The following is a 1,153,433-nucleotide window of genomic DNA, read 5'->3' as shown; positions in this document are numbered from 1 at the left end:
ATGCTGGTTCAGTGGTAGAATTCTCACCTTCCATGTGGGAGACCCGGGTTCAATTCCCAGCCAATGCAGCTCACACACAGCCACCACCCATGTGTCAGTGGAGGCTTCCGTGTTGCTAGGATGCTGAACAGGTTTCAGCAGAGCTTGCAGACTAAGTGGGATGAGGAAGAATGGCCTGGTGACCTACTTCTGAAAATCAGCCAGTGAAAACCCTGTGGGACACAGTGGTCTGATGGGGCTAGTGCTTTGTTCCATTTAACATGGGATCACCGTGAATCTGGGGCCAACTCGACAGCAGCTAACATCAACAACAAGATGACTGTAGCAGACGCCTGTGCTTGGAGTGAGGTAGGTAGCACCACCCTCTTTTCAAGAGCACCCAAAGATTCCACCCCCGGGGTGGGGCACTTATAACACCCACTCTAGGAGAAAGGTATCATGCTTGTGGACAAAGTCCCTGCAAGAATTTTCTGCTGTCTACTTTCTCCTTCTTCCCTCTGGGGCTGGGCTTGTTGGTCCATCCCCAAGGTGTGGATCTTGGTGCTAGTGTGGGGGGCGGGTATCGGGGAAATCTGTGGGGAGGTCGGCCTGAGCCCAGACAGGCCATCAACACAGTCCAGTTTCTCTACCCTATTCCTACTCCCGGGGGCACTTCAGGGTCAAGAACAAAGTCCTAGAGACCATGGAAACCCTGAGAATCCTCTTGGCCTCCTGAGAATTCTGTGTATGGGGATGGTGGGGTGATGTGGTGAGGGGGGGAGTCAGAGGAAGCCAGAGGTGAGGCGGGGAAGGTAGGAAGGAACCAGGTCCTACAAGGCCTTCTGGAGCAATGGGGGAGCCATCGAAGGGTGTGGTCAGGCTGAGTGGAGAAGGGGCAGGGATCTCTGGGCAGCTCTGGTGTCCAGGGCCCTGAGCTCCATCATGTTATGCCAGGGGCCCTGTAGGCACCTTTCTGAATGCAGAATTCTGGCCAGGATCCCACGCACCCCGATCCCACTCACCCCCCCAGAGTCAGGCCCTGACAGAAAAGGACTTGACCTTTTTTAGAAAATAATACTCCATGGCTTCCCCCAGTCTCTCCTCCCTACTTAACACAGCATGCTCAGTTACCTCTGCAGACTCTGGTAGTGGCCAGGCCCTCAATGGAGAGGAAGTGACCCTCTCCAGACTTTTGTGTAGCTGGGATGATATCTTTTGAGTCTTGGAAAGTCTTCAAAATCACCAAGATTCCCTGAAAGATAAATATACGCCTTGTGGAAAGGTCTTGTCACCAAAATAGTACTCTCCAGGAGGAACAACTAACAAGGGGTGGGTGATGTCACACCCAGTCAGTCAGATGATGAGGGTAAAACGGTGCTGGGCCTAAAAGTCTCTCTGGTGTTGCATTGGTGCCACCAAGTGGTAAAGTGCAGTATTGTTTTTTCAAAGCAAGAAAAATTCTATTAGTCGTTAGTGTTGGAAAAGAAAATCTCTACCTCAAAGCCTGTGATAGTTTTCAGTTTAGATAATTAAAACTGTCAAAGTGTATTGCTGTGAATCTCAGGAAGTCAAGACCCCATATTCCAAAGCCCTCCAGAGTCTGACACTGAATCCTCTATCCCTCTTTCCCTCCCTTCTCCCTCTATGTACCTGTATCTCTCTATCCATCCATCCATCCATCCACCCACCCACCCACCCACCCATCCATACATCCATCCACCCACCCACCCACCTACCAACCTACCTGTCCATCCATCACCTATCTATCACCTATATCACATATCTATCATCATTTGTGACCAGGTATGTGCCAGGTATACTGTTCCAGGTATAATTCTGGGCACTGAAGCATCAACCGTGAACAAAACACAGCTCCTTCCTCACAGAGAATAACCAAACCTGTTGGCTGTTGAGTCGACTCCGACTCATAGAATTTTATAGGACAGAGTAGAACTGCCCCATTGGGTTTCTAAGGAGCGACTGGTGGATTTGAACTGCCCACATTTTGGTTAACAGCTGTGGCTCTTAACCACTGTGCCACCAGGGCTCCTCACAGAGAATATAGACAAGTAAACAGACACTTACAATTCACTGTGGTAAATGCTACAGTGGGAACCCGGAAGCCTGGTGTGGGAGTGCCCTCTTGAGGATCCTAACCCAGACTTGGGGAGTCTTGGGAGACCCACTGAGCAGTGGCATCACTAGGGCTGGTGTTACCCAGCGTGGTAACTAATGGTGTCACCCCTCCATGGGTGGGGTTGGCCAGTGAACCACCCACTGCTGGGTGAAGTGACCTGGTCCTGCCCACCCCCTGCACAGCAGAGCACTTCAGTGTATGGCCCCTTCCCAGCACGGCTCCCCATAGCTCTTCCCCTCTCCCGATGGCCTAGGCAGAGACCCCCCTCTCTGCCCAATGGTGAGCACTGACTGGCAGGTGACGGGGGTGGTGGTGGTAGTGGTGGCAAGAAGCCACAATGGGTGACAGTGACACCAACCCTAGTGCAGCTACTGCCTTGGCAGCCCCTCCCCTGGCAGTGCAGCTGCCATCAACCCTGGCATCATTTTGGTGTCACCCCCTCTGACAGTGTCAGGGTGTGCAGCCCACATCCCACACACCCCCCCTAGTGATGCTGCTGCCGCTGAGGAAGCCATAAGCAAGCTGAAGCCTGGGAACTGAGCTTACTCATGCCAGGGTGGGTGAGTGGAGGAGACAGGTGGATTGAAAGATGGTAGGACGGGGAAAGGATTCCAGACTAGTGGATGTGGGCAAGAGAGCAGTATGGAGTTCGAAGAACTGAAAGAAGTTGAGAGTGGCTGGCATGTAGCATTCAAGGCAGGACAGGTGCTGAGAGGTGAGGCCAGAGAGGACGCAGGACATGAGGGGGGTTGCAGTACATCAATAAGGCTTTGTTCAAGGCTTTTAATGTCACTGTGGCAAAAGGGTTGGGGGGGGGCACTAGTTAGAAGCTGTTGCAATGACCCAAGCAGAGATGGGGGTGAATGGACAGGAAGAGGGTGGCTGTAGTGACAGAAGTGGACAGCCTCCATGGTCACATTTAGGTGGTAGAAAAGGTAGGATCCAGTGATTAATTGGATGTGTCGAAGTCCACGATAATGCTCAGGGTCTGTCTGGAGAAATGGCACATTTTCGGAGATAGGGAAGACTGGGTTAGAAGTATAGAGGGAGCAAGCAGGGAGGATGGTAAGTTTGTTTGGGACATGTTGATTTGAGACCCCACTGGGATGTCTAGTGGACACTTGGGAAATGTGGATGTGGTGCTCAGCAGAAAGGCCTGGACAGGAGACAAGGATTTGGGAATCATTAGCATGAGGCCACCATCTGTCTGTCAGTTTGTCATACTGTGGTGGCTTTCGTGTTGCTGTGATGCTGGAAGCTATCAGTAGGGTCACCCATGGTGGACAGGTCTCAGCAGAGCGTCCAGACAAAGACGGACTAGGAAGAAAGGCCTCGTACTCCTGAAAATAAGCCAGTGAAAATGTTATAAACAGCAACAGAACACAACTTCATACAGCACTGGACAATAGGCCCCCTGGGGTTGGAAAGCACTTAAAATACGCAGTGGCTGCAACCATGGCCTTGAACATCTCCCAAATCATGAAGATGATTCTATCTTCATCACCAGGGAGTGTACCATTCCATTGTACACGGAGTTGCCATGAATTGGAGCCTATTCAGCAGCCACTAACCACACATGAGGTGGTCATGGAAGCCATGAGTGCAGATGAACCTGACGTGCGAGGTTGTGAAGGTGGGGAGACCAGTACCTGGAACATCACCTACGCTAAAGGAATGGGCGGAGAAAGAGGAGCTGGTGAAAGAGAAAATGAGCAACCAAAGATTCAGGAGGAAAACCAGGACAGAATAGTGTCAGTGGGAGTGAGGGGGGAGATGTTTTCAAGGGGAAAAGGTCAACGGCCTCTGAGAGTTCAGGTAGACAAGACCTGGGGGTGGTCACTGGATCTGGTTCGTGGAGTTCCATTGCGTTAGTGGGGTTGAAAGCCAGCCTGTTTGGGTTCTCCCCACTCTCTCTGCAACCACATTGCCTGTGCCTTGAGCAGCAGTGTCCAAGCCTCATCATCTCACAAACACCAAACTCTTCCACTGCCCCTATTTCTCCAGTGCTCCCTCCCCAGTAAACTGAAGGGCAAGATTTTCTGTTGAAAGTATAGTCACGTGTGTTTTGCCCATTTTAGAAATGGTTACATTTTTGCTGTTTAAACTATATCATAAGAGTGGGTCTGGGGAGAGGAAAAGGGTGAGAAAAGTGCTCATATGACAATGGAATAAAAGGGTGATGAGGAACATTCAGGTTATAGGTTGACCATATCACAAGGAGCAGGAGGCGGATGGAGAAGGAGGGTAAGGTAAGAGATTGCGTCCAGAAACCTAGCTTGGGGTTCTTCTTGAAACTTCCACGAATCGCTACTCCCCTTTTCCCCGCATTCTTTGAGATGTCTCTGATTTGAACTTCTACCAGGGTGATACTTCTCTTTCCATCGTAGTCTATCAGCTTAGCTGTGGGCATAGCAAAAAGATGGACAGCTGAGTGAGCCCAGGGAAGGCTATGCTGACATGAAATTGCAAAACTCTTGGGGGCGCAGTGTGTTGGCGTCCTGGCCTCCATTCCTCCTTGCTTCTCCCTAACAGAACCCATTTCATCTGTTTGGGGAATCCTCCACTATGTAAATCTTGGTGGCTGTGGTAGTTTGAATAGTAGCTCCTATAAGATGTCCATGTCCTAGTCCCTGGAACCTGGGAGTATGTTACCTTATGTGTTATTATGGGTTGAATTATGTCTCCCAAAAAGTTATATGGAAGTCCTAATCCCGGTACCTGTGAATGTGGTCTTGTTTGGACGTAGAGTCTTCCCAGATGCAATTAATTAAATTAACATGAGCGCATCCTGGAGTAGGGTGGGTCCTAATTCAATAGGACTGATGTCCTTATAAAGAGAGAAGAGACACAGACGCGGGGAAAGATGGCCATATAAAGACGGTGGCAGAGATTGGAGTGATGTTGCCACAAACTAAGGGATGCCTGGGGCCATCAGAAGACGGAGGAGACAAGGGAGGATCTTCCCCTAGAACCTTTGGAGGATCATGGCCCCGCTGACACCCTGAATCTGAATTTCTAGCCTCCAGAACTGTGAGAGAATAAATTTCTGTTTTTTTAAATCACCTGCTTTGTGGTCATGTCTTATGGCAGCCTAGGGGAACTAGTACACATGGAGAAAGGGGCTTTGTGGATTAAAGTCCTTGAGATAGGGTGGTTGTTCTGGATTATCTGGGTGGATCCAGTGTAATCGCAGGGAGCTGATAAGAGGGAGGCAGGAAGATCAGACTTAGTGGTAAGAGGTATGACAACGGAAGTAAAAGGTTGGAGCGATTTGAAGACGAGGCCACAAGCCAAGTCATGCAGGCAGCCTTGAAAAATCAAGGGAACCAATTCTCCCGTCAGAGCTTCTAGAAGGAATCAGCCCTGCTGACACCCTGCCTTGAGCCCCATGAGACTAATTTTAGACTTCTGACCTCCAGAACTGTAAGGTAATATTTTTGAGTTGTTTTTTAAGTCACCAAGTTTGGGGTAATTTTTCCAGTGACCATAGGAATTGATACAGCCAGAGAAGGTGCCACATTCTATGAAGCTGAAAAGATCGGCCACTCGCTTCCACCTCCTCATGATCTGAACCTTGTCAGCCAGAGGCTCCCAACCGGGACAAAGTGACTCAAAGAAGGCAGTAGAGTGTTCGTTTTGAGGATGGTGGTGGCGGCAGTGCCAATGGCATCTGGGGTCCAGCAGAGGTAGACTTTGGGGTCAAGTGCTGCTGCTGCTGGTGGTGGCTAGTGATGGGTCTGTCCAGGGCCCAGTGCCCTGCAGGACTGTGGTAGTGGGTCCTCATTTGGTTCTTACGGCATGATTTTGGCAGTGGTTCCAGCAGCCTGCCCTCCCTTGTCTCTGTCTTCCAACCCAGAGAGCCTCTGAGTGCATAGGACTTAAGGAAGACCTAAAACGGGTGTCTAGATCCCGGAAAGACCTATGATTGACTTTTTAAACAATTGTGGTAAAGTACATATAGCGTAGGATTTGCCATGTTAACCATTTTTAACTGTACAATTCAGTGGCGTTAATTACATCTGACACGTTATACAATCATGATCACAATGTATTTCTAAAGCCCTTTCATCATCTCCAATAGACACTCTGTCCCGGTTAAGCCATAACTCCCTGTTCCCCACTCCCCCCAGCCCTGTACCTCTAATCTATTTCCTGTCTCTATACATTTGCTTGTTCTAGGCGTTTCGTGTAAGTGGGATTGTACTATATTTGTCCTTTTTTGTCGGATTAATTTCCCTCAGCATAATGTTTTCAAGGCTCACCCATGTTGTGGCAGGTATTGGAACTTCGGGTGTCTTTATGGCTGGGTGATACCCCAGGAACTTCGGGTGTCTTTATGGCTGGGTGATACCCCAGGAACTTCGGGTGTCTTTATGGCTGGGTGATACCCCAGGAACTTCGGGTGTCTTTATGGCTGGGCGATACCCCATCATATGTATGCACCGCATTTTATTTATCCACCTGTTGATGGACATTTGGGTTGATTCTACCTTTTAGCTATTGTGAACAATACTGCTGTGAACATTGGTGCACACGTATCTGTCTGAGTCCCTGCTGTCAAGTCTCCTGGGTATATACCAAGGAGTGGAATTGCCGGGTCATATGGTAATTTTATATTTAACTTTTTGAGGAACTACGAAACTGTTTTCCACGACAGCTGTGCCATTTTACACTCCTACCAGCGATGAACACGTGTTGAAATTTCTCCACATTCTCACCAACACTTGTTATTTCCCTTTTTTATTAAAAAAAAAAAAAAATTATAACCATCTTAGTAGGTGTGAGGGAGCCCTGGTGGTACAGATGTAAAGCACTCAGCTGCTTACCCAAAAGTTGATGGTTTGAACCCACGCAACAGCTCTGTGGGAGAAAAGACCTGGCAGTTTGCTCCCATTAAGATTACGGCCTGGGAAACTCAACGGGAAAGTTCAGCTCTGTCACATGGGGTTGCTACGAGTCGGAATCAAATCGAGGGCACCTAACAACAACAGTAGGTGTGAAGTGGCATCTCGTTGTGGTTCTTACTGACTTTCACTTCAGCCCAGCACACTGTATTTGCTCTGGAATGTGCTGAAACTGGCTCACAGTTTGTTTCTAAGATAATAAGAGAGATGTAATTGCCTTCGCCAGCAATGAGAAATGTGGCTTGCATTATTCTCAATATAATTATTCATTTATTTAAGCTTAGGTTCTCTGGGTGGCATAAATGGTTACACACTTGACCACAAACCTGAGAGATTAGTGATTCGAACCCACCCAGAGGTGCCTCAGAAGAAGGACCTGGTGACCTGCTTCTGAAAGGTCGTAGTCATAAAAACCCCAGGGGTGCAGTTCTACTGTGCACACAGTGGGTCACCATGAATCGGAATCCACTTGGCGGCAACTGGCTTGGTTCTTTGGTTTTATTTAAGCTTAGAATATAGAGAAAGCAGCTTCAGAACTGCTGATTCATACTACCGTGAAAATCAAGCCTGTTAACCAGTGTTCAGTACTTTTTTTTTTTTTTTAGAGCTCCTTTTGTCTTTACTGAAGGCATATAGTCAAAACGCTATGGGCGGAAGTCTCTTGAATGATTTCTCCTTTTTTCCCCTGCCCAAGAGATTCTTTTAGAATCTGAAATCTGTTTAGAACAGGACCGGCTCTGTGTATGACATCACCTTTGGCTAGACCGTTAACTGTGGAAGTTCCTTCCACAGGAAACAGATCCTGCTTTAACTGCAAGGTGGCCACGTAAATAGGAATATCGAATAGACGTGTACAGAATGTAAAAAAAAGTTGTGTTTTGATCACCTCCCAGGAACCGCTCGTTCAATTCACCAATGAGTTATATTTTACTAGCTTTTTGCTGCTGTCCTGACTGCACGCTTGTTCTTCCCACCCCCGTGGAAGATGGTGGTATTGACATGCTTTAATTAACTCCAGATATTTCTCTCTCTTTAGAACTCTGAGAAATTGATGTCCCTCTAGAGGACCCTAGGTAATAAAAAGCAGCTCCTATTCTCTGGAGTTGGGGCTCTCTCAAAGCCAGTTTTTAAGAGGTTGAATGATGTCCCAAGTGTTCAGTTTTATGTATTAGTGTGCTTTTTGGTGATAAGGGAATTTTTTTCTATGACTCGTATATGACATCTACATTTTCATTTTTTAATAGCTGGGCTTCGTGCTTTGTTCACTTAGAGTCAGAGACAGCATGCTAACAAAGCCCAGCTCTGGGCCAAGTTTGGAGTTTGTTCTTAGGCCCTCGGTCCCCATTTCTTCACCGTTTCCCACTGTAATGATATTCTCTCTATTTTGCATGTATGCAGTGGCCCTAGGATCTCTTCTGACACCTTTTTAAATCTCTCAGAGAAGGATCTGAAATTCATCCACATTAAGGTGTTCTTGTCAGCAGTTGCCGAGTTGGCCCCGACTCATGGTGACACCGTGACTCACTGTGCACAACAGAACAAAGAAGAGTCTGGTCCTGTGCCATCCCCACAATCAGCTTCAGATCGAATCATTGTGATCCATAGGATTTTCATACACTGATTTTTGGAAATAGATGGCCAGGCCTTTCTTCCTTGTCTGTCTTAGTCTGGAAGCACCATTGAAACCTGTTCAGCATCATAGGAACAAACAAGCCTCCAATGATAATAGATTATAAGTATTACTCTTTTTTCTAGGCTCCATAGGAACCAACTCTGAAGAGTTGACTTCGGGAATGGTTTCAGTTCTGGGCTAACAGAGAGTCCAGGGGCCATGTTTTCCAGGGTCCCTCTGGTCGCAATCAGACCATAAAGTCTGGTCTTTTTAGTAGAATTTGAGTTCTGCACCCCGCTTTTCTCCTGTTCTGTCAGGGACTCTGTTGTGTTCCCTGTTAGGGCCGTCATCCATAGTAGCTGGGCACGATCTAGCTCTTCTGGTCTCAGGCTGATGGAGTCTCTTATTTATGTTGTCCTTTCTGTCTCTTGAGCTAATATTTTCCTTGTGTCTTTGGTGCTCTTCATTCTCCTTTGCTCCACGCGGTCTGGGACCAATCGATGTATCTTCGACGTCTGCTCGCTAGCTTTTAAGTCCCCAGTCACCACTCACCAAAATGGGATGCAGAACATTTTCTTAATAAACTTTGTTATGCCAACCGACCTATATGTCCCCTGAAACCATGGTGCCTAGAACCCCGCCCCTGCTACTCTGTCCCTTGAAGTGTTTGGTTGTGTTCAGGAAACTTCTTAGCTTTTGGTTTAGTCCAGTTGTGCTGGCTTCCCCTGAATTGTGTGTTGTCCTTCCCTTCACCTAAGGTAATTCTTGTCTCCTACCTTATTGACATTTTTGCCTGCTTTTTCTATTAGTTACTGTGAGTATATTAAAACCTCTCACTAAGATTGCATCTTTTCCCTTTTTGTTCTGCCAATTTTTACTTTTATGTACTTTGAGGCTATGTTGTTATGTGTATACAAATTTAAGATTATCTTCCTGATGAGTTGACCTTTTATTACTATGACCTGTCTCTCTTTAGTAGTGCTTTTTTTGCTGGGTTTCTTAAGCGTATTTAGATTTAAACAGCCTTGCCCTCGCCCCTTCCTTTTCAATGTTTATTTGTTGAAGAAAGTAGATCATTTGTCCTGTAGAATTTCCTGCCTCATGGAGTTGGCTTCATGGTGTCATTAAACGTGTGACTCTAATCCAGTAGCACTAAACCAAGAGGGGCTTTTGCCACCCAAGGAACATTTGGCAACATCTGGACATTTTTGGTTGTCACGACTACATTTTTTTGGAATCCACTTGATGGCAACAGGTTTGGTGTTTTTGGTTTTACGAGCATCTAGTGGGTAGAGGTCAGGGATGCTGCTAAACACCCTACAATGCACAGGACAGCCCCTACAACAAAGAATTGTCCAGCCCTAAATGTCAATAGCGTAGAAGTTGAGAAATTCAGCTTGATGTCTTATTTTCTCTAAAATAGCCATTAGACCTAGAGCCTTGATTGGATTCAGGCCTGTTTTGGGGGAGGGGGAAGAATTCCTCACAGGTGGTGCTGTGTACATCCTATGATATCATATTGGAAGGCAGGGACGCCCCGTTTTTCATGATGCTCAGATTGGTAGATGGGTGTGGGTGCTGTCAGCCTGATCCATCCCTTATAAAGTCCCCATTAGCTTTCATTGAATGGTTTTAGCATCCATTGGTGACGGCTGCCTAGATCCATTATTTCATTAAGGGTTGCAAAATGGTAATTTTTCTAATTCTATTACTTGCACTCCTATTAGCTGTGATTCTTCTGTAAAGTGTTGCTTCACGAGCTATTAACTACCCTGAAATACAGCCCAGCCAGGGAAGGCAGGATAAATACATCATTCTTTCCCTTCATCCATTTCCAGAATTCCACAATCATTTAAAAATATGTTTCATATATCCTGTATAGTTGTTTTCGGAGCCCTGATGGCACAGTGGTTAAGAGTTTGGGTGGTAACCAAAAGGTCAGCAATTCAAATCCACCAGCTGCTCCTTGGAAACCCTGTGAGACAGTTCTACTCTCTTTGTAGGGTCGCAATGAGTTGGAATCGACTTGCTGGCAGCGGGTTTGGTTTTGTTTGTTTGTTTATAGTTGTTTTCAGAAAAACCAGCTAGCAGCCATGCTCTGAGGAGTGAAATAGGGGAGGGTATCACTACACAGACAATGCTGTAGCAAGCACCTGGCTTTCAGAGGGTTCCACAGGCCTACCTGCTGGGATGAAACAGGGACCTAGGGGGCAGCAGAGACAGCCTGATCCCTTTGGAAATTTTTTGTCACTCATTGTAGCTACTTGCAGTTCTAATTTCAACCATCTGAGGTCTCAGCTGATCTGAGAGCCCCATCCCTGTTATCTCTAGGTGCCCCTGGTCTTTGCTAGTTGCTGTTGGGGGGAGGGGAGTGTCTCGCCTGTGACTAGCAGCAGGAACCCAGCAGCCCCTGGGGGACCGTGTCTGTGACAGAAAAACAGACCCCACCAGTTCAGCTCCCGTGGACGCATCATATGTTTTAAAATGACTGTCGTGCTGCTTTAAAACAGTGGCAATGTGATTTCTTGGATAAGAACATGGGCTTTTGACTCAAACAAATCCGAGTTCAAATCCTGGCTCTGCTACTTATGAGCCGTGCAATGAATCTCGCTTTCCTCATCTGTAAAAACCCAGTGCCTTCGAGTCAATTCTGACTCATAGCAACCCTGTAGGACAGAGTAGAACTGCCCCATAGAGTTAAAACGTGGTTAATAATTGTTGCTATGGTGGAAACAACCCAGGTGTTCACCAACAGATGAATAGATAAACCAAATGTGATACACGCATACAATGGAGTATTATTCAGCCATATAGAGCAACAAAGTCCTGATACACGCTACAACATGCATGAACCTGGAAAACATCGTGCTGAGTGAAAAGTCAGACACAAAAGGACAAATACTGTATGATTCCACTTATGTGAAATATCTCATTCTTCTTGGCTGCTGTCAAGTTGACTTCAACTATGGCGACCCCATGTACAACAGAACGAAATGTTGCCTGATCCTGAGCCATCCTTATGATCGTTGGTATGTTCGAGTCTATTGTGACATCAACAGTGTATTTTGAGTGCCTTCTGACCTAAGTGGCTCATCTCCTACCACTATAATGGGACAACATTCTCTTGTGATCCATAGGGTTTCCATCCACTAATTTTTGGAAGCAGATCACCAGGCTTTCCTTCCCAGTCTGTCTTAGTTTGGAAACTCTGCCAAAACCTGTCCACCATGGGTGATCCTGCTGGTATTTGAAATTTGAGTGGCGTAGCTTCCAGCATCACAGCAGCATGCAAGCCACCACAGTTTGACAAACCGACAGATGGGTGGTGGATGAAATGTCTAGAATAGGTAAATCCATAGAGACAAAAGAAGATTAGTGGTTACCAGGGGGTGGGGGGAAAGGAGAATGGGGAGTAAAAACAAAAAAAAGTTGCTACTGCACAGGGTTGTTGTGGAAATAGGAGATGATGTACGTAAAGGCTCAGCTGGTTCATGCCAGCAACAGAGGACGAGTGTCCCTAACACCCTCTGATGGTACTTGGCCCAGCCCAGCGCTGATGACCGTGCTCAGCCTGCCCAGGAGCTGATCCCTGCAGAAGTCTAAGTAGGAGAGCATATGGATCCTTAGGCAGGGCTGTGCTCCGGGCCTCCTAGTCCTCTGTGACAGGCGAGCAAAGGAAGACCCAGGAAGGGAGGGGCTTCTCCAGGTCAACCGTGAGGATGGGCGGAGCCAGGACTGGGCCCAGGTCTACTGACTCTCGGTCCAGGGCGCTACTAGCTGCACTATCTATCTAAGCGTTGGGTAATCTTTGTTGTTGTTGTTAGGTGCCATCAAAATGGTTCCAACTCATAGTAACCCTAGGGACAACAGATCGAAACGCTGCCTGGTCCTGTGCCATCCTCACAATTGTTGCTGTATTTGAGCCCATTGTTGTAGCCACTGTGTCCATCCATCTTGTTGAAGGTCTTCCTCTATTTGCTGACCCACTAGTTTACCAAGCATGATGTCCTTCTCCAGTGACTGGTTCATCCTGATAACCTGTTCAAAGTATGTGAGAAGTCTTACCATCCTTGCTTCTAAAGAGCATTCTGGCTGTACTTCTTCCAAGATAGATTTGTTCGTTCTTCTGGGAATCCACAGTATATTCAATATTCTTCTTCAACACTGTAATTCAAAGACATCAATTCTTCTTCAGTCTTCTTTATACATTTTCCATCTTTCACACGGATATGGGGCAATTGAAAATAGCATGGCTTGGGTCAGGTGCACCTCAGTCCTCAGAGTGACATCTTTGCTTCTCAGCACTTTATAGAGGTCTTTTGCAGCAGATTTATCCAATGCAATACGTCATTTGATTTTTTGACTGCTGCTTCTATGGGCGTTGATTGTGAATGCAAGTAAAATAAAATCGTTGACAACTTCAATCTTTTCTCCGTTTATCATTACGTTGCTTATTGGTACACTTGTGAGGATTTTTGTTTTCTTTGAGGTGTAATCCATACTGAAGGCTGTGGTCTTTTTTTTTTTTTTTTAGATGGGTGGAATTTATTTATTGTACTTTTGATGAAGGTTTACAGAGCAAACTAATTTCTCACTAAACAGTTAGTACACATACTGTTTTATGACGTTGGTTAACAACCCCACGACATGTCAACTCTCCCCCTTCTCAACCGTGGGTTCCCTATTACCAGCTTTTCTGTCCCCTCCTGCCTTCTAGCCCTTACTCCCGGGCTTGTGTGCCCCTTTGGTCTCATTTTGTTTTATGGGCCTGTCCAATCTTTGGCCAAAGGGTGAACCTCAGGAGTGACTTCATTACTGAGCTAAAAAGGTATCCAGGGGCCATACTCTCAGGGTTTCTCCAGTCTCTGTCAGGCCAGCAAGCCTGGTCTTTTTGTGAGTTAGAATTTTGTTCTACATTTTTCTCCACCTCTCTCTGGGACACTCTATTGTGATAGAGTCAATGGTGGTAGCTGGGCACCACCTAGTTGTACTGGACGCAGTCTGGTGGAGACCGTGGTAGATGTGGTCCATTAGTCCTTTGGACTAATCTTTCCCTTGTATCTTTAGTTTTCTTTATTCTCCCTAGCTCCTGAAGGGGTGAGACCAGTGGAGTATCTGAGATGGCCACTCACAGGCTTTTAAGACCCCAGATGCTAATCACCAAAATAGAATATAGAACATTTTCTTTATAAACTATGTTATGCCAGATGAGCTAGATGTTTCCTGAGACCATGGTCCCCACAACCCTCAGCCCAGCGATTTGGTCCCTTAGGGAGCTTGCATGTGTCTGTGGAGCTTCCATGATCTTTGAAGGCTGTGGTTTTTGATCTTCATCAGTAAATGCTTCAAGTCCCCTTCACTTTCAGCAAGCAAGGTTGTGTCGTCCGCATATTGCAGGTTTTTAACCAGTCTTCCTCCAATCTTGATGCCTCTTTCTTCTTCATGTAGTCCAGCTTCTCAGATTATTTGCTCAGCATACAGATTGAATAGGTATGGTGAAAGGATACAACCCTGATGCACGCCTTTCCTGATTTTAAACCACGCAGTATTCTCTTGTTCTGTTCGACTGACTGCCTCGATGTATGTACAGGTTCCTCAGGAGCATGGGAAGCCCTGGTGGTGTAGTGGTTAAGTGCTACGGCTGCTAACCAAAGGGTCAGCAGTTCAAATCTGCCAGGCGCTCCTTGGAAACTCTATGGGGGCAGTTCTACTCTGTCCTATAGGGCCGCTATGAGTCGGAATCGACTCGATGGCACTGGGTTTGGTTTTCATGATTAAATGTTCTGGAATTCCTATTCTTTGCAATGTTACCCATAATTTGTTATGGTCCACACAGTTGAATGTCTTTGCATAGTCAATAAAACACAGGTAGACATCTTTCTGGTATTCTCTGCTTTCAGCCAAGATCCATCTGACATGAGCAATGCTACCCCTTGTTCCATGTCCTTTTCTGAATCAGGCTTGAATTTCTGGCTGTTCTCTGTCAATGTACTGCTGCAACTGTTTTTGAATTATCTTCAACAAAATTTTACTTGTGTGTGATATTAATGATATTGCTTGATAATTTCTCCATTCTGTTGGATCACCTTTCTCTGACATGGTCACGTATATGGATTTCTTCCAGTTTGTTGGCCACATAGCTGTCTTCCAAATTTCTTGGCATAGACAAGTGAGTGTTCCCAGCATTGCATCTCAATTGGTATTCTGTCGGTTTCTGGAGACTTGTTTTTCGCCAATGCCTTCAGGGCAACTTGAACTTCTTCCTTCAATACCATTGATTCTTGATCATATGCTACCTCCTGAAATGGTTGAATGCCTACCAATTCTTTTTGGTATAGTGACTGTGTATTCCTTTCATCTTTTTTAAATTACTTTTTTCCTTTCATCTTCTTTGAATACTTCCTGTGTCATTCAAGTTTTGCCCATAGAATCTTTCAATGTTGTAACTCAAGGCTTGATTTTTTTTTCTTAAATTCTTTTAGCTTGAGAAATGCCTAGTGGGTTCTTCCCTTTTGATTTTCTAACTTCAGGTCTTTGCACATGTCATTATAATACTTTGTCTTCTCAGGCCGCTCTTTGAAGTCTTCTGTTCAACTCTTTTACTTCATCATTTCTTCCATTCCCTTTAGCTACTCTATACTCAAGAGCAAGTTTCAGAGTCTCAATAACCTTTTTCTTTCTTCAGGTGTGTTGCCCTTGATGTCATTCTGCAACTCATCTGGTCTTTGGCCATTAGTGTTCAATGCGTCAAATCTGTTTTTGAGATGATCTCTAAATTCAGGTGGAATACACTCAAGTTTGTACTTCGGCTCTCGTGGACTTGTTTTAATTTTCTTGAGCTTCAAGTTGAACTTGCATATGAACAATTGGTGGTCTGTTCTGCATTTGGCCCCTGGCCTTGTTCTGACTGATGATATTGAGCTTCTCCATCATCCCTTTCCACAGATGTAATTGATTTGATTCCTTTGTATTCCATCTGGCGAGGTCCATATGTATAGGCACTGTTTATGTTGTTGAAAAAAGATATTTCCAATGAATAGGTTATTGGTCTTGAAAAATTCTATCATACAATCTCTGGAATTGTTGCTATCACTAAGGCCATATTTTTCAACAACTGATCCTTCCTCTTTGTTTTCAACTTCTGCATTCCAATCACCAGTACTTATCAATGGATCTTGTTTACATGTTTGATCAATTTCAGACTGCAGAAGTTGGTAAAAAATCTTCCAGTGTCCAGCTGCCCCTACCACCATAGTATGATAAACTGAGAGACGAGTTAGATAATCTTAGCCCTTCCCCAAGCCCTTCTTAGGCTGTCTTGATTTAATTTGTACTTGTAAACATTTTCAGAGTATCATGCATGAAGTAAGAGTCCTCAAGGAAACAGGAGCACTTACCTTCCCTTGATTATACCCACCCTGGGCTTAATAATACTCCATGTCTTGCCAATCTAAAGGTGTGAGATACGAAGCCTAGATATGACTTGTATATTTAACTGGTTACTAATTCATCAACCACTTACTGAGCACCTATTATGTTCCAGGTCCTAGGTCATGGGATACTGGTGGGGCAGGGGGGTGGTGCTGAGATAAGGAGGGATAGAAACACAGGCATGAGAAATACAGTCTCTACATGCAAGGAAATTTCAACTCTGATGCAGAGAGTGAAGGAGATGGATCAGAGAATTCAGCCCATGATTACAATTCACTGAGATGCACAGGATGGCCTTTACCCTAGAGGAGTGATACTTGAACTTAATCTAGAAGGATAAGTCATAGTTTTGCAAGGAGAAAACGGGATGAAGATTATTCCAATCAGAGGGAGAAGAGAGGGGCAAGGAGGCATTGTGAGTTGGGGTTGAGGAAGCATGGGGCAGAGAGAGCTGTGACAGGAGTTGGGGATAGCGCAGGAGCTGGGACATCATCTGTCGGGCACTGATCTACTTTAAGAACAAGATCACACTGTGGAGGTGGATGGAATCTGAGAAACGTGGAAAGCTGTTACCATGATCCAGACTGGAAGGAATAAGGAACTGCACTTAAGGCATGGCTGTGGGGTTGCAGAAGGGGCAACTGACTCAAGGAATGTTTAGGAGAGAGACTGGGCAGGACATTTGTCTGAACAGTTACTACAGGGAGGATCTATAACAAAGTTGGAATCACTCTTGAGAAATCGCTATGATATACCCAAGTTAACCTGAAAACCTGCTGTTGTAGAGTCGATTCCAACTCATAGTGACCCTATAGAACAGAGTAGAACTGCCCCCATAGGGTTTCCTAGGCTATAATTTTTAGAAGAGCAGATTGTCAGGTCTTTTCTCCTCTCCCTTGGAGCCACTTGGTGGGTTTGAACCACCGACATTTTGGTTAGCAGCTAAACGTTTAACTATTTTGCCAGCAGGGCTCCTTGTGCCCCAGTTACCTCCTCGCTATTACAGACTCAGAGTCTCCGGGTGGTGCAAATGGTTTACACGCTCAGCAGTTAACCAAATGGTTGGAGGTTCTAGTCCACTCAGAGGTACCTCAAAAGAAAGACCCGATGATCTACTTCCAAACCATCACTGAAAACCCTTTGGAGCACAGTTCCACTCTGACACACACGGGGCTGCCATGAATAGGAGTTGACTCAATGGCAGTTGGTTTTATTTCTGATACAGGTCAGTTTGAGCTGCTCCTCTGAAGTTTGCTGGAAATTGGAAGTCTAATAAGAACCACTTCATTTCTTCTTCTTTTTTTTTTTTTTTAAATTCTTTTGTCTCCCCTTTGAAAAGCCCAGTGAAGAATTCAGTGTTTTCCTTGTGTCTTAGTCATCTAGTGCTGCTATAACAGAAATACCACAAGTGGATGGCTTTAACAAAGAGAAATTGATTCTCTCACAGTCTAGTAGACTACAAGTCCAAATTCTGGGCATCAGCTCCAGGGGAAGGCTTTCTCTGTCAGCTCTGGAGGAATGTCCTTGTCACCAGTCTTCCCTTGGCCTAGGAGCTTCTCTGTGCGGCAACCTTTGGACATACTCTGCTCCTGGGACTGCTTTCTTGGTGGTTTGAGGTCCCCATGTCTCTCTGTTTGCTTCTGTCTTTTATATCTCAAAAGAGATTACGGCACTCTCTAATCGTGTAGATCTCGTCCATATAGCTGCCACTAATCTATCTCATTACATCATACTGATAAAATTTACAACATATAAGGAAATCATGTCAAATGACAAAATGGTAGACAATCATACAATACTGGGAATCATGACCTAGCTAAGTTGACAGATATTTTTGGGGGACACAATTCAATCCATGATACCTTGTCTCAGCGATGTGGGGAGCTGGGCATGGGAAACTTGTCTGTCTCCCAGTGCAGCTGACAGCCTGCAAGGGAGAAATGATTACAGGGCTGTGAACAACTTTCTTCCATCCTATTACACTCCCAGGTCTGCAGTGGGACCAGGGTTGTCAGATTTGAGGCTCCTGGGGCAGGATTCCCAACCTATAAATAATTTCTCCTCTGCCTCTGTGGAAATCTTTTTTTCCTACTGTCAATTTTCAGAATTGGATTAATTACAATGCTTGATTCATGACACGCTCTCGTCATTACTCAGCGCATGGCTTTCTTTATTATCAACAGCATAACGAACTCCTATGTAGCCACCACCCAACCCAAGAACTAAAACATTGCCTAAAACTTTGTGTTAGCTGCCACGGAGTAGACCCTGCACTGTGGTGACCCCATGCGCAATGGAACAAAACGCTGCCTGGCCCTGTGCCATTCCATGACTGGTTGGGAATCAGACCATTGTGATCCATAGGGTTTTTATTGGCTGATTTTTGGAAGTAGATTGCCAGGCCTTTCTTGCTAGTCTGTCTTAGGCTGGAAGCCTCACAGCAACACAGAAGCCTCCACTAGCAGACGGGCGGTGCCTGTGCATGAGGTACATGGTCTGGGAATCACATCTGGGTGTCCAGCATGGAAGGCGAGAATTCTACCACTGAACCCCCCATATAGTCCTTCACATTCCATCTCCTACTCTTTGGGATGGAAGGAACCCCCATCCTCATCTCTGTGTTTCTCTTTCCTTTTTTGGTATGTATGTTATATATTTCCACATTAAAAATTTCCCCACTAAAATCTGAAGAGGAAGACCCTCAGCTTGGAGAAAGCATGTATGCTGTCCATGGGTGTAGAGTCCAGTGGTGTCCTAACATATGTGTCTTACTGAAAACCTTTAAAATTTCTCTCACAAAAATATCTCTAAGTAAAATGACTCCAAGAAAACACGCCATGTTTATGCTGCACATGTCACAGCATCCTGGGGGTGTCCCCAGTTGGAGAGGCACTTCTGGCTTCCATGACTGCTGGCAAAGTGGGCTCCAACAGCCCGCCAGCAGAGAAACGCAGGGGCCAGCTGCTGGAGCAGACGCACACCACAGCCCGTGGGGCTAAAACTGGCAAAGGGAGTCGAGGGGTGTGGGCAGGGTGCCGACGTCATGTGCTTCGGCAGTGAATCCGTCAGGTTGGTCAGTGACATAGGGACTGTGTGGCTTGGCTCAAAGAGAAGAGCTGGGCCAAGGGGACTCTCACTCTTGGAAATGTGAACTACGAGACACAAAAAGAATGATTTGCTAGTTAGTGGTGGGAGCTGTAATCGACAAGTCACGAGACAGGGTGGAGCTGGAAAGCCAGTGAAGGGCCATGGGAGGTCAGAGTTGTGCTGGAGCAAAAGCTGTGAGATGTCCAAAGAAGCCAGTTGATAGCAGGGCAGGATTAGATGGTTGAGCAGGGCTGCGACTCACGGGGGAGCAATAGCGTGCAGGCCCTCAAGTCCCTCACTCCAACCCCTCTGGATTGTTGATGTTCACATGGTGCCGGGTGCAGGCCATTCCTTCCTGCCATTGTTCATGTTGCTGCCCCATCTCAATGTCTTTTTCAAAATCCTAATCATCCTCCAAGTGCCCTATTCTTCAGGATTCAACCAGGATGTTACCTCCTCTGGGAAGCCTTTCTTATCAGCCACCCCTCAGAATTAACCACTCCTTTCTTTGGGTGTGGCTCTGTCCTTTCCAATGCACTGAAGTTCCTTGTGTGCAGAAATGGTATTTTATTTGTCCATTTGTCCTTCTAGCCATCATGTATTCCCTTCCCAGTGTAGTGTTCGCACAGAGAAGGCTTGTGGGATGGAAGGCTGAATTAGTCAATGGGTTTCTTCCTTTCAGGCATTATACCTCACAGCCAATTGCCTAGATCAGGGCTTCTCACTGGTCTGCGATTAGGTCTGGTGTCATGGAAAGAGTGTAGCATTCAAAATCAGAAGACTTGGGCTCAAGTTTGCCACCTGACTAAGCTCAGGACAGTCCCCAAAAAGGGAAGATGCAGACTGCACTGTAGACTGCCCGTGAGACGCTGATCAGCCAATGGATGAGAAAGTACTATGCAGACCTAACGTTCTATTTAAACATGAGTTCAAAGGAGCCCTGGTGGTTAAGCGTTTGGCTGTTAAACCAAAAGGCTGGCGGTTGAAACCTACCAGTCATTCTGCTGGAGAAAGATGTGGCAGTCTGCTTCTGTAATGATTATAGCCTTGGAAACCCTATGGGGCAGTTTACTCTGTCCTGTAGGGGCTCTATGAATTGGATTGACATGACAGCACACAACAACGACACAGCATTAGCATACTGGTCAGCAGGATCTGGGCAGACCACTGGGGGGCAATTGCATCTGGCTACCAACTGGCCTTGGCTGGGATGAGGGTCTGTGGGCAGTGTGTGACTCCAAGAAGTGATGAGAGTGATCCCACAGACCGGGAGAGAGATGAGTCCATGCCCTGATCCATCAGACCTTCTGTTTTCTCTGGGCTGATTTGATAGGGCTCTGTCTTACAGCTCTGGAGCTCTTTGGCCTGGGCACTTGCTTTCTTGAACAGACGGGGAGCCAGTATTTTCCTTAGAAACAATTAATGAATGCCTGGACCTGAGCAGGCCTTCCCCTCCATAATACTCTTTTTTTTTTTAATTAAAAAAATTAAAAAAAAAATTAATACATAATTCATATAACATACAGTTCACCACTTTAAAGTGTACGATCCTGCAATTTTTAACATAGGCAACTATCACCAGTATCTCATTCCAAAATGTTTCCATCACCCCCAAAAGAAACCCTGTACCTATTTGCAATCAGACACAATCCTTAGCAACTACCAAATACTTTCTCTCTTTATGGATTTGCCTGTTCTGGGCATTTTTTGAAGTTGAATCATGCAATATGTGGCTTTTTGTGTCTGGCTTCTGGTTTTCAAGGTTCATCCCTGTTGTAGCATGTATCATCAGTGCTCCATTCCTTTTCATGACTGAATAATATTCCATGTATGGATGTTGTTGTTAGGTGCCGTCGAGTCGCTCCTGACTCATAGTGACCCCATGTACCACAGAACGAAACACTGCCCGGTCCTGCACCACGCTCACAATCCTTGTTCTGCTTGAGCCCACTGTTGCAGCCACTACGTCAATCCATCTTGTTGAGGGTCTTCCTCTTTTTCACTGACCCTCTACTTTACCAAGCATGATGTCCTTCTCCAAGGACTCATCCCTCCTGACAACATGTCCAAAGTATGTAAGACCTAGTCTCGCCATCCTTGTTTCTAAGAAGCATTCTGGTTGTACTTCCTCCAAGACAATGTATGGGTAGATCACATTTTGTTTATCCATTCATCAATTCACGGACATTTGGATATTTCCACTTTTTTGTTATTATGAATAATACTGCTAAGCTTATTCGTGTACAAGTTTTCGTGTAACACGTGTTTTCATTTCTCTTGGGTATTTATTTAGAAGTGGGCTTCTTGGGCTCTATGGTAACCTTTTGAGGAACTGCAAACTGTTTTCCGCAGCAGCTGCGCTGTCTTACATTCCCACCAGCAATGGCTGAGAGTCCTGTAATTCTCTCACCATTAGATTCATCCCCTGCTTGCCTTAGAAGCTGAGATGGGAAGGCCCAGGAGAGGGAGTTCTCCTGCCAGCCTTTCCCACGTCCCTTGTCCAAGGTTATAGTTCTGCAAGACAACAAGCTCTACAAATGTTAATTGTCTGTAAAGCACAATGGGGACTCTGACGCAGCGGGATGATTTCTCTTCCTTGCAGTGGGGATAATACAGCCTTGGCCTTTCCAGGCTGAGGAGGAGCCGTCTGTGGACACAGCCCGTGCTCTGGCTCCACTGCTGAGCAGAGAAGGGGCAGCACCCCCTGGGTTGTGGCGGTTGTGTGAGCAGGTATCAGGAGTGAGGTTCCGTCCTCAGGCTTCCTGGAAGGGAGCTGGCGCTGGCTCCTGCGTGTGTCTGAATGTAAGCTAGAGAGACATCTGTCCAGGGTGACAGAGCTGCTGTCTTAGTTATCTAGTGCTGCTGTAACAGAAATACCACAAGTGGGTGTCTTTAACAAAGAGGAGTTTATTCCCTCACAGTCTAGTAGGCTAGAAGTCCAAATTCAGGATGTCACCTCCAGGGGAAGGCTTTCTTTCCGTGTCAGCTCTGGAGGAAGGTCGTTGTCATCAATCTTGCCCTGGACTAGGAGCTTCTCAGTGCGAGGACTCTGGGTTCAAAGGACACACTCTTCTCCTGGCTCTTGTTTGTTGGTGGTATGAGTCCCCCTGTCTCCCTGCTCACTTCCCTCTTTTATATCTCAAACGAGATTGGCTCAAGACACAATCCAATCACGTAGATTGAGTTGTGCCTCATTAACATAACTGCCTCTAATCCCATCTCATTAACATCGTAGAGGTAGGATTTATAACACATAGAAAAATCACATTAGATGACAAAATGGTGGACAATTACACAACACTGGGAATCATGGCCTATCCAAATTAATACACATATTTTCTGGGGACACAATTCCATCCATGGCAGCGACGGTGCTGCCATCTCCTCCTGGGCATCTGGCCGGATCACCAGGAGACAGGCTATGGTGAGTAGCATCGGCCCGACTCCATGAGCTTTCCTGTCTATGACAGGTGAAGAGGGCTCCATGTGGGGCCACTCCACCCACTTGCCTAGATGAGGACAGGCTTGTTTGTGCAGCTTCTGGGTGTGGACGAGTGAGGTAATTGAGGCAGGTGGGGTGGGCAGGAGATTTTGAGCCCCAAAGGAGTTCGCTTATGGAGAAGGAAAATTACCAGCTGTGTTTCTTCTGCAATTGGAAGGAGGAAGGGCTTGCTCATTTCAGTCAGTCTAAAGGGATGTTTCGGGGAGGTGTGGGGAGAAACAGAGCCAAGGAAAATAATCCCAGAGATCCTGGCTGACCAACTGATGACCCCGCCTGCAGGTGCCAGGCCCATCATGCTGGTGTTCCTGTATAAAATCACTGCGCTTTTTATACCTGTGGGTGTTTATTCATTCAACACATATTTATTGAGTCCCTGCTATGTGGGTACAGTGATGGTTCAGTGCTAGAATTCTCACATTCTGTGCAGGAGACCCAGGTTCAATTCCTACCCAGTGCATCTCATGGACAACCACCACCAATCTGTCACTGGAGGCTTACGAGTTGCTATGATGCTGAACAGGTTCCAACACAGCTCACAGGCTAAGATGGAGTAAGTAGAAAGGCCTGGCTATCTACTTCTGAAAATCAGCCAGTGAAAAACCTGCGGTTCACAACAGTCCCATCCCTGACTGATCACAGAGGTGGCACAGGACTGGGCAGTGTTTTGTTCCGTTGTGCATGGGGCTGCCATGAGGAGACTGACTCCATTGCAGCTAACAACAACTAATACTAGTGCCAGGAGCTTTCTAGGCCCCGTAGGTACAATGATGAGCACAATAAACACGAGAATTGTCCTCGTGGAGGTTAGAGCCTGGTGCGGCACAGGCGCATTAAGTAAATAATTGCAGGGATCAGTGCGGAGTCCCTGGGTGGCACAGATGGTTTGCCCTTGAGTATTAACCTAGAGGTTGGTGGTTCGAACTCAACCTAGCAACACCACGGAAGAAAGGCCTGGAAAGCTGCTCCCATAAAGATTACAGTCAAGAAAACCTTATGGAGTACAGTTCTACTCTGTAACACACGGGGTCGCCGTGAGACAGAATTGACTCAACAGCGATGGGTTTTTTCATTCAGTGCTGAGCAGGGCATTGCAGGTTGCCATGAGAGAGGTAGGGGAAAATGGCTTAGTGTGGGAGATCTGTAAAGCCTTCCCTGGGGCCCCCCGGGTTCTGAGGGCTGAGCAGGAGTTCACAAGTGCAGGGATGGCACGGGGAGAGAGCATTCCAGGAGCTGAAAGAAAGCCAGGAGAGCAGAGAGGGAGACAAGGCAGGGAGGGAGGGAAGAGCCCGTCAATTCAGCGTCTTGGAAAAAAAAAAAAATCTAACGGTTGCCGTCACATTGATTCCTACTCATGGCGCCCCCGTGAGTGTAAGGAGAATTGTGTTCCACAGGGTTTTCGATGGCTGTTTTTTCAGAAGTAGATTGTCAGACCTTTCTTCTGGTGCCTTTGGGTGGACTCAAACCTCCAACCTTTTAGTTAGCGGCTGAGCATGTTAACCGTTTGCCCTCTTAGGGTTTTATAGGCTCTGCAAAACATCCCCTTGTTCTTAACCTAAGAGCAATGGGCAGCCATTGGAGGGTTTTAAGCTCAGAAGTGACATAGTCCGATTGGTGTTTGAAATGATCACTCTGGGTAGAGTAAGATTGCTCATGGGATTCAATCACAAGACTCAGATAATTAGGCATTAGGTTCAAAAGTGAAGATAAAAGTCTCCGTTTCCTTTCCCACACAGGGTTCCTAGATTTCTCCTGGAATCCAGTGTGTGTGAGGGGACTCTGTGTGGATTCAACGGAGGCGTGGTTCTGGTTTTGGGGGAGGATAAGGCCACCTAACCACCCGAGTGAGACCAGGGTCTACTCTGTGGGCTGGTGAAAAGTAGCTGTGAACACTGGATGAGCTTACTGGGGGGGGGAGGGGGTGGTGGATGTAGGGGGGAAAGTGGCGCAGAGGAAACGAAGGTGGGTCCTCCAAGGGGGTGGGGCCAGAGCTGAATCCTTCTGGTGCTGGTTTGATCCCTTGAAGGTCAATCTGGCCTTGAATTTCTGATGAAGTCTAGTGTTATGGATTGAACTGTGTCCTGCAAGAATGTGTGTCAACTTGGCTAGGCCATGATTCCCAGTATTGTGTGGTTGTCCACCATTTTGTGATTTGGCTTAGTTATCCTATGTGTTGTAAATCCTAACCTCTATGATATTAACGGAAGCCTTGATGGCGCAGTGGTTAAGGCTATGCCTGCTGACAAAAAAGGTTGGCAGTTTGAATCCTCCAGCTGCTCCTTGGAAACCCTGTGGGGCAGGTCTACTCTGTCCTATAGGGTCTGTATGAGTCGGACTCGACGGCAACGGGTATGATGCTAATGAGACAGAGTATAGGCAGTTATGCTAATGAGGCAGGATTCAATCTACAGGATTAGGTTGTATTTCGAGTCAATCTCTTTTGAGATACAAAAGAGAGGATTGAGTAGAGAGGAGAGGGGCCCCATACCACTGAGAAATAATAGGCTTTGGATCCGTGGTTCCTGAACTGAGAAGCTCCTAGACCAGGGGAAGATTGATGACAAGGACCTTCCGCCAAAGCTGACAGAGAGAGAAAGCCTTCCCCTGGAGCTGGCACCCTGAACTTGGACTTCTGGCCTCCTAGACTGTGAGAGAATAAACTTCTATTTGTTAAAGCCACCCGCTTGTGATATTTCTGTTATAGCAGCACTAGATAACCAAGACATCTAGGAAACCACATTTTATCCTGGACCCCAGGGAAACAGACTCTTTTTTCTGCTTGCCCAGGCTGCCCCCCTAACTGAGGGTTTAGTGCATGGACTGTCACGGATGCAGAAGGTCGGAGCTGGAGGCCTCAGAGGTGAGCTGGTTCAGAGAGTCTCAGGGCATGGTCCTTGGCCCCCTTCATCACTGGGGTAATGGTTTAAAAGCTGCGGATTCCTGAGTTTTACCTCGGATCTACTGAATTATTTTTAGATGGGGGCAGTGGCAGGGCCCACCAGGGAGTCAGTATTTTAAGCAAGTGCCCCAGGGCACACTCTATTAGTGCTCTGTGGCTCCTTCCACAAGTTATAACAAACTTGGTGGCTTAAAATGGCAGTTTATTCTCTCACAGTTCTGGAGGCCAGAAGTCTGAAATTGCTTTCACTGGGCAAGCCAAAGGGCTGATGTGACCTCTTTTTCTCTGGAACCTTTAGCAGAGAATCAATTCCTTGCCTCTTCCTGCTTCTGGTGGCTGCCGTCATTCCTCAGCTTGTCGCCACGTTACGCCAATTTCTGCCCATGGTCACTTCACTTCTTCCTCTTCTGTGTGTGTGTCTGCCTTAGTCACAGGGCCCTTGTAATTGCATTTAGAGACCAGAGCAAAGATGTCACCCTGAAGACTAAGGTGCGCCTGACCCAAGCCATGGTATTTTCAATCGCATCATATGCATGTGAAAGCTGGACAGTGAATAAGGAAGACCGAAGAAGAGTTGATGCCTGTGAATTGTGGTGCTGGAGAAGAATATTGAATATACCACGGACTGCCTAAAGAACGAACAAATCTGTCTTGGAAGAAGTACAACCAGAATGCTCCTCAGAAGCAAGGATGGAGAGACTGCATCTTACGTACTTTGGACCTGTTGTCAGGAGCGAGCAGTCCCTGGAGAAGGACATCATGCTTGGGAGAGTACGGGGTCAGCGGAAAAGAGGAAGACCCTACGAGGTGGATTGACACAGTGGCTGCAACAATGAGCTCAAGCGTAACAACAATTGTAAGGATGGCGCAGGACCAGGCAGCGATTAGTTCTGTTGTGCACAGGGTCGCTATGAGTCGGAATTGACTCGACGGCACCTAACAACAACAACAACAGGCCATCCAGGATCATCTCTCCATCTTAAGATCCTTAACTTAGTCACACCTGCAAAGACCCTTTTCCCAAATGAGATAATATTTCCAAATTCTATGGCTTAGGACCTCATATCTTCGGGAGGCCACTTTCCAGCCTACCACACACACTAGTTTGAAAATCGCTGAGCTGGTCCACATTCTCACGTTCTCAGGGTAGATTTTATTATTATTATTTTTTTCAGTTGCCACGGAGTCGGCTCTGACTCTTGGTGACTTCACGTGTGCAGAGTACAGCTGTGCTTCACGGGGTTTCCAAGGCTGTGTGGACCTTCTGCAAGGAGATCACCAGCTCTCTCTTCTGAGGCACCTCTGGGTGGGCTCAAATCACTTACCTATTTGCATCACCAAGGGACCCTGGGTAGACTAAGACAGAGGAAATTGGAGCCCAGAGAGAAGTAATCAACGCAAGGTCACCCAGCCTGTAGTTATTTTCTTAGATGAGAACCCAAGATTCCGGATTCCCAGGCCTTCTCTTTCTGGTCCTAGTTTGTAGGGATAATGATACTGGATATTTACTGTTTCTTTCTTTTTTTCCATTCTGTAAGTTTTCACTCAACTTTACTTAGGGTCGAATACACATGAGATGTGCTTTTCACGCATAAAAACCGCAGCAGCTAGTAGCAAAGCACTTGGAGAGGGGCTTAAGGAGAACCTGAGAATTTACACTGTGATTATTCTGCACGTAGACAACAGATAATTCACACTTCCCAAGCTCCAGACTTCCCCTTTGAAAGAACCAAAATAAATCCAAGATACCTTGCGGACACTTCCCCCACCCCTAGACAAGTTGATGACTCTTCTACCCAGAAAACTGAAACAGTTACGGCAGCAAAGGATTTTGATAGCAATGAACGTTTGCAAACAGCATTTCCATCTCTTTCCTTGTTCCCAAAGTGCAATTTCCAGGGTCTTCAATCTTTCCATAGTGCTTCTCCTGTAGCTAGTCCTTCATTTTGTGTGGCAGAGGCAGTTTCTGGAGGAAGGCTATCCTGGTGTACCGCCGTATCACACAAGGGCCAGGTACTCACTGCAGGGAGCGCACCTTCGCAGAGTGGACACCCAAGGCTGCGACTAACAAAAGCACTGTTCTCAGAGTCCCTGATTGAGTGTTCAGGGACACAGACTATCGACCTGTATCCTTCCACATCCGGCTGCTCATAGAAGCAAAACCTGCCATTCTAGTGCATGATCCTAGTGTGAAGGAAGTGTTTTGCCATCGGAGCGGAAGCCCAAGCATAAAAGGTGATGGTGCTCAGAACTGTCCCGGGTGAGAGGAGCCACCTGGCATGTTCGCTAGCTTCCCGTCTTGCCTCCCAGAGAGTGATCATCCCTGGTACCATCCTAGTTTTAGCTCCTCGGTGAGGCTTGTCACCACCATAGGTCCACTACTTGGCACTGAGTCGTAGACTCTTGCTACCCCAGGAGCAGAACTGGATCAAAATTCAAAGGATAGGACACATGTTCAGACATGTGGGCACCTGTGCCAGGGAGTCCGCTGAAGTTCCTTTGGCTGTGGTGTCTCTACATTGGAGGTATCAACATGGGAGTGGATGACGTCCTGGTGCCGTGCTCTCAGGCTTGGCAACAGGACCCCTGTGGTGCCAAACAGCAAGCCACTCACCTGCAGGCCCACAGAGAAGTGCTGGGCGCACACAGGTCCTGGTCTACCTGACTCTCATCTTCAGGAAAGAGCTCCTCTCCCTGGAGGAGGGACTGCAGAGACTTCCTTGGGGGTGGAGCTGTCCAGACAGTAGCTCCACAACCTTTCCAGGGGATTCCTCCCCTCACCTGAAGTCCTGAATCCAATGACAACAGGCACGTGTTCGTCAAGGTGAAGGTCCAGATCCCTGTTGCGAGATTCTGTGCTCGTCAGGGAGCTGTCTGCCCTTGGCACACACTCTCAGGCTGTGGGCCATGGAAATCCTTCTGGACCCACCGAGGGCTGGACTGGGCCTGGAGGAGTGGATCAGGGCTTTGACCCTCACCTCCGTCTTGATGGATGTCTTCTTGGAGTTTTGGGCCGCGAAGTCCACAGGGCTGGACTCCAGTGGTGATTTTGACTGAGGCCAACCCTATGGGCCTTTGGGCCCTCAAGTCGTTGAAGACCATCAGAGCCAGGAGAAGGAGGTGCCCTCCTTGGCCAAGCTCCCAGAGGGCGCACTGCCCTTGCCTCTCTGCTTCTGTTTCACAGAAAGCCGCCTTTTTAGTGTACCCATGAAGTTTTCACTTTTTGATCCATTTTTTCCACTTTTTTTTATTTTCACTGTTGATATCACAGCTGGCCATATCTTTACTGTAGCAGCTACTGTCTAGTCATCTGGTGCTGCTATAACAGAAGTACTACAAGTGGATGGCAGGCTAGGAGGCTAGAGGTCTGAATTCACGGAGCCAGCTCCAGGGAAAGGCTATCTTTCTCTGTCGGTTCTGGGGAAAGGTCCTTGTCATCAATCTTCTCCTGGTTGAGGAGCTTCTCAGCCTAGGGACCCCCGGATCCAAAGGACATGCTCTGTTCCTGGCACTACCTTCTTGGTGGTATGAAGTCCCCCGTCTCTCTCTCTTGCTTCTTCTCTCTTTTGTATCTCAAAAGAGATGGACCTAAAACAACCTAATCTTGTAGATTGAGTCCTGCCTTATTAACATCATTGAGGTAGGATTTACAGCACGTAGGAAAATCACATCATATGACAACGTGGTAGACAATCACACAATATTGGAAATCATGGTCTAGTCAAGTTGACAGATATTTTGGGGGGACACGATTGAATCCATGACAGCTACCAAATAAGGGATCATCTTTCCCCAAATCGCTGGCAAGTGCAGGTTGTTACACTACCATGAAATCACTTTCATCTTTACTTTTATTCAAGTTGAAAGACTTCCGGAAGGTTTTAAGACTAATTTTCTTCTTTATGACTAGTCACCTAAGCCAGGGGGATCCATTTCTCTCTGGGATATTGTCCCCGAACATCTGAAGAGGCCGCCGTGCTGTCTCTATGTATTTTTCCAGCTTCATTTAATCTCTGGAGCTGTTTTCTGCTAGAAAATTTCAGGGTGGAGTAGTGACCCCTTTAGGGTTCACTGTGGTTCAGGTCATGGTTTGCCTCCCAGGCCTTCCAAGATACTCTCCTCTCTTTAATGCCGGCTTGTGTCTTCTCTGACTCTGAAGACTCTGCTGCTGAGGAAAACGGGACAGCTGCTGCTCCCCAAACTAATTCTCCAAATGCAATGCCCTCCAAGCCAGTACGTTCGCATGTGGCAGCACGTTCTGGGAGAGGCCCTGTCCTGCTGGTCCTCAGCCCTGGCCCCGGAGCAAGGTCTGGGCCCGCTCGCCCTGGCTGTGCTGCCTGGCCTGGCCTGGAGGTCCACAGGATGAGACAGGCAGACCTGCAGGCCCCGGCTCCTGGCTCCCAGCTCCCAGGTCACTCGGGCAACAAGGGTCTGTGGGCTGGGATGCGGTGGGCACCTGAGTGTTTCTTATTTACTATTCTAAGCCAATTACATGTACTATCTCATCACTCTTCCAAAGCATCCTATGAAGTAGGCCCTATGTTATCTTCCACTTTACAGAGGAGAAAAATTAAAGGGCAGAGAGATAAACAACTTGCCCAAGGTGAGGGAGCTAATTAATGGTGGAGCTGGGAAGGAAACCCAGACAGTCAGATGCCAAAACCTTCATCTGTAGGTTCAACAACCTCCAGGTAGACTTAGGCTGACTCTGTCCGTGAATTACCCTTCTTGGATAGTTTTGCCCTAGTCCCTGGGTGGTGTAAACAGCTAATACTTGGCTACTAAAAAAAAGGTTGGAGGTTTGAGTCCACCCAGATGCTCCTTGGAAGAAAGGCCCGGTGATCTACTTCCAAAAACTCAGCCATTGAAAACCCCGTGGAGCACAGGTCTACCCTGACACACATGGGGGCATCATGAGTTGGAATTAATGCAACAGCAGCTGGTTGCTGTTTAGCCAACATGGAAGCAAGCTTCTTTGGAAGGAAAGAAGCCTCCCTTGACCACTCGCTGTCCTCATGCTCAGAATTTGCCAGCTCCTGGGTGACAATTTTCCTCATACTGCATGATCTTAGTTGATGGGCACAATGGGAGCCAAGCAGGCCCTCAAAGAGCTGGGGCTGGGTGTGATCCTAATGGGTTTCTTAGGCTAATGGCTTGGGGTGGGCCCTGGAAGACTCTCAGCGTCTTTAATCATCTGCTGAAAGGCAGAGGGAGGGAGGTGGGGCCCGTCCATTTACACCTTGGGTACATATTTGTTCCAGGCCATGACTCATGCCCTGGAGCAGGACCTCAGGTGAAAGGCTGACCTGCTCCACCTCCCTTCAGCTGCCTTATAGCTCCCTTCCCAGTGGGGCAGGGCTGTTGAGTGTGCGGAGCAGCCTTGCCCTCCGGTCCCCCCAACAGAGCCCACGGCCATGGCAGCCCTGGCCGCTGGAGTATCCAAGAAGCGAGCAGTGGCCCAAGGTCTTGGCTCTAACCAGAAAGCTGTGAAATACTTGGGCCAGGACTTTGAGACCTTGAGGCAACAGTGCTTGGACTCAGGGGTCCTGTTTAAGGACCCGGAGTTCCCAGCATGTCCGTCAGCCTTGGGCTACAGGGACCTTGGACCACATTCTCCACAAACTCAAGGCATCGTCTGGAAACGGCCCACGGTAAGGAGGTGGACTTGTTATTGAGTGTCACAGTGGGTGGAGGGCCCTTGCTTGGGTCAGAAGGAGTGTATCGAGAGGTCATTGCTCTGGATCTGAAGTTCCTGGACCCCATATTTCAGAAAGCTTCTACCCCTCCTCCCCCCGCCCATTTTTAAAATCCCTTTAGTGAGGAGCCCTGGTGACACAGTGGTTCAGAGCTTGGCTGAGAACCAAAAGGTCAGCAGTTCGAATCCTCTAGCCGCTCCTTGGAAACCCTCTGATGCAGTTCTACACTGCCCTGTAGGGTCACTGTGAGTCGGAATCAACTCCACGGCAATGGGTTTTTAGTGGGGTATACAGGGAAGGGCATGTCAAGATGCTCGCCATTTGTTTGAAACCAGACAAATTGGATTGGAGTCCTGGCTCTGCCATTTTGTGTGTGTGTAGCCTTGGGGAAATCACTTGACCTCTGTGAGCCTCAGTTTACTCATCTGTAAAATGGTGCTGTTGTTAGTTGCCGTCGAGTGAACTCTGAATCATGACGACACCACATACAACTGAAGGAATTGTTGCCTGGTGTTGCGCCATCTTCATGATCATTGGTATGCTTGAGTCAATTGTTGCAGGCACTTGTATTTTGAGTGTCTTCCAAGCCAGGGGGCTCATGTTCAAGCACTGTGTTAGACAATATTCTGTTGTGATCCATAGAATTTTCATTGGCTAATTTTCAGAAGTAGATCTCTAGGCCTTTCTTCCTTGTCTGTCTTAGTCTAGAAACTTTGTGGAAACTTGTCTACCCTGGTGACCCTGCTGGTATTTGAACTATTGGTGATATAGCTTCCAGCATCACAGTAGCACACAAACCACCACAATAGGACTTATTTTACAGGGTTGCATAGTAGGTACAAAATACACAGTAGGTATTATGGCACAGGCCTCCTGGGGTAGCCCACAACAGAACCAATCAATGCTAGATGCAGTCAGTCCTAGGGCAAACTGTGACATCATTGCTGAAAGGGGCAGGGCGGCTTGCAGTTTTCAACTGCCATTGTTCCATCAGGGCTGGTGGGTAGGATGGTGGGGGCAGTGGATCCATGAATGCAGATGGAAGTCAGGGGCCATGGGTGCTGCTATTGATGCCAACCAAAGCTCAAGGGTAGGGCATAGAGAACTGTCAACCCCAGTTCCCGTCCCACATCTTTCAGCTGTTTAACCTTGGCCCAGGTACTTACTGTGTGGCTCTTAGCAAGTGACTTGAGCTTTGAATCTCAGGGACAAGGCTCCTGTCTTAGTTATCTAGTGCTGCTGTAACAGAAATACCACAAGTGAATGGTTTTAACAAACAGAAATTTATTCTGTCATAGTTTAGGAAGCCAGAAGTCCAAATTCAGGGTGCCAGCTCCAGGGGATGGCTTTCTCTCTCTGTCAACTTTGGGGGAAGGTCCTTGTCTTCAATCTTTCCCTGGTCTAGGAGGTTCTCAGCACAGAGACCCCAGGTCCAATGGATGCGCTCTGCTCCTGGCACTTTTTTCTTGGTGATATGAGATCCCTTTCCTCTCTGCTTGCTTCTCTCGTTTATATCTCAAAAGAGATTGACTCAAGATATAACCTAATCCTGTAGATTGAGTCCTGCCTCATTGGCATAACTGCCTCTAATCCTGCCTCATTAACATCACAGAAGTTAGGATTTACAGCACATAGGATAATCACATCAGGTGACAAAATGGTGAACAGTCACACAATACTGGGAATCATGGCCTAGCCAAGTTGGGGGACATGATTCAATCCATAACAGCTCCCCTCCACACAGTGTGGTTGTAAGACTTGAGATGATCCATGTGAAGTGCCCTGTCCTGTGTCTGTCACCTAACAAAGTCTTAAAAGAGGGGGCTATTCCATGCACCCACTCCATGCTCTTGGGTGGGGCTCCTTTTGTCTTCTAGGCCACAATGGGGAAATCAAGTCACAGCACCTATTTTCCTGGAAGTGGTTGAAAAGGGAGGATAAGGAAAGAACAATTCTTTTGAAATGGTCGAAATCACACCAGCCATCTCTATCCTTCTGCTTTCATCCTATCAAGAATTCCACAACAGCTTCCACCTTCATCCTGCCTCCCCGCTGCCACCAAGCCCATCTTACCACCCTTTCTCTGAAAACTATGGGGCTACCCTGCAACATTGGTGAACCCTAGATCAGGAGTCATGGTTTTATATTCTAATTTCAGAGTTCACAGCCACATTTCATTTCAACAGTGTTTTGAGCCTCTGTTTTGTGCTAGGCATTGGCTCTGCCCTGTTTGGAAAGGCGATGTGGGGAGGAGTGAGCTGTGGTCTCATCTCTGATGGAGATGATGAGGAGACAGACATGTGACTAGAGGATTGATGGCCCGGGAAGAATAAGTAGGCAAAAACCCTGGTGGTGTAGTGGTTAAGTGCTACGGCTGCTAACCAAAGGGTCGGCAGTTCAAATCCGCCAGGCACTCCTTGGAAACTGTATGTGGCAGCTCTACTCTGTCATATAGGGTCGCTATGAGTCAGAATCGACTTGATGGCACTGGGTTTGTTTGTTCTTTTTTTTTTTTTTGTAAACGGAGTCATTGACAAGGGGCTATAGGAACCTGGGGTGTTACCATCGCATCCAGACAGACTTCATAGAAGAGGGAGCATTCTATTGGAATTGAAGGATCCCAAGGGTTTGGGGTTGGGAGCTTGGGGGATTTCACTTACAGACCAAAGCTGGGTATCAGTTAACCTTTGCCTAGTTTTCTGCTTTCCTTTGAGATTCTTAAAGCCCTGACCTTCTCAACCCCATTGCCCCTTCTTCCCAAACCATGTCTTCACCTGGTCTCACTGTCCACGTAAATACGCTAATGACTAGATGTGCTGATTGTGCCTGTCCACAGAAGGTACAAAATTCAAAGGATGAACAGAGGAACCAGATTAATGTGGAATTGAAGAACTCCTGTTGTTTGCAGTTTTCAGACACTTTTTGAATAAATAAACATATGGCAAAATTTGGCCTCTCCATCTTCAGTCATCAATGAAGGATTATCACATGGCTGCTGTAGGCCAGGCTCGTGCTCACACACACAAGGGTACATGGGAGGACACAGCCTTATCCTCTAAGATCTTATAAATCGTTAAATAGACTCTCGAGGCCCCAAAGATCCTGATGCTATCTCTATTGGGGATGTGACTCGGAACCTGGGAAAATCAGTCTGTTCCTAAATGCTTCATTTCTGTCCTCCAAGAGGTCTCACAAAGGACTGCAAGCAGGTTGGGTTGTCCAGAAATCAGATGCATTGCAAGGTCACTTGTGACTTTTGAGGGTGACTTCTTCCTTCTTTAGTTCCCAGGGCTTCAGGCCCACTGCCCAGATGTGGCTCTTATGGCCCTGGTTCTCACAAAGATGTCAATTTTCACCTGGTTTTGGGGGAAAGGCGATGAGATGGCCTGAATATATATGGATACGTGTTTTTGCCCTCTCAATAATAAACTGGATATTTAGATGTTTTCTGAAATCACAAAATTTGACATTTTGTCCCTGCTGGGTATTTCCGCCTGTCTTTAATCTGCTAAGAGATTGACTTGTGCTCTTGTCTCAAGGGTTAGGAGACAATATTGCCTGATGAAGATCTCAAGTTCAACCTTAGGTTCTCAGGATGTGCTGTTGGCCATTCAAGGCCCTAGAGCAATTTTTTCCACTAGTATTGGGTAAGAACAATTCTACCGCAAACAAAATGGAGGTCTGTGTGTGATCAGGGACCTCTCTAGGCAGCTGCTTCTCTGTAGCCCTCATTTCCCAGCTTCCCCACTGTGCTGGGTCAATGCCCAGCCAGGGCCCCTGCAGTTGGAGGAATGCCCAGTGTGAGTGGGCCCTACTGCAGCCCAGTCAGTGATATTCTCCTTTAAAGTGTCCACTTTTGGGCAGTTAAGTAGTTTATTGATCTAAAGGAGAAATAGAGAGAGGAGTGAGGCAATGTCAGCTGCATAATAAAGAGCTGTGAAATAACCAACCCAAGTTAAAAGAAACATTGAGAGGCTAAATTGCTGGGAGAACACTAGGATAAGGACAAGGTTGGCTTCCATTCTTCCTCCAGCCACTGCCTCTTGGGTTAGTGACTCTAGAGTTTTCAATTCAACAATGATTTTTTGAGTGCTGGTCATGTGCAGGTGCTAGAGAGGAGCCTTCGTGGAGCTTCAGCTAGCTAGGGAGATAGTGGACAAGCAGGCAACTGACGGGCAACAGAGTGGTTAAGAGCATGGGTTGGGCAACACATGGATCAGGGTTTTGGTTCCCTCTCTGCCATTTATAGCTGTATGGCCATAGGTATGTTCCAACTTCCCCAAGACTCAGTTCCCGCATCTATAAAATGGGAATGATGATATTACCACCTCACTGAGTTATTGTGAGGCTGGAATGAGAGAATGGGTTTAGCACAGTGGCTGGCACGTAATACATACTTAATATAATGAGCTGTCACTAGCTATTATCACAAGGCTGAATGTCCAGAGTGTGAAACAGACATCTGAACACAATGTTATGGGAGTTCAGGGGAAGGAACAGTTAAGTTTAACTCTGGAATTGGGGCAGACAATGTCCTGGAGACATTTGAGCTGGGTTTGATGGAAGGAGAATCATGATAGAGACCAAGAAGAACTCTATCCCAGACAGAAGACAAAGATGTGAGCAAAGTCATGAGATTATGCAAGTATATTCAGAGAAAGGCAGTTGTTAGCTGCTGTTGAGTTGGCTCCCGACTCACGGTGACCCCAGGCACAACAAAATGAAATGCTGCCTATCCTGCCCTGTCCCCATGATCATTTGGGGATTGGACTATTTGATCCACAGGGTTTTTCCTTGGCTGACTTTTTTAAAATTGTACTTTAGGTGAAAGTTTACAGCTCAAGTTAATTTCTTATACAAAAATTTATACACATACTGTTATGTGACACTAGTTGCAATCCCTGTAATGTGACACTACACTCCCCCTTTCCACCCCAGGTTTCCCCATGTCCATCCAACCATCTTCTGTCCCTTTCTGCTTTCTCTTCCTGCCTCCAGACAGGAGCCGCCCATTTAGTCTTGTGTGTTTGCTTGAATTAGGAAGTACACTTTTTACGAGTATTATTTTATATTTTATAGTTTTTTTTTTTTTTAATCTTTGTCTGAAGAGGTGGCTTTGGGAATGATTTTAGCTCTGGGCTAACAGAGTGTCCAGGGGCCATGTCTTCTGGGGTTACTCCAGTCTCAGTTAGACCACTGAGTCTGGTCTTTGTACGTGAATTTGAGTTTTGCACCACACTTTTATCCTGCTCCATCAGGGGTTCTCTGTTGTGTTCCTTGTCAAGGCGATCACTGGTGGTAGCTGGGCACCATCTATTTATTCTGGTCTCAGGCTGATGGAGTCTCTGGTTTATGTGGCGCTTTTTGTCTCTTGGGCTAATATTTTCCTTAAGTCTTTGGTGTTCTTCATTCACCTTTTCTCCAGGTAGGTTGGGAATGGTTGATGCATCTTAGATGGCTGCTTGTAAGCTTTTAAGACCCCAGATGCCAGTTACCAATGTGGAATGCAGAACATTTTCTTAATAAACTTTGTTATGCCAATTGACCTAGTTGTCCCCCAAAACCATAGTCCCCAGATTCCAGCCCCTGTTACCGTGTCTGTCAAAGTGTTTGGTTGTGTTCAGGAAGCTTCTTAGCTTTTGGTTTAGTCCAGTTGTGCTGACTTCCCCTGTATTGTGTGTTGTCCTCCTCTTCACCTAAGATAATTCTTGTCTACTATTTTTATCTAGTTAGTGAATTCCCCCCTTCCTCCCTCCCCACACTCGTAACCATCAAAGAATGTTTTCTTCTGTGTTTAAACCTTTTCTTGAGTTCTTATAATAGTGGTCTCGTACAACATTCGTCCGTTTGCGACTGGCCAATTTCACTCAGCATAATGCCTTCCAGATTCATCCATGTTGTGAAATGTGTCTCAGATTCATCATTGGTCTTTATCGTTTTGTAGTGTTCCATTATGTGTATGTACCATAATTTGTTCATCCACTCATCTGTTGATGGGTACCTAGGTTGTTTCCATCTTTTTGCTGTTGTGAACAGTGTTGCAATGAACATGGGTGTACATATATCTGTTAGTGTAAAGGCTATTTTTTCTCTAGGATATATTTCAAGGAGTGGGATTGCTGGATCGTATCGTAGTTCTATTTCTAGCTTTTTAAGGGAGTGCCAAATCAATTTCCGAAGTGGTTATACCATTTTACATCTCCACCAGTAGTGTTTATGTGTTCGAGTCTTTCCACGACCTCTCCAACATTTATTATTTTGTGTTTTTTGGATTCGTGCTAGCCTTGTTGGGGTGAGACAGTATCTCACTGTAGTTTCGATTTGCATTTCTCTTATGGCTAATGAGCACGAGCACTTCCTCACGTGTCTGGTAGCTGCCTGAGTGTCTTCTTTGGGGAAGTGCCTGTTCATATATCCTTTGCCCACTTTTAAATTGGGTTATTTGTCTTTTTGTTGTTGAGGTTTTGCAGAACCTTGTAGATTTTAGAGATTAGGCCCTGATTGAATATGTGGTAGCCAATTTTTTTTTCCTGGTCTGTAGGTTGTCTGTTTACTCTTTTGGTGAATTCTTTCGATGCGCATAAGCGTTTGATTTGTAGGAGCTCCCAGTTACCTAGTTTTGCTTCCGGTATTTGTGCATCGTTAGTTTACGGCTTGTATTCTGTTTACGGCATGTATTAGGGCTCCTAGCATTGTCCTTATTTTTTCTTCCATGATCTTTATCATTTTAGATTTTATATTTAGGGCTTTCATCCATTTCGCGTTAGTTTTTGTATGTGGTGTGAGGTATGGGTCTCGTTTCATTTTTTTTCAGGTGGATATCCAGTTATGCCAGCACCATTTGTTAAAGAGGCTGCCTTTTCCCCATTTAATGGACTTTGGGCCTTTGTCAAATATCAGCTCCTCATTGGCTGACGTTTGGAAGTTGATTGCCAGGCCTTTCTACCTAGTTTATCTTAGTCTGGAAGCTGAGATGAAACCTGTTCAGCATCATAGCTACGCGCAAGCCTCTCCTGACGGGAGAGTGGTAGTTGTGCACGAGATGCATTGGCCTGGAATCAAACTTAGGTCTCCTGCATGTAGGTGAGAATTCTACCACTGAACCACCAATGTCTCCTGAGGAAGGTAGTAGTCCTCTGTAATTATAGCAGAGATAGCATTGTGGAAAAGATGGAAACATCAAATGGGGTCAGATTAGAGAGGGTCAGGGCGCTGGGCTAAGGAATGTTGGCATCACTGGTGGTATTGATGATGAAGGTAGTGGCCCGAGCTCCTGAGATGCCAAACCTAGACTCTTGAACATGATCTAATGACTTGGGAGAGCAGTGCTTCCAAGCAGCTGTCATCACAGAGCATGTGAGGCTTTACACCCACTTCCTGCCTCAGATTACTTACTGAAACCCACGTTTTCCTTGTGTCCACCCATCAGAGGCTTAGAAGAGGGTTGAGGAGTTAGTGTTTACAGAGTGTTTTGTCATGCTTACCTGAGTCATAGTAAAATGTTATTACTAAAAAGACATGATTATTACTAAGGAAGAAAAATACAGCACCCCAAGTTTGGAGAGGTGGGAGCTCAGCTCTTCACAGGGGTCTACATCTTTTAAACGTCTTATTCCTGGGCTGCCAAACTGCCTTGTGTCTCTGAATTGAACTCCAGCAGAAAGTTAGCGTGAAGAGAAGATGTGGGCAAATTCTCCCGGCAGGACACTGAGATGCAGTCTCCCTGCAAAGCGGAGGACTTTGTGTTGCACCTCAAAGACTCATACAGTGTGTTAATCAAGGCATTTCTGGGCTGTTTTCTGGGGGTGGGGTGGGGTGGGGTGGGGTGAGGAAGGTATTTTGAATCGTATTAACGAATAAAGTAGTAAAATGAACATTCCGTCTCCCGATAAACCCCCTAGCACCATTCTGGATTTAACACTTTCTACTTAAACTGTAGCCTTTGCTAACGAATTTGTTTTCCAGCCCAAACTCAAAACTTTAGCAGAACTTGGTAGACCTATTAGATAAGAGTCTAGTGATCTCATATCGTGTGAGCAGTGTGACATGGGTAATTGAATCTACAGCCCAGGGCACTGTTTTGCAAGTGTCAGCAGCATTTTCTGTAGTTAGTAGTCGAAGCCATGGCTTTGGATGATTTCACTGTGAGAGAGTGCTTGGCCATGTTAATTACTCCGTGAAATGGGAGCAGACCAGAGGGCCCGGGGTGCCCTGATGCTAAGGGGTGAGAAGAGGAGAGGAACCCCTAAAGGAAGCTGAGAAGGAGAATTCAGAGAGGTGAGGAGAAATCAAGAGGGAGGAAGGACTCGGAAGCCAAGGGAGGTGAGAGTCTTCAGAAGGAGGAAATAGGCAACATTATCACTCGTTGAAGAGCAGTAAGGAAGGTTGGACTACAGAAATGCCCTGCCAATTTTGCAAATTCTGTGACTACTGGTGACTTAGGTAAGAGGAGTCTCACAGGAGCTGTGGCTGTAGCAGTCAGACTCAGGGCACTGCTGGGTGAATGGGAGATGGGGAAGAAGGGGCTGTCCTAGGAGGTTTTTGAAGGAAAGAGATGCTCCCAAGCCCCTGTTCGGTGTGTTTCCTTCCCCTCCTTCTCAAGGAAACAACCTCTCCCTTCCTGGTCTTTAAAAAAAAATATTGTTGTAAAAATACATATATAACACAACATTTGCCAATTTAATGTTTTCACGTATACAATTTAAGCTCTCACTTTCTTTTAAAATACATTTTTAATTAAAAACATTTTTTTATCCCTTCCTTTTTATTTGTGATTTTTCTCATCTCTCCATCTTTTATGCACCAAGAGAGAACTGCCTGAAGACTGGGAGCTCTCAAGCATTTAGGATTGGAATTTGCAGCTGCCCGCTTTTAAACGCCTAGTCTGGCTGATGCCACTTCTCTCTTTAAATCACCAACAGATACTGCAAAAAAAAAAAAAAAAGAGAAAAGAAACCAACAAAACTAAAAGTCCGTCCTTTACAGTGAAGTTATAAAGATCTGTGTGTGCTGATAAGACGTACAAATGGAGGTGGCTATAAAAGGTGGGGGAAAGGGGGACTCATTGGTTAGGGGGCATTGAGCTTACGTTACAGGTGGTGGACATGTTTGGGAGCTGACAGGGGCGAGGAAACCCCAGTGGTGCCACGGTTAAGAGCTATGCTGCTAACCAAAAGGGTGAGCGGTTCAGATCCCCCAGGCGCTCCTTGGGAACTCCACGGGGCAGTTCTACTCTGTCCTATACGGTCGCTATGAGTCAGAATCCACTTGACGGCCTTGGGTTTGGTGTTTTGGATACTGGTGATGGTTTCACAATGTGGCGAGTGAAATTAATGCCACTGAATTGTACATGTAAAACACATTGAAATGGCAAATCTTTGTTATATGTATATATACACACGTACACGTATATACACACACACACATATATACACACACACCACAGTGAAAAACGGGCATGCGTATGTATACGTAAATGTGCGTTTATATACAACGACAGTTTCTGGAAACATACGTAAGAAATGTTGACAGTGGGAAATCTAGGATGGGAGGGACTTTCTAAGAAAAAAGTTCATTAACGTGTTTTAAGTTAAAAACAATTCAATGAAATGATATATATATTTAATATACACATATTAAAATATATTTAATATATATATATATACACTTAAAAAGCTGCAGCCCAAAGGAGCTGTTTCTACCCCTTTAAGCAGGAGCTGGTGACTTTATATTGGGTGTAGGGCTTCCACTTGGAAGGCTCATTGTCAGACAGCAGAATCCCAGAGCCTAGCTGTTCATTGCTCCGCTGTGACCTGTGGGTCCTGGGTGTCTGCTCTCAGCATCACCCTCTTTGCTTTGCCGTCCTTTTTGATCTACGTTTTTCATCACTATAGGTCCCTGGTGGCACAAATGGTTTGTCCTCAACCACTAATCTAAAGGTTGGTGGTTAGAACCCACACAGTGGCACCGCAGAAGATAGGTCTGGTGAACTGCTTCTGCAAAGATTACAGCCATTTGGAAGCTCTGTGGAACGTAGTGCTGCTCTGACACACACTGGGTCGCCATGAGTTGGAAGAGGCTCGATGGCAATGGGTTTGGTTTTTTTTTGTTTGTTTGTTTCATCGCTATGGGGTAAAGTAGAAATACTCCTTGTTCTTTGTGGTCAGGCAGTCCACGATGTAGCAGAATTCAGGATGCCTCTGACTAAATGTAGGCTGAGTTCTTTTTTGTCCCTTTGTGGTAAAGGTTTGCCTGGGGCTAGGCAGACCCATCTCTTCATAGGCTGCTCCAGGATGGTGTCTTTCTCACGAACACATCTCATCCGCACCTCACAGTCTTTCAGCCAGAATCCCCAGTGGACCTTTCTCAGTTCTCTGCCTTTGTGTATGTAGTCTACGCACCATCATTACACACTCATGATTTTTTTCATGAATATCAGTCTTTGTTTCCCACGTAGACTGAAAGTACTTTGAGATGAAAAAAACCCCATGTACTTCGTGTCTTTCCTATCTGCATTCCACGGTGCTTCTTTCCCCTCCCATCCCCATCCGCCAGAATACAAATAGATCTGTCAGTAGAATGAAGCCAGTTGTCCGCAAGCCAACCCCAACGCGTGGCGACCCCGCGTATGTCAGAGTAGAGCTGTGTCCCATAGGGTTGTCAGTGGCCGATTTGTCAGAATTAGACTGCCTAATCTTTCTTCTGAGATGCCTCTGGGTGGACTTCAATCTCCAACTTTTTGGTTAGTAGTGAGCGTTTAACCGTTTGCATCACTCAGCAAAAAAACCAAACCAAATCCTTTGCTGCCGAGTCAATTCCGACTCACAGTGATCCTACAGGACAGAGTAAACCTGCCCCATAGGGTTTCCAAGGAGCGGCTGGTGGATCTGAACTGCCGACGTTTACGGTTAGCAGCCGAGTTCTTAACCACCGCACCACCAGGGTACTCAACAAATCCGTGCTGGGTGAACAAGGAAAGAGAGAACGCCTGAAGAATGCCTCGTGTGCCAGCCGAGCTCTTGGGTCACAGACCGCCTTTGGGCAGATGCTAGTTTGAGGTAGGTGAGTGGAGGAAGTCTAGGTTGGATGCTGGAACATACAGGAGCTGAGGTCCCCTGTCTGCATATGGCACTTCCTGACACCTCAGTGTTTCCATCAGCAAATGGGATCATTATCATTTAGTCAAATATTTAATGAGCGTCCACAGGGCTCATAGCATTTTGCTAGAGTGCTAAACATTATCCTAATCTTCTCTTTCTGTAAATAGGGGTGTTGTCTGAGTGAATGAGGTCACATTTCAGCACCTTATTATTCCAGCCTTTGCCTTTTTCCTACCTTCCGCCCCCAACACCCACATGGCATGCATAGCAGTAACAACTACTGGTTATCACAGGGCACCTGGCTAGCTCCTGCTCTGGTGCTCCCTAGCCGTGTGACTGTGAGCAGGTGGCTTCACTTCTCTGGGCTCAGAGTCCCCAGCAATAGAATGAAGTAAGGCAGTCCCCGACTTACGACGGCATTCCATTCCGACAACTGCGTCCTAAGTCAGTTCTGATGTGAAGTCAAATACCTCTTTTTTTTTTTTTAATTTCTCATTATTATTGCCTTTTATTATCAGTATCTTTATAAATCCAATCTTTATTTGTCTTTGGGGGCCGGAAACATTACATGTAAACATCAGAGAGTGAACATCTGAGAATGATAACATCAGCAAATTACGTGCCACAACATTGTATGTAGTACAGAAAATTCCAGAATAGACAGTGGTGAGCTGGATTCATTGTAACTCAAATGTGTTGTAAATTGGTGACTACCTGTATGTGCAGTGGAGCCCTGGTGGCGCAGTGGTTAAGAGCTTAGCAGCTGACCAAAATGTTGGCAGTTCGAAATCCACCAGCGGCTCCTTAGAAACCCTATGGGGCGGTTCTACTCTGTCCTATAGGTGACTATGAGTTGGAATTGACTCAACAGCAATGGGTTTGGTTTTTTGGTTTGTATGTGCAGTCAGTGATCTGCTAGGTTTCTTCAGGTCTGGAATTCTGACTCTAATGCTCCTTTGGAAGTCCCTGGGTGGTGCAAACGGTTAACATGCTAGGCTGCAAACCAAACGGTGGGAAGCTTGAGTTCACCCAGGGGTGCTTAGGAAGAAAGGCCTGGCAATCTACTTCTGAAACATCAGTCATTGAAAACCCAATGGAGCACAGCTATACTCTTGACACACACGGGGTCACCATGAGTTGAAGTCAACTTGATTGGCAGCTGGTTTTAACGTTCCTTTATCCACGCAGCTAACATCACTAGCATCTTGTGACTTGTGTTTGTCCCTAATTACTTTCAGGAATTGTGTCCCAGCCCTCAGTTTATCGTTGGTGGAGCTACTCGAACGGACATTTGTCAAGGTGGTCTAGGTGAGTAACTCGGGAGAGTCCTGTTTGTTTTGGGAGGGGGCTTGTGTGTTTGGAATGAACAACATCAGATTAAGCTGTTAGACTTGACCTAATACATTATCTACCAAACACATTGCCATCAAGTCGATTCTGACTAATAGCGACCCTATAAACAGAGTAGAACTGCCCCACGGGGTTTCCAAAACTGTAATCTTTACAGAAGCAGACTGCCACAGCTTTCTCCCACGGAGTGGCTGGTGGGTTCAAACTGCTGACCTGCGGTTAGCAGCCAATCGCTTTAACCTCTGCTCCACCAGGGCTCCTTAAGTCATGTACATATGGGTACTAAAATTACGTGCATATGAGTATCAGTACGGGTTTGTGTCTTTGAGAGTGCATTCTTCACTAGGCATCTGCAATGCTAGCAGTATCTTTTGGCTTCACCTACCAAGAGATTGGAACCCTGGTGGCATAGTGTTTAAGAGCTTGGCTGCTAACCAAAAGGTTGGCAGATCGAATCCACCAGCTGCTTCTTGAAAACCCTGTGGGACAGTTCTACCCTGTCCTCTAGGGTTGTTGAGTAGGAATTGACTGGATGGCAATGGGTTCCCTCGGTTTTACCAAGAGATTTTCAGCAAGCTCATTTAATCCCTTTAATGCTGGAGTCACAAGCCAGGAGTATATGCATAAAGGAGAACCATGTTTACTGTGTCTTTAATGGGTACCCTTAAGGTGGACATAACCTGCTGTGTGGCAATGTCTATGTAATTATGGATGTTTTTATAGTTTACATCATTATAGATGTTTCTGTAAGTTATAAGAAAACAAGAATCTTATCTCTCTAGCCCAGCTGTCTTTCCTAGGCCCAGAATCCTGGAACCTGGGCCCTTTCTTTCCCAACCTTTCATTTCCATTCAAATCAGGTGCAGTTGAGCTTAAAAATGACTTACTTTGTTTCGTAAGTTCTAGCCTCCCTTGTCAGACCCCAGGTGCTGCTAGAGGGCAGATTTCTTCGCTTTGCTGCTCTCCCAAGCCCTTCTGACCCCAGGGCCTCTCAGGCGGGAGCTTCTGTACTGAGCTGGACAACGCTTAGGTTTTATGGGACAATATGGCCTTGAATTGAATTCACTGGGCTTCTAAATCACTGTCTAGTGACAGCTGCAAAATAGAGAACTGAAAGTGAAGGCCAAGAGGAAACAACACAGCAAAACAAACAAAATACTCAGCATCCGTACACACTCAATGGCCCTTTATTTTATTTGTTTAGATTTTCCCTCTTTCTCCCTTGTTCCAGCCAGGAAAACCTTTCTCCAGCCCGCTTGAAATCCTCGTGATTCTGAAAATCACAAGGCACTTTATTTTAAGTGCTTCCAATGTTCTCTCCCTTAGTGGGTATAGCAAATAGGCCTTAGCTCCAGGTCGTGGGGCGCAGCTCTAAAGCCTGAAGGGTGATCTGTTCTCCACACAGGAGGGCCGAGGGCCCTGTTCCCTGATACCCACAGCTCAGAGTCCTCAGCCTTTGTGGCAGGGCTCTGGGGAGAGGAGTAGGGTGCCGCTCTGACCTTTTCTTCTTCTGGATCCGTGTGACGTGCCTTTTCACTTTAAGCTAAGTGTTTAGCCTAATTAGCATGTGTCTCAGGGAAATGAACCAAAGCCTTTAACGGCTCCTTGTTACAGATTTTGTTTAAACTTTGGAAAAGGTATTTAATAAGTGCCTTTTAATTGTCGACTTGGATGGATTTTCCTTTGAATAGTTCTAAGCAAGGAGAGTTAACCCTGGTGGCGCGGTGGTTAAGAGCTTTGGCTGCTAACCAAAAGGTCGGCAGTTTGAATCTACCAGGCCCTCCTTGGAAACCCTATGGGGCAGTTCTGCTCTGTCCTATAGGGTCCCTATGAGTTGGAATCGACTCGAGGGCGATGGATTAAGGAGAAGAAAGTGTTTCCAAAAGGAGGCTTGCGAGTTACCATGGTGAGTATGTGCTGCTGATGGAGACAAGGCTGGAAATGTAGGAAATGAACCCAAAGGAGTTCCAACTTGCATCTAAACAAGTGTGGCAGCTGAGCTGCTGTGATTTCTAATGGATCGAGGGAAACGAAATGCAAAGTCAAGGCTCCTGAAAGGGGCTGGAGGCTCTTGGTAGGGGGCCTGGGGGGCCCATTGAACAGATTGAGCCTCAGTAAGTAGAAAAGTGGATGCCTCACACCATAGGGGCATCCCTGGGTGGTGTAAACAGTTAACGCGCTCACTGCTAACAAGAAGGTTGGAGGTTCAAGTCCACCCAGAGAGGCACCTTGGAAGACAGGTCTGGTCATCTGTCTCTGAAAAATCAGCCATTGCAAACCCTGTGGAGCACAGCTCTACTCTGACACACATGAGGTTGCCATGAGTTGAAATCCACTAGAGGGCAACTGGTTTCACCACATAGCAACTCAGCACCAGGGTGGGAAGCCAGGGGCTAAATCTCAACAATGGGTGTGGCCCACGAAATTTGAGCCAGGGCTGGCCCTTAAACAATGCGTGAATTGTGGCAAGATTAAGAGGGGAGACTTCTCACCCGATGACAGGCAGTGTGTGTTCCCAAAGAACAAGGCGGCACCATGTGGCGTTTGTTAAACTTGGGCGGGACGTGGATTAATATTTGGTAAATGTTTCCTTGGCTTTTCTGAGTTCAACATAGCACAATGGGGTCCGCCCTAGGTTTTTCTTTTTTTCTTAAACAGTTGATATATATATACAAATTGTCTTTTTTTAAATAGATTAATCATGTTATATTATTTTTTAATATGACACGGTTCAAACATTAAAACAGCTAAAAGGTACACAGTGAAAAGTCGGCCTTGCACCCCTGTCTCCATTTGCTCCGCGGCACCTTTTCTTTCTTCCATGTGTATCCTTTCTGTGTTCCTTTATGCAAATTCAAGCAAATCTAGGTACATAGTCTTGTTTTTTATCCCTTTCTTGCATTAAAGGTTGTTGTTATCTGCCGTCGAGTTGGTGCCAACGCGTGGCAACCTTAATACGACCAGAACAAAACGTTGCCTGGTCCTGCGCCAGCGTCACGATCGTTGGCGTGTTTGAGTCCATTGTTGTGGCTTTTGGGTCAATCCATGTCACAGAGGGCTCCCCTCATTTTTGCTGAGTCTCTAGTTTACCAAACAGGATACTATCTCCCAGTGAGTGGTAGCATACAGTGCTGCTTATTTCACTCAAATGAAATATCTTGGCGATCTTTCCACATGAATTCACAAAGAGCTTCATCCTTTTTTTAACCCTGAGAATGCTGTACTCTATAGTGTGGCTGTGTCACAGTTGACTTAACCTGTCTCCTATGGATGGACACTGGGACTATTTTTGCTCTTTTGCGACTATGAAAAACGTTGCAGTGAATACCCTGGTCCATATGCCATGTTGTACGTGTGAGGACATCTGTCAGCAGGTCCGAAGTGCGGCTACTTTGGTCATCATGGGGGCATCCTTCTGCCTTCCCCTTACTGTTCTCGCTATGCCAGACCCTCACCCCGAAAGTGTGAGCCTCTTGGCTCCCATCACAGTTTATGCCCACATAAGCCCAGGAGCTGGCTTTCTTTGGAGACAGAATTGCAGGAAAATAGAGATTGGGCTACCCGTAATGTCAAGGATCCAATTGACCCAAACAGCTCTTGCTGCAGACAGAATGTGACTTCCCTTTGGGTAGGTTATTCTCACAGGAGCAAGGTGTGGCTTGAGCTCCTTTGGTAAAACTGCCCCCAAAGAAAAGCGCTCACTGGATCCCCAGGCCAAACTCCTTTCAGCCTGGCAGACTGAGGAGGGATTTCTCCAAAGACAGTGTCCCATGCAATCCCAGCCTTCCCTCGCTCTGTCTTTTCTGAGGACTCCTTACTCGCCAGGTCCAGCAAGGACCACATACACAGTGTCCTACCACAGAGTGAGGAACCTCAGGGCACTCCACATTGTGATGGAGTGAGTTATGAGCATGTACTCCTCTGTAGGTCAAGTCTGTGGGCACCCACTTCTGACGTACGCTCACGGCTGATACATCGCCTTAGGAACTGCAGAGACCTCGCTGGTCCCTCTGCTGCCTGTTTCAGTGCAGTCTCTCTCTCCCGGAAACTTTGGCACATGCACCTCCCAGAGCATCTTGAGACCTCGGTGCTACCGGAACAGACCGTGTCCTAAACGTGAAGTATGCATTTCTGGCTTTGTGCACCTGACAAAGTAAGTCATGCCTACGTATCAATCCAGACTCCTCTGGTTGCTGGGTTTAAAAGTCTAACCCAACTAGCTTAGGAACCACCACCCATCTGTCAGTTTGTTGTACTGTGGTGGCTTGCTTGTTGCTAGGATTCTGGAAGCTATACCACAGGTTTTGCAAATACCAGCAGGGTCACTCCCGGTGGAAAGGCTTTAGCAACCTTCCAGGCTTCAAGAGACTAGGAAGAAAGGCTTGGTAATCTATTTCCAAAGATTAGCTAATGAAAACCCTATGGATTCCGTGGAATATTGTGTGAGACTTTGACTTGCTTACTTTGGACATGTCACTGGGAAGACCTGATTGTTGGAGAAGGACATCATTTTTGGTAAAGTGGAGGGCCAGTGAAGGTGAAGGAAGCCCTCAGTGAGATGGATTGGCACAATCCATCGCTGAAGTAATGGACTCAAACATACCAAGGATCACGAAGATGGCACAGAATTGGGCAGTGTTTCATTCTGTTATGTACGAGATCAGCATGAGTTGGAGCCAACTCAATGGCAGCTAACAACAACGTTAAGAAATAAAGGGGGAATTTATTGACTTGTCTAAGTAGCCCGTGAAAAGAGAGGGACAGAACTGGCTTCAGTGAAGCCTGGCTCCAGGGATTTAAATGTTGCCGAGGCCCTCTCTGTTTGCCTCTCATCTCTGCTGGTCCCTGTGTGTTGGCTTCATTCTCTTTCATGGCCGGCAGGAAATAGGACCACTAGTGCTTCCGAGCTTCATCCCAGTAACATTATAAACCAACTTTGGTTTCACAGATCTCAGAAAAAGACTTTGATTTGATGGTGTCATGGATTGAATTGTGTCCCTCCAAAATATGTGACAACTTGGTTAGGCCATGATTCCCACTATTGCGTGGTTGTCCTCCATTTTGAGGTTGATGTAATTTTCCTATGTGTTATAAATCCTAATCCCTGCCAGTGGTTAATGAGGCAAGATTAGATTACCTTAAAGAGGATTAGGGTGGGATGTAACACCCTTACGCAGTCACATCCCTGATCCAACGTAATGGGAGTTTCCCTGGGATATGGCCTGTACCATCTTTTACCCCTCGAGAGGTAAAAGGAAAGGGAAGTGAGCAGAGAGTGGAGAACCTCATACAACCAAGAAAGAAGCACCAGGAGCAGAGCACATCCTTTGGACCCAAGGTTCCTGCACGGAGAAGCTCCTAGTCCAGGGGAAGATTGACGTCAAGGACCTTCCTCCAGAACTGACAGAGAAAGAAAGCCTTCCCTTGGAGCTGACGCCCTGAATTTGGACTTGTAGCCCAGTAGACTGTGAGAGAATAAATTTCTGTTTGTTAAAGCCATCCACTTGTGGTATTTCTGTTAAAGCAGCACTAGATAACTAAGACAGATGGCGTGAGTCTTTACTCCCTCCTTGGACTATTTACTGCAGCCAGAGGGGTGAGGTAATATATGATTGGCCCAGCCTGGGTCACGGGTCTGCTCTTGTGGCCAGGTTGATGCGTTTATGATTGGGTGGCTCCCTCTAAAACCACAGAGGAAATTTTTCAAAAGAAAGGGGCAGTGGCTCTGAGCAGGTAAAACAAAAGAACACCTCAATGTGTAAATAAGGGGTAGGCTCAGGTATGGCCTCTCTACGCTCTCTCTTTCTGTCTTAGTCATCTAGTGCTGCTATAACAGAAATACCACAAGTGGACGGCTTTGACAAACAGAAATTTATTCTCTCACAGTTTAGGAGGCTAGAGGTCCAAATTCAGGGCACCAGCTCCAGGGGAAGGCTTTCTGTCTCTGTTGGCTTGTCATCAATCTTCACCTGGTCTAGGAGCTTCTCAGTGCAGGAACCTTGGGTCCAAAGGACATGCTCTGCTCTAGGTGCTTCTTCCTTGGTGGTATGAGGTCCCTCTCCTTTCTGCTCACTTCTCTCTTTTATATCTCAAAGGACATTGACTCATGATACAACCTAATCCTGTAAATTGAGTCCTGCCTCATTAACATAGCTGCTTCTAATTCTGCCTCATTATTAGAGGATTTACAGCACATAGGATAATCACATCAGGTCACAAAATGGAAGACAGCCACAAAATACTGGGAATCGTGGCCTAGCCAAGGAGGCACACATTTTGGGGGGTCACAATTCAGTCCATAACACACTCACCAGATCATCTTTGCTCTCCGAACCCAGTGGCCCTGACATCTTTCCCCTTTCTCTAAATACATTGCCCTGCAAGGGTCCTGGAAATGCCTTTCCCTGGGGACCCCTCCTCTTTCTCTGGGATTTACCATTAGCAGTGATTATTCAGCATGCTGTGATGGAAACAGCATACACAGGGAGACCTGGGTCTTCATGGCCTGCCTGTGGCCTTGCCACCTCAGTTTTCACAGCTGTGAAGTGGGGGTACAGTCAAGATCAACTTGCCAGGTGGTTATGATGAGTACAGAATTGACACTTGGGTCCTTGGCCTCTAAGAAGTAGGCACTCCCAAGGGTGGAAGCGGATGTTAATAACTCTGGGAATCCCAAATATACATTGGCTCCATGGGACTCCCTTAAACAAACAAGCAAACCAACCAACCAACCAACCAACCAACCAACCAACCAACCAACCAACCAACCAACCAACCAACCAACCAACCAACCAACCAACCAACCAACCAACCAACCAACCAACCAACCAACCAGCCAACCAGTTGCCGTCAAGTTGTCTCTGACTCATGGGCACCCTCTGTGTGTCAGAGTAGAACTGTGCTCTATAGGGTTTTCAGTGGCTGATTTTTCAGAAGTGGTTCACCAGGCCTTTATCCCGAGGTGCCTCTTGGGGGACTCAAACAGCCAACCTTTCAGTTAGCAGGAAAGCACTTAACCATTTGCACACTCAGAGGCTCCTTAAAAAACTGATTGCTATCAAGTTGATTCTGATTCATGGTGACCCCATGCCTGCCAGCGTAGAACTGTGTGCCATGGGGTTTTCAATGGCTGATTTTTTCAGGTGTAGACTGCCAGGCCTTTCTTCTGACGTACCTCTGGGTGGGTTGGAACTGCCAACTTTTCAGTTAGCAGATGAGTTGCCTAACCATTTGTGCCACTCAAGGATGTTCTGAATATATATTAGTTCCATGGAGCTGTCTTAGAACTCTCTAGACCCACTACACCTGGGGCACAGCAGTGTTTGTTGACCTTTTGATCTGTTGACCTAAACCCTCTGCTTTTGAAAGCAGGCATACGCTAAACCTGAGACTACTCATGTTCCTTTCTGACTTCCTTGTCCCATGTCATCCTTGACAATAAGGCTGGGTCAGGCTTTTAGGATAAAAATCCCATCCTGAAGTTGTCTGTCTTTATTTTCAAAGGTTTTCAAAATTTCATGCAAACCAGCACATCTGCTTGTCCTGCCTGCCTGACTCGCTGGCTCTGTTGGTAGGAACATAATGGTGCTGGAGGTGCTTGCTGATCCTGGGCCAGTGTAGACTGTGACTGAGGTCGTCCCGAGCCTCTGTGGGCTGTGGATAAAGGAAAGGAACACAGACAGAAGCCACCTCTTACTGTTGACTGCATTCTGTGAGCCTTGTGGGGCTCTGCTCTGGGCTTCTCAGAGCCTGCCCGTCTCTCCCAGGCTCAGCGGTGCGGGCTAACTCTCCCTGCCACACAGCTGCATTCAGCCCTGAGCCTAGGTGCACCCACATGCAGGAAACACTAAGAAGTTGTATCACTCATGCCTATGGTTGTGAAAATGCAACAGGACTTGAAACATCTCTAGGTGTAAATGGGCCCAAAGGCCACTTAACGAAGGTGTTACTCTATAATAGGAGAAGATTTTGGCCTCTGAAAAATGAAATACGACATTCACTGTTTTCAGGAATAAACAGCCCTGGTGGCACAGCAGTTGAAGCACTCAGCTGCTAACCAAAAGGTCAGTGGTTCAAACCCACTAGCTGATATGTGGGAGAAAGACGTGGCAGTCTGCTTCTGTAAAGATTTACAGCCTGGAAAACTCTATGCGGCAGTTCTACTCTGTCCTTGTAGGGTCGGTATGAGTTGGAATCATTTCAGTGGCAGTGGGTTTGGGTTTCAGGAACGGCGAGCAGGAGATTTTCTTTGTTAACAAGAGTAACCGAGACTTCTAGAATTTACATAGAAATCAGAATGCCTTCTAAATTATGAATGCTACAATGTTTATTCAACATTTTAATATACTGGGTGGTTTGTTTTCTGTATGAAACCAAACCCATTACTGTTGAGTAATCCTGAGTCATGGCAACCCCACGTGTTTCAGAGTAGAACTGCACTCCATAGGGTTTTCAAGAGCTGTAATCTTTTTTTGTTTTTTGATTTTCTTTTACTGTACTTTAGTTGAAGGTTTGCAGAACAAATTAGCTTCTCATTAAACAGTACACATACCGTTCTATGACATTGGTTAACAACCCCACCACATGTCAGCACTCTCCGTTCTCCGCCTTGCATTCCCTATTACCAGCTTTCCTGTCCCCTCCTGCCTTCTAGTCCTTGACCCCTGGCTGGTGTGCCCCATTAGTCTTGTTTAGCTTTATGGGCCTGTCTAATCTTTGACTGAAGGGTAAACCTCAGGAGTGACTTCATTACTGAGCTAAAAGCGTGTCTAGGGGCCATACTCCCAGGGTTTCTCCAGTCTCTGTCAGGCCAGTAAGTCTGGTCTTTTTTTGTGAGTTGAATTTTGTTCTACACTTTTCTCCAGCTCTCTCCAGGACCCTCTATTGTGACCCCTGTCAGAGCAGCCAGTGGTGGTAGCCGGGCAGCATCGAGTTGTATTGGTCTCAGTCTGCTGGAAGTTGTAGTAGTTGTGGTCCATTAGTCCTCTGGACTAATCTTTCCCTTGCATCTTTAGTTTTCTTCATTCTCCCTTGTTTCCAAAGGGGTGAGACCAGCGGAGTATTTTAGATGGTCGCTCACAGACTTTTAAGACCCCAGACACTACTCACCAAAGTCGAATGTAGAACATTTTCTTTACAAACTGTGTTTTGCCAGTTGAGCTAGATATTCCCTACCAATAGCTGTAATCTTATGGAAGTAGATTGGCAGGCCTTTCTTTTGCTTCGGCTCTGGGTAGATTTGAACCACCAACCTTTCGGTCAGTAGTTTAATTCAAACAGTTAACACCACTCAGGGCCCATGTAGAGCAGGATTAATAAGTGAGATGAGCTTTTCTTTGCAGGGTTTGGTAAGTATTGGGTTTTTGCTTTCTCCATCCTGCCTTCCCTGTCAATTTTTCGCTCTCGGTCTTATACTCTGTGTGTGTTTGCATATGTGTGCTTGTATGTGCTTCTCTCTTCTACCCTCCCCCTTTCTCTACTGGCCTGATTTTTCCTCTACCTCTGTGGATTGATGTCTTTTTCATCTTTCATTGTATTTATTGAATAGGGTTTTATATGCGGTGTTCTGGACTGTATCTATTTTATATTCCGTATGACTGGACGGTTTCATGTGTCTTGAAAGACAAAGAACCAATAGCCACGACCTAAATTCAGTTGCATTCTCATCTGTACCCCTCAGGTTGATCTTCTCTGTGAGTCAGCACTCCCCAACCAAGAAGGACCTGTGTGCCTGGATCGCGGCCAGGGCGCTTCCGGCTCCTCAGGAGTCAGGAGTAATGTCAACATCTTGAAGAGCACTTTTTAGACACAGCTCTAGTGGCACAGTGGTTCAAATACTTGACTGCTGACCGAAAGGTCGGGAGTTCAAAACCACCAGTTGCTCTGTGAGAGAAAGGTGTGGCAGTCTGCTTCTGTAGACATTGACAGCCCTGGAAACCCTATAGGGTCACTATGAGTTGGAATTGACCCGATGGCAGTGAGTTTTTGGCTTTGGTGTCTGTAGCATCCTTGGAAGGCTGGGCCAAAGTAAATCAATTCACTAGGTCTGAATAGTTATTTTAATGAGCAATCAGAGGACACCTCAGGGAACTTAAAGGTCCAAACCTGCTCATTGATTCTGGAAAGTCAGGGGCAGACCTCCAGAAGCAGGACAAACTGCCAAGGACTCTCCCATTTTGCCCAGCCATGGGCCCAATCTTGATATGGGGAAGTTTGCTTTTGCTAATGGGGTCTTTTCCTATCTGTACTGGTTCCCCTTCCTTGTGGCATATCTTGTTTCTCTGTCTTGGTTCCTAGTGCTCAGTGCCCTCATGTTCGGTCCTACCATCACCACTGTCCTGTCTATTCTGAGGCAAGGGCCAGGGACAACCATTTACATGGTAGTGTGAATTTGAGTTAGTGTGTTACATCTTGCATCTTGAGTGTTAACAGCATGAAGTTGTTCTGTTCTATCTTTAGCTTCACTAACGCCTGACTAAAATTTATCATTTTCTTCATTGTGAGAGCAGGCAGTGAAGCACAGTAATAGAAATCAGAGATTATTTTCATATCACATTACAGTTGTTTGTTGCAAACACCTCAAAGTACTATTTCTGCTCTTTACTACCTCAAAATTATGCTGTGTATTAGGCCCCTCTCCAAATCTTTTGTATAGACCATTAATAAGAAGCACAGATATTACCGTATTACAATTTTTAACAAATTTTGGTCATTGTGTTTCGATATATTTATTTTTTTATTTTATGCATTTAGAAACATTATTCTGAGCATGGACCCTAGGCTCCATTGAATTGCCAAAGGGGCCCATGTACAGAAAAGATAAAGAGCCCTGCATCGAGGGAATGCTTGGTCTCCTCTGCAGGTGGAGAAATCTTTTTGTGAGGACGCTGTCAGCACAGTCCAATTTTACCTGTCCCTCACTGGTGAGGTGAGCCTGTGAGTCCCCACGGAGAGATCTGCTTACCCTTGAGATTAATTAAACTTATGAGAATTGTGGTATTGGTGAAGAACAATGAATATACCATGGCCTGCCAAAGGAATGAACAAATCTGTCTTGGAAGAAGTACAACCGGAATGCTCCTTAGAAGCAAGGATGGCAAGATTATGTCTCACAGACTTTGGACATGTTATCAGGAGGGATCAGTCCCTGGAGAAGGACATCATGCTTGGTAAAGTAGAGGGTCAGTGAAAAAGAAGAAGACTCTCAACAAGGTGCATTGATACAGCGGCTGCAACAACGGACTCAAGCACAGCAATAATTGTGAGGATGGCGTAGGCCTGGGCAGTGTTTTGTTCTGCTGCACATAGGGTCGCTATGGGTTGGAACTGATTCACCTAACAACAACGACAACAGCGAGAAGGTGGTGAGTGGTCCAGGCCACGGGCTTCTCTCCAAGCTTTGTCTCGGACTGAGTAGCCTGAGGTTTGAGTCTGAAAACTGAGCATGACTTAGGCTGGAGCGATGGTGGCTCACTGGTAGAATTCTCGCCTCCCATGTGGGAGACCGAGGTTCCAGTCCCGGTCAGTGCTGTGCAGCCACCGCCTGTCTGTCGGTGGAGGCTTGCATGCTGCCATGATGCTGAACAGGTTTCATCAGAGCCTCCAGGCAAGACAGATGAGGAAGAAAGTCCTGTTGATCTATTTCTGAAAAATCAGCCAATGAAAACATTATGGATCACAACGGTCCAACCTGCAAACAGTCATGGGGATGATGCAGGACCAGGCAGTGTTGCTTTCCTGTTGTGTGTGGGGTCACCATCAAGTCAGGCCCCTGACTCAACAGATGTGAACAACAACAGAAACAAGACTGTGACCGTTTTCTACTCAAATGGATTTTGCTGGAAAACTTTTGTTGCACATGTTTGGTGGATAATCATTTTAATATACTCCACAGAGCCAACAGGACTCACCCGACTAGGGCAGACACCCCACCTAAATAAAGCTCAGCGCACAGCGAAAAGACTGTGGCCCGTCCATTACCATGGGGCTTAGGCTCTGCCTTTGCAGACATCACCCCAGGGCTCAAGGAAGAGTTCCCCACTGCAGGCGGGCTCGTGAGTACAGGCTCCTCCATCTCCCTAACTTGTCAGGAATACACAATTGCCCCCACCCTAGCCATCATGCCAGCACCCCAGGCTGGTTAAAGGGTGTTATTAAATGTGACCCCGGTGCCATCTGCAGACATGTAGTTGATCTAACACCAGTAATGCAATGTCTGGGTCCCCAAGACTCTGGGGAGCTCGTGTGTGCTGACCTCTGGGGCTGTCACCTAAAAGGAACAAGTTGAGGTGGAGGCAGGCTGGTGCAGGAGCGGGAAGGGTGAAGTCACAGGTGGGCTCAGGCCTCCGTGGAACTCAGAGCGGCCTCGGGCATTTATTAAAGCCCCCACAGCAGCATTTGGGGCTGTGGCACAGAGGCACACGCCTTCAGTTCCCCAGTAGCGATTTCCGTCATCCAGGGAAGGAAAGCAGGCGTTCTCCCTTCCCTTCTTCCATCTCTCCTCATCCCAGAAGAGCATGGATCTCTAGGTTTGCAGCAGCAAGCCCACGCCACCCACTCCTGGAGAAAGAACGGTGCTTCCTTTGTTCTTAGAGGCTACGCGGACTTGAGGAATGGAGACAAGTGGAGTCTTCCTTGGCACCAGTCTGGGTCACTTCCCAAGCACCACTCTCTGTCAGAGCTTTCTCTTGGTCCTACACTTCTGTTGCCCACCTCTTCCCATCTCAGCTGCTCTTGCTGATCTTGGCTGTGCAACCCAGCGCAGGTGGATAGAAACTGGTTGAGTCTGCCAGTACAGAGGCGTAATCCATTTCCTATAAGCCAACAGCCACCTTGTAAAAATTACCGTTGGGTTTCTTGTTGGTTTAGGGAATTGCGTAAGGCCACTCCATTCCTCCCCATGCCTGCTTCTTGTGGGTGGGACCCTCTCCATTTTGCACTTTGCTTTATTTACCTTCTCACGTTTTGCTCTAAAAGTCCCCTTTATGTCTTGCTTGGAAGTCCCACAGGATGGCTGTGTAGCCCTGGGGTTTGTTCCTGGGCTCCATGACCCAGCCCCTGGCCACTGCAGCCTGCATCCATGCCCTCAGTCTTGGTCCCTGGGATTCTGCTACCTGGGCCCTCCATCCTTCTGCTCTGTAGGAGGACAGAGGCCTGGGGACCCTTGTCACATCTCAGGCCCCTTCTGCACACCTGTTCAGGTCTCAGGGACTGTACTTCTCCATCACACTCTCCAGGGCCAATACTGGAGGAGGTGCCTCTGCATTAGGACTGGACATTCAGTTGCTGGCCTTTCTCTTGTGTACCCCCTGCCTTATTGCCTCAAATCCTGTTTGCTCTTACTTGTTCTCCTCACCCCCTTAGGCCCAGAATCTCCTTTCTTCCCTGGATCCCATGTAGCTGGAGTTGGTGGGATCTGGGGGAGAATTAGCTCCAGGGGTTACAGATCAAATACCTACACAGGCCACAGAGTTGAGTAAAGTAGGGCTGGAGTAGATGGCAATAGAGACTGGTGGGGACTGTGGCAAACTAGAGAGCCTGCTCCATAAGAGGGGGACGCCATAACCACCCACCTTGAGCCAGTTGTTGCCGTGAAGGAGCAAGGAGATTACCCTGACTGCCCTCTGTTAAAATGGCACCCCCCTGGTTGATCTTATTCCCCTCATTCTACATTCATTTTCTGTATGGCGGTTACCAGGCATGTGTCTCTTCTTGTTGTTCGTTTGTCTTCCCACTAAAATGTAAATGCCATGAATGCAAAGCCTTTCCTTCCTTCCTTTCCTCCAGTGTTGTATCCTTAGGGCCTAGCGTAGTACTTGGTACACAGAATCGATGCCCATTAAATGTTTGTAGAATGAATGTCCGTAGGAATTTTGGCCAGACTTGGCAGTTTTTAAGGGAAGACAGACATCTGGATGTTTATGTGAAACCTCCCAATTCGGATATGTAATTGGAATCACTAGGGCAGGCCGGCAGTATACATGCTGAACAAAAATAGAGCTGCAAGCCAGTGGTGACCGGTTTATCACCTTTAGCCTACACCGAGCCCCTGCTGGGGCTGACTCGAGGCACTGACCCTTGGACTTTCTGGTATTCTAGCCAACTTCCATCCTTCTGATCTACATTGAACTACTACTGCGAGCAGTTCTCACTTTGGTCTTTGGAGAAACGCTGTTTTTTGTAGATGAAACTCAGGCACGCCTGCACTGGTTTCTGGATGAAACAGCTTTCCCCTGGCGGTTGCCCTACTTGCCAACCTTGACAGGGTTCCTCCGCCCCTCTGCCTAGGAGTTTTGCTTCCTCCTTGTCTCTTTACATCCTTTTGCTCTTAGGTACTGTGCATAGGCTATTTCTCCAGCCTAAATAAACCTTGTTTCCTGCCCACAACACCCCACCTCCTGGGCAGTATGATACCTGAGTTCACTTCACCTCATCTCTTGATAGTACATTTGAGCTTTGAAGTCCTTCCTCATCTTGCTGTGGAGACTCTCCGCTGTCCTTTGTTTAATATGGTTGGTGGTGCAAACGGTTAAGCGCTCGACTTCTAGCTGGAAGGTCAAACCTACCCAGCGGCACCTCAGAAGACAGGCCTGGTGATCTGCTGTAGAAATGTCGCAGCCCTGAAAATCCTATGGAGCACGGTTCTACTCTGCACACTTGGCGTTGCCATGAGTTGGAATTGATGCGATGGCAACTAACAACAACAAGGACCCACATGTGTATTTGGAAACCTCTTGATCCCTGTCACCCGTCTGGGAGTGCCATGCAATTTACAATCATTTTTGGAGGGTGGGGGGCATTTTAATCACCTCTCACAGGCTGCTTGTGGCATACACAGTGGGACATCACTTTCTACTTGGCCACATGCATCCCAGCCCATCTCGTTATTTCTTTTTGCGTTAGACCTGGGTTCTAGCATTCTGTCTTTTTGAATCCAAAAAGGCATTATCATTAAACCCAGTGAGCAAGCCACTTTGCCTTGCCACCAGCTGTCAGATGTATTTACATATGCACCAAACATATAGGCTTAGTGGTTGTAGCCCCTGGGTGAAACAATCCCATTTATAATCTACTGAGAAATTTCCCTTCTCTAAATAGCATTACAGGTCTGATTTAAAGTTGCGGGGAGTGGGGGGGGAGAGCAGAAAGTCCAGAAGCAGTTTCACATCGTTGAGCTTCATTCCTTCAACAATAGCAGAAATTAGATGGAAATTGGCCTGGTGGGCTTCATGAGCACCTAGAAGAAACTCTGTAATAATCTGAATAAGTCCCCTCGGCTGTGAAGACTTTCTTTCTTTCTTCCTCCCCACTGATAACTTAGAAAGTAAAGCAAGATGGCCTCTGGCTCAAGGATGACCTGCCCACCTTTCCTGGGTTTTCCTTTTGGTTCTGAAGTCATTAACTCTCTGGGGTGCTCTGCAGCTCCTGGAAGCGGAAGACCCCCTGGCCCAGAATTGTCCTCGGCTGAATGCTGCCATGCTAAACTCCCCTCCGTGCTAAGCTGCCCCCAGCCTGCTGTCAGGTCTCAGAGGACCTTCTGGGTTGCCATGGGAACCAGAGAGTGGAGGCGCAAGGCGACCTATGGGGGGCCACAGAAGTGGATTATTCAGTGTGCTCTATTATACGTAGTCCAGTTTGAAAGGAGTTATTTTGAGGATATAAAATCATAGTTGCCATAAGTGAGTCATACTGCCATTGCTCAGAAGAAATCCCAGTAAGCTTGGGGGTGAATCTTTGAAACCATAGTGATGACACTTCTCCCAGAGTGATCCCAACACCCACATCCTGCTGAGAATATGGCACCAGGACTCTCAAGAAATTTGGGATACCAGGGTTTGAGGTACTCCGGGGTCTTGCTTCTAGAACAGTGGTCTCATGCTAATGCAGCCATAAAATGAAGAAAGATATTGCAGTAAGGTGTGCTGGATTCTTTAATGTACAAATACAGCTGCGGGGGGCGGGGGTGGTTCACAGCATCGAATGGTGGTGGATTCACGTCTGTTGGTGAAGGGACATGTGGCTTATCTGATGGACTAATCTGTCAGAATCAGGAAGAACTTTCAGAGCTCATTCATTCATTTATCAAATGTTCATGAAGTGCCTTGTCTGTATCAGGCGGGCAGACTCTGGGGAAAAGGGAGACACAATAAGCACTGTCTCTCTTCTCCAGGTGAAGAGGGAGGGGAGGAGGGCTGCAGGCAGGCAGCAGAAATCATATGGCCAAAGGGCCCTGGGCGAGAAAGAGCACACCCGCTGGTGGGGCACCCGAAGGAAGAGGTGGGGGTGGAACATAGAGAGAGCAGGAAGCAAGGAGCAGAGAACCTGGGAGTGGAGGGCAGTCCCCGGGCCAGATCATGCAGGGCCTTGATGCTGCGTTAAGAATTCTGGGCTTTACTTTAAGGGCAATGGGGAATCAGGGAAGGCTTTTAAACAAGGGAGCTGTACAGCCAGATTTGCTGTCGTGTGGGGAATGGGAACAGAAGGCAACTGCAATACAAGGACCAGCTGTTGTCAAGTTGACTTCGACTCATGGCGACCCCATGTGTGTCAGAGTAGAACTGTCCTCCGTAGGGTTTTCAGAGGCTGGCTTTTTGGAATTAGATCACCAAGCCTTACTTCTGGGATGCCTCTGTGTGGACTCGAACCTCTGACCTTTTGGTTAGCAGCTAAGCAAGTTAACCTTTTGCACTACCCATGTTTCTTTTTTTATTATTTCATTGTACTTTAGGTGAAAGTTTACAGTGCAAATTAGCTTCTTATTCAAAAATTTATACACAATTGTTTTGCGCTGTTGGTTGCAATCCCCGCAATGTGTCAGCACTCTCCCCCTTTCCCTTCCCACCCCACGTTCTCTGTGTCCATTTGTCCAGGTTTCCTGTTCCTTCCTGTCTTCTCATCTTTGTTTTTGGGCAGGTGTTGCCCATTTGGTCTCGTGTATTGATAGAACTAAGAAGAACTTTCCTCACGTGTGTTATTGTTTGTTTTATAAGCCTGTCTAATCTTTGACTGAAAGGTGAGTTAGCAGGGTGTCTGGGGGCCATATTCTTGGGTATTCCTCCAGTCTCTGTCAGACCAGTAAGTCTCATCTTTTTTTTTTTTTTTGTGAATTTGCATTCTGTTTTACATTTTTCTCCCGCTCTGCCCGGAACCATCTATTGTTACCCCTGTCAGAATGGTCGACAGTGATAGCCGTACGCCATCTAGTTCCTCTGGGTTCAGGCTGGTGGAGGCTGTGGTTTATGTGATCCATTAGTCCCTTGGGCTAATATTTTCCTTGTGTCTTTGGTTTTCTTCATTTGTCTTTGCTCTGGACGGGATGGGACCAATATAGAAGTATCTTAGATGCGAGCTTTTAAGATCCCAGACGCTATTCAGGCAAGTAGGATGTAGAATGTTTTCTTTACGGACTATGTTATGCCAATTGACATAGATGTTCCCCAAGACCATGGTCCCCAGCCCTCAGCCCCAGTAACTCTGTCCCTTAAGGTGTTTGGATATGTCTAGGAAGCTTCTGTAACTTTGTGTTTGTCAAGTTGTGCTGACTTCCCCTGTACTGTGTGCTGTCTTTCCCTTCACCAAAGTTAACACTTGTTTACTATCCAGGTAGTGATTTCTCTTCCCACCCCTCCCCTCCCTTGTAACCATCAAAGACTTTTTTCTTCTGCGTGTAAATCTTTTCTTGGGTTTTTATAATAGTGGTCTCATACAATATTTGTCCTTTTGTGATTGACTTATTTCACTCAGCAGAACACCCTCCAGATTCATCCATGTTGTGAGATGTTTCACGGATTCATCATTGTTCTTTATCTTCGCATACTATTCCATTGTGTGTATGTACCATAATTTGCTTATCTATTCATCTGTTGATGGGCACTTAGGTTGTTTCCATCTCTTTGCTACTGTGAATAATGTTGCAATGAACATGGGTATGCATATGTCTATTTGTGTGACGGCTCTTATTTCTCTAGGGTATATTCCTAGGAGTGGGATTGCTGGATCATATGGTATTTCTATTTCTAGCTTTTTAAAGAGGTGCCATATTGTTTTCCATAGTGGTTATACCATTTTACATTCCCACCAGCAGTGCAGAAGAGTTCCAGTCTCATGACAACCTCTCCAACATTTGTTGTTTTCTGGTTTTTTTTTTTTTTTTTTGGTTAGTGGCAGTAATGTTGGGGTGAGGTGGTATGTCGTTGTTGTTTTGATTTGTATTTCTCTAGCGCCTAGTGATCGTTTCCTCATGTGTCTGTTGCCTCCCTGAATGAGGCCCACGTTTCTTAATAAACAGTATTTAAAAAGGTGTGATTGGTTTATTCTTTGAGAAATAAAACAAAAAAATTATGAGTACAATTTACCTTGTATTTCATAATATTTATGTAATAATTACAGCTTTGTGCTAAATCTTAGAACAAGGAATGAATCCACCCTTGACTTTCTGAGAGATGTAATTTTTTCTGAAACAATGACAAGACAGTAAGATGCAGCAGTTTCCACTTTGCACTTGACTTTCTAAGCAGAATCATGAAAACATTCAGATTTTATCAGTTTTCCCAAGGGCCCTTCTCAATCCTTTGATACTCAAACCATTTGCTTTTGAAGTGTCAATCCTGCCTTCGTCCTAGTCGGTTTCCTGTTCCTCAGCTACAACCACTATAACTCTGCCAAGTTCTCCTTTGTCAGTGGCTTGGGAGCACCTATCCAACATCACTTTCATCACCTTCATGAAATCTTGCAACTTTAGCAAATAGTTCAGCACCACTTTGCCATCACTCTGCATCGCGAATGCAGGTATGACTGGCGTGACTTGTAGGGACCGCTGCTAGCGTTTGTGGGGAGGGATGTTTGTGTGCAAACAGATGCATATTTTCAGGTCTTGACAGTTTTGTTTCTTTCTACAACCTTCTAATTACAGCTCCTGGGTAATGAATATTCAGAGAAACTAAACCCAAACCAAACCCACTGCCATGGAGTTGATCCCAGCTTATACTCACCCTGCAGGACAGAGTAGATCTGCCCCATAAAAGGGTTTCCTGGGCCTTAATCTTCCTGGGTGTTTCCTGGGCCTTAATCTTCCTGGGCCTTAATCTTGCTACGTCTTTCTCCGGCAGAGTGGCTGCTGGGTTTGAACCACCGACCTTTCAATTAGCAGTTGAGTGCTTTAACCACTGTGCCACCAGGGCTCATTCAGAAAAAGAGGGTCCTTTCTAGTCCCAAGTAGGAGAGAAGGAAATGGCAGTGGTGTTACAGAGGAGGGGACAGGGTTTGAGAGCTTTTTAGGAATAAAACCAAAAGCTTTGGGAAGCAACTGGATATAGGCAGAGTGAGAGAAAAGGAATCAAATGTCTCTCAGTTGTTTGGTTTGAGCAACTGAGAAACTAGTGGTACCGATGCCTAAGACAGAAAACTTGTGGGGAGAGGCAGGAAGTGGGGGCAAGGTGGTGAGTCGTGCTTCATCAGTCAAACCTGGGGCTGGTATAGGGAATTACCCAACCAGCTTCCTAGCACCGTTTTTATTTTTGTTTTCCTACAGGCGTTGTTGTTATCAGTGTGCAGAGTAGAGCTGCTCCACAGGGTTTTCAAGGCTGTGACCTTTTGGAAACAGATCTCCAGGTCTGCCTTTCGAGGCGCCTCTTGGTGGGTTTGAACTGCCAACCTTCCAGCTAGCTGTCAAGGACGTAGCCGTTGGCGCCACCTTTTTATAGGTAGAAGACAATAAATGTTTGCTGACTCACTTGCTTGGGCTCCTCTGTGTTTCGAGTTGTTTGTTTGTTTAGGTGATAACAAGAAGTTTGACTGAGGGCTTGCTCGCTGGCAGACACCAAGCCAGACACTTCGCACATACGATCTCATTCTTATCTTCATAACAACTGACAAGTAGCAACCATTTGATCTTCTTGCAATGTAAGCAGATGCCAGTACATGAGGAAGGTCAGAGAGTGAAATAAACGTCTGCTGACAGGCAGAGGGCAAACGTGATGTGAGGACCAGGGGAGGCTGATGAGAAGACGGAAGATGTGGCTTAAGGGGAGAAGGGACAGTGCCTGAAATGTCTTGCTCCTTTCGTCCAGAAGTCCAGGGCATGTGCTCCAAACAGTGATAATCCTGTTTGCTCCTGCTTGCGAGTGGTGCTGCAGGCCAGTCAGTAATCTTGCTGGGCTAGTCCTGGCTTTGACACTGGCTGCTCACCTTGGGAGGTCACTTAACCGCTCAGGACCTCAACTTTACTCACCGGGAAATGGGGGATTAGGTTCCCACTTCATCTGGTGCAAAGCACCGAAGGATTCAAATGCAGGGAGGCCTTAGAGAGCCCCGGTGCAGCGAACTAGTGTGCAGAGGCCTATGTGGTTTCAGGAATCCCATCTCAGAGCCCTGGTGGCGCAGTGGTTAGGAGCTACGGCACTAACCAAAAGGTCATAGGGTTGCTACGAGTCCTAATTGACTTGATGCCAATGGGTTTGTTTGTTTTTAGTTTGGTCTTGGAGGGTATAGATTTCCCAGGGCTTCTCTAACAAAGTATCACAAATCGGGTGGCCTAAGACAATAGAAATTTATTCTCTCGCAGTTCTGGAGGCTAGAAGCCTAAAACCAAGGAGTCGGCTGTGCCATGCTCCCTCTGAAGGTTCTAAGGAAGAATCTTTCCTTGCCTCTGGGTGTTCATTGGTTTGTAGATGAGTCCCTCCAATCTCTGCCTCTGTTGTCACATGGCCATCTTCCCGGTGTCCCTGTGGGTCCTCTTCTCTTCTTGTGAGGTCCTCTTCTCTTCTTGTGGCCCTACTTCCAAACAAGGGCACAGTCACAGGTACTGGAGGTTAGGTCTTCATGTCTTTTTGGGGGACACAATGCAACCCAGAATAGAGGGTGAAGAACTGTGCCTAGAGGTTTTTTTTTTTTTTCTCATTTCTGTTATGTAGGACCTCACCCTGCCCAGAAACCATTGGATAAACCTACGTTAGGGTTTAGCAGGATTTGTTGAGGGCAACTTCCAGACATTGAAGGTCCATTGATTCCAAGTGCATTTACAAGCTCAAAGAAGGTGAAGGGGACTGGCGTGTAAGGCTGAACCCGAGCAGGCCTGTGGTCGTGGGCTGAAGGCGTGACGGCAGAGCTGGCTTTGAGGCAGGGCTCATGGTACACAGGGCTGAGCGTGAGCCACTACTTACAGACACATTTCCTTTGGCTCAGTGTTGTTCGTGTGGGGAAAAGCAAAGAGACCCACTGCAGAGAGAGCCTGTGGCCCTGGCAGAAGCCCCACTTGCTGTTCCAGGAGGCACTGCAGGTCCTGTTTTGCCCTGGGTCCTGGAAAGCCAGTGGAATTGCCCCTTATTAGCAGAAACCAAGTACCAGTGGCTGTCAAGTCAGCGCTGACTCATGACAACTCCATGTGTGTCAGAGCAGAACCGTGTTTTTCACAGGGTTTTCAAGGCTGATTTTTCAGAAGGTGATCATCAGGGCTTTATTCTGAGGCACCTCTGCGCAGACTCAAACTTCCAGCCTTTTGATTAGCAGCCGTGTGTGTTAACCCATTACACCCACCCAGGGACTCCCAGGAGTAGCGATAGGCTAAGGAGATAGCATTATTGTCATCAGCAGCAGCATTGATAAAATACTGAGCAACAGTTTAGAACAGTGGACTTGTAAGAAGCCATCTTTTCCACCCTCCCTCCAGTGCAGGAAGCTTTCCTCAGCTCCTGATGTTACTGTAGTAATATTGGTTCCACCTGGGGGTTCTGACTCAGTAATTCTCACGGGAGGTGATTTTGCTCCCCAGGAGGCATTTGGCGATATCTGGAGACATTTTTGGCTGTCACACTGGGAGATGCCACTGGCATCTAGGGGTAGAGGCCAGGGATGCTGCTGAACATCCTACAAGCCACCGGGTAGCCCCCACAACGCAGAATTATCTGGTTCAAAACGTTAATAGTGCGGACCTTGAGATATCTCGTTCTTGTTCGATATACCTATATTCTAGGAGTTTATTAACTAAGACAGTAGCTCGAAATCTGGTTCTAATAAAGTAGTAATATGTGGTATTTTATCTCTCCCTGTTGGAGATACCAACTGCAAAATGGGCTGAATCATAAGACTTTCTTGCTGGTAGTCAAAGTATAAATTTTCAAGTCAGTTTTGACAAAATCATAACAAAGTGATTTCATTCAGTAAGCATTTTATGCTGGATTCTGTGAAAAGGATGAAGCCAAGAGTCTGCCTCCAGAGAGCTCTCAGTCTAGCTAGAGAGATGGAAATTGTCAACAAAACAAGAGCCAAAAGCACCTGTGTGTGTGCGTGCTTTTTGAATGTAGTCAGAATGGTATGAACTAAATGCTGAGTGCTTGATGAGGCAAGTTCCCTTGCTGGACAGAGGGCAGCCTCTGTGATAGCTTGCAGAGCTTCGAACCAGTACTTCCCGGTTCAGGCATGGCCAAGGAAGCGAAACTGGAACAGACCTGAATTTTTAAAATTTGGGTGAACTGGAACAATAACTGGAATGGGAAAAATGACCCAGTGAAGCCCTGCTAGAAACCTAATCTCCCTCTTAGAAAACAAGGACAGTGCACGTGTTGCATAGCAACCAAGTCTCTTGTCCATTGGATTTTGAGCAGAGTTGGAAACAGTGGAGTCTCACTCAAAGATGGCGGCTGACCACAATGCTTTGAATGTCTGCCACTCTCCACAGTCCTTCCAAAAACCCAGTGTCACACATCGGGCTCCTGAAAGGGCTCACTACACCTCCTCTGAGTCTCCCATTCCAGGGCTTTGACCCATAATTTTTCCTGTTCCGGATCATCCAAATTGTAAAAATTCATGTCTGTTCTGTTTTCACTTCCTGGGCCATGACTGAGCTGGTTTGAACCAATTCAAAGCCCTAATTTCTTGGCAGTACGTGTGGAGCTGGAACGACAGCCATGGGTACAAAACACTTCGATCAGCCTTACATGGAAGAGAAGGCAAAGGATGCCTCCAAACACCAAACCCACTGCCGTTGTGTGGATTCTGACTCATAGCGCCCCAAAAGGATGCCTCAGCTGTGATAAAATATTGAAGATGGGTTGCTAGAAAGCAAGCATGTTTTAGCTGGGTCAAGATCTTCACATTGCATTTAGACGTACAATCAGCGGAGCATTCTTTACTTTTCTTGCCTGTTCTCAGCTTGCTCTGGAGCCTTGATTTCCACAGCGAGTGGGAGGGAAATGTCAAGTATCCAATTAAAGGTATCTCTGTTTCTGCCTGTTTCAGGTTCTCATGTCTTTCGGATAAATATTTCTTATTCAATTACTTTATTTGGATGGTTTCTCGCTTCTTAAAAGAAGCGCTGGTGGCACAATGGTTAAGTGTTGGCTGCTAACTGAAAGGCTGGAGATTCAAGCCCACCACCTACTGCATGGGAAAAAGATGTGGCAGTCTGCTTCCCTAAAGATTAGGAAGCCCTATGGGGCAGTTCTACTGTGTCCTACAAGGTTGCTGTGAGTCGGAATCAACTCGATGGCACACAACAACAGTTGTCACTGATGACTTCCATGCTACTAAATCCAGTGGTCAATTTTCAGTCCTCATCTCAATCACCCCTCCCTGATATACTTCCTTCACTTGGCTCCTAGCCCAGTGGTTGCTCCTTTTCAACACTTCTCTGCTGTGAGAACTATAATTTAAGGAACACCTACTATATTCCAGTTGTTACTGAACTCATTTGATCCCAAAGTACTTATTGCAGTAGGTGTTATTATTACCCTAATTATAGAGATTAGAAAACCAAGGCTCAGAGAGGTAGTATGTCTTTCCCAGGTTCACATAGATAGTCAGTGGTGGAGAAGGGACTCTAACCTGTGTTTTTCTCTAAAGGGATTATATTCCTCACTGTAATCAACCTGGAAAAGGCTCCAGGAATCACTTTTTCTCTTGCCTTTTCATCAAGACTTTCTGAAAGGAGGAGTACCACCAAGCCCTGGACAGGGTTTCTCATTCCTCGTCATCTTCTTCAGGAAACCCAGAGCTGTCAACAACCAGTTTCTCTCCCTATCCCTTGAGAACCCTCATGACCCTCTTTTTCCACAAGCCCTTTTAAGAGATGTTGGACTGGGTGGGTGCCCTGCTTTGGCCATGAGAACTTTTCTCTGAAAACACAAGGTCTCTTCCTAACAAATAATCAAGGCAGATTCAAAGTGGAGTCCTCTGGCTCCCACTCAGGGCTGTGCTCGCCCCAGTAGCTGTGGTTCCTCTAATGCCTGCCTCCTTTGTGAGCCCGATAAAAGCTACTCCTTTTTTTTTTTTTTTTTTTCCTTCTAAGGCTGCTCCTGGTACCCTCTCCTTTTCCAAAGTCTCTGCAGCTACAGTTTGCTGCAGTGAGACCACATTGCTGGGAAAGAGTTTCCCTAATACTCCACCTTGGGAACCTCTACTTCCTGCCAACACTGCTCCTGCTTGTGCTATACCAGGCGTCTCCTGGCTCCTTCTCTGCATTGGGTAAAGGGGAGAAGAGTGTCTATGGCTAGTCTTCTGTGCTAATCCCACTCAAGTGGGCCAGGCAGAATCCCAGATTTTCCAGGCTCAAACTCCTCTTTCTCTTCTTCTTCTCCTTGGCAACATGCATGCTTGCCCATTATTCACACACGCACTTGCACACATGTGCACGCATGCACACGCACACCACCTGCCATATATGTATGAATAATTCTTACATATATCCCTTAGAAGAACATCTTTCTTGTATTTCAAAGCATATGCATCCTTACTGGGGGTTGCCACCATGTGTCTGTCAGTTTGTCGTACTGTGGTGGCTTGCATGCTGCTATGATGCTGGAAGCTATGCTACCAGTATTTCAAATACCAGCAGGGTCATCTGTGGTGGACAAGTTTAGTGGAACTCCCAGAATAAGTCAGACTAAGAAGAAAGGCCTGCTGACCTATTTCCAAAAATTGGACAATGAAAACCCTGTGGGTGACAGTAGCTTATCACTCTATTACCAGCAATCATGACGATGGGGCGGGACCGGGCAATGTTTTATTGTTGTACGTGGGGCCACCACGAATCAGAGCCTACTCAACAGCAGCTAACAAAAACAATTGGGGAGTTGGTCGCCTCTAGATTTTTTCAGGCAGCCTCCTTTACTGTTCCAGCCCATTGAGGTTCACCTGCAAATGCTGTGACCCCTCCTTGGAGACCAGACACAGGCAGCCCACCTGGGTCTTCCAGGCTCACTAGAATATATTCAACCCAATGCCTTGAATGAGGAGAAAATGTATGTATTTCAACTGTGCCCCTGTTATTAACATTATTTTGAATCCTTTGTGGAATTTTTTCTCAGAGCCAATTAATGGGGCATACCAAATTCCCTTGTAGTCATTCTCATTCAATCGGTTAGGAAAATGTTTGGTTGCAAGTAACATAAAACCCAATAGTAGTGGCTTAACAAATAGGGGCTGATTTTTCTTTTATGATAGAAGTCTGGAGGTAAGTAGTTCAGGGCTGGTGCAGCTGTCAACAATGTGCTCAGACCTCCAGACTCACCTTCTCCTTCTGTTTTACTGTCATAACTTTGACTTTCATCCTGTGCTTGGTGCCTTACAATTGCAAGATGGCTCCTGCACCTCCAGGCATAATGTGGCCTTTCTAGGTGGAAAGAAAGGGAATGGCAAAGCGCAAAAAAGACTCTGCCATTCAACTTGGTTTCATTTTATCAGGAAATCAAAAGTTTTCTCCAAAGTCCCACTGACCTGACTTTTGCTTCGAGCTCATAAGTGAGAACTCTAACCTCTGACTACCCCTAGCTGGAGGGTATCTGGGGAGGAGGGGCTTATCCATTGTCATGGATTGAATTGTTTCCCCCCAAAATATGTGTCAACTAGGTTACACCATGGTTCCCAGTATTGTGTGGTTGTCCTACATTTTGTGATTATAAATTTATGTTAAGGAGGATTAGGGTTGGATTCTAACACCCTTACTAAGGTCACATCCTTGATCGAATGTAAAGGGAGTTTCCCTGGAGTGTGGCCTGCACCACCTTTTATCTTACAAGAGATGAAAGGGAAGCAAGTAGAGAGGGGGAACCTCACACCATCGAGAAAGCTGTGCTGGGAGCAGAGTTCGTCCTTTAGATGCTGGGCTCCTGCGTGGAGAAACTCCTAGTCCAGGGGAAGATTGATGAGAAGGACCTTCCTCCAGAGCTGACATAGAGAGAAAGCCTTCCTCTGGAGCTGACACCCTGAAATTGGACTTGCAGCCTACTAGACTGTGAGAGGATAAATTTCTTTTTGTTAGAACCATCCACTCGTGGGATTTCTATTATAACAGCACTAGATAACTAAGACAGAATTTGGTACCAAAAGAGTGGGGTGCTGCTCTAACAGATACCTAATATGTGGAAGCGATTTTGAAACTGTGAAGGGAAAGAAGACTCAGAAGGAAGCGAGAAGAACTGTTAACACTGGAAAAACAAAAAAACCAAACCCAGTGCCGTCGAGTCGATTCCGACTCATAGCGACCCTATAGGACAGAGTAGAACTGCCCCATAGAGTTTCCAAGCGCCTGGCGGATTCAAACTGCCAACCCTTTGATTAGCAGCTGTAGCACTTAACCACTACGCCACCAGGGTTTCCATTAACATCGGAGAAGGCGCAGATTGTGATAAACAGTAGCAGAGGACTGGCAGCAGCAGTGAACTGGCAGCAGTAGGACCAGAAGACAGTGCTAAACAGTGCTGGAGCCACCCCAGGGAGTTAGAGAGCTGAGTGTCTGTGTGCTGGAGGCTTCCTGGCAGAGTGGGGTGCCTCTGGGCACTTATCAGTGGAACTACTGAGCTTTGGAACACTTCCCCCAGCAGAGCAGATGCAGGCATGAGGCCCAAGGGCCGAGAGGCCAAGGAACACAGGAAGCTGAGCTCCCCAGCCTCAAAAGGTATGGCCATGACCTCTGAGGTTTCAAAGCGTGGAGCCACGGCCTCTGGTGTTTCTAAGGGTGGAGTCACCACTCAGATGGACTAGGACAATGGTGCACCTAAAGCCAAGGGAGCAGAGTTGCCATCCCAGTGGGCCTGGAAGGGGGAGCTGAAGCCCAGAGCCAGGGTGGGGGTGGGGGGGGGCCTCCACTCAGAATCTGGAGAGTGTGGCCAATACCTACAGTCTGGAGGGTGGGGCCATTTGTGTAAATGGTCTCAGAGAACAGATGATTATTTGCAAAGCCTTGAGGGCTAATGTAATGTGTTCTGCTGACTTGCTTGGTACCTGTTATGCTTTCTTTCCTTCAGTTTCTCCCATTTGTAATGGAAATGTCTAGCTTGTGCCTGTTCTGCCAATGTAACTTGGAAGTAGACAACTTGTATTCTAGATTTCACAGGTGAAGAGGAATTTTTGGATATTGGACTTGGAGTTGATTTAATACTTTTGCTATGAGATAATGGGGTGAATGTGTCTTACATGTGGCAAGGATATGAATTTTTGAGGGCCAAAGGTTGGAATGTCATCGATTGAATTGTGTCCCCCCAAAATATGTGTCAACTTGGTTAGGCCACGATTCCCAGTATTGTGTGGTTGTCCTACATTTTGTGATTGTAATTTTATGTTAAAGAGGACTAGGGTGGGGTTGTAACACTCTTACTGAGGTCACATCCTTGATCCAATGTAGGGAGTTTCCCTGGAGTGTGGCCTGCACCACCTTTTGTCTTAAAAAACCGGAAGGAAGCACCAGGAGCAGAGTGCCTTTCTTTGGACTCGGGGTTCCTGCGCAGAGAAGCTCCTAGTCCAGGGGAAGATTGATAAGAAGGACCTTCCTCCAGAGCTGACATAGAGAGAAAACCTTCCCCTGGAGCTGACGCCCTGAATGTAGCCTACTAGACTGTGAGGGAATAAATTTCTTTTTGTTAAACACATCCACTGGTAGTATTTCTGTTATAGCAGCACTAGATACTAAAACATCCATTGATATGTTTTCCAGTGTTTTTATCCACCTTGTTCCCTTTAAGGACTAAGGTGCACCTGACTCAAGCCATGGCATTTTCAATTGCCTCATATGCATGTGAAAGCTGGACAATGAATAAGGAAGACCAAAGAGAATTCGATGCATTTGAATTGTGGTGTTGACGAAGAATATTGAGTATACTTTTTTTTTTTTTAATGGACTTCCAGAAGAATTAACAAATCTGTCTTGAAGACCTACAGCCAGAATGCACCTTAGAAGCAAGGATGATGAGACTTTGTCTCATGTCCTTTGGACACGTTAGGAGGAGGGACCAGTTCCTGGAGAAGGACATCCTACTTGGTAAAGTAGAGGGTCAGCGAAAGAGAGGACGACCCTCAACAAGATGGATTGACACAGGGGCTACAACAGTGGGCTCAAACATAGCAACGATTGTGAAGATGGTGCAGACCCGGGCAGTGTTCCCTTTTGTTGTGCACAGGGTCACTATGAGTTGGAAGGGACTTGAGGGCACCTAACAACAACAGTGCAAAGATCAAATCGTTATCTCCACTGAGAGTAGCCAAAGAACGTGCCACAGGCTTCGAGGCAAGTCCCAAAGACAAGTTCCTGAAATGTCCTGAGAAAGAGTAAAGGCCCATCCTCCCCAGAGGACCCTTTGAAGGGGAAAACACTCATTTGGATATGTTCCGTAGAAAAACCATTCTTGTCGTCACAGCCCATTCACACTTGATGTAGTGACTGGCAGGAATCCAGAAGTCCGTGTTCCCACTTCAGCTCCTCCGAGGAGGCCCGTACTTGCTGCAAGAGCCAGGGAGACCCTGTGAAATGTCAGCAGGGAGTCAGACGAAGAGAAAATAAACTCTCCTCCAGCTGGGCAGCCGAGTTTGATGTCAGCGACCAGGGAACCTTCTGCTGTTGTGCGTTGAATTGCAGTGTGTAGAGAGGGTGCCAGGTGGACATGCAAAAAACATGCAGGAGTTTCGGGTTCTGTTCCCTGTGGTGCTCCTGAACCTATGGTTCCCCTCTGCTCTGGGCTCCTCCCGCCTCTCCTTACATACAGACCAGCTGCCGTTGAGTCGATTCTGCCTCATGGCAACGCCACGCGTGTCAGAGTAGAAGTGCATTCCATAGGGTTTTCAGTGGCTGATTTTTCAGAAGTAGATTGCCAGGCCTTTCTTCCAAGGTACCTCTGGGTAGATTCGAACCTCTAACCTTTTGCTTACCAGCCGAGCGTGTTAACTGCACCACCCAGGGACACCCCTCCTTAACCTGGGGCCATGAGAAGAAAGCCAGTAATGGAAGTGTGTGGCTGCCCTGATGAGCCACCTGCCTCAGAGGTGGGGTGCAGCTCAGTTGCCCTGCCCACTCCCTAGGGTCTGTGTCTCTGTATTTGGCCTTCCTTGTTTCTCTCCACCTGCCTAAGAGCTTTGGGTGACAAAGGACCTTGATGCTTGCTGGTGGAGCAGAATCACCAGGTCCAGCACACGAACTTGTTGGCCCTCACTTCTCCACGGACCTGGAAATTGTTGTTGTTTGGTGTTGTCGAGTCGGGTCTGACTCATAGAGACCCTCCCTATGTACAACAGAATGAAACACTGTCCAGTTCTGCGCCATGCGCACAATTGTTGCTATGTTTCAGCCCATTGTTGCAGCCACTGTCATTCCATCTTGTTGAGGGTCTTCCTCTCTTTCGCTGACCCTCTGCTTTACCAAGCATGATATCCCTTTCCAGGGACTGGTCCCTCCTGATAACATGTCCAAAGTTTGTAAGTGGCTATAGGGTATTTGCAGAAGAAAATACGATTCACTGACTCATTTGGTCATTGATTATATTAGTTTCCTAGGGCTGTATGACGAATTTCCACAAACTTGGTGGTTTAAAACCACAGAAATTTATTCTCTCACAGTTCTGGAGGCCGGAAGCCAGAAAATCAAGGTATCGGCAGGGCCTCCATCTCCATGTGGTCTTGTGCTCTGTGTGGGTCAGTGTCTTCTCTTCTGTCTCTTATAAGGCACTTGTCATTGGATTTAGGACCCACCCACATAATCCAGAATAATCTCCTTTTGAGATCATTGACTTAAGACCCCTTCTTCCAAATAAAGTCACGTTCACAGGTTCCAGGGATTAGAATGTGTATGTATCTTTTTGGGGGCCACCATTCAACCCATTGCTTACACACATTTATTTATTTATGCATTCATTCATTTATGGTAAAATATATATATCGTTTTTCTTTCAACTTTTTTTTTTGCTTTAAAAAAATTTTTTAGTGGTAAATATAATATTTGCCATTTCAGTACTGTTTCCATGTATAACTCAGGGACATTAAATACGTTCATCATGTTGTGCAGCTGTCACCGCTATTCACTCCCAGATTTTCCCATCATCCTTAGCAGAAGCTCAGTGCTCTTTAAGGAATAACTCATTTATTTTTATTCATCATTGACTGAGCCCTGACTATGTGCTAGTTGCATGCTGGAAATTCTAAGACGAGCAGATCAACGTCCCTGCTCTGCAGGAAGGTCAGAAAGGAATGGCGGGAGAGAGGAAAACGGTCACACTGGAGTAGCCTAGGAGAGTGCTGGGAGCGCCAGGAAGGGAGTGCATGGGGGTGGTGAGGCAGGTCAGGGCAGGATCAAGGGAAACTCCAGAAGGTAGCTGATGCATGGATGGAGTTTGGAATCCGATATGAGTGATAAACATGATTTGAGGCAGCCTGTGATAAGTACACAAAAAAACAAAACCAAATCATTTACCATAGAGTTTATTTCAGCTCATGGCGACCCCATGAGTGTCAGAGTAGAACTGTGCTCCATACGGTTTTAAATGTCTGATTGTTTTGGAAGTAGATCATCACCAGGCCTTTCTTTCAAGGTCCCTCCAGGTGAATTCAAGCCCCCAACCTTTTGGTTAGCAGCCAAGTGCTTAACCATTTGCCCCACTCAGGGACTCCCTATAAGTGTGCAAGAGAAGTGTAAATAAGGTCTTTAGGAAACACAAAGAAAAAGAGGTGACTTCTGGCTGTGGGGTGAGAGACATCAGGTGAGGCTTTGCAGATAAGGGGTAAGACTCAGCAGGTGAGGCTTAAGCAAGGACTTTGCAACAGATGAAACAAGTGCGCAGAATCATGGATGTGAATGGGACCAGGGCATGTTTTTTACATATCAGGTCTGACAGGAGGACTAGATTCATGGTAGGGGGTATAATGAGGAAAAGACTGGAGCGGTGGGTTGGAGTCTTGATACCCTGTTCCAAACTCATTGCCGTTGAGTTGATTCTGACTCATAGCGACCCTGTAGGACAGAGTAGAACTGCCCCATAGGGTTTCCAAGGAGTGGCTGGTGGATTCGAACTGCCAACCTTTTGGTTAGCAGCGAACACTTAACCACTGCACCACCAGGGCTCCTTATACTCAGTTGGGAGTTTTTATTTCATCCTTAAGCAATGGAGGCTGGTTGCGGTTCTTGAGCAGAGGAATGACATGACCAAAGGTGTTAATAGGAAGAAGACTGGAGAGAGAGGACCTGGGTTGGGGGAGGAAACGTAACGTTCTTCTACTCACTCTTTGGAGGTTGCCTTTTAATGAGTTACTGCCCCACTTGGGTCTTCTTTGGTGGGAGGCAATAACCCAGGCCTATAAAAAAAAAAACACTTTTTTTTTTATCCGTACCTACTCTCCCCCTGATTGCTGGAGCTAATGTCACCCTGGAGCCCTGTTGCCATCATGAAGATGGTGTTTGTTAGTGAAATGGAGCCTGGTGAGAAAGGGGTTGCCTCTTCGATCGGAAAGACTTCAGAAAGTAGATGTGTGTGTGTTTTTGTGTGTTTGTGGTGTGTGTATAAGAGAGACCAGGAGTTGGAAAGAGGAGGGAGAAAGAAATGGATTTGGAACCAAATCATGAACCTCTGTTGAGAAAGGTAAGGGCAGATAGAACAAAAGGGCTTTCCAGGATGACCTGGCGATAGGGTCGTCCTGAGCCGCGATGGAGCTTCCCGTGTAGGCTCCTGGGTCACAATTTATTTATTTATTTATTTGCTCAGGCAGCCTGAGGTAACCATGGTGGGTCCGCACCTGCAATGTGTATGCAACTTTGCCCACAGTGCTAAAAGAAAACAGACAAGGTCCTGAGTGTCTGAAAAGGTAAAGGGTCTTCCACCTGAAGATACACTGAAAAGGTCCAGATTTTTGATATGGCAAAGCTACCAGGCAGGACTTTGTTCAGCAAATCCTAGCCCCCTAGAGCTGGAGCTCTTCAGTGGAGCTGGAGGGAGGAGCTCCTGGGCCAGTATGAGGAAGCGTTCTTTCACTCAATGGGAAGCACACATAAGGACATTGAGGTGCACAGGTTGGTGCTGAATAAGCATGTAAGTAGATGTGAGAAAATTTTACATCAGTTCCAGGATGATAGATCAGTCATAGGAAGTTAAGGTAAGCAAGGGGTGTTTGGGGCTTAGGCTTTTGAAGATGACACCGAGAGAGACAGTGATGTCTTCCAAGGGAACACTGAACTCTCACAGAAAGGGGTCTTCTGCATTTACTTGAAGCCCCAGAGTAACCAACATCAAGCCGTAGGATTTTTAACCTCTCTTAACTTTGATTTCTTCCACCCCAAGTTATGATAATTTAATGCTAATCAGTATCTCAAGAGTGGTATAATCAATGAAGCATCAAGGCTGTCATGGTAGCCTCTGAAATGTGAAAGGGAGTGCGCTGATCAGACCACGTAGAGCCAACTCGCCGTTATCCAAGGTCAAGAGCGGTGAGGAGCACACACAGACACACAACCCACCCACACTCGTACTGACGCCCACACACATGCTTGTGTATACACTCACATATACACACACATGCACACACACCTACACACACACATATGCACACACACATACACACATGCAACCCCAACACACACTGACATACACATACGCAACTACCACACGTGCACACACACTTACATACACATATGTGTACACATGCATCCACATATACAAATGCACACATACATACACACACATTAATTCACAAAAACACATACACGCAAATGCACACACATATATACACACACTCACACACAGATGCACACATGCGTTCACATACATACACACAAAGATGGATACATGCATAGACACACATTCATACACACAAATGCACACATACGTATACATACACTACGCACACACACTTAAATACAAATGTGTCCACACACAGCCACATACATATACGCACACACACACAAATGCACACATATATACACACTTACATACACGTATGTATGTACACACATTTGCATTAACACACAAATGCACACATACACATAAGCACACACACGTATGCGTGTACACACAAATGCACAATACATATACACATATATGTGCACACATGTGTGCATGTACACACATTCACAACAAATGTACACATGCATATACACATATATGCTCACACACTTACATACGTGTATGTGTGTACATGCATCAACGCACACATATATATACACACACACTCACATACACACGTTCTGGGCTGGCCGAATAGCTTCACTCTTTTCCCCGATCAGGGCTTTATCAGAGTTGCTAATAAGGGCCAAATGGACTGATTTTTATTTCTTTTGCTTTCTTTCCATTTTCTGCTCCACTGATTGGGGTTCCTAGGAGATGTGAAATGGCCAGGATGTGGGGGCAGTAGGAAGGAGCAGAGAATTTCCAGTCCTGAGTAAGTGACTCCCAGAAAGGTGTTAGAAGCAGATGGCTGCCTGTGCATTTCAGACCACAGAGCTAGATCCCATGACATGACCCAGAAGGGAGGGCATGACACAGACTCCAGGTTGAATAGGACAGCGAGGGCCAGGTAAAGCAGGGACCCTGCAGGCCCTGCCGACCAGTGTGTACCTCTCATGATGTGGTACAGGTGACTGCTGGCTTCTGGCAGCCATTGCCTCCCTCACGTTGAATGAAGAGCTGCTGTACCGAGTGGTTCCCAAGGACCAGAGCTTCCAGAAGGGCTACGCGGGGATCTTTCACTTTCAGGTATTGTGCCTTGCTCCTGCTCCTTGACACCACTTTCCCTACTCTTGGGTTCACCCAGATCCACTGAATCGGAAATCCTGGGATTGGGGCCCAGTAACCTATGTTTTAGAAGCCCTGTGGGCGCAATGATTAAGTGCTCAGCTGCTAACTGAAAGGTTGGCAATTCGAACCTTCCCAGAGGCTCCGTAGAAGAAAGACCTGGCAACCTGCTCCTATAAAGATTACAGCCTAGAAAACTCTATGGGGCAGTTCTACTCTATCACATGGGGTCACCTAGAGTTGGAACCGACTAGAAGGTGCCCAGCAACAACGACAACCTGTTTTGGAGTCCCCGATAGTGCAAATGGTAAATGTGCTTTGCTGCTTAACCTAAAGGCTGGAGGTTGGATTCTGCCCAGAGGCACTTCGGGAGAAAGGCCTGGTGACCTACTTCTAAAAACTCAGTCCTTGAAAACCCTCTGGAGCACAGTTCTGATGTGAAACACATGGGGTTGCTGTGAGTTGGGATCAACTCGACGGCCGCTGGTTTGGGATTTTCTGGTCTGGTAACCTGTGTTTTAACAAGCCCGCCAGGTGACGGTGTCGCACACTTAAGGTGGAGAACCGCTGCTTTCATGCACACACCCATCCCCCCTCACCACTCACCCACGACCTTGAGGAAAGCACTTTGACCTCAGGAAACGTGTGTTGAGCGGCCACAGTGTGGCCATGTGCGAGACTGGGCAAGTGTCCTTACCCGCAGACTCAGAGACTGGACTCAGTGTTTCTCGCACCTGCATGCTATTTGGTATCTCTTACGTGCAAGTGTAAGGTATGGGTCCTGCTCTGACGGAGCCTGAAGTCCAAGACTTGAACGTTGCTGGCCACAGTGCCCCCTTCTGAGGTCGGCTGAGGAGCCTCGCTCTTCCCCTCGGCTTATTCCCATGAGCAGCCACTGTGTTTTCCTGTCCCCAGTTCTGGCAGTATGGCGAGTGGGTGGAGGTGGTCATTGACGACCGACTGCCCACCAGGGACGGGCAGCTGCTCTTCCTACACTCCGAAGAAGGCAGTGAGTTCTGGAGCGCCCTGCTGGAGAAAGCCTACGCCAAGTAAGTGGGGTGGTTAGGGGCTCAGGGGACCTGAGGACTCCACCTGTCCCCCTCCCAGGGTGACATGCTCATGTCTTTCCCAGCACCTGGGACCCCCATGTGCTGAAAAGAAAGCATCCCTCAGTAACTAGAAACTCAGGGCTGTCAAGTCAGTTCCAACCCACAGCAGCCCCACAGGGTTTCTGCGGCTGTAAATGTCCACGGAAGCAGTCTGCGACACCTTTCTCCAAGGAGCCTCTAGTGGCGTCAGGCCGCTGACCTTGGGGCTAGCAGTCCATCGCTTTAACCACTGCGCCACCAGGGCTTCATACTAACTAGAAAGAAACAGAAATTTGAGCCAGGAGTTAAAAAACCTCAGCTCTGTCTCACATGACCGTGTGACCTCACATGAAACCACCCAGCCTCTTGGTACCTGAGCTGTTTTCTCTTTCAAACCCCAAGGTAAGTGCTTAGGTCATTGTGAACTTTTAAAAGAATGATGAATAATGAAAAAAAAAAAATTCTTGGATATGAACCTCAACGAAGTCTCCACCCTTTTCTCAGGAGTCTTTCTCTTTCTCACTGGCACTGGATACTCAAAGCCTTCTTTTGAGTTCTTTTAATTAGTTTCATTTACTGGTATCCTTTTCTGCAACCTGAGTTCCTTTCCAACGCTATTCCCAGAGCAATCCTAAGCTGGATGCCTCTCGGCCTCACCCCTACCCTGCCCCCAGACCCCAGAAACCCAAGAGCCTGGGTCAGCTCTGCAAGGGCTGCACTCTGCACTCTGCTTTCTGAAGGCGTGTGCGGCCTGGTGCCAGCATCGTCAGGCTCCTTCCAGGTGACACGCTGAGCAGGCCCACAATGGGTCCTGAGCACTGCCCGCAGCCCATGTGGCCCCTCGCCGGGGTGGCTGATGGCTGTGGGTTGGACATGTTTTCTCTCTTTCCTGGCAGGCTTAATGGTTCTTATGAAGCTCTTGTAGGAGGGTCCACGATGGAGGGCTTTGAGGATTTCACGGGCGGCATCTCAGAGTTTTACGACCTGAAGAAACCACCAACCAGTCTGTATCAGATCGTCCGGAAGGCCCTCCGCGCGGGGTCCCTGCTGGGCTGCTCCATCGATGTGAGCCTGGATGGCGGCTCTTTGCTCCCCATGTGTGGCGGGAAGGGACCAGCCAGGGGGAGAAAGGCCCGGGAAGGCTTTGACCCAGAGCAGTCTGGAAGCAGAGTGTGGGAGGTCGGGTCACACATTGTCCCCAGCACTTAGGAGCTGGTTAAGACCTCGTTAAAACAAACCCATTGCCTTTGAGTTTATTCTGACTCATGGCTACCCCATGAATTACATAGTAGAACTTCTCCATAGGGGTTTTTTTTTTTTTTTGGCTGTAATATTTACAGAAGCAGATTGCCAGGCCTTTCTTCAGATTGCCACTGGGTGGGTTTGAACTGACAACCTTTGGCTTAGGAGGTGAGCACAAACATTTTGTGCCACCCAGGGACCTTCTAAGACCTAATTATTAGGTGGGGATTGAGTTTGTCTGCCTGAGGAGCCCAGTTTTCCCCCTGCTGTACAGTCCCTGGTGGCACAATGGTTAAGCCCTCGGCTGCTAACTGGAAGGTTGGCAGTTTGAACTCACCCAGAGACTCCACAGGAGAAAGACCTGGCAATCTGTTCCCATAAAGATTACAGCCTAGGAAACCCTCTGGAGCAGTTCTCTCTGTTACATGGGGTTACTATGAGGCGAAAATCAACACAGCAGCACCTGATGACAATCACAGGGACAGTCCAGCCCTTTAGCGCTGCTGGTATTTCCCTAAGTACAAGGCCTCATCCCTGGGTCCCAGCCCCTACAAGGCCTTCATCCCTGGGTCCCAGCCCCTACAAGGCCTTCATCCCTGGGTCCCAGCCCCTACAAGGCCTCATCCCTGGGTCCTAGCCCCTACAAGGCCTTCATCCCTGGGTCCTAGCCCCTACAAGGCCCCTCATCCCTGGGTCCTAGCCCCTACAAAGCCTTCATCCCTGGGTCCTAGCCCCTACAAAGCCTTCATCCCTGGGTCCTAGCCCTTACAAGGCCCTTCATCCCTGGGTCCTAGCCCCTACAAGGCCTTTCATCCCTGGGTCCCAGCCCCTACAAGGCCTTCATCCCTGGGTCCCAGCCCCTACAAGGCCTTCATCCCTGGGTCCCAGCCCCTACAAGGCCCCTCATCCCTGGGTCCCAGCCCCTACAAGGCCTTTCATCCCTGGGTCCCAGCCCCTACAAAGCCTTCATCCCTGGGTCCCAGCCCCTACAAGGCCTCATCCCTGGGTCCTAGCCCCTACAAAGCCTTCATCCCTGGGTCCTAGCCCCTACAAAGCCTTCATCCCTGGGTCCTAGCCCTTACAAGGCCCTTCATCCCTGGGTCCTAGCCCCTACAAGGCCTTTCATCCCTGGGTCCCAGCCCCTACAAGGCCTTCATCCCTGGGTCCCAGCCCCTACAAGGCCTTCATCCCTGGGTCCCAGCCCCTACAAGGCCCCTCATCCCTGGGTCCCAGCCCCTACAAGGCCTTTCATCCCTGGGTCCCAGCCCCTACAAAGCCTTCATCCCTGGGTCCCAGCCCCTACAAGGCCTTCATCCCTGGGTCCCAGCCCCTACAAGGCCTCATCCCTGGGTCCTAGCCCCTACAAAGCCTTCATCCCTGGGTCCTAGCCCCTACAAAGCCTTCATCCCTGGGTCCTAGCCCTTACAAGGCCCTTCATCCCTGGGTCCTAGCCCCTACAAGGCCTTTCATCCCTGGGTCCTAGCCCCGGCCTTTGCTACCTCCTTTTGCTAAGTGATCTTGGGACTTAGGAAAACAAATGTGATGATCTTGGGACTTTGAGATCTCTGAAGACAAGGGAAGAGGTCTGACGCCAGGGGTCATGGTCAGATAGCACAGCTGGCTGAATGAGATTCCAAGGTGGCCACAGAGACCAGAGCCTGGAGACCCTCAGCCCTGGAGGCCTGGTTGTCCCCTGGCCCTCCTGTTCTTCCTTCCTCTCTTGCCCCCACCTGGTGATCTCAGGCGTGCTAACACCCGAGCAAGGCCATTCTCCTCTCTGTGAAAAATCCCAGCAGGATTTGCATGCTATTGAAAGGGAGGCGATGTGGGGATGGGGAGGGAGGTGGGGCCACAGAGGAGGGCTGACTGGGAAGCCCTTGTGGGGAAAATGTTGGAGAGCCAGGACGTCCAGACCAGGTGTCGTGGAAGTCTGTCTTCCTTGGGCAGCACGGGGTCACTCTGGTGAATAAATGAATTCCTGGCTTCCTGGCGGCATTTTAAAGGCTGGCAAGTCATAGTCTAGCCTTGGCAGCCACACAGCACCCTGCGTGGACCTGCGGCCCTGACCGAAGGAGGGTCGGATGGAGATGTCTCTATTTAGCTGAGGCTCAGGAAGCACACCTGTACTCCCAGTCCCTCTCTGGGTCCCGTCCCCATGGCCAAGTAGCACGTTCTTAGAAGGCATTGTAGGGGTGGTTCCATGAGGTCAAGGATAGCCTCCCTGAATGGACTTTGTGCTCAACCTAGGTCTCCAGAGCAGGTGAAACAGAAGCCATCACCAGCCAGAAGCTGGTTAAGAGTCACGCATACTCCATCACGGGGGCTGAAGAGGTAAAGTTAGGTTGGTGGCGGTGGTGGACAGTAGTATGTAGTAATATTGCTGTAAATCCAGGACATCCCTGAGAGGGAGGGAGAGGACCAGAACCGGCTTTTCCGCTCCCTGCTCTCTGCTGAGGTACAGTCTCTCCCTGTCTGGGCAGAGCCGCTGATGCTCCAGGTGTGCAGTTAGCACTTGCTCCTTACCTGGGAAAGCGCTCTGACTCTTACCTGTGCTGAGAAGACGGCAGCTGGAGCTCTGTAGTTTCTAAGGGAACACAGGCTCCCTTCTCTGAGGTGTGGCCAGGAAGAGGAAGAAGGTTCTGGAAGAAACTTGCAGAGCTTCTCAGTTACATTCGACACGCATTCCTACAAGTGTGTTTGTGTAGGTAAAGCAGTGGAAACCCACAGGAAAGCCAGCAAGGCCTGCTTGACTTTCAGGGTGGGCCATAGTAGTGGGAAGGAACTCAGCTATTTCTAGCTCTTTAACCCAAAAAGAAAGCTTAGGCTGTATTTTTCATCATTTCCTGTTACCATATTCTGTCTACTTTTTAAAAACAATCATATTCTGTCTACTTCCAAAAAGGACTTAGGAGACTTAGGATAAAAGGGGAGCCCTGGTGGCACAGTGGTTAAGAGCTCAGCTGCTAACCCAAAGGTTTGCAGTTGGAATCTACCAGCTGCTTCTTGGAAACTCCAAGGGACAGTTCTACTCTGTCCTATATTGTCAGATTCAACTCGATGGCAACACGTTTTTAATGGGTTATGACAGAAGGCATAGACACAATAAAACCATACAACTAGGTAAGAAGCATCAGACCATCTAGGCTAAAGACAGTGCTACAGCTGAGACATTAGTTTTGCTTTTGGTTTCCTGATGACCAAGGCAAAAAGGGAAATACGATGGGTGTCGTATTTATTAAAATGGGATGAATGCTCACTACAATGTGTTTGTGTTTCATGAATATGCCCTTCAAGCAAGTCAGTTCCACAAATATGAATGGAGTACCTATGCGTATACACTGGGTTAGGGCGTGACAGAAGATACAAGGGAAAGTCAAACACCCAGGTTCTAATAATTCATTGTGTTCGTGTGTGTGTTTAAGAGTGCAAGCATGTGTGCTGGGGTGTGCGGGGCTCCAAGTGAGAGTTGTAAGAGAATGTACAACTCAAAAAAGAAAAAAATGGTTAACTTCCCCTCGTGCAAAAAGGAGAGAGATTCCCTCCTCCCTTGGAGCATTTTCTTTAGAAAACTTGTAATAGTAAATTCTTTCTCGGCCCATTTCAGATGTATGTAGAGCTCTTTAAAAGCTAAATAAGCCTTTTGCCAAGGCTTGATTGGTTGCCGTTGAGTCCATTCCAACTCATGTGTCAGAGTCCAGCTGAGCTCCACAGGGCTTTCAATGGCTGACGTTTTGGGAAGTAGATCAGCAGGCCTTTCTTTCCAGGTGCCTCTGGGTAGACTTCAACCTTCAACCTTTTGGTTAGCAGCTGAGCATTTTAACTGTTTGTACCACCCAAAGACTCCTTGCCAATGTTACAACCCAGGAATGTCTTTCTCAAGGATCTGGGAGCCATCTTTTTGAAATGTAGTCATCGAGGAAGATAGTGTTGCTGTCTCCCCGTCTCCGTCATAGAAATACGAGAGGTTTATTATTCCTTTGGATAAAGACACTTAGCAAACACAAATGGCCTCCTCCCCATTACCAGGTGAATTTAGGATGAACTATAACCTAAAGGTTAGTGGTTCAAACCCACCCAGCGGCTCTGGGGGAGGAAGACCTGGAGATCCTCTCCCGTGAAGATTACAGCCTGGAAAGCCCTGTAGTGTAGTTCTACTCTATCACATGGGGTCATTATGAGTTGAAATCAACTCGATGGCACTTAACAACCACCACAACGTGTGTGACAAATAGTGCTGTCAAATCCTCTTGTTTGAGAACTAGTTACTGTTTATCTTGGCGACATGGATGAAATGAGTTGCATCTGCTTGCCGTGTCCAGGCTCAGAGCTCTTTCTGTCTTTGTAGTCTCTTTATGAATTAATTGCCTGTGATACATCACATTCTGGCTTAACGCTTAGTCAATAATGAAACTCTTTTCTTTCTCTTCTGCCTTTGTGGAGAGGTTTTCTGTGTTGGGAGCTGATTATGTTTTTAACTATATTTCCCCAACAGTGTTCAAAAAAATAGTCAGGGAAGGCAGCATGTGTGGGTCCCAGTATGGGCTTTGGAGACAGACTAGATTCCCATCCTGAATCTCCCACTTCCTACCTAGGTCATCCTGATGACTGAAACGCTCCAAGTCTCAGTTTTCTGGTGGTAAAATGAAAATAACGCTGGTACCCCCCAGGAGGATTGCTGTGAGGTTTAAGTGAGGCAGAAATGCACTGGAAATACTTAGCACAGTGACTGGCCCACAGTTTGCCCTGAATAGGTGCTACCTGCTGGGCTATGGCTTGGTGCACATTTATTGTCGTTGTTGTTAGCTGCCGTCGAGTTGGCTTTGACTCGTGGCAACCTTACGTATAACAGAATGAAACGTTACCCAGCCCTACATCGTCCTCACGATCACCAGCATGTCTGAGTCCATCATTGCAGCTACTGTGCCAGTCCATCTCACTAAGGGTCTCTCTCAGCCTTGCCGGCCCTCCACTTCAACCAAGCATGATGTCTTTCTCCAGTGGTTGATCCCTCCTGATGACATATCCAAAGCAAGCGAGTCCTACATCGTTCCGTTGTGGTCCATAAGGTTTTCACTGATTAATTTTCAGAAGAAGATTGCCAGGCCTTTCTTCCTAGTCCATCTTAGACTGGAGGCTCTGCTGAAACCTGTCCACCATGGATGACCCTGCTGAAATTTGAAATACTGGTGGGAAAGCTTCCAGCATCACAGCAACACACAAGCCACCACACTAGGACAAACTGACAGACGGGTGGTGGTGATTATCGTCAGGTCCTATATATTAGGATTGGGGAGTCAAGCTTAGTGAACTATAACATTTAAATCTAAGTGAAAGCACACATAAACTTGTTTTTATGCTAGTCTCATTCTTCATTTATTCAACCCAACTGGGAAAAATTGAGCACTTGGCAAAAGCCTGAAAATACACGTTAAGATAAAATAAAAGTGAGCTTGTTTAGGGATGTTTGAACAATTTTAAGCAAAACCTTCTCTCGCGCAGATGTAAAGGCAGGACAGCCGTAGTCCAGTAACTCAGCACCTGAATTTTTTTGTGTGTGGGACTTGCAGGTGGATTTCCGTGGCCGTCCAGAGAAGCTCATCAGACTCAGGAATCCGTGGGGCAATGTGGAGTGGAGGGGGGCCTGGAGCGATGAGTAAGTAGGTCCTGTTCCCAGCCCCTGCCCTTGCCTCTCCTATGTAAAGGCCCTATGTAAAATAAACAGTCACGACGAGCCTGACATTACAGGAATTCACAGCACTGTCTGTCCACAGAAACCCTGGTGGCACAGTGGTTAAGAGCTACGGCTGCTAAGTAAAAGGTTGGCAGTTCGAATCCACCAAGCACTCCTTGGAAACTCTACGGGGCAGTTCTGCTCTGTCCTATAGGGTCACTATGAGTTGGAATTGGCTCGACGGCAACAGGTTTAGTTTTTTTTTTAGTCTGTCCACAGATTATCTGGTATGCTCAGAACAGAGTAATAAATGTTTCCAGGCGGGGAGAAGCAAACAAAACCCGCTTAGCTGGAGTCTTTGACAGTGGTGTCACTAGGGTTGGGATCACCCATTGCGGTAACTCATGGTGTCACCAGACCATACAGAATCCTTAGTAATGTTTTCTGTACTAATAAAAAAAAAACTGTAGTTCCCGTATATCACTCCTTCTTTTCCTTTAATTTCTACTTCATTCTCAAAAAAGTTATTGAAATTAGGTCCACTAATACTAATTACCATAATAAAAAATAATACTGTTAGCTAAAACACCAGAAAATTTGACAAAATCAATGACTAAAAACACCAGCAGCAACAAAAATAACAGTGCATCTTTGTCATGGAGGCAGACGAAACCACGTGATCTGCAGCGTCACTGCACTGGGTGATAATGACAGCTCTGACTGGAGCCCATTAGAAGTTCAAAAAGTAAATGAGCATAGAGTTTTACCTCATAGGTATATTGATACATGTAAGTTGGGCTTATGGAAAATGTTTTTGTTGTTATAAGTAACAACAGGTTATTTTTATAAAAAATAATAAATTTCTGCTGAAACACTGCACAAAAATTTTATAGACAGTCCTTTTGGGGTCGCCTCCTCTGACAGTGTTGCCCGGTACGGTCTGTATCCCCCTCACGCCCTCAGTGATGCTGCTGGTCTTTGATTCTGGATTTCGGCTCTGGCATTTGGAAGTCTGGCAGCTCAGTCAGATTTTGCTTAGCTCTGAGGGGTTTGCCCGGCTCTTACCTCCTACACTGTGGTGATCCAAAGGTCAAATCGATCATTCACGATCGAATTCTTTCCACTCCACAAACCCCAGTCACTCTGATAAAGGCCAGGCCCCTCAGCACCGAATGGAAACGACGCTTAGAAAATGGAACTTGATCCTAGGAGCCCAGGGCAGCGGGATGACGCATGAGAAGGGAGCCGTTCCTGGGGGCAGATGTTGATCTCCCCTGACAAGGTCACTAATGACTGGAGAGGCGGGCATCTTAGGCAGCCTCTCGCTGGTGAGAGAAAGTCAGTCAGAGATGGTGGCTGGACCCCACCCAAAGTCCCCCGTGATGCCAAGGGGCAGGTGTGCCCTGGAGCCGATACCCCCAGGGGCAGGAGGAAGGAAAGCATGAAGCTGGCCTGAAGGAGACAGATTGAAGCTGGGGAAGGACTTAGAATTTGCCAGTATTTTCAACACAGAGCCACCAGAGATGCTACCAGTCATAATAGTAACCTCCTCCCAGTACGCCCTGGTGGCACAAGGGTTAAGTGCTCAGCTGCTAACTGAAATGTTGGTGGTTCGAACCCACCAGCCACTCTGAGAGAGAAAGACCCAGCGATCTGCTCCCATAAAGATTATAGCCTAGAAAACCCTCTGGGGCAGTTCTGCTCTGTCCTATAGGGTTGCTATGAGTCAGAATCCCCTTGATGGCACACGGCAACAACAACATATCCGTAACCTCGAGTGCACCCTTCAGCGCTGTCCTTACTCAATGATGCCATTTAGGGCTTTTGAAGGGATCTTGATTATGTTTAATCACAGCATCGTTGCTGCTCCCACCTGCAGCGTTTCCTCTCAGGTTTGTGTCACGAAGAAACTTGTGTCCCAGGGGCCATGGATTGGCCCCCTGTATTAAAGGACTTTTTATTTCATTGCCTAAGATTGAAGGGGACCCCAAACGTCAATTCTGCCAGTTGCCCAAAAAGGATGACGTGGCTGAGTGAAACCGAAACCCCAGGTTTTGACCGTTTTAGCCAATAGCCGTTTGCCAGGCTGACAGAAGGACTTCTGTGATTTCACCTCCCTTTCGGGGGTCACCGAGTCCCTAGGAGGCTGGGCAGCTGATGGGAGGTGACTGGTGAGGCTGGTTCCTCACCAGCTGGGAGCCCGGGGGGAGGTGGGAGGTAGGTGTCTCCCAGGTAACATTTCTTAGCTCAGTCTAATGCCTACCTAAATTTTTATGCATTTTTTTTTTAATTAAGAAAAAAAAATCAACGGGGAGATTTAGGTCAGATCTGAAATTCTCCAGCATGTTCTCTAACCTTTGTTAACAGCTAGAACATTCTGAGATTCAGCTCTGATCAAATTAAAGGTTCAGTGAATTAAGGACCCAAGAACTCTTCTGCCTGATCTCCCAGGGGACTTAGAGGCTGAGAGAGAGAGACACACACACAGACAGACAGAGACAGAGAGAGAGGGGGAGGGACTGGGCTTATGTGTGCCTCAGTTTTATGCAAGAGAGCAAAGGCGTTCTGGTTTTGCTGAAGGTATTCAGCAGAAAGGGTATTTTTAAACGGATCTTGACACTGCTCAGTTATTTAGATGTTGCATAATTATTTCAGGAAGACCTAACCTTGCACAGGTCTGCTGGCTGGAGAGGGCACTGGAATAAAGTGTCTGCAGAGGGAGTGGGCAGCACCATAGAAAGGCCGCCAGCAGGAGTCCTCCCAGGGTGACATTACTTCAGGGAGATTGCCAAAAACTGGGCCTGATTGTCATTCTTGCAGACCCAGAAAGTAGACCATGTCCCTACACCCCGAGATGGTCAGACCCTGTCACAATGTGCTTACCCAGACTGGTAAAGAGGCCAGGGTGACAATTTAATAATCAATTCTGGTGTGCCTCCCTTTCTGGTGACAGAAATTCCCACAGTTCTGGTCTTGGACATCCTCATTCCTATTATCAAGGGCCTGGAAGTCTCAATTAGAAATGAGAACGTGCCTAAAAAACGCCCAGCTGCCGCTGAGTCGACCATAGCTCATGGAGACACGTGTCGGAGTGAAACTGCGCTGCATAGATTTTCTTTCTTGTCTTTGTTGTTGTTTTTGTAAAAATAATTTATGTGTGTTGTTGAGAATATGTATGGCAAACGCGTACCGATCAGCAGTTTCTACAGGCACAATTCGGTGACATTGACTACCTTCTTGCAGTTGTGAAACCATTCTCACCCTCCTTTTCTGAGTTGTTCCTCCCTTATTAACATAAACTCACAGCCCCTTAGGTTCCTATCTAATCTTTCAAGTTGCTGTCGTCAATTTGATCTCCTATATCAAAAAAAAAAAAAAGATTCTGACTCATAGCAACCCTGTAGGACAGAGTAGTACTGCTCCATACGGTTTCCAGGGAGCACCTGGTGGATTTGAACTGCTAACCTTTTGGTTAGCAGCTATAGCTCTTCACCACTATGCCACCAGGCTTTCCAATCCCATAGAGACAGATCTTAAAAGAGCGTAATGCTCAAGACAGACATTCTTTACTAGTTAAGCTAAATTACTGTTTGGTTTTCAGAAGACTTCAGGAGATATTTTTGTTTTAAAATTCAACGATTATCTCAGGGCAATAGTTTTGGGGGTTCACCAGCCATCACAGCTCCAGAAAATCTAAATTCCATGGGAATTTGAAATTCTGTTCTGCATTTCCCCTCCCCGCTGCCATAGGGTTTTCAATGGATGATTTTCCAGAAGTAGGACCACCAGGCTTTTCTTTCAAGGTGGTGCCTCTGGGTGGATTTGAACTGCCAACCTTTTGGTTAGCATTGAGTGCTTTCACCATTAAAGCAAGGCCCATGACCTCAGCGCTCCTGCCACACATTGCCCTCTGCTGCCCAGAGTCCAGGACCCTGATCTGCATCCCTTCCCCAGGCTTTGCACCCCGGCACACCATCTTCCTGCCTGCCTGCCTCCCTTGCTGTTTTTCTGCATTCCGTTTCTGGCCTTTTGGGGAAAGTTAGCTGTGGTAAACAGCTTGCACTACAGCCGAACCCCCCAGGAACAGCCTCCTCTGCTTTGTTTTTTTTCCAGTGCACCAGAGTGGAATTACGTAGACCCTAGGCTGAAGGAAGAGCTGGACAAGAAAGCTGAGGATGGGGAGTTTTGGTGAGAGCGTCATCTCTGGAGAGCTGTCCTGTTAGCCAGGGTTCTGTTCTAGGCTCTGATGGTGGGGGCAGTGTGTCTCTAAGTGTTCCAGGAATGCAGCAAGCTTCTGACCAGGGGGCTTCATTTCTCTCCCCTCTTTTGCCCTCGTCTAATTCTCCCTCTATAGCAGCATGTCTAAGGCATTGAAGCCAACATATCTGGGCCACCAACATGAATTAGCCATCAGCCTGTCTTCCTCAGTTTGTGTCTTTCCTACAAAATAAGACCAGTACTGCTATCTCTTTAAGGTCTAGTCCAGAAACACCCTAAGATTTAGGTGACCATCACAATAGAGCTGCCTTTGCTGGTGGGCTAAGGACGATAATAAGGGCACCTTGAATATAATGTGACTGAGAGGAGGTGGTGGCATCTCTGTGCTGACATCAGTAACAAATACGAACTGCTGGTGGAAATGTAAAACCACGCAAAACAGTTTGGCGGTTCCTCAAAAAGGTAAACACAGAAATTACCGTATGACCCAGCAATTCCACTCCTAGGTATATGCCCAAAAGAATTGAAACCAGGGACACAAACACATTCTTGTACACCAGTGTTCACTGCAGCCCTGTTCACAGCTGCCTAAAGGTAAAACCAGTACGAGTGCCTTCAACAGATTAACAAAAATGTGGTCTATCCATGCAATGGGATATTAACCAACATAAAGAAAAATGAAGTCCTGATACATGCTACGACCTGGATGGACCTTGAAAACTTTACGCTGAGTGAAATGAGTCTATCACAAAAGGACAAATATTGTATGATCCCACTTATGAAATATCTAGAGTAGGTAAATCCACTGAGACAAAGAAGATTAGTGGTTACCAGGGATTACTAGTGATTACCGTGGGGGGAGGAGGAAATAGGGAGTTAAAACAAAAAGGTGCTAACAGCAACAAATAATTAAATAGGAACCAATCTCTTATGGGTTTAGATGGAACACAGCCTCCTGGGGTCTCCTTCAGTTTAGGGTTCAGACTCTTTGCAGGTTGGGTGGATACGTGAGGGGGCTCTCTAATAAGAATTGAGATGCTAACGGCAGTGAGGAAGTTGGTCGTGGTCTCTGCATACTTGTATCGGTGGTCTGTAGAAAGGTTTCCAGTTAGCCCAGGGCCGCCAAGGCCACTGTCATGGCTCCTGCCTGGGCCCAGTAGCATGCGTGTCCTCAGCTTCCATCCCACCTGTCTTAATGGGTGCTCCGTCAGCAGGATGTCCTTTTCGGATTTCTTGAGGCAATTCTCTCGGCTGGAGATCTGCAACCTGTCCCCAGACTCCCTGACCAGTGAGGAGGTGCACAAGTGGAACCTGGCCCTGTTCAATGGCCGCTGGGTGAGGGGCTCCACCGCCGGGGGCTGCCAGAACTACCCAGGTAAGGTGAAGGGCCCACCTGGTCTGGTGGCTCCTTGTTGTCCCCAAGCTAAAGCTAAAAAAAAAAAAAAAAAAAAAGCTAGGTGCCTTTATATCTTTGGAGAATGCCTTTGGACTTTGCTCTCTGGCTCCTGGGTGCCCCCTGGTGGCGCTGCTACTCCCCTGGGCTTGGCTGCCAGGGCAGCAATGGTGGGCAGCGGTTCTGCAACCTGCACCTGAGGGCTGATCTGAGGTAGTGCTGTGCTCAGGTAGCGCTGTTCTTCGGTGTCTGTGTGTTCAAACCACACTGCTTCACCCACCTGCCCCTGAAACTAATCATGCTCTTTCCACCCTACACTGAGCCCTTCTGTTCTTCTCTTGGGCTTCCACCATCCCAACCCAACCTGCCGGAGACCCCAACCCACTGAGCTCTGGGATGGTGTCTAATGGTGTGCTGGAGGAACGTGGCATAAGGTCTGCTCTTTCAACAGCCTGAATCTATGAGAGCAGCCGCTCTGCTTTGTATTTGCGCCTGAGTCATAGGCGAGGGGTGATTGTGGCAGGAGGCACACACGAGGCCTGGGGTGGCTCTCCCCACTCCCAGATTTCAGATCCCTGGCTGGTGGAGATGGTCGGCTGCACACCTTTGCCTCCGCACTAACTCTGGGCCTCACCTTAATAAAGGTGGAAGCCTTCCCCAGTCTACAAACTGGCACTAATACCTATACAGGCTCCTTCTAGGGTGAATCAGCTGAGGTGAGGCAGCACCTGATGAAGAAACTCCGAAAATCGACCCCAGCTCTCTAAGGAGAAATGAAGAGAAGCAAAGCCAGCTCTCTCCACTTTGCGCCTCCCCACCCCTGCTCTCCCTCCCTAGTTTGATGTTGGTTGATGATGTTGATTGACAGACCATAAACACCGAGGCAGGGCCATCCTGGGGCTATGCTCACAGTTGTTGGAAGTGACATTATAATAAAAATCCCGCATGGGTACAGTCCTGGGATCTCAACAAAGTTCCTCCTCCATCCTCCATCTAGTCCACAGCGACCCATTCTAGCAACAGAGACAAGCGCTGAGTGAGGGGAAGGAGCCAAGCTAGTTTCCTGTCCTTGTTGCTTAGCTTAGGGACCCTGGGGATGTCACTTCTCTTTTCTGAGCCTCAGTTTCCTGACCCTCAAAACATGACAATGAGACCCATCTTGCAACCTCACTGGGTTACTGTGAGCATTGTAACACGGAATGTGTAGGAAAGCACTTTGTAAACTGTGTAGCATCATACAAATGGGACGTATTATTTTTATGGCCCATTCTCTTCCTCCAGTTCTGTTAAGGAGTAAACAGAAAGTGTAGGGATGGCAGTAATGTTGCATTTGGGAGAAATTAAAATATGCTCACCATTAGCAAGCTCTTAGAAACGTATAGGAAATTTGCGTGGATCATTTTGGGAGCTCGGAACTGTAGGAGATGCCCAGGCATCTGTGTGCACCAAACCACTGCTCCGTCTGTGCTGCCAGCTAGCTGTCAGGAAGGGATGGATTGCCCTTGCCCCTTGGTAATGGTGTAAGTATGGAAAATTACAGAATTTTCTCTGTCTTCTCTGGAATCTACAGGTATTTGGCTTTAAAATCCATTCACTTGTGCCTTCAATTAGAAAAAAAAACCTAGAAGCATAGATTCTGGGAAGTACATTTGAATAAGTAATTTCACTATTAAGAAGAAACATAACCAGTAGCTCTTGGTCAGCTGTGTCTTGTTATTTCACCAAGTCAGACCCTATTTTAGAGGATATGAGGGAAGCCCTCCCCTCTCCTCCCCACCCCCTTTCTTTCCTGGTTAGCCACCAGCATTTAGGTTAGCAGTCAAGTCGAAATTGTTGAGGCTTTAGCGTAGAAATGCCTGTCAGGCTTGTCTTCTTCAATTATGCTCTGCTGCTCGGTTCCTGTTGCAGAAGTGCTGTGTGCCCTTGGATAATCTGTTTGACTTCTCTGTGCCTTGGCTGGTGTAGTCACTATTTTGAAAGATTAAAAAAAAAAAGAAAAGTCATCTTTGAAACAAAGTGGTCTTTAAATACTCATAGGTGATGTGGCAGGAATGCTTCCTAATTGCCAATTATCATTCCTCATGCATTATTAAATGACTTAGTCTTGAAGAACGTGTCTCGTCTGGTCTGTGGCACTGTTGCCGTCAAGTGAGGCTGCTGGCTGACAGACAGGGGAGCAGCTCTGGGGCTGCTGGGGCTGTGATCTGAAGCAGGGTCCTCCCTGAGGGAAAGCGCACGTCAATCAGGCTGGGCTTTCTGGGGGCGGCAAGAGTGGCCAGCCCTGTTTCTAGCCTGTCAGGCAGAAGCCCCCTTGGTAGCTAGTCTCCTCTGGTACTTTGTCCTCATTTGTCCAAGGGCTGTATTTTTTACTCAGAGATCTCCCTTCGTCAGGAGGTGGGGTTGCCTTCATAGGCCAGGGAGCTGAGAACAAGGAGATGTTAACAGTTTCCCAGGTAGGCCTGGAGGTTCCTTCCCAGTGGGGTACAGAGGAGCCCTGGGATCATGGCCCTTGATAATTCCCACGCAACCATCCCTGGGCTGCAGCTCCATCAGTCAGAAGTACACAAACACCAAATGCTATGGGATATTTATGTGTCTTTGTCCGTCTGTGCGTCAGGGTGGGGTGGGGTGGTAGGAGGAAATGCCTGGCCACCTTGTAGAGAAAACTTTCCGGGGCCTGCGTACAAGGTACTGTTTGCTTAACTAGTAGGTTCCTGGGTGGCACAAATGTCTTGTGCTTGACTGCTAACCTAAATGCTGGTGGCTAACCAGTTGTCGTTGAGTTGGTTTTGACTCATGGCCACCTGCGTGTGTCAGACTAGAACTGTGTTCCACAGGGTTTTCAGTGGCTGATTTTTCAGAATGTAAAATCAGGCCTTGTTTCCGACTCTAAACCTCCAACCTTTTGGTTAGCAGCTGAGCTTGCACTAACCATTTGCAACACCCAGGGACTCTACAGTTTGCCAACAGTCATGCTTGCACTGGGATGATCAAGGTTCTCCCCTTTCGTTTTATTCTTCCCCTGTCCTCACCCCCCTGTGGGGGGAACCACCACCACGTGGGTGACTTCCAGCCACCTACTGGACCAATCCCCAGTTCAAAATCCGTTTGGAGGAGGTGGACGACAGCCACGAGGAGTACGCCGGAGAGCCCCGCTGTACGGTGCTGCTGGGTCTGATGCAGAAGAACCGCAGGCGGCAGAAGAGAATAGGACAAAGCGCGCTGAGCATTGGCTATGCCGTCTACCAGGTACCTCAGCTGGGCTTGTCCTTCTCTGCACGCTCGATTCTTTGGCCTGAAGATTTTGGGTGGTGATTGGAGCACGTGTTTTCTATTGCTTGGACGGTCCTAATTGAGCATTCTTGCTTCCCTGAATACATCTCCCAGTGGCCTTATTGAGGTCTGAATTCCACCATTAGAGATTCATTCTTATGGCTCAAGTCTTTGTCTACTGTTAACACTGAGGCATATAATTCATTGAACTTTGCCTGTCATTTGGATCTCAGTATAGATCCGCTAGAGCCCTGGTGGTACAGTGGATAAGAGCTCGGTTGCTAACCAAAAGGTCAGGAGTTCAAATCCACCAGCCGCTCCTTGGAAACTCTTTGGGGCAGTTCTACTCTGTCGTATAGGGTCACTGTGAGTAGGAATGGACTTGACAGCCATGGGTTTTATTTGGCTGGTATAGATACACTTATTAGACTCTTTCCAAATATGGACTTTTCAGGGGGCAGGAACCAAGGATATGGGGGCACAAGGCATTCAAGGGGACACGAGAAGGATGAGGGGCAGGTGTGAGTGGGGGGAGAGAGGCTGGGTATGGGAGCCAAGGGCAAACACCCCCTTCCTCTCACCCTGGGCAACCTTGAGACACTTGTTGGGGTACACAGGATGTGGAGTGGGGTGAGGGAAGCCACACAGCCACTTCTAGTTCACTTGGCTCTGGCTCTGGAAACCGAAGCTGGCTGTGGTCTCAGGCTGCAGTCCGTGGCTCAATAGTCCAGTTGGTACTGGTAACCACCCCACTACGGACTTAACAGCCTCAGAGATACGTTAACACAAGACCTTCGGGTCTTTACAAGCCTAGCCAGGAATAGATGGGAATCTACTTTTATGTACAGGCAAAGGCTCCTTATAACAAATTCCAGAGGGATTCATAGTGGTTGTTTTTGTACAATTTTGTTAGAAATAAACCTCCAGAGAAACAATACAATTGTAATCAGGAAGACCAATGTATGACACAGAGCTGGCTGTAGGTGCAACAACTCAGCATAAATTAATGTTTAGAGAAGAAATATTATAATTAGAACCAGTAAGGACAAGTGAAGGAGCCCTAGTGGCACAGTGATGAAAGTAATCAACTGCTAACCAAAAGGCCAGTGGTTCAAGACTACCAGCAGCTCCTTGGGAGAAAGGTGTGGCAGTCTGCTTCTGTAGAGAGTTCCAGCCTTGGAAACCCTATGGGTTGGAATCAACTCAACGGTAGTGGGTTTGGTTTGGTTTTGAAAGGAAAAGTGGGATTGTCAAGTGGGCTTCTGCTCGATTAAATGGAAGGGCAAGAATTCCAAGTGGCATGGGTTGTTTCCAGCCTCTTCATTTCTTTTATTCTGGAATTTAGGGCTTTAGAGTTTAGGGGGTGTGCGTGTGTATGTCTGTGTCTCTGTGTTTTAGGTTGGAGGAATGGAAGTTAGGAAATAATTGCTTCTTGATGGCAGGACACAAGAATTGCAGCTAAATCAGCTCCAATTCTGCTTTAGCTTAGCTCTTCCATCCCACCTAGAAGGTAAACAGCACAGAAGCAGAGTCTCTGCTTACAGGTAAAAAGCCCGAGAAATCGCTTACAGTATGCGGGCCAATTCAACAAACTTTAGGGAGCCCTGATGGTGCAGTGGTTAAGCGTTTGGCTGCTAACCAGAAGGTCGCCAGTTTGAATCTACCAGTCGCTCCTTGGCAACCCTATGGAATAGTTCTACTCTGTCCTACAGGGTCACTATGAGTTGGAATTGACTCAATGGCAATGGGTTTGGTTATTTTGGTTTTTAGTGGACCCTTACTATGTGCCAGGTCCTGTGCTGAAAGCTGGGGACACTGAGAAGACAATCACATGGCTACTGCCATCGAAGTGCCCACAGTCTGGAGTGGGGATCAGACACACGCCCAGTGAGCTCTAGTGCACTCAGATTGTACTGCGATGGGAGCCAAGATGGTGGGCTAGAGCCACCTCCAAGAAGGACAGCTTCATGGAGACTTTTGACCGGGGCTTCGGGAATGGGTCAGATTTCAAAGGTGAAGAAGGGAGTGGAGAGTAGGAGGGCAGGGCTGAAGGTGGGTTCCTCAGGGCTGTGTGGCCACCAGGCTCATTGTGCATCAGGCCAACTTTCCATAAACTGATCCACAAAGCCTTCTTTCAAAGGCACATGAGCTAATACACTGAAATAGTTTTGTTTGGCACGGCTTTTGCTCTAATAAATAATATATAAGGCATGCCAGTTTTTCAGATGCCAGATTATAGCTGCTTATAAAACAGAGCAGTGCATGAGATCTGTGGACCTTCTTATGGCCAGAGGCATATCATTCAGAGCATGACAGCTGTGAGTGGAAGATTTTGAAAGTTAAGTTGAGGAGGAGGGTGTAGAGAGGTAGAGAGCTCTCTACTCTGACCCCTGCGTCCGCCTCTTCTGGCTTTAACTCTCTGCGAACTAGAGTCTGGTTTGAGGTTGCAAACCTAACACCGATTGAGAAGCAGCCAGGATCCCTGAAGCCTAGAGAGCCCAGCTTGTCCAGATTCCTCTCTCTCTCCTGTTATCTTCCTGCCATGATGATGGGCTCACGCCAGGCAGGCCTGTCATTTGCATTCAGGATCCTGCGTTTCAAAGAGGGCCGTCCCTTCCATGCATCAGTGGGCAATGGCTAAGGCATGCACTCCTGCCTCGCTGCCTGGATTTGTGCCACGGAGAGCCCCCCACCACTCGCCTGGCTCAGTTCCTGCCCAGGGACTCTTGGCAGGGTGGATTCAGGGCATGTAGATACACGGTGGTCGGGTTGTTAATAGGACGGCAGCCAAGGTATTTCTGTCCCCACTGGCTGTTTCCAGTTGCTGTCTGGTCGGCTTCAGCTCATGGTGACCCCAGGTCTGTTAGAGTAAAACTGTGCTCCATAGGGTTTTAAAGGGCTGGTTTTTCAGAAGTAGATCGCCAGGCCTTTCTTCTGAGGTGCTCTGGGTAGACTTGAACCTCCAACCTTTCGGTTAACAGCAAGTGTGTTAATCATTTGCAGCCTACATGGAAGGGGCAGAGGAGGGAAAGGCCGAAATGGAGACTTGAACCTCTTCTCTCCGCTGGCATAGGACCTCTGGTGCCCTGGGCATGGGAGGGCTCCACTGTGGATCTGAGATCTGATCCTCGTGGGGGCAACATTTTCAGTTGCAAATTAGTAAGTCCTTGGGTGGCACAAATGTTTTCTTCTCGACTCCTAACTGGAAGGTTGGTGGTTCAAATCCACCCAGTGCAGCCGTGGAAGAAAGGCTTGGTAATCTACTTCAGCAAAGATTACATCCAGGAAAACCCTACAGAGCAGTCCTACCCTGTAATGCATGGGGTCGCCATGAGTTGGAACTGACTCGATGGTTATGGATTTGGTGGGGTTTTTTTTTTAACTTGAGCTAGAATAGTGGAAAAAGAATTTATCAGCTCATGTCACCAAACGAAGGGAAGGGCAGGAATGCTTGGGACGAGGGCCTTGGGTGTGTTCCCTCCACATGTGATCTATGGTATCTGTGCCCTTCTAGTCTAGCTTTTTTCATCATCTTCCTAATATCACCCGCGTAAAGGAAGGGGCCCCCTTTCCTTAGTTTCAATTTAAAAATCCCAGAGAAGTCTCTGATGGGCTCAGCTTGGCCATGTCCTTGGACCAATCACCGTAGCCGAGGGCAAGAGAAACTGTGGCCCAGCTTGAGTGAGATTCCCTCCTCCGGCCAAGCACAGGACGTGGGGGGTTAGGTCTGTAAGATGTTGTCAGTAGTTGCTGTCAAGTCAGCTCCAACTCATGGCCACCTTACATATAACAGAGGAAAACATTGCCTGGTCCTGGACCATTTCCATGATCTTTGGCATGCTTGAGCCCATTGTTGAAGTTAGTGTGTCAGTCCATCTCATGGAGGTTTTTCCTCATTTTTGCTGACTCTCTCCTTTAGCAAACATGCTGTCTTTTTCTAGCGAATGGCCTCTCCTGATAATGTGTCCAAAGTAAGTGAGCCAAAGGTGTTAGTTTTCTTTAAATTTCAAGGTTATAAGAGTTTGGGATCCTGGTAGATTATACAGAGCCCTAGTGGCGCAGTGGTTAAGAGCTTGGCTGCTAACCAAAAGGTTGGCAGTTTGAATCCACCAGCCGCTCCTTGGAAACGCAATAGGGCAGTCCTACAGGGTCACTATGAGTTAGAATTGACTGGACGGCAACTGGTAGATTATCATTACTCGTTGCCATTGAGTGGATTCCAACTCATAGTGACTGTCATGGATTGAATTGTGTCCCCAAAATTTCTGTCAGCTTGGCTAGGTCATGATTCCCTTGTATGACTGTCCACCATTATATGCGATTTCCCTATATGTTGTAAATCCTATCACTATGATGTAATAAGATGGGTTAGCAGCAGCTATATTGATGAGGTCTATAAGCCAACCTCTTGTGAGATATAAAAGAGAGAAGTGGGGACCTCACACCAAGAAAGCAGTGCTGGGAGCAGAGCGTGTCCTTTGGACCTGAGGTTCTTGTGCTGAGATGCTCCCAGACCAAGGGAAGACTGATGACAAGGACTTCCCTCCAGAGCTGACAGGGAGAGAAAGCCTTCCCCTGGAGTCAGCGTCCTGACTTTGGACTTCTAGCCTACTGGACTGTGAGAGAATAAACTTCTCTTTGTTAAAGCCATCCACTTGTGGTATTTCTGTTACAGCAGCACTGGATGACTAAGACAGTGACCCTACAAGACAGAGTAGAATTGCTCCATAGAGTTTCCAAGGAGTGTCTGGTGGATTTGAACTGTCAACCTTTTGGTTAGCAGCCATAGCACTCAACCACTACACTGCCAGGGTTTCCTGTCATCTCTAAGATAAAGAAGAGCTCTGCTCCCCCTCCCCCGCCCATATTTCTAGGGCTTAGTGCTCTACAGCTGGCCTTGAAATTCACAAGGACTTTCCAGTTTCAGAAATGCTGACTCATCTCTCACTTTAGCACGCATCTCCTCCCTGGTGGCCCAGGACTGCAAGTCTGTCTGCAGGATGTGGGGGCTCCCTGGTGGCCCAGGACTGCAAGTCTGTCTGCAGGATGTGGGGGCGGGATGCGAAGGCAGGAAGGGACAACCTCAGGGCTCTCAGATGACTGGCTCCTTTCTACTGCCCTGCAGGTTCCCAAAGAGGTATGTGAGTGCTGACAGGGGTGTCCTCCTTTGCTAAGTGGCGTGGCTGCCTTCGGGGCAGGCACGGCAGCATCTGCTTCTTCTGATGGAAGCCTGTGCTCCCGTGGACAGACTCCCGCGTGATCCGGTGAGCTGGTAGCTTTGGGAGTTGTAAGGACAACCCGGAGTCCCACCTGCCAGGCCCCCACGAAAGAGGATGGTGGTAACCTTTGCCTTCTGTGTACCTGGTGGTCTGACCTAAACAGTATCTGACCAACAGAAATAAATGCCCTGATGCCTGAGAAGAGTAGGAAGCACTGACATTATCTCTTTGGCTCCTCAATAATTTGTAACTGGGCTAGAGAATCCTACCATCAGTATCATACTTAATACACTGGGGTTTCTTCCTGCCATCCTGGGCTTCACTGGCTGTACCCTCCGCCTCAGCCAGGTGAAGGTAGGAGCTCCGGGCAGCCTCCTGGGGAGGGGCCTGGTGTGGCTACCTTTGAGAGTGCATTCTGGGAATGTTCTTGGCCCCCCTGGTGGCAGCCAGCACAAGGCCAACCCCAATAAATTTGAGCTCAGTGATCCTGTCCTCAGCTGCATGTTAGAACCACCTGGGGAGATTTTAAAAATCAATGTTCAGGCGCCACTGCAGACCAGTTACATCAGAATCTCTGGGGTGGAGCCCGGGCATTGAGTGTTTTAATAAACTACTCAGGTATTCCAGTGTGTAGCTAAGGCTGCGAACCGCTGTTCTGTCTGGGGCTCCCTCCAGCTGGGGTCAATTGCACGAATTATGTAGCGGTACATCTGTTCTGCTTCGTTCTCACTCCCACTGTCAAGGGCTCTCAAGCTTAACCAGCTACAGCTTGTACCAACTTGACCTAAATTCACAGGCTCCATCCCATGCATTATTCCAAGGCTGCAGACTACTGGTCTACCCTGTCCCTGTTATTGATGATGGAGAGAAACGGACAAGGGAGTAGAGATACTCTAGAGGAAACGCCTCTTCACTCACCTCTTCACGACTGGAAAACAGGACAAAACCTGATTAAGTCCAATCGCTGGTAGTTCCCATCAGGAACATCACATTTAAACGAGTAAGGAGTCATATGCACAGATGGTGGAACGCCCTGCAATAGTGCCACGGGGTGCCCTCAATATGTCGCCATGGGTCCTGTGCTCTGCAAGTGCCGGGGGTCTTCAGGTCTGAAACCACTGTGTTAGAATCCCCTGGAGGGCCTGTCAGAGCACAGGCTGCTGGGCCCACACTCAGAGTTTCTGATTCTCTAGGTCTGAAGCGGGGGTGAGCAAGAATTCACATTTCTAACAAGTTCCCAGGCGATGCTGATTCTGGGCCCACACTTTGAGAACCACCCTCGGTTAAACCTGCCCTACCCTTCCTGTCGCTGCTAGTGGAGCCATGTTGAGAGCAGTGTGAGGGCCAGGGACCTGGTGGCACCTGCCTGTTTGGGTCCCTGATAGGACAGAGGGGACCCAGCTCTTGCCTTAGCATTATCCCATTCCCACTCTGGCCTCCCAAACAGAGTTTGGTTTCTCTAATCTTCCCTGTCCCTGGATTATTGATGAAACTCAGTTTGTTCCCTTCCCACCCCAGCCCTAAGGTGGCTTCTCTACCTCAATTCTACAGAGTACTGTCTCCTGCTTGTTCTGTCTCCTCTCCTTGCTCCCAAGAGCAATGGAAAGAATGATGTTCAACTCCATGACCCTTGGCCTTTGGCCACAGCCTGACACTCTCAGCATTGTCCTGCCCAGAGTGTAAGCATTTTCAGGGGAATCCCAAGCTCTGTGGCTGCCCATGTGCGAGGTCAGTGGAGGTGCTGGGGTTCCATGGAGTTCTGACCAGGGCAGTGGGGGCAGGTGGCTTTGCAGACAGATGGTCCTAAGAGGGCCTGCTGACTGTGAGTGGACACTGTCCGCTCCGGAGTGGGCCTCCTGGCACTGGGTCACACAGAAGTCACAGCCCCGTGCAGCTTGTCAGCACCTGTCCTCTGTCACGGGCATCTTGATGAAGACTGATCATAAAACTACAGTGCTGCAGGGAGGCTCAATTACAGCAGTAGGGACACTGGCACCTGTGTCATTGAAGCTCCCCGCGGTAACTAATTACCTTGTGTCATACAGCAAAAGCCTCCCTCTCCCCCCTCAAAACAGGTGGGTCATGGGGAGCATCTCCCCCCTTCCCAGGAGATCCCAGGCTCTGAGGAGCAAGGAGGGACCCAGAGCCAGGCTGTGCTGTGGCCACCCTCTCTGTCTGCCTCCTTAAGAGCTGCCACCTTGGCCCCCTGGCCTGAGCACCCTGGTGACCTTGCAGAGCAATTTCCCAAATAGTCACAGGTGAGAAGGCCCTTCTGGCTGCTTCTGCTCGCAGGACTGGGATTTAAGCCTCAGGCCGGTCCTGGGATGTCATTGCCAACACCTCCCAGCCCTCCCCCCACACCCTGGGAGGTCAGTGTCATCACCCCCCAACTTTCCCCCTCACACCCTGGGAGGTCAATGTCAACGGCCCCCAACTCTCCTCTTCACACCCTAGGGGGTCAATGCCAACTACAGAATAAAAGATTCAAAGAGCTGGTGACTCATGAGGAAAAATATCCAGTGAGAAGCTGAGCACACACCACAGACCCTGCTGTTCAATTCTTCCTTTCCTGGGGAGGAAGCAGGAGCCCAGAGGCAAGGGGTTTGGCTATGGGCACAGTCAAGGGCAGTACTCAAACAGGGTCTGACACACAGAAGGCGCTCGCAGCACAGCTGGTGATAGACACACGGCGAGTTAGCGACAGACCCCAAGGTGGGAGCTCAGGCGAGAACGCGGGCCTCCTGATGCTTAAAAAAAAAAATGCTTAGCTTGGTGTTAAAAACCAACAAGCTCCAGATTAACGTCACAAAACTGAACTCTTCTGCCCCATCTTCCAGAATTTAAGGAGAGATTGACTGTGACTCTCACTTTGTGCAGCTGGGGAACCATACCGATGTGCACCTGGGCCAGGACTTCTTCCGGGGCCACCAGCCCTCAGCCCGCTCCAGCACCTACGTCAACCTGCGTGAGGTCACCGGCCGGGCCTGGCTGCCCCCGGGGGAGTACCTGGTGGTGCCGTCCACCTTCGAGCCCTTCAAGGATGGCGAGTTCTGCCTGAGGGTGTTCTCGGAGAAGAAGGCCACGGCCCTGTGCGTGCTCCTTGCCCTCCCTGGTGGGGGGTGTTGTCTGAGAGCTCGGGCCAGCTGGGGGGAATGACCAGAGGCAGGCACTGGGCCCTGCTGGCTGATGCTCCTGGCTGAGGCCTCTCAGAAGATACCTGTCAAGTACCACAGGACCCAAGGGTCCATAACTGGGTGTCCCCTTCTGTCCCCACCATTTTGGCCTACATGACACAGGGGAAGTTTTTTCGAAAAAGAGGCCAAGGGGTGGTTGGCAGTGGCACCAGGAGCAGCCCGGTTAGAAGGTCTTCCACCCGGCATGGGGGGGCACCAGAGGCCCAGAGAATCCGATCTAAATGGCAGTACCACCTTCTCCTCTGTCTGAGACACGCACGTATACGTACACATGCACATGAGTGCACACGCATACACATACACATGTGCACACAGATGCACATGCATGGACACGCACACACATGCACACGTGCACACATATACACACATGCACACACCCCATGCATATGCACATATATGCATGCTCTCATGCACATGCACACACATGCACACACACATGCACACACACATGCACACATACACGTATTCACATGCACACACACCCACACATGAGCACACACACACACACACCCATGGATGTGCACATACATGCACACACTCACGCACGTGTACATACACATATACATGCACACACATGTGCACACACATGCACACACATACACGTACACACACATGAACACCCACCCACGCATGAGCACACACACGCATACAGAGGTGCAGGCATGCACACGTGCACACACACACAGGCACACACACGCATAGAGAGGTGCAGGCATGCACACGTGCACACACACACAGGCACAGACACGCACGTGCACACGCATGCACACGTTCTGCATGGGCTCGCTAGCTCATTCCAACAGGGGTTTATGCAGCTGTGTTCCCGGGGAGCGCAGGCTGGGGGAGGGGAAGAGCGAGAACTGGGACAGGATGGGGAGAAAATCCCCAAGAGGAGTGGCCCCCAGGGCGCAAGTTCTAGGGTCCGTTAAGTCAAACGAAATTGGCAGCTCTTTTCTCTGATGAGGAGTCTCCAGGTGACGCAAATGGTCAATGCGCTTACCCGCTAACTGAAAGGTTAGAGGTTCTAGTCCACCCAGCGGTGCCTCAAAAGAAAGGCTTGGCAATCTCCTTCTGAAAAATCAGCCACCGAAAATTCTTTGGAGCTCAGTTTTACTCTGATACACATGGGATCGACATGAATCAGAGATGACTCAATGGCAGCTGGCTTGTCTCTGGTGGAAACTCAGGGTAGGGTGAAGGCTGGGAAGGGAAGAAAGGATGCTGGTTAGAGATTCAGTTTATGCAGTTTGGGGCTAGTAGGAACTGAAGTTCTGGAATGGGAAGCCAATCCCTCAGGAGGTCAGAACTTCCTAACTTGGCCATGAGCTGTGCATTTTACTGACTTCATTCTTTCTTTGTATTTCAGGGAAATTGGAGATGTTGTGGCTGGAAACCCACATGAGGTATGAAGTCTTTTAGGATGCCAAGCTCTGACATTGTTACACAGCAGAGATTTGGGGTTTCTTTTTTTTTCTTCTTTTATTGTACTTTAGATGAAAGTTTACAAAGCAAACTAGCTTCTCGTTAAACAATTAACACACATATTGTTTTGTGACACCAGAGGTACCACAGAGAGCTGGGTTGGCTCTGTTTGGCCAAAGTGGGGCAGGACGTATTCTATTGTTGGGCTTAAATCAAATTTGTAAGCTCATATTTCTGCAGATACCGAAGAAGGTGTCAAGTAAGGATCCATCTTATCCTGTTGCTTTATGTCATGAGTTTGTTAGATAGAAAACGCTTGCCCACATTGTCTGCTAACCCCTGCCCTTGACAGATGTGACTTCTCCCAAGTCTCCTGGGACTTGGTGCACTGTAGTTAAGCCAATAGCCTAACCACCTTGAGTCAGCTGCAATACCTGGCACCAGAGCCCCTTTCTGTGCTTGCGGCTTTTGGTGAGCTGAGCTCCTCAGAACTCCTCCAACCCTGCCCCAGCTGCAGGTGCCAGTTCAGGCCCCTCACTGTCCCCAGGAGGACGTATCTAACTATCAGTCCCAGGTGTGTTAGAAAGGCCAGTGTGCCTGTGAGGAGGGTGTGGATTCTGATACACAGCTCAGGGGATAAAAATTATCCAACCCCCTCCCCTTTTTTCTGGTTTCCACTAAGTCAACTTAAAACTGACCCTAGGTTCGCATTGCACCACGAGTCCAATGGCAGTCATGCTGTCATTATTGGGGCTCCCATCTCCACCTCCTATGGTCTTGGGGTTCTCTGAAGCACCAAAAGCAACTGGAAGTCCCTTCCGGTCGTGGGTCCACATTGGCCTCAGCTCGTGCCTCAGCTCACGGTTCCTTCATGTCTGATGGCTGTTGACCTGGAATCTTTGGTGAACTGACAGCCCCAGGCCGAGGGTCCATTCTTCCCTTCAAAGGTCCCAGGCATGGCCATGGAGCCGTGCAAGGATTCCCAATACTTCAAGGCCCTGTAGACTTCAACTTCTTCTTGGTCTCAGGAAAACTCTGCCTTTTCTGTCTCGGCACCCTCCCTACCACACACACAGAGACACCCAGTACAATGTCTGTAGGGGACTTGGACTTTTACAAGAGGCAGGAAGAGCCATTGCCTTCAAGAACTTCTGTTTTTCTCCCTCCAGAAATCTCTAAGGCACAGACAGTCAGACATTGGAACAGACACACTCTTGGAATTTAGATACGTTCACTTTGAGCAGGATTGTAAAGATGCCGTCACCTCGTGACGTGACGATAATTTCTTAGTTTTGCCGTGCTGCCTTACTATTTACAGAGCATTCCCCATCTATTTCCCCAGACAACAGATGACTCCACTCTAACAAGTTCCTGGAGAACAAGGACCATCTCTTGTTCTCCATTGTATTTCAGGCACAGACAGGAGAGTTCCCAGCATGTGCCAGTTGTTTAGTAAATCTTATTTATTTATTTTTTAGTTTTCCGTATGTTCTTTATTCATCTTTTTTTTTTTTATTATTGTACTTTAGATGAAGGTTTACAGAACAGACTAGCTTCTCATTAAACAATTAGTATACGTATTGTTTTGTGACATTGGTCAACCACATGTCAGCACTCTCCCTTTCTCGATCTTGGGTTCCCTATTACCAGCTTTCCTGTCCCTTCTTGCCTTTTGGTCCTTGCCCCTGAGACAGTGTACCCCTTTAGTCTCATTTTGTTTTATGGGCCTGTCTAATCTTTGGCTGAAGGGCAAACCTCAGGAATCACTTCATTACTGAGCTAAAAGGGTGTCTGGGGGAAATATTTTTTTTTAGTAAATGAATAAATGAATAAACTGTGAGGTATACAGTATTTACCACCATATAACCACATCTTCCTTACTCCCAAGTTTCCAAAAATTACCCTGTCTCTGATGACACCCCCTAGTGGTGGAGCGACTGCTATGTACCAGAATTTATTGTTGGGTGCCCATGATTCCGACTCATAGAGACCCCATGTGACAGAGAAGAACTGCCCCACAGCGTTTTCTTGGCGGTAATATTTACGGGAGCAAATCGGCAGGTCTTTTTCCCGTGGAGCTGCAGGGTGGGTTCGAACCACCAACCTTACGGTTAGCAGCTGTGTGCTTAACCCCAGTATTGATATCCACGTAAGTGTTCTTTTCTTCTCTTCCCTTCTGTTGCTCTTCCTCCTTCTTTGCTGTGTGACGTTATCCTGTGTTCGCCCCAGGAATAAGGTAGTATTAGTCCATGTCCAGAATTTATGAACTTCCACTACATTTTGGAGTATAGTATATGGGATTACATGAACAAAATAATTTTTTTGCTACAAAAGTACTTTAAAGTCATGTGTGATGAGACACGGTTACCACTTTTCTTCTCAAAATTTAGATACATTCTGGGATATGCTCACCTTATATGTGAACAAATGTGGTAGGCATTAATATCCCCATGTTACAGATGGGAAAACAGAGCCTCAGAGAGGCTGAGTGTAGTAAAACATAGAGAGTATCTGCTCTGGTTATCATAGTAGAGGGTGGAGGGGTTTGTATCCTGGCTCCCCATTTACTGCTGTATGATCTCAGCCTGTTACCATTTGAAATGTCAGTATCTCCATCTGTGAAATGTGGATAGTAATGGGACCGGCCTCACAGGATGGCTGTGAGTATTAACTGAAATAATCCACGTAAAGTATCTGATAGGTATTAAGTAGACAGTACTTTAAGTATTAATGCTATTACTACTCTTATTTGTATTGTCAGGCCATATTGGACATGTTGTACTTTTCTGAATGACTGTCTTAGAGGGCATTGACTTGGCTTTCTGGAACCTCTTCGAACCATCTGGGACATATGTCATTTTCCTCATTATGTCTAGTGGTGACAGTTTGGGGAGGATCATTCTATTTTTGACAAAGCCCATTGTCATATCAGAAAGATTCTGGACAGAGTCATTCGTATAATGGTTTGTAATTTTCAAAGGATTTTGACACACATTAGCTCTCATTTAGCTCTCAAAATGACCCCGTGAAATAGGCCTCATTGATTCAGATTTCGAGTTGAGGAGATAGATGCCCAGAGCCCTGGAATTGTGTGTTGTACGTGGCCAATCTGGCTTTTGTACTCAGGCCTTCTGTCTCCTCATTCTGCTATTTCTCCTAGGCTGTGCGCTTAACTACTTTTTAATCGTGCTGCTCTTTGAGAACCTGACGAAAGCTAAGAAAATGCAGGTGAACACTATCAAAAGTTTTCTTCTAATTTCGGGCTTTTGAAGACCCAGGCCAGGGTGCTCTGCCATCAGTTTTTCTGCCCTTCTCTGCAGGAGATTCACCCAAGTCCCCTAAGCTGAAGGGTAGTGGGGATTACTTCCCCGCACTCCTGGGAGAGGAGCCCCCTAGGCCCTGGCACTGCGTCCCTGTTGGACTGTAAACTCCCCACGGGCAGGGCCTCAGACATGTCTCTTGCTTGCCTCCGTGTGCCCCCATTCAGCCCAGTGCCTGGCATGTCGTGGGTGCTCTGTAGATATCAATGGCTGAATGAATGAGTTCTAAATCTCAGTCTTTCATCCTCCTCAGCGGTTCCCCTTTTAACCTTGCAATTGTCCTTTGTTTCAGCCACACCCCAGTGAGGTGGAGCAAGAAGACAGCCAGTTCAAGAGCCTGTTTGAGAAGCTGTCAGGGCAGGTGCGTGTTTGGTGGACAGACAGGTGGGCATAGCGTGCAGGTATGTCAGTCTTTCCTTCCGTGGGTACCTGTGAATGAAACAAGCGAGGCTGCTGGTCTCGGGCCCCTGGCCTCTGTGTCTGTTACTATGTCCTGTCTTTAGTACCAAGGACTTTTTCTGCGCAGCTGGCGGAGAATAGTCCTGGGTCTCTCTTCTTGCCGCGTTGACTGACTCTTGAGAAAACAGGAAATGGAATCTGCAGGTCCTGCCAGAAACCTTTCTGTTTATAAATTGGCCCTGTCAGCTCAGGGCCTCTGACTAAACGGCCAGGGCAGCAAAACCTCTAGATTAATACGCTTCAGAGGTGGGAAGGATTGCCCAGCCCGGGTGGCAAGCGGCTCAGCTAACCTGGCCTGTGATTGGTGTACAGAACCGCAGTCCAGCTCACTCTCCCACCCCAAGGGAGACCAACAGCACTCTCTACTCCTGAATTCAAGTGTGGCTGGGCCCACTCGCATGACTCGGGGGCTCACCAAGCCGAGGAGAGCAGCCGCCAGCACCCACCACTCCTTCCCCCCTCCCCTCGTGACATGGCTGTTTGTGATTCCAGTCCCGTGGAAGCCATGGAGCATTAGAGTGGCCCTGGGACCAGAGGCGTCACCACTAGTCCCATAAAGGCATAAATGCACTGCCCTTTGGCGGGTAGTAAGGTGTGCCAAAGGGCCTTGGAGAGGAGAGAAACAATGCTTGCTGCCACCAGGGAAATCCCGGCGGATGTCTAGACTGGAGCATGGAACAGAGAAAATACATTAGAATCCTCAGCATGAAGCAGGACCTGGGAGCACCGTACCTTTGCAGAGCCATTGAAGAAACCGTTGCAAAAACAAGTCAGTTTATGTTTTAAATGGCTGCTCAGACTAGTATTTTTACTAACAAAACCTGATTGCCTTAGATGCCAAGGGACCATATTTTCTTAAGAACATCAAGAACAATAAAAAATAAAAGCTTATATTGTATAGTTCTTCTAGTACCTTATCTTACTGCTGTGTGGGGCAGGGTCTGTCACTCTCCCGTCTGGGTGGGTGAAGTGACCAGCACAGGGAGGTTAAGGAGGGACAGGGCAGGGTTCAAACATAGACTCCCTGACATCCCGTTTCTTGCCTGGCAGGCTAATAGGGGCCATGTTCTTGGCCAGGTACCTTTTCAGGTCTTAAACAAACAAACACAAAATCCTTTCTGTTGAGTTGATCCTGACTCATGGCAACCCCGTGTGTTACAGAGTAGAACTGCTCCATAGGATTTTCTTGGCTGTATTCTTTATGGAACAGATCACCAGGCCTTTCTTCTGTAGTACCGCTGGGTGGATTTGAACTGCCAACCTTTAAAGTAGTAGTTGAGAGCAAACCATTTCCATCATCAGAGACCTTCTCAGGTCTTATAGAGGTGGCTACTCTGTGGCTGAATGAAGCCAGCTGCCCTCCCAGGAGACCCTGGGTGGTAGGAGTCCCTGGGTGGTGCACATGGCTAACACACTTGGCTGCTAACTGAAAAGTTAGAGGTTTGAGTACACCCAGAGGTACCTTGGAAGAAAGGTCTGGAGATCTATATTTGAGAAATCAGCCATTGAAAGCCCTGTGGAGCACAGTTCGTCTCTGATACACATGGGGTCGCCATGAGTCGAATCAACTCGACAGCAACTAGTTTGGTTTTATCTGGCAGGTAGAGGGTGGGAGCGAGGACATGGGGAGGCGTGGGGCTGCCCTGGATACAAATGGCAAAACCACTCTTCAAGAGGGGCAGTGACTTTGCTAAGGTCACACAGTGAGTAAGGGGTGGCGTCACCATTGGAACCCAGATCTGGGCCTGACAGTCTGCATTTTATTCATCATCCTGCCTGAGGTCTGTCTCCCAGCTAAGAGTTAGGGGACAGATCTTCCCTCTGGCTCAGTCTTTACCCCAGACGAACATGGGAAATCCTATTCCCCTAAGCCTCTGCTCTCAGTTTAGGTGGGCTGCTCCATGAAATAGCAGCCCCCAGGGGCAGAAACGTGGTGCAGGGGGGAAAGCTGGTGCCTTGGGGTGAGATTGTCTTAGGGGATGAACCCCAGCTCTGCTACTTAGTAGCTGTGAACCCCAAGCAATTACATCATGTATGAAAATGATAAATTATATTGCTTATGTATACAGGTCTTAAAAACCAAAACCAAACCTGTTGTCCAGTTGATCCTGACTCATAGCGACCCTATAGGACAGAGTAGAACTGCCCCATAGGGTTTCCAAGGAGCAGCTGATAGATTTGAACTGCTGACCTTTTGGTTAACAGCTGAGCTCTTAACCACTGCACCACAACTCTAAAGTAGACACGGAGCTGTTTTGAAGATTAAGGGGTGTCCACACAGGGCAGGTGGCACGTAAGTGCTAGCTCCTGTTATTACCAGTCGCCGGATTTTGCCCTCTGTTTAAGCAAGTGCCGTGCCAGGGATCGAGGCCCTGGCGTGGCAGCCTTCAGCTACAGTGTGGACAGATCTCGTGCCATCAACACACGCCTCCAGCCAGGCTGTCAGGGACCCCAGAGGAAAGGGAATTTGAGTTTTTAAAGAAAAAACTCTGTGTTTTATGAATGCAGTGTCGCTGGACCTGGTGACTTGACTGCAGAGAAGGCTCCGTGTCAGTTTGAGGTCTTGAAGGGCTTGTCGGGGTCTGATGTGACTTATATCCCATTCCTCTTTCCAGGACTCGGAGATCAGTGCCAGTGAGCTCAAGACGGTTCTGAATGGGATGTTTTCCAAACGTAAGTCCCCCCTTGAGTTCTTTCAGAGAGTCTACAGGAACCTGAGAAAGATGCCGGGGTCAGGGTGGGGCCAGGCTTTGGGCCCCAGAGTCAGAGAGACAGGGCACCTCAGGTGGGGAGAAGGGGGTCCTATTCTATCCAGCAAGAGCACAGAGCCGGGCGGCAGGGGAGGCAGGCGGTGGGGGGTGGGGGGGGGGCGGTGATGCTGGCCGGCCAGCCTGGACTTGAAGACCTTCGAAAACGAGCTGCTGTGCGCCAAATGAAATCATGTGCCAAGTCCTGACAGGAAGAAGCAGGGCTGGGAGTGACTTTTGTGAAACTTTTTCATAGAATGAGTAACTTTGACACTGTGGAAAACCACATGCAGATGAAGGGTCTTATTGCACGTCTTCGGGGGAGGGGCGTGGAAGGGATGATCCTGCCCCAGATTGTGCTTGGTTCCCTCAGACTCATCGTCACTCTTTAGCAAGGCTTGGGGACTGTCCGAGGGTTAAACTGCACCCAAGAGGAAAGGTTTGCTCTGCCCCACCTGAACCCCAGGCTATAGGCGCTGGCCTGGAGCTGGTTTTTTCTGTCCAGGGATGGGCCAGGCCAAGTCTGCTGGCTGGCTGCGTACTGGGCTCCAGTGCACCGCTGCAGCACGTCCTGGTGTGAGAGTGCCGAAAGCAGGTCTCAGCAGATGGCCAAGTAGGACGGATGCCTCTTGGGGACAGGGTGGAGCAGCTCCCCAGGGCTCAGGCCCAGGCACTGGCTCAGGACCGCCTTCCCACCCTCGGCTCCAGCTCTTGCTCCTACCTTCCTCTTGGCAGGGAATGAGTGGCTGATGGGAGCAGGGCGAGGAGGAGACGGCTGCAGGGTCTTTGGCTCCTGCCTTGGCTCCCAGGTGTGAAGAAGGTGAGGGCGGAAGTCGGGGATGGCTGGAGCTTCAGGGAGACGCTTGGCCATTTAGCAAGTACTGATAAAAGCTGCCTTTGAAGAGACAGTAGGTCAGTTTGTGGCAGTATGGTAGCTTGTGTGTTGGAAGCCATGCCACCAGTATTTCAAAGACCAGCCAGGTCACCCACGCCGGACAGGTTGCAGTGGATTTTCCAGACTAAGACAGACTCGGAAGAAAGGCCTGGTGATTGACTCCCCAAAAATTAGCCAAGGAAAATCCCGTGGATCACAACAGAGTGTTGTCTCTGACGTAACGCTGGAAGGTGAGCCCTATGTTTGAAAAAAAAAGAAGGCGCTCAAAATACACAGTGGCTGCAGCCATGGACACGACTGTGACGATGACGTAACGCTGGAAGGTGAGCCCTACGTTCGAAGGCGCTCAAAATACACAGTGGCTGCAGCCATGGACACGACTGTGACGATGACATAACGCTGGAAGGTGAGCCCTACACTAGAAGGCGCTCAAAATACACAGTGGCTGCAGCCATGGACACGACTGTGATGCTGGCCTGGGACTGTTACACACAGGGTTGTCGTGAGTCTGCTCAATAGCAGCTAACAACAACAACAACAAGTCGTGGTTAAAAGCACAGGCTATGGAGCCGGATGGCCTGCGTTTAAATCAGGGCTTCGAACCCCTGCTAAGAATTTGCATTTCTAACAGGTTCCCGGGTAACGCTACTGCTGCTGGTTAGGGACTGTCCTGAGTGTTCTAGGAGAGCAGTGGTTCTCACAGTTTATTATACATAAGAATCACCTGGGGATCTCACTAAACTATAGATTCTGATTCAGCATATCTGGGTTGAAAATGCAAACTCTCAGCAGGGGTTCAAACTGGACCGAACCTATTCTCTGCCCTCTACTGTTTGTGTGAAGTTGAGCAAATTATTTCATCTCTCTGTACTCCAGTTTCCTTATCTATAAAATGAGGGTAATGATCGTGTCTACCACAGAGGTTATTCAGAGGAGTAGATGCGCAGTGCTTAGAACAACACCTAACTAATGAGAAGCTATCTGTTTTATTAAAAATGCACCATGTCCCAAGCGCTGCACTAAGAACTTCATTTACATTATCTCATGTCATCTCTGACCTGTCTTTGGGACGAGTAGTAGTATTCCCCCTTGCTGGAAGAGGAAATGAAAGGTCAGTGGTATTATTAATTCACCAAGGTCCCAAGAGTAGCAGAGCCAAGAGTCAACCATGGACCGCACCCCCCCCCAAGTGCTGGTGCTCCTAACCACTCCACTGCACTGCCTCCTGGAATCTGAGCGGTCTCAGGGGGCATCTGCTGATGGACTTGCCCCAGGGCTCTGCCTGTTTAGCAGAGACCACGTTCAGCTCCATACTGCAACTGGCATCTTTGGTGGTCTCCTACCACGGAGATTATTTCCCTTCGTCCTGACTCTCACTCCCCCTTTCTATTTAAATATTTAGGAACGGACATAAAATTCGATGGATTCGACATCAACACTTGCAGGGAAATGATCAGCCTGTTGGATGTATCCTTTCAATGTACTTTCTTCCTGTTTTTAATGATTCCTCATCCTTTTCCAGTGAGGAGGAAGAGAAGGGTAAACAAGAGAAAGGACGAGAAGGGAAATGAGCAATTATTGAGCATCTGACAGGCATCATGCTGGAAGCTTTTAAATATATGTATATTTATACATATTATATATGATACATATTATATATAACATTTGTTACTTATTATCTATCATCCATCCATCCATCCATCTGTCCATCTGTCCATCCATCCATCCATCCATCAGTCCATCCATCCATCCATTCGTCTATCTATCAGCTATGGTGAGCTACTGCTGCTAACCAAAAGGTCGGCAGTTCGAATCTACCAGCTGCTCCTTGGAAGCTCTATAGGTCAGTGTTCCTCTGTCCTACAGGGTCACTATGAGTTGGAATTGTCTTGATGGCAATGGGTTTGCTTTTTTTAGTTTGGTTGGTGCTCAGGGCCAAGGGCTTTGGAACAGGTAGGGGTTCAAGTCTAGCTCCACTGCTTACTAGGTGGGTAACCTTGGAGAAGTTACTAAATGCTCTGGATCTCGGTCTCTTCTCCTAGCAAATGAGATCACAATGTCTAGCTCATGTGGTTACTGTGAGGATGAAACGAGATACAGTATACAAAGTGCCTAGTGCTACAGAGTGTGTTGGCTCCGCCTGAATACTCCAAGTCTGAGATATGTTGGCTGGATTATTAGTAGGAGTTTGAAGGCTGTGGGGCATTCGGTACTCAGTGTCCATCACAGGTACAAGAACACAGACTTTCCTAAGCGGAGGGGCTCACACTCTCGGGTGCAAAGGTGATGTTTTGTTTAGCTAGTTGAAGGGGGTACGAATGATGGTCAGTTTCAGAATGTTAACATTGGTGCTGTAGCTGGTGAACGCTGACTAGCTGTAATTGCCGAGAAAAGGGTAGCATTTCCAACAGACTTAACTTGATGAGGGCAGGGAGAGCTCCAAACCAAATCCCTATCACCTAGCACAGTGCTCAGTAAATACTTGCTGAATGAATGTAATTTGGGGGCAGAGAATTCCACGCCCTCCCACCCCCACCTGTTTTGGTTGTCGAGTGGCCTCTGAGCCAGGTGTGCTTCTGGGGCTGTGGCCCAGAGCCCAGGAATGATTGCTGAGAATTCCAGGCGTCCCTGCGTGCCACACCGTCAAGTACACGTAGACTGCCGTGGCTGAGAACCCCAACCCCCTGCCTCCGATGGCTTTCCTGGTAACACCTGGCATTCTAACCAACTTTAGTTATTTGAATTCTCAGTTACAGAGATTTAAAACTGGAAGTGCTTGATGGTGCCAACAGTTTGTGCTTGACTACTAACATAAAGGTTGTTGGTTCAAAACTATACAGCAGCACCACGAAAGAAGGCCTGGCAGTCTGCTTCCATAGATTACAGTCAAGAAAACCCTATGGAGCAGTTCTACTGTGTAACCCATGGGTCGCCATGAGTCAGAATTGATGGCAACAGTCTTTTTTTTTTTTTTTTTTTTTGCAGTTCAAACCTTTCCACAACCCAGGATGATTAGAGTGTTAACCAAGGAGTCGGGGGGAACCGCTGCTCTTGAGTCGATTCCAGCTTATAGTGACCCTATAGGATAGAGTAGAACTGCTCCATAGGGTTTCCGAGGAGTGGCTGTTGGATTTGAACTGCCGACTTTTGGTCAGCAGCTGAGATCTTAACCACTGCGCCACCAGGGCTCTGACTAGAGTGTCAGCCCATTGCCCTCAGGCAATTCCGACTGTGTTAGGGGCTAATTAACGACGCTGCTCTGAGATCTGTTGGCTCATGTCTTGCCCTTTGTTCATCCCCCTGTTCATGGCCCAAAAGAAGGGCCTTCAAGAGTGTTTGACTTTTTAATCCTCACTTAACTTTGTTTCCAACCAACCCATACCACCACCATCCACTGCCCTGCTTAGTGCAGACATGGGGGATCATGAGAGAGAGCCATCCATAAGATATGTAGAACGTTGGTCTTTAACATGCCCAGAGCAATGAGACCGGCACCTTGGGACTGGTGGAGTTCAAGACACTCTGGCTGAAGATTCGGAAGTACCTGGTAACTACTCTCCTCTGTTGGGCATCCTCTGGGCTCCGGCTCCTCTGCTCCGTTCTGTTTCCAGGCCCTCACCTCTCCCTGACACTCATTCCTGGTCTGTTTCAGACCCTGGTCTGACCATATCCTTAACCGTGGTCAAACACCACAAAACCTGGACATATCGTTCAGGATGGAACAAGAGGCCATGAGAAAGCCACACATGTCAATTCCTGCACTGAAAGGCCCACCATTCAGAGGGCAGGAGAAGCCAGCCCTGGCCCTCAGCCCACTTTCTTATCTCTGTTCTGCATTCTTCTTGGGAAGACTCAGTGGAGTCTGTTTTTTACGGTGTCCCTGGCCTTCCACGAAAGCATTGAGGTGGAGGGAAGATGGTTCTGATGGCCCCATGAATGGCTATTTTCTACCTGGAATTTCTTTTCTGCTTTAGGAGATTTACCAGGAAACCGATTATAACCACACTGGGACCATCGATGCCCATGAGATGAGGACAGCTCTCAAGAAGGCAGGTGAGGACGCAGCCTGCAGATCAAGGCTTAGGAGCCAGGTGTGCATGTTTTAAATGGCAACTCTTAGGATGATGACCGCTATGGATCGTCAGTGGCGGTTACCCTGTTTGGATTTGCTGAGTATTTTCTGTATACAGGGAAAGCGAACACTGCTGGGTTCGGTATAACATAACACTTTAGACTTTTTCTAGGAGACGTCTTGTTACTGGGAAGGTGACAGCAATCACAGAGGGTGGGGCTGTTTAGGAGACAGGCAGGGGACGGGTCAGAGAGGCAGCCCCTTCACCTTCTCTGCTTTTTCTTGCTGTGGCTAATGTGACCCACAGTGTTAAACTCATGAGTTATATTTGTTATGGAGTCCTTGGGCGGCACAGTTAAGTGCTCGATTACTAACTGAAAAGTTGGCAGTTCGAACCCCCAGAGGTGCCTTGGAAGAAAGGCCTGGTGTTCTGCTTCTGAAAGGTTGCAGCCTTGAAAACGCTATGGAGCTCAGTTCTACTCTGACAACCCTAGGGTGGCCATGAGTTGGAATCAACGTGACAGCAACTGGTTTTTTATGTTTGTTATACTGTTAGTGTTGAAGCCCCAGGTCTACTCTTAGGACCAGGGAGGAGGCTAATTCCGATGAGGATTACCTAAAAGGAGATCAGCTGGATGACCAGTCACCTTCTGGGGTCCCTTGGAGGAGGCAGAGTCAGGCCTGGTTTGCAAATTTATACAGAAGCATGGTGGGCCCTCTGCATGGCCAGCCACTTGTGTTTTTATTGGAGACGTGCTGAGTGCAGCTCTTTCTATTCCACCTGTGACCTGGGCCCTCTGCTCCTCAGGTTTCACCCTCAGCAACCAGGTGCAGCAGACCATCGCCATGCGGTATGCAAACAGCAAACTCAGCATCGACTTTGAAGGCTTCATTGCTTGCATGATCCGCCTGGAGAGCCTCTTCAGTGAGCCCCTCTCTCCTTTACCCCGTCTCCCCTGCCGTGCAGGCTGTGGCCAAGGGAGGACCAGGAGACAGAACCAACTGTTGCCTTTGGGTGGCTGGGGTCAAGGACAACTCCAGTGTCTCTGTGGCACCCTGGGGGCAAGGGGAAGCAGAAACTGAAGGGGTTGAGGAAGTCCAGGCTGGCTAGAGCCAAGGTCTTGAAAAGGTGCCATCCAGATTTTTGTATACCTACTATGTGCAGACACTGGGCTGAGATGAACAAGTCCCGGTTGTTGTCCTTAAACAGCTTCTAGTGTCTGTTCACGTTTATGCCAGTGGCGGGGGGGGGGGGGGGACTACTGAGGAGCTGGGGGCCCCTGTGGAAGATAATAGGCATTCTCCTGCCACCTTGGGCCTTGGGCTTGGGTTAAAGTATCCTGATAAAGGAGGGGGTTTGCCTTTCACCGAGGGGTGAGAGGTGGTGAGTTCCAAAGGGAAAAGGTCAGGTGTCTAGAAAGAGGCTAAGGAACTGGATCACCCACAAAGGGGCAACCACAGTCCGTTCCTCCCCGCTTCCCAGCCCACGCCCCCCTAAAGAGTGACAGGTTTCTGGTATGAGTATCTGAGGGTGGAGATGCTCACAGTTAGATTTGTCCATCTGGGCAGGGGACGCCACTGCTGAAAACTCTCACCCTGGGCGCTGGGTCTGGATTTAGCTTTTCAAGGTCCTTGGGGCTAGATGGGAGCTGGCAGGTGGGAGGGGTGTATGGGGGTAGGGTGGGGATGTGGTGGAGAGCAAGGGGGAAGGTACCAGGCAGGGATGGGTGGGCAGAGACAGCTTTCTGGCTGTTCCAAAGTCCTGGAAAATCCCCATCTAATTTCATTCCTTCTCTGGCTTTGCAGAAATATTCAAAGTTCTAGACAAGGAGCAGAATGGAATCATCCAGCTCTCTCTGGCTGAGGTAAATGGCCTGAGGTTTGGTGAATGCTTGCTCACGGTCCTTTGAAATTCTTGGGCTGTATAGATGCTGAGTGGTGTTTGTCCCTTCATAGTGGTCTATAAGAATTCCATGGGAATACCACGTGTGTTCTGTGGCAGGATTGCGGGGAGGAATACGGCCGTCTGTTATGTAGCCTTGCGAACATTTTCATTTATTACTATTATTATTTTAAAGATAGGCTGCAGTTATATTTCAACTCATTTCAAGGAGACAAGCCCTTGTTGACTTGGATGGAATTGTGGGTGGTGGACAAAAGCCAAGATATCTGACTTCTAGGAGCGAGAAGGACGCTGGAAACAAAACGTTAACTCGCAACAAGGCAGAATGGAGATGCAAAGTGAATGAGTGCTTTTACTGTGTACAAGTCACATAAGGTTGTAGGCAGGAAACATCAGAGCACTCCCACCCGGAAGGCTGCGGCCCTGTAAAGCAGAGCCCTTTGTTGGCCCTAGGGGACGGCAGGAGGTATGGACAGGTGCTGAGGGCCTGGCCAGCAGGGAGGCATTGACCCTTGATCTGCATCTGAGCCCCCACATTCTTTTCTTCTCTAAAATGGGAATATCATTGACCCGTCTTCTGTGATCTAGGGAAGACCTTCCTAGAAGCATGTCTGTGGATTCTTACAGATACCAAGAAGATAGTGTTAAACTGAAATTAAATATATATATATCTTCTATGTATGTAGATAAGAATTGGTGGCGCAGTGCTTAACAGCTTGGCTGCTAACCAAAAGGTCAGCAGTTCGAATCTACCAGCTGCTCCTTGGAAACCCTATGGGGCAGTTCTACTCTGTCCTCTAGGGTCGCTGTGAGTCGGAATTGACGGGTTTGGTTTTTTTGTTTATAGAAATATATTTATGTGTGTGCGTAAGTATATCTCCTGTATATGTATATAAGAATTATAAATATTTCCTTATTTTTTATAGGAATATATATATATATGGGTGTGCATAAACAGACACACCCATACATCTATTTCTGAAAGTTTCTTTTGGGGTCTAGAGGTTTTTCTAAGTCACATTTCTATAGTGCGCTAGCTTAAGAGACAGTAGCTTAGTTAAAGGCCTTCCCATTTCCTGTTATTGAGCAAAGACTTACTGGAGGACAGAGATACTAGAAGATCCTGTCCACGTGAGGCAGGAGAACACCCACTGCTGAGAGCCCGCAACACCCTGAGAAGCATACACTCACCCTTGTTCTCTTTCCTTTTAGTGGCTGTGCTGTGTGTTGGTCTGACCCAGCGTTTTGGACGTCTGTGACACTCCTTGCCTGTCTCTTTTCTCCTTCTCTATGATTTTGTGAATCCATACCCACCCCATTACCCATTGCCGTCGAGTCAATTCTGACTCATAGCGACCCTATATACCCACCAGTGGCATGGATTTGTTACTCACACCTTTCTTGCCTTTTGCTGCTTCTTGAGATCCTGGCCTATCCCAGTGAAGCCATTGGAGGAAACCCTGGGCCTCTTCCAGCAGCACCGAGCTTCCTGAGCTGACCCTGGGGCCACGGGGGAAAGAAATCAATTAAAGTTGTTGGCCAAAAAAACGGTTCCGCCTTTCTCTGGTGATGTGTAGTCTGGGGACAGCTTTGGGCTGTTCATATTTTAGGAAAGAAGATGCTCCTGAGAAACGACGTGGCCCAGAACTGCTAAAAGGTCGCGAATGTGGGTTAACTTCCTGGAAAGAGGCCGAGTGCAGACTGCACTGCTCCAAGGGCTGGCCTCGGAAAGGAGGCCTGCCTCAGCCCACCGGGAGCTGGGAAGGGAGCAGGGAAGTTGCTATATTGTGCGTGTCAGCATCTGCCCAACGCAAAGTTAAGTTCTCGCTGAGGGGAAAACTTATCTGACAAATAGCTAGTGGGGAAATACAATTCAGGTTAGTTTTGCTCACAGCTGAATACAGGAATCTTTGTTGTTGGTAAGAAGATAGACACCGCTGAGTAGTTTCCTAATGGGGAGACGGGGATGGAGCTGGCTCTCAGATGCAGACTTTGGAAGTGAGATATAAAGGAGGCTGAACTGATGGAGAACGTGCACACACAGACACACATACACGCACGCATGCACACACACATATACACATACACACATACACACACGCAAACTCACTTTGGCCCCTGTGTTAGTCTGATTAATGATTAACTTTCTACTTCCAGGAGTGGAGCTAAAGGCTCTGAGTGTCTCCTTGTAAGAACATGACTCATAAGTATGGCAAAATGCAAGTCAGGTTTTAATGTTGCCTTCATTTCTCTCAAGACCCAGTGGGGCAGAAGGGGGAGGTGAAGCTCTGGGGTCCCTCCTCTCAGGGAGAACTCTGGGGTCACACCATTTCGGGTAGGGTTCAGCTCGTCTGATGGTAGGAAAGGAGGTATGTTTACTTTGACAGTCTGTGGGGCTGGAAGAAAGGGTCCTTCCTTGTTCGATTGGGGCGGTGGTTCAGGGAGGGGCCAGAGCTTCCAGCAGCGGGCCTCATCATGTGTACCTAGCCACCCTCCGGCTGCCCAGAAAGACCTTGGCCTGACCTCCATGAGCCCAGCTTCTGATGTTCTAGTGCTTACCACGCATGGATGGGCCACTACCCAGGTAAGAGCCCCCTCCCCCAGTCTTTTAAAACCCAGTGCTACCAGCCAGTTCTCCTTTACATTTCATAGCTAGCATGGCTGGCTACCTATGTTTAAAGTGCTGAATTTTTTTATTATAAATAAGTTGTAATGGGTAGTTTTGTATTTAAGGCCTACAGGCTTCAACTACTCTAGGGAGTAGCCTGGTAACCAAAAAACTAGTCTCATTACAAAACGGATCTCTTTAGGGTTCTCTAGTCTCCAGGTAAGGATTGTCCTAGGGACTCTCAACCAAGACAGCATATGAAGCAAGTTGAAGATCCCAACAGTGCATGTTTTTCCTCTCAAATACCTTGTAGTTTGCTTTATATCCTCTTCCCACTCCCACCCCATGCCCCTCAGATTAAGGCAGTGGTAGGTGTTGCTGTTGGGACATTCGTGGTTCAGTGGCAGAATTCTTGCCTTCCGTGTGGTGGACCCAGGTTTGATTCCCAGCCAATGCACCTCATGAGCAGCACACATTCATCTCTCACTGGTGGTTCTGTGTTGCTATGATGCTGACATGATACTGGTTTGTTGACAGGATGTTGGTTTCTATGTTGCTATGATGCTATAATGCGTGCAGCTATGAAGAAGAACATGGCATCAGGATTGGTGGAAGACTCGTTAACCTTGCTTGCTGAAAGCACTTACTGATGAAAATCAAAGACTACAGCCTTCAGTATGGATTACACCTCAACATAAAACAAAAATTCTTACAACTGGACCAATAAGCAACATCATGATAAACGGAGAGAAGATTGACTGTCAAGGATTTCATTTTACTTGGATCCACAATCAACACCCTTGGAAGCAGCAGTCACGAAATCAAATGATGTATTTCACTGGGCAAATCTGCTGCAGAAGACCTCTTTAAAAGTATTAAAATGAAAGATGTCACTTTGAGGACTAAGGTGTGCCTGACCCAAGCCATGATATTTTCAGTCACCTCGTATGCATTTGAAACCTGGACAATTTAGTAAGGAAGACCGAAGAATTGATGCCTTCGAATAATGGCATTGACGAAGAATATTGACTATACCACAGACTGCCAGAAGATCCAACAAGTCTGTCTTGGAAGAAATACAGCCAGAGTGCTCCTTGAAAGCTAGCATGGTGAGATGAGGAAGACCCTCAATGGGATGGCTGCAACAATGGGCTCAAGTATTAACAAGGACTGTGAGGATGGTGCAGGACCAGGCAGTGCTTCGGTCTGTCGAACATAGGATTGCTGTGAGTCAGAACTGACTCAACAACACCTAACAACCTAACAATGACATGATGGTGAACAGGTTTTGACAGAGCTTCCAGACTAAGACAAATTAGGAATAAAGGCCTGGTGATCTGCTTCTGAAAATCAGCCACTGAAAACCCCATGGAACACAACCCTCTGATCTGTACCTGGTCATGGGAATGGTGCAGAGCCAGGCAACCTTTCATTCCATTGTTCCTGGGGTTGCCGTGAGTTGGGGGCTGACTCGACAGGAGCTAACAACCATAACAGCAGATGTTGTTGTTGTTGTTAGGTGCCGATACATAGCGACCCTATGCACAACAGAATGAAACACTGCCTGGTCATGCGCCATCCTTACAATCATTGCTATGCTTGAGCCCATTGTTGCAGCCACTGTGTCAATCCACCTCACTGAGGGTCTTCCTCTTTTCTGCTGACCCTGTACTTTGTGAAGCATGATGTCCTTCTCCAGGGACTCATCCCTCCTGACAACATGTCCAACGTATGTAAGATGCAGTCTCGCCATCCTTGCCTCTAAGGAGCATTCTGGCCCCACATCTTCTAAGACAGATTTGTTCGTTCTTCTGGCAGTCCGTGGTATATTCAATATTCTTCACCAACACCACATGCAAAGGCATCAATTCTTCTTCGGTCTTCCTTATTCATTGTCCAGGTTCACATGCATATGATGCGACTGAAAATACCATGGCTTGGGTCAGGTGCACCTTAGTCTTCAGGGTGACATCTTTGCTCTTCAACACTTTGAAGAGGTCCTTTGCAGCAGATTTTCCCAATGCAGTCTGTCTTTTGGTTTCTTGACTGCTGCTTCCATGGCTGTTGATTGTGGATCCAAGTAAAATGAAATCCTTGACAACTTCAGTCTTTTCTCTGTTTATCATGATGTTGCTCATTGGACCAGTTGTGAGGATTTTTGTCTTCTTTATGTTGAGGTGCAATCCATACTGAAGGCTGTGTGTGGTCTTTGATCTTCATTAGTAAGTGCTTTAAGTCCTGCATAACGCAGGTTGTTAATGAGTCTTCCTCCAATCCTGATGCCCTGTTCTTCTCCATATAGCCCAGCTTTTCGGATTATCTGTTCAGCATACAGATTGAATAGGTATGGTGAAAGAATACAACCTTGATGCATGCCTTTCCTGGCTTTAAACCAATCAGTATCCCCTTGTTCCATCTGAACAACTGCCTCTTGATCTATGTAAAGGTTCCTTATGAGCACAATTAAGTGTTCTGGAATTCCCATTCTTCACAGTATTATCCATAGTTTGTTATGATCCACACAGTTGAATGCCTTTGCATAATCAATAAAACACAGGTAAACATCCTTCTGGTATTCTCTGCTTTCAGCCAGGATCCATCTGACATCAGCAATGATATCCCTGGTTCCAGGTCCTCTTCTGAAACCGGCCTGAATTTCTGGCAGTTCCCTGTCGATATACTGCTGCAGCCGTTTTTGAATGATCTTCAGCAAAATTTTGCTTGCGTGTGATATTAATGATATTGTTCTATAATTTCCACATTCAGTTGGATCACCTTTCTTGGGAATAGGCATAAATACAGATCTCTTCCAGTCAGTTGGCCAGGAAGCTGTCTTCCATATTTCTTGGCATAGATGAGTGAGCACCTCCAGGGCTACATCTGTTTGTTGAAACATCTCAATTGATATTCCTTCAATTCCTGGAGCCTTGTTTTTTGCCAATGCCTTTAGAGCAGCTTGGACTTCTTCCTTCAGTACCATCGGTTCCCGATCATATGCAACCTCTTGAAGTGGTTGAATATTGACTAATTCTTTTTGGTATAATGACTCTGTGTATTCCTTCCATCTTCTTCTTCTTCTTTTTTTTTTTTTTTAATAATTTTTGTTGTGCTTTAGTTTTTTTTTAAGTGAAAGTTTACAAATCAAGTCAGTCTGTCACACATAAGCCTATATACACCTTACTACATACTCCCATTTACTTTCCCCCTAATGAGTCAGCCTGCTCCCTCCCTCCAGTCTCTCCTTTCGTGACCATTTTGCCAGTTTCTAACCCTCTCTACCCTCCTATCTCCCCTCCAGACAGGAGATGCCAACACAGTCTCAACTGTCCACCTGATACAAGTAGCTCACTCTTCATCAGCATCTCTCTCCAACCCATTGTCCAGTCCCTTCCATGTCTGATGAGTTGTCTTCGGGAATGGTTCTTGTCCTGGGCCAACAGAAGGTTTGGGGACCATGACTGCGGGGATTCTTCTAGTCTCAGTCAGACCATTAAGTCTGGTCTTTTTATGAGAATTTGGGGTCTGCATCCCACTGTTCTCCTGCTCCCTCAGGGGTTCTCTGTTGTGTTCCCTGTCAGGGCACTCATCGGTTGTGGCCGGGTACCATCTAGTTCTTCTGGTCTCAGGATGATGTAAGTCTCTAGTTCATGTGGCCCTTTCTATCTCTTGGGCTCATAGTTATCCTGTGACCTTGGTGTTCTTCATTCTCCTTTGATCCAGGTGGGTTGAGACCAATTGATGCATCTTAGATGGCCGCTTGTTAGCATTTAAGGCCCCAGACGCCACAGTTCAAAGTGGGATGCAGAATGTTTTCCTAATAGAATTTATTTTGCCAATTGACTTAGAAGTCCCCTTAAGCCATAGTCCCCAAACCCCCGCCCTTGCTCCGCTGACCTTCGAAGCATTCAGTTTATCCCGGAAACTTCTTTGCTTTTGGTCTAGTCCAGTTGAGCTGATCTTCCCTGTATTAAGTATTGTCCTTCCCTTCACCTAAAGTAGTTCTTATCTACTAACTAATCAGTAAATAACCCTCTCCCTCCCTCCCTCCTTCCCTCCCCCCTCTCGTAACCACAAAAGAATGTGTTCTTCTCAGTTTATACTATTTCTGAAGATCTTATAATAGTGGTCTTATACAATACTTGTTCTTTTGCATCTGACTAATTTCACTCAGCATAATGCCTTCCAGGTTCCTCCATGTTATGAAATGTTTCACAGATGCGTCACTGTTCTTTATCGATGAGTAGTATTCCATTGTGTGAATATACCATAATTTATTTAACCATTCATCTGTTGATGGACACCTTGGTTGCTTCCAGCTTTTTGCTATTGTAAACAGTGCTGCAATAAACATGAGTGTGCATGTATCTGTTCGTGTAAAGGCTCTTATTTCTCTAGGGTATATTCTGAGGAGTGGGATTTCTGGGTTGTATGGTAGTTCTATTTCTAACTGTTTAAGATAACGCCAGATAGATTTCCAAAGTGGTTGTACCATTTTACATTCCCACCAGCAGTGTATAAGAGTTCCAATCTCTCCGCAGCCTCTCCAACATTTATTATTTTGTGTTTTTTGGATTAATGCCAGCCTTGTTAGAGTGAGATGGAATCTCATCGTAGTTTTAATTTGCATTTCTCTAATGGCTAATGATCGAGAGCATTTTCTCATGTATGTGTTAGCTGCCTGAATATCTTCTTTAGTGAAGTGTGTGTCCATATCCTTTGCCCATTTTTTGATTGGGTTGTTTGTCTTTTTGTGGTTGAGTTTTAACAGAATCATATAGATTTTAGAGATCAGGCGCTGGTCGGAGATGTCATAGCTGAAAATTTTTTCCCAGTCTGTAGGTGGTCTTTTTACTCTTTTGGTGAAGTCTTTAGATGAACATAGGTGTTTGATTTTTAGGAGCTCCCAGTTACCTGGTTTCTCTTCGTCATTTTTAGTAATGTTTTGTATTCTCTTTATGCCTTGTATTAGGGCTCCTAAAGTTGTCACTATTTTTTATTCCATGATCTTTATCGTTTTAGTCTTTATGTTTAGGTCTTTGATCCACTTGGAGTTAGTTTTTGTGCATGGTGTGAAGTATGGGTCCTGTTTCATTTTTTTTGCAAATGGATATCCATTTATGCCAGCACCATTTGTTAAAAAGACTATCTTTTTCCCAATTAACTGACACTGGGCCTTTGTCAAATATCAGCTGCTGATATGTGGATGGATTTATATCTGGGTTCTCAATTCTGTTACATTGGTCTATGTGCCTGTTGTTGTACCAGTACCAGGCTGTTTTGACTACTGTGGCTGTATAAGAGGTTCTAAAATCAGGTAAAGTGAGGCCTCCCACTTTCTTCTTCTTTTTCAGTAATGCTTTACTTATCCGGGGCTTCTTTCCCTCCCATATGAAGTTGGAGATTTGTTTCTCCATCACATTAAAAAATGCCATTGGAATTTGGATCAGAAGTGCTTTGTATGTATAGATGGTTTTTGGCAGAATAGACATTTTTACTATGTTAAGTCTTCCTATCCATGAGCAAGGTATGTTTTTCCACTTATGCAGGTCCTTTTTAGTTTCTTGCAGTAGTACTTTGTAGTTTTCTTTGTATAGGTCTTTTACATCCTTGGTAAGATTTATTCCTAAGTATTTTATCTTCTTGGGGGCTACTGTGAATGGTACTGATTTGGTGATTTCCTCTTTGATGCTCTTTTTGTTGATGTAGAGGAATCCAAGTGATTTTTGTATGTTTATCTTGTAACCTGAGACTCTGCTGAACTCTTGTATTAGTTTCAGTAGTTTTCTGGAGGATTTCTTAGGGTTTTCTGTGTATGAGATCATGTCATCTGCAAATAGAGATAATTTTACTTCTTCCTTGCTGATCCAGATGCCCTTTATTTCTTTGTCTAGCCTAATTGCTCTGGCTAGAACCTCTAGCACAATGTTGAATAAACGGTGATAAAGGGCATCCTTGTCTGGTTCCTGTTCTCAAGGGAAATGCTTTCAGGCTCTCTCCATTTAGACTGATGTTGGCTGTTGGCTTTGTATAGATGCTCTTTATTATGTTGAGGAATTTTCCTTCAATTCCTATTTTGCTGAGAGTTTTTATCATGAATGGGTGTTGGACTTTGTCAAATGCCTTTTCTGCATCAATTGATAAGATCATGTGGTTTTTGTCTTTTGTTTTATTTATATGGTGGATTACATTAATGGTTTTTCTAATATTAAACCAGCCTTGCATACCTGGTATAAATCCCACTTGGTCGTGGTGGATTATTTTTTTGATATGTTGTTGAATTCTATGGGCTAGAATTTTGTTGAAGATTTTTGCATCTATGTTCATGAGGGATATAGGTCTGTAATTTTCTTTTTTTGTGATGTCTTTTTTTACCTGGTTTTGGTGTCAGGGATATGGTGGCTTCATAGAATGAGTTAGGTAGTATTCCACCATTTTCTATGCTTTGAAGTACCTTTAGTAGTAGAGGTGTTAACTCTTCTCTGAAAGTTTGGTAGAACTCTGCAGTGAAGCCGTCCGGGCCAGGGTTTTTTTCCTTTGGGAGTTTTTTGATTACCTTTTCAATCTCTTTTTTTGTTATGGGTCTATTTAGTTGTTCTACTTCTGATTGTGTTAGTTTAGGTAGGTAGTGTTTTTCTAGGAATTCATCCATTTCTTCTAGGTTTTCAAATTTGTTAGAGTACAATTTTTCGTAATAATCTGATATGATTCTTTTAATTTCAGTTGGGTCTGTTGTGATGTGGCCCATCTCATCTCTTATTTGGGTTATTTGTTTCCTTTCCTGTATTTCTTTAGTCAGTCTAGCCAATGGTTTATCAATTTTGTTAATTTTTTCAAAGAACCAGCTTTTGGCTTTGTTAATTCTTTCAATTGTTTTTCTGTTCTCTAATTCATTTAGTTCAGCTCTAATTTTTATTATTTGTTTTCCTCTGGTGCCTGATGGATTCTTTTGTTGCTCACTTTCTATTTGTTCAAGTTGTAGGGACAGTTCTCTGATTTTGGCTCTTTCTTCGTTTTGTATGTGCGCATTTATCAATATAAATTGACCTCTGAGCACTGCTTTTGCTGTGTCCCAGAGGTTTTGATAGGAAGTATTTTCATTCTCGTTGAATTCTATGAATTTCTTTATTCCCTCCTTAATGTCTTCTATAACCCAGTCTTTTTTTCAGCAGGGTATTGTTCAGTTTCCAAGTATTTGATTTCTTTTCCCTGATTTTTCTGTTATTGATTTCCACTTTTTATGGCCTTGTAGTCTGAGAAGATGCTGTGGATTCTGCAAAGGTTTGGATTCTGCAAAGGTTTGTTTTATGACCTAATATGTGGTCTATTCTAGAGAATGTTTTGGATTCTGCAAAGGTTTGTTTTATGACCTAATATGTGGTCTATTCTAGAGAATGTTCCATGTGCACTAGAAAAAAAAGTATACTTTGCAGCAGTTGGGTGGAGAGTTCTGTATAAGTCAATGAGGTCAAGTTGGTTGATTGTTGTAATTAGGTCTTCCGTGTCTCTATTGAGCTTCTTACTGGATGTCCTGTCCTTCTCCGAAAGTGGTGTGTGAAGTCTCCTACTATAATTGTGGAGGTGTCTATCTCACTTTTCAGTTCTGTTAAAGTTTGTTTTATGTATCTTGCAGCCCTGTCATTGGGTGCATAAATATTTAATATGGTTATATCTTCCTGGTCAATTGTCCCTTTAATCATTATGTAGTGTCCTTCTTTATCCTTTGTGGTGGATTTAACTTTAAAGTCTATTTTGTCAGAAATTAATATTGCTACTCCAGCTCTTTTTTGCTTGTTGTTTGCTTGATATATATTTTTTCCATCCTTTGAGTTTTAGTTTGTTTGTGTCTCCAAGTCTAAGGTGTGTCTCTTGTAGGCAGCATATAGGCGGATCTTGTTTCTTTATCCAGTCTGAGACTCTCTGTCTCTTTATTGGTGCATTTAGTCCATTTACATTCAGGGTAATTATAGATAAGTATGTGTTTTTTATGTGTTTAGTGCTGTCATTTTGATGCCTTTTTATGTGTGTTGTTGACAATTTCATTTTTCCACTTACTTTTTTGTGCTGAGACATTTTTCTTTGTAAATTGTGTGTTCCTCATTTTCATAGTAGTCGAATTTATGTTTGCTGAGTCGTTATGTTTTTCTTGGTTTTTATTTTGAGTTATGGAATTGTTAGACCTCTTTGTGGTTACCTTAATATTTATCCCTATTTTTCTAAGTAAAAACCTAACTTGTATTGTCCTATATTGCCTTGTTTTCCTCTCCATATGGCAGTTCTATGCCTCCTATATTTAGTCCCTCTTTTTGATTATTGTGATCTTTTACATAATGACTTCAATGATTCCGTTTTGAGCATTTTTTTCTTTTTAAAATTAATCTTTATTTGTTTTTGTGATTTCCCTATTTGAGTTGATATCAGGATGTTCTGTTCTGTGACCTTGTGTTGTGCTGGCATCTGATATTATTGGTTTTCTGACCAGACAATTTCCTTTAGTATTTCTTGTAGCATTGGTTTGGTTTTTGCAAATTCTCTAAGCGTGTGTTTATCTGTAAATGTTTTATTTTGTCCTTCATATTTGAGAGAGAGTTTTGCTGGATATGTGATCCTTGGCTGACAGTTTTTCTCCTTCAGTGCTCTATATATGTCATCCCATTGCCTTCTTGACTGCATGGTTTCTTCTGAGTAGCCTGAACTTATTCTTATTGATTCTCCTTTGTAGGAGACCTTTCTTTTATCCCTGGCTGCTTTTAAAATTTTCTCTTTATCTTTGGTTTTGGCAAGTTTGATGATAATATGTCTTGGTGATTTTCTTTTTGGATCAATCTTAAATGGGGTTTGATGAGCATCTTGGATAGATATCCTTTCATCTTTCATGATGTCAGGGAAGTTTTCTGCCAACAGATCTTCAACTATTCTTTCTGTATTTTCTGTTATCCCTCCCTGTTCTGGAACTCCAATCACACGCAAGTATTCTTGGTAGAGTCCCACATGATTCTTAGGGTTTCTTCATTTGTTTTTAATTCTTTTATCTGATTTTTCTTCAACTATATTGGTGTCAATTGCCTTATCCTCCACCTCCCCCACTCTGCATTCCATTTGCTCGATTCTGCTCCTCCGACTTCCTATTGAGTTGTCTAATTCTGTAATTTTACTGTTAATCTTTTGGATTTCTGAATGCTGTCTCCCTATGGATTCTTGCAGCTTAATTTTTCCACTATGTTCTTGAAAAATCTTTTTTATTTCTTCAACTGCTTTATCAGTGTGTTCCTTGGCTTTTTCTGTAGATTGCCTTATTTCATTCCTGAGGTCATCCCTGATGTCTTGAAGCATTCTGTAAATTAGTTTTTTATATTCTGCATCTGGCAATTCCAGGATTGTATTTTCATTTGGGAAAGATTTTGATTCTTTAGTTTGGGGAGTTGTAGAAGCAATCATGGTCTGCTTCTTTATGTGGTTTGATATCGACTGCTGTCTCTGAGCCATCTATAAGAAATTGTAATGATTTATTTTATATTTGCTCACTGAGTCTTATCTTGTTTTGTTTTCTTTCAATATATGTGGATGGTCTACTAGATTGCGCTGTCTTGATTGTTGTAGCCTTTGAATCACTTATGTCCTCTTACCAGCTAGTTTGGGCTGTTACCAGATATATAAACCTAAGAGTCTCTTCACTATTCTTGAGTAGAACCTGATTTTCAGTCACCAAGTGTGTGGTGTAGACTGTCACCTATTCACTTAGAGGAGTAGTGGTGATAGTTGTGTGTACCAGATTCTAGTAGCAGCAGGGGGTCACACTCCGGGGGGGGGGAGCAGGATGCAGACAGACTTCTCCCAAGTGCTAGTGAGGTAGGTGTGTCTCTATTCCTAAAGCACTTTGGTGGGTGGGCTCTGCGGCTGTACTTTAGGCACCCAATGCATGTACCTCTACAGATTGGTAGGTGTCACTATCCTCAGACCCCTATGGCAGGAGGCTAGGTGGTTTGGGTGGATCTTCAGCCCTCAGTTCCCCATTGTGGGTCAGTGAGGGTTCTGCTTAATAGGTAGAGATATCAGATCTGGGAAATTTGTCTTTCCAGTAATCTGCTGAAACAATTACAGTCAGATCACTATCAGAATTGCCTTTGCATTATATTAGCCACCTTGTTGCCTGTAGGGATGAAAGCCCAAGACTGTGGATCTCATATGCTTGGCTGGAGCTGGTTCTGTATTTTTAGTCCAATTTTGGGAAGTCAGGGAAGGATTTTTGGTCCCTGGGTTTTTTGTAGCTGCTTCTCTCAGGGCAGGAGAATGGGTTAGGAAAAGAAAAAAATCAAAACAAAACTGCAGAGCACTTCACTCTCTGGCCCAGGAAATTCCAATGTTAATGAAGCTGCCTGGGAAGGGAAGGGGAGGGATCAGATAGATAGGAGAGAGTAGCACCCCGGAATATAGACAAAGTTACTTATCTTGCTTGGTGATGACTGTTTTATCTGAGATTCCCGAGGGGTATGTAGCCTGTGTGCATTGGCTAGGTCAAGATTGCCCCCGAGGGTCAGGCCCATGTCCCGTGCTTGTGCTGTCTCAGAAGCCGTGGTCAGTTCCTCCACTCCCAGTCCAAAGCCCAGCACCAAGGTTCCCTGGCTGGGAAGCCACACTCCAGGCTCCAAAATCAGTCGATGCCCCTGGTGATTTCTCCTCCTGTCAGCCACGTTGCAGCGCTGCCTGCATTCACTGGCTGGGCTTCCCCCGAGGTCACTTCTGGGGGCTAGGGCTGCGTCCCGTGTTTGCACTGTCTCGGGATGCCGTGCTCAGCTCCCCTGTGCCCAGTCCAAAGCCTGGCACCAAGGTTTTCTGACTGGGACGCTGGCTCCAGGCTCCAAAAACAGTTGCTGCTTCCCTGTGGTTGCTCGTTCTCTCGTTAGCCCTGTCAGTGTGCAGCCTGCTTGCGCTGGCTGAGTCTCTACGGAGGTTACCCCAGGGTGCTAGGGGTTAGGGCTGTGTCCCATGCCTGACCCACCTCAGCAAGTCATAATCAGCCCCGCCACTCCACACCCGGGAACCGCGAGGGCTCAAGGCTGTGGTGCATGTCGCTAGTTCCAGAAGCAGTCGCTGCTTCAAGATGCAGCTTTTTGCTCCCTTGTCACTCAGGTCAACTCTTTAGATCTGTGTTTGATCATCAGGGTTCGTAGATTGTCATGTATATGATCGATTCACTTGTTTTTCCAAGTCTTTGTTGCAAGAGGGATCTGAGGTAGCTTCTACCTAGTCTGCCATCTTGGCCCCGCCTCCCCATCTTCTTTTGATGCTTCCTGTGTCGTTTAATATCTTCCCCATGGAATCCTTCACTATTGCAACTCGAGGCTTGAATTTTTTCTTCAGTTCTTTCAGCTTGAGAAACACCGAGCGTGTTCTTCCCTTTCAGTTTTCCATCTCCAGCTCTTTGCACATGTCATTATAATACTTCACTTTGTCTTCTCAAGGAGCCCTTTGAAATCTTCGGTTCTTTTACTTCATCAATTCTTCCTTTTGCTTTAGCTGCTCGACGCTCAAGGGCAAGTTTCAGAGTCTCCTCTGACATCCATCTCGGTCTTTTCTTTCTTTCCTGTCTTTTCAATGACCTCTTGCTTTCTTCATGGATGATGTCCTTGATGTCATTCCACCACTCGTCTGGTCTCGTCTGGTCACTAGTGTTCAATGCCTCAAATCTATTCTTGAGATGGTCTCTAAATTCAGGTGGGATATATTCAAGGTCATATTTTGGCTCTCATGGGCTTCCTCTGATTTTCTTCAGTGTCGGCTTGAACTTGCATATTAGCAATTGATGGTCTGTTCCACAGTCAGCCCCTGACCTTGTTCTGAATGATGATATTGAGCTTCTCCATCATCTCTTTCAACAGATGTAGTCAATCTGATTTCTGTGTTCCATCTGGCGAGGTCCATGTGTATAGTCTCCAGTTATGTTGGTGAAAGAAGGTATTTGCAATGAAGAAGTCATTGGTCTTTCAAAATTCTATCATTTGATCTCTGGCACTGTTTCTATCACCAAGACCATATTTTCCAACTACTGATCCTTCTTCTTTGTTTCCAACTTTTGCATTCCAATCACCAGTAATTATCAGTGCATCTTGATTGTATGTTCGATCAATTTCGTACTGCAGCAGCTGATAAAAATCTTCTATTTCTTCATCTTTGGCCCTAGTGGTTGGTGAGTAAATTTGAATAATAGTCGTAGTAACTGGTCTTCCTTGTAGGCATATGGATATTATCCTATCACTGACAGCGATGTACTTCAGGATAGATCTTGAAACATTCTTTTTGACGATGGATGCAACACCATTCCTCTTCAAGCTGTCATTGCCAGCATAGTAGACTATATGATTGTCCAATTCAAAATGGCCAATACCAGTCCATTTCAGCTCACTAATGCCTAGGATATCGATGTTTATGCATTCTATTTCATTTTTTACTATTTCCAATTTTCCTAGATTCATACTTTGTACATTCCAGGTTCCAATTATTAATGGATGGTTGCAGCTTTTCTTCTTATTTTGAGTGGTGCCACATCAGCAAATGAAGGTCCCAAAAGCTTTACTCCATCCACGTCATTAAGGTCGACTCTACTTTGAGGAGGCAGCTCTTCCCCAGTCATCTTTTGAGTGCCTTCCAACCTGGGGGCCTCATCTTCCAGCAGTATATCAGACAATGTTCTGCTGCTATTCATAAGGTTTTCACTGGCTAATGCTTTTCAGAAGTAGACTGCCGGGTCCTTTTTCCTAGTCTGTCTTAGTCTGGAAGCTCAGCTGAAACCTGTCCTCCATTGGGTGACCCTGCTGGTATGTGAATACCAGTGGCATCGCTTCCAGCATCACAGCAACACACAAGTCCCCACAGTACAACAAACTGACAGACACGTGGGGGATGTTGTTGTTAGGTATTGCTTTTTCATGGACCCTAGAAGTTTGGCATCTCAGGAGGGATCAGTCTCTCCTTGAATCCAGGGATCCATCCCACAGCCTCCTGCACTCGCCACTCTTTCTTGTACTAACATGCTTAATTATCTGTCTTGCCTATTCCAGTTGGATAGTTTGTGAATGCAGAGTGGTGTTTTTCTGGTTCCCCCAGAGCCTAGAACAGTGCATGGCACAAAGTAGGCATTCAATAAATGAAAAAGGTGTCCCTCCCTTTGCAAGTGAAGAGGCTTCCATAGAGCACATGCCCGCATTGTGTTTCCAGTAGAGGATGAACGTGCCGTGGTCGGTCCCAGATGACACAGTTCCAGGCCGAAGGAGCCCCAAAGGGAATGCTGCTGATGTGTGGATGTGTTAAAGCCAGTCTCTGGGTGTGGGGGGGGGGGGTGTGAAGGCTGGGGAGCTCTGGGGACAGAGATGGCTCCTGTGGAGCTCCTCCTGCCCCCTCCCACCATGCCTCCTATGAGCTGACTCCCATGTCAGCTGGTCTGATTTGTGTGAAGCCTGTGAATGCTCTTGGATCCCCCATCTTCTGTAAGGAGAGTCCAGAGCAGCTCAGTGGGGGCTTAAGTCAGCTGGAGGGGCAACCGCGGGGGGTCACTATTCATCCAAGCACAACCGTCCTCCTAGCCTACGAGCCAATTTACTTCACTTCTTAAAAGCATGTTGTGTTTCCTCCTTAGTACCCATAAGGAAACACATGTCCCCATCCAGCCCCTAGACCCAGCTGAGAGCTGGAACATGGCAGCTGACTTTCAGATAAGAGGCATTTGGGGTGTATTGTATACATTGGGTAGTTTCACACCAGCAAGGCCATCTCCAGCGAGCCTCTTCCCTGCGAGAGTGCAGAGTCAGGATTAGCTTTCTTCTCTCCCACCTGCCCAGGCAGGGCTTCGGTAATGACACACAATCCCAGAAGCAGCTTTGAGCTGGGCCGGGGGAATCAGGCAGACAGCCCTTCCACGGGCAACAGGAGGCTTTTCCCACCCAGTGTCTCAGTAGCCAGGCCCTGCAGGAGCCGTTCATCACCCTCATCACAACTGGCAGAGGCTTGCCCACCTCACCTGGGTGGTCTTGCTCTGGCTCTTGGCTCCTCTCTGATGCCAGCTACTCTTCTGTGTGGGACAGCAGAGCCATAGAACAAAGTCTTCTCTTCCTCAGACTGTGGTTGCTTTCTCTGCCTGATTAGGCTGACTTAAGTTTACTTTCTTCTCACTTCAAGCTTCAACCTGCCTAGTTCTCAGATGTCCAGCATCTTCTCAGCTTTAGATGTTTCAGTTCCCTAGAGCCCCCTACCCTGCAAGTGCTTCTGGCTCTACTCCGGGGCATGATCATTTCATCACACCCCAGCCCACTGCTTCCTCTGGGAGTCCCAAGTCCCTGATCCCTGTCCTCTTTTGTATATCAACCCTTTCTTTTGATCTGTGGGTGTGGTTGACCTTGAGAGTTCACATCATTGACAGCAGGGAATTAAGACACTCACTGACCTCTTTCTGCAATTCAGAGAAGATAGCATCAGAAAGGACCGAAGGAGGGGAGGCTTATCTGCTGCCTTCCGTACTCTTTAGTTTCAAGATATAGGTGGTGTTACCATGCAGGACTCTGTGGTGCAGCAAGGATGGAGAGAAACATTCTGAGTATCATCTGCCTTCCATTCTGTCTGATGGGCAACTCGCCATGTATGAGCTCTATCTATCTCACTGGATTTGGTCTTTGGGAAGGATAGCATTAGTCACTAGTCGGTGGCAGCTGCGTGGAGAAAGAGGGCCCACCAACGGGGAAAGGCAGTGATTTGTAGTTTGCAAGTTGTGGAGACAGATGTAGCCTTCTCAAAATATTGGGAGGCCTGTGCTCCGTTCACCGATAGATTGAGCGTAGGACTGTTGGGGGGATGGAAATAAGGCGCAGGATTTTGTCCCAGCCACTGAGCTGCTTGAGGGCTAGTGAAGGCTGACTTCTGTGATGCTCCAGGGAAGGCCGATGATGCTTCTCCCATCTCCCTGTGATGCTTCAGGGGAGCATCCTGGGGAGATCTTTTTTTTTTATTTATTATAAAATATATGCAACACAGCATTTGCCAAGCCAACATTTTTCAGGCATATAATTTAGTGATATCAGTTACATAAATCATGTGCAACCATCATCCATGATCATTGCCAAACTCGCCAGCTCCCCAAACAGAAACTCACCGCGTCCCAGCCAACGGCCCCTCCTTGTCCCCTTCCTCCAGACCCTGGTCACAGCTAATAAACTTTGGTCTCTACACATTTGCCTGTTCTTGCCATTTCACATAAGTGAGATTGTACAGTATTTGTCCTTTTGTGATTGACTTATTTCCCTGACTATAAGGCTTGTTCATGTTGTAGCATGGGCCAGGACTTTATTTCTCTTTATGACCGAGTCTGTGGAGATCCTTTAATTAACTAAAACCTTTACTTTTTGAAAATTTGTATTATGAACAATTTTTAGTATAAACAAAAGAGAACAGCATGCTGAAGGTCCATATATTATCAATTAGATTTAGCAGTTTTTAACATTTCCTGTATCTGTTTTATCATTCAGAGTATTTATTTTATTTTTGGTGAAAGTATACAGAGCAAAACACGAACCCATTCAACAACTAATATCCGTACGGTTCAATGACAATGGGTACACTCTTCACTTTGTGTCAAAACTCTAACTCTTTCTACTCAAATGGTTTCTCCTCTATTAACTTAGACTCCCTGTACCCGTGGCCTTCTCATCAGTGCTTTGGAGTTACTGTTGTCAATTTGGTCTCATCTATATATAATCTTAAACGAGCACGATACTCAAGGCTTATGTTTTTACTAATTGAATTAGACAGTTGTATCATTTTTTGCTGAAGAAATTTAAAGTCACAAGTATCATGGTATTTTAATCTGTATTATGTTCCTCTAAAAAAGGCCTGTTTACTACAGAGTCACGACAATATTATCCAACTTAACAAACTTGAGGATAATTCTTAAGTCGTATCTAACAGCCGTGGAAGCAGAAGTCAGGAAATCAAACGATGCATTGCGTTGGGCAAATCTGCCGCAAAAGACCTCTTTAAAGTGTTAAAAAGCAAAGATGTCACTTTGAGGACTAAGGCGCACCTGACCCAAGCCACGGTATTTTTAGTCACCTCATACGTGTGCAAAAGCTGGACAATGAATAAGGAAGACCAAAGAAGAATTGACGCCTTTGAATTGTGGTGTTGCTGAAGAATATTGAACATACCATGGACTGCCAGGATAACAAATAAGTCTGTCTTGGAAGAAATACAGCCAGAGTGCTCCTTGGAAGCAAGAATGGCGAGACTTCATCTCAAGTACTTTGGACATGTTATCAGGAGAGACCAGTCCCTGGAGAAGGACATCATGCTTGGTAAAGTAGAGAGTCAGTGAAAAAGAGGAAGACCCTTGACAAAATGGATTGACACAGTGGCTGCAACAATGGGCTCAATCACAGAAACGATTGTGAGGGTGGTGCAGGATTGGGCAGGGTTTTGTTCCGTTGCACATACGGTCGCTATGAGTCAGAACCTACTTGACAGCACCTAACAACAGCAGGCAATCTATATTCAAATTTCCTTGTTTGACTTCCAAAAGCATTTTTCCAGTAGGTTTTTTGAATGGGGATTCAGACAAAATCCTCACCTTACATCTTTTAATCTGGAGCAGTCATCCCCTTTTTCCATGTCATTGGACAGTTAATAAATAATTCAGCTTTAAAAAAAAATGCTGGCAATATGACTTAGCTCTACATATTTTTCAGTCTAATTAAATGTTACATAGAGATCTGATCCCAGCAGGCTTCCTCCATCTCCCCAGGCCACACAGGAATCGGGATGGTTTACTTGGCACTGGAAAATGGGAAAAAGGGAGTCTAATTTTCACTCCACCACCATTGCCACTGATGTCCTTGCCGTCCGAGCCTGCTTGCCCTTGGAGGTGGCGTCTCCTAATCAATGTTGATTCCAGCAGTGCCTGGGCTGGGGAGCCTTCTCTCTGGAGGCCGGCCCTGGTCTTTGTTTTTCCTCAGCCCCCGACTAGGAGTGGGGAGCAGGTCCCTGCTGGGAGCATCTCCTTCCTGCCTCTAGAATTCTTCCTCCTTCTGAATCCTTTCTTCCCTACTTCTTGCTCCCTCCAGGAGCCCCAGCTTTCAGAGAAAAGACAGCATCAGTAAACACAAAAGAAGGAGGTTATCCTCAAGGTGCTTCTGTAGGCCACCTTGTTCCCTGGAGGCCAGAGAACACAGAGAACACGCAGCCTGGCCACCAGCTTCCAACAGTGACAGAGAAACTCACAAGGAGAATAAACTCAGTTGAGGCCTTCGTGAGTTATTCTGGGTGTTACAGAAGCAGCTAGTTGATAAAGGGGAAGGTTGCCCTTCAGACCTCTCCAAAAGGGTTGGGGCCTTCTGGGCTGGAATTTCACATCACTCAGTCATTCATTTAAACACTAATCACTACCCTCCTCCATCTTCAAGCAGATTTCTATAGATTTCCTAGATTGCCATCTTACTGCTAGTTTCTCTGTGCCTCAGCTTCCTCATCTGTAAAATGGGATGCTAATAATAATACCTTATGTGATTGTTTTAAGGATTAGGGTCCCTTGGTGACACAAACAATTTGCACATGGCTGCTAACTGAAAGGTTGGCAGTTCATATACACCCAGAAAGCGCACAGAATAGTGTCTTTTCCTAGGAAATATACCGTAAGTGCAGTTATTATTATTTTTGTTGTTGTTGTTGTTATATATATTTTGAGCCTTGCCTGCTGGGTTTCCCTTTGGCTGATCAATTTGAGGCCTAAAACAGACATTCTTGAGGTTCAGCAACATCCTCAGAGTTGAGGTGCCACCAAGCGATCCTTTTACCATGGGGATAGGGCTGTGCCTGCCCTGGCCCCTCGGAGCTCTGATGGCGCTGGGCCCAGGGGAGGGCCACTGCCCAGGAGAGTCAGCTTCTGAGTCTCTGCTGAAGGCGATGGCTCTGTGAGTAAAAGCAGAGGGAAGCTGGTGGGAAATCTCCAGGGTTGTAGAAGGTACTGTTGTTCTGTGCATATTGTGACCCTTCGATTTAGACTTGTGGAATGGAGCTCAGTTCAACAAGGAAGGGAGGATTAGGAGAGACACGATCTGGTGATAAAACTCCAGTCAAAATGATCCCGTAGTCAAAACCGTCCAGCTTATGCTCTGGAAGGGCTTGCTAGGGAGTCTGTTCTGGAGCTTCGTGGCCACTAATGATGGGTTTGCACAGTCGACTTACCCAGTGAGCACGGGACGCTCCTCGGGGAACCGGGAGTGGAATCACCCTACCATCCTGAATTTGCTCTCTTAAATTTGACTCAGTAATTCAATCAACAAACATTTCTTAAGCTCCAACTGTGTGTCAGGCCCTGGGAGTTAAAGGGAGTTAAAGGGAGGGGTTGTAAAGATGAATAAGACAGGTCCCTGCCCGAGAAACTTACTGTCGAATGGGGAGACAGACCCATACATAAGGAATAATAATTTGAAAGAACATAAGTGCTGGACAGAGGTACAGAAAGTCAGGTCAGCCAAGAGGAGAGAGGGCAATGCTCTCTTAGGGAGCAGAGCTGGCTTTATGCAGTGGTACTGAGCTTTGAAGCGTGGGTAGGACTTTGACAGATGGAACTTCATTCATTCACTCAGTAAATATTAAGCATCAGCTATATTCTATGTGGCACATTGGTAAGAGCTATGGCAGCTAACCAAAGGGTTGGCAGTTTAAACCCACCAGCTACTCCTTGGAAACACTGTGGGGCAGTCCTACTCTGTCCTATAGGGTTGCTATGAGTTGAAATCGACTCGACAGCAACAGGTTTGGTTTGGGTTTTTTTTTGTGTGTGTGTGCAGATATTCTAGGTTCATCACCTGTCTGTCAGTTTGTCATACTGTGGTGGCTTTCATGTTGCTGTGATACTGGAAGCTATGCTAGTGATATCTCAAACACCTGCAGGGTCACCCACAGTAGACAGGTTTCAGCAGAGCTTCCAGACTAAGACAGACTAGGAAGAAAGGCTTGGTGCACTACTTCCAAAAATTAGTCACTGAAAACCCTTTGGATCACAAAGGAACGTTGTCTGATACAGTGCTAGAAGATGAGCCCGCTAGGCTGGAAGGTACTCAAAATACAAAGTGGCTGTAACAATGGACTCCAGTATACCGATGCTGGTGAAGATGGTGCAGGACGGGGCCACATCTCATTCTATTGTATGTGGGGTCACCATGAGTCAGAGCCTACTGGCTGGCAACTGACAACCACAACAACATATTATAAGAATCTTGTGAGTCACTGGAAAACGAGAGGGAAAGGTATTCAGGTGGAGGGAGCAGCGTCAGTGATGGGAGGGGTGGGAAAAGACAGAGCCTGTTTGGAGAAGCCCGTTTGTCTCTTGTGGAGGGTTGGGAGCTACTCTGCGGCTTTGAGGCTGTCATTGCAGCCCTGCAGGACAGCCTGGGTCAGGGAGCGACAGGTTCCTTGCTTATTCCTGTCTTTTGTTCCAAGATCCTGTCTATGTTAAGCACTAACTTTTCCTTTCTCTATCAGAGGGAAATCATTTCAGACTACTCCCCAAATAGGGCAAGGTTCTTGGACTCCCTGAGGCTCAGGTTGCTTGGCAACATCTATCTCAACCATTTCCTGGCCTGGAAGGGCCCAGAGAGCTCCTTGGGCAGCTGAGAGAACCTTCTGTGGCTGCTGCCCAGCAGCGGGCCAAAGCACCTGAATACGTAGCCAGCCTGGGGCCTTTGGAGCTAACCTCCCCACCAAGGGTGAGGAAGAGAGGACCAACCTCAAGAACCACAGAAGCCCTGGGGAGTGCCCTTTATGGGGAGCAGCCCTGGGTGACACCTGAAAACGCTCCCCTGGAGCTGAATAGCAAGGCAGGTGCATGGCTGATAGAGCGCAGTAGGCCCCCACCTCCACCTGCATCTTAAAAACATTTACTACTGATTAATTTCTGAATTACACAACAATGCACTTCGTAATTACACAGAGGAAGCACTCACGGCTGTAACAGGGCTATTATCTATCACACACATGATTCTAATACATGCTTTCCCAGAAATGAGAGAGCAGGGGGAGGGGAGGAAGAGGAAGGGGAAAGGAGGAGGAAGAACGAGAGCGAGACAGAGAGACTGGGAAGAAAGCCTGTGGCTGATGGCAGGGCCCTGCGTCACCTGGAGGGGCTCAGCTGTGTGGTGAGCTCAGCAGCCCTTCCAGGAGAGGAGCAGCCGGCAGTGGGCTCTGGGCTCAGACAGGAAAGTCTTCCTTGGGAACGCTGCCAACTGTGCAAACACAAATATGGAAATACAAATAACAACATGCAGACATCAGCAAATGTAATTATAGCCCAACATTAGGAGCGGGGAGACTCACTGGGGACCGGCCACGTTTTAACGTCTGAAAGTTCCTGTTTGCATTGTGGTAATTAAAATAGAGACTTTGGTTTCTTCCTGTCTCTCTTTTTTGTTTTTGTTTGATTTGTTTTTATTGCCATGTGGATTTTTTTTTAGCATTTATACCAGGTTGGACGATGCATTTAAATGAGTGGCTTTTATGTCATGTTAGAATATCTAGATAATCAAATGTTTGCTAGGATCAACAAACATTACTGAGCACCTACTATGTGCTGGAAGTGTGTTGGGCAGGAGGGCTACAAATCTGAATAAGATATGATCCTTGCCTATGGGATCATATGTCACCCTAGTCTAAAGAGGGTTGTTGTTGTTATGTGCCATCAAGTCGGTTCTGATTCATAGCGACCCTATGCACAACAGAACGAAACACTACATGGTCCTGGGCCATCCTCACAATCGTTGTTATGCTTGAGCTCATTGTTGCAGCCACTGTGTCAATCCACCTTGTTGAGGGTCTTCCTCTTTTCCACTGACCCTGTACTTTGCCAAACATGATGTTCCTCTCCAGGGACTGATCCCTCCTGACAACATGTCCAAAGTATGTAAGATGCAGTCTCGCCATCCTTGCTTCTAAGGAGCATTCTGGTTGTACTTCTTCCAAGACGGATTTGTTCATTCTTTTGGCAGTCCATGGTATATTCAATATTCTTTGCCAACACCACAATTCAAAGGCATCAATTCTTCTTCAGTCTTCCTTATTCATTGTCCAGCTTTCACATGCCTATGATGTGATTGAAAATACCAAGGCTTGGGTCAGGCGCACCTTAGTCTTCAAGGTAACATCTTTACTTTTCTATACTTTAAAGAGGTCCTTTGCAGCAGATTTACCCAATGCAATGCATCATTTGATTTCTTGACTGCTTCTTCCATGGCTGTTGATTGTGGATCCAAGTAAAATGAAATCCTTGACAACTTCAATCTTTTCTCCCTTTATCATGATGTTGCTCATTGGTCCACTTGTGAGGATTTTTGTTTTCTTTATGTTGAGGTGCAGTCCATACTGAAGGCTGTGGTCTTTGATCTTCATTAGTAAGTGCTTCAAGTCCTTTTCACTTCCAGCAATCAAGGTTGTGTCATTGCATAACGCAGGTTGTTAATGAGTCTTCCTCCAATCCTGATGCCATGTTCTTCTTCATGTAGTCCAGCTTCTCAGATTATTTGCTCCGCATACAGATTGAATATATATGGCGAAAGGATGCAACCCTGATGTACACCTATCCTGAATTTAAACCACTCAATGTCCCCTTGTTCTGTCTGAACAACTTCCTCTTGACCTATGTAAAGTCTCCTCATGAGCACAATTAAGTGTTCTGGAATTCCCATTCTTCGCAATGTTATCCATAGTTTGTTATGAACCACAGAGTAGAATGCCTTTGTATAGTCAATAAAACACAGGTAAACATCCTTCTGGTACTCTCTGCTTTCATCCAGGATCCATCTGACATCAGCAATGATATCCCTGGTTCCAGGTCTTCTTCTGAAACCGGCCTGAATTTCTGGCAGTTCCCTGTCGATATACTGCTGCAACCATTTTTGAATGTATTTACAATGGCCTGCAAAGCCATTAAAGAGGGAGACAGGTGTAAAAACAAGTGCCTTTGATATGAGGTGATGGGTGCAGTATCAGAGACACGTCTAGAGAGCATGAGGGCGCCAGAGCTCCATCTTGAGGTTCAGGAGAGGCTATGTGGAACAGAAACCAGTTGCTATTGAGTTGATTCAGACTCATGGCGACCCCGTATGTGTCAGAGTAGAACTGTGCTCCATAGAGTTTTTGCAAGTAGATCACCAGTCCTTTCTTCCAAGGTGTCTCTGGGTAGACTAAACCACTAAACCCTTTTGGTTAGCAGGCACCTACATTCACTGTTTGCACTGCACAAGGACTGCAGTCAGTCTCTACGTGCCGTCTACTGGCAAAGCCTAATATGGTGCCAGGTGGCAAAGCAGAAAGATGGTTTGCAGGGTCCCAGCCCCAGCATCACAAATCAGAGATGCAAGACAGCAGCTTACTAACCAGTACATGGATGTTTCTGGCAGCTGGCCAGTTGTCAAGGTTCAGGACAGCAGATGGTGGCAGAAGAGGGAGATGACTGGATGCTGGTACATTGGTTATGGGACTCAGTCTATGGGAGGGTGTGAGAATCAAGGCTTGGGTTTTAAAACAACAACTCAGTTGCTGGAGCTCGAGTACAAGACAGAGGTTATTATTTGTGAGGGACAAGTGAGAAGTAGATCTGGCCTTCACAGTCAGAGCTGTGCAAGCCTGCCCTAAACCTGAGCTTATGAGCTATGGGCCCAGGGCCTGTAGTGTTCCCGGGTTCAGGGACTGGGTGGATCCCAGGGCCTAGAGTGGGACTAACCAGTGGGTGAGGCTGGAGGCCATCATGGCAGGAAACCAGGCTAGTTATCACAGCAGGCATAGACTCAGAAGGTGATATCATCCCATAAGCCAGTGATTCATTGATTCAACACAGATTTACTTGAGTATCTACAAAGTTTTTATAGCCCTGGGGACACAACAGTGAACAAAACAGACAAAAATCCTTGTCTTCATAGACTTAACTTCTAGCCGAGGGAAACAGACAATAAACAAATAAGTGAATAAATTACATAGCGTATTATATGCAGAGAAATAAAGCAAGGTGGGAGGATAGGAAGAGGGTGTATGCGTATGTCAAAACAAACAAACAAACCTGTTGCTGTGGAGTTGATTCCAACTCATAGCAATCCTACAGGACAGAGCAGAACTGCCCATGAGATTTCCAAGGAACGGTTAGTGGATTTGAAATCCACTAGCTGACTGTTTGATTAGTGGCTGAGCTCTTAACCACTGCACCATCAGGGCTCCATTGTGTGTGTGTTGTTGTTGTTCTTAGGTGCTGTTGAGTCGGTTCTGACTCACAGCGACCCTATGCACAACAGAACGAAACACTGCCCGGTCCTGGGCCATCCTTACAACCATTGTTATGCTTGAGCTCATTGTGGCAGCCACTGTGTCAGTCCACCTCATTGAGGGTCTTCCTCTTTTCCGCGACCCTGTACTCTGCCAAACCTGATGTCCTTCTTCTCTAGGGACTGATCCCTCCTGACAACATGTCCAAAGTATGTAAGACGCAGTCTCACCATCCTTGCTTCTAAGGAGCATTCTAGTTGTACTTCTTCTAAGACAGATTTGTTCATTCTTTTGGCAGTCCATGGTATATTCAATATTCTTCACCAACATCATAATTCAAAGGCGTCAATTCTTCTTTGGTCTTTCTTATTCATTGTCCAGCTTTCATATGCATATGACGTGACTGAAAATATCATGGCTTGGGTCAGGTGCACCTTAGTTTTCATGGTGACATCTTTGCTCTTCAACACTTTGAAGAGGTCCTTTGCAGCAGATTTGCCCAATGCAATGCGTGTTTTGATTTCTTGACTGCCGCTTCCATGGCTGTTGATTGTGGATCCAAGTAAAATGAAATCCTTGACACTTCAATCTTTTCTCCGTTTATCACAATGTTGTTCATTGGTCCAGTTGTGAGGATTTTTGTTTTCTTTATGTTGAGGTGCAATCCATACTGAAGGCTGTGGTCTTTGATCTTCATTAGTAAGTGCTTCAAGTGCTTCACTTTCAGCAAGCAAGGTTGTATCATCTGCACAACACAGGTTACTAATGAGTCTTTCTCCAATCCTGATGCCCCGTTCTTCTCCATATAGTCCAGCTTCTCAGATTATTTGCTCAGCATACAGATTGAATAGGTACAGTGAAAGAATACATCCCTGACACACACCTCTCCTGACTTTAAACCGATCAGTATACCCCTGTTCTGTCAGAACAACCACCTCTTGATCTATGTAAAGGTTCCTCATGAGCACAATTAAGTGTTCTGGACTTCCCATTCTTCACAATGTTATCCATAGTTTGTTATGATCCACACAGTCAAATGTCTTTGCATAGTCAATAAAACACAGGTAAACATCCTTCTGGTATTCTCTGCTTTCATCCAGGATCCATCTGACATCAGCAATGATATCCCTGGTTCCAGGTCTTCTTCTGAAACTGGCCTGAATTTCTGGCGGTTCCCTGTGGATGTACTGCTGCAGCCATTTTTGTATGATCTTCAGCAAAATTTTGCTTGCGTGTGATATTAATGATACTGTTCTATAATTTCCACATTCAGTTGGATCACCTTTCTTGGGAATAGGCATAAATACGGATCTCTTCCAGTCAGTTGGCCAGGAAGCTGTCTTCCATATTTCTTGGCATAGACGAGTGAGCACCTCCAGTGCTGCATCTGTTTGTTGAAACATCTCAGTTGATATTCCATCAATTCCTGGAGGCTTGTTTTCCTCCAGTGCCTTCAGAGACGCTTATATAGATTTGTGTGTGTGTACAGGGACTCAGTTCAAAATAGGAGCAGAGCCTTCTAGGTAGAGGAAACCAAAGAATGCACGTCTGACAAGTTTGAGGAATAGCAAGGTGGTCCATGTGACTGGAGCAGGGAGGTCGGGGGAGAACAGGCATGAGGTCCCAGAGGAAGGGGGAGGCCGGACCACAGGGCTTTGCAGGCCATTGTAAATACTTTGGATTTTACTGGGTGAGATGGGAAGTCATTGGAGAGTTTGAGCCAAAGAATAACAAGGTCCCGCTTGCCGCTTATCAAGACCATCTGGTGACTGAGTTGAGAACAGACAGAAGAGAGGCCAGAGGAGCAGCAGAGAGCCATGTCAGGAGGCTGGGCCACAACCTGGCTGAGAGGTGACAGTAGCTTGGACTAGCCTGGCAGCCTGGAGCTGGTGAGGAGTGGACACATTTTGAAAAGAGAGTTTATAGGATCTGCTGTCCTGTTAGACACAGGACATGAGCAGAAGGGAGGAGTCAAGAATGACTACACTCATTTTGGCTGGATCAAGGCAAGGATGGAGCTGCCAATAACTGAGGCTTTTTGTTTCTTTATTTTAAATATTGTCCCCATGGTTATAAAGTTATGAAAAAGATTCCATTTTAATTCATTAAGAGGAGATTAATCTGTAGACTGCAAAGTCATAATAACCTAAAATAGAAAAATTATTCTTCAGACTAACCCAGAATATTTGCATGTTTTCTTTTCAGCACTCCTATGGCTCACGTGGAGCCCTGGTGGCGCAGTGTTCAAGAGCTTGGCTGCTAACTAAAAGGTCGGCAGTTCGAATCCACTAGCCACTCCTTCGAAACCCTATGGGGCAATTCTCCCCTGTCCTATAGGGTGCTATGAGTTGGAATCGACTGAACGACAACAGTTTTTTGTTTTTCTTAATGGGTCACATAGGGATAGAAATTCTCATTTCTCTTACAGGCACTGGGAGTTGAAGTGACTTCCTGAATCCTGGGGCTCCATTTTCTCACCACATACCCATTTTTCCACCTCTTGTCGCATTTTTCTTTCTCCTTTTTTTTAAAACTCCAGTTTACCTTTTCTTTACTCCCCATTGCTAGCTACTGAGGACTGGTCTGTTCTGACCTTTAATAGCTCTACATTCTCTCAGTTTTCCTCCTGATATTTCTCACCTTTCCTTCTCACCTTCCATCTTTAGTTCCTTAGTGTTGTCAGCTGCCAGATCCCCATCCCACCTTCATCCTAAACAACTCTGACTTAGTCTTGAATTTCTGACTGTCTTCTGGGGATCTCCAAAGGTTGTCCCAAGGGGATCTAAATGTCTCCACGTCCCCAGCTTACCTCATTATTCTCCCTTTAGGCCTGACTCTTTTTTCCTTCTGAGATCCTTGATGCTGCTTGATGCCATCATTCAGCCGTCCTGGCTCCAAAACTCGGTCGTCTTTGACTTCTTCCTTTTTCCCAACCTCATAGCCAATCCATCACGGAATATCATTAGTTTTTTTTTTGTTTGTTCGTTTTTTTCCCATTGTCTCCTAGTTTTCCCCTTTCTTTCCCACTGCTTGAATTCAGGCTATTACTCTATCTCTCCCAGGCTGCTCGTCTGCAAAAGGCTCCTAATTAATTCTTCTCCTTTCAAACTCTTGCCTCTCTCATTTATTCTCTACTCTGCATCTGGAGCTACTTCCTCAAGCATGGGGTGACTCACTTTCTCTCCTTCTGAAAACTTCCACTGGTGTTCTATTGTCAACAGAATGAGTGTCAAGCTCCTTGGCATAGTATCCAAGACCCTCCTTGGATCTGACTCTTCTCCAGTTTTCTCCCTAAGTTTGAATCACCCAGGACGAGGTAGTGCTCATGCCTTTGCTCTGACTATTCCTTCTGTTCTGTCCTTTTGACCTTCCTTACCCTCTACAGCTGCCCTGCCCCTTTCCACCACCCATTAAGATGGGAAAAGAAGGATTTCTTTCCAACATGCCCAAAACACAAATTATACTGTATGCGGTCCGACTCTACCATTCTGATAGAAAGAGAAGCCAGGGTCCTGGATTGGAGAGAAAGGATCTGCATGCCCTGGACTTAGGCCACTAAAGGCCCATCTGCCTGTCCCAGACATAATTTCAGGCCAACCCAGAACTATGATTCTGCCCTGTCCCTTACCATCTCTAGAGAAGGAGGTGCTTCCTACAGCCCGCAGTGGGCAGACCCTGCATGAAGTTACTGTGAAGTTTCCTGTATTTAGCCAAGTCTCTGCAAAGCAAGCCCATCGCCGACCAAAGTGGGGTCTTCTGGGCTGTCTCTGACTCACCTTTTGCTCTCAAGGCGGGGAAGAATCCCACAGAAGTTCCTGATGTCCTAGGGTCCCAGTCCAGTCTCTTCTTAATCGCAGCTCTCAGGTCCCCCTCCCCAGGTCTGTTCCACCAGCGGGGGCTACCCCAGCCCAGGTTCATGCCAGTCTCTTCCCCCTGCTCCTCCTTGGGCTCTAGTGGAGAGAGCCTGGCTTTCCTGGGCCTTCAGTCCTGGTCCTTCTCCCCCTCCACCACTAGGGCTGACTGCTTTATCAGCTTCTCTTCCCCAGATGGGCAGCTCCTTCGATTGCCACTGTGGGTGTTTTTAGTTCTCTCTCTCCCCCTGACCTACTCCCAATCTTCGCCTGAGTCCAAGCCCAGAGTAGAGCCTGCCTTCTCCAGTGATATGCCTCCTGGAGACCACTCACATCATACTGTACCAGCCCCAGCACTTAACTGTCTTTTAGCTCATCTGCTCAGGGTCTTTGGGTCTTCCCAGGGCCAATTCCTTAGGAGAAGCAAATATGAGTTGATAGGGGAGGCTTAGTGGCAATCCTGGGGTACCTCCCTCCACAACCAGGGAAGACATTGCATTCCAGCAGGGGCTTTGTGGCAGCTTCACTCAGAATGTGGCCATAATTACAGGGCTGGGAGTCAGGAGACGTGGGTCTTGGTCTTGGCTGTTTTTAACGGCCCAGTGGTCTTCACAATGTCACTTTACCTCTCTGGACCTCAGTGTCCAGTGAGCATCCATACAGGCTGTGCTGGGTGACCTTGTGTGTTGGACCTGTGTTTGGATCCTAGATAGACTATCATGGAAGGCTTCAGCCGGTGGCTCCTTATAGCAGCTCCTGGGTTGCACTGAGCCCAGGGGTGACTCAATAACTTCACCTCAGGGACCCGCCTGACTGCACACCACCAAGGCTGCACTGTGCACGACTGCCCCTCCCCACCAGGCCCTTAGCAGGCCCTGCCTTGCAGCCTGGACTCCGTTATGTATTTCATGTGTCAAGTGTTATTAAGTTTGAATTCAGGGTTCATAAATTCTTTTATTTTTTTTCACACACGGAGTCTCTGGAGCCCAACATGCAAATTTATGGAAAGCAACATGCAAATAAGAGCGTAGCACATCCAGCGTGCTGTGGAGGAAAAGCTCTGAGCTGCCAGGAGACAAGGCTCCATGCTGGACTCTGCTCTCATCGGCTCAAGGACGTTTCCAGGGCTGAGTTTTCTCGGCTTTAATGTGTGAGAGTTGAGCCAGATGGTCCCTCAGCTTCCAGTTCAGTTCGCAAAGCCTAACATTCTATGTTTGGGTAAATTATTAAAGTGTCTACGGAGGGTGCTGAGGCATTGGTGGTTCAGCGATAGAATTCTTGCTTTTCATTTGGGAACCCTCATGTGCAGACACTGTCTGTCTGTCAGTGGAAGCTCGCGTGTTGCTGTGATGCTTGAAGAGGTTTCAGAAGAGCTTCCAGACTAAGGTGGGCTTGGAAGAAAGGCCTGGCAATCTGTTTCCAAAAATTAGTGAGTGAAAACTCTATGGATCACAATGGTCTGATCCACAAGCCACCATGTGGATGGCGCAGGACTGGGCAACATTTTAATTAAGCGATTAAGGGCAAGGGATATGGAGACCAACCACCTAGCTTCAAAGACCAGCTCTGCTATTCACTAGCTGCATGACCTTGGGCAGATTAGTTCCTTGAGCTTTCTGAACCTAGGTTTTCTCATCTGAAAACAGGGATGATTATTGTACCTACCGCATGGGATTGTGACCAGGACTAAATGAGTTGGTCCATGTGAAGTGTTTAGAACAATGCCCAGCACATAAAACCAAAAACTAAACCCATTGCCATCGAGTCGATTCCGACTCATAGTGACCCTATAGGACAGAGTAAAGCTGCCTTGTAGAGTTTCCAAGGAGTGCCCTGGTAGATTCGAACTCCTGACCTTTTGGTTGGTAGCTGTAGCTCTTAACTGGTACACCACCAGGGCTTCCACCCAGCACATGGTAAATATCAATTAAAATTTAGCTCTTGTTATTGCAAGTGATAATCCTTACAACATTCCTGTGAGGCAGGTTCTGTTCTCCTTGTTGACTCCTGAGGAAATTGAGGCTTGGAGAGAGTCTTAGCTTTCTAGTGCTGCTGTAACAGAAGGCCACTGTGGATGGCTTTAAGGAACAGACATTTATTTTCTCACAAGTCTGGAGGCCAAAAGTCTAAATCAGCATCTCTCTCGGCTGTGTTGATGCCTTCTGTGAGCCTCTGTCTTAGTACTTGGTTTCTGCTGGTGATCTTTGGTCCTTCTTGGAGTTCTTTGGGGTCTGTCTTCCCCCTGTGTGCATCTCTGTGTCTATTCTGGTCTTTTTAAAACTTAAAAGTGATTAGGTTTAGGATCTACCCTACATTGGTATGGTGTCATTGACATAACAAAAGAAAAACCCTGTTTCCTGACAGGGTCACATCCACAGGTACAAAGGCCAGGAATTCAGCACACATTTTTGAGAGACACAATTCAATCCATAATGGAAAGGTTAAGGGCCTTGCCCTAAGTAAGGTGATCCATGTGGAACTTAAAGCTGAAACTGCCCACACTTGCCTATCCCACCACTCAGTGCTCTGGAATGGTCCTCTCTGGCCTATCCCTCATCACAGTGTCCAGACCCAAGAAGTCTGCCTTCCTTCCTTTCCCCTTCCTCAGGGCGTGATCTCCAGCTGTTCTTTGAGACTCTCAAATTGAGAGGAAAGCATTTGACATGCTAATTCATATGATTTTCCCCTGAAACTCAAGAGGGGGGCAAAAGGCAAAGCCAAATAGCTAAGAGGCCTTTTGGCAGCCTGATGCAACTCTCAAGGGTAACTACTGGTGTCCAGGGCTGCAGCTTGTGAGAGGAGACCGATGGACCCCAGACCATGCTGCCACCAAAGATTCCAGCTCTCCCAGGTCCACTCAGGCCTCCCCAGGCCCCAGCATCTGTCAGGGTGGCAAGCTCATCTACACGCCACGCACACACACTCAGGTTTATCTACAGGACTAATGAATTCTGCCAATGCGATAATCAGCAGGAAGGGAAAAGTCAACCAGAGCTAATGCTTTCCAGAGTGCAATATAATTAATTTAAAATGACTTATTTAGTGAAATGGCAATGATGAGGCTAATGTTATCTCCCCAGACGACAAGCCTATTAGTTTTATGCTGCCTGTGGGGTGAAGCAGGGAAGCAGGGCAGTCACACAGAAGTGTGTGACACCTTGAAGGGCTTCTGCTTCCTCCCTTGGCTCCTTTGGCCTCTGCTTTGTGCTGGGGATTAGTTGGCTTCTGCTTCTTACTAGGACAGAGCAGCTGCAGGAGCCCCTCACTGCCACAGATCCTTCCTACAGTCCTAGGGAGAGGTAAGCCCACAGCAGCCAGTGTCCTCTTCTCTAGCCATTGGACCTCTTTAGAGTGTCAAAAAGCAGAGATGTCACCTTGAGGACTAAGATGCACCTGACCCAAGCCATGGTGTTTTCAATCGCCTTGTATGCACAGGAAAGCTGGACAATGAATAAGGAAGACTGAAGAAGAATTGATGCCTTTGAATTATGGTGTTGGTGAAGAATATTGAATATACCATGGACTGCCAGATGAACAAACAAATCTGTCTTGGAAGAAGTACAGCCAGAATGCTCCTTGGAAGCAAGAATGCTGAGACTTCATCTCACATACTTTGGGCATGTTATCAGAAGGGACCAGTCCCTGGAGAAAGACATCATGCTTGGTAAAGTAGAGGGTCAGTGAAAGAGAGGAAGACTCTTGATGAGATAGATTGACACAGTGGCTGCAATGATGGGTTCAAGCATAGCAACGATCGTGAGGATAGCACAGTACCAGGCAGTGCTTTGTTCTATTGTACATAGAGTTCCTAAGATTGACTTGACAGCACCTGACAACAACAACAACATCAACAAGGTGGTACCACTATGGCTGGAGGAAGGGACACAGGCTGCTGATGGGCACTTGTTCAGGAGGAAGCTCTGGCCGAGATGAATGCCTGGAGACATGCTGAAAGGAGGGGCCTGGAGAAAGAGTCTTATTTGCAGTATTAGAAAAAAAAAAAATTAGAAAGTCTCTGGTAATTGGGCAGTCCTAGATTTAAGTCTCAGCCCTATGACCTTGCACAATCACTAGATTGTCTGGTCTGCCTCCTCACCTGTACCCTGGCAATGGTAGCACCTGCCTCATGGAACTGTTTAGGTTCTCCTTTTACTGGCTGCATGAGACATTCAAGACAAAATCATGGCCCACTCATAGCAAAGACTTCATGTAGGAAGTTTTGCACTTAATCTTGGTGTATGTGTCCTGTTACTTTTCTTTCTTCGTTTGCTTCGGCTTTTAATTCATGCTAGTTGGTCTTTTATGTACTCTTACAAGGGTTCTTAATCCATTTCTGGAATAAAGTGAAGAACAAATAAATGACAAGTTGTTGTGAAGATTAAGTGACAATTGCAAAGTGTCTAGTACTTCATGGATGCTTCTTCCCTCTCTCCTTGATGGGACTCCATTGTCTGCTCCCCGTTCTCACTGGGGGCGGGCTGCACAGCTTCGGGGGGACCCTGTCTGGAAGGGGGTCGGGAGCCAATGAGCAAACAATGGAAGCTCAGTCTAGGGACTCCAGGTGTAAGCTGAATAGATGGTCCAAGAACTAGGTCACTTCATAGTCAGAGGGAAAAGGTAGAGCCAAGAAATGAAGAGTGGATGAGTTTAGGGAGAGCTGATGATAAGAAGGGTCAAGGTAGATGGTGTGTGTTGGGGGGTGCAGCAGTTCTTGTGCTGAAAAACTGACAATTGTGGCAGCTTTTTATGGTGTTATTACTTACTGTGGCCCCACGTACAATGGAACGAAATGCCGCCCAACCCTGCACCATCCCCATGATAGGTTGCAGATCAGACCGTTGTGATTCATAGGGTTTCCAGGAGATCACGAGGCCTTTCTTTCTCATCTGTCTTAGTCTGGAAGCTCTGCTGAAACTTATTCAACATCATAGCAACTCATAAACCTTCACTGACGAATGGGTAGTAGCCGCACATAAGATGCATTGGCTGGGAATCGAACTCCAGTCTCCTACATGGAAGGTGAGAATTCTACCAGTGAACCACCAATGCCCCATGTGGTGTGTAGGGTACTTAAAAGGAGCCAAAGTGGGGGGGGGGCACTTGGGAGGTGGTGGAGGAGCGTAGATAATCTGGCAGGTTTCTGTGTGCCCGGAAAGGGCAAGAAAAGGGGGTTCTGGAATGACTTAGGTATGACTGAGGCAAGAAGTGGACCCCAGTGCTGTTGGCCAATGAGGGTTCAGCAAGCTCTCTTCAATTTTGCCCAAACAAAATAGTGCGAGAATATGGGTCTCAGAAAAGCAGAACTGATAAGGCCTTTAATCTTTTAAGTCATATGGCAGCAAAGCTGAAGGACAACAGACTCACTGACTCGCCTTTGCATAGAAATGAATTCTGGAAATTTTCTCTCTGACCCAAGAAATAAATGAACACCCAAAAGGATAGAGGGTTTTTTTTTTTTTTTTTTTCCTCTATCTGGGCAGAAGTTTAGTTTTCTCAAGCCTGTGAAGCTGATAAAACAGAAGCTCTAGAAGCAGCAGAAATGGAGAAAGTTTAGACAAAATTTCAGCAAAAGTCAGGATGAGTAAACTTGAACTCTGAGTTAGACAGACTTTGAATCCCCACTTACAAGCCCTGTGACCTTGAAAGAGTTACTTAGCTTCATCAACCCTCCTTTTCTTCATCTGTAAAATGGGGGTAGTAGTGGCTCCTGCTCTCTTGGCTCTCTGTGAGAAATTAGGTGAATTAACGTGAGCACCGCATTTAGATCAGGGACTGTCACAGAGCAGACTCTCAACAAATGTGTTGTCATGGTGTGCCGTAGAGTTGATTCCGACTCATAGAGACCTACAGGACAGAGAACTGCCCCACGTAGAAGCTGACTGCCACATCTTTCTCCTGAGGAGCGGCCGGTCGGTTCGAACTGCGGACCTTTCAGTTAGCAGCTGAGTGCTTAACCACTGCGCCACTAGGGCTCCTTTGATAAATGTTAGCTCATCATTATTAAAAGCAAATATGTTCAGAAACGATATTCAGAGAATTTACATTTTTTTATTCTTTAAAAATACATTTTCTTTATCTTCTTGACATCTGAGACAATCTAGAAAAGAAAATGACTTTCTTTGTTATGATAATACTGACGGTTTCTGCTCTATGACTTTCGCTCATTTCCCGTAAACTGACAAAAGCCAAGAGGTGCTAGATTCAGTAGCCCAGAGCTCCATTTGCAACAGAAATTTAAAAATTTGAAGTAATTTGTTCAAATTAAAAAAAAAAAAATAGCTTCTGTCGATTGCCTAGGGGCTTATTTACATGTAATTCACCAAATAAAATAATATTTAATACAAACAAGTTAGACACAATATATTTTTCTATTTTCTGACACCTGTAGAATATTTTAAAAATGCAACTTTCATTAGTATCTGGGGCCCACATTTGGGTGGGTGATGCTCTGTGGTGAGATTTAAGCGGGTCTGGGCATGTCAGGAGGCACCCTGGTGATGCAGTGGTTAAGAGCTCGGCTGCTAACCAAAAGGTTGGCAGTTAGAATCCACCAGGCACTCCTTGGAAACCCTATGTGGCAGTTCTACTCTGTCCTATAGGGTCTCCATGAGTAGAATCAACTTGACTGCAATGGCTTTGGGTTTTTGCAGCCTTTTGTAGGGGCTATTTTGCATGGGGGTGGGGCACATGGAGGAAACGGTCTGCAGGGGCCTCAGGTTCCACATTGGTGATGGGAAGGGAAGGTTGGCGGTGCTGCTGTCCCACTCAGTCCCCTCCCTGGCCCCTGGACTGGCATCTGGGCCTTCTGCAGAGGAGGCAGAAGAGCTGCTTGAGGGAGGGCGAAGCCGTCAACTAATAGGTTCTTGTCAAGCATACTAGTGAATTGAAGTCAGCCAGACACAGGGTTGTAAGAACAGAAAGGTTTATTCAGTTTGCAGACTGGGAGGCAGGCAGGATCTCCTGACCTAAGGCTGCCAGCTCCCTGAACCAGGGCAGATTTGCTCCTTTTAGAGGGAGCGACATACATACGCATGAACAGTGAGGGCAGGATCTTCAGTCTTGTGATGCGTTTGCAGACCGCATAATTTTAGTGAATGGGTTTTTGCGCACAGCTCTAAAAATACTGTGGACAGCCCTGAAAAAATGGCTATGGCTCACTACTGCCACCCCAGGAAGGTCATATAGCCGGTAGATTCAAAGTCAGTGCACCCGCGCCTGCGCCTCCTGCCAGAAGGAGACAAGAAACCTGGGGATTCGACCAATCATGGTGAAGTGTTGTAAAAGTTGTAACAAAAATGTAGCAAGAGTAGACTTTGCACAACTATTACGGGATGGTTAATAACCATTTCATGACTGCCTACTTCAAGGACACCAGGAGTGTGAGGAGGGGAGCTGGCCTTCTCCCTCGCAGATGACGGCTTGGTGAGGATGGAGGAGAAAAGGGTGCTCCTTCTGCCCCTCCAGTGTTCAAGGCTTTGGCAGCATTCGGAGGGAGCACCAGGCAGCCCCCCAGCTTTCTCACAGGAGACCTCAGACACAGAGGAGCCACGGCAGCAGGGAGAAGCTGCCCTCAAGTGGCTTTTGGGCAATGGTCATTAAAAGCAGCGAGGGGTCCTGAGGCATGCTAGGACATGGGTGAATCTTGAAAACATTATGCTGAGTGAAATAAGTCAGACACGAAAGGACAAAATACTGTACAATCTCACTTATATGAAATATCTAGAACAGGGGCATGTACAGAGACACAAGTTCATTGGCGGTTACGAGGGGCTGGTGGGGGGGAGGAGACTCCTTGTTTAGGGGACACTGAGCTTCTGTTAAGGGTGATGGAAAAATTGGGAAATTGCACAACATGATGAATTGAATTGTACGTGTAAACAATGTTGAAATGGCAAATATTTTATTGTGTATATAAATTTACCATAATTTAAAAAAAAGTAGGGAGTAGGCTGGGGCAGTAGTGTGGGAAAGATCTGCTGGAGAGAACAGGTGTGAGACCCTGCCCATGGACCTGTGGAAACGAGAGGCTTTGAGAGTGGGCGGGAGGCCTTGCACCTGGCAACTGGTAGAAGGAGTCAGTGAAACCTGAGTTTTATCATTAATATGACTATAACGGGAGCCCTGCGGACGCAGTGGTTAAGAGCGCAGCTGCTAACCAAAAGGTTGGCAGTTTGAATCTACCAGCCACTCCTTGGAAGTCCTATGGGACAGTTCTAATCTGTCCCATAGGATGGCTATGAGTCAGAATTGACTTGATGGCAAAGGGTTTTTTATTTTTATGACTAGAACATAAGCAAGGTGTGGTGAAGACTGGGTATACTCGGGTAACAGGTCTATTTTCATTTATTATTATTATTTTACCAAAATATCTCAGCTTTGCTCTGACCACAGTATCTAAGAAGAAAAATGTACATGTTTTCCTCCCTGGCTTCAAGGTTACCCTGATTTTGACATCTCTAGGCTTCAGTTGCATTAATTTCCTAGGGCTGATATAACAAAGTACCAGAAGCTGGATGGCTCAAGGTAACAGAAATTAATTTTCTTACAGTTCTGGAGTTAGGAGTCCAAAATCAGGGTGTTGGCAGGGCCATGGTCCTCTGAAGGCTCAAGGGAAAGACACCTCCTGGCCTTTTCCAGCTTCTGGGGCCCAAGGTGCTCCTTGGCTTGTGGTGGCGTTCCTCCAATCTGTACCTCCATCTTCACATGGCGGCTTGCTTTGACTCTAAGTGGAACCTCTCTGGAGAGTTGTAGTATGGAAATACACCTTTGAATAGTCCTGAGAGAGAGAAAGAAGGGAGATAAATCTGCCCAAATCCCCCCTTTCTCATTTCCTATTGGTATAGGTTTTCCTTTCCGGGAGGTAACTCCACCGGACTTCTGGGCTGTGTCATCTGGTTCCTCGGCAGCAACTCAAGAAACCGGACCCCTCACCCTGTGATGTTTAAGTGCAGAGGGCACTGACCAAAAAGGAGAGAAAGAAGGAGGTGATCGAGGAATCTAAGAAGGCACTCCAGGTTTACGCCTTAATACAGTCTACCCTTTGTACACTCAGATCCACTTACACCCTCCCTTTCTGTCTAGGTCTCACATTACTACCTGGGCCCTCCATTTTTCCCCGTAGAATTGAAGATATGTTCTTTTGCTGACAGGGTAGGTACAAATCTAATCAGTTATGGAGTTCCCTTCAAGGTGGTGGTCATTTACGATCTCCTAGAAGACCAAGGCAAGAGCACTAATGCAACGAGCTACTGTCCCTCTGCCATAGCTACTTCTGAGGCCGTACTTGGTATTTATTACCTCCCTCCTCCTCCAAAAAAAAAAAAAAAAGCCAAACCCACTGCTATCGAGTTGACTCCAACTCATAGTGACCCTGTAGGACAGAGTAGAACTGCTCCATAGGGTTTCCAAGGAGCACCTGGTAGGTTCGAACTGCTGGCATTTTGGTTAGCAGTTGCAGCTCTTAATCACTACGCCACCAGGGTTTCCCCTCCTCCTCCACTCTTTCTATATTCTCTTTACTGTTAGCTAAGTTTTGCCTAGTCTGGGTTGTTGATACGGTGGGGTGACCCAGACCTTCATTTCCAAAGGGTCTAAGCCCTTAGAAGTCCTGTTTCTGCTGGATTGAAACGGATATAGTTGCCCATCAACAATAATCACAGGACACAGAAGTATTAAGAGATACACTAGTGAATTCCTTGGGTTCAGACATCTCTTTCCTGCCCCTGTGTGGTCTTTTCCTGGTAAGCAGCATCACTCACCCCAGCCAATGCGGGTCCATCTCAACGAGGTGCAGGAAGTTGCCAGGCAGTAGCCACTGCTTCTAGTTCAGTAGAATCCTTACTACGTCCTTTGACAGAAATGTTCCACTCCTGTGAACTAGGATCCCTGATGAACTTAAGTGCAGAGTATGGTACAGTGAGAAGACCACTTCTACTTCCGACTCTTTGTTCTTGGACCCATGCATTTTAGCTATAGTGAACACAGTATTGTACATCAGTCATCGGCTCAAGGTATATTATCCTTTCTGGAAGGTAGCAACCCAGCAATGTGGTGTTGTTCAGGCTTCGCCTAGCCTTATAACATGACATTGTGCCATCGTTTCAGGCCAGCTGTTTCTGGTGATATGGCACATGATAAGACCAGTGAGTCATATGGTCAGGAGCTGATTGTCATACGTCTTTTGCTGTAAAAATATGTCCTTTGTTATGAAAAAATATGGAGTAGGCTATTATGCCAATGGATAATGTATTCTCTAAGCTCTAAAACGGTGTGGTGGCATGGACATTGTGGGCAGGGAAGGCAACCCCACATCCAGAGTTTGTATTGATTCCAGCAAGGACAAATTCCTGCCCCTTCCAATATGAGCAGTGTCCAATGAAGTTAACCTGCCACCAGGTGTTCACCAATTCCCTGAAGAATTATATCAAGGGTTCAGCTTCCACCAGGGGATAGACCTGGAAGGACATTGAACTGGAAGTCAAGACTTTTTGGACTTCTTATGCCAGTGAATCAACAGGAAAAGAAGGGGTTACCGTACTGGCTGTGGTGATTGATCCTGACCATCACAGGGCTGCTACTAGGCAATGGGGGTAAGGAGGAGAATGTCAGGAATGCAGGAGCTCCTCTAGGGTATCAGTTAGTACTCCCATGTCTTGTAACAGAAGCCAGTGGAAAATTACAACAATTCCATTCATTGGGGATTGCTAATAGCCCAGACCCCTTAAAGAAGAAGGTTTGGGTAACCCCACCAAACCCCAAACCAAACTCATTGCCGTCAGTCAATTCAGACTCATAGCAACCCTACAGGATAGAGTGGAACTGCCCCATGGGATTTCTAAGGAGCAGCTGGTGGATTCGAACTGCTGACCTTTTGGTTAGCAGTCAAATGCTTAACCACTTTGCCACCAGAGCCCCATGGGTCACCCCACAGGCATGCTGAAAGCACTCCGCCAGGTGGCGCACTTGCTGAAGTCAAGGGGGAATATGGGATGGAAAGTGGGAGAAGGGAGTGACTAGATACAATCGGTTACAGAAGTGAACAATACTACCAGTTAGTCTTAAATTTGCAAACGCTGGTAGCATGTATCAAGACTTCATTTCTCCTACTAGCTGAGTAGTATTCCATTTTAAGTATGTACCACATTTTGTTTATCCATACATCTATTGATTATTGTTCTCACTTTTTGGCTACTGTGGCTAGTGCTGCAATGAACATTGGTGTAGAAATCTCTTCTTGAGTCTCTGCTTTCAAATCTTTTGCATATATACCTAGGAGTAGAATTGCTGGGTCATATGGTAGTTTTATTTTTAGTTTTTTGAGGAATCGTCACACTGATTTCCACAATGGTAACCCATTCTATATTGCCACTAGCAATGGGTTAGGGTTTCAATTTCCCCACATCCTTGCCAACATTTGTTACTTCCAGTTTTTTGTTTTTTTAACCTTGGCCATTCCTTCAGGGGGTTTTCAATGGCTGGTTTTTTGGAAGTAGATTGCTAGGCCTTTCTTCCAAGGCACCTGTGAGTGGGCTCAAACTGCCAAACTCTCAGTTGGCAGCTAAAGGACACTAATGTTGTCACAGTAAAGGATTCAGTGGTAACTTTTACACAATCATATTCTATTTCTGATTTTTTTCCCACACTGTTCTATCAAAGATTGAGGGGAATGTGTGTGTGTATGTTTGTGTGTGTGTATGTGTGTGTGTTTGAGTATAAGTAGTTTGGCCTTGAGCTGCCTACATGAATGATATCTAACTAATACCAAACACCCTGCTATTGGGGGGAGAACACTTGTAGAAGGTTCTAGAAGGTGCTCAGTGAGAAAAAAATTAGCAACCACAGGTCAAACTTCAGGCTAAATGGTTATGTTTCATGATCTCACACTTTTCAGAGAATTAAAGGCAGTAATCACTAGAATCAATGTCACCGTAAACACTCCACCTCGAAACCAAACCAGGTGCTGTTGGGTTGACTGACTCGTGGTGACCCCATGAGTGTCAGAGTAGAACTGCGCTCCATAAGGTTTTCATGTGGCTGATTTTTCTGAAGTAGATCATCAGGACTTTCTCCCAAGGGACCGCTGAGTGGACTCGAACCACCAACATTTTGGTTAGCAGTCAAGTGCTTAACTGCTGGCACTACCCAGGGACTCCTACCCCATATCAAAACCCATTGCTCTCAAGTCTATTCAGACTCCTAGCGACCCTATAGGACAGAGTAAAAGTGTCCGACAGGGTTCCCAAGGAGCTGCTGGTGAATTCGAACTTTTGGCGAGCAGCCAAGCTCTTAACCACTGGGCCACCAGGGCTCTCTACCCCACATCAGGGCTGTTTCAATATTTTAAGTGGATTTTGTTACTGATGATTTTTAAAACACATAGACCCATGTCCTGATGTCCGCACTGTGATCACGGGGAAATGAAGACGGGGGACAGGGGCTTTCTGACATTGATGTCTCAGTGTCCTGCAGGTGCCTCACTCCCAGGGACCTTCCTTCCTGGCACAAGTTTGTGTCTCTCTGCCTCTAGCAATAATTTTTTTTTCTTTTTTGCCATTTTATATATATGACAATCACTTACATGAAGAGTTATTTATGTGGCACTTTGCAAAGGGCTTTAAAAACACAATTGCTGTTCAGTTATTCCTTACAGCTCCCTTGTAGGGATGATCATGTCTACACACCAAGGTTTTCAGGATACAGCAGCACACTGCTTCTTGTATAGGTTGCACCAGAAGTCGGGAGCAGGAATCCTACCTGCCACCCCAGGGCTGCCCAGAGGCTCTGAATATCTCCATTTGTGCTGGAAGCTTCCTCTGCAGGGGATATTTCCAATTCAAATGGGAGATTCACAGGAAGCTGGAGCAATGTGAAAGTTGGTACCTGGTGTTTGGTCAGAGCGTGGTGCTCAGGGCACCCAGGACCTTCGCCATCTGTTCCTGGAGCCTAGGAGCTTTGGGCAGAAGGCCCAGCTCTGTGAACAATGACAGCCCAAAGGACACTCTGTCTGGATGGTTCCTGTGAGCTATTGTTCTTGTTTCGATAATCACTGACCATGCAGACCATTTGGGGGCATGAGTGGGTCCTGTCCAGGCGCTCCCAGGTATAGGTGGGAGGTGGGGATATGTCTCTGGTCCCTGAGGGCCAGAGCTGCTCCTAACAGGCTGCTGAGTGGGCGCAGCAACCCCCATGAGGGCAGACCAGGGTGGGTGGCTTGGAAGGAGGAGGCAGGAGTAATGAATTCCTGACTTCACAGCAGCTGCTGTCATGTTCCCTGAGGCTCTGGCATGGCCTCTGCTATAGACTGAACTGTGTCCCCCAGACACTTATGTTGAAGTCCTAACTCCTACACCTGTAAACATGGCCCTGTTTGGAAATAGAGGTTTTCTTGTTGTGAGAGGGAGATCATAGCAGAGCAGGGCAGGTCCTCAACCTAACGCCTTCTGAGCCCGGTCTCTTATAAAACGAGCAGAACAGACACAGAAGCACACACAGGGGAGATGCCATGTGACAATGGAAACATGAACCTACAAACCCAGGAACACCACGGATTGCCGGCAGCTGAAAGAGACAAAGAAGGACCTTCTCCTAGGGGCTAGGCCATGAATTCTCCTAGAGCCCTGGCTTAGCCTCCAGAGCTGTGAGAAAGAAAATCACTGTCCTTTAAGGCCACCCACTCGTGGTATTTTTTGTTGCAGCAGAACTAGGTAACTAAGACGGTCTCTGTGCATTTCCTTGGAGTGCTCAACCTTTATCCACGCCCTGAGTGACGCCACCCTCACAAGGCCACAGCGGGGATTCCTGGTGTGCTCTAGCTCATCCCCCACAGCTGGCAGGTCCAGAGTTGTGATGGGGAGAAGAGTGTCTATGCTGCCTCCAGGAGCCTCAAGGGGGAGTGAGGGAGGGATAGAAGGGCAACAGAGAGCCTGCAGCAGTCACAGCGACTTCCTCGTCTGCAAAAACGCCACCCCCACGTGCTTTGTCTCATTTGAGGATCCATGGCACCCTGTGCAGTTAACATTATTAACTCCATTTTACAGATGAAGAAACCAATACTCAAAGTGGTTATATGGCTTCTTCAAGATTACACAGCTAATTAGGAGTAGCACGGGGGCTCATTAGCCTCTTCAATGAGCCAAGGTACCTGAGGTCTCTCTCTGGGGCTTCTGTTTTCTTACGTGTAAGGGGAGGGTCTCTTGTATTTCTTCTGGCATAGAGGGCCTGTGGGCCTCCAGGCTGCATCTGACGTTCACCTCAGAATTACCTGCGGCAAAGTCTGCTTCTGATGTCCTCACCTGATGTGATCCTTGGTGGAATCTCTCTCTTCTCCCTGGTTTCCTGGAAGAAGCTGAATGTACACAGAGAGAGTGCTGGTAAGAGGCCACGGGCCATGGAGATAAATGAGATTTTGTCACGAGTGCCAACTGAAGAGGCTGCAACATATTAGTGAGTCCCGTCTTCTGGCAGGCATCTTAAGGGAAAAGGGAGCATCCCACCCACAGGTCCCTGCTGGGGGTGGGGTTCTCCAACAAGCTGACATAGTTCACCTCTGAACTTGAAAGCTCTCTTCCCTTGAAAGCCGTTTGCTTTTATCTCCGTTAAAGGGCTCTGTGTGAAACATCAGTTTTAGCTCAAGAGTGTTCGCTCTCAGCTTCCTCAGGAAAGTGAACAAGGCTCTTCTATTTCAAGATCTGAAGGCAGGCCCCCTGAGGCCAACCCTGGGACAGGCCCTCTCTAGAGCTCTGTGGGGATAACTTTGCCCCTGTCAGTAGCTTTGTCCTGCAGGGGTCTCCGCTTCAGAGACGACATCAGCCACTGCCTGGAAGAACGACATAATGACAAAACCTGCAAATGGCTCCTCACTTATTTCCTGGGCCTGCCTCACTTAGCCACTTCCTGAACAGGAGGTAGGAGCCTGGCGGCTGGTTCTTGGTGCCTGTGAGGGAGACTATTACAGCAAAGTCAAAAATACTTTCCCTTAGGAGTTTGAGATTGAGTTGAATGAGCACTGATCACGGTTGGCCCTTGAATATTTTATTTCTTAATTTGCATTTGCTGAGCACCTACGGTGTTCAGAGCATTGAGATACGGCTTTAGGAGAGAGGAAAGTCTTAGTGTACTAACCAGAGGGTTGGAGGTTCAAGTCTACCCAGAGATGTCTCAGAAGGCAGGTCTAGTGATTTACTTCTGAAAAACCAGCCATTGAAAACCCTGTGGAGCACAGCTCTACTCGGACCTACAGAATGGCAACTGCTACAGCTGGTAAAGTCTTAGTGTGGCAGATGCTCTTGGTTGCTGAACCAACAACTTTTCCCAACCTCCTTCTGCCTTTGTAGGTGAGCATGCCACACAAGATAGAGGCTTAAAATGCTATCTACTCACTTCCCCCAGCTTCCTCACAGCAGGGTAGTGTCCTTGTGACCCAGTCTTGATTAAAGAACCAGGAGGGGAAGTCTACTAGGGAACTTCTGGGACAGTTTCCCTGTGACAGAAAGAAACAGGAGGAGAGGTTGTCCTTCCTTCCTCCTGATATGATTGCATGAGGTTGGCTGGTTGATAACCAACTTACCCCCTTGAGGGTATCAGGCACACTCTGAGAAAGGTGGAATGGAATGGTGGAATGCAATGAGGACTTCCCATTACTGCTGAATCAATCAATCCTGGAACCTCCTAACGCTAGACCTCTTAATGTATGAGATAATAAATGTCAATAACTTAAACAATACAATCTTTAAAGCCATTTCAGTTGAAATATTCTGTTACCTGCACTCAGAAGCACCCTGAGTGAAACGTACAGAAAACAGACTTTTCCCCTATAAGGAGATTAGTATCCAGGGGAGACAGGCCAAGCACACATCAGGCACCGGGAAAGCACTGACTAACTCATGCTGTACCCATGTCATACCCATCATGTACCAAGACCAAAAAATCAAACTCATTGCTGTTGAGTCGATTCCACTCATAGCCACCCAAAAGGACAGAGCAGAACTGCCCCATCGGGTTTCTAAGGAGCAGCTGGTGGATTCGAACTGATGACCTTTTGGTGAGCAGCCGAGTTTTTAACCACTACGCCACCAGGGCTCCCCGTCATGTACAGATGGACCTTATTTTATTTGAAAATTGCATAGAAACAGTGTGTAATGCAAATTATACTTCTCCATTGATTTCCTAAATGCTTCTCAGCTACTTTATCTCTATTAATAATTGGTATTCAACTAACAGTATCTCCTGACATGTTAGAGTTTTCTTCTTCTGTTTCGACAAGTGGTAAATACCTAGAAATCCCTATCATTAAAGGGAATTATTTTGTAAACAAGGTATCTGTTTCACCAAATGAATATTCATCCTTTACCTTATCTGCCTGGTGATTTTATATTTATAAGAGGGATCCTAATGAGAGGCATACTTGTGGTTCCACCTGACTGTCAAGCTCTGTGGGCAAATCTATGACCACCACAGGCCAGAGCAGAGGCGCACGTGGGATTAGGCTCATGCCTTCACTATTCCCGTTGTTTTTGGTGTTCTATCTACATGCAACAGATGTTACAATAAAGCTTGTGACTGAAACTCCGAGACCACACGTAACCAGCTGCCGCTGAGTTGACCCCAACTCGTGGTGACCCTGTGCGTGTCAGAGTAGAACTGTGCTTCACAGGGCTTTCGATGGCTGATTTTTCAGAAGTCAATCACCAGGCCTTTCTTCCGAGGCACCTCTGGGTGGGCTTGAACTTTTTGGTTAGCAGTCAAGTGTGCTAACCATTTGCACCACTCAGGGACTCCAGACCACATATACGTTGTTCAAATAAGAGGGAAACCATTTGCAGGATTTACAGTGGCGCTATCTAAACACCTATCACAAAAGACTCAAACCCTTCATCCTTAGTGAGGGCATCAAAGGCTTGGTAGCTGAAAATTAGTGATTGGAATTTCAGGGAGGGTTCCTGGTGAGCCCGATGGGGAAGGGGTTCTCACCCCCTCCAGGCTTTCTCCTGTTCGGGAGAACCAGAAGCCTGTTCCCAGACTCCCTCGTTAGCAGAGTGCTGCGCGTGGTTTAATTCTGCCCGTGAGTTTCCCTGGAGCTAGATGCAGAAGTCAGAGTGGAGGTTGAAGCCATTCTGCCTTCTCCAGCATGGCAGCATGTGTGTGAGCTCTGGGCGACATGACTTTCCCAGTCTTTTTTCAGAGACTGACCATTTCCCAGCCAGCACCAGCCTGCCCCCGCCACCTCAGGCGTGCTGGGCAGCTGTGAACATCAGCGGTGATTTCTGCAGCTTTCAGATCTCCGGGTGGCAGCAGCCATTTCCTGATCTCTGGGACCATGGCTACAGTGATAAATGTGAGATTTCGTGGTGGCTATTGGAAACCCTGGTGGCGTAGTGGTTAAGTGCTATGGCTGCTAACCAAGAGGTCGGCAGTTCAAATCTGCCAGGTGCTCCTTGGGAACTCTACGGGGCACAACTCGACGGCCGTGGGTTTGGTGTTTTGGGTTTGGTGGTGGTGCACCTGAATTTCTGTCCTCCAGCCCTTCTAAGGATGTGGTAAGCACCCAATTCCCGTGAAAGCTAGGCAACTGCAAAGTTAGAAGGAGTAGTCCCCAAGACCACCCTACTTCTGACACCAATTGTAAGTTCAGGGGGTTCCTGTAACCACCCTTGACTTTGAGAATTTGCTAGAAGGACTCAGGGAACTCACAGAAAACAGTTATCCTTGCAGTTATGGTTTATTACAGGGGAAGGATGCAGATTCAAGTCAGTCAAGGGAAAGGAACATGGAGTGGAATGCAGGAAAAGCTCCAGCGTGGAGCTCCTGCCCTCCTCTCCCATGGAGTCATGGACACATCACTCTCCCAGCAACAGTGTACGAATACAATGATGATTTCACTCACTGCTGCATCAACCGACCCCATAGAACCTCCTATCCCCAGATGTGTGAGATCAGAGGAGTCAGGAACTTCAGCCACACAATTGTTTAAGCCATTTCAATTGGATTAAGGGGTTAAGAAGCAAGGAGCCCTGGTGGTGCAATGGTTAAGCCCTCGGCTGCTAACTGAAAGGTCAGCAGTTTGAACCCACCAGCTGCTCCATGGGAGAAAGGCCTGGCGATCTGCTTCCGTAAAGATGACAGCCTAGGAAACCTTATGGGGCAATTCTACCCTGTCACATGGAGTGCCTGTGAGTCAGCATTGACCCCATGGCACCCGAGGACAACAGCAAGAGGTTAAGCATCTTACTACTAATAATAGCAAATATCTGCATACACTGTAGTGTTATTGCTGTTAAGTGCCGTCAAGTTGGTTTGATTTATCCTGACCCTACATACAACGGAGTGAAACACTGCCCATCCTCACGCTCGTTGTTATGCCCGAGCCCATTGTTGCAGCCACTGTCAGTCCATCTCATTGAGGGTCTTCCTCTTATTCGCTGACGCTTTACTTTACCAAGCATGATGTCCTTCTCCGGGAACTGATTCCTCCTGATAACTTGCCTAAAAAGTATGTGAGAAGTCTCGTCATCCTCATTTCTAAGGAGCATTCTGGCTGTACTTCTTCCAAGAGAGATTCGTTTGTTCTTTTGGCAGTCCGAAAAAACCAGTTCCAACTTATAAAAACCCTGTAGGACAGAGTAGAACTGCCCCACAGGGCTTCCAAAGAGGGCCTGGTGGATTCAAACTGTCGACCTTTTTTGGTTAGCAGCTGAGCTCTTAGACTACGCCACCATGGTTTCCTTTGCAAGTCTACGATATATTAATATTCTTCTCCAACACCATAAATCAAAGGCATCTATTCTTAGGTCTTCCTTATTCATTGCTCAGCTTTCACATGCATCTGAGGTGACTGAAGACACCATGGCTTGGGTCAGGCATGCCTTAGCCTTTAAAGTGATGCCTTTGCAGGTTTGGTTTGACATTGTAGTAGGTACTATTACTACTCTGTGCCAGGCACTGTTGTAAGTAATTGCTATGTATTGACTTCTTTAGTCCACACAGCCACAATCCATTGTAGTAAGTACTATTATCAGCTCCATTTTATGGAGGAGAAGACTGAGGTGTTAAGGATTGAATTGTATTCCCCCCAAAAGATATAGTCAGTGAGTTCTATCAGTCCTTCTAGAAAAATTCTGCGTAAACTTATAAGTCCAAACTGAATCAAAGGTAAGGATGGCCCCGAGTTGTCTACTTTTTGTGATCTGGGTTCCTAGCTGAGCAGGAGGGACTATCAGGGCTATCACTGGGCGCTGACCGTCGTCAGGAACACCGGACTCGGCGTCAGGTGTTTTGAGCTCTAGGCCTCACTCTGTTGAGTGATCCCAAAGGAAAGTGACTTGAGGCGCTCAAGCTCTCTGGGCCGGGACACTTGTCTGCCAAATGAGACACTCATCTGTAGCTAGCGTCGGTCGGGTCCCAGGGGCAGGGCCAACTTCTGGGGTGTGAGGGTGTGCAGCCCCATGAGACCCCATGCTGAGGAGGGCCTGTGCTTAGCTTAATGCTCTCCTATCATTGTGCAGAAATTTTGAATAATTTTTGGACAAGGTGCCTGCCTTTTCATCTTGCTCTGCGCTCTGCAAAACCTGCAGCCAGTATACATAAGCTGCCCATGGAGGGGCAGGTTTCCCGAAGATTTACTGCTGCAATTCCAGGCCTGGAGGGGTTGCTGCTCACTCTCACTCATTTGCTCAGCAATAATAATGAAGACTGCAGCCACCATTTATTGGGTGTCCAGTAGGGGCCGGATTCTAGGCCAATAAGGGCTTTACAAACATCATTGCACACCTAAGATCCAATTAGCAAGGCTTTAAGATAATGAAACAGATTCATCATTGACATAGAACTCTCACCCAAGGTCACGCAGCCAGGGTCTGAATCCAGCTTGGTTTCACTGCCCAGCCTGTTCACTAGACTCTTCGCTGTTACGTGCCAGGAACTGCGTGGAGATCTGAGGGTCTGGCGTCCAGTCCCTGTCCTCGGGGGGTTAAGCATCTTACTGATAATAGCAGTTAACACCAATGTAGCACTTCCTGTGTGCCAGACACTGCTTAAGCAATATGTTAACTCATTTAACCCACACAGCCGCAATTCGTTCTAGTAGGTGCTGTTATTAGTCCCATTTTATAGAGGGGAAAAGTGAGGTGTTGTGGGTTGAATTGTGTCTCCCCAAAAGATACGTTCAAGTCTTAAATCCCAGTACTTGCAAATGTGACCCTGTTTGGAAATAGGGTCTTTGTAGATCTAATCAAGTTATGGTGAGATCTTTAGGGTGGGCCCTAATTCAATATGACTGGGAGCCCTGGTGGTGCAGTGGTTAAGAGCTTGGTTGCCAACCAAAAGGCCGGCAGTTCAAATCCACCAGCTGCTCCTTGGAAACCCTTGGGGCAGTCTACTCTGTCCTATAGGGTCGCTTTGAATTGCAATTGACTCGACAGTAACAGGTTTCTTTTTTTGTGGGGAGGGCGGTTGATGTCCTTGTAATAAGAGGAGAGACACCAACACACAGGGAGAACACCATGTGTTGATGAAGGCAGAGATTGGGGTTGTGTCTACAACACCAAGGATTGTTGGAACCACCAGAAGCTAAAAGAAAGGCATGGATCAGGCTCTCCCCTAGAGCCTTCAGTGAGAAAATGGCACTGCAGATACCTTGATTTTGAACTTCTGGCCTCCAGAACTGTAAGAGGATAAACTTCTGTTGTTTTGAACCAGGCAGTTTGTGATACTTTGTTACAGCAGTCACCAACAATAACACAGTATAAGGGGAGGGCCAGGCTTCAAGCCCAGGCAGCCTGGGTCTAGGGGCCATCTTTAACCCCTTGCTATAATACCACTGCTCGCCTTGGCGTCCATGGTTACCTTTGTCAGGCCCAGCCTCTCCCTGCTTTGACAACAAGGAAAGGAAAATAAATGAACTATTGAGCTCCTCCTAGGAGCACCTACAATGTATCAGATCCTGAGGATACAATAGAGAAGAGGACACAGCCAGGGCCTCAAGGAGCTTACCCTCCAGACGGAGGAGAAAGGCGAGGAGAGTTAAGAGCTGTGAAGTGGCACACACAGGGTTTTGGGAAGTCCTGGGAAGGGGAAACAAACCCAGACTAAGGCCATGTGAGGAGGCTGAAGGATAAGTAGGAATTAGACAGGCAGGGGGAGGCAGGGGAGGAACAGTGCTGACATTGTCAGACGTGACGGAAGCGCTCGGTGTCTAGGTAACATGGCTAGTTCAGAACAACAGGGACGAGGATACCGAGGAGCCACGGTAGGAGATGAGCAGAGGACCATGCAGGCCTCGGATGCCTAGAGGAGAGTTTATCTTCATCTGGAAGAAACTGGGAACCTTGGGAAGGTAGCGTGGACGCCAGTGTTCACTCCAGCGCTATTCACAATAACCAAAAGGAGGAAATGACTTCGAAGTCCGTAAGCAGATAGTCGGATAACCAAAAGGTGGTACAGGGGTATTAACCCATTGAGTCGACGCTGACTCATGGTGATCCCATGGGTTACATAGTAGAACTGTTCCATAGGGTTTTCTTGGCTGTAATCTTTATGGAAGCAGATTGTCAGGCCTTTTCTTCCACAGTCCCGCTGGATGGATTCCAATCACCAACTTTTAGGTTCATAGTTGAGTGCTAAACTGTTGCACCATCCAGGCACCTAAATGGAATATTACTCAGCCATGAAAAGGAAGGAAGTCCTGATACATGCTATAACATGGATGAACCTTGCAAACATTATGCTGAGTGAAATAAGTCAGTCACAAAAGAATAAATAGTGTATGACCCTACTTATAAGAAAAAAAAAAAATGAATAGAGACCAAAGCTTATTAGTGGTTACCACCTGGGCGGGAGAGGAAAAGGGGGGTCATTTCTTGAGGGGCACTGAGCTTCCATTAATGGGGGTGGATTGACTTGCACAACAGGATGACCGTGGTCAATGTCACTGAATTGTACGTGTAAAAATTGTTGAATTGGCGAATGTTTTGCTGTGTATATGTATTTAACACACCACACACACACACACACACACACACAAGGTACCCTGGTTAGCTTTGCCCTTTGCAATGACCACTCTGGGAGGGGGAGGAGAATGAGTGAAGGAGGCCAGGCTGGAGGCAGAGGGCAGTGGGGGCTGTGGCAGGGCCCCTGCTGTAAGGGGTGGCTGTGGGTGGGGCACTGTTAGGCTCATCCCCAGACACAAGGAAGTAGACTCTGTGCACCCCGCGAGAGGGAAGCGACGTTGGATCCAGAGCCAGACCTGTCTGTGCCAAAACCTACTTACTGCTCTTTCTGTGCCGAAGTCCAAAAGGATTTCTTTTCTCACTTTCCTTCTCAGCAGATGGTCTGATTATGCTGCTCACTTTCAAAGGGAAGTCTCCCCATCCAGCCTGATCCTGGGTCAGCAGGTGCCATCTCTACCTCCCCAGTCAAACTAGCAGTTGCCGTCGAGTTGATTCTGACTCATGGCGACCCCGTGCGTGGCAGAGTAGAACTGAATGCCATTGAATTTTCAAGACTGTGACCTTTCAGAAGATCACCAGGCCTTTCTTCCAAGGTGCCTCTGGGTGGGTTTGAACTGCCAGCCTTCCAGTTAGCAGCCAAGTGCTTGACTGTTTGCTCCACGTAGGGGCTTCAGTCAAACTAGACCCGGAGAAGAACTTTGCTAGCTAGCTCTGACGTTCTGATCTACCCATGATAACCTGTTGCCGTTGAGTCGATTCTGACTCATAGTCGATTCCGACTCATAGTGACACTATAGGACAGACTAGAACTGCCCCGTAGAGTTTCCAAGGAGTGCCCGGTGGCTTTGAACTGCTGACCTTTTTTGATTAGCAGTGGTAGCTCTTAACCACCATGCCACCAGGATTTCCACCTCTGACTTAGGCACCTCGAAACCAAAAACCAAACCTGCTGCCATCGAGTCAATTCTGACTCATAGCAACTCTATAGGACAGAGTAGAGCTGCCCTGTATGGTTTACAAGGAGCACCTGGTGGATTCAAACTGCCAACCTTTTGGTTAGCAGCCGAACTCTTAACCACTACACCACTGGGGCTCCCTTAGGCACTCAGTGCTGCATGAGTCACCTGCCTCAGTCAGGGGCCCGTGTTCACAGAGCGAAGTTCCTCGTAATATTAACCCAACACAGGCATAACTGGGAGCAATTACAAAAGCCTTGCACAACATATTCCAGGTTGCAGCGGTGATGGTTTGGAGTGGGTTTCTGGCTTCGTTTTCCTGGGGCTGCTGCCTCCATCTCAGCACTGGCAGCTGGGAGCTGCTGGGCTCATCTTTACTATTGATCAGACAATTATGCTCTACTTTGAGTGTGAAACGAAATTCAAATACTGATTGAAGAGAGCCTGCAGGCTGGCGAGAGCCAGCGAGGGTGGCGGGGGGAGGGAAGCAGAGGCCAAGCGATGGAGAGGAGGGACGGGAGTGGTTTGTCATACCGCGGTGGCTTGTGTGTTGCTGTGATGCTGGAAGCTATGCCACCAGCAGGATCACCCGTGGTAGATGGGTTTCAGCAGACCTTTCAGACGAAGGCAGAGGAGGAAGAAAACCCTGGTAATCTACTTTTGAAAATTAGCCAAAGAAAACCCTATGGATCATGACAGAATGTTGGAATTGTTTGCTTCGCACACATCACTGAAACCCAAACCACTGCTGTCGAGTCGATTCCAACTCCCAACAACCCTACAGGACAGAGTAGAGCCGCCCCATAGGGTTTCCGAGGCCGTAATCTTTACGGAAGCAGACGGCCACATCTTTCTCCCAAGGAGCAGCTGGTAGGTTTGAACCACTGGACTTTCAGTTAGCAGCCTAGTGCTTTAACCACTGCACCACCAAGGCTCCTCAGACACCTCTTAGGGAGGGATCAGTCGCTGGAGGAGAAGATCATAGTTGGTGAAGTAGACAGCCAGCAAGGGTGAGGGAGACCCTCGGTGAGACAGACTGGCACACTAGCTGCAACGACGGACTCAATCGTACCGCCATCCTGAGAATGGCACAGGACCGGGCACCGTTTCATTCGGTTGTACATAAAGCTGCCATGAGTCGGAGCTGACCCATTGGCAGGTGCCTCCCTATCTACCTGTCTATCTGTCTGTTTATTTATGGCTCCCTGCAGAGTTTTTGAGGCTGGACAGAGTTGTGTCAAGAGGAGAGTTGGGGTTCCCTCCAAAGGGTCCTAGAAACCCATAAACCTGGAATTGAACTCTTTGAGAAAGATTATGGCACTTAGTAAAATCCCCAGTGAGGATCTATATGGCTGGGGGCCCCAAGACGGACCCAGCCCTTGGATGCCCTCTGGGCTGGAGTTTATAGCAAGGCTGCGAGCTGACCCTCCTGAATACAGAAGTCCCTGTTATCGGTTGAATTGTGTGCCCCCAAAAGTTGTGCTGAAGTCCTAAACACTGTATCCGTCAATATGACCCTGTTTGGAAATATAGGGGTTTTCTTTCATGTTAATGAGGTCGTAAGGTGGGTCCTAAAGCTAATCCTTCCTGAGTGCTGTCATAAAAAGCGTAGAATAGATGCAAATACCCAAGGGGGAAGGACCCTGCAAGGAACCATCATAGACCAAGGAATGACGAGGACAGTTCCTGCTGTGGCCTAAAAACAGCGAGACATAAGGCTCTGTCCCTTAAAGCCATCCACATTGTGATATTTAGTTACAGAAGCCCTAGGAAGCAACGGCAGCCCTCTCTCCCTGAATCTCTGAGCACCTCTGGCTCCCAGGCCCCTTCTCCAGGCATCTCTGCCCAGAAAAAGGGCACCCCCTTCACATGGGAGGAAGGTGTGGCTCTCGTCTGCCTCCCGAGCAAGGGCCCAAGACCCCTGATGGCTGGTGGCTGTGTCTGTCTTTCCAGGTGACCCGCCTCCTGGGAGCAGGAGGCAGAGACAAAAGGGAAAAGAAAGAAACACTGGTGATGTCGTTTTCCCTCTGCTTCTGTGTATTTTTCCCTTTGGGTAAAGATTGAGGCAAAATCAATTAGATGGAAAAGACAGTGTGGCTGGGCTGAGAAATTAAACAGAAAATCAGACTGTGCAACATTGCGGTTCTTACAGGAATATTAATTCAACTCAGTGGTGGTGTTTTGTCTGGGTAGTGGGTCTGGCAGTTTGGCGGCCTGCAAGGTTGTCGTATTCAGAGTGTGATTTTCATCATTTCCTATCGAAGGCATTTATAATACACTTTATAAGCCTTCTTGTCCGGGTCACTATCGTAAATGAGAAGTTATTCCCAAAGGATCTTATCTAGTACGATAAATGGGTAAAATTATTGAATTTATTAACGTCTAAATTAAAAAGTCTGAAAATTGAGTTCTAATTAATCAGCTTGCAAACAGCTACCCCCAAGGATAACAGATTCGCTAACCGCAGCTAGTGATTTGAGACATATTATTTTTTTAAACAATAATAATATTTTCACAGCAACTCATATCTGAGGAGTTCAAAGCATTCCCACAAATGTTAATTATTTAAAGACGTTCTGAGACCGCAGCAGATAATTACTGTTTTCTTGGGTTTTCTAATGAGGCAATGGCGGCTGAGAGGGAAGGCCAGTGCTTTTGCCCAAGGTCAAAGTCTGGGTTGTTACAAAGAGAATCAGGAAATGCAGGCAACTTCTTTGACCTCCTTCTTACTCTGGCCTCCGGCCCTCTGGCTTTCTGGTTCTTGCTCTGTGCTTCCTGACCTCCCTCCCTCCCTTCCCTCCTCCTTTCCCCTCTCCTCCTTGCTGGACAGCTCCCGCACTGCTGTCTTATTCTCCAGGTTGGAGACTGTCTTAGGACTATGCTGCGCATACCACCTCCATGAGCCTGGAACTTGCCTTGCGTTCATGGGCCTCCTAGGGACTTGTCCCTGGACCCCAGATTCCCCAGGTGCTGTGGGAGATCCAGATGCCCAGGTGAGCAGTTGTGCCCCCCATACGGTCTCTCACCTGCCAGGAAATCTCTGCCAATGGCCTCCTTGCATCCCTCTGGTTGACCCTCCAGCCCTCCAAAACAGACTGGTGGGAACTCCCCAGCCTCTGACCATCCCTGGTAGGGGTGATTGGCTTTCACAGCGGTTTTCTCTTCTCTGGGTTCCTGGGTGGTACAAACATTTAATGTGCTTAGCTGTTAACCGAAAGGATGGAGGTTCAAGTCCACCCAGAAGCACCTCAGAAGAAAGGCCTGGCAACCTGCATCTGAAAAGTCAGCTATTAAAAACTCTGTGGAGCACAGTTCTACTCTGACACACACGGGGTCACCATAATTTGGAGTTGACTCGATGGCAGCTGGGTGGTGGGTTTACTTCTCTGATCCAGTTTGTGGTCTCTGGACTCTGATCTTCTGGGCTGCATTCCTGGGACAAATCCTTCCCTACAAGGGCACAGGGGCTGGTCCCTCCCCTCTCCTAGGAGCCGGAGGTGCCTCAGTTACTGTCAGGCAGAGACTCAAGTGTAAGATGTTGGAGGCTTCATTGTCTTCCCTGCCTTGGAGCTGGTCACTGAAATCACTGCGCAGGACACTGAATCATTTACACAAGCGAGAGACTAGCTGGCGCTGGGAATCTGTGTGCGATTTCCCAGTGAGAAGGGCTGGGAAACTGTGCCCCATGTAAATAACAGGTCCCCGAGCTTCTTCCTGGTTGATACCTCATCTCACTGGCAACAAACCCTGTAAGTGGGAGGGGCAGGCAAGATTAGCTTTTTTTTTTTTTGATAGGGAAGGAAACGAACATAGTTTGAGTAATATTGTGCTGGGCAATGTACATATGCTATCTCATTAAGTTCTTACAACATTAGGTAGTTTTTTGTTTTTTAAATAAGAAAACTGATGCTCAGAGAGATTAAGAAATGTTGCCAAGGTCACACAGCTAGTAAAAGAAAAAAGCCAAGATTGGAACCTAGACTGTCTTCCTTGGAAACCTGGGCCCTTCCTGCTGCCCTTAGTAGCTAGAAATGGCAGGGGCCCTGCGACCTTAGACAGGCCAGCGGAGGCCTCAGAGCATCCAGGCAGCAAGCAGGTCAGGCGAGAAGTTGGGGCCTTCATTACAATGTGGCCTTCTGGCCACTAGACTCTCCTGGAGGTGAAGACAGGACCGAAGTGAGGATGGTCGATCGCCACCTTGTAATCCAGCCAATGTCAGCACTGGTGGGCCAGGAGCAACCTCAAAAAAAAGGAGGCTCCTATTTTAGTCTGGGTGGTGGCTCGGGCCCTGGGGGAAGAAGAGGCTCATTGTGCCCCCTGGGAAGGTGAAGAAGGATGGAACCTTCTGAGGTTGGCTTAGCCTTTATCACAGCCATCAACTCCCTGTAGTCACTGGCTCCTGCTCTGTTTGCTATGAGCTAATTAGCTTCTCTCTGCTGGAGATGGTCCCTGAGCCCTTTGTCATCTAAAAAGCCACAGCTGTAGCTGACTGCTCTGCCCTGTGGAGTGGTGGGAGGAGGTGACACATGGAGCAGTCTCCAGGATGATAGGCATCTTGGGGAGGGGCTGGGGTCCAATCCCACCCCAAAGGCACTGACCTCTGTTTTGAGGATGGGGCCCACGCACAGGGAAGCGTCTTCCTATCATGTTGCTTGCAGACACTTTCTCGGCGTCTGTCATTCATTCTCTTCTTGTTCACTTACTTGCTGGGGGACCTTGGTGCATTACTTAACTCTCAGTTTCCACATCTTTAAAATGGGAATTCAATTCTCTTAGTGCTGGGAGAATTCTCACCTTCCATGCAGACATCCCAGGTTTAATTCCCTGCCAACGCACCTCACATGCAGCCACCACCTGCCTGTCAGTGGAGGCTCGCGTCTTGCTATGATGCTGAACGGGTTTCAGTGAAGCTTCTAGACTGAGATGGACTAGGAAGAAAGCCTGGTGGTCTGCTTCCAAAAACCAGCCAGTTAAAACCCTGTGGATCACAACAAAATATTGTCCAATAAACTGGCTCAGGGCAGGGCAACATTTCATTCCCCTGCACGTGGGGCTGCATGAGTTGGAGCCAACTTGACAAGAACTATCAATAGTGCTGCCTCATGAGGTTGTTGTGGGGATTAAGTGGGATACCGCTTCTGCAGCATTTAGACGGTGCCTGGCCATACAATCAGTGCGCCGTAAGAATCAGCAATGATTCCATTATTATTATTGTCATCAGTATTATGAACAGCCTGCCTGAACTTCCGTTTTCTCAGCTATAAAACGTGAATGGCTGTACCTCATAGGGTTGCTGGGGGAGTGAGCGATTATATAAATCAGGAACCAAGTACAGCGTTTGATTCAGTGCTGCGCCTTCACTGAGATGCGTTCATTAAGTGCTTGTGCAAAGGCTTGGGGACACAGAGGTAAGACAAGTTCCCTGAGCTGGGCAGCGCACGGCCTGGGGTGGGGCTGGGGGCAGGGCAGCAGCGGTAGCTGTGTCTATCAGCAGAAGCATGTTCCTGAAGCAAGGGAGAGTTCGTGCAGCGTCAATAGAGATTTCTTCTTTGAGTCTTCCAAATGTACAGAATCCTGTACCAGGCAGAGACGTGAGATTGAAATCTTCTGTATGTGAAGCATGCCCTTCCATTTACATTTTCTCATCCACGATCACATTCGATTTTTACCTTAACGCAGGCAGTGTATAGCCATCATCCCCCCATTTCATAAGGAGACCATGGTCCTGGCCACAGAGCCATTTCCATTTCATCCTATGAGGGTGGCTGTTGTCTATAAAATGATACGTAAAATCTCTATACAAGCATCACGCACCCCTACCCCCCATGCTCCCCAGCCCTGTCCAGCTGAGAGACAGGACCACGGTGAGCGGACTGTGATTTGGAGAGGAGGTGGAAAACGGGGGAGAAAGGGAATTTAGTCTCTGACTTGCTCATTCGTTCATTCATTCATCAACTGATTGTTGAGGACCAATATGTTGTGAAGGAGCCCTGGTGGTGTGATGGTTAAGGGCTCAACCGCTAACCCATCCAGCAGCTTCACGGGATAAAGACCTGGCGATCTGTTTCTGTAAAGATTACAGCCAAGAAAACCCTATGGAACAGTCCTACTATGTCACGTGGGGTTGGTATGCATTAAAATCACCTCGACAGCACCTAGCAACAATAATATCCCTTTCAAGGCCCAATGTTTTTCTGCTTTGATTTTTTTTGATACCATATATTTCATTAATGGAAACATGCTGAGTCATGGAGTGTGTTTAAATTTTTGGTTGGTAATATGGATTTTGAGAAATATCTGGTAGTACATGGTTACCACGGAACTTTTAAGGTTCTCGAACCCCATAATTAGCAGATGACTGTCTGTGCCTCCGGACTGTGGTTGTTGATGTTTTTCATGATGCCTTCCACTAGGTTATATGGGGAAGTTCTGGTTTTCCAATACGACACACACCAAAAACAAACCAAACCCACCAGGGCTCCCTATCACACAGGAAACCATAAATATGCTTACAAGGCTTATCCAGGGGTACAAAAGGCAAAAGAGACAAAATTTTTACCTAATCACACTTCCTGTTTGCACCACCTCATTTGCAAGCTTCGTGTCCCAGCTATTTTGCTTCAACTGATGTTTCTTTCACATTTCACCGTTACTCAGGTCTCCAGCTCCCTGTGGGCAGGGCCATGCCCTAAACTTTAGTGCCATTCCCAGCATCTAGCACAAACCATGGCACCTCTCTGGTTGAGCAAATCCCTGAGTCCTCTGGCTTACCTTCTTCATTCCCAAGACCCTGCCCTAACCCAGGCCCTCATCTCCTTCCTGGACCACAGCGGTAGAGCCTCCCAGCTGACCACTGAGTCCCCTCCAACCTCTCTTCCTCTGGTTCATTCCCCGCATTCCCTCTTAGAATGGGCTTTGTAATGCACAACTCTAGTTCCCACCCTCCCCTATTTTACCAGCTCAAGCCTTCCTCCCACCCTGTAGACTGATGCTCAAGACTCCTCCCCTCTGTCTTCCACTCATCTTATCAGCCACTGCCTGCACCGGGCACCTGATTTTCCAGCTCCATGAATTCAAACGAAACAAGCAGTTTGGTGCTTCTTTGCCCCAGAACATTCTCGTTCTTCCTTGAGTCTGCTGAGAAGAATCCTTCAAGGCTGAGCACAAATGTCACATAGTCATTTCAGAGAGGTTGCCCCAGGCAGAGTTCATTTCTTCCTCCACTTTGATCCCTTAGCACATATTCTGTTTTTGAAACAACACATTTCTGGGCTTGTTGGAGGGGTTAAATGAAAGGTGCTTTAAGGCCGTGTGTATCCAACTCATAGTGCGTCCTCAAGAAGCATTGGTCCCGTTGACCCCTAGTCCCTCCCTGCTTCTGCCCCAAGCATCACAAAAGTCTCTTTACATCTCTCTTCTCTCATTTTACTATTTCTGTCAAGTCTCCACCTTACAGAGATGCTATGAAGACAAATGAGATAATATGTAAAAGTGCCTTAAGCTCCAGAAGATGGACTGTATTATTACAATTGTGAAGCACTCTGTTGGGGAAATCAAACTTGATGATAAAGAATGGGGAAGAGAAGATGCTGGGGGGATGGTGGTGGGGAGAGGGGAAGAGGGAAGGAAGAGAGGAAGAGGAGAGGAAGAGAGAGAAAGAAAGAATGCAACTCAGCATGTCTACCTGAGAAAATGAGAGGGGTGTCAGCCTGGCCTCCACAAGGCAGCAAACTGTTATGTTTGCATCCCCTCCCCACAAAACAGTTTGGATTCAGCTTCTGCTGCCTGCTAACCAGAAATTCATCTCAGCCTCAGAGGACAGTATAGGGGAGTGAGTTAAGAGCTTTGAATTCACACAGACCTGAACAAGACTCTGCCCCGCTTCCTAGCTGGAGAACTTGGTCAAGTGCCACTTCCTCACCTGTACAGTGGGACCCCACCCCCTACTCCCTCAGGGTATGAGGAAGGGTTCCTCACCTGGATAGTGTCCCCCTTGCCCCCCTCAAAAAAAATTCATGTCCTGCCTAGAACCTCAGAATGTTACTTTATTTGGAAATAGAGTTGTTGCAGATGTAACGGGTTAAGATGAAGATTTACTGGACTGAGGTGAGCCCTTAATTCAATATGAGTGGTGTCGAAGACACTCAGAGACACAGAGACATGGACACACAGGGAGAAAGCCATGTGAGGACAGAAGCAGGAATCAGAGCGATACGTTTACAAGCCAAGAAACGCCACGGATCGCTGGCCATGGCCAGAAGCTAGCAAGAGGCATGGGACACATTCTCCCTCAGAGCCCTCATGAGAAACCAACCCTGCAAACACCTTAATTTCAGACTCCCAGAAGTGTGAGAGAATAAACTTCTGTTGTTTTAAGCCACCCAGTTTGTGGCACTTTGTTACAGCAGCCCTAGAAGACTAATAGAATATCAGTAGTTATGAAGTGACCTCGGACCCCTGGTCGCCCCGTGTGCGTCAGAGCAGAGCTGTGCTCCACGGGGTTTCCAGTGGCTGATTCTTCGGAAGTAGATCACCAGATTTTTCTTTTGAGGAACCTCTGGGTGGATTTGAATTGTCAACCTTTCAGTCAGCAGCCAAGCTCTTAACTGTTTGCACCACCCAGGAAACTAATAAATGTACCTGGGCTGTGTGAGAGTGTGTGTGTGTGCATTTGCGTGTGTGAGTGTGTGTGTGTGTGTGTGTGTGTGTTCCTGAAGGCAGTGTGCCTGGTCTCTCTGAAAACATAGAAATAAAGGCTCAGAGGCAGCATCGTTCATGGCCACTGCCTGTTCCTTTCCTTTGCTCACAGTGGGCACCAAGGACACGCTCTTGATTGCATGAGTAACTTGTTTTCTTCCCAAGAGTTCCTTCATGTTCTTGCCAACTCGGTCTCAGTAATTACTTATTTGGTGAATTCTTAAGTGGACAGTACAGTGGATTGTCAAGGCCTTGGGGGAGGCAGCCTTTCCTTCTCGTAGCTTGTCCAACAGCAGGATTTCAGAGAAATGAAAAGAGGTGGTTAGGACGTAAGAGGCCTTTAAAGTATTTTTCTTCTAACCTGAGCACCCACTGCCTGCCCCCTCTCCACCCAACTCTCTTCAAACACTCCCACTGAGAAGGTCCTAACTCCTTTAATACTCAGTGACAGCATCACCTCCTCCAAGAAGCTTTCCCAGATAGCTCAGTCGCTTCCCATCTTGAATGGATTTCCCCCACCCTAATACCCAAAAAAGGTACCTAATCCAAGCCATGGTCTCTTTCAATCTCTTCAATTCAAAAGCTGGACAATGAAAAAGGAAGACAGAAGAAGAATTGATGATTTCAAATTGTGGTGTTGGCAAAGAATATTGAATACACCATGGACTTGCAGAAGAACAAACATGTCTGTCTTGGAAGAAGTACAGCCAGAATGTTCCTTAGAAGCAAAGACGGAGAGATTTAGGCTTGCTTACTTTGGACACGTCATCAGGAAAGACAAGTCACTAGAAAAGGACATCATGTTTGCTAAAGTAGAGGGTCAGCCAAGATGGGGAAACCCTCAGTGAGATGGATTGACATGACAGCTGCAACAATGGGCTCAAACATATCAACAGTCATGAAGATGGTGCAGGTCCAGGCAACATTTTGTTCTGTTGTACATGGGATCACCATGAGTTGGAGGTAACTCAATGGCAGCTGACAGCAACAACAACATACCCAAAACACACGACTGTAGCTGTCCACGTGCCTTCCGCTTCTCCCGCTGGGATCTCAGTGAGGCCAGAAACTCTCTCTACTCTTTCTCTCCCCAGCGGCCTGGTGCTGGACTTGAAAACGCCCGCTGACTGTCAGAGCCCAGTCTGGCTGAGGCCTAACCTCCAGGTGATGCACTTAGCGGTCTTTTGTTGAAAATCAGGGAACCAAGCAAAGACCTCGTTCCTTTTCCCTGGCACATCTCCCTCATTTCTTACAGATCATTTTATCTGGCTGGCTGTCCTCTCCCCATGTCTTCCCCCTTCCCTGCCAGTCCTTGCAGGCCCTTTCCTCAGCGCCCAGACCCCTGGGGGAGGGAGGCAGGCCTGACCCCAGGGCCCATTTCAGATGCCGCTTTGCGAGGTCTTCAGGAGCTTGAGGCCATGGCCCCTTTGTGGTATAAACAATTTGTGCTTGACTACTAACCGAAAGCTTGTGGACTGAGTCCAATCTAGTGCCATGGAATAAAGTCCTGGTGGTCTCCTTCTGTAAAGATTACAGCCAAGAAAACCCTCTGGGCCTCAGCTCTATTCTGTAACACGTGGAGTCGCCATGAGTTGAAAGCGACTCAGTGGCAATGGGTTTGCCAGAGATAGATCTTCAGGACTGCTTCTCAGGGTGGCACCTGATCCTACCTTTGTGTATTGTTTTCACCTTTGGGAGGTGTGTGTGGGGGCCATGAGTGGGTTGGGTGACGGTGAGGTAGAGGGTGGCTGGGAGCTGTGAGACCTGGCTGCCATCTGCATGGGCACTTTTTCTAAGAAGCCAAGTCAGAGCCAGACAGAGAAAAGATGATGGACTTCAGGGGGAAATTCTAAAATCCAAATATTGGATTACCGAGAGTCTGCCTCAAGTCCTTGAGCATATTCACTCCCTCAATAAGCATGTCCTCTGCCCAGGCAGAGGGGAGACAGAGATTAGTGACTCAGTCCTGACTCCCGAGGAGCTCACAGTCTGGTGGGAGGGACAAAAAAGTCATCCCACAGTGACATCACAGGGGGAGCAGCCTCATGCTAGGAGGAGATGTGGGGGGCCATGGGAGCCCCACCCTGATGGCTGCTCAGAGGAGGTGACCCTCAACTCAAGCTTGAGAGATGGCTAGTGGTTGCGCAGCAGATTTTCAGAGGGGATGGTAGGCTGGGGTTGGGTGCCATGTCCAGTATAGGGAATGGATGAAGGGCAGTGTCTTAGTCACCTAGTGCTTCTATAGCAGAAATACCACAAGTGGGTGGGTTTAACAAAGAGAAGTTTATTCTCTCACAGTCCCGTAGGCTAGAAGTCTGAATTTAGGGCTCCGGCTCCAGGGGAAGTCTTTCTCTCTCTGTCAGCTCTGGAGTAGGGTCCTTGTCTTCAGTCTTCCCTTGGTCTGAGAGAATCTCAGCACAGGGACCCTGGGTCCAAAGGATGCACTCTTCTCCTGGTGCTGCTTTCTTGAGGTTCCCCTGATTCTCTGCTCGCTTCTCTCTTTTATATCTCAAGAGATTGGTTTAAGACACTATCTAACCTTGTAGACCTCATCAATATAACTGCCACTAATCCATCTTATTACATCAGAGTGATAAGATTTACAACATGTAGGAAAATCACATACAATGGTGGACAATCACATAAAATGGTATGAGAATCACGGTCTAGCTAAGTTGACAGATATTTTGGGGGGACACAATTCAATCCATGACAAGCAGTGTGTGCACAGCTGGGTGATATAATAGAAGGCAGCAGGCAAGTTGTGGGGGGCCTTGGAGGGTGTGCAAGGGGGTTGGGCTTTATCCTGGAGGCCGTGGGGAATCGCTAGAGGATTACTCAGGGAAAAAACTCAATGGGCCTGTGTTGTGAATGCCAGGGAGAATGGTGGGGAAGGTGCAGCACGAACCCAGGTGAGAAATTCACACCTGGACTTGGGCAGTGGCAGTGGGGATAGTGCAGAAGGGGTGGGCTGCAGAGACGTTTAAGGGAGAAATGGGTGGGAGTGGGAGGTGACTTGGGACAGCTGATCGGGGAAGTAGATCACAGTTTGATTACTGGCATTACTTGCTCCCACTGTGATATCACTGTGGGATGACTGTTTTTGCCTCTCCCACTGGACTGCGAGCTCTCAGGACTGAGTCTCTAATCCAGTGTTCTGGCCTGGTGGCTGGAGAATGGGGCCACTCGCTGAGCGGAACCGAGGCCATAAATAGTGGCAGAGAGGCACACAGTGCAGACGCAAAACCTGGTTTCTAGTCCCAAGACTTCCCCTTAGAAGCCAAGGCACCTTAAGTAAGCCATTAAGCTTTCTGTGCCTCAGTTTACTCATCTGCAAAATGGCACCAGTACCTGCCCTGCCTCCCTCCAGGGAAATGTGAGGGTCAACTAAAATACATGTGTGAAAGTTTTTTAAAAACCAGAAGGAGTTTTCGAGAACAGGGAATTCGTTTCAGCAGAAAGGGCCAAGCCACAGCACAGGCTGCACAGCTAATGGGCCAAGGAGAAGCTGCTGGAGACCCCTGGCCTGGGGCACCACCTGCCATATTTGGGCCAGTCCTGGTCTCTGAGCTTCCCAGAGAACCTGCAGAGGCCTGAGTGCAGAGGCCCACCTGGGATACGAATCATTCAGGCTATCCCACTGTTGCTGCTGCTGCTGTGGGCACTTCCGTGGTGCGTCTGGGCAGGCCTAGCAGCCTCCGTGGGCTTCACGGCCCCAGCAGCAGGCCAGTTAGCGACCTCCGAAGCAGTGATACTACTGTAGCCTCTGCAGTGAGCCACAGCCCTCCAGCTGCCTGGAAACCTTCCACGGCTCAGCCAGGAGCTGGGAAGCATTTCTTTGGGCATATCCCTCCTTGCCTTTGGTAAGCATCTGTTTGCAGAGCCTGTAGTGCTTCCTTCTTTGTTGCGTAAAAACAGTTAACAAACATTCAAGAAGTGAGGGCTTTATGATGATGAGAGTAAACACTGAGGAACAGTAGCTACTAGGAAATGTGTTTTTTTTTTTTAAAAAAAAAAAAGGGAAGGAAAACTAAATGGAAAAGTCTGCTCGTCTTGAGCAGGACTGAGGGACTTGTTAGTGTGGGGAGGAAGGCAGGGATCCCCTCACAGACCCGGGCTGCCTCAACACCCAGGGCACTGCCTGCTCATCTGAGAACTTCCTGCTCCTGGATCATTAGAAAAGCAGGGCAGGTAGGACTCTGCGACCAGAGAGGACAGCTCCAACGTGCTCTAATCCATGTGGCAGGCTTGGCTACTCCCCTGAGAAAAAGGGATGTGGAGAGATCAAGAATGGGGAGAAGGAGGCCACCCAGTGGCAGGCCCCTGAGACCTTAACCATGAATGGCAAGTCAGGTCAGATGTCAAGGGCTGTCCACCAGGTTTGGGTACTATGGCTCCTCCCCACACACTTGACTCCCATGGACACCACTTAACCCTGAGCATGCTAAGTCCCAAAGAAGGGCTTTTTCTGAGTTCCCTGTCTGGTAGGCCGTTCAGTTTTTCTCTGTGATTGGATGCCTCTCTCTAGAAGTACAACCTAGGGGTTTGACCAGTAAAAAACCCAATTGCTGTCTAGTCAGCTCTGACTCACGGCGAACCTATGTGTGTCGGAGTGAACTGGGCCCCATAAGGTTTTCAATGGCTGATTTTTCAGAAATAGATTGCCAGGCATTTTTTTCTGAGGCAACTCTGAGTGGACTTGAACCTTCAACCTTTCCATGTATTAACTGTTTGCACCATCCAGTGGCTTGACAGCCAGGACCAAATCCTAGCCCTGACACTCCCCTGTCAGCCCCAGGTCCTTACCTTCTCTAGCCGTACTTTCAAGTCTCCTAAGGCTGCCACAAAAAAGTACAACAAATTGAGTGGCTCCTGAGAACAAAAGTTTATCCTCTTACAGTTTTGGAGGCTAGTAGCCCAAATCCAGAGTGTTGGCGGGGCCATGCTCTCTCTGAAAGCTCTGGGGGGTGATCCTTTCTTGTCTGTCTCAGCTTTTGGCAGCTCCAGGCATTCCTTGGCTTGGAGCTGCAGCCTAACTCTATCATCACATGAACACTGCCCCTCTGTCTGTCTCTTCTCTTTTATAGGACACCACTCAGATTGAATTAGGATCCAACCTACGCCAGTATGACTTCATATTGACTGATAAGATCTTCAAAGACCCCATTTTCAAGCAAGGTCATGTTCACAGGTGCAAGGGATTAGGACTTCAAAATAAATTTTTGAGGGATACAATTCAATCCATAACAGCTTCCTAATCTGTAAAATGGGTTAAAAAAGAACCTTCTTCATATGGTTATTGGGAGGATTAGATGAGAGGGTTCAGGGAACCGGTAGGCACTCAGTAAATGCCAGCTGTTCTTGTCTCCTGTCTCTCCCTCCCCCAGGCTGGGAGGCAGCAGTGCCCTCCAGTTGCTGGCTGAAGACCAATCTCATGGAATGTTGGCTTGCCAGGCTCACCACAAAGCGAGCCTCCCTGGACTCTCCATTTGGACTGGCCTCCTTCCAAGCTGCTTGCCTAAGACCCCATAAGGTCCAGAAAGGCTAATGGTTCCAGGGAGTCTCTTTACCACCCACTGGAAACCACTATCACTTTGGAGAACGGCTTTAGAAGAGATGTGTCTCATTACCTTTCAGAGCTGGAAGGGACCTTTAGAAACCATTCGCTGCACCACAGGCCTCTCCACAGCAGCCATCTCCAGACGGGCCCATCAGCCTCGGAACTGGGGCAATTGTGCCGTGGAATAAAGACGCTATGCCAGTAACAGAGAGAAGGATGTTGTGGCTAATGACGTTTCTTGTTCAGGAAGGCTTGATGAACTTTTGCTGGGTGGAAACTTTGAACTAGCTAGAGGTGTAGGAAATTTCTGGGCCATTGGTTCTCAACAGGTTCATTGAGGGAGCTGAGCTTGGGGCAAAGGGAAGCTGTGCATAGATGAGGCAGTTCATGGTGGAACTGTTGGGAGGGGGTGGCTTTTTCAAAAATATACATCCTCCTCTAACCCCCTCCAGGATATTTCAGATCCTTGATTTGGAGGAGGGTGTGTTGATAGAGCTCCCCAGGAGATTCTGATACACATGCCTACCTCAGGCTGAGAGCCAGGGGCCCAGGCTAAGGATAAGAGAATAAGCAGGATGCAACAATATTCTGGGGTGGCTGCTGCCGTTAGACCAAAGCAAGCAAAGTAATTTGTAGCTTACAAGCTGTTTTCACAGACATCACTTTATTTGATGTCCAAGTTTACACTCTGACAGTCAAGGCCGGTATATGTCCATTTTACAAATGAGAAAGTTGAGGCACAGGAAAACTAGGGAGGAGCCAGAGTGAAAACCTAGCTCTTCTGACTTATACCACCATGGTCCCTGTTATGGGCTGAATTGTGTCTCCTTAAAATACGTGGTAAAATCCTAATCCCTGCACCTATTTGGAAATAAGGGTTTTCTTTTGCTATGGTAATGAAGAGGTAAACCTAATCACTTCTGAGTTACACAGACAGCAGAATAGACAGAGACCCACACAGGGGGAAGACAGATGACAAGGAATGCCAAGGATTGACAGCAGGCAACAGAAACTAGGAGAGAGACCCACAGAAGGAATTCATATGGCCAACATCCTGATTTGAACTCTAGCCTCCAGAACTGTGAGAAAGTACATTTCTGCTCTTTAAAGCCACTCATGTGGTCTTTCTGTTACGGCAGCACTAGGTAACTAAGACAGTCCCAGTTCAGGCCTTGCTGAGGGTGTGACCAGTGAAGCTATGGCAGTGGTCCCTGGGTAGGTGGGGACATTTTGAAATCTACATTTAAAAAGCACATTAAATGTACATTTAAAAATGTACCTGTTTGTTAAAAGCACCTCAAAATTGTGCCGGTTTTCTTGTGTGATGTTATGTTGGGCTGGGTTGTCATAACTCTCTGATGACAGTGTGTGGAATTAGACCGAAAGCCCCCTAGAGTTCTCCAGCCCGCCTTGCATGGGAAACCTCCAAGTGTCATGGAATGGGAGGGAGCTTCTTGAGTCTTGGAAGGTTCTGGACAATAAAGTGGATGTCCAGGCACATTCTTTGGTTTGACTGAAGCCCAGGGGTCCAGTGGGAAAAACATAAAGCCAACTCATAATTGGGGTTCAGGCATAGAGAACCATCAAATGGACTGGGTTCCCCAAAGGCGGATGACTTGGAAGAGGATGTAATGAGACTCTGAGGAAATCACCGTGAGTGAAGCAGAGGTCTGGCAGGGTGGAGCAGCCTTGGCAGCAGGGCCTGGGTGTTGGAGAGAGCTGTACACATTCCACGTGGTGGGAGGCTGGCCCAGCTATTCCCTGCTCCCACCCTCCTCTGCAAGCCTGCGACCCAGGGAGGGAAGGGCTGGGGCATCGATGACATAATTGTCATGAGGTCCCTAAAGATCCTCGTGAAAAAGCTGGTCACAAGAAAGGGGTGGAACTTTCCTGCTGGCTGGAGGGTGGGGTGGTATGTAATAAATAATTTAATCTTGCCAAAAAGAAGCCTGGCTTTTGTTCTCTGCTTCTGGGAGGTAACCTCTAACCCTTGGAATGTTGTGCTTGATAGGAGTGTCTTTTCTTACCTGAGGACCTAGGGGCGGGCAGATAGTAACAATGTGATGCAGAGTGGGAGCTCTGAGCCACACTAACAATGTGATTTAGAGTGAGGGCTTTGGGCCTCCTGTATCAGCTTGACCTCCTGAGGGGTGGAGACTGAGAACAGCCAAGTGAACAAACAGCCATGCCTGCATGACAGAGCCCTAATAAAGACTCTGGACACCAAGGCTTGGGTGAACTTCCCTGGTTGGCAATACTCCATGTGTGTTGTCATATATTGATGCTGGGAAAGCAAAATTGTCCTGACTCCATGGGGAGAGGAACCTCCTGGACACTGGGAACCTCCTGGACTCTGCCCTATGCACTTCTTCTGGCTGGTTTGAAACAAGAAATTTTAACATTCTTCACATGTACAATCCAGTGACACTCCTGTTCATCATGTCATTCAATCATCATCATTCTCCACATCCAAGTTTTTCCATCACCCTTAACAGAACTTCAGTGACCTCCCCACTCTTGCCTGATTTTAATCTCTACCTGTTTCCTGTAATAAGCTGTAACTGTGCGTATAACAGCTCTCAGTGAGTGCTGTGAGCCCTTCTAGCCCGTCTTGGGGACCCCTGAACACTGCAGTTGGTGTCAGAAGTGAGGATGGTCTTGTGTGAACGATGCTTCCTCTAACTTCACAGTCAGCTAGCTTTTGCAGACAGAGGGTGGTGAGTGCAGGAGGTTGACAGGCCAGAGGAAGTCAGAAACGGCACCAATATTGGGCCTGAGCAGGGAAGACTGGAATCCTCTGGGCATCTGAGTAAGAGACTGCATGGAGCAGAAAAAACACTGGACAAGAGGCAGAGGCAGCAGCTGGGATTATATGTGAGACCTTCTCCTCCTTTGCCCCATCTGGCCTGGAACCTCTAGAGGGAATAACTAGGGAGTACATCTCCCCGGAAGACACTGGGGTCTCTGATAATTAAACAAATAGCAATTTTGGCCAGTGCTATAAATATGACATTGCTCGACACTAGTGGGTGAGGCCTGGAGATTGTCGAGTTACATTCATTTTAAGAGGCAGTTGCTGCAAGTAGCAGGTGGAGGCCCTAGGGAGGAGAGGAAGCTCTCACCCTGCCCTCCTCACAGAGGGCTCTCTCTGCCCTCCTAGTCTCTGCAGTGGGGACTCCATAAGGGAGGTGGTACAGCGAACTGACTGGCCAGACTGAGGACATTGGTGAGCCTCCAGTGGGTGAATGGGGCTGCCCACTGTAAAATCAAAGACCTCTTCTGTTTTGTCCTTCTAAACAGGAGGCATGGCGAGAGGGCAGGGGCTTCTTCCTTAGGCCTGGCCCAGCCAGCATTCTCTTCTATTCTTCTAAGTGGACAAAGAGAATGTGGCAAGACCCTAAAATGTAAATTTGTGTTTCTGGTGATTGAGGAAGTCACAAAGACAGGCCATGATCTATCTCAGTTTACCCGCGTTTTATTAATGAACTGGCTGTTATTTCTGTTTCTATTGCCCCTTTGTGGCTCTGTCCCATGGGGCCTCATGGGGAGGGTGGATTAACAGAGGCCATTCCCCTGACTCCGAGTGGCTCAGCCTGGGGCAGGGTGATCAGCAACACAGCACTAAAATATTCCTGAGTCCACTAGCATAACAGTATCAAAATTCCATAGTAACTCCTAACGGATGTTGAGAGAACTTGAGAACTGCAAGGATTTTTGTTGTTGTTATTAGGTGCCGTCGAGTTGGTTCTGATTCATAGTGACCCTATGCACAACAGAACGAAACACTGCCCAGTCCTGCACCATCCTTACAATCGTTGTTATGCTTGAGCTCATTGTTGCAGCCACTGTGTCAATCCACCTCGTTGAGGGTCTTCCTCTTTTCCGCTGACCCTGTACTCTGCCAAGCATGATGTCCTTCTCCAGGGACTCATCCCTCCTGACAACATGTCCGAAGTATGTAAGATGCAGTCTCGCCATACTTGCCTCTAAGGAGCATTCTGGCTGCACTTCTTCCAAGACAGATGTGTTCGTTCTTTTGGCAGTCCTTGGTATATTCAATATTCTTCGCCAACAGCACAACTCAAAGACGTCAACTCTTCTTCGGTCTTCCTTATTCATTGTCCAGCTTTCACATGCATATGATGCAATTGAAAATACCATGGCTTGGGTCAGGCACACCTTAGTCTTCAGGGTGACATCTTTGCTCTTCAACACTTTGAAGAGGTCCTTTGCGGCAGATTTACCCAATGCAATGCATCTTTTGGTTTCTTGACTGCTGCTTCCATGGCTGTTGATTGTGGATCCAAGTAAAATGAAATCCTTGACAACTTCAATCTTTTCTCCGTTTATCATGATGTTGCTCATTGGTCCACTTGTGAGGATTTTTGTTTTCTTTATGTTGAGGTGCAATCCATACTGAAGGCTGTGGTCTTTGATCTTCATTAGTAAGTGCTTCAAGTCCTCTTCACTTTCAGCAAGTAAGGTTGTGTCATCTGCATAATGCAGGTTGTTAATGAGTCTTCCTTCAATCCTGATACCCCATCCTTCTTCATATAGTCCAGCTTCTCAGATCATTTGCTCAACATACAGATTGAATAGGTACGGTGAAAGAATACAACCCTGACACACGCCTTTCCTGACTTTAAACCAATCAGTATCCCCTTGTTCTGTCCGAACAACTGCCTCTTGATCTATGTAAAGTCTCCTCATGAGCACAATTAAGTGTTCTGGAATTCCCATTCTTCACAATGTTATCCATAATTTGTTATGATCCACACAGTTGAATGTCTTTGCATAGTCAATAAAACACAAGTAAGCATCCTTCTGGTATTCTCTGCTTTCAGCCAGGATCCATCTGACATCAGCAATGATATCCCTGGTTCCAGGTCCTCTTCTGAAACTGGCCTGAATTTCTGCAAGTTCCCTGTCCATATACTGCTGCAGCCATTTTTGAATGATCTTCAGCAAAATTTAGCTTGCGTGTGATATTAATGATACTGTTCTATAATTTCCACATTCGGTTGGATCACCTTTCTTGGGATAAGCATAAATATGGATCTCTTCCAGTCAGTTGGCCAGGAAGCTGTCTTCATATTTCTTGGCATAGATGAGTGAGCACCTCCAGCGCTGCATCTGTTTGTTGAAACATCTCAATTGATATTCCATCAATTCCTGGAGCCTTGTTTTCCGCCAATGCCTTTAGAGCAGCTTGGACTTCTTCCTTCAGTACCATCGGTTCCTGATCATATGCCACCTCTTGAAAAGGTTGAACATCGACTAATTCTTTTTGGTATAATGGCTCTGGGTATTACTTCCATCTTCTTTTGAGGCTTCCTGCGTCTTTTAATGTTTTAATATATTCTTCATTGCCACCACCCTTGGAATCCTTGAATTTGAGGCCCTGCCCCAAGCACTCTCTCAAAGCCTTGGAGATGTGTATGAAATAAGGACGGAGCCCTGGAGAGAGTGATACCGTTTCCAGGAGCTCATATTTTGAGTATTCCTGGCCACAGGGAGTGTCTTATTTATTTAGTCCTGCTATAACAGAAATACCGCAAATGGATGCTTGTCTTAGTTATCTAATGCTGCCAAACCAAAAAACCAAACCCACTGCCATCGAGTCAATTCCGACTCATAGCAACTCTATAGGACAGAGTAGAACTGCCCGAGAGAGTTTCCAAGGAGCGCCTGGTGGATTCAAACTGCTGACCTCTTGGTTAGCAGCCGTAACACTTAACCACTAAGCCACCAGGGTTTCCTTCTAATGCTGCTGTAACAGAAATATTACAAGTGGGTAGCTTTAACAAACAGAAATCGATTTTCCCACAATTTGGGAGGCTAGAAGTCTGAATTCAGAGCACTGCCTCTAGGGGAAGGCTTTCTCTCTCAGTCACCTCTGGAGGAAGGCCCTCTGCAGCTTCTGCTTCCTGGTTCCTTGAAGATCCCCACGTGTCTTGGCATTTGTCTTACCCTACGTCTCTTCTGCTGAAAAGGGATTGACTCAAGATACACCCTACACTCCAGCCGCCTCATTAAGATAACAAAGCCAACCCATTCCCAAGTGGGATTATAACCACAAGCGTAAGGGTTAGCATTTACAACACATATTTTGGGGGGACACAATTCAATTCATACCAGAGGTGTTAAAGAAAATCGCACTGGACAGTGTTAGACAGGCAAGGATAAGTTATTCGAGGCTGTTGAAGAGGAGAGAGACACAAAAATCAGTCCCGAGCTCTATCCCACAGAAGCAAACAGCAGTGGAGTTTTTAAGGACCAGGTGCTTGCCATTATTAGCTGCCTTTGAGTTGGCCCTGACTCACGGCGACCCCACGTACAACTGAAGGAAACGGTGCTCGGCCTGCGGCATCCCATGAGGGGCTGCAAATAGGACTGTTGTGATTGATAGAGTTTTCATTGGCTGATTTTCAGAAGTAGATGACCAGGCTGGTGGAAAAGCCCTGGAGGACGTTAAAGGGAGCTGACTGGGGAATGGGCAGGTGATTTACTGAGCTTGCAATTTAGGGCCATTTGGCTCAGAACGCTTTCTTATGCTGTAATTAGGCTGCCTGGATCCTATAAGGGCTCAGGGAGAAGGAGAAGGGGAGAAGCGGCCTCCTGGTTAGGAGCCTGGAGAATGTAAAGGCCGGGGGAGTGAGGAATGTCAGGGAGATAAGGCCAGAAGATGCTCGTCTAATGTTTAGTCAAGCTGCGGGAACATTAAGGCTGTCCTGGCCAGGGGTCTCAGGTAAAAGAGAGAAAGCAGAGTCCACTCTAAGGCACCATGGACACAGGCTGTACTAGGCATCACTTCCAGTGAGTTTTACAAAAGTTTGTATATAGCTCAGCCCTTCCGCACTGTGCAATCTTCTTTCATTTCAGTCCTACAAAGCTTCCACCTCATTATCTTAACAAGCCACATCCCATAATAAGCAGGTAGGGAACTCTGAGCTGAGAAGAGAGACTGAGCCTATTAAGGCACCTCCGCCCTCAACAGGAGAAGGATGCTTGCCCTCAGGGACTCAGGTGGGTCTGTATCTTTTTGGTGAACTTGGGACAGTTTATGATCTATAGCACTTTGATTTACCTGGAGTTGGCAAGTGTTTTCTGTAAAGAACCAGATAATAAATACTTTAGGCACTGCAGACTACATACGTCTCTGTGGCATATTCTTTGTTTTACAACCCTTTAAAAATGTAAAAGGTCCCTCCCTGGGTGGTGCAAATGGTTTGTGTTCACTTACCAGCCTAAAGGTTGGTGGTTCAAACCCACTTAGTGGTGCCACGAAGAAAGACCTGGTAATCTGTTTCCACAAAGATCACAGCCAAGAAAACCATATGGAGCAGTTCTACTCCCTAACACATGGGGTCACCACATGGGTCGGAATCGACTGGGTGGCAATGGGAAAAATGCAAAAACCATTCGTAGCTTTTTGGCCATGCACAAACATGCCCAGGCCAGATTTGGCCTGAGGGCTGTAATTTGCCAGCCCTTGACTTAGCCTCGAATATTCCAGGTCACCTAGATCCCTCACATCCTGGGCCACTGCAAATCCATGAGCACACTCCTCCAGCCCCTTCTGAAGCCCAGCTGTTCCAGAGAAACCTAAGCTACACACAAGCTACAAGGTCATTGGAAGAGAAAGGCCTCTTTCCCCCTAAGCTCTAATTACCAAATCTCCCTCCAAAATGGTCCAGAGACTTATCTTGGGAAAGGGAAAAATGCAGAATATGGGAAAGGCACCTCCACCATGAACACTTTGTTAGAAGAAAAAAGGGAGAAGAAGGACCATTGAAGAGTACAAACCACCTGCTCTCCACCCAGCTGGTTCCCAGAACCTTCACCTGCAGTCCTCCACCCAGCTGGTTGCCAGCACAGTCACCTCCAGTTCTCCGTGAGGTCTAGGGTTCCAGCAGAAAGAGCTACCTGAAGTGGCTTCACAGGTGCCCAGGAACCTGGGCTGGAAGGAGGGGGCTGCCCTGGGCTCTGTCAGCTGCCTGGACTCAGGAGCACACTGGCCTGGAGCCTGAAGCCTGGGTGAGGGGGTGAAGCCGTGTTCAGCCAGCGAGGCCATCAGCCTCCCTGCAGTGGTATCAGTGAGAAGGGTCACGGGATCATTATACCTACCTTTTGGTGTCTGTGTACAGGAGGGGTGGGGAAAAGGGAGCTTTGGTGAACCGCTTATGAATCAACTTGAAGGCACAAGCCTGTTGGTAAAGATTATGTGAAAACTGACAAATGATATTTCAGCCTGTATGGGTCGCCCCTCCCCACCATGAGAATTAAATGAGGAAGGGAAGAGTTCAGTTCATTGCTTCTCCAATTTTATATTTGACCTATGGTCACAGACAGCTCTCTTCTTGTACCGTGGACTTTTCATACTTGGGGTTCCTCCCTGCCTTTCCCCTCCCTCCCTCCCTTCCTCCTTCCCTCCCTCCCTCCCTCCTTCCCTCCCTTCCTTCCATCGGTCATCTATCTGCCATGTGCCTGTCATTGCGGGTGCTGTGAGATACTAAGATCCTGAACCTACCCCAGCTGGCTTAGGTAAGCTGGTGTCTAAAGCAGACATTGAAAGGTGTTTGTCCATTTGATGCATTCTCTTCTTGCCCAAAGAAACGCATCTGTGACACCAGCAGCGCAATGATAGCAGATCCAGGGTCCCTAGTGGCCCTCTGAAGGCAGGAGATGTGAATGCCAATGAAGCTAAAGCTGGATTAACATGGGAACCCCTTCCAGGCACTCTTTCTACATGTGGCCTCAGGGAGTGATACTAAGTGCCCTCCTCACAGGACTGGGCAGAGCTAAGCAGAAGAGGGCTCAGGCAGCTGAGAGTTCATAGCTTAAGGCTGAAGACTGCGACCATGTGGTATGCTCCACCCCTAAAGGGACCCACCGAGTGAGATGCCAGAGAAGATGAGAGACAGAAATGGAGCGTGCTGTTGTCTGCAGCAGGTGCAAATACAGGGTGCAACGTGTCTTGAAGGTGGTAGTGGTTGTTAGCTGCTCTCGAGTTAGCTTCGACTCATGGTGACCTCATGCACGGCCCTGCGCCATCACTGTGATTGGTTGCAGATCCAACCATTGCGACCCACAGGGTTTTCATTGGCTGATTTTCAGAAGTAGATCAAGAGGCCTTTCTTCCTAGCCTGTCTTAGTCTTTCGGCTTCGCTGAAACCTGTTCAGCATCATAGCAACACGGTACAGGGACATGTCTTCAAGACTTTTGACCCCTAGGGAGACACAGAAGCTAACCCCCTCAGAGTTACATTTATTTTATAACTTTGGACTGATTTCCAGGAAGTGTCATAAAATATTTCATTTTATTTAAATGACTTTTTTCAAACTTTCTTCATAAATCTGCCTTTAGATTTGAGTAAAATATACTGTCACAGCTGCTACTGTTTGGTTCAACTGGAACCAAGCATGTCAGCGATCTTCTGCTGTCGGGATCATCCCAAGCCTGCTCGGTGTTCCTGAACTGACCCCTGAGAAGCTCCTGTGGATTGTGTATCGGCCCTTTCGTCCTCCTGCTACTAAGTGCCAGCGTTGTACGGCCACTTTAGAGTTGTTCTCCAGTCCTGATTAATCTAAAAAGAAGCGTTTCAGAGTCGTCACATTTTATGACTCTTTCTCTGTAATGTAGAGCATTTAAACTGGATCTCCTTATGGTAAGCGTTCAGGCCCAGCTACCGTTCCGGAGAATATTAATAGGCGCTCTGAGCATCACGGAGCTCGTCTGCAGAATTTGCTGCTAGTGGGGCCATTATTCTAATTTCCGAGTTAATACAGGTTCTAACTCCTGGTAACAATGCCTTTATGAAGACAGGCTCTGGATAACAAAGCCATTTCCATCCTTTCTAAGGATTCAGAAACCATCCTGCTTTGATCTGTTTTTAACAACTGTTTTTTTTTCTGTAATCTGACGTTTTAAAACATGCTTTCTAATTCAAGAACGTAAGCTATGTCTGCATGGTGGAAAGGAGGAGCAAAATGGCAGTGCCGTTCATTCACTTATTCGTCCCGTATTTATCTCTTCATTGGTGTCTTAACCAGTAAAATGAGAATAATAATAACCATGCCTTCCATATAAGGCTGTTGGGAGGGTGAAGTGAAATCCTGTCTACGAAGCTCCCAGCAAAGCGTCTGCCACACAGTAGATGCTCTGAGAATTTTAGTTTCCAGCTTCCAGCCTCCCTGTTCTCTTCTCTCCTCAACAAAATATTTAATAAACAAACACTATATGCTAAAAAAAAAAAAAAAGTCTGTTGCTTTCAAGTCCATTCTGACTCATTACAACCTCCTGTGCTACAGAGTAGAACTTCCCCATAGAGTTTTCTTGGCTGTATTCTTTATGAAAGCAGATTGCCAGGCCTCTCTTCCGCAGTGCCACTGGGTGGGTTCAAACTGCCAACCTTTAGGTTAATAGTCAAGCACAAACCATTTATGCCACCCAGGGATTATCATCTGTACAAGGTATACAATGATAAAGACACCCAAGTGAAACATCAAAAAATATAGTATGAAAAACGTTACAATGTAAATGTAGAGGGAAGTGCTTGTGCTCATTCACCTTCTCTCTCGCTTGCTCTCTTTCTCCTTTTCTTCTTTCTTTCTCTGTGCCCCATAAAAGATCCCAGAGTTACGCTGGTTTTTCTTAGGTAGACAGATCAACTGGGGGCACTAAAGGTCACCCCCCCGCCCCCGCAAAGGGTGTCGGGTTCCCAGGAAAGTCTCTGGGTATCCGCACTGAGGAGGGTGAGTGACTTCGTCTTCTGAGAAAAGGTGCATTTGGTTGTTTTACGTTTGGATGACCACATTGCCTCGGAGGTGGTTGTCATCTGTGTCCCAGGGCCTGGGAAGGAGAGAGCTGCCCCACCTGCTGCAGCATGGGCCTCCAGGAAAGGGAGAGAAGGGAGCTGCAGAGGGTGGGGCCTGAGCCAGCTCTGCCGGGGTGGGGGTGGGGGGCTCCTTCTTTTTTTTTAATTAAAGCCCTCCTTTTTAGGAGGTGGGAGGAGCCTTGGTGGCACAGTGGTTAAGAGTGACAGCTGCTAACAAAAAGGTCAGCTGCTCAAATCCACTAGCTGCTCCTTGGAAACCCTATACGCTGCTCTGCTCTGTTCTGTAGGGTCGCTATGAGTCTGAATAGACTCGACGGCAACGAGTTTGTTTTGTGTGTTTTATTTTTGGTTTAGTAGGTGTGAAGGGGGCAGTAGTGGCTCAGTGGCAGAATTCTCGCCTTCAGTGCTAGAGACGCAGGTTTGATCCCCTGCCAGTGCTCCTCCTGTGCAGCCATCACTGACTTGTCAGTGGGGGCTCCTTTGTTGCTATGATGCTGGACAGGTTTCAGTGGACCTTTCAGGCGAAGATGAACTAGGAAGAAAGCCTGGTAACCTACTTCTAAAAATCAACAAATGAAAACCCTATAGATCACAACAATCTGATCCCAGGCGCATGAAGTCACCATGAGTCACACAGGGGGTGTGAGAAGTCTCTGGGTGGTGCAAAGAGTTAGCACACTCACTGCTAACTGAAAGGTTAGAAGTTGGAGTCCGCCCAGAGGCGCCTCAGTAGAAAGGCCTGGAGATCTACTTCCAAAAGGTCACAGCCATTGAAAACCACATGGAGAACAGTTCTACTCTGACACCTATGGGATTGCTGTGAATTGGAACCAACTCCACAGCATCCGGCTTGGTTTGGGTTGGGAGTGAGAAGTGGTATCTCATTGTGGCATCAGTGCGTTTTTAAAGCTGGGTGTGGGCACCACTGCAGTGGACAAACCCTGTCTATTGCACAAGTTTCCAGAGCCCTGGCTTGGAGTTCTGCTGCCACTGCTCTCTCTTCTCTTTTGAAGAGAGAATTACGTATTGACACTTGAGGAGGCTACAAGAGGGAAAGAAGTCACTTTGATGATTAAGGTGCGCCTGACCCAAGCCATGGTCTTTTCATTTGCCTCATACGCATGTGAAAGCTGGAAAATGAGAAAAGAAGACAAGAAGAATTGATGCACTTGAACTGTGGTGTTGGCGAAGAATATTGAATATACCATGGATTTCCAGAAGAATGAACAAATCCGTCTTGGAGGAAGTACAGCCAGGATGTTCCTTAGAAGCGAGGGTGGTGAGACCTCAGCTCACTTACTTTGGACACATCATCAGGAAAGACTGATTGCTAGAAAAGGACTTCATGTCAGGTAAAGTAGAGGGTCAGCAAAAATGAGGGAAACTCTCTATGAGATGAGTTAGCACAGTAGCCTCCCCAACGGACTCAAACATGCCAATGGTCATGGAGATGGCACAGGACTGGGCAACGTTTCCTTCTGTTATACATAAGGTTGCCATGAGTGGGAGCTGACTCAACAACAAGCAACAAGAGCGAAAGGGACCTGGCAAAACTGTCCCCAAAATATAAGATGCAACTTGGGAGGCAAATGGCTGGCATTCATCAGGGCAAAACCTGACTGTTCTTGTTTCCTTCACCTTAAATAGGTTCCCTTCAGTGGGGGCCCTAGCTCCCCACCACTTCAAAGTCAGCCTGGCTCTTCGCTCACAGAGAAGGCGGGTCACTCGCTCCATCATTACTCTCCAAAGCAGATGGGTTGTGTCGCTGAAACAGCCCTGAGCTGGGAGTCAGGAGGCCTACGTTCCAGGCCCGACTGCGCCACGCTTCCTCTGGGGCCTGGGGAAGAAGGCTTGTGTCCCTGGATATCATTTCCACAGTCCGTAAAAAGAAAAGGATCTTAAACTTCTCCTTGGCAGAGAAGTCTTTTCTTGAGACAAAACCTCAATGGAACCCAAAGTGGAAAATAGGCATAGAACATCAGAGCCACTCTGGTCGGCACAGGGTGGGGCCCACCCCAGACCAGGTGACAAGAGGCACTTCTGCAGGACCCCAGAGCCTCTGAAAGCACGGCCTGAAAGCTTCCTGGTCTCTAAGGCGTCTGGCAGCACTGACTCTGATTCTGCCGTCGGTTTATGCTGGTGAAGGTGCTCGCTCCTGGGAAGCCGGGTGCTGCTGCTGGGAGGTTTTTACCGTGTGCTGGGGGAGCCTTCCTTGCTGCGCCACATCATCCATCAGGGTGTGCCTCCTGAAGGCCGCCCTACTCCTGCCCGTCCCAGGCACAGCCTCCAGCGCACAGCCTGGTGACAAGGTGGCCTTTGCATCTGCAGAGGTACCCCCGCAGCGATGTTCTCAGCTGCCCCCACCTGCGCAGGCCTCTGCTTGTAGACCTGCCTCCCGAGAGCGTCCCACATGCAGGGTCTTCTTCCCCACCCTTCCAAAAAACATCCACTCATGTGGGAATAGGACTGCCCCTGGACACAGTGGTTAAAGCGCTTTGCTACTAACTGAAAGATTAGGGGTTCAAACCCACCAGCTGGTCCACAGGAGAAAGATGTGGCAGTCTGTCCCCTAAAGATTACAGCCTTGGAAACCCTGTGGGGCAGCTCTGCTTGGTCCTATAGGATTGCTGTGAGTTGGAATCAACTCTACGGCAATTTTTTTTTTCCTGTGGGAAAACACTATCAAACATCCCCACCACTTCTCTTTGTTCTTGCTTTCTTCTCACTCCTTTTTCCAGTCTCCACTTTTCTGCAAGCCCCCTTCTTCCCACCCTGAACTTCCTCAAGGGCACCTTCCTTCCCTGCAGAGCTCTGAGCATGCAGGCTCTGGAGGTAGATAGGCCTGAGTGTACTTCTGGGCTTCCCTCTTACCATGAGTGTAATCTTTACCCCTTGGAGCCTCAGTTTCCTCATCTGGAAAATGGGCACAATGCCTATCTCACAAGATGGTTACAAGGATTCTATGAAGTGATGTGGATGAAACACTTGTCATGGGGTGTGGCACTCAGGAAACACTCAGTAAGGTTCCACTCCTCCCAACCTTCCCCCTTTCCTTACTCTTAGAAATGCCACCTCCACTGGAAAGAGTACCACACACCCGCAGAAGGGGAGAAGTGCCTGAGAAATGGCTGGCATCACAGGTCCGAACCAGATTCGCAGTTTGGACTTTATCCTGCGGACAGGTGGGAACTTCTGCACACGGGACAAAGGGATGTTTTAGGAAAACCGCTCTGTTGGGAGTAAGTTCTACTGAGGGAGCAAGAAACACAGGGCGGGGTGCGCAGGTGGTGGGGGGCAGGTGAGAACAGGGGAGCCAGAGGCACCCCGGGGAGGAGCTGCAGATGTGAAGACAAGCGGGGAGCAGCTCCAGTGACAGGTGCTGGGGTCTGAGCCTGGAGGGCACGGAGCTCTGTTTTGGGGGGCCGGCTTGTGGGGGCCTCAGGCCGTCGCCCCGGCTGCTGCGTGCTCAGCCTCTGCCCCCTTGTGATCGCACGGAGTCCCGGCCTCTCCCGGACCCTACCTTTGACGTAGGCCACCCGCGCCCTCCGCCCAGGCGGGGCTGGGAGAAGCTGGGGCTCGGGTCCCTGCAGAAGCAGACAAAAGGGCGGCCTGTGCGGGGGGAGTCTGACCCGGTGTGACAGCGAGGGGGCGGGGGAGGCAGCCACAATGCACACCTGCCTGCCCCTCCTGCTCCTGCAGCCTGGGGCTGACAGCCCGTTCCAGAGGCAGGGAAGGAGAACAACAGTTGTGCAATTAATAATCCTCATCGCCTCTGAAATGCAAACAGAAAGTCCCAGCAGCGGGCTGTACCAGGCTGGTGGGGACAATACCTGGCAGGCGGGTGGGGCTTCTGACACCCCAAGATCCCCTCAGGGCCAAGGATTTTTCAGATGAGTTTCCCACCCCTATAGTTCCAACAAGGCCTCATTTTTTCTTTTGAGAAAAGAAGAATCTGCCCTTAGAAAAAAAAAAATTTAAAAGACAAACAAAAAAACCAAATCTGCTGCTGTAGAGCCAATTCCCACTCAGGGTGGCCCGGTGTGTTACGGAGTAGAACTGCTCCACAGGGCTTTCTAGGCTGTGATCTTTAAGGAAGCAGATCACCGAGGCACCTCTGGGTGGGTTTGAACCACCAACCTTGAGGTTAGTAGTAGAACAGAAACCATTTGTGTGACCCAAGGACCTTACCCTTAGACGAATTACTTCATATGTTGTTTAAAATGTACGTTCTTATGGCACTCCTTCATCTCCTTCATTCATTTACTCATTCATTTGTTCATAGCTCATAGTTTTTGAGCCTGTATGTGTCAGGTGCAATTTGAGCCTGGAATTTAAAGATAAACAAGAGAGACCAAGCCTCTGTCTTCATGGAGCTTACCTTCTAGAGACCAGTAAACAACTAAATATGCAGCGTTATCTCTGGGTGTGGTAAGTGGCGTAACAATAAATAAAGCAAGGTAAAGAAGTCCCTGGGTGGTACAAACAGTTAACATGCTTGGCTGCTAACTGAAAAGTTGGAGGTTCGAGTCTACCCCAAGAAATGCCTGGAGAACTACTTCCAAAAATCAGCCACTGAAAACCCCACGGAGCACAGTTCTTCTCTGACACGCATCAGGATGGCATGAGTCAGAATCGACTTGACAGCAACTCGTTTTAAGGCAGATGGAGCCATGTGTCGGTGGGGGGGCTACTGTAGATACAGCGGTCAGGGAAGGCCCTGCAAGCCAAGACTGGGATGCAGTGAGACAGTGAGCCCACGGAGATGAGGGACGTGTTCGTGGCAGAGGGAAACCGAGGCAGCGAAGGTCCCATCTGTTTGGGAGACTGTGGTAAATGCAGGGTGGCTGGAGAGGCGTGAGGATGGAAGGACAGGGCTGCAGAGGGGCAGGTGGAGTTAGCCTGGTGGAGCCTCTCAGGCCACAGTCAAGTGCTTGCATTGTGTTCTAGGTGTGGTGGGAAGCAGGGTGGGTACAGAAATGAATGTTCTGTTTAAATGCGCTTTTAAACGTTGGGCTGTGTGTAAAGTTTATGGGCCCAGAGTCTGCAGGGGAGGCGGCGACGTCCCTGAGACCACACCTTTGACTTCAGCTTCCTCAGTAGCATCCTGACCACTTGTTGGAGTCAGGTAGGAATGGTCACAGAGCTCCCACTCAGAGCTGCCACCTGAATCGAGAGAGGTGGTCAAGTGACAAAAGGACATGGGGAGGCCCTGCCCTGGGAGGTCTCTTGTGGGGAAGCTGAGGCATGTTCATGAGTAACTAGTGCAAAGAGCCTGAAGCCAAGCGTAAAGCGCCAAGGCGCTCGGAGCGGGTGATGTAGAGGGCAGCAGCCTTGTTATCATCCGCCATTGGTCACATCAAAGGATATTTATTAAGCACCTAATTGAGCCAGATACTGTGCTTTGCTTTACTTTCTAGAGCGCTGACGAACTAAACAATGTGCAAACGAGCAAAACAAATCTTCATATAAAAAAATAGGCCAGGTTATTTGTATCATTAATTTTCCTTTTCTCTCCCCTCCTCTTTCTCTTCCAGGAGCTTCTGACTCACAAAGCTGACTGCAATTACGAGTGACTCACACACGCAAAAGGCTCCCACTGACCCATCCTGGCCGCCCTGGAATGACCATCTCACACCTGCTCCTCTCCCTACACATGACACCCACGCACACCCCAACACACATTTGTGTACGCACAGTATACACACACGAACACACCACACATACACCAGCACCTACCGCACACACCCCACACCACAATACTATCCTCACACACATCACAAAGACATCACACCATCACACACCAGACCACACATTCAGACACATCACAACCATGTGGGTGCACACACCATATGCACAGGGTCACACACACCTCACGCACCTCACACAACACACACCACACATACACACTGTGCATATTCCTCCATATAACACACACACACATACACACTGTGCATAGTCCTCCACAGAACACAAACACACGCACTGTGCATAGTCCTCCATACAACACACACACACAGTGCATATTCCTTCGCACCACACATACACACACTGTGCGTATTCCTTTACACAACACATACATACTGAGCATATTCCTCCACACAACACACACACACACTGTGCACATTCCTTTACACAACACGCAAACACTGTGCGTATTCCTCCACACAACACACACTCACAGTGCGTACTCCTTTATACAACACACACTGTGCATAGTCCTCCACATAACACAGACATACACACACTCACACTGCACATATTCCTATACACACACACACACACACTCTGCAAAAAGCCTGAAGGCTGCTGCTGTCTGGAGAGCCATGGGGCAGAGATGGAACTTTCAGGGAACACCTGGGTTCAGAAATGGAAGAAAAGAAGGAGCAGGGAGGAGTGGAACTGAGGGGGACTGACTGGATGGACAGAATCCCAGCAGGGTTGTCTCACTATGCAGGGACTTTCCACTGGCCTCCAGCCAGGGAGAGCCAAGGGCACCCATGCCTCTCTCCCACAGTGCTTCACTCCCAAATAGAAGGGCTGATGTGATTGCTCTTATCCTTAGTGGGTCAAAAAACAGAGCAGTAGGTAGGGGGTGTGGGGGGCTCTGAAGGGGTTGAAGGTGAGAGTGATGGGGATGGCCACTGCCCTGTTGCCTCCTGCCAGGCTGGAGCAGGCCTTAGCTCCCTGGTACTTTGTCTCACTATCCCCACCCTCTCCCCAAAACCAGGCACTCAGAGGTACACTGTTGCTCCTTTTTTTTTTTTTTTAATTTTTATTGTGCTTTAAGCGAAAGTTTACAAATCAAGTCAGACTCTCAAACAAAAATTATAAACACCTACCTATATACTCCTAATTGCTCACCCTCTAATGAGACAGCACACTCCTTCCCTCCTCTATTTCTTTTCGTGTCCATTTGGCCAGCTGCTGACCCTCTCTACCCCCTCATCTCCCCTTCAAACAGGAGATGCCAACATAGTCTCATGTGTCTACTTAATCCAAGAAGCTCATTCTTCACCAGTATCATTGTCTATCCCATAAAAAAAAAAAAAATAGTCTAGTCCAATCCCTGTCTGAAGAGTTAGCTTTAGGGGTGGTTTCTGTCTTGGGCTCACAGAAGGTCTGGGGACCATGACCTCTGGGGTCATTCTAGTCTCAGTCAGACCATTAAGTCTGGTCTTTTCTTTTTACAGGTATTTGGGGTCTGCATCCCACTTGCTCTCCTGCTCCCTCAGGGGTTCTTTTTGTGTTCCCTGTCAGGGCAGTCATCAATTGTAGCCGTGCACCATCTAGTTCTTCTGGCCTCAGGCTAATGTAGTCGCTGGTTTATGAGGCCGTTTCTGTCTCTTGGGCTTATAATTACCCTGTGTCTTTGGTGTTTTTCATTCTCCTTTGATCCAGGTGGGTCGAGACCAATTGATGCATCTTAGATGGCCACTTGCTGGTGTTTAAGATCCCAGACGTCACTCTCCAAAATGGGATGCAGAATGTTTTCTTAATAGATTTTATTATGCCAATTGACTTAGATGTCCGCTGAAACCATGGCCCCCAAACCTCTGCCCCTGCTATGCTGGCCTTCAAAGCATTCAGTTTATTCGGGACACTTCTTTTTTGGTTTAGTCCAGTTGTGCTGACCTCTCCTGTATCGCGTGTTGTCTTTCCCTTCACCTAAAGTAGTTCGTATCTACCATCTAATTAGTGAATGCCCCCTCCCACCCTCCCTCCCTCCCCCCCTCGTAACCATCAAAGAATATACTCTTCTCTGTTTAAACTATTTCTCAAGTTCTTATAATAGTGGTCTTATACAAGAGCTCCTTGGAAACTATATGGGGCAGTTCTACTCTGGCCTATAGAGTCGCTATGAGTTGGAATCAACCCGACGGCATTGGGTTTGGTTGGGTTATACAATATTGTCCTTTTGCAGCTGACTAATTTCACTCAGCATAATGCCTTCCAGATTTCTCCATGTTAGGAAATGTTTTGCGGATTCATAATTGTTCTTTAGTGATGCATCATATTCCATCGTGTGAATATACCATAATTTATTTATCCATTCATCTGTTAATGGGCACCTTGGTTGCTTCCAACTTTTTGGTATTGTAAACAGTGCTTTGATAAACATGGATGTGCATATATCTGTTCATGTAAAGGCTCTTATTTCTCTAAGATATATTCCAAGGAATGGGATTGCTGGATCTTACGGTAGTTCTATTTCTAGTTTTTTAAGGAAGCGCCAAATCGATTTCCAAAGTGGTTGTATCATTCTACATTCCCATCAGTGTTGTAGAAGTGTTCCAGTCTCTCCACAACCTCTCCAACATTTATTATTTTGTGTGTTTTGGATTAATGCCAGCCTTGTTGGAGTGAGATGAAATCTCATTGTAGTTTTGATTTGCATTTCTCCAATGGCTAATGATCAAGAGCATTTCCTCGTGTAACTGTTAGCCACTTGAATGTCTTCTTTAGTGAAGTGCCTGTTCATATCCTTTGCCCATTTTTTAAATAGGGTTATTTGTCTTTTTGTAATTGAGTTTTTGCAATATCATGTAGATTTTAGAGATCAGAAGCTGATCGGAAATGTCATAGCTAAAAACCTTTTCCCAGTCTGTAGGTAATCTTTTTACTCTTTTGGTGAAGTCTTTGGATGAGCATAGGTGTTTGATTTTTAGGAGCTCCCAGTTATCTAGTTTCTCTTCTGCATTGTTAGCAAGGTTTTATATACTGTTTATGCCATGTATTAGGGCTCCTAACGTTGTCCCTATTTTTTCTTCCATGATCTTTATTGTTTTAGACTTTATATTTAGGTCTTTGATCCATTTTGAGTTAGTTTTTGTGCATTGTGTGAGGTATGGATCTTGTTTCACTTTTTTGCAGATGGATATCCAGTTATACCAGCACCATTTGTTAAAAAGACTGCCTTTTCCCCATTTAACCGACTTTGGGCCTTTGTCAAGTATCAGCTGCTCTTTTGTGGGTGGATTTATACCTGGATTCTCAATTCTGTTCCATTGGTCTACGTATCTGCTGTTGTACCAGTACCAGGCTGTTTTGACTACTGTGGCATTGCTCCCTTCTTGTGGCTGTGGTGTAACCCTTCCTTCAGGTAGGAATGACAAGATCTGAGGTTTGGGTTTTGGGGTTGTTGTTGTGTGCCACCAAGTCAATTCCAACTCATAGCAACCCTACAGAACAGAGTAGAACTATCTCATAGGGTTCCTAGGCTGTAATTTTTATGGGAGCAGATCACCAGGTCTATTCTTCCTCAGAGCCGCTGGGTTTGGACCTCATACCTTTTGGTCAGCAGACAAACACTTAATTGTTGTGTCACCAGGGCTCCTTGGTTTTGGGGTAGAAGCAGGCAAAGAACTCTTTTTTGGTTTGTTTGACTTAGATTTCTCCAGATCTCCCTTGTTCAGGAAAAAGAAATCCTCCCTGTATCCTGCCTGATTCCAGAGGGTCTACGTGGGGTCTGGGGACAGAGCCCAGCTATTAACACATTCTCACATCGCCTTATCTTTTTCTCCTTGCAGGTGTTTCTCTGGGAGACATCAGAGGGGAGGCTGACAAGGGCAGGACTCTGGTAGTTGGTTTTTTCAGCTTGCTTCCTCCCTTGCCTTCTAAACTAACCTCTACAGGAGAACATCAAGGCTGGGGGGTATCAGGACCTCTGAGAGAGGGGAGGGGAGGGCGTAATTAGGGAGCAGAGAGCATCTGAGGCCAGGGCAGATCTGGGGCCACAGTGGTGAATATAATGGCCCCGGAGCCTAAGGAGAATCAAGGGGCTTTAGTCAGTGGGAGTTGATTCCAACTCATGGTGGCCCCACATATGCAGAGTAGAACTGTGCTGCATGGTGTTTTCAAGGCTGTGACATTTCAGAAACAGATCACCAGGCCTGTCTTCTGAGGCACTTCTGGATGTGTTCAAACCAGCCACCTTTTGGTAAGCGACGGGGTGTAACCATTTGCTCCACTCAGGGACCCATAGTCAATGGGAAGGAAGGGTAGAAATGGAGATCCCTAGTCTTGCACCCAGCAAGGGAAAGGAGGTCCTCTTCCCCCCCCTCCTCCTCATCTTTCTCCTCTTCCTCCCCTCCTGCTTTCTCCTCGGTCTCCATCTCCCTTTTCTCTTCCTGCTTCCCCCTCGGCCTCCATCTCCCTTTTCTCCTCCCTCTCCTCTTCTCCTGCCCCTTGGTCCTCCTGTCAATCAAAATTATCTGCCACGTCCTGTTTTCGGTGCCACCCTCAAGGAAGGGAGACAGGCAATGAACAAGTAAGGAAGTAAGGTAATATGAGAACTGATACATGCTACGAAGAAGATAAAACAAGTACATTTGACAGAGAGAGAGAGTATGCGGGGGGAGAGGAGTACACTTACCTTGGGTAGTCAGAGGGTGGGGTCTGAGGAGGGGATATTTGAGTTGAGACCTGAGCAATGGGAAGAAGGCACCATGTGAAGACCTGGGGAAGGGAGAAAGCCCTGGGACAAGCACAGGCTGGAGGAACAGGAAAAAGCCTAGAGCGGTTGGGCTGAAGGGAATGGGGAGAGGATGAAGGAGAAGGTGAAGATGTAGACAGGACTCAGAGGAAGGAGGGCCCTGCAGGCCAGCAGAAGGAGAGCAGCCTTCCTGCCAGGCCTAACGAAAGCTGGGGAAGGAGAGATGTGGTTTATGCTCCATGAGACATGGGTTACAGGCAGGCAAGGGTGAAGGCTAAGTGACCAGAAGAGATGGTGCTGATAGTGAGAAGCGGTCAGACTTGTGAAAGATTTTGAAGGTACAGACCATAGGGCTAACAATGAGTTGAATGTGGATGTGAAAGAAGAGAGAAATGAAGAATGACTTCCAGGTTTGGGGTCTCAGCAACTGGATGGAATCATTTATGAGATGGAGAAGACTTGGAGGGGACGGGAGGGAGTTTGGTGGGGGATGGGGTTGGGTGGGGCGGAGGGACGGTGGTTCAATTTAGGCCACCTTAGCTATTGGAGTAGGCGTCAGAGTAGGCTACACTGATACGGAGCTCAGGGACAATATCAGAGCTGTAGGACTGGGAGTCACCAGCAAAAAGAGAATATTTAAAGCTGCGACACTGGAGGAGCTCGCTTAGGAGAAGAATATGGACAAAGAAGACAAGAAGGCCAGATACAGAGCCCCAGGGCTCCTCAGGATTGAGAGGTCTGGTGAAAGAGAAGAGGTCAAAAAGGAAATTTGGAATGGGCAGCAAGCGAGGTAGGAACTGAGTGTGATTCCGTGGAAGGCGTAACTGTTAGCTATTGCCAGAAACCTCAGTGATGTATGACAACAAGCATACGCTTAGCTTACAAGTCTGTGGGTCAACTGGAGATTGGCTTACCTGTGCTGGCTCAACCTGGGCAGTTCAGTCTGCTCCACATGTCTCTCATCCTTCTCCTGGGACCAGTAGAGACCTCTTGGTGATGGCAGAGGTGCAAGAGAACAAGCCCAATCACACAAGTTGGTCACATCACAAAAGCTAACACTCCATTGGCCAAAGCAAGTCATATGATGGAGACTAAAGTCAAAGGGCAGGGCAATGCACCCCACCTCCTTGGTGGGCGGAGCCGCAAAATCACATGGCAAAGAATGTGCCTACAGGGAGGGTGGAAGAACTGTAGTCACTAATGCAATCTACCACGGAAGGGGAGAGGAAGTCGTTTCCAGAAAGAAGGAGTGGCCAACCATGCCAAATGTCTCCTGGAGTAAGTAAGGTGAAGAACTTGACCGTAGGGTTGGGTCAGATGGAGGCTGCTGGAGGCCTTGACAGGGGCAGTTTCAGCAGCGTCCTGGAGATGAAAGGCTGACTGAACTGATGGAAAAGAGAATAGGAATTGAGGACGTGGAGGCAGTGACTGGTGGCTGGAGGGGGGTGCAGTTTCAAGGAAGGGTTTCTTCCTCCGCCTCCTCCTCCTCTTCCTCTTTGCCTCCCACCCACTTCATCCCAGGAGTCAATACTGCTGGGAGTACTGCAGCTCAGTGATTATGGATTGAATGGGCTTCTGTTAGTCAGAGGACCTGGCCACTAATTATAACACTGTCCTTACGGGGAACTGTGTCCCAACAAACCAACAGTCAACTTACAAATAGCTTTTAATTTGGTATTGTGGTATTGTGGAACGTGTGTAAACATCTACTTACAGCACACACACACGTACACATGTGCACACACACACGTGCAGATCAAAAACCCTTGTTTAAGCCAAAATTGTGCCCACTACCACAGCCCAGGCTCTCTAGGTGTGTGTGATGGGAAGGTGGGATGAGGGTCATTGTGATAGCTAAAATTTTTTTATTTTTATAGTGCCCTGAGGAAGAGGATGATGAAGAGAAAAATGAGGAAGGGGAGAGGAATATGGTTACTGTCTTGGAGGGCGTCCTCCGGCCCAAGAACGTCTGTCTGAGCTGTGGGGAGGGGGCTGCAAGGAGACCAGAGCCTCTGAGGCTGGGGCACAAAGCAGGCTCCTGTGGGCCCAGGGCTGACCCAGGGCTGCTGAGGGTTGGGAGGCGTTGGAATATCAGGAAACTTTCTGATAGCAGGAAACGTCCTCCGCCGCAGAACCAGCAGGGAGATTTCCTTAAGTACCTTCCCGAGTAGAGGGTGCTGACCATGGGGCTAATGTAGGAGAGAAAAGCACACTGTGTGGTAATTATAACTGATGGTAAGTGTAACTTATGTTCATGGGAGGTCCTGGGTATAACAGGATGGGAGACGACCTGGTTTGAAAAAGTGGGAGCAAGAGCCAATAACATTTGAATTAGAACTGATATTGCACCCCCGGTTGTAACAGTAGTGTGGCTTACGTAATGGACAAAAAGCTGCACTCTTGAGCTTGTCCACTGACTCATTTCAGGCAGAGGACATGGTTGCTAGATGTTGTGTGATCTGGTCTTTGTCAATGGACTCAGTCAAATGATTCGTATCTGCTTGTTCTTGTGCAAGTCACTTAAACTTGCTAAACCTCCATTTAGCATGAGTACAATTCAAGGTTCTGGAACTCTGATTCTTCGCAATGCTGTCCATATCAATTTGAGGAGACAGTCTTGACGTCAAATGTTCTGTTCCATTTATCGCATACAGGTGTCTCCATCAGCTCTACTAGATACCTCAGACTCAAGGCGATACCTTAGCTCAAGCCCTCCCCTCACCTCAGAACGTCCTCCGTCCTCATGACCACTGAGGGAAATCCCACCCATCCTTTACGACCCCTCCATCGTGAGGTTCCCATGGATCCTCTTGTGTAATTTTTCCGTCCGTTCTCTGAGATTGCATAGCTCTTCGTACCTTTCTGTGGGACTGTCACATTCTGCTTTGTGCTTTAGATATTTTGCATGTGGCTTAAGTCCATATTTATTGAGTAAATGAATGAAACACAAATTACTTGTTTATTACACAAACTCTGACTGAGCACAGGTTGTTTCCCACTCATGGTGGTTCTTTACTGGGGATCGGAGTGGAGAAGAAACAGTCTCTGTTCTCAAGGGGTCGCGGTCTACGGAGAAGTCTACAAGTCAGGGGTTATAGGGTCTACCTGTGGGCCATGGCGTGGGCCATACCCGCAAGCCGGGGCTAAATCAACCCTGCACTGTGCTAACCCGAGGCTGCGACTGGGAGGCTGTTTACACTCTGTGTGATCCAAACTCGAAGATGCCAGGCAGGTGTGGCACCATTTAATCAGCGAATTCTGGAGCAGAGTGTTGGGGTGCAAGGCCTGTCCCAAGAGTCAGCCCTTCCGCCCCAATTTCTCTCACATTCACATCAACTTTCCCCACTTTCCTTATATATTCACAATTTTATCTCCATAAATTCTCCAAGCTGGAACATCGCACTGCATTAGTGCTTTGACTTCAACGCATTACCGTTCTAATTCATCAGGCAGCCTTAAATGACGACATCTCAGAGCCCAGTAAATCACCCTGCCCTTCCAAGCTTGCAGTCTAATGAATATGAGCTTGGGCAAGAGAATGGAGCTGATTCTTTCTCTCTCCGTCCCTTGGAATTCTCTTCATCAGGAAAGCTGCCCCTCCTCCCTATTTTAAAAATAATTTTATTGGGGTAAAACATGTGTTGTTGTTGTTAGTTGTCTTTGAGTCAGCTCTGACTCCTGGAGACCCCATGTGCGCAGAGTAGAACTGCTCCACGTGGTCTTCAAGGCTGTGAGCTTTTGGAAGTAGACCTTTCTCCTGAGGTGCCTCTGGGTGGGTTTGAACCACTAACTTTTGGCTAGTAAAAAAAAAAAAAAAATCCTCCATTTTAACCATTTTTAAGTGTACAGCTCAGTGCCATTAATTATATTCACCATGTTGTGTGACCACCACTACCTATTTCGAAAACTTTTTTATCACCCCAAACAGAAACTCAGAGCCCCTTAAGCAATAATCCCCCCATTTCTCCCTCCCTCTTGCCCCTGGGAACCACTAATAAACTTCTGTCTCTATGCATTTACCTGTTCTATGTTTTGTGTCTGACTTATTTCACTCAGCATAATGTTTTCAAGGTTCAGCCATGTCATAGCATGCATTAGGACTTCATTTCTCTGTATGGCTGAGTAGTAGTCCATTTTATGTATGTACCACATTTTGTTTATCCATTCATCTGTTGAGGGACACTTGGGTTGCTTCTACCATTTGGCTATTGGGCCTAGTGCTGGAATGAACATTGGTGTACAAGTGTCTGGTCTCTGCTTAGGAAAGCCCATTTTAACCAAGCTTGGGGGAGGATGGGCAAGAGTGGGGTCAAATGTAGGAAGACAAGACCAATGAGGGGGAGAATTATGCTCCAGATCTTCTCCTTTCCCTTTTCTTTCCTTCTTCCCACCCTCTCTCTTTCCTTCTTTCCTTTTTATTTTAACATTTATGGAGCCTGTATTCCACAAGCACTATAAGTGCTCCTGAAATTCCAGGTATGAAAATGCCTGGGTTTGCTTATCCTACCTACCTACCAACCTATCTACACCATCTAGGAATCATTAGTCAATACCATCTGTCCTAGAGAATTGTTTAGGCCCTATTAACCATTAACACCTCTTGGAGAATTGGTTAATCAGATAAACCCTGGCATACATGGCCTCCTAAGAGGCTAAAGGACGGTGACTGGGAGGTACATGGGATGACGGGGGCGGGGGGGAAGCTCAGGAAGGCCAGCATAGTGGGGGTGTCTGATCAGTAAGGAATGAAGGTTTTAGTTCCTGGAGGATGAAAAAAGGGGCTCTGAAAATACACGTTGCTCACTTTCCAGTTCTAAGAGTCACTGGGGCTAATGGCCAAATTGTGCCCTGGAAGCCTGCAAAAGTTGCTTTACTTCTCTGGGCCCCAGTTTCCACTTTTGTAAAATGAGGACTTTCTCAAATATTCTGCATAAGGAATTTATCCTAAGAAAATAACTAAGGCCACACACAAAGACTCAGCTACAAGGGTGCATCACAGCATTGCTTGTGACAGCAAAATATTGAAGACAAACTGAATGTCCAGCACTGGAGAACTGGCTAACTATATGATGGTACTTCCCATAATGGTACATCCATAAAAAAATACAAGGGATTAAAATGTAGTCCTTAAAATCATCTAGCAATGTGTATGTGTGTGTGTATGTGTGTATGGAGTCCCTGGGTGGTCCCAATGATTAATGCACTGCTAGCCAAAAGGTTGAAGGTTTGAGTCCACTGAGAGGCACCTAGGAAGGAAGACCAGGTGACCTACTCCCCAAAAATCAATGACTGAAAACCCCACGGAGCACAGTTCTGCTCGGACACACGTGGGGTCAGGTCACCACGTGTCAGAACTGACGGGATGTCAACTGGCCTGATATACATACACACACATATATGTAGAGACATTGTGTGTAATAAATTATACACAGTATATTTCCATTTTGTTTACAAATGAAACTGTACTATAAGGACATGTAGAAGAAGGAAAAAACCTCAAGGAGGGAGAAACAAAGTTCAGAATGCTAAGTACCGGTCTCTCAATGATGAAATTAAGGATTAGTTTGTTTTGCTTTTTTAAAATTTATCTCCACTTTCTAATTTTTCTATAATGGGTATAGATTATTTGTGTAATACCATTGAAAAAAACCCATTGCCATTGTTCTGACTCATAGCGACCCTATAGGACAGAATAGAAATGCCCCATAGGGTTTCCAAGGAGCAGCTGGTGGATTCAAACTGCTGACCTTTTGGTTAGCAGCCAAACACTTAATCACTGTGCCAGCAGGGCCCCACTTGTGTAGTAAAACACTAAAATTAAAAATGATAAAATAAAAGGCAGGGACTTTACTAGCTGCTTCCCAATGGCGCCTCCAGGATGGCTCTCCATGGCTCTCTCAGCCCAGGCAATCTTGGAGATGGTGAACAGGAGCTGCCAGCTCACATCCTCTTCACTGGGCCAAGGGCAAATGCCTCCTCGGAGCCCTGGGGGTTGAGGCAGGACTCCTTGGAGCCAGCCCTCTCTATCGGAAAGACAGGACCTGGTGGCTCTGGCTGCTGAGTGAGGAGACCTGGAAGCTAGAGGGAGTGAGGAACACTGTTTTCACAAGGCTGATTAACCAAATGTGTTTTCCTCGCGTGTGCCTGTGTTTTCACGTTAGGTTTTGCTGCAAAGAGGATATTAAAGCTAATTAGACTCACAGCTTTGGACAGATCTCTGAATAACCAACAAGTTATTTCTCATGGAAACATACTAGTCAGCCTTGCCATCCTTTACCTTAAATCACACATCTCCGCAGCCCACAAGGCACCAAGGCTCCAGCGCTGGAAGATTTGCAGAGCCAATGGTGATATAATTCTAGAAAACCTCTTCTCCTGTCTTCAGAAAGACTCTACAAGGATCCATTCAAGCTGGACTCCCACTGCTCTATCACAAGCCCTTTGCCTAAGCCAGAGCAGTTTTCTTACTCTCGGTATCTATGCCAGGTGCCCCCCTCTGCCTGATCTCATTGTAGGAGATCCTTCGTGGGGGCCTTCCCGGCACTCTCAGAGAGATGTCTCATGCCTCAGCCCTGAGCTGTCCCCAGTATTCCCAAGAGTGGGCTGCTACTGCCAAGTTTCTAAGGAACCTTGCCCTCCCCAACCACAGCTGATCGGCCTTCGGGTAGACACTGACCCAAGAGAAACCCTTCTAGAGGGCAGGTCAAGCCAATCAGAAAATGGTTCAGGTGGCTTCAGAGTTCTTTTATTGCCTGCTGACAGAATCTAATACTGACTCACTTAAGCAAAGATTTAATAAAAGCAATAATGTCAGTAATAATAATAACTTCAGTTGACACAGGAAGGAGAGGAAGCAGGCAGTCCCACCCTCTGTGGCCGCCATGTCAGTGACTCATGCTTGATAAGAGCAGTAGGATCTCTTGGGTTGCTGCCAATGACTCTGCTTCAACTCGTCCAGTCAACGTGTCTCACCTTTCTAAAGTCAAATTTGCAGGAAAAACTGGTTGGCTCAACTTGGCTCAGGTGTCTGCCACTTGGGCAATCAGCTTTGGCAGAGATGAGGGCAGAAATGGTTACTGGGGGCTCAGCCCTGAGTTTTGGGGTTCATCCCAGAGGAGGGAGGATTTTGTGCGTCAGGTAGTCCCTTGAGGGATCTTTGGCATCAGCCATGGTGGGGACAGAACAGAGAAAGCCTGTCTGCAGAGAGGGAAAGGAATGGCCCTAAAGCATAGAGAGAAGCAGATTCTAGAGATAGGGGGTGGAGAGAAGGGTAGAGAGGAGGGGGTCCCCACATGTGAAATTCAGGGGTGGGGGTCCAACCCACATTTTTGAGTCCCATCCTCTGCGGCTGCCTTGTCAGTGACTAGTGCTTGATAAAACCATCCCGAAATGTTACTTTTAATGCTTCCCTCAGGAGAAGACTCAGCTGCCTGTGAACCTGAAGGCACTTGTGAAGGCCTGGATGGAAGGAACTATGTGCTTTTATCAGATTACAGCCATTTGGGCTTGAAGAAATCCTGGCTGTGCAGGGGAGGACTATTATGCCTTAACTGAATTTTAAAATTGATTGCGTCAGTGCCTGCCTCCCCTCAGGTTCATCAGGTTCCCGGAAACTGAATTGGAAGAATTCCTTACGACTCTATTGAGACAAGTGAGGCTCATGCACTCTGTTGGTGGAAGGTGCCAAATCTTCCCATTCCAAGGCTTTCAAAGAGCAGATTGCCAGATCTTTCTCCCATAGAGCCACTGGGTGGGTTCGAACCCCCACCTTTTTAATTAGAAACTGAGCGCTTAACCACTGTGCCACCAGGGCTCCTTAACTGACCATTAACAGAAGAGGAAAGTTAAGGAGGATGTGAAGATCACCTGGCTCTGGCCTCTCATAGCTAGAGGAGCAACAGGACCAGGGGCCATCTCGTGTCAGGCCAGTAGGCTCTCCAAGCCCCTCATTGAGTGAGAATTGGCTTTAAGACATCAGTGAAAGGCCCAGACCTGAGTGGAGAGAGAAGACAAAGCCAGCGTCTGAGAAGGTTTAGGAGTAATACAAAAGGATCGGTGTCAGAAACAGTACAGTGAAGAGGGGAGGGATGGAAGAATTGGATTTTAAGGCAGGATTAGAATGATGATTTTTATGTATTCTCCTTTGGAAATTGTTCTTCTCTCTACACTTGATGACAGTGATAGACCCCTAGCATTCATTTTTGTACACAATGACCCTACCCACTGGCCCTTCTAATTTTCTCAGGAGTGGACACCCTCTCCAACCTGGGCTGAGAGAATTCCTTCTAAGAACTTGGAGTGGAGACTAAGGGAATCCAGTTTTCTTCTTGATTGGTTCCTCAACAGAGTTTCTGTGGATAGAGGCTTCTCCTGATTCACGTAGCCACAGGGGCTAGCGAACCCAAGACCAGTAGGTCGGAGAGCTCTTGCTCACAGGCTGTAAAGATTGACAAATCCCAGGATCAGCAGATAAGCTGCTAGCTCAAGTCCCAAGAAACAGAGATCAGACAAACAGGAGGCAGCTGCAGGATCCAGTGCTGGCAAAGCCAGAAGGTCCACTTATAATCAGATGCAGGCCACACACACAAGGAAGCTCCCTTTCAAATGATTGGCTACTCACAGCAGATCCCGTCATGGGGATGATCATATATAAACACTGAGAATCATGGCCAAGCCAAGGTGACACACAATCTTAACCATCACAGGTTTCTGTTGTTGTTGTTGTTGTCAGGTGCCGACCAGTCGGTTCCAACTCATAGCGACCCTATGCACAACAGAACGAAACACTGCCCGGTCCTGCGCCATCCTTACAATCGTTGTTATGCTTGAGCTCATTGTTGCAGCCACTGTGTCAATCCACCTCGTTGAGGGTCTTCCTTTTTTCCGCTGACCCTGTACTCTGCCAAGCATGATGTACTTTTCCAGGGACTGATCCCTCCTACCAACATGTCCAAAGTATGTAAGGTGCAGTCTAGCCACCCTTTCTTCTAAGGAGCATTCTGGTTGTACTTCTTCTAAGAGAGGTTTGTTCGTTCTTTTGGCAGTCCATGGTATATTCAATACTCTTCGCCAACACCACAATTCAAAGGTGTCAGTTCTTCTTTGGTCTTCCTTATTCATTGTCCAGCTTTCACATGCATGTTATGTGATTGAAAATACCATGGCTTGGGTCAGGTGCACCTTAGTCTTCAAAGTGACATCTTTGCTCAACACTTTAAGGAGGTCCTCTGCAGCAGATTTACCCAAAGCAATACATCTTTTGATTTCTCTACTGCTGCTTCCATGATTGTGGATCCAAGTAAAATGAAATCCTTGACAACTTCAATCTTTTCACAGTATGACAAACTGACAGACAGGTGGTGGAGATTAATCATAATTATTTTAAATTCTAGGTCTGATAGTTCCAAAATCTCTGCCACATCTGAGTCTGGTTCTGATGCTTACTTTGCCTCTTTGAACTGTTTTTTTTTTTTTTTTTATTACTTTTAGCATGCCTTGCAATTTTTTGTTGAGAGCTAGACATGATGACTGAGTAAAAGGGTCTGAGGTAAATAGGCTTTTAGTGTGAGGCTTTATATTTTTCTGGCTGGGAGTCAGTGTTTACTGTTTGCTGTAGCTGTAGATTCAGAGGCTAAAATTTCCTTTCGTATCCTTGTTTTTGTCTCCCCTGTTTTCCATGGGTTTCCCTAGAGACTCCTTCTTAAATAGGGTCTAAGGCTTGCAGTCCTTTCAGCTGTAATCCCCTGTTATTACACAAGAGCCCTATTGATGTGGTGGTGAAGTGTAGGGGGAGAGGAAGTGTTCTCTAATCTTATGATTAAGTCTCAGTCTCTTAGTGAGGCTGTGTCCCTGGGCTGTGACCTTCACAAGTGCTAAATAGTTCCCTTTGAAGGCAGCCCTTTGCTAAGGAAAACAGAAAGCTCTGGGAGTATTTCAACAGTTACTTTTTCCCCTTGCTCTGCTGGAATCTGAGATTTTTCTCTGATCTTCACCCTGAGAATGTAGTGGGGCTCCTGGAGTGTGGGAGTCCCCCTAAGACTGGGTCCATGGAGTTTTTAACTCTCAAACTAGTTCACACTGAGTGTCTAGCAATATTCAGCTTATTCACACTTTAAGTTTCCCCACTGGTATTGGCATCAGTTGGGGACTTCTGCTCCAGGTAAGCTGTGATTCTCTGTATCTGCCTGCCTCACCAGTATTGGGGACAGCAGTTTATCCTGTGATCTCAGTTTTCTGATGGATCTAAGAGGAGCCGTTGATTTGCAGTTTGTTCAGCTTCAATTTCAGTACATGTCAAACTGGAAACCGAAAGCCACACTCTGTGTTCTTAATGGGGCTGATATCACCCCTAAGAAGGCAAAATTGTCTCTTGGGGGGCAAAAAAAAAAAAAAAAAAAAACCGGATATTACAATGGTTTGTGGCCCACTTTTATGGATTGAATTGTGTCCTCCAAAAATGTGTGTCACCTTGCCTAGGCCATGATTTCCAGTATTGTGTGGTAATTCAGCATTTTGTGATCTGATGTGATTTACGCTATATGTTGTAAATCCTAACCTCTATGATGTTAGTAAGGCAGAATTAGAGGAAGTTATGTTAATTAACCAGGACTTAATCTTGTCTTGAGTCAATCTCTTTTGAGATATAAAAGAGAGAATCAAGTAGAGAGGAGAGAGACTTCATGCCACCAAGAAAGAGGTACTGAGAGCAGAGCGCATCCTTTGGACATGGAGTCTGCACTGAGAAGCTCCTACACCAGGGGAAAACTGATAACAAGGACCTTCCTCCAGTACCAATAGAGAGAGAAAGCCTTCCCCTGTTGCCAGGGCCCTGAATTAGGACTTCTAGTCTTCTAGATTTATACCTCAACATAAAGAAAACAAAAATCCTCACAACTGAGCCAAAAAGCAATATCACGATGAATGGAGAAAAGATTGAGGTTGTCAAGGGTTTCATTTTACTTCGATCCACAATCAACACCCATGGAAGCAGCAGTCAAGAAATCAAAAGATGCATTGCATTGGGCAAATTGGCTGCAAAAGACCTCTTTAAAGTGTTGAAAAGCAAAGATGTCACCTTGAGGACTAAGGTGCCCCTGACCCAAGCCATGGTGTTTTCAATAGCCTCTTATGCATGTGAAAGCTGGACAATGAATAAGGAAGACTGAAGAAGAATCGACACCTTTGAATTGTGGTGTTGGTGAAGAATACTGAATATACCATGGACTGCCAAAGGAACGAACAAATCTGTCTTGGGAGAGGTACAACCAGAATACTCCTTAGAAGCAAGGATGGTGAGACTGCGTCTTACATACTTTGGACATGTTATCAGGAGGGATCAGTCCCTGGAGAAGGACATCATGCTTGGTAAAGTAGAGGGTCATTGAAAAAGAGGAAGACTCGCAATAAGATGAAATGACACAGTGGCTGCAACGATTGTAAGGATGGCGCAGAACCAGGTAGTGTTTCGTTCTGTTGTGCATAGGGTTGCTATGAGTCAGAATCGACTCAACGGCACCTAACAACAACAGCCACAGCCTTCTAAACTGTAGGAAAATAAACTTCTGTTTGTTAAAGCCACTCATATCTGGTATTTCTGTTACAGCAGCACTAGATAAATAAGACACCCTCCAAAGGGTCACAGTAATTAAACAGATACACAGTATAGCTGTGCCATTGAAATCTCATGGGGGAGGGAGTTAAGGAAAAAAACAGAAGAAAACTGAGGGGGATGATAATGAAAAGAGGTTAAGAAACACTGCTCTGTATCCTTGAAATGAGTTCCCCTGCTCACCTCTTTTTTTTTCTTTAGTTAGCTCAAGTTGATTGTTGTGACTTTAGTCACAGCAGCTCTTACTAAGACAGGCATCCTTGGCATACTGAAGGGACAGTTGAGGAAGAGACGCTGAGAGTAATGGACAGGGCTGAGGGATCCTGAGAGAATGGCAACTCCTCAAGGGTGAGCTGCATCAGACAAACCTGGTGGAAACCAAGGCGAGGACAGAGAAGGGTCTGACGAGATCCTCATGAAGCATCTGGGAACAGGGAGGAGTGAAACTCTGGACTCCACCAAGGAGTCTCTGGGTAGTGCAAATGGCTAATTCTCTCAGCTTCTGACTGAAAGGTTGGGCACTTGAGTTCACTTAGAGGCACCTCAGAAGAGACCTACTTCCAAAAAGTCAGCCTTTGAAAATCTCATGGAACACAGTTCTGCTCTGACACACACGGAATCACCATGGATTGAAATTGACTCAACTGCAACTAGAAAGTTGTAAGAGCAGTTCCAACAGAAGAGAGGCCCTGATTCTGAGGGTCCTAGCTGTTCTCGGGGTCACCAAGCCCTTCCTCTGCTTTTGTCCTCATGCTCTTTGATCATTCTGTTACTCCTGAGCACGAAGGCTAGAGTTGGGGAGAGTTGGGGACAAAGTGGGTGGGAGCCCAACCAGGCTGGCACCACAAGAGGAGAGGTTCAGCCCATCCCAGGCCAGCCAGGGGCCCATGAGGACCCCAGGCTTGGTTCAGGCAGATATTGGCACCAGGGCTCAGTTTTTCAGGTGCGAGGTGGTGACAGGAGGGCCTGAGCATACTGAAATACCTAAAGGTGGGCAGGTGATAGCTACGCCATATTTCCAAGTGACAGGTCCATTGAGGATAGGATACTAGCCAGGGGTGGAGGGAATAGGAAATTAGATTGCTTCCCTCAGGGGAGATAGAAGGGACTTGGGGTTCCAGTGAGGTGATCTAAAGATTAGGTCAGACTTCAGAATCAGCAGTAAATCAGAGCTACTTAGTGAAACTGGAGTAGAAACTATCACATGTATAGGAAATTGCCCTCCTAAATGCCTAATGAGGAGCAGAAGGAGGTGGGGATGACAATCAGAAGGGCATGATGGTCCAACCAGGAGGTGCCGCTGACTTTTGAGACCATCTGACCTAGGAAGAATGCTCTGTATAAGGGAGGCTCTACTAGTTTCCTGGAGCTGCCATAAAAAACATCACAAAATGAGTAGCTGAAAACAACAGGAATTTATTGTTTCACAGTGTTATGGATTGAATTGTGGCCCCCAAAAATGTGTATCAACTTGACTAGGCCATGATTCCCAGTATCATGTGATTGTCCACCGTTTTGTCATCAGCTGTGATCTTCCCGTGTGTTGTAAATCTTACCTCTATGATGTTAATGAGGTGGGATTAGTTGGCAGTTACGTTAATGAGGAAGGACTCAATCTTCAAGGTTAGATTTTTTTTTTATTGTGCCTTAAGTGAAAGTTTACAAATCAAGTCAGACTCTCATACTAAAATTTACAAATACCTTGCTATATACTCCTAACTGCTCTCCCCCTAATGAGACAGCACACTCCTTCTCTCCTCTATTCATTTTCCTATCTATTCTACCAGCTTCTAAGCCTCTCTTCCCTCTCATCTCCCCTTCAGACAGGAGATGTGAACATAGTCTCATGTGCCTACTTGATCCAAGAAGCTCATTCTTCCCCAGTATCATTGTCTATCCCACAGTCTACTCCAATCCCTGTCTGAAGAGTTAGCTTTAGGAATGGTTCCTGGTCTTTTTGTGAGAATTTGGGGTCTGCATCCTACTGTTCTGCTGCTCCCTCAGGGGTTCTTTGTTGTGTTCCCTGTCAGAGCAGTCATCAGTTGTAGCTGGGCACCATCTAGTTCTTCTGGTCTCAGGCTGAAGTAGTCTCTGGTTTATGCGGCCCTTTCTGTCTCTTGGGCTCACAATCACCTTATGTCCTTGGTGTTCTTCATTCTTCTTTGCTCCAGGTGGGGCGAGACCAATTCATGCATCTTAGATGGCCACATGCTAATGTTTAAGACCCCAGATGCCACTCTCCAAAGTGGGATGCAGAATGTTTTCTTAATAGATTTTATTTTGCCAGTTGACTTAGATGTCCCCTGAAACCATGGTCCCCACACCCCTGCCCCTGCTACGCTGGCCTTCAAAGCATTCACTTTATTCAGGAAACTTCTTTGCTTTTGTTTAGTCCAGTTGTGCTGACCTCTCCTGTATTGTGTGTTGTCTTTCTCTTCACCTGAAGTAGTTCTTATCTACTATCTAATTACTGTAGATTGTGTTTTAAGTCAATCTGTTTTGAGATATAAAAGAGAGAAGTGAGCAGAGAGACATGTGGACTCTGTACCACCAAGAAGGCAGTGCCAGGAGCAGAGTGCATCCTTGGGACCTGGTGCCCCTGTTCCTGAGAAGCTCCTAGACCAGAGGAAGATTGATGACAAGGACCTTCCCCGAGAGCTGACAGAGAAAGCCTTCCCCTGTAGCTGGAGCCCTGGATTTGGACTTCTAGCTTATCAGATCATGAGAGAATAAACTGTTTGTTAAAGCCATCTGCTCATGGTATTCCTGTTATAGCAGCACTAGATAACTAAGACACACAGTTCTTGAGGCTAGAAGCCCCAAATCAAGGTTTCAGCAGGTTGGTTCCTTCTGAGGGCTCTGAGAGAGCATCTGTTCCATGCCTCTCTCTTAGCCTCTGGTGACAGCTGGCAAGCCTTGGCATGTCCTGGCTTGTAGATGCATCACTCCAGTCTCTGCCTCTATCTTCACATGGTGTTCTCCTCTGTGTCTCTCTGTCTGTCTGTTTCACCAGTCACATTGGATTAGGGCCCACTCTACTCCAGTATAATCTCATGCTAACTTAACTAGTTACTTCTGCAAAGATACTATTTCCAAATAAGATCACATTCACAGGAACTGGGGATTAGGACTTGGACGTACCTTTTGGGGTGACACAAATCAACCCTTAAACCAAAACCAAGCCAAACCCATTGCCTTAGAGTGGATTCTAACTCATAGCTACCCTATATAAGACATAGTAGAACTGGCCTATAGGGTTTCCAAGGAGTTGCTGGTGGATTTGAACTGTTGACCTTTTGGTTAGCAGCCAAGCTCTTAACCACTGTGCCACCAGGGCTCCAATCAACTCATACCAGAGACTAATGGTGGACATGGATGTGTCATTGGGCAGTGAGGGGCGCCAATCAGGACAAGAGCCCAGCAGACGCCAGGGTCAGGCACCGGGGATAAGGCAGGGCCAGAGAAGACAGAAAGGGCAACATGGGTGTCACAGTCTGGTCACCAGGTCAGCTGGGGGTAGGCAGGCCAGGCACAGAATTCAGACATCAGCTGAACCAGCTTGTAAATAGCAAGTATCAGGAGTAAGTCTGGATGGGGACAGAACATCAGAAGGACTCAGAGAGGGAACAGGGAGGATGACCAGAAAGACAGGCACCACAACAGCATCCGGGGAAGAAGCATGGAGGCTCCACCTGACCTGGGTTTCCTGTGTGTCAGAGCCTAGCATGAGGCAGCGATCAATGAGGAGCACCAAGCTGGGGTGGATGGCACAGGCAGGAATAACAGCAAAGTCTGAGTGAGAAACCCAGCTAGTTTAGGGGAAAAGAAAGCTCTGGCAGAAAGAAGGAAATCTCACAAACATGAAATGTCAATAGCTATCAAGCCACAAGCAGGAACGGACCATCTCACGGGTGTCTTAATTCACAAAGCAAATTTCTGGCCGGCGAAGGTCAGTACGAGGTGTACTGTACGCTCAGAGCCTGCATCCTTGGGACAACAGATGGGGATCTGGGCTCTCTAGGTCTCAGAGTGCAAAGGGCAATTGGAGAAGGGGCTTAGGGACTGGCTACTGTATTTTCAGTATCATTTTTTCCCCCTGTGGATGACTGTATGTTGCACACAGGACCATGTTTGATAGATGTTCCACTCATCTTTTAATAGGGCTCAGTGGACCTAAACGCAGTATGAACTTTGTTGTTATATTGCAGTCCTTACTGAAAAGTAGTGTTTCAAGAAGCAATAGTAGAATCTGGAGTTTTGCATTTTATTCGTTTATTTATTCATCAAACATTAACCAAGCACCAATCTGGAATGTTAGAGGAGACACTCCTCTCCCCCAATAAATAGTAGTTTTTTTCTGTGCTTAAGTTCTGAATGAATTGAAAGATAAGACCAACAATAAGGCAAATGGAGGCTAAAGTCTTGGAATTACTACTGATCAAGACTTGGTTGAAAGATGTAGCTTAGAGTAAGAGAAAATGGGTTTGGTCAAATGTGTCCAGTTACAGAAGATGCTGGGTGACCCCAGGCCTCTACACAAAGGCAGGGTCTGTACCACTAAACAGTGAGCAGCCTGGCTGCCAAGGCGAAAAAGGAAGGAGTCAAGCCCATTGTACCCAGGTTCTTCTTTCCAAAACCTCTACTCAGATAAAGTTGTATTTCCTGCAGGTGGGGAAGACTGGAGCAAAGAGACATGAAAGGAGTCTCTTATCTCCACATGGGAAAAAATTCAGGAACGAATAAAAAAAAAAGTTGTTTTCCCCTAGACATTTCAGGGATGGAAATAATACAATTAAAAATAGCTATCATTTATTGAGAAATTAGCATATGCTAAGCAGTATTCCAAGCGCTTTTACATCTTTTAAGTAATTTAATCTTTAAAACAACCTTATGAGGTAACGCTTATTGTCCCCATTTAACAGATGAGGAACTGAGGTGCAGAAAGAGACAGTAGCCCATTCAAGTTGGCACAGCTTGAAAGGGGTGGAGCTAAGATGTCACAGTAATCAATCTTACCTTAAAGGCAAGCTCTTATCAACTAATAAGCAAGACAAAGGTCTTGCCTCAGGACAGTGGGTAAGGTCATACTCAAAAAGCCCATTGACGTCCAGTTGATTCCAACTCATAGCAACCCTAGAGGACAGAGTAGAACTGCCTCATAGAGATTCCAAGGAGAGCCTGGTGGATTTGAACTGCCAACCTTTTGGTTAGCAGCTGTAGCACTTAACCATTATGCCACCAGGGTTTCCAAATACTGGCTCATAAATAGCAGTAATGTAAGTTTCAGAGTAATGGGGCTGCATGAGGGGTGCAGATAAATGAAGAAGGAAGAGATGTCATCAGGTTAGAGGTCCAGGAGGTCCTTGTCATCCAAGAATAATTGGTTCTAAGAAAAGCCCATTGAATGGGATCATGGACTAGCAAAGAGTGCGAAAACAGTTTAATTGGGACTTAGTCTGGAAAAATCAGACTAAAAATTATAAATAAGACTATTTTATATTTGCTTTAACTCTGTAATGACAACTTTTCACTAATTTTTAGAATGAATGTAAACTGAATCTAGGGTTGATGAGAGAATTTTTGTTTTTCATTAACTGTCAGACAAAACAGCATGATAGCATAAGACATCCTTCTTCACTTCACTTTTGACCTTCATGGCTGATCAAAATGTTTAAGGGTTTTATTAATTTTCCAAGGGCCTCTCCTAACATCTGATATTCAACTTATTCTTTTCTGAAATCCTTCAGAGTATCTTCCTCTCCTGACATTGATATTCGCTCCTTCAATTGTTAGGTCAATGATTTAGCATGAGGTTCGACAGTTCTCCAACAGCACTTTGACTGATTTCATGAAATCCCGCATCTTTCCAAAGATTCACCATTTAACCTTGCAATCAAGTTGCATTGTATGTGCACCATACTGTGCGTGTTTACAACAGCCTCCTATCAGGGAAAGACTGGCAGTTGAAGGCTGGGTGGGGTGAGGGCTAGTGTTAACAGGTCTACTAAGAACTGGGAAACCTTGGTGGTGTAGTGGTTAAGAACTATGTCTGCTCACCAAAAGGTCAGCAGTTCGAATCTACCAGGTCCTCTTTGAAAACTCTATGGGGTAGTTCTACTCTGACCTATAGGGTTGCCTTGAGTTGGAATTGACTTGATGGCAATGGGTTTGGTTTTTTAATGGGAACTCATTTTATAAGCAGTTCAGTCCCTTAGTTAAAATTTTCATTGTAAGACAATTTTGGAAACCCTGGTGGCGTAGTGGTTAAGTGCCACGGCTGCTAACCAAAGGGTCGGCTGTTAGAATCCACCAGGCGCTCCTTGGAAACTCTATGGGGCAGTTCTACTCTGTCCTATACGGTCGCTATGAGTCGGAATCAACTAGACGGCACTGGGTTTTTGGTTTTGTTTTAAGACAATTTTTATTTCCTCATGCAACAAGTATCTGTGAGACACAAATATGAATTCAAAGACCACATGGATCCCTTATATATGGGAAGGCTTTGAAGGGGAGGTGGCATCTGCATTGGGTCTTAAGGACATGCGGAAACCAGGGAGCAGGGCCTTCCCATTGCAGGCCGTGGCATCAACAAAGGAAAATTGGTTAAGTACAGCATGTGTTTTAGGAGCAGCAGCAGACCCACAGGCACATATAGGAGAAGTGTGAAGAGAAGGCTGGTTTAGAGTCAGATCATGGAGGACTTAGAAGAATGAACTTCATTTTGTAGGCAATAGGGGGCCACTGATGACTTTGGATCCCAAGCTCAGCATGGCGTTTGGCACATATCTTCAGTTCCAGTTGCCATCAAGCTGTTCTGACTAATGGAGACCCCATGTGTATCAGAGTAGAACTGTGCTCCACAGGGTTTTTAATGGCTAATTTTTTTGGAAGTAGATCACCTGGCCTCTCTTTCAAGGTGCCTCTGGGTTGACTTCAACCTCCAACCTTTCAGTTAGCAGCTAAGTACATTAACGGTTTATATCACTATCTTAGTTTCTTATGGGCTACTATAATAGAAAAACCACAAATGGGTGGGTGTAATGAACAGAAATTAATTTTCTTACAGTATAAACAAAAAATGAAACCAAACCTGTTGCCGTTGAGTCAATTCTGACTCATAGCGATCCTATAGAACAGAGTAGAACTGCGCCATAGGGTTTCCAAGGAGCAGCTGGTGGATTCGAACTGCCAACTTTTTGGTTAGCGCCCCAGCTCTTAATCACTAGTCACCAGGGCTCCTCTCACAGTATTAAAAAAAACAAAAACCAAACCAGTTTCCATCAAGTCAATTCTGATTCGTAGGAGACTAGAAATCCAAATTCAGGGTGCCAGCTTTAGAGGAAGGCTCTCTCTTCTCTAGGGGGAAATCCTTGTCTCTTCTAACTTCCCTTCCTCCACTCCTTGGTGATCTCCATGTGACAGAGATCTTTCCCCATGTATACTTGCTGGCTCCTGTGCCTAAGCTGCTCTTTTTCTGTCTCAAAAGTGAATGGCTTAAGACACACCCTACTTTTTAACATAGCAAAAAAAAAAAAAAAACCCTATTCCCTGATGGGATTGCATCTGCAATTATAGGGGTTAGGATTTACTACACATATTTTGGAGGGGGGACACAATTCAGTCTATAACTGGCATATATTAGAAGTTAAAATTTTTTTATTGAAAAAAAAAAGATGATATTAGAGACAATGAGTATTGAATGACAGCACACACTAGTATAACAAAACCCAGATGTTAAAATCACATATCTACAAATGCTAGCTAATTACTTTCTTACTTTAGTGTTCAATGGGAACAAAAATCTATCCCCTTTGGAATTCCTTGTGGTGGGATTTGAGTTTCTTATTGGAAATTGTTCTTTTTCAGGAGGGACACTGGTACATGTATTGTAGATAAGAAGGTGATTTTTTTAAACCAAGACTTAAATTGAATTCAGCCACTGTATTTTTTTTTTTATGTCCCAATGTGCTCTTTCAAGCTCTTACTATAAAGCATGAACATTGGCCTCTGGCTATGCAGAAGATGTACACAGGGCATAGGACTTGCCTCCAGGTCTAAATGAAACCATTTGTATTCCAAATTTTAGTTTCTACTGGTTTTACAGTGATAGCCACAAAGTACAAACTCCATGTTGGAGTGAGCCTGCATGTGTCTGCATGTACATGGTGCATACATGCACACGAGCTTGTGCCTACAGGCATACATGTTACAGAATCAAGTGCAGCCAACTTGCCTTAGGAGACAGCAAGACTTTGCTGGGAACAAACAAGAACTCCTAGAACTTTCTGAGCCAGAAGCTACTGCCAAACTGCACTGGGGAGCTAGCCGGGGCCCTTCCTACCAGGGGAGTAACAGGTGATTTAGATTTCTCACTTTCTAATTGTGATGATTAAAGATCTGCAGACTCCCTTTCTTTTTTGGTTACAAACCCAAAGGTATCTCAGAAATAATATAGGATTTGAAATATGCCATAGGCAGTGCTAATACCCTCCATGGTGACTTTTCAGGTGGGGAAGAGGGAATAAAAACAATGAATGCAAATTAGTTTACATTAATCACAATTGTATTCAGCTTCCCCCCTCCCCTTTCCAGAGCCCTTAAGTGTGTGGAAGCAGGTTATTCAAATTTCACCCCTGTTTTTCAAAAATTAATAAAGGCGATACATTAGTGTAACATTCTGTTGCTTCATAGAATATATTAGTAAAGGTTTTAATTACTGAAATTATGCAGTCATAAAAAGATGATTTAATGAAAGCAATCATATCATTTGCATTCTGGGCCTGCCTGCACACAGACACAGTGAGGAGCTGTAAATTACACTGAAGTGCAGGCAAATAATTACCACCATTTGTTAATTCTGCCTGAGGACCCTGGGCTCCGGAGACTTCAAGTTCCAAGTAAATACCTGTTCCTGGGACAAGAAAGCCACCTTCGTTTGAGAAGGAGGATTAGCGATGACAATGCGGGGCCTAAAATCCTTTTCCTTTCCCGATGGCCAGAGCCTGTCTTTCCTGCAGGAATTGACTAGGCCTCCCCTCAGATAAGGGGAAAGTAACCGGGATGTTCTTTTGTTGAAGAGGGCTTTGTGGTGGTTAAAATAATTAGAGCTGAACTTGGAAGTGCCAGCCTCAGTAGAGAAAGGGACAGATTATTTTATTCCTCTCATGGTTTCACTTCTGACGGGACAGCAGGTGGCATGTGAAATCATGTGCATGAAGGGAATGTGCCCATTGGGTTCACAAAGCCAGACTCTCTACATGTAGGCTAGGGCGGGACTATCGATTGTAACCATTTTTAAGTGTACAATTTAGTGGTGTTCATTACATTCACCATGTGTGTAAACCACAGTAAGCATTATCTATTTCTAAAACTTTTTTACCATCCCAAACAGAACCTCTGCACTCATTAAGTGGTAACTCCCTACTTGCTCCTGCCCTCAGCACCTGGTACCAAAAACCAAACTGGTTGCCACTGAGTTGATTCCGACTCATAGCAAGCCTAAAGGAGAGAGTAAAACTGTCTCATAGGGTTTCCACGGAAGTAGGTTGCCACATTCTTTCCCTCACCACCTGGTGAGACTGGTGGGTTTGGACAACCAATCTTTCAGCTAGCAGCAGTGGAGCACTTAACCACTGTGTCACCCAGCCCATAGTAATCACTGAAGAACCTTTGTCTCTGTATTTGCATGTTGTATGACAATATTTATCCTTTTGGGTGTGACTAATTTCACTCAGCATAATGTTTTCAAGGCTCATCCATGTTGTGGCATGTATCAGGGCTTCATTTTCTCTTTTTGGATGAATAATGTTCCATCATACATATATACCACATTTGGTTTATTCATTCCTCGTTGATAGACTCTTGGGTTGTTTCCACCTTTTGGCTATTGTGAATAATGTTGCTATGAACACTGGTGTACAAGTATCTGTTTGAGTACCTGTTTTCAAGTATTTTGGGTATACGTCTTTTTTTCTAGGAGTGGAATTGCTGGGTCAAGTGGTAATTCTCAGCCCTGGTGGCTCAGTTGTTAAGAGCTCAAGCTGCTAACCAAAGGTCAGCAGGTCAAATCAACCAGGCACTCCTTGGAAACCCTACGGGGCAGTGCTACTCTGCTCTATAGGGTCACTATGAGTTGGAATGGACTCAATGGCATGGGTTTTTTATTGGAAATTGTTCTTTTTCGGAGAGGACATTAGTACACGTATCATAGATAGAGAAGCGATTTTTTTTAAACCAAGACTTAAATTGAATTCAGCCACTGTATGTCCCAATGTGCTCTTTGAGGCTGTTACTATAAAGCATGAACATTGGCCTCTCTGGCTATGCAGAAAATGTACACAGGGCATAGGACTCGCCTCTACGTGTAAATGAAACCATTTGTATTCCAAGTTTTAGTTTCTACTGGTTTTATAGTGATAGCAGCAAAGCACAAACTCCATGTTGGAGTGAGCCTGCGTGTACCTGCATCTACATGATTTTTTTTGATGGTAATTCTAGGTTTAACTTTTTGCGGAACCACCCATAATACTGATTTTAATGCAAGGTAGTAATCATTTGTGCCCTCAGAAAGATAGAAATACAGCGTCACAGTGTTACAGTGACTTAGTGACTGAATAAAAAACATGTTTAGATGAGCTGAGTAAAGGGTTCTTGGAAAAGGCCATATTTGCAGGATGGGGAGGGAATGGGGGCCAGACATTTTAAGAGGACAGCACTGCCCCAGCAAAGGTAGGGGGTGGGGAAGTTTAAGTGCATTAACACAATAGGGAAAGTCCATTCCAGGTGGAGCAGTCAAGTGTATGGGGGCAGATGTGGGAAACAGGCAAGAAAGACAAGTAGAGGGTGCCCTGGGGAGGCCATGAATGCCAGGCCAAGGAGCCTGCCCTTTTATTCAGGTGGCAACAGGGAAGGAGTGGAGGGCGTGTGTGTGGCTGAGATTTCGGACACTCGTGTGCAGGAGAGACAAGAAGCAGGAAGACAACTAGGTCTTTGCATTATAGTTGTCCAGATGAGCCATATGAAGGAAGGAATAAGGGCAGTAGTGGTGGGAAGGGATTAAAAAAAACATTGGGTAGAAGTCCTCCAAGGCCCAGATGGCTGACGAGATGGAAGGAATTGGAAGGAGCCAAAATAATAGAGATTCAACGTGAATACCAGTCAGAGTGTGGTGCCATATGGAGGCCAAAAGAATGCTGATAAGTGACAGGGACAGTTCCTTTTGGGACATACAGGGTAATGTGATTGTTTTTCACAAGTCACATGGGAAATGTGATCTGATCTCTTCACAGACATATCCTGCGCAGTCCGGCTTTGTGTATGTTGACCACCAAAATGGAGGGTCGCTCTCACGTTCCCTCTGAACATGTAGACTGTTGGTGATGGAATGACAGCTGGGAGAAAGCTTGGTAGGCAAACATTTTCTTAGAGATTCATGTGCCAACCACACCGTAAAGTTACAAGTCATACACCTTCCAGATGGCCAAACCTTTTATTGAAGCCAGCAACAAAAAATACGTTGTGGACACCTGGCTCTGGTCAGGACAGAGTAGCTTGTATCAGATTAGCCCCACTGCCAAAATAACTAGAAAAGCTGGACAAATTGATAAAATAACTGAAAAAATATATATGATATAAAAACATTTTTATCTCTATATATACGTATGTAATATGTATAAATATAAATAAATAAGTGTAGAGAGAGAGGGAGAGAGAACAGACAGCGCAGTCGTTAAGCACTGGACTCTTAACCAAAAGGTCAGCAGTTTAAATCCACCAGCCACTCCTCAGAAGAAAGATGTGGCAGTCTGCTTTCATAAAGATAACAGCCTTGGAAACCCTATGGTGCAGTTCTACTCTGTCCTATACGGTTGCTATGAGTTGGAATCAACTCAATGGCAAGGGATCTTATATATATATATATATATATATATATATATATATATATATATACACATACACACATGCACACACACAAATAGTCCCCAACTTACAACGGGGCTCCATTTCAATGACTCTGTCATAAGTCAGTTCTGAAGTAAGTCAAATACCTCTTTTTTTCTCTTAGTTCTCATTATTAGTGCCTTTTTTTTTTTTTATCGGTATCTTTATAAATCCAATCTTTATTTGTCTTTGGGGGTTGGAAACATTACATATAAACTTACAGATATAATTTGATAGATGCATGTTTTCATTGTTGATAGGTGCTGTCAAGCTGATTTTGACTCACGGCGACCTTATGTACAACAGAACGAAACGCTGTCTGGTCTTGCACCATCCTCACAATCGTTATGCTTGAGCCCATTGTTGCAGCCACGGTATCAATCCATCTCATTGAGGGTCTTCATTTTTTCACTGACCCTTGACTTTACCAAGCATGATGTCCTTCTTCAGGGACTGATCCCTCCTGATAACATGTCCGAAGTATGTAAGACGCAGTCTCGCCATCCTTCCTTCTAAGGAGTGCTCTGGTTGTTCTTTTTCCAAGACAGATTTGTTCATACTTTTGCCAGTCCATGGTATATTCAATATTCTTCTCCAACACCACAATTCAATGGTGTCAATTCTTCTTCAGTTTTCCTTATTCATTGTCCAGCATACATACATATTGCTAATGATAAGATGTACAAAAAGAAAAACCAGATGCTCACAAGTGTTGTGGTTTGCTGTAACTTGAATATGTCCTAAGTAGGGGATCACCTGATATGTATATATATATATGTTTATGTGTGTATATATATATATATATATAAATTAACTCCAGTGCCTATTGGAGAGAAACCAAAGCAGGCAAGACTGGAGCAGCCACAATCCCTCAGAGAAGGTGAGCTCCATACTCACCCAGCTCCTTCTAAGGGGATTAGAGCCCAAGCAGAGGGTGACATTTTAGTGAGCTAAAGTGACAGAGATCAGAGTTCCCAAAGTGATTGGGACTTGAGGGTCAAAAATCAAGATAGGAGAGAAATGCAAAAAGAAAGCCCCCAAATCTGAATACATGGTCCCCTCAAGTCATCGGCTACTTCTAAACTAAGAGTCAAAGGAGCCCAACACAAATAACAGCTGGGAGCTAAGCAGAGATTTCAGCTCCTGTGCGGTGTTACGGGGTCGCTATGAGTCAGAATTGACTCGATGGCAATGGGTTTGGTTTGGTTTTGGTTTACGCAGTGTTGGAGGAAGTCCCTGGGTGACGCAGTTAACATGCTCAGTTGCTAACCAAAAGGTTGGAGGTTCGAATCCACACAGAGGTGCCTCAGAAAAAAGGTCAGGAGGCCCACTTCTGAAAAATCAGCCACTGAAAACCCTGTGGAGCACAGTTCTACTGTGACACAAACGGGGTCACCATGAGTTGAAGTCAGCTCGACGGCTTCTGGTTTTCCTGGTAGTGCTGAGAGACAAAGGTTGGATTCAAGGTCTTCCAAGGTGGAGAGTCTTGGTAGACACACCAGACTTTCAACTGAGATCCCAGAAGGATCGCACTGAGAAGTAAGGAATATGCCCTAAGAATAAGGAATACACTTTAGGAGGCTTATTTTGGGGAATTGGCATAGTGGTTCTAAAATTTACATGGAAATGTGAAGGACCTAGAATAGCCAAGGTAAATCTTAGAGAAAAAGAGCAAAGCTGGAAGATCTATACTACCAGATATCAAGTGTTTGTATGTGGTATTGGCAAAGACAGACATATAGACCAATGGAACAGAATCAAGAATTAGGAAGCAGACCTACACATACCTAGTCACCTGATTTTAAGACAAGACATCACTGCGATTCTGTGGAGGCAAAGCATGGCCTTTGCCATAAACAGTGCTGAGTCAATTGAATATCCATATGCAAAAAAAAAAAAAAAAAAGACTCTTGACTAGCTACCTCACACCATCCAAAAAGTAATTTGAGATGGATTATAGACAGAAATATTAACGGTAAAACAATACAGTCTGTAGAAGAAAAACATAGAATATATTCATGACCTTGGGATAGGCAAATTTTCCTAAACAGGATTAAAACATGCACTAACGACAAAAGGAAGATTGATAAATTGGACTTCATTAAAATTAAGAACTTCTGTTCTTGAAAACCTACCATTTAAAGAGTGAAAATGTACATCAGAGGTTGGGATAAGGTGTTTGAAAAACATATATCTGACAAAGAATGCACATACAATTTAAAGAATTTCTGTAAATCAAAGTAAAAGAAAATTTCCCAAGTACTTTACAAAAGAGAATATCCAACGGTTAAAAACCATTGAGATATAAATGTGCTCAACACCATTATTCATCATGAAAATCCAAATTAAAACCACAATGAGATACTGCTACACCACTGGAATGGCCAAAATTAAAAAGATGGATGATACTAAGCACTGGCAAGGATGTGGGATAACTGGTGTGCTTCTATGTTGCTGGTGGGAAAGGCAGCACTTTGGAAAACTGTTGGTAGTCTCTATCAAAGCTAAGCATAGGTATCATCTGTGATCCCCAAGGACAGCATAGTGGCCATCACTTGAATATGTCTCCTAGTCAAGTCCCCAAGGACTTAAATCTGAATCCAATAGTGGAGCCAGGAAAGCTGGGAGCATGCAGGGAGCACTCACTGTAAATCAAGACTGAAAATTGTTCATTAAACATTTCATGGAATCTGGGGCACAGGTCAGCACTGCTTTAGCGCCTACATGGCAAAGCCAAAAGAAAGAGGCATTCTCCCCCTTTTGCACGGTTTAGGTGCAGTGAGATTCCAGAGTGCAGAGCTAACTCTTTGGGTATCTCGAGGACTCTAGGACTCTGGAGGTGGCTACGTCAGTTCCTGGTGAAGCAGCAGCTCCCGGAGGAAACGGCTGGAGCAGATTCCTGGGCACGTGTGAGGCAACCCTGAATCTCTAAAAATATATCGGGGTCACATTGCAAGGTAAAGGGATACTGATTGAGTTAAGTGGCAACACCCAGCTAATCATGGGTTGTGCTACACAAAGCATCCAGTTTTTCAGGATCTCCTGGACTTTGGCTACACGAAGAGATAAGAGCTAGTTCCAGGTGGTACCTTTCTTTACTTCAGGAGGGTGGCAGGTCTTACTTCAAGTCATAGCATGGGGTCCAAATATTTGCTAATGAGGATTTTCTTGGTTGGAAGATATGTTATTGGACTCAGGCCAAGGAGGAATTCCATGGCTATGGTGGACGTCGTGCCATCCCACCTGATGCCCTCCCCAAAAATTAACGATTTACTCCCCAAATGATGCTAGTTTACAACCAAGGGCTGGAAATTGCCTTCAACCGAAGATAGGTGCCTCACCCAAGTTCATGCCTTCTTCCCAGGGCAAGCCTACATCTAGTGATTGGAGGATGCAGGGGTCCAGAGGCCTAGGATGCTCACCCAACCTGGAACAACTCTGAAGAGTCATCCCGACTCCAGAGCTCCCGGTGGGACAGGCTGCGGCTTTGTCGTGCCTGTGTCTCAGCTCAACTTCTCCTGCTGCCCAGTCCTGCTTCCTCCCTGCCTTCCCTAGGGAGCACTGCCCAGCAAACTTCCTGCTTGCTAATCTGTCCAACATAAGGCAATGGACAAGAGATGGAATATATGATCCTCTTTCAAATCTCATGTGAAGTCTAAGAAAAAGAGTTAAAGATCAGGATTGAAGGTTTGAAGCATGAAGGTTCTAGTCCCTGCCCTCCACCCAAAATCTCAGGCTTGTGGAATCTTGGGGTTCAGGAACTTGGTCATGGCAGTCTACCCTTCCAATTTCTGAATGAACTTAAGACAATTTGAAGATAACAGCTCTGGTTAGCCAAATTAGCCGAATGATTGAAAAAAAGGAATTAGGAAATCTAAGCCAATCAGGAATCAATAATAAAAATTAAAGCTAGGCATTTCAAAGCAAACGACAGGAAACCATGGGATAAATATTCCACTAGTTTCCATGCCCCCATGCTAATTGCCACAATATTATAGGGAAAACACTGAAGACTTGAAAGCTCAGTGACTGTAAAAACCCTGCAGCAATGAAAACAACAGTGCGTGCTTGTAGGAGTGCCGAAGAAACCACACGATCTGGAGTGTCATTGTGATTGGGTGATAATGACAGCTCTGATCAGAGCCCATTACAAGGGTCAAAAAGTAAACCGGCATAGAGTTTTAGCCTTGCAGGTATATTAATACCCGTAAGCTGAGCTTATGAAAAGTGTTTTTGCTGTTATAACTAACCAAAGGGATATATATAGATTTTTATTGTACTTAGGTAAAAGTTTACAGCTCATGTCAGTTTCTCATAAAAAAATTTATACACATATTGTTATGTGACACTAGCTGCAATCCGTACAATGTGACGGCATGCTCCCCCTTTCTACCCTGGGTTTCCTGTGTCCATCCAAACAGCTCCTGTCCCTTCCTGCCTTCTCATCCCACCTCTGGACAGGAGCCTCCCATTTGGTCTTGTGTATCTGCTTGAACTAAGATGCACACTCTTCATGCAACTATTTTACGTTTCATAGTCCAGTCTCGTCTTTGTCTGAAGGGTTGGCTTTGGGAACAGGTTTAGTTCTGGGTCAACAGAGTGTCTCACCACAGCTTTGAGGGCTCCTCCAGTCTCAGTCAGACCATTAAATCTGGCCTTTTTACATGAATTTGAGTTCTGCTCTACACTTCTCTCCTGCTCCATCAGGGACTCTCGGTTGTGTTCCCTGTCAGGGTGGTCACTGATGGTAGCTGGGCACCATCTAGTTCTTCTGGTCTCAGGCTGATAGAGGCTCTGGTTTATGTGGCCCTTTTGTCTCTTGAGTTCATATTTACCTTGTGTCTTTGGTGTTCTTCATTCTCCTTTGCTCTAGGTGGGTTGGGACCAATTGATGCATCTTAAATGGGTGCTTGCAAGTTTTTAAGACTCCAGACACCACTTACCAAACCAAAGGGATATTTTTATGAGAATACTAAATTCCTGTTGAAACACTGCACAAGAATATTAATAATAATCATTTTGGTGTCACCCCCTCTGACAGTGTCACCTGATGCGGTCTGCACCCTGCACCCCTAATGATGCCAGTGGTTTCCTCATCTGTGTAATGAGAGCTTTAGTTAGGTCAGTTTTCCCCAAGCTGTGTTCTACGAAACTCTAGTGTCTCACGAGACATAAAGCAGTGTTACATGCAAGCACAGCCTATGACTGACTAAGTTGGGGAACACTACATACTATAGTACCCTTTTGAATATACAAAGTGCATATAATATATTAAGACATTGCTTCCCCGCATTTTTTACATCGTCGCACACGTTGAAAATGATGCCGCTCTGTTTCTATGGCTCACTGGAGTAAACCAGAGGGGATTTACATTTATTACACTTTGTATTACATACTTTGGTTAGAAAACAGGCAGCTGGGTAGTGCAACCATCAGCTAGCACTCCACTGCTAGCTGAAAGGTTGACGGTCTGAACCCCCCAGAGGTGCCTCGGAAGAAAGGCCTGGAGCCTGCTTCTGAAAGATCACAGCCTTGATTACCCTACGGAGCAGCTCTACTTTGCGTATGTGGGGCCACGGCGAGTCTGAATAAGCTCAACAGCAACTATCAACAGTGGCGTGATCAGAAAATAAAATAAAATATAAAGTTTTACTTTTAAAAAACAATTTTGAATGAGAAACTCGATCTTGCTTTCATGAACTTTACTTTTCAATATCAGGTTTTATATTTGAAATGGCTGTGTAAAATTCTCAATCAAGATTTTAGTAGTCAGCATCAGAAGCAAAGTTTATTTGCACACATAGATAGTAGCAAATGGCAGAGTGGTATTTCTTTACCCTCAACGGGCAGAAACTTCTCTCTCACCGTTCAGAATGCAGTCAAACTTGATCATAACAAGTACTTCTAAATAATGATGACGCTTGTCCGTAAGCCTACACGCATGTTGCATATTAAGTCTGATTAATATCACGGATATATCATTCAAACCCCACTTATCAAAAGTTAAATTTTTGCTTTGAATACATAAACTACGTCCGTACACATTTACATGTTTTCATGCAGTTCTTATAATTTTTAATTTCAATCAGATGCTCAAAACTTATCAGCTAAATAAACCATTCTAAAAAGTCATTAACTATTCTTTAGCACATCTGCAGAGTGAGAATGGTTCATATGATTTTCAATTACGCCTTTTGTTCATAAATTCCTGACACAATGCTTTTTTTCGCTTGCCGGTGCACCTCCGTGTGAAACATCAGAAATGAATGTTATGATTCCATTCATTTAGATAAAGCTGAAAACAGATGGGGCAGTACAGCTTGGGCTTCCTTAGATTCGCCATTTTTATAGTATCGTTCAATACAGTGTTCAGATCTATACGTAAGCTTGTACATACGTAGGCTTCTCTATAACTCACCAAACCCAAACCCAGTGCCGTCGAGTCAATTCCAACTCACAGCGACCCTACAGGACAGAGTAGAACTGCCCCATAGAGTTTCCAAGGAGCGCCTGGTGGATTCAAACGGCCAACCCTTTGGTTAGCAGCCGTAGCACTTAACCACTACGCCACCAGGGTTTCCTTCAAACAATGTGTTATGTGCATGCCGGGGTCTTCAGAAGGGACTCTTGATGTACAGCCTCTCCTCCTTCCTGCCATTGCAGCTGCATCATCAGTGCACCAACTTCTGAAGGCTTTCTGATAATATTTGTTCCAATGTTTCCATTTATCATTTCGGATATTTCATCGCCTGTGGTTTGTTTTGGTACTTTTTTGCAAAACAAATAAAGCTCTCCCAAGCCTTTTTCTTCAGGGATTCTAACGAGAAAGTTCACTGAGCACAATTACTAACATCTGTAGATCATTAGCCTGCAATGGAAACATTTTGACTCAGTAATTTGCCTGTGTGAGGCCTGAAAGGCTAAGATGCTCCTACTTGGTACATTGTTCAAAAGTGGCCTCTTTATTATTTTCTTTGTTTCATTGGTCCCAAACATAGAGCTAATGTTTCCCAGATGGCCAGGTGGTTGTTGGGTCAATGTCAACTCAGATTGGTCCCACGTGATGGAGTAGAACTTCCCCATAGGGCTTTCTAGGCTGGAATCTCCATGGGAGCAGATGGCCAGGTGTTTCCCTCACAGAGCGGCTGGGTAGCTTTGGTAAAAGGAGTCTTCCCGTAATCGTATGAGGTACTCTGGCTTTTAGTTATTAATTGTCTGGCTTATAAGTGGCTCTGTGAGTTTGATCTGGTAATGGTGTAACTGATCTCTTAAAATGATTTGTTTCTTATTCTGCCCATGGAGATGCTTAGAACACGAGTTTTGTTCTCCTGGATAAAGTGAGGGTTTTGAGGTAACACGCTGAAACGGTTTGTATGATATCTCTGCTTCATTTCCATAACATTGCATGCTTGGAGGACAAGTTTGAGGAAGAAAAGAATCAACGCGTGGTTTAATCCACAAATCTGAGGCAATGCACATTTTAGGGCCTAATAGTGACTTTTTTTTTTTTTTTTAGTGACTTTAGCTTTTTTTTTCTTTAACTTACTATTTTGCTTCCTGAAAGAGGACGTGAAGTACTTACTGATGAAGATCAGAGACTACAGCCTTCAATATAGATTATAGCTCAACATAAAGAAAAAAATCCACACACCTGGACCAATGAGCAACATCATGATAAGTGGAGAAAAGATTGAAGTTGTCAAGGATTTCATTTTACATGGATCTAAAGTCAACAGCCATGGAAGCAGGAGTCAAGAAATCAAATGACATATTGCATCGGGCAAATCTGCTGCAAAAGACCTCTTTAAAGTGTTGAAGAGCAAAGATGTCACTTTGAGGACTAAGGTGCAGCTGACCCAAGCCATGGTATTTTCAGTTGCTTCATATGCATGTGAAAGCTGGACAATGAATAAGGAAGACCAAAGAAGAATTGATGCCTTTGGATTATGGTGTTGGCCAAGGATATTGAATACACCATGAACTGCCAGAAGAGCAAACAAATCTGTCTTGGAAGAAATAGTCAGAATGCTCATTAGAAGTAAGGACAGTGAGACTTCGTCTCACATACTTTGGACACGTTATCAGGAGGGACCAGCACCTGAAGAAGGATATCATGCTTGGTAAGATAGACAGACGGTCAGCGAAAGAGAGGAAGACCCATGACAAGATTGACACAACGGCTGCAACAATGGGCTCAAACACAGCAACGATTGTGAGGATGGCGAGGGACCGGGCAGTGTTTCGTTCTGTTGTACATAGGGTTGCTTGAGTCAGAACCGACTTGACAGCACCCAACAACAACAAAACAATTTTCCTCATAGACCTGGTGGCTTTTGTTGTGCCTGCATCTCACAGGCATACTGATTGGATAGCTCAGTGATAAAAGTTCTGAAAATTCCTGAAGGAAAGAAACAAGTTTGACTTTGTTTAACTCGGGTTTTTGCAAACTGATATGAAAACATTTATTTTGCAAAACATCATACATGTTCACGAAAGAGAGCTTTTGATAAAGTCTGGATCAGTTGATCCTTCAACATTCCTGAGCGTGGGAATGTGCTCAGCCCTTCGTTACGATAAAATGAAGTGCAACCAACTTCTGATTACACCCAGGTTCCGCTTTCAGACCTGGCTTACGTGTGGTCTGTTGGGCGCCAGCAGTAACCAGTAAGGAAACTGAATTTAGTGCCTGTTTTTAGCAGTCAGCTAAGGAGCCCTGGTGGTGCAATGGCTAAGAGCTTGGCTGCTGACCAAAAGGTCCGTGGTTCAAGCCCACCAGCAGATCTGAGGGAGGAAAGATCTGGCAATCTGCTGCTGTAAAGATTACAGCCCAGGAAGCTCTATGGCTCAGTCCTCTGGCATGTGGGGTCGCCATGAATCAGAATCGACTTGACAGCACACAACAACAGCAGTCAGTTATTACCACACTAAATGCTACATGACAAAAAACGTACTCATCTTTATTAGTCTTCTGCTGAATGCACCCCAGAAGTTTTCGGGTCAGAGACAAATTTCTTATCATGCTCACAGCAGATCACCGGCCAGAGTAACACTGCAGTGGCAGTGCCCACGCCCAGCACCCCATTGAGTGACACGTGACAGCCCCAGGCAGAAAGGTGCTATCTGGAGTGGTGATCTCATGCTAGAGACAAGGGGCACAGGAAAATGAATTTTTGACGCTTATATGCAGGAAAACAAAGAGTCAACTGCCTCCACTGCTCTTTCTGAGAGAGTCTGTTTGGAGGCTTCATGGGACCTGAACCTTCTGGCAAAACTCTTCAGGAAAAAGAAAAACCCAGTGTCTCCAGTTATATTGCTCAGAGATGTTTCAAGGCACCGGGCCTCATTCTCCCTTGAAATACACATACCTCCAGAGTTAGGTAAGTCTTTCTGGAGTTTTCTCACTATCTAATCAGTCATAGATTGCCCTCCAGGGCTTGATTTTAGCCCAGGAACAAAATTTCAGTAAAGTTTGTTCAGAAAGATTTAGCTGTGGAGAAACTTGCAAATATTTTCCCTACAATCCCATACAACCTCAAAACTTAGTGGCTTAAAGCATGAATTTACTACTTCTCACAAGTCTGCAAGTCTGATGGCTGGTCCTGCTGCCTTGGGCCTGCCGGCCTGATCTCATCTGAGCTCATTTGCGTATCTGTGTTCAGCCGGCGGGTAGGCTGGCAGCGACCTCAGCCTCGATGGTCTAGGCTCTGCTCTATGAGGCCTGCCACATTCCAGCAGTCTGCTGCAGTTATTAGTTGCTGTCAAGTTGGTTCTGACTCATGGTGACACCATGTAAAACAATGAAACGTAGCCAATCCTGCACCATCTTCACAATCATTCGCATGTTTGAGTTCATTGTTTCGGCCCTTGTATAGTGTCTTCCTAGCTAGGGGGCTCATCTTCCAGCACGGTACCAAACAACACTCTTTTGTGATCCGTAATTTTTCATTGGCTAATTTTGAGAAGTAGATTGCCAGGCCTTTCTTCCTGGTCTACCTTAGCCTGGAAGCTCTGCTGAAATCTGTGCACCACGGGTGGTCCTGCTGGTACTTGAAATACTGGTGGAATAGCTTCCAGCATCACAGCAACACACACCCCACCACAGTACGAGAAACTGACAGACAGAGGTGGTCCAGAAGTCTAGCCCAGTCTTATTCTCACGGCAGGAGCAGGGGTCTGAGAGACAGTGGAAGAACACAGAGCCTCTTGAGGCGGGGCTTGGAATTCGCATACAATAAGTCGCAAGGGCAGCCCAGGCCAAGGAATGGGGACTTACTCCATCCCTTGATGGCAGGAGCCGCAAAGTCATATGGCAAAGGGGTAGAACAGGGAGGCGTAGAGAATTGGTGCCATTTCTGACATCAGTCTTCCTCAGTGGTGCTCAGCACAGCTTTCTAGTGGAAAACCAAGTAGTCCAACTTCAAAGCAGTGCGTCTACCCTGATTTCCATAATCCAGGCAAGAAACATAAGCTCATTAATTTAGAGTCATGGCAGAGCCTGGCCTCCGAAGCAGTGGGCTTGGGGCGGCTTATACTGTGTGCTTCTGCCCCCCAACCCCGGTCATACTTCTTTCTCTAAGGATTTATGGTATTGAAATATGATTAACATGAACATCAAGGTTAGCCCTGAAAGGGAAAAGGAAGGATCAAAAGCCGGCATGTAATGTGAGTGATACGCATTGCAGGGCGAGGGAAGGGTGGTCCCAGGCCCGTCCCTGATGTTTTCAGGGCCCACGGCAGGGGGACAAATGGAGGCCCACACGCCAAGTGTCTAAATCTGCAAAACATAAATTAGATGAAATATGCGGTAGCTCCTACCTGGACAAACGTACCTTCATAGCGGCCTATAGGCCAGGTTTGAATTTAGAATTCTTGAGCTTCTTGGAGGACTATGCTGGGAGCAAGGGGATAGCTGGCCCTGGCCCCAGACCCTGGTGATGGTCACCCCCTCTCTATTCACTGCTGACTCCAACCTGCACTGCATAGGGCCTTGTGGGCTACTGTATCTATAAGTCTGGATACACTTGTGAAAACATGCAGGTGTGCTAGTGAACACATAAGGGCACATTAGAGAGCACACGTAAACTCACAGTAGTGAACACATACAAGCTCACACAAGTGAACACGTACAGGCTCACACCAGTGAACATGTAGAGGCTCACACTAGTGAATACGTACAGGCTCACACTAGTGAACAAGTACAGGCTCACACTAGCAAACACGGACAATCTCACATGAGTGAACACGTACAGACTCACACTAGTGAACACGTACAATCTCACACAAGTGAACACGTACAATCTCACACAAGTGAACAAGTACAGGCTTACACTAGTGAACACATACAGGCTCACACCAGTAAACACATACAGGCTCACACTAGTGAACACGTATGATCTCACATGAGTGAACACGTACAGGCTCACACTAGTGAACATGTACAATCTCACACAAGTGAACACGTACAGGCTCACACTAGTGAACATGTACAATCTCACACAAGTGAACACGTACAGGCTCACACTAGTGAACACGTACAAGTTTGTACTCAGGAACATGTCCCAGCTCACACTAGGGAACATATGATACACTAGTGAGCACATGTGCACACACTAGCAAAGACTTACAAGCAGGGCTTTGAACCAATTCGAACTGGTTCAGTCATGGCTGACAAAGGGAAAGTGGAACAGAGTCAAATTTTTACAATTTTAAATTTTTATAATTTACAATCCAGAACGATAACTGGAATGGGAAAAATTAGGGGCTGAAGCCCTGGAGCCAGAGATTCGGGAGAGGTGTAGCGAGCCCTTTCAGGAGCCTGATGCATGAGACTGGATTATTGGCAGGACTGTGGAGAGCAGCACACATTCAAAGAGGTGCAGTCGGCCAACATCTCTGAGCGGTGCACTGCTGTTACCGACTCTGCTCAATATCCAACGGGCAAGTGATTTGGTTGCTATGCAACACGTATACTGCGCTTGTTTTCTAAGAGGGAGATTCGGTTTCTAGCAGGGCTTTGACCTGTAATTCTTCCTGTTCTGGTTATCATGCTGGTTCACCCAAATTTTAAAAATTCAAATCTGCTCCAGTTCCCTTCCTCGGCTGTGACTCCCAGGAAGAACCAGTTCAAAGCCTTGTTTACAAGCTCACACTAGTGAACACATACAACCTTACACTGATGAACACTAGTGAGCACATGATATATTAGTGAACACTGACAAGCTCACACTAGTAAACACACGGGGGTACACTAGTCAACACATACAAGCTCCATCTACACCATTTACCTACATTTGTCTACCCTTCAGGGAACTCAGATCTGGCCAATGGCCCATGGAGATACTGTAAGTGGCTGAGGCCAGCTGGGCAAGCAGTTCTAGGGCCCTGGGTGCCAAAAGGGTGGTCGTGATGGGGGTGATGGTGGCACAGGCTGTGAGTGGACACAGCCCCTACCTGCAGTCTCCTCGCCGTGTGGGCGGGGGTGTGATTACAGGAGGGCCAGATGTCCCTCTGATCACAGAGTCTGGGGCAGTGGCTCCTCTTGCCTGGACCTGAGGGTGGTTCTGTGTGGCCCACTAGCTTGCCAGGTGATGATAGAGGACTTTAAGTTTGATTTGAAGGAAATAAACCCCAGATCCTCTTAAAGGCACTATCTCCTAAGGACTCTTTCTCTAAGTCCCAGTGTGGTCACTGATTATGGCAGCAATAGGATTGGGGAAGGAAGGAGATGGCAGCTCCAGCAGGCCAGTCTCTCCCACCTGCACCTCTGGGATCTCAGCAGAGCCATCACCCCTAAAACACACCTGTGTGCCCCAAGCACCCACACACAGAAAATAAAACCAACCCACCAAACCAACATGCCACAATCAAACCACGTCTGGTGCCCATACAAAGACTTCCACACGAATGTTGATAACAGCTTTATTTATAGTAGTCAGAAACTAAGAGCAATCCAAATGTCCGTCAATGGTGAACGGAGAAACAAATGGTAGCATAGCCGTGCAATGGAATACCACTCAACAGTAAAAAGGAATAAACTATTAGTGCGCACACCCTCATGGGTACCTCCCAAATTCATTATCCTAAGTGGAAAAAAAGAAAAAAGAAGTCATAACGTACGACTCCATTCATATGAAACTCCAGAAAATGCAAACTAACCTCTGGTGACATGCAACAGATCAATGGCTGCCTGAGGCTCGGGGGAGGTGGGAGGAGTGACTACAAAGGGCATGAAGGATCTTTTGGGGGTGATGGATGTGTTCATTATCTTGATTGTGGGGATGGTTTCATGATTGTATACATATGTCAAAATTTGTCAAATTTACACTTCAAATAAGTGCGGCGTACTGCATGTCACTCATATCTCAAAAAAGCTGTTCTAAAAAGTAAAACAAACCATGTACCCCACACAGCTTCCCCTTAGACTTGACGGTGACCTCTTTTACAGGAGCGTTTGAAGAGTGTAGTAGTCATCTGTGTCCCACCTGGTCTGAGCTGTGCTGCCCTGAGTGAGGTGTCCTAGACAGTGCATCTTGATGACAGGTTGCCATTGTGTCAGTTCTGATTCATGACCAGCTCATGTGTGTCAGAGTAGGACTGTGCTGCACAGGGCTTTCAGTGGCTCAGTTTTGGGAAGTAGATGACCAGGACTTTGTTCCAAGGCGCCTCTGGGTGGAGCTGAACCTCCAACCTTTTGGCTAACAGCAGAGTGCATTACCTGTTTACACTATCCTGGGACATGATCCAGACCCATTGCTGTCAAGTTGACTCTGACTCACAGTGACCCTACAGGACAGAGTAGAACTGCCCACAGGGTTTCCAGAGAGCAGCTGGCAGATTCGAACTGCTAACCTTTTGGTTAGTAGCCAAACTCTTAATCACTACGCCACCGGGGCTCCAAACAGTGTGTTGTTATGTGCCGTCGAGTCAATTCTAAGTAGTGGCTAGTGGATTCGATTTGCTGACCTTTTGGTTAGCAGTCCAGCTCTTAGCCACTACGCCACCAGGGCTCCAATGGGGCATGATAGCATTTTCTTTTTCTTGGGTTGAAGGAGTTCCTTTAGATGGCCCAGGCCCCTCTTGACCTTTATACACCCCTAGCCCATTCCTTCAACAGAGGCTGTCCGAGATGAGATGAAGAGCCCCTACCCCTGCTCAGGGAGGGGCATTTCCATTTCCACGTTCCTGTGGACGCTGCCAGTGAGAGGCTGTCTCTCCCCACTAGGTCCTCCAGGTACCACCAACACTGAAGATGTGATTTTTAATCTCTAATGCTGAATAGTTCTTCTAGTGGCGAAAACTACTGAGGCTGGGGGAAGAGAAATGCCTGGGACAATGGGGCAGCTTTGGGACCCTCATTTCCAGGAATTTGCTATCATAAATCTCTTTGAAACTTTCTTCCCAGAGTGAAGTCCTGTCTGCCAGCAGGTGCTGCGAGGATTAACCAGGTAATAATCAAAAGTATCTCAGAGGATATAAAGGACCAAATAGCACATGATTACCGGAGAGACAACCTAGAATAAAACTGAGAAGACAGAAGACAGCACGATGGAGAGAATCTCTATCTTAAGGTTTTTTGTCATCTATAATCTTTTTTTTTTTTTTTTTTATAATCTACTATGGGCTGGGCTAGAGAAAGGGAGAATTATCTTCAACAATACCTCCACCAAAAGCCTCGTGTCTTTCTTTACAGAAAAAAATATCATTCTGGAAGAACCATACAGCTGCTGACCCAGCATGTAGTTCCTTGCTTTTTCTTCCTAATAAAACCAAAAAAACCAAATTCAGCGCCGTGGAGTCTATTCCGACTCATAGCAACCCTATAGGAAAGGGTAGAACTGCCCCATAGAGTTTCCAAGTAGTGCCTGGTGGATTTGAACTGCCGACCCTTTGGTTAGCAGCTGTAACACTTAACCACTATGCCACCGGGTTTTCCACATTATACCATCTGGATTTTCATTTAGCTGCCCATTTCCCCACCCCATGCAATTCTTAGGGAAGAGCTGACCCACTCCCGATCCCAAGGGTGGATCTTGCCTGGCATATACCAAGCAGCACACTCTGTCTCCTCTGGACACCATTCAGTACAAGCATTCTAGACAGTGTGGTAAGTCAATGAGGTATCTGCAACCGCTGCAGCCGTTTGGTCACCGTGAGGAAGTCAGCCTTGGGATGAAGTTCATACCTCAAAAGACAAAGTGAAGAGATGAAAGAAACTGGGTCTTTATTGAGATTCGTGGTCTTCTGAGTCCTTCAAACAGTTCTGGCGCCTACCCTAGTACTAGGATTTTCAGTTTTGGGATCAATAACTCATCTTTATTGTTTCAGGCAGTTCAAATTGGATTTTCTCTTTCTTGCCCCCCAACTCACCTGACCTTAGTGTGCCACATTGGTGCGTTTAAGTATAATTTTCCGAAGAAAAAATGTAGAGAGAACATCATTCTCTTTCCATCCATCTCTACCCCACCCTTTGTGCCTGGCCAAGTTCTCTCCACTGCCGCCACTTTGGTCTCAGGTGGAGGATAGATTAGGTTCAGCCTGCGCATACTGAGTATTTACTACAGAAAACATGTACTAAGTATCGAGGGGCACACAGAGCTAAACAAGGCCTGCCTAAAACCAGTCGCCATGGAGTCGGCTCTGACTCATGGCAACCCCACGTGTGTCAGAGTACAGCTGTGCTCGATAGGGTTTTCAGTGGCTGATTTTTGGGGAGTAAATTATCAGGCCTTCCTTCCAAGGTGCCTCTGGGCAAACCTGAACTTCTAACCTTTCAGTTAGCAGCTGGGCAGGCTAACCGTTTGCACCACCCAGGGGCTCCAGGGTTCAGTAGGGTAGATGATACCTACATAACTAATATGAGGAAAAGTATAACATATATTTAACAAATAAAATAAATACTCTAAGATGAGCACAAAAAGCTGCTGGGATCAGGAAGCAGGATCTAAAGCTAATAGTATAAGAAACCAGAATCTTTGCTAACCGTTGGGGATGAGGTCGAACTGAGTAAAGGCCAGTACGCGCTGAGTATCTCCAACATGCTTGGTTGCTGTCATTGGGTGCCACTGAGTAGGTTCCGACTCCGCGGCCCCATGTGACAGACTGGAACCCCCCACCACCCCATAGGGTTTTCTTGGCTGTAATCTTTACAGAAGCAGATTGCCAGGTATTTCTCCTGCAGAGCTGCTGGGCGGATTTGAACTGCTAACCTTTTAGTTAGCAGCCGAGCTTGGATACACAGTGAAATGAGATGAGGCTGTAATTACCTCCACAACATCCTTTTCTTCTTTCCCTTACCCAGCTGCTCCTGATTTTGCTTAATGTGGGGGAAGGGGGTCCATGTGGTTTCGGGACAACTAATTTTGTCCTAAGGAGCCTGGTGGTACAGTGGTTAAGGTGCTAACCGAAAGGTGGGCGGTTCGAATCCACTAGCAGCTCCGCAGAAGAAAGATGTTACAGTCTAATTCTGTAAAGATTTACACCCTCGGAAAGCCTATGGGGCAGTTGTACTCTGTCCTGTAGGGTTGCTATGAGTCGGAATTGACTTGATGACAGTGGGGCTTTACCTTTGTCCTTGCCCTGGAGGTAGCACATTTGCCCCAGGCAAAGGTCATCAGCCCACTCTACTCCTCCCCCCGCAACACACAGTGATTGGTTCAGGCGTGGTCACAGGACTTTTTACTTGGAATGGCAGGACAAAGGTGCTCTTTCTCCCTCTGAGTGCCAGGGGAGGCCTAGAACTGCGGCAGCCATTTTTGCCGCAAGGAGTAAAATTAACCAAGGATAAAGGCAGCAGACAGAGGAGGGTAGTGGCAAGAGAAATTTAGAGAGAAAATAGAGCTTTAATAACTTTGGGAACCTCTGGATTAAACCATGCCTGAAAGCCACACAATTTCCAGACTTTTTAATTACATGAGTCAATAGATTCTTTTTTTCATTTAAGTCAATTTGAGTTGGATTATCTGTTACAAACTTCTGAAAATATACTCATTGATGCAGAATACAGGACCATGATCCTTTATCCCAAATTCTTGGGGCCATACCCAGAACCAAGCCCAGTGCCGATGAGTCGATTCTGACTCATGGCGACCCTATAGCGTGCTTCTAAATTCAGGACTTTTCGGATTTAGAAAGATAGTTCAGTTAATACAGTGTATATTATGTAACACTGCAAGTGCGTCTGGGGCAGCGCTGTGTAATCAAACGCATTAATATTTCTGGAGTGGGTTATGAATATTCATACTAGGAGGATAAATAGAGGCTATAAATAGCTTTGTATCAGTTCAGGTCAGGTTTGGCCACCTAAGGAGTTTGCCTCAAACTTTCTAGTGGAAAAAAAAATCCCACTTTCAGCTCTCAGGGCTTTTTGGATTCCAGAACTGCAGATAATGGACTGTGGACTGCTCTGCATTTCTTTCTGCCCTGAAGCTCCTTCTAGGGCAGTTGCAAGACAATATTTCAATAATTAAAGCATTCTAGGTAGAGGTAATACCTAACCAAGTGCTAGATTTTTGTGGTGTTATCAGTCAAACGCACTCAGCACTCTTTTGATAGGTGCTTAAAGAAGTAAGGAAAACAAAAACCAAACCCACTGCCATGGAGTCAATTCCAACTCATAGGGACCCTATAGGGCAAAGCAGAACTGCCCCGTAGGATTTCCAAGGCTGTAAATCTTTGTGGAAGCAGACTGCCACGTCTTTCTCCTGAGGAGCCGTTGGTGGTTTCGAACGTCGGCCTTCTGGTTAGCAAACGTTTTAACCACTGCACCATCAGGGCTCCTTAAAGAAGCAATGAACAAACCAATAAATATGTATGAAGCATCTAATAGGTTCACAGCACAGGACCAAGCCCAGACAAAGAACAAAGAGAAAGGGTTAACCTGTTAGTGCTTTAACAGAATCCCAAAGACTAAATAGCAATCAACTGGCTGAGTGAATATGTAGCAAAACTACAACCTTAAGTTGTCCTCCCCTTGCTGCTAGGCCTTCCTTCCTAGTCCAGTTTAGCCTGGAAGCTCCACTGAAATCCGTTCCGCATCATAGCAACACACACGCCACCCCTGACAGGTGGGTGGTGGCTGCATGTGAGGTGTACTGGCAGGGAATCGAACCTGGGTCTCCTGCACAGAAGGCAAGGATTCTACCAATGAACCACCCTGCCCCACTGGTAGTGGTGGAGAAGTGGGGAATAGTGAAGGGAGGGCAACCTGGCTGAAATCTTGGAGAAGGGAATGGCCAGGGTACATGGGACGGGAGGGTGAGGCCTGGAATCCCAGGTTAGAGACTTGAGTCCTGATGCCACGAAGAAAGCAGAGTGGGTTACTCAAAAGCTGCCCCCAATCTTTTCATAAGAAGTGGAAAGAATGTGGGGCTTGAAGTCAGGCTGAGCTGGGACCAGATTTTGGCTCTGCCCCTTACAGTGTGACCTGCATGAGTTCATTTTCTCTACTAGAAATGGTTTCTCTTGTGAGGCTGTGGTGAGGAGTCCGGATAACAAACAGACGATGTGAAGTGCCCAGTTAAAGGCTGTCAGGCAGTAGCTGCATTTGTACACTAGGTCAGAGTTCTCCCAGAAGCCTCTCTGGCCTCCAGCTTTCCTCCCTTCCTTGCTGAGCTGCTCTAGCCCTCTCTGACTGAAGAGCGGACCCTTTTGGTGGTGATAATTTGGAAGGGCTTGAAAGTTATATACGAGAGGGGGAAAAAACCCTTCTGCCGTGATCTCACTCTGGTTTTCTATGGAATAACGTCACATCCGGCAGGCATGAGAAGCCAGTTCTACTATTTGCAGAGATTGCCGTTGATTTTTATTACCTTTGTTACTATAATAGTTTATAAACGTAGGACACAGCTCAAGACCCAGGACCAGGTATAGTCCCTGATCAATCTCTATCCTTGTTTTTCAAAATCATCCAAATGAGCGAGTGGTGTTTTTGAGCAGAAACTTGTTGTGATTAGTAACGAGTGTGCGTTACAATGAATAACACACATGCATTCCCACAAGCATCATTCTCAGACTTCTTCGCCGTGGCTTTTTGTAAACTGCCCTTGTGTCAGCCAGCCACTGAATGCGCTGCTCAGATATTCTGCTGCAGAGACCAAGGTCAACTGATGCCTCCAGCCGGATCCACCACCATATTGGTGCTGAGGTTATGTTTCCCCCAACTGGTGCCAGTCAGTGACTAAGTGTGGTGGAAGTCCCACTCATGTGGGATAGGGACTTCTGTGATGGGCACTTTGGCTCGGAGACTCCCTGTTATGAATTGAATTGTGTCCCCTCAAAAGTTATGCTAAAGTCCTAACCCTTGTGCCTGTGATCCTGTTTGGAAATAAGGGAATTTCTTTATGTTAATGAGGCCATAAGGAGCAGGGTGGGTCCTAAACCTAATTGCTTCTGAGAGGTGTCTTATAGAAAGACACACACACAGGAGGAGAGAGATACCATGTGATGATGAAGGCAGATGCGTCTACAAATCCCAAAACTCCAAGGATTGCCAACAGCTGCTAGAAGGTGAAATAAGCAAAGACAGGCCTCCCCTTAGAGCTATGCCCTGAATTCGGACTTCTAGCCTCCTGGACTGTGAGAAAATAAATTTCTGATCTCTAAAGCCACCCACTTTGTGGTACGTTGTTAAGGCAGTCTTAGAAAACTATAATACTCCCCACGAGCCTGGTCAAACTCTTCTCAGAGCGGTGCTGAAGTCTGAGGCTCTTCCAATCCTATCGTCCTTCCTTCACTCTCTCCTTCCCAGGGTTCAGACCGGCATCGTGGTCTGACAGCCCACCCCACCTTATCCTGGCCTCCCCCCTTCATCCTTCACATACATTGTTCCCCAGTAACTCTTGCTATCTTAGCATCTGCTTCTCAGGGGATCCAAACTAACACAGTCTGAACAACACTTGGACTGGTGTAACCCTTTGTGAAGGCAGAGGCAAGGCCTGACTGACTTCCAGTCCGTTTCAGCCTTCCTTTTTGGCCTCTAGACTCTTCTCAGACTTCTCATCTCTCCAAAGACCTGGGCAGATGTCCAGTCTTGTGCCTTTCACCCCCTCCAACATAGCTCCTATGTCTCTGAGGCCATTTAGGGCCTATACCTGCCCTTTTCCTTCACTTCCTACCCATCCACTTCTTCCTTTAACTTCTGTCATCTTGGCTGCTGTTTCCAGTATTTTTATGACACTAATGGACTAGCAGAAGCCCTGGTTGTGTAGTGGTTAAGAGCTACAGCTGCTAACCAAAACATTGGCAGTTTGAATCCACCAGGCACTCCTTGGAAACTCTATGGGGCAGTTCTACTCTGTCCTATAGGGTCACTATGAGTCAGAATTGACTCGAAGACAACAGGTTTTTTGGTTGAGAGACTAGCACATCTTTGTGCCACATGGTTCGATAAGATTTTCTCTCTTGGCAAAAGTTCCCACTTGGCATGTGTTTGCATTTCTGACTGCTCCCGGCTGTTTTTGTATCAAAACAGACACCAGCCTAGATCAAAGATGAAAATGTCTAGCGTTGTAGCATAAATCAGCTACCGTACAAATCGGGATCTCTACCTCCATTCATTGTTTTAAATAGGAAAATGAATCTTCTGATCCTGCGAATTACACCTGGTCATGTAGAGATAATGACAAATTATTTGCTTTCAAGGAAGCAATCCTTGAAGGCGGGTAGGCATGTTTCATGGTATTTAAGCCAAGATTTGAGTGTCAAAGGGAGTGTGTGTGTGGCACTTTACCCTCAATAATATAACAGATTCTTATTTATCATCCCAAGATTCCAGAAAGGAAAAGAAGTAATATGGGTCTCTGGGCAGTTTGCAGGTCCCTGGATGGCACAAACGGTTTGCACTTGGCTGGTAGTCTAAAGGCTAGTGATTGCAACCCACCCAGTGGAGCCGTGGAAGAAAGAGCTGGAGACCTGCTTCTGTAAAGATTATAGTCAAGAAAACTCTGTGGAGCAGTTTTCCTCTGTAATACAAGCGGTCACCACGAGTCAGAATTGATTTCATGGCAATGCGTTTGGTTTTGTCCGGTTTGTTTCACCATATTTTTAAATAACTACATGCTGAGAAATTTACGAAGGGAATGAGTTGGGGCACCAAGATAGGCAGAAAGTTCCAATCAATTTTCTTTCTTTTTTTTAATTAATAGGCTTTATTTTTCAGAGCAGTTTTAGGTTTATAGAAAAACTGAATGCTAAGCACAAAGAGTTCCCAAATACTCCCTCTTTCAGTGCCCACAGTTTCCCCTAGTAGTAACATCTTGCATTAGTGAGACACATTTGTTACAACTGATGAACCAATATTGACAGGTTATTAACTAAAGGATTCCCTCTTTGTGTTCTACAGTTCAATAGATCTTGAAAAATGCAAAATATCATTGTCTTTGTCGTCTAGTGCTGCCAGAACAGAAATACCACAAGTGGGTGGCTTTAAAGAACAGAACTTTTTTTTCTCACAGTCCTGGAGGCTAAAAGTGCAAATCAGGGTCTTGGCGTGTGGATTCCTTCCTTGTCGGTAGGCCGTAGCCTTCCTGGGTTCCCTGGCGATCCTCACATGGCATCTGTCTTCCTCCATGTGTGTCTTTGTGTCTATTCATAACTCAGAAATGAGGTGGTTAGGTGGGGGGGAGGGGAGGAGGACTGGAAGTAGATTGTCAGGCCTTTCTTCTTAGCCTGAGGAGCCCTAGTGGCACAGTGTTTAAGCACTTGGCTGTTAAGCAAAAGTTCCGCAGCTCGAACCTACCAGCTACTCCTCGTGAGAAAGATGTGGCAGACTGCTTCAGTAAAGATTATAGCCTTGGAAACCCTATGGGGCAATTCTACTCTGTTCTATAAGATTGGTACGAGTTGGAATCAACTTGACAGCCGTGGGGTTTCTTTTGGTTTTCTTCCTAGCCTGTCTTAGCCTAGATGCCCCGCTGAAATCTGTTCAGCTTCATAGCAACATGCAAGCCTCCGCTGCATTTGAGATGCGTTGGCTGGGAATTAAACCCAGGTCTCCCGCATGGAAGAAGAGAATTGTACCACTGAACCACCATTGCCCCCATCTTTCCAGTTACTCAGGTCAAAAACCTTGGCGTCTTCCTCGAGGGCTTTATTTCTCTTTTACCCCATATCCTGTGCTACAGGCAACCTGTTGAGGCTACCGGGAAAACATACCCAGCCTCCACCATTTCCCTCACCTTCACAGTTGCCCTCTGGTCTTGCCATCCCGATCACTTGCTTTAATTATTGGACTCTTTTCTAACTGGTGTTCCTGCCTCCTCCCTGGTGCCAATCTGGTAGCCAGAGAGAGCCTGCTGAAGCTCTCCTCAAATAACTCAGTAAAAGGCAATGGAAGTCTTTTCGTTGGTCTACAAGGCTACACACAGTCAGGCTCCCCATTACCTCTCTACCCTGACCTACCATTCTCTCCCTGCTCAGTCCACTCCAGAAGTTTGTCCTGCAAATACAGGAAGGCCCCCCTTACGCATTTGAGTTACAATGAACCACACTTCAAACCTTCTGTTTTTTGTTATTGCACACCTTATTGTTAATAACATGCGTTACATACAATGTTGCAGGATGGGATTCGCTAATGTTACCATTCTCAGATGTTCGCTCACAGATGTTCAAAGATCAGATTTATAAAGAAAAAAGTTTAAAAAAGACATATTCAACTTTTGTGAGAACGGACTTACGATGGAGTCGTCAGAACACAATCCCATCGTAAGGTGGGGGACTACCTGCATGAAGATTTAGATCCTACCTCAGGACCTTGGCACTTTCTTTTCCATCTGCCCAGATTACTCTCCCTTCACGTCTTCACGTGACTCACTCTGTCAATGCCTTTAAATCATTGTTCAAACGTCACTTTTCTCAGTGTAGCCTTCTCTATCCATCATATTTAAATGTCGACACTTCTCATCCTCCCAAGCTCACCCTTTCACCTGCCCTGCTTTATTCTTTTCCAGAGCACTTAAAACCAAAACCAATTTTTCCTGTTGCTGTTGGGTTGATTCCAACTCGTAGCGACCCTATAGGACAGAGTAGAACTGCCCTCATAGAGTTTCCAAGAATTGCCTGGTAGATTCCAACTGCCAATCTTTTGGTTAGCAGCTGTTGCTTTTAACCACTGTGCCACCAGGGTCTCCCCAGAGCACTTACTGAGCTCTAAATACTACACAATTTACTTATTAGTCTACTTGCTTTATGACTCTGCCTGCTAGAATGGAACAGCTGTATGAGAGCAGCAAGCCTTGTCTGTCTTGCCGCCTGATATGTCCCCAGCTCCTAGCGAAGTCCATGGCACACAGTAGGTGCTCACCAAAAGGATTTATTTACCTCCTCCCCTAAGACACACTCTCTGCCTTGGACACATTAGGCTCTTCCATGCCCTTGTACTCCATGGTGTCACTTTCAGCCAATCCCACCTAGCCTACTCAGGGCTGTCCCATTTTTCACCTCACTGGGGTCTCCCTTTCCCTTTCCAATTATGCCAATACATGAAAGACCAGGTCAGGTGCCTTCTTCTCCTTGCAGCCTTCTCAGACTACTTCATCCCACACTGACTTCTCCTATCCCTGGGTCCTTTGCATGTTTAACTCCGGACAGAAGTGGCGGCTCTGGCGGATCCTGTTATTTGGAGAAGTGCTGGCCAGGTTTGGAATTTCTCATGGAGGGGTTGCTTCTGTTTTTTTCTTTACCATGTAATTCCCACAAGAAGAAAGGGAAGCGAGGAAGTGCAATTTGGCCACTGCAAAGAAGAGAGATGGCAGCTCTGACGGATGGACCCAAAAGGACTCTCCCAGAAGCCCAGAGGATGGAGGCGTAGGTTTGCCAAGTCCAACAACAACAACCAGTTGCTGTCAAGCCAGCCCCATCTCCTGGCGACCCCATGTGTGTCAGAGTAGAACTGTGCTCCACAGGGTTTTTAATGACTAATCTTTTGAAAGCAGATCACCAGGCCTTTCTTCCTAGGCACCTCCAGGTAAACCATTGGGTTAGCAGCTGAGTGTGTTAACTGTTTGCACCAACCAGGGACTCCTTGCCAAGCACAGTCACAGGGAAACAAGTGGCATCATGCCAGCTGCAGCCACAGCCTGCAGTGAAGCAGAGTTGGCACACTGGGCAGCTGTGCAGCAATGAAGGGAGGGAGGGGTGCAACCTGGCAAGATGTGGGGTGCTCACAACCTTGGCTTTCTGGGTCATAGTGATTAGCTGTGCTTAGGATGACCCCAAAATCCTCAGGACCCATGTGTGGTGTCATACTTGGTGCTTGCTCTCAGGGTTATTGAGTGTTATATGTTGATCAAATTCATTCATGTAACTATATGCTAGAGCGTTTAGCAGGAACGCCGCATTTGCAACAACAGTGCCTAGTTAACCTTGAAAAATATTCCAAGGGAGGCCTTATCCTGTACAAATGGGGTTCTTCCTGGAGGTGGACAGCGACCCATAAGCTGTGCACCCAGAGCCTGGACTGCACAATAGCTGCTAACTTTTGTCTCATGGTTCCACATGCATGCGTCATTCCGAGCAAGCTGGTAATTCTGCAAAGAGGCAGAACCGTGTTATGTCATTCCTTCACCTCCAAAATGCTTAGCTCTGAGCACATAGTAGATTTGGATAATTTTTTCTCATGAATTAACTAAGAAATAAATGGCAAATGTCTTCCGGTTTCTTTGGGAGGGATTACTAAGTACATATCCAACGCCTGGCTGTTTTCTGGGAATTCAGCATTGGCATTCTTTTACATACTCTGTCCACCCAGAAAGGATGCCCCTTGTAACATGAGGGAATAGCTTTAAAGAGGAATGAGGGGCCTGGGAATTATTCTGAGAGCGAGTATTTGTTGGTTCATGTCACAGAGTCAGAGAGGGCTCGTTTGGGCTTCAGACAGCAAGCGCGTGCAGAGCGCAGTGGGATGCTTGGCAAATCCAGGCCCACGTGGATGAGCCAGGAATGCACAGAGGCCGCCTTACCACCAGGCCCCCCTCCCAGCCCACTTGTGCTGCTGGGGTGTCCTCAGGAGAAAGAGCAAGCCTACCTCTCCTCCTGGGATCTGAGTCTTTGGGGGCAGCGGTGGTTGCCTCAGCCCCCCAGCCTCCCTCCCTCCCGGGAGAGGACAAAAGTGAAGTGAGTCACCCAGGGGCTGGTCACAGCATTTCTGCAAAGACCCCTTGGCCCCATCAGCCCATCCTCCAGTCATGGAGTAACATGAGGACTCAAGTTCTTGGGGCACTGAAAATTCTTTTTAACCACCTCCCAGGACTGCCGAGAGTCTGCTCTGCTCCCGACCAAATCCTGTCCATCTCAGAAGCTTGCATGAAGCATCTCACCCAGAGCAAAGCACACACACACACACACACACACACACACCCCACTTGCTGTCGAGTGGACTCTGACTCATGGTGACCTCACATGTGTCAGGGCAGAACTCTGCTCTATAGCATTTTCAGTGGCTGGTTTTTTGGATGTAGATCGCTAGGCTTTTCTTTCGAGGCACCTCTGGGTGGAGTAAAACCTTCAACCCTTCAGTTAGAGGCTGAGCATGTTAACCGTTTGTACCACCTATGGACTCCCCAGAGTAAAGCAAACACATGGTATTAGGTGATCTCCAGTGGGCCTTCCGGCTCCGGGAAACCATGGCTCTAACACCCCAGGCTCACTAGTAGACGACGCAGGAGTTTTGCTTCTTTTCCTCCTCCTCCCTGCAGCGTTCATTTGTGTTTCATCTTGTTCCATGTCTCCTCTGCCTTGTGGGACTAAAAGAAAAAGAAACTCAAATCTATCATTTTTGCAGTTTGTTGGCAGCTCAAATTCCCCAGTTTTGCAATTTGTTGGCAGCTCTTGGAAAAAGGTATGTTGGGAGAGGGGGATGGAACCACAGCCTGGAAGGGGAGGCAGTAGTGTGGTGAGATAGACACAGGGGTGTGTGAAGGTCTTTGGGAGCACAGGCAGGGGGCGACCAGCTACTCAGGGCAGTGAGAAAGGACTTTGAAGAGGCATTGGCATTGGAGTTGGGTCTTAAGGAAACTTAAGAGTTGCCCAATCTTTATCTGTGCTGTTCCATCCGTCAAGAAACCACTCCCTCAGCAATTCCTGTGGCTGGTCCTTCTCACCCTTTAACTGTCATTTCAAAGGTCATGTCCTCAGGGAGGTTTTCCCTGGCCATCCATTCTAAAGAAATCTCCGCACCCCAGTTACTCACTTACTGTCTGTCTCACTGCCCTGTTTATTTCCCTGTTTCACTGATCACAATCTGAAATTGTCCTGCTTGTTGTTTTTGTAAGCTTCCTGAGGACAGAGGTCTTGTCTGCTTTGCATCTGTGTTACCTTACACCACGCTTGGCACATAGTAGACACTAAAGAACTATTTGTTCAAGGAAAGAAGGAAAATTCTATAAAATGCAAAATGCAATAAGTGTATCAAAATTATTATTCATTTCATGTGGTCTCTCTCTAGCTGGAAGGTTTCCACGTAGTGATGATAGCTCAAGACCAAAGAAATCTGAATACAGGTCACATTGTTGCAAAAGGCAGCTACAATTTGACTTGCAGAATCCTTTTGAGGGTGACTCCTACAGGCCTGATGCTAAGCCGAGAAGTAGATGGACAAAGCTTCAAAAGGGCATGCTGAGGATGCTTTTGGTTGCAAGAAGCAGCAACCTCAACTCAGAGTGGTTTGGACAACAAGGATAATGTACTGTTGCACACAAAAAGGAGTCTTGAGGTGGGCCCCAGGGGTTGGGTTAACTCAGTGACTCAGCGTGCCATCAAGGCTCCAGTTTCTTTCCATCCTTCTGCTCTGCCTTCTTCAGCAGGTGAGCCTTGTTCTTAGGTCAAGGTAACTGCTGTAGTTCTACTCCTGAGGAAGAAGAGAAACTCTCCTTCCTTGTAAGTCTTTTTTGGCAAGAGAAGAAATTGTAACAGGTGCTTCCCAAAAGATTTCCCATCATCTGCCATTGGCCAGAATTGTACCCCATGTTCATGCCTAAATCAGTTACAGGTAAGGGGGTTGGGACTGCCATGATCAGTTTAGATCCAGGTAGGCCCTTTAGACTGGGGTTGTGCCCAGCCTTCCCCAAAGCACATGGAAAGCGGAGATAAGTAGATCCATGGACAAATTTGGGATCCTAGGAAGAAGAGAATACCTGTTGGGAAGGCAGCCAGTAGTGTCTACCTCATGGTGAAATTAGGGGTTTGGATTCACTGCACAACATCCACCCTGGCATGGAACTGAAGGCATGGATCCTTCAAGGTAGGACTCACTATGGAGCACTATGGCAGACCCAGGCCTCTGCTTCCTTCTCACCACTGATCTTAGCTAACTTGGGACCAAACTGGCCACCCAGGGTATAATGAAGTAATGTGCCCCAAGGAACTTGCCTCATCTTAGAAATTCCAAGACAAGTGACCACCACTCATCCTGAATGCAGCGTGGTCTAAAAGAAAGACTGTGGGGTTTGCGTTTACATGATCATGATTTCAATTCTGATCCTGAAACTCACTCATTCCCTGGTTCAATATATATTTATCGAGCACCTATTTTGTGTCAGATGCCATGGTGGGAACTAGAATATAAGAGATAAGATAGAAGAAGTGTCTGCCTTCATGGAGCTTGCTGTCTAATCTGGGGATTCATGTACCAACCAATACGTGCTAAAAATAAAAGAAAATAGAATGATAGGATAAAGAGTAATGGGGCTGAGTGGCTACTGAAGCTAGGTGATAGGGAAGACTTCCTGAGAAGGTGTGAGACCTGAATCACGTGAAGGAAGAGGCCATGGGAGGACCTGGGGGGAAGAATACTCCAGGTAAATACAAAGAATGAGATCTACATGTTTGAGTGACACAAGTCAGCCCGTGTTACTGGAATGTGGAGGCAGGAGTGAGAGTAGTGGAGACGAGGCAGAAAGGTCGACAGGCATGGTAGGGCGCGGTGACGAGGAATCATCAAGGAGTTTTAAGCAGGGCAGATAACACGATCCAATTAATGCATTGAACAGATCACTGAGTGCTGCATGGAAAATGTGCTGTGGAGGGAGGTAGACAGTAAGAGTGGAGGCAGGGAGACCAGTTGGAAGACCATCGCAGTCATCTAGCCAAGAGATGAAAGGTTTTGGCTGTGGAGATGGTGAGAAGTATTTGGATCCACAGCCTGCTTTGGAAATAGAGACCAAAAGGCTTGCTAATGATCCAGGTGTGTGTGGAAATGGGTGAAGGAGAGACAAATAAAAAATGCCTCTAGGTCTTTGGCCCAAGCAACTATGATGATACGATTGTGTGGGGAAGATAGGAAAGGGGGTAAAAACTATTTTGGTAGGGAGGAGGAGAAAATCAAGAGTTCTATTTGGGATGTATTAAGTCATCTAAGTAGTTAGCTATCTCAGCGGAGATATAAGTAGGTAGGGGATGGAGTCTGGAGCACAGAGCTCTAGATAGGAATCTGTATATCATCAGCTTATGGATGGTATTTTAAATCTCTGGGTCAGGATGAGAGCACTTAAGAAGAGTTGTAAAAGCAGAAGAGAAGGGGGTCCTACATTCCATAGTACACTGAGCACATTATTTTGCTTTTCTGAGCTTACTTTTGAACTTGTCTATAAAGTGAGTTTTATAATTTTTATCTTGCAAAGTTGTTAAAAGAATTAAATTACATCATGCATTTGAAAGCATCTAGCACAAGGCTTGGTCCATGCTGGGTTCCAAGAAATGCTGCTCTCTTAACTCTGAGTATACTTAATCCCATTTTGTTTGGTAATAAAGGTATTTATCTGTACCATTAAAATTGGATCTAGGCAAAGTCAGCGTCTAGGACTTGACATTTCTTTCGCTGATTGATCAACTTTCAAAAACATGTTCTTTGGCAATTTTATAGAATGTGTACTGGGGGTGAATAAGGAAGGAATTATATTCCCCTGCCTCATGGAATCTCTTGAGCCCCATATTTCCTTAGATAGAGATGTGTATGTGTGTGTGTTGGGAGGAATGGAGCAGATCGAAGAGAAAAAGGAGAGGAAAAACAAAATATTTCAGAGAGTAAGTAATGGAACAGGAGGTGGTTCAATGGTAGAATTCTCACTTTCCATGTAGGAGACCCAGGTTCGATTCCTGGTCAATGCAATTCGTGCAGAGCTACCACCCGTCTGTCAGTGGAGGCTCGCGTGTTGCTGTGATGCTGAGCAGGTTTCAGCAGAGCTTCTAGACTAAGACGGACTAGGAAGAAAGGCCTGGCAATCTACTTCTGAAAATCAGCCAATGAAAACCCTTCGGATCACAGTGGTCCAGCCTGCAACCAATCGTGGAGGCGGCGCAGGACCGGGCAGTGTTTCATTCAGTTATATGTGGGGTCGCCATAAGTCCACCTCGACAGCAGCTAACAATATAATGGAATAGAGGTGGAAAAGCTCAAGATTTCAAACCTCAGTCCTCAGGAGAATGGCAGCACTGGGCCAGAAATAGAGACATCCAAATGTGGTGTTAACTTGGGATGAAGGTAGAGGTGATGATGAGTATGGTTTTGGCTGGGTTGAGTGTGGTTTCCTGAATTGGGTATCCTGCAGGAGACACCAGGCAGACAGCTACAAATAGAAAGCTTATGTAGCTCAGAAGAGAGCCTAGAGATTTAAGGGCATTTCTATGGAGATGACAGTGGAAGCCTTGCAAATGGATGAGGTCATCAACGAAAAGTCTGTGGAGAAAGCTTTCTCTGAGAGGGCACTTTTATTGCTGTTTAATATTTCATATGGGCATATTTGGCCTATCGTGTTTGACTACAAACTTCTTATATGCCCTGCCACTATCTCAAAGATGACTTGGTCAATTGCTTTGCCTCTCTTAGCTTCAGTTTCCTCAACTCTAAAAGGGGGCTACTAAGACCTACGGCATAGGTCATTGTGAGGACTGAGATGTCTATGACAGTGATTAGCATAGTGCCTGGCACACAGCAGGTGCTCAGTGGACATTGAGTACTGTTTTGATTTGATTTGATTTCAAAACCAAGAAGTATTGTTGCGTATCAGCTAGGTGTATAAGAACTTCCTGTTCACTCAGGGTGCTGTGACAGTGGGCTGGGGATGGAGGCAAGTTCTCTTCTACCTTCCTCCTTTCAAACCCTGAGACCATTTCCAGATTAATCTTGGGAGAACTGTCCCCTCCCTGGTTTATGTCTGCCACCCCTAGGTAAGATCAGTACCAGTTGCTGTCACATTGACTCTGACCCATGCTGACCCCATGTGTCAGAGTACAACTGTGCTCCACAGGGTTTTCAATGGTTGATTTTTCAGAAGTAGGTCACCAGGCCTATCTTCTGAGGCATCTCTGGGTAGACTTGAACTTTCAGCCCTTTGGTTATCAGTCAAACGCATTAATCATTTGCACTACCCTGGGACTCCCCCCCACCCCCACACACTCTGTAACTGGAATGAAAATAGTATTTTCTGGCTGCTGCACCCCACATTCTGCTGTGGAGTCCCTGTCTAGCACACCCAGTTCTCCTTACCCCATGGGGCTGATGCAGCTGGACCTATGGGTCATTGCCAGAGGGGGACCTGCCCCTGTGCTGGGGAAGGTAGAAGCAGCAGGGGCCTGTCCTTCCTGGAAACCAGTCACAGGAAGTCCCAGCATCCTGTGGTCTCCCAGCCTTCCCTGCCCCTTTTGCTGATATTTGAGGTCATCCTGCTCTCAGGAGGCACCCAGGCTGAACCTGGACATTGCTTCTTGTTCTCCACTTGTCTGTGCTCCCAGGGTGAGGATGTGAAGAAAGGTTTAATTATACTCTTGTGCCAGCAAGAGTGCCCTCAAGGTGTCTGATGCGTCGGTAGCTTCAGGCTAGTTCTGAATTATTTTTAAGGGGCTGAGAAATCAAACCCCTAAGGCCTGAGTCTCTGGTCCCCAGTCACTGGGCAGGCCCACGGAACCCACAGAGTCCAAGCACTTGGTCCCCTGGCACGCTGGGGAAAGGAGGCCTTTCCCAACCTTTTCCTCTCAGAAACCAAGTAGACCACCCTGTGGGGGCTGCGAAAGGTGTGCAGGCCATGCGCAATTTTAGAAATGCAATATGCAGCCTCCACCCTCCTTTGTTCCTATAACCCACCCCCCAACCTTTCCTGAGCTCCTTTGAAAACAGCTCATGAATAGATTTAGAATTGGCTAATACTCATGAACGTTGATGATTCTCAGCTCACAAAGATCTGAGAAGCCAGTCAGGGTCTTCACAACTGAGGGGATGGCTGGGCATGGCTATTCTTAGAAGATAGCAACCATTTTCCCTCCTGGCCTTGGTTTGGCAACTTATAAATATGTCTTCCTATGCCTCAAAGAATAGCTCAGATTTTTGTAAAATATTTTTTAATTTTGACATCTTTTCAGCTTACAGAGAAGTTACAAGAATAGTACAAAGAATTCCTGCCTCTTTCACTCAGACCCCCAAATGTTAACTCTCTCTCTCTCTCTCGCCATGTATAGTGATAAAAAAAAAAAAAAAAAATAGTGATACAGGGTGTCAAATAAAAAAGAAATCCAGACTGATAGGGAGAAGCTTTATTCAGAAAGAAAAGGGGGAAAGGGACTGTTGAGGTAGCGGGGGAGGGGGCTGCTGAGGTCGTGGGGGAGGGGGCTGCTGCGGTAGCGGGGGAGGGGACTCTTGTGGAAGTGGGGGAGGGGACGACTACAGTAGGGAGAACCCTGACCAGAAGGTCTGCAAAAGTCTCTAAGAGTTAGGGGATGAACATATTCATTTATGGAGACTGAGGGTAAACAAGAATAGCAAAACCATGGGTGTGGGGAAGAGTGATGAGCTGGAGATATCACTGGATAGCAAATCAGAAATATTTTACGCTGAGGTCAGCCTATTCTCCGTTACCAAACCAAAACCAAACCCACTGCCATTGAGTTGATTCCCACTCGTAGCAACCCTATAGGACAGGGCAGAACTGCCCTACAGAGTTTCCAAGGAGCGCCCGGTGGATTCGAACGGTAGAACCTTTGGTTAGCAGCCGTAGCACTTAACCACTATGCCACCAGGGCTCCTGATTAAAAAAAAAAAAAAAATTTACGGGGCCATTAAATAAGGGGTATATGTTGGCTCAGGCTCAGGGTGGGCTTGGGGGAAGGAGAGAAGCTTAACCAAAGTTTGGTTAACAAGCCCTTTGTTTCTGATTGACCACTGGGGACAAGCAAGTCGGTTATTCATTTATGAGGCAAGGGGTGGGAATCTGGAGGGCCTGTGTCAAGGGGGCATCTGTGAGTCTTCTCTAAGTCATCTGCAGTAAGCCATTTTCCTGAACACAAAGCGGGGGAGGATTTCCTACACTCTCTCTGTTTTCCGGATCGCAGGGTTCAGTTGAAATTCAACGTTTGTCAGTGGTAAGACTGATGCAATACTATTATCTAATCTAAAGATCTTATCCACATTTTACCGGTTTTCCTAATAATATCCTTTACACCAAAAGAAAACCCAGGCATTCAGTTATCATGTCTCTTTCCTTTCTTTCAATCTGGAACAGTTCTTGAGTCCCTCTTTGTCTTCTTAGATAGTGGCATTTTTTCATAGTACAGGCCAGTTATTATGTAGACTGTCCCTTAGGTTGGGTCTGTCTGACGTTTCCTTTTGATGAGATTCAGGTTGGAAACTTCTGGCAGGAATGCCGCAAAAGTGGTGCTGTGTTCTCCTCGGTGAGTCATTTCAGGAGGCACATGCTGTCACTTGTCTCATTACTAGGGGTGTCTACTTTGATCATTTGGTTAAGGTGGTACCTGCCAGGTTTCTCCACTGAAAAGTTACTTTTTTGTTTTTTCTTTTTGTAACTTTATAATTAATAAGATGCTCTGGGGAGACACTTTGAACCTGTAAATGTGCTCCTTCAAATTCACCCACTAGTTTTGGAATCCGTGGATGCTTCTGGCTTCAACCTGTTAGGATGACGATGGTTGCCAAATGCTGGTTTTCTAAATACATCATTCCTTTTGCATTTATTTGTCAACTTTCTACCGAAAGGAAGAGCTTTCCTGCCCCCCTTTTATACTTATTTACTGTTTCAGATTTTTAAACAAGATTGTCAAGATAAAATTAGCCATGTTAATTGAAAAACCAAAGTATCCCCCAGGGTGGGAGCCTTGTTTTTACGTATACTTAGGGTAAATGCGTCTGTAAATGCGTCTGTGTTAGGCCGTGCACAAGCAGGAGGAACCAGTCTGCGTGAGCTGAACTGCATGGACCCTGGGTGTGGCTGAGGGGAGTTTGTGCTGGGCTCCTGGACGTGGGGGCAGGGTGCAGAGGGCAACAGGAAAAGGCCGAAGCAACGGTGTTGCATCAAAGATTATGAGTCTAAGAATATGAGCAGCAGGTGTGTGTGTCCCTAGTGACAAAGGAGGACTCACTGTCGGGGACAAGGACCTTTATTCCATTTACTCTGAGAACACACTTCCTCTAGTCTAGAGCCTCAGGAACTGTGAGCAGTGGCAGTGTAGGCTGAGGAGGACATTGGGGGCCTCACTCAGGCAGTCCCAACCTCTCTCACCTGGGCTTTCAGGAGGTGTCTGTGGACTAGGAGGACTGGAGCAGGAGAGAGGTGGAACACAGCCCACGTGCCAGTCATGGCAGCTGCGCTGGCTGACCCATTCGTGAGCACAGGGGAGATGTCCCTGCGTACTTCTAAAATTTTATGCTACTACCCATGTTGTCAGCGTATTGTACCATTGGTGTCTTGCCTGTTGCTATGCTGCTAGAAGCTATGCCACTGGTATTTCAAATATCAGCAGAGTCACCTATGGCAGACAGGTTTCAGCAGAACTTCCAGACTAAGACTGGGAAGAAAGGCCTCGTGATCTACCTCTGAAAACAAGCCAATGAAAACCGTATGGGTCACAACAGAATATTGTCCAGTGTAGTGCTAGAAGAAGAGCCCTGTATGCTGGAAGACACTCAAAATACACAGTGGTTTCCACGATGGACTCAAACATACCAACAATCATGAACATGGCACAGGGCTGGGCATTGTTTCTTTCTATTGTTCATGGGGGTCACCATGAGTTGGAGCCAACTCAATGGCAACCAACAAGAGCTTATGTGAGCAGGTTGACACAAAAGGCAATTAAAATTAAGATGTGCCTCATGCTAGAGGCTGGAGAGGCCATGGGTCACTAGAGTGCCCATCCATCCAGCACTTTGGCTGGGAAACTGTCCCTGAAAAATGACACTAATTGCAAGAGAGGTGGAGCTTGGTTTGATTTGCAGCACGTGCCACACTGGTGAGCCGTCCCATCTGCCAGCTTCTCGAGCTTGTCGAAACAATTTGGTTTTCTCCTGTTCATTCATTGGGGCTTCTTTTGGTTTTGAACGGTAGAGTAACAAGCTGCCTCCTTCTCCTGCATTGTGAACGGGTTCTGTCGAATTTGTATGTAAGTCGGAACAGTTAGGTACGGTTCGTATCTGATGTCAGTTAGTCACATGTTTGTACATAGTATATAGTGTACCTTCCTATGCGTAAAAAACATTAAAGAAACACTTCCAGGTACACTAAAAAGTCTATAACATAATAATACAGTAATAATAATAATGTTTTGCTTTGCATTGCTAACTAGCACCCATTCATTATTACAAACCATTGCATGTACCTCAAATTTTTAATTTGATAGGTTTTACATGGGTTGGTTCATAACTAGGGGTTGTATGTAAGCCAAGTATTCGTAACCTGGGAACTGCCTGTAGCATGAATACCACATAGGAACGAACTTGGAACTAGGCACTAGTGTAGAGTGATGAGTGCAGGAAAAGATTGCTTAAAGGAAAATATCCAGAAAGAAAGAAAGAGAGGCTATGTGGTTGCAGGAGAAAAGCAGCCTCATTGAAGCCACCAATTAGCTCCCCAGGGAATATTCAATTCTATCTTTCATTTAGTTGAAGACCAGAGTATTTTTATCTCTGGCGTCTGAAGACATTATCCTGAAGAAAATTTACAATGGTATTAATTTATCATTGACTCGAAGATAACTCGAGCTTCCTAAATTATATTTCAGTTGTATTTGGGTATCACATCAAATCGAACCCCATGCACCTGTCTTTAAGAACGAAGAAATATGATGTTAGGAAGCCTTAATTTGAAATGTTGTGCACATTTTTCATTGTGCACACTTTAATCATTTTCATTTGGAAGTTTCTGGTGGCACAGTGTTTTCTACAATACAGTCTTTACATCAAGCTTTTGAAAACATGCCAAGATTTACAAAGCAGGATGTCCACGCTTCTAAAATGCTATTTGGTTGAAGCTTTGAGAGGAGCTAAAACAGCACTCCTGGGGTTGGGCTGGATGATGTCCTCAGAGGACTCAGACACCTGTCTGACCAGCTGGAAGGTACCTGTGTGTGGCTCCTTCCCCCTTTACAGGGCTGGGGAGGATGCAGGTAGCGGGTCTGCCGCCCTCAGAAACTCCCCCCTCAGAAACTCCCCGTGTAGTAGCCTCCAAGCCCCACTTGTGGAGTCACGTGGAGTTCCCAGACAGCTGTTGGAGCTCTGACCTGGTCAGCAGGGACCTTCCCATGAAGCTGTTAAAATTCAGTTTCAGTAAACATTGGCAGCCCATACCGGAACAGGTGCTCTGGGATGAGAGTCCTGGAAATACAAACAGCACCTGATTTCAAAAGATAGACAACCTGGTTGGGATTCAACTAACATTTACTGAGGAAAAGTGGCAGGGAGTGTACAGAGCCCAGGGCTAGAATCATCAGGCTTGTGTTTCTGCCCCATTCTGTTACTTAGGGGCTGCGGAGCCTTGAGACTGACCTCTAGGAGCTTCTCAGAGCTTCCTTGTCTCCATCATAAACGGAGAAGAGTTCTCATCATGTAGGTTTCTTACGAAGATTAAAGAGAGAATGCACATAACTACTCAGCCTAGTATCTGCCACAAAATAAGAACTCCAACAATGCAACCTGTTTTGGGGGACTACCCACTAACCAGGCATTTTCACATACATGACCTACCTCCAACCCTATGTGCAGGGTATTATTATACCCTATTTACAGGTGTGGAGGATTTTCATTGGCTGATTTTCGGAAACAGATCTCCAGGCCTTTCTTCCTAGTCCATGTTAGTCTGAAAACTTCGCTGGAACCTGTTCAGCATCATAGCAACACACAGGCCTCCAGGGACAACCAGGTGGTGACAGTACTAGTGCATCGGCTGGGAATTGAACCAAGGCCTCCGGCATGGAAGGTGAGCATTCTACCCCTGAACCACCAATGACTGCCAGAAAACAAACAAACAAACAAGCAAATCAGTCTTGGAAGAAATACGAACAGAATGCTTCTAAGAAGCAATGATAGCAAGGCTTCAGCACCCTTACTTTGGACACGTCATCGGGAAAGACCAATCGTTAGAAAAGGGTGTTATGTTTGATAGAGGGTCAGAGAAAACAAGGGAAACCCTCAACAAGATGGACTGACACCACAACCACAACAATGTACTCGAACCTTCCAACAATCACAAAGATGGTGCCAGACTGGGCGACATTTCCTTGTGTTGTACACGGGGTCCCCATGAGCTGGAGCAGACTCAGCAGTAACTAACGACAACACCAGGTGTGGCGATTCCAGGCCAGCGAGGTGGGGGGCTGCTGGCAGTCAGTGGTTCATCGGGGGAGGACCGCGCTTGACCGGGGGTTTCCGGTGCCAGGCCCACTGCTCTCCTTGTCCCACAAAGTCAGACCTTGTGGTGTCATGATGCTTACCTGAGAAGAAATATTCTGGCATCTTCTTAGCAAACACCAATGATAACAATGATCTCTTCCTTTTGCATAATCCTTTTAACTTTCCAAAGTGCTCCCCCCTCAATTATCTTTGATTCTTTTTTGTTCAACCTGCAACAGTCCGCTCTGCCAGGACTTCCTGCCTGAAAGTTGTGAATGGACAGAAACACGGCAGAATTAACGTACTGGGCAGCATCTTCTTCAGCCTGGGCAGGGGAGAGGATGGCCCTTCTTCTGGGCTGATAGTCATAGGTTCTGTTCCTTCATGCAGCACCCTCACCCCTGCCCGCTCCACTTCAAGCTCCTTCCTGCTTCATTTCGTGAACGAGGGGAGCATTTCGTATTTTCCACACTACTTTACAAGGCTCACATTCATCTTGGGGTACAGCAGAATTCACATTGGTAGGATACTGTTATGGATTTTGTTGTGTCTCCCCAAAATATGTGTTGGAATCCTAACCTCTATACCTTAGTAGGAATCTATACCTGTGGTTGTTGTTGTTGTTAGGTGCCATCAAGTTGGTTCTGACTCTTAGCAACCCTATTCACAACAGAATGAAACACTGCCTGGTCCTGGGCCATCCTCACAATCGTTATGCTTGAGCCCACTGTTGCAGCCACTGTGTCAATCCATCTCGTTGAGGGTCTTCCTCTTTTCTGCTGACCCTGTACTTTACCAAGCATGATGTCCTCCAGGGACTGATCCCTTCTGACAACATGCCCAAATTACATAAGACGCAGTCTCGCCATCCTTGCTTCCAAGAAGGATTCTGGTTGTACTTCTTCTAAGAGAGATTTGTTCATTCTTTTGGCAGTCCATGGCATATTCAATATTCTTTGCCAACACCACAATTCAACGGCGTCAATTCTCCTTCGGTCTTCCTTATTCATTATCCAACTTTCACAAGCAAATGATGCAATTGAAAATACCATGGCTTGCGTCAGGCGATGTCACCTTAGTCTTTAAGGTGACATCTTTGCTTTTCAACACTTTAAGGAGGTCCTTTGGAGCAGATTTGCCCAATACAACGCATCTTTTGATTTCTTGACTGCTGCTTCCATGGCTGTTGATTGTGGATCCAAATAAAATGAAATCCTTGATAACTTCAATCTTTTCTTCGTTTATCATGATGTTGCTCATTGGTCCAGTTGTGAGGATTTCTGTTTTCTTTATGTTGAGGTGTAATCCATACTGAAGACTGTGGTCTTTGATCTTCATTAGTAAGTGCTTCAAGTCCTCTTCACTTTCAGCAAGCAAGGTCGTGTCATCTGCATAACACAGGTTGTTGATGAGTCGTCCTCCAATCCTGATGCCCTGTTCTTCTTCATGTAGTCCAGCTTCTCGGATTATTTGCTCAGCATACAGATTGAATAGGTATGGTGAAAGGATACAACCCTGATGCAGACCTTTCCTGACTTTCAACCAATCAGTATCCCCTTGATCTGTCCAAACAACTGCCTCTTGATCTGTGTACAGGATCCTCATGAGCACAATTAAGTGTTCTGGAATTCCCATTCTTTGCAATGTTATCCATAATTTATTATGATCCACACAGTTGAATGCCTTTGCATAGTCAGTAAAACACAGGTGAACATCCTTCTGGTATTCTCTGCTTTCAGCCAGGATCCATCTGACATCAGCAATGACATCCCTGGTTCCACGTCCTCTTCTGAAACCGGCCTGAATTTCTGGCAGTTCCCTGTCGATATACTGCTGCAGCTGCTTTTGAATGATCTTCAGCAGAATTTTGCTTGCGTGTGATATTAATGATATTGTTCTATAATTTCCGCATTCACTGGGATCACCTTTCTTGGGAATAGGCATAAATATGGATCTCTTCCAGTCAGTTGGCCAGGAAGCTGTTTTCCAAATTTCTTGGCATAGACAAGTGAGCACTTCCAGCGCTGCTTCCATTTGTTGAAACATCTTAATTGATACTCCGTCAATTCCTAGAGCCTTGTTTTTCCCCCCGGTGCCTTCAGTGCAGCTTGGACTTTTTCCTTCAGTACTATTGGTTCCTGATCGTATTCTACCTCTTGAAATGGTTGAGTGTTTACAAATTCTGTTTGGTATAATGACTTCTGTTTAGAAACAGGGTTTTGTTATGTTAATGAGGCCATATCAGTGTAGGGTGTGTCCTAAACCTAATCACTTCTGAGTTATAAAAACAGTGACATAGACACACACACACACACACACACACACACACACACTGGAGAAGACAGATGCCTGTCAGGATGGCCAAGAACCGAGGTACACCTGGTGCTACTGATAAAAAAATGGACACAGCCGAGACCCTGATTTGGACTTTAAGTCTCCAAAACGTGAGAAAATTTCCTGTTCTTTACATTCATCATTTGTGGTATTTGCATCACAGCAGCAGTAGGAAGCAAAGGCAGAGACAGACCAACACTTGCTCTCGTGGCCCTTGGCATGTGCGTGCGTACGTGCGTGTACTTGCTTCCCCCGATTGCTCTGCCCAGTGAGTGGAACTCGGTGAGCACTAATTGGTAAAGCAGCAGGGAAGTCTGGCTGGTCCTGTTCATGGCTCCCTCCCAGGAGCCCAGATACTGATCATCCACGTGGCCTCCATCTCCTGCAATTTGGCTGGGTCCTCCCATGTGTAGGTTATATTAAGAAGGCACATTCTATTGCCTCTCTTTGAGGTTATTTTTCAAACATTAAGCACAAATAATTATTCAAGGAACACTGTGCAAAAGCAGCTTTGTATGAAAACCATACAATTCGAAATCTATTTTAGAAGCTTTTACAAAAAAGCAGGAAATATGCAGGGGGTGGGAGCATTTGCTGCATTCTTTTCATGATAAATGCCTGTGCACCCCACCCACGGGCTGGGGGTGAAGGCTGTCTGACTAGTCTCCAGTAGGTTGGCATGGGAAGCCTCCACAGCCAGTTTCAAAGCCAATGCTGAAATGCCCTTGAACTCAAGCAGCTCTGACCATAAAGATAGCGATGAAGGCTCGGTTTTGTTGGCTCTGAGATCTCACAGTAAAATAAGTAGCTGATCTAGCATCTCCCAAGGACTCAGCCCTTCTCCTTTCTGAATTTACCATTTGGCAAGGCGTGCACGTGCCTTGGTAGGAATATCAATGGCAAAACAACACCGGTGCAGGCCACCCCTGGGTATGACGGATGCCCCAAGGGGCTTTGAAGGAAATGTCTTGGAGGAAACAATTCATGTGCTTAGCTGCTAACTGAAAAATTGGAGGTTCACGTCCACCCAGTGGTGCCTTGGAAGAAAGGTCTGGCAATGTACTTCTGAAAAATCACCCCTTGAAAACTCTGCGGAGCACAGTTCTACTCTGAAACACGTGGGGTTGCCATGAGTTGGAATTGACTCCACTGCCACCGGTTTTTGGTTTTCACTCGTTTCCTGGCTTTCCCCCTCCCCTCCCATGGGTCAGTATGCTCTTGGCAGATGGGGCCACGAAGAACAGTGACAATGATAGCAACCATCGCTACTGTTTTTCAGCATTTTAGGAACCAGGTGCTTCTCATTCACGTTACAACAATCCCATGAGATGCGTACCATTATTATGCTTGTTTTCCAATTGAGAAAACCAAGCCTGGCTGTGATTATGCCCCCTGTGGAAGGTCGGTCAGCTAAGGGACAGAGCCAACGTTCAAATCCAATGCGAGTGACTCCAAATCCACGCTGTACCCCTTTACTGCACGCTACATTCCTGCATCTCTTTAGCCACTAGCCCCCACCCAAGGGTAACCACTCTCCTGATTTCTACAGCAAAGATCAGTTGTGCCTGTGTTTGTAGTTTATATAAATAGGATCATATAGTGTGCTCTTTTGTGCCTGACTTCATTCACTCAAGAAACCCTGGTGGTGTAGTGGTTAAGTGCTATGGCTGCTAACCAAGAGGTTGGCAGTTCAAATACACCAGCCGCTCCCTGGAAACTCTATGGGGCAGTTCTACTCTGTCCTATAGGGTCGCTATGAGTCAGAACCGACTCGGCAGCAGTGGGTTTGGTTTTTGGTTTGGTCATTCACCCAGTATTGGCTGTGTGAGGTTCACTATGTCCTTGAGTATGGTTGTAGACGGTCCATGACCTTTGCGGTATAGAACCCCATTGTGTGACTGGGCCTTGGTTTATTTATCCATTTTACCATTGAAAAGCGTTTGAGTTGTTTCTGGTTCTTGACTATTATAAAAAGCACAATTATGAATATATAAACTCTTGTTTGTGGATAAAATAGTCTATCTGGACAATTATATCATCTGTGACTAATTAGTCCCTCCTCTTCCCCCGTTTCAAGCCTTTTACCTTTTCTTTCTTTCTTCCTAATTTTAAAGCTTCATTGTTTCACCATTAAAAGTAATGTGTGCTGTAGGTTTTTGGTAGACTGTGTGAAACGAAGGAAATTGCTTTCTATTCTGAGTTAGTTAAGTTTTTTTAAAATCATAGTTATTTTGAATTTCATAAATGTGTTTACTCTATTGAAATAACCATATTGTTTTATTCTTTTAGTATGCTAATGTGGTGACCGGTAATTACGGATTTTCCGAAGGTAAGCCTTACATCCCTGGAATAAACCCAGCTTAGCCATGACATATTACCTTTTTTCATAAAGTGCAGGATTCATTTTGCTAATGTTTGTATAGAGTTATTGCCTTTAATCTCATAAGTGAGATTTTCCTGTGATTTTTCTTCATTGCATTTTTCAAGTTTTAATGTTGAGGGTATAGTGGACTCATAGAAGGAGTTGGAGGTATCCTTTTTCTTTTTTCAGAGAATTTGCATAAGATTAGATTGTTATGTTACATGAACGCTTGGCACAATTTACCTGTAAAATCACCTGTGCCTATTATTTCTCTATGTGGGAAAATTAAATGATCAATTTTACTTGTTTTAATAGTTAAGGGCTATTTGGACTTTGTATTTCTTTTTGAGCTGGTGATTTTTAAAGGAAGGTGTTAATGTCTTCTAAGTTTGTGCACTTTAATGCATTCTTTGGCATACAATTTTTAATAGTATAGCAATAGTTTTTTATAGTTGCTATCAGGTCAAAAAAAAAAAAATTCTGACTCATGGCAACCCATGTGTCAATGTAGAGCTGTGCTCCATAGGGTGTTCAATGGCTGGTTTTTCAGAAGCAGATCACCAGGCCTTTGTTCCAAGGCACCTCTGGGTGGAACTGAACCTCCAACCTTACAGTCGGAGCTGAATGAGTTAACTTTTGGAACCATCCAGAGACTGCTTTCTATAGTATACTCTTACCATTTTAGTCTCTGCTGGACTTCTTATATCCTTCTTTTTTATTTGCAATATTATTCATGCTTCTCTCATTCTTTCTTGAACAATTCTGCTAGAAGCTTATCAAATTTATTTGGTTTTTCCCAAGAACCAACTTTTAATCCCCTCTATTGCATCTCTTTTCTATTTCATTAATATCTGCTCTTAGACTTATCTTTCTGCTTTCTCTGGATTTGTTCTGTTGTTCTTTATCTAATTTCTTATGTTGGGTGCTTAGCTCACTAATTTTCAGCCTTTCTTCTCTTATATTAATAAGCATTTGAGTGTCTGCATTTCTCTCATATTAACTTTTTCACTGTATGCAATAAGCCTTGGTATATCGTATTTTCATTATTATCCAGTTATGAATATTTTTTAAATTTCTATTATAATTTTTTAATCCACAAAATATTTAAAAGTGAGGTTTTAAAATTCCACACATGTATTTTTTACTTCTACTTTATTGTCATTTTGGCTAGGGAACTTGGTCCATATGATAATGGATATTTAAAAATCTTGACACTTATTTTATGGCTCATTCCATGGTCAATTTTTGTAAATATTCATTGTTACAGTGGAATCTATATATGTCCAATACTAATGAAACTTGTTAGTTGCATTTTCTGTATTTCTGCTCTTGTTTTTGTCTCATCAGTGAATAAAAGAGGTATCTTAAACATCTCTCATTCTGATGATGGGTTTGTTCTCTACGTGTTCTATCAATTTTGCTTGATAGATAGATAGATATAGAAATAGATATAACTTTCTAGAATTATTTTATCTTCCAGGTGAATCATTTTATAACTATGCAGTGATCCTCTCTATAATAATGGTTTTTTTTGTATTAAAGTCTACTTTTTCTGACAGCAGAAAGCTTTCTTTTGGTTAATATTTGCTTCACATATCTTCTACTTCCAACTTTTCCTTGCTCTTATGCTTAAATGTGTCCCTGGTGAATAGCACAAAATCTAATGCTAATCTCAGTCTAGTATGTGGTGAGTTTAGCCCCTTCTCATTCTTTCTGATCGCTGATATATCCGTATTTGTTTCTCCTACGTTACTTTTTCCTTCTTATTTATCTTATTTTTTATATACCTGCTTTCTTCTTCTTGACTATTAAATTTTGCGTTTTTGTTTGCTTTGTTATTCAATTTTTTTTTCCACTATTGTTTTGGCAATTATGGTGTGCTCTTCTTCTTTTTTAAAAATTATTTTATGGTTACCCTTGAAATTGGACCATAAAAACATACTACATTCTAACATTAGTACCTTAATCCTCCCACCGAACCACACAACCACTTCCTGTCCTAAGTTTCATGCTATTATCCTTCCGTATTTTAATTCTGTCATTTTAAACAACAAATTATATGTTGTTGTTGTTGTTAGGCGCTGTCAAGTTGATTCCAACTCACGTGTGACAGAGTAGAACTGCCCCCTAGGGCTTTCTTCAGATTTGCACTGCCCCAAAGGGTTTTCTTGGCTGTAACCTTTACGGGAACAGATTGCCCAGTCTTTCTCCCGAGGAGCCACTGGGTGGATTTGAACTGCCAACCTTTCAGTTGGTCGCCCAGTGCTTAATCATTTGTGCTGCCAGGGCTCCTTAAATTAAATGTTAATATTATTTTATACAGACAATGTTTGTTAATACTCACCCACTTATTTACTTTTACTTTCAGAATTAATTTCCTTCTTCCTGGAGCTCATCTTTTAAAAGTTCCTTCGGCTCGCGTCTGTTGAGAGCCAAATCTGCTTCCGTCTATCCAGAAGTGTTTTTGTTTCACTTCCATGACAGGAGATATTTTTACTGGGTATGCAATTTTAGGTTGGCTGCTGTTTTCTCTCAGCACTTAGAAGATACTATTCCACTGTCTCTCAGCTTTGGTTTTTGCTACTGAGGAAATGACTGTGTTTCCTTTGTAGATGATACTTTTTTTTTTTTTTTTTTGGTGTCCTGCACATTATTTTCAATGTGTCTGGGTTTGGATTTACTTTTTCTTTGTCCTGCTTGGTAACTGTCACGCTTCCTGTGTTATTGTACTCATGTCTTTCACCAGTTCTAGAAAATTATCTTTTAAATCCGTCTGTCCTCCATTTTCTCTATTAGGAGAAAATTTGATGTTTCCCCCAAATTTGATGGACTCTAATTAGATGTTGGAAACCCTGGTGGCCTAGTGGTTAAATGCTGCAGCTGCTAACCAAAAGGTTGGCAGTTCGAATCCTCCAGGCGCTCCTTGGAAACTCTATGGGCCAGTTCTACTCTGTCCTATAGGGTCGCTATGAGTCAGAATCGACTCAATGGCACTGGGTTTGGTTTTTTGGTTTAATTAGATGTTGGAACGTCTCACTCTATACTCCGTCTCAGTTAACTTGTCTTTCCTGATTTACAAGATTTTACATCTTGTTTCTCTGTGCTTTGTTTTTGAGCAATTTCTACAAAGCTATCTTCAAGTTCACGAATTCTCTCTTCAGTTGTGTTTAATATGCTATTTACCCTGCTGTTTACTTTCTAAAACTTCTAGTTCTTTTTTCAAATCTGGTTGCTATTCCCATATGCTGACTCATTTTGATGATTACATTTTTTTTTCTTTAAACATTTTAAGTATGGTTATTCTCTATTCTGGTCCTGATAGTTGCAATATTTCAAGTCCTTGTGAGTCGTAATCTATTTTATTTCTGCTGATTGTCACTCATAAGCTGTTTCTCTATGTGATGACCCTTTCGCGCTCACATTTGGTTGATTTTAACTTGTGAAAAATTTGAGAGCTTAAATTGAAGATGCTCGTCTCCAGAATGGGTTTGGGTTGCTTCTGTCAGGAGACAGGATCACTATGGCCTGGACCAATGTCATCCCTTCATAGGCCCAGGAGGTGTCTCAAGGTCAGCTTTTCCTTCTTGCCATATTGATAATTGTAATTGTCCTCAGAGCAACTCTGCCTTTTGTGTGTAGTTACTGCTCAGGGCTTAGTCATTTGTGTGTGTGTGTCCCTGCGGAAGTTTCCCTTACTTCAGTAAGTCAACCTGTCTTAGTTATCAAGTACTGATAATACAGATATACCACAAGTGGGTAGCTTTAACAAATAGAAGTTTACTTTCTCATAGTTTAGGCTGAAAATCTGAAATCAGGGCACCAGCTCTGGGGGGCACTTCTCACTCTGTCAGCTCTGGGGAAAGGTCCTTGTCTCTTCAGCTTCTGTTTCTTGATTTCTTGGTGATCTTCATGTGACATGGCATCTATCTTGCCTCATCTCTGCTCCCTTGCTTAATCTGTTCCTTTTATATCTCAAAAGACACATCCTACAGGAATACTGTCTCATTAACACAACAAAGTATTAAAATGGCTTGTTGGGGAGTGCCTGACCTCCTCTAACTTCACGAGGAGTGACAGTCACTGTCAGCATCAAGAACCCAAGGCTGATTCCTACGAGGCGGAGGTTAGACACACCTTCTCTCTCCAACCTTTCTACCAGTTCTCACACCAGCTGTCTCTCCTACCGCACTCTCTACTTCTCCGCTGGGTTCAAAGATTCATTGAAACGGACACACAGAATTCACAGACAATACTTTCGATTTTGGGGCTTATTAGGGAAGTAACAGGTTATAATTCGGGATCAGGAATGACTCAGGATACAGTTCTTCCAATCAGGACAGCTTCTCAGCCATGCCTGCAGGCAGGCCTCTCTCTGGCCTTCAGTCCCTTGGCCTGGCCTGTGCCCTGCGTGGGCAGGCATTACGAAGCTCTTTAGCTGTGTCAGTAAGTGCCCAGAGGCACCCCACTCCACCAGTAAGCCTCAGCCTAAAGGTGTCACCTCTCTGTGGCCCTGCAAGCCTAGCTCTGCTAAGTGCCTGGAGGCACCCCACTCCACCAGGAAGCCTCCTGCCCGAAGGCACTCAGCTTTCTCACTCCGTGGGTCAGCATTCACTGTAGCCTCCTCGCCCCATAGGCTGGGAAGCCTGCTTCACTCTGTGGTCCAGGAAGCGCCCTGCACCATCTCCACCTGGTCTCCTGGTTCTGCTGCCACTGTTTCTCTGCCACCATTTCTTGCTATCTTGTGCTGTCTCCAGTGTTACAGCTCACTCTCTGTCTCCTGGTGTAGGAGGTTCTTAGGGCAGGGACCCTGGGTCCAAAGGATGTGCTCTACTCCAGGCTTTTCTTCTTGGTGCTAGTGAGGTCCCCCCTTTCCACCTCTGGGATAGCTCATTTTAAGCCTAGTGGCATGGCAACATCTTGTTAGGGTTCCATACACCTTATTAGCCTGTTTCCACCCCCACAAGGGTGCCATGCACCTTATTTGCATTATTAGCAAGATAGCAGATCCCCTTGGTGGGTCACAGGCACCTTATTTGCATAATCTCACCCAATTTTTTTGGTAGCAGTTACAAGACCATGGCAAGAAGGTGACATAAAAGAGATCCATTGCACTCCACAAAGAAAGCCCATTCCCAAATGGAAATTGAACCACTACAGGAAACAGAATTTTCAACACATATTTTTGGGGTACACAATTAAACCCATAACACCACCAACGCAAAGAAATTGCATTTTATGAAGAATACAGTTGTTCTAAAGTAGCAGAGTTCTCTAGATAGCTAGTCTGCCACACTGCAGGAAGGAGGAGTCTGGGCCTGTTTTTACATCAATAACAGAGGGACAAGGTGTGAGAATCTGGGTTACTGGTGATTTTCACGTGCCGTGGTGGTCTTTCACTGACATTAAAGCAACTCTACATAAATGTTAATTATTGTTTGTGCCACATACTTTCTCATCTTGTGATTGTTCTTTGGCTGCCTCCCCAGTGAGTTCCATGAACTACCCCAGTGTCCTTTCTTCTATGTGCCATCCCAAGAGCACTCTCACCCACTCTAGCCCATTTTGGTAACGGTTCCAAAAGGTCTGACTTGCAGTCTGGGCCAAGTATAATGCTGTAAACTATACTGGACACAGAGACGGGCTCAAGGATGGACTTGTGGCCCAAATTGGCCCAATTCAAGTCTTTTCCTGGAATTTTCCATACTGGAGGCAAAGAAGTCTCTCTTCTTCTTGAATTGCAAATGAGAAGCACATAAGCCTAAGCTTTTGATGACTCTTCTCCATGCCACAAGGATACAGCCGATCTGTAGCCTCGATCAACACATGAGCCTGTTTCTGAGTGGAGCCCAAGAAGATATTTACAAAATGATGAAAAGAAGGTGTGTTAATCACTGGCAGTATGACAGCTGCAGGAGGGCTCCTCACTGTGCCACAGCAGGAACCTAAACCTTCTACCCCTTTGCCCTTTTTAGGCAATGGAAGCAGCATGGCCTTGAGCAATTAGCATCATCTACCCAAAGGAAGCCACCATTAGGCTAATGGAGAAAATAAGATACAGCATGTTTTGGAGTGCCCCTTCCCTTTTGAGGGTTGGCTCACCTCTACTTAACCTCAAAAATGTAAACTTGCTAGTAAATCTGACGCCTACCTCCTTCCTTTGAGTTAGAACACCTGCAACATCAAAGTGAAACAATAACTCCATTTGAGGGACAGAAAAATCTAACTGGAAATAAAGCTTTTCCAGATTCAAGTGCTATGCGGAAGGAAATGCTGCTGGCTGTCACTAGACATGGAATTGGAAAACACCCAGAACTTTCTGGTTTTTGAAAATGACAAAATTAATTGGAAAGTGTTTTGTGTCTCGAAAAAAAATTTTTTTAAGCCCATTACTGAAAGACTCTTGATTATGCAAGATACACAAAAAGGAGAATAACGCTCCAGGCCATTACAGTGTTATTCCCAACCCAAGAAGGCTTAATGCTCAAGAACATACAGCCAAGTCAGCATTTTCGTCCCTCAGTGCAGAATTGTTACAGGATCAGGATAGAGCAAGAACGGTGATAAAGGCGGCCTGGTGTGGAACGAACTCAACGACGCGGTCAGTGGAGAGACACTTAGGTCGCCTAGAGTCAAAGGTAACTTCTTTAAAGGTCCTGGAGTCTGCAACTACGGCCATTTTCAGTCTCTGAAATTGTACCATAAAAGGCATATGTGTTTTAATTGTGGACAAGAGTCAGATTACTTAGCCGTCCATTTCTCCAAAGTCTATGTGCAAATCAGATTTTTAAAAATAAAAATGTGTCCAGTGTTATAGGGTCACTATGAGTTGGAATCAACTCAATGGCAATGAGGTTTTTTTTTTTTTTTAATATACTGAAGAAAATATTACATAATAAAAGCTAACCCAGAGTTCTTGTCCTGTGTTAAGCTCTGCTCTAAGCTCCCGAGATGTATGAATCCATCTAAGCATCCCAACCTTATGAAATACATACTCTATTTCTTTTATTTGGATAAAGAAACTGATGCATAGATGGGTTAAGAACCTTGCCAAAGGTCACTCATTAATTAAGTGATAGAGCTTGGATTTGAACATGGACGGTCTGGCTACAGAGTCTGCATCGTAACCACCCCTTCCTCTTTTTCCTCTTTATCATTGAAAAGCCGTGTAATGTATGGAAACAGCATGGACTAGGAGGTCAGAAAGACCTGGATTTAAATCCCAGTTCTACAACTCACTAGCAGCAGCATCTTGGAAATTTTTCTTGACCTTGCTAAACCTCATCTGTGAAATACAATAATAATACTTATGCCATAGCGAGGTTGTAAAAATCAAAGGAGATAAATGAACGTAAAAGAGCCTACTGTGTGGGACCCTAGTGGCCCAGTGGTTAAGTGATACAGCTGCTAACCAAAAGGTCAGCAGTTCAAATTCACCAGCAGCTCCTTGGAAACCCTACGGGGCAATTTTACTTTGTCCTCTAGGGTCGCTATGTGTCAGAATCGACCTGACGACAACAGGTGTTTTTGTGTGTGTCAAGAGCCTAGCACGTAATAAGCATTTGATAAGGTTTGGTTATTAGGTAAGGAGCCCTGGTGGTGCAGTGGTTAAGAGCTTGGCTGGTAACCAAAAGGTCGATGGTTCAAACCCACCAGCCACTCTGTGGGAGAAAGATGTGACAGTCAGCTCCACAAACATTTACAGCCTTGGAAACTCTATGGGGCAGCTCTACCCTGTCCTGTAGGGTCGCTATGAGTTAGAATTGACCCAATAGCAATGGGTTTGGTTCTTTGGTTTTGACTGTTGGATGACAGGATATTTTGATCCCATAGTTTTCATCTGAGGGGTAATTAAATACAAATGTTTCAATCACAATACCAAAACGAATGGATTTTCATTGAGAAAGTATTTTCCAACACAAACTCCTTTAAACCAATCAATTCCATGATGTTTTCTACGTAGTATAGTCACTGCTTCCAATTTTTTCTATTTTTGTTTACAAAATTCTTTGCATTGGGATAATTTTCATTTATATATCAGTGTTTTTGGCAATATCAAATTTGACCAGTTACAGCCTCAGCCATTGCGGGCTTTCCTTTAGGGCAACTATTTCTGCCAAGTTCAATTTTCCAGGGTCAGATTCTGTGGATGTAAATGCTGTAAAGAAAACGTGGCTCCATCATTCAGTTTTAGTCAGTAACAAACGTTATTATTTGCAGTCTTAGTCATTGCTGCGTTTACTTTGCCCTAACAAATTTCTACCAAATCCAAAAATTCTCATTATTGCCAAAAATGTCATTTTTTTTTCAGCTAGCTTTAATATATGTATATATATATGTTAAATATGGAACCCCTGGTGGTATAGTGGTTAAGAGCTACAGGTGCTAACCAAAGGGTTGACAGTTCAAATCCACCAGGCACTCCTTGGAAACCCTATGGGACAGTTCTACTCTGTCCTATAGGGTCTCCATGAGTCGGAATTGACTCGATGGCAATGGCTATATATATATATATAGTGTACAGTTTTCCTAATGCCAGTTTTATTTTGTCTTGTTTTTAATTAAACTTTTACTTTAAGGTAATTGTAGATTCACGTGCAATTGTACGAAATGATAGAGACCCTACATAAGTTTATCCAGTTTCCCCAGCAATAGCACCTTGGGAAACTCTAGTACAATATCACAGCCAGGATATTGACATTGATACAGTCAAGATACAGAATATTTCCAGTACTACAAGGATTCCCTCATGTTGCCCTCTTATAGCCACACCCACGTCCCTCCTTCCCTCTTGGTAACCACTAATCCATTCTCCATTTCTTCAATTTTATCATTGAAGAATGTTACATAAATAGAATTACACACTGTGTAACCCTTTGGAATTGGCTTTTCTTCACAAAGAATATTTCTCTAGAGATTCATCCAAGTTGTTGGAAGTATCAATAGTTTTCTTCTTGTTTCTGAGTGGTATCTTACGGTAAAGATGTACCATAGTTTGCTTAACCATTTGCTCATTGAAAGACATGTAGGCTGTTTCCAGTTTTTGGCTATTACAAATAAAGTTACTATAAATACACACTGATATGCCAATTTTTTTAGCAGTGCTTACAAAAATACCTTGGAGGGGGGAGGGAACTGTTGGCAAAGAAATGTAGAAGGTGCATGTTACTTGCATAAAAATACAGTATTCATGTACAGGTTTTTGTGTGAACATAAATTCTCATTTCTTGGAGATAAATGCCCAGGATTGCAATCACTGGGTTGTATGGTAGTTGCAAGTTTAGTTTTTTAAGAGGCTGGTAAACTGTTTCTCAGAGTGGCTTTACCATTTTATGTTTACACCAGCATTGTGTGAGTGGTCCAGTTTCTCTTCACCTTTGTCAGCATTTGATACTATCATTTTTTATTTTAGCCATTCTGATAGGTGAGTAATGATAACTCACGTTTTTAATTTGCATTTCTCTACAGCTAATGATGTTGAACATCTTTTAATGTGCTTGTTTTCCCTTTGTATATCCTCTTTGGTAAAATGTCTCTTCACATATTTTGCTCATTTTCTAATTGAATTGTTTACATTTTCACTGTTGAGTTTTGAAAGTTCTTTATATATTCTAGATACTAGTCCTTTGTTGGATATATAGTTTGCAAATATTGTATCCCACTCTGTAGCTTATCTTTTAATCCTTTTAGCAAGGCCTTCCCCAGAGCAAAAGTTTCTAATTTTCAGTAAGTCTAATTTATCGATTTTCCTTTTAAGGATTGTGCTTTTGGTGTCAAGTCTGAGAACTCTTTACTCAGCCCTAGATCTTGAAGATTTTATTCAATGATCTTTTTTTTTTTTATGTAAGAGCTTATAGTTTTATGTTTACGATCCATTTTGAGTTAATTTTTGTATAAGGTGTGAGACTTAGGTTGAGGTGGATTTTTTTTTTTTTGGCCCATGGCTACCCACTTGCTCCAGCATCATATGTTGAAAAGACTATCTTTCCTTTGCTGAATTTCTTTTGCACCTTTATCAAAAACCAGTTGGAGAGCAGCATAATTCATAATATGCAAAAACTGGAAACAACCCAAATGTCCATCAATGGGTGACTGGATAAACAAAATGTGGTATATGCATAAAATGGAATATCATTCAATCATAAAAGGAAATAAAGCTCTGCTACATGCTACAACATGGATGAGACTTAGAAACATTATGCTAAGTGAAAGTAGCCAGACATAAAAGGCCATATATTATATAATTCTATTTGCAGGAAATGTCCAGAACAGGCAAATCCAATATCAGGAATGAAAGGGGATCTCACTACAGAGTCTGCAGACATGAAATGGTTAGTAAGGGAATACCACAAACAACTTTACACATGTACATTTTACAGTTTAAGTGAAATGGACGAATTCCTCAAAAAACTACCACAACGTGTTTACTATGTTAAATCTTCCGATCTATTACTTTTAGTTTGACTATGTAGTTATATTTGAAGTGAGTTTCTTGTAGACAACATTTAGTTGGGTCGTGTTTTTTAATCCACTCTGCCAATCTCTGTCTTTTGTGTATTTAGGTCTCTTACATTTAATGTAATTATTGATGATAGGGCTTAAGTCTGACATTTCAGTTTTTGTTTTCTAGATTCTATTTCTGTTTTCATTTTCCTGACTTCCTGTGGGTTACATAAATATTTTTAAAAATTCCACTTTTATTTATCTATAGTGTTTTTGAGTGTATCTCTCTGTATAGCTTTCCTAGTGGCTGCTGTAGATAATACATTATATGTATAAAGAGAAAGAGAGGGAGAGAGAACCTGTCACAGTCTACTGGTGTTGTTTTACCAGTTTGAGTAAAGTATAGAAACCTTACTTCCCTTTACCCTCCTCTATTTACAGTATAATCATCTTAAACATTTCTTTTACATACATTTAGCACCACATCAGACAGCGTTATAATTTCTGCTTCACGTGTTAAACATAACTTAGAGAACTCAAGAGGAGAAGGAAAGTGTATTGCATTGACCCACAGTTTTGCTTACTGTGTTCTTTCTTCCTTCTTGATGTTCCTTTTATTGTTCCCTTTCTGTCAAGAAAACTTCCTTTAGCCATTCTTTTAGGGTAGGTCTGCTAGTCACAAATTCTTAGTTTTCTGTCTTCTGAAAGATAATGTCTTGATTTTCCCTTCATTCCTGTGGAATATTTTCATTAGGTATAGGAATCTGGGTTGAAACTTTTATCTTAGGAGTTAAGAAATACTGTGCCACTTTCTTCTGTCCTCCATGGTTTATGATGAGAAATCTGCTGTCATTCTCATTGTTTTTCATTAGCTATGGTGTCATCTCTCCCTGACTGCTTTCAATACTTTTTCTTTGTTTTGAGTTTTTGAGGTTTAATTATGATGTCTCTTGGGGTGGATTTCTTTGGGTTTACCTTGTTTGGTGTTTGCTCAGCTTCTTCAATGTGTAGGTTTATGTCTCTTGTCAAACTTGGAAAGTTTTCAGCCATTATTCCTTCGAGTACTTTTTTTTTTTTTTAACACGCCTCTCTCTCCTGTCTTTTTGAAACTCTAGTGACATAAATGTTAGATTTTTTGTATGGTCCCACACGTTCCTGAGGCTGTGCTCATTTTTTCCCTGTTATTAAGATTGGATAATTTATATTGTTCTACCTTCCAATTCACTAATTCTTTCCTTTACCCTGTTCTCTCCATTCTGCTGATGAGTCCATCCACCCAGCCTTTTATTTTATTGCACCTATCAGTTCTAAATTTTCCCTCTGGATCTTTTTTATATGTTTCATTTCTTTGCTGAGACTTTCTTTTAAAAAAAAATTGAAATGTGTTCATAATTGCTCATAGAAGCATTTTTATCATAAAAAAATTTTTATCGTAGCTTCTTTAAAATCTTTTTCAGATAAAAAATATCTGCAATCTTGGTGTTGACTTCTGTTCTTTTTCTTTTTTTTCATTCAGTCTGAAATTTCCCTGTTCCTTGGTATGGTGAGTGATTTTAGATTGAAATATGGACATTTTGAGTATTATGAGACCATGAATCTTATTTAAACTTATTTTACCTGGGCTTTTTTGACACCGCTCTGATGGGGAAAGAAGGGACGCTGCCTTATTACTGCAAGGTGAAGGTAGAAGTCCATGTTCCCCACTCAGCCTCCACTGGCATCTGAGGTGGGGTGCTCTTTGTTACTGCTGGGTGAGAGTGGGAGTTCCAACTCCCCACTAGTCCTCCACTGATATCTCACTGGCTGTTAGGGGTAGGAATGCCTCACTGCTGCTCCCCATGTGGACCCTGTTGACACTGTGGGGGAAGAGACAGCAGCGGTGAGAGTCCCAGCTCCCTACTCAGCCTTTTATGGTATCACCCCAGTAGGGAGACAGGAGGTGGGGGAGGGGGGAGAGGGCTCCTTATTAGAACCTGGCAAGTGTAAAAGCTTTGTTCTGGCATGGGTGAGGGTGGAGACACTTTTTTCCTGTGGTGTTTGGCTGGAGTACAATGATTATTTTCTAAAAATGTTTTATCTTGTTAGAATGCTCCTTTTCTGTCTTTTGGCTATAGAAAGCAGGCTTTGGTTTTTTGTTTGTTTGTTTTTTATCTATGCCCACTGGCGTTTCCTGTTTGCTGGTTTCTTCTGTTCCGTTCTGGGATATATGAAGCAAAAAAGAAAACTCAGGAAATGCACCACCATGTTGTTCTTTCAGTCCCAAGGTACTTAGCTGGTCTGTCTTCTCTCCACATTTCAGAGTTTTCCTAAGTTAGTTTTATATATAATGTTCAGGATTTTTAGTTATACTTAGGGGAGGACTAGGAATAGTATGTCTAGTCCACTTTCCATCAGTTTTATTTTTTTTTTTTTTTTTTTTTTTTTTTTATAATAACTTTTATTAAGCTTCAAGTGAACGTTTACAAATCCAATCAGTCTGTCACATATAAGTTTACATACATCTCACTCCCTACTCCCACTTACTCTCCCCGTCTTGAGTCAGCCCTTTCAGTCTCTCCTTTCTTGACAATTTTGCCGGCTTCCCTCTCTCTCTATCCTCCCATCCCCCCTCCAGACAAGAGTTGCCAACACAATCTCAAGTGTACACCTGATATAATTAGCTCACTCTTCATCAGCGTCTCTCTCCCACCCGCTGACCAGTCCCTTTCATGTCTGATGAGTTGTCTTCAGGGATGGTTCCTGTCCTGTGTCAACAGAAGGTCTGGAGAGCATGACCGCCGGGATTCCTCCAGTCTCAGTCAGACCATTAAGTTTGGTCTTCTTATGAGAATTTGGGGTCTGCATCCCACTGCTCTCCTGCTCCCTCAGGGGTCCTCTGCTGAGCTCCCTGTCAGGGCAGTCATCGATTGTGGCCGGGCACCAACTAGTTCTTCTGGTCTCAGGATGATGTAGGTCTCTGGTTCATGTGGCCCTTTCTGTCTCTTGGGCTCTTAGTTGTCATGTGGGCTTGGTGTTCTTCATTTTCCTTTGCTCCAGGTGGGTTGAGACCAATTGCTGCATCTTAGATGGCTGCTTGTTAGCATTTAAGACCCCAGACGCCACATGTCAAAGTGGGATGCAGAATGATTTCATAATAGAATTATTTTGCCAATTGACTTAGAAGTCCCCGCAAACCATGTTCCCCAGACCCCCGCGCTTGCTCCGCTGAGCTTTGAAGCATTCATTTTATCCCGGAAACTTCTTTGCTTTTGGTCCAGTCCAATTGAGCTGACCTTCCATGTATTGAGTGTTGTCTTTCCCTTCACCTAAAGCAGTTCTTATCTACTGATTAATCAATAAAAAACCCTCTCCCACCCTCCCTCCCTCCCCCCCTCGTAACCACAAAAGTATGTGTTCTTCTCAGGTTTACTATTTCTCAAGATCTTATAATAGTGGTCTTATACAGTATTTGTCCTTTTGCCTCTGACTCATTTCGCTCAGCATAATGCCTTCCAGGTTCCTCCATGTTATGAAATGTTTCAGAGATTCGTCACTGTTCTTTATCGATGCGTAGTATTCCATTGTGTGAATATACCACAATTTATTTACCCATTCATCCGTTGATGGACACCTTGGTTGCTTCCAACTTTTTGCTATTGTAAACAGAGCTGCAATAAACATGGGTGTGCATATATCTGTTTGTATGAAGGCTCTTGTATCTCTAGGGTATATTCCGAGGAGTGGGATTTCTGGGTTGTATGGTAGTTCTATTTCTAACTGTTTAAGATAACGCCAGATAGATTTCCAAAGTGGTTGTACCATTTTACATTCCCACCAGCAGTGTATGAGAGTTCCAATCTCTCCACAGCCTCTCCAACATTTATTCTTTTGTGTTTTTTGGATTAATGCCAGCCTTGCTGGTGTGAGATGGAATCTCATCGTAGTTTTAATTTGCATTTCTCTAATGGCTAATGATCGAGAGCATTTTCTCATGTATCTGTTGGCTGCCTGAATATCTTCTTTAGAGAAATGTGTGTTCATATCCTTTGCCCACTTCTTGATTGGGTTGTTTGTCTTTTTGTGGTTGAGTTTTGACAGAATCATGTTGATTTTAGAGATCAGGCGCTGGTCGGAGATGTCATAGCTGAAAATTCTTTCCCAGTCTGTAGGTGGTCTTTTTACTCTTTTGGTGAAGTCTTTAGATGAGCATAGGTGTTTGATTTTTAGGAGCTCCCAGTTATCGGGTTTCTCTTCATCATTTTTGGTAATGTTTTGTATTCTGTTTATACCTTGTATTAGGGCTCCTAGGGTTGTCCCAATTTTTTCTTCCATGATCTTTATCGTTTTAGTCTTTATGTTTAGGTCTTTGATCCACTTGGAGTTAGTTTTTGTGCATGGTGTGAGGTATGGGTCCTGTTTCATTTTTTTGCAAATGGATATCCAGTTATGCCAGCACCATTTGTTAAAAAGGCTGTCTTTTCCCCAGTTAATTGACACTGGTCCTTTGTCAAATATCAGCTGCTCATACGTGGATGGATCTATGTCTGGGTTCTCAATTCTGTTCCATTGGTCTATGTGTCTGTTGTTGTACCAATACCAGGCTGTTTTGACTACTGTGGCTGTATAATAGGTTCTGAAGTCAGGTAAGGTGAGGCCTCCCACTTTCTTCTTCTTTTTCAGTAGTGCTTTGCTTATCCGGGGCTTCTTTCCCTTCCATATGAAATTGGTGATTTGTTTCTCTATCCCCTTAAAATATGACATTGGAATTTGGATCGGAAGTGCGTTAAATGTATAGATGGCTTTTGGTAGAATAGACATTTTTACTATGTTAAGTCTTCCTATCCATGAGCAAGGTATGTTTTTCCACTTAAGTATGTCCTTTTGAATTTCTTGTAGTAGAGCTTTGTAGTTTTCTTTGTATAGGTCTTTTACATCCTTGGTAAGATTTATTCCTAAGTATCTTATCTTCTTGGGGGCTACTGTGAATGGTATTGATTTGGTTATTTCCTCTTCGGTGTTCTTTTTGTTGATGTAGAGGAATCCAAGTGATTTTTGTATGTTTATTTTATAACCTGAGACTCTGCCAAACTCTTCTATTAGTTTCAGTAGTTTTCTGGAGGATTCCTTAGGGTTTTCTGTGTATATAATCATGTCATCTGCAAATAGTGATAACTTTACTTCTTCCTTGCCAATCCGGATACCTTTTATTTCTTTATCTAGCCTGATTGCCCTGGCTAAGACTTCCAACACGATGTTGAATAAGAGCGGTGATAAAGGGCATCCTTGTCTGGTTCCCGTTCTCAAGGGAAATGCTTTCAGGTTCTCTCCATTTAGAGTGATATTGGCTGTTGGCTTTGCATAGATGCCCTTTATTATGTTGAGGAATTTTCCTTCAATTCCTATTTTGGTAAGAGTTTTTATCATGAATGGGTGTTGGACTTTGTCAAATGCCTTTTCTGCATCAATTGATAAGATCATGTGGTTTTTGTCTTTTGTTTTATTTATGTGATGGATTACATTAATGGTTTTTCTGATATTAAACCAGCCTTGCATACCTGGTATAAATCCCACTTGATCAGGGTGAATTATTTTTTTGATGTGTCGTTGGATTCTATTGGCTAGAATTTTGTTGAGGATTTTTGCATCAATGTTCATGAGGGATATAGGTCTATAATTTTCTTTTTTTGTAATGTCTTTACCTGGTTTTGGTATCAGGGAGATGGTGGCTTCATAGAATGAGTTGGGTAGTATTCCGTCATTTTCTATGCTTTGGAATACCTTTAGTAGTAGTGGTGTTAACTCTTCTCTGAAAATTTGGTAGAACTCTGCAGTGAAGCCGTCCGGGCCAGGACTTTTTTTTGTTGGGAGTTTTTTGATTACCATTTCAATCTCTTTTTTTGTTATGGGTCTATTTAGTTGTTCTACTTCTGAATGTGTTAGTTTAGGCAGGTAGTGTTTTTCCAGGAATTCATCCATTTCTTCTAGGTTTTCAAATTTGTTAGAGTACAATTTTTCATAATAATCTGAAATGATTCTTTTAATTTCATTTGGTTCTGTTGTGATGTGGTCCTTCTCATTTCTTATTCGGGTTATTTGTTTCCTTTCCTGTATTTCTTTAGTCAGTCTAGCCAATGGTTTATCAATTTTGTTAATTTTTTCAAAGAACCAGCTTTTGGCTTTGTTAATTCTTTCGATTGTTTTTCTGTTCTCTAATTCATTTAGTTCAGCTCTAATTTTTATTATTTGTTTTCTTCTGGTGCCTGATGGATTCTTTTGTTGCTCACTTTCTATTTGTTCAAGTTGTAGGGACAGTTCTCTGATTTTGGCTCTTTCTTCTTTTTGTATGTGTGCATTTATTGATATAAATTGACCTCTGAGCACTGCTTTTGCTGTGTCCCAGAGGTTTTGATAGGAAGTATTTTCATTCTCGTTGCTTTCTATGAATTTCCTTATTCCCTCCTTGATGTCTTCTATAACCCAGTCTTTTTTCAGGAGGGTATTGTTCATTTTCCAAGTATTTGATTTCTTTTCCCTCGTTTTTCTGTTATTGATCTCTAGTTTTATTGCCTTGTGGTCTGAGAAGATGCTTTGTAATATTTCGATGTTTTGGACTCTGCAAAGGTTTGTTTTATGACCTAATATGTGGTCTATTCTAGAGAATGTTCCATGTGCGCTAGAAAAAAAAGTATATTTTGCAGCAGTTGGGTGGAGAGTTCTGTATAAGTCAATGAGGTCAAGTTGGTTGATTGTTGTAATTAGATCTTCCGTGTCTCTGTTGAGCTTCTTACTGGATGTCCTGTCCTTCTCCGAAAGTGGTGTGTTGAAGTCTCCTACTATAATTGTGGAGGTATCTATCTCGCTTTTCAGTTCTGTTAAAATTTGATTTATATATCTTGCAGCCCTGTCATTGGGTGCGTAAATATTTAATATGGTTATGTCTTCCTGATCAATTGTCCCTTTTATCATTATATAGTGTCCTTCTTTATCCTTTGTGGTGGATTTAAGTCTAAAGTCTATTTTGTCAGAAATTAATATTGCTACTCCTCTTCTTTTTTGCTTATTGTTTGCTTGATATACTTTTTTCCATCCTTTGAGTTTTAGTTTGTTTGTGTCTCTAAGTCTAAGGTGTGTCTCTTGTAGGCAGCATATAGATGGATCGTGTTTCTTTATCCAGTCTGTGACTCTCTGTCTCTTTATTGGTGCATTTAGTCCATTTACATTCAGGGTAATTATAGATAAATAAGTTTTTAGTGCTGTCATTTTGATGCCTTTTTATGTGTGTTGTTGACAATTTCATTTTTCCACATACTTTTTTGTGCTGAGGCGTTTTTCTTAGTAAATTGTGAGATCCTCACTTTCATAGTGTTTGACTTTATGTTAGTTGAGTCGTTACGTTTTTCTTGGTTTTTGTCTTGAGTTATAGAGTTGTTATACCTTTTTGTGGTTACCTCATTATATACCCCTATTTTTCTAAGTAAAAACCTAACTTGTATTGTTCTATATCGCCTTGTATCACTCTCCATATGGCAGTTCAATGCCTCCTGTATTTAGTCCCTCTTTTTGATTATTGTGATCTTTTACCTATTGACTTCCATGATTCCCTGTTATGTGTATTTTTTTTTAATTAATCTTAATTTGTTTGTTTTTGTGATTTCCCTATTTGAGTTGATATCAGGACGTTCTGTTTTGTGACCTTGTGTTGTGCTGATATCTGATATTATTGGTTCTCTGACCAAACAATATCCTTTAGTATTTCTTGTAGCTTTGGTTTGGTTTTTGCAAATTCTCTAAACTTGTGTTTGTCTGTAAATATCTTAATTTCGCCTTCATATTTCAGAGAGAGTTTTGCTGGATATATGATCCTTGGTTGGCAGTTTTTCTCCTTCAGTGTTCTGTATATGTGGTCCCATTCCCTTCTTGCCTGCATGGTTTCTGCTGAGTAGTCAGAACATATTCTTACTGATTCTCCCTTGAAGGAAACCTTTCTTTTCTCCCTGGCTGCTTTTAAAATTTTCTGTTTATCTTTGGTTTTGGTGAGTTTGATGATAATATGTCTTGGTGTTTTTCTTTTTGTATCAATCTTAAATGGGGTTCGATGAGCATCTTGGATAGATATCCTTTCGTCTTTCATGATGTCAGGGAAGTTTTCTGTCAGAAGTTCTTCAACTATTTTCTCTGTGTTTTCTGTCCCCCCTCCCTGTTCTGGGACTCCAATCACCCGCAGGTTATCCTTCTTGATAGAGTCCCACATAATTCTTAGGGTTTCTTCATTTTTTTCAATTCTTTTATCTGATTTTTTTTCAGCTATGTTGGTGTTGATTCCCTGGTCCTCCAGATGTCCCAGTCTGCATTCTAATTGCTCGAGTCTGCTCCTCTGACTTCCTAGTGTGTTGTCTAATTCTGTTATTTTATTGTTAATCTTTTGGATTTCTACATGTTGTCTCTCTATGGATTCTTGCAACTTATTAATTTTTCCAGTATGTTCTTGAATAATCTTTTTGAGTTCTTCAACAGTTTTATCAGTGTGTTCCTTGGCTTTTTCTGCAGATATCCTAATTTCATTTGTGATATCATTAAGCATTCTGTAAATTAGTTTTTTATATTCTGTATCTGATAATTCCAGGATTGTATCTTCATTTGGGAAAGATTTTGATTCTTTTGTTTGGGGGGTTGGAGAAGCTGTCACGGTCTGCTTCTTTAAGTGGTTTGATATGGATTGTTGTCTCCGAGCCATCACTGGGAAACTAGTTTTTCCAGAAAATCCGCTAAAAAAAAACAGCAGTGAGATCCCTATCAGAGTTCTCCCTCTGGCTCAGGCTATTCAGATGTTAATGAAGCCGCCTGGGGAGGGTGGGGGAGGGAACAGAGAGATAGGAGAGTAGCACCTCAGAATATAGCCAGAGTTGCTTGTCTTGCTTGGAATGACTATTATATCTGAGATTCCCGCGGGCGCGTCGCCTACGTGTGCTGGCTGTGTGGAGATTGCCCCCAGGGGGTCTGGCCCGCTGGAGTCACGGTCAGATCCTCCGCTTCCAGCCCCACGCCCAGCGTCAAGGCTCCCCTACTGGGACGGTGCACTCTCGACTCCAAAATCAGTCGCTGCCTCCCGGGGACTTCTCGTCCCTCCAGCCGCGTGGCCGTGCCGCCCCCCTGAACCAGGTGGGCCCCCTCCCGGGGTTAGTTCAGATGGGTGGAGTAGCTCCCCGTGCTTGTGCCGCGACCGAGTGTCCCGGCTGGAACGCTGTTCTCCCCGCTCCAATACCAGTCGCTGCCTCCCGGGGACTTCTCCTACCGGCTGCGTCCTACGCCGCCTGCGCGACCCGGCTGGTCACCTTCCCGGGGTTAGTTCAGGGGGTGGAGCAACTCTCCGTGTTTATGGCGTACCTGCGTGCAGTCCAAATCCCTGCGGGACGGTTCCCCGGCTCGGATGCTGCTCTTTCTGCTCCAAGATCAGTCACTGCCTCCCGGGGACTTCTCCTAACGGCTGCGTCCCACGCCGCCCGTGGAACCGGCTAGTCCCCCTCCCGGGGTTAGTTCAGGGGGGTGGAGCAGGTCTCTGTGCTTGTGCCGTACCTGACTGGTACGCTGGCTCCAGGCTCTGGAAACAATCGCTGCTTCCCCGTATTAGTTTGTTCTCCGTCTCTAAATCTGTGTTTGTTGTTCAGGGTTCGTAGATTGTTATGTATGTGATCGATTCACTTGTTTTTCCGTGTCTTTGTTGTAAGAGGGATCCGAGGTAGCGTCTGCCTAGTCCGCCATCTTGGCTCCGCCCCCCCAGTTTTATTTTTTATTGAATATTTATACTACTGATATTTACAATGAATTGGATCAAAGAATGAAAGTCTATTTCTTAGAGCAAAGAGTGATGAGCACGGTGAAAGGCGTGAGATAGGTAGGTGTGAGCAAAACATCTTAATAGCTTTTGACTATATGCCAACTATCGTATTGAGTAGGGTTTAAGATAATGACCCTAGTCTCACGTAGCATACAATTTAGCTAGGAAGCCAAGATGTGGATTGCAAAAAGAATATGCCAGACAAAGCAGCAACTGCTAGATGCTCCATGATCAGTGCAGCTTGTCATAGAAGGGCGATGTCAAGATGGAACGGACAGGGAGGTCCCATATTTCACGGAAGAGGCAGAATGTGAACTAAGCTCAGTAAAATCACACTTGGAAGAGAGGAGGCAGCTGGTGAGGAGGCATCAAAGCAGGAGAGTAGAATCAACAAAGGTGCAAGGTTAGTATTGTTAATAATAATAAAAACCACAGGGTGTGTATTAGGTTCTGGGCACTATGCCAAGAACTTCACATGGATTATTTTAATCATCCCTCATAATATCCCTTTGTACTACAATTATTCTATTTTAAAGATGAGGAAACTGAGACTGAGGGAGGTAACTTCCTTAAAGCCACACAATTATATTGAGTTAGGGCTCACGCCTAGGTCTGTCTGAAACCTTTTAAACACTACCCTAGAATGCCTGGAATGCACACAGCATTTGGCTAGAGCACAGGATTAATGTGAGTGAGGAGAAAAGAATAAGATTTTCTCAGAGAGCAAAGGAGTAAGGGCTTGAGTATGACTCTTTGGAGGCAGCAGATATGAGGGAGCTAGGTCAGGGGAAGAAAACAGAATAGAGAAAAGGGTCAGTTTCCATATACAAGATGAGAAATAAAGCTTAACTGACCTCTGCACAAAATTCCCTATCAAGTCCCTTGCCAGGTTAATTTCATTTCAAAACTAATGTTAATAAGACAGAAGTCTTCCAATGAGGTATATTCTTTTGATTTTCCTCTCTCTCCCTGTCTTTTTTTTTTTTTTCAAGACAAATGTTACATTAAGAAAACATTGAGAATATTTTTTTACAGAGACTTTGAGATGTGATGGGTTAATTTCTACTTAGCCTCAGGTTCCTTATTTTAAAAATGTCATGTTACTGAATCATGCTTAGTCATTCATTCAGAGCCTGCTTAGGTTAATTAGACACAATGTGGGCAGACAGAATGACATTACAGAACTCCTTCAAAGGAGGAGAATTAGAGGGGAAGAATTCCAATAGAATTTTGCTCCATAATACTGGCTAGTACCAAAAAAGAAAATCAGGCCAAATAGGTTCCAGTAAGCTCTTGGATCATGGTATGGATTGAATTATGTCCCCCAAAAACATGTGTTGTAAATCCTAATGTCTATGCCTGCAGTTATATTCCCTTTTGGGGATGAGTTGTTTTTGTTATGTTAATAAGGCAGGGTTAGTGTAGGGTGTGTCTTGAGTCAATCTCTCACAAAACATAAAAGGAGCAGATTAAGCAAGCAGAGATAGGAGAAGAGAGATGCCAAGCCATATGAAGATCACCCAGGAGCAGAAGCTCAAAAGAGACAAGGACCTTCCCCTGGAACCAACAGAAAGAAAGCCTTCCCCTAGGGCCAGTGTCCTGAATTTGGACTTCTAGCCTCCTGAACTGTGAGAAAATAAACTTCTGTTTGTTAAGGCCACCTACTTGTGGTATTTCTGTTACAACAGCACTAGATGACTAAGACAGCACAGCTTTGGTTGAGCAGTAACGCCAAGATGCTAGAATTATCAACACTTGGTATCCATACAGGCAGGTTCGGCCAAAGCCGTTCACTATCTGGGAGCAACTATAGAGTATCAGCGGCAAAAACACATTCTGCAGAACACCAATTCCATGGAATAATCTGAGGGGGAAAAAAAGGGTCCCATAGTTTGCAAAAAACACTAGGTTAAACAAATAATTCTTCTTCTGCGGGCCTTCTTAGAGCCTTTAAAACCTTAACGTGTATCCCAAAGGGGATGTCCCATGCAGGGTTCTCAAACCTACTTGTTCACAGAACCCTCCCACCTTTTTATCTCTGCGATTTCTTGTGACTGGTAGTTCACCCTTCTGTACCTTACGTGAGAGGAGAAGACTTATGAAAACATTACACAGGCCTCTATCCTCCCCACTGTAGGTTTTTCTGGTTCCTCCAAGGTGTGTCTGGTGTGTTTTTATAATACTAGAAAGCTAAGGGAATATTTCCTATTCAAATAAAGAATTCATGATGCCATGTAATTTTCTTAAAATTCTCCAATTCCTATCCCCAACCCTCTAAACTATCCCAAGTGAATCAATAAACTAGTTCATAAGAGAAAATTGCAGCGATTTTATATGCTTTTTTAATCAATGCTCAGTTATAATCAGATTATAAAATGAATCACATTTCCACATCTCTTTCTCGCCACATGGGCTTGTCCTTGGGCTCTCAGTAGCTCCCTCTCTGCTGACTGTCACGGAGCTGGGCCTCCCCTGCCATCTGATCAAAGGAGCTCTTGTGAAGGGCTCTAGTGTTATCTTTCATTTGTGAAGAAGCCCTGGAGACCTTCTGGAAATCCTCGAGGGCTGCTGCTTTCTCCCGAGAGACCTCTTCCATCCTCTGAAGCTTTTTCTTAATGGCCTCCTTGATGCCCTCAATGTGGCATTTTTCCTCCTTCTCGGCTCTCAGCTTCAGGATGTGATGATTCTTTTCGCACAGAATGTTGAGATCCCCAACGTGCTTCGCCTTGTCTTTGATGTTCTTGTGGGCGTTAGTCCCGACCTGCTGGATCTTTTGGTCGGCCAGCTCCATCGGCATCCTCTTATGTATCTTCCTCTGCTCCTCTGACTCTCCAGCACGCCATGTGACCTGCTGGAGCTGCTTGTCCTCCTTCTGGGCCTTCTCCCTCAGCTCTCGGTGACGCTCCTTAACCAGGCACTGGTGGGTCTCATGGGACTGCTGGGACCTCTGCTCCAGGGACAGTTTCCTGAGGAGCTCTTCGGCCTTGGCCTGGCAGTCCATCAGGACCTTTCGGGCCTGGTGATTGACCATAGAGGTAAGGTTGGTCTCCCGGGCCTTCTTCAGGCACTCCATGGTGCGCAGGTACCTCTTGTGACAATCCTGCTCAGGCCTCTTCTGCAGCTGTAGGCTGTTGTGCTCCTGTACCTTCTCCTGCTCCTTCAACTGCTGTACCTGGTACTGCTTCCTGTGCTCTGCCTGGGGACGGGTCCTCTCCGGCTTTCCCTGGCACTGGTTCTCCTGGCTCTCCAATTTCCTCTTGCATGAGGTCTCCTTCTGGATCTTGTTCTTCACCTGGCTGTCCCGCTGGACACGCTGCCCCTGGCATTGATGAGCCTTGGGCTGCTCTTTCTCCAGCTGCCACTGATGTTGGCTCTGTTGCAGCAGCAGCCTGCGCTCTCTCTCCAGGGTCATCTGGACCTTCTGGTCTGAGCGCTTCAGCTCCTCCCAGGCCACAGCCGCCTGCTGCTGCAGCTCCCGCATCTTCTGGGCCTTCTGGAGCCGGGCCAGCACCAGGGCCACAATCTTCTGGTCCCTGGAAGAGATCACCACCTCTGCCAGCTTGTTCTTGAGGAGCTGGGTGTGCTGGCTCTGAAGCTCCCGGCTGGACACCGGCCCTGAATTGCCCTCCAGCTGGGAGTGCTGGCTGGCTAGCGACTCCATCAGCTCATTCCTGTCCCTATCCGGGGAGGACACACAGGCTGATTGTGTACTCCCTTTGGAAAGTACAGAAGACTTCTCTGTGGGAATTGAGGAAAGGGACCAGCAACCTAGAGCTCGACGGACCGGCACTGCCCACTGGTTTCCATTCTGTACCTTTTCTACCCCAACAGTCCCACTCGAGGGAGTGTAAGCTCCCCGAGGGCTCGGCGGGGGCGAGTCTCCCTGGGTCGCAAGGTAGTGCTGCCAGGGCTGAGGCTGGTGGTGTTGCAACGGCTGCCAGATCAGACTGGGCCTGCCGCCTCCCAGCCGCTGGGGCTCGGTCCCTGCCTCCCCCCAGACATTTCCCAGGCGCCGGCTGCGGGGCCGCTGCTTCCTGGCGCCCTCCGGGGACCTCCGGGCCACGTCGGTCAGGCTGCGGCTTTCCCACGGCGACTCGGGGTAGCAGCGCCTCCGAGGCCACGGCGTGGGCGAGTAGCGCAGGGGCAGGGACTGCCAGGGCGACGTCGCCTCGCTCCCCGCCCCCGGGGCCCTGGCCCAGGCGCACAGGGTCGGCTCGGACCGGGGCCCACGCCCGCCGGGCCGAGCCGAGGACGCGCGCTCCCGGCTGGGCGGCGGGGGGTCCCAGAGGTCCCTGTAGGGCCGCGGGGAGAAGCGGCCGAGGCCCGCCATGCTGCACCGGGTGCGCCCAGCGTCTGCCCGGGGGTCCCGGGGCCTCCGGGGGGGCTGTGGGGACCCGCCCCGCCCTCCGATCCCGAGGACCCGGGTCGCCTGTGACGCTCAGGCCACTTCACAATGCGCCTGGCGCCCCGGGTCTTCGCAGCTCTCGGGCCTCGCCGGGTGCCACCACCCCGGTCTTGCTAGCACCCCGCGTGCCGAGAGGGAAGAGTGGGAGGCACAGGGTGGCAGGGGAGAGGCAGGGTGGCAGGGTGGCGGATGCAGCTATAGGAAATCAGGGGTGATAGTTAAAGAAAGCTGAGGGTGCATAGCGAACCTGCACCAGTGTTTCAGGTAGGAATTTGAACTTGCATTTATTTTTATACACTTTGAAGTGGCAAAATTTTAGAGTCCAGGTAGTGGTGTAGTGGTTAAGAGCCACAGCTGCTACCCAAAAGGTTGGCATTTCAAATCCACCAGGCGCTCCTTGGAAACCCTGGGGCAGTTCTACTCTGTCCTCTAGGGTCGCTATGTTTTTAGTTTTTGGTAAAGGCATCACCTCAGAATGGGAAAAAAAAAAAAAAAACTAGTGCTATCGAGGAAAGTAGCGGGGAAAAGGTGAGGGGAAGGGTCGCTGAGCAGCCAGGTCGCGGTTAGCCTGGACTCACCATCCCTGTACCTGTGCCTGTGGGCAGTGTATGCGGATTTGCCGCTACGGAAGCACCTGATACCCAGCGCCCTTGTGACCCTTAAGCGTTTGCTTTTTTAAACTTTAGAACAGGAAAAAGAGGATTGTTATTTCCCTAATATGGCAATTATTGCCTGTTGACAAAGTGTGCATGTCCTATGCACTTTTCTGAAATAGCCTCAGTGAACACCATGCTAAAATCGCATTTATTGCTTTTTTGTCCTTTTCCTCCAATTTTGTGATTTTCTTCGGATTTAGAGTTGGGTGAACTTGAGTTTGAATCTTCCCCTGCAACTTTCCACCTGTGTGATCTTGGGCACGTTGCTTGACTTTCTTGACCCTCAAGTTCTCAGCAGGTGGAATTGCGTGAGTGGTGATAATACAGCTCTGCAGGGCTGTTGTAAGGGTCAGGTGGCATTATGTATCAAGGGCTTGGCACCAATGAAGCATTCAATAAATATTATTCTGATATACTGCTAGACTTCAGTTAAAAGTTTTAAGACTTAAATTAACTTATGGACGTCTATTAAAAATGTCTACAGGTTCCTAGTGTAAGGCGAAAGGAACGAATGTAATCCTAAACCAGTTTGGGTAAAGGGTACAAAGCCGGGGAGGGGAGACTTGCAAGGCTTTGTCATGTCCACACTGCGCTGTGGATTCTGGCTAAGTTACTTCCCTTCTCTGGGGCGCAATGAGGAAACATTTCTGGAATATGATCTCCAAACATAGTACCCTCCTTAAAGAAGAAAAACGAGTGCTTACCGACTCCACTTCCCTTAACGTTTCCTTGGAGCTTCACAGCAACCCCAGCTAGGCAGGGACAGTAGAATTAATTTTAGAACAAGCTGATATTAGAATTTTCCTTAGGCCAAGTCAGAGACAGCCACAGTAAGCGACTTCCCCAAACGTCACTGTATAAATGGCAGGAGTTTTGACTTCAGGTTCAGTGCTTTTTCCTTGTTACTAGGCTGTCTCTTGGGAAATAAACTCTGAATTGAGACCTACTTTTAAGAAATCATCAAGCCAAGGTCCGAGGCCACTAAGAAAGACATGACGTACACGTGCTCTAGTTGGAATAATGCTTTACTCACATAGAAGAGAGACAGCTTTATTAGTGGGTATCAGTCCCCCATGGCCAGCAGGTTGTGCTGCAGGAGAAGGACCCTGTTACCTCCCACCGGAAACATACAGCAGTGGGGTTGGCCAGGTGCCAAATCACACACATGCATGAGCAGTACAAAGAAGGCTTACTGTGTACCCAGAACAGGGAAGGAGTTTCCCTGACAGGGAAGAAGAAAAAACTGGGACAGAGAGCAGCTCAGTTGCCAGCCTCCGTTATCACAGACTGTCCCAGGCCCAACACGCTGATTAGGCCGTCCAGGTGAGGGTTGCGAGGCCGCATGACAGACCATTCTCCCAACAGAAACTTATGATGGATGTATATCAGCAGGCCAAGGCTGCCATGCCCTTGAAGCCACGTGGTTGCAGCCTTAACCAGAACCTTGGCACAGTGCAGAGGAGCCCGCTCCGCTGCGCCAGGATCACATTTGCAGTCATAAGCACTTCTAGAGCTGAGGATGAGAAGTTGTTTCTACCCTAAATCTCTATTGGCACCACTCTTAGCACTGTTAGAGAAATTATCTTATGTGATGGCAATCCTTGCCAAGAAGTAAGGACATTAAACCAAATTTCAAAAGAATCATTTAACTTTTAAGTTGGGCATGAATTAAGTAAGGAGCCCTGGTGGCACAGTGGTTAAAGAGCTTGGTTGCTAGCCAAATGATCAACAGTTTGAACCCACTAGCAGCTCCGTGGGAAAAAGATGTGGCAGTCTGCTTTCATAATAATTACAGCCTTGGAAACCCTATGGGGGCAGTCCTACTCTGTCCGATAGGGTTGCTGTGAATCCGGTTGTGCCGATACCTGAGTTTTGTTTCTCTGTTGAAGCTTCGTAGCACATTTTGCTCAGACGAGTGTGGCTCTGGCCAGTACCCAGGCTACTTGCTGTCATACAGAAGCAGTGTCATGTAGGAGAAAGCTCAGCTTCCAGAGAGCTAGGAGCCCTGCCTCTAGCCAGCCCTGTCACCAGCTAGCCCTGCCACCAGCCAGGCCTGTCACCAGCCAGCTCTGCCACCAGGCGAGTCACCCCGAGCAGTCATTTCACTTCGGAGTCTCCGTTTCCTCACCTGTAAAATGGCAGTGCCATGGGAGGTGATCCATAAGTGCTCCCAGACCAAATGTAACTAGAGAGGGATTCCATCTAATAGATGGTTCAGCCTTCAGTCCATAAAATGAAATAAGTTAGCCCGTGAAACCCGCTTACAGTGGCACCTGGCACGTGGCAGCTGCCCTATAAATATTAGCCATTGGGATCATTACCATCACTGTGCAGGGGCACGGAAACAGCAGAGAGCTGGGGGGTGGGTGGGGGGCAGAGCCAGAACTGGAACCAAGGGCTCAGCTTTCCATCAGGACCCCTGGCCTCGGGCTTCCTCTAAGGTTCTCAGGATTCACTGTGGAGCAAGGGCGTCTCAGCCCCTTCTGCTGGTGATGGATAAAGGACACGGTCTTCACCAACATTTGTTGAAAATCTGGGCCAGGATAATACAGGAAGGTACCGCGGGGCCCTTGTCACAACATCCCTAGGAGACACAGCCACAGGTAAATGCAGGGTGGGAGTGGTCAAGCAGCAGCTTTCACAGGGCTCCTAGAGGAGGGAGGGGTTGGCTCTGTCTGGGTTGTGCGTGATAGAGGGCCCCCCGCAGGATGACGTTAGGGCTCACCCTTGGAGGACAACTGGAACGTCACAAGATGGAGATGAGCAGGACACACTAGGCGGGGGAAGCTGCATGAGCCACGGCATGGAGGCTCAGAGGGCCTGGCACATTTGGGGCCATGAGTGGTTAGTGTAACAAGGACATGGGGGTGTATGCAGAGGAGAAGCAGGGGCTGAGAGCAGAAAGGTGGACTGGGCCCAGATTCTGTAGGGCCTTGAATGCCATGCTTAATTAAGCAACAGCTTAATCCCAGCAGAGTTCCAGCTTTATTCAGAAGACCTTCAGAATGCTGTGGAGCTATCTTGGAGCCTAAATTCAGATGGTCTCTAAATTCAGGTGGGATATACTCAAGGTCATATTTTGGCTCTCGTGGACTTGCTCTGATTTTCTTCAGTTTCAGCTTGAACTTGCATATGAGCAATGGATGGTCCGTTTCACAGTTGGCCCCTGGCTTTGTTCTGACTGATGATATTGAGCTTTTCTATTGTCTCTTTCAACAGATGCAGTCAGTTTGATTTTTCTGGGTTTCATCTGGCAAGGTCCATGTGTATAGTCGCCGTTTATGTTAGTGAAAGAAGGTATTTGCAATGAAGAAGTCGTTGGTCTTGCAAAATTCTACCATTCGATCTCCGGTATTGTTTCTATCACTAAGGCCATATTTTCCAACAACTGATCCTTCTTCTTTGTTTCCAACTTTCACATTCCAATCACCAGTAATTATCAATGCATCTTGATTGCATGTTTGATCAATTTCAGACTGCAGCAGCTGATAGAAATCTTCTATTTCTTCAACTTTGGCCCTAGTGGCTGATGTGTAAATTTGAATAATAGTCGTATTAACTGTTCTTCCTTGTAGGCATATGGATATTATCCTATCACTGACAGCTTGTAGTTCAGCATAGATCTTGAAACATTCTTTCTGACAATGAACCCAACACCGTTCCTCTTCAAGTTGTCATTCCCAGCATAGTAGACTATATGATTATCCAATTCAAAATGACCAATACCAGTCCATTTCAGCTCACTAATGCCTAGGATATCGATGTTTATGCGTTCTATTTCATTTTTGACAATTTCCAATTTTCCTAGATTCATACTTCGTCCATTCCAGGTTCTGATTATTAACGGATGTTTGCAGCTGTTTCTTCTCATTTTGAGTTGCGCTACATCAGCAAATGAAGGTCCCGAAAGCTTTACTCCATCCATGTAACTAAGGTCGACTCTACTTTGAGGAGGCAGCTCTTCCCTGGTCATGTTTTAAGTGCCTTCCAACCTGGGGGCTCATCTTCCAGCACTATAACAGACAATGTTCTGCTGCTATTCATAAGGTTTTCACTGCCTAATGCTTTTCTGAAGTAGACTCCCTGGTCCTTCTTCCTAGTCTGTCTTAGTCTGGAAGCTCAGCTGAAACCTGTCCTCTGTGGGTAACCCTGCTGGTATCTGAATACTGGTGGCATAGCTTCCAGTATCACAACAACACGCAAGCCCCCACAGAACGACAAACTGACAGACACTAGTGACCGAAGACTGGATGAGTTGTGGAATGACATCAAGGACATCATCCACGAAGAAGGCAAGAGGTCATTGAAAAGACAGGAAAGAAAGAAAAGACCAAGATGAATGTCAGAGGAGACTCTGAAACTTGCTCTTGAACGTCAAGCAGCTAAAGCAAAAGGAAGAATTGATGAAGCAAAAGAACTGAACAGAATATTTCAAAGGGCGGCTCGAGAAGACAAAGTAAAGTATTATAATGACATGTGCAAAGAGCTGTAGATGGAAAACCAAAAGGGAAGAACATGCTTGGTGTTTCTCAAGCTGAAAGAAATGAAGAAAAAATTTAAGCCTCGAGTTGCAATAGTGAAGGATTCCATGGGGAAAATATTAAGCAACACAGGAAGCATCAAAAGAAGTTGGAAGGAATACACAGAGTCATTACACCAAAAAGAATTAGTTGATGTTCAACCATTTCAAGAAAAAAAAAAAAATTTTTTTTTTTTTTGAGGTAGCATTTAATCAGGAACCGATGGTACTGAAGGAAGAAGTCCAAGCTGCTCTGAAGGCATTGGCAAAAAACAAGGCTCCAGGAATTGATGGAATATCAATTGAGATGTTTCAACAAACGGGAGCAGTGCTGGAGGTGCTCACTCGTCCATGCCAAGAAATGTGGAGGACAGCTTCCTGGCCAACTGACTGGAAGAGATCCTTATTTATGCCGATTCCCAAGAAAGGTGATCCAACTGAATGCGGAAATTATATAACAATATCATTAATATTGCACGCAAGCAAAATTTTGCTGAAGATCATTCAAAAACGGCTGCAGCAGTATATCAACAGGGAACTGCCAGAAATTCAGGCTGGTTTCAGAAGAGGACGTGGAAGCAGGGATATCATTGCTGATGACAGATGGATCCTGGCTGAAAGCAGAGAATACCAGAAGGATGTTTACCTGTGTTTTATAGACTATGCAAAGGCATTTGACTGTGTGGATCACAACAAATTATGGATAACACTGTGAAGAATGGGAATTCCAGAACACTTAATTGTGCTAATGAGAAACCTTTACATAGATCAAGCGGCAGTTGTTTGGACAGAACAAGGGGATACTGATTGACTTAAAGTCAGGAAAGGTGTGCGTCAGGGTTGTATCCTTTCACCATACATATTCATTCTGTATGCTGAGAAATAATATGAGAAGCTGGACTATATGATGAAGAGCAGGGCATCAGGATTGGAGGAAGACTCATTAACAACCTGCGTTATGCAGATGACACAACCTTGCTTGCTGAAAGTGAAAAGGACTTGAAACACTAATGAAGATCAAAGACCACAGCCTTCAGTATGGATTGCACCTCAACTTAAAGAAAACAAAAATCCTCACAACTGGACCAATGAGCAACATCGTGATAAAGATTGAAGTTGTCAAAGATTTCATTTTACTTGGATGCACAATCAACACCCATGGAAGCGGCAGTCAAGAAATCAAGAGATGCATTTCATTGGGTAAATCTGCTGCAAAGGACCTCTTTAAAGTGTTGAAGAGCAAAGATGTCGCCTTGAACACTAAGGTGCGCCTGACCCAAGCCAAGGTGTTTTCAGTCGCATCATATGCATGTGAAAGCTGGACAATGAATAAGAAAGACCGAAAAAAAATTGACGCCTTCGAATTGTGGTGTTGGCAAAGAATATTGAATATACCATGGACTGCCAAAAGAACTAACAAATCTGTCTTAGAAGAAATACAAGCAGAATCCTCCTCAGAAGCAAGGATGGCGATAGTACATCTTACATACTTTGGACGTGTTGTCAGGAGGGATCAGTCCCTGGAGAAGGACATCATGCTTTGCAAAATACAGGGTCAGTGGGAAAGAGGAAGGCCCTCAATGAGGTGGATTGATACAGTGGCTGCAACAATGAGCTCAAGCATAACAACGATTGTGAGGATGGCTCAGGACTGGGCAGTGTTCCGTTCTGTTGTGCATAGTGTTGCTGTGAGTCGGAACCGACTCGACAGCACCTAACAACAACGACAACAAGAACATCTTGGGCCCTAGCAGCCCTGGTGGCCCAATGCTTAAAGTGATCAACTGCTAACCAAAAGGTCAGTGGTTCGAAGCCACCAGTGGCTCCACAGAAGAAAGGTGTGACAATCTGCTTCCATAGAGATTTATAGCCTTGGAACCGACTCAATGGCAGTGGGTTTGGTTTTTGTGTATCTTTTGGGCCCTAGAGTGAGTGGTAGGGTCTAACCGTGGAAAATAGCAGGTAGGGCAATTAGTGTTAAATCGCTGAATGATCTCTCACAGCTGGCAATGGAAACTGCAATGGCCAACAGCAGCTGCTAATTGGTGTCCACCTCAAGTGGTGCCCAGGGCATGCACCCTATCCACCCTCCTCCACCCCAAGTTAGGCCTCTGGGGTGGCGCTGAGGGACTTTAGGGCAGGCTCTGAGGCCTCTGTCCCTGCTTTACCCAGAGCACCTCCAGTGGATCTGCTTTCTATATTGTGGCTCCTTATAACACCTCATTGAGAAAATTCAGGGTTCTTCTACTACACAAACGAGTTGAAATCCACTGTGTAGATAATAGCGGGGAGTCAACAAAAGTCTTCTAAATCAAACAAGATGTTAAGTGTTTTTTTTTTTTTCTTGTTCATTTTTATTTTGGATAAACAATTTTAAATGCACTCATTTTTTGTTTGTTCTGTTTGGGCCAGTAATTGGTTTTATCACGTGTGGCTCAAAATACAATGGAAGAGATCAGCTTACGTGATATGCCAAACTTAAAAAAAATTTTTTTTTAACTAAAAAAGTGAATCGATTGGTCTATATTTTAGAAAGCTCCCCCTGGCAGAAATGTGGAAGATAAACTGGAGAGTGAGAGGAGGGAAATTGGAGGTGGGAGGCCAACTAGGAGGCTGGTTCAGCAATCTGTTGCTGTCGAGTCTATTATGACTCACAGTGACCCCAAGTGTCACAGAATAAAACTGCTCCATAGAGTTTTCTTAGCTGTAATCTTTACAGAAGGAGAATGTGAGGCGTTTCTTCCACAACACTACTGGGTGGGCTTGAACCACCAACCTTTATGTTAGTTGAGTGCAAACCATGTGCACCACTGGAAGACCTTTCAGAACAATGACAATGGGACAGGAAAGATTTTGGATTGAAGGAATAGTTGAAACGTAGAGGGACTGTGAACTGAAGGTTGATTATGGAGAAAGTTTCTAGTGAGTGGCAGCAACAAAAGGTCTTCAGGCTGAGTGACCTTAACCTTGAGTGACCTTGAAAACGGTGATCCTGGAAATTGGGTGGAAGAACCTATAGTAACTACTGAGCCCCACACAGATTAGCAAACAGAATGTCTGGAACAGACTGACAAAAATCGGAAGAGAAACCTTCTCCCCAGAGGGGCCTCGTGAGGAGACTCTAGGCCATATTGCACAGCAGTGCGCAGCAGACAACGCTCCTTCCTGCATCTTTAGCATCTGATTAAGACCCTTGGAGGGTCACAGGTGTGGATGCCACAGTCGGCTTTTCCACAGGGCAGAGGAAAGAAATGTTTGCAAATGTTAAGCTGCCAAGCATTCCCTTGATGCTAAGAACAATCAGGCTCATTTTTATTTGGCAGAAAAAGTCCTGAATGTACTTCACTAGATGCCTGAGAACGTGGGCCTTCTGCCAAATGAAGACCCGGGCCTCTTTTCCTAATTTGTTGGAGACTTGGAAAAAAATATGGCAACAAGTGCTGTGTCCCCACAATCAAAATTAATCTACGGACTGAAAATTGTACGGTATGTCCTTCGTCAGAACATACAGTTAGTTGTGTTGTTATTGTTGTTGTTAGGTGCCATTGAGTTGGTTCCAACTCATAGTGACTGTATATACAACAGGAAGAAACACTCATAATTGTTGCCATGTTTGAGATCACTGTTGCAGCCATTTCATCAATCCATCTCGTTCAGGGTCTTCCTCTTTTTCCCTGACCCTCTACTTTACCAAGCATGATGCCCTTCTCCAGGGACTGGTCTTTCCTGGTAACATATCCAAAGTATGTGAGACAAAGTCTCGCCATCCTCACTTCTAAGGAGCATTCTGGCTGTACTTCTTCCAAGACAGATGGGTTTGTTCTTCTGGCAGTCTATGGTATGTTCAATATTCTTTGCTAACACCATAATTCAAATGCATCTGTTCTTCTTTGGTCTTCCCTTTTCATTGTCCAGCTTTCACATGCCTATGAGGCCATTGAAAATACCGTGGCTTAGGTCAGGCGCAACTTAGTCCTCAAAGAGACATCTTTGCTAGTTGTGGCGACCTCAAATTCAATCTCTTAGCAAAGCTCCTCTATCTTGGATGGGTTAAAGGGGAGAAAGGCTACAGCTGCTTTGTTCAATATGGCAGCCAGTCGCCATGTACTGGTACGGGCGCTTGAAAGGTGAGTAGTTCAGACTGACATGTGCACTAAATGTGAACTATAGGCTGGATGTCAACAACTTAGCATGAAAAAAGAATGTAAAATAGCTGAATATTTTTTATATTGGCTACATATTGGGATGATGGTATTTCAAATACATTGGGCCAGATAAAATAGATGATGAAAATTAATTTCATGTTTCTTGTTACTTGTTTAATGTGGCTACTAGTGAATTTAAAATTGCCTATGTGGCTTGCAGTATATTTCTGTAGGATAGCGCTGCTCTAGATAATTGAAGTTCCCCAATACCCATGCAGTTAGTGAAAGCTTTTAACATCTAGGTAATTCTCATTTGTATATAAATTTATTACCTTGCAACCACCTTTTCTAGGAAGATAATATTTGGATCAGAGGTTTTTTTCTCAATGGCTGGATGACAGGGTAAATGATTAATTTTCATAATTCAGCTTTGCAGTGCATTTTCACAAGATTTCAGCTCTTTCACACCCACCCCCATTTTTTCCTTACTACACAGGAAAACAGCTGCCCCTAAGTAACAGTGTCTGAGAATGTAGAACATGGCCACTCTCTCCATGTGCCTATGAGATATGGACTCATTAAAAATACCAGATCTACAAAACATTAAAAAAGAAAAAAAAAAAAAAGGTAGGCAAACACCCAGAGCAGTACATGGAAAACTTACGTTAATGCAGTGCTAATCACGAAAATTGTAGCCTACAAACTTCGTTTAAAAAGGGGGAAAATGCCCCGGAATACGAAAGTTAAGTTTCCACGGAAACAGTAATCTACCCATTATGCATATATTCCATGTGGATGAGAGGTTAGAAGTGTGAAAATGGTGGCTGACACATATCAAGTATGTCTCAGGAACGTCGCTGCAAGTGCTTTATACGTAAACCTTATCACAACAACGTGAAGTCACAACAACGTGAAGTAGGGACTGTTTTTTCCCGAGGCACAGAGAGGGAATTGCCCAAGATCATAAAGCTAGTCAGGGGGGAGTCCAGCCTGGATCTCAAGCTCTCACCCCTACCCTTTACACTCTAACATCTTCCATGTTAACCAGTTGTCTTCAAGTTGATTCTGAGTCATGGCAACCCCGTGTGTGTCAGAGGAGAACCGTGTTCCATAAGGTTTCCAATGGCTGATTCTTCAGAAGTGTATAGCCACGCCTTTCTTCCAAGGTGCTTCTGGGTGGAATCGAACCTCTAACCTTTTGGTTAGCAGCCGAATGTGTTAACCATTTGCGCAGCCCAGGGACTGTTCTTCCATGGTAGCAGTGCATAATTATAACCAGAGAAAACTGTGTGTGGACAAAGGAGCAATAGAGAATTTTAAACATTTCTAGTTTTTTGCGTCTTAGGGTTTGAATGCTTTTCACATTTTTTACCTTAATGCAATTAAAAGCAGGAGATAGAAATTAACCCATTATTTTGAAGAAAGGGAGGACTGGAAATAAGCACTTTTTCAGAGCTGAAAATAAGTTCACTTCTACAGTAAGATACTGCACTGTGCAAAGTTACTGGGTCACTCAGCCGTGACACGGAAATACAAAGCTGATATTTGTTTTCGAAATGTCATCACAAATAGTTTTTAATTTTGAACATATGAGAGAGTTTTCCCAGGGGAAACTAGTTGTACTTAATAACTTATCCAATTTAGATTTACCTCTTTATTCCCAACATAATATAGGCATTATATTGAAGAATTTTTAAAAGAGAGAATGCGCTTTGTTGAAAAATTTTTTAATGTAATTTTTTGTTTTTTTAAGTTCTCTTTTGCTAAAATCGAGCCTGGGATTTTTAAGTTCAGAGGAAATTTGATTTGTAGAAGGTCGTAAGTGAATGAAGATAGCACCACAGTAGAAGGTGGGGACAGATGGCTTGTTGGGCCTGCTGACTGTGCCTGTATTGTAATGCGGTGTGTGCACTGTGAATCCTTCCTGAAGTCATCAGCAGAGTAGGGCGCCCTCAGCCCCTTAAGATTGCAGCCTCCTCATCCAGAGGCTTAGCACACTATGGAAGAATTGTCAGCGGGCAGTTCACAGTGTTCTTTTTGCTCAAAGCCACCCACTCATGGGCTGGAGCAGAAACTCAGCAACTATGGGTGGCTCTGTCTGTATACTCAGCAACCACTTATGTCCACAGGAACCTTACAAAGCTTCCTTTGTCCGCTTGCCTGGGTCTCTGCATAGCCACACTTCTGGAGAAAATTATTAACTGTCCTGCTCTCTGTAAGGAATGGCGCTCATTTAAGTCTCTGCTCAACAGAAGCCTTCCCTGGCCTCCCCGACTACATAAAAAAAAAAAACAAAACATGAAATCCCCCCATTATACACTCTCATGGCCCCTTTATAGCACCGGTCTCTCTCCTTGATGGTATGTGTCCACTGCAGGGCTGCATTGGAGGGCTCTGTGAATATAAGATTGACGAAGTCCTCCACCAGTGGACAGTAAGTTCCATGAGAGAATGGAGCTTGTTTGCTTTTGTCTCTAGTGCTCACCAATGTATCTCCAGTGCCTGGCATATTGTGGGCGCTCAGTAAGTATTCGTTGAATGAATGAAATAAATGACTGACTGCACTAAAAATTCACAGTGTGTACCACAGCGGAGCCCTCACTGGTGGGCACCAATCCCTCTGTTCCTGCATAAGCAGCCACTGCACCTACTGCAGTGGTAATTTCCACTCTTTCCTACTCAGGAGTCCTTGGGTGGCACAAACAACTAAGTGCTCAACTACTAGCCAAAAGGTTGGTGGTTCAAACCTACCCAGAGGCATCTCAGAAGACAGGCCTGGTGATCTGCATCTGAAACGTCACAGCCTTGACAACTCCAGGGAGCGGTTCTACTCCGCACGCCTGGGGTCATCAGGAGCCAGAGTCAACTGGGGGCAGGTAACAGCAACAGCAGTTTAGCTCAAGCCCCTGACCACATCTTTGCCCACTCTTTGTTTCTCTTCTCAGCCCCTGCGTTGTAGACAAGATCAAGGTCATCAAAGTGAACACTCCTAACTTGCCATTCCTCTGTACCTTCACTCATTTTCTCATTTCTTTCTGACTCAGAACAGAGATTGTTCCTGTCCCTTGACAAAGTCAAATCTCCCTACTCCGATTCTGCCTCTCCACCCTCCCCCAGGTCACTGTTCCCCAGGTCACTGTTCTAGCCTGTGTCCTCTATCTTGAATCTTCAGTCTTTCCATCTCCATTGGCTCCTTCCTCTACCTTAGAACCATCCTCAGGTCTCTCCCATATTCCCAGTACATTGACTCTAGACTAGCACTGCTCAGTAGAACGTTCTGTGATGAAAGCAATACTCTATATCTGCACTGTCCAATAGAGAGGTCACTAGCCACATGTAGCTGTTGAGCACCTGAAATGTGGTGAGTGTGACCAAAGAAATGATTTTTAAATTAATTTTTTTTCACTTTTCATTGTGGTAAGTATATATGTAATAAATCATTTGCTAAGTTTAGTTTAATTTAAATTTAATAGGCACATGTGTCTAGTGGACTTCACAATGGACAGTATAGCTCTAAAATAAGAGCCCTGGGGCCATATTGCAAAAAAAAAAAAGATATTGCATAGGCCAAAATAAATGACAGCCTTACCACCTCCTAAACATGCAACCTTGAACAAGGTACTTAAGTTCTTTAAGGACTCAGATTTTTTCATCTGAAATTGGGATGAAGTACTAAACTGTGGGGTTGTTATGATGATTAACTGATGATTAAACGACATTACACTTAGGACAGGACCTGGTCCGTATAAACACTCAGTATGTGCAGATTGTCATCATCATCACCACCATCATCATCAACATCTTCATGGTTACCCCGTTCTATTTAAATTAGTTTTTCAAACTTCAGGTCAAGATTCTCTAAGACCAACAAAATCAGCTTAGTGGGCTGTCTGAGGCTGGGTTCTCTGGAGAAGCAAAATCAGTGAAGTGTATATGCAGATACATACGTGTGTTTGTGCAGAAAGAGAGAGAGAGATTCATATCAAGGAAATGGCTCACAAGGTTGTAGGGGCTGGAAAGTCCCAGATCCGTGGGTCAGGCTTCAGGCTGGAGGATTCTGACTTAACATAGCTGCCGGGGTGATGAACCCAAGACTGGCAGGCCAGACGGAAGGCTGCAGGCTCAAGTCCCAGGAACCACAAGTCAGATGATGATGTGCCGAATATAGGATTCAGAGTAGAGCAAAACCCAGCGAGCTTTGCCAGAAACTCTACATATATTGGATGCAGGCCACACTCCCAAGGAAAAACCCTTTCAACTGACTGGCTGCTCATGGCAGATCTCATCATGGAGGTGATTACATCATTACGTAACTGCCAAACCACTGAGAATCATGGCCCAGCCAAGCTGTCACACAACCTTAACCACCACAAGGGCCTTGATTAGATTTTTTTTTAAAAAGAAATAAACTAGACCAGAATAAAAAATGCCTCCTATGTAGTAGAAGTAGAATTAATTCACGGAACACCTGTTTCCATCTATGGATATATTGTGTACTGGGTGGTGACATAAAATGTATCTCTTACCATGGTGTCTCAGCCATCTAGTGCTGCTATAACAGAAATACAGGTGGATGGTCTCAACAAACAAGTTTATTCTCTCACAGTCTAGTAGGCTAGAAGTCCAAATTCAGGGTGTCAGTGCCAGGGGAAGACCCTCTCTCTGTCGGCTCTGGAGAAAGGTCCTTGTCATGAATCTTCTCTTGGTCTAGAAGCTTCTCAGTGCAAGAACCTTGGGTCCAAAAGATGCACTCTGCTCCTGGTGTTGCCTTCTTGGTGGTATGATGACCTCCTGTCTCTCTGCTCACCTCTGTCTTCGATATTCCAAAAGAGATTGGCTCAAAACACAATTCAATCTTATAGATTGAGTCCTGCCTCATTAACATAATTGCCACTAATCCCATCTGTTTAACATGATAGAGATAGGATTTACAACACAGGAAAATCACATCAGATGACAAAATTGTGGACAATCACACATTACTGGGAATCATAACCTAGCCAAATTGATACTCATATTTTTGGGGGACACAATTCAATACATGACACATGGGTTGCATCAGAAGGATCTGATAGTGTTGGTTTAGAGTTCAGAAGGTCAAGACTGATATCCAGAGGCCAAATCCAATGGCTCTTCTCAGCCTTATCTCAATTTCTCTGTTCTGTTGGACACTGAAGTCCACCTTCTGTTTGACTGACTTTCTCTCCTCCTTTGGCTTCCTCTATTTACCTTTTCTCTTTTCCATCCAGAGTTTCTCTGAGGGCCATTTGCATCAAAATCACTCTAAAGATGTGGCGGCAAGTGGTAGCCAGCCTCCAAAGTGCCCCTACAATTTTGTCTCCTGCCACCTTGTGAACTTCCTCCTATATTGAATAGGACTCACCTGTGTAATGAATAGGATTTTGCAGAAATGACAAGTGTGACTTCTGAGACTGGGTCATAAAAGCTATTGCAGTTTTTGCCTTTGTTCTTCTGGATCACTCACTCATTCTGAGGGAACTGTGCTCCATAGGATCGCCAGGCTTGTCTTCTGTGGTACTGCTGGATGGGTTCGAACTGCCAACCTTTAGATTAGTAGTCGAGTGTAAACCGTTTGTGACCCCTAGGGAACAAACCATATGGGGCAGTTCTCTGTCCTATAGGGTCACTATGAGTTGGAATCAACTCGACGGAAATGAGCTTGGTTTGGTTTTTGGATTAGGGACCTCGCCTACAGTACAGCTCCCCAAAGTCCTGTCTGGGGCCTCTTTTTTTGTTATTGTATACTTGCTGAACGCGTGCCTCTACTCTGTGGCTTTAATGGACAGCCAGGGAGCAACTTGTGGCCCCCCTGTCCCACTTTGAACCCTCTTCAAAGCTCCCCGGCCCTAATTTCCAGCTGCCTCCTGGGTTTCCCCATACGGATTGCCCTCCAGCAGCTGGAACTCAACAAGTCCAAAACTGAATTTATCACCATTCTCACAAAACTGTCTTTTCATTTGTGTTCCCTGTTTTGGTTGGCAGTTTATAGCATAGCCTCCTAGACTCTAAGTCTTGGTGCCATCTTTGCATCCTCCTTCTCCCTCACCCTCAACACATACTGGTGCCTGAGTTCTGACAACCACCCCTCCTTGGAGACTCCCATGGCCACTGCCATCACCCTTGTTACCTGGCCTCATTAGGTCTATAATGTCTCAATCACACCTTACAGTTTTCTGTATCTCTTCTTATATGTTACCACTCCTATAACTCTCTCCCTTAAGAATGCGAAATCGTACTAGAAAGCCCACTGCAAAATACACTTGTGAGGCATTCTGTAGTCGTAAATGTAGTAGATTTCCCACCCTTCCATCCTAAGTCCCAAGCCAAGTGGGGAGGGTAGGGCTGTGGATGTAAGCCTCACTAAGCATCTGGCTACTTTATTGATTCAGATAATGGAAGTGAAAAAAGCACTTTTGGCTTTCAGTGGTCTTCACCTGCTTAAGCTACCTTGGTTTGTGCTTTGTGAAAAGACACATTCATTCACTGAGCCAATAAGCATTTATTAGCCCTCTCCTAAGGAGCCCTGGTGGCTCAATGGTTAAGCACTTGGCTGCTATCCAAAAGGTTGGTGGTTGGAGCCCACCAGTGACTCCTCAGAAGAAAGACCCAGTGATTACAGCCTAGAAAACCCTATGGGACAGTTCTACTCTGTCTCATGGGGTCGATATGCGTCAGAATCACTTGACAGTATCTAACAACACCAACAGGGGAAGCGAAAATTAATACCTAGTCTCTGCTCTTCATCAACTTGATATACCTAGTAGACAGTAGCAATTGCCAAAAGAAAGGTTCTAAAATCTCAAGGGTTTTCCCAGTTAAAAGAAATCAATTGTAGGTTGGAGAGATTGGGAGCAGGGGTACGTTATGCCTGTCTCCCTCCACTTGAATATAACCTCCAGGAGGATGGCAGTCTTGTCTGTTTTGCCCAGTTCAGTTCTCAGCACCTAGAGCAGTGCTCGGCACAGAGTAGGTGCTCAGTACATATTTGTTTGGATGAAGGGGTGGCTGAATTAAAAAACTGTGTATAAGAAGTGGAGGTCTGGGCTTAGAGCTGTGAGCTCCTTAAAGGCTGAGATGACGTCTATTTGCATTTTTATGGATTTGTTTTGTGTTCGCCTATCTCGGGCACTCAGTAATGCTGAGTGAACGTTGGATAGGCGATTCCATGGCTGAGGTTTTATTCTTTCCCGCCCCTTCCTCTGGTGTCACTATATATTAGCCATCCTAAAGAAAATGTTCATGCCACACTGACAAGGGCTTTAAAGTCTTTAAGAAACAAAGAAAAAAAGGCAAGATGATAGAAGATGAGACAAAATAAAAAGGTCAGGAAAATAAAACTTCTCGTGTAATTAGCTACCGGAAGTGTTTCAGAAAGCACTAGGTTACCTTTACCTGGTAGTAACTGAAATGGAAATGTTGACTGTAAGTGGTGACATCGTTACACCTTCTCATTAACAACACTTGTCTGATTTAATCCAAGAACCAAATATTGCTATAAAGGCCAAGTCTTAAAGTTAATGAAAATTTATCCATTTCAGAATTCAATAAATGGGCTAAAGGCCCAGAAAATATTTCTGCTGCTGTTCCCCCCGCCCCGCCTCCCCCAGTGTTCTAAATTTAACCACCTGCAGTTATATTCTAAGTATCAGATATTGACGCCAGACTCTGCACTGGCAGCTATCTTTGTATATTGAGCCTTATTTTAGTGACAGGCTCATTCATTAAGAATCCCGCTGGATGCAGGATTAATTGCTGGGGAAAGAATCAAAAGCAAGAGAACACCATGGTCTTTGCCCTGAAGGAGCTTACCATCTAAGCAATGAACACGTATGGAAAAAACAGAAAAAAAAAAAAGCGAAGAACTTCGTTAAGTGTACGTTCGTTTATAACCTTGTGGCAGAGCCTGCTGGAAACCCTGGCAGTGTAGTGGTTAAGTGTTATAGCTGCTAACCAAAAGGTCAGCAGTTCAAATCCACCAGGTGCTCCTTGGAAACTCTTTGGGGCAGTTCTACTCTGTCCTATAGGGTTGCTATGAGCCAGAATCAACTGGAAGGCAATGGGAAAAAATGGGAAATGGCAGAGCCTGCTAGTTGCCCGTGGAAATCTGAGCTTCCCATCTCCCCTAGGAATAGAGTTGTCCCTGGGACTACATTTCCCAGCCACCTTTGCATCTATGTGTGACCATGTGACTAGTTAGCCAGGTGACTTGTTCTGGCCGATGAGATAGGTGCAGAAGAGATGTGGGCCACTTCCAGGCCTGGCCCGTACACACTTTTCCCTTCTTCCTTTGTGGGCTGAAATGGCAAAGACCAGAGACTTTTGGAAGCCATGTGTTGAAGACACATGGTCCCTGCCTGAGTCCTTCAATGTCTGCAGTGGAAGATGTAGTTAGTTTCTCACCTTTCTATCCTAATTCCCAAACTAAGTGGGGAGAAGGCAGGGTGGGGGTGTGGGTGCAAGAATTGTGTGAGGTAAGTATTGTGATCATCTCCATTTAATAGATGAAGTGTCTGAGGCAAATACACCAGTGTTTCTTTAGGGTTGGATACCGAGTGGAGGCCTGGTGGCCTAATGGTTAAAGAGCTTGGCTGCCAACCAAAAGGTTAGCAGTTCGATTCCACCAGCCACTCCTTGGAAACCCTATGGGGCAGTTCTACTTTGTCCTATAGGGTTGCTATGAGTTAGAATTGACTCTACACCAATGGGCATACTGAGTGGTACAATTTTAAGGTTAAGGGGTAACCCCCCACCAAAAAAAAAAAACCCAAACCAGGCACTGTCAATTTACCTTCCATTTAGTGGTAGTGAAGAACCCTGGTGGTACAATAGCTAACCAAAAGGTCAGTGGTTCAAATCCACCAGCAGCTCCACAGGAGAAAGACCTGGTGATCTCTTCCTGTAAAGATTACAGCCTAGGAAACCCTATGGGGCAGTTATCTGTCCCATAGAGTTGCTAGGAGTTGGAATTGACTCAATGGCATCTAACACCACCAACAAGATTACAACACACTGGTAGCAATTTACACTCCTACCTACCAACAGGGTATGGGAATTTTCTTTTTGTCCATCATCACCAAAACCAAACCAAACCCAATGCTGTTGAATCTCTTCCAACTTACAGTGACCCTATAGGACTGAGTAGAACTACCCTATAGGGTTTCCTAGGCTATAATCCTTATGGTAGCAGATTGCCACATCTTTCTCCCATGGAGTGGCTGGTGGATTCAAATCACCAACCTTTTGGTTAGCAGCCAAGCACTTATCCACTATGTCACTGGGGCTCCTTTTCGGTCATTGCCAAGCACTTGATATTATCAGACTTTTATGCATAGTCCATCTGATGGGTGAAAATGATGTTTGCTGTTTTAATTGTTCTGCTCCAATTAATTAATGATGTTGAGCACCTTTCACGTATCTATGGGATGATGATAAACAGTGCATTCCAGGCTCCGCTATCCAATTACTCCCCAGTTCTTGAGAGTCTTCTCCCTTTGTTTGCAGACACAAGCCAGACTTCCCTGCGTGACTTTTTCCTCAGATCTCCTTGATATGGCCCAGCTTCTCAGAAGCTTTACATCTTAGCATTTCCCAACTCATGTTCATTAATAATTAATACACATATTGTTTCGTGACATTGGTTCCCAGCCCCACGACATGTGAACACTCTTCCCTTCTTGACCCTGGGTTCCCCATTGCCAGCTTTCCCGTCCCCTCCGGCCCCCTTGTATTTGCCCCTGGGCTGGTGTGCTCCTTTAGTCTCATTTTGTTTTATGGGCCTCTCTAATCTTTGGCTGAAGGGCGAACCTCAGGAGTGACTTCATTACTGAGCTAAAAGTCTGTCCCGGGGCCATACTCTCGGGGTTTCTCCAGTTTCTGTCAGGCCAGTAAGTCTGGTCTTTTTTGTGTGTTTGTGTGAGTTAAAATTTTGTTCTATGTTTTCTCCAGTTCTATCTGGTCCCTCTATTGTGATCCCTGTCAGAGCAGTCAATGGTGGTAGCTGGGCACCATCTAATTGTACTAGACTCAGTCTGGTGGAGGCTGTGGTCCATTAGTCCTTTGGACTAGTCTTTCCCTGTGTCTTTCTTTGGTTTTCTTCATTCTCCCTTGTTCCAGATGGGGTGGGATTAGTGGAGTATCTTAGATGGCCGCTCACAAGTTTTAAGACCCCAGACACTACTCAACAGAGCAGGATGTAGAACATTTTATTTATAAAATATGTTATGCCAGTTGAGCTAGATGTCCCCTAAGACCATGGTCCTTAGCCCAGTAACTCTGTCCCTCAGGGAGTTTGGTTGTGTCCATGAAGCTTCTATGACTTTGCCTTGGTCTAGCTGTGCTGATTTCCCCAGCATTGTGTACTGTCTTATCCTTCACCAAAGTTACCACTTACCTATTGTCTAGTTAGTGTTTTTCTCTCCCCACCCTTCCCCTCCCTCATAACCATCAAAGGTTGTTTCTTTATGTGTGTAAACCTTTTCATGAATTTTTATAGCAGTGGTCCTATACACTATTTGTCCTTTTGTGATTGACTTATTTCACTCAGCGTAATGCCCTCCGGATTCATCCATGTTGTGAGATGTTTCTCAGATGCATCATTGCTCTTTATTCTTGCATAGTATTCCATTGTGTGTATGTAGCATAGTTTGCTCATCCATTCGTCTGTTGATGGGCACTTAGGTTGTTTCCATCTTTTTGCTATTGTGAACAATGCTGCAATGAACATGGGTGTGCATATGTCTATTTGTGTGATGGCTCTTATTTCCAACTCACATTCTAAATTCCATCCTTGGTCTCTGTCCATGCCTAGGTCAACAGCCCCTGTGGTCTTTGCACAGGTTGTTGCCTCTGCCTAGAAAACTCACCGCACTTTATTCCACACACACACACACACACACACACACACTCTCTCTCTCTCTCTCCACTCACCCCCTCCTATGTGATTGCCAGTCTTAGCACTTATCCCCTGACACTGTAATTGCAGGTTTATTATTCAGTGCTTCCCATAGATTACAAACTTGTCGGAGACAAAGATTTTTTTCATTTTTTTTTGTTTTGTTTTTAATCCTCCATACCTAACACAATGACTGAAACACGTCAGGTACCCAGTAAGTGCACTTTGAATGGATGGAAGAATGGGTGAATGCATGAATGAATGAGCACATTTATCCTGTTCTTCACTCCAGCCCTTGAAGCTTGTCTCCTCACAGAGTGTGTAGTCCCTCTGGGGCGGATCAGGTGAGACAAGTGAAATAGTTTTGAGGATTCTAGATCTGCACCCAAACACAGCATCCAGTACATTGCTAGCATGTCCTGCACTTATTAGATGGTTTGTGGTTCACTGTATGTGTTTCCAGATGTGCAGGATTGAGGAAACCAACAGAGAAGAGAGAAGACGATCAGTTGGCTCCAGTCTCTAGCTTCCAGTCTCAGGGAGGGATTGGTGGGGAAGCTGTCCTTTCCTCTAGTATTTATTAATTCAGAAAAATAATTATTGATTGCTCTACTGTGTTCCAGGCATGGAGCTCAGCAATAGGGGGACTGAGTAGATAAGCACTGTCCTTGCTCTCAGAGAACTCACCATCTATTCAGAGGCATGGGCAGGCAAGCACCTCACTGCAATAGTCTGTGCTACATGAGATCATGGAAGGGTGAAGGCAAACATGTGGAGTGGTGGAGATGCTTCACAGATGTGATGTTTAGGCATTTAGGTTTGAGTAAGCTTGTGAAGCAGTGTGGCATCAAAGCTGAACAGCAGGCTCTGGGTATCAGGGGCACAGGAGCTAAGAGGTGCTTGGGTGGGAGGAAGAATGGGCCACAGGTCACACAGACATGGTGGAGTGTAGTCGATGTGATGCTAGACATACATTCTTTTCAGTGGCTTCCTGTTCACATCCCATCATTCCCTTTTCTGCTCACGAACTTCCTGTAGTTTCTCTTCTAACTCTGAGTAAGAGTTAGATCAGTGCTAAGGCCTCTAAGGTTCATCTTAACCCGCCTCCCTTGACTTCTCCGACCTCATCCCCTCTGGGTCTCCCTGTTCTACTCTAGCCATGCTGACCTACTTCCTGTTTCCTGTACATACTGAGCAGGCTCCTACCTTTTTGCTCTCCACTCTACCTGGAATGCTCTTACCTCAAGAAGCTGCACGACTCACTCCTTCACCTCCTGTGGGTTTTACTTAGAAAGTCATCTCCTCAGTGAGAGCTTCACGGTCCACTTTATTAAAAACTGCAACCTCTCTCCTTGCATAGGCAGAGAACCTGTCACAGGCTGCTAGTTTCCCTTGCGCCTCCATGCCGTTCTTCTCTTCTTCCCAGTCACCTGGCTGCCCAATAAAAACTATATTTCCTTTTGGGAACCATACATCTGATAAGGGTCTAATATCCAAAATTTATAAAATACTTGCAGTGCAATGAATTCCTTAATATGGCCCTTCTTGCCATAGTCTGTGTAACTCCCACCAAATGATTGGGTGGTACCATGCTAATAAGGTATATGTGTTATTGGTTGGAAACCCCAGGTTTTTGCTTGGCATGACTCATATTGGCCAATAAATGAGAGACCAAGGTGGGAGAACAGGAAAGCCACCTTTATTTAATTGTACAAGGGAAAGGAGTCAGTTGGAGCTGCCACTGCTAAGACTGCTCACCAAGGGTGGGCAGGCAAGTTACTTTTAAAGTAGGGAGTTCATACGAGTTACACCAGCAACATTCTTAACCATCTGTGCAGGTGCAACGGGGTTTACAGAAGTAGGATTCAAATGCAAAGCTGGGGGAACCCAGCAAAGGAAACGATTTTTCAACATAACACTGTAGGAGAGGAAGCCAGGTATAGAATAGAGCACTGTGGGGGCTATGTCTCATATGGAACCCTAATGAGGGAGTTGGTCAGTTTTGCCATTCAGCTAGGCTTAAAATGAGCCATCCCAGAGGCAGGTGGGGAGGATCTCACTACCACCAAGGAAGAAGAGCAAGGAGTGGAGTGTGTCTTTGGACCTGGGATCCCTGTGCTGAGAAACTCCTGGAACCAGATCGAGAGAGAGAGAAAGAGAGAGAAAGAAAAACCGTGACACTGAAGACTGTAAGAGGCAGCAGCAGAGAAATAGCAGCAGCAGAGGCAGAGAGAAAGAGAGAGAGAGAACTGTAACACTGAAGACTGCAAGAGGCAGTGGCAGAGGAATGGCAGCAAAAGAGGCAGGAGATCGGCAGGAGGTGGTGCATCCTGGTCCACAGAACGAGAAAGCTGAGAGTCTCCAGGCAAGAGGTGGAGTGGGGTGCCTCCGGGCACATGGTGGAGCTAGGTTTGCTGACCTACAGGGCTAGAGCTGAGCGTCTTTGGGCTGAGGCTTACTGGCAGAGTGGGGTGCCTCGGGGCACTTATCGGTAGAGCTAAAAGAGCTTTGTAACACTTGCCTGAGCAGAGCAGAGGCCGAGGACTAGAGAGAGGTGTGCCTGTGGGCAAGGCTGAAAAGAGGCTGTCCTGATCGAATAATTGGATCCTAAGCATTCCTGAACCCTAATTGTACCCTACTTCCCTAATAAACCCCGTAATCGTGAGTACGTTCTTTGAGTTCTGTGTGGCCACTGCAATGAATTATTGAGCTCAGCAGAGAAGTACAGAGTGCTGTGGGAGGGACAGTTGGTGTCAGAACTGGTAAAGATGGCAGAGAGAGGAGGCATGTCTGACCTCCGCCTCATAGGAATCAGCCTCAGGATGTTGATTTTGATTCTCCTTCCTCTTTGTGAAGTTAGGGGCGGTCAGACGCCTCTGCCGTGCCATTTTTACAACAGTTGTACAACTTAACGATCAAAAGACAAAAAAACCAGTAAAAAAAACGGGCAAAGGACTTGAACAGACATGTCATCAAAGAGCACATTCAAATAGCCGATAAGCACATTAAAAGACACTCAAAGTCATTAGCCATTAAAACCCAAACCCACTGCTGTCAAGTCACTTCCTGCTCATAGCCACCCCAAAGTGTTTTCCAAGGCTGTAAATCTCTACGGAAGCAGATTACCACATCTGTTCCCCTCGGAGCCACTGGTGGTTTTGACCTTTTGGCTACCAGTTGATTGCTTTGACCACTGCACCACCAGGGCTACTGTCATTAGCCATTAGGGAAATGAAAATCAGAACCACAATGAGACGCCATGTCTTCCCCATTAGAATGGCAGTGATCAGAAAACGTTAGGCATTGTTGAGTCTGTGGAGCAATAGGAACCCTCATCCATTGCTGGGGGGAATGTAAATTGGTGCAGCCACTGTGCAAAACAGTTTGGTGGTTTTTCAAAAAATGGAACATAGAACAGGCCCATAAAACAAAAGGAGACCAAAGGGGCACACCAGCCCAGGGGCAAGGACTAGAAGGCAGGAGGGGACAGGAAAGCTGGTAATAGGGAGCCCGAAGTTGAGAAGAGAGAGTGTTGACATGTCGTGGGGTTGGTAACCAATGTCACAAAACAATATGTGTACTAATTGTTTAATGAGAAGCTAGTTCTGTAAACTCATCTAAAGTACAATAATTAAAAAAAAAATTGAACATAGAATTACCATATAACCCAGCAATTTCACTCTAAAGTATATTCCTCAAACACCGGAAAGCAGCTATGGGAACAGACATACTTACCAATATTGACTCAGCTAGTCATAATAGCCAAAAGGTGGAAACAACCAAAAATGTCCATCAACTGATGAATGGATAAACAAAATGTGGTATACACATGCAATGAATATCCCATAAATACAACGCGGTATGCACAATGAATGAGCCATAAAGAGGAACAAAGTCCCGATGCATGCCACGACATGGATGAAACGAAAACATTATGCTGAGTGAAATCAGCCAGTCATAAAAAGAGAAGTGCTGTATGATCTCATTTACAGGGAATAAGCAAATATATAAACCAAAACCAGACTCATGGCCATTGAGTCGATTCCAACTCACAGCAACCCTACAGGACAGAGTAGAGCTGCCCTATAGGGTTCCAAGGAGCATCTGGTGGAGTCGAACTGTCGACCTATTGGTTAGCAGTCGATCTCTTAATCACTGTGCCGCGAGGGCTCCAAACAAATACGTAGAAACCAAATATTATTTGTGTTTACCAGGGGCGGGAGGGCAAGGGAAAGGAGTAATTCCTCAGGGTGTTTTGAATGTATGGTCCTGGTAGGGGGATAATTTGTGAAAAGGTAGCAAGAATGCTTTCACAACTTGAAGAATGTAATCAATTTCACCGAATTTCACAAGAAGAAATTGTTGAATTGCTATATGTTGTTGTATATAGAGGAGCCCTGGTAGCGCAGTGGCTAAGTGCTCGGCTGCTAACCTAAAGGTCAACAGTTCGAACCCACCAGCTGCTCTATGAGAGAAAGTTGTGGCAGTCTGTTTCCGTAGAGTGCAACCTTGGAAACCTATGGGACGGTTCTACTCTGTCCTATAGGGTCACTGAGTCAGAATTGACTCAACAGCAAACGGTTTGGTTTTTTTTGGTTGTTGTGTATATTTTTGGAGCACCGGTGGCACAGTGGTTAAGAGTTACAGCTGCTAACTAAAAGGTTGGCAGTTCGAATCCACCAGCCACTCCTTGGAAAACCTATGGGGCAGTTCCTACTCTGTCCTATAGAGCTGCTGTAAGTCAGAAAACTCTGACCGCAATGGGTTTGGTTTTTTTGGTTTGGTGTGTATTTTCGCCACACACACACACAAAAAGACTGCATTTCCCAGCTTCTCTTGCAGGTAGATATGACCATGTGACTTGTTGTTGTTGTTAGGTGCCCTTGAGTCAGTTCCAACTCATAGTGACCCTTTTTACAACAGAATGAAACGCTGCCCGTTCCTACATCATCCTCACAATTACTTTTATGCTTGAACCCCTTGTTGCAGCCACCATGTCAGTCCATCTCATTGAGGGCCTTCCTCTTTTTTGCTGACCCTCTACTTTACCAAGCATGACATCCTTCTCCAGGGACTGGTCCCTCCTGCTAACTTGTCCAAAGTATGTGATATGAAGTCTTGCCATCCTTGCTTCTAAGAAGCATTCTGGCTGTACTTCTTCCAAGACCGATTTGATTGTTCTTCTGGCAGTCCCTGGTATATTGAATATTCTTCACTGAAACCATTAATTCAGAGGCATCAGTTCTTCTTCGGTCTTCCTTATTCATTGTCCAGCTTTCATGTGCATATGAGGCGACTGAAAATACCATGGCTTGGGTCAGGCACACCTTAGTCCTCAAAGTGACTTCTTTGCTTTTCAACACTTTAAAGAGGTCTTTTGCAGCAGATTTGCCCAATGCAACGCGTCCTTTGATTTCTTGACTGCTGCTTCCAGGGATGTTTATTGTGAATCCAATTAAATGAAATCCTTGAGAACTCCAATCTTTTCTCCATTTATCATGATGTTGCTTATTGGTCCAGTTGTGAGGATTTTTGTTTTCTTTATGTTAAGGTGGGAAACCCTGGTGACATGGTGGTTAAGAGCTATGGCTGCTTACCAAAAGCTCGGCAATTCGAATCCACCAGATGCTCCTTGGTTACCCTACGGGGCAGTTCTACTCTGTCCTATAGGGTCGCTATGAGTCTGAATCGACTCAACGGCAGTGGGTTTGGGTTATGTTAAGGTGTAATCCATACTGAAGGATCTTCATCAGCAAGTGCTTCAAATCCTCTTCACTTTCAGCAAGCAAGATTGTGTCATCTGCGTATCGCAGATTGGAGTCTTCCTCCAATCCCGATGCTACATTCTTTTTCATGTAATCCAGCTTTTCTGATTATTTGCTCAGTGTACAGATTGAATTAGCATGGTAGAAGGATTCAACCCTGACGTACACCCTTCCTGATTTTAAACCACGTACTATCCCCTTGTTCTGTTCGAACAACTGCCTCTTGGTCTAAGTACAGGTTTCTCATGGGTACAATTAAGTATTCTGGAATTCTCATTTTTTGTAATGTTATCCGTAATTCATTATGATTCACACCATCAAATGCCTTTCCTTAGTAAATAAAACATAGGTAGGCATCTTTCTGGTATTCTCTGTTTTCAGCCAAGATCCATCTGACATCAGTGATGATATCCCTGGTTCCATGTCCTCCTCGGAATTCGGCTTGAATTTCTGGCAGTTCCCTGTTGATGTACTGCTGCAACCGCTTTTGAATGATCTTCAACAAGATTTTACTTGTGTGTAATAGTCTTAGTCATCTAGTGCTGCTGTAACAGAAATACCGTAAGTGGATGGCTTTAACAAAGAGAAATTTATCTTCTCACAGTCTAGTAGGCTACAAGTTCAAATTTAGGGCATCAGCTCCAGGGGAAGTCTTTCTCTCTCTCTCGGCTCTGGAGGAAGGTCCTTGTCTTCAATCTTCCCTTAGTCTGGGAGCTTCTCAGCACAGGAACCTCCAGTCCAAAGGGAGCACTCTGCTCTTGGCGCTGCTTTCTTGGTGGTATGAGGTCCTCCTGTCTCTTTGCTTGCTTCTCTCTTTTATGTCTCAAAAGAGATTGGCTCAAGACACAATCTAATCTTATAGATTGATTTCTGCCTTGTTAACATAACTGCTTCTTGTCCCGCCTCATTAACATTGTAGAGGTAGGATTTATAACACATAGGAAAATCACATCAGATGACAGAATGGTGGACAGTCACACAATACTGGGAATCACGGTCTAGCCAAATTGGTACACGTATTTTGGGGGGGGGGGCACAATTCAATCAGTGACAGAGATTAATGATGTTGTTCAATAATTTTTGCATTCTGTTGGATCACCTTTATTTGGAATGGGCATAAATGTGGATCCCTTTCAGTTGGTTGGCCAGGTAGCTAACTGTCTTCCAAATTTCTTGGCATAGACGAGCAAGCGTTTCCACTGCTGCATCCTTTGTTGAAACATCTCAACTGATGTTCCGTCAATTCCTGGAGGCTTGTTTTTCGCCAGTGCCTTCACGCAGCTTGGACTTCTTCCTTCAGTACCATAGGTTTTTGATCATATGCTTCCACATTACTAGGTTCTCACTAATGATGTGTGAGAGAGCTAGTTTGTGTAGCATTCGCATCACTTGCCTGAAAGGAAATTGTTGGCCTTGGACTTCCTCTCTTTTCCACTTTCCCTCAAGCTGAACTCCAGACATGCCAGTGACCCAGCTTCCACTGTACAGATGAAGACAGTGCCTTTGTGAATGGCAGAGCAATGAGAAGGAAGGAACCTGGGTCTCTGAATGACTCTGTGGAGCAAAGATGCCCCATCTGGCTAGAATGGTCAGGCAGTTAAATGAGAGAAACTAAGTTCCTGAGTGTTTGGGTCACTTTGTTACAACTGCTTAGCTAACTTACATATCTGCTGTACCTCTTCTTCATTCTATTTATTTACTTTGCCTGTCACCTGACACCATTTGACATACTAAACGTTTTCCTTATTTTGTTTAATCATTTGTCTTTCTTAACTAGAATGTAAGCTCTTTAAGGGCAGAGAATTTTGTCACTTTGTTCACTGTGGCATCCCCAATCTTAAGAACAGTTTTTGGTTGATAATAAATGCTCAGTTAATGTATTTTGAATGAAATCCTTTGCCACAGAAAATGCAATTACAGACTCTATGCCACAATGAAAGAGCTTCAGTAAGCTTTAAGAAATAATCCTAATGTAGAGTGAGCAGGGAGAGGCTGGGGGATGGGAAGTGGAAAATGAGTGAAACGCATTGCTGACAAGTGGATTCTGACTCCGAGTGTAGAACTGCCCCCATAGGGTTTCCAAGGAGCAGCTGGTGGATTTGAACTGCTGACCTTTTGGTTGCAGCTGAGCTTTTAACTGCTTCGCCAGCCCTGACACACACAGGGCTGCTGTAAGTCAGAGTCAACTCAGTGGCATTTAGTTCTTCTGGTTTGGTTAGCTACCGGCAAATCAACAGGCTTCCTCAAAAGGTGTTCAAAAAGACCGGATGACCACTTACAGAAATGTCAGACAGGGGCCTCAAGCAAAGATTGGGTGTTTGGACCAGACAACCTTGGATCTGCCTTTCAGTCCTGACATTCTCCGTACAAATGGATTGTGCTCCAGCTGAAGAAGAGATTTCAAAAGTACTTAGATCTCTGACCATCGTAAAAATATGTGCATGGTCACAGATACTTTTGAGCTTCGTTAATTTGATGGCTGTAAGAAAGTTTTTAGAATATTCACCGAGAAAAAGTGGAATAAATATTTTAACTGTAGAGGGCAGTCATATGACCTTGGAAATGTGGAAGGTGGTTTACCAAGAACCTGGTGCCCCAAGATACAAGTTTTAGCAGGAACAAACTTATCCTGTGCTAAGCTGCCATCTCAATTTTACAAAGCAAAAGCATACTGAACTTAATTTATCCCCTATAAGCTGATCTACCCTGACAAAATTTATTAAAATTATTCCCAGTAAGAGTCGACACAGTAAAAGCTGTAATTTCCGGGCTGCCATCCGTATGTGAGATTTTGGGAAAGCGGAAAGAAGCAAGGGATATGATTTGGTAGCAGTATCAGAAACGTGGTTTTCACATCCACAAATTGCTACAGAATAATGGAGTGCGGCTGGTTCTAAAGCGCTGCCTGCTGCTATCGCCTCATCAGCTCACGCCGCTTAACCGCCATGGCTGTCCCTTGGAGCCCGACAAGCTGAGGGGCCAATCCTGGGGAGAGCCTGCGGGAGGCCAGAGCCCGTGGGGCGTGAGAAAGGCCCCCGCTGCGGGACGCGCTTGGGCACCAGAAACCGCGCAGGGAGACGGACTCTCTCCCCTGGACACCTGTCCCTACAGGGGCGGACTCTTTGGGTTTCGACCCCCGATCCCTTTTCACACGCCCCGCCCCGCCCCCAACCCTCGGCAGGGGCTCCGATCGCCCCTTGATTCCTGCCCCCGGGCTCCCTTCCCCGCCGAGGCTCCGAGGGGTCTGTGCACCTCCGGGATGGGGTAAGCGTGCTCTCGCACAACGCCAGCGGCTCGCAAACAGGAAAATGCCAAAGGTGGGGGTGGGGGGCAGCCTCCTGGGGACGGCTTTCCGGCGCCAGGGGAAGGAGCCGAGCCTTGGCAGGGGCGCGGGCTGTTACCGCGGGAAGACGGGAGACTTTCGCTATTGCTACCCCCACCCCGCCCCGTCAGTAGCGAGGGTGCGGTGGGCAGGCGGCCGGGCCGCGCGCTCTCTCCGCCCCGATGGGGCCGCCTCCGCGGCAGCAGTCCCAGGAGGAGCCCTTCGCGCGCCGCGCCGGCAAGTGCCCAGGCCGGGGCATCCGCGGTCGTGCGCGCGCGTGCGTGCCGGAGCGGGCGCAGGACGCTGGGCGCCCCGACAGGTGCAGGCGCGCGGGCTTCCCATTGGTCGCGGCGGCGGCGCGGGTCCCTGCCCCTCCCCGCCCTCGCGGGCCCTCCTCCCCGCTGCCGCGCCGGCTGGGTCGGCGGAGGCGCGTGCCCGCGCGCGCTCCCGGGACTCCGCGCCCCGCCCCGCCCCTTTCCGCGCCGCCGCCGCCGCGCGCGCTCGCCAGCTCAGGTGCCGGGCGCGCGGGCGCCTCCTCGGGGGCGCGCGGCCGGGCTGCTGTCCTCCGCCCGCACCCGCCGGCTCGCCCGCCGGAGCCGGGGAGGGAGAGCGCGGGCGGGGGGGCGGGAGCCGGACGCCGCCGCCGCCGCCGCCGCCGCCGCCGCCGCCGCCGCCGCCGCCGCCGCCGCCGCCGCCGAGGCTTCTGTCTCGCTGGCTGGCTCGCGCCGCGGCGGCAGCAGAGGTCGCGCACAGATGCGGGTGAGACTGGCGGGGGGAGGAGGCGGAGGAGGACAGGAAGCTGCCTGCATGAGACCCACAGGTAAGCCCGGGAGCCCGGGAGCCCGGGAAGGGGCTTTCCCTCCCGGGGAGGCGCGCGCAGGCCGGGGGCCGGGAGTTGCTGCCTGCTTTGGCTCCCCAAGGAAGGGATTTTGGGACCGCGCAGAGAAATCCCTTTGGGGACTGGAGCAATAGGACCCATCCCAATCCCGGGGAAAGCCAGAGAAGTAGCTGGGGGCGAGGGGGCCCGGTGCCGCACGGGGAGATTGGCAAGAGTGAAATGCGTAGGCCCAGGGAAAAGTGGTCGCTCAGCCCCGAGATGCGGGAGGGCTGTAGACTTTCCTGTCATGTCACAACCGCCGAATTGCGGGGACCGGCGCAGAGCCAGTGTGCGCGAACCCCTGCCCTCCTCCCCTCCTCCATTCCTCCGGCGCGCGCAGCATCCCACGGCGGCTGTTACTCAGTGTCCCCCGCGCGGGGGGCGGGGAGCTCGCCGTGGAAAAGGGGGCGGGGGCCGCGCGGGGGAGGAGCGGGGATGGGGCCCCGGGCGGAGGAGGGGGAGCGTGGCTCCGGGCACCCGGCAGCCTGGGGCATTGTCGTGTTCCGCGCCTGGTTGCAGACTCTTGCAAGCCGGATGCCCTCTGTGGATGAAAGATGTATCATGGAATGAACCCGAGCCATGGAGATGGATTTCTAGAGCAGCAGCAGCAACAGCCTCAGTCCCCCCAGAGACTCTTGGCCGTGATCCTGTGGTTTCAGCTGGCGCTGTGCTTCGGCCCTGCACAGCTCACGGGCGGTGAGTGACACCAATGGGACGCGGGGGGGCGGGGGCGGGACAGCCCCGGCGGGGACGGGAAGCCGCGCTGCCCAGAGAGTCCTGCCCCACTCACACACACCCAGACTTTAGGAGTACCCGAGAGCCCGAGGGTCGCTGTGTGCCAGCCTGAGACTACCCTCTTCAGAACCCGCGGAGTTCCTTGAGATTCCTCCGTGGGCGCACACATTCGCCCACCCACAGTCTGACTGTGGCTTTCCACCAGCCGCCCACCCTGGCTTCTTGGAAGGAAAAAAAACAAAAAACAAAGCCTGGCTCGTTATTCTCACTTTGGCCGAGAGAAAGGGGAGAAGAGTGGTGTGTTTGTGGTTCACGTGTGTTTGTGGACCTCTGACCCTTGCCAGTGCCCTCAGCAGACAGGGGCCAGGTTTCCCCACCTGGATTTAGGCGAGAGTTGCAGGAGCCACGTTTGTGAACGAGAAGGGTCTGACAACATGGCCGGTTGGAAGGACAGGTTTATTTGAAAGTTAACTTTCTCTTCATTTTCCCTTTACTTGGAAGGTGGTGTGTGCCAGCATGTCTGCGCATGTTGGGGGTGGGGAGGGAAACCAGAGGTTTTCCTTCAGTTGTGTGTCTGGAAAATTGCGTTGCCTATCTAGGTCTGATATACACGGGGGAAAAAAGTCAAGTGCTCGCCTGTGAAGGGAAAGTTAGCTGAAATAAAATTGATAGCCTCAACCACTGAAGGCGTCTAATCTACAACATACTTGGTCTGGGGCAGGGGGCTACCTTCTGGTTTGGTAAAGGAGGACACATGGAGTTTCTATGGGAATTTCAGAGGCTGAGTGTCTCCTTACCCCATGCCTGGCTTCCCTCCGTCGTTGCTGTCCGTGGGTCTTGCAAATGTGGACCTGTTAAAAAGACAGAACCATGTTTCAGGAGCTGAACTACTACTGTTGATATTCAAGTAATTTATAAATGGTGGAAAAACAAGTATTGATTTATATAAATAAACCATTTTTAAAGTTTTAAAATATTGCTGTTTCAGGGAATTCGAAGGTGAAGATGGAAAAGTTGAAGAATTAGCGGGGGGAGGGGGGTGAATAACAAGTTGGGCTTTAACACTGAGTAATCAGTACCACAGGCCTTCCATTTAGAGATCTGTCCATAGTACAGAGATGTTGTGATGCCCACACCTGTCGGAATTAGTGGAAAAAACACTTGCCTGGGGACCTGGTGTTTGTTTTGTTTTATAGCAAGCGGTAGCTTTTTTGGTACTCTTATTTTCAGAGAAATGTTCCTAAGCCAGGCTTTCTCCTTATAAAAAAAACACGGTCAAATGTGAAGCTTACCGGGGCTCTGTTCTGCCCTAGACGTTAGCTCTGCTTCATGGATGGGGGGGCACAGGTGGGCAGGGCAGGGTTCAGTAGGGCTGGGCCGTTTCCTCCCCCCTTCTCTTCTCTTGTCTCCCAGTTCTAGCTTTCATTCCCTCAAGCCAGGCGCATATGATTTTCCATCCTCTTGATCCATGTTTCCCATGTAGATGACAGGCTCATCCACCTAGGACCTGGCAGTTCTTATTGGCCGTGTGAGGTCTGAGTAGAGCCCTGCAGGATTTGAAGGCTGTGCTCTGGGCTCCTCCCGCTTGTGTTTACGGAGCATCCTCTTAAAGGATCTCAGCGTTTGGTGCACAGCACAACCCCCTCCCTCTCGTGTCAGTCGCCTGTGAGGTTCAGACTATAAAACCCAAACCCGTTGCTGTCAAGTCCATCTCGACTCGTAGCGACCCTATAGCACAGACTAGAACTGCCCCATAGGGTTTCCAGGAGTGGCTGGTATATTCCAACTGCTGACCTTTTGGTTAGCAGCTGAGCTCTTAACCATTGTGCCACCAGGGCTCGGTGAGCTTCTTGCAGCACATGTTTTATCCCTCTCTTCTCAGAGGGGTACACATCAAACAATAAGGCCCGGAGCCTTGAAGAGGAGGGCCGAAGTGAGAGCTGCCTCTCGCCCCTCAGTTTCAGCGCTTTTTCTTTTTAGGTTCTCATCCACCGAAGAAAGACTTTCAGGCTGAGAGTGTTCTTTCTAGAAGAATATTGATCGTTTCAGAATTCCTCTATGAATAAACAGTTTGGCCAGAGAAGGGTGGAGGAGGGTGTCCTATGGAGTTTATTATACAAAGATTTTCATTATTCTGGGGAAAAAAACCCACGTGGAAGCTCCAGGATGGAATAAAAGCAGATTCACCTTCGAGTTCTCTAGACTTGTGCCTCTAAAACTTTTAACATGCACGCAGGTCACCTGGGGATCTTGTGAAAAGGCAGATGGCGATTCCCTTCTGCCGTGAGGCCTGAGACTGCGTTTCTAACCAGCACCAGGTGAGGCTTTTGCCAGTGGTCCACAGACCATACTTTGATCAGGAAAGCTTTAGACTGAGGCATTCTTTAAAATAAGTTGGTTCTTATTCCGGATTTTCTGTCATCACTCTCAATTACCAAACTCAAATGGCATACGGGGGACGGGTCTCACCAGTATCCAATCTTTGGGTGAGACGCAGAGCTGAAAACCAGCCGTCGGAGGGCACTTTCTTTCTTCCATCCACAAAAAGGTGCATATTTAATAGACCTTTCTGAAATGTGGATTTTCATTTTTGATTGCTTTCAGTGGGAAAGGAACAGCACAATAGCAAGATACAATAGTCTCAGCTGGGAGAAAAATAGCATGTGCCCAATACAAGGATTATAGAAAAAGTCTGCACTAGAAAGGGGAAAATTGAGAAAATGATCAGACGAAGAAAAGGGGAAAAAGAATTCCTATCAAAAACAAAATGTGATGTCCTAGAAAACCAGAGATTTAGTTCCATTCTTGGAGCCCTTCCAGAGCTTTCGTGAGCCTGAGGTAGCCTGAGGTGACTTGTGGGTGGCTCTCTCCAGGTTGTCTTTGTAAATTAGGAAAAAGCGCTCTCATTTGGGGCCTCTGAGACCAAATAACCTGAGAGGACTAATGCCAGGTCTTTAGGGAGGCCCAGGACCCACTGTTCCCAGAGTCTGCATGGAGCATGGTTTCCGCTACTTCTTCCCTTTTCCACCCTGATACTGGTTACCAGAGGCTGGCTGGGTATTTGAGCGCTTGCAGGAAGAGAGCCAAGTTTGCTGTACAAGTAGGTCCTTGAAGGTGAACTCATTGGCGTATCCCTAAATTATCAGAGGCTCAAGGGCCGAATTTGAGGCCTGGCTCTGCCGCCTTGATAGCTTCAGGGCCTTGGAAGCCTCAGCTTCCTCATCTGTGAAATGAGGATGAAGAAGAACTCGGGTGGGTTAAATGTAGGCTGTAGTAGCAGGGAGGGGGCTAAGACAATGCCTGAATCTTGGGCCCTTTGCTTCATTCCCTCTGGGAATATTACTGAGTGTCCATCTTCACCGTGTGCCCAGTTCTGTTGGATATAATAGTCCTTTTACTTAGGAGAGCTATCGTTTACTCTGCATTTTTTGCCCAATGAACTAATTTCTTTTCAAGACCTGACATAATCTCTTTTATATTTCCCTGGTCAGTAAGTTCTCCCTTCACCTGGGGCTCCTCTCACCCTAGGTATAACCTTCCATCATAGCATTGGCTCATTGACTAGACTGTAAACCCACTGAGGGCAAGGACCTTCACTTTATTCATTTTCATGCCTCAGGCACCCAGCACAGGGTCAGACCATAGATGCTACTAGTAGATGCTTAGCTAATGTTGGCTGAGAGGAAGAAAAAAGATACTCAAATTACTGCCATGTTTTGTTGTTAGCTGCTCTCGAGTTGGCCCCCAACTCACGGCGACCCCAAGCATAATGGGGTTGGACCATGGTAAAATAAGATTTTCAGTGGCTGATTTTCAAAAGTAGATCTATAGCCCTTTCTTCCTAGTCTGTCTTAGTCTGGAAGCTCTGCTGAAACTTGTTCAGCATGAGAGCAACACAAAATCCCCCACCGACAAGTGGTGGCTGTGCTTGAGGTGCACTGGCTGGGAATCGAACCTGAGTTTCCTGCAAGGAAGGCAAGATTCCTTCCACTGAACTACCAGTGTCCTGTAATTATGGCTGTACCATCTGGAAAACAAGTGCCTTGGGTGAGCTGTAAAAGTGCAGGTGTTTTGTGGCAATTGCAGTCACATTCAATTAGAAGTGGTCCAGGAGGTTGGAGGAAGAATCAGGGAAGGCTCCAGGGAAGAGCACTTAGCTGGGACCTGAGGAAAGCAGGAGTTGGGACATCTCAGAGGGAGAGACACCTTGTATAAGGACCTGGGGGTAACACACGGTTGGACCGTTTTGAGATCGGAGGATCATCTGGTTAGCGTAGAACATGGTATACCTGCAGTGGACCAAGTAGGGTAAGAGGACAAATAGGTTAGAACCTTATCATAAGGGTCCTTGGAAGCCCCCATGAGGAGTCACACAGGAGACAGCGGGGGCGCCCTGAACGGCGTGGAGCAGGAAGGTAGTATCATTGAGTTATGCTGCATTTCCTTCCTCTGCTTCCAAGTCCCTGACTGAGGACAACCCCCCCAGTCTGGCTGCCCTCTCTGCACACCCAAGTTATGGCATTAGTCATGTATGGGCCATGTGGCTGCAGCCTTGGGCTGTGTGCCATTGGGCAGGAACAAATACCTTCCGGATGATTCACTGATTTGGAGATGCTAGTCTCTTGGAGTTTTATTAAGAAAAGTTTTCTTACGTGGTAGAGTGTAAGCTTTTCATGCAATACTGTGCATAAAAGCATGATTTCAAACTGTATTGAACTCAGTCTGTAAGCAGAGTCCCAACTCCTCAAACTTTTATGTTTCTTCCACAAAAGGCCACCTTAAAATAAGCGCACGGAAAGACTTTTGATCTAATTACAAGGCGAAATCTGAAAGCTTTTGGATTTCACGAGAAGGATTTCACACAGCGAGAAGCAAAGCTCTTGTCTTAGAGGCCTGAAGAAGCAAGTTGGAGAGAGAACCAGTGATTCCTGAACTCCGGAGAGTGTGGACGAGTGTAGGTGAAAATCTCTCTCCGGTAGATATTGATTGTATACATGAAGAAAATCACCTAAATTATACTCTGCTCCTACTGTCAGAGGCATATTTCAAAAACTTCCAAGAGACCAAGGAGGCTTGCCCTTAGATGGGAAGCTATGGTATGGCATTAAGACCTTGAGTTCTTTATTGGGTTGACTGAGTTCAAGTTCAGCCTCTGCCATGAATAGCTACGTGGCTTCGGGCAAGTTGACTTCTTCTTGACTCAGTGCCTTCTGTCTCACTAACATTGTTTGACAAGGCAGTGGTAGCATTCTCACCTTCCATACAGGAGACTCGTGTTCTTTTCCCAGCCAGCGCACCCCATGTACAGCCACCACCTGTCTGTCAGGTTTCAGTGGAGCTTCCAGACAAAGCTATAGACTAGAAAGAAAGGCCTGGTGAACTACTTCCAAAAAATCAGCTGATGCAAGGCCTCTGGGTGGGGCCGTCCAATCTCCGACCAATTGTGGGGATGGCACAGGACCAAGCGGTGTTTCATTTGGTTGTGCGGGGGGTCACCGTGAGTCAGGGGCTGACTTGATGGCAACAAAACAATAACAACATTGTTTGATTGTGTGATTTTAGGAGTTCGATGTCTTCTGCATTCTGGGTAAGGCAGGCTCTGTTTTTTCTATCCATCTGTCCTTTGTGGGAGGAGACCTGTTGACGCAGTGGTTAAAGAGATCAACTGCTAACCGAAAGGTCAGCAGTTCAAAACCACCAGCAGCTCTGTGGGAGGAAGATGTGGCAGTCTACTTCTGTAGAGATTACAGCCTCGGAAACCCTGTGGGGTCGCTGCGTGAGCTGGAATCGACTGGATGGCTGTGGGTTTGGGTTTTGGGTCTTCCGTGGAGTGTCTGTTGCGTGCTCTCGGGATACATGTATAAGTGGTTGCAGTCCTTGCTCATGAGTAAGTATGTAAGTAAGGGCCAGGTTCTTCTCCAAAGTTGGAATACAGGAAACTTGCATAAAATTATTTTTTCACATACATTTTTAATTTAGTTTAAAATTTAGTTTTATTTAGTGATACTGATGAGAAAAGTGATTTTCCACGCTGCTTCTTGTTATCCTTGCCTTATTTTGAAAGCACATTGGTATTTTATGATTGAAAATACCCACATATAACAATAATGTATCTAAATAGGTAATTGGGACCACAGCCTGTGATATGAGGGAAAGGGTCAGAAGAATAGGCTTTCTTACTTGTTTACCTGGCACCAAAACTAGCCATAGTATCTAGGACAGACAGTGTGTTCCCATGCATCAGATACATTTTCCCTGGATGTTTAAGAAAGGGAGCTAACCTCATGACTGTAATATCTTTATGAGGTTGAGGTGACATTGGTTTATTGGTCCGTTCTCACAGGAACAAGTGCTTCACCTGTTCCTAACCCTGGGTGATTGAAAAAAGATAGGGAGTTTTAAAATGGCCAGCGTCTGAGTGATTGATACAGATTTTCAAATGGCTGGTAATAATCATAAACAGAGAGTGTCACCGAGTGCCCACACTCTTCTCCCTGCTGTACCTCCGCGAACTCATTTAACCTTTGCAGCACCTGTAGGAGGTAGGTATGCTGTTTATCCTCCTTGTATAGAAGAGAATCTTAGACACAGAAAGATTATGCAACTTGTACAGGGCCGCCCAGCTAGTACGTGAGACGTGGTGACCCAGATTATCCTTCTTTTAATTAAAAGCCCTTCCCGGAGCATGCCAAGGAGTGGAAATAGCATTGATCCCTAAATGCATTTTTTTTTCCTTTCCATTTATTTCCATCCAGACATTTCCCTTTAAGCTGCAATTATCAAATGTCTTGGAACCTTGGTTCTCCCCACCCTGATATAAGGAAATTCTTTTGTGTTGTGACCAAAAATAAGAAACAGACAAGCAAGCAAATCACAAGAAGAAAAAAAATCCCCCAAACCCAAGACAAAGCGAAGGCAGAGCTCTGGAAGCTGGTGATCTGAGTGAGGAAAGGTCAGGGGCCGGGACCCTGGGACCCTGCTCAGGTGGTAGCCCTTTGAGGAAGGTGGTCAGAACTGGACTTTCCCTGCTCCCAGTCCACCCTGCACTGCAGGGCAAGGCGTGAGTAAACACATGGCTGGTCTCCGGGACGCTCTGAGAGTGAGAGTGACAGCCACCACCATGACCGTCCCCTTGTGATGGTCCTCTGAACCGTTCATTCCCGTGGTGATCGCCTTTGTTGGAGTGGCTCTTTTCTGTGTAATTTGGACAAGCAGGGTAATAACTTCTGCTGATGCGTGCTGGGGGTGCTACAGCTGGCAAGGTGTTTTTACGTGTATCGCCACCTTTAGTTTTCTTAACAACCCAATAAGGAAGATGATGTTTCCCTCCTTTTTTTTCGGTCTCACTGAGATTGATCTTGCAGGGTTCCACAAACGGTTAGAGAGCAAGGACAAGAGCGAGGCCTGTTGAGTCCGTTCTGTCATCGTGGTCACTCTGGGCCAGACTTGAAGCCTGTCTTTTCAGTTGTATGATGGAGATGACACCCTAGTTAGTGTGTACCTGAAGCTAAGAGAGAGGATCGTATCTGAGGACCGTGAGCTAAAGTAAACCATCGGTTGCTGGAGAGTTGATGCCGATTCATGGAGATCCTGTTTGTATCAGAGTAGAACCCTGTTCCCTAAGGTTTTCAATGGCTGGTTTTTCTAAAGTAGATAGCCAGGCCTTTCTTTGGAGGTGCCTGTGGGCGGATTCGAATCGCCAGTCTTTGGGTTAGCAGCTGAGCACTTAACCATTTGCACCATTCAGGAACTCCTCAGCACAAGTAGAAATTTCTTCGAAAAGCTTCAGTTTGAAGTAAGAGGAACTGATTTGATGGCTTATGACGCTGGGAGTCGCTTATTCTGCTCTTTAGGAAAATGGTGTTTGCTGGTGAGAACTTACGATGCTGTGCCTTAGGGAGGAATTTGCCCCACTGTTTCTCCTCCTTTAAGAAAAGGATGGCTGCGTTGCTATGAGAGAGAAGAAATTATCCACTCAAGAAGAAAAACAAATAGAAATAATTAAGTGAGTTGCTCATAAATTGGAATTAAAAGTGCATTTTAAAATAGCTTCTTAATTGAGAGTGTTGTAATTGCTTTACTATTAATCTTAAACGAGGTAATCTGGGAACACCAGAGAAGTAAAAGAAAATAATTCTTAACATTGTTTGAAAGTGACAGTGAACTTGGGAGCACCGTGGTGGAGGAGCCTCTGTGCTGTGCTGAGCAGAGAGGGACCGGCGAGCCCGAGGAGGTGGGGCTGTAGGCAGACCCAGGTGGGAATCTCCGTCAAGTGTCCCCTCAGTCTCCAGAAATGGGTTTTGGTTCTGAGAGGTAAGAGGAGTTGCAGAGCCTAGTAAACTTCATCAATGATCATTTCATCATTATCTCAATAGACTGGCCTTGGAAAGAGAGAGGATGAGTAAGAATGAGCTTCTTTGGAAATGAAGGTTCTACCTGGTTATCTCCTGTTTCTGTTAGAAATTGGTGACTCTTACCTCCTGGAATTAGCAGGTGAGAGTGGAGCTGAACAAGGAGGTTCTCTCATGCTCTGCGTTGCTTTTCCTCAGAATAACAAAATACACAAAGACCTTATTTCTTGGGCCTGATTACATTTATAAGAGATAGATGTAGTTGAATTGGGGGAACAGGTAAGAGGAAGGTTCTTTTAAGGAAGAAAGAAATGCCTTCTTAAGGGGATTCTTTAAGTCCTGTGTGCTTATGGCATTGTTACTGATCCTGCTGGTTTTCACATTCTCAGTATGTGGAGGGAGAATCCTTTGGGCTTCCTCAAACACTTCAAGTCAGAAGATTCTGATTTTTCTTCAGGTGGGAAACAACAGGATCTGCTTGTTTTGCAGAAATTTGATAGGTTTAAAGGGTTAATCCGGTGAGAGGCTCTCAGTTCAATTAGACTGCTGTTAACGAACCCCATGTCTTGATGTTAGCATCGATTCAGGGATGCATTTTAAGTTAGCAGTTTCTTTTTGGGGATGCATCTGCATATTTGGGTTGTCATATGACAGCATGTACTCGATGGCTGACTGAGGCCGCCGCTATGTTTAAATTATACTTACACATTTCAGCTGGAGCAGTGATATTTTAGAAACTTGGAATTCATCTGGTTTAGAACAATACAGCTCCGAATCCCTATGTGACCCTGCCTGGAGACTTTTCCCTTCAGATTGTCAAGGGGAAATCAGGTTTTTTTCCTATCACCCTTCTGTCTGCCCTGCTCCTCTGTAGATGAAAGGTGCTCATTTGCTTTCTCCCCCTAAATTTTATTTATTTTGTTGCTGAGAATGTACACAGCAAAACATACATCAATTCAGTAGTTTCTCTGTGTACAATTTAGTGACGTGATTACATTCTTTGAGTTGTGCAGCCATTCTCACCCTCCTTCTCTGAGTTGTTCCTCTGCCATTAATGTAAACTCACTGTCCCCTAAGGTTCCTATCTAATCTTTTGAGTTGCTGTTGTCAATTCGATCCCATAGAGATAAGTTCTTAAAAGAGCGTAATGTTGAAGGCAGATCTTACTGGTTAAGCTAAACTATTGTTCGGTCTTTGAGGTGACTTCAGGCGATGTTTTTGATCTAAAGTTTAAAGAGTATCTCACGGCAATAGTTTCAGGGGTTCATCCATCCTCTGTGACTCCAGAAAGTCTAGAGTCCGTGTGAATTTGAAATTCTGTTCTCCATTTTCCCCCTTTTGATCAGGATTCTTCTATGGAACCTTTGATCAAAATGTTCAGTAATGGTAGCGGGGCACCGTCCAGTTCTGGTCTCACGGCAAAGGAGACAGTTGTTCATGGAGGAAGTTAGCCACACATTTCATATCCTCCTCCTGTTCCTGACTTTTCTCCTTCCTCTGTTGCTCCAGGTGAATAGAGACCAATTGTTGTGTCTTGGATGGCTGCCTGCAAGTTTTTAAGACCCCGGGCACTACTCAGCGAACTAGGGGGCAGAACAGAAGCACTAAACACGTTATTAGGCCAGTTAACTGGGATGTCCCGTGAAACCATGACCCTTAACCTCCAAACCAAGGAAAAAAATCCCATGAGGTGTTCAGTTGTACGTAAGCAGCCTCGGCAGCTATCTTTTATTTTTATCTTTGTTGTAAATATATCATAGAACTTCTGCCAGTTCAACTTTTTACAAGTGTGCAGCTTATTGACAGCACTTAAAATAATCGTCTGTGTGACCCTACCCTTAATCAGTGCAATCCTTCCATCACTGTTAACTACCCCCCCTTTCCCCTCCCTCCCACCTCTGGTAACAACTAATAAACTTTGGTCTTGATACATGTGTCTTTTCTTTTTTAAAAAAATTTTTTTTATGTAAGTGAAGTCATTCAATAGTTATCCTTTTGTGACTGCCTTATTTCACTCAGCATAATGTCTTCAAGCTCCGGCCGTACTGTAGCGTGTATTGGGACTTCATTTCTCCCGCTGGCTAAGAGGCAGTCCGTTGTACTATGGACCACATTTTGTTTGTCCATTCATCTGTTGGTGGGCATTTAGGTTGTTTCCACCTTTTGGCTATTGCGAATAGTACTGCGGTGAACATTGGTATACAAATTTCTGTTTGAGTCTCTGCTTTTAGGCCTTTGGGTATATGCCTTGGAGAGGAATTGCTGGGTCATGTGGTAGTTCTATTTTTTGTTCAAACCAAAACCAAACCAAACTCTTTGCCCTCGAGTCGATTCCTGCTCATAGTAACCCTACAGGACAGAGTAAAACTGCCCCATGTGGTTTCCAAGGAGTGTCTGGTGGATTCGAACTGCCAGCCTTTTGGTTAGCAGCCATAGCTCTTAACCACAATGCCACCAGGGTTTTCACATTTTAGTTCATTTGCTTTTAGTAATGACTTGGTGGATATGTTTTCATTTCTCAAGGTAAAGAGCTGGAGAGCTGTAGGATCCAGTAGAAAGTACGCAGGGCCAGTTTTCCTGGCTGAGTGACACTTAATTGATGCCTCAGTTTCATTATCTGTGAAGTGGTGCTAATCCTTGGCCCATCTGCCTCTCATGGTTGTTACAAGAAGCAAATACATTAATGGGGGGATGTTCCATAACTGTTTGAGGTAGCATCATCTTTACCAACAAACTTGATAATGAATGGTTGCGACATTGACTGTGCCCGGGTTAGCTCTTCTAAGAACTTCCTTTGTCCTGAAGGACATAGCATAGTGAATACATAATAATACAGACTGGCACAGGCTGAGGGAGAGGTGTGGTATAGACATTCAGTAGGTAGCCACTGATGTTTGAGCCCAGTAGCCCCATAGAACTAATTGGCCGTAATATGCTATGGTTGGTGGAGATTTATCACAGAGAAGCTAGGAGGGAGGAGGAGTAGGGGAAGTGAATAAGATGATGTTTGAACTACATCTTGAACAATAAACTAATTTTCTAGACAGAGAAGCTTTTGGGAGGTGATTTTTTTTCAGAAGAGAAGATAGCATAAGCAAAGACTCACAATGAGAAAGCGTATGCATCGATGACAAGGAGTAGTTCAGGGCAGCCTACTGTGGAGCTGACCCCAACTCATGGTGACCCCATGCTTAGCGGAAGGAAATGCTGCCAGGTCCTGCGCCATCCCCATGATCCATTAGGGATCGGACCCTTGTGATCATTGATTTTCAAAAGTAGATCACCAGTCCTTTCTTCCTAGTCAGTCTGGATGGTCTGCTGAAACCTGTTCAGTATCACAGCACCACACACGTCTCCACTGACATACGGGTGGTGGCTACATGTGAGATGCATTGGCTGGGAATTGAACCTGGGTCTCCTGCATGGAAGGTGAGAATTCTACCCCTGAATCATTCCTGCCCTCAGGGCAGCCTTAAAAAAAAAAAAAAAGCCAAACTCGTTGCCGTTGCATTGATTCCAACTCATGGCGACTCTATAGGACAGAGTAGAATTGCCCCATAGGGTTTCCAAGGAGCACCTGGTGGATTCGAACCGTCAACCTCTTGGTTAGCAGCTGTAGCTCTTAACCACTACACCACCAGGGTTCCTCATGGCAACCCTAGCAAGGTCAAGTACGTTGAGAAGAGACAAGAGAAGAGGCTGGAAGTGTAAGTTGAGCCCATATGCCCAGCTAACTATGATGCTTAGGAATTCGAACATTACACTGGAGGCAACTGGGAGCCTACAAAAGATGTTTCCAGGGGCATGCATGGTCTGACCTTGGTTTTAGAAAAGAACTTAGCGAAATGGAGAAGAGGGAGAGAGACCTTTACTTACTAAGTTTTTGCTGAGCTTTTATGAGGTGCTGGGGGAGAAGATGCAGCAGGCAGCAAGAAGACCCTGCCCACATGGAATTTATATTCTAGTGGGCCCGGTTAGGAAACCATTGTGTTGGCCCAGGAGGGACATGATGAGGGCTTTAACTAGAGAGGAAGAAATGGAAGGAGAAGACATGAAAGAAGGAGAATTAACTGAGGCCAGGCAGCTGAGTGGACGTGCGGATGGTGGAAAAGGAAGAGCGGTGCGGCGCCACGGCAGCGGTCACTTGGAGGCGAAGCTGGTGAGTTTGTTTTGGATCAGGAGGCTCCTGATGCCTGCAGGACATCCATTTGGTCACCATCTGTCCACCAGGCAGTTGAAAATTTGGTTAGGTGCTCAGGAGCGAGATTAAGGCTAGAGGCGCAGGTTCGTGTGTCATCTGCCTTGAGAGGGCTGCGGGAGCTGCAGCAGGGTTGGGCTTCCCCAGGGAGAGCTTGTGGAGGGAGCAGAGGGTTCCTGGGTGCAGCCCAGGAAACAGCCACATTTCAGTGGCAATGGGAGAAGCCAGTAGGGAGGCTGAGGAGTCATGGTGATAATCAGTATTGGAAATTAAAGCAAATACTTGATACCTGGCTATTGATTGCCCACTCCAGTTTGGGAGCAGGGTTTCACTTGCTTAATTTGTTGTTATTTGGATCTTGTCCAAGTAGTTTGAATTCTGGATGTACCTATTGTTGGCTGCTATCGGGTCGGCCCCCGACTCATGGTAACTCCATGTGTTCCAGAGTAGAACTGCCCCATAGGGCTTTCTTGGCTGTAATCTTTATGGAAGCAGATCCCCAGGCCTTTCTTCCGTGGACCACCGGGTGGATTTGAACTGCCAGCCTTTAGCAGCCGATCTCAAATGGCTTCTGGCACCCAGCCTCTTTTGGATGTACTTGCCAACCGGAAGGAAAGGACAACAGGGCCAGGAGAGGGGAAGGCTGTGGCCAGGCAGTGGAGAATCTCCACAGAGCTGTTGGAGGCTTGACTGCAGGAGAGTCGGAATGTTTTTTTAGCCCTCACTGGGAGGACAGAGCTAACAGGCAGAACCAGAGCTTGTCAAGGTCACAAGGTAGCCGAGGGAATTGAGTGTTTCCCGAACTGGGGATGGTGGGCCGAAGGGACTGGGTACCTGAGGACAGTGGTGGTGGCTGTGGGACTCCTCCCCTGCTGAGGCCCCTTATTTCCTACGCCTGGGGATGCCGGGATTTCTGTGTGCTCAGTGCTTCGGAGGCATCTCCTTTCTGCACAAATCCTGTGGTAGCCCTATCCTTGAGTCCTTCAAAGATTCAGTCTTCTCAGGTTGTCGGTTAATCTTCAAAGATGTGATTGTCGGACAGTGTTCCTGTGTCACCCCCACCCCCGTGACCAGCTCTGTCACCTCTGAAACAAGTCATGTAACCTCCACATGCTTTGGTTTCTTTGTCTGTAAATCAGGGCCATTAAGGGTCATTCCTCTACACTTCCCAGGGGCGCCGGAGGATGCAGGGTACAGGAGGCACTGTCAGGAGATGAGGCATTTTATAAATACAAAACAGAGTTATTAGTGCCTGTCTAGAAGGCGTCATCTCTCCGCAGCATCTAGGGCCATTTGTGCTTTTTGCCTCCCTAAGAACCAAACGAGGGAGGGGATGCTCTCTGCAGTACGTAGACGCCTCCCCGTGCGGGTTCTGACCCCTGTGGAAGCTCGTTCTGTGTGGATATGATGTCAGGCAGCTGCAACAGCTGTTCTGCGGCAACATGGGATATGCCAGTCTGTACCCGTCCCTGCTGCTGGCGTGATCAGAGAACAGTCGCATACGGAGGTGGAGAAGGTCCTTGTGCCGTTGATGGTGCGCTCAGCAGTCACATATGTACATGGAGAAGGTCCTCGTGCCATTGAGAAGGACTTCTCGATAGCTGTTGGCCCAAGCCCAGTCGGCCCCTTTCATGTGCCTCTGGAAAAAGAAATGACACACATGTGGCCGACAAATGATGTATTTTGGGTGCTTCCGAGGCCCATGCGGGAGGCCGTCGCTCCATGTGGCCCTCCCTCTGCCTCCCCGCAACCTGCATGCCATTTGTGGTGCTGGAAGTGGTGGGCACAGTGCACCAGCATCTTCAGGCTTAGGTAGGGCGGCAGGATGAGTCACTAACTGCCTTTGCATCCAGAGAGTCACTAAGTGCTTTATCCTTGCCGAATGCCTCCTCTCCCTTCCAGCTGCATGCTGTCTCTAATTCTTGGGAATCTCTTTATAGCTTTGCAGGTGGGATGTTGCTTCTGAGTGCCTGTGGGCTAGAGAGCTGGGATTCCTGGTCCTCTGGGGGAATGCCTGGAAATCCTCTGTCTGCGTTCCAGCAGCCTAGGAGCCCTTCAGGACAACAGCCTGTTTGCCTGCCCAGGGCACCTCACTCAGGGTCCTTCTGGCCCCTGGCTGTCCTCAGACCTTGGCATGAGTGGATTCCTGGAACAATGGGATCTGACTGGGGGGAAGGGTCCTTAAAGTGCAGTCTGATCAATGGGCTTTGCATTAATCGAGGAGGGTCTTGTATGGTTTTATTAGGTAGCAAGGCGTTTATCCCCTGGAGAGTGGCTTTGCTGCAAATCTGCTGCAGTTTTCATTTACATGGTAATGAGCACACAGAGCTGTTGCCTTCTGTCATCTCCAGATGAAGGAAGACCCAATTCTTTGGGGGCCCTCCAGACACGCCCAACCAAACCAAACCCAAACCCGCTGCCATGGAGTTGATTCCGACTCATAGCCACCCTGTAGGATGGAGTAGAACTGCCCCATAGGGTTTCCAAGGCTGTAAATCTTTACGGAGGCACACTGCCACATCTTTCTCCCACAGAGCAGCTGGTGGGTTTGAACCAACCTCTCGGTTAGCAGCGGAGTGCTTTAACCACTGCACCACCAGGGCTCCTTTCCAGACACAAGAATATCTGAAAATGGGATTGAACCTGCTCTATCTTTGTAGCTGTTACCTTTGCACCTTGGATAGAGATCTGCAGCCGCAGTCAAGGGCTGGTCCTGTTGGTCTGTTGTTACTGCTGCTGTTAAAATTGTTCTTTTTCAGTCTATTCCATGCAGTGTGGTTACCAGAGTCTTTAATCAAAAGTAGAGACGGTTGCTAGTCTCTACCTTGACTTTGCTATGTGGTTCGTGTGCATCTTACCTCCTGTGTGCCTTCGTCTTCTCATACTTGGCATTTGCTTCAATGCCTGCTGTGTTGACGTTGTTGCTAAACTGGGTCATGTTCTTGGTGATGTAGCATAAACCAGCTTCCCCTGAAATTAAAAAGATTGTACCAAGCCCATTTCTTGTTAGGTCTTAAACTTAAATTTAAACTTTACTTTTTCAGTACTGTTACTGGGTTAAGATGCATACCCTGTCCCAAAGCTGAAGAACTAGGTGGCCAGAAGAAAGATGCGCTGATGATAGCCTATTGAGAAAGCCATTCAACCCTTGTTATTAATTCTTTCTAGCCACACCAACATCTGAAGCTAATGAATGCCCCCGCCCCCGCTAGAACAAGAGGGACCACCTGGGGGTCCAATGTCAAATAGCCTTAGAGGCTGTGTTGTAATCTTCTCTGATCACTCAGTGAGGCCAATAATGATGCTGAGCACAGAGACTCAGAGGAGCTTCCTGGTTGGTGACCTTGCATGGGAGTGGGTAGCACATTCCTTCTTGGGACATGGAAGCTTCATGCTGTGACCCCTCTCAGACCTCATCCTCTGTGTTCCTTCATTTACAACCCTTTTTGTTATATTAAAGCTGTTATCTCAGGTATGGTATTTCCCCTGAGCTCTGTGTGTTGTTCCAGTGAATTATTGGGCCCAAATGAGCAGGGGAAGCCAGGTAGGCAGAAGTGGAGAAAGTTGTATGGATTCCTGGGCTTGTGGCTGGTACCTTGAGGGAGTTAAAGGAAAACTTTAGGTTTGGGGTCACTGGTCTGAAGTGGAAGGAGTCATGTGGACTTGCGGACTTGTGGCTGGTATCCGTGGATGAGAGAGCGGAGGGCTGCGTGGGCAGCTGGCATCTGAACTGAACAGGGAAGGGAAGCTGAGATTCCCACAGGACACAGCTGGCATGTGGAGTGGGATTTGTTATCCACCACACAATTCGGTGTCAGAAGTGAGTGATTTTAGTCCCCCTGGACCAGTTTGCACAATTGGCACAGTCAGCAGGATTCGCTGGAGTGAACCTGATGTCACTCCGATTAACCTGGAAAAATGACTGCGGAGCAAAATTCAAATAAGACCTGCTGAACCCACTCATTCGTTCGCCCCAAGCTACTCTCCTCTGATCTCCAGCTGGCCTTACACAGCTGTTCCTGGGCCTGGACCCCCCTCTGTTTCATTTCTACCACCACAGATCCTTCCTGTGATATACGAGGCAGCTTAGCTGTCACCTCCACAACCTTCTCTAACCTCTCAGATGGCCCCCGTCTCCCACGCTGGAAGCAGCCTCTCTGCTTAGACCTCTCAGATCTCTGGACTCATGGTGTGTTGAGCTGCAGAGAACCGTGAAGATGATCCGGTCTAGGGGGTTACATGGAGCCCTTGGCACCCCCACAGGGTCTTTCTGGGCAGAGTAGGGACTGAGAGGACCTTGAGGAAGCTTGCGCCTGGATCCCCACCGGCTTCCTCCTGAGCGTGCACCTGCTTTACGTGCTGTGGCCCCTTGTATCTTTTCACCAGCCTGTGGACGCACCGCATCCAGCCCAGCTACACTGTTCTAGCAGTGAGGAAGAAGAAGGTCTCTGTCATCCATTTGGCACTTAAAGGTAGTGACTAAGAACAAGGGGCCTGGAGACAGATCACTTGGGATCGAATCCCATTCTATGGCTTAGTTGCATCATATGTGGGGCAAGCTCCATAAGCTGTCTGTGCCTCAGTTTCTTCATCTGTAAAATGGTGATAAAGATAATACCCACGTCCTAGGTCTGCAGTGGGGGCTTAAATGCGTTAATATGTGGGAAGCACATAGAACAGTGCCCGGCACACAGTCAGACTTCAGCAGGTGTTGACCATCAGTCTGTGAAAAAACAGCCGGCGATCCATGTGTGTCAGAGTAGAACTGTGCACCGTAGGGTTTTTTTGAAATAGATCTCCAGGCCTTTCCTCTGAGGCACCTCTGAATGGGACTGAACTTTCAACCTTCGGGTTAGCAGCCAAGCGTGTTAACTGTTCACACCACCCGGGGACTCCATTAGTACGTCATTACCCTTATTATCTTCATCATTATTATTGTTGTGTTTTTAGTAATGTAAGTTTCTTAAAGCTAGAATCTACAACAGTTTTGTCTTTTTTTTCTTGACCACACGGTATGTGTTCTAGATATTCAATAAACACTTGTATAGTGACTAATGAAAAAAGAGGAAGACCCTCAATGAGATGGATTGACACGGTGGCTGCAGCAGTGGGCTCGAGTATGACAACAATTGCGGGCATGGCGCAGGACCGGGCAGTGTTTCGTTCTGTTGTGCACAGGGTCACTATGAGTTAGGGCCAACTTGGCGGCTCCTAATAACAACAGCAGCTGATTAATGAATGTGTGAAGGACTGAGGGAGTAAAACCTCCTGTCAGACCTCTGCAGCCAGATTGTAAATTCCTTGGGGGCAGGGGCTAGGCTTCCCTCTTGTTTCTTTTTATTTCTCAGAGCACAGTACACACGCGTAAACGCACATCCCCATTGCCGAGAGTCAATTCCAACTCGTAGTGGCCCTATAGGATAGAGTAGAACTGTCCCATAGGGTTTCTATTGTAAACTGTAAACTTCATGGAAGCAGACTGCCACATCTTTCTCCCACAGAGCAGCTTGTGTGTTTGAACTGCTGACCTTTCAAAACCCTATGGAGGCAGTTCTACTCTGTCCTATAGGGTTGCTATAAGTAGGAATTGACTTGATAGCAGTGGGCTTTTTCTTTTTTTACTGTTCTTGTAAGATTTTATCATCAAGGTCATGCTAACTCATACATGAGTTGGATAATGTTCCCCCTTTTTTATATACTCTGGAATATTTTATATAAGAACAGAAGTAGTTGATCCTTAATTATTTGATACAACTTAAGCTTACCTGTAAAACTGGACTTTAAACTACCAGTTGAATGTGTTTAATGTTTATAGGACTAGTCAGGTTTCCTAGTTCTTCTTGAGAGCGTTTTGATACAGGGACTAGGCTTTCCACTTGTTTGTTATCTCTCAAAGCATAGCACACACACAAAGACGAACATTCCCATTGCCATTGTGTCGATTCTGACTCATAACGACCATATAGGACAGAGCAGAACTGCCCCGTAGGATTTCCAAGGCTGTGAACTTTATGGAAGCAAACTGCCACATCTTTCTCCTGTGGAGTGGCTGGTGGGTTTGAACCGCTGACCTTTTTGTTAGCAGCTGGGTGGGTCACCACTGTGCCACCAGGGCTCCTTAGGTGTACATAAACCCGATGCCATCGAGTCAGTTCCAACTCATAGCGACCCTGTAGGACAGAGTAGAACTGCCCTGTACGGCTTCCAAGGAGCGGGCGGTGGATTTGAACTGCTGACCTTTTGTTTTTTTTTCCCTAGCACAAATAGAAGACTTTATTATTTTGTTTTTGAGTGTTTAAAATATATGTTTACAGTTTAAAGAGGGATAATAAAATGAAGTCTGTGTATGCACCATCTAGTTTATCAAGTGGAACCCGTAGAAGCTGCTGTGTACCCCTCCCGCATCATATTCCCCTCCCTCCTCACCAGAGGTAATGATTATCCTGACTTTTATGTTGCTCATTCCCTTGCTTTTCTTTTTGTCTTTTTAATTGAATTTTCAGTGAAAGTTTACAGTTTAAGTCAGTTTCTCATATAAAAATCTATACACACATTGTTATGTGACCCTAGTTGCTCTCTCTACCATGTGACAGCACACTCCGCCTCTCTACCCCTGATTTCCCGTGTCCATTCAACCAGCTCCTGTCCCCCTCTGCCTTCTCATCTCGCCTCCAGACAGGAGCTGCCCACTTAGTCTCATGTATCCACTTGAACTGAGAAGCACACTCTCTACCAGTATCATTTTATCTCTTAGAGTCCGGTCTAATCTTTGTCTGAAGAGTTGGCTTCAGGAATGGTTTCATTTCTGGGCTAACAGAGAGTCTGGGGGCCATGCCTTCTGGGATCCCTCCAGTATCAGTCAGACCATTAAGTCTAGTCTTTTTACTAGAGTTTGAGATCTGCACCCCACTTTTCTTTGGTCTGTTAGGGCCTCTCTGTTGTGTTCCTTGTCAGAACGGTCATTGGTGGTAGCCAGGCACCATCTAGGTCTTCTGGTCTCAGGCTGATGGAGTCTCTGGTTTATGTGGCCCTTTCTGTTTCTTGGGCTAATATTTTCCTTGTGTCTTTGGTGTTCTTCATTCTCCTTTCCGCCAGGTGGGTTAAGACCAATTGATGCATCTTAGATGGCTGCTCGCTAGATTTGAAGACCCCACACACAACTTACCAAAGTGGGATGCAGAACATTTTCTTAATAAGCTTTGTTATGCCAGTTGACATAGATGTCCCCTGAAACCATGGTCTCCAGACCCCCATCCCTGCTGTTCTATCCCTTGAAGTGTTTGGTTGCGTTCAGGAAACTTCTTAGCTTTTGATTTAGTCCAGTTGTGCTGACTTCCCCCCTGTATTGTGTATTGTCCTTCCCTTCACCTAAGATAATTCTTACGTACTGCCTAGTTAGTGAATACCCCTTTCCCTGCCTCCACACCCCCTGTAACCATCAAAGAATGTTTTCTTCTGTGTTTAAACCTTCTCTTTAGTTCTTTTAATAGTGGTCTCATACAGTATTTGTCCTTTTGTGACTGACCAATTTCACTCAACATAATGCCTTCCAGATTCATCCATGTTATGAGATGTTTCAAGGATTCGTTATTCTTTATCGTTGTGTAGTATCCCATTGTGTGAATATACCATAAGTTGTTTATCCATTTGTCCGTTGATGGGCACCTAGGTTGTTTTTATCCTTTTGCTGTTGTGAACAGTGCTGCATTGAACACGGGTGATCATATATCTATTCGTGTGATGGCTCTTATTTCTCCAGGATATATTCCAAGGAGTGGGTTTGCTGGATCATATGGCGAACTGCTGACCTTTTGGTTAGCAGTTGTGGCCCTTAACCACTGTGCCATCAGGGCTCCTAGTTGTACACAGTCTCAGTCAAGTGCTCATAGCTTGATCAGGGATTTGAAGGACTCCACAGCCAGGTTCGCCTGCCAAGACCTGCTACTATCTGAATAACAGATATTGTCGAGCCAAGCATTTTATCATTTCTAAACCCCTTACCCTCTTGCTTTTGACACCTGGGTAAGGTGTCAACAACCGTACCAGGAATGGGCTGGGAGGTCAATGAGAGGGTTGATGTCTGGCACTGACTTAAATCTCACCCTTGGTGAGTGGTGGTACCTGGAGTGTCTGACCTTTTCACTTAGGCTGAAGGGGATTCCAACGTGGCCTTGCACTCCTCAGGTGAGAAAGTGATGCAGCCTTTCCAGCTTTTTATCTTCATTCACTCTAACATTTACTCACCACAAATATATTAGGCACTTACTATGTGCAAAGGATTGTGTTAGGCGCTAAGAGTAGAAATACAAACAAGACAGAACCCCACCCCTCAAGGAGCTCCATCTACATGGGATACCAAAGGAAGACAGATGTCAGTTCCAATGACAAGATGCTATGGGGACCCAAAGGTGAGTTCTTACTCCAGCCAGGTTAGGTCAGGGAAGGCTTCCAGGAGGATATGAGGCCAGGGCTGAGACCTGAAGGAAGAGTGGGAATTTATGAAGAAGGGGAGGAAGGAACAGTATGAGCAAGCCATAGCTGCATGAAACCACTGTTGTGTGTGTGTATGATGTGTGTGTGTGAGGTGGCTGAGAAAAACCAGTTGCTGCTGAGTATGTTACGACTCATGGCGACCCCATGTGTCTCAGAGTAGAGCTGTGCTCCATACAGTTTTCAAGAACTGTGATCTTTTGGAAGTAGATTGCCAGGCTTTTCTTCTAAGGCACCTCTCGTGGACTTGAACCACCGACCTTTCAGTTAGTAGCTGAAGACTTAACCATTTGCACCTCCCAGGGATTTCAGTGGGAGGCAACTACAAGTTGTTTATTTACTTATTTATGTATTTCATTAAGTCATTCGACATACGTTTCCCAAGGTTTGCTGTGCTCAGACTACACGCAGATATTGATGGTGGGGTCCAAAGAAGACCTGGAGACTCAAAATTGCAGAGTCTTCCAAATTACAGAGCTATCACATTGTTCTAACCTGATCAGCCTCCTGCTAGACACGCTCATTATTCCATTATAGCAGCTAGCCACTAAAAATCAATTGCAAGTCTGCTCCCCAGGCCACCCAGGGGGCCCAACCCCGGTTTAGGTCACATAAATATTAAATTATTATGGTGAGTTATCCTGCAGAGAAGTGACGGGCTGGTATCTGTAGTAATAGGAGATCATCTTGGATTTTATTTTGTAGTTACGTCAAATTTATTTTTTACTGGGCAATTTCTTCTTTCCTATTTGAAACATTTCCTTTGTTCTTTTTCTTCTTCTTCCAATATTTTAAGCTAAAATAGAGGTGTGTGTGAGTGACTTACGTGCCTAGGTTTAGTTGTGCTGTCATTCTGAGGGGTCTGTTAGGAGACCTGCAGCCCTTTTTGGTCAAGAAGAGGCTCATCCAGACTGACAGAGAAGGCAGTGGCCAAGTCAAGTGTGAGCTAGCCCCCCTTCCTTAACCTTTCTCTGTTCAGTGCATCTTAAAGGTTCTCGGCCTAGTGCCCATTGGATGAGCTTTGGGAGATCTGTGAACCAGCCTCCCACGCCCACTGCATCACCTCTGGGAATTCATGAGACTTGTGTGTACATTTCTGTGAAGAGGGTTGTCTTAGGCTGGGTTTTCTAGAGAAGCAAAACCAGTGAAGTGTGTGTATGTATGTGTGTGTATATATATATGTATGGAGAGAGAGAGAGATTTATCTCAAGGAAATGGCTCACACAGTTGATGTAGAGGCTGGCAAGTCTGATGTAGAGGCTGGCAAGTCTGATGTAGAGGCTGGCAAGTCTGATGTAGAGGCTGGCAAGTCTGAAGTCCACGGGTCAGGCGTCAGGCTGGAGGTATCTCCTGACTCACGTAGCTTCAGGGGCTGATGAACCCAAGATCAGCAGGTGAGGTGGTGAGCAATGCAGCAGGCCGCTGGCTCAAGTCCCAGGAACCGAAGGTCAGATGATGGCTGGTGGTATGCGGGATCCAGAGCAAAACCCAGCGAGCTTTGCCTGAATGTCCATGTAGACTGGATGCAGGCCACATCCTGGAGGAAACTCCCCTTACAACTGATTGGCTGATCACATCAGATCATAGCATGGAAGTGATGACATCAGATCACAAAATGGAGGATGACTACCTCACTATATAACTGCCAAATTACATCACCACACAACTTCCAAACTGCATCATAACTGCCAAACCACTGAGAGTCATGGCCCAGCCAAGTCGACACACATCCTTAACTATCACCAGGGTCTCTGGCTTCCAGTAGGTTCTCAGGTGGGCTCATTACCCAGAAAAGGATTAAACATCACAGGCTCAGAACAAATTGCATGGAGTGAGCCCATGGTAAAGCTACTGAGAGAGATCATGCAGAAAAGGAAATTGTTTTCAGAAGATGGGGAGATTATTTTGCATGTTTACGATTTCCTTTCTCTTGAGGTTTTGGGTTTAAATATTGTTGATATAGGGTTCAAAGCTTACTGGGAAAAGAGGATCTAAAGATGAAAAGCAGAGTGTTGGCTCACGAGTCATTAGTTCTGACAGCCATTGGCCAGCTGGCCCTTTAATTTAACCCTGTGTCTACCTTGGCAGTTGTAAACATTGTGCAGTTTATCAGTGAAGAGTCATGTCTTTAGCCTCCATTGTGAGCAAGGCGCCGTGCTAGGCAGGGTGAGAGAATCAGGATGACTGATGGACGGGACCCTAGAGCTCGTGTTATGATAGAAGATTATGTGGGGAAAATATGCATCTTTATTTTTTTATCCCTTGAAAATGTGAGCAGAATGAGGAATATTCCAATAAACAGGCAAAAGCGATGCTTTTGTCTCAGTTTTCTCTGTAATTCAGCATGTTGTTATGACATATTGAAGCATTATAGACTTTATAACTGTGATTATGCTACAGTTTCCAGTGTTATAAACGGATGGCTTAGTAGTATATGAAAAGGGTTTTTTTTTTTTTTTTTGCCATAACGAATATTAGAAACATAATAAATGTCCCCTGTTGTTTAGATGGATGGTGCACCCAGTCTGGGCTCTGGGTGTGTTGTATTAGAGCTAGAAGGGGGTGGAGTCCCTGGGTGGCGCAAATGGTTCAACATTCAACTACTAACTGAAAGGTTGGCAGTTCAAACTCACCGAGAGGTGCCTCAGAAGAAAGGCCTGGCGATCTGCTTCTGAAAGGTCACAGTCTTCAAAACCCTATGAAGCGTAGTTCTCCTTTGTGACCTGTGGGGGTTGCCGTGAGTTGGAATCAACTCAATGGCAACTGGTTTGGGTTTTTGTTTTTTTTTTTAAGAGGTGCCTTATATTACTGGTGAGGAAGCGAAAGCTCAGAGAGGGGAGTGAGTTGCTGGTTTCACAGCTGGTTAATGGCAGAGGGGGGACAGGGATCCTCTATCCTTCTTTCAGGTGGGGCTTCGCTATAACATCATTTACCTTCCTTCAGACAACTAGGGGTTAAAACAATAGGACTCACTAATGGGGTGTATGAGGATTAAATGAGCTAATATGGAAAAGCACTCACAGCAAGATGTGGCACGGAACACACGTTCACGAAGGTTAGCCGTTATTACTTGCATTATTCTTTACCGCCGGTGGATCTTGTCCTCCATAAATTCATTTAAACCCTTCTTAAATAGGTTCTCCCCCCGGCCTCTCATGTCACCTCTTGGGTAATGTATCTCACAAGCTTGTGAATTGTTAAGTTGCTGTTCCCATTGAGTGCCATTGAGTCGCTTCCAACTTACAGCAACCCCATGTGACAGAGGGTTTTCTTGGCAGTACTTCATGGAAGTGGATTGCCAGTCTTTCTCTCTTGGACCTGCTGGGTGGGTTTGAACTGTCCACCTTTCAGTTAGCAGCCGAGCACTTAATCCTTGTGCCACCAGGGCTCCTGAGCTATTAAGTAGTTTTTTTAATTCCCCTTACCCCCCAATACATTTACCTCCGTTCTGGCTTCAGAAGGTGCCCCCAAATTATAGCGGATACTCAGAAAAGCCTTTCACTTTTTTGTAGACTATTGAGTATGCGGAAACCCTGGTGGCGTAGTGGTTAAGAGCTACCACTACTAACCAAAAAGTCGGCAGTTCAAATCCATCAGGTGCTACTTGGAAACTCTATGGGCAGTTCTACTCTGTCCTTATAGGGTCGCTGGGCTTTTTTGGTTTATTACGTATGCTGTTTTCCTTCAGGTTACACCTCTCTGGGAAGATCACCCTCTGTTTGGCCTCCATATCTCCTCATTTTTCCGTGGGCCTGATTCTCCCTCATCTGGGACCCTTCACTCCCTCTGAGGCTTGGCCGAGGGGCACTAGTGGTTAGTCTGCATGTGGGCTAGCCCAAGGCCAGACTGACAGGTTCCTTTGCAATGACGTCTAGCTCAGCGTTGGCAGCTCTGTTTCTGGCAACACACTGGTGATGTTATCTCCAGGGACCAGAAGGCCCAGGCCCTTTTCTGTGGTATGCTGATAGCTTGGAGCTCATTGTTTCATGAACACTGTACAGTGTGAATTGTTTTTCCTGATCCACATGGCAGAACCCAGGAGCAGACGTAATGAGAAAGCCTTCTCATTGAGAACTTCACACTCGTGAACATCAACGGTGAGGCTTCGCTATGCCTTAAAAAAAGAAGGATGGTGAAATCATCAAAGCCAATGCAGAGCCACAGCTAGGATGAAGAAATTAATGATTTAGTATTTCTCGTTTATTTGAGAATATTAATTCAGCCTCACCACGCTAAAAAAGAAGTGGAAAAATGGTATTCATCATGATTAAGATCTTGTAACTAAGAACTGTGACTGTGTGAACACTTTTCTGTTACAAGTACGTGTTAGCAAGTGTACACAGCCCAGTTCAGTGGAGACTGAGTATTCAGATGCCTTAAAATGCGTGCCTCATGCAGTGCGGTGGATTGCTTTCATATGGCCTTTCTAGCTATGGTCTTGTAATTCCCACAGAATGATTAGCTATGCAAATTGAGTGACTTACGGTCCACCAAGGGGATTAATCAGTTTACTATGCAAATTGAGTGATTTGTGGTCACACTGAGGAAGTTGACAAGAAGAGGCTTACACAAGGGCCAATTGCACAGAGGTTTGGGAGGACTTCACCACTGTCAAGAAGAAGAGTCTGGAGTGGAGTGTGTCCTTTGGACTCAGGGTCCCTGCTCCGAGAAACTCCTAGACCCAAGAGAGAGAGCTGTATTGTGGAAGATGGAGCTAGATGCCGACAGACAACTATGGTGGGCTTGCTGGGCCACGGGCCATGGTCCTAGGTGGCTGTGGTGGGCTTGCTGGCCCACGGAGGGAGAGCTGAGTGCCTTCAGGCAAGAGGCTTGCTAGTGTAGCTATAAGGGCTGTTAACACTTGTCAGTGCAGGGCAGAGGCCTGAGTGCGCCCCGTGTAGGGGCTGCCTCGGAGGATCCTGTGCAGGCGTCTTCCTGTAGCAGGACAGAGCCGGACGCCTCGAGGCAGGAGACTCACTAGCGGAGCTTAGAGGGCTGTAACACTTGTCTGTGCAGGGCAGAGGCCTGAGTGTGCCTGGTGCAGGGGATCCATGCCTCCCATCTGGGCAGCAGTGCCCTGGGTAGCATGGCAGCAAGAGAGCCCCGCAGGCCTGGGAAGCTTTGTGGGCGTGGCTGCAGAGGCCAGCAAGGCCCAGCAGCAGAGCAGAAGCCTTGAAAGCTGCATAGGCCTCTCGAGCTGCATAGTGATAGCTGGAGGCAGTGGTGATGTGGGCACAGCATGTGAGAACCACAGAGTGCCTGCCCAGCAATGGAAGAATGGACATGGGTCATTTGGGGAGGGTTAGCATTCTTCCTTTGGGAAACTCTATGAGGCAGTTCTACTCTGTGATAGTGACCCTATAGGACAGAGCAGAACTTCCCCATAGGGTTTCCAAGGCTGTAATCTTTATGGAAGCAGACTGCCACATCTTTCACCTGTGGAGCAGCTGGTGGGTTTGAATTGCTGACCTTTTGGTTAGCAGCTGAACGCTTAACCACAGTGCCACCAAGGCTCCTTCAAAAGGAAGCCTAAGGTCCTAGAATGGCGGAGTGGTGGAGTTGGGATCCAAGTCCAAGCAGTCTTCCCCACTGCTTGCTTGGCTACCTCCAGGGCTTGGGTGCTCAGCCATGGCAGCCTCAAATGTCAGAGCAACTGATCTGGACACCACTGATGAGCCACTGAGGGCTTCTGAAAGGCAGCGTTCTCAGTCGGTGTGGCTTTGCCCCCAGGAGACATTGGGCAATGACAGGATGCATGTTGGTTGTCATGACTTGGGGTGTGGGGGACTGGGGGTACTACTGGCATCTAGTGGGTAGCAGTAAAGGATGCTGCTAAACACCGTACAATGCACAGGACAGCCCCCCAAATGTCCGTAGTTCTGAGGCTGGGAAGCCCTGTTCGAGGGTGACTTGTTCAGCTGTGGCAGGCAGGGTAACCTGGAGAGGAGACACCTGGAGCAGGTGACCCACAGGGTGTTCCAGGTGAGAGATACTGAGGGCCCAGAGGAGGTATCGGCAGCAGGAAGAGAAAGGCTTTTCGAAGAATAAATTCAAGAATATAGAGGTGAAGACCAAGGCAGGAATTGCAGCCAGAGGTCTCTTGACTGGGAGCTAGAGAGAAGAGTGTAGTCATTAACTGAATGGAGATGTCAGCAAAGAAGGCTTCTTTTAGAAAGAGGATGAGTTTGGTCTTAAGATATTTAAATTTTGATGTGAGGTGATACTGCCCATCAGGCATTTGAGAATGAGCGTTGGAAAGTGAGAAGTTGGGGCTATAAATGTGGGATTTAGGAGTCGTCTCACAGGAAGTGGTAATTAAGAGCAGTGCTCAGTGGTCTAGAGAGGAGATGAGGGACAGAGGGCTTGTGAGTGACCTCTCTGAGGGTGAGGAAGGGAGTATTAGGATGCTTGGATGTGGCTTTTGGCTCCATTTCTTAATAACCTCACAATCTGGGATGTTTCCTTTTACCTCTTTGTGCCTCAGTTTCCTCACAGGAGACAGGACATTCAGAGAGATGGCTGGGGAGCCAGGACAGTGCAATGATGCAGAAACCACCCACCACCAGTGTGTCTGCTTGTCATACGTGGTGGCTTCCATGGTGCTGTGATGCTGGAAGCTATGCTACTGCTATTTCAAGTACCAGCAGGGTCACCCATGGTAGACAGGTTTCAGTGGAGCTTCCAGACTAAAAGTAGGAAGAAAGGCCTGGTGATTTACTTCCTAAAATTTACCGGTGAAACTCTATGGATCACAACAGAATATTGTCCCATGTAGCGCTGGACGATGAGCCTCCTCCGATGGAAGGCTCTCAAAATACATAGTGGCTGCAACAGTGGACTTGAGCATACCAACGATCACAAGAGTAGTGCAGGACTGGGCAATTTTTTGTTCCGTTCACAGGGTCACCATGAGTCGGAGCTGCCTTCACAGCAACTAAGAACCACAACTGAAAGCAGGGACAAGACGGTTTCAAAAAGAAGTTGGTCAGCAGTGTGAACTTCTGCAGAGGTCAGGGGGACGGATGAATGAGAGCTAAAAACAGCCCCTGTGTTAAGTGCTTATTAGAGACTCTGGGGGTTGCCTCTTTAGTTGGCAAGCTCCACTTTGATACAAGTTAAACTCAGTGGTGTTACCACAGTGGGTGACAAGAGTTGTATATATGAAGATTTAATATCAAATTACTAGTATTTTTATTTCTCCTTAAGAGGGATAACTAAAGAAGAGGAGAAAGAGAAGATAAATAAAGGAGAAGTTATAAACGAGAGGAGAGACAGCAGAGAGGAAGTTATTATTTCCCCAGAATCTTTCTCCTAGCCCTCAGACTTCCCGAGTACAAGAAACAGTGCTAAATGTTCTGAACTCAGGAGAATGGTCCAGACGGCTTCAAGGAAGCAGTCTGCCTGCTGGCCATGAGTACATATCAAACTCCTCCTGGACAGCAAGACAGGCCTGCTTGTACGTGGAAGGGGAGTGCACCCAGTGCCAGATGGGAAACGTCCATCCTGACTAAACGAGGGCCATGGGGTCTGGAAGGAGCCCTGGTGGTGCAGTGGTTAAGAGCTTGGCTGCTAACCAAAAGGTCAGCAGTTTGAATCCACCAGCTGCTGTTTGGAAACCCTATGGGGCGGTTGTACACTGTCCTATAGAATCACTGTGAGCTGGAATGGACCCGACGGCGTTTCCCCCCCACCCCCCGGTTGGCTCTTCCCTTAACCACAAATAAGTAGGCTCGTTTTATTCTCAAGAAAGGAAACCCACAGCAAAGTGGTCAGTGCAGCCTCACTGTGTTCAGAACGCCGGGCAATTGGGGGTACTTGAACTCGTATGGAATTTATTTTTTAATTGTCTGAGACTCTGACCTGGGAAGCTAGGTCCCATGTCTATCCCTACCTGACCCCTGGCAGTGACACTTTGCCCTCCCCGGAACTTACTTATGTACAATACATATGAGACACATAAAATAGACCAATCTCTTTGAAATTATTGCCAGAATGACTTCTGGTGTTCCATTACTAAAACCTGTGCATGTTGCTTCCTCCATTTCATTAGGTGGTCAGTCAGTCCATGTGTATTTACTGAGCAGACACAGTCTTGAGGCTAAGCACAGACAGATTTCCAAAAAGCTGTTCCTCACATTTCATATTACCTGTTCTTATCTAGAGGAGATCTAAGGTTTCTTTTCAGAGCATTGGTGGTTTAGTGGTAGAATTCTCACCTTCCTTACAGGAGACCCGGGTTCAATTCCTGGCCATTGTACCTCATGCGCGGCCAGCACCCATCAGTGGAGGCTTCTTGTATGTTGCTATGATGTTGGACAGGTTTTGGCAGAACTTCCAGACTAAGATGGACTAGGAAGAAAGACCTGGCAAGCTACTTCTGAAAACCAGCCAGTGAAAACCCCGTGGATCACAGGACTGTGATCTGCAGCCGATCGTGGGGGTGGCACGGGGACCAGGCAGCATTTTGTTCTGTTGTGCATGGGGGGTCATCATGAGTCAGGGAGCAACTCGATGGCCGCTAACAACAACAACAACGTTTTCTTGAAGTGCAGTATGTTCGTATGTTTAGTTTCTTATTTTTTCAGGATGGGCAACCTGAGTTTGGAGGTGGCTAGCAGGGTTCTATGTAGGGGCTTGGAGGGAGGAGATGCAGTCTTTCTCTTTCCCTGTTGGTGGAAATAGAGCTGGAGGGTGGAGGAGGAGGATTGGGGAGCCTTCGTGTAAAGGGAGACCGCCATGGCTCCTGTGGCGATTGCACAGGGACCCCATGGATTTAGGGGAAAACCCGTAACTAGTTTTAAAGCAGTGCACATGTACGCATATTTACTGTTGGATTTTTCTAGAAAATATCGATCAGCAAAACTAAGGAAGTAAACGTCACGCTAACCCTCTGATAACTTTGTGGTTGTATGTAACCACAGAACTGATGTTTTCTCTGTGTGTCCATCTTTTCCCCAAAACGGTGTTATACAAACTATTTTGTAACCTGCTCTTGTCACTTACCAATGCATGGTGATACCCCTTTATAATCTTTTGGAGATAACGTTTTATAACCTTATTTTAAATCATTGCAGTGTTTCATTTTGTGGACACCCTATAGTTTATGTAACCATTCTGCTGCAGTTAAAATGGTCAGCAAAAACAGAGGCAGTGTGCCCAGTGGGGGAGACAGACAGTGTGAAAATCACAGAAGTAGATGTATGATTACAAATGGTAAAAAAGTGCCCTGAAGAGAATGACTTGGTGTTGAAAGTGCTTTTAAGGAGGGAGAGGGAAGACTCTCACTTGGTCTGGGTTGAGGGAGAGTTCAGGGAAGACTTTCCAGGAAAGATAGCTTTGAGCAGTGTTGAAGGATTCAACTGGGTGGAGATAAAGGGAGAGAGGGTGTTCCCAGTGGAGGGACAGCTTGTGCAAAGATCCTGTGTCAGGAGGTGATGTAGAATGTTCGAGAACCTCAGAAAAGGCCCGTGTGGGTTGAGAAGCACGCCATGCTTCATTGGCTGTTTGTATTTATTCTCTTAAATTCTTGGCTCATGTTGTTTGTCAACTTTTTAATTATTCATTTGTAAAAATTTCTTACAGATACTTACACTTTCAGATACGTTGCGATTATTTTTCTTGTGGCTTTCACTTGCCTTTCAGTTTTACTTATGATATTTTTATCAACCTTTTTTTCTTTTTTTCCTGGCTCCTGCCATTTGGTGTCATTCACAGAAAGTTTTTTGCCATCCCAAGGTTATTTATTCACCTGTATTTTCTACATTTTATTTGTCATATTTAAATTTTTAATCAATCTGGAAATTTATCTTTGTTTATTGAAAGAAGCGGGGATATCGTTTATTTTTATTGAAAGTGGTCAGCCAATTGTACCAACAGTGTGTCTTGAACAGTTCATCCTTTTCCTGTTTTTGAAGCACCACGATGTGGTATACTAACTTCTTACAGATATTGGGATCTGTTTCTGGGCCTTCCATTATAATCCACTGATTTGATGTCTCTTCTATGCCAGTCCGGGACTGTTTTACTACTTCTATCTTTTAAAGTTTGATAGAGCAAATCCCCTACTCATTACTCTTCCTTTCCAAAGTGTTCTCAGCTCCTTCCCATGAAATTATTTTTCCAGATAAATTTGAGAATCATTTTGTTAATTGTATAGATTAATTTGGGGACAAATGACATCTTTTCAATACTAATAGTCTCAGAAAAATGGCAAGCCTCTCCATTATTTTAAATCTCCTTTTTGGGTTATTGGGTAGAACATTTTACAAACCACATCAGCTCTGAGGACATTGCAGTTTCATCTAGAATATGTCACCGACCTGGAGAACTTCCCTGAAATGAAAACTGGACAAATACCAGGGCCCTGAGCACCCTGCAGTGCTTTCCTGTGCCCCCTGTGCCACAGGCCCCCACGTATGGCCTCCCCATGGTTTCACTGAGGCTGGTGTCCACCAGGGCAAACCCTCAGCCGTGACTGTTAGGGAGCTATGAAAGGGTAAGAGAAGTTTCTTTATCAAGACTTAAGTGTGCTGGACACCCTTCTCAGTACTTGGCACGTCACTTCATTCACTCTTCACAAAACCAGCAAATTAGCGATCTTTAGCTCTGTTTGACAATCATAAGACTCCAAGGCCCTGAGAAGTTACATAATTTGGCACTGCAGGAGAGGCCAGGGGACCAGCAGGAGGCACGGTGGTGTCTGCTGGCACTGGTTGAAACTGGGTTGAATTTACGTCTCTCTGAAAACAAAGGCTTGGCTCTTTCTATTAAATCATGTTTGCTCTTCCTCCTTCAGGTCGAGTACTGTGTCTCCTGGGGTACTTAGCTGGGGGAGGGGGCGTTGTTGGGAGCACCCCCTAGGGGTGTAGCTGCACATGCCGTTGTTATCCTGCTTGGGACACCGAGGGGTGGGGGAAAGGGAGAATGTTACTTGTCCCCATGTTTGTGTATTTTAAAAATAGAACCCCATCCAGCGAACGCTGGGGAGCTCTGTCAGTGTTGTCCTGCGTGGGGAGCTGGGTGGGAGCCGGCCCCTTCTGCTTCCCCCGTGGTCGTAGCGCGGTGGCTCCGGGGAGGGCCTGAGGAGTGGCTGGGTGGGCGGACCCTCCCCAGGCTCAGCTCCTGGCGCTGCGATTCCTCGATGCCTGATTCCTCGGCTGGCAAGATGCAGCGGCAGCTTTGCTATTTTTAAGCCGTCCGCTGTGCTCCGGTGGAGGCTGCCGGTCTGATGCCGAACCATGATCCAACTTGCTAATTGCAGCAGCGCCTGTGGCCTGCCAACTACCCCGACAGACATCGAGCTCGGCGTTTTGGGTTCCCCTGACATAGTGGAGGCCAAGTAGGGTGACGAATGCTTCCCGCGACAGGTGTACCAGGCAGGTCCAGTACCACTGTGGTTTAGATACCTTTGGCCTTTGTAAATTTAGGACAACACTACTTCCTCAAGAACACCAGGTTATTATAGTATCTGGCTCAAAACGAGGACGCAATTTCAGGACTTTACACATCAAACGTGTATTTTAGCAATCAAAGTTGGTTTTATTCCCTCTTAGAAAAGTTTGCACCTACATACAAAGCAGATTAAAAGAATATATGTAACACACAGGGGTTAGATGTGTGAGGTCAAGTATGTCTTTTTTGAGAAGTCAGTATTGGCTGGTGGCTCATTATATTTCTGAAACAATGGAGGTTTAAGAAATGTCTCTGTGGGAATTCTGGTGGCCTTTGACATCGTCTCTTTCACTCAAGGGCTTGTTCCACATGTTCTCTCTTTCTACCTACCTACCTTCCTAGTTCACAGAACTGAGAAGAGCCACATTCGCTGCCTGTAAAAGAGAGGTCAAGGTCTCTACCCTGATCTTTTGGCTGAAACCTCTTAGACCCAGCTGCCCAGCAGCCAAAGCAGGTTGAGCGTTGTGACCTCTGGACCAAAGCCCCTTTGGATTAGTAGGGATTTAAAGGGTGAGTGTCAACACCTCCTCCCTCACCTTTGAAGGTGGCACATCTACTTTTGAAGCCTTCTGAACACCACCATACTTTTCCAGCCTCTTCTGTAACATGAAACTGACAGCTGTTCTGAATCGCAGCTGCAGCGTGGTGTGTCCCCCCAGCTCTGCACCCCAAGAGGAGGCCTCGTGGGGCTAGGGGATCCCCGTGTGTCTGCAGAGACCCCACATGTTCCCTCTGACCCCTCAGAAGGACTGACAAGCCTGTGGCTCTTCCAGGCTTCCGGAGCCTAAATTCTTATCAGTTTCAGGAGGCTGGACGAATGTCACAATTGATGAGCTGACTTGGGGAAGGGGTCATGGGCATACGTGCGGCTCCCCTGGTTCTCACACAAACAGGATGTGTAACTTTTTGACGTTGTCAAGTCTTTTCTTGCGGTGCTGGACATAGCGCTGAGGGCCACATCACAATCCAGAATGTTCTTCCAGGATTTGTCTGTATGTAGTCATCGTCAGGGAATGTGATTTGAGCCGGGGAACCTTCTGAGAGAGCAGGATGATTGTGGGCTGTCACTTCTACCTGCAATTCTTCCTTGCCCTGTTGAGTGGAGGAAGACAGCTGGAAGGAGATGAAGGCTTCCTGTGTCATTGCTCTGCTGGAGAAGCGTTGCTGGAGCATCGGCCCCATTTCCTGCACCTGAGCAAATTAGTGTCTGCTTCTCTCAGCTCTGTCGGGAAAAGCCTTGAACAGTGTGAGGCAGAAGTGTCGGGCAGGCTGTTGCGGGAGAGAAATGGGATGAGGCCTCAGCCTCCTTTGGGGCCTTAAGAGTACAGCTTAAGAGGCTTGTTAAATTAGCTGTCTCCATGTGCGTCAGAAACCACTAGAGAATTTCTACAAATGAGATGCAGAGAAAGTCTGGGTGGAGCTTGTTTTTGTTCCCTGCTGTGAAGTAGGACCCTGACTCCTGGGCACCCTACGTACAACAGGACAAAATGCTGACTGGTCCTGCACCATCCGCATGATTGGTTGTGGATTGGGCCATGTGATCCACAGGGTTTTTGTTGGCTAATTTTTGGAATTAGACCACCAGACCTTTCTTCCTAGTCTGTCTTAGACTGGAAGCTCCACTGAAACAGTTCAGCATCGTAGCAGCACACAAGGCTCCACTGACGGATGAGTGGTGGCCACACGTGAGGTGCATTGGCCGGGAATAGAACCCAGGTCTCCCACATGGGAGGTGAGAATTCTACCACTGAACCACCAATATGCGTCACTGAGTGGAGCATAGGAATATATGTATTTAAAAGTTGCCCGTGAGACTGTGATGGATAGCTAGCTAGGTTTGGTAAACCCTGCTTTACTGTCTTCCCTAATAACACACCAGATCCGGGAGGATTTGCCCTTCCCAAGGGAAGGTAACTGCATCTACCTGAATACAGAGAAGCACTGACCAGCAAGAGATGCCACAGACCCTTGGAGGACTGGCAGGCAGGGGTTCAGGAGATGGCATGGTGGAGAGTATGGGGATAGGGGTCCCTCTGTTCCACCTCAGTACTGCCCCTCCTGTCTCCTTCCTCTTAGCTGACAAACAGATCCATCCCCAACCCTTTTGAATAAAAACCCTTCCTTGATCCTGGTCCTGCCTTACCCCTCCACAGCCGAGCTCCTAGGGATACTAGCCCATATTTAGTCTCTTTCCTCACCTCCAACTCAATCCTCAACCTACATCAATATGGTTCCCACCCCCATCACTGCACTGAAATGATCCTGGTAAATGTCGCCATCAAAAGACATGCTAACGCCAAATCCATGTACACGATGGAGTCTTAACTGATATTCATATTTCTCAAGCTCTTTGCAGCATTTGACTACTTTTTCTTGAAACAGTCTGTTCCCACGAGTGCTAGGACATTGTTCTTCTGTTTCTCTTCCATTCACCATTCCTTGCTAGTCACCTTTGCTTTGAGCTCCCACTCTCTCTTCCAGAGTTCTGCTCTGGCCTTCTTCTCTTCTTACTTTGCACATTCTGCCTGTGTCAACTCACCCACCCTCGTGATCGAGTTACCACCTACAGCAGAGAAATCCTGGATGTATTTATGTCTCTCGCATTTTTTTCCTCCTTGAACTCCAGTAAGGATAGCCAGCTGCCTACTGGACATCTCTATTGAGTTGTGCCCCACATGCCCTTACATGTCTAAAACTGAATTATATTCTTCCCCAAACTGTTTGTCATGGATTGAATTGTGTCCCCCCCCCCCCCAAATATCTGTCACCTTGGCTAGGTCATGATTCCCAGTATTGTGTGATTGTCTACACTTTTGTCATCTGATGGGATTTCCCTATGTGTTGTAAATCCTATGACTATTATGCTAATGAGATGGACTAGCAGCAGTTGTATTGATGAGATCTACAGGATTAGATAATGTCTTAAGCCAATCTCTTTTGAGATATAAAAGAGAGAAGCTAGCAGAGAGCCGTGGGGATCTCATACCACCAAGAAAGCAGTGCCGGGAGCTGAGCATGTCCTTCGAACCTGAGGTTCTTGCACTGAGATGCTCCCAGACCAAGGGAAGACTGATGACAAGGACCATCCTCTAGAGCCAGCATAGAAAAGAGAAAGCCTTCCCCTGGAGCCAGCACCCTAAATTCAGACTTCTAGCCTACTGGACTGTGAGAGCATAAACTTCTCTTTGTTAAAGCCATCTACTTGTGGTATTTCTGTTATAGCTGCACTAGATGACCAAGACACTGTTTCTCTCTCCAAGTTCCCCATTTCAGTGAGTGGCATTACTATCTGCCTAGTTGTCTTAGTGACCTAGTGCTGCTGTAACAAAAAATACCACAAATGGCTTTAAAGAATGGAAATTTATTTCCTTAGAGTTCTAGAGGCTAAAATTCCAAATTAGGATCTTGGCTATATCAGCTCTTTCTGTGGTCTCCTAGTTTCTGGTGTCTGCTGGCAGTCCTCGGCCTTCCTTTGCTTGTAGACCAGTCCCCAACTGGCATCTGTGTCCCCCTGTGTTTGTTGTTGTTGTTAGGTGCCGTCGAGTTGGTTCCGACTCATAGCGACCCTCTCTACGATGAAACGCTGCCTGGTCCTGTACAATCTTCACAATCGTTGCTATGTTTGGGCCCATTGTTGCAGCCAGTGTGTCAGTCCATCTTGTTGAGGGTCTTCCTATTATTCACTGACCATCTGCAAAGCATGATGTCCTCCAGCGACTAGTCCTCCTGATAAAAACCAAAAAACCAAACCCATTGCCATCAAGTGAATTCTGACTCATAGCGACCCTATAGGACAGAGTAGAACTGCCCCATCAGGTTTCCAAGGAGCACCTGGTGGATTTGAACTGCTCACGTTTTGGTTAGCAGCCATAGCACTTAACCGTTACGCCACCAGGGTTTCCACCTGGTAGCATGTCCAAAGTACATGAGAGGAAGTCTCGCCATTGTCGTTTCTAAGTTGCACTCTGGCTGTACATTTTCCAGGACAGATTTGTTTGTTCTTCTGGCAGTCCATGGTATCGTCAATATTCTTCACCAACACCATAATTCAAAGGCATCAGTTCTTCTTCGGTCTTGCTTATTCATGGTCCAGCTTTTGCATGCATACGAGGCAATTGCAAACACCAAGGCCTGGGTCAGGTGCACCTTAGTCTCTGTGTCTATTCTGCGCTTTGTATAAGACACCACACCAAGTGATGAGGTTTAGAACGCATACTCTCTGGTATGGCCTTATTAACATAACAAAACAATCCCACCTATTTCCAAACAAGGCCATGCTTCCACATACAGGGGTTAGGACTCCCACATTTCTTTTTGGGGGACACAGTGCAAGCTTTAACACCAGTCATCCAAATCAGAGGCCTAGGAGTCACCTCTGTGTCCACATCCAGAGTCTGTCCTGGCCACTCCCCACCAGAAATGCCTCCTTCCCATCTCCACTGCTCTCATTCAGACTCTTTTCCGGTCGCTCCTGGACCACTGGAAAAGCTTTCTAGCTGGCATCTCTGCCTCCAGGCTTGCCCCTTCTAATCAGTCCTCCCTGCTGCTGACAGAGCTACTCTGAAACACACATTTGAGTGTTATTTTGCTGCTCCAGTCCTTACTAGCTCCCTCTCGCTGCCGGGGAAAGCACAAACCCCAAAGCTTGGTACACAAGGCCCTTGCTTCTCCAGCCTCAGCTTTTGCCACTTACGCTGTGTGTGTCTCTCTCTCCGTCTCAACTTCATGAAATGACTGAGGTTTTTTGGAGCCCCTCTGCAGCCCTGCTGGCCCTGATTACAATGCAGAGGACCCAAGTCTCTGTCTCACAACAGTGGCTCCCAGCCTTCACGCATCTGCCTTCCTTTATTACTTTCAATCCAGTGACCTTCTGCTTTCAAAGACTCTGACTGCCTTTACTAAGCCATAGTTACTTCATTTCTCCCTTTGTGAATAAAACCTATTGCTGTCGAGTCGATTTCAACTCACAGCGACCCTATAGGACAGAGTAGAACTGCGCCATAGGCTTTCCAAGGAGTGGCTGGTGGATTTGAACTGCTGACCTTTTGGTTAACAGCCTGAGCTCTTAATCACTGTGCCACGCTACCAGGGTTCCAATCAAAAGCAACAAAACCTAAATTTTCACATTAGCCTGTGCAGATTTGTCCTGGATAAATGTACCATTTCCATTCACCTGTTTAAAGAAGTGAAAAGTAGTTCACGTATCCCTTGAAGTCCAGGGACCTTGGTGGAGTGGATCTACCCCTGATTGAGAAAGAGACTTGGCCCAGAGGGCTGGGCGGCCTCCAGTTGGGCAGCGCGCCATAGGGCTCTCGATAACTCTCTTAAGGGAGTCGGTGCATTTGGCCTCATTTCCTCACGCTGAGCCTCCTTTGTTTTTGCCTCTGTGTGCTAAAAACAACAGTCCTTCCTCTTGGGGACAAGAACAGCCCTGAGTAGTGGCTCTGTAAGCTGATCATGTAGCAGGTAACTGCAGCTGACACAGACGAGGGGATAAGTGTGTCCTGACAATTTTATACTCAGCTCACAGACGCGGGCACGTGGCTCTGGGCTTTGGGGCTGCGGTGCCCTAGTTGCCGTCTTCTGAGCAGATAGCTTCGTCCCTGGCTGCTTGGGTTGCAGTGGAGCTCTTGTGGCCCCCACCCAGTTGCAGCGAGAGCATCCATGCCTTCCCGCCCGCATTTTCAGTAGTTCGTTGCTTGGATCCCTTCAGCTCTCCCTCACACCTTGAGCCAAATTTAAGGGTTTCGTTGTCTCAGCACAGCCTGTGGGTAGGTTCTGTGAAGTGTCGTTCATTCACTCATTCATTCATTCATGCATTCTACTAATATCTGAGCACTGAGGGAGCCGTGGTGAGTAAGACAAGCACAGCCCCGCCTCATGGAGTTTACAGTCTAGATGGAAGATGGACAATAAAACAAGTTAATGCCAAGGAAGTCTGAGGAATCCTTTTAGGAAAGCACCTTTGCTGCCAAATGGAGACTCCATTGGCTGGAGCAGGACTGGAAGAGGGAGACCTGTTGGAAAGCTGGTGGTGGTGGCCTTTCCTACCATCTTGGTGGCAGCTCTCAAGGGTCCAGGCCCTTCAGGGGGTGTTTCTGGGCCATGCAAGGTGGAGTCATGATGTTATGGGGCATAATAAGCCACTCCTTCAACAAATACTCTCTGAATATCTCTAATGTGGCAGGAGAGCCTTGGTGGCACAGTGGTTAAGAGCTCAGCTGGCATCCAAAAAGGTCAGCAGATCAATCCATCAGCTACTCCTTGGAAACCCTATGGGGCAGTTCTGCTCTGTCCTATAGGATCGCTATGAGTCGGAATCAACTCAGTGGCAACGAGTGTGTGTGTGTGTGTTTAATGTGGCAGCTACTGTGCTAGGAGTAGGTGAGATAGAATTTGCTTTAGATTCGGAATCAGAAGAGCTGAGTCCCAAGCCCACCTGGAACATTGGCTCTATGAACTTTGGCAAGTCCCTTCTGTATCTTTAGAAAGGGGATGATGAGACTAATGCAAGGGAAAGCATTAATTAAAAGGCTACGTAAGTATAAATACGGTAGTAGTGGCTACGATTATTATTGCTAGTTGCCAGCTTTGCCCATCAGGAAGGTTTTCTTCTTGGTGAGACAGTTATAACTGAGCCTTGATAAGAATTAAGGCCAACCCGTTATTTTACAGAACCACTTTAGCAATGTCATTGACATGCAAACACCGCCATACTTGTTACCGATTAATCTAATCTCTTTGCTAATGCTTTGAGTAGATTCTTTAAGACCTTTATCACAACTTTTCATTTCCTAAAAGCGGATTTACCTTCAGTAGTTGAAAGTAGCTTTCTTATATGTCTTTAACAAGGTATTTTGCTGTTGTTGTTGGGTGCCCTTGAGTGGATTCCAACTTGTAGCGACCGTATATGACAAAGTAGAACTGCCCCGTAGGGTTTCCTAGGCTGTGATCTTTAAGGGAGTACTTCTCCAGGCCTTTTCTCCTTTGGAGTCGCTGGTGTGTTCGAATCCCCAACCATTTGCTTAGCAAAGTGCTTAAGCATTGTGCCACCCACAAGGGCTCCTTAGGTATTTTGCTAACTCAGACTAAATTTCTCTGTTACAGACACCCAGGTGCTACTGCATAAACGAATGAGATTCATACAAGTCTGTAGGTCCATTCACCAAATTCTTACCTGTTAAATAATACACGGGCAAGAATTTTATCAAGCACAGGACACTGACCTCTCGGCGAGGCCTATAGAACTGCAAGGCTTAACAGTCCCCAGCACCGCCACCTTCCAGTCCTGTGTCTCCTCCACAGAGGCAGCCACTTTCAACACTTCTGGCTGTTCATGTGGCTATCTTTATATTTCTAAGTAATTTGCTTATATTGATATTTCTTGATTTGTAAATTTTAGATATTATCTATTGACTCCTTATGTATGGAAGATGATGACAGTTCCCTTCCTTGATTCGCGTTCTTCCTTCATCCAAGAGAGTTGTCTCCCAACTTTGGTTTAAATCAATAGTCACTTTACAGTATGATGACTTTTTAAGTACTGTTCACTACTGAACCGAGAAGTGTACTAAGGTGATACTTTCTTAATTTTTTTCCTGACTTTTTGTTTTTCCAGGAGTCAATAATCATTTGGTTTTTTTGGTAGTGTTTTCTGTGTCTGTATAAATAATTCTTGCCAAAATCCCCAAAAGAACTCTAAATCTTTCTTAATTACTATTTCCCATATGGTCAAATAGGCTATCAATTACATTTTTTTTTTTTTTTCATGGAATCGTCATTCCTTAAGCCCTCTGACCACCATTCCAGTTTGGGCTGACTTTTATCTAGGTTTGCTGCCTAGTTATCTTGGAACTTCACTGCTCTTCTGTATTGGATTTCCTGTTTCCTAAATCCATATCTTCCTGTTTCTTGGATTACCTCCCTTGTTTTGATGGAGCACATCCTGTGGTAATTTCCTTAGTAAAGGGGTGTGAGAGGTAAATATTTCAAGATTTGACTGTTTAAAAGCATTCTTTTTTTCTACTCTAATACTTAACTGATGGTTTGATGAGGCATAGAATTTAAGGTTAAAGATAATTTCCCTCAGAATTTTGAAGACATCAGTCCATAGTCTTCCAGCTTCTAATGTTGTTGATGAGAAGTCTGATGTCATTCTGATTCCAAGCCCTCTGTATGTGACCTGTGCACACACCCTCTTCTCCTCAAAGAAGCTTAGGGTCTTCTCTTTATCTCGGGTTTTCTGAAATTGTACAATGGTGTACGTAGTAAGAGGGTCTATTCATTTATTGTAGCCTTTTTGGTTTGGAGACTCATTTCTGGGAAATTTTCTTATGTTACTTCTTGATAATTTTCACCTCTTCATTTTCTCTCTTCTTTCTGAATTTCCTGTAAGTTAGATGCTTGAATTCCTAGATTGATCTTTGTCTTAGTTACCTAATGCTGCCATAATAAAAAAACACCAGAGATAAGTAGCTTTAAAGAACAGGAATTTATCATCTCATAGTTTTGGAGGCTAGAAGTCTAAATCAGGGCATTGGCTCTAGGAAGTGTCCTTCTTGTTAGTAGCCCCAGGAGTTCGTTGGCATTTCTTGGTGTTCCTTGGTGTTCTTTGGTCTTCCTTGGTGTTCCTTGGCATTTGTCTTCCCTCTGTGTGTATGTCTCTTTGTCTGTTCTGCTCTTTTTATAACTCAGATGTGATTAGATTTAGGACTCATCCCTCTATTCTGATATGACTTCATTAACATAACAAAAGAAAACCCTGTTTCCAGACAGGATCACATCCATAGGGTACAGAAGCCAAGACTTCAATACATAATTTTGGGGGAACACAATTCAATCTACAACAATCCTTAAGTGTTCTTATCTTTTCTCTCCAACTTTTAATCTATTTTACATTTTGTTCTTTCTTCTGAGAGAGCTCTACAACTTTTCTTCCATATTTTCTGTTGAATTTTTTCAGCTACCGTATTTTAATTACTGAGAATTCTTTCTTTTTCTTTGATTGTTTCTTTTTAAAATAATCTGTACTTGTTTCATAGGTGCATTATATTCTATCTATGAGAATGTTATAGTTTTTTTTCTTTTTGTACTGTTTAATATTTCTTTATGTTCTGCCTTTCAAATTGGAGGCTGCTTTGATGATTCAAAATTAAGACTGAGACAGGAAGGGGTGCTCTGTGTGCTTGGGTGGGACTTGCCAACACTTGGGCATTACTGAAGATTGGGTTGAAATTTTAGCCATTTCACTGGGGGGAGGTGGTGCCTGGCTGTCTACATCTGTAGGTCTTTTATCTGAGCTTGTTTATTTTCTACAGAGGAGAGATCTCTAATTTCTTCCTGGGATGGGGAGTGAGGGAACACACCTGGATACCACCTTGGAGAGGGTGGAAGGGTTAGGCAAGTTTGCATTTAAACTTTTACTGAAGCTCCCTGTTTTGCGTAAGGTGCTTTTCCCTTGAGCTGTGCTGTGCCTGGTGTCCCCAAATCTACAAGCCTGGGGCTTTCCTGGTTCATTCCTTCACACAGTGAACCTCTCCTTTTCTGTGATAGGGGAGGGGTGGCCACATGGAGGCCCCAGACAGGAGAGAGGACTGGGGTCTAATTGCTCCTTACACACAGGCCTGCCGGTCCCTTGGCTTTCAGCCCCAGGCCCACCCTACCTTCTGGCACCCCAGCCTTTCTGGGGTTCTGCGGCCCAGTATTGGTGCCCCTTACTTTACCTGTCTCAGCTTTGCTAACTCCTCTATCCACTTTCTGTTTTCCACAAAATCAGAGACATCTCATGTATTGTTGCTTCTCCCACTTGCCATGTTGTTGGGAGTTTACAGCTTTGCTTAGTCCTTTATTCTCATTGACTGGAGTTTTGGGAAAGAGAAAAATTATCCTGATGTCTGATCTGCCATGTTCAACAAGAAGCCCTAACTTCATTTCCATTTGTTTCCCAATATACTTAATTGCGTGTACTGTGGGCCTGGTACTGTTCTAAGTGGTTCACATGTCTAATCTCAATGAATCATTGCAGCCACTCTAAAACCAAACCAAAAACCCAGTGCTTTCGAGTTGATTCCAACTTATAGAGACCCTACAGGACAGAGTAGAACTGCCCCATAGAGTTTCCAAGGAGCACCTGGCGGATTCGAACTGCCGACCCTTTGGTTGGCAGCCGTAGCACTTAACCACTACGCCACCACTCTATAAGGAGGTGCCAAGATCCCTGTTAACACCTGTGGAAGCCTAGGCAAGGAGAGCTTTAGTAACTGCCCAAGTGGCGAGTGGTGGAGTCTGGATTCAAGCGCAGTAGGTTCTAAGCTTCGACCACTGATGCACAGCATGTTTGGTGAAGTAGAGGGTCAGTGAGAATGAGGGAAGCCCTCCATGAGATGGATGGGCACAATGGCCACAACAACGGACTGAAACATATCAACGATCGTGAACATGGCACAGGACCAAGCAGCGTTTTGTGCTCTTGTACTTAAGGCGGCTGTGAGTTGGAGCTGACCTGATGGCGGCTAACAACTGCAACAATGCAGTGCTGCCCCACAGTACTGAGGGCACGTGCCCGTGTGCACGTATGAACCAGCATGTATTCACAGGGGAGGTGACTGTCGGTACCTGGGATGGAAGGGTTTTTCTTTGGAGCCAGAGAAGAAAGGCTGTACCAGTCTCTGGCTGTGGAAAGAGAGGCCCCAGGAAGTTGAGTTGGCTGGGAGGCTTTGAGCATCCCTGTACCTGGCACAGGCCAATTTCCCCAGGCTGGTGTGCTGGCCAGGTGGTGATGGTGACGCAGGCGGGCACTGTAGAGCAGTGGGTGGCAGAGGGGCAGTGGTCACCTGGGTGCCAGGAGCACATGGCCAGGGGTGGTCATGCCATTGATCAGGAATCCAAGGATGGTCCCCACCCTCCCCAGTGCCCTTTAGCCAGAGGGAGGTATTAAAGGCAGAGGGCAGAGGAGTGAGGGATCCAGATTCTAACCATCAGGCCGTGGGAGGAAGTTGTAACCCCAGGTTCTGTCTCCCTCTGGCCTGAAGAAATCACTGGTTCCCACACACTGAAGGAGAGGCTTGTCTGTGGCAGCTGCCATCTTCCTACACGCACTCCCAGTCAGAGAATTGCAGAGTAATTCACTCCAGTGAGGTCGGGCCATGTTTCAGCACCTGGGATGTGTACTTTAAAGCCCTGAATCCAAATTACAGCATTAAAAATAACTAATGACCTCTAGTTTAAATGGACAGTTCCTAAGTAACTTTATATACCTTAGTGCAAGGAGCTAGGAAGGCTGGTGGTAGGTAATGCTAGAGCCTGAAAATTGTTAGAGATACCAGCAGCAGTACATATTCCATTTTTGCAGGAGAGCTCACCAAAGTAATTTAATCCCTTTGATGCTTGTTGGAATTCAGGTGCCATGTCTGAACATAGATCTGCCATTTATACATATACTGTCATATTTTCTGTAGATGCGTGTATGTGATCACCTATAAAACAAGTTGCCTTGAGGTAGCCTAGCCGTGCTTCCTAACAGCATCCTCCAAATATTTTATGAACCACATCTTAGGTATTTTATGGCCACACATAGCGTTTCTGACACGCCACCCTGACTGTTGCTTCACTTAGCAATTGGCATTTGACCAGGACTAGAATTCAGAAGATGGAAAGTAGGGGGCCTGTAAGGAGCCACACAGGTTCCTCAGTTCCCATAGCTCAGCCCTCTCTGAGTGGGTTCAAGGAAGCCTCTAGAATAGTGAGTGGGTGGGAAGCTAGAATTTCAAAATGTCCCTTTAGCTGATGGAAAAATCTGAGGACAGATAAGGCTGCATAACAGGATGAACATAACCGCCAAACTCTACATGTGAAGGCTGGTGAGATGGCAGACGTTTTGTTACATGTATACATTTACCGCAGTCGTTGTTGTAAGTTGCTGTCGATCCGTGGCGACCCCATGCGTGCAGAGTACATCTGCTCTACGAGGTTTTCAAGCTGTGACCTTTCAGAAGCAGATCGCCAGGCCTGTCTTCTGAGGTGCCTCTGGGTGGATTCGAACTGCTAACCTTTCTTTCAGCTAGTTGTTGAGCACTTAACTTGTACCACCCAGGGATGGGTGTGGGGCTCTTGGGCTCCTTAGCCTCCAGCCTGCTTGGGGGAGCAGGTGGCCTGATCAGAGTATTTCCAGCCCGGCTAAAAAAGGCAGAAAGGTCACACAAATCAAGCACCGGCACGGCGTGTGAATTAGTCAGACAAGTTGCTGTCTAACAATCCTAGGTCCCAAGAACCCCACTTTCTGCCTTGTGCCTCGGGAATAAACCACGGCTTTTAGGTACCCAGTGCCGTCGAGTCGATTCCAACTCATAGCGACCCTATAGGACAGGGTATAAGTGCCCCGTAGAGCTTCCAAGGAGCGCCTGGCAGATTTGAACTGCCAGCCTTTTGGTTAGCAGCCATAGCACTTAACCACTGCGCCACCGGGGTTTCCGGCTTCTAAGTAGGCAGTGCGAAATTACTGTCATTTCCAGGCCATGTTTGCATTTCCTTGAGGCCTTTTTCGTCGTGCTCTGCTCCAGCCGCGTGGTGACAGGTTCAGCTGTGTTTTTGCTGGAAATGACAGAGCACACAAGGTTTCGCAGCTGGCTTGAAAAGAGAAGAATAAGAAAAAAAGGGAAAGCTTGCATCTGGGACCTCAGGGGCCCAAGGGATGGTTCTGTGCTAGGGAGGTGGGTTTTCTGTCCTTGAGAAGTGCAGGCACCTAGTGAACACTGAAGTGCCTCCAAGCTGACCTACCACACTGGTTGTCGCCCAGTGAATTCTGATTCGTGGTGCCCCAAGAGTGTCAGAGTAGAACTGTGCTCTGTAGGGTTTTCAATGGCTGATTTTTTCAAAGAAATAGATTGCCAGGCCTTTCTTTCAGGGCATCTCTGGGTGGACTTGAACCTCTAGATGTTTGGTTAGCAACCAAGTACATTAATGGTTTGCATCACCCAGGGACTCCAATCTAATCTAAGTTGTTGTTCTTATTAGTCTTTTAATTATTGGCAGTTGTCACCTGTCTGAGCAGTTGTACTTGCTAATGCCATTAGAGAAAATAGTTCAAATCTGATTTGAGGTATAAGTTTAGTAAGTGACCTCTGAGTGGATTCTTGTTAAAGGGTCTGAGGGACCCACCAGCCAACGTGCATGGGAGCCATGGAGAAACGCCTTCACCTGCAGTCAGTCAGACCATAAGTGCACCGTTAGCAGTGGTTGGGGTGGGTGGGGGGGAGGAGGTGAGGGGTGCCGTGAACCACTGCAGTCGGTCAGACCATGAGTGCACCGTTAGCAGTGGTTGGGGTGGGTGGGGGGGAGGAGGTGAGGGGTGCCGTGAACCACTGCAGTTGGTCAGACCATGAGTGCACCGTTAGCAGTGGTTGGGATGGGTGGGGGGGGGGAGGTGAGGGGTGCCGTGAACCACTGCAGTCGGTCAGACCACGAGTGCACCGTTAGCAGTGGTTGGGGTGGGTGGGGGGGAGGAGGTGAGGGGTGCCGTGAACCACTGCAGTCGGTCAGACCATGAGTGCACCGTTAGCAGTGGTTGGGGTGGGTGGGGGGGAGGAGGTGAGGGGTGCCGTGAACCACTGCAGTCGGTCAGACCACGAGTGCACCGTTAGCAGTGGTTGGGATGGGTGGGGGGGAGGAGGTGAGGGGTGCCGTGAACCACTGCGGTCGGTCAGACCATGAGTGCACCGTTAGCAGTGGTTGGGGTGGGTGGGGGGGAGGAGGTGAGGGGTGCCGTGAACCACTGCGGTCGGTCAGACCATGAGTGCACCGTTAGCAGTGGTTGGGATGGGTGGGGGGGAGGAGGTGAGGGGTGCCGTGAACCACTGCAGTCGGTCAGACCATGAGTGCACCGTTAGCAGTGGTTGGGATGGGTGGGGGGGAGGAGGTGAGGGGTGCCGTGAACCACTGCGGTCGGTCAGACCATGAGTGCACCGTTAGCAGTGGTTGGGGTGGGTGGGGGGAAGGAGGTGAGGGGTGCCGTGAACCACTGCGGTTGGTCAGACCATGAGTGCACCGTTAGCAGTGGTTGGGGTGGGTGGGGGGGAGGAGGTGAGGGGTGCCGTGAACCACTGCGGTCGGTCAGACCATGAGTGCACCGTTAGCAGTGGTTGGGGTGGGTGGGGGGGGAGGAGGTGAGGGGTGCCGTGAACCACTGCGGTCGGTCAGACCATGAGTGCACCGTTAGCAGTGGTTGGGGTGGGTGGGGGGGAGGAGGTGAGGGGTGCCGTGAACCAGCGTATAGGTATAAGGTATTTTTACTGGAACAAAGATTCCAGATCACTGCTTAGCAGCACTCCTCACTCCATTCCTCTCTGCCGTTTTTACATCCCTTATTTCTGGTGAGTAAATACTTCTGTGATGTGTAGGAGCGAGCTGGCTACACGGGGCTCACCATCCATTTCCACTTGCTGTTGAGTCGACTCCGGCTCATGGTGAGCCCGTGTGTATCAGAGTAGAATTGTGCTCCATAGGGTTTCTAGTGGCTGATTTTTCAGAAGTAGGTAGCCAGGCCTTTCTTCCAAGGCACCTCTGGGTAGACTTGAACCTCCAACCTTTCAGTTAGCGGGTGAGCACGTTAAATGTTTACACCACCCAGGGACTCCACCATAGGACTCCCGTGCTTTTACGTGAAGCCCACCAACTATAGTGAATTGTACCATGAGACTAAATGCTACAGTCAGCTATGTCTGCAATCTGCTTACTTGAACTTGTCTTCACTGTACTTCAACTGTGACTCCTGTTGCCTGGGGTGCTAACTGTACGTTAGCTGCATGAGGCTGGAGACATGCACTTTTATTTCTATTAATGCCAGGAGAGAGAGAGAGTTAAAAGCAGTAACTGAGACAAATGGTGTTGTTATTGGCACATATTCCTCTTGCTGTCGACTAACCTATTTTATTTTTCTTAGCGTGGAGTTTATTTCCTCATTTGTCATTTTCTGAATCTCCTTGTTTAAGACTTAAAATTTGATGGGGCGGGGGGTGGGGAAGACAATGAGGGTCTTAGGCAAGAATGGAGATACTCCAGGAGAACTCGGAAGGCATATTAAGCAGGTGAGAGAAGGAAGGCCTGGGGAATTTTCTGAACAGATAACTTTTATTTCTTAAATATGAAATGCTATGTGGGTTCTGTTTTGGTCAGAAATCTAGCCTTTCAGGTTTTGGACCTTTGGTGGCTTTTCCCTGCTACAATGTGCCAATGTGCTTTTAATTTAGGGGTGGGAATAGAGAAATTACGAAATCTCCTTAACTGAGAACATGCTTAGGAATCAAATGGTTGTGAAAATGAGGATGAATGTGAGTGGCTTATCCAAAGAAATGTGAAATGAGAACAAGTTGAAGTAACATGCATGACGGAAGAGTCTCCCTTCTTTCCTGTCTCCTTCCTTCTGCCCATCTGCCCATTCACTGAACAACTTTCATGTCCATGGGAAGGGGCCAGTGGTAAGAACTTTTGGAACTCAAAGTTAAAGCTGGAGTGTGTGCCTTCTAGGAGTTTGGAGTAAGACATGAGCACAAAATGCACACGGTGAATAGAGAGAAGAAATCCCCAAAAGGAATATGTAGAGGAAGCATGTGGTGGAGGGAGAGTTACAATCTTAGGGAAAATGACATTGAATTTGGACTCAGAGTGTGAACACATGGGGAAGGTCAAGTCCATTTCAGGCAAAGGCATTTCAGGCTCTTTGGAATGAGATTTTTAAAATTATGAAGTCAAGACAGACAGCCTGCCATTATCCTTGTTCATCTGTTGATTGAGAAAAGGGTAACTTGGGTAAATGAAGGCCATTGATAATCCCGAAACTTTACCTGCATGTGAGTTTCAGTCTTCCCCCTGATTTTAAGAAGGAAACCAGACTTAAAACCCCTTTTTCCCACTTGTCTCTGTATCCATTGGTAGGGCTGCTGAATTAAAGCAAAAGCCACTTCCAGAAAGTACAGTGAGCTGGAGGGGAAACAGGGATGCTAGTGGACAGAGGGACGCCGCCAAGTACTGGGACAGGACCATCAGCCTTCATACAACCGGAAGTCGGTGGTCACTAGTCAGGATCGAACTCAGAGGCTGATGTTGGCTTTCTTGGCACTTAGCTGTCCAGTGATGCATGCATCTGGAAGCCTGGTGGTCGGAGCAGAGTGCTGATGGTCGTCAAACTCTAGGCCAAGGTGAAAGTTTGTGGAACAGAGAAAAGAGCCAGATATTTCCATAGCTAGGACTTGGCTTCCACCTGATATCACATCAGGATTTTTGAATAAATTGAATCTCACCTTCTAGAAGCCAGATTTGACCCTGAAATGGCAGAATCCTTGAAGGATTGTGAGGGTCAACTGGTCTACAAGTCAAGGCAGCGGGGGCTGTCCTGGAGGTACAGCTGTGACATGTGGGCTTGACAGCACTGGCTACCCAGCGAGCCTTGGTGACATGCCTGGAGCCAGGACTTGGGGGAATAATGAGGGCTTTGGGATGAGATTGATGAATGGCAGAGACAGCAGGACTCGTTGGTCTCCCTTTCCCTGGATAAATGGAAAAGGTAAACCCGTAAACCCAGAGGTACGTTTTAATCAGCTAAGGGGACCCTGATATTTCACCAGAGGAGTTGGGGACTCTTCCGGAACAGAATAGGTGAATTCTCATTCAGAGCAATTTAGATAACCCTGCCCCGGATATCGGATAGCCAGAGTGGTACGGGGACTGTGTGGGGGCTCAGTCCTGGCTCTGCCGCCGACTGTGAGACCTTAAGCAAGTCACTTAACCTCTCAGACCTCTGCTTCCTTATCTACAAAACAGAGCATATGAGGACTGAGCTGGGAGGACCAAGTAAAACACTGACCTGAGAGCCCTTTGTAAAACATGGAATGTCAAACAACTGTAAGATGTTGTTAACAATAGCCATACTCAGACATTTTGACACTGGGATTATTTTGTCCAGTAGCAGAGGTGAAAAACACAGATTTTCTTAAAAAAAAAACTTTAGCAAGCGCTGATTGCATTACTTAAGACAAATGGCGTCACTCCCATCGTGTTCTCTCCCTTCAGTCTTGAGTGCAGAGGGAGAGATTGCCTTTGTGGACAAAGAGATTGGAGGCAGCTGTTGAGAACTGTCTTCTCTATACTGCAGTCTTCCTGGTGGTCCAGACCCAAACAAGAAATTACCCTTCAGTAAGATACATATTCAGCAAACTGGTATTTTCTGAATGGATGGTTTGATCAACGAGGCTATGTATGTGAGATGCCGTATCTTATTGAATCTTTGAGGCTGGTGACAACTCCCTGTGATAGGGTTGTGCAGGTGGCATCCTGCCCAAGAATGCTGGGCAAGGAGACGGCTTTGCTCATCAGGCATAGGCTCTGGCCTGAAGTCACATCTGCCCCTTTTTTAAAGACGCAAAGTCTTCAGAAGCCCCGCCTCCCTTGTTGGATTAGAGGAACCCCAGAGTGAGCAGAATCTGGGCGCTGTTCTCTAAGGGCACGCTCAGCCTGGTGAGCCCAAGCGTGGAGGGGCCACACAGTTAGGTTTTAACCATATAACAGGAAAATCATTTTCTCTTGTTCTCTGGGGCAAATGGGTGAAATCATAGGATGAGTTAAACCCAGTTTACAGGAAATTGCACGCATTAGTGAAATTTGGTATGAATTATGAATGGTCTTTCTTAGAACTCTGTAGAACTGCTGTAATTTCCAAAATTAATCTTCCCTGTCACCCTCAATGCAGTTTTGTGGCAGTCATGACTTTTCTGAGTTCTTTCTCATGGCTAACTTCAATCAAACGTTGGCATTATTTGGGAATTCTTTATTTTTTTTTTTAATAAAGACCTTGGCTCGTGGGAAGGCTTCTCTCACTTTCCAGGGGAGACAGGAGAGAAGGGAAATTGATGCTGAGCCACCTAATGACAGCTGGTTTTAATTCCAGTCCTAGAAGAGCTCAGGGATGACCTAGCCAGGTCACTGAAACTTCCAGATGCTGCGGTTCCTTTCTGCCTTTGCAGAATGAAATCAAAGGAGTTATAGGCTCATCTCAACTGTATTGTGGGAGTGGATGTCACAGAGACAGCCACGAATGAACTGCACCCTGGAGTCTGGTGTGTTGATCTTGGTGGGCATGAGTATGTGTTTATAAATAAAAACCCTGCTGGTGAAAACAGCAAATGTAACGAACTTGTTGTTGGTGCTAGCTGCTGTCATCGGCCCTCAATTCATGGGAACCCCACGCACAGTAGAACAGCATGCTGCCAGGAACCCCATGATTGGTTTTGGATTGGACCCTTGTGATCCATAGGGTTTTCACTGACTTATTTTCACAAGTAGTCACCAGGCCTTTCTTCCTAGTCTGTCTTAGTTTGGAAGCTCCGCTGACACCTGTTTAGCATCATAGCAACACACAAGCTTCTACCGACACACATGCAGCTGCGCGTGAGGTTCATTGGCTGGGAATCGAACCTGGGTCTCCCACATGGAAGGGGAGAAGTCTACCGCTGAGCCACCCGTGCTTGATAGTTCTACCTGGGGGTGCCCATCACCTCCTCATTACTTGTTTATGCAGACACCAGGTTCAGGCCTACCTTTACCAAGTGCTGATTTGGGTTGTATCTCATCAGCCTAAAATAATCCTTTGGGCCACTTTTTAAAAGTTTGTTGCCGTAGTGATGCAATGGTTAAGGACGTGGCTGCTAATCGAAAGGTTGGTGGTTCAAACCAACCACGTGGCTGCACAAGAGAAAGACCTGGAGATCTGCTCTGTAAAGATTACAGCTAAGAAAACCCTATGGGGCAGTTCTTCTCTGTACACATGGGGTTGCTATGAATCGGAATTGCCTGGATGGTGCCCGAAAACTACAGCTGCCATAGTAGAGTTGGATATCCTTCAAAGGTAACATCAAGGTGAATCCTGGAAAGGGAAATAACTATTTCTTGACTAATCTTGAGAGAAGGGAGGGTCAAAGCAAAGTGCCAAACCAAAACCCAAACCCATTGCCATTAAGTTGATTCCAACTCATAGTGACCCTTTAGGACAGAACAGAATTTCCCTGTAGGGTTTCCAAGTAGAGGCTGGTGAATTCGAACTGCTGACCCCTTGGTTAGCAGCTGAACACTTAACCATTTAGGGGAGTGGTAAGTTCCATGGAAATTAATTTTTCACTAGCTGAATCTTATTCCTTGTTCCTTTAGGATACACTAAAAAAAATAACCATTCGAATGGGAATCCTTCTAAAATATAGTATGTAACATATTTTTCCTATCTTCTTCAATAGAGAAAATTTTGTGTCTTGGGTCTTCATTGTGAACAGTCACTATTGTGTGATTCCCTAAGCCAGTGACAGCCTCAGCAGCCATTTGCCCATACACCACATGGCCCCAGGAAGCTCTTAGAGCTTGGATTCTGTGCTTCGCTTTCCTCTTTCTCCGTGGCTGTCTGTGAGTTGTCACTTGGCACTGCTTCCTGAGCCCCTGTCTTCAGTTCACTGTCGTGAGCATTGACTGTGTGTTCATTGTGTGTCAGACACTGTACTGGACACTGAAAATGCTCATGGGAGATGTACGGACAGGGGAATGTGTAAAAACAAATGTTGTGTCCTTTATTTTCTGTAGTTTTTTACGTAGCAGCAAAGCCCTGCTTCCGCGGGTGGTGAAAGACCCTAGAAGTTTATCTCTCTTTAGGCTAAATTAGCTGCTTCAGTTTAGCTCAGTCTTTCTGATAAGTACTTGGGCAAATTAATTCAGGGTTTAAGCTTTCTACTTGGGCTGTTTCCCCCTTCTCAGAGGTTCTCCCTTCCCCTTTCTCTCTGAATGGCATCTGGCTGTAGGGGAAGCCTGGGTGGTCTCATGGCCGAGCGCAGTGCCATGCTGGGCCTTGAGCTCTTCTCCCAGAGACCCTGCCCTCTGACCACGGGCGCCTCCTGGCATCCGGCTGGAGTGCACACCGGGTGTAACTTTAGGTCTTGAGGTCTCTTGGCACAGCCGCCTGCTGACTGGCCCCTAGTCTCTGGGACTTGGCCTCATTCTCCATCTTGTCCATTGCCTGGGTGGCCCACTCTGCAGTTGTGCTGTGAAGCCCCTCATCCCTTTCCAGAGCTGCCTCAGGGCAGGCTGGTGGCTCCCAGCGTCCCTTACCCATCCCCCACTGCAGCCCTTCATGCCAAGTGGAAGCTGAGGACTCCCCGGGGTGCTCTCTTGCACCCCTTTTCTACCAAAAACCTACACACCACATTTCCTTTCTGTTGTAGCATCTTGTGTTGATTCTGAGGCATCTTGCAAGGTGGTCTTCTTTACACAGAGTCTCAGAAAGGAGGCAGGAAACAAAGGCCCTCAGCTTTTAGCTTCTTCCCCTCAACCTGTTTCTTTCTCCCTTCCCCTCCCCCTTCCCTCCCCCTCTCCTCCCCTCCCCTCCCCTCCCCTCCCCTTCTTTCCTTTGCCCTCCCCTCCCCTCCCCTTCTTTCCTTTGCCCTCCCACACCTTGAGGATCAGCCCCCAAGATGTGGTGCTACCCCTCAGCCCCTCCCCTCCCCTCTCCCCCCAGCTCTCTCTGGGAGGCAAAGGGCTGTCTGCTTCATCTTCCTTTTGGGGTCAGTGGCAGCCTTCTCTGTCATTCCCTCCTCTTTCCTCCTCTGTGGCCTTCCTTGGTGCTTGCCCCTTTTCCCTAGGGAAGAGCTTAGCTGTAACTGTGAAGGCTGCAGTGATTGTAAGGGAGTGAAAAATACATCAGTTTAATATTTCCAAAAGCATTCCTGTTACACAAACATAAATAAAACTTAGTCTTTGTCCATGAGAAGCTTGCTCTAATCTGGGAGATAGATTCATAACTTAAAATTTCCAAGTAATTTGATAAGTGCAAAGTCCCACTCAGTCCTCCATCACACACACACATACACACACACAGTCACACTCACACACTCACAGTCACACATGCACACACACACACACTCATGCACCCACACAGTCACATTCGCAAGCATGCACGCATACACACATGCATGCACACACACATACACCCATGCGCACACACACATATGTGCACACACACGCACACATGCTCACACAGTTGCACACACATTCACACACATGCACTCGCACGTACGCACACACACATACACCCACATACATGCACACACACACTCGCAAACACACATACACTTCACACCCACATACATGCACACAGACACACTCACACACACCCCCCAGGCCACCTACCCTTCTAATCTCCTGCATTATGACATTTGCCAGCTTTTAACTTGTATCACAGTGACTTGTGTGTATATTTTAGCTTCTAGAGGGCAGGAGCTTTATCTGTTTTGTAGCACTTGGCCCAGTGTCTTAAATTCATTAGTTAAAAAAAAAAAAAAAACAGTGTGTTTAGCCCTTCCTGCATAACAAGCTTTATTCAAGGCACTGACGTTATGAAGATAAATAGAACAATGAACTGTTCGAAACTCACAGTCTAGGTCACGGTTCTCAACAGAATTCAAGGGGTACGTGGGCTTAGGTGAGAAAAAAAATGATCTTTTCATTTTCACTAATCTCTAGCTGAAGTTGAACGTTTCCTTTAATTATGAATGCAGGGAATTGATCAGGATAACCTTAGCAGTGCCTGTGGCTTTGTCACCTGTAGAAATCACAGCCGTTTTCATGTCACTTGCAATTATTGTAGATATCTCAAAATACCATTTATGTTCATTACTCCTTCAAAATGAGGGTAATTATTAGACCCAGCAGTAAATCTTGTTATTTAAAGTGTTAATAAAAAAGCTCATGTTTTAACATATCAGAGTTTTAAAAAAAAATTTTATTGTGCTTTAAGTGAAAGTTTACGTATCACGTCAGTCTCTCATACAAAAATTTATATACACCTTGCTCTCCCCCTAATGAGACAGCATACTCCTCCTCTCCACCCTGTATTTCCGTGTCCATTCAGCCAGCTTCTGTCCCCCTCTGCCTTCTCATCTCCCCTCCAGCCAGGAGCTGCCCACATAGTCTCATGTGTCTACTTGATCCAAGAAGCTCACTCCTCACCAGTATCATTTTCTGTCTTATAATCCAGTCCAGTCCCTGTCGGAAGAGTTGGCTTTGGGAATGGTTCCTGTCTTGGGCTAATAGAAGGTCTGGGGACTATGACCTCCAGGGTCCTCCTAGTCTCAGACAATTAAGTCTGGGCTTTTTATGAGAATTTGAGGTCTGCATCCCACTGCTCTCCTGCTGCTCCCTCGGGGATTCTCTGTTGTGTTCCCTGTCAGGACAGTCATCAGTTGTAGCCGGGCACCATCTAGTTCTTCTGGTCTCAGGCTGATGTCGTCTCTCATTTATGTGGCTCATTCTGACTCTTGGGCTCATACTTACCTTCATATCAGAGATTTTTAAAAAATGTTTTGATAACTATATTTCAGTATGGTCAGTTTCCTTTATAATCCTATACATTTTATTTTATGCATTTAAAAACACTGTTTTGAGAAGGAGCCCATGAGCTTTACCAGATTGCTGGAGGGACCCCAGGTACAAAAAGATTTAGAACACCTGATCCAGCTGGATCAACAAACGCGTGATTAAATAATCACAGCGACACGTAAGCACCAGGCTTGTGGGGTGAACACGGCGTTAGGGAGGTACAACGGAAGAAACGCATGTGCTGCCCAGAGAAGTCAAAAAGTCTTCCAGGAAGAGATGACATGTGCTTAGTAATGATGATGATAAAAATAGCTGGTATATATTGATTACCTTTGCCCGGCAGAGTTCGAAGTGCTTTGTGTATAATACCTCCTTTACGCCTCATAACAGCCCAGGGAGATAAGTGCTTTGTTGCCCCCATTTTACAGTTGAGGGAACTGAGACCTAAAGAGGCTAGTTAAAGGTCATCCACTTAGGAAGTGGCTGATTCAAGGGTGAACACAGGTGGTCAGATTCCTGTGTCTCTGCCACATAGAAACTGTCTCGAAAAATGTTGAAGAAAAGCTGGAACGAAGACCTGAGCCTGAAGTCATGACTGAAATCGATGAAATCCTGAAAGACGTGGAATGAGAGGGTATTAGAATAACGTGGAACCTTTGCCACTTGGAAGAAGTAAATCGGAAAAATTTAAAGGAAATACAGCTTCACACAGAAGCTTGTGTGTCATTTAACCAGTTCACCCAGTTGCCGTCGAGCCAGCTCCAACTCGTGAGACCCCATGTGCGTTGGAATAGAGCTGGGCTCTGTAGGATTTTCAGTAGCTGATTTTTTAGGAAGTAGATTGCCAGGCCTTTCTTCCGAGACACCTCTGGGTGGACTTCGGCCTCCAGCCTTTTGGTTAGCAGCTGAGTGTGTTAACTATTTGTACCCCCCAGGGACTCCGTGTGTCGCTTAAATGGTTTCAAAAACATTTAGGGCAAATTTGTGAATGACGGAGCAGTTAGTGGTGTGGGGCCGTAGTCCTGGGGTACAGGCCTGTGGACAACTGTCCATGAGCCCAGGGGCATTAAGGAAGAAAAGGTATCTTTATAACAGCCAACGTTATCCCCAGTCTCGGGCTTCGTGGACTGATGGGCAGCTTTTGATAGATTGGCGTGCAGAGCTGCAATGCCCTGAGACCTTCAGACTCAAAAGGCTATTTTGCTCTTCCTGGGTTCCTGGCCAGGAGCTAAGGGCTGCATTTCAGCAGCCTCCCATTTTCTAGAACTCTCAGCGGCCTGCTGCTCCATTGCTCTGTTCCACTCCAGGAAAACGTTAATGTAAGCAAGCAAACCCACCGCACCTTCCCCCATATCCAGTCTATTTGATGCCCCAGGGCACTCAGGGTCACAGTGCCCTCGGTGTCCCTCTGTGTGGGCAGAGAGCAGGCCGCTCTGGCCAGGAGGGGGCCTGTCTTGTTCTGTGAGTGCTGAGCCTACCTCAGCTCATAAGCACCTGGCTGCCATGGGTGGGGGTCTTTCTGCCTTCCTTAATCCCTCAATTAGGGTTTCTTACGGACCCCACCCCCCACTTCCACCTTCCCTCCCCTCCCCTCACCAGGGCATTAAGCGCCGCCTTTGCCCTCAAACAGGGCAGCAGCCCAGGAGGCCCTGCCTGCTCTTTCGTACGTGAGATGTTTATTTAGTGGTGCGGACAGAGAGAGATGAAATGTCAGCAACTTTTCCTGTTTTTGTCCTACTTTAAGAACAAAACTGGGACTCCTAGAAGAAACAAACAAACAAAAATTTAAAAAACAACAGAAAGTCTCTTTCCTGGCTGAGGAAGGGCAAAGGGACGCCCTGTTGAGGGTTTCTGACGCGTCCGCCATCGTGCTGACCCTTAGACAGGAGACTTCGTTGAACCCTCACCACAGCCCGGTTTAACTGACGAGCAGGTGCAGCCATAACCACCTCGCTGGTAAGTGGCAGCTGGATTTCAGACCCAGATCTACTTGACCTCAAGGCCTTGCCTTTCCCTTTTCCTACCCATCCCACACTTCTGCGATGAGAAATGAAAGGCGGCGGGGGTGGGGGGAGGGGTGTTTCTGAACACATTTGCACCTTTATTTTCTGTGCTAGTTGGAAGTGTTAGTTACCATGAAGCTTTTGACTCTTTTGGAAAACGTTAAGAACAGTAGATTAAAATTCAGCAAGAAGAAACCTGCCCCTAAAAAAGAAGGTGACCCCATTAAAGAACAGTGTTTTCCCTACTTCCGATGGAAGCCAGAGTGCAGTGTGCTCCCTGAATGTAAAAGCAGAATCTTCCAGAACCAGGTTGAGATCCGAGAAGTTCCAAAAGTCCTCTTGGGGCTTTATAACTGTGTGTTACTGAGTTGGGAACCACGTTCTCTCAAGTTTTATTTTTGTAGGGACCAACATTCCAGACGTTTGTGATGTCATACAACAGCAGTCAGACACACACACACCTTCCACGGGACCTTTGCACAGACCCATTGGGACTCTGCTGGACTCTGGGGATGCACGGCTGGCATCCCTGCAGCAGACCCTTCACTAGACGGTGACTTGGGTCCTTCTTCTCCCTGGCCACCTTGGTATTGTAGGATGTGGGAGAGAAGCCATGACAGATGTTTACGTAATGCCTACCGTGTGCCAGGAATAGTGCTGGAGAATCAGAAATGGCCTAGGCATTATCATTGCTCTTAGGAGCTAAGGGAGACCTGGTGGCACAGTGGTTAAGAACTCAGCTGCTAACTAAAAGGTCGGCAGTTCAAATCCACCAGGTGCTCCTTGGCAACCTTCTGGAGCAGTTCTGCTCTGTCCTGGAGGGTCCTCATGAGTCAGAATCGACTTGATGGCAATGGGTTTGGTTTTTTTTTCCCCACATTCTTCGGACATGTTATCAGGAGGGACCAATCACTGGAGAAGGACAACATGCTTGGTCAGTGAAAAAGAGGAAGACCCTCAGTGAGATGGATTGACACAGTGACTGCAACAGCGGGCTTAAGCATAACTATGGTGAGGATGGTGCAGGACCACGCAGTGTTTCGTTCAGTTGTACGTGGGGTCACTGAGTCAGAACCCACTTGACGGCACCTAACTATGAGGCAGACCAATAGCCAACGAGTCTACTATGGTGGGGGAAGGCCAGGAGGGTACCCACTTAGGTGTGGAATAGGCAGAACATAGGGACTGCTTCCCAGAAGAGGCAGTACCTTACCTGAGCCAGGCTCTCAGCACATGACCAGAAATCCCACCTCCCTGAGACCCCTCTATCTTTATTCTCATCCACCGGCACACTTGCTGCTTCTGCACGCACCACCTCGTTGTTATGCACTGACGTGGTAGAAGAGCCTCCCTCCCCTCCCTCTGGGCTCTGGGTTTATGCTCTCAGGGACTCACCCCATCGATCTTTCTCTTTCATAAAACTCCTCTCCTTACTCTCTTTATGTGTGTACACTTAATAAAAGTGTAAAAACTATTTTAAAAAGCAAACGAACAAACCCCTCGCTTGCCCCTGCATTCCCCTCTCGCTGTCATCTGAGTCATCTGCCTCGTTTCTTGGCTGCCTTTCTGGAAAGATCCATCACCGGGACCATGTTTTCACTTTCCATTTGCTCTACAGTGCTTCCTCAGTCCCGCTTCCACCACTGCACAGACGCTCTTCTCAAGCCAGTGATGCTCTGTTAGTGCCATGGCCACCCTCTCAATCTCCTTGGTCTTTGTGTGTTCCCTGGCCCTGTTCCTCTTCTCTTCTTGAGAACACCTTTCCCTCTTCCCTGGGACCCAGCTTCTGGCGTTCCTTCTCTGTCTGTGGTTGTGTCGTCTTCTTAGACCACCTCATGGACATCTTTGCTTCTGATTGTCCCAGCTTTTCATTTTTAGTTTCTTCTTTACTCACTCTCTATTCTTTTCCTGCAGCGATGGGCTCAAACAGCCAAGATTGTGAGGATGGTGTGGGACTGGGCAGTCTCAAGTTCTGTTGTACATAGGGTTGCTATGAGTTGGAACTGACTCGAAAGCACCTAATAACAACAAAACCAGTAAAGCATATAAATATATATCAAGAGAGACTTATATCAAGGAACTATCTCCCACAGTTGTAGAGGCTGGAATATCTCAAGTCCGTGGGTCAGGATAGAGGCATCTCCTGATTCACATAGTTACAGGGCTGGCGAACCCAAGATCAGCAGGTCAGGGAATGGGGCTCTTGCTCACAGGCTTCAAAGATGGACAAATCCCAAAATTGGCAGGCAAGACCACAGGTAAACTTCTAACTCAGGTCCCGTGAGCAGGAGATCAGACAAACAGGAGCCAGCTGCAGGATCCAGCGCGAGCAAAAGCCCCCCAGCCTTGCCAGAATGTCCACCTATATTCTATACCGGCTACACCCCCAAGGAAGCCCCCTTTCAACTGATTGGCTACTCACAGCAGATCCCATCATGGAGGCGATCACATCATAATCAAATCTCATCATGAAAGTGATCACAACATCACGCGACTGCCGAACTACACCATAACTGCCAAACCAGTGAGAATTGTGGCCCAGCCAAGTTGACATACAGCCTTAACCATCACAGTCGCAATGAGTCAGAACCAACTTGATGGCACCTAACAACAATAACGACATTCTTTTCCTAGGCGGTCTCACAAAACTGTGACCTCAGCCACCTCTTGGGTCACTCCCAAAACTCTGTCTCCAACCTGGATCTTGTCTTATGAATTCCAGACCCATACATCCAAGTGCCTACTAGATACCAGCAGGTTCCTCACACTACAGCATGTGCCAAATTAAACTCTCCTTCCAACCCAAAAATGGTTGACTTCTTTGTAGACACGGCATCAGGCTTGAGCCCTTCACTGCCACACTCCACCTTTCATCAGTAGTAAAGTCCTGTAGATTCTGCCTGTTGGAAATCTCCACTCCCTGTCGTGATCCCTTCACCACTGCCACTGCCAGCATGCAGGTGCTAATAATTCCTGCCCTCCTGTCATCTCGCTGGCCTTCCTGCCTCCACACCTCCCTCTGATCTGTTCCTGGAGTGTGCCTGTGCAGTGGAGGGTTGGCCAGGTCATTCCCCTGCTTCCAGCCTTTAGTGAGTCCCCATGGCTTCCCTTGGTTTCTCACATATGGACCTTGGAGCATCTCACACTAGCCACCTGAACCATCTCCTCATCGTCTTCCCTTTCTCCAGCCATGTTACTCAGTCTACTTCCCATGATGCTCGATGAGTATAAACTCCTTTGTGGCTTTTCCTATGCTGTTCCTTCTGCCTGGAATTCCCTTCCCTCCTTCTTTCCCTGGTCAACCCCTGTTTATTAAGACTCAGTTCAAGCATTAGCTCCTCCGGAGTCCATGTCTCTGACTCTCTAGGCTGATGTAGATGCCTCTGAAGGCCCCTTTGCATACCTTATCACAGCACTTGTCACATCACATTAATGGCTGAGGTCTCCTTCATGAGCTCCCAAGGCCAGGGATGAGCACTACTTATCTCCCCAGGGTCATTCATAGCATGATGATTTGGTATAATTCCCACATGTCTCACCTGGGTGACTAGGTAGATGGTGATGCCATTAACCCAGATAAGGACAACAGGGGAAGGAGCCGGTTAGTTTTGGATAAGATGATGAGCTGTGTTTGGCTGTATTTGAAGGGACACAATGCAGGTGAAGCAGGCCAACCTCCCACAGAGTACACTGACCCTGGGCAATGCACTTCTGGAAGTTGAGGGGCAGCAGCCAGGGGCCCCATTTTTACCAGAACCTCCCCCATCCTTGAAATACGAAGAACTGAGAATCAAAGGACTGACTATTGGGAGTTAGGAGAGAAACTGGAGTTGACTATTTTAGCAGGCTGGACCTGGCTCTGCACATCCTGTGTCAAAGCCAGACTCTGTTGCTTCACTTGAGTCCCCCTGTCTGTTACTGCTCCACAAGATCCTCTCTGCCAGTCCATCTCTTCGGCCTTCACCTGCCCACCTGTGTGTTGTTGTTAGGTGCCATCTAGTCGGTTCCAAATCATAGTGGCCCTGTGTACAGCAGAACGGAACACTGCCCGGGCCTGCACTATCCTCAGATTCTTGTGCTTGAGCACATTGTTGCAGCCACTGTGTCAGTCCATCTTGTTGAGGGCCTTCCTCTTTTTCACTGACCCTCTATTTTACCAAGTATGATGTCCTTCTCCAGGGACCAATCCCTCCTGATAACATGACCAAAGTATGTGAGACCAACTCTCGTCATCCTTGTTTCTAAGGAGCATTCTGGTTGTACTTCTTCCAAGATAGATTTGTTTGTTCTTTTGGCAGTCCATGGTGTATTCAATATTCTTCACCAACACCACAATTCAAAGGCATCAGTTCTTCAGTCTTCCTTATTCATTGTCTAGCTTTCACGTGCATATGATGCGACTGAAAACACCATGGCTTGGGTCAGGCACACCTTAGTCCTCAAGGTGACATCTTTGCTTTTCAACACTTTGAAGAGGTCTTTTGCAGCAGATTTGCCCGATGCAATCTGTTTGTTGAAACATCTCAATTGATATTCCATCAATTCCTGGAGACTTGTTTTTCGTCAGTGCCTTCAGTGCAGCTTGGACTTCTTCCTTCAGTACCATCGGTTCCTGATCGTGTTAACTCCTGAAATGGTTGAACGTCGACCAGTTCTTTTTGGTATAGTGACTCTGCATATTCCTTCCATCTGCTTTTGATGCTTCCTGTGTCATTTAATGTTTTCCCCATGGAATCGTTCAGTATTGCAACTCGAGGCTTGAATTTTTTCTTCAGGTCTTTCAGCTTGAGAAATGCTGAGTGTGTTCTTCCTTTTTGGTTTTATATCTCCAGGTCTTTGCACATGCCATTATAATACTTTACTTTGTCTTCTCAGTTGGCCCTTTGAAATCTTCCGTTCAGCTGTTTTACTTCATGGTTTCTTTCTTTTGCTTTAGCTAATCGACATTCAAGAGCAAGTTTCAGAGTCTCTTCTTTTTTTTTTTTTTTTTTTAGAGGCTTTAAACAATGCACATGTATTATCTCACAGTTTCTGTGGGCCAGGAGCCTGGGCATGGCTTTACTGTATCCTCTGCTTAGTGTCTCACAAGGCTGTACTTCAAGTGTCTATCAGACTCATCTGCAAGCTCTACTGGGGAAAAACTCACTTCCAGACTCAGGTTGTTGGCAGGATTCATTTTCTTGTACAGAATGACTGAGGGCCTTGGTTTTTTGCTGGATATCAGCTGGAGGTTGCCCTTAGGTCCTGGAGATCACTCACAGTTGCTAGAGGCTGTCCACAGTTCCTTGCCAAGTGGGCTTCACCAGCATAGCTGCCTACTTCATCAAGTTAGCAAGGAGAGTCTCTAGCTCCAATGAGCTAAGATATAGTCTTATATAAGGTAAGGTAATCACAGGGGTAACATCCCATCATCTCTTCTGTATAACATAAGTTAATCATAGAAGGATTTGAATGTAAATCCTTCACTTTTGCCATACTCTCTTGGTTAGAAGCAAGTCACAGGTTCTGCCCTCACTCCAGGGCTAGGGATTATACAAGATACGATGTAGTGAATTACTTAATATGGCCGTTTTAGTCATGCATGATCTCGTAACTCCCACACAATGATTGGGAAGGACCTATGCAAATAAGGTGTTTGTGGCCCACCAAGGGGATTGGACAGCTTGCAAACTATGCAGATAAGGTGCATGGAACCCTTGGGGTGGGGGTAGGACCATGCAAAGAAGGTGTATGGAACCCTAATGAGGGGATTGGTCAGTTTATTAGACAGAGTCTCTTCTGACATCCATTTTAGTCTTTTTCTTTCCTTTTTTTTTTTAATAACGTCTTTCTTCATGTATGATGTCCTTGATGTCATTCTTTAGCTCGTCTGGTCTTCAGTCATTAGTGTTCAACATGTCAGGTCTGTTCTTGAAATGGTCTCTAAATTCAGGTGGGATATACTCAAGGTTGTACTTTGGCTGTCATTGACTTGTTCTAATTTTCTTCAGGTTCAACTTGAACTTGCATATGAACAGCTAATGGTTTATTTTGCAGTTGGCCCCTGGCTGATGATATTGAGCTTTTCCATTGTGTCTTTCCACAAATGGCAGTCAGTTTGATTCCTGTGTATTCCATTTGGCGAGGTTCATGTGTAGAGTTGCCATATATGTTGGTGAAGAAAGATGTTTGCAATGAAGGAGCTATTGGTTTTGCAAAATTCTATCATGCGATCTCCTGCATCATTTCTGTCATCAAGGCCATATTTTCGAACTACCAATCCTTATTCTTTGTTTCCAACTTTTGCATTCCAGTCACCAGTCACCAGTACCCTGTCCATTACTGCGCCACCAGATCTGCTCTGTTAGTCCATCTCCCAGGCCTCCTGCCCCGCCATGGGTGGATCTCCCTGCCTCCAATGCCCTCCCTTGCCTTCTCTGACCAACCAGATTCTACCATTCAGGGTCCTCTAGAGGCAGAGTTGAGCAGGAAGAAAGAGCAGTCCAGCCAAACCTGAGTTTAGATCCTGGCTGCCTGTGACCTACTAACTCAGTGACCTTGAGCAAGTTACTTGGCATCTCTGAACCTCAATTCCCTCAGGTGTGAAATGGGTGTAAGGTGAGAGTCCCAGCTCAAGCCTAGCTTTTTGCCCTATACTGGGCATGTTGCTGATGTGGTAGGTGGGTCCTGGACCTTGTTGTGGTTGTGTGCCAATGAGTTGATTTTCAACTCAGTGACCCCATATGACAGAGTAGAACTGCTCCGTAGGGTTTCCTAGGCTATAGTCTTTATGGAAGCAGAGCAATAAGTCTTTCTCCTGTGAAGCCACTGGGTGCATTAGAACTGCCAACCTTTGTGCCACCAGGGATCCTTGGTTCTGGACCAAGAGTAAGCCTTTTTGAATGAGAAACTGAAGTGCTTCAGGGACAGGCTAATCTTAAGGAAGTCAAGCAGACAGACAGGCTTGACCCAGTGGCAGTTATGGGGTAAGGAGAGAGTCCTAGTGCTTTGCAGTGTTTGTCACAGCTTTCCTCCTTCCCCTTCTCAGGGTTCATTCTGGCCAGGGTCAGGGGAGGACATGGAAAGAGCTCTAAGTGAAGACTGCAGGAGCTGCTTACAGTGAGACCTCTGGAAGCCATAAGGTCCATCCTCCTGGCCTAATACTGGCAGCCCCATTGGAGTGATGTAAAAAGAAAGGCAGTCCCCCTTCCTTCTCCCCAGGGCACTGGCCTCGTACCTCCTTACTGAGTGCTGGATAAATGCTTGAATAGAGTCATTCTGGTGGTGCAGTCATTAAGAGCTCGGCTGCTGGCCAAAAGGTCGGCAGTTTGAATCCACCAGTCGCTCCTTGGAAACCCTATGGGGCAGTTCTACACTGTCCTATAGGGTCGCTATGAGTTGGAATGTACTTGACAGCAACAGGTTTGGTTTTTTGGGTTTTTAGAGTCACTCCCCATCCCTAATCCCTTACCATTTTGGTCTTTAAGATTTTTGCAAGTCATTTGGGGTTTGCGCTCTTGTCACTCTTCTTCCAAGGCTGTACCACACCTCTGTTTTTGTTGGGGAGAATAATTTTTTCCTTTTTTTAAAATTGTACTTTAGATGAAGGTTTACAGAACAAAGTAGCTTCTAATTAAACAATTGATACAATATTGTTTTGTGACATTGGTCGCCAAATCTCTGACATGGCAACACTCTCCCCTTCTCAGCCTTGGGTTTCCTATTACCAGCTTTCCCGTTCCCGCCCGCCTTCTAGTCCTTGCCCCTGGGCTGGTGTGCTGGTTTAGTCTCGTTTCGTTTTATGGGCCTGTGAAGGTGAACCTTAGGAGTCACTTCATTACTGAGCTAAAAGGGTGTCTGGGGGCCATAATTTCAGGGTTTCTCCAGTGTCTGTCAGCCCAGTAAGTCTGGTCTTTCTTTGTGAGTTAGAATTTTTTTCTACGTTTTTCTCCAGCTCTTTCCTGGACCCTCTATTGTGGTCTCTGTCAGAGCAGTCAGTGGTGGTAGCTGGGCACCATCTAGTTGTGCTGAACTCAGTCTGGTGGAGGCTGTGCTAGCTGTGGTCCATTAGTCCTTTGGACTAGTCTTTCCCTTGTGTCTTTGGTTTTCTTCATTCTCCCATGTTCCAGATGGGTTGAGACCAGTGTACCACACCTCTTATATGCATCCTTGGCCACCTTGGTGCCTTCCTGCCAGCCTTTGTACACAGGTTTTAACACCTGAGCTCACTGAAACCACGTAGATTTCCCACTTGCTCAACACTTCTGAGCCATCTTTTCTTCTAGAGTCTCACTATGAAATTGGCCCTATTCACTGACCTTTTGAAAGCCTGCTATTCTACGCGTAGGCTTTTAAGGCAGGCTTTATAAGTCTGCCATCCCTTCCCTTGCAATCAGGATTTCAGCCCTGATCCTCCCACTGTGCTGAATATTTCCACTCACTGAGTATTTGTCCAAGACTTGGTGTGGTATTTCATTCAATCCTTGTAACATGACATACAGATACTATTTCCCCCATTTTGCCAGTTAAGAGGCTGAGTATCAGGGAAATTAAATGTCTCGTAACCTGCCTAAAGTCACAGAGATGAGTGATGATGAAGCCAGAACTGACCTCCAAGTTTTCTGATCCTAATCTGGACCTTGATCGTTCACCGTGTCCACCACTATCTTACTACCACCCTTGGCTCTGAGGGCTCTGTCTGTTCTTTGTGTCTTGCCCACCTCTCAGACTCTACCTTCTCTGCATGGTCTTTGCACTTCCATCAGCAGGTTATCAAGAATTGTCCCCAGGTAATGTCTTCCTGTTCCAAGGTTGAAAATCACCTCAGAAACACACTGGCTTTCACCTTTTCTTTCTCCACCTGCCTCACTGGCTGATGGATGACGCTGTAAGTAGAGATGGGGAAGGTACCTGGATGGTGCAGGTGGTTTGATCTCAACTACTGACTGAAGGGTTGGTGTTTAGAATCCACCCAGCAGTGCTATGGAAGAAAGGCCTGGTGACCTACTTCCATAAAATTGCTGTTATTGTTGGGTACTGTCGAGTCAGTTCTGACTCAGCGTCCCCATGTGAGTAGAACTGCCGCACAGGGTTTTCATGGTGTGATCTTTACAGAAGCAGATCACCAGGTCTTTTGAGCCACCAACCTTTCAGTTAGCTTGACTGTTTTTGCACCACCAGGGCTCCTTTTCTAGAAGATTACAGCCATTGAAAACCCTGTGGCGCACAGTTGTACTCTGAAACACCTGGGGTCTCCACGAGTCACAGTTGACTCAATAGCAGCAGGTTTAGAGACAGAGACCCCAGTGGGGTTGTGTCCACCCTGAATCTTGGAGACCCCGTGTGTACCAGAGCAGAACTCTGTGCCCTAGAGGGTTTTCAGTGGCTGATTTTTCACAGTATGTCATCAGATCTTTCTGTGCCTCCGGATGAACCCGAACCTCCAACATTTTGGTCATTGTCAGATTACATTTGAATCACCTTACAGAGTTTTCAAAGCACTGTGGATCCTTGGCTCCCTGGGTGCCCCACACCTCTTAGATAAGGTGACTAGGCTCTGGAATGCTCTGAGTGAGCCCGAGTGAGTGATTTGATATGGCCCACTTTTTTTCTGTCATGCAGAGCCGGGGCCCAGGCTGGTTTTAGTTCCCAGCCTATCCTATTTGCCAGCTAATGAGACAAATTGCAGGCTCCATAAAAAATTAAATAGCAGCTGGTTCATTTTCTTCCTGTCGAACTTTGAAATTATGATGGTCTCATTTGCATGGCAGCTCAAGGTATGAATATCTGGGCCTGCAGGATCCAGGAGTCCTTAAATTTAACCAGAATCATATGGTTTTTTTCAGATTGGCTGGCATAAAATATTTTGAGCACCACCATTCGTGAACCGAACCATTAGCCTTGCAATGGAGCACCTGACTCCTGCTCACCCTGCTGGCTGCTAATTAATAATAGCTTACAGGTGGAGGCACTACCTGAGGCTTCTCACTGGACTAATACCAAAGGGATGAAATTAGAAAATGGATTAAGCTTAGAGAAAATGAGCAAATGGCCGATTCGTAGAGTGTAAAGCTCCGTGTCGTTCTCCAGCAATAAGGGGAAGCAGACAGAGATGCTGTGTGGTCTAAAACTTACGTGCAGACTTTTCTGTTTTTTTGTTTTGTTTTGTTTTTCCTGGCCAGTAAGGATAGTACAGGCTGCATTGTGACTAAATTGAGGCAGATCTATCTGCTTCTGTGTCGTGGAGGTTTGGGGATTTTCTAAGATTTTGCAAAGAAAACAAACAGGAAAAAAAAAATGAGTATTTCTGAGTAAACAAGTATCTGTTTGCCATATTTTCCTTGCATTCATTTAAAATTAATTGATTCCCATATGTGACTGCTCACTGACACCCTCTGCTTCAGTCACTGCTGTAACATGACGTTTTCAGGGAACATTTACAAACCCTAGAAATCTGAGGGTAAAAGGTTCCAGGCTTTGGTGCCCTTTAGTGACTATGGTTTTTTTTTTTCCTGAAGCAAAGCTGTTCACCAGCAGCACAAGGCTGCCTGGAGGACACCTTACGTCATTTGTAGTGTCTGCCTTTATCCTTCAGGTAGCATTTAGGCTCAGATCAGAGAGAAGGATATTTGTTATGGGAACTGGTGGCATTTTATCAAACCGTTCCTGAGTCACCTCCCGCCTTCACAAACCGAAGAACTCCACTGACAACACATTTTTAATACAGTGCTTGGGAAATTAAGTCATTTCAGATAGGATGTAACGGTTCATTATCAATCCCAGCCAGGCGGCAGGCTTTTCCGCGACACCCATCTGTTTTGTTTCGCGCCCAGTCTCGTGGCGCCTGCCCGCGTGAGCACCACTGATTTTCAGTATTGAGTCCCTCCTGGGGGAGGAGAAGCTATAAAGCAAACCCACAGCTTTCTAGATGTCAACAGCCCTTGGGTGCTTATGGCAGACCTGCTGAGGCTCGGGCGTCTCAGGGTTAACGCCACCCCGCACCCAGGGAAATGATTTAGGGGAGCCACTAAGGGGACGCTGTGTTATTTGCAGACGTCTCTGTGGAATTTAATACCCACCAGAGCAGAGCTGGTGTTCCGTGCCACGTTCCAGCGGAAACTTAATGTCTATGTGTGTGTGTTTGTTTGTTTTTAATCTTTGGGACTGTGGGTCTGTAGAGAGTCACACCGGCCATTTCTCAGCCCCCAATTTAACACTCCCTTGCCATCAGGGCTCATATTTAAAAAAAAATAACATTTGTTTCTTGATTATACATGTTCATTGTAGAGAACTTGGAGAAAACACAAACGTATAAAGAAAAATACAAAGATTACTCGTAACTCACAACCCCAGTAACACAGTTAATATTTAGGTATATTGCTTTTCAGTCTTTTTTTCTATGCACATGCGTACTTTTTCTATGTTTTACAAAAAATCACGCTGTACGCACGGTTTTGTATTTTGGTTTTCTAGGTACTTTCAAATGGAGGGCACTGTCCCATGTTTATTAACATTTAACGATTAGATAATCTTCAAAAGCATAGTTTTAACAATACTTTTTCAGAGTATTTGATCAGGTGAGTAGATCATTAGGGGTTGTGTTGGAACCGAACAATAGGGGGACCCGGTTCAGCGCTCCTGGGAAGGTGCTGCATGGCCAGTTTCCAGATCGGGTGCCACGAGGTTTCCTTCAGGGGCCCCCAGGGGAAGGATAACAGGAGTCCACACCCGTGCTGCAGGTCAAGGTCATGTCACACCACTTGTGCTTACAGAAGAATCACGCCAGTAACTGGTTGCCGTGGAGTCAATTCCAACTCATGGCGATCCCACGTGTGTCAGAGGAGAACTGTGCACCACAGGGTTTTCAGTGGCTGGTGGATGTTTCAGATGTAGATTGCCGGACCTTTCTTCCGAGTGCCTCTGGGTGGACTCTAGCCTCCGACCTTTAGGTTAGCAGTGGGCATGTTAACCCTCGCACACTGGGGCTCTGTAAGAATCACACAGCAGGCTTCAGAGGCTGACCCTGACATGGAGAACCCTGACTGGAGTCGTTTTCCTCTCTGCTTGGAACTCAGGGAGCTGCAGCCCAAGGGGAGACGGCTGTGCAGCACCACGAGAGCAGGAAAAAGCTGAAATGTGCAGTGCTCTTCGGCCTGCTCTCTAGGACCTCTGTCTCTGACTGACACAGTGAGCCACCAGTGAGGGCCACCTTCAGTCCAGCACGCCCTGGTGCCATCAGCCTTGTCCAGGGCTTGTGCTGGCCACCTGTTAGGTATAGAAACAGAACTTGGTGCCCTTGGTGTGGCACTTTATAAGCAACATAGAGCAAATGGAAAAACCAAATTACCCGTTTTGTGGATGATAAAATAAGGGCAGAGAACTCTCTACTAACCAAAGATCTGCCAGGGCTTCTCCAAAAAGACAAGTCCTTTGGTAGATGTGTTTTGTCCTCAGGAAGGACTGTCATCTAGGCCTTGCACATTCTGGAACAGCTGCCACCACGGTAGCTCCACCTGTTAACACCACACGTACCAGGACTGAGGCTTAGCGTGGAGACGAGGCAGCAGGAATGCCGCCTTCCTGTATTTCTCCAAATCAAATGTAATCTGCTTTGAGCCCCCAACTACCTGGCTGATGAGTTCAGTTGTGTGTCTGTGTGTGTGCCTGTATGTCTGTGTGTATGTATCAGTGTGTGTCTGCGTGTCTGTATGTGTGTGTCTGCATGTCTCTGTGTGTCTGTGAGCATATGTATGTGATTGTGTGTCTGTAAGTACCTATGTGTCTGCATGTCTGTATGTGAGTGTAAGTGAATGTGTGACTATGTGAGTGTGTGTATGTGTCTGTGTGTCTGCATGTGAGTGTGTGTCTGTATGTGTGTATCTGTGTCTGTGTGTCTGTGTATATCTGAGTGTCTGTGTGCCGGTATGTGAGTGTGTGTCTGTGTCTTTGTGTCTGTATGTGTCTGTATGGGAGGGACTGTGGGAGGAGGGGGCATGGACAGTTCTTTCACAGGGTCAGACAGGAATTCCAGGGATCTGGTGCCAGGCAGGGAAGGAACCAGGCCCTTAGTCCTTGGCAGCTGCCTTCACCATTGCGTCTTCCGCTGCACGGGGCGGCTCTCCAGGCAGCGTCTTGGGTACTGCTCTTGTGGGAGGGCTCAGGTTGTGTCTCCGAGCCTTACTCTGCTTATGCAGCAGCCCACATCCCTGGGCAACAGTGCAGGCCCTGGTCTCTGTCCCCGAGTGGTCCCTAAGCAGCACTGCAGGACCCCGCTCTCTGTCTCCAAGTGGTCCTCGAGTAGCACTGCAGGCCCTGCTCTCTGTCCTGTCCTCTCCCACACTGGCCACTTTCTACTTCCTCAGTCTAAGTGAGTTTTCTTCCAACAGAAACCAAAAAATAAACCTATTGCCATTAAGTCAATTCTGACTCACAACGACTCTATGGAATCTGGGCCCAGGCCACCTTTCTGCCCTCTTTCTGCTGCTTCTCTGCATACACCCCCACGTCCTTGTTACACAAACCACACGTGGCTGCAAACGTGCCAGGCCCTCTGAGGCTCCATGCTGCGGCTCATGCAGCTTCCCCCGCCTAGTGTGTCCTGCTCATCTCCATCTTGTGATGTCCCAGTTGTCCTCTAAGGGTGAGCCCTAATGTCATCCTGTGGGGGACCTTCCCTCATGCACAACCCAGACAGAGCCAACCCCTCCCTCCTCTAGGAGCTCTGTGAAGGCTGCTGCTTGACCACTCCCACCCTGCATTTACCTGGGGCTGTGTCTCCTAGGGATGTTGTGACAAGGGCCCCGCGGTACCTTCCTATATTATCCTGGCCCAGATTTTCAACAAATGTTGGTGAAGACCGCGTCCTTTATCCATCACCAGCAGAAGGGGCTGAGATACACTTGTTCCACAGTGAATCCTGAGAACCTTAGAGGAAGCCCGAGGCCAGGGGCCCTGATGGAAAGCTGAGCCCTTGGTTCCAGTTCTGGCTCTGCCCCCCACCCACCCCCCAGCTCTCTGCTGTTTCCGTGCCCCTGCACAGTGATGGTAATGACCCCAATGGCTAATATTTATAGGGCAGCTGCCACGTGCCAGGCGCCACTGTAACGGGCTAACTCATTTCATTTTATGGACTGAAGGCTGAACCATCTATTAGATGGGATCCCTCTCTAGTTACATTTGGTCTGGGAGACCTTACAGATCACCTCCCACAGCACTGCCATTTCACAGGTGAGGAAATGGAGACTTGGAAGTGAAATGATTGCTCGGGGTAACTTGGCTGCTGGCAGAGCTGGCTGGTGGCAGGGCTGGCTGGTGGCAAGGATCCTAGCTCTTTGGCGGCTGAACTTTCTCCCACATGACACTGCTTCTGTGGCAGGTACTGGCCTGGGTACTGGCCAGAGCCACACTTGTCTGAGCAAAATGCCTTACGAAGCTTCAACAGAGAGACGAAACTTTGGTATCAGCACAGCCTGACTCGTGGTTACCCCATAGAACAGAGCAGGACTGTCCCATAGGGTTTCCAAGGCTGTAAATCTTTACAGAAGCAGACTGCCACATCTTTCTCTCTCGGAGCAGCTGGTGGGTTTGAACCACCAACCTGTTGGTTAGAAGCTGAGTACTTAACCACCGTACCTCCAGGGCTCCTTTCTACTAACAAGGACAACTAGTAATGAGTTGATGGACAACACTTACCTATATCAATGGGATGCGTTGCAGCCACTGGAAAGCAGGAGGCTGGCCTGCAGGCAGCGTTTGTACGCAGGGACGTTTAGGACGCTCGGGGCAGTGTGGTGATTGGTTGCTGCTGAGTCAGCTTCGACTCACGGCGACCTTAGGTACAACAGAAGGGAACGCCGCCCCATCGTCATGACCACTGGTGTGTCATTTTCTTCACGTTGAGGTGTAATCCATACTGAAGGCTGTGGTCTTTGATCTTCACCATTAAGGCTTCAAGTCCTCTCCACCTTCAGCAGGCAATGTTGTGTCATCTGCATATCGCAGGTTGTTAATAAGTCTTCCTCCAATCCTGATCCCCAGCTCTTCTTCATATGGTCCAGCTTCTCAGATTATTTGCTCAGCATACAGACTGAGTAAGTAAGGTGAAAAGATACATCCCTGCCGCACACATTTTCCAATTCTGAATCACGCAGTGTCCCCTTGTTTTGTTTGAAAGACAGCCTCTTGATCCAGGTACAGGCTCCACATGAGCACAACGAAGTGTTCTGGAATCCCCGTTCTTCATGATGTTACCCTATAATTTGTCATGATCCACACAGTGAAATGCCTTCTCTTGCACTATGCTACCTCCTTATTTTTAGCTTTATTTTGAATCCCTATTAGTCTGTTGCAGCCAGTTTTTTAATGTCCTACCCTGCTATGCTTTGAGTGCGTTTGTTGGCAGAGGGAGGAAAAACAAGTCTTTTATGCATAAGAAGAATGTCTCTCAAATATTTATAGACAGAAAAGAACTATATAGTCTATAAAAGTCTATTTGAATAAATTCACATAGTTATCCTTATTTAGAGGAAATCCTTTATATTTAAAGATCTCTGTACATTTTTCCAAAGCTCCCCGGCTGGCACAAAGGGTTCGTACTCGGTTGCTGTGAATTGGAGTCCACTCAACGGCACACAACAACGACAGCGCTAACAATAAGTTTGGCAGTTTGAACCCAATCAGTGGCATCATGAAAGAAAGACCTGGCAATCTGCTTCCATAAAAGATTATAGCCAAGTGTTAAGGACTGAATTGTGTCCCCCTCAAAAGAATTTATGTCAACTTGGCTAGTCCATGATTCCCAATATGGTGTGCTTGTCCACCACTTTGTCATCTGATGTGATTTTCCTATGCATTGTAAATCCTACCTCCATGATGTTAATGAGGTGGGATTAGGGGCAGTTATGTTAATAAGGCAGGACTCAACCTACAAGATTAGGTTGTGTCTTAAGTCAGTCTCTTTTGAGCTATAAAAGAGAGAAGTGAGCAGAGAGACATAGGGACCTCATACCACTAAGAAACAAGAGCCAGGAGAATAACACATCCTTTGGACCCAGGTTCCTGTGCTGAGAAACTTCTAGACCAGGGGAAGATTGATGACAAGGACCTTCCCCAAAGCCAATACAGAGAGAAAAAGCCTTCCCCTGGAGCTGGCACCCTGAATTTGGACTTCGAGCCTACTAGACTGTGAGAGAATAAAATTCTGATTGTTAAAGTCATCTGCTTGTGGTATTTCCGTTATAGCAGCACTAGATAACTATAACATCAAGCGAACCCTATTGAGCAGTTCAACTCTGCAACGCATAGTGTCACCATGAATCAAAATCGACTTGACAGCAACGAATTTGGTTTGTTAGGGTTTTTTTTCTTTCTTTTGTACATTTGTCCAGAGATAAACTGTAGGGGCTCAAGGTATAAGTGCTCTCCTGTCAAGGTGCGTATTCCAGTAGGGGATGAAATACCATAACCCCTCTCTGAGGTTTGCTTTGCTGCCTTAGAGTAGGAAGAAGCCTGGAGTAGGGACCTGGATCCTGATGTTCTACACCCCTCAGAGCTCTGTGAGCTTGAACAGTGTCTTGGGCTGTGTTCTCTAGAGAAGCAAAACCAGTAAAGTATATAAATATCTGTAGAGAGAGATTTGTATCAAGGAAATGGCTCGTGTGGTTGTAGAGGCTGGAACGTCTCAAGTCCGTGGGTCAGGGTTGAGTCATCTCCTGATTCATGTAGACTTAGGGGCTGGCAAACCCAAGATCGGCAGGTCAGAGAACAGAGTTCTTGCTCACAGGCTGCGAGGATCCAGGAATCCCAAGATCAGCAGGCAAGACGTCAGGTAAGCTGCTCACTCACGTCCAATGAGCAGCAAGCAGGTCACATGATCAGGAGCCAGCTGCACGATCCAGGGTGAGCAAGAGCCCATGAACCTTGCCAGAAAGTCCACTTATATTGGATGCAGGCCACACCCCCAGGGAAAAGCTCTTTCAGCTGATTGGCTACTCACAGCATATTCCATCGTGAAGGTGATCACATTCCATCAGAACTCATTATGGAGGTGATTACATCATTAGGTGACTGCCAAACTGCATCCTAACTGCCAAAGCAGGAGACTCACGGCCCAGTCAAGTTGACACACAACCTTAACAATCACAGTCGCTTAAACTTTTTGGTCTCGGATTTTTCAGCTATGAAACAAGAGAAATTATTTGGATGATTCCTTCCAGGAATAAAGTTCTGTAATTTTTATGTTCCTAAAAAGTTTCAGTTTATATACTTGCATATTATTTTGTTTTCCCAAAATGTTTTTGTAAAAATCTCATTTGATTTAAATAACCTTGTAAGGGGTATAAAGGTAATAACATTTTGAAATTGCTATTTAAATAAATTATCCTGCCACATTCAGACAGAGGACCCGGGGCACAGTTACCAACTGTTTTGATCAGTGAGTGGCTGTTGTGCCCGAGAACTGCTGATTCATATGGGGACAGAACGGGAATAGTGGTCACTGGAATATCTGGGCAGGTTGTTTATGGTGAATTTATATTGATGATGGAGGCATGATTGTTCTAAGCTAATCATCTTAAAAACAAACAAAAAACCCAGAGCCCTCATCTCTGTTATTCGACTAAGCATGTACTGAAATTCATCTGTCAATAAGACACACATAGACACGCACAGTCACACACACGGACACGCAGACAGACACATAGACACACATAGACATGCAGATACGCACGAACAGGCAGACACACTCAAACACTCAAACATGCAGACATAGACATGCAGACACACACACAGACACACAGACATACAGACACAAGTGTAGAATCATACGTGCAGACACAGACGTACAGACACACAGACATACACACAGACATGCAGGCACACACACAGACCTGCAGACACACACAGATGTGCAGACACAGACATGCAGACACACACACAGACGCACAGACATACACACAGACATGCAGACACACAAACACACATAGATGTGCAAACACATACACACGGACATGCACAGACATACAGACACATAGATGTGCAGACACACAGACAGAGAAACACATACAGACGTGCAGACACACAGACGTGCAGACACACACAGAGTGCTTGCATGCTACTTCCCTAAGTCACCCGGTAGTTTCTGTCCCACCCTTCTGTTTTGCGTAGTGTCCTGCTCTTTCTCCCTACTCCCCCACTCCCGGCCTTCCCCCCAACAAAGTCTGTTAGGCCTGCCCCGTGGCACCTGGAGATGTGGGTAGGGATTACCACCTCACAGCTGACCGGGACTCTAGTCTGTGTGTCAGCCACCGCGGAGGCACTGAACAGTACTTCTGAAAAGGTGGTTTTAAAGTTGTCACTTTTAACAGTTGGATTTTCATAAAGTGACTATGAAAACTAATCCTGTCAATCGGTTGGGTTGCTCTCACAGGGTTGTTGTGTGGACAAAATGAGATCATGTGTGTGAAACACTTGGTGAACTGACGTTCTGTGCGTGTGGAACGTGGTTGTAGTACCGCTCTGACACTGCTGCTCATGGAAAAGAGGAAATTTGATTTTGAAAAAAACTCGACAAATGGCTGTAGGCATTTTGAGAATGCATTTCGGAAATTATATTTGTGTTTTGAAACCACCCATGAATTGTCTTTTGGGCTGCTTCAGTCTAGATGCTTTGGGAGATTGTTAATAATTTTTTTTTTATCAAAAACTGATTACGAATCATGGAATTCAGAAGCGGAAGGAACATGAGAAGCCATCCAACTGCCTCATTAACAAGAAATTAAAATCGGGGAAGATCAGGTTACTTGTCCAGAGTCAGCGACCCAGCTAGACAGGCCACCCGAAGTCTACTCAGTGATCTGCTTTAGAAAAGAGCCACGTCTTAAATTTGTCCCTGCTTCATTCAAATGCTTTGACAATTACTAATTCTAAAATCTATACGGACGGTAAGACTTCCTTGCCGCTCATCTTCCTGTTGAAGGAAGGAGTCGTCTGATTTTTCGGATGCGTGGTTTTCTGAGCTTGCTTTCTTTCAGATAGACCAGGGTTGCTTCTGCTTGTCCACGTAATGATGACAATCTGGAGTCATTGTGCCGTGTTAGTGGGCACGCTGTCACGGAGCAGTATGGTGAGACTGGAGCCCAAACCACGTTGTGAGCGCGCTTCGTGATTGGTTTTATTGGAGTTGAAACTAAGTGAAAGGATTCAGGAATAATTGGGTAATCAAAGCGAATTCAATCCAGAGAGGAAGCTATCGGCTCTGGCATTGAATGGGGAGCGCTGTGACTTCCGCATCTGTGGTCTGTATCTGTTTTAATCAACTCTAGATTATGCTATTAAGACTTATTTTTGCTACATGTACTTGCTCAGACGTAGCAGATTTTATTATTCATCTCTGGATATGTCCTGAAACATTAAAACACTCTCAGTGTTCCGAGGGAAAGTTACCTCACTCAGTTACCATCCAAATAGTTGACGTTGCTATTGTGTGTATAACGTCGGGTCCACTGCTCCATGTGGATTCTGGGTGATGGAACCCCGATATGATGGAGCCTTCAGTCCTCATAGATAAATCCTGTGTGCCTCAACTCATTGTTGTGTCTTCCGATAGCTGGGTTTAAGTGAGGTCTCCTTAGTTTAAATTGGTAGTAATAAATAATACAGCATGCTATTGGTATGGCAGAAATATTACTACGTTAACTAGCTCAGTCTTGCCTTCTGGCCTTCCTTAGCTGTATTCCCTAAGAATCTTAGCCTAATGCATGGTAACAGTAATCAGCTTCCCTTTCCCCCGCCCATACCTCTTAAATATGTAACTGATAATGCACTGAATTATGGAATGACAGAACACTAAATTCGAAAACAAGAGAATTAATTTTAATTAACGTTAAATTTGTTGAGTTTTTGGTGTTGTTTCTCATTGGGACATTTGTCTTCAGCTTCCTCTTCTGTTCTGAGCTTTTTCTCCCTAGATCTTAGACTCCTCAGCGTGTGTGTGTTTGTGGCTTTGTTTTGACTCAGGGTGCCCAGGCACATACACACATCCCACTGGCTGACTGAGGAGAGTGTTGTAGCTGGATGGCTCACCCCAAGAGGAAGCACTTGAGAGGTTTCTACCAGGAACCAGTCGTCTCTTAGAACAAAGGACAGAACTGCCTGAGCACTGAATGCTGCTGTCCCGTGATTCCCCCTCCTGGCTTGGCTCTTCATTTCAAGATGTCAGAGTTCAGGTCTCTGGAGCTTTGTGTTAACCATTGAGTACTTTATGACCTAACTGGTTGGCCAGAAGAGGACTCTGTTTGGAAGTGTGCGTTGTTCTTTCAGAGTTCAATGGTTGGTTTCAAAGACACTCCTAGAGTGAGTTAGGAAAGAGGATAACCCATTGCCGTGGAGTTGATTCTGACTCAGTGACCCAATGGGATGGAATAGAACTTCCCCATATGGTTTCCAAGGAGCGACTGGTGGATTCGAACTGCTGACTTTCTGGTTAGCAGCTGTAGCTGTAACTGCTGTGCCACCAGGACTCCAGGAAAGAGGATAGGCTTGAATATTTTTGGAAATTAAGGTGGCCGTAGGAAATTAAGATGAAGTTCCTGGGTGGTGCAAACTGTTAACGCACTCGGCTGCCAACTGAAAAGGTTGGAGGTTGGGGTCCACCCAGAGGCTCCTTGGAAGAAAGGCCCAGTGATCTACTTCAGGAAAGTCAGTCATCGAAAACCCTACAGAGCACAGTTCTGCTCTGACACACATGGGGTCACATTGGCCAGACAGCGACTGGTTAGGAAACCAGGAGGCTGCCTCCCTGTGAAGGGATATGTAGCTGCTCTGTAGGGAGCTGGCTGGATATTAATGAATGGCAGCTTCCACGGACTCACCGTACACCTGCCGTGTCCTGGTCGCTGCTTCACATGTATGGACATCTCACTTAAACCCCACAGTAATCCTAGAAATAAATTAAAAAAGAAAACCCAAACGAAACATGTTTGCAAGGAGCACCTGGTGGATTTGAACTGCTGACGTTTTGGTTAGCAGCCTTGGCTCTTAACTGCTGTGCCACCAGGGTTTCCATCCTAGAAAGAGGTACTGTGATTTTACCCATTTTACATGTAAAGAGGAGCCCTGGTGGCACCACGGTTAAGAGTTCAGCTGCTAACCAAAAAAAAACGTTGGCAGTTTGAATCCACCAGCCACTCCTAGGAAACCCTATGGAGCAGTTCTTCTCTGTCCTGTAGGGTCACTATGAGCCAGGATTGACTCGACGGCAGTGGGTTTTGTGATATATAAAGAAACTTGAGACACATGCAGGTTAAGTAACCTTCCTCAGCTTACCCAGCTAGAAGGTTGCAGCAGAGTCAGGATTCAACAAAGCAGCTCATCTCACTCCGGAACCTGTGCCCTTTAAGCACCAACTACAGTATTTGAAGTAAAATATGTTTTCACATATCCTGACAGTGTATATATATTTAAAGCAGTGTATTTCAAACTTTTTGACTGTGAAACATACTTTACATTGCAAAGCAGCGCACGTGCACAGAGAACTAATAAAAACCACCCGAAACAACTCACCTTGACATGTGGGATGCACTCTGGCTTTTTTCTCTACTTCGTTTCTGAAAAAGGGCTGGTTGTGACCCTTAAAATTGATTTCAGGACCTACTATAGAGTCAAAATCTGCCAATGAAGAGCTATGGAAAGTTCTAGATGCAACTGGGTGCCTCAGGAGGTCCAGGTGCACGTAGTTTGCTGAAAGAATGGCTGTTGTCAGCACCTTTCCCCAGGGCCCAGCACCGTGCCTGTTTGTTGACTGAGTCACCGTGTAAACAGATTATAATTTTTCTTTCTGCATCTCTGTTTTTTTAAGCGCCATTCTTCCCTTTTCTTTTTGAAAACAAAATCTGAAATATTGCTAAATTTGAAGGTGATTTAGACTGGGAACAGAGAAGATCAAGAATCCACTTAGTAACGATCTTGTTGTGGAAATACGTGTTACCAAGTGAGTTTTTATAAAGCTAGTCACATTCTCCCATGGATTTTAATTGTAATTTTAACAGTGTGTATCTCCTGCTATGTCTGGCACATGCTTGTTCTGGGACCTCCTCTTGTGCCTGCAGGGGTCGTCTCTGGCCCACACGGACATCTCTTTTAGGGGCAGGCTAGTTAGGGATGGGCTTGCCTCCTGTCCCACTCTATAAGATTGAAGGCATCCAGGGCAACCGTAGGGCCTGATTTAGTTCAGTTCTAGCATTTTCTGGAAGTGCTATAGATAGGGATGGATAGATAACCAGCTAGCTAGCTGCCTGCGTCCAGTCAACTCCGACCTGTGGTGACCTTATGTACAACAGAACAAAATGTTGCCCAGTCCCGCGTCATCCTCATTGTGACCGGCATGTTCAAGTCCATTATTGCGGCTGTTGTGCCAGTCCATATTACTGAGGGTCTCCCTTGCCCTTCCTGGCCCTCTACTTCACCAGACATGATATCCTCCTCCAGCAATTGACCCCTCCTGATGACACATTCAGAGTACCTGAGTTGGACAGTGTTCTATAAGGTCTTCATTGGCTAATTTTCAGACGTAAATCTCCAGGTCTTTCTTCCTAGTCTGTCTTAGTCTATAAACTCTGGTGAAACCCATCCACCGTGGGTGACCCTGCTGGTATTTGAAATACTGATGGCATGGCTTCCAGCATCATAGCAACGTGGAAGCCACCACAGTATGACACACTAACAGACGGGTGGTGGTGGAAGTTGTGCACCCCCCCCCCAAAAAAAAAAACCCATTGCTGTTGAGTGGATTCCTACTCATAGCAACCCTATAGGATAGAGTAGAACTGCCCCATAGGGTTTCCAAGGCTGTAATCTCTATGGAAGCAGACTGCCATGTCTTTCTCCCACAGAATGGCAGATGGGTTCAAACCGCTGACCTTTCCATTAGCAGCCGAGTGCTTAACCACTGTGCCACCTGGGCTCCTTGGAAGTTGTGCAAGAGCCCCTAAACTATCTATCATGGGTGGGGGTCCTCCGAATGGTTGAGCCTGGCCTTGGCTCAGGGCATAGGTCCAGAATATACAGAACTTCTCTAGAATCTCAGGCTCAGAAGGAACACTCCATCTGCTATTTGTGGAGAAATCTCGGATGGGCTGGTGAGCAGGTCATGAACCAGCCCAAATGTGTGGTTGGCTACAAGGTGGCTGGTAACTTCCAGATGCCAGGTCGTTCTGTGTTAGCAGACACCAAAGGCCAGGAGTATCGTGTTTTAAAATGTTGGCGTTAGAGAATTGGTTTACTAGGTTTCACCTAATATGATTCTTTAATGTTGCCTCTCTCTTCCTTTTCTTTTCCTTCCTTATGCCTTATTACATGTACGACACTAGCTCAAATAGTTTCGGGAATAAGACAGAGTAACAGAACATAGGCGCCCTGGTGGTGCAGCAGTTAAGCAGCTTGGCTGATAACCGAAAGGTTGGTGGTTCGAACTTACCAGCTGTCCCATAGGAGAAGGACCTGGCGATCTTTTTCCATAAGGGTTACAGCCTAGAAAACCCTACGGGATGGATCAGTTATCCTCTGTCACATGGGGTCACCATGAGTCAAAAATCAACTTGACGGTGTGTAACAACAATATGTCTGTTCATTAAAAATAAGGCAAGGTGGTTCTGCAAGCAACGGCTTTTTGAAGTGGTAGAGAAGCCCACAGGTGTAAGGTGAGGTGTGTGCTGGCAGTAAGGAGATGGTCTTAGTCATCTAGTGCTGCTGTAACAGAAGCACCCCAGGTGAGTGGCTCTAACAAACATAAATTTATTCTCTCACAGCCTAGGAGGCTAGAAGTCTGAATTCAAGGAGCCAGCTCCAGGGAAGCTGGGGGAAGGTCCTTGTCATAAATCTTCCCTGGTGTAAGAGCTTCTCAGCACAGGGACCCTGGGTCCAAAGAATGCACCCCACTCCTGGCTCCTTTCATGGTGGTATGAGGTCCCTCTCCTCTCTTCTCGATTCTCTCTTTTATATCTCAAAAGGGATTGACTCAAGATAACAACCTAATCCTGTAGATTGAGTCTTGCCTCATTAACATAATTGCCTCTGATTCTTCCTCTTTAATATCATAAAGGTTAGGATTTACAACACATAGGATAATCACATCAGATCACAAAATGGTGGACAACCACACAATACTGGGAATCATGGCCTAGTCAAGTTGACACACGTTTTGGGGGAACACAATTTAATCCATAATAGGGAGTATCTCATCAGTAGATCCTCAGGACCTATGCAATTCATTTTAGTTTATGCTTGTTATCACTCAGTGAGTCTAGGTGACTAAACTTTCAGAGTCCTTAAAAATGAGAAAGGGTTTTTGAAGATTTTTTTCTTTCCCTTGCTGGTATAAAGGCTTATTGAAGCACAGTGACATTTTACTAGTTAAATGGTGGTTTAAAGGAAACTTTATCTGTGTGGCTGATGATGAAATAAAGGCAGATGTCAGCCCATGGGCCCATGGGAAGCTGGAGTTAGAATGCATCTCATGGAGGAAAGCCCTTCAGTGGTTGGGAAGGACTTCCTCAAGTGCATCACATCTTTCTCCTTATATTCTTTCACTACTGAGGGCAATACGCATTCCCGTCTCTAGGACCAACTCTAGCCCATGGAACCACTGTCTGGGGTTAGGTTGTCACGGCCTCAAGGGCATCTTTCATCACCAGAAACACAGAACAGAACCATGCTTTGATCAGCAGATGCTTGGTGATTGACAGGCTGAATTCGTAAATGTTTTAGGTGACGAGTCAGGCTCTGTAGCCCTAGCATACTGAGCTTATGCTGGGAGGTCTTGGCTTTGGGGGGACCCATGAGGATTGTTTTACCTTTAATTGTTAAACATTTGATCATTACTATTTGCTCAACCCTGTTTTAACAGATAGGGGGGCTCAACAACGGTTAGAATGGTTTTTCTCTCCAAGAGTTTACAATGCCATTCATGGGCCATTCACAATCTAGGTGGGAGTCAGAAGACGAGGGTTTCAGCTCCAGCCCCGCAGTTAGCAGTCAGAGTGAGGGTGGGCCAGTCTGGAACCTCCCCAGTCCTCAGGGTCCTCCTCTAGAAGACAAAAGATGACCTGTAAGGTGATTTTAACCCCAGCTGTCTGAGGCTGACAGTAAGTGTCGTGGGAGGTAGGATGGGGTTGCTCATGATTCCGGTTACGATTTGCAAATATTCCTCTTTAAGCTGTAGCAGGGACGCCCTTTCCCCCTAGCTCGAGGACCCTCTCGCTAGCTAAATGCATACAGAATCAATTTTTGGGTCTATATCCTGTTTCTTCCCTAAAGACCCATACAGCAGTTTATAGAGAAATGGAAACCCAGCATTAGTTCTAAATTGATTTAGCTTCATTTGATACACTCTTCCTTTCTAGAATATGACTTTTCAGTGATAATAACCCAAAAGATTGCTTTTCACACCTCTTTCATTTTTATGATTCCTTTTCCAAAAGATGTCTCAAGTAGCTCACAGTAAAACTGCCTGATAGGTTTCAGCAGGCTCAGAAGTAACTAAACGAGAAGTGTCAAGGCCTCGTAATGAGACTGGGGTTGAGGCGTTTCTTTGTGTGGGAAGATAGAGTGCTCTCAGTTCCCGTGACTAGCACAAGTTCCGGTCAGGAGAAAAGGATTGTGCCCTCCACTGAGAACCAGATCCACATGACACTCTGACGTGTTTCTGGGTCACAATGCTGGGCAGGAAAACCAGGGCTGGTGATGGTGATGCCAGTACCAGGAGGGTGGCGCAGGCCAAGAGAAGCGGCTCGTTCCTGTTAGTGCCAGAGAGCACTGCCGCCTGGAGTTTGAACCCCAAGGTCCCACCCCACAGTCATTAGCGTTCTTAAAGTACCCAGTGCCTTTAGGAAGGCTCTCCTTTGTCTACAGGGGCTGCACACCAAATTGAATTTAGGAGGAACTGCTGTTACTTGCCCTTGACTGTGCTCCGACTCATGGCGACAGAATGAAACACTGCCCAATCCTACGCCGTATTCACAATCGTTGCTGTGTTTGAGTCCATTGTCGCGGCTGTCATGTCAGTCCATCTCATTTAGGGTTTCCCTCATTTTCGCTGTCTGCTTTTACCAACCATGATGTCCTTTTCTAGCACTTGGTTTTTCCTGATGACGTGTCCAAAGTAAGCAAGCTGAAGTCTCGCCGTCTTCCCTTCTAAGGAGCACTCTGGTCATCTTTCTTCTAAGGCTTGTTCTAGGGGACGCCACTTCCAAGAACTTACTACAACAGAATGTTCTCTTTTCCTCCCACTCCCCTCAAAAGCAAACACCTTGGAAATCATCCTGTGAGTTTTCTCTAAGCTGAGGCTCCTTATTTCCAAAGCATAATTAGAATTTGAAGAATGGGAGGGGGATGGGTTGAGACTTCAAGCATGTAGGTTCCTAGGGCAAGATTATGTGACCAGGCCCCCACACAGCCGGTTTCCCTCCTTTGCGCTAGCGTGTAAGGCAGCCCACCCCTTAATGGATGTGTCGTCTGACGGGGCTGATTATCGTCATTATGGACGGGTACGACAGAAGAGCTCTGCAGAAAATGGCCCAGGCTGGGACTTGATCCGGAAGGGGGTAATTTGAAAAGTGGAACCCGAAGCTCTGGCAGACCCTAGAAAATTACAATCTTACTCAGTGAGATTAGTTGTCCAAGATGAAGAATATTTTCTTTTTGTACCATCCAGTCTTCAGATTGCTGTTCTCACCACTTGTTCTTCTTCCTTCTTTCTATTCCAATGCCGATCCCGCAGCCAGCAGCGTTCCCGTGAGTCACTACTGTCCCCAGCATGGACACAGAAGGCTAACTATGGTTATGTGAAAGCAGAGAAAGGGGGCGGAATTTTTTTTTTTTAAAGGAAGGAATGAGCAAAGAAAAACTATAGAATTGGATTTATGAGGAAATCCCTCGGCTCTCTGTTCGTAGTTGTCGTGAGGCTCTCATCACTTATTTATTAGAGCAGGACTCGCTTTTCTGATGGATTCAGGGCTGGACCTTCAGTCCTTGATTGAATAATCTGTCCTCGTCTGAGGGAACAGCCAGTTGGGGGGGCAGTGGGCGGAGGGCCTGTGCCTAGGACACGGCAGTGAGCAAAGCTTGTTTGGTAGCAGAGGGTGACTTGGCAAGAAGGGTGTGTACGTGTGCATGCATGTGTGTGTGTGAGACGTGCGTGCGTGCGTGTGTGTGTGTAGGGGGGAGGTTGCATTTGTCCCAGCCACGTGCCTACTATAGGTCTACCCCTGGCCCCCATGTTGGAGAGGGAGGAGGAGGGCCAAGGCGTTTGGGGCTGTGGATTGGGAGGGCCAACCAGTAACCAGGTGCCATGGAGTTGGCTCTGTCTCATGGTGACCCTGTGGGTGTCAGAATAGAACTGTGCTCCATAGGGTTTCCAGTGGTGCATTTTTAAGAAGTAGATTGCCAGGCCTTTCTTCCAGGGTCTTCCTAGGTGGACTTGAACTGCCGGCCTTTCGGTTAGTGAACGAGTACTTAATCATTTGTACCACCCAGGGTCTCCGGATTGGGAGAGGGTTGTGAAACGTTTTAGGGAATGCAGTCCACTCAGATTGGGAGAAGAGAGGAAGGTGAAAGGCTGACGACAGTGTGTCCTTTCCTTGTCTGTGGAATGCACAAGTTTCTGGAAACACTGGGGCAAGAGGTGTCACTGCGTGGTACGGCGGGTTGAGATGGCTGCCTGGCGAGTGGGTGGCACCCTCTCTCCTCACCTGTCCGCCTTCAGTGGCAGCAGTGGAATGCCCACCGTGTGCACCATGCCAGGTGCTGAGGAGAGAAAGAACAAGACCTAGTCTCTCCCTCCAGGAGTTGACAGCCAAGTAAACCAGCGCCGACAGAGTGAGGAGCCCGGGGGGCCTTGTGGGACGAGAGGCCTCCTGCTCAGGCTCTGAAGGGTAAGGGAGGGCTTTCTGGAAGGGAAGAGGTGCTATTGAAGCCAAGTCCTGGAGGATGAGTGTGTTATGGGGAACATCCTTCCCTCAGTGGAGGCTCCAGCATAACTTCCCTTCCTGCCTCAGTGGAAGGCAAGTCCCAGCTGCAGGCTTTGGGTCTCTTCATGGCCAACCTCTGGGGGTGCTTTCCCGCCTGCCCCTCCGTCACTCACTCTCATCTGCAGCCTTTCTTTCTCTGCTGCTCTTCTTCCGACTGTGTAGAGACATTCCAATCTATTTCATCTTAAAATTAACACACACACACACACGACCCTAATCCATGTATAAACCAGTTGCTGTTGAGTAGATCCCAACTCGTGACAGCCCAAGTGTGTCAGAAGTGGACTGTGTTTCACGGGGTTTGCAATGGCCCTGACCTTTCAGCAGCAGATCACCAGGCCTTTCTCCTGAGGTTCCTCTGGGTAAACCTCCAACCATTTTGTTAATAGTTGGGCGCATTAACCATCAGCCCCACCCAGAGCCTTCTAATCCACATATACTTACGGCCCTAGCTCCTTCTGGTCACACTAAGTGTCTTAGAAGAGGAGTCCACACTCACTGCCACACTTCCCTCCTCACACATCTGCAGACAGGCTTCCGCCCCCAACTTTCCCTGAAACCTCTGGGGCAGGGTCCCAGCGTTCTTCAGCCGGTGGGTGCTTCCTGCTTAGCTGACCTGTATGTGACGCCTGACACTTTTGCCCATTCCCTCATTCCAGAAACCCTTTCCCTTGGCTTCAGTGATACATCCTCATCTTCCTTTGTGGTGGCTCTTTATTCTCGAAGTCTTTTGTAGTGCCTCTGTCTTTGTCAGCTCCTCAAATGTGTGTGTGTCTTCAGCCCTCCACAGACAGCTCCTGTCAATGTGTGCTATGGTCCCAGGGGAGTGCATCCACCATGCCTTCAGCAGTTGGCTGTGTGCAGATGCCCAGCTCAGAGCACTGTCGAGCTTCAGACTCGATTCTCCAGGTGACTGCCAGGCATCTCTGCCTGGGTGTCCCCCAGAATTCCCACCCACCATGTCCCACACTGAACATGGCATTGTTCTCCTGGGCCCACTCTTTGTCTCATCCTGTCAGTCTAGGAGGATGGTACTACCATCAAGTCAGTCATCTAAGTCAGAACCCAGGATTTACCTTGGACCCCTCTCTTTTCCCTCATTTCTCCACATCCTAACCCCCATCCAGTTGGTCGCCAAGTTTTGTGATCCTATGTCCTTAATGTCTCTTGTTGTGTTCTGTTGAGTCGATTTCCAACTCACAGCGACCCTACAGGGCAGAGTAGAACTGCCCCATAGGGTTTCCAAGGCTATAATCTTTACAGAAGCCAATCACCAGGTCTTTCTCCTAAGGAGCAGCTGGTGAATTTGAACCACCAACCTTTTAGTCAGCAGCCCAGAGCTTAACCTCTGCACCACCAGGGCTCCTTAATATCTCCTGAAGCCCTCTCCATTCCACTGCCTTTGCCTTATTTCAGACTTATTTCTTACTCGGGTTACTGCCATAGACTTGAAATTGTACAGTTCTCAAATGCTAGTCCTCAGACAGGTGCTGGGTCTGGCTGTCTAAGTCATTCCGACAGCTTTGTAGGCGTACAGACCTCCGGTTCTGCACCACCCAGAGAGAGGCTGGGTCAGTTGGTCTGTATTTTTAAAAAGCTGCCCCCATGGCCCTGAGGTGCAGCCTGTGGGTGCGGGGAGCCATTTCTGGTGATCTTCCTGCCTCCTGCCAGGTCTGCACCAGCCAGCTCCCCACAAGAGAACTGTTCTCAAATGCAGACCAGATCCCAGTCACTTCCATGTTCAAATCCTGGGTTCCCTCTCCCCCACCCCCATTCAGGAGCAAGCCCAGTGACTTACATACATAGCTGATGTGCTGCTGGCCTTAGCTGACACAGACAACTTCATGATTGGCCTCCCCTTTCCTTTCTGCATCCCCAGAGCTCCACCTCCAGCAGGCACCAGTCCTCTAGCCTCGCAGAACTACCTCTTCCCTCAGACCCATTGTTCCCTCTAGGATCCCTGGTGGCACAAAGGTTAAGCTCTTGGCTGCTAACCAAAAGGTCGGCAGTTCGAACCTACCAGGCTCTCCTTGGGAGAAAGACCTGGCGATCTGCTACCGTAAAGATTACAGCCCAGGAAACACTGTGGGGCAGTTCTACTCTGTCCTATAGAGTTGGTTCCCCCTGCATGCAGTGCCTGCCCCCTCCTGGGTGGCCAGCGTCTGCACATTCGTGTCCATAGGGATTGAGTGTGGGGCTTTCCCCGGAGGCTGACCCATCCTCTATGACAGCATATATCTTACCCTCCGTGTTCACCCGTTGTCTGACGCAGATACCCCTTCCCCAATATCATTAGAGCAGACACTGGTTTTATTTCACTCAGTAGCCCGTGTGTGTGTGTGTGTGTGTGTGTGTGTGTGTGTGTGTTCACCTACAACGTGCCAGAAATGTCCCCCCTCAGGCTTCAGCGGTGATGAAGTCAGGGACTCCGTTGCTCCTGTTCTGCCCTGTCAATACCATAATGGATCCATGCTTAGAAAGCGCCTCCCATGAAACTGCTCAGCCTTTCCACTCTCCGAAGGAAGTAATTGACACTCGTCACTTTGGAAGCACTTGACGAACCACAGTACTTTCCCTCAAAATAAAACCATGAAGCGTCAATGGATGACGTTCCGATAATTTACGCCTCTCCTTCTCCCCGACCCCGGCATTAATCATCACTGCTGGGCTGGAGAGCAGCTCGCACTGTCGGGGAGAAGGGGCCGGGCGGACATGCAGGAGCCGCTGTGGCCATGTGTGACAGGAGGGCTGAGAAGGCTGCGAGACGTCTCCTTTGTAAAGGCAGCGGTGGTTTGGTAGAACATCAGACCTGCTCCTAGGTAATAAGGGAAAAAAAAAACAAAAAACCAAACCAGCTGCCATTGTGTTGCCTCTTACTCAGGGTGACCCCGTGTGTCAGAGTAGAACTATGCTCCACAGGGTTTTCAGTGGCTGATTTTTCAGAAGTAGATTGCCAGGCCCTACTACTAAGGCACCACTGGGTGAACTCAAGCCTCCAACCTTTCATTTAGTAACTGAGCACGTTAACCGTTTGCACCACCCAGGGGCTTCTAGTAATAATAAGTGGGGGTGTCAGATTTGGATGTGGTCTCTTCCCCCTGCTTTTCCTTTTGGCTTTTCCCCCACAACACAATCCCTCCTGATTTCTGTGTAAAGCAAGCACGGGAGCCTCACTGCCTTCTTTCTGCTTTGACTTCCAGCACACTGATTTGATTTTCAGCACAGCGGCTCTGGCAGAATATCCGGGGTCTAGAGACCAGTTGAGGGGAGCAGCAAAGGAATCCTGCATGCACACACAAAAGTTGGGTGGGGGTGCATCCACCTACCAGCTGAGAATATCTTGCAAGCCCAGCATGTTAGAGAGGATCAGATACGTTTAGTCTGATATCTGGGCATCACCTAGAAACCAGGTAAATCCTGCAAGAGCTCCAGTGCTACTACTTTCTAGGTCTGGGCTGAGATCATTCAAGATGGCAAGGGCTGTTTCCACCCCTCTGCCATGTCCTGACGGCGGTCAGCAGACCTGGCACCAGCAGGCTGTGCTAGGGGAGGGGGTGATGGGCACACCATCCCTGACCAGGTAGAGTTCTTCATGTTTGCATAACTCTTCAGTAAGGACTTGTCGGATGACTGTGTGAGTAATAAAACTAGGCAGAGTGCCTTTGTAGCCCCCTGGTGTTTCCGGTTCTCTGGGAAGTTTGTACTCCTTCCCTGTGATGGTCCCCTTGGACCATTGTTCACACAGGATCCTTTCCTTACTCCTGGCCACCCCCCCCCCCCCGAATCAGCTCCTGGCATCCACGTTTCTGTCAGAGATCTTGCTTCATTCCAACCATCAGGGTACAAAATCCCACAGGCATCTCCTCACCCCAACATCCAGGCAGTTGACAGGGGGTCCTGGAATGCAGCGTCTCACACTTACTCCTTACAGTCTCCACCACTGTCAAGCCTTCAGGCTCCATCACCCTTTACCTGCTCTGGTCTCCTTGTGGGCTTCTGGGCTCACTGTCCTTCAGTTCACCCCTCAAGCTGAGGTACTCCCTGCCCAGCCCTGTGGCTCCACACTGGCCACCTCGCTTAGCCTGGCTTCCTAGGCTCACCCCAGTATGTCTCCAACCCGCTTTTCCAGCTGTCTTGATTCATTCACACACATCTGTGCAGCACTTTCTATGCTGGAACTGTGATAGATTCTGGGGACAAAGATGAAAAAGTCACAGGACCTGTCCTTTGAAGGGCTCGCAGGCTGGTATGGGAGGCAGCCATTCTACTAACTCAGTGCAGAGCCCTGCTCACAGACTGGTAGCGTAGGCGGCCATTCTACCAGTAACTCAGTGCAGAGCCGTGCTCACAGACTGGTGGGGGGGTGACCATTCTACCAGTAACTCAGTGCAGAGCCGTGCTCACAGGCTGATGGGGAGGCGGCCATTGTACCAGTAACTCAGTGCAAAGCCATGCTCGCAGGCTGGTAGGGTAGGTGGCCATTCTACCAGTAACTCAAGACAGAGCTGTGCTCACAGGCTGGTAGGGAATGCAGCCATTCTACCAATAACTCAGTGCAGAGCTGTGCTCACGGGCTGGTAGGGGAGGTGGCCATTCTACCAGTAACTCGGTGCAGAACTGTGCTCACGGGCTGGTAAGGGAGGCAGCCATTCTACCAGTAACTCAGTGCAAAGCTATGCTCACGGGCTGGTAGGGGAGGCAGCCATTCTACCAGTAACTCAGTACAGAGCCATGCTAACAGGCTGATGGGGAGGCGGCCATTGTACCAGTAACTCAGTGCAGAGCCATGCTCACAGGCTGGTAGGGTAGGTGGCAATTCGACTAGTAACTCAGTGCAGAGCCATGCTTCCAGGTTGGTAGGGGAGACGACCATTCTACCAGTAACTCAAGACAGAGCTGTGCTCACAGACTGGTAGGGTAGGTGGCCATTCTACCAGTAACTCAAGACAGAGCTGTGCTCACAGGCTGGTAGGGAACGCGGCCATTCTACCAATAACTCAGTGCAGAGCTGTGCTCACGGGCTGGTAGGGGAGGTGACCATTCTACCAGTAACTCAAGACAGAGCCATGCTCACAGGCTGGTAGGGGAGGTGGCCATTCTACCAGTAACTCAGTGCAGAACTGTGCTCACGGGCTGGTAAGGGACACGGCCATTCTACCAGTAACTCAGTGCAGAGCCATGCTCACAGGCTGGTAGAGTAGGTGGCCATTCTACCAGTAACTCAGTGCAGAGCCATGCTCACAGGCTGGTAGGGTAGGTGGCCATTCTACCAGTAACTCAGTGCAGAGCTGTGCTCAGGGGCTGGTAGGGGAGGCAGCCATTCTACCATTAACTCAGTACAGAACTGTGCCCGCAGGCTGATGGGGAGGCGGCCATTCTACCAGTAACTCAGTGCAGAACTGTGCTCACGGGCTGGTAGGGGAGGCAACCATTCTACCAGTAACTCAATGCAGAGCTGTGCTCAGGGGCTGGTAGGGGAGGCGGCCATTCTACCATTAACTCAGTGCAGAACTGTGCCCGCAGGCTGATGGGAAGGCGGCCATTCTACCAGTAACTCAGGACAGAACTGTGCTCACGGGCTGGTAGGGGAGGTGGCCATTCTACCAGTAACTCAGTGCAGAACTGTGCTCACAGGCTGATGGGAAGGCGGCCATTCTACCAGTAACTCAGTGCAGAACTGTGCTCACAGGCTGATGGGAAGGCGGCCATTCTACCAGTAACTCAGTGCAGAACTGTGCTCACAGGCTGATGGGGAGGCAGCCATTCTACCAGTAACTCAGTGCAGAACTGTGCTCACAGGCTGGTAGGGGAGGCGACCATTCTACCAGTAACTCAGAACAGAACTGTGCTCACAGGTTGGTAGGGGAGGTGGCCATTCTACCAGTAACTCAGTGCAGAACTGTGCTCACAGGCTGGTAGGGGAGGCAGCCATTCTACCAGTAACTCAGTGCAAAACTGTGCTCACGGGCTGGCAGGGGAGGTGGCCATTCTACCAGTAACTCAGTGCAGAACTGTGCTCACGGGCTGGCAGGGGAGGTGGCCATTCTACCAGTAACTCAGTGCAGAGCCATGCTCACAGGCTGGTAGGGGAGGCGACCATTCTACCAGTAACCCAGTCCAGAGCTGTGCCCACAGTAGAGTGGTGAACTCTGCCCGGTTGACCTGGGGGTGGAGGGAGGTGGGATTAAGAGAGGCATTCCAGAGGAGGAGATATCTGAGCAGGCCTTGAGGAGTGGTTGATGGGGGGGTCCGAGATGTGGGGAGCACGTGGGTGCATTCCTGGCACCCCTCTACCACACGTCCTGAGTTATAACGATCCTGTCCCCTTGCTGCTTCCTGAACACATTCACCCCCTCCAGGCCTCGGCATAGCTCATGCTGGTCCCCATTAGGGCGCCATCATGTCTTCCTTCCCACTGAAATCTCACCCATCCTTCCAGGTCAGGCTGGGATTTCGTCTGCTCTCTGAACCGTGCCTGCCTCCTCACCTGCCTTCAGCGTTAGGCACTTCTGCTGTGGCGCTGGATTTGTTTGTTTACCTTCCTTAGCCTCCCCACTCCATACCACCTCCTCGAAGGACCCTCTTGGCCACTGAAGTGAAAATTATAAAGAGCACTTTTCTGAGCAAAGAACAAAGAGCAGAAGGAAGTGTGCACTAGACTGTGTATGATCTCGGGTTTTTTGTTGGTGTAGTTCAGGTGGTCCAAGATGTGTGAAATTATACAGTATCTGCCATTTTCCTAGGAAGACCCCTGGCATTAGGAGAATATACTCAGAAGCGCCTTTTCCTCTCTCTTTTGCTGTAGGGCTCGATGACCTTAACGTGTGTGCTGACCCAGGCATCCCCGAGAATGGCTTCAGGATCCCCAGCGAAGGGGTTTTCTTTGAAAGCTCTGTGACCCGGTTTCACTGCCAAGATGGATTCAAGCTGAAGGGCTCCACAAAAAGACTGTGCGTGAAGCATCTTAACGGGACCCTAGGCTGGATCCCAAGTGATAAGACCATCTGTGTGCAAGAAGGTAAAGTGCTTTCTTTCCTGAGCAAGCCGCTCCTGTGGCTTAGCTTGCACGGTACACATGTGTGTGATGGAGGGGTGAACGCCCTGGGCTCTTCTCTGTGATTCAGGGCTCAACCTACATGAAGGCTGGAGTGGGGATAAATTAATTATGCAGAGCATTACGAGTGAGAGACTTTTTTCTCTATCTCAGTTACAACTCAATCTATCACCAGTTTTGTCAATGCAAGAGAGCAACTCAGATAACATTAGGGCTGTTTGTTATTAGGCTGACAACACTCATTTCCATGTTACCCAATAAAAAGTGCAGGAAATATATTGTCCCCAAACTGTATATAATGATACAGAAGATATATGTTACTCAGAGGTTTAAATCAGTTACTACTTACCAGTCCTGCGTTCAGCGGGAGCCACTGAAGGAAAGAACGGTGGCAAGCAACAGCTGGAGAGAGTAGACGTTTATTTCCAGCAATTATCCGCAAATGTATGGGTTGTGACAAGATGATCATTTCTAGTAATTATCCCTAAAGTCTGTTTGCTGAAACAACTTAATGCTTCTCTTGTTTTTATTCTACGTAGATACATTTAGGGCTATAAAAAAATGCATTGAGTTTAACTCATTGAAATGCCAAGTTGTTGGTGACGTATCTCAGAGCACCAGCGAGGCTGACATAGGAAGAGGCATGAGTCAAGAATTCATTCTAGCCCCGGATTTCCGTGAGGCCTGGAACTTATATTTCATTAGTTCATTCGAAATTAGTTTCAATTTCCCTTCGTACTATTATAGATTTTATTTTGAGATGGTGCCGTTACAATAATGTTTTTAAAAATATTCTGATTTAGTGTGCATGTTCTTTATGACATTCTTAAAAAGAATTCACTCCTGCAAGCATATATTGAGCATCTATTATGGGCCTCCTTGCTGGAAATAGAAAGGATGGGTAAGATAGATCGTGTCTTTTCCCTTAAAGTATTTGCTGTCTTTGCTTTTATTTTCTAGGTTAAAAAAAGGGCAAAATTAATATAATAAGGGTTAAACCAAACCCACTGCCGCTGAGTCGATTCTGACTCATTGCAACTCTACAGACAGAGTAGAACTGCCCAAGGCTGCCATCTTTACGGAAGCAAACTGCCACATCTTTCCCGTGTAGAGCAGCCGCTTGGTGGGTTCGAACTGCTGATTTTCCATTAGCAGCCGAGTGCATAATGACAGCACCACTAGGGCCCCTTAAAATAAGAGTTAAGGTTTTAGAAAAGAAACCTTTTCCTGTTGCATGCAGCTCACGCAAGCTGTGGTTTTGAAGAGATTCTGTTTAATTAAAGCCTACGTGGTTCATACACCTTGACCTCCGTGATAGAACTCGTAGCCGGAGATCTTCAGTGCTTAAATTCCAGACACACTCAGGAAGGTCAGAGAACAAAGAATATCAAGATGCACCTCCTGAACATTTCCCAGAGATGAAGGTCCTGTTATTTTATTACCTTAAAAAAAAAAGTTTATCACCTTTTAGATGAACTTCTTTCCAGTGCTGTACACAGCTACATAATAGGTAGTAACGCCAAGAGAAGGAGCTAGCGCCTTGGAGCGGGAGGCTTGTCTTACAAAGATCTTCCACAGGATTCCTCACACTCAGCTCCAGCATGTGGGAGGGGCTGCGTAGCAGGGTGGTGGCTGGGAGTCGGAGCTTCTATAATGGAGTGCGAAACAAGCAGCCATGGTCGGGAGCTCTGGTCTTCATTTTGGAAAGTATGCCAGAACAGGTATTGCCTCTCTGAGCACAATAGCTTATTTAATATTTATGATGGTCTTGTTGGACCTTGAAGGATCTTTTGTTTCCCTGACAGTGGAGAAAATCATCATTGTTAATACCCTGAACCGAAACCAAACCAGCTGCCCTCGAGTTGATTCTGACTCACGGCAACCCCGTGTATGCACAGTAGACTGAGCTCCGTAGGGTTTTCAGGGCTGTGACCTTTCAGAAGCAGATCACCAGGCCTTTTTTCCGAGGCACCTCTGGGTGAGTTCAAACCACCACCCTTGCAGCAGTCGAGTGCTTGACTGTTTGCAACACCCAGCGACCCCATCAATGTCCTAGGCCTTCTTCATGTAGTTCACAGGTCTAAGATGGGGGTGGGGAGACATCACGAAGTCTGTACTGCGGACATCCCGTCGCAGTGAAGGAGCAAAACTTATTTTCTCCTGCTTTGCTGGCGGGAAAACAGTAAAGCCTGCTGAGTTCCTTTGTTTCCCTTGTCAGGTAACTTTAGAAGGCTAATGAAATGTTGTATTGGTGATTATAATAATAATTTATCCCATTTTATAGCTCATTCAAGCCTAAAGGCGCTTTCTGATTCCCTGTGTCGTTTAACATGCACAACCACCCTAAAAGGTGAGTCTTACTGTCCTCACTTCCAGATGAGAGATCTGAGGCCCAGAGAGGTTCGTTTTGCCAAGGTCACACAGCTGATGAGTAAACAGCAGAGCCGAAACTAGCTTTAAGCCAGCATTTTTTCTCTACAGGTTTGTGTTTGACCTTCTTTGTGTCACGAAAGCACCGTCTAAATTCTTGCGTGGTGCAAATGGTTCAGCGCTGGACCACTAACTGTAAAGGTTGGTGGTTCAAACCTACCCAGAGGCATCTCAGAAGATGGGCCTGGCCATTTGCTTCTGAAAGCAGCCTTGAAAACCCTATGGAGTGCAGTTCTACTCAGCACACATGGGGTCTCCATGAGTTGAAACTGACTCGTGGGCAACGAACAACAACAATCAATTACACATGAAAAAAATGTTAAAACAAATGGCATCATAGAGTTTCAGGGATGAAAGGACTCAGAGAAATCACGTAATTCGTGCCCTTATTCTCATTTAGCGTCTTTGACCAAGAGAGAAGAAACTGAGGCTCAGAGAAGTTAAGAGCCTTCCCAGAGTTAAGCGATGATTTAGGGACAGGCCTGTTCTAGCCCCAGGTCTCATCACTGTCACCTGGGCTCCTTCCAGTCTTCCAGCTCTGCCTTAGACACAGATTTAAAAAAAAAATTCATGTGCACGAAAGTGCTTTGTAGCAGTAAGTGTCCTACAGATGCGAGGTGGTGGTAGGATCTCCTGTGCAGACCACAGTGACTCCCCCTCTTACTCGGCTTCTCTGCCGTATGCCCGAGTCACCCTCTGTTCTCATATGGCCCCTTGATCCCACCTATGTGGCTTATTAGACGCAAACTCCATTTATGGCATTTGGATTGACAGACTTTTGATGTAGGGAATCAGTTCATTTTATAGACCCCCAAGCTTCTAACTTGAGAGATGTCAGTGCTGCTTCAAGCTGCTTTTACAAGACTGAGCCTGCCCACCCCTAAGCATGGCTGTAAAGGCGTATGGCCTTGGGAGCTTGGGAGGTGACCAGTATGGTAGAGGGGAGACCCTGAAGTTGGTAGAGAATTGAAAATGAGCCCCATGGACACAGGGCTTCTGACATGATAAGAACATGACTAAAGGTCAGTGTGACAGCCACTTCTTTCCAAAACCACTCAACTGGGGGATGCTCCCCCCAGGTAAAAATACCCCCACCACATCTTTCATGAGATAGAGGTGAAGTAAGATTGACTTTACGTAAATGCACTTTGTTGTTGATTTTTGCCGTCAAATTGATTCCAGCTCATGGCGGCCTATATGACAGAGACGGACTGCCCGCTCAGGGTTTCTTAGGCTGTAGTCTTTACTGGAGCAGATCACCAAGTCTTTCAAGGAGCGGCTGGTGGGTTCAAACCTCCTACCTTTCAATTAGCAGTCGAGCACTTAACCGTTGGGCCACCCGGGCTCCTTCAGTGTACTTTATAAGCACTTATGCAACACGTATGTCACATCAGGACATACAAAGATGTGGTCCCCACCCTGGAATCCTCACAAGGGGTGGGGTTCAGCGCTGTGATTCAGGCTATGGTCTGTTTGCTCATCATGAAGCAAGTAGTGTATTTTAAAGATAAATATCCTAAAGAGACTAAGATAAAATGAATTCAAGATCTATATGTATTATGAACAGATATATTCGTGATGGGGGCAATAATCAGCCTGTCTTGCCAAAGCCTTTTTATTATCAGTATTAATAAAAACGTGTCTCTGCTTAACCATTTCTCGGTAGGGCTGTGATCCAGAATGCATGTCAGCTCTTTCCTTTTTGTATTTTTAAAAACTGTTAATATAATAAAATATATATATATCATAAACTTTGCCGTTTTAACCATTTTTAAGGGTACAATTCAGGGCATTAATTACATTCACCGTGGTAGGCCACCTGCACAACTATTTCCAAACATTTTCAGCACCCCAAACAAAGACTCAGCACCTCTTGAGCAATAACTCCCAGTGCCCCCTCTTCCCAGCCCCAGGTCACCTCTAATCTACTTTCTGCCTCTACCCGTTTGCCTATTCTAGATATTTCTTATAAGTGGGGTCCTTTTGTGTCTGCCTGATTTCACTCAGCATGTCTTCAGTGTTCACCGGTGTCGTAACATATATCAGAACTCCATTCCTCTTTATGGCTGAATACTATTCCATTGTGTGGATATCCCACGTATTGTGTGTCCATCCATCTGTTGATGGACACTTGGGCTGTTTCCAACATTTGGCTGTTGTGAACAGTGCTCCAGTGAGTATTGGTGTACAAGTATCTCGGCTCTTATGTCAATGGTTATACTAGCTAAACAGAAGTTTTTGTTGTAGGTTTTTTTTTTTTTTTTAAATAAAGAACTAAATAAAAACTTGCAACATGGCTCCTGGGTAGGTGAGATCCTTACTTATGTTACTTTTGTTATGAGGCAGCGTTTACAACACCAGGACCCCCCTCCCTTAGAGGTCTCATTCCTGGGAAAGGGTATTGGTGATGTCTTTTAAAGTCAGACCCCTCTAGCTGGACCTTCTGCTTCTGGTGGGTGCAGGGTGTCACTGAGGCATCTTTGGATGCAGGCGACATGCTGCTTGCACGGAAACACGACCTGCTTTTCTTCTGTAAGTGTCCTTTCTCTCCTCTGTGCCGTTGGAGGTGGAGGGAGACGAAAGCAGAGCCACTGCAGACTTAGATTTTTATAAAATGGGGTTTTAATATTTTTAATATTTGAGGGCTTCTTCACGCAGCTCTTGTGAGGGTGGAGGAACCTTTTGTTTTTCCCAGACGTCTTCCACGAGTGGCCCTGAGAACAGTTAGTGGTTGCATCGGTCACTTGGTTTCAAGTAAATTTCAGAAAATCCATACTAAGCGAGTAAGAAGGTATTTTCATGGAGCGGGAATCCCGCAGATCTAATAGACAGCTTATTAAAGGGAGAGTCTCCCAGAGCATGAGTCCAGAGCAGCTGAAAGCCAACGCGGGGCTCTGCTTCACATCCCAACATGGCGCTATTAAGAGGGCGTCCACGTGAGTCCACAGAGCTTCGGCTCATTTTAGAATGAACTGACCCAGCAGAGGACTTGTCAGGAAGCCTTTCTTCTGTAATTGGCCAGTAGTTCTTCTGAGCAAGAGAGAACAGGGAGCAGCACAAGTAGGGGACAAAAGGATTGTCTAAAGCACACAATTCATGGACATCCAAGGTGTTGCCCCAGGAGCAGAGCCCATACTCGGAGGGGATGTCCCAGCTGTGACAATGGACTTGTCTTAGTTATCTAGTGCTGCTGTAACAGAAATACCAGAAGTGGGTGGCTTTCACAAACAGAAATGTATTTTCTTGTAGTTAGGAGGCTGGAAGTCCAAATTCAGGGTGCTGGTTCTAGGTGAAGGCTTTCTCTCTCTGTCGGCTCTGGAGGAAGGTTCTTGTCTCTTGGTGATCTTCCTACGGCTTGGCATCTCTCTTCTCCCATCTCATTCCTAGCTTGCTTATTTAATCTCTTTTATATCTCAGAAGAGATTGATTCAAGGCACAGCCTACAGTAATCCTGCCTCATTAACATAACAAAGATAACCCATTCCTAAATGGGATTACAACCACAGGCCTACCAAAAACCCAAACCAAATCCATTGCCGACCGGTCGATTCTGACTTATAGTGAACCTATTTTTTTATAGAACGGCCCCATAGTGTTTCCAAGGAGTGGCTGGTGGGTTCGAACTGCAGACCTTTTGCTTAGCAGCCAAATCTTAACCACTGAACCACCAGGGCTCCAACCACAGGCATAAACCAAAAACCCATTGCCGTCGAGTCGATTCCGACTCATAGCGACCCTATAGGACAGAGTAGAACTGCCCCATAGAGTTTCCAAGGAGTGCCTGGCGGATTTGAACTGCTAACCTTTAGGTTAGCAGCTGTAGCACATAACCCCTACGCCACCAGGGTTTCCAAACCAAAGGCATAGAGGTTAGGATTTACAACACATTTTTTGGAGTAAGACAGTTCAGTCCATAACAGACCGCCCCAGTGTTGACATCCCTCCGTACAACCTGCAGCACCGTGTGAATGACGAGGGTTGAAGGTGTAATCTGCAGCCATGGAAAGGAGCTTTGCCTAACAACCAAAAGAACAACCTTGTCCAACGGTTCTGTGCCTCTTTGGGAAAGAGCCCACCACTTAGGAGAGAGATGTGGGTATAAACGACAGACTGTAGCCATTGTGCGTGTAATGGCCAGCACTGCACTCTCACTGGGGGGGCACCATTTCTTACCTGCTGGTTTGACTTGGCAGTTCACACCCATGAGGTGGTAGAGGGAGGCCCCAAAGCGCTGTCAGCTGTTTTCCTTTGGCTGCTGCCTGGCTTGTCTTTTTTTAGTCACAAGGTAGTTGTCAAGGAGCCCTGGTAGCGCAGTGGGTAAGAGCTCAGCTGCTAACCGAAAGGTCAGTGGTTCAAACCCACCAAGTGCTCTGAGGGAGAAAGATATGGCAGTTTACTCTGGTAAAGATTACAGCCTTGGAAACCCTATGAGGCAGTTCTGCTCTATCCTGTTGGGTCTCTATGAGTTGGAATCAACTCAATGTCAGTGGGTTTGGTTTTTTGGGGTTTTAGCCCTTGGTCTGATGGAGCTCATCTGTCTCTGTTGTCACCTGCTGCTCCCCACAGCTTTGAGATAGGTGTTCTGGTCAAGATTTTGCATCCCCCAGGTGAGTTTTACCCACGAATATTCACACTGACTTCCTTCAGGAGTCGCTGAATTTTTTTTAACCTGGCCTTTTCACTTATTGCTTCTGCTGATGTTTAGCCTCCAAGTGCTGTCGGCGTCAACCGTTTGCAGTCGCTCATACACAAGGAAGCCACATGGGCGTTCTTTTCTTCCATACTTCTGATCATCTTAGTTTATATTTTACAATTGCTTTTTGTGATACAAACACGTAAGCACTCAGCTGCTCACCAAAAGGTTGGGAGCTCAAGTCTATTCAGAGCCTTCTTGGAAGAAAGGCCTGGTGATCTACGTGGAAAAACAGGCCACTGAAAACCCTACAGAGCACAGTTCTACTCTGACACACGTGGGGTGACCATGAGTCAGAATTGACTCCATGGCAACTGATTTGGCCACAATTAACAGTATCACAACAGTTGAGTCAGATATTAGTGGGGCATCGTGAATTGAGTTGCCCGTCCTAGGTCATGTATTTTACAGATGCTGACAAAGATGGGCGGGGATTCAGAGAGGCATCAGCTGAAGGAGGAGGAGGAACATCCCTGAGACATCTACTGATGTAATCAACCCAGAACACTCCCACCCCCTGCCATCACTAAAGGCAAAGCCCCCTTTGTGCCCCTGCACCCTGCCCATCCCCGATGACTATACCTGTTCACGTCTGCACATTGCCTTTGTTTTCCTTTCCCCAACAAGATTGTAATATTGTAAGGAAGTCTATATCATATGTGTTGGGTACCTATGCTTTAATGTATTTCTTTAATTAAGGAGCCTGGGTGGCACATGTGGTTTGTGATAAGATGCTAAACTGAAGATTGGTGGTTCGAGCCTACCCAGTAGCTCTGTGGAAGAAGGGTCTGCCAAACTGCTTCCGTATAGATTACAGCCAAGAGAACCTTATGGAGTAGTTCTACTGTGTAGCACATGGGGTTGCCACGAGCTGAGGGCTGACTTCAGTAGTACCTAACAACAACATCTTCTTTAATTACTACAGCAATCTATGAAGTTTGTTGTATCACCTTACGACTTAGTTATCCAGTGCTGTTATAAGAGAAATGCCACAAGTGGATGGCTTTAACAAAGAGAAATTAATTTTCTCACAGCCTAGTAGGCTAGAAGTCCAAATGCAGGCCGTCAGCTCCACGGGAAGTTCTTCTCTTTCTGTCAGCTCTGGAGGAAGGTCCTTGTCATCAGTCTTCCCTGGACTAGGAGCTTCTCCGTACAGGAACCCCAGGTCCAAAGGACGTGCTCTGCTCTGGGCACTGCTTTCTTGGTGGTATGAGGTCCCCCTGTCTCTCTGCTCGCTTCTGTCTTTTATATCTGAAAAGAGATTGGCTGAAGACACAATCCAATCTTACAGATTGAGCCCTGCCTCATTAACATAACTGCCACCTGTTCCACTTCATTAACCATCATGTTGTTGTTGTTGGGTGCCGTCGAGTCAGTTGTAACTCATAGCAACCCTATGCACAACAGAAGGAAATATTGCCCAGTCCTATACCATCCTCACAATCGTTGTTATGCTAAAGCCCATTGTTGTGGCCACTGTGTCAATCCATCTCATTGAGGGTCTTCCTCTTTATCACTGGCCCTCTACTTTACCAAGCATGATGTCCTTCTCCGGGGACTGATCCCTCCTGACAGCATGTCCAAAGTATGTGAGACATAGTTTCACCCTCCTTGCTTCTAAGGAATGTTCTATTAACTATCTAGAGGTAGGATTTACAACATATAGGAAAATCACGTTAGATGACCAAGTGGTGGACAATCACACAATACTGGGAATCGTGGCCTAGCCAAATTGGTACACATATTTTTGGGGGGCACAATTCAATCTGTGACACCGTATTTTACAGAGGAGAAAGTGGAGGGCTCAGAGAGGCAAAATTTCCCACAGCCTCATAGGTGGCAAGTAGCACATCCAGGTCTGTGTTTTCCAATCTGATAATCTCACCCGATCAAAGATGAGTCTTCTCAGGGGGCTGGGAGGGGGGAGCCAGTGACACATGTCATCATGGCCCCAGGCCCATTACTGTTTAGGGAGACACCTTGCTATAAATGCACTTGGCAAGAATCTGTTCAGAAAGGGCCTTGTTCCCAAAGTGTGTGCCAAAGACTACCTGCATGAAGTACTTATAAAAATGCCTGTTCAGCCCTCCTGCGTTAGAATGTGTAGGTGGGGCCAGAGAATCTGCATTTAAAAAAACACACACACGCAACTCCCAGCTGATTCTTACATAAAAAGTTTGAGACCCACTCATGCAGGGGGATGGTCTGATAATGCTTTACAAGGGGGAAGAGGACTTGATTTTCTCTAATGTTAAGCAGAGATCCTGGGAGGTAATCAATCCTTAGAATCAGAGCCCTGGTGGTACGGTGGTTAAAGCACTCAGCTGCGAACCAAAAGGTCGACGGTTCGAACCCGCCAGCCACTCCGAGGAAGAAAGATAGGGCAGCCTGCTTCCATAAAGATGACAGCCTCGGAAACCCTATGGGGTAGTTCTGCCCTGTCGACCGTGAGGAGGAATTGATTCGAGGGCAGTGGGTTTGGTTTGGAGAATCAGAGAAATGTCAGTGATGCCATTTTATAGATGTAGAAACTGAGGCCTGTAGAGTTTTAGTGGCCTGCACAAGTCACAAGGCAGGTCAGCAGGGATTAGGACTCCTAGTTCAGTGCTCTTACTACACAGGTGGTGTGTGATCCAGGCTGCACGTCAGACTCACCTGGGGAACCTTTAAAAATAAAAATGCCCGGCACCTACTGCGAGAAACTCTAATTGTTCGGGCGGTGAGCATAGATCTTCGTAGGTAACTACTTCAGTGTGCAGCCTGACACCCTGGCACCTGCACTTCTGCTCATTCTCCCTCCTTACCTGGCTGCAGCTAAAGGTGGCATAGGGCACAGGCGGAGAGCTGGCCTGTCACCACCCTTGTTTGGACTCTTCGCGTCCCCAGGCTTAACCCCTTCTTGCCCCAGTACCTTGCAGAGTGTAACAGGGAAAAAGTAGTTCATTTGGTAAGCATTATTTTAAATTACTTACTAAAATATTTTGGCTCTCATAGACCTGATCAGGATTGCTGTAAAAGATGAATGATTTGATGTTAAGAAGGTTTTTGGAGCTTCTGGGGGAAAAGGTGCAATGTGAGTTTAAGTATTATTATTACATTATAAATTTTTAATTAAAAGATTCAACTTGACTCATAAGCTAAAGCTGGCAGGAGAGTTGGCAGACATCTCCGATATTCATTGAAACTGTGGGGCACAGGCATCTTTCAAAGCAGGGTAGTCATACTCTTTCTCACGGTTACTCATATATTCAGGTGAGTTGTCTCTCAGCCCCAGAGGCTTCATTAAAACAGATGGACACTTTAAAAATGTTCTATTCAGAACCTTTTTTTTTTTTTTCTCATGTGTATTTTCTGTCATCTAGAATTTCTTTCTTTCTGATTGCCTTAGACACGGGTTACCAGAAAGGGCAGGCTCTGCCCACAAGGACAGGCATTGGCGCATCTTACCCTAAGGTTTTCTCTCTCATTTTCCATCTTTTAAGATGAGGAGGAGCAGGGAGCGTCTACCTGTGTCCAGGACCCTTGTCATGTCTTATGTATGCTTCTGTTAACAGAAGTCACTGCTGTCCCACACTCCCTCCCTGTGGCTTCTGTGTGAGTTTGGTTTTTGTTCTTAAAAAAAAAAAAAATTTTGAACTTAAATGTGGTTATGACTTGGAAGGAAAAAGAAAAAAAAAAAAACAGAGAGGCAATAAGGACAGGCCAGACGGAGACAGATACAGCAAAGACGAGTGACAGAAATGATCAGTTATTCTCGTTGCGAGATGACAGCTGGACTGCCACAGACAAGGGCACGCAAGTCCCGTCAGAGCAGAGGAAGGTCTGAGTGATAGCAGCCACTTATTTCTTTACCAGGAGTCCCTGGGTGGTGCCACGGTTAACTCACTCAACTGCTAACTGAAACGTTGGAGGTTTGAATCCCTCCAGAGGTACCTTGGAAGAAAGGCCTGGCAATCTGCTTCTGAAAATTGAAAATTCTATGGAGCCCAGTTCTACTCCGACATACATGGGGTTGCCATGAGTCGGAATCGGTTCAACTGATGGTAGCTGTTTTTTTTTTTTCCATTATCAGCTGTATCACGTATTCTTCCAAGTTAGGCCAGTGGTGAGATTTCACCATTCCTGTATAGGCGCCAAGAGAATAGGGAGTCATTTTAAGTCGAAGGCTTGTTAGGCAAATGGAGGCCAACAACAGACACCACCTAGCACAAGTACAGATCCTTGCTGGATCATGGATAAAGGTCACAGCGTGATTGTTAGCAGCCTCCAGCACCACGCTGACAGTGGAGATTCCCCAGAGAGCAGTTTTTCACCAGCTAGCAACTGAAACGACCCAGACTTAGGTTGGCTGCTTATGAAAAATGCAGGGCTACCCCCAGGGGTGTCCTTCCAAATCCACCATAGATGAAATCCATCTTCTTTTCATGCCACTGTGAGCAGTTTGGGACCTTGGGAGCCCTGTTAGAAGTTCAGGTCTCCTTGGAGCCCCACGCTGGGTTTGCGGAGCACCAGGTCTCAGCCTGCAGAGCTGCCACCCAGCCGGGCTGGATTCGATTCCGTTCTTTATGACATTTGTCTGACATTGCTAAGGGATTAGGCCAGGGCTTGTTGAATTCTGAGCCAGCTTTGCTCAGGTAGACACTGCCTGCTTCTCCCTATCTTAGAAGACAGAAAATGAGAGAGAAAACCTTAGAGAAAGATGTGCCAATACCTGCCCTTTTGGGCACAACCTGCTGTCTGCAGTCCCACCAACACCTGGACTGGCCTTACCTGTCCCACCAAGCAGGACGATGGCATGGGATTTGCCTGAGGGGCATGTCAGAAATGTACATTCCCAGGCCCACTCTTAGAGGTATTTATGCAGTTAAAACAATAACAACAAAAAAAAGACACAGTTCCCCCGGAGTTGATTCCAACTCATGGTAACCCCATGTGTACAGAGTAGAACTTCTCCATAGGGGTTTCAATAGCTGTGATTTCTCAGACACAGATCACCAGGCCTTTCTCGCCGTGTGCCTCTAAACCAAACCACACCTATTGCCATCAAGTCGAGTCTGATTCATAGTGACCCTATAGGACAGAGTAGAGCTGCCCCATAGAGTCTCAAAGAAGCAGCTGGTGGATTCGAACTGCTGACCTATTGGTTAGTAACCGAAGTCTTTACCGCCTCTAGATGGGTTCAGACGTTCAACCAGGTGCTTAACTGTTTGCGCCATCCAGGGACTCCGCTTAGGCAGCATTATTGTTGGGTGCCGTTGAATCAATTTCAACTCATAGCGACCCCACGTGATGAAGTAGGACTACCCTGCAGCGTTTTCTAGGCTGTAAGCTTTACGGAAGTGGATTACCAGGTCTTTATCCTGTGGAGCTGTTGGGTGTTTGAACCACGAATAGGAATCTGAATTTAGCAGCCACCTCCAGATAATTCTGCTGCCCCTTGAGATACTTGCCATGGCTGCTCCACAAGCAGATTAAGACGTGGGACAGGACCAGAGCCCTCGCCAGTCATCGGTCAGACCGTGAGAACGGCGTTCGAGATGCCACCATGCGCTTTCCATGGGAGTTCACCTCTGGCTACAGAAGGCTTTGTATCACTTCCTTGTTGTTGAGAGTGAGGGCTGCTTTCCAGAGGGTGGGAGGCAAGCTCAAAGTTTCTTTAAAGATAATTGAAACGGTTTGTATTTATCAAGAGAAAAGCAAGAAATCAGATAGGCTGCCTTCTAGTTCCAAACTCCCTGAACCAAACCCAGTTTCTCCAGTGGCCTCAAATCTTCAAATCTTTACAAGTCAAATTGCCTTATGAAAACTTTCTGGCAAATGATTAAGGTTTTTTTTTGCTTTTGAGAATTTAAATGCCAACCCAATAGGTTTAGACTTTCATTCCACAGCGTTTTGTTAAGCGCATCTCATTTGCCAGGACCAGAAGCTCCCAGCTTAGCTGGAAAAGATCACCACGTTCGCATTCAACTGTCTTGTTCCTCTTCCTGTATTAGTTTTGGTTGTTGTCTCCTCTCTCCCTGTTTAACCCTTTTCAAATTCGTGAACTGCGTAGACATATGAAGAATAATAGAAATATATCGCATGTATAGAAATGTATTTTAAAAGCTGCTCAAAACAAAGCTGAACAATCCAGTGAATTATGACAAAGCAAACACCCACGTCACCACCATCCAAGGGAGGAAATGGAACACCACTAAGACCCCCGAGGTCCCCTCAAGCCCCCTCACACTTCTCCCCACCCTTTCAGAGGTAACCTCTTAGGGCTTCACTTAGCCCAGAAGCGTGTGTCCCTAGACATTGTACTATTTTAACTTACTTACTTCTGCTTTGTTTTTTACTTTATGCAAATGGAATTATAGATAAGTATTATTTTATGTATGAATCCTCGTATTTCATGTTTGTGAAATCCATGCTCATTGTAGCCGTGACGCGTTCATTTTCATTACTGCATGGTGTTGTGTTACATGACTATACCATAATTTGAACATTCAGCTTGTTCATGAAGATTTAATTGTCCCCTCCCTTTCCCCCAGTTGGGATCTGTTATAAATAATGTTATGAACACCGTTGGACACAGCTTTGTGAACCTGTGTGCTCATTTCCATCGTTACACAGAGTGGAATTGCTGCCTCATACGGTGTGGAACATGAGCTCGGCCGTTAGTAGGGGCTGCCAGTTTTCAGCTCCCACCAGCAGAGTATCAGAGTCCCAGTTGCCTCCTGCCAACACTAGGTATTGTTAATATTTTAGCCATCTGGTGGGCATGTGGTGGTGTCTCATGGTTTTTTTGTACATTTCCCTGGTGAGTGATGAGGTTGAGCACCTTTTTATATTTATCGGCTGGCTTCTTACTCAGTCCTGTGAAGTAAGTGCCTGTTTAATTCACTCACCCATTTATCTATTGAGTTGTCTTGTTCTTATTGATTTGCAGGAGTTCTTTATATACACAGGCTACAAGCCCCTTGTTAGTTATATGTGCTGCAAATAACCATTCCCATTTTGTGACTTACAGTTTTACTCTCTTACTAGTATGTGTTGATAAGCAAGAGATTTTAATTTTAATGTAGTCAAACTTATCAATGCATTTTTTTTTCTTCTGGTTTAAAAAATGCTTTCCTACTCTGGCATCACGAACATGTTCTACTATATTATCTTCTGGAAACTTCATTGTTTTGACTTTCACATGTGGATGTATAGTCCATTTGGTTGTGATTTGTGCATGTGATGTAATCCAGCACCGTTTGTTGAAAAGACTGCTTCTCCCCACTGCTCTATAATGCTACCTTTGTCATAAAACCAGTGTCTTATTTCAGGACTCTATTCTGTTCCATTGGTCTGTTTTTCTCCCTTTGCATTGATACTACACTATTTTAATTACTGTAGCTTTGTAATAAGTCTTGAATTCTGGTAGAGAAGGTTTTCTACCTTGTTCTACTTCTTCAAGACTGTCATGGTTCTTCTTGGCCTTGGCATTTCTGTGTAAATTTTAGAATCAGCATGTCAACTGTCAAAAAAGTCTCAATTTTTAATGTTTACATTAAACTGATAGATAAATTTTGGGGGAAGTGATGCCTTTACAATACTGAATTTTCCAATCTAAGAACATGGAATATTCTCCCATTTAAGTCTTCTAAAATTTTTCTGAATGTTTTGTAGTTTTCTATATAAAGATTTTACATACCTTTTGTTAGACTTATGCTTTGATATTCAAAATCTTCTGATGCTATTGATATTTTTAAAATTTCTCTTTTTATTGCTGGCATATAGAAATTCATACATGCTTAACCTGTTGAAACCAAACCCATTGCCTTCAAGTGGTTTCTGACTCATACCGACTGTATAGGACAGAGTAGAACTGCCTGTTTCCAAGGTTTCCAAGGAGCACCTGGTGGATTCGAATAGCCAACTTTTTGGTTAGCAGCTGTAGCTCTTAGGCACCATGCCACCAGGGTTTCCGTACATGCTTAACTCATTTATAAAACTTACTGTTTATCTGTGTGAATTTTGAGAGACTTTTAGCACATACACAGCCTTGCCATATGTGTATAATACAGCTTTTCTCTATTTTTTCTGATCCTCACACCTTGTATTTTCTTTTATTTCAGTTTTGTTTTTGAATCCCATCTCCAGTGCAATACTGAATGGAACAAGCCTTGTCTTGTTCCCAGTCTCAAATGCAGGGCTTTGAACATTTTTGCTGTATGGTTTTTTAAAAAGCTATCCTTTATTATATTAAGGATAGTCCCTACTATTTGTAGCTTGCTAAGACTTTTTTTTTAATATGAATGGGTGTTCAGTTTTAGCAAATACTTCTTTTGCATTCATTGATATAATTTTTCTCCTTTATTTTATTAATGTGGCGAGTTACATTGGTTGATTTTCACGTGTTAAATCAGTCTAGCATTCTTGAAATTAACCCAATTATGATGTTTTTCTCAGATAATTTACTGCTGGATTATGTTTGCTAATATTTATAAATTTTTCATCTGTGTTGATAAAAGGAATTGGCCTTATACTGCACTCATAAAACAAGTTGTTGTCTCTCTTTTCTATTTTCCGGAAGAGTTTGTATACAACTGTACGACTGGCGCAATTTCTTCTTTACATATTTAGTGGAATTCATGGGTGAAGCCACCTAGGCCTAGAGTTTACCTTGTGGGATAGCTTTTAGCTCTGAATTCAATTTGTTTAATAGTTGAAGGATTATAACCACTTCCTGTTTTTTCTTGTGTCAGTTTTGATAAGTTGTAGTTTCTTTTTATTTGTGTTTTTAGGAATTTTCGGATTTCGTGGTACAAAGTTGTTTATAAACCCATCGCCATCAAGTCTATTCTAACTTATAGTGACCCTATAGGACAGAATAGAACTGCCCCATAGGATTTCCAAAGCAGTAACCTCTATGGAGGCAGACTGTCACACCTTTCTCCTGCAGAGCTGCTGGTGGGACAAGTGCTTGACCGCTGTGTTGCTGGGGTTCCTCCAAAGTCGTTTACAACACCCCCTTATTATTGTTTTTTATGTAAGACCTGTAATCATAACTTTTTTTTTTTAACGTGGTTATGTGTGCTGTTCCTCTTAGTTTCTTGATCCGTTCCACCAATGATTTATAAATTTCATCTGTTTCAAAGAAGCAACTTATGGCTTTGTTGATCTCTAATGTGTGTTTCTTTTCTATTTCATTGTGCTTGCTCTTATTTTTATTATATTCTTCCTTCTCCTTTCTTTGGGTTTAATTGGCTTTTTTTTGTTTTTGTTTTTCTAATTTTTCTATAAGGACTCTTAATTTGAATATTTAATAATAATTCTAAATTTGTATGTGTTTAATATATCTCAAAATATAGAAAAATTAATAGAACTGAAAGACAAATCCACAATCACAGTGAGAGCTTTAAATACTTCTCTCTCAGTAATTTATAAAACAACCAGGAAAAGAAAAAAAGAAAGAAGGCACCCTATAAGGATATTTAAAATCTGAACAATCAATTGCAAGATATGCATTTTTGATTTTCAGATATTTCTCTTTTTCTAATGTATGCATTTAGGGAAACCCTGGTGGCATAGTGGTTAAGAGTTGGGCTGCTAACCAAAAGGTTGGCAGTTCAAATCCACCAGATGCTCCTTGGAAACCCTATGGAGCAGTTCTCCTCTGTCCTATAGAGTTATTATGAGTTGGAATCAATTTTATGGCAACTTGATGGCAATGTACGCTTAGAGGGAAATTTATAGTCTTAGTTTTATCTGTGTACCATAAGTTTTAATATGTAGTATTTTCATTATTATTCAGTTCAAAATATTTTCTCATTTTTATTGTTGTATGCATTTCGACCCACAGGTTATTTAGAAAGGTATTGCTTAGTTTCCAAACATACAGCGGTTTTCTAGTTAGGCACTTCTATCTTAATTGCGTTGTGGTCAGAAAACATGCTCTGTATTATTTCAGTCTTTTGAAATTTGCCGAGACTTTCTTTATGGCCCAAGTCTGGTCAATTTTTGTAAATGTTCCATATATCCTTCAAAAGAATGTACAACAGCATTACTTCTTCAGAATGGGCAGCTAAGAACCCACAGGAACCCATTTATGTTTATCCAAGTGTTAAATATAAGAGTAAATACCTTAAGTAATAGAACACAAAGATATTAATTACCTTTGTCAACCACAAGTAAATAAAATATACCAATCTCTAGGTCAAAGGAAAACAAATGCAAGAAGCACGTTACTTCTCATAACTTTATTTTGAGCCAATGTCTTTCACATGGCTTTTTCTTGGTGGCTTTTAAACTAGGGCCTAATTGGTTTTTTTAATGATAATTCCACATTAAACACTCAGGTGAGAGCCACAACTCTTACGTATCGTGATCTGATGCTTCTTTGTGTTTCCTAAGAGTCAGTATCCTTTAAAGAAGGAAGAAAGTGCTCCTGAAGCAAAACTTCCCCATGGTGGTGCCTCTTTCTCTATGAAGCCCCTTTTATCCCCCGTCCTCTTCTTTCAGAACGGCATCAGCTCTCAGCTCTGGTGTTCTCTGGCCTATACGGGCTTATGACTTGCTCAGTCGATTCCATTCAACTTCTTCGACCTGATCCTGAGTAACCTGTGATGTCAGGACAGTGATTCTGGACTTGTGTTTCATGCAAAGGTACGGTAGAGCAGCAGTGCCTGGGACAGCACTGTGGTGGAACAGTGATTCAATAGGAGGTTGGTAGGAAGTAACAGTGATGCGGTAGGAGGTTGGTAGGAAGTAACAGTGATGCGGTAGGAGGTTGGTAGGAAGTAACAGTGATGCGGTAGGAGGTTAGTAGGAAGTAACAGTGATGCGATAGGAGGTTGGTAGGAAGTAACAGTGATGCGATAGGAGGTTAGTAGGTACTAACAGTGATTCGGTAGGAGGTTAGTAGGTACTAACAGTGATTCAGTAGGAGGTTAGTAGGAAGTAATAGTGATTCAGTAGGAGGTTAGTAGGTAGTAACAGTGATTCAGTAGGAGGTTAGTAGGTAGTAACAGTGATTCAGTAGGAGGTTAGTAGGTAGCAACAGTGATTCAGTAGGAGGTTAGAAGGTAGTAACAGTAATCCTGTAGGAGGTTAGTAGGTAGTAACAGTGATTCAGTAGGAGGCTAGTAGGTAGCAACAGTGATTCAGTAGGAGGTTATTAGGTAGCAACAGTGATTCAGTAGGAGGTTAGTAGGTAGTAACAGTGATTCGGTAGGAGGCTAGTGGGTAGTACCAGTGATTCAGTAGGAGGTTAGTAGGTAGTAACAGTGATTCCGGGGGAAGTTGGTAGGTGGCAACAGTGATTCAGTAGGAGGCTAGTAGAAAAGGATTCTGTAGCAAACCGTTTTAGGATATAAATCAGGTATCCTGGACCGTGGTTAAGCTCCAGGACCTCCCCATCACACTAGAATAAAACACCCGAATTCCTAACCGTAACCTACAAGGCCCTGCATGACGTGGCCCATCCATCTTCCTTTGGCTCACTGTGTTCCAGACACACAAGGCTTCCTTAGTGTCTTCAAGGACACTAGCCTCTTTTCTGCCCTTTGCACTAGCCAAGCCCCCTGCCTAGAATGCCCTCCTCCCAGGCACATGGGTGGATCCTTCTTGTCATTCCGCACTCAGCTTAATAAATGTCATATCCTCAGAGAGGTTTTTCTTATTTACTCAAAATGAAGGAGTCCCTATCATATCACTTTGTTTTATGCATTTATCATTGCCTCTTATTTTCTAGTTCATTTATCTGTTAATTTGCCTATTAGCTGTCTCCAGCCGTGTAAGTGCCATGAAATTAAGATTCTTGACTGTTTCTAAACCCCAGCACCTAGAATGTACCAGGCTTGTAGGAAGTGCTCAGTAATTCACTGAATGAGTGAATCAAGAGATGGAGGAATAAATAAGTCTTACAAATGCTGGTTTAAACAAAATTTGGTATAGGTTTCTTTGCTGAAAGACTTTCAGAACCTGTGATATGCTAATGTGAATTGTGAATCTCTGAGTGTGTATCAGGTACTCATGTTCCTGGGGACACTTTTTGGGGAGTGTCGATGTTGCAACTTGGCACTCTTAAGGAATTAGATTCATTTTTACATATACCTAACACTTTAAAGAGAAGTAAATTGAACCTATAGCACATACTCTTTAAGATTTCTTTTTACTCTTACCATTTCTGTGCCATCCTTTAGGACCCTGCTCTCCACTACCTCACCTGATAAATTAATTTGTATTTAGGTGTAAATGTATAATGCTGGCTTAGAGTCTTTTATCCCCTCTTTTACGTATTCATTATGTTGGACCTCTATTGTTTCTAGGCCACCACCTACCTGTCAGTGAGAGGCTTGTGTGTTGATGTGATGCTGAACAGGTTTCAGTGGAGCTTCCATACTAAAACAGACTAGGAAGAAAGGCCTGGAGATCTACTTCTGAAAATCAACCAATAACAACCCTATGGATCACAATGGTCTGATCCCATTGTTCAAGGGTGCCATGGGTTGGAGGTTGACCTGACAGCAGCTACCAGCTAGAATCAGGGTACAGAAATCATGACAGTGGTGGGCTGGTGAAAGATGATTTCTGGAGTGGAAGCCTTCGATACCCCTCTAGTTACGTACTGAAATTGCCCGTTTATGCCTCGTATCCATGAGTTCTGACTGTTGACCTGATTCTCCATGGCAGAGTCAGACGTGGTCTCTTTGATGACAATATGTTTGAAATGGCTTTTAAAAATTCTGTAGACTGGAAGAACTTGTGCTTTAGAAAATTCTTATTTCTATTTGAAACCTTAGAACTGATGAAGATTACACGTGTGTTTTCAGATACTAAGGATCCCGGATTATTTTTCTGTAGAAACAAGGTTCATGGTCATTTCCTTCCACAGACACTTGCTGAGGGCGTTCTCACCCCAGGTGTACTCTTCTTCCTACCCCACCCTTCTTCCATGGGGTGATTTGGTGCCGAACATTGCAGGTTAGAAATTATAGTGCCGCTTGGGCGATATTTTCTCCTGTCAAGGTCGAGGTTTAGGTTTTGCTTTGTTCTTGATGTGTGATGTCCAGTCATTTCTGACTCCTAGTGACCCTGTCGGACAAGGTGGAACTGCTCTATAGGGTTTCCTAGGCTGCGATCTTTCCAGGAGCAGATTGCAAGGTCTTTTCTCCCTCAGGGCTGCTGGTGGATTTGAACTGCCAACCTTTCAATAAGCAGCCGAGTGCTTAACCATTGCACCACCAGGGCTCCTTTCAGCTAGGGTGGTCTTCTTTAGTTCCTTTCTTACTCCTAGAGTACAACCCTCCTGGAGTCTCAGCTGAAAGCCTGGAGTGTTTTATCAAGGCCTTTCTACCTTGGTGGGATTTGATCTCCAGCCTCTGACTCGCCACCTGATATGTGTCTCCTCTCCCATGGTAAATTGGCCCTCAGTTCCCCCCATGCTGACTCTTCTTTGAGCAGAGTACATAATTACTGGGGTTAGGGAGACTGTGAACTTCTTCCCTTTGAACCCTGAGTCATAGGCTCTCAAGAGTCCGCAACTTCTGCTTGTGGAAACTTGTAGCTCTGACTAGGTCAGGGCATTGTAGCCTTCTAGGCCACTATGCTGAGGAACCACCCTTGCCCACAAGGCTTGGATGCTCTGCTGCAGGCCAGCAGTAGCCACGTGGCTGAGATAGTTCTGCCCATTGACTCTGCCCACGGTAGTTTGCCGTCTCCTGAATATACTAGTTAATTCTTGAGCAGCTCTTAAGTCAGTACAGAACATAGTTGTTTAGACAGATAAATTACTGCCCCGGGATCTGTTTACAGCCAAGCTTTTATAGACGGATGCCTTGATAAATGTGTTTTATTTGCTGTGAATAATTTCTGCATAGTGACATTGCAAAAATGTAATTCACGTTTTCCATTAAAAAGAAGGCAGCAGTGTTAGGCAGAGAGTTGTCGGTGATCGTGTGACTCCAGTCAGGATTATTCTGGGGTTGATGTGGGGAGTTTCAGCTACTCTAGTAGGAAAACCATCAGTTTAACACGAACAGTTAGAAAACCCCTTTCCATTGCCCGAAACACAAAAATGAAAGGTAAAATTGGCATCCCAATACGGTTCTTCAGCCCAGACTCCGCGTGGAAATCCATGGGCAGAGGGAAGGACTGATGATAGGTTTCCTGGGGGAAGGTTAGCTGCACAGAGAGGCTGCTTATTGGGCCCTCTAGGGGCTGTGCACCCACAGGTTCTCGGGCAGAAGTTGAGAGGCGCCCCGTAGCATGTCTCCTTTGCCAGGTGTGCACAAAGGAGTGGAAGTGTGGGAGGAATGGCAGACAAGGTGGGTGCCGTGTCCTGTGCTGCCAGGCTCTCGGCCTGTTGGTGGTGAGCAGAACCAGTTGACGTCAGGTCAGTGCCGACCCCTGGCAGCCCCACGGGTGTCAGAGTAGAACTGCACTCCATGGGGTTCTCAGTGTCTGGTTTTTCAGAAGCAGATCACCAGACCTCTCTTCCGAGGCACCTCTGAGTGGACTTGAACAGCCAACCTTTCAGTTAGCAGCCCAGCATGTTAACCGTTTGCACCACCCAGGGACGCCAGTGGTGGTGACAAACACTGAGGTAATGGCTGACCCGGGTTTACAAACACTTAACTTTGGATGACCCACACGATGGCCGCTGCCCCGCTGTTCACCGGCTGCTAAGGTTCGCCTCTGCCAGGGAGGCCCCCTTCTTACCCATTGTTGACATCCTGTTTTCTGGAGCCCATTGTTGTTAGAGTCTCCTTGGCTTCTGGTAATCCCTGTGCCAACCTCACCTTACTGTTCCTGGGCTGTGCCCTGACTAAAGCCACCAAAGTTCCCAGCCACCAGAGCCGTCCACTAGCCAGCCACTGCGTCTTCCCCTCCCTGCCGCCTGTGTCAGGTCCCAAGGGCTCACCGCCTCAGCGCTGCCAGCTTGAAGGCCGGGGTTCCTGCTGACACTATTTCAGCCATATTTGGGATTCAACAGGCATTTGGGCGTGGCTGAGAAACCTACGGTCTTTTAAGGCACTGACGTTTCTGTGATTGCCAAAGCACAGTTATTGGATTTCTCCTTGTTTCAAAAAATTAAGAACCAACAAACTTGAAACATAACCCATCTGTAGGCCAGGGTCTAAACCAAAACCAAACCAGGTGCCGTCAAGTCGGTTCTGACGCATGGTGCCCCCAGGCGTGTCAGAGTGGAACAGAGCTCTGTCAGGTTTGCAGTGGCTGGATTTTCAGAAGCAGATCACCAGGCCTTTCTTCTGAGGCACCTCTCGGTAACTCGAACCTCCAACTTTTTGGTTCGCCACCGAGCACATTACCATTGTACCACCCAGGGACTCCAAGTCCGGCCCCCCCCCCCGCCCTTAAAAGCAGGAATAAATAGCTCAAGCTTCCAAGCATATGTGCAGGTAAAACAAGAAACTTTAAACAGAGATGTGCCCCTGAGGGATGGAGAGAGACACGCTGTGATCAATGTGACTTCAACCAAGATGGGACAAGTAGGGCAGTGGTCCAGGAGGAAGGGGAGGGCAGCCAGGGGAGCAGGGCCCCAACTCGGCAGCAAGGAGTGGAGTGGCCTGTGCAGTGAGTTGGAAGTAGAAGAGTTTAAAAAAAAAAAAAATTGCCATCAAATTGATTCCTACTCATAGCCACCTAGTAGGACACAGTAGAACCGCCTCTTAGGGTTTCCAAGGTGCAGCTGGTGAATTCGAACTGCTGACCTTTTGATTAGCAGCTGAACTCTCAACCACTGTGCCACCAGTGCTCCAGATAGAGTTTTAAAAAGAAGTGGATAATTATAAATGTATTAATTTTATCTTTTAGTCAGCTTGCTGCCCAAGCTCCTCGCTCCTCTAGCACCCTGCCCCTGAATCCCAGCCTTGCCGCTTCTCTGCTACACGTGCAGTCAGCTCTTGCTCCATTCTTAGGAGACGGTACAGCTGCTCGCTCTGGGCCTTTGTGATACTGGCAATAATACGTGCTGCTCTATTTTTTATCTTTTTAAAAACAGATAAGGTGGACGGGAAGTGCTAATCGCAGAGGCAACCAGGCTCAGCCCACCGGCCATTCTGCTAAGCATATTTTCTTATCAGGCTCAGGCCGGGCCCCACAAGCAGAGGCGGCAGATTGGGGCGGCTGTGAGGGCCAGCCAGTCAGGCTGCCTTGTGTTGTGTACTGTCTGTAGACACAGCAGAATAACAGATGGATAGCATAGGCTACAACCCAGCCCTTGTCCTGCCTCACTCATTTCCGCAGTTGTCCGTAAGATCACCTGTGCTGTGTGAGTGTCGCAGGCAGAAAATAAAGTTCCCTTTGTGATTCCATCTGTGCTGTCTCTGGGTCCCTCTTTCTGAGCGTCCTCTTCCTGTTACTCCTGTGAAGCAGGCTCTGCTCCTTGTCCTTGGGGCCCGAGCCTCAGGGTAACTGAGGTACCATCTGACCAGACTGCTGTGTAGGTCGAGACCAGGTCTCAATATAAGACCTCGCTGGTGAACTCTCAACCACAACTGTTTTAAATTCTCATAATGTGTAGTCAGTTGCCATTGAGTTCACGCTGACCCCAGGTGTGCGGAGTAGAACTGCTCCACAGGGGTTTTGAGGCTGTGACTTTCGGGAAGCAGATCACCAGCCTTGTCTTCCGTGGCGCCTCTGGGTGGATTCTGTTGTAGAGAAAAACTTGGAACAATGGTTCAAGTTAGATCAGAGAGGTTTATTAAGGGCTTAAAACAATTGCAATTGGGGAACTACTAAAATGGAACCAGGTAGTCCTGGGGCAGTTTTGTTATACAAGTATTCTTATGGAGTGAAAAGAGGAACCATTAGGAGGGCAATTGTAGGAAAATCAATGGCTGTGGTAATAATCGTACTCTGACTGGTTACTGACGGCTAGTACAGATCACTTCACAGGATGTTTACATCATGGTCACAGGATGCTTTGTCTCTCTTGCAGAAACACCTTGTTGGCCCCAGCACCCAGACAGACTCCTGAGTACATGCATTTTGGGGGTGCGGATGGTCACTTGGTTCCAAGGCCCCTCGGGGCATATGGTTTCACATCCTGGTTTTGACCATCGAGGAGAAACATGTTTTCCTCAAAAAGCATAGCTGTCAGTCTAGAAATCCAGATTAAAATGAGATAGGATGGTGAGCTCACTGCACTGAGAGTGGCCCTTCCTGAGACGGTTCAAACCGCCAACCTTTAGGTTAGTGCCTAACCATTCCCAGCGTAGTAATGTATTCTTCTTATAAAATTGCAGATTGTCGTATCCCTCAAATTGAGGATGCTGAGATTCACAACAAGACATACAGACACAGAGATAAGTTAATTGTCACCTGTCATGAAGGATTCAAGATCCGTTACCCTGACCTCTACAACATGGTCTCATTGTGTCGAGATGATGGAACATGGGATAATCTCCCCATCTGTCAAGGTAGGTCCAGAAGCTGGAGTGCTCAGTTATTCTTCACTCTGACTTTATTATAGACCAAGTACAAAAAAGCCAAACCAAACCCGTTGCCGTTGAGTCAATTCCGACTCATAGTGACCCTGTAGGACGGAGCAGAAGTGCCCCCTAGGACTTCCAAGGAGCACCTGGTGGATTTGAACTGCAACCTTTTGATTAGTAGCCGAACGCTTAACCAGTGTGCCACCAGGGGTCCAGACCAAGTACATGTTTCTCTAATAGAGTGAGGCAAACGCTGGGGGAAATAAAGCCATGCACCTACACGGACCCAGCTCTGTCTTCGGGGTGATTGCCAAAGCTCTCTTCTTGGAGTGTCATTGCCACTCCCTGTCATTTGCATCCTGTCCCCCTATGCCCAGTTTTAAAGTGCAAAGGAGGAATACCTTCTTCCTAAGGGTATTGAGTGTCCGTCCCCTTTACACTAAGAAATTGAGTCGTTTAAGAATTAGGAGACTTGTAACTGGGCTGTGAGCACCATGATGGACTATTGTGTATGTAATGGAAATAGCAGTGCGTTTATACTTATTTCAGTAGTGGTGAAAATATGTTTAAAGCCAATTTTACAGAGTCGATTTTCTCCTAATAATGTTATTCCTTTTTATAATGCCTGAAAAGTAGAAAAATAATCCAATTCAAATTTCATCCAAACCGCAGTGAATATTTATCCTATTGCATTTTTTAAAATTTACCTGACCCAGCACAGAGGGCCCTGTTTGTGAAAATAAGCCCTTGCGTTCGCATTAATTCTGATTTTATTTTCTGACGTGTGACTCGGACGAGAGGACCAAGGAGCCGATGCATAATTCATCATCCTGGGGTGTGGGGGGGCAGTGTTATCTGCTCCGAGGGTGCCTGCGTGTGAAACTTCAGACAAACGTTAACTTTGTGCTTGGAAATCACAACTGGCAGGCTCTGATATTGCTTTTTCTGCCCCACAGTTGGAAATAAATCATTTCCTTACGTGAGAGCTTGAGAGTCACGGCCCTTTGAAGAAACACGGCTGACAGAGGCAGCCCAGACCGTCAGACCCCCATCGTTTGTCCCCAGGAACTTCCTGTGTTGCTTAGCGTATTATATATTTTTCAAGGAGACACATGATTTATTTACACTTTCAGAGACTGTCCATAAAATAAGCAGCAGGCTTTTAGGTCGGGCTGTTTATTCAAATGAACTTTCCTGACCACTGATTTGTTCCAGTCCTCCAGCCCTGACAGAGTAATGGCGGAGAAAATTACCTCAGACTCTAGCCACTTCTTGCCTTCATATTTTCCACTTATCCTTTCATTCTTCCAACCTTTCTATTTCTTTTCTGTCACCTAAATACAGTCTGCTTCTTTAGGAGTTCTTTTTTTCCCAATAATTAAAAAAAATATATCCTGTGGAGGCATACATTTCAGGGTGTCATCGTGAGAGGTTCAGATACAGGTTTTCCCGTTGCTCCGTCCACCCGCTCTTGCCTGTCCCCTCCACCATTCCTTACACAGATCTCAGTCAAAAAATAGCTTATATGCTTCTCCAGGAAGCAGTGGTGGGTCAGTGGTAGAATTCTCTGCTTCTAAGCAGGAGACCCGGATTCAGTTCCCTGCCAGGGCACCCCGTGCACAGTTACCACCCCTCCTGTCGGTGAAGGTTTGCGTGTTGCTATGTTGCTGAACAGGTTATAGCAGAGCTTCCAGACTAAGACAGACTAGGAAGAAAGGCCTGGAGATCTTCTGAAAATCAGCCAGTGAAAAACCTATGGATCACAATGGTCCAGTTTGCAACTGACCAGGAGATAGTTAGTGCAGGACCAGGCAGCATTTTGTTCAGTTGTGCATGGGGTCGCCATGAGTTGGGAGCCAACTCGATGGCAGCTGACAACAACTTATTTCGACAACGACAAAAGAGTTTACTGGCTGGTCTTGAGAGGTGTGCTTCTTCAAACAACAGTGGAAGACAGCTCAGCTTTCATTCTCCGCAGAGCCTTCTGTCCCCCCACTCCAGCTCCCCCAGCGGCGCCTGCTGTGTCCCTTGCTCCCCATTCCACCCGCTAAGCCTGGCTGTAGAGGCCAGAGGGAGTCAGTGCTTCCAGGACCCGGAGCAGAACCTTCTGATATTCCGGCTTCCTCCCTGCCCCTGCTGGCACAGCACAGAGAATGAGAATGAGGACTCACGGTTGCTGCAGACAGCCCGACACTTCTCCAAGCCCCCTCTCCGAGCCCCCAGGGGGAGTGTAATTGGCCCTTAGTGTGACATTTCATTCTATAACTTTTATTTGCACCTATAGATCCAGGGGCTAGAGCCTGAGGAGCCTTTTCTCTTCTATCTAGAAGTGCAAATAGAAATCACGTTGAACTATTGAGTGGAAGCCAGTATTCTCCTGTTATATTTAGGACAGCCTGTCTCCAGGCGAGAGTGAGCATGTCTTTCCTCTCCTCTGGTTAACTCCACCAGTTATAACCCCTTCCATCTCCTTGGAGTGAGGGTAGGGGACTGTTCTGTGGCCGTTATTTTATGAGACCTTTATGTTTGGGAGCACAGTGCCCTGATGCCTCCTGCCAGTTATGGGTCCAAGCTCGTCTTCATTTGGGGGAAGCCATTTTATCAGTGAGGGTAACTTAGGACTACACCACCTTCCTCGGAGGGGTGAGGACGCTCACCTGTATAGCCAGCTCGTGTGAACAGTACGTATGGCTGCAGTATATCCACTTATTCACGTTCATTTGCTTATTTTCTCCCCCAGATTATTGATTTGGTTTATTCCTGATGCTCACCTTCCCCACACATACTTCACTTTTGCTGTGGACATGGTTGGTTTTCAGCTAAGAAAAAATAACAGTAAATTAAGGCCATGGGGGCTGTCTAAAAGATGGCATGAGCTCTATGCCCTCCCAAGTATGGCCCCCTCCAGAGGCCCTTCCAGGTATGGCCCACTCCAGAGCCCTTCCAGGTATGGCCCACTCCAGAGCCCTTCCAGGTATGGCCCACTCCAGAGCCCTTCCAGGTATGGCCCCCTCCAGAGCCCTTCCAGGTATGGCCCCCTCCAGAGCCCTTCCAGGTATGGCCCCCTCCAGAGCCCTTCCAGGTATGGCCCCCTCCAGAGCCCTTCCAGGTATGGCCCACTCCAGAGGCCTTTCTGGGCATGGCCCATTCCCTAGGCCCTGAGTGCTGGCTGGTTCAGGATGGTGGGCAGCTGAGTCTGCAGAGATCAGTGGCACCAGCATTGCAGGGTTGGCACTTACAGACCCCAACAGTGAGTGCCTACCTAACCTGCATCCTAGGCGCCTGACTCCCTTCTGTCCCCCCCTGGTATACCAGCCAGTTGCTGTCGAGTCAGCTCCGACTCATGGTGACCCCGTGTGTGTCAGAGTAGGACTGTACTCCAATTATTTAGAAGGAGATCTCCAGGACTTTCTTCCAAGGTGCTTCTGGGTGGACTGAAACCCCCAACCATTCAGTTGACAGCCGAGTGTGTTAACTATTTGCACTACTCAGGGACTCCTGCCCTGATGTACAAGCCCCATGTGCTGAGGTGTTTTAAAAACATGCTGTTGATTGAACAGTTTGCTGAGAGGTCTTTTCAAGATATAACACCAAACAGAGTCCACTTTGGAGAAGGGTTCAGTCGTCTGCTACTGTGCCTATGAGATAATCTCTACTTGGTGATTGGAAAGGAAACCAGGCATTTTCATTACATATTATTTACTTCACACACAATTAATTCTCCCCTGGAAGAGCACCATCTCTGCAGAGACATTATTCCCTCCAGTGAAATTGCTGAAGCCAGCGAGAAATTCCACGATCACAGTGGAAGCCACGCAAAATGGAATTCTGTGCCATCGCAGATGTTCTACTGGGTTGCACGGACTTAGAGAAAAAAAAAGGGAGCTAATATTTTACAGTTAACGTGCCCAGCTGCTAAGTAAAAGGTTGGTGGTTCAAGTCGACCCAGAGGTGTGTTGGAAGAAAGGCCTGCTGATCTACTCCTGAAAAAATCAGCCATTGAAAACCATATGGACCTCATTTCTACTCGGACACACAAGGGGTTGCCATGAGTTGGAGTCAACTGGACGGCGACTGGTAGTGTTTTACAGGAGAAGGAGTACAGGGTCCAGGTCTCACCTGTACCCCGTTATCACACAGAATTCTTTGGTTGATGCAAGGACTCACTACAGCAGTGGTTCTCAAAGTGCCGTACCCAGACGAGCAGCATCGCCACCTCCTGGAAATGCTAGAAATGCGAATTCTGAGGTTCCACCCCGGACCAGGGAATTAGCAGCTCTGGGGGTGGGCCCAGGAATCAGTGTTTTAACAAGCCCCCCAGGTGATTCAGAAGTATGCCAAAGTGTCAGATCTGCCATAATACAAGGCTTCAGGCCTATTTTATATCCAACACACCTGAATTTTGCAAAATTTAATTGCCCTTTGGCAGGCATGCGTCTGTTCCGTGACCTTCTACGGTGGGATCACACGTGGATTATAACCTTCCCTAGCCACCTGACTCGCTACCAGTAAAACCGTTGGGATGCCTCTTTCTTCTCGTGGCACCTCTCAGTGGTTCTCAACCCTGACAGCACATTACAGTTACTTTGGAGCGGTTCCTTGGTTTGGAGGTTTAGGGTCATGGTTTCATGTGACATCCCAGTTATTTGGCCTAGTAACTTGTTCAGTGCTCCTGTTCTGCCTCCTTGTTTATTGTGTCGTGCCTTGGGTCTCAAAAGCTGTCAAGTGGCCATCAAAGACATGACAGTTGGTCTCTATTCACCTGGAGCAACAGAGGAAGAAGGAGGAGAATATGGAACGTGTGGCTAATTGTCTCCATGAACAACTGCCTTCTTTGCCATCAGACCAGTAGAACTGGATGGTGCCCGGCTACCAGTGCTGAACGTTTTGATCAAATGCTTTATAGAAGAATCCTGACCGAAAGAGGGGAAATGCAGAACAGAATTTCAAAGTTTCATGGACTGCAGACTTTCTAGAGTCGTGGAGACTAGCTGAACCCCTGAAATGATTGCCCTGAAATAATCTTTAGACCTTAAGCCAAAAATATCCCCGAAGTCTTCTTAAAACCAAACAGTAGTTTAGCTTAACTAGTAAAAAATGTCTGCCTTGAACATTAAGCTCTTCTAAGAACTATCTATGTGGGATCAAAGTGATAATAGCAATTCGAAAGATTAGATAGGAACCTTAGGGGTCAGTTGGTTTATATTCATGAGGGAGGAACAACTCAGAAAAGGAGGATGAGAATGTTTGCACAACCCGGAGAATGTAATCAGTGCCACTGAATTGTACATGTAGAAATGCTTGAATTGGTGTATGTTTTGCTGAATATATTCTCAACAACAAAATTAAAAAAAAAAAAAAGAACATTTCAAGATCTATCATGAAGTACAACACTGTCAGTGATAGGATAATATCCATGTGCCTACAAGGAAGACCAGTTAATAAAACTATTTTAAAAAATGGAAAGATAGCAATGCCCAGCCACTACCCAAATGAAACAGAGCAGACCTCTCGGCCTGGGGCTGGGGCATTAGTATTCTTCTAAAGCTCTTTGAGTGATTCTAATGTGCAGTTCAGGCTGGCAGCCACTGGGCAAGGGACGTTCCAATCCCTAGGCACACGCTCACCACCTTCTTTTTTTGTAACTATTTATATATATATATTTTTTTATTGTACTTTAGTTGAAGGTTTACAGAGCAAATTAGCTTCTCGTTAAACAGTTAGTACACATACTGTTTTATGACATTGGTTAACAACCCTACAACATGTCAACACTCACCCTTCTTGACCTTGGGTTCCCTATGACCAGCTTTCCTGTCCCCTCCTGCCTTCTAGTCCTTGCCCTTGGGCTGGTGTGCCCCTTTAGTCTCATTTTGTTTTATGGGCCTGTCTAATCTTTGCCTGAAGGGTGAACCTCGGGAGTGACTTCATTACTGAGCTAAATGAGTGTCCAGGGGCCATGTTCCTGGGTTTCTCCAGTCTCTTATAAGGCCAGTAAGTCTGGTGTTTTGTTTTTGTTTTTGTGAGTTAGAGTTTTGTTGTACATTTTTCTCCAGCTCTGATCGGGACCCTCTATTGTGATCTGTGTCAGAGCAGTCAGTGGTGGTAGCCAGGCACCATCTCATTTTACTGGACTCAGTCTGGTGGGTGCCATGGTAGATGTGGTCCATTAGTCCTTTGGACTAATCTTTGCCTTGTGTCTTCAGTTTTCTTCATTCTTCCTTGCTCCCAAATGGATGAAACCAGTGGAGTATCTTAGATGGTCCCTCACAGGCTTTTAAGACCCCAGACGCTACTCACCAAAGTAGAACGTAGAACATTTTCTTTATAAACTATGTTATGCTAACTGGGCTAGATGTTCCCTGACACCATGGTCCCCGCAGCCCTCGGCACAGCGATTCCATCCCTCAGGAAGTTTGGTTGTGTCTGTGGAGCTACCATGACCTTGCCTTGTACAGGTTGTGCTGGCTTCCTCACAATGTGTAGTGTCTTACCCTTCACCAAAGTTACCACTTATCTATTGCTTGTTCAGTGTTTTCCCATCCCCATCCCCATCCCTCCCCTCCCTTGTACCCATCAAAGGTTGTTTCTTTTTGTCATCACCTTCTTTTACTACTGATCCACTTTGTCTGACCCACTTAGTACCATTTGCAAGTATAAAAGCGAATATCCACATTATAAATAGAAGAGGTAAATAGAATACACGTCATCAGGAGGGACCAATGGCCGGAGAAGGACATCGTGCTTGGTAAAGTAGAGGGTGGGTGAAAAACAGGGAGGCCCTCAACGAAATGCGCTGACACAGTGGCTGCAACATTATACTGAAACGTAGCTGTGATTGTGAGGATGGCACAGGACCGGGCAACATTTTGCTGTGTTATACATGGGGTCGCTAGGAGTCCAAACCAGCTTGATGATGCCCAACAACAACACATAAAATAAGGAAGCCTGGGCGTTCAAGACCAAGGTGCTTCATTCCTCAGGCGGTGCCATTTTTACAGTGGGGGAACCCTATAGCGTAACAGTGTTGTGTTTGTCTCTTAGATGCACAAAGATGACCGAGTGAAATGTTTCCTAATAAAAGATCGTCTTTGCTGTTTCACAGGCTGCCTGAGACCATTAGCCTCTTCTAACGGCTACGTGAACATCTCCGAGTTCCAGACCTCCTTCCCAGTAGGAGCGGTGATCGCCTACCACTGCTTCCCTGGATTTAAGCTAGATGGGTCCCAGTACCTGGAGTGCTTACACAACCTTATCTGGTCGTCCAGCCCACCCCGGTGCCTTGCTCTAGAAGGTAACAATCTTATTCTTCTGGAAGCCATACTTTGGATTATTAAAGTAGATGTTTAGATAGGAAGTGAAGCCCTGCAAATTATGGTGAACAATAAATTTTGTTTCTTAGTAGACTTTGCATGTCTCCATCCAGAGCCGAGGAAGCAAACCAGATCCTCTGTCATGAAGCCATACTGACAACTAGGCATAAAACTCACCCCCCATCTTTAGCTTTAAAGGGGAGGAGGGTGGCTAAAAGGGAAAAGTTTCAGGCATTAAAGGCTAAACTGCAAGATATTGCAAAGTTAAATGAAATGTCTTCAAAACTTAATTTTCTCTGCACCCAGTGAAAACAGATTCTATTATGGCATCATTAATCTCACCCCTCGTTTTACTGTTGTGTCAATGTTTCTTCCATATTTCCAGGCACTTTATAGCTGAGCTGTCAGTGTTTTCCTTCAGACACACACGGGAAAGCCTGAAAGCAGGAGCTCTTTCCTCCCTGTTTCTATTAAATATATGGGATCATTTTAGAGTGCGGTGCCCTGTAATAGATCACTAAATCAATACTGTGAAGTCGTGAGGCAGACAGGTGTCTGTGGGGGTAGAGCCCACAAAAACTTCTGCTAGGCAAGACGGACATGCTTGCTCAGCCCTTGCTTTAGCTCAGATCTTGAAATTATGACCAAAAAGGCCCATCTGCCCAAAGCTAACAAACACCATGTGCCCTTGGCATCTGCATACAAGACGGGGTGGGAGGGTCAACATAGGTGTTGGTATTATGAATTGAATTGTGTCCTCCCGGAATGTGTGTTGGAATCCTAACCCCTGTACCCTGGATGTGATCCCATTTGGAATAGGGTTTTCTTTGTTATGCTAATGAGGTCATATCAGCATAGGGTGTGGCTTAAACCTGACCACTTTTAAGATTAGACACAGAGAGACCTGTTGAAAACACCGGTTGCTGTCAAGTGGATTCCAACTCATAGGGACCCTATAGGACCGAGTAGAACTGCTCCATAGGGTTTCCAAGGAGCACCTGGTAGATTCGAACTGCTGACGTTTTGGTTAGTAGCCGTAGCTCTTAACCACTGCGTCACCAGGGTTTCCAGACACAGAAATGAGCACAAAAGGGGAAAGATGGATGTCACATGGAGGTCGCCAAGGACCCGAGGAACACCAGGCTTGTAGGAGCTGAGATGAGTATCTTCCCCTAGAGCCCACAGAGAGACAGAGAGCCTTCCCCTAGAGCTGATGTCTGGAACTGAGGCTTCTAGCCTCCTGAACTGTGAGAAAATAATTTTTCTGTTCTTTAAAGCCATGCACTCGTGCCATTTCTGTTACAGCAGCACTAAGAAACAATAGGAAAAGGAAAAATGAAAGGAAGCATCTGGTCAGAAGTCCCTCCGCAGCCTACCTTTAGCCTTGCTTGGGAAACAAAAAAGGAGGCAATAGTGTGTGGAAACAAGGGCGCTCTCGCTGCTAACAGCATCTCTACAGAGTGTACCTCAGCGTGGGAGGAAGTCAAGTTAGGAGCTGTAGTGTGGAGTGTGACTGGCCAGGGAATCAGAGGAAAAGCATCTCTTAAAGGCAGTGATGGGGCTTGGAGCGGGGTTGGTGGGAGCCTGGCGAGAGCCAAGGAGCCTCTTTAGAGAAGAGTGGGTGAAGAGGAGAAGCGGGGGGGAGCCTGTCACGTGAAGGAGCAAGAACGCCAGGCCTGGACTGTTAATTTGCCATTCTCCTAGGCTAGTGGTTAGAGCCCCCAGCCACCCCCACTTCTAACCCATCCCAGATTCCCCAGGGAACCGGCGTCTGGGTAGAGTGGCCAGATAAAATTACAGGACACCGAGTTAGATTTGTATTCATTGAAAACAACAAATGATTGTTTAATACAAGCATGTCCCAGATATTTTGTGGGACTTATAGTAAAATATTACTCATTGTTTATCTGGAATTCAAATGTAACTGGGAGTCCCGTATTTTTATTTGCTTAATCTGGCCACCCTAACTTGGAGGGATAAGGCTGTCTCCTTGGTTTCCACTGCGAACGCTTTATCTTCCATCTGGACAGCGCTGGTAGGCTGAGGTAAGGGCGGGTGGAAGATGAAAGGAGGCTCTTTTCTCATTGCTGGTGGGTTCTCCCCGCTCAGATAACTGGAAAAGGAGGATAGTTGAAAGATATCATTGTTATGATTACATCCATTTGAAATGCCTACTTTAAAAATCTTTTAAAATTTGATTTAAATGGGCTTCAAGGAGTCATGTTCTGATAGGTTTAGTTTTGGGACTTTGAAAGCAGTTTTTATTGAACGTAGAGAATATGATATAAATAGGCATAAAATAAAACTGAGCTTCAAGGGGCAATGATTTAAAGTAATAAGCAGGGAGCTATGACTGGCTTTGGACTGGAAATGACTCTTGGGGTTTAACAGGTGAGGGGAGACCACTGACCCCTTCCCCTGCCAGCCTTGGCCGTGGTTGGGTGAAGATGCTGTGCTGAAATCCCAGTGTCTTAGTCTGCGTTCTTCAGAGGAGCAAATCCAGTGAGACTCGTGTGTGTGTGTGTGTGTGTGTGGTGTGTGTGTGTGTGTGTGTGTGTGTAGATAGTGCAAGTGTAAAAGCACTTGATTTACTTCAAGGAAATGCCTCATGCAATTGTGGGGGCTGGATCTGCACACTAGAAACTTCTGTAGGCTTCTGTCCCAGGAGCCGGAGGTCAGACAAGGAGGAGCATGAGGGTTGAGAGCAAGCAGGCCCTACCAGAATATCCACTTATATCCCGAAGGTAGGCCACACCCCCAAGGAAACTCCCCTTTCAGCTGATTGGCCAGTCACATCGGATCACATCATAAAAAAAAAAAAAAAAATCACGTCATAGAAGGTGATTATATTATCTTGTGGACGAGCAGCCAGTCCAGTATCTGCCACACCACTGAGAATCACAGCCTCGCCAAGTTGACGCATTACCCGTTACCTCCAGGGTAAGATCTACAAGTGCCAGCAAGGCAGCTTAATGCCTTTTCTTTTTCTTCAGGGTTTTTTTTTTTTAATAGTTTTTAAATCTTTATTTTCAATACATGTCCCTTTAAATTCTCGGATAGAATTAGTTTGTGAGTCCTTTAAATGCAACATTGGTTAGAGGCACAAAGGCCCTGATTCTAAACTGAGGGCTACGCAGTGGAGGAAAAATCACTTTTTTCTCGAGACTTGATGGAGACTGGGTGAAATTAAGCAATGGTTTATAAGATGTAAGGATTCATGCAAACATTATCCAGATGTGCCTAGGTGTTGGCATTTCTTTAACTTATATTTTAATTGCATATCATTTTTATAAAAAAGACAGTGCCTTATTTATGAAGTTACTGGGTGTTACAAACAGTTAATGTGCTTGGCTGCTAACTGAAAGGCCAAAGTTTGAGTCTACCCAGAGATGCCTCAAAAGAAAGGTTTGGAGGTCTGCTTCTGAAAAACCAGTTATTGAAAACCTTGTGGAGCACCGTTGTACTCTGACACACATGGGGTCTCCATGAGTCAGAATTCACTTGATGGCAACCGGTTTGATGCTTTTTTGGCCTTATTTATGCAATATTGTCAGCGGGTGTTCAACACATGGAGCCCTGGTGGTGCAGTGGTTAAGAGCATGGCTGCTAACTAAAGGTCGGCTGTTTGAATCCACCAGCTGCTCCGTGGAAACCATATGGGACAGTTCTACTCTGTCCTATAGGGGCAGTATGAGTTGGAAGCAACTCTAAGGCAGTGGGTTTATTCAACATATACAGCCAGAACGCTCGTTGGAAGTGAGGAGGGCAAGACTTTGTCTCATGTATTTTGGACATGTTATCAGAAGGGGCCAGTCCCTAGAGAAGGACATCATGCTTGGTAAATAAAAGAGAAGGTCAGCGAAAAAGAGGAAGGCCCTCAACAAGTTTGATTGGCACAGTGGCTGCAATGACGGGGATGGTGCAGGACAGGGCAGTGTTTCATTCTGTTGTACATAGGGTCACTACGAGTCGGAAACGACTCAACAGGACCTTACAACAATTCAACATGGTGAGCTGTGAAGAGTGAATATACCCTTCTAATATTTACCCTTCTAATATTTACCCTTCTAATATTTACCCTTCTAATATTTCATCCACACTTTTTCCTCTTATTCCTAAGCATGCACTTTGATTTTTCTTGATGGTATGATGAAAATTATTGCACTGAGCTGCAGAATAATGATACTTTGGGGGTCTTTAGGTAGAGCGGGGCTCTCTGACCCCTAGCATGGACGGGTCTGGCCAGCTCACTGTGGAAATCTTTCACTACCAGCCTTTTGTCCCTTTCCCTTTCCTCCTTCACTGTTAACCCACCAGCTGTCAGTATACCTGTCACTTTCAGAGTGCATTCCCCACAGCTCTCTCTACCCTTTTTCTGACCTGCTGCATGCAAGGTTAGATCAGCAAGGTGATGATGGAGGCAGTGTAGTATTTTGACTAAGAGTAGGGACTTGACGTCAGACTGACTGGTTCACGTCCTGGGTCTCCTACCTAATAACTATGACCCGGGGCAAGTAATTTACTCTAAGCCTCCATTTCCTCATCTGTAAAATGGGGATGATGCTTACACTTGCCTTGTGGTATTGTGAGGATTCGGTATAACGGATGTAACGCGTTTAGTGAAGTGTCTGGCACATCGTCTGATGTCAGTCAAGTGTCCTTTGTTACTGTTCCTCTTAGAATTCCGTGTAAAGTTACAATAAATCAATAAGCTAGGATGTGAGGGTGATTTTCCTTGAATAAAGTGCCCAGGCTGTTATGCATGTACACTGTGACACCGTTCTGGTCGTTCAGATGCCTCTGTGATTAAACCTGCACATTCTGGGCTGTCTTCGTATACAGTGAGTCTCCGATGATGGGAGGGAATCCTGAACAGGGACGACTGGGGTTGTTAGCTGCTGTCGAGTTGATTCCAGCTTGTGGGCACCCCATGCGTGCAGGGTAGAACGGCGCTCTGCAGGGCTTTCGAGGCTGTGAGCTTCCAGAAACAGATCCCCAGGACTGTCTTCTGAGGCACCTCTGGGGGGGTTTGAACCACCAACTTTTCGGCTGTTAATTGTACTTGTACTTCGCCTACCCCTTTGTGCAACCCAGGGACTCTGTTAATTTTGCGAGCTCACTGCAAGTCAGTCTCTTGACCCAAATGCGTGACACAGTGTCTCGTTTAGTCCCCCTAACGTCCCTGTGAGGCAAACACTGTTATTAACCCCATTTTACTGATGAGCAAGCCTAGACTTATAAGGTTAAGTAACTTGTTTAAAGTCACACAACTAATGAGTGAAGGAGCTGAAACTCCACCATGGGTCTTTGTCACTTCCATGTTCGTGCAGTTAATCACCAAGGTACAGTGTCAAATTAACTTCTTCTGATCACTTTACAATCCAACAGGGAAAGCAGTTGGATATTTATATAGACATTTTTAAAGAGTCCAGAAACTCTAAAAGAATACCCACATAGGAAGGAATTTGTCTTTCTTGCCTAGTTATTCTCCTGGTAGAAATTCCAGCTGCAGGGGCTGCGAGACCGAGTAGAAGCCCTGTGTCCACAGGTGGCAGCGAATGCTTATTACTGTCACTTAAGAGTGTGTATTTATCTCCTATGTGACAGTGGAGCCTCACTCAGCCAGTGAGCTGCCCAGGGATCACTGTCCTTTTACAGACAAGGAAACTGATACCTTGAGAGACAGCCTTACTTGTCTAGACCCTGCAGCTCTTGGGCCATCGTTGCCATTTCCACCACGTGGTGCTGCCTCTCCCAGTGGGAGGGGGAAGCTTGTGAGAGCAGCTTCCCAGGGGAGAGGTTACAAGTGAGCCGTCACTCTCACATCCGGACAGTCCCATAATTGATGCCTGGCTTCATGAAGGAGTTTATAATTTGGAAGGAAAAGCTTTGGCAGTTTCACCACAGATGGCAAACATTCTAAGATTCGGTAAGAGGATGCAGGTCCTGTGTTTTGAGGCCTGCGCCCATCTTATTGAGAACCGAATATCACGGAGCATATCTGGTTTTCCATAGCTGTGTTGTGGAGTAGAGTACCTGAAATCACAAAGCCTCGAAACAGAGTGGGACCTACATCATCTAAAAATATATGCACATGTACACACACACGTGTGCACGCACACACACTATAGAGAGAGAGCAAGTGCGCACTGGTGGTCCAGTGGTAGAACCCTCCCTTTCCACGTGGGAGACCTAGGTTCGACTCCCGGCCGGTGTGCCTCATGTACAGCCATCAGCTGTCCATCAATGGAGGATACTGTGTTGCTATGACGGTGAAAAGATTTCAGCGGAGCCTCCAGACTAAGATGGACTACTTCTAAAAGTCAGCCACTGGAAACCCTATGGATCACAAAGGTCCTATTTATAACTGATCGTGGGGATGGCACAGGACCCGGCAGTGTTTCGTTCCATGGGGTCGCCATGAGATGGGCTGACTCCATAGCAGCTAACAACAACGTGTGTGTGTGTGTGTGTGCGCGCACACGTGGAGCCCTGGTGGCACAGTGGTTAAAGCATTCAACTGCTAACAGAAAGGTCAGCAGTTCGAATCCACCTGCACTCCTTGGAAACCCTATGGGGCAGTTGTACTCTGTCCTATAGGGCCACTATGAGTTGGAATCGACTCGACGGCAACCAGTCTGGTTTGTTTAAATGTATTTATATGTTGTTATTAGGTGCCATTGAGTTGGTTCAACAGAACGAATCACTGCTCAGTTCTGTGCCGTCCTCACAGTTGCGTCTATGTTTGAGCCCATTGTTGCAGCCACTGTGTCAGTCTGTCTTACTGAGGGTCTTCCCCTTTTTCACTGACTCTATCCAAGCATGGTGTCCTTCTCCAGGGACTGGTCCCTCCTGATAAGATGTCCAAAGTATGTGAGACGGAATCTCGCCATCCTTGCTTTCGAGGAGCATTCTGGCTGTACTTCTTCCAAGACAGATTTGTTTGTTCTTCTGGCAGTCCATGGTATATTCAATGTTTTCACCAACACCATAATTCAAAGGCATCAATTCTTCTTCGGTCTTCCTTATTCATTGTCCAGCTTTTGCATGCATATAAGGTAATTGAAAATATCATGGCTTGGGTCAGGTGCATCTTAGTCCTCAAAGTGACTTCTTTGCTTTTCAACACTTTAAAGGGTCTTTTGCAACAGATTTACCCAATACAGTACCGTCATTTAATTTCTTGACTGCTGCTTCCATGGGCGTTGATTGTGGACCAAAGTAAAATGAAATCCTTGAAAACTTCAATCTTTTCTCCCTTTATCATGATGTTGCTTATTGGTCCAGTCGTGAGGATTTTTGTTTTCTTTATGTTGAGGCGTAATCCATACTGAAGGCTGTGATCTTTATTCTTCTTCAATAAGGACTTCAAGTCCTGTTCACTTTCAGCAAGCAAGGTTGTGTCATCTGCATAATGCAGGTTTATGAGTCTTCCTCCAATCCTGATGTCCCGTTCTTCTTCATATAGTCCAGCTTCTCATATTATTTGCTCCAGCATACAGTTTGAGTAAGTATGGTGAAAGGATACAGTCCTGATGCACACCTTTCCTGATTTTAAACCATGCATTATCTCCTTGTTTTGTTTGAATGACTGCTTCTTGGTCTGTGTACAGGTTCCTCATGAGCACGATTAAGTGTTCTGGGATTCTACTTCTTCACAATGTTATGCATTATTTGTTATGATCCATACAGTCGAATGCCTTAGCATAGTCAATTGAACACAGGTAAACATCTTTCTGATATTCTTTGCTTTCAGCCAGGATCCATCTGACGTCAGCAATGATATCCCTGGGTCCACGTCCTCTTCTGAATCCAGCTTGAATTTCAGGCAGTTCCCTGTCAATGTTCTGCTGCAACCGTTTTTGAATGATCTTCAGCCAAATTTTACTTGCTCGTGATGTTAATGATGTCGTTTGATAATTTCAGCATTCAGTTCGATCACCTTTTTTTGGAATGGGTACAAATATAGATTTCTTCCAGTCAGTTGCCAGGTGGCTGTCTTCCAAATTTCTTGGCATAAACACGGCTGCATCCATTTGTGGAAACATCTCAGTTGGTATTCCATCAGTTCCTGGAGCCTCGTTCTTCACAAGGCCTTCAGTGTAGCCTAGACCTCTTCCCTCAGCGCCGCCAGTTCCTGATCATGAGCTGCCTCCTGAAATGGTTGAACATTGACCAGTTCTTTTTGGTACAGTGACTCTGCGTATTTCTTCCATCTCCTTTTGATGCTTCCTGCATCGTTTAATATTTTCCCTGTAAAGTCTTTCAATGTTGCAACATAAGCCTTGAATTTTTTCTTCAGTTCTTTCAATTTGGGAAATGCCAAGCGTGTTTGTCCCTTTTGGTTTTCTGATGTCATACCACAGCTCCTCTGGTCTTCATTCATTAGTGTTCAGTACATCAACCAATTCTTGAGATGGTCTCCAAATTCAGGTGGAAAATACTCAAGGTCATATTTTGGCTCTCGTGGACTTGTTCTAATTTTCGTCGGCTTCAACTTGGACTTGCATATGAGCAATTGATGGCCTGTTCTGCAGTTGGCCACTAGTCTTGTTCTGACTGATGATATTGAGCTTTTCCATCATCTTTTTCCACAGATGTAGTCAACTTGATTCCTGCGTATTCCATCCGGTGAGGTCCATGTGTTGTTGAAAAAGGTATTTGCGATGAAGAAGTCGTTGGTCTTGCAAAATTTTATCATGGAATCTCAGGCATCGTTTCCATCATCAAGGCCGTATTTTCCAACTACCAATCCTTTTTCTTTGTTTCCAACTTTCCCATTCCAGTCACCAGTAATTATCAATGCATCTTGACTGCATGTTTGATCAATTTCAGACGGCAGAAGTTGGGAAAAATCTTCAACTTCCTCATCTTTGGGATTAGTGTTTGGTGTGTAAATTTGAATAATAGATGTATTAACTGGTTTTCCTTGTAGGTGTTTGGATATTATCCTATCACTGACAGCGTTGTACTTCAGGATGGATCTTGAAATGTTCTTTTTGACAATGAATGCAATGCCATTCTTCTTCAGTTTAGTAGACCATATGATTGTCTGATTCATATTGCCAATACCAGTCCATTTCAGCTCACTAATGCCTAGGATATCGATCTTTATGCATTCTGTTTCATTTTTGACAGCTTCCAATTTTCCTAGCTCATACTTTGTACATTATGTATTCCAATTATTAATGGCTGTTTACAGCTGTTTCTTCTCATTTTAAGTCGTGCCACATCAGTATATGAAGATCCCAAAAGCTTGACTCTATCCACGTCATTAAGGTCGACTCTACTTTGAGGAGGCGGCTCTTCCCCAGTCGCATTTTGAATGCCCTCCTACCTGGGGGGCTCATCTTCTAGCACTATATATATTAGACAGTGTTCCACTGCTATTTGTAAGGTTTTCACTGGCCAATTTTTTCAGAAGTAGACTGCCGGGTCCTTCTTCCTTGTCTGTCTTAGTCCAGAAGCTCAGCTGAAACCTGTCAACCATGGGTGACCCTGCTGGTATTTGAAATACGGGTGGCGTAGCTTCCAGCTTCACAGCAACATGCAGGCCACCACAGTATGACAAACTGACAGACAGGTGGTGGTGTGTGTGTGTGTGTGTATATATATGTATGTATATATGTATATGTATACACATACACACACACATATATATATATGGATCTCCATAGTTCCCTGTGTGTTGGGCTGTCTCACTGTAGGTCTGTATGCTTTTCCTTGTCTGTCAGTATCTTAATGTTTCTTAATGCCCTTGACCCTCTTCATCTGTAAGTCTTTCATCTTTTTCTGTCTTTTTTACATACACAACCACAAGGAATCCAAGAAATCTTTTTTAAAAAAATAAAACTTTTAAGAATGAATGCAGACAGTTTCTCATTTGTAAGTGCTAAGTCCTCAGTTGACGTTATTGGTGGTGTTTACTGAACACCTGTTAGGCACAGAGCAACCCCAGATTGGGCACTGGGGAATTACAAAGAAAGAAGAAGGCATCATTTCTTTCTTGGGAGAGTTTCCAGTCTGATGGAGATAGCAAACAGACAGATTCGGTTATCTAAAGAAATGGCACCGTCACAGATGGCGTCCACGTATTCACACAGCTGTTTTTACCAGGGCACACAAGTGCTTATGCATTTGGGAAAGGTGGAAGGACAGTTCTCGTCGGTCGGTGTTATCACAACGGTGAAATGAAAATTTCCCTTCAGGGATTTAGGACTTTTTCTGCTTATTTTCCCCAGAAGCATGTTTTCTGTCTCCGTTTTAGCTTTGGGAAAAGAGAGAGAGTGCACTTCCTGCTCATGGGACAAGGCTGTGCACTGTGAAGCTCTGCAGAGCTCTGTCAGCCTAGACAAGTGTCTCACCGTGTACAGAGGATGCCGGTCCGCTGCCCTGAAGGGTGGGAATAGGAGAGGCTATCCAAGGGCATAAAAATGAGCAAATGAAACACACGTGCAGTAAATGATGACACAGAGGGATCCATACACACACGGAGCAGTCTAGGAAGAAGAAGTGATAACCCGCAGAGTCCTTTAGGCACTGGGACCTTGGGGCTAAAGGAAACACTATGAGCAGCTGCAGAAAAGGGCTCTTTCTTTACATGGGGACATAACATTGAAAAGCCTTGAGTATCAAGTATCTGGAACATTCTCTTCACAGTCAGGTGTTCAAACACCTGGAAGTAGCACAGCATTGCTGGGTATCTGAGTACAGAAATTCCTAGGGGGGACCCCTTCCAAAGGACAGGTTAACAGCCGCAAAGGTCACACGACTAGACATCTTTGAAGCAGGTAACAGGGGTCAGAAGGACAGGTGATTGAAGCAAAACCTTGGAATTTGGAGTCCTAAGTTGTAGCCAGAAGCCACTTAAAGACCTCTAAGTGTTAAATTCGAGGACTAGATCCCTTCTAGATCTGATATCTTTTTCCTTAGAGCTATTCAAAGAAAGTGAGAATAGCTCTAAGGAAAAAGATACCAGATCTAAAAGGGACTAGTCAAGCATTTGGTTGCGATTAGTTTGAAAAGAAATCAAATTCAGTAGCGTATGCTGTTTTAAATAAATGCTTGTGAGAGTCATTTATTCATTCAGTAAACATTTCTTATGCTGATGTGCCCAGTGTTTTGCAAGGTACAGATTATACAGTGGCAGGCAAGCTACACAAGAGGGATACATATACAAGTCTCCACTGGGCTTATGTATTTTGGGAGATGTTCCTGAAATCTCACTTTCTAGGCAGATAGCAAAGAGCCCTGGTGGAGCAATGGTCAAGCACTTGGCTGCTAACAAAAGATTGGCAATTCGACCCACTAGCCGCTCTGCAGGGTAAAAGACCTGGTGATCTGCTACCATAAAGATTACCAAAAGCCAAACCAAACCCATTGTCATCAAGTTGATTTCTGCTTATAGTGACCCTATAGAACAGAGTAGAACTGCCCCATAGGGTTTCCAAGGCGTAATCTTTATGAAAACAGACTCTCACATCTTTCTCCTGCAGAGCAGCTGGTGGATTCGAACCACCAATCTTTTGTTTAGTGCCACCAGGGTTCACCACCATAAAGATTACAAACCAGGAAACCCTATGGGACAGTTCTACTCAACAGCACTTAACAACAAGTTCTTCAGGGCCTCTGGCAGCAGAGAGGATGGTTTCCTGTTCTAAGACCACCAAGAAGCCTTTCTAAAGTAGCATCTATGACTTTGAAAGAACTGGGAAGAATTGCATTGGTGTGTCCTCTTTTGTTGCTTTGGGTTGGCTCCCAGACTTAATGCCCTGTCTCCACTCCAGAGTTCCAGGAAAGCAGTGAGTGTGGCCCTGGGGCCCAGGGGAGCTTGGTGTGCTTGTTTGTCTGCTTTTCCCAAATAGGAGAATAAATCACTCCAGAACTACAGGTACTTCGTGTTTCATTTGTAATGACTTGGGCAGAGGCTTCCCCAAAGCTGACATTTTCAAGGCCTTTCAGCCTCGTGGTTGGCATTTCTCCCAGGAGCCGGCAAAACTGACCTCATCAGAAGCTGAACGTCTCAAACTTTTTTGTTTATTAAATTCAATCTCAAACCTCGGAATGCCCTAAGTGGTTTTTTTTCTCCCCTTTCCCATTCGTTTCCGAGCTCCCGGGGACCGAGATGGGAGTGTAATCAGATGGTTTCAGATACAATTACGGAGAAGCCAGCAGTGTGACCAGAGAAGAACCAGCTAGTGCCCAGGGGTCCTTTTAGGTCTGTGTTCTTCTGTAAAAGGAGGAAAAATAAGAAACCGAAAAACCCTATTTGGCCAAATATGAAATAACTTGAAAGGTTCCAACTGGGATCAAAACTCAAAGCCTGTTTGGCTGTGGAGGGATCCCAGCTCCCAAGCTGCGTTTGCAGTTTACTTTGTTCCCAAGTCAAAACGCGTTCAGGTATAAGAGGCACCTGGTCTGAGAGGCGCCTGATGTAATTACTACCCCCAGGAGCCCTGCCTTCACTCAGAAGCGGCTCAGGACTTCAAAGTGAGTCCAATGTAGGGAACCAGAAAGACAGCCGAGAAATCTGGGCCTCATTAGATCAGAGACCCTGCTTGCCTCAGGAGGGTGGAGGGAGGCTCAAGGCTACCACACTCCAGGGGTGCCTGTGGGACCCACCCTATGCCCAGGGGCCCTGGGGAGATGCAGATTGATGCTGCCTTTCCTGTTTTCAAATGGAGCATTTAAAGCACAGAAAGGAGTCCTGGCCTCCCAAGAAACGTGCTGTACCTTACTGTCCACCACGCAGTCAAGTGTTGCTGTATCACTTCCAAAAACTCCCCAGGCCCTGGCGCTTATGCCCCCCCCCCACCGCCGCCACCGCCTAAGCAAGGGGGAGTCGGGGACTCTCACCTTCTGAAGTTCCCATCCACACCTGGTGATCCATGATAAGAAAGCAATGAATTGGAGCTCTTCGTTAACTGGGACGTACTGTGCCTTGGATTTTAAGTGGAACAAGGGAAATGACAGAATAGTCATGTCAGGGATTTAATGATGCTGATTTTGGATCATTGGTCATAGAACATAGAGCTCAGAAAGCCTTAGACATCACTGACTTACCTCTCCACCCCACCCCACTGCTCCCCAGCACCTCCTCTGGGGAGATAAGCTGGCAGTGCCGGAGATGGGTGGGCCTGTCCAAGGCCTCCCCGCCTGGAGTGCCAGCAAGCTCCTGCCTCCAGCCCTGGGCTTTGGTACCACTTACAGGTCAGGGCGTCTGTTTCCTCAGGTGGGAAGGGGAGAGATTGGGCTCTTGAGATTCCTCCTGGCAGTCACATTCTTAGACGTGGCTCTTCACCAGAACACCCGGGACACACCTGGGCGGCAGGTGGTGAAATGAAGGGCTGGGGGGCTGGGAGAGTTTCCCCTGGATGACTGCTGATGGAGTTTTGTGACGGACTCACATTCGCACAGTCAACCCATGAGCTTCCACCAGGAGGGGAGAGGCAGGGAAAGGAAGAAGACTGGGCAGTGTTTCATTCAGTTATGTGTGGGGTCATCATGAGTCATGGGCAGCTAACAGAATACCTGGGGTCCATAGGTGTTGCAAACAGTTAACATGCTCTGCTGCTAATCAAAAAGTTGGAGGTTGAGTCTACCCAGAGGCTCCTTGGAGCCTGATAATCTACTTCTAAAAAATCAATCATTGAAAATCCTGTTGAGCACAGTTCTACTCTGACACACATGGGGTCACCATGAGTCAGAGCCAAGTCCACAGCAACTGGTTAGGGAACTGGCCCAGTGGTGTTTGGACTACGGCCCTCAAGCCCTGAGGCCCAGGGAGCTGTCCAGGAAGCAAGAGGCCCCGAGCTAGCTTTGTTCCAGGCCACCTCTTGAATGACTCATTTTACATATTGTGTTCCTTCTAAAGACTTGGAAACCCTGGTGGCATAGTGGTTAAGAGTTGTGGCTGCTAACCAAAAGGTTGGAAGTTCAAATCCACCAGGTGCTCCTTAGAAACCATATGGGGCAGTTCTCCTCTGTCCTATAGGGTCACTATGAGTCAGAATCAACTCGATGGGAACAGGCTTTCTAAAGACTTATTTGAAGCAAGAGTTTGCCAATATGAAGTTTGAAAACCACTCATCTTAGTTCTGCCCCCTTAGGAACTTGAGACCAGAGAAATAGTCTCACAAACACTCCTTGTCCCCAGACTCCCTGCCTTCAAGTGTGTAAGTACATGACTAATTTGGAACCCTAATTACAAACCCAGCTTACATCGGTTAAAGCCGTATGGGATTTTTAGATCTTAGTCTTGAAAAGAACCTGACGTTCGCTTTGAAGATGGATGTGTGTTCTCTGGGCTTGGGAAGGAGGACATCTGAGCCTGCCCCAGCCAGCATGCCTCTTCTCACGTATTAACTACATTGGCTGGCAAGGCCGGTCTGGAAAAACATGGAGGTCGCCCTGCGAAGATGTGCTCTGCCATATTGGCCTGGAGGCTACTGCTTAACATCCCCTTCTGCGCCTTTGTTCCCTGGCAGTGAAAATCCTTGTACCCGGCAGTGTCTGCATTACAGCCACCTCATCTGTGACCCTGGCTGGGGTTTCTTATTGGTGGGAAATGCAAAATAGCAAGCAATCCTGTTAATTTTTTGTTCACAAGCAATAGTAAATTATTCTCATAACATTTCCATGTAATGTTCATACATTACAGCAGAGTGATTACAAGAAAATAGCTGCTTGCATGGCAAACCAGCATTTCTCAGGGATCGCTGTGCTTAATATTCTTGTTAGGTTTTTTTTTTTTTTTTTTAACAATAGGTAATTGCCACTGCAGCTTCTTCTGCCTCTTGGTAACACACCTCTCTTGTACTCAAGAGAAGATTGTGCCCATAGCATCAAGAAGCTTCATTATTTTTTTTTCCCTATATTGAATCCTGAAACACTGATCTTTCTGTCCTAAGAAAACCAAGGGACTTTGCTGTTATTTTTCAGGTAAAACCGAGTTCTACATTGCTCTGCTATTACTTAAGAGGTTCTTTTCCTTGTGAATTTATGACGCCTGGCCTGATAGATGATCCTGAACGCCCCTTCATCCTCTCTCTCCAGTTCCACTGTTTACAAGTCTCAGCAACTTGCCTGGGCTTTAGCCTCTTTGGAAATATGGCCATCAACCCCCGCATCTGTCCTGGACTCCTCGAATTATCTTCTTCTTCTTTTTCTAACCTCATTTGAATGCAGACTTAGGATGAGGTCAAAGGAAGGAGAGAAGATGATTCTTCTCCCCACCAAGGGGAACAAAGCTGGCACAAGTCTGGACCAGCATCTTCCACCAAATCAAGAAATGGAGGCAACACCAAAGGAGGACGGGAACGACCCCCTCCTCCCACCACACACCCACATTCAGAGATGAGATCCCACCAGATTCGAGCCCAGCCCTGCTGCCCTGCTCGAACCTAGGCAGATAGCCCTTGCCAGGGCCCTGTATTAATGTGGGGGGCACACCGCATCAATTGCCACTGAGTCGACTCTGACTCATGAAGACCCCATGTGTATCAGAGTAGAGCTGTGCCCTGTAGGGTTTTCAGTGGCTGGTTTTTCGAAAGTAGATCCCCAGGCCTCTCTTCCAGGCCTTTCGGTTAGCAGCCAAGCTTGTTAACCGTTTGCACTGAGGCACGGTGGGTATGAACCCAGGGCCCCGTGGCTCATGTCTTCATGGAAATGTCTCTTGTGTACAAGACCCAGAGGTGGGGTGGAATCATCAGTCAGTGAGTAAATCTAAGGGTTTGAAATCCCCTCATGTGTGCGGGTCTCGAGAAGTCAGAGGGTGTCAGTAGGAATGCGGTGAGTTCTCTGCATTGAGACCCGTGTGTACACAAAAATGATACACACATCTTCTCCCTGGGCTTGCCATTGTGAATGAGTTCGAATTCCACATCCTCCTCGTTATTTTATCCTGCTGAAGGCCAGGGTGGATTTGTTTGGGGCAGAGGATTAGGAACATGTCCCTTTCTTTTACTGGGTTCGTGGTTGTCACCAAAATGTATTCCCAGTTTGCCCCAAAGTCTCATCATAGTTAGAAATTCAGAGGCATGCAAGCTGAGCTCTTCATTTTGTGACGTTTAAATGTCAGGTCACTGGAAAGAATGCAGAGCTGAGCACCAGCAGAGCTGTGACCAGTGGCTTGGAGCCACTCACTGGTGCCAGAGGGTGACTTCATTAGGCTTAGAAAATAGATGACCGGGACAAATGGGAAATTCTTGGTATTTGTCCTCAAACGCTAGATTGTCTTCTTCATCCCTGCTCCAGGCAGAATTTATCTCCTTCCTTCCTGTCTGGGAAGTTAGGTGACTTGTATTTCATGGTCATAAAACCTCTCACAATCAGGTGCAGCACAGAAGGTAATAAATTCCCAGTCACTCTGAGGCTCTTTTTCAGGCTGGGAATCGCTCAGCAGTATTTGGCAGGGTGGTTTTGGGGTCATTCCTCCCACCTTCTCCTTCTTCTGTCTCCTCTCCAGCTCCCGCTCCTATCTCCACTTTTCTTTATAAGTGACTGCCAGAATTTCCTGCCTTTTCTCCCAAAGTAATTAGACATTTGGGATGATCAGTGCCCTTATTAGCTGCCATCAAGTTGCCCCTGACTCATGGTGACCCCACGCCCAACAGAACGAAATGCTGCCTAGTCCTGCGCCATCCCCATGATCGATGGCGGATCGGACCATTGTGATCCATAGGGTTTTCATTGGCAGATTTTTGGAAGTAGATAGCCAGGCCTTTCTTCCTAGTCCATCTTAGTCTGGAGGCTCCGCTGAAACCTGTTCAGCATCATAGCAACACGCACACCTCCACTGACAGAATGGTAGTAGCTATGTATGCGGTGCATTGACTGGGAATCGAACGAGGGTCTCCTGCGTGGAAAACAAGATGTCTATCACTGAACCACTGCTGTCCAACTTCTGGGGTGATAGACAGGTAAAACATTTATACCTTTCCATGTCTGTCTTTCTGTTTCATATTGTTCATTTTTTCATAGACTCTGGAACCACAATGTCTGTGTTTATAATGATCTCTTTCTGTACAGAGGACGGTTTTGTTTTTGTTTTTGCAAAGACATAATGCCTGACTCTAAACCGTGCCCAGATTTCTCTCTAAAGTTAGAGAGCTTAAAGAAGACAGTGTTTCATTTGATAAACCCATCTCTTTTACAGTAACTGTGGTTTCTAAAAAAAATCTAGCACTCTGCTTATATTCTGGCCAGTTTGTTCTTTAATGGATGAGAACCTAACACATTTTCTAACTCCATCTCTTCCACCGATGAGAAGATATTTAATAGGACAAGGCATTGAGAGGGTGGGAAAATAGCTGGCGTTAAAAAAGGAAGCCAATTACATTAGAATTCAGAATTTTAAAACTAGTCCTTAGCCCAGCCTATCACAAGCAAACAACTGTGTCTACGTCAGTCTGTCCTTTCATACCATAAATATCTTATCCTTGAAGAAATGTTCTTGAATTGGGAAGAGAAGTAAATTTGTAGGAAGCTGTGATGCCAAGAATTCTGCAGACGACATGGCTAAAATTAGGGGAACCTTTTTCTCTGCCATAGTACTCGACACGTTCATTGTCACTGTGGGTGACTCTCTACTCACCAAAGCATAAGGATCCCCAACCTGGTGTCTGCTGGCACTGCGCGAAGAGAAGAATGGGTGATATTCCCCCAAGAGCTCCTTGGGGTTCAAGGCCCGGGGTTGTCTTTCTGTGTTCCATTTACTCCACTCCAGTGCAACACATCTCATGAGTTAGACCACTTTACTGTACACAACTGGTTTTTACTTCTGTTTGAGGAAATCTCGGTGTCTAGATACAGTGGCGTCACTAGGGTTGGTGTCACCAAGTGCAGTAACTCATAGGTGTCACCCTCCCGCCCCATGAACCTCCTCCCGTACCAGGATATACAGAATCCTTGGTAGTGTGTTTTTGTACTAATGTTACTTGTGAGTTGTAATTCCAATATATCACTCCTTCTTTTCCTTTAATTACTACTTCATTCTCAAAAAACTTACTGATGTTGGTTCACAAATACTAATTACCGTGATATTGTAGCTAAAACACCAGAAAATTTGACAAAAGCAGCAACTATAGTAACTTTGGCAGCACCGAAAACAACAACGCTTTCTTACAGTGCGTGCAGATGAAACCACGTGACTCGAAGTGTGATTGTAATTGGGTAATAATGATAGCTCTGACTGGAGCACGTTAGGAAAGTTCAGAAAGTAAATTAGCATAGAGTTCTAGCTTTGTATGTATATTGATAGGATACACCACGTAAGCTGGGCTCACGAAAATTGTTTTTGTTGTTATAAGTAACTAAAAAAAAAAAAAACTCCAGTGCCATCGAGTCGATTCCGACTCATAGCAACCCTATAGGACGGAGTAGAACTGCCCCATAGAGTTTCCAAGGAGCGCCTGGCGGATTCTAACTGCCGACCCTTTGGTTAGCAGCCGTAGCACTTAACCACAAGTAACTACAGGGATATTTTTATAAAAAATAATAAATTTCTGCTGAAACACTGCACAGAAATTTTATAGACAGTCATTTTGCTATCACCCCATCTGACAGTGTTAACCCAATGTAGTCCGCACCCCCTGCGCCTCCCTGGTGACGCCACTGTCTAGATATTTCAGAGAGGCATTTTGACATTAGCCAGGGAGCTTGGCCAAGTTTGAAGCCAGAATCTCCTCTGTCTTACCCCTCTCCAGCTGGCTGCTTTCCCATGGGCTGGGCCTCCACCTCGCTGACCAAGGCTGGGCTCCTGCTCTTCCTGCCTTGGCTTGGGAAGAAGCCAACTCCTCTTCTGTCTGCGCTCTACCTCTTGCTTCCAGATTGAAGAGCTGTCTCCAAAGCTTCCGTAACCCCAGTCAGCCAGCATCCCTTGGTCTCTGCCCGCAGCTCTTTGCTGGGCTTGCCTCTCCTTGGCACAGTATATGACATCCTGCTCATGCCCACTGAGCCAAATGGGAACACTCCTTCCCTGTCTGTCAGACTGCCCCAGATGGCCTTTCCTTTGTCTGTAAAGGCCCCTGGGCTTTTCCAAACTCTAACCCCACTGTATAGAATATGCATCTTAGTAGATAAAGAAATCCTCATTGCTGTGACATCAGCCCCCTGAGTGACCCTACAACCCCTTCCCCTCATGCACTTAAAACCCCACGGCAGGGCTTGGTGAAAGAGCACAGCTTTGGAGTCAGCATAACTTAGGATGAAATCCCAGCTCTGCTGTTTATTTTCCGGGTGACCTTGGAAAAATAACTTCATCTTCTGGGCCTCAATTCCCTTGCCTGTATAAATGAGGCAATAACAACACCCACTCTTCAGAATTGGTAGCAGATTAAATGAAATATTGTATGTATGCTGCACACACTCTAGATGCTTGGTAAATGTTGCAGTTACTGCTTGCATTTTATTTCATTGGCTCATAATAGAGCTAATAATGATAACTGTCTTAGACTGATCACTAGAAAAGGACATCATATTTGGTAATGCAGAGGGCCAAGGAAAACGAGGAAACGCTCAATGAGATGGATCAACAGAATAGCCACAAAAATGGACTCAAACATACCAATGATCATGAAGACGCTGCAGGGCTGGGTAACATTTCATCCTGTTAGGCTTGAGGCCGCTGTGCGTGAGAGCCAACTGACGGCCACTAACAACAACAGCGACTGTTTGTTGAATGTCGACTTTGGGGCCAGGTGCTGTGTTTGCTGGTTTACAGATATTTCTAATTTTTATAAGCCCACTGCTATGTGTTATTATTCCTGTTTTACAGATGATAGAAATTAAAGCCCAGAAAGAGGTTAAGTAAAAGGCCCGAGATTAGAGAGCTAGTAAGTGTTTGGGTCAGGATTTGAACCCAGGAAAGTGTACTTGGCGCTACGTGAAGCTGCTCCTGTGATCGTGCGTTTATCCACGGATTTTTTCTTCTGGGTCTTTCCTCTCTTGCTCACATTCTCACTCTCATGCTTCCTCCTTCTCTGTTCTCTTTCCTCTTTCTTCCTCTCCTTTCACTGTGCGTAACTTCTAAACCAAGGGTTCTCAAAGTTGCCCAAGTGCCAGAAAAGCATGGTACTTTCCATGGAATAGCACGCTTCCTTGCAAAACAATAATGCTGAAAAAGATTATACTGTAGAAAGCAGAAACCATTTTACTACCAGAAAACATAGATGCTTATTTTCTGTGTATGCTATAGGACCATGCCTGCAAGCATGCATGCCTGCACGCACACACACACACACTCACACACAGCTAGTAACAAAGCATGACCAGTTGCTTCCCACTGTTATTAACAGGATTAACTCCGCCTTCCACGCGGGAGACCCAGGTTCGATTCTCAGCCAGTGCACCTCATGCGCAACCACCACCTGTCTGTCGGTGGAGGCTTGCATGTTGCTGTGATGCTGAGCAGGTTTCAGCGGAGGCTCCAGATTAAGACAGACCAAGAAGAAAGGCCTGGCAATCTGTTCCAGAAAATCAGCCAGTGAAAACCCTGTGGATCACGATGGTTTGGTCCATACCTGATCGCAGGAACATGGGGATGGCACAGGACCAGAAAGCATTTTTTCCATTGTGCATGGGGTTGCCCTGAGTTGGGGACAGACTTGACAGCAGCCAACAACAACATTATTAACTGACTACTCAATTATTTATTCCTTCATCTGCTAGGACTTGCTAATAGATGAGAATGAGAAGACACCAAAAAAAAAAAAAAATTATGCAAGAAAAATTAGAGGTTCAGAAAATTTGGTACATTAAATTTATTAGTGTGACACCTTGTTCTAGTTTGTGAAGGAATAGTCTGAGAATCACCAGGATACACTGGCAACAGCCAACTCTGGTGTCATCTCTGACAGTGGAAGAGTCTGCTGGCTCCAGAGGGAGACAGAACACACTACTCTAAATGCTTAACTACGGGGCTTCCTGTGTGGTCTCACGGGACCAACCAAACCCACTGCCGTGGAGATGACTCCGACTCATAGCGACCCTATAGAAAAAAAAAACAGAGTAGAACTGCCCCATAGTGTTTCCAAGGCTGTAGATCTTTATGGAAGTAGACTGCCACATCTTTCTCCTGGAGTGGCTGGTGGGTTCAAATTGCCAACCTTTTGGTTAGCAGCAGAGCACTTAACTGCTGCATTACCAGGGCTTCTCCTTATGGGACACACATACCTTTTATTTTTGTGCCTTTTTGAAAAATTAACATGCCCTGATTTCCATCAGGAATTTCAGCTGTAGGGATGATGTTTTGGGAAAGATTTCACTGACACTAGAGTGCTTTGAAGGCTGTGCTCGAGGTAGCCATGGGTGCACCTTCCTCGGCACCAGAAACACATACCAGCGTTTGATTTTGGCACAGCCCATCCTTGCTGCAGAAGGCTGTTGGCAGAAATCACGGTTGTCCACCTGCTTCCTCACCTGCCTGCTCCTCTGTGGCTTCATGGCGACATCTGCAGAGCCAGGCCGGCTCCAGGGTTCTTACACGAAGCCCTATTTTTTTACACTCAGGGGTTGCAGTTGTCATCCGATGCTTTCTGCCCTTCTGCAGGGATGCCCTAATGTGGCGGCTCTGGGACGGGTGGCTCATCACAGCCCTCCCTCTGGGCCATCTGGTAATATTGATCTCACACTTAATCTGTCAGCACATCTCTGAGCAAGGAAATGCAAGGCTCCATCAGCCCAGGAAACGAGGGGACGTCCCAGCCTCATCATTTGCTTCCTTTGGCAGACGCGTTTATCGGCCTTCCATGCTGTTACAACAAAAGTGGAAAATGTAATGTGTTGTATAATGTTTATTGATTTTTCCCGAGCTAAAGCAAAGTTTCAGATGTAGCCTTGGAGACAGCTCTGACTTCAGCACGGAGGGTTCCTCCCACATTCCTGGGACAGTGGGTGCAGTGACAGGGGGGATTACTAGAAGCCAGCAGAGCTCCTGAGGGCAGAGATACGGGTGATTCTGTGCACGTGGGAGCAGGACAGTCCTGCACTCCTGGTTCCTATCAGAGCAGCGCGCTGGGTGTCTGAGACCGTGCTGTTGCATTCAGTACACAGAATCACTGGCTTCCCCCCCGTCCCCGTTCTTCAAGGCCAGCTGGGACCGAGATTCTGCATTGCCAGTTTTGTGTCCTCACACCCCCGAGCCCAGTGACAGAGCTTTCTCAGGGTCTGGGGCAGCTCTTCTCAAGCTGTAACTGCACGTGAATCACCTGGGAATCTGGCTGCAGTCACCTGTTGGATTCCCTTGGTCTGGGTGTGGCCTGAGGTTTTGCATTTCCAATAAGCTCTCAGCTGATCCCGAAGCTGATGGGACAGCACTGGGATAACTAGGATCTGGTGGAAGTGCAGGGTCCCTGGGTGGCCCAGATGGTTAAGCAAAAGATGGGCAGTGTGTATCCACCAGAAGTTCCTTGGAAGAATGGCCTGGGGCCTGGCAATCTGCGTCCTAAAGATCACAGCCAGTAAAAACGCTGTGGAGCACAGTTCTACTCTGGGGCACTTGGGGTCACCATGAGTCAGAATTGACGCAAAGGTAACAGGTTTGGTTCGGGGTTTTTTTGTTGTTTTTTTTTTTTTGGTGGACGTGAAGACCCAGACCAAGTACCTTGACAATTCAGTTCCATCCAGAGCTTTAGAGCAGTTCAGATTTGCGTTTCTAAAAAAGTTCCCAGGTGATGCTAATGCTGCTGGTTAGGGACCAATTCTGAGGAACACTAGGAGAGCAGAGGGTCTCAAAATTTATTGTATATAAGAATCACCTGGGATCTTGTTAAACTGTAGACCCTGATTCAGTATATCTGTGGTGGAAATGCAAATTCTCAGCAGGGGTTCGAACTGGAAGGAATGCTTTCTTAGCCCTGATTCTAACACTGACTCTGTTGAAAGTCATTCATCCCCTGTAGTTGCAGAACAGAGGGAGTTTCATTGTTCCCACTCTCTTACAACTACCTCAGGCAGTGCTTCTCAACTCTGACTATCGGTTAGAATCACCTGGGGAGCTTTTAAGACCTGTGATGCCCAGGGTCATCCCAGACCAATTAGACAAAGCGCCCCAGGTGGGTTTACTGTTCAGCCAGCGTTGAGGAGCCACTGGCTCAAGGCATTAAGATGCTCCCCAAATGCAGTGTTAATCTGGCAGAGAGGGTGAGTGCTGGTCACAACGGCGGCAAGCACCTGGAGAGTGCTTGGCTGTTTTATAAGGCAGTCTCCCCTCAGTTATTTATTCCTTACCAGGGACGGATTAGTCAATAAGCAAGGCCGCACGGGCTTACTGTGCTTACTTACGAATCTGTAGTGCACAGTTTCGCGTGTTTTTTACCACGTCAAGGATGGGATGGAAACTGCAATTTGTGCAGTACAGATTTGTAAGTAAGCACAAGCCCATGTGTACCTTGCTTACTGGTTAATCCACCTGTTTGTGCCAACTGTATGAAGTCCCTGGGTGACGCAAATAGTTAACCCATTCAGCTGCTGAACAAAAGGTTGGAGGTTCTGTTTCACCCAGAGGTGCCTTGGAAGAAAGGCCTGGCAGTCTAAATGGGCACACCAGCCCGGGGCAAGGATGAGAAGACAGGAAAGCTGGCAATGGGGAACCCAAGGCTGAGAAGGGAGGGTGTTGACATGCCGTGGGGTTGGCAACCAGTGTCACAAAACAGTATACGTATGAATTGTTTAATGAAAAACTAGGTTGCTCTGTAAACCTTCATCTAAAGTACAACTTAAAAAATTAAAAATAAAATACAAAATTATTCCCTCAAAAAAAAAATCCAATGGTCACTCTTCTGTCCCATCTTTCTCAGCTTGAGAGGAACCACACCTTCCTCCTCAAAACATTCTCCTCTCTCGACTTCCGTGACACACTATGCCTCCTATGCCAGTCTCTTTTCCCCCTATACTCTCTCAGGATTTGGGCTGGGACCCCCTTCTCTTTTTTCTTGACCCTGTCTCCTTAGATGAGCCCAATCCAGTCCCAAGGCTTTAAATATAACCTCTGTGCTCATGAGGTGTGTTGGCCAGTAATCAAACCTGGCTCTCCCACGTGGAAGGTGAGAATTCTACCACTGAACCTCCGCTGCCCTCAGAGTTTATGAATTTGTACAAGTATAACACATGCCATGTGTACAGAGCCCAGCGATTCCGAGTTCCCTGACTGGATGATCGGGGTGGCTTAGTGAAGGAGCTGGTGTTTGTGCTGGAATGAAATCTGAAATCACCAGAGGGGGTGAGGAGAGGCCCTGCTGGAGCAGAGAGAGGAGGCCGGATTGGTAGGCAGGCTTCCTCGGGGAAACTACAGTCCGAGCACAGCTTTGACTCCTATGTCTGCCCCAGCTCAAGCCATTCGTAGCCAACAAGGCAGACTGGGGTTCCCAGTGCCCTGTACCCCATCTTCCTGTCCCCTCACCCCCACAACTTAGCCCACCACTGTCAAATTCCAAGAGAGACTGCGTGTGATGGAAACACGTACGCTGTAACCATTTGCATAGGTGTAGATTTTCCAGCTTATCTGAAAGGCACCGTCGCCCTCCATCATAAGACAAGGAGCAAAGTGACGGCGCTGGAGGGAGGGTGATCACTGCTGTCTCTGGCCGCGTCTCCTCACAGCCTTGCTACATTGCCAGGAACCACCGAATGCCCAGACTCCAAGTCTCACAAAACTAATAACTGTGGTTAGTAATTTAGAAAATTGTGAGAAACAAACAAAAAAGAGTAGAGTTGCAGTGCCACGCCGTTTCCGCGTGTCCACCTGTCTGTACAGATCTACCTGCCCCTCGGGGGAGACGGGCGGCAGAACTATGTTTGGCCCCAATTGTTAGAGGCTGTCTTGGCAGGTGGAAAGTCCCCTGAGCCTGAGGTGTTCCTGCACTGTCGTTTTTAAATAAGCTTCCCCAATTTTATAATTAGCTATACTTTTGTTGTTTACTTCCAAGTTAAATGAAACACTCCCCACCCTCTGCCCCGATGGTGAAACGGGGGTTTGCCTGGCAGCAAAGCTAACGGTCTGCCAGGTGCAATCATTAGAAGCTCTGCGAAGTATGAAGATAAATGTTTCCACTTGGGGGGAAAATGCATCTCCATTACAAGCCGATGATGACAGCCTCGGCATTAAAGCCTCTGCCGTGGATGGTTTTTATCTGGCCTCTGAGAAAACGTGGCCCCAGCGCGGTCCAGGCATCCCGATTTCATAAAGAGACTTCAGCTCCCCAGCACAGAAGGGGCATCACGGGAACTCAGCCGCTTTGGCACCAATAATACTATGTTGTTGTTAATTGGTGTTGAGTCAGCTGTGACTCATGGCAACCCCGTGTACAACACAACGAAACGTTGCCCTGTCCTGCATCATCCTCACATCGTTGGTGTGCTCGAGCCCACTGTTGCAGTTGGCCACTGTGTATTTTGAGGGCCTTCCAACCTAGGGGGCTCACCTTCCTGCAATATATTGGACAATATTCTTTGTGATACACAGGGTTTTCACTGACCAATTTTTAGAAGTACTTCACCAGGCTTTTCTTCCTAGTCCGTCTTAGCCTGGAAGCTCCCCTGAAACCTGTCCACCGTGGCTGACCCTGCTGGTGTTTGAAATACCGGTGGCAGAGTTCCCAGCATCACAGCAACATGTCACTCACCACAGTATGTCAAACTGACAAACAGATGGTGGAATAATAGTAATGGCTGTTAAGTGCCTGGTGTTTTGGTTAAGCTATTTACATACATCTTCTAACCCTTACAACAAACCTAAACCACAAAAACAAACCTGATGCCGTTCAGTCGATTCTCACTCATGGTCGACCCTATAGGACTGAGTAGAACTGCCCCATAGGATTGCCAAGGAGCAGCTGGTGGATTCGAATGTTTAACCACTGAGCCACCAGGGCCCTCCAACAGCCCTACAAAGAAAAAAAAAAAAAACTTGTTGCCTTTGAGTTGATTCCAACTCATAGTCGACCCTATAGGGCAGAGTAGAACTGCCCCATAGAGTTTCCAAGGAGCGCCTGGTGGATTTGAACTCCCAGCCTTTTGGTCAGCAGATGTAATAACCACTACCTCACCAGGGTTTCCCCCAGCAACCCTAGGAGTTAGGAATTGTTTTCCCCCATCACGCAGATGAGGAAGGTAAGACCCAGAGAAGTGAAACAAGCTGCCTGGCACTGGAGCGCCTGGCACTGGAGCACCTCAGTATCGCAGCTGGGATTTGAACATAAAGGAAAGACTGCAGCGCGGCCTTCGCACACCGCACGCCGCTGGCTCCCTTTGCCTCCTTCAGGGATTGACCTATACGCTACAGTCGTTTTTTTAGCATACCATGGGGCCATTGGCCTCAGGGCTAATGCATTGATTTGAACAGTCCTTTATTCTTCAGGCCAAGTGAGAAAAAAGCCTGCTGACAACAGATTCGCATACATTACTGGGCCCCTTCCAACCTCTCCTGATGCTGTCTGAGCCTTGAAGCAGTCCTCCTGGCCATGTTCTAATCCTGCAGTGGCCCTGGGGGGCCTAACAAGAAAGTCCTACTGCCCCGTGGGCCTTGAACACAGGCACGGCCACATCTTCCAGAGATGCTTCCAGGGGGCAGCGTTGGGCGTGGGGCGCTCATAGATAATATCCTCCACACCTCCCTGGGCAGCCAGAGGAGCCGGGTCAGCCTGGAGACCAGTGGGGTGGTGGTTGTCACAGTTAAGCACATAATTCAGGTTCTCACAGCAGAATCTAAATCTGCCTTCTGCCATTCTGCCTTCACTTTGGGGCAGGGGATGTCTTCGGCCAAGGGATACAGTTCCTGGAACCGCTTTGTCCTCCCGGCCTTGGGGAGGCAGTGGTTTCCTGTGGCTGCTCATCCCTGGGGCCCTCGTTGTCCTTGGTGGTGTCACCATTTTCCATCACATGCACAAGCAGTTACCTCGTTCCCTCTCTCTGAGTCCTCAGGCCCAGTCTGGTTGTCCCCCGATGGACCCGCTTACAGCTTGTCAGGCCCTGGGCTAAGCCCTTCCCAGCACTCCTCAGAACAACCCTCAAGACCCCTGCTTTACCAGTGAGGACATTGACGCTCAGAAAAGAAGTGGCTTGCTCAGGACACTCGGCTGGTGGATAGAATTCCGTCTTAGGTCTGCCTAGGCATGCCTGAGCTCTTAGCCACCCCTCCAGGTGCTTCTGGAGAACTTGAACTCTGAGTTTCTGCTTCTTCATCTCTAAAAAAACCCAGCAGTATCTCTGTTGCAGGGCTTTTTGGAGGATTAGCGATAGTGTCTGTAAGGGCCTCGTTGCCTCCCGCCTTGGAGCGCCTCCATCAGCGCGGGCCTGCTGGGAGGGAGGCCCATCTTGTTTCCTAGCCTCGGTGGGCACAGGCCACTGACAGCAAGCTCTGCCAGCTTCTCTGTGGCCTTCTGGCGGCCTGTTTGGGGTCAGTGGATCTCCACAAGGACTCAGACATGCGCACGGATGAGCCCATTCAGGGCAATGCCGTGGTCTGCAGTGGCTAGGGTGTTGAACTCCCCCAAGAAAGGAGCTCAAAAGTTAACTTCTTTTATTTTTGGTTGAGGTTCTTATTGGTTTCCACAAGTGTGAGTTTGAAGCCGGCCTTGGAAGAGCCCATGGTTTGATTATTTCTCGAAGAATGTTAAAGCACTAGAGCTGTGTATTTCTAAGTCCTTCTTCAGGAAAGAGGGCCCTTTGTGGCCTGGAGTGAATGTACCTAACACCACTGAGGCCGTCTTTCTGCTCTTAGAGATGGAACCCTTCTTCCTCACAGCCCAGAGTGGGGCCTCAAGATAGGAAACTAAAAACATTTTTTCTTCCCCCAAAATCATAGGATATTAGTGTCAGAAAAACCCTACAACATCATCCAGGGTAAAATAAGCTTCCATTTTACAGAGGAGACAAGCGAGGCTCAGTGAGCTTAGTGACTTGCTTAAGGTTACACAGTGGCTTGGTGGCAGAACCAAGCCTAGCACCCAAGACCCCTAACTATCCACCCATTGCCCACCCCTCCTACATCAGGTCAGAAGAATCGCTCCATGCTGGTCACTAGCCAAACCCCAAATCACTTCCCAGTGATTGGAACAGTCCCAAATTACTACCGTAGTCACAGACACAGATTTGGGATAGCTGTTCCTTTTGGTAAAGATTTTGTCCATAAATATCTTCATTTTATTTACTAGGTTGGCTGGCACATAATAGCATACATTATTAGTAGAGTCACTTACTATAAATATCTATTAAAGAGGCATACTCTGCATTGTAAAACAAGCCTCTCTTCTATGATGTACTTTACAGCACCGAGTGAGAGCCACGCATGCTGGGAATAGTATAATAGGCTTCCGTTTGACTTCATAGGAAAATACAATAGAGCGGCCTGTCTCTAGTATGACTCAGTAGTCTGTGATGAATGGATCCGCACCTCTTTAAGGAGCGGTGACTGCTAGGCATGTCTGTATCTGGAGGGCTCCAGGCAGAATAAGCATGTGGTTCTCAAACATTTATTCTCCCCCACTGCCCAAGTTTGTCCGCTCCCTCCTATGGTGAGTCACGGAGATTTCGTCTGCCATCCTCGGCCTTGTGAGCGGTACAACCACGGCACGGTGGTGGAGTTCTACTGTGACCCTGGTTACAGCCTCACCAGTGACTACAAGTACATCACCTGCCAGTATGGAGAGTGGTTCCCTTCCTACCAAGTCTACTGCATCAAGACAGGTGAGCAAATCCAGAGGCCTCGCCTTGGGGGAAACGCCATCCTCCTTGGACAGGACGTCCAAGTTCAGACCGCACACCATGGTCTGCGCTCCAGCCCTCCCTGCCCCCACGCGGTGTTAGGAGCAGGATCTCGAGAACGAGTCTTGTGGACATACGTGGCTGGTGTTGATCTCTGGGCTGGATGATGCTAGGCCCTGTTCAGCAGGCTGGAGTATTGGCCTGTCCATTCCCAGTGAAAACCCTGACCCTCTGAACAGAATACCTAGACTTCTACCAACCTCTGTCCACGCCGTTACCCACCAAACTTTTTCCTTCCACTTGCAAAAGGCATGCCTTACTTATGCAGGACACAGGCCCATGGATGTGACCAGAATTATGCACAATGCCCAGGACTCACGCTACACCCAACCCGCCTTTCTTGTCTACTCAACGAAGCACTTCACAATACAAACGATATTATTGTGGGGGAAATCCTGCTCTCACTTATAAAAATGCAGGCATTTGCAAACTTTGGTGATTTACAGTTAATAGCAAATTACTCGCAAACCAGCCTCACAGCCTCGTCCCACTGGTTACTAGCCTGCCCTCACCGTCTGCTGCCTTCCCTGGTCCTGCCCGCTCTCTCCAGCATCTTCCAGGCTGTGGCCACAGCCACCTGCCCTGAGCTGTGGGGATGGCTACACACATTCCCCTGCCCTGGACACAGCACATGGGGAAAAGCATTTATTAGCTCAGGGTATCCCTAGGTGTAAAAATGGTAATATTAACAAATGAGGGGAGAGAGTGAAGGTTGTCTAAGAGTGAGGCTATGAGCGAGATGTGGGGAGAGGGAGGAGGCAGCCTCAATGGAAGAAGAAGTTCAAGAGACAGGGTGGCTTGTGCCAAGAGGGTCCACTCTTGCTTCCCTTACCTGGCAGAGGTAGGGAGGCAGGGGAGAGTAGCACAGAGCAGGCATGTCTACGTGATCTTCTGTCCCTCCCATGCTTCACCCCAACCACTGACATACCCCAGAACACTCATAAAGGTCTGTGGCCCAGCCTCTGTCCCCCCGCCCTTGGTCCATTTCAGAATAACCTTTCTGCAGGAGAGAGGGACCCCCATCATCCCCTTCCCCACTCCAGGCTCATACCAGGTCTGCAATGGGAACTTGCAGGCAGAGCCCACCCTGGGGACGGGTTTTAGCACAGTGTGGATCCGAACGTGATGTCACGTATGCCAGCTCACGCACATGGCACCTCTGCCAGCCCTGGGGTCGAGGCTGGGTGCTGGGGGCATCTCAGCTCGCCAGATCAACCCAGCAAACAAGCCCATGGGGAGCCAGTGCGCTGCCCACCATGGTCTGCGAGCCTCACATGCAGCTTTGTTCTCTTTCTCACAGAGCAAACATGGCCCAGCACCCACGAGACCCTCCTGACCACGTGGAAGATCGTGGCATTCACAGCGACCAGTGTGCTGCTGGTGCTGCTGCTTGTCATCCTGGCCAGGATGTTCCAGACCAAGTTCAAGGCCCACTTTCCCCCCAGGTCAGTGCTGGGCCTTGATGCCCTACGTCTGATCCGGTCAGTCTCCTTGCAGCCACTTTGAGCAGCAAAGAGAGAAGGTACAGATTTGATTAAAGGGGGGAATGGACTACTGGGTGGCACAGACAGTCAAGCACTTGGCTGCTAACCAAAAGGTTGGAGGTTTGAATCCACCCAGAGGCCCCTCAGAAGAAAGGCCTGGCAATCTGCTTCCAAAAAATCAGCCACTAAAAACCCTACGGAGCACAGTTCTGTTCTGACACACATAGAGTTGCCATGAGTTGGAATCGACTCAACTGGTAGCTTTAAGGGGGAGTAGGAGAGAGAACTGCAACCACTTTCCTGGGATGCCAAAGTGTCTGGGGGCCAAGCACCAATCTGGAGACAGACCTCACTTCTCGCCTTTCTCCCTCTCTACTTCCGTCCATATCTCGTTCTTGGGGCAGGCGTTGTGGGGTATAGAGGGGAGCACAGAGTCAGGGCTGCGGGCTGGGCACCGCCCTGCCATGGGGCACCGTTCCCATCATCTCTCCTCGCCTGTGCCCTGCGGTTATGCTCCAACAAGCTGACAGCCCCCAGGGAGAACAAGACAGTTCACAAAACCTCTCAGAATACCAGGTAGAGGTGTGGGCCATGGCAGAGGCTCAGAAATGACACACCGTGGGAGTTCTCTGGAAGGAAGGAAGGCTTTGGGATGGGGCACTGCGCATGCACCTTGAACTAGGATCTGAACGTGGGATGTTCAGAGGGCTGCTCTCGAGCCTCCTGGCCGCACGGACTGTCTGTGGTTGGTGTCTTCACGGTCACCAGCACAAAGCAGGAGCTGCTGAACCCTCACACAGGCAGGTTTGGCCCCATCATGGAGAAGCCTGGGCCCTTCTCCCCCAGCTCTGACAGCAGCCGGGAACCCTGTGAACACAAAACCGTCACCCAACACCACTGCGGGCAGACACTGTTCCTGGAGGTGGAAACAAGTTAGAAAGCAAAGGAAGAGCTTTGTGAATGTGAGGTTGGAAGACCAAAACATCACAGAACACTGGCTGGGTGTCTCTGACACGAGCTGCCTTTTACAAACGAATAACAATTACTGCCTTCACTGTCTTCCCTCCAGGAAGATCTAGTTGTGTCTCATGCAGCTCCCAGAGGTTAGGAGTGAGGAAACGGGGCGGAGGTGCTGGAGACAGCCTGCACCCAGGGCTGGGTTACCCAACAAGCAAGGTAGGCACAGCCCGATTGTGCCCTCTCACCAGTCTGCAGCATACGATTTCACTGTCCCCTACCACATCAACGACGTGGGGAAACCCAGGAGAAATTGCTCACCACGGATTAGCAAGTAAATACAATTAAGCCCGTGTGTACCTTGCTCAGTGCAAGCCAGTGCATACCATGCTGGCTGGTTAATCCGCCCCTGCTTCCGCCCACCCTCCCTCATAGCCTCCTGGTTCCCACAGGGGTCCCCCTCGCTTAGCGACTTTCCCTGCCTAGCAGCAGAGGCCCCCATCCTTGGAACCCAAAGACACCTCACTCTCCCAGCCATGAAAACTTTGCTAGGAGTGGGGGCCACCTTTGCTCCTGACCAGGCCCGTGTCAGTGCTGCCCTGGGGCCTTGGCCGAGCCCTTGCTGAGGTGCCGGAACCTCCATTCCTCTCAGGCCTGCCACCTACTTTCCCAGTCCGCAGCTTTATTATTTATTAAATCGAGAAACTGTGTTCCGTCACCGAGCAACGACAATATCTAAGGACAGCTTAAGAATTGCAAAGAGAAGGCTAAACGACACGGCTGTGATGTGTAGTGCATTGGAGTACTTTCAAGGAGCAGTGCTTAAGCGCTCGGCTGCTTACCAAAAGGTGCGCAGTTCAAACCCACCAGCCTCTCTGTGGGAGAAAGTGGTGACGGTCTGCTTCCGTAAAGATTTACAGCTTTGGAAACCCTGTGGGGCCGTTCTACTCTGTCCTACAGGGCTGCCAGGAGTTGGAATTGACTCAATAGCGGTGGGTTTGGTATGGGGTTTTGGAGGCCTTTCAGGGGTCCATATGGCTATTTTTCTACATATGATTGGAAGAAAAGTTTCCAGAATATTGACTAAATATTAAGATGTTTTTTTAAATGTTCTCAAAACTCTTTCACTTGATTTTTACTCCTCGAGTATATTCCATCTTATATCAGTCTCTTTTTGTTTTGGAAAAGTTGGTCTCATGTATCCAGATAGAGGTCCCTAGGTGGCGCAAACAGTTTGCGCTCAACTGGTAACCTAAACGGCAGTTCGAATCGACCCAGCAGTACCATGGAAGAAAGGCCTGGTGACCTACTTCCATTAAGATTATAGCCAAGAAAACCCTATGGAGCAGTTTAACTCTGTAATACATGGGGTCGCCATGAGTCAGAATCAACTTGACAGCAGCTAACAATGACAACAACATCCAAATAGATAATAAGATTCTCAAGGACAAGCCAAGAATTTTTTTTTTCCCTCCAGGTCCCACGAGAGTAGACACTGGAGCTTGGTGAGTGGGTGTGTGGGAGCTGACATGATGGTTGGGATGTAATAGAGGAGAAGCTACCGGGTCGTGGGAAAGCCACGGCCTGGGCTTGTGAGGGTGAGAAATGCGGAGGAGAGCCGTCTGGCTGCCCTGGCCTGGACGCTTGGGGAATGGTGAAGAGGCGGGATGTCCTAAGTGAGAAAAGGGGGCTGACCTGAGATGATGGGGCGACCAGAGGAGGAAGGGACTCAGCTTAGCGTCTCAAGAATCCTTTCAGGATTGGCTATTGGTGGAGAGCTGAGGAAGTGAGAGAAGTCTGGTTCAGAAGGAGCTCAGCTGCAGAGATTCCCAGCCTCTTCTTCCCTCATGCCTCCTGCCTTCTGGGCTGCATGGGCTTTGGGGGTCTCCCCTCCCTCTCTTGGTAACCTCTAAGAATGGTGGGACAAGGAGCCCCCACCAGAACACAACAGAGAACTCCTGAGGGACCAGGAGAGCAGTGGGATGCAGACCCCATATTCTCATAAAAACACCAGACTTAATGGTCTGACTGAGACTAGAAGGACCCTGGAGGTCATGGTCCCTAGACCTTCTGTTAGCCCAAGACAGGAACCATTCCCAAAGCCAACTCTTCAGACAGGGATTGGACTGGACTACGGGATAGAAAATGATAATTGTGAGGAGTGAGCTTCTTGGATCAAGTAGATACATGAGACTATGTGGGCAGCTCCTGTCTGAAGGGGAGATGAGAAGGCAGAGGGGGACAGAAGCTGGCCAAATGGACAGGAAAATAGAGGGTGGAGGGAAGGAGTGTGCTGTCTCATTAGGGGGAGAGCAACTAGGAGTATATAGCAAGGTGTATATAAATTTTTGTATGAGAGACTGACTTGATTTGTAAACTTTCACTTAAAGCACAATAAAAATAATAATAATAAAAAAAAGCCCCTAAGCCTTTGAAAGACATTTTCAAAAGTCAGTGGACTTGAGACTGTCCTTCAGGTGTTAGAGAGCGGCAAGGTCGATGTTTATCTCCACCTCAGATGTCGGAGCGCACATGTTGCGTTACTCAAGCTCTGGAGCCACTTCCGCTGGTGCTCAGTGATTCAGAATCTGCCCCCAGGCTTTCTTCTCTTCCTGCGACTTTACCTTTTGGCGGCATCACTCAGCACCAGTCCCCTGCAGAGGAAATAAGAAACCAAGCCTAGTACTGCTTGTTAGCCACTCTGGGGTCCTTTAGGGGGGCTGGGAGCAGAGTGTGGCATTGGATGGAGCCTGGGCTTTGGCTTCAGACACACTTGGGCTCAAATCCAGCAGGTGACAAGATGCTAGGTGGCAAGGCCAGGAGGGTGCTGGTGCTCCACATAAAGGGACGCCTCCGGAGGGTAACAGACTGACTTCTCAGCCGCCCTCTGGGGTCCTTCTACCAGTCAGGCAGGCATTACCAGCTGCCGCCAAGTCGATTCTGCCTCATGGTGACCCTGTGTGTGTCAGAGTAGAACTGTGCTCCATAGGGTTTTCAATGGTTGGTTTTTCAGAAGTAGATCACCAGGCCTTTGTTTTGAGGCATCCCTGGGTGAACTCGAACCCCCAGCCTTTCCATCAGCAGCTGAGTGCATTTGCACCACCCAGGGACCAGCACAGGCTTAGCTTAGATTAAAATGGTTGCTGAGTAGGGAGGTGGAGGCGGGCCCACATGACCTGAATGAGGTCCCTCTGTCAGATGGCGTGGAGAGCTTTCCTTTGTTGTTGTTCTGTCTTGACTGGAAATTAAGAGACTTACGCTATAGGAGAAAACAACAAGGAAGCCAGCACGGGGGGGGCGAGCCTTGTGGGCACTTAGAGACCACAGTAACCTCTACTTTCAACAGTCTGTCAGCCCTTCCTCGAGACATTGCAGACACTCGTTGGGGTGCTGTGTTGGAATGGGCCGCGTGGCCCCTTTGCCCACCTGTGTATGGCCATCAGGCCAAGCCCAGAGATCAGAGTGGGGAGGAGGGAAGAATGAGAAGGTAGCAGAGTCCAGGGGCAGCAGGGACGAGTTGCAGGAGAGGAGCAGTCACAGCTCTGCTCCCTGGAGTGTGGCCACCACCTGCCAGAGGAGGGCCCTGAGGGGGGCTGGTGCTCCCCCACGCCCACATCCCTGCAGGCCTTCCCTGCCCGTTGTGTGCCCTGAGGACTCCAGCCGAGCTGGGGAGCACTAGCCTCTGTTCCTGGCAGGTGTCTGACATGTTGGGGCTGCTTTCCTCTGCCGTAGGGGACCTCCCAGGAGCTCCAGCAGCGACCCCGACTTCGTGGTGGTGGATGGCGTGCCTGTCATGCTCCCGACCTATGACGAGGCCGTGAGCGGCGGGCTGAGTGCCTTAGGCCCCGGGTACCTGGCCTCTATGGGCCAGGGCTGCCCCTTACCCGTGGACGACCAGAGCCCTCCAGCATACCCTGGCTCAGCAGACATGGACACGGCCCCAGGGGAGTCAGAAACCTGTGACAGCGCCTCGGGCTCCTCTGAGTTGCTGCAGAGTCTATATTCACCTCCTTTGGGCCAGGGTGGGGCCCAGCCCACTTCGGGCAACCCCGACATGATGGCAGGCACGGCGGGGGAGGTGGCATCCACCAGCCCAGGCATCGACATCGCAGATGGTGAGTGTGGACCCCAGGCCTGAGCCCTCTTGCAGACACTGCAGCGCCCAGCACAGTCCCTGCACCCAGCTCTGACAATGTGCAGCCCCTCCCACACCACCAGCACAGAGCCAAATCAATCTGCTCCCCTCACACTCAGCTTAAATTGCTTCTTTGTCTCGCTCCAAGTAGAGGCCATTGGCAGGGCAAATTACTATAAAGGGTGATCATCATCTCACAAGTAATGAGCCCATTAGCTGAAATTTCAGGAGACACCAAAGGGTGCCAAGCTACCCAGAGTAGAAAGGCCAGTGAGGCTGGCACCTTGTTTCTGTAGCTTCCATGTGATCCAGAGTGTTTCTCTCCTGCCTGCCTTAATTGGTCAGGACTTGTGCATGGGGAGCTTCGGGCCGGAAAAGCACACAGAGGCAAGGAGAGAAAGTCCAGATGCTGCACCGGGGCCCAGCCGTGGCCCCAGTCGCCCCGTCCCCTGAGGACGTCTGTGTGCATCTAAGTTATCTTTACCAGATGGGAAGTAAAAGGCGAATGTGCTCCTGTGGCAAGGAAAGGCAGACTGTAGCTCCCAGTGAAGTGGGAAAATACATTGGAGTAATTAGAGCTCTGTTTCCTGGGCGAGGGAAGCACCAGCCCCACTTTACAAATGGGGGCACTAACTCCTGGTTCTTCCCCGACCCCGTTTTCTGCAGCGCTGCTTCTCTGTTCTTGCGTTTTGTGACCTGTTGGTTTGTATGGCCATTAAGGCAGAAGGTTGAAACCTAAGACCTTGTTTTTTATGAACTGGGTAGATGACTGGTTTTCCAGTCCCACATGTTGTATGGGAGGATGGTTTATTTGATTATTAACAGATACGTGGAACTTAACGTTTTCTTCACGTCCTCATTAATTTCAGGAATTGTAGATATCTATCTTAGGTTCCTGGTGACGCAACTACTGTCCTAAAGGCTGGTGGTTCAAACCCACCCAGTGGCACCTTGGAAGAAGGGCCTGGCCATCCACTTCCATAATGATTGCTGCAAAGCAGACTCCATGCAGCCGTTCTACTCCGACACACATGGGGTCGCTGTGAGTCAGAGTCAACTTGACGGCAATGTGTTTGGTTTATAGATGTTTTAGTGGGGCTCGTAACTCCAGATGATTCCCATTGGGTCTCAGTCCACTAAGCCAGTGACCACCGCTTGTTTTACAGAGATCCCTCTGATGGAAGAAGACCCTTGACCAGGCAAAATGCTGATGATTCTCCTGCCCACCCCACCCCCGGAGACGGGAACCTTGTACTGTGGAGTGAGGTGACAGGACAGAGCTGGGGGGCCGGGGACGTTCTCTAACTTATCTCCATGGTGACAGCGATCCACACGTACATCTCGGACTCAGCCCGTGAGGCTGACAGACGGCAGCGGCAGCGCTTTCAAAGAGACTCGAGGACTTGTGAGAAGGATGGGGAAGAAAGGGCAGAGGGGAAACCCCCAGCCCGGCCCTGGATGAAGGCGTTAGCGTGTCTCCGTGCTGCGGGACACGGGACCATTCCATCCACATCCCACTGAATTCCACATCCCACTGATTATGTTATGAGTACTACCTGCCTCCTTGAAAGCATGTCACATTGTGTAAATTTGCTTCTAAAATCTGCTTAAAACTGTCTCTGGGCTCCAAGTTAGGATGGCTCCACCTCTGCAGAGGGTTTGTGTTGAGCTGCCGAAAGGGCAGCCGGGCCCCCTTGCCCTCGCAGGAAGGGGCAGGTTCCCCACGGGGAAGGTTCTTGTGTAACTTTGTGGACAATCTTCCCAGGTCTGAACAACTCCACTCAAGACTAGAGCAGGATGTGGCAGTTCCAGTGGAAATGGAAGGACTCAGGCTGACTCTGCTTTCTGGAACTTTCTTCAAAAAGTAGAGTCGATGTACTCTGTTCTGTCCTCGGTGACATGTCATCAGTATTTGTATTCATGGTCTGTTACCTGGGTCCATGTCATTGGATAAACCCTGTTACTTTTCAAACGGTCAGAACGTGTGCAAATACATTATCTTACGGTGGAGAAAGTTACCAAGGCGATGTTTTGTTTCAGCATCTCACAAAGCAGTTTATCTCGGTCGTGAGTCCCTCTCCAGGTAACTGTTAATATTGGTACCCCTCCCCAAACTTAGCCACACTTTTATTTTCCAAAACAGAAATAATTTTTTGCAAATATCCTCTGCTTCCGGGTAAAGCAGGAGGTTGGGTTTTTTGTTTTCCCTCCTTTCATTTTGTCCAGCAAAGTCAGGAAGCTGGCCTCCCAGCCCGCAGGCAGCGCTCCCCTCCTGCTTCAGGGGCCTTTGGCTGTCTTACCCACTTGCCAATCCTACTATCCTCTTGGGCTGGTCTCATGGTGTCCAGTGGAGTCCCTGGGTGGTACACAGTTAAGCACTTGACTACTAATGGAAAGGTTGGAGGTTTGAATCCACCCAAAGGTGCGCTGGAAGAAAGACCTGGCAATCTACTTGTGAAAAATCAGCCATTGAAAACCCTGTAGAGCACAGCTCTACACACGTGGGGTCACCATGAGTTGGAGTTAATTCTGTGGCAACTGGTCTTTTTTTTGGCTTGTGGTGCCCAGTGGAGGTTATTTCTAAGAAAACGATTGATAAAAAAACACAGTAAATCCCGGGTTATGAGCATCCGGCTTATAAACAACTTGCCCTTTAATGTTATATAAATTTGTCCTCACTTGGAAACGATGGAACCAACCCCTACTGGAAACAAAGTCTTCATCACAGTTAACTTCCACTTGCTGCCCTGCAGTTTTTAAATCATTGAAAAGCCTTCGAGCCTTTTCTTACACTAGACCAAACCAAACTTACTGCTGTCCTGCCGATTCCAACTCATAGTGACCCTATAGGATAGAGTAGAATTGCCCCATAGGGCTTCCAAGGCTATAAATCTTTACAGAAGGAGACTGCCACCTCTTTCTCCCATGGAGCAGCTGGTGGGTTCAAACCGCCGACCTTTTGGTTGGCAACTGAGCTCTTTAACCACTGTGCCACCAGCGACCCTATAAGACAGAGTAGAACTGCTCCATAGGGTTTCCAAGGAGTAGCTGGTGGATTCGAACTGCCGACATTTTGATTTAGCAGCCAGCTCTTAACCATCGTGCCCACGGGGCTCCTTTGTGCTAAAGGAAGGCTGAATAAGAACCATATGCATGTGCTTCAACTTACCTATAAATTGGACTTAAACATACTGTTAGGGGCGAATCTGGTTCGTAATCCGGAGACTGCCTGTATCCACAGTCCTGAAGTGTCTCTTCAAATACGTGTTGATCTGTGGAGTTGCTTCCTTTTGTCCTCTGGGTTTTAGACAAGTGTAAACAAAGCTCCAATCCATAAAATTGCTATGCTGAGAGAGCCATGAGAGCTGGAAGCTTGATCAAGTCCTGCTTTATTTCTTGACACAGACTGATTAAAAATTGAAAAGAAAATGACAGCCGAGAGAGCGTGGCTTTGCTGGCGGAGTGGAGCTGGCTGAGCAGGGAGGGGGAGGTGGTGACAGCAAGCCTGGGAGGTGGAAATAAAGTGTAGGATTAAGAACCTGAGGCCCAGCAAGCTGTCGTGTGGGACGTGCTAAGCACAGTGCCTGGCACGGCTGCCCTTGGGCAGTGATACTGGGCACATGGGTAATGGGGTTTAGTGATTCTAAGTCGTTTATTGAGAGCCTCACCCCGCCACCACACGCCTTCGTAACACAAGCCTGTTAGAAGGGCTTGGTTTTCACAAGTGTTTGTGGTTAACCATCATGTGGTACGATCAGAAAGACGGCGTGGGCGGGTGGAAGTAATGGGAAACCGAGGTCCACAGTGGGCCAGCCTCCACCAGCCAGCCTTCCCAGGCCCCTATCCTGCCAGGTCTCTGCGTCCCTCCACTCCACGCCTGTTCTCCCTCGCATGCACCCTAAATGTAGGCTGTGTCTCAGATACTCTTGTTGGTTGCCGTCAAGTCCACTCCAACCCATGGCGACCTTACGGACAACAAAACGAACCGTTGTCTGATCCTGCATCATCCTTACCACCGAAGGCGTGTTTGAGTCCCTCATTGCAGCCACTGTGTCAGTCCATCTCACTGGGGGTCTCCCTCCCCATCACTGGCCCTCGGCTTCACCAAACAGTATGTCCATTCCCAGCGACTGATTCCTCCTGATGACGAGAACCCAAAGCAAGCCTTTTAGGCAGCATTTTGTTGTGATCCGTAAGGTTTTCATCGGCTGATTTTTGGCAGTAGACCGCCAGGCCTTTCTTCCTGGTCTGCCTAGTCTAGAAACTGCGGAAACCTGAACACCATGGGTGACCCTGGTGGCATTTGAAATAGTGGTGGCATAGCTCCCAGCATCACAGCAACACTCAGAGCACCACGGTAGGACGAACTGACAGCCGAGGTATCTGGGTGTCTCAGATACCACCAGGTAAGTACTTTATTTCCCCCTAGGCTGGTCCACGGAGGCTTGTGGGCTGTCTCTGGGGCCAAGCCTCTCCTTCTAGGAAAGGTTCTCTCTTCCAAAGTAGACAGCAGGCAGGGGGCAGCCCCTTCACCTGCCAGCCCGGGGGACGTGGGATACCTCTCTAGCCCTGGCACCTGTGGAGACAGATACCACATGTGTCAGGGTATCAGCAACGACATTGTCCTAAACACAGAGGCTGGTAGGAAGGGACAACACAACCAGCTGCTGTGGGGTCGATGCTGACTCATGGAGAAACCCTGTGTCAGAGCAGAACTGTGCTGCACAGGGCTTTCAACGGTGGAGTTTTCGAAAGTAAATTTCCAGGCCTTTCTTCTCAGACACCTCTGGCTGGACTCGAACCTCCAACCATTCAGTTAGCCGCTGAGTGTGTTAACTGTTGCACCACCCAGGGACTCCAGAAGGAAGAAAATGCCTGCTTCCTTGCTGCATCAGATGTCTCACCAAAGCTCCTGAGTCTTCCCCTCAGTCCCTTTAGTTCATAGACACATCAGAGTCCACCCACATAATTGTTTAAGGTCGTCTTTTTTTTATTATAGATTCCCTGGGTGGTGCCAACAGTTAACATGCTCAGCTGCTAGCTAGAATATTGGAGGTTCCAGTCCCCCTACAGGCGACTCAGAAGAAAGGCCTGGAAATCTCCTAAAAAATCCACCATTGAAAACCCTATGGGGCACAGTTCTACTCTGACACACATAGAGTTGCCATGAGTTGGCGTTGACTTGATGGCAGATGTTACTTGAGGTTACATGGCATTCGTGATATTCCCAGCATGTCATGATTCTGACATTCTTTCCTTTTAAAGATCCCACGAAGCTCTCTGGGTATGACTGAACTTGATTACTGTCTCATGTCACCTCAGAAAAAAATAGGTACAAGAACAAATTGGGCAGCACTGTGAATTGAGGCCATAGAGGCATGGGGTGTAAGGGAGAACCACCCCCAACCAGAGTGCTTTGTTGTTTCGGGAAAAGGGTATACTTTCAGGAGCGTGTCCAGGAACATGCAGCTGAGGACCCAAAGGCTGTCCCGCGGGGTCAGGCTGAGGTGTTTACCCAGGTGTTTGTTTCAGAGAGCTGCAGCAGGGCGGCAGTTTTCTGGCCAACTGTCCCCCATCCGGAGCCCAGCGGAAGTCACAGGGCATCTTCACACTTAGGACCATGTAGCTTTTTTTAACTGCGAGGTTGTGATTTGCTGGTCTGGAAACTATAGAACATTTCCCACCTGATTAGACCGGTCCCAGCAGCTGGCACACCGACAGGCTGCCCCCTCTTCCTGCAGAAATACCTTGCCTCTGGCCGCACAGCAGGCCCAGGACGGTCAGAATTCCAGTGACAAGGCTGGTGGGCCACAGCCTGCCAGGTCCAGCGGCTTCTCCCACTCCTTTGCTCCTGCTTCCATGCCCAGCAGGGAAAGGCAGCTTCCCCCCGCAACCAGTAGCTCCCCGTCTCCAGGTATTCCCTGCACAGGCAGCACCGTATCGTGGAAGAACGTGGAGGCCAGCCGAGGCCTTTCTAAATGATCTCCTCCAAAGTCTCCCCGAGGACTCTGAATGCTTCGGATCACCTCTACAGACGACCCCGAAGATGAGTACTAACCTGCTTCCCTAATTTTATTGTCCATTTTGGATGGAAAGCATAAAAGTTAATGCCTGTATGCTTCCGAGGTGCTAAACGGAAAGGTCCACATGAAGATGTCTGGTCTAGCAGGTCAGACGGCCCCAGGGAGCAGCAGTCACTTGTCAGAGAGGCGGCACGGAGCAGGATGGTGTTGAAATCATAAAACTTAACGCAGAGTGCACACGACATCCGCGTGCCGTCTCCGCTCTGGGCTGGAAACCCGCGTTGCACCGTTTGAAGTGGCCAGGAGCGGCACCAGCCACCCGAATGCTGTTAGTTGCCACTGAGCTGTTTCCGTCTCTCGATGACCTCGCGTATGCAGAGTAGAGCTGCTCCGCGGGGTTTCCAAGGCGTTCAGAAGCAGATCACCAGGACTGTCTCCTGAGGCACCTCTGGGTGGGTCTGAACCACCAACGTTTGCTAGTAGTTGACCACTTAACCACTTGTACCACCCAGGGAGTTGCCACCTGTATCAACCAAACCCATAGCTATCAAGTCAACTCACAGCGACTTTACAGGAGAGAGTAGAAGTGTCCTACAGGGTTTCCAAGGCTACAATCTTTACAGAAGCAGACTGCCAGCCACATCTCTCTCCCACGGAGCAGCTGGTGGGTTTGAACTGCCAACTTTCTGTTAGCAGCTGGGCACTTTAACCACTGGGCCACCAGGGCTCCTTTGCCACCTGAATAGGACCTACCAGTCTGCCATGCTGAGAGCTCACCAGCATGTCTGGTCCTTCGAGGCCATGGGAAATGAAAACTAATCACCAGCGGGCACGTAAAGGGTTTGGGGCAAGGTGGACTGGATGAAACTTGAGAGAATTAAGTGAAATAAATATTTTCTGCTTGGCACCTGTAAGAAATATTTACAAACCTGTTTCATTCAATAAACATGTATTAAGACCTGTGATGGGCCAGGGCTGTCTATGCTCGCCAACCCAGTGGGAGAGGAGGACTGGTAAACCGGCAACCACAAGGCCAGAGGTGGGGCTCAGGGCACCCAGCCCAGACTGGAAAGGGCAGCCAAGTGGGGAGCAAGGAGCGGCCAGCCAGGGAGGAAGAGAGAGGTGGTGGGCTTGGGGAATGCAGAGTCGTTCTATGTGGTAAGTGGAGAGAAGGCTGGAGGAGGAGGAGGGTGTGGGCAGAGGGAGAGGTGGGGCTGGAGAGGTGAGGAAGGGCCAAATTGTAAAAGGCCTGGGGCTCCTGTGTTAGGGAGCAAAATGCTTTCCCTTAGGGGAATGGGAAGCCCCTGGAAGGTTCGAAGCAGAGACATGGGAGGGTGAGGAGAGAGACTGAGCAGGTCTGGCAGCTATTTGGGAGGCCAGCTCAATTTTAGGTTTGGTGAAAAGAGCAGCCCTTTAGGAGTTGGGGACATCAGAGCCTAGCTAGGGGCTGCCACTGGGTCTCGGGGTGACCCCTCTGGGCCCCGTTTCCTCAGCTGAACAGTGAGAGAGCAGAGCAGATGGTCTTGAAAGCTCTCGCAGTCCTGACAGGGTGAAAATTCTCTTCCTTTTTTTTAAACCGGTGTCAAACAGTACCCAGCTCCTTACCTGCAGTCTGAGCAGCTGGCTGCCTGCTTCTCCACCCCTGCCTACAGCCATCTGACCTGAATCCCAGGCCCTCCCCCTGGGCACTCAGAGGCAGCCCCTACTCCACTGCCCTAAGGAGAGGCCTCCAATCTAGGAACTCTGCAGCTGCCCTGTGGGGATGTGGGTGGGAGTGATACCCACCACAGCTTTTCTGGCCTCTCATGTCTGGGAGTGACACCCACCACAGCCATCCTGGCCTCCTGTGGCTGGGAGCGACACCCACCACAGCCATTCTGTCCTCTCGTGGCAGTTCCCCTACCCCAGTGCATTTGGCCTGTGGCCAGAAGGGGCAGACACCCGCTAACCCTCCTGAAGTCCATTTTTCCATTTTAGCAGAATGACTTGAAACACCTAAAAGCCCAAACAAATCCATTAGATAGATTTTGCCCACAAATTCTCTATAATTTGGTAGCATTTCCCGTTCTACACAGCATTATCACAGACCGTGTCCTGTGTGTGGAGTTCCTGGGTGGTGTGAACAGTTAACACGCTCCGTTGCTACCTGAAAAGTTGGAGGTTTGAGTCCACCCAGCGGTGCCTCAGAAGAAAGGTCTGGCAATCTACTTCAGAGCATGGTTCTACTCTGACACACATGGGGTCGCCATGAGTCGGAACTGACTCGACAGTAACAAAAACAAGACGTCTGCTACCTGCTAGCAATGAGAATGCTCTCTGCCTCAGTTTTCTCAATTGTAAAATAGGGGAAATAATAGAGCCTACCTTATAGGGTTGTTGGGAGGAATGAAATGGGTTAATTTACGTGAAGTTGTTAGTACTGAGCCTCGCACAGAGTCCATATTCAAAATGCGTTAGCTATTACTCAATCCAGCCAGTTCTGTAATCGCGGCTCCCTCCCCAGTGTCCCAGACATTAGGTGATCTGCTTGCTTCAGCAGCTTGTTTTCTCCACAAGCATGTCTGTGTCACAGTCGTACTGCCACTCTGATTATTGAACCCATCTCCAGTCGACCCCTGAGACCTCTTGGGTCACAGCTCTTCATCCTGAAAGCTGCCTGCCCTGAAGTCACCCAGCTCATTTTCCCACGTCTTATCTTCCCAGATATCGTGAGAATTTTGAGTAGACTTTCAATGGAAAGCCATCCACAGATAGCCCTCCACCACCATGGCCTCCGACCCCTCAGGAGAGAGCTTCCCCACAAAGAAGAATGAGGCTAGTCTGGCCTGACTTGTTCTTCTAGGATCTCACAGTGATTTTTATCAGCCACCACTACTGTATCCAAGGACTGACAAGCCTTATGTTTAATAATTGAAGCAGATGCTTGTCTAACGTCAATACTGAATTTACAATTTCATGGGCCACAGAAGCCACTTTCTTCTCTATTTTTGTCAGACTCCTCAGATTAGCATCTCCAGTCACTCGGAAGCACCCCTGGCCTCTACGGTTCCTCACGGCCACTCATCTGGTTCAACAATACCAAGGTGGGTTCTCTGGGTGCCTTGGACGGGCCCTGTAGCAGTGTTGTCTACTGGTTAAGCTCTCGGGCACTGAGATTGAACGTATCTGGATTCGGATTTTAGCTCTGTCACTTATAGAAGCAAAAGGCAGGCCAGATATAACTTAAGCTTATATTCCTCACCTGCCACCCCCATCTGTCAGTTTGCCATAATATGGTGACTTGAGTGTTGCTATGATGCTGGAATCTATGCCTCCAGTATTTTAAATACCAGCAGGATTGCCCATGGTGGACAGGTTTCAACAGAGCTTCTGGACTAAGACAGACTAGGAAGAAAAGCTTGGTGATCTACTTATGAAATTAAGCAATGAAAACCATATGGATCACAACATAATACTTTCGGATACAGTGTTGGAAGATGCGCCCCCTAGGTTGGAAGGTGCTTATAACACGCAGTGGCCGCAACAATGGACTCGAGCATCCCAGTGATCACAAAGATGGCGCAGGTTGGGACAGTATTCCTTCTCTTGTACATGGGGTTGTCATGTGTTGGAACCAACTTGACAACAACTAACAATAACATCCTTCACCTGTAATAGTACCTACCTCATAGTTTATTCTAAGGATTAAATGCAATGATGCTATAGACTGTTTAGACCAGCGCCTGGTAAGGAGCAAACGCTAAAAACTATGATACCTGCTCTCTATATTTCTGTCGTTTCACCTTCCGAGCTCCAAAAGGATCCAGAAGTGCCTATTTCTCTTCTGTCGGTCCTACACCATCTACCCCAAACAGCCGTGTGTCCCCACCGTTCTTGTTCTTTACCCTTAAAGAACCAAGATGCAGGAAGCACCAACAGAAGATGGGAGGAGTACACGGCGCCACTGTACCAAGAATTGGTGGACATTCAGCCATTTCAGGAGGTAGCATATGATCAAGGACCAATGGTACTAAAGGAAGTCCAAGCCACACTGAAGGCACTGGCGAAAAACAAGGCTCCAGGAATTGACGGAATACCAAATGAGATGTTTCAATAAACGGATGCAGCGCTGGAGGTGCTCACTCGTCTATGCCCAGAAATTTAGAAGACAGCTTCCTGGCCGACCAACTGGAAGAGATCTATATTTGTGCCTGTTCCCAAGAAAGGTGATCCAAAAGAATGCAGAAATTATAGAATAATATCGTCAGTACCAACACAAGTAAAATTTTGCTGAAGATCATTCAAAAACGGTTACAGCAGAACATTGACAGGGAACTGCCAGAAATTCAAGCTGGATTCAGAAGGGGACGTGGAACCAGGGATATCATTGCTGATGTCAGATGGATCCTGGCTGAAAGCAGAGAATGCCCGAAAGAGGTTTACCTGTGTTTTATTGACTCTGCAAAGGCAATTGACTGTGTGGATCATAACAAACTATGGATAACACTGCAGAGAATGGGAATTCAGAACACTTAACTGTGCTCATTGAGGAAACTGTAAACAGATCAAGAGGCAGTTGTTCAGACAGAACAAGGGGATAGTGAGTGGTTTAAAGTTAGGAAGGGTGTGCGTCAGGGTTGTATCCTTTCACCATACCTATTCATCTGTATGCTGAGCAAATAATGCAGAAAGCTGGACTATATGAAGAAGAACGGGGCATCAGGATTGGAGGAAGACTCATTAACAACCTGCATTATGCAGATGAAAAAACCTTCCTTGCTAAAAGTGAAGAGGACTTGAAGCACTTACTGATGAAGATCAAAGACCACAGCCTTCAGTATGGATTACACCTCAACATAAAGAAAACAAAAATCCTCACAACTGGACCAGTAAGCAACATCATGATAAATGGAGAAAAGATTGAAGTTGTCAAGGGTTTCGTTTTACTTGAGTCCACAATCAATGCCCATGGAAGCAGCAGCCAAGAAATCAAACAATGTATTGCATTGGGCAAATCTGCTGTGAAAAATCTCTTTAAAGTGTTGAAAAGCAAAAATGTCACATTGAGGACTAAGGTGCACCTGACCCAAGCCATGATATTTTCAGTTGCCTCATATGCATGTGAAAGGTGGACAATGAATAAGGAAGACCTAAGAAGTAATGCTTTTGAATTGCGGTGTTGGCAAAGAGAATTGAATATACATGGACTGCCAGAAGGAACCAAACTGTCTTAGAAGACGTATAGCCAGAATGCTCCTTGGAAGGGAGGATGGCGAGACTTCTTCTCACCTACTTTGGACATGTTATCAGGACGAACCACTCCCTGGAGAAGGACATCATGGTTGGTGAAGTAGAGGATCAGCGAAAAAGAGGAAGACCCTCAAGGAGATGGATTGACACTGTGGCTGCAAAAATGGGTTCGAGCATAGCAAGGATTTTGAGGATAGTGCAGGACCAGGCAGAGTTTCGCTCTGTTGTACACAGGGTTGCTATCAGTCGGAACCGACTCAACAGCACCTAACAACAACCATCCTCTGGGTCAGGTTGGGCCTTTTCCCCAGGCTGCTGCCCACCTGGGGCTCAGCCCCTGGCCTCTAGCTCTCAGGCCACACCCCTCCGGCAGCCCGAGGTCTGAGCTCCTACCCCACCTGGATCTTCCCCAAGGCTGGCCTCCCCAGGAGCCCTGGTCAGAACTACCAGACACTCCAGAGGGGAGTTCCTTGTAGAATCTCAGGCTGTGGACCTACTGAACTCTGGTGTCCTAACAGGGACAAGACAAAAGCCTCCTTGGGTTGAGAGCTTGGTTGTGTAGACCGTGCGCTGACACCTTCCAGGCGCTACCAAAGTTAATGACCTATAATCCCACTGTCACACCGTGTAGCTAGTATAGCGGTTCCCACCTGGGCACCCCCCCGCCACGCACGCACTAGGAGACGTTTGGCAATGTCTGGAGCATTACTGGTTGTCACAACAGGCCAGTGGAGGTTGCTACTGGCATCTAGTGGGTAAAGCCAGGGATGCTGCTTAACTTCCTACAAAGTGCAGGACGGGCCCCTCAACAAAGAACTCTCCAGGTCAAATGTCAATAGTGCTGAGCTTGGGACACCCTGATTTAGCAGACGAGGTTCCTGCGGCTACTAACTTTCTCAAGGTCCTACAGCTGGTGAATGATACCACCAGGATTTGAACTCAGTTACCCTTGCTCTGAGTCACGGCATCTAAAAGCTTGCGCTGGACCCCTTTAGCAGTAAGGTCAGGCCTACGGACCCTTTCTCAGAACAATATTTTTAAATCATGAAGTAAAATAAGACAAATGATTTACATTGAAACCAGTGCAAATGGTTAATGCTCTCGGCTGCTAACAGAGAAGTTGAAGGTTCGAGGCTACCCAGAGCACCTCGGAAGAAAGGCCTGGCAATCTTCTTCCAAAAAACCAACCATTGAAAGCCCAACGGAGCAGAGTTCTATTCTGAAACACATGGGTTTGTCATGAGTAGGAGTCGATTTGATGGCAATTGGCTTTTTAATTACATTGAAGCACAGTTACCAAACATTTTAAAAAACAAATATGTAACAGTTTTACATTTATATATATATATTTTATTAACACATTAAATAACAAGATCTAGCAGGAGATCTAATAGCTGCAAATGCAAAGCAGTAATGAGCCACACAAACAATATTTTGAGATATCTGCAAACACTGTAATGTGCTATGAAAATATCTGTAACTTTTTTTTGGTGACAGTGTCACTGGTACTGCTAGAACTACTGTGGTTTATTACCTACGTGACAAGTGAAAGAAATGCTGAATTCCACTAGGGGTTAGTGAAAATGAGATGTATGTCTTTCTCATCCAAGTCCACGGACCCGGGTTACAAGCCCTTGCTCTAAAGCCTTCATTCCTAGGCTGAACTTTGCATCCAAGCAGCCTCCTCCCCACCAGACGTGAGTTCTGGGTTCAGCATAGAGACTACAGCATCTTATGAACTGTCATGAGCCCCAGAGCAGCGCCTTGGCATTGAGTCTGTAGTTGAGTGGAAAAGCACGGGCTGTGGAACAAGAAGACCTGAGGTGATATCCTAGCTCTAGCATCTACTGGCTGTGTGAGCTTGCATTAGTTACTTAACCTCTCTGAACCTGTTTTTTCTTACATAAATGTGAGGAGAATCCCACCAGCACTTTGTGGTGAAGATTAAACAAGCCAGCAAATGTAAGATGCCTTGTACCATGTTTAGCACATAGATTGGTGCTCAAGAAATGGGTGGTTGTTGTTAGGTGCCGTCAAGTCAGTTCCAAATCATAGTGACCCTATGTATGACAGAACAAAACACTGCCTGGTCCTGCAACATCCTCACAATCGTTGTTATGCTTGAGTCCATCGTTGCAGCTGCTGTCAGTCCAGCTCCTTGAGGGCCTTCCTCTTTTTCACTGACCCTCTACTTTACCAAGCATAATGTCCTTTTCCAGGGACTGGGCCCTCCTGACAATATGTCCAAAGTATGTGAGTGGGAGTCTTGCCATCCTTGCTTCTAAGGAGCATTCTGGCTGTACTTCTTCCAAGACAGATTTGTTCGTTCTTTTGGCAGTCCATGGTATGTTCAATATTCTTTGCCAACACCATAATTCAAAGGCGTAAATTCTTCTTTGATCTTCCTTGTTCATCGTCCAGCTTTCACATGCATACAAGCCAACTGAAAACACCATGGATTGGGTCGGGCACACCTTAGTCTTCAAGGTGACGTCTTTGCTGTTTTAACACTTTAAGAGGTCTTTTGCAGCAGATTTGCTCAATGCAATGTGTTTGATTTCTTGACTGTGGCTTCCGTGGGCGTTGATTGTGGATCCAAGTAAAATGAAATCCTTGACAACTTCAATCTTTTCTCTGTTTATCAAGATGTTGCTTATTGGTCCAGTTGTGAGGATTTTTGTTTTCTTTATGTTGAGGTGTAATCCATATTGAAGGCTATAGTCTTTGATCTTCATCAGTAAGTGCTTCAAGTCCCTTTCATTTTCAGCAAGCAAGGTTGTGTCATCTACATATCACAGGTTGTTAATGAGCCTTCCTCCAGTCCTTATGTGGTGTTCTTCTTCATATAGTCCAGCTTCTCGGATTATCTGCTCAGCATACAGATTGAATAGGTATGGTGAAAGGATACAACCCTGACACACACCTTTCCTAAGTTTAAACCATGCAGTATCCCCTTGTTCTGTTTGAACAACTGCCTCTTGGTCTGTGTACAGGTTCCTCATGAGCACAATTAAGTGTTCTGGAATACCCATTCTTCACAATGTTATCCATAATTTATTATGATCCACACAGTAGAATGCCTTTGCATAGTCAATAAAACACAGGTAGACATCTTTCTGGTATTCTCTGCTTTCAGCCAGGATCCATTTGACATCAGCAATGATATCCCTGGTTCCACGTCCTCTTCTGAATCTTGCTTGAATTTCTGGCAATTTCCTGTGTATTCCTTCCATCTTCTTTTGATGCTTCCTGAGTCGTTTAATGTTTTCCCTGTAGAATCCTTCATTCAGTATTGCAACTCAAGGCTTGAATTTTTCCTTCAATTCTTTCAGCTTGAGAAATATTGAGCGTGATCTTCCCTTTTGGTTTTCTATAGCAAGAAATGGGTAGCTATTATTATTATTAAAGGAAGTCAAGAGTTTAATACCATTTTCAGCAAGATTCTGGATAGTTAAAATCCTCCATCCCCATGATATATGGTCTCTGATCTATGTCTAACATATCATTCATTTCTTTCACCTGGTTGACTGGCTTTTCCCAAATTCTGACACAAATTCAGCCCTTCCCCCACTCCTGTTACTCACATGTAAATACTTTCTAGGTCATTTTATCCAGATACACACCGTCATTCATGCAAGTGTGCCTCCTCTGCCTCCACACTTCTAACAGGTCTGGCTCTTTCGACTGAAACGCAGCCACCAAAGGATGCTTCCTGCAGAACCTCAGTGACAATACCGAGGTTGCATTGAGTTTATTTTTTTTACTGAACAAAAATTTTCTTTTTTCCTAACCAATTTTTTGGAGTTTTTGTTGTTGTTGTTTAAGATTTCCGAGCCTCATTCAATTTTCCAGACTGTTTGGACACTAATCCTGCCCTCAACGTTTGGACCTTCCTCCCACCCCAATGTCACACAAGTTCTGTACCCAGCAGTGTGGACCTACCTAGGTGTTCTTCAACTACTTTGAAAAAGTTAAGTCTAAACTTGTCAGGTGAATGTCAAGCTCATTTTAGTCCTTTGTTAAATGTGACGTTACTGAAAAAGACATCCGTTTTCTGGTGGGCTCTCCTTCTGAGGGTCTTGAACATCAGTCACCCCCACTTTTCTCTGAGAAAATCATTACATGGCAGCATTTCCCGGAGTGCAGGGATGTTAATAGATGTTAGGTGAAAGAAGCGTTCTGAAGTTTCAAATAAGTTTGGGAAATGTTTTGTTAAGCCAATAAGTTAGGTTTCTTTACTGAAGGACTTCTCAGAATTTTTAATATGATTATTGTGGATTGAATTGTGTGCCCAAAAGAGATATGTTGAGGTCCTAACCTCCGTTACCTGTGAATGTGACCTTGTTTGGAAATAGGCTTTATAAAGAATTATGACCTTGTGAAGCTAACACGAGGTCATATTGGATTAGGGTAGGTCCTACTCCAACTGGAGCCCTGGTGACACAGTGTTAAGAGCTTGGCTTAGTAACCAAAAGGTCAGCTGTTCAAATCCATCAGCCATTTCTTGAAAACCATATGAGGCAGTTCTATTATGTCCTATAGGGTCACTATGAGTCGGAATCTACTCAATGGCAATGGGTTTGGAGTTTCTCTAGTCCAATCTGAATGGTGTCCTTATAAAAGAGGAGAAGAGACACAAAGATGGAGGGTCATATAGGGAGGAGAGCCACGTGATGATGGAGACAGAGGCTGGAGCGATGTGTCTATAAGCCAAGGAACGCCAAGGATTGCAGGAACCACCAGAAGCTTGGAAGAGGCAAGGAGGGATCTTCCTCTAGAGCCTTCAGGGAGAGTGTGGCCTGGCAACACCTTGAATTTGGCTTTCTGGCCTCCAGACTGAGATGGTAACTTTCTGTTGCTTATGCCCCCCACTTTGTGGTAATTTTTCACAGCAGCTGTCATGGGTTAAATTATGTCTCCCCCAAAATGTCTGTATCGATTTGTCTGGGCCAAGATTTCTGGTACTGTGTGATTTTCCTATAGGTTGTAAATCCTGCTTCTATGATGTTAATGAGGGAAACTGGGCAGCAGTTGTGCTAGTGATCAATTTACAGGATCGGATTGTGTCTGGAGGCAATTTTTTGAGATAAAAGGAAAGGAAAGCAGGCAGAGAGTGGGGGACCTCAAACCACCAAGAAAGCAGTGCTGGGAGGTTCCTGCACAGAGAAGCTCCTTGACCAGGGGAAGGTTGAGGAAAAGGACCTTCCTCTAGAGCTGACAAAAACAGAAAGCCTTCCCCTGGAGCTGACTTGCTGAATGTGGACTTCTACCTACTAGACTGTGAGAAAATAAATTTCTCTTTGTTAAAGCCATCCACTTGTGGTATTTCTGTTATAGCAGCACTAAATGACCAAGACAGCAGCCCTAGGAAACGAAGACATAGTGTTTCCCATGAAACTCTTTCATCGTCACAGAGCATCCTGGGACCACTCTGGAAACACTACTTCACATCAGAGGCAGCTACTGTAAGGCCTCCAGAGCCCAGCCACACAGCCCCACACACAAAAGCCTTACAGAGTACCAGTGTCTTCTCCTCTGGGGGTAGTTCCAAGGCCACACTATCCCAGCTGGGGTCACACTACACTCCCCAGGGGGACCCTGGGGCTGCAGTCTGGCTCCACCCCATAGCCCTGGTGCACGCCTCATCAAGGTGGCAGATGCTGTGACCCCAGGGAGAGAGACCAAAACAGTATACTGCTCAGCTCCCTCTCCTAGGCCACCTGCCCCCATCCCAGGTGTCTTAGACTGGGTTCTCTAGAGAAGCAGAACTAGTAAAGCATATAAATACATGTAGAGAGAGATTTATTTCAAGGAAATGGCTCACGTGGTTGTAGAGGCCGGAACGTGCCAAGTCTGTGGGTCAGGATAGAGGCTTATTCTGATTCACACAGCCTCAGGGGGTGGTGAACTCAAAATTGGCAGGTCAGAGAGCTGGGCTCTTGCTCACAGGCTGTGAAGGTCGGTGAATCCCAAGATCAGCAGACAAGACCACAGGTAAGCTGCTAGCTCAAGTCCCAAGAACCAGAGGTCAGGCAAACGGGAGCCAGCTGCGGGATCCAGCATGAGCAAAAGCCCAGGAGGCTTGCCACAATGTCTGCTGACGTTCGAATGCAGGCCACATGCCCAAGGAAACTCCCTTCTGACTGATGGCCTACTCACAGCGTAGACCATCATGAAAGTGAACACAACATCATACAACTGCCAAACCACTGAGAGTCATGGCCCAGCCAAGTTGACACACAACCCCAACCATCGCACCAGGACTAGACCAACAAGGGCAGGCAAGGGTGATAGCCAGGTGGGCAAGGATGCAGCTGAGTTGAAGCTGCTCCTGGAGGGTTGCCTATGAGCCATACAAAGTAGAGACCTGGGCTGAGACCTCCCCAGGCCTGCCCATGCCAAGAGCTCACACACCCGAGCAGAGGACAATTCAAACGTAGCATGACCGGTGCAAGCAGAGAAGCTGAAAGAAATACAGTTTAAAACTATGGATGATAGAAAGCAAGATTGGGATCAATAATGCTGCAGGAAAGACGGAATTATCTTCCTATTTTCTCTATAGGAAATGATAACACAAAATTGTTGTCCTATAAAGATGAGATCAAAGAATAAGCAGCCCAAACAGGCAGAATAAAAGCATCACAGATGACAGTCCGCAGATGATCAATGTAACAATTTATAAAATATTTTGTTTTTTTCCCCCCCGGGTTTTTGTGATGTCTATGTTGTCAGCTTTTTGAAATGTGTAATTTGTTGTGATTCCTCATTCCAAATAAATACTCATTTTTGTATTAACTTTCTATTTGTAGTTTTGTATTGTTTTTCCTAAAGGAAAAAAAAAAAGTTGCCATCGAGTCAATTCTGACTGATGGCGACCCCACATGTGTCAGGGTAGACCTGTGCTCCACAGGCCACTGACGGCGACCCCACGTGTGTCAGGGTAGACCTGTGCCCCACAGGCCACTGACGGCGACCCCACGTGTGTCAGGGTAGACCTGTGCCCCACAGGCCACTGACGGCGACCCCACGTGTGTCAGGGTAGACCTGTGCTCCACAGGCTACTGACGGCGACCCCACGTGTGTCACGGTAGACCTGTGCTCCACAGGCTTTTCACAGGTGATTTTTCAGAAGTAGGTTTCCAGGCCTTTCTTCTGAGATGCCTCTGTGTGAACTCCAACCACCAACCTTTCCTTTAGCAGCCAAGTGTGCTAACCATTTGCACCACCCGGGGGCTCCTTTCCCTAAGGAAGACCCATGCATTGAACAAGCTTCAGGCCCCCAAGATTCTGGACCTACCCTACTGGAGCCCCGCTGAGAGGCTGGGGCGTCTGTGTGACCTCCTGGATCCCTCCCCACTCTTTAATCTTATCAAGCTCCATAAACCCCGCATTTGAAGGATGCAAGCCTTCTGATAAGAAGGTGACAATCAGACCTATAATTTGTAGAGCTGATCAAGTTTTTAAGGAGCCCTGATGGCGCAGTGGTCAAAGCACTCGGCTGCAAACTGAAAGGTGGGCAGTTCCACCCCCCCCCCAGCTGCTCCACGGGCATCTGTAAAGACTTACGGCCTCGGAAACCCTATGGGGCAGTCCTACCCTGTCCAGTAGGGTTGCTGTGAGTCTGAGTCGGCAGCAACAGGTGTCAAGTTACTACATCCACTATCTTGTTTAGTTCTCCCAAGAACTGCAGGTATGTAGGCAAATCACTCCACCGGTCTACATAATCAATTCTAAAAAACTGTCAAATAAAACCAACGTGGCTTGAAGCTGCAGCATTGCCTCCGTGGCCTTCGCGAGTGCCTGCCTTCCCCCTCTCAGCGCGGCGCTCCTCTGCACCACCAACAGCACAGCACGCTCAGGTAGCCTGGCTGCCATTTCCACTGTTCGTTTATTCACTGACAAATGGCGTCTGGTGAGCCTGGAGGCCTGGTTTCTGAGCCCTGCGCTGTCACTGAACGCACGGCCCTGCACGTCTCTTTCCCTCCCAGGGCGTGTTTCCCACCTGCCGAGTGGGCGAGTTGGGTGAGACTGATAACCTCCCGGTTTAGATTGTCGAGCTCGCCCCACGCCAGTGTTTTCCAGGCCTGAGTTAGCTCCACTGCTCTCAGAAGGCTGGGCACTCAGGCCCCAGGAGCTGCGTCCTGCCCCTGCCAAGCCATGTGGGCCAGGACCTTGACTCCTTTGCTTAGCCAACGAAAGACCCAAACCCCGACAGAGCCAGACCGAGCGCTGCTGCTCCTGGTTCCCTTCCTAGTCCCTCAGCGGGCAGGAACTGGGCGATAGAGGCCACAGAGGGGCACAGCGGGCGGCAGGGATGGCAGGGAGGCGTGAGCTAACCTGGGAACAGAGGCTGTCTAAGGCACACCCAGCCTTCTCCAGAAGTGCCAACATGCAACGTATAAAAACTTCATGCAAAAATACACGGATCCAGTTCTCCACTTCCTCTCCTGGACAAAAGCCTGGCAGGGACCGTAGGACACCCCTGAAGGAGGAACCAGGGGCCATCTACAGCCCACTAGTCAGCCCCTGGGGAGCCTGGAGCTGCTGGGACTAGACAGAGCCCCTGAGCTGGGAGTCCCAGCTTGTGGCCGCCCCTGGAACCCTTCCTTTCATCCCTCCATCCCTCCTTCCACAAGTGTCATCAACAAGTGCAGAGTGCCCCTTCTCAGGCCCTGTGGGTGGCTTATTTTCCTCACACCCCTTGGCCAGGGCCTGGCCGCAGCCCCACTTCCCACCCAGCTAACCCCATGGCTTCCTCACTGAGCAACATCCGCCGCCCTCTGCCCTTGCTGCCCCGACCTTCCCCACTGCCGCCTCTGCCAGGCCCAGGGACTCAGAGCCCCCATGGCCCTGGGGCGGGCTCAGAGCCAGCCTGCAAGCCTGGGACCTGGAACCTCTCATTCAGACAAGGGAGGAAGCAGAGGCCTTGCACCCGACCTGCACCCAGAAGAAAGGGGCAGACAGACTTTCTGAGGTACAGGATGGGAGAAGGTCACCACGGAGAACAGCTCTGGGGCTGCAATTCCGTGTTACCTTGCCAGTCCAGGAGTGGGGAGGAAAAGGGAGAATGGGGAGGGAAGGGGGAGGGAGAGAGCGGAGCAGAGCGGAGGGAGGGCGTAACCCTGGGGGAGAGAGGGTGGACTCTGGCAGAGGAAAGGACCCCTCCCAGGCGGCCCTGTGGCCTGGCTCTGTCTAACAGATGGAGGTGGACCACCCCACCTGGCTTCCCGCACAGCTGCTTTGTATTCTAGTCACTCCCTGTTCACCATTAGATCATCAAGGTGGCACCGTTATTCATGACTCCTTCTGCTGGGCTGTGAGGCGAACTCCCTGCCAAGTCCTTCTTTTCTCATCCACAAATGGAGGGAGGCACTCTGAATGCTGATGGAGGCTGTGAAGAAGAGAAATGGTCCTCCCGTGTGTGAAAATTCAGAGGTCAGGTGGAGTCTGGTCCCATCTGCGTCACTATTGATTCCCCTCCTCCGCAAACCCTCAGATGCGGGCGGTGTTGGAGCTTCAGAAAGGAGCTGGGGAGGCAGCCAGGGACGTGAGGGAGAGCACTGGGTGGGGAGTCAGGAGACCGACCCCCACCCTCCTTCGGCTCTCCGGGCCTCAGTTTGCCCATCTGTAACAAGGTGGTGAACACAGAAGATTCCCAGGGTCCCATCTGGCTCTGGTTCCACTTTACTCAGTGCAGAGGCCAAGTCCAGCTCCCAGGGCACAACGACGATATGGCACAAGGACACAGAGCTCAGCTTCTAGAGACCTGGAGGGCCTCATGTTACCGGGAGCAAGCGGTTAGGTCTGGGCGCTGAGGGTGGGATGGAGAAACATGGGTGGTGAACTAGAGACAGTGTCACAGGTCACCTGAGGAGCCCACCCCCTGGTGTGCCTGGCTTAGCTGGGTGGGCAGCTATGGTGTGGGGCACTCACACTGGGTCCCTCTGAGGCCTAGAGAGAGTCCCAGGAATGGGATAGACAGGGGTGTCCCAAGCGGATGTCGGCAGGCGGGGTGGAAGGGGTATAAATAGCATCCTTGTTGGTAAAATGGTTAAAAGTCCAAACAGAATAGCAGGTCTGCAAAGGGCCAAGTTAGAGAACGTGAGAGGAGGCACGCTCTGCCCAGGCTGCCATGGCTCCTGACACTCACTGTTTCCGTGATCCCATGATGTCCTCATCCCCATCACACAAATGCAGGAAGTTGGAGGCTCTGCATCTTGTTTAAGGCCACACTGTCACCCTTGAATTCAAGTCTGACTTCGAACTGTTTGTCAGAACTAAATGGGCTAAAAGTGGCACCAAAAAAAAATAAATATGAATTAGCAATACCTGGGCTATGCTTTGCTCCTCAAAAGGCTGGGGCTCCGGGTAGATTCCCAGGGGACAGCCTAGAGGAAGGTGCACGTTACAGGCCTGGCACCAGCAACACTGGGTGATGTACGTGGAAGGGCTGTGTTAGCTCCACCAAACTCTCCTCGGTCCTGTATTTATTGGACAGTGTATAGGGAGCACCTACCTTGTCCCACAAGGCATTAGTGGTTCAGTGGTAGAATTCTTGGCATCCATGCAGGAGACCCAGGTTCAAATCCCAGCAAACGCACGTCATGCACAGCCACCACCCGTCTGTCAGTCGCAGCTTGCGTGTTGCTATGATGCTGAACAGGTTTCAGAGGAGCTTCCAGACTAAGATGGACTCTGAAGAAAAGCCTGGTGATCTACTTCTGAAAATCAGCCAATAACAACCCGATGGATCATGACAGTTCAATCTCAATTGGTGATGGGGATGACTCAGGGCTGGGCAGTGTTTTGTTCCATTGTGCATGGGGTCAACAAGAGTTTGGGACCAACTTGATGGTGGCGAACAACAGCAACACCTTTTGCTGGCGTTGTGCAAGATACGGGAGACATGGGGATGAGCAAGAGTGACTTGGCAGCCCTTAGACTGCTTGGAGTCTAGCAGGGAAGATAGCGCTGAGTGAACACAATCACAGGATGAGTGCTGTGAGAGGGATGGAAAGTCTGCTCAGGGTCTCAAGCAGAGACCCCAAGGCAAATCCAGACTGCAGAGGGCCTTGGGCCATGTTGAAGGCAGTGGGGAGCCAGAGAAGAGTCTTAACTAGCAGTGATGTGGTTTTGGGGAGATCCTTCCAGCTGCAATATGAGACGAAGCCACACTAGAGAAGGAGGACCAGAGGGGAGGCTGTGGGCATTGATGAAGTGGCCTGGACCAGGCTGACAGGGGAGAGGATGGGCTGGGAAGACAATCAGGAGGCAGCACTGGCAGGCTAGGGAGCTAGTGGCAGAGGGGGAGGTCAAGAGTCTCTTCTAGTGTATGGCTTCAGTGTGGCTGGAGGGGCACCAGTCACAGTGATTGGGAAAAGCAGGTCTGGAGTGGGAGATGGTGAGGTGGCTCCACCGTGTTGAGTCTGAGAACCTACAAGACTTAGAAGTGAACTGCAGAATGGGCAATGGCAGGAGCAAGATGGAGTTGGGAATTTGGAGTCACAGTATGGGATTTTGGCCCGGTGAAGGGCAGGATGGCCCCAAGAATGCGTGAGGAGGGAGAAGAGCAGGCAGCCAGGGTTGAGGTAGTGCATCCAGTCAGTGGGCGCTCAGAGAGCAGCGAGGAAGCCAGGGGAGCTCAGTGCTGTCTGGCAGGGGTGCGGGTTGGAGGGAGGGAGAAACCCCAAGTGCTGACAGCCAAAGAGGAAGCCCCGGAGTTTCTCATTGTATCTGGTGCTGGTGTGGTCATTTCTGGAATGTTCTGTGATCACAACAAATTGTTCCTGCAGGCACTGTCTTCAGAAAGGGTGCCTGGTTTCACAACTGGCCTCTCACAACCTACTGTTCTGGTGGGAACCAAGAGGTCCATCTCCCTTCGTTCTCTTCAACTACTTACACCTACTCGCTACGGGGCCTGGGCAGTCACTGAGCACCCTGGACCAGGGTGATGGCCTCCTGCCTCGTGGCCCTTCCTCCCTCTATTACCGTTAGAATAATCCTTCCTGAAGGCAAAAAGGAGTCCCCGGATGATCTACATCGGAAAATTGAGCACACTTCTACCCTGACACACATAGGGTTGCCATGAGTCAGAGTCAACTAGATGGCAACTGGTTAACAGTAAAAAAAAAAACAAAAAACTACAGTGTTAAGTCCTAAAACCTTCCCGAGGCTCCCAACCTCCTGGGACAAAAGCCAGGCCCTGGGGACTCAGTAGTGCCCGGTGGCCTGCTGTGTTGGCCTCTCTGGATCTTCTCCAGTCACTCACTGACCCGGGGCCCCTCAGCTCCCACCTCAGCCAGGTGTGTCCTCAGCCCACATCACCCCCACTGTCCTTCAGGATGAGGGTGGAGCCCGGCATTGTGGAAGCCTTCCTGGGCCAGCCCTACCTGCTGGGTGACTGACCACTTCCTCTTTATTGTCCTCCAGCCCTGCCCAACCCCTGTGGACTCTGGCCTCTTCAGGTCAGGGGCAGCCCTGCTGCATGATGGGAATGGGGGGGTCTGTCCTCCCCAGCTGTGTGCTCTAATGCCCCAGGAGCACTGGTGCCAGGAGCTTCACCCAAAAGCTACTAGATCCAATCAAACTGCCAAAGTGGGGTACATGCACCTGCTGTGGAACGTGGGCTGATTTTGTGGGGCGCATGGACAAATTTTAATATTTAGGCTTTTATTTTTACCCTCTATTTTATTTATGGAAATTGAACATGGTTTTTCACTATACAATAATAACACATTTTCCTATTTAAATCAATGTGTTTGATCTTAAATGATTCCATTTTGGGGGGGGATATTAAAACACACACACACCCCAGCAAATCACGGCATGCTCCAAGAAGATGGACACAGTAAATGAGCAATGTTGAAACTATTGAGAAGAGAGCTAAGCTTTGGGGTCCCTCCAGGCTCCAGCACTCGCCTGTCTGTGGCCTTGTCTGCAGGTCACAGAAAAGGACCGTTGCTGCTCACAGAAGAGCACCTGAGGCGGAGCAAAGATGGTGGAATAGACAGACGGTTCCTGCGAGCCCTCTTTACAACAAAGACCCAAAAAAACAAGTGAAACGAGTATATTTGTGACAAGCTGGGAGCCCTGAGCATCAAAGGCAAGCTTAGACAATGAACTGAGGGGCAGGGGGAGGAAGAGACCGTTCAGAAGTGGAGAGGAGTTACCGGACCTGAATCACGGGGAGCCCTCGGGCACCATTCCCGGAGAAGTGGCAGCGGTGGCGGTGGGCTGATCCTAGTGCTCGGCCGCAGTTTCTTCAGGGAGAAGCAGCCAGCCACACAGCCCACTCACACCTCCGGAGCCTGAGGAGAAGGGCGCTCTTGGCAAAAGCTAAGGACTTGCATACATTTTACCGCGCCCCCGCCACCCCCAAGCCAGCTTCAGCGGCTGAATCCCTGGGCCTGAGATAGACCCTGTTGAGCACCTGGAGCCGTCCTCCCAGCCTTGGGGAAGGAAAAAATTTCCAACTGGGGGGAAAAGATAATTTGCTAGCTCCATTAACCGGAGGAGCTCAGGACAGAAGCAGCTCCTGTCCAGGCATAAACCGTCCATGGACCTTGAGCACCTTTCCCTTCTGCACGGACCTGTGTGGGCCTATTTTGGGAGAATAGGCCCTTGTTGGCAAACTCCAACCATTTCAGCGGTGCGGTGGAGAGGTGGGTATTTGATGTTTGACATTGCTTTGCCTATTAAACAAGGTCCTCACCTACCCACATCAGGGACCTAAGGACTGGCAGCTCCACTCAGGTCACCCAGCCACCTGCGACAGGGATCCAAAGATAACTGGTACCTCCCAGTCCTTGCAACCAAAAACTGTGGGTGCCCATGGTCCCTCTGCAGAACCCACCCACCAGCACCCTTTAGGGAACAGAGATGCGTTTTCCTCAGAGACACTTGGGGGTTGGTTCTCAGCCCCCTGCCTTGTTCAGAGCGTGACCCCCTGCTGCAATCAGTTACCGGTATATACGCCAATCACCCCTGCCCCTCTAAGACTGTCGGACAGAGCCTGTAGGACACACTTGATATCAGCTACCTGGACACCTGAGCTGAATTCATACAAGAAAACTGAATGGACTTCTAGACTGATATACCTGATAATAGCTCTAGCCAGCTGGGGACAGGACACCAGAGCTCCAAAGGCGAAAATAATCAAGCTAGTTCACTCAAGCAACCCATAGGGGTATACCAAAACAAAACAAAGCAAGCAGCTATGACACAGTAAGCAAGCATAAACTAATACAATAACTTATAGATGGCTCAGAGACAATAGTCAATATCAAGTCACTTAAAGAAATAGACCGTGATCACCTCAACAGACTCTCGAAACAAAGAACCCAGGGATCTTCTAGGTGAAAGTGCATTCCTGGAATTACCAGATGCAAAATACAAAAGTTTAATATACAGAACCCTTCAAGACATCAGAAAGGAAATGAGGCAATGTGCAGAACAAACCAAGGAACTCACAGATAAAGCAACTGAAGAAGTTAGAAAGATTATTCAGGAACATAATTAAAAGTTTAATAAGCTGGGAAAATCCACAGACAGCAATCAGAAATTCACAAGATTAACAATAAAATTACAGAATTAGATAACTCGATAGAAAGAGGAGCATAACTGAGCAAGTAGAAGCTAGGATTTCTGAACTCGAAGATAAATCACTTGGCACTAATACATTTGAAGAAAAATCAGATAAAAGAATTTTAAAAAATGAAGAAACCTTAAGAATCATGTGGGACTCTATCAAGAGAAATAACCTACGAGTGATTGGAGTATCAGAACAGGGAGGGATAACAGAAAATACAGAGAAAATTGTTGAAGATTTGTTGGCAGAAAACTTCCCTGATACTGTGAAAGATGAGAAGATATCTACCCAAGATGCTCGTCGAGCTCCACAAAAGGTAGATCTTAAAAGTAAGCCACCAGGACATATTATAATCAAACTTGCCAAAACCAAAGATAAAGAGAGAATTATAAGAGCAGCAAGGATAAACGAAAAGTCACCTACAAAGGAGAGCCAATAAGAATAAACTCGGACTACTTGGCAGAAACCATGCAGGCAAGAAGTAATGGGATGACATATTTAAAAAATTGAAGGAAAAAAAATTGCCTGCCAAGAATCATATGTCCAGCAAAACTGTCTCTTAAATATGAAGGTGAAATTAAGACATTTCCAGATAAACAGAAGAGCACCCGAGCCCCTAGGGCATGTCAACAAAGTGCTCCTTCCAGTTGGACTGCGTGTGTGGGTATGTGCAAGGGGGAAGTGGGCTGGGAGTGGCTCTGGCATAGTCAAGCTGACCTAGGGTTCCCATCAGCCTCAGTCGTAACATATCGAAAGACCAGAGGAACTCTCTGTCCTGGGAGGCCACTGCCTGGGTCACAGTGACGCCACCACAGACAGGCTTGCACAAAGCCATTGGTGTCATCAGCTTCCACATTGCAGACGCGGAGGTTGTGGTCTGGCTCTGGGCTCAGAGGCCCTGGGATGAATAAGCAGTTCAAACAGCCTCTGCCCCCCACCCCCAGGCACTGGCTGGAGAGGAGAGCAGTGCACTTGAGAACTAACAAGGGTGGGCCGGCCCCGTCCCGGTGATGCTCAGGGTCCTGGCTGTGTGCCCAGCCAGTTGAAAGCCAGCTGTGTCTGCTCCTCTGATTCTGTGAAACCTCCTGGCTGGTCACAGAAACCACCTTACAATTTCCCACTTCAGAGCATCCAGGGCCTTCCCACCACCCTCGGAATCTGCCCCAATGTCCTTCACATGGCCACAAGGCCCTACCCCGCCAGACCCAGCTCTTGCCCTCTCTCCCTCACACTCCACGCTCCCTGCACTGAACTTCTCTCAGGTCCTCAGATGTCCCCTGCTGTTTGGGCTGTAGGCCATAGCACAAGCTATTCCCTCAGCCTGGAACACTCTTCCTCCACTTCCCCTTTGCCTGGCGAAATTTGTTTAGCCTTCCAGTCTCAACTTGTTATTGCTATGTGCTCTTAAAGTCGATTCCTGTACGACAGAGCAGAGCTGCCTTGTTTTTGTTGTTAGGTGCCATTAAATCAGTTCCGACTCACAGCCACCTTCTGTACAACAAAACAAAACACCGCCCGGTCCTGCACCATCCTCACAGTCGTTACGCTGAGCCCATTGTTGCAGCCATTGTGTCAGCCCTCCTCTTTGAGGGTCTTCCTCTTTTTCGCTGACCCTCTACCAAGTGTGATGTCCTTCTCCAGGGACTCGTCCCTCCTGATAACATGTCCAAAGCATGTGAGCATTCTGGCTGTACTTCTTCCAAGACAGATTTGTTCCTTCTTCTGGCCCTCCATGGTACCTTCAATATTTTTCACCAACACCATGATATAAAGGCATCGGTTCTTCTTCGGTCTTCCTTAAAAAAACACAAACCCATTGTCATCAACTTGAATTCAACTCACAGCAACCCTATAGGGCAGTAGAACTGCCCCATAGGGCTTCTAAGGAGCAGCTGCTGGATTTGAAGTGCCAACCTTTTTATTACCAGCCAAGCTCTTAACCACTGCACCACCAGGGCTCCCAGTCTTCCTTAGGCATCACTAAACATCTTTCCTGTCCTCTGTGCCCTGGGCCCTCCTCCCTGCCAGAGGGCTCATCCAGCTGTGCATCACCACCTGACCTGTGTCCTCTCCCCCTCTGGCCTGTGAGCTCCTCCTGGAAGGCAGGCCAGGTCTGCTTCTGTCCTCTCTCCCTGTTACCTACAATGTGTCTACCATGTGGTAGGCAATGTATATTTCTGAATGAATGGGAAACCATTGTGTTTCCAGTAACTAATTATAAATAGCAGTCATTTGTGTAAATTGCACCAATGAATGTTTGGGGACTGGACTCAGATTTTACATCATCAAGTCAAGAATTTCCAACATCAGTCTGTCCTCTCCAGACGGGGTATCTCCCCTCCGAGTGGGGAGCCTGCACCCAATGCTCCATGGAGCCCAGAGCCTGTGTGACTTAGACAGTGTGGCTGAGCCTTTCTGCTCCCCATGAAAGGCAGCCATGGGGGAGGGGGTGGGGGCTACATCATTGTGCTCAGGCAGTTCTTCCTCCGCTCCTTACTCACTGTCTTAGCTCTCTAGTGCTGCTGTAACAGAAATACCAAAAGTGGATGGCTTTAATAAACAGAAGTTTATTCTCTCACAGTCTAGGAGGCCAGAAGTCTGAATTCAGGCTCCAGCTCTAGTGTTACTGGAATAAGGTTCCTGCCTCTCACTGGTCAAGAATGAGTAGGTAAGGCACGTCTTTTTCCACACAAGCAAAGCTTTATTGAAGAGGCTTGCAAGCGGAGACAAGGAAGGCCTAGAGCAACGCTTACCCTCATCTCACAGAACAAAAGATGGGCAGAGCTTTTAGAAGTTCTTGTGCGGGAAAAGATTCATGTTTATTCGTAGACACAGGTGGGGATATGTTAACTAAGGTGCACGAGCAGCAGCTTTCCAAGATGGCTCCTGTCCTGGGGCCTCTGGGATTCGTAGCAGGACTTGTTACGGGGTAACGTGCCTAGGCAGCCTCCCGCTCTCTGGGTTTGATTCCTGTGGGGCTGTAGCCCCTCGCTGCCCGTGGTGGAAGGTCACACAGTGGTCACAGATGGATGTTCTATGCATGTCCCTGGGCCTGGTTTTCTCCAGCTGCTTCTGAAAGGCAACTTTAAAGAAGTTTGTGGGCTATTTTTAGATTCCCTGCCCCATTGTTCTGGGGAATGGCTTTGTTTCTGCCCTGGCCCATTTCTTGTTGTTGTTTGCAGATTTGAGGGCCTCTCTGTTCCTTGTCTTACTAAGTCTCTAGGTTCCACACTTAACCCCCTATTACCTCCCTTATAGCCTATTTCTCTTTTACTTGCTTCTCCTCTAACCACACCAGTCTCTTCACTATTTTTCAAACAGGCACCCTCCGATCTCAGGGCCTTTGCTCTCTGTCTTACTAGGGGAAGGCCTTCTCTGTGCTGGCTCTGGAGGAAGGTCCTTGTCATCAATCTTCCCCTGGTCTAAGAGCTTCTCAGTGCAGGAACCCCAGGTCCAAAGGACACGTTCTGCTCCTGGTTCTTCTTTCTGGGTGGTAATGAAGTTCCTCTCCTCTCTGGTTGATTCTATCTCAAAAGAGATTGACTCAAGATACAACCTAATCCTGTAGATTGATTCCTGCCTCATTAACATCATGGAGGTTAGAATTTACAACACATAAAAAAAAAAAAAAAAAGTTTTTTTTTTTTTAGGAAAATTACATCAGATGACAAAATGGTGGACAACCACACAATACTGGGAATCAAGGCTTAGCCAAGCTGACACATATTTTGGAGGGACACAATTCAATCCACGACACTCACCAACTAAAACACATGAACCCTCCTCTCCTTGTGCTATGAGACGTTTAGTGATGCCCAAGGCAGAAGCGCAGGCTGAGCTGTAGATGGTCAGATGTTCTCTCTGATCCCAAATGTTTCTCTGATGCTGCCTAAACTGCCACAAAGCTAGTCATTTAGGTTAACAACCAGAGGTCAGCAGCAGGAGAGAGCATTAGCACAGACTATTTTAGTCAGTTCTTCCTGACCCTGGATGCCCTGGGCCAGCCCTCAGAATGCCCATTGTGACGGGACAGAGTGTTGAGAGAGGGTGCCTACAGCCTGCTTCCCAGATGCCAACTCCAACCACCACCCTGGCCCTGGCTCTTCACTTGTCTTGCCTGCAGCCTGTGAGCTGAAGTTTTCTCAGCCCAGCTTCTCCCAGAAAAGCCTGAGACAAGGGCTTGTTTACGGGTAGTTAATGATGAGAGTGAAGCCAGTGAGAAGCAGTGGGGGATGGAGAGAGTAAAGCAGAAAAAGAGGGAGAGGCAGCGTACGGGTTTGTCACTGTGTCGTCACCACTGGGACCCTCTGAAATGCTGGGGAGAATGTGCCTCAGAATTCGCCTCCAAGGGCCAGAAGACAGAAGCACTCTCCACCGACTTCTGTCCCCCCTTGGTCAAGAGTTGCCCCTGGATTAGAGGAACCCCTGAGACTATGGCCCCCAGATACCCTGCTAACTCAGAACTGAAGCCACTCCCAAAGTCCACCTTTCAGCCAAAGATTAAGCAGACCTATAAAACAAACCATAAAAAACGTGAGGAAAGTGCTTCTTAGTTCAAGCAAGTATACGAGACCAAATGGTCAACGCCTGCCCAAAAGCAAAGACAAGAAGGCAAAAAGAGACAGGAAAACTGGATGAATGGACGCGGGGAAGCTGGGGTGGAAAGGGGGAGAGTGCTGACACATCGCGGGGATTGCAACCAACGTCACGAAACAGTTTGTGTATAAATTTTCGAATGAGAAACTAATTTGCACTGTAAAAACTTTCACCTACAATAAAATTAAACAACAAAACAAAAAAATATATAAAGCTGCACTGAAAACTTGTGTCTACAAAAAAAATAAAGATTTGCCCCTTGAACTGTTAACGTCCTTGTTCGTGCAAGTTGCCCGTGCGTGAGGTTTTCGGGAGATACGGGGCACAGCAAGGCTAAGTGCTGACAGGTACACCTGCATGAAGCTGATAGCCTTTTCTATGGCTGGGTTAAGAGGTGGGTCCAGAGGCCGTGAAATGAGGACATGAGGTGTCTGCTACCACACTTCACGCCTCCTTTCATCGCTAGCACAGGGATCTGGCTTAGAAGTGATATTCCCTAAATATGTCAAATTACTGATAACAAACATTTATGCGGCACTTGGAATCCCGGGGTGGTGCAAACACTTAACACACTTGGCCACTAACTGAAAGATTGGTGGTTCGAGTCCATCCTGAGGTGCCTTGGAAAACAGTCCTGGGGATCTACTTCCAAAACGTCAGCTACTGAAAACCTTACGGAGCATAGTTCTGCTCTGACACCCTTGGGGTCGCCAGGAGCCAGAGTCAACTCACCAGCAGCTCATTTGATTTTTGTACGGTACTCACCATACGCCTGTCCTGAAGAAGTACAACCAGAATGCTCCTCAGAAGCAAGGGTGGCGAGACTACATCTCACATACTTTGGACGTGTTGTCAGGAGGGATCAGTTCCTGGAGAAGGACATCACGCTGGCAGAGGGTCAGCGAAAAAGAGGAAGACCCTCAGTCAGATGGATTGACACAGTGGCTGCAACAATGGGCTTAAGCGTAACAACGATTGTGAGGCTGGCCCAGGACCAGGCAGTGTTTCATTCTGTTGTACACAGGGTCACTATGAGTCAGAACCGACTCGATGGCACCTAACAACAACAAACAATACCCCTAAAGAGCCCTGGTAGTACAGTGGTTGAGCACTCAGCTTCTAACCGAAATGTCAGTGTTTCCTTCAGGCAAACGACAGGCGGAAGATGTGGCAGCCTGCTTCCACAAAGATTACAGCCTTGGAAACCCTGTGCTGCAGCGCCTCTCTGTCCTGTAGGGTTGCTCTGAGTCAGAATCAACTTGGCAACAGTGGGTTTGCTACCATATGCCTGGCACAGTTACACATATTTACAGATGTTAACTTATTTCTTTCTTACAACAATCCTATGAAGAATGTCCTATTATCATCCCGTTTTACAGGTGGGGAAACAGAGGCAGAGACAAGTTCAGCCATGTGCCCAAGATCACACTGCGGCAAGATGGCAGAGCAGGGGCTCAAAGCCGCTCCCAGACTGCCCATCTACAACACAAATTAGTCAGATGAATGTTGAGCACATGTCCCGTGATATACTTGAATTCCTAAGCCGCACCAGGCCAGGGAAAAACGCAGGCTCAGAAAGCCAGAAAAGTATCACAGTGTAATAAAAAAGCTTTTGGGCTCTCACATCAGACACATACGGCTGAGTTCCAATCTTAGTTCCACCCCTCACTAGCCGTGTGACCTTGGTTCAGAAAGCCGCTTTCCTAATCTCTAAAACGCAGATACGAATGTATTATTATTCATGGTAACCAAATGTGGATACAACGCAGATGCCCATCAATAATAAAAAACCCCAAACCCATTGCCTTTGAGTCAACTCAGAGGCGACCCCATGTGTTAAGAAGCAGAACTGCTGCATAGGGTTTTCTCGGCTGTAATCGCCACAGAAGCAGATCACCAGAACTTTTCTTTCGCGGAGCTGCGGGGTGGGCTCAAACTGCCAACCTTTAGGTTAGTAGTCTAGTGCAAGCCCTTTGTGCCACCTGGTGACCTTCCCATCCAGAGAATAAATTAACACGGGGGGCAAATCCACAGAATGGAGTACTACTCAGCTATGAAAAGGAAAACAACAACATGAATGTATCTCAAAAACATTAAGCTCAGTGGAAGAAGCCTAAAGTGAAAGAGAGTATATTGTATGATTCCACTTACACAAAGTTCTAGAACAGGCAAAACTAATCTACAGTGGAACCACCAGTACAGTGGTTGCCTTTGGGGTTGGGGCAGGGGTTGACGGGAAAGGGCATGGAGGAACATTCTGTGGTGGGGGTAATGTTCTGTTATCTCCAGAGAGGTTTGGATTACACAGTGTCTTAATTACCCTGTGCTGCTATAACAGAAATACGTACCATAAGTGGATGGCTTTAACAAACACAAATTAATTTTCTCACACTTGAGGAGGCCGGAAGTCTGAATTCAGAGTGCTGGCTCTAGGGGAAGTCTTTCTCCCTCTGTCTGCTTTGGAAGAAGGTCCTTGTCTCTTTGGCTTCTGCTCTCTGGTTCCTTGCATGTCTCCATGTGTCTTGGCATTTATCTTACCCCATCTCTCCTCTGCTCAATTGTTCAATCTCTTTCATATCTCAAAAGATTGACTCAAGACACACCCTACACTAATCCAGCCTCATTGACATAACAAAGACAGCGCATTCTCAAATGGGATTATAACCACAGGCATGGAGGTTAGGATTTACAACACATATTTTGGGGAAACAAAATTCAATCTGTAACAATGGTTGTTTACATTTGTCAAACTCAATAAATATATACTTAAGATTTGAGCATTTTAATGTACGCACATTTTGCTTCAAAGGAGAAAAGCTATAAACAAATATTGAATTGTAGTGAAGGTCTGCGTGTTGAATTTAGGGGGATGTGGACGAACGTGTGCAATTTACTTTGAAATCCATCACTATCAGGACAGATTAATGGATGGACAGAGGGATGAACAGATGGATAGATTATGTGACAAAAAACACAGTAAAATGTCAGAGGTAGAATCTACTGGGGGTAGGTATACAGGTGCGATGTTCACTGTGAAATTCTTTCAGTTTTGCTGTTATGTTTGAAATTTTTTATAATAAAAGAGGTAGAAAAAAATGTATAGTGCTTCTCTCATGGGCTTGGTGAGCAGACTACATGGCATGAAGTAAAGTGTAGAGCTAGGCACCTGCTTTATAATTGCCCACTCCCCACAGACTCTGAGCGCCAGCACGGAACCTGGGGCTTCTCTGGCCCCCCAAGTCTAGGCCCCACACTTCCTCAGCATCCTTATAGCAGTCCCATTGCTGTCCTTCCTAGCCAGGGCTCCTCATAGCAGTCCCATCGCTGTCCTTCCCTGCCAGGGTTCCTCATAGCAGTCCCATCGCTGTCCTTCCTAGCCAGGGCTCCTCATAGCAGTCCCATCGCTGTCCTTCCCTGCCAGGGTTCCTCATAGCAGTCCCATCGCTGTCCTTCCTAGCCAGGGCTCCTCATAGCAGTCCCATCGCTGTCCTTCCCTGCCAGGGTTCCTCATAGCAGTCCCATCGCTGTCCTTCCTAGCCAGGGCTCCTCATAGCAGTCCCATCGCTGTCCTTCCCTGCCAGGGTTCCTCATAGCAGTCCCATCGCTGTCCTTCCTAGCCACGGCTCCTCATAGCAGTCCCATCGCTGTCCTTCCCTGCCAGGGTTCCTCATAGCAGTCCCATCGCTGTCCTTCCTAGCCAGGGCTCCTCATAGCAGTCCCATCGCTGTCCTTCCCTGCCAGGGTTCCTCATAGCAGTCCCATCGCTGTCCTTCCTAGCCAGGGCTCCTCATAGCAGTCCCATCGCTGTCCTTCCCTGCCAGGGTTCCTCATAGCAGTCCCATCGCTGTCCTTCCTAGCCACGGCTCCTCATAGCAGTCCCATCGCTGTCCTTCCCTGCCAGGGTTCCTCATAGCAGTCCCATCGCTGTCCTTCCTAGCCAGGGCTCCTCATAGCAGTCCCATCGCTGTCCTTCCCTGCCAGGGTTCCTCATAGCAGTCCCATCGCTGTCCTTCCTAGCCAGGGCTCCTCATAGCAGTCCCATCGCTGTCCTTCCCTGCCAGGGTTCCTCATAGCAGTCCCATCGCTGTCCTTCCTAGCCAGGGCTCCTCATAGCAGTCCCATCGCTGTCCTTCCCTGCCAGGGTTCCTCATAGCAGTCCCATCGCTGTCCTTCCTAGCCAGGGCTCCTCATAGCAGTCCCATCGCTGTCCTTCCCTGCCAGGGTTCCTCATAGCAGTCCCATCGCTGTCCTTCCTAGCCAGGGCTCCTCATAGCAGTCCCATCGCTGTCCTTCCCTGCCAGGGTTCCTCATAGCAGTCCCATCGCTGTCCTTCCTAGCCAGGGCTCCTCATAGCAGTCCCATCGCTGTCCTTCCCTGCCAGGGTTCCTCATAGCAGTCCCATCGCTGTCCTTCCCTGCCAGGGTTCCTCATAGCAGTCCCATCGCTGTCCTTCCTAGCCAGGGCTCCTCATAGCAGTCCCATCGCTGTCCTTCCCTGCCAGGGTTCCTCATAGCAGTCCCATCGCTGTCCTTCCTAGCCAGGGCTCCTCATAGCAGTCCCATCGCTGTCCTTCCCTGCCAGGGTTCCATGAAGCTTCCCTGAAGAGGTCCTTGCAATTGCAGAAGTTGTCGTTGCTAGCTGCTGCTGAGTCATCCTCTGACTCACGGGGACACCATGTACAGGGGAATTGGACCTTTGGGATCCACAGGGTTTTCACCGGCTGATTTTTGGAAGTATATTGCCAAGCCTTTCTTCCTAGTCCATCTTAGTTGGGAGGCTCCGCTGAAACCTGTTCAGCACCTCATCAACAGGCAAACCTCCACTGACAGACAAGTGGTGGCTGTGCTTGAACTGCATTGGTCAGGAATCGAACCTGGGTCTCCCGCATGGAAGGCAAAAAGTCTACCACCAAACCACCACTGCCCTCAACTGAGGGAGAGATTTTCCTTTATAACTACAGATCTTTGGGTCACACTCTGAGAAGGTGGCACTCAGTGAATTACTTCTAGACTTTTTATTAACCCTATAAAACATGGCCCAGCTTCCTCTCCTGACAGGTCCTTCTCTGGAGGAAAAACAGAAGGACATGTGAACACCACCACGCCGAGTGACACCTAGAGGTGCCCTCCCCACCAGCACAATCACCAGCCCAGGCCCAGCTCCCCCTATCCTGGGGGAGTGCCCTGCTTTCAGGGGCCTCTCTTCACCCCACACTGCCTCTCTATTCAGGGGTTGCTTTGTCTTCTCTTCTGTTCAAGCTTATCTCTCCATGGTCTCTTCTTCAGTTTCCCTGGTAAACCAATAATAAAGTCCCAGAATTCAGCCACTGGAGTGACAGGAACTGGAACACTGCTGGGCCAGCCTGGCTGATGGGGAACACAGAAGGAGGAAGCCGGGCAGGACCAGTAGCCCTCGCCCCACTCAGGAAGGAGAAAGGATGTCTCCCTCCGCACCAAACTGTGAGTTCCTTAAAAGAAGGCACTGTTACAGATTGAATTGTGACCCTACCAAATATGTGTTAGAATCTTAACCCTTATACCTGCGGATATAATCCTATATGGGAATAGAGTTCTCCTTGTTATGTTAATGAGTCTGTATCAGTACAGCATATGTCTTAAGCCTAAGGATGTTTGAGATACAGAAAGAGGAGATGAGGCTAGAGAAGCCGAGAGGAGGTTTTCCTCCAGAGTGAACTGACAGAGCCTTCCCCTAGAACCAGTGCCTTGAACTCAGACTTCCAGCCTCCTAAACTGTAAGAAAACAAATTTCTGTTCGTTAAACCACCCATTTGTGGTATTTCTGTTACAGCAGCACTAGGTAACTAAGACAGGCACTGAGTCCGTTTATTTGCCCCCAAGTCTCCGTGCTGGGCCCAGGGCCTAGCAAGAGGTGAGTGCTCAACAAATACAAGTGGAAAAGATGACTGACCACCTGGGAAGGTGATAGGGATCAAATAATCAGGGCAGGAGCTTATAACAGGGGCTTGGCCTTAGTGGCCAGCTGCCAGGACTGTGACACCAATTAGCTCTCAGGTTATCTATGGTTGTTTAACAAATCTCCCAAAAGCTGGGAGCTTAAAACAATAACAACATTTGTATTATCCTCTCTGACAGTTCTGAGGTTTCTAGGTGGTTCTCACACAGCCAGATGGCAGCTCAGGCAGGAGTCATCCTGAAGGCTCCCACATACTTTTCTGGCTGAGACCTCAGCTGGGGCTATCAGTCAGGAGATCTACATGCAGCCTCTCCACGTGGCCGGGGCTTCCTCACAGCATGGCCGTCGGGATCCAAGAGCCGGTTTTCTTTTATGAATGAGTCCCGGAAGTCACATAGAATCGCTTTTGCCATAGTCACAGGCCCTCCAAAATTCAAGGGGATGGAACTTGGACCCCACCTCCTGAAGGGAGGAATGCAAAGTACACATTGTTAGATGGGCTTGTGGGATGGGAGATCCTGTGGGGACCCTCTTAGAAAGTATATTCTGCCAACTAAGGGCAGGGCCAGACCGGTATCACAGGAGACCTGATGCTCAGCCTAGAGGGGCTTAACCTTTCACCAGTCAGGGCAGGCTCTCAGGTGCCCAGGCAGGGGAGGCTGTAGGTAGGGGTCAGGAGGCCTGACTTTGGGCCCAGGAATGTGGAAGGGCCTCCATGGAGCTGGCTGTGAGAATAAGGGACAGCAGATCTGAGAAGTCAGCACTGGGTGGCTCTTATGGATTGAATTGTGTCCGCCCCCAAAATATGTGCTGGAACTCTAACTCCTATACCTGTAGATGTAATCTAATACAATGCAATGTAATCATCTTCCATAATGCTATATAATGGGATGTGATCAACCAGTCAGTTGAGGTCATGCCGGCGTAGGGTGTATCCTAAGCCTACTCCCCTCTGAGTTGTATAAAGAGCAGCATAGACACAGAGACATGCACACAGACACAGGGGAGACGGACACTGTCTGACAACAATGGGAGCACACGTTTCTACTAGCCCAGGAGCTCCATAGGTGGCCGGCAGCTACTCAAAGCTGAAATAGACAAAGAAGGACCTCCCCGTAGCGCCGACACTGAATTCAGACTTCTAGCCTCCTGAATTGTAAAATAAATTTCTGTTGTTTAAAGCCAACCACTTATGGTATTTGTTACAGCAGCACTAGATAACTAACACAGTGGCACAACCAGCTGGGCAATCGAGAGAACCTCAATAAAGACTCCTTGTTGTTGTTGTTAGCTGCCGTCGAGTTGGTTCTGACTCATAGTGGCCCTGTGTACAACAGAACAAAACACTGCCCGGTCCTGTGACATCCTCACAGTTGTTGCTGTGTTTGGACCCATTGTAGCCACTGTGTCAATCCCATTTGTTGAGGGTCTTCCTCTTTTTTGCTGACACTCTACTTTGCCAAGCATGATGTCCTTCTCCAGGGACTGGTCCCTCCTGATAACACGTCCAAAGTATGTGAGACGAAGTCTCGTCATCCTCACTTCTAAGGAGCATTCTGGCTGTATTTCTTCCAAGACAGATTTGTTCGTTCTTCTGGCTGTCCATGTTCAATATTCTTTACCAACACCATAATTCAAAGGCATTGATTCCTCTTTGGTCTTGCTTATTCATTGCCCAGCTTTCACATGCTTATGGGTCAGGCGCACCTCAGCCCTCAAAGTGACATCTTTGCTTTTGTAACACTTTAAAGAAGTCTTTTGCAGCAGACTTTCCCAATACATCATTTGATTTCTTGACTGCTGCTTCCTTGGGCATTGATTGTAGATCCAAGTAAAATGAAGTCCTTGACAACTTCAATATTTTCTCCATTTATCATGATGTTGCTTATTGGTCCAGAGCCCAGGTGGCACAATGGCTTAAGCGTTTGGCTGCTAACCAAAACCGCAGCAGTTTGAATCTACCAGCCACTTCTTGGACCCCTTTTTGTTTTCTTTATGTTGAGGCGTAATCCATACTAAAGGCTGTAGTCTTTGATCTTCATTAGTCAGTGCGGCAAGTCCTCTTCACTTTCGGCAAGCACAGTTGTGTCATCTGCATATTGCAGTTTGTTAATAAGTCATCCTCCAATCCTGATGCCTCGTTCTTCTTCATATAGTCCAGTTTCTTGGATTCTTTGCTCAGCATACAGACTGAATAAGTATGGTGAAAGGATACACCCCTGACACACACCTTTCCTGATATTAAACCGCAAGTATCCCCTTGTTCTTTTCGAATGACTGCCTCTTGGTATATGTACCGGTTCCTCATGAGTGCAGTTAAGTGGTCTGGAATTCCCATTCTTCACGATGTTATCCATAATTTGTTATGATCCACAGTCAAATGCCTTTGCATAGTCAATAAAACACAGGTAAGCATCTTTCTGGCAGGACACAAATCTGAAAGGCAGTATCACAGACACCTCCGGCCCTGCAAGCCACCAGGGCCTCACCCACAGGAATTCTTCTCAGAAACATCACCTGAGGCCACACAGGGCGGCACCTGCATGTACAGGATGCTGTGGGCCTGGCACATCCCAGTGCTTCCTACAGTGCCTCCTAGCCCAGGCGACACCTTTGTGCAAAGTGAAAAGCACGCCTTTCCCAGACAGGCTTGGCTCTGTACTGGGCACACAGCTCAGCAGGCAGAGCATGAGCTGGGTTTCAGCCTCCACAAGACCCTTTCACCACTTTGTGCAGTGCACAAACTTCTCCACCCTACCGGGTGGCCTTGAGGGTAGGGCCAGGAAGGAGGCTACTGAAGAGGTCCCCGCATGACAGTTGTCATGCATTTAAATGCCCTGGTCCGGTCACTTCCTGCCCTCCCTTTTTAACTGGGCATGTGGCAGCTCTGGAAGGAGCCCCTGTGCCCTCACGGAGGTGAGACACAAGGCACCTTGTACGAAGGATGGCAGACATGGCCACATCATTCATTTTCTCACCCCTGCTGCTCTCTGGAGGCAGCTGAGTCAAGCAAGGCTCCCAGAGCCCAATCAGCTGATAGAGCAATTTCTCCAGCTGGATGGACTGACCTCAAACCCCAGTTGGGACACCTTGTCGTTGTCCTGGAAACTGTGAGGGCCAACACGTTCCCTTCGTGAAGCGGCAGGGCTCAGCAAGAGGCACGATGTTACCATCTGGGGCCTGACACATTCCAAAGTATGTCCGTTAAGTTCCGGTACCGGTTGCTCTTTGGCTGGCTCCCACTCATGGTGACCCCCTGCCTGTCGGAGTAGAACTGTGCTCCACGTGGTTTCCAATGGCTGATTTTTATCAAGCAGATCACCAGATATTTCTTCCAAGGCACCTCCGGCTGGACGAAACCTCCAACCTTTTCAGTTAGCAGCCGAGCGTGTTAACTGTTTGCACCACCCAGGGACTCCAGTCCCTTAAGTAGCAGGCTGTGGAACGTAGAGCCCAGAGTCTTCCCCGCAGTGAGGCTCTGAAGGAGGCAGGAACCCAGAGATAGGAAAGGAGCTGATTTGGGTTGAATGCCCTCCTCAACACCCACTTCTCCTGAAGAGCCTCTTGTAAAGCTTCAATTAGCCTTCTGCAAAGCTGGCAGATGGCTCGTGTATCTCCTGTCTGCCTATTAATCCCAGCATTTGCTGCGGCCTTATCTCTCTGCAGCAGGCTGCGGTGCTGGCTGGAGCCCTGCAAGGTCAGGTCAGCACAACCTTGCATCCCTGCACTGCAGCCTCCAGGGGCAGCACGGCCAGTGAGGGGTGCTTGAGGCTTTCCTATAGAGTCAACCTGAGTGGCTCTCCAACGTCAGCGTGCGTCGCAATCACCGGTTGTAGTTGTTAGGAGCCGTGAGTCGGCTCCAACTCATAGCGACCCCATGTACAACAGAACAAAACTCTGCCCGGTCCTGCGCCACGCTCACAATCATTGTTCTGCTTGAGCGCATTGTTGCAGCCACTGTGTCCATCCATCTCCTTGAGGGTCTTCCTCTTTTCCCTGACCCTCAGTCAGATTGCCAGCCCCAAGCCCAGAGTGTCTGATTTGGTGGGTCTGAGGTGCGACTCAAGAATTTGCTTTTCTACCAAGTTCCCAGCGCTGTGGTGCTGCTGGTTTGGGGACCACCCACTGATCTAATGCCACGGATCTAATGATCAGCTCCCTTTGGGCCTGGAGGTGATTTCCCAGCCTCATTCTTTTTTATATATATATGTGTGTGTATATGTATGTATGTGTGTGTGTGTATATATGTATGTATGTGTGTGTACATGTATGTATATATGTATGTGTGTGTATATATATACACACATACATACATATGTACACATACATGTGCACATACACGTAAACATAGACATACACATACATACACGAGTTGTGTTCTGATTCGGTTAACCCAGTTTGTTTACGTTTTGTTTGTTTTGTTTTTATTGAGTTTTTGGTGAAAATTTACACAGCAAGTTAGGTTCCCATTTAACAATTTCCACACAAATTGTTCAGTGACATTAGTTATATTTATCACAACGTGTCAACCTTCTCTTTCGTTGTATTGTGTTTGTTCCATTTCCAGTACTCTAGTTTCCCTGCCTTCTTATCTTCTCATGTTTGCTTTTGAGTAATTGTTGACCTTTTGGTCTCACACCGATGGTTTTTAAGTAGAGCACTGCTCTTACGGGTAATATCCTTTATTTTGTGTGTCATTCTGCTATTTCGCTAAAGGGTCATCACAAGGCATAAGCTCTGTTCTAGGTTTAAAGAGTGTTTCAGGGTGATAGTCCCAGGGAGTCCTCTACTATTCCAGTTTGTCTGGCTTTTTTAATAAGAATTTGAGTTCTCCTCCATGTTTTTCTTCCATTCTATCTGGAACCATCTATGTGGCCCTAGTCAGCACAGTTAGTGGTGGTAGCTGGGCACCATCTAGTTCTTCTGGTCTCAGGGTGGAGGAGGTTGTGGCTCACATAGACTTGTCTCTTCTCTGAGCTTTTGGTTACCTTCTTACTGTTTTGCTCCTGGTGAGTAAAGACCCATAGTTGTGTCTTAGATGGCCATTCTCAAGCTTGTATGACCCCAGACACGGCTCACTTCACTAGGATACAGATCATGATTTTTGTGAACTATGTAACGCCAACTGACTGAATTATTCTATAAGACTATGGTCTTAAGCCTTCAAACCCAGAAAACCAATCTTGGAAGGTGTTTGGTTACATCTGTGGAGAATCCGTGTCTTCAATGACTATTTGTGCTTGCACCCACATATTTGTGTTTATACATACCTATAGATACTTCTGGAAACCCTGGTGGCATGGTGGTTAAGTGCTACGGCTGCTAACCAAAGGGTTGGCAGTTCGAATCCGCCAGGTGCTCCTCGGAAACTCTATGGGGCAGTTTACTCTGTCCTATAGGGTTGCTATGAGTCGGAATCGACTCGATGGCACTGAGTTTGGTTTACAGATACTTCTATTTGCTCTCACCTGTGTACACACCTGTACCTACACATATACCAATGTGCCTATACCCATCCATATGTGCTCAAACACTCGTTTTTACTTTGGTCGTGCTGTGCTCACTACACCCACATGTGGTGCCACTTTTCCTATTACCGAAAAAAAAAAAAGCTCCTATTAGCGAAAGCTCACTTTCCCCTCCCCCCTCCTCTGCCTGGTAACCACCAATGAACACTGGTCTCTCTATATATGTCTATTCTTGCCTCCTTATACAGGAGGGGTCATACGATATTTGCCCTTAAACGCTTGGCTTAGTTCACTTAGCATTATGCCCTCCAGGTCATCCAAATTATAATAGAAGTACATACACTCTTGCCACCCCCGCCCCTACCCAAATCTCACTTCTTTCTCTCCTGAGTCCCCATACGCAAAGTCGGCCCGGGATTGGACGTTGCCAGGATATTGCCGACCCTGGAGCACTGGTGGGGTGGGGGTGGGCAATGAGTCAGGGAGACGGCACAGAGGGCCCTGAGGTCAGGCTCACCTAAGACACCTTAAGTTCATTGAACCAGTTGCTCTCGAGTGGACTCCAGCTCACAGTGACTCTGGGTGTCGGAGTAGAACTGTGCTCCCCAGGATTTTCTGTAGCTGGTTTTTTTGGAAGTAGACAGCCAGGCCTTTTTTCTGAGACACTTCTGGGCGACTCGAACCTCCATTCTTTCAGTTAGCAGCCAAGCATGTTTACCGTTTGCACCACCCAGGGTCTCCTTAAGTTCATAGACCAAAAAAAAATAAAAACCCAAACCTGTTGCCATCAGGTTGATTCCAGCTCACAGGGACTCTATAGGACACAGTAGGACTGTCCCATAGGGTTTCCAGGGAGAGGCTGGTGGATTTGAACTGCCAACCTTTTAGTTAGCAGCCAAACGCTTAAACGACAACACCAACAGGGCTCCCCTTAAGTTCACAGAGCAGCGAAACACAGGTTTTTCTTTAAAAGATTTCCTGCCCTCACTGGTCCAAGACTTTGCCTACCTTCCACAGGCCTTGTGGGTCCTACACGATTGGCAGTTCCCTGACAGACCAACTGACCCGTAGACTACTTTATGTGTAGCAATGACAGGAGGCTAAAGGAGATGGGCCACAGATTATTTTTAATTATTATTTTTTCTAAATGGAAAGTTTATATGAGCTTTATAGATGAAATGGAATAATCAAAAATGAATTTAAAAAAAGGATAGTAGCTCTTACTCCCACCCCCCAAAAGAAACAGTACAGTCTTCTTCTACCCTCTCCGAGGTCTCTGGGTGGTTTTCAATCAGCTGCTAACCTAAAGGTTGGTAGTTTGAACCCACCCAGAGGCACTGCGAGACAAATGCCTGGCAATCTGCTTCCGTAAAAATTACGCCAAGAAAACCCTCTGGAGCAATTCTACTCTGCAACCCATGGGATCACCATGAGTTGGAATCAACTTGGCAGAAACAGGTTTGGTTTTTCCCTACCCCCTCCCCAGGTAACCAGCGTTAAAAGCCTGTGCTACTGATGACTTTCTCCAAGCTCATTAGAAACACAGACTTGGGGACAAGAAGGCTAGAGGTATCCAAATTTGCATTTTAAGTACAGGTGGTCTCCATCTTATGACAGGGTTCCATTTTGACAACTCCATTGTAAGTTGGTTCTGATGTAAGTTGAATACCCCCCTTTTTTTTTTTTGAGTTTTCATTATTATTACTTTTATTATCAGTATCTTTATTAATCTGATCTTTATTTGTCTTTCGGGTTCGGAAACATTACATATGAACTTAAAGCTTCAACAGTGGCGCTTTCTGCTTCCCCAGTTATACACATGTATCTAAGCTGAAAAAAAAAAGAAACAAAACCAGACGGTCATAAGTGGATAGTCATAATTCCCATATGTCATAAGTCAAGGACTGCCTATAACTCATTGTACTGCTGAAATCATTGCTGCCTCCCAGGGCCCCCAAATCCCTTACTGATGACAAAATGCAAAGCTGCTAATGAAAGGCAGCTCAGTTTACACGGCTCCAACTGAAAAGTCTTTGAGTTAATCTCATGGGGTAAGTATCTGGTGCTGTCAGAGTTCAAACTCTGTAGTGGGACTTTTCTTCCTTCTCTTAAGAGCAACCGTCCTGGTTACCCTTCAGCTGGGGGGCTTCCCAGGTCTCGGACTTTCAGTGCTAAAACCAGAAGAGTCCCTGGGCAAACTGGGACAAGGTGGTCACCCTACAACCTGGGTGGAAACGCTACCTCGTTTGTTTAGTCTTTACTCCCCGACAGCTAGTGAGATGGAGCCTCTTCCCCTATATTTATTGGGTACTTGGATTGCCTCTTCTGCAAATTGGCAGCTCGTACTCTTTTCTCATTCTCTTACTATGTTTTTATTCATCTTTTTAAACAATATAATTAATCTTTAGAAACTCTTTCAATATAAGAGATATTAGCCCTTTATCTTTCATACTTTGGGAATATATTTCCTTGTCTATTGTTTGCTCTTTGATTTTGCTTACGGAGATTTCTTGCACAAAATGTTTAATTTTTACGTAGTCAAACATATCCACCCTTCCTTCGATGGTTTCTAAGATTCCTACCTTGCTTAGGAAATGCTTCCTCACCCCAGGTTATACAAATACACCCCTAAATTCTATTCTAATATGCTGAAGTTTTATCTTGATACTTAAATCTTTAATTCGCCTAGAATTTGTTTTTATACGTGGTTACAGTAAGGTCTCCCCCTTTTTTTTTAAGTGGGATTACCAGTTGTACCCTGGTGGCACAAATGGCTGTTAACCTAAAGGTTGGCAGTTCAAACTCCGTGGGAGAAAGACCTGGTAATCTGCCTCCCTAAAGATTACGGCCAGGAAAGCTGTATGGGGCAGTCCTACCCTGTCACACGGGGTCACTATGAGTCGAAATCTACTCAACAGCAGCTAACAACAATACAGCCTTTCCGTTTTTCTTAGAATCAGATCGTCAGTTGTACCGGTACAATCTACCGAATCAGCCACTCTTTCTCTCTGATAGGAAACACTACCATCGCATTTAAGACTCCTTTGTGTACTGTGTGAGGCCCCGTGTGGCGAAAATGATTTGCACCCCACTGTTATTTGGGTTAACCTAAGGAAACCCTGATGACGTAGTGGTTAAGTGCCACAGTTGCTAACTAAAAGGTTAGCAGTTCGAATCCACCAAGCATTCCTTGAAAACCCTATGGGGCAGTTCTACTCTGACCTATAGGGTCACTGGGAGTCAGAATCAACTCGAAGGCAATGAGTTTGGGTTTTATTATTATTATTATTAACCTAAAGGAGCCCTGGTGGTGCAGTGGTTAAGCACTTGGCAGCTGAGGGAAAGGTCGGCAGTTTGAATCCACCAGCCGCTCCATCAGAGAAAGCTGTGGCGGTCTGCTTCCGTAAAGATTACAGCCTTGGAAACCCTATGGGGCAGTTCTACTAAGTCCCATAGGGCTGCTGTGAGTTGGCGAGGACTTGATGGCAAGAGGTTGTTAACCTACCCACAGCCACCTCGAAAGAAAGGCCTGGCAATCTGCTTCCGTAAAGATTACAGTCTAGGAGCAGCTGGGGGTCTTCATCAGCTCAAATGGACTCAAGGGCAATGATTTTGTTTTGTTTGTTTTTTTTAAATATTGTTTCCAATTAGTTCATTTCCGTATCTTATTGTATTAGTTCAATTAGTTCAAACCAAAGTCGTGCTGATCACTAGCGGTGACAGCAGGTACTGTACCTTGTTCTTGAATTACAGAAATTATGGAGCATAAATCATATTTCTATTTGTGCTAAAGCAATCTGAACCTCGTCCATTTTTATAGTTGGAAAATTTAAAACGAGAGAAATCTAGGGGCACTTTGGAAATACCCAATCTCACCATTATGGGAAGACTCCCACTACCAGGCCATGGGCCACCTGAATGGCTCAAACACAGGGAGCACTCGGCTGCTAACCAAAAGGTTGGAGGCTTGAGTCCACCCAGAGGCTCCTCAGAAGAAAGGCCTAGAGATCCACTTCCGAAAAACCAGCCCTTGACAACCGTATCGAGCACAGTTCTACTCTGACACACAAGAGGTCACCATGAGTCAGAATCGACTTGACAGCAACTAGTTCTACGGGCCCCCACACTCCCCAAGCATTTGAGACTTACCTCACATTTGCTGAGCTCAGGGGTCCAGCTAATTGCTCAGCAGCCAGAAGGCAATCCACATAGTGGGCTTCCAGTCCAGAGAGACGACAGGCAGATGAAGGCAAAGGGTAGGGCAAAGAGGTGGACTGGAGCAAAGGGGAAGTATGGAAAAGGCCGGGGTCCCAGGCGGGTTGGTGGGCCAGAAAGGAGAGGACAGAAGAGATGGAGGGTCACTCGATAGCGATGGGACAAAACCTGGTGCCTTTGCAGCTGTCACATCAGGCAGCCTGTGCAACTCTGTTGATAAATAAGCTGTCTTACTCCCTGGGAGGAAACGAGTGGGACTCCCACGGTAGGCAGGAACTTGCTGACCCTTTAGTCCATTCCCAGCTCTCAGGAGGCTGCCCTTGAGCCGCCAGCAGAGATGGGGACCTTCCTATGCTATTCCTCACCCTCCCCCTGAGGTCCCAGGCAGTGTCTCGGGGTCCACTGCCTAATCGGCCCCACGGGGTGAGGGGGGACACAGTCCAGCTCTCACAGCCATCTGGTAGAGGGTGCAGGCAATCAAGCATTGGCCTTGGGGCTTCTGGCTCACCTGTGAGCTGGCCCCCACTGCCCCCAGCAGGACACTTTCTGCCCTTTCCCTGACTCCCTTTGTTATTGCTGACCCTTTGTCGCCAGTTGGACCTGTGGCCATCAAGTTGATTCCGACTCATAGCAACCCTATAGGGCAGGGTGTAACTGCCCCACAACGTTTCCTAGGCTGTAATCTTCACAGAAGCAGACTGCCAAATATTTCTCCCATGGAGCTCCCATGGGTTTGAACCACTAAACTTCTGGTTAGCAGCTGAGCATTTAATCACTGTGCCACCAGGACTGTTCCCCCCAGTTGGTACCAAAAAAAACCCATTGCCATCGAATCAATTCAGAATCATAGCGGCCCTATAGGACAAAGTAGAACTGCCCCATTGGGTCGGTTCTGGTGGAGCGGCTGGTGTAGATTCGAACTGTTGACCTTTTGTTTAGCAGCCATACTACTTAACCATTGTGGTCCCCCTAAACCAACATCTTTCCTGTTCTTTCCTCACCCACTGCCTGTGCCCCCCTTTAATCCACCCCCTTTGGGGAAGGGCTGACAAGGGAGGTGTGCAGAGAACACCCCTATCCCAGGCAGATTCTTGGGAAGCCATCCCTCTTCCTTTTGCCTCCCTCATCTGCCCTCTTCTGGGACAGGCAAGGTCTCGCTGATTTAGAACCACAGGACAATCCCACCACCCAGGTCTGGGTGTCTGCGGGGCACATGACCCTGTGCTTGGGCTGCGTGGGTACAGGTGGAGCAGGAGAGGGACACGCGAGCTAGAATCCCCCACGTGTAAGGGTGTGAGGAGGGAAGGAGCACTCCCATCCAACAAGGGAGCAGAACAGGTGTCTGCAAGTGCCAGACGCTGTAGGAGCAGCTTTCTGCGCACAAGGGACCCTTAAGAGAACACCCAGACCTGTTACCGTGGAGTCGGTTCTGAGTCATGGCCAGCACCTGTGTTACAGAGTAGACCTGCTCCACTGGGTTTTCTTGCCTGTAATTTTCACAGAGGCAGGTCACCAGACCTTTCTCCAGCAGCACCCCTGGGTGGGTTCAGGCCTGCCAACCTTTAGGTTAGTAGTCCAGCCCAGGGACTTTCACTACCTCAGGAACCTCAGAAAAATACACAGACTTGGTTTCTGCTTGGCCCTCAATCAGTGTGCCTGAACACAATGCATTTCTCGTCTTCCTGTCTCCTTTTCTGCTCCTTCTCCTTTTCCTCTTCCTCCTCCTCTTCTCTTTTTTGTGTTTCTCCTTTTCTTCCGTCTCCTCGTTATCTCTCTCCTTCCCCTCCTCCTTCTCCTTCTCTCTCTCTTCTTTTTCCTTCTTCCCCTATCCACACTGCCTGCTCACAGGATTTACAGCTATCTCTTTTCATCTAGTCACCCATCCAACTTTCCAACAAATATTTACCAAGCACATATTTTGTGCTGGGCATGGGGCCAGGCATAGAAGACAGCAAAGACAGATGTAGTCTCTGTCCTCACGGCACAAGAGTAGGGAAGGTAACAAAGCTGATGGAAGACTACCAACACAGGTGACACAGTGGAAGCCATGAAAGCATTGGTGGCCTCTGCAGGAAAAATCAGAAGGTTCCCTAAGACCCCATCTCTTAGCAAGGGATGCACACTGGCCTCGCCCTGGGAGGGGAGTTTCCCACTCAGGCCCCTCTGCCCAGGCTGAGCCTCCACTTTTCTCTATTTATGAATCAGGATGTACTTAACACAGGGTAGTTTCAAAACAAGAAATGGCCAGGAGGGAACTCATGTTGCTTTCCCACGACTTCCAGGTCCTGTGCTAGACACCTGTATCATCTCCTCGAGCCCCCATAGTAAATTCACTTTGTAGAAGAGGAATCTGAGGCTCAGGGAAGCTGAGGAACCTGCTCAAGGTCACATAGCTTGTAGATAGAAACTCAGGAGATAAACTGAGGACTTGCGTGGCTCTAAAGCCTGCTCTCTGCATCACACTAAGCAGGCTTCCCGTTCTCCATTCATGCCACCTCCCCCCTGCAGCCCTCTGGGTAGCAGGCAGGTTTTCTCAAAGGCTACAGGGGAAATGCTCAGTTATTCTCTCTAAAATCAAGCCACAAAGCCCAGAGTTGGAAAACAGGAATAACCCCCTGTGGGAGGAGCCTTTATACTCACAGTCTTATATATCTAAACCAGAGTGGCCCCTGCACCCAGCCATTTCTCAGCCTGGGCTGTGCTCTGGCAGGAGAAGGTATTGGGTCAGCACTAAAATTTCATCCGTCCCTTCAACATCTGCCCCACCAATCCCAGGGGCCCCTCCGGGACCCAAAGCATGAGTCTGCCGGTGGGCTCCAGGACCTCCGGGGAGAGGTTGGGGGAGAGGCCTACTGCTGGGACAAGGTGAGCTGAGCTCCCCATCTGACCGGCCAGCGCTTCAGCCAGGCTCCAGAAACAGCTGGGTGTCAAGGAGGGGTTCCCCCCCACCTCGAGCCTCATGAGGGCTGGCTTCTCCCACTGCAAGCGTTTGTTGGGAGGGGGCACAGAGAGGTGGCACAGCCTCCGGGGTTATTAGGGATTGGCAGTATGCTATGCTATTCTGCAAGGTTCCTGGGTGGTACAAAGGGTTTGTGCTTGACTACTAACCTAAAGGTTGGCGGTTCAAACCCACCCAGTGGCTCCATGCAAAAAAGCCTGGATCTGCTTCCACAAAGATTAAAGCCAAAAACAAACCCATTGACATCAAGTCAATTTCAACTCTTAGCGACCGTATAGGACAGAGTAGAACTGCCTCATAGGGTTTGCAAGGCTATAAATCTTGATGGAAGCAAACCTCCACATCTTTCTTCCACCCAGCAGCTTGTGGTTTCAAACCACTGACCTTTCGGTTAGCAGCCAAGTTCCGTAACCACTTTGCCACCAGGAATCCGTCATAAAGATTACAGCCAAAAAAAGTCTATGAAGCACAGTTCTACTCTACACACACAGGGTCACCAGGAGCCAGAATCAATTCCAAGGCAACAGATTTGCTGTTCTGCAGGTAGGGGGCCCTCACTAACCAGGGGGAGCCCAGCCACCTGGTCCGTTGTTTGGGGAAGAGGTTTCCAAGACTCCAAAGTTGAGCACTCTAGAGGACTCTCTGGAGTCAAACTGGAGATGCCCACTCTTTCCAGAAAAGAGTTTAGTGTTTAGTAAGGGCCCGTGACTTTCCCAGAATGGGCCTACTAGACACGTTTATTATCTCATTTAATCCTCTGACCAATCCCATAGGGGAGGTATTGTTTATAAGGGTGAAAGTTCCCATTTTATAGACTCAGAGTTGCCCACAAATTCCCAACCCATTGCCGTTGAATCTATTCATAGCAACTCACAGACAACCTATAGGACAGAGTAGAACTGCCCCATAGGGTTTCCAAGGAGTGGCTGGTGGAGTCAAACTGCCAACTTTTGATTAGCAGCTGACCTCTTAACCACTGCACCGCCAGGGCTCCCACTGTCACCCAAGATCACTTTACTGGTCAAGGTTCAGTGCCTGAAGCAGAAAGAAATTTAACCAGGGAATTGGGGGTTTACGTCATCATTTAGGGATGATTCCCCAAACGATCCAGAACCACCGGAACCACTGACTTCAAGACACTTCTCTGTGGCTGCAATCCTGGGATCAGGAAGCCGGAATTAGCAGATGCCACTGTCCCTGCCCCACATTACCTGGAGGCTGGAGGGTGGATGCTGGGAACCTGCTTCTGGAAATCCTCATTTTTTCACTCGCTTGCCCCCCAGAACTGTGAGAAAGTAAATTTCTGTTCTTTAAAGCACCCACTTGTGGTATTTCTGTTACGACAGCACTAGATAACTAGACACTCTCCTTTGCGCCTTCAATCTGTGTGACTGGTACTGGAACAATAATGGAAACTACTCAGCTTTTTAGTTGGGAACATAAAAATCAAATGTCCAATTCAGTTATTTACAGTTGTTTTTAGGTGCCACCAAGTTGGTTCTGACTCGTAGCGGCCCTGTGTACAACAGAACGAACCACTGCCCAGTCCTGCGCCATCCTTACAACCGTTCTGCTTGAGCCCCTTGTTGCAGCCACTGTGTCAATCCATCTCATTGAGGGTCTTCCTCTTTTTCACCGACCCGCTACTTTACCAAGCATGATGTCCTTCTCCAGGTACTGATCCCTACTGATAACATGTCCAAAGTATGTGAGACATAATGTCTCCATCCTTGCTTCTAAGGAGCGTTCTGGCTGTACTTCTTTCAAGACAGATTTGTTCTTTCTTTTGGTAGGCCAAGTTTACCGTTAGAAATTAATTCTAATTCTACTTTATGAGTCAAATTTTTTAAACTTTGTGTCCTTATTTCTAGCCCTTTCAAACCCCTAGTTTCTTCTACTCTCTTTTTCCCTGCATTCATTTATTAAAAAGAAAATAAAAACTTTTAAGATCATTTTGGAGTCAAAGCTTCCCACATTGTGTAAAACTCTAGTGCAATAAAACAACTAGGATACTGGCACTGAGAGAGTCAAGATGCAGAATACTTTTTATCATGCTGCCCTTTTATAGCCACACCTACTTCCCTCTCACTCCCACCCCCTACTAGCAATCACTTCTCTGTTCTCCATTCTATAATTTTGTCATTTCAAGAATGTTTTTAAAATGGAGTCATACACTCTGTCACCTTTTGGGATTGGCTCTTTTTGCTCAGCATAATTCTTGAGCGATTCATCCAAATTGTTGCATGCATCCAGCTTGTTTCTTCTTATTGCCGAGTAGTATTGCGTGGTATGGGTTTATCACAGGTTGTTCAACCACCCACCACTGAAGGACAACTGGGTTGTTTCCAGTTTTGAATAAAGCTGCTATAAACATTCACGTACAGGTTTTTCCATGAACATAAATCTTAATTTCTTTGAGATAAATGCCCATCAATGCCATTGCTTGGTGTCACAGACTGAATTGTGCCCCCGCCCCATCCCCAGAATGTATTGAAACCCTGACCCCTATACCTATAAATATGGTCCTGTTTAGAAAAAGGGGTTTCTTTGTTATGCCAATTAGGTCATACTCAAGTAGGGTGGGTTCTAAATTTAATCACTTCTGAGTCATTAAAGGAGCCCAGGTGGCGCAGTGGTTAAGAGCTCAGCTGCTAACCAAAAGGTCAGCAGTTGGAATCCACCAGCCGCTCCTTGGAAACCCTACGGGGCAGTTCTACTCTGTCTTATATGATCCGCTTTGAGTCAGAATCAACTCCACGGCAATGTTTTTTTTTTTTTTTTTTCTCTTGAGTTATAAAAAGAATGGACACAAAGACATGAACAGGGAAAGATACATGTCACGTTAGGATCATCTCAGAGCTAAGGAGCCGAGGGATGTCTGGGGCTGTGAACAAGGATGTAATCAACGCAGCTGAGACCCTCATTTGGACTTCTAGTCTCCGGAACTATGAGAAAATAGACTTTTGTTCTTTAAAGTCGCCCGCTTGTATTCATGTTACAGTAGCACTAGGTAACTAAGACACTGGGTCATATTTTATGCAGTTTAATTGTTAAAGAAATTGCCAAAGTGCTTTCCAGACTGTCTGTACCATTTTACACCCCCACCAGCGATGTGTGAGGAGTCCGGTTTCTCTATATCTATACGCAGTAGTATCTCGATATGTTTTAATTTGCATTTCCCTGATGGCTAATAAGGTGGCCCCGGACAGTACAAATGGTTAAGCACTGGACTACTAGCCGAAAGGTTGGCTTTTCGATCCCACCCAGAGGCTCCTCAGAAGACAGGCCTGGCGATCTGTTTCTGAAAGGTCACAGCCTTGAAAATCTTAAGGAGTAAGTAGTTCTACACTGCATACGGAGTTGTTGTCATGAGCTGGAATCGACTTGACAGCAACTCACAACAACCACAATGGCTAATGAGGACCAACATCTTTTCATGTGCTTATTTGCCATCCATGTATCTTCTTCAATGAAATGTCTCTTGTGTCTTTTGTCCATTGTACCTTTAGAACTACGTTAGACACTGTGGAGCAGTTTTTGTCTGAAAGTGTTCTCTCTTGCTTGGCTTCCCCTTTCCTTTTTCTTTGGGTAGAGAGACCAGGTTTCACTGAGTGTTTTTTATTTGTTGGTTTTTGTCTGTGCATGTTGCTGGCTTCTTCAGCCTCAGGTCTGGGATACACAAGGCAAAAAGAAAACTCAGGAAACTCACCACCGTGTTGTTCCTCAGACTCCACAGTCCCTTGCTGGTCTGTCTGCTCTCTACCTCTCAGAATCTTATGTTTGCTTTATACATATGTACGTTGTCCAGGGTTGTTAGTTGTCCTTAACAGGAGGAATGGGAAAAAAAAGTATGTCTACTCAATCTTCCCAGAAGTGGGGTCCCTTACCCTCCCTCCACCCCCACATTCATTTTAATATTGGCTCTGAACTGAGCCCATAACTTCATTCATGTTCTTTCTCTTCTTTTGCCTTTCTCTTCCCTTTAGACCCATTTTCCTTTCCCACCCCCTGCCCTCTTGCTCTTCTTCTCCACCCCCCACCTTTATTTTTTCCCTTTATGGCTGGGGAAGTGCCAATTAAATTTAGCAGAATCTAACAGGCAACCATTTAAAAGTGGTAACACCTCAACATAAAGAAGCAAAAATTCTCACAACTGAACCAATAAGCAATATCACAATAAACGGAGAAAAGATTGACATTGTCAAGGATTTCATTTTATTTGGATCCACAATTAACACCCATGGAGGCAGCAGACGAAAAATCAAAAGATGCATTGCATTGGGCAAATCTGCTGCAAAAGACCTCTTTAAAGTGATGAAAACCAAGACGTCACTTTAGGGACTAAGGTGTGCCTGACCCAAGCCATGGTGTTTTCAATCACCTCATGTGCATATGAAAGCTGGACAATGACTAAGGAAGATGGAAGAATCCATGGCTTTGAATTACAGTGTTGGCGAAAAATACTGAATATAGCATGGACTGCCAGAAGAAGGAATGAATCTGTCTTGGAAGAAGTACAGGCAGATTGCTCCTTAGAAGCAAGGATGGTGAGACTTCATCTCACACACTTTGGACATGTTATCAGGAGGCATCGGTTTCTGGAGAAGGACATTATGCTTGGTAAAGTAGAGGGTCAGCAAAAAAGAGGAAGACCCTCAACCAGACAGATCGACACAGTGGGCTCAAGTATAACAACGATCATCAGAATGGCGCAGGACCAGGCAGTGTTTCCTTCTGTTGTACACAGGGTTGCTGTGAGTCGGCACCAACTCGACAGCACCTAACAACAGCAACAACCCTTTGGTTCTAACCTTGTTCACCTGCAGACAAGTGGCCAGGCTGGGATTCCTGTGAGATGCAGGAATCAGTCTGCCTCTCAGGGGCCCACAGCCCTCTGGTGGCCCCTCTAAGCATCCCCAGTTTATATTATCCTGCAGTTGCATGTTTTCCTAGTCTTTAATTCCTGTGACTAATTTTTTCTCTTGTCCCCTGGTGTCTGATGCTTTATCCTTTCCACATTTCATTCTCTGAAGCTTTGATTGCTTCCTTACACTTCTTCCCCATCCATGTGGATTCATTGCTCATTACAAGATCTGGATTGCGAAGTGATTATAAAAGTCTCCAGCCAACAATTAGCACCTTCCAGTCTCCCTGACTACCTACGCCCTTTCTCTGGACTTGCTTCATTTAACCTGTTTCGGTCCTGCTGAAAGTGATGCTCTAAAGTATGGTCATTCCATAGACCTTCGAAATTGTGCTTCGAAATTCAACTTAGCCAACTCTGTTGTGCCTGCTGGGTTTCTGAAGGGGAAGCTGAGTAGCTAATAGTCTTATTTATTTTTCTATCTTCTCAGGAAACAAATTCATACAGGGCACATGTCTGCGTAAAAGAAGTGGCAGCTACACTGTCCCAGCTAAAGGGTAAAGCCACATTGGTGTGCTCTGTGCGGAAGTGGAGGCTGGCTTTAAGTCATAATTGGTCTGTTCTTCTGACAGGACTATGTCTCTGGAGATGTTAAGGTTCTCTGTATGTGGGAACACTCATTCAGCATTGTATAAATGGACTCCGGCTGAACCCACGTAGATCAGTCAGATTTCTATGAAGTGAGCAAAGTGTTCACTGGAATAAAGCAAAAATCCAAACTCAGTGCTGTCGAGTCGATTCCAACTCATAGCAACCCTAAAGGACAGAGTAGAACCACCCCATAGGGTTTCCAAGGAGCGCCTGGCGGATTTGAACTGCCGACACTTTGCTTAGCAGCCGTAGCACTTAACCACTACGCCGCCAGGGTTTCCTCTAGCTTTCTATAATTCTCTAACGACAGGCTCCTGGTATGAAGGAAAAGCTGAACTTAACACCATGATTCTCCCCGTAAGAGAATTCCAGAAGAGATGGCATTAAGCCTAAATTCCAGGGCTTTGGAGAAAATTTCACATTTCTAAAAGGGACTGTGGTAGACAATGGCACTCAGGGGTTATCCTCAAGTTAGCAAAACTCTTCCCCCAGTCAGAGGGAAAATAAAGGTAAAATTTAAATAAGCAAAGCAAGGCAGCTAGCAAGACAACAATAGCAACTCTGGTTTCAAAAACATCTGAAGAAAGAAGCTTCACTCAATTTAAGTCAAACTGATGGAAAGATTCCAGTGTTTCTTCCCCCACATGGGCTGTAGTGGCCAATGGGAAGAGCCCCTGGTTTAGTTTATGAGCTTAACTCACATGGTGCCATTTATCAAGGTCACATGGAGACTCTCAGTGGAACCTACCCAGGATGAGGGATTTCAGGAAGAAAAAAGTGTATGCATTGGTGAGGGTGCTTATATTTGGGATATGGATATTCTTGGGTCAAACGTGCTCAAAATATGCTGATCTGCACACCGTCTTCCTCCTGTCCAGAGACCTTACAATATATAAGTCTATTTTTGACTGGTGGTCAGTCTTGGATCCATAACCAGATTGCAAACTCAATGAAGACAGGGACTGCCTCTCAGATATCAACATTCCCCAGGACTTAGCTCTGAGCTGGGCCAGTAAGTGCTCCATTGACTCAAAAGGGCCTGACCTTTTGTAGTAGTTCCCATGGGCAGCCTGGGCAGGGGGCAGCCTGCTGGGCAGTGAGAGGGGCCAGAAAGGGGGACCAGGATGGCCTAACTGAGATGCTTCATTGAGAAGGGCACTTGGAAAGAGACTGAAATCTAAGAAACAGTCACAGAGTAAAGCAAGTAAAGGAAATGCTTAAATCCAACCCTCCAGTAGAGCTCTCTACCCCAGCCTGCCCAGGAATTGTTTCCCTGCCTCTATCAGTCAGGGTGCTCCAGAAAAACCGAACCAATGGGAGATAACGCGTATATATGTACATGAGACAAGCACAGCGTGAATGCCCCTTAGAAGCAAGGATGGCGAGACTGCATCTCACATACTTTAAACATGTTATCAGGAGGGATCGGTCCCTGGAGAAGGACATCATGCTTGGTAAAGTGGATGGTCAGCGAAAAAGAGGAAGACCCTCAACGAGATGGATTGACACAGTGGCTGCGACAATGGGCTCAAGCATAACAACAATTGTGAGCATGGCGCAGGATGGGGCAGTGTTTCCTTCTGTTGTACATAGAGTTGCTATGAGTCGGAAGCGACTCAATGGCACCTAACAACAGCAACAATAACATCAAGCCAAAGAACAGACCCATTGCTGTTAAGTCAATTCCTGCTCATAGCAACCCTGTAAGACACAGTAGAACTGCCCCCATAGGGTTCCCAAGGAGAACCGGGTGGATTGGAACTGCTGACTGGTCGGTTAGAGCTGTAGCCCGTAACCACTGTGCCATCAGGGTTTATATATATATATATATATATATATATATATATATATATATATATATATATATATATATATGTTGTTTTGTTAGTTGCTGTCAAGTTGATTCTGACTCATGGCATTGCGACCCCATGTGTGCAGAAAACTGCTCCATAGGGTTTTCAAAGCTGTGATATATGCACATATATATATATTTATATATGTGTGTATGTTATATACACACACACACACACACACACAGACACGATGAAATCTTTGAGACCCGGAACTTGACAGAACTGCCTTGTTTTGCCAGGTCTCGAAAGTTTTCCACCTTTGACAAGGTGCAGGTTTACCACTTTTCTATTTCACTCTGTTAGTGGAAAATATTTTGAGTTTTCCTTCACTAACAGTTTTCCGCCTTACACAGGTTCTGGCTTTTGCAGGTTTTACTATATTTTTATGAGTGTGTGTGTGAGAGAGAGAGGTTTATTTTAAGAAATTGGCTCACAGAGTTGTGGAGGCTGGTAAGTCCAAAATCTGTAGGACAGGCCAGCAGGCAGGAAATTCAAGAAAGAACTGATGTTGCAGTCTAGAGTCTGAAACCGTGGGGCCAACAGCGGGCTGGAAATGCAAGCGGAATTTCTAGGTTACAGTCTTGAGGCAAAATTCCTTCTTCTACTCAGTTTTTGCTCTTAAGGCCTTAAACTGATTAGATAAGGCCCAGCCACATTATTGAAGGTAATCTCCTTTAATTAAAAGTCAACTGATTGTAAATGTTAATCACATCTACAAAGTAACTTCTTAGCAACATCTAGACCAGCGTTTAACCAAACAACTGGGCACCGTAGCGTAGCCAAGTTGACACAAAAATGTAACCATCACATCAGCTCCCAGATACACCTCCGAGGGAGAGATGTGGTTCATCTCTTCGGCTTTCTGAGGTAGATCAGTGAGGGGTGCTTGGAAGGGGATGGTTCTATTTCCAGAAGATCTGCTCTAGTCACTGATGGAGCCCCTTCTTTGGGACCAGGATACCCAATAGTCCTTCCACTTTCATCTACCAAAGGTGTCTTTACTGCCGAGTAGTTGGTAGTAAAGGTTGCCAGGTGGTGCAAATGGGTGGCCCTCCAGTGCTAACCTAAAGGTTGGCAATTCAAACCCGTCCGGTGGTAACGGGAGAAAAGGCCTGGTGATCTCCTCCCATAAATTACAGCCAAGAAATCCCAGTGGAGCAATTCTACTCTGTAACACATGGGGCCGCCATAAGTTGGAATCAACTGGACAGCGACTAACAACACTAAAGTTTACAGTAATCTTTGAGGATGAAGGGAGAGCTGACTGGAGAGTGAGAGTGTAGGGATCCATGCAAACCTCTGTGTAGGAGAAGAGAACCAGCTTGATTAGGTAGAAACCAACAGCCACTTGCCATCAAGTCAATTCTGACTCATGGTGACCTCACGTGTGTCAGAAAAGAACTGTGTTCCATAGGGTTTTCAATGGCCGATTTTTCAGTAGATCACCAGGCCTTTCTTTCCAGGTGCCTCTGTATGGACTTAAACCTCCAGCCTTTTGGTTAGCAACCAAGCATGTTAACCATGTACAGCACCCAGGAATTTGGATTAGGTAAAAAAAGAAGGGCTGTAATGCAAATGGAAACCCTGGTGGCAGAGTGGTGAAGAGCTTGGATGCTAACCAGAAGGTCGGCAGTTGGAATCCACCAGGCACTCCTTGAAAACCCTATGGGGCAGTTCTACTCCGTCTTGTAGGGTGGCTATGAGTCAAAATCGACTTGAGAGCACTGGGTTTTGATTTGGTTTGGTAATACAAATGGATTTCACGTCCTCTCTCTCTCTCCCACATACAGATACACAAACTCACACCCATGCCTACAGCCCAGGGCCCCTTCACTCCTCTCAGGGATCACCTGCCTACCTGTACTGCCTCTAACCTGCCTCTCCAGCTTATCACCCTCTGCACCCTCCATCCCTGCTGATGCTTCAGCTTCTCTGGGCACTGTCTGCTCTTCATTTCATTTCACGGCCTGCATGGTGCTGTGACTTCCAGGCAGAGGGAGGACGTAGTTATTTATAAGCCTCTCCCGCTGCTCCCCTCCTTTCCATCCCCCCCCTCCGCTGGCCACGGGCTCTCAGTGACCCGCCCTCACGTCCAGACAGGGTGGACAGGGTTCTTCCCTGGTGCACTGAGCTGTCAGGGTCCCACATGCTCTCCTCTGGATTAAAAAATAATCTTTATGAAAAATCCACCGGCACTGAGGGAGCAGCCATAGTAAAGGCTGATGTCTTGTGGTTTGGCTGGGCTCAGCCTTGAGGAATTGATATAATTTAGGGAGTGGTATGGGTCAGACTTTTTGCCTTCTTAGGTGTAGGAACCATTTCAATGTGTGGCCATTTCGAAAACAAAACAAACGCTGTTCTTTGGAAACTGTGGTCTTGGTCATGTTGTGCACTGTGCCTTGGCTGCCACTTTACCCTATTTTGTGTGTCTTCTACTTCTATTCTTGCGCTTCCCTGAAAGCATTCAGGAAGTTCTCAAGTTTGAGCAGCCATCTTCTCTCTCCCACTTCCGGATTTCTTGTTCCTCAAATTCCCAAAACAAAGTGGCTGACAGGTGCAGTGGTGGTTCACCGGTAGAATTCCCCCCTCTCATGTGGGAGTGAAAGGTTCAAATCCTGACTAAGGCACCTCATGTGAATAGCTACCATGTGCCTGTCAGTGGAGGCTTGTATGTTGCTATGATGCCGAACAGGTTTCAGTGGAGCTTCCAGGCTTAGATAAACTGGGCAGAAGGATCTGGTGATTTGCTTCTGAAAATCAGCCACTGAAAGCCCTAGGGACCACAGCAGTCCGATCCATCACCAGTCATGGCGTGGCTCAGGACCAGGCAGCATTTTCTTCTGTGTGCCATGAGTTAGGGACTGACCAGATGGCCTCTAACAACAACTCCAGTGGCTCACAGCATTGGAGGCTTTGAGTCAAGCCAAGCTCAAATCCTGGCTCTGCTATTTAGTAGCTGCGTGACCTTCGGTGAATTCTCTCACCTCTTCCACTCTCAGTTTCCTCATTTGTAAAGCAGATTAAAACAAAGTAGGAAGAAAGACCTGGTGATTTACTTCTGAAAATTAGTCAGTAAAAACCCTATGAATGAGAACAGAACATTATCTGATATAGTGCTGGAAGATGACCCCCCAGGTTAGAAGGCACTCGGTAGACACAGTGGTCACAATGGACTGGAGCACACCAATGATTGTCAAGATGGGGGAGGACCAGGCAAGGTTTGGTCTGTTGTGCATGGGGTCACTATGAGTCGGAGCCACCTCTAGGCCAGCTAACAACAACATCAGCAAAGCACACCTATGACAGTGCCCGCCTCAAAGGGTTGAGATGATGACCTTATAAGGCTTGGCTGGGTGCCCTGGGTGCCCCATAATGTCATTGTTGTTAAGTGTTATATGATTTGGAAAGCAGGTTTCCAGTGGCAGAGCAGGACTTGTACACCTGAAAGATCTCTAGAGCTGTGGGGCATGCAGGGTCTGGGGAGTTAACCGCAGGGACATCTGTGGCTAAAACTGACCCTTAAGTACCCTGGGCCTGTCCTTGAGGGCCGAGGGCTGTGTGGTGGGGGCGGTAGTAGGCAGGGGGAGCAGGGCTGAGGAGCAGACAGACATTGCCCTGACACCTGTCTCCCTGAGTGACTGGGGGCAAGTTTCTCCTCTCTGAGCCCCTGCTTCCTCGCCAGGAGATAAGGGTGTTAATCCCCCACTGAGCACAGGTTAGGTGTGGTTTAGCGACCACGTATGCCAAACTTGTAGCACCTGCCTGCACAGAAGGGGTGCCAGGACCTGACCCATTTTTTGTTAACCGTATTGTGACACCCACTTGCCCACTTTGGGATAAACATCACTTGCAGTGCTTTGCCAAACTTTTGTGGAGAAGGAAAAGGGTAGGGGGAACGGGGCCACAAACAGGGACACGATCGCTTCCTTTTAATAGCACATTAATAGTTTAATAAAACACTGTCAGGAACACGCTCCCAAGCAGCTTTGAGGCAGGGAGGGCATCGTCAGCCCTCAGGCAAGTGGGGAAACTAAGTCAGGGGTGAGGATGTGTGCCCACAGCTACGTAACCTGAGAGGCAGAGACAGTCAGTCACGTGCCTTCTCTTCCACCAGAGGCCCAGCACTCAAGTCACAGCCTCTCCCTGGGCCTCTATGGGTGTTCCATAACAAGAGGGAGGCTGCATCTCAGAGGGTGGAAGGGGATGGTGTTGAGCCAGCATTTTTTAGAAAGAATAAAATCCAAACCAGTAGCTGTTGAGTCAGTTCCAACTCATGGAGACTTCATATGTGCAGAGTAGAACTGTTCCGTAAGGTTTTCACGGCTAGGACCTTTCAGAAGCAGGTCCCCAGGTCTTTCTTCCAAGGTGCCTCTGGGTGATTTCAAACTGCCAATCTTTCATTTAGTAGCCCAGCTCTTTAACAGTTTATGCCACCAGGGACTCCTTAGAAGGAGTGGAATGGAATGGAATGGAATGGAATGGAATGGAATGGAATGGAATGGAATGGAATGGAATGGAATGGAATGGAATGGAATGGAATGGAATGGAATGGAATGGAATGGAATGGAATGGAATGGAATGGAATGGAATGGAATGGAATGGAATGGAATGGAATGGAATGGAATGGAAAATTCCAGAGTGCATTGTACCTATTATAAGTCAGTATTGTTTCATAAAACTTTTGTTTCAGTCGCATCTATGTGTTTGTGTCTATGTCTCTGTGTACTGATATAAAATGTATTTTTTGGTATGGGTCACCATCAAGAAAAGTTTGAAAGCCACTTTATTGGATATTGAAATGTATACTGGTTTCTGACTGTTCTATTCAGAGCAAACAGGTGTTTTATAACTGTCCCAGTCCTCTACACTGGGGGAGTCAGCAGCTTTTCTTGCTCACTTCCTCACTCTGGTGCGTTGATGTGGTTTCTCCCAAACCTACTTTCATCACTTGGCCTCTCCCCTCCCGCTCTGAAAACTCTGGGCCTCCTCAAGCCTTGGAGGGTAAACCCAAACTCCTGTTGGCTCCCAATCCACCACATTTCTGGCCTTATCTTCTCCACACCCCAATGCCCAAGCGCCCCCCCCCCCGAGGCGTGTCTTCCCGGGGTACCTTGGGTCTGCTCTAGCCATCCTCTAGGCCCTGTCCTGTCCAAGTTTCACTTCTCTCTGAAGTGTTCCTCACCCCCTGGCCACAACAATCCCCCACCCTGGGAAGGCACGGCATCTGTCACGCAATGAGCCCACTGGGTCCTGGGTCACGTGTTGCCTGGGCCAGTTGTTGGATGGCTGCATTAAAAACCACTGTCTCTCGCAATAATGCTTTCGAGATCGATCCATGTAGCACATGTCCACATAGTACATCAGTAGCATATTCCTTTTATGAATCGCTGGGTAATATTCCATAGCGTACACCACAATTTGCTGGTGGAACCTTGACGTGTTTCCAGCTTGGGGCTGTGAGCAATAAAGCTGATGATACATGCAACAACACTGATGAATCTCAAAAATACGAGGCTGAGTGGAAGAAGCATGTGCTTATGATTCCATTCATGTGCAACTGTAAAAAAGGCATATTTAAGCTGAGGTAATGGTAGGACCAGTGGCTACAGCTACATAATTTGTAGAACTCAGTAAGTTTTATTGTGTGTAAGCTATACCTCAATAAAGTTAATTAAAAAAAAAAAACATTCCCATTTACTGAGTCCTTGCTATATGCCAGCCCCTTTGCTAAGCACTTTATACTAGTAAAGCGTTTATGCTCAAATAACACTGCAAGGTGGGTATTATAATGCCTATTTTACAAATGGGAAAACTGAGGCTTAGAGAAGTAAAGTAACTTGCTCCATGTCTCACCTGATAAATGACAGTGACTGGATTTGAACCCAGGCCCGTTAGCGACCAAAAGCAGTGCACTTAACAACACTGACCTCTGCTTAACTCCTCCCTAGGTTTTGCTTTGGCTTTTCATATGTGCTGTCCTGGTCTTGCCATCCACTACAAGTCCCCAAGAGTGGAGATGGCATCCACAGTGAAAGGAGGGGGATATGCTACGTGGTGCACTGTGGACTTCTCCTCAGACTGCTTTATCATTTGCGTATATGTATCTTCCACTACATGTCTGTCAGTGTGTCATACTGTGTTGACTTACATGTTGCTGTGATGCTGGAAGCTATGCCACTGGTATTTCAAACGCCAGCAGGGTCATCTATGGAGGACAGATTTCAGCAGAGCTTCCAGACTAAGACTAGGAAGAAAGGCCTGGAGATCTACTTCTGAAAATTAGCCAATGAAAACTCTATGGATCACAATAGAACATTGTTGGACTTGTTTGCTTTGGACACATGATTAGGAGGGATCAATTGCTGGGGGAGGACCTCACATTTAGGGATGTAGAGGGCCAACAAGGGCATGGGAGACCCTCGGTGATATGAATTAGCACACTAGTCATAATGACACACTTGAACATGCTGGTGGTCATGAGGACGACATAGGACAAGGCAATGTTTCATTCTTTTGTACATAAGCTCACCATGAGTAGAGATCAACTCAATGGCCACTCTCTATCTATCCATCCATCCATCCATCCATCCATCCACCCACCCACCCACCCATCCACCCATCCATCTACCTACCTACCTGTCTCTCTCTATCTACCCATCCATCCATCCACCCACCCATCCAACAATCTATCTCTCCATCCATCCACCCATCCATCCACCCATCCATCCACCCATCCATCCACCCATCCATCCATCCATCCATCCATCCATCCATCCATCCATCCATCCACCCACCCACCCACCCACCCACCCACCCATCCATCCATCCATCCACCCATCTACTTACCTACCTATCTCTCTCTCTATCCATCCATCCATCTATATCTTCATGCACAGATAAGTAGTGTTTTTTTTAATAAAATTGAGATCCTACTATACAAACTCTTTGTAACATAATTTTCTTCATTTAATAATGCTTTATGAGTTAATATTTCCTCAATTCTCAGTGGGTATTCGAGTTACTTGTTGCTTGAGCTTTCAGAGCAAGGAGGAAGATAAATGAAAATTTTCTAAAGTGTCAATGTCATTCTGTAGAGGACAACACTGCAGTCATGCTGCACAAGGCCCTCTTGGTACAATTTAGGTGCAAACAGTTAAGCGCTTTGCTGCTAACCGGGAGGTTGGAGGTTTGAGTCCACCTAGAGACACGTCAGAAGAAAGACATGGCAATCTACTTCTGAAAAATCAGCCACAGAAAACCCTATGGAACACAGTTTGTTCTGCTCTAACACACGTGGGGTCGCCATGTGTCAGAATCGACTGGAAGGCAACAGGATTTTTTTTAATACATATTGACACTAACGAAGATCAGTAAGTTACAGAAAAAAATTATCAAGTACATTTAACTCTGGTTTTGGAGCACTTGCATTTCCTTAAGGACAACCCTAAAGGGTGAATATTATACGCATAGTCATGGACGTTAATGTTGTACAGGAATGTAGTCTTGAATGGCTGCATGTGTTCCAGAATCAAGATGTACCAAATTTATTTGGCCAGTCCCCCTTGTTAGCTGGCCACCTTCTTCCCATTCTTTCGGAACTGTAAACAACGCTGCCATGGCTCCAAACCAAAAACTCTGGCTGTCAGTCGATCTCAACTCACAGAGCCTCTGTAAGACACAGTAGAATTGCCCTACAGGGTTTTCAAGGCTGTAAATCTTTATGGGAGCAGATTACCACATCTTTCTCCCACAGAGTGGCTGGAGGGTTCAAACCGCTGACCTTTTGGTTAGCAGCCAAGTGCTAACCACTGCACAACCAGCAGAGCAAGTTAACCATTTGCACCACTCGGGAACACCTACACAGTGTATACTCAATGTATTTCATTTTCTTTCCGCCCTCAAGGTCCTGAATGCTCATTTTATCATTCTATCATTCAGACAAAAGGAGCCCTGGTGGCACAGTGGTTAAGTGCTTGATTGCAAACTGAAAGTTCAGCTGTTCCAACTCACCAACTACTCCACAGGAGAAAGATGTGGCAGTCTGCTTCCATAGATGACGCCCTGGAAACCCTGTGGGGCAGTTCCACTCTGTCCTACTAGAGGGTGGCTACAAGTAGGAATCAACTCAACGGCAACAGGTTTTATCATCTGGAGAAAAACGTTGGGGTGTGGGGAAGGAGGTTCCCCCATCGCGTGAAATTTTCTCCCAGGCCTGCACCCCCTAAGAACAGTTCTGGTTGATGGAAGAAAGGAGCTTAAAATAACCTCCAAAGATGGGATAAGTTGGCTCAGAGACTTGCCATCTCAGGAGACAAGAGTGGCGTGAGCTTAACTGAGGCTCAGAGTAACTGAGTGAGGCGACCGTAGCTCAGGTGGGCTTGGAGAGCTTTCACGTGTTTGCCCCGGACGTTCGCTGGGCGTCCAGACTTCCCTGGTGGATTTTGCCATCAGTTGCTGTAGAACGAACTCCAGCTCACGGTACCCCACGTGTGTCAGAGCAGAAAGGTGACCCACAGGGTTTTCAACGGCGGGTTTTTTGGAAGTAGATCACCAGGCTTTTCTTCTGAGGCACCTCTGGGTAGACTTGAACTGCTGGCCTTTCAGTTCGCAGCCGAGCATACCCGGTGACTTCTGGCGGCTCTTGGCTCTGCTGTATTCTGAGTCTGTGCTAGTTTCTCTTTATGTTCTTTACAATTTAGTTTCTCCTGAGACAATAATTGGCCCTTAATTCATTGGTTCATAGAGTCATTTATTTAAGAGACAGGTTAATATCTCAGTCCTCTTAGTGAAAAGAGTCAAGGAAAAAATAGAGTTCTAGTGCCAGCTCTACCACCAACTAGCTGTGTGAAGGGAAATTCACTTCATCTCCTGAGCCTCAGGGGCTGGAGGATGTAAGGGCTGAACATTTTTTATTGTGACACATTTAAAACATACGGCATTTTATAGAGAATTATATACACTCAGGTACTCACCACTAAAAACCTCACCACTAAGCTTTGTCAAACCTCAGCATCTCACCATCTTTGCAGCCTAAAAAAAAAGGAGAGAGAGAGAGATTAAAAATAGAGTGGAAGCCCCCTACCTAACCTATCCTTCCTTCCCTCTGGAAAGGTAACCATAACCTGAATTTGCTGTTTATCATCCTCTGCACGTTTTTACACTACAGATCTATAATCCCCTCTCCACAATTCTGAAATCCAAAACATGCTGAGAAACAAAAAAGTTTTGGTAAATTTGTGACAAACTCCTTTGATCATAAAACCTGAACTTATGTGAAGCTATTTATAGACTTTATATATCTCCTTTCAATTGACTAGCCATATACTTCACCGCATAAATATTAATATGTTTGAACAAATGTTGCTGCCTGTGGTAGATTAAACTGTGTTTCCCCAAAATACGTCTTGGAACTCTAACCCCTCTAGCTATGGTTGTAACCCTTCTGGAAATAGAGTTTTCTTTTTTACGTTAATTAGATTATACAGGAGTAGGGTGGGTTCTAAATCTAATCACTCCTGAGTTATAAAAAGAGCAGGTTAGACAGAGATAGGAAGGGTGGGAGACAAATGCCATGAAAGGATCGGCTACAAGCCAAGGAGTGAAGAAATGCCAGGGACTGCATATAAGGAGAGAAGTGACACGGCTAAGACACTGAGTTGGACTTTCAGCCTCCAGAACTGTGAGAAAATAAGTCTCTATTATTCTTTAAAGACACATACTTGTGGTATTTGTTATAGCAGCACTAGGAGACTAAGACTTGCCCAGACTCTGATGGGGGGCTGTTCCAAAATACACAGCACCATGTGACCTTTCTAAAAACTCAGTGACTGGGAATATCAAAACCTGCTTGGCCCCAAGGTCTTAGGATAAGGACTGTGGCTCAGAATTACCGCGAATTACTGCGTGCAAACCACGTAACACCTCTTTTGCCACGTGTATGTATACGGCATTGTTCTGCGCTGTTTCCAGCTTTTATTTCAATGGTGTCATACGCTATGTATCTGTCTACAATTCATTTGTATTCACTCAATATTTTCTTAAATGTATCCATATTGACAAATGTAACTGTATAGCACTCCACTGTATGACTATAACAAAAAAACAGCCAGTGCCGCCGAGTCAATCCTGACTCATAGCAACCTTACAGGACAGAGTAGAGCTGCCCCATAGAGTTTCCAAGGAGTACCTGGTGGATTTGAACTGCCGACCATTTGGTTAGCAGCCATAGCACTTAAGCACTACACCACCAAGGTTTCCAATAACATGATTTATTTATTCATTTGCCTACTGATGGACACCTAGGATGTTTCCAATTTTTCACTTTTAAAAACCATGTTGAAGGAGCACTCATGTCAATGTCTTATGCACATGTGGGAGGGTATCACCCTGGAAGAGGATGGAACTGCTGGCCCTAGGGAACCAGTATCTTCAGGTTCAATAATGCTGAATTTCTCTTCAACATAGTGTATCAGTTTATCTTTCTGCCAGCAGCATGTACAAAGTCTTGTTGCTCTACTTCCTTCTCAAGGCTTGCTATCATTAGGTTTTGTGTTCATTGTTGCCAACTGATGGGTACGCTTTGAGGGACCCCAGCCAATACGACTACTCCTCTTTGCTCAAGATCTGACACAGATGGAAAATAAGACAGCACTCAATAGATGGAGACTCAAGGATCACCTTTACCAGCGATCACATCGGCTGAATATGAGAGCCAAAAAGGGCTTGCTAGACCTTGGAATGGAATCCCCAGGGTGGTGCAAACAGTTAACATGCTCAGCTGCTACTGAAAGTTTGGCGGTTCGAGTCCACCCAGAGGCACCTAGCGAGAAAGTCCTGGTGATCTATTTCCGAAAAAAATCAGCCATTGAAAACCCTGTGGAGAAAAATTCTACTCTGACGCACATGAGGCCACCACGAGTCTAAATCAGCTTGAAGGCAACTGGCAAAAAAAAAAAAAAAGACTCTATGACAGCCCACCGTGGGGAGATTAAACCTGAAGGGTGATCGCACGGACCCGAGCTGCTGGGTCGTGCCGGTGGACGTGGAGACGGAGGGAGAAAGACACCAAAACCCCTGCACTCGGGGTCTCTTTTAATTAAGTTCCCTGCAGGAGACACGTGGGCCAAAGGCTCTCAGCTTCCAACCAGCAACCCTATCTCCAAGGGAAGGAGACAAGGTGGGGCAGAAGGCCGAGGGTATTTAGGAGAACTCTCTCTTCTTGAAGAAAACATCAACAGTTGGGAAGAAGCATGTTTCTTGTATGAAATGGCATCGCACTGCTTTGTGATGTGTTTCTCCGATCACTGCTGAGGTTAAGCCAATTTTCCCAAATTTATTGCCCGTTGAAAGTTTCTCTCCTGGGAACTGCATATCCATATGCTTTTCTCTTGTGTTGTCTTTATTTTGTTGGTTTGTAGGCATTATTTATACATTCAAATACCGAACTTTCGTCAGCACTGTACGATGTTAATATATTCTCTCAGTCTTTGCGTTGTGCTTTCACTAATTTATGGTGAGATAGAAGCATGTGAAAAGTGACGTTTTTTCGTTTTCATGTAGTCAGATCCTCTAGCAGTTGGTTCTTCCCTTTAAGTTCATGGTCTCAGCATCTGGTTTAGGATACCCTTTGCTACCGTACAGGCTAGGGCGGCAAGAGTGTCAGAACAAGCCTGGGCTAAGCTGCCTTGGTCATAATTCCCCAGGATTGAATTACGCCCCTCCAGAGATATGTGTTGGAATCCTAGCCCCTACACATGTGGATGTAATCCTATTTGGTAATAGGGTTTTCTTTGTCATGTTAATGAGGGCATATGGGTGTAGCTGTGTCCTAGACCTAATCATTTCTGAGTGATAAGGAGCAGCATAGAGAGAGACAAACAAGCACAAATGGGGAAAGACAGATGCCACGTGAAGAACACCGAGGAATAAATGCTAGAGAGACAAGGCTCCTTCCCTGCCAGGGCCGGCAGAGAGAGACTCTCCTAGAGCTGGTGGGGTCCTAGCTTTCTGAACTGTGGGAGAATAAGTTTCTGTCCTTTCAAGGCACCTGCTTGTGGTATTTATGTTACGTAGCACTAGGAAGCTAAGACGGAAAGTGAAAGTCTGTAATTCTGAGGGCCAAGCTTGTGAAGAGGAGGGGTGTGGAAGAAGAAGAAGTGGGAAAGCTGGAGAACTGTCCGCCTCCCCCGCTGAGCTAGTCCTGGACAGCACAGTTCTCCAGAGTTCTACCGGGCTTGGGCCTGCAGCCCGGGAAGCCCCCAGGTGGTGATAGAGCTCCACTGGCCACAGCAACCAACAGGACAGAGAAAACTTCTGTCTTCAAAGGGCAGTGAGGACCTCCCAAGACAGAAAGCCCACAAGGTTCAGGTGGTGCTCAGGGAGGCTCGAACAGGAGAGGGTGTGGACATGCCGGAGGCTCCTCTGGGGCTCATTCAGGATGGTCCTTCTGAGGACAGAGTTTTTCCCACGCACAATGAATTCTTTTCCAATGAGATGCCTCTGAGGGGTTTGGGGTGGGGGGTAACTGAGACTTGACAGCCCTGTGTGCACCCAGGTAAAAAGGGGCCCAGGGGGACCTGGGTGGCCTTTGAATCCAGAACTGATGAGCTGGGTGACTCCAAGCTGAGTGACTTCCTGCAATAAGGGCAATAAGGAATAATGTGCCAAACTTAGGTCTGCAGGGCTCTTTCCTAAACTGCCACCTCAGCTCAGGAGTTGCTCACACAGTCCCTCAAGTGCGTCCATGAAGTTATCTTTCCTCTCTCATCTATGCTTTCATGGCCTGAAATCACTAAGGCCAGTGCCTCCGGGCTGGGTCCCCACCTTCACCTCTCCACCACTAGGGTGAGCTCGGGGGCAGCAGCTGGCTTCATTGTCTGGCTGAGGGAAGTTTCCTCACCCAGCATGGACTAGACATCCCTCCAGGGACAGTTCTCTGGTGTTTTCTAATCCCTCTTAACAGTCCCGTGCTTAGTACCTAACCCATTGCAGCCCTTCTCCCCCACCAAACTCTCTAATTTGCATCACAACCCAAATGGTTTTTTGTTTGTTTGTTTTTTGCTGCATTTAGCAGATTGTCTGTGTCATTACTTCCCAGGGATGCAACAACCCCAACTCTCATCTGCTACCACTTCCCACCTAGCTGTGGTCCATCTTCCCCAGCACCCATGTTCCCCATCGGTGAACTCGATTTAGCTGGGACACATCAGGGGGCATTAATATCCCGTGGATTATAGTGGGTTTCCTAAAGGTTATAGGAGTCGAACTATAGTGACCGTATAGGACAGAGTAGAGCTGCCCCGTAGGGTTTCCAAGGAGCGCCTGGTAGATTAGCAGTCATAGCTCTTAACTGCTACGCCACCAGAGTTTCCTTTGGGATTTCTCTAGCATAACAAAAAGGAATGAGGAATACAATTTAATGTAATAAAAGTATGCTTTGTAATGGGTAAGTCTGTCTGTAACTTGCTCATGGGAGTGAGTGCTCAGCTGGAGCTCTGTCCTCTCTTCCTCATCCTCTTTCTCCCACCTTCATCCTGTAGTGTGTCATGGTAACCAGTAGCTACAGTTACACACATGCACACACACCCCAAGTTATTCATTTTCATTTACAAAAAAATAAATGAACGAGTGTTTGGATGGATGGATGGGTGAGTGAGTGAGTGACCAAATGAACAAATGAGTGAGGGAATGAATGAGGACAAAGGAGAGGATTTTTTGACAGGAAGAGACTCAGTAGCAATGGACAACATGATGGTTAGTGTTTTGTGGCAATTTGGCTAGGCTATGACGTTCTGTGGTTTGGCTTGTGCTCTTCTACAATGCAATCACCTTCCATTTTGAGATCTGACGTGAGCAGCCAATCCGTACAAAGGGAGTTTCCTTGGGAGTGTGGCCTACCTCCTGTATATAAATGGATGTTCTAGCAACACTCGCTCTCTCTCTCTCTCGACCCTGTACTCTTCTTGTCACCTGGCCTCTGGTTCTTAGGACGGAAGATCACAGAAGTCTCCAGCCTGCTGCCTGACCTGCACATCGTGGACTTGCCAGCCCCTGAAGCCCGGGAGCCAGCAGACATCTCCAGCCTGCTACTGGACCTGTGAATCTAGGACTTGTCAGGCCCCATAATTGCGTGAACCATTTCCTTGAAGTAAATCTCTTCTCTATATATTTTTGTATACATTTCACTGGTTTTGCTCCTTTAGAGAGCCCAGACTAAGACAAACACTAAGATTGGATTTTTAAAATATACCCCAATGTTCAGAATGTCAAAGAACCAGTCAGTGGGAGCCACAAAGCTTACCATTTCAATCCAGCAGTAGAGAGTATCTGAAATAAAGAAGAGAAAAAGGAGATCGCAAAGATAAAAAAAGAGAATAATACAAAGTAAGAGGGAAAGAAAAAGCAGCTTCTATAGCTAATTCCAGGACAGACTATACATTAATAGGTATTGTTGTTGTTGTTGTTAGGTGCCATCGAGTAGGCTCCAACTCATAGTGACCCCGTGTACAACAGAACGAAACACTGCCCAGTCCTATGTCATTCTCACAATCATTGTTATGCTTGAGCCCATTGTTGCGGCGACCGTATCAATCCATCTCATTGAGGGTCTTCTTCTTTTTCGATGACCCTCTACTTTACCAAGCATGATGTCCTTCTCCAGGGACTGGTCCCTCTTAATAACATGTCCAAAGTATGTGAGGTGTAGTCTCACCATCCTTGTTTCTAAGGAGCATTCTGGCCGTACTTCTTCCGACACAGGTTTGTTCTTTCTTGTGGCAGTCCATGATACAGTCAATATTTTTTGCCAACATCACAATTCGAAGGCATCAATTCTTCTTCAGTTTTCCTTATTCATTGTCCAGCTTTCACATGCAAATGAGGCCACTGAAAAAGCCATGGCTTGGGTCAGGAGTACCTTAGTCTTCAAGGAGACATCTTTGCTTTTCAACACGTCAGAGGTGTCTTTTGCAGCAGATTTGCCCAGTGCTATGTGTCTTTATGTGTCTTAATTTCTTGACTGCTGCTTCCATGGGTATTGACTGTGGATCCATGTAAAATGAAGTCCTTGACAACTTTAATCTTTTCTCCATTTATCATGATGTTGCTTATTGGTTCAGCTATGAGGATTTTCCTTTTCTTCTGGAAACCCTGGTGGTGTAGTGGTTAAGAGCTACGGCTGCTAACTAAAAGGTCAGCAGTTCGAATCCATCAAGTGCTCCTTGGAAACCCTATGTGGCAGTTCTATTCTGTACTATAGGGTCAATGTGAGTCGAGATCAACTCAACGGCAATGGTTTTTTTTTTTTTTTTTTTTTTTTAATGTTGAGGTGTAATCCATACTGAAGGCTGTGGTCTTTGATCTTTACTTTCAGCAAGGAAGGTTGTGTCTTCTACATAATGCAGGTTGTTATTGAGTCTTCCTCCAATCTTGATGCCCTGTTCTTCTTCATGTAGTCCAACTTCTCGGATTATTTGTTCAACATACAGATTGAATAAGTATGGTGAAAGGGTACCGCCCTGACACACACCTTTCCTGACTTTAAACCATGCAGTAACCCCTTGTTCTATTCAAATGACTGCCACTTGATCTATGCATAGGTTCCTCATGAGCACAATTAAGTGTTCTGGAATTCCCATTCTTTGCAATGTTATCCATAATTTGTTATGATCCACACAGTCAAATGCCTTTGCATAGTCAATAAAACACAAGTAAACATCCTTCTGGTATTCTCTGCTTTCAGCCAGCATCCATCTGACATCAGCAATGATATCCCTGGTTCCATGCCCTCTTCTGAATCCAGCCTGAATTTCTGGCAGTTCCCTGTTGATATACTGCCACAGCCACTTTTGAACGATCTTCAGCAAAATTCTGCTTGCCTGTGATATTAATGATATTGTTCGATAATTTCCACATTCAGTTGTATTACTTTTTTTGGAGAATTGGCATAAATATGGATCTCTTCCAGTCAGTTTGTCAGGTAGCTGTCTTCCAAATTTCTTGGCATCGACCTCTGAGCAGCTCCAGCCCTGCATTCGTTTATTGGAACATCTCAACTGGTATTCTGTCAATTCCCGGAGCCTTGTTTTTCGCCAATGTGTTCAGTGCAGCTTGGACTTTTTCCTTCAGTACCATCAGTTCCTGATCGTATGCTACCTCCTGAAATGAACATCCATGAATTCTTTTTGGTATAGTGACTCTGTGTATTCCTTCCATCTTCTTTTGATGCTTCCTACACTGTTTAATATTTTCCCTATAGAATCCTTCACTATTGCACCTCGAGGCTTGAATTTTTTCTTCAGTTCTTTCAGTCTGAGAAATACTGAATGTGTTCTTCTCTTTTGGTTTTCTATCTCCAACTCTTTGTACGTGTCGTTATAATACATCACTTTGTCTTTTCTAGCCACCCTTTGAAATCTTCTGGTCAGCTCTCTTACTTCATCATTTCTTCCTTTTGGTTTAACTACTCAATGTTCAAGAGCAAGTTTCAGAGTCTCTTCTGACATCCATTTTGGTCTTTTCTTTCTTTCCTGTCTCTTTAGTGAACTCCTGCTTCCTCCATGTATGATGTCATTCCACAACTTGTCTGGTCTTCAGTCATTAGTGTTCAATGCATCAAATCTATTCTTGAGATGGTCTCTAAATTCAGGTTGGATATACTTACAGTTGTACTTTGGCTCTTGTGGACTTGTTCTAATTTTCTTCAGTTTCAGCTTGAACTTGCATATGAGCAATTGATAGTCTGTTCTGCAGTCAGACCCTAGCCTTGTTCTTTCTGATGATATTGAACTTTTCTATCATCTCTTTCCACAGATGTAGTCAATTTGATTCCTGTGTATTCTATTTGGCAAGGTGCATATGTATAGTCGCTGTTTCTGTTGTTGAAAAAAGGTATTTGCAACAAATAAGTGGTTGGTCTTGCAAAATTCTATCGTGCAATCTTCTGCATCGTTTCTATCACCAAGGCCATATTTTCCAACTAGCGATTCTTCTTTGTTTCCAACTTTTGCATTCCAATCACCTATAATTATCAATGCATCCTGACTGCGTATTTGATCAATTACAGACTGCAGAAGTTGGTAAAAATCTTCAATTTTTTCATCTTCGGCCTTAGTGTTGGTGGGTAAATTTGAATAATAGTCATATTAGCTGGTCTTCCTTGTAGGTGTATAGGTACTATCCTATCACTGACAGCTTGGTAGAAACTCTGGTTGTGTAGTGGTTAAGAGCTATGGCAGCTAACAAAAAGGTCAGCAGTTCGAATCCACCAGGTGCTCCTTGGAAACTCAGTGGGGCAGTTCTACTCTGTCCTTTACGGTCACTATGAGTAGGAATTGACTCACTGGCCACAGGTTTTTGGACAGCATTATATTTCAGGGTAGATCTTGAAATGTTCTTTTTGATGATGAATGCAACACCATTCCTCTTCAACTTGTCATTCCCAGCATAGTACACCATGATTGTCCAATTCAAAATGGCCAATACAAGTCCATTTCAGCTCACTAATGCCTAGGATATGAATGTTTATGTGTTTCATTGCACTTTTGACAACTTCCAATTTTCCTAGATTCATACTTCTTGCATTCCTCATCCCAATTATTAATGGATGTTTGCAGCTGTTTCTTCCTATCTTGAGTCGTGCCACATCAGCAAATGAAGGTCCCGAAAGCTTGACTCCGTACACGTCGTTAAGGTCAACTCTACTTTGAGGAGGCATCTCTTCCCCAGTAGTATTTTGAGTGCCTTGCAACCTAAGAGGCTCATCTTTCGGCACTGTATCAGACAATGTTCTGGAGCTATTCATGAGGTTTTCACCGGCTAATTCTTTTCAGAAGTAGACCGCTGGGTCTTTCTTCTTAGTCTTAGTCTTGGAAGTTCAGCTGAAACCTATCCATCATGGGTGACTGCCGGGGGCCAGCCTCAGCAAAGAACAGGGTCACCAGAGGAGGGGTAGAGTTTGGCGAAAAAGAATGAGACGTAGTGTGTCTTATATTTTCATTCTGCAGAAAAAGAAAGCCTCCTCTTTATTTTTTACATGGTTTTTTATATCATAAGCTTACAAAAGCATAACATCGCATGATCAACAAAGGGGCAGTACAAGATATAATCATCATAGATGACATCATTTTCTAGAGACATAATTTTCCAAGTGACACATAGTACAGTTCTGCATGCGCACACAAGTACAATGAGTTTTTGTTCAATTGAAGAGAACATTTTGTTGATTTATTTTTACACAAAGTAACAATTGACTTCATACTGCTTTACACTTATGCTTAATCTTGCAATACCTTTCACAGTTTTTATAATAATTAATCTTTTTGCAAAACCATTGCCACATAGGCTTTGTCCATTTTGTCCAGGGTGGCCAAATTCTTGAAGTCCAGCCACTTTGGGTTACGTCATATTGTCCACGATTATGCCAAGGACAATTAGCCCAATCTCTACACCCCCAAGCCGGTTTTGGAGTAATAAAACTTCCTTCTACTCTATATGGTCTCCAATTAGCGTCATAATCCCAATTTCTTGCCAATAGAAATTCAAAATATTGTTTTTCCACTTTTATGGGATCATGTGTGGGTGGTGGTTTAATCACAAAAGGGCCTCGGTAAGTACCAGGATTCCACCATCCTGTTTTTGTTTTCCATAGTCGAGCTATTCGTTTTCCCCCCTAAGACAACTTCATGTTGATCCCCAGGTAATACACGGGCTGTCCCTACCCGGGATTTCACCAGGGGATTATGAGTAGGATGCCCCCCTCCTTTAGGCCAAAGGTCCCTAAATCTATAATGGAATTTTATGCTTATACATTCTGCTATACACAGGCTGAAAATGAAACAGAAACATAACACAGATGACAGAGATATTCCTGACTTTTCAGGAATTCTTCGATGTTTATGCTGGGGGCAGTGGGTGCAGAGGGGCCGCCCTTGCAGCCTGGCTCCCAGCATCTCCCCCTTTCTTATTTTTTAATTTCGCCAGATGAAGATCTGAAGCCACCTTTTGGATAGCTTGATTTAAGATTCGGAAGATGACTGGAAGAAAGAACAACAAAATCAAGAATAAACATAAAGAAATACCCACGTTTAACAGAATGTTTTTAAGACTATGTTTTTGAATAAAGGAATTTAAGGAATCAATAAATTGTTTGGCTGTTTGAGAAGAGGAAAAATCTTTTTCTGCATTTGTAATATCTTGTATTTCCATATGTAATTTGTCAATATTAAAACTCAAATCGGAATGATTCCATATGCCCTGGATATGATTTTTTATTTTTTCCCAATTATGTATGGTAGTATTTACAGGCATTGGAGTAACACAAATCCATTTGAAACTCACATGGCATCTCAAAGCAAGTTGCACTTTGAGATTAGTGATTTCTTGTCCTATATATAGAATTGCTTCTTCAAGGGCATTAACTTCTTGTTGTAATTTTCTATCAATGGCTTCTTGTGTGGCTAAGGCTAAAGTAATATTTTTACTTAAATTATTTACATAGTTTGCAGTATGAATCTGTTGTGTTAACGCCATAGCAGAAAGTGAAAGAGAAGTTGCTAAAGCTATGAGAGCGGAAATCCCCAGTATTAAAGCTGCTACAAACCGTTTGGCTCGAGATAAAATAGCAGAAGCTTGTTTTAAGGCTTCTAGGCCTGAATCATCATACCAATCTTCTTGTAAATGTACAGGAATCATAATATATTTTGGCTGTTGTAAAATCATCATACTTTCGACAGGAATTGCAGGGTTTATACAACTGGTCAGTATACAATCTTCACAAAAACTAACAATGTGTTTTCTTGTTTTCTATAACAATACTAGAGTGATTGCTGCGGCTAATTAATAACACATATGGAGCAGGTACACAAGCTTGAATATCAAAACTCTCAATATTAAAAGGACGGGACAAAGTGACATTGCCGGCAGCAGTTGCCAGTCTCCACAAAGATGGATGTATGTTACCCGTGAAGGTAGAAAGAATAGGGGGAACCCATCCATTCACATGCCAACGATTAACTTTTTGTGGGAGAGGGACTAAGGCATCTTGCCAATTAAAACGATATCCAGCTGATTTTAAATATTGACGATAATCATATTCAGGATCTAAAATGCTACAATCAATAAGACGTGCAGACATTTCAGGTAGAGCATATACAACTTGTGAATTATACATACAATTTCTCCAAATAGGAAATCCTTTTGAAGGGTCAATCATAGCCCAATTTTGATTGCTCTTAGAATCCTCAGGAGGCGACTTATCACAGGTAGGAAAAAGAGGAGTGTGTACTTTTGGGATACCTTTAAGAAAGTCAGTTTTTTCTGGAAGGATGAGGCCTAGAGCCCATAATAATCTGTAAGGCTGTTGGTTTTGATTTCCATTAGGTGAGTCAGTAATCATTGATTTGAAGCCAAAAGGAATACAGCCAGGGATAGTTTTTTGCAAATTTCTTAATTGAATACAAATAGGAGGATTATCTGACATACCAGAATAGGAATAATTAGAATTAAAGCCCTGAGGGTTCCAGAATATGGTTTCGCCCCCCAGTAATGCAGAATTATTAGTAAATACAGAGGGGGAAGGATCTTCCCAGGTGACGGGGTGAAATATAGGAGGTTTTGGGACATAAGCCCAATGTATATCAGCCGTAACAATACATGCCTGGCAGGAAATGAAAGCGAGCATAGCCACAAAAAGAGTACCCGCATTTACGGGAATATGTTGATTCACGGTTAAGGTGTGAGCCAGATGAGTAAGTTTTTTGAGTTGGCCCCAAGTTGGGGGCTCAGCCGCAATGGTTCAATGGGTTCTTGAATAAGGAGTATACCTCCGGCTTCTCCACCGCACTTTGTCTCGAGATGAAGAGTTGTTGAGGTTTGCAGAGGGTTGTATAAAGTCAGTGAGAGGGGGTGGAGTAGAAGATGAAGAGGTAGACACTACAGAAGGATGTTTCTGAAGCAGAGGTGTTTCTTCCTCCTCTAAAGTGGGGTCAGAGTCAGGATTGTCTAGTACTTGGAATGCTTTAACAGAATCGGGAGTTGGGTCAAGAGTATCTCTGATAAGCATCCACAATGCAAAAGCATCAACAGGCACCCCCTCAGGACCACATCTAGTATAATGTTTTTGTAACTGTTCTCCCACAGCTTTCCATATGTCCAAATTAACCGAGCCTCCCTCTGGGAACCAGGGGCGTTGTTCCTGAACAAAATGTAAAAACCGAGCTACTTGGCTTCTAGTCACTGCGGTTCCCCTTTTTTTGAGCATACACGTGATGATATCAATAAACAGTTTCCTTTCTGCAGAGGATGTTTGTCCCATAGTGTTTTTCTAGTATTCTCCTGCTTATACAGGGGTCTAACAACTTCTCATATGCTTTATGCCTATCTTTCCTTTCCTATCCCCGTCCTCTCTAATGACGGGGTGGCTAAAGGGAGCTTTTCTCCTTTCTTATCTAGCTCTAGGCAACAGCCCTATCTACCCCGAGACGACATTGCTTACCTTCAGGTCCCTGTTCGGGCGCCAGTTGCCGGGGGCCAGCCTCAGCAAAGAACAGGGTCACCAGAGGAGGGGTAGAGTTTGGCGAAAAAGAATGAGACGTAGTGTGTCTTATATTTTCATTCTGCAGAAAAAGAAAGCCTCCTCTTTATTTTTTACATGGTTTTTTATATCATAAGCTTACAAAAGCATAACATCGCATGATCAACAAAGGGGCAGTACAAGATATAATCATCATAGATGACATCATTTTCTAGAGACATAATTTTCCAAGTGACACATAGTACAGTTCCGCATGCGCACACAAGTACAATGAGTTTTTGTTCAATTGAAGAGAACATTTTGTTGATTTATTTTTACACAAAGTAACAATTGACTTCATACTGCTTTACACTTATGCTTAATCTTGCAATACCTTTCACAGTTTTTATAATAATTAATCTTTTTGCAAAACCATTGCCACATAGGCTTTGTCCATTTTGTCCAGGGTGGCCAAATTCTTGAAGTCCAGCCACTTTGGGTTACGTCATATTGTCCACGATTATGCCAAGGACAATTAGCCCAATCTCTACACCCCCAAGCCGGTTTTGGAGTAATAAAACTTCCTTCTACTCTATATGGTCTCCAATTAGCGTCATAATCCCAATTTCTTGCCAATAGAAATTCAAAATATTGTTTTTCCACTTTTATGGGATCATGTGTGGGTGGTGGTTTAATCACAAAAGGGCCTCGGTAAGTACCAGGATTCCACCATCCTGTTTTTGTTTTCCATAGTCGAGCTATTCGTTTTCCCCCCTAAGACAACTTCATGTTGATCCCCAGGTAATACACGGGCTGTCCCTACCCGGGATTTCACCAGGGGATTATGAGTAGGACGCCCCCCTCCTTTAGGCCAAAGGTCCCTAAATCTATAATGGAATTTTATGCTTATACATTCTGCTATACACAGGCTGAAAATGAAACAGAAACATAACACAGATGACAGAGATACTCCTGACTTTTCAGGAATTCTTCGATGTTTATGCTGGGGGCAGTGGGTGCAGAGGGGCCGCCCTTGCAGCCTGGCTCCCAGCAGGTGACCCTGCTAGTATTTGAATACCAGTGGCATAGTTTCCAGCAACACAGCAACACACAAGCCCCCACAGTATGACAAATTGACAGACAAGTGGGGGTTCCCCAATGTCCTACCAATAAATACACATTAAAAAAAAAATACAAAAATACATTAATACCTATTAAAGCCCCCAAAACAACCTTTTTTTTTTTTAATGTGTATTAAATACCTACTAGGTATTAATATATATTTATACCTAGTAGGTATTAATGTGTATTTATTGGGGAACACTGGTAGTTCATTGGTAGAATTCTTGCCTTCCATACAGGAGACCTGGGTTCAATTCCCAGCCAGTGCACCTCATGTACAGCTACCACCCCTCTGTCAGCAGAGGTATGCATGTTACTATGATGTTGAATAGGCTTCAGTGGAGCTTCCAGACTCAGACTAACTAGGAGAAAAGGCCTGGTGATCTACTTCCAAAAATCAGCCAGTTCCACAACTAATCATCAGGATGACACAGGCCTGGGCAGCGTTTAATTCCATTGTACATACCTGTCACCATGGGGTGGGAGCAACTAGGTGGCTGCTAACAACAACAAGGAAGAATGAAAACACAGACTGGATTCCAGGCAAAAGTATGCCTTGACACACTTCTAGAAAACTTTTGGAAATAGTTTTTAATCATAAGGAAATACAAAAAAGAACTATAAACATCCAGGCTGGGGAAATTTTTTACCTATATTGTAAGCGAAGGAAGAGATTTTATGTTAGCTTCAGATTTCTCAGCAATGCTAAACATTTTTTAAAAATTAGTAACATTCAGAACATTTTGGTCCTAGAAAGTAAGGATTCAAGCATTTTATTCCCAGCCAATTGATATGTAGAGATAATATATTCTTAGATATGGGCATAGAAAATGTAACTTTTATGGGAAAAAATAACATGAACATATGTTCCATTCAACCAAGAGATACATTTAGAATGAAAGTTTCGTGAACTGATACATAAAAGTATTTGTAGGTCTTTTCTTGCTTGATTTGGATCCCAATTTTAGTAATCAAATCGGATTAACTGTTTACCTAGAACAAAGCTTGGCCTGGCAGGGTTCCCTCGCTTCTTCCTCTTCTGCCCTGCTCCATTTTCAGCACCAGGAGGTGTGGTTTTGAGCCATATCCATCCCTCCATAATTGAAATGATATCTGTTGCCTTGCTCAATAGGCAAGATAAACAATAACCGCTGGTGTTCTTTTCCAGCAGCTGCAAACAATAGTAAACTACTAACATGGTAGAAGACCATGCCAGAAGAACGACTAAGCAAAGGAAAAAAAATTTTTTTTGCCTTCCATTAAAAAAAAAAAGTTAAATAGGGCTACATAATATTAATAAGGAAGTTGAATAGTGATTTTTCTATATCTTGAATGGTATGAAATTTTTGGTTTTAATTTAAAAAATAATAATCAAACATCAGGAAGTAAATAATATATTACTACGTTCTATTTGTATCATCTTTCACCTAAGACATATGAATGTTCTTATGTCAATTATTCTTTTTTATATAATTTTATTTATTTTGTTTTTTGTTGTCGAGGTGAGAATAGACACAACAAAACATACACCGATTCCACAGTCCCTACGTGTACCATTTCGTGACATTGATTACATTTGAGTTGTGTAACATTCTTAACCTTTTTTCTGAGTTGTTTCTACCCCATTAACACAAACTCACTGCTCCCTAAGGTTCTTATCTAATCTTTTGAGTTGCCATTGTCAATTTGATCCCATATAGATAGTTCTTAAAAGAGCATAATGCACAAAGAAGACATTTTTTCTTAGTTAAGTTAAACTATTGTTTGATCTTAAGAAGACTTCAGGGAATATTTTTGGCTTAAGGTTTAAAGATTATCTCAGGGCAAAAGTTTCAGGGGTTCATCCAACCTTTATGGCTCCAGGAAGTCTGAAGTCTATGAGAATTTGAAATTCCGTTGTGCATTTTCCCCCTTTTGATCAAGATTCTTCTATGGAATCATTGACCAAAATTGTTCAGTAATGGTAGCCAAGCACCATCTAGATCTTCTGGTCTCATGGCAAAGGAGGCAGTTGTTCACGGGGGCAATTAGCCACACATTCCACACCTTCCTCCTATTCCTGTCTCTCCTTTTTTGTCTGTTGTTACAGGCAAATACAGACTATTGTGCCTGGGATGGCCATTTGCAAGGTTTTAAGACCCCAGGCACTACACATAGAACTAGGAGGTAGAACAGGGGCACTTAACATGTTAATAGGCCAATTAACTGGGATGTCCCATGAAACCATGACCCTAAACCTTCAAACCAAGAAACCAAATCCCATGAGGTTTTTGGTTGTACATAATCAGCCTCAACAACTACTCTTTTTTTTTCTGTGTTGTAAAGATACCTATTGCACAACTTTTGCCAATTCAACTATGTTAATTATTCTTGAAACGGGATATACGTAGTGTGATCTTGAGTAAGTAATTTATACATACACATACAAATGCATGTATATATGTATATATGCATGTATATATCTAGAGAGAGAGAAAGAGATTGGGAAAATAAGAAAGCAAGACAAAAATGAATCTTATTTTCCAAGCAGCAGAAATCCTCTTCAGAAAAATATTTTCTTATGTTAGAAGGTTACCTTGATGAGCCTTAGGTAGACACCTATGCATGTACTCGCATGTGTATACACACACACACACACACGTTACATTTGGTAGTTGTAATTTTTCTAATCATGTGACTTTTGTTTTGCTGAGTAGGAATAAAAAATAAGGTGGTAATTGAATTGCTCCAAACCATAGCAGGAATTGGGGGAGGCGAAGTAGAAGAACAATGACACCTAACACTTATTATGTGCCAGACACTGTTCTGAGCATTTTTTAAAGTACTAACAACTTTGTGAGGCAGGTACTTTATCCCTACTTTATAGACGAGGAAACCGAGGCAGCTAGAGGTTAAGTAATTTACCCAAGGTCCTATAGCTAGTAAGTAGCAAAACGTGGGGGTGGAGCCAAGCAGTTCTGACACCAGGAAGGGGAACTGGGGGAAAGAGAGGCATCTGATAGGAACGTGGCCAGGTGTCTGCTTGACCAGGGCCAGAGTGTGTGATGTAGAGTCTCCTCCCTGCACTTTAACAAAATCTTCTGTAGCATATTTATTTCTCCTCAATGTGTTGTAAAGTTGAATATTTTTGTGTGAGATACAATGAAATGCCAGGTATGGTGTATGCGTGTGTCTCTGTGTATGTGTGTGTCTGTGTGTGCATGTTTGTGTGTAGGAACAAAAAGAATGTGAGACGAACGTAGACGAATCTGAGTAATTTTTTTCTTCTTTACATTTGCATTTAATTTTCTGCAGTTGAACATGTACACTTTTATAATCAGGAAAAAAAGATTGCTTCTTATAGATCAATTTATATAATTTTGTATTGACCATAGGATGCTTACATTTAAAATATTCATAGCAAATAGCCTAGAAAGAAGCTAATCTGCATGTTGGCAACGATTATTATCAAATGGAACAAAGCCGGAGATTTCTTTGCCTTACTCGCTTTGCTAAATTTTCCAGTCTTTCTACAATGACCTGTTGTCGATTTCGGAATGGAAAAAATAAATAAATAAAATCAAGAAGAATAATTTTCAATGCACAAAGCAATGAGATGTCATCAAAGAGGAATGCCACGACAACAAGAAAGTTTGCCTGGGTTAGAGTTGGCCAGAGAGAGGGGAAAGGCCAGTGACTGCCACGTGGAGGGTCTCACCCATCCAGCCTTGTCAGCCGTTCTAGCCCCAAAGGGATCCCCACAGCGTATTCATTTACTCAACAAATATTTGTTGAACAACACCCTGTGTTATTTTGACCCTGACAACAATCCAATAAGGTAGGTATTATTCTTCCCATTTTACAAAAAAGAAATTGAGATTTGGAAAGATTGAAAAACTTGTCCAAGGTCACATAGCTAAGAAAGAAGACAGCTGAGTTTTTAATGCAGATCTAGTTGGCCCTTGAGCCTACGTCATTATTGAGTAGGGATTCAATAAATGAAGTGATGAGGGCTGTCTTAGTCATCTAGTCCTGCTGTAACAGAAATACCACAGGTCATGGTTCGAACAAACAGAGGTTTATTCTCTCACAGTTTAGGAGACTAGAAGTCCGAATTCGTGGTGCCAGCTCCCAGGGAGGGCTTTCTTTCTCTGTCAGTTCTGGGGGAAGGTCCTTGCGCCAGAACTCCAGGAGCCTAAAGCTGCCACAGAGAAAGTCAGCTCCCTACATTCCCAAAGAATGGTCCCTGACTGACATAATGAGGTGACAAGAGTCTTCACCATTCATCGGTTCACTCCTTCGGGCAACATTTATTGAATATTTGTCGTGTATCAAGCTAAAGGCTAGGGACCAGAGACATAAAGGTGAACTGATAAGGAGTCCTGCCTTCTTGAAGCTCACAGCCTGTCAGGGAGCGTGAACAGGATCAACCTGGGTTCAAGGTGAAGACCAGACATCAGTGGCAGGAATGATGTGCTATGGTTGCACGGGGTGGAAGGAATTCTTTATCTGAGCCAAATTGTGAAGGGTTTTGTCAAGTAGCAAAGCAAGGGGGTGGTTATTGAATCCAGGCAGAGAGACCACAGGGGCATGAAATTACATCATGACCCTATTCTAAAGGCCTGCACAGGCACCTCTCAATGACCGACTCTGTGCTTAGGTCATCAGTGACCTGCTGTATTAGTTTTCTATGGCTGCATAACCAATTACCACAAACTTAGTAGCTCAAAACAATACCCATTTAGCTCCTCAAAAAGTTAAACACAGAATTACCATAAAGCCAAATCAAACCCACTGCTGTGGAGTCGATTCTGACTGATAGCAACCCTATAGGACAGAGTAGAACTGCCCTGTAGGGTTGCCAAGAAGCAGCTGGGAGACTCAAACTGCCAACCTTTTGGTTAACAGCTGAGCTCTTAACCACTGTGCCACCAGGGCTCCAATTACCATAAAAAAATAAAAAACCAAACCCATTGCCATCGAGTCGATTCCCACTCATAGTGACCCTAAAGGACAGGGTAGAACTGCCCCCAAATTACCATATGACCCAGCAATTCCACCCATTGGTATAAATCTAAAAGAACTGAAAATAGGGACTCAGACACTTACACACCAATCTACATTGCAGCATTATTCACGATAGCCAAAAGGTGGAAACAACCCAGATATCCACCCGCAGATAAATGGATCAACAAAATGTGGAATATGCATACAATAGAACATTACTCAGTGGTGAAGAGAAATGGAATCCTGATACAAGCTACTATGTGATTAAACCTTGAAAACATGATGCTGAGTTTTATAAATGAGACAGAAAAGGACAAACACTGTATGACCCCACTTACAAGAAATATCTAGAATAGGCAAATGCATAGAGATAAAAGTTTATTAGTAGTTATGGGGGCAAGGGAAAGGCAGATGGGGAGTTATTGGTTAAGGGGTACTGAGTTTCTGTCTGGGGTGATGAGAAATATTTGAAAATGGATAGTGGCGATGGTTGTGCAACTTGGCCAAAGTAATTAATGTCACTAAATTATACGCTTAAAAATAGTCAAAATGACAACTTTTTGTTTTATATATATATATAAAACAATATATATTTAACCACAACTAATTATATGTATTTTTTATAAAGCAATACATATATATAACCACAATTTTAAAAAAGACTACGCCCATTTATTACCTCACTGTTTTCTTGGGTCAAGAGTCCAGGCATGATGCAGCTGGGTTCTCTGCTCAGGGTCTCACAAGGCTAAAAAAAAAAAGGCGTTGGACGGACTGGTTTTGTTTCTGGAGCTTGAGGTGGTTGGCAGAATTCAGTTCCTTGGGGCTGCCGGATTAAAGTTGCTGTTTTCTTATTGACTGGCGGCCAGGGGCTACTCTCATCACCTCGAGGCTGCCCTCAGGTCCTTGCTATATGTCCCCCCACCCCAAAGACAGTTCACAACATGGTTGTTTGCTTCTCCAAGCCAGCAGACAGATCTCTAAACAGTGTGTTCAGTCGGAGTCTCATATAACATAACCGAATTAAGGAAGCAAATGTCTCACTATATTCGCCCTACACCCAAGGGAGGAGGATTATACAGAACAGGTGCCTCAGGGGCTGGAATCCTGGGGACCGTCTCAGAATTCTGCCCACCACACCTGTAGTTTGTCACAATCCAATGGGAAAACTTCACTCCTATTGTATTTGATTTCTAGAGTAGTTGACCTGTTGACCTCTCACCTTCTTGAAATCCATGCAATCACCTTCTTGGCTTCTCTCTTCCTTGATTTTCCTATTTTTATTTTTGCTTTCTTTGCCTCTTCCTCTTTTTTTCCTCTTCCACTTTTTTTTTTTTAATTGTGCTTTAGGTGAAGGTTTACAGCTCAAGTAAATTTCTCATACAAAAATTCATATGCATATTGTTTTGTGACATTAGTTGCAATGTGACAGCACACCCCCCCCCCCCCCGCCCCTTCCATCCCGGGTTCCCTGTGTCCATTCAACCAGTTCCTGTCCCTTCCTGCTTTCTTATCCTGCCTCTGGTCAGGAGCTGCCCATTTGGTCTCATATACCTGATTGAACAATGAAGCAAACTCCTCACATGTATTATTTTTTGTTTTATAGTCCTGTCTAATCTTTATCTAAAGAGTGGGCTTCAGGAATGGTTTCAGTTCTGTGTTAACAGAGAGTCCAGGGGCCATAGTTTCGGGGATTGCTCCAGTTTCTGTCATTAAGTCTGACCAGACCATTAAGTCTGGTCTTTTTACTAGAATTTGAGTTCTGCTCTGCACTTTTTGCCCCACTCTGTCCTGGAGTCTCTGTTGTGTTGCCTACCAGGGTAGTCTTTGTTGGTGGCCAGGTACCATCTAGTTCTGGTCTCAGACTGATGGAGTTTCTGGTTTATGTGGACTTTTAGACTCTTAGGTTAAGATTTTCCTTGTGTCTTTGGTGTTCTTCATTTTCCTTTGCTCCAAGTGGGTTGGGATAAATTGATTCATCTTAAGTGGCCGCTCGCAAGCTTTTAAGACCCCATACGCTACTCACCAAAGTGGGATGCAGAACATCTTCTTAATAAAGAAGCCAATTGACCTATATGTCTCCTGAAAGTATGGTCCCCAGGCCCCAGCCCCAGCTACTCTGTCTCTCAAAATGTTTAGATGTATCCAGGAAAGTTCTTAGCTTTTGCTTTGGTCCAGTTGTGCTGACTTCCTCTGTATTGTGTGTTGTCCTTCCCTTCACCTAAGATAATTCTTGTCTACTATTTAGTTAGTGAATTCCCCTCCCCGTCCCTCTCCACCCTCGTAACCATCAAAGAATGCTTTCCTGTGTGTTTAAACCTTTTCTTGAGTTCTTGTAGTAGTGGTCTCATACAATATTTGTCCTTTTGTGACTAATTTCACTCAGCATAATGCTCTCCAGATTCATCCCATTTGTGAGATGCTTTGCGGATTCATCATTGTTCTTTATTGTTGCATAGTATTCCATCGTGTGCATGTACCATAATTTGTTTATCCATTCATCTGTTGATGGGCACCTAGGTTGTTTTCCATTTTTGCTATTGTGAACCATGCTGCAATGAACATGGGTATGAATATGTCTATTCGTGTGACAGCTCTTAATTCTCCAGGATATATTCCTGGGAGTGAGGTTGCTGGATCATATGGTACTTCTAACTTTTTATTAATAATGTTGGATTTCCCCTTTTGTGAAATATCTGCTTGTATCTTTTGCCCATTTTTCTATCGTCTTGTCTTATTGATTTCCGTGAGTTCTTTATATATTCTGGATACTTGTTCTTTGGCAGTTATATGTGTTGCAAACAACTTCTCCAGTTTTATTTCCTGCCTTTTTACTCTCTTTATGATACAATTTGATAGAGTTCTTAATTTTAACGTAGTTGAATTTACCAATCTTTTCTTTTATGAATTCTTCACCTCTTTCTTGGGCTTTGACTTTGCTTGTCTTCTAGATACTGTTTTTCACCTATGTCTTCAACTTCCATCTCTACTTTGATGTCTCCCAATTCTATCTCCATATAAATTTCCCCCATACTCTGGACTTATGACTTCATCTGCCTGCTGGATGGCCCCACCTACATACCCCAGAGACAGCCCAATGCCATTTTACCCCAAACTGAACTCAGTCTATACTTTCCAATGCACTACCACTCCAAACCTGTGTTTCCTATCTACGTGACTGGTGCCACCATGCACCAATCACAAAGACTGTGAAATAACCCAGACATCTCTTCTTTTGTAGGGGGCAAGTTTTTCTGATTCTACAACCTAAATCATGCCTCGGTCTGTCTTCTTTGCATTGCCAGTGCCGGGATGCAAGACCCATAAAACCAGAGGCAGTCCAGCGTGTTCATTACCACGGTATCAGTGTAGGACAGAGGTTAAGAGCGCAGATTCTGGAGCCCGGCTACCTGAGTCAAACCTGTGTCATTTACTGTGTACACACAGACAAGTTACATAACCTCTTCTGTTTCAGTTTCCCTGTTTGTAAAATAGGGATAATAATAGTACCTAATTCACAGGGTTGTGGTGAGGATTAAATCAATGCATACATGGATAGTGCTCAGGACAGAGCAGGGCCCATGGTAAGCACTCAATCAGTGTTGGCCTGTTAATATTATACCCTGCCACCTAGCATGGGGCCCAGCTCAGAAAAGCATCAGAAAACAATTATTGGCTGAAATGACTAAACACCACTGCTCTTATGTAGACTGTTGTTATCTTTGCTTGCACAACCGCATCAGCCTTCTAGCTGGGCTGATTTCCCACAGACCACCCCAACCCGTTCACTCCAGGCACCGCTGTTAGGCTTCTACTTCTAACGTAGGAATATGAAGGTGTGGAGTCACACCACTGCTTAATACATCCAATGGATTCCCCACCCCCACAGGGAGCCAGAGCAAAGTTCAAACCCCGCAGGGATCCTGTAATCTAGCCCTTGCCTCCCTCTTTACTCACTCCACTGCTTCACACAGCTCACACTCCAGTTACACGAACCACTGGCAGTTCCCCAAATGTCACATTCCTTCACTCCTCAGCTCCTCTGCTGGTTGGTCCCCTGCCTGGAAAGCCCCCTCTCTACCCTGCCCAGCTGACCAATAGCCTTTATTCTTTTACTCCAGCAACTTCATCATCACGTCCATGAAGTCTTCCCAGGCTTCCAGGCAGAGTTAGGTTCATATGTTATCGTAGCATTTATCCAATGATACTGTAATCATTTGTTTACCTCCCACACTGGGCTGTGGGTTCCTTGATAGTGAAAGCCAGCTATTATTCAGATCTGTTTCACCAGCAAGAAGCATAGGGCCTATAAGCCAAAAAAAAACACCACACCCGTTGCCCCGGAGTCAATTCTAACTCATAGCAAACCTACAGGACAGAGCAGAACTGCCCCACAGATTTACCAAGGACCGCCTGGTGAATTGGAACTGCCGACCTTTTAGTTAGCAGCCAAACTCTTAACCACTACACCACCAGGGTTTCCACAAGGCTTTTGCAGAAGCTTAATATATGGTTGATGGATGGATGGTTACCTTTTTTTTTTTTTAAATAATACTTTATTGTGTTTTCAGTGAAGGTTTACAGTTTAGGTGCCCATTCAACAATTTCTACACAAGTTATTCAGTGACATTGTTACACTAGATGGTTACTTTTAAGAAGTACCTAATAAACCGTGGTATTTATATTTCTCGGAATCTTGTTCTGGTTGTTACCCTTTTTTAAAAAATAGAATTAGTTACTAATGTGTGTATTTACAAGTTTATTGAGCTCTAATTTGGTCCTTTAGAATGAAGACTGCTAATATCATTCATTTACCAACAAATATTCATTGTAGGCAGTTGTTAGATACTGAATTTGAAGTAGTGAACAAATCACACACAGCCCCTCCTCTCATGAGGCTTCCAGTCTAATGTGGAGGGTGGGGAGAGAAGACCTTGAAGCAATAAATGCAAAATTACAAATTGAGGTGAGAGTTGAAAAGGATAAGAACAGGGTATAAGGAGACAGTAATAGGAGGGATTTAAGTGTAGTGGTTAAGTGCTACGGCTGCTAACCAAAAGGTCGGCAGTTCGAATCCACCAGGCGCTCCTTGGAAACTCTATGGGGCAGTTGTACTCTGTCCTATAGGGTCGCTATGAGTCGGAATCGACTCAACGGCAGTGGTGGTAATTTATATAGTGAGCCACTGGGTGGTAGAAAGAGTTAACACATTTGGCTGCTAACCAAAATGTTGGAGGTCCAAGTCTACCCAGAGGCATTTTGGAAGAAAATCCTGGTGATCTATTCCAAAAAATTTGCCACTGAAAACCCTGTGGAGCACAGTTCTACTCTGACACACATGGGGTGCCATGAGTGTCAGAACTGACTCAAGGGCACCTGGTGGTGGTAATATAGATAGAGGGTCTCGGGAAGTTCTCTTTGAAGAATCGACCTTAGAGGGAGACCAAATGATGGATAAGACTGAGCCATGCAAGATCAAGGGGAAAAAGTATTTCAGGTACAAGGAGTGGCATGTGTGAAGACCCCAACGCCGCTGGTGAAGCTGGGGCCTGAGCTCACCGCTGGAGGCGGTTGGCAACAAAAGTCTAGAGAGGCTGTGAGGGGCCGGACCGTGGGCCTTGGCCTGCGTCTGGATTTACTCTCAGGCCATGGGGAAGCCGCTGCAGGTTTGAATGGGGGGGGTGACATGGACCTCTCCCAGGGCTCTGCCTGGAAGCACCTTGTGGTGCCCCACACAGTAAATACCTCATGTGTTACCCTGGACTTTAGGGGAGAAAAGCAAGTGATAGCCCCTCTGGCCCTGATCAGCCAAAGGCTCACCATTTCTCTCCCTGCACACCCTGGAAGCTCACTTAAAGGGCCATGGGTAAGAAGACTCTAAACTGTCCTGGCCATTCAGGAGGAAGTTGTCAGTTCCCCCATCTGTGGAAAGGCAGAGCCACCTACACAGTGGCCAGGGTTCCTTCCAGGTCTAACATGAGACCCTGGAGCCCCATGACTGGAGCCTCATGTCCAAAGCCAGGTCATGCCTGGGGAGTTGAGGGCTGGCAGGGAGGCTTGGAAGTCCCTGGGAGTCTACACCACCGAGTGCTCCTCCTTCCCCACATATTCATAGGCTCCTGTGACAGACCGGAGTGGTCCTGCGTGGGTTTTGTGGTGTCCACCCATGAAGTAGGGAATATGTGCAGTCGTATCAAGCATGCCCCCACCTTGCCTTGCTTGATCTGATAAAAAGGGACCCCTGGGTCCCACAGGGAACCCCTGGTGGCTAGTGGTTAAGAGTTCAGCTGCTAACCAAAAGGTCAGCAGTTGGAATCTACCAGGTGCTCCTTGGAAACCCTATGGGCCAGTTCTACTCTGTGCTATAGGGTCACTATGAGTGAGAATAGACTCAAGCACAATGAGTTTTGGGGCCCTATGGGGGCCTGCCCCAGCAAGGCATCATTTAGGTCCATTTTTGGCCACGTGGCTTCTAGTTCTCAGAAGTCCTGGGGTGTGCTTATGGATGCCCCCCACTCACCCTGCAGAGCTCCGGAGCATGATTGCCCCTCCATCTGCACAGCCCCCCACGATGGGATTGGGGAGCTGCTACCCAGGGAGATGTGAAGTTGGTTCCCGACTCCCAACTCCGTGTGCAGCCCTTGGAGACTCAATGGAGGCACTTCAAGCTGGCAGCCAAGGAGGGAGCTGAGAAGACTCCACAATGAGAAGACTCCACAATGTGTAATGAAGTGCCAGGCTGTGTTTTACGCCTATCTTTACCCTCTTACTCGATCTGTACCGCCAAGCTCCACCCCGCGGCGCTGGGAAGACACCCAGCGCCCAATCGCGGGTTATGGGTAGAAGCGCTCACCCACCTGCACAGTCCATGCCCCCACCCCCACATGCCCACCCTCACAGTCTGACTCAAGGCAATGCCATATCTGTCCTCCAACTGGGTTTCACCCCAGAAAACCACTCTACTAAGAAAAAAAAAAAAAAACACTGTCGTCCAGTCGATTCCGACTCTTAGCGACCCTATAGGACAGAGTAGAACTGCCCCATAAAAAAATTTTTTTTCGAGTTTCGGATAAAGTCACCCGTCTTAAACCCTTTGGCTTCACGGAGCACTGGGAAACTGCTTTTCTTTTGACAAATCCTTTTTCCTGAAAGTACAGCAAAACCCAGCACCGGAGGAGGTGGAAAAAAGAAGGAACACCGTGCGCACAGGACAGAAAGACCTCTCTTGGCTTCTCCAGGCAAAACCGGAGCTTTCTTCTTCAAGCCACTCCGGCTCCCACACGTACAAAGTAGCACTTGCTGACCGGAATCTACCATTAAGATCTTCAAAACTGTTCAGGAGGCATTGAGTGTCTGTTCATGGCGATGGTTGCAGACCACGATTAATGTAACTGGTGTCACTGGACTGTACAGTAAAAAATGTTGAATTGGCCAGAGTTGCACATATTGTTTACAATAATAAAAAAAAATGTGGCACGCTAAAAAATCTTCTAAATTAAGCCTGAGGTTTGGCAAAGCGGAAGGGGCAGTGGACCGGGAGTCAGAGCACGGCACTGAATTCCTCTTTGGCCAGTTGCTGGCTGTGTCTTGGGACAATTATTTCAGGTCTCCGGGCCTCCGTTTTCTCATCTGACGAAGGAAAGGGCCACCGGTGGCCCGGACGACCTCGATGAAGGCTCCACGAGTCTACAGAGGCACGACCTCTGCCCCCTCCCCGCCACCTGCCGCCTGCTGCCCCCCGAGGCCGCTCCCTCCCGGGTCCAGGGCGCCCCAAGGATCCAGGCCGCGTCCCAGCGCCCCGCCTCCCAAATCTACCCGCCCGCTATCCACACCCAAACGCCGGCGCTGGAGGAACGCCCTCCCTCGGCAGCTGCAGGGTCCCCGGAGCGCGTCCCAAGGCCCCAGGGGCTGGGGCAGGAGGTCGCCCCGCGTGCCCTGGAAGGCGAAGAGGTTTGGGAATCGGCGGACTCAGGGAGCTGGGCGAGGCCGGGGCGGGGCTTCACTCGGTGGGCGTGGCTGGGCAGGACGGGACATAACGCAGTGGGCGTGGCCGGGAGCGGGCCACCATTCGGTGGGCGTGGCCGGGTCGGGGGCGGGACTTCAGTCGGTGGGCGTGGCCGGGCCAGGAGCGAGGATTCGGTGGGGTGGGCGAGGCGGGACCCGCGGCTGGAGCCGGGCGGGTGGGCTCGGCCCGGGAGACCTTCCCATCCCCGTGCGGAGGGCGCAGCCACCGGAGCAGGGAGGAGCCAGAGGAGCAGCCGGCGGCGCGGGGAGCGCTCCTGGAGGTGAGCCCTGGCGCGGACGAGGGCTGGCGAGGGCTGGTGCCCGGCGGGGACGGGGCGGGAGCCCGGGGTCGCCGCGGGACGGGGACGCGGCTGCCTGCGGCGGTCGGAGCCCTCTCCTCCCGGGACTCCAGGGCTGCTTCCCCTCTCCCGGCCGCGCCGAGCGTGCCAACGCTGCCCGCGCTCCAGCCACGAGTGTGCGCGGGCTGTGTGGTTACCTGTGCCTGGCAGGCGACAAGAAGGGCGAAGTGAGGAAGGCAGTGAGTGACGAAGTCCAGCAGAGAGGTCCCCACTTCCTGGGCTTTCTCGTTTTCACCTTCATCTTAACCCTGTGGAAGGCGCAGGTGGCTTGACAGCTCTTACACTGCCTCCCTTGGCAAAGGGAGAGGGCACCTCTAGCAGTGCATGGAGATCACAGAAAGTTTCTGAGCCGCTCCTCAAAGCCTCTGAGCCCCTACCCCATACCACCAGCTGGAGAGAGAGAGACCCAGCTTGCAGCCTGCAAAAGGATGTCTTGGCCCCGTGATGAATATTGTTGACCGTTATGTATTAGAAAGGTCCCTGGGATTGTGCTAAATTACTAACCTACAGATTGGCGTTGGAACCCAACCAGTGGTACCGTGGAAGAAAGGCCTGGTGACCTGCTTCCATAAAGATTACGGCCAAGAAAACTCTATGGAGTGATTCTACGCTGTCACACATGGGGTCACCATGAGCAGAATCCACTCACTGCAGCTTTTTAAAATTTTTGTCTGTTTTTTATGGCTTTTATTTTTTCAATCTCTGCCTCTGAAGATAATCCCACAGGAGCAACACTCCTAGAAAACCACAGCTGCAACAGCATTTTCTAAAGGTGAGCTTCGGGCCACACTGTGCTTTGGTTAGCGGTGTTGGGGGTGAAGGATGCTGCTCCAGGAAGGCAGCCGGGGCCATCTGGGGTCAGCAGTGATGGCTCTGGCTCTCCCCTTGGGCCTGGAACACGTCTGTCCAGCCCTGTGAACCACAAACGCTGGCTTCACCCCAGTGCCCTTTAGATAATGTTGCTGAGCAATGGCCCGATCGATATGATGCCCTGTCCGGACATCCAGTCCGTCTGTAATGCTCTGCTCTTGTTCACCGCCTAGAAGAGGGCTTTGGTGATTACCCACGGGTGCTGGGCATAGCTGGAGCCGCCAGCCCCTTGCCACGTGTTTGGGGTTTGAGCCCTTTTCCTTGCATTTCACTTGCCTGGTCTGAGCTCTGATGAGTCTGTTCAAGATTTCCTGAACCCTTGACTCACTTCACCCTTGCTCTTGTGGCCATCAAAAGGGAAGCCCTGGAGCAGGGCTCTGGGAGACCTCCTGTGGCGCTAGATGCTAAATGTCTACTTGCCGGCTTGTGGGAAGGCTCCTGGGATCCCAGAGGACGAGCCAGGGCCAAGGCTATTTACCAAGAGTACAAGTATGATGCACCTGCTAACAATCAGCATGGCCACACCCATACATCTTTGTTAGCTGCTGTTGAGTCCTCTCCGGACTCAGGTGACCCTGTGCACAACTGGATCAGACTGTTGTGATCCACAGGGTTGTCACTGGCTTGTTTTGGGAAGTAGATCCCAGGATTTTCTTAGTCTGGAAGCTCCACTGAAACCTGTTCGGCCACATAGCAACCCCCAAGCCTGCACTGGCAGACAGGTGGTGGCTGCGTGTGAGGTGTGGTGGCTGCGTGTGAGGTGCACTGGCTGGGAATTGAACCCGGGTGTCCCACATGGAAGGCAAGAATTTTACCATTCAACCACCACTTCCCTCTACACCCACGTACAGGGGCTTCATTACCGGCCCTGGATGGTACTTCCATCCTAAATGGTGACATGGGATCAGCCTTGGACATTTACAGCTCTGAGCAAGGCAAGACGCTTTTAGAGACCATTGCTTGAATGCAAAGCCAATATAGACAGGTTTTGGGTTCCCTTTCTGTGCAGAGAAGACCTCTCTCAAGGAAACCATGTCCACTACAGTGATTTCTTTATTGGTTTCTGTGTACAAGGAAGTTGGACTTTGCTGAGTGTTGCAATCAAAACAGTCATGTTTGTCTCTGTGTGCTCACAGGCTTGGAGAGCAAGGAAACTTTGGAACGCAATGTGACTTCAGAAGTGCTTGCTTCCCTTTTAATTTTGCAGAGAAGAATGCAGAAGGCAGATCTAGATCTGTAGTCAAATCTCTGAAGCCTCAGTGATCCCAGCCCTCCTAACATGGGGGCCACAGCCTGTGATGTGCTCAGCTCTGTGGAACCAACACAAGTAGGAGGCATACTCCCTACCCTTCAGATGTTTCCAAGCCTGAGTGGGAAGACAAAACCAGTACCTATAAAACAGCTAGATCCCTTAAGTGGCGCAATGAGTTTGCACCCAACTGCTAACCTAAAGGTTGGTGGTTCCAACCTACCCAGTAGTAACATGGAAGAAAAGTCCTGGTGATCTGCTTCCATAAGGATTACAGCCAAGAAAACCCTATGGAGCAGCTCTACTCTGTAACACATGGGGTCACCATGAGTCAGAATCAACTGAACTAGGTGGCCACTAACAGCAAGAACAACAACATAAAACAATTAGAGAACAATTAAATATGAAATTACACGGTATTCTCTGCCACCTCAAAGAAGACAAACAGTGTGGGTGAGAAAGGCAGAGGACCAACTTGATCTTAAGCTGGAGTTAGAAATGACAGTCGAGGATCAAGCAAGGCAGAGGGAAGCCCCAGGATAATATGAAGCTTTGTTGTCGTTGTTAGGTGGCGTTGAGTCGGTTCCGACTCATAGCGACCCTATGCACTACAGAACGAAAACTGCCCGGTCCTGCGCCATCCTTAGAATCGTTGTTATGCTTGAGCTCATTGTTGCAGCCACTGTGTCAATCCACCTCGTTGAGGGTCTTCCTCTTTTCCGCTGACCCTGTGCTCTGCCAAGCATGATGTCCTTCTCCAGGGACTGATCCCTCCTGACAACATGTCCAAGGAATGGAAGACTCAGTCTTGCCATCCTTGCTTCTAAGGAGCATTCTGGTTGTGCCTCTTTCAAGACAGATTTGTTCATTCTTTTGGCAGTCCATGGTATATTCAACATTCTTTGCCAACACCACAATTCAAAGGCATCAATTCTTCTTCGGTCTTCCTTATTCATTGTGCAGCTTTCACATGCATATGATGCGATTGAAAATACCATGGCTTGGGTCAGGCACACCTTAGTCTTCGGGGTGACATCTTTGCTCTTCAACACTTTAAAGAGGTCCTTTGCAATGCATCTTTTGATTTCTTGACTGCTGCTTCCATGGCTGTTGATTGTGGATCCAAGTAAAATGAAATCCTTGACAGCTTCAATCTTTTCTCCATTTATCATGATGTTGCTCATTGGTCCAGTTGTGAGGATTTTTGTTTTCTTTATGTTGAGGTGCAATCCATACTGGAGGCTGTGGTCACTGATCTTCATCAGTAAGTGCTTCAAGTCCTCTTCACTTTCAGCAAGCAAGGTTGTGTCATCTGCATAATGCAGGTTGTTAATGAGTCTTCCTCCAATCCTGATGCCCCCTTCTTCTTCATATAGTCCAGCTTCTCAGATTATTTGCTCCGCATACAGATTAAATAGGTATGGTGAAAGAATAGAACCGTGACGCACACCTTTCCTGACTTTAAACCAATCAGTATCCCCTTGTTCTGTCCGAACAACTGCCTCTTGATCTATGTAAAGGTTCCTCATGAGCACAATTAAGTGTTCTGGAATTCCCATTCTTTGCAATGTTATTCATAGTTTGTTATGATCCACACAGTTGAATGCCTTTGCATAGTCAATAAAACATAAGTAAACATCCTTCTGGTACTCTCTGCTTTCAGCCAGCATCCATCTGACATCAGCAATGATATCCCTGGTTCCACATCCCCTTCTGAATCCAGCCCGAATTTCTGGCAGTTCCCGGTCAATGTACTGCTGTAGCTGCTTTTGAATGATCTTCAGCAAAATTTTGCTTGCATGTGATATTAATGATATTGTTCTATAATTTCCACATCCGGTGGAATCACCTTTCTTGGGAATAGGCATAAATATGGATCTCTTCCAGTCAGTTGGCCAGGAAGCTGTCTTCCATATTTCTTGGCATAGACGAGTGAGCACCTCCAGTGCTGCATCTGTTTGTTGAAACATCTCAATTGATATTCCTTCAATTCCTGGAGCCTTGTTTTTCGCCAATGCCTTCAGAGCAGCTTGGACTTCTTCCTTCAGTACCGTCGGTTCCTGATCATATGCCACCTCTTGAAATGCTTGAATATCGACTAATTCTTTTTGATATAATGACTCTGTACTCCTTCCATCTTCTTTTGATGCTTCCTGCGTCGTTTAAAATTTTCCCCATGGCATCCTTCACTATTGCAACTCGAGGCTTGAATTTTTTCTTCAGTTCTTTCAGCTTGAGAAACGCTGAGCATGTTCTTCCCTTTTGGTTTTCCATCTCTAGCTCTTTGCACATGTCATTATAATACTTCACTTTGTCTTCTCGAGACGCCCTTTGAAATCTTCTGTTCAGTTCTTTTACTTCATCAATTCTTCCTTTTGCTTTAGCTGCTCTATGCTCAAGAGCAAGTTTCAGAGTCTCCTCTGACATCCATCTTGGTCTTTTCTTTCTTTTCTGTCTTTTCAGTGACCTCTTTCTTCATGTATGATGTCCTTGATGTCATTCCACAACTCATCTGGTCTTCGGTCACTAGTGTTCAATGTGTCAAATCTATTCTTCAGATGGTCTCTAAATTCAGGTGGGATATACTCAAGGTCATATTTTGGCTCTCGTGGACTTGCTGTGATTTTCTTCAGTTTCAGCTTGAACTTGCATATGAGCAGTTGATGGTCTGTTCCACAGTCGGCCCTTGGCCTTGTTCTGACTGATGATATTGAGCTTTTCCATCGTCTCTTTCCACAGATGTAGTCAATTTGATTTCTGTGTGTTCCATCTGGTTAAGTCCATGTGTATAGTCACCGTTCATGTTGGTGAAAGAAGGTATTTGCAATAAAGAAGTTGTTGGTCTTGCAAAATTCTATCATTCAATCTCCAGTACTGTTTCTGTCACCAAGGCCATATTTTCCAACTACTTATCCTTCTTCTTTGTTTCCAACTTTCGCATTCCAATCGCCAGTAATTATCAATTCATCTTGATTGCATGTTCGATCAATTTCAGACTGCAGCAGCTGATAAAAATCTTCTATTTCTTCATCTTTGGCCCTAGTGGTTGGTGAGTAAATTTGAATAATAGTAGTATTAACTGGTCTTCCTTGTAGGCATGTGGATATTATCCTACCATTGACAGCATTGTACTTCAGGATAGATCTTGAAATGTTCTTTTTGACGATGAATGCAACACCATTCCTCTTTGAGTTGTCATTCCCAGCATAGTAGACTATATGATTGTCTGATTCAAAATGGCCAATACCAGTCCATTTCAGCTCACTAATGCCTAGGATATTGATGTTTATGCGTTCCATTTCGTTTTTGATGATTTCCAATTTTCCTAGATTCATACTTCGTACATTCCAGGTTCCGATTATTAATGGATGTTTGCAGTTGTTTCTTTTCATTTTGAGTCGTGCCACATCAGCAAATGAAGGTCCCGGAAGCTTTACTCCATCCACGTCATTAAGGTCAACTCTACTTTGAGGAGGCAGCTCTTCCCCAGTCATCTTTTGAGTGCCTTCCAATCTGAGGGGCTCATCTTCCAGCACTATATCAGACAGTGTTCTGCTGCTATTCATAAGATTTTCACTGGCTAATGGTTTTCAGAAGTAAACTGCTGAGTCCTTCTTCTTAGTGTCTTAGCCTGGAAGCTCAGCTGAAACCTGTCCTCCATGGGTGACCCTGCTGGTATCTGAATACCAGTGGCATAGCTTCCAGCATCACAGCAACATGCAAGCCCCCACAGTATGACAAACTGACAGACACATGGGGGAATATGAAGCTTAGAAGAAGCAAAGACCCTCGCCGCCCACAACATGTAGTCAGAATCCCCCGCCTCTCTTTCCTGTTCCATCTCTTGCCCCTTCTTCGTGCACCCAGGCCATACCAACCTTCCTTTCCTATGGGGTTCTGACCATGCCTTTTCTTGCACACCTGTCTCTCTTTATGCTCCCTTTCTGGAATTCCTGTTCCGTTTTTTACAAACCATCTCAAGTGGTACCTTCTCCAATGGAGACCTCTCCTATTAACCCCCTACCCCATCCTCAAGCAGTGTTGGAGAGTCCCTCCTCTGTCCTCCATTGCTCCCTATATAAACCCCTATTGCAGTTCTTATCACCTGTATTGCCCCAGGTCTTTTTGCCCCATTCACCGAGGCAGGGCTGTGTCTTAGTCATATCAGGATTCCCTGAGCCAAATTTGGTATCTGGCATAGAGGAGGCATTTGAGAAATGACTCTTGATTGAAATTCAGCTATCTAGAGGGTACAGTGAATCACCTCACCTGCTTGGAGCAGGTCTGGGTTAAGTGATATTCAAATTTAAGTTTCAATAAATTAGGTAGAGCCAAATCACAGAGACCTGGAGGAATTTGAATTTAATGCAGAAGCAGTGCTCAGTACCTTAGCAGCCAGGCTGCTCTCAGAATGGAATACAAGGACCTCTTGATCTGGCCTCAGAGTGTCCTCTCCAGCCTCACCTCCCACAAGCTCCCATCTGGAACTCCACTCTTTCACCTCTGAGTACTTCAGCAGCAACTGTGCTCCCCGGCCTGGACTCTGCTCTTTGACCACGCTGGTTGGCAGCCTCTGCCAGGCATACCCACTGCTATCCCTAGCCTACTCCTCTTGCCCCTTAGGACTCAATGCCTGGACCCTTCCGGTGTAGAGGTCCCCTCAGGCTATGCTGGCCATCCTCCTCCAGCAGGTACCACCCCCTCTTGTGGCTGCCTGTTACTAGGCCATGCATGACTGCTAACTTCCCCAAGGCAGTGATTGGGTTTAGTCCTTGACTCCCCTCATTAGCTGCTATGGTTCCTGGGAGATAGTGCCCAATAAACATATATTGGATGGAAGCCTGAACCAGGGTGATGAGAATGTAAAAGGAAGGACAAATCTAAGAGACGTTTGGAAGGAAGAAATACGGGAGTTGGTGATTAGCTATTCAGAGGCAGTAAACCAGAGGGTTGGCTTGCAACCTGCAAGGTTGGTAGAGGTGGTGCCATGCAATAGTTGGGTCTGTGCCGCAGGGAGAGGGCCACTTATATGCCTCTGAGTGTCGTACAAAATGTTTTTGTGTGTTTTTTTCTGGAGGACTTTCAAAATTTAAAATACATTAAATCACTTTGGGACATAGTCAATCTGAAGTTATAATAGAACAACCAAGTAGAGACATCCTTTAATCACTCAGAAATATACATAATAAGAAGCTCAGACCAAGCAAAGGCACCTGCTGCCCACAAGATGCAGTTCAAATTCCCTGACTCCTGTTAATGCTGCTGGGGATGAGGGGCCGTGATGGTTCAGTGGTAGAATTTTCACCTTCCATGCAGGAGACCCAAGTTTAATTCCCAGCCAGTACACCCCAGCGCAGCCACTGCCCGTCTGTCAGTGGAGGCCTGTATGTTGCTATGATGGCGAACAGATTTCAGCAGAGCTTCCAAACTAAGATGGACTAGGAAGAAAGGCCTGGCAATCTACCTCTGAAAATCAGCCAATGAAAACCCTGTGGATCACAACAGTCCATGGACTCACTGTGAGTTGGGGGCCAACCTCACAGCAGCCAACAACAACAACAGAGTCAGGACAGGGAGACCCTGGGAAGTGCCGTGAGGACTGCCTGACTTGTGAAAGCACACGCAGTCACTGAGAAAAGACGCCTAAAGCTGAGAGCAGTGTCTTGGGGAAAACCTACAAGCCAGGGGAATAGGAGAAGGAGAAGGACGTGGCAAGAAACGGAAAGATAGGAAGAAAATCAGGGAAGCCAAGGGAGAAGATGTTTCTAGAAGAAATCGGTGCTTAAAGCTGTCAGTTGCTACAAAGAGAACGAGGAGGTTCAGACAAGAAAAGACAAAAAGGAGGTGAACTTCAGGAGGGGCACTCCCGTAGGAAAGGCAAATCTCAAGGGGTTAAAAGAGGGCTAGTGTGTAGGCAGTGGAAACACTGGATGGTCTCTTAGACTTCCTGTCTGAGGAATTTGGCTCTGAAAGGAAGGATAGATTGCCCTGAAACAAGAAGGGCGTGGCGGCTGGGTCAAGAGAATGCCCTGGTGGCACAGTGGTTAAGAGCTTGGCTGCTAATCAAAAGGTCGGCAGTTCGACGCCACCAGCTGCTCCTTGGAAACCCTGTGAGGCAGTTCTACCCTGTCCTAAAGGGTCGCTGTGAGTCGGGATCAACTCGATGGCAGCGGGTTTGTAGTAAGAGAAATCTGACCACATTTAATGCAGAAGGGAAGGAACCTTTCTCTACTAAAGGAATATGGACAAACACCCCTCTTCACATTGCATTCCTCCTCCCGCAACACACATATCCCAGAGAACTCCCTTTCGTGGTAATTCCAAAGTTGTGATATTGTTAAATCCAACGATAGGATGTTGCAATCCTGAAACGATTGATCTCACCTCACTGGCCTGCGGTGAACGTCTCTCAGGTGCTCCCAGTCCTGACTTTCCTTCATAACGATGCCGGCCAGACGTTTTTCTCCTTTCCTGGGCACAAATTACTGGCAACAGTAATAACAGCAAGCACATAGGTGGTATATCCTGAGCCAGACACTGTCTGACTGCCTGTGAGGTGGGTATTGTTATTATTCACATTTTTCAGATGGTGAAAAGGAGGTCCAGGGGATTCACCTGGTAACACGGAGTGCTAAGTGGTGAGCCTGAAACTCAGGGCTCTAGAAACTCGGACAAACTCAAGATGTCAGGCTTCAGGGTCCATGTGCTTAAATCACCTGCCAAATTCAAGATAAGCAAGTTTGTACTTTAATGTAGGTTGAGGTTCGTGCTTCTGACGCTGCTACAGGACTCACAGATCTAGCTGAGAACATGGTTTGCCAATGTCAAACCAAAAAAAAACCAAGCTGCCATCAAGTCAACTCCAACTCGTGACAACCCCACGTGTGTGAGAGCAGAACGGTGCTTCATAGGGTTTTTAATGGCTGCTTTTTCAGAAGTAGATTGCCAGGTCTTTCTTCCAGTGTGCCCCTGTGTGGATCTGTTAGCAGTCAAGCACTTAACCGTTTGCACCACTGAGGAACTCTGTCCAACATCATGAAACTAGTTAACTGTCTGGGTTGAACCCGCTTTAATAGTCAATGTGATGGTTAAGGTTGTGTGTCAACTTGGCCGGGCCATGATTCTCAGTGGTTTGGCAGTTACGATGTAGCTTGGCAGTCATGTAATGATGTAATCACCTCCATATGAGATCTGATATATTGTGATCGCCTCCGTGATGTGTTCTGCTGTGAGTAGCCAGCCAGTTGGAAGGGAGTTTCCTTGGGGGTGTGGCCTGCATTCAATATAGGTGGATTTTCTGGCAAGGCTCACAGGCTCTTGCTCACTGTGGATCCCACAGCAGGCTCCTGTTCATCTGACCGCCTGTTCTTGGGACCTGAGCTAGCAGCTTACCTGCCAATTTTGGGATTCATCAGCCTCTGAAGCCTGTGAGCCAGCGGCCTACTATCTTACCTGCCGATCTTGGCATTCCTTGACCTCCACAGCCTTGAGCAAGAGGCCTGCTTTTTGACATGGAGATCTTGGATTCATCAGTCCCTGCAGCTATGTGAGTCAGGAACAGCCTCCAGCTTGACCCACAGACATGGGACTTCCCAGCCTCTACAACTGTGTGAGCCATTTCCTTGATATAAATCTCTCTCTACATATATATTTATATGCTTCGCTGGTTTTACTTCTCTAGAGAACCCAATCTAGGTCAGTCAATAAATAATTTCACAGTCAACATATAATCTACCAAGTAAAAGGCATTACAAGAGACCCCAAAATATGAGCTACATGTCTCCTCTCATTTAATCTTCATAACCACTCCATTTCACTGAGAGGGAGACTGAGCCAGGATTTGAACTCAGACAGTCACAATAAAGGTATAATCTCAAACCACTTTCAGCCCAGAGTTGCCATGATCTGAGGTTCCTCCTCACCATGGTTAGTGACATAACTAGCTCTAGGTAGTTGCAAGGCTAACTTTTCTTTCCCTGCATGTAAAATGAAAGGGTGGAATGTATAAATCTCTACCTTGCTTAGGTGTACAAGAAATGCTGCCTCTTAATATTTATTTCTACCATTCATCTGTCAGTGTGTTGTACCATGGCGCCTTGTGTGTTGCTGTGATGCTGGAAGTCATGCCACCAGTATTTCAGCTGAGCTTCCAGACTAAGACAGACTAGCAAGAAAGGCCTGGAGCTCTGCCTCTGAAAATTAGCCAGTGAAAATCCTAAGAATGACAGCAGAACTTTGTCTGGAAGATGAGCCCCCAGGTTGGAAGGCACTTAATATCCACAGTGGCCACAACAATAGACTCCAGGGTACCAATGATCACAAAGATGGCACAGGACAGGGCAGTGTTTGATTCTGTTGTATATAAGGTCGCAGGAGGCAGAGCCCACGTGAAGGCAATTAACAACAACAATAATATTTTGGAGGTTCCATCTCACTGGGCTGGCGATAATAGAACAATTTTGAGATCTTATTGCTATGAGTCGGAATCAACTGATGGCACTGGGTGGGTATGCATAGCCAAGGCCTCAGGGGCAAAGGTGGGGGCCAGGGCGTCTCCTGCTCCTCAGTCTGGTCCACACAGGTTACCATGGAGCACGCCCTCGCCCTGTCCCTTCGGCACCCCTTCAGGCCTGGCAGGGCTCTGCTGCTTCTGAACCATGTGGCCATTCCTTCCCAGGGTCTCCCTAGAGTCTTTGCTTCCACTTTTCTCTTCAGATTTCCTCCAAGCTTCTCTACTTCTACCCACCAGCCTCCCTTCTCCTGGCAAAGCCTCTCTATCCTCTGGTCCTAAGGCCTTACTTGGGAAATCAAAGCCAGAAGAACCTGCAAGCTGCTTCTCTGTACAGGATCGCCGTGTACCTGCCATGCACGATAACGGGGAGCCTGCTCCCTCCTAGAGGTGGGGGTGGGGGTGGCCAGGGAGAGGTGGAAATCCAAGGAAGGGGTAAGTTTTCTAATCTCAAAATGTTATCCAACCACAGAAGCCATCCCCTCTGAGAGCAGATTCTCAGGGAAAAAGCTATTTAAGGCTAAGGAGCCCTGGTGGTACAGTGGTTATAACCCTTGGCTCCTCAACAAAAGGTCGGCAGTTTAAACCCACCAGCTGCTCTGTGGGAGAAAGACGTGGCAACCTGCTTCCGTAAGGATTACAGCCTTGGAAAGCCTATGGGGCAGTTCTGCTCTGTCCTATAGGGCCGCTGTGAGTCTGAATCAACTCATCAACAACAGGTTAAGACCAGGGTATATGTGGATCCGTGTTTGTCCAGTACAGAAGTAATATTATTTTCCACTGTAGATTTTCAAGATCCTCAGGCTTGCAAATTTGCGAAGACGAAGGCTGAATGTACCCTGGTCTATGATTTCTGTCACGATACTCGGCAAGTTTCATTGGATAATTTCAGAGTTAACAAGTATGTGAAAATGCTGTCAATTCAAACTCGCCATGATACACATGCAGAAATGAGGACAAGGAAAGTTACACTTGTCAAGGACCCCAGATAGTGACAAAAGGGGCACTAAAACCAGTGGCCATCAAGTAGACCCAGACCTGTGGCAACCCCATGTGTGTCAGAGAAGAACTGTGCTCCATAGAGTTTCCAATGGCTGTTTTTTTCATAGTTTGCCAGGCCTTTCTTCCGAGGCACCTCTGGGTGGATTCCAACCTCCAACCTTTCAGTTGACAGCCGAGTGCAGTATAACATTTTGCACCTCCCAGGGACTCCAAAACCAAACCAAACCCGTTGCCCTTGAGTTGATTCCAACTCGTAGTGACCCTATAGGACAGAGTAGAACTGCCCCAGAGAGTTTCCAAGGAGTGCCTCGTGGATATGAACTGCCAACCTCTTGGTTAGCAGCCGCAGCACTTAACCACTGTGCCACCAGGGTTTCTAGAACCTAGGTTTCCCATCTCCCAGCCCAGAGCTTTTGCCATGACCTCATGTATCTTGGAAGTAACCACCACCGGTAGGATGGAGCCCAGTGTCTGGTAGACTCCTTGCCTCAGCCCCTTCCCCCCCTCAGAAGGGAGCACAGCCTCCCTGAGCAGCCCACCAGGCACAGCTTCCACGCGCCATGAACCTCCTGCAGGGCTGGGGATGCACGTGACAGGGACATATGCTGCCCGCAGGGAAGGGTTTGCTATCCAGCCTCTGCCCACCCTGCTGCACAGCCCCTCAGGCACAGCCAATGAAATCATCTCCCCTTTTACCTCCGAGCCTAGCTGGCCTGGGGCTGGGAGTCTCCTCCCAACTTCCTCCCTCTCCCTTCCAGGTTTCACCTCTCACCTTGGGGTCATCTCCCTCTGCCACAGAACAGATTTGATCTTACCAGACTATGGAGATTTCCTGATGCTTTTGTTAGCACTGTACAGACCACGGGTCCCTCCCAGGACAGTTCTCAAGGGTCTTACGATCTCTCTTGGCATTGTGGTTCTCTGTGTCTTAACCAATCACAGTTTAATAGGGTTTCTCTTCCCCATACTTCCTCCCCAACTGTTTCCAGTTTACATCACATGCTGAGTGTTGTTCACGGCTCCTAACAGATTGACTGCGCCCTTGCTTTCTGGCAATGCGGACTTCCCAGCGCGCCTGGACTCAGGCTACCTGACCTTGCCTTTGTTCCTCTTTCTTGGTAATTTACTCTGCCCTTCAACGCCTGGTTTAGCTGAGTTGCATTCAGGGAGGATGTCAGAGCCTCGGATGTTAATTTTCTAATCAAGAATATTGGCACTGCCTGAACCTAGACACAGGTCCAACAACAATGGCAACAAAAATAAAAAACAAACCTGTTGCTGTGGAGTTGATTCCAACTAATGGCGATCCCATGTGTTACAGAGTAGAACTATAATCTTGGCTGTAATCTTTATGGAAGCAGATCACCTGGCCTTTCTTCTGCAGAGCTGCTGGGTACATTTGAACTGCCAATCTTTAGGTTGGAGCAGAAACTGTTTGTGCTACCCAGGATTGCTGTCAAGCTGGGTTCTCTAGAGAAACAAAACTAGTGAACTGTGTATGTAGAGAGAGAGAAGCAGCATATATACATAGAGAAATTTATCTCAAGGAAATGGCTCACATGATTGTAGAGGCTGGCAAGTCCCAAGTCTGTTGTGACGCATCAGGCTGGAGACTTCTCCTGACTCACATAGCTGCAGGGGCTGACGAACCCAAGATTAGCAGGTCAGACAGAAAGCTGCTGGCTCACGGTCTGTGGAGGCTGACGAACCCAAGACTGGCAGGTAAGGTAGCAGACTACTGACCCACAGGCTGTGGAGGCTGACGAATCCCAAGATCAACAGGCAGTACAGCAGGCCACTGGCTCAAGTACCAAGAACCAGAGGTCAGATGACGATGAGCTGGATGCAGGCTCCAGGGCAAGCGAATGAACTTTGCCAGAATGTCCATATATATACTGGATGCAGGCCACAGCCCTGAGGAAACTCCCCTTGCAATTGATTGGCTGATCACATTGGATCACATCATGAATGGTGACTACATCATTACATAACTACCAAACCACTGAGAATCATGGCCAGCCAAGTTGACACACAACCTTAACGATCACAGTCCACACCTGTCAACTTGGCACCTGTACACCTCTCCTTAAACCATACACAATCTCTAAATAAAGAAAATGACAAAGTCATACTTGCGCCTAGCATGATACAACTAACATGCATACAACCAAACTAGCACTAGCCCCGTTTGCATCTTGTATTTTATAAGTGAATAAAACAAAAATATTTGATGCATACATACAAGGAAGAAGTACTCAACGATTACAGTCCTCATTTCTGCAACTGGTCATATGGTCGTAAGTAGTATTTAGAACTACCTTCATTGGTTGGGTTCATAGTGGTTAAGAGCTACTGCTATTAACCAAAATGTTGGCAGTTTGAATCCACCAGCCACTCGCTGGAAACCCGATGTCTTATAGCATCGCTATGAGTCAGAATCAACTCGATGGCAACGGTTTTGGGTTTTTTTGGTTTTCTTCCACCACCTATACCATATTCCCTTTACCCTCAACAAGCTCCTCAGCTGGTCATGGTTCTTTGCCTGGTGAGGTGACCCAAGCCTTCATCCCTGAAGGGTCTGGATCATTAGCAGTCATGTTGGAATTGGGTTGCTGAAGTTTTCCATCGACTTTAATCACAGTGCATGGTAGTACTAAGAGACACCCTAAAGGGTCTCCTTATTCCAGACATACTCTTTTTTACCTTTGTTTTGCAACACCATTCCAATTTGCCCTTGGTAGTGAGGATCAATCACACCAGCCAGTACAATAACTCTGTTCTTTGCCTGTTGATCCGGAGGCATAAGGAGCCCGAAGTGGTCAAGTGGCGTTCTTAATTTCCAGTTTAATGGAATCCATTTGTGTCTCCAGGTGGGAGCATTCCTTGCTTTGGAACTAAGACCTCTAGACCTGCAGATCATAGGGTCACAGGGATGGGAAGCAAAAATTTTGCCAGTGGGTCACTAGTGGTAATAGTGAGTGGTGTCACTCCCATTTCCACCCCTTGATTCCTGGAACTGTAAATTTTGGCTGTGGGAAAAACAGCACTATATATTGGATGCTGGTTTAGAGAATATACAGCTTCCCAGAGAACATTTCCCCAACCCTGCAAAGTGTTGCCACCTAGCTGGCACCATAATTGTGTCTTTAGAAGGCCATGCCATAGTTCTATTAAGCCAGCTGCTTCAGTATGCTGGGGAACAGAGTAAGACCAATGAATTCCATGAGCCACTGCTGCACTTTATTTGCTATGAAGTGTGTCCCTTGATCTGAGGCAATGCTGTGTGGGATACCATGATGATGGATAAGGCATTCTGTGAGTCCAAGGATGGTAGTTTTGGCAGAAGCATTGCATGCAGGGAAGGCAAATCTGTCCCAGACTGTCTATCCCAGTAAAAACAAAATGCTGCCCATCCTGTGATGGAAGTGGTCCAGTGTAATCAACCTGCCACCAGGTTGCTGGCTGATCACTCGAGGAATGGTGCAATATCGGGAACTCAGTGTTCGTCTCTGTTGCTGGCAGATTGGGCACTCAGCAGTGGCTATAGCTAAGTTGGCCTTGGTGAGTGAAGTCCATGTTGCTAAGCACTTGTATAACCTCCACTCCTGCCACCATGTCCCACTTTGTTTATGAGCCCATTGGGCAATGACAGGAGTGACTGGGGAAAGAAGATGACTGGTTTTCACAGAATGCATTGTCCTATCCACTTCGTTGTTAAAATCCTCCTCTACTGAGGTCACCCTTTGGCCCATTCAAAGAGATCTATCCACATACCTCTTCCCCATACCCTGTCTCTGATTTTCCAATCATGTTTCTTCTAAGTCCCTGACCATCCAGCCAAACTATTGGCAACAGCCCATGAATCAGTATACAATTGCATATCAGGCCATTTCTCCTGCCAAACAACCAGGTACACTGCTCGAAATTCTGCCCACTGGGAGGATATCCTTTACCCCGTCCTTCAGGGAGATCCCAGAAAGTGGCTGTAGTGCTGCCTCTGTCCATTTTTGAGTGTTGTTGTTAGTTCCAACTCATAATGACCCTATGTACAATAGAACAAAACACTGCCTGGTCCTGTGCCATGCCCACAATCGTTGTTATGCTTGAGCCCATTGCTGCAGCCACTGTGTCAGTCTATCTCATTGAGGGTCTTCCTCTTTTTCATTGACCCTGTACTTTACCAAGCATGATGTCCTTCTCCAGGGACTGATCCCTCCTGACAATATGTCCAAGGTATGTAAGACACAGTCTCGCCATCCTTGCTTCTAAGGTGCATTCTGGTTGTACTTCTTCCAAGTCAGATTTGTTCGTTCTTTTGGAATTCCATGGTATATTCAATCTTCTTTGCCAACACCACAGTTCAAAGGCGTCAATTCTTCTTTGGCCTTCCTTATTCATTATCCAGCTTTCACGTGCATGTGATGTGATTGAAAATAACATGGCTTGGGTCAGGCGCACCTTAGTCTTCAAGGTGACGTCTTTGCTTTTCAACACTTTAAAGAGATTTTTTGCAGCAGATTGACTGCAGCTTCCATGGGTATTGATTGTGAATCCAAGTAATATGAAATCCTTGACAACCTCAGTCTTTTCTTCATTTATCATGATGTTGTTTATTGGTCCAGTTGTGAGGATTTTTGTTTTCTTTATGTTGAGCTGCAATCCATACTTTTGAGTGGTGGCTGCATATTTTGCAGAACCATCTGTAAACCAGGCATGAGTTTTCTCTTCCTCAGGCAAATGATCATAAGGTACTCCCCGTGAGACCACAGGTGCGGACTGGGGACGGGCAGGTAATATGACAGGAATGGGACCATGAGCGTTTGGGCCACTTCCGCATACAACTTGTGTCTTCAGGTCCTGCTTGAGCCCAATCTTGTGTATACCACTTCCACTTAATGACGGAGTGCTGCTGTGCATGTCCAACTTCATGACTCTTTGGCTCAGACAACACCCAGTTCATGATGGGCAGCCCAGGTTGCATAGTGACGTTGTCCCATGGTTGAGTGTTCAGTCTCTGCTAACGTCCTATAAGAAGCCAAAAGCTATTTCTCTAAAGGGGAGTAGTTATCTGCAGAAGATGGCAGGGCTGTACTCCAAAATCGTAAGGGTCACACTGTGATTTACCCATAGGAGTGTCCTAAAGACTCCAAACAGCATCTCTATCAGACACTTCAAGAACTCTTGAATCAGCTGGATCATATTGTCCAAGTGGCAGAGCGGCTGGCGTAGCAGCATGAACCTGTTGCAAAACCATTTCTTTTTCTGGGCCCCATTCAAAACTAGCAGCTTTTCAAATTACTTGATAAATAGGCTGGAATAACACACCAAAATAAGGGATATATCTCCAAAGCCCAACAAAGCCCACCAGGCATTGTGCCTCCTTTTTAATTGTAGGAGAGGCCAGATGCAACAACTTATCCTTCACTTTAGAAGGACTATCTTGACCTGCCCCACACCACTAGATTCCTAGAAATTTCACTGAGGTGGAAGGCATGTGAATTTTTATGGGATTAATTTCTCACCTTCTAACATACCACGTTTTACCAATATGTCCAGAGTCACTGATACTTCTTCCTTACTAGGCCCAATCAGCATAATGTCATCCATGTAATGGACCATTGTGAAGTCTTACAGAAGGGAAAGGCAATCAAGGTCCCTGTGGACTAAGTTATGACATAGGGCTGGACAGTTCATATACCCTGAGGTAGACAGTGAAGGTGTATTGCTGGCCTTGCCAACTGAAGGCAGACTCCTTCTGATGTTCCCTTGAAACCAGAATCAAGAAAAAGGCATTGGCCAGCTCAATAGCTGCAAACCGGGTATGAGGAAATGTACTAATTTGCTCAAGCAATGAAATCACATCTGGAACAGCAGCTCTGTGTAGTCACCACCTGGTTAAGTTTATGATGATCCACTGTCATTCTCCAAGATCCATCTGTTTTTTGCACAGGCCAAATAGGCTAGTTGACTGAGGATGTGGCAGTCCTTGATGGTGGCAGTAATCTCTGCAGTCACTCCAGGAATGCGGTATTGCTTTTAGTTTACGATTTTCCTAGGTAGGGGCAGTTCTCATGGCTTCCACTTGGCTTTTCCTATCGTAATAGCCATTACTTCACTTGTCAGTAATCCAGTGTGGGGATTCTGCCAGTTGCTGAGTGTATCTCCTCCAATTATGCATTCTGGACTGGGAGAAATCACTACAGGATGAGTTCGGGGACCCACTAGACCTACTGTGAGACGAACTTGAGCTACTTCGTTAATAACCTCACCTCCGTATGCCCCTACTCTGACTGGTGGGCCACAGTGACATTTTGGATATCTTGGAATTAGTGTCAGTTCAGAGCCAGTATCCAGTAATTTCCCAAAAGTCTGATTATTTCTTTTTCCCCAATGAACAGTCACTGTCATAAAAGGTCATAGATCCCTTTGGGGGAAGGCTGCGAAAAAGATTAACAGTATAAACTTTTGATGGTGTGGTGGGGTCCTTCCTCAAGTGGACCCAGCCTCCCCTTCATTCAAGGATTTGTGGGTCTGTAAACTGGCTCAAGCCTAAGAATTGATTGGGGGCCGTGACTACATATTCTGATGGTTTGAGTTAGGCTGTGGTTCACTTCACCTAGAATTCTTCCACTTGTACAGATCAAGTAAATATTTAGTAGATTTCCTATCTATTTCACTTCTAGGGATACCATGACTAAGTAACCCATGCTGCAAGCCCATATGAGTCAGACTGTTCTGATTACTGCTTTGACTCCGCTGTCCATTACAGTAACCCTGCTCACCTTGTCTTTGTGGACTGGGTGCTGCTACTTGGCCCCTGCTACCACAGGGTTCAATCAGCCTCCTTGTAGTTAAAAAAACAAAACAAAACAAAAAACCAAACCCGTTGCTGTCAAGTTAATTCCGACTCGTAGCGACCCTATAGGTCAGAGTAGAGCTACCCTGTAGAGTTTCCAAGGAGCGCCTGGTGGATTCAAACTGCCGACCTTCTGGTTAGCAGACATAGCACTTAACCACTACGCCACCAGGATTTCTCATTGTAGCTAGGTGTCTTAATTCAGTTAGGGCTGCTCCCACTGTCAAATCTGACTTACATAAACTAGCAATCACATCAGTGTTCAAGGATGCTGGGCTCCCTTCACAAATTTGTTCCTCACTGTTGTGGTAAAAGGTGTGTCCTCTGAGCACTCCAGGTGTCAAGCTGTAGGTCTAACCTGATAAATCCGCTCTAACATACTAATTTCCATAAGCCTTTGGTTACCCTCTTCTATAATATACCAAGGCAGGTCTGGTACTTCAACTTGATTTACTGTGGGCCACCATGTAATCCATGCTTCAATAAACTAGCCAAATAAACTATAGATCCTTTCCTAAACTCTTGAACTGAAACAATGAATGAAGAATTTGTGCTTAGTGGACCCACATCAATAAACTCAGCCTGATCCAACTTTATGTTCCTTGCACCATTATCCCACACCCTTAATAGCCATTCCCACACATATTCCCCAGGTTTCTGTTTGTACTTATTAGAAAAGTCAAGCAGTTCTTCTGGAGTGTAGCATACCTTCTCCTGGGTCACACTTTATACTTTCCCTTTTGGGGCTCTCTGGGACTTAAGCCTAGTTATAGAAGCAAAAATGGGTGGTGGGATTGGGGCCTGAGAACAATCAGCAATGTCTTGTAAGGCATCTACCCCAGGCGATGCCCCAGGTGATGACTCAGACATCGCCCAAGGTGATATCTCAGGCAAAGGCTCTTCAGACACAGCTGGGTTAATCTCATAAAATGGGGGTAAAGAGGCTAATAGTTTTACTGGGGAGGGTGGCTTAGCAGACAAAGTTGGAGTAATCTCTTCAGATGGGAGTAAGAGGGCTGGTTCTGTTGGCAGGAGTGATTCAACAGAATTTAGGGGCTCAGTGTCCCCAGCTTCCTGATTATCTGCCCATATGTCCCCAACCCAAGTTTCAGGATCCTATTTCTTCCTAATCAATGCTCTCACTTTAACTTCAGACACCATTTGAGGTTGGGAATCAGTTGGTGTTGTAATTCAGCCACTCTTAAAATAAGATTCTGGTTTTAGTTTTCAGCAATATCAGCTCTGTTACTATAAGAAATAAGCCTTCTTTCAGGGCACAAGTGGCAACATTGAGGTCTTTCATGCGGCGCTTGAGCTGTGACTCTGAAGCCCTGAGCTCATTCCTTTCTTTCACCACTTTGTCTAGCAAAAGTAGGACCAGCCAACCACCTTCCCTATACTTCTCATTTTGACAGAATTATAGAAAAGTATCAAAACATGTGATCACCCAGAGCCTCGCTTCTCACCAGTACTTGATCTATTGTGGTATTTTGCATATTAATATTACCCCTCGTGCTATGGATTAGCAGCACCATCTTTACTACTGGAGGCAGAGTCATCAGTGCCTTTAAGACTAGTCAGACTTGAGAACTAATTTAGAAAACGCATCCTTTTGATTTTGTTTTCCTAGAACCATTCTCAGTACCAGATGTCTTAGGCTAGGTTCTCTAGAGAAGCAAAACCAGTGTATTTATATATACACCTATATAAGTGTATATATAAATATATACTTAAGTAGGTATATAAAAGTGTATATATAAATCAGACACATATGTCTCTTATATATATATATATACACATAGAGTTACTTATATATGTATATAAAGAGATATATGTATATACTTGATTTATATATATAGAGAGAGAGAGAGACTTATGTATATATAGAGAGAGATTTATCTCAAGGAAATGACTCACATGGTTGTAGCAGCTGGCAAGTCCGAAGTCCATGGTCAGATGTCAGGCTGGAGGCCTTTCCTGACACGTAGCTACAGGGACTGATGAACCCAAGATTGGCAGGTCGGCAGGTGAGACAGAAGACCAGTGGCTCACAAGCTGTGGAGACTGATGAGTCCAAGATCAGCAGGTAAGATGGCAGTCTGCTGGCTCACAGGCTGCAGAAGCTGACGAATCCCAAGATTAGAAGATACTATGGCAAGCCACTGGCTCCAGTTCCAAGAACCGGAGGTCAGACAATGATAAGCATCCTGAACAGGCAAATGAGCTTTGCCAGAACGACCATATATACATATTGGATACAGGCCACATCCCCGAGGAAACTTGCATTACAACTGATTGGCTGATCACATCAGCTCTCATCACGGAGGATAACTACATCATTACATAACTGCCAAATTACAACATTACATAACTGCCATACTACATCATTATGTAACTGCCAAACCACTGAGAATCCTGGACACACAACCTTAACCATAACAGTTGCCATCCAGTCCATTCAGACTTGTGGCAACCCCATGTGTGCAGAGTGAAACAACTCTATAGCATTTTTAAGGCTGTGACCTTTCTAAGGTAGATTGCCAGGCCTGTCTTCTGAGGTACCTCCCGGTGGGTTGAAACAGGCAACCTTTCTGCTAGTAAGTGGTCCGGCACTTAACCATTTGTACCCCCAGGGACCAGCAGACACAGGTTGGGACATTCAGTTGCTTGGTGAGCTACCTTTTCCCAAGGATTTCAAATATGTCCTGCTAGTTGTTAGCTTTTAATAATAGTTCTGAGAAAATGATTTATTTCCATGTAAGGTTTAAAACTATGCTTAAGAGTTTATAATGAGCAGACAAAAGGGAAGCCATTCTGTACCTACGCCATCTGGGTTTTCTATGTACTTTCTTGAGGATATCAGTGCCTCTGGTATGCTGCTGCTTTCATTGTTTCGTGGTGTTTGGGACCACCACCTGAAGACATTAAAGAAAGCAGGAGAAACTTTTGTGTAATTTTCCACAAGTGAAAAAAAAAAGAGAGAGAGAAACACCCCATCATCACCATGTATTGAGAAATTCCATTTCCTTCTCTCACTCTTTCCCAATGAAGGTTCCTAAAAAGAATACATTTCTGGTAAGGGGCCGCTGGATAAATGATGTCTGACCACTTACGCAAGGAGCCCTGGTAGTGCAGTGGTTAAAGCGCTTAGCTGCTAACAGAAAGGTAGATGATTTGAACTCGCCAGTCACTCCGTGGGAGAAAAATGTGGCAGCCTGCTTCCAAAAAGATCACATCCTTAGAAAGCCTGTGGGGCGGTTCTCCTGTAGAGTTGCTATGAGTTGGAATAGACTCGGTGGCAGTGGGTTTGGGTTTTGGGCGCAAGTAAACAAGCCAGTATGAGAGGATTAGGCATGAATAACGGGATTCTCGGGTTGGGCGGGAAACCCTGGTGGCGTAGTGGTTAAGTGCTACGGCTACTAACCAAAAGGTTGGCAGTTCGAATCTGTCAGGCGCTCCTTGGAAACTCTATGGGGCAGTTCTACTCTGTTCTTTCGGGTCGCTATGAGTTGGAATCGACTCAATGGCAGTGGGTTTGGTTTGGTTTTCTGGTTGGGCACTGGAGTGTCCTTGCTTGAAAAGCAGCTGTTAACGCTACTGGGGAGGAGGGAGGCAGAAACCGTTACTGCCGTTTTATAGATGGTTAAACGGATGCTCAGAGAGACAGAGTACTTGCTCAGTGTCACACATCTATTCAGTTGTAGAGCTAGAATTTGAACTCAGCTACAAAGTTAGCTGTCACTTTGATCTTTCAAAAAAAAAATCAAAATTGTATAAAAAAATAAATTTTTTTTTTTTTAAATTGTATACCAAACCAAAAAACCCATTGCCATGAAGTCAATTCCGACTCATAGCAATTCTATAGCACAGGGTAGAGCTGCCCCATAGGGTTTCCAAGGAGTTGCTGGTGGATTCAAACCGCTGACCTTTTGGTCAGCAGCCGTAGATCTTAACCACGTCACCACCAGGGCTCTGAAAATTGTATACAGTGCAAAATAAATATAGAACCTCAAAGGCTGTGTGTGGGGGGATGTTGGGGCAATTGCTTTGAAGGTAAGAGCTCAGGAATTAAAGGCATGACACTTCAGTTTTCAAATTCAGTAGTGATCACCTCTCTCTCTGCTTTGGGAATGGCAGACCTGCCCAGGGCCCCTGTGTGCACTGTAAACATAAGCAAGCTATGGGAACTTCCCAGCAGAGCAGTACTGAGAGCAACTCGTGGCCTCCACACCCCCCATTTCAGCCTCTCAGGGGCGATTCTGCCAGCTCCTCCTTGCCAGCTCCTCCTTTCCATCTCCTTTGTGTGCCCCCTGCCTGTCTCCAGGAGACACGCCTGTCCTGGAGCCAGAGAAATGGCACCCAAGTGCTCCTTTTTCTTTAGCTCCTAGTAAAACGACGTGGTTTGTCCAGTTCCCCCTCCTCAGAAGCTTCAAATGAATCTCCTTTGAGATACTATCTGATGCTTCACCCTTCAGGACTAATAAGAATTGAGGTGAATATAATACGGTCCTCCCTGTCAAAAGTGATCACGCAGCATCTTGGTCATACCCCATCCCCAGGAGAATGAGGCAGCCTAGGTGGGCAGGGGGTAGTGAGCAGTGGGGTAAATAAAGCCATTTGCCATGGAGTCAATTCTGACTCATGGTGACCCCGTGGGTGTCAGAGCAAAACTCCAGGGTTTTCAATGGCTGATTCTTCAGAAGCAGATTGTTGGGCCTTTCTTCAGAGGAACCTTTGGGTGGACTCCAGCCGCCGACCTCTCGATTAGTAGCCTAGTGCACTACCCAGGGACTAAGACCCAATAGTTACACAACGTCTCCCAGCACAGCCATGATTCCCTTAATCATACTGCTTAGAAACATCAGACTCCGATGGCCATCTTAGCTCTGTTTGTCTTCAGAAACCCAGAAGGCCTTTGGGTCTGCAGGTTCTCTGGTTCACAGGACAGGAGAGACAGTGGAATTGTCTTCAATTTTGTGTTTGCGTCCATGGTAACCATATGACCGCAGAAATGTCAGGAAAGGGATTTCCTTACCACCACAGTGATAGGGAAAAAAGGACCGAGCAACGGAGCAAAGTGTGGAGTTCTCTTCCCTGGGGTGACAAGGGAGAGAAAGCTGCCCATCTCGCTGGCTGGTTTAGACATCTGCCTTCTGAATGAGAGGCTGGGCCAGGAATTTCTCAGGATCTCTTTAGCCCTGTTGCTCTATACCCTTCAATTTACAAAGTGGTCTTGATCTTTTCCAATTAACATTCCACTTAGTAAGGGGCACATTAAAGTTTTAAATTCTTCCACAAAGAAGAATTTAATGGCAAAATGATTTCTGTTTCTCCCCCTTAATTAGCTTTCCTATTCACTCGTAGGAACACAAAAGACCTTTCTCCTGATTCATGGAAAAAATAACTGCCCATCACCACTGTCACGAGGTTCCTGTAGCCTCAGGAACTGAAGTCTAAGCAGCCAGGAGGTCCTCTGCCTCTGGAATCAGAGGGACTTATTAGAAGTCCCTTGTGTTAGGGTTGGGAGGTAAGTGCCCCCGATGAAAATATATCTTCTTCAAACTATCAGCTGCCTGTTTAAATTGTGCCAAGTACAGTGGGAGACTAAAAACAATTGCTGCGGATTTCTCCAACCTTTCAGTTAGCAGCCCATCTCGTTAACAGTTTGGACCACCCAGGGACTACTGTGCAAGGTACCACAGGAATAAAACCACGTCCCTACCTTCAGGAGTTTTACAGTCTAGTCGCAATGCTGTAATGGAGTGTAAACAAAACATCAAGAAAGAGATAAAGCGCGCCTATGGAAATGTGAGGACTCTATCAGGGAAGAGCTGGCATCTGAGGTAGCCTTTGAAGGGTAAGTTGGAATAGGATAAGCAGTCAAGTACAGTTGTCCCTCGGTATCAGTGGGGGATTGGTTCCTGGACCCCCCTGGATACCAAAATCTGAGCATGCTCAAGTCTCTTACATAAAATCTTGTAGTATTTGCATATAACCTGCGCACACCCTCCTGTGTACTTTAAATCATCTCTAGATTACTTATCTTACCTAATACAATGTAAATGCTATGCAAATAGTTGTTATACAGCACTGTATTGTTTGGGGAGTAATGACAAGCTGTGAGAGGAACAATGCTCAAACTCTGCATGCTGGAGAGAGCCTGAGGACCTGTGAGATGACGGGAGGCTACAGCAGGGTGTGCCTACACATTGCTGCATTCACAGGTATTCAGGGCAGTGCTCAGTGCGTGGCCAATTCAGGTTTTGATTTTTGGAACTTTTATTCCCCCTGAATATTTTCAATTTGCAGTTGAATCCTCAGATGCCACACCCGTGGATACAGAGGGCCAACTATGTAAGAATTCTAAGCCCGGGGCCAGCCTAAGCAGAGAAGGAGGGATAGAGGCCAGGTTCTGAGAATGGCAAGTTATCCCCTGGAGCCCCAGGCAGTGATGGCAAGATGACGGTGGCAGATACAGCCTTGGTTGGCTTGCACTTCCAACTCTAAAAATGCAAGGGTTCAAGTGCCAATGCCATTCCAGGAATAGATTGTAGCCTGTGCCGGCCTGTGCCTTCTGAGCACAGGGCATCTTCTGAGCACGGGGCACTCAAGTTTGCACGATTCAGCCCCCCTCTGTGCTCTAGCCTGAGTGAGCTGCCTGGGGCCTCATCACACTTGTGTGACCTGCAGGGCCCACCTCCCAGGGGCCACTGAGGGATGCTGGCACAGAACAGCTAGGAGGGGCCTGGAGCACTCCTGATGGGCATTGCTGTCCACACAGTGAGCCCACCTGACTGGCCAGCAGAGGGCAGCAGCACCCTCCTGGTCAGGAGCTGGACCTTCTTTCTCTCCTCCAAATAGGAAGCAAGGTCAAATGCTTCTGAGAGGGCCTGGGCCAGAGTGGGATGGGGGTGAGGGTAGCCTGGGGAAGGTTTGGAATCACACCTGAGAGGGAGCCGACTTGGAACCCGTCAAAGGATTGCCAAGTCGTGTTGAGTCACGGCAACTGGGGCCTGCACGTCTGTGCAAATACTAATGTGCAGTGTGGGGATTTTGCTGATGGAGCTCAGCAACAGGTGGAGGCACGTGGAAGGCAGGCAGGCAGTTGGTGTTGGCAGAGGGGATAGAAGAACAAGGAGGTAGGAGAGCTGAAGGTATTGACAGGAGAGTTTAAAGGGAAGGCCCATGGGATCTAGAATGGTGGAGAGCTGTATGAAGGTGTAAAGAGCAGATAAAGTTCGAGGGTCAGAGAGTTGGTGTGGTGGAAGCAGGGACTTGAGAGCTGGAAGGAAGGAGGTTGTGCTGAGAGAGCAGGAGGGAAGAGCTCGGCATTTCAGAGGGGGAGCTCTGGGGAGGTGCGGTGGACCATCACACGGAAGTTGGAGAGGACAAGGAGCTGTATCTTAGTCATCTAGTGCTGCTGTAACAGCAATACCACAAGTGGATGGCTTTAACAAACACTTCATTCTCTCACAGTCTAGTAGGCTAGAAGTCCAAATTCAGGGTGTCAGCTCCAGGAGAAGGCTTTCTCTGTTGGCTCTGGAGGAAGGTCCTTCTCATCAATCTTCCCCTGGACTAGGAGCTTCTAAGTGCAGGAACCCTGGGTCCAAAGGATGCCCTCTGCTCCTGCCACTGCTTTCTTGGTGGTATGAGGCCCCTCTGTCTCTTTGCTTGCTTCTCTCTTTTATATCTTAAAAGAAATTGGCTCAAGACACAATCCAATCTTGTAGATTGAGTCCTGCCTCATTAATGTAACTGCTCCCTAGCCCACCTCATTCACATCATAGAAGTAGGATTTACAACACATAGGAAAATCATGTTAGATGACAAAATGGTGGACAATCTGCTAGCCCAAGACAGGAACCATTCCCAAAGCCAACTCTTCAGACAGGGATTGGACTGGACTATAAATAGAAAATGATACTGCTGAGGAGTGACCTTCTTGGATCAAGTAGACACATGAGATAATGTGGGCAGCTCCTGTCTGGAGGGGAGATGAGAAGTCAGAGGGGAAAAGAAGCTGGCTGAATGGACACAGAAATACTGCGTCGAAAGAAGGAGTGTGCTGTCTCATTAAGGGGAGAGCAACTGGGAGTATATAGCAAGGTGTATATAAATTTTTGTATGAGAGATTGACTTGATTTGTAAACTTTCACTTAAAGCACAATAAAAAGTTTTTTTTTAAAAATGGTGGACAATCACACAATACTGGGAATCATGGCCTAGCCAGATTGATTGACAGATTTTTGAGGGACACAATTCGATCTGTGACAAGCTGAGAGGCTGACCCTCTGCAGGGATGGGGATGACATCATCTCTGCAGGGATGGGGATGACATCATCTTTCAGTCCGTGACAAGGTGAGAGGCTAACCCTCTGCAGGGATGGGGATGACATCATATTTCAATCCATGACAAGCTGAGAGGCTGACCCTCTGCAGGGATGGGGATGACATCATCTCTGCAGGGATGGGGATGACATCATCTTTCAGTCCGTGACAAGGTGAGAGGCTAACCCTCTGCAGGGATGGGGATGACATCATATTTCAATCCATGACAAGCTGAGAGGCTGACCCTCTGCAGGGATGGGGATGACATCATCTGGGATGACGGCAGGCTAGAGGTTGAAGAGGAAGGCTGGGCATCAGGGTCAACACCTTTTGTGATAGAGGGGAAGTGACTGCAAGATCAGAGAATAATGGCAGAGAGCTGGGCTGGAGCAGGGCCACCATACTGAACTTGTGTCATCATGCCCAGAGGTGTTAGACTGTAACATCCAGTAGTGAGAGCTATGTGGTCTTAAGTAAGTTACTTAACTTCTTGGGTCCTTCATTTCCTCATCTGTAAAATTGGGATAATAATAATACCTACAGAGGATTAGAAGGATAAGTGAAGGCAGGAAGCTCAGAGCTGTGTGGGCATAAGAGTATAGGTGAAGGTGGCCTACTCTAAGGTATTCTAATTGTTATATTTCTAACCTTGTTTCAAATGTGAGAACTTGAGTGTACATTAGAATCACCCAGAGCGCTTGTTAAAATGGACTGCTGGGCCCCAACTCCAGAGCTTCTGATCTAGCAGGCCTGGGGTAGGGCCCAAGAGTTTGCGTTGCTGACAAGACCCAGGTCATGCTGGTGCTGCTTGTCCAGGGACTACTTTGGGAACCTCTGCTCTGGAGTCTCTAGAGACTCTACCCCCTGGAAGGCAGGGACTCATCAACATCTAGCACCACGCATAGTGGAAGCTCAGCCCCAGAAGAGTTACATCCAAGACAGACAAACAGCAGGGGTCACCACTGGACAAAGGGTGCTGAATGAAAAAGAAATAATTTCAGAAGAGTCTTCAATTCATAGTGTTTTACGAGGGAAGCTAGAATTGTATCTGGAAGCAAACTCTGAGGTTAAAGGTAAAACGGTTCCCCAGGCAGAAGGGACTGTGGTTCTAGTAAGGCTTGGGGCTTTAACATGGCCCCATTTGGTGACTTGCTCCCATGGAATTCTATCCTATGCATCCAGACATACACCGAGAGACCCCTGTGAGGAACTCACCTTGCCCACTGCCTTTGAGCCTTCGTTGTTGTTGGGTGCTGTTGAGCTGATGCCAACTCATAGCGACCCCATGTGACAGAGTAGAACTGCCCCATAGGGTTTTCTTGGCTGTAATCTTTATGGAAGCAGATTGCTGGGTCTTTCTGGAGAGGAGCCACTGAGTGGGTTCAAACCACCAACCTTTCAGTTATCACTCGAGTGCTTAACTTTTGCACCACCAGGGCTCCTAGGCTCAACCGACATTCCACACCCACGTCTGGAATCAATCCAGGATTTTTATTGCTCTGTGAACTTCAGAGAAACTCTCTCCAGCACCCATTTGTCAATGGAGTGTTTTCCCCAGAAAGGGAGCCCTCGGTGCTCAGCGCTCCAGCAGCTTTGGTCCTGCCATCTACTGGGATACAGCTCTCTCTCCAGCCTTGCAGCCAGCTGGCGTTGAGCTCAGAATCCTGGGTCCTGCCAAGGAGCCCATGACTAGAAATATTCGTGAAGAGGCAAGCATGAATTTAGCACAGGAGCAGCCCTGGCCCCAGCCAGAGGACTCGCAGGCTAAACGTGGTGGCCAGGAGTGGAGGTGCCCCTGCAGGGCCTTGCCTTGTCTCTTTGCCTTGGAGGCACCACGGCTCATAAGTCAGCCAAGCTTAAGTGAACGTCTCTGCTGTCCAAGCAATTAAGAAAGGGAACCTACTCAGCTAATGGCCGGGATTCAAACTAAATAAATTCAACTCACGTGAAAGGGATATTGACCCTTTTCCCTCTGGTCTCATTATCTTAATTAACAGTGCTTGGCAGGAGTGTCGAGGCCTGCATTGATTGTGCTTTTCCTGCCTGCCTCCCTTAAAGCCCTGCATACAAGTTAAACCAAACCAGTTGCCATCAAGTCGATGCTGACTCCTGGCAACCCCAAGTGTGTCAGCGTAGAGCTGTGCTCTATAGGGTTTTCAGTGGTTGGTTTTCAGAAGCAGATCGCCATGGTGCCTCTGAGTGGACTCGAGCCTCCAACCTTTCTGTTAACCACTTGTACTACCCAGAAAAAAAAGGACTCCTAAAAACCCAATATGTAACAGCCCTCTGCATGTTCTGGCCTGCCTTCCTTCCTCTGAGACAGTCACTGGGTTTTGAGTTGGAGGGTCCTTTATGGCCTGAGAACCACTGGTATCAGAAGCAATGTCCGGGCTGCACCGGGCCTCTGGAATCTGAACCTCTGGAAGCCTCAGGAAGCAGTGGCTGTTAATACCGTGGGTGGTTCCGGTGTGGTGGACTGTAGCCTGGGTGGTTATAGTCGGGGCTGTGGCACAGGACCGTGAGATCAAACTCCTGACGCCCTTTGGAAACAAATACCGTAGTGCTGATTGTTGAACAACGTGGTAGATAGAACTAACGCCACTGAATTGTACACTTCAAAATGGCTAAAATGGAATATTTTATGTTATGCGTATTTTATATTTAAAAAAAAAAAAAACCATACCACCAAACTCATTGCCATCGAGTCAATTCCAACTCATAGCAACCCTAAGGCTAGAGTAGAACGGCCCCATAGGATTTCCAAGGAGCTGCTGGTGGGTTTGAACTGCTGACTTTTCAGTTAGCAGCCAAATGTTTAACCACTGTGCCACCAGGGCTCCATGAATAATAACAGTAATTATAAAGAAGAAAAGAACTATTAAATAGCTACCAAAAAAAAAAAAACCTTCTGATACCTAAGCTCTACGCAAGACCAACAAATCAGACTGTCCTGGATGGGATCCAGGCGTCAATATTTTTTTGAAGTCCCCAGGTGATTCCAGTTTGTGGCCAAGTTCGAGAACCCTTGGTTTGCACCAGTGATTCTCAAATGTGAGTGTGAATAAAATTGACATAGTTGTTAAAAATAAAGCCCCGCCCTGAGGAGATCTGAATTTAATGGTCTGTGGAAGGCCTGGGCGTTCTTCTCCAGGCTGCCTAGGTAATACTAATTCGTAGCCAGGCTGAGAACCGATCTTGTTCAGTCGCTCACTGAAATGTGGGGCTGCAGAGGTGAAATGATTTGCCCATGTCACCAAGCTCTTTGGGGCCTGAGTCCCTACTGGCTGCCTTGGCTGAACCAAACCCGTCCTGTGGGTCATCCAGACTCTACCGTGGTCTATCTGCACCTCTCACGTGGAGATCAGAGACACAGGGTAGAATCGTGTGTAGAACCTGCTTCTTCTCTACTCTGAATTTCAACTGTAGGTCTTGGATTAGATACAGTCAGTTCTGCCCTGATGTCTGTTTTGTTCCCACGTGATTGGTGCATTAGGGAACAATACTGATACATATCAGGGGAAAACACTGACATACTAAAAACCGCTAGTTGCCGTTGAGTCGGTTCTGATGCGTGCAGACGCCATGCGTGTCAGAATAGAACTGTGTGTCATAGGGTTTTTGATGGCTGATTTTTCAGAAGCACATTGCCAGGCCTTTCTTCCAAGGCACCTCTGGGTGGACATGCACCTCCAACCTTTCAGTTAGCAGCTGAACGGGTTAACCATTTGTACCACCCAGGAATTCCATTGATATAATAAGGGGACATGAATTTCGCATTTGCTCGCATGCAATTTCCTATATGGAAACACAGAAGACTGCGCCCAGCTAAACCAAGCCACATAAGTGTACACAGATTGCACCTCAAACATCTACCAGCTACCTCCTTTCTCCATGTGTGTTCTGAGCCATACCCATCCGCATCTGGGATTAGAACCTTCCACCCAGGGATTTCAGATAACCCTCCTTCCACCACTTCACGATAACTCACGGGCTGCACCTTCCAACACCCACTGCCACAAGCAAACTTCAGATCTTTCTCAGGGTGAAATGTGCCATATTTGTTATAATATTTATGTATTCCTTAACCACTTCCCATGGCGAAAACATTTTTTATGTGCATTTGATGAAGGTTTTGAGTGTTGTGCCTCCAATCCCATTTTTCGTACAAGCCCTGCGATTTTTATCCTGTGATTTTGTGTGGCGCCGTGATTTTTAGGAAGACATGCATACGCCACTGTCTTAGTTACCTAGTGCTACCGTAACAGGAATACCACAAGAACAGAAATTTATTTTCTTACAGTTCAGGAGGCTAGAAGTCCAAATTCAGGGTGTGGCCCTAAGGAGAGGTCCTTCCTTATCTACTTCAGCTCTTGTGGTGGTGGTAGGTTCCATTGAGTCGGTTCCCACTCATAGTGGCCCTGTGTACAACAGAACGAAACACTGTCTGGTCCTGTGCCATCCACACAATCGTTACTATGTTTGAGCCCATTGTTGCAGCCACTGTGTCAATCCATCTCTTTGCGGGTCTTGCTCTTTTTCCCTGACCTACTACTTCACCAAGCAGCCACCTCCATCTCCAGGGACTGATCCCTCCTAATAACATGTCCAAAGTATGTGGGATGTAGTCTCACCATCCTGGCTTCCAAGGAACAGACTGGCTGTACTTCTTCCAAGATAAACTTGTTCATTCTGTTGGCAGTCCAGGGTATATTCAATATTCTTTACCAGCAGCATAATTCGAAGGCATCAATTCTTCTTCTGTCTTCCTTATTTGTTGTGTAGCATTCACATGCAGATGAGGCAATTGAAAATATCCTGGCTTGGGTCAGGAGCATCTTAGTCCTTGGAGTGACATCTTTGCTTTTCAACATTTTACAGAGATCTTTAGCAGCAGATTTACTCAATGCAATACATTGTTTGATTTCTTGACTGCTGCTTTCATGGGCTTTGATTGTGGATCCAAGTAAAATGAAATCCTTAAAAATGTCAATCTCTCTGTTTATCATGATGTTGCTTATTGGTTCAGTTCTGAGAATTTTCGTTTTCTTTATGTTGAAGTGTAATCCATACTGAAGGGTGTGGTCTTTGATCTTGGATCAGTAAGTGCTTCAAGTCAGCTTCTAGTGGCTGCCAGCAACCCTTGTAGATGCATGTGTCTCCATCGTCCGTCTTCCTTTTCTCCTTATATGGGCCTTTGAGTCCATTCTGCTCTTTATAACTCTGAAGGCATTAGGTTTAGAACCCACCCAACTCGGGTAATACCCAATTAACATAAAGAAAACCCTGTTTCCAAATAGGATCATATTTACAGATATACCAAAACCAAAATCAAACCTGTTGCCACCAAGTCAATTCTGACTCTTGGCGGCCCCATGTGTTTCAGAATGAAACTGCTCCGTAGGGTTTTCATGAAACCCTGGTGGTGTAGTGGCTAAGTGCTACGGCTGCTAACCAAAGGGTCAGCAGTACAAATCCGCCAGGCGCTCCTTGGAAGCTCTATGGGGCAGTTCTACTCTGTCCTGTAGGGTCACTATGAGTCAGAATTGACTTGACAGCAATGGGGTTTTTTTTTGATAGGGTTTTCATGGCTGTGACCTTTTGGAAACACATTGCCAGGCCTTTCTCCCAAGGCTCCTCTGGGTGGGTTCAAACTGCCAACCCTTTGGTTAGTAGCCAAGCACTTAGCCAGATACTTCACCCAGGGACTCCATTTACAGGTAGAAGGGCCAGGATTTACAGGTGGAAGGGCCAGTATATTTTGTTGTTGTTGTTAGGTGCCGTCAAGTCAGTTCCGACTCATAACGACCCTATGTACAACAGAACAAAACATTGCCTGGTCCTGCACCATCCTTACAATTGTTGTTATGTGTGAGCCCATACATATTTTCTAAAAAACCCATTGCCGTCAAGTCAATTCTGACTCATAGAGACCCTATAGGCAGGGTAGAACTGCCCCCTAGAGTTTCCAAAGACTGCCTGGTGGATTTGAACAGCTGACATTTTGGTTTGAAGCCATAGCTCTTAAGCACTATGCCACCAGGGTTTCCACACATATTGCAGGGAGACAGAATTCAATCCATAATTGTCACCTTATAGCAGGTCTAACCATACAAATAATTGTACATGTTGTTCTCTATTATCCTTTTAATAATGATTTAGGAGCACACTGCCCACTCTTAGCTATAGTCACTCCCTTGTCTCCCTCTGCCCACTGCTGCTGCAAAGAACTCCACTCCTGACACCAGCTGGGTTGGTGTACTGCTCGTGATAGAGTCTGAAGCTGCTTTCTGTACCTTTATGTGCAGAGACCAGAACCTCCGGAGAAACTGGTGGCCCTCAGCTCCACAGGCTTCTTCTGGGCCCTGCTCAACACATTCACCACTTTTGCTCCCTCCCACCTTCCACCCATGTAGGGCTCAGGGTTTCGGTTGCTTGGTTTTCTCTCTTGGATCCCCGTTTTGTCCATGTCCGTCTGATCCCTCTCTGCTGTCTCGCTGCCTGGATCCCATACTCGGACTCTTGTCTTTCTGGGGTTGACTGGGCCTAGAACAGCTTCACTGCTGGTCTTGCCTCTATATTAGATTTGCCGACACCAGGACTCACCTATATTTACTCCAACACATTTAGGCTTCGGGCTCCTGTGGACCATCCTCCCAGCTTCTGTCCTCACAAGCTGCCCCTCCAGGCTCCTGTCAGCTCACCTGGCTCCTCCCAACTCACCTGTCCTGGCATTTGACCCACAGATGTCTGCTTCAGAGATAAAAAAAAAATTTAGTGATATCAGTCTTCCTATATTTCATAAGAAGATAGGTCTGCATAGTGTCTTTGTAGCACAGCAAATACAACATAAAATCAAATAATTTTCTTTAAAATCTCCCTGTTCAGCTGGCTTTATCTGCCTTCTTGTTTAATTTTGGCTTCCCTATTATGAGCTTGTGGGGGCAGTGGTACTTCAGTGGTAGAATTCTCGCCTTCCATGTGGGAGACCCAGGTTTGATTCCCGGCCAGTGCACCTTGTGCACAGCCACCACCTGTCCGTCTGCAGAGGCTTGTGTGTTGCTGTGATGCTGAACAGGGTTCAGTGGAGCTTCAAGACTAAGATGGACTAGGAAGAAAGGCCTGGCCAGTGAAAACCCTATGGGATCACAGAGGTCCAATTTCACTGTGCTTAGACTCACCATAGGTTGGGGGCTAACTTGACAATATAACAAGTCATGGGCTTGATGATACAGTATCTTGGAATGTACGTTGTTTCAGGGCTCTTTTTCGCTTATTATCACCACAAATTCAAGGTCAAGACTACCTAGCTTAGTGTATACATTTGGCGGCCAACACTGAGAAGTCAAGGAGCCCTGGTGGCTCAGTGGTTAAACACTCAGCTGCTAACCAAAAGGTCAGCAGTTCAAATCCACAAGCTGCTCCATGGGAGAAAGATGTGGCAGTCTGCTTCCGTAAAGATTACAGCCTTGTCAAGGTCATAGAAGCTCCATAGACTCATCCAAACTCCCTGAGGGACTGAATTACTGGGCTGAGGGCTGTGGGGACCATGGTCTCGGGGAACATCTAGCTCAACCGGCATAACATAGTTTATAAAGAAAATGTTCTACATTCTACTTTGGTGACTAGCATCTGGGGTCTTAAAAGCCTGTGAGCGGCCATCTAGAATACTCCACTGGTCTCACCCATATGGGAGCAAGAATGAAGAAAACCAAAGTTGCAAGGGAAAGGTTAGTCCAAAGGACTAATGGACCACATCTACCACAGCCTCCACCAGGCTGAGTCCAGTACAACGAGATGGTGCCTGGCTACCACCACTGACTGCTCTGACAGGGATCACAATAGAGGGTCCTGGACAGAGCTGGAGAAAAATGTAGAAAAAAATTCTAACTCAAAAAGAAAGACCAGACTTGCTGGCCTGACACAGACTGAAGAAACCCCTAGAGTATGGCCCCTGGACCATACTTAGTAATGAAGTCACTCCTGAGGTTTACCCTCCAGCCAAAATTGAACATGCCCATAAAACAAAACAAGACTAAAGGGGCTCACCAGCCCAGGGGCAAGGACCAGAAGGCAGGAAAGGACAGGAAAGCCGGTAATAGGGAACTCAAGTTTGAGAAGGGATAGTGTTGACCTGTCGTGATGCTATTAACCAATGTTATAGAACAATGTGTATATTGACTGTTTAATGAGAAACTAGTTTTTTCTATAAACCTTCATCTAAAGTACAATAAAAAATTTAAAAAATAAATGGGAAAAATTAATGTTTTATTTAAAAAAAAAAAAAAGATTACTGCCTTGAAACCCTATGGGGCAGTTCTACTCTGTCCTATAGGGTTGTGATGAGTTGGAATCACTCCACGGCAGTGGGTTTGGATTACTGAAAATTCCATTAAAAGACAGAATTAAAACGTGAAAATTTAACTCTGTTATTCTGAACTTTTCTCACTCCGTGTTTCTGCAGGGACTTTTCTGTCTGGTTTCATAAGATGAGAATCCAGTCCATTCTGGTGTTTGGATAAAACTCCAGCTGCAAAACCGTCAGGAGCCACCTGGGACCAAGTTAGTTCTTTCCTGCAAATATTGGTGATTCAATAACAGAACGTGTTTATCTCGCAGTCACTTAAAATCCTCAGGGAGGAAAGCAAAGTTTCTGCTCTCTTTTAGAACAGAGGTTGGCAAGCTAAGGTACTTGGCTGGCAAAGTCTAAAATATTTACTACCTAGACCTCTACAGAGACAGTTTGCCAACCCCTTTTTTAGAACATAAAACATGGTGGTTGTTGAATGTAATCTAGGGCTTCTCAGCCTGAAATTGGATGGAAAATTAGGTTTGTGATGCACGTGTACATTTTTGGAGGACAAGGATTCGAAGCCATCATCAGGTCCTCACAGAGCTCCATGACATAAAAATGTTTAAGAACTACTACCATGTGTCTAAGGAGCCTTGGTGGTGCAACAGTAAATTGCTCTGCTGCAAACTGAAAGATCAGTGGTTCGAACCCACCCAGCAGTTCAGTAAGAGAAAGACCTGGCCATCTGCTCCTGTAAAGATTACAGCCGAGGAAACCCTGTGGGGCAGTTCTCCTCTGTCGCATGTGGCCACTATAAGTCAGAATGGACTTAACAGCACATAACAACAACTACAACAATGTTCTCTACCTCCAAGTATTGTAAACTGAGGCAGATGAGGCATCTCAAGAATGAGGAATGAGGCCGATGCTCTTATGTGCCTTGTAGGTTTAGAGTCCACTTCCCACGATAATATGTAGAAAAGGTTACATCAAACAATAATAATGTGATTTTTCTTTGACCGTTTATTTTCACTTCAGCTCATTTATTTTTCTTCCTTGGGTCACGACCTGGGTTTTCCCCATTCTCAGTAGAATCTCACCCTGAGTATCACCCAGTAAGGGCTCACGCTTTCTACCCCATCCCTGTCTGTGCTTGCCAGAACTGTGCCAGCTTCTAGAATCATCACCCTGTGGCTTGAACGCCAGGAAACTCAGAGCTTGAGCTAGGGCCCATTGCAGTAATTATCTCTCATCTACATCTGTCTCTATCTCCACAGGAGCCAGTCTGTCCCTCCCGTTTTATCAATAGTGATTTACACTTGAAATTATCAGACACATTTGAAAACACGTTGTTAACCGCCTTCAAGCTGATGATGACCCTGGCAACCTTATATACAACAGAATGAAGCACTACCTGGTCCTGTGTCATCCTCCCAATCTGCAGCATGTTTGAACCCATCTTTGCAGCTATTGTTCCAATCCATCTCACCAAGGGCCTCCCTCACCCTTGCTGGCCCTCTGCTTCACCAAACATGATGTCCTTCTCCAGCGACTGGTCCCTCTTTATGACATCTCCAAACCAAGTGAGTCAGGCAGTGCTCTGTTGTACTCCACAGGGTTTTCAGTGGCTAATTTTTTGAAGCAGATCCTCAGGCCTTTTTTCCTAGTCTGTATTAGTCTGGAAGCTCCACTGAAACCTGTCCAGTAGGAGTGACTCTGCTAGTATTTGAAATACTGGTGGCATAGCTTCCAGCAACACAGCAACATGCAAGGTACTACAGTAGGACAGACTGACAGGTGGACAGCATGCAACATGTAAAGTATAAATACTTAATTGAAGACAATGGTGTTTCAGAGCAGAACCTGTGGCACCTGAGAGGGCCTGTGCAAGGTAAGAGGGACAATGTTTGTCTTCGGAGGCTTCTCCTGGAGTGTAATGGCTGCATCTCCCCTGACTGGTTTCCATTTTCTTTCTGATAATTTTCCTATCTGTCTGTCGAGGTCAGTTTGAGCTTCTATGGCCTTTTTCAAAATGCTAGCCTCTCCACCAGTTTGTGTCATCTAGAAATACAAGGTGTTAAGTTCCGAGGTACTTCCAAGTTCAAAAGAAATTCACAGAGAAAGTGGCTACTTTGTTTTCATTATTCAATCCCATCTTCCACAAAAGAAACAATCACGAACTTTGCAGACGGAAAGAATAAATACGATTCTAAGATTTCCCAGGCTGAGTCATCAGGGGAACGAACCAGAAGCTCTACAGGTGTAAGTCACAGCGCCATCTGACCCTGCCCCCCTTTTTAAAATAAATGTTTGAAATGACCCTTTCCTGTTTTGAAATGAAATTCATAGATATGATATAACCTCATATATGCAGCCCTGGTGACAGTGGCTAAGAGCTCGGCGGCTAACCAGAAGGTTGGCGGTTAAACGCCACCAGCTGTTCCTCGGGAAACAGACGTGCCAGTCTGAGTCTGTAAAGGTTGACAGCCTCAGGAACCCCGTAGGGCACTTCTACTCTGTTCTACAGGGTCACCGTGAGTTGGAATCAGCTAGAAGGCAATGGGTTTTGGGGAGTACCTAGCGCAGTTTTGGAGCCCTGGTGGTACAGTGGTTAGGGGCTTGGCTGCTAACCAAAAGGTCAGCAGTTCGAATCCACCAGGAGCTCCTTGGAAACCCTATGGGGCAGTTCTACCCTGTCCTATAGGGTTGCTGTGAGTCGGAATCGACTCGATGGCAACGGGTTTTTGGGTTTATCTACATGTGTAACTTTAAAGAAATCAATACAACGCCCTAACCGTAGTATAAAAAGAAAAATAAAAAGGAAAGTGATTTACGGTGAATTAATAAGTGTTTCAATAGGTGAATGCTAGGGTACAAATACACTAGAAGACGAAACGAGTTAGCCAGACACTACTTATAGGAATGAGTTTGAATTGAAGAGAAGCAAAACAATATCCAACCGACAATTTTTAAACGTCTTCATTAAACTTGGCACATTGAAATGAGGGCCAAATAAATTTGCTTACACAGACACGCAGACAATGGCTGAAGATGACATAGAAGAGACAGGGAAGAGCCAGGTCACGTAAACCCATGCAGGACAGAGTAGAACTGCCCCATGGGGTTTCCAAGGCTGCAAATCTTTATGGAAACAGATTGCCACATCTTTCTTCCGTAGTGCTGCTGATAGTTTCAAACTGCCGATCTTTCATTTAGCAGCTAAGGACCTTAACCACTGGGCTACCAGAGCTCCCAGTTTTTCCCAATGATTATTAAATCTCTGGGTTTGGTACTTTTGGTCAATCCAGCAGCTGATGCCTACTTTTTTAAAAAAGAAAATGTATTTTATTTATTTTTGTTGTTGAGAGTATACGCAGCAAAATAGACAAATTCATGTTTCTACATATATGATTCAGTGACACTGATTATGTTCTTTGAGTTACGCAACCGTTCTCATCCTCCTTTTCTAGTTGTTCCTCCCTCATTAACGTAAACTTACTAAGTTTCCTATCTAATCGTTCAAGTTGCTGTCATCAATTTGATCCCGTATAGATAGATCTTGAGACAGCGTAATGCCCAAGGCAGACATCCTTTACTAGTAAGCTCAACTATTGCTTGGTTTTAAGAAGACTTCAGGGAATATTTTTGGTTTAAGATTTAAAGATTATTTTAGGGCAATAGTTTCAGGAGTTCATCCAGCCTCTGCGGCTCCAGAAAGACTGGATTCCATGAGACTTGGAAATTCTGTTTGGCATTTTCCCCCCTTTGAATAAGGATTTTTCTCTCCTCAAAATGTTCAGTAATAGTAGCTGGACATCATCCAGTTCTGGTTTCATGGTAAAGGAGGTAGTTGCTCATGGAGGCAACTAATCACACATTCCATGATCTCTTCCTATTCCTGACTCTCCTTCTTCCTCTCTTGCTGTAGGTGAATAAAGACCAACTGTTGTGCCTGGTGGCTGCTTGCAAGCTTTAAGACCTCAGGCAGTACACAACAAACTAGGAGGTAGAACAGAAGCACCAAACATGTTATTAGGAGAGGAGGCAGAGCCAACATGGCACTATAGACAAAAGTACCACACTGTCCCTCCAAAGCAAAAACTCGAAAAGCTAAGTAAAACAGGTACAAACTTCAATCCTGGAACCCTAAAGTACCAAATGAAGGAATAAAGAACTCAATCAAGCACAGAATGGAATAAGAAACTGACAGAGAACAGAGAATGAGGACAGCTATGGAGCAGAGGTCCCATACCAGCTAACGTGGCTATATTCGCCATCTTGTGCTACAGCCACCAAAGAACTCAGACAGGTGGTACAGGAAGGCAACTCCACAGAGCTCCCAGCAGGAGACAGGGCATCCCTCCACCAGGGATACATGTTTTCCCACCCCGTCCTTCTCCCCTCTACGCAGCCTCTGCTGCTTGCCAACGGGTCATGGTTGCTCAGCCAGAGAGACACTAGCTCACTGCTGCTGGGGTACACTAGTTGGCCCTTTCAGCACCATTTTTTTTGTTTGTTTGTTTTGGCTTGTATTTTTGTTTGTTTGGTTTTTGATATTGCTTTTTCGGCTGTTTTTTGGTTGCTTCTCTCTCTCCCCCTTGCTTCCTTTCCTTTGTCGCTATCAGCTAACCCCATATGCCATCACCTCCCCTTCTTGATGGGCTGTGATTTTTTGGTTTATTTGCCTCATTCTTCTGTGTGTGTGTGGCTTTGTTTTTTAATTTTTTGGCTTTTTTTTTTTGCTTCTCTCTCTCTCTCCCTTCCTTCCCTTCCTTTCTCCTATCCAGCTAGCCCTGCTTGCCATCCCCTTCCCTTCTTGACAGGCTATGAATTTTTGGTCTGTTTGCTTTGTTCTTTCTTTCTTGGTTTGTTTTTTGACATTACTTTTTTTTTTTTTTTTTGGCCTTTTTTATTGCTTCTTTCTCTCTCCCTTCTTTCTTCCTTTCTCCTGCCCACCTAGCCCAATGTGCCATCCCCTCCTGTTCTTGACAGGCTGTGATTTTTGGTTTGTTTGCTTTCTTCTCCCCTCCCCCACCACCTTTCTTCTTTTTTTCTGTTTCTACTATCTCTCTCCTTTCCTTTCTTTTCTCCTGCCCACCCAGCCCTGTGTACCGTCCTTGCCCCTTCTGGAGGGGTCATGCTACACAGCTCAGTTGAAGAGTCACTGCACGTGGCCTCCCCAGGTCTGCTCTGCCATCAACAACTGGCTCCCTCAACACCATTTTATTTATTGTTTGTTTGTTTGTTTTTCTTTCTCTTTGTTATTGTTTTTTCTCTCTCTCCCCCATCCTTCCTTTCCTTTCTCCCATCCACCCAGTGCCGTGCACCATCTTGAACTTCTTGGTGGGATGTGCTGTACTGCTTACTGGAAAGCCTTTGGCACACAGCCTCCTCGGGCCTGCCCACCCTCACAGGCTAGTTCCCTCAGTGCCATATTTTTTATGTTTATCTTCCCCCCTTCTTCTTTTCCTTCTCCCTCTCACCTAGGCCCTGTGCTGCCTCCACCCCGTCCTGGTAGGCCATGCCATGACACCCAGCCAGAGAGACATCACCTTGCCGCTGCTCTAATTCTGCCCTGCCCCCAATGGCCAGCACCCCCACCACATTTTTTTGTGTTGTTTTTATTTTTTAATTACTTTTTTAAATTTGTTTGATTGTTGGTTTCTTGTCTTTCTTTCCCCTCTTTCCTTTCCTTTCTCTCACCCACTTAGCCCCATGCACCACCCACACTGCTTCTCAACAGGCTGAGCCACACCGCTTGGCTAGAGAGCCACTAGCAAAGACCTCACTGGGCCTGCCCTGCTCCTACCCACCGAATCCTACCAAGCAGCCATTTTATATACTTTTTTCTTTTACCTCATTTTTTTTTCTTGCCTTTTTTTCTCTCTCGTTTCTCTTCTTTCACCCATCCACTTAGCTCTGCACATCACGTCCTCTCCTTTACTTCCTGCCTATCTGCACCATGGGCCAAGTGCCATGCCCCCAAATGGCGGCACTGATGCAGTCCCTAAGGCCCCGCCTTGCACTGTCCCCCAGCCCTGCCCAGTTTGTGCCACAAACTAGCCATCCCAGCCCCTCCACACCCTCTGGGCTTGCCTTGCTGCACCATAGGTCAGTGACTGGCCCTGCCCACCTGGACAAGGTGGTGAGAAGTATTGTGCCCACAGATGAGCAAGCAACAAAACAAACCCAGCCTGTCTGCCAAAACATAACCAAATAAAACAAAAAAGCAGGACAAAACAATCAAATCTACAATCAGTAAATGTAGAAAATCATTCCTGAATGTCCCAGAGACAGCAGACAATATCAAAACATATTAAAAACAGGAGCGGAGGGCTCCAGCAACCAAAATGAAACACCAGATGGTAAGGCGCTAGAGAATTCAGAACTCTAACAGTCTGGGTTCTCCAACAGATGAAGGAAAATGCAGACAAAAAGAAAGAAAAAAAATAGACAAAATCATGGAAAATACAAAGTCATGGAAAAGACAGACAAAACAATGGAATAAACCAGGAAAATAATTCAGGGACAAAATGTCAAAATAAATAAGCAACTAGAAATCATACAAAAACAGCAGTTAGAAATCCAAAAAATAAGCAAGATTTCAGAAATGGACAATGCAATAGAAGATTTTGGGAGCCAATTTGAAACAATGGAAGACAGGATCAGCAAAATTGAAGACAAATCATTGGATATCACTTTGAAGAAAAATCAGAGAAAAGAATGAGGAAAATGAAGAAACCCTGAGAACAATGTGGGATATATCAAAAGCAAAACTTTACATGTGATCAGAGTTCCAGAACACGGGGAGAAAATGGAAAACACAAAAAGGGTCATTTAAGATTTGCTGACAGACAACTTTCCTGATATCATGAAAGATGAAAAGCTGACTATCCAAGAAGCTCAATGAACCCCATATAGGATAGACCCCAAAAGAAAAACACCAAGACATATCATAATCATACTTGCTAAAACCAAAGACAAAGAAAGAATTCTGAGAGCAGCTCAAGAAAAATAAACACATTATTAGACCGTTTAACTGGGATGTCCCATGAAACCATGACCCTAAACCTCCTAACCAAGGAACCAAACCCCATGAAGTGTTAGGTTGTACATAAGCAGCCTCAGGAGCTGTTTTTTTGTTGTTTTGTTTTGTTTTTTGGTTATTGTTGTAAATATATCTATCACACAGCTTTTGCCAATTCAACTTTTTACAGGCATAAACTTACTGACAATTACATTAACAGGCTGTGCAACCGTACCCTTAATCAATGTGATTTTTCCATCACTGTAAACTGAAACCCAGTACTCCATAAGCAATACCCTCTCCCCCCATAACCACTAAGAAACTTACTATATACATTGTCTTTTTACATAAGTGAGGTCATACAATATTTGGCCTTTTGTGATTGACTTATTTCACTCAGCATGATGTCTTCAAGTTCCATCCATATTGTAACATGTATCAAGACTTCACTTCTCTTACTGGCTGAGTAGTATTCCATTGTACGTTTGTACCATGTTTTGTTTGTCCATTCATCTGTTGATGGGCATTTAGGTTGTTTCCACCTTTTGGCTATTGTGAATAGTGCTGCAACGAACATTGGTGTACAAGTATCTGAGTTTCTGTTTTCAAGTCTTTTGGGTATATACCTAGGAGTGGAATTTCTGGGTCATATGGTAATTCTATTTTTAGTTGTTTTTGAAGAACCTCCACACTGTTTTCCACAATGGTTGTATTATTTTGTATTCCCACCAGCAATGGATAGGGTTCCAATTTCTGTATATCCTACCAGCATTTGTTATCTTCTGTGTTTTGGTTTTTGTTTGGTAGATTTTATCTTAGCCATTCCAGTGGGAGTGAAATGGTATCTCATTTTGGTTTTGATTTCATCTCTCTGGTGGCTAATGTCATTGAGCATCTTTTTATGTGTTTGGTGGCCATTTGAATGTTCTCTTTGACAAAATGTCCATTTAAGCCCTTTGCCCATTTTATGATTGGGTTATTTGTCTTTTTGTTGTTACATTGTCGAAGTTTTATATGTATTTTGGTTCTTAGATTTTTATTGCATATATGGTTTCCAAAGATATTCTCCCAGTTGGTAGCTTGTGTTTTCACAACACCTATTTATTATTTGCAGTATTCTGTGTGCCACAGCCTCAAACGTTCTGTGGAAACCCCACCACACATCAGCCCCAACACAAAGCGAAACCTCTTCAGAGCTGGTGGTTTGACCAGGGCCAAGACTCAACTCTAGTGCCACGTATGCTCAGAATTTATTCTATTCTGATGTTGAAACTGTTGCCAGTTAGGGCGCTTCTTCATGGGATTAATGCTCTTTAGAAACCAATTCTTCTGTCTATGTCTTGCTTCTTTTTTCCTACTCCTCTTGTGCTCTGAGCCATGCAGCTCTTCCCTTACCCTCCAATAGAAGCCTTCTAAAAGAGTAGATATGGAGCAAGATGAAGACATCGTAGGCACCAAAGATGGTGATGCTATGCAAATGTTAGATCCTGAGCTCTCTGAGGATGGGGCCCCTGGGCTCCTCAAAGCACCTAGAACAATACTTAGACCTGAAGTCAGACACATTAATTGAGCACATTTTGCTGCTGCACATGTCAAGCAAACACTCACCCGGGCAGCCAGTGAACTTCCCCACTGGACTTAAACGAGTAGACTGGTTTTTGCTTCTTGTTGTCCATTCTCACGTTTACACCCTGTCGTCTGACACAGTTGCCAGCCACGCAGTAGGTGCTCAACACATTTTTATTGTTGTTAGCTGCTGTCGAGTCACCTCCGGCTCATGACAGCCCCACGTACAACAGAGCAAAACGTTGCCTGCCCAGTCAGGCTCTTGGTGTGGCCGTTGTGTCGTGCCTTCCAACCTAGGCGTCTCACCTCCCTGCACTGTATCAGGCAATGTTACATTTCGGTCCAGAGGAGTTTCGTTGGCTGATTTTTGGAAGTAGATCCCCAGGCTCTCCTTGCTGGCCTGTCTTAGTCTGGAAGCTCCACTGAAACCCGCCCACGATGGTGACCCTGCTGGTATTTGAAATACCGGTGGCATGGCTTTCAGCATCACAGCAACACGCAAGCTACCAGAGTACAACGAACTGACAGACAGATGGACATTTGTATTAAGCTGATAAATCAATTCTTTGTGGAGATGACATAAAATATCCAATTTGTGCCTGATGAGATGGACTGTGTATGGAGTAAGGGTGGGTGAACTGAGCTGGACTAGTACTTCAGGCAAGTTAGAAGGAAAAAAATCAGTGGAGTCATCAGGAAGCATACCGAGCCTTCTGCGGGCTGGGCTGGGTCCCCTGGCTATGGCGAAGCAAAAAAGTGTCTCTTCCTGCTGTTTTCTCCAAGTTCCCTTGCAAATCTTGAATGAATAAATGAAAGAACTAATGAATAAACAAACATAGTTTATTATAAAGATTAAATGAGATCATCTTTTTGAAGTACCTAGAATAGTCCCTAAACCAAAACCGAACCCTTTGCCGTCAGGTCAGTCCTGACTCCTGGCGACCCCACGTACGGACGGAGCTGCTCCGTTGGGTTTCTCGGCCGTAATCCTTATGGAATTAGATCACCAGGCCTTTCTTCTGCAGCACTACTGGATGCATTCAAACTGCCAACCCTTTGCTTAGCCAAGGGGCGCAAACCATTTGTGTCACCTAGGGACCTTAGAACAATGCGTAGTCTGTAGAAAATGCAATGTAAGTGTTTGACAGAAAGAAAGCGAGAACAGCTTCGTCTACACCAGGCAATACCTACCAACAGCCACATTCATGGGGTCAGGGGGACAAAGGGGCCTGCGGGAACAGACACATCATAGAGGAAGCCCCCAAGTTCTAAGGGCCCATATGCAATGCCTTGACCTCCGATGCCTCTGTTTTCGTTCTCCTTCTTTTCCACAGGATCATGGGAGACCAGCTTGAACTACTCTTTGGAGTGGTGCTCATGGCCATTCCTGCGTTTGGAATTTCTTCCTGCTCCTTTGATCGTGGGATAGCCTTATACCGTTTCTGCAACCTCACCACGGTTCCCCAGGTCCCCAATAGCACTGAGAGACTCCTGCTGAGCTTCAACTATATCAGGACAGTCACTTCCATGTCGTTCCCCTTCCTGGAGCAGCTGCTACTGCTAGAACTTGGGAGCCAGTTTACACCCTTGACTGTTGACAAAGAGGCCTTCAGAAACCTGCCCTATCTTCGCATCTTGGATCTGGGCTATAATCAGATAGACTTCTTGCATCCAGACGCATTTCAGGGACTGCCCCATCTATTTGAACTTAGATTGTTTTACTGTGGTCTTTCAGATGCTGTAGTCAAAGATGGTTATTTCAGAAATTTAGAGTCTTTAACTCGCCTGGACCTGTCCAAAAATCAGATTGGTAGCCTTCACCTTCATCCTTCTTTCCAGGAGTTGAATTCCTTGAAGTCCATAGACTTTTCCTTCAACCAAGTATCCATTGTATGCGAGAATGAGCTCAAGCCCCTCCAAGGGAAAATGCTCTCCTTCTTTAGCCTTGCAACTAATAGCCTGTACAGTAGAGTCTCAGTGGACTGGGGAAAGTGCAGGAACCCATTCAGAAACATGACCCTAGAAACCCTAGATGTTTCTGATAATGGCTGGACAGCGGCCATCATAGGAAACTTTAGCAAAGCCATCAGTGGAAGCCAGATTTTTTCCTTGGTTCTTGCCCACCACATTATGGGTTCTGGGTTTGGCTTCCATAACATCAAAGACCCTGACCAGAACACATTTGCCGGCCTGGCCAGGAGCTCAGTGATACACCTAGACCTTTCACATGGATATATCTTCTCCTTGAACTTCCGGCTTTTTGAGACCCTCAAGGAGTTGAAGGTTCTGAACCTTGCCCACAACAAGATTAACAAGATTGTAGAGGGAGCCTTTTATGGACTCGACAGCCTCCAAGTTCTCAATCTGTCATATAACCTTCTGGGGGAACTTTATAATTATAATTTCAATGGACTACCAAAGGTAAGCTATGTTGACCTGAAACAGAACCACATTGGGATCATTCAGGACCAAACCTTCAGATTCCTGGAAGATTTAAATACCTTAGATCTCCAGGATAACGCTCTTAAAACAATTAATTTTATTCCAAGCATACCTAGTATCTTCTTGGGTGGCAATAAACTCGTAACTCTGCCAAACATAAAACTAACAGCCAACCTCATCCAATTATCTGAGAACAGACTGGAAAACCTGGCTGATCTCTACTTTCTTCTCCAAGTGCCTCATCTTCAGTTTCTCATTTTAAACCAAAATCGCCTTTCCTCTTGTAGCCAAAGATATACCCCTGCACAGAATCTCAGCTTAGAAAGACTTTTCCTTGGAGAAAATATGCTGCAACTTGCCTGGGAAAACGGGTTCTGCTGGGACGTTTTTAAGGGGCTGTCTCACCTCCAAATACTGCATTTGAATGGTAACTACCTTAATTTCCTTCCACCAGGAGTATTTAGTGATCTGACTGCATTAAGGGGACTTGATCTCAGTTTCAACAGGCTGACGGTTCTTTCTCCTGGTGATTTACCTGTTAATTTAAAGATCCTGGATGTGTCCCGGAACCAGCTCCTGTCTCCTGATCCTAATTTATTTGCATCACTTAGTGCTGTGGACATAACCCACAACAGTTTTGTCTGTGAGTGTGAACTTAGCACTTTTATCAGTTGGCTCAATCAAACGAATGTCACCCTATTTGGGTCCCCTGAAGACATGTCCTGCAAGTTCCCTGAGGTGGTCTCTGGGGTCCCCCTCTACTCTGTTTCCATGGAGGAGTGTGATGAAGAGGCAGCCTTACAGTCCCTAAAGTTTTCTCTTTTCATCTTTTTCACTGTGATGTTGATACTCTTTCTCATGACTGTCCTCATAGTCACGAAGTTCCGGGGGTTTTGTTTTCTCTGTTATAAGAGAGCCCAGAGACTGGTGTTCAAAGACCACCACAAGGGCCTGGAAGCTGACACAACATACAGGTATGATGCTTACTTGTGCTTCAGTAGCAAAGACTTTGAATGGGTGCAGAGCGCTTTGCTCAAGAGCCTGGACGTTCAGTACAGTGACCAAAACAGATTCAGCCTGTGCTTTGAAGAAAGGGACTTTGTGCCGGGGGAAAACCACCTTGTCAACATCCAAGATGCCATCTGGAGCAGCCGAAAGGTTGTTTGCCTCGTGAGCAGACATTTCCTCCAAGATGGGTGGTGCCTTGAAGCCTTCACTTATGCCCAAGGCAGGTGCTTATCTGACCTCAACAGCGTCCTCATCATGGTGGTGGTCGGGTCTCTGTCCCAGTACCAGCTGATGAAACACCAGCCCATCAGAGGATTCATACAGAAGCAGCAGTACTTGAGGTGGCCTGAGGATCTTCAGGATGTTGACTGGTTTCTTGATAAACTCTCTCAACAAATACTCAAGAAAGAAAAGGAAAAGAAGAGAGCCAATAGCATCGTATTGCAAACTGTAACAACCATCTCCTAGTCAAACGGGCAGCTTTCAACGTATCTCAAGCCACAAATAGTTCATTTTGTATTTGCACTAAGTCACCATTTTGGGGCTCTTTTTCCTACCAGGAAAACAACATAAATCTCTTGATTTTCATATCAACACAATGCTTTGTCTCACTGACCTCCAAATGGAAAATAATAGATCTAACATGCAACTGCCCTGAGGAAGTCTACTAAGGATTCAGAAGTCCCGCTTTTCACTGATCCCCTTTCAGACCTAACAATGCTGTTCTCTTCTGTCGTATCAACTACGGGATGTCTCCTCGTCATGGAAAGGCACCTTGGGAGACGTTACAGATGGCTGACATACTTCTCCAGCATTCGAGTCAAGAACGGGCTGACCAGTGAGTCTGAGCCTTCTGTGTTCTGCAGAACAATACAACAAAGAAACCAGACAGAAGGAGAGGCATGTTTCCTGCCTTGGCCTTGGGATCCTCTGCGTAAGAACAGTGCCATCACTGGGTGCAGGAGAAGATCAATCTCAGGGATAAGAGGTAGTCCCAAAGAAACTGAGATGAGAATTATTGTCATTAACTGCCATCAAGAAGCTGGATGTAGTGACGACCCCACGCGCAACAAAATGAAATGCTCCCGGGTCTTGCGCCATCCCACGATCGGCTGTGGATCAGACAGTGTTCCTTTGTAATCCATAGGGTTTTCACTGGCTGATTTTCAGGACATCTCCAGGCCTTTCTTCCTGGTTCATCTAAGTCTAAAAGCTGCACTGATACCTGTCCAGCATCACGGCAACACACACATCTCCACTGACAGACGGGTGGTAACTGTGCATAAAGGTGCATTGGCCAGAAATCGAACCTGAGTCTTCCACACGGAAGGCGAGAATTCTACCACCAATGCCTTCAATGGGATGAGAATAGCTAGACGTGTTGTGGTGGTACCATATTCCCTGTTTCTACTGTCCGCTCCTGAGATCAGAGCAGAGCTTGCTCCCCACCTCCATGGGCCATGAACAGTGTTTTGTGTGCCACCTTTGTTTCAGCCTGGCATTCCAGACCTTTCGAGAATTTATACCAACCTACCAGTCCAGCTTTATTTCCTACCACGCTTCATTTTATCAACCACTGAGACTTTTATGGAAAGAGCATGGACTTTGGATACAGATTCTAGTTTGAGTTCTGATTTTGTTGCTTGTCAGCTGGGTGACGTCAAGCAAGCTACGTAATGCCCTCGCTGTACTTCAGTTTTCTCATCTGCGGGGATGCTGATGTCTAGCTCATAGAATTACTGTGAAAATTAAATGGGTCAACGATCTTTCCCTTGAAGTCTCCCTAAAGGCCATGAATATGCACACATATTTAGGAACCTTTTGGAAGTGGTTACAACTCTTTTGAAGTTAAGCATGTGGAATGGCTCCTTTGAAGGCAGCGTGGACTGGTCAATAACTCATGGCTTTGTCAACATGCAGACTGGATTCAAATCCTGGTTCCATCATGTACCAGCCGTGTGACCTTAGGCAAGTTACTTAACCTTCCCGAGCCCTTTTCTGCATCTATCAAATGGGAGGATTCCATTTTTAACCTTATTTCAGGTTTGTGGAGAGGATAAATGAAATAGATATGTTGTGGTTGTTAGATACAACCATTGAACTTGCTCTGAACATGGTGCTCCTGTGTGTACAGTAGACCAAAATGTTGCCTGGTCCTGTACCATCTTCATGATCATTGGCATGTTCAAGTCCAGCCTGACCAATTCTGTTCTGATTCATGGGGTTTTCATTGGCTTTTTTTTTTTTTTTAAGTAGCTCACCAAGCCATTCTTCCTAATCTGTCTTTGGCAGCTCCGCTGAAACCTGTCCACCAGGGGGGACATTACTGGTATCTGAAATACTAGTGGCATAGTTTCCAGGATCATAGCACCATGCAAGCCACCACAGTACAACACACTGACAGACGGGTAGTGGAGATAGATATATACACATATACATATACATGCATACACAAAACTAACATAACACTACATATTACACGTCAGTACTGTGTCTGAGGCACAGAGTGAACTTAGTAAACATTATTTCCCCTCTTTCTTGGAAGAGCCACAGGAATTTCAGCTGGAAAATATATATTTTTAAATGTTTATTGAATGAATGGCCAGATGAATTCCTTGTAGTCTACTACATTGCCTTGTACATCATAAGCTCCCAATAAATATGTATTGACTGATTAATGTTCTATGTATGTATTTTTAATTTTAAACTGTCTTTGTAGTCAATAGTACTTCCTGAAAATAATTAAGAATAATGGAAACCTCCCCAGATCTACATTTCCAGCAGGGACTTGGAAATTTGTGGTCACAATGTGCCTCCCGCCCCACAGTGGGGGAGTCCTGGCTCCCTCCCTTGGGGCCTCTCAGCCTGGTGGAATAGGAGTACAGGACAGCTCTGGCTCTGAAATGAGAGCCGTTCCCAACTCTCAGGCAGAGAAAGGCCAGTCTGGGAACTATGGAACCAGTCTTGACCAGCTCTGCTGGGAAATAGTAGAAAAGTCACTTGGAATCTTAGGGTTCTCACCTATAAAATATGTGTGGGTGTGTGATTGTGTGTACATGTGAAATTAGTTTGAGAAAACTAATGAAAAAGTACTTTTGAGAAATAAAATGTTTCCATAAATGCACTTACTGAAGCCCTTACTGATGAAGATCAAAGAGTACAGCCTTCAGTGTGGATTGCACCTCAACATAAAGCAAAAATCCTCACAACTAGACCAATAAGCAAAATCATGATAAGTGGAGAAAAGATTGAAGTTTTCAAGGACTTCATTTTATTTGGATCCACAATCAACGCCCATGGAAGCAACAACCAAGAAATCAAAAGACGCATTGCATTGGGCAAACCTGCTGCAAAAGACCTCTTCAAAGTGTTGAAAAGCAAAGATGCCACTTTGAGGACTGACGTGTGCCTGACTCAGGCCATGGTGTCTTTCACTTGCCCTATATGCATGTGAGAGCTGGGCAATGAATATGGAAGACAGAAGAAGAATTGATGCCTTTGAATTATGGTGTTGGCAAAGAATATTGAATATACCATGGATTGCCAAAAGAACAAACAAATCTGGCTTGTAAGAAGTACAACCAGAGTGCTTCTTGGAAACGAGGATGACAAGGCTTTGTGTTACATGTTCTTTGAACGTGTTATCAGGAGGGACCAGCCACTGGAGAAGGACATCATGCTTGGTAGAGTAGGCAGTCAGCGAAAAAGAGGAAGACCTTCAATGAGATGGATTGACACAGTGGCTGCAACAATGGGCTCAAGCAGAACAATGACTGTGAGCATGGCGCAGGACCGGGCACTGTTTAATTCTGTTGTACATGGGGTCGCTATGAGTCAGAACTGACTTGATGGCACCTAACAACAACAACATAAATGCAAAGGGGACAGTGGTGGCTCAGTGGTAGAACTCTCCCCTTTTTTAAATCAGCCAATGAAAACCCTAAGGATGACAACGTTCCAATTCCCTTTTGCATGGGGTTGCCATGAGTTGGGGGTGACTTGATGGCAGCTAACAACAACAACAGAAATACAAAAGATTTTTTTAGCTTGCTCCCATATGATTGTTGTTGTCGTTACCAAAACCAAACCAAACTCAGGCCGTCGAGTTGATTCCGACTCATAGCGACCCTATAGGACAGAGTAGAACTGCCCCATAGAGTTTCCAAGGAGCACCTGGTGGATTTGAACTGCCGACCCTTGGGTTAGCAGCCGTAGCACTTAACCGCTACACCACCAGGGTTTCCTTGTTGTTGTGTTGTTGTTAGGTGCTGTCAAATCAGTTCCAGCTCATAGCGACCGTACAGGACAAAGTAGAACTGCCCCATAGGGTTTCCAATGAGCAGCTGGTGGATTCGAACTGCTGACCTTTTGGTTAACAGCCATAGCTTTTAACCACTGAGCCACCAGGGCTCCAATTAGAGCCAAGAACACCCTATGGAGCTCTGTTCTACCCTGAAGCACGTGGAGTCACCACGACTCCATCGACTCAACAGCAATGGGAAAATGTGTTATGTATGCGTACAGGATGACCTAGTCTATGAGCCCCCTAATGGCAGGGACTGTATCTTTTTCATCTTTGTATCCCAGGGACCAGTACAGTGCCTGACCCATAATACATGCTTAATAAATGCCTGGTGGCTGAATGAAGTGCACTGTCAAAGCCAGCCTCCCTAGCGTCAGTGCCTGTTTCTGTTAACTCTCATGGGAGAGGACGGGCAGGGCAGGGGACTGATACAGGCGCTGAGTGGTGAGCTGAGGAGGGGAGGCCACAGGCCCTAAGAAACCCACTGGACTTCATTTCCAACAACCGGCACAGCATGGAGCTCCTGGGTAACGGGACACTTGCAGCTTAGACTCCAAACCCGTTGTCATCCAGTCGATTCCGACTCATAGCGACCCTATAGGACAGAGCAGAACTGCCCCCTAGGGTTTCCAAGGCTGTAAATCTTTATGGGAGCAGACTGCCACATCTTTCTGGAGTGGCTGGTAGGTTTGAACCACCGACCTTTCGGCTAGCAGCCGAGCGCTTAACCACAAAAATTGGGCTGGAATGGAAAGATGGGGAAGAAAAATAAGGTGAAGAAGGTTCTCTTGACCCTTGTAGTAAGAAGTACTCTTAAAAAAAAAAAAAATGCAATGCTGCTAGTAACAGTTACAGCCACAGATGGAAAGGCCTGTAGAAAGGCGGCTCTGTCTCAGTTCAGCCTGTTCGCCACTCCTGCTGATCCACCATCGTTCCCCCAAACTGCATCTTCAGCCCTGGGCGCGGGGGCCCATGGGAGCGGTCAGCCTTGACCTAATGAAACCTCCTCATCAGACCCTCTTTTAAGAACATGACTCCTGACAAGAGGCATTTCCTGGTTCTGACTCCAGTGGGAGGGGGTTATGCTACACCAGGTCCCTGCCCCCTTGCTTTGGGTGACCATCCCCATGACTAATTTTTAAACCAGACCTGGGCTGTGTAAAATGCCAAGTGTATTTATAGGAACAACAAATTGGGACACAGATGACCCTCAATACTTGAATTGATTCCACAGCTTTTTCTAATCCTCTTACTTCAAAAACACAAACAGGAAATATTGCTAATGAAGCATTCAAAAACCACCTTTCATCGTTTTTATGGAGTCTGTGGGGGAGTCGTTCACAGCACACATGCCAGCGCCTGCTGAATTCAACTTGCCACTCTAGTGTCTTCCAGAACTTTTATTGCAAAGAGCCCAAACTTCCTCAAATTCTCGTCATTTATCTTCACTTCCATCACCAGGCCCAGCAGCTAAGATTCTTTTGGAGGCCATTTTCCAAAGTCACAATTTCCAAAGCACTTCACAAGCGCTTCCGTTTCCCAAAGCCCTTCACCAGAGTTGCTGCATATCTGACTAGAGGAAAGACCACCAGAGCCCAGGTGAGGCGGCGGTCTGTGTGGTCAGCTGAGATTCCCACTCGCTAAGCTGCTGGCTCCTGCGCTCCACATCACGGCAACTCAAAGTCGGGTCTCGGCGTATGCATAAACTCCACGCATCACTCAAAAATAGCAGGAAATACTACTATTAAATCTGAGAATGGCTAGAGCTTGCTGTATTTGAAATCGAAACTCTTCTGAAAAGCCTGGAATGTTGATTGAGGCTGCTGAAAACTTCAAAGAGAATCCCACTCAGAACCCCAGTTACAACCGACTTTAAGTATTCCTTGTCAACCACCTGGGTCTGCAGTGAATAACATTTTATATAGTCTTGATATAAGGTAAAGTAAATGTTTTAAATTTAAAATTCTGAAATAGGTGGGAGGGTAGGAGAATGTGGGGTACAAGTGGAATACAAATGGAGGGTCGTTACATGCTCATCTATCACAATATAAAATCCATATACACTGTCTAAGATGTAAAATCGAGAAATAGCACTCTGGATGTATATTTAGAAATAGGGAAGTTGCAGAAGAAAGAGCTAGACAAATTAATAATGATTGCCCCAGGGAGTTCTGCTCTATCTTCTCACTGGGAGCATCTTGAGAAGCTGGACAAACATTTTTTTTCTTTTCTTTTCATCTATTTAAAGACACTGGAGAACTACAAGGCAGTAAATAAGTTTGGAGCCAAGATTTAAGAAAATACGAATTCAAGAGCAATGACTACATTGAAATTAAGAACTTCTGTTTGCTAAAGTAGAACGCCAAACCAAACCTGTTGCTGTTGAGCCGATTCCAACTCATAGTGACCGTATAGGACGGAGTAGAACCGCCACATAGAGTTTCCACGGAGCTTCTGGTGGATTCAAACTGCCAATCTTTTGATTAACAGCCATAGCACTTAACCACTACACCACCAGGGTTTCCTTGGTAAAGTAGAGGGTCAGCAAAAACAAGGGACACCCTCAATGAGATGGATGAACACAACAGAGGCAACAATGAGCTCAGACATCTCAAAGATCAAAAACATGGTGCAGGGCTGGGCAACGTGGGCGGGAGCACCGAATGACAGTCCATTTTATCTGTATCGGTTATGACTCCTTTACTTCTCTGTAAGATACTCGTCTTCAATTAAAAAAAAAATTAAGGAAGCATGAAGATTTTTTTGTTAAAGGAATAGAAGACAAGTAATAGTAGACCAAGCCATGTAGAGCTAATATGACGCTGTCCCCGTCAAACAAATACCTTGTCTTTGTTAGGAATGGCACCTGGTCTGAATGGTTTCCTTGCTCTGCCCAACCAAAAGAAGAAACCAAGAGATTGTGCTGGGGGGCCTAGGGCAATGCAAAGCAAGGAAACAGAGCTGTAGCCTTTTGGTGTAAGTCTTTGATGCTACTTAATTTTTGATTATGCATTTCATTAATAATACTTTAATAAAGAGAAAAATAAACAATTAACATGTATATTCCTAAAACTTCTGCCCTTAGCAAAAGACAGAAAAATTCAACAGGATTTTTAAATTAAACAATCAACAAAGAAAAAAATGTTACTTCAATAGATTAAAATATATATATTCATATATATATATACAAAGTTTTGCTCAATTTTATTTTTCTTAAGATTAAAAAAATTTTTAATGTTTTATTGAGGAATTAAATATTTTATTTCTCCATTTCAACACTAACTTCCATTTAGACAGATGAAATTGAATGTTTTATTTTACAGAAAATCCCATGGAAAGAACTAGCTAAAGCCCCTTACGACTATAGGAGCAGCGCGGGAGTCTGACAAGGCGGCTTTATTCCTGAAACTCAGAGACCTGATCCAACAGGCTGGGAATCGTGTTTCTTTTCCCAGCTCAGGCCCTTCACCTCCGCAGGCCCCCGTGTTCCTGTCTCTTTGCCCGAAGGTCACCTCACCAAGAAGTCATAAAATCAATGACATCATGTCTCTTCAGACCCCTCCCTCCCATCCCCCCACCCCACCAGCCCTGCAGAAAGCAGGCACCTTGGCTGAGTGGAGGCTGGGTCATTTTTCTGCTGGGTTGAACTGGGTTTGTGCTCAGGTAGCCCTCAGGGTTAACACTTGAGGCCACATTCATGGTTTTTCCAGTGACCTTGGCCATTAATGAGCTCCCAGCTCTTTCTCCACCTGCAGCTGTGTTATGGGGCCTGTGACTTCCATGTCTCGCCAAGCCTGGAGAGATTTCCAAAAATAAATCACCTGTGGTTTCTGGGCAGTGGTCCTTGTTTTCACAAAAGAGCGCTTTTGGAGAGGGAACCAGGAATGAGCAACTGGTGCTCCTAAGATTCAGACGTAGGTGCCAGTCAAAGGAGGAAAAGCTGGTTTTAGGTCACTGGCCAATGAAGGAATGGCCTCTATCCTTGCTCAAGATGTAGCCTTAAAGAAGGCAGCAGTTCCCCAGCCATCCTCTCCCTGCCATGGGCTTAGAATGGGAAGATCCCTACTGTAGTCCTAGCTGTGTGTTGTTTAACCCCTTGGAGCTCCAGGTTTAGGCTTTTGGTTTCCCACCACCGCCACTAAGATTAAAAGGTTCTTAACCAGTTGCCAAGGATCCCTGGTGGCACAGTGGTTAAAGCACTTGGCTGCTAACCTAAAAGGTCGGTGGTTCAAACCCACCAGCCGCTCTGTGGGAAGAAGATGTGGCAGTCTGCTTCCATAAAGATTTACAGCCTTGGAAACTCTATGGGGAAGTTCTACTCTGTCCTATAGGGTCACTATGAATTGAAATCAACTCCACAGCAGTGGGTTTTGAGTAACCAGTTGCCAATGAATCTATTCCAACTCGTGGCAACCCCCTGTGTGTCAGAGTAGAACTGTGCACTATAGAGTTTTCAATGGCTGAGTTTTCAGAAGTAGGTCGCCAGGCCTTTCTTCGACGTGCCTCTGGGTGAACTTGAACCTCCAAACTTTCAGGTAACAGCCAAGCACATTAACCATTCGCACCACCCAGGGACTCCAGCGTAGTTCCTAGAACAAAATAAATGCACATTAACACCGGGAGATTGCATAGAAGTGAAGTTATTTTGTGTAATTTGACTGGCTAGATGTTCCTGGATTACTTGGGTGTGCCTTCAGGTCCTCTGCTCTGGATATTCCGTTCCTTGTCTCTCAGGTGCATCTGTCCTCTCTGGAGGTCAAGGCAAGGCCTCTGGAAACCTGAGAAGGAAATCCCTGAACCGTGGTTTTGTTTTGGTATACAATAAATGCAAAGATTTTAAGGGCACACTTCAATGTGTTTTGACAACTGTATGTTGTTGTTGGGTGCCATCGAATCGGTTCCAACTCACAGCGACCCTATGTTCTACAGAAAAAAACACTGCCCGGTCCTGCACCATGCTCACCATCATTGTTATGCTTGACTCCATGATGACTGGTTACTGGTTAACCAGACAGGAAAGGGGGTTCTGGGAAATGTTCCTGGTCTTTCTTCTCATGCAGAGGAGACCTGAGGAGGGGGCAGTGGTGATGCCAGCTGACCTCAGACAATCCAGCACTCTCTCTGAGAATTGCTCCAGCCCTGTGAGGGGAGTCTGCATCCTCTGAGTAGCATTTTTTTTTTTTTTTTTTTTGGTCTCTCCCATGACGCTGGGGCACAATGTGCGAGTGTCCCCACAGGGGTAGATATTACCTCAGAGGCATCACTCACGGAGGCCAGGACAACCAGGTGTTAGCCAAAAAGACAACAGAGGGTAGCTAACCTGAAGGGCAAAGCACAGACAGAAATGAGGGAAAAATGAACATTTGTATCCAATGGAGACTCAGGGAGCAGATTATCCAATAGGCAAGGTAGGCACAGTGCTTACCTTGCTTACCAGATCATCTGTAGTGAACAATTCCACATTTTTTCACTACATCAAAGATTCTTTCTCTAGGTATGGCTGGCATCTGTCTCTCTCCCACCACAGCACCTTCCTACAGAATCAAAGCCTCTTTTCAAATTTATAATCACTGACAGGGGCAGGTGACCCAGTAAGTAAGGTAAGCACTGGCTTACTTGGGCTTACTTACTAATCTGTGTTGTTGTCGTTAGGTACTGTCACGTCTTTTCCAGCTCACAGTGACCCCATGTACAATAGAACGAAATGCTCCCTGGTCCCACGCCATCCTCACAATCATTGCTATGTTTGAGCCCATCATTGCAGCCACTGTGTCAATCCATCTTGTCAAGAATCTTTTTCGCTAATGCTCTACCAAGCATGATGTCCTTCTCCAGGGTTGGTTCCTCCTGATAACATGTCCAAAGTATATAATACGAAGTCTCACCATCCTTGTTTCCAAGGAGCATTCTGGCTGTACTCTTCTAAGACAGACTTGTTCATTCTTCTGGCAATCCATGGTGTATTCAATATTCTTTGCCAACACTGTATTTAAAAGGCATCAATTCTTCTTCAGTCTTTCTGGTTCATTGTCCAGCTACTAATCTGTAGCGAACAATTATACATGGATTTCACTTTGATGTGACATGGTGAAGCCCACGTGAAACTGTTCACTACAGATTAGTAAGTAAGCACAAGAAAGCCTGTGTTTACCTTGGTTATTGGATCAGCCACCCCTGAGTGCAGTTGAGACCAGATCAGGGAAAGGTCTATGGCTCAGGAAAGAGACTCTGAGAGAGAGAACATCCAGTGTTTCTGAGAGGATGACCACCCAAGGAGCGCCTGCTGGGCTGGACCTCCATCCACCCTAGTCTGTGAAGGGTCGCTGTGCCCTGTAGTGGACCGTCTGTGGTCTGAGAGGGAAATCCATGTCCTAACCTAACATGCACCTCAGAAGTCTCCTATGCTCTGCTCCACAGCCCAGGAAGGCCAGAAGCTGGCTGGTGGATGTGAGGCGACTTCAATACTCACAGTGACTGATCGACTCAAACACAACCATGGCATAAAATAAAAGAATTTGTGAGTTATGGTGGATCAGTCTTTATGGGGGTGGGGTGAGGGACGAGATTTCCCGGTGGCCTGAGAAGGAAAAACAAGGGAGCTTGGGATTCCGCTTTGAAGAGTGGCATCTGGGGTCTTAAACGTTAGCAAGCAGCCATCTAAGATGCATCAATTGGTCTCAACTCACCTGGATCAAAGGAGAATGAAGAACACCAAGGACACAAGGTGATTATGAGCCCAAGAGACAGAAAGGGCCACATGAACCAGCGACTACATCATCCTGATACCAGAAAAACTAGATGGTGCCCAGCTACAACCGATGACTGCCCTGACGGGGAACACAACAGAGAACCCCTGAGGGAGCAGGAGAGCAGTGGGATGCGGACCCCAAATTCTCATAAGACCAGACTTAATGGTCTGACTGAGACTGGAAGGACCCTGGTGGTCACGGCCCCCAGACCTTCTGTTGCCCCAGGACAGGAACCATTGCCAAAGCCAACTCTTCAGGCATGGATTGGACTGGACAATGGGTTGGAGAGGGATGCTGGTGAGGAGTGAGCTTCTTGGATCAGGTGGACACTTGAGACTATGTTGGTGTCTCCTGCCTGGAGGCAAGATGAGAGGGTGGAGGGGTTAGAAGCTGGTGAAAAGGACACGAAAAGAGAGAGTGGAGGGAGAGAGCGGGCTGTCTCATTAGGGGGAGAGTAATTGGGAGTGTGTAGCAAGGTGTATATGGGTTTTTGTGTGAGAGACTGACTTGATTTGTAAACTTTCACTTAAAGCACAATAAAAATTATTTTAAAAAAAAAAAAAGAGCTTGGGAAAGAGCTGGAATCTTCCCTTGATCTCTCAGCATTCCATTCCAATCTCTGTCACTTCACCATAGCGCTTGCTGGAATATTAAAAAGAAAAGAAAAAAAAAAAAACGCCCTTGGCCCAGGCGCTGCAGGTGGTCAGGGAGGAGCCCCAGAGGATGATGGGGTTCTGGGGACTATGGAACTGGGCTGTGAGCAGACCGAAGCCCCTGTGTAGGACCCCTGGGTCCATGGTGTCCAAGGGTCCAGGCAAGTCCCTAAGACCTGCCTCACGCCCCTGTGGGGGGGAGAGAAGGAGAAGTCACACTTCCCATCTATGTCATTGTCATCCTCCAGCCACCTCTTTATCAGAACTGGTGACACATGACAAAATGCTCAGGCTGGTTGGATTTCTGCAATAGACCAAGAGGGTCAAACCGTGAGCCCTGGGGTCATCTTGACCTGACTTTGAGTCCCAGTTCTACCACATGTGGCCTTGGGCAAGTAAAGTAACTCTTCGGAGCCTCGGTGTCCTAGTCCGTAATATCAGACTAGTAGTGGGGTTCTGTGAGTATTACCTACGGCACCTTGCTTGCTGCTTGGTACCTAGTAGAAGTGCGTGAACTACTGACTGTTACTCCTAGCCCTCTTGTTCCATCTCCAGCTTCTGAGATGTACATAAAAATTCTCTGGTGGGTGGGTGTCTGGTCCTGGAGAGAGCCGTCTCCTCCTAATGAGACTGGTAGCTGAGCTGCCCTCCCCCTTGGGGCTGTCTACAGGCCAGCCCTGAGCCCCACAGGACAGCGAATAAAACCAACGGCCAGCGAGCTCATTCCTCTGGTCTGTAATTTAAAATGCATTTATCCTTGCTTTAGGGAAGCTGATGCTTTTTTTTTTTTTTTTCCATTTTAGAACCTTCTGCGCATGTGATGATTGACCCCTGTGTATATTGTGTCTTTCAGTCAAAAGGTTGGCGTTTCAGAGTAGTTATCAGCCATGCCACTTCACTCTCATATTACAGGCTCCAGCGAAGCCCCCGGTGGGTCAATGTTTAAGATTAGACTTATCTGCTTATCTGATATCCCTAAAGACAGAGAGCCTTGGTAGCACAGTGGTTAAGCACTCAGCTGCTAACCTAGAAGTTATCGGTTTGAACCCACCAGCCGCTCCACAGGAGCAAGATGTGGCAGTCCGCTTCCATAAAGATTTACAGCCTTGGAAACCCTATGAGGCAGTTCTACTCTGTTCTATAGGGTCTCTGTGAGTCCGAATCGACTCGACGGCAACAGGTTTGGTTTTTTGGTTTGGTATTCCTAAAGACCACCACCCATCTGTCATTTTGTCATACTGTAGTAGCTTGCATGTCATTATGATACTGGAAGCTATGCCGCTGGTATTTCAAATATCATTAGGATCACCCATGGTGCACAAATTTCAGCGAAGCTTCCAGACTAAGACAGGCTATGAAGAGAGGCCTGGAGATCTACTTCTGAAAATTAGTCAGTGAAAACCCTGTGGGTCACAACAGAATATTGTCCTGTATAGTGCTATTTTTTTTTTTTTTTTTTTTTATAGTGCTAGAAGAGGAGTCCCCTAGGTTGGAAGGTACTCAAAATACACAGTGGCCACAACAATGGACTAGAGCATACCAATGATCGTGGAGATGGCACAGGACCAGGCAACATTTCGTTCTGTTGTACATAAGGTCACCACGGGGTAGAGCCTACTCAACAGCGGTTAAAAGCGACAACCACCACTAGAGAAAGTGCCTGGTAGACAGAATGTAAGGCGTACTTACATGGTGTCCTTTGACCCACGTTCAGTACCTCCATGTAGTTAATGCAGATGAGCCCTGTGACAGCCCGGTAAAGTCCACAAACCACTGCCCTCATCGGTTTTGGTTCAGTGGTAGAACTCTCGCCTTCCACGCAGGAGACCCGGGTTCAATTCCCAGGCGATACGTCTCATGCGCAGCTGACTCGCGTCTGTCAGTGGAGGCTGCATGTTGCTGTGATGCTGCACAGATTCCAGCAGAGCTTCCAGACTAAGACAGACTAGGAAGAAAGGCCTGGTGATTTACTTCTGGAAATCAGCCAATGAAAACCCTACAAGTCATAGTGGTCCAATCTGCAATCCATCACGGGGATGGTGCAAAACTGGACACCACCTTGTCCCGTTGTGCATGGGTGCACCCAAGTGGCCCTGGCTTGCCAAGGCAGATTAAGAACTAGTCAGGTGGGTGAGGGGAGGAGGCTGTTCTGGGCAAAGGGACAATACCAGCAGAATGCCAAGTTGTGGGGACTGAATCAACACGGAGCCCTGGGGGCCGGACCCACCTGCATTACAGATGTCATTACAATTATATCCCATCCCATCCCATTGCGTCACAGCATGTCACGGTACATCACATCACATTGTCAGCCTACGTTAATGTTGTTCTTAAGGGTTTATCCTCCCCAGACGTCTGCAAATGCGTTTAGAGCAGGGATCCTGTTTTTTGTCTGTTGGTTTGTCTGTTTCATCCCTGCATTCTCGGTGGCTAGCACAGCCCTTGCCTGGCACCCACAAGGAACGCCTGTTAGAGGAAGGAGAGAGGAAAGCAAGGAAGGGCGGACTTCAGCTCACCTCAGCACGTCCACTGATGTGTGATTTGGGGCCGCCTGGGGAGTGGGAAGAGTTGAGGTCAGAGAAGCTGTCATGACTCATTCCACACTAAGAGTTGAGACTGCGTGCAAAGAAAAAAGAGATGCCAACTGAAGGGTTTTAAGCTGGAAGTGACATGAACGGATTAGTGTTTGGAAGAAATAATCCTGCTGTAGGGAAGGGGATAGGTTGGAAAGACTCTACCTGAGGGCAGAGAGACTTAATAGATTTTTTTTTTTTAAAAGACAGAAAAGGATGAGGGGAGAGGAAATAAGGCCCCAGTAAGTGGGGCCAGAGCTGACTTGGGCTGGGCTCTGGAGTGAGGGCTGAGCATTGGAGCGGGGTGGCAGCTGCTCTGTGGTTGTGAAGCAAAGTACAAGGCAGGTTGGGGGGAGGGAAGCTGTGTAGGGAACATGGAAGGCTGGAAAGCTAAGAGGACATCCCCATGAAGGGCTCAGGAAAAACCACCTTGAGCCTCAGTTTTCCCATCTGTACAATTGGGATGATATTATCACTTACCTCACAGGATTTTATGAGGATTAAATAACACCTATTTTATATATTTTTTTAAAGGCACCTACCTCAGCACCTGGTACACAGTAGGCACTCATTACATCTGAGCTGCTATTATTATTTCAAAACAAAGAGGTTACAACTGGGGTCAGTAAGAAGTGGGCAGGTGGGGAGGGTTAGAGTTAGGGAGGGGGAGGTGGAGCTGGCCCCCTTCTCTGACGGCACATCCAAGAAATGGTAAAGGAATCGGCTACTTTGCACAGGAGGGAGAGACTTAAAGATGGCCAAAAGGAGAGGGACGAGTCACAGAAGACCCCCAGGATTCTGGAGCCATTCACTGGGCACAGAGTAAAGAATGGGCTGCAGGTTAGATGACAATTTAGAATCAAAGGCTCCAATTCAAGAGGGTTCCATGGGTATTTCTGGGGCCCAGGCAAGAGGCCCAAACTGGAGGTACAGCTTCGGGAGTCAACACAAAGGGAGAGGTTGGGGTGAAGAGTATAAGAATGTGCAGAGTGAGAAGCCTGAAGGTCAGGGAAAGAGCCAACTGAGGCAAGGGGAAGAAGAGATGCTCAGAGAGAAAATTAAGGAGGTGTGACTGGAGAGGTGGGAGTGAACCAGGAGAAAGCAATGTCACAGAAGCCAGAAGGTCAGTCCTCAAAACAAGAGAGACATCAAATATCTGTGAGATGGATGGATGGATGGGTGGGTGGGTGGATGAATGGGTGGGCGGGTGGGTGGATGGGTGGGTGGACTGATGGATGGTTGTCAAATGCTGCATGAAAATCTCATAAGACAAGGCCTGAGAAGTGCCCATTGACATGGACTACATGGAGGTCACTGATGCACTCAGCACAGTGTCAAGAAGGCATAGAGTGGCTGTAGTGAATGCTTGGGGAACGACAGTGGGTGAGAAAGTGGAGGCAGCAAGTGCAGAGTGCTCTAGCAAGCAATTTGGCTATGAAGGACAAAAAGATACATGGTGTTAAGCAAAGGGAGATACGAGGTTGAGAGGTTTTTGCTGTGTTTTTTGTTTTTGCCTTACTTTTTTTTTATTATTCTATTGCATGTTCATTCATCGACTCGACGGCACTGGGTATTGCATTTTTGGTGAAACTTTACTCAGTAAATTAGGTTCTCATTTAACAATTTCTATACATAGTAAGGAAACCCTGGTGGCGTAGTAGTTAAGAGCTATGGCTGTTAACCAAAAATGTTGGCAGTTCGAATCCACCAGGTGCTTCTTGGAAACTCTATGGGGCAGTTCTCCTCTGCCCTATAGGGTCACTATGAGTCGAAATCGACTCAACAGCTACAGGGTTTTTTTTTTTTTTAATACATAGTGTTCAGTGACATTGGTTACATTTTTCACAATGTGTCAGCATTCTCATTTTTTCCATTCTGATCTGTTTCCATTAATCTAGCTTCCCTGGCCCCCTTACCTTCTCATCTACACTTTAGGATAAATATTGACTGTTTGATCTCCTACAGATTATTATTTAAAGAAGCACAGTACTCACTGGTGATATTGTTTATTTTATGAGCCAGTCTATTATTTGGCTGAAAGATGATCTCTGGGAATGGGTTAAGTTCCAAGTCTAAAGGGTATCTCAGGGCAATAGCCTCAGGGGATACTCCAGTCTCTACTGGTCCAGTAAGTCTGGCCTTTTTTTTTTTTTTTTTTTAGGAATTTGAGGATTGCCCTACATTTTTCTCATTCTATCTGGGACCATCTATTGTGTCCCTGGTCAGAACAGTTAGTTGACAGTGGTAGCTGGACACCATCCAGTTCTTCCAGCTTCAGTATAGATGAGGTCATGGTTCATGTGAGCTATTAGTCCTATAGACTAGTTTCTTCTTTGAGTCTTTGGTTTCCTTCTTTCTCTTTTGTTCCAGATGAGTATAGACCAATATTGTATTTTAGGTGGCCACTCACAAGCTTTTAAGATCCCAGGTGCTACTACCAAACTAGGATGTAGAACAATGTCTTTATGAACTGTGTTACGCCAATTGACCAAGTTGTCCCCCGAGACTATGGTCCTAAACCGTCAAACCCAGTAAATCAAACTCGTGAGGTGTTTAGTTATGTCTAGGAAGTAGCCACAACTGTGTCCCCTATGTGTTTAATTATGTATATGAATGTATATGCAGCACAAACAAACATGGATATATATACGCCTACAGATACGTCAATACACGCAAACCCACATACTAACATGTGCCTTCCTATACACATATATGCATACATGTCTACCTAGATTTTTTGGTTGTTACTGTTATTACAAAATTGTATTTGTTACAGCATTTACCAAACTTGTCCCTTATTCTTGTGTACTTCTTATTGTCATCATTTACCTTGGTCAGGTTGTGCAGACTTCACCCATATTGGGCATTGCCTTTCCCATCACCAAAAATAACAAGTGTCTACTATCTAGGAAGTGATTTTCCCTGCCCCTCCAATCCCTGGTCACCATCAAGGAATACCACTATCTTCATGTATAGCCATTCGTATCTTTTTATAAAAGTGAGACCATGCAGTATTTGTCCTTTTGTGATTGACTTACTTCACTCAGCATAATGTCCTCCAGGTTCATCTATGGTATAATAATATGTTTTGAGAACTCATCATTATTCTTTATAGCTGCATAGTATTCCATTGTATGTATGTAGTACAATTTGTTTATCCATTCATCGTTGATAGGAACTTAGGTTGTTTCCATCTTTTTGCTGTTGTGAATAAAGCTGCAATGAACATAAGTGTGCATGTCTATTTGTGTCACTGTTATTAGATCTCTAGGGTATATGCCTTGGAAAATTTGGTGGCATACTGGTTAAGAGTTCAGCTTCTAACCATAAGGTCAGCAGTTTGAATCCACCAGGCACTCCTTGGAAACCTTAAGGGGCAGTTCTACTCTGTCCTATAGAGTCGCTATGAGTCGGAATCGACTCACAGGCAATAGGTTTGGTTTTTTTGAGTTTTATAATGTTGTGATCACGTCCCTGTTGAGATTTGATACGTGATCACCCCCATGATGGAACCTGCTGTGAATATCCAATCAGTTGAAGGGGAGTTTCCTTGGGCGTGTGGCCTGCATCAAGTCTGGGCTGCTGCTTGGGCAGGGCTTGGGGGCTTTTGTTGGTTCTAAATCCTGCAGCTGGCTCCTGTTCATCTGACCTCCGGTTCTTGGGACTTGAGCTAGCAGCTTACCTGTGGTCTTGCCTGCCGATCTTGGGATTTGTCGGTCTTCACAGCCTGTGAACAACAGCCCCACTCTCTGACCTGTTGATCTTGGGGTTGCCAGCCCCTGCAGCTACGTGAATCAGGAGAAGCCTCTTTCCTGACCCACAGACTTGAGATGTTATGGCCTCTACAACAATGTGATCTAAATCTCTCTATGCGTATATATATAGAGAGAGAGAGAGAGAGTTTTACTTCTCTAGAGAACCCAGCCTAAGTCACTGTTTCCCATAGTGCTGTACCATTTTACAGTCCCACCACAATGTGTAAGAGTTTCAATCTCCCTACAACCTCACCAGCATTTGTTGTTTTCTGCTTTGCTCTTTTTGACATGGAAGAGCCTTGAGGATGTTGACGTGTTCAGGGAAAGAAGAGCCAGTAGGGAGGGGAGAGCTGGGGATCAGGAGCAAGAGAAGGTCCCTGACTGGGGGCAGGTAAGAAAATGGGTGTGAGAGAGGAGACTCCCCCAGGAACCAGGAGGGGAGGAGGAGAAGGAGTACACGAACATGTAAACCCCATCACAAATACCTGTACAAGGTCACAAGGATCCTTCCGAAATTGGAGGAAACAGCCAAATCTGAATAGGATAAAACTCCTAGTCTTTACAGAGCAAGCTACTTCCTGGTTGCAGTAAAAACATTTAAGCTGTCTTGCATTTGTTGTTGTTGTTGTTAGGTGGTGACAAAACAAAATGTTGCCTGGTTTGAGCCCATTGTTGCAGCCACCCTATCAATCCGTCTTGTTGAGGGTCTCCTTTTTCGTTGACCCTCTGCTTTACCAAGCCTGATGTTCTTCTCCAGGAACTGGTCCCTCCTGATAACATGTCCAAAGTAATTAAGATGAAGTCATGTCATTCTCGCTTCTAAGGAGCATTCTAACTGTACTTCCTCCAAGACAGATTTGTTCAGTCTTCTGTCAGTATATGGTACATTCAATATTCTTCACCAACACCATAATTCAAATGCATCAATTCTTCTTCAGCCCTCCTTTCTCATTGCCCAGCTTTTACGTATATACCAAAAAACCAAACCCAAACCCAGTGTCCTTGAGTTGATTGTACATATTTTATAAGATGATAAAAAAAAAAAAATAAATACCATGGCTTGGGTCAGGTGCACCCTCATCCTTGAAGTGATAATATTTTGGCTTTTTAACACTTTAAAGAGATCTTTTGCTGCAGATTTGCCCATTACAATATGTCATTTGATTTGACTGCTGCTCCCATGGGTACTGATTGTTGATCCTAGAAAAATGAAAACCCTTGACAACTTCAATTTCTTTGTCATTTATCATGTTTTTTACTGGTCCAGTTGTAAGAATTTTCACTTTCTTTATGTTGAGGTGCAATCCATACTGAAGGCTGTAGTCTTTTACCTTCATCGTTAAGTCCTCTTCACTTTCAGCAAGCAAGGTTGTGTCATGTGCATAATAACACAGGCTGTTAATGAGTCTTCCTCCGGTTCTGAGGCCACAGTCTTCATACAGACCAGCTTCTTGGATTATTTGCTCAGCATACAGATTGAATAAGTAAGCAGAAAGAATACAGACCTGCCGCACTTTTCCAGTTTGTGTTCAGGTCTCAAAAACCCACCCTCTTTAAGCACATGGCAATTTATTCATGCTGAACTGACTCCTTGTTTTATGTGTTTTGGGGAAATTTTTTCCTCAGTATTTTCAAGGAATGTTATAATACACTTATATATCAAACCAAACTCATTGCCATCTAGTCAGTTCCGACTCATAGCAACCCCACAGGACGGAGCAGAACTGCCCCATGGGGTTTCCAAGGCTGCAATCTTTACAGAAATAGACTGCCACGACTTTCTGCCTTGGACCAATTGGTGGGTTTGAACTGCTGACCTTTTGGTTCACAGCTGAACACTTAACCACTGCGCCACCTGGGCTTCTATATATATGCATATATGTATATATACACATCATCTTGTTTAAAATTTCTGTTGGAAAAATTAAGCCATACAGATTGGTAATGGAAAGAAATGTTCACTTATAATAATCTGGAGGCCGAGGGAACAGGCAGTGACTCTGTCACGTGTTTTATGTGTGTTTGTCAGGCAGCAACATAACTGTCATTACAGCAAACAGTGAGGACTTCTTTCTCCCACCGGCTCCCTCCTCACTAATTGCGCTTAACTTTCCTGGAAGAAAATTTCCCTTGAAGTGTTCCACAATCTGAGTCAGCCTGGAGTGACTCTTGGGGGAAAAAGTGAGCTAAAATTGCTTCAGCTGTTTTTGACTGATGAGTTGTTGGAGCACACACACACACACACACACACACACACACAGAGTTTCTCTCTTCTTTAGAAGAGAAGGCAGAAAAAACACTGACCTATTTTTACGCTCCCGTAGCTCCCTACCAGTGGAGCTGTAAACTCCAAACTTGGCAAGGCTGGGGCTGACATCTTTGAAGGGGCAAACCCAGCTGGCTCCAAAGAAAAAGGCCACAGACATCACCACAGTCTAAAATGCTGCATCGGAGCCGACAGAGGGAAGCGTTTCCAGAATTTCAGCAAACCTCATTAGAGAAGACCCACCAACAAGCTTCAGGGAAGTGGCCAACTGCCATTTCTTCTCATTAAAAACAAGCCAGGGAGGAAAAGAAAAAAAGCAGCAGCAGCAGAAAGCAAAGCACCATCTATCAACCAGCAGCATGATGGGAGAGGAGCGAACTCCTAAGCCTGAACTTCAAAGACCTAAGCTCTTGCAGATGCATTCACTGACTCAGGAGAGGATCACAGGAGGTTTTCTGGACTGATGTGGGATCTTCCATCTGCATTTGAAGGGCCTGTGAAAGAAGTAAACAACCAAAAACCAAACCCTTTGCCTTCCAGTCGATTCTGACTCATAGCGACCAGTCGATTCTGACTCATAGCGACCCTATAGGACAGAGTAGAACTGCCCCATAGAGCTTCCAGGGAGTGCCTGGCGGATTTGAACTGCCGACCTTTTGGTTAGCAGCCATAGCACTTAACTACTATGCCATGAAAGGAGTAAGGAGACCAGTAAATTCGATTCCCCAAAGTGCACTAAAAATTCAAACACAGTAGAGCTCCTATTTACAAATGGCTCACGTATGTCCCAGGACAAATTGTGATTCCAGCTGCCTAACAAGAAAAAGTCAGACTTTACCCGGTTAGTCTGTAGAAATGTACTAGTCCTACCCCAACCTAGAGGCTAGAGGAGGGGCCGGGTGTGCATGGGGTTCTGGCCAGCTACCCTTGAGGAGAGGAAGGGCCAGGAAGTAAACAGAACCTGGGGTTTGGAACCGAGACCCAGGTTCAAAGCTCACTTTGGATAGTTACTGTTGGAGCAAGCTCGGTTGTGTCTTTGCACAGCTGTTGTGAGGCCTGTCACATTGCACATGTTCAATCAACAGGAGCTGCGTTTAGGAGTAACGGTAGCAGAGGTATCAGAGCTACACGCTTTCTCTCTGTCACTTATTTTTTGCACCTCAGGAAGCTCCAAGTTCTTGGAGCCTCAATTCTCTTGTCTGTGAAATGGGAATGATAATGATGGTAATGATACCTACTGTATCCCAAGTACAGAATTGTTTTAGGGGTCAACTAAGAAAAACACAAAAGAGTTTGCAAACTAATACGCATGTGGGAAACACATAGAAATACACGTTGCATGAGTATTTATATATTCCTGACGATGTGCAAAAGGTTAACGTGCTCAGCTCTTAACTGAAAGGTTGGAGGTTCAAGTCCACCCAGAGGGGCCTCAGAAGAAGGGCCTGAGGATCTGCTTCTGAGAGATTACATTGAAAACCCTGTGAAGGGCAGTTCTACTCTCACGTACATGGGGTCACCATGAGTCAGAATCAAATTGGTAGTAACTGGGTTTTTTAATGATGTGAGTATGCTGAGAGCCATATCTCTCCCCTATCAGGCCCACAGCAGGGCTCCCTGCCACCTGGTTTGAATACAGACGCCCAAGACTCACAGGGCCTTCTAAGGCTCCAGCTCTCGGCGGCACAGAATCCCTCATGTAGCAACAGACAGGAGCCACCGTGTTCTTGTCATTGCTCTGCTGAGGACACCATTGTCCTGGCAACTAGGAGCTCTCAAGACCTGATTCCCTCTGTCTAGACAGCCCAGACGTCACAAAGGCAGGGAAGGGTGGGGGGACAGCCTCAAAGAGGGTCCATTCTCCCTCCCTCCCCCGCCCTTCCCTGCCTTTGTGATGTCTTCTGGCCCCCTCCCCTCCATGTCCCTCAGATCACGTGGCATGCTCCAGCCCTGATGGTTGCCTTTCCAAGGCCTCCCTCTGTCTAGACAGCCCAGATGTACTACTCCCAGAAGGGCGCTGACTGGAAGCCTCTGTCGTCAGGCCTGGGAGAAGTGAACCCGTTGCTCCCTAAGCCATAACAATTCATCTCGAACAGGAACACGTTGTCCCTGAAACCATTATCATCCATTTCAAACAGAATTTGTTAACTGGGGAGACATTCTCAGAGACCATCAGGCAAATTCCATTTCCTTGGCATCTGAGGAGAAAAGCCACTCAGAGCAGCTTGGTTTAGGTGTGACTCCCGTGCCAAATGCCTCAGCATTCTCCTCTTCCTGAGATCAAAGGGCACGGCTCAGCCTTGTTCCACAGGGGACTCTTCTAGGGACTGTGAACCCCCCAGGGGTGTGTCCAACAGCTCTGAGAAGGGGGAAATCCGAAGAGAACCTTAGAGTGGGCCTCTCCAAAGCCGAGGAAGCCCAGTGTGTGGGTCCACTCTTAATTTACATTCTAGAGACTCAACAAGTCCGTGCCCAGCCCTGTGCTAAAAGGCTGTTAAAAAGGAGATACCCTGGCCATTCAGCAGTCTGCAGTTCACAAGAATACTTTGAGCATCTGCTGTGTGCAGGGCACTATTAGGTATCATGAGATGGGGCTCGGTGGGGGGAGACACAACCAAGACTTGTGTTTGCCCCAGATGTTGATCATTTAGTAAAGGTACACAGTAACAACGGGAGAGGCAAGACTACATGGGGACACTCAACAGTGAGCAATACAAAATGGTGCTATCTAACGAAGTGGTGGGGGCCCCTGGGTGGTGCAAACACTTAATGCACTCAGCTGCTAACCAAAAGGTTGGAGGTTCCAGTCCATCCAGAGGTGCCTTGGAATAAAGGCCTGAAGATCCACTTCTGAAAAATCCGCCATTGAGAACCCTATGGAGCACAATTTTACTCCGACACACATGGGGTGGCCAGGAGTCAGAATCAACTCAACAGCAGCGTGTTTTAATGAAGTGGCGATGGAAATTACAGAGACAAGACACGGTGGTTTAGTTTGTTTCACCAGAATAAAGCAAACTCAGGTGTGGGGGCGGGGGGCCTGAGCTAATCACTGAAGGCCGGGCAGGACTTAGAGGCCTGCTCTTGCCTTGAGCCATTTAAGTGCCCTCACACTGGCTCCTCCATACAAGCCTAGCAGCAATCTATACATATAAGATGATAAATAAGGTGAAGATTTCCCAAGGAGACAGAAGTTTTCCACACACCCCAAACAAAAAAACTTTCCCCAAATCCCTTTTCAGTCTACAGCTCTGATCTTTCTTCAAAGTCCGGGTTCCTACAGCGGCTGCCTCATGTGCCCTTACAGCCCCCCAAATCTCCTTGCTGTTCTCCAGGCTTCCAAGCCATCTTCCCTTTCAGAATCCCTTCAGCTTTCAGGTCTCACTTAGGTGGAAAAGCCTGTGTGATTGGCCAGACCCAAACCCCCTATTTATTTCCCCTCCAAGAGCCCCTGGCTGGGTGGGGGTGGGGCTGAGGGTGGGGGGCTCAGTTCACCCTGCTAGAGTGGAGAGGAGCATCGAAGGTGTTCCAGGAAGGGGTATCCCAAGCGGAAGCAAGGAGCATGAGATAAGGCGGACAGACTGGGGCCACGCAAGGGGGCCGCGCTGTGAAATTTAGGTTCGATATTTGTTGCAACATTCACACCCTTTGTTCCACAGAGATTGGAGGCAGCAGTTTAGACCATCCAGGTTCTACAAAGCCTCATTCCTCTCTGGTCCAGGTTTCAGTCGGAGTTTTTTCCGAAGCCGACCTGCTTGCTGCCTGGGGTCGCTCTCTCCACCGCAGGCCCGTAGCTCCGCCTTCTGCTGTCTTCAGCTTGATTGTTTGGCATTATTCTCGGGTCTGCCTTTCTCCCTTCAAATTGTAAATTCCTTCTGTTCTCCCAGCCTCCTGGTGCCCCACGGTGGGTGCCTAATCACACGCTGCACAGCGGGGTGGACAGGACAGAAAGAGCACTGGGCCGGACAGGAGTCAACAGACTGAGCCTTTCTGGACCCCAGTTTCCTTGCCTATAAAACGGGCCAAGCCAACTCAAAGATCTCCCCAATTGGAATATTCTGAGGCTCTTTAAATAATTTCTGCCTCTTAATGAAATAGGTATTCTGACAAAAACTGGAGCGGGGTGGGGGGGAAAGAGGAAAATGGCGTCCTGTGGTCACTCTGGGATCCCGAGCAAGGAAATCTCCACAGAAGCCCAGGCTTGCGGGGTGGTTTTTTTTCCAGTCTACTGCTGGAAACATGAAGAAGGTCCCCAGCATCGCTCAAAGAACTTGGGATTCTGGGCTGCTCCCAGTACCCTCTGGGGTTAGCGCAGGTGAGGCGCCCCCAGACCGCCCCCGCAGAGAGGAGGCGCTGCTGGTCCCAGGGCTCGTCCTCCCACAGACTGTGCAGCCATTCTCCTTGTTGCCCCCAGGTGGCGCTGCAGGATCACATCCCTCAGAGCCGTCCTCAGTCCGAGGCTACCACAGCGCCCTCTGAAGCCGGCCTTGGATTGATTTAGACCAACGGGCTAAAGCTTGAATTCAAGGCCTGGCCAGCTCTCCAAACCCTTCTGGAGCCTTCTAGATCAATCAGACACAAAGGCAGCTAGCATATCCCTGCCACTGATGTCAGAAGTGACACAGTCTTGTGAGTCAGGTGCTGGAATTCACACTCTGCCAACACCTCGTTGTCAGCTCAGGGCCAGGTCCTACCCCTGTCTTCCCCAGTCCTGGTGCTGAGACAGTCTGCCAGCCCTTTGCCTCTCCTGGCCTCCAGGAGCCTCGTCACCCCCCCACCCACAGACACATGGGCCTCAGGGAAGAAATCCCCTGTGAGCCTCAAGCTCACCAGAACAAACAAAAACAAAACAAAACTGCCTTCTCACACATGGAGCCCTTTGTCTGGGAACACAGTTCACCACGTCTGCTCACATTCCTTCTCTAATTCCTTCACACCACTCAAGGGGGATCTCCCTGACACCACTTACTATATGTACACACCACACACACACACATACCATGCACCACATACACGCTGCCACATGACAAACATCCCTCACATACACCATATGCCAAATATATACCACACACACTATATACCACACACGCACACCACATACACACACACCCCCACATGACAAACATCCCTCACACACACCATACGCCAAATACATACCACACACCACATACACTGTACACCACATATATACCACACACACACCGTGCACACATACCTCCCCACATCACACACATGCCTCACACACACACACCAAATGTATCACACACACCATATACCAAATACATACCACACATCACACACGCACCATGCACACATACCCTCTCATATCACACACATTTGCACACATGCCACACGTCACACACACACCACACACATCACACACACACACTATATACAACATACATACCATACACCACACACACCACACACTATGCACACATTTCCCCACACATACCATACACATCACACACATACATACCACACACACACACCAGACACATATATCACATACCACATCGCACACCCCATTCACATACCATACACACCCCACAGCCCACCCCACAAACACACACATGCACACCACACACACATACACATATATCACATACCACATCGCACACCCCATTCACATACCACACACACACCCCACAGCCCCCTCCACAAGCACACACATACACACCACACACATACACACCACACACATACACACCACACACATACACACCACACATACACACCACACACATATATCACATACCACATCGCACACCCCATTCACATACCACACACACATCCCACAGCCCCCTCCACAAGCACACACATACACACCACACACACACATACACACCAGACACATATATCACATACCAAATCACACACCGCATTCACATACCACACACACCCCACGGCCCACCCCACAAACACACACATACACATCACACACACACCCCCCGCACTCACACCTGCCCCCCAGCACACATACCACAGAGAAGTATAGAAGTGTGACCCCAGAATTGGTCCTTGGTGCCGCAGTCTGGAAACAACTGGATGATTCTCTGAGAGGAAGACAGGCCCCACAGCCCACGCTGCAGCTTGCCTCCTTCACCAACAGCGTTCCCGGTGGGCAACACACCTGGAGGCAGAGAGAAACCAGGCCCTGCTAGGAAGCCCGTAAGCGCACCTGTCTTCAGGCCTTTGCTGTTCTTGTTAGGAGTTTTATGCTACTGAGTAAGGACAGCCATGTATGAGGTAACGGGAAGGAAAAGGTTAAAGACGATTGAGTTCAAACCACATCTTTTACATATTAAGTAACCTCATTTTGACCCTAACCTGGGCTACTGGTGAGGGGAAATTTCTTCCCTCCTCATGTGGACAAGGGGCCTGTTGTGACCCAGGACCAGAGCTTTGCCTGGACCCCATTCCTCCCCTCTCCCCAAGGGCAGGACCACCGCCATTGGCAGCCAGCTGAGAGCAGAGGCCACTATGATCAGAGACACCAGAGAGTCAGCCTGGACCGATGCAGTGTGAGGGTCAGGGCAGGCCTGCCTGGCCTCCAGGCCTGCCTGCTCAGGTAGCTGTTGCTCAGTATACCAAGATGCTGTGTAACCAGGGAGAAACCAATTGCCATCGGGTCAGTTCCAACTTCTGACTCATCGCAGCCCTATGTGTGTCAGAGAAGAACTGTGCTCCACAGGGTTTTCGATGGCTGATATTTTGGAAGTAGATTGCCAGGACATTCACCTGAGGCACCTCTGGTCCCAATCTGCTGAAAGATGAGGGCCCATGCCAGGTAGATCCGTCTGAAGCCATTGTTTATGCCCCCCTTCCACTGGGCAGTGCCAGCCCTGTCCTGCAGCCCTCCACCTTCTGCTTGGGTCTCAGACCCACTCTGCCTGCTGCCCCTTAGCCCTTCTGCCCACTGCCTGCCTGGGCTAGGTCCAGGGGCCACACCCGCTTCTCGTACAGTCCCAGCTGAGGCCATGGGATGGGGTTTGAGGGTCGGAACCCCCAGGTCCTGATGGCCTCAGAACCCTTGGTCCAGTTGCCTGTTTGTCCCTCGCAGTGTCATTGCTGGGGTAGCATTGTGCAAGGACTTTGGAGAGAGAACCCAGCCCCCTGACCTGGGGTGACTGGGACACTTAGGCTGAGGGTTGGCAGGAAGGCTGCAGAATCAAGCTGAGGGCCAGGGCCTGCTGCAGCCAGGAGGGGGCGTCTGCCGGCCCATTCCTGTGCACGTCCCCTCCTGTGGAGCAGTTACAGACATTACCTCATCCTTCTAAGAGGAGTCTCTAGGTCTTGGGGACAGCAAGGTAAGGACTCTTCTCCCCCCCCCCCGCCCCCACTTCGCCTTGCTGCCCCTACCCCAGCCCAGTGTGGAGCCAGGAAGGCAGAGTGGGCAGCCCAGGGTGCTCACAGGAGAGGGCAGGAGCCACCCCAACCCCCCAGAGAAAGGGCTTCCCAAGCCAGACCCAGATCTGGCCTCCCAGGGGTGCTGCCCAGCCCCACCTCATGCCAAGGGTGAGGGTCCCAGGCCCAGACCTGGGCAAATAGGAGCACTGAGTCCTTGGTGGGTCTCACCTGTCTCCTCCCTGCACCCTGGCCTCTGTGTCCCGGCTTAGCTGTATATCCACGTGGTCTTCTCCATGCTTTGCTGTCTCAGGACAGGGACTCTTAAACCACTTCTGGGTCCCTCAGAGGCCCTATTGCGGGCAATGTCATCTACAGTAATTGCTCAGTAAGTGAGAAGTTGAGGCCAGTGGTGCTTCAGTGATAGAACTCTTGCCTTCTTCCATGCAGGAGACCTGGGTTCAATTCAAGCACAGCCACCTCCCGTCTGTCAGTGGAAGCTTGCATATTGCTGCAATCCTGAACAGATTCCAATGGAGCTTCCAGACTAAGATGGACTAGGAAGAAAGGCCTGGCCCTCTACTTCGGAAAGCCAACGAAAACCTTATGGATCATATCCCCAACTGATGATGGGAATGGAGTAGGACTGGAGACGGTTTTGTTCCATTGTGCGTGGGGTCACCATGAGTAAGGTGGGGATGGCAGCTAAGAAAAACTAGTTAGAAGTTAAAACTGGAGCTGTGTGACATGGAGATAACAGGAAGGATGTTGCCCAGGGCCCACACGCAGGCACCGTGGTCCACGACTGTGGCCAGCAGACACTACTGCATGGGGCGGAGGCCCGGCTGCGGGGCATGAAGGTGCCAAGACCCTCATCCCCAGCCACCCTCCGGTTGTGCTCTTGTGCTGAGGCCCAGGGCTGTGCTTGCTCCCTGTGGTTGTAGAATGGCCCCGCACAGCAGGCTGGATGGGAGAAGTTTCTGGAACAGAGCCCACCTCTTGGTCTGCGACAGCATCTACTTACTGGGCCTGCTGTGGTTTTCCTTCCTTTCACAGGGGCTATTATTGGTATTTCCCACTCATCTTCACAACAGAGAAGGAATCTTTGAAAACCACAAGAAAGGTGGTGGGAAGGGTGGAACTCCACAAGCCAACTCCTCTGAAAGTCACTGATCCCCAAACAGGAAGGTTGGTCTTTCCTGTTTAGACATCATGTCTGGCAAGAGGAAATCAAGACCGAAGTAACAATAATAATTACATAAACCTGAGATATGTTAACATCCCCTGTATCACAAAAGGCTCTGTTTGTGAAGGGCCTGCCAAACCAGGCAGGGTGCAGTTTGACTGTGGACTCTGTGGTCAGTGATGAGCTGTGGTATTGGGGAGGCTCGACCAAGGGAGGGGAACTCTTAGGGACTCCCCTGGATGCCCAAGGGACCCTCAGGGTCCTTCAGGATCAAGTGGGAAAGGGCCTTTGCACAGAGGGGAAAGCAGCTTGGAAGACGGGAAGGAGTGTGAGCTTTGCCCTCTGCACAGGTTCAAATCCCAGCCCCAACCTGTACTAGCTGCTCCACCTTGGACCAGCTATGCAACTTTTTTCAGTCTCAGCTTCCTTGATGCTAAGAAAATACCCAAATCATATTACTGTCACTGAACCCCTGGGTGGTGCAAAAGGTTAAGTGCCGAGCTGCTAACCGAAAGATTGGAGGTTCAAGTCCACCCTGCAGTGCCTCAGAAGAAAGGGCTTGGTGATCTACTTCTAAAAAGTCACAGCCATTGAAAACCTTGTGGAGCACAGCCTACTCTGACACACTTGGTATCGCCATGAATCAGAGTCAACTCGATGGCAATTGGATACTGGCTTATGGCTGTAACACTGGCAGACAAAACTAGCCGAGCACGTGGTATGTGCTCTCCCTAACTTTGAATAAAAACAAGTGACATGAGCCAACTTAAAGAAATACATAGGCTGATGGTGTGAGCTTTATAGAATCTTGAGAAGAGAAGGGTTGGGACAAAAAAGGACAAAGTAACTTAATTACTAATGGGAGAAGAAAATACCAGAAGGGTGTTTACCTGTGTTTTATTGATGATGCCAAGGCATTTGAGTAGATCATGACAAATTATGGATAACATTGCAAAGAATGGAAATTCCAGAACACTTAATCGTACTCATGAGGAACCTGTACATAGATTAGGAGGTGGTCATTCAAACAGAACAAGGGGATACTTCATGGCTTAAAGTTAGGAAAGGTGCATGTCAGGGTTGTATCCTTTCACCATACCTATTCAATCTGTATGCTGAGCAGATAATCCGAGAAGCTGGACTATATGAAGAAGAACAGGGTGTCAGGATTGGAGGAAGACAAATTAACAGTCTGCATTATGCAGATGACACAACCTTGCTTGCTGGAAGTGAAGAGGACTTGAAGTACTTACTGAAGAAGATCAAAGACCAGTGGATTACACCTCAGCATAAAGAAAACAAAAATCCTCACAACCAGACCAATAGCCAACATTGTAATAAATGGACAAAAAGATCGAAGTTTTCAAGGATTTCATTTTAGGGTCACTAGGAGTCAGAATCGACTCAATGGCAACAGGTTTATTTTTTTAGTTTTGGATCCACAATCAACACCCATGGGAGCAGCAGTCAGGAAACCAAAAGATGCGTTGCATTGGGCGTATCTGCTAAAGATTCCTCTTTAAAGTGTTGAAACGCAAAGATGTCACCTTGAAGGCTGAGATCTTTCTCATATGCATGAGAAAGCTGGATGATAAATAAGGAAGACGGAAGAAGAATTGATGCCTTTGAATTGTGATGTTGGCGAAGAATATTGAATACACCATGGACTCCCAACACAACGAACAAATCTGTCTTGGAAGAAGTACACCCAGAATGCTCCTTAGAAGCAAGGATGGCGAGACAGCGTCTTACTTTGGACGTGTTATCGGGAGGGATCAGTCTCTGGAGAACGACATCATGCCTGGTAAAGTAGATTGTCATCAAAAAAGAGGAAGACCCTCAACAAGATGGATTGACGTAGCAGCTACAACAGTGGGCTCAAGCAAAACAAGGATTGTGAGGATGGCGCAGGACCAGGCAGTGTTTGTTCTGTTGTATGTAGGGTCAATATGCTTCTGAACCGGTTCAATGGCACCTAACAACAACAACAGGAGAAGAGATCTATGGGGCAATATGTCCTAGACCTAACTCAGTTCTCCTTATGAGCTAATTGGCATCAACCAGAAACACCCTCAACCTCCTTAGTCAGCTAGTAAAATTCCATCTACCTCATGCAGACCCACGTATGTGTCCTCAGTTCATGTAACTCCATAAACATTAGGCAATGTCTGCAAGGACAAAGAGAGTTGGAGGGGAATGTGAACGGCTCCCTGTGCAACCCCAGCAGGGAGGGACAATTTCTCAGCTATTTCTTAGCTCCCGAGAGTGGCTATTTCAACTGAATTTAAATTCATAGAGTAGGAGCCCTGGTGGCGCAGTGGTTAAGAGCTTAGCTACTAACTAAAAAGTCGGCAGTTTGAATCTACCAGCTGCTCCTTAGAAACCCTATGAGGCAGTTCTACTCTGTCCTATAGGGTCGCTAATAACTTGGCAACAATGGTTTTGGGGCTTTTTTGGTTTTGTTTTTGTTTTTAAGAGGGAATTTTGCAGTCCCTGGATTGCTGAAATGTTTAACTGCCTGGCTACTATCTGAAAGGTTGGCAGTTTGAGTCTGCCCAGAGGCTCCTTGGAAGAAACGCCTGGCGATCTGCTTTCAAAAGATCACAGCCATTGAAAACTGTACAGAGCACAGTTCTACTCTGACACACATAGGGTCACCATGAGTCAGAATCAGCTCAAGGGCAGTGGGTTTGGTTTAGGCTTTTTGGTGGCTAAGTGGTAGAATTCTAGCCTTCCACGCAAGAAACCCACATTTGATTCCCGGCCAATGCACCTCACGCATAGCCACAACCTGCTGTCAGTGGAGGCTTGCATGTTGCTATGATGCTGAATAGGTTTCAGCAGAGCTTCCAGACTTAAGACAGACTAGGAAGAAAGGCCTGGCAATCTACTTCTGAAAATCAGCCAGTGAAAACCCCATGGATCACAAAGATCTGACTCCATTGCGCATGGGGTGGCCATGAGTTGGGGCCCGATTCGAGGCAGCTAACAGCAGCAGAGGGAATTTGAGCTAAGTACTAGAAAGCACTTCCTGAGTGTGAGGATTATGCACTCAGCAAGAGCCTTCTTCTAAGAGGTTTTCTTTCTAAGATTTTGTTTGATTGATTTGTTTCCATACTTTAGGATGTTTCAACTCGAACCATGTTTATGGAAGGATATTGAGGCAGAGTGTCCCGGGTTCACACAGCAGGTTATTTGCAAAATCTGACGGTGGATCAGGAGAGTTTACAAACTCCCCAGCTGACTCGGGGTCCTGATGTCTATTGTCCCTTCACAGCAGGGGGAAATAAAGTTCTTCAAGTCTGTGAACTGTTCTTTTTTTCTTAATTTAAGTGTGCCTGATATCTTTGTGAGAGCCCATTAAAACATCAAACACAGTGTTACTGAACCTAACAAATTCTGAAATAAATGTATAAAGGACTCATTGTCAAGCTATAAATTTTTAGCACACTGCTAATGAACTCAGAGGCTTTTCAATGAGGACAGTTGAATAAATAAACTCTTGCGTTTAGAACAGAAACATTGACCCAGACACAGGCTTCCAATCTGCTGACTGCAGGACACGAAGCATGCGCCCCCGTCCTGCATCTGTGAATACTCGCGGCTCCTGCCACACGAACATAACGCACGGCCCCTGCTGGGCCCGTGGCCTCATTGTCATTTGCCATCTTCCCAAGCCCATAAAAGCAACATGTCTCTTTCTAAAGAAAGAAGCCACCACCAAGGACGGGGTGTGACAGGACAAATGGTATGGGGCGTCTGTCTCTCTTGTGCTGTGGTCACCACTCCTGGCGCTGTCCTTTCCCCTGGGGCCGCAGTCACCCTGGTCACTTGGGCTCCTCTCCTCCCCACACCCCCTCCCCACAAACACCCTCCAAGACCCTGAAGGCCAACAGCTCTGCTCAACGCGGCAGAGGCCCCTCTGAAGCCAGGAAGTTTGCTCTCCCTACACGTCTATTTTGGGAGCTTGGACGCAGCTCTGAAATTTTACAAGCCTGGGAGGAATTGGCCGACCGGTGCACTTTCCTTTGCTACTCTTTCCCCCTCCCTGCAGCAGCCCATTGCCCCTGGGTCCCCAGGATGGAATGCCCAACACCCCTTGGCAGGAAAGTAAGCTCCCCAAATGGGGCCACTGGGGAGAGCTGGGCACAGCTCAGGCCACCACCTGAATGGGAGAAAGAGTCCACAGCCCTGAACTTTCCAGAGACCATAGTGCGGGGAGAGGTCAAAAATGTGACTTTCTGCAGCAAAATTTTATGATCTGTGATCTCTCAACTAGGATACCTGAGAAGGTCCCTCTAACTGATGTTAGGGCAAAATAAACCGCCTCTGTAGAGAGGGAGCTCCTGACTGTAAAAATAAACCGTACCATGATTATTTGTTTCTCATCCAGCTCCCCCTCTACCGTGTGGTTTTCACTGGCGCCGGGATGTTTGCCTTATTCGCTGCTCTATGGCCAGCAACATAGAACAGAGTGCCCACCCATAGTAGATGCTCACTAAACATTTGTTGAATGAATGAATGAATGTGATGTGACTACTCGTTTGGCTCCATCTCACAGAATCGGGGGCAAGGAAAGAGAATTGGGCTGGCTGTCTGCAAACCATCCCCTCTATGAAGAAGAAGGTAAAAGTCTAGCTCCCACTGGCCGAAAACCCGAGTGCACCGTCTTCACATTCTCACTTCGACTTTAAATCCCGTCAAGGGAGAAAAAAGGGCTGCCTCAGGAGGGACTTAGGCTAGATATTAAGAGGAACTGTGGTCACTTCTGTAGCAGCTTCATGGGTGACATTCACACGTTTATCATTGGCTGGTCCCCCAGCAACTCCAGGGAAGTCTAATGGCAGAGGAAGAAGCCTGGTGTCGAGAGAATGAGCCATTGGCCAAATTTACTGAGATCAAGTATTCTAAGCATCCCAGATTCAGACTGACTTGTCCTCTGCTTGGCAAGAATCATGGATTTTTAGAGCAAGATCACTATGGACATCTGGGTTGGATAATTCTTAGTTGTGGGTGCTGTTCTGTGCATTTGAGATGTTCAGTGGCTTCCCTGGCCTCTCCACCTAGATGCCAATAGCTTCTACCCCATCCCCCAGTTCGAACAACCAAAAAGATCTCTAGATGTTGCCTGATGTACCCTGGGGGAACAAAGCACACCCCTTAAAAACCAACAAGCTAGAGGTGATTTAAAGAACTTTGATTATACAGGTAGGGGAGAGCAGGGCTTGGGAGGTAGAGGGGGTTGTCTAATGCCACAGTAAGAGCCCAGTGCCAGACTCTGGGGTCTAGGAACAACTTCTTCCCTTAACATGATAGCACCTGGGACATAGTAGATGCCAGAAAAATGTCTGTCGGCTAAAGAAATGCACTCACCGGCCCTGCATGGCTTACTCCCAGGGAATAGGATGGGAAGCGTCTCATATTTTGCAGATGGCTGGGGCAAGAAGGGAAAGACAGGGGGCTTTCTCTCAAGCAGGGATGCTATGTTTGCCTGGGGACAATCTCTTGCTTGGGGTATCAGCGGTGGGTAGAAGAGTGACTCTAATGAGCCCTGGGCTCCACGTGTCCCTTTGCTCAGGGTCTCAAAGGTTTCACTTCAGTTGAACCAAATCTGGGCAGCCTCACCTCCAGATGCTTCTTTGAAGGTCTTTCCCCCTCCCCCCAACACCTTTCTGTGATCATCCCCTTCTCTTTCCACCCCATGCCAGGTGTTGCTAGCTGTGGCAAATATTTGTGATCCCTTCCCATTGTGTAGAGTTGTTGCTGGGAGCTCACAGGAACTGTGCCTCCCAGCTCCCCTGGCACCTTTGTAGGCTCTGTGAGTTTTCTTAGCCGTGGCAGGTACATGGACCAAAAGATTGGAGGTTCGAATCCACCCAGAGGCACCTCGGAAGAAAGGCCTGAGCATCTACTGCTGGAAGGTCACAGTGATCAAAAACCCTACGGATCACAGTTCTACTCTGACACATACGGGGTCGCCATGAGTTGGAATCAGCTCCATGGCAACTGGTTTGGCCTTGGTTTTTTAATGTTAAGCAAGACTCGTGAACAAATCACATAATGGCACGCCTTCGATCTCAGGAAGTGAAGCCCCAGCCCTGACAGTTCGATCCTCAACTTGGAGTCCTTTCTCCAATTTTCCCTCCTCTCTTCTGGAGACCCCCAAAAGCCTGTCTCCTGGCCAGTTCCTTCGTGGTAAAATGTATATTTCTATGTAGATGCATAACTTTTTACATTGTTAAACAACAACACCCAGGCTGCAGTGCTTCTGTTTATTTCACCACTGTTCATCCCAAGAAGAGTGACAGGTACTGAACGCACGCCGGTGTGACCAGGAAGACTCACCAAAGCCATCTTCCTGGATCCAAGAATACAGCAGCCCCAGGGGGTAAGTCTGCTTCTACTTTTAGAGCCAAAGAAAGAAAATTAGAATAACCCCTTTGTCTCAGCTGGAATGTGAGAATTCTCCCACGGAACCACCACTGCCCCCACAGAAAAGACACATCCAGTTTTTAAAAGAGGCATTTTCCAGACAGACAGCTGAAACACCAAACTGTCTGCTTCAAAGTTTAACTTCTGATGGGTGAAGTCTGGGCAGTCTGGGGTTGGCAAGACAAGGAGTCCTGGTTTCCGGTCTTTGGAGCACACAGCTTGGCATTAGCAATCTTTGGAGGTTGTTCCTCAACCCAAAGAGACTGGAACTCATGAGACTATCAAGTCCCTGTGAACAAAGATTTTGTCCCCAGCACCCTGCACATTGCCCGGCTCTTGCTGAGCGTCTGCTGATTCCATGTTTGTCTCTCGGGACTGAGCTGGTACCCTCCTCTCACAACCATGCCACCTCATTTCAAACCAATGACCCAAACCGCTTGCAGGTTTGGGATAACCAGTCATCGGTGCCTTAACCACCAGTTCCTCACAATGTTACTGTTTGGGGTCTACTATACACATAAGGCCACTTAATGGTCTGATCCACCCACACACCTAGTCCCAAACCCTCTATCCACACTGGTTTCCCATTACCTCTCAAGACCTTTTCCCTCCAGCCATTTATAAGCTCTCATGCTGAGAACACCTGTTCTTCCCCTCACCTACACAACCCCTGCCCATTCCTCACCTTCCTCCTCAACACTGATCACTCCCAGGCTACCATGATCAGACCTTTCTTAGCTCATGATAGCTGGATCACTGTTTTGGGGCCTATTCATTCATTCAACAAGTATTTATTGAGCACCTATAATGTGTGTTAAGTGCTGGGGATAAAGAATAAATAAGTGAAACATGGTCTTACCCTCTTAAGAGTCTGCCAAGCATTGTACCAATCCAGCTCTAGTCTGGTGCCATTAAGCCATCAAATGTACCACCAACTCCCTCGGCTCTGCTTCCAAGCTCAAAGATTATCTTCTAATTGTCACTTGGCTTCCCCAATGGCTTAGCTACAGGGAGAGACCTCACTGGACCTCTGAGTGGTTAAGAATTTCATTCTGGTCTATCTATCCATCGGCCTCTGTGAGCTTGGTTAGTGTGAGTCTGCCTCAAAAGATAGAGTCATTCTTGGTGTGCTGTGCTGATAGCAACTTTCTGAGTACATGAGGTTATGATCCAGACCATGGGCCTGTCAAATTCACCTAGAGGAGGCCCCTCTGGGATTTCCCTGTCTTCAACCCTTCTTGTCACTTTGTGCTTCTACAAACTGATCACACTAGTCTCACATGTACACATGTAGATTACTGTGGGGCAGACTCATTAATGTGCTAGACAGACCCCAGAGCCTTCATGCTCTGATGGATTTGACCTGCTTGGATATGTGTGGCTTCAATCCTATGGGCACTCAATAGGTACTTGTTCATGAGCAAAGCACTGATAAGTGCCTGATTGAGAGCCTTAAAAAAAAAAGTCCAGAAGGTTAATTAAAAGGAGAACATGCTCTTGATGACTTGAAAGCAGTGAGTACAAGACAATTAAGTTAATCAGTCTCACTGTGTTTGCACTCAATGCAAGTGTTTTTAATTCAATTACTTTTAATTTCCTGTCTATTAACTCAATAAAAAGAGAGTTCCACAATAATTAACTTATTCTAAATAATAAAACTTCAGCCAAAGCCTGAGTCAAAAAAAGAGAAACCCAATGGGGTGTCTACAGAGCTTCCTCACGGGAGAGTATACAGCTCCATGTGCTGAAATCCAGTGACGCCAATTCAGTGATCAGAGCACCACCACTTCCTGTTTGTCCCTCCACTGATTGATCCATGTTGATTTGAGCCAATGCTTGGACCTTAGCTAAAGGTACAAATGGAATTGTAAGAATCGTGATACTACATGATATTACAAATGATACTGTAAGAATCATCCTTGTACGGAAATTTTGTTTCATGTACAAAATCTTCAGGGCTTCTAACATTTCCTTGAAATGCCACCTTCCCCATTCTTTCAGCTCCAAGTCACAGCTTCTCCTCCACCAAGAGGTAAATGATGCCTGAAGAGGAGGGTAGGGCTGAATCTTGGCACCACTTTAGCCACCTGGTGGGCCCTAGACGTGTGGGTGCTGCTTAGTTGCATGATAGTATGTTTTATGGTGATAGGACTGAACAACCTATGTCTGCACAACAAGAATGAGGCCCAGGGATTCTTCTACCCCATCCACAACTTGTCCCCAATCTCGTATGCCTTCGAGGAGGATGGCATGGAAACCTAGGAGGTACCTCCCATTCAGCATGAGTGCAGCAGTGTGACAGATAGATAGATAGATGATAGATAGATAGATATTAGATAGATAGATTGATTGATTGATCCCAGTGCCGTCGAGTCGATTCCGACTCGTAGCGACCCTATAGGACAGAGTAGAACTGCCCCATAGATAGATAGATATAGCTGCCACCAAGTAGACTCCAACTCATGGCGACCTTATCCACAACAGAATGAAATGCTGCCTAGTCCTGCATCATCCTCATGATTGCTGTCATGTTCAAGTCCATCACTGTGGCTGTTGTCTCAATCCTTCTCACCAAGAGTCTCCCACGGCCTCGCTGACCCTATACTTCACCAAACATGATGTCTTCCTCCAACAACTGATCCCTCCAGAGGGCATGCCTGAAGCAAGTGAGTTGGACGTTGTGGTCCATAAAGCTTTCACTGGCCAATTTTCAGAAGTAGATTGCCAGGCCTTTCTTCCTAGTCTGTTTCAGTCTTTAGGTTCTGCTGAAACCTGTCCAGCATGGGTGACCCTGCTGGTATTTGAAACTAGTGGTAAAGCTTCCAGTATCCCACCAACATGAAAGCCATCACAGTAGGACAAACTGACAGATGGGTGGTGGAGTGTGCCCCAGGAACGGGCCATTCCTGTTTGGATACCCTTCCCACACAAGTAGAGACTGCTCCTCCTGGCTGGAGGTTCAGGTGGGGCAGGGCTGGCTTTTGGTGAGAAGCATGGAGCTGAGGGTCTGTAGTTATGGTGGAGGACCCGGGAGCCCACAGGCACTTGAAGTCTCAGTTTTGAAGGGGTTTCACCAAAAGGTGAAGACCAGATGCAAAGTGAGGTCCTAAACCCAGCATCCAGCTCTAGAGGATGACCGGGAAGCTGTGTCAGGAGAGGGTTGGGAGGCCTGAGGTACCTCCAGGCCTTTTATGGGGAACTTTATAGGAAAGATGAGCTGAGCTGAACCTGCTCCTACTGTTTTATTGCCCAGCTCAGAAGTTGCCTGGGGTCTGGCCTATAAGCCACAGCTTTATTCTAAATCCACAGCTGCCCAGATATGGGCCTTTTTCCACAACCGCCCTGTTGCCTAGAAAGCCTTGTCTGCATTCAAATCCTCAACGCGTGTGGTTCTTCTCCAACCAGATAATGAGCCTCTGCACAGCAGAAAACATGTTTTCTTCATTTTCATATCAACCACTCAATAAACATTAACGGTGCAATAGTAATGACACTATAATAGGAAAAAGATGAGCCCCTCCCCCAGTGCCAGGCACTTGCCTAGGTGTTTACATCAATGCTCTCGTTTATTTCTCAGAACAATCAAGAGATTGTTGTCTTTATGGCCTGTGAGTCAGTATCTCCATCTAAAAGATGAGAATTTGAGGGTCAAAGAGGTTAAGCAACTTGTCCAAGTACTCCAACTGGGAAGTGGTAGATTCAGGCCTCAAACCCAAGGTTTTGTTTGACACTCAATGAAGGACTCATCTCCAACACCGGGCCTGAGGATAAAGAGCCAGGCTAGTTCAGGGAGGCAGGAGGGGGTGCTAAACTTTTTTTGAGGGAGAGGGGAGAATCAGAGAACTTAGGGACACGGAGATTTTGCTGTGATCTGAGAAGTGTCCAGATGTAAGATCTGCTGGAGGCCTCTCCTGGTCTCCGGGTCTCCCAGAACTGAGGGGTATGTGCCCTCAGGATCCTCCTGCCATCGTGAAAGTTCCATTTACCCTCACAGAAGAATATGTACCCTGGAGGTAGAGGAGGGTGACCTGCCCCAGAGCCCCAGGGAGGTGAAAGAGGAGTCAGCATCCCTGATGAGCAGCTGGAAGCTCAGAAAAGGCAGCACCTCAGTTATTGGAAGGAGACCCTGGGAGGCACAAATGGCTAAGTGCTCAGCAACTAACTGAAAGGTTGGCAGTTTGAGTCCACCCAGAGGAGCATTGGGAGAAAGTCCTGACCACCTGCTTCTGACAGATCACAGCATTGAAACCCAATGGTGCACAGTTCTACTCTGACTCAAGCGGGGTCGCCATGAGTTGGGTCAACTTGATGGCAACTGGTTTGTTCTTTTTAAGTTATTGGAGCACCTGTAAAAATAGGAAAAAGGCAGCCCCGTGCCAGGTGAGCCTCCCCTCACTTACGTTCCACGCAGAGTCAGAGGCAGACTGCTGGCTTGTGAGCCAGGCCTGGCACCTGTCACACCTCTTAACCTGTGGAGGGGCCCCTCACACCTTACGACAGCACCCTGGAGTTTGCTGGAGCCTTTCCAGTGTTCACACATCTCACAGCAACTCCAGCAGGGTTACAATCACATTGTATGTTTGTATCCCTGTTTTAAAAACCAGATCACTCAGACCCAGAGACCTTCCCGAGGTCACACAGCTCATATCTGGACACAAACCCGGGCCCCCCGATCACCCCCAGAACTTTCCTTGGACAAAGCAAGGAGGGCTGTAGACTCTGTGTTGGAATTAGAAGGGTCCGCTGAGCCCCCTCATCCCCCACAACCCATGCTGGAATCTCCCCAGCACAGAGCCCAGAGGCAATTGCCCACCATCTTTACTTAAGTGTTCTAGGCTGGGCACACCCACTGTCCTACAAGGCCACACACACCAATTTTGGATGGCATCCATCATTTCAACACTTGTCCTCATTCATTCATTTGGAGCAGTGTGTACGTGTGTGTGTGCCTGTGTGTGTGTGTGTACGTGTGTGTGTGTGTGCATGTGTGAGTGTGTGTACGTGCATGCGTGTGTAAATACATAGAAAAGATCTGGCCATAGTACGTACCTCTAGGGATGTGGGTAGGATTGGGTGGTGGCCAAAGGGGAACTTTTACCTTACGTGTAATGTCTGAATGTTTTTGGACAAGAACATAATAGAAAACAATTTTTAAAACCTACTAGTGGCCCAGGATTGGAGGGGACAGCCGATCTGTCTTCAGCCCAGTGTTTGTCGCTGTTCTCTGTCCTGGCTCTACCGAATCACACTAAGGTCTAGGCCAAACCTCCCCAAGCCTGGACAGTATATATTTTAAAGGACTCCCTGGGTGGTACAAATAGTCAAGTGCTCGACTGTAGGACAAAGGGTAGTGGGTCAAACCCACCCAGAAGCACCTTGGAAAACAGGCCTGGCAATCTGCTTCCAAAAGGTCACAGCCTGGAAAACCCTATGGCACACAGTTCTACTCTGCACACACGGGGTCGCCAACTCATGGAATCAACTCAGCGGCAACTAACGACAGCATACATTTAAAAGCACCACGTGTGCACAGTGGTGGCACCAGCAGCCTTGACAGTGACTAGCAGCAGACCATGCCCACTATCAGGGCCAGAAGGTCCCCTCGGCCTTGATATCAGTGTGGCAGTGGCACAAGTCAGCAGTCCTGGGCAGACCCCAGCCTCTACCACAGGGCATCAGCAGCCCAAGGCCAGACCCTGGTGAGCCGTGGGGACAGCCGCAGCCACCCCAGCAGCACCTGTGCCAGCACCCACCCATCCACACAACTACAGTGTTGGCTACAGACGTCACCAAGGCAGGGTCACCAAGCAGGAGAGGAGGGGAGACAGCGACCGGTACCAGGAGGTGTAAGCATGCGGGAGACAGCCTGTTCAGACTCCCGGAGATTCTAGGAAACTGAAGAGCAATGAAGGGTAGGGATGCACTTGGAGAAACAGTGCTTCACGACTGTGAACTGTTTTATTCCTGCACTGGTAGTGCCTGGGAAACACCAATTGCTCATCAGACCATGATCCATTCACTCAAAACATTTGTCGAGCGTGTTCTCTATGGCAGGCACTGTATTTGGTGCTGAGGATACAAAGGTGACTAAAACATGGGCTGGGCTCAAGGAACTCATAACAAGGAGACACACAGACAAATATTATTATATAGCACAGAGCTGCCTCCCTGAGCTCCATTGACTGGCTGCCAGTTACCAGCTGTCTGCTGCTCTTTCCCAAGCCCCCACCTACCCTGGAGTCTCCTGAGCGTGACTCACCCACTGCTCACCCACAGAATCACCCACTATTCTCTCTCTCATACAAACATCTTGCCTGAACCATGACTGGAGATTTCCACTGGCCCTCAACAGCATCCATGATTCATTGTCCATTCATTTAACACATATTTACCAAGCACCTACTATATGTGCTGTGAAGGAGTCATAGTGGCGAAATGGTTAAGCCCTTGGCTGATAACCGAAGGGTTAGCTGCTTGAACCCACCCAGCACTGTGGGAGAGAGACCTGGGGATCTACACCCCTAAAGATTACAGCCTAGAAAACTCTATGGGGAAATTCTACTCTGTCACATAGGGTCCTATGAGTCAAAACTGACCGTGCTTGACACTCAGATAGAGACATGAACAAAGCCTCTACCCCCAAGGAGCTTAAATTCTAGGACAGGGAGACAGACATAAACCATAAAACAAATAAAATATAATAGTCTCTCAGTGGTGCAAACGGTTAACTTATTTGGTTGCTAACTGACAGGCTGGAGGCTCAAGTCCATCCAGAGGCCTCAGAAGAAAGGCCTGGCAATCTACTTCCCCAAAACCAGCCATCGGAAACCCTACAGAGCACAGCTCTGCCCTGACATAGTGGGGTCTTTCTGAGTCAGAGCTGACCCCTCGGCAACCGGTAACCAATATGGTGAAAAATGAAGCCAGGCAGGTGGACATAGAGTAAGGAGAGGAACTTTTAAAATAAGGTGGTCGGGTGATAAGGTGACCTCTGAGCAGAGACCTACGGACCTGGGGCAGTGAGCCGGGCTGCTAAGTGTCTAGGGGAGAGCGCTGAGTCAGACGGATGGAGGAGCAAGTGCTCGAGGTGGGCACACGCCTGGAATACTGCAGGGACAGCAAAGAGGCCAGCATGGTCAGGGCCGAGAGGACGAGGGGGTGAGATGAAGTCAGGCACAGAACCGGGGAGACGCTTTCCTGCAGGGCCTCGTGGGCTGTGGTTAGAAATTTGACAATTTCTCTGAGTAAAATGGGAAGCCACTGAAGACCTTTGAGTGAGATGGCCCAGGCTGGCTATGTGTGGAGGTGGCCCGGACTGGCTGTGTGTGGAGGTGGCCCAGGCTGGCTGTGTGTGGAGGTGGCCCAGGCTGGCTGTGTGTGGAGGTGGCCCAGGCTGGCTGTGTATAGAGGTGGCCCAGGCTGGCTGTGTGTGGGGATGGCCCAGGCTGGCTGTGTGTGGAGGTGGCCCGGGCTGGCTGTGTGTAGAGGTGGCCAGGGCTGGCTGTGTGTGGGGATGGCCCGGGCTGGCTGAGTGTGGAGGTGGCCCAGGCTGGCTGTGTGTGGAGGTGGCCCGGGCTGGCTGTGTGTGGAGGTGGCCCGGGCTGGCTGTGTGTGGAGGTGGCCCGGGCTGGCTGTGTGTGGGGATGGCCCGGGCTGGCTGTGTGTGGGGATGGCCCAGGCTGGCTGTGTGTGTGAAGAGAAATGACAGCAGTGGTTAGACAGCTATTCCAGGAATCCAGGTTAGAAATCACCAGGCTGTACTTGGGTCCTAGCAGTGAGGATGGCGAGAAAAGGTTAGATGAGAGAGATGCCAAGAGTAGAGCCAACAGACAAAAGACAAGATGAACGACTCTCAGACTTGGTCTCAGTTTAGTCTAGAAAGGAAAGGAGGACATAAAAACCAAGTCCCTCCGACTCAGTGCAGCCTGCTCAAGCAAAATCAACTCCCCGCCTTATGAATGGGACAAGCGGTGATGCTTTGACAAGACGCCAATGATGAGATGCCTGATTTTTATTAAATTTCATAAGTAAATCACGACAGAAGAAAAGTTACAGGCACCACTACAGGACAAACAAGTTCCTCCATGAGTTCAGCCAAGGACCAACTAGAAGCCCTCTAAAGATCTGACAGCTGAAATTAGTGCAAAGAGCCCAAGCCAGGATCCATGTCCTCATCTTAGAAATGGGGCCAGAGAGGTTGAGTGGTGTCTACCTTCCTCCTCATGCTGCTGGACTGAAGGCTCTACGAGCAGGACTTTGAGAGCCTCTGAAATGGCAATTGTCATAAAAACAAGACCATTTCGTGGTTTCTCAAAAGTTCTGTTCACAGGTTAGGCCTGACTCCAAGCAAAAAACCCAGCCAGGCTCTACCCATAGATGGTCTTAGATCAGCCTGGCCCAGGGAATTAACAGCAGGTCAGCAGGCAAGATGGTTGGATTTCAGTCCTAGTTCTGCTTTGATTTAATGCTGTGACCCAGTTTCTCCATCTATAACAGTAGTAAAAATATCTTCCCTTTCCTTTGCAGAGAGATAAAGGACTCATATACATCCAAACACTAATGCAATGCTTGGCAGCAACCTAACAACGCTAACTCAATTGCTGTCACAGCGAAGGAAAGGCAAGATAGTGTGGGGTCAAATGCAATTGCTTCACCTGGCACGAGAGGAAGGCTTTCATGGTTAAAGCACTTTCTAACCATTATTATTGAGAAAAAGACAAGGACGCACACCATCACCACTGCTATTCAACACTGCACTGCAAGGCAGAAAGAAAAGCGTAGACACTGGACAGAAGAAGTAACACCGTCTTTGTTACCGATGACTTGATTGTATACGTAGAAAATTCAAAAGAACCCACAATGTATTAAAATTAATAACTGAATTGAACAAGGTCACTGCATAGAAGGTCAATCCAAAAAATTAATTGTATTTTATATATACCTAAACCCAGCGCTGTCGAGTCGATTCCAACTCATAGCGACCCTATAAGATAGAGTAGAACTGCCCCACAGAGTTTCCAAGGAGTGCCTACGATTAGAAAATGAAAATTTTTTAAACGTCACTTGAGATAACATCAAAAATCTAAGAATAAGTCTCATAAAAGATGTGTATGACTTCTACACTAAAAATCTGCGAAATGCTGCTTAGAGAAATTAAAGACCTAAATTAACAGAGATATATACCATGTATAGGAATTGAAAGACTCCATTTTTTTTTAATTGTGCTTTAGGTGAAAGTTTACGGAGCAAATTAGTTTCTTGTTAAATAATTAATACACAGATTGTTTTGTGACATTAGTTGCCAACCCTTCTCCACCCTGGGTTCCCGTTTCCATTCATCCAGTTTTTCTGTCCCTTCCGGACTTCCCGTCTTTGCTTTTGGGCCGGTGTGCTGTGACCCAAATACATGACTGTATACACGAAAAGGTCTCGTATATGTGATTGAATTCTGAAGGACCCAATATTTTTAAGATGTCTGTGCTCCCTAAATAGATCTGTAGAGCCAATGCAATCACAATCAAAATCCCAGAGGACTTTTTGAGAACATCAAGAAGCTGATTTTTAAATTTATATGGAAATACTTTTCACCTAAAACACAATAAAATAATTAATTAATTAATGTGGAAAGGCAAAGAACCTAGAATAACTAAGAATACTTTAAAGAAGAACAAAGTTGGAAGATGTATAGGAACAAATTTCAAAGTACAGAATTAATTTCAAAACCACAGTGATTAAGACAGTGTGATACCCTGGAGGTCATGGTCCCCTGATCTTCTGTTAGCCCAAGACAGGAACCATTCCTAAAGCTAACTCTTCAGACAGGGATTGGACTAGACTATGAGGTAGACAGTGATACTGGTGAAGAATGAGCTTCTTGGATCAAGGAGACACATGAGGCTATGTTGGCATTTCCTGTCTGAAGGGGAGATGAGAGGGTAGAGAGGGTCAGAAGCTGGCTGAACGGACACGAAAAGAAATAGAGGAGGGAAGGAGTGTTTCTCATTAGGGGGAGAGCAATTAGGAGTATATAGCAAGGTGTTTATAAATTTTTGTATGATAGTCCAACTTGATTTGTAAACTTTCACTTAAAGCATAAAAAAAAAGACAGTGTGATACTGATGCAAGGATAAACATATAGGCCATGCAACAGAATACAAAGTCCAAAAAATATATAGTCACTAGGTTTATGACTGCAATTCAGTGGGGACAGGGATTGTCTTTTCAATAAATAAACCTTGACCTCTACCTCATACTATACACAAAACCTAATTCAAGGTGAATCATAGGCTTGATGTGAAAGAAAGAAAAAAAAAAACCTTCTAGAAGGAAACATGGAGGAATATCTTCATGATCTTGGAGTAGACACAGATTTCTTAAATTAGACACAAAAAAATTAATCACAAAAGAAAATTTTATAAGTTGGATTTCATTAAAATTAAGATCTTCTATTCATCAAAAGACACTATTAAGAGCATAAAGAAACAAGCCACAGACTGGGAGACGATAGTTACATTATATATAAATGATAAAACACTCAATATCCACAATATACAAAGAATTTCTAAAAATCAATAATAAAATGGCAAAACCATTTTAAAATGGCCAAAAGCACTGAGAACACAGTTCACAAAAAAGGATGTCCCAGACCTACTGGACTGGTTGAGACTAGAGGACTCCCCAAGCCTATTGCCCTGATACTCCTCAAACCTTGAACTGAAGTTAACACCTGAGGTCACCTTATAGCTAAATAACAAATTGGATCAAAAAAAAAAAAATGAATATCACCTATAAGTACTGTGCTCTTTTAAAAAATCACCTATGTGAGACTAAATGATCAACAATTACTTTAAAAAAAAAAAAAAGAAGTGAATATAAGGAGGCAAGAGAAGTAGATTAATGGAAATGGGGCAACAGAGTGGAAATAATGAGAATGCTCACACACTGGGAAGAATGTTACCAGTGTCCCTGGTTATTGTCAATCATTTTGTGTATAACTCATGTAGAAACTGTTGAATGGAAACCTAAATTGCTGTGTAAACCCTCACCAAAAATACCATAAGATATTATAATAAAGAAGATATCCAAATGGTCGATGACCATATAAAAAGGTGCTCAAAATCATTACTCATCAGGAAAAAGCAAAATGAAACTACCTGTATAGTAAGAAGGTACTATGTCTCCACCAGAATAGCTGAAATTAAAATGATTGACAATACCAAGAATTCACAAGGAGTATGGAGCAACTAGAATGTTCATCCATTGCTAATGGGAGTGTGAATGGCTAGATACAATCTCTTTGGAAAACTACTTGTCAATATCTTAAAAAGCTAAACATGCGCATGCTCTATGACCCAGCAATGTGATAACTAGGTATAAGACCAGGAGAAATGTGTGCACTTGACCTCCACACACATGTACAAGAATGTTCCTAATACCCTTATTCATAATACCCTAAAACTGGCAACAGCCCAATGCCCATCAGCAGGTGAATGGATAAAGTGTGGTACATCCATACAACAGAATACTACTCATCAATAAAAAAGAACAAGTTACTGATACTATAACAATATGGATGAACATCACAGAAATTGTGCTGACCAAGAGATGCCAGACACAAAAGGGTACACACGAGATGATTCCATTTATATGCAGCTCAGGAAGAGGTAAGCTGAAAGAAGTCAGGATAGTGTTTAATATGGGTGTATGTGGGAGGTGGGCCTGTGGCAAGGGGGACCCTTCCAGGGTGATGGAAATGTTCTAAATCTTTTATCTGAGCGGTAATTACACTGAAGTATACACATGTAAATTTTACCAGGCTATACACTTTTTTTTTTATATACACTTAGGATTAGTGCCTTTTACACATATTACTCTATATAAATTGTTGTTGTTGTTAGGTGCCACCGAGCCGCTTCCAACTCATAGTGGCCCTATGCACGACAGAACGAAACACTGCCCGGTCCCGTGCCATCCTCACAATTGTTGTTATGTTTGAGCCCATTGTTACAGCCACTGTGTCAATCCATCTTTTTGAGGGTCTTCCTCTTTTTCACTGACTGTCTACCAAGCATGATGTCCTTCTCCAGAAACTGATCCCATCTGTTAACATGTCCAAAGTATGTGAGACACAGTCTCGCCACCCTTGCTTCTAAGGAGCATTCTGGTATAATATACATTATACCTCAATAAAAAGTGAGTATACATATAATAATGTTATATATAAACACATATAAATATAAAAAGTTTATAATAATGGAAAAACCCAAAACCAAACCCATTGCCCTCAAGCCGATTATGACTCATAGCTACCCTATAGGACAGGGTAGAACTGTCTCATAGGGCTTCCAAGGAGCAGCTGGTGGATTCTAACTGCCAACATTTGTTAGCAGCCAGTCTCTTAACCACTGTGCCACCAGGGCTCCATAATAATGATAATAAGTCTAGCCATCTAGACTAACATTTCCCAAAAGTTTCTGTCATTTCTTTAAAAGATATATAGGTTTGAGGTCCCAATTGGCCAAAGAAGACTACAAGTTGGGAAGAGAGGACTCCTTTTATAAGGCTTCCAGGAATTCCTGATTTACACACCTACCGATAGAAGAATCACAACCAGGAACTACCAAAGTGCTGATTTGGGCTTTTTAAAATATGTCCAGGTCCTCTCAGGAACTCTGACCAGCTGAGGCACAGAAGTCAGAGGGAGCTGGGAGAGGAGGACAGGACACCAGTGCTGATGGCTGTGTGGAATGTTGGCCCCTAACTCAACCCCCACAAAGTGCCACCAAGGTAGGTTTTCTGATTTCAGTTGCCTCTCCAACTTGAGTTCCTGGACAACATTCAGTGCAAAATTTTATTGAGGCTTTTTTGTGATCTTCAAATTTCCATTGCATTCAGGAAAATTTGTGGACTCTGTCATAAAGGAATCACGTCTCTCAACTAACACTAACACTCCAAAGTCTCCCAACCAGTCCTAACTCTCAAAAGACCTCCTCCTCCTCCTCCAATGCTAGAAAAAGCACTACAGTCAACACGGATATGGCCCTTCTTCCACAAAACATCCACTTCAGCTGGATCTTCCCAGTGGATTGGTAGAAATATGTGTGGTGACCCAGCAGCTTGCTCCCCCAAAATCATATTCCCTTAGAGGCTTCAGAATCCGAAGTTTACTCAGTTATAGGGAAGATATGCGTTCAACAGTATGATACAATCAAAACAAGATGAGAATAAATTTTGCCAAAGAAAACACTCACCATGCCATCAAAAAGTCCCAGAAATACAGGCAGAAATGAGGAAAATCAACATACACCAGCAGATGCGCTGGTTAAACTTCGGGACTCCATTAAAATGGAAAATTCACTGAGAGGTTGCCAAGAGGAAATCAAAACAACAACAAGCGGTTCGCCACAGAGAACCAGAATCTTACAAGCATGAAACTTCCTATCTCCAAGATGGAAAAAAAGTAGAGCCAGGTCTTTAAATTTTCATGGGAATGCCCCTAGAACTCAATACCCTGACCAAGGACAAAATAAAAACAGTATTAGACAAACAAGGACTCAGAAAGTTTTTCACTGTGAAGATAACATTTCTGAAGGCATTACTAGAAGATACATCTCAAAATACGGACAAGTGAACCCCAAATGGATAAAGAAATGAGATAGAAGGAGTGGTGTACCGTGGAGATAGAAAACCTCATGGGTAGGCAAAGCTAACTATGAAAACGATGTGATGATGCCTAGTGCACTTGGGAAGAAGGGTCCCTACTAAAAGAAGAAACATAAAGAAAAAAACAAGAATGATAAAAATATGGAAATAAATAATAGAAATCAATAGAGAATTTGGGCTGGTCATTCCACATATAGAACGAAATTGACTTATTTACAGAAGTAAAAGTGTGAAATGTTTAGGGGAATTAATTCTGTTATGTGTAGAACTAAGGGACCATGAATCAAAGAACATGTGATTTTAATTTCAACATGAAATTCCCTAACATATACTCCAAACAACACGGTTTGCTCATTAGACTTCAAGGACTAATTCCAGCTAGGTTTCCAAATACACATCTTGAAAGAAACTGAATATTAAGGAAAACCCAATAAACTGCCAGTGTTTCTTTGCTGGTACAGGCAACAGGAAAACATATTCATTTTTGAAAAGCACCAAATACACTAAAATTTCCACAGTTCCACCACCCATAATACAGTCAACCCTCGGTGTCCCCGGGGGATTGGTTCCGGGGCCCCTGAGGATATCAATACACATGGATGCTGAAGTCTCTTATATAAAATGGTGTAGTATTTGCATATAACTGACACACATGCTCCTGTATGCTTTAAATCATCTCTAGATTACTTATAATACCTGATACCACATAAATGCTATGTAAATAGCTGTTATACTGTATTGTTTAGGGGCTAATGACAAGAAAAAAAAGGCTTTTTTCCAAATATTTTTGCTTAGCAGTCGGTTGAATTCGCGGATGCAGAATTTTCGGATACAGAGAGCCAACTGTACTCAGTGTTTCCATCTTGATGTCTTTCCCTTCAGGGTGTGTCTCCAGGGCACATCGGGGCCACCCATACACACTTCTGACCACACCGGGATCCCTGCAGGGGCACTGCCTCTTCCTTAGGGAAAGGTGCCAAGCCACGCGATTTAACTTCTGTGGATATGTGGTCCCCTTGTGCTTCTGAAGGACAGCTGCCAACTGTCCAAGGAGCTGCCATTGCCCCTCGAGCGTTAGTCCAGAATCCAGGAGAATAGTCGCCTCTTGGGCTGGGGTGGAGCTGAGTGGGTATTGACTGGAAAGGGATATGGGGGAGGCTTCTTGGGAGCTGGAAGTGTTTAATGTCTTGGTCTGGGTGACGATTTCATGGGTGCATACATCTTTCCTTTTTTGTTGTTCAGATTTCACATGCATATGAGGTGACTGAAAAGACCATCACTCTTGCTAGCGGGTCAGGGAAAATGAGGGGAACCCTCCAAGAGATGGATTGACACAGTAGCTACAACAACGGGCTCAAACACACCAACAATTGTGGGGCCGGCCCAGGACCACACAATGCTCTGTCCTGTTGTACGTAAGGTCACCCTGAGTCGAAGCTGATTCAACAGCAACGAACAACTGCACCAACATACACCTTTAAAATGTCTCTGAGCTGTACACTTGGGATTTGTGCACCTTACCGTATGTATACTAATACCTCGATTTAAGAAAGCCAGAGAAAAGAGAAGGTGAGAGGAGCTGACTTGGAGATGTCAAGTAAAAACACTTTTGAGGGGTTTTGCTGTAAGAGGTAGCAAAGAAATGGGTCAGTGACTGAAGGCAGAAGTAGGATCAAGGAAAAGTGTTTGAAATGGGGAGATACTACAGCGAGTTTCTGTGCACATTAGAAGAATCCGATAGGAAGGGGTATTGATTACGAAGAATAGAAAGGGCACCATTGCTGCCCAGGGAATCTAGTACAGAAATGTAATGCTTGGCCTTCAGTGGACAGTTCCTTCATAGCAACAGGAGGGAAGGCCAAATGGTTGGGTACAAATGAAGGAGGGATGCAGATATGCTGATTAGAGCATGTGAAAGTTATCTTCTGACCACACCTAGCTTCTCACTTACTAACACACACAGTGAGGGCAATGGTGGTTTAGTGGTAGAATTCTCACTTTCCATACAGGAGACCTGGGTTCCATTCCTGGCCAATACAATTCATGCAGAGCCAGCACCCATCTCTCAGTGGAGGCTTGTGTGTTGCTATGATGCTGACCAGGTTTCAACCAAGCTTCCAGACTACGCCAAACTAGGAAGAAAGGCCTAGAGAGGTACTTCCCAAAGCCAGCCAGTGTAAACCCTATGGAGCAAACAGTCCAATCCATAACTGATCATAGAGATGACGCAGGACTAGGCAGTGTTTTGTTCTGTTGTACATGCAATAAAACATGAGTTGCGGGCTGACTAAGCAGCACCTAAAAACAACAATATAGACAGTAAGCTATCAGCTGAGCGTGAGCAAAGGGGAGGAAGGGCTGAAGGAATGAAAAACACAAATGTGAAATAATGATCTAGGAGAGGGAGAGAGTAACTGGGCTGGGCTTGCCCGGCAGCACTGAGACCCTCTTGAAGCTAATGGTCATGAAGCTGAAATGAGAGTAATCACTATGGTGGGGGTTTTTTTCAGCCTTGTTGAGTTGATGCGCGAAGTAGCGGGGAATTGGGTCTAACCAGGGGTGAGGAGTTTGCCAAGTGATTAATACAAGGGAGCAGGGAGTTTAGGGTGTTTGCAAAGGAGTGAAGGTAGGAATGGACCACAGGACCCTCTCTGGGAAAGGAAGGAAGAAAACACACACGGGGACAAGGAACAGTGAAAAGGTGGTGGAATGAATGCATGTCATCCCAGTGCAGTGGAAAAGTAGGTGCTAGTGAGAGTAAGCTGGACAGAGATTAGAGAGGGGTGTGGTTTTCTCTTGAGACCGTGGAGGGGTGCTTTAATTGGTAATGACAAGGTGTAGGATACCACCATCAGAGAATGTGACTCAAGTTCATGGAGGCCAACTCAAATGAGGGAGGTATTCAAGGTCTGGGTGTGGGAAGAATCCTCCTGGCATAAGTCAGGAGTGGTTGCAGAGATAGGCAGTGATCCAGGAGGAGAGGAAAGGACTCAGGGGTCAGTGAATAACTTGATGGGACATCTCAGAAAGCCTCTCTGATGAAACGAGATGAAAATCTAGGTGTTTTGGGGAGGAGAGGTGGCAGGGCGGAGAAAGAAAGACCTCTGCCTCTCCCCCAGGTTCAGTGGTACAAGCCTACAAGTAGACGAGAGAATCCACTTGAGAGGGTTTTAGTGGAATGAACGTCCTCAAGGGAGAGCCAGATTTCCATCAGAGCAAGAAGACAAATGGACTGTTCTGGAAAGAATATCTGGGATTTTGTGAGTAATTGATTGTGATTCCTGGAAGGCCAAGCGCAGGGCTTAGGGAGTTAGAAAGGGTGGAGACATGTACAACTCCACAAGGCACGAAAGTCCTGGGATGAGAGCGGTCCTAGAGCTATTCCCCTCTAAAGTCCTGCTCCACTCCCAGTCCTGGCCTGGGGAGCAATGGGCAGTTCTCTCCTACTCTGGGGACCTTACCAGACCCCTGCCCCTTTCCAGGCCTGTAGAATTTCCCCATTCCTTGCAGATCACCACTTTAGACTCCACCTCCAACACCCCCATTCCAACAGCTCTTCCCTCCATCCCCTTCACCTCTGGAGAACGCCATCCAATCCTCCCTTTCCGGGCCTGAGGAACAGCTGCTTCTCCTGGGGGTGACTGTCAGAAGGGTGACGTCAATGTCTGTTTTTTACCAATTCCCGCTGTTATGCTAGGGCAGTGGCTAACAGTAAATGACTCCCAAAAGGTCAGCTGCTGTTGTTGTTAGCTGCCATCCAGGTGGCCCCTGACTCATGGCAACCCCATGCACAAAGAAATGAAATATGGCCTGGTCCTGGACCATCCACATGGTGGGTTGGGGGTCAGACCGTCGTGATCCATAGGGTTTTCATTGGCTGATTTTTGGAAGATTTTGGAAGGAACCAGGCCTTCTTCCTACCACACCTTAGTCTGGAAGCTCTACTGAACCCTGGTCAACATCATAGTAACACGTAAGCCTCCACTGACCGACGGGTGGTGGCTGCTTCCGAGGTGCGTTGGCTGGGGATTGAATGCAGGTCTCTCACATGGAAGGTGAGAATTCTACCACTGAACCACTTGAGAAGCGCAATTCCATTACTCAGTGACTCTGAGGCTGTCTGGCATAAAAACCTCGGAAAACTGGTATTAGAATGTTTTAAATCTGACCTTGGGTAACTCATTTTTCTCTTATTTTCCCTCTCTGTAAAATGAGGGGTTAAGTCAGGTATCTCCCGAGGTCCTTTCAGTTCTGATGTTCCAAGTCAGTGAGTCTATGAACCAACATATTGTTTGCATGTTGTGTAGACACAGCCTGAGTCAGCTAATGGCAGATGTCTTGCCTCTCTGGGTCTCTTTTCTCTGTGGAGTTTATCACATAAGAAACACTGGCCGTGTCGGTCAGGGTTCTCCACAGAAACAGAACCAGTAGGATATGGATACAGACACAGAGACAGGTATCTATAGACAGACAAAGAGAGAGATTTATTTTAAAAAATTGGCTTATGCATTTGTGGGGGCTGGCAAGTCTGAGATCTGTAGGGCAGGCCAGCAGGCTGGAAATTGAGGTAGAAATTGGTATTACAGTCTTGAGTTTGAAATTCATAGGGAAAACAGGCAGGCTGGAAACATAGTAGGATTTCTATATAGCAGTCTTGAGGTGGAATTCCTTCCTTCCTCAAGAAACTTCAGTTTTGCTTTTAAAGTCTTCAAATGCTTGGATGAGGTCCACCCACGTTACAGAAGGCGGTCTGCTTTCCTTAAAGTCAACTGATTATAAATGTTAATTGCATCTAAATACCTTCACAGCAACAACTACTAGTGTTTGACCAAATGACTGGACACCACAGCTGAGTCAAGCTGACACACAAAATTGACCATCCCGCCAGCCACTGCTCCTCCCCGGGCCTCACAGCCGAGCTATCACAGCTCACGTCTACCAAGCGTAATAACTAGTTTATAAATGAAGAACAGGGATCAAACTCCATTTGTGGACAAGACAGGACACTGGAGCAGTGACTGTGCAGTGTCAGTCAAGGCCAGAGCTGCAGGCAGAGGCAGGCACACAGCACAAGCAGAGACCCACAGAGGGGCCTGCGGGGCCCTCAGGAAAACACAGTCCAGCCACGGTGCCTGGGCCTGCCAGCTGGGCAAGAAACATGAGAAGAAACTGAATGGGGGCTTTATGGAGTGTTGGACTTAGGGACTGTTTTTGTTTAGGATCTAGTCATAAATTAATTCTACATGTAAGTGTTCTCAAAGAGAGAACCCAGGAAAAAAAATTTCATTTCAGCTTTAGGAAATGGAATAAATCTCCCCTCAGTTTCCAAGGCCCAGCTGAGAGCTGTCTCTTGGGCTTCACCACCCCTGCCCCCCACTCTCTGGGGAGATGCCCAGAGCTGAAGACAGGGCACAACCTTCCAGGCGAGAGAGGAGGTTGGAGCAGGAAGATAAACGGTGATTGCCAGCCGAGGAGGCAGATAAAACTCTGTTTGATTTGGCTGTACTTGCCTCGCCCTGGTCCCTGCCCAGAACTTCAAAAATAGAACTGCCAGGCCCTGAAAGGAAAACGACAGACGAGCAGGAACGCACGTAAATAAATTTTAAAGGGAAACATGAGGGGGAAGAGATGGGCAGTCACTGAGCGGTCACTCCCCTCTCGTCAGTCCCTGCTCTCAAGGCCAAGACAGCACCAAAAACAGGCGGCTGCCCTGGGATTCCACCACCCTGTGGTGGTTGTTAGCTGCCTTCGAGTCAGCCCCTGAGCCCACACACAATGGAGCGAAACACTGCCCAGTCCTGCGCCATCCCCATGACCAATCGCAAACCATAGGGTTTTCGCTGGCTAATTTTTGAAAATAGATCTCCAGACCTTTCTTCTTAATCTGTCTTAGTCTGGAAGCTGTGCTGAAACCTGCTAGGCATCGTGGCAGCACACAAACTTCCACTGACAGACGGGCGGTTGCTGTGCTTGAGGTGCACTGACCAGGAATTGAACCCGGGTCTCCGTATGGAAGGCAAGAATTCTACCACTGAACCACCAATGCTCCATCACAATGCTGACAGAGTGGATAACAGGTGTAGAATTGAACCAAGTGGAGGGAGGAATTTTAAGAGTGGCATAGGTCTCCAACCAGTGTTCCATCCCAATGGAAACGCTCTGCTGGGACCCTGCCTCCTGCACATAGGGCCTCGCAACCACCTTCTCTTGGTGTCAGACAAGAGGGGCTCCTGCCCTGAGACCCACATTTTAGAGGACCCCCTCTGGTTTTCTTCCAGCCACAGCCCTTCCCACAGGGCCAAGAGGATGTGCCCACAGAGAACCCACGCCCTGCCTTCTAGAATCTAGATCATGCTCAGTAGCTCCAGGACCCCCGAATTCCCTACCCACATGACCCTGAGCCTGCTTCCAGGGCCTGCATGGGACGCATCCCTAGGCTGTCTCTCCCAAGGCATGGAGGATGTGAGCGAGCTACCTCTGGTGACCTGGAGGGTCCCCCTGCAGTGCTACAGAGCTGGGAGGAGGAAAGTGGGTGGGCTGTGGCCAGCAATCCTAGCACCTCGACCCCTGGCCCAGACACCAAAGAACCCAGAAATCTAAATTCAAATCTGGCCTTCCAGATTGTTATGGACATGCATTTGTCAAGGTTGGAGAACAGAACACATTATACCTATGGTCTGTTAGCCCCTTCTAACTTTCAAATATCCAGACCTATGGTATGTGGCCACTATATGTACTCTTGCCCTGGGTCCCACAGATGTTAGGGCAGGTCTGCCTACAAATGAATAAAAGAAGGGTCTTTCCTCAAGAGTACGTTGCAATCCCTGGCATTGGTTACTCCTCACGCTCATTCAAGATGTCAGGCTAAGAGGAAGCAGATTATTTAAGTGTTAGTTTATATGTGACCTGAGCCAATGTAAACCTGATCGTGTCCTCATGTGCTTACAACCCTTCAGTGGCACTTGCTTCTGGATGAATTTCCTTTGTCTGGCTTTCAAGGCTCTTCAAGTCCCCGTTCCTCCCCAAATCCACCCTCACCTCACATTTACAACGAATGTCATGTTCCCTCTTCCTCCCATGAGCCCACATTCTGTCCTTCTACTTCTGCTCCTTCACCAGGCCTCTTTCCATCTGTCTTTCCTGACTCAGCTGATATGTCACCTCCTCCAGAAAGCCTTCCTCGGTTGGATGAACCAAAGCCTTCTCCGTTTCCTATAGCACTTATCACCCAATCTTAATCTTGCTCTCTTACAAGGCAGGGGACACCTGAGAACAGGTCCAAGATCTCATCTCTGCACTGTTTCGGCTGAGGACAGAGCAGGCATCCAACACCTGCCTGGTAATGGACCAGTGGGTACCTGAGATCAGGTGGGCACATGAGAACAAGTCCATGCCTTCATCTCTGCACCACTAGGGCTGAGGGCACAACGCAGGCATCCAACACCTGCCCGTAAATGAATAAACACATAGTAAATGTGCACAGGGATTGGGTGTAGGAAGAATCTAGTCCTAAATTCAGTTTTGCAACAAAGTTAGCGGCCTAGGTCTTGATTTTCTCATCTATAAAATGGTCCTAAGAATATAAATAATCTGAAAATATGGACTATATAAAGAAGACTGGGGTATCAGGATTGGAGGAAGACTCATAACAACCTGTGTTATGCAGATGACACAACCTTGCTTGCTGAAAGTGAAGAGGACTTGAGGCACTTACTGATGAAGATCAAAGACCACCGCCTTCAATATGGGTTATACCTCAACATAAAGAAAAGAAAAATCCTCACAGCTGGACCAATAAGAACGTTATGATAAATGGAGAAAAGATGGAAGTTGTCAAAGATTTCATTTTACTTGGATCCACAATCAACTCCCATGGAAGCAGCAGTCAAGAAATCACAAGACACATTGCATTGGGCAAATCTGCTGCAAAGGACCTCTTTAAAGTGTTGAAAAGCAAAGATGTCAACTTGAAGACTAAGGTACGCCTGACCCAAGTCATGGTATTTTCAATTGCATCATATGCATGTGAACGCTGGACAATGAATTGACGCCTTTGAATTGTGGTGTTGACGAAGAATATTGAATATACTGTGGACTGCCAAAAGAACGAACAAATCTGTCTTGGAAGAAGTACAACCAGAACGCTCCTTAGAAGCAACGATGGCGAGACTGCATCTTACATACTTTGGACATGTTATCAGAAGGGACCAGTCCCTGAAGAAGGACATCATGCTTGGTAGAGTAGAGGTCAGGGGAAAAGAGGAAGACCCTCAATGAGACGGATTGACACAGTGGCTGCAACAATGGGCTCAAGCACAACAATTGTGAGCATGGCACAGGACCGGGCAGTGTTTCGTTCTGTTGTGTGTGGGGTTGCTATGAGTTGGAACTGACTCGATGGCACCTAACAACAACAATAAGAAAGTAAAAGTACTCTAAAGCTGCAGTGTGTTGCTATTGTTACCTGTTCTCTCGCCCTGACAAGCATTTCACCCTTTCTCCCTTCCATCCCAAACTGGAGCACCTGGGTGGGTCAGTGTGATAAAAACAGTGGCAGACATTAGAAGACACCAAACAACCTGTCGTAAACCCCACAGAGAAGTCCCAAAGAATGAGGAACTGTGTGTGGAAAGCACAGGCTCTGACCCACCCTATGGGAAACCTTCACCCCACAGCATTGAGAACACAGAGTCCCCTGGGAAAAAAGGTCCTCTTCATAGAGCTCAGACAGCTGCCTGGCCAAGAGGTAAGGATTTCTGGAGGCGTTCTGCTTGTCACAGGACTTCCCAGGTTTCTGGTACTGGCCCTCTCTAGAATTTACAGGGTCCTTCTATTCATCTCTTCTCCCACGTCCAAGCTGCCTTCCTCCCTGCTCAGTGTATCTCATCTGCTCATCTACTGAGCCTCAGCCTCTGTGCTCCTTGTGACCTGGTGCTTTAATATAACACTGCTTTATTCAAGGATCCTTTGGTGGTGCTAATTGAAAGGCTGAAAATACCACGGCTTGAGTCAGGTGTACCTTAGTCTTTAAGGTGTATACCCAGAGATGCCTCAGAAGAAAGGCCTGGAGATCTACTTCTGAAAAATCAGCCATTGAAGACCTCATGGAGCATGGTTCTATGAAGACCTCATGGAGCATGGTTCTATGAAGACCTCATGGAGCATGGTCCTACTTTAACACGCATGGGGCACCGACTTGTTGGCAACTAGTGATGGGTTTTATACAGAGTGGAATTTGAAATAAGATTGGAATGCTGTTGGGGTCCATCCAAGGGGATTTATGATCCTAAATGCCAAAAGGATCTCCATGGATTGATATAAGCTGGTTACATCTGGAAGGCATCACTGTTCTTCCAAGCCAAGGAGTGTGGAAAGGCCCCGGGGTTGTTTTCAATGCACAGAGCAGCTGGTCCCTGCTGGTCTCTCCCAACACATCTCACCTAGGCCACAGTTACTCCGGGAACAGTCACTTCCCAGTGGCCTCAGAAGCTGACTTTTTAGCATGGAATAGGACAAGATTCAATGGACTTAGCATGAGACAGTGCCATGTTATGGTCAAAGAGTAATTGCAGCCACCAGAGGGCATGACCCATATTGGCTATCATGTGGCCATTTCCAGAACCCCCTCTCTCACCTGGAGAAGACCCCAAATATTCAAGCCCAGTTACCAGTGATGCATGAAACAGACAAATGGGAGAGAGTGACGCCAAGGATGCCCAGGAAGAGTCAGGGGAACATGCCTCCTCTCAGGGCCAACTTTGGCTCCCCGGGATCCCAATGGCCTTGATAAGCTTTCCTGAGACTGACAAAGGGGCAGGTCACGTCATGCACGCTGCCTTCCCCTGTCCTCCACTCCGGGTCAGACTTGCATCTCCCAGCCTTCTCAGCCCTCTCCCCATTTTCTCTCATGGCTATTCCTCTAATAAGATCTGTGCAGGTCTCTCGGTGATGCAAACGTTCTGTGCTCGGCTGGTAACCCAAAGGTTGGTGATTCAAACCCACCCAGTGGCACAGCAGAAGAAAAAGGCCTGGCAATCTGCTTCCGTGAAGATTACAGCCAAGAAAACCCCATGGAGCAGATCTACTACGTAACACATGAGGTTGCGGTGAGTCACAATCGACTTGACAAGACCAGACCACGGTGTTTAATCCTATCTTGGCAACTCGAGTTGCTGATTTCACAAGACCGTGCCCCTCATTCATTATGTAAAAAGAAGATGTCATGAATAGAATTGTGTCCCCAAAAAATACATGTCAACTTGGGTAGGCCATGATTCCCATTATTGTGTGGCTGTCCTCCATTTTGAGATTGATGTAACTTTCCTATGTGTTATAAATCCTAATCTCTGCCTGTGGTTAATGAGGCAAGATTAGGTTATGTTAAAGAGGATTAGGGTGGGGTGCAACACCTTTACTCAGGTCACAGCCCTGATCCTGATATAAGGGGAGTTCTTTGGGGTGTGGCCTGCATCACCTTTTATCTTACAGGAGATAAAAGAAGAGAGAATTGAGCAGAGAGTTAGGGGCCTCATACCACCGAGAAAGAAGTGCTGGGAGCAGAGCACATCCTTCGGCCCTGGGGTCCCTGCACTGAGAAGCTCCTAGGCCAGGGGAAGATTGATGACAAGGACCTTCACCCACAGCCAACAGAGAAAGAAAGGCTTTCCCTGGACGTAACACCCTGAATTCAGACTTCTAGTCTCCTAAACTGTGAGAGAATAAATTTCTGTTTGTTAAAGCCACCCACTTGTGCTATTTCTGTTATAGCAGCACTAGATGACTAAGACAGAGGGTGTAATCATGACTTGTACACTAACGTAAAATGAACACATCAAACATTTTATTTAACTCTTTAAATGATGAGGAAGCCAGTAAGATGTTACTGGTTCAGTACAGACAGTCAGAAGAACACTGAAATGAATTTACACGTAATGGATAGCCCTTTAGCATCGTGAAGTCTTCAAAACTGAAAGGATCCTTGCAGATTGTAAAGCACTAGTCAAGGTTCTATGGCTCAAGTAATGGAAACTGGCCCTGGTTTACTTAAATAGAGGAGGCTCAGTAGCTCACAGAACCATGGGGAGTCTGGAAAACATGCTCAGCAAGAAATAGGTATGGGGTGAGGGTAGGAGATGCAGGCCCAGCCCAGATGTTGCTGCAGTGGCCAGTGAGGCCATCATTAATCATGCCTGGACACTTGCCTCAACACTGCTGGGCACCAGCCACTGGGCCACGAGACCTCTACTTGGCCACACCACCACCACCCACCCATTGCCGTCAAGTCGATTCCGACTCTCATAGCGACCCTATAGAACAGAGTAGAACTGACCCCATAGAGTTTCCAAGGAACTCCTGGCAGATTCGAACTACTGACCTTTTGGTTAGCAGCCATAGCACTTAACCACTATGCCACCAGGGTTTCCCACTTGTCCACGGCCACCATAAAAAGAAGTCTCTCACTGACTCATGGACTCCAGGTGTGGCACAAATGGAGCACAGTTCTGCTCTGACACACACGGGGTCACCATGAGTCAGAATCAACTTGATGGCAACTGGTTTTGGTTAACTGACCCAGAGTCTTTGTTTACTTCTTCAAAATTCAGAAGTAGTGGCAGCAGCATCTGACTGGCTGTGCTTAGGGGACATCCTCATGGTCCAGCTACCTGAGGTTAGAAAAAGAATATCTAGCCCCTTTGAGCTTTTGTAAGGAGAGACAGCATTACCTCCCCAGTGGGATTTCCCCCCAACAGGACAGGTGCTCAGACGGTGGACAACCAAAATAACAGGTGCCCACCAACGAGATCTTCCCATTCTGTGCTTCCAACCTTTTTCACCTATGTCCGACTGTAAGAAACATAAAAAGCTCACACCTTCCTTTAACTTTTTTTTGAGAAATTTTAAGGTGTGAGTGATGATCTCTTAGCAAGTTTGAAGTCCGCTGGATCACTTTTGCTAACTACAAACACTCCCTCCTCCTTCGTACACAACACTCTGCTCTTGTTTAGAAACAACCTCCCTGTTAAGAAAAGCAAGCAACAGAACATGACCCGACCCATCATCGCCCAGAGCTCTTTCACCACACCCCCTGGCAGAAACCACAGCCACACCACCATCTCCTAGAGACAGATAATGAGAGAAGGAGCTGTTAGACTGACTCACCAGCTCAGTACTTCCTCAGCCATAAGCACCCCTGCCTGTCCATTTCTTCACTCGGCAGGAGACAGCCTCAAGGACACAGTGAAGGGCCTTGGGAACTCAGAAGAGATCGCTTAGCAGGCACTGATGCACTGATTACAACTCTCTCCCCAGCCTGTCAAACCCACTGGAACATCAAAGGCTGAACAGGAACAGCCAGGCCCATAGTCAAAGTAGCTCAGAGAAATCCCCAAAGACCCCATGTTCCTCCCTTCGCCCCAACAGGCAGCTCTTTCCAGTCAGGAAGGAGGCTTCTGCAATTACCCTGGGACTGAAGGAGAGATTCTGATGTAAATTGACCTGGCAACCTAGGACCCTCCCCACATCAGGAAATCTTCTGCTTCCCAGCCCCCACCTTAATAGCCTCTGAAGCACAACTGTCTCTATAGTTGGAGAAGGCTTTCCAAGAACTCAAAAACTGTCTCCTAGAAGCACGGAGCAGAAAGGGCCCCAGACCAGAAGGTAGGAGAGCAGTGTCTAGTCCTCTATCTGCTGCCAAAGAAGCTGGTCTGAAACTAGTCCCTTAATCTTGGACATGCATCTTCTCATTTGTCAAAGGCCTCACCCTTGGCATCTTTATGGACCACATCTATAAATACACTTTGAAAAAATATGAAGTGCTAAATGAAGGTGTTATTGTTAGTTGGCGTCTAGTAGGGTCCGACTCATGTCGACCTGACGTGTAACTTAACTAAACGTTGCCCAGTCCCGTGCCATCTCCCTGATCTTTGGTATGTTTAAGCCTGTTGTTGTAGCTATTGGGTCAGTCCATCCCACTGAGGGTTTCCCTCGTTTTCGCTGACCCTCTGCTTCGCTAACCGTAATGTGGTTTCCTAGCAGTTGGTCTTTCCTGATGACGTATTCCAAGTAAGCTTCTAAAGAGCATTCCAGTTTTATTTCTTCTAAAACTCATTTGTTTGTTCTTCTGTCAATCATTGGTATATTCAATATTCTTCGCCAACACCAAAACTCAAATACGTCAATTCTTCTGTCTTCGTTTTTCATTGTGCATGAAAATAAAGTACCTTCATTGTTGCTGCTTTACTGCATTTAGCACAAGAATGAAAGGATCCTTGGATCCTGGTGGCGCAGTGGTTAAACGTTCACTGCTAACCAAAAAGGCCAGCAGCTTGAATCCACCAGTTGCTCCTTGGAAACCCTATGAAGCAGTTCTCTGTCCAACAGGGTCGCGATGAATAGGAACCAGCACAATGGTAAAGGGTTTGGTTTGGGTTTCTTTTGGATGGAATTTGGCAGAAATTTCCCATAACAATGCATCTCAATGTAAATTTATTTTTATTTATCCTGCTTGTGACTCATTATTTCCTGAATCTAAGGATTCATGACTTTCATGACTTTGGGGAAATTCTCAGGAAAAAAACAAACAAACTGCTTTGAATATTGCCTCTCTCCCAACCTCTGCTGTTTCTTTCTGGAATTCTGATTACAGGTATGTTAGATGATTTTATAATGTCCCCCAGGTCACGAATTTCTTTTTCATATTTTCCTTCGCCTTTCTTCTTTGCACCAAGTTCTGGCTAATTTCTTCCGATCTGTCTTGCAGATAACTAATTGTCTTTTCAGTTATTTACTCTTTCTACCGTGTTTTTGTATTCCACTGGCTGTTTTTTTCATTTCTAGAAGTATTTTCTTTTTCAACTGACCTGGTATTTTCTTAATATAATAAGCTTATTCTTTTCTCATTTTTTCAATTTCAGTTTTAAGTTTCTGTAATTACATTAAACATCTATTTTACAGTTAAAAAAAAGAAACCAAACCCATTGCCGTCGAGTCAATTCCGACTCATAGCAACCCTATAGGACAGAATGCAACTGCCCCATAGAGTTTCCAAGAAGAGCCTGGTGGATTCGAATTGCCGACCTCCTGGTTAGCAGCCGGACTCTTAACCACTGCGCCACCATTACGCCACCAGGGTTTCATAATACGTATGTGACCATCTCAATATCTGATTTTCTTAAAGGTTTAATTCTTCTGTTTGTTGTTTTGCTATTTCTCGTTCTTGGTAGCTTGTTTTCATAGTTTAAATGTTGAGCTCATATTTCTTGCCTTTCCCTGGGGGATTCTTGGCTTGGGGTAAAAGCGTGACCTACTAGTGGAATATGTATTTGCTTCTGTCAGGACCCTTCAGAACAGTACCAGCTGGGAACCATATTTTAGTTCTGGTCCCTAGAGATGACCAGGCCACATCTTCCTGGGTCCTTCTTCTATTAATGAGTGGAATAGAGTCTTTATTCATTCTACTTTTTTGAAAATTATACTTCAGCTCCGTATGTTTTTGCGTGGTTCATTGACACATTCCTTAGAGTATCAAGTAACTGGAAATAGCCTAACCATCCATTCGCGGGGGACTAGCTAAGTAAAGGTGGCACATCCGTTGGATGGAGAACTAGTCGATCACTGAAAAGAATGAAGGCGATCTATAAATACTGAATGGAACAAGCTGAAAAAGTTGTGTTATGTGAGAAAAGGCAAGACGCAAAAGAGCCTTATAGTTTCCTACCATCTGTTTCTTAATTCTTACAATGTATATATAGTCGATATATAATATTTACCTATTTTGTTTACTATACAGTACTATAATTTACCACACATTGAATATACTGAGTATATTATATAGACAGATAGTTACCATATAGACACTGTTGTTAGCTGCCATCGAATTGCCCCCAACTCGTGAAGACCCCATGCACGATGGGACTGACTTATTGTGACCCGTTGGTTGATCTTTGGAAGTAAATCACCAGGCCTTTCTTCCCACCGGGTCTTAGTCTGGAAGCTTTGCTGAAGCCTGTTCAACACGATACCAACACACAAGCCTCCAGGGACAGATGGGTGGCGGCTGCGCGTGAGGTGCGTTGGCTGGGAATGAAACCTGGGTCTCCCATGTGGAAGGCAAGAATTCTAAGTACATACAATATACTACAGCTCTTATGAGGGTACTGGCGGCACAGTGGTTAAAGCGTTCTGTAGCTAACCGAAAGGTCAGTGGTTCCAAACCACCAGCGGTTCCTCGGGAGAAAGATGTGGCAGTCAGCTTTGGTGAAGATTTACAGCCTTGCAAACCCTACAGGGCAATTCTACTCTGTCCTATAAAGGTTGCTGTAAGTCAGAATCGACTTGGTGACAGTGAGTTTGGTTTGGGTTTTATGTGTATCATGTACAGTTGGTCCTCATTATTCATGGATTCTGTATTCATGAATTCAACTATTTGCTAAAAATACGTGACTTTGACGGTAATTGGCAGACATGCACACGTGCAGAGCACTGGAAAATTCCCAGTGAGTTTGAACAAGGCTGGTTCGGCATTCGAGGGAACTTTATAAGCATAACTAGGACCAGCACCAATAATTGCCCCTCCCTCTCTCTCTCTAGCTTGTTTATGCACAGAAAAGTTGTAGAAGAGTGTTTCTTACCAGTAGTTAATAAAACTGAGAATTTGTGGAAATTTTGAATTGTTTGGTTATTTTTTAATGAGAACATATAGTTTTTAGCCCAGGGTTTTTTGTTTGTTTGTTTAAAGATGAAAGGATGAGAGGAGAGACATAAAAATAGAAAATAAACCAAGTCCACAACTACGTCTTATGTGGTGGCTTCAGTCCTACATTCAAAGCCAGCAACTAAATATAGAAATTTGTACCAAAGGAACCATTATACTGTGTCTTGACAGAGCACCTCTTCCCAGCGGTCGCACCCCAGCTCCACCCCGTCCGGCCCCAGCAGCCTCATCAATAGTGTCATTAGCTCTCTGGTCATTACCCCAAACCCCCTGGGTGGTGAAAACCACTTGTGCTTGGTACTAACCAAAAGGTTGGCGGTTCAAACCCACCCATGGCCTGGTGATCTGCTTCTGTGGAGATTGCAGCCAAGAAGACCCTATGAGCGGCTCTACTCTGTAACACATGGGGTTGCTCTGAGTCAGAATCAGCTCGACGGCAACTGGTTTGGTTTCCCGTTTAATCATTCTGCCCACAGGGCCTTGAGAAGGGGAGTGAGGACAGGTATTCTTCTCTGGTGGAGGGGAAGCTGAGACCAGGGCAAACCCTAAATCCTTAGAAAACAGACCAGGCACAGCACCACGTTCCTCCTCAGCGCCATCTTCCAGCCGATTGAAGAACTGCTTAGAACCGACAGGCTCTGTCATCAGCCTGCAGGGTGTCCCATGTCTTTGAGGGCAGGGCAAGTCCTCTGTCCATTGCAGCCTTAGGGGCCCTTCCACTCAAAGCAGAACATCAGAGCTCTCCACATGCTCTAAATTCTTGCTTAGATGCTGGGCATGATGCCTGCCTTTGGGGCAAAATTAACCCCTTGACCTTCTCAAGCTTCATCTGATGCCAGCAAAGACCCGTGTGAAAGCTGAAAGTAATAAACCGTGGCCTCTGGATATGTGAATGGAAGCAGATGGATCAGCTCTCTGCACCTTCCTCCTCAGCTGCGTGCACGGCAGCATCCTGCACACCTCCCGGGGAGGCAGAAACCTCAGGTCCCTGGGCCCCTAGCCGACTTCATTAAGAAATGCCTTCTAGGGAAGCTGCTCAGGAAATACAAAATCTCCTGCCCAGCTTTTAGTGGCACTTGGACTTACTCAAAGTGAAATCCCAGGCATCATCCTTGGTTTCTCTTTGTCTTACCTCCACATCCAACTCACGGGCAAGGCTCATCAGCTGTGTGTCCCAGGTCCTTCCTAAGGGTGTGTGTCTCTCTCCATCTCACTGCTGCCATCCTAGTCAGAGCCATCAGCATCCTTGTCTTAAGCTGGGTTCTCCAGAGGAGCAAAACCAGTGAAGTGTAGATATAGAGATAGAGATATATGGAGAGAGAGAGAGATTTATTTCAAGGAAATGGCTCACACAGTTGTGGAGGCTGGCAAGGCCCAAATCTGTGGGTTGGGCATCAGGCCGGAGATTTCTCTCTGCTCATGTGGTTGCAGGGGCTGACGTACCCAAAATTTGCTGGTCAGACAGCAGGCTGCTGGCTCACGTCTCAAAAACCAGCGGTCAGATGATGATGACTCGGATGCAGGATCCAGAGAGGGTGAGCTTTGCCCAAACACCTATGTATATTGGATGCAGGCCACATGCCCAAGGTAACTCCCCTTTCAGCTGATGGGCTGCTCACATCAGATCACAAAATAGAGGCTGATGACATAATATCTGCCAAACCACTGAGAATCATGGCCTAGCCAAGTTGACACATAACATTAGTCCTCAATTCTTTTCTCTCTTGTCTTCTATAATGAAGGCTCCTCACAATGACAGTTGCTGCTGAGAACATTCCAGCTCATGGCGACCCCACGTTTGTCAGAGTAGAACTGCACTCCTTAAGTTCTTCAGCAACTGATTTTTTTGGAAGTAGATCACCAGGCCTTTCTTCCAAGGCACCTCTGGGTAGACTTGAATCTCTAACCTTATGGTTAGCGGCCGAGTGTGCTGACAGTTTGCACCACCCAGGGACTCCCCTAGTAGCGAGGGTAATCTTTAGAAAGGGTGAGTCAGAGTAGGTCACTCTCCTGTTACAAGCCGTCAAAGAGCTACCCAACAGCACTTAGAATCAAGTCCCAACTGCCTACTAGCCCCCACGATTTGCCCTTCTGTCTGCTTCCTTCCAACCTTGTCTCCTTTCTACCGTCCACGCTCATGACTCTCCAGCCACGCACTGGACTCCTGTCTGCTCCTTGAAAATCCAAACTTGTCCCACCCCAGAGCCTGTGCCTTGCCAAAGCAAGCCATGTGGCCTTGTCTGAGCTTCACAGGGCAGGAATGACTAATCCACTTCTTTTTATTTTTCTGTATTTCCCTGTCTATTACTTTTATAGTCAGAAAACAGAGCTAAGTTCGGTGAAGAACAGGGTGACCTCCCCAGACCGGGTTCTGTCCTTTCCTTTAGTTTTCAAGCACAAGCCCTGTGGTGGGGTGGGACACTCTTAGTCTGAGTTTCAGAAAGACCTCTCTGCTGAGTGTGGAGAATGGATTAGAGGGACCAGGACTGGACACAGGGAGACCAGTTAGGAACCCAGCTCAGCCATCCAGGTGAAAAGGAAGGACGGGTGAGGGTTGGCTCCCAAGGATCTGTTTGGGCAACTGAGTGAATGGAGATGCCCTTCCCAGTGTTGGGGACGTGACGGAGTAGCCATTGAACACCCATTTAGAGGCCCCACTAGGAAAAAAAAAAACTAGGGAGAGTGCATAAAACCAGGGCAAAGATACCACTCATTCCAGAATCCATGAACACATCCCACCTCTGCTCTTAGGTGGAACCAAAGGGATAGCTCTCTGGGTCTGCTGGGTCAAAGAAGAAGGCACACCAGGGGCTGGGGTGAGAGGAGTGAGGCACTAGGGCACTCAATTTAAGGAGACCCTCGCTTCAGGGTCATGTAAGAGCAGGGTTGGCCTTGGGGGTGCCTCCTTAAATTTTGTGCCCTGGGCACCTCACTTGCCTCACCCTAATCCCAGCCTGATAACCAGACTATGTCAGGCCTAGGACGCTCTTCCCAGGGGTCCTTGAAACACCGTTTTCCACCTGCCAGTGTCAGACTCTGTCTCTCCAGCACCAGCCTTCACAGTCAGGCTTCCTCACAGCCCACCGTTTCCAGGGCCTGCTGCTCTGGGCTCCACAGTTCTGCCGTCTGGATGCCTGCATCTACCTGCCTGGTCTTTACTAACCCACCTGGTCATCAGAGCTCTCTATGGGACCCCATGAGGGTAGTGGTAGTTCAGTTCCCAGCCAGTGCACCTCATGTGACGCCACGACCTGTCTGTCAGTGGAGGCTTCCGTGTTGCTACGATGCTGAGCAGGTTTCAGTGGAGCTTTCAGACTAAGACCAGGAAGAAAGGACTGGCGACTGACTCCTGAAAATCAGCCCATGAAAACCCTATGGATCACAACGGTCTGGTCTGCAAAAGACATGGGGATGGCACAGAGCTATGCAGGCTTTCATTCCGCTGTGCGTAGGGTCACCATAAGTCAAAGCTCGACTTGACAGAAGCTAACAACAGCAATGACACCATACACTCCTCCGGGCCCCCCTGACCAGGCCTGGCCTGTCCTCCTAGGGCCCCCGCTCAGAACGCCTCCACCAAGGGTCACGGCTAAGGAGCTCTGTGCGGGCTGGTAGCCACACAAAGGCCCCTCTGTGAAGTGCCACAGGAAGCAGCTTCAGGGCCGCCAACGCCAAGCAGGCCCTGGGCCTCCGGTGGGCCCCAGTGCAAACCTATGTCATGCAATGATGGCATTTACACAGGCGGCTTGCCACTCTTTCCAGAATCTGTAAATGGTCTGCCTGGTTACAGGAAACCCGTTAACACAGTGATACAGAGAGTGGTGGGTCCAAGGCTCAGCCACCTCCAGTTTTTGTTTAAAAAGAGAACCACCCAGGCCAAAAAGCCACAGAGCAAAACATGCAATTGCTCCTAAAAAAAAAAAAAAAGCCCACCTCAACAACAAAAAGGCAAGTAATCCAATTAAAAAATGGGCAAAGGATGTCTTCACCAAAGAAGACGTTCCGGCAGCTAACAGACACAAAAGAAAATGCTTGCACTCATTAGCCTTAGAGAAATGCAAGTCAAACCAACAATGAAATACTATCTTGCTGGCACTAATCAAAAACACAGAAAATGACAGATCTTAGAGAGGTTGCAGGGAGACTGGAACTCCTATGCCCTGCTGGTGGCAATGTAAAATGGTACAACCACTATGGAAAATGTTATGGCACCTCCTTAAAAAGCTAGAAATTGAAATACTATATGATCCAGCAATCCCACTACTGGGAGTATACCCCTGAGAAATAAGAGCCATCACACATATAGACATATGCACACCCATGTTCACTGCAGCATTATTCGCAATAGCAAAAAGATGGAAACAACCTAAGTGCCCATCACCAGATGAATGGATAAACAAATTATGGTACATACACACAACGGAATACTGTGCAATGATAAAGAATGATGAATCCTTGAAACATTTCACAATATGGGTGAATCTGAAGGGCATTATGCTGAGTGAAATAGGCCAATCACAAAAGGACAAATATTATATGAGACCACTACTGTAAAAACTTAAGAAAAAGTTTACACACAGTTAAAAACAATCTCTGATGTTTATGAGGGAGGGGAGGGGTGGGATGGTGAAATCACTAACTAGATAGTAGACAAGTACAACTTTGGTGAAGGGAAAGACAACATACAATATAGGTGAAGTCAGCACAACTTGACCAAGGCAAAGTTAGAGAAGCTTCCTAGACGTACCAGAACTGAGTTACTGAGGCTGAGGGCCGGGGACCATAGTCTTGGGGACATCTAGGTCAATTGGCATAACACTGTTCATAAAGAAAATGTTCTACATCTTACTATGGTGAGTAGCACCTGCGATCTTAAAAGCTTGATAGCAGCCGTCTAAGATACATCTATCAGTCCATTCCTGTCCGGGGCAAAGGAGAATGAAAAAAAAAAAGACACAAGAAAATATTAGTCCAAAGGACTAATGGACCACATGAACTGCAGCCTCCACCAGCCTGAGGCCTGAAGAACTAGATGGTGCCTGGCCACTACCACCAACTGCTCTGACAAGGATCACAACAGAGGGGTCCAGGCAGAGTGGGAGAAAAATGTAGAACAAAATTCAAATTCACAAAAAAGACCAGACTTACTGGTCTGACAGAGATTGGAGGAACCCCCGAGACTGTGGCACCCGGACACCCTGCTAACTCAGAACTGAAGCCACTGCAAAAGTCCACCTTTCAGCCAAAGATTAGACAGGCCTATAAAACAAACAATAACACACGTGAGGAATGTGCTTCTTAGTTCAAGAATACGAGACCAAATGAGCAACTCCTGTACAAAAACAAAGACAAGAAAGTAGGAGGGGACAGGAAAACCAGAAAAACAGACAAGGGGAACCTGCGGTGGAAAGGAGGAGAGTGCCAACCCATTGAGGGAATTTCAACCAATGTCATAAAACAATTTGTGTATAAATTTTTAAATGAAAAACTAATTTGTTCTGTAAACTTTCACATAATGCACAATAAAATTAAAAAAACAAAATGCTGAGACTATGTTTGAGTCAGAAGAAGGTGATGGAGTCGGGTTTCTGGGGATGGTCAGCCCCTCGGGATGGTGTGCAGAGCGCTGGCCCAGAAATGCTCTGAGCACCGCCACCCTCGGGACCACCAAAGCCATCATGCCTCCATGTGCCAGCTTCATGGTTTGCTGGTTCAGCTCAAACAGGAGGTAAAATCAGCAATGGCCAGAGTCGTAAGCCCAGAAATGATGAACTATCAACAAACGTGCTCAGTCCTCCGTCTTCACCTGGGCCCTTCTTTGTTCCTGAATGGCCTCCCTGGACAGGAGGGGTGAGGCTAAGGGCGTTCAGGGCCTCCTCCTTTTGTTGTTGTTGTTGTTGAGCTGGCCCCCTCAACGTGGCGGGTGTCTGCCTCCATCCTTCAAGCAGAAGGGAAAGAAAAGAGAGGACACCACAACCTATTTCCCTTGCTTTCTACCCCCCTCCAGCCCACCTCCACCCCCACCCCCACCCAATGTTGGTCTGATCACCTGAGAATCCCAGAACAGGCCTAGGAAGCCAGCCCTGGGCTCCCACATGGAGGCGCTTGGCCAGAGCTGATAGATCCAGGTGGTCTATCCCAACCCAGAGGTCTCTGGTGAAGGAAATGCCGTGGTTAGGACTTCAGGGAAAGAGCCTACTGAACAACTCCATGGGGTGTCAGTCCTGGGTCCCTGGCTCATCCCTGGAGTGGGCAGCATTAACAGCAGAAAGTCAGGCTGGCCCACCCCCTGTTTGCCCTCCATCTGAGAAGCCCAGGGCTTCGGTGGGGTATCAGAGTCGACGTTCCAGGTGCTCATTGATTTGTCTGCCTCTAGGCAGTTTGTCCTTTGATCATACGTGGAATTCCTAGACGCTGAGCAGGAGTTGTTCACCTGCCCTGCTGAGGCCAAGTGGTTTCCTTCATTTGTGGTTGAACATAACTGCCCTCACTAACAGCCCCCTTCTTGGCAGCAGCAGCTGTAATTTCCGGGTATAGCATCCGGTCTGGATTTATATAAGCACCCTCCCTCTAAAATGCTTAATTAGTAAGTTTTTTTTAAATATCGAAAGGACTCTTTCCAGCCATCTGAAGCTCCTCCTCCTCAGAAGAAGATAAACCAGCAATTACTGCCGCGAACTCAGGCCCCGAAGGCCCACCGGGGCCAGTGGAGGCATTCAGCCCCAGGACTCCCCCTGGGTGAACCGGGCGTCCGCTTGGAAACCCACACAGGCTGGGGTCTCAGTGTTGCTGCTGGGATGACATGGTTCGGGTCTGTGGTGCACCCTCCCCCTTCAGGTTTTTTTTTTTTTTAATTATTTTAATTTTACTGCTGCAAAATACATATGACATGAGTATTGGTTTATGGTGACGGAAAGTTTGGCAACAGATGGCAGCGATGGTTTGCACAACACGATTAACGTCATCAGTGTCACTGAATTGTACCTGGAAAAAATGTTGAATTGGCCAATGTTGTGTGACATGTATTTTTTCCACAATACAAAAATACATGAAACAAAAATTTTGCCGTTTTAGCCATTTTAAGGGGACAATTCAGTGACATGAATTACTTTCACCGTGTTGTGCTGCCACCACTATTGTCCGTTTCCAAACGTTTTTCCTCGCCCCACACAGTCTCCCTTCACTTTTGCTGTACCTGAAACATGTTTGTCTCCGGGCACCCTGCTTCACTGACAGCCTCTTTGAGCACAGAGCACCTCCTTCTCCCATAGCACCCCCCAAGACACAGTGCTGGGCTAGCATCTCCCCGGTCGTTACTTCCTGTCCCAGACCAGTCCTTTCACCTTCATTCATTAGGTGCTGTCATGGATTAAATTACATCCCCCAAAAATGTGTGTATTAACTTGGTTAGGCCATGATTCCCAGCATTGCTTGGTTGTCCTCCATTTTGTGATTGTAATTTTATGTTAAAGAAGATTAGGGCAGGATCATAATAACACCCTTACCCAGGTCACATCCCTGATCCAATGTAAAGGTATGGACTACACCACCATTTATCTCTCAAGAGATAAAAAGGAAAGGGAAGCAAGCAGAGAAGGGGGTGCCTCATACTACCAAGAAAGCAGCACCAGGAGCAGAGTGTATGCTTTGGACCTGGGGTCCCTGCTCCTGAGAAGCTCCTTGACCAGAGAAAGATTGAGGACAAGGACCTTCCTCCAGAGCCGAGAAAGAAAGCCTTCTTCTCGAGCTGATGCCCTGAATTTGGACTTTCAGCCTACTTTACTGTGAGGAAATAAATTTCTCTTCTTTAAAGCCGTCCACTTGTGGTACTTCTGTTATAGCAGCACTAGATGACTAAGACAGGTGCCCACAAGTCACCTCCCCGTCCACTGAAGTCCTTGGTGCCTGGTTCATCCTGGGACGACCCATGGACCTGCCCTTGCTTCAGTTTTTTTTCATTCTTTGTTCAAGATATTAACCATTTTATTTCAAGTTCAATATGAATGGGGCCAAGTTGTGCCTAATTGACCTTTTTTTGTATAAATCATACCTATAACAATTTTCAGTTATTTAATAGGACTCTTGCAAAGCAATCCGAGGACAGAATTTTGCCTATTTTTTTGTAAATGAAAATTTCCCAGCACTTTACAGTTTTTTCTCCCATTACCAATTTGAGAGCACATTATATATATATATATATATTTTAATTGTGTTTTAGGTGAAAATGTACACAGGAAATTAGATTCCCACTTAACAATTTTTGTACAAATTGTTCCGTGACATTGGTTATAATTTTCGCAATGGGACAGCATTCTCATTATTTCCATTCTGTTTGTTCTGTTTTCATTTATTTTGATTCCCCGCCCCTCCTTGCCTTCTCATCTTTGTTTTTGAGTAAATGTTGACTGATCTCATGTAGTTGATTGTTTAAAGGAGCACATTCTTCCTGGGTGATAGTGTTTATTTTATAAGCCAATCTATTTCAGGCCAAAAGGAGGCCTCTGGGAGTGGCTTCAGTTCTAAGTTTGCTTCAGTTTCTTGACTTTCTCATTGTTAATGACTGTCCCATTCCATTGTGACCATATAAGACCAAAATATTAAACCTGTTTCCTTCGGGTCAATTCCAACTCATGGTGACCCTATGTGCTACAGAGTGGAACTGAGCTCCATAGCGTTTTGTTGGCTGTAATATTTATGGAAGCGGACTGCTAGGCCTTTCTTTCATGGCATTGTTGGGTGGGTTCAAACTACCAACCTTTTGATTTGAAGCCTTACACAAACCATTTGTGCCACCCAGGGGCCATTTGGCTATACAGTCCCACCGTACGTCATGCTCATGATTGCTTACCAAGCCAACAATGACTTCTCCAGTCTGAAATGTCACCCTCTACGTACAACTCCCATCCCTCCTTGTCTTCTGTGCTCTGCCCCACTATTCTTGGTCTCTGACCTCAGTGAGCCATCCTCATACCTGCCCATGCCTCTCCCACCCATATATCCTGCCATTTTTCTGTGTTACAAGCCCTCTCTTGACCAGAACACAGCTTTCCCCAATATGTCACCTTCCCCAAACCAGCCTGGAAAGCTTCAACCCTGGACTGAATTCCCTCCGAGGAATGAGATGTTCCACCCAAGCTTCTGGGCAGAGGCTGCTTACACCGTGCTGCTGAGCTGGAGAAAGCCTAACCAGAATGGGCACCAGAGCAAACTCACACTCCAGGGCCACTTAAGAATCCTTTCACTTCTCTTTGGCTCACTGCCGTCTGGGTCCTGGACCTTAGGACAACTCCTGTCAGCCTCCTGTCTGGGCTGGGAGTTTTGCGCAGGGAGCCCATGGAGTTCCCCTCTGAGAGCGGTGGCTCACAGACTGGAGTGCTGGAACCACCTGCATAGTCTCGGGAGAGCTGAGTGAGCCATCCTTTCCCAGCTCTGGGCCAGCAGTGTCCCACTGAAGACCTGAAATCAGCTCTGGTGGGAGTATTCAAAGCCAAAACCAAACCTGCTGATTATGACTCATAGAGACCCTGCAGAACAGAGCAGAACTGCCCCATCGGATTTCCAAGGCTGTAATCTTTGCAGAAGCAGACTGTCACATCTTTCTTCCATGGAGCTAGTGGTGGGTTCGAATCCCCAACATTTCAGTTAGCAGCCAAGCACTTAACCACTGTGCCACCAGGGCTCCTTGGTGGGAGTATTACATCACCAGTGAAAGCCAGCTGTCATCAAGTCGACTCCGACTCACAGGGCCCCGTGGGCGTCAGAGTAGAACAGTGCTCCGTATGGTTCTCAATGGCTGATTTTTCAGAATTAGATTGCCAGTCCTTTCTTCTGAGGAGCCTCTGAGCGGATTCAAACCTTCAACCTTTCAGTTAGCAACTGAGTGTGTTAACCATTTGCACCATCCAGAAACTCCACCAAACCGATTGCCATCAAGTCGATTCCAACTTATAGTGACCCTACAGGATGGAGTAGAACCACCCCATAGGGTTGCCAAGGCTGCAAATCTTTAAGGAGCCAGACTGCCAAATCTTTCTCTCACAGAGCGGCTGGTGGGTTTGAACTGCCAATGTTTCAGTTAACAGCCAAATGCTTCAACCACTGCACTGCCAGGGCTCCTAAGAACTCCACCTGTAACCTAAACCTGTTGCCATCAGGTCAGTTCCGACTCACAGGGACCCTAGAGGACAGAGTAGAACTGCTCCATATGGTTTCCAAGGAGTAGCTGGTGGATTTGAACTGCCAACCTTTTGGTCAGCAGCCATATCACTTAACCACATGGCACCATCAGGTCTTTTTTGTTTGTTTTCTTGTTATTGTTTCAGAGAGCAGCTGAACCAGCACACCACTGCCAGCACCTACCTAATGTGAACGTGTGGCGTCAGCGGAGGCCTTACTTCTCACGGATAGATATTGGGGCCTTACTTCTCACAGACAGATGTTGGGGCCTTACTTCTCATGGACAGAAGTTGAGGCCTCTCAGGGCACAATGGCCTTTAATAGAGATTTTATAGAACCTCTGGACATGGCTGCTTAAGCCCACCAGAAGTCAAGGACCAGGTACTAGTTAGTCTAAGTGCTTTGTCTCAACCAATCTTCTTAATAGCCTTACCCCCGCTTTAGAGGTGAGGAAACTGAGGCACAGAGAGGTTAAGGAACTGGGCCAAAGTCACACAGCTGTATGTGGAGGAGCTGGGTGAAGACAGGCAGTCTAGCTCCATGGTCTGCACCAGCACCCACAGCCCAGGAGGACTGTTGTTAGCTGCCGTCAAGTTAGTCCCCAATTCATGGTGATCCCGTGCACAATGCGATCTGATCATTGTGATTCATAGAGTTTTCATTGGCTGCTTTCCAGCGGTAGATCATTAGGCCTTTCTTCCTAGTCCAGCTTATTCTGGAAGCTCCACTGCTCTGCGTCATAGCAACATTCAAGCCTCCCCTGACGGTGAGGTGTGTTGGGCAGGAATCGAACCCAGCCTCCCACAAGGAAGGCAAGAACTCCAGTACTGAAATACTACTACCTGCCAGGGTGAAGTAGAGGGGAAAAGCCTGAAGGACATGTGGAGCAGAGGCCCACAGGGGTGTTGATCTGGACTTTCACTTTTCACAGTAAGGCAGGGGTGTGTCCTTCCAGGCAGGAAGGGCCACTAGGATGTGAGGTCTAGACACACAACAATTCAACTTTCCTCCGTCCCCAGGGAAGAAGAAAAATTCAAGGAAGTCACAGGAAAAGGAGGTGATCATACCGTGCTGGCCACTTGGATCTTTTCTTCAACAACTATCATTGACGGGGTTTGTTATCCCCTGAAGTGATCAGAGGGGTTTAATTATGTTCTGAGCACTTTTGTTGCCTCAGATCAGGTGTGAATGCCCAGTGAAGAGGGAAGGGAGGAAACGCTTCTGAGTGACTCGCACCCAATAACCTGAGACCCATATCTCTGTCCAGAACTGACAAAGGAAACAAATGAACAAAGCAGATATCATTGTGGGCTCTGAGGATTCAAGTCGGATGCAAGGGAGACCGTAGAAAAGGAAGGCTGCCGAATCTCAGGGGAATTACCCCTCCCTGATGCTCTTTACCAGTGAGATGGCATTCCTTGGGTGTAGAAAGGAAACTTCTTGACCAGCTCTGCCTGGAGGCAGAGACATGGACCCTTTGGCTTCTGCCCAAGGAAAGACCCCATTGCTCTAGGTTGTTGTTTGATGCCATCGAGTCAATTTCGAGTCATAGAAATCACATATGACAGAGTAGAACTGCCCCATAGGGTTTCCTAGGCTGTAATCTTCACAGAAGGAGCCCTGGTAGTGCAGTGGTTAAGCACTTGGTTGCTAACCGAAAAGGTCAGTGCTTCAAACCTGCCAGTTGCTCTGCAGGAGAAAGTCTGCTCCTGTAGAGATTATAGCCTTGGAAACCCTATGGGGCAGTTCTACTCTGTCCTACAGGGTCGCTATGAGTTGGAATCAGTGGGTTTGGTTTCTGGTTAATGTTTACAGAAGCAGATTGCCAGGTCTTTTCTCCTGTGGAGCCACTGGGTGGGTTTGAACTGTCGACCTTTCGGTTAGCAGCCAAGGGCTTAACCACTGTGCCACCAGGGCTCTGTAGTCTCAAGGCATTTTCTCACCATGCAGCTCCAGTCTGGGCCCATGTCTTGTCCGCTGCAGCCTGGAAGAAGCACTGACCGTTCTTCCACCTGCCAGCAGCTTCCCAGCTTCCATGTCTGAGGCTTTGCTCATGCTGTTCCACCTCCTCCAAGTCAGTGATCCTGGAGTCAAGGCCCAGGCCACCCTGACCTGCCTCCTTGGCCATTCTCAGCCCACAGAGGCCTCCACTTGCTTTGGGGGCTTTAACTTTTTTTTTTGGTGAATTGCACCATAAATCCCATCACTTTCTATTCTCTAGTTGTTTCTGGTAATGCGTCTTTTATATACATAAGAAGTAACGGGTTTGAATGTCCTGAGCTTTTTTCCCTTTAAAGGCCTTGGTGGCCCACTGGCCCTATTTTTGCTAAAACCAAAACCAAACCCAGTACCGTCAAGTCGATTCCGACTCATAGTGACCCTACAGGACAGAGTAGAACTGCCCCATAGAGTTTCCAAGGTGCACCTGGTAGATTCGAACTGCTGACCCTTTGGTTAGCAGCCATAGCACTTAACCACTACTCCACCAGGGTTTCTCCTATTGTTGCTAGATGCCATTAAGTGGACTCTGACTCATGGTGATCTATGTACAACAGAAAGGAACATTGCCTGGTCCTGCATCGTTCTCACGGTCATTGGCAAGTTCAAGTCCATCATTGCAGTTATTGTGCCAATCCGTCTCACCGAAGGCCTCCCTCAGCCTCGCTGGCCGTCTACAAAACATGATGCCTCCCTCTAGCAATTGATCCCTCCTGATGACGTGGCCAAAGCCATCGAGTCAGACAATGTGAGATCCATAAAGTTCTCAATGGCTCGTTTTGGGAAGAAGATCACCAGGCTTTTCTTCCAAGTCTGTCTTAGCCTAGAATCTCCACTGAAACCTCTCTACCCTGGGTGACCCTGATGGTATTTAAAATACTGGTGGCATCGCTTGCAGCATCACAGCAACACGAAAGCCACCACAGTACCGCCAACTGACAGACAGGTGGTGGGCTGGTCCTATTCAGCTGCCATCGAGTCAAGTCAGGCCCACAGTGACCCTGTAGGATAGAGTAGAACTGCCCCATAGGGTTTCCAAAGCTGTAATCTTTGCAGAAGCAGACTGCCACATCTTTCTCCTACTTAGTGGCTGGTGGGGACAAACAGCCAAACTTTTTGGTTTGCAGCCTATAAAAAAAAAAAAAAAACCCATTGCCGTCGAGTCGATTCTGACTCATAGCGACCCTATGAGCAGCCTATCGGACGTGCCTCATCAACGCTGTTGTTGAAATGAAGAAATGGTAGAATGCACGAGTGTGAGCGTGTGAGCTCAGATGTCATTTCCACCAGAAGGTTCTTCCTCTAGACCAGTGGTTCTCTCCTTGGCTGCATGTTAGATTCACCAGAGAAGTTTTAAAAACCCTGATGCTTGGGCCCTGTTCTGACCAATTAAATCAGAATCTATGGGAGTGGGATCCAGGTGTAAGTATTTTTTACAGCTTTCTGGATACTTCCAAGGTGTGGCCAAGACCGAGAACCAGTGTGTGTGCGTGCATGTCACATAAGGATCTTGTTAAAAGGACGATTCTGCAGGGTGGAAATAGGGCCCGAGGCTCTGCATTTCCAACAAGTGCCCAGGTGCTGCTGATGCCACTGGCCCACGGACTCACTCTGCTTAGGAAGTCACTAGATTATATTTGGTACTTTGGGAACTGCTCTGCGTAAAAGCCTCCCCTGGCTCTCACACTCTTTGTGATTGTTTGATTACCTTCCCACTAGTCTCTTTGAGAAGTCCCTGGGTGGTACAAATAGTCGAAGTGCCCAGCTGTTAACTGAAAGGTTGAAGGTTCAAGTCCGTGCTTGGAAGAAAGGCCTGGTGGCCTACTTCTGAAGCATCAGCCATTGAAAACCCAATGGAGCAGTTCTACTCTGACACACATGGGGCCACCGTGAGTCATGACTCAACGGCAACTAGCCAGAGTCTTTGAGGCCAAGGATAGAGCCTCATTCGCCACTATGCCTCGTGTTGGTAGCATAAAAACCAAAAACCAAACCTGTTGCCATCAAGTCAATTCTGACTCATAACAACCCTATAGGACAGAGTAGAACTGCCCCATGGGGTTTCCAAGGAGCGGCTGGTGGATTTGAACTGTCCGCCTGTTGGTCAGCAGTCGACCTCTTAACCTCCTGGTAGCCTAAGGTAGGTGTTCAATTGTTGAGTGAATAAATGGAGTGTTTTAATGACTAGAATGAGTTTCAGAGGGCCCAAATACACAGTCCATTAAATGCTTCCTCCCCCAGACTTGTTAACAGCACCCAACCTTCTCCCATGGCCAGCCCATAGCTCCCCTGGCTGGTGCCTGCTGAACTCCTGGCTGCACGGGGCCAGAAAATTTGTGGGTATCAGAAATCAGAAGGGCACATCCTTCTGCTGAAATAGAAAGCAGCTGAGGCCCCCGGAGCTTCCTAAGGAAGGCATGTCCAGTCCAGATGGGAGCAAGGTGGCCAGGAGCAGGAAGGTGAGGCTGGGGGAGGAAAGGGCAGGGCTGAGGGCTTGGCCCGGGGGAGGAAAGTCTCCAGTGACAGCCACATCTGATCTGCTTCTCCCTCCTGCTAATCCTAAATCACAACAGTGTGAAATCTGAGCAAGTGTGAAAGCCTCGGGCTCCAGCTGTTTTTCATATCTAGCCCCAATTCCAGCCTGTCACAGATGGAACACCGCCCTCCCTTCCCCCAACCCAGTGCAGAAGCTGTGTGGCTGTGGCCTCATTCCTGCAAAACAGGGGACAGACACTCACATGCTCGCAGTGCACAGTGGGGACCCACCCGGCCCCTCTAGCCCAGCTGCACCAGGGCTCTGGGTCTACCCTTTTTCTGCCCCTCTGACCCCCCAGTTCTGCATTTCTGCTCTTGTGCTTGTCACGGGGCCTCTGGATGCAAATCAGTCTGGTGGGGAATGGACAGGAGCAGCTGCCTCCCTGGGAAGCTGGGCCTGGCAACCCAGCAGCAGTGAGCCCTGAGACCAACCCCAGCCAGGCCTGGGGACAGGCCGACAGGCCAGGAGTCAGCTGGGAGCTGGGTTAGTGAAAGGAGCCAACAATTCGGCTTCAGGGGGATTATCAGACATGTTAGATGGGCTGGGCCTGGGAACCCTGATGGAAATTGCTCTCCTGGAGGAAGTGCCTGGGACTGGAGGCATCTGAGGAAGTGCCTGCTGGCACTGATGCAGGCTGGCGCTCCGCTCCTATTACCTTGGGGGGAAACAACTCCTTGAATAGGGGCTGGGGCAGGAGTCAGGGAGCAACAGGCTGGGGCAAGATACCTTCCTGCCTCCTGGGAGGGGCTGAAACCACCAACTACTTCTTTGTTTTTTTTTACTTCAAGTCCTGTCAAGGCCTAGCCCAGTGCACTGCCAGGTAGGCACTACTTTATATGGAATTTTCTCCACCACATCTCTGTCTGTCATACTGTGGTGGCCAGCGTGTTGCTGTGATGCTGGAAGCTATACCACCAGTATTTCAAATTCCAGCAGGGTCACTCATGGTGGACAGGTTTCAGGGGAGTTTCCAGACTGGGACCAACTAGATAGACCTGGCAACCTACTACTTATGAAAATCAGCCAGTGAAAACCCTGTGGATCGCGGCAGAATGTGGTCTGATATAGTGCTGGAAGATGAACCGTCCAGGTTGGAAGGCACTCAAAATACACAGTGGCGGAAACAATGGACTCGAGCACATCGTGAAGATGGCACAGGACCAGGCAATGTTTCGTTCTGTTGTGTGATGGGGTCATCGTGAGTTGGAACTGACTCGATGGCAGCTAACAAAACTATATGGTCTTAGAGCTGAAAGGGATGTTGGTAGCTTCATGCAACAAACATATTTTGGAGTTGCCTTCTCAGCCCTCCTTCTCCAGCAGCGTACTCCCACAATGCCTGGTGAGAAGCCAGTGTCTTTCTATGGGACCCTGCTCGCCGCTAGCCGTGGTGAGGAACATCTGGTCCATGAGAACCAACACAGAGCTCAGGCTGGGCCAATCAGGTTTTCTCTTTTGAAATTTGCAACAGGCCAATCAGCTGCTGGAGGTGGACTCGCTGAATGATGTGGACTCCAGGGATAAGGGTGCCATTTTGGAACAATCCCAATAGGTCATGTGCAGACAGAGCAGAGGAAGCCAACCTACAGAGAGACAGAAAGAAAGGAGAGAGAGCAGGAAGCAGACAGAGACAAGCAGGGGTGAGCCCTCGTGTTGCTTCTTCAAGACATAGGGACTGAGACTGGGAGGGATCAGCTTTCTTGGTTCCAACCCCTCAGGAAGCCTGCCCTGAGGTTCCATGAAGCACTCTAACATCCTTTCACAAAAATCTTCCCACTGTATTTAAGGTATAGGAGCCCCGGTGGCATAATAGTTAAGTGCTTGGCTACTAACCAAAAGGTTGGTGGTTCAAGCCCACCCAGCAGCTCTGCAGAAGAAAGGCCTGGAGATCTGCTCTGTGAAGACTGCTGTATTGTTGTTGGGTGCCGGCGAGTTGGTTCTGACTCCAGCGATCCTGTGTACAACAGAACAAAACACTGCCTGATCTGTGCCGTCTTCACAATCTACGTTGTGCCTGAGCCCATTGTCGCAGCCACTGTGCCAATCCATCTCATTGAGGGTCTTCCTCTTTTTTTTGCTGATACCTCTACCCTATAAAGATTACAGCCTAGGAAACCCTATGGGGCAATTCTACTTGGTCCTATAGGGTCGCCATGAGTCAGAATCAACTCGCCGGCACCTAACAACAACAGTTGTTTCTGCTGCATGAAAACATGCCCTTCAGGTAAGTTTGGGCCATGGAGTGGCCAAGGACTGGTAGCAGGGAGCTCGGAGCCAGGAGGCCAGGCCAGCTTCAGGGGTGTCCTGCCAGCCCCTGCCTGGATGGGCCTCTCAGGCTTTCCTCTTGGATCCTGGGAGCAGAAGGAGCACAGAGATGACAGACAGACCTCGGCCTCGGGGCTGACTTGAGGGGCCTGGATCCCACGGGGCCTGCAGCTTGCCTGCTCCTCCAGAACCCACAGCTTCCTTTGGCCCCCTGACCCTCGGACCGCTCCCAGCTCTCAGAGGAACTCAGATGAGGCCGCTGCCTCACGCCCCAGCTCCTTCACATCAGGGAACAATTGTGCTTTGGCCGCGGACTCATCCAACATCCAGTTTCCAGGAAAGCTGGACTACGTTATTTGAGCCTGAAACATGCCAGGGGCCACGAGACCAGTGTGAGAAGGCTGAGAAGCCTATAATTTGCTGAGAAGAGCTGGGCAGACTGAAGCCACCAGGTCTCTGTAGTGTGCCTGTTGGGGGTGGAGGACTGGGATAAAAAAATCGCCTCACCCCTCTGCCCCGCCCCCGTAAAGGACTCCCTCTCACATTAGGGTACTTGCATCTGAGGAACAGAGTGCAGGGGCCAGGAAGCCGTCAGGCTTCATGAGTTTCAGTTCCAGCAGAGCTGGATCCAAACCAACCCCATCAAGAGCTTCTGAGATGTTGGCAGCTGTTTCTGAGGTCCTAGGGCTCTAAGGGAGTCCCTGGGCGGTGCAAACGGTTAACACTCTCAGCTGCTAACTGAAAGGCTGGCAGTTGGAGTCCACCCAGAGGTGCCCTTGGAGGAAAGACCTGGCAGTCTACTGCTGAAGAAGCAGCCATTGAAAATCCTATGAACAAACAATAGTTTCACTTAACTAGTAAAAAAAGCTTACCTTGAGCATTATGCTCTTTTAAGAACTATGTATATGGGATCAAAGTGACAACAGCAAGTGGAAAGATTAGATAGGAACCTTAGAGGCAGTGAGTTTCTGTTAATGAGGGAGGAATAGCTCAGAAAAGGAGGGTGAGAATGGGTACACAACTCAAAGAATGTTATCAATGTCACTGAATTGTAGAAATGGTTGTATCGGTGTATCTTCTGCTGTGTATATTCTCAACAACAACAAGAAAATAAAATTAAAGAAAGAAAACCTTATGGAGCAGAGTTTTACTCTGACACACTTGAGTTTGCCATGAGTTGGGGTTGCCATGACTCAGAGCTGACTGGACGGCAACTGGTGTGGCGCTCTAGAGAGCTGTTGGTGGGCCCAGAGGACCTCTAGGATTGCAGACTTTACCTAGATATCCAGGTAAAATCTCTGAGCCTACTGGGCCTCCCCAAGGTCTTTAGGATGCTTCAGGCTCTCTTCAGACTCACCCCACAACCTCCTGGAGAAAACCCTAGTCAGGACTTTTCCCAGTTCAAACCTCAGTTTACCTGCTAGGCACTTTCTTGTGAAAACCTCAAAAGTTCAGAATTGAAAGGTGTTGAGGGGAAAGGAGAGGCAGTGTTCACAATGAAGCAAAAGAGGATGTTGAGTGGTGGGTCTGTGCTTCCAGTCAGAGAAATAAGAGGTAAGGTAGTTTATTTGCAGGTCCAGTCTCGAGGTGCTAGTTCCTTGAAAGGTAGCAGAGTAGAGCAAGGGACTGAGGGATACAGGTAGGAAGGAACTTGGATTTATTGGATTCCTACTGTATTCACTTATACCCTGTTGCCATCGAGTCAATACCTGACTCACAGCGACCCTATAGGACAGAGTAGAACTGCCCACAGGGTTTCCAAGGAGCGCCTGGTGGATTTGAACTGCCAACCTTCTGGTTAGCAGCCGAACTCTTAACCACTAAGCCACCAGGGTTTCCATATTCATTTGTAGGGCTGCCTTAAAACAAGCACCACAAATACCACAGACTGGGTGGCTTATAACAACAGAAACTTACTGTCTCTCAGTCTGAAGGCCAGAAGCCCCAAATCGAGGCATCAGCAGGGCCATGCTGCCTCTGAAGGCTCTAGGGAAGACGCTTCCCTGCCTCTTCCTGGCTTCTGGTGGTTCCTGGCGATCCTTGGCCTGTAGCTGCATCACTCCAGCCTCTGCTTCGTCTTCAGATGCCATCTTTCCATGTGTCTGTGGCTCTTCTCCTCTTTTTATGAGGACCCCACTCATATAAGATTAAAATCCACCCTACTCCACTAGGACCTCATACTAACTCAAAACTTCTTCAAAGACCCTATTTCCAAACAAGGTCACATTCATGGGTACCAGGGTTAGGACTTCAACTTATTTTTTTTGAGGGACACAATTCAACCCATAACATCTACTATGTGCTATTTACTCTTCATAATCTTCTTATAATCTTTTCAGATGAGGAACCTGGAGCTCATTTTGACTGTATTTCTTCTAACACTGATTTGTTCACCCCTTCTGGCAACCACGGAATATTCAGTGTTCTTTGCCAACACCACAGTTTGACTGCATCTATTCTTTTGACTTCCTTTGTCATCGGATAGTGCTGACTGAGGGTCAGGACCGGCCCTCGGCCCATTAGAGGTAATGTTTTCCAGGGCTGCAGTGTTGCTTAGACACACGGAGAGGTGGTTGCTGTCTGTCCCAAATGACTCCTGTGGTGCCCTGTGTCAGGCCCAGCTCTCCCTGCATCCTCACAGGGTCCCCGCAGGCCTGGGTGACTATGGATTTGGCGGGAGTCTAGCATGTGTCTAAGAGTGGCCGGTGAGGTGGGCCAGACTCCCAGCTGGTGTCCCCAGATGCATCCAGGCTCCAACCCTGGCCTGTGGTCCCCAGTCATCTCAGGGAAGGCGGGTCATCAAGCAGCTTCTATGTCCCCTCAAGCCCTGTCTTCCAGGTCTCTGCAGAAGAGGGTCTAGTGTCAAAAAGACACTGGTCACCTCCATTCATCTTCCCACCCACAGAGCCCAGCCACAGCTTCTGGATGACCAGGGTACAATAGACCTGTACAGCCCAAGGAGGTTGGCTTTACTGTCCCCGTTTACAGATGAGCCTCAGAAAGGTAAAGGAGGTGACCTTGGGTCATACTGGTAAGGGGGAATTCTGGGTTTGAATCCAGATCCAGCTGGCTCCTCATCAATGGTGCAAATAGTTAACATGCTTGGCTGTTAACTGAAAGCCTGGCAGTTTGAGTTTGCCTAGAGGCACCTTGGAAGAAAGGCCTACTTCTGAAAAACCAGCCATAAAAACCCTACAGAGCACAGTTCTACTCTGACACACAGGGGGTCAACTCAACAGCAACTAGTTATTTTATCCCTGGAAGCCTGGGCAGGAGGGGGACCAGGTCCACACTTGGGTCCTGAGAGAGTCCTGGCGATCCGTTCACAGGACAAAGAGCGTCCCAGCCCTTCCTCCTGTGGGTCTGGAAAGACTCCTAGCAGGGCCATCTCAGGAGCAATGTCAGGATGTCCCTTCCTTCCAGTTAAAAAGAAATATCTCGTTCAGGAATTTCCAGCACTGGGCAGCCTCCTGTTTATGTGCCCACCCTGTTCCCACCCCGCAGATAAGGAAGAGCAGGGCTCTCTCCCCCTCCCTCCGCACGTGTTTCCTGCTGGGCTCCGGGCTGCCACTTCCTCACCAGACTCTTTCCCAGGGGCTGGGGGTGGGTGCTCACAGGGCCTTCAGCTTAGGAGAAAGGAGGGCAGAGGGAGCCCTGCAGAAATCCCAGCAGGCAGGAAGGGGGCAGGGGGAGCCCAGGCCTCCCTGTAAGAACACCCCAAAAGCACCTGGACTTTCCCTGGGAGAAAGCTGATTCTCTCCTGCCATGACCCCTGCACCTCTGCATTTGGTGGGAGCTCCGGGGCCTGGTGAGACGGGAAGCTGACCGCCCCACTGTCCACCCAGCCAGCTGACACGGGGCAGGCTGGCTGGACAACGGGACCCAACTGAGAGGACACCTCACCTGTATGCAGAGGCAAGTGACTCCATGACCCTGGAACAGGCACCTCAGTGTCTGCCCAGGGGTGACAACCTTCTCCAGCCAGCCCAGGGCTTGTCCACTTAGCAGCCTCATGTCACCAGGCTAGCCTGAAGTCACCAGCCAGTCACTAAGCTCAGAGAGTTTGCTTTCCTAACATAGCACTTAGATCAGTCACATTCTTTCAGTTTAAAAGATGTGCTCCATTTCTCTCCCCCAGCCTCAGCCCCCAGAGCCTAGACTCTGCTGGATCGTGTTTTCTGCTTGGCAGTAAAACATTTCCACTCAGCATTCAATCATTGACCTCTTGGTTTTTATTTTTGCTTTAACAAAGCTTTGCTCATCACATAAGTGAGAATAATTCTGCCGCTAAATCCAAAGATGATAAATCTTGCTGCTGGTTGCCGTCAAGTCTGCTCTGACTCGTGGTGACCCCACAGACAACAGAAGCAAACGTTCTCCAGTCCTGAACCATCCCCACGATCACTGGCATGCCCGAGTCCATTGTGACCACTGTGTATTTTGAACGTCTTCCAACCATTTTTCAGCATTCTACTGGGCAATATTCTGTTGCAATCCGCAGAGTTTTCATTGGCTAATTTTCACAATCACCAGGACTTTCTTTCTTGTCTGTCTTAGTCTAGAAGTTCCTCTGAAAACTGTCCACCATGGGTGACCCTACTGGTATTTGAAATACTGGTGGCATAGCTCCCAGCATCATAGCCACACATAAGTCACCACAGTAAGACAGACGAGCGGCAGTGACAATATCTAGGGAACCATCAACTCACAAGTCTGGCCTCGTGTGGCCTCGGTGGACGTAATCCCCAGCCCACCCCAACCCTAACCATCTACCGACAGGCCCGGCTCTCTTAAATTGCCCTGGGCAGATGGGAATCCAGCTCAGGGATTTTCCCTTGAGATCCAACTCCCCTAGTGCACAGCCACCTGCACAACTAGGAGCTTCTTTCTAGGTAGGCCTCCAAATCCACCCCTACTGGCGATGTTAGTCTGCTCCCCTTTGCTTGGTTGCACCCTCAGGCAGGTGACCTGTGGCCCCCACATAACCCTACATCCACTTGTGTGAAGAAAGGAGGGGCCCACAATGACTAGCAGCGCAGCAGTTCCCTCTTGGGGCTGATTCCACAGAAACAGAGGTGGGATCAGGAGAAGATGCGCAGCTTTGAGAAAGCATGGGGAGCACTGCTAAGCTTGGCCTGCTCCTAGGCGGACCCCTGGGCAGACGAGATCTGCGGGGGCAGGGAGTGGTGGACAGCTGGGTTGAGACCATCCTTTGAGAACCCTAAGACCAACCCATCTACCAACAAGCCCTTGTTAAGTCTGAGGGATACTCCACAAAGAATGACTTGGACCTGGGCCCTCAGTTGGTCTGGTCTAGATTTAGGGCTGGTCTGGGGCTGGCCAGGACATTCTTGGGCCTGTCCACTAAGGGGACAGAAGGTCGATGGTAGGCCCTGGCCTCTCTCTTTGGTCAGACTGGCTCCAAGAGCCCTGGAAGTTTTTCATGCTCTTCCCCACCCCCACCCCACCCATCATCTTCCTGAAGTGACATCAAGGCATAGGCCTGCATTGTCCCTGTGTGGCCCTGGTTTCCTGAGCCCAAAGGCATTCGCAGATATCTTGGTGGGGCAGGGGGTGGAGGGGTGGGGTGGTTCAAGATATAACAGCTCCAGGTACACAGCTGTGGCTTAATAAGCACCTGTTACTTGGTTGCATTTAGATAATTCAAGACCAACACCAGCTACTACCCTACCCTCGCTGTCACGTATTCAGAGAGAAGCTTGTCTCGAGTATTTCTCAGTCCTTTGGCACTTTGGTCATGAAGGACTTTAGATAATGTTGTCTAGTGGACATGTGGTCACAAGGGACCAGTCCCTGGAGAGGGACATCATGCTTGGTAGAGGGCCAAAGAAAAAGAGGAAGACCCTCAAAGAGATGGATTGACACGATAGCTGCAACAATAGGCTTAAGCACAGCAACAGTTCTGAGGCTGGCACAGGATTGGGCAGTGTTTTCTTCTGTCGTACACAGGGTTGCTATGAGTTGGAACTAACTCGACGGCACCGAACAACCCCAACAAGTGGCAATATTGCAAAGTGATTGGGAGAGGATGCTCAGGAGTCAGAAAAACCTGGCAAAGGGTGAAATTGGGCAGATCACTTATCGTCTCTGTGTCTCAGTTTCCACTTCTGTAAAATGGGACTAATAATCGTCTCTACCTGGTACATTGTGAGGGTTTAACTACTTGATATGTAGAAAACACTTGGCCCAGGGCTTGAGTACCTAGTAAGTGCTCAGTAGTCTGTAGCTGAGATTATTAATTATTAATACGGCCAAAGAGCAAGCCCAGGTCAAGCCAAGCAGGCCGTGAGAAACCTGACTATACTTTTGTCTCAAAGACATGCTTCTCTGGCTTGCACGAACAGACCATCTTCTCTTAAGAAAACCAAAGTTCATTAACAAGGTCTTCTCCCCTCCCTTTGTTCACAAACTTCTTTTTAGGATGGGCAGGTCTCATAGGGAGTTAGGCCTAGCCCCAGCCTCTGTCCCGACAATTATGCCTGTTTCTACTGTTGGCATTTGCTGGGAAGTAGATGTTTCAGAGACTATGAGGTCTAGTCATCATTGCTAGCCTATGTGGGATTCTTATTAATTAACAGAAGATACAATGGCTTTGGGGCAGAACTGAAAGCTGCGGGGATAAGCCTGAACATGGCTGGAGCTCACTGACCTTCGTGTTAGGTGTTGGCAGAGTGGCCAGCTCGCGTCCCTGCAGCTCACTCATTCTCCTTCCTCTGCCGGAGCAAGGAGTGCTTGGATGCAAAGAGTTGTCTCCCCATGCCCATAGGGTCCCAATGTTATACTGGTCCCAGTTCTGATTTGCAGATGGTTATCTATTCTAGCCAGTTTTCAGCGGGAGCTGGTTTATTAGGGGACATTAGAAATGTCACCGAATGGTTTTGCTTTTCAATTCCTGTCATGGAATCCTCAAAATGAATAGGGAACAAATACCATGTAGAAGTATACATATGCACAAATACTAAATAAAGAACTAGGAAAAACTCTATATAAAACCCCAAACCCATAGCTGTTGAGTTGATTCTGATTCATAGGGACCCTATAGGACAAAGCAGAGCTGCCCCATAGGATTCCCAAGGCTGTAAATCTTTACAGAAGCAGATTGCCACGTCTTTCTCCCATGGAGTGGCTGGTGGGTTTGAACTGTAGGCCTTTTGATTAGCAGCTGAGAGCTTTATCCACCATGCCATCAGGACTCATACATCTATATCACATATATATACATACGTACACACACACACACATATATACAAAAAAAAAAAAAAAAAACCCTTGCCATTGAGTTGATTCTGACTCATAGTAACCTCACAGGACAGAGGAGAACTGCCACCATAGGGTTTCCAAGGAGCAGCTGGTGGATTCAAATTGCCAACCTTTTGGTTGGCAGCCTGAGCTCTTAACCGCTGTGCCACCAGGGCTCTGTGTGTGTGTGTGTATGAACTTTGAATAAGAACTAAAGAGAAACAGGTTAGTGAACGAAGACATCAAGAGAGGCCATATGGACTGTTAACATCAAGCCAATATCAAGGGATTATGAACCACGTTTTTAATGATTTAATCATAGTTGGGTTGTATTGTCGGCAAAACCCTAGACTCTTAGCTTGTCACGTGTCAGTTGAGTGGTCAAGTTAAATTATTTAACCTCAATTTCATCATCTGTAAAATTTTGGAAAAATCTGCCCAGACTACTTCGACCATCTTCCACCCTTTCATCCATTTACTCACTCACTCATCAGAAACTTATTAAACAAACAAACAACCAAACCCGTTGCTGTCAAGTGGATTCTTGACTCACAGTGTGACCCTACAGGACAGGGTAGAACTGCACCATACAGTTTCCAAGGAGCACCTGGTGGATTCGAACTGCCGACCTTTTTGTTAGCAGCTGTAGCTCTTAACCACGATACCACCAGGGTTTCCCCCAAACTTATTAGCAGATTAAAGTGTGGGCTGACTTGATTTAAATGAGAATGTATGTAAAGGTGATTTGTAAGCTACAAAAAACTGTTCTACAACCATAATATAAAGGATAAGCTTGAAAATATTTAGCTTATAAAGTTGGAGTAGAATATATCTCTGTGGTACCTGAGATTATAGCGGACGTGGACAGAAATGTTGAAATAAATCTTATTTGAAAACAGTGCTGGCCATAGTGAGGCAGACTGGGGAGAAAGAAAGTTTTTATTATATTGAAGTATTTGCAGCAAATATATACACTGAACACATATATGTACACACAGATTTATACACTATATAACATATACATTATTTGCAATATGGACACATATACATACAGCATACATAGGACACTGAATGAGCTAAGGACGACCTGGTGTTCCCTTTGTAGGCTGTGCTTTAATGAATAGGAAAAGAACGACCTGGTTAGTGTAACAATCATCGGAACAGTAATATTTACAAAGTAGCATTTTATAAAGCTCTTTAAGTGCCTATCTCACTGAACCCCGGCACCCCTGTGCAGAATACATCACCTGCTTTAGTTGAAGATCAGGGAGTGGAGGTGCTAATACCTGGCAGGTCTTGCTCTTCAGCAAGTTTCTGTTTGTTTGTTAAACTCTAAATACCCCCCCCCCCTTTTTTTAAGGCCCTAATGCTTCAGACATGGGTGATTCCAAATTGCTACAGGCTATTTGAATTCTCGTTCAATTTTAGAACATTTTTCATGTCTCCCATTAAAAATAAAGCTCTGCCTTTATTTTTATTCCTGAAAGAACACTGTGCTGTTTTAAGATCTGTCTCTATGGGATCAAACTGACAACAGCAACTCAAAAAATTAGATAAGGAACTTAGGGGGCAGTGAGTTTATGTTAATGGGGAATGGAAAACTCAGAAAATGAGGGTGAGAATGGTTGCACACCCCGAAGAATGTAATCAGTGTCGTTGAATTGTACGTGTAGAAATTGTTGAATTGGTGTTATGTTCTGTTGTGTATTTTCTCAACAACAAAAATTAAATGAAAAATAAAGTCTTGCACAATTACTTGCTTTGGAAGCCCTTTCTCCTGGGGGTGCATGGATATTGCTTTTAAGGGCTATAGCTCCATGTCACCAGAGGCCCTGTCTCAGTGACCTGAATGCAACAGCTTTTGATGAACTTTTGTGCAGGAAAGCAGTGTGTGGGAAAAAAGTCCTCACACTGGAGGGGTTAGTCTAGTGAGGGAGACGGACAAATCGTCAGATAATTCTAATATAGGGTGACAGATGCTGTGGCAGGCCTCAGCGTTGGGCAAAGGCACAGAGAGCTCGTCTATTCCTTACCCTAATGGGGTTGTGAAGTTTGAGCAAATGAGGTCACCTGTAGTCCCCATCAGGATAGCCCGGACTACTGAAAAAGGACGAACCAGACCGATTCTCCCAAGACCCAAATACAATATCGAAACACACAGAGTACCAACTTCCCCCCCACCTCTGAGGGGCTCCAGGTGAACCCTCCCATTCCTGTGCTGTTTGCAAAAATCAACCCCCAGATGGGGAAAAATGGTAGTTTTTGCTTCCATCCAGAGCAGGATTTCTGCCTAAATTGGTTTTCTGAATCACAGTGATTTAGAGGAATGACTGAGCTTTGTGTCAAAGCTAGCTTTTCTAACCACTGTTTACTCTCTGATGGTAAGATGTAGATATTTACCAAAGTGCTGTGTCATTTGTCATGACTGGTTGAGAAGTCGTTCACTGCCGGAAATCTCCCTCGCCTGCCAATCAGAGCAGAAAGTCTTTTTCGGGATAAAAAAACTAGTGTTGAGATGACTCCAACTCATGGTGACTCCTTGGGTGTCAGGGTACAACTATGCTCCATAGGGTTTTCAACAGCTAATTTTTTGGAAGTAGATCACCCGGCCTTTGTTTCAAGGTAGGTGTACTCAAACCTCCTACCTCTTGGTCACCAGCCAAGCACGGTAACTGTCTGTACCAACCAGGAACTCCTTTTTCAGGATAAGACTGAAATTCAAGTTGGGACATGTGCTAGAATTATTCAGCAATTTTTCTTCCTATCTGTACACATACAACTAATAATACATGGATTACTCAGAAGGTGAAAGATAAAGAGACCAGGCTCTGGAAAAGAACAGTGCTGACCTTGGATCTGAGTGAGGCGTCAGAGGTTTGCTCACTCCCCAGAAGTCTCTCCTTTGCATGGAAAGAAATGTGCCGGAGGGAGGCTGAGGCTCATGGCTTTGAGTGCCGCATCCTTTAAGGCTATGTTAAGTCAAACACCGGATTGCTGCAGAGAAACGGAAGTCACCCTGCAGACCAGAGAGATTCCCAAGTGGAATAATGGCACCAGTGGGGGTGTGGAGTGCCACAGAAAGACCACGCTTACGACTCCTTAAACATAGATGCTATTTTGTTATTTTCGAGTAGGGCTTCAAACACCTAGTAAAGTTTTGTCTAGAGATAATCCTACTGGACCTTTTGTACCGAGATTTCTAATGACCACATTATGTTGCAAAGGCAGTAACCCGGCGCAATCGTTTTTTAAGCCCTAGAGGTTTGTTTTCTTAGGCAGCCTAAACAGGCTCTTTGTAATCCTATTTACATTATCAGTTTACTTAGCAAATCCTTTCCCCTTTAAAGAGCGTAAAGCTGAAGTACAGTCACTGATCGAAAGTGCCCCACTGAGGCAGAGGGGTTAAGCAAGTTTTACTCTGATCATCACTTTGTCTCAAAATAAAACCAGCTCTTATAAGAGCCTTATTGGGTCCCAAAGAGAAACGTTTCTTGTTGAAAATCGTCCGCCTGTTTCTTTTTAGGAAGAAGTAGATCACGTGACAGGAAGTTACATCGAAAAATATGAGAGTAGGAGAGGTAGACATCAAAGATCAGCTCTGCTAGCTGATCTGAGAACATGGAGTCTGACTCCTGCTTCACTGTGATTGTCGCAGGGCTGGGGATACCATCCCACCCACTGCCATCGAGTTGATTCCGACTCATAGCGGCCCTATAGGGATCATTAATAGAAGCACCAGGAAGTCAAGAAACATCGCCCTTTTTAGGCATTGGGGGAGGACAGTGGAGGTGTTGACTGGCTCACATCCCCTAAGAGGTGGCGTCATTAGGATTGATGTCACCTAGTGCGGCCCATGGTGTCACCGCCCCGCAAGGCTAATTACCACAGCATTGTAGCTAAAACACCAGAAAATTTTGACAAAATCGGCCACTATAAAAACACCGGCAGCAAAGAAAACAGTGTGTGCTTGCAGCACGTGCTGATGAAACACTTGATTCGAAGCCTCATTGTAATTGGGTAACAATGACAGCTCTCATGGGAGCAAAAGGGAGCGAACTAGTAGCCTTCACACACTAAATTAGCATGGAGTTTTAGCCTTGTAGGTATATTGATACTTGCAAGCTGGGCTTATAAAACATATTTTTATGGTTATAAGTAACTACAGGGACATTTTCTATAAAAGTAATAAATTTCTGCTGAAACACTAAAAAAAAAATTTGATAGTCATTCTGGTGTCACCCCTCTGACGGTGTCACCCCTCTGACCGTGTCACCTGGTGCAGTCTGCACCCCATGCACCCCCAGAGTGACATCACTAGGCATGTGCTCTACAGAGCGACTCTTAACAAATTGGGCCACTGACTTATCTTTTACTCAAAAAGCATATGGTCCTCAAGGCTATTTAAAATGAAACCCTTGAAAAAGGCCCCGCCTAGGAAGAGGCCTCTCTTGGACCGTGACTTCTGAGTGCAGAACTTCATCACTGTATTCCATACTCCCGCCCTGAGGTGACTTACAACCAGCAGTCACACCCCCAATCTCAGGAAGGGGCACATATATGCAACAAACGTCCACCAGGCTCCAGTGAGTTTGCACCCCGTGTCCTGGCTGGCACGGCTGTTGTTAACGTCACATTTAACTGACGGCTCAGGGAGCTGGGGAAGCTCTGTGCTGGCGCTAGTTATTCAGTGAGTTGTTCTTGTGTGTGCTTTGATTTCCGAAGCTAATTAAAAGAGAAATGACATCCCCCCGTCCCCCAAAGATCCAAAATTAGGGCAATCAAATATTGTTAAGAACAGTCTTAAGATTCTACTAATCTACCATGGATGTTCACTACTTACATATTTTTTCTATTTATGTTATACAGAGATATGAAACCTCCTGTTAGTGTATAAAACAAAACATTAACAAAGGTGGCTGTTTTACAAAAAATATATATTCATATAATAACAAGTGGAGATCAATTAAATGCCAGCAAAAAATCTGAGAAAGACCCATTATGGTATAAAGGGGATTTGAACATGATATTCCTTCTGCACTAAAAAAAAAAAAAAAAAACTTCCCACATGATTACAATAAATTTCTACTTTTGTGGCTATGTCTGAACTTTATAGAAAAAAAAATTGAGTCTTCCGATTTTTTTTAATACATAGTTTTCTTTTTTCTTCTTCTAGAATGACTCTCCTCATTAAAGTGAAAGGATACAGCTCCTTTCAAGGTCATTGTTTCCTCATATTTCATCCAGGAACTATCAGAACTGCTGACGTAAAGGTGCTTTACATGTGAGACACTGTGAACCCGGAACATTTGCTAACGTCCCTGAAGGGCCACATTAGTCAAACTACAATTCTGACTGCCTGTCAGAAAGCTGTGAACGTTAGAACGACTGAGGCCAGGGCATAGCAGATGATTATAACAGAATGCAATGGCAGCCTAGCTGAACTTCCAGAACACTCTCCTAGAGGGGTGTGCATTCTACAGTAATGACACACCAGATGTGAATATACCCACCCGGACGAAGTGCTGTAGTTTATTTAGAACAATACAGCCTTTCTCTGTGAAAAACTTCTTGCTCTTGGCCTAAGTCCACTTCTTCAGTCAAGCGGGGGTTTAAAAAGTGACCTTGCAGGGGACAAGTTAGGAACAAATTTGGTAACATTGACTCAAGCGTCAAAGAAAAAGCCATTTGGATACAAGTAAACCTTCCACAAGGCTAAAATGACTCCATTCTAGCCATTCTCTGAAGACTGCCTGTTTATTCCATTGTACCAACAGGCAGTATGCAAATTATTTCCATAATCAAATACCTTCCGAGTTACGGCTATTTCACAATGAGGGGCAAGGGCTCTTCTCCCTAAGTGTAACTTAACCAATTCGGTATAATTTGCTTTACAAATTATCTAGGACAATGGATGAAATTTCTTTGTGAAACAGAACTGGAAAAAATAATCCTTTACTGCCCAGTAATAAGGAATTAAAAAAAAAAAAAAAGGCTTTCTAGTCTCAGCAAATGAATTCTTAAAAAAAAAAAAAAAAATCCCTTCATAAGAAATGGAAATAGTCAATTCTAAGTTCATAAATGAAATAAATATGAAAAGGGGTCACTGCCACATTCAAGGTTCAAGGCAGTTAAGCAGAACTGTGAAGAAAAAGGCCCCTCTAGCCTCCTCTGGAAGTCCCTGAGTAGGGCAAATGTTAATGCATTCAGTTACTAAGTGAAAGGTTGCAGGTTCAAGTCTACCCAGAGCCACCTCAGAAGAAAGGCGATTTACTTTCAAAAAATCAGCCATGAAAACCCTACAGAGCACAGTTTTATTCTGATACACACGTGGTCACCGTGAGTCAGAATCAACTGAAGGGCAACTGGTTTGGCTTTTGTTAGCCTCCTCCGACAGAGCCAGAACGGGTTCAGCAGGTCAACAGCAGCAACAGGTTGACTGAGGCCCCAGGAAGACGACCTGGGACACTTCTCTCCTCCTACCAAATCCCTTACTTCCCAGTTTTTAATTTTCTAAATCAAAGGACATTTAGCTCACGTGAAAGTCTTCCAGGTTAGACTGTTTGTAAAGAAGTTTGCGTTTCCTACCCTTAACCCTTTGCCGTTGAGTTGATTTCAGCTTGTAGTGACCCTATAGGACAGAGTAGAACAGCTCCATAGGGTTTTCAAGGAGTGGCTGGTGGATCTGAACTGCCGACTTTTTGGTTAGCAGCCGTAACTCTTTAACTACCGTACCACCAGTCTCCTACTGCGCTGAAATTCAATCTGCACTTGGACCATTAAATTTTCACTAGCCAACTCCATGGTTACAAATTTCAGGAAGGAAGAAAACAATCTGGTTTTGAGTATTTTGAGTTCTATTTTTAAGTGTTCCCTTCTTGTTTACCCTCATTTATCTAACAGAATTAAGAGCAATGGGAATGAACACAAGGTCCTGAACTTCAGGGTAAATAACTGGTTTGAAGAGGCAGCTTAGCAGCAGTACACGTGAGGCCTGGTTGTTTTTTAAAAAACAAAAACAAAAAAAACCCAGTACCATCAAGTCGATTCCGACTCATAGCGACCCTATAGGAACTGGTTGTTTTAGTTCCCCCTAAATTACATGAATCTGCTGCAAAAGACCTCTTTAAAGTGTTGAAAGGCAAAGGTATCACCTTGAATACTAAGGTGCACCTGACCCAAGTCACGGTGTTTTCAACGGCCTTATAAGCATGAGAAAGCTGGACTATGAGTAAGAGAGACCGAAGAACTGATGCTTTGGAATCGTGGTGTTGGTAAAGAATATCGAATACACCACAGACTGACAAAAGAACAAATCTGTCTTGGAACAAGTACAACCACAATGGTCCTTAGAAGCAAGGATGGCGAAACTACGTCTCAGATACTTTGGACATGTTATCAAGAGGGATCAGTCCCTGGAGAAGAACGTCATGCTTGGTAAAGTAGAGGGTCATCGAAAAAGAGGAAGACCCTCAATGAGCTGGATTGACGCAGTGGCTGCAACGATGGGCTCAAGCATAACAATTGTGGGTATGGCACAGGACTGGGCAGTGTTCCGTTCTGTTGTACATGCGGTCACTATGAGTTGGAACCAACTTGACTGACCTAACTACAACAAGCTGCATGAAGAGTCCTGGTGGCACAGTGGTTAAGCACTCAGCTGCTAACCAAAAAAAGGTCAGCAGTTCAAATCTACCAGCTGCTCCTTGGAAACCCTATGGGGCAGTTTTACTCTGTCCTATAAGTCGCTGAGTCAGAGCTGACTTGAAGGCAAGGTTTTTTTTTTTTTTTTGAAACTGCATGAAGGTCCCTGGGTGGCACAAACAATTTGCACTCGACTATTACCCTAAAGGTTGGTGGTTTGAACCCACCTGGCAGCACCATGGAAGAAAGGCCTGGTGATTTGCTTCCATAAAGATTACAGCCAAGAAAACCCTTTGAAGCAGTTACCACTCCAAACACATGCGGTCTCCATGAGTGAGAATGGACTCGAGGGCAACCGGTTTGGTTTTTGTTAGCCTCCTCTGACTGGGCCAGAACAGGTTCGGTAGGTAACAGCAGCAGCCTGCCTGAGACCCCCGGAAGAGGTTACCACACGCGTTACTACGCGCCATCCCGCGGGGTTGCCGTGAGTGGGAAAGGGCTCCACAGCAATGGCTTTGTTTTTTGCTTTTTTGAAGCTGCACGAGAGTCGGCTGTAATTCTTGAGCCAAAAGTCATTCCTCTCTCTAAGTGAATTAACAGGAGCGTCCAGTCCTGGGACGAATCTGAGTGTTTTGGATACCACACTTGGAGAGGGAGCTCAACAAACAAATCCAAAGGAAACAGCAACTACTCCATTAGGGGTTTAATTGCTTGAAAGCCGGTCACAGGAGAACAGTCCAACAAGCCGGGGGTATTAGTGCGAGGACACGATTCCTGTGTTTTCCAAATATCTGAAGGGCTACCGTGTGAAAGAAAGATCAGAGATGCCTGTGTACACTTCAGCAAACAGGCCGAGGGCCAACTGGTCGAAAAACTACAGGACAACAGATTTTCGTTCAACGAAGGTGGACATCCAGGGAGCTACCTGTCACAGAAGCATTCAAGTGGCAGCTGGAAAGCCACTTCGGCAGAAATGTGATTTGGTGGAGGTGGGCTGGAGTCCATGACGCATACAGTCCCTTCCAACTCTAGACAGCTTTGTTCAGGCCCTAGACTAAGAGGAAGATCTGATTTGGAAAACTCTTCTTAGAAAATAGTTGATAAAACGTTTGTAAAGAACACTGCATTTAGAAATATTTCCACCAGTTTTCTTCAGAAGACCAAATTCGAGGCAGAGTTACAAAAGGAAGAAGGCAGCAGGCCTCTTCCTGTATGGGGCTGTAACGCACTTAGTATCAGAAGACATGCTGTTGCCTGAAATACTACCCAGAGAGCATGCTCCAACAGCTCAATTACTGCAGGCTGATCTAGCGCAAGATACACAAGTGTCATTTCTGATGCTGCCTGAAGGCTCAGCATTTCCAGGTGTTAGCTGCACAATAAAATCATAGTTACATGTCTTGAAACACTGTTTTGGCTCATCAAAACAGGAGAAAGAAGCTGCCTGAACTTGTCCCCTTAGGGGTAGAGATGGAAGCAAAACTTCACAGAACAAGTTCCTTCCGCTGAAAGCTTCCAGGGCCTCTGGATACACCTGACCAGGATCCATCTTCCTCAACATGCAACTTGTCTTCGGCAGTTTAGGACTATTTTGGGTAACGAATCTCTCTTTATCCGTGCTTGCTCTTCTGTGGCACTAACATAACTGTTGCCTGGTACAATATGACGCCCAGGACCCTGGGTTAGTAGGTGTAATAACTGAAAAATGTGAATTTTGGCTAACTTGGAAAAGACACCAATCAATGTATCAATGTATCACTGGCTTCAGGCAAAGTCTACTCATGCGGACAGGTGGAATACACTATGAAAGTGCCTGGTAACTAGCTTTTAAATAAGGCCTCACCAAAGATATAAACTCTTAATGTTGTTTAGTTCTTGTAAGGCTGAGTCTCAACTGAAGTGGCTCTATGAAAACTAGGGCAATTTCCTAGGATTTATGCTGAGCAATCAGAAGTCCTGAACACTGCCAACCAAATGCTCCAGAGTGAGGATATTAGGTAAATCTGACTGACTGGGAGAATGGAAGTTTCTAGGCAATTCAAATTCTAACTCTCTGGCTCACTACCGTGGGAGGGAACTGGGGATTATTTTTCAAACTGGCTACAAATGTATAAAAACTACTTTAAAAGAAAGTCCAATCATCAACCAGCATTCCTATTGGATTTGTGAGTTTGGTCATTCAAGTTTGCTCTATATTCCATAGTGTTTTTAAATAAAAATTATTTGGGGGGGGCCGTATTTGGGGGCTCACTTTCTAAAGCTCTGGATTTTACTTCCATTCCAAAAGACCAACTGAGGCACTGGTGCTGAGTTCAACGCTCTATTTATTAAAGTGTTTTTATTAACAAACTTTCACCAGAAAGTTCTGAGCGTGTTAATACAGCAGGCACGTTGGCATCTATGTTTGGCATTTGACAGTCCACAGAATTGCACTTGACTCTCAGAATTCTGCCACAAATTTTCGGGCTGTTTGGACAGGGCACAACACCAGCCTCCCCCAGGAAATGGTTAAATATAAATTTTGGTTCATTCTGATTCAGATGTTCTGAGTTCACAGTGGCAGCAGCCTGTGACGAGCCCAACTCCACCTCGCCTTCTGCCTTGTTGGTCTGACGCACTAAGCTGGAGTCCTGCTGCTCAGTCCTTCCGCTGCCCTCTGCGCTCCCGACGGCTCTGTTTTCACAGAGCCCCCTTTGGCTAGCCTCAGCATCTCCACAGGCTTTCGTTAAAGATTCAGTGCCTCTGCAGGGGAATGACGATGGCTCTGCCATCTTCGGAAGGTGCTCCTCTATGCTCTGAAGACTCTGTACGCTGGGCTTCCCAATGTTTTCTTGGGTCTGGATGTGCTGCATGGGGCGAAGGAAAAAACTCCTCGGCAGAGAGCTCTGCACCCCAGGCGGCTTCACTCTTCCCTGCAGGCAGGGGCAGTGCTGGATGTGCGGGATGGGGGGCACGAAGCCATCGGGGGCCTGGTGCGCTGCTGTCAGCGGTGCCACGCCGTTCTGGATCCGGACAAAGCCGCCAGTGGAAGGGGCGCACTGGTGGCACAAGCAGTCACCCAGCTGCTGGCAGGAGTGCAGGCCGTACTTCAAAGGCTCGTAGGCACCGGGGCAGCTACATCCCCGATTCAGAGAGAAGAGCTGACACGCGCTGCGCTGCCCAAGAGGGGGCTGTAACAAGGAGGCGCTTGTTTCGTTCTTGGTGCTTCTGCTGAGCTGGCTGTTGCAAGCTGCCTGCACCGGCATCCCTAAATTCTTTGCGTGGCTGTTGAAGAGTTCGGAGCAGATGTGGGTCTCTTCGTAAGTGGTCTTCTCAGAAGCAGTACAGCTGTGGGAAGCCAGGGGTTCTAGTTCATAAAACTCAGGCTCCATTTCAGACTTTTGGCCCCTGGGATCTAAATGATACGCATTCATGGTATGTGTTCTGCTTTGACCCTTGTCACCTGGACTTGCAGACAAGGCATGGGGAAAGGCACGGCCCTGTAGTCTTTTAGGTAAGGGAATCTGACCACAGGTCCCCTGCGGTCCAAGGCACCGGCACACACACTGGAAGAAGAATGTGGCGAAAGCCCAGCTGGTGCACATGATCAGCATCATGAAGGTGCCCAGCTGGGTGTAAGCCAGCACTGTGGACGGCATCATCATGGCCCCTGCCACGAAGGTGGTCAGGGCCGCCATCGCGATCGCAGAGCCCATGCGACTCAAGGAGAAGACCACCTTTCCTTCGCGGTCAGGATCCGGAGCTAGGCGGTAAGCGACCCCATAGTGGACGGCAAAGTCCACCGACAAGCCGACTGCGACCGAAATGGTGACAGACTCCAAAACATTGAGCTCCCAGCCCAGCAGCACGAGAGAACCGACAGTAACGAAGATTGTTCCAGCTATTGAAATGATGGCATAAAGGCTTATTATGATGTTCCAAGTGGTAAGGAGCATCACACTGAACGCGACAGCCACTGAGAGCCCCATGGCAATGAGGGTGCCGTCGGAGAGGCTATCCTGAAGGTCATAGAACTCCAGATTGCTGACAAACCAGCCATTGCTGAGGCCTTCCGGCGCGGAGCTCAGCTCTTTTGAAATCCACGAGTCTACCTCCTTGTAAAACCGATGCGTCTTCTCGTAAGCCAGAGTGAAGAGGGAGGCACTCCGGAACTCTAGCACGACTGCCCTGATGGTGTCATTGATGTCGAACCGCGGCCCCGGCGTTTTGCTATCCAGGTGGTACCCGGTGCTCCTTTCCAGCTCCATGATGGCTCTCTTGATGCAGAGTTCAAAAATCTCCTGCTTGTACGGAAAGCTCCAGTGGCTGCAGCAGGGGTAGAGGGCAGGCTCGTCGCAGTCCTGGTTTTCCATCCACTGCTTGAACGTCTCAATGAAGCAGCTGGTGAAGTCCTGTTCGTCAGTCTGGTAAAAGAACGTCTGATTTCTCAGTTTCTGGCAAAAGTGCAAAATCCAGGCCTGGGAAGCTGGGCTAGCGATGTTAAAGCTGCTGTCTAAAGTCAGCTTCCCTTTACTCTTGGGGTTCAGTGGATTGCCGTTGTCTTCGGGGGACACGCCCCAGATCACCGTGATGGGCATGTGAAGCTCCTCTCCGTGGTGAACACGTTCAAACATGAAAAGCTTTTTGTACTCGGCATCGTAACGTTCAAAAGGGTGAGACGACCTGAACACCTGGAACTCCGAGAGCTCCAGTGAGGGGAGCTTCATCTTTGGGTTTATACACACGATGTAGGCCCCGCCTACGGTTAAGGCGAGGAACCAAAACAGCCAAAGGTAGCGAAATTTAATGACAATGCATGGCAACACTTTTTCAAAAAAAATTCGAGATGCTTCTGAAATGGCAAAAACCACTTTGTGGCCCTTCTGGCAAGCCACTGTCCAGCAGCTCTTGTTGTCGTACATCTGCTGCTGGGGCTTCCTGAAGCAACTGAACATCCGGAGGAGGTATCGCTCGTGCAGAACCACAACTGCTGGAAGCCAGGTGACCATCAAGACGTAGTTCACCAAGATGGCTGTGCCTGCGTAGACCCCGAAGCACCTGATGGCTGTGATGTTGCTGACATAGTTAGCATAAAAGGCAGCCGCAGTGGTGAAGCTGGTGACAAACATGGAGAGGGCGGCATGTTGCAAGGTGACGCTCACTGTTTCCCAAGTTTCCGCGTGAGGCTTGTCGAATTTGGTGTAGTTCCAGACATCACACAGGACGAAAGCATCGTCTGCTCCAATACCCACCAAAATAATGAGTGCGGTGAGGTTCATAAAGGGAAAAAACTCGAAGTTAAACACGACGCGATAGAGAAAATAGGAAACAATCAAGGAGCTGATTATTGCAAACATTGTCATCAGAGTGATAAACACGGACTTGGTGTAGACGCACATGATTAGAAGGACAATCACAATGGCTATGGCAGGATACACAGTATCCATTAGAAGATAGTCTTGAAACAAGCTGTGTTTGATACCAAACTCAATCCCCGTGATGGTGGTTATGCCGTCAGAAGAGTTCCAGTTTTCGAAGTTGTCCAAGTAAACGTTCATCATACTCTCCCCTTTCTCTGTGGGAGAGAAGAGCATGCTGTACTTCAAAGCTGGCATGGTGTAGTCAGTCGTCTTTGGGGCCATGAAGTCTTTGTCTACCAAATAATGGAGGATCTGGTACACAGCGTTGTACTTGGTACATTTTCGAGGCACATTGGTGCACTTGAGCTGATCCTTTCTTCTGGCCGCCATGTCCCAACAGTCTGGCCCCAGAGTGCCATTTTGATAGTGTTTGGCACAGGTCCGAAGCAGCTTCAAGGTATGGGAAAGGTCTCGCTCGACGATCTTCTGGCAGGACGACCTGTTGTTCAGAATGGCGATGTAGTTCCCCAGAGTCCAGCTGGGGCAGCAGGACGCAGCAGTGGTCCTCTGGCAGAGATCACCAAACTGGGGGTGGGATCTGATCTGCAGAGACAGAGACACCACAAGGACTGCAGATGAAAATCAGTTCCCTGAAAGGTCGGAATTGGGGCGGTCTTGGGGGACAGGGAACGTTACAGGAGTTAAGTAATCATCCTCTTAAACTAGGTCTCAGCTTGAATACGAGGTGAGATTTTCCCCCACAACGATCTCGTATTACAGGGTGCTTGCTCTCTATTACACAGCTGTGATCTCATATTACAGGATTACTTCATTTTGAACAAGGAGCTACCGTTTGGGGATGACACGTAAGTGTGAAATATCTCAATCAACGCGCTCCCTTTGTTTAAACAAGGAGACCAAATCAACCCTATTTAGTAGACAAGACTTTTAAAAAACACTTTAAAAGGCAATCAAGCAGATAGGTTTCAAAGCTCCTGTACCAACTGATACATGAACATTTGTGGCTTTGCCTAAAATTTCTGTTACTAGCATAAATGTTCTGGTGCCAAATTGCTGTATCTCAATCAATTTAGTTGGAAGAAAAATGATATACCCTAGAAAATTGTCATGTGACTTAAAAATGCCCCGGTGATATCAAAGGCACTGCTGTCAAAGACAGGTGAAAGATTTTCAATTCCTGAAATATGACTGGAAAAGGGCAATATTTCAAAATGAAAATATTATTTATATGTGATTTTAAATAAATATATGCAATTAAGATAAATACTTAAGTAGGAGCTTATTTTCTTTCACATCCTTAAAAGTTTACTCAAGTTGGAGAAAACCCTTTTTGGGGGAATCTTCTTGTTTGGTAAATGGAGGATTGCTGTATGTTAGCAAACATGATAGCTCTGGGCTTAATGTGAGCAGTATTTCACTTAGAACACTACTCCTGGAGAAGGCTTCTCTTCTTATGGCTGTTCCTATTATAGAAGATTGCAAAATTGTCCAGTTACTGGCATCACTGGATTATGGTGAAGCCTGCAAAATTTTATTGCCTTAAAAATGCGTAAATTAAATGAATGGTCCTTCTTTTCTGAATGTGAAAATAAGAAATATTCTCCTTCCTCTTGAGCCTATCCAGATTGTTCTCTTCAGCAGTACCAGAGCTAACGACGACTTCATTCCTCATCTCTGCTTACCTTCCCTCATCTCTACTTACACAGGCTGTTCCAGGGAAGTAACTCCAAAGTTCAAGGAGGGTGTGGGCATCTGTTTCCTAGCAGGATTAAAAACACCCTTTACCTTTATTAAACTAGGCTTTATCAACGGTGCAGTAGAGAAGTCGCTACAAATCATCTCTTTGGAATTTGGACTTATCCCAAAACAAAGTGACTTATAATCCCCTCGCTGTTGTGTGCCGAGTTGATACTGATTCACAGCAACCCTGTAAGACACAGGAGAGCTGCCCCATAGGGTTTCCTAGGCTGTCATGTTTCAGAGAGCAGATTGTCAGGTCTTTTCTCCTGTGGAATCACTGGTGGGTTCGAACCACCAACCTTTCCGGTCAGCAGCCAAGTGCTTAACTATTGTGCCACCAGGGCTCCTCAAGGCCCTTTATTGGGATTACTCCTGGGGGGCTGGGGATGCAGATAAAACAAGATTGGCCATGTGTTGAGAGCTCTTGGAGCTGGGTGAGCTACACACGGAGATTCATTATATTATTCTCTCTACTTTTGCATGTATTTGAAACTTTCCCCAATAAAAAGTTTTTTTTTTTTTTTTAAAGATACTCTATTGGAGTTAAAGAAAAGCGAGCCAAAAGGATTGTTCGAACGCACTAAAATAACATTGACTTTAACACAGACTTAATTTTTAAGCTCCTTTCTGAAGAGCAACAATTACTTGGCATTCCATAAAACAGGATAATTCGTATTTGATTGTTTCCAGGTAAAAGACATTCACGTATGCTAACTTGGGGAAAAGTGAGCCAACTAAGAAATAACAGGAAACCCTGGAATAGCATCTCTCTGGTTTTCATGGCAGATAACAATTTTACCCCACAAAGAAATAACATGCAAGTCCCTGGGGTCAGCCTGGTGAGCTGAAAGGAAGGTAATGCATCCCCGATGCCTGATGGTTTTCAGATGGAAGAAGATGAGTTGTATCCATTATAAAACCCACTATCAGCTAGAAGGAATGCAGCTGCTGAAATAACCAAGTGCCAAGGGTAAAGGAAATAGGGCTGCAAGCTAAAACTGGGAAAGGAAGCAGAGGAGTCTGTCCTTGAAGAACCTTTTCAAATAACAGCAGGGTTTTTTTTTTTTTTTAATGCATATATTTGAACAAAGATTAAAAAACTGAACATGATAAACACAGACCAAACACTACTTTGATGGCTGCTATCAAAAATAAATGCTCGTAGTAAGTCACTGCGGAGCCAATCCTCAAATTCAAAGGTGGTGTTGGCTGATGCACGAGCTCTGGAAAAAGTTTTAAAAGACTCTTTGTGTTGTTGTTAGGTGCCATTGAGTGGATTTTTAACTCACAGCGACCCTGTGTGATGGAGCAGAACTGTCCCATAGGGTTTTCTAGGATGTGGTCTTTATGGGACCAGACCACCCAGTCTTTCTCCTATGGAGCTGCTGGGTAGGTTTGAACCACTAACCTTTTGGTTAGCAGCCAACTGCCTAACCGTTGCACCACCAGGGCTCCTTAAAGGACTCTTACTGGGTGAGAAATAAGGACAGTAAAAGGATGTCGTGACTGATACTCTTTAGCTAACCTGAGTTGGCTACCAGCAGCCTGAAGCTAAAGGAATAGAACTCAAGGAATTGTCTACGTTTTCAGGGAGTAAGGCTATATGTTCCCATCCATCGTCCAACCATTCATCCATTCAAAAGAAAAAAATATTTGCTGAGCACATATAGAAGGTAAGTAAGGTATAGTGTGGTCTTTGCCCTCAACACGTTCAGTGTGGCAGGGAAATCAGACAAGAATATAAATAATTATAACTTCATAACTGAAGTATTGTTTTATGTATAAAAGCCTATGAGAACGGAGCAGGGAGTGCCAATGTGTGGCACTGGAAGTCTTTGATGATCAAGAAGCTAAATACAGAGGCGGACATTGTGGGGCTTAAAGAGACTGGCAAGCAGATATATCTTCATGTAGACGGCAGCTATATATTTTTGCCATATTTTTGGAAAAGGGATTCAGGGGAATAATTTCGAAATCTTTGAAGTTTATAAAAATAAAACCAGGGTTAGTGAGAGCAATTTCTTATGATTCTCATGGGGGAATACAACCCTTCTAATTCACAAATTGGATGTTTAGGGAATCATTTTGCTCATGTGGTTATAACATGTCTTTGTGCACGCTCTCCTCGTTAGGCAGTCGCAGGGGTGGAGTCGGCTTAAAATAGGGGGTAAAGGAAGAGAAGAGAGAAAAAAAGAGAAACAAGCCAAGTTTTTAATGAAACCTTGATTTCTAAAACCACTGGCTAAGGCGGAGAAATTTTAAGAGGCCAAGAAAAGGAAAAGGCCCTAAAAATTAAGCCCCTCATAGCAGGTTCATTTGACTGCTGGATTCTCCTTCCCCATGTGTCAACATCTTAACAGTTTAAGGGGAGCCTTGGAAGGAAAGAAGAAAACAAGAGCTCCACAGCCCTCTTTAAAACCAGGATTGGGAAACATATTTCTGGGGTCCTGAAAGATCTGAGGGGATCCCAGCTGTCCACAAAAGTTACCTTAGTAAACAAGGGTCTTGAGCACCAAATTTCAAATCCATTTTACAAGCTGATTCCTGAAAGCCCTAACTTCTACAATGTGCAAAAACTAAGAAACAGGGTAAAAGGTCTCCAGCAGAGTCTAGATGAGGAGAAGCTCCACACCTCTGGTTACTAATCACTGTCTGTCCCTCAGGATGTCAAAGGGCAGGAAGAAGTAATTAAGATCAGGGGAATCAACTGAAGTTCCTTTTGAGAGAATCTAAGAAAACAGAATTTCTGTTAGGAGAAGGACAACGTCATCAGAAACAGAAGCTATTCATTCACTTTGGAAACCGATGCTTGCCTGAATTACGAGTCTAAGTGGCATGTAATTTAAATGGAATCTGGAGTTTGAACTAAATGTGCTGTAAACACCAGCAGGCGACAACTGAAACATCTGGTCTCAATGAGATAGTACGCTGGCTGGAGTCAGCCCACCAGCAATTAAGCTCTTCTGCTCTGTATCATTTTGTGCTGTCCCATTCAACTTGAGAGTTGTTAATAATCAAGTGCTTAGGTACAATACCTAGGATTGGAGAGAAAAAAAGGCAAGGCTGCGAAATAGTTTAAGGACACAGTTTGCTCAAACCACCATAACAAATAAAAATCCTACCAGGGTCTTAAGCTGAGAGACTTAAAAATGGTCCAGTGATAACTTGAAATCTGAACTGTAAACCACAGTTTTTACTTCAAGATACCAGATGAACAAATTACCTCCGTGAAAAGTTTATTATCTGGGTTCACAGCAGAGTTTGAGATTAGAATACAAAGGTATCTGCAATTGGTAAAAATAGTGTACAATTTTCCCTGCTAAAACTATAACCATAATCTCCTTGAGGCAGAATTGGAGTGTCAATTATGTTTTTATTCACTTGTTAGGGTGGTCTATAACTGACCATTCAGAAAGATGTCTTGGTTCTAAATTTTCACAAGACCACAAAACTACCCTCTTCCCAATTAACTGCCAAATCATACAGGTATGCTCTTCATCGTTAACCTGGAAAATATGCTTGCCATGTGTCATGGATTGAGTTGTGCCCCCCCAGAATACACCAAAGATAAATAGGCCATGATCCCTAGTATTGTGTGGGTGTCCTCCATTTTATGATCTGATGTAATTTTCCTATGTGCTGGAAATCCTAATCTCTGCCTGTGGTTAATGAGGCAAGATTAGGTTTTGTGAAAGATTAGGGTGGGATGCAACACTTTTACTCAGGTCACAGCCCTGACCCTATGTAAGGGGAGCTGCCCTGGGGTGTGGCCTGAATCACCTTTTATCTTACAGGAGATAAAAGGAGAAAGAAGCAAGCAGAGAGATAAGGACCTCCTCTACTGCCAGGAAAGCAGAGCCAGGAGCACAGTGCATCCTTTGAACCTGGTGTCTCTGTGCTTAGAAACTACTAGACCAGGGGGAAGATTGATGACAAGGACCTTCCCCCAGAGCTGACACAGACAGAAAGCCTTCCCCTGGAGCTGGTGCCATAAATTCGGACTTCTAATCTCCTAGACTGTAAAAAAATTAATTTCTGTCTTGTTAACGCCATTTGCTGGTGGTATTTCTGTTACAGCAGCTCTAGATAACTAATACACCATGTTCTTGCCAGGGTTTACAAACTTGATCTCTTGACTGTCCAAGCCTTATCATGAGCCCAGTAGGAATACTCGGGCAAGCAGGGTACATCTATTCCTTTAGATAGTCTAAATTTTACTAATGCATCAAACGAAACCATTAGAAAGCCACATACTTAGATTTCACTGTTAAATCCCTTGTAGAAATGCTTTTGCTGTAACACTGTCCTGCTATCAACCTACCTGAGATGTTTTACAAATGAGCTGAGAGTCAATACTGCACCTCTTGGAAGCCTGCTGCTAAGAACTTTGTATAGAGCATCACATAGTATTCTTTTACGAAGGTTATGGGAAATGGTTCTGTTTTAGTATGAGAAAAGCTGTACTTCTTCTGGAGAAAAAAAAAAAAAAAACTAATTTGTTACCTTACTTCTATGACTTTTGTCATTGATTGTTTATTCTTTTTTCTTCTGGTTGCCAGGGAGGTTAGAGACAAGTTTGCGGCTCCCTACCAGTGATGTACAAGACTGTGGGGTATGCATTTTATGTAAGTATTATCCTTAGGTTTCTTATTTTCCTTTCATATAATTCATTCAACTTATTTATCTTATCTTTGGTGAATGCCTTTTTGTAAGCTCCTCAGTAGGCTGATTTTTATAATGTGATACACAGAGTGATGAAATAACACACTGCTTTCGTTTACAGAAGTTATAATGGCACAGTACTGCTTATCGACTTGAGTCTTTGAGTCCATTCAGAGTCTAAAATGTACTCAAAGAATAAACTGCTGGCTCTTAAAAGATACTTATTCCAGGCCATGATGACTCTTAAGAGGTTTATTGAGTGGGAAATGGCAGGTAGAGTAAAATGCAACAAAACATGGCGGTGGTGGCGGTGGCGGTGGGGTTAGCGTCTTCATTATGGAAGAGTAAAGCGTGGCAGGTAAAGCACAGACCTGAGTTAGACTTGGCTGGGTTCAGATTCTGGGTCTGCCACTTACCAACTGTATGAGCTTCTCTCATCTACAAAATGGGCAAAACAGTAATATTTAACTCGTGATACTCTCATGAGGATTAAATGAGATAATTTACTAAAGTGTTTAGAACACTTCCTGGCATATGGTAATACTCAGTAAACAACAGCTATTAACCATCTGAGTGAATTCAATCACGTCAGGGTATTCAGGGGAGGGAAGGTCTGAAGGTCAACTGCAATGGTAGAATAACGAGGATTAAAAAGTGCAGGAGTCAATGAACTATTCTCATTCAAGGTGTGTTATAAAGTAACCAGACTGGCTTAATCTCTCATTTGTTAAAAGGTGTTATAAATTCCAAGGCCACAGGCTAATGGTGAGACAGGTAACCCAAAAAACCAAACTAAGCCCGTTGCTGTCGAGTCAATCCTGACTCATAGCGACCCTACAGGACAGAGCAGAACTGCTCCATAGGGTTTTCAAGGAGTGGCTGGTGGATTTGAACCACCGACCTCTTGGTTAGCAGCTGTAGCTGTGAACCACTACGCCATCAGGGTTCCCAGAGAGATGTAAAGTACCTAGTATAAAGTCTTGCACATAGTATGCACTCTGTAGACATTTATATTTCAGAGTCAACTTTCTATTCCTGGCCCCTGAATAATGAAGGATAGCCGTAAAAGAAAATAAGGCAAATACAAGTTAAGGAACTCGGTATGTTTACAGATGGCGTGTGGCTCTGGTTGATTTGGAGTTGGACAGAGAAAAGATGACACGGAAAACCCTGATATCCCAATCAGTGGGAAAGCTATTTTCAAAATGAACAAAACAGCCTCTCGGAATGAAGAGTAAAGTCAGGCGATATGGGAACAACTAACTAGGTGACGTGGGTAAGCCTTTAGTTCTCAGAAGTGCTTGTGTATCAGCACGGTGATAAGGGTTACCTCTAAGCGTCCTTTATACCTACTATTCCACTGAGATACCCTGTGGATAGACCAAAAGGAGCCCTGGTGGTGCAATGGTTAGTTAAGTGCTAGGCTGCTAACTAAAAGGTTAGTGGCTTGAACCCACCAGCCACTCCATGGGAAAAAGGTGTGGCAGTCTGCTTCCATTACAGCCTTGGAAACCCTGTGGGGCAGTTCTATTCTGTCCTATAGGGTCGCTATGAGTGTCGCTATGAGAATCGACTCAACGGCAGTGGGTGGGTTGACAGACCACGTGATTTTAGCAGGTAGTCATACTAGCTCTTAGCAGGGCACATTATTGGACTTTTAACTAAACAGTGACTTTGCCTCTTGGAGTTACGCTAGGAATACACTGAGTTCCTTTTCTGCCTGGTTACTGTGCTAGGACATCAGATAGCAGCCTCCATTTTGAGAAACTGCCCCTGGAGACACGATATTGACAGCTCTTCCAACCCCAGAGGTGAACTTCATAATTCCTGGTGCTAACGTTCTTTGGGCTCCAGAGAGACTCAGAGAGGTAGGGCCTGTCACCTTGCACCCTTCTGTCTTGTAAAGCAGCAAGACATTTAGAGCTCACGGCAATCTGGGTTGGATTACTCCAGTCATTTACACAGATACTGTATTTGTGTCCTTTGATGTCCCCTTCCCCAGCCTGGGCCCTAAATTTTCCTTTGAGGCTGCTGGCCCAAATGACCCACTGATTGCCAGAGAGACAGGCTATTAACTGCATAATTAAGACGCTAAGAAATACAGGGAAAACGTAGATCAGTTCTTCCTTCTGGCAAAAAAGTGAGAGCACCACAGAGCGAGAGCAAGTGAGCAAAGGTGGCGGGGTGCAGAAAGAAAGAAAATAGAAGAAAAGAATGAGAAAAAGTCTTAACTACTATCCTGAACTATCCTGAAAAGAAATATGCTGTGAAATAAAAAAAAAAAATTTTTTTTTGAAAAAAGACCATTATGGAGAGAGAACGCGAGTGGGAAAGAGAGAGTACTTTATTACAAGGAAGACAGTATGTTTAAAGGGTGGGGAAGCACAGAGACACTTTGATCCTGGGATCTGAAAGAATGCAGCGCTGGCCTGCTGGTGTTTACTCTTCGGTAGGTAAGCCACTTAAGTACTTTCATCTTCTGATCAGATACCAGGGTCAGCAGTAAAGGAGTCTCAATAATAAACCCTTATTTGTGGTAAAGAGATTTCAGTGTTACTTTACATACCCTCGAATTATCTACATTGCACATTGATTTAATTGCAGGCAAATTCCACAGTGTGTCCCCTCCAGCTGAAGTAAATACCACTCTGGAATATCGATCACCTGGTGATATGAAAAAAGGAAAGAGGAAGATTTATAAATTATTCATTTATTTCACAAGACTCAACATCCAGAAACAATTTAAATGGGAAATCCACATGGACAATTCATTAGCAGTGGGGAATCTTTTCCTTCCATGAATTCCAGGAGAAAACATTAAAAAAAAAAAAAAGTAATGCTATAATATTACCTTAGCTCAAAGCGCTTCTCTACTTATTGCATCTTAAAATCATAGGGATTATATAACAAATCTATTTCTGATCAGTCTACAATTAGGAGGAATAATCCAGAACTTTCAGCAGGAAACTCAGTGCCTCACAATTTCAGAACACGCTGTAATAATGGTATAGAAAAGCAAAGAATGATGCACTAGGGAATATCAGGAATGGATTATATGGATGTTCTTTTTGGCAGCTAACTAGAGAGGAAAGACAGGCGATGGATTTCAGCTGACTACAGAACGCCGTCAGCCCCATAGACACAGCCCACACTTTGGCAGAGTGCATGGTCCCTCTGGAACACCAGAGTCTAGAAAACTTATTTTGAAAATCAGTTTAATATAAACATGTTACTGAGTAAGGGAGTTATGTGACACACTGCAAAGAACATGGTCTTCAGAGTCACGCCTGGGTGTAACCCGGTCCTCCCATTTACTGGCTGTGTGACCTTACGCACCTCTTAGCTTCTTGGAGTCCTGGTTTCCTCATCTATAAAATGGAAACAAGCAACATCTACCTTTAATAGCTTTGAGGATTAAATGAGACAATAAAATTAAAAAAAAGGTGCTCAGTACATATTGTTCCTGTCTCCTCAGTCATTAAAGAAGACTACGAACCAAGTAAAACAACACAGATTAATTTTACATTATCTAAAATGTCTAATTACAGTAACAAAGAAAATCCATCTGCAAATTTATGATTAAAGCTTTATTACATAAGGTTTTATTCATAACCAGGAAGTTTTCTTAAGTAAACTCTGGTGTTCATCAGATGGCTACTATCTTACATTGATTTATTTTGGAGAGCTAAATAAGCCTTGTGAAAATTAAAATATTTTAATTTACATAGAGCTAGTAATAGCTTTAGTCAAGGCAGAACCTAATACTTAGTGACAAAAACTTAGTGTTGATGACTGAAATACAAACAAGACTTTACTTCATGAATTTGCTAACGTTCTTCCTGGTTAAGATATTAACTAACATATGTTGGTTAAGAGATAACACACAGTAACTTTGAGAGAAATCAATAGACAGAACACCAGAGTTCAACTTCTCTAATAGAGTAAAACCTGGGACAGTCAGAACGTGGAAACCTAGCAGAGAAGGAAAACTCAAAGTATCTTCCAGTACAGGTGGTCTCCGACTTATGACGAACCACACTTATGACCACCTGTTGTTTTTTGCACACATTATCGTTACTAATATGCACTGCATACAATATTGCAGCACGCCATTTGCTGATGTTATCATTCTTATGCCAGCCTCCAAAGGCAGATAAAGACCGGATTTATAAAGATACTGATAATAAAAGGCAATAATAATGAAAACTAAAAAAAAAAAAAAAAAAAAGTGAGGTACTAGACTTTGGTTAGAACCAACTTACAACAGAGTTGTCGTAAGGGAACCCCACAGTAAATCGGGGAGCACCCGTAATAGAGTGGCAGAAAAGTAGTAGGTCTGTACCCTGTCAAAGGCAAAAAACTTTCGAGACCCGGAAAAACAAGGCATTCTCATCGAGTTCTGGCTCCACGTGTTTCTGAAGAGAAGAGGCAGAAAAAGAAACTTGTATTGCTTCCTGGGATTAGTACAAGATTCTGTCTTTTAGTTTTTCTCTCTATATTACTATATAGTGAGTCAGTGTTCACAATAAAGACCTCGAGGCTTGGCAACATCAAGAAACATCAAAAGATCCAATTAGGCCCTCTAGTAATCCAACAAAACACACATTCAAGAGGGCTTTTCGACAACAAGACAGACAGAAACAAAAAGAGCTTTAATGTTAATATTTAGTTTGTCAGAAGCTGCAATTATCCACAGCCCCTCGCTCCTAATCACTAAGGCTAATCAATGACTTACATGCTGATGATGTTAGTTGCCAGAGTCGATTCCAACTCATGGCGACCCTGTGTGTGCAGAGTAGAACTGCTCCGTAGGGTTTTCAAAGCTGTGACCTTTTGGACGAAGATCGCCAGGTGTGACTTCCGAGGTACGTTTCGGCTGGTCCAGTGCTTGACCATTTGTGCCACCCAGGGACTCCTTATACACGCTTGTACAGTGAACCCTGTGACAGCTAGAACTTGACGGGACTGCCTTGTTTTTCCAGGTCTTGCAAGTTTTCCGCCTTGACAGGGTGCAGTCTTAGCACTTTTCTATTGCTCTCTATTAGTGGAAAATATTTGCATTTTCCTTCTCTGACGGGTTTCCGTCTTACACAGGTTTTGGCTTTCGCAGGTTTTACTGTATTTCCTCTGGGCCATGAGCTCCTTCTCCCCTGGCAGCTGCAAATTGCTCAGGCTGACTCTCTAAGCTACAACAAATTTTGTTTAGCCTGTACAGCGCATTTGTTGTCAACATTTAGAGACCTGGGGAGTCCACGTTAAAACTGGGGTTCCTGGTCTCTGGGAAGTTCTTGCAACTCTGGGCCCTCACTTCTGCAGGACCACAACCACCATCACCTCCTACTGTCTTATACCCAGCTAGCTTCACTCACTCATGTGCCCTGAGGCATTCAAGCTTTGGACCCTGGACTTTATTTTTGTTCATCTCTTTATCTCTAGTGCCTGGTGCTGAGGCAAGCACATCAAAACCTGCTGCCATCAAGTCCATTCTGACTCATAGCGGCAGGCACCTAGAAGGCTCTTAATCCATGCTTTTCCAATGAAGCTAAATTTTAAAATGATATTTTTGATAATACAGATTATTTCAGAGTTCAGTAAAAAAAAAATGGACTTATTACTTGATCTAGGACATCTTTTCAAATAGTACAGGGAATTTTAAAAATAGTTTGAAATTTGGGGAAAGGCAAAGAATTTTATTAGATTGATATCTTCCTTAGAACTGAATATAACTCGATCATCTCTTTCTTATTGATTTTTATTGTAAGTAAATAATTCACATTAGTACTTGACTGATTTCATCAAATAAGGAGTAATTAAGCTAAAATCTCCTAAAACAGGACAAAAACCATGAAGCTGTGTCAGTATCTGTCACATACTCCTATCAGTCTAGATTACAATCCTGCTCAGTCTTGAAGGCTAGGCAACTGGGGAGGGGTTTCCTCATCTACGAAGCCACTCACTTGGAACGTCGCAGAAAAAGCTGTCTTTGTGGAAGTCCCAGTCAACGGCTCTTTTCTCTCTTTCATAATGATCATCGGACCATCTATCGTCCCGATGGCTGAAACGGAACAATGGTTTGGTCTTTAATGAAGCTCTCGTTATTTCAAGGCCGATAAATACACTGCTAACAGCACGTCCTCCAAGCCAGGGCCTATTCAGCACTTGATATTAAGTTGGAAGGGTTAGACAGAAGCAGCCAACACTATCATCTCACTTCAGAAAAAGAACACCTCACCTTTCCACCCTAACACAACAAAATCCTAGAAGACAGTGCCAAACTAAACAAATTCAGTGGCAAAAAATCTTGAGCCACACATTTTTATGTTTAATATTATTGCTCAAAAAAAAAAAAAGAAAGAAAGAAAAACCAAACCCGTTGCCATCGAGATGATTCTGACTCACAGCGATCCTACAGGACAGGGTAGAACTGCCCCATAGAGTTTCCAAGGAGCACCAGGTGAATTCCAACTGCTGACCTTTTGGTTAGCAGTCATAGCTCTTAGCCACTCACACCACCAGAGTTTCCACCATTGCTCAGGCAGTGTTTAAAAGTGAAATTCATTAAGCACCGCTTCGTCTAAAATTACATTTAAAAAATTACCTTTTGGCTTGCTCATCTGCATATTTAAAAGGATAATTTGCTAATGTTGCTTTGTAGCCGGTATTTTTCACCATGTTGTTCCACGTGACCAGTCTTTGGCCTATTGCAGTCCCTCTTGGTTCAAAACCCTAAGGCAAAATATTACAGATTCCCATTAGCGTAACTCATTTCAGGCTAGGTGTAGCTGTAATAACAGCTTGGGAAAGCAATGTCAAGGTGATGCATAGTTTTCGAGAGAAAATGAGACATTCCTCACAGCTACTCCAGAGGTGAGCTGCGTTAAAACAAGATGACGTGATAATGATCACCTATTTACTGCGACAGTTTTGATTCTTTGTTGTGTTACATGTCTCAGAAAAGAGGAGAAAAGCTTATCAGAAGCTGATCTTTCTAATTCATACACCTAAGCATTTAGTCAATACTTATTACTATGCTATACAAATTAAATTGTTATGCATGTCAGAGTGTTTTACAACGTGTGTTATTATCCTTGAAGCAAATACATTCTTTTCCTGATCATTCCACTTCAGAGTGCTCATCATTAGTTAAAAACAGACTCTACTGTTAGGAATACTGAAATTCTTTTAACTGTTTTTAGGGAAAAAAGACACTCAGCCTTTAAGACTCTATGAAAACTTTTATAGTATTCAGATTCTCCAACTCTTTAGCGTAAACATGAGAACCAAGAAGCAAAATCCCCAGATTTTTGATGGCAAGCAAGTTCCCTAACCCTGAAGGGCCTGAGAATACAGGTAAAAGGCATGTCTTTAATTTTCAGGGAGTTATACACTTAATGATGGCTGCAGGAGGCTTTAAAAGAAATGGAGTACACGCAACACGTATTAAAATACCTCATGTTTTGAGATGATTCTGGACTAAAGGAACGAGAGAAACAAATTCCTCTGGCTCAGTCGTCCTTACCAGCAATGGATCCGAGAAGTCAGGAAGCTCTGGCACTAATACTCCAACCAAGGCACAGACCACGATGAACACGGTGCACATGCCCAGGACCACCACCGGCCAGTCGGCTATCAGGGCTGCATAACTACAGAAGCGGAGAAAAATTACAAAGGCCTTTCAGAGGCAACACAGAGTGCTTTGAGTCCTAAGAGAGCAACTTTTTAAGTCATTATTTAGGATCTAGTACAGGTATTTGGAGTCCCTGGGTGGTGCAGAGGGCTACATGCTTGGCTGCTAACCAAAAGGTTGGTGGTTTGAATCCCCTCAGAGGCACCTCAGAAGAAAGGCTTGGTGATTTACTTCCGAAAAATCAGCCATGGAACACCCTATGGAGTACAGTCCTGCTCTGACACACACAGGGTCGCCATGAGTCAGAATCGATCCAAGGTTTTGTTTTTTTTTTTGTTGGTACAAGTATTTATCAATAAAAGATCTAATGTGATTACGAGTATTTATATGTAACTGAGGTAGAAATTTACAAGATCACTTTTCTCATTTTTTTTTTGTGAAAAACTAGTAGCAGTCATATGCCACAGGCTACTAAGTCAGAATAACTTCCATGTCTAACAAGTAACATTTTATAGCTCCATCTATTAAAAAAAAAAAAAAAAAGAACATCCAAAACTTTGTCAGTGGAAAGAAAAGTGAACATAAATTTTAACTGAGGACCCATCCTCCCTCCAATCTTTTCTAGAGGTTTTGTTTTTCAGGTTACTCTTTTTCTTCACACTTTTGCTCTATCAGTTCTTGAAAAAGAACTCAGTCTATAAACACATTTATATAGTGTAAGTCTTAAACAAACAAAAACAATCCGAAGCAAAAACTTCCCACAAACCTATAACCTTCCTTCTAGCTACCGTCCTTTCGTCATTCCCTTCTCAGCCAAGATTCCTATGGGAAGCGTACATACTCCCTGTCTCCATTTCCTCACATTCCATCTGCTCTTGAAAAAAATGATATATACATAAAAACACAGAAACTACAAAAATACAATGAACATATCCATTAGACTTTGAGTTCCATGAAGGCAGAAGTTTGTGTGTTTTGTTTATCGCTGTATCAGTGCCCAGAAGAGTAATTTTTAGATAGTGTTCAATAAAAATCTATGGGCTAAATGAACAACCACCTACATACTTGCCACTCTTTCACTCTCCGGCCCACTGCCTCTTACTACCGGCAAAAACTAGGTGCCAAGTAGTTGATTCCGAACCCGTGTGTGTCAGAGTAGAACTGTGCTCCAGAGTTTTCAAGGGCTGGTTTTTGGAAGTAGATTGCGAGGTCTTTTTCCCGTAGCGTTTATGATTGGACTCAAACTTCCGACTCTTAGGTTAACAGCTGAATGCACTAACGATTTACATCACCCAGGGACGCTCATCTCTTCCTAAGCCTCTGCAACTCCCCTCTGTGTTACCGCAGCCTACAATCAAGCCCCTTTTTTCCAGTTGCACTTCCCAGCCTCTCATTTACTACCTTCTACTGAACCATCTGTTTCTGTGCCCCCCTCCAGAAGGTCCTGGAGGGCTGGACCATTTTGTATTATCCTGATATTTCCAGGCCTTGATATGAACTGAGTAGCCAATAGAAACTGACTGAACTTTTTCTAAAATTCAAAATGTATTATGCCCACTTCAGCTTTCTTGAATCTTTATTAGAAGGGGGAAAAAAGAAAACATTTGTGGGCCTTTACTGTCAAATTCTCAACAATGTTAGTTTATTTGGCTGCTGTGACGGCAATTTCTGGGTCACCTGAAACAGGCTTCCTACTCATATATTTGTGCTATTTCTTCAAAATCATACTCACAGCTACAAATGAAGCTGGCGGCTCTAAATGCCATTCTGGAAAAAGTGAATGTGTGTCTCTAGGAATAGACTGCTGATTTTGTATTCTGGTCTCTTAACCTCAGAGATTTGGGTTTGTGGGGGAATTTACTTCAAGCTACAACTGTAATCAGGAAACTTAAATATCCCATGTTTACGCTTTACGGGAGCACTGGCACAGGCATTTTTTTCCTTCTTGTTCCTTTAAAGTCATCTTAAGGAAGTAAATACAGAATAATAGTGACATTTACTGGAGCAGCCCTGGTGGTGCAGTGGTTAAAGTGCTTGGCTGCTAACTGAAAGGTTGGAGGCTCGAACCTACCAGCTGCTCCGTGGGAAGAAGATGTGGCAGTCTGCTTCTGTGAAGTTTACAGCCTTGGAAACCCCATGGGGCAGTCCTACTCTGTCCTGTGGGGTTGATATGAGTCAGAAGTGACACGAAAGCAGGAGTAGTGGGTAGTGGTAACACTCGCTGAGTGTACCAGTCACTCCTGTGCTTTACACAGGTTCCCCCTCACTTAATTCCTACAACAACCTTATGAGAGGAAACTGGAGCACAGACAGGTTAAGTAACATATTCCAAGTCACAAAGCTAGGAACCCAGGTAGTCAGGTACTAGAGTCTGGCCTTTAACCACTATGCAATCCACTCTCTCATCAAACACAAGAGAAATAACAGACATGTGGGATAACTAAACTTGCCTCAAATGTCTGCTTCCCCAGGTTGACCTTTAAAAACTAAACTCTTGTGCCACACCAACAGTTTATTTCTCTACGTAAAATTACATCAGTTCACAGGACTCCACGTTTGAACATTATTCACTAGACTGCAAATTCCGGATTCCAAAACTCATTAAGGAAAAATTATGCTAGTTAAGATGGAATAACCTTTTAGGAATAACTTTAAATGTAAGGAAAACACATAAATCATCGCATGCTGATTGTGGCCGTGCAAACATAAACACCAGTGGTCAGAAGCTTTCCCATTTCTAGAACACGCCCAACGCAAAAAATATTCCCACATATGACTTCCTCCTCCACCAAATGCAAACTGAGATGAAAGCCGCTGGTTCTGAGGCAACAAGGGCCTTTGTCTCACTGGACATTTCAGGGTTTCTATTTTTTTTCTTTATTCATTGCTTCAGCCTTAAAAGAGTCCTTTACATTTTAGACCTTTAAATACCAGCTCTCTGAAATGAAAATGGCCCCAGACTTACATAATTACTCATTATACTTTATTTTACATGGATCACTTTTCTTTAAAATGAGACTGAAGTTATGCATTTTTTTAACCTATAAACATGTTATCAACAGAAGAGTGGCGGGTTGCAAATGATGAGGTTTTCTTTCAGGCTGTGGTTTAATTTACCCATAGAATGGCTTTTTGTTTTGTGTTCTTGAAAAATCTGCACACACGTGCCTCGCCCAGCAACCTTACAAATTCTTTCAATAATTGCTTTTCTTCTTTGCAAACATTTGGTTTTGATTTGACAGTGCTGCTATGCACCATCTATGTGTGCTGACTGCATATGGAAAGTTTATGGCATGAGTGGTTTCAGCACATTTCTTCCAAACACTTTTAGCCTCACTATAATATAACAATTCCACTTCCTCACCCAGCAGATGTTTCGCTCGCTAACCTTTCCTAGAAACCGTTCACACTTAAGAAGTGGGATCACCATCCCAAGTCCATGAAGCACCATGGGGGGCCCGCAGTTATTCTGAGGATGTTTCACTCAGATGTGTTTCTCCAAAATGCCACAAAATCTCTAAGGATATTTCTGCTCCTCCGGCCATCTCTGCTATCGCGTAGCTGCGGGCACCGCACGGGCAACAAGTTTCATGCACAACGTGAGATCCAGACAGTAACTGTGATATCAAGATAAAAATTTAATAAGACGGAACGATCAGAGAAGTAAAGAAAGTTACAAACGGCCTGTAAATCTTACCGCCGTATTTCTTCGAAGCACCCTAACTCCACTCCCGGGGTTCGAGGCATATGTTCTACCTCAGGTTCCAAGAATAAAGTCCCTGCAGATTATTTGAAAAGCGGACCACACACGCATCAGACACATCAGAACACTTTTAACGAGACCGTTTCCTTTACTCTGACGTGCTCTCCTGCATACCATGGGACATCCGTCTTTCATCCCGCGACGCTGACTTTGGGCACCTTTAGACACCACCGCCACACCATTGTAAATGCAGCCCCCCTCAGTAAACCTGGGGTGCAGGCCGGGTCCCCACAGCCCCACTCTGTCCCAGATGCCTAGGGTAGGGCCTGAAGCTCTGTCCAGTATAAATGTTCCCATTGTCCCAAAAGGCAAAGCACAGAGATCTCAAGGACTCATCCTCCTTTCTGACAGCGAGATGAAACAGAAGGAGCAGGGTGAGTGCGCGTGCTGGTGGGTGAGCTCTGAGCTGGCATGCAGGCTGCCCGACAGCCTGGCCAGGGTGTTACTGCCACGCTAGGGTTTTCGTGCTTATACCACGGAAGTCCCTCAAATACACTCGTGGATTCTCAGTCAGGTTATTATGGATTTACTGTGGAATGGATCAGAAAGAACTGGTAAAGAACCTCAAATTCCTAAACAAACAAACAAAAATCCCCCAAAACAGGCTTGCTGGAGTGGTTGAGACTGGAGGACTCCCTGAGACTACTGCCTTGAGAAACTCTTCAAACCTTGAACTGAAACTAACCCCTGAGGTTAACTTGTAGCTAAGTAACAGACTGGCTCACAAACTAACGACTATCACCTGTAAATACTCAGCTCCTTAAAATAATCAACTATATGAGACCAAACAGTCAACAATTACTTGAAAACAAGGATGAGACTGTGAGGGGGCAGGGAAACTGAAGGAAACGGAACGATCAGGATGGAAATACTGAGAATGCCCACGCATTGTGAAGAAGGTAACGAATATCACTGAATGATTTGTGTAGAAGTTGTTGAATGGGAATCTAAACTTCTGTATAAACGTTCGCCAAAAACACAATATTTAAGAAAAAAAAGAGAGAGAGAAATAACGGTTAAAGCAAGTACAGCAACTGCCTTACTGACCCCACTTATATTAAACTGACACTAAACGGGGGCCTGCTGTAAGGGGGCCATTTGTATTACAACACTCCCTGCCCCTCAGTGTGTTTTTCAAACACTGACACCACTGCTGTGTCTTTCCTAGTTCTGGCTGTTATGGTATTTTCAATGTAAAATTTATCTTTTACTTTTCATTACTTCTGAATTTCTCAAATGTAAAATGTTGTTGTTGTTATGGGCCATCGAGTGGATTCCAATGGAGAGTGACCCCATGTGACAGAGTAGAACTTGAGACATAGGGTTTTCTAGGACGTAACCTTTACAGGAGCAGATCACCAGGTCTTTTTTTTCTTCCAGAATCTTTGGGTGGGTCTGAACTGCCAACCTTTCAGTAGGAGCTGAGCCCTTAACTGTTACACCACCACGGCACCTCCAAATTTAAAACAGCTTTGTTCTTGTTGTTGTCAGGTGCTGCTGAGTTGGTTCCGACTCATAGCGACCCTAGGCACAACAGAACAAAACACTGCCTGGTCCCGCACCATCCTCACAATTGTTGCTATGTTTGAGCCCATTATTACAGCCATGTGTTAATCCACCTCGTTGAGGGTCTTCCTCTTTTTCAATGACCCTCTATCTTACCCAGCATGATGTCCTTCTCCAGGGATTGGTCCCTCCTGATAACATGTCCAAAGTATGTGAGACAAAGTCTCGCCACCCTTGCCTCCAACGAACATTCTGGTTGTACTTCTTTCAAGACAGATTTGTTTATTCTTCTGGCAGTCCGCAGTATGTATATTCAATATTCTTTGCCAACACCGTAATTCAAAAGCATCAATTCTTCTTCGGACTTCCTTATTCACTGTCTGGTAGCCTGGCCTTTTTAATTCTTCGTATTAGGATCTAGACCTAACACGAGCACTGCACTTGGTCAGCATGAAATAAAAAATGTGAACATTTCCTTTTCTCTATGGATTCACACAGGGGACGCCAAGATAACTTCTCAAAAAACCTTGCTTTAGTAAGTATACTTAAGCTCAACCTACCTTAAAATAGTATTTAATTAAGGAATACCCTGATTTCAAAGATGTGTTCTCTGGTTTGGAGTCTCAAAGAAGAAGCCAAGTTTTCATGAAATCTGTTTTTAGATCAGTCTCTCACTCATTCCCTAGTGAGCCCATCCCACCTCCCTGAGCACCAGCATTCCCATCTAACCATGGGAATGCGTGTGTAGGACGTGCTTCAGAGAACGGTTTAAGCCTCTTTTATCAGATACTTAAAAATTGGATTATCTAGTATTGCCTAAAAACCTGCTTAAAAAAAAAAAAAAAACGTTGCCATCAAGTTGATTCTGACTTACAGTGACCCTATAGGACAGAGTAGAACTGCCGCATAGCGTTTCCAAGGAGCGCCTGGTGGATCTGAACTGCTGACCTTTTGGTTAGCAGCCGTAGCTCTTAACCACTATCCTACCAGGGTTTCTCTAGTATTGCCTACTGCTTAAAATTCTACATTTATAACTTGACTGATTTATACCTCAGTTTTACCAAATCTGTAATACTGGCCAAATAATCCTAGTTATCAATATCTTAAATGACTATGAGAGCCAAAGATAAATTGACACGAACACTGGGATTTAAAAGTTTAGGTTTTATTCATAAATTTCAAAGATCTTCTACTGAAATTTTGTTTTCTGTACCAGACTTATGAAGTTTCCTCTGTTTTTATTTCTTTTTAGTCTTTATGTATTTCTCATTTCTCCTTTTGTACTAGTCTTTGAAGAAGCAGCTCCTCTACTGTGCTCTTGACTTGTCTCCGGGATGCTGCTCATCCATTCACTCATTTCTCAGCATTTGCCGAGCGCCCTCTCTCTAGCTCGAGTTTTCATTGCTTTCTTTTCTGATGCTTCCTTCCTTTGGTCTATACAGGCTCTTGGACACCAAGGTCTCTCTTAGCTTATGAAGATTTTTTTTCCCCTTGCCCTTTGCTGCTTTTCTCAAAGCACCCTTCCCTTCTGAGCCCAAAGCCATGTTCCTGAGTGCATAAGGTGCTCTGGACTCGCTGCCTTCCACCGCCAGACCGACCACTCAGTTCCCGACCCCGTGCAGCCTGGCTTCCGCTCCTGTGACGCCTCTGAAACTGTTAAAGTCAACTAACTGGTCCTGGTTTGGAGCCCCGGTGGAGCCCCGGTGGAGCCCCGGTGGAGCCCCGGTGGAGCCCCGGTGGTGCCCCGGTGGAGCCCCGGTGGTGCCCCGGTGGAGCCCCGGTGGTGCCCCGGTGGAGCCCCGGTGGTGCCCCGGTGGAGCCCCGGTGGTGCAGTGTTAAGAGCTTGGCTGCTAACTAAAAGTCCGGCAGGTCGAACCCCCAGCCGCTCCTTGGGAACTCTGTGGGGCGGTTCTCTCTGTCCTGTAGGGTCGCTGTGAGTCGGAATCGACCGGACGGCACTGAGTTTGGCTTGGGTGTTTTATTCTTGGTTTCCGTATTCCTGGACCTGTGCAATATATAACACTATTAACTACTCCTTTCTTTCTAAAAATCTCTTCCCCCTCGGTTTCTTTCTGTTTCCCTTAATTACTCTTCCTTATTCCTCTTGTCCCTTAAGAGCAGGCATTTCAAAATGTTATTAATCACAACTTTTCCAGTGGCATTGACTCTTTAACTTTAGTAGAAAGGATGACTGAAGCTTGAAAAATGTCACAAAAGAATACAAAAATGGCAGACATGGATCTTGCCTCATAGCTTGACAGGTACACAAATACCTACAAAACTAGGTGTCTTGGTCATCTAGTACTGCTGTAACAGAAATACCACAAGTGATGGCTTTAAAAAAGAGAAATTTATTTCCTCAGTAAAGCAGGCTAAAATCCAAATTCAAAGAGTCAGCTCCAGGGGAAGGCTTCCTCTCTCTGTTGTCTCTGGAAGAAGGTCCTTGTCCTCAATCTTCCCCTGGTCGAGAAGCTTCTCAGGTGCAGGGACCCCAGGTCCAAAGGACGGGCACTGCTCCTGGTGCTGCTTTCTTGGTGGTATGAGGTTCCCAGCTCTCTGCTTGCTTCTCTATCCTTTTAACCTCTTGAGAGATAAAAGGTGGTGCAGGCCACACCCCAGGGAAACTCCCTTTACATTGGATCAGGGATGTAACCTGGGTAAGAGTGGTGTTACAATCCCACCCTATTCCTTTTTAACATAAAATTACAATCACAAAATGGAAGACAACCACACAAGCAATTTGGTACACACATTTTTTCAATCCATGACACTAGGTAAAAAGAGATACATGTCCAATTCACAAAAAAAGGTTCTGTGAATTCAATGAATAGATTACCTAAAGCTGGGGTGGGAAGAAGCTGTATTTATATCTGCATATATTAAAATGAAGCAATTAACACTTTAAAAAAAAAACACCAATCTAGTAATAGAGAAAAAATACACAAATCTTCTCAAAATGCAAAATTTTCAGTTATTTGAGACATGGCCTTATTATTTCTAAAAAAAATGGAAATTCATTTTCTTAATATGTCGTATTTACTTACATAATTCTCCTTATCTCTCTCATATATATACATACATGTATATATGTATACACATGAGAGAAAGAGAGCGAGCACACAGTGCTTAAGAGCTCGGCTGCAAACCAAATGGTAAGTGGCTTGAACCCACCAGCTGCTCCGTGGGAGAAAGATGTGGCAGTCTGCTTCTGTAAAGATTACAGCCTAGGAAACCTTATGGAGCAGTTCTACTCTACAGGGTCACTAGGAGTCAAAATGGATTCGATAACAATTGGTATGTATATAAATATACATAGATGTATGTGTGTATTTGTCAAAATTACAGGGGAGTTTGTATAAGAACATCTGATGAGACTGTATTTTTTCAGAAACTTTTATCCATTAAAATTTGCTTTTCTGCTGAAAAGATAAAAAAAAATTCACATAAAAGAATACTGTCTTAATAAAAAAATATGGTCTCAAAAATGTTAAAAAGAAACACAGATAAACCACTAAAAATAAACTGACATGAATTCAAATCATGGCAGCTGGCAGAACGGTCCCTCTCTCTTCACAAGACACTGAGAAGTCGATCTACTACAAGATGGAATGTAAAATAATTAGCCAAATATAAATGATTAAACGCAAATGAAATTTAAAAGCTAGAAATCTACCTCAAGATTGAAACCCCTTTCAGAGATAATAGGATTCCTTAAGCAGCCAACTCCAAGGAAATTTTTCTTTTCCTTCACAAAAAATAAGAACGGGGAATCTGGAAACAGTAGCAAAACGTGGGAAAAGTACTAGAAGGGAAACAGCATGCAGGTAGGTTTATTATTTAATAAGATGACCCAGATCACTTTACCTTTTTGGTAACTTGAAAGGTCTGGATGGTCTGGAAAAAAAAAAAAGCAAAGGAAAAATAAAAAACAAAGCAACATAACATAAACAAAATCTTTATATATGCATTTAACATTTTTTGTTATCTCACCTTATGAAAGAATCCTGGGACGTTAAAAAAAAAACAAAAAACTAATGGAGAGATTTTAACACACATGGATTTAACGGTGCATGTTGGCCACCTTGTAGGCCAGGCAGATGAGTCAGGAAGCAGCATCTTCCCAGGCTCCATATCGCAGATCCTAATGGAATCACAATCTCACTGGGCAACGTTCTCTGAGCCCTATGGCTACTCATCATTCTCACTACAGTAATCCACACCCCTAAGCCTCCAATCTTAGCTGCTTCTTCACTTGTCAAGGATTCCCCAATATATATATATATTTTAAATAGGACATCAACACCGTCTTGTGTAAGAAATATTCCATTTCTTCTTCAAGACACCAGTTGTTCTTCCACCTTTCGGTTTTTTAACATCTAATTTCACAATCCATTTGAAGAACTATTGGCTCTTCCCCACACTCTGCGCATTCTAGAATGCATTTTACATTAGCGTGAATGATGTAATATGTGCTACATCTCACACCTTATTTACATGTCCTCATTAGGGAATTAAGTCCATTAGGAATGTTAAAATCAAGGAGATGGGGCACCCTCACAGACGGCAAGGACTGGAAAGAACCTGGAAGAATGTATTCCACTCCAGCCCCAATTTGAGAGATGGGCCTCTGCTTGCCTGTGGGCACGCAGGGTCTTAGCAGCAGAGTTGTCATGAGAACTCAAGTCTCTGGAGGCCTAATCTGCTGCTCTCTGCCCTGTGTATGTGTCTATCTGTGAAATCAAGGGGGCAAACATGGGGACAATCATCAAGGATCAATCTGTCACACAAGAAAAGCTGTCTCTCCTTTGTGGAGCTGTGGCATATAAAGCCAGAGTTTCTGGGAAGAACACCGTAAGGGAACTCCTTGATTTGAGAACAAGCATGAGGTCAAACATCCACAGCATTACTGAAGGATACCAAATAATATGCATTTTTTAAAAATATACATAAAGATAATTCATTTTTTAAAAATAAGACATTAAAGACATAACACAGGGGCCATATCTATGTTTTTTTTGTTTGGTCTTCATATCCCCATAAAAAAATTTTTTTTTTTTTAGCTCAGTATAATGTATGGTTCCCTGTGGATGTCAGATTAGTGTTTGTTGGATTAGTGAATGACTATCATTTATTACTTTTCTCAGGCTCAATAGCTCTGAAGTCAGTAGTCAATGGATTAAAAAAAAAACAAGAAGCTGGGAAGAGAAATATCAACATAGGTAAATTCAGCTTTATTTTTTGTTTACTCTTTCTGTCTCTTGTGCTAAAAAAATGTTCACTACTGAAGAAGCCATGAAGCACACTTAGTATTTTGGGGTCAATCTTCTGTAAAATATTACGTTTTCAAATATAATTATGTATTGATTTTTCAGTATAACAATTTTTGAGATACAATTCACATATTATACAACTCATCCATTTAAAGTATACGGTTGAATGGCTTTTAGTGCTTTCACAGAGCTGTACAACCATCACCACAATCATTCACATTGATTTGTAAAGAATGTGCTATGTTTTTTATAAGCTATGGGAGAACACTTATTCTACAGAGAGGGAGAGGAAGGCACTTAACAAGGAAGCCAATCACTTAAATGGTGCACAAACCCTTCATTTTTCTCTCCTAGTTTCCCAGTTACACATCCTCAAAAGTAGCTCCCCAATGTCCACGGAAAGTTCATAGATTTTGTTATCCTGAGGCCTAAAAGGAAACCCTGGTAGCATAGTGGTTAAGAGCTATGGCTGCTAACCAAAAGGTCAGCAGCTCGAATCCACCAGGCACTCCTTGGCCCCCGTATGGGGCAGTTGTACTCTGTCCTGTAGGGTCGCTATGAGTTGGAATCGACTCGATGGCAGCGGGTTTAGTTTTTTGGTTTGAGACCTAAAATGATCCCCGGAGCCACAATTCTGGGAAAGGTCATACTCAGCAGTTACAAAGAAATGGTATTTTATTATGCATCTTTTGAGCTACAACAAATGGCAATATTCTCTTGCCTCCTACTTACCCTCGCTAACTTTAAGTGCAAAACATATGCATCTACGACTAGTTTACCCCCTAGAGACAGACAGTGATAGATTCATCACATTCTTTCCGCTTGAGTAAAGATGTCATTTTAAATTTGAAACAATAAGTAGAGACTGTAGACATTAGTCGCAAAAGAAAAACTGAAGTTACCCCAAGATACCTCTTGGGAAAACACTAGATCCCTCTGAAGTTTCTATGCTTACGGACATGACAGATGTTTGAAGCACCCAAACCACTGCTACAGGTAAAGCAGGAACTCTTTGGCTTCTATGGTTTTGCCGTCTTTAATTTCTGCCTTTATAATCTCTTACCAGAAAATATCTGAGAAAGGAAGTAAATGAAGGACTCCATCACACATTTTCGTAGTTCAAAAGTAGTCTTCCTCCATTTGTAAAATCTTTCAGACTTGCTATTTTTAGTATCTCTCTAAAAAAACTTTAAAGATGATTTTTCACCCCAATTTCAGATTCCAGTGTTAATATGTAACAACTAGTAAAAACAAATAAATAAAAAACCCTAACCACTATAACAAGGAGCACCGGTGGTGCCATAGTTAAGTGCTCGGCTGCTAACCTAAAGGTACCTGGTTTGAGCCTACCCATTGGCTCCATGGGAGAAAGAATTGATGATCTGCTCCCGTAAAGATTCAGAAAACCCTATGAGGCAGTTCTACTCTGTCAGATGGGGTCGACATGAATTAAAATCGACTTGACAGCACCCAACAACAACAACTTCTATTACAGAGAAAAGAGTCTTTTTCCAGGATTCATTCACCTTTCAATGCCATACGGTCAAAGCACACCTCTCCCCTCCCACTCCCCCAACCCCCCCCCCCAAATAATAACCTCAGGTGGGGGCTTTGGCCTATGTTTTAATTAAGGTTTTGACCTTTTTTTCTGCTGAGAAATAACCCCTTAAGGCTGATGACATTTGCGGGCTTCATATACTCCCACAGCTCTGTAGATAAGCTTGGGTAAACGATTCCATGGCTAGCTGTGGTGTTACTCTTTCCCTCCCACTCAGGAAAGCATTTCTGCAGCCAAGTGGGTGACAGTGACATTATTATAGGGTTAAGCTCAAGTCTACTTAAAAAAAATAGCAAGCTTACCAACTTGGATACTCATAATTAGTAATAAATTACCCTGGCACTTGACTTCAGAAGTATACTGGCAGTTAAGAACCTTGGCTCCAGGCCCCTGATGACCAGTGAACTGTGGTATGTGTGCTCATATGGGTCAGGAGAACAACTAAGAAGACTGCAGAGTTCTCAGAAGGAGGGTGGGTAGGAGGTACCGAGCAGGGTAGTCAAGACAATAGGGGCTGCAGCAGATACAGAGACAAGGGAAATTTAAAAAATGTAATAGGAAAAAAAAAAAGAAGAGAAAAAATTCACAAGAAACAAAAAAATGTAGAAAAGCTACAAATGGTCTCTGTGTATGTCTGTCTCTGTTTCTTTCATCTTTTTTCTCTCCTTTAATAATACTTGGGGAGAGAGGGGGAGATCGTAGGGTGAGGGAAATGGGAATGCTAAAACACGAAAACTTTCCATCAGTCTAGAGAACTCTACTCTGCACACAGCTGCAGGATTTATCACCATTTACAAAGCGACAGTATCAGATTTCACAAATTTGTACCGGATTTTTATGCAAATAACGTACTGCCTCGCTTCCAAGAGATGTTTTCTTAAGTGTTGCTATGCCAATTTTTTTTTACATGTTGCTGTTAAAAAAAAAAAAAAAATTAGCATAGGGTGCTTCTGGAAATACATCAAGGGGGTGGCTGGCAAACAAACATAGAAGGTGCATGTTACTTGTGTAAAAATACGGTACTAGCTCTTTCTTGCATTTGGGAAAATCCAGGTGATGAAAAAATAGCTTTGTATAATTCTGAACAACTAAAGTACCATGAAGGAGCTGTATTTTCAGTTTTGCAGGAAGTAGACAAATTTAAGCAAGAAAGTGCTTAAAGCAACATGCTGCGGCCTCAGTGGCCACACTGGACCAGGGCCCTATCGCCTTTCGGTAGAAGGGTGCTCTGCAAGTAACAACTTCAGGTCAGTGCTTGTGTGTAAAGAAAGCATCCGAAAGTAAGGAATCCACACTTTGGCGAGCATTCTTTAAAAAGATTTCCAACAAAAACAAAGCCATTCTTCACCATTAAGTATTTCCATGAATCATCACTGGCACTCTTGGGTTCTGTCGTGAAGATGAAACAGATACCCTGTAGACAAGCTAAGCTTGGCCTCTAACCCATCCTTCACACACCAGAGCTAAATGTTTATGGTCTGTGTCAAGTGATTTGAAGGATAACAATAACCACAACTACTTGTGTAACGCGTTTCCTGAGCCTCAAAAGATACAGCCTCAAAAGTGCTGGTCATCCTGAGGTCTGGGGCTATTATAACTGAACAGTCACAACTACTACCATTTACGATGACACAAAATACAAAATAAACTAAAAGAGAGGAAGAGGTTAGGGATGGGAAACTAACGTTTAAAGAGCACCTAATAAATACTAAGCACTTTATAAATGTTAAAGAAGAAATTTAGCATATGTTAAACGAATCATTTCAGAATAAGGATATTTTATCTTTAAGAGAATAGTGAATTTCGCCGTCGAAAGATGTGAGGCAAAGTCTGGGCTCTAAAACTCATTAGTTGAATGATCTTCAGCAAGTCTTAATATCTCAGAATTTGTGAGACGAGGATAATACTACTTAAAAATGAGCTAGTATGGGTGACACATCTCTGTAAACTTGAACACTGTCCAGAAGAAAAAGAGTATTATTACTTCCATTGTTATTGTTACTACTACTACTCTAACATCTGGAAACGGCATTCACGCATCAGTTAAGAAAGCAGAAGACTGATATAGAGTAAAGTATAATGCCCTTTATTCATAAAACCACTGTGTACATTTACGATTTGTTTTACAAGATTCAAACGGTACTTGCTACTAGCCGGATATAACATAAAAATTATTGGCATCATACCCACAAGCCTAATTAGATTAAGAGATTACTGGAACTGTAAGGAATCCTAAAAGCCATTCAATCTAACTCCTTCACGTAACAAAGATGAAAAAGGTCCAAGATCACAGAGCAACTCAACAGCAGAGCTAGGTGGAGAATCCAGATTTCCTGATTTCATTCTGCGATTTTTTGGCCACACCAAAAGGAAAACGAAAAAAGGCTGTATGCAGGCTGGAAACCCTGGTGGCATAGTGGTTAAGAGCTACAGCTGCTAACCAAAAGGTCGGCAGTTTGAATCCACCAGGCGCTCCTTGGAAACTCTGTGGGACAGTTCTACCCTGTCCTACAGGGTTGCTGTGAGTTGGGATCAACTCAATGGCGATGGGTTTGGTTTTTTTTTTTTTGGCGGGGTGGGGGCACGCAGGCTATTAGATACTGTCTGCGAACAAGAAGTGGAAAGAGAGGCACAGCAGAACAGCTCCTTGTTTAAGATCAAAGGGGGCATGTGCAAGGAAGCTCACTCAGCAGTGGTTTACAACAAGCAGAGAAAGACAGCAACCTAAATGTCAATCTATTAATAGCAGGATGCTTAAATAAATAGTGGTACGTGTATACTATGGGACGCTATACAGAACGAATACACCCCTCCCCCAAGATAAAGTGGAAAGTTTCGAAACAATTCATACCGTATTTACATGAAAGAAGAAAATTAAAAATATGTAAATGTATTTAAAAAGTTCAGAAGGGAACATGGCAAACGGGTAGCTGTGTTACCTCTGGGAAGGGAAAAAATTAAGGAAGGAACGAAGAGTGAATTTACCTCATATTGTTGAAATTTTTCATGAAAATGTGTTCATGAATTAGTTGTAATTAAAAAAGAATTTGTAAACAGGGAAAATGCATACACATTCCTTTATGTACAAGTGACGGATGTATTTTACTTGAAAACTCTCACTGATGCAGAATTTCTTTTGACTACTTATCTGAAGACTGGTAGTTCGAACCCACCCAGCAGCATGAAAGAAAGGCCTGGAGAACTGCTTCTGTAAAGATTACAGCCAAGAAAACCCTATGGAGCAGTTCCGCTCTGACACACAGGGGTCACCATAAATTGGACTCGACAGCAAGGGGTTTGGGTTTTTTTATTTTTAAATCAGAATCTGGGGAGAATTGAGCATCCTGGCTAACCATGACCTGGATTAAAAAAAAATATATATATATATATATACACAGGTCACAAATGTTTAAGGAGCCTGACACCAAATGCACTTAACACAGAATCTATAGTTAATTCTGCTTAATTCAAACGTCTCCTGCAATTTGATCGTCACTGGAATCACCTGGGTAACTTATTCCAAACAGGTTCTTCTCAGTCTTCTCCTGGGATCTGGCTCAACAGGCCTTGGAGCAGTCTATACAGTCAGAGATGGAACCACTGCCTTTGACAATTCCGTCAGGGACACATGACCTCCAGGCCAGAAATAATTACAGAACAATACAAGAAAGTAATTAGTACTAACGTGATGTGAATGGGGAAGAGGAAGATCATAGTAGAGTAGAGCGGTCCAAACAGCAGACCCTGGGAACTTGACAGAAGTAGAATCTGAGCTTGGTCTTGAAGGACAGGTAGGTTTCAGACAGACAATCAGGAGGCAGAGGGAAAGGAGGCAAACGTTGTGCCAACACCTAAGCTAGACGGCTTCACATGGCAGGATGAGCAAACTTAGCAGAGGCTTAACATGAGGGAATAGCGATGGACTCAAACTGCCGACCTTTTGGTTAGCAGCAGAGCTCTTAATTGCTGTGCCAGTAAGTCTCCAGAAAAAAATCAGTCATGCCTAAAACTGTGTTTAACACGTCAAGGCTCCGTATAATACATCTAAAATAGCAGCAGTGCCTACTGGGTGAAGTTAGTGATAATTTGGATTATAACACAAAGATGCAGTCCAAAAAAATTAGTCTGGAAGTTGGGGGCACAGCTTTTTAAGTACTTTATAAGTACTCTGGGGGCTCACATTAAGTCTAATTCAACAAATATATTTTACTGCTTATTTAAGATAAGAAAGGCACACAAACATTTCTCATTTTCAATATTTTACTGATCTTGTCCACAAAACAGTAAAAATGCTTTGCATTTTCATTATAAACTCCTGCTTTGGGAGCCTCGAATACTCTAAAAAAACAAGATATACTAAAAAACAAAAAGACCATGAGTTATGCTTATGTTTTTCTTCTTGATGCTAGCTAATTACACAAGTAAGAATTTGTGCACTGATTATAACATCAGTGAATGTGTATTTGCCTTTCTGAAAGTAAATTTTCTATTTTATATCTGAGACCCAATCTCAAAATTACTCGCTTATCAACAGGAAAAGACCTTAACCAATTAGATGACAGGTCAAAAGTACACACAAAATTGCTGTTAGGTACTACTGAGACAATTCCGACTCATAGCGACCCTACGTACAACAGAACGAAACACCGCCAATCCTGCGCCATTCTCATGACAGTTATGTTTGAGCCCATTGTTGCAGCCACTGTGTCAATCCACCTCATCGAGGGTCCTCCTCTTTTTCACTGACCCTCTACTTTACCAAGCATGATATCCTTCTCCAGGGAGTGATTCCTCCTGACAACATGCTCAAAGTATGTGAGATGGTTTGTAGTCTCACATCCTTGCTTCTCAGGATGCTTCTGTACAGCCAGAATGCTCCAAACAAAATTATAATGCATAAACCTACCAAGGTCTTCACCTCCAACATTTTTAGTATAACGGGTCTAGACTTTGTTCAATGTAACAAGTATTACTTGTGCTCCCAATGACAAGACCCTCAATCTTTCTTAAATTCATTCCTGTATATTCTGGATTATTTTGTCCATACACAATTACTCAGTATTGTACAAGTTTGAGTTTGAAAGGTTAAAAGTCACACCTGCTTTGTAAAAAAAAATTGAGAGGAGGGAGTTAAAAAAAAAATCAATAAAAAACCACTGTATCAGAGTGAATTCCAACAGTGTAACCAACACCCTGCAGCTGTTGTGATATCTTCATTTTTCCAGCCAGAAGGACAGGCTATTCCCTTAAACTTCTACAAAAATTCTTTAGTTATGCTTTTAAGAACAAAAATACATAGTGAAATTGATTTTTCTTCTCTAACTAAACTTTCTCATGACTACCCTTTAGCTTAAAAATTATAATTTATGTAATTCAACTATCAAAACCTTTAATACATAAAGGTCAAAGCAAAATTTTAACCCACTCAGCATCTGTAAAAATAATACTATTATGAAAAAGGATTTTCTTCTCAGTCAAAAGTCTGATTAAAAAGAAAATCAACTAAGCTTCAAAGAATTAGACTGAGGACAAGAGCATTTTCTGCAGAAAAATGAGGAAAACCTCCAGTGCAGAGGGCTGCAGTGATGTCCTTGTCCGATTCCAGCACTGTGGCAGCCAGGCTAAAACTGTAATTTTACTATATTCGATTCACCATGCTGTAGATTCTGTTTGCAACTCCAAAACCTATTACATATGCCAATGATCCCCAAACACCACGTGAAAACGTTTGAGGACTTTATCCTAAGTGCGATGTATTTAAAGGCCCACAACAAGAAGTCAGAAGGCCTGCTACTAACTGGGCGTAAACCCTGGTTTTTAACTCCCTAACTCTAATTTCCTCACCTGTAAAATAAATACAGTTGGATTAAATTATTTCTAAGGTCCTTTCTTGCTGTGAAATACTACAATATTCTGCTGTGGGGCTTCAGATAATTCAAACCACGCTGTTTAGCCTCTTGGGAAGTATTTCAACACTGCCACGGCAAAAGTTGGTAAACCAGGTTCCTTTAATCAAAATTCTATGTACAAATACGTTGTGCGAATAGTCAATAAAAATGATCCCCTCATAAGGTAAAGGACTAGTATTTTTCAATACTTTTTAAGATAATGCTGGACCTTTACTTGAATAGCTCATGGGCTTTTAAAATGGCTAATATATTTTTTTTTCACAAATAACTCACCCACATTTGTAATGCACCCACATATATAACATGTGGAAATTATGAAGTTAAGTAAAAGATTTCTGGCATAGTGCACCCATGCATAGACCGCACAAAACCAAAAACCCACTGCCATCGAGTCGATTCCAACTCATAGCGACCTTATACCACGCATGTCTCACGATATTTCCAGAACTGAATTCCGGCCTCATTCGCCTGTCCTCCTGTATTATAGGTAAATCAGTGTTCTGTTCATTTTCCTTAATCTCCTGCTTCTGTGTATGAAAATAGTCCAAAAATGTTACTTTTGATCATAACTGTATAATACAGGTATAAGCCGTGGTCAAGAAGTCATAGATTGAGTTTGGAAGTCCAGCAGTAATCAGAAAATAAACAATCACCTATGAAACATCACCTTTGTGGCAAATATTTTTTCTTGTTTGTGGTATGTTTTTCAACATGATTTTTTTTTTTTTTTTTGGGACATGATTTTAAAGTTTTCGGTAGTTGTAACTTCCCTTTGAAATTTGTATTACTACTTCTACAGTTTACAGATCAAAAGTCATCCCTGATGCACATGTCAGTTAAATACATATATGTGTATATATATATATATATATACCTTATCTACAGTTCTTTTTCATATTTTATGTTTTAATTCATTAGAATTTACTTTGGTGTTTGGTATGAAGAGGAGATTGATCTTAGTTGTCCTCTCTAACAGTTAGGCTAGCTTCCCCCATGACACTCACTGAATAATCTAGGTCTGCCCTATTATTCTGCGATGTCTCAATCACCATCTCCTATAAAGCCCGACTTTACGGGGAAAACTGAAGTCCAAGAATTCATTTGCATGAAGTACATGGCAGCCTGCACTCTGCTGATCATGGCGTACCTGTGCAGCTAGGGCCTGGGTTTCCAGGGTCCAGGTGAATCACTCAAATGCGTTCTGGCACAGGCTGTGTGGTTTGGCGCTCTCCAGAAACAGGTACTCACTGGGCCTTAACCATCAATGGGGATGAATGCAGATTCTGCGACTGGCTGGCTCTGACAGGGTTACGACACTAACAGAAACCCTCAGTTAACTGGTACACACTTTATCAGCCAGATTTGGGGAAAATGGCTGGGAGAATACAGGTAGATTCTGACTTACAATGTATTCAAGTTATGATGAACCATGTTTATGGCTGTCCTTTTTTTTTTTTTTTTTTAACATCTTATCATTAGTACATCTTCTCGGAAGCTATGAGAAAATGCATGTAAGGAATATGGAAAAAACTGCTGAGTTATGTGAACACACTCCAAGCATTTGATCAGGATAACACGATGGAAGAGGCTGGTGGAAAAACTGTCCACGTGGCAAGAACACTCGTTTTAGAGCCTGACATCAGCTGATGTGGAACAGCTCACTCGTCACGAAGAGAACTGACAGATCAGGACTTAATGAATTTTAAAGAAGAAAGAAACACTGAAGAAGAAAGAAATAATGAGGAAAAGAAAGGAGAAAAGTTGTCAAAAAATTTTACAGTGAAAGGATTAGCTGGAGTTTTTTTTCTAAACTAAATCACAGGCTTCAGTTGCTTGAAAACAGGGACCCAAATACTAATTGCTTCGATAAAGTCAACAGGCAAATTCAGGAGGCAGTGAGATGTTACCACAAAATACATGAAGGAAATAAGACAAGGACCATACAGACAAGTCCAACTAATTTCCTGACTCCAGGGATAATCGGATGATCCAGGACCTTCCAAAAGTGAAGTTATTACTGCAACTGACAAAATCCCAGCGTCATCCAACTCCTCTCCATCATCAAATTTTTATGATCTGTGTATTTTTTATGTAGGTATGTATTAAACCCTGGTGGCATAGTGGTTAAGTGCTACGGCTACTAACCAAGAGGTCGGCAGTTTGAATCTGCCAGGTGCTCCTTGGAAACTATTGGGCAGTTCTACTCTGTCCATTAGGGTCGCTGAGTCAGAATCGACTTGAAGGCAGTGAGTTTGGTTTGGTATTAAAATGTATCTGTAAGTTTATATGTAATGTTTCCAACACCCAAAGACAAATAAAGATTGGCTTTGTAAAGATACTGATAATAAAAGGCAATAATAATGAAAACTAAAAAAAAAAAAAAAAATGAGGTATTTACTCAACTTACATCAGAACCTACTTACAACCCTGCTGAAAATCAGGGACTGTATCTACCTATAATGGGAATACGGGGATCCATTTTCTGTCTACCCACTTCATGAAAGGGGGTTGCCTATAATTCCCTGGCTTGTGAGAAGAATTTTAGTCTGTCCCCATTTGAAAAGAGGGCTAGGTGGAAGTCAGAGGCTCACTGAGTTATATCAGGCAGCCTTATTAAGGTGCTTTACTTTATTAAGGTTTTATATGTACTACGATCATTTTCATCTGTGATAAGGTATCCAATGATCTGCCTATCAATTTTTCTCACAGAATCACGTGGCTTCAAAATAGGCAAGTCCCAGGATGGGAATACACTTAGGAAATCTGAAATCGCTTTGGAGAACTAATGAGTTTATGGTGTTGTTCTTTTTTACATCTATAACTTGAAAACAACTCTAGCTGGTGGAAGACCGGGAATATTATTAAATAGGCCCCATCCAAACATGAGGCCTTGAATTCTCTGATAGCATGCAATGCTAAATTATACTCTAGGACAAAGGTCCTGAAAGAACTTTCAAGTCTTTTAACTCATCCAGAACATCAGAACAGGGCAACTGCGTGAACCACAAGGACAAATTACAGCAAGACTCCAACATGCTTTCCTTGTGCCTAGATGTTTCTCGCAAAGTAAATTCACATTCAATTCCATGTCAACTGAACACAGTAGTTCTCCTAGAACCTGACTGACGTCATAGGTTAAGGAGTTCTGGAGGAAAAAAGCTTACATATGTAGAATCCAAATGCTCTCTTTTGTCATAAATGTTCAAAACACCCTTTCTGTTTCTTCTTCCTGGCCTTAAATCTGGCTCTTCCACATGGAAAACTGAAATCTTTCTATAATCTTGGCTTATTTCTACTGCATCATCTTTGGCCCTGAGAAGGAAAAGATGTGTTACCACCTTCTCTAAGGGCAGCTGTTTATTTTCTCAGCATTATTAAATCATTCCTTTTGTCATCTCTTCCCCAGGCTCCCTAAAAATTCCAACTCACCGAGCATCGTTGAGCAGTAAAAAGTAAACGACACAGTTCCTACTCTCAAGTACCAACAGGGGAAGATGAGAGACTGACAGGATGCCCAAGTGGGAAAGCAAATGAGGCAAATGTGTACGAGAACGCGAACGGGTCCCCAGATATTCTATTTTTTAGATTCTGAAATCAAAACGCACCTTAACTTTGCTGTTTATTAACGGTTATAGTATTTGATGCTGTCTTCTAATCCAGGAAAAACCACATACACATAAACAGCAAGGTGGTAGCTCAGAACCGAATTATGTTTATTAAGAAACTCTTAGGAGGAGGTGAATACTAAGCCAGCCCTTCAGGGAAACTTTTTCTCCCTCTCATTTCACACTAAGAATAGACAAATTAATAGAATATTGTCCCTGCCTTCCAAGTGAATACGGGCTGGTCAAGGGGGAAAAAGAAAGTTTCAGGATTTTTGAAGGGTTCTCAAATCCCTTTTGTCATTCTTCTCTTAAACCACTCCTATCTCACCCAACTATTCAGTGATAGGCGCCAAGTTGAAGGGTGCAGCATGATAATGTTTTACATACGCATACGCTCATGTATTCACCATTCAGATCAAGAGAGAGAACATTTCCCAACACACCCAAATGGTTCCTTCGTGCCTCTTCCCAATCAATGATCCTATTCCACCCCCAGACGTAGCACCATTTAGGCTTCTATTACCATTGATTAGTTCTGCCTAAAGGATCGTCTGTTTTAAGAGAGCCAAAGATAAAAGCTTAAGCAGAACCTTAGATGAAATTCAGGTTAACACAGGTTTTGGAAAATATGTAAGAATGAAGTCCCGGTAGCATTTTAGATGGACGACTCCTAGGCAGTCAGTCAGTTTTGGGATTTAATATTTTCCTTTGAGGTTTTAGAAGTATCTATACAAATAACTTACGGGGTTGAAATCTTACATTACCTATAAAAGACCTTTAATGAGGAACAGAACTTCATTGATCTATAGCAAAACCACTCTTGGTGCTGTCTCTGCCATTATGTTACTTTTAGATACATTATTTTAAAAACCCTCACTATTCTGCTTCCCTACATTTTAGTTTCTTCCAAAGATCAAGGTCTTGCCTGAGTCAACAGTATCCAGTTACAATATGTGGCTTGGTTAACTTACTATGTAACTGACAAAGGTGTGCTTCAGTGTAAGGATTACAAAATGCTTAACTGACAGTTGGGCTTGGCAGGGTATTTTAAATGAAGGTGTCCTTATAGGCCATTGTGAATACAGGGATATCCAGAACAGTGAAAAATAGAGAAGAAATGGAGATCTGAACTTTCTAACAGTTGAGAGGGCTTTAAAGAAGAGTGAGCAAGGTATTATTGAAACGAGTCAGGGGAAAGGGTTGAAGAGGAGGTTCTGTCAATAGCGAGAGAGGGCTGAAATGATCACAGTGTGTAGGGTAAGAATAAAGAAGAGCATAGGGTCATGATGGCACAGTGGTTAAGGGCTCAGCTGTTATCCAAAAAGTTGGCAGTCTGAATTCACCAACTGCTCCTTGGAAGCCCTATGGGGCAGTCCTACTCTGTTCTACAGGGTTGCTATGAGTTGGAATCAATTTGACGGCAATGGGTTTTGTTTTTTTTTTTTTTTTTTGGAATGCAATAAAGACAACAATTTGAGAAGAGGGTGGTAAACAGGGATTACATGCTACAGAACTAAGAAGAACAAATGAGGCGAGTTTGTCAAAGAGGTCTGCAGCGCCTGAGGGATGGCTTTCGTGTGGCCTTTCTCGCTATGGTCTTATAATTCCCACCCAGGTGATCGGGGCGGGACTGTGCAGATATGGCAATTGTGGTCCGCCAAAGGGGTTGGTCAGTTTTACCATCCTGCTAGGCTTGAAATGAGCCACCCCAGAGGCAGGAAAAGAGAGAATCCCACCACCACCAAGGAAGGAGAGATTTGCAGGAGATGGTGCAGTGGGCTTCCCGGCCCACAGAGCGAGAAGGCTGAGTGCCTTTGGGCAGAGACTGAGGGCCAAGGAGAGGTGTGCCTGCAAGCATGGCTGGGAAGAGGCTGTCCTGATGGAGGAACTGTGCCCTTGAGTGTCCCTGAGCCTGAACTGTAACCTGGTACTTCCCTAATAACCCCAGAATTGTGAGTATTGTCTACGAGTTCTGTGCAGCCATTGCAATGAATTATTAAACCCAGCAGACAAGTAGAGAGGGCCAGGGGAGGGATGGTAGGCGTCCAAAGTGGTAAAGACGGCGGATAGAGGAGGCATGTCTGATCCCTGCCCCAAAGGAATCAGCCTTGGGCTGTTGATCTTGAGTCTCCTTCCCCCTTGTGAAGTAAGAGGAGGTCAGACACTGCCCCCAAGTTGTTTTTACAAGGTCACTGACTTAGGCGTTGACAGGAAAGTAGTGATGGTAGAAGTTAGGCTGCAGGGCATTAAACAAGAAGACCATACCAAGTAAAGGCGCTAAGTATAACAATATATTAAAAGTAATCTCACTCAACATTTACCAAACTCAATGTGCCAAGCATATCGATGATCATGAGGATGGTGCAAGACCAGGCAATGTTTTGTTCTGCTGTACATAAGGTTGCCGTGAGTCAGGGCTAACTCAGCGGCCACTAACACCAACATGTGCCCAACACACTGTCCTAAGCACTTCATATTAAAATATTTTTTTAATTCTTAAAACAACCCTATAAGGTAGGTATTAGATTTTATAGATTAAAAACTGAGGACAGAGAGGTTACATAAGTTGCCAAAACTCACAGAGCTAGTAAGTATAGAGACGGGATTCAAACCCAGGTAGTCTACTCCAGCGCCCACGCTCTTAACCACTATGCTATGCTCCAGCAAACAGCCTCAGCTGTTCATGTAAAGTAGTAGGTGATGCTGACCATGTATCGAGAGGTTTGAGATAACTAAACCTAGAGGAGCACGTCAAAAAGCTACTGCAGAAAATGTGCTTAGGAGTCAGCAGTGAGGATTGAGTTACATCAGGCTGCATGAAATCGGAACAGGTAAGGTTTGCACAGTTTTCCATTTTCTTATAGAAAGTAGTATTTGGCAGCTTGGGAAGTGGAGCAAAGACATCAAAAATCCTGGAGATGGCTGCACGAAGTGTAACATTTAAACTGGAGACTTCAGAGTAGACACCATCTCCAAAAAAGGATATTTTACAACAAAAATGTGGAAAATCTATTTATTATTACCAGCATTTCTAAGAATCCACTGTGTGTACCTGCACTGTGGGAGGTATCCAATATGGACATGACACAAACGGGCTGGAGGAATCAGACAGGATTTGTCCTTAGGGACCACAAACGGTGGCACTGTGAATAGCTGTTTCCATTATCCAAAAATGGCCAAAGGAAGCCTAAGGCAAATCATCATTGCCCAGCTCTGTGATCTCACGAATGAGTCTGCACACTGCCTACTACATAGTAAGCACTCAATAATTGTTTTTTGAATTACTGCTGAAGTTAAAAAAAAAAAAATTCATTATCTTATATTTGAGCAGCACAGAGGTGCGATTAAGAGCAAGGCTTCAACATTAGACAGACCTGGACTCGATTTCAGGCTCTACTATTTACAGTAACTACTTACATAATCTTTTAAAAACTGGTTTCTGAACATTAGTTTCTTCACCTATAAAAAGGAGACAGTAATAATAGCTCTGAAGTGCTTGGGTTGTTTTCAGGATTAGATCAGAGTGCTTGTAAAATGTAGCACAACGCCTGGCGTATAGCAAGGGTTCGGTAAAATTGTTAGTACTGTTATAAAATTTAACTGAAAGTTTATGACATTAAAGTTCATTTTCTTCACCAACGATACAAGTATCGTGTATGACCAAGTTTAATGTCATAATTTTTATACCTCTTTACATTCAGAGACTATTATTCATAATTTTGGAACATTTTAGAATATTTGCACTAATGATAAAACTTACTTAGAATGGTCATTTTGTTATAAAAATCACAGATTACATAGAGGAGATATTCATGTGATACCAGAAAAAGAAATAAGTTAAAGATTGTCATCTAAATTATAATATTGATAAAAAATGGAATATTCTTAATTGCTTATACGGCCAATTAATAATATAATCATTAACACAGAAATCATGTACAGCTCATGCTTTCAAGCAAAGCTGACACATGTAGGTGTTGTTGTTAGATGCCGTCGAGTCGAACCTGACTCATGGCGACCCTATGCACAACAGAACAAAACCTGCCTAGTCCTGAGCCATCCTTACAATCGTTATGCTTGAGCTCATTGTTGCAGCCGCTGTGTCAATCCACCTCATTGAGGGTCTTCCTCTTTTCCACTGACCCTGTACTCTGCCAAGCATGATGTCCCTCTCCAGGGACTCATCCCTCCTGACAACATGTCCAAAGCATGTAAGATGCAGTCTCACCATCCTTGCTTCTAAGGAGCATTCTGGTTGTACTTCTTCTAAGACAGATTCGCTCGTTCTTTTGGCAGTCCATGGTATTCTTCGCCAGCATCATAGTTCAAAGGCATCAATTCTTCAGTCTTCCTTATTCATTGTCCAGCTTTCACATGCATATGATGCAACTGAAAATAGCATGGCTTGGGTCAGGTACACCTTAGTCTTCAAGGTGACATCTTTGCTCTTCAACAGTTTAAAGAGGTCCTTTGCAGCAGATTTACCCAATGCGTCTTTTGATTCTTGACTGCTGCTTCCATGGCTGTTGATTGTGGATCCAAGTAAAATGAAATCCTTGACAACTTCAATCTTTTCTCCGTTTATCATGATGTTGCTCGTTGGTCCAGTTGTAAGGATTTTTGTTTTCTTTATGTTGAGGTGTAATCCATACCGAAGGCTGTGGTCTTTGACCTTCATCTGTTAAGTGCTTCAAGTCCTCTTCACTTTCAGCAAGCAAGGTTGTGTCATCTGCATAACGCAGCTTGTTAATGAGTCTTCCTCTAATCCTGATGCCCCATACTTCTTCATATAGTAGAGCTTCTCGTATTATTTGTTCAGCACACAGATTGAATAGGTATGGTGAAAGAATACAACCCTGAAGCACACCTTTCCTGACTTTAAACCAATCAGTATCCCCTTGCTCTGTCCGAACAGCCGCTCTTGACCTATGTAAAGGTTCCTCAAGAGCACAATTAAGTGTTCTGGAATTCCCGGAAGGTGAGAGGAGAGGAAATATACCACTTCAGAATGTTCTTCACTTCTTTCTATTTTGAAACTTTGATGGGAAACATTCCACTTAAGCATATTCTGTGATTTAAATTTTATAGACTTAATTCGCAATGACAAAGAGCTGGTTTTCTTTTAAATCAGGATTTTTTTTAACTTTTCAAAATTTATTTTTGTTACTTAAGTGATGCAAGATTCAAGTGGTACAAAAGGGTATATAGTTAAAATTTCTGCCCACGAACACTCAGTTCTCCTCCCTAAAGGCAAGATGGAACCAAAACCTGTGTCCAGAGTCTACGTATTAACAAGCATCTATGTGTGAATATTATTTTGTGTGTGTGTGTGCTTTAGGTGAAAGTTTACAGACCAAATGAAAAAAAAGTTTCCTGTTAAACAGTTAATACACAAATTGTTTTGTGACACTGGCTGCCAACCCTGAGACGTGTTAACACTCTCCCCTTCTCTACCCCAGGTTCCCTGTTTCCACGCCTCCAGTTTTCCTGTCCCTTCCTGCCTTCTCATCTTTGCTTTTCTGCTGCTGTGCCCATTAGTCTCCTATACATGAATTGAACTACAAAGCACCCTCCTCACATGTGTTATTTTTGGCCCTATTAAACAAACAAACAAAAAAAAAAAAAACCAAGCCCATTGCTGTAGAGTTTATTCCAATTCATCAAAACAACCCTATACAGACCAGTCTAACCTCAGCAGTGGTTTCAGGACTGAGTTAAAAGGGTGTTCAGGGGCCATACTCTCAGGGTGTCTCCAGTCTCTGTCAGAAGAAGCAGCCTGGTCTTCTTTCGTGTGTGTTTGCGAATTTGAATTTTGCTCTATATTTTTCTCCAGCTCTGTCCGGGACCCTCTATTGTGATCCCTGTCAGAGCAGTTTGTGGTGGTAACTGGGTACCATCTAGTTGTTCTGGGCTTAGTCTGGTGGAGGTTATGGTAGTTGAGGTTCATTAGTCCTTTGGACTAATCTTTCCCTTGTGTCTTTGATCTTCCTCACTTGCCTTTGTTCCAGCCAGGATGGGACAAGTAGATGTATCTTGGATGGCCACCTGCAGGCTTTTAAGACCCCAGGCGCTACTCACACAGTTGGATGTAAAACAATTTCTTTATAGACTGTTATGCCAATTGAACTAGATGTCCCCTGAGACCATGGTCCCCAGGCCTCAGCCCAGTAGCTGAATCATGATTTTCAAACAGAATCTTAGTTTATTCTCACTAAGGAACAATTAAATTTTAATTACTGCTATATAATACTAAAATCGTATGTAAAACCATGATGAATTTACCTCTTACAATAGATCCAGGCCCCTGATTATGACCATTTGTACCTTCAGTAATGAATTTCTATACTTTAAACATACAAATTTATGTTCTCTTTATGACTGTCAGGGATACACCAGTCTTATAGTTTTTTTTTTTTAATTCCTCATACAAAAACTTATACACATATTCTTATGTGATACTAGCTGCAATCCATATAATGTGATGGCACTCTCCCCCTTTCCCCCGCGGTTTTCCTGGGTCTTTTTTATCCAACCAGCTCCTGTCCCTTTCTGCCTTCTCATCCTGCCTATGGATAGGAGCCACCCAGTTAGTCTCGTGTATCTGCCAAAACTAAGAAGCACACTCTTCACAAGTGTTATTTTATGTTTTATATTCCAGTCTAATCTTTGTCTGAAGAGTTGGCTTCGGGAATGGTTTTAGTTCTGAGTTAACAGAGAGTCGAGGGGCCATGTCTTCAAGGGTTCCTCTAGTCTCAGTCAAATCATTAAGTCTAGCCTTTTTATGTGGATTTGAGTTTTGCACCACACTTTTTTCCTGCTCCTTCAGGGACTCTCTGTTGTGTTGCCTGTCAGGACGGTCATTGGTGGCTGCTGCGAACTATCTAGTCCTTCTGGTCTTAGGCTGATGGCCGGTCAAATAATTCTTAAGGGGAGAAAATAAAGAATTTGTTTCAAAGTAACTAAAGTAACTGCTGAAATGTCTGTGGATCACGGGGCAGCCATACCGCTGAGTTTCCTTGCTGTCTCTCACGTCTGCCTACTTTAAAGCCCGCTTAAGCATCCAGTGTCTACTGAGTGGCTGAGAAAAACCTGCAATTTAGCTGCTAAATAATTTGCGATTTCCCCCCCTAGAGACATTAAGAATATTGCAGAGAAGATAAGATAGAAGACCGCAGCGAATGAACAATGACAGAAACGCGTAGTCTGCACTTATAAATCCCCATGCCAACTTGACCCAAAACTGCTGGCGAAAGAAAAATATCTAACATTGAAGGACGTCTAGCCAAGGAAATGTTGAAAACCGAAACTGCACACTCATGCCGTTTGTTTAATTATCTCAACCAGCAGCCAAGCCTTGGAACCCATGCGAGTACTTTTACGTGATGCTCCCAGAGAGAAGTATATATCCTACGTGCATAACGTACATGACCTCTGCCTGTCCCACACAGACTCAAAACCCCATAAAGTTCAAACAAATTGCACTTTTATATAACAGATTCAGTTCTAATTTAGGTTAAAAAGACATTCTCTCTTATTAGTAGAGCCTGGTCCTAAGAAGAAAGCAAGGAACGATGCTATTTTCCCCAGTTATTTCAATGACCAAGATAGCAATTGTGTTATACAAAATGGGGTGGCAAGGTGGGGAGGGGGGTCATTTCCTCTCATCTTATTAATTATTTCTTCCTAAGGCTGCTGGGTTCCGAAGCATTTTTTTTTTTTTTTAAGACTGCTGTGTTCTGAAGCCTAGCAGACCGCTAGTTAAAGGGCAGCTATTCTGCGGTCCACTGAAAGGTGAGGGAAGCAGGGCATGGGAAATTCACTTTCAGACACATTTTGTCTCTGCCACTTATGAGGGTAGAAGGGGGACAGGACAAAAGGTCAAAACCCGACATGGCTCTGGCCCTGTGCAGTGCATACCCCAAAGCTTAATTCTAGGAATGCTTTTTTTTTTGCAACAATAAAGAAAACTGTTTAAAGCTATTAGAATCCTGAAAAGGACAACTGGTTAATTAAAAATATTTTCAAATTGCTGAAAAATAGTGTTGGTTAAAAGAATACATTCTTTCTTAGCTCATGAAGTGAAACTTGCAAGGTGAAGCTGGAAGTTATAAAGCCGAGGGTCCCATGTGTTATATTTTAAAGTTACAATGAAATATAAAGCTCTTACCCTTAAACTCAAGCTTTTCTCTGCCAGACTGCTGCTGTGAGCTCTGTAGAAAACATGTGCAATAAGGGTATAGTATAGAGGTTTCTCAGTAAGATGTGAAGAACAATCATTAATAAGAGATCCAAGAAAAGCTCATAAGAAAGCCAGAAAAATCTTATTAAACTTAACCAACTTAAGAGCAGGGAATGCTGGACTGAAATTCAAAATCCTCAAGCCGAAACACTCACCAGACACTAATGATGTTCACTTAAGAGTTTAAAACTTGGGGGCTAGGAGGCTAGGGGAAAGGAGGTAACAAATAAATAAATAAATAAAGATAAAAATAATCAATGTAAGTTGGAGCTCAATCTAGGATTTAACTCTATGTGTTAGACGGCGAAACTCTTAATAATTAAATAATAAATTTAAATGAATTTCTTCTAGGGACTGCTTTGCAATGAAGTCATTTTGTTTTCTGGAAGCCTGGCAGGCCACAGCTGACAACTAAAAAACAAAGTTGCAGACTATTACCTAAAAAACCCAGACTACTCAGTGTTGGCCGGAACCAAAACGGATGATCTGAGTCTGGCCTCCCATTATGAACCAAACCAAACCCACTGCCATGGAGTCAACTCGGACTCACAGAGACCCCACACGGTTTCCGAGGCTGCAAATCCCTACAGAAGCAGACTGCCACGTCTTTCTCCCTTGGAGCTGCTGGTGCTTTCGAACTGCTGACCTTTCGGACGGTAGTAAATTCTTTTAACCACTGCGTCACTATGGCTTTCTGCTCCCCATTATAGATAACTGGAAACTAAGACCCAGAGTCATCAACCAGGTTTCTGCATAAACTTCTAAAGTGCAGAGGAAACATCTGCTCCTAATCTTATTCACTGAGCTCTGTCACCTTGTTCCGGTCCAGGGCTAGAAGGTTCCTCCTCCCTGAACTCCCTCTCCCTTCCACTCGGAACACACTCCCTTCCTTAAAGGGACTTTCGATGCCAGATCAAGAAGTCTGGGGAGACCATGGAAGATTTCTGAGCAGAGGAGTGACATAATGAAAGCAGTGTTTTCGGAACGGGGAGGTGGGCAGGCCCGAGTGACCACAATGCAAACAGGGTCAGAAGGAATGAATGTGCTGACTGTCCATCTTTGCTTCTTACTAGACACAACAGTGCTTAGAAACAGTCAATTACTGACATTCCTGGAGAAAGCCTCATGCTTGAATCTCAAACTATTTGGTGAGCTATCAGAGCCTTATACAATTCAAATGGGGAGAAACTGATTTAAGTAAACCAACCAACTTGGCAAATTCAGAGAACAAGGCATCAGATCTGTTCTGGGTATCTTCCTGCTTTATATCTAAGTTTAAGTTATGAGCAAAGAAAACCTAGGTTCTTATTCAGGGATTTCTGGTGCATCCACAAGTTTCATAATCTACTGAATGCTTATAAAAATCACTTAAACTCGATTTGCAAATACCTGGAGGTGGCCAGGGCTGCTCAAAAAGAAAGGCCTGTTCCCAGGCTGCCTCCCTCCCTCCCTCCCTCTGCCGCAGGCAGCCTCCCGGCCCCTCCCCGTCTTACTCAAAGCAAAGGGGTTGAGGAAACCCAATATAAAAAAGGCTCGGGACTCAGGAGCTGTGGTAGTGGGCTGGGCCTCTAATTGTTCTTCCCTTCTTCACCAACGAGGCTATGATTTATTTAAGTCTGAAATGAATGCCTTTGGGGCAATGAAATTTAAAGGTCAGGGGTAGGCATCCCCAAAGACAGACTCAAAGAACAATAATAAAACAGCACTTTAAGAGAACCAAGATCTTTTAAACCTTCTCCCACTGTTTGGGAAATAACTTACTACATTAGACCAGTGGTTCCTGATTTTCATTATTAAATTATTACTTTATCATAAAATAGAGTTCTGCATGCAAAGGACTTGACTTGTGTTCAACCATTTAGTCAATTCATTCAACAATTAATTTCTGAGTCTACTAAACGCTAGGTACCTTACCTGGTACTGGTGAGACACAGCAAGACAAAAAATGGTCTAAAGGTTTCGGGAAATGTCAATGAATCAAGATATTAGAACTATGTAATTACTGTGTATAAAGTCGTTAGATACAATACATTCTTTATGATGATTACACAACATTCGGAATCTAGTGTTTCCGGAGGGCAATCTTCTTTGACTAACCACAGGTTATAGTACTTCAAAGATCTAATGAGATAAACCCAATAGGCCCAATGCCCTGCAACTCCTCCACTGGCTCCTCCAGACAAAGGAGACTACTCCCCAGGCTCTCCTTACACTTGATGCCACTTCCTGTCTCCTCCAGGCCTCCTATCCCTGTAGTCAGACACTTAGACTCCTGCTCATTTTCTAAAGATCCTTCTCAGCTCCCACGCCGCTTTCCCTAAGCTCTTCTGTGACTCCAGCTCTCTCACTGGGGCTTACATACCCTCTGAACCCTGACGTGGGCGCTCCGAGAGTGTGGACATTTTTGCCCAGAACACCCCTCTCCTACCAGACTAGAGACTGTTTGACAGCAGTGACCAACCTAACATCATGAAGTTTTAAAAACGTTCCTGCTTTGCGCATGTTTCACAAAAGAAGATGTGTCCTGAGAGTTATTCTTTGTAATCATTCATTCATTCAACAAATATTATTGAGCTCCTGAATATGCTCCCAGTCACTAGGCTATATTTCAAACTACAAAATACTAAGCATTCAATTGAATATCTGGTTTGTGTTTTTTTTTAAAAAAAAAAGAAGATATAATTTTGTAGTCAATTTGGCTAAGAAACACACACACAAGAAGTACAGCAATTAAAATTCTATAAATGTTAAGTTCTACAAATTCTTTTAAATTATAACTAACAGTCCACTTTAAAAAGTTTAGAAAGAAGGCACAGAAGATAATAAGTACCTTTTTCCTGGAATTAGAGAAGCAGCTGATCCATAACAATGTTTTTTAACCAAAAAGAAAAGGGGAAAACCTGAATCATTTCTTTTTTCTTTCTTCACTCTCAAATATCTTATAAACAACTAGCAATAATATGAAAAGGGGGTAATTACAGAATATACTTACTTCATTCCAGAAATGTTATATTAATTAGTCTTATAAAATAAAGAAGGTATTGTTTACCAACATTTATTATTAAGGTAAAAGATGACCCAGAGTCATATTCTTAAATGCATTACAGATTGTGCAGTGCAACCATGAGCATAGCACACTCTAAAATATGTTCATTTATAATGTAAAGGTGAGGTCTCTAATAAAATAAGCCCTCATCAGTCTGACTGCCAAACTGACTTACTTGGCAGGCAAGCTTGGAACTTTTAAAATTTTACAAACATTATCCCTTTTAAAAAAGTTAATTTTGACTAAAGAATGTAAAAATAAACCTTGGCTCCAGTGAAATCAAGATTAAACTTTACCAGACTTCTTCTAAAATTAGCTATCATAATCAGATTATCAAATTAGTATAAAGTATAAAGGCTCTAAGGCTTTAGGGCTAGAGAGGCCCACTTACACTTAACAACCTCTTCTTCTCTTCCAGAAGACAAATGAGTGACCGTCTTTTCCACTTGTTCTCCCTACAGGTCAGTGGGGTGAAGTGTGACAATTTATAAACAAGGATAAAAAGCAAGGTATCGTGTATTTATTCAAACCAGGACTCAGGAATAGCATCATTTGTGAAACAACACTAAGATTAAGTATAAGCAAAAGAGAAAAAAAAGAAAGAAATTAAGAAAAGAAAATGAAAGAAACAAAAATAGAAAAAGAGAAGGGAGACTAATATTTGAGGCCAGGCACTGAGATAGGTGCAAGGCAGCTATTATTACTCTCATTTTTACATAGAAAGAAGCTAGAGCTGAGAGAGACTAAATAATTTACCTAAGATCACAAAGCTAGAAAATGACAGAAAACCAAAAAACCCATTGCTGTTGATTCAATTCTGACTCACAGGGACCTTATTGGACGCAGGAGAACTGCCCCATAGGTTCCAATGCCGTAAATCTTAACTGAAGCAGACTGCCACATCTTCCTCCTGTGTAGTCGCTGGTGGGTTTGAATTGCCAGCCCTTCAGTTAGCAGCAGATCGTTCAATCACTGTGCCACCAAAACCCAAAAACCAAACTCGTTCCTCAAGTTGATTTTGACTCATAGTGACCCCACAGGTTCCCTAAATGGCAGAACCAGGATTCAAATACAGTGCATCTCTCCCAAAGCCCATGATCTTACTACTTAATGTTGCACAGAGGGGAAAGACAATGGGATTGAGAAGAGAAAAATAAAAGTTGTAATATAGCACATTGCTGCTAGAGGTTAGGTTCTAGAGGCTCCTGTACTTCTCTACCCTTGATTTAGACCATACGCCTCAACATAAAAAAAAAAAAAATCTGCACAACTAAGCAACATCATGACAAATGGAGAAAACACTGAAGTTGTCAAGGATTTCACTGTATTTGGATCAACAATCAATGCCCATGGAAACAGCAGTCAAGAAGTCAAATGACATATTGCATTGGGCAAATCTGCTGCAAAAGACCTCTTCAAAATGTCAAAAAGCAAAGATGTCATTTTGAGGACTAAAGTGCACCTGACCCAAGCCATGGTCTTTCCATCACCTCATATTATGTGAAAGCTGAACAATGAAAAAGGAAGGTCTAAAGAGAATCGACATGCTTGAACTGTGCTGTTGGTGAGGGATACTGAATATACCATGTACTACCAGAAGAACAAACAAAACTGTCTTGGAAGAAGCACAGCCAGAAAGCTCCTCAGAAGCAAAGATGGCAAGACTTTGTCTAGCTTACTTTGGACATGTTATTAGGAGGGACCAAACCCCTGCAGGAGGACATCAAGCTTGGTAAAGCAAAGGTCAGTGAAAAACAGGAAGACTCTCAATGAATTGACACAGTGGCTGCAACAATGGGCTCAAACATACCTACTATTCATTGTGAGGATGGTGCAGGACTAGGCAATGTTTCGTTCTGTTGTACATAGTGTCACTATGAGTCAGAGCTGACTAGATGGCACCTAACAACAACACTTTTTTTACATCCATATGTTAGATCTGGAAACACTGGTGGCGTAGGAGTTAAGAGCTACAGCTGCTAACCAAAAGGTTGGCAGTTCAAATCTACCAGGCGCTCCTTGGAAACTCTATGGTGCAGTTCTACTCTGTCCTATAGGGTCACTATGAGTCGGAATTGACTCAGTGGCAATGGTTTTTTTTTTTTTTTTTTAATGTTAGATCTACTTACAAAAAGCTGAGGCAACTACAAATTACATAAGCTGATACTTTTGCCTCCAGATTGATTTAAATAATGATATGGCAGTGGCCTTTTGTGGGACGTGACTGTGACTTCTAGAAGATGCTATAGAGTGCTGACTACTTGCTACACAATCTTTTCTAATATATGGCTTGAGATCTTCAGATTTTTGAAGAAAAGAATTTATCTCTCTCATTTCTTTGTTATATATTAAATAAAATGCAAGCAATCAAACGCCAGTTAACTGGAATTATGTTGTCAAAAACAGGCATTCACTGTCAAATATTACTGTTTTTCTACATCAGATGAGTTTCACTTGCTGCCATGGAGGGTGAAAGGGATCTTAGTTGCTTTAACAGAGTCAAGAAAATTAAAAACAGAGCCCTGCCCGATACAACTTTGGGCTATGATGGAAATTCTCTATATCCGTGCTGTCCAAAATGGTAGCCACTAGCCACTTGTGGCAATTAAGCACTTGAAATGTGGCTAGTGTGACTGAAGAACTGAATTTTTAATTGTATTGAACTTTATTGAACAGTGCAGGCCTAAAGAATGTAGTTTAACCTTTGCTTCTTGAGAAAAACACCTGGTCACCATTTCTAGACAGGTAATGATTCATATCAAGAAATAAAGATGAATGATTACTTAGGTATTAGCCACTTTTCAATAATGAGAGAGGAAAAGATGGGGAAATGAACTTGTAAAACTGTATGGTCTGGTTCCTTTCTGTATTAATGTATAAACCTGGCATATGCCTCTGCCAAAGCACTGGCATCTAGCTTCTGTGAGCCTGAGAATACAGCAGTTAGTAAATATCTGTCAATTAAAGAAGACAATCTACTTGTGGTCAGTTCATGAGTCTACCTTACCTCCACATCTCTGAAGTCAGGGACCATGCCTGCAGTGTTCGCCTCAAATTCCAGCACCTAACACTTAGTAATTACTCATTAAATACTTGTTAAATAAAAGAATAACTAATCTTGACTTTCTCCATTCATTGCTCCACCATCTTAGAAAAGCACTGGGGTTGAGTCTGGTGATTTGTGCCATTGGGATCTGTGCCACTGCCCAGCTTCATGCCATGATGCTGATGAAGTGTTTGGAGTGGTTTTTGGTACAAATTTCCTGGCTGAATAAAATAACGCAATTGCCAAGTCTAAGCAAAGGTGAAAGGGTGGATCATCGTTGGCCAGGTGCAGCAAAGTAAGGCACTTTGGGAAATGATGCTTAAAACTATGGTTTTACCACTGGATGTTAACGATACAACATACGCACAAGAACAAGACTTCAAGTTCTTTTAACATGAGACAAGAATTTTAATTTCTAACTTTTTAAGAAAGAAAGGCCCCTTCATAGAAAATAACTAATGCCCTAAGGGGAATCAAAAAGAAAACCTCTGAGAAAAGTGAGTCAGAAATTGGAAAACTAATAAAGAACTGAAGGAGAAAGGAAATATGGGTTACAAAAATTATACAGTCACCATGTATGGGGAGGCAAGGGCAATGTTTGGTTAACCTTTAAGAGGCTGAGCTAATGCTGGGGTTCTATGGTCCTCTCTGTGCCAAGCCTTCTTAACTCTCTTTAGCTCTAATTCCTCCAGTGTGCCACAGGAAACATTCAAAGTGACCATCTGTCTATGAAGTCACCTTCAGAGAAATAAAAATGCATTTGGCAGATACCCAAAAATATCACAGGTTCCCTATCATGATAATGAGCCTATGGCACTGCCAAGTATCATTTATGGCACTCTCTGTTACAATCAAGAATATTGCTTTGCAACACCAAATTAAAATGCAAGTAGAGTTTGGATTAGAAATCTTGAATGCTATTTTTGGATTCAGAACTCCTTATTAATTGTGCAATAATATCATTACCCTTTCACTTTAATATGGCAATAAGAAGATCCCAAATGAATTCAACACTTGTTTCAACCAGCACACATGGAATATGACTGGCTCCTGGGAGGCCAGAGCAGATCGTTGACATGTAGCCTTTTAGACAACTGGACTGGGTTCGGGATAAATAATTAGGAAGAGCTAACCATTGTGGCCACCTAAATGAAACCCTCCACTCCGGCAATCTTGTTCTCTATAACCTTTCCTAAATATGCTTTTATTTTTGGATATCTTCCCCTTACAACCTTCCCCGCTCCAACCACCTTCCATGTTCTGCCTCCTCCAGCTCCTTTATTAATTCCTAGATATCCTTCAAGGGTGTCTCAAGCTCTATCTTCTCAACCAGACTATCCCTAACCTTGTTAACTTATAGGGGTGCTTTCTACCTCTCAGCTCCTACAGTTCTTTACTATTCCTGAAATTCCAGGATGGAATCCAGCCAAAAAAAGAAAATTTTAGATATATTATTTATATTTATAAACACACACACACGTATATCACATTTTTTTTTAACTCCCCAGGTGATTCTGATGGTCAGCTAGGTTTAGAATTCACGTGTATACGCCTTGTCTCACAGTAGGAAGAGACTACTTTCTGCCTTTTTAAAAAAATTCCTTCATGTTCTTAATTAATTGTGTTAATTTATGGCTAACCATTGAGTATGACGATAGAAATCTATGAATGAAAAAGCCTAATGCTTTAAAATAGAATCTATTTAAGCTACTTAATATTTGGTGACAAGTGGATTTAAAACAGGGTATATTAAATGTGATCCTTGCAATGATCTTAATTTTATCAATCAGGAGATTAATATAAAAGCTTTATAAATACAGCAAAATACCAACCATCTGTGGTAGAGGTGCAAACAGTAATAACAATTGGAAGCACTTAGGATCTTCCATCTGTATACAATTTTACTGTAAGGTCGTCAACCTTTAAAATATCCTTTAAAGTGATGTGAACATAATATACCTCTACCAAATCAAGAATACATCTTAAACATTACTGAATAATACTTTATTAAGTACTTAAGATTATCAATAATAAAAAAAAGAACTCCAAAAAAAAAGCAACATATTATAAATCACAAAAAAAAACCCGTTGCCATCGAGTCAATTTCTACTCATAGGGATACTATAGGACAGAGTAGAACTGCCCCATAGGGTTTCCAAGGAGCAGGTTGGTAGATTCCAATTGCCAACCTTTTGGTAAGCAGCCATACCTCTTAATCACTGCGCTACCAGGGCTCCATAAATCACAAAAGGAAACTAAAAAGGTTTAGAGAGTTAACCTTTCTGGCAGAGATCAGCCTCTAGAACCTTTGTTCCAATAAGTTTCCTAAAAGAGTTGGGTGGAGTAACTAATAAAAGGCAGTAAAGCACATAAAACATCCTCATTCTCAGAGTTTCTTAATGAGGTCATGCTGCCTAGTCTATCCCACACTGCCCTATTTTCCCTTACACAGAAGCTATGTTTAAGTCCACATTTGCTTCTGTGGACATTTTATTGGTTGGGGAGAGACACAGCACCTGGCTGTGTACCTTGCCCATAGCACAACTGTGCAAACAAAAACACGCTGGGCTGAATATAAACGGTTCGGTATTCATTCTAACACCTGCCAGTATTGTTCTCAATGCAATTATCTCATATTATTACCCAGCATCCTCATTTTTTCAAGAAAGCTCAAGGGACTTCACTGCTGCCCACTGGAAGCTCCATGGGCTCACCTCTGCTTACTGAGTGCCCTTTCCTGTCATCCCCATCTTAGTGAACGGCATTACCATCTACCCACCCAGAAGTTCAAGCCAGGAAATGGAAAATCAGTCACAATATTTCCTCCCTTTCCCCTACATCCAATTATTCACCACATCCAAAAGGTTCTACCTCCTAAATCTCTCTAGAATGAAAATTATTTCTAAATTCTGACTCAAGTCACCATCATCTCTCACATTAGTTGAGCAATACACCTTCTAATGGTCTTCCTATCTATAACAATCCTGACCCAGTTCAATCTACTGTCCACAATACAGACCACAGATCTTTCTAAGATGCAAATCTGATTGTGCTTCTTTTCTGCTTAAAAATCTATCATGGCTCCCCACTGCCCTAGAGTTCTCTGGTTTCTAATGCCCCTCAGAACCTGGTACCTCTCCTCTGCTACTACTTTCTCCTCCTGGGTCGAGTCATCTGAACTATGCTGGAATTGGGCTCACGCTACCTTCTTTGCACAAACTGTTTCCACTATCTGCAAGGTGCTCCTCCTCCAGTCTCTCTCCATTTGTACCTTTGATTCATCTTCAGCCCTGCCTGCTCCTCCTTGGTAGCACTTATCATGATACTGTAGCCGCCTGCTGGGTTTCAGGGCTCCCTTCCTACTAGCTTACATGAAGACAAGGGAAGAGTTTTGTTGAGAATTAAATCTTCAGTGTCTGGTACATATAGATATTCAGTAAATACTGTTGATTAAATAAGCAAATAAATGTAGAAAACTGGAAAGTAATTCTTCAGATGCACATTTCATAATAAAGTATGTAAATATACATAACTGGCCACATTCCATTCCTTAGTAGGCATCTTTGAAAGATATTCTTGAGATAAGGTTCTAGAATATGAAAAATTTCTCTCACAATGTTCCACTTTCTTCTACAAATTTTCTTGAGGACAAATATGGAATTTGTATTAGTTTGTCTTTTACTGCTATTCTATTTAAAGTCATACATAAGGCTCATTCCTTTGAACTGATGTCACTGAGAAATGCCAAGTTGAAGCCCTGAAAAACTGTACACAGCCTGCCATGTTGCCAGTACCGGTTCCATGTCCATAGTTTTCATACTTTGTGAAGTTTTTTAAAGGAGATACTAGCTTCAAAATGTGAAACTATCCATCTTACCTCACGCTCTGCAATCACATAACTTATGATTCAAAAGCATTTATCTTTATGATCATATAATTTTAAAATCAACCTTCTAATTCAAAATGGAAAGAGTCTAAAGCTGACCGACCTGCTAGGAAATGGTTTTGGTGAAGGTTCTTATCATAATTCTATAACTAAAAGGCTCTCAAACCCTCTATGGAAAATGCATTGAAAAGCTGTAGAAACACACTGCAAAGGAGTTCATATTCTCTCTCTCTCTAAAAGACCACCTCCAGATCATCTCAACAACATCTAACACCTGACAAAGGTGAAAAGTATTTATCACTTAACTACTTTCTGGATCTGACTCTTCAATTAAAAGTGAATGTGCTAACTTATACACCAACGTACACTGCAGCACTTTTCACAGCAGCCAAAAGATGGAAACAACCGAAATGTCCAAATATTGTATAATTCCACTTGTACAAAAAAAAGCACCCCTCCCCCCCGCCAAAAAAGAAACCCATTGCTGTCAAGTCAATTCTGATTTCATAGCGACCCTACTGGACAGAATTGAACTGCCCCAGAGGGTTTCCAAGGAGCAGCTGGTAGATTTGAACTGCCAACCTTTTGGTTAGCAGCCAAACGCTTAACTACTGCGCCACCAGGGCTCCACCTTGACCACTAGAGACCAAAATTTATTAGTGGATGCCAAGGGTGGGAGAGGAAAGGAGGAGCCACTGTTAAGGATATACCAGGTTTCTGCTGATGGTGGTGGAAAAATGTGGAAACATAGTGGTGATAGTTGCACAACACGAACATAACCAATGTCACTGAACTGTATGTGTCAAAAATGCTGAATTGGTAAATGTTTGTTATAGATACTTTTACCACAATAATGCAATTTTTTAAAAAGTAGTGAATGTGCCACGTGCTTACAATGGAATACCACTCAGCAACAAAAAGGAAAACTAATACAACAATTAGATGAATCTCAGACACGTTATGCTGGGTAAGAACTGTCAGACACAGAGTATACACTGTCTCATTTATCAGACGTTCTAGAGCAGGCAAAACAAATTGATGATGACAGCACTCAGATCAGGATTGCTTCTGGTAAGGGGCAAGGGGATGATTGAGAAGGGCCATGAACGGACTTCTGGGGTGACAGGAATGTTCTACATCATGACAGGGTATGGATTAAACTAGTGTATGCATTTGTCAAAACTGATCAAACTGGACAACACCTAAGATCTGTGCATTTCCCTGTATGTAAATCGTACCCCAATCTAAAAAAGAGAATGCGCTCTTCTAGCTCAGTGACAATTTTTTTAAAAATTTATTACCTAAAAAAGTAAAATACTACTTGGTCTCTACAAAGTACTTAGTGTTTTGTAGAAGGTATTATCGTTGCTTATCTGTGGTGTGCGCCATTTAACTTACCCAGGGGAAAAATACCCGAAAATCCCACAGAGGATTATGGACTGGGGTGGAGGTGAGGACTGACAATAACGTGGATTTTTTCTAGTAGTTTTCCATCTACCACATTTGAAAATGTTTCACAAAAAAATATTTTTAAGTCCTTTGCTACACACTTGCAGGTTTCATCAGTTACGAAAGGACTAGTTGGTTATGTTTGATCTTAACATATTACACAGTCACCCAACCACATGAATAGAAATCGGGAGTAAAGCCATAAGGAAGCAGAAAGAAGCAACCGGTTTTATGTTTCTTTGTCCTAAAGGTTGATCACTAGGAATAGCTGCCTCATCACAAATGTACCTCCCATGAAAGGTGAAAGAAATCGCTGACAGTAAAACCTTTTAATGAACTTTACAACTCCCGTTGTAGGAGGGACCCCTAACCAGCCTGCAGAGAGGGCGAAGGAAAAGGGAGAACATAACTAAAAAGCCAGTGGATGAACAAATAAAATAGTATTTCATGTGCATTTTAATAGGCTCCCCACAATCTCTCAAGTTCTGCATTTTCCTTTCCCTGGCACGTTTTTCTTTCCTCCTTTTGGAGAAATGAACACAAAACAGTCACATTCACGTGGCAGTAGTTGGATCCCAGAGGCCAGCAAAGCTTTCAGACCACTCACCTTATGTGGGCTATGTGCTGTTGTACAGGCTGATGCTGAAAATGGTCAGGCCACGGATGATGCAGGCAGAAGGATGGAGAGGGCTGAAGACAGCACGCGGTCTGATAAACGGGTGAATGGTTTGGACAAAGAGATGCAGAGTACTCTGCGTGTGGCTGCATGCAACACGAGGTCAAAGCAGAGGGTGCCGTGGGACCGGCCTCGGGATGGCGCTCTTGGTGACTGTTATGGCTAGTCAGAGGGTGATGGTATGGGCAAGGATGGCAGCACTGGGGTAACATCGGAGGCGTTCTTTGGTTGTCTAGAGGCAGGAAGGATGATTTAACTGTGCCATTAACCTGCAGGCATCCGTTGGGACTCACTTTTGTTCTCGGTGCTTCTTTGGATGTGAGCTGCTGGGCTGCAAGGTCTCCATCACAGGAGGTGAGCGGACTAGGGTTGGTAGCACTGGTTGTGATGCTGCCATTGCTCAGAACCACAAAATCCTTGTTTCCGTTGCTCATAGCCATGCTCCAATGTTTTGATCCTAAGAAAGGAAATGATGCAAAATCATCCAGTTATGGTCAGGCAGGCAAATATGTAAAAAAGACAAGTAAGATACTTAAAACAACTCTTGAAGGGTTCTTGGAGGGGCTGTGAGAGAGTGGAGAAACTCCGCAGCCTCCGCAACAACCAGCCAACACCTAAGCCCTCCTGCTCTTTCCTCTCAGGCCCCTGAAGGGCCATCTCTTGTCCCCACTGGTCACTTTTCCCTCCTCCACCTCTACTTCCAGTGCCTTTCTTCTCTCCCTACCCGAGATGCGCAAGTGTTGTTGTTGGGTGTCATCGAGCTGATTCTGACTCATAGCGACCCCACATCACAGAGTAGAACTGTCCTCTAGGACTTTCTTGGTTCTAATCTTATGGAAGCAGATTACCAGATCTTTCTCTTTGGGTTCGAACCACCAACCTTTCCGTTAGCAGTTGAACACTTAACTGACGCACTCCCCCAGGGCTCCTTAGATGTGCAACTGTCAGTTACAAATTAGAGCATTTTGGAATGGGGGGACAGAGGAAGAGGGAGGATGCCAATATTCTTTGACTTTTCAAAATTGTCATGCTTGGTTGTCCTGATTTAGGAGTGAAGGGCAGGACGAAGGAGCACTCTGAGGGCGACCAGGCGTGTGGGTTAAAATAATGTGAATAATCTTAAAAATGTGTCGTGTCTTCGAAGAGCGTGTTCTGCTGGGGCCTCAGCTCCTACTCTCAGGTGGCAATGCTGTGAGGGAAGGTGGGTGAGCACCGTCTCAAGAAAACGTGTTTCTTCTTATAAGTCACTCAAGTGCTAGAATAAGAATAGCCAGAAGAAAATACAAACTAATCAGTTAAGAATCGTGGCAACTAAGATATCAGATGCAACAGTTTCGTTCTCTAAACCAATGACTATAATGCCAAGGAAAATAAGACGAAATGCACCACCTACGCTGAGCGCGAATTTATCATTTTCTAGGTTACGTACCACAGGTAGCACTTCTTGCACATCAGGAAAAAAATGCTACAGGTGGGAATTGCTTCAAATGAGAGTTTTTTTCTTAAGCCTTTTTTTTCCTTTCACCAAAGAGTCCAAGCCTTCAACGTAAAGGAAAATTCTTACACGCCCAAATGACCAGTGGCATGGTTCTGTCCAGCCAACAGCAAGACAAAAGCAAAAACAGACCATTTCCTTCTTCTTCCTCACCCACCACCCTCTGGGTAACATACACACAACACCCAGGAATTTACAGGAAGAAAAATAGGCCGTCAAGTGCCACTGGTCTATTTAACCCACACATGAACTCCAATAGGAAAAAATAAAACCACAATTTGGCTCACTAACCGTTCTAGCACGGCATTCTGGAGACAGCTTCTGGAGAATCTCTCTCCAGTCTCTCCCCACCTCTGGGAGACATGCGAGGAGCCAGAAGAAGTCACCTTTTTTCAGTCCAAGTACACGGTAAGGTAACGTGACAAACCTGGATCACCCACGAGGAAGAGACCTGTGCACATTTTCACCCTATATGTAAATTACTCAACAGGGGCATTTCTGAGCATAACATGCCAGTGGAGTGCATAAAGTTTCAGTCTAAACACTTGCACCCAGAAGATACTCTCTGTACTAGAATGTAAGCTTAGCATTATTTATTTACCTTTCTGATAAAATTCCTCACACACACACACAAATTCAGTTACACAGGCATCAACATTATAAAAAATGGTGGAATTAATGTCGACCTTAAAGTTTCTTTACAAGCTATTTGAAAGGAAAGACAAAGCATTCAAAAGCATAAAGCATAAATAAAATCAAGTACACGTGGTACTTTTCTCATCGGTCTCAGCATAGCTTTTGGAAGTAGCCCACCAACCCAAGCTTCTTTTTATAATGGCTGTGGAAAGGGCTTCTGAATCGTTGTAGTAAATACAGTTGTTCTCTTCTTCATTAACTCACTCCAGGATATAAATTCTCAGTATAAAACATTCAGATAACACACCAACACAAAGCAACAGTAGGTAACCTGTATCATCTAACTACAGGGAAGGCAGGCAGGTATGACGGGAAGAGCCCTAATCTGACCCAAGTGGCACAAACTCTCATCCTTCTTCCACCACTTTCGTAATGCACCTTGTCAACACAAAGATTTCACTCAAGCCTCTGTTTACTGAAGAGTATATCCCTCCCTTTTGTTGTTATCAAGAGTGAAAGCTGCATGCAAGTGCGTTACATATATACATATATGCATGTACATTATATATTTGTGTGTGTACTATATTTGTTTATTTATTAAAGGACATTTAAAGAAACCCTAAACTTTTTAAAGTTAACTGAAATTTGAGATGCTTATTTGCATGCTTAAGTGTGAGACAGTCTAGATAATGTAGGAAGCAATCACTAGAGGAGATGAACGCATTTTCCAGAGTTAGAAACTCTCCTTGTACAAACACTCCCTGCACACCTTTCTCCAACCTCCACCGGCCACCCATGCTCCCACCCCTTCTCTCCAGACCCCAGCTAGGCCATCCCAGCTGATGGGCTCTGTGGGGCTGAATGGGAAAATCAACATCTTCCCCTGACCCCCTCTTTCCTTTCCATCACGAGGATGGAGTAAGGAATAGTTTTTCTGTTTTGTTGGCTTGTTTTTGCCACCCCAGGATGGTTAACATCACCTAAAAATGACCTATTTTTGTTAAGGATTTAATCCAATCAATTCCTACTGACTCTAATCACAGCTGAAGGGGGCATTAAGCTAGAGAAGTATCTGACAACAACAACAACAACAACAACAAAATCCTCCAAGTTTTAAAGAGAAACTCAAAACAGGGAGCCTTCAATCTCTAACACCCGTGAAAATGCCCTGAAATCCCCCTGGGACTGGCCACAGTTTTCACATTTCCCTATCTTCTAATTAAATCTACTTCTCCTCAGGAGAAATAATCTTTCTTTTTTCTTCTTTGTAAACAGAAATACAACTATCATTTCATTTTATTTTTATTGCAAATGCATCATTTCTCAGTTACATAAGAGTTAAATAGATATTTGTAGGCCAGCAGAGGGGCTTAATCACCTTTTATTATATATATATATTTAAATTTCCACTGTGGTAAAATGCAGTTCGAATGCCAAATAACTGACTTACAAATGAATTTTTGGAACACAGTCTGTACCTTTGGGACTTCCTGTAATGAAGCAGAAACTAGAGGGTGGTAAAGAGTAATCTGCACCCTGACTCTGGCTTATATTTGAAGCGAGTCACGTGAGCTTTCTATAATTTGGTTTCTTTGATCATAAAATGGGAACAATCAAATGGACTTAATAAGTAAAAAATTATAAAAAGCAAGCACGGAAAACTTGCTGTAAGAAATATTTACAGATATTGTTCAGTGGATGTGTTTCTGTAAGGGCTCAGGTGGTCAGGAGAACAGCAAAGTTTCCCTCTGAAGTAGAGCTGACCCTGGGGCCCATACAGAGAAAGGTCTTTTTTTCTTCAGAACTGAGGTAAATGAGAAAAAAAAAAAAAACTCAGTCTGAGCCTGGGCTGAAGAGAACTAACTCTAAAACAGAAGCAACAGAGGAGGAACCAACACACTCAAGTGAGAGACGGAGTCCCTGAAAGAAAGTGGTGATAGCACTTACTTGTGCCAAGCTGTCGTGATAAATAGAACGCTATGCAATTATAAACGCAATGATAACAGCATTTATGGTAGAAGTTTAAAATCAGCTTTGGGTTAAATAAAATGTGTAGCTTTAAAAGACAGCGATGTTTAAGTCTCCTGTTCTCTCCAGGGCCATAACACACAAGCGCCGTCAGAAGAAAATAATTCTTGAGGCACCAGCTTGAGGTGGCAGGGCCCCGTGCCATTTCCTGCTGTTCATCAATACACCAATATCAACCCATTCAAAGCCACCAATCTCATACCCTCTATTTCACCTTTTTAGTTAGCATTTCTGTGCCCAGTGTGTTTCTGCAGTTCGGGTCTACAAGTCTTTTGGTTAAGGACCATCTTTTGATAAAATTTTAAAATTTAATTTTTTTTCCCGAAGCCTCAGTTCTTCACATGTATAAATTGAGATAATAATCACTTCCCATCTCGCAGGATTACTATGAGAATGTAAAAATGTTTTGAAAGCCACAAAGGGCCATATATTTGTAATGTGGAGAATTACCACGATTGCTTGACTGAATGATAAGCATATAGACAAGATATGGAATGATATTTCTTCAATTTTGAAGCCAAAATTATGCTTTAAAATGGTAACTGGGCTATCTGTAGTTAGAAAAAATGGCAATGGGTAAGTCTGAGTTTGGAAGCTGACTCTACCAGTTAGTAACTTTGAGAGCCTGGACCAAGTTACTTATTATACTCTTACTCTAAATCTTGGTTTCCTCTTAATTTTGTTTGTACTGCAAATTGGTGCAACCTTCCAAGAGAGGAACACGGCATTACTTGACAAAATTTAAGATGCTCTTATCCTTTGACCCACAATTCTACTTCTAGAAATTCACCCTTTGGATATCCTTGAACAATACGTAAAGATACATGTATGTGTAAGAATGTTGACTGCAGCAGTGGTTGTAACTGTGCAAAGTGGAACCAACCTCAATGACCATCAGTAAGAGACTTAAATTCTGGTCTTATCAACACACTGGGTATTTTGCACAAGGGGAAAGGATAGGTTAGATCTGGAGGTACTGTTATGGAAAGAACTAGGACATCAATACGTGCAAATAAAACCTAGCTGCAGAACAAGCTTACATGGCATGAATCTATTTGATTAAAAAAAAAAGGTGGGGAGGCCAGATATACATACATGGTTACGTATATGCCCAGATAATTTCTAAAAAGATGTAAGAAAATGCTAACATTGCTTCCTGCTGGCAAGTTGGACTGGGCTATCTGGAAGGGCAGAAAGCACTTTCTGTACTGCTTGTAACTTTTACTATAAATGTGTCTTTTTATAGTAATATTAATAAAATAACAAAGTCCCTGGCACTGTGACTAACAATGAACGATGGGTAATTATTATTAAAATGCAAAAACAGATACAAAATTACTTTACCTTAAAGGATACCTAGGCATTCACTGGATACGTTTTAAATCATTAATCTTTTAAAATATAACTAGTCTCTTAAAATGGCACCCTACATAATCATATTAAACACTGGATGAAGCAGGAAATGAAAACAGAGCTAAGCAAAAAGAATGGATGGAACACACTCTATTCAGACAAAGCGTTTTTCATCGTGGCTTATCTCACAGCTTTCAAACTTTTTAGAAACATAAATGATTTATTTGTCGGACCAAAGCAAACTCTGAGCCGAAAGTGCCAGGACTAGTTCCATGATCATTAAGACAGATGCTACAGGGAAGAAATGCACAGATATTTCAATCATGTTGAAATGTAGAGTGAAAAAAGTAATCAGCATTCACGTGATTAGAAGGTGCAAAAACAATGACACCCTATTCTGGTTTGGGACTCAAGAAACTTAAATCTATAAAACATAAGGAAATTATACATGGTCCAAAGACAAAAAATAGTATCTTGTTGAAAATGCTATCATATAATCACAACGTTGTTGTTAGGTGGCGCTGAGTCAGATCCGACTCGTAGAGACCCTACAGGACAGAGTAGAGTTGCCCCAAAAGGTTTCCAAGGAGCAGCTGGTGGATCTGAACTGCTGACCTTTTGGTTAGCAGCCAAGCTCTTAACCACTATTCCACCAGGGAATCATAAGAGGATCTATTCGAATTATGGAAACTTTATTCATCAACACATTACACACAAAAATTTAATGGCACACAATTTTCCAGCGGATCCAATCAAACTGTTTGGGTGGCTCCCAGAATACAAACATATGCACGGAGCACTATGAAAACTTCATGGCAGCTATCTTGGAATGAGGAGCATGGTGGTGCAGTGGTTAGGTGTTCGGCTGCTAACTGAAAGGTCGGTGGTCGTTCAAACCCACCAACTGTTCTGAGGGAGAAAAATGTGAGTCTGTTTCAGTAGATAACAGCCTTAGAAACCCTATGGAGCAGTTCTGCTCTACCCTATAGGGCCGTTATGAATTAGAACAGACTCAGTGGCGATGGTTTTTCTTTCTTTTTTTTTTTTAATCTTGGAATTAGAAACCAGGCTGCTAGAGCTAGCCAGGAAATTGTCAAGTAAAAATCCAAATGTAATGTTGAAAAGCATACACAGACCTGTTCCAATCAGCACAGTAACCACTTAGCAAAGCTGTCACTGCCCTTAACACATATAGGAGTCCATACAGCCTGAAGGAATATCATCACCCCCAGCAACAGCTGCAGCAGCATCCCTCCTTGGTATTGCCACACAGTGCCACACACACAATCTCACTTGAATTGATCCTCCTCATAGCTCTCAGAAAAATAGGGGTGGCAGGTACTACCACCCCATTTGGCAAAAGAAACCTTGAGACACAGAGAGGGTAAGTAACTTACCCAAAATCACACAATGACGACAAATGGTGAGGCGAGGAAGTCTGATCACAAGGTTTAGAGGGCTTTCTGCTAAACTGCGTTCCCTAAATCTGGACGATGTATTCTAGAATAACTCTTCGTGTTACCAGACTCTTAACATCAAACTTCATAATAAATGGCAAGACTGAATCACCAACGAGACCCAGTGGTGCAACCAACCAATCATCTTTTTCAGAGGAGTGATGGTGCACAGTTTAATTAAAAAAAAAAACACGAGCCACTTTAAACCAGTGTTAATCAAACATAAGGACCATGTGGGGCCCTTGTTAAGGTGCAGATTCCAATGCCTGGATAGGGCACAAGCTCCCAACACACCTGCGTTGCTCGTCCCTGGAACACATTTTGCTTAACTAGGCAAAATCACAAACGAGATGGATAGGCTACAAAAGAATTAGGCTGAAGTAATGGCAAAATGATACACAGAAATAGGTAGAACAGTAGAGAAATTATATAGGAGTTGACAAATAAAAGCAAGAACTTTTTTTTTTTTCTGATTTGGGCAGAGAAAATATAGTTTAACAACAGAGGTTCTTGCTGAAAATCAAGTTTAATTACTGCTTATTTTGTGACTCTCAAATCTTTTCATGCATTGTAGTAACAGCTGATTGGGTTTTAATCTTTTTCACCAAACTCACATATATGGATTGAAGCACCTTGCCCAGTTAAATGGTGAGACACTTTGTTTTTCCCAACTGGTATCAGACAGAGGAGCCCTGTGGCACAGCGGTTAAGCACTCAGCTACTAACCAAAAGGTCAGTGGTTCAAATCCACCAGCCACTCCATGGGAAAAAGATGTGGTAGTCCGCTTCCCTATGGAGCAGTTCTACTCTGTCCTATCGAGCCAATACGAGTCAGAACTGACACAACGACATGGGTTTATTGGGTATTAGATATAAGAAATGGGTATATAAAGATACTGAAACTCCCCCCCACCCCCCACCCCCATCAAGTATAAAGGTAGCCAGTCTCAGGAACACTTGTATCCATTGTTTACAAAACCTGCTTTAATGTGAAATGGTTCCTCTAAAATTGATTAATGCTTATCCTAAAATGATGGTTCATTTCTGATCACTGATACCAGTTGGCTTATTAATATTTAGTGCTAAGGCCAGAGAAATAAATGGCTTCTCTAAATGCACACGCGGAGCCCTGGTGACGCAGAGGTTAGGAGCTCAGGCTACTAAGCAACCGATAGGCTGGCAGTTCGAATCCACCAGACGCTCCTTGGAAACCCTATAGGACAGTTCTACCCTGTCGTCTAGGGCCGATATGAGTTGAAATTGACTCAACGGCACACAACAACAACAAATGCACAAGAGTAGCTGACAAAGAATTGTATTGTAGGCCTCTTCTATAGTGGGGCTGTTAAAGTTAGAAGGTAGACGATCAGCCAGGTTTTGTCTCTAGGAATACTTTCCCCCTCAAAGAGCGATTAAAAATGCATTTAGCATCTCACTGTGTCAAGCACTTTCCTCACACTACCCCTATGAAGACATTACTAAACGTATTACAGAGAAAACTGAGGGTCAAAACTCCAGATCACATGATGGCTATTTAATCCCAGACCCATATGACTCAAGATTCCTCTAGGGCAATACCAAGGTCAACTAGCTTTTATAGCACCGCTAGGGGCTGCTGATTAAAATTCTGTCTGAAGGCCCACATAAAAAATAGCTTCTGAATTCAGTATTTCCCAAGAAAGTTTTAAAAATTACAGTTCAGCATTCAAGAAAGTCAATATCTCACTGAATTAAAAAGAGGTGTTATCCATCCATGTATCTATCATATCATGGAAACTTGAAGAAGCAAGGCAGTGGATCTACCTCTGGTGTCATGTATTTGGACTATTTCAAAATAATGTAATTGTGACCTGACAGCAAAATATCTATCTTTCATCAAAGAATCTGGCACCTTTAAGGAACTGAAAATGACAAGTTTTAAATAAAGAAATATCTCTTCCCCCTGTGAGACAAATTAAACTTTCTTATTTTTCTTTGAGTTTATGAACTTTCTACCAATAAACTCTCTTTCAATAAGAACACTTAGAAATATCTTCACCTAATCACCTATAAAGGACCCCTGGTGGTGCAGTAGTTAAGCTCTCTGCTGCTAACAGAAAGGTCAAGGATTTGAACTTACCAGCCACTCCACGGGAGAAAGATGTGGCAGTCTGCTTCCCTAAAGATTACAGCCTTGGAAACCCAATGGGGCAGTTCTACTCTGTCCTATAGGGTCATTATGAGTTGGAACTGATTCAGTGGCAATGGGTTTTGGGTTAGTCAACTACAAGCATTTTATACATTGTAAAGAAATATACAAAAATAAGATATTATTCCTATTATTCCCCTTAAGCATAACCTACAATAAGCTGGAAGTCATTCTCCCAAAGAAACCATGTCATAAATTTGAAGGTCTATACAACTGAACGTGTACTTCGTAAGGGCCTACTTGGTATTCGTTTGGTTTCCACCACACCATGAAAATGCAAACTGAGTTCTGGGAAAGCGGAAAGTGAAGCATTACTATTCTTTTACAATAAAGCTTATTGTTTTCCTATTACGTCCACATTACCAAGTCAGCAGTTTCAACTTATGATATTAAGTACCATATTTGAAAATGAAATACACCTAAAATTTTTATATTGCTTCTTTCGATGATGTATACAGGCACCGATAGATAAGGATAAACTGTATTTCACATATTTCATTTTTTAAAAATTCATGGCATTTATAAATAGCTTAATGATACAGAAGAAAAATAAAATTTGCCAGATAGTTTTTCCTGCATATTTACAAGAAAAAAAAATAAGTAAAACAACCCTGAAAGATATTCCAGTGTATGTACCACAGCAAATCTGAGAGCCCTGAGTCTGGAAAGCAGTCTTACCCCTGGAAACGAACTAGGCTGTCAAAGCAGAGATGGATACATGGAGGGGTGAGTGGTAGGAACGTCAGAGCTGTAGAAGTATCAGCCTCATTTTCTTTGTTTTATTTCGCGTCCAGTGAGCCTCTGGTAACAGGTCTGTGTGGAAAGGAAAACATAGTGTAAAGTGAGGCTTCTCCTTCACAGTCTGGGATAAGGGACAGTCAATGACATACTCTTCTTAGCATAAACACATCTTCCTATACACACATTTCAAGAGAACTGTGAGTCAGAACTGACTTGATGGCAACAGGTAATGGGTATCGCTGCAGAGGGGAGCCCTGATGGCCCACTGGTTAAGCAAGCACTCAGCTGCTAGGCAAAAGGTTGTCAGTTTGAACCCACCAGCCGCTCCGTGGGAGAAAGCTGTGGCGGTCTGCTTCCGTAAAGATTACAGCCTTGGAAACCCTATGGGGCAGTTCTACTCTGTCCTACAGGGTGGCTATGAATCAGAATTGACCCAACAGCAGTGGGTTTGGTTTTCTTTTCCTTTTTTTAATCATTGTATTGCAATTATTAAAGCGGTTTTCACAGACTTCCAAATTCATACACAAAAATTCTGTCTTCACACAATATTCACCACCTCTCCCCACGCCCACGTTAAAGTTGGAAGGGTGGGGGAAAGCATGCAGTGAGTAGGAAGCCTTAGTAAGAGATTAGTTGAAGAGAGCCAACAGTGCAGACTTCATGGGACCAACGCGGTGGAAATGTGGAGGAAGCTGTCACATAGCCGCCTCAATTATGTATGGATCTTGTGAAGAAAGTTTAGGAAATGGCTAATTTGAGGATTAAGCTTACTTAATCCACATGAAAAAGTATATCCCCATCCTCTGCCCGACCTCCAAAAGGAAGTCCCAAGCCCCTTTACCCTAAAATTTTGTTGGTTGGGGGGTGGCGGTGGGGTGGGGGACGACAGATTTCTGATTGCATTTTAAGCGTCTTACACTTGGTAACTGTGGGGTCAGGCTTGCTCGCATACCCCTTCTCACTTCTCCTCACATCTCTGCCAAATAGAAATTCCCAGATGCTCTGGGAATAAACAGGACTCTCAAGATGTGATAGGTTTATCTCTAAGCCATTAAGATTTCATCTGAAACTATTTTGCCTCAACTAAAATTGCAAAATGGGCAACTCTACAGTTGAGCAATCTATCTGTATCACTTACAGCTCTTCCCCACTAGAAACGTATCAGATTACTGAGCTTAACTAACATTAGTGCTGAACAGATCACAAGCATGCCCAAAGGCAGCATGGCGTTTCATACTGCACACATCTCAAGAGCTCAAGAATCAGCAGCTCAAAGGGGGAAAAAAAAATCACCGAGGATAAATCAAACTAAGAAAAGTCTACTCCCACATTTTTAAGGCAATAAAAAGAATGTGAGAAAATTTCTGAAATGTCTTCTATAAAGCCCAAAACTGAGATCAATCACCATAAAGCACTTAAAAGTTGTTTGATTTAAATGGTAGTATGTTGTTTTTTAATACCACACTTAGAATTATCTAAGCTTTTCCCGCAAATGCTAAGTATTTGATACCAGGCCCCACTCCCTGCTGCTTGGTGAAGTTTGAGAAGCAGCAAATCAAACTTCCTGGAGCAGCTCCCCAAATGGGTTCCTTCCTGCAGAGCTCAGCGAATAGTGTCTCAAGGGTATCTCTTCCTCTAGTCTATTGAGGAACTTGGGAAATAGGTCTCAAAGTATTTGTATGAAACACGATCAACACGACAAAAGACATCCTTTTATTTAAAGGACTCTGTTTTAAGCTTAGAAAAACATTACATTTATAACGACTTTTTTCTTAGTTGAATTGTAAATTAACTGTTAATAAATATAAAGACTTTCTTCTTACTTGAATTGTAAATTAACTTAAGAGCCTGGGTAAAAATGCCGTAAATCTCTGTCTTTGTCTAACTTAAATTATCACTATAAATGCTTGTGAACTGTGCTATTTGTTTTCTTGATATATATTAGATGAACTGAAATTTTACTGTTGATGTGGGATTGTTGTTTGCTAACAAAGGTAATTGAATCATGTTTTTTCAGTTAAATGGGTAAATGCCCTTATTCAGCAAGCATATAATAAGCACCTACTATGTTCTCTGTGGAAGGAGCCCTGATGGCACAGTGGTTAGAGCGCTCAGCTGATAACCAAAACGTTGGCAGTTTGAACCCACCAGTCGATCCACAGAAGAAAGGTGCGGCACTCTGCTTCAGTAAAAATTATAGCCTTGGAAACCCCATGGGCAGTTCTACTCTGTCCTATAGGGCTGCTGGGAGTCCAATCGACTCGATGGCAATGGGTTTGGTTTGGTTGGTTTGGTGTTCCTTTGAATAGTTTTCTGGGAATCTAAATATGTGGGCTGGTTTAACAGTGATTAAAATGAGAAAAGAATAGGAACTCAGATGGACAGAACAAAGGAGCATCCTCTTCCCCAAGTCACCCCCTCTAATTTACTTTAGTTGCTTCGTTTTATATTGTCCCAAAAGACTGACAGGCTAACCAGTTGATTTGTCTTGATCTTAAACACTTCCGTTTTGTTTCCTGTGTTAGGATGTGACCAGGAATAGAAGAGCAATTTTTGTTTTAAAAATAGGAAATGTCAGCACAGTCTGTATGTTAAGCCTGTCCATCATCCACGCTGAGTTATAAGAGCCATACAGTGAAAGGGCTCTCAGTGGGACCCAATGCAGTCCCAGGACTCAAAGCAATTAGAAGGGAAGGTAAAGAAGTGGTGAACAGCAAATTTCCCAACAGTTGCCAAAAAACGTTGCTTGGTTCAATATAAACTATGAAGACAATTGGGATTAGATTACAGAACTGGATGAATGAATTTTATACTACATATCATTTCCCACAGCGAGGCAAGATTAGCACACATTTTCTAAATGATTTGTAGGGCAATCATTTCAGATACTTACTTGTTACACTTTTTTTTTTTTTTTTTCCATAATCAATGTAAATAGTTCGGGCTCCCAATTCTGAAATTCAGGTCTAAAATGTAAGCTACATCAAGCACAGAAGAAACATAAAAAAGACCCTGCCTTACTTTTGTGTCCTAAAACCAACAGTTACATACCAAAGAGTAGAATCCAATAAAATATCCTAACAGGCAAGATTTTGGCAATGAAAGCATTCTAAGATAGTCCATTGCAAGACTAAAAAAATAAATTAAATGATGCAAAAAGGCTATTTTAACATTTTAAAAAGCAGAAATGCACCAGCAGATATTAAAACCATGGAAAGTAGTAAACCTACCACCTAAAAGTGAGACACTCATTAGCTTAGCGCTTATTTACATAGTTTAGTGACATCCCAGCCATTAAAGCGAACTAGAGTTTTCTCAGCTATAAACACCGTGATCTAAAATAACCCTCTGTGGTAAAAAGGGCATATTTTATTCTTTTTATTTCAATAGGTTTACCTGCTTGTTCAATTTTCAGTAAATTGTAAAATGTGATTTGTATTTCTTGCATTTATGGTCAATGATTTTCATGAAATATTTCAGTTTTTACTAAGTTTTGATATGTTTAATTTTTTAAAAATTCACATTTTACTACCAGGCATAAAAATATTCCACAAATTAAACTAGTCTTCATTTTTCTACTGGTTGCGTATAAATTATCCACTCTCTTTTTAAGCAAAAGTAAACCTGGCAAATATATTCTGACTTCTACTTTAAGTAGTAAACCCAACCATAATATAGGACCACTGCTACACTTCAAATGCATAAAATATTTTATCACTTTTACGGTGCATAAAATTTTTATCAACTCAAACACAGCTTGAGGGTATGTACCAGGCTGAGTATTTGCAAAGAGCTTTGATAAGAATTAAACTCGCTGTTGAAGCTTATTTCCCAAGTGGGTATCTTCACCAAACTTCTATCTTTACAGGTCGGGAAATGCTTATAATTTACTATTTTTCTTGTAATATTTAGTTCACAAAAGTGATTCCTACGACTCTACATCATTTCTCTACCAACTAGTAATGACAGAACCACATACTTTCAAACTTCTCTGATTTGGACAGTGGTCAGACAAGAATCTCAAAGTATGAGACGACAAACTACCAGGTTTAAAGTACAACAAACTAGGGTACTTTAAATCTTGTTTCCTTCTAAATAAAGCATATTTTAATAAACTTAAGAATTAGCTTACCTTACTTTTACCATGCTAGACTATAATTCAAATAAAATTCTTGAGATTTTAATAAATTAAAATGTCATTCTAAGTTTGTACTGAAAAAATGATAAAGCTGGGATTTTAAACATCACCCTAGAAGCCCAAGAAGCACAATTCCTAAATCATTCTACCAGAATAACCAGTTCGCACCTACGAAAGCAAGAGTGAATGTGTTACCTTTCTGCTGGAAGAGGAAACTTCCCTGGCTTGGCTGGATCCGTAAATGGTTGCAGTAGCAAGAACTGTAAGCTGCTGCGGCAACACAGCACAACAGAAAGCAACAAGTTGGCAGGAACCGCTGCACAGAGCAGCGAGCGAGCCGACTGAATGACAAGCACATGCAGATTGCTTTGAATTAGGCATGTTAGGGGCTGGAACTTTCGCTGTTTGCTCTCCTATAGGACAGGAGAGTTTTTCTCCTACTTAACCCCTAGGGGCAAGGTCTTAATAATGGTAACAGCTGGCATACAGAGAGGCTTGATCTGAGCACAAGGTCAGCAAGCCAGGATATGAAGGTGACATGTAATTTCTAGTCTTTTCCTGCTTCTACAGGGAAATTGCATGAAGGACTGTTTTTAGTTATAACTTCCTTTGATCTTTTGGATTTAAAGTTACTTAGTAGATTAAAGCCGTGTTAGCTGATATTATTTGCTTGCTTAGACTAACTTCAGTGTTAGAGATCCAGTTTTCTGACACATAGGGCTGCTACTTTTAAACTAACACAAATAAACACCAGTCCGTGTTTATTTCCAAGTTCCGGGGATTCTCGTGTTCTTTTACAAATGCCTCTTGAGACCCTGCTTTTAGGGCAGAAAGTTCATAGTTTTTAAAAGAGACAGAGCCATCTTTTTTAAAGAGGAAAATATTATTCAAAGCTGTTATACATGTTTTATTTTCAATTTCCCTAAACAAAAAGAGCAGTTTGTTAAATTTATTTAACACTGCTTTTTATGAATTTATGGCCCTGATGATGTTAATATTTAAATTCCACAACCACAATATAAAAACCTTGTAAATACCTGCAAACAAACGCTTTGAATTTACAAATGACATCCCTTAGCAAATAAGCAATAATTTACTGAAATGATGAAATCTAATTCCTCATGGCTTCCATAATAAAAATGTATAAACAACTCTTTTAGCAGGCTGAATTGATTAATTACAGGAAGATGGTACTTTGAAAAAATAAGGTAACAAAAGCACAAGTAATCAAAGAAAAAAATAGACAAACTGAACTTTTTTACATCAAAGGACATTATCAAGAAAGTGAGAAGTCAACTCAATGAAAGAAAATATTTCCAAATCTTATACCTAAGGGTCTAATATCCAGAATATATACCAGACCCGACCTGTTGGTGTCGAGTCAATACCGACTCATAGCAACTCCATAGGACAGAGAAGAACTGCCCCATAGGGTTTCCAAGGAGTGACTGGTAGATTCAAACTGCCAACCTTTTGGTTAGCAGCTGATCTCTTTAACCACTGTGCTGCCAGGGCTCCAGAATATATACGTATATATTCTTACAACTGAACAATAACAAGGCAAATAACCCAATTAAAAAATGGGCAAAGTTTTTAAATAGATATTTCTCCCAAGAAGATATACAAACTGCCAACACACACATGAAAAGATGCTCCATGTCATTAGTCATTAAACCTACTACCGCCGAGTCAATTTTGACTCATAGCAGCCCTACAGGACACAGGAGAACTGCCCCACGGGGTTTCCAAGGCTATAATCTTTATGGAAGCAGGCTGTCAGACCTTTCTCCTGCAGAGAGGCTGGTGGGTTTGAACTGCTGACTTTTTTGGTGAGCAGCTGAGTGCTTAACCACTATGCTGCCAGAGCTCCTCATTAGTCATTAGAAAAATGCAAATCAAAACCACAGTGAGCTACTGCCAGTACCAGATGCCACTGAGTTGATTCAGACTCTTGTTGACCCCGTGTGTTTCAGAGAATCGCACTCCATAGGGTTTTCAATGGCTGATTTTTCAGAAGCAGACTGCCAGGCCTTTCTTCCGAGACACCTCTGGGTAGATTAGAACTGCCAACATTTCGGATAAGAGCCAAGTGCTTAGCCATTTGTGCTACCCAGGACTCCTTACTCCCACTAGGATGGCTATTAAAAAAAAAAAAAGGAAAATAGCAAGTGTTGGCAAAAATGTGGAAAAAATGGAACCTTCAATACATTGCTGGCGAGAAGGTAAAATGGTGCAGCTACTGTGGAAAACAATTTGGTAATTCCTTAAAAAGTTAACCACAGAACTACCACGTGACCCTTAGCATTACCATTCCTAGGTATATACCCAAGAGAACTGAAAACTTACGTTCATACAAACTCTTGAATGTGAATGCTCACAGCACCATTATTCACAAGAGCTAAAAAAGTGGAAATGACCCAAATGGCCATCAACAGATGAATGGATCAATAAAATGGAATATTACTCAGCCATGAAAAGGAATGATGTACTGATACATGCTACAGCATAAATGAATATGTTGCAAGCATGCTAAATGAAAGAAACCAGTCACAAAAGACCACATATTATATGGTTCCATTTATAAAAAATGTCCAGAACACACAAATGCACAGAAACAAAAAGTTAATTGTTATATACCAGGAGATGAAGAAAAAGGGAATTGGGAGTGACTGCTAATGGGTATGGGATTTCTTTTTGGAGTGATGAAAATGTTCTAGAATTAGATAATGAGGCTGGTTGTACAACCTTGTGAATACACCAAAAACTACTGAATTGCACACTTTAAAATGGTGAATTTTATGGTATGAAAAAAAAATTTCTGGTTTTTTTTTTATATTATATAATTAAAGAAGGTATAAAGTTCTAGCCCTTAGTCCAGTGGTCCTCAAACTTGAACTTGCATTGGAGTCCCCCGGAAGGCTTGTTAAACCAGTCTGCAGACCCCATCCCCGAAGGTTCTGTTCTGTAGGTCTGGGGTGGCCCTGAGAGTCTGCTTTTCTAACAAGTCCCCAGGTGATGCTGCCGCTGCTGTCTCAGACTCACATTCTGAGAACCACTGTATTAAAGACCATGGATGAGTTCCAGAAGGTAGGAAAGGTACCTTCATCTCTTTACCTCCTAAATGTACCTAGAAGAGAGCCAATCTTGGGGAAGAGACAGGAGAGGGAGAGAGGGAAAAGAAGTATTTACTCAAGTAAATATATGAAATGATTCAACCCCTGGAATGAATCTTATTTTACGCTGTTTCCATGTCATACCTATGCCAAGTGCTATTATTCCTAAAAATCCTCAAGACAAAAAGGAACTAAAGAATTAAAATGAAAATGAAGGTATTTAAACATGCTTTGTTCATTTTCACAGTGCTTTGGTTTAGCTTGTTAAAGCAGTCAATCCCGTTTCATTGTAGCTACTGCTGCAAGAAACCCAAACAGAGGTTGTCTAAACAAATGGTGGTCTAAGGTAGATGGCGGAGCACTGCTTTAGCGGGATTCTTCTCTTGGTATGGTCAACAGTTTATGAATTTGGAAGTAAAAGTTCAGAAGAAGTAATCATAGGCCAGTTCTGCAGATAACATCCCATACAGCATGTTAAAGTTCTGAGAGTACACACCGAAGGCCTCGGCCCGGAACATTATGCTGCTCGAGTGATGGCCCAGGACTGGGGATCCGTGGAGACCTCAAGTCCAGTCTCAGCTCTGCCACTCACTCGCTGTGTAACCTTGAACTAATCACTTAAGCCAGGGGCTGCAGTCTCCTGGCTACAAAATCCACACATTAGACGAGATGATCTCACAGGTCCCTCCTGGCTCTGTATTCAGTTTTTATGAATTTGGATATGACTGCAAATAGATAAATTCTACTTTCACTATTCAAATTTGAATTTCTTAAGATAAGACTATACAGTCAATGTTGAGTTAGAATTTGGAGCAAAGACAACATTAAAATAATTATGGGATATAGAAATCTCTTTCCATAAATTGGAAATATGTGCTTCCATCTTATATATTCCCCTCACCTGCCAACTTACATTTCTTAAGGTTTCTTTCTTATTCCATTTCCTATTGAAAACTCTACCTCCAAAATCCGCAGTTCTTATAAATCAACATTTTATGACCTTCCTTATCTACCACAGCCTGATATCTAAGGATTCTGCTCTTCATCCTCATCACGGTCTTTATCTTACAGTCCACCTCCTTTCCTACTTTTACTTGCTTTGTACTTAACGCAGATTTCACAGTCAGCATTTATTCACCTCACTAGCATTCCAATGCTGGCATAGTGGTTAAGAACTTGGCTGCTAACCCAAGATCAGCAGTTCGAGTCCAGCAGGCACTCCTTGGAAACCCTATGGGGCAGTTCTGCTCTGGGCAGTAGGGTTGCTATGAGCTGGAATCAACTTGATGGCAACGGGTTTGGTTTTTATTGGATAGCGTCTCACTGTGTCTGCCTTAGGTTTCCCCTAAGCTTGCTCTTCCCTCCCGCTGTTCATTGGTTGGTTGGTATGATTGTGTGGTTTTTATTTTTTTGCTCCCAGATTCGGAAATGCTACTGAAGAAAGTCATGAGACAGGGAAGCACAGGCCTCAAGCAAATGCATACACACCTGAGGAGGTCTCTCCATGTTGTCAAGATTCTTCTACTCTATCACAGACTTTTCTATCACAGACTACACTGGAAATCCCCACAGGGATTGCTCAGCATCTTTCCCATGCTCGCCACCTTAACCCTCTCAGCAAACAGTACTGCCTACTTTATGAAAAAGAATGAAACTATCTGGCCTGAGTTCCTTTAAATTCTATCATCTCCACCTCAAACTTTTTCTGGAGCTCATTCCTTATCTTTCACAAAGTCCCTCTCTCTTCCCTAAATTAACACCCAATACGGAAGTCATCTATATGTAGATCAAGAGACAATTGTTTGAACAGAACAAGGGGATACTACTTGGTTTAAAGTTAGGAAAGGTGTGCATCAGGGTATATCCTTTCACCATACCTACTCATTGAATCTGTATGTTGAGCAAATAATCTGAGAAGCTGGACTATATGAAGAAGAACAGGACATCAGGATTGTAGAAAGGCTCATTAACAATCTGCCATACGCAGATGACACAACCTCACTTGCTGAAAGTGAAGAGGACTCAAAGCACTTACAGATGAAGGTCAAAGACCACAGCCTTCAGTATGGATTACACCTCAACATAAAGAAAACAAAAATCCTCACAACTGGACTGATAAGCAACATCATGATAAACGGAGAATATACTGAAGTCGTCAAGGATTTCATTTTGTTGGGATCCATAATCAACACCCATGGAAGCAGCAGTCAAGAAATCAAATGATGGATTGCACTGGGCAAATCTGATGTAAAAGATCTCTTTAAAGTGTTAAAAAGCAAGTATGTCACTTTGAGGACTAAGGTGCACCTGACCCAAGTCATGATATTTTCAATTGCCTTATATGCATGCAAAAGCTGGACAATGAATAAGGAAAAACTGATGCCTTGTTTCTTTACTGTCTTGCTCTCTCCTCCTACCTCCCTTTCTCTCTCTTGCCTCAGGGCCATCTTCATTTTACCCTCTTTGCCAGCTCCTTCTCTATTTACTTACAAAAACGTATTTATCATTTCCCCAGCCTAAAAAAAAATCCTTCTCTTGTCCTGCTAGTCTTCAGGCTACTAGTCTACCTTTCCCTCTTCTTTCACTGCCAGACAACACTCATGCCTTACCCCCTCTCATTCCTTAGCTTCTTATAATCTTATCCACCATCTAACAAATCTGTTCCTTCAAAAATCAAATTCAACGGTCCCTTCTCCATGCTTACTTTCTTTACATTACTTCGTTTCCAAACCTGCTGGCAATATTCTTCTCTTCTGACTTACCTCTCTAGTCCATGTTCTTGGCAGAGCCTCTTAAATTCTCATTATTCTATGTCTTGGACAATATCCAAGACTCTGTTCTTTGTCCTTTTGGTTCTATGTTTCCTGCCTATATCATTACATTCGACTGCTTTCCTAAGTTCTCTTTCTGCAGCTTCCTCTGTTTAAGGACATTTCAATCTATATGTCCTGCCAGCAGGTCAAACTCAATAATCTAAATAGAAATTATCTTTATCATCTTCAGGTTCTTGATTTTTTTCTATTTCTACCACTCAGTCACTTAACCTCAAAATTTTCACTGAAATACTTATCGGACACCTGCTCTGGGTGGCGTGCGTCCTGAGCTGGGACAGGAAATCACCTTCCCGTTTTACACCACTGTCTACCCCTGTTCATTCATTACCAAGCCCTACTCATTGTTATATATACTTGTCCTTTCTTTTCCCTCTGCTACTTTCTTAAACTAATTACTTTTCCCTGAACCATTGCCACAACCTAGTAGTTGCTCTACCTACTGTTTCCTACCTCTCGAATCTAAGCAACATAAAGCTTACAGATTCATCATCATAAGTGATAGATGTGCCTCCATACCTACCAGGAAAAGTTTACGTGCCTCAGCCGATATGCCAGACCCTCCATTATTTGGGCACTTTCCTTCCTACTCAGTGCCTTGTCAAACAGAAATTTGCTTTGCTCCAAACAAGCTTGTACACTGTGCTTATGCTATTCCTTCTACCTGCAACAGTCTTTGCTCTCATCTCCTGATGCCACAATCCCATCCACTCTTGACAACACATTTCACAGAGCATGTCTACCCTGAAGCCTTCCCTGATTACCTGAGCCAGAAGTTCTCTCTTCCTACTGTAAGTTATATTACCCTTCAGATCTCTCCTACCACACTTGGCACAAGCTGATTTTTCTTTATCGTGGTCATCTGTATACCTCTTTTACTCTCTTCATCTATACTTAAAGGCACAGGCACTATTATTATCATCTTTCTATTCCTTAGGAAGGCCTAGTTCATGGCAGACACTTGACAAATACTCACTGACTAAATGACGTTTTTCAATTTGTTACTATTACACATATTCTTTATTAACAGAATAAATGTAGTACTGAAATGTAGTCTCCGAAAAAAAAAAAAATCTGTGTACAAAATCCTATTTTCCACTGCTTTTATATGGGTCCTAAGAACCACCTCCACTGTGGTCGTCGGAAAGAAAACAAGAGACCAGAATCACCATATTTTAAGTATGACTGCAACACGTCGCACTATTATCTGCTCTTAACGTCTGAACACTAAACTGCTGCAGAATAACAGGGATGTCAGTAACTGGCTTTTCACCCTGTCTTCAGACCAGCAGAGGTCACTGCAGAAGTTAACATGCAAGCTTTTTTTTTGGGGGGGGGGGTTAAAATTTTCGTCTTGTTTGTTTCTAAGGTCAGGTTTTCCTTGGCATTAACAGAAATATTTTTAAGCAATGAAAATGAACAAAAGAGGAGCCTGTCCCCACAGTCAGCAGGCAGTGCCGCAGTCTGTGAACTCTCTGTCGCAGCAAATACGACTTCGGGGACAAAATGAAGTATCTTGGAAACACACGAATCTAGAAAATCTGTTTCTATTCATTACATCATTTGCTTGATTTGATTAAAAACTGGGAATCCATATATATGTTGTTAACAACCCAGAAAACACTGTGGTCATCCACCATGAAATTTACTTAACATCAATGTTTGTACTACCAAAAATTTTAATGAGGTCCAGAAACTGGGGTATATATTTTAAAGAAAAAAAAGGTGGGGATTTATCTCAGAGAAAATAAAGGTAGTCTTTTATCTTCCTGTGAAGAAAAAAAAAAAAAACCTGACTATGCAATGCTAATAGAGAGAAATTTCAGAGTCTTCCTTAACCTAACTTAAAAATTACTACTAGAAAAATAAATAAATAAAAACTGTCTAAATGTAAAAACTAACTCCAACAGGTTAGATTCTGACAGGGCCCACGTGGGCATCCTGGTGAGCACCTCTCCCACAGAACGCACAAAGGACGTGGTATGTTTTAGAGGCGGAGAGGAGCCTCGGATGTGACGGTTTTATATCAAAAACAAGTGGAATCATTTCAGCCATAACAAAAAAAACCAGATGTAGACCATCTAAGAATGTAATCTTGTGATGCACAATGATTTAAAACCAAAGCACACTGCACCCGTGGGCTCTGGAGAGTTTCCAAAATATTTCTGGTTTGCAACACTGGATTTCAAAATATATTTTACTTTCACAAGAGAAGCTCCTGGCACAGGATACACTCCTAGAATGAAGGCCACTAAGCCTTGACTCTACAGTCATTAGAACATTATTTTAACAGTGTCGGTTACATTTTGTTGCCACACCCAGGGAATCTAAATGAATATGGTATGCATGTATTAAGAGAGGTTACAACTAATTTAAACTTTCTGTAAGTCACATACCTAATATTTATGGGGAAAATTAGCCTATGTCAGAAAATAAAGACACATTGCAAGTTAATTTTCTAAAAGTGAGACTTTAATAGGAAAGTAAGTATATCATTTGCATACAAACACCCTCCTGTCGCCATCACTAAAGGCTTAGACTAAGCAACACTGCCACATCACACTCTCTGATACAAAATGAAGTTGTACAGAAGAAAGTAAATGAAAATTCTAATCCTATTTTATTTATTTATACTTCTTTGTAATGTGTAGTAATATTACTTTTGGTGAGGAAAGAACCTCAAACTGCCCAAACTTTAAGACAGAAGACATTAGGGTTAGGGTTAGGTATTTCACAAACGTACAAGTTGTTTTATCTGTTGATAACATACTCATTTTAGTTACTCGGAAGTTCTAAACAGTTCAAGATTATGAAGGTCATGCTATGTCTGGCTTCAGAATTTGTTTATATGAAATAAAATTCTGTGAGATGGCTGCAAAAAGGCAAGAAATAAAGGTAATAACAATGGGAAAGGAGTATTTATATCACAATTTATGAATGTGAGAAATATGCTAGAATACTTAGGTCTCTTAAAGGCCCTTTAAAATATCTCAACATAGCAGTGTTGTAGGCTCAAAACGTAGGCCTGGCTGAAAGAGTGTATTTGTAAATGGGATACATTAGAAACTAGGATTAGGTCATGGAAGGTAAAAGGCTATCTTAACACATTCAAAGGCAGCACGTCACTAAAGAGCTACTTCAAAAGCATTGAAAGAAAAGTTACCAGGATGACTGGTATGCTCATGATCAGGGTCCTCAAAAACAAGGCACCTTTGGCACATTCATCGCAAACCCCAATGCTGGCAAATTCTAGTTGACTGTTAACAACCTTGAGTGATAGAATTTTGGGGACTGTCAGCCAGAATGGACCTGGGGGAGGGAGTCTGCCTTCTGGAAAGATAAATGCTTCAGCTCCATACTCACCAGCAAGTGTGCCATGATGTATGTTACTCTATTTTGGCATTCCCAAAAGACTCAGAATGCTGAAACTGGGGCTAGATAAAACTTGTAGCAGTCATTGAAAGCATCTTTAGCCTTAGCTATCACTAGAGAAGAAAAATCCACAGGTTTTTTGTTAACTTGGTCCAAAATAACCATTGATCACAAAACCTTTGACAAAATGTAGAGAGAAATATTTAACCTAAGTTTAAACATTTCCATTTCTCTATAACAAAACTCACAACCTAATCCTATAATAAATATTACCATGCTGAATAGGCAACAAATATTGGTTCAAATACTGAATTTCCAAAGAAGATGGATATTCGGTTACTTTGGTTACAAACAGCGGCAACAATAAAATAAGCTTGCACAATTATTGGAAACGGTCAAGTACTTTCTTACAAAGGTCATTTTATCAGAGTCCCAAGTTACTTAAATAACAGATGACCTCTGCTTTAAAAAGAAGCAGAAAATAGATATTTTTTCAAAACACCGTTAACAATATCCAGTATTTAGACTTTGCAAATGTCTGTCATTGCAAGCGCCTTATATTGCAAAACAAAAAAAGAGGGGGAAAAAATTGAGGTGCTGGAGAAAGGTAATTAATAAGTTCTTTGTGTTGTTCCTAAATTAAGGTGTCTGCTTTGTTTAGTCATCCAACAGTCTTTGCTTTCCTGGACACTCTCAGTCAGTGACAAGAATTCCTAAACGTGCACTCTATGTAATATCCTCAGGTCACATTCCCTTAGGCATTCCAAAGTCAGCACGAGCCATCGACCACAGCAAAGGAACATCACGCATTCCCCCTTCCCATCCCTGTGGGGTATTAGGCAATGCAGTGCTCATTCCTTCCTCTGCCATGTTCAGTGCCTTAGTAATTCATGTCCACACCCTGTCGGCTTTGCAAGGAGTCAAATCCAGCATCAAGGATTAAGCTCTGATCCTCTATATACAAACAAGTGGGATTATCATAAATCTCTAAAATAATCCCTAATCATGTATAAAGCTAAAATGTACCTTCTACTTAGATCAAAGGAAGACAACTTTTGGACACGATTGCTTTTCCCAATCTCTGAGTACCTGCAATGATGTTTACTGTTGATACTGAAACACTGATAGCTGGCACTCAAAGACAGTGCCCAGGACAAGGAAAATGTCACAGCTGTGAATCAAGGACAACTATAGATGGGCTCAGATTTTAGAAAGCCAGCAACATATGAAAGATGCTTAGTCTTTGCTACTACGACTTCAACATCCTTACATCACTTGACACTGTCAAAGACTAAACATTACAAGACCACTTGCTGAATCTCTTAAGGGGAACACCTTGCTACTCGTGATCAACGTTATTTGCAATACATATTCCTCCACTGATACATGTGGTTGCCCTTTTCACGAGGGCACGAGAAAAATAAAGGGGGTGGGGGACTCTTGTGAGAAGACTGGAAAGGAAGTAGGTAAGGTCCTGGTGCCCACGTCATATTGTCTGTGTGGGCAAAGCCCCATGAACTGATCCAGGGAAAACTTGCAATCTAAATTAATAACAATGTATAGACCTTACCAAATTGCAAGAAGAAAAAAAAAAACTTTTTTTTGTTACCAACTTCAAAGCATACTACCAATATCCTTTTGGTGTAATATATTTTGGATGGCAATTTAATTTGTATATAATAATAAACATTTATCTCTGGATTCCAGTACTATATTTGAAAAGGTCAGCTGCGCAACTATGTAAGTCTTCCTAAAAGGGGTTTTACTGATTTTTTTTTATAAAAAGCTCCTTTTAAAACTTAAATCTCAATCCCTTTGATCTAGACTAACTTCAAATAGAGAAGCAAGAAATTTTATAACCATCCAAAGATTTTAATGATTTCCTTTGGATCTGCTGGCATCAGAATGAGCCTATGCTGGCTTGGGTAAGAGAAATATATAATGGGATTAGTTATACAAGCTGACCTTATACATTTTTGTTTTGTCTAGAATGTGTTTGAAAAAAACAAACTATTCCCACTTTTAAGAACAAATTTAGGGATAAAACAAATTATCCCCACTTAGATCTGGATTATGCCACTTATGGAGAAACAAAGGGTGTCTGAATATCAAATTTTATAAAAGTTATCCCAAAGATGGATGATAATTAGAGATTCTTATTTTATTTTCATCTATTCTTTAATTAAATGGTTAATGCTAATATCTTGTGACTTTTTTTTTTTTTTTTTAAGACAAGAGGTTAAGTAGTAAAAGCAGAGAGAAAGAGAAGAAAAGGAAGTCCATCAAGGATAATGTCTTAGTGTTAAGCAAATCATAATTTAAATGACCACACGGTATGAGCAATTTTAGTGTTTTACGAATTAATTTTTTAAAAAATTAACTCAGAAGTTCAGATTTTGCATAATTAAGGCCTAACAGTAATATCTCTATACTGATATACACAAGCTAAATATAAAAACTAATTATCTTAATCATCTATAAAAAACAATTCATTAATTTGTTTGCTTAACTTTTCACTCTTTTATAAAATAATTCAGTCTTGATTTTATATTTCATTTCTCACCATTTCATAGGAAAACCTCTGAAGAGAACACAGATGACCACCCAGTACCAAGGAGCTGGTCGGGGGGGTGGGGTGGTGAGAGGCCATACTTCTAATAACATCAGGATAAATCTTTTTATTGTACTAAGTTCCAATCACTATTTTTTACTATATTCCAAAACCTTAAAGTTTTCTAGGTTTTGTTTTCTTTTTGCATTCCTGCAGAAAAATCTAGTCACGCAGGTCAAGGGTCGTGTAAATCGAATCATGCTCCAAGATGACATCACTGCGTATGGCAACTATGCTCCCCGTCTTCATTCTGGCTCCCACTACATCATATGCCAATACCCAGACGTGAAAGCACTTTCCTATCACTCTCTTATTTTTTAGCTCACATTGTTTAGGGAAACCTCCAATAACCAAATACCTTCAAATGATTGCTATAGGAAGACCCTAAGTTCAAAAAAAGTTTACTGGAGTTTAAGGATATACGGTACTGTGTTTGGCAGTTTTTTTTTTCCCTAATAAGCCCCGAGAATAAATTAAAGTTAAAAGGAACACTTCGATTAATCCGTGAATCAAATCCCTATTATTAACCAGTCCTCTTTAAGCAAAAGAGTTCAACATATGAGAAAACTAAGACAAACAGGAACAGAAAAGGAAAGAATAACGAGAAAAGGAAGTTGCAGGAGACAAAGGCCAAAGGCAATATGGAAAATGGTAAGCAGCCATAAGTCCCCAAGATGACACGTTTAAGAGGGCATAAAACAAAAAAACCCAAACCCACTAATGTCAAGTCGATTCTGACTCATAGCGACCCTACAAAACACAGTAGAGCTGCCCCACAGGGTTTCCCAGGCTATAAATCTCTACAGAAGCAGACTGCCCCATCATTCTCCCACGGAGCCACTGGTGGTTTTGAATCGCTGACCTTTTGGTTATCAGTCAAGTGCTTTAACCACTGCGAAACCAGCACACCTTTAAAAGGGCGTACACAGCAAATAATGAAGAAAAGAAGCAAGGCAGAAACCAAGGTTATTTGAGGGAAAAGTAGGAAACTGAAGGGAGAGGACAAAATACAACTCAGAGAATATATGGGGCAGATGAAAAATTAGGTAAGTAATCTGGCTTCCAAAACGATTTCCTGGGAGAAAAAACAGAAAAGGAGAAAACTGCAACTCTACAAGTATCAAAAAAAAAAAAAAAAATTTTTTTTTTTTTTTTTTTTTTACTGCAAAAGGTATGACCGAGCCCTCCTGCAAACTGTGGTTCTCCTTGAAGGTCCAACTTGTTTTCATTCTTATAGAGAGAGATACCCAGTGCCTCCTGGCGGGGGCGGAGGGTGGGTTGGGGGGTCCAAAACCATCAACAGAAACCCCCGATCATTCCTGTACCTAAACCCTCACGCCCAGCCCCTGCCCTCAGAATGAGCCCTGAACTTCATTATCTACATACAGTTTGCTCACATTACTCCTTTCCACTGCTCAGTCTCCTAGTAGGCTGGCGAAGATGAATCGGACCTCTTTCTCCAAGGTACAGCTAAACTCCCTTTTCTCTCTTTAGACTACTTTGGCTCACAGAGACCACTCTCTTTTGGATGTATGACAGCTAGTTTCTATACCATCTATTGGATAATTTCAGTGTAACAGGTTTTATGTTTGTATTTGGAGTAATTAAAATAATGCTGTTGTTTAACACACCACGTTCACCCATTCTTATAGACAAGAAATGACCCCTGTAACTCTCTGACATATTTGATCAACTTTTTTATTACGTACTAATTTTGTCCACACCTTCCCTCTACAGTAACTTTTCTTCTTGTTGAAGTACATCTTGCAATATTTCTTTTGGGGAAGTTAAAAGTGAATGGTAAATGAGCTTAGATTTTATATACTTGAACATATCTTAATTTGGTCCTCATTCTTGAATAATAACAGTTCAACAGGTTACAAAATTCCATAGGGACTGTTATTTTTCCTCAGCACTTTGAAGATACTACTACACTGTCTTCTATCATCTATGCTGCCAATGAGAAGCCTATTATAAGTCTGTTATTTCTTTATGTAAAGTCTTTCCCACGTTGTTTCTGTAGTTTCTCTTTATCTTTGATATCGCTCTATTACGGTGTTTCTAGGTGTAAATTTACTTTTATTTACTCTGATTAGTGCCTGGAGTGCACTTCTGAATTGAGGACTCATGTCTTGTATCAATTATGGAAAATTCTTGAGTATTCTCTCTTCTGCTCTTTGAGTATCCTAAATATCCTTATTTTACAATTCCTCTCAGAGAATTGCATACGATTAGTTTTCTCTGTAGTGAATTCACGTTCCAATTGTTTTGTTGTTGTTGTTGTCCTCTTCAACAGGTGCTTTAGAACTGAGGTTTGTAGATTCATTTAAGGAGCCCTGGTGGTGCAAAAGTTAAGCACTCAGCTGCTAATCAAACGGCTGGTGGTTTGAACCCACCCAGCTGCTCTGTGGGAGAAAGACCTGATGAGCTGCTCCCATAAACATTACAGCCTAGAAAACCCTATTATTCAGTCACATGGGGTCACTATGTGTCAAATATCGACTCAACAGCACATGACAAGGCTCATTTTCAGTGGGAAGGATTTTTTGTTTTGACCTTGCTTTTCTTTCTTGCCCTTTCCTGAGAATTGCTTTTGTAGTTGACTACACTTGCTCCCTCTTCCAGTCTGATTTTTTACACCTGTTAGCTCTGTACCAGCCCAGAAGCAGGTCTTATAATAGCATTTTAAAATCTCAGCCCTATGGTGATATTAAAGATATTACAGAGTGAGCAGAGGCCAAGACTCAGTTTATGGTCACAAAGCTGCATCTTTATCTTACTTTCTCCCTTTGGTTCACAGCTTCCAATATACCATGGCCCCAGAAACAGCTGGAAACTAACTTTCTAGCCTCCTTTCACAAGAACGAGAGTCAGGCTAGGGGAAGGATTCTCCTTACTTCCACTCCTGGCTTAAAGCAACACGCCTGACTCCATCCCATATCTACTGTGATGTAGCTGAAGAGTAGTTGGGCCACTTTCTGCTTCTGGCCAGGAGCTGGGTAGGCTCCTACTTACTACTTTCTATTTCTGATCATTTTCTGGACATCTGAGATGTTTAATTTGATGTTGAGATTGGCTATTTCATTTGAGCTTTCTCTTTTATACTGTCATTGCTATGTGGGATGGTGCTGAAACAAGACCTTACGGAGCCATCTTGACTACAGCTCCCCTATCTCTCTTTTTCTGTACCTCAGTACCCAGCATGGTTCCTAATACAGAATCAGTTCTTGATAAATAACTTCTACATGATGTTGTTGTTGTGTGCCATCAAGTCAATTCTGACTCACAGCAAACCTATCTGACAGAGTAGAACTGCCCCCATAGGGTTTCCAAGGAGTAGCTGGTAGATTTGAGCTGCCAACCTTTTGGTTAGCAGCTTGAGCTCTTAACCACTACCCCACCACGTTAAGTGTTAAGTAAATGTGCATATATGAAAACTGATACATGTTAACACAACCCTAAATAACAACTGTGGAGGAGAAGTGATATATTAATGTATTTCATCTAGTTTTATGTTCTTTGATTAAGAACAACCATACTAAGGAAGCTTAAATGTGATAACTTCCTGGGTTATTCCTACTGAGACTGAAGCAGTCATAATTTTAAGAAAATTGGTGAGCTAACAGCTATAAAACATTAAACACAGCATCTGGCCCATCTCTCCTCCTGACTTCGTTGTTCTTTGTATACAAATTATTGATGAAATAATTCTTAAAAAAGGGCTTATCTTGAATCAAAACTGAAACTAACATAAATCAACTGAAAGTAAGATGGGTTTAACCCATCTGTTGTTGTTGTTAGTTGCCACTGAGTTGATTCCAACTCATGGCGACCCCACATGTGCAGAGTAGAACTATTCCATAGGGTTTTCAAGGCTGTGACCTTTTTAGGAGCAGATCACCAGGCCTGTCTTATGAGGTACCTCTGGGTAGACTGGAATCACCGAATTTGAGAACTTAAATGTTTGTGCCACCCAGGAACTCCTTAACCCAACTAGCCCATCATTCTCAGAAGTAACCCATCCCAAGAGACTTTTCTGTTGGAGAATAGAATGTTTCCCAGATCAACCAGGAAGCCACCAAGATACATGCATTATTAGGTTATCTTTAACACTGAGTGGGAAAATAATGGCTTCGGATTTTTAAAAAGGCTTCCATTTATTTAATACTGAATATTCATGGTATGGACAGAGTAAATTCATTAGGCTACTGATTTCAATAGAAATACTGCTTAAGAATATCCAACTGTCTGATTTAATTCTATGTCCATCGCACCATCTCTTTGATTTATAATTTTATCTTTTATGAGAATCAACACACCAAATGGAGGTGTATTTTTCTGGTTTGAGCTAGTTTTGTTCCCATTATAACATAATAAATTGACATTCTACTTCACAATTGAGTCTCTAGTCACTTTTCAGGAACTGGTAAAAGTGAGTCCTTCCACCTGCAAAGCTGTAAGCCTGACAGGACTTCCCCAAAGTACAAACATCTCTATTTCTTTTAAAACTCTGTACACCAGTGATTAATGATTCCTGCATAATTGTACTACATCATCAAATCTTTAAATAATTCACTTTATAGTTGGAAATGACCTTAGTGGTCACCTCCAATCTTACTGCTGGATTTTCTCTTGATTTTCCTTCCTCCAGGAAGTGATTCTCAAACACGGGCCTCGTGATATGAGAATCACATACAGAATTTATTAAAACACAGGTTTCTCGGTCCCACCACCAGAAGGTTTGCGTTGGGGCCCTGACCTTGCTTTTCTAACAAGCTCCCAGATGCTGCTGAAGCTGCTAGTTAGGAGACTACACTTTGAATCTCTGCTCTCGCATCTTTCCCCTTTTAGATCATTCTGTAGAGTTAATCAAACTAATTCTCCTCAGACTAGATATTAGTGTAATAACCTAGTACTCTCATACTAAGCTAGGCCCACAGTTTAATATATAAGCCTCTCTGCTAATGACATTACTTATTTATTCTCAGCTCATCTCTTTGTCACTGTTCAACACAGCTGTCTGTAACTTCTACTCCAGCCTCGCAAATCCTTCCATAATTCTTGCCTCCATGACAATTCCATTTCGGTTCTCTCTCTGCTAGAAGTTTCACCTCCCTTATCTGGCAATCAATTGCCACTGCTTTCTTTATCAACTCTTATTTATTCATTCATTAATTCAATAAATTTTTTAATAACTTCCTATGTGTTAGTCAGAGCCCTGGTGGGGCAGTGGTTAAGAGCCCAGGCTCTAACCAAAAGGTCGGAAGTTCGAAACCACCAGCCTCTCCTTGGAAATCTTGTGGGGCAGTTCTATTCTATCCTATAGGGTCGCTATGAGTTGGAATCGACTCAACGGCAAAAGGTTTCTTTTTAATGTGTTAGTCACTGTGATAAGTGCTATGAAAAAGGCTGAGGTCAAAACCTTCCATAAATAATCTTAAATCAACTGCAAACACCTCATGACTCTATCTCCATCTTAGGAGGTAAATTGTTTAAGCAAGCAGAAACTATTGACCCCAAACCACTTAAAACCATTTTTTTCCAGGAATGGGAATGGATGTATAGTGAATTTATTATATTCTCTTTCCTGCTCCTCTCATAACCTAGCACTCACTTCAGACAGTCTAAAAAAACTTAAGAGAAAGATGCCACTATTTCTACATTGACTAGATTTGCGATATCTTCCTCTCATGTAACAGTTAAAAAAAAAAAAAAAGTAATTGCTGGTAATTACAAATTGATGCTTGGCATTCTCTCCAGATAGAAGGGAACTAAAATATTTGAGGACAGGAAATAAGCCTTCCATCTTGATATTTTTAGAGCCTAAAAGGGTGCATGGTATATAACAGGTGCTCAAAAGTTAGCCAAAAGGATGAAACCACCCAGTGCCTGTCAAATTTTTCTGATAAAATATTTTTACAGATAACACTACAGCAATGCATATCTAACAATAACATTTCACTCACTTTTCTAAATCAAATGTTTTTTAAACCTCAACGTTCTATGAATACATTTTAAGATTTGCTTTTACTCATGCTTAATTTTTAAATAATATTTATTCATATTCTAGTACAAGTCTGAATGATGTCATGTAACTTATCCAAAACTAATTAACCCCATGGAATAAGTGGAATTTATTAATGATAAAGGAAGCTTTCACACAGGCCCAATTAAGTCAATTTTATAATTTTATTCAAGCATGACAGAAGAGTCCACGTACATGCAATAAAGTTTAATGGAGACTCAGTCCAGTGCTAAGAGTAGACATTCTACGCAGTGAAAGTATAAATTATAAGTAAGAAACAGTCTTGCAAAATGTCTGTATTACCTCAGAAATAAGCTAACACATGCTATGATCAAATTTACGCATTTAGAGTTAGGCGGGTATCTACGGTGATGCTATATATTGTTTATACAGTCTGTATTTGAAAAATGAGGTTATTCTTTAATTAGACATTTCTAAGCCAAAGTTAATGGTTGTTTGGAAGTGAGGCTCATTACATGATTCTGTCAGTGCGCTCTGTAATAAGCAACCTGACCCTGCAGCTGTATAAACATATTTACCACGCATAGCCTTTTACCACAGGTGTCTATTTTCCATTCTGAGTATTACTAACATGCATCTCAGGCTAGCCTGATTGTGAGTTAACATTTACGGCAAGAAACAGTTCTTAAGTTACTTAACTACTAATAATATGCAAACCCTGGTGGCGTAGTGGTTAAGAGGTACCATTGCTAATCAAAAGATGAGCAGTTCGAATTCACCAGGCGCTCCTTGGAAACTGTATGGGGCAGTTCTATTCTGTCCTACAGGGTTGTTATGAGTCCGAATTGACTCGACAGCAAAGGGTTTGGTTTTAATACAAAACGGTAGCCCGATACAACATTTACTAAGTCACATTCTATCTTGTATTTGTGTTTCCTATGCTCTAACTTGTTCCTAAATGGATTTATGGTATCTACTTAATTTCTTTTTTTTTTTAGATGTATTAATAGAATCCTCATATAAAAAGTCAGTAAGATCAGTTTTGAAACAAATTATCTAACCTGCATTTACCAGCAAACATCACTTCTAGCATGGGTAGTTTTTTTTTCAGTAACAGTAAAATCTAGTAAAAAAAAAAGTAAAATATGTTAATATTACAATAGAATGACTAGAAATCGCTTTGCTAACCCTTACTCCCTGAATAAGCTAAAGATTAGTTTTCCTTCCTAAATTTAATATAAAGTATTTTATTAAGAGAAAAAGCTTTAGAAATTACCATTTAGCCTCTTTTGAATATCATGAATGCTAATGTGTTAGCAGGCGAACACTAACCACTGGACCACCAGGGCTGCAATGTGTTAAATGGCATTGAAAAGGGCTACAAATATGTTAGTATATAAATAATATCTTTGGTATAGTTCAGAAAAAAAAAAAGGCTTAGTAATGGCTCATCATGATGGAATAGATGGAGGGCTGCTTGATTACAAGAGTAAAGGCTTAGGAAACTCATACAAACTTATTTTCTGTCTACCAAATAATGCATCTTTAGTTTATGAAAAACAAAACAGATTAAAAACCTCACATTGGCAGGTACTCAAAAACCTATTTTTCACGGAATTTCTAAAGGTGCCCAAGTCTTTACATAAGGGCCATGAGAATATCTTTCAGCTTGTGTCCATCCCTATAGCTTCATCCTTCCTGATTAGGAAAATGAATAAGCAGACTACCGTTGTTCTCCACAAACGATTGAGATCTGAACGGTGGGAGGACAAGGCCTATATGCAAAGTGTTATTTGATTTGACCGCTGTTGACATGCAAACACTGAAGCAGACAAGGAGAATAAAAATGTATTTAAGCACAAATTTAATGTTTATTCACTCTACTGTTTCCTTTTGAGGGGCTGGCCAAACACAAGTCTCCCATGCACAGGAGTAGATCTCTCCCCCAGCCCCTGAGCAAACATCTCAGAGCCTGGGAATGTCTTTGGGATCTGATATATCAAAGATTGAGAGTACTAATCTTTAGTATACTTGGAAGGCAATGTCAAATATCTCTGGTAACTTTTACTTTCACACAGTATAGATTAAGGTCACACTGCACCTCAAGTTTCTAAACAGTGATCACAAAGGCAGCTTAAACAACAATAATAATAAAAAAAAAGCAATAGGGACTCTTTAAAAGCGGCTTGCAGAGTTCTTTTTGTTTTCTCAGTCCAAAGCGGAGGAGGGAACCCCAAATAACTTAGGCAATTCTTTATATGACAACATATGTTCCAAATTCTTCACATTATTACATTTATGGATATATTTAAATATATAACTTTAAATCTTAATATTTACTTTTTACAATTCATACTTATTTAGATTTACCAAAATATTTACCCTTTGCTCCTATTGATTCTTACACCTCCCCCTCTCCATCTGGGTTCAATTTGTTTTTTGCTGAAGTATATGCTTTTGTAGCTCTTTGAGCAAAAGTCTATGCGTAGTACACACCCTCAGTCTCTGCGGTTCCCTAAAATGTCTTTTTTTTTTCACTCTCACGTTTAACTCATTTCCCTCAGTACTTAGAAGGTACTATTCCACAGCCTTCCAGCATTTATCAGGAGTCTGCTGTCAGTCATAATTTTCTTTCTTGATAAGAAACCTGTTTTTGTCTCTGGTAGCCATTAAAATTTTCTCTTTTTCCTGGCTCGTCCAACCTCCAACAAATCCTTCTCCATCTTCAGTTGATGATCTAGGTTTCTATTTCACTGAGAATACACAAGCAACCAGAAGAGAATGTTCACAGCTTCGCACCACCAGAGGTGCTCACCCATCAGCACCTACACAGAGACTCTGCTGTCTCTCCTGCTTCTGGAGAAAAACTGTCCTCACTTCTAAGGCTAACCCCTCCCACTTGTGCACTAGATTCCATTCTCTCTCACCTATTCGAGAACGTCGTCACACAGTTCTCATTTTTGTCATGTCTCTAAGAAATGTTCCCCTCTCTAATGGCCCATTCCCATCAGCTTACAAACATGCTATCATTTCTCCAATTTAAAAAAACAAACAAAAAAATCTCTCTTACACAACACAATGAATGTAATTAATGTTACTGAATTGTGCACGTAGAAAATGTTGAAATGGTAAATGTTTTGGTATATATACTGTGTTAGTCACCTAGTGCTACTGTAACAGAAATACCCCAAGTGGATGGTCTTAACACAGAGAAATCTATTTTCTCACAGTCTGGTAGGCTAGAAGTCCAAATTCAGGGTGTCAGCTCCAGGGGAAGGCTTTCTCTCTCTGTCAGCTCTGGAGGAAGATCCTCATCATCGATCGTCCCCCTGGACTAGGAGCTTCTCTGAGCAAGAACCCCAGGTCCAAAGGATGTGTTCTGCTCCAGGTACTGCTTTCTTGGTGGTATGAGGTCCCCCGCTCTCTGCTTGCTTCCCTTTCATCTCTTGTAAAATAAAAGATAGTGCAGGCCACGCCCCAGGGAAACTCCCGTTACATTGGATCAGGGATGTGACCTGAGCAAGGGTGTTACATTCCACCCTAATCCTCTTTAACCACAGGCAGAGATTATGATTTACAACACAGAGGAAAATCACAAAAGGGAGGACAACCACACAATATTGGGAATCGTGGCCTAACCAAGTTATGTAATTTGGGGGGATACAATTCAATCCATGACATTTTAGATATATGTGTGTGTATATATATATATACACACACACCCATACATATACATATATACATATACACACCCCCATATGTATATATGGAGCCCTGGTGGCGCAGTGGTTAAGAACTCGGCTGCTAACCAAAAGTCTGGCAGTTCAAAATCCACCAGCTTCTCCTGGGAAAGGCTACGGGGCAGTTGTGCTCTGTCCTATAAGGCTGCTATGAGTCGGAAACAATAGGTTATATGTGTGTGTGTGTGTGTGTGTGTATTTTTTAACCATAATAAAACAATAGGAGTATTTTGTAAACAGCAGCAAGACATTCTAGTGTAAACGATGGTAAAGTTACTTTGATGGAATATAACATCCTCCACGATAGAACGAGGAATTGAGTGTAGAAATAAAGATTTAGCTTCTGGCCCTGCAAACAAACAAACAGACAAACACAAAGAACCTCTCTTGGTCCCACTTCTTCCTTGAGCTGCAGCTCCCATCATTACTCTGTTCATATAATACTAGTTGAGATCAGAGTTAACAGGGAAGATCACTGTTAACTTAATTGGGATCATGTTGAGGTCACAGTCGACCTCACCATTTTCATCCTGATCTCCTATCTCTAATTTTTCAGATGAGTTGTCACTCTACCTTTAAAATATGTTCTGGCTAGAAACCCAGGATGCAAAGGGGGAGTATGCTGTCACATTATAGGGACCGCAACTAATGTCACATAATATGTGTATAAATTTTTGTATGAGAAATTAACTTGAGCTGTAAACTTTCACCTAAAGCACAGTAATTTTGGTTGTTGCTGTTTCAATTTAAAACATAATTACAGCCAAGTTTCAGTCTCTCAGGCTGTCCGGGTACATATCAGCCAGTTTGCAAATTTGTTGAGGGTCACTACTTTTCCAATGATTAATTTACCACTCAACAGGATCACCAACAGAAAAAAGGAAACAGAAGCAGAAAATCAACAAATCAAGCATGTAGTGAAGTCAAAACCACTCAACCAACGACATTTTGGTTTTCATGTATCTCATTTACAGACAGAGACAGTCCAAATCAACTCTGTCATGTCACTGTGTGTGTGACGTATGTGATTCATTTATATCACTTAATCCTCATTAGGACCTGAAGAAGAGTTCCTGAATGGCAGCGAAGGCGAAGCGCTGGACTACTAGCTGTAAGGTTGGTGGTTCAAACCCACCCAGAGGCACCACAGAAGAGAGGCCTGGCAATCTGTTTCCAAAAGGTCAAAGCCTTAAAAACCCTACAGAGTGGTTCTACTCTGTACACAGGGGGTTGCCATGGGTGAGAATTGATTCAAAGACAACAATAACAAAGTACCGGTCTTAGTTATCTAAAATCTATTTCCGTTGAGTCAATTTCAACTCATAGTGACTGTACAGGACAGAGTAGAGCTGCCCCCATAGAGTTTTCAAGGAGTGCCTGGTGGATTCAAACTGTCCACCTTTTGGTTAGCAGCAGGTGCACTTAACCACTACACCACCAGGGTTTCTGTCTTAGTTGTCTAGTGCTCTATAACAGAAATATCACAAGTGGGCGACTTTAACAAACAAATTTATTTTCCCACAGTTTAGGAGGCTAGAAGTCTGAATTCAGGGTGCAGGCTCTAGGGTGAGCTTTCTCTCTGCTGGCTCTGGAGGAAGGTCTTTGCTCCTTTGAGCTTCTGCTCCTGGATGATCTTCACGTAGCTTGGCATCTCTTTTCCCCTATCTCTGCTTCTCTCATTTCCTTGTTTAATCTCTTTTATATCTAAAAAGAGATTGATTTAAGACATAATCCTGTACTAATCTGGTCTTGTTAACATAACAAAGACAGCCCATTCCCAAATGGAATTATAACCACGGGAATAGAGGTTAGGATTTACAACATATATTTTACTACTAGAAACCCAAAAACCCAGTGCCGTCCAGTCGATTCCGACTCATAGCAACCCTATAGGACAGAGTAGAACTGCCCCAAAGAGTTTCCAAGAAGCGCCTGGCGGATTCGAACTGCCAACCCTTTGGTTAGCAGCCATAGCACTTAACCACTACGCCACTAGGGTTTCCATTTTACTACTACTTTTTGCCATTGAGTCAATTCTGACTCATAGCAACCCAACAGGACAGAGTAGAACTGCCCCATAGAGTTTCCAAGGGGCGCCTGGTAGATCTGAACTGCTGGCCTTTTGGTTAGCAGCCACAGCTCTTAACCACTATGCCACCAGGGTTTCCACACATATTTTGTGGGGGGACACAATTCAGTCCTTAACAGTACCTGAAGAGACCAGTACTACGACTAACATCATTTCACCAATGCATAAACTAAGGTGTGCAAAAGTTGTTCTTAGAACGAGAAAGTGCCAGAATTGACATTGAATCTACACACCCTAAATCCAGAGCCTAAACTCTTAAACGCTGTACTATGTTCAATCTTAATTCTAAGGATTAACGTTAATAAGTAAACATATGATGTCCAACATGAGCCCTGTTAGGATTTTAAGAACTAAAAAGAAAAAAAAAAAAACAAAAGTACCTAAATTTTACTTGCTTGGCTGCTAACCAAAAGATCAGCAGTTCAAATCCACCAGCCACTCCCTGGAAACCCTATGGGGCAGTTCTACTCTGTCCTGTAGGGTTGCTGTGAGTCAGAATCAACTCAAGGGCAATGGGTTTGGGTTTTTTTGTTTGTTTTAGTTAATCTTACTAACTTACTTAATTACACGGCATATTTTATACCTTTTATTAAACTTTATAGTAAAATTATTCGAAGTCAGAAACCTTCTGGAGGTGTTAAGAACAAGACCATTATTTTTTGAAAAATGTCATTAAGGCAACAGACAACTCTATACAGTACTTAACATTAAATTTCCTCTTGCTCTCGCTAAATAATCTCCCTCGTTTAAGCCAGACAATATAAAAACAGAGCCTTACATTTTGCAATGAGGACATAATTAAAAAAGAGATTTTATTTTGAATACTTGATCCACATAAACGTTAGGAATCAATGTTCGTAATTAAACTGAAGCATTTATTTAAATAGAGCTCTCACCAACTTGGAAATCGCCCAGGATAACTCGTCAACTTAGCAGACATGTTCTAATTCTTTCTCGGGATGATACTGAAAACATGTAACTTTTAAAACTGTTTTAAACATACTCCAAGCATTAGGTTCTAGAAGTCTATTTCCTGACATTCTCCCCTGTAAAACCAACAAGTTGAAATTTTTGGAGGCAGCACGATGACATGGAAAAGCTATATTAAACGTAATTTCTCAGAATCTAGTTTTCTCATGGCCTTGTTAAAGGAATCAATCAAAAAAAATAAAACACTACACTTAGATAAAAATAGGAACTGCTTAATACGGCATTTATAATTTATTTTCTAAATGGATGTTTAATTCTTTTCTCCAGGAAGATAAAAAATTAAATGTCATAAAAATTAAACTTAATGTAGGTTTTTGCTTAAGTAAACCTGAGCACACCAGCCAGATACGTTAGTATCTACACCAACTAGATTATTTAAACTAGTGAAAAATCTAAGTTCAGATATACAGGAAATGTAAGAGAAGGAAAGTAAAAGAATGTAACCAAACCCCCAATGCAACCTCAAACATTATCTATTAAAAGTGGAAACAATATCTTCCCTGCTACCTACAGCGAGCTGTTGTGTGGGTCACATGAGATGACACGTTAGGAAATGTTTTAAATAATTAATATTTTTCCCCACCACTTCTGAAAAAGGCATTCTGATACTGGCTTAAACACAGCAGCTAGTTCAGGCTTTTTCCATTCAAAACAATGTTTCTATCCCTCCAGTTAAAGCTCTTCCGTATACTATAAGCTGTAACCCCTGAGAAAGTGACCAGAACTTTACAAATCAGAGGATTTAATAACAAAGCTTATGTTTTTTCTCAAAGAACATAGCTAGTGAATATTCAATGTCAACAATTCACCTGCCGGACGTCAAGACAGAAGAAAAAACGACAGTAAAGATGCACTGCTGTGAAGATGAGTGTGTTTAAGACTTAGATGGAAGAAGACATATTCTTATGATTCACACTAAACAGGGACTACTTTTGAAAGTAAATGCAGAATGGACATATTTTATTGTGCCCTAAAAAAATCAAGTACTTTAGCTGCTGAAAATACAGAAAAGTAAATATAATAAAACTGGTATGTATTATAAAATATAAAACACTCAAATCAAAGTGAAAGCCCGCGATGTTAAGAAATGTCTCCGGGTACTGTTAGGTGCCAGCTGAAATTATTCATGACAGGTTCACTGAGTTACTACCTCCTAGAGAGTTTAATAAAGCATCCTAGAAATATAAAACAACTCCCCATAAATTTAAATGACAAATGCTTTTTTAAACAATACACAAAACTAGATGTTAACGGTATTTTAAATTACTTTCAAAAACAATTTGATTGTTATTTTAAAACAACTTTATTGAGGTATAATTTACATACAAGAAAATACACAGATTTTAAGTATACAGTTGGATGAGCTTTGACAAATGGATACATTCAGGTAACCACTTCCCCATTAAAGCTACAGGGTGTTTCCATCACCTGAGAAAGTTCTCTTCTACCCCTTTGTAGCCAAGCTTCCCACTGCACCCCACCTTAGGCAATCAGTGATCTGATCGCTATCATTACAGATTAGTTTTGCCAGTTCTAGAACTTTATAAATGGAAAAATATAATGTGAACTCCTTTGTGCCAAGTCTCTCTTATTCAACATGGTGTCTGTGAGATGTATTCACACGGTTGCATGTACCAGTATTTCATTCATTTTGACTGCTGAGTAAGTATTCCATTGAATGACTAGTTCACAATTTGTTTTTCCATTCCTGTATTGATGGACACTTGGATGGTTTCCAGTTTGGGGATATTATGAGTAAAGCTGATAGGAACATTTGTGTATAAGTCTTTTTGTAGGCATGTTTTAATTTCTCTTCATTAAATACGTAAGTATGGAATTGCTGGCTCATAAGACAAGTGTTTGTTCAACTTTATGAAGAAACCACCGAGCTGTTTTCCAGTTGATTATGGCATTTTGCACTCCCGGCAACAATGTATGTGAGTTCCAGTTGATTATGGCATTTTGCACTCCCGGCAACGATGTATGTGAGTTCCAGCTGTTCTGCATTCTCTCCACTACTTGATATTCTCAGTACTTTAATTTTAGCCTTGCTGGTAGTTCTAAGTGGTATGTAATTGGGCTTTTAAATTAGTTCCCTGATGACTAACAATGCTCAACATCTTCTCACGTGCTTAATGGCCATTTGTTGCCTTCCTCGGTGGAGTGTCAAGTCTTTATCCCATTTTTTTTTTAATTGTCTTCTTACTGTGTTCTAAGTTCTTTAAATACTCTAGATACAAGCCCTTTGTCAGACATTGTGTTACACATATTTTCTCCCACTTTGAGGCTTGCCTTTTCATTTGGCTTGCTTTTTATTCAAATGGTATCTTTTACAGAGTAGAAATTTGTAATTATAATGAAGTAAAAAAATTTTTTTAATCTTATGAATAGTAGTTTTCGTCCTAAAAAAAAATCTTTGCCTACCCTAAGGTCACAAAGATTTTCCACGTTTGAAAGGTTTTAGTTTTTACATTTAGACCTATGGTCTATTTTTAGATAATTTTTACATGTGATGTGAGGTAAACATCAAGTTCTTTTTGTTTTTAAGATATCCAGTTGACCCAGCATCATATATTAACTTTTAATACATGATTAAATCACCGTGGCATCTCTGTAACTGATCATGTGGGGGCCAATTTTAGGCTCTATTTTGTTCTATCAATCTATTTGTCTATCAGTCATGTTCCTTTAAAGAGGCAAACTGTGTATTACTTCATCCATCTCGGAATAAGGAATCAGAACTAGGGCAACTGCTGATACATTCCCGCAACCCTTCACAAAGGAACAGTAACTTACAGACTGAGGAAAATGCTAAAAGTATGTATTTCTGTATTCTTCTTTTAAAATGATCAGTTTTTCTTAATAGATACAGGCCCTGGCAACACTAAAATGTGTTGAATTAATTTTCTAAATTGATTGTTATTTAGTTAACTACTTGGAATGAGTACAGTGGCAAAACTGTCAACAAGGGGGCCAGCCCTGTAATAGGTCACAACAGATGTTCAGAATTTCCCTGACCCACTGCAGCCATAGCAGAGCAGGTCTTCAACTGGATACTGCCTCCTCAGGCTCCTCCCTGGTCAGCTGTCCCAAATCATAACCATCTAGCCCCAGCATGTTAGCCCAGCTTCCTGCCCCATCACAATCAAGAGGTACAACAGTCCTCCTTTAGAGAGAAAACCGAGACCACTCTCTAGGTTTTGCAATTCATCTAAATTTCCAGTTATCCTTACAGCTCCTTCTCAGAAAGGAAGGAGGAGTAAAAAGGAAAATGTGACCCTACCTGGATGCTTATTTTTCTACCTGAGTCCTTAATCCTAGCCTTTGGGTCAAAGTCTTGCTCTCTTTGCTCTCTCTTAGGTGGTGTTTCTGAATCTTTAGGATTCAGAGAGAAGAAATTGGAATCTCCGGGAATTCTCAACATTGTAACTTCTTCTGTATTTCTCATAGGTGTATTTACGTGCTTTTAAATAATAATGAGCGGCAGTAATATACAGTAAATATTCAGTGATATATTACAGTATATACACAATGAATAATTTTTCCACGATAGGGTCATACTAATGAGCCCTGGTGGTGTAATGGTTAAGCACTCAGCTGCTAACTGAAAGGTCAGTTGTTTGAACCCACCAGCCTCTCCATGGGAGAAAAGACGTAGCAATCTGCTCCCATAAAATTACAGCCTAGCAAACCCTATGGGGCAATTCTACTCTGCCATACAGAGTCTTTCTAAGTTGGGACGACTCAGTGGCACACATACAACAACGGGGTTAAACTAAAAGTTTCAGAAGTTTTTCTGTAACACAAAAGATTTAATAAAAAGGCACGGTTTATTATTATTATCAACCAATACATTATGACAAGATGATATATTTCAACAACATTTGAAAAATGATCTCTATCTCCTAGTAATAGAAAACATTAAATGACATTAACACAAAATGTCAAATAGAAATCATTTAAAAATTGAAAGATAATATCACCAATATTTGATATTTACAAGTTACCATTTATAAAATGAAATTTTAAAACATACAAAATGATAGTTGCTCTGATAGTCTTGATCTTTGTTTCATGACAGATATTCCAGGCAGAAATTTTCTTTCATTTTGCACTGATGCTTGTGTGATCTTCAAGTTGGGCAGTAGGGTACGTGTTGCTTTATTTAAACTCCTTTCCTTTTTTAACAATGAAAATATTTTGTCTGCTTGACCTGATGTTGGTTTTACCACTGAAGTCAATATTGCTTTGCTAATTCAGATTTTAGGCGAGTTTCTGATTTCATATCAGAGGACTCCACAGCCACACTCACGTCTCTTTGCATCTGTCCCGTTATTTACAAATAACTGCAGCTTATAGCAAATATTAAACACTGAAAACCTTCAGAGAACATCAGGCGGTATTTGAACGATGTAACATCTGGATCTCCCAGCAAGGTTAACAGCATTACACAGAACCACAAGTCCAACTTGCCAGTGGCACAGTGGTTAAGCGTTCGGCTGCTAACCAAAAGGCTGACAGTTCGAATCTACCAGCTGCTCCTTGGAAACCCTATGGGGCAGCCCTACTCTGTCCTGCAGGGTTGCTGAGTTGAAATCAACTCGACAGCAATGGGTTTGGTTTTTTTGTCAAAGCTTATTTCTTAGAACATCACTCACTGGAATCATATAAGGTATGCTATGTGGATAAATCTATTAATACTTACTTTATTTGCAAGAATGACTCACCATTAGCAGTCGACAGGGCTAGGAATATACACAAATACATGGCAAAAGCTACAAGCAAGACTAATCATGACCACTTCCTCCTATGTGTTTTTCTCCAGGTTCCCAGAAATGCCAACCTTAACCTTCCACTCCCATGTCAGTGCTTCCTGCTCCTGCTGTGAACCTGCTGTCAGTGGACTCCCTTGAATCAGTAATATCTGCCTCGGTGGCTACAGTTTCACAGGAGAATTAAAATACTTTTCCTGTGCTTCCTGTCCCCCCCCCCCCAATAGATTTTTCTCAGCATTTGAAATTCAGAAAAAAATATAAAACTCCTGGTAAATTCCAGGAAGCAATTCCTACGCTGAAACACTTCTCTTAGATACCTTTATAAGCCCCATCACAATCTAACTCCTTTTGTTCATGTTCTTCTCAAAACCCTCCTACCACCTTCTTAAACTTCCCTGCCCTCCTCCTTACCACCGTCCCTTCATTGCCAATTGTTAATTGCTTACTGGTGCAAACAGTTTGCATCTATCTACAATTCGATGGCAGCTAACAACACTAACCTGAAGTCTGCTGTTCAAACCCATCCAATGGTGCCAAGAGAGAAAGGCCTGGTGATCTTCTTCCATATAGATTACAGCTAAGAAAACCCTATGGAGCCGTTCTACTCTGTAACTCCTGGGGTCACGATGAGGCAGAATCAACTTGATGACACAGAACCCACTTGATGGTTTTTTGTTCTAAGACTTAATCCTCCCTTACCTGCCTTTTATTCCTCAGCACACAAAAACCTGGTTTCCACTTTCACCATTTTACAGAACCTGGTCTTCCCAAAGGCCACTAATGACATCAACATAGAGAAAGGGATCTCTTTTCAGGTCTCTCCCTACTTGACCTCCATGTAGCATGGGAAGCCATCAACCAGTCCCTCTTTCTCAAAGCTCTCTTCTAGCTTGGTTTCCCAAGCAGTATTCCATCCTACTTTTCTTACTTCATAGTGTCCTTTCTGTCTTTTGTTGTTGTTGTTCTGGCCTCTTCATTAAATATAGGTGCTTTTCAAGGTTCTAAGTGCCAGCCATCTTATAACAATGCCTGATACATAGTTGGCATTCAATAATTATCAATTAAGCAAAATACTGTATAAATAAACTCTAAGAGGAGGATATATAACTGTTTTGCTCACAATTAGCTGTACTGCCAGTGTAATGCCAAAGAAACATTCTACAGGAAGTTGGTCATATAAAAAGCAATCAATAATTGTAAGTGTTGAATGAAGGAACGAATGAGCCTCTTTAACAGCGGCAAAGTAGTTCATTATAAGGAAGCTTACAATCACTTAAAATAAAAATAAGTTTTGGAGACTATAACCTCCCATATTCTAAAGGAAATCTCTTTTAATAATAATATGTTATTCATCAATTTACTTCTGCTTTTCAGTTGATACAATGACAGTATTTAAGAACATTTGAAATACTTGAAACAACTTGAAAAGCACAGCTCTCAGCTATGACTAATCTCAAAATGATTTAAATTAATTGAATGAAGAAACAAAACCTTCTACTTCCTTGGTTAAAGTTTTTCCTATGAAAGATCAAGATGGAAAAAGTTGAAAAGAATTTTTTTTGAGATCGTCAGAATTGAAAATTGTCTTCCTCTGGAAACCCTGGTGGCGTAGTGGTTAAGAGCTATGGCTGCTAACCAAAAGGCTGGCAGTTTGAATCTACCAGGCGCTCCTATAGGGTCACTATGAGTTGGAATCAACTCGACAGCGATGGGTTTTTTGGGTTTAGTGGGCTTTAATCTTCATTACACATTCTTCACTTAGAAGTAAATGAGAGAAACCAAGGAGGGCCACGTTGTAACTATTTCAGGCAATTCCATAAAGCCGGACTGTCTCCTACAAATGGTATTAAACGAAACAAGGAGTATAAAGTGGCAGCTTGCTCCTAACACTCAGGCAAATCCATTTTTCAAATTTACCCAAAACTATGAACTCCTTAAAGTTCTACAGTCAGTATTTCAGGCCAGGCGCTCCTTGGAAACTCTATGGGGCAGTTCTACTCTATCCTATAGGGTCTCTATGAGTCGGAATCGACTCGACAGCACTGGGTTGTTATAGACAAGGTCACAGAAGAGTCTCAGTCTAACCCAGGGTCAATATTAGTGACTGAAAGAAATAATGAAGTGATAACAAATGGTTCGGTAGTGTCACTTCTGTGCCGTTATGACCTCCAAACCCTGCTCCAACTGGCCAAATTAGGACAAAATTACCATTCCCAAAGACATCATTATTTTGAAAATGAAAATATTATAAACAAAACATGACATTTATGCACAATTACCTAGTTGAGAAAACTATTATACCTGAAACTAGCATTAAGTATTCTGAACTAAGAATTTAAGAGTAACGGAGACAAAAATAACCTGGCAAGTTTCTTTTAGTCTCAACTGCCTGAAAAAGGTCCAGATGCTCCGGCTCTGATCAGAAGATGGCAAACAGACAGGAAGATAAGGGCTTGTACTGCAGGTATTTAAACAAGTATTTCAAAAATGTGCCTGTATTAACAAACAACACTGTAAGTTATAAAAGGGTAACACACACCAGCTTTCGGTTTCCAGTTTCCCATTAACCTGACATCAGCGAAGAAACCTGAAACCTGGTATCTTTGAAACTGAACCTTCAGCTTCTGTGATTTTTTTTCCCCACTTAAAATCCTTTTTAGCTGCCTTTTTAAAATATCCCAACCACACAATTTGTGTTTATGTAAAGTTGTGCATCTATCAATAAATTGACCCTCTACAGAAATCCGTGCAGTGAAACATGATGGGGCCTAAAGAATTTGAAGAGTTGTATTACATCCAACTGTGAATTCCCGTAAGGAATCACTTAGGACAACTAATTCTCTGCCTGTCGGTAAACCAGAGTAACTCCAAATGATCTCTCTCTAAACGCTGTAAGTAAACATGATGTTTCAAATCACTTGCAGGTATCTTCAACTGCCTTTCCACAAAGGATTTTTCTTTCTGGGCTTTCTAGGTCAAATGATTGGCCCTGTGTAAGCAAAGATTGCCCTGAATCACTCTTCTTCAAAGGAAATGCAACATAAGATGTTCTCTCAAAACAGCTCTGACATCAAAGTACACCCCGGCTTCCTATGCCTTTGGAGGAGAGGGTTAATCTGTGCATGCTAAGGAACTTCAAAGAGCTGGCCCTCAGCCAGCATTTGTGCTTGGTTGCCTCCAATGCTGAGTCAATCCTCCTTAAAGAGGAAATTCAGATATTATTTACCAGGGAGATTTCCTCAGCTTTGTCTTCAAACAGTCAGTGGAGCTTTGCCTGAAAATAGAGTTCTGGGCTTGGCTGACCTTTTCCTTGTGATTTTAAAGCACATAGTAGGTGCTCAATAAACATTTCTCAAATGTATGAACGCTTGAATCTGATAGCACATGAAACAAGTGCACACACACAGGTGCGGGAGCTGATCTTATCGGGAGTGTACTTAACAACCCTCAAAATGATGCTCCCTTTCCTGTCTCTGGTATTCGCTCAGCTCTAACCGCTCAACTTTCCTACCCTCCAGCTCTCTCAGCATCAGAAAAACGTGCACATACAGCGAGAGCAGTCATTAATAACAGGCACATACCCATTAAGGGGAAAAACCAGGAATTCAAAGCTGGGAAGTGTGATTTCAAAGTTCGTGCAACAAACCTTCGGTACTCAAAGTGTGGTCCACACCAGCTGATCTGCCTGGAGCTTGTTAGAAATGCAGATTCTCAGGCCCCGCCCTGATTTACTGACTTAGAATCTGCTTTTTTAGTAAGATTCCCTGATGATTCATATGCAGATTAAATTTGAGAAGCATTTTTCTAAAACATTTATATATTTTTTTAAAAAACTACCTGGACATCTAATATCTAAGACCACTCAATGCCTGTCTACAGGTCCTCACCAGAGAATTCAACTTTGAATGGCCTCATATCAAGATACTTTCCAAAGCCTGAAACCACTTATATGTCTGAGAGTTGGACACCCAACTGTTTCTCTAGGTTATTTTTTATCACGATAATTCACCAGAGAAATGTACACATAAACTGAATTAGTTAAGCTTTGTATAAAATAACTTCTATAAAATAATGCTTTAACAGTCTCCTCGTCTCATACTGAACATCATTTGAAGAGATGGCCATGGCAATTTCTGTGATACTGCTAGGTGTCCCCTAAATGTGAACTACTAAAAGGCAAGCCATGTCTTGGTTACCTTGTATCATTAGGAAACAGTATAGCGCCTCAGTACATAGTATCAACACAATTAGTATTTGCTAAATGAACATAAGAAAGAATGAATAGAACTATCCTTTGGGTTCCCACTATGTGCAACATTGTGATAATTGTTTCATGTATATTTTCTCTCATCTTCCCAACTCCCAATCCTGAGGAGTAAAAAGGAAAGCTCAGAGATGGGATGTAACTTGCCCAATACTACACACTTGGTAGAGACTGGATTTAAATTCCAGTCTGTCTGACTCCAAGGTTCACGCCATACCAAAACCCCCCATCCCCGCCACCAAAAAAAAAAAAAAAAAAACCCAAACCTGTGGCCATTGGGCTGATTCCGACTCATGGAGACCCTATACAGCAGAGTAGAACTGTCCTGTAGGGTTTCTAAGGAGCGGCTGGAGGATTCAAACCGGCAACCTTTTAGTTAGCAGCCAGTTAGCAGCCAAGCTCTTAACCACTGTGCCACCAGGGCTCCCAAAACTGGTGGATATCAGAAACAAAAGGAAGGCTCTAAAAAAAAAAAAAAAAATAGATTCCCACTTCTCTGAGGACACCTTTTTGTACTGCTCTGACTCTGGGAAACACGAAGTTTCGCATACTCACAAAATAATAATTAAAATCAACCAGAATGAACCTAAAACTGAATAAAAACAGTAACAATTGATCCTAACTAGCAATAGTGAAGGCATGGGGGAGGAAAGAATCCTAATTAACACTATTTTCACTGCATACTGTAAGGCTAAAAAAAAAAAAACTTCACACGAATATATTCTTTTTTTTTATTGTGCTTTAAATAAAGGTTTATAGAACAAATTAGTTTCTCACTAAACAATTAATACATATACTGTTGTGTGACATTGGCTACCAATTCCACAATATGTCAACACTCTCCCCTTCTTGACCTTGGGTTCCCCATTACCAGCTTTCCTGTTCCCTCCTGCCTTCTTGATCTTGCCACCGGGCTGGCATGCCCTTTTAGCCTTGTTTCATTTTATGGACCCATCTAATCTTTGGTTGAAGGGTAAATCTCAGGAGTGCTTCAGTACTGAGCTAAAAGGGTATCTGGGGGCTATACTCTCGGCGTTTCTCCAGTCTCTGTCAGACCAATAAGTCTTGTCCTCTTTTGTCCACAAAAATATATTCAAGTTAGCAAATTTATTTCTCACAGGGGTTGCCGTTAGGTGCCGTCGAGTTGGTTCTGACTCATAGCGACCCTATGCACAACAAAACGCTGCCCGGTCCTGAGCCATCCTTAAAATTGTTGTTATGCTCGAGCTCACTGTTGCAGCCACTGTGTCAATCCACCTTGTTGAGGGTTTCCTCTTTTCCGCTGACCCTGTACTCTGCCAAGCATGATGTCCTTCTCCAGGGACTAATCCCTCCTGACAACATGTCCAAAGTATGTAAGACGCAGTCCGCCATCCTTGCTTCTAAGGAGCATTCTGGCTGTACTTCTTCCAAGACGGATTTGTTCGTTCTTTTGGCAGTCCATGTTATATTCAATATTCTTCGCCAACACCACAATTCAAAGGCATCAATTCTTCTTCGGTCTTCCTTATTCACTGTCCAGCTTTCATATGCATATGATGCGATTGAAAATACCATGGCTTGGGTCAGACACACCACCTTAGTCTTCCAGGTGACATCTTTGCTCTTCAACACTTTAAAGAGGTCCCTTGTAGCAGATTTACCCAATGCAAAGCGTCTTTTGATTTCTTGACTGCTGCTTCCATGGCTGTTGATTGTAGATTCAAGTAAAACGAAATCTTTTAACAACTTCAATCTTTTCTCACAGGGGTACCAGCTAGCAATTCTGAAACAACTTTATGTCAGGGTTACTCAGCCTTGGTACTACTGACATTTTGGACTGGAAGATTCTTTGTTGTGGGGGCTGCTCTATGGTTTTAGGATGTTTAGGGACCTTCCTGGCCTCTACCCACTAGATGCCATTAGCCCCCTCCCAGCTGTGACAGCCAAAAATGCCCCAAAAGAAGAAAGTCAGAAAGAAACCTGTGGTTCTCGATTGGAACCAGAGGTAGGAACTCAGGGTGTTTGATATAGACGGTTACTGAAACAAATACATACATGTGTGCATTGTTACTATACATACATAAGTTTCCTAGTTCTGTCCATTGGAAGGCCTAGAAGCAAAGGCAGACAAGCAGCACAAAGCACATCTAGCATCCAGATCTTGGTTTCTAAGTATCATTCTCCAATGAAAGTAACAGGGCTCCTTGGAACTCCAGTGTTGGGGCAGGAAAAATATCAGAATCTGATGAGAAAGGGGATACTTCCACAGCCTCAAAGTATCTCCCCAGAAGATACTTACCAATTTACAAAAGGAAAAATAGTAACTTGTAATAAAAAACCAGGCAGAACTTTAACCAGGCGATCAGTTACCATCACCAGCAACAAGCATTATGGACACAATGTATATAATGTATGCAGCACTGAGACACGTACACCATCCTTTCTGTAGTATTTCTGCCAAAAATGAACAACCTTGATCTAATCGTGAGAAACACCACACACACAGCCAGACTGAAGCACACTCTACAAAACAGCTGACAGGTAGTCTTGAAAATTGTCAAGGTTGTACAAGATGAAGTCTGAGGAACCGTCATAGAATGGAAGGGGCTAAGGAGATATGACAGCTTCGGGCAGTGGGGCCCCTGGATTGGGCTCTGGATCAGAAAAATGATGTAAGTGGGAAAACTGGCAAAATTCAAATAAGGTTTATGGATCAGTTCGTGGTATTTTATCAATGTTAATTAACTGGTTTTCATAATTGTGGCGCCCTGGTGGTGCAGTGGTTAAGAGGTCAGGCTGCTAATCACTAGTCGCCCCTTGGAAACCCAGTGGGACAGTTCTGCTCTGCCTTATAGGGTCACTATGAGTTGTCCTATGGTTATGTAACATGTATACATGAGGAAGAGCTGGGGGGAAGGGTCTATAGGAACTCTGCACTTTTTTTTCTGAAGGTCAAATTATTTCAAAATAAAAAGTTAAATATAAAAATTCCTGAGCCAGCTGAACGAATACAAATTCCAAGGGAGAGAGACCCAGGGATTTGTATTTTTAAATAGCCCAAGTGATTCTGATGTAGTCACCTGGAAGGAGTTTGGGAACCCCAATCAGCAGCCAGAATTCAGAGAAATACTTAACAGACCCAAACAGCAATCATCTACTGACAGCCAACTACAGGTTGCCCAGATGAATGAGACAGATGGAAAGCCTCCAGAGAGCTCTCTCTCCCAGCTGAGTAGATTTCCTTACAATCAGGGTTCCCCTGACCTTATAAAGTATGAAACGTCCCCCACTTCTGTACAGAATATGAACTGTAATTTGCATTTTGTCTACTTGGAAGTGAACATAACATACTGTCAATATCCTTTGTTGCAGTGCAGAATTATAACACTACCCTGTGTAGGTTTCCAGAGCCTTGTGCCTTATTTCAATGAACCATCTGAAGGCACACTTAAAATCATATGTGTATAATTAACAAGCCTGTCCGTGCTTATGCCTGGGTAACTTTTTTTCTTCTTGTCACTCCTGAATAGTTTGTTCTAAACAATCTTTACTTTGAAAAATACAAAACTGTGGATTCTGAAAAAGTAATGCTTCTACGGGCATCCTTGCACATATGTACATTCTTTTAAATTATTTTCTTAGGATAAATTTTCAAGCTCAGAATTACTAGGTCAATAGACTTGAGGGACAACTCAGTCAACTGGCATAACATAGTTCATAAAAATATCTACATCCTATTATTTTTTTATTATGGTAGCAGCATCTGGGGTCTTAAAAGCTTGTGAGCAGCCATCTAAGATACAACTGCTGGTCTCTACTCTTCTGGAGCAAAAGAGAATGAAGGAAACCAAAGACTTAAAGGAGAAACTGACCCATGGGACTAAGAGCCCAGACAAACCACAGCCTCTTTTAACCTGAGACCAGAATTAGATGGTGCCCAGCTACCACTACTGACCATTCTGACCAGGGACACAACAGAAAGTCCTGGATGGAATGGGAGAAAAATGAGGAACAAAATTCAAATTCCTGAAAAGGCCATACTTACTGCACTGATAAAGACTAGAGGAACCCCCGAGACTATTGCCCTAAGATATTCTTTGAACTTGGAACAGAAGATATTTCTGGAGGTCACATTTCAGCCAAATAATAGACTGGCTTATAAAATAAACACTATCACCCATGAATAATGTGTTCCCTTAAACAATCAACTACATAAGCGCAAACAGTCAACATGTACCCAAAAGCAAAGATGAGAAGGCAAGGCGAAGAAGGGAAGCTACATCAATGGAACAGAACAAACAGAATGGAAAGAATGAGAAAGCTGACACACTGTGAAAACTGTAACCGATGTCACGAACAATTTGTATAAAAAATGTAAAAGGGGAACCTAATTTGCTATGTAAACTTTCACCTGAAACACAATAAAATTAAAGAATATTAAAAAATTACTGGGGTCAGAGAATATGAACGTCTTTATGGTGCTTAACTTGACTTGCCAAATAGCCCTCTAAACCTTACATCCTGACAAATATGGAGGTTTATCACCTTCTTTTTAAAAAGTTTAGTTAAAAAGACATGAAACTATTCTCCTACCTTGTTTTAACTTCTTTTATTACTGGTATTTTCTCATAAATTTCTTTGCTATATGGATGGATACACATACACACACACATTTTCTGAAGCCGGTCTAATCAATCTTACATATTTCACTAAAGTCTTAACCTGTTCCAGATCTCAATCTTCTCTCTAAAAAAAAATTTTTTTGGGGGGGGGGCAAAAATTTCCCTATTGTTTAGCTTCTTTACTTTTTAAATTTTTCACTGTATATTAATTTCTAAGTATTTATACAGACACACTATGTTGATGTTTAATGTTTTCTCAGTTGTCATCATCACCCTTTCCAAAATGCTTGGCCTGTTTTTTATCATAAAATCTTTTCTTTGTCTGTCAAATCCCATGGAAAACTAATTCACAGAAATGGGAAATGGCCTAAAACTAAAACATATAGGAAGTTCTAAAACTGGAACAAAAGAAACACAGAGAATAATTTTTCCTACTTGTTCATAAAGCTAGAGAGGCAAGTTTGTTCTCTTTATATGGACTTGCAAATCTCCAACAGTTCTTCTTCCCTTTCTACTTCAAATCTAACACAGACAAGAGGAGGTCCCACCAAACTTCAATTTCCTTCTCCTTCTTCCACTGTACTGGAGTTCTTCTAAATATTTGCCCTTCCCAGGTTACTAAAATAGGATGAGAAACCACTCCTCTGCAGTAGAGCTGACTGGAAGAGCTGTCTAGTAGTAAAGAACAATTCTCACGCCTTCAGATAAGAATTAAATTTAGAAGCCGAATCTTAAAAAATGAAACTAAATCACTGAAAAATAAAATTATTATTTACATAGTACAACTATTTTACTGATCTTCTCACAGCATGAATACACATGGTAGACTATAATTTTAAAAAGCTAAGAAAGCCTACTTCTCCATGTCCCTTTCAGATACAAATCAGATAATTCCTAGTATGTTCATGTAGAGTTTTCCTTGAAAGATCTATCAAAATTCTAATTCTACAGAATACAAAATATCTATTTTTGTAGTGTTAATCATTAACATTAAAATCCATCTCCATCCACCTCAAAATTTCCCTTTTGTTTGTCCAGTTTTGTTAACTGCCTTCTTAAATGTTTTGATTCAATACAATAATTTTGTTATATGCACATGTTGGATACACAAACACACATACAAATATACAATACATATTTGAAGGTACTCACTCAATTATTTGTTCCAGTCCATTCTTTTTAAAATAGGAATATATTTGTGCCCCTTTCAAAATCTGAAATTAAAGACTGTCAGTGTAATATTTTCCCTTAAAACCAAAGCTAAAGGAATAAATGACCTGAAAAATCTTTGAGCGTAACAACTAAAAATATTATGTAGGTGATTTTATAACACCAAACTATGCCCTAATGCCAATAAGCCTTTGCCAGTACACCCATTAGGGCGCTGCAAACGTGGCTCTTATCTCGACATCGTAAAGAGAACTACGGGAATGAAGAAAAAATAAAATGCACTTCTCTGAATGTCCTGCTTCTTTATTAAAATCCATTACGAATTTCAGCAACTGAAATGCTTCTTTATCAACAATTCCGAAAGGTACTGACAAGTTCTGCTTTAGTGGTATACAGCAGGCCTGTCAGTTTTCTCAAAGTAAAAAAGGTTAAAATCAATTTTCCTATATATAACACTTTTCTAGAACTTTCCTAGATGTTGTATTTCAGGGTGATGATCTACCAAAAGTTACGTGTAGTGTTCCTCTCCATACTCAGGAAACTCGCACCGTCCACTGAATCATCTTTATTCTTGAGTGGTTCAGTCAAAGAGGAAAATGCTGTCCTCTCAGTTAAAAAAAACCAAAAAACAAAAAACTAAATTCTTCCCTGTGATGAACAGCCATGGAAAAGGAATCTGTCCAAAGGCCTGGGTGGACTGTGTGCCCCGGCATGGAAAGGTCATTGTAGGTGGATTTTGTTTTATGTAAATACTGTTCACTTTCTTTCTAATGACAAAAACGGTCCGTCTGAAGAAAGACTGAAGCACACAGAAAAGCACCGACAGCGAGATAACAATCACCTATGATCCCAAGGCCCAGATACCCTCTTCACATCTCGGAGCATGTATTTCCCGTCTTTTTCATATGCCGGTGATCTGTTTTCCTTTAAAGGTATAATGGAGATTATGTTTCTCACTTAATATTACAATAATTATTTTCTCAAGTTAATGTGAATTTCATAAACTGAATAGTTGTATAATATTCCACTATGTGGATACCTTATATTCAAACTTCCTCCCATGATTAAACATTTAGAATGCTTCTGATTTTTGTCATCGTAAAAAAAAAAAAAAAAAGGCACCTTGATGAATAACTTTGCAGTACTTTTTTTCTCTCACATTTATTATTATTTCGTTAAGACTCCTAGAAGTGGAATTACTAGGTCTAATGGCAAAAACTTCGTAAGTCTCTTGATACATATTGAAAAGTTACTTTCCTGAATATACACCTGTCTATAAAACACATTTTATACACGCAAGATATGTCTGTTTCAATAAATCTTCAACAACATGGAGTGCTAAAATCTATCTTGTTCATCTTAATAGGCGAAGACAGTACCTTATTTTAAATCTGCGTTTCTTTGCTTACTAGAGAAACAACCTTTTTTTTGTATGTACTAGTAATTTGTAGGCAGCACTGGTAAGGCAGTGGCTGAGCACTTGGCTCCTCACCAAAAGGTCCGCAGTTTGAACTCACCAGCTGCTCTGTGAGAGAAAGATGGGGCAGTCTGCTTCCATAAAGATTACAGCCTCGGAAAACCTGTAGGGCAGCTCTGCTCTGTCCTGTAGGGTCGCTAGGAGTCGGAATTGACTTGACAACAACGGGAGTTAATTTGTATGTCCTCTTTTGTAAACCGACTTTTTGTCTGTTAAGTTTTTGGTCTTCTTATCAATTCATGCATTAAACAATTTTAGGTATTTTTATAATTTATATTTTAAGGATATTAATCTTGTAATTTTTGATGCAACTACAGTACCCCTAAGAAATGATTTTAAGTTTAAAATATATTCTTTCATATTTAACGGATACATGTAAACAATTACAAATTATAGAAATTGAAAATTCTACAATATATGGATATTCCTTATATAATTTCCAAATCAGTCCTTCATCACATCACATGGTCTAACCATGGGGTTACTAAAAAACTAACAGCAGATTTCCTTTATTTCATCATTACCACCTCCTTCATCGCCACAGTGCTCCTCACTTTTTTTTTTTTCTCCTCACTTTTTAACAACCAATGCTGAACAGACTCAATTGTGATAAACAGGCATCTAATGCGCTTGTTTGGATTTCAAGCCCTCAACATATTTTATATGGCTAAGGAAATGGAAAAGTGAATATATTTCACTGAAGACTTCAACTAAGCCAGGTGTCTTATTGGTAGAGAATGGACTGTCACTTAAGATATTAAGTAACTCTTTTTGTAACAAATGCTAACAAGCACAACTTAAAACTAATAAGCCGTCAAAAGTCCTTCCCCTCAGAGGACCAGTTTCAGCATTAGGTAAAACAGTTAGAGCCCCTAATCTTTTAAGGTTAGGCTCTTTAACTGCTCAAAAGGCAAAGGGAGAGAAGAAAAAACCAAATGAAAATCTAAGCTACCAAATAAACATATTAATTAAAGAGCTGCCTTTATTTACACCCCAAAAAGCAAGTATTTATACTTCATCTCTTCACACATAAAACCATAATGCGATAAATACTAAAGGAACGACCATGGCTTTCCAGAAATTAAATATTTACAAAATGAATTACAGAAGCTCCCCTAACAATCTTAAGAATTAAAAAGAACATCTGAAGTTTTTATATGCTACTTTCTAGTTTACAAAAACACCTTAGCCATAAAGCGCTCTAGTTGGTCCTTATAATCCCTAGCTTCTACGTAGGGCACCTGTGCTCACAACCTTACATGATTCATCATAAAGCTGGTCACAGGGTAGAGATCCTTCCTTAGAGACCAAGCACATCCATTCTCTCTCTCTCTCTTCCTTTTTAATTGTGCTTTAGGTAAAAGTTTACAAGGCAAATTGGAACAAGTTTCTTATTCAAAATTTATACACAAATTTTTGTGACATTGGTTGCAATCCCCGCAGTGTGTCAGCACTCCCCCCTTTCCATCCCGGGTTCCACGTGTCCACTCGTCCGGTTTTCCTGTCTCACTGCCTTCTCATCTTTGCCTTGGGGCAGGTGTTGCTCATTTGGTCTTGTACACTTGATTGACCTAAGCAGCATGTTCCTCACATGTATTATTGTTTGTCTTACAGTCAGTCTAATCTTTGGCTGAAGGGTGAACTTCGGAGTGACTTCAGTTCTGGGTTAGTAGGGTGTCCCAGGCCATAATATAGAGGGTTCCTCCAGTCTCTGTCAGATCAGTAAGTCTGGTCTTTTTGTGAATTTGAATTTTGCTCTACGTTCTTCTCCTGTTCTGTCTGGGTCCCCCTGTTGTGATCCCAGTCAGAGTGGTCAGTGCACCCACTGCCTCTTTATAAAGCCCATGTCTGAGAGGTCGAGCTGACATGTTAGCACAATGGAAACCACTGAGCACTTTGGAGTCAACATAAAGATTAAACCAAAGGACTTGATTAGAAATGAATAAAAGGCACTAACCAAGTGATGTGAACAATTTACATACATATATACACATACCACACACCAGCTGCCATGGAGTCAGTTTTAACATATGTACATAAAATTTACTCACATCCCAATTACATTCAAATCAAAACACTGAGATACTATTTGTGCTTCTCACATAGGCTGAATTTATTGCACAATGTTTAACAGTTACAGCTCAAAAGGTCGGCAGTTGGAATCCACCAGCTGCTCTTTGAAAACCCTATGGGGCAGTTCTACTCTGTCCTATAGGGTCGCTATGAGTAGGAATCAATTCAACAGCAATGGTTTTTTTTTTAATATCTCATACTAGCAAAGGTGTAGGGAAATGTACATTGTTATACCTGCACGAAAGAGCCCTGGTGGTACAGTGGTTAAAGGGCTTAGCTGCTAAGCTGCTAACTAAAAGGTCGGTGGTTTGAAACCACCAGCTGCTCCACAGGAGAAAGATGTGCCAGTCTGCATCAGCGAAGATTTACAGCCTTGGAAACACTATGGGGCAGTTCTACTCTGTCCTATAGGGTCACTATGAGTTGGAATTGACACAACGGCAGTGGGTATATATCCGCAGGAGGGGTATAAACCAATGCAACCTTTCTATAAGACAACTAATATCTTTTTAAAATACCTTTAAAAATATCCTTAAACCCAGAAATTCCACTGCCATAGGAATTTACCCTATGACTACACCTATGAGTTCTCCAAAATAATACGTACAAGGGTGTTTGTTGCAGCATTCTTTGTTAGGGGTAGGAGGGCAAGGAGGAGGAAGAGGAAGGGAGGGGCAGAGGGAGGAGAAAATAGGAACAATCACCAGCTTCCTCATCAACAGGGAGCTGATTAAAAGGTCCACTCACATAACAGAATTCTATACAGCCATTAAAAATGTTTACCTCTTTATTTGTCTATTTTTTAATCAATTCTTTCCAGTAGCCAGTTTCTAGAATAATGGATCGGTTCAGTAGCATCTTCTAAATGTGAGCAATGTGGTTTAAATATATATATATATTTCCCCCCTGAAGCTCAGTCCACATCCTCTTTCCTTCTCTCCTCCAGTTTCTGGTTGTCCCTTTAACACTGGAGCAGACGTGTATAATACCTCAGACCAAGAGGAACAGCTCCATAGCAGGGAGGCAGAGGATGGAGTGGTCTTGCTGAGTGAGAATCAACCAATCAACAAACTCCAACCGTTGATGTAAATTTATTGAGCTCCTGAAGAGTAACACAGGGCATGATGCCTTGGCCAGAGCAAGCCCTAAACATGTATATGTTTAACTCATTAAACGATAAAAGATAATCACACAAATACGTCAAACACTTAAAACATCAATGTACTAAGCACTCTAATGGGGGGTAGGAATATCGTGGGTCACCTTAGTAACAGTGGTTATATACATAATGTAATCTAGAGTACCGTTAAAACTTAAATTTCTTGTTACTGGCTTCCCTACGTATTTTAGGTTTTAACTTGGAGTCTGTATAACAGAGTGCACACTTGTAATCTGTATTACAAGAAGATCCTATTTTATATACATATATGTCTTCAAACAATCATTAAGTTGAACAGGTATTAGCAAAAAGGTTCGGTGGGTAGCAATACTCTTTTCCAGTTGCACACAAGGTAAAACAAACTATGCACTGGTTTGTGGCTGCCGCTCGCCTAGGTTTCTGCCTCTTCACTACTGGGTTCCCTTAAAAACCAATGGACACTAGCCCTGGCTGCTTCGGGTCAGTTCAGCATGTCATTTTCCAGGACTCCACAACAATGCCACATTGTTTAAAGTCCTGCCCTTCAAGCATTTCTTCTGTCCACCCCGATTTTAAGGGGCTCAAGTAAAAAAAATTTTTTTTTTTTTAGTTGGAGTCCTTGGGTGGTGCAAACAGTCAATGCTCAAGTCCACCCAGAGGCACCGTGGAAGAAAAGCCTGGAGATACGCTTCCACACAACCAGCCACTGCAAGCCCTGCGGAGCACAGATCTACTCCGACACTTGGGGTCACCATGGGTAGGAATCTACTTGACGGCAACTGACGGTGGCTTACTAGTCAGCTGCTTCCGATTGCTAAACTGGCCTTCAGAGTTCTCAGGATCTGGTTCCTATCTACTTCTTGCCCCACCACTCTCTCCCTGCCCCCCTGGTCTCACCACTCCATCCCACTGGCCTCCTTTAAACTCCTTTTATTGCTGTGCTCTCTCTGCCCACATTCCAGGGATGTTCCCTTGACCTGGACCACTCCACCCTCCCTTCTTCACTGAGTTCCTGCTCTTTCCTTTAAAGCCCAGATCTAAGTCATTTCTCTTGGAAGCTTCTCATGACCTTTCCAACTAGGTCAACTTCCCCTGTTCTGGGGTCTCACAGAACCTTGTGCTTCTCCTTCATGACACTGATCACTAGTGCCATTTTACATTTGTAATTGATCATCGGTCTCCCCTGCTAAACTCTAAAGCTCTGGAAGGGCAGGGACATGTCTGTTTTTGCTCACATTTTATTCCCAGCACTTGGCATTTCTATATCCCAAGCACAGTAAAAGACATTTTAGGTATGCCATTTATTCTTCATGACAGACATGGAGATAATATCATCCCCATTTTATAGATGAGCTAACAAACATGCTCAAGGCCACAACGTCAGAAAGAATCAGAGAAAGGGCAAACCCATGCTCTTGGGTTCCAGAAGCCATGTTCTTTACCTCCTTCCTTGCTGCTTTTACAACCTATTCACATATGTCGTGTGCAGGTGAAATATCTCAAACACAAGACAGCCAAAGAGATGTACCTGCCTCCCGTCTTTATAAAATCTTAACATTTTGCCTTATTTGCTTTTTTGTTTTTAACATAAGACATTACAGGAGCCCTGGTGGCATAGCAGTTAAGAGTTATGGCTGCTAACCACAAGGTCAGCGGTTCAAATCCACCAGCCCCTCCTTGGAAACCCTATGGAGCAGTTCTACTCTGTCCTATAGGGTCGCTGTGACTTGATGGAATTTTTTTTTTTTAAGACATTAGAAGGAGAATAAAGTTCCTTGTAGAACTTCCTGGGATCCTATTCCTCTTCTTCCCTTCTAAATCTTGGGTCTTTCATTCCCATACGTGTCTTATACTATTTCTACAGATGTATCCATAAACTAAATACATGTACTGTTTTGAATGTTTTCAAACATTATATAAATGATATTCACACCATTTATAGCATTTTTTCAATTTGTTCACTGCTGTTTTGAGACTTAGGTTTATACAACTGTATTTCATTCTTTTAATTACTTCTATTTCATAGTATGAAGACATTACGATTTATTGACCCATTCTTTTTTGATGAACATTTAGGTAGTTTTGATATTCCACAATTATAGGCAACATTGTAATGAGCCCTTTTATATAGGTCTCCTTGCACCTATGTAGGAGTTTCTCCAGTGAAGTGAGACTGCCAGGAAGAAGGGTATGTGCATCTGTCTTAGGCTGGGTTCTCTGGTGAGGCAAAGCCAGTGAAGCATATCTCAAGGAAATGGCTCATGCGGTTGTAGAGGCTGGCAAGTCCCAAGTCTGTGGGTGAGGCATCAGGCTGGAGGCTTCTCCTGACTCACGTAGCTGCAGGGTCTGATAAACCCAAGATCGGCAGGTCTGATGGCAGGCTGTTGGCTCACAGGCCCACGAATTCCAAGATCAGCAGGGAAGCTGCCAGCTCAAGTCCCAAAAACAGGAGGTCAGATGATGACGAGCCAGATGCGGAATCCAGAGCAAGAGCCTTGCTGGAACTTCCATTCACATGCTGGAGGCAGGCCACGCCCCCAGGAACTGACCGGCTTGCCCACAGCAGATCTCGTCATGGAGCTGATCACAGCATTACCTAACTGCCAAGCTACATCACAGCTGCCAAGCCACTGTGAGTCACGGCCCAGCCAAGCTGACACACAACCTGAACCACCCCAGCATCTTCAGCCTCACTAGAAATACAAAATTGCTCATCAAAGTCTGGTATCCTAGCTTCATTTTTAATCTACTTATTAAAAATAAAAGAGATATCAATTATATACTCCAGAAGCTGAATCTTACTCTACTTTTTGCCACCATATGACTACACACAGCTGTATTTTTCCACACAGCACAGAACAAGCAATTAATTATGAAAGAAAATGAATATCAAAATCAGAGAAATATGAGTAGCAGTTAAAAATTTATTAAATGTTTTCTCTGTGTCAGACACTACTGTAGAAATTTTAAATAAATAATCTTTTGATTTTCATGACAACCCTAAGAGGTTAGTAGAGTTACTACCCCACTTTTCTACCTGATAGATCAAGTTACCCTTATATTTACCTGTTTTCACATACTTATCCCTTTCTTTTGGCAAACTTTAGAATCACATACATATCTTAAAATTCAATAATAATTTTCATCAAAATCTTTCAGTTTTAATTCATGACAGCAGCCACTTAATAAATGTTTTCTGATGGTATTTCCCACCTAAAATATTCTTTGTACCTCTCAGGGGTCAAGAGAGGCTCTGCTCTGGCCACTTTCACTCTTTTAAGGCTCCTAGTACATGGGAGAAAAAAAAGCCATAGTAGAATTAAAATAATGTATATTTTATTGTTAAATGTTTTTAATACACATACAGAAAACATGCAACCTTGTACATAAACTTAATAAGGAATAATATAAAAAATCTAAACTGAAGGCCTTCCATGAATGTAAGGTACAAGCTAAATGATCCACCAGTCTCACCCCATTCAAAGCTCAGAATCTTTTCTTTACTCCCTCTACAAAATTTAGTAAACTCAGGTAATGGTTTTCTTTGACCTGATAATGATTTAACTTTCACTTAGAGTTATAGTAATAGTAGGTATAAGAGGCTAAACGGAGGCGGTCAGAATTCTTCATGAAGGGTTAACTTTAATAGTCCCATTAAAAAAGCTACTATGTGAATTTAATTGCCTATAAATCACATCTATCAAAACGCAGAAAAGGTAAAGGAGAATTCAAGCCAGATTCAGAAGAGAACCCAGAAACAGGGATATGATTGCCGATGTCAGATGGATCCTGGCTGAAAGCAGAGAATACCAGAAAGATGTTTACCTGTGTTTTATTGACTATGCAAAGGCATTCAACTGTGTGGATCATAACAAACTATGGATAACATTGTGAAGAATGGGAATTCCAGAACACTTAATTGTGCTCACGTGGAACCTGTACAAAGATCAAGAGGCAGTTGTTCGAAGAGAACAAGGGGATACTGTGCGGTTTCAAGTCAGGAAAGGTGTGCGTCAGGGTTGTATCCTTCACCATACCTATTCAATCTGTATGCTGAGCTGGACTATATCAAGAAGAATGGGGCATGAGGGTTGGAGGAAGACTCATTAACAAACTGCATTATGCAGGTGATACAATCTCACTTGCTGAAAGTGAAGAGAACTTGAAGCACTTACTAATAAAGATCAAAGACTACAGCCTTCAGTCTGGATTGCACCTCAACATAAAGAAAACAAAAATCCTCACAACTGGACCAATAAACAACATCATTATGAATGGGGAAAAAGATTGAAGTTGTCAAGGATTTCGTTTTACTTGGATCCACAATCAATGCCCATGGAAACAGCAGTCAAAAAGTCAAAAGACACTTTGCAGTGGGCAAATCCGCTGCAGAAGACCTCTTTAAAGTGTTGAAAAGCAAAGATGTCACCTTGAAGACGGGGGTGCACCTGACCCAAGCCATGGTGTTTTCAATCGCATCCTATGCCTGTGAAAGCTGGACAATGAATAAAGAAGACCAGAGAAGAACTGGTGCCTTTGAATTGTGGTGTTGGCGGAGAATATTGAATATACCATGGACTGCCAAAAGAACGGACCAATCTGTCTTGGAAGAAGTACAGCCAGAATGCTCCTTAGAAGCAAGGATGGTGAGACTACGTCTCACATACTTTGGACATGCTGCCAGGAGGGATCAGTCCCTAGAGAAGAACATCAGGCTTGGTAGAGTGTCAGCATAAAAAAGGAAGACCCTCAATGAGATGGATTGACACAGCAGCTGCGACAGTTAGCTTAAGCGTAACAACAATTGTGAGGATGGCGCAGGACAGGGCAGTGTTTTGTTCTGTTGTGCGTGGGGTCACTATGAGTCGGAACCGACTGGATGGCACCTAACAACAACATAAGTCACATCTCTCAAAACGTAGAAAAGATAAAGGGGAAGGTAAGATCACTCTATTTTTTTCCTTGCGACTGTTTCATCACGTACAATTTATTTTGTTCTCATGTAGCCTGAGCCAACTAATTCTTCAAGTTACCATCAGTTTTTAGATCATGGTTTCTGCAAGCTTTACTAACTCATCAGAGAGAAAGAATTCCCTTGTTAAAAATGTACTGTTTGAATCAGGTCTTGGTTATAAATTCATGATCTTTTAAAGATATTAATTTGGTATTACTTTAAGGAAAAACTAAAAGCTGTCAACAAGAGCAGCTAATTATAACATACAGACCTTAACCCAGGAGAGGGTTAACATTTTGTTTTCTCCATCCTAAGTATGCTTAAATTGTTACTGGTATTTTCATACTGTTCTTAAATTGACTCCTTTTAAAATCTTATGTGAAGAACTGCTTGGTTAGTGCTATGACTAACAGACTCTCAGTAAATATTTACACTAAAAATATGTTTCTTTTATTAGTACTTGTGATTTAAAACAACCAACCAACCTCCTAGGACCTGAGGCGTCCTACTGCTGGAAAGTTACAGGAGCATTTACACGTACTTGGAGTCACCAAAGGCCTCAGCCCTAGAACCTCTGAAAAGTTACAAAGTGGGAAGAGTTTAGTTTGCTTTTTTCACCTTTTTAAGTAAAATCTATTACTACACTCAGAAATTCATTTCTTAGCAAAAGGAAGGTTGGAGTCTTAATTGAATCAAAGTGTTAGGAGAATTTATTAGTCTTGTTTTAACATGAAAACAATATTCATCTTTCATTGGTAAATATGCTAATTTTAATCTGCTTACTTTACAAGAGATTTCCAAAATAAAATACAATGAAAAATGCTTACTATTATATGAATTAAGAATCTGGGCATTTGAAAACTTTGACCTAAAAATTAGTTTTAAGATGTTCCTTTCTGTGTATTTGTTACTACTGCAAATTTTCAGTGCATAAGAAGCTATCGGAATGGAGTCAATCAGCGGCCAGGTAATCCGTATTTTTCTTCCGTGGGAAAATCTGTATTAACTAACTTCACCGTCAGAAATTCATTAAAAAAAAAAAAGTCAAAAGCTACACATTTATTCATTTTAATTTTCATTTATTTGCTATCTTTAATAACAAAAGTAATACTCATTCATGGCAAGAAATTAAACAATATAAAGAAAAACGACGTTGGAGAGGCTGCGGGAAGACTGGAACTCTTACTCACTGCTGGTGGGAATGCAAAATGGTACAACCATTTTGGAAAACAATATGGCATTTCCTTAGAAAGCTAGAAAAAGAAATACCATTTGATCCAGCAATCCCACTCCTAGGAATATATCCTACAGAAATAACAGCCATCACACAAATAGACATATGCACACCGATGTTCACTGCAGCACTGTTCAAGATAGCAAAAAGATGGAAACTACCCAAATGCCCATCAACAGATGAATGGATAAACAAACTATGGCACATACACACAATGGAGTACTACGCAATAAAGACAAATGATGAATCTGCGAAGCATCCCACAACATGGATGAATCTGGAGGGCATTATGCGAAATAAGTCAATCACAAATGGGCAGATATTGTAGGAGACCACTACTATAAAAATTCATGAAAAGGTTTACACACAGAAAGAAACAATCTTTGATGGTTACGAGGGAGGGGTGAGGTGGGGATGGAAAATCACTAAATAGACAATAGATAAGTGGTAACTTTGGTGAAGGATAAAACAGTACATGATACTGGGAAAGCCTGCACAACTTGTCCAAGGCAAGGTCATGGAAGCTCCGTAGACACATCCAAACTCCCTGAGGGACCAAATTACTGGTTTGAGGGCTGTGGGGACCATGGTCTTGGGGAATATCTAGCTCAACGGGCACAACATAATTCATAAGGATTATAATTCTACTTTGGTGAGTAGCGTCTGGGGTTTTAAAAGCTTGTAAGCAGCCATCTAAGATACTTCACCGGTCTCACCCCCTCGGGAGCAAGGGAGAATAAAGAAAACTAAAGACACAAAGGAAAGATTAGTCCAAAGGACTAATGGACCACAACTACCACACCCTCCACCAGATAGAGTTCAGTGCAACTACATGTTGCCCGGCTACCACCACTGTCAGCTCTGACACAGGTCACAACAGAGGGTCCCAGACAGACCTGGAGAAAAATGTAGAACAAAATTCCAACTCAAAAAGAAAGATCAGACTTGCTGGCCTGATAGAGACTGGAGAAATCCTGAGAGTACGGCCCCTGGACACCCTTTTAGCTCAAGAATGTCACTCTGGAGGTTCGCCCTTCAGCCAAAGATTAGACAGGCCCCTAAAACAAAATGAGACTAAAGGGCCATACCAACTCAGGGGCAGGGACTAGAAGGCAGGAGGGGACAGAAAAGCTGGTAATAAGGAACCCAGGGTTGAGAAGGGAGAGTATTGAAATGTCATGGGTTTGGTAACCAATGTCACAAAACAATACGTGAACTAATTGTTTAATGAGAAGCTAGTTTGTTCTGTCGACCTTCATCTAAAGTACAATAAAAAAATATATACAAATATATTTAAAAGAAAAATGAAAAAGTTAATTATGCCCCCCCAAATCCCACTCCATGAGATAATTAACGTTAATAGCCTGGTTATACTGCCATGCTCATACAGATATACACGAAATCACAGGCCCAAACATATGTTTATATAGGGTTTTGCTTTATTTTTGTTTTCAAAAATAAGATAATACATATTACTCCTCAACTTGCCTTTTTCACTTTTATCACAGCTATGGAAACCCTGGTGGCGTAGTGGTTAAGTGTTACAGCTGCTAACCAAAAGGTCGGCAGTTCAAATCCACCAGGCGCTCCTTGGAAACTCTACGGGGCAGTTCTACCCTGTCCTATAGGGTCGCTATGAGTCGGAAGCAACTCGACGGCAGCGGGTTTGGTATTTTGGGTATGCCTTAAATCAGTAGATACAAGGCTAACCCAGTCTTTTTAATAGTTGTAAAAACACTACACAGCATGGACACGCCACGATTTATTCAATCATTCTCGTCTTGATACACACTCAGGCCCTTGTTGAGCGTTTGCCCAGCCCGGACACAGAAGGTTCATCCTTCCCTTTAGATCTCCTCTTACTAACTCCGTCTGCACGTTGGCCTGAGGACGGGGAGGAGAAGAAAGCTTCTTCTCTTTACCGGTTTTATATGTAAGGCTGCCTCTTGGTGGTGGTGTTAGACGCCATCCAGTCGCTTCTGACTGATAGCGACTCCATGTACAACAGAAGGAAACACTGCCCGGTCGGTCCAACACCACCCTCACAGTCATTGCTATGTTTGAGCCCATTACTGCAGCCACGTAATGTATATATCTCTGCATGTATATATCATTGCCTAGATAAATATGCACCGAAGACACTGACTTCTCACACTATATGGCAGTTCGAAGTCAGTTATTTACAGCAAAGATACACCGGACAGGGAACCATAAAACCCGGGCTCTAATTCGAGCTTTGCCACTAACCACTGATGTGACTTTGACAAGTTACTTAACTTCTCTGGAGCCCGCTTCCTCCTATCAATAATGAATTGCTTGAACAAGATAATTTCTAAAGTATCTCCAAACTAGTCAATGACACTCAACTAACGCAGACTTTATGGTAGCCCAGAGAGGGGAGTTTACCAAAAGAACTCTTCTCTAACTTGCACAAAGTGTTTACTAACAAATTAACAGTACAAACAACAATAAAAGAAAAAATATTTTAACTACTCAAGAAAGTAAACTGTTCCACTATCTCCTCAGAATATATAAGTACGTATTTACAGACAAATACCACGTCACAACTATGATGGTCAATTCATTGAAGTGCTATGCCTAAGAATCTCATTTTATATATGTTTGCCTTAGTTTCAATTATTACAACTTATTTTTTTAATGTAGTAAGTATTGAATGGCCATAGAATTATACTAACCAAGCAACGGAAATCTGGGCTCTGCTTCTGTTTTAGCCATTCGGTTTCTAGATTCAGATTCTTCATCTGTAAAATTAAAAAAGTAAACCAAGAACTTCTAAGATTCATCCATTCATTCAACGGACCTTCACTGTGCTAAGTAGGAGCTGTGTTTTGTACTAGAGATACAACTGCGAAAAAAGCCCATGACCACCCTAGTCTATTCCCATGGCTTGCAAGTTAGACAGACAGACAAACACAGATAGATACGTGCTGTGGAGTCAGCTCCAATTCATGACAACTTTATGTACAATGGAACAACACTAGTCTTTAAACAGGAAAGGCTTTCAAGACTGAAGTGCTTTAAATGTCTTGATTTTCCTATTCATTTGAAAAGCCCTGGACTTCGGTCCTCCCACAAAGAAGCACGGGGGAGAAAATGTTTTTTGACAGTATTAAAGAAGCTATGCTGGAGAAAAACTTCCTTAAAACAAAAAAATAATCAATTCCCACCCAGTTTTGTGAAAAAGCCTTAATGAATGTTAAATTAACCCACTTATTCCTTTCCTACTTTTCTGGTAGTATGACTTGTGAGAAACAGCTAAGTGCTCGCATTATGAATTCTCTATTAAAAGTTACAAGGCGTATGCTACTATTTACATACTTTAGGTAAAGAGCAAAATGGAAAAGGATGGAGCTGTTTTTAAACAAGTTTCTAGGAACAAAATAAGAGCTTATGAGCAGAGCAGCTGCTAATTTTAATTACATCAGGGAGAAGAATAAACCACATTTGCTGGGATTTTAAAAAATCTACTTCAAGAGGTACTGTCATCAAAGGCTGTCCTAAATTGTAAAATCTGTAACCTTTGAGGGCATAGGTGGGTGAAACCTTACTGTTCTCTCCCCTCCCCCACAGACTGCTCACAGAGTTAATAATATAATTTGGGATGAGTCTTAAGGTTATCAGAAATTTCTAGTCATTTGCTCACAGGTTACCTTCAAGCATTCTTGTTTAGAGCAACTTAATAACAAGCGGCAGGAAAGTGGAAATTCCTTCTGCCCAATAGCAGGGGGTATAGGAAGAGAATTCAGATGAAGCACATATTTCACATCCCCAGAGCTGACAAAATGTGAAAAATGTGGCAAAGTCTGTAAGCTACATTTTTGTAATCAGAAACGCTAAAATCTTCTCAATGGTACCGCCCATATATCTAGGTTTAAAAAAAGAAAAAAAAGAATTATTTTTCCTAAAGAGCAACTTTATTTTTATTTATTACTTTTCTTATTAGAAAAAAGATCAACTGTTCATATTAACTGAATAATTTATCCAGATTCATATTTTAAATGGTCAAAGACAAGAGTACTCTATGAAATAATATCTCATACGGTTCAAAAGTAAAAAAGATACTGGAGAGGAGAGGGCCATTTATTCAACACCAAGATCATGCAAAGCATAGGTCACAGTAGTGAGGATACACAGAAACACCACAAGTGTTCATTCCTTCGTTCAAATCATTAAAACATACATTTTTATCACTGAATACCAAGGCTTGGACAAGATACTAGGGATACAAAACGATGCTACGCAGTCAAGTCTCTCGCTGTTGGAGATGGAAGCTACCATGCAGAAAGGAGAAAGACGAGACTAAATCCTGCGGTGCTGGATTTGAACCGGATTTGAACTGGAATAATCAATATGAGCTCATGATTTTAATTTCGATATGGGTATGAAGGTATAGATATGTAAATACACACACATATATTTCCTCGCTCCGTTCCGGAGAGGGAACCAATGACACATTGCAGCAGTGAGCATACCAAGCACCCTGATGTTGATTTGAACACCATTTGCCACTTAAAGGAACCTGGGCACCTTAGAAAAAAGACTCGACCCCAGGGCTGGGGCAGGAAAAGTACACCAAGAACCTAGATACTCAGATTCTTTGAAGTAACCTTCAAACCTAACCAAGTGATAGACCATAATATTGACACAAACGTCACCTGCCTCCTGATATGCTGCAACCCAAAGGACACACCAGCTACAGTGTCCTGCTCAAACTGCATCCCCTCCGTTACACTGAAACGTATCATCAGTACTTGGAGGCTACGAGGAAGTAGCCACTGATGTCTTCAAAATCTGGGAGGAAAAATCCCTCAGAGCTGAAAGGTAACATCACCACAAAATAGACTACAGACTTCACAGGCAGACTATTTCCAGCCACTTGGATATGATATGACTGTATTAACATGTCTAAAAAAAGAATACATCAGTTCAGAAGGGAGGTGGGTCAGCGATGGGGGCAGGGAGAAAAGAGAAAGACTGTCCCAGAGAGAGGGCTCCGAGCCCAGGGAGAGCCATATCCTGGTGACAGCCACGGCATTAATGCAGCAGAGGATATAACCTGGTGCCGCTCAATGTTTTATATTTGATTTTTATTTTTGTCGTAACAATTCATTTACGTAGTTTTTAAAGCAGTGCCACAAGGCATATGGGGCGGGGGGCGGGGGTGTGGGAATGTGGTCCCCTGGCTCACCTTCCCCAGCAGTCACTTTCAAGGCTTCCAGCTATTTCGGATTGTTATATCCTGATTTCTAACGAACATCCTTGTCACTGCTTTTTTAGATGTTATGTTTCCAGCATTACATATCGATCCTTAACACATACGATATAGGCCGAAGTCTTACAGCACTCCCTGTCCCCACTTTCTCAATACTGTTACGTGACACCTGCCGGTTAAATCAGTATCAGGTGCCGTTGACTCTGTCCAAACTCAAAGCGACCCTACGTACAACAGAAGGAAACACTGCCTGGTCCTGTGCCAGCTTCACAATTGTTACATTTGAGCCCACTATTGCAGCCACTGTGTCAGTCCATCTCATTGGCGGCCTTCCTCTTTTTCGCTGACCTTCTACTTTACCAGGCATGACATCCTTCTCTAGGGACTGGTCCCTCCTGACAACACGTCCAAAGTATGTGAGACTTAGTCTTGCCACCCTCGCTTCTAAGGAGCGTTCTGGTGATACTTCTTCCAAGACAGATTTATTTGTCTTCTGTCAGTCCATGGTATATTCAATATTCTTCACCAACACCATAATTCAAAGGCATCAATTCTTTCTTGGTCTTCCTTATTCATTGTCCAGTTTTCACATGCATATGAGGCAACTGAAAATACCATGGCTTAGGTCAGGTGCACCTTAAACCTCAAAGTGACATCTTTGCTTTTTAATTTTTAACAATTTAAAGAGGCCTTTTGCAGCAGATTTGCCCAATGCGATGAGTCATCTGATTTTTTGACTGATACTTCCATGGTCACTGATTGTGGATCCAAGTAAAATGAAATCCTTGATAACTTCAATTTTTTCTCTGTTTATCATGATGTTGCTTATTGGTCCAGTTGTGAAGAGTTTTCGGTTTTTTTTATGCTGAGATGCAATCCATACCGAAGGCTTTGATCTTCATCGGTAAGTGCTTCAAGTCCTTTTCCCCTTCAGCAAGCAAGGCTGTGTCATCTGCGTATCGCAGGTTGTTAATGAGTCTTCCTCCAATCCTGATGCCGTGTTCTTCTTCATATAGTCCAGCTTCTCAGACTATTACTCAGCATACAGATTGGGTAAGTGTAGTGAAAGAGTTCAACCCTGACGCACACATTTTCTGATTTTAAACCACCCAGTATCCCTTGTTCTGTTTGAATGACTGCTTCTTGGTTTATGTAGAGGTTCCACATGAGCACAATTAAGTGTTCTGGAATTCTAATTCTTCACGACGTTACCCATAATTTGTTATGGTCCACACAACTGAATGCCTTTGCATAGTCAATAAAACACAGGAAAACATCTTTCTGGTATTTTCTGCTTTCAGCCAAGAGCCATCTGACATCAACACTGATGTCCGCCGTTCTACTTCTTCTTCTGAATCTGGCTTGACTTCTTGGCAGTTCTTCGTTCATGTACTGCTGCAGCCACTTTTGAATGATTTTCAGCAAAATTTTACTTGCATGCGATATTAATGATATTGTTCAAAAGTTTCCACATTCTGTGGGATCACGTTTCTTTGGAATGGGCACAAATATGGATCTGTTCCAGTTAGCTGGCCAGGCAGCTATCTTCTAAATTTCTTGGCATAGATAAGCAAGCACTTCATCTAGGCGTTGAAACATCTCAACTGGTATTCCGTCAATTCCTGGAGCCTTGTTTTTCTCCAACGCCTTCAGTGCAGCATGACCTGGTTCCTTCGACACCACAGGTTCTTGAACATATGCTGCCTCCCGAAGTGACTGAACACGGCCCAACTCCTTTTGGTAGAGTGACTCTGTATTCTTCCCATCTTCTTTTGATGCTTCCTGCGTTTGTCGAATATTTTTCCCAAAGAATCCTTCAGTATTGCAACTTGAGGCTTGAATTTTTTCTTCCATTCTTTCAGCTTGGAAGATGCTGAGTGTGTTCTTCCCTTTTGGTTTTCTAGCTGCAGGTCACTGAATTAGAAACTGAATTAATAATCTTTTAAATACCCAAAGGCTTTTACTTATTATTTGAATGAACCTTTCTACCGTCCTGTTATTGTTTTACAGATACAATATCTTCTCTTATCTCTAAGGACTTTAATTATAGTTTTTTGAAATCTTTTGCTCCTGCATTTTTTCTGTTTCTTTCATTTTTTTCCCCCTTGTTTGTCGTGGTTTCCTTCGCATTAGAGACTATCCTCCAACACATCTATTCAAGTTAAGAGTGAGACAAAAAAGATGAGAAGTGGCTGTATATACGGGCAGAACATACAGGCTAGCAGATTTCACTCTATGATAAGACAGCAAGCTAGTTTTTTCACTGGGGACCCCAATGTCTTTACTTGTATATCTTCTCTCTTCAGCCGTTCCTTTTCCTAGAAAACTATTCTCCATTCTCCTCTGTATGTTTGCTGGGGGAGAGGGAGACGGTAGTATAATAAGCCTGGCAGCCTTCTATGTGCCAGTTAGCCAGAAGACGATAGAGAGTACTGCAACTCAGTATGCAGACTTTAAGCAGTCCTGGTGGTACAATGGTTAAGCACTCAGCTTCTAACTGAAAGGTTGGTGGTTCAAATACACCAACTACTCCACAGGAGAAAGATGTGGCAGTCTGCCTCCATAACAGCTGCAGCCTTGGAAACTCTATGGGGCAGTTCTATCCTGTCCTATAGAGCTCCTATGGGTCAGAATTGACTCGAGGGCAATGGGTTTATATACAGGCTTTGATTTGATCCTGTTCAAACCCAAGTCAGACCATGTTATGCTCAACTCAAAGCTCTCCAGTGGCTCCCCATTTCACTCTAAGTCCTTCAAATGGTCACAAAGGCCCACCCCAGCCCCTCATTACCTCTGACCTCATCTCACTCCATTCCAGCCACACTAACCTCCTTGTTACTCCAGGCTTGCTTCCATCTCAGTGCCTTTGCACTAGCCATTCCCTTTGCTGAGAACACTCTCCCCAATATCCCCATAGCTCAATCTTGCACCTCCAAGTCATTGCTCCAATCAGTCCAACTCTGCCACCCCAATTTGACCTGTAACTCCCCCTCCCCAGCATTCCCAACCTCCTTTATTCCGCTGTTTTCTTTTTCCATAAGAATTCATCATGTTCTAAAATACCATATAGGAGTACCCGGGTAGTGCAAATGCACTCGACTACTACCTAAAAGGCTGGCTGTTTGAACCCAGCCTGAGGTGCCTCAGAAGAAAGGCCTGGTTATCTGCTTCTGGAAGGTCACAGCCTTGAAAGCTCTGTGGTGCAGTTCTACTCGGAAACACACAGGGTGGCCATGAGGCAGAACCAGCTCCACAGCAACTGGCTTATTTTTGTCTGTTTTTTTAATTACTATATAAATCACTTTATTATGTTTACTGTTTGTCTACCTCCTGCCACAAGGACAACGGGTTTTCCGGCCTGTTTTGATCACTGATATATCCCTAATACCTACAACAGCGCCAGGAACACAGTTGTTGCTGTTGCTGTTCGGTGCCGCCCAGTCGGTTCCGACTCACAGCAGCCCCATGTACCACAGAACCAAACACTGCTGCATTTTCTTCTATGAACAAATAAATCTAACCCCTGTTCTTAACCGTGCCCAACTCAACAGTCCTAGGAAGTACACCCCGAGCTTCCCGCCAGATGAGGGTAAGGGCAGTCGCCTGGCAGCAGAGAGCGCGAAAGGGAGCCTGGGAATCTCACTGCTTCCTAAAACCTTCAGCCGATTGATTCTGCTTCCGGCTCCACCAGCACACCTACCTTCAAAGACACCTGGCACCCCCAGTTTCTGAGCCAGCACACCTACCTTCAAAGACACCTGGCGCCCCCAGTTTCTGAGCCAGCACACCTACCTTCAAAGACACCTGGCACCCCCAGTTTCTGAGCCAGCACACCTACCTTCAAAGACCCCTGGCGCCCCCAGTTTCTGGGCCTTCTAAGGCTCTGCTCTCCGACTACCTCGCTTCTTATTTGCTTCCACCAAAATGTGCACATTCAGGATTCAGCCTTCTCCGCTCTGCTGGGTCAGCCAGCACTGGTCCGTCTACTTCTCAGCTTTCAAAATCTTGTTCGACTTTCCTCTACTGCTGTCACCGCTCGGCTCCATTACAGGCATTTTCGTGCGATTTCAGAGGGGAGCAGTGAAGGGCACACGTGGTCAATCTACCATATTTACCTGCACTGTTAAACATCTCAGGCCTGTAACGGACTCCGTTTCCTTCACACTCCCTGCTCCCTGAGAAACCTGCTGATGATCCTGGCCTCTCACAGGGCTACAGTCCAGTGCTAGCCAGAAGGCTCAACCTACTTGTTCCATTTAGCAGGTAGTAACTGTATACATTGCCCTGGTGCTGGAGTGGTTAAGCACTCGGCTGCAGACTGAAAGGTTGGTGGTTTGAATCCACCAGCCGCTCCATGGGAGAAAGATGAGGCAGTCTGCTTCTGTAAAGACTGCAGCCTAGGAAACCCAGTGGGGCAGTTCTACTCTGTCCTGTAGGGTCGCCGTGAGTCAGAATTTGACTGAGTGGCAATGGGTTTGTCTGTCTGTTTTGTGCATACCCCCGCTGGTCAGCAACTCTGGTAAATGCAGTCTTTCCAAGAGCGATGCTGACGATGCTGACGAACAATCAGAATGAAAGTCACCATTACGATAACGCCATCTTGGGAGAAAATCAGCAAACCCTTCTTGTCCACTGCATTTACAGATTATGCTAAATATTTTCTTCACATGTTAAATTTCAACTGACTAGAGCTGGATTAACAAAAAAAGGGGGGGAGCCTAAAAAAGAACTACAGGATAAATATAAGTAGACAGGTAAGTAGGTAGGTAGATAGGTAAACAGATAGACAGTTACTTAATGGTATATATACCATCTGCCACTTACTGAACACCAAATGTCTGCTTGGCCTTCTATGAGCACTTCATTTTCTGTAATGTTAATCTTCACACCAACTCTGTAATCTATTATCCCCATTTTATGAATTAAAAAACTGAGATTCAGAGATCTTATATCACTGGCCTAAAGTCACAGAGGAGGACATTGGTGGTTCAGTGGTAGAATTATCACCTTCCATGCAGAAGAACTGGCTTCAATTCCCAGCCAACACACCTCATATGCAGCCACCACCCATCTGTCGGTGGAGGTTTGGGTGTTGCTATGATGCTGAATAGGTTTCAGGACAGCTTCCAGACTAAGATGGACTAAGAAAGCCCTGGCGATCTACTTTAAAAAACTAGCCACTGAAAACTCTGCAGATCACAACGGTCCCACTCCTAACCTATTGTGGGAACGGCACAAGACCAGGCAATGTTTCGTTCCATGGTACACGGGGTTGCCATGAGTTGGGGACCAACTCGATGGCAGCTAACAATGACAACAACAAGGTCACAAAGCCAGCTGAGCTACAAAGCCAGAACTGTCTAATTCCAAAACCCATAACGTTTATTTTGTAACACACAGTTTTTAAGTATCAATTACGACACCTTAAAATACAAAATGAATTCATCTGGCTGGATTTGAACAGCGTGCTATTTGGTGATAACATCCTGTTTCTAAAAGTTCTATTACTAATAACAAGAATTATAATAAACATAAAAAGCATTCTGTCAACAGTCAAGTCAACATTCTGCCCCAAAATGGCAAGTGGCATCAAGGACATTCTATGTTAAGAAACAGCTACTTTCCAAGACACCAACTTTAACAACTTACGGGCAAATCCTTAACACATCCTTATTTTATCTCGATACCCTGCTATGTGTCTGTCCCCCATTGTATTGTGTCTGTCGTCAAGCTCTTGTCTATACTAGCCCTAAAACAAAGCCTAGTTGTGTCCGTGTGGAAAAAGCCCACTATCTCCGGTTGCTGGAATTCCAGGCACATTATCCTTGGCTTCTCACGGGAAAACAGCAAAGACTGCCTTTATGTTCAGAAAAAGAAAATTAAAAACAGTAAGTAGCCATACCTGGATTAGTAATGAATGACAGCAACACAGCCTGGAACTATTAGCCTCATCTGGGCCGGAAGGGATCTCGGTGGAGGAATTTTTGGCTGTCGCTCTGCTATTTGCTGAGACTTTTGAAAATTAAACACCAATCCACTAAAAGTGTAGTGGCCCTGCTCCACCCTTCACAGTAACGTGTAGGCTTTTGCAGCCAAAGGTTTACATGAGATCTAATAAAGAGCTACATGTCAGGGTAAAGTTTTCAATTTTTCCATCTGAACTCGATAAAATAAATGACACTGATGGGGCTCAAAATATTCACACCCTGGAGCTGCCACAATAAATAATTTAATATCTTTTGGGACAGAAAAGCCTTTTCCCCCCGGGACGTGTTTTTCAAAATATTAAATGTTCTGTTAGTTCTCCTGTTGCAAGCAGCTGCATTCTGTTTTTGAACTGGAGAACGATCGTCTTGCCTCTCCTGTAACTGGAGAAAAATTCCAATCTCATTAGGTAGGAAGCATTCGGATCGCACACCTCTATAGCTCCTGACTTACAATTCCCTTGGCATTGTGCAAAATCTGAACGAGTCAAAATATCTTCAAAAGGCAGGGGCAGGAATGTTGGAAATCAAAGGGAGGAAGCACCACACACAGCAAAATTAAGCTAGTCATCTCTTTAAACTTGGTTGCATTAAGCATAGAAGGTACTTGGCAAACCAATAAGGTCAGTTATGAAAACCAGAATGTCCTGGTACAACGAAGGCTTAGCCCTTGACTGAAGAAGTACGGTGGTACGGATCTAGCCAATTCCACGTGCTAATATCGAAAAGGTTAAGACTCATTACTGGGTAAAATGTGTTTCTTTCTGGATGGTTCAGTTTGTGGTTTACTTTCATTTATAGTCTCTTTCATTATCTTCATTAGGATTTCCTAATGAACGTAATATATTTTTCCATTTAGGTAGAAGATTTAAGAACACAATTTTCAGGGCTTTCAAAATTAATGACTTGTTTAAATCTATCATTTCTAACAGGCCTTAAAAAGCTCTAAAAGCCTGGAACCCGAGTGTTCTATTTCTTTTCCCTGTTTTCCTATCCACAAAAAGGTGCGTGTGCACTCATGTGAGGAGAGAAGCAGAGGATGAATGGTAAAAGCGGAAAGAATAAGAGCGCCCAGGCTTGCAGAAGTTTTAGAAGAAAAGGTTTAGATGAGGTTCCCTGACAGAATGGTGGGACCATCAAGAGTTAGTGTACAAACCCTGCAACTCATGAGGCTCTATGACATGAAGCAAGGAACTGTTTTGGAAGTTCTTTCTTTGTTTTGCTTTGTATCCAGGAGAAGCTTCCTCCTTAAAGGAAGTGGGGTACAGAGACACTCACCTACTCCCACTCCCGCCGTGTCTTTTCAGCCCCACTCCCACTGGCAGCCCGGAGGCTTCTCTGCAACCTTTAAGCTCCCTAGACAGTCTGAAACTGAGTTTCAAACTGGCTCCTTCTGGCTGGAACCACTGCTGAGAATTTGAATTTCCACCCCAGCTACGCTCAGTCGGAATCTACATTTTAACAAGATCCCCAGGAGTTTCTAACCCCCAGTAGCATTAGCATCGCCTGGGAACTTGTTACAAATGCAAAGTCTCAGCAGGGATTGGAACCAGTCTGAACTGATTCAAAGCGTAGGTTTGAAAGTGTTTCAAACTGAACTGTCTCACTTTCCCAGTACACATCCAAAATTGTCTGGGCTTTAGAAAAGCCATTCTCCCATTCCCCAAATCTTCTTGTCCATTCCCACTGGGTACCCCCATTTATCTCCTTAACATTCAGGTTTCAAAAGCAGTCTTCCAGTTAGTTGTATCAGCCATTTACAATGAAAGAAAAAATAAAAGCAAAACGCCGAACCTAAGAATTTATTTAGGCATTACTACAGATCTTCCCTCCACTAACTCAATGGAGGGCACTGGAGGCTTCATTTCATTATCTGAAGGTGAAAGTAAGACTAGATTGGTAGCGTTCACACTGTATTCCTTAAAGCCCAGCAATCAGAACTATCTCAGATGGGTAGTCTAGAGCCCCCAGCATCTGGATTCAGCCTTCTTAAGGGTCTATGAGTCAGGGCAATAGTTATGAAAAAAACAGAGCTCTTGAAGTTTCACTCTCTTTTATAACCTGTGGCCAACATTTCTTGTATATATAGCTACATGTTTTCATCTCCAGAGAAAATGTTATGTCCAGGATTCAAAACTTTTTGCATGACTAGAGCTTCTTTTCTGAATAGCCAAAAATCATGACCTGTCACCAACTTCATTAGTAAAACAAAGAAAACAGATTAACACAGACTAAATGCAAGGTTCTATTTTTTCTACCAAATAGCTAATTTGGCCGGTATATATAGGTATACATATCTATACATATATATGTGTTTATATATGGTGGCACACAGTGGTTAAGAGCTTGCCTGCTAACCAAAATGTCGGCAGTTCAAATCCAGCAGCCACTCTTTGGAAACCCTATGCGGGCAGTTCTACTCTGTCCTATAAGGTTGCTATGAGTGGGAATCAACTCAGCAGCAATGGGTTTTGTTTTGGTGTGTGAATATATATATACATACATATATGTGTATATATATATATATATATACACACATACACACACAGGTGTAAAATCAAACCCATTGTCATTGAGTCGATTCCAATGATATACATATATACATACACATATGTACATATATGAAGTGACTGGAATGGCACCTAATATATGTATATACGTGTTTGTGTGTGTGTGTATAAATATAAAGCAAACAAAACCCATTGCTATCGAGTCGATTCCCACTCATGGCAACCCTACAGTAAAGACTAGAGCAGTTAAGTGCTCCACTAGCTGAAAGGTTAATGGTTTAAACCTACCCAGAGGTGCCTTACAAGACAGGCCTAGCAATCTGCTTCCAAAAGCTCATAGCCTTGAAAATCCCATGAAATGCAGTTCTACTCTGGCACACATGGGGCTGCCATGAGTTGGAACTGACCTGACTGCAACTAACAACAACTAGTAGTTGGCTAGTAGTTGAACGCTTAACCATTTGCGCCTCCAAGGCTAGGTATGTATATACCTGTGTACACCCACTCCTCAGTAGACGTGGTTAGGTTCCAAAGACCTGGTTGTCATTTGAAATCAGCCTTACTCGAGAGTCCCCTCATGCCTGTCTGCCAGTGCCCCCCTCACCCACCGCCTGTCAGGTGCCCCTGGCATGTGGCACGGCAGACCTCCTTCCCCACCACACCTTCCCCACAATTGCGGAGCCCGCGGGGGTTGGGTGGGTGGTGGTGGTTGGGCATGGCCCACTGCCTGTAGCCCACTGCTTCCCACTGCTTCCCCTGGGTGGGAACCCCACTCATCCCCTGCCCCAGCTTCCCGCTACCTGCCCTGAGTTGGCACCCCGCTCGTCCTCCATCCGCCCAGGCCAGATGGCCCCAAGTAGCCACTTTCCCTCTCCTCCCCATGTCTCCCCATCTATCTCCCCAGAACCTTCAGCCTATTGCCTGGCACCCTCCCTGGCCAGACTGAGAAGTCATGGATGAGTGGGAGAAGGCATCCTGTGGTCAGGGCTGCCCCTCCCTCCCATCTCTCATGTGGCCTGGTTGCCACCCTGGGTCCTGCTGTGGCCCTGTATGGGACCCGGACCATCAGAAGCGCCACCTGAGAATTTTTTCAAAGGAGTCATAAATGCAAAACGCCAGAAAAAGAGACAGTTCGTGAGTGAGGAGTAGGTACATATGTATGTATATATGCCACAGTATACAACAACATATATATGTATACATGTGCATATATATGAGTATATACATATATATATTGTCTTCACTTTCTAAAATGCTATGTTCACTATTGTATACTCAGAGCCTAGCATATACCGGGCATTCAGTACATTTTTGTTACATATGTACATAGCGTTATATTAGCTAAGCTCCACACACCCAGGGTTGGTCATCAATAGTAAAAAAAAAAAAAAAAAAAAAAGCTGGGGGGGAATGAGTTTGTGTTATTCATTTGGTTTAATAACTCCGCAATAGAAGTTATTAAATGGGTATTTTATTTTTGAGATCATAATTATTAGTGCAGAGATGAAAGAAGTGCTATTTTCAAAGGAATATCTTCCTTCTCCAGACTTTTACACACGATGGGGTGTGTGAAGAATGTGTTACTCGGGTATCTCCATTTCCTAGATGAGGTCTAAATTTTTCAGGCCATCAGGATGATTCATGTGAATGACGAGTTTAGTTAACAACCTTGGCTCTTTGACCAACTAGGAAAAAATATACCACAAGTCTACATTACTGTGTCGTTATACTTGACATGTCTGCCTTCAAAGGCTTTAAAAGAAACCCAAAGTGCTGTCAGTCTAGAATTTTTCTCCTACTGAATTTATAACTAATTCCAAACACATTATTTTTTCACTGAACAATCAGCCTTTAAAATATTCAATCCTTTGGTTCCCAGTTGGCTTGTGTGCATCACAAAGCAATGGAAAAAAATGAAAATTAACACAAGAAACATCTACTTTGTCCTTAATTGAGCTGGCTGTTTGTTATGAATATTGAAAACCAGGGGAAATATTTCCTATGGAATGAACAATGTGATCTCTCTGAAACCACTATATATGTTTAAAACAAACCTGTTGCATTCAAATACGAAAGCACAACACAGTGATGCAAAAATTAATGAATTACCTAGGAAGTTCCTTTATAATACTATGGTGCAAATCTCATATACACTCTGAATATAGAGAATAAAGGGATGAGCACCTTCGCATGCAGAGAAAGGCTTAATGGATGATACTTCCCTAATACCAATGAGGAAATGGCAGAGGCCCAACAAAGCATTTGGGAGGGAAAGGTAGTTACATCCCAAGGAGAAACAGTTCTTAACCTTAAGACTTGGTGAAATCTTCTGAAAACCTGGTAAACAACCTCTCCCTAGAAAATGTATATATGTAAAATTTTGTGTACAATTTCAGAGGTTCTCAGACCTCTGAGGCATATTCAAAGATCTCAGGTTAAGAGTCCCTGAGGTGGAGATACATGCCTATGAAGGGAAGAAGAAAGTATGGGCACTGGGCCTGTCAGACAAAAGAAAAGGAACTGGAGGTAGGAAAGTTTGAAAAGATGAAGTGGGAGAAAGGAGAAGATAAAAAGAGAGAGAGAACACCAAAGGAGCTAGTGAAATAGCAGGAGGGAGTGGAAAGAGTAGAAAATTGAAAAGGAAAAAAAATAATAAGGGTAGGCAGAGGAGAGAAGGATGGAGGGAAAACGTGTGAGGGAACAATGTCTGCTTAAGCTGAACTTTACTGCCAACATTTATGACGTGTTTCTCACATGCTAGTAATTCACTAAGAATTTTTCATGTCTTAACTTTCACTTAAATTTTACAACAACCTTATGAGGTTATACACTTCACAGCTCAAGAAACTGAGGCACAGGAAGGTTAACTATACTGTTCAATAGCCTGGTAAGTGGCAGAGCTAGGATTTAAACAGCAATCTGCTGTATGACCCCAAAGCCAGCCTCTAAAGCTTTACAGCAATGCCCACTACACACCCTGCCTTCCTGACACTGTGAAAGGCATCTCTAGACCACTCATACTTACATTCCTTCTGAATATATTTTCTAATAATGAAGGTGACACTAGAATACATTATCTTTCTTAAATAAACAAGTACCAGCACTAACTTAAAAAAAAACTTACCTTCCTCAAAATCTGAAATCATCATGATTTTCATTCCAATTGAAAAGGCACTTTTATTTAGGCTTTAGTATTTGGAAATTCCATCATTTTGCTTGTTAAAATACTGGATGTGAATTAAAATACTGGATGTGAATTAAAATACTGGATGTGAATTAAAATACTATGAAAAGTGTACTTAGAAATACGGCATGTAAAAATCTGCTAATATTTACTCTGAATACTCACTAAGGTACTTAGGGTTACATAGCTTCCTGTCACGGTCCATGTTCGTCAGGTTGGTTGCCAGCTGTTTCACTTTAGTTATTTTTAACAATACTGTTTTGTTAAAGCTGCCTTCCCAAATCACAGATAAATTTTTTTTAGCTACATTGATCTTGAAAGGTTTATGTTATACAGATTTGGTCTAGTGCATTTGAGTATGGTTTAGATTTGGGGAGCTTTTTTGCAGGAATACTGGGTTTACAAGTAAGTCCATTCTTCCCAGAGTTTCAGTAATTGGTATTTTTCACATGGTTGCTGGGCAAAAAATAGAATGTATGCTTCAAAGCTGGGGTACCCCGACAATGTGTTTCTTTTTTATAAGTGAATGGTTGAAATCATCTTGTCACAGGTGTGGAACATACACAGAACAGATGCTGGACTTTAAAAGGCATTAGTGTGATTTTATAAAAATACAAATTAATTACCTGACTTTAGCTATAGAACTAGAAACAGCATTCAGAGTAAATAATACTGGGACAAAGTACTGACATTACTGTCATTTTGTTAATACACAGAGTACATGCATTCACTATTTAGGATTAAAAATACAACATATAGAATTAACATCTTTAAAAGCACAAAACATACAAAAGAAGCATTCCAAAAATGTGGCTTTTAAGAAGTATAAAAATAAATGAACAAATTTTTTTTTTTTTTTTAATTTTAAAAATGTAGTTTTTGCTTTCTCTGTGACTGGTATTACACAAGGACTTAAGGAGTGAGGGGACAGGGGCAAACTAGCACTTTAAGATACAGTTCATTTGGAATTTAGCATAAAAACACTTAACTGTCCCCTAACCCTATTAAATACTCTCTTTTTTTCACCCTACCTCTGTTTGATGCCCCAGTGAATGTATGCAGTTCTGACATAAATATGTCCACATCGGTCCTAAGTACCAAAACCAAAAGCAAAACAGCTGTTGTCAAGATAATTTTGACTCACGGCAAACCCATGTGTTTCACAGTAGAACTGCGCTCCATAGGGTTCCCCTCCCCAATGCTTTCTGGTATTTATTTCATTTTATTTGTTGTTATTGTTGAGAATATATACAGCAAAACATTCCATAGGGTTTTCAACAGCTGTAATCTTTTCGAAGTAGATTGCCAGGGCTTTCTTCCCAAGAAATCAAAACCAAACTCACTGCTGTCAAGTTGATTCCAGCTCATAGCAACCCTATAGGACACAGCAGAATTGCCCATAGGGCTTCCAAGGATCAGCTAGCGGATCCAAGCTGCTCACCTCTTGGTTAGCAGCCAAGCTCTCAGCCACCGTGCCATCAGGGCTCCACCAGCCTTTCAGTTAGCAGACGAGTGCTCAACCATCTGCACCACTCAGGGCCTCCTGCGCTTTTCACAGTACTTGTTTATATGGCTGTTTCCTCAACCAGACTGTGCGCAGAGCCACGCAGATGGTACGTGTTACTCTCTTCTCGGGGCCTGACACACTGAGGTGCTCAATAAATATTTGTTAAATGAACTAAGACATAGTCTCTCTCCTCCAAGAGTCTGAAATCTACAACATTTGTCATTCTAAGTAAGTGAACGCCAATTAATCTTGGTTACATTTTAACATAATTTATCTGTATGTGAAGAATATGAAATTTTACCGTTCCATAAACAGTATAAACTTAGAAGTGCTAAGTCTTTACTGCGGGAAAAAAAAAGATGCCACTACTTCTTACTATACTTCTAAAATTTTTTTGCAATTTACTCTCCCACTGTTTCAAAAGTTGATTCCTTTTATGTTGTGATGATAATTGTAATAGCTCATATTTGTTGATTACCTGACACGATACAGCTGGCACTATGCTAAGCATTTTATATACTGTCCTCATTTAATAAAGCTCATGGCCACCCTGTGGGGGAGGTACCACACTGCCCCACTATCAGGCCGGCACTGGAAGAAACAAACAGAAGAGCACAGAGAGAGCAAAGACGTACAGGATACAACCAAGACAGTATTTCAAGCCAGCGGGGGAAAAATGGGTTAGTCAGTGTTAATGCTGAACTAACTGGCTATCTATTTGGGAAAATAAGATATAGGTGGGTCCTAACGTACTCCCAAATAAATCTCAGGTGGACTAAGGAACACGATATATCAAACAAAAGCCAGAGAAAGTACTAGAAGAAGGTACTTTTATGAACCTAGCTTGAGACATGAAAGCCAGAAACCACATACACACAAAAAAGGGATTAAGAAAACTGACTATTCAAAAATTTTTAAATTCAATATGGTTCCTTCCTTCCTTCTAGTCTCTTTCCCTGAGGGAACAATTCTGTCAAAAATGCTTTAGAGGGACCTTCCTCCTCTTCCCTTTCCCCTGGGTTGGAGCCTTGGTGGCGCAGTGGTTGAGAGCTCGGCTACTAACCAAAAGGTCAGCAGTTTGAACCCGCAAGCTGCTCCTTGGAAACCCTATGAGGCAGTTCTACGCTGTCCTATAGGGTCGCTGTAAGTTGGAATCGACTTGAACAGCAACGAGTCTGGTTTTTGGTTTGGGTCATGGCACCCGGGGAGTGGGAACGGGGTCTGTGTATCTTGGTGCAAGAATCTGACCAGTTGCAGCCAGGAAATCTGTTACAGACAAGGGAATTGAGCAAATAACTAAATATACTGAAGTTAAGGTTTCTCATTGTAGGTGGGGGGAATTACAAACATGGCAAGGGGAAGGGCTTGGAAAAAACCCTATCATATTAGATTGGAATTGGAGGTACAGGTGTGCACTCATGGTTATTTATATAGATGGATAAAGAAATGTGTGTGTGTGTATTCATTAGGAGATTACAAATTAAAACAACACATTTATTAGAATGACCAAGTAAAAAACAAAACCAAAACTGACAATACTTTTGCCAGCAAGGATGCAGGGGCTCTCCTTCCTTGCTGGTGGGAATACAAAATGACACAGTGGCTTTCGAAGACATTTGTGCAGCTTCTTACAAAGCTAACACAGCCTTACCACACCACGCAGCAGCTGTGTTCCTAGGCATCGCCCAACAGACTGGAAAATCCTTGTCTCTGGAAAAACCTGCATGCAAATGTCTACAGCTGCTTTACTGATAACTGCCAAAAACTGAAAGCAATCAAGGTTTCCTCCAATAGGTGAATAAACAAACTGTGGTACATCCATACACTGTAGTATTATTTATAAACAAAAAGAAGTGAGCCACGAAAAGACCAAAAAAAAGAAATGTGTATGTGTGTGAGATAAGCAAACTTTTGTGTGTACATACACACATTTATATCTATAATTTCTAAGCTGTGTCCACTGACAGGACCTGGAGCTATAAGGCCTTGGTAGCAATGAGCACAACTAGTGCTCAGACATTTGTTTCTAAATTCTCCACTAAAAGAACCAGGCCTCCTTGGATAATTACAGGGGTAGGGCAGGGAAAATACATGCTTAGCCTAGAATATCTAAAGAGACCAGAATACAAGAAAGTGTTCAGTATGGGGACATGTCAAAAGGGCAGAGGTGCTAGCCTGAAGTAGCCTATTCCCACTGGCCATGCCTGGGATAACTGGAGCATCAAAATAAATAAAGATAATAAAATCTTAATTACATGGAAAGAATGAAAAGCCTGCATATCTAGACAAAGACCGAAAGAATATCCTCATTTATAGCTACTCTGTGATGGAAACAGGAGAAGGAAATACGGTGGAATCCATTTCAGTAGCATAAATGTATTTGTTTTTATACAGCTAAAGTATCAGCTTCACTATAAAATTTAAGTAACACTGTGAAGCCATAAAAATTATCATAATGAAGACTATGCAACAACACAGAAAAGTGTTTATAGTAAAAGGTTTTCACTAAGAATCTAGCTCTGCCGCAAAATGTGTGTGCACATGGACAGAACTGAATGTCCTGCTGTCACATAAACTCAAGAGTTTTAAAGCTGAACTCCTTTCCATTCATCATAAATCTTCTCCTTGTCCTGTATTCCAGTTCTGGTCACAGGCCACACTACTTCCTGGGACCATAAACCTTAGCGTCATCTTTACTTCTTCCTTCTTGCTCACACCCCATCCAATTCATTCTATTTCTAAAATGCCATCAAATCTGTCCTTTCCTTGCTCTCTCTGTATGCATGACTGCTGTCCTAGTTCAGGCCACTATCAATTCACACCCTCTGACTTTTCACCCTTTCAATGCAACCTCCACACATACAGTCATCTCTCTGATCAAACACTTTCAATGGCTCTCTACTGGCCACACACACAAAAAATCCACACTCAACACACACAAAAAACAACTCAAAATGGATTATAGATCTAAATGTAAAAGAACTACAAAATTTCTAAAAGAAAATCTACAAGGAAATCTTCAAAACCTTAAGGTATGCAAAGATTTCTTACACAAGGTGCAAAAAGCACAAACCACAAATGAAATAACCGATAAGAAGACTTCATCAAGATAAAGTCTGTTCTTCAAAAACACCATCAAGAAAATGAAAAAGCAAACCACAGCAATACATGTATCCAACAAAGTACTTGTATCCAGAATATATAAAGAGCTCTTACAATTCAATAACAAGACAAACCAATTTTAAAATGAGCAAAAGATTTGAATAGATACTTGGCAAAAGAAGATATATGAATTGCAAATAAGTATATGACAAGATGCAAATTCAAACTACAATGAGATGCCACTACACCCACCAGGATGGCTACAATTAAAAAGACTGACACTATCAAGTATGGCTGAGGATGTGGAGGGACTAAAATTTTCATATAGCACTGGTGGTAATGCAAAACTGTACAAGAACTCTTAGAACTGTTTGGCAGTTTCTCATAAAGTTAAACATACACTTACCATATGATCCACAATTCCACTCCTAGGGGAGTTAACCTGAGCGATGAGAAACCATTTCTATATAAAGACTTGTACACAAATATTCATAGCAGCTTTATTCAGAATAGTCAAAAAACTGGAAACCCAAATATCCACTAACTGATAATATGGACTTATCAACAGATAAATGAAGTGTCGTATAGCCATACAATAGAATACTACTCAGCAATAAAAAGGAACAAACCACTGATATGCATAAAATGAATGCATCTCAGAAACGTGCTAAGTGAAGGAAACCAGGTACAAAACAGGACATGTGTTATAATATCAATGTAACCTGTATTACATTCTAGAACAGGCAAAACTACAGTGACAGAAACAGAGGAGTGGTGGCCTGCGGCCAGTGGGAAGAGGAAAGACTGGTAAGTGCAAGGGCACACGGGATGATGGAAATGTTCTAGCAAGCCGTACACTGAAAATGGGTGCATTTCATTATACATCAATTACACCTCACTAGAGTTGATTTTGCAACACTCCTTTACCTCCCCTCCCTTGCCCCTCCCCCATACACCACACAGTAAAGGATCCTCTGCAAAATTTTGTTTGGCACTACAAAGTTTACAGGCCTATCGTTAGTTGTCTATTATAACCATCATCCTTCAACGTTCTTAAAAATTATTTTTTTAACCAAGATTTGTACACAAAGATTTTCATTGCAGTACTGCAAAATCCAAGAATTGGAAACAGCCTAAATGCCCGTCACAGTAAATAAAGTGCTGTCCATCCATACCATGGAATGCCAAGGAACTCTCCATGCACTGACATGGAACCACCTAGAAGCTGTGTTCCTCACAGCAGCCAGAGCAATCTTTCAAAAACCTAAAACGGATTATATCACTCTGAAGAGAAAAGATGACATGCCAATAAATCTTCTGATGGCATCTCATCACACTTAGCATGAAATCCAAATTCTTTACCTTGGCCCCTACATGACCTAGCCCCAGGCCACCTGTCCCCTTGACCCTCTATGATCTGGCTATGCTGGCCATCTCTAGGTCCTTGGAGGCTTTTTCCTCTGTCTTCACTTGGCTGGGCCCTTCCTGTCATTCAGGTCTCCATTTAGAGCCACTTCCCCAGAGGCCTTCCCTAAGCACCCAGTTCAAAATTTCCCACCACATCATCCTGTTTCAATTCTTTCTCTCTCCCCCTCCTTCCCTCTTTCTCCTCCGCTTCTTTCCTTCTTTTTTAAAGTCTATCCCTCCCACGTTGCTGTGAGCTCCAGAAGAACAGAGGCCTTCTGTGTTTTGTTTGCTGCTACATTCCCAGGACCTAGAAAAGTGCCCAGCACAGAGCATGCCCTCAGTAAACGTCTCTGAAATGAATACTATTCCAGATATGTTAACTTTTTGTCCGGCGTCTTAGCAAGGCTGCAGCTGCAGGAGCTGCTTTCCCAGCTGTGGGATGCCATGCAAGGACGAGAAGATGGCACGGCAAAGTCGGCCAAGAAAGACAAAGACCCAGTGAACAACCATGTGGGCAAGGCCAAAAAGAAGAAGTGGTCCAGAGGCAAAGTTCCGGACAAGCTCGGTAACCTGGTCTTCTTTGACAAGGCCACCTGCGACAAATTCTGTAAGGAAGTTCCCAACTCTAACCTTATAACCGCATTGTCCTCTCTGAGATGGAGATTGGAGGCTCCCTGGCTGGGGCAGCCCTTCAGAAGCTGCCTAGTAAAGGACTTATCAAGTGTAACTCACACTGGAAACACCAACAGTAGAGATGCCCCAGCCACCAGAGAAGATACATAAACAAAAATAAAATTAAAAAAAAAAAAGACAATGTTAAGTAGGAAGACTTGGGGATATATAACATTGTTTTTAGTGTACAATTTGGGGAATAAATTGTAAAATAAAATATATCTACACATATGAAAATAGATACTTGTATATGCATAATAATCTCAGCAATGATATTTAAGGTATCAGCAGTTACCTCCAGAGAGGAACTGGGTGGCTGAAAGATAAAGTAAAGGAACTAACATTCTAGACCTTTTACCTTCCGACTTTTGTGCCATATGCCTGTAGTATCTGTTTTAAACAGTCATCTGAAATATAGATAAGCCCTTATGCAAAAAAAACAAGTGATATTTCTCATAATTAGGTAATGAACTGAGAAATCATTTACTCCTGTAGCTTCACTGCTTTTCAGCTTATTGCACCTATGAATGGAAAGATGGTCAGAAAATGACGCTCACCCCTTAAACTCTTCTCATTATACTTGTCACCTATACTTATTCATCAGCATAAAAAATGATGTTTTGATTTTATTAACCATATTGTGTCAACACTAATGTCACCGAAAATGCAATCAAAACAAATCGACCGACCCTCCAGCGCCCCTCGTCCTGGTGAGCACACGCAGGTCTTAGTCTCCCTGCAAACCCGTCTGTGTGTAGGCAGCGCAGTCCAGAAAGGCAAGACGGCAACGCTCTCCCCAAACAAGGGCTCAAGGAACAAGAAGAACCTAAGAAAATTACAGAACTATCACTAGGATGATTTTTAAAACTACTCAAACCAATTTGGGTCTAATGACATTTTATTCTTCGGGCAAGGTTTTGCGATAGGAACTTTGACAAAATAAATAATAAACTAAAACAACTCAATAAATTATTACTATTTAACTTAATTGAAAATTTTTTCAAAATTAAAAGTACATTGGTAGGCAACCAACTTTTAAAATGTATTTTCAAATGGCTGAAATGGTAAGTTTTATGTTGTACACATTTTATCACAATAAAAAATGTATTTTCAGAACATACTGTAAAATAAACCCCAACTGAGCTGAAATAGCAGCTATTAACCACTACACCACCAGGGTCCCAAAGGACACTACTAAAAAAAAAAAAAACACAAACCCAGTGCCGTTGAGTTGATTCCGACTGATAGCGACCCTTTAGGACACAGTAGAACTGCCCCCTAGCGTTTCCATGGAGCGCCTGGCGGATTCGAACTGCCAACCCTTTGGTTAGCAGCTGTAACACTTAACCACTACACCACCAGGGTTTCCAGGACACTAATAGTCAATGAAAATTCAGATTCCTTGTGAATTATTTTGAATACTGAAGCATGTCACAATTACAAGGTAGTGATTTATTAATTTCCAAATATTATACTCCAAAACATATTTCCACTCAAAAAGTTGTATTAAAAAAAAAAAAACACTGCCATCGAGTGGATTCTGACTCATAGCGACCCAATAACACAGACTAGAACTGCCCCATAGAGTTTCCAAGGAGCACCTGGTGGATTTGAACTGCAGACCTCTTGGTTAGCAGCCGTAGCTCTTTACCACTGTGCGACCAGGGTTTCCAAAAAAAAAGTAAAGAGTAAGGCTTCAAAATTATTATCTTAGGTTGCTGTCAGCTGCTATCAACTGAGCCCCCAACCCTTGGCAATGATGGAACTAAATGCTGCCCAGTCCTGCACCATCCCCAAGATCTGTTGTAGATCAGATCGTTGTGATCCACACGGCTCTCACTGGCTGATTTTTGGAAGTAGATCACTAGCCTTTCTTCCTAGTCCATCTTGGGCTGGAAGCCCCACTGAAGCCTGTTCAGCATCATAGCAAAATGTAAGCCTTAACTGACAGATGGGTGGTGACCATGAGCGAGGTGCACTGGCCAGGAATTGAACCTCGGTTTCCTACATGGAGGATGAGAATTCTACCATTTAATCACTACTGCCCCCATCTGGCATTAAACTGTCTTATTCAGATTCAGATAGAGACAAAACACACAAATACATACACACAAACAAATCGGTTCACAGTCATAATAAAAATAATTCAAAATGATGTAAACATATTGCTCAAATAACCATTAAGTCATAAAACGGTCTTAAGAAATGTGCAGTATACTAATGTGAACAATATTGCAAACCTACACACTTTAAAAACACCTGTTGAAAACAGATCTAATAGCTGTGTGGTTCTGTCTTTTTAAGTCTTGTGTTACCTTAGATTAAAAGATTACACAAATCCAAACAACTCTGAACAAAAATACTTTTATGGTGAGGAAAAATAAGAGAGCCCTTGCAAGCAACAGTATGGTTAAAGGTCAAAACACACAGATAAACCATTAGATTATATTTAGAAACAATGTAATTAATCTGTATTCGTTTTTTTTTTTCTTTCTTTTGTTTTAGGATGACAAAGTACCAAATCAATTTTGAATGCACATATAAAATTATTAACACTTGTGTCTTCTGGGGGTGCATTTATCACAAACAAAGTATACTGAGTATTCTTTAAAAGAAAAATCCTCTTTGCCCTGCCAAAAATAAACAACTTGGTATCTTAGTGGAGGTTTTACCTTTGTTTAGTCACTGGATTACAGAAAGTCATTATTTTACCTTAATAGATCAACGACAATTAGCAGTTTTCTTGAAATGTACAGTCGAAAAGCTGAAGCATCCATTTAGTCAGGTCAATTAACTAACCCTAAATGCTGAGATTCAAGTTTTGTTAATACCCGGCAATTTCCATCCTTCTTTATATTCAAAATATCTCTTTCATGGTCTACAACTAAAATAAAGCAACTGTTGAACACACTGGGAAGTTATTCTAAATCCACTTCACAGTATCTTAAACTACTCAGAAATACAATTACCAATACAAATCCCATGGTAATTGTTTCATTCTGCTTCCTTGCCACATGGCACAATGCCACACAATGTGTTTCTTGCATTCTGAAAAACTCAAATGGCATACTTAGAAACAGCTTGGAAAACTGGCTCACGGCCTCCTTGCCATCGATGCTACAGCTTAAATACCTTCCCAGCAAAGTCACACTAACTTCGAAATACTCGGGAACCACCCATTAAAATGTTTTCGTTTCGGTTACAACACTAATGAACACCAAATGTCAGAATCTGTTTCAACGGTCTAACACATCAAGGATTTTCTTAAAAGAAAAGGCTGGATCAGCTCTCCATTATATAACTAAAAGCAGATTAGTCAGTACTGATACAGATAATACTTGAAAGATTTATGAAGTGCAGAATCGAGCATAAAAAAGTTAAATTCAGAAAACCTGCTCAATTAGCCACCATATTTTTTCTCTATAAAAGCAGCAAACTCCTGGTTTCTAAATTTCACTTGAAAGCCGCCTTCCTTTCAGTCCTTGCAGGAAGCCAGCTCCCCTTCACCTTCATTTCCCCATGCTTATAAAGTAGGATGTTACCACTATGCCCTCTTCTACCACAAAGGAATACAAAGTATCAAAAGGAAGCAAGGGAGGAAGTGGACCTCACCACACCAGATCCATGAACACCTGGTAAGAACCACTGATGGGAATTTTAAGAAATAAAAGTGAAAATGCTATTTTAAAAAATATAACAACAAAGTAGACCAGAGAATGAGCTATTGTGTATGTATTCTAGAGATGAACCTGTAGCATAAAAGAAGGTAGCACTGTAACCCCACGGGCGTTCTTCCCAGCCCCCAAATCATACTGGTGTAATATACCAGTATCTTCGGTGGTACTCACGGTAGTGACGCCATTTATCTGCTTTTGCTGCTGACGCTTTTACAGCTTTCGGTGTTGACCTTCCGGCAGGGTGGCACCTGTTTCGGGCCTCCCCCGTCTCTAACCATATCTTAGGTGCTGCAACCACCTCTATTAATCTCTTCTTTCCTATATCTTTTCGTTTTTTTCTTTCTTACCTTTTGATTACTACTGTGACTAAAACTTCTCGGCCTTCAGTTTGGACTTTCACAGAACTCAGCCAGCAGCTGCCTTTCCTTTTGGTTTGTCAGTTATTCATCACTCCTTTTTGGTGGTAACAGTCAAGCCTTTGCTTCTTTTGTACTATTATTTATTATTCTCAAAAGGGATTTTTTTTTTTTACTTCTCCACCATTAGAGAAGATCCCTCCCCTGTCTTATTTTCAGGTTTCATTCTACTCTCAAGTAGGATAAACCTAACTAAACCCACCGCCGTCAAGTCGATTCCGGTTCATGGCAACCCTGTGTGTGTCAGGGTAGAACTACACCCTGTAAGGTTTTCAATGCAGATCACTAAATAGTTAAGGTTTTACAATACATACCACCTTAAGAATCTGAAACAGGCTAATCTATAAAGAAACGATTTAGCAAGCAAATGCTGTAAATAAGATTCATGAAATAAAAGCTAAAACTTTTTAAGGAAATATTCTAAAATCATCAAGTATTTCAGAAGTACCAACATATTTGCAACTGAAACTAGTACTTACAAGTCACCATTACATATTCGGTAAAGAATTTCCACCCAGAATCTACTACTTGGAAATACTCTGTTAGTCTAATTTAGATGCACTACCTTGGATTGACATGGCTTCCCTGATGAGCTGGAATAAGGTTTTCCATTTTCTCAAACAATATTCTGTTGTGATCCACAGGGTTTTCACTGGCTAATTTTTGGAAGTAGATGACCAGGCCTATTTTGTCTTAGTGTGGAAGCCCCACTGAATTCTGTCCACCATGGATAACCCAGGTGGTGGCATAGCTTCCAGCATCAAAGCAACATGCAAGCCACCACAGTACAACAAACGGACAGACAGTTGGTGGGATTAATATAATAGCTACAACGATGGACTCAAACACACCAACGAAGATGGCCCAGAGCCAGGCAACATTTCATTCGATTATACATAAGGTCACCATGAGTTGGAGCTGACTCAATGGCAACTAATAAGGATTCTATCATTACACATCAAGTAAAGAGATTAAAAGTCTGTTGTAAATATACAGGTATCGTGGTATATAAATTCAAGCAATATTCACTGCATCTTAAATTTTTAACAATTTCTAAATGTCATTCCCTAAAAACAACTTATCAGCTATGAGCTAATAATGGTAGAATAATTTTTGATGGAACATTATTCTGAAATCTCATCAAAATAACAGATCTGTAACACTGCTGTAGTGTACAGCATTATTTCACAAAGAGTAGTCTTCAGAGCACAAAGTGCAGCAGACAACCAACCGGTATTAATGGACAAAAAAGGCTCTGAGTTCAAAGAAATGTGCAAAATGCTGAGTTAAACAAAACAAAGCTAAACCAGGTCTTATTACTGTAGAACTTCTTAAACCATCAAAAAAAAACCCACTGCCATCGAGTCAATTCTGACTCATAGCGACACAACAGGACAGAACAGAACTGCCCCCCAGTTTCCAAGGAGCACCTGGTGGATTTGAACTGCCGACCTTTTGGTTAGCAGCTGTAACACTTAACCACTACACCACCAGGGTTTCCATAGGACTTCTTAGCATAATTATATTAAGGCATTTCTATTTTTCAATTTTTTCTATAAATAGTAACATTAGTCCCACTAGCCTGGGCAGTTTTCTGAGTAATGGAAATAATTTTTAGAACTGATGTTTATTAAAAATAGGAGTCTGCCTAGCATAGCGGTTAAATGCATAGACTGTAACCAGACCACATAAGTTCAAATCCCAGATGTGACACTTACTACCTGGATAACCTTCAGCAAGTTAATTAACTTATCTGTGCCTCAGTTTCCTCCTGTAAATGGAATAATACTAGTAACCATCTTCTCAAATAAGGACCACCAGGAGTCTGTGAAGCAGTGAATTACTTAATGTGGCCCTTCTGGCCATCCATAATCTGTGACTTCCACAAAATGACTGGGTGGGACTAGGCAAATAAGATGCTTGTGGCCCACCAAGGGGATTGGACAGCTTGCTAATAATGCAAATAAGGTACACAGAATCCTTGTGGAGTTGGGACCATGCAAATAAGTTATATGGAACCCTAATGAGGGATTCAGTTTTGCCATCCTGATAAGCTTAAGAGAAGCAGAAAGATAGGACCTCACTATAATCAAGAAGAAGAGCCAGGAGTGGAGCACATCCTTTGGACCCAGGGTCCCTGCACTGAGAACCACCTAGACCCAGGAGGCAGAGAGAGCTGTTAAACACACTGGAGATGGTGCAAGATGGCGAAAAAGCAGCAGCAGAGAAACACCAACAGCAGAATCAGGAGACCAGTGAGAGACAGTACAATGGGCTTCCTGGTCCACAGAATGAGACAGCTACAGTGGGTGTGCCAAGTCATGGACAGACAGCACTGAGTGCTTTTGGGCAGGGGGCTTGCTGGCGGAGTGGGGTGCCTCTGGATACTTACACTGGCAGAGCTAAAGAGCTCTGTAACACTTGCCTAAGCTGGGTAGAGACCAGGCTGAAGACCAAGGGCCAAGAGCTGAGAGGCCAAGGGACTGAGGGGTCAAGAGCCAGAAAGAGGCCTGCCTGTGGGCATACCTGAGAAGAAGCTGTCCTGATTGAAGAGCTGTATCCTGAGTCATTCCTGGTCCTGAATTTTAACCTGTTACTTCCCTAATAAACCCCACAGCTGTGAGTATGGTCTGTGAGTTCTGTGTGGCCATTGCAATGAATTATCGAACACAGCAGAGAAGTAGAGAGTGCTGTAGGAAGGACAGCAGTGTCAGAACTGGTAAAAAGATTGGAGGGTGGAGGTATGTTTGACCTCCACCTCATAAGAATCAGTCTTAGGCTGACTAGCTTGGTTCTCTCTTCCTCTCCTGAAGGTATACAAGGCAATCTGCCAATACACTGCCATTTTTCAGAGTCCAATCCCCAAAATGTGGAGATTAATCTAATTTCCATTCTCCCACTTCTCTACTATCTCTGATACCAGCCTCCCTACCCCCTACTCTATTTCTCTGCTAGGTTTGATAATTTGCTGTAATATCGCATAGAATTCAAGGACATTTAAGGTTATGTGGTTTATTAAGGTAAAAGGATACAACTCAAGAGTAAAAGAATGTCAGTGTCAGGAAGAGGTACACGAGCGAAGTCTAGAAGGTTCCCCGAAGCCAAGCTTCCATTTTCTCAAGGAGAGCACATCTCTCCCTTCAACCAGGGCAGCTCCTGGAACAGAATAGCTCTCTGAGGACCCGTGTTTCAGGGCTTTTATCAGTCAGCCCACGTGCTCACTGCCAGTCACCAGGGGGGTTCCCTAGCCAGACCAGGACCTAGCAAATTCTCAGGTGTAGTCAATATACCTTAATTACTTAGGAAATCCCTATAGTTATTTTCCCAAAAACCAAGGGCAAAACCCAAAGAAGGGAATTCACTGCACCAGATTATCTCTTCGGGTTTTCATGAGGATTAAACAATTTATTGAAAACGGCACCAGACACATAGTAAGCACTATGTAAATGTTAAAAATACCTTGATTTATTCGTTATGGAATTCTATTTAAAAAGAAATTTCTTAAAATAATGTTTCACATATAGTAAGCTTTTAAAAGGAAAAAGTCAAATATTTATAGAAAGCAAATAAAACATCATATTCATAAAAGAAAGATTTACAAACAAAAATGGTATTTATCCCATTTCATGAATCGGTATATATCATTCATTCATTCAAACATTCATTAATAACACCTTATTTTTTTTTATGCCTTGTCACTGTGCTAGGTGCTCCAGTCTCAAAGAAAAATAAGATAAAATCTCTGTCCCAAGATTTATATCACACATACATAGAAAATACTGAACTAAATGGTATAGTTACACACAGAAATGTGGTTTTGGTGTTTCAGCTGTTTTCTTTTTAAGTACCTCCTAAATACACTGTAAATAAAAGCTGATGGTTGGTGATAAAGAAAGAATATGGAAAACCAAATTTAATCCCATTTTCTCTTCTTTTTTTTTAACAGTTTTTATTGTGCTTTAAGTGAAAGTTTACAAATCAAGTCAGTCTCTCACACAAAAACTTATATACACCTTGCTGTATACTCCCAATTACTCTCCCCCTAATGAGACAGCCTGCTCCCTCCCTCCACTCTCTCTTTTTATATCCATTTCACCAGCCTCTAACCCCCTCTACCCTCTCATCTCCCCTCCAGGCAGGAGATGCCAACATAGTCTCAAGTGTCCACCTGATACAAGTAGCTCACTCCTCACCAGCATCCCTCTCCAACCCATTGTCCAGTCCAATCCATGTCTGACAAGTTGGCTTCAGGAATGGTTCCTGTTCTGGGCCAATAGAAGGTCTGGGGGCCATGACCACCAGAGTCCTTCTAGTCTCAGTCGGACCTTTAAGTCTGGTCTTTTTATGAGAATTTGGGGTCTGCACCCACTGTTCTGCTCCCTCAGGGGTTCTCTGTTGTGTTCCCTGTCAGGGCAGTCATCGGTTGTGGCTAGGCACCATCTAGTTCTTCTGGTCTCAGGATGATGTAGTTTCTGGTTCATGTGGCCCTTTCTGTCTCCTGGGCTCATAATTACGTTGTGTCCTTGGTGTTCTTCATTCTCCTTTGATCCAGGTGGGCTGACACTCACTGATGCTTCTTAGATGGCCACTTGCTAGTGTTTAAGACCCCAGACGCCAGTCTTCAAAGTGGGATGCAGAATGTTTTCTTAATAGATTTTATTATGCCAATTGACTTAGATGTCCCCAGAAACCATGGTCCCCAAACCCCTGCCCCTGCTTCACTGACCTTCGAAGCATTAGTTTATTCAGGAAACTTCTTTGCTTTTGGTTTAGTCCAACTGTGCTGACCTCCCCTGTATTGAGTGTTGTCCTTCCGTTCACCTAAAGTAGTTCTTATCCACTATCTAATTAGTAAACACCCCCTCCCACCCTCTCTCCCTCTCCCCTCTCGTAACCACAAAGGAATGTGTTCTTCTCAGTTTAAACTATTTCTCAAGTTCTTATTAATAGTGGTCTTGTACGATATTTGTCCTTTTGCAACTGACTAATTTCACTCAGCATAATGCCTTCCAGGTTCCTCCATGTTATGAAATTTTCACAGATTCATCACAGTTCTTTATCGATGCATGGTATTACATTGTGTGAATATACCATAATTTATTTATCCATTCATCCGTTGATGGGCACTTTGGTTGCTTCCATGTTTTTGCTATTGTAAACAGTGCTGCAACAAACATGGGTGAGCATATATCTGTTCGTGTAAAGGCTCTTATTTCTCTAGGATATATTCCAAGAAGTGGGATTGCTGGGTCGTTCCCATTTTCTCTTTACTCTTGTCTCTGAACTCAGTAGCTAATTAAAGAACACTGGAAATTATAACCTGGATTTAGTGGCTAAACTTAAGAGAAACTAATACTATTTTCTGTTACCAAATAATTTGATCACTCTGAGAAAAATGAGCAGGAATAATTTTTAGCATGCATTTTGCCTCTTTCCTCTGAGACAGATTCATGGTTGTTTTAACTGCCTCAAACTTCCATTGTGGGTGGGCTGATGCTTTTCAGTCTGCATCGCAGCACTATGACACAGGCATCTTCTTTCAAACTTGGCCAGTTATAAATTAGATTAGATCTTTCAAGTACATACCAAACACACGAAATTTCAATCAATGCAAATAAACGGTCAAATGGTATTTTTCTAAAAGAACTTCTTCTATCAATCAAAATAAAAACTTCCAGTCTATAGTCTTTTTAAGAGCAGACAATAATTACCAAAATGATTCTCTCCCTCTCCATTGTCTTGGCAGCTGAAATCAGCAGTACACTCCTAAACTTGCCTCTCAAACGCCTAAACTTCTCCATTCCTTGCTAGACCGCCCCATGAGACAAAATTAGTTCCATCAACTTATCTTTAAAGGGATTTTTAAATCTTTCACCAAAGTTCACATCATCAGAAAGGTAAGGGAAAAAAAAGTCAAGAGAAATAAATTTATCCCACGGTTTCTAATAAAGCATCCTATTTTCCATGCGGTGAAATGACAGACAGAATACAGCAAAACCACAGGCTGTTTATCTGAATTGTCACTAAGCTCTACTTCTTCCACAATTAGGTTAAAAAGTCTGCCAGGTCAATTAAACAATAATGGTTCTGAATTCTAAAATGAAGACTATCAAGAATTTATCGTGCATGAATCTCCAGAAATATTTTAATGGCAAATACTCCTAAAGTTTATGGGAAAGCTTAAAATTGATTTTTTTCATGAAATATTTCTTAGAACTTCATTGACTGATTCACATTTTTCCAGCTCCGTATTTCAAAGAGGGAGCATGATATACTTGTTTTTGACAAGCATTTAATCATAGAATCAAGGAAAGCTGCTTAAAGGTTTAAAATATCAAGGAAGAAGAAGTACTATTAAGTCTTATACAATACTAAGTAAAAGCTTTTCTATTTAGACAAAGGTGCTTATAAAATGAACATAATACATATATGCACATATATCAGAGCACTCGCTTCATCTTCTAGTTAATAACATGTTATTATGTGTTCAATAATCCTAAAAGCTTAAATTATACGTTATAACATTTAACTTCCATACCAAAGTGGTGCTATTGTAAAGCACTGGATACGCTGCCTTACGCATTATTCTTCTCAGAGCATGGCTCGACAACAAATGCACTGTGGGCCCGGTCCTCAGATTGACCTATAATCCCTTCCTTTAAAAGGCTTCAAGATGGTTTACTATGCTGCCACCAGAAAAAATGAGGCATCTATGTGCACTTATATGGAAAGAGATCCAAAATAGACTGTTTCGCTAAAAGGCCAAATAGCAAGACAATTCTGAGAAGATACACAAGGAAATGTGTGGCTTCTCTGAGGAGTCAGACTCGGAAGGCTGGCAGAAAAGGACTTATTTTCACTTCAAAACTCCACAGGGGATCTTTAGGGCAGTGAAACTATTTGGATGATATAGTGGTGGATAGGTGACATTATGTCTTTGTCAAAACCCATAGACTGTACAACACAGTGAACCCTTGTGTAGACTATTATTGTGGTTGTTAGTTGCCATTGAGTCGATTCAGGCTCATAGCAACCCTATGTGTGCAGAGTAGGACTACTCTATAGGATTTCCAAGGCTGTGACCTTTCAGAAGCAAATCACCAGTCCTGTCTTCCAAGGTGCCACTGGGTGGTTTGAACCACCAACCTTTCCACTAGTAGTTGAGCATTTAACCATCTGTGCCACACTGGTGCCTGTAAACCATGGACTTCAATAATGTTGATAATATGTTAATAACAACGTATCAGTATTGGTTCTTCAGTTGTAACAGATGCACCACACTGCTGCAGGATGTTAATGTTAACAACAAGGCCCACTGAGCAGTGGAGACAGAGAGCATGTGGGGGCTCTCTGCACTATCTGCTTAACTTTTCTGTAAAGCTAAAACTGCTCTAAAAAATAAAGTGTATTAATAAACATAAACCTTCTGCAGTATTCTAATTTTTTCCAATGACAACAGGTATCTCTCATATAACAAAAAAAAAATTTAAGTGTTATGGACTCTAAATAATCACATGGTTAATATGTAGATTCAGGGAAGGAAATCAATATATGCTATATTATCACAAGGCTTTCCATTAAATGAAATTAGATATTTTGCCACTAAGGTAGGTTAGTGTCTTAGGCTGGGTTCTCGAGAGGAGCAAAACCAGTGAAATGCATATACATAAATGTACAGAGAGAGATTTAATTCAAGGAAATGGCTCACGTGGTTGTAGAGGCTGGCAAGTCCCAAGTCCATGAGTCAGACGTCAGGCTGGAGGCTTCTCCTGACTCACATGGTGGCAGGGGCTGACAAACCCAAAATCAGCAGGTCAGGCGGCAGGCTGCTGGCTCACATTCCACAAACTGGGGCTCCAATGATAACGAGTCGGATGCAGGACTCTGTACGAGAGTGAATCCTTGCTGGAACATCCATTTATACACTGGAGGCAGGCCACACCCCCCAAGGAAACTCCTCTTTCAACTGATTGGCTGCTTGGAGCAGATCTCACCATGGAAGTGATTACATCACATTATATTATGGAAGAGCAATTAGTCCAATATCTGCCACACCACTGAGAATCATAGCCTAGCCAAGCTGACACTTAACTTTAACCATCACGGCTAGTGTCCAGAATGTAAAAACGCAGAGTATACAGGAACTAGGCGATAACGCTTACCCTGCACAGGTGGGTTCTGCTTTACAATGCTGTCTATACACTAGATGCTACACTAGAAGCATCTACACTAGAGATCACTGTTTCTCAACTTTTTTTTCATTATCAAACCCTTACAGTGCTTTTTTCAGACCTTTTTTTCCTAATCACGCTCCCCCATGAAATTTTAATACCAGAGACAGACTAACTACTCTTTGTTACTAAGAATAGTCACTCCCTACACAGACTAAAAACTAAAAGAAGCGCTGCTGGCAGAGTGGTTAAGGGCTCAGCTGCCAACCAAAAGGCTGGTGGTTGTTGGAGCCCATCGGCTGCTCCACAGGAGAAAGGTGTGGCAGTCTGCTTCCATAAAGATTTACAGCCTTAGAAACCCTATGGGACAGTTTTACCCTGTCCAATAGGGTCGCTGTGAATATCAATCAACTCGACAGCAACAGGTTTGACACAGACTAAATTGTAATTTCATGTACGTAAATTTAAGAATGAAAAAGAGGTACCCAACTCTAATCATTCCTTCTAAATTTTAAATGACCATACTCCAAATTGCATATAATAAGAGGGGCCTAAGAACATCTAAAACATGCAAGTGTTTCAGGAAAAAAATGGAAAATATGTCAAATATTACAACTTTTTGAGGTTTTTAGCAAAGCCCCGGGTTCGTTTAGCCTAGAAAAGTAGGTTACAGGGAGTACATAAATGAAGACTCCATTACCCTTTATGTTTTCTAATGAAATACTTCCTCAGGAGAGCCTTTTATAGGAGATTAAGAAGTAATGCACTCCAAAATTCCAGAGAAGGGGCTTCCTTAGGAAAATATTACTAAATAATTAAACATGCACAGGTATGCCCAAATATCTATGGAACACATCAGTAGGATACTAAAGAAAAGGAAAAGTCGAGATCTAAGGAAGTGGACCTTGAAATCAGAGATGGAAGGGTGGATGGAAAGATAGCCTCCCTGGCAGACACACGCTAAGAGACCCTGAAAGGAGCCAGCCGGGATGGAATGCCTGTTCTCCTGTACCAGCAGCTCTCGAAACTACGCAGCTAAAAGATATAGCTCTCCATTCCCGGGCTCCTCTTCCCGAAAGGAGCCAAAGATGACCGGAATTAGTCGAACAAAACTAGATTAGAGGGTGCCCCTTCCTGCCCTCACCCTTAAAAGGTACGTCAGATTTACCTTTAGGGCTTCACATACACACACAGCGCAGTTTTTGACCCCCGAGCCTCTAGAAATAATTTCACAGGCATCTCTGCTGATGCCTAAAACTCCTTCCAAAAGGTAATTACTTTCACATGATAATTAGGGACGTTGTTATTGTTAGGTGTTCTCAAGTGGGTTCTGACTCATAGCAACCCTATGTACGACAGAATTGAAAGCAAAAAATTTAAAGAAAAAAAGGAAAGAAACATCAGTGAGTATAAACCCCGTTGCTTACAATGAAATGAACGTGTTGCTATTGCAATGGAAAAGCATTTATAATGAATATTTTGTTTAGAACTGGTTTGATCACACATTTGACATCTTTCAAATTGTATTACTAAAGTACAACTAATCAACAATTATTAATGACTCATATCCATCTACCATTCTATCAGAACTGGAAAGACTAGAGGCAAGAAGATAAAGATCACTACTAAGTAGAAACAGCACAGGAATGGAAAGATCAAGTTTACCAAAAACAAGTAACAATGACTATCATAAATGTTCAAGGACAGAGAGTCAGCATAGCATACAGTGTTAGGAATGTGGGCTCAAGAACCAGAATGCGTGGGTTCAAATCCCAGCTCTGTCTTTTTTCTTAGCTAAAAACTTAGGGCAAGAATCTTAACTTCCTGAAGCCTCACCTGCTTTATCTGGAAAATGAGAACACTAAACGTCCTTATTTCAAAGGATTAAGACAACACATTCCAACGAGGTAATGCGTTCAGCACAGAGGCTGGTGCATCATAAACACTCGGTAAATGTTAACAGAAGAAAAAAAAGGCAGAAGTATCATCTGTGGCGATAACTTGGGTCTGTGTAGTTCCTCATTCACGCTATTAAGTAGGAATACTATTGTGCCGTAGGGCACCCAGTTTACACAGCCCTATTGCTTTTCGTGAAGATATCATTCAAATCATAACCAACTCGTTCCAAGAAACTTTCTTCCCAATGCAGTGGTTAATACCAATATTACAGAATATAAAAAACCAACCGGGAAACAGCCATCCAGAATTGCATGAACATTAAAACCGGCACACATCAGCATGTGAATGCCACTTAGTGGTCATGGACCTTTGACTCAACCACTTGGTTTCGTTTTCTGTACCTCTGAAATGGGGTTAATCCTTCCTACCTGACATGGCTATTAGGAAAATGAGGGATAATTCATGTGACATTAGCATAGTGACCCGTATATTGCAAAATTAATAAAAAATGGTACTAAGATAACGTTAGAATCACATGACAAAAGAAAAACTGGGCTCGATTACTTTTCTTAAAAAAATCACATACCTAATATTCCTTGGGATGCTGTTCTGCCTGAGAGCAGGTTGAAGGCTCTGTGATATCCCAATCCTATCCTTCTACAAAGTCATTTGAATGGATGAATACATCACTGGGCTTACTTCATCCATTGCTGATGAATTCACCCAACTACTAACGGAGAGCCACCTCACTGACATAAGACGGTTGCTGACTCAGCAGGCCACAGCTGATGGAGTAACAGCGACAGGAGGTAGAGACATGGCATCGGAGGAGTCTCGGCTTTGCTCTGCAATGTTCCAACTCTCCCTGATTACAGGTGAAAGCGTTACTACTGAGTAATATAAAGCCGAATAAGAACATTAAATGAAAGAATCCAGTCACATAAGGTCACCTATGATTCCATTTATGTGAAATGTCCAGAAAAGGCAAATCGATAGAGACAGAAAGCAGATTAGCGGTCACCTAAGGCTGGAAGGAGGGGCCAGGAATGGGGAGTGACTGCTAATGGGTGCAGGATTTCTTTTTTGGGGTGTTGAAAATGTTCAAAAATGAGACTTGGTAATGGTTGCACAACTCTATTAAAAACCACTGAGCTGTATACCGTAAATGGGTGGATTTTATGATAAAATATATCTCAATACAGTTGTTTTTATATATATAATTGTTATTATTATTAGCTTTTAGCATGTGTTTTGGCTTTTCTTGTTCATGATTCATGAATGTAACTAAAGCTTCAGATCTTGGGTCTTTAAAAAGTATTTTTAAATAAGCTACCAATAACACCACCCTATTAAAAACTTCCAAAAAATAAAAACTGTATCACCAAAAAGCAGTATCCACTCCTTAAGGTAATAAATCGATAATGCCTAGGTTTATCTCAAAATCACTATCTTTCATCTTAGTGACACAATTCATGATTTATACAGTTCTTCTTTGAAAACAAAATCTCTGGTGAAAATGAAGACTTTAAAGACTCAGAGAAATCATATCCAAACATGTTACCTATAGAAAGAGGAGTCCACATAAGAATTCACGCTTTACAAGCCTGGGCTAGCTTTTGTTCCTGGCAATAAGGCACTCTAGAACACCTGAAATCCCTGTTTAGTGGACACTATGGTGTACCACCCAGATTGTGCCCCTAAGGATTCAATCTCCCAGCTACTGATGGCACACAGCCAAGGCTCACTCCAGGAATGACCTCGCCCTGAGCATCCCACAACTGGTGGGAGATGTAGCACCAGCAGCCCCTGGCCTACTGCAAAACAATTGTTAAAACATGTACCAGTAGTGGTACCAAACATGACACCTGGAATTGCTGTAGTCATTTTGCAGCCATGAGGAAAACCAGCCAAATAAACAAAGTCAACATGTAGATTACAGCAGAGCTGAGAGAATGCAGAGAAAGATCCTGAGGCTTGATCAAACAGCATCTGAAGACTGACTTATCTCTCAGCTTCCTGGGAAACTAATAAATCCCCTTTACTGTTTTAGTCAGCTGGAGTTAGATTTTCTGGTACTTGCAACTGGAGGCATCCTATGGGATACATACGGCATACAGCTCAAGTTCTATTTATCTCTAAAATTTCCGCTGATTTGGATTCCATATAAGTTGTGGACTAGAAATTTATTAAGACATATTTTAGAAATGGCTTAGGAGGGAAAACGGGTCTGCCTGGCACTGGAGATTTTCAGTAGTCAGAAGCTCATGATTTGCCAGGTGCCAGGTGAGCATTCCCAACCTCAAAGGCCTGATATGCTAACACAAAATTGTATACAAATGGGTAAAGATGCTGGAGCCAAAGGGGAAAATGAGCATTCTCAAGTGAGGCTTGCCACGAAACTAGCTCCTCTGAGCAGTATTTTTGTTTTTATGCTATTACAGTAAAACCTGTGAAAGCCGGAACCCATGTAAGGCAGGAACCTGTCAGAGAAGGAAATCGCAAGTATATTCCACAAAATAGAGAGTGACAGAAAAATGGTGACTACATCCCATCAAAGGCGGAAAACTCGTGAGAGCCAGAAAAACAAGGCAGTCCCTTTGAATTCCAGCTCTCACAAGCTTCACTGTACTTTGCTTAAACTATGTTTACTATTTTTAAAAAATTGAAAGATTCTGGAAAAAGAGTAGACTTACATACATGCATTTATCTCCCTTTCCCAAAACCCCACTAAAATGACAGTAGAGGAATTTTTTTAAAGTAAACACCAAGGATAAAGATTGGAGATTAAAGAAGGCAAAAGTTAGGAAATTTTGAAAGCTGGAAAGCAGAGGGATGAATAGTTTCTGACTCAGTAGAACAGGGAGAGTTGAAACTTGATTACAGTCAAGAGAAGGAAGCCAACCAGAAGGGAAATACATAATAAAGAATCCTAGAAAGGCCCAGAACATGGAGTAGAGTTATGGGAGGGACAAAAATCAGGACGATGGCACACCCCACAAAAGGAATAGTGAGACCCTGGACGGCCTTCCTACCCCGTACAGTTCATTCTCTGGAAACAACTTAACCTGACAAGCTCTAGACTCAGGAACCCCAGGTACAACTAGGTGTGAGGATAACATAAAAACCAAAAACCAAACTAACTGAGTCAATTCTGACTCATGGCAACCCCATGTGTTGCAGAGCAGAACTGCTCCACGGGGCTTTCTTGGCTGTAATTTTTAGGGAAGCAGTTTGCTAGGCCTTTCTTCCATAGCACCGCCGGATGGGTGTGAATCACCAACCTTTAAGTTAGCAGCTGACTGCAAACTGCTTGTGCCACCCAGGGACCTACTATTCTGAAAAGAAGGAAATTAAATACAAGTTAAATACTAAGCAGTGGGACTACCACCAGGCCCCTACCCTAACTTGCTTCCCCTATTCAACTGCCAAAAACTGTTAGTCTCAAATCTGCCGGGCAGTAGACAGGAGGGTTCCTCTTTGGGAAGAGAAATCCATCCAAGAGAAAAACTATCAATATTAAGAGTCATAGATGTCTCCATGAAATACATCTGGTCTTCAGCCAGCAGCCCTAAAGTGAAACCCATGCACAAAGGGCATCCACTAAGGTCGTTGTGTTAGCTAGAGGAATGCTTCCAATACGAAAGACAAAAGCCAAATCAAATGGAAATATGAACAACAAAAAGACAGTGCAGTGCACAAAGTAATTGTTTTTTAAAAACACTAAAAGTAATATCCTCAGAAAGACAAGATGGAACTGTATCTGTAAAAAGGTAACAGAGGAGTATGAAAACGAATGCTCAGAAAACAAGAAAAAATCCTTGGAAAGTTGGAATGAAAGCAGAAACTTAAATATATATGTACACACAGACACACACATACATACATATATATATGTGTATATATATATATATATATATATAATGGGAAAGTTGGAAGATAAAGCTAGGAAATTTCCTGTATGAACTAACAAAAGAAAATAAAAATTTGGAGGATTAAAATCCAAGAAATTCAATATTACACCACAGAAATTCTAAAGAGAAAATGGAGAAGAATTAAGAAAATTTCCCATGAACTCCAAGAAAACCAAGTTATAGGAAAAAGTGAATATAACCATAACCATTATCTGACTCAGCTATGAATAATACGTAATTACAATGAAGAGGCTGGCTAACCTGTGTTAACCATACTGGGGGAAGGAACCTGGGTGTGGGAGGGAGGAAGGGAAGGGATTGATGAAGGAAATATGTGAGAACAAAATCCTTATTTGCCTTAGTAGAAAGTCAAACAGATACTGACCAAAACTGAAAATCAAGAAATAACATGCATAAATTATTGAAAAAATATAGAGGTATGTACCAGAAGAAACCTCTAAAAAAATTAAAAGTAATTGCCTCTGGGGATAATGACCCCGGGGTCAGGAAAGGTGACCAGGCAACCAATACTTTTTTTTATTATATACTTTATCTCATTTGAATTTTTGACATTAATGAAACCTATAAGCTAACCTTTGTGAAAAGCATTTTACAACATTAAGCAATATGAAATATCTCTCCATGTATTTTTATACATTCCAGTTAAATTGTAAACTCTCCTCAAATGGGTCCTCATGCCCATTTCTTGTTTCATTCTAGATAAATTATATTTTTTGTTACTATTATGAGTGACAGTATAAAAATTTTATTCCTTAACAGCTATTGCTGTTTTTTTTTAACTGAAAGAGTACTTGTATTTTTCTTGAATCCACAGATAACAGAAACCATTTTCATATTTGTATTTAGCACTGTGCCCCACCCACAAAACACAGAAGGTATATATTTAATAAATAATAGATACCATTGATAGAGTACCTACAACGTGTCACACACTAAACCTGGCAATTTATAATCTCAGATCTTTACAACAACTCTTTAAGGCAGCGTTTTGGTTAGGCTGCGAGGAAGACTAATCAGCTATAACAAAAGTAATGCAAAAATCCAAGGGCTTAAATATTTATTTCTCTGTCATGTAACAGTTCAAAGGTAAGTGAGTAATCTAGGGTGGGTAGACAGCTCTGCTCCAGGGAGCCCAAGCTGGCGAGTCAGTTCTGCCATCTTCGTCACTGGGCTCCCATCTCCAGATCCAAGGCTGCTGCTTCAAGTCTTGTCATTTTCCAGCCAAAGAGAAAAAGGAAAGGAGGGCATCCAGGGCAAATGGCTCTGTCTTTAAGGTAACACAAGAAGTTGCAGACGTCTCTTCCTTACACATCCCAATGGACCAAACTTAGTCACGGGTGCCCCCTCCCCCAACTGCATCTAGCTGGGAAATGAAGCTGCAGATGGCTGGTCACTGGCTGGCTAAAATTTGGGGCAGGATCATGGGATTCTATTTCTACAAAGAATGGCTACTGGAGTAAAGTCAGCAGTCTCTGTCACTGACAGTTATTATCACTGCTAGTTTATAGATGAGAAAACTGAGAATCAAGAGTTATTTGCCCCAGGCCACATAGCCGGTAATGATTAAGCCAGGATTCAATTCCATCTTTTGACTCTCAAGTCCACGGTATTTCTACTAAATCATGCTGAATGGCAATAGAAACTTTTTTTTTTCTTAATAATTTCTTGCTAAATATGACACAACTGGTCCTAACTAAATAGCCTGGGATGTCCTTCTTAATAATATACACATTATTCCAAAACTTCCTTCCCAACCAAACCCACTGCGGTTGAGTCGACTCTGACTCACAGTGACCCCATAGGACAGAGTAGAGCTGCCCCATAGGGTTTCCGGGGCTGTAAATCTTTTAAGGAAGCAGACTGCCATGTCCTTCTTCCGCAGAGCATCTGGTGAGTTCAAAGAGACCTTTTGGTTCACATTCGAGCGCTTTAAGCATTGTGCCACCAGGGATTCCCACAGGTGGAAGGGACTCTATATATTTAATTCTAACTCCCTCATTTTACAAAGAAAATAAGTAAAACTCAGAGGTTAAATGAGCTGCTTAGAGTTCCACAGCAAGTTACTGAAAGAAAAGGCAAGCAGAGATTCTAAGCTCCCTGATTTGAAATCTAGTGCTCTTTTCACTGCCCTATTCTATCTTCCTTGGAAACCCTGGTGGCGTAGTGGTTAAGTCCTACAGCTGCTAATCAAAAGGTCGGCAGTTCGAATCCACCAGGCGCTCCTTGGAAACTCTATGGGGCAGTTCTACTCTGTCCTATAGGGTCACTATGAGTCAGAATCGACTTGACGGCAGTGGATTTAGGTTTTTGGAATTCTATCTCCCAGGGGACTCAGAATTCATCTTGTCACAACTGTACGCACTCCCAGACGTTAACTAGTTTAAGACAATAAATTTTTTCTTCCAAATGATAACAAAGCACTAGTCCCAAGCAAACCCTCTAGTCTGGCCATATATTACCATTCTGTACACTTCTGAGAATTCATCAAGCGATGTTATCTTTGGACCACTGCAAAGCTAGAGGAGGAAAGCTTCATTGCCACAACAGTTTCTCTGCCTGAACATTTCTAAAATTTAGTATGTCCACTTGCACACACCATGAAAATAAAAGAATCTAAGCCTGATTTTTTTATTTCAATTGTGTTTTCCTTCGTGGTCACTAAAAGATCCCAACAGCAAGTTTGCTCTCAGAAAATGAAACATTTTACTCCTTCTATTTCAAGAGTCTAAATTATTCATAGCCTACTAGAAGCTCTACTTACTACTATCCTAAATACAAAATAGAAATCCAGGATGTCAGCTGAACAGAGCTAAATTAGGCAACTTCACAGTAGCCTAAAAGAAGTATAAAATTTACCATTGCACACGACTTCTTTCCAGCTTGTCTTCTTCCCACCCCGTCGCAAACTCCTCATTTAGATGATTCAAAAGACACCTGGTGCTTCAACTTTAAACAAAACACATTTAAAATAGTTTGGAGGAAATTTTAAAATATTATAGGGCAACGTAAACTAAATTTCCTTCGGAGTTTTAATCTCTTTGCTAAAAATGGGATCAGCAAAGGTCCATTCAAAAATGAAGAACTGTCATATACAAATTTTTACAAAGAAAGGGGAATCACTTGTTTAAACTACTTAGACGAAAATACGTATCTGGCATAAGAGCTGTAATACAGGCAGGCAGTTAAAATTGATGTTAATGGAATACAAACTACTAATAGTCAAAGAAGTTAAAAGAATCTCTCTTTGAAGAAAAAAAGGACAGGAAGCAAATAACCCGAATAAAAAATGAGATGGGTGATATTACAACAGACCCAGCTGAAATTAAAAGAATCATAACAGAATACTAAGAAAAATTATACTCCAACAAATTTGAAAACCTAGAGAAAATGGACAAATTTCTAGAAACACACTACCTACATAAACTAACACAAACAGAGGTAGAAAAAGTAAATAAACCTATAACAAGAGATTGGAGAGGTAATTAAAAAACTCCCAACAAACTCTCCAGCTTCGCTGGAGAATTCTACCACACTTTCAGAGAGTTAACACAAATATTACTAAAAGTATTTCAGAGCATAGAAAAGGATGGGATACTCTCGAACTCATGCGATGAAGCCAGCATAACCCTAATACCAAAACCAGGTAGAGACACCACAAAAAAAAGAAAATTACAGACCAATATCCCTCATGAACGAAGACGCAAAAATCCCCAACAAAATTCTAGCCAATGGCATTCAACAACATATCTAAAAAATGATTCACCATGACCAAGTGGGATTCATACCAGGTATGCAGGGATGGTTCAACGTTAGAAAAACAATTAATGTAATCCATCATATAAATAAAGCTAAAGAAAAGAACCACATGATCTTATCAATTAATGCAGAAAAGGCATATGACAAAGTCCAACACCCATTCACGATAAAAACTCTCAGCAAAATAGGAATAGAAGGAAAATTCCTCAACATAATAAAGGGCATTTACACAAAGCCAACAGCCGATATCATCCTAAATGGAGAGAGTCTGAAAGCATTTTCCTTGAGAATGGAAACCAGACAAGGGTGCCCTTTATCACCACTCTTATTCAACATTGTGCTGGAGGTCCTAGCCAGAGTAATAAGGCAAGAAAAAGAAATAAAGGGCACCCAAGTTGGTAAGGAAGAAGTAAAAGTATCCCTATTCGCAGATGATATGATCTTACACAGAAAACCCCAAAGGATCCTCAAGAAAACTATTGTAACTAATAAGAGATTTCAGCAAAGTATCAGGATACAAGATCCCCCCCGCCAAACATATAAAAATCAGCTGGATTACTCCACAGCAACAAAGATAACTTAGAAGAGGAAATCACTAAATCAATACCATTTAAAATAGCCCCCAAGAAGATAAACTACTTAGGAATAGATCTAACCAGAGACATAAAAGACATATACAAAGAAAACTACAAGACACTACTGCAAGAAACCAAAAGAGGCCTACAGAAGTGGACAAACATACCTTGCTCATGGGTAGGAAGACTTAACATTGTGAAAATGTCAGTTCTACCCAAAGCGATACACAGATACACTGCAATCCTGATCTAAATTATGACATTTTTTATCAAGATGGAGAAAAAACTCACCAATTTCATATGGAAAGGAAAGAGGCCCCAGATAAATAATGCATCATTGAAGAAGAAAAACAAAGTGGGAGGCCTCACACTACCTGATTTTAGAACCTATTATACTGCCACAGTAGTCAAAACAGTCTGGTACTGGTACAACAACAGATACATAGACCAATGGAACATAATTGAGAATCCAGATGTAAATTCATCCACCTATGAGCAGCTGATATTTCACCAAAGGCCCAAAGGCCATTAAGTGGGGAAAAGACAGTCTCTTTAATAAATGGTGCTGGCATAACTGGATATCCATCTGCAAAAAAGTGAAACAAGACCCATAACTCATACTATGCACAAAAACTAACTCAAAATGGATCAAAGACCTAAATTTAAAATCCAAAATGATAAAGATCATGGAAAAAAAAAAATAGGGACAATGCTAGGAGCCCTAATCCATGACATAAACACAATACTAACTATAAGTAACAATGCACAAACACCAGAAGAGAAACTAGGTAACTGGGAGCTCCTAAAAATCAAACACTTATGCCCATCCAAAAACTTCACATAAAGAGTAAAAAGGCAACCTGGGAAAAAATTTTTGGCTACAACATATTCAATCAGGGTCCAATCTCTAAAATCTAGAAGATACTGTAAAACCTCAACAACAGAAAAACAAATAACCCAATTAAAAAATGGGCAAAGGATATGTATGAACAGGTACTTCGTTAAAGAAGACATTAAGGTAGCTAACAGACACATGAGGACATGCTCATGATCATCAGCCATTAGAGAAATGCAAATCAAAACTACAATGAGATACCATCCCACCCCAACAAGGTTAGCACTAATACAAAAAACACAAAATAATATTAGAGTGGTAGTGAAGAGACTGGAACACTTATACACTGCTGGTGGGAGTATAAAATTGTACAACCACTTTGGAAACAGATTTGGTGCTTCTTTAAAAAGCCAGAAATAGTATCATATGACCCAGCAATCCTACTCCCTGGAATATATCCTAGAGAAAGAAGTGCCATCACATGAATAGATATACGTGCACCCATGTTCACTGCAGCACTGTTCACAATAGCAAAAAGATGGAAACAACCTAGTTGCCCATCAACAGACGAATGGATAAACAAATGATGGTACATACGCACAATGGAATACTACACAATAATAAAGAACAATGAGGAATCTCTGAAACATCTCACAACATGGATGAATCTGGAAGGCATTATGCTGAGCGAAATTAGTCAGCTGCAAAAGGACAAATATTGTATGAGACCAGTATTATAAGAACTTAAGAAAAGGTTTAAACACAGATGGTTATGAGGGGAGGAAGGGTGTGGAGGGAGGGAGAGGAGGATTCACAAGCTAGATAGTAGACAAGAATTATCTTAGGTGAAGTAAAGGACAACACACAATTCAGGGGAAGTCAGCACAAACGGACTAAATCAAAAGCTAGGAAGTTTCCTGAATATAACCAAACACTAAGAGGGACCGAGTACCAGGGGCCACAGTCTGGGGATCATGGTTTATGGGGACATCTAGGTCAACTGGCCTAACAAAGTTCATTAAGAAAACGTTCTGCATCCCACTTTGGTAAGTGGCATCTGGAGTTTTAAAAGTTTTTGAGCAGCCATCTAAGATGCATCAATTAGTCCCAGCCCACCTGGAGCAAAGGAGAATGAAGAACAGCAAAGGCACAATGAAAATACGAGCCCAAGAGAAAGAAAGGGCCACATAAACCAGAGACTCCATCAGCCTGACGCCAGAACTAGATGGTGCCCAGCTACCACCAATGACCACCCTGACAGGGAACACAAGAGAGAGTCCCTGACGGAGGAGGAGAAAAGTGGGGTAAAAACCTTGAATTCACATAAAACGACCGGACTTAATGGTCTGAGACTAGAGGAACATTCAAAGACATGGCCCCTGGATTCTCTGTCAACTCGGAACCAAAACCATTCCCAAAGCCAACTCTTCAGACAAAGATTAGACTGGACTATAAAACAAAATAAAACTCGTGAAGAGTGTGTTTCTTAGTACAAGTGGATACACAAGACTAATGGGCGGCTCCTGTCCAGAGGCAGGATAAGAAGGCAGAAAGGGACAGGAGCTGATTGGATGGACACAGGAAACCCAGGGGAGTGTGCTGTCACATTATAGGGATTGCAACTAGTGTCACATTATAATATGTGTATAAACATTTATATGAGAAATTAACTTGAGCTGTAAACTTTCACCTAAGTACAATAAAAAAAAAAAGAATCTCTCCTTGTCTAATTGCATAATGTCATCTAGCAAGGATAAAGATGGGACTAGAAAGGAGTATCACAGTTGAAAAAAAGGATGAGACATGAGAAAGCAAGCACTGTCTATGTTTGACTAAAGTCTTTCCTCACTTTGTCCATATCACATAGCATAGTAGTGGTCACAGTCCCTCTGGGAAAAATGTAATTTTTCCCTTTGTCATAGAAAACATTTAGAAATTTATATCACAACTCTCCTTAAAAAAAAAAAAAAAAAAAAGATTAGATCATCAACAACAGGGATGGAAAATTAACTGTATCACCAAAGATTTTTTAAAACGATGAAGAAAGGAAAAAACTCTCCAACACAGAGTGAATGTGACATAACTGAAATGTCTTATAATCTGGACGATTCCAATTTAGCTTGAGAGGATTATTAATTATCTATGTCAAAGATATAAACCCAACCCAGGTACAATTTCAGTCTGAGTGACCCTTTCAAGTTTTGAAATTACCTGTCTTTCAGTGAAGCTGCTTCTGACAGCTCATTTATGCCTCTTGAGTTACTGCGTATAATCCAACAGAAATAAGACGGTGCCCGCTCTCTCAGCAATCTATGGAAGGGGAACATAATAAATGTTCAGTTTAAAAACACTACTGAAATCCACAAGGCTGACACCATCTGGAATGCTCTCACTGTATCAATGTCAAGTAATATGCAAATGATACCACTTGAAGCCGAGATCAACAGACAATAATACTTGCCATTAACTAAATCCCTCCTGTGTACCTGGCACTGTACAAGGTGCTTTACATGTATTACTTTTCATCCCAACAAGAACTTTGTAAGGTTAGTACTATTCCGTTTTACAGCTGAAAAAACAGATTAAAGAGAACTTGAAAAGTTGCCCAATATTACATAGCTGATAATGTAGTAATAGAGTCAGGCATGAATGTCAAACAGTTCACTTTCAGAAAAACAAATCTGAAGGATGTATTTGGCCTACTAAAAAGAATTATAGGGCTAGTATCTTAAAATGGGCACTGACTTTGAATTCAAGTAAAATGAACTCCTTGACATCTTCAATATTTTCTGTTTATCATGATGTTGCTTATTAGTCCAGTTGTGAGGATTTCTGTTTTCTTTATGTTAAGGTATAATCTGTACTGAAGGGTATAGTCTTTGATCTTCATTAGTAGGTACTTCAAGTAAGTCCAAAAGACCTCTTGAAAGTGTTGAAGAGCAAAGATGTCACTTTGAGGACGAAGGTCTGCCTGACCCAAGCCCTCGTGTTTTCAATTGCCTTATGTGCATGAGAAAGCTGGACAATGAATAAGAAAGACCTAAGAAGAATTGGTGCCTTTGAATTATAGTGTTGGTGAAGAATATTGGATATACCACGGACTGCCAGAAGAATGAACAAATCTGTCTTGGAAATATAGCCAGAATGCTCCTTAGATGCAAGGATGGCAAGACTTCATCTTGCTTACTTTGGACATGTTATGAGAAGGAACCAGTCCCTGGAGAAGGACATCATGCTTGGTAGAGGGTCAGTGACAAAAGAGGAAGACCCTCAGTGAGACAGACTGACAGATAGCTGCAACGATGGGTTCAAACATAGCAACAACTGTGAAGATGGTTCAGGACTGGGCAACGTTTCGTTCTGTCATACACAGGATCGCTACAAGTTGGAACCAACTCAATGGCACCTGAACAACAACTATCTTTGCGGGAACAGATCACCAGGTCTTTCTCCCATTGGAGACCCCGGAGGGATTAAACTACCAACCTTTCGTTTAGCAGCCAAGCATTTAACTATTCCGCCACCAGGGTTCCTTACCAATCACTATAGGCAGGCTGATATGCATACATAAAAACATAAACAGGATAGCATTTTGAAAGACTGCAGCCTGAGTAATATGTTAGACGTGTAGGCTTAGCTGAAGCAATATAAATTGGCTGTGACAGAATGTCTCAGCAGTAAGGCCTCATGGACTCCATTATGGTCTAGATTATCTTTCACAGGTTCCAGACCAAACTTCTTGCTTGGATTCTTTACTCAACTGCTAAGCCTGAATTTGTCTGTCTTTACCCAGATAACTTTCTTTCAGTATTTGTGTCTTCCAGATTCCTATCTGCTATGTTATTTCTTTTTTATTTGAGCCAGACATAGATCTAAAGACAACCCTGTTGCTAACCTCTCCTCTCTTTCCTTGTAGGGACTAGCAACGAAGGAGTTACCTTACCTACTCAGCCACAGGATAGGATGCTATGCTATCTGATATACTATTTTTTCCAAGATGGAGAAGGAATAATCAACCTGAGGAAGCACGATGACAGGAAAAAAAAAAAGATTAAGTTTTTAAATTTTGAAATAAGCACCAGATTCTATAAAGATGCTGCAGATGTACAAACACCTGTTGCTGTCAAGTCCATTCCAACCCACAGTGATCCTACAGGGCAGAGTAGCACTGCCCCATAAAGTTTCCAAGGTAGACTTTTGGTTAGCAGCCGAGCTCTTAACCACTGCACCACCAGGGCTCTGCCTTCACAGAGCTTACCACTTTGAAGATGCTTGCTTAGCGTTGTGGGTACATCAGATGACAATGAGGACACACTGCCTGTCCTCCAAAGGCTCTCAGTCTATTTGTCTCAGTTATCTAGTGCTCTTATAACAGAAGTACCACAGGTGGATGGCTTTAACAAACAGAAGTTTAATCTCTCATCATCTAGAAGGCTGGAAGTCCTAGTTCAGGGTGTTAACTCCAGGGGAAAGCTTTCTCTCTCCTTGGCTCTGGAGGAAGGTCCTTGTCATCAGTCTCTCCCTGGTTGAGGAGCTTCTCAGTGCAGGTACCCCCAATTCCAAAGGACATGCTCTGCTCCCAGTGTTTCCTTCTTGGCGGTATGAGGTCCCCCTCCCTGTCTTTCTGCTCCTTACTCTCTTTTGTATCTCAAAAGAGAGTGACTGAAGACACAACCTAATTTTGTAGATGAGTCCTACCTAATTAACATAAACCCACCTAATTAACATAACTGCCATTAATCCCACCTCATTAACATCATAGAGGTAGGATTTACAACACATAGGAAAATCACATCAGATGACAAAATGGTGGATAATCACACAATACCAGCAGTCACAGCCTAGCCACTTTGACACGTTTTGGGGGACACAATTCAATCCATAACACTATTGAAGACATTCAAATAACTCGTTAGGATTTTATAAACTGCTTTCTTAGCATCTCTTTTGAGCCTCACTGCAACAACCTACAATAGGAACTATTATCCCCTCTTTACTAATAAAAAATTGGATTAATAAAAATTAGATTTCTTGTTCAGTATGACACAAATAATAAAAGGAGGAGCCAAGATTCAAGCCCAGGTCTTCTGGCTCCAATTCCATTAAGGTTCTCTGAGGAAAAATGAGTCTGGTTTCCGTCAAGTGAATTTAGAGCTCAATTCATAACATCTGAAATGAAGGCCTCATAACCCATACATTATATCATAGTTTCACACAAACACTCAAGGCAAAGCAGTGGTCATAGGAGGAAAAGTGGTCAGCAACTAAAGGGACATAAATTCTCAGGAACACGGCACAGCAGCTGGCCCAAGTCTTTCTACTCCCTTCTCCCCTGGCCAAACCCCGTCTCCCACACGCTCACTGTAAGTCTTTCCACACAGTTTAAATAAAAGACTGTTCAAGACTGTTAGAAATCAAAAGGTGTATGGTCATAAATCAGTTGAGTATTAGAGGGTAGTTGTGGGGTATCCAAACATTACAGAAGAAAAAGCTAAGACAGTCTGGAAGGATCTACATAATAACCAAACTTCTGCCACACTGATGAGTTCCTTGGAGGTTGAACTTACGACTTATCACAACCATCCTTGCCACTTCATTAAACGTCTATTCTCCAAGACTACCAGGGATCTAGCCCACTGTCAAAGGAGCCCTGGTGGCGCCATGGTTAACGGCTCGGCTGCTCACCTAAAGCTGGGTGATCTGAACCCAGCAGCAGATCTGGGGGAGATAATACCTGTGGGTCTGCTCCCATAAACCCTACAGCCTAGGAAATCCACTCCGCCCTGTAGGGCTGCTATGAGTCAGAGTCGACTGGACAGCAAACAACAACATCCCACTCCGTCTGTAACAGGCTATGGAAGCCACAATTCTGCCCACCCAGCATGCTTCCTCCCCACGCGTCTGTCAGTGTCTTGTACTCTGGTGGCCTGCATGTGGAGGTGATGCTGAAAGCTATGTCACTGGTGTTTCAAACACCAGCAGGGTCACCCATGGTGGACAGGTTTCAGCTGAACTTCTAGACCAAGACAGACTAGAAAGAAGGACCTGGCAATCAACTTCTGGAAAACTTAGCAGTGAAAACCTTATAAATAGCAGCAGAACACTGTCAAATTACCCATTGCACTGGGCAAATTTGCTGCAAAAGACCTCTTTAAAGTGTTAAAAAGCAAGGACGTCACTTTGAGGACTGAGGTGTGCCTGACCCAAGCCGTAGTATTTTCAATCACCTCATATGCGCGTGAAAGCTGGACAATGAATAAAGAAAACCGAAGAAGAATCAATGCCTTTGAATTATCGGCTGCCATGGGCTGCCAGAAGAACGAGCAAATCTGTCTTGGAAGAAGTACAACCAGAATGCTCCTTAGAACCAAGGATGGCAAGACTTCATCTTATGTTATCGGATAACATCTCTGACATGTTATCAGAAGGGACCAGTCCCTGGAGAAGGATACCATGCTTAGTAAAGTAGAGGGTCTGCGAAAGAGAGGAAGACCCTCAAGGAGATGGATTGATACAGTGGCTGCAACAATGGGCTCAAACATAAAAATTGTGAGGATGGAGCAGGACAGGGTTGTGTTTCGTTCTGTTGTACACAGCATCGCTATGAGTCGGAACCGACTTAATGGCACCTAACAACAACAGCATGCTTTCCTAACCCTCTTTTCTGATTAAGAAAACAACAAAAATGAATAAACATCCACCTTGTCTTGATCAAAACCATTCTCCACTCAATGTAGTTTGGGTAGGGTTGTCAAACAAGGGCCCCCAAAGTGTCCGTTCCATCCCCCAACTACAGAGATAGGTACAACACTATTTTGGTTACTTGTGATTTTTTTGGAATGCTTTTGAATTTTAACGTTAACATATTTTAAACTTAAAAGTTTTTATCTAACGTCTTCTTTTATAAATTTTAACTTAAAATTAAATTCAGCAGTATTCAAAAGAAATAAAAATTAGCTAAAACAATCCTGCATTTTAAAAAGTCTCAACTGAAAAACTAGTATGTGAAATATTAAAATTTTGGTGGTAGTTGTTGTTGTTAGGTGCTATTGAGTCAGTTCCAACCCACAGAACGAAATTCTGCCCAGTCCTGTGCCATCCTCACAATACTGCCATGTTTGAGCCCATTGTTGCAGCCACGTGTCAATCTATCTCACTCAGGGTCTTCCTCTTTTTCATTGACCCTCTACTTTACCAAACATGGTATGCTTCTCCAGAGACTGGTCCCTCCTGATAACATGTCCAAAGTATGTGAGATGAAGTCTTGCCATCTGAGAGGGACTCTGGCTGTACCTCTTCCAAGACAGATTTGTATGTTGCTCCGGCAATCCATCGTATATTCAATATTCTTCACCAACAGCAAAGTTCAAATGCATCAATTCTTCAATCTTCCTTACCCATTGTCTAGCTTTCACACACATATGAGGCAATTGAAAATAACATGGCTTGGGTCAGGTAAACCTTAGTCCTCAAAAAAAGTTTTGGTTAGTGATGATAAAATATAGTTTTCTATATAGTATATGATCGGTAACCAAACCAAAAGTTCTTATAAAGTTGTCAAAGCCTTAAATATTAAAAACCTGGGAAAATCAATGACGTGACTTAACGAATTTATTGCCACAGTCTGGGTGACCTAGACCTCTGTCAGAAACATGCACAGGGTCACTAAGCCAAATCCAAGTTTAAGGCCTCCAGAACTTGTGCTCTTACCAACTATCTACCTAGTTGGTACCTGGCACATAACTGATACTTGTTTGGCTATCGAATGAATGAATAATCAATCACCTCACTGTTTCACAAACTTTTAGGGTCTCCTCAGGATGGTACTCAATGTCCTACATGTCCTAGCCTCAACCTCATCTTCCTGTACTTCCTAACATGTGTCCCATATACTACAACCAAACTGGTCCCTCAAATACATCCTGCAGTTTCCCACCTTCATTCTGGTTCCCTCCACTGGGAATTTCCTCCTCTAAACCTATGCCTCTACAAATTCTATCTTCAAGTCCCAGCCCTTGTCATTAAGTCCATAAATATGTCCATAAAGTATTCTCTAACCTAATGTCCTTTGATAATATCTCTCTCATGTGAACTCCTACAACACTTATAGTCAGCAATTATAGGCTATATTGGCAAGTGTTTTGTTCTATTGCACATAGGGTCGCTATGAATCAGAACCGACTCGACGGCACCTAACAACGATAACAACAGAGTGTTTAAGGACAGGGGATAAGAAGGTATGGCTGTTTAGCAATTCTACTCAGCATCAAACATGGTTCTATATACATTATAACACTTAGCACATATTGTTAAATGAATTTAAGATATTTTTATTATCCAAAAATGAACCTATCACCTTTAATCTCCCCTTTTTATACATGTCACTGGCCAACTTTAATTCACAATTAAAGGGTTGTGTATGCACGTGTATGTGTATGTGTGTACACGTAAAATGCCAAACTATACAGTACTTATAGTGGAGGACAGCTCTCACCACATAATAATGCTGCAATTCTCAGTCTTGAAACAATCCAGTTTTTAAGGAAGACCGTCAGAAAATCATTTTACATTAGCACCATTAAAGACCAGCATATTAAAGTTCTATACACTAATGGAGCCCTGGTAGCACAGTGGTTAAGAGCTTGGCTGCTAAGGGCTCCTTGGAAACCATACGGGGCAGCTCTACTCTGTCCTATAGCGTCGCTAAGAGTTGGAACCAACTCCACAGCAATGGGTTTTTGTTTTTGTTTTTTGGTATACGACTAAATATGTTCACAGATCCTGCAAAAGAAAGAAACTGGGAACAATTTTAAAAGTAGACATATGTTGAAAATATTCCAGGCATCCAAATCCAAAAGACCCATCGGTCACAAGGGGAACGTAACAAATTTGGTGGGCTCTTCACAAACTGAGATACCATTCTTTAGGGATTAGGCTCCTTCCCCTTAACCTTAAAGCAAAAGGACAAAGATCAGATCTAAATAACATCATAATAAAACAGCTGAGGCCACATATCAGAGATGGTAATTTACTGCCATCTCTGAAAGACAGCACCAAAAGCCATATACAATGTTTGATTTTATAAAATGTAATGTTTAATGGCCTGTTAGTCTTGGCATAAAGATAACTCTGATGAAGGCAAATACCGTGCAGGAAAGACCAACCAAAAGGTGCTATAGAAATCTTCCCATTGAAACTCACTTTGAAGAAGGCAGAAGAAAGGAAGGCAGCCGAGGGGGGGGTGGGGGAGGGAAAAAAAGTCCAAATACCCCTACACAAATTGCACAATCTTCTTTTCATTGAAGTGACTCAAAAAATTAAAAAATAAAACCTATTTACAAAGACTCCTTTGAAACAGCTGCTTGATTTCATGGTCAAGCTATGTGGTTTGTAAGGCTTGAAGATATTCGAGTCAGTGATAAACACCAAATCACACGATCTGCTTGAGGAAAAGGCACGGAAAAATCTGTCTGGAGTTTATGTTGGCTGTGCAAATGCACTCACTCGGTCGTTACTCAACACCACCACTCACAAAGCCAGCAATTGTTTCCCTCCAAATGCTCATCTTTTCTCGCCACGCTAACGGAAAACAAAATACTACATTAACACTGCCTGCTTCAAAAATAATAACCTGATAAAACATTAACCTCAGCCCATTAAAAAAAATGTGGGTTAAGCATCTTTTCAATTAGAATATTATTTTTAACAATGTGTATCTAGTGAGCAAAGAAAAAATATACGTCCTGTGTCAGTAATCATATTACAAGATTATAGGAAAGAAAAAACCCAAAACCCATTAAAAAAACCCAGTGCCGTCGAGTCGATTCCGACTCATAGCGACCAAAGAAAAAAAGAGTATAGGAAAAGCTGCTCTGAAGTTATCGTCTACTTCTAGATGTCCTCCTAATAGTTACTGATAAAATGAGGAGAATAAAAGAAAAAAAAAAGACAGACACCATATTCAATAACGCATAATGATTTTTTCACTTAAAAATGAATTAAATCACACATAAGGAGAACCTCTCTTATGAAAGTTTTATAGACACCAGACAGACACTGAAAACCTCATTTGGAGAGAATTGATGAAATATGGTTATCATCGCTTTGGAGATTACTGAGATGCTCTAAGAGGCTAAGTCCTCAGAATGAATGTGCCAAAACTCCAACACAAGTAAGTTTTAGCATGTTTATGGTAATTTCAATCTTAATTTTATACATTTTCTTAGAGCATTTGCTCCTACCTGAGTTCTACAACATGGCATCCCATGCTCAAAACAAGTAACTCCCTGGCTCCTGTTTACATAAAAATAAGGTGCCAGGGAAAATAATATGAAATGTCCCATTTAAAGATTTCTGTTTTCAGTTTTTTTTTTTTCTTCCTCAAGAGGGCAGTCAATATAAGTCTCCAGTAAGCGCACCTTTAAAAAGTTCTTTTGTACAGAAAACAACAAATGTTGGCAAGGATGTGGGGAGATTGGGACCATTACTCATTGATGTGGGGCTGTAAAATGGTACAACCGCTATGGAAAACAATACGGGGTGTCCTCAAAAGGCTAGAAATAGAAATACTTTATGATCCAGCAATCCCAATCCTAGGTATATACCCTAGAGATTTAATTAAAAAGACACAGACAGGCTTATACATACCTATGTTCACTGCAGCATTATTCACAATTGCAAAAAGATGTAAACAACCTAAGTGCCCAAAAACAGATGAATAAATAAACAAAATGCAATATATACATACAATGGAGTACTACGTAGCCATAAAGAATAATGATGAGTCCTTGAAACATAACATAGATAAATCTGGAGGACATTATGCTGAGTGAAATACGTCAATCACAAAAGGACAAACATTATATGGTTGCACTTTTATAAGAAGATAAGAACAGAAACATATACAGAGACCAACGCTCATTGGTGGTTACCAGAGATGGGGGGGGCGCGAAGCACTCTCGAGATAATAAACAATTGTTATTTTTGGTAATGAGAAAGTAGCACCAATAGTGGGTGAAATACACACAGCCTGACCAAGGTAAACGACGTCACTAAGAAGGGCACAGGAGAAAAGGACATTTTTGGTAAAGGATAGGACAAACATAATTTTGCACCAATACCAACAACAGCCAAAGAATGTATGTAGTTACACAAATATGTAGATAGGAATACATGTCTATGGGTTTGAATATGTGGGTACACGTGTACACAAACAGATGAATCTACAGGCATATGTAGAGACAGGTGTGTGTGTGCATGCATGTATATTTACATATGTAAAAAACCACAGAGGAGACATAGTTGTGGATACTTCTTAGACATAGCCAAACAACTGATGAGATTGGTTTTCTGGGTTTGAAGGCTTAGGACCATAGTTTTGTGGGACAACTCAGTTAATTGGCATAATATAGTTCATAAAGTATACATTTTACATCCCAATGCAATGAGTAACGTTGGGGGTCTTAAAAGCTTGTGAGTGGTCATCTATATAAAACTATTAGTCTCTACACATCCAGAACAAAAGACAAAGAAGGAAACCAAAGGCTTCGAGCAGAAAGTAGTCTGTAAACCACAGCTCCATCTCCCCTGAGACCAGAAGAGCTAGATGGTGCCTGGCTACCCTACCCGTCATTCTGATCAGGGCAACAATGGACGGATGCTGAGAGAACAGGAGAAAAGTGGGGAACAGAACTCAAATCCTTAAAAAGGCCAGACTTACTGGACTAGTTGACATGAGAGGACTCCCTGAGACTACTGCTCTAAGATACCCTTTAAACCTTAAACTAAAAATTATCCCTTGAGGTCACCATTTAGCTAAATAACAAACTGGCTCATAAAATAAAGAATATCACCTGCGAGTAATGAGCTTCTTTAAAAAATCACCTATATAAGACCAAATGGTCAAAAACTACTCTAAAGCACAGATGAGAAGGTTAGGGAGCAGAGAAACCAGAGTAGTAGAAATGGTACAATCAGAGCAGAGTGAATTGGAATGATGACACATTGTATAAATGTAACCAATATCACAGAATAATGTGTACAGAAATTGTTAAATGAGAACCTAATACAATAAATATTATTATTATTTTTTTAAATTTATTTTGTAAGTCATTTGATGCTTCTCCTTCCAAGAGTCCATTTCCTATTACTCTCAGTGAGAGTTTTGCTACTGACAAGGAACGGGAAGGCTAGACTAAAACACATCAAAGTCCTCTCCCCACCCCACCTCGCAGATTCAATGCAAACCTTACTCTACTCAAGCACAATGACAAGGTGGACTCCTATTTCTGGAAACGTGGGCCCAATGGCTGGAGAGTATCTAAACATGCTTGATTAAATATTTTAAAAACCCTTTTTTAAATGTACACCAGAACTAGCAGTGAAGTAACAGAAATCCTCCAAGGGCAGAAATGGTAAGAAAGCACAAATTCAAAGAGGTGAGCCAGTTTTGAAACCAGAATGCCTTGGCATGAACTTGGTGGGTGAGGGGGGAGCTGTAGGAAGCAAAACTTTAGGGTCCAAGCAAGGTGATGAAGCAGAGCAGAGACCCTCCCACATAAAGCTCCTCAATGAGGTACATTAAAAAACAATTCACCTCATAGCTAACATGCATGAAGAAACAATCAGAAAAAAAAATAAAAGGATAAATGTATACAGGTAAATCTATGCACTGTTATTTCTGGGATTAAAAAATTAAGATGCATAAAAGCTTGTAAGTGGCCATCTAAGATACATCTAGTGGTCCCGCCCCTCTGGAGCAAGGGAGAATGACGAAAACCAAAAACACAAGTGAAAGACTTGTCCAAAGGACTAATGGACCACAACTACCACAGCCTCCACCAGACTGAGTCCAGTACAACTAGATGGTGCCCAGGTACCCCCACAGACTGCTCTGAAAAGGATCATAAGAGAGGGTCCTGGCCAGAGCTGAAGAAAAACGTACAACGAATTCAAACGCATAAAAAAAAAGATGAGGCTTGCTGGTCTGACAGAGATTAGAGAAACCCTGAGAGTATGGTCCCTGGACACCCTTTTAACTCGTACTGAAGTCACTCCTTCAGTTTACCCTTCAGCCAAAGATTAAACAGACCTATAAAACAAACAATAACACATGCAGCTCAACCATGTATACAACACTAAATGGGCACATCAGCCCAAAAGCAAAGACAAGAAGGAAGGAAAGGACAGGAAAGCTGGACAAATGGAAATGGGGAACCCAACCCGAGGTGGAGAAGGGGAGGAGCACTGACACATCGCAGGCTTAGCAACCACTGTCGCTAGACAATATGTACATTATTAAATGAGAACCTAATCTGACCTGTAAACTTTCACCTAAAGCACAATTAAAAAAAAAAAAAATTAAGACCCAGAACTACAATATTCCATAAAAACAGTTCGTGTCAGAAAGAGGTTGATCTTATCGCTCAGGAGGATAAAAGGACTATTTATATTTGTTGCTAATTGCCACTCCAACTCAGGGCAACCTTATGTATAACAAAACAAAATGTTGCCCAGTCTTGTGCCATCTGCATGATCTTTGATATGTTTGAGTCCATTATGTTGGTTATTGTGTCAATCCATCTCACTGTGAGTTTCTGTAGTTTTTGCTGACCCTCTATGTCAACAACCAGGATGTTCTTTTCTAGTTACTGGTCTTCCCTAATGAAGTGTCCAAAGTAAACAAGCTGAAGTCTTGTCATTTAGACTTTGATAAATATATGTATTAACATTATAAGGTAACTACTAAAAGACAAGAAATAGAATGGGTAACTTCCACCCCAGATGAAGAGAAAAAATAGAACGAAAAGGAAAAAAATACAAAAGAAAACAAGAAAGCACATGACATGGTAGAAAGAATTCAGGCTTTGGAGTCAGATACGCCTGCGTTCAAATGCCAGCTCTGCATTTACCAGTTCTAACCAGAGACAAATCACCTACTGTTTAAATTTCACTTTCTTCATCTTTAAAAGGGATAATAACACAAAGTTTTTACCTTAGGATTTGAGCTAACACACAAGTATACTATACCTGGTGCAGTGCCTGGCACAAAGACACACAAATACCTTTTTTCCTTCCCCTTCATTTCATGGCACTGAAATATGTTCACTAACAAATCAGGTCATTATTTTAGGTTGGTGAATCAGGCTATTTTAATTATAAATATCACTACTATTACACAGAATTCAGTCACACCTGCCTCCTTGACTTTCTACATATTCCTTCCTTATTCAGGACTAACAGGTTTCTAAATAAAATTATATTATGTGTAGCACCCCAAGCTCATTACATGTTCTAAAACTATGCTTAAATGTGTCTCGGTTTTCAGAAGAAAAACTAAGTTCAATCTGAAGCAAACACCCCTTCTATAGCATAAGGCAAAAATTAAACATTGCATATAAAGCAAAGAACACCAGCTGCTTCTTTATTAGATAGCTAAGCCTCTCTTTTCTAGAAGAAAAAAGAATGATTATTATGTCACCTCAAATGAGCGTAACTCGCCACAGTTAAGATTCGTTAAAATTCAGAATGCACAAGTAATCCCAAAAATACGCAACATCTCCCACTGTATCGAGATTATTTCATGGATTTAGAAATCACGCTCCAAAAGTTAAAGCATTCAGAGAAAGCCTGGCGAGTCAAGTATCTCACAGTAGCAGTGCATCAAAGGTGCGCTATAACGGCATCAAACTGTGAAAGGCTTTTTCACGCAACAACCCAATAAAGCCCGTTCCCCCTTTTTTATTCCTCACGGCCAGTTTTAGATTCTGAGCAGATTTTTTTCTCTTCTACATAGAATGCTTCCAGAATTTCCCCATCTGTACATCTAGAGATTAAAAATTAATTTCCATATGTATCTAAAACAAACTTAGAATGGCAAATCTGCCCCCAAAATTACAATAGAATCCTCACCCCAATTTTAGTGCTTTATTCATCTCCACCAGCACAGGGGACTGATTACTCCCAACTTTAAAGCACAAATGTTGTCAGCAAGGCAACATAATCATCTCACCTGAAATAAAAATGCTAAATGCTGAAAACACTCTGCAAGAAACCAACTGGCAGCTGCTAAAGCGGAAAGTTTTATTAGAATCAAAATGGAAAATTCTGCATGTATACACAGACTCAAAAAAAAAAAAATGACACAGGATTTTATGAGTGGAAATCTTAAATACAGCCCTATTATATATAAAACAGAAGGCATCAGCGTGATGTATACAGCACAGTAGTAAGAGCTAAGGCTCTGAGGTCAGGCTGCCAGTTGAAATCCCAGTTCTAATACTTACAGCATATTTAGACAAGCTATTTAGCCCCCAACTGCTAGCTAATCTTGTAATTACTATTCTCTTTCTAAACTTTTTATAACACCACACTAGAAGGATAAGTCACAGGTCAAAATCACCTTAAACAGTGGTGAAATAAAGAAATCATAATTTATGTACTCACTCCCTGCTAAGAACAGATAATCCTAATGGCCATCATACAGGATTCAGCAAATACAATGATCTGGAAGTCAATATCAAAGAACCATAAATTAAATCATTAAAAAATTATTAAAAACTAGATAGTAGACAAGGAAAGAACACACAATATAGATGAAGTCGGCACAACTTGAACAAGGCAAAGTTGCTGGGGCTGGGGGCTAGGGACCATGGTCTCAGGGGACATCTAGGTCAATAGCATCATAGTTCATAAAGAAAATGTTCTACATCCTATGTGGGTCTTCAAAGCTTGTGAGTGGCTACCTAAGATACATCTCTTTGTCCCATCCTGTCTGGAGCAAAGGAGAATGAAGAAAACCAAAGACACAAAGAAAATATTATTCAAAGGGACGATGGACCTCATGAACCAGAGCCTCCACCAGCCTCAGCCCAGAAGAACCAGATGGTGCCTGGCTACCACCACCAACCACTCTGACAGGGATCACAATAGAGGGTCCTGGACAGAGCAGGAGAAAAAAGTAGAACAAAATTCTAATTTGCAAAAAAAAAGACCAGGCTTACTGGTCTGGCAGGGACTAGAGGAACTCCCAAGACTGTGGTCCCCCAGACACCTTGCTAACTCAGAACTGAAGCCACCCCCAAGTCCACCTTTCAGCCAAAGATTAGACAGGCCTATAAAACAAACAATAACACATGTGAGGAGCGTGCTTCTGAGTTCAATCCAGTGTAGGAGACCAAATGGCAACACCTGCCCAAAAGCAAAGTTGAGAAGGCAGGAAGGGACAGGAAAACTGGGGGAATGGAAATCAGAAACCCTGGGTGGAAAGGGAAAGGGGGAGAGTGCTGACACATTGCAGGGACTGCAACCAATGTCACAAAACAATCTGTGTATAAATTTTTGAATGAGAAACTAATTGTGCTGTAAACTTTCACCTAAAGCACAGTAAAAAAAAATTTTTTAATCATTAAAGCAGAAAGGCCACTTCTAATATGCTCTTTCCAGCCCACGCTCTAATGACTAGTCATGTTACGTTATCACGAGACTAATGAAATCTTTTTCTGTTTCTGCTGAAGTCATCAGGAGGGCCAACCGTGACAGTCAATCAACCAGAGTAAGAGACAAAAAGAACCAAGAACCATCAACTATTCCATAAGCACAGCAATTCAACAGGCTCCTCACACAGTTTAAGGGCTATAAGGAAGCAGGGGCTGATATAGACACAGGCTATTCAAACGGCTTGTTTTTCTCAGGTTCCACTAAGTAAAAGGATCCACTGCGGACAATTCTAATTGCTCTGTTTGCATCTGACCTGGAGAGCCTAAGAACACCTAAGCAGTCTCCTGGAAAGTTAACACCCCAATCTAAAACCTACAAGTGGGGGATGAAAAGGAAAGACACTAAGGAATGCCTGAACTCTCATACCACCACCACCCCCGCCAGGAGAAAATATTTGAGAACGAACTGTTAACTGGCAGGAAGAGCCATCGGCATCACCTGGATGGGCTTCTAGGGCGGCGATCTAATAACTACTTATTACTCTTCATTTTCAAAGCAGCCTTTTCTAGGTTTGAAAAGAATGAAACTGTCAAAAAAAAATTTTTTTGCAGCAGATAGAAATGCATTCATCATTACTCTTCACTATCCTTTTCAGCTGGCAAAAACTTGTGGCTGTGGAGCAAAGTAAAAAGGGCTTGGGTGATTTTAATCAAAGCTTGGATTCTAGCCCTGCCCTGCAGCAGGCTGAAATATGAGAAACCTTCCCGGCTCACATTCCAAGAGAAATGAATTTTATACAAACAGCCCCCCTGCTTTAGCTGCCACCTCTCTTTGTTATTTTTATGCATGCAGTAAATACTTCTTCAGCATTTATTACTTTCTACTATGCTTTTTTTTTTTTTACGGCACCATCCTTGAAAAACAGTCATAATAAAGTGCATTTAACAAAAGTTTAAAATGGAACAAACAGATCACAAAATACCTCTAGGAGTGCACTGATAAATTTTAGAAATTACTAACTGCTGCTAACACGCTCTAAAAAGTACTTTCAGTACGTGCACCAAAACATTTAAGGTGCTTTTGAAATGTAGAGGAAAACAGCATAAAATCAAAGGCAGACAGTCTTAGAATCAGCTCCACCATTTGCAAGCGGTACAAACCTAGACAAATTACTTACTGTCTCTGAACTTCAGTTTCCTCCACTATAACAGGGAGATATGAACAGCTTCCTTATGTTAAGTGTTGCTGTGAAAACTGGATATAATGTACATAAGAAGCTCAGTGCAGTGCCTGGCATATGATCAACAGAGGTCAGTATTATTAAAGACATTTTTAACAAGAGGGACACATTTAGTAGTATTTTCTACCCATAGGGTTGCTATGAGTAGGAATCGAAGCAACAGCAATGATTTGTGTTTTGTTTTACTCCTTGGTGGAAAAAAATTCATCATGCAAATAAAACTTATTTCCATTTGAAAAATGTGGCAAAATCACAAGTTTTGTGGAGTGACACCATCGTGTAATTTAGGAATATTTATCTTATGGCCGCTAAGAGTTGGAATCGACTCGACGGCACTGGGTTTGGTTTTTTCTCGGGTTTTATCTTATGGGAAGTTGGGAGATAGGAACCCGCAACTAAGCAGTAACGTTTCATAAGGAGAGTATTTAAACAAGGACAAAAACGTATCAAGATTACAAAAGAAGGACCTGACCGGGAAAAGTTCAAGCTGCTAGACGACTTGTCAGGTAGAAAAAGATCCTGTTCCCCCTCATTATTCGTCCTCCTCTTCTTAACTTGTTTAAGGAACAACATTCTCTTAGAAGCTGGGAGTTCAAAAAGAGTCTGAAGGCAAACAAGCAGTCTATAGAGCATTTGGGTTAACAGTTTTTTGCTCAGGTTTACAAGTCTCACTTTAATACACACAGGTGATATAACTAACGCTCCAGGGGCTAGGCCTATCAGTCATCTCACACCTTAAGCTGAATTAATCGAGCAATTCAGATTCGCTAACAGTTATGAGGAGGGAGGAGTCCTGATGGCACAGTGGTTAAGAGCTCGGCTGCTAACCAAAAAGGTCTGCAGTTTGAATCCACTAATCTCTCCTTGGAAACCCTGTGGAGCAGATCGACCTGTTTTACAGGGTCTCTATGAGTCGGAATCAACTCAACAGCAACAGGTTTGGGTTTGGGTTTCTTTTTGTTTTTGGTATGATGAGGGAAATGAAGACATCATTTGTGAGAGTTTAAAGAACCCAAGGAAGAGAAATGGATGGTTTTAGCGCCTGGGGCACTGATGAGATAAGAAAGCCTCATTAGCCAATGGAGTAATACAGAGAAAGTACTAGCCTAAAGGGATGTGCAAAAAGTACTAATGATCAACACCGCTCACTCCGGTTTTTTAGAAGCAATAACTGCCCGCATGTCTCACTGAAAACCAAATCCTGCTATAGATTCTCAGTCCTTACCTACACTAGGATTGTGAAGCAGGACAACTTATAACTTGAAACACTAGTGTCTGTTCACATGAAGTCATTCTACCTTATTTTCTAACTGTATTAAATCATTTAGAAAAATCATAATCACTCAAAATCAACATTTACTTAATTGCAACTTAAAAAAAGCGGTTAAGGATTACTAAAAAGAGGTACCTACTCAAATTCAGTTCTTCTCTCAAAGGCCTCCCTTCCAGCTTTTTGGAACTCCTTTTGTTTGTAAATGTAGAGATGCGCCAATTTTTCCTCGACTTAAATTTAAAGCCCAGCATGTAAAACTGTGCAGAGGCCCCTGCCAGCTGGTGTGAAGAAAGCTCTCCTTGAACACATCCGCGAACACCACAAAGGCTCTGGAGAGTGATAACTAAACCCATCAAGTCACTCTGAGTCCCGTGCAAATCCTACCAACCCCTGAACACCAGAAAAATGGTTTCCAGGTCTGATTCACAAATAACTACACTAAAAAACTTGAAGCAGGCACTCTGCCTAACACTTGTTTCTAACCATCTCACCCTTGCATCTTATAAAATCCAAGGGAAAAATCTGTTACCTGATTACCACTGAGTCTACATCCTGAAGTGCTTTCATATCTTACGATGCGACTGCCACAAAAAACGTTTTGTTTAACCAGTAATCTTTGGAGTTGGGATCCACTGGAAAAAAAAAAAATTTTTTTTTTTCTTTTAACTTAAAACCTGAAGGGAAGAACGCTTTGAGGAGGAAAGGGAGAAGTTACTTCAACTTCTTGTACTTTCCATTCCCCTTTCCAACCACATCTTGTCTTGGTAGTTATATTCCAAAGCAAAAAAAAAACAAGGGTAATATAATTGGACATAACACTGCAATATGTACATTCTTTCAATTCAATGAGATGAAATTTGCAATTGAAATATGGCCCCCAAAAAGAAAAAACAGGCTTGTTCATCACCAACGAAGAGAAGTACTACAAGTCAAAGATATGCACCTGCCTAGAAATAATAAACCTGAAGTCAAAAGCATGCTAAAGAGCTTTTGGGGTTGACATAAAGAGATCAGAATAAGGGAAAAGGACAAAAGTAACAGGATCTCACTCTAGTGATACCTTCAGCCAGTTGCCATGATGCGGTATAATAAATAATATCATTTATCAAGTGCCAGGTGCCAGGCATTGTGCTAAGCATATTATACACATTATCTTGTTTACTCCCCATAAGGACTCTGTGCAGTGGGTATTATTCTGCAAGTAAGAAAGTAATCTCTGAAAGTTCAGTAATTTGCCTAAGGTCTCATGACTAGCAAACAGTAAAGCCTATGCTCTTAACTACGTTGAGATTGCAAGTGATCTGATAGTTATTGCTATTATCAGAATTCGGCTCAGATTGTACCTGAAAACTGGTACCCTTCTAAAGCACCCATTTGCATCCTATAATGTTCCCTCAGTCCCCTGTAGAGTCCTTAAGATTCACCCTAGAGGGTTTCCAAAGCCCTGCATTAATGGTACTTACAGAGATCTTTGGTTCCAACAGCACCATGTTTCTCCGTCCCTAACCTCCGCCAGAAAGAAAGCACTCAGTAACTTCTCTTTGTCTATGAATTCCCTTCACGTACAGTCCTTTGGAATATTCCCTGTGAATCAATGGCTAATTCGTACTTACCTACAAATATCTCTCCAAACCTCATGGACGGATATCACACGTCACTATGGTCCCCACGTAGATATGTCATCCACCCAATAGATCCAATATACTTTATGACATACCCACTGTTACGGATGGAATCGTGTTCCCAAAAAAGTTACGTTGAAGTCCTAAACTCTGTACCTGTAAATAAGAACCTGTTTGGAAATGTGGGATTTCTCTTTTCTTGTTGTTGTTAGTGAAGTCATATCGAGTAGGGTGAGCCCTAAACTTAATCCCTCCTTAGTAGTCTTATAAAAAGAACAGCTGACACAAACACACAGAGGGGGAAGAGACCAGGTGAGGAACTATCTACAAGCCAGGGATGCCAACAAAAACTCAGGGCTACCAACAAAGAAGGTACTTTCCAAGTGCAAATGCCCTGATTTGGATTTCTAGCCTCCAAAACTGAGACAAAAAATTTGTCGTTAAAGACACTCACTTGTATTTTTTGTTACGGCAGCACTGGAAAACTAAGATACCCACTTCTCTTATGCCCACCCTCCCCCAATGACACAGAATAGCCTAAATATCATCTCTATTAACTGTCAACTCACACTCACTCCCTTTTAACCAGGCCCTGGTGGCACAGTGGTTAAGCATTTGGCTGCTAACCAAAAGGTCAGCAGTTCGAATCCACCAGTTGCTCCTCGGAAACCCAATGAGGCAGTTGTACTCTGTCCTATAGGGTCGCTATGAGAATCAAAAACAGAGAACGCAAAATCACTCTCTTCAGAAAATCTGCCCTGATTAGCTCCACTTAACTTAATCAGGAAACCCTGGTGGCGTAGTGGTTAAGTGCTACGGCTGCTAACCAAAGGGTCGGCAATTCGAATCCGCCAGGCGTTCCTTGGAAACTCTATGGGGCAGTTCTACTCTGTCCTATAGGGTCACTATGAGTCGGAATCGACTCGACAGCACTGGGTTTGGTTCGGTTTAACTTTAATCACTCCTGTAGCAGGGACACTGGATTGGAAGCTAGAACTGGCCTCTGGTCCTGATTCTTCTACTCACTATGTTAGCTTGGGCAAATCTCTCCACCTCTCTAAACCCAGTTTCTCAACCATAAATGAGAAGCATTAGACTAAATAAGCTCAAAACTAATTTCCAGCTTTAACTATTTTTTGCAAAAAGATTAGCAAGAACATTAGCTTATAAGGAAAATTGTTTAAAATAAAAAATTTTTTAATTATCTAAGGTACCTTAAATTAAAAAAAAATGAATACTAAACATAGTAAAATAATAGAAAGATTAATTTCTAAATTTCAAAGAGTAACAGGGGACATTAAATTGTCTAATTCCATTTTTTATTTGACACATGGAAGAAAACCTAGGTAATTCCTTAAAGACCACTATGAATATAGACACTGTCCTGTTTGCTAATCACGATGCGATATTTTATATGTTGTTGCTGTTGTTAGGTGCCAGGGAGTCGGTTCCTACTCAGAGAAACCCTATGTACAATAGAATGAAACACTGCCCAGTCTGGCGCCATCCTCACAATCCTTGTTATGCTTGAGCCCATTGTTGCAGCTACCCTGTCAATCCATCTCATCGAGGGTCTTCCTCTTTTTCAGGAACTCTCTACCAAGCATGATGTCCTTCTCCAGGGACTGGACCCTCCTGATAACATGTACAAAGTATGTGAGACATAGTCTTGCCATCCCTGCTTCTAAGGAGCATTCTGGCTGTACTTCTTCCAAGACAGATTTGTTCTTTCTTTGGCGGTCTGTGGTATATTCAATATTCTTTGCCAACACCATAATTCAAAGACATCAATTCTTCTTCAGTCTTCCTTATTCATTGTACAGCTTTCACATGGATATAATGTGACTGAAAACACCATGGCTTGGGTCACGCACACGGATATAAGGTGACTGAAAACACCATGGCTTGGGTCACGCACACCTTAATCCTAAACTGACATCTTTGCTTCTGAACACTATAAAGAGGTTTTTTGCAGTAGATTGGCCCAATGTAATGCATCTTTTGATTTCTTAACTGCTGCTTCCATGGGTGTTGATTGTGGATCCAAGTAAAATGAAATCCTTGACAACTTCAACCCTTTCTCCACTTATCATGATGTTGCTTACTGGTCCAGTTGTGAAGATTTTTGTTTTCTTTACGCTGAGGTGTAATCCATACTGAAGGCTGTAGTCTTTGATCTTCATCAGTAAGTGCTTCAAGTCCTCTTCACTTCAGAAAGCAAGGTTGTGTCTTCTGCATAACACAGGTTGTTAATGAGTCTTCCTCCCTGTTCTTCTTCATAGGGTCCAGCTTCTCAGATTATTTGCTCAGCATACAGATTGAATAAATATGGTGAAAGGACACAGCCCTGACGCACACCTTTCCTGCTTTAAACTACGCAGTATCCCCTTGTTCTGTCTACGTACAGGTTCCTCATGAACACAATTAAGTGTTCTGGAATTCCCATTTCTTTGCAATGTTATCCATAATTTGTTATGATCCACACAGACAAATATCTTATATGCCACATATTTATTTAATACACCAAAAGTCTTTTAAATACTAACACACTGAAAGGGTCAAACTGGTTTTTTTGCTTGTTTTTTTTAAAAAAGGAGTCACCAGGTACCTATACCTCCTAACCTCTTTAAAATAAAGCATTCTAAGTAAATGCTCGGAAGGTTACTTTTTAAGTTAGTACTTCCTACACAGTGCTAACAAAGTAACAATGTTGCTTTTCTTTATTAAAGTACATGTGGGGGTGGCAGGGAACAGTGATATTTTCCATATGGAATTTTTTAACTAAAACTGATTCCAGAAGATTCAGAGATTCCACGGTTTTCTCATTCTTAAGACTTTCCAAAGTATTTCCTAAGTCCCAGTTAGTATCACGTTACTATGAAGAAAATCACCTATTAGCCTTTTGTTAAAGACTGAGAAACCATACAACACAGAAGCAGATTTCGCATTGCTGTTACTGCCGACGAGTCAATTCTGACTTATAGTGACACCACAGGACAGAGCAGTGCTTCCAAGGCTGTAAATCTTTACAGGAGCAGATGGCCAGGTGTTTTCTCCTACACAGCTGCTGGTTGTGTTCGGACAGCCGACCTTAACCATGGAACTGGCGACTGCTTAAGCCACTGAGCCACCCTTACTTAGTGATATACACAGAATCGAGCTGAGATTCTCCAGCTCTAAGTTTTATTGCTGATCTGCCGATTGGCTAGTCCTCAGTGTTTCACTGACAAAGAAAAAGAATTTAACATGAGTATGACATATACAGAAAGTACCAAGGATGGAAGACTGATATACCTAGTAACACCAGTTCACACACTGGCTCCATTAAAAAAGTATTATGGACATCAGGTGTCAGTAAACTTTTCCTGTAAAGTGCCAGTAGTATTTAGGATTTGCAGGCCATAAGGTCTCTGCTGCAACTATTGAACCCTACCTTTGTAGCCCCAAAGCAGCTACTGAAAATACATAAGCAAATGAACATGACTATGTTCCAATAAAACTATTTACTAAAACTGGTCCGATTTGACCTGTGGGCCAATTTACTAATCCCTGATTTATGCTCACAAAATCACGGAGCTGGAAAAGATCCTGAGGTCTTCACACAGCACCATTTCCCACTCAATGCCCGGATACCTTCTGTATCTGGCCTGTTCATGCCCCAGCAACCATCCAGCTCTGAATGGGTTTCATAATTGGACTGCTCTCCAGGGCAGATCTGTTTCTCAATGAGGGACTGCAGCTTTCTGGACATGACTTTGTTGCATGGTTCTGTGGAGGACTGCAGGTCATTTAACATCCCTAGCTCCCCAACACTAAATGCCACCCCCCACACACATACACCCACCACTCTGACCAACCAAAAACACCCTCGCATATTTCCAAATTCCCTGGCAGGGACAAATGTTGATGCCCAATTCGTTAAGACCAACTGAGCTACATCAGAGATGGGGATTGCATCCATTCCCCCTTCTACCTATGGCCTTCTACCTCTTAGATACGGCCAACCAATCACAATACTCTTTCTGACTGAGGCTGGACTCTGCCTGAGAATTTTTAACACAACGGTAAAACAACCACCTGAATCTGAACTGTGACACGTTAGAACATGTTTGTTGTCCCTAGTCTAAAAATATGGTTCTATATATATAACCTGGGGAAGAAAATTGGCTTCCTTTAAATTTATAGAGCTAAAAAATACTATGGTTTAATTTTAAACCATAAGGGATGTTTTGAAAATTTGAGAGCATTTTTGGGTTGTCACAAACATTGAGGGGCACTAAAAGCACTGAAACAAGAGATGCCAGACATACTGTGCTGCTAGGGACAGTCCACACCGCAAAGAACTGTCCCTTACCCTCAATGGTTTTCTAATATCCCACCAGACATTCATGTAGATGAAAAAGCTGTTTCAATTACCTAATGTAAGCCTAAATTATGATTCCATCTTACACATAAAAATAAATTACCTTTCGCACATTTTTAATAAACACTGAATTTTCCAGCTATGCAACTGCTTTGAAAATACAGACAAGACTATACTTTTCTCTGAACTTTACCAAAAGTTATTCATCATTTTGGAACATCATGTCAATGGTAGCAATACAGTTCAGTAAAAGTACAACTTACCTACATAAGTCTGCATTTGTAGCTGTCTTCTTCGTAGTTATGCTAGGCACAGGATTAACAAGGTGACTATGTCAAAGCACTTTATATTAAAATATATATTGTTTAATTTTAAATAACTTTATTTCTCCTTTATATCACAGTTAGAACATTATATTAATTTCTTTGCAATCATGTTTGTAAGGAAGCTAGAGTATAAACAGGATAATACGAGAGATATTACAAAATATTTTAAAAATAGGGTGTTAGATCTGATACACTGAGAACCACTGGTCTAAACCAATGACACGTTTCCGGCCAAATTTTATCAACATAGACGCCAATTTTTCCCATAATTTTTAAACAAATGTGTTTCAGGGGTTCAACCACAGCTTTAAGTGGCTACGTGCAAAATTGGCGTGGCAGGGGTGTCTGACCTCCTCTAACTTCACAAGGGGGAAGGAGAATCAAGATCGACAGCCCAATGCTGATTCCTGTGAGGTGGAGGTCAGGCATACCTCCACCCTCCAATCTTTTTACCAATTCTGACACCAGCCGTCCTTCCCATGGCACTCTACTTCTCTGCCGGGTTCAATAATTTGTTGCAACGCCCACAAAGAACTCACAGACAATGCTCATGATTATAGGGTTTACTAGTGAAGTAACAGGTTCAGGAACACTCAGGATACAGTTCTTCCATTAGGACAGCCCCTTCTCAGCCATGCCCGCAGGCACCCCTCTCTGGCCCCTCAGCCTCTGCCCTGCTCAGGAAACCGTTACAAAGCTCTTTTAAGTTCTGCTGATAAGTGCACAGAGGCATCCCACTCCACCAGTAAGCCTAGGCCAGAGGGCGCTCAGCTCTCTCATTCCACAGGTCTGTGAGCGTGTTCAAGTGCCAGCAAGTGCCTGGAAGCACCCCCACTCCGCCAGGCAGCCTCCTGCCCAAAGGCACTCAGCTCTCTTACTCTGTGGGTTGGCCAGCCTAGCTCCAACAAGTGCCCAGAGGCACCCCAGTCTGCCAGCAGCAAGCCTCCCACTGAAAGGCACTCAGCTTTCTCACTCTGAGTGCCAGGAAACCCACTGCGCCTTCTCCAGCCAGTCTCCTGGTTCTGCTGCCTCTGCTTCTTTCCATCTCTCACCATCTCCGCTGTTACAGCTCTCTCTGACTTCTGGATCCAGGAGGGTCTCTGCACAGGAATCCCAAGTCCAAAAGATGCACTCTACTCCTGGCTCTTCTTTCTTGGTGGTGGTATCTTCCCTTCCCGCCTCTGGGATGGCTCATTTTAAGCCTTGTAGAATGGCAAAACTGACCAATTCCCTCATTACGGTTCTATACACATTATTTGCATGGTCCCACCTTCACAACGGTGCTATGCACCTTTCGTGGGCCATAAGCACCTCATGTGCACAGTCCCACTCAGTCACTTGGAGGAAATGACAAAGACTATGGGTAGAAGGACCACATTAAGCAATTTAGTGCACCATACTACCTGAAGCCATTTTTACAGAAAAATACTAGATCTCTCAATGTGGGTACAAAATACACAAGTAAGCAATGGCTGTGAAAACCAATAGCTTAGGACCTCTAAATTCTCCATCACATTGTACCTGTCTCTTCAGCCACTTCTACCTGATTGTGAAGGAAAGTGGTCAACAACAGAGCCCAGCTGTCACTGAGGCAATTGCCACTAAGCATCAGATGCAGCAATCCTACCCTGAGTCAGTCTATTTTCCACATGAAACTATGTTGGCAGGGTCCTGTCCCTTGTTTGATACAGGCAGGCTCTAGAACAGCACTGTCCAACAGAACACTGTGAAATGATAAAAATGTTTGATAGCTGCACTGCCTTATAAGGTAGCCACTAGCCACATGTGGTATGTGAGCACCTGAAATGTGGCGTAGTGTGACTGAAGAACTGAATTCTTAATTTTAATTTCAATAGCCACATATGATTGATGGCCACTGTATCGGTCAGCACAACATTAGAATACCAGAGCTGAAAAGTGTCCTGGTGGCCAATGATTCAGCCATTCTTTGTCTAGGAGAAAAATTTGCCAAAGCTAGGAGTTACAAAGCAGCTGCTGAAGGGGATAATGCTCTCTATGTGTTACCCACCACGCTGGCCATAATAGGAAAAATAAGAACACTGATAAAATCCAACCTCCTTGCTTTTCAATTGAAGTTACAAGCTCAGTGGCAAAACAATTCATCCAGTCACAGAGCCTGTTAGCAGCCCAGCCAGGATCTAGACACTTAGTTCAGGGCCCTTCTGTTTCCCTACTATTATATGAATGACTGCCTGGGTGGGAATCCAATTACTGCATGTCTCACTCCACATGAACTACGTAATAAATACAGCATCAATCTCACCAACGGATGAAATCCTTCTTCAGAGCTAACCTTAGTTGTGTACAATTTTCACTTTTAAAATATGGAGATGAAGATTTGAATCAAAGCTTTAAGAAAAAAAGTTCTTAAATAAGAGATGACTAGTTTTAGATTTAAGGGTTTAATGTTCATTAAAAATGCAAACATAATCTCTATATAATTTATGTATATCTATATATGATCTCTCTATATAATCATATATCTATGTAATAATAATGCACTAAGGACATGGGCAAACCTAGTTTCCAAGAACATTAATCACTGTTTCCCTCTATCAGCCTTTTTTAAAAAATCTTTTTCGTTCATAGCACTTTTTAAAAGTCTTTAAAGTATAGATAAAAATTCATATATGAGTATGAGAAGAACTGGACGGTGGCCCAGCTACCATTACTAAACATTTTGATCAAAGATTCCACAGGAGAATCCTGGTCAAAAGGGGGTAAAATGCAGAACGGAATTTCTAATTCTCATGGACTCCAGACTCCCTAGAAAAAGAAAAAAATACTTTTTTTTTTCTTTTCCCTAGAGCCATGGAAAAAAAAAACAAACCCAGTGTCATAAGTCGATTCCAACTCATAGCGGCCCTACAGGACAGAGTAGAACTGCCCCATAGAGTTTCCAAGGAGCGCCTGGTGGATTCGAACTGCTGATCCTTTGGTTAGCAGCTGTAGCACTTAAGCACTACACCACCAGGGTTTCCATGGAGGGTGGACTAAAGAAAAAAAAAATCCCTGAAATAATTGCTCTGAGATAGTCTTTGAACCTTAAACCAAAGATACCCCCTGAAGTCTTTTTATAAAATCAGACAACAGTTTAGAAAAAAAAAAAAATTTTTTTTTTTTTTTTTTTTTTAGTGAGAGGTCTGCCTTGAACATTATGCTCTTTTAAGAACTATCTATAAGCAATCAATCAACAATAGCAACTCCAAAGCTTAGACAGGAACCTTAGGGGGCAGTGAGTTTATGTTCATGGGGGAGGAACGGCTGACAAAAGGACAGTGACAATGGTTGCACAACTTGAAGAATGTAATCAATGTCACTAAATTATACATGAAGAGACTACTGAATTCGTGTATGCTTTGCTGTGTATATTCTCAACAAAATAAAAAAACAAAACAAAAAAATTCACCTATGTTCAAAGACTAAACTCCAAAGCAAAATTATAAATGTAAGCAATAATAGATTCCAGGAATTTTTTTTTAAACCAAGTTTTCAACTATTCTAGGTTTAAGTGGTAACATTTTCATTTTGAGAGCTGGGAGAAGCAAGTATGTTGGAATCTGTAATTCCAATGATTTGTTTTCTCTATTCTTCAGAGCCATGCCTGCAAAAATTAGTGGTAAACCTGTTGCCATCAAGTTGGTTCCGACTTATAGTAACCCTAAAGGACAGAGAGAAACCCTGGTAGTGTAGGGGTTAAGTGCTACGGCTGTTAACCAAAAAGGTCGGCAGTTCAAATCCACCAGGCGTTCCTTGGAAACTCTATGGGGCAGTTCTACTCTGTCCTATGGGGTCGCTATGAGTCAGAATTGACTCAACGGCAGTGGGTTTTGTTTTTAAAGGACAGAGTACAGCTGCCCCATAGGCTTTCCAAGGAGTGGCTGGTAGATTCAAACTGCTGACCTTTTGGTTAGCAGCCACTCAGTGCTGGGGGATAAAAATCAAAAAAAAAAAAAAAAAACCAATACGTGTCTTGGATTAACCTATAAAGAATTTTTGAGTCTCCCAGAGAGTAAGACATAGGCAGGTCCAAAGAAATATCCGTTGTCAGACTTCCCTGCAGAAAACATGACACAAGATCATCCACAGCCGACCTGCTGCTAAGCCCTAAAAGGAGCACTGGCTACTTAGCTATAATCAATCCAGAGCCAGCCCTGCTTCGACGCATGCTTCAAAGGGTTAAGTAGTATCAGAAATGTAGAAGACACAGCTGAAGAGGACTGCAAATAAATGGGTAAGAAAATTGAGACCAAAATGTGTTTTCACAAGTTGAAAGGCTGGACTGCTGAAACACAGGGAAAATAAAATTTAACAGGAATAAATCTGAAGTTTAGCATTTCAGTTAAAACATCAGTTGTATAAGTACAGAGGGCCAGACTACAGATAACTACAGAATTCTGAGATCTCTGGCTTAGCAAAACCTTCATATAAGAACATGATATCTCTGCTTAAATGCTAATACAATTTTGGACTTCAGTAATAGAATAGTATGGTGTCCACCTTACGGGAAGTAATAGTTCCACTGTTTGCTGCCTTGGCCAGACATCTAAAATATACAGACCATTACGGATGCCGTATTTTCAGGATACTGACTATCTGTCATTGCTAGGTGCCATCGAGTCAATTTCAACTCATAGGGATTTCATGTGACAGCAGAACTGCCCCATCGGGTTTTCTAAGCTGTAATCTTTATTTGGAGCAGACTGCCAGGTCTTTCTCCCATGGGGCCACTGGGTGGATCAGAACCTCCAATCTTTTGATTAGCAGCCCAGCACTTAACCATTGTGCCATCAGGGCTCCTTACTCACAACCTAGTACACCCAAAATAAGGTGCTGAAGATGGTGCTGAGGATGGTACAAGACCTGGGTACTAGCATTCTTTAACCTGGAGAAGAGACAGTTATCTTAAAATATGTGACAAAATCTTATGTAGCAAAGAAAAGAGATATTCTGTGCTGCTCTGGATGATATAACTAGAACTGGGCTGCATAAAAAGGAAGTGAATACCCTATTACTGTAAGTATTCCTGCAAGGGCCACATGACTCTGGGACAGGATGGTGTATGAGGTACCCAAACTAGGTAGAAGATTGACTAAAATGGCCTCTACAGATTCATTCCAATCCTATAGCGCTATTATTTTAAGTGCAGAAGAAAAAGAAAAGTTGGGTCAGGGAACATTTTATATCCCTAACAGCAAGTTTGGTTGGTAAAAAGGAAGGAGAATAAAAAGCCAAAGTGATTCTAAAATACATTAAAGTACACATGACACATAAGGATCTGAAAATGAGAAGCAGTGGAAAAGCAGAAGACGACTTGGGTTGCATCTTTCTTCTGACACAGCCTAACACTATAGGACCCTGGGCAAACCACCTAACCTTTCTGAAGTTTTTTCCATCTCTGAAATACGGACACCACTGGTCCCGCCCTAAGGATCAAATGACTGTAAGAAAAATACTTTCATAAACAATGTACACATAAATTATCACTGTTGTTACTTTACGTTAGTCACAATTTTTTAGTTTTCCTCACCACACTTTAAAAAGGGTGTGACAAACCTAGAACCCTGAAAGATCAACCAAGGGAAAAAAAAAACCAAACCCATGGCTGTCAAGTTGATTCCAACTCATTCCAGAGTAGAAATGACCCCCACAGGGTTTTCTTGGCTGTATTCTTTACAGAAGCAGGTCACCAGGCCTTTCGTCCATGGAGCCGCTGGGTGGGTCCGAACCACCGATCTTTTGCTTAGGAGTCAAGAACAAATCATTCGCACACCTTGTGAACTGACTAGATACAAAGTATATTATAGGTAGAAACTCTAAAGGAAGTAGGATAGCCTTACCTGACGAAGGAAACCCTGGTGGCATAGTGGTTAAGTGCTATGGCTGCTAACCAAAGGGTCAGCAGTTCGAATCTGCCAGGCGCTCCTTGGAAACTCTATGGGGCAGTTCTACTCTGTCCTATAGGGTCAGTATGAGTTGGAATGGACTCGACGGCAGTGGGTTTGGTTTGGTACCTGAGGAAAGTTAATAAGGCATTTATTACAGAGCAGGTTAAGTATCCCTGAAAGGGACATTGTTCAGTTGTTTTCTATGAAGAGATAGATTTAAATGACAGAGACGAATACAGGACTGTGTATTTGAGATTTCCGAGGGGTGGGGAGAGTACTAAAGAACCTTTACATGCTTGTTTTGAGGATCAAATGAAAATATATAAACCAAAAAGCAACAAACAGATATTTGAGGTTTTTATTCTTGTCAGGATAAGACCCTGGAAGAGGCCGTGGAGGTTTAAGAATCAAAACCCACCCGTCCTGGATTGGTCAACATTTTCCATCTTCAAGGGGGTTAAATCAGATCATCTTCCAGGGTTCTTTCTAGCTCTAGGATTCAGTGAATTGGAGCCAATAAATAACTTTATTAGGATGAGAAAGTTAACAGATCAACTTGCAAGTATACTTTATGGAAGTGTTCGGCTTTAATCAGAAGTATCCTTGTTCTCACGTGATAAAGCAAATGGGGTAAAATCTTAAAAAATAAGTGGATCTGGATAAAGGGCACACGAGTGTTCCTTGTACTATCTTTACTTTTGCAACTTTAGTCAATTACATACTATCCAACAGACATCACTTAGGTTTAAAATACTGGGAGTTAAATCTAACACTGCTATTTACATAGTTACAAAGTTCTTGTGCAAAAGTCTACAACTTGATTATGTATCACCTCCTCAGGCCTGCCTCTTCACTCCACCCCCATAACTGGAATACACTCATATCTACTGTTTGGTCTTCTCACATCTACAATGTACTCAGGGAGTCTCCATGCCTTCATCTTCTCAATTTTGAAAATGTTGATAGTTACTGCTGAGTCGATTCCAATTCTGACTTACACTCATGCTAAAATAAACTTCAGTACTTGTTCTTCTATTCACTTCTCAACCCTCCCTCAAACCTCTTCATGATTCCTTAGTACCACGTAAACTCTGACTTCGGGAGTCTCTGCCAGGTCGTTCTTGTGAGAGGTGGGAGGGGCTTGCCCCAGGTGCATGCAGTAAAGGGATGCACTGCCTGTAGAGAATTAAAAACAATAATAAAACCAGATGAAAGTCTGTCTGCTTTTTATTATCATCATGTGCTAGAAATTCTAAACAACCTCAGTGCTAAGACATTCCTTGGACCACAGACAGCTCCCATGATTGCCCCTCAGAATGCCACGGGTAATGGCCAACCTCCTCCTCCAAGTCAAATCTTTTATGCAATAGTTCTTCCTTTCCTTAGGCTCTCAAACCAAATAAAACTAACAACAACAAAGGCTAAAAGTTACCAGTGTATTTTCCATATTATTTGCAATTGTGAGGTATATCATATTGCTTTAACAGAAAACTTCATATATAATTTAACCTGATGCCTCACCCTAAGCAAAACTGAGTCAAGGCCATATATAACATAGTAGAGTCCATTTATGTAATCTGATCAATTATGATTTAGTATTAAAACCATTTTAAAAATCAATAATCTGAACAAGTATTTCAAAGCCATAATTGCAAGCCTACCAAAAAAAAAAAAAAAAAAAACCCATTGCCATGGAGTCAATTCCAACTCATAGCAACCCTATAGGACAGCAGAGCTGCCACACAGTTTCCAGGGAGTGCCTGATAGATTTGAACTGCCAGCCTTTTGGTTAGCCATAGCCACTATGCCACCAGGGTTTCTACTGCAAGCCTAGAAGCTGGGAAATTTGCCAAGATTTATGGGATTAAACTCAGCTGAATGGACAGGGCCCTACTAATAGGACTGCAGTCCTATATGGCTGCTCTGATGCCCTGATGAGTCACTCTGAGGCACAGGTCCTCTTGGTCACTATGAAAGAAAATGCTTAAACACAGCAGAGGAAGGAGGACAGAAAAGTGATCCTAAGAGAGGGGCTGATTCCGCCTCAGTCAACCCTGCTGACAGCCATGCTCTGCTTCACTGGCAATGTAGCAGCTGAATGGTAGGTCAGCAGAAATCAGCACAGTACTCTATTTGGTACCTCCCTGTGCAGAAGCTGTACCCCTCAGCTGTAACAAATTCTCCTAATTCTATCAATGACAGGGAATGACTTTCTAACTAGGGTATACAGAAAACTGAGAATGGACTACATAAAAAAAAAATTGATAACCAGAAAATGTGGAACCAAAAGAATCAATACACCAAATTACGTTATTACCAACTGATGATTAAAGAAAATAAAATGCCTACGTTGTGTATACGAAGAAAGAGTCTTCATTACTGCTGTTTTAATAGTTCTTCCAATGCACTGATACATATTTCACCGTATAACTAGGAGTTTGCCAAACCCTAATAAAAAATGCAATTACTAGTTAAGCTGTAAAATACAACTAAACCCAGAAGAATGACAACACACAGAATTTATCTAGCATGAAAGCTAAGACATTTACTCTACCATTAAAACAAAGAACAAAAACTCCAAAGATTATGCAGAACGCAGGGCAATCAAATTTCAACCATACCTTTCAGACATATAACTGAAGGCAGGCACTCTTACGTCTCAACGAGCACTTCCTCCAACCATGAATTACAGTCTTTGTTTCCCAAAACACTGAGGTAAAAGAGGAAAAATATATCTTTTAAACCACAACTGTATGGAAAAATAAGAACAGGTCTTATCAGATAAATAGTCTTGTCTACTCCAAAGAAATAAATTTAGACATATACAGAACCCAGCACGCAGTTAATAACTTTAGAGATTGGTGTCATCATTTCATTCTCGAACTTGAAAAGTTATTCAATATGCTCATCCACGTTTTAAATCATTGTTTATGTTTATGCTTCACTTTTGCAAATATCAGCTGTGCCCTTAAACATAAGAAAATTATAAGTCCTCTTACTCAGCACAGCCCTTCAAGGCCATCAAGAGTTAATGAGCTAGCAAGACACTGAGGTGACAATGAATATCAAATGTTCTAGTTTACTTGAATGAATTCAAGTCAGGCCACCCATATCAGATCTAAAAGTCATCAATAGAGCAATTTCAAAAAAAAAAAAAAATTCTAACACTTTAAAGATCAAACACCTGAAGCATAACAATTGTTAAATATCACTCTCTGCCACTGACAGTATTAGGATTCTTCTCAGCTACTTTACACACACCAAAACCAAACCCACTGCCTTCGAGTCTATTCCGACTCACAGTGACCCTATAGGACAGAGTAGAACTGCCCCAGAGGGTTCCCAAGGGGCGCTGGTGGATTTGAACTGACCTTTTGGTTAGCAGCCAATCTCTTAACCACTGTGCCACCAGTTCATGGCAAAAATCTAACTCATTGACCACCTACTTACATAATGTAGATTAGGAAGACTATATTAACTGCTGCATATAAAACATAAACACAATGTAGACAATAACTAAAACTGATAATAATTACCTTCCAGTAAAGATCAAAACAAGCCTGCACTCTACACACTGGCCTTTAAGAAAAACTAAATGTACTATTGTGTATATAACCACAGATTTCACTATTTTTTTTTAAGTACTTCCAAAGTAGTACTTTTTAGAAATCAAAAATTCTTAGAAATTGTTAATAATCTGCTGCACCCTAATCTAAAATTGTCCTTCCTGGTTAAGCTTAAAAACTAAACCCAATAGGATAACTTTTAGAAAAAATGTGTTAGAAAGTTGGGCAGGTAAAGCAGGAGCGAGCCGTAAGCGCCAACGTTGACAGCAGTGGCTTCCCACCTGATAATGACTGTGGTTTTCAATGCATCCAGGAGTCCATCCCCTGACAAAGGAAGTAAGTCAGCCTAAACTCTGCAGAGTAAAGTCCAAAAGGAAAAGTTCGGTTGGCTTGTCTGTATGACGAGAACTTTAAGATACTATTAATTTGACAAAGAAAAGCACATAATTTCGGGCTGGGTGAGGAAGACTTTACGTTTTCCCTGAAAGAGTAAAATACTTTCCTGGAATTCACAAAAACACATTTGAAAAAACCAGCATTAACTGAAGTCAAGCAATCCGAGCTCAGCATCCAGTCGGTGGCTCATCATCTCTCTCACCCGTTAGGTCGAGACGCCCTTCTCAGCTGCGCCCCTCGCAGAGGGACAGACCGGCTCCATCTACCCTCTCCGTGGAAGCCCATCTCTGCCATCTCGGGCCACCCTCGCAGGCGCTCCGCCGGGACCCGGGACACTCCCCCTGCGCGGGGCTGCAGAGCGGCTGCCCTCCGAGAGGCACCTCTGCCCAGGGTCGTCCGCAACCCCCAGCCCCGGACCCTCCGGCCCCAGGTCCCCGGCACCTCCCTCCGCAGCCCCTCACGGCTGCCCTCAGGGGTCGCCTCCCCTTGGCCGGCCCCCGCTCCAGGCTCCCGCTCCCTGCCTCGGGACCCCAGCTCGCAGGGCGCCCAGGCTCTGCCGTCCCTACCCGTTCTCCCCGTCCCGCGGCGCCGAGCGACAGCGGGGCCAGCAGGCATCCACAGAGGAGACAAGCGTGTGGGACCTCCCAGCTCCGAACTCACCTCCACTCCCGGCTCTCGGATCTTGGCCCGGAGCCCGGCTTCCGCCTCGCACCGGAAGGCGTTCACCGCGCGACCGGAAGTCCCGCCCCGCCTGCTCCCCGCCCGCTCGCCTGCCGGGTTCCCGCAGGGAGCACCTGGAGGAGCTGAGAGGTGCAGGGGTGCTCGGCAGGTGTCGGGCCGGAGTCTCCTTTCTCCCGCGTTCGTTCTCTTTTTCAGTCAGCAACTCTGCAAACGCTTGACCGCTCGCCTGCCGGGTTCCCGCAGGGAGCACCTGGAGGAGCTGAGAGGTGCAGGGGTGCTCGGCAGGTGTCGGGCCGGAGTCTCCTTTCTCCCGCGTTCGTTCTCTTTTTCAGTCAGCAACTCTGCAAACGCTTGACCAAGCGCCTGCCTATTCCGCTCAAGCCCTGCGAGGAACACTCAGACACTGACTCCTGCCCTCGCTGGTAGAAAATTGACAAATAAAAACAAAGGTTAACCACACTAAGCGGTGGTATTTCTTCCTTCATTCATTAATTGAACAAACTTGTATTACCTACTACGTATCACTCATTCCACAGCAGTAACAGACGGAAGCGTAAACTCAGGACAATGAACTGAGCATAGAATAAATCAGAGAGCGACCGGTCCCTCGGAAGCTTAGTGTAGTGTAGGGACACAGATATGTGAGCAAACGAGTGCAATAACGATCAGGTGCACAGGACTACGGCAGTGCTATGGGCCAAAAGTAGGCAATGGCGGAGTGCAGGGAGCTAGGCGGAAAAGGCTTTCTAGAGATGTTGACTCTCCCGTTGTCGTGGAAATAAATGATAATAAAGCTAGGTGGTGGACAAGATCCTGAAGGGCATGCTGAGCAGATGCCAGGGAATGAGTTTGATTTGTTCAGGGGTACAGTTAATTTATCAAGGCCTGAGATCATGGCGGTAACGCCAGATTATGAACACTATTGTACATTACGCTGAGAAATTTGGACTTCAGCCTGCATGTAACTGGAAATCAGTGAGGTCTTCTAGGGGAACTAACAAAAAGTGAGTCATGAGGTTGCCTAGGATGATTGACCTGGTCATCAAAGAAAAATAAGAACTTGAAAGATCACGATAGAACATTTTGCCCTCAAAGGTGCTTTCTCAAACTGCCATACGCCATTATAAAGACGGTGGATGACTACCAAATCAAACCTGTTGCTGTCAGGTCGACTGCAACTCATAGTGACCCTAAACCAAAACCAAACGCATTGCCATGGAGTTGATTCCGACTCATGATGACCTTACAAGATAGAGTAGAACTGTCCCATAAGGTTTCCAAGGAGCGGCTGGTGGATTCAAACTGTCGGCCTTTTGGTTAGCAGCTGAGCTTTTACCACTGCGCCAGCAGAGCTCATACCTCTCGGCTTGCCCCAGGGTGACCAACTGTCCTGGTTTGCCAAGGACTGAGAGAAATCTCATGACGCTGGACTTCCATTGCTTAAACTGGGACAGTCTGGGGAAACCAGGACAAATTGGTCACCCTATCATGTCCTCTAACAGGTTAGTCCAAAAATGGGGACATCCTACACTGGGCCATTTAGATTCTTTCTCCCAGGAACACTAAATGTGAAACAGGGAAACAGAGAAAGACAGCCATTAGAGCTGAGACGTACAAATAGGAGGGCCCTCAAGAGAAGATCTATAAATACCTTTGCCAAGGACCCTGGTCTTGCCCTGTGTCCTTTGATTACACGAGATATCTCTATATACTTCCAATACACTTTTTGCTTAACTAGCCAAAGTAGGCATCTACTGCTTGCAACCAAAATAATCTTAAAGAGCATACCCATAATATCCACTTATTAAAGGTAATCTGCATCCAGAGCCCCTACTGAGTAGTCAAAGTTGAATGACCATTGCCACAGCGCTGCACCATGTTCTAGGGTGGACCAGATGTGCACTCTTAGTCCATATAGGGCTAAGAGAGTCTCATGCATGGATTTTGGAGTTTGCATACAAAACTCCACTTGGTCTCTCCTGCATGCTTAGAAATGTCATGTAAACTTAGGATTGACTTAGACATGAGCAAGATGTCTAAAGCTGGTGGAGAAAAAAAGGAGAGGAACAAGAGGAAGGAAGAGGAAGTAGGAATGAGAAGGAGAAAAGAGAAGAAAATTTTCTCCGAGGTGGTAGTCCTAGTTCCCATTTTTGCATTTTTAATCCCCAATTTCTTGTAAGGCCCAGCTAAACTTCCTCCATCTTTAAACTCTTTGAAAATTGTATGTCTTTCCAGTAAATTTCCCATTTTTCTTAGGTTAATTTTAGTAGGTTTCTGTTCCTGGCAATCAAAACACCAAGGCATCAACTCCCCAAGACACAGCATTGCCTGCCCACTTGATAGCACCTATCTTTTCTCACCAGAGTTCTCAGCCAACTTCTCCCCCCGCCCCCCAGGTCAATGACAAAAGGAGAATTTGCACACCTCCACTGCTCCTGGCCCCTTCAGGAAAACTGTCACAATAGCTGTGGAGTTTGATAACTTTAGTGTTAAAATCACATGGATGGGGAGAATCATATGCCCACAGAATACAAAGTTGGAAGGAGGCTTTGGAAACCATGTATTCCAAATTTTTCATTAGCCAGAGCTAAAGAGAGTTGAAGTCCAGCTAGGCATAGTGGTTTTTCTAAGGCCAAACAGCTCAATAGTGTTACCTAACCTGGAAAGGTGGGTCCTTGTCCAGCACGCTCAGACTTGCCAATTATCTGGACACCGCTCTTTGAGAAAGAGAAGGTAACTTTATTGCAGTGCACACAGCAAGGAGCCAGGAGGAAGTTCCTCAGGTGCAGCTCCTCCAGCTATGGGTAGACAGGGCTTATATACGAGGGCCGCAAGATGGTGGTCGCACAGGTGTTCTGGGGAGGGAAAACTCTAGAAGGCTGCCAGGAAACAGGAGGTGACATGGTTCCTGTTGGACCTCTAGCTTCGAGATAGGGTCGGGGTGATGATTTTTCCTTCTGATTCTTTCCTCCTGTTGCTGCGTCCTCTGTTGAGGTCCATTAGCGATCACATCTGGCCCTTCTGCACATGTGGGGCGAGCCAAATATGATTTGGGCTAGTTTAATGACCAATGGAAATTTACTGGCATGTGTAGGGTCAGGTTACAGTACTTTCAGAAACAAGACTAGTTCAAGATCTCCTCTCTACTAGTTCACTGCTCTGCCTGCTTCCTTTGGGGTAGGATGCCACTCTGCTCTGTTGATCAGATATGTTACTGTGAGCCAGGAGAGAAGATTTTAAGGAAAAATTTCCTTTTTTTTTTTGGTACTCACCAACTGGCTCAGACAGATGGGTAATTAACAGAGCTGATAAGGTGATCACGAGTTGGAATAGACTCCATGGCAACTGGTTTGGTTTTTTTCTGGTTAATAAGGTTAGTTGTTTACAAAGTTTATTTGCACATTCTACATTCTTTTTTGTTCATACGTGGTGTTTTCCTTATCCATGTTTCTTTTTTTCACCATCACCGTCAACATCATTATTGTTTATGGCTAAAATTATACCATCTCCCCTTTGTATTTTAGCAACTTGTGGCAAAATCAACTAGCGTACACACAGAGGCATTTGAAACAACATGTCGCCTGCTGCCCTGGCACCGGGTCCTGTCTACGTACATCATCTAAGCTTCCAAGCCTTGAGACTCAAAGTGGAGGGCCCTCTCAAATGCTTTCTCTCCAGCCCAGATCAAGTTCGATCAGCTGAGCACAAAGTAGCTCAGCAGAAACCCATCTTGCAAATAATAGTTTTTAAAACATCTCCTTTATTTTCTTCCTTCAGCACCTCTCTCTCTCCGGGGGAGAGAGATTCGTAATATCTAAGACAGATATCATACTATCTTTTTTAGCCTTTGTTGCCCAGAAGAACGTTCTTATTCTTTCTCATCTAAACACAACCTTCATTCGTCTGTTCATTTCACAAAGACTCAGAGGGCATCTACTGTTCTACATGCTAGGGACACCTTGGAGAGCAAAAGAGGCGGTAATACCCTCGTGACATTGACATTCTACTGCCAGGACATACAAAATCAACAAGAAACCTAATAAATAAATATATTAAATATGTGTGTGATGATAAATACATTGGAAAGAAAGTAGAGGAAGTTAAACGGCCATGAGATAGGGGGAGTGTTGCAATAGCAATCATCATAAAGTGACATTTGAGTAGAGGCTCGAAGAAAGGGAGGGGGAAAGTATATCCGGGGAAAAGTGTTCCAGACGGAAAGAATAGCCAGGATAAAGGGCCTCAGGCAGGAGCGCACAAATTTAATTCTGAATACCCATTTCTCTAGCGTGCAGCATGCTCAGACATGTCTTTATTAATTCCAGCTTAGGCTCAGGCCGGGCCCACGGCTAGAATGACTGATGGGTTTGCATTTGCAGTCTCCCCCTGTCAGTCCTGCAGACATTTCTTCTTTGCCAGAGGCACCATTAGGCTTTGCCAGTAGCGGGCATCAGAGGGAGCCTGGAAGCCTGGAGGCAGAGAAGGGTCTTGCTCCTTTCTGTTTCCTGTTTCCCGGTCAGCATCACCTACCAATGGCCTTTTACCTTGGGGGTGGCTGTTAGGCTTGCAGCTTTTACCCAGCTCCCCAAACTAACCTCATCAGGCCCTTCAGACTATTTGCTGCAGAAGGGCAATCTCTCTTCAGACGTCGGGTCCCACTTTTGCAGACCCCTACCATTCTCTTTGCCCCCACAGCCTTAGAGGTCGAGCTGCTTCCTGTAACTACCAACTCTCTATGACCTCAGTGCTCCCTATTGCCTTTCCAGTCATTCATCACTCATTTAATGAATTCCCAACGTTAAATTCTCTCAGTTAAGATAACTGGTGCAGTTTCTGTTTCCTGGCTGGACCCTGATTGACACAGGGTGCTGGACTAACATTTTTGACTCCAAGCACTTAGCACAATGTTGTTGTTATTGTTAGGTGCCTACAAGTCAGTTCCAACTCATAGTGACCCTACGTAAAACAGAAGGAAACACTATTTGGTCTTCTTACACCATCCTCACAATCATTACTATGTTTGAGCCTATTGGTGCAGGCACTGTGTCAGTCCATCTAGTTGAGGGTCTTCTCTTTTTTTGCTCACCCTCTACTTTGCCAAGTGTGATGTCCTTCTCCAGGAGCTGGTCCCTCCTGTTAACATGTCTGAAGTAAGTGAGACCAAGTTTCATCATGCTCGCTTCTAAGGAGCATAAAATAGCATATTATAGCACCCAATAAAGGTTTATTGGATGAATAATGAAAAAATGTCAAATCTACTTTCTGGAAAAATACCTTGAGACAAATGCCTGGACTCTTGACACCAAACCCCAACTTTTCTATTAAATACTCAGAAAATTGCCTTATTTTGCCTTGCCAGGGTAGATCAATTGCAGGGCCCACAGATGGGATGGGCTGAATGTGAGCCACAAGCCTCCCCCTTCCAACTGCCATCGACCAAACAGAGGGAGTCTGTGCAGATGGAGAGGGTACACACCACAGACAGCTCAGAGAGAATCAAGTCCTTAGGTAGGCTACCATCCATCCATGGAGGTTCAGAACAAGAATTTGACCCACAGCCCACCAAAAACTCTGCCAAAATATGAGCCAGTTTCTGGCAGGGATTCACAGTAAGACACTGAGTGACTTACTTCAGTTTGGTCAGAAAATGTAAAGGACCACATCTCTGGGAATACCTGGCCACTAAGAAAATGTCATGCTGCATTTTAAATGCTAGACTGTACCCCTGCAAGGAAATTTAGTTGTAATAAAAATGAAGCAAGTGGTACCTGAAAGGAGAGCAGAGTTGCACCAGGTCTTGTGTATGGTAAGCATGCAATGGATATTTGTTAAAGTCTTCTGTTGTCCACACTCTTTATCAAAGTTCTAATTTATAAGGAAATCATCCTAGGAAACACAGACTGTTTTAGGATTCCGTAGCAAACTTCTGACAGAATTCTGGCACATCACTCTTCTTAATATTTTTTTTTCCATCCCAGTTGCTGTCTCAGAATAAACTCTCTCGTCTGGATTGTTATAATAGCTGCCACAATGGACTTCTTGCCACTAGCCCCTGACCATACTCCATATTGCTAGCACTTATTTTTCCAAAGCTTCCCTGCTTACTTCACGTCTCAGCTCTGTCCCTTATTAGCTGTGTGACCTTGAGTAGCTTACCTAACCTCTCTATGCCCGTGTCGCCATGTTAAAATGAGAATAATAATAACAGTACCTAGGCTTCGTGTGGGAGTCCCTGGGTGGCACAAACAGTTAAGTGCTGGGCTGCTAACTGAAAGGTTGGCAGCTGGAGTCTGCCCAGAGGCACCTCACAAGAAAGGGCTGGAGATCTACTTCCAAAAAAAATCAGTCATTTAAAACCCTCTGGAGCTCAGTTTACTCTGGCACATGGGATTGCCATGAGTCAGGGTTGACTCGATGGCAGCTGGTTACCGGTTAGACTACGTTACCTCCACGGTGTTAATAACCACACAGTAGGCTATCACACACATTTATAGACCTATCTCTTCTCGTAATGTGTAGACTTCCCAGAGGGCAGGAAATATACTTTGGTCATTTCTTTTCACTCCAGTGCCTTAACACAGTGATTGACATAGTATGTGTTCAATAAATGTTTGATGAATAAATAAACGAATAAATGAATCAATGAAAAAGATCACTCAGAACAGCAGAAATTGTCCATTACTTGAGACCTTTAAATAGGAGCTGAGCAATGACCTGCCGTGGCTGCTTTAATGAGAAGTAGGTGAGAGTTTGGACCAGGCAACCTAACTTCTGACTCGATGATTCCAAGGGAATCCTGAGAAAAGCTTGCATGTGTGTTTTTATGTATTTTACATGACATGAATGAGCTCAATTGGATTCCAATTTTACCATTTCACTTCATTTTATCTCTCAATTTTTTAAGCTAAATGTGTATACATATGTATATCTGTGACAGCAAAAATCGGTTCTCTGGCTAATGAATGTCATAGAAGTACAGAGACGGAAGAGCCCAGCTTCCCTTGTATTACATACGAGGTATCATTCTTCAAGCTGGAAGATGAGAAAAATGCAAATTTAATCTACTTTTATTATTAAAGAAAGTAAAATATTACACGGAAATTCCAAATGATAAAATGGTAGGTTTTAGATACTAGAGAGAGTTAAAGAACTGCCAGTGGGACCTAAAGAAAACGAGGTCAACAGTAAACTCAACAGTGGTTCTAGATGACTCAGAAAAGCAACTGTCCAAACATTGCCAAGCCTAAAACTAATATGTTTATTTAAATAATACATAAAATGAAAAAAAGTCGAGCGGTAAAACTGCTAGCAATTTTTCTTGACAAATATGCAACATACGCGGCTTGAAAAATAACCTCTTTTCATTTAAGAAATTTCTCCCTTTTTCAGACTCGAGCATTTTCCATGCAAGGGTGATGTGAATAGTTTTATGGAAGCAGAGGTGACAGAATAAGCCTGAAAATAAAGTCAACTCCTTGTTACTTTAACAAAATATTAAAATCTTTCAGTCAGGATGTGGTGTAGCTTTTTTTTTAGATAACAGAAATAAGTGTTTCGGCAAGTCAACATAAATACTTAAAATATTGAGTTACCCAGCTAACTCAGTTTTTACTTTCCTCTTCCTGTTTACTCATAGGCTGAAGAGAAAGGTAAACTCTTCTGCTTCCCCGTCCCGTCCCCCCAGGTCCCAATGAGAGCTCGGTTTGCGAAGGTAGATAACATTCTTTGCTCTCCTTCGGAAGCTTCAGTTTTCTCCTGAAAGCTGGACTCCCTCAGGACCCCTCAGGACCGCCAAAGCCCTCCCATGGCTGACTGGAGTTCTCAGGTACACTGTCTAGAGCATCAAGAGCAAATTTCTGTGGGCTTTTTAAATGGTTCTTCTGTAGCCACCCAAATGAATTTATTACAGCCATAACAACTTTTTCTTGACATTTAACAAAATAAAATAAAATACACAGGGTTTTTTAATGAACGTGTTGAAACCAAAGTGCACACCCCAAAATATGTAATGTTAACAAAGTTTTAAAACCAGTAATTTTCTCAACGTTTCAAGCAGAAGAAAAATTCCTGCCTTATAGTTCATGTGGCACTGGGCCAGCAGATCTAATTGTAGGGTGGGAAGGGTGTAACCCTGTAAGCTAAATGAGAGTCACCCACCCTTGGCTAAAGTTCATTATAATCTCAAATACTCTACCCTATTATCCGTGTAAGTACACTTCGACTTGTCAGATCACTTAAGGAAATGCTTATTTCAAAAATATGATCTATGAAGCTTTGACACATAGTCCACTAAATAATATTTAAAGCTTCTGGAGCAGGAATTTCTAGAAGCTGTTCCTTAGGCGAAATTATGAAACATAATTATTGGCCCTCCCCTATGTACTCCCTGTTCCCAGCCCTTCTTATGATATTAACTAAAAATTTAGGGGTTAGCTGAAGAGGTCTTAAGCACTGATCCTCCCAGGGGTATTTTCATTTCCCTGAAAATATTCCATTAAAAAAGGTGGGGGGAGGGTAGGGACAGGAACTTATACACCAGTGTTCGTGACAGCACTATTCGCAATAGCCAAAAGGTGGAAACAACCAAGTGTCTATCAACAAATGAATGGGCAAGCAAAGTGTGATCTAGCCGTACAAATGGAACATTACTCAGCCACGAAAGGGAATGAAGTCCTGATGCATGCTACAACATGGATGAATCTTGAAAACATGATGTTGAGTGAAATAAGGCAGTCACAAAAGGACAAATACTGTCTGATTTCACTCATATGAAATAAGCAAACATATGGAAACCAAATAACCGGGGAGGGGAGGCAGAGGGAAAAGAGGCATTACAGAGTAGGGGCACTGAGGTTTTTTCATGTTAATACTGGGGGAATAAGTCAGAAAAGGATAGTGACGATGGTAGCACAACATGAAAATTGTAATCAATGTCACTGAATTATGTATGTAAAAATTGTTGAATTGTCCAGTGTGGTGTTATATATATTTTTACCGCAAAAATTTGCAGAAAATGTTTTATAATCACAAGGACATGTTAACAATGAAGAAGAAACAATAAACATTTGCATGCAAATTCAAAAAAAGGGGGACCTTCAAGAACAAACTGAATGCCATCCGGTTGACAACCTTGAGCACAATGGAACACAACACTGCCCAGTCCTGCGTCGTCCCTATGACAGGCTGCGTAACGGATCTTTGTGATTCATAGGGTTTTCATTTGATGATTTTTGAAAGATTGCCAGGCCTTTCTTCCTACTTCTTAGTCTGGAAGCTCCACTGAAACTCTTTAGTATCATAGCAACAGGCTAGCCTCCACTGACAGTCGGGCGGCAGCGGTGCATGAGGTGTGTTGGCTAGGAATGGAATCTGGGCCTCCCACATGGAAGGCAGAATTGTAACATGGAACCATCAGTGAATCTTCCCCGAATGAAGCAATAACAGATTGATATTTTGGAACAGTAGATCCTCAATTTGAGGCCAGCCTATAGCCCCAGGCCTTTCCACCCTTCCTAGTGAAAGGTGTGAAGCTAAGTGTGAAGCTCCGCAGAGCTGCTGGGTCCTCTTGCCCACACCACTTTCTCCCTCTGTTCACCCCTCCGTTCTACCCTCTCCATGCCCTTGTAACTGCTCCAGTGCCACCACGACTCTTAAGTTCCCACCTGAAATTGAACTAATAAAAAAGAACGGCTGCCCTAGTAAGGCAAATGGTTAAACACTCAGTTGTTAAACGAGAGTTTGGTCATATCCCCCCAGCAGCTCCACAGGAGAAAGGCCTGACGGTTACAGCCAAGAGAACCCGATGGGGCACTTCTACTCTATCACACGGGGTAGCTATGAGTCCATATTGACTCAGTGGCACCCAAGACAAGTTTGGGAAAGAATGGTCTCGGATCAAACTATGTTGTCTTTAGTTGCTGTCCAGTCGGTTCTGACTCATGGTGACCCCAAGTGTGCAGAGTGGAACTGCACTCCGTGGGGTTATCAAGGCTGTGACCTTTAGGAAGCAGAGTACCAGGCCTTACTTCTAAGGACTCTCTGGATGAGTTTGAACTGCCAACCTTTTGGTTAGTAGTCCAGCGCTTAACCATCTTCACCACCAAGGACTCCTCGCCAAACCACATACAAACTGAAAAGATCGCTCTAAACGATGAGCCCCTTACCCCGTACCTGAGTTAATTCCTAAGCACCTGAATGCAGCCAGACCCCTTCCTCCACATCAACCCCCCTGTGTTTGCAGAAGTCTTTTCCAGGCTGCTGTCCACATCAGACGTGTTTCCTATCTCCAGACGGCTTGGGTGGAGGAGAGTCTTTCAACCTGAATGATTTGTACGAGCCTGACTAAACAAAATCAGCTGGCAGATTGAGCTTAGAGTATTTGCAAAAAATAAGCCCTGTCTTTCAGGGCCACATGGTTCTCTCTGCCCCCTGACGGCTGTTTCCTGGTTTACTGCTTCAGACCTTTGCCTTTACTGTTCTCTCCACCCCTTGGCTGACTTGTGTGTGCATTAGGTTTTGCTTCTGGGCTCCTTGTTTTTTCTGGGCCTCATCCAGACATCAGTGGTGGCCTCTTCTGAGAACATAATGCAAAATTGACACCTATTCCCCCAGAATAAAGTACAGGGGGCACCGGTGGTTCAGTGGCAGAATGACGGCAGTCTTCAGCAGAGCTTCTGGACTAAGGTGGACGAGGAAGAAAGGCCTGGTGATCTCCTTTCAAAAAACCAGCCAATGAAAACACTGTGGATCACGACAGTCCCAACCCACTGCGCATAGCGTTGCCGTGAGTTGGGGGCCAACTCTATGGTAGCTACAGCATCCCCCCAGAAAAAAAGTCCACACACACACAATCATACAATTTACGTACTGTTTCAGAAGGCTCATGGACAATCCTGTGGTGTGGGCCTGTCAGGCCTTCTCTTGACTTTGTACTAACTTTGACTAACTATATAGACAAAGTTAACCACTTTAAAGAGCCCTGGTGGCACAGTGGTTAAGTGCTCAGCTGCTAACCAAAAGATCAGCAGTTCAAACCCATGAACCCACCAGCTGCTCCATAGGAGAAATATGTGGCAGTTTGCTTCTTAAAGATTACAGCCTTGGAAACCCTATCGGGCAGTTCTACTCGGTCCTATAGGGTCGCTATGAGTTGAAATTGACTTGATGGCAACAGATTTGGGTTTGTTTGTTTGTTTGTTTTAACTATTTTAACCCACTTTATATTAGGGACAAAGTCTTTAAATGTATGGTTCCACACAGCTCAGTTCATTAGGGAGCAGAATGTGTGAGACAGGTCTTCAGAAACCCACACTGTCCAAACCAATCCAAGATGTCTGTGGAAACCCTCATGAAATAGTGGTTAAGAGCTATGGCTGCTAACCATAAAGGTTGGCAGTTCAAATCCACCGGGTGCTCCTTAGAAAACCTATGGGGCAGTTCTACTCTGTCCTATAGGGTCACTATGATCTGTGGCTACTTTCAAGATCTAGAGTCAAAGGTTCAGGCTTTGCTTATTGCAGCTAGAGAGATGTCAACTTGTCTATGAATTTTTGCCCAAGGCTCAATTTTTCTATGATCCAAAACATACTTCAAACTGGTCCTTTCTTATGAAAAATTTCATGAATCCTTCATACAACCTTCTCCATACCTGTACTTTCCCTGCATCTTTTTTTTTTTTTTTTTGTCCGGAGGCAAAGAAGAAGCAAACACAGTTGGAATACAAAAATCAAACGTGTTGGTTAAATACCTATGGTGACACCCATTATGGGTTTGAGAGCATGGTTATGTAATGACACAGGTCATTGACGCATAATCAAGTTACAGCCGTTCTCAAGTAGAAAAAATCTTGAGAAGTGAAGAACTACTGGTGTCATTGTAATTACTGAGGGTTATAATTACTTTTGGATTATGATTGCCCATTAATTTGACGATGACAGTTTAAGTGCAGTTTGGATCTTTATGAAGACATTTTTACATTTATATATTGAAATATAAGTATAAGGAACATAGTATTTGAAAAAGCGCTTTCAAAGCCTTCTTGATAACATCTATTAAAAAACCCCACACTGCTCTTTAAAAATTACTCTATGCTTGAAAATGCTGCGTAGAGGGAGAGGGGGTGGAAAGAGAGAACAATAAGTAGACAGAAATGTTCCAGTTAAAAAAAAATTGTATTTTTCTTATTCAACAATTCTGAGCATGCACACATTTTTATTGCAGACAGTGAAAAGAGGCCTCAGCATTGACAGAGTGTTCATGGGCTCAATCTGCAGCCAGACTGAGTACAATAAAGGCTACAGCTGCAGGACCTAACTCTGGGACAAATGAAGAGTTGGAACCCTAGCCTTCACATCTGCCTCATGAAAGCATCTAAGGCAGGATGAGTAGACTGATGCCTTAAGGGATAAGAGACCCGAGGACCCAGGGGCTGCTCCAGATTCAGTACAAATGAGGGAGGGTCTCATTGTCAGTGGTCTGGTTAGAACAGGGCTAGGGAACTTTTCCTGAAGATGTGTTTCCAGAGCAAGGCTATGTTTTTTTCTTAAACCATAAAAGTGCTGGCCATAAAAAAAAAAAAAAGGCCATAGGTTGTGTTTATTTGGAGTGGATTTAGGAATGGCTGATGGAAGCTAAATGGAGTTCCTGGGTGCCATGAATGGCTATCTGAAATGTTGGTGGTTTTAATCCATCCAGGAATGCCTCAGAAGAAAGGCCTGGCAATATACTTCCAAAAGGTCACACCCATTGAAAACCCTGTGGAGCACAGTTCTGCTCTGAAACACCTGAGGTCACCATGAGTCGGAATCAACTTGACTGCAACTGGCTTGGTTTTGCATGGAAGCTATGGTGTGAGGGAAGGCAAAGCCCACTACGTCCCTGTCTGGAGCTGCCACTACATGTGACTGCCTGCTCTTCCTACCCTCCCATTCTTCTCTCAGAAATGTCTTGCTAGCCACCCTATATCCCACCCCTTTGGGAAACCCTGGTGGCGTCGTGGTTAAGTGCTACGGCTGCTAACCAAAAGGTTTGCAGTTCAAGTCCAGCAGGCCTCCTTGGAAACCCTATGGGGCAGTTCTACTCTGTCCTTTAGGGTCACTATGTGTCCGAACCGATTTGACGGCAAGGGATTTTTGGTTCCTGAGCCAGACAATGGTTCTATTGTTCTTTATTTGCTGACCCCTCTCTTTCTCCTGCCTTCCGATGAGCCTCATTTCACTGGTAACATTATCCTGCCTGCAAGTCCTGCTGGGAGACAAGCACAGACTTCTCTGGGTAGTTACCTTAGCGAAGGCTTTGTCTGTTACACTTTCATTAGGGCAGCTTAAGGTTCTTCATTAAGACCATGTAATGAGTACAATTCGGTTTATTTCAGAGAGATTACAGTGACCTCCATCATAATAAAGGTGGCTCATAATTATTGATTAGTTTCATCTCATCTACTGTTCCAAGGGCTTTGCATGAATCTACTCATTTAATCCCCATAATAACTAGAGATTCGTTTTTGCCTGTTCTTGAACTTTATAATAATGGAATAATATAGTACATACCCTTTTGAGTCATGTTTTGGTTATTTAGTGCTGCTTTTATAACAGAAATACCACAAGCGAATGGCTTCAACAAGAAGAAGTTTATTCTCTCACAGTTTAGGAGGCTAGAAGTCGAAATTCAGGATGCCAGCTCCAGGGGAAGTCTTTCTCTCTCTGTCAGCTCTGGGGGAAGGTCCTTGTCATCAACCTTTCCTGGTTGAGGAACTTGTCAGCTCAGGGACCCCAGGTCCAAAGGACACACTATTCTCCTAGCTCTTGTTTCTTGGTTGTACAAGGTCCCCATGTCTCTACACTCACCCCTCTCTCCCACATCTCAAAAGAGATTGACCCAAGACACAACCCAATCCTGCAGATTGAGTTCTGCCTTACCAACAAAACTGCCTCCAATCCCATCTCACTGACACCACAGAGGCAGGATTTACAACACACAGGAAAATCACATCAGATGACAAAGTGGTGGACAATCACATAATACTGGGAATCACAGCTAAGCCAAGTGCACACATATTTTGGGGGGACACAATCCAGTCCATGACAAGCAGGTATTTTCCCCTCAACATTTGAAATTCATCTGACTTTTTGTAATGCATTCTTTCTTCATTGCTGAATAGAAGTCCATTGAGTAAACAAGTGTAGGATTTCCAACCTGACATTTATATGAAGATTACATCAGAGAAAACAGTCTTTCTTTATTTAGTTCCAAGGTTGCTCCTGCTAGAGTTACTCAAGTTCTTCAGGGACATTTTAATTACACTTTTGAATGTAAGGTTTAGATAAAAGATTAAAAAAGGAAAGGAGAGCGTTTAGGGTCAAGATTAGAGACCTCCTAATTTGAGTACCAGGCTACTGGTTTGTGATTAAGAATCAGTGGGGAAATTCTGAAGCTGTTCTCTGGGCTCTCTGAAGTTTTAAGATGGAGCTAAGATCTTATAAAAATGTATTAGCAAAAAAGATGGAAAAAAAATTGATCAGAAGCAGAGGTCATAATTTTGGGTAAGAGAGAAAAGAAGGCATTAAACTTCTAGGTAGTTTGAATCCACCAGCCACTCCTTGGAAACCCTACGGGACAGTTCTTCTCTGTCTTATAGGGTCGCTATGAGTTGGAATCGATTCTATGCCAGTGGGTTTTTTAATATCTCTACTCCACGTACTTTAGCCCAACGCCTGGCACGTAAATGTTTCATGATCTACTTTTTTGTGATTTACAGATAGAATGCAGACTGTGTAGGTTGAAGTCAGATGATGGAGAGCCTTAGATGCTAGGCAGAGGAGTTTGAACTTAATTTCTTAACTAATGAAAAGTAGTTAAATATTTTTGAATGAAGAGTAAGGCTGGGGGCTGTATGATGACAACTACTGTTCACGATGATTGCTCTTTCAGCAGTGTAGAGGATCTACTGAAGTTAGAGGAAAAGGATGCAGTAAAAACAGTTAGGCTATCTATCACTGTGTCCCAAGTAAGGGAGACTGATGTTTTGGATGCTAATGGCGGCTTTGAGGGAGCAGGTGAGGGGGAAGATCTATTGTAAAGCTTGAATGAGACAATCAATTGGGAGTGGGAAGAAAGGAGAAGGATGTGTCAAAAAAAAAAAAAAAAAACTGAGATTGTTGATCTTGATGACGTGATAAAATGAGTGATGATTTCCTTAACAGAAGCAAAGAAGTCAAGAGATGGTGCTCAAGGTGAACAAGTTTGAGATGCAGATGAGCTACACAAGCTCAGGAAATTCTCAACTTAGGAAATAGAAAGCCAAGTCAATTTATTGTGGTCATTTCCCAACAGAAAGTGGGAAAGGTGGATCTGCTGTCTAAGAGAGAGCCATTAGATGGCCGAAAATTGTCTGTTTTGGTGACCCCCATAGCCCCAGCTTCTAGTCCAGTGTCTGGCAAATATATAACGCTCCATAAATACTTGTGGAATGGATGAAATAAGGATTAAGGAGTGATCAGCATTGCAGACATTGCAGTGAAATGGATGGTTGCTGAAATCAAGAGAGTGAAAGAGGAAGAAGAAAAGCAAGGCCTAAGGACAAATCTCTCCTAATTCACTTTGAATTATCTCACTGTAATTATGTGAAACATAACTGGCTCTCTGTTCTCAAAATCAAATAGAGAAAAATCAATCTCAGTACCTCTACCAAAAAAAAAAAAAAATGCAGGCATTTTGGAGCCGGGGGAAAATATTGCTGATGTGTTATCTTATCAAATAGCAACACCTAGTGATCACTTCCAAACACAACCTGGAGACTTTTCAGTGAGTTTCTTAATGAGGATTTCGATAGCACTCAGGGTAAGAAGGAAAATTATGGAAACTAGCTGGCAGTGGAAACCCTGGTGGTGTAGTGGTTAAGTGCTACAGCTGCTAACCAAAAGATCAGCAGTTCGAATCTGCCAGGTGCTCCTTGGAAACTCTATGAGGCAGTTCTACCCGGCCCTATAGAGTTGCTATGAGTCGGAATCAACTCGATGGCCGTGTTTTTTTTTGGTTTTGGCTGGTGGTAGCAACAACGAAAAAGGAGCCCTGGTGGCGCAGTTGTTAAATGCTCAGCTACTAACCCAAAGGTTGGTGGTTCCAACCCATCAGCTGCTCCACAGGAGAAAGATGTGGTGGTCTGCTCCCATAAAGATCACAGACTTGGAAACCTATGGGGCAGTTCTCCTCCGTCCTATTGGGTTGGTATGAGCTGGAATCGACTCTGTAGCAACAGGTTAATGGAAGTAACAATGATAACTAATATCTGTATACACAAATGTCAAACCAGTTGCAGTTGAGGCTATTCCGACTCGGGGTGACCCCATACATGTCAGAGTAGAACTGGGCTCCCCAGGGTTCTCAGTGACTGATTTGTGGAAGTAGATCACCAGGCCTTTCTTCTAAGGTGAATAGCACCCTCTCATATTCCTTATCTCATATGATAACCGAGATGGACCTAGTTGTTGAATAAAATTGAGGCTGAAGTAGAGGAGAGGGCTGGGGTCGGAGCTGCTTAGCCACAGAGAAAGGCATTATTTCTGAACAAGTTTTACCCCAACAATTGACCACAGAGTGTATACCAGCCTTCTATCCCCCTCTGTCACGGGAAGTGCCGGGCTTGAGGAAGGGGACGACACACCGCAAGCCCTCACCCCTACTGGAAAGAAAACAGCTATGAAAAGGGCAAAGCAGCTGCACACACACACACACACACGTGTACACACATGTACACACACGTACACACAAGTACACACATACACATGTGTACACACAAGTACACACACATGCACACATATGCACACACACATACACACATGCGTATACACACATACTTTTCTCCTTGACCTCAAGTAGAAATTTAACCCTGTTTGTCATTCTCTCTGTTGATCTCCACTTGAGTTCCTATTGCATTTCCCTCAGTAACCTTTCCAAATCTTTTCAGCTCTGAAACCCTGAACCCTGCCCCTGCCATTCATAGGCGACTTCATGTCTCTCTGACCTCCCTCAGCTTCCTTCGTCTTTGGATTTATCTCCTTATTTACATGCCCAATTTGTCTCAGAGAAGGAATTATCCATCCACCCTCCTTTTCTTATAAAGAGGAAAGTAATATCATTTAATGGAAAGACCACTGGAAGCAAACAGACCAGACTTTCAATTCTGAGTTTTTCCATGTATTACCTATAATCATAGGAAGTTTCTCAAAACTCCTTGAGTTCCATTTTCTCAATTCCGTGATAAGGACAAGGATGACACCTGCCCTACAGGCTTATACTGAGGATTAGGTGAGATGGTATATGTAAAATATCCATGCCTGTGCCTGGAATGTTAAGTGTTCAGCAAAGGCTGATTCCCTTCTCCTTCCCTTGTCAATCTCTTCTGGACCAGCCCTGCCACCTTCCCCCCTGGTTCCACCTTGTCCTGCTTTCTTGGGTTCTCTTCTCACCCTCTTACATCTTCTATGGCTTCTCATCGCTTTTCCTCCCAGAGGTCCACATGCATACTGAACCAAAACCCACAGCCCAAGGGCCAATTTCGACTCATGCCTGTTGTTTGTTGTTGTTAGATGCCTTCGAGTCAGTTCCAGCTCATAACGATCCTACGCACAACAGAACGAACCGCTGCCCGGTCCTGCGCCATCCTCACAATTGTTGTGCTTGAGCCCATTGTTGCAGCCACTGTGTTAATCCATCTCATTGAGGGTCTACCTCTTTTTCACTGACCCTCTACTTTACCAAGCATGATGTCCTTTTCTAGGGACTGATTCCTCCTGATAACATGTCCGAAGTATCTGAGATGTAGTCTTGCCATCCTTGCTTCTAAGGAGCATTCTGGTTGTACCTCTCCCAAGACAGATTTGTTCATTCCTTTGGCAGTCCATGGTATATACACTGTTCTTCGCCAACACCACAACTCAAAGGTGTCAATACTTCTTCGGTCTTCCTTATTCACTGCCCAGCTTTCACATGCATATGAGGCAATTGAAAACGCCATGGCTTGAGTCACACGCACCTTAGTCATCAAGGTGGCGGCTTTGCTTTTCAACACTTTAAAGAGGTCTTTTGCGGCAGATTTGCCCAATGAAATACATCTTTTGATTTTTCGACTGCTGCTTCCGTGGGCATTGATTGAGGATCCAAGTAAAATGAAATCCTTGACAACTTCAATCTTTTCTCTGTTTATCATGATATTGCTTCTTAGTCCAGTTGTGAAGTAGTCCAGTTTGTTTTCTTCATGTTGAGGTGTAAACCATACTGAAGGCTGTGGTCTTTGATCTTCATCAGTAAGTGCTTCAAGTCCTCTTCACTTTCAGCAAGCATAATGCAGGTCGTTAATGAGTTTTCCTCCAATCCTGATGCCCCATTCTTCTTCATAGAGTTCAGCTTCTTGTATTATTTGCTCAGCATACAGATTGAATAGATATCGTGAAAGGATACAACCCTGACGCACACCTTTCCTGACTTTAAACCACGCAGTGTCCCCTTGTTCTTTTCGAACGACTGCCTCTTGATCCACATACAGATTCCTCATGAGCACAATTAAGTGTTCTGGAATTCCCATTCTCCCCAATGTTATCCATAATTTGTTATGATCCACGCAGTCGAATGCCTTACCATAGTCAATAAAACACACTTGTGCCCTAAAATTCCTTTTCTTGCCACTCTAAGTCACAGTCAGCCATGGCTCAGATAACTTCAACATACTGGAGAAGGGTAATAACCCAGAACTGCAGTGAAGTCAGATCTGAGAAGTCACAGTCAGCTGCAGGTGCCAGGAAACATCCAATTTCTCATGCCAGGAAATGGGACCAGCCTTGGCCAGACAAGGAATCAAAGGACCCTCATTTGAATCCAGCGCATGATATTTATTAGCTGTTGCAAGCATCCCCTCCTCCCCAGAGCTTTCCGGAAAATCCTCGCCCCATGCCCCAGAAGCCCCTTCATCCTCTGCGCAGTTTCTTTCCCTTTATCCATCAGCAAGTCATTGTAGCGTAGTAAAGGCCCTAGACTCTCCAAAGCCAGGCAGCTCTGGAAATTGAATGCCAGGTTCAACACTTTCTAGCTGCATGACCTTGAAACCAGCCACTGTATCTTCCACATCTCACCTTCACCATCTATAAAATGGGAATAACAGGATATACCTCATAGGGTTGGGGTGAGTTTCAATGAGTTCTTATATCTCAAACACTTAAAAATGCTAGTGGCACAGTAGGTAAGAGCTCAGCTGCTAACCAAAAGGTCGGCGGTTCAAATCCACCAGCTGCTCCTTAGAAACCCTATGCGGGCAGTTCTGCTCTGTCCTATAGGGTCGCTATGACTTGGAATCGACTTGATAGCAATGGGTTTTTTGGTTTGGTTTGGTTTTTGGTATTCTTTTTCTTTCATTGTTTTTAGTGATTTATTTACATCTCCGTCTCTTCCCCTGGACTCTAATTTGAGTGCAGAGTCTCGCTCATGTCTGAAACTCTAGCCCTTATGCATGGCACACAGTGACGCTAGGTAAGCAGACCCAGAAGGAGCCCTACTGAAACAGCAGGATACCCAACGGTCTCCTGGAACATAAAGAGATTTCAAACAAGTCATATCAGGAACTCCAACAGGCTGTCACAGCTAGGGTTCTGAGTTGTCCCCAACTTGCAAATGCGGCAGTCTTGGGAAGGCTAAATAAAAAGTCAGAGAGAGCAAGAGGAGATTTGAAAATGATCTGCTTATCAGAAGGAAAGTGGGGAATAGGATTCAGGATCAGGCAGAAACCTTAATACCAGAATTGAGGCTCAGGGTAGAGCCAGAGGGATAGCAGAGGCTGGGAACCCGGCGAGGCTGGACCTCGCTGCTTGGCTCCTGGACAGACTCAGCAGCTTCCAGGTCTCTCCTGGTTCAGTTCCTTCTCAGGATGCCGCCAGAGTTAGTGTTCTTAGACTGGTTATCCCACTTCCCTGCTTGTGGGTGTATACCTATTTATACATGTCTACAATCTACTACCCAAGCTTGTGAGGGTTCAGTGACCCACTGTGCAGCCCTTGCCTCCTCCTCAAACCCACTGTCCCGTTTCAGCCTTGTGCTGCTGGGACTGGGGCTTTGCAAACCACTTTTCTGTTTGCCAGCTGGTTCCAACTTAGGCTTTGCCACGAGGGAAAAAGCTAGAGGGAGACTGTGAGGCAGGAGAAGAAAACAGATCTGTTACTTTCTTTTGGCTTCCTGTTTCTGTCAGTGTCGCCCTAGCAACCCTCTGCCCCCCCCCCCTCGGCGGCAGATCCTTTCCTGCCTTTAGTTCCAGCAGCACTTGACTCCAGTTTGCTGTTTTTCCAACACTCACAGCACCAGCCTCGCTGTGCCCCCTCAGGGACACCAGCACAGCCACGCCTCTCCTCAGAGGGCCCTTTCTCTGAGCTCAGAGAAAGCAGCCCCAGGTGAGAAGTGCTGCCTTCTCAGAGGTCAGAGTTTGAGCTCAGGGCGCCTCCTCCTCCAAATTTCTAAGTTTTAACAACTCCAGACTCTTCTCTTTTTTCCCCTGAGCCGCAGGCGTGGTAGCTGCTTTCTGCGGTTGCTCCCTTCATAATATTTTAGTCACGTTGACTTATGGCGCCACCGTGTGTCGGAGTACAACTGCGCTTCATGGGGTTGTCAGTGGCTGATTTTTTGGAAATTGATCACCAGGCCTTTCTTCTAAGGTGCCTTTGGGTGGCCTCAAACCTCCAAGCTCTCAGTTATTAGCAGTGTGGGTTAATAACCACCCAGGGACCCCTTTAGCTCTTTGATAATTAGTTAATAATTGTTTGTATTAAGTTACTGCTCTTATAATAATGGTTGTGGTTAATTTTTTTTCGAAGTTCATTTTTGTTGGAGGTTAACGTTACAATTTCACCTTGAGTTACCGAATATTAAAATGGGATTGAGAGTGGCCATGAGGCATAATTAACAGTGTCCTGCCTGGATTCTAACAGCTTTACCCACCATTACATGGCAAATGAAGGACAAACGCCTGAGCATATCATCCAAGGTCTTCTCACGCACTTGGCCGCTCTCATTTGGCTCCAGACCAGCTTTCCAGCCATACTTCCCACTCACTCTACCTTCCTTTCAAATAGAACTGCTTACTATTCCCCCGCAAAGTCTTGCACACTCCCCACTCAGCTTACTGTTGTTGTTTGTTGCCATTAAGTCAGCCCAGACTCATGGCGACCCCATGTACAACAGAAGAAAATGTTGCCTGGTCATGCGCCATCCTCACGATCATTGGTATGCTCAAGTCCGTTTTTGCAGCCACCGTGCATTTTGAGTGCCTTCCAACCTAGGGGGTTCATCTACCGGCACTATATTGGACAATATTCTATTGAGACCCATAGGGCTCCCATTGGTTAATTTTTGGAAGTAGATTGGGCAAGGCTCCCACAAAAGATCTCTTTAAAGTGTTAAAAAGCAAAGATGGTACCTTGAGCACTAAGGTGTGCCTGACCCAAGCCATGGTGTTTTCGATCACTTCGAATGCATGTGAAAGCTGAACAATGGATAAGGGAGACTGAAGACGAATTGATGCCTTTTAGTCATGGTGTTGGTGAAGAATACTGAATATACCATGGACTTTTTGCCAGAAGAATGAACAAACCTGTCTTGGAGACTTCATCTCACATACTTTGGACATATCATCAGGAGAGACCAGTCCCTGGAGAAGCACATCATGCTTGGTAAAGTATAGGGTCAGCAAAAAAGAGATATACCCTCAACGAGAGAGACTGACACAGTGGCTGTAACAATGGGCTCAAGCATAACGATTGTGATAATGGCGCAGGACAGGGCAGTGTTTCGTTCTGTTGTACATAGGGTCACTATGAGTCAGAGCTGACTCAATGGCACCTAACAACGACAACAAAAAACATTGCCAGGACTTTCTTCCTAGCCTCTTAGTCTGGAAGCTCTGCTGAAACATGTCCACTATGGGCCTTACTGCTGGTATTTGCAATACCAATGGCATAGCATCCAGCATCCAGCAAAACACAAGCCCCACAGTAGGACAAACTGTCAGACAGGTGGTGGCCCCTCAGCTCACTCACTCACCGTTTCTTCCTCTTAAATGAGGGAAGAAAAGAACGATGGCTGGGCACACCTGTTAGGTGCCGGGCACACCTGTTAGGTGCTGGGCACTGTGGCAGGTGCTTTCATGTGCCTCGCCTCATTTTCTACTCCCAGTAACCCTGTAGGTGTTATCGTTTTCCTGCTTTTACCGACAACCAAAAATCCAAACCCATTCCTGTCAAGTCACAGCAACCCTATAGGACAGGGTAGAACTGCCCCATAGAGTTTCCAAGGAGCAGCTGGTAGATTCAAACTGTCAACCTATTTTAGTTAGCAGCCGTAGCTCGCCGTTGTTCTTAACCAATAGGGAAATTAAGATCCAGAGACTTGCCTAAGATCACACAACTCATTGGTGACAGAGCCAAGATTCCAAAATGTCATAATGTCCTTTCATTGGAAAATGGCCAGCCGGATACACAGTGACCCGGTGTCTGATTTCTGGTGCCTTGTAGAAGTTCACATCAGTACAACCAGATACTCCCTTTTCAGCGCTGCGAATGTATGCTTCTCACTAAGCTTCCTGGACCTCACATATGGAGTAAGCGGCTCTGGTTGGGTGGCCACTGGCCGGGGTTGAGTGGGTTTGGTTGCCTTGAAGTAGGAGATGTCAGGCAAATAACAGTGTTTGATTCATTTGTTTTGTGTGGTTTCTGTATTTGCTGGGGTTCTCCTGATAAGCCAAAATGGAGAACGTTCTGACATGTTCTGAGGTGCTGAGATATACTCTAATGATCTTCATCTGCCTTTTTATGGGCAGCTATGTAACTCTTTGAAGAGATGTGAGCAGGTGGTTCCTGTCTCATGGGCACCCAGAAGCAGGCAACAATTAATATCAAACCATGGAGCTCTGGGCCTTGAATTTTCACCCCTGGTGTGTTCACTTGAGAATCCCTTAAGTGCATAAGCTGGAACGTGTCACTGCCTTGCCTAAAAACCCTTCAAAGTCTTCCTTCACATCGCGATTAGAATAAAATCCAAACTCTTCATAGACTTTAGGCCCTGCACCATCAGGCCCCAACTTCCTACCCAAAATCATCTGGCATGAATGACTCTGCTTGTTGCTTCTATGTGTCCCAGTTTGCCCAGGACGATCTTTGTCTACGCCTGCAGACTTGGCATCATCGTTAGTAACACCCAAGTTCAAGTTTAAAAGCTTGCCAGTTTGACAATAAGTTACATGATCGCTCTACTTGCTGCTCCCTAGCTCCAGTCATTCTGCTTTTCTTTCATGTCTTACTTTTTGCTGCTTAAGGACCTTTGCAATGTTGTCCCGTCTGCTTAAAACGATCTTCCTACATCTGTAGGTAACAGTCACAGTGTTAACAGAGTCCTTAAGTCCTGCTTTCCTCAGGTATCAGTCTTGCTCAAATCCTCTCATTATCTGAAGGATCAAACACAAACACCTTCTTCAAGATCTAATGAATTCTTATCTCTGAGAAGCTTCTCCTGCTTCCCTGTGACCAGCCACTGTATACATCTGTACAGCCGTGCTCTCTACAAGGGCATCCAGCCAAGGGGCAGGAGGAAACTGAAGCCTGCCCTCCACCCACCAGGCTGTACATCCATGGATGGCATCCTGCCAAGGGGGTGCCTTTTCTCATTCAGTCAATGGTACCAAGGGGTCTGGTGAGGAGGCCCTAACTGTGACCCCTCCATCGCATGACATTTTAGCCCTTAACTGCCTGTGATTCCTAAAGGTCAGTCATGATCCACGTACACCAGAATTCCCTGGGTCACTTGTGTCAAGAAGAGATCCCTGGACCTTCTAGATTGAAACCTCTGAGCGTGGGGACCAGGAATCTGTACGTCTAGCAAGTCCCCTTGGTGATTCTTACGTACAAACAGATCTACAGATGTGGAATGCATTTGCACCATCATTTATTACCCCGTTTGCTTTTCTTTTTTTCATTGTGGTACGTGTACATATATAACACAACATTTGCCGATTCAACCTCGTCTACGTGTACAAGTCAGTGATCCCAATAACATTAACCACGTTGTGCGGCCATCTCCAGTGTCCGTTGCCAAGTTTTCCATCACCATAAACAGATACCCAGTGTTTCCTAAACAATGACTCTCCTTCTCCCCGTCTCTCCCACCCCTGGTGACCACTAATAAACTTTGTTCTCTGTGTCGTTACTGTTAGGTAATGTCAAGTCAGTTTCAGCATATAGCATGTGACAGAGTAGAACTGCCCCACGAGGTTTTCTCGGCTGTAATCTTTACAGAAGGAGACTGCCAGGTCTGTCTCCTGCGGAGCCACTGGGTGAGTTCCCACAACCAACCTTTTGGTTAGCAGCTGAGCACTTAACCGTTGCTTCACCAGGGCTCCTTTACGTTTGCCCGTTCTGGATATTTCATACAATATTTTCCCTTTTTTGCCTGACTTATTTCACTCTGCACGATGTTTTCAAGGTTCATCCATGTTGTCGCATGTATCAGGACTCCTTTTCTCTTTCTGGTTGACTAATATTCCGTTGTATATATGCACCACATGTCGTTTATCCACTCATGTGTTGGTGGACATTCGGGTTGTTTCCACCTGTTGGCTGTTGTGAATAGTGCTGCAGTGAACACTGGTGTACGTGCTACTACCCTGTTTTCTTGCACTATTATTTGACCTTTTGTGCATGGAAGACTTGCCTCCCTATCTAGAGCACAGCTCCTGGAGAAAGAGATTCCATCATAGAGCACTTATTACCCATTGAGTCCCTGCCATAAAGAAGGGTGTGAAGGAATGCATAAACTACAGGTGGACCAATTCTTCAACAGGGAGAGTCCATTCCACATGTCATCACTCACTGAATAAATGCTGACTGAATGCTTAGTGGGCTGGCACAGTTCTGGGGACTAAGGGACTAGCTCTGTCCATATATGCTTACAGCCTAGAGCTTCAGACAAGTCCATGGGCAGTTGTGATAGAGTATGGCCAGGCAAAGGGGAGGAACGAAGGGGTATGGAAGCACAGAGGAAGAGCAGCCTTCTCAGACTTGGGAGGCCAGGAGTGCTCAGAGGAGGCGTCATGAGGGAGGCTGGGGGTGAAATGAGAGAAATCATGATCTGGGCAGAAGAAACATGTTCCACAGCCTAAAGGTCACAGAGAACCTCATCTGTTAGCGGAGGCTGAAGGGTAGGTTGTGAGGAGGGGAAGGAGCTGAGGCTGGCAAGATGACAGAAGCCAGATCAAGAAGGGCCTTGTATACCCTGGTAGGGAGGGTGGATTTAGCCTTAGGGTTAAATGCAAATGTCCCTCACACACTTCAGATCTTCAATGCAGGGACTTGTTTGGAAAGCAAAGTCTGAAATCCCACACCTCGAAGCTCCCTGACTCTTCTTCTCAGTGTTGAAGGAAGAACATTGCCCCCCAGGAGGACTCTCAGACAAGCAATGGCACCTCTCCAGTCTGTCATGGTCATCTTCCATTCCTCAACACCAGCAGTGGCGGGGGTGGGGTATTAACGGCTAGTCCTGGCTGATGGGATTTGGTCCTGTGCATGGGGTAAGGACGGCATGTTGTAGGTTAAGAGATCGCTGAGTATGAGAGTTGCAAGTCCTGAAGCATACAGTCCTGGCACTGGATCAGGAGTTCAAAAATACCAGGTGCTGGGACAATTGAGAAAATGTGTATCAGGTTCTAGCTATATTAGGAGATATTACTGAATGAATGTTGTATGTTACAGTTATGTAGGAGAATATCCCTGTCCTTAGGAGATAGTTACTAACGTATTTAGGGGGAAATTTTCATGAAGCCTGCAAATAAGTTTATATATACACACACATACACATATACATCTACTCCTCAACTTGTCAACTATCTCGTTATCCAACATTTTGCATTTATGACAATCGTAAGAAATCTACTACTCAACTATCTTGTGCATTAATGACATATGTCTAGCAGTAACAAACGCTGAGGTGCGAGGTGAGAGTAACGCTGGCTGTGATGGTTAAAGCTATATGTCAGCTTGGTTTAGATGATTCTCAGTGGTTAGACAGTTATGTAATGATGTAGTCATCCTCCATTTTGTAATCTGATGTGGTCGTCCTTTATTTTTGCATAATACAGTCTTCACATAATGACCTGGTCTTTGAAACCTAACCATGCCGATATGTGAGGAGTGGATGTGTATACACACACATGCACACAATACATACACGCACACTGTGTGTATCTATCAACAACAAATAACAACCCATTGCTGTCGAGTCTATTCAGACTCATGGTGACCCCATGCATGTCAGAGTAGAATTGTGCTCCATAGAGTTTCCATGACCGTGACCTTTTGGAAGCACAGCCCCAGGCCTTTCTTCTGAGGCATTTCTGGGTGGGTTTGAACCTCCAAATTTTAGGTTAGCAGCCAAGTACTTAAATTTTTTCACTACACAGGAACATATATATATGCACACACACACACGCACACACACAAAAAAAAAAACCCAAACCCGTTGCCATCAAGTTGATTCCAACTCATAGCAACCCTATAGGACAGAGTAGAACTGCCCCAAACAGTTTCCAAGGAGCCCCGTACAGTTTCCACGGATTTGAACTGTCAACCTTTTGGATTGCAGCTGTAGCACTGAACCACCACACCACCAGGGTTTCCATACATGTATACATACATACATATATACACACACACACATACATATATGTATATGTGTGTATATATATGTGTGTATATGTATATATATCGGTATTTTTGTGTTTACTGACCGCACCTTCTTCCCCTGCCCCAGGCACCGTCACAAATGCTGCCATGCCTGTATCCTTCCACAGGTTGTTGTAAAAACAAAATTAGCATATCATGTTTATGACAAACGAATGCAGAAGGCGTGCATCATTTGCATAAAAATACAGTGTGTGCGTGTCTGTGTATATATATATATATATACACGTAACCCATTGCAGTCAAGTGGATTTTGACTCATAGTGACTCTATAGGACAAAGTAGAACTGCCCCATACAATTTCCAAGGGGCGCCTGGTAGATTTGAACTGCTGACCTTTTGGCTAGCAGCTGTAGCTCTTAACCGCTATGCCACCAGGGTTTCATATTCATATATATATACGACCTTCAACACACTTTACTGATTGCCTGCTCGCTTCAGCATCTTGGAGCTTCTAGAGTATATCAAATTTTGAAAATCTGTTTTGAAATTTTAGAAGTACCATTCATTCACTTCTTCAAAATCGAAACACACTTGCCAACAGACTAAGCAATTGTTTTGCACATCCTGGAAGATTCTGGGTTAGAAAACTATTTATACAAACAACCTAGTCAGCATTATATTTGAAAATATCACACACGAGCATCATATCATTCTTTATGTTTTACCTTTCTTGGGATTTTAGTTTTAAACTACCAATTGAATTCTCATCTCAGGTACTCAAGACGTATGCTGGTTAAATAATTCATAACACAACTCTATTGTCTGTTCCCGCTATATTTTCGGCTCCGGAGATTTATAAAATGTGTTTTCAGATGATCGCATGTGGGGTTAAGAAATAAAGGGAGGGTGCCTTTAGAAAGCAGAGATAGAAAATAATTTACAACTAATAGATGTTGTCTTAGTTATCTAGTGCTGCTATAACAGAAATACCACAAGTGGGTGGCTTTAACAAACAGAAATTTATTCTCTCATAGTTCAGTAGGCTAGAAGTCTGAATTCAGTACGCCAGCTCCAGGGGAAGGCTTTCTCTTTCTGTCACCCCTGGGGTAATGTCTTTGTCATCAATCTGCCCCTGGGTCTAGGAATTTCTCAGTGCAGGGACCCTGGGTCCAAAGAACACACTCTTTTCCTAGCTCTTCTTGCTTAGTGGTATGAGGTCCCTATTTCTCTGCTTGCTTCTTTCTCCCTTTCTTTCTTGTAAGATAAGAGGTGATGCAGGCCACACTCCAGGGAAACTCCGCTTACGTAGGATCAGAGCAGTGACCTGAGTAAAGGTGTTACATCTCACTGTAATCAATCCTCTTTAACATAATCTAATCTTGCCTCATTAACCATAGTCAGAGATTTGGATTTACAACACAAAGGGAAATTACATCAGATCACAAAATGATGAACAGCCACACAATATTGGGGATTATGGCTTGGCCAAGGTGACACACATTTTGGGGGGACACAATTCAATCCATAACAGATGCAATGAAGGACATGAGGATGGTGTCATTAGAGAAGGAAGGCCGTATGTTTGAACTAAGAGTTTACCCCGAGCTTCAACAACTGACACATGATAGAAACCCTCCAGGGAAGCGATTATTTGGGAGAACTCAGCCTGGTCAGAAACCTTTCAGCCTCCTTCTCCTTTTACCATCTGTTTCTTCTGTGAGCATGTTTGGCAGTAACCCTAAAGAAATGCAGCACATGACCTCTTCTTTTAACAAGATTTTATCACTTATAATTCTCTCCTGATATGTCCACTGGTTGGAAACCATTGTACATTTCAGCGCAATGAAATAGACCAGTGGCAATTAACAACCACGGTCTCAACACTACAGGGATACACTGGATATTAGCATTTAGCCAGTCACACTCAAATTTACTGCTTTACTGTCTTGTCTTCCTTCTTTCCTTCTTATCTTTCTTCCTGCAGTTCTTGTGGAGAATCGCTGCACTGGAACAGCCTTCACTGGGTGTGGCATCTGGATGCTTAAACTTCCTATCCTTGACACCCTGAAGAAACAGTTATGAGACCCCTGAGTAGTAAAAGTGGTATCAAGGACTCATGCCAATCCCTGCCTGTGACAGATCTCTCAGCATTTTAGCAACACAATTATTTGGGAAGTGCCTCACCTTTCCCAGGAGGAGTCCAGGTTGTTTGGTCCTCTTCTGCTAGCTTTCCTTAGGTTCCCAAGGTTGCTCCATCTCTTCTCTACTCCACCTGTCCCCAACTACCTAACCCCCAAGGGAAAGAGGAAACCCCCAACGCTACTATCCCATCTTCTTGGTATCAACCCCAATTCCTGTGGAATGGCAACTTTCGCTGCTGGTTCCCCACCTTGTTTTGGGTGGATAAGGGTCTGCTCTCCATTAGGCAGTGTCACCATCTCTACTTAGCACTTTAGAGTTGTGACAGTCTGTCTATCCTGGTCTCCCTTCTGAACTAGATAATTTTTACGTTCACATTATTTTTGCTATATTTCCACATCAATATTTCTTATTATTTCTTTCTCGAACAGTTCATTGTAAACCTAAAGCAAACATTAACCCACTGCCATCAAGTCGATTCTGATTCATAGTGACCCTATGGGACAGAGTAGAACTGCCCCACTGGATTTCCAAGGCTGTAATCTTTAAGGAAGCAGACTGCCACATCTTTCTTCCACGGGGTTCCTGGTGAGTTCGAACAACCAACCTTTTGGCTAGCAGCCAAGCTCTTAACCACTGCACCACCAGGGCTTCATAACAAAAATTAAAGAAAATAATCTAAAACTGAATATGGGTCAGAATCATGCTAGTGATGAGTCTTGGTCTAAATGATAGCCGCCTCTGAGTGAGCACGCTCACTGATCACACCAATCACCGCCCATGCACTTGATTTCCTTCAAGCAGTTCTCTCTTAAAAGGGGAAATTCTTTAGATTTTGTCTATTTTTGCTTTCTCTCCCTTCCTCAACCAAACTAGTATCTATCCTTTTATCCAGAGGTGGATTAACCAGTAAGCAAGGTACGCACGGGCTTACTTATGTTTACTTACTAATCTGTAGTGTGCAATTTCACATGGGTTTCACCACATCTTTGATGTCCTTTTTTCCTGCACACTTCTTAGTGGCGTAATTTACTTTGGTCAAGCTGTGCACACTTCACCCACATTTGGTGTTATATTTCCCATCACCAGAAATAAGAGATGTCTACTTTATTTATTTATTTATTTTACTTTATAAAGAGCCATCCCCCTGCCACCTATCCATAGCTACCACCAGTGATCACTGGTTTCATTATGTATACCTATTCTTGTCTTTTTTATCATAATGAGATCATATAGTATTTGTCCTTTTGTGATTGACTTATTTCATCCAGCATAATGTCCTCCAGATTCATCCATGTTATATTTCGAGAACTCATTATTCTTTACAGCTGCATAGTATTCCATTGTAGGTATGTCCCACATTTTATTTATCCACTCATCCATTTACAGGCACTTAAATTGTTTCCATCTCGTTTCTATTTCAATAGTGCTGCAGTGAACATACATGTGCGAGTATCTGATTGTGTCTTTTGTATTAGATCTTTAGGGTGTATACCTAGAAGTGGGATTGCTGGATCACAAGGTTTTTTGAGGAAGCATCATACCGTTTTCCATAGTGGTTGCACCATTTTACAATTCCCATCAGTAGTGAATAGGGTTTGTCAAAGAATTTTGCCTGAGAAAGCTCTACTTTTAAAATTCTGCTATCTTTGTGGTCAAGGTAATCAGAATATTTGAAAAATACTTCATGGACAATGAAAAATATCTATTTTCAATTTTGGAACTTAAAACTTTTGATTTTTACATTAGTCAATGCTTTCACATTCCTATATTTTTTACTACTAGATATGTTGATCTGAAAGACATAAATCAAAAACTCTCAGAATGATTTATTTTATCCAGTTCTTGCATTTCTAATTGCCATTGGTTTTATATATTCAATGCAACATTTATTACTTATCTGCTTTGCAAATTGTGTGTCTTTTACTACTACACAATACTCTTCTTTGTTCTGCTCCACGTTTTTAATCTTACATTCTACTTTGTGTAGTATATAATTGCCATTCCTGGTATCTTTTTGTTTGCTATTTACTTGTCAATCCCTTTATTTTTTCTTTATCACTTTAAGTGTAATAATAAATATCTCAGCTTTCTTTTTGTTCTCTAGTCTACAAAAAAGTTTTTATCTTTCAATGCTTTCACTTATCCTGTTCATATATATTGGAGCCCTGTTGGCGCAGTGGTTAAGAGCTCGGCTGCTAACCAAAAGGTCATTTCATCGAAATCATTAATGTTCTTCTTTCATTGCTTCCATCTTTAAAATTAATATTTAGTTTGATTTCTGGTTTCTTTTTTCTTTTCATCGTTTTTGCTGGTATAATAAATTCCTATTTAATTTTTTTCCCTCCTTCTTAATTTGAAAGTTTTACCGTACTTTTCCATTCTTAATAGTTATCTTCTCTTCCCTGACACTCATGATCACATATATATCTTGACAATTTTATGAAAACAAGATGCCATTTCCCTCAACCAGGTGCTCTGCTTACCAGGGCTTCCCCCTTCCCATGAGATGAAACCTTTAGAATGTTATTATTTTCCCATTCTCCACATCCTCCCTCCCCACCCCCTTCCCCCAAAAACAAGATGAGACCCTGGGATTACTTTTACTTTCTTTCTTTCTCTTCTCCCATCCCTAGGTTTTGCTGACATAATTTAGTACCTTTAATTTCAACCTTCTATTAGATTTTCCCTTGCAGAAAATACCTTCATTTCAACAATCTAAATTCTACCTTATATATAACCCCGGCCACTGGATCAGAATCCATTTAAATTTTAGTATTTACTGCAAGACTTATTCCTCATCACTGTTTTCTCTCTTCTTTATCTTCCTCTCTTTTCAGATCTCCATTTTGATTCATTTGTTCTTTGACTAGTAATAGCTATTAAGTAATAACTAAATGTTTAATTTCAAATTGTTCTAACTGCACGTTATCAGTTTATTGCCAGCCTCTCAGCTCCACATTCACCCTTCCTTGCCTGCTCTGTGTAAGTAGACCTGGACCCTTTAAATGTCTTTCCTTTGTCAGCCGGCATTAAGCTTCGTCAGTAAAGGGAGCTGGAGGGACATTGCAGGAGGAGGAAGTTTTCTTTTTTGGCTCTGATACTATCTCTCAACAGGCTCCTGCCCAATGGGTGGCCTCTCCAGCCTCTGCTCCTTGGCACAAACATGACTTACCCAGAACTCAGCTTCTGCAGATGGCAGCTTCCCCAGTACCAGACTCCTGAAGTGCGCAACAGAGAGCCGCACCCAGCAGACAACAGTTTTCCCTGACACCCGTGCCCCAGGCAGTTTTATAGCAGGATGCCTCCATTGAGACACCGCACCGTGAGCAGCTTTCTCTGACCCCCTACAGGGCAGCTTTCCAGCAAGCTCCATTGGCATGGTACCACAGCAATTTCTCTGCCACTCCGTGGGTCAGGGCCCTGCCTCCTCCAACAAGGTCTGGATTTCAGCCAGGAGACACAGGACTCTTCCTTGGGCCCTCTGTATCAGCCCTAGGGCTAGTATATACATATTTTTTAGAGCTCTCTTCACTCCTTAGTAGCCAATCATGCTTTATACTTAGTAAGTGTTTATGTTAAACTTTGCTTGTTCAAATTACTGTGTGGTCTCTCTCTCTCTTGATTGGTCTCAGGCTGGTACAGGGATCCTGAGACCAAAAAGTTTGAGAACTACCATGTTAGAACACTAGTTCTACAGGAACTTAATACCTGTTACTCTGTAGCCAAGTTGAGTTTCGGACACTGAGTTAAATAAAATGAAATAGGATTATTTACTGTAGAACCTCGAAGAGCTAAAAAGACATTGTACATCTCCAAGAGAGGGGCTGTGATGTGCGGCACTTTCCCATCTTATTTGATCATGGTGTGTGTATGTGTGTGTATGTGTGTGTATGCGTGTGTGTGTGTAGAGTAACTTATTGCGCTGGCATTTTAAGGATCACACTATAGGAAATGCTGAGTTAGTAGTGGTATCTGCTAATTTTGGAACCACTTATTCTGCTATTTAATGGACGTAGCTCACCTTCCTTAAGTCCATGTTTTTGTATCTTTATACACTACCTCATTGTTCATTCTCTAATTTATAGCTCCCAGTCAAAGCTTTTCATCTTTGCTTTTGCAATGGCCCATAGAAGCTCCCTCCCCCCCAGTTCTGGGGCACATTTCCAGATGTTCACAACAGGTGTCAGTCTATAGAATCTTCCAGTGAAATGGTGTGTAATATTTTTGTAGATTGAATCCTAGGCAAAGACAAACATTATAACACACTTTTTAAGTGGGCTGGGGAGAGCAGTGATAGAGTCAGACCAACTGCAGGATGGCTTGCTCCCCAGGGTTTCATATGTATATCAGTGTGCTGTTTTTACCTTTGGACTAAAATGAACCATTTTAAGTTTCTTCCTGCAGAAATATTAACTCAAAACAATATTTGCCTTTTCTTCTGAGTTGGAAACTAAGAAAGACTGTGTCTGAAGAAGCTGCCAATTTTACCCAGTAGTTAAAGTCAGCTCACTAAATGCCACTACCAGGTAACTTCCAAGTGGTTATATCTTCCAAAATATGTCACATATAGGAAAAGAGAGCTATTAATGAAAAAGAATTGACTTCTACTAAGGTATTCAGGTAGCCCTGGTGGTGCAGTGATTAAGAGTTAGGGCTGCTAACCAAAAGGTTGGCAGTTTGAATTCTTGGAAGCCCTCTGGGGGCAGGTCTACTATGAGTCAGAATCAACTCAAAGTTTAAGGCATTCAGGGCCATGGGAACCTGTCAAAGCTTTCATTAGAGCTTTAGATGAGGGAGAAAATAGTCCCCCTTGACTTCTCACCTCCAACTCCTGACCTTGTCATCTCTTTGAATTAAATTCGTTTATGCACCTGTCACATATGTAAGGCTCTGCGCTAGGTGTTATAGACCCAACATAAAGCAAGTATGGTAAGAGCAAGGTAGCCTTCAAGTGCCAGACTAGGGGGGAAGAGGGCAGAAAACAGATACAGACATAGCTATAGATGTAATGTCAATATATGTAACGTCTTTGTATTTATATTTTAAAGCGATTTAGGAGAAAGGAGATGTGAAAAGCCAGGAGGACAGGGGAAAGGAGAAAAGGGAAGTGAGAAGGGATTTGAGCATTTGAGGAATCTACTTTCACTTAGAAGTCAGGGAGTAGAAATAAGCTGTCAAAAACCAACAGCCACATCAACCACCTCTCACGCAATTCTCCTCCCCTCTTTTCATTTCAAGCCCTGAGCACCGTCTTTCTCATGGAATTATAGAGTCCCTGAACTGAACGAGACACCAAAATATCATTTAACTTCCTTTCACTGGCAGGCTGGAAACGAATGTGACCTACGTTGTTGTATCACCTCAAACACTTTGCTCACAGTTTTTTTCTCGGTGTGGTAAGTGTGGTAGCTACTAAGCAGAGGTGTAACTAAGACATGGCAGGTATGGCACGTGCCCTGGGCGCCCCTTGAGGAGGGACACCAATGAGCAGTCTCTACTGGCCATTGCAGTCTCCATGGGCAGCTGTGAGAGATCATTCATTGCCATAGGTGCTATTTTCCAGAGATAGCCCCCTGCTATGAAGCAAAAAGAACCCCCAGAGGGTACTTAAGATGCCTTTTATTTTGGCCCCATTTGGTGGACATAGACTTTCATTCCTTGTGGTAAGAACCAAGGGTTCCTATAAAACTTACATGGGAAGCTTTTAAGACATAGATTTTGAGGTCCCTCCCCCAGGAGTGTGTCCTCAGTATTACATGGGTTTTTAAAAGTTTCCCAGGGGATTGTGACAGGCACCTCTCATTTAGAACCACTGCCTCGAATGATTGCAGGTACTCAATCCTATGTTAGGACCTCATAAACCAACCTAAACCTGGTGCCATTGAGTTGATTCCGACTCATACTGACCCTATTGGACAGAGTAGAACTGCCCCATAGTTTCCAAGGAGCTCTGGTGTAGATTCGAACTGCTGACCTTTTGCTTAGCAGCCATAGCTCTTAACTGCTATGCCACCAGGTTTCTGATATCAGTACACTTCTCCCTAAATATTTCAGCATGTGTATCATTAACTAGAGTTGAATATTTGATTACAGCTTTTCTTCCCATTTGGAGTAAAATTTACGCTCAATGAAATGCACAGGTCTTAAGTATGCATTGTGTAACCCTATACGTGTACTTGTGTAACCTAAACTGCCATTAAGACAAAAATATTTCCATGATCCTAGAAAGTTCCCTCAGGCTTCTTTCCAGTTAATCTGCTCCCATACCACTGTCCTGATTTTTCTCCACCATAGATTCCACCTTATATAACCCCAGTCACCATAGATTTGTTTTGCCTGTTCTAGAACTTTATGTCTATTATGGCAACTGGCCAAGATGTCCCATGAGACTATGGCCCTAATCTTTCAAACCCAGGAAACCAATTTCATGAGGTGTTTGGTTGTGTCTAAGAAGTATCTGTATCTGTGCGTCCTATGTGCTTTATTATATATATGAATATGTGTCCATACGGTCACATACATGCGTATATATATATATATGCATACACCTACATGGACATACATACTCATATACACATATATGTCTACCTACATACATATATACCTGCACATATATTTTTTTGGTTGTTGTTGCTGTTGTTTCAAAGTTAAATATGCCATAGCAATTACCAGTTACCAAAAGGTCCTTTTTTCTTGTGTACATTTTAGTGACATCATTTTCCTTCATCAAGCTGTGCACACTTCACCCTCTTTCGGTGTTACCTTTTCCATCACCAAAAATAACAAGTGTCTATTTTCTAGAGACCGAATTCGCCTCTCCAATCCCTGATAGCCACTAATGAACATTAGTCTCTCTATATTTGTCTGTTCATGCCATTTCATAAAACTGAGAATATACAATATTTATGTTTTTGCAATTGACTTGTTTTGCTCAACATAATGTCCTTCAGTTTCATCCATGTTCCGAGATGTTTTGAGAACTCATTTTTTTCGTTGCTGAGTAGTATTCTACTGTTCGTATATATCACATTGACTTGTCCAGTCATCCATTCATTGATGGGTACTTAGGTTGTTTTCATCTTTTTGCCATCGTGAATAGTGCTACAATCAACATAGGTATGCATAGTTCATTCCTCTTTATTGATGAGTTGTATTCCATTTTATGAATATACTGGTTTGTTTTTCTATTTTTTAAATAACTGTAACATCCCGTGTTCTTGAATAAGTTACTTAACCACAGGTATTGGACCGTATTTGTGCAAGAAATCCCAGCCCTGTGCCCCTGGGATCTGTGGTGTGCAAAGCAAGTACATCACACACAGTTACTTTCTCCTGGGATTCTAAGGTTTAGAATATTGATGCGGAGTGAAATGTGGAACACAAACTCTAGACACAGTTGAAAGGATGGAAGAAATAGAACACTTTGAATAACTCTCTAAGTTTGTTTCTAAAGGCCAATTCCATTCCCTGTTCACCCTATTCTAATGACTCCATTATTGCTGTAACCACATTTTATTATAATTAGCCTTTTGTGTATCTGCTGGTCATGGATTGAGTTGTGCCCCCCCAAAACATCTGTCACCTTGATTAGGCTGTGATTCCCAGTATTATGTGATTGTCCACCATTTTGTCATCTGATGTGATTTCCCTGGAAACCCTGGTGGCGTAGTGGTTAAAAGTTACAGCTGCTAACCAAGAGGTTGGCAGTTCAAATCTGCCAGGCGCTCCTTGGAAACTCTATGGGGCAGTTCTGCTCTGTCCTATAGGGTCGCTATGAGTCGGAATCAACTCGACAGCAGTGGGTTTGGTTTTTTTTCGTTACTGATGTCAAAAAATGGCACCTACTTTCCTGATGCAATGGCAATTTAAGTATAAAAGCAGTCGCTTTGCTTCTCTGCAGCTGCTGCCTCTGTGTACCTGAAATGCCGGCGCTCCAGCTGTCCTGATTGAAAGGCCTAGTTTGCGAGAAAACAAGACAAAATACTCTGCTGTCTTAATTCTAGTGGGAATTTAATTTAATTAGCTTCTGTTTTACACAATACATTTCTGACAGCTGTGTTTGTGGCGTGCCCGTGGAAGCAAGAAATTATCATTCATTGAAATCATCATCAAAGCGTATTTATCACCCGGCTACATCTTTCCTGCCTCCAGCTTTCGGGACTTCTGTGTGTTTACTGAGCAGTGCGTGGGGGTTACAGTAAATAATACTCAAGCAAGCGCACCAGGATTTATGGAGTGTCTCATGCAGGGTTGCTCCACAGCCATTATTACATGAACCTGAAAATGAGGCTTTGGAGGTTTGATGAAAGGACAGCTGACTAATGCGAGGTTTGAAGGAACGTTAAGGACCTCAAATGAGAGCTTGCTTACCACCTGGCAAAGTGGCATTTGGGGCTCGGGCTCTGCACTTCTGCTCATCACTGATCAGAAAGGACGTGGGTAGTCCGTAAGGGACTGCTCCCTGGGCCTCTCCATAGGACCTGGAGCTACACTGGCAGAAACAGGGATAGGTTAGAGGATCTTATCCATGTTGATATTCTCCAGTGCTGGACACATAATGAATAGTTAGTTGTTGAAGGAATGAACACGTGAATGGTATTAGGTATGACTGAGCTGGCTGCAGAACTTTTAAGTCTAGTCCATACATTCACCATCCACCCCGCGTTCGATTAACCCATTATCTAAAGAATGACTAGCATGAGCTTACAAATCTTTATCATACCAAGAGGGGAGATAGTCGATGTGGGAGGCACTAACCCAGTGCGTGGAAGAGCAAGCACACACCTAAATGGGCTGCAAAGGAAGGGTTAAAAGAAGAGGTGCTTGCTATCTGAGCTGCGCCTTGAATATTGCAAGTGTTTTGTTGAAGACAAATGTTTGGATAAGAAGACATAGGAGGGAGGCGGAGCCAAGATGGCGGACTAGGCAGACGCTACCTCGGATCCCTCTTACAACAAAGACACGGAAAAACAAGTGAATCGATCACATACATAACAATCTACGAACCCTGAACAACAAACACAGATTTAGAGACGGAGAACGAACTAATACGGGGAAGCAGCGATTGTTTCCAGAGCCTGGAGCCAGCATACCAGTCAGGTACGGCACAAGCACAGAGACCTGCTCCACCCCCCTGAACTAACCCCGGGAGGGGGACTAGCCGGTTCCACGGGCGGCGTGGGACGCAGCCGTTAGGAGAAGTCCCCGGGAGGCAGTGACTGATCTTGGAGCAGAAAGAGCAGCACCCGAGCCGGGGAACCGTCCCACAGGGATTTGGACTGCACGCAGCGGATTTTCTGGAAAAACTAGTTTCCCAGTGATGGCTCGGAGACAACAATCCATATCAAACCACTTAAAGAAGCAGACCGTGACAGCTTCTCCAACTCCCCAAACAAAAGAATCAAAATCTTTCCCAAATGAAGATACAATTTTGGAATTATCAGATACAGAATATAAAAAACTAATTTACAGAATGCTTAATGATATCACAAATGAAATTAGGATATCTGCAGAAAAAGCCAAGGAACACACTGATAAAACTGTTGAAGAACTCAAAAAGATTATTCAAGAACATACTGGAAAAATTAATAAGTTGCAAGAATCCATAGAGAGACAACATGTAGAAATCCAAAAGATTAACAATAAAATAACAGAATTAGACAACACACTAGGAAGTCAGAGGAGCAGACTCGAGCAATTAGAATGCAGACTGGGACATCTGGAGGACCAGGGAATCAACACCAACATAGCTGAAAAAAAATCAGATAAAAGAATTAAAAAAAATGAAGAAACCCTAAGAATTATGTGGGACTCTATCAAGAAGGATAACCTGCGGGTGATTGGAGTCCCAGAACAGGGAGGGGGGACAGAAAACACAGAGAAAATAGTTGAAGAACTTCTGACAGAAAACTTCCCTGACATCATGAAAGACGAAAGGATATCTATCCAAGATGCTCATCGAACCCCATTTAAGATTGATCCAAAAAGAAAAACACCAAGACATATTATCATCAAACTCACCAAAACCAAAGATAAACAGAAAATTTTAAAAGCAGCCAGGGAGAAAAGAAAGGTTTCCTTCAAGGGAGAATCAATAAGAATATGTTCTGACTACTCAGCAGAAACCATGCAGGCAAGAAGGGAATGGGACGACATATACAGAACACTGAAGGAGAAGAACTGCCAACCAAGGATCATATATCCAGCAAAACTCTCTCTGAAATATGAAGGCGAAATTAAGATATTTACAGACAAACACAAGTTTAGAGAATTTGCAAAAACCAAACCAAAGCTACAAGAAATACTAAAGGATATTGTTTGGTCAGAGAACCAATAATATCAGATATCAGCACAACACAAGGTCACAAAACAGAACGTCCTGATATCAACTCAAATAGGGAAATCACAAAAACAAACAAATTAAGATTAATTAAAAAAAAATACACATAACAGGGAATCATGGAAGTCAATAGGTAAAAGATCACAATAATCAAAAAGAGGGACTAAATACAGGAGGCATTGAACTGCCATATGGAGAGTGATACAAGGCGATATAGAACAATACAAGTTAGGTTTTTACTTAGAAAAATAGGGGTATATAATGAGGTAACCACAAAAAGGTATAACAACTCTATAACTCAAGACAAAAACCAAGAAAAACGTAACGACTCAACTAACATAAAGTCAAACACTATGAAAGTGAGGATCTCACAATTTACTAAGAAAAACGCCTCAGCACAAAAAAGTATGTGGAAAAATGAAATTGTCAACAACACACATAAAAAGGCATCAAAATGACAGCACTAAAAACTTATTTATCTATAATTACCCTGAATGTAAATGGACTAAATGCACCAATAAAGAGACAGAGAGTCACAGACTGGATAAAGAAACACGATCCATCTATATGCTGCCTACAAGAGACACACCTTAGACTTAGAGACACAAACAAACTAAAACTCAAAGGATGGAAAAAAGTATATCAAGCAAACAATAAGCAAAAAAGAAGAGGAGTAGCAATATTAATTTCTGACAAAATAGACTTTAGACTTAAATCCACCACAAAGGATAAAGAAGGACACTATATAATGATAAAAGGGACAATTGATCAGGAAGACATAACCATATTAAATATTTACGCACCCAATGACAGGGCTGCAAGATATATAAATCAAATTTTAACAGAACTGAAAAGCGAGATAGATACCTCCACAATTATAGTAGGAGACTTCAACACACCCCTTTCGGAGAAGGACAGGACATCCAGTAAGAAGCTCAACAGAGACACGGAAGATCTAATTACAACAATCAACCAACTTGACCTCATTGACTTATACAGAACTCTCCACCCAACTGCTGCAAAATATACTTTTTTTTCTAGCGCACATGGAACATTCTCTAGAATAGACCACATATTAGGTCATAAAACAAACCTTTGCAGAGTCCAAAACATCGAAATATTACAAAGCATCTTCTCAGACCACAAGGCAATAAAACTAGAGATCAATAACAGAAGAACGAGGGAAAAGAAATCAAATACTTGGAAAATGAACAATACCCTCCTGAAAAAAGACTGGGTTATAGAAGACATCAAGGAGGGAATAAGGAAATTCATAGACAGCAACGAGAATGAAAATACTTCCTATCAAAACCTCTGGGACACAGCAAAAGCAGTGCTCAGAGGTCAATTTATATCAATAAATGCACACATACAAAAAGAAGAAAGAGCCAAAATCAGAGAACTGTCCCTACAACTTGAACAAATAGAAAGTGAGCAACAAAAGAATCCATCAGGCACCAGAAGAAAACAAATAATAAAAATTAGAGCTGAACTAAATGAATTAGAGAACAGAAAAACAATTGAAAGAATTAACAAAGCCAAAAGCTGGTTCTTTGAAAAAATTAACAAAATTGATAAACCATTGGCTAGACTGACTAAAGAAATACAGGAAAGGAAACAAATAACCCGAATAAGAAATGAGAAGGACCACATCACAACAGAACCAAATGAAATTAAAAGAATCATTTCAGATTATTATGAAAAATTGTACTCTAACAAATTTGAAAACCTAGAAGAAATGGATGAATTCCTTGAAAAACACTACCTACCTAAACTAACACATTCAGAAGCAGAAAAACTAAATAGACCCATAACAAAAAAAGAGATTGAAACGGTAATCAAAAAACTCCCAACAAAAAAAAGTCCTGGCCCGGACGGCTTCACTGCAGAGTTCTACCAAATTTTCAGAGAAGAGTTAACACCACTACTACTAAAGGTATTCCAAAGCATAGAAAATGACGGAATACTACCCAACTCATTCTATGAAGCCACCATCTCCCTGATACCAAAACCAGGTAAAGACATTACAAAAAAAGAAAATTATAGACCTATATCCCTCATGAACATTGATGCAAAAATCCTCAACAAAATTCTAGCCAATAGAATCCAACAACACATCAAAAAAATAATTCACCCTGATCAAGTGGGATTTATACCAGGTATGCAAGGCTGGTTTAATATCAGAAAAACCATTAATGTAATCCATCACATAAATAAAACAAAAGACAAAAACCACATGATCTTATCAATTGATGCAGAAAAGGCATTTGACAAAGTCCAACACCCATTTATGATAAAAACTCTTACCAAAATAGGAATTGAAGGAAAATTCCTCAACATAATAAAGGGCATCTATGCAAAGCCAACAGCCAATATCACTCTAAATGGAGAGAACCTGAAAGCATTTCCCTTGAGAACGGGAACCAGACAAGGATGCCCTTTATCACCGCTCTTATTCAACATCGTGTTGGAAGTCTTAGCCAGGGCAATCAGGCTAGACAAAGAAATAAAAGGTATCCGGATTGGCAAGGAAGAAGTAAAGTTATCACTATTTGCAGATGACATGATTATATACACAGAAAACCCTAAGGAATCCTCCAGAAAACTACTGAAACTAATCGAAGAGTTTGGCAGAGTCTCAGGTTATAAAATAAACATACAAAAATCACTTGGATTCCTCTACATCAACAAAAAGAACACCGAAGAGGAAATAACCAAATCAATACCATTCACGGTAGCCCCCAAGAAGATAAGATACTTAGGAATAAATCTTACCAAGGATGTAAAAGACCTATACAAAGAAAACTACAAAGCTCTACTACAAGAAATTCAAAAGGACATACTTAAGTGGAAAAACATACCTTGCTCATGGATAGGAAGACTTAACATAGTAAAAATGTCTATTCTACCAAAAGCCATCTATACATTTAACGCACTTCCGATCCAAATTCCAATGTCATATTTTAAGGGGATAGAGAAACAAATCACCAATTTCATATGGAAGGGAAAAAAGCCCCGGATAAGCAAAGCACTACTGAAAAAGAAGAAGAAAGTGGGAGGCCTCACCTTACCTGACTTCAGAACCTATTATACAGCCACAGTAGTCAAAACAGCCTGGTATTGGTACAACAACAGACACATAGACCAATGGAACAGAATTGAGAACCCAGACATAGATCCATCCACGTATGAGCAGCTGATATTTGACAAAGGACCAGTGTCAATTAACTGGGGAAAAGACAGCCTTTTTAACAAATGGTGCTGGCATAACTGGATATCCATTTGCAAAAAAATGAAACAGGACCCATACCTCACACCATGCACAAAAACTAACTCCAAGTGGATCAAAGACCTAAACATAAAGACTAAAACGATAAAGATCATGGAAGAAAAAATTGGGACAACCCTAGGAGCCCTAATACAAGGTATAAACAGAATACAAAACATTACCAAAAATGATGAAGAGAAACCCGATAACTGGGAGCTCCTAAAAATCAAACACCTATGCTCATCTAAAGACTTCACCAAAAGAGTAAAAAGACCACCTACAGATTGGGAAAGAATTTTCAGCTATGACATCTCCGACCAGCGCCTGATCTCTAAAATCTACATGATTCTGTCAAAACTCAACCACAAAAAGACAAACAACCCAATCAAGAAGTGGGCAAAGGATATGAACACACATTTCTCTAAAGAAGATATTCAGGCAGCCAACAGATACATGAGAAAATGCTCTCGATCATTAGCCATTAGAGAAATGCAAATTAAAACTACGATGAGATTCCATCTCACACCAGCAAGGCTGGCATTAATCCAAAAAACACAAAATAATAAATGTTGGAGAGGCTGCGGAGAGATTGGAACTCTCATACACTGCTGGTGGGAATGTAAAATGGTACAACCACTTTGGAAATCTATCTGGCGTTATCTTAAACAGTTAGAAATAGAACTACCATACAACCCAGAAATCCCACTCCTCGGAATATACCCTAGAGATACAAGAGCCTTCATACAAACAGATATATGCACACCCATGTTTATTGCAGCTCTGTTTACAATAGCAAAAAGTTGGAAGCAACCAAGGTGTCCATCAACGGATGAATGGGTAAATAAATTGTGGTATATTCACACAATGGAATACTACGCATCGATAAAGAACAGTGACGAATCTCTGAAACATTTCATAACATGGAGGAACCTGGAAGGCATTATGCTGAGCGAAATGAGTCAGAGGCAAAAGGACAAATACTGTATAAGACCACTATTATAAGATCTTGAGAAATAGTAAACCTGAGAAGAACACATACTTTTGTGGTTACGAGGGGGGGAGGGAGGGAGGGTGGGAGAGGGTTTTTTTATTGATTAATCAGTAGATAAGAACTGCTTTAGGTGAAGGGAAAGACAACACTCAATACATGGAAGGTCAGCTCAATTGGACTGGACCAAAAGCAAAGAAGTTTCCGGGATAAAATGAATGCTTCAAAGCTCAGCGGAGCAAGCGCGGGGGTCTGGGGAACATGGTTTGCGGGGACTTCTAAGTCAATTGGCAAAATAATTCTATTATGAAATCATTCTGCATCCCACTTTGAAATGTGGCGTCTGGGGTCTTAAATGCTAACAAGCAGCCATCTAAGATGCAGCAATTGGTCTCAACCCACCTGGAGCAAAGGAAAATGAAGAACACCAAGTCCACATGACAACTAAGAGCCCAAGAGACAGAAAGGGCCACATGAACCAGAGACCTACATCATCCTGAGACCAGAAGAACTAGTTGGTGCCCGGCCACAATCGATGACTGCCCTGACAGGGAGCTCAGCAGAGGACCCCTGAGGGAGCAGGAGAGCAGTGGGATGCAGACCCCAAATTCTCATAAGAAGACCAAACTTAATGGTCTGACTGAGACTGGAGGAATCCCGGCGGTCATGCTCTCCAGACCTCCTGTTGACACAGGACAGGAACCATCCCTGAAGACAACTCATCAGACATGAAAGGGACTGGTCAGCGGGTGGGAGAGAGACGCTGATGAAGAGTGAGCTAATTATATCAGGTGTACACTTGAGATTGTGTTGGCAACTCTTGTCTGGAGGGGGGATGGGAGGATAGAGAGAGAGGGAAGCCGGCAAAATTGTCAAGAAAGGAGAGACTGAAAGGGCTGACTCAAGACGGGGAGAGTAAGTGGGAGTAGGGAGTGAGATGTATGTAAACTTATATGTGACAGACTGATTGGATTTGTAAACGTTCACTTGAAGCTTAATAAAAGTTATTATAAAAAAAAAAAAAAAAAAAAAAGAAGACATAGGAGGCAGAAGTTTCAAGGAGAGAAAATTGTGCGAACAGAGATGAAACAGCAGCAAATCAGATGTTTTTAAGGAGCAGGGAAGTTGGCTCATGGAGATAGCAAAGGAGAGATAGAGCTAGATCACGAATGACCTCAAAGAATTTCAGATTTTATTCTCTAACGGTGTGGAACCTTTGAAGGTTTTTGAGAAGGGGAGTGACCTGATTAGATTCATGGTTTGGAAAAAAAAAAAAAAAAAAAACCTCTGGCATCAAGGTAAAGAACAGATAAGCGGAGAGAGGGAGGCTCTGTGTGTTCTCATTAGTTAGAGAGACTGTCAATGTTTCTACCAGTTAATGCAACAACTCAGAAACAGGTCCAACCATAAGCCTGGAAGCGGGCTTGCTGACGTGGCAATGAGTTTCAGGGATAGCCTAAAGGATAAATTCTCAGGATTTAGCAATGGATAGCTTGGCAGCTGAGAATCAAAGTTGCTCCTAAAGTGGTGAAGTTTCCAGCTTGGCTGTCAGAAAGAATGGTGATGCCATTAGAAAGCGAGAAAAGCCTAAAGGAGATGCTGTAAAAGAAAAAAAAAAGTGTCCCAGTTTAGCATGTCATTCATGTTATTGTTAGGTTGTTAGATAACATCAAGTCAGTTCTGACTCATGGAGACCCTACGTACAACAGAACGAAACACTGCCCAGTCCTGCGCCATCCTCACAATCACTGCTGTGTTTGAGTCCATTGTTGCAGCCACTGTGTCAATCCATCTCATTGAGGGGCTTCCTCTTTTTCACTGACCCTCTACTAAGCAGGATATCTTTCTCCAGGGACTGATCCCTCCTGATAACATGTCCAAAGCCATGCTCGCTTCTAAGGAACATTCTGGATGTACTTCTTCCAAGACAGTTTTGTTCTTCTGAGAGTCCATGGTATATTCCATATTCTTTGCCAACACCATAATACCAAGGCATCAATTCTTCTTTGGTCTTCCTTATTCATGGTCCAGCTTTCACATGCATATGAGGTGACTGAATATATCACGGCTTGGGTCAGGCACACCTTAGTCCTCAAAGTGACATCTTTGCTTTTTAACACTTGAAAGAAGTCTTTTGCAACAGATTCACCCAATGCACGTAGAAAACATCCATTTTCTTGGTCCTATTACTACTTTATTGAACGGTAACATTAGAATTAGAAGACACTTGACAGATTATCTATGTTACCTTTTCCCAAAATAAATTCCTCAAAATGCTACTTCTTAAAATGCTCCATGCAAAAGTTATTTTAAAATCAAATACACTGGAAAATAGTATATACTATCGTATACTATAGCTTTTGAGCCTTGATGGTACCGTGGCTAAGTACTCAGCTGCTAACTGGAAGGTTGGTGGTTCCAGTACACCAGCCTCTCTGTGGGAGAATGATGTGACAGTCTGCTTCTGGAAAGACTTGTAAACCCTATGGGGCAGTTCTACTCTGTCCTATAGGGTCACCTCAAGTCAGAATAGACTTGACAGCAATTGGTTTGGTTTTTTTTTGGTTTGGAGCTTAGCAATGCATATTAACACATTAAATACCCTGAAAACTCCTGCAGCCAAGAAACTTCTTTCATTTTTTAAACCCACCTCCTCAAACAATTAAGTTTCTCAGATCTCCTCTTTTTAATGTAAATTTTTATTAATATTAATAAAAATAAAATTTGCATAGAAGAGGACATCTGAAAACTTAATTGTATTTATTAATATTGTATTAATTAATATTGGGTTAATTGTATTTGTTAATATTGGAGCCCTGGTGGCACAGTGGTTAAGAGCTTGGCTGCTAACCAAAAGTCACCAGTTTGAATCCACCAGCTGCTCCTTGGAAGCCCTATGCAGTTCTACTGTCTTTTAAGGTCACTGTGAGTTGGAATCAACACGACAGCAACAGGTTTTTTGTTTTTGTTTTTGTTTTTTATGGTTTATTAACATTTAGAAGAAGATACTTTGGCAAACCATAATTTAGTACAAACTTTTCATTTTATAGTCATATAACTTTAGTGACAGACTCAGAACTGGAATCTAGTTTTCACCACTCCTTATCCAGTACTCTTCTCACCTCTCTAAGTTTTTAATTGATATTCTGATAATTCGTGTATTTTTCCTAGATTAGAATCCACCAGAGGGTTTTAGACTCTATTTCCTCTATCCTGCCCTCTTCTCTCAGTTCTCCTTTCCCTCAGGGAGCTTACTGCTCCCCTCGACCCCCAAGGGTTGGTAATGAGGATAACTTCCTGTTCTACCTTTCTAGGGGGAAGACAAAACTAGTTACTGAGTGTTGGGGGACCAGTTGAGAGGAAACCTGTTTGTTTCACTTGACCTAGAATAGAGCTCCTAATCTGCCCCTTTGTGAGCCAGTGTCTCTTTCAAAACTAGGAATATCTCCTTATCCATCTCCTTGGTCTGGTTGCTCTCTGTGCAAATTCTCTCTTTGTTAGTTCTGTCTTTGTCCTTCACATGGAACCCGATCCCTGTAGCCAAGTACTTGTGTCTTGAGGAGACTTTCATTCCAGTTATTGGGAGAACAGCTCAGCTGGCCTTGGTATGGAACTGTATCTCAACAATATCCAGCTTTCCCAAGGGCAGCAACTTGGGTCGTATGTTTGTTTCCCACCCAATGCTAAGTCTCAGCAGATAGCAGCTAGATGGAACCATTCCACAACTGGGTGTATTCATCTGTGCAGGTGGGGAAAGGGGGGTAAAATAGAAAATACTTCGTTTTCCTTAAAATCACACCTCAAGTACAAATTGAAGCATTTACAGGGATAATTTTTAGCATAATGCCCTAACTGTATAGTTTTCTGCTTCTAAGTATGATCTCAAAGTGGATAAGTGGACCAACAGAGAAAATGCAACATTAACGGTGCCACTTGAAGAGTGCTTTGAATAGTGCTTTCACATATAGGATCTCAGTTAATTCCCACTCTTCCTAGGGAGGCAGGTTTGTTATTATTATTGTTGTTGTAAAAAAGAATTGCCAATTCAACATTTTTCAGATGTATAACTTAATGATATCGATTACATTAATTGCGTAGTGTAACCATTACCCTTAATTGATACAAATTTCGCATCACCATAAACAGAAGCTTGCTGCTAGGAAGGTAGGTTTTTTGTTATCGCCACTTTGAGGACAAGACTGATACTTGGCCTGTCTATGACTACTCAACTGATGACTGGAGAAATTGGAATTAAAATCCAGTTTTCCTAGTGTGGTTAAGTGAGTTACTTTATGGGGTCTTTTGTCTTGGTGCTTTGGAAAAACAGCTTGAGAGATTTTTTTCCCTAAACCCTGAAGAGTTACATTTGCCCTAGTTTTCTACTCCAGAAGGTATGTATCCTTTGTCCGCGTTGATTTGACATTTCTTGGGTAATCTATAAACAACTTGGTTTGATACTTTTTATCTGCAGCCTGCCCTGTGATTGGTATATACCTTGCAGGGTTTGGTCAATAGACTAAGCAAATGAAGTATCTGTAGGCTACTATGCAAATGAAGTGTTTGTGAGCTACTGAGACAGAATTGGTCAGTTTGTGGCTCTGGTGGAAGGGCCATGCCTTGAAATTGATAAGGAGTTTGTGTATATAAGCAGCCAACCCCACAGATGTTTTTCAGCCAGAAAGAGAAGCAGAAGGAAGAAAGAAGCAGAGAGAGGAGTCAAGGAATCTCCTAAAAGAGCAGTAACACAGGTCAAGGGCTGTAACACTGAAGACAGCAAGAGGCTTAGAAGGGGCCAGTGGCAGAGCAAGGGAAGACAGATGGCAGAGCCAAGAGAAGCCTGTCCTCAGGGGGCCAAGAAGAGGCATACATGGTGAGAGGACCTGAGAGAGCTATCTCAGATTAAAGAAGAGAGACTTTGCCCACATGCCTCCTGATCCTGATCCTGACTTATACCCTGTGACTTCCTTAATAAACCACTTAAATTTAAGTATGGTCTCTGAGTGTTGTGTGGCCATTGCAATGGATTATGGAACCCAGCAGAGAAGTAGAGAGTGCTGTGGGGAGGGAGGACGGCTGGGGTCAGAACTGGTAAAACGGTTGAAGAGTGGAGGTATGCCTGACCTCCACCTCGTGGGAATTAGCTTTGAGCTGATCCTGGTCATCAACCTCCCTGAAGTTAGACAGGTTCTGATGCTAATTCTACTAGTAGTCCCACTTTACACCTGGTTTTAATATATAAATACATATATTTACAACAACAATAACAATAATAAAAACATTAACTATGCTTCCCCTTTAAATCCCCAGATATGTTCCTTTCCAGATTCCAAGGATTCACTTGAAGCCTTGTTAGAAACTGCCAGGTCTGCCTTTCATCCACTCATTGTATCATAGCCAGCTGAATAGAAGATTTTCAGTTCTCAGTTATGCAGTTCTACATGATTGCAATTAATCTTTGAGAAGAGTGAACACAGACCCAGATACTTCTTTATAAATATTAGGATGCTGGACTTCATTTGGTAAGCCATGGGGAGCCAAGATGACAAGTTTTCACGTAAGAATGCAGGCGTATATGCGTGTTTAAATCTGGACTGTATAAAACACATGAAGCAGAGAAGAGAGCTGTCCTGCACATTGCGGAATGGTAATATTGACCAACTGGCTGGTGTAATAGCTAGCTAAATATGGTAGCGGTGACTTCATAAATGCATGTTGGACACCAGCCAATGAGGAAGAACTAACCTTTCAACCAGTCACCTAAACTCATTAATATGGTTTAGGTTTCATACTTGAAGTTTCACAAACTACCTTCTTGAATCTTCAATTTGAAGATGAAGATGGAGGTTCATCAACACATTCCTGGGAGCCATCTTGCTCTTGGGAACTATCTTGCTCTATCACTAAGATTAATATTTTTCTTTAAGACGGCCAAAGACTATCATGAAATACTTGTCTTGGGACACATTTTCTACATAAATTCACTCTATTCTGAGTAGCGTCTTGTTTCTACCACTTTGCCCTGATTTATACAGCTGGCTGACTCAAGGGAAGCCTTGATGATACAGGTAAAGTAAATGTGCCAGAGAAATAATACCCACTGTTTTTGAAATAATTAGTTGGGAGCCCTTTGTCTGCTTGTCTCGACATAAATACTGCCCATCCAAATGGAATTCAGATTGATAGAACCATTCCACTCCCCTCTTGTCCCCAACTTATAGGAGCTCCTACAAGGAAGATTTTCTCTAAACAGCTTTTATCACTTTTCCCACTTTTTCCTGAAAAGCTGATTACTGTGTTTGCTAGCTCTTGGGAAACCTGCATAAGGTACCTGAGAAGAAAAATGATTAAAGGTGTGGTTGACTTTTTGCTGCAGGTATAGGAAATAATTATATCTAGAGGTTGGAAGTGGTGCAATTTGGCAGAGGATAGAAACTTTTGCAAGGATAATTGAATAGCAGTGTCACCAACAAACATGCAAAGATGAAAAAGACCCAGACAATTCTTGGCAGGACTGCTCATTCAGGGAAAGACACTCAGTGATTAGTGAAGATAAAGAGTGGATGCCTATGTACATTTGCCAAGAAGCTCCTCCTCTGATCACTTCAGACTTCCTGAATTTCCACTCTAAAGGTTAAGGTTTGGCCAGCTCCATCATCAGAAAGCCAAATAATAAAATTAACTTTCATTTACCCTCATTGCACACAATGAAGCATGGTGATAATAAATAATCCAAAACATTAAGAATCAGGTAATCATTTGAATTTAATTTATTCATTTAAGAGGCATTTTACTCTATCGTTTGTTTAACTGGGGATTTTTTGGTCTTGGCAAGGGTCTAAAGGGCTTAAGTTTGTTACCCCTTCCACAATATATCATTAAATCGTGGAAGCTACCGGACAGAGCTGGGCAACACTTTCTTTCTGCGTATTGTTTAGTGCCATATATTTACAAAGGGAAGGGGAAAGGACTGGGACCGCAACTCCTTCTCCTTCTCCAAGGTTAAAATACATAAAAAACAAGCTAGGATGGACTGGAGCGACGCTACTCAAGACAGGTGGCAAGAAAAGACAATAAAGGCACAAAAGGAATTCACTATAAAAAATGGAGAAGTCTAGACTGGTGACAAGTACTATGCCAGTGTGTAGATGATTGGTATGGACTTAGTTCTGGTTATAGAGTATGACTAATGGTAGAATCCCTTTCTACAGAGACAACTTGACACAATGATTACGCTTTGGGGGAAATGGCTATGGCTGTGTGAGTGAAAAAGCTATATTACTAAAGAGTTATACTTTCTGGGGGCTTAAACTTTTTTGCTTCGGGATGCACATGACTAATATTATAGAAAAGGGTTTTCCCTGATATACTGAGAAAACACGTGGGCAAATTGGAGGTGGCAAATATGGGAATTGGCAGAGGTGGCAAATGGAACAGCCAGGCTAAGATTGCAGGAGACAGCTGCCTGGTTGGGACCCAACACAACCCAGAAAGGCAGGAGACATAGCTGATACAGCTCATTGAGCTCAGTCTAACCTTAAGGGAGTGAAGCAAAAGTCCTGCCCTCCTAGAACATTACAATTCTTGGATGAGTTTAAGTACCCTTTGGAGCCCTCGTGGCCCACTGGTTAAGTGCTACGGCTGCTTATCAAAAGGTCAGCAGTTCAGATCCACCAGCCACTCCTTGGAAACCCTGTGGAGTAGTTCTACTCTGTCCTATAGGGTCTCTATGAGTTGGAACTGACTCGATGGCAACAGGTTTTTTTTTGTAGGCGTTCTTAGAAATATTAGGAAAAAGAACTATATTAGTTATCTATTGCTGTGTAACAAGTTATCCCAAAACAACAAACATTTATTACATCACAATTTTTATAAGTCAGGAATTCAGGAGTGGCTTAGCTGGATGGTTCTGGCTCAAGTTCTCTCATGAGGTTGCAATCAAGCTGTTGATCGAGGGTTCAGTCATTGGAAGACTGGAGGAAGTTCCTCTTCCAAGCACACTCATAGCATTGTAGGCAAGCCTTAGTTCCTCAAGACGGGGTTTAACTGTTTTTGGCCACATTGACCTCTCCATAGTCTGCCTAGTATTCTCACAACATGGCAGCTGGCTTCCCCCAGAATGAGTGATCCAAGAGACAAAGAGCAAGAGAGACTAAGACAGAAGCTATAGGGTCTTTTATAACCTAATCTTGGAAGTGACATACCTTCACTTCCACCATATTCTATTGCTCACATGGACTACCCAGGTTTATTGTGAGAGGGGACCACACAGGGTATGAATACCAGGAGATGGAGATTATTGGGGGCCACATGAACTTAGATGCCTTGTTAATTTGGCTGTTGGTAACTCAAGGCCAATGGGAAAGCAGAGGTTTTTATCCATTCGGTTGAGCACCTAAAATGGTAAATGGCACATAGTAGGTGCCCAATTAATATTTATTAAACAAATAAATTAATTTTAGTGTTAAAGGAAACCCCCACGTGTCTGTCAGTTTGTCGTACTGTGGGGGCTTGCGTGTTGCTGTGATGCTGGAAGCTATGTCACCAGTATTCAGATACCAGCAGGGCCACTCATGGAGGACAGGTCTCAGCTGAGCTTCCAGACTAAGACAGACTAGGGAGAAGGACCCGGCAGTCTACTTCTGAAAAGCATTAACCAGTGAAAACCTTATGAATAGCAGCAGAACATTGTCTGATATAGTGCTGGAAGATGAGCCTCCCAGATTGGAAGTCACTCAAAAGATGACTGGGGAAGAGCTGCCTCCTCAAAGTAGAGTCGACCTTAATGATGTGGATGGAGTAAAGCTTTCAGGACCTTCATTTGCTGATGTGGCACAACTCAAAATGAGAAGAAACAGCTGCAAACATCCATTAATAATCGGAACCTGGAAGGTACGAAGTATGAATCTAGGAAAATTGGAAATCATCAAAAATGAAATGGGACACATAAACATCGATATCCTAGGCATTAGTGAACTGAAATAGACTGGTATTGGCCATTTTGGATCAGACAATCATATAGTCTGCTATGCCGGGAATGACAACTTGAAGAGGAATGGTGTTGCATTCATCATCGAAAAGAACATTTCAAGATCTATCCTGATGTACAACGCTGTCAGTGATAGGATAATATCCATACGCCTACAAGGAAGACCAGTTACTACAACTATTATTCAAATATACACACCAACCACTAGGGCCAAAAATGAATAGAAGATTTTTATCAGCTGCTGCAGTCTGAAATTAATTGAACGTTCAATCAAGATGCATTGATAATACTGGCAATTAGAATGCGAAAGTTGGAAACAAAGAAGAAGGATCAGTAGTTGGAAAATACGGCCTTGGTGATAGAAACAATTCCGGAGAGCGAATGATAGAATTTTGCGAGACCAACAGCTTCTTCATTGCAAATACCTTCTTTCACCAACATAAACGGCGATTATACACATGGACCTCGCCAGATGGAACACACAGAAATCAAATTGACTACATCTGTGGAAAGAGAAGATGGAAAAGCTCAATATCATCAGTCAGAACAAGGCCAGGGGCCAACTATGGAACAGACCATCAATTGTTCATATGCAAGTTCAAGCTGAAACTGAAGAAAATCAGAGCAAGTCCACAAGAGCCAAAATATGACCTTGAGTATATCCCACCTAAATTTAGAGACCATCTCAAGAATAGATTTGACGCATTGAACACAAGTGACTGAAGACCAGACGAGTTGTGGAATGACATCATCCATGAAGAAAGCAAGAGGTCATGGAAAAGACAGGAAAGAAAGAAAAGACCGAGATGGATGTCAGAGGAGACTCTGAAACTTGCTCTTAAGCATTGAGCAGCTAAAGCAAAAGGAAGAATTGATGAAGTAAAAGAACTGAACAGAAGATCTCAAAAGGCCTCTCGAAAAGACAAAGTAAAGTATTATAATGACACGTGCAAAGAGCTGGAGATGGAAAAGCAAAAGGGAAGAACATGCTCGGTGTTTCTCAAGCTGAAAGAACTGAACAAAAAATTCAAGCCTAGAGTTGCAATAGTGAAAGATTCTATGGGGAAAATATTAAACGATGCAGGAAGAATTAAAAGAAGATGGAAGGAATACACAGAGTCATTATACCAAAAAAATTAGTCTGTGTTCAAACATTTCAAGAGGTAGCATATGATCAGAAACCAATGGAACTGAAGGAAGAAGTCCAAGCTTCTCTGAAGGCACTGGTGAAAAATAAAGCTCCAGGAACTGATGGAATATCAAATGAGATGTTTCAACAAAGAGATGCAGCACTGGAGGTGCTCACTTGTCTATGCCAAGAAATATGGAAGACAGCTTCCTGGCCAACTGACTGGAAGAGATCCATATTTATGCCTATTCCCAAGAAAGGTGATCCAACTGATTGTGGAAATTATAGAACAATATCGTTAATATCACACACAAGCAAAATTTTGCTGAAGATCATTCAAAAACGGCTGTAGCAGTGGATTGACAGGGAACTGCCAGAAATTCAGGCCGGTTTCAGAAGAGGACATGGAACCAGGGATTTCATTGCTGTTGTCGGATGGATCCCGGCTGAAAGCAGAGACTACCAGAAGGATGTTTACCTGTGTTTTATTGACTATGCAAAGGCATTTGACTGTGTGGATCATAACAAATTATGGATAACATTGCAAATAATGGGAATTCCAGAACACTTAATTGTGCTCATGAGGAACCTTTACGTAGATCAAGAGGCAGTTGTTCAGACAGAACAAGGGGATATCGATCGGTTTAAAGTCAGGAAAGGTGTGCATCAGGGTTGTATTCTTTTATCATACCCATTCAATCTGTATGCTGAGCAAATAATACGAGAAGCTGGACTATATGAAGAAGGACGGGGCATCAGGATTGGAGGAAGACTCATCAACAACCTCCATTATGCAGATGACACAACCTTGCTTGCAGAAAGTGAAGAGGGTTTGAAGCACTTCCTAATGAAGATCAAAGACCACAGCCTTCAGTATGGATTGCACCTGAACATAAAAAAAAAAAAATCCTCACAACTGGACCCATGAGCAACATCATGACAAACGGAGAAAAGATTGAAGTTGTCATGGGTTTCATTTTACTTGGATCCACAATTAACAGGCATGGAAGCAGCAGCCAGGAAATCAAAAGACGCATTGCATTGGGTAAATCTGCTGCAAAGGACCTCTTTAAAGCATTGAAGAGCAAAGATGTCACCCCGAAGACTAAGGTGTGCCTGACCCAAGCCATGGTATTTTCAATCACATCATCTGCATGTGAAAGCTGGACAATGAATAAGGAAGACCGAAGAAGAATTGATGCCTTTGAATTGTGGTGTTGGCAAAGAATATTGAATATACCATGGACTGCCAAAAGAATGAACAAATTTGTCTTAGGAGAAGTACAACTAGAATGCTCCTTAGAAGCAAGGATGGTGAGACTGCGTCTTCCATACTTTGGACATGTTGTCAGGAGGGATCAGTACCTGGAGAAGGACATCATGCTTGGCAGAGTACAGGGTCAGCAGAAGAGAGGAAGGCCCTCAACGAGGAGGATTGACACAGTGGCTGCAACAATGAGCTCAAACATAACAACGATTGTAAGGGTGGCTCAGGACGGGGCAGTGTTTCGTTCTGTTGTGCACAGGGTCGCTATGAGTTGGAACAGACTCGACGGCACCTAAGAACAACAACATTAGTGGAAATGTGACCTTATCTTGCAGCCACAGACCAGTAAGTTCTGGGCATTAGGTTCCATTTGCCTTCCTTATTATATTTTGCTTAAGATTCAATTGATTTGAAAAACAGGATACTTCTGCAATATTGATAACATTATGACACGTATTTACTGCTATCCCATCGGCCAAATAAAGTCACATGGACAAGCTCAGCATCAGTGTGGATGAGACTATACAAGAGGGTGAACTTGAGAAGGCATGGTTCTTTGGGGGTCACCAATGTAACACTCTATGTTGTTGTTGTTGTTAGGTGCCATCCAGTCAGTTCCAACTCATAGCAACCCTATGAAGAACAGAATGAAACACTGCCCAGTCCTGTGCCATTCTCATAATCGTTGTTATGTTTGACCCCATTGTTGTAGCCACTGGATATGGTTATTGGCTAGAAGGGAAGGAAACTTCCCTTTCTATTAGCTGAAAAGAAAATTAGATTGAGTGGTAACATTTCCTAGATATAATTATTGGTTTTGCCTAGTTCTCTGGAATCAGAAGTAAGTGAATGAATATCTTCCAGGCTACCATTTAATTTTTGAGAAAAGTGGAAAAGTCAAAAAGTGTCCTTTGCGATCCTCATTCATTGCCGGTAGGAATGTAAAATCGCGCAGTGACTGCGGAAAACAGCTTGCCGGTTCCTCAGAGAGTTAAGCGTAAAGTTACCGCACAGCCCAGCAGTGCCACTCGGAGGCACGTACCAAGAAGACTGGAAAACAGGGACTGCAGCAGGTGTTTGTGCACCAATGTTCCTTGCAGCATTATTCGCAATAGCCGAAGGGTGGAAACAGCTCAAAGGTTCATCAACGGATGGATGAACGGATTTAAAAAATGTGGTGCATTCATAAAATGGGGTCTTAAGAGGCATGAGGAGAAATAAAGTCCTGATACATGCTGTGTACGACATGCATGAACCTTGAAAACACTATACGGAGTGAAAGAAGTCAGTCACAAAAGGACAAATATCATATGATCCAACTTACATGAATTATCCAGAACAGGCAAGTGTACAGGGTCGAAAGTTTAGGAGTGGTTACCAGGGGCTGGGGGAAATGAAATGGGGAGGTATTCCTTGAGGGGCATTTAGGCCCTGTTTAGATGATGAAAAACCTTTGGAAATGGACGGTGCTGATGGTGGCACAACATGGTGAATGTGAGTAATATCACTGAATTGTACACTTAAAAATAGTTACAATGACTGATGCATTGTTACCTATATTTTACCACAATTAAAAAAAAAAAAGTCCATTACTGGGGCCTATTCTGAACCAAAATAGCAAGCAAACCAAGGGCATATTTTTAGTATGACCTGACACCCGAGATTCATGTAACCAAGGCTTTACTAATAGATGAGGTTACTTCTTCTGCCCCATCATAAACCCTCAGGTTGACTTCATCTTGAAACTAGACTAACAGAGCATGTCAGACGAAGAACATGACTCTACAGGAAGGACAGACCCCTCAGACCCCATGAAACCAGGATATTGGCTCAACATTAATAACTACAATCAATACACATTTACTACTATTCCATTGGCCAAAGAAAGTCACATGGCCAAGCCCAGCATCAGTGTGGGTGAGACTACACAAGGGGTGAATTTGAGAAGGTATTGTTCTTTGGGGGCCATCGAGGTAACAGTCTACAACAGCTATTAATTAAATATTAACAACAAATACAGTTTAGAAAAGTGTTTTCACATTTATTACCTCAATTGGTTTAACAATACCCTTGAGGGATAAACAAATGCCATCCCTGTTTCACAAAGAAAGAGACAGGAGCTCAGAAATTTGGAGACTTAAAACACACAACTAGGAAATGGAAGAACTGAGACTTGAACTCCGGCCTTCTTACTGCAAGTGCTGTGTTTTTGCTGTTACATCACAGCTACCTTTGGGCAGCACAGCCTATGCTATCTAGCTATGTATGACATTTATGTTTGGTCTTTTCAGGTTTTGAAATAGGCTGACAAATAAAAAAGAATATCATTTTTTTTTTTTGTTTTCCAAATACTAGAGCTTAAATAATTTTATTTATTGATTGATTACTAGGAAAAACATCTCATTCTTAAAGACTATGTAAACATCTTGTAACACAGTTATAAACAATTTTTGCTTATTTAAAGCTAGCTGCAACCAAGCCATGTTGCTTCATGCCAAACGCTAAAGGGGGATTACTTAGACTTTGTGATGCCCAAAGGCTTTCCTGAGGAACAGAGCTTCTTCTCTGCACCCTGGCCCAAAGAAAAAGAGTTGCAGCCCAAAACTTGTGGGTTCAAGTTTTCTAAGGCATTAGTACAAGTGTGCAAATATCAATGCTAACAGACTACAACCGACTAACAGGACTTGTATCAGGGTAACAAGGGTGAGTTGGGGCCCAGGGCTTGTAAATAAAAGTTCACATTGAGAAAGAATCTGAAATTACTCTGATTGCTGCTTGCAATCTGGGATGCTTGAAAATAAACCACAAGGAAATTGGGGTCAGATCTGTGTCAGAAGGGCAACCTGTGTGCTGTTGCCATGGTAATCAATTGCCAAGGAACAGAGAACTAAAGAAAGCCACAGGTACTGCTGCCCTTCATGGGCTGGAGTTGGCCACCAGGCTCTCCCTGGATGAGGTGCTCCCACGAGGGACACCCTCTGCAGTGTCCTGTTGTTGGGTCCCATAATCTCGGCCCCTGGCTTGCAGGTGACACTTTTCATTAGGAACATCAGCTGACTGGGCCTTTGCACCATTCCTTTCAACTTCCCTGTCAAGTTCCTGTTCAGGAGAGAAATAAGGAAATGTTTAACTGTAAGACCAAATACCTTTGAACTCCCTCCGTGTAGGGACGTCCTTGTGAGAAGCTTCTCCTTGAAGCAGTCTCAAGCTTCACGCTCTACTACCCTCTATGACCCATCTCCTGACGTTGTAACCCTCACAAGAGAGGCAAGTAAGAAGAAGTGTTGCGAGGTGAGGGGCAGTAGATAAAGAAGTCAGTCTGACCAGACCCCCCCCCCAAAAAAAAAGTGAGATTTGATTACCAGGTGGGAAAATACTTCTCTCCACCACCCTAAAATTAGAGCAACTAACCTTCCCTTGTCAGGGCCCATGGTGTTCCTTTCAGGCTGTCACATACCTTAATTTGTGTTCGATAGTACTCGTTTAACATATACTGATATTTGGGTTGATCGAGACCAAAGAAGACAGCAAATCTTTCACCAAGGAATTCACACGCTAAAAAAGGGAAGAGCAAACACTTTGGTAAACGGAATTAATAACAAGAGGTGCAGAGAGTTTAAATTTGCCTGCAAGTAATCTATTACTACGCTAAACTTCAAGGCCGATTTCCTGGGTGGTCCAAACAGTTAACACGCTCGGTTGGTAACTGAAAGACTGGAGGTTTGAGTCCACCCTGGGGGCATCTTGGAAGAAAGACCTGGCCATCTACTTCTGAAAAATCAGCCATTGGAAACCGTAGGGGGCACATTTCTACTTTGACCCACATGGGTCGGTCATCCTGAGTCAGAAATGACACGGTAACAACTGGTTTAAGTTTTGTTTTTAATTTCAAGGCTGAGAAAAGATGTCAATTGCTCTCTACTCTCAAAACAACTCTAGGACTCAAAGGGAATTTGTCAAATCTTCTATCTTCATATCGAAGTACATCTAAACTTGATGTAATATATCAGGAGCTGTATCATGAGACAGTCCAGGTAAAGATCACATGAGAGGTTTTCAAAACACTTAACAACAGGTACAGCATGGGTCTTGGCCAATCAGGACAGATGCTGCCCGTTGCCGTGCATAGCAGCTGAATACCAGCTGTGAGAATATTTCAAATTACACCAAAAACACAATCTGGTGTTAAAAAGACTCATGTCAAAAATTCTGCCATGCGTCCAGACAAACTCCTTCAGGAGTTTAAGGACTTTGCTGTCTGCCACCAGCAAGGTGGCCTGCAGGCTCGGCATTAATTGTTAAAGTTGGAGGGGGGGGTAAATGGTTAGCATGAATAAGTGGACTCCTAAAGGTGTTTCCTAGAAATGCTTCTTTTAAAAGTGTAGTGCATCTGGCCCACCGCTGTAGGATTCCCTGATTCCCCTGACTCACTCCACCTCATGGAACATTTTTGCTCATATAACACATGAAAATGATACTCTCTATTTTTCACGTGTCTTGTCTTTCCATTGGGTAAATCTGCTGCAAAGGACCTCTTTAAAGTGTTAAAAAGCAAAGGTGTCAGTTTGAGGACTAAGGTGTGCCTGACCCAAGCCATGCTATTTTCAGTTGCTTCATATGCACATGAAAGCTGAACAATGGATAAGGGAGACCAAAGAATAATTGACGCCTTGGAATTATGGTGTTGGAGAAGAATATTGAATATACCATGGAGTTCCAGAAGAATGAACAAATCTGTCTTGGAAGAAGTACAGCCAGAATGCTCCTTAGAAGTGAGGATGGTGAGACTACGTCCCACATACTTTAGACATGTCTTCAGGAGAGACCAGTCCCTGGAGAAGGACATCATGCTTGGTAAAGTAGAGGATCAGCAAAAGAGAGGAAGACCCTCAGTGAGATGGATTGACACAGTAGCTGTAACGACAGGCTCATGTGAGGATGGTGCAGCACTGGGCTGTGTTTTATCCTGTCCAGAGGCAAGATGAGAAGGTAGAAAGGGAACAGGAGGAGGTTGAATGGACCTAGAAAATCCGGGGTGGAAATGGGGAGTGTGCTGTCACATTACAGGGATAGCAACTAGGGTCACATACAATGTTTGCATAAATTTTTATATGAAAACCTAACTTGAGCTGTAAACTTTCACCTAAAGCACAATAATAATAATAATAGTAAATCCACATGGGACTCAGAGGATGGAGGAGAGCAGGGGGATCACAGTGATTTACACGTTGGGCTTCGACTCAGGCTGGCAGGATGTCCTGCGTGGTGAGTTCAGCTTCCTTCAGGGCTCCAAACAGAGGTGCAGAAGTGCTTCTGCTTGGAGGCTGCAGATGGTAGCCGGTGACTAGCAGCCCTCGAGTCGGTTCTGACCCACAGCGGCCCCACGAGCGTCATTGTAGCCCGCACTCTGTAGGGTTTTCAGCGTGATTTTCTGGGAATAGATCACTAAGACTTTCTTCTAAGGTGGCTCTTGGTGGACTTGAACCTCTAACATTTTGGCTAGGAGATGAGTGCTTAACCCTTTGCACCACCCAGGGACTCCTCCAGAAAGTAGTGGAGACATAAATATGCTAGCAGTCCGCACCCTCATCTCTACACAGAGAATATGGGTAGAGGTGGAACTCGGACGGCCCTGGTAATTCTAGTAGTTCATAAACAGATGTATTCTAATATTTTAGAAGTTTTCTGCACATGTACTAGGCACAGTGACAAACACACAGAATGAAGAGCTTGAATATTTTTGGAAAGATTTGCTGTCGTTAAGTGCCATTGGGAAACCCTGGTGGCGTGGTGGTTAAATATTACGGCTGCTAACCAAGAGGTTGGCAGTTCAAGTCCGCCAGGCGCTCCTTGGAAACTCTGTGGGGCAGTTGTACTCTGTCCATTTAGTCTCATGTATCTACTTCAGCTAAGAAGCACACTCTTCACAAGCATCATTTTATGTCTTATAGTCCAGTCTAATATTTGCCTGAAGAGTTCACTTGGGGAATGGTTTTATTTCTGGGTTAACAGAGAGTCTGGGGGCCAAGTCTTCTGGGGTTCCTCTAGTCTCAGTCAGACCATTAAGTCTGCTCTTTTTACTGGAATTTGAGTTCTGCACCCCACTTTTCTCCTGTGCCATCAGGGACTCTCTGTTGTGTTCCCTGTCAGGGCAGTCATTGGTGGTAGCCAGGCACCATCTAGTTCTTCTGGTCTCAGGCTGATGTAGTCTCTAGTTTATGTGGCCCTTTTTGTCTCTTAGGGTAATACTTTCCTTGTGTCTTTGGTGTTCTTCATTCTCCTTTGCTCCAGGTGTGTTGGGACCAATTGATGCATCTCAGATGGTCACTAGCTAGCTTTTAAGACCCTCAACGCCACTGACCAAAGTGGGATGCAGAACATTACCTTACTAAACTTTGTTATGCCAATTGACCCAGATGTCCCCCGAAATCATGGTTCCCAGACCCCTGCCCTTGCTACTTTGTCCTTCTTACTGTTTGGTTATGTCCAGAAAACTTTTTAGCTTTTGGTTTAGTCCAGTTCTGCTAACTTTCCCTGTATTGTGTATCGTCCTTCCCTTCACCTAAGATAATTCTTATAGTGATTAAGTGCTATGGCTACTAACCAAAAGGTCAGCAGGTTGAGTCGGAATTGACCCGACGGCAATGGGCTTGGTTTGGTTTTTTTTGTCTAGTTAGTGGATTTCCCTCTCCCTCCCTCCCCAGCCTTGTAACCAACAAAGAATGTTTTCTTCTATGTTTAAACCTTTTCTTGAATTCTTATAATGGATGTCTTGTACAATATCTGTCCTTTTGTGACTGATTTCACTGATGGTACTGAAGGAAGAAGTCCAAGCTGCTCTGAAGGCACTGGTGAAAAACAAGTCTCCAGGAATTGATGGAATATCAAATGAGATGTTTCAACAAAGAGATGCAGCGCTGGAGGTGCTCACTCATCTATGCCAAGAAATATGGAAGACAGCTTCCTGGCCAACTGACTGGAAGAGATCCATATTTATGCCCATTCCCAAGAAAGGTGATCCAACTGAATGTGGAAATTACAGAACAATATCATTAATATCACATGCAAGCAAAATATTGCTGAAGATTATTCAAAAACAGCTGCAGCAGTATATCGACAGGGAACTGCCAGAAATTCAGGCTGGTTTCAGAAGAGGACATGGAACCAGGGATTTCATTGCTGATGTCAGATGGATCCGAACTGAAAGCAGAGAATACCAGAAGGATGTTTACCTGTGTTTTATTGACTATGCAAAGGCATTCGACTGTGGATCATAACAAATCATGGGTAACTTTGCAAAGAATGGGAATTCCAGAACACTTAATTGTGTTCATGAAGAATCTTTACATAGATCAAGAGGCAGTTGTTTGGACAGAACAAGGGGATACCAATCGGTTTAAAGTCAGGAAGGGTTTGTGACAGGGTTGTATCCTTTCACCATACCTATTCAATCTGTATGCTGAGCAAATAATCTGAGAAGCTCGACTATAAGAAGAAAAACAGGGGATCAGGATTGGAGGAAGACTTATTAACAACCTGCGTTATGCAGATGACACAACCTTGCTTGCTGAAAGTGAAGAGGACTTGAAGCACTTACTAATGAAGATCAAAGACCACAGCCTTCAGTTTGGATTGCACCTGAGCATAAAGAAAACAAAAATCCTCACAAGTGGACCAATGAGCAACATCATGATAAATGGAGAAAAGATTGAAGTTGTCAAGGATTTCATTTTACTTGGGTCCACAATCAACAGCCATGGAAGCAGCAGTCATGAAATCAAATGATACATTGCATTGGGTAAATCTGCTGCAAAGGACCTCTTCAAAGTGTTGAAAAGCAAAGATGTCACCTTGAAGACTAAGGTTCGCTTGCCCCTCGCCATGGTATTTTCAATCGCATCATATGCATGTGAAAGCTGGACAATGAATAAGGAAGACTGAAGAAGAATTGACACCTTTGAACTGTGTAGGCAAAGAATATTGAATATACCATGGGCTGCCAAAAGAAAGAACAAATGTGTCTTGGAAGAAGTACAACCAGAATGCTCCTTAGAACCAAGGATGGTGAGACTGCATCTTCCATACTTTGGACATGTTGTCAGGAGGGATCGGTCACTGGAGAAGGACATCATGGTTGGCAAAGTACAGGATCAGCAGAAAAGAGGAAGACCTTCAACAAGGTGGATTGACACAGTGGCTGCAACTATGAGCTCAAGCATAACAACAACTGTAAGGATGGTGCAGGACCGGGCACTGTTTCATCCTGTTGTATGTAGAGTCGCTATGAGTTGGAACTGACTGACAGCACCTAATAACGACAACAATTTCACTCAGCATAATGCCTTCCAGCTTCATCCATGTCATGAGATGTTTCTCGGATTCATTGTTCTTTATTGTTGTATAGCATTCCATTGTGTGAATATACCATAATGTGTTTATCCATTCATCTGTTGATGGGCACCTAGGTTATTTCCACCTTCTTGCTATTTATTTTTTTTTGCTATTGTAAACAGTGCCGCAATGAGCATGGGTGTGCATATATCTATTAGAGTGACGGCTCCTATTTCTCAAGGAGTGGGATTGATGGATTGTATGGTACTTGTATTTCTAGCTTTTTAAGGAAGTGCCAAATAGACTTTCAAAGTGGTTGTACCATTTTACATTCCCACCAGCTGTGTTATAAGTGTTCCAGTCTCTCCACAACCTCTCCAACATTTATTATTTTGTGTTTTTTGGATTAATGGTAGCCTTGTTGGGGTTAGATGGTATCTCATTGTAGTTTTGATTTGCATTTCTCTAATGGCTAATGATTGTGAGCATTTCCTCATGTATCTGTTAACCACCTGAATGTCTTCTTTGGTGAAGTGCCTGTTCATATCCTTCGCCCATTTTTTAATTGGGTTATTGTCTTCGTGTTGTTGAAGTTTTCCAGTATCTTGTAGATTTTAGAGATTAGACCCTGAACAAATATGTTGTAGCCAAAATTTTTTCCCAGCCTGTAGGCTGTCTTTTTACTCTTTTGGTGAAGTCTTTTGATGAGCATAAGTGTTTGATTTTTAGGAGCTCCCAGTTATCTAGTTTCTCTTCTGGTGTTTGTGCATTGTTAGTTAGTTAATGTTTTGTATTCTGTTTATGCCATGTAATAAGTCTCCTAGCACTGTCCCTATTTTTTCTTCCATGATCTTTATTGTTTTAGATTTTACATTTAGGTCTTTGATCCATTTTGAGTTCGGTTTTGTGCATGGTGTGAGGTATGGATATCCGGTTATGCCAACACGATTTGTTAAAGAGACTGTCTTTTCCCCATTTAATGGATTTTGGGCCTTTGTCAAATATCAGCTGCACATAGGTGGATGAATTTATGTCTGGATTCTCAATTCTGTTCCATTGGTCTATGTATCTGTTGTTATACCAGCACCAGGCTGTTTTGACTACCGTGGCGGTATAATAGGTTCTAAAATCAGGTTGTGTGAGGCCTCCCACTTTGTTCTTCTTTTTCAGTAATGCTTTACTTATCCAGGGCCTCTTCCCTTTCCAAGTGAAATTGGTGATTTGTTTCTCCAGCTCATTAAAAAATGTCATTGGAATTTGGATTTAGATTGCATTGTATCTGTAGATCACTTTAGGTAGAATTGACATTTTCAGAGTGTTGCGTCTTCCTACCTATGAGCAAAATCCAGTCAACCCAGTGCCATCGAGTCGATTCAGGTATGTCTTTCTACTTGTGTAGGTCTGTTTTGGTTTCTTGCAGTAGTGTCTTGTAGTTTTCTTTGTATAGATCTTTTATGTCTCTGGTTAGATTTATTCCTAAGTATTTTATCTTCTTGGGGGCTACTGTAAATGGTATTGATTTGGTGATTTCCTCTTTAAAGTTCTCTTTGTTGATGTAGAGGAATCCAACAGACCATATTGATTTTTTTATTTCTTTCCCCTGACCTAATCTTCCATGGGTCCCTTCCTCCAAAACATTCCACCTCTTTAAACAATCTTGCCGTAACTAAAGCATAAACCTCCTTAGAAGGCTACATTGCTTCTATCAAGGTATATCATCAGGGTAGGGCCTGTAGTCACTTGGTCCCCAGTGTAACTTCCAAACCATCAATCCTCTATCTAGCCTTACGTAAAAGCACTTATTTCTTAGAGGCTCATATTATCTGGTTAAATCATCCCTATCATCACTTTTCACTGTAATTTAAAGACTCTCTGATCATCCTCATACCCCAGACCCCAAGCTGGCCCTAGCCTGACATACTTTCATAGCTCTGTTGAGATGTCGCCTCCATATGTCAGCTTTCCTGAGTCTCCCAGCCCTTTGTCCATGTGCTATCCTATTCTGGCAATTGTGGCGACATATTATAAGAATGTTTCCTGGTCTGTATCATCCGTCAAATATTGAGCCCCTTGAAAGCAGGACTGTGTCTTTTGTCTTTGGTTTCCAGGGTCCAGCTCAGTGCTGGGCACAAAAATAGGTACTCAGGAAATATTTATTTAATGAATGAATGAAGATAAATTCTAAGAGCTACATTTTATATTTTCTCAGATTTCTAAAGTAATTTTTTCCCTAGCATATGCACAAGCATATACAAGTTAGAAGGAAATGAGTAATTAGATGTGGCAAATTGTGTTCTAAGCTGGCGAAAATCAAGCAAAATAAGATTTAGTATTTTACGCATTATAAATAGCCCCTTAAGCCATTCATTATACCCCCAGGAGGGGTCAGTAAAGTTCATGTTTATAACACAGTGACTATGATGAGAGGACTTGGAACTATGTCATATAACAATAGTTTAAAAATACTTGTAAGTTTATTCAGCAAAGAGTCAACTCAGGGAGACCTGACTATTGTCTTTAAATACTTGACTATTTGACCTATGAAAGAGGAATGTAGGCTAGTTTTGTATGGCCCTAATAAAGACAACTAGAGTCAACTGGAAGAACTTTAAAAGAAGACAAAATTTGAGCCAACATAAGAAAGAATTTATTAACAAGAGTTGGCAAAACATGGAAGTGTCTGTTTGAAGACGTGAGGTTTTATGCCATTGGAATGTCCAAGCACAGACCCAAGATGAGCTCATCACTTTTTCAGAATGCCCTGGAATGTATTCAACCATTAGAAACCCCATCTAACTCTGAGGGTTATATATTTAGGACAGAAAAAATTACTTTAGCAGTACTTACTAGAAAATGAAGTGCTTGCTATTCGCCCTGCCCAAAACCGTAGATAGGATCCCCACGAAAGTTTAGTCTGAAAAAAAAGAAAGAAACCAAGTTGAGAATAATTAAGAACATGAGTGTTGATTACACAATCTTTCATGTTGAGGTTTCAAAATGCTTTATAACATGTTCCATTTTCTCTCTCACAGATGAGAAAACTAAGATTATCAAAAGTATGACCTGACTATACACAGATCTAGAAAGAAAATCAAGGAGATTCAGGACTTAGCTTAAAACTATACTTTCTACAAACCTTGTCTTGCTCAATAACTCACTCACTCAGCCCCCATGTTTCCTAATATTGATATTCTAAGCTTACATGGTCAGGTGTTGAATTCATTCCCTCTTCCTCATTGTCTTCCTCCTCCTCTTCCTCTGTGCTATATTCTTCCATGATGTCTCCATCAACAAAATGGATGATTCTTCTGGGTGTAGTCCTTTTGGAATGTCCACTATTCTCTACTTCTAACTGCTGGAAATGTTCTTTTTCCATAAGGAAAGTAAAACAACTAGTAAATTAAAAATAGGCAACCTAGGGAAAGTTGCCCAGGGCAGTGTTTACATAACTGAGAGGTATCTAGTTATCTTCAGGGGATGGTAAAGACAGAGAGTTCAAAGATAATAACAGCTGTGGTCTCATCAATTCTTCGAATTCAAGAAGGGATGCTCAGTTCTGTAATAAAAATAGAAGAAATCCATTAATAGCAAAAATGTAAACATTGAGTATTTAAACAAAAAATTTAACGGGATTTCTTTGCTCCTTGTTAGTTGCAAAACCTCCAATTGCTATTAGAAAGATGTTATCACTCTGCAGAAGTTTCTCATTCATTACAATAAATATTGAGAGACCATATAGGTGGTGGTTAAGAGTACAGGTTTTGCACAGACTAGGAGAAAATATTTGCAAAATACATATCCAGTAAAGGACTTATGGGGAGCTCTAGTGGCACAGTGGTTAAGTGCTCGGCTGCTAACTGAAAGGTTAATGGTTCAAACTCGCCAACCACTGGTGGGAGAAGATGTGGCAGTCTGCTTCCATAAAGATTTACAGCCTTGGAAACCCTATGAGGCAGTTCTGTCCTATAGGGTTTCACTATGAATCAGAATTAACTCAGTGGCAAAGGGTTTGGTTTTTGGCAAAGGACTTATATCCAGGATATATAAAGAACCATTGCCACTCAATAAGTAAAAGATAAACAACTCAATGAAAATATGAAAAAAAATTTGAATAGACACTTGACTAAAGAAGATTTACAGATGGCAAAAATAGACATGAAAACATGGTCGATGCCATTAGTCATTAGGGAAAGGCAAATTAAAATCATAATGAGATATCATATCATAACATACCCAATAGTAAATGGCTAAAATTAAAAAGATTGACAATATCAAGTGTTGATGAGGCTATGTAGCAACTAGAACTCTCATACATTCCTAGTGGGAATGCGAAGTGGTGTAACCACTTTGGAAAACAATTTGGTAGTTTCTTATAAAGCTAAACGTACATTTACCATATAATCTTGAAATTCTGTTCCTCAGTATTTATCCAAGAGAAATTAAAAGCCATGCTTATCAAAAAATTTGTATGTGAATGTTCATAGCAGCTACACTACCAATGGTCAAAAACTGGAAACAACCCAAATGTTCAGAAACTGATGAATGGATAAACAAAATGTAGTATATCCACTCAATGGAATATTATTCAGCAATTAAAAGTGATGGACAACTACTATGAATGCATCTCAAAAAGCCAGACACCCAATATTGCATTTATATGGATTCCATTCATGTGAAATTCTAGCAAAGTCTAAATTATAGCGACAGAAAACAGACCAGTGGTTGCTAGTGTTAAGGGCACCGGGAACTTTAGGGGTTGATGGGCATGTTCTAATCTATATCATGATTGTAGAGGTAGTTACTCGACTACATACATTTGTCAAAACTAATCAAACTCTACATTTAAAAGTAGTTAATTTTATTATATTTAAATTATACCTCAATAAAGCTGAAGAGTTTTGGAGCCAGACTGCTAACTTTAAAATCCTATTGCTTGATATCCCTATGCCTTCATTTCCTCATCTACAAAATAACACAGGATGCTATAGTACTAATCTTATAGGGTTGTTATGAGGAATAGATGAGTTAAGCCATGTAAAGGAGTTAAAACAATTCTTAGCACAGTCAGCATTCAATATAGCTATTATTATCTATCATTTACTTAATAGTGCAATGTCAAGGCCTATTCTAATGTGGTAAGTGCACTTATTGTCCTCAGTGACATTTAATACATTTTAAGATTATACCAGCAAATACGTTGGACTCAGGCAATATGGAGGACTTTTCCTTCCTGCTTCAAACAGAAGAAGTGCTGAATATAATTAAACAAAGAAAACATTAAATCACACCTTCACTAAGGAAGGAAGAAGAAGGATGATAGGAAGGAAAGAAGGAAGGTAGGAAACAAGAAAAATATACCTAGGTGTTATAAAAAAAAAAAAAAAAAGAGGAATTCAAAGTCATAAGGGTGATCTGAAGCTGAAAGGGCCCCTGAGGTTTCAGAACCAGATATAGGCCTTGGGACTGGAGTTTTAACACCCACGTAAGAAGGAGAGTCCAAATCACAGATTCCATGAGTGTGGGGGTGGGAGGTGGGGGGTGGGGGTGAAATGTAGCTACTTGCATAAAACTAAGACAATATAGTACTACCTTATCTATAAAATGTGAAGTAGAAAAACTACTCATTGACCTACAAAAGTGGCAAAGCAATTTGCCTTCTGTTGGTAACATGGGTAGAAATAATCACCTAAAAAAAAATGGGACCTCAGGCCAGTACCATGTGCTGATATGTAGCCCAAATGCATATTCTCCGTATAGTGTGAGGACCTGACGGGAAGCTGAGCTAAAGGCGGTGTAACCCACAGAACTCTGTTAGATGCAAACACCAACCACACTGAAGGGATGCTTAACAAGACAGGGTATGCCAGATCTCCACTAAAAACAACTTCTGCCCAGGGTGTGCTCTTTGCAAAAATTTACAAATCACATTAACAAACCAAGCATCATGAGGCAGTTTCAGCAGATGAAAAAATTGGGAGAATACTCATGCCAAGAGTTAGGAATAATAGAACAAAACAAGATTTTAAAATGAGTGTGTTTAATATGTTCAAAGAGATAAAGGAAGCAAAACACTATATATGCAAATAAAACAATGTGAAAAAGAATTGAACAGAAATTCTAAAAACAAAATATATAGTCAATGTAGGATAGGTTGGACATGGATTAAACATAGCTGAAGAATATGAGATAATCTCTCATAATATAGCATAAAAAAGCTATATATTCTGGTAACACAAAAGAAAGTTACAAGGTAGAAAGGATAGATGAGAAAGTTGAGCATGTGTCTAATAGGAGTTCCAGAAGAAGTGAAGAGAAATAATGGGGTTGTTTTAATGACTATGAATTTTCCATAATTGAAGGAAGACACAAATCTTCAATTCTGAAGAGTGCACAGAATACTGAGGATAAATAAAAATAAAATCAATTTAGACTATAAAAATTACAAAAACCTTGGAATTTACAATAGAAAAGGCAGATTCCTCACAAAGAAATAGTCAGATGGCAGACTTAAAATCAACCAGAGACACCAAAAGACAACAGATTGTCAAAAAGAGTTCAATACCCAGCTAAACAATCACTGAGAGAGAGAGTAAAATGACATTTCAGACCTGTAAAAACTGGGGGTTAATCATTCCTGCCTCTTCACTGAAAGAATGTTAATATAAGGCTACATGTCCTCAAGAAGGAAACCGAGCCAAAAGCTAAGAGTGAGATGCAAGAAACAAAAGTAAATAAATAAATTAGTATACAGGATGAAAATCTTAATAAATACTGACTCTTAAAAACTCTTTTGAAAAAAACAACATTCTGGGGGAGGTATAAAAACAAAATGGCATGAAGTAGTAGACAACACCATGAAAGACAAGGAGCTGACCTCTTCTAAGGATTGTTTTGTAGGTGGATAGGATGTTAGGTGCGCATGCTAACAATTTAAAGGTAACCAGTAAAATAATGGAATTAGAATGTATAGCTTCAAAACCAATAGAAGAAAAATAGAAAACAATCAATCCCACAGAAAGCAGGAAAGGGGGAGGGGAGAACAAGAGTAAAGGAAAGGCATGATTAGTAGAAACACTGAATAAAATGTTAGCAATATATCTAAATAAATCAGTAATCATAGTAAATATAAATAGTTTATCAGCCATCTATTCAAAAGGAGACTAGCAATAGTTTCTGAGCCCTGGTGGTGCCGTGGTTAAGAGCTCAGCTGCTAACTAAAACGTCAGCAGTTAGAATCCACTACCCTCTCTTTGGAAACCCTATGGGGCAGTTCTACTCTGTCCTGTAGGGTCACTATGATTAGGAATCCACTCAAGGGCAACAAGTTTGGTTTTTGGTTTAGCAATAATTTCAGTGGTTCACCCAGCTATTGCCCTGAGATAATCTTTAAGCCTTAAACCAAAAACATCCCCAAAACAGCACCACTATCGCTACTATATCAAATAGCTACCCATGTCAACACCAACTTAATCTGTCTCTCTGGCTTACTCTCAATTCTAATTGGGGGATGAGGAGGCCTAAACCAAACACAACTACGAAAAATCTTAGCCTACTCATCAATCTCCAAACAATAAAACCAAACAATAGTTTTACTTACCTAGTAAAGAATGTCTGCCTTGAGCATTATGCTCTTTTAAGAACTATGTATATGGGATCAAATTAACAACAGCAACTGGAAGGATTAGATAGGAATCTTAGGGGGCAGTGAGTTTATGTTAATGAGGGAGGAACAACTCAGAAAAGGAGGGTGAGGATGGGTGCACAACTCAAAGAATGTAGTCAATGTCACTGAATCGTGTGTGTAGAAAGGTTGAATTGGTGTATGTTTTGCTGTGTATATTCTCAACAACAACAAAACAAAATTTTTTTTAAAAGCAGACTAGCAGAGTGAATTTCAGAAAGATTTTATGGACAATACAAATATGATTGAACACACACACATACATTCATGTATGTATATATGAATAAATTACCAAATCTTATTGGTACGATACTGAGTTTATGCCATCGTCAAAGATCAGAGTTGCAAAAGACCTGTCAAGAGTTAATTTGTCATCTACAGCAAGGTGATACATTACCTGCTTAATCCAGGGCTCCTTTGAGATATGAATGGAACACCAGTTTTCCCTGCTTTACTTAAACCCATTGCCACCGAGTTGATTCCAACTCATGGTGATCCCATGGGTGTCAGAGTAGAACTGTGCTCCATAAGGTTTTCAGTGGCTGATTTCTCAGAAGTAGATCACCAGGCTTTCTTCCAAGGTGCACCTGGGTGGACTTGAACCTCCAATGTTTCGGTTAGCTGCTGAGCATGTTAACCTTTGCACCACCCAGGGACTCCCTGCCTTACTTTATGGCAGTGTTTATCACAGAAGAGCAGTGCTAAGAAATAGGAATTATTCCCATTTGGCTTCTGGTGCCAAAAAGAAGCAAAGGAATAAAACATTTTTTAATTTGGTATTTATAACAATATGCTAAGCATAATATTATTGTAAAAGTCAATATTGTCAGTGCCATGAGAAATAAAAGACTGTTGGTTTTTAAAAAACCATATTCCACAGCAACAATCAAAAGAAAGCAATGTATCTTCAAAAAGCAACTCACCTACGTAATTCCTCTGGTTTTGCTTTTTTTTCTTTCATTCCCCCAATTAATTCGGTGTCGAAGGTGGTCCAATGTCTGGTGCTAGAAGCTGCTCGGTAGATGATAACTTAATAAAAGCAGGCTGAGGCCATACAGAGCCCATAAACATGCTGACGTGGAAGTGTTCACCTCCTGCGTGTGTCGTACCGGACGGAACATGTTTGAGTTATGGGAAGGTCTGCTATATTTACTCATTCAATGTTAAATAAACACAGTGGCTCTCAAGCTTGCCTTCATATTAGAATCATCTAGGGTTCTTTAAAAAAAAATTCCAAAGCCAGGCCACAGTCCAGACCATTTAAATCAGAGTCTCTGGGGGTGGGACACAGTCATCAGGGGTTTTTGAAGCTTCCTAGGTGATCTGAATGTGCGGGCAGGTTTGGGGACCAGTGCGCTACTAAGAATGGGAAGAGAAGTACCTTCTATGTTGAAGCTGAGACCCTTTGCTGTTGAGTTGATTCCGACTCATAGTGACCATATAGGAGAGAGTAGAACTGTCCCTTATGGTTTCCAAGGAGCTGCTGGTGGATTCGAACTGCTGACCTTTTGCTTAAAAGCTGAATGCTTAACCACTGCACCACCAGGACTCCTTAATGCTGAGAGTGACTTGTAATTTAGTGCTTTGGCGTACTGCAGAAAGCTCAACCATCAAGCTAGTTCCAAGACACCTTGCCTACTATTTTTCAAGAGGGTTTCTTGCTTAAACATCATAAATTTAACAATAAGGGCTAGCAGTCTCATTATAGTCAATTTATTTCTCTCAAAACCATCTCCAAACACGTACGTTTCCAAACCAAATGAATCACACAGACAGCTGGCTCACCCCCATATATCACGGCATAATGACATTTGTTGGCTCTCCGAAGAGAACACCTCTCCCTCTTCCGCATTAAAATCCTGTTGCGCACAATGTAAACATTTACATCCCTAATTTTAATTCTGAGGGCTCTTAGAGCAGTGGAGAGAGAGAAAGGAGACAGAGACCTAGCTCACCATCTGTTTGGTGAATTTTTCCTGCCACCTATTGGGCATTTTAGGACAGTATGTGAAATTCATCTTTCTGGTTGCAGTACCTGTCAAAATACAGGGTGCTCAATACTGAAAAAACAGTTTGGAATCTTGGTTTTTGTATATAAAAACCTTGGGGACATTGCCAACTTCACACCAAGTACCTAGATATAGATGTTTTGTGATTTTTTTTTTTCATTGTGATTTAGGTGAATGTTTACAGAGCAAGTTAGTTTCTTATTCAAAAATTTACACACAAATGGTTTCATGGCTTTGGCTGCAATCCCACATTGTGTCAGCACTCTCCCCCTTTCCTTTTCCACCCCGGCTTCACTGTGTCCGTTTGTCCAGTTTTCCTGTCCCCTTCCACCTTCTCGTCCTTGTTCCTGGGCAGGTGTTGACTATTTGGTCTTGTATACTTGATTGAGTTAAGAAGCACGTTCCTCACATGTGTTATTGTTTGTCTTATCAGCCTGTCTAATCTTTGGCTGAAAGGTGGACTTAGGGAATGGCTTCAAGTCTGAGTTAGAAGGGTTAGTGATCTACCTTTCAGAGGACGAAATATTCCCTACAACCTACTTTTTACCTCTGTTCAATCCTTGCAAGCATCTCTATCTTTTGTTTCTTAAAAACTCAAATCTAGGTAATCACGAATCGTTGCTAAGTATATACAGTAATTAACAGATCATCTAATCTCCCTGACTTCTCAAGATTGAACACCTCGGGCGGGGCTGAGTGATCGGACCTTAGTGATTTTCTCTCCATTTACTTCCCTGATGGTCAGATTTGGCCTTTTGGCTTTAACGACTATCTACACACAGATGAGGAGTCCCTGGGTGGTGCAAATCATTAAGCATGTGGCTACTAACTGAAAGGCTGGTGGTTCGAATTCAGCCAGAGGCTCCTCAGAAGAAAGACCTGTCGATCTACCCCCGAAAGGTCACAGCTCTTGAAAACCCCATGAAGCACAGTCTACTTTGACACACACGGGGTGGCCACGAGTCGGAACTGACTCAACAGCGACTGAAAACACGCAGGCGGCTCCTATATTTACGTGTCTCCAAATCAGACTTCTCCCCTGAACTCCAGATTCATAGATCCAACCACCTACTTGGTGTCTCTACTTGTATGTCTAACAGATATCTCAGTCCTAATGTGTCTAAATCTTTGCTCATGCCTTCAGGGCACCCCCACCACCACCCCACTCACACCCTTACCTACTTCTCTGATAGACTTCCCCATCTCAGTAAATGGCAACTCCATTCTTCCAGTTGTTCAGGCCAAAGGCTTCGGAGCCATACTTGATTCTTCTTCTGTTCTCACGTTAAACCCCTGAGGAAATCCTGTTGGATCTTCCCTCAGAATATTTCAGGAATTCTAATACTCCTCAACACTCCACTGCCACCACCTGGTCTAAACCAGCATCTCTCACCTAGATTTTTGCAGTGGGCTCCTCATTCCTCCTTGTTCCTCTATAGTCTACACTCAAAAAGCAGCTGGAGTTGTTAATCATGTCAGATCATGTCATACTTCCACTTAAAATTCTCCAGTGACTTCCCATCTCACCCAGAGTGAAAGCCAAAGCCCTTACAATGGCCTGCAAGGCAGTACCTTTGACACCATTACCTTTCTGACATCGTCTTGCACTACCCCCATCCACCCAGCTCACATCACTTCAACCACACTGACCTTACTCCAGTTCTTTGACCACACAGGACCTTGTGCCGGCTGTTCTCTCTGACTTGGGTTTCTTTCCTTCAGCATTGCTCCTCTACTTCCTTCAGGTCTTTACCTCAAACTGAGCCTACCCTGAGCTCCTCTGTCTTTCAGAGAAGTTTCTAATCCCCTCACCACTCAACATCTTACTCTTTCTCTGATTTGTCTCCTAACATACTCTGTATTTTATATCTCACTTATGTTGTGTGTTCCCCCCCCCCGCCTGTATAGAGGGAGGGGTTTTTATCTAACATCTGTATCTTCTGCTCCGACAGCCGTGTCTGACACGTAGCTGGCCCTCAGTAACTATTTGTTTAATAAATGAATCACACATCTAGTTAATTTTAACGGACGGGTTACTATATAATAGATGGAAAAACAAGGAGAGAACAGACGTATCTTTTATTTCTTGCTTTTCCAATGACTAGCCTTAGTGTTTCTCTCTTTACATTTATATACTAATCTCTTCTTTTTAATTAACTCCATCGAAACAGAGCATTGGAATCTGTAGCAAGAAAATAACACACTAGTTTTGTATCCCGGCATTTAACTTCAGAAAGGCATAATGTCTAAAATTTTCTGGAGTTTTCTTTTTCCAGTTGTCTAGAAAACGCTTTCAGATGAAGCACTGAAAAATGCCACAAAGCACTGGTGCTGGCCAGTTACACAAAAGCTAATTAGCACTGTGTGCCAGGGCCATGCTGGCTCTGCCTCCCTGCCCTTCCACCCCCGCTTCCCAGAGGTGGTCTAAAGATCCAGCATCTGGTGAAAGCAGTACTCACTGCACTTCCTCTAGGCCATTTCACCTGAGGGAACTGGGCCACTTGGAGAGTAACAGTGACTCAGTGGGCCAGTGAGTCGCTCTGGTGGGGGTGGGGTATAGTCAGGAATGTAAAACATGAACAAACAAGTGTTGCTGCTCCCCTTTGAGAACTGCTGACAGAAGGCCACTCAGCAGAATATTTGTATCTTTAAATTATCCACCAAAATCCTTTGTCGTCGAATCGATTCCAACACATCGCAACCCTATAGGACAGAGTAGAACTCCCCATAGTTTCCGAGGAGGGCTGGTGAGTTTGAACTGCCAACCTTTTGGTTAGCAGCCAAGTTCTTAACCACTGCGTTACCAGGGCTCCCCCAGTTACCATGGATAAAAGTGAGTGACTTTACCTACACGCCTGTCCCATTGGGGTGTTTCTCAACTTTCTCTACATTCTACAATTCTTTGTTCACACCACTGGGATAAATCGGGGGAGACTTGGAGGCCTGGAAGAGGCTGCTCCTGGCTGGAGGTGAGCAGCTTGGGTGCTCCAGCCACTGCAGGCCCTTCCCAGCTAGCCACCCAGAAGACTGAGATCAATAGCTCAATGCCAAATACTTGAGAAGCTCTAGAGAACCGAAATTCAAATGACCACTTGAACTACCATTGTCTCTTGAGCTTATACCTGCCTCAAGCGTTATCATCAGCCATGAGATGCATTAACTTGCATGAGGGCTAGCTCTGGCCTTCTGGATAAGCACAGTCAAATATGATTTTCTGTTCCGTAATTCATAAAGTAAGCTCCCCTTCCAGATGAACAATTTTAATCCCTTTAGCTTAATCATAAATTTTTTTTAAATAAAAATTTTACATTTTTAGGAAAATTACAGGTAGCCCCCAACTTACAACATATCCTAGTTATGATGAACTACACTTAAGATGTATTTTTTAAAGTATGTAATGTGTCTTTGTTATCTAGTGCTGCTATAACAGAAATACCACAGATGGATGGCTTTAACAAACAAATCTATTTTCTTTCATTTTAGGAGGCTAAACATTCAAATTCAGGGCACCAACTCTAGGGGAAGTTTTTCTGTCAGGTCTGGAGGAAGGTCCTTACCTCTTTTGAGCTTCTTCTCCTGGGTGATCTTCATGTGACTTGGCATCTCTCTTCCCCCATCTCTGCTTTCTTGCACGTTTCATCTCTTTTATATCTCAAAAGAGGTTGACTCAAGACACATCCTACACTATTCCTGCCTCATTAACATATCAAAGACAACCCATTCCCAAATGGGATTATAACCACAGGAATAGAGGTTAGGGGTTTTAACACATATTTTGGGGAGACACAATTCAATTCATAATATTTCAAACTTTGGCCGCCCCAAATTCATGTCCTTGCCACATGCAAAACATTCATCCCATCGCATCACCCCAAAAGTCTTAAATCCATTTCAAGTTCAAAATCTCATATTCTGAATCAACTAAATCAAACATGGGTGAGATGTCAGGCATATTCCATCCTGGGGCAAAATTCCTCATTTGTGAACCTGTGAAATCTAGACTATAAGCTATTTGTTTCCAAAGTACAATGGTGGAACAGACATGAGGCAGATATTTCCATTACAAACAGGACAGATTGGAGGGGAAGAAGGGATAACTGGTACCAAGCAAGTCCAAAACCCAGCAGAACAATACACGTTAGTGCTTAAGGCTTGAAAATAACCCTCTGTTCTCTGAGACCATCTGGGCAATGGTCCTGCCCTCGAGGCTGTGGGTGCTGGTCATGCCCTCTGGATTCTGGGTGGAGGCCTCTCAGCCCTGAGCTTCAGCTTCACCTTTCAAGTCCACAGGGATGACGACGACTCTGCTCCCTTGGCTTTGGATGGTCCCATTCTCCTAGTCGGAATCGACTCGAGGGCAGTGGTGTTGGGTTATTCTCCTAGTCCATCTGAGTGGTGAACCCCCGCCCCTATTCAGGCAGGCCCCACTTTTCTGCCCCTTGGGCATGGCAGCCCCACCTCCTCAGCTTTGGCCGTGGTCCTATCCTCTTGGCCAAATTGAATGGCAGCCCCACACTCTGGAACCAAGTTGATGAAGACCTGACTCTGAAACCTGGGAGGCTGTGGCTCTACCCTTTGACACCTCGGAGGTCACAGCCCACCCTTTGAGACTTAGCCAGCTTTGCTTCCCATGCTCCGGCCAACAGTTCTGCTATCTCTGAGCCACTCCAGGGATGTTTCTTGTCTTTTCTCGGAGAACAACAGATACAGCTCTTTTGACCTGTTTCCTGCCTATAGAATTCCAAGAAGCAGACAGCATTCTTTTCTTTTATTCTTTCTTTGTTCCCTTCAGTCTAAGCTGATGGGTTTTCTGCTGCGGTAGTTTGTTAGATTCATCACCCACAGGCTTATCTCTTTGATAAAAGATTCTGTAGCCACATCCTTGGTGAAACTCTAGGACATGTGTCCTTCGTTTGTACAAAATAATTTTCCAATTTTCATTCTGCAGTTCTTTTTTAAGTCTATCTCTTTCCTCTTGCATTTTACTATCAGCAGCAATGAGAAACTACATGGCCCCTTTAAGATCTTGCTTAGAAATCTTCTCAGCCAAATATTCATCACTTACAAGTCCTGCCTTCCACATTTGAACATAATTCAAAATTCTTTGCCACTGCATAAAAATCACCACCTTCCCTCCATTGTCCAACCATATTTATCATTTTTTTAAAAGCCTCACCAAAAGTATATTTAATGTCTACATTTCTAGCAATATCCTGTTGCTAGCATTGTATGTATTCTCATAAGACAACAGACTTTCTCTATAGCTTTCCTCACTTCTGAACCCTCACCAGAAATTGCCTTTGACATCTGTAATTCTACCAACAGTCTCTTCAAGGCAATCTAGGCTTTTACTGTTAGGCACCATAAAACTCTTCCAGCCTCCACCCGTGACCCAATTCCAAAACCACTTCCACATTGTAGGTATTTGTTAGAGCAGCACCCCACTCCTGGTACCAAATCCTGTCTTAGTTGTCTAGTGCTGCTGTAACAGAAATAACTATAAACAGATGGCTTTAATAAACAGAAATTTATTTTCTCACATTTAAGGAAGCTAAACATTCAAATTCAGGGCACCAGCTCTAGGGGAAGTCTCTCTCTGTCAACTCTGGAGAAAGGTCCTTGTCACTTCTGAGCTTCTGCTCCTGGGTGCTGTTCATGTGGCTTGGCATCTCTCTTCCCCCATCTCTGCTCTTGCTTGCTCGTTTCATCTCTTTTATATCTCAAAAGAGACCGACTCAAGACACACCCTACACTAATCCTCCCTCATTAACAAAACAAAGACAACCCATTCCCAGCTGGGATTATAACCACAGGAATAGAGGTTAGATTTACAACACATATTTTGAAGGGACACAATTCAATCTGTAACAGTAAGTATTACAACACATCTGCAAGTTTATATGTAATGTTTCCAGCCCCCAAAGACAAAAAAACATTGGATTTATAAAGATACTAATAATAAAAGGTAATACAAATGAAAACTAAAAAAAAAAAAAGTTTATTTGACTTATGTCAGAACTTACAACAGAGTTGTTGGAATGGAACCGCATCATAAATCAGTGACTGCCTGTACTCAAATATGTGAACGGCAGTCCTCAGACACAAAGCTGTCGTAATCCACAGTGACACTGCAAGTTCATTTTATACACATATTAAGAGAAATGCGGTATTTGCCAAAGCACCACTACTCTGGAAAATAAGTATTTCTGAATAAAGTTTCATTTCAGTACCTTTACACAGCACTGAAATGCAACCTCAAATTTGCAAAACACAATGTTTTCTACAGAGTACTGTCCAGTGATGACAAGCTCTCTAGCTTAGTTTACCACAGTACACAACACTGCATCATACTGGATAATGTTATATATCAAATATAGGCCAAGCAAAACCCCATTCTGAGATTAATTGGTGATAAACCAACCTCAAACCCATTGCTGTCAATTCCGATTCATAGTGACCCTATAGGACTGAGTAGAACTGCCCCATAGGGTTTCCAAGGAGCTGCTGGTGGATTCAAGCTGCTGACTTTTTGGTCAGCAGCAGAGTTCTTAACCATTGCACCACCAGGGCTCTGCCTAAGAGGTGACAGGCACCAATAAACATAAGTAGAAACTGAATAGGTCAAGAAGTGTCAAACACTGAATGATCTTATGTAGCATAAAACAACTAACACACAGGTAAACTGTCATTTTAAGACTCCTAAAAAATTATAAATTTTGCACTGCCTTAACTGTTACTGGTTCAGTAAATGTAAAAATATTTATCAAACAACAAATAAAAATTCCAACAAAATTCTAAGTAAAATTACTTTTATTTTCATAAATAAAAACATAGCTCATTATACAAATACTCTTAACAGATGTAAATGTTAGCTGTCACCTGGTTTTAACTAAGTACTAAATGTATGCAATATTAACACAGTTACGTAATAGTTACATTTCCACAGAACCTTCATGCAACTTCATTACATTTGTTAATTCTTCAAAATGTCTAATACCGTTTCAAAGAATATTATATGTGATGGGATATTTTGGTCACATAGTGCCACTTTTATGGAGTAAAATGGATATTATCTGCCCATACGATTTTTGCCAGTTATTGATTTAAAGTAATATCAGTATTTACTGCATTTTACAGAAGCACTAAACATGTGTTTCCATTTCAAATATGGTAGTAAGAGCCACAAATGTGTCAATGTGAACACTTAGTAGCTACGTTAATAAGCACTAATACCTAAGATAAATAGGTCCTACGGGCAGAGAGTAATGCACTGGCATTAAGTGTTGTTTGAAGTTTTGTCCAGGAATGGCATACAGCAAACACAACTGTAATTCTGCAATAAGAATCGCAAAATACCTTAATATTTTTTTCTATAGAGAAAGTCAAGACAAATTAAATGTCTGTTCAGTCATTATTTTACTTATCCTGGAAACTGCAGTTTCGGATATTAAATGTTATGCAAGAAGTAATTAGTATTTCCGTATATTTTAATAACCCCATTGATTCTGTGTAGCTTTTTTTAAGGAGTGTATGGTCAAGTAAACATTTACTTGAACACGATATTGACTCAAATATGCATAATCTATTCTTCATAATGAAATGTATATTCCTGTCTTAGCACATTACGAAGATTTTCTTTAGGATAACAGTACTTATTTCTCACAGGCTTGCCATGTGGATTCAATGGTTTATCTACATAAGTGCCTAGCACAGTGCCTGGCACACAGTAAGCTCTCAATAAATACTACTGTTGTTGTTATTTCCATTAGGTGAACAAATCTGCTGTTTGTAATACGAAAATTCGCTAAAGCCTCAGGAGAACAATCAAAAGAAGATACACCTACAGATGTGTGGCTTTCGTTTGTGTATATACTGTCTCAAACATTACAATCTATTTTTAAGATCCTATTATGTTTGTTCTCTAAGTTTTTCCTAAGGCCTTTAGCCTAAAGCAATCCAATTCTGACAAGAGACACATATTACAAAACTGTAGAAAAACAAGGTACACGGAAATCAGGTAACAAAGGTGTTTCACTCTAACTTCCTTAAGAAAGAAGTAGAGCGTTATCAGTGTGATTCGGAACAACCTATCTTAAGTTCGAGTTTAAAGTTTTTTCTTTACCTCATGCAGTACTTCACTTTTTCAAAAAACATTTTCACTCTGTCTTCTCTCATACAGAACACTAAGAGCTCTTACAAAGTTCCGTCTTCTAAGTAAAAAATCCACTAGAAAAGGTACTTGTAAAAGTCACTGTAGGTTTATTGAGACTGAAATGAGGCACAGGGCTACCAGTAAAGGAGTAAGTTCTTAAATGGTCTCAACACACACCTATAAACACTGACTGTTGAGAAAATTATATGTTCTCGTTCTAATATATGTAATGGATTTGGTATGAGCAGTCTGAACCATAAGTGACTTCTTTTTTCCACCAGAAAAGATAAATGATTCAGAACTATTTGTATACGCTACAATCAACATAATGGTGAAGGAAGGAAAAAAAAAATTCTCTGTTGAAAACTGATTCCTGTCATGCTTCTGATGTCAAAAAAAAGAAAAACTTTTTTGTGACGATAGAAAAATGTATCTGAAACCACATGATTCTAGTCTTTAATACATTAACCTGAAACTATCCAAGTTCAAAAAAAGATCCAACCCCCAAAGACACCCTTTAGAGGTACAATAAAATCTTTCTAATGTTGTCCTAATTAAAAAGGAGTCTGGAAACCAAGCAGGAAGCATCCCGCTATATCAAAAATCAAGAACAGATCAACACTGAACACAGTCCCTCTGATTGTAATGCATCATTCTACAGACTTCAGAGAAATGAGCTTAAGCACTCTGAACCGAAGGTGCACGGTTTCTCTTATCTACTAGTAGAGACATTCCAAGGGCCCGTTGTACCAGCGCCTTTTAGGAAATGTAGCACCCAGTGTCCTTCTGAGGTTTCACATCTGGCTCTTTCACAGGTTTTACTTCTTCCTCTGGTTTGGGTTTGGCCTGAGGAGAAAGAAAAGCACGGCGTTAAGTACATAAACTAAAATTGGGAAAACACACTCGAGCTTTTCCACTTCAGGTTTTTTAAAGATGTTCTAGTAAAGTACACAACACTGAGGTGAACAAAGCTGGTCAGAAGCTACGTATCAGTTCAAGTCCAGATGTAATTAGAAAGCAACATGCCAGTGAAGATGAAAACCTAGATTGGCAGGCAAAAATCAAGCAAATGGTACGAGCTACTCCACCGTCGTTCTGAGAGGGGAGAAGCTGAGTGACGACTGTGTACGTGGAACCCTGACGTCTGTGAAGAACTTATGTTAGTAACAGGCTAGGTCTTAGGGTGTTATTTCGGGCGCTGAACAGGACCCGAAGATGGCTATTTTAAGGAATAATGGTTTTAGCATTTTTTTTTGGTTTTAGCTTGGGAAGGAAATGATACAAAATAACCCAATTTTGAGGAAGGAGTAATGCCAGTAAAAAAGCAAAATAATTCTCATTTCTCGTGTGATAGACTTCTAGCCTTTGGGTAGATAATCCTCAAATTTTCCACTTAGTCTGCCATTTGGTTTAGATAATATATCATTTAAATATAAATGAAGAAAAGCAGTCAGATTCCATGGTACATGGCATACTGACGTTAGGTCACATCTCCAAATTCCCCGCACTGTGCTGAGGGACAGAGAGTGCCCCCACAGTAATATCAATGTAGATGAGCCGTTCTTTTTAGACCTTTTCTCCCACACTCTTCTCGACAGAGTGAACTGACGAGTTATCACAAGGCAGGATAATGTGTTGAGAACACTATCAATCAATTACACAGGAAACAGGAGGCCTAAAGGTCTGATCTCTGAGAGACCTCCACAATAGATTTACACCCGGCACTGTAATCAGCTGGTTTAACATTCAGACAAACGTACTATCTACTAAAACAGAGAAAAATATCAAAATGCTAACTCTGCCTTCTCTTTTTAAACTTTTGTGAATGGCAGAAAAATACTTCAGCTCGTACACTGTCATCCTTGGGTCTCTTGGTGAGATCAAACATAGCCAGTGTTTCCGGAGTCCAGTGGGCACTCGTGGGAGGAAAGGTGAAAGGCACAGGCTCTACAAGACCGTAGTTCGCCTTCAGTTCCAGCTGTGGGGCATCTGTTGGAATTTTTTGGAAGTAGCTGCAGAAAGAAATTTAAGTAGCAATTTCATTCATCTATTCAGTAACTATTTGAGTGAATGTGCCCAAGGCCCTGGTGAAGCAATGACCACTTAATGAAGAAGACAGAGATTTCCCCACCTCGTAGATAAGTTAGGTAGTCGAGAAATCTTGTTAATTACAAAGCAATGTAACCTAAACTATGATGGATGTAGGGTACCTGAGAACACAAAAGGGGGGGCAATTAACCCAGACTTGGGGGTTCTGGGGTGTTTTCCAAACAAAGCAATGAAAGCTAGGTATGTTTAGGAGGTAAAACCAGCTCACTCAGTACAACTGGCTGCAGAATTCAAGGGAAATAATGTAAAGAATCAAAGCAGGGACGAGACTTGGTTCTGCCAGCTTACATGGGTGGTGATCTACTGTTTAAATGCCACTGATTTAATAACGGAAAACCTCCTGATATGACCTGGAAGGACCGAGTGAAAAACACCCTTCTTGCTTTAGTGGTAGCTGAAGACACAGTGAGATGAATATGGAAACTGAGTTGAGCAGATGTGTGTAACATGTGGTGAAGGAACGGCAGAGAAACAAAGTTAAGAGAAAAATAGGGCAGTAAGGGAATGTCCTACGGAAGTACACTGTGTTAGTAACTCATGTTTAAAATTCTAAATCTGCCTTTTTAAGAAAAAACTCACCATCAGAGGGAGAATAAAAGTTAGGCCCTGGACAACTGAACGCAAAGAGAGAACTAATGCTATCATAAAGAGAAAACTAACGGTAAACCTCCTGGAACACAGACGAACAGAAATTGTGATATTACTAAGGTATAAAACAGCTGCACTCACATAAATCCATTTTCTCTTTGGCACTTTTCTAGGGTATTCTTCACAAGACTTCCAAGCTTCCTAAAGAACAAGTGTCCTGAAGGTTTGACTGTTGGTCCAGGTCCCTTGGTTTCCCCATACTCTTTGCATAATGCTTCTGCCTTTGCATAAACTGCATGTACAAGGGAGAGAAAGTCATTTGATTGTAATTCATTATTGTTTCTTTATATTCAAAGACTTTAAATCAGAGATGGTAAGGAATTTTACTGCTTTTTACCTAGCACCATATCAATACCAAGAGAATGCAGGAGGAAGCTGGGTACTTTCTACAGGTCCTGGGCTTCCAGAACTTTTTTCTTTCCGCTAATTACCTCGTACCATTCCTATTTTCTTTCAAGTCAGCCAAAATCTCTTTTAACTTTGCATCCCCTTTACGATAAAATACTTGTTTTTATGAAGACAGTTAATATTTTACAGAAATACTTACATTTTTCTGCTTCTTGCAGAGACCTGATTGCTTCACCACATTTATCACTAGCCAACAAAGTCTGGCCATGGTAACAGTACGCCTGGTAAAAGAAACAACACTTTTATTCACTCTCTTCCTAATGGTTTTCTCCATTCTCACTGCTCTATATATGTATCAAATGAGTAAGTGCCTTCGTCCACTGTTGAAAGTATCAATGCAATCCCCTATATTTTTTTACTTAAGTAAGCTTTTCCCCGTCTCTGTTCAATGAGACTCTATAAAAGGTAGAACTATGTCAAGCCTTGAGCCAAACTAGCCTTCTAACCACAGCCTGAGAGCAAAAAGTATTTACTGGAACCCATTTGAAAAACTAGTAGACAAAGGAGGGAAATTACTGCGCTGAGGCAGAGGCAGAGGCAGAGTTCTGAGGTGAAGGATCACAGAGGTTAAGAGACATGTGTAGCAGCCTGCAGCACGACATGCTGACTGTGTGAACTGCTACATCAACGCCAGAATTTCACGTGCTGTTATGCAGAGTGCCTGGAAACAGACTATGAGGCTTAAGAGATAAAATAATCTACTTAGACCTGAAAAAGACTTTTGATTCTCTCTCATTATGATATTCTAATCAAGAAAACAAGTGAGTGTGTTTGGTGGGAATAGCAGACTGATGAGTAACTTCCAAAAATTGAAAGTTACCAACAAAAGTTATCTGATGGTTCTTTACCAACCCAGGTGATAGGCTGCGTGATATATGCCTTGAGATTAGAATCAGTAATCATCTTTCTAAATGTACAGGGTGAAACAACTGAGAAGATTCTCATTAAGCATGCTGAAGGTTTCAGACTAAAAGTGGTTTTTGAATCAAACAGTAATCCTATTGCTATAATTCACTTCCACAAATCTACAGCAGCCTCTCTTTCCACCCGCTAGTTCACAATGGTGGTACGGTCAGGGAGTATTTACTGAGAGCTGTCTGTTATCTGTAAAACGCTACTGAGGAGATGGGCAGGATATGAGACCCAGCACTCAAGGGGCTGCAAAGATAGTAATTAACATTGTTCTTACGGTAACAAATACTTACGTAAGCTGTGTAGAAACACATTTTTAAGTGAAGGTATTTTCTCCATTTTGCAGAGTATGCAGGCTCCAAACTGGATAAAGTATGATCTAAAGTTACATTTTAAAAAGCAAAATATAATTTCACCCTGATTCACTAGAAGGTTTCTTAGTTCACGTGCTTTGATGCTTCAAGTAGAATATGTCATTCAAGTCAAAACTCAAGCATTTTACATATTCCAAAAGCACCCACTTTATTTAAAGTAATTAATTTTCTTATAACTACACCTCAAGCAACATAAGATTCAGGGAATACCACGGCACTCTTGGGTCTGAAGGTTAAAGTAGCTTAAGTTTAAGAGAGTGACAAAAACAAATATAACGAAGAACTTCAAAGTAAACACTGACGACACCATTATATTTTCTATTTTAGAACATTTTTACAATACAGCAATGTAAAGAGTAGCCCAGTCACCCCAGTCAGAAACATGGAAGGTAATTCCTACCTCTCACTCACCCTCTCTGTCACTGCATCTTGTATTAATCACATTACCGCCCCCCCCGCCCCCACACTCGTCCTTTCATCAGACGTCTCTCAGATCTCCCTCCTTCTCTCCACTTCCTACTTCACGTCTTGGTCAAAGCTTGTGTCATTTTTTCCATGGCTACAATACTTTCCTCCTAAGGGCTAAGTAGCATCAGCCTGCTACTCCTTCACTGAGCAATCCCACCTTCCACACTACAACCATAGGGACCTTTCTTAAATTCCCATCTAATCAAGTCAGGCTCTCTTTCCATGGGTCCCAAATATCTGCGGCCTAAAGGCCAAAGTCCCTAGAGCTGCATCCTTCTCCAACCTTTTGTCCTATCGCTCATCCCGTGTTTCTGCTCAGGGTGACTGTCTGAAGGTCCCAGGAGGAGCTAACCCTTTCTTATCTCTGTGTACACTACAGAATGCTTCACTCCTACTATGCTCCAAAGCTGCCTAGCAACTTACAACTTCCACTGCTATTTCAAAAGAAATCTAAAGCGCCACCTTCCTCTGGCTGTTTAGGTTCTTATTTCACTGCTGTGACAATGTCTTCCTTCACACTGTAATAATGTGGTCACATGTTTGTTTCCTTCCCCAGACCGTGGATCTGTTCTACTTATCTTTGTATATGCAGCAACTAACATGGTAACCATCTCAAAAGTAAACACTTACGCACGTTTCCTGTAGGAATGAATGGAAAGACCAGTAGGCTAATTAGGAGAACTCAGTTCCAGTCCTAGCTTCTCATCTGCTAGCAGTAAAATTATGGGTTAGCCACGTTAACTCTCGTGATTTCAGCTTCTGGTCTAAATAAGGATACTAACTCCATGGTCTACTTCACAAAGTGGTTACAGAGATCAAAAAATTTAAAAAGTGAACAAGCTGTTATATTAGTTGTAACTGGCTAAAAGGTACAGCATCACCCTTTCCATCAGAACAGTTATGAAGCTTAAAAACTGTGAACAGCTTCAATTCTTTTTTTTTTAACAAGATTAATAAAATAACGCAGATATTCCAATATTGCAAATGATGCGACCACCTGAGACTCTCCTTGTCTTGCCTCTTAAGCCCAGAGCTGGTCAGTCTGACAATCTAGAAGGCGAGAAGCTGTAACGACAGCACCGGAGGCTTACCAGCATTCCGGTAGAAGGTGGCCGTTTCATAAGCCAGTGCGGCAATCAGTCCCGGGGCATGCTTTAGTTCAATTGCTCGAGCAATGGTTACTGGAACCAAAACATAACAAAGTGAATCTGCAGATAAGGTCACTTGCACTCACCCTAAATTCAGTAAGATAACAAAAGAAGGTCCAGGAGTCTTAAAATTGGGATTTTAATAGAGTTTGCAAAGACAGTTTCCACGTGAAAAATAAGAGACAGAATATGTAAACATGAACAAACGGACAACAATGAGCTTGTTGGTTCTGATACCATTTCTTTAAATAAATCAGTAGCTAATCAGAGAGAATTACTACTGTAAAATAGTAAAGAGCAATCAGCAACATAAATACTTTCAAGGCACTGGGGTCTGAAATAAGGGAAAACAAAAGCCTACAAAGTTTCTTTGTTTGTTTCACATGCGTCCCCATTTGTCTCCCGCTAGGGAAAGGCAAAGGCTTGGAGGTAAGCCAGACAGTGGCTACTTTGAATCCCTTTCCTACCACAGGTCCTTGAGTCTCAGAAAACTACACCAACCCCAGAATTCTGCCTTGTCCTGGCATGCCTCCATTATCAGTGCTGTTGATGTAAGAAAGGAAGAAGCCTACCCAGGGGTACACTACACCAGGGGAAAAACAAAAAGGAACGAGCAAGGTAGAAGGGGAAAGACAAGTTAAAGAATTCATTTTATGCTCTCATAAAAGGCATGAAATCAAAAGCCTCTTACAAAGAGCCATTAACTATAAGGTCTTGTCCACCTGGCTAAGTATGAAGGCAAATGCTAAAAACAAAATTATTCCTAACTATAAATCTCTCAAAATCTGAAACTCAATTCCAACTAATTTCATTTTTTTTTTTTAAAGAAGGATTAAATGCTAATCTAGACTTTCTCCAAGAAATCTGACAATATTTCGGGATACCTTCTTGAGCTTCAGCCTGACACTGGATAATGTAAGCGTCTATGAGCCGTGTCTCTAAATCCCTTCCTTTTTCTGCAGGTGTGATAAGTTTTGGGATATGATTTTCCTGAGAGAGAAAGAAAAAAAGAGAAAAAGCCAAATTTTATTTTAACCCAATTGTTAGCAATGAAGGAAATGGAATTTATAAGACGTTGAATTTGGGGATTTACTAGAAATTTAGGGCACAAACAAAAACTGCTTTAAAAGGAGCAAGATTAAGCTTACAGAGGTTAAAAGCTTCTGTACATTAATTATAAAACCAGCTTTTCTAAGTACAAGAAATTCAGGAGCAAAATTTTGGTCATAAAAGACTGCTTAGGTATGAAAGCCACAGTTTCATCTTAGAAAATGCTTAACTGAAAGAGTAGCCAATTTTCTTTTCTGCGTAACAACCTAAATTGCTCATTCCATTAAAAACTGAAAATATAAAAGAAAAAAGAAAAATACTACTGACAATTCTATAGTTAACTCAAGATCACAGCTTTTTGATCACTCTAAAAGCACCTTACGTAAGAGTACAATGTTGACTTTCAGGAAGTAGTCATTTAATTAGAAGGAAGTGGAGGAAATTCTGGCTAGAAAATACATTTTCTTTTGCCTAATTCCCACATCTCTGGACAGTTTAATATGACTAATGTGCACTGACCACCCCTCTAGTCCTTCCTCTAGGATACAGAGAAATCAATCAGAAGTTCAGTTTTGCAGAATCATGACCGCTCCCGGCAACTGCTACAGAGGGCAGCAAGAGCTGGTAAGAACCATCAATCTTCCTATTTCGCTCTCTCCTATCTTTTCAGAACAGACAGGAAAATAGGCACTGTATTAACTTCAATTTTCTAATTTTAAAGTTCAATGGTGATTTTAAGACTGAAACTGAGACAAGAAATATTCTGTAATTGGCAACATTCATTAACAAGATAATTAACATAATAAAAACAGTATGCTACTGTATTCACCTCATGAAACAACTCCTTCCTCACCCCAACAAAAAAAGAAAAACTATTAAAGAATTACAGCATTAAGAACATACATTTTACCTTTAAATGTTTAAAAATCCCAGCTGCAATTTTTAGGCTTCGATGGACTTCTTTGGCTTCATCTTCTGTTATACTTAGAGAGAGAGTAATTACATTAGTTAGAGGATGAATCCAGTTTTTGGTAATAAGACCAACAATTAACACACTATCATAAAATTCATAAAACTCAATTAGCCATCTGTGTTTCTCATCCCTGGTTTTCTTCTCTTACAAAACTCTAATTTTAACACTTAAAAAAGTAGCGAATTCACTTGAAAAAATATCTAATGAGAAGATGCTATAAATGAAAAGAAGATCTGCCTAAAGGGTAAACTCTGAACAACTATTTCTCGTTTTTCCCTCCAGACATCTATGGATAAGCAAGCATAATACATCATACCCAATCCTCAATTATCGACGTGGTTACGTTCCAAAGACCAGGTTGTTTTGCGAAAATCAGCATTATGTGAAAACAGAGGATGACCACATCAGATCATAAAATGGAGGATGACTACACCATAACACAACTGTGAAATTACATCATTATATAACTGCTAAGCCACTGAGAATCATGCCCCAGCCAACCTGACACATTACCTTAAACATCACAGCCAACATTACTCTCACCTTACACCTTGGCATTTGTTACTGCCAGATGTATGTCATTAACGACCAAGATTGTTGGATAGTAGATCTTTTTACTATTGTCATAAATGCAAAATGTTGGATAACGAGATATCAATAAGTGAGGTGTATACATTTAATGCAAACACTTAAAGAACACACACATACACAATGGTAGCTATACGCACTGCTCTGCTTTTATCGCTGAACACGCTTTATAGATAATTTTGTATCAGTACATAAAATTCAACTTTATTTTTAAAAGGCTGCATATTATTCACATGTTTGGATGCACCATTATTAATTTGCCCCTTTCTTATTCCTAGTATCCACTGTTGCTATTATAAAAATTCCATTTCATTTTATAATTCTGGGATTCTTTAAGGCATCTTTCACATGCTTGTTAAGTCTTCTGTACTTCTTTTTCTGTGAATTGTCATGTCCTTTGCTCATTTTTAACTCACTTATTGTGCCTTCTTTGTCTATTTGTAAAAGTTCTTTATACATTATAAAAACAATATGTCGTACAGGTTGCAATTTTTTGACCAGCATGTCATTTGTTTTTAAACTTTGTCTATGTAGTAAAATATGCAATCTTTTCATTTATGGTTTCCTGGTTTGGGGGCATATTTAGAAAGGGCTTCCCCATGACAAGATTATTAATAAAGTGTTTTCCTTTTTCACACTAAAATCCACTGCTGTCGAGTCAACTCCGACTCATAGTGACCCTACAGGACAGAACAGAACTGCCCCGTAGAGTTTCCAATGAGTGCCTGGTAGATTCGAACTGCTGACCTTTTGGTTAGGGCCGTAGCACTTAACCACTATGCCACCAAGGTTTTCACACTAGGCACCATAATTCTGATAATTAAAGTGCTAAATTATGAGGCAACCTTTCATTTGTCCAACCAAACCCACTGCCATTGATTCCGACTCATAGCAAACCTACAAGACAAAGGAGAACTGCCCCATGGGGTTTTCCAAGGAGCAGCTGGTAGATTTGAACCACCGATCTTTCGATTAGCAGCTGTAGCTCTTAACCACTGTGCCACCAGGGCTCCCACTTGTCCAAAGTAGTACTTTTTATCAATTATCTAGACTTTTTAATAATGAAGCTCCATATATTTGAAAAATAACACATGCATTATCACCTTCACTTTTAAACTTATTTTTCTTTTCCTACCACATGCATATAACCCTCTTTTGAACTTACTTTTCTTTTCCAGCCAGTCTTGAAGCGTATTTGGTATACCATAAAGCCACATTAAATGCCATGGAAATTAATTCAAAAACTGCATCCTGCTGGGCACTAAAATTATAAATATGATATATTAAGTTTTGCCAATTATTAAGACATCTTTATATGAAGGCTACTGTGCGTTCAACTCAAAATTATAAACAACTATATGCTAGCTGATAGTTTCTGAGGTGCTACGGGGTGTATGTGAAGAAAAAGCAGTCCTTGTGTTTACTACAGATGGGCAATAAGACACACACACAGAGACAGTTAACAATAAACAGCTATATATAGTAGCCCAGGACGTGCTTCATAACATTAAGCATGAGAATCCACACCAAACCTGTTGCCGCTGAGCTGATTCTGAGTCACAGCAACCCTACAGGACAGGGTAGAACTGCCCCCATTAGGCTTCCAAGGCTGTCATCTTTACGAGAGAAGACTGCTACATCTTTCTCCACCAGAGTGGCTGGTGGGTTCAAACCACGACCATTCAGTTAGCAGCCAAGGGCCTTAACCACTGCGCCACTACGATTCCTAAGCGTGAGAACAGTGGTTCTCAAAGTTTATTGTACATAGAGTAGTCTTGGAAACAGAGATTTCCGGGACTCGATCCCAGACAGACAGAATGTCTGGGGGTGGGGCCTGGAATCTGTATTTTTGACAAGTACTCAGCTGATTCTGGAACAAGAGGTTCTTATACCACATTTTAAGGAGACAGAATTCAGAGAAGAGAGATCATTTCTGGCTAGAATGATTAAAGATAGTTTAACGATATATACAGAATCAGAAATGTGCCTTGAAAGACAGAATGAAAGCAGAAGGAAATTCCCAGTGAGGGGGCAAGCCTTTCAAAGCATAAGAAAGTATAAAGATTTTTCTGATCGTAGTGACCAGACCAGTTTGACTGGAGCAGACAGTTTGTAGAAAGAACCCGAAAAAGGGCAAAAAGCCAAGCTGAAGTTAAATTGTACCAGGTCTCGAACGCCAAACCAATCAGCATACCACAAAGGAAAAGGTCTTGAAAACAGGCACGTTTTATACCTTTGTTTTTTCCTTCAGATTCTATTAGTAAATGTGACATTAAAAGGATGGGAAAAGCATATTAAGCAAGATACTAATACCAATTCACCACCATTCTCATAAAAACCTGAAAATTCATTCTACATTATCTCATTTATCTCAAATGATGAAATCAGAAAGCAGGATATTCCCACTTTACACATTTAATACTAAGATACAGAAAAACTACCCAAACAGAAAGAGAAACACATGTTGTTGCATCTTTCTTAAAAGGAATGGAGACGTGGACATTTTTTAAATTAAAAAAAATTATGAAGTACATAGTAATCTGAAAATAACTTATGAACTATCCTGTTCAACACGCATTACAACATAAAGAAACACGAGAGTTACGAATAAACTCCTTAAAATGCTTTTACCCTCCTGAAAAAAATTTAACACACAGTTCAACAGCTTATTCTTTTCAGAACTGAGCGTTTTCAAATGGTGGCCAGGTGGACATACCGCATTTATAACTTTACCTTTAAATAACAGTTCTGCTAATTTACATGAAGGCTCAGGAATAACTGTCGCCCTTTTTACCCTTCCTTCATCTTAATCTGCTCTGTTCATAAAATGCCCCATTTCTGTCGTACCACATGTAAACAGTATTCAGAGTTTCACAGCTGAAAAAATATTTTTCAAAATGGATCCAGCACATTTTCTAGCCAATAAGTAGCAATTAAGCAAAAAAAACTGCAACGTCTCAGATGCTTTGAATATTCACTGTTACAGCCTTCATTGCATAATGCTTCATTGTCTCACAAAACTGTGCTGGAAAAATGTGAAATAATAACTAGCTTTTAACAAGGAATCAAAATTTGGCATGCTGGGGGCGAAAGTGCCAAATGTATGAAATGTTAAACATTTTAAATTCTGCCAATGTTTTCCAGAGGTTTGATTCTTTTAGAAAAGTCATTCTGGGGGGTATATTCTTCAATTTGGGATGAACAAAGGGGTCACATGAAAAAAAACAGAAAATGAGGACTTGGAAAACCATAGTATCCCAGAATATTATGATTTGGAAAGTATCACAGTCCACACTTCCTACCCAACTTTTGAATTCTACATATTTTATTCACAAGAAAGGAAGGAAACTAACATTTATTGAATGCCTATTATATGCCAAGCATTATATTATTCGCTTAACATAAATTTCCTTATTTTGTTCTTCACAAAACCTGTACAAAATACCTGTCACCCTAACATGCATCTGAAGCAAATGTTCAGAGGGCAGAAGCCTTAGGACTGCATCTAGACATGTATGAATCCCAAGCCCACACCCTTCCACCAAATGAAGCCTGCCCTGGTCTTCCAGCAATCTCTACTGAAAGTCCTTCCCTTCTTTTTTGTATTTATACAAAGGTAATTCTAAAGCAGACTGAGATGAAGATATTTGACCATTTAAAGAACCTAATGGTATAAAAAAGGTGGTTACACAGAAAGATAGTACCATTATGCTTTGTTTCCTAATGAACTTAAAACTAGTCCGAGTGAGTGATGAGAAAGCTCTGGTAGGAAGTTTTAAAAAACAGAAAGTGATGAGAAATTAGGAAGACAACAAATACTGTGAGTTAAGCGAGTACGGAATTGGGGCAGAATTGCGGGGCACTGGGGAGAGGAAGACAAAGAGGCTGACCGAAGATACCTGAATTATCCATTAGAAAAAGAAAAGCAGGGAAAAAACCAAAATCCTGTTCTGCTTGAACTCAGGTAAAGACTGAAAGCCAGGTTTGGGTTCCAAATCCCCACGCCATGCTTTGCATGTTGAGAACGCTGTTATTAAAGGGCTCTGCAATTCTAATTAACATTTGTATTGTCTGAAAAAGACATTTGGTCCAGGAGAAGTCAATTATATTTTTAATAGAATGTGTTAAGAGTTTACAGCAAATGTTTTTAATTTAATTTCCTGATAAGAGAAAATGCTGATCAGACCTAAATTTTTCTTCTTCAAATACAGAGGCTATGAATTAGTCACTGTTTTTTTTTTTTTTTTACATAGTTACAAAAACTGACTTCAACTTAGGCCTATGATAGCGTCGCTCACCTTGGAATCTGTCCTTGTAGTGTATCAGTCCATTTGAAATTCTGAATATATCGTAACTTGCTTTCTTGACTAGATTCATCCAGTGAATTTATGAAACCTAAAAAAAGGTACAAAGCATTTTAGTTTTAGAAGATACATCAAATGTTCAATTTAGAAAAATTTTCAGATGATTATTCTCCAGGTCCCAGAATGTAAGCTCTAGACCCTGTGTACGCTTTCATGTCCTTTGCCGTCTCTTGACGTAACAGAATGTGAAATATGTGCACATTTAATCTTCAGAACATGAGAAAGACCACACACCACCCTTATATTCTCAAGTATCTGAAACCCAAGCATACCAAAGTATATAGCCTGGGAGAACAAACAATTTGAATTTGAAATGTCTAAGGATTAAATGTGAACTTCTGCGGCTCTTTTTAAAAACCTTAAAAGTTCATATAAATAACCTTGTAAAAGTGAAAAATATGAATCCGCTGCATTCTTCATCGTTTCTGGATTACAGCTCAAATCAGTGAAGAGTTCAAGCAGCCATGTCCTGGATGACCTCAAGTCACTTAAATGAGAAAAAAGACACTAAAGTTAAAGAGGCTTTAACACCCTGAATCTGTAGAACAGTGGCTTAAAGGTTTCAACAGCAGAGCTTTAAACCACCACACACACACACACACACACACACACACACACACACACTACCCCCACACCCCCCCACCTCCACATCCCCTCTAAGCTGTTACTTATTACACAAAAATGAATGCAACTATGACTAATACAACAGACAAGTGACATTTCTAATGACAATTGTTTAAAAAGTTGTACTAAAAAAAATCCAGTCCAATCAAAGGGGCAAATCACCAATACAACTACGTAACGAATATACCAAGTTTTGAATTAAGAAAAAAAAAACAAATGCATGCATTTAAGATTGGGGGGAAATTAGGAAAGAGTAACTTAAACTAACCACTTCACAATAAAAATTTTAAAAACAGAAATTTGAACATTAGTGTATGATTTTAGTATCTCCTTCAAATTTCTAAATTTGACGTTACACTCAACCTATCAAACTTGTTTTACTACGAAAACCTTACTTTAAAAATAAAATCGCATTCTAATTTCATACACAGACCAAGGATATGTAAGCTCGTGTGGCGTGAGTTGTCTGACAACTGCTCCAGTCTCCATTCTCCTTGACTCTCTGACAGTAATGCTGCCGGTCCACCTCTCTCTTCCTGGAGTTCTTTTTGCCTTTGACCCAGGAACAATAAACTTTCTAGGTTCTCCTTTTGCCTCTAAAAGTTCCTTGTGTACTTTTTCCTGTGTCCCCTTCTTATTCCCACCTCTTCAAAACATTCAGTCTTTGGGTTTCTGGTTTTTTCTTTTGAGATCTTATTAGTGCAACTTCAACTACATCCATTCCGAGGTCTACATCTGCAGCTCTGACTCGGTCCTTTTCCAGTTCCGTATCTAATGCCAGGAGGCAATCGGCTCTGTGAGAACTGCAGACACCACATTACCTGAACAACAACTGAAGACACCTGAAATGTGTGTAAATGACTAAAGATTAAATTTAAATTGTAAGCACTAAGAGACAGTGTACCCAGAACTTAACAAGTATCCAAGGCAAAGCACGTACTCAGAAATTATGTGTTGAGTGAAGAATTAACATTTAAAATATCTTCTTTTAAGATTCAGAAGAGCTGTAAGACAGCAGTGATATTTAGAAGAGAGCAGACTTATTTGTGAATGGAGATTTATTACAAGAAAGTACACACCAACAATTACACACAGCTGACTGAAAATGGGGTGGGTGACCTTAGGAATGTACCATTGCTGGAAGTATTCCACCAGAAACCGGGAGGAGTGATGCCTAGACTAGTCTCAAATAGTCTACTAGTTATTTCCACTTAGGTGTTCAACCATTACCTACAGGCCCAACTTGTGTAAAGTTATATTCATCTTAAACTTATATATTTAAGAAAAACGTACCTTAGAAGTATCTAATTCATGTTGTTCATTTTATAGATGAGTAATCAGGCCCATAGACAGGACTTGCTCAATGCAACAGATAAAACAGCTAGGAGTCTAGCTCAAGGGCTGGCTGACCACAACCTGCAGCTTGCTTTGACATGACCCACGGCCTGTTTTTGCACAGCCCTCAAACTAAGAGTGGTTTTCACATTTTAAAAAGTTGTGAAAATAAACGAAGAAGAATATGCAATAGAGACTATCTACGGCCAGCAAAGCCCAAAATATTTACTATCTAGCTCTCTACAGAAAAAATTTGCTGATCTTTGGCCTGTTGTTGTTAGGAGCTGTCGAGTGGCTTCCGACTCACAGTGACCCTATGTACAGCAGAATGTGACACCGTCTAATCCTGCACCATCCTCATAACCATCTTTGATCTCGGTTATTAAGAAGCCAGTTTTCCTATCCTTTGTACCAATCACTTCTTTCCAAAAATGGCAACGATTCTCCTCATTTTCCTTTATTGGTACCCCAATGTGTTGATCACCTAGGTTCTGTATCTCAAACTGACTGAATTCTTTCCAAACTCCAGAACAATTCAGTCAATCAGGCAGGCTGATTCTGCCTTTGAAATAAGCTCTTGTACCTGTCTTTTCTGTCCAGCCAAATGGTTTTACTCACTATCCTTAGAACAAAGATTTCCAAGCATAATGATTTTCTCCTTTCTCCCTTACAATCTACATCACAGCCCTATAAAGGGCCAGATACTAAAACTTCTAGACTTTGCAGGAAGTAAGGTCTCTGCTGTGACTACTCAGCTCTATTGTAGTGGAAAGCAACCAGTAGCAGTCACAAACAATATGTAAACTAATGGTGGTGTTTCTTTATACAAACACGGAGTCGCCCAAATCTGTGCCATAGTTTGCGAACCTCTGATCTAGGCGATACAATTTATTTAAACCTCAGCTGAAGTCTTTCCTCCCATATGGATACTTTCAAGGCCATTCCAGGTCACAGGGAGCCTTCCCTGCTCTGAATTGAATCAATTTTCTACCTGACCAAATAACAATATCCATATACCACTTTGTAGCATCCCTTGTACCGCTGTAAAATTCTGCTTAAGTCTTTTATTGTGATTGCTTTAGCCTCTCTGGGACTCAGTTTACTGAACTGGAAATAAAGACTCTGGCCCACGTGACCGCTTAAGTTTGAAGAATCTATAATTTAACTCTTCACATATCATTTATAAGTTTATAAGGAGTCTGATGGTAGGGACAGTGTGTTACATTATTTCTGCAGTGCCCATGGGATCTAAAAAAGTACCTGGTGTCCAAGTGTGGTTCACTCAATGCTTGAGATTAACTAAAACTTACCTGCAAATTTTTGAAGCAGCAGGGCCAGTAACTACACCATAGTAGTTAAAAGATACAGGAGCTGTGGCTTTTAAAGGGTTCCTATGAAACCAGTGGGTCATTTTCCCCCAATTTTTTCTATAAATAAAAAAAGAAATGTATAAAAGTTAAAGACAAAATTTTTTTTTTTAATTTTTATTGTGCTTTAAGTGAAAGTTTACAAACCAAGTCAGTCTCTCATACAAAAACTTACATACAGCTTGCTATACACTCCTACTTGCTCTCCCTCTAATGAGACAGCACACTCCTTCCCTCCACTCTCTATTTTCGTGTCCATTTGGCCAGCTTCTGACCCCCTCTGCCTTCTCATCTCCTTTCCAGACAGGAGCTGCCCACATAGTCTCATGTGTTTACTTGATCCAAGAAGCTCACTCTTCACCAGTTATCATTTTCTATGCCATAGTCCAGTCCAATCCCTGAATGAAGAGCTGGCTTTGGGAATGGTTCCTGTCTTGGGCTAACAGAAGGTCTGCGGACCATCACCTCTGGGGTCCTTCTAGTCTCATTCAGATCATTAAGTCTGGTTAAAGATAAAACACTTAATGAGTAACGTAAATGGTATTAAAAGTTACTTTTAAAATAAATTACTATACAATATCTGTATTCACACTACTATCTATATATTTTTTTTAATGTATATACACAACACTTCATTGCCACAAGTAAATCTTGTTTTAATTGGTTGTCTGTCTGTACTAGGAGCCTTGGTGGCTGGCTGGTAACTAAAAGGTTGGCAGTTCGAACCCACCAATTGCTCCATGGAGAAAGCTGTGGCAGTCTGCTTCCATAAAGATTAAAAAAATTAGAGCTTGGAAATCCTATGGGGCAGTTCTACTTGTCAGAATTGACTTGATGGTAATTTTTTTTTTTTTTTTGGTATATTTATATCAGGAGTCCCTGGGTGGTGCAAATGGTTAAAATGCTTGGCTGCTAACTGAAAGGTCAGAGGTCCAAGTTCACCCAGAGGTGCCTTGGAAGAAACGCTGGGCAATCTACTCTGAAAAATCAGCCACTGAAAACCCTATGGAGCACAGTTCTACTCTGACACACAGAGGATCACCATGAGTCGAAATCAATGTGAAGGCAGCCAGTTTTACATTTAGATCAGGCCTGTAACAAAATAGCACTTAGAAATTTGCCCATAGTAACTGCAATGCCAAATCTATTAAAAAAAAAAAAACAAAAAAAACCCCACTGTTATGGCGTCAATTCTGACCCAAAGCAGCTCTACAGGACAGAGGAGAACTACCCCACAGGGTTTCCAAGGACTGACTGGTGGATTTGAACTGTGAATCTTTTGGTTATGAGCTGTATCTCTTAACCAGTGCACCACCAGGGCTCCCCTAAATATATTAGAGCAATGATTTTTAAACTTTTAAGTACATAACGGTCATCTGAGAGTTCTTGTTAAAATGGGTGCTTTAGTTCAACAGTCTGAGGTGGGGCCTGAGATTCTGCATTTCTAACAAGCCCCTAGCTGATGTTCTTCGTCTCCAGACTACACTTCTGAGCAGCAAAGTGCTAGACTCTGGTCGACAGTGGCAAGTGAGATGGGCACAGGACCAGATGAGTGTCATTACCAAAATGGGCTCAAATGGTAACCATCTTTTTAGATGGTTAAGGCTACTTAGAAAGAAATAGTCTTTAAGTGAATTTATTTCCTGTATTATACTCCTGATGCCAACTGACTGATTATACCTTTTATTCTATAATAAATGCACTGTCCATAAAATAGCTAAAAGAACCAGCATTTTCATAACAAAAACACTTCAATAAATTCAGAAAGATATATTTCAGTAACTTCTATCCTAAAAACGAAAAAATGTGAAAATAACTACCGAAATGAAATCCCAACTTAAAAAGAAAAAAATTCCATATCTTTTAGGCTTTAAAAAAGCAGTATGTCACTTGCCTAAAAGGCTCTGGGACGGTAGCACAGATAATACAGGAAGGCCTAGCTGAGACCTAAACACGACAATTGCGTTTCAGGAAGTAATAAAGAAGAAATTCCGAACTACTGACATTTTGGTTGGGAGCTGAGTGCTTAACCACTGTGCCACCAGGGCTCCTCTACTTAATATGAAGCATTATACAAAGTTGTCAATTGACCTGTCTTCTTTTTAGAATAAATGTGGGCTTCACAGCGTCTATAATACCTACTTTAAGCATTTACCTTTGTATTTAATTATTCATGTTAAAGTGGTTTGGGGGCCCCAGATACTTATAGAAAATGCACAGCACATCCAATGACAAACTGACTCAAATACTAAACGAGTCCTTCAAAAAAAAAAAAAAAAAAAAAACCATCTTAAATACCTTCCATGTAAAACCTCCGTCACAGCCCAAGTAAACCAACACACCTACTCACATATAAACCGACCATGGGATATTACCAAACAAAACCAAACCCAGTGCCGTCGAGTCGACTCCGACTTATGCCGACCCTATAGGACAGAGTAGAACTGCCCCATAGAGTTTCCAAGGAGCGCCTGGTGGCTTCGAACTGCCGACACTTTGGTTAGCAGCCGTAGCACTCAATCACTACAAAATTCCTACAAATACTTCACATTAAGACGGCCTCCCCTTTCTGGACGAAAACGCCTTAAGTTTTGTATAGCTTTACTGCAAGAATGAAGGGGGTAAGGGGCCGAGCGCTGTAATGTCTGCCCCTGCCTCGTCTTCCCCCTTCTGGGACCCCGGACTCTCCTGTTTTCAGGGATTCGGAGAGTGGGCTGGAAGGACACACCCACCCGCAGGTGGAGACCACCTCTGGAGCCACCAGTACAACGTTCGGATCGAGGCGGCCACCTAACCCCGCTCCACAGGAGGACCCCGATTCCCGACTAGGGGGTCCTTTCTCCAGACGTCCGGAGCTCCCCGAGGAACCTACCTGAGCGTCCACTTCCTGTTTACCAAGCAGCCTCTTCCTGTTCCAACGCCCAGGTCCGGTCCGAGGCGGCTGGCAGCAATTATGCGCAGGCGCCAACTCCGGGGCTCTCCCCCCGCCAGCTTTCCGAACAGACATTTTTGTAGAAAGCCGATCCTATCAACCCAGGCGAAGTGGGTAGACAATTGCCGAACGAACCCCTACTTAGCTTATAAGACCTTTAACTACCGGTGGAGACGCCGCGGCAAGGGAATTCGGCAAATCTAGCTGTGAATTTTTTTTTTTAGCTGGGAATACCACTGATGCGTGGTCAATGTGATTTTCTTTCTTTCGTTTGTAGAGGGGGATCTTTTGGTTTTTCTGCAGGCGGTCTACAGAGACTGGTGCAAAAGGGGGTGGCCTATTGCTTGGGAATCCGGGGAAACTACACGGGGAGGACAATATCTGGGAATCGCCCACCTGGTGACATACTTACTGGATTTCTCAGAGTCTGCACAGCAGTCCTCTTCAGGGAAGAAATGCAGCGTCCGAGCCCGCAAGCGAGGAAAGCAGGGAGTCGGAGAGCCGGGGCTAGGGAACCAGAACTAGAGCGACAGGAAACCAGGCCAGGCGGAGCCCGAGTCACGTGGGCTCGGCGGCCATGACAGCTACCGAGGCGGCAGCGCGCGCCGCTCAGGGCGGAGGCTGCGGGTGTTGGCAGCCCCTTCACCACGCTCCGTTTTTCAGCCCTTTCCTAGCTTCTCCTCCCTGGTTTTTTCTCCCTGAGCTCTGGGCCCTCCTCAGAGCGGAAGGACAGGAGCCGGACCGGCCTCTCGGGCCCAGGCACATGCCTCGATAGCGATGGCGACCGCTCAGCGGCTGGGGCGGCCTCCACCGGGCGCGGGGCGGGGCCTCGGGGGCGGGGCTTCCGCGGGGCGGCCCCTCGGAGCCGCCAAGTTTGGCTGTGGCGGCAAATGGGCTTGGGCGGCTCCTCGGCGTGTGGCGGTGGTGGCCGGGGTGGTTCCTCCTGGCCCTGTTAATGTCGGGGCCAGGCCCGGGGGGCATGGCGCCCTAGAGCCCGGCCGCGGAGGGCTGGGGCCGGGAGGGGCCCGGGTGGCGCCCGGCCATGTCGGAGGTGACCCGGAGCCTGCTGCAGCGCTGGGGCGCCAGCTTTAGGAGGGGCGCCGACTTCGACTCCTGGGGCCAGCTGGTGGAGGCGATAGACGAGTATCAGATGTGAGTGACTCCCGGGGGCGGGCCACCTGGCTGCAGTCGGCCGCCCCCGGCTTCTGGGGCGCCCCTCAGCCCCGCGTCTGCAGCCGGGGCTTCTCAGGGCGGGGCCCTCCGGGCGCTGGGGCTGAGGTCCCCTGGCCCCGGAGAGGCTGCCCCGGAGACGGCGGCTCGGCGCCCTGGGGCCCCTCGGCCTCCTCCCCTCCGCTCGGTCCAACAGGTAGCGGCTGTGTCCGGGGGCGCCGGCCCTAACAGGTTCCCCGCTTAGCTCTGCCCACCACCTCGCCGTCCCCACTCCGCTGCCAGTTTCCTTTTTCTTTTTTCCTCCGCCTCTTTCTGGTCGCCGCCCCGTGATTTCTCTTTGAAAATCTCTGAGGAGTAGTTGGGTGTTCTCCGCCCACGCTCCAGGGATGGGTGCCCTTGCCCTGTGCGAGTGCCTGTCTTCCTCCCCCCGTGTGGGGGACCCGAGAGAGCTGGTTGCCATTGAGGGGAGGGGGTACCCCTAGGAAGCAGCGAGGCCAAGGCTGCTGCTCCTGCCAAAAGAAGGCTCCCCCTCGCGCCCCTTCTCCACCTCTGTCTAGTGAGCCGTGTTTTCACTATTCACCTCGATTCCCTTTCGCTTTCTGGGACTGTTATTTGCTAGGCTGGGAGTCCCACCCACCCCCTCGCAGAGTTGCTTTGGGTGGAGTCCGCGCAGGATGTGAACAGAAGAGAGTAAAATGTGAATTAATACACAGGAGCCACCACGCCCTCCTTGGGTCCCTCCTCCTTTTCCTGTGTAGAATGTATAGCTGCGGGGTACATGTGAGTACTGGTCTCCTTACCGGAGTCCCAGTTCTTTCTGGTTTCCCGGGGCAAAAACAAAACAAAACTTCAGGGAAGTTTTTTAAATTAAAAGACAAGATTTATGTAAATCTACAGTCTTGCCTGGTTTCTTGCACATTTCCTGGAAAATAAGAACTGTCCACCAAAATGGTATTGTTTGTAAACGGATGCCGTTTATTACTTACTGGTTTAAAACGAGTTATTGTTGGAGGTTTTACTAAGCATGAAACATGAGTGAGAAAAACATTTTTTTTTTTTTTCCAGTGTCTTCTGGAAAGAATGCAGAATTGGTACTTGGAAGAGCTAAATTCTTACCCTTTCCCCACAGTACTTACTTGTTTTTATCTGACAGTTGAGATCATTTAAGTGTATAGATCTTTCCCCAATCCTGCTGACTTTGAATTGCCTGTAGTTTCAAAAAGTCCTGTGCTCTGGGCCATTTTGCACTTTCAGACGATTTTACGTGTTCCCGCAGCTATGCAGTGAGAATATCACTCTCCTTTCACAGAATGAGGACACTGAAGCTCAGGTTAAAGAGATTACCCCAGGGTCACAAAACTACACCACCAAAATTTGGGATTTTTTTATTCCAAATCCTATTTTCTCTACTACATAGTACTTAAGATGCTCTGTTTAACATGTGTTGACGGTAATTCTATAAAGTGAATTGGACAATTAGAGGATTTCCTTTCTTACCAGAAATCATAGCCTTTCATGCTTTAGCCAGTTGGAAAGTGAGCACCTGTGTATACTCAGTCTGTGTGTTAACTTAAAACTGCATACTCAGAAATATAAACCTGCCTCTCGCCTGTGGTGGCGTGGGACCTAGCAGCTGTTGTCACTCCCGCAGCAGCCCTCACAATGGAAAGTGAAGAATACCATGTCCAATTGAAATTACGAAGCAAACTTGAGTATGCAAGCTGTTTAGTTGGAATTTCTAGAAACATATGAATGAAGGTGATAGATAGGCACGTACAAATCCATTGTTGAACCTCAGGGCACGTACAAATCCATTGTTGAACCTCAGGGCACGTACAAATCCATTGTTGAACCTCAGTTCTAACCTATGAACTTCATGATGCAGAATACCAAAAAAATCCATTGCTGTCAAGTCAATTCAGACTCCTAGTGACCCTATGGGACAGAGTAGAACTGCCCTATAGGGTTTCCAAGGCTGTAAGTCTTTACAGAAGCAGGCTGCCACATATTTCTCCTGTGGAGCAGCTGGTGGGTTTGAACTGCCGACCTTTCAGTTAGCAGCTGAGTGCTTAACCACTGTGCCACCAGGGCTCCTCATGATACAGAATATTCCCATAATTATAAAAATTATCAGTGTCAACTTTGAATAGACAATTGTAAAGATTGGCTTAAATTTTACAAATATACGGGCTGCGTATAAAATAAGGTCAAGAATTTTAAATTAGTTTATGCAGAAGCGAAGGCAAGCTGACCTCTGGATTTATCTGTTTAGAAGGAAAGGCTGGGGTGGAAGAGACCGTTTGGGGCCTAGTATAAAGAAATCAACTCAGTGGCATTGGGATAATGATGAAGAGGGTACCTGATGATATAGTGGTTAAGAGCTTGGCTGCTAACCAGAAGGTCAGCAGTTCCAGTCCACCAGCTGCTCCTTGGGAATTTTATGGGGCAGAGTTTATGAATGAAAAAATTAGTAAAATAAATTGGAGCCCTGGTGGCATGGTGTTTAAGGGCTTGGCTGCTAACCAAAAGGTCAGCAGTTTGAATCTATCAGCTGCTCCTTGGAAACTTTTGGAGGCAATTGTACTCTATCCTGTAGGGTTGCTATAGGTCAGAATCGACTCAACGGCAGTGGGTTTGGGTTTTGGGTATAATGATGAAGGGGCCCTAGTGGTGCAGTGTTTAAGAGCTTGGCTGCTAACCAAAAGGTTGGCAGTTTAAATCCACCAGCTGCTCCTTAGAAACCGTATGAGGCAGTTCTACTCTGTCGTATAGGGTCACTATGAGTCGGAATCGTCTCGAAAGCGGTCATTTTTTGGATAATGATGAAAACGAAAATTGACAGGATTTAGTCGCTGACTGAATGAATATTGAGAGTGAAGATGGAGTAAGTGTCTAGAATGATTGGGATATCTAATTGGGTAAGCAGCAGTGTTTTTATAGCCATACAACATAGAGGGGCAGGTTTATTAGGGAGTGTTGGGTGAGGAAGTACAGGTGTTTGTAGGATCATGATGTGATACAAAGTACCGTAGCTCAAGCCATGCCATCACTCAGCAGTAAGGGCCGGGATACAAAGATGAGTGAGATATGATTTCTCTCCTCAGAGCGCTGAGAGTCTAATGGAGGATTTCAGTATAATTGTGAAATGCTGTTACTGAAGTGTGAAAACAGTAAGTGCTGCCACACTCCTGAGGAGCCCTGGTGGCACAACAGGTTAGGCACCCTGCTGCTAACCAAAAGGTTGGCAGTTCAAACCCACCCAGTGGCTTTGCAAGTGAAAAACCTGGCGATCTGCTTCTGTAAGGATTACATCCTAGAAAACCCTGTGCCTGTTCTGCTCTGTCACTTGGGGTTACTACAGGTTGAAGTCACTAGATGGCACCTAACGCCATGAAGCATGCTTCTGCCGTAGGGTTTCTGTCTTACTTTTTCTCCATCAAGGGCATTCTTCCTTGCATTACTTGGGTTGCTTGGTCACCTACTTCAGATTTTTGTTCAAATGTTACCCCATCAGAGAGGCCTTCTGCAGTCCATCCCCACTCCTTCTACATCAGTCCTGCACATCCTACCCCGCACAGGGCTTCAGTTTTTCTATAGCACTTACCACCATCTAAAATATTTTACGTGTTCTTTTTGTCTACTGTCTCTGCTCCTAGAATGTAAGCTCTCTGAGGGCAGACTGTTGGGGAGGGGGCACTCTCTTTCATTCTCTGCTGTATGCTTGGTGTCCAGAGTAGCATTAGGCTATCAGTAGATACTTGTTGAACAGATGAATTTAGGAGTGTGCTGTGGGAACATAAAGGAGTTGATGCTAAAACACTGTTGGAAGATTTAGACAAATTATGTCAAAATTAAAATTGTTCGCCAAAATACACATGGTCAATAAAAAATCCCTCCATTTAGCAAGTCACCTCTTTTCAGCTACCTGGGAATACGTGGCTCCTAACTTATGGCTGAGCCATGCAGGAACTGTTGCTTCGAATCACACGTTCACGGGATCACTCCAGAGGTGTTTATTTAGAACACGGATTCACAATAAATATTTGTTCATTGAATGGATGAGTCCGAAGACTGGATAGTACCTATCTGTAGTCATCTTCACCATACTTTATATCAGTACTACTCAAAGTATAAGGAGCCCTGGTGGCTCAGTGGTTAAAGCACTTGGCTGCTAACCAAAAGGCCCAGTGGTTTGAATCCACCAGCCGCTCTGTGGGAGAAAAGTGTAGGAATCTGCTTCCGTGAAGGTTACAGCCTTGGAAACCCTAGGGGGAGTTCTGCTCTGTCCTGTAGGGTCGCTGTTAGTCTGAATGAACTCGACAGCAACAGATCTGGTTTTTGGTTTCGGTACCCAAAGTGGGATCCACAGATAAGGGCTGGTCTGCAGGTAGTTACGAGTGTGAAATGAGATAATAAAGCATGGAGAGTAAGCATATAGAAGCTTTAGAGCAGTTTGACATCTTCAAGATACTTTTATTGTGTTTAACAGAAGAGCCTAGGACAGACTGGGAGAAAAAACTAGTCCTTCACCAGGGTATCAGTACTTTGTTCTTTTTTATGGCGGAGCTCTGTTACACTGTGTGAGATACCGCATTCTTTGTATCCATGCCCTAGTTGATGGGGTAGTTGTTTCTGGCTTTTGGCTGTTAATAATACTGCGAGAGACATTCACGTGTTTTTGTAGATACATGTTTTCACTTCTCTTACCCAGGAGTGGAATGGCTGGGTCACATGGTAAATTCTCAGGAGGCAGTGGTGGCTCAGTGGTGGAATTCTCGCCTTCCGTGCGGGAGACCTGGGTTTGACTTCCTGCCAGCGCAGCTCAAGCGCAGCCACCACCCATCTGTCAGTGGAGGCAGGTGTGTTGCTATGATACTGAACAGGTTTCAGCAGAGTTTCCAGACTTAGACTAGGAAGAAAGGCCTGAAGATCTACTTACAAAAAAATCAGCCAGTGAAAACCCCATGGATCACAAGGGTCCCATCCCATTGTACGTGGGGTTGCTCTAGATGTCAGCCAAAAGCTAAGAGGTTCCCAGGGCCCCTCCTTACTTCTGACCTGATTGATGTCTTTGGTTGAGTAATCTTAAGAATGACACACAGACCTCAGGAAAATGTTATACTTACTATTAACAGTTTATTATAGCAAAAAGGATACAAATGAAGGGACACATAGGGCGAGGTCTGGAAGGAGCTTCCATGTCCCAAAAAGGGATGTGCTACCCTCTTTTGTGTGTGGTCTTTCACCAATCAGGAAGCCCATGGAGCTTCAGTGTCCAGAGCCTGTTTTGGGGCCTTATTATGTAGGTATGATTGATAATTTCTCATGCCCCCATCTCAGAGGTCAGCTGATATCACATAATGGGTCTTTCTGGCATGGCCAGCCCCTACCTGACACCGTTCATTAACAGAACCTGTTAGGTAGGTGTGGTCTGGAGCCGTCATCACAGATCCTTCAGATACTGGAGAAATTGCAAGGTTTTAGAGGATGTCTCTGAGGAACCAAGGACAAAGACCAAATTGTTTGGGTAACTTTTAATTGTAAACCTCACAAAACCTTTCATAGATTTGATAGAGGTCATTGAATGTAACGAACTTTATTCCTGATCTTTAGAGACATGATTGCATAGAACAGAAATCTCACATCTGGTACCATTTTTGGAAACTTGTTGAACTGCCTCCTGCAATTCACTTGGTAGACAATCTAGCACTTGCTACCCTTTGTATTCCTGCCCCCTTAGTGTAGTATGCTTGGGAATGATATGTTCAAATTCTTTTGTGAGTTAGAGAATGTACTACAAAGTATTGTTTCAATCCCTTGAGCTATTTACCTCCCCCACCCCCCGGAAACTTCTTCGCTGAGGTAAATTTCGCACAACATAAAATTCACATTTTAAATCTGAACTTTGTGGTTTTTAGTGTGTTCACAGGGTTGTACAACCATCACCGCTCTGCAGAACATTTCCGTCACCCCGAAAAGAAGCCCTGTACCTGTTAGCGGCCACTCTTAATTCGCCTGTTTTCCCATCCCCTGGCAACCATTAATCTGCTTTCTGTCTCTGTGGATTTCCTTTTTTGGGACAATATGTGGCCTTTTGTGTCTGGCACCCTTCCACTCAGCATAATATTTTCAAGATTCGTTCATGTTGTGGCATGTATCAGTACTTCATTCCTTTTTATAGCTGGATAAAATGTCATTGTGTGAATATACCACATTTTGTTTATCATCAGTCAAAGGACATTTGGGTTGTTTTTACTTTCGGGCTATTATGAATAATGCTACTGTGAACATTTGTATACAAGTTTTTGTGTGAACATGTTTCCAGTTCCCTTGCGTATGTACCTAGAAGTGGAATTGCTGGGTCATGATGGTAATTCCATGTTAACTTTTTGAGAAACTGCCAGACTGTTTTCCAAAGCAGCTGCACCATTTTACCGTACCACTGACAATGTATGAAGGATCCAATTTCGCCACATCCTCGACCACGCTTGTGATTAATTGTAGCCATCCTAGTGGGTGTGAAGTGGTAATATCATTGTGGTTTTATTTGCATTTCCCTAGTGGCTAATGAGGGGACAGTGGTGGTTCAGTGATAGAATTCTCACCTTCCATGTGGGAGACCTGAGTTTGATTCCCAGGCAATATATTTCATATGCAGCCAACACCTATCTTGTCAGTGGAGGCTTGCATGTTGCTATGACGCTGAACAGGTTTCAGCAGAGCTTCCAGACTAACAAGAACTAGGAAGAAAGGCCTGGTGACCTACTTAGGAAAATCAGCCAGTGAAAACCCTATGGGTCACAGTGGTCCAATCTACAGCCAGTCATGGAAATGGCCCAGGACTGGGCAGTGTTTCGTCCTGTTATACACAGGTCACTGTGAGTTCATAGGTCACTGACTCTATGGTGGTGGTGTCGTTAGGTGCCATCAAGTCGATTCCAACTCATAGTGACCCTGCGTACAACAGAACGAAACACTGCCCGATCCTGCGCCATCCTCGTAATTTGTTGTTGTGCTTGAGCCCCCTGTTGCAGGCACTGTGTCAGTTCATCTTGTTGAGGGTCTTTGTATTTTTTTGCTGGCCCTCTGTAGTAGCTAACAACAACTAATGATATTGAGCATCTTTTCATGTGCTTTTTGACCATTTTTGTATCTTTGGAGAAATGTCTATTTGAATCCTTCACCCCCCCCCCTTTTTTTTTTGGTTTCAAATCCCGTCTTCACCATTTATTATCTCTGACTTTAGAAATGTTTCTTAATTTTATTATTTTTTTAGTTTTATTTTTTATAGATACAGCAAAACTCCCATTCCCTATTTCTAGACATAATGATCATTGACATTGGTTAAATTCTTCATATTGTGTCATATTTCTGTTCTAGTTTTTTCACTTCCATTTACTGAATCTCCCTGACCCCCAGCCTTCTCATCTATGCTTTAAAATAGCTGTTAACCCTTTGGTCTTATGTAATTTTTTTTTAAGTAACACAGTACTCAAGGGTGACAGTCGTTACTGTTTGGGCTAAATTGTTACTTAGTGTCTTAGTCACCTAGTGCTGCCATAACGGAAATACCACAAGTGGATGGTTTAACAAAGAGAAATTTATTTTCTCACAGTCTAGTAGGTTACAAGTCCAAATTCAGGGTGTCGGCCCCAGAGGGAAGGCTTTCTCTCTCTGTTGGCTCTGGAGGAAGGTCCTTGTCGTCAATCTTCCCTGGTCAAGGAGCTTCTCAGGTACAGGACCCTGTGTCCAAAGGACACGCTCTGCTCCCGGTGCTGCTTTCTTGGTAGTATGAGGCCCCCAACTCTCTGCTTGCTTCCCCTTCCTTTTATCTTTTTGAAAGATAAATGGTGGTGCAGGCCACACCCCAGGGAAACTCTCTTTATCTTGGATCAGGGAGGTGATCTGAGTAAGGGTGGTGTTACAATCCCGCCCTAATCCTCCCAACATAAAATTACAATCACAAAATGGAGGACAACCACACATGCCCTAACCAAGTTGATACACACACTTTTGGGGGGACATAATTCAATCCATGACACTTAGTTTAAAGGTAACTTCAGGGGATAGTTTCAATTCAAGGTGAGAAGAGCAACTCAGGGCCATGGTCTCAGCGACTCCTCCAGACTCAATAGGTCTAGTATGTCTGGATTCTTTAAGAATCTGAAGTTCTGTTTCATATTTTTCTCCCTTTTTATACAAGATTTTTCCATTATGTTCCTGGTCAGAATGCTCAGTATAGTAGCTGGGCACCATCTAGTACTTCTGGTCTCAAGGCGGAGGAGGCAGTGGTTCATGCAGGTGGTTAGTCCCATAGCCCAGCTCCTTCTCTGATTCTTGGGTTTCCTTCTTTCTCTTTTGTTCCAGACAGATAAAAACCAATAGTTGTATCTCAGATGGCCGCTAGTAAGCTTTTAAGGCCTCAGACACAAACCATACTGGGAGATAGAACACAAACTTTAAGAAGTGTATTATGCCAATGGACTGGATTGTCCTGAGAGACAATAGCCCTGAGCCCCCAAACCAGAAAAACTAACCCCATGAGATGATTGGTTATGTCTAGTTAGTATCAGCGTCTATCAGCCCCCCTTTTTTGATCGTTGTTATTGTTGCAAAACCCTTTGCCCATTGTTTTATTTCATGTTTTATTGTTTCGTTATAAGAGTTACGATTTTTCCTTTCTCTGAAATAGCTTTGAATCCTCACTGTGGAACTTGGGCTAGTGACGTAGATCCATCCTTGAAAACTCACTTGAACCCTAGCCGCTCTCTTAAGTCTGATGTTTGCTGGGTAAACAGTGATTTCCATGTCTGATTTATAGAGGGTTTTCTTTATTTTCCATGGAAAGTCTCTCCAAGAAGGCATAATTTGAGAGAGTGTTATCAGAAATTTAACGACAAAGTATTTCTAGCTGGTACTATTTATTATTGGTATTGGTATTATCACTGGAAGTGTTTAAGCAGAATCTGGACAACTGCCTATTGGCTTGTCTTAGAGGAGATTCATGCGTTTAAAGGAAGTTGGATTAGATGCCCTCTGAGATTTTCTCCAGCTCTAAGATACAGTTTTTACTGCGTGGAGCTGAAATTTGTCCCCGTGAAATGGTACGAAAAGTGTTATATCTTATTTTCGTCATCTTTGTATAAAGAGTTTGATTCTGAAGATAATATAGATTCATACTTTGAAAACAATAAAGTACTACTGTACATCACTGTTTGCTTTTTAAAAGGTTCGTTTCCCCCTGTTGCACTTGAAATAACTTGCTTTCTTTCAATTGAAAAAGATGTGTTTTTTCTTCTTACAGATTAGCAAGACACCTACAAAAAGAGGCCCAAGCTCAACACAATAATTCTGAGTTCACAGAAGAACAAAAGGTACCATGAAAGAATCTCTTGCTGTATCAGATCCCAGATGGAAAGGGCTCTGTCTTTTGAGTCCATTAAGCAAAAAACAAACAACAAAAACCTGTTATACTTCTAAGTAAAAAGAATGATACTAGTTATGCTTTGCCTGAGTTGAATTTTTATCGGGAGGTGATCATTTAGAGGTATCGTGTGGTCTGTCACTTAATGGGTTTATTCAGTGCAGCCCAGCACAAGCCATCTAGACTTTGTTTAACTTTAGTAGCGGCCATCCGCACTCTGCTTGGGGTGGGAGTCAAGGGTGACCCAGAGACTGGAGTTTGTCCAGCGTCACTTGGGGGAAACAGAAGGGTTGTAAGTAATAACATCCCACCTCAACACTTGTTTAACCTTGAACTTTCTAAACTGCTTCTCTACTTCCTGTCAATAAAAAACAAACCAACCAACCAACCAAACAAAAAAAACCCATGACTGTTCAAGTCAAGAATTTGGCATAAGAATCCATCAGCAAAATAAATGCATAGTGTTGCAAAATGTTCCAATGGTGCTCTTTCTCCTTGAATTAAAATTTCCATGTGTCAAGTTGATTCCCTGTACTACTCGAGATTATGAAAAATGAGATACTTTAGGAAGCTTTACTCTGAAGGAGTGGGAAGAAACGGGAGGAAACAACTCCCATTTTTCCCCTGGTTCAAAGTATCCAGTGTTAAGTCAGTTCTCTATCTTGTAGATAAAGTAAAGAATTGTATCAGTCTTTGGCTTACATCTCCATGTGGTAAAGTTCTGCTAAAAAAAAAAAAAGCGAAAACTCTGGATATCTAATTTGCTTTTATTCTTTCTTTTTTTTTCTGCATAAAGGGTAGGTGGGCGGTAGGAGGCCCTTTTTGCACATAATTTAAGTACCTCTAAACAGACTTTTTTTTAGTCTGTTGTAGGAGTTTGGGGGGAGCACTTAGTGATAAGGGTTAGTCATATGTCTTGCACAAGTTAGTAAATTTGTATTTTTTTAAGTGCTTGGACCTACAAAAAACATGTTGCTACGATTAGACAAGGTATTTTTTTCTTTTGTAAATGCTACTATCTACCATAACAGCATCATCTGTCATTTATGCCTTCAGGAACTTAGTTGGTCTTTTTGTTTCTTGTTTGTTTGGGGTGTTAGCGTGCATTGTGAGCACTTCCAATTAGAATTTGCTATTTATCAGGATCGGTTTCTTCTGTGGAAGATAAGCTGTCACTCTCAGAGCACTGAGAGATCTTTCTTTAGCCTTTCTGGAAATCTTTAGGTTCCAGACCCAGAGACTTGCCTGGAGTAGAGTAACCTTTTGTTAGAACATCTCCCTAGATTTAGGAGATGTGGGATTTTCGCCCTGGAAAACAACAGCCACAGAGGAAATGATCGATTTGTGAAATCTACCTGGGAATTGATTAGAAAATGACCAGCTGGTGTCACAGAATTGAGAGTTAAAACACCTAAATTTTGATGACCAGCATCTGAAATATCTGAGTGTATAAGTTGATAGGTAACAGGATGTTATGAGTACGAAAAAATGAAACTTAGGAAATTAAAAATGTTTTGAACAAACCCATATTTTAATTACCTTTTTGCCTTGAGTTGCTTAAATGCTTTGTCTCCACCATCGATTGCTTAGCTATGGGACCTATGAGCAACATGACCTTAAATATAATTTGCCCTTCCAAAACAAACTAAAATTACCAAAAACAAACAAACAAGCAGACAAAAAACTATAGAGAAATGAGCCTCGTTTTAGGATGATAATTCGACCGATGAAAAAAATGAACTTTTCCTTAATGCTTTCTAAGGCTAAAATAACGCCGCCCCATAACGTATAGCTGTTCCTTCACAGCCACCTGGCTGCCTCTGTTTTTGTAATTTATCTTTGGTTACAACCACCCGCCCCTTCTCAAGGTCTTATACTCCAGAAGGACCAGAAGGGAAGCCTGACCTGGGGGAAGTACCCTGAAATCTGGAGACAAAAGACCCAGTCTTGAATCCTGGCTCTGTCTCTGGGCCTCAGTTTCCTTATATGGGAAACAAGCGATTAGATAACACTAAATGATCTTAAAAGGTACCCCCACTTCTCCCAACGACCTCTACCTTTGAAGCATTCTGCGCCTCCTCCTCTCCTAGAGGCCTGATTTCTGAGGTATTTGTTAATTTATAATAACCTGCCTAGGAGGCATTTGTGGCTGCCGGTTGTGACTACAGAGAGAGCCTGTGCCTGCCTGCCTATTCCTTGGGCTTGGAGAAGAACTCCCAAATCACTCTGTACGACATTATAAATATAAAGCAAGTTATATGCATTTAGAAGTTTAATTTCCTTTAAAAATACAGGAAAAAAAAAATTCACAGTGGGCCAAAAACCTCTTATTCACATTAGGCCTTATTTGAATGTCACAGAAGGAAAAAGTCATCAAAGGCTCCAAGTTAATATGTGGTTGGAACACAAGAATTGCCCAGATGTGCTCTGGGGATCATTGGCTCTGAAAATATAATAGATGTTATTTGAACAGAGTTTATACCTTCTCAGGACTTTTAATATGCTAATGTGTATGTTTAGGTTTTTTTTTATTGGTATGCACTGTTTCTTTAATGTATTTGTCTTTGGAAGTTCCCCCTCCCCCTTTTTAGAACATATTACTGGATATTATCAGAAATTTTGATATAAACCATTGGGTCTGCAAAGTTAATGGAATGCCAGACTTAACATGTAAGCCAAGGAGAGGAAACTTGATTGTGTTTTCCTCAAAAGAGGAAAATGGAGAACAATGTTGTAAGCAAAATTATTCTTTATGTTTCCTATTTTAAATTATATTCTTTATACTCAATATTTTAAATTTTTTGTGGCAGTGGCAAATTTTAGAATGATTCCAACCATACGGTAGTTTGTGGGATACTGAAAAAAAAATTTTTTTTTTAAACTCTCCGTATTTCTGAAGAGCTCTCTCTCTAGAATGCTCTTTACTGTCTAGTCACAGAGAGCTCTCAAAAATGTTTGATGAGTAAATGCTTTTTTGGATCTTAGGTTATTGGCATTTATATACGATTACTATTTAAGACAGATAAATCCTAATTTATGAGAGAGGTAGCTTGTGTGCATCTTCACAGTATTTGTTTGAAACCATGAGAACTCTAAAGCAGAACTACTAATCTCTCTAAACTCTATTAATTGGTGATAAATAGTATTAACACTTCATATGGATTCTCCGGAAACCCTGGTGGCGTAGTGGTTAAGTGTTACAGCTGCTAACCAAAGTGTCAGCAGTTCGAATCCTCCACGCCCTCCTTGGAAACTCTATGGGGCAGTTCTGCTCTGTCCTATAGGGTCACTATGAGTCGGAATTGACTCAACGGCACTGGGTTTGGTTTTGGTTTGGTTATAGATTCTCTATTCATTCTCGTCTAAAATACAAAAGTTTATCATTCTTACTTGACCCTCCCCCATGATTAGCTGATTTAGCTTTCATTTCAGTTCTCAATAGTTCTGTCATTATAACCACTGGGCTTAGTAGCCAAAGAATAGCTGCCAGAAGCATTCATTCCGTTGAATTCCCTGCTTTGGTGTAGTAGATTTTCTCATGTAAGTTTCTGGATAGACTAGAATGTCCTGTCTCGTGGTGCTTAGAAAATTTTTCTCTGTTTTGAATCAAATTTGGTGGTGAGGAGAATTCCAGCATACAAGCTTGTTTTATGTTTTGTAGGTTTCCCCCTTTCTACTCCCACCCACCTCCCATCCTCCCTCTCCCACTTGGACAGCAGATGCCTGGCTCTTTAAATCTGAAAAACTTAAGTCAGGATAAGTGAGGCTATACTGCTTTAACTGTGTGTATTTTTTTAAAATCTATTTTCCTTAGATAAGTTGAATACATTCTAGAAAGTTAATTTAGCTTTTTAATTGTCCGTTTTTATTCCATTTTGTCATCTGCTACTCTTTTTGAGTTGTCATTTTCCTTAGCAATTACTAAGTAAAACAGCTAATATTCTGAAAATGAGGACATTTTCCACTTCTGTATCATACTGGATATAAGCAGTTAATTTGAATAATTTAATAATCTAAATCTTTCTAAAACTTAACTTCACTTAGTGTTTAGTCTTATTGCACAATAGTTAATAATCAATACTTACACTTTGCACACATGACCTTGTGCTTCTTATTTTCTAACCATTTGTGTCTAAGAAAGGTGAAGTTTAATTATAGACACAAGCACTTGATTTTGACATCAATGTTAAAAAAAAATTAAATGCTGCGTGTTTGAAAAGATACTCCTACAGATGAAAATGACAGTGTTTCACGCCTTTTTTAATACTGAGGTTGGGTGTGGTCCCTTAAAATAGTTACGAATACTGCCTGTTGGTATTTTGCCATACTTCAGTGGATTCTGGATAAATAGTTGTTGCTTTTGCTTAACTTGAAGAAACGTTTAAATTTAAAATAGTTTATTAGTACAGTCCTAGTTATAAAGCTACAGAATTTTGCCTTAAATCTTGAACATCTCAAATCAAATGGATTTTATGGTAAAGAAGGAAAAGGAGTTAACTAATATTTTTAAAGACTTACACACTGATACAGTTCACTTAATACAGATAAAATCCTTTTCAAAAAACAAAGGTGAAAGAATACAAAAATTGGTAAATTGTACTAAACCATGTTAAACATAAATACACTGTTTTGTTATAGGGAAGACATTGATATCTAGAGCAAGTCACTTAACTTCTCTGTGCTTCAGTTTTCACATCTGTAAAATGGGGGAAATAGTATCTAACTCAGTAGGGTTATAGTGAGGATTAAATATATTAATTGTTTGTGAATCACTTAGGAGAGCCTGCCACTTAGTGCTCAGTACTTAGGCATAATAATAATAATATTTATTATCATTATTATTGTTTAAAAGTATTTACTGGCTTTGTCAGATTTTAATCGTATATTTGAACAACAACAACCTGAGGATATGAAATTTTATAGAGGAAAGACTATTGCTGGTTTTTAGGCAAAAGCTATTTGAGAAGGTAAATAGATCTACTCTGAGTATCTTGACTCCGTCTGTTACTATATTTAAATATAATGTCTTCGGAAATTAATTGGACATTTTCTAAAGTGTTATGCTGGGATTGAAAAGAATTTTTAAAGGTTTTAGGGATAGTTAAATACTATTACTTGTTCCTTGGCTGAGAGTCACGTCTTGCTTAGCAGCGGTTTACTTTGTGAGTTTCCCTACCAGCTGCGTATTGGACACAGGGATTGTCCAGCGCCCCCTGGACTAAGCACCGGTGGTCAGGATGGTACTTGTAACTCCTCTTGGCACCTCATTTACCTCCCGAGAAAAATTCACCGAAGAGAAAACTATCAAATCCAATTTACTCAACTTTTGTAAGTCGTCAGTACATTTAGAAAAACATGCCATTTTCCCCCCAAAGATTTCATTGTTCAGGCGTTGCAAATATCAGCATAAATACGTCCCTCTCGGGTTAGACATTGGTTTCTTTCTAATAAGAATTTAAGAAAGGTCTCTTTTAGAAGGACTTCAGTGTTTTTGATGGGCGTAATTCATCTGCCTGATCTTGGGGTCTCCTCTTTTTTATTTCCACCGTAGTCACTCCTGTTCTGATTACCTTTTACCTGGACAGGTGAAATAACCAGATGGATCTTACCTTCCATCATTTCCGTTTTCTGCTTCAACCCATGTGTATGGTGATCGCAATAATTTTCTTAAAGGGCAACTCTGATAGAGTCACTCTTCTGTTCAAAAAACTTCTGTGTAATTTACTGTTAAAGTAAGAACAAATTCCTCTGTTAGTTGTTTTCTAAATTCTTTAGTTTTAGAAATCCTCCTCATCGCTGGGGTTTCATTCCTAACACCAACTGCTTTTCTGTTTCTTCAGGACACGTAATGGCAGACCCAGGTACCTTTGCTTTTCTTACCTCACATAGTAGAATCTGAGCTGATTAAGAGCAAGGACTATACCCTGTCATTGATAGCTATGTTGTAGTTTACTATAGGATGTAAAACAGACCTGACTGTAAAATTTGCCATCATTCATGATAAATAGTGATTTTGCTTAATATTGCCTGTGTTTTTAATTAGACAAGTCAAGCTTGAACTTAAGCCAGAATTCTCTACCATTGTGCTAACTTTCAGGTATTTTCATTTTTAAGTTTCTCAGTGAATTTCAGGCATTATGCAGAAGAAGAGAAAGCGAGTCTTGAAAAAGATGTCAGGAAGGCCCTTTAAATCACATCTGAAGGTGTTGCCAAAGCAAACGTGATTTACGATTGGTGGATTGGTCGTGGCAAGTTAGGGCGGGAGAGAAGGTACGCTCACCTTGTCTCCGTAGCCCGCCTTTGACCACCTGTTACTCTTCTCTGACGTCTGCAAGATGTTGGAAAGAAAGAAAATTTAACTTGTTTAAAAGAATTACAGATCTCATGGGTAAAAAGTAACTTGATTTTTTAAAACAGTTGTAATATTTTTGGTATTTATAGTTTTTTCTTTTGCCTACAGAAAACCATAGGCAAAATTGCAACATGCTTGGAATTACGAAGTGCAGCTTTACAGGTAAATAAGTTTTTGGGTTTTTTTCCTAATAAAAGGAAAAGAAAATATTCTGCAAGATTCTAATAAGATAATAGGTATTTAAGCCGCAAGTATCGCCTCAGAGGAGTTTTATAACAATAGGAATTCATCAGGTACAGTAATACTGTGGAAATGAAATACATGATTTCAACTTTTTTCTGTTACTGGTAGCCTGAATATTTTGAAGAATGCAAAAACAAACAAAACTAATTTGTGACTTTCCATTTTAAACCTTGAAATCAAGAAATAGATTCCTTTATTTTGGCTACTTTTTGAATATTTGGCTTTTTCTACTTAAAAGACATAGGGTGTTTCTGGGTAATGGAAGTGCAGTGAAATCTCTGTAATAAAAACATGTGATCTGCGTGTTTTCACTTTAGTCCACACAGTCCCGAGAAGAATTCAAACTGGAGGACCTGAAGAAGCTGGAACCAAGTAAGTTTTGTTTTTTAGAGACATTTCTGTAGAAAAATATTTAATCCAAACCTTAAGATTGTTTAGCATGTCTTCACATTTGATTCATTTTTGTTAATGTCTGGTCCCATGTGATTTTTTTTGTGCTTTCATAATTCCTATAAAAATGATTGAATCTCACTTTCATTATAGGATACGGAAAATTATTTGGTGCTAGTTTGTACCTCATCTAAGTATGTATTAGCCTTTATTTTGTCTTAATCCCTTTACTAAGAGTAATTACTTTGGTAAACATTTATAGTAGAGTCTCCTAGAGAATATGAAGTTTCAGTCATTGATGCCTGTTTATTCTATATGTCATGAAAACTGCAGCCTGGCTGTGTGAACTGTTCTGCAGAATAGTTCCTTGTTGGCCCCATAGTCCCTTCCCTTCTTTAAAACTTATTTCAAGTAAATAACACCTTTAAATGTTCTGGTGGTTTGGATGCTGCCAAATAAAGCTTTTTTGCTGGTTCAAATGAATATTCTCCTTGGGGAATTGAGTGCAATATGGACAAAAGTCCAAGACTGATTATAGGATTAAATGAACTTAAGTCAATATCCTCTTCTTTTGTTGAGTCAAGACTGCACAACTTCTTATTTTCATGTAAGTTGGAAACAGTAGATTACGTATCCATTTTTTAAGTCCAATTTCTAGGTAGGGAACATAAAATCATAGTATTTTAGAACAGAAGAGTCTTAAGAGCCATTTAGTCAAATTCTCTTACTTTACATTTGACAGAAGGGATTAGATAATTGGCCCTTGTCACTCAGACCCTTGGTAGCAGAGCAGGGCCTAAGTCTCAGACTCTGACCAGTCTTGTGTTCATTTCACACTAGTACCATCCTTCACCATTGCTGTGCTTCAGGTAAGAGGCTCAAGATACAATTTATCTCTTAAGAACTAAAGAGAATGTTGATGTAGATTCCATAAACTGCCAGTTTCTAATTATTTTACAGCAGACCTGACAAAGAAACGTGTTATTTGAAGTGCGCAGTGGTTAAGGAGTGTGGCTGCTAACCACAAATGTCAGCAGTGTGAATCCACCAGCCGCTCCTCGGAAACCCTATGGGGCAGTTGTGCTCTGTCCTATGGGGTCCTGTACTCTGTCCCGTAGGGTCCTATAGGGTTGCTATGAGTCGGAATCAACCCAAGGACAATGGGTTTGGGCTTTTTTTTTTTTTTGAAGTAGGAACAATGTGGTTATAATTGCAGCCCCAGAACGAGAGAGGAATTCTCCTAGTCTGTACTGAGGAGGATCTAATTTCTATTGTTTGTGTTGGTAGAGGGAAGTAACAGAAAAACAGTACTACGTAGTAGATTTGTTGTTACTCTGGTGGTTTTTCTAGAGTTATTAGGTAACCAGATTTTTTCCATGTCTTCTGAACATTATCCTGCTGCAGATGGCAAGAATTATGGGGAACCATATAATTTTAATAATATGGTTACTTTATGTACTCATGATCAGAAGCTTTTTGTTAGAAGAAACATAATTTGGTACTCAGAAATAATAGTTCTTACCTGGATCCATGGTATATAGGAATGCCAATGAAATAATGCAAAATTTGTCACAAATTTTTAACTGTTGTACCTGGAATTTTATTTTATGACATTTTCTAAGCATTAACAAATATTTTGTGTAAGATTATTTTTTATAAGAGCTTTGTTGGGCTATAGTTCACATACCATATAAGTTACCTATGTAAATTGTACCCATTCAGTAGTTGTTAGTAGCTTCCCAGAGTTGTGCCACCAACCACAGTCAGTTTTAGGACGTATGTATTACCTCCAGAAGAAATACCGCATCCGTTAGTGTCATGCTCCCTTTCCCCCCGGCTCCTCAATTCCTAGCCCTAGACAACCACTAGTCTGCTTTCTGTGTCTATAAATTTGCCTGTTCTGGACATGTCATAGGAATAGAATTATACACCGTATAGTCTTTTGTGGCTGGCTATATGTAGGATTCTGCTGTCAGTGTGTTGTACTGTGGTGGCTTGTTTGTTGTTATGATGCTGGAAGCTATGCCACTGGTATTTCAGACACCAGCAGGGTATTTGAAAGACCTGGCAATCTACTGCTGAAACTTAGCCAGTGAAAACCGTGTGGATCACAACAGAAAATTGCTTGATCTAGTGCTGGAAGATGAACCCGCTAGGTTGCAAGACACTCAGATACAAAATGGCTGCAATAACAGACTCAAGCATGCCAGCCATTGTGAAGATGGCGCAGGACCGGGCAATGTTTTATTCTGTTACACATGGGATCGCCATGAGTCGGAGCTGACTTGATAGCAACTAACAACAACATTTATAAGATTATTTTAAGAAAAACACACATTGCTGGCTTTAAATAAGAAATTATAACCATATTAGGATGTATGTTATATAGTTGTTCTAAAGAATACCATAGTTTGTTTTTTTTAATGATAAGAATAATTGGCTATCCTTAGCTAGTCACTGTTTTCCATTAGTCTTTTTCAGTTTGTTTCCAAAAAAATATTAAGATTCTTACAGATACGTATGATGAGTGTAAAGATTGTAAACCATTTATCCTTAGATATTTATTATCACTTTTTATAAACATGGTTAAACATTTCTCCTATTACCTTACCGGATCTTGTATTGCTAATAATGGTTATCATTTTTAGAGTAGCAGCTTTATGCTAGGTGCTCACATAAATCATTTCAGCTGCCTTTCGATAATGACAACATCGACACTTGCCCGTGAACTCAGAGCTTGTAAACGCCAGAACTGGGTGTGAACCCTGGGCTACAGGACCCAAAAGCCTATGTTCTTTCCACTGCAGTCTGCTATGATGACACTGGGCAGTGCTGACATCACTCCTAAATGCCATAGCTCTTGAGTCCAGGCCCGTTCGAGGTTATTGACCCAGATGTTAGTGGAAGGCTGGACTAAGATCTGCATTGCTCTTCTATTCCTCTTTTGTTTTTTTAAGATTCAGAGCAGGGTTGGAAATCGAAGATACTTTTATTGGGATTCATTTTTTTACATCTTGAATTTATATAATGATTTTCGTTTGCACTTTCTCTTCTTGGCCCCTGGATGGCACAGACAGTTAAGTGCCTGACCACTAGCTGAAAGGTTGGTGGTTTGAACCCACGCAGAGGTCCCTTGGAAGACAACCCTGGCAATCTGCTTCTGAAAGGTTATAGCCTTAAAAACCTTATGGAGCAGTTTACTCTGCACACGTGGGGTCTCCAATGAGTCGGAATTGACTGTGTCTTTTCAAGTGATTTTAATTTAATACTGCTTTTTGAAGGAATGTAAATGTGTGGTTTTTAGAGTGTGAGCTTCAGGAGGTGGTAGGTCCATGCTCTGTGACAGCAGGCTGGCAATGGGGAATTTTACTAACAGAGTGCATCAGAGGTTGGTCCTTCCGTGGTCCTGAGTGTGTGAGCTCTCCTGAATTAACCAGTTACCAACCCATGATTTGCTCATGATAATACCTTCTACAAAATGATCAACTTGCTTCTCCTCTTGTCTAAACCACTCCTAAAGTCTCTTTAGAAGCATCACTGAATCTCCTAAGTCACTAGTATTGGTGGAAGGAAAACCCTATGTAAAGTTTATGGTAGGACCCTATTCCAAAAAGACAGAAGAAACTGTTATATCCGTATTGGTGAAAATGAAAACTTCCAGCTGCAGGAAGTGGGAGAGGATTTGTTTTTTTTTTTTCCTTCTAAATTTCCACAATACGTTAAATATCTGATATGCTCTGTACTTATAAATGCAAACTAATGAGAGGATGCTATGTCAAGACAAACGTTTCCTTTTCAAAGCATTGATACTGAAGAAAGAAAATACTGTTTTATTCTCGCATTACAATAAAATGTGATATTCTTACTGATACAGCTTTAAACTTTTTTATTGATGCTATTTTACACATATTTTATGAGTTGGTTTCCCGTTTTTCTTATTATCAAGAGTATCTGTGCTGTTGTTGCTGGTACAGAGGATAATGGTCTCTTATTTTTTTGTCACCCACCCCCGCCTCAGTACCTAGCACAATACTATGGAACTGACTAGTTGATATTTATTGAGTTTAATTAATAGTTGACTCACAGTGAACCATCATGAGCCACATCTAGAAGGGATATTCTTATAATTTAAAAAGCTGTGCTTCTTAGTGAGATCTGAAAATTCTAAGATTCTAGTCAGCTAGAGAGGGAAAACTGTGGAGGGGCTGAGTTACCGTATAATAACTCAGGCTTGTGTTTGTATGAGAATTTAACTTTTCCCATGCCTTTTCATATGCCTTTCTTAATTCTCTCATGAGTCTGTGGAGGAAGTGGTTTTCCCATTTTAGAATTGGAGAAACTGAGATTCAGAGTAGCAATGTGAATGCTCAAGCCATATGGCATAATTGTAAGGCAAGGATTTGATTTCATACCTTCTAACTTGCGTCTTCTGCCACTTCCTCCTTGCTTATCAGATGTCAGCTTTTCTGTTCCTTGAACAAGCTAAACTAGTCCCTGCTCCAGAGCTTTTGTTGTTGGTCTAGTCTATTCTCTAATACCGGAAAAGCCCTTGTCCCCCCAGCTCCTTGTGGATGGTTCCTCTCATCCTTGGTTTTGGCTCAAATGTCTTCTAACAATTTAGTTTGGAAAGGCTTTCTTTGTCCACCATAGCTAAAGTTCTCCTAGTCCACTTACATAATCGCTCTGTTTGTACCCTTAAACACTAAGCGTGATCTTCCATTATCTTGTTGGCTTATTTATTGTCTGCCTTTTTTTTTTCTTGACTAGAGTCTAAATTCCATATATAAAGACAAGAACTTGTCTGTGTTGATCACTGCCATGTCTTTATCACCCAAAACAGTGATGGGAGTATTATGGGCACTCAATGCCTGTTTGAAAAGAAGAAAGAAAGAGAAAGGAAGGGAGAGGGTGAGAGCTGGAAGGAGAGAGAGAAAAATAAGAGTGAATGGGAATTTAGACACAAGTCTGGACTTCTCTCTCATGGGAGGATTTGGTAGAAGTACATATAAGGAACCTGATAAATAAATATGGCTCCTATTGAAGCCAGTCATGTAATTGCAACCTACGCTCTTGGAATTTTCTCCTTTGGGATGCCAATATGTCATACCCGTTTTAATTCTAAACTACAGGACTCCAGAATTAGAGAAACTGAGTACGTTGAGTACAAAATCACGGGAGCCTTTGAATTGTCCAGTTAATGCTGTTAATTCACAATGATATAATTGCAGGTAAAGTTACTGGGAACCTATAAGCCAGAAATGAAGCATTTAATTACATACTTACAGTACCTCTCTAGAGGTAGCCAGAGCTGGAGAACATCTTTCTTTAGGAGCAGATGCCTGAATAAAATTATTGAAATATTTATCGACAACAACTAGAATATGGGAGGTGTTACCATGTTTAAAGACTTCTCTTGAGGATAAACCCATCTTTGTGTGTGTATACATTTTATAATAAAACTTTGTGTGTGTGTGTGTATCTGTAGACTCAAACATAAAACCTTCCGGTTAATAGCTGAGCACGTTGTGTCTCCCAGAGATACCTCAGAAGAAAGGACTGTCAATCAAGTTCTAAAAAGTCAGCCACTGAAAATCCTGTGGAGCACAGTTCTACTCTGACACACCTGGGGTTGCCGTGAGACAGAGTCGGCTCCACGGCAACTTTTTTTTTTTTTAATACATTTTTTCAGAAAAGGAACCTGAGAATTAAAACCTTGCTACTGCAAACTTTACCGGTTAGGTGGGATTGGGAAATCCACTTAGGACATAGGATCAGATGTGAATGTGTTATTAAACTACTCCAGGGAGGAGGTATTCACCTTCTCTGGGTGTCTTGTGTCTCACCTAGGCCCCTGTACACAGGAGAATTATTTTGGGGTTCAGTTTCCATGAGGGCTCTGAGACTCTAAAACTTCAGCTCTCCTTGGAGATCTGAGAGTACTCCAAATTTACTGCTACCTGGAGCATACTATGAACATTTACTTTTTGCTGAGACCTGCAGTGGACAAATGCATTGTGGTTCTGCAATGACGGTAAGGTTGGGAATTTAAAAACATGAACATGCATGGTGAAATTGATTAAAAATTAGTCATTTTAAGATCAAATTTTTGGTTCTGATTAATGGAAGAATTCATATTTCTTTTTCTCTATTTTATTCTAGTTCTAAAGAATATTCTTACATATAATAAAGAATTTCCTTTTGATGTTCAGCCTGTCCCATTAAGGTAAAATAAATAACCACCCAGATGTGTCCTCTTACTTTATCCTCCTACTTTATTCCATTTTGCAGATATTTCTGTTTTGTTGTTGCTGTCTTTTTAAACACCATTGGACATCTTACCTGGGCAACGAGTAACCGTGAGGTCTCATGAGTATATGTAGTTTTTTTTTTCCTTTATATCAGTAGAGTCCATTTTTAATACTTTTATCACACAGATTTGTATGCATAAACAGTACATAGTGTTTCTCTGTGTTTTCGATTTTTAGATTAACTGGGGACGTAATATACTTATAGTTCTGCAGTTCACCTCTTTTCTCTCCACATTGTGCTTCCTGGAACTATTCATGTTAATATATACACTTACAGATTTTCTCTTCTTTTCCGTTTCACTTTTCCTTCGTTGTGTCTCTACCACTCTGTCTTATTTACGCTATCTATAACAGACCTTGGTGTCTGATAGTGCCCATCCTCCCTCTTGGTCCTTCAGCACTGCCTTTTTTGGCTCTTCATGTTTCCTCATGTTTTAGAGTTAGTCCAGCTAAAACTGCCGAGATTTTTATTTGAGTTGTGTTGACGCTGTAATTTAGGGAAAACTAACACATCTATAGTATTGAGCCTTCCAATCACACATCTTTTGTTAGATTTACTCCTAGATATTTGATGATTTTTCTTCATGCTGTTGTAAATGCTGTGTTTTAATTGGAACAAATGAAACTCTTAATTGGTTTATATTGACCTTGAATTCAAAGACCTTGCTAAATTCATTTATGAATTCTAGTAGTTTTGTCTATAGCTTGTTTCAGAATGTCTGTGTATGCAAATATGTCATCTGCAATAAACACTTTTTTTTTTTCTCATTTGAAATCCTTATGCCTCCTTTTTTTTCTTGCCTCGTTTCTGTTCTCAGACATACAGCATATTGTTGAATAGATGTGGTCGAAGTCATCTTTGTCTCATTCTCGGTTTAAGGGATTACATTTCAATGATTTACTGTTAAATATGATGTTTGCTGTAGGTTTTTTGTGAATATTCTTCCAGACGAAGGAAATTCCCTTTTATTCCTAGTTTACTAAGAGGGATTATCATGAATTGGTGTTAAATTTTGTCAAATATTCTTGAATCTATGATCTTGATCTAATCATTTTCTCTCTTTTTTTTTCCTGTTAATATGGTGAATTACAGTGATCAATTTTTTTTCCTTAATTTTGTTTTTGGTGAAGATACACACAGCAAAACCCACTCCCATTCCACAGTTTCCAGACATAATGATCAGTGACATTGGTTACATTCTTCACATGGTGTCAACATTCTTAACTATTTCTGTTCTAGTTGTTTACTTAATCTGCCCACCCTCAACCCTGTCATCTGTGCTTTACAGTAGCTGTAGACCCTATGGTCTTATATAATTTTTTTTTTTTTTTTTTAAAGTAACACCATACTCAAGGGTGGCAGTCTTTACTCTCTGAGCTAAACTGTTACTTAGTTTAAAAGTTGACTTCAAGGGATAGTTTCAATTCAGTGTTTGAAGGGCAACTCAGGCTATATAGTCTTGGGGACTCCTCTAGCCCTAACTGGTCCAGTATGTCTGGATTCTTTAAGAATATGAAGTTCTGTTCCATTTTTTCTCCCTTTTTATCAAGATTTCTCTATTATGTTCTTGATCAGAACGTTTGGTAGTGGTAGCCGGGCATCACCTAGTTCTTCTGGTCTCACACAGAGGAGTCAGTGGTTCATGTAGACAGTTAGTCCTGTAATCCAGTTCTTTCTCTGACTCTTGGGTTTCCTTCTTCCTCTTTTGTTCCAGATGGATAAAGACCAATGGTCATATCTTAGATGAGTACATGTAGTTTAGTAGCTCACTGTTTTTCTGTCTTTTTTCATGTAGAAGAATTTTAGCACCTGGTGAAGAAGAAAATTTGGAATTTGAAGAAGATGAAGAAGAGGGTGGTGCTGGAGCAGGGTCTCCTGATTCTTTTCCTGCTAGAGTTCCTGGTGGGTATCACTTACTGAAAATACACATGACTGAATCCAGGGGTGCATGGGAACTTACCTTGGTACTTGCTAGTGGGGGTAAAGCCTCTCCACAGACTTTGCCAATCATACGCAGATTTCCACAGCCCTGTTATTAGCAGTAGCTATTTTATAAATATGGTCCGAAAGTGTTTGTGTCAGAGGGTCCCCAGCACCACTCCCAGGCTTGGTGATTCCCAAGGAGCATTCACAGGACTCAGCACATAGCTGTGTTTAGAGCTATGATTTATTACTGAGAAAGGATACAGAACAACATCAGCAAAGAGAAAAGGCACATGGGGTGAGGTCCAGAGGAGACCGAGTGCAAGCTTCTAAGATCCTCCCCAGTGGAGTCACACAGGATGTGCCCAATTCTTCCGGCAAGTTGGGACAACACGCCGGAAGGGTGTTTATGGGGAAGCTCGTTAGAGACGCAGTGCTGGGGTTTTTGTTGGGGTTTGGTCACATAGGATCAGGAGCCCTGGTGGCACAATGGTTAAGTGCTCAACAGCTAACCAAAAGGTTAGTGGTTTGGACCCACTGGACACTCTGAGGGAGAAAGATATGGCAGTCTGCTTCCTAAAGACTTACAGCCTTGGAAGTAGACTCTTCCTGTAGCGTTGCTGTGAGTCGGAATTGACTCGACAGCAGTGGGTTTAGTCTGGGGTTTTTTTGGTCACATAGGTAGCCTCTGCCTAGCACCTACCAAATTCAAGATCCCCAGAAGGAAAGCAGGTGCCCAGCATAAACCATATTATTTGCACAAACCGTTTAGGCACAGTGAGCCATTCTCATCAGGGAATGGTGAGAATCCTTCAAGATCCTAGATCCCAGATGCCAGTCAGCCTTCCTGGGGAGAGCAGTCTCAGGCCTGCTGTGTTAACTCTTCCCGGCACACTGTCATAAGTACTTCTTAACTGATCAAATTGTGGTGATTAAAACTGGACCCAGGGAGGAAGTGCCTTTCTTCTCCCTTCTCGTGCAGAGAATGTAGGGGAAGCCTTTTTAAGTGACAGGAGATCTCGCTGATGCCCTTCCTTCCCCGTGAACAACCTAGGCAGGTGCCCTGGATAGATTTGTGGCCTCTCCCAACCACTGCTCTACTCTGTCTTCCGTTCTTGTATAGTGCACGGTTTTTACTTCTGGTAAACTAGGGCACTTTAGGAAGTATAGCAATATGTTGTGATATTGTGATACATTCTATAATAGAAGCTTTGCACTACAGTGGAATAAAATTTATGTGTAATCCATATTGTTTTCCTGGTAATAAGAGTAAAAATAACATTGCAGTATTTTTAATACTGCTTAGGAGAAGAGGGGAGCCCTGGTGGTGCAGTGTTTAAGAGCTCGGCTGCTAACCAAAAGGTCGGCACTTCGAATCTACCAGCTGCTCCTTGGAAACCCTATAGGGCTATCCACTCTGTTCTGTAGAGTCGCTGTAGGGTCACTATGAGTTGGAATTGCCTTGACAGCAATGGATCTCTTTTAGGGGAAGAGGCATTATGGAATGAGAAAAACATAGGCTTGGACCAATAGATAACCTGGCCTTGATTTGAGGCTCTGTCAGTCATTAGTTGGGTGACTTACTTTGCACCTGTTTCTTAAATCAGTCTTAAATTCTTTTTTTTTTTTTTTTTTAATATATGCAGTGGGATAATAGTAGTGACAACCTCGTAAGGTTACTGTGAAGAAGAAACAAGATACAACATGTAAAGGTACCAGTTAGCATGGTACATGTCACATGCTAAATATTAGTGGCATTTGTTACTCCCATCATCACCACCATCTTTAAATGGGGATAATAATACCTGCAGTATAAGATTTTTGGAGAAATTACAGGCACTCTAGATGGTGCTGTTAGTGTTAATAATATTTCTTTGGTACAAAGGCATCATTTGTAATTTGCTTTATAAAGAGGAAGCTGTTTTCCTTGCTGATGGTGCAGGTGTAGGAAGTTTCTAGATTGCTGAGATGGTGAGGTGAGTTACCTTGCTGTTTCACTGACTGTAATTTTTATTTCATTTTCGAATCACATATTATGATTGAGGTAGCTTTAAGCTCTGTAAATTTCTGTCTGATTTGTTTGATCCCTTGCTGTACTTCTGTAGCAGATAAGGTTCTTGCAGCAGATGGTGTAAAACCATGAAACGGACAGAAAAAGGTCTTCATGGGAGTTCAGGCTGCTGACCTGAAAACAAACTAATACCGTAAATTAACCCGTCTTCTGTGCAAGATTCAGCCCAAATTCAATAGATCTTGGTATTCTGATACAGCGCCGTGATCTTTCAACAGTACAGAAAGTTTACGGAACTTCTTTTTCCTAAAAGTAAGAAAGAGTACGTGTAATTCAGTTAGCTGTATTTGGTTTTGGATCATACTGTCTCGTGCCTGTAAGGGTCGTTAAAAAATAACTTGTAGAATCATATTCGTTGAAATAGCCAGATGACATTTACCTTTTGACTGAATTACGAAATGGAGATTTTTCTTTTTCTTGTTGCTCTGAGGGAACCCGAGACCTCAGTGATGACTGGGCTGTGTCTGCGTTTTGGCGGCAGGGTGGTTCTAAAAGTTATTTTGGCTTTTTTTAAGTTAGGTTTATTGAGGTATCATTTTCATACATAAAATTCATCCTGTTCAATGTGCAGTTTTACGAGTTTTGACAAGTGCATACAGTTGTGTAACTGCTGTCACAGGTAAGCGAGTGAGGTGTGAGCTGTGGATGTGGGTGCAGGATGACCCAGGATGATCTTTCCTGTTCAAATTGAAAACGACTTTTAGCCAACCTTTCTTGGGAAAAAAAAAGAAAGAGTAGTTAAGCTTATTTATTTTTCTTGGTATTAATCTCTGTCTTCCCTTTTCAAAATACTAAGAACTCATAAGGCAAACAAAATAAATTTGTGTTAAATAACTGGCATAAGCCAAAATGGAATTTAATTTTTCTAAACGCAGAGTAGGGTTGTCACAGTTTTTACAAAAGATATAATCATTGGTAAATGTTATAGATTGAATTGTGTCCCCCCAAAATGTGTGTCAACTTGGCTAGGCCATGATTTTCAGTGTCATGTGGTTGTCCTCCATTCCGTGATCAGATGTAATTATCCTCTGTGTTATAAATCCTAACCTCTGTGATGTTACTGAGGCAGGAGTAGAGGCAGTTACGTTAATGAGTCAGTACGCAATCTATAGGATTAGGTTGTATCTTGAGTCAGTCTCTTTGGAGATATAAAAGAGAGAAGCAAGCAGAGAGAAAGGGACCTCCTACCACCAAGAAAGAAAAGCTGGGAGCAGAGCGCATCCTTCGGACCTGGGGTGTCTGCGCGAGAAACTCCTAGAGCCAGGGGAAGATTGATGACAAGGACCTTCCCCCAGAGCCGACAGAGAGAGAAAACCGTCCCCTGGAGCTGGCGCCTTGAATTCGAACTTCCAACCAAGACAATGAGAAAATAAATTTCTGTTTATTAAAGCCATCCACCTGTCATATTTCTGCTAGAGCAGCACTGGATACCTGAGAAAATCATCTCCAGAGAAGGCATCGCCTCTGTAACATTCTGATCTAGGAGGTAATGTAGTACTGTTTTGAAACAAAGACCCCCATGCCATTTCCTGCTTTGAACCAAAAAGAAAAAATCTTCCTTTTATTGTGATGTGTAATGTAAGCAACAGTGATTTTTTTCCAAAAGCAAAAATAATAGGTTGAAAGATGTCCTCTGTATTTGAGAACAGGGTCTTGAAGGACTTCACCGACCTCATTTTCTCTGTAACGCCTGTTTTCTTCCATGGTCTTAGCAGACTCGTCCCAGGGGTGGGTGGTCCATTCAGAGCATGGTTATCATAATCGCTATTGTCCACGGTGCCTTTGTGCACTCATGGAAACTGATTCAGTGTGAGGAGAATCCGGCTCTAGGCTGGAATCTTCACTGTGGCCAGCTTCCTCTGGGAACAGAGAAGTTGTAGGTGAGAGACAAAGGGCCACAGGTGTTCCTCTATTCTGTACAGTTGTGGGAGGGAGGGCGGTACTGATTACGCAGCAGTGTGTGGCCCTCGGGGCAGGCGCAGCGGCTGGGCTGGTCCTCTGGGGGCTCAGATGCTCAATGTGGCTAAGGCTTCCCTTGCGCAACCTTCTTGTCCTCCCAGGGTGGCAGCGGTGGTAACATAGTCAGCGGAGAGCCTGTGTGTTGTTAGGTCAGACACTCACACAGTTTTAAAAACATTCTACATGAGGTTAAACCCACTGCCATTGGGTCAATTCTGACTCATAGTAGCCTTATAGGGCAGAATAGAACTGCCCCATAGGGTTTCCAAGGCTGTAAACCTTCATGGAAGCAGACTGCCACATCTTCTCCCGCAGAGTGACTGGTGGGTTTGAACCATCCGCCTATCTATTCACAGCCGAACACTTAACCACTGCGCCACCAGGGGTCCTTCAAATCCATTGATCTTTGTTTAATTAAGTTAACCATTTTTGCAGTATCATCCAGAACTTCCTTTCATCTCATCTGCAAGAGGTTGGAAGCAGCGCCTCTTGATGAAGAGAGTGGGGTGTTGTGACGGTGTCGGGGTTTTCTGTTTTACGAGAGAGCAGAGCCTCTCACGAGACTACTCTGGAGGGCACCCTTGGCACAGATGCCGGCGCGGTTCCTCAGGGACAGGCTTTAGGTGTCCAGACGTGACAACAGGACACGAAATGTGTCTTGGCCTTTGCTCGTTTGGGGCCTTTGCAGTAGAGAAAGTTTACTTGATTTTTTACCATCCTTTCTAGATCTTAGAAAGTGCTGTAGTATGCCGCTTATTGAAAGTCTGTAGACTCAACATGGAGAGAGAAGCTGTTTTTAGTTTCTCACAGATCCTCTTTGGCATCATGTGAAGTGGCATCAATATGTCAACTTACTGGACTGTTCAAGAGTGGAACCTAAAAAAAAAAGGCACAAGAAGAATAAAGTAAAAATTAATGAAGTTGGGTGGAAACGGAGAGTTGAAGAGGGAGGGAAAGGAATGGGACATTTTGAAGTGTAAGTTTTTATATCGTTTTGGATTTCAAACCATATTACACATATTCAAAACAAAAATTAAAGGTGAGGGGGGAATAATCTACTGTGTGATACAAACAGAAACAAACTTTATCGCATTGAAAACATAAAGACTTAAAGATTAAAAGAAAGTTTTAATCCAAATAGTTTTTGAATACTTCGTACACCCTTAATGGGATATATTCTATTGATAAAAACAACCACATAAATTTGAATTTTATTTAGTAAGTTTGTGGTTTGTAGTTGTATTGCTATAGCGAGTTTGAAACTGTTCTGTGTATGTGGAAGGATTGAGCAAATAAATAAATACACTGATGTAATTGGGAAGCAAGGTCCTCAGTGTAGTAGAGGAGAGATATAAATACGGCACAGGTGAAAGACAGGAAAAGTTCTCTGCTGTTGGGTTAGAATAAGAGATAATCAGTAGTAGTTCAAGATTTTAAAAACATCTAGTCTGTTTAACAGTTTAGATGGTTAGATAGGTCTCTTCCCGAGATCTGCGCACTGGATGGAATCAGCAGCAAAGACGACCCTGTAGCAAGAATCATACAAAGTGCTCAGATATGACTTTCTAAATACTCTTCTCTACCAAAATGAATTAAGATTCCTTGCAAAATAGCTGATTCCAGGCCTAGCAGAGAGAAGGTACGTGGGAAGGCTCGAACCTGTTGTTGCTCTAGAGCGTTAAGGAAGTGCTCAGAAATGTTGGGGATGTGATGAAAGGACACAGGAACGAGCTTTGAATGTGCCATGTTGATTTTCTGTTTTTATACTCCTGACTTTTCATCAGCTAAAAATTTTCTTTCATCAAGTATTGCTGATTGAGACTCTTGGATTTATATGATGAGGGAAAACAGAGAGAATGGGAAATTGAAACTCACAGATGTTGTCTTCAACTGCTTAAAAATGGAGTTCAGACTCTGTGTCCAGAGAGCCTCTTAACCAAATCCTGCACACAAATGAAGCAGAGCAAAAACTTTGATTTCAAACCTTATCTCTACTTCCAGTACTACTAATTTTCCAAAACAGCTTCTTAAGCTTTCTTTTGGGAATGGACCTCTTTGAGAATCTGACAACAGTATGAACCTTTCTCCAGAAAAATTCAGATGAATAGATGTACCCAAATTTTCAGTATAATTTTAGGGGTGTTTCTTAACTTTCTGAAGCTCATCCCATAGAGTCCAGTGAAAAGCCCCTGTTCTAGAGCTGCCTTCATTTGTAAAAGTCAGTCAAAAGGAGACAGTGGAAAAGGTCTTAGATCCTGTTCCTGTGTAGAATAGTCACCCCTGGCCCACTGAGTTCTCTTAATGCAACAGGGTACTGACACCTCCCGTCTTTCCAATCCCTGCATTTCCTGTGTTCTCATATTTTTTAAAATTAGGAAGTAAGATTTTAACACATTTTTTTACCACATTATTTTTTACAGCTTTATTGAGATACAATTTCCCTATCATAAAATTCACCCATCTTAAGTGCACAGTTCAGTAAATTCATGGAGTTGTTCAGCCATCACCAAAATCCAATTTTAGAAAATATCACCATCACTCAAAAAAGTCCCTTAAGCCTGTCTGCAGTCAAACTGTAACACGTTTTTGAATTGAGTACGTTGATTGATCCGTGTGCCTGAACTACTTCATCATTAAAAGTAGGGTAACACATCGCTGAACAGCAATTTGAAGAATGTTAGCCAGAGTCCCTTGTAAATGTTAGGTTCTGTAGTTGGAGGTGCGACATGCTTACTGAACTAAAATGGAATAAATCAACTGTCTGCTTGCATCTGTCTCCAAAGATGACTTGAAAAAAAAAATGAACAAACGGCAGCTAATTTCTTCCTTCTTATCTTTTCCTCAGTGGAGGAATGCTCTCTGATGGTTCCAGGTGGTTTTTAGTTTGAAAAAGATTATGGGTAACGATTCAAACACATACTTGTGCTTGTGGTTTTATGTAGCAGTCTCAGTAGTACTACCGCGGTTTTACACAGATAACGCGAGTTACACTTTTTTACCAACTGCACACAACCCCCTTGTGTATCATTTTCCTAAGCACGCTATGCATATTAAATGTGTGAGTGCACTATTTGTGAAAACACGATAATTTCTAGAACGAGATGAGGAAAAAATTGGGAAGTTAGATTGCAAAATTATTTAGTATGTAATTATTATATTATAAATTATTTCTTCCATCGATAGTAACTAAAGGAGTTTCTCACAGATTCTGGTATTAAATTTCTCAAACTTTAGGATAATATAAGAAATGTTTAAAAGCTTTTCCAGTGTTTGTTGTACCACTTGATATAGAGACTGTTATATGAGTATATTAAATGCGTTCTTAATTACGTGGCAGCCTATAATCGGGCTTCTTGGAGTGAGCTCATTTTTAATAAGCTTGAATTGGTAATTTCTGCTTTTGGTGTTGAATAGAAGGTTTGGAAGGACATATTTATCTTGTGTATAATTAAACATTTGTCCGAAAAGGTAATGTCAAATGTGTGGGAGCCTTGGAAACCAAAATAATACCTGGCTACTTATGAAGTCATTTGAAAGCAAGGCCGCGTCTTCTCTGTTTGTTGAAGTATTTACTCTGGAATTATTGGTGGGGCTGGTTCTTACTGCTGTCTCTCTGTTGCCAGGTACTTTGTTACCACGGTTGCCGTCAGAACCAGGAATGACATTACTCACAATCAGGATTGAGAAAATTGGTCTGAAAGATGCTGGGCAGTGCATCGACCCCTACATCACAGTTAGTGTAAAGGGTAAGTAACTGCGTCTGCATTGGCTTTCTCTCAGGAATTTTATTGTGTTGCTTCTCTTTTGGGACACTTTTTTTTTGGTCTTATCTGTAACAGCTCATTTTAATTCACTTCTACAATGAGGCAGAATACCTGGGAAGAGATCACCACTCCTTCCCTGAGCATTTCAGAGAGATTTGTGAAAAATGTTTTCTTGGTTAGAACTTATACTCCCTTTTGCTTTTGCTCACTAGACATACACAGTCTTTAACAGCAGAAGCTACATACTTCAGGAAGCAGGTTAACAAAATGTCCTGATGTGTGGTTTTCTTTACAAACCAGTGTCCTCCTGTTTTCCCAGCCCTGCTCCTTCAGGCCTTCCTTCCTGTCCTAAAGAGTTTCACGCAGAGGGAGGTTCTGCAGAGGTGGTGGGAACTAGGCCTTCAAGGGTTCATCGGTGGAGGCAGGAGATTAGGGCACGTCACAAACACCCACATCTTGAGTGTAACCCTGTGAGACATGAAACGCATGAAGTATTTATCTGTAACTGTATTACCATAGTTATTCAACAGGATTAATATTAGGATTTGTATTTTCTCCTGTCCAGTGTGACAATCCAATTATTCCTTGGAAATAACTTTTTTAGTCAATTACTTGAGAAGAAAAGTAAGATGGTTGAGTTCTTTTCACCACGCGTTTCATACAGCACTTCATTTGTAGGGCAATTAACAGTCTTAAAAGTAACCAAGTGATTGAAGGTGACATTGTCCTACAGTTTTCCAGAAGTAATTGTACAACTGGTCCAAGTGGTTTACTTTATAGGTTGAGGCAAATCAGAGAAACACATGGGCTGAAATCAGATGGAAAGAACTTTTTTCATAGAAGTAAATTCAGACACATGGGTTCATTAGTAGCAAAGACAACACATGCTTCAATTAAAAGAAAAAAGACTTAGTCTAACCTGTGGCCACCGAGTCAATTCCAACTCACTGCAACTCTATAGGGCAAAGGAGATCTGCCCCCATAGGATTTCCAAGTTAATGTTTATGGAAGCGGACTGCCACACCCTTCTCCCAGAGTGGCTGGTGGGTTTGTGTCTGCTCATACCAAATAGGAGTTTCTACTAGCTTGAAAATCCCCTCTCAGCTTTCTCCAGACCTCTTTAGGAAGCAACCCTGTCTTAGTCATCTAATACTGCTATAACAGAAATACCGTAAGTGGATGACTAACAAAGAAAAATTTATTCTCTCACAGTCTAGTAGGCTAGAAGTCCAAATTCAGGGCGTCAGCTCCAGGAGATGGCTTTTTCTCTCTGTTGGCTCTGGAGGAAGGTCCTTGTCTTCTGTCCTCCCTTGGTCTGGGAGCATCTCAGCACAGGACACGCTCTGCTCCTGGCACTCCTTTCTTAGTAGTATGAGGTCCCCCACTCTCTGCTTGTTTCCCTTTCGTTTTATCTCTTGTAGGATAAAAAGTGGTGCAGGCCACACCCAGGGGAACTCCCTTTACCTTGGATCAGGGATGTGACCTTAGTAAGGGTGTTACAATCCCACACTAATCCTATGTAACATAAAATTACAATCACAAAATGGGGGACAACCACACAATACTGGGAATCATGGCCTAACCAAGTTGACACATATTTTGGGGGAACACAATTCAATCCATGACAAACCCTTTGCAGTTCTTTGCATTTTTAAAAAATGTTGCGTGTGTGTATTTAAATGCTCCTGAATGGAAACTTCTGTCTTTCTCTCTAGATCTGAACGGCATAGATTTAACTCCTGTGCAGGACACGCCTGTGGCTTCTAGAAAGGAAGATACATATGTTCATTTTAACGTGGACATTGAGCTGCAGAAGCATGTTGAAAAATTAACCAAAGGTTTGTAATCTTAACCCCTTGGCTTCTGCGGGCAGAGTCCTCATCTCACCCACGTGTGTGTGCCTAGCGGCCTGAGCACAGTGGGTAACTGGCAGAAGGGCGTGTGCCATAGTGTTTTATTGAGTTGAATGAAATATAAATTGAATACATTTTTCTGTAGGAGTGATGAATTTATCTAGTTTTATAATAAATGACGAGTACCTGGGCGTGCACACGGTTTAAGCACTCAACTACTAACTTAAAGGTTGGTAGTTTGAACCCACCCTGAGGTGCCGCAGAAGACAGGCCTGGTTATCTGCTTCTGAAAGGTCACAGTCTTGAAAATCCTATTGGGCAGTTCTACTTTGCACACCTGAGGTCGCCATGAGTCGGAATCGACTTGACTGCAGCTAACATCGACAGCAACATAATAATAAGTGGCACCTTTACATAATAAAACGTTCTTAAATAGTAAAACGTAATGCTTTTCACAACAAAATAGAATGAAAATTTGCTTACACTAAAGAGTTAGATGAAGCAGGAGCTCCCTAAGGCCTCTTAGTAACTAAGTCTCTAATAGTTGGAAGAGCCAGCTTTTTTTCTAGTTGACTTTCTTGCGTAGAAGGATACCATAACTTACGGTCAGCTGACAGGAAAATGGGAAAGGATAAAAGCAAATTTTTAAAAAGGTGACTTCACATTTGCAGGTTAAACAGTTCTTAGGATGAAGGGCTCTCCTTGCCTGTTGCCACGTGGGAATGTCTGTGTCCTGAAAGGCAGACTTCAGAACCCCTTTGTCACCTGAGGTTCAGGTGCAGTTCCTGAAAAGTTCCAGTGCTGCAGGAAGCTCGTACAAGATGTCCAAGTGCCTTTTGAAACGATTGCCTCAGCCTCTAAAATTTCAGATTCTCCAGTCTGGCGCTGCCCCTCTCCCACCACTGAAAGACTTAGATTTCAGGGCTTCGGTTAGAACCCTAGTTCTCAGGCCAGAGCAGCGTCATTAGCATCCCCTGGAACCCTGGTAGGTGCAGAGGCTCCGTCCTTCCCCTCGTGCTGAATCGGACACTTTGGGCTCAGCAGTTGGTTTTAACAAGCCCGCCAGGTGGTTCTGATACACTCTAAAGTTTGAGAGTCACTGTGTTGGAAGAGGGGCCCTGTTGGGGTGATGGTTAAGAGCTACGGCTGCTAACCAAAACGTCAGCTGCTAACTGAAAGATCAGGAGTTGGAATCCACCAGTTGCTCCTTGGAAACCCTATGGGGAAGTTCCACTCTGACCTATAGGGTCGTTATGAGTCTGAATCGACTCAACGGCAGCGGGTTATGGGTGTCAGAAGAATTTGTAGATAGTAGGTGGTTAATGCAGCCCTGGTGGCACAGTTGTTAGGAGCTCGGCTGCTAACCAAAAGGTCGGCAGTTCGAATCCATCAGCTGCTCCTTGAAAGCCTGTGGGGCAGTTCTACTCTGCCCTAGAGTCACCATGAGTCAGACTTGATGGCAATGGCTTTTTTTGGGTAGGTGCTTAAGAAACACTGTTGAAGGACTTTCAGTATGAAGTATGCCTCCTGAATAAAAACATCAGGAAAATAATTTTTTTGCTTGTTTAACTCCACTGCTTTGAAAAATGTTTCTGATGTGGCGGGGTGGGGGCGTGTTTCATGGGCTAACGGTTTCTATTTTATTGCTCTGTGTTCTTGATGACTTGATTCACGATATGCTAAAAGCAGACCTATATTTAGAGCTTGACTTTACTCATTCTCTCCAGCTTTGAATTTATTACTTATAGGTACTGTAGTTTTAACTGGTATCGATGCTGATGAACTTTTTCTCCATTTACAAGTGTTTCTGTTAATGCCTAGGCTATTCTCACTTTGTATTTTGTTCTTATATGCACAAAGCCATACGTGCCAAAGACGCAGGGAAGGTATTATTCACTGATGATGCTGATGATTAATAAGAAATTTTTTTACCTCCTCAAAATGGTGGTAACACATCTGGATCTTAGCAGTGCTTTCCGGTGGGACTTTATTTCCACATTTGTTCAGACCTCAGTGGCAGTCAGGAGGAGGAGATAGTTCCCCTGGCTGAAGAGACTAAGAAATGTTATCTGCCATCTTAAAAATCTCCAAGACTGTGCCTGTGTTACTGCTGTGGGGGGTGAAGAGAAGCTGCCCTTTTGTGGATCTGGGAGGGTCACACACCTAGGGAACCGAGGTCACCAGTAGCCTAACGATTGTAATGCTTTCATGTGTGTGGGGAGTAGATGGTTAAATACGCCCGTCTCTACCTCAGCCCCATCCTCTTGTCCCCCGAGCATCTTTTCCCCCTTGACAAATGAGGCACTCTCTTTGGACTCAAGTGCCAGGGCTGTGTACACGTTTCTAAATGCTTAACCTTGTAGTCCCTTGTGCGCTTTGTCATCAGGCAAGTATTAGATGCGCATTGATGTTTTTAAAAGCCAAGGTACAGCACCACTCTGGTTGAGGCAGCATTAATAGGCAACTGTTAAAGAGTGAAACCCGACTTCCTTCCCCCAGTCCCCGTGGCCTTTTTAGAAATTGTTTTTGGCTACATTCATGAGGCAATTTATTTCTCTGTTTTAAATCTTACCAACTGGACTTTGTGAAGATAACACTATCTACATTTTTCATTAACACTTGCTCATTGTGGGGGTGGGTTTTAGGCTTGCTCTTAAACCTTTGTCTTCCATGTTGTTGGGTGCTGTCGAGTGGATTTCAACTCACAGCAACCCTGTGTAGAACTGCCCCATAGGGTTTTCTATTTCTAGGCTGAGTCGGAATCGACTCTACAGCACACAACAATTTTTTTTAGAGGAGCAGATTGCCAGGTCTTTCTTCCTTAGAGTCTCTGGGTGGATTCAAACCATCAACCTTTTGGTTAGCAGCTGAGCATTTAACCATTATGCCACGAGGGCTCCCTTAGTGCTGTCTTTATGCTTATGCAATTTCGGGGACGGGGGGTTCGGGGGGAGACAGAGCTCTGAACACTGAAAAATTTATTAAAAATGAGCGCAGCAGGTGATATTATTGTTTGAATTCCAAAACACAAAATATTGAATTTTCTAGTTTTTATTTCAGGGGAGGAGAAACGATTCAAGTTTGAATTAAAATACAAAACACCAAACCCATTGCCATCAAGTGGGTTCTGACTCATAGCAACTCTGTAGGTCAGAGTAGAACTACCCCATAGGGTTTCCAAAGCTATACATCTTTAGAGAAGTAGACTGCCACATCTTTCTCCTGTGGATCGGCTGGTAGTTTCGAACCACCAACCTTTGGGTTAGCAGCCAAGCGCTTTAGTCACTGCAGCTCCAGGGCTCCTATGAATTTTTTATAGGAAGACCTTTAAACGCCTCTTACACCTCATGTGTTTCATGGGTACTGTTAATACTTACCGGGTATCTTCTGCATTGTTTTTGTGGTAGTTAGGATTTTATATTCTTTGGTAGTTTGATTCTACCTGTGTAGATATGGTTTTTGGCTAAGCACCACAGTAAGTTATAGTCATATTATCAGAGAAACTAGGTTTGACACGGTTACTTTGTAAAATTAGGCCAGCTGTCCTTGTGCATATGCCTCCGGTTTTCAAAGAAAATTTATTAACACGCTGGAAAGGTACTGTCTGTGGCTCATGTGTGTTGTTTTGCCTTTTACATTCCTAAGGTGCAGCTATCTTCTTTGAATTTAAACACTACAAGCCTAAAAAAAGGTTTACCAGCACCAAGTGCTTTGCTTTCATGGAGATGGATGAAATTAAACCTGGGCCAATTGTAATAGAACTGTAAGTGATATACATAAAGAATTAGTATTAATGTAATGGTGACTAGTTTTTTTTAGTATGGCATTCCTCTTAGTTCCCCTTACCTAGTAGATAATTCTGGAATAGATCAATCATCAACGTAGTTCAAGCAATGGTCTTTCTATTGTGGTTACAGATACAAGAAACCCACTGACTTTAAAAGAAAGAAATTGCAGCTATTGACCAAGAAACCACTTTATCTTCATCTACATCAAACTTTGCACAAGGAGTGACCCTGACATGAATCGCCTGGAACTTGTGTGAATCTTACCACTCAGTAGAAACCAACATAGCTCCGTGTAGCACATTCACCCTTCAACCGGCTGGAAGCAAGCCGTGCCCATGCCAGTAGGCCAGAGCGAGTCGGTTCATGGCGCAGCTGTACCACAGAACTTCAAGTCCAGCACACCACTGACGTGTCAGGCTCCTTTGGATATGGGCTTACTGTAGATTCTGAAACATGTTTTTTACTTTTTTCTATCATTTGTGCAATTAATAGTCTATTTTCTGATTTACCACTATTCCTACCCTGCTTCCTGGAACAGCACTTACGGGTAGGACATGCCCCTCTCCAGACTTAACACAGCAATAAGAATGTGTAGGGTTTACACATCCGTTCACTTCCGCGCCAATACGCTCTTTTGGTTTTCGAGTTAACTTCAAACTTTGGGTCGAGGAACAAATTGGACCACTTATGCTGCCGAAGAAGGAAATTTATAGGCTGCTCCTCAGAGGTGGCTTCAGGTCACCCTGATGCTAGTTTTCCTGCTTAGTAGTAGTGTGCCTTGGCCAGATTGGGATCCCATGTGGGAGCGTGCCCCAAACTGTAGCAGTGATTTTTCCGGGTGACCAGGTTGTTGTTTTTGAAAAGTGAGCATAGTTTTAGTCATGTTGATCAGCAGTACACCATGTTGTTACTGTTCTTGATGATTCTAGGCTTCACGTCAGATCATCTCATAATAATTACACATTTTTATGAGTATTCAGCTGCCATGAGGTAGCTGACAGGTGGTCTGTAGTGTCTTCTAAATCATCGAAGCTAAGAATAATCGAGTCAGACGCTAATGAGATAGTGCTGGAATCACTGCTGTTTTTCTGACAACTGATTGTGAAACCTTAAAAACCTGCATACCTCTTCTTACAGTGATGAGTATGCAAATCTGGAAAGATACTTTTTTTTTTTTTTAATATAGGTAGATAGGACTGCCATTTATTTCCTATTTAGATATACTGACAGTCATTCATATGAAAATATGCAGGTCATTAGCTTATTATAATTTGACTATTTACATTATTTTTGACTTAATAGGGCATAAATGAAACTTTGATAGTACACAGAAGGTGGATATTTGATACACAGAACTCTGAGATTTGTGGTGGGCTTTCTGTGGGTTAGCAGTAGAACCCACGTATTTTAATATTCTGTTCTAAATGAACAATGCCAGCATGAAGGGAATACGTGTCAGGACTTGGCCTGTTTTCCACTAGTGTAATCCTGCTCATACCATTCAATACGTTTGCTTTTTAATTTGAGTAACCACAGTACATCGTTTCAGCCCTTTCACTACTCCCAGGGATGTAGTCTTTAATCTCAGTTGTCTCTTAGGTCAGTTCTCTTCACTAGATAGATGGTAATAAAACTCTATGAGCCTGAAAGACTTCTCAGCCAAATTTAGTCTTGTCTGTCAGTTTGATTGGATTAATTCAAATTCTAAAATGATTCCATCCACAATAGGTCTAGGGGATGGAGAACCTGCCTTAATAAATTACTTCCTTATTCATTCAAGTCTTACGAGTTGTCAGATCCCCCGACTGTAAGCTCCTCAAGGGGCAAGAACCCATTTCCTCCATGTCATGTTAAGTTTCTCAGGTGCGTGGCAGCACTCTGTTCCCTGTGGAGTACTCAGTCCCTTCTGTTGGATGTTGCTGACGAGACCTAAGAAATAATCCCTTAAAAAACCTACCATTAAAATGTAGCAAGACTGATAGACTGTTCGTTTTCTTTTCTCATAAACCATGAGACATGTGCATCAAAGTAACTTACACGAACAAGCATCTGCTCTCCTTCACATGAGTATGGTTTATATGAACTACCCATGCCTTTCCTGAGTATTCAAGCAGCTTAAATTGAGCATTGTGTGACCAGCTTAGCTTTCATTCAGACTGGAATGAAGTGACAAAACGAGGGATTGTCTTAAAGCAGTTGACGGAGTCCTCCACGTCCCACAAATTATTCATATTTACTGTCCAGTGCAAAAAGTTGGCCACTGAACAATAACCTCAACTGTAGCAGAAATGCTTTCAGGATGAAACACTGCTGCTTCATAATGAGACGGTTTTAGCAGCGGAGCCCAGAGACACAGTTAGTTAGCTGGAGGCGGCTTCTGAAGCAGATTCAGCTTTTGAGATGGATCCGTCGGGTTGAACTGAGGGAGGAGCCTTCACACGCAGCCTGTACGGTGGCGCCTTCCTCTGGGCTCTGCTGCGGAAGGGCTGCCAGCAGGTGGATATGCAAGAGGCAACTGCTCAGATGAGCTACATTGGAACTGCGCCACATTTTACTGAATTTTAAATGTAATGATATATAAACACCCAAAAAGGCAGTAGAGGAAAAGTAGAGTTTTGAATAAAAAAGATGTAATTTCCTTCTTCTATTTAACTGTCTTCCTACTTGGTGTAATCTATATATAAATGCTATTTAAAACTAGAAATTATATTAACTTCTGCATTGTTTTGTATATCCTGAAGAGGTTGATACATTCAAGAGTTGCTTCCGACTTAATCTTACTTCACATGGTTAAAAATGGCCAGTGCTGTTACCTATGGAGTTTCCTCTTAGATTTCATTTTCTTTATTCTTGATATTAAACGGGAGGACACGTAGACTGAATCCTCTTGTCCTTATGAACTCCTTACGTAATTTATTCCTTGTGAACTTTGAAACAGTTGTCTTCTTTCAAAGGTCCTAATCTTTCTCGTAAAGTCATAGCGTCAGTGGTTTAAGTATAAGAAGACAATTTTGTTTCACATGAAAGTTTTTGCTCCTTTGTAAAAGGTATTCTTAGTGGATTAAATATCATGACAGTCACGAGCCATGCTCTATGTCACAGTATCATTACATTACAGACTTGCAGAAGATGGGGGAATACAGTCTAGTAGTAAACAAGAATATCACCGTTTTATAATTTAAATCTTAAACTTACTAAAATGTGCTATATGAAGTTACTGTAAAATGTGTGAATAGTTCTTAGGAACATTGTCTTAAAAACATGGATAGTAATGGGTATAAGATTTAATTATGCTACAATCTCTTAGATTTACTGATTTTTAAATATAAACACCAACATTTGAATATTAATTTTGGAGCAGTATCTATCACAACAACTAAAAAGTTGAGTTCAGTCCATGGTTGCTGACCTAAGGCAAGTTCCAAGCCTTTCAGTCCTGAATCACTCTTTTCTCGCAGTATTGCACTTTTCTGATCTTTTCTGCTGTATTCCTTCAAACTCAGTGGCACAGTATGGGATAACAGATGCTGTACATTTTAAAAAAGAAATTTCGTTATTTTTATGGTCATGACACCACTTTCATTTTTCTGTTACACAACCTTAATGCAAGAATGGTAAAAAGGAACAGAACCTCAGGTCAAACAACTCTTGCTAGTAATGTAAACGTACTCCAAAACCACAGCCAGCCAGGCAGGCAGGGTCCTAAGGGTCACGTATGCTATACCTGCGGGGCTGCTGACTTCTGTGAAGTAGAAGGAAGAGGAAACCGTCTGCGGCGTGCACAGGTGACTCTGAGGCTGGCCCTCTGTAACAGTGAGCAACAGGGTGCCGCAGAATCACTGTCTATCTTCGGTCCTGAGAACCAGGTTTACATGTTTCCAAAGTGACACACGTCTCATGAGGAAACAATCCAATGAATCAACAGACGCTTGGGAAATATTAACAAACAAATTTTTATGAACTATTACTACAAAGGACTTTAACAAGGGGTGGGCATAAAGTTCAGTGATCTTTAGTAAACATTTTTTGCGTAACAGTCTTTGCGACCAGGTATTTATAAAAAAATCGAGCTTATAAACACCATTGCTCTTTCGTCAACTGGTGTACGTTGAAAATAGGGTAATAAATGGAAATACACGTTCTTAAAGCATTTCCACAGGAAATGTTTGTATTTCTCATGACGTCCTAAATCATTTAGCAATTACATAGTCTACATTAACTACAACACAGGTATTTATTGCACATTTCAAAGTTGTAAGGAGGTGCTAGCTTAAAAAGTGGTCTTTACTGGAGGGGGATTATATTCTTGAATTGTTTGGCTCAAAAATACACACTGCCAAGGCAGCTCAGTTGTAAAAACAAACATTTTTAAAATTAACTTTTGGATTTTGAAGCCAATGGAATTCTTTACTGTAACCAATAGTGCACAGTCCACTTCCTCTTGGGTTAGGTGTTAGAGGTCAGAGTTACGGGCTCTGTTTTAAAGCCTGTGAAGAGTCCTGGCTACTGCTCTGAGAGGCAGACGGGGGCTCATCTCTAGAGCCTGGAGGCAGTAAGTCTCTTGCAGCAGGCGAAGGTGGATAATCCTGGGGGCCATGGGGTGGGGGTGGTAAGCGGGTACCAGAAATAAAGTACTCTCTTGGGCCTAAAGGTCTAAAAGGTGTGTGTCCTGGTAAAAACTCTCGAGGATCAAGAGGCAGGTCCCGCTTTCCAGGTGGAATGCCTGGTGCATATTCTCTTAAGCCTAGTGGTGGACGCAAACCAGGACCTGGAAAGAGAAAAATTATGTCATGTAAATAAGCATGAACATATCTAAATTAAGACGATTCTTGGTGTGCTAATGCATTAATTTTTCACAACCCTAGAAGTCAGGTGGTAGCATCCCCACTTTACAGATGAGGCAAACTGAGGCTCATCAAGTTCAAGTTACATGCCCATGTCCAGCCAGCCACAAACCATCAGAGGCAGGATTTAAACATGGCTCTACCTAGCTCCAGACTCTTTTTTTCTACTACACAACTGTGCCATCTGTATCTCGTGAGAGCTCAGTTTGTACTTGGAAGTACCATATGCATACCAAGATAATACATCATGAAATACGGCCTTCCCTGCAACAAAGAAATTTTAATAAAGGAAATTCCATTGTTTACTACTATATCAATTAAAAATCCATGCAGTGGCTCAGCAAAGCCCTACCATGCCATCATAATCAAGGTGCTTGTTGACCATCTAAGGCATAACAGTTCGTCTCTTATTTGGAGCAACAGAGGAGAGGGGAATAGAACGAGGATATGGAACGTGTGGCTAACTGCCTCCGTGAACTGCTTCCTGGGCCCTGAGACCAGAGCTGGGCAGTACCTGGCTACCCTTACTGAACAATTTGATCGAAGGTTCTGTAGAAGAATCCTGATCAAAAGGGGGAAAGTGCAGAACAGAATTTTAAATTCTCACGGACTCCAGACTTCCTGGAGCCATGGAGAGTAGATGAAACCCTAAAACTACTGCCCTGAGATCATCTTTAAACCTTAAACCAAAAATATCCCCTGGGGTCTTCTTGAAAACAAGCAATAGCTTAGCTTACTAGTAAAGAATATCTGCCTTGAGCATTAAGATCTTCTAAGAACTATATGGGGTCAAAGTGACAACAGCAACTCAAAAGATTAGGAAGGAACCTTAAGGGGCAGTAAGTTTATGTTAATGGGGAAGAACAACTCAGAAAAGGAAGGTGAGAAGGGTTGTACAACCCAAAGAATGTAATTAACGTTACCCAATTATACGGCTGAATTAGTGTATGTTTTGCTGTGTATATTCTCAACAACAAATCAAGCTGCTTGCCCTGTTGGGAATGGCCTTCTAGCTCCATCTAATTAAATTCACATTCATTAAAAAAAAAAAATTCTAGCTTCTTTTTAATTACCCACCCCCCCTTTCCATTTATTCCCAAGGTGAGCTGTGAGCTTTTGATTTCTCCCTCTTCTGTACTCTGTGCCCCACTGCTTATGCCTCCAGTATGGGTGATTACAAGCTTTAGGTTGTATAACACAAAGATCTGTGGAGAGAACATCTTAAGCTCTTGGAGTTAGGAGAATGTGTCTTATCCACCTTTCTATCCTTCACAGAGCCTGGGATACAGCCAAAGATGGTCTAATAGACATGTGGAGAATTGGTACTTCCAGCTTTCTGTGAACAGCCCCTTGTCTCTGAGATACCTGCTGCTCACCTGGGTACAGGGAGATTAGGCAGCACCCCAGGTGTCCTAGGAAACTTAAAGTTATAAAGCTGCAAAAACAACTTTATATGTTTTAGCAAGGAATACAGGCAAAAGATTCGTACAAATCATTACTACTGTTCAGATCAACATACCAAATGGCAGAGGGAGCGGCCGAGGCCCAAAAGGCCCGCAGAGCTGAGGAGGCGGTCCGTACCGAATGGGTGGTGGGAGAGGGCCTCCCACAGGGGAGCTCGTGAGGGGCATTCCTGGGAAAGGAGGGGGCCCTTTGGCGGCCATGTTAACCTACAGAAACGATGCAATTAACGTTCTGAAATACTTCAGTGTGACAAGCAAAGGCACCAACACCAGTAAAGGCTGAAGCCTGGTGAAGCAGCTGTCCGGCACCAGGTGCACAGAGAGCAAAATCAGGGCAACAAAACTGCACCCCACCAACAGCTTAAACCAAGTGCAAACCAAACCCACTGCCGGTGAGTCAATTCCGACTCACAGCGACCTTATGGGACAGAGCAGAACTGCCCCACAGGGTTTCCAAGGCTGTAAATCTTTAAAGAAGCAGATTGCCACATCTTTCTCCTGTGGAGCAGCTGGTGGGTTTGAACTGCCAACCTTTCAGAGTTAGCAGCTGAACGCTTAACCACTGTGCCACCAGCATTCCACCACTGACAGCTTAGAGAGGTTAAAAAGATGCCACAAGAGTAAACAGTCACCATTCACATTATTACCTGTTATCTGTAAACGGAAGAAAAGCAAGACGACTCTCAAAGAATATTTTAAGAGAGCCAAGTCCCAACTAACGTCAGCGCTTACCTACACACTGATCTATTTCTAGGCTAACCCCTCCTCCAGCCCCGCAACGGCTCATTATTTCCACATGAGAATACAAAGAATGAAGGGGAGTGGGAACCCATTCTCTCCACAGGTACTCACAGCTACTAGTCAGACTATCTTCAGCGGGCCTTTCATACATTACTTCTCAATCTCTAAGCATGACCATCTTATTTGAAACATGAGGGAACAGGGGCCCAGAGAATTAGATAATTGCCTGAAAGTCACACAGCGTTAAGAGGCTGTGCTGAAATTCAGTACCAGGTCTGGCCCTAAGCCCATGCTTTTCGCCCCTCTAACAAATGGGTCGTCTCTTCTCTGTGGAAGTTACCCTTGGATAAAAAGATCTCTCAGAGATATGTGTTCTCGGAGTCCTGACCTGGAACTTGGAAAGGATTTTCCCAGAGAAACAATGTTATATATACGAGTTAGGCACAGCTCTGGTACCGATCTTCGTTCACTAGTAATAAAAAAACAAAAATCAAAGTGGCTGCCGTTGGGTTGGTTCTGACTCACAGTGACCCCGTAGGACGGGCTGTTGTCGTTACAGAAGCAGACTGCCACATCCTTCTCCCACGGAGTGGCTGCTGGGTTCAAACTGCCGGCCTCGGGGTTAGCAGCTCAGTGCTTAACCACGGTGCCACCAGGACTCCCCTTCACTTGTAATACTGTATGAGATACTGACTAACAACCATTTCCTATGGGAAAATGGATTGGAAATCCCAAATAATTAAATTCCAACCGTTGCTGGAATTGCTTCAACAGGCAATTTCCAATCATTCAAAATACATTTTGCCCAGCACAACTGGAGGGATTCTGCAACAGCACATCAAACAAAGATAAAATAATGGTGAATTATGCAATTTATTATCAGGCAATCTACTTTGCCTGGGAGAGTCCAACGTCGAAGCACACAACAGAAAGTTGGGGTGATGCCTTTGCACACTGTTTAGTTACCCTAATTACAGCAGATGTTCTAAGCAGATTAACCACCTAACAAAACAGGGGAGGAGGGAAAAAACAAGCAAACGACCGGCTTTCAGTCACCCAGCAACACTCCCACGCCAAGGAGAACAGTGAGATCAGTACTGCCATGCAACTGAAAGCAGCGAGGGTTAGCGTTATGCTCCTCATCTCCTTTCCAGAGACACACCAAGCAGAAGCTCAGTTCAGTCCTCAACCTCTAAGTACTTACTGCTACTGGATGCTCAGGCAATGACGTAGTGCCGGGAACTGAGGGGCCTTCGGGCTCCTGGGGAACAGTTTGCTTTTCAAAAAATAAATAAGATAGTACGGATATAACGGGACACACAAGAGATGAAGCAGGGAGAGGTGTTGCAGAAAAAGGAGAATGTTCCCTGAGATACTGAATTACAATTCACAGTGACTGCAGAACGTACTTTGCCCTCATCCACGACCTTCGGGGAAGAGCTTCCTGGGCTGCTGTTCACCACGGGACCTGCGCCAGCTGCTGTATCTGTTAAAGGCCAGAGAAGTGGTTCAGGATCATTCCGACTCACAGGCTCTGGGAGGGAGAATAAAAGATCCTCCACAATTCAAGGCTCTCTAAACACACTCAGGCTCCTTACCAGGGGCAGAGGGTTTACCAGACGCTTCAGACGGCCAGCGAGGACGAGGTGGAGGCCCATCCATTGGTCCTTGGGAAAGAAAGAGCCCTTGCATGTATTTTTCAGAAGAAATAAAGCAATTGTGGAGAGGTTAGGGTTCAACACTACCTGTTAAGACATCATTAAAAACGAATCTTCCAACCTACCTGAGGGAAAATCATTTACAGTTTAAAGCACAGACCTGAATTAAAACAAAAACTGCCTTGGATTGAAAGAGTAGCAATCACCACAGCACGTTAATCAACACTGGTTCTGCACTGCAAGCTACAGGCTTGATTCAAGGCCATAGGGTGATTGTGTTTTTCAGTCTACATATAGTCTGACGTCCTTAACAAGTTTTATATAAACATTTACGATTATAAGTAGACGCAACATTTAATATTATAGTAATGACACAGGGAAGTATGTATACAGCATAAAGTTTTAAGGCTTTTATAATACTAGGGAAAGGAAACCCCTAGAAATTTAAAGATAAAGGCTTATACTTCACAACAACAACAAAAAAAAAACCAAAATGAAGCCAAATGAAGCCCTAGGAAAATAGTATTAATAAACGCTTTCTGTTCTACAGCAGATCCTGCCATAGACTATCCACCAAGACCAACTGGGAGATTTTCTTCTCTACTCTGGACAGACCCAAGTCCTAAAATACTGTTTCCATTAGGATTCTTAAATATCAGGGACGAGAGCTCTTGAAACAATTTCCTGCAAAGAGAGATATGAATACTCACCGAATTCGCTCCTGGGCATTTCTCGGCGACTGAGAGTAGCGGAGAGGGGCCTCACGGGCGGGTCCCCGGGCGGCGGGGAGCACTCGCCACCACTCACCGGGGATGGGCCAAATGAGCCATTCTGGCTTAGAGGACCTGGAGAAGAAACCGTCTTGTTGCCATTTTTTAAGATAGCCTTTTTCCCATTAGTAAGTGCCTCGTATTATTTCTCAGGCATCAGAATTATTACACACAGAAATAAAAAGCAACTGATGCACGTTTTACACCAGAAAATAGACCGCTGCCCCGTCCAAAGTGCCCCTACCTCTCCGTGGAGGGTTCTGTGTGTTAGGTCTCCCTGGCATTGGTTTTATAATCACAGGTTCTTCTTGTAGCATTGCCATCTTCTGGGTCATTTCCAGTAATCTGGAACATAGAGAAAGAATGGACTTGAATATGAAATAGAAAATCCATTTCTCTGCTAGATACCAAACAGCATAGCATGAAAAACTCTAACGTGCACTGAAAAGAACGTGCATTACAACTGCGTACTTGTGTCTTAAGTTGGCAGCCTCCCTTTTCTCTTCAGCTATAGCTCTTTCTGCCGCACGAGCTTTGAGCTATTGAAGAAAAATATCCAAATTCAGTTGTGGTAGACTGTGCACAGCATAAAAGGAAGAAAAAAAAAAATCTTACCCAGTTATCATGAGCTTTCTTTTCATGAGTAGCAATCTGAAAAAGACCACACACCAGAAGACACATGCAGAGATTCGTTATAACCGTCTGAATCACAGAGCCAAGGGTTCTGCAGTGGCAGGGCAGGACAATCCTTACCTGGTTTTTAAATGAACGCTCTGTTTTCTGTAACTCATCTTCCATTTCTTCAATTCTCCGCCTAAGAATGACACTTGTTTTTATGAGTTAAAGGCCAACTGAATAAAACTTTAAATAACTTGCCCATGGCTCCCTTTAGTCTAACCACCGTATCTTCACAGACTTCATCCGCACATGTGAAAACATGTTACATGGCTCTAGTAAGAGGACAAATGATCAGAACCAATAGTAGACAATTCCCTTATTATTTAACGGCTGAGGACTCTGAGTTGACGCATTATAAATTCCTTAACTGGTCTTCGGTCTGTTCTTAAATAACCCTAATGTGAGCCTTCCTTCATAAAGTTTTCTTCTTCTTTTAGTTATACCCACAGAAAACTTTCCAGAGCTATGACTACTGGGTCTATCAAATGGCATGATCATTTTTACAGCTTTCGATACATGGTCTTCCTAAAGAATGATCCCAATACACGAAATCACCCGGAACTCTGTGCATGAGCCAAGTTCCCTGATGGTCTGGCTAGCATTGGCGTAAGCAAATCTTTGTTAACACCTTTTCATTTGTTAACTTGAAATATCTTTTCTTCTCTTGCGCGAGTTGGATGTATTCACGTTCTTCGACCAGTTGTGTACGTAGAAACGGTTTTAAAGAAAGCCAACGGTAGTTTCACTAGCCACTGCCATCCTCTTTAGAAGCTGAACTCACCTGTAAGTTTTTACTTCCTCTGCAGCCAGAAGTGCTTTTTCATCTGCAGCTGACAGCCGCTGCTCCTTTTCTTGCCGCTCATATTCTTCTTGACTCAGCTTCCTACGATGAGCAAGAAGTGAACGATATAAAACCAGTCATTGAGGGAAAGTGTTTTTTTCTGCCGACACTCTGAGTGCCTCTATTCCAATGTCACTTCCCATCCTTCTCTAAGTGCACGGGCGTACAAACAAGGCCACAGAAGGAATTCAAACTCGCCATTTAGGGATAAAAATCAAACTCGGGCCTGCTGGCAAGTCACTTGCATGTGCTAAACCCTCATAATTCTCTACTCACTCACTCATGAGACGCACAAACATAAATAGCACTGTGTCCATGGGCAAGTCACTTGTGCTTGAGACGATGGGCGCTGATTTTATTTCAATGTGGAAAGCCAGAACTGATCAACCTGATGCAACTAAGCCTATCAGGATAAAGAGGTGATACTTATTTCTCTTTGGTCTACTGTGGAAACACCTGTAGTTGCTTCTATTATTTCTACCACGAAAAGACTGTTTCTCAGCCCGAGACTGGTATCATGATAAAGACAGTCAGTCAAAAAGACAGCCTCTTAGAACATGTCTTCTAACTGTACAACTAACCATGGGACATTTCCACACTTTGGATACGGAACTCCTACTATCCGTTTTGATGAAATCTTGATTAAGGAAAGCGGCTTTAAGTTTACAGTTCAAGTTAGTTTCTCATACAAAAATTTACACACACATTGTTATGTGACCCTAGTTGCTCTCCCTATAACGTGACAGCACGCTCCTCCTTTCCACCCTGGATTCCCCATGTCCATTCAACCGGCTTCTGTCCCTTTCTGCCTTCTCATCTTGCCTCCAGACAGGAGCTGGTGCTGTTGATCTTGACTCTCACTCCCTCTGGTGAAGTCAGAGGAGGTCAGATTCCTCCATGCTGCCATTTTTACAGTTGGCACCATTTTTATAAGGTTGGGACTAGAAAGAATTGCACACTTGGAGCACTGAACGGGCAAGATAGTGTCCTTTAAAAGGACTAGGCCATTTTTGGGTGACCTTCATTGGTAACTAGATTAAAGTGATGCTAAAAGTAAACTCAAATCTTTTCTGTAGAAAGACTACACCATCCTAGGCCTCAAATATCCTCCGTAATTAATTACCAGATACAGCGTTCAGCACTCAGTCAAAACTGACCAGGCACTCAACGAGACACAACACTGCGATCGAAATCACAGTGACAAAAGAAGTGGGCCCATAAAGGATCCACATCGTAGCATCCGCCTCCACACAGACTTTAAAATAACCATTTTTTTTTTTTTTTAATATATTCAAGAAGGTCAAGATCATGAATTTCAGGAGCGGACTAGAATTATAAAACTCAAACACATAGTAACTGAAACATATACCAAAAGAAGAAAAAATACGAAGCCTATTGCCGTCAAGTCAATTCCGACTCATAGCAACTCTACCCAGCCCCATTGGGTTTTCAAGAAGCAGCTGGTGGATTTGAACTGCCGCTCTTGTAGTTAGCAGCAAGCTCTTAATCACTATGCCACCAGGCCTGAAACATACCGTAACTAAAATTAAGAAATCAATGAATAACTTTACCAGCAGATTTGACAACTGAAGAGCTTTAGTACACTGGAAGATACGTTAGAAAAAACATCCAAAATGAAGCAAATTCAGGCAAGCATGTAGGGGACATAAGAGAAATAGTAAAAAAGGTCTAACGTGTTTAACCAGAATTTCGGGAGAGCAGAGAAGGCAGAATCCCTATATGAAGACAGTAACTCAGAAATTCAGAAGATAGTGATGATCCAAGCAACAAGAATGTAAAGACAAAGATGAGAGAGCGAGAAGCGGGAAAAACCCCAAAGCCTACACCTAGGTACCTCCCAATAAAACTGCTGAAAAACCAAAAAGATCAATGAATAAAGGCAGCAAGGGTAGGTGAGATATTCAAAAAAGAGAAAATAAAATTATATTGGATTCCTCAAAGACACTTTAAAACCAAAAGGCAATTGGTTATCTTTAAAATGCTGAAATCAGGTAAGTGCCAAAATTCTACAGCTAGCAGAAAGATCCTTTAAAAACGAAGTCAAAATAAAGACATTTTCATACAAAGATAAACTGATCCAGTCTGTCACTAAAGAGCAGAATGCATGCTGTTATTCAAGTAGAATGAAAGCGATCACAAATGGAAGACGGAAGAAATTCCAGGAAGAGTAAAGCCACCTGTAACTGTCAATCTTAAATGAGAAAAGCAGAGTAACGAAAAATATCCGAACAATTCCAGACACAGAAAGACTCCCAGCATTCTTGCAATGACTGTATTATGTGACGTTTAGTCTGAATATTCGACTGTGTTAACTTCAACACTTATGAAACTTTCAATAACTAAAGATTCCTTCACTAGTTTTTTATTCTACTGAAACACGTCATACACATCACTCAGGACTTTTAACAGCCACATTGACAGCCACCAGAACAAACAGCAGACAAATCAGAGCGAAGTAACTCATCACAAAGAAAGGAAAGTGCACTAAATGGCAGAGCCGTAGAAAGGGTGGCTGCTGTCACTGGGCGCTGTCACGCCAATTCTGACTCAGTGACACCATGTGACAGTAGAACTGTGCTCCGCTCCGCAGGGTCTTCTTGGCCATACTCGTAAAGCTCCCCAAGGGTGGCTAAGTGAGCTCCAGTTGCCAACCTTTTGTTTCACAGCCAAGTTTTTAACTGTTGTGCCCCCGGAGCCCCTGAGAGGAAGGGTACGGATCTTTAAAAAAGAAGTACTTCTGTATCAGTGACTGTTAGTGCCTGCAGACCACCCCCCATCAAATAAATTACAGGCAAACATTTCTGACAACTAGTTAGAATGGCAAGAAAAATGCAAGTTAAAGAAAATGAGGTAGAAAGGAAAAAAGACAATTCTACACTAAGTATAAATGGGAAAAAAATTGTAAATCACCTTTTCTAAAAAATGATAAAAATGTCCTATACAGTGCTCACATTAAGTCATACAACGTTGTTTTCAACAGTAAGGAGACGAAGACCTTACTTTTGCAGAGCCATCTCTTTCTGCTGATAGAGTTCATTCAGAATCTCCACTTTCTGCTTCAGGGTTTTGCATTCATCTTCCAGTTCAGCTCTGGTTGACTGTAGTGAATCCCGGTCCTCTTCTAACTTCTTTATTTGGTCTGTAAAAGGTAAAACATTTGAACTCCATGTGTGCACGTGGACTTGAGAACTTGGTGGGGGGGGGGGTGGTGCTGAGCGGGGAGAGAAGGACGAAAGCAGGAAGCCACTGTTTATCTTTCCAATGCAAAAACATTTCCAACACGTGGCAATTCCTTCTCAAGAAGCAACCTACCTTCCAGGTTACATTTAGTGGACATTGAGGCTCTCAGCTTCAACTGCAAAAGTTTTAGATCCTCTTCAACTACTGATATGGCAGTTTTTGTCTAAAAATTGCAGAAGAGAGAAGTAGTCTTAAAAGTGTGTCATGGTAAGAACTCACAGGGACTTATGGTGCTCTATAAAAAAGATTATACCCGAGAGACATCCATCATCTGTCTAATTTGATTTTTCATCTTCTCACTCCGGTCACCTAAAAAACAAAGGGCTTTAATTGCTTTTTCCACCCCATTCTTTTTAATTCCATATTTTCTTTATCCCCCCAAAACTAAACAATTATCTCGTTATGTTCAAACTTTCAAAGAAAAAGCAGGTTAACCAACAGGACTGAGCAGTCTAACTGACTTGAGAGGACTGCCAACGTAGATTCCAAAAGTAAATTTTCAGTTTGTGCAATAAAAATGCCATCCGTGCCACTCTGAAGCAAGAAGAGATACATGCCATTCGTGCCACTCTGAAGCAAGAAGAGATACATGCCACCCGTGCCACTCTGAAGCAAGAAGAGATACGTGTTATCCGTGCCACTCTGAAGCAAGAAGAGATACATGCCACCCGTGCCACTCTGAAGCAAGAAGAGATACATGTTATCTGTGCCACTCTGAAGAAGAGATACGTGTTATCTGTGCCACTCTGAAGAAGATACATGCCATCCGTGCCACTCTGAAGCAAGAAGAGATACATGCCATCCATGCCACTCTGAAGCAAGAGATACGTGTTATCCGTGCCACTCTGAAGCAAGAGATACGTGTTATCCGTGCCACTCTGAAGCAAGAAGAGACACATGCTATCCGTGCCACTCTGAAGCAAGAAGAGACACATGCTATCCGTGAACACTCTGAAGCAAGAAGAGACACATGTTATCTGTGCCACTCTGAAGCAAGAGAGATACATGTTATCTGTGCCACTCTGAAGCAAGAAGAGATATGTGTTATCTGTGCCACTCTGAAGCAAGAAGAGATACATGAGATAAAGCTCTTTCTTCTCTTCCAGGTCTGCCTCCACCTGGGCAACTGTCTTATTCAGAAAGATGCACTCCTCTGTTCTCCTCCTCAATCTGCTACCAAGTGTGGTTCAAAACGCTCACTATGAAAGCAATAGCCAACTTGGAAAAGTGTCTATAAACAGTTCCTTCCTCAGTGAACACTGCTACCTGTCAACCTCTACTTTCATGGGGCTAGTCGGTTTATGGCTTCTACCACCTCAAAACTCAGCAACAGATGGTAAGCTAGAAGTGACAAACATTAAAATCAAATGTCATCTCCATGAAGTTGAGAATCAAGTTTTTCCTCCTCAAACATGTTGCCATCAAATCAATTCTGATTCATACCAACCCTACAGGACAGAGTAGAACTGCCCCATGAGGTTTCCAAGGCTGTAAATCCTTACGGAAGCAGACTGCCACCCCTTTATCCTGCGGACTGGCTGGCGGGTTCGAATCGCCGACCTCTTGGTTAGCAGCCAAGCACTGAACCACTGCACCACCAGGGCTCCTCCGTTTCTCCTACTGTACCCTAACTCTACAGCGTTTACCACTTAGGCATGTAAGACACAACTGATGCTGCTCCAGTCCCGGCACACGTATCTAATTCTCAGCGGAATGGAAAGAGAAGTCAGTGTTCTTTGCACGCTCATTGCTAACCCCAAGCAACCCACCTTTACCCAATGGACATGGCGGCGGGGGGGCTGTAGTGTGTGTGTGCGTGTATGTGTGTGTATATACACACCCAGGGATATGCCTCTACAACTCTTAACATGTAAACAGGAATTCAACCAATGAAAAGTAGCATCAGTGACTTAAAGACTTAAAGGTAAAAAGGAATCCAACTTCCCTGAGAATGATCTTACCTCCCATTTCCCCATTTGCTAATTCGTCTGACCCACTTCCTCCTTTATTTTTATCCTCAGATTGAGATTCACAATCTAACCGATTCAACTGTGTAATGCAATTAGTCAAAGCCTAGAGAAGAAGCAAGAAGGTATCAGAAAGAGCCTCTCCATTTGAATTAAGCAGATAAATTTACAACTGTTTAAATTTAAAATGAGAATGAACTTACATCAATATTATCATCCTTGTGAGTAAGAGCTATTTCCAAATCTTTCTGAGACTTCTGGAACGATCTGATTTGCTCACTGAGCTCAGCATGTAATTTACTCCAGTCTTTGATTTCCTGCTGCAACTGAAAAGTTAAAATATGTAGATTATCAAAGGTCAGGGCTTTGGCACCGGGGACATCAGGACCATGTGAATGCGGAAGGGAGGTAAGCAGCCACGCCCTTCCTTGGCCTGTCACTCTGGGCTAAGGTGTCGCTACATCACCTTGGTTAAAGGGACAGGGGAGCGTGGTCCCAATTCTCAGAGCTGCAGTGAGAACAGGAGAGCTTTCAAGGAAGTTGACCCAGTTTATTGCATCCTTCAAAAAACCCTTCTGCAGCCAATTCAAATAAGTTACTTCCAGTATGAACAGAAGGGCCCATCTGTCTTCCAAGCTCAGAACTCCAGATTATATCATCGTCCCTTGATCGATGAAACAATAACTGCCCAAAACGGGCTATAAATTACGTAATTCTTTGGTCTAAAAAGTCGATCCATCACCCTTGAGGCTACCTGAATTAATAACTGGTTGGTGTTTGACGTGATGAAGATGAAGCACTCTGACAGCTACGAGAAATTGTGCAGAAGGACAGGAAACCCAGAAGGGATGCGGAACAGACACACACACACTCAGAGTTTAAACTCTCCAGATCTGAGAACAGAATCCTGCATTCGTATTTTGTTACCTTAAAAACCGACCTGAGAAAAGATACTCAAATAGTGATAATATTCAGTTCTCCAGTTTACATAATCTACGGTATTAAGTTTTCGTTACCTGCTCCTTCTTCTTTGTAAGCTTAGCATTTTCTTCCTGAACCCGATGGCATTCAGACTTCACCTTTTCTTCACTGAGTTTAGCTTCATTAAGGGCAATTTGAACCTAATGCAAAACACTTCTATTAATGAATTCCCAAGAAAAATTAAAAAAATTATACTTTCTCAACCAGACATCATGTAATTTTTATTTTTTAAAATAATCTAACACACAACAAATGTTTCCTCCTCAACAAAACTAAGATATAATACTATGAAGGTCTTTCAGAAATTGTAGGCACTTCACCTCTGAGAATTCTGAAGCGTTCATTGAAATAACATCCTTCAGCTTCTCTATAGATTTCTTGTTTTCCAATATCTGTCGTGTAGAAACAGAATACAGAACATTTACTAGGATTTCAGTAGAAACACCGGGATGTACGCCAAAAATAAGACCGCATTGACAAACACATCCCAGAGGCATCTCCTGTGGTTCGGGTAAAAGCAGCTGACCCAGTTTTAGCCTAAGGGGAAAGGTGAGGATGTAAGAAGAGAAGGAAAGGGGGAAGTAACTGAAGGCGTAACTAGTCCATGGCATCTACAGCTTCCTGGGGAAAAGATAACACGGTAGTTGACCAGACAAAAAGGTGGAAGCAACAAAAACAGAAAAACGTACCAAAAAAAAAAAAAAAAAAAAACCAGTTCAAATCTATGGTTTTTCCTAATGGCAGAAAAAAAAATCCCCAAGGTCACTTTGAAAATTCTTTATTTAGTCTGAATTAAAAAACGGTAGGACTTAGGGAAGAAGAGGCAACTCTTCCATACAGGAGAACGCCATCTAATTTATGATGACACTGTCTCCTCAAGGAGGTAGCAACTAACTGTTTGCTCTAAGTGCAGGCTGCACGCAGGAACTTCCTTCCAAAGATAGCTGTATTCAAAGGAGGAAAACAGGTAACTTTACAGTGGAGAAACCTGGCAAACAATACCTGGGCCAGGCGACTAAGCTTAACTGGGTGAGAAATATATAGGAACTCTCTGAATGATCTTTCCAACTTTTATGTAATTCTAAAACTATTCTAAAAAGAATTTATTTCAAAAAAGAACTATGCAGAGAAATCAAAATGGTAGGACTGTCTTGTTGGGCTGTAGTTTCTTAGTTGCTCTACATGTTTCTGACAGCAGAGTCAAGCAACATGAAAAGTACCCAGTGTTGAGAAAAAAAATTACTTTCCAGGCCCATAAAAATAAGAAACTGTGGTATTAGTATTTTAAATACCAAAAGAAATACACAAGAGTAGGTTCAACTTCCTTGACTCCCACTATCGCTTCAGTTAGCAGCATGGGAAAAAGCAGAGTTCAACTCACCTCATGTGCAAAATAGTGCAAGTGTCAAATTACAGGAAGCCTTAGCAAAACTCTTACCAAGTCCTGATTCTTGACATTCTGTTCTCTCTCAGATTCTAACATAACACGCAGACTTTTAGCTTTATCATCCAGGACTTCGTTATTTTCTTCAAGTTCCTTGATTTTATCCTACAAATGACGACATTAAGATGAATAATTACTCATTATGTTTACTTTTGTTTTTAGAATGTAATCCAGAGGAGAGAAGAGACGTTTACCTTAAATTTTATTGCTTCATCAGAGAGAATCATATTTTGTTTCTTCGTTTCTTGAACATGTTTCCTTGATTCCTTGATCTATACAAACATAAAATAAAGCACTCAGAATTCAGAAATATGAATTACGGTGCTATCCAAACTTATCTTCCAGTGGGTGATCCCTTACAGAAGAAAGCAGTGCTTTACACACATGACGATTGCTTCAGAGAGTTCATAGAAAATAACGGAATTAGAAAATATGATTTAAAAATACCACGGTAACTTAAACATGCAAGGCAGGTGGAAGTAATTCAAGTTGGAACTACTTAAAAAAAAAAAAAACTGGAAGAATAATTATACCTTCTGTTCATAATTTGACAATTTTTCTAGAAGTTCTGCATTTTCTTTCATGATATTCTTCAACTTCTCAGAAATTTCTTGTTCAGAAACTAAAAAGGGGGGGAACCATAAGAGCGTTATGATCACGAAGCAAAGGTGAACTGCCCGACGCATCAGCAGCAAAGGTACGTGACTGGGCACCAGGCAGGTAAAGAGCTTCTGAGGATAACTCTTGTGCCTTTAAAAAACAATCTGGGGTCAATGGCAATAAAGGTGCCGAGATACTAAAATTTAAGCAAAATATAATAAGAACTCTTGTTTCAATGAGATTCCAATTTAAATTTTTTTCAAAAATGGGAAAGTACAATAAAATGTTATAGCTGAATATCCTTCCCTTCACTAAGCACCTTTCCTCATAGAAAATGGAATCACTTTAAATACACCCGCTCTTCACTTATCCACACGGTTAGGTACCAAAGGTCACCATGCAAAAATGGAGCATTTCTTTTTCTGTTTTCAGACCATCCATTCGTCCAATTTTTTATTTTGAAAGACCATGGAAATAAGAAGAGCTAAGATTTGCTGACGTGCTCATCACTGTGACGACTCCAGGCATGAATTATTCCTCTGCGGAGAAGGAGGCTTGGAGGAGAAAAAGCTAGATAAAGCCGGGTTGGCTGTGTGACTGGAGGCCCAAGGTTTAACCGCTTCACCGCCTCCTGTGCCGGGTCAGAGCTGCCCTCACGGAGCCGCTTCCAGAGCTCCACTCCCACCCTTGAAAGCCCTGCTCACCATCCCCCCGGAGTGGCTTCCTATGAGGGCTGAGGGCACTGGGAGCCTGGCGGCACACCTGGACCAGTTGGGCTCGCTTTGGGATGTCATTAAACTTGCACGCATTTCTTCCAAATGCCCTCTCCAATGCCTCTTTCTTTCTTACTTTCTCACCCCACAGCAATTCTGAGCTGCAGGCCCTCAGGTCACATAGGAGCTGAGACTTCAGAACTGGTGCCTGCTGGCTTGGTGCCGCCTGCACCTCTGCCTCAAGACTGTGGCCACAGAGAAGGCCAGCCCTTCACGGCAGCAGGACACAGTGCCCCCCGCCAGCAGGAGCGAGAGGAGGGCACAGGGCAGCACAGCCCAGCTCCCCAGAGACCCTTCTCTAGGGAGGTGACACTCTGCAGCTATTGCCGCCATGCCCGCCGCCTCGTTAATACACAAACTGGTTGGACGGTAGATTTTTTACTATGAGAAATGTGAAATGTCGGGTAATGAGATAGTCGGTAAGTGAGGAGTAGGTGGCTATGTCATTTGCAAAGGGGAAACAGAAATACAAGCACATTGATTTATATTTCTAGTCTTCAAGTTATTTACTTAAATAACGTCTTGATTAAACCATGAGCTCAGGAGCACTGCTCACGCATAATAAATGTGCATTACATCAATCACCCTCCAATCAGCTTACACAATTTTTCCCTATCAAAGTGTAAAAGTTCCAACACTTAACAAGCAGCAAGGAGTAGGGCTTAAGTAAATTTTTGTGTAAATGAATTTTCACAAGTCTTTCAATCTCGGTATATAATATTCATAATAACTCTTATTATCGGAATACCAATGACGCAAGAGAAGACCTTACACTAAAAGCTACGAGCCTTAAGAACAGAGAAAGTAGAAAGCAATCAGTCTGGCAAACACTGTCCCTGCTTTTACATATTACCACACCGGTTGTTGTCTGCACAATGAATTTATCAAGGTCACAATGAATTTATCAAGGTCACGATGAGGTCAAACTAGCTTGACCAGTTGCCACCAAGTCAATTGTGACTCACAGTGACCAAATTTGTGGCAGTGTGAGTAGAAGCCAAATGTTTTGGTAGCTTTATAGCATTTAGTATCGATTACCTGTTGCCATCAAGTCAATTTGGACTCATAGCGACCCTGTAGAGGACAGAGTACAACTGCCCCATAGGGTTCCCAAGGAGCAGCTGGTGGATTCGAACTGCCGATCTTTCAGTTAGCAGCTAAGCTCTTAACCACTGCGCCACCAGGGCTCCTTAATATTGATCATTACTATTCATATGACATGCCCATCTTCCCCTAAAACTTTAGAATACAGCAGGCACCAATCATGTGCTGCTCAGTTACCTCCATCTCCTCTCCCGTCCCTCTCCCAGGTACCCACATCTGCCCTCTAGCGCTGCTCTTCACCTACATTTAAATTCAACACTTCTCACTGCTGCTTATGGACATTTCCACGGAAATCTTATTTTAACACTCCAAACCAAACTTCTCCATGCTCAGATTTTTCTTACCCATGCCCCTTGACAGACTCTTCTCCCTCCTTCTCCTCCTTACTCACTCATTCACTCATCTCGTCTTTTAATCAGCAGTCATTTCCTCCTCCTTGTCACCTGGGCCTGAGAACTTTCAGGATTCTCCTCATGTTTACTCCCAATTCACACCATTCTCCAGGTTCCCATAATCATTCCCACCTCGCTTAGATAACTGCAATCACTTCAGAACAACCTCACTCCTTCCAGGGTCTCCCTACTTCAAGCTACATCCTTCTGAAATGGAATTTAACCATCCTACTCAGAGGCAAACAATGTCTTTCTACTCCCCGACAGATTCAATTTCAAGAGAACTAAGGTGGTGGTGTCAGAAAAGGACTTTGGAATTATACACACCTGGGTTCAAATCTTGGCTTCTCCATTTTGGACAACAAGCAATCTCTCTACACCTCAATTTTTTTTTTTTTAAATCTAGAAGGGATTGTTACTACCTATCTTACATATAACTACTATACAAAAAATATATCAATCTTATATGTAGATACATATGGAAAGCACCTAAAACGGTGCCCAGAATTCCGAACTCCTCTAAGACATTTAATCTTTTCACCTAACTCCAATACCTAAACTCATCTTCTATGTTACCCAATGTTACAGCTCCACTCCTCACTCAGGGCAAGCTTTTCACTATTTCCGTTACTATCACTACAATAAAAACCAGTACTGGGGGGACCTATTTCATGCTGGGCAGCCAAGCAGGCCCCTAACAGACAATCTCACCTAATCATCACGTTTTATGAAGTACATACAGCATTTACCATCCTCATTTTGCATCCTGATTATTTCCACTCATTCTCCCCTGGAATTAATGGCTTCCTCCGCCTCTTAAGTCTTCCTAACATTTTGTTTAAATGCGTTTGGCTGTTAGCTGAAAGGCTGGAGGTTTGGATCCATTCGCAGGTGCCTCAGAAGAAAGGCCTGGTGCCCTACGTCCAAAAATCAACCACTGAAAACTCTGTGGAGCACACTTCTGCTCTGACACCCCCGGGGCTGCCAGGGAATGGATTCAACTCAACGGCAACGGTTTTTGGGTTTTTTAAAGACAGTACCTACACCTTCCACTAGGTCATACGCTTTCTGCCTGGCACAGAGTGTTTCCTTAATCTTTACTTACTCCCTAGAGCCAGGTCTCACAGACCCCGCTCATCCTCCAACCCTCAAACTCATACAATCAACTGTCTCCTAGACCCCTCTACCCAAATTGCCCCCAGGTCCCTCAATCTGTCCAAAATGAAACTAATCATCTCTCTACTCCCACAATTTGCTCCCGTCTCATCTCCTATCTCAGCTGGTAGCACCACCATCTACTCTGTCATCCAAGCTAGCAAGGAACAGCCACACTTTCAGGAGTTAATAAGCCAATCAAACATCAGGAGTCACTGTATCTACTTCCAGCGTAAAGAAAATCCTTATCAAACATCAAGAAGGAAAAAATTATACAAGTAACAAAATAGACCTAAAATTTACCTTGATACACTCTACTCTTTACCTGGAAGAGAAAAAAAATAAAATTAAATTTGATTTTAAAACATTACAGTAGAAATAGTATAGTTCCTAACACAACAGTCAAAATCTTAACCAAGTGAAAATTTATAGCAGTTTGATTCAGCATAATAGATCCACAGGATTAAAAAAGAAAAGATTAAAAAGCATTTCAAATTTAATTGGCAGTGATACTTCTTATAACAGTCTGAGAAAAACACTAAGGTAAACTACCTTATTTAAGAGATATTTATATGCCTGTTAAATGAACACCAATCTTAATAAACAAGTACTTAATTTTAATAACAGAAATGGCTAACATTTTTATAATAAATATGCTGATAAACCATTTATCTGAAATCATTTATTTGGCAACCCTAAATAGAATGAGTTCTAGAAACAGTGAATGTTCAAAAAGTCTCTGAGGAAACAAAATTAAAGGCATAATCTTTGTAATAAAATACACTTCTTCCACTCACCAGATAGCATCTTAGAAATCCTATTCAAAGTTGGCTAAAGGCTGAAATTAGAAATAATTCTAACAAGCTAGATCATCTGATTTTCCCTGACTGCTAAAAATGGGGTTATCAAATCTCAAAGAAAAGGGAAGACTGCTGGAAAAAAATACAAAAACAAGAACAGAAATGACAACGTCCCAAAAGGGCAAAAACTTCTTCCAAAAACTGGATACCCCAAAGACATCACTGAATTATACGATAATAAAACATAAGCAGTATCCATTAAAAAAAAAAAAAAAAAAAAGAGGTGTTACTAATCTCTTTGTAAGCCAGAATCTATTTCCACTTTCAAATGCTATAAATGGTGATCGGATGTTCAGACCAGCCTACTACTCATCCATGATATCTCAATTATTATTGCAGTATCCAAACACCATTTATAATAATGTTATAGGAAAATGCATTCAGAATTCCAACAGAGAAAGAAAGGACCATTTCTCCAACGTCACAGCCTTGCTGAGAAGGCAAGCTTCCTTTGCCCCCTTTCATGGAAACCAACAAGTGGAAGAAAGCGAGGAGGGGCGATGAGCAACTGAGAGTAGAGACAAGGGTTCCAAAAGTCAAATGCTGAGGCTGAGGAACAAAGGTCAGGACATAAAGCAGACGTAACCTTGTGAAAATCCAAACAGGTGTTGAGGTTTTTGAAATGGATAAAACAGAAGTGGGAAATATAAACTCTTTCCCCCTTTACTCCTTCCGGTCACCATTTCCAGTCTCCCTCTTTTCTTCATCTGAGGGGAAGCCCTATGAGGTGAGAGGATTCCTGACAGAAATCCAAGCAAAAGACCCTTTCTTTTTAAGTGATTTTAAAATCAACTGTACAAGGAGAGAAAACACATTAACAATGATACATCTAGTATAATTAAGAAATTAAAAAGTGAATACTCAATTTCAGAAAGATAGGCATCTAATGCTTTTGTCACAGTTCAGCTTCAACTGAAAGCTTTTAGTCTGCAAAGTTCATCCACACAGAATACCATGTTCCACAATTATGTTAAATAATTGAGACATCAGGGTGGTCATCTATATACTGCTGTGCGATTATCTCCTGAACTGATACAGTAAAAAGTATCTCAATTAAAAGTTAAGTCCAAAGACTGGCTGAATGTGTCTGAGAGACCTGAAGATGGCCATTCTGAAGGTAGAGATAACATATGAATAGGAGCAAGCTTATTCTGCACGGAGTCAGAAATCTTAACACCAAGTAAAGGTGGGTTATGAATATTTATTAATTATGCCTTAGTGACAACTCCAATCTAACCAGGGTATCAGGTTTGTAATGGATTGAACTGTTTTCCCCCAAAATATGTATTGTAAATCCTAACCCCTATAACTTGTGGGTGTAATCCCATTTGGGAATAGGGTTTTCTTTATTATGTTAATGAGGCCAAATCAGCGTTAAGATGTGTCTTAAGCCAATCACCTTGGGATACAAAATAAGACTAAGCACACAGAAGGAAGCGGAGACGGGGGAAGACAGATGTCATGCCACATGATGCCACATGAAGATTACCAAGGAGCCCAGGAATAGATGCTGAAGAGAGAGAGAGAGAGAGAGAGAGAAAAAAAAATCTTCCCCTAGAGCTGGAGTCCTGAATTTGGACTTCTAGGCTCCTAAACTGTGAAAAAAATTAATTTGTTTGTTAAAGCCACTCATTTGTGGTATTTCTGTTATAGCAGCACCAGACAACTAAGACAAGGTTTAATTCTGTTTTGTTATGCAAAAGAAAGGACTCTACAAATATTACGTTTGTAAAACGGTTTCTTTTTCTATTGTCAGTAATAAACCCTTTCACTGAACTAGAAATTAAAATAATTTACAGATAGAGACGCACATGAAATCTGGAGGCTTTTCACCAGCTAATGAGAATATGAATTACCGAACAGTAACTCAAAGTGTAGACTGGCCCAACTTTGTGACCCAGCAGTAATTCTAGGAACAGTTCTAAGAAAACGCACACACAGACACACGATTTATATGCAAAATTGTTCATTAAAACATTCTTACAAGAGCAAAAACCTAGAAACAACCTAAATGTTCAACAATAGAGAGACAGTTATACTATGATATGCCTCTACGATGGACTACGCGTTACTTTGAATAAACGGTGTTTCTGAAATGTTCGAGTATTTTAAAAAACAGAAATATACAGTATACCCCTAACTTTGTAATTATAAACTATACAACAAACGGAATGTTACAGATGAGAGTACCCGTATCCACATACGTAACTCGCCTACAAACATCTGGCTATTTGGAGGAGAAAGGAAATGACAAGAACTTTACTGGTTTTGCACATTCCACAAAAAATTCAAAGAAGGAAGTACAAGTCATCTGTACTACCAGAGAGGCTATATTTGTTAACTCTGGGTTAAACGTATCTTCAGACAGCTTTCTGCTCAACCACAGTCCCAATTTTAGACAAATTAGATTTTATTTTCTATACTGTTTTGTGCTTTTTCAATATGTTATCTCATACATAATTTTTTTAACTGCTACTTATTGCCTAGTTCACTGAAGTCTACCAACAAAGATTACAACAGATTATTTTACAAGGTTAGTTTGGATTATAAATGCTGACTGGTGTTCATGTTAGTAACTGAAAAAGAAACAAATAAAAGGGCCAGTGATTATATAATAACCCTTTTATCTACGAAGAAAGTGTACCTATAAATTAATTTAATCTACTCACGGCAAGGACAGTTCTCCAGAAGAAAATGGCAAATGAAACAATTCCCAAGAAGGCTGTGATGAGCACAGGTTTCCATGGCAGTCCATAAAAATCAGGCCCAGGCCGAACATCATCAGGCAATGTAGCAACTAGCTGAAATACAAATATGAGAAATAGTGGGAAACCTTAAAGATACTTATGAGAAAGCAATCACAAATAATAATCCATAAAAATTCCAAATCAACCTCAATCGGATACCATCCCCCTCAAAAATCTTCAGTGGATCTCACTGGTTCAAGGATGAAAACTGGCAGCCTCACGTTTCTTGCCTGACATACTATCGGTAAACATTTTGAATCTGAATGTCTTTAACGAAGCATATATTTCAACTTCTAAATAGGACCTATCACATCCTACTGTCTAACACATGGCTAGAATCCCTCGGGATCACACTTCTCTCTTGGATAAACTACTTTTTATTACTTAAAAAACCACGCAAGACAAAAAAAGTGAAAACTATCATAAAAACAATCAACCTTTATTGCTGCAAATAAAACCAAAACGCTGATGATAAATAACACAAACAACGTTTAATCCCTCTCTAGATTTTTATCCTTAATTCTATTCTACTCTTACATACACAAAAACACACGCTAAATAAGTTCAGACTGCTCTTGGTAACTGCTCTAGACAGACTGCCAGAATTTAACTCACATAAAACCCAGTGCCTTAATTCTAAATGTTTCCTCAAAGACAGTACATTAAACACACACCTGCTTCTGTCCTCTTCTGCTTTCCATTGCCCTCCACAAAAACACAACTAACCATCAGACTGGCTACATCCCCCGAGGGTACCGGGGGTCTTGGCAAACAGACCAGTAGGGACATGATGCTCATTTTGTTTTGCCCGGGACTGCATACTCGAACTTAACATAGCGTCTGGTTCACCGTAAGTGCTCGATAATAAATGAAGGAGTACGGGGAAAACAAGAAACAAAACCCCAAGCCCATTGCCGACGAGTTGATTCCGACTCACAGCGACCCTATAGGACAGAGCAGAACTACCCCACAGAGTTTCCAAGGAGCGCCTCGCGGATTCGAACTGCCGAGCTCTTGGTAAGGAGCCGCAGCTCTTAACCACCACACCACCAGGGCTTCCGCAATGAACCAGGACCGAAGCCTCAAACACACTACCACCCGTCCCCCAAACAGGACCGCGACGACCTGCCGCGGGCCTGACACACCCCGTTTCTCCCTCGCCCCGTCAGTCCGTCACCCTCTCCACTCAGAACTCGTCCCCCCGCCTGCCAGAGCTGGGGTCCCTCCCCGGGAACAGGCCCCGTCACCTCCAGCAGCTTGGCTATGAGGGCTGCGTAGAGCACCGACAGGGGTCCCAGAAGCTCCGGGTCCCCCGCGGAAGCGGTGACAGAAGGCACAGTTGCAGGTACCGAGTCCATTGGGCAAGGCCAGCTGCAGGCGAAGGCGCCCCCCGTGGGACGGCACCGGACCCCTCTCTTTCACGGCTTCCTCCTCCGGAAAAGCCCCGGCTGGCTCAGGGGGCGGGCACCCAGGCTGAACTTCGCTTCCCCGCAGCCGGCACTTTCCGCCCGACGTCTCCCGTAAAACACGTCATCAGACACTGCCTCCGGGCGGAAGTTGACGTGCTACGGAGGCTGGTCCCGCAAGTGGGCGGGGCCAGGTCGGAAGAAACCAACTGCAGAGCGGGGCGGGGGGAAGAGCGGAAGGGCCTGGCGGAGGAAACCAAGCAAAGGAGGCTTATCTGCAAGGGCGCTTTAAAGGGCCCCGGAGCCAGGAGGCCAGCGAGCTAGAAGCGGGAGCGTGCGAGTGGCTCAGGGGAAGGTGAGAGGCCACTCGTGCCCGCCCAGAGCCGCAGGGGACGGCGAGACCCCAGGCACCTGCCCTAAACACCCAGGCAGGAGAGAAGCCTCTCCAGCGCCCTTCGGAGGGACCCCGCTCTGGCCGGTCTGCCGTCGCCTAGGTGAGGTCTTCCTCCCCTGCCCACGCCAATCCCCCCTACACTTCCCCTTCCTGCCCTGCACATGCTCAGACTGCCTCACATTCTTGCTAAGGGCCTTTTAAAAACAGCCTTGTCCCAAGACATCGCGTCACTATCACGTATATGCCAATGGGTTCAGCTCTGAGTCCTACATTTTAACTTAATATGACTTGTGGAAAAAGACAAGGATAAGGAATAGTCTAGCAGTCGCGGTCTAAGAGTTAAAGAGCTGGAAACATTTCACCCAGGGGCGAAAAGATGGTATTTGAAGATCTTTATGAGTTGGAATCGACTGGACAGCAATGGGTTTTTTGTTTTTTTTTTTTTGGAAAGATGTGTCCTCAAGTTGAATATAAAGTCGGTTTGGAAGAAAGGGCAAGCAAGAACAAACAGGAATACCCTGAAAAAGAAGAGCAATGGAAGGTGAGGTACGTGGGAGGGCAGGCTCTGTAATTAAAACAGGATAGTACTGGCCCAAGAGTACAGACAGACCCTGAAAGGGAATAAAAAACCCAGAAATAGACCCAACTGCACTGGAAATTTGAAATACAATAAAAATCAGGGTGTGGGGGGGTAGACTTTTTAATAAGTGATGTTGGCATAACCAGATAACCATATGGAAAATTATAAAACTGGATCTTCTCACCGTTCACAAGAATAAATTCCAAATGTATGAGGAACCAATATAAAAACAAACAAGTACTAGAATATGAAATAATTTCTCTATGTATTACAAGTAGGGAAGCCCTTCCCAGTTTTGTTTCAAAATTCAGAAACAACAAATAAAAGATCTGTAAATTTGATTACTTAAAAATAAAAAACTGTTGCCCAGCCCCCTTCCAAAAAAACACAAAATAAATTTGACAATGATAACCTGAGGAAAACATATTGGTGACATATTACTGAAAAAGGGTTAATATTCCTAAAATATAAAGGGCTTTACAAATAGAGAAGACAACAGCTAGCCAACCTCCAGAAAAATGGGCTGAAGAAATGAACACATAGCTCTCAGGAAAGAAATGCAAATGTCTCACAACCTTATGGAAATATGCTCTCCTCTGCTGATAATAAAAGAAATGCAGATTAAACCTACGCTGAGATACCATTTCTCACTTACACTGGTAACATCCAAGCATTTAACAACATACTCTGTGGGACAGAGACTGTAGGGGAAACAGGCATTCTCATACATTACTGCTCTGGAAGTGCAGTGGTTAAGCGTTCAGCTGCTAACCAAGAGGTCAGTGGTTTCAACCCACTAGTAATTCTGCAGTAGAAAAACCTAACGATCTGCTTCCATAAAGATTACAGCCAATAACATTATGGGCATTTTGATCAAAGATGCTATAAAACCAAAACCCGTTGCTGTCGAGTTGATTCTGACTCATAGCGACCCTATAGGACAGAGTAGAACTGCCCCACAGAGTTTCCAAGGAGTGCCTGGTGGACTTGAACTGCAGACCTTTTGGTTAGCAGCCATAGCACTTAACCTCTACGCCACTAGGGTTTCCAAAGATGCTATAATAAGGGTTTCCAAAGATGCTATAGAAGAACCCTAATCAAAGGGGGGGAAATGCGGAACAGAATTTCACATTCTCATGGATGCTAGACTTTCTGGAGCCATGGGGGCCGGATGAACCCCTGAAATTATTGCCCTGAGATAATCTCCAAAACTTAAACCAACAATGAAACTAGTTCACGGGACTAACAGCCCACATGAACAACAGCCTCATCTACCCTGAGACCAGAAGAACTAAATGGTACCCAGCTACCACTACCGACTGTTCTGACTAGGGCCACAATAGAAGGTCCTGGATAGAAAGGGAGAAAAATGTAGAACAGAACTCAAATTCCTAAAAAAGGCCACCAGACTTACTGGACCATTAAAGACTAGAGGAACCCCCAAGACATTCACCCTAAGATACCCTTTGAACTTGGAACTGAAGCCACTCCTGGTGGACGCCTTTCATCCAAATAATAGCTTACAAAATAAACAATATCACCCGTGAATACTGTGGTCCCTTTAACAGTCAACTATATGAGACCCAACTGTCAACATCTACCCTAAAGCAAAGATGAGAAGGTGAGGAGGAGCCAGGAAACTAGATTAATGGAAACAGAACAAACAGAATGGAAACGATGAGAACACTGACACATTGTGAAAAATGTAACCAATGCCACAGAACAATTTGTACAAAAATTATTAAATGGGGACCTAATTTTCTGTGTAAACTTCTACCTAAAACACAATATTGTTATAAAAAAAGTGGAAAAAACAAAAAAAACTTAAACCAGACATATTTCCTTAAAAAAACCAAACCTGTTGCCATAAAGTCAATTCCAACTCATAGACACCCTGAAGAATAGAGTAGAATTGCCCCATAGGGTTCCCAAGGAGCGCCTGGCAGATAACGGAGGAAGAACTCAGAAAAGGAGGGTGAGAATGGTTGCATGACTAGAAGAATGTAATCAATGTCACTGAACTGTACATGTAGAAATGGTTGAATTGGTGTATGTTTTGCTGTGTATATTCTCAACAACAACAATAAAATAAATAAATAAATCCTATTGAGCACAGTTCTACTCTGAAACACATGGTTACCATGACTCAGGAAATGGACTCCACGGCAAGGGTTTTTTTTTTTTTTTTAAGTTATTTAAAAAAAAACCCAAAACCAAACCTGTTGCTGTGAGTTGATTCTGACTCACAGTGACTGTATAGGACAGAGTAGAACTGCCTCATAGGGTTTCGAAGGAGCAGCTGGTGGATTTGAACTGCCGACCTCTTGGTTAGCTGCCCTAGCTCTTAACCTCTGTGCCACCCAAAACCAAGAACCCACTGTTGTCGAGTCTGTCTCCACTCCTAGGGACCTCCCAGGGTTTCCAAGGCTGTAAATCTCTACAGAGGCAGACTGCCACAGCACTCTCCCTCGGAGCCACTGGTGGTTTCAGACTCCCAAGCTCTGGTTAGCAGTCCATTGCTTTAACCACTGTACCACCAAACCAAAAAAACCAAACCATTGCCATCGAGTCGATTCAGACTTAGCGACCCTATGGGACAGAGTAGAACTGCCACACAGAGTTTCCAAGGAGCGCCCGGTGGACTTGAACTGGCTGAACTTCAGGTTAGCAGCCGCAGCTCTTAACCGCTATGCCTCCAGGGTTTCCACTGCAGCACCAGGGCCTGCTAATTATTCTAAGTGAAAGAAGCCAGTCACAAAAGGTCACATGTTATGTCCATTTATATGAAATACCGCAGAATAGGCAAATCTAGAGACAGAAAGTAGAGTAGTGGTTGCCAAAGGCTGGGGGAAGGGAGAAATGGAGAGCAGCTCTGATGGGTATGGAGTTTCTTTTGGGGTGATGAGGAGATTCTAAAATTAGATAATAGTGATGATTGTACAATTCTGTGAATATGCTCAAAACCACTGACCTGTATACTTTGAAAGAGTGAATGTTACAGTATGTGAATGATACCTCCATAAAGTTGTTATTAAAAAAAAAAAAAATTACAGCCAGGAAAACCCTATGGGGCAGTTCTACACTGTCACATGGGGTCACTAGGAGTCCACAGCACTCACCACCAACAACATACACAATGATACAATTGCTGTGAAAGGGAATTTGGCAACATTTCTAAAAATTACTTTGTATTTACCTGCTGACATAGCAATCCTACTTCTGAAAATCTATCCCAAAGATACTGGCAAAAGGTTGAAAAGATACAAATAAAACTATGTGATTCCAGCATTATTTGTAGTTAACAAAAGACTGGAATAACCACAATGCCATCAGTAGAAGCCTGTTTGAATAAACCAAGAAATACTAAGAAGCTATAAAAAAGAAATAAAATAATTCTATATAAGGCTAGGGTATAATTTCCAGAATATATTGTTAAAAAATCAAGGTGGAGAAACGTATACGCAGAATACTACTTTTATCTAAGAGTGTGGGAGGAGGCGATGAATATATTTTTTAACAGCTTTTTATTAAGGTAAAACTGACATGCTAATGAAGAGTGAGCTAATTATATCAGGTGGACACTTGAGACTGTGTTGGCATCTCCTGTCTGGAGGGGGGATGGGAGGATAGAGAGAGTTGGAAGCTGGCAAAATCGTCACGAAAGGAGAGACTGGAAGGGCTGACTCATTAGGGGGAGAGCAAGTGGGAGTACGGAGTAAGGTGTATATAAACTTATATGTGACAGTCTGACTTGATTTGTAAACGTTCACTTGAAGCTCAATAAAAGTTAATAAAAAAAACTGACATGCAATCAGCTACATATATTGAAAGTGCAAATCTGATAAATTTTGACACATGAATACATCTGTGGAACCATCATCACAATCAAGATAATGAATATATCCTTCATCTCAGAAAATTTCCTCATCTCTTGATCCAACCCTTTTGCCCCTCACTTTCCCCTTCCATCCTCAAGGCAGGCTTTCTATAGTTTGCATTTCCTAGAGCTGTATGTAAATGCAGTAGTACATGATGTATTTTTTCTGACTTCTCTCAGCAAAATTGCTTATACCAATAGTTGATTCTTTTTTTTATTGCTCAGTAGCAATCCATTGCTTCCATATACCACAATGTGTATATTCGTGTGTTGGTGGACTTTGGAGTATTTTCCCAGTTTTTGGTTTTTACAAATAAAGCTGCTATGGACATTGGTATACAAGTCCTTCCATTACCTTATAATTTATTTTCTCTTGGATAATGGCTTAAGGCCAGTAATGGCTGAATCATATTCATATGGCATTGTCTATGTTTACCTTGCTAAGAAACTGAGTGTTTTCTAAGGTGGTCGTACCACTTTACATCCCCTTCAGCAATAAGCAACATCATGATAAATGGAGAAAATACTGATGTTGTCAAGGATTGCATTTTACTTGGATCTACAATCAGTGTCCGTGGAAGGAGCAATCAGGAAATCAAATGACATATTGCATTGGGCAAATCTGCTGCAAAAGACCTCTTTAAAGTATTAAAAAGCAAAGATGTCACTTTGAGGACTAAGGTGTGCCTGACCCAAGCCATGGTATTTTCAATTGCCTCATATGCACGTGGAAGCTGGACAATGAATAAGGAAGACTGAAGAAGAATCGATGCCTTTGAATTGTGGTGTTGGCGAAGAATACTGAATATACCATGGACTGCCAGAAGAACGGACAAATCTGTCTTGAAAGAAGTACAGCCAGAGTGCTCTTAATAGCAAGGCTGGTGAGACTATGTCTCACATATTTTGGACATGCTATCAGGAGGGACCAGTCCCTGGAGAACATCATTTTAGGTAAAGTGGAGGGTCAGCAAAAAAGAGGAAGATCCTCAACGAGATAGGCTGACACAGTGGCTGCAACAAGGGGCTCAAACACAGCAACGATTATGAGGTCACCAGGTGTCAGAACCAACTCGAGGACAACTCACAACAGCAGTGTATGAGACTTCCAGTTACTCCACAGCTTCTCCAACACTGGGTATAATCAATCTTTTAATTTTAACCATTCCAATGAATGTGCAGGAGTTATTCACTGTGGTTTAAATTTTTATGTCCCTGACATCTAATGGTATTCAGCATTTTTTTTATGTGCTTATTTGAAATCTATATTTTCTTTGGTAAACTGCCTGTGCAATTTTTGCCCATTAATTTTACTGGGTGTTTTCTTATTAATGGGTTTGAGAGTTCTTTATATATTTCAGATACACGTCTCTTGTCAGATATGTACTTTGCAGTAATCCCATCCCAGTCTAGCTTTTCTTTTCATTCACTTAATAATGCATTTTGAAGGACAGAAGTTTTCATTCTGATAATATCCAGATTTATTCAATTTTTCTTTTATGACTCACACTTTTGGTGTCAAATCTATGAAATCTTTGCCTAATCCAAGTTTACAGAGATTTGCTCTTATGTGTTCTCCTAGAAGTTTTATAGTTTTACATTTAAGTCTATAACCCATTTTCAGTTAATTTTTGTATAGGATATTCAGTAGTTCCAGCAACATTTGCTGAAAAGACTTTTCTCTCCACTTAATTGCCTTTCCACTTTTGTCAAAAATCTGTTGTCCATAACTCATAAAAAATCCAATGCTGTCGAGTCGATCCCAAATCATAGCAACGCTCTAGGACAGGGTAGAACCGCACCATAGGGTTTCCGAGCAACAGCTGGTGGATTTGAACTGCCGACCTTTTGGTTAGCAGGTCCAGCCCTTAACCACTGCGCCACCAGGGCTCCATTGTCCATCTGTGTGTGGATCTATTCCTGGACTCTCTCTCCTGTTCCACTGATATGTTTTCTATCTTTACACCAATACCACGCTATCCTAATTACAGGAGCTTTATAGTAAGTCTTGAAATGAGATAGTGCTTCGGTTATTCTAGGTCCTTATATTTAAGTCTTTAATTTCTATCAGCAGTATTCTAGAGTTTCTAATGTATAGGTCTTGTACATATTTTGCCAGATTTATCCTTAAGTATTTCACATTTTTTTACTATTATACATAGAAAAACATTTTGAATTTTAATTCGATGGTTCATTGCTAGCATATAGAGAGATAATTGCTTTTACGTGTAATGTTTATCTGGCAGCCTTACTAAACTCACTTATTCTAGAAGCTTTTTTTAAAATAGATTTCCAACAGATTTTATGCACAGATGTACATGTTATTTGCATAAATAAATATAATTTTAAATCTTCTTTCCAATCTGGATGCATTTTGCTTCTTTTTCTTGCCTTAGTACCCTTGTCTGTTGCTTTCCTGCATCCCAGTACAAGGCTGAATAGATGGGGTGAGAGTGGACACCCACGTCTTGTTTCTAATCTTGGGAGACAGCATTCTATCTCACCACTAAGTATGATACTAGCTGTAAGTTTTTTCACAGAGGCCATTTTAAATTCCCTTCTATTCCTAGTTCGCTGGCAATTTTTAAATCTGTAATTGATTTTGGATTTTTTTTCACACGCGTTTTCTGTGGCTACTGAGATGAACATATGGATTTTATTTTTTAGTTTGTTACTGTGGCAAATTACATTGACTAATCTTTGAATGTTAAACCAACCTTGCGTTATTGGGATAAACCCTACTTGGTCATAATATGTTACCCTTTTCTATATTGTTGGATTTGATTTGCTAAAGAGTTCGTATTTCACTGCTAACCTAAAAGTTGGCAGTGCCATGGAAAAAGGCCTGGCGATCTGCTTCTGCAAAGATTACAGCCAAGAAAACTCCATGGTACAATTCTATTCTGTAACACACGTGGTAGCCATGAGTTTGAATTGTCTCAACGGCACTGAGTTTGTTTTTTTGGTTTTGGTTCATGACAGATACTGGCCTGTGGTTTTCTTTATTACATCTTTGTCTGGTTTGCTGTCAATAATAGTGCTGGCCTCATAAAATGAGTGGAGAGTTATTTTCTCCTGTTCAATTTTCTAGAAGAGTTTGTTTAGAATTAGCATTATTTCTTCCTTATGTGTTTAGTGGAATTCACCACTGAAGCAATCTGGGCCTGGAGTTTTCTTTATGGAAAGTTTTTAAATTATAAATTCAATTTTTTTTAATATGACGAGGCTATAGAGGTTATCTATAGTATTTCTTTTTGAGTGACCTTTTGCAGTCTGTGTCTTAAATGGAATTTCTACATTTCATCTAAATTGTCATTAATTGGCATAAGTTGTTCATAAAATTCTCTTACTATCCTTTCAATACCTGTGGAATCTGTAGTGATTGAATCTCTCTGATGATATTGGCAATTTGTTTCTCATCCTCTTTTCCTGATCACTCTGGCTACAGGTTAATTAATTTAGTAATCTCAAAGAACCAGCTTTTGGTTTCCTTGATTTTCTCTATTTTTGTTTTTTATTTCATTAATATATGCTTTGTGTGTATGTGTGTGTATGTTAGGTGACGAATCAGTTCCAACTCATAGTGACCCGCCGTGCAACAAATCAAAACATTGCCCAGTCCTGTGCCATCCTCACAATCTTTGCTATGTTTGAGCCCACTGTTGCTGCCACTGCATCAGTCCATCTCGCTGAGGGTCTTCCTCTTTCGCTGACCCTCTACCTTACCAAACATGATGTGCTTCTCCAGGGATTGGTCCCTCCTGATAACATGTCTAAAGTATGTGAGACGAAGTCTTGCCATCCTCGCTTCCAGGGAGCACTCTGGCTCTACTTCTTCTTAGACAGATTTGTTCTTCCTTCTGGAAGTCCATGGTATATTCAGTATTCTTTGCCAACACCATAATTCATGCCTTGGTGTTTTTCTTTTGGGGTCTATCCCATATGGGGTTCGTTCAGCTTCTTGGATGGTCAGTTTTTCATCATTCATGACATTAGGGAAGTTTTCTGTCAGCAATTCTTCAGTGATGCTCCGTGTGTTTTCCACTTTCTCTCCCTGCTCTGGAACTCCAGTCACTTTCAAGTTTTTGCTTTTGACTGTATCCCACATAATTCTCGGGGTTTCGTTATTTTTCTTCGTTCTTTTTTTTTTTTCTGAGCTTTCCTCAAACAGAGTTGTATCCAAGTGTTTGTCTTCAATTTTGCTGATTCTGTCTTCCGTCATTTCAGACCTGCCCCTCGGCCCCTCTATGACACTATCCATTTCTGAAATCTTGTTTACCTTTTGCATTTCTAATTGTTGTTTTTGTATGATTTCTAGTTGTGAACTTATTTTGGGACTTTGTTGCTGTATCATTTTCCTGAATTCTTCCATTTTTTTGGTCTGTATTTTCTATGAATTTGTTAGCCTTTTCCATAAATTTGTCTATTTTTTCCTGATTTTTGTCTGCTTTTTGCTTCAACTCTTAGATTGTTCTGAATATTAGAGATTTGAATTCTCTGTCAGGTAGTTCTAGTGCCTTTTCTTCTACTAGGAAGTCATCTGGTGTTTTATTTTGGACGCCTACTGGAACCATCCTGTACTGTTTTTTTAATATGTTTTGATATTGTCTGCGGTCTTCAGGACATTCAGTAGTTTTCTTTGTTTCTTGATTGTAGATTTGTTTGTTTCATCCTGCTTTTTTTTTCTGAGCAAGCGGGCTGTGTGTTCTTTGTTATTTCCTCATCTGTAGTCACTTTTCACCTCCTTGTCCAATGGGCGGGGCCAGTTACTCAGCTGTGGGCCAACACCATAATTCAAAGGCATCAATTCTTCTTCAGTCTTCCTTATTCATTGTCCAGCTTTTGTATGCATATGAGGTGATTGAAAATATTGTGGCTTGGGTCAGGTGCACCTTAGTCCTCAAAGTGACATTTGCTTTTTAATACTTTAAACAGGTCTTTTGCAGCAGATTTGCCCAATGCAATACGTCATTTGATTTCTTTACTACTGCTTCCATGCTTGTTGTTTGTAGATCCAAGTAAAATGAAATCCTTGACAACTTCAGTCCTTTTTCCGTGTATCATGATGTCGCTTATTGGTCTGGTTGTAAGGATTTTTGTTTTCTTTACGTTGGGGTGTAATCCATACCGGAAGGCTGTCGTCTTTGATCTTCATCAGTAAGTGCTTCGCTTTCTGAAAGCAATGTTGTGTCATCTGAGTACTGTAGGTTGTTAATGAGTCTTCTCCAGTCCTGATGCCATGTTTTTCTTCATATAGTCCAGCTTCTCGGATTATTTGCTCAGCATACAGATTGAATAAGTATGGTGAAAGGATAGAACCCTGACACACACCGTTCCTGATTTTAAACCACACAGTATCCCGTGATTCTGTTCAAATGACTGCCTCTTGGTTTATGCTTTAATATTTACTATTTCCTTTCTTCTATTTACTTGTGAATTTATATGCTCTTCTTTTTTTAGGTTCTTACAGTAAGGTCATTGATTTGAGATCTTTCTTTTTTTTTAGTATAGGTAGTGCTATAAATTTCCAAGTAGTAGTTTAGTGGCACTGCATAAATTTGACGTGTTTTAATTTCCATTCAGCTCAAAATGCTAATCTCCCTTTTATTCTTTGACTTGTAACTTTTTTAACTATGCATTTAATTTTAAGATATTTGGAGATTTTCAAGAGATCTTTGTGTTACTGACTTCTAATATAATTTTATTGTGACTAGAGAACATACTCTATATGACATGACATTAATCCTTTTATATTTATTGACACTTATAGCCTAGAATATGGTTTATCTTGGTAAACGTTCCATGTACACTTGAAAAGAATATGTATTTTGCTCATACCTTTTAGATCCTTACTGATTTGCTGCTGATTTAGTCCATCAATTATTAGAGAGGTATTAAAATCTCCAACTATAACTGGATTTATCTGTTTTTTCTTGTATTTTTGTCAATGTTTCCTTCATGTATTATGAATGTCTGTTATTAAAACATAAACACTGAGGATTGTTTGCTTGAATAAGTGATTCCTTTATCACTATGAAGCAACTTTCTTTATCCTGCTACTATTTTTTACTCAGGAATCTGCTTTGGTGTTAAGCCACTCCAGTGTTCTTTTGACTAGTGTTAGCATATAGCATGTAATGTATTTTTCGATCTTTTACTTTTAACTTTGTTGTGTCTTTTTATTTAAAGGATCGTTCTCATAGGCACCATCTAGTTAGGTCTTGCTTTTTTTAAATCCAGTCTGACAATCTCTGCCTTTTAATTGGGGTATTTGGACAATTTCCATTTGATCATGTGATTACTGATCTGGTTACGTTTAAGTTTAGCACCTTCCTTCTTTTTTCTATTTGTCCTATCTGCTCTTTGTCCCCTTTCCCTCTTATTCTGCCTTCTTTGGGAGCAACTGAGTCTCGTGATGATTCCAGTTCATCTCCTTTGTTGGCTTATTAGCTGTAACTCTCTATTTTGTTATTTCAGTGACAGCTTTATACTGTACATCTTTAACTTATCACAGTCTGCCTTGGTATCACGCCACTTCATGTGTGTAAGAACTTTACAATAATATACCACTGTTTGTTTCCTAGCTTTTTGTTATTGTCATACCTTTTACTTTTACATATATTCTAAACCCCACCCTACATTGATAATATTTTTCTCTAAGCAGGCAATTAACTTTTAAAAATATTTAACTAATAAAAAAATAATTTTTATATATTTACCCAAGTAGTTACCATTTCCAATGTTCTTCATTATGTGTAGCTCCATATTTCCATCTGTTATCAATTCCCTTGTGCCTGAAAGACTTCCTTTAGCATTTCTTGGGTGCAGGTGTACTGGTGATGAATTCTTTCCGCTCTTGTGTGTCAGAAAAAAATCATTACACCTTCATTTTTATAAGACATTTCACTGGGTATGATATTGTGGTTTGACTTTTTTTTCTTCAATATATTAAAGATATTATTCCACTGTATTTTCCTGTGCCTTGTTTCCAACAAGAAATTGGTGTCACCCTTATCTTAGTTCCTCTGCACATAATATATCTTTTTCTCTGGATGCTTTTCAGATTGCTCTTTACCACTTGTTTTGAGCAATTTGATTATAATGTGCCTTGGTATAGTTTTCTTTTTACTTCTTGAGCTTGAGTTTCCCTGAGCTTCTTGGATCTGTGGATTTATAGTTTTCATCAAATCTGGAAAAACCGTAGCCATTAATTTCTTCAAATATTTTTCTAAACACTCTTCTTCTCTTCTTTCCTACAGGGACTCCAATTATACATATATTAGGCTGCTCGAAAGCATCCCACAGCTCACTGATGCTCTTTTCATTTTTCTTGAGTCTTTTATCTCTATATGCTTAATTTTGGATCACTTCTATTGCTATGTCTTCAAGTTCACTGATCTTTTTACTTCAATGTCTCATCTAGCATTAATCTCATCCACTGTATTTGCCATCTTGGGCACTGTAGTTTTTACCTTTAGAAGTTTGATCCAAATTTTTTTTATTTTCCATGTCTCTATGTAGCTTTTTTTAACATTGGGAATATCGTAATAATAACTGCTTTAATAGCCTTGTCTAAATCTAACATTTCTGTTGGTACTTAGTTGGTTTCAACTGGTTTGTTTTTCTCCTTATCATGAGTAGTTTTTTCCTGCTTCTTTGCACGCCTGGTAATCTGACTGGATGTAAGACATTGTGAATAAATATTCTTGAGCTTTGTTCTGGGACGCATTTAAGTTACTTGGAACAGTTTGATTCTTTTAAGATTTGTTTTAAGGGTTACTTGGAGGCAAGACCACTGAAGCATTTAGTATCAGGCAAAACCCTGTGAGCATTCTACCCAATTCCCCTAGAATTACGAGGTTTTCCAGATACTATTCCAAGCCCTGTGTTAGGGCCTGTTCCTTCTGATGGTTTCCCTGGTCTTCAGTAGTTTCATCACATTCATGTGCTGATCAATACTATTCTGAATACTTGAAGGGGACCAGAGAGAGCTCTCTGTAGCTCAGCTTTCTCCTCTCTGATATTCTGCCCCTTGAACTGCAGCTACCTTGTCTCCCTGGACTCTCAGCTCCATCTCCTCAACTTAGGATGTCTGCTAGACTCCACTTAGGTTCTCCCTTTCTGTGCCCTGGCCTGGAAGCTCCTCAAGGCAGTTAGCTGGGACAGTTGTAAAGCTAGCCATGTTTGTGCCCCATGTCTCAAGAAGTCTAGTCCTTTATTGCCTAATGTCCAATATCTTGAAAACTGCTGTTACATTTATTTTGTCTGTTTTCTTTTATGTTGCCTGTTTCAGTTGGGATGGTAAATCCAGTATCTATAAATCCATCTTACATGGATGCAGAAATCATTTGCTTATTTTTTAATGATAGGATACATAATAAAATTAATTTCAAAAGTTACCTATAGGGGAAGGTAACAACAGGTGAATGGTATTGGAAAAAAGCTAGACTTACGTGGATATCCCTTATTTTATAGATTTGACTTTGGATCTTGTAAATATGTTAATTATAAAACAAAAAGTTTAAAAGCGCAATCCCTAAAAACTGAAAGCAAAAATAAAACAATTAACTGTGCATTGAGTAGCTGGGCAAAACCAAACCCAATGTTGTTGATTCGATTCCCACTCATAGAAACCCTATAGGACAAAGTAGAACTGCCCCATAGAGTTTCCAAGGAGCGCCCAGTGGATTCAAACTGCCAACCTTTTGGTTAGCAGCCAAACTCTTAACCACTACGCCACCAGGGTTTCCAGATAGCTGGCAGCACCATAGAAAAGAACTGTAGCAGACACACCCTCATGGCATATGGCTTAAAGACAAAAGGAACTGCAAAACAACCTTACAATAGTTTCAATAACATATTTTTGGTGGCAGTGTTGATATTTGTTATTTTTAATACTGTTGTGTAAATCCCGTAAAGTAAGATGATTACATTGATGTCATTAAAAACTGGGATTCCCAACATAAAAGAACGAAAATACAAACATTATATGAGGATAAGTAGAACCGCTGTAGCATCAACTGGAAGAAGTATCCATATGGCATCATGACAAATTTTCACATAAAAAAAAAAGCCACATATTTCCTAGCTTTATCCTCTGAAAAGCCCTCAAAATAATGGCCAACTCAATAGCAACAAGCAACCTCAGTACCCAGAATGTAGACTTTAAATACCACTTTTCATTAAAAGGAACCACGGCTTGTTAGAGAAATGGCTCCATCAAGATCTGGGCAGGAGATGAACAAGATGAGCTAAGGCCATCTTGTTATACTAGAAAATAAGGAATTATCGATGACCACTAGGTGGTGTCGAAAGGGCCCAGAAGCCAACGTGAAGAGGCTCTCCCACTAGCCAAAAATGGGAGAAGCTGAGTATCATTAAGACTAAAACTCACCAATTTTTAAATCCATGAGATCATGATTCTCAGAAAGGAGTTAGAAAAAAAGACCCTTTGGTCATCTTTGGAACATGCTAGGAAGACAACTAATTATTTCAGAAACTGTTTAAATAAACTCTATGGGGCAGTTCTACTCTGACCTATGGGGTCGCTTTGAGTTGGAATCGACTTGACAGCAACGGGTTTGGTTTTCGTTTTTTTTGGGCGGGGTTTAAATAAAGGGAAAGAGTCAAGCATCTGTCCTGTCTTGACTACACAGATCAAATCTCAAGGTAAAGAATAAGCGATTATAAGTTTTTCTTTGTGGAATTATTCCAGCCTTTTAATGAAAAAGGAAAAATATAATCAGAATATCACCATTTTGCAACTTGTAATGTATTAAGCTCAATATCATCAGTCAGGAGAAGGCCAGGGCCTGACTGTGGAATAGACCATCAGTTGCTAATATGCGAGTTGAAGTTGAAGCTGAAAAAAATTAGAACAAGTCCACAAGAGCCAAAATATAACCTTAAGTATATCTCACCTGAATTTATAGACCATCTCAAGAATAGATTCGATGCAGTGAACACTAATGAACTGAAGACCAGACGAGTTGTAGAGTGACATCGAGGACATCATACATGAAGAAAGCAAGAGGTTATTAAAAAGAAAGGCCAAAATGGATGTCAGAAGAGACTCTGAAACTTGCTCTTGAACGTCAGGTAGCTAAAGTGAATGGAAGAAATGATGAAGTAAAAAAGCTGAACAGAAGATTTCAAACGGCAGGTCAAGAAGACAAAGTATTGTAATGATATGTGCAAAGACCTGGACTTAGAAAACCAAAGGGAAAAAACATGTTGGTATCTCTCAAGCTGTAAGAACTGAATTAAAAATTCAAGCCTCAAGTTGCAATATTGAAGGATTCTGTGGGTAAGATACTAAACGACACAGGAAGTATCGAAGGTGGAAGGAATATACATAGTCACTGTGCCAAAAAGAACTGGTTAACATTCAATCACTTTGGAGGTAGCATGTGATGAAGAACCAATAGTACTGCCCAAGAGACAGAAAGGGCAACATAAATTAGAGACTACATCAGCCTGAGACCAGAAGAACTAGATGGTGCCCGGCTATAACCGATGACTGCCCTGACAGGGAACACAACAGAGAGCCACTGAGGGAGCAGGAGAGCAGTGGGATGAAGACCCGAAATTCTCGTAAGAAGACCAGACTTGATGGTCTGACTGAGACTAGAAGCACCCCAGTGGTCATGGTCCCCAGACCTTCTGTTAGCCCAAGACAGGAACCATTCCCAAAGCCGACTCTTCAGACAGGGATTGGACTGGACAGTGGGATACAAAACAATACTGCTGAAAAATGAGCTTCTTGGATCAAGTAGACACATGAAACTATGTTGGCATCTCCTGTCTGGAGAGGAGATGAGAGGGCAGAGGGGGTCAGAAGCTGGCCAAAGGGACACTGAAAGAGAGAGTCAAGGGAAGGAGTGTTCTGTCTCATTAGGGGGACAGCAATTAGTAGTATATAGCAAAGTATATAAATTTTTGTATGAGAGACTGATGTGTAAACTTTCACTTAAAGCACAATTAAAAAAAAAAAAAAGAACCAATGGCACTAAAGAAAAAAGTCCAAGCTGCACTGAAGACACTGTCAAAAAACAAGGCTCTGGGAATTGACGGAATACCAAGTGAGATGTTTCAACAAACATATGTAGCACTGGAAGTGCTCACTCATCTATGCCAGGAAATTTGAAAGACAGCTACTTGGCCAACCAACTGGAAGAAATCCATATATATGCCTATTCCAAAGAAAGGTGATCCAATAGAATGTGGAAATTATTAAACAATATCATTAATATCACACACCAGTAAAATTCTGAAAATCATTCAAAAGCGACTGCAGCAGTACATCAACAGGGAATTGTCAGAAATTCAAGCTGGATTCAGAAATGGATGTGGAACCAGGGATATCATTATTGATGTCAGATGGATCTTGGCCAAAAGCAGAGAATACCAGAAAGATGTTTACCTGTGTTTTAATGACTACGCAAAGGCATTTGACTGTGTGGATCATAACAAATTATGGATGACATTGCAAAGAATGGGAATTCCAGACCACTTAATTGTGCTCATGAGGAACCTGTACATAGATCAAGAGGCAGTCGAAAAGAGCAAGGGGATACTGCGTGGTTTAAAGTCAGGAAAGGTGTGCATCAGGATTGTATCCTTTCACCATCCTTATTCAATCTGTATGCTAAGCAAATAATCCAAGAAGATGGACTATATGAAGAAGAATACAGCATCAGGATTGGAGGAAGATTCATTAACAACCTGCGATACCAGATGACACAACTTTGCTTGCTGAAAAATGAAGAGAACTTGAAGGACTTACTGATGAAGATCAAAGACAACAGCCTTCAATATGGATTACACCTCAACATAAAACAAAAATCCTCACAACTGGACCAATGAGCAACAACATGATAAACAGGAAAAGGTTGAAGTTGTCAAGGATTTCATTTTACTTGGATCCACAATCAATGCCTATGGAAGCAGCAGTCAAAAAATCAAACAACATATTGCATTGGGCAAATCTGCTGCGAAAGAACTCTTCAAAGTGCTAAAAAGCAAAGGTGTCACTTCGAGGACTAAAGTGCGCCTGACCCAAGCCATGGTATCTTCAGTCACCTCATATGCATGCAAAAGCTGGACAATGAATAAGGAAGACAGAAGAAGAACTAATGCCTTTGAATTATGGTGTTGGTGAAGAACATTGAATATACCACAGACTGCCAGAAGGAAGAACAAATCTCTCTTGGGAGAAGTAGACCCAGAATGCTCCTTAGAAGCCAAGATGGTGAGACATCATCTCACATACTTTGGACATGCTATCAGGAGGGATCAATCCCTGGAGAAGGACATCATGCTGGGTAAAGTAGAGGGTCAGCGAAAAAGAGGAAGACCCTCAATGACATTGATTGACACAGTGGCTGCAACAATGGGCCCAAACATAACAATGATCATGAGTATGGTGCAGGACCGGGCAGTGTTTCGTTCTGTCGTACATGGGGTCACTATGAGTCGGAACCAACTCGATGGCACCTAACAACAACACAACAATGTATGAACTGATTTAGGCCATGTCACCAATGACTAGTAACATCATAAAAGAATATAAAGCTATTAAATGCCTCCTGGCAGGAGTCAACTACATCACCTATGAAGTATTCTTGCTAACCAAAACTGGATATGTATCGGACTACCAATTCCTAGAAATAGAAAGAGCTAGAGAAACATGTTAAACTAAACCATGAGGACTTAGCAAAATCCAGACCATGATACACTTGAGAAGACAAACAAACCTGTTTCTTCAATAAATATACTTCAATGAAAAATATAAGGAGAAATCTATAGACCAAGTAACTAGTATGAGACTTGCTCTCCCACTGTAAACAACTAGAAGATTGGACAAAATATATGAAAAAAACTTTATTCAGATAGAAAACAGCACACAACTGTGACCCCTGAGAGAAAGGTAATTAATGAGGTTTGTACCTAGGGGCACATTCTGGACCTCAGGGCAGGGAGGGAGAACTCAAGCCAAGTACAGCAATCTCAATCTCACTGAAAAGTCAGAGATCAGAGCTGAGGCAGACTAAGGTGCCTGAGATATGCAGGGAAGGATGCCAGAAAGATGGGCGCGATGAAGAAAAAGTTTCAGAAATCTGCAAAGGGGCCCCCTTGAGTCTTGGGATGAATTCAATGCAGCACAGAATCTCTGAGGATGAACAAAGAATGACTACAGGAGGGAAAAAAACACACACACAACTACCAGGAAGCTGTAAGCCGAACAATTCCCTTTGTTAACACAGAGCTGGGAGATATTTGTATTACCACCGCCAGTAAGAGTGGAGTGACCTTGCTGAACACGCAAAGCATTCAGGAGAGACCCCAGAAGAATCATATTTTAGTAGGAGAGCTATACTAACATTTGAGTAAAGAACAACTATATACATCCCTAACAAAGCTTAGAACAAGAGTAGGGAAGATCAGGCTGACGCATAAGTAACTTACCAGCTTAGCAAAATAAACAACACTTTATAAAGGAAGCTGCTGAAATCAGCACTCAAGAACACAACATTCACAGTGTCAAAGCATTCAAACAAAAATTACTAGACATGCAAAAAATACAGGAAAAAGTGTCCCATAACTAGGAGATAAATCAGTCTATAAAAAAAGACCAAGAAATGACAGGGCCAATGAAATTATCATAAAAAGGCTTTAAAAGAATTACATTAAAATATACTTAAGAATTTTTTTTAAATGAACATAGTGAGAAGAATGAAAGATAAAAAATCATAGAAGGTGGAACCTCTAGAGCTAAAAATACCAGAAGTGAAAAATTCACAGATGGGCTTAATAGATTAGACGGCCCCATGGGTTCATTATACTATACTCTTTTCTTTTCTAAGTCTGAATATTTCCTGATAAAACATTTAAAAACTTAAGGCTTAACTTCAAATATTTTAAGGATTATTATGTAGAAAAATAATTAGATTCAAAGAGATGAAATCATATGGAGGAAAATTTATTAGAGTCACTATAAAAATGAACCAGTCAATGGGGGAATGCACAGCCTCGTATGGTAGGTTAATCATACTAGCAATTGTTGATACACAGGCCTTATAACTACTTATCAGGGCTGTAGTAGAGGAAACTATTGCTATTTAATTGCCTCTAAGGTCTCTTTCAACCCCATGATTCCATTAACAATTGATCTATGAATCTGACTTCTGGTGACATTTTCTCAGTCAGGTCAGTACCCCACTACTCCCCCAACCCTATTAAATAATTATCTATACTACTTACTTGATATTTCACATAAACTATTTCATATATTCTCCATTCTTCCATATATTTGATATGCTCTCAAGCCTTTCAAAAGTCAGAACTGTTTTATATGTCTTAATCTTTTACTGCTAGCACAACACTCTGTACAGATTGGGTCATCAAAATGCTTTTTTGAGAGTACCTTACAAATGAACAGTTTGTAACATTGTCTTTTTCTCTTGCCATTGGTATCTGTGTCTTTCCCCACCTTCCTCCAATCAGAGACCACATCCTACACATTTATATCCCCCAACCCAAGGCTTTGTGCATATCTAGGAACACAATAAATAAAGAACTCCTGCCACATCTAGAAGCCACTAAATCTTTTTAAATGACGACGATTCATTCTGATAATCAAATTCCAAATTTTGAGACTGAAATTTAGTCACTGAAAATTTCATTATTCTAGTTATGCAGCTCATATATACCTTCACCTGGGTGGCTACCATCACCGTGACTATGAAGAAAACTGAAAAATGGTTTGGCTTTCCTCTGTCTTCCCCATCCTGGTGGCCCTTCTCCTGAGTTCCCCAAGTATTCAGTGTCTTTCTACTGCCCTCTGACCATCCGGAGGAGAAGTGGCAGGATATGAGAGCCTACGAAATGCCAGGTGCCATCCTGGACACTTTGTACATAGATTTTAATTCATTTAAGTCTTATAACAATTGGAGTAGGTATTATCTGCACGTCCCAGATCAAGAGGCTGAGGTACAAAGTTTAGTAATAGGCACAAGCTTCAAAAGAATGGATTTGGGATTTAAAACCTGATCTTCCTGGTTCTAATACCCTGCATTTTACAGAACAATAACAGCCAAAAGAAGCCTCTTTCCCACACAAGTCTTGAATCAGCTGAACCTGGAGTAAAAATATTTTTGTTGGCAAGAATACCTTCTCCATGACCCCAAGGGCAACTTGGCCTCCAGCTTGTATAAGGTTGCCCATTCTTATAATTTACCAAGAAAAATGTCCAATTTCAACAACCGCCACCAGGGGGAGCTAAGTCCTAAAAAGTTTACATAAACTTACAAACAGAATATATGTCTCATTTGGATCCTGGCTTCTTTAAAACAGCTAAATCTAAATAAAAACCGATTCCGTTTCTAAGAAACAAATCTGACCATATCATTTTCCTGCTTAAAACCTTCAAAAGATACTCACCCCTAACAGTCTAACACCATTTACCATGACACGTATGGTCGCAATGAGTTGGAATCAACTCGACGGCAACGGGTTCGGTTTTGTTTTTATGTTCTTTTTTATTTGCTCCTGCCCCCCTCCAGCACAGCACCCCCCTCTTACTCCAGCTACTCTTTAACACCACCAACTACTCATGCTTCCCCGAATAACCTTTTTACTTCATGCCTTTATCTCTCCACACACGCTATTTCTTCTGCCTCCCCCACACCTCCACAGCCCTTCTCTTCAACAGCATACTACACATCCAACTCCCGTTTGTTCTTCAGCTCTGCTCAAAACACATCCCAAGGAGCTTCCTCTCACACTCCCTGAGTATCCCCTCACCACAGAGGATCGGCGTCTTCAACATATCATTCCACCCTCAGGTAACCGCTTCTGTTTCTGCCTCTCCTACAGTACATGTCAAGCGAATGTCTTTATCTCCCTGCCGGACTCAGAGGTCCTGGAGGGGAGAACCACGTTTCACAGGTGTGAAGTGCCCAGCCCTGGTACACGGCGAATCCTCCTCAAGTGGGTGCTGAACGGAACTAAGAAGCCACAAAAGCCATACACTCATGTGTATCAGGAGCTGTCTTGAAAGGACCAGGAGTAATTTTCGGAAAGACATTTTACAGTCTTCACCCCGTGCTCAAAATCAGCTTAAAAACTATAAAAATCAACACCCTATCCAAAGAAACTGTATGTATCAAACTTACCGTCTTAGTTACACGAAACACGAAGGAATAGATGAAAAGAAGTGCCTTTTCTAGAGGTGTAGCACCAGCTGGCTCTTCAGCGTTTGTTTCTAGTTGCTTTTTTACATCAACAGGCGTGCCTTCTGTTGTAATTATCCCTAAAATTGAGGAGAAAAAACCGATGTTTTATTTTATATTTTATACGAAGAGTTGTTTTCCTTCAGTAAAAATATTGAGTGCCCACTAAATATCAGTCACTGTGCCTGGCAAGCGTGGTTCTCCTAAAGACATTTATATAGAGAAAAAAACTCGAATCCCAATTAGAGCCATTTTACCCGTCAACTGTAAAATGAACATGTACCTCCATCCTCCCTACCCCCAACCAACCTCCCCCCCATCACCTCCCGGCAATGAAACTGCTATCCAAACAGTAATTACTCATGGGCATTGAGAAAAATGGAATTTCATGCTTCCTCCGTATAGACATAGTCACATCTAGCAAACATTGACTTAGAGCTGGGGAAGCACTATAGTGGTAACCTCAAGAAAAAGCAAGAGCCTCAGGTGGCAGACTTGCGGGTGGGACGCTCCAGTGCTCAGCAGTGTCTGGCCTGTGGCAGGCACTAGACAGTCACTTACTGGGTGGACCAGTGACCCTACAGGAAAGAGAACATGGTAAACGGCAGAGGTGAGGGCCCGGCTTGGCGGCTCTGTGAAAGAGGTCAAATTCTAGGTATACATGCCTTAAAAGGATTTCAACCCAGGTGCTAGGGAGGAGATTTCAGCCTGACTCATATGAGTCTGGGGCATGTTTTGTGAACAGCTGGGAGTCTCACATGAAGAGTGCCTGAGATGCATGCAGGGACATTTGAGAGGATTAGCCTGTAAAAGTCCTTTAGGCCATTTTGTGGTGGACTTTAAATGGGAGAGCAAAGAATTTGTTTTTAATTATGTATGCAGAATCCTTCCTAGACCTCAAAGTTTTTAGGCAAGAGAATAACAAGCCTTAAAAAGTGCATGGCTCATCTTCAGCAAGCAGAAGTGTTTTATGAGCTAAACATGGTCAGAAGTAAAGAGTATATGAAGGCAGTGTCCTCAGGAGCCTGGAAGACCTGATACTGTCATTCCTTGTCACATCAGCTGCATTCATCTCCCTGCTGTGGCTTCTCTGATACTTAGGGGTGCTGCCAAGCCTTGCAGGTGTTACTGGGTAATGCTTTACCTGCTTATAGACCATAACCTCTAGAAAACACAAAAATAGTGACCATGTCATCAAGTCACCATAATAGACAAAAACACAATTGGCTATTCTGCTGATTTACTAGTAAAATGAGAATGAGGTTCACAAACATTAGAAGGCTTCTGATACCATTATTGGGGTTGTATATCCATTTTAGGAGCCCTGGTGGCACAGTGGTTAAGAGCTACAGCTGCTAACCAAAAGGTCAGTAGTTCGAATCCACTAGCCATTCCCTGGAAACCCTATGGGGCAGTTCTACCCCATCCTGTAGGGTCACTGTGTGAGTCGGAATCAACCAGTTGGCAATGGGTTTGGTTTGGGGTTATATCTATTTTAAAATGTTTAATAAACAACCTTCTCAAATCCAATAAAATGAGATGCTGTCCCTCTAGGTATTTCCTGTGTGCTGCGAGTAGGTGCTGTTGACAGTGTCAGTCTGCAGCAGACTATTTCCTACTATAAAGTTCCCTACTGCTGCCTTTAACCTTACAGTGTAATATTGTTGTTAGCTGCCGGCAAGTCAGTTTGACTCATGGCGACCCTACATGTGCAGAGTAGAACTGCTCCATGAGGTTTTCAAGGCTTTGACCTTTTGGAAGCAGATCACCAGGCCCGTCTCCTGAGGAGACTCGGGGTGGATTCAAACCGCCAGCCTTTTTCCTGATAGTCGAGCATTTACCCATTTGTGCCACCCAGGGACTACTAGTATAAACCAAAAAAACCACACCCATTGCCGCCGAGTCAGCTCTGACTCACAGCGACCCTACAGGACAGAATAGAACTGCCCCATTTGGTTTCCAAGGAGCGCCTGGTGGATTTGAATTGCCAGCCTTTTGGTTAGCAGCTGTAGCTGTTAACCACTGTGCCACCAGGGTTTCCACTAGTATAAAGATTCCTAGATATTTAACATGTCTGAGTAGCAAATAAAAGAAGAAAGAATTGAGCTACCATGTATTCTCTGGGGGCGTGGGAATGCGAATGGGGAAGAGCACAGAATCAGTGGGTTTTAGGACAGTGGTCCTCACACTTCAACGTGTACCCACCCCCAGAGTTTCTGATCAGGAGGTGGGAAAAATCTGCCTTTCTGAATTCCCATGTGCCGCTGATGCTGCTGGCCTGGTTTAAAACTACTCTGTTAGAGCATAAGGCCTTCTCAGAATAATTTTTTATATTAAAATTATTTACACAAGGCAGTGACAGCCAAACATTGGTTAGTTATAGTCTCTGGCCTTTTTCCTGTTTTCAGGCTTAGCTCCTGCTTTTCTTTTAATTCCTCTGGGATTTTTTTTTTTTTAACTGGTACATGCCTGTATTATTTTTTCCTCCCTTTCCTACCTTTGACAACAAGTCTCCTAGAAGGTCTTATTTATGACATGCCTCTACTTTGTAGAAAGAAAAGAGCAGCTTTACCTGGGTCTGAATCTTTCTCAGTATTCGGCGTCTGTGACACTTCTGAGGCAGCTGTGTCACTAGTCATGGGTTGATCCAAGTGGCCGGGCTCTTCAGCAACCTGCATTTTCCAATCTTCTGTGCTTCCTGGTGGGAAGTTATCCTCATGTGGTGGCTGGATCTCTACAGGGGAGAGGGATGCATTGGGCTAGCGAAGCTGGACAACATAACCCATCATCCCAGTGGCCAGTCCCCGACCCTGTACAGCTCTCAGGGCATCTCCACACTGCCTTCCATGTTACTGGCATACCCTGAAGCACAACTGTGTAGGGAAGTAGTTTCAGTTTCTTTCAGCCCACTTCAGAGATGGCTAATCTACCTAATAAAACTTAGAAAGCTACCTTTTTTTCACAGTATTTCATAAATAAACATATTTATGGTAGGGACTTGAATAATTTAACTTCCCTTGGCAAACCAATATGTGCCCATGTGGATAAATGTGCAAAAGAGAATTCCAGTCAAAAGCAGAAATATGAAACATCTACGTAGGAGTAGCATGAACTCTCTTAAACACAAAGCAGGTACTAGTACAGGGAGAGTCATTACACACAAAGGCAGTTCACTGATGTGCTTTTCCAATATTTTCAAAGTAACTCTAAGAGCCGAAAAGACTAAACCTTCCCTATGAGGCCCAGGACATCGCCAAGGAGACCCATGTTGTTGTGTGCTTTCGATTCCGACTCATAATGAGCCCATGGGACAGCACAAAACTGCCCTACAGGGTTTCCTAGGCTGTAATTTTTACAGGAGCAGATCGCCAGGTCTTTTCTCCCATGAAGCCACTGATAGGTTCAAACTGCTGACATTTTGGTTAGCAGCTGAGCCTTAACCATTGTACCACAGGGCTCCCTCACGGAGACCTGTAAAAAAAAAAACCTGTTGCCATCAAGTCGATTCCAACTCATAGCGACCCCATAGGACAGAGTAGAACAGCCCCACAGTGTGTCCAAGGAGCGGCTAGTAGATATGAACTGCTGACCTTTTGGTTAGCAGCCGAGCTCTTAATCACTGTGCCACTCGTAGCAAAGATAAATTTCTTTGCAACCTCATATTTTAGCCTGAAAATTCATCTGAATTTTGTACTCTAAAGTATATCAGCTTTGAATAAACGTAAATGTCCTCTCTCTTCAAATTCTCAGGAAAAGTTGGCACTCTGGGAAGCTACGACCATTTATCCTGTGGCTTTATGTTCCCCCTGGTACTCTGCCATACACCCCCAGTTCAAGTACCCCAGTTTCAAAAGCATGGGTATAGAGAATAGGGCACGGAGCCAGGAATCAGAAAGTTTATGTTAGGATACCAGCTTGGGGTCAACTCAATATTGACCGAATGCCTTCTCTGTGTCAAGTGCTGTGTTAGAAAGGTCCTCATCCTGGTTCCTGCCTTGATTAATCTGAATGAAAGAACCCAGGGCCCAGGAGAGCTTAAGTGGAGTTAGTAACCACCCCCAAGAAGCAGGAAAGAACATGGCACCCACAAAAGATGAAAAGTTGGGAGGAATAAAGGAACTCAAGCAAACTGTAATAGTTATATTAGTCAATCTGGGCTGGACAGCAGTTATTTAATGATTTAGAAATTGTGTTCCATAAAGCCCTTTCATAGCTTCACGTGAAATCTGTACTTTGCTCACAGCTCTATTTTGTGCTCTGTTTTCCTGTTTATTTCTTTCCCTTTAGCTTTCTAGGAAGGTTCACTGGGAGGACACTAGCCAGTCTCAACTGTCCTAAGGAAAACAGGGTAAGAAGTTGTTATCCATGCTCCAGCTTAAAAGAAAGAAGGCAGGAAGAGACATGTGGACTTCATTCTGGTGTCTCTCTCCTTAAAGCACCTTATAAACTGTGAACAGAGCTTTACAAATAAGATACGAGGTATTTCAGTGAAGCCCCACCACCCCCTACCCCATTTCTCAAGCCTGACTCTGTAAGGCCATAGGCAGGTACTCTACCTTCCCTCGGTCCATCCCAGCCTTCCTCTGGAGGCCGTGTCACCGCCACCAGTACAGTCGGCTCTGCTGTGGAGTGTTTGTACCTCACAAAATAGATTAGGTCTTGGATATCATCCAGCACTGCAGCCTCTTCAAATATGTTATTTTCCTTCGTTCCCAGATCTTTATTTTCATTCACACGGGTATCAAGCATTTTTTCTGCGACACTCAGAATGTGTGACTCAGAAGCACGGAAAACCTTATCTAGGACTTTATCCACATTATAAGGCAGGCTCTCCTGTTGGGCTGACTTCAACTTTAATGACATTTCTTGGAACATGGCTTCCAGTTCATGGACATCAAAGTACTTCTGGAATCGTTGCAAAGACTGCTGTTCTTTAAAAAAGCTCCTTATTATAGGGAAGTCCTTCTCATTGTCACTGTGTTCTGGCTTCATAGTTTTATGTGGAGCCCAATGAAACAGGTCATCTTCAAGTTCTTCAGAAGCAGACCACTGGCTTTCTGGGCCCATGAATTTCTGTAAATCCTCATGGTCCTCTTTTGAAAGTTCCTCTACCTCAGGCTTCTCCGCAAACCCTGAGGTCTTTGGCTGTTCCACAGGGTTGTCTTCTTTAAGGTCATCAGAATCTTTATTCTGAAACAGTTCACCTAACTCTGGAGTCCGAATTTTTTTTATGTAAGGGAAGTCACTTACTTCAGATGGTCTATGTGTTTTCTTATCTACAAGAGGGCTTTCTTCCTTTTCCACCTCTATACTAGCTGGTCCCCCCTCTAGCATATCTGCCCCTTTGGCCACAGTTTCATTTTTTCTTTCAATCTCCAAAATCACACCTGTTTCTACTTTGTTTTCTCCAGTTTCTGGATCAGGATTAGAGGTCTCTAAAATAGCTCTTTCAGGGGCTTGCAGATTAACCTCTAACCTCCTGTCCTGAATCCCAGTGTCTTTTTCTTTAGACTGTTTTGCACTTACAGCGTTTTCATCCTCCAGCAGCTCTTCAGGGACTGAATCATCATCTTCCGCCTGAGACTCTTCTGTATGGAGACCCAGTACTTCTGCGCTGTTGGTCTGGCCTCTGTTTTCCACTTCCTGTGTGCCCTGCACTGCCTTGTGATGAACAGACTCTTTATCTGAGGTGTCCTCTTTGACTTCTCCCTCAGAGAGCCTTCTCTTCTCATTCATACGCTTAGTAACTGCAGCCGCCACATCCCTTTCTTGTTGCCAAGAAAGATTTCGTCCCTGAACTGGAACCTCTCCTTCCAGGTCTGTGTGCAAACCCATTTCATCTGGAGAGAAGAATCTAGGTTGGTTTTGAGTTCTAAGAACTAGCTCCTCTTTAAATTCCTCATCCTGATGCTCCACTGAACGAGTGTGTGGTTCTGGTCCACCTTCCTGAACATCCACGTCCTCCACAGCGTCTTGGGATGCATTGGGCTGGTCGTCTCCTAAGCCTGGTCCAATAGCCACGGATTCCTGTCTGAGCTTGTCTTTCTTCATTTGATTCCCTGCAGCTTTAGGTACAGGTTCACTGTCTGCACCACCTTCCAAAACACGTTCACCAGGCCTTTCTTCGTGGGGTGTTTCCTTTGAGATATGAATAGCTGCTTCATTTTGGTCCTTTTCTTTGTTATCAAAGGCTGATTTTAATGTTTCTTTACCCTTCTCCGCAGCTAGCAAAGAGTTGAGGTTACTGCTTTGAGTAGTAACAGGCACAGTCGTCTCTTCTTGCTTCTTATCCTCTAATTCTGTCTCATCTTGTACCAGGCCCCTTTTGGATTCCTGAACTTTCCTGCCTTTTTCTTTAATGTCAAGTTCTGTGTCCATTTCTGGGTCTTCGTCATCATTTGTTTTAGGAATTTCTACAATCAAAAGGCCATCTTCTGCCTCTTCAGGGTCAACAGAATCTATTGCTGATTGTGCTTCCCCCCGTTTGCTATCCGGAACTAACACATCATCTTCCTTTTCTTCCGCTGAATTAGAACTCTCTAAATCCATCGTTCCTGTTTTTTCTTCACTTCCTGTGACAATAGAGAAGATAGTATCCCCCAACGTGGCTATTATATTTTTATCATCATCTTTGATGCCAGGAGGCTGAGCTACCTCAATCATATTTTCTTCGTTGGACTTCTGGTGTTTATCTGTTGAATATTTCTCAACTTCAGATTTCACGGGAGTTTTCGTATCTTCTCCGTCTGTAAAGGTGAGTAATGGTATCTCATCAAAGTTTTCTTTACTGTCCTCATCCTCTTTCCCAACTGTGTAATATTCAGCATCCAATTCCTCATCGAAATCATCTTCTAATGAAGTAACAAGTCTGGTTGACTCATCGTCCGATACAAATGCGTCCGCAGTTGAGCCAAATTTGGTTTTCAGGTCCAGAGTCATTTCTTTTTTCAGAAGTGTATAAGCATCAATCTTCTCCTGTTCACTTGACACCTGAGAACCATTGCTGGTTTTGTTGTTTTCACTTTCTGGCACTTTTAGTTTCTCTTGTAGCATTTCCTCAAAAGGGTCAAATGAAGATTGCTCTCCCTGAGCATTGTCTGTTTGACCATTTGCATGAGGGTGATTCTTCCCAACCTCAAATCTTTCTTCTAGATCCTCGGTGTCTTCAGAGAATAAACTTTCACCTTCCTCTAAGTTGGCTTCTTTGGGTTCAGGTTCAGGGTCACTTTCCTCAGATACTTCATGAGGCTTTTTCATATGCTCAGAAGTTTGTTCTGTGGCTCTCTCAGAATCTCCAGTTGCAGAGTCGTATAATTCCCAAGATCCTAAAAGTTCTTCTATGTTATAATTATCAAAATCATCTCTTCCTCCATCAAAACAAACAAAATCTGTCTCCTGTAAGGGAAAGAAAAACATTATTGGTGTCACTCACTAACCACACGTCACAGAATAAATTCCTACCCATGCTAACGACGGGGACAACCCAGATTCTTGTTTGGCTCTCCCCGGGCTTTTGTGCCACCCTAGGTGATGACGGTTCTTCAGCAGTAGAGGATCAGAGGCCGGAATCCACGTTTGCCTGGCGTCCAGCTTCCATTCCTCTACTCGAGTCGTGCTCCTGGCTTCCCTCCTTCTCTCTTCCCCAGAGGAGGAATGACTGGTATGGCTGTGGGCTTACTGACCCTGTCCCTTGTTTCTCTTTGGCACACACAAAATCCTCTGTTCTTCCTGCTCTCCGTTTTATGGGGACAGACCCCCTTCGGCGGGGCCCCCAGTTGGCTAGCTCTATCTGGCTGTGTAAATCTGTCCCATTATAGATGAAATGTCAGAAAGCCCACTATTGCTGCACAATTGAGCTGTATTCTCCAAAAAGTTTTATCAGGTAATAATGTTGACATTTTATTCTCCATCTGCCTGACACCTGGGTCTCTCAATTTGTTCCGCATACAGTTGGGGAAAGAGGGGTGTCATTATTGGGTCCCCAACTCCCAACATCTACGTCTGATGTTCTGTCACAATAATCTGCCCAGGAGAAGATGGAAGACCATCCAGCTTCTCTACCACCATGCCCTCTAGACTCCACTCTGCTCACCCAGCTCTCAGGCTCTAATTCTACCTGGATTTTTGGCTCACAATTTCCCTGGATTGGGAAAGATAAATCAGCTTAAGAAGTATCTTATTGAGATACAGGTACGTGGAAGCGAAAATTTAAAGGGACAAAGAATGGTCTCAAGGGGGCCTCCCTGCTTAATTATTACTACAAGAACAACTGGAAAACAAGATTCTGTAAGGGATATACCCTGATGTCAACCAGAGTTCTGGGTAATCACTGAGATCTGCCATCAGAACTATCTGTAAATCTACATTCATCCTTCCTACACTAATGAACAAATGAGCTCAAAAAATAAATAAAAATGAAAAAAAGATACAGATTGAGGGAAAAGTTAAAAGCTAACAAAGATAATTTTCTTCTCCTAACTAATGTCTCACTGTATTCTGGGGAGACCTGCCCGGTGGAGTAAGGATAAATGGTTTCCTCTTTCAGTCACACTCATTTCCCAGCTGTTTTCTTAATGTTGACAGAACATGCAGTGAGCGTCTGTGAGAAGGTAAATCCCAAGCTGGTGAGGTTTCTGTGACCCCTGACCCGCTGCCTCACACCTATATCCTGGGCAGTCTCTCCATCAGCAGTGAGGTCAGATAGACGACGGGGCCGATTCTGTGATGCTCTAGATTATCAAGGAGAAACTGTAAGAACAGCAGATAGTTCTGAGGCGTCACCTGCTCCGCCAGCCTCACCCAAGATTTGCTGGGGCCAGCAGCTTGCATGCTCTGCACCAACTCCGAACAAAGAGCCCCTCAAAGGCTGCTGAGGGAAAGTGAAGCACCCACTGCTATAAACTTTTAAACTCCAGGAAATAATCAGCTGGAATGAGGATCCCAGAACACAAAATTCTTTTAGTTATAAAGCTGCTTTAAGTCCGTGTACCATAGAGGAATGCCTCATAGAATGTACAGCCAGGACCTTACAGATTTGAGACCAGACCTCACCTGAAACTCTCAGGCTCCCTTTTCCAAATCTATAAAACCAAAACCAAACCCGCTGCCATCAAGTCAATTCTGACACATTCCAGCCCTATAGGACAGAGTAGAACTGCCCCACGGGCTTTCCAGGGAGCGCCTGGTGGATTCGGACTGCCGACCTTTTGGTTACCAGCCTGGGCTCTTAACCACTGTGCCACCAGGACTCCTTCCAAATCTATAACTGTAACCCTTAAATCACTAAAAAAGTCCATAATAAGTTTACATTTCTGGCCTAGTACACAATTTAGGCTTTGATTTATTTATCATGATTTATAAATACTTAAAATGTCTAACAGTTATCCAGTGAGTAGTTTTCCAATTGGGACACCTCCTCCTTTTGCTTACAAAAAGAACTTATTAACCTCTTAATAACTAGAAACAAAGATGTTGAATTCTTAATTTTTTCACATATAAAGTAGCAAAGAAAAGCCCTGTGTAAGAGTGTGCAGCCTGATATAAGAATATGTACTTCAATATACTAGATAACTATGTGATTAGTCTCCTTTAAATTCTTTTCAAATGTTTCCTTCCTTCTTTCCTTCCTTTCTTAAGGTAGTTTCATCCCAAATTAAAATATCATATACAACCATTAAACTAAAACCAAACCCAAACCCATTGCTATTGAATTGATTCTGACTCGTACAGACCCTATAGAACAGAGTAGAACTGCCCCATAGGGTTTCCAAGGCTGTAAATCTTTACGGAAGCAGACTGCCACATCTTTCTCCTGTGGAGCAGCTGGTGGGTTTGAATCGCTGACCTTTCAGTTAGCAGCCGAGTGCTTAACCACTGTACCACCAGGGCTCCTTTTTTCCTGACCAAAAAAACAAAACATTCAAAGCCTTCCAAAAATAGTTAAATTAATTTAACTGATGAATTTATAAGCTAATTTATAATCAAGAACAAAAACAAAAATGCATGACTTACATCTGTTGGAAGTTGTAACTCTTCTTTAGTATATTCATGAACTACCTGGATTAAATCCTTTGGAAAATATCCAAAAATACGCCCAACCTATATGAAAGAATAGGCAAAAGCAACAAATATCAGTAAAAATTCTGTATGAGAAATACAAATAAGAGACTTGTTAATAGTGAAAGGAAATACACAGATAGATATATAAAAATAAGATAGTTGCTATTATAATTATACTGAGATATTCCAATAAAGATTAAGTACATAATACTGTGAAACCAATGTTTCTAAAATTGAAGTTTTCTTTTCAATATTCAGCTTAATTCTAAGCACAGGGCACACACTGTTAGACTTTTAAATAGATAAGAGATCTGCATAAGAGATAATTATTGTATGTTGTTTAATTAAAACTATGCAAATCCAAGCTGGTGTGAACCACAATTCCAAATGACCTCTAGTGAGAATTTACCTATATATTTCACTGCATTACTCAGTACTTATTATCTTTCTTAAACCAATAAACAGCCATGAAAAATAATAAGTAAAAAGAATATAAAATTTCTGAAATGTATGACCACTACAGCAAAAAGCAAATATTTCTTGATATTAGATGCTATACTGGCTTTTTCAAAAACTACATTTACAGGTATTTTGAGGGAAGATAAAACCGTAATGTAATTCATATGAATCTACACACCAAGCTACAGCTTCATGTAAATTAAATCTCTATGGAAAATAACCCAATGCACCTTCAGCACTAGCAACTAAGGTATAAAAGTGTGTTCTCTTGGGAAACATACACTGCCTTTTCCTAGCTACTGTCTGAAAGGGAGAGTAGACCTCTTCCCAGTCATTAAAAAAGAGGGAGATTGATACACGGGTCAAATGCACAAAAAGAAAAAAAAAAAAAAGCCCATCTTATCAGTAACTATAATAATCCCCATTCCTGAGTGCTTTTGTTATTTCTGCCCACTACCTGAAAGCCAGTATTAGCAGTAGAATACTGCCATGAAGATTAGATAAGACACTGAAATCAAAAGGTGCCATATTGGCGGTTAAAGCCTAAAATTCTAAGAAACCAAAAAAGACTTAAGACAAAGAAACAAGAGTCATTTTGAAAACTGCTGAGAGAGAATTGTTCATTTCCTCAACCATCAGGTTCGAGAAATGAGAGGTAAAACTAAGGAAAATACACTTTTCCCTTCTGGGGAAAATTTTATTAAAGATATTTTAGAGAAGAGAAAGGAATCAGAGATATATGGAGAGAGGAAATACATTTATCTTTGTCTAATCTTTGTCCACTGAGACTACAGTTCATATAAAGCTCCATGTTTATCAACTGGGTGGTGTCCCATTTCTTATGGTCTCACAAAAAAAATATGGCAGGATTGTGGGCCCTCATGAGTCAGAGTTATCTTTACGTCCACCTGTCCACTCAGTGCTTGATTTTGCTCCTGTTTATCACCCTTGCCAAGCAATTGTTGCTTTGACGTGAAAAAAGCCAAACATTGCTTCAAGAGAACAGTTACACACACTACGATCGCGGTAAATACAAGTACGCGTCCTCGCCCTATAAGACGTGGCCCCTTCCGTTACAGAGCTTTGGCTTTATAGGGAGTTAAAGGTCCCTGGTGGTACGAAATTTCCGTGCTTGGCCACTAACCAAAAGGTTGGCAGTTCGAACCCACCGGGTGGTACCGTGGAAGAAAGTCCTGTCAATCCGCTTCCCCAAGAAGGCAGCAGGATGAGAGTTAGGACTCGAAGATAGGCAGGATTTCTAGATTTCATGAGCAAAAAGTGGGGTGGTGGGAAAACGCACACTGAGTTCATTTATCCAGGGAAAAAGAACTTAACCATTATACAAAAATGCAGCCTCAGTACAAGGAAAATAATTTCCAAGATAATAAAGAAATCTTGTTCAATAGACTTGAAAGATACAGAACAGATTCTTCCCTGTATGGTGTGACTCAACTGGGATTCTGCCTAGAGACCAGGGTTGTTGTAACTGACCGCTTGACTTTTCAAGAGTCTCCCTAGGAATCTAGAGTGCCAATAAAATGAATCTGTTTTTCCATATGGGGGTATCTCAAGCCTCAATTGCTGCTGTTTGTTTGATGTTCCCTTGAGGGTGAAAACTCACACAGTTGAGACTGGGTATCCCTCTGTTTGGGATAACCCAAAGGTCATTATAGACCCTTCTGCTTTCATAAATAGTCCACACACCACACTTCTTAAAAAGGAAAGGACAATAACTCATAAACCTCTCAATGAGGCTACTCTGGGTGAGTCTCCTCCTTACAAACTTCAGCCCTGCACTGATTTTCATGTCTGATAGCAGGGCATCCATGAAACTAGCTGGAAACAGAGTGCCTGGGGAGCCTGCAGAAGCAAGTGTCTGAGAAGCAAAAAAGCACGACCTGTAGTTGCTAAAAGCCAACAGGCAGCTAAGCATACAACAAAAATGGCATTTTGTTTTTTAAACACATGACTAAGAGCACGAAGAATTGGGTAACATTATTCAGAGGGATGCCAATTTTCCTGTAAATATTAATGATGTAATTATAGAAAATAAAATACACATAAAATCAACTCGAAACATGCATGCCTGAAACACTATCTTGCACACAGTTTACAGGAGTAAGTCTAATGCCCGTGAATCCTATGAAAGAACAGTTCCTTCCTTTTTGAAGCAATGAAACTAAGACTTTTCACCATTTCAACCTTTAGTATGTGTGGAACACCCAAGGCTGGAAGACCTAGAACTTGTTGCTGAGAGCAATAGCCAGAATCAGTTCAATCCTACTTAAGAGACCTTTGCTGAGCCCTGCTCTCTGCCAGGTCTGATGCCCACTGGGGACACAGAGTCATCTTTTTTCAGTCTAGCAGAAAGGACAGGTTAACCGCCCCAAACACCCCAAGAAAACAATTATTTAAATCTACAGTGCTAAACAAGCTGATAAAAAGTAAGGAAATAAGGTATAACAAATTTTTACTTACACTTCCAGCCCAAACTTCAGGCGATTTCCCTGCCAGTTTATAGTAGACATATACAGGATCACCTTTTTTAAAATTCACAAATCGACAGTCTGGGCCTGTGAAATCGTCTAGAGCCTCACCCCGGTACATTAACACTGTATATAAAAGAGACAAAAAATTAACCGGATATCAGGATTCAACTTTTACAGTCCACAGTGATTTATCAGGAAATACAAGAATCCACTCTAAACCGTCAAGTTTCTCCAGTACCCGCTGGAATGACTTTCAGCTCATATTCTCAAAATATCTAAAATCTTTAGAGCTTTATCGTTACAGGAGTCCCTGGGTTAAAGTGCTTGGCTGCTAGCCAAAAAGTTGGAGGTTCAAGTTCATCCAGAATCACCCAGAGGTGCCTTGGAAGAAAGAACCAGAAATCTGTTTCCAAAAAGTGAGCCATTGAGAACCTATGGAGCACAGTTCTACTGTGACACACATGGGGGCACCGTGAGTCAAAGTCGACTTGATGGCAGCTGGTAACTAGTTATTGTTCTATATCACAAGGTGCAGCAGAGACAGAGGGAAGGAAAGCTCTTCCCATTTTTCCCTGTAGGTGATGCTGAGAAACAAATTTATGTGTCCACATCACAGATGGCCGATCTCGGGTGAAGCTCTTGGGTTCCCGTGTCTAACCCTCTAATCCTCAATTTTTGCTGTTTCATAATCATGAAAAGCATCATTTTGCAAATGGGTAACTGAAACACGGACACTGGCTGGCTTAAGCATGGCTACATGCAGAAATAACAGGGAGCTGGAAAGAGCACCCTGGAACCCCCAAGGGGTCAATTAACTTGAACTAACCACTAAAAGGCACCACCTTTAAGTGGCTGCAGCTGCTGCCAGGGAGCAGTAAACACTGTCGATTTCATTTACAGCCATGTTGTGTTTTCTCCCCAGCACCTGATTAATCTCGCAGGAAGGGATACCGTACCATCTTATGGATCCAATCACGTAACAAGGCGATAGTCGCTGAAGGTAAATAATGTTGACTGTATTCAACATTAAGACGATTTCAAAACAAACAAAGGAAGAAATACTCTTGTTTCTATTTTTCTATAAACACAATCAAAAGTGGACATCACCTGTGGTAGGGACCAAGCAAAACTGTGGGATTAGGTCAGTTACCTTCAGCTTCAAATGCAGGACTCAAACCACACTCAATTTGAAACTGGTAGAAGCAGTATTTGGGGGGGGGGGGCCAAATACACAGTTTGTAATGCACATGTAAAATGAAATGAACAGTAAGTGCGTTTATGTAGCGAAAAAAAAAAAAGGATGCAATGGAGATGTTTTTTCTAAAAGTCAATTAGCAATAAAATACATAAAAATGTATTCGAGGAACAACAATATAGATTCAGAGGCTGTTTCCTTTCTAAAGCTAAAATGTGACTCTTAATACATGTCAGCATCCTAACTCAGATCTAATAGGATGAGAGACCAGGCTGAAGGTGATGGGGGGTCCAGCAGAACTGGAAACGGCAGTGTTACTCTTGTCACCCTAAGAATAGATCGTGGAGGATTTATAACACTATGTCCAATGACCACATAATGCACGAGTGCTTCCGCTATGTGAAAAGCACACAAACACACCTTGCACCAACACCTCGCTGACTATTTCATACAACACCGCACAGACCCAGGCCCTGCTCTTGCTGGTGCCGGTTGTGTTGGGTCACATCTGTTTGTACACACATCATTTCTCAAGTTACTGTACAACTGTGGGCCCTTCCAACACCATTTCTTTATCCTGAGGCCTCAGCAATGATATGAATCTGCAGGTAACTTACATCGAGGGACCCAGGTAGGAGAGTGCTGGAAAGCAAAGGATAGCAAACATTTTGCCATACTCAACCCTGCTTGCGAATAGCCTGGTTTTGTGCTGAGAAAACTGAAGGAAGAAGTACTAGTGGAAGTTTTGCTGCCTTTAGGGTGCTTGTTTACACCAGCCCTAAGGTAACCTCCAAGGAGGGCTTAACACAAATTAGCAATCGCATCTTCTTGACTGGAAACCCTGGTGGTGTAGTGGTTAAGTGCTACAGATGCTAACGAAGAGGTCGGCAGTTCACATCCTCCAGGGCTCCTTGGAAACTCTATGGGGCAGTTTTATTCTGTCCTATAGGATCGCTATGAGTCTGAATCGACTTGACAGCAGTGGCTTTTTTTTTTTTTTTTTTTGTCTTCTTGAATGGTGCTGTAGTGATATAACTCTTCCACTCGTGAAATTTGTTTGCAAATAACACCAATTTGAATATAAGTAGCAAACTGTAGGCCTCTTGGCCTTTTCAGAATGAATATTTTTCTATATGTATTGCTTACAATTTATGAACTACCATTTCTGCAGCGATTGTCAGTAAGTCCCAGTCCACCAAACACGTAGGAAGGGATTCCAACAACACAAGTGTCTAAAGCCAAGGGTGATTTGGCTTATAAGATCCTTGGAGTATTTATTGCTATTAATTTAACAACCCTCTTCATCTGAGTCTGAAGATCTCTGCCCTCCACACTGCCCACAATCCAGGACTGGGGGACAGTTTCGCTTCCTGCGCACTGGAGAGGCGGCTGCCTATCTCAGGTGGCTGATGCTGATCCTCCGCCCCTTTCGAGATGGAGATGTTGGCCTTCCTGCTGCCCTGACAGTTTGCAGGGAGGCTTCCATGCGCAGAAATGACAGGATTGAGGCAGAGTCGGGGCGGAGACCTTGGAATACACTGCGTGCGTGGACTCCAGGCCGGTCCCAAACCTAAACTCCAATCGCTGTTCAAAAGGCAGTAGGAGCCCAAAATGCCAGTAAAGCTGAGGGCGCAGGGACAGCGCCAGTGCGCCTCTTCCGATCCTCACCGTCAATCTGCCACTAGAAAGGCGCCCACCAGCCCTTGGCGCATCTGCCCCCGCCACTGCACCGACCGAGGTCCCCGCGGCGGGGGCACGAAACCTCTCGGTTGCAGCGTGGGAAGCCCAGGGCCCGCAGGGCGCAGCCCCATCTCCTCTCCTACCCGTGCAGGGCAGGGTAGGGGGCGGCCGGGGGCCACGCCGATCCCCGCCTCGGTCAGCAAAGGAAAGAGAAAATGCCGGCAACAAGTGGGTGGTGCAGCCCCCCACAGTCAGGACCGCCTGCCCGGCGCCGGCAGAGGTGGAAGGGAGCAGCTCAGGGACCCGCGGCTCGCCCACTCCCGCGCTGGGTCCGCACGGCCCGCGCCCCCAGCCCCCAGTCCGCACGGCCCGCACCCCCGGTCCCCAGTCCGCAGGGCCCGCACCCCCGGCCCCCGGCCCCCAGCCCGCAGGGCCCGCGCCCCCGGCCCCCAGCCCGCACGGCCGCCGAGCCCCCGGTCCCCAGTCCGCAGGGCCCGTACCCCCGGCCCCCAGCCACCAGCCCCCAGTCCGCATGGCCCGCACCCCGGCCTCCAGTCCGCAGGGCCCGCGCCCCCGGCCCCCGGCCCCCAGCCCGCACGGCCGCCGAGCCCCCGGCCCCCAGTCCGCAGGGCCCGTACCCCCGGCCCCCAGCCCCCAGCCACCAGCCCCCAGTCCGCATGGCCCGCACCCCCGGCCCCCAGTCCGCAGGGCCCGTACCCCCGGCCCCCAGCCCCCAGCCCCCAGCCCCCAGTCCGCATGGCCCGCACCCCCGGCCCCCAGTCCGCAGGGCCCGCGCCCCCGGCCCCCAGCCCCCAGCCCCCAGCTCCCAGCCCCCAGTCCGCAGGGTCCGCGCCCCCAGCCCCCAGCCCGCACGGCCGCCGAGCCCCCCGGCCAGCGCCACCGCGGAGACCCCGGGGCCGCACCCGCCCGCCCGGGGGCGCACTCACTGCTGCATTCCTCATCCGCGCACAGCTTGTGCTCCGAGAAGCGCCGGCCCGGGCTCAGGTTTGGCTGAGCCGGCAGCCACCAGGGCGGCCCGAGCAGGAGCAGCCAAAAGAGCAGCCCCGGCGCCGCAGCCATGTTGTGGTCAACTCGGGAGCCGGTGACGCCGAGGAGGCCCGGGCGGGGCGGGGGGCGGGGGCGGGGCGGGGCGGGGGCGGGGTAGGGGGCGGGGCCGGGGCGGGGCCGGGCGGGGCGGGGCCGGGCGGGGCGGGGCCGGGCGGGGCGGGGCCGGGCGGGGCGGGGCCGGGGACCGATACGGGAGGCGAGGCCGGGCGGCCGGGGCGGCAACGGGAGGCGGGGCCGAGGGGCGGGGCGCGGGCGGCAGGGGGCGGGGAGGGACGGTCCGGGGGCGGGGCCGGGACGGGCGGGCTGTCGCCGTGGAAAGGGCTCCCGGCTGACACGTCAGCAGGGTCTCTCGGGGAGGGTGAGGGGGACCTGAAGGAGGAGCATCGGGAGCTCTGTCCGTCCCCCCGAGGCCGCCTCCTGGTGTCGCTGCCTTGGCAACCGGGACTCTCTAGCCTCTCCCTCGCCCAGTCGCCTGCCTTGGCCGGGTCCCTCCCCGCGCGACCCTCCGCGCGATTCCTTTCGCAGCGCACCCCCCTCTGCGCGCTTGCACACCCCGTCCCCGCGCCGTCCCAACTACAGGTCCTTTCTGGGACCCTCTCGCAGCTTTTGATTCGTGGTCCGTCCCAAACCAGCTTACCCCCACACCCCCTCTTGGTTTTGTACCTCCTTTTCCGAACTACCAAGTCCCACCCAAGGTTTGCCACTGTCAACCCCCGGCTTCCGGCTCCTCCCGGTTTCTTGGGACTCCCCTCCCCCCGCCCCAGATGCCCTAGTCTGATTGGGGGTGTAAATTAGAGCCAGGGGCTTCCTTGGTCTTTATTTGGGCCTTGGGGGTGGAGGTGGTCAGTACCCTACCTTCCCCTCCATCCTCCCTCCCCTAGCTGAGATCTTGAAATTCTTGGGTCTTTATTCTTAAGGAAAGTAGTAATTTAATTCAACACGAATTTGCTGAGCTTCCATCTTATGCCAGATACTGGACAAAGCACTAGGGTGATGGGAGGTGGGGAAAGGAAGAGGTGAAAAGATAAATAAGACATTCTGGCTCTCCTCTAAAAACCAAACACCAAACCTGTGGCCCTCAAGTAGATTCTGACTCATAGCGACCCTGTAGGACAGAGTAGAACTGCCCCATAGGGTTCCCAGGAACGCCTGGTGAATTCAAACTGCCAACGATTTGGTTAGCAGCCTTATCTCCTAACCACGGAACCACCAGGGTTTCCGCTCTCCTCTAAAGAAGCCCACAACTTAGTAGAAATCAACCAACATAAAAACGATGAAATAATCTATGTCAGAGTAGGGACAGGCGATTAGGCATGCAAATGGTTGAACTCTGAGCTACTAACGAGAAGAGTGGCCCTTCAAACCCCCCCTCCCCAGAGACTCCTCGGAAGTAAGGCTTCCCTATGGGGTGCAATTCTACTGTGCACATGGGGTCACCTTGAGGGGATCACTCCATGGCAGCAGCAAGAACATCCATTGCAGAGCAGTGGTAGTTCAGCGGCAGGGTTCCCACCTTCCATGCAGAAGACCCCATTTCAGTTGCCATCCAGGGCACCTCAAGCACAGCCACCGCTCCTCTGTCAGTGGGGGCTTGGGTGTTGCCATGATGCTGAACAAGTCTCAGCACAGCTTTCAGATTAAGGACTAGGAAGAAAGGCCTGGGAGCCTACGTCCAAAATTGAGTCAATGAAAGAAACACCTGTCTTTGCTGGGCTGTGAGGTCCGGGAGGTCCGGGCCAGATGGCAGTCAGATCCCATTGTGCATGTGGCTGGGCGTGGACTCAATGACATCTAACAACTTTTACTGAGTGCTTTCTTTATGCCCAGATCCTAGTCTAAGATCTTCATATGTATCAGATCAGTCCTCACACAATAAAACCAGTTGACATGGAGTCAACTCCAACTCATCGTGATCCCGTGTATTTCAGAGTAGAGCTGTGCTCCACAGGGTTTTCAATGGCTGATTTTTTAGAAGTAGATTGCTAGGACTTTCTTCTGGTCACCTCTAACCCAGTAAAAACTTCTAAAAAATCTCCAACCTTTCAGCTAGCAGCCAAGAGCACTAATCATTTGCACCACCCAGGGACTCCCCTCACACAATAGTGCCGCACAGTGGTGGGTTCTGTTGCTATCCCTATTTTAGAGATGAGTAACTTGAGGCATTACACACTTAGTGAGTGATGTAGCCAAGATTCAAGCGCAGGTAAATGCTCCCTGCCCCCTTTTAATCACAACAGGGGAAAAACCTATTTGTACTTTCTGACTAGGGAAGCAAAAGCTTGTCTAAATCATGTTTTTGTTGTTGTTGGTTGCTGTCAAGTCAATTCCAACTTGTGGCGGCCCCATGTGTGCAGAGTAGAACTACTCCATAGGATTTTCAAGGCTGTGACCTGTCAGAAGCAGATTGCCAGGACTTTTTTGGTGCCTCACGGTGGATTCAAACCACCAACCTTTTGGCTAGTGCTCAAGTGCTTAACCATTTGCATCGCCCAGGGATACCATTTAAGTCATAATATAACTGAGGTAGCTACATGTGCAATTAAAAAAAATAAAGAGGACACAACCGTCAAGTCAGCCGCAGAGCAAAGGGCTATGATGCTCTGGCCATGAATGGAACGGCTGGCATCTGTCTATGGACGGTGGCTTCTCACTACAGCCACGGTTATTCACCAGCCAAAACCATCACTTGGCTTCCCACACTAAATGAATTCATTAAAAAAAAAAAAGCAGAGCAAAAACAAAAGGAAAGAAGTATGGCTTGTCCTTGAAATCCATAATATTTAACAAAAGAAGAGATGGGGAAGAGATGCCCACAGATATTTGTCTGCAGAGGCCACGAAATATTCCATTGGTCCAGCAAAGTTCACATGCTGTCTGGTGAGAATGTACAATGGATAAGTTCATGAAGAGGGACTCTCCATTCAAGTAGTAATGCCATTAGGATTTCTTCATTTCTTTTCTACTATGTGTTTATTGGAACCCTGGTGGCACAGTGGTTAAGCATTTGGCTGCTAATCAAAAGTCAGCAGTTCAAATCCACCAGCCACTCCTTGGAAACCCTATGGGGCAGTTCTACTCTGTCTTGTAGGGTTGCTATAAAAGGGAATCAACTGGACAGCACAGGTTATGAGTATGTGTTTATTTGTTTTAGAATCTTAAGTGTGTCTAATAGGCACCTCCAACTTAGTATGTTGAAAATAAAATTCTTTATTCCCTCTCAAACCTCCTCTTTTCAGTCTTCTCTACCTTGGTAAATGGCAACTCCCATCTTTTGTGCTCAAGTCAAAAACTTAAAAGCCATCCTTGATTCCTATCTTTCTCTATCATCCAAGTCCAACCCATCAGCCAATCCTGTGCACTCTTTGATTTAGTAGCTTTATTGAGCTATAATTGACATATAATTAACTGTACAGATTTAAACATACAATTAGATAAGTTTTGACATACACCCATGTGTATATCTGTGAGACCATCACCACAATCAAGATACTGAATATATCCATCACTCCCAAAACAGGCCTTATGCTTCTTTGTAATCTCTCTCTACCCTCTCCTGTCTCCAAGCAATCTCCCATCACTATAGATAATGTTTTGCAATTTCTAGGATTTTATATAAATGGAGTCATACACCTGTTAGGTGCTGTTGAGGCAGTTCTGACGCACAGCAACCCTATGTCCAACAGAAGTAAACACTACCCGGTCCTGCGCCATCCTCAAAGTCTTTGCTATGTTTGAGCCCATTGCTGCAGCCACCGTGTCAATCCATCTCATTGAAGGTCTTCGTCTTTTTCGCTGACCCTCTACTTTATCAAGCATGATGTCCTCCTACAGGGACTGGTCCCTCCTGATAACAGGTCAAAAATATGTGAGACGAAGTCTCGCCATTCTTGCTTCTAAGTTACATTCTGTCTATACTTCTTCTAAGACATACTTGTTTGTTCTTCTGGTAGCCCGTGGTATGTTCAATATTCTTCACCAGCACCGTAATTTAAAGGTATCAATTCTTCTTCAGTCTTATTCATTGCCCAGCTGTCATATGCATATGAGGTGACCGGAAACACCATGGCTTGGGTCAGGCACAGCTTAGTCCTTAAAGTGAAATCTTTGCTTTTTAGCACCTTGTTGTTGTTGTTGTTAGGTGCCATCCGGTGGGTTCTGACTCATAGTGACCCTATGCACAACAGAACAAAATACTGCCTGGTCCTGCACCATCCTCACAATCATTGTTATGCTTCAGCTCATTGTTGCAGCGACTGTGTCAGTCCACCTTGTTGAGGGTCTTCCCCTTTTCTGCTGACCCTGTACTTTGCCAATGATGATGTCCCTCTCCAGGGACTGATTCCTCCTGACAACATGTCCAAAGTATGTAAGACGCATTCTCCCCATCGTTGCTTGTAAGGAGCATTCTGGTTGTACTTCTTCCAAGACAGATTTGTTCTTTCTTCTGGCAGTCCATGACATATTCAGTATTCTTCGCCAACACCACAATTCAAAGGCATCAATCCTTCTTCAGTCTTTCTTATTCATTGTCCAGCTTTCACATGCGTATAATGTGATTGAAAATACCATGGCTTGGGTCAGGAGCGCCTTAGTCCTCAAGATGACATCTTTGCTTTTCAAAACTTTAATGAGGTCCTTTGCAGCAGATTTGCCCAGTGCAATGCATCGTTTGATTTCTTAACCGTTGCTTCCATGGCTGTTGATTGTGGATCCAAGTAAAATGAAATCCTTGACAACTTCAGTCTTTTCTCTGCTTATCATGATGTAGCTTATTGGCCCAGTTGTGAAGATTTTTGTTTTCTTTATGTTAAGGTGTAATCCATAATGAAGGCTGTGGTCTTTGATCTTCACTAAGTACTTCAAGTGCCCTTCACTTTCATCAAGCAAGGTTGTGTCATCTGCATAACGCAGGTTGTTAATGAGTCTTCCTCCAATCCTGATGCCTCTTTCTTCTTTATATAGTCCAGCTTCTCAGATTATTTGCCCAGCATACAGATTGAATAAGTATGGTGAAAGGCTATAACCCTGACGCACACCTTTCCTGACTCTAAACCAAGCAGCATCCCCTTGTTGTGTTCAAACAACTCCCTCTTAGAGTAAGTACAGATTCCTCATGAACCCAATTAAGTGTTCTGGAATTCCCATTCCTCAAAACGGTTATCCATAATTTGTTATGATGCACACAGTCGAATGCCTTTGCATAGTCAATAAAACACAGGTAAACATCTTTCTAGTATTCTCTTTCAGCCAAGGTCCACCTGACATCAGCAATGATATCCCTTGTTCCACATCTTCTTTGGGATCCAGCTTGAATTTCTGGCAGTTCCCTGTCTATGTACTGCAGCAAATACTTTTGAATGATCTTCAGCAAAATTTTACCTGTGTGTGACATTAATGATATTGTTTGATAATTTCTGTATTCTCTTGGGTCACCTTTCTTTGGAATGGGTACAAATCTGTATCTCTTCCAGTCAGTTGGCCAGGTAGGTGTCTTCCAAATTTCTTGGCATAGATGAGTGAGCACCCAGTGCTGCAACCGTTTGGTGAAACGTCTCAATTGGTATTCTGTCAATTCCTGAAACCTTGTTTTTTGCCAGGGCTTTCAGTGCAGTGTGGACCTCTTCTTCAGCACGATCGGTTCTTGACCAACCAATTCTTTTCAGTACAGTGACTCTGTATTTCTTCCATCTTCTTTCGATGTTTCCTGCATCGTTTAGTATTTTCTCTGTAGAATCCTTCAATATTGCAACTCAAGCCTTGTTCTTCCGGCAGTCGATGTACTTCAAGTACTAAGTACTTCAAGTGCCCTTCACTTTCACTTTCAGCAAGCAAGGTTGTGTCTTCTGCATATCACAGGTTGTTAATGAATCTTCCATCAACCCTGATGCCACGTTCTTCTTTATATAGTCCAGCTTCTCAGATTATTTGCTCAGCATATAGATTGAATAAGTAAAGTATACAATCCTGACACACACCTTTCCTGACTTTTAACCATGCAGTATCCCCTTGTTCTGTTTGAACGACTGCCTCTTGGTCTATGTACAGGTTCCTCATGAGCACAATGAAGTGTTCTGGAATTCCCATTCTTCGCAATATTGTCCATAATTTGTTATGATGCACACAGTCGAATGCCTTTGCATAATCAATAAGACACAGGTAAACATCTTTCTGGTATTCTCTGCTTTCAGCCAGGATCCATCTGACATCAGCAATGATATATCTACCTCATTCCATGTCCTCTTCTGAATCTGGCTTGAATATCTGCCAGTTCCCTATGTACTACTGCAGCCATTTTTGAATTACCTTCAGCAAAATTTTACTTGTATGTGACATTAATGACAAAAAAAAACAAACCAAACTCATTGCTGTCAAGGCAATTCGAACGCACAGCAACCCTATAGGACAGAGAAGAACTGCCCCACAGGGCTTCCAGGGAGTGTCTGGTGGATTTGAACTGCTGACCTTTTTGTCAGCAGCTGAGCTCTTAACCACTGCACCACCACCAGGGCTTGGATATTAATGACACTGTTTGATAACTTCTGCATTCTATTGAATCACCTTTCTTTGGTATGGGCACAAATATGGATCTCTTTCAGCCAGTTGGCCGGGTAGCTGTCTTCCAAATTTCTTGGCACAGACAAGTGAGCAACTCCAGTGCTGCATCCATTTGTTGAAACATTTCAGTTGCTGTTCCATCAGTTCCTGGAGACTTATTCTTTCACCAATGTCTTCAATGCAGCTTAGACCTCTTTCTTCAGTACCTTTTGTTCTTGGTTACATGCTACGTCTTGAAATGACTGAACGTCGATCAATTCTTTTTGAACCGTGACTCAGTGTCGTACAGCAGGTATTCTTTTTTTGTCTGGCTCCTTCCATTCAACATAATCATTTGAAATATGTCCAAAATTGGACCACTTCTCATATGCTGACATCACAGGCCAAGCCACCAACATCTGTAAAGATGGCATATCTTATTAAAGAGGCCTTCCTCTACCACCTTACATAAAACAGAAGTCCCTCCCATGATTATCCAGCTCCTCGCCGTGGTTTATTTTTACCTTAGAGCTCTTACCACCTGACTCAACATTTGCTTATCTATTTGACTGCCCCTCTCACATACACACAAATCCGAAATATAAGTCCCATGAGCACAGGGAATTTATCTGCTTTGTTCACTTCTGTAACCTGGGAAAATGCCTGGAATGTTGGGGTTCTTAATGAATAATCTGTTGGAGGAATGAACGAGTCCTCACATAAATACATTACTGTTAACCTAAACAAAGTCTCGATATAGAAATAGAACAAGGCATTTGGGGCTTCCCCTCAGGACACCTGCAACACAGGAAGCAGAATCTGGAATATATTTTTTGTTGAATGAGGGCATATTTGTTGCGGAGTGAGTGAGTGAAATTGCACTGTACTTTTTTTCAAAATACTATCAGAATATTAAAGCAGATAAAGAGGTAATTTTTTTCCCCCTACTTAGAGCAGAATTGCATGACAACACATCGGTGGAAGGAGCAAAGTTCCAAAATGACCTAATAGAATATTACTTCAGCTAATATTTACTTTGGCTAATATTCAGATATGCTTTTATATGAAGAATTAGGGTTCTCCATTGCTGGAGAACTAGCAAGCTAGTTTGTAGCTTTTACAGGGTTTTGATTTCTCTGCGTTCTGTTCTGATTGCCTTAAAGAGATGTTAACTTGGTAGCAAGCTTGGTGGGTACCTACTCAGAAAAAATGTCTCGGCTGACCACAATGGGGGATTGGGGTGGTTCTTCTTGCCAGCGTGTGTAAGTACTGAATGAATCAGGGTTCATTTTTACTCATGCCATTTTAATATGTGGCATCGATAGTTAATCAACATAAGCTCAAATCCCAACTGTATTATTTGTTAACACTTCAGGTAGGATAAAGGTTGAGTAGCAGTTAAAAATAAATGTGTTCATGACACAACATGGTGAATGCAATTAATGTCATTTAAAAATGGTTACAATGGAAAGTTTTGTTATATGTATTTTACCACAATAAAATTTTTAGAAATAATAAAATTTTTAGAAATAAATATATCTAATTCAGTCTTGTCACAGCTGATCAGTAATAACTGCTTGCAATAATCAATTTTATGCTGAGTACCTACAATGTGCTTTAGGACTTTATTTATGAGGGTCTTTTTAAGTGGGGATACAGAAATATAAGAAATGGAGGGTCCTTGATCTCAGAGAATTTGCAGTCTGATGGAGAAGACAATCAGAAATGAATAGGAGACTTTATAACAACATGTTATCCTTGTAAACCTGCCATAGTGCCTGTCCAGGAATATCTGGAAGGTCTCACAGTAAAGTTAGCAGAAAGAACTCAGTGTTCAGTTACCAATAATGAAATCCCTCTACATTCAGAGAATGGTGTAAAAAATTTTCCAGGGACAATAGTTTCCAGTCAAAATGGAATATCAGGGCCCATGTTAAAAAAATTTTTTAAACTGTACAAAATATATGAAAACAACAATTTTCAGATATTGAACAAGCAGTACCCAACAGCAATCCCTAAGAGAAGTGAAACAAATTAGGTGAGTGCTATGACTGTGCCAGCTTACTCCCTGGAGAGAGTCTGCAGGCCACAGCCAGGGAGGAGAAACACAATGAGATGATGTTTTTGAGTTGAGACAAATTTGGAAAGGCCAAGGCATCTAGACTCCACAGGACAGGGTTCTAGAGAAGCAAGTTGCGTGGAGAGGAGATAGCTGCACAGAGAGAGTTCTTGGGTTTCCCTCAAGTCTTCCGCTGAGGACTAGGAAGCACATGCATGCGAGCAATGAGCCCAAGGCTGGGGAAAGAGCCACCAGAAAGGAAAAAGAGGAACAATCACTAGAGTAAAGAATGGTCTATGTTCCCACCAGCCATAGTAAAAAAAAATCTCATGATAAGCAAAGCTTTAGGTAGAGTACTCAGTAACGGTGAAAAATTACCCATGATTAAAGCCTGCTCTGGTTCTGCCTAACAAAGCTTAAAAGTAAGGCTGGAAAAGATCAAACTGTTCCCGAGTAAATTAACTGCATTCCAGAACAAAACTCAGGAATATTTAAAGGAACACAAAAGCATTCAACATCCAACAATTGTGAATTTGCAATGTCTGAAATCCAATAAAAAATATGAAGCATACAAAAAAAATAGGGAAATACAAACCATAAGAAAGATCAATCAATAGCAACTGTCAGAAATGACACAGGTGATAGAATTGTTACATAAAGACAACAAGACTGTTATATTCTGTGTGTTCAAATGCTATAGGGAAGCATGGGCATGTAAAGAAAAGACACAGAAGATAAAAAAAATTACCCAAATTTAACTTCTAAAAGTGAAAAAACCAATGGCTGAAATGAAAAATAAATGAGATGAGATTAAAAATAGATAAGGCGCTGCAGAATGAAAGATTAGTGAACTCAAAGACATAGTGATATACACTTTCCAAAATAAAACACAAGAACATAACAGACTGAAAGAAGTGAACACAGCATCAGTGTGCACAACTTCAAGCAACCCAATACCCTTGTGACTGGAGCCCCTGAAAGAGGTGAGGAGACAAAAAAAGTTTAAAAAAATAATGAATGAAAGTGATCCAAATTTGATTAAAACTATAAACTACAGGTCCAGAAGGTCAACAAAAGTCAAGCACAAGAAGCATAAATACAACTACACCAGTGTACATCAAATTGTTTAAAACCAGTGGCAAGGAGGAAAGCAGGAAAAGCATCTAGAGAAAACAGACATAATAGGTAGAAAAGGGATAAAAGATAAAAGCAACAAGAGACATTTCTTGTCAGAAACAACTCAAGGCAAAAGACATCAACATCTTTAAAATACTGAAATAAAAATCTGACTCCCTAGAATTGTATCTTTCAAAATGAAGGTACAGTTATTTTCAACAAATGGTGCTGAGACAACTGGATTGTTGTTGTTAGGTATTGTCGAGTTGGTTCTGACTCACAGCGATCCTATTCACAAAGAGGAAAACACTGCCCTGTCCTGCATCATCCTCACAACTGTTATGCCTGAGCCCATTGTTGCAGCCACTGTGTCAGTCCATCTCATTGAGGGTCTTCCTCTATTTCACTGATCCTCCACTTTAAAAAGCATAGTGTCCTTCTTCTGGGACAGATCCCTCCTGATAACATGTGCAAAGTATGTAAGACGCAGTCTCGCCATCCTTGCTTATAAGGAGCATTCTGATTGTACTTCTTCCAAGACTGATTTCTTCGTTCTTTTGGCAGTCCATGGTATATGCAATATTCTTTGCCGACACCATAATTCAAAGGTGTCAATTCTTCTTAGGTCTTCTTTATTCATTGTCCAGCTTTTGCATGCGTATGAGGCAACAGGAAACACCATGGCTGGGGTCAGGTACACCTTATATTTTGAAGGTGACATTTCTACTTTTTAACACTTTACAGCAGATTTGCCCAACACAGTGCGTCATTTGACCTCTTGACTGCTGCTTCCATGGGCTTTGATTGTGGATCCAAATAAAACGAAATCCTTGACAACTTCAATCTTTTCTCCGTGTATCATGATGTTGCTTATTGGTCCAGTTGTGAAGATTTTTTATTTCTTTATGTTGAGGTGTAATCCATACTGGAGGCTGTCATCTTTGATCTTCATCAGTAAGTGTCCTCAAGTCCTCTTCAATCTCAGCAAGCAAGGCTGTGTCATCTGCATATCGCAGGTTGTTAATGGGTCTTCCTCCAATCCTGATGCCCTGTTTTTCTTCATATAGTCCAGCTTCTCGGATTATTTACTCAGCATACAGATTGAATAAGGATGGTGAAAGAATACAACCCTGACACACGCCTTTCCTGACTTTAAACCGCTCAGTATCTCTTTTTTCCGTTGGAACCACTGCCTCTTGATCTATACACAGATTCCTCGTGAGCACAATTAAGTATTCTGGAATTCTCATTCCTCAAAATGGTTATCCATAATTTGTTATAATGCACACTGTCGAATGCCTTTGCATAGTCAATAAAACACAGGTAAACATCTTTCTGGCATTCTCTGCTTTCAGCCAGGATCCATCTGACATTAGCAATGATATCCCTGGTTCCACGTCCTCTTCTAAATCCAACTCGAATTTCTGGCAGTTCCCTGTCAATGTACTGCTGCAGCTGCTTTTGAATAATCTTTGGCAAAATTTTACTTGCATGTAATATTAATGATATTGTTCGATAATTTCCACAATCAGCTGGATCACGTTTCTGTGGAACAGGCATAAATATGGATCTCTTCCAGTCAGTCGGGAAAGCTCAATATTGTCAGTGAGGACAAGGCTGGGGATGGTGGAACAGACCATCAATTGCTCATGTGCAAATTCAAGTTGAAGCTGAAGAAAGTTAGAACAAGTACACCAGAGCCAAAGTATGACCTTGAGTATATCCTACCTGAATTTAGAGACCATCTCAAGAATAGATTTGACACATTGAACACTAATAGCTGAAGACCAGACAAGTTGTGGAATAACATTAAGGACACAATACGTGAAGAAAGCAAGAGAACACTAAAAAACAAAGACCAAAATGGATGTCAGAAGAAACTGAAACTTGCTTTTGAACATCGAGTAGCTAAAGGGAATGGAAAAAAATGATGAGGTAGAAGAACTGAACAGAAGATTTCAAAGGGCAACTCAGGAAGACAAAGTAAAGTATTATAATGACATGCGCAAAGACCTGGAGTTAGGAAACCAAAAGGGAAGAAAAAGCTTGACATTTCTCAAGCTGAAAGAACTAAAGAAAAAATTCAAGCCTCAAGTTGTAATGTTGAAGGATTCTATGGGGGAAAATATTAAACGACGCAGGAAGCATCAAAAGAAGATGGAAGGAATATACAGAGTCATTATACCAAAAAGAATTGGTTGACGTTCAACTATTTCAGGAGGTAGCATATGACCAGAAACCAATAGCATTGAAGGAAGAGGTCCAAGCTGCACTTAAGGCATTGGCAAAAAACAAGGCTTCAGGAATTGATGGAGTATCAGTTGAGATGTTTCAACAAACTGATGCAGCACTGGAAGTGCTCACTCGTCTATGCCAAGACATTTGGAAGACAGCTACCTGGCCAACTGACTGGAAGAGACAACTGGATATCCATATGCAAAAGATGAAACTGACCCCTTCCTCACACCATGAACAAAAATTAACTCAAGATGGATTAAAGACCTAAAGGTAAACTATAAAACTCTTAGATTAAAACATAGGGATTGTGATCTTTAGGGTTGTGTGTCAACTTGGCTGGGCCATGATTCTCAGTGGTTTGGTAGTTACGATGCCGTTTGGCTGTTGTATGATGATGTGATCACTTTCATGATGAGATTTGATAGCATGTGATCACCTCTATGATGGGATCTGCTCTGAGCAGCCAGTCAGTTGAAAGGGTGTTTCCTTGGGTGTGTGGCCTGCATCAACTATAAGTGGACATTCTGGCAAGGCTAGGGGAGCCATCCGGAAGCTGGCTTCTGTTCATCTGACCTCTGGTTCTTGGGACTTGAGCTAGCAGCTTACCTGTGGTTTTGCCTCCCGATCTTGGGATTCATCATTCTTCGCAGCCTGTGAGCAAGTGCCCTGCTTTCTGACGTGCTAATACTGGGTCCGCCAGCCCCTGTGACTATGTGAATCTGGAGAAGCTTCCAGCCTGGACCCATGAATTTGGGATGTTCCAGCCTCTACAACCGCTTGAACCATTCATTTCCTTTATATAAATCTCCTTATACAGGTTTTGCTTCTCTAGAGAACCTAGCCTAAGACAGGGATAAATTTTATGACCTTGGATTTAGCAATGGTTCCTTAGATATGACACCAAAAGCACATGCAATAAAAAAAAAAAACAGATAAAGTGAACTTCATCAAAATTAAAAACTTTTGTGTTTCAAGAGGCACCATCAAGAAAGGGAAAAGATAATCCACAGAATGGGAGAAAGTATCTACAAATCATATACTTGATAAGGGACTTGTACTAGAATATATAAAGAACCCTTACAACTCAATAATAAAAGACAAATAAATCCATTTTTAAAAATGGGCAAAGGATCTGAATAGATATTTCTCCAAGGAAGATATACAATGACAAATGGACACATGAAAAGATGTTCAACATCATTAGCCATTAGGAAAATACAAATGAAACCACAATGAGATACCACTTCACACCCACTGCTGTTGTTAGGTCAGTGGAATAGGCTCCAAGTCATAGTGACCTTATGCATAACAGAATGAAATGTTGCCTGGTCCTACACCATCTTCATGATTGTTGGTGAGTTTGAGTCCATGGTCATGGGTACTGTGTCAATCCATCTTGTTGAGGGTTTCCCTAATTTTTGCTGACCTTGTACATTATGAACCATGACATACTTTTCTAGTGATTGGTCTTTTCTGATGACATGTGCAAAGTAAGTAAGATGAAGTCTCTCCATCCTCACTTCTACAGAGAATTCTGGTTGTATTTCTTCTAAGACTGTTTATTCCTCTGGAAGTCCACGGTATATTCACTACTCTTCGGCCAACACCATAATTCAAAGGTATTAATTCATCTTCTGTTTTTCTTTTTCACTGTCCAGCTCTTGCATGCATATGAGAGAGATTTATATCAAGGAAATGGATCACACAGTTGTAGAGGCTGGAAAGTTGCAAGTTCGTGGGTCAGGCTTCTCCTGACTCATATAGCTGCAGGGGCTGATGAAGCAAAGATCAGCAGGTCAAATGGCAAGCTGTTGGCTCACAGGCTGCAAAGGCTGATGAATCCCAGATTGGCAGGTGAGATGGCAGGCTGCTGGCTTACAGGCTGTGGAGCCGCTGAATCCCAAGATAGGCAGGCAGTGCTGCAGGTCACTGGCTCAAGTCCCAAGAACTAGAGTTCAGGTTGTGAGAAGCCAGATGCAGGATCCATAGAGAGCAAAAGACAGAGAGCTTTGCCAGAAAGTCCATATATATTGGATGCAGGCCACACCCCCAAAGAAACTCCCCTTCAACTGACTGGCTACTCACAGCAGATCTCATCATGGAGGTGATTACATCATTACACAACAGCCAAACTACATCATAACTGCCAAACCACTGAGAATTATGGTCCTGCCAAGATGACACAACCTTAATCATCACGATTATAAACCCTAAAGCAGCAACAACACAATAACAAAATTATAGGGTTATAGGTATCAAGCCAACAACAGAGATAAAAAATACTCAATTCAAATGAAGGCAGAAATAAGAGGAAAGGGTAACAAAGAACACATGAGACAAATAGAAAGCAAATAACAGGATGACATATTTAAACTTAACCATATCAATGATCACATTAGATGTAAAAGGTTTAAATAAACCATTAAAAGGCAGGGATTGCCAGATTTAATAAAAAAGGAAGATCCAACTATATGCTACCTACAAAAACGCACAATTAAGTTAAACATTTTACATTTATTATATACATGTATATATACGCTTGACTACTAGGTGAAAGGTTGGTGGTTTGAACCCACCCAGAGGTGCCCTGGAAGACAAGCCTGGTGATCTACTTCCAAAATGTCAGAGTCATTGTATTCTACTAGCGTTAATTTTTAGATCTCGTCTAACTTCAAGAGGAGAGATGAGAATCAAGATCAGCAAAAGCTGATTCCCACCAGGTGAGGTCAGACATACCTTTACTTTCCAACTCCTTCGCCATTTCTGACATCAGCTGTCCCCTCCACAGCACTCTCTACATCTCTGCTGGGTTCAATAATTCATTGCAATGGCCACACAGAACTCATAGACCATAATCACAATTATGTGGTTTGTTAGAGAAGCAAAAGGCTACAACTCGGGATCAGGATCAACTCAGAAGTAACAGAATCCGACGCAGGAGACAAGATACTGTTGGTCAATCAGGACAGCTTCCAACCAAGATGACCCTCAGCTCCTTCTTGACCTTGCCATAGGCAGGCCCTCCTCTTGGCACACCAGCCAATGGCACTTCTCTTGGTGACGCCAGCCAGTGATCCTTCTCTTGACCTTGCCATCTGGCAGCCCTTCTCTAGGTCTCTGCCTGGTTCAGGCAAGTGTTATAGCTCTTCAGCTCCACCAGCAAGTGTCCAGAAACACCCCACTCTGCCAGCAAGCCTCTTGCCTGGAGGCACTCAGCTCTTTCTCGCTCTGTGGGTTGGTAAGCCTACTGCAGCTGTCTGTTGGTCTCATGGTTCTCAACACTTGTACTGCTGCTTCTGTTTCTCTGCTGCTGGACTCTGCTGTGGTTGCAGCCACTTCTTTCCCTCTCACATCTTCTTTAGTGTGACAGCTCTCTCTCACTTGGGTCTAGGAGGTTCACAGTTCAAGGACCCCGGGTCCAAAGGACATGCTCTGCTCTAGGCTCTTCTTGATGATAACGAGGTCCCCCTGAACCTCTGTGCATTTGGCCCTTATGTAAGCCTCCATCTTATCAATTTCAAGTCATGATCCTCCCACAAGGACCACGAACTGACCTAGTTAGGCCAGAGTCATTTAATTTGCATAGTAATTGACCAACTCCCACAAGATCACTTAATCCTATTGGGTGGTTTTATACACCCTATTTGAATAGTATACTGACTGTCCTAGTTATCTAGTGCTGCTATAACAGGAATACTACAAGTGGGCAGCTTTAACAAACAGAAATTTATTCTCTCACAGTTTAGGAGGCTAGAAGCCCAAATTGAGGGTGCCAGCTCCAGGGGAAGGCTTTCTCTCTCTGTCAGTTCTGGGGAAGGTCCTTGTCATCAGTCTTCCCCTGGTCTAGGAGCTGTTCAGCACAGGGACTCCAGGTCCAAAGGAGGTGCACTCCTAGCTCCTGTTGCTTGGTGGTAATGAGGTCCCTGGTCTTTCTGCTCACTTCTGTCTTTTGTATCTCAAAATAGATTGACTTAAGACACAATCTAATCTTATAGATTGAGTCCTACCTCATTAACATAACTGCCACTAATTCCACCTCATTAACATCATACAGGTAGGATTTACAACACATAGGGAAATCTCATTAGGTGACAAAATGGCAGACAAGTGCATAATACTGAGAATCGTGGAGTAGCCAAGTTGATACATTTTTTGAGGGGACATGATTCAATCCCTAACACTGACCAACTGCTTGCAAGATCGTGGCCCACCCAACCATTTTTGCCAGCATTATAAACCCAAGGCTAGAAAAGCCATATATAAGAGAAACCCATTGTACTGCAGTCATGAAAACCATATGGAGCAGTTCTACTCAGTGACACATAGGATTGCCATGAGTCGAAATCTACTCATTGGCAACTGGTTTGGCATACAAATTACTGCTGTTAGTTGCTGCTGAGTTGCAACTAACATACACACACACACACATATATATGTATGTGTATATATGTGTGTGTGTATATATATATGTACACACACATAGAGAGAGGGAGAGCCCTGGTGGGTCAGTGGTTAAGAACCATGGCTACTAACCAAAAGGTTGGCAGTTCAAATACACCAGTCACTCCTCGTAAACACTTTGGGGCAGTTCTACACTATCCTATAGGGTTCCTATGCGTAGGAATCAACGCTAATGGGTGTTTTGGTTTGGTTCTGTGTGTGTGTGCATGTGCGTGCGTGCATGCGTGCATGTGTTATGTGTGTATATACGTACATACATATTTAAAGTTGTTAGTTGCTGTCGAGTTGCAACTAAATGTATGTATGTATATGTATGTATATATACACATATTCAAAAGTACTTGCCATGGAGTCAGTTCTGACTCATGGTGACCCCATGTGTTGCGGAGTAGAACTGCATTTTACAGTATTTTCATGACTGTGACTTTTCATATATATGCCAAGGTACGGTTCGGTTTCGGTTCGGTACCAAGGTACACAAATCAAAGAGAAGCTCAAGTATTCATATTAATATCAGGCAAAATATATTACTAGGGTAAAGAAAGTCATTTCATAATGCTAAAGGAGTCAATTCATCAAGAGGAAATAATGATCTTAAATTTTAATAACAGAGCTTCAAAATGTATGAAGCAAAAACTGACATAATTGATGGAAGATGTGGACAAATCCACAATTATAGTTGGAGATTTCAAACCCTCTCTCTCAATAATTGGTAGAACATGTAGATAGAAAAATCACTATGGATATAGAAAACTTAAACAATACCAAGAAGTAAAATGAATGGAAAGATATACTGTCTTCATGGATTGGAAGATTTAATATAATTTTGATGTCCATTTTCTTTAAATTGATCTATAAATTTAATGGAATCCTTTAATCAAATTCTAAGAAGGTTCTTTTACAGAAACTGACAAGCTGATTTTAAAACGTATTTTGAGATGTACAGGACGTACAATAGCCAAACGTCTTTGAAAAAGTTGAACAAAGTTGGAGGATTTAGACAACCTTCCTCAAATTTACAAAGTTACGTAAATCATAACAGCGTGGCCTGGTGTGAAGAGAGACATATAAACAGAATAAGAAGTCCAGAAATAGACCCACACACAGATGGTCAATTGATGGTCAATGAATGTGCCAAACCAATTTAATGGCGAAAAGATAATCTTTTCAACAAATGGTGCTAGAATAATTGAATATCCATATGTCAAAAAATTAAGTTCGATTTTTACCACATACCATATACAAAACTTAACACATAATAGGTTAACTGACCTAAATGTAAGAACTACAGCTATAAAACGTCTGGAAGAAAACATAGCAAAAAATGTTCATGATCTTGGGTTTGGCGAAGATTTTTTAAAATAAACACAAAAAGCACAAATTCTAAAACTATAAATTAATAAATTGAACTTCATCAAAATAAAAACTTTGGCTCTTCCACGTTCACTGTTATAAAAATGAAAAGGCAAGCTACCAACTGGGAGAAAATATTTGGAAAACATATAACCAAAAAGAACTTGTATCTAGAACATATAAAGAACTTTTAACAAATTATTGACACAAAGACAAACAATTCAGTTTTTTAAATGGACAAAAGATTTGAATAGCTACTTCGCCAAAGAAGGTCTATGAAGGGCAAATAAGCACGTGAAAAGATGCACATCATTAGTCATTGGGGGAACTGAACAGCAAAACCACAATTAGACATTACTACACATCCACTATGGAGCCCTGGTGGTGCAGTGGTTAAGAG

At 44.4% G+C, this 1,153,433-nt stretch overlaps 9 protein-coding genes and 1 pseudogene across 41 annotated transcripts; 4 read left to right on the top strand and 6 right to left on the bottom strand.

Moving 5' to 3' along the window:
- Positions 1–27,361: 27,361 nt before the first annotated feature.
- On the bottom strand, positions 27,362–30,605 carry LOC126066675 (suppressor of cytokine signaling 6-like; annotated as a pseudogene).
- A 357-nt stretch (positions 30,606–30,962) lies between these two features.
- Positions 30,963–119,316, top strand: CAPN8 (calpain 8). Its single transcript, XM_049867922.1, has 21 exons — positions 30,963–31,199; positions 43,582–43,651; positions 77,507–77,625; positions 78,580–78,713; positions 79,649–79,817; positions 82,242–82,325; positions 85,562–85,647; positions 89,779–89,853; positions 91,098–91,258; positions 94,350–94,525; positions 99,675–99,686; positions 102,646–102,857; positions 104,329–104,365; positions 107,997–108,065; positions 110,779–110,836; positions 113,208–113,272; positions 115,284–115,352; positions 115,780–115,858; positions 116,686–116,802; positions 117,684–117,742; positions 118,993–119,316. The coding sequence occupies exons 1-21, from the start codon at positions 30,963–30,965 to the stop codon at positions 119,014–119,016; spliced, it is 2,112 nt and encodes a 703-aa protein (XP_049723879.1). The 3' UTR covers positions 119,017–119,316.
- A 174,157-nt stretch (positions 119,317–293,473) lies between these two features.
- Positions 293,474–295,375, bottom strand: CCDC185 (coiled-coil domain containing 185). The gene has a single exon (XM_049867921.1). It carries the CDS (start codon positions 295,373–295,375, stop codon positions 293,474–293,476), a length of 1,902 nt encoding a protein of 633 aa, XP_049723878.1.
- A 29,629-nt stretch (positions 295,376–325,004) lies between these two features.
- On the top strand, positions 325,005–492,502 carry SUSD4 (sushi domain containing 4). 2 transcript variants are annotated; one of them, XM_049868030.1, is made up of 9 exons: positions 325,005–325,088; positions 326,166–326,342; positions 418,076–418,288; positions 442,688–442,861; positions 449,982–450,170; positions 478,678–478,869; positions 480,248–480,392; positions 485,121–485,503; positions 486,690–492,502. In XM_049868030.1, the coding sequence occupies exons 2-9, from the start codon at positions 326,201–326,203 to the stop codon at positions 486,716–486,718; spliced, it is 1,467 nt and encodes a 488-aa protein (XP_049723987.1). In that variant the 5' UTR covers positions 325,005–325,088; positions 326,166–326,200; the 3' UTR covers positions 486,719–492,502. The 2 variants fall into 2 exon arrangements, with proteins under 2 accessions (XP_049723987.1, XP_049723986.1); XM_049868029.1 differs by lacking the exon at positions 325,005–325,088 and adding an exon at positions 325,444–325,589.
- An 85,154-nt stretch (positions 492,503–577,656) lies between these two features.
- TLR5 (toll like receptor 5) lies at positions 577,657–1,144,373 on the top strand. 11 transcript variants are annotated; one of them, XM_049868022.1, is made up of 5 exons: positions 577,657–577,803; positions 578,596–578,653; positions 601,732–601,894; positions 613,157–613,254; positions 622,913–628,025. In XM_049868022.1, exon 5 carries the CDS (start codon positions 622,917–622,919, stop codon positions 625,494–625,496), a length of 2,580 nt encoding a protein of 859 aa, XP_049723979.1. In that variant the 5' UTR covers positions 577,657–577,803; positions 578,596–578,653; positions 601,732–601,894; positions 613,157–613,254; positions 622,913–622,916; the 3' UTR covers positions 625,497–628,025. The 11 variants fall into 11 exon arrangements, 9 of the variants coding, with proteins under 9 accessions (XP_049723979.1, XP_049723981.1, XP_049723980.1 ...); XM_049868024.1 differs by adding an exon at positions 614,263–614,568 and having other exon boundaries at positions 577,657–578,653; XR_007515232.1 differs by lacking the exon at positions 622,913–628,025 and adding an exon at positions 632,655–634,403 and having other exon boundaries at positions 577,657–578,653.
- DISP1 (dispatched RND transporter family member 1) lies at positions 718,925–930,041 on the bottom strand. Of its 15 annotated transcripts, none has more exons than XM_049868005.1 (13): positions 929,900–930,039; positions 929,219–929,290; positions 927,993–928,081; positions 896,413–896,511; positions 882,742–882,917; positions 792,720–792,854; positions 782,816–783,341; positions 750,065–750,094; positions 740,824–740,947; positions 739,903–740,030; positions 739,262–739,359; positions 735,871–735,968; positions 718,928–727,484 (listed from the first exon to the last, which is right to left on the bottom strand). In XM_049868005.1, the coding sequence occupies exons 7-13, from the start codon at positions 783,322–783,324 to the stop codon at positions 723,870–723,872; spliced, it is 4,602 nt and encodes a 1,533-aa protein (XP_049723962.1). In that variant the 5' UTR covers positions 783,325–783,341; positions 792,720–792,854; positions 882,742–882,917; positions 896,413–896,511; positions 927,993–928,081; positions 929,219–929,290; positions 929,900–930,039; the 3' UTR covers positions 718,928–723,869. The 15 variants fall into 15 exon arrangements, with proteins under 15 accessions (XP_049723976.1, XP_049723975.1, XP_049723962.1 ...); XM_049868008.1 differs by having other exon boundaries at positions 929,994–930,015; XM_049868017.1 differs by lacking the exon at positions 750,065–750,094.
- FAM177B (family with sequence similarity 177 member B) lies at positions 987,348–1,001,936 on the bottom strand. The gene is made up of 5 exons (XM_049868040.1): positions 1,001,771–1,001,936; positions 996,369–996,722; positions 996,014–996,080; positions 988,293–988,390; positions 987,348–987,934 (listed from the first exon to the last, which is right to left on the bottom strand). The coding sequence occupies exons 2-5, from the start codon at positions 996,540–996,542 to the stop codon at positions 987,752–987,754; spliced, it is 522 nt and encodes a 173-aa protein (XP_049723997.1). The 5' UTR covers positions 996,543–996,722; positions 1,001,771–1,001,936; the 3' UTR covers positions 987,348–987,751.
- On the bottom strand, positions 1,009,670–1,031,116 carry BROX (BRO1 domain and CAAX motif containing). 3 transcript variants are annotated; one of them, XM_049868035.1, is made up of 13 exons: positions 1,030,721–1,031,116; positions 1,027,320–1,027,436; positions 1,024,431–1,024,537; positions 1,023,985–1,024,081; positions 1,020,852–1,020,947; positions 1,019,036–1,019,108; positions 1,017,960–1,018,065; positions 1,017,019–1,017,108; positions 1,015,379–1,015,464; positions 1,014,313–1,014,394; positions 1,013,847–1,013,997; positions 1,012,861–1,013,020; positions 1,009,670–1,011,854 (listed from the first exon to the last, which is right to left on the bottom strand). In XM_049868035.1, exons 2-13 carry the CDS (start codon positions 1,027,418–1,027,420, stop codon positions 1,011,768–1,011,770), a joined length of 1,236 nt encoding a protein of 411 aa, XP_049723992.1. In that variant the 5' UTR covers positions 1,027,421–1,027,436; positions 1,030,721–1,031,116; the 3' UTR covers positions 1,009,670–1,011,767. The 3 variants fall into 3 exon arrangements, with proteins under 3 accessions (XP_049723992.1, XP_049723993.1, XP_049723994.1); XM_049868036.1 differs by lacking the exon at positions 1,030,721–1,031,116 and adding an exon at positions 1,030,249–1,030,701; XM_049868037.1 differs by lacking the exon at positions 1,030,721–1,031,116 and adding an exon at positions 1,030,109–1,030,242.
- AIDA (axin interactor, dorsalization associated) lies at positions 1,031,151–1,072,762 on the top strand. 2 transcript variants are annotated; one of them, XM_049868039.1, is made up of 11 exons: positions 1,040,777–1,040,852; positions 1,046,743–1,046,763; positions 1,047,363–1,047,416; positions 1,047,815–1,047,869; positions 1,048,728–1,048,756; positions 1,054,047–1,054,110; positions 1,055,992–1,056,098; positions 1,063,773–1,063,895; positions 1,065,629–1,065,751; positions 1,069,412–1,069,529; positions 1,069,684–1,072,762. In XM_049868039.1, exons 2-11 carry the CDS (start codon positions 1,046,751–1,046,753, stop codon positions 1,069,778–1,069,780), a joined length of 783 nt encoding a protein of 260 aa, XP_049723996.1. In that variant the 5' UTR covers positions 1,040,777–1,040,852; positions 1,046,743–1,046,750; the 3' UTR covers positions 1,069,781–1,072,762. The 2 variants fall into 2 exon arrangements, with proteins under 2 accessions (XP_049723995.1, XP_049723996.1); XM_049868038.1 differs by lacking the exons at positions 1,046,743–1,046,763; positions 1,048,728–1,048,756 and adding an exon at positions 1,031,151–1,031,460 and having other exon boundaries at positions 1,040,783–1,040,852; positions 1,069,684–1,072,753.
- On the bottom strand, positions 1,072,847–1,135,319 carry MIA3 (MIA SH3 domain ER export factor 3). Of its 5 annotated transcripts, none has more exons than XM_049868000.1 (29): positions 1,135,152–1,135,319; positions 1,131,319–1,131,452; positions 1,128,334–1,128,420; positions 1,122,879–1,125,717; positions 1,120,895–1,121,056; positions 1,118,266–1,118,402; positions 1,095,756–1,095,887; positions 1,092,530–1,092,551; positions 1,088,736–1,088,824; positions 1,088,397–1,088,474; positions 1,088,197–1,088,307; positions 1,087,079–1,087,150; positions 1,086,794–1,086,898; positions 1,085,981–1,086,103; positions 1,085,772–1,085,883; positions 1,084,064–1,084,119; positions 1,083,883–1,083,973; positions 1,083,571–1,083,709; positions 1,080,490–1,080,591; positions 1,079,784–1,079,844; positions 1,079,646–1,079,681; positions 1,079,502–1,079,569; positions 1,079,275–1,079,375; positions 1,078,971–1,079,105; positions 1,078,201–1,078,269; positions 1,078,012–1,078,088; positions 1,077,807–1,077,878; positions 1,075,918–1,076,068; positions 1,072,853–1,074,322 (listed from the first exon to the last, which is right to left on the bottom strand). In XM_049868000.1, exons 1-29 carry the CDS (start codon positions 1,135,282–1,135,284, stop codon positions 1,074,021–1,074,023), a joined length of 5,796 nt encoding a protein of 1,931 aa, XP_049723957.1. In that variant the 5' UTR covers positions 1,135,285–1,135,319; the 3' UTR covers positions 1,072,853–1,074,020. The 5 variants fall into 5 exon arrangements, with proteins under 5 accessions (XP_049723960.1, XP_049723961.1, XP_049723957.1 ...); XM_049868001.1 differs by having other exon boundaries at positions 1,077,807–1,077,863; XM_049868002.1 differs by lacking the exon at positions 1,077,807–1,077,878 and having other exon boundaries at positions 1,072,854–1,074,322.
- Positions 1,144,374–1,153,433: the final 9,060 nt, after the last annotated feature.

Source organism: Elephas maximus, chromosome 24 (assembly GCF_024166365.1).
Source record: "Elephas maximus indicus isolate mEleMax1 chromosome 24, mEleMax1 primary haplotype, whole genome shotgun sequence".
Classification (NCBI taxonomy): Eukaryota; Metazoa; Chordata; class Mammalia; order Proboscidea; family Elephantidae; genus Elephas; species Elephas maximus.
This window is presented reverse-complemented; position numbering and strand designations above follow the sequence as displayed.

Bases quoted from the DNA above. Each gene is read 5' to 3' on its own strand.
- BROX (XM_049868035.1), bottom strand. From the start codon at position 1,027,420: ATGACCCACTGGTTTCATAGGAACCCTTTAAAAGCCACAGCTCCTGTA. The intron at 1,015,465-1,017,018 runs GTAAGCCTCCGG...ATGTAACTTTAG, and splicing joins CACCTTCTACCGGAATGCTG to ATCATACTTTATCCAGTTTG. The intron at 1,014,395-1,015,378 runs GTAAGTATTTGT...TTCTTTTACCAG, and splicing joins TGTGTTTCTACACAGCTTAC to GCGTACTGTTACCATGGCCA.
- TLR5 (XM_049868028.1), top strand. From the start codon at position 622,917: ATGGGAGACCAGCTTGAACTACTCTTTGGAGTGGTGCTCATGGCCATT.
- MIA3 (XM_049868000.1), bottom strand. From the start codon at position 1,135,284: ATGGCTGCGGCGCCGGGGCTGCTCTTTTGGCTGCTCCTGCTCGGGCCG. The intron at 1,087,151-1,088,196 runs GTAAGAGTTTTG...TCTACACGACAG, and splicing joins ATGTCAAGAATCAGGACTTG to ATATTGGAAAACAAGAAATC. The intron at 1,079,106-1,079,274 runs GTAGGGGCACTT...TTTCTTCTCCAG, and splicing joins ACAGAACCCTCCACGGAGAG to GTCCTCTAAGCCAGAATGGC.
- SUSD4 (XM_049868030.1), top strand. From the start codon at position 326,201: ATGTATCATGGAATGAACCCGAGCCATGGAGATGGATTTCTAGAGCAG. The intron at 450,171-478,677 runs GTAACAATCTTA...CCACTGCCCAAG, and splicing joins CCGGTGCCTTGCTCTAGAAG to TTTGTCCGCTCCCTCCTATG. The intron at 480,393-485,120 runs GTCAGTGCTGGG...CCTCTGCCGTAG, and splicing joins AAGGCCCACTTTCCCCCCAG to GGGACCTCCCAGGAGCTCCA.
- CAPN8 (XM_049867922.1), top strand. From the start codon at position 30,963: ATGGCAGCCCTGGCCGCTGGAGTATCCAAGAAGCGAGCAGTGGCCCAA. The intron at 89,854-91,097 runs GTGAGAGCGTCA...CTCCGTCAGCAG, and splicing joins GCTGAGGATGGGGAGTTTTG to GATGTCCTTTTCGGATTTCT. The intron at 115,859-116,685 runs GTGAGGACGCAG...TCTGCTCCTCAG, and splicing joins GACAGCTCTCAAGAAGGCAG to GTTTCACCCTCAGCAACCAG.
- CCDC185 (XM_049867921.1), bottom strand. From the start codon at position 295,375: ATGGCGGGCCTCGGCCGCTTCTCCCCGCGGCCCTACAGGGACCTCTGG.
- AIDA (XM_049868038.1), top strand. From the start codon at position 1,031,351: ATGTCGGAGGTGACCCGGAGCCTGCTGCAGCGCTGGGGCGCCAGCTTT. The intron at 1,040,853-1,047,362 runs GTACCATGAAAG...TTTTGCCTACAG, and splicing joins AGTTCACAGAAGAACAAAAG to AAAACCATAGGCAAAATTGC. The intron at 1,063,896-1,065,628 runs GTAAGTAACTGC...CTTTCTCTCTAG, and splicing joins CATCACAGTTAGTGTAAAGG to ATCTGAACGGCATAGATTTA.
- FAM177B (XM_049868040.1), bottom strand. From the start codon at position 996,542: ATGGAAAAAGAACATTTCCAGCAGTTAGAAGTAGAGAATAGTGGACAT. The intron at 996,081-996,368 runs GTAAGCTTAGAA...CTTTTTTTTCAG, and splicing joins TGAATTCAACACCTGACCAT to ACTAAACTTTCGTGGGGATC. The intron at 988,391-996,013 runs GTAAGTACTGCT...TCCCTTTTTTAG, and splicing joins AGCAAGCACTTCATTTTCTA to CGTGTGAATTCCTTGGTGAA.
- DISP1 (XM_049868010.1), bottom strand. From the start codon at position 783,324: ATGGCTATGAGCAACGGAAACAAGGATTTTGTGGTTCTGAGCAATGGC. The intron at 735,969-739,261 runs GTGAGTGGCTTC...TCATATCACCAG, and splicing joins CTTTTTCTGCGACGTTCCAA to GTGATCGATATTCCAGAGTG. The intron at 727,485-735,870 runs GTATGTAAAGTA...CTGTCTCTGCAG, and splicing joins GCAATGTAGATAATTCGAGG to ATCAGATCCCACCCCCAGTT.